This window comes from Acinonyx jubatus, chromosome A2, assembly GCF_027475565.1.
Source record: "Acinonyx jubatus isolate Ajub_Pintada_27869175 chromosome A2, VMU_Ajub_asm_v1.0, whole genome shotgun sequence".
Taxonomy (NCBI): Eukaryota; Metazoa; Chordata; class Mammalia; order Carnivora; family Felidae; genus Acinonyx; species Acinonyx jubatus.
The window spans coordinates 108,386,297-109,533,131 of NC_069383.1; the positions used below are offsets into that span (position 1 = coordinate 108,386,297).

Genomic DNA, 1,146,835 nt, shown 5'->3' on the forward strand with positions numbered 1-1,146,835 from the left:
CCCTTTAGACTGCCTCAGCGGTGACCCGGCCCTCCACTGATCCTTGCATGCCGTGGGAAACAGACCTGAGACCCATGGGCGGCGGTCAGGTGGCACTTGGAACCGCTGGGGACCAGGGCTTGATGAGAGGAGAGTGGCTTCCGCCTCGGGAAGGAAAAATCACACGGGGCCAGACAAAGACCCATTGTCCCCAGCATCCAAGCCCACCCTCCCCTGCCCCTACCCGCACCATCACCACCATGGGCCAGGCATGGGCAAGACGATGGGAATATATGGGGTCAAAGAAAATGGAGAAAGAAGGGCCAAGGATAAGCCTCAGAGTGCAAAGGAAGAGGAGGGAGGAGGGGATGGCTGGCTGCAGAAGCCATTTGGAAACACCTACTTGGGCTCCTGCAATGAGCTGGCTTCCTTCCCCGCAGCCTTTGTGGATGCAGATGGCGGGAGCAGAATCTCTAACCTGGTGAGGGTGGGGGTGCAGGTGGGGGAGGGTAATTGCTCATCTGCCCTGGGCCTGTTTCCCCTCTGCCCTCCCACCAGTCTGCAGCCTGGCATGCCAACCCCTCTGAGCCCACTCACTCACCATCCACCCCGTAACATCTGCTCAGCTCAGAGGCCCTCTGGGGAAGCTTCCCTGCTCTCCCTTCCATCGTGGGAGGGGGCTCTGCCTCTGTGTCCCTGGCTTCCCGTGTTTCCCCCAATCGTCGCCCTTTTACTTCGGTATTGTAGATGCCGAATTTCTCAATGTCCTCATCTGTAAAATGGGATTCATGATAGTACCTACCTCAGATGTTTGCTGTGCAGACTCAATGGATAAAGAGGCATATAAGGAGTCTAGAAGAGTGCATAACCGTGCTAGTTACTTATGCCTACTTGTTACCATAGCGCCTAAGTAATCGCTATTATTGCTAACCGCCCATCCGTGTCCCTGCACAAGCCCGAGTGTTACACACAGTGCATGAGGAAATGTTCGCACAACAGCAATGACGACCCCAGAAGCAGATGGTCAGGTCCGGTCCAAACTCACAGGATTCTCGGCCCAGCTGCTGGGTGCTGTGCGGGCATCACCCCTGGCAATCTCCATGACAACCAAATCGGGGCTGGGCAGAGGGGAGCGAGGGGTGCTTTGGCAAAGCTGCCCGGAGAGAGCTGGGCTGCGCGCCGGGTCTTGAATGGCCAGAGCTTGGCCTCTTCTGCCCACCTCTTGCCCCAGGCCCGGCTAGGAGCAGGTGCCCTGAGGCCCGTGTGTGGTCACAAAGGCTCATCTTGTGCCCGGCTGTGATGCTCTAGACCGAGGGGGGCCTAAAATATCCCCGAGGGCCCAGCAGCTGGAACCACCATGCTGCCAGCCCCCAGTGCCTGGCAAACAGCTCCAGGTCCTCTAATCCCCCCACTCCTAGAATCTGGCCATTAACCTCCCTCCCCCCCCAGGCACAGGAGGGGGGCTGCACCCTCCCCGCCTGCTTTTTCGTCCAACACAATTAGGCCCTATTATTTCTGTCGTGTTGATTCTTGAAAAATCATTTTAAATTGTCGCCCTTTTTTTTTATGCTTTGGAAGAGGAAAGCGCCAAAGAAGATGAAAACAGAAAAGCGTGCCCGCATCCCCTGCCTGGTCCCTGGTCCCCCCCCCCCCGATCCCCCCATTTCTCCTGACCTGTTCCCTTGGCAACCATCAACTCGCTCCTGCAATATTCAAAGGGAATCTCACAACTGCACATCAGATGGGACACGGGGTGTTTTCGGTTCCCTGAGACCAACTGGCGGGCGGACAGACAGACAGACAGACACCCAGGGAAGACATGGACGCAGACACACGGAGATAGACAGAGAGGCACAGAGACAGAAAGAGACAGAGAGAAAGACCCAGCACAAAAAGACAAAGACACCCAGACTGCATGCAGACCAGAGATACCAGAGCTTACAGGCAGAGTGGTGCAGAGACAGACAGACAGACTCTCAGAGTGACGGTGGGGGAGAGACAGATGTAGGAAGAGACGGATCTAGAGAGACAGAGAAAAGGAGGACACCTGTGAGAGAGGAAGGCGGCAGAAAGGAGACAGGTAGGGCCAGGTGGGGGCAGGGGGACAGTGGAGGAGGTCCAGGGAGGCACTGTGAGTGCTGGGTCCTAAGCACAGTGGCCCGGCCCCCCCACCCCACCCCCTCCCGGGGCCCCTCTCAGAACATCTGCCCTCCCCCGCCCACCTCTCTCCCACTCCTCTGTTCCAGCTTTTCTCCTGATCAGCCTCCTCACCTCAACCAGGCCCCCTTGGGCCCCCAAACTCCCTCTGCCCCTCTCACCTCTGTCAATGCTTCTTGACAGCCTGGCCTGGGGCCCAGGAGGGGGCACATCCCTGCCAAGGGCTATGCCATTTTGCTCTAGATGCTGATGTTGGGATTCTAGACACTCTGGCAGAACGTAGGGAAGAGAGTCCCACAGGCATCTCTCAAAACACAGGGACTCTGAGGAGGGCCCCAGGAAGACCCCTGGAGGGGTAAGCTTTGGGGTAAGCACATTAGCTCACTCAGCAGCCGTGCAGATGGGGAGGGAGGGGGGATGCCTCCAGCAGCGGTCTGCCCTGTGCCCTTGATCCCATTCCCTCACCGTGGCTCAGCCCCTTGGACCCTTCCTCACCCAGGCCCAGACCTCTTGGCTCTCAGCATCTGGCCCGAGCCCAACCACTGGAGGGCTGTCAGCTACAAGGCCGGGAGAAGGGACCAGAGAAGGTAAGGATGCTGAGGTCAGAAGCTGGGGAGCAGAGTGCAAAGGCAAAGCCAGGGTCCACTCAGAGGGAGCACAGCAGGCAAGCCTAGGTCACACACCAGCTCTGTCACTGACCACTGGGATGCCACAGGCCAGTCATTTAGCCAGTGTCCCCCTCTATCAAGTGAGTAAATAGCCCAGAGTGATCACATAGTAAGGCATCGAGAACGTACATGTGTGGTGAGCTCTGATTAAAACCAGTGCAACAATGACGGCGACGACAATCCATCATTGCTTCTTGGCAGAGACATGGCTGGAACCTGGCTGCAGTCCACAGACCCAGATGCCTGCCAGGGCCAGCAGCAGGGGGCATGAGAAGCAAGGTGGGATCCGGGGGCGGGGGTGGGGGCGGAGGCAGGACGGTGGAGCTCGGGGGCCCATCCACCACGCGGCCCGGCCTGGCCAACTCTGCCAAGTTTTCCAAAGGAGCCAGAAATAGGGATTTTTTTTTAATGCCAAATCTTTGAGTTTTACATATTGGTCACCAATTCCATCTGCACGGCATTCTGCTGGGGGCCAAATAAAGCATCCGTGTGCTAACTTGGTTGAGAGCCCTTCCGTTGCCCGACCACACACAGCGAGCTGCATCGCTGCCGGCGCAGGAGTCCAATCCACCCGCAGGGGGCGCCTTGGTTGGGGCTGGGGAGCCCCTCAGGGAGGTTGAGCCCAAACAGGCCCAGCCTGCAAATGTGTGTGGCTTGGGGCGGGGGGGGGGGGGGAGGCTGTACTGTGGACCAAACCACATTCCCCAGGCCCCCCTACAGGTGCACAACGCCAGGGGCCTCAGCTGGGCAGCCCCAGGATGCTGTCCCTGCTGCGGGTTAGAGGGCAGGTCTCCCCCACAGAGCCACGGAGAGGAGACCCCAAAGACTTGGGCTCAGGACGAGGCTCTGGGAAGAAGAGGGTCAAAGACCATGGTTCTCCCATTGGCGGGAGGGTCTCCACCCTGCGGGACTTGACTTAAGCGCCATCCCTGAGGGCCTGGCTCTGGAAAGTATGATTTGGTGGGTCTGGGCGGGCCTGGAATGAGTGCAGACCTCACTGGGAAGCACTGGGCTGGGGTGATGCTGGGATCCTGCCAGCCCCATGGCCCCGAGGAGCTGCCACGTTCCCCCACCAGAGACCTGCCTCCCCCCACTGCTGGCCCCCATGCTGCTGAATCTAAGGAAACTGTATTGACCCCTGTTGCTTGATGACTCACAGGGAGGCCTATGCAGGAACCGGCCCCGTAAAGGTCTCCAAAGGTTCCCCTCCCTCTGTAGGACCCCCACCCCCAAATCAGGGGAGCCTCTCCTAGGGAAGCAGCCAGGGGCTGTAGCTGAGGCCGGCTGGAAAGCCTTGGTCTCTTGCTTGTGCATGGTAGATACCAGCCGACCCCAGCAGTGCCTCTTCTGGAAGCACCCAGTCCTCGGGGCGCCCTCCCCACCCGCTGTCCCTCAACCCCCACACAGCCAGTCGCAGAACCCGGTTGCTGGGACGCACCGCACCCATGCCCAGACAGCCATGCTGGATCCCCGCGGAGAGTAGGTGCCCCCCTGCGGGCGGGGGAAGCCGTGCGTGGGCAGGTGCGCCGGCTGCACCCGCCCCCACCCCCAGCCTTCTTGCAGTTACGGGAGAAGCCCCCGCGCCCTCACCATCAATTCCCCTTTGCCTAAGCTAGTTGGCTTTCTGTCACTTGCAACCAAATGTATCGCCCCAAACCTACTGACTCAGAAGTTTTGTATTTTTAACAAGTTCCCAGGTGATTCACGGGCCGGGCCGCACTTGAGAACCACTGACGTACGGCACCGCCAATTAGGCCGCTGGGGTTCCGGGGCCTCGGCCCGCGCCCCCACGCCGGAATCTGTCAGTTCCAATGCAAACCTGCCCTCCCCTGTGCCAGCATCTGCACATCAAACTCCGGTTATATAATCGCACACAGCAATGAGGAGGGAGGGGGTCTGGGCCTCGGTGCCCAATCACTGAGCCGCCCGGAAGGCATGAAGCGCCCCCTCCCCCAGGGAAAGCCCCCAGAGGCCTTCTCTGGAGATCATAAAAGATGCAGAATGTGGGGGGCGGCGCTTTCTATCACAAAGGCTTTAACGGAGGAGAACAAAGGGAGGGAATCCAGGATGCGTTTTATTCACCTGTTCAACAGATCTTCCCGGTGTGCGACCGACCATCTGCCAGACACTGGGCGGGGCCTGGGGGTTCGAAGGTGAGCCAGGCAGGGGTCCCCTGTTCTCCAGAAGGCTTCCATTTAGGGGAGAAGGTGTGCATTCAACCAGGTCACCACTACATGAGCAAGTGATACAGACTGTGCGGGAAAGAACAGGGTCTGGGCACACATGGTTTCTGAGCCCCAACACATGTTCTCTCGTGTACTCAACTGGGTACCTGCGGATCGTAATACATTCTTTGGCCTCCTCTGCAGCTCTGCGTGGCCCCGTGGCAAAGTTCTTACAGGTGGAGGTGTGGACAGAAGTAAGTGTGTGACTTCCTTCGGAATGTCTTGTGGTTGGAGAGATGAGCCTCCCCTTGCTCTTTCTCCTTCCTTCTCATTGGAACGGGGGTGTGATGGCTGGAGCTGGAGCAGCCTTCTTGGTCTTTGAAGGCCATGCTACATGTCAAGGACCATGGAGCATGATGGAAGAAACCCAAGTTCCTGAGGAATGTGGAGCCACCACCGAAGTCCAGAGCTGCTTAGCTCTGGACTTCATTCATAAGAGAGAGAAAGAAACCTTTATCTTGTGCAGCCACAGTGGTCCCGAGACAACGGCACTCTGAGAAATAATTATAACAGGGGGAAGTGGGGAGAAGGGCAGCTACTCAGGAAGCCAGTGGAGGCATGGAGGCTGGCTTGGGCAGGCCACATGGAGCCTGTGGTCCGAGCGAGGGGTCTGGGGGCACCAGAAAGGATTTCCAAGCAGGGGAACAACATGGACAGGTTTTCAACTGTAAGCATCCCCTTCCCCTCAGACTGGGACCACCACAGACCCCCCCCAGTTCTGTTCAATACATTGGTGGCTACCAATATTGCCCCCTTTTCCACATGGAGAATTGGGGAGGTGAAGTGACAGGCTCGGGGCAATTCAGCTCGCATGAGTCACAGCAGGGACTTGAGCCCAGATCCATCTGGCTGTCAGACCCTGAGCGTTCCCCTGTGTTATGGTCTCTACCACTCCCAGCCCAGACCCTTATCTCCCAGGTGAGCACGTTTGTGGTACAGCCAGATCCCCCAGTAGAAGGACAGGCCACTTCAGTCCTGGCTCCAAGCACAGAGGTCACTGACCCCGAGCATGCACTGCACAGACTGGGGGACTGGGAGAGGCCGGGCCCTGGCCAAGCCTATCTGTGCAGACCAAGGATGGGGGCAGGTCATGCTGGGTCTCAGGCCAGCAGGGGCTAGGGATTTGGTCTGTAAAACCATCCCCTTATTTAAGCCCGGAGAGCCAACCTTGGCTTCCCACAGATAGACATCATCCTTACACAGACCCCACGGAGTCACCGCCACAGGCACTGTCCCTTCTCCCCTCACCCCCAACATCCCAGAATCATAGGGCCGAACCATACTTGCAGAAGATGCCATTATGGAGGAGAGACCAAGAGGGGCTGAGCTCTCTTTGGGTTGCACACATAACAGGACGTATCAGCATTGCTTACTGAAGACCTGGCAACAGGGTATGGCGGCCCCTCCTTAGCCACGCTCCTGACAGTATGGAAAATACATCTGCAGAAAAGGTAGAGAGAAACTCAAGGCTTGCCCTGTCCCTTTGAGGACACCATGAACTCCCCCGAGCCTCAGTTCCTCAGAACCACCTGGTTCAGATGAAAGTATTTTGTAAATTAGAAAATGCTCTGCTAATATGGAGCCTGGATATAATTAGGTGTGGCAAGAGTTGGTTCCTTCATGGTGTTTTGAATATAGAAAATTTTCTCTGTCTCCCCCCGCCCCCGCAAATATCTTATCCATGACAGAATTCATATCATTATCAAGTCATCCGTTCAATTACAGTATTGCCCATTGAATCTCTTTTGGGAAATGCAAATCCCTGCTGAGAACAATAAAACAGTATCTAATTAGTCATTTACATTTTAGTATAAATGAGTTTCTGCCTACCCTTTCTCCGAGGGGGAGGCTTAAGCAGGAAAGGGACGTTTATTAGGGAAAAGGTGATGAGAAAGGGATAAATATGGAGGTAAGGACAGACTTGCTGGGGGTTCATTTCCAGCAGGCAAGGCCAGGTCTGGATACGGCTGAGATCTCTTAAGGCCCAGGAGTAGAGGAAGACCAAGGAGGCACCCAGAGGAGGGGGCTGGCTGCCTAATGAAGAGGTAGCCGTTCTTTACCTTTAATCTCTCTCCCCTCCACTACCCCACAACCTGCAAATACACGTAAGATCCTCCCACCCAGAAAAGTCCCACCACCCCTCTTTCGATGTTCCTGCACATCCCAAACACAGAATGTGGGTTTTTTTAGAGGTGGATAGTCTTGAGTTCCATGTTTGACTCTGCCATTTCACCTCAAAATGGCTGCAAGAAGCCACCGTTTTATTTATCTTTGTACCTCCAGATTAAAGCACAGAGCTTGGCACCAAAAAAGCTGGCCCCCAAAATGTTTTTGAGCCAGAATTGCTGAGCCTCAGTGTCCTCACTCGCTTTTCACCAAGGAAAAGCATAGTGAAAGATATTTATGTATACTAAAGCATAAGTGATTGATAAGAATTTGCCTCTTAAAGAGGGGCGTGCAAATAACCATCTGAAAAGAGGCACAACACCATTAGTCAGAAGGACCAATGATAAGCCTTTCCTCACAAGGCAGTGATAAGAACTAAATGACATCATTTAGCCACTAATGTAGCAAATATATAGTGAGCATCTAATGTGTTCCAGACACTGTTCGAGGCACTGAGCATAAAGCAGTGAACGATTAAAAAAAAAAAAAATTCCCTGCCTTCATTTAGTCTCTTCTGAAAGTAGGGGATGGACACTACACGAACAAATAAATGAAGAATAACTCAAAAGGTATTACAAAGTCCATGGTGATCAGTCCCTTGAAGAAGATTAAAATGGAGTAGGGGAATGGTGCATGATGGGGGATTATCATTCTAAATAGGGTGGTCTGGAAAGACCTCACTAAGGAGGTGACATTTGAACAGAGACATGAGTGAGAATGAGCTGTGTGACGGTCTGGGGTAAAGGAGAATCTAAGAGAATAACCTCATTACCTAAGGGCGGGCGAAGGTGGCTTGAACAATTATACAGAGAAGCTTCCGACATAAAGAACGTAATTGACAACTTGGACCACGTTACAATGAAGACTTTCCGGCCATCAGAAGGCAACATCAGGAGACAGAAAAGGGAAGCCACAGAGTGAAAGAGGATAGCCACAATATGTACCTCTGTCAAAGGATACATCCAAGATAGGAAAAAAAATCCTGTAAAGCAATAAGAAAAAGACACACCATTCCATGCAAAAAATGGGCAAGGCTTGGACAGAACACCAAACATAGGAGAGCACGATGGCGAATACACACGTGAAAAGGTTCTTGACTTCGTTAATCATCAGAGAAATGCAAATTAAAACCTTGATGGGTTACTACCACACACCTTCCTAATGATTATAAAGAAAATGACAGAAATATATCACACATTAAAAATACTCACTTGCCCCCCCGCTACTGGGGGGTAGGTCGGTTGGCACAACCACTTTGGAATGTAGATGTGTAGTTCCTGTTAAAGCTGAACACACACACACACACACACACACACACACACACACACCCTGTGACCAAACAATTCCATCCCTATGTCTCTTCCCAACTAAAAGCCATCCACGTGTTCACCAAAAGAAGGCTACAGGAATGTCCACAGCGGTATTTTTTCTAAGAACTAACAAAAGTCTACTGAATGCCTGGTAATGCAAAAAAAACAGGTGGATTTGAAATAGGGGAGGCTAGGACAAGCAGGAAGCCGCAGGTAGACCAGACTCTTCATTGGTCTCTCGCCGCCACCTGCCAGCTTCCACACTTATTGATGGAGCAAACCAGCCCAAGAGTTGGAGAAGCTGATGAGCTTGACTAATACACTATCCAAGGAGAGGGGGAAGGGTTATTAAAATCAAAAGTGGCTGTAGCCACTTCTGCTTTCCAAGCTATGTGGCACAATCCAAAATGGTGAAAAAAAGAAATATTGATTCTGTGCCCTGAAAAATTCATTAAAGAATGAGGGTGTGAAACAGGTGGTTCCTGTTTAGCGTAACATCTAATGGCTCCCTAAATATGCAAATGTAGGTCTATACTGAGAAGAGAGGGAAGCCGAATGCACCCACCTAATTTAGGGAAATGAAGTTGGGGGAGGTTGAGGGAAGGGGTCCCAGAAAAGAAAGATGTGGCCAGCCCGTGGGGGAGGGAGGGTGTAGGCAACGCTGTGGGGGGCCCTTCAAAGGGAGGCCAAAGGCGTCTTGAGGACAGAGGATGTGTCTTGTTTACTTTTGCGTTCCCTGCCGAGAGATGCTGTGACATCTCTCTCTTCAATGTTCTTAAATCTTCAGCCAATTTTGTAACACATCCATCTGCCTGGTGTACAGAAAAGAGAATGTGTCATACATCAGCAGCAATAGAAAGCAGAACAGAGACAGCCCATATGGGGGAGAGAGACAATCCAAAAATGGAACCATTTCAGCTACAAGAGAACTCGGCGCTAAGAGTAAAGTGGGCAAGTGTATACCTCCTCCAGGACTCTCACAGTCTGGGTGGCAACCGTGTTACCTAAACTATTTCAGACTACAGGAATCAAAGGAACTTTCCCAACTTCGCTCTGTGACACTTGACAAAACACACACCTGCAAGTAATGTTTACTTAGAACAGTACAAAAATCCTGAATGAAATATTAGCAGAATGAATCTAGCAGGCCAGGAAGAGAATTATCCACCAATACAATACAAGGATACAGGAATGCAAGGCTGGTTCAATATTAGTAGTGCGACTGATGTTATTTACAACATTAACAGGTTAAAAGGGAGAAGCTTTGCTCATGTCCATGGGTTCTAACAAGGAATTTAATAATATTCAACATCCATTCGTGACTTTTTTGAAAAGCTTTTAATAAACTAAGTATAAAAGAAACTGTCTTTCCTTTGAAACGGTATTTATCAGAAACCAAATAGCAGGGCACTTGGGTGGCTCAGTCAGTTGAGCGTTCGACTTCAGGCTCAGGCGATGATCTCACAGTTCGTGAGTTCAAGCCCCACGTTGGGCTCTACACTGACAGCTCAGAGCCCGGAGCCTGCTCCGGATTCTGTGTCTCCCTCTTTCTCTGCCCCTTCCCACTGGCACTCTGTGTCTCTGTCTCTCTCAAAAATAAATAAGCATAAAAAAAAAAAAAGAAACCAAATAGCAAAGATCAGATTTCACGATCAAAGGCAAAGAGTATTCTATTGGGGAAGTTCTTCAGGGAAGACTTCTCTTGCTCTCCAGGATACAGCCATATCCGGTTTCTTTGGCATACATTTTCACTCCTCCTCTATTTGTCTTCAAAACTTTCTGATGCACTTGGTCACATCTGCGTTTCCAGGGCCCAGAGCAATTTCTGCCACACGGCAAATGTTGAATACATAATGAGTGAATGAAAAACAGAAAGAAATCAAAGGTGCCCACTATTAACATCATTATGCAACATTATCCTGGGGATTACAGACACACCAAAAAAATAGGAAAAAAGACATGAGGTATAAATACTGGGGGGAAAAAAGATAAAGCTACAAGTCTTTGCATCTGATATAAATATATACCTAAAAAATTCAAGAAGAGAATTCAGAAAGATATTCAGATGATAAGACGCAAAACTCCTACACAGTGAAAGATGGTCCATGGTGGTGGACCACCTCCTTCCGTGGACACAGCAAACCCACAGATACATATAGCATAATTGAGGCTGAAAAACCACTAAGAACTACCTGAGCAGCAACCTCCACAACAAGGAAAAAGGACCACATTGAGATGGGTAGGAGATGCAGAGACATAGTCTCACTCAAAACCCCACCTTGGCACAACAACACATATAGGGAGGGCTCTCACAAACCCAGAGCTTCTCCCTAAGGAGTGAGGGTTTGCACCCCACATGGGGCATCCCAACCCTTGGGACCTGCATCACAGAGACGAGACCAGAAATGGCTGGCTTTGGAAGCCAATGGGGTCCTGGGGAGCCAAAGGGAACTTAGATACTTTTTTTTGAGGGGTTTATATATGAATTCACTTTTCCTGGGACCTGGTGTAAAAGCAGCAGTGTAAGAGGTGACTGGATTATACGTGAAAGAGATTCATATGCATATATTAGAGTGTCTGCTGGAAGGACAGGGGCCAGTAGGGACTTTCTTCAAGGACAGAGACACTGGTGAGCTCTATTTTTGCACTTTACCTCTACCTTGCCAGCACAGGCGGGCACACATGGACACAGCCTACAAAGCCATGGGCATGTCCTACCACCCGCACTCTTCCCCCACCATCCTAAAGCTGTGGGCATGCCCTGCCCTCAACACGCTACTGCAGACTAGCTAAAGCCAGCAGGGGACTGCAGTCCATACAGGGACTGTCTCTTGATCACCTGGCTCTGGTGGCCAGAGGGGCTCGCATTCCCAGGTCCCATGGGGCTGAAACAATCAGAAAGACAATTCTGGGCAGGCTACCCCACTGCGGGCACTACACAGACAGGAGACTGAAACACATCCCCAGTCTGCCTGTGACAAAGGCCCTTTCCTGGTCCTTCCTGGAGTGTCAGCATGAAAAATAGGTTTCAGCTTTGCCACACATCTAGAGAGTACAGAGGCACTCTCAGGGGACACGTGCAGAGAGACGCCATCTTTGTGCCCTCCCTTGGCCTCACCACAGCTACTGGTGTGTCCCTGAAAGGGACTTATGCACTTGTCCGAATCCTTAATTTTTGCAGCTGCCCCCGAGGGGAAACTTCCAGACTTCCTGGTCTGGAGGTCAGCAGGCTCTTCAATTGCTGCCTCACAGGATTACATATACTGCATACTTTAAAAGCTGCTGCTGGAGAAACTGGCTTGCAATCAGCCTGAAACGAGGTGCTGGATGAGATCATTCCTTTGGGAACACTGACATGTCTTGGCACACCTTCAACAAGAATAAATCAGAGACCTATCAAGAATAAATCAGGCCACTTAGACAATCACAAAGGTTTGAGAGACAACCAAGAGCTGGGGCAAGGTTGAACAATAAGCTTCATCTCCTACATAAGACCATTTCTTCAAGACTGGGACAGATAGCTCTTTCACATAATACATGGAAAAACACAGAGAGCATCAAGCCTAATGAGGAAACAGAGGAATATGCTACACATGAAAGAACAAAATAACACCTTAGAAAAAGACCTGCACGAAATGGAGGTAAGTAGTGTACCTCTTAAAATGTTCCAAGTAATGGTCGCCAAGATGCTCACCAAACTCTGGAGAAGAATGGATAAACACAGTAGAACTTCACCAGAGAGTTTAAAAATATATAAGCAAGCACCAAACAAAAGTCACACGGCTGAATAATACAATAACTGAACTTAAAAATACACAAACAGGGCTCAACAGCAGATTAGATGAAGCAGAACGAATCAGTGACCTGGAAGACAGGGCGGTGGAACTCACCCAAACAGAACAGCAAAAAGAAAAAAATAGTGAAAATCGTCTAAGAGGTCTATGGAGCATTAAAGCATACAAACATTCACATTATAGGGCTCCCAGAAGGAGAAGAGAGACAGAAGGGGGCAGGAAATGTAGCTGAAGAAATAATGGCTGAAAACTTGCCAAACCTGGAGAAGGAAACAGACATCCAGGGCCAGGAAACACAGAGCTCTCCAAAGGAGATGAACCCAATGAGACCTACACCAAGATACGTTGTAATTAAAATGTCAAAAGTTAAACACAGAGTCTTAAAAGCTGCAATAGAAAAACAACTTGTTGGGGTGCCTGGGTGGCTCAGTCGGTTGAGCATCTGACTTCAGCTCAGGTCATGATCTCACGGTTTGTGAGTTCGAGTCCCACATTGGGCTCTGTGCTGATGGTTTGGAGCCTGGAGCCTGCTTCAGATTCTATGTCCCCCTCTCTCTCTGCCCCTCTGCCACTCGTGCTCTGACTCTCTCTCTCAAAAATAAGTAAACATTAAAAAAAAAATTTAGAAAAAAGAAAAAGAAAAACAACTTGTTGAGTACAAGGAAGACCCCAAAGGCTATCGGCTGACTTTTCAGTAGAAATTCTGCAGCCAGAAGGAAGTGGCATTATATATTTAAAGCTCTGAAAGGGAAAACCTTCTAACCCCAAGTGCTCTATCCGACAAGGCTGTCATTCAGAATTGAAGGAGAGATAAAAAGTTTCCCAGACGAGTAAAAGCTGAAGGAGTTCATCACCACCAAACTGTCTTACAAGAAATGTTAAAGGGACTTCTTTAATCTGGAAAAAAAAGGCACTAACTAATAACAATAAAATATAGGAAAGTAAAAATCTCACTGGTAAAGGCAAATGCATGTATCAACCATGTATAAAGCTAGTATGGCAGTTAAAAGGCAAAGTATAAAATTGACTATAATTACAATAATTAGTTAAGGAGTACACAAGATAAAAAGATGTCATACATGACATCAAAGATGTAAAATGTGCAGGGGGAGGAGTAAAAGCGTAGATGCTTTAGGATGCACTCAAATTGAAGTTGTTATCAACCTAAAATAGACTGTTTATACATATGTGTGTGTGTGTGTGTGTGTGTGTGTGTATGCCATTATATGTGAACCTTGTAGTAACCACAAAACAAAACCCTATAGTAGATACACAAAGATGATGAGAATGAAATCTAAGCAGAATACTAGAGAAAGTCATCAAACCACAAAGGAAGAGAGCAAGAGGAGAAGAAAGGAACAGAGAGAAACTATAATAACAGCCAGAAAACAACTAACAAAAAGGTAATAAGTACATGCCTATGAACAATTACCTTAATTGTAAATGAACTACATTTTCCGATCAAAACTCTAGAATGGCTGCATGGATTTTTTAAAAAGCACCAAGATTCGTTTACATGTTGCCTGCAAGAGACTGCCTTCAAATCTAAGGACACACATGGACAGAAAGGGAAGGACTGAAAAGAGATATTCCATGCAAATGGAAATGAAAAGGAAGACAGGGTAGCAATACTTATATGAGACAAAATAGACTTTAAAACAAAGATGGTAATAAAAGACAAAGAAGGCACAACATAATGATAAAGCGGTCAATTCCAGCAAGAAATTATAACATTTGTAAATACTTATACACCAACATAGTAGCACCTAAACATAGAAAGCAAATATTAACAGATCTAAAGGAAGAAATTTACAGCAATAAAATAATAATAGGGGACTTTAACATCCCCATTTATATCAATAAATAGATTACCCAGACAGAAAATCAAGAAAGAAACATTGGCTTTAAGTGACACACTAGACCAGAAGTACTTAGGAGATGTATATAGAACATTCCATCCAAAACCAGCAAAGTATACATTCTTTACAAGTGCTCATGAACCAGTCTCCAGGATAAAACACATTAGGCCACTAAACAAGACTCCGTAAATGAAAGACTGAAATCAAATCAGGCATCTTTTCCAACCACATCAGTAAGAAACTAGAAATCGATTACAAGAAGAAAAGTGGAAAAAGCAAAACTATGTGGAGATTAAACAACATACTACTAGACAAACAATGAGTCAACAAAAAATTAAAGGAGATATCAAAAAATTCCTGGAAACAAATGAAAATGGAAATACAGTTCTAAAAGGAAAGCTCATAATGATACAGGACTACCTCAAAAACAAGAGATATTTCAAAGAAACAATCTAACGTTACACCTGAAGAAACTAAAAAAAAGGAAGAACAAACAAAGCTCAAAGTTAGTAGAAGGAAAAGAATAATAAATTTCATAGCAGAAATAAATGAAATAGAGACTAAAAGAAAACAGTAGAAAAGATCGATGAAACTAAAATCTGGTTCTTTGAAAGGATAAAGCTGACAAAACTTTAGTCAGACTCACCAAGAGAAAAGAAAGAGAAGCCTCCAATAAATAAAATCAGAAATGAAAGATTAGTTACAACTGTTACACAGAAATACAAAGGTCCCTAAGAAATGAGTATGAACAATTATAAGCCAACAAAGTGGACAACCTGGAAGAAATGGATGAATTTCTAGAAACGGATGAATTTCTAGAAATGTACAACTTACCAAGACTGAATCATGAAGAAATAGAAAATCTGAATAGACCATTTACTAGTAAGAAGATTGAATCAGTAAGCAGAAACCTTGCAACAAACAAAAGTCCAGGACCAGATGGTCTCACTGGTGAATTCTACCAAACATTCAAAGAAGATTTAACATCTTTCTTTCTCAAACTCCTCCAAAAAATTTAAGAGGAGGGAACCTTTCCAAACTCATTTTACAAGGCCAGCATTACCCTGTTTCCAAAACCAACAAAGATACCACAAGAAAGAAAATTACAAGCCATGATGAAAAGATCCTCAGCAAGGTATCAGCAAAAACCAAGGCAACAAAACATTAAAAGGATCATACACCATGACCAAGTGGGATTTATTCCAGGGAGGCAAGGATGGTCCAACATCCGTAAATCTAACAATATGATACACCACATTAACATAAGAGTAAAAATCATATGGTTATCTCAATAGATGCAGAAAAAGCATTTGACAAAATTAACATTCATTTATGATAAAAAAAAAAAAACCCTCAACGAAATGGATATAGTGAGGGCGCCTGGGCGGCTCAGTCGGTTGGGCATCCGACTTCGGCTCAGGTCATGATCTCGCGGTTCGTGGGTTCGAGCCCTGCGTGGGGCTCTGTGCTGACGGCTCGGATCCTGGAGCCTGCTGTGGATTCTGGGTCTCCCTCTCCCTCTGCCCCTCCCCTGCTCACGCTCCGTCTCTCAAAAATAAATAAACACTAACAAAATTCAAAGTGGATATAGTGGGAATGTACCTCAACATAATGACGTCCAATATGACAAACCCACAGCTAATATCATACTCAACTGTGAAGAGAGGAAAAGCTTCTCTAAAATCACGAATAAGACAAGGATGTCCACTCTCACCACTGTTATTCAACATGGTATTGGAAGTCCTGGCCACAGCAATTAGGCAAAAAAAAAAAGCAATAAAAGGCATCTATATTGGAAAGGAAGAAGTAAAACTACCACTATCGGCAGATAATGAGATACTATACAGAGAAAGTCCTAAAGACTACACACACACACACACACACACACACACACACACACACACACCAAAAATCAAAACAACAACAAAAACACCTGTTAAAACCAATAAATGAAGGCACTTGGGTGGCCCAGTAGGTTAAGTGTCCAACTCTTGATTTCAGCTCAGGTCATGGTCTCGTGGTAGTGGGATTGAGTGAACTCACTCAAACCAGTTCCACTGCGTGTGGAACCTGCTTCGTATTCTCTCTCTCCCTCTCTCTCTGCCCCTCCCCTGCTCATGCATTTTCTCCCTCTCTCTCTCTCTCTCTCTCTCAAAATAAGTAAACATTTTCTTAAGAAAAACTAATAAATGAATTCAGGAGACTTGCAGGATGCAAAAATCAATGTACAGAAATCTGTACATTGAAATTCATTGTAACAATGAAATCTGTCACTAAGAATGAAATATTATTTAATATTATTTAATTATATTGAAATAATATTTTAAAATATTAATTAAGAAAAAACATCTCACTTACAATTGCATAAAAAAAGAACACCATAGTTAGGGATAAATTTAACCAAGGGAGTAAAAGACCTGTATACTGAGAACTATAAGACATTGATTAAATAATTTGAAGAAAACTCTGATACACGAAAATATATTTCATGCTCAAGGATTAAAAGAATTAATATTGTTAAAATGTTCACACTACCCAAAGCTGTAGATTTACAAGTTCAATGAAATCCTTGTCAAAATTCCAATGGCTCTTTCACAGAACTAGAATAAACACTTCTAAAATTTGTATGGACCCAAATAGCCAAAGCAATCTCGAGAAAGAACAAAGCTGATGGTATTACACTCCCTAATTTCAACCTATACTATAAAAGTTATAGTAATCAAAACAGTATGGTATTGGCCTAAAAACAGACACATAGATCCCATCCTTTCTGCCTCCACACGTCCTTTCTGCCTCTGCGTGCTGCCTTTCTTATTTCGGTGGTAATAGCGCCTCTTGCCTTGGGAATTCTTGCCCCATTCCATGTGGGTTCTGATGAACCTACCAATTAAGCTCCACCTCCTCTCCCCAGTGCCCCCCCCCCACACACACACACACAGTCACTGGGTGACACACAATCCCGGCTGGACTGCTAATGGCAACCTTTGACTCACCCAGCATTTAGAATGGAACCCAAAGTGGACCACCAACAATTCTCTATGGAAATAATCTGTGAACATGGCGAGAGAGAAGCCTGTTTCTGTCAGGATTGGATGTCTGGTGCGGCCAATGGCCGTTTTGCCTGACACCTATAAAACTCTTGTCTGGAGAATGGAGCCAGACAGAGACAGATACAGATGGACATAAAAATTAAAAGATATTGTGGTATCTATCACTGGTGGCCCATATACAGACTATCTAGTTAGTGACAGAAAACCATTCTGAGTTGGGTGACCCTTGTGGCCAGCACCATCCTGACTTATACAGGATCTTTGAAAATCATGTTGTAATTTTTTTTTTAATCCCGAGGATTCAGAAACATCAGAAGAATCTATCTTTGTAATTCAGTGTATCAGGAAAAGGAAAAAATGACATATTTCTTTTAATAGATTCAGAATATGCATTTCATAATGATCAACGCCTGTTAACGATCAAGGAAAATGATAAAGATTAAATACCAATAATCTACAGCAGCAGTTCTCAAAGTGTAGATTTCTCCCTTTTTATTGAGGAAATATTGGTATATAACATTTTGTTTCAAGTGTACAACATAATAATTTGGTCTTTGTATACCCTACAAAGCGATCACCACAGTGTAGACACCATCCATCACCATACAACTGGGCCCCTTCACCCTTTTGCCCACTTTCCACTCCCTTCCCCTCCGATAACCACCAGTCTGTTCTCTGTTTGTTTGTTCTTTTTTTTTTTGTTTTTGATTCTGCATATAAAAGAAATCCTGTCTAACTTATTTAACTTAGCATAATGCCCTCCAGATCCATCCATGTTGTTGCAAATGGCAAGGGTTTCCTTCTTTTTGTGACTGAGTATTATTCCATCATATATATACTGCATTTTCTTTATCCATTCATCCATTGGTGGACACCTAGGTTATTTCCCTATCTTGGCTATTGTAAATAATGCTGCCGTGAACATACGGGTGTGTATATATTTTTGGATTAGTGTGTTTATTTTCTACAGATCCATGCCCAGAAATGGAAAGCTGGATCATTTCATAGACCTATTTTTAACTTTGAGGAACGTCCATACTGTAGGTCTAGGTAACCATATATGAGTAGGTTGATTTCTGGGCTCTCTATTTTGTTCCATTGATTTAGGTGTCTGTTTTTATGCCACTACAATCCACCCCTTGACTGCTCAGAAGAGAAACACATGCTTCTCACCATGCATCACATCTTAAACCATCCCTTGCTTAAATTATGCTGTCTTCCCACCTAAATCCAAAGTACAGTCCTCTCCCCAGAAAGAGACAACCCAAAATCACATCCAGGTATTGCCTGATGCTCTAAATTCCAGATCTCTGAGCAATACAGATATGTTTTAGAGATGATTATAGTCTTACAAGCCAGGCTTTCATCATGAATTGAACCCTCTCAATACATCCTATCCAGAATGATTATTAATGTGCTTGGAAAAGGAAAATATCCAGCAACTTTTCTTCCTACCGTCTCTTCCGTGCTGCCACGAGTGTATTCCTCAGTTCAGTCTTTCTGTTCATGAAGCTACCTCCAGGGGTGTCCATCACCATTCAGCCCACCTACTCAACTTTAATCCCAATGATGATATTTCCAAGATCTACAATTGGCTCTTTTTCATATCACTATGATTCCATCCTGGTCCTTCTGAAGATAGTAATTTCATGTTTTAAAGCTCTTCTCTTTGCCTTACTATGTCCCCTTGCGAGTTTGTTCTTTAGGTGTTGAATGCCTTGCTCTCTGTTATGGTGAAAGCTTCCTTCATGGCCTTGGTGATTCTTGGATGGACGCTCATATTTGGATACAAGATGCCTGATCTGCCCAGCTGGTAGATGCTGTTTCTGTTTACTGTGGCAACTGGGGTGCAGGGCTGGGTGACCTACTTGGTTTGCCCCCATTTCTCTTGCACATACCCATCACCTGAGTGCTCTCAAATGGCCATTCTACTGCTCCAGTCTGAGGTCAACCTCCATGGGCCCCCCTTCTTGACCTGTGTTAGAAGAAGGAAAAGATCCTGCACCCAAGCATCTCAAGAAGGCTCCCCAACTCCAATGTCCACAACCCTTGGGGTTAGGAGACCCCAGGGCCCTTACACCTCAGGTAGCCCATGTTAGGGGTCCTTCATCAACCCAACCCTCTCTGAATTTTATTTCTCAGGAACTCCCCCAAATCTCTGCTCCACTTTATGGCGCTTTTTGCCTTTGTTTTCTAGAGTCGTTCTAGATTCATGAGAGAGAGACAGAGACAGAGTCAGAGACAGGAAAGAGAGAGACGAAAAGAAGGAGACCTTCTGTCATTTCCAGGGATTTGAAGCAGGAAGAGGAGGGGGGGAGAGTATGCTTAATCTGCCATCTGGAGCTTTTCCTCTTTTATCCCCCTAGTAAAAATACGTTACAACAGCAGATAATAAAGGATATGTATAGAATAAGGTGAAAATAGAAATAGAAAGTCAGGACTGACAAAAGGAACAGGGGCAGATATTTCAATCACGAAGGTTACAGAGTTGCAGCCTGGTGGCCATGGTAAAAAGTGAAACTAGACCGTGAGTTCCTGGAGGGCAGCGATGGTGTTTCAGCCACTGCAGTATTCTCAGCCCTGGGCCCAAACCCAACCCAGACCGTTCTTCAATAAACCATTGGTGAATGAGGGCACTTATTTACTTGGTTCTTTATTAAACCACACAGTCCTTGCTAACTGGAAAGAAAGCGGCATAAAATCTCACTGGTGGTAATATTATTTTTCCTGTCAGTAAATTAAAAGCCATTTCTCATGTGTATCACAGAATGGATAGTGCCTTTGACGCTGTTCTATAGAAAGCATGAAGACAGCCTTCGTGTGATCAGTTTTCCAAATGACCTTTGGCAAAGCCTAAGAGCCTGACAAACCTCAGAGGATGCAAATCTTGACCCCACTGTCCTGAGTCCTGGGGCCCCAGGACAATCCTTCCTAGTCTAGTCAGGGCAGGGCAGGCAGGGCTGTGGGAGCCAACTGTGCGGGCCACACACCTCCATCTCTGGCTCTGATGAAGGGCCAGTCTCTCAAGCTGCCCTTCTCATGACCTAAGACGCTCCGTTTCATGCCCCCTCCCCCACCCCCGCCTGCATCCCTGGAAACAGTGCAAAGGTCTGGAAAGCCAAGCCAAGCCTGCTTCTTACTATTTCCTGGGTCCCCAGCACAACCCTTTGGTCCTGATAAGTGCTGAGCTGGATCCAGTTGAAAGAAAACCCCTGCTAGCTGCTGCTTTGAGCCCTGGCCTGGGTGTCTAGGGTCCCTGAGTCATGCATTCACTCTTTACTCATTTTCCATTCATGTGCTGCCTCAGAAGATGGGAGCGGTGCCTCCTGGGTGCAGCCTGTGCCAGGCATGGGACACCCAAAAGACCCAGGAGATACCCTCTACCCTCAAGACCCACAGTCTCACAAAGGAGGTGACTCACGTCTAAGGCTCCTTGCCTACAATGCCTGTTGTCTAGAACTGTCAGGGAGGTTAAGGCTATGAATACTCTACAGCACATCTCATGCACAGATTCATGATGGCGGTGGTGGTGGCTGTGGTGAACACCCGTCTACTCCCTTTGTGTGGTCCAGGAGGCCCCCAGCCCCAAGTATCCATGAGGGCAGTGATTGGACGCTGGCTGCTCCACACTCCCCTCAGCCTCCCCAGACGGGAGGAGGGAGTGAATCCAGAAAGCAGATTCCAGCCCCAGCAGGGGGATTCCCGTGAGTTTTGCTTTATAAGCTAAATGCTCTTTATTAGCCTGCAGTTAAGTTGTCTCTTTGTCTGAAGATTAAGTAGAAGTTTCCTCCCTTGGTGAGGGGAAGTGGAGAGGAGAAGGATGCTAATTAGCTGATCCCCCTTCGAGGCCAAGGGTCCATTTTATAACCTGCCTACAAGAGCCGGGCTGTACGGCTTTGCAGGAGGCTCTTCCACACCGTGGGAAGCCCTTGGGGGCAGGCCCAGGCATGCATCTCAGCTCTGCCTCTTGCTAACTCTGGATGTGCCTTGGTCTCAATTTCCCCATCTGTAAAATGGGCATCAATATGTGCCTTGGGTATATTAGAAGTGCAAATACAGCCACCGCCCTGAAAGCCCCAGCCGAAGGGAGAGAGGTGTTTCCCCCCACCCCCGGATGAGCGTGTCTACTCACTGTCCTCTCCAGGAAAGGCTGAACGGGGCCATGTCACCTGGACCCTCTGAACTGACCAGATGTAGAGACGGGAGCAGGCGGAGATGGCTGGTCAGGTGCTCAGGCAGTTAGCACGCTTCCTCTAGCAAATCCTGGGAGGATCCATGGCAGTAGTTTCTCACTACCTGGGCATTCGGGTTACCTGCAGAGCTTATGGAAAAAGGCCAATTAGAAAACCAGATTATATACAGAGATATTCTATCTATACACACACACACACACACACACACACACACACACACACACACATAAATCCCTATATAGCGAATATATAGAATATCTACCTATATATGTTCATATTTGTATATATACACATTATACTATTTCAGGTTGAAGCATTAGGGGGGAAAAACACCCAAAGATTCATTTAAAAGCTTGCAAAGCCAAGCAAGTGGCAACAGTTGAAATGACCTGAACATCCATCAACTGATGAGCGGGTAAATACAAGACAGCAACTCCATGCGGTGGAATATTATTCAGCCATAAAAAGAAATGAGGTGCTGTTTCACTCTGCATGGATGAACCTTGGAAGTGGTATGCTTGGTGAAGGAAGTCTGCCACCGGCTCCTGCAAATTGCATGAAACGGACTCCATTTATATGAAATGTCCAGAATGGCAAACCCATTGACACAGAAAGCAGACTGGTGGTTGCCAGGGGCTAGGACAAAAGTGGGGGTGCTCAGGGGCACAGGGTTTCATTGCAGGGGGCGGGTAACAGAATGTTCTGGGATTAGATATTGGCAGGAGTTGTAAAAAGCCACTGAATTGCATGCGTTAAGAGGTGGATTTTATAGTATGTGAGTTCTATGTCAATGAAGGTGTTATAAATGTGCCTGTGAGGCAGGAGCCCGATATAGTAGGCTTGTCCTCAAATTGGTAAAAGATTCACGTGGAGAATCTTCTCTCTGTAGGAGCTGACTGAATCTCCAACGGAAATTTCTCCTCTGTACTGCGGAAATAGAGCACCAGGACTATTTAACTGTTTAAATATCCAGCAGCCTATTAATAAAATTGTCACTGTATTTCTCAGTATAAAACAAAAAAACAGATGCCCTGGAGCAGCCCCACCATAGGCTGTCAAGAGTCCTGACTACTTGAGTGTTTATCCATTCTGCCAATATTCTAGACTCCCATGTGCATTGCCTTTGTTCAGGATTTCTGCCGCTTGAGTGCCAAAGCACCGGGATCCTCGGAAGTATCTGATCCTATGTCATCCCTTGCCCACGCTAGCATGTACCAGGCCTTTGGTCCTAGGGGGCTCTGTGTCTTCCTCACTCCGCCTCCAGGGTCCAGCCCCCTGCCCCATGCCGCTGCTCCTGTGGGCTCTGGGACCTAACCATGGACTCCCTTCTCTGCTGCTCTGGGGTCACGTTGCCTTCCCAGGAATGCTCCAAAGCTGACCACCTCTCCCCACATCCCCCAGATCCTCCTGTGACTTGCTCATTCCTGCACACACACCGCCCCCCTCAGCCCAGAAGACAGTCGGGGGACACAGAGCTCTTTCTCAAAGACACAGGAACATCTCAATCGCTTTTCCCCTTCTTGGGGAAAATTGAAAAAAAAATTCAGTCACAAATGCCTTTCATCCAGAGGCACACGTCCTGCAACATGATTTTATGTGTCTCCCGTCAGGAGGGGGTGGCCCTTCTCTCATCCCTTGAACCTGAGCCTGGTCAGTTTGTGACCTACTTTGGCCAAGGGGATGCCAGCAAACAGGATGCAAGGAGAAGGTGGAAAGTGCTTGCCCCCTCCAGCTACCCTGAGCACACCCTGGAAAGAGACCAGGCTAGCCTCTTTGACCCCCAGCCTTCCAGGCCACTTAGCAAAGGCCCAGACATGTGGGGGAGGCTGTTGTAGGCCATCCAATCCCAACAGAGCCAGCAAAGACCAGAAGAACCATCCAGGCAAGCCACAGAACAATGAGAAATAATAAGTGTGCTGACTGAAGCCACTGACTTTGGGGATGGTTTGTTATGCAGCAAAAGCTAACTGATACACTTATCTCTATGTCTTCTCCAGCCTGAGAAAACTGTCCCATCCAGGGAGACAGAAACTGTCATTGACTCATCTCGCACTGTTTCAAATCTATCGCGAAGCTCTGAGGCCCTCAACGCTTAAGAGGCTCTTGCAAATGGAAAGCGTTGGCTCCTGAAATGAAAAAGCCAGGAGTCTAACTCTCATTCACCTGCCCTAACTTCACTCCATGGGGGACAAAGCCTCACGGTCCAGTTTTAACAGGGAAAGAGCTACAGGGGAAAGAGGAATTAGGATAAACCAAAAAATAATTGTTAACACATCAACACAGGATGTCATCACGTATCTATTGAGCATCTGCTAGAGTCTAGACATCTTGCTAGGTACAGAGGACACAGTGATGAGCAAATGAGACCCAAACCCAGATCTCAGATCTTACAGGCTAGCCTGGGACCCAGATATGAATCAAGTCATCACACGAATGGGGATTCATTCACTCATGTGACAAGTGTTTGTCACGCGTGCCAGTACCTCAAGGAGGCATGGAGCACACAGTAGGGCACACAGAGATGCGTCTGTCCCTGGAAGTCAGGCACAGGGAAGGGAGGGGGGGGCAAGTGCAAGTGCAAAGGCCCAGCTGTGGCCAGGAGGACCTGAGAAAAAGCCAGAGTGTTGGGGGAGACCGAATGTGGGGGGGGGCCTTGGTGGGGGGCTAGGGTGCCAGGCCAATGTCTCTCAGAAGGGAGAACTGGCCCACACGGTCATTGCCATCCTGCCTGGCACCACGTGGCCCAGGTGTTGACGGCACCCTGTCAGCAGCCTCGCCTCCCACCCCTGAGACCCACCCTGCCCCAGGGCCTCTGGTCCTGTGGCTCTGCCCTTGTTGGGAGTTCTCCTAAACAGGCATCTGAGACTCCACCCTTCTGGAAGCTTTCCCTAAAGCTGAAATCCGGGGGGGCTTTGGAGAGCGATGGCAGTTCTGGGTCTAGAGCAGTTCTGGTTCCAGGCACTGTTTGCCATTGTGGAGCGGGGGACCAGCCAGTGCCATGCGCTGGCTTTGGGTGATTGGTGAAGAACACAGGCCTGGGTGCCAGCACCCCTGCTAAGGCTGTTACAAGCAATGGCTACAACAATGCACGTAAGGAATGTAACCGGGGCACAGCAAGTGCTCAATAAATGTGTGACGCTATTTCTGTAATTCTTGTCTCAGTGTGGATGGTGACTCAGGGGCCCAGGGGCACATGGCGGGGGGTGGGGGGACAGCAGGGGGTTCTCCTGGGCATTCGGGCACTCAGCAAAGAGGCAGATACCAAAGGATGCCACCATCTGCTACAGACTCAGGCCCCAGAGTCCTGGAGAGACAGTGTGCCCAAGATATGCTGGAGATGAGCATGGGCCAGGGGCGAAGGGAGGAATCCCAGCCCCAGGCTCATTCATGCCAAACCAGAGAGGTCTAGACCAGACCTCAGGTCTGGATCTAAATTGGAACATGGTGGGGAGGCCGGACCTAGCCCTGGGGAGCAGGCCAAGGTAGCAGGGTGGGAGCATCACATCATGGGGCCCAGACATTCGCCTCTCCTTGCGTGGAGCCGTGGCCCCGCTGGCCAGGCGACGAGGAGGACCAGGGGGAGAGCACAGGCTGGGGCTCCACAACGTGGTGGCCACTTCCTGCGGAGCAAGGACTCGGACATGGGCAGCAAAAGGCTTTCAGAACTGGGGTGCCTCACAGGGACTGGATCTTCTTTAGTCATTTATTTGCCAAATAATTACTAAGCGTCCACCATGTGACGGCACTTTGTCCTGCTTACAGGTCACATTCTATGGTAAACATAGGAATGTACACCCAGACCCCATCCTTAAAGGATGTGCTGCTTCAGCTGCTGGGGACTGTCAGCGGGGGCCCTCAGTGTCACCCATGGCTGCAGATGTCATCCTCACAGGCCTGCCCTCCCCAGGCCCATGTCCTGTCACTGACCCACACAGATGTGTCAAGGCCTGCCCACTTCCCGACTCAGGACAGCTCTGGGGCCATTCCAGCTCCAGGTCCCAAGAGGTCACCCTGGCTGTCCCCCACTGCCCACTTCTGCTTCCTCCCTTCCTGCCACAGGCCTGGCCAGGGGCCCCCCGAGCAGCCGGCTGCGTGTTCTGTGGGGGCACCCGACCAACCATACCTCCGCAGGGCTGGCAATTCATGGGCAAGCCCAATGAAACACCAGGTAAAGGACACCTTCCTGCACTGAGGGCTGTGGAGCACAGGATCGGGGTCTTGGGGCCAAACAACCAGGTGATGTCTGAAAGGCAGCCCAGGTTGGGCAGAGAAGGCTCCCTCCTGGAGAAGACTTGTAAGCTGAGACCCCGAGGCTGTGGAACGTCCCCTACCCTGACAGCAGGGAGGGGAGCAGCGAAGGCCCAAAGCTGCAGGAACTGGAGGGCAGCAGGTGGGCCGGGCCTCTGTGCTCAGGAACCACGTGGCCAGGGTGCCTGGGTGACACCCGAAGGGGTACCTGAAAAGTACCTGGAGGGATATCTGGAAGGGGACCTAGAGGATACCAGGAGGGTGATCTGGAGGGTGATCTGGAAACGTACCTGGAGGGAGCTCATTGGCTGCAGGGCTTGGCCCCGCCCCCATGGAAGTGAGCTGCCTGGAGCAACCGCAGGCCCCACCCGTGAGAAGCAGAGAGGAGCGGCTTAGGGCAGGGGGTGGCGGTGGGGGTGGGGGTGGGGGGGCTCAGGCTGCACTGATTCTGCTGAGGGTGCGGAGGCCCATCTCCCAGGGGCAGCCCTGGACCGCAGCTGCTCTAAAATCACCCAGTCAGCCATTTCACCAGCAGAAGCCTCGGCTTCGGGCATTTGCATCCAAAGCGATGCACAGCCTGCTTCCTGCCGTGGCCGCTCCATCTGCTGGCACTGGGACTGTGGGGCTGGGACAATTAATTAAAGATCCCAGGGAGCAGCCGCCTCTCATTAAATCCCGCACGCGGGCGGGGGGGGGGGGGGGGCGTCAGGTGAGAGCCCCTCTTCCGTGGCTGCACTTTCTCCCGAGCCAAGCATTCTCACCTCCATTATCTCCATCGATCCCGGCCCAGGCTCTGAGAGAGATCATTATGACCATTTTGCAAGTGTAGAAGCGGAGACTCGGTCAGGTTGTGCGTCAGGGGCTCTCCGCTCCCGAGCCGTGGGGCTGGGATCCACACGGGCAGGGCCAAGTCCCCGGTGCTTCCGCGGTCGGGGCCCACGCAGCTCTCTCTGGGTCTCCTGGGGCAGGAACAGGGACGCTGGGGTGAGGCTGAGGAGACGCACACGGGCTCTGCTCCCCAGGACTGCGGACAACCAGCCCTGGCCGGGGTCAGGGACCTGGAGCGTTCTGAGAAGGCGCCTTTGGCCTTGCGGGTCAAAGACGCTATGGGGTGTAGACGGAGTGTGTGCACTTTCCTCGGGAGGAAAACGGAATCCCCTGAGCCCGTGATGCTAAGGACCCAGAGACGGGGCCCCTCCCCACCACCTGTGCAGAGGGGCCTCCGAGATTCCCTCCTTTTCTTTCCGCAAGTGACTGCGATTGGGTTCCTCGCAGCTGTTTTAACCAAGAGACAGGGCATACCGGATGCTCTGCGGCCTCCAGGGCAAAATCATGAAAGATCCCACAGCTTCTTCTGCCCTTCTCTCTTGGAGCCACCAGACAGACAGTCAGGGTCCTTGAGGCCACCACCCTGGGAGGACACCCAACCAGAGCAAGTGCAAAGACACACAGAGGCTCTGAGAGCATGCGGAGAGGCACAGCCAGTCCCCGGGGGGCTGCAGCCTCCCCCCGCCCCCTGCCTCCATCACCTCTCCCACCTGTCCGCCTGACGGCAACCAGGGCCGAGAGCCGAGCCCCCAGGAGGGAGGGAAAAATGACTGTGGTTGTCTTGGGCCACTAATTTGGGGGGCGGGGGGGGGGGGACTGTCTCCCAGCAATAGGAACCAGAACATCATCGAGAGACAGGGACAAACAGACAAGGAAAATGCGATTCCAGAGTGAAAAAGAAGCAGATGCCAAGGGGTGGCCAAGAGAGAGGGAGGTGCCGGGAGCCTCTACTGGGTTTCTGCCAGGGACTCCCAGGCAAAGATGCAGGACGTGCAAAGGCCCGGAGGCACAGGAAGGGCCTGCCTGTTCTGTATTTCCAGCAAGTGGCTCGTGTCCCCGGAGTGCATTTGGAACCGAGATTCAGGCTGCAATGGGGAGGCTGGAGGAGGGTTGAGCTCAGAATGAGGTCATGGCCCACATTTTAGAAAGAACATTCTGACCTATGTGTGAAGGATGGAGAGGAAGAAGCTGGAGGTGTTAGGGCAATCTTTTTTCCCCAGGAAGGTCTTCAGTAACTTCTGGCACTATGTCGACATGGCCTTGTTTCGGGTGATAATTGAAAGCAGGCTAGGGGAAGCCGTGTGTAAGCAAAGCCGTGGCAGGTGGAGCTTCCGCATGGCCAGCCCCAGGCTGGCATCCCTCCAGTGTTACGGGGACAACGTGCAAGGCGACACCGAGGAGGGGGCTGAAAGCGAAGCATGGGCTGGGACCACGTCTAGAAAGGCCTGCGGAGGGCCCCCCACCATGACATCTGCGTCCTTTGTCACTCTTGCTGCAGGTGGTTCAGACGGTGTCCCCCGCAAAGCTCTGTTACCTTCAGAGGCAGGCACGTGGGCCAGGCCGGGCCAATCAGGGATTCATTTAGAGATAGTGATCAAAGCTGGGCCAATGAGAACCCACTCTGGGACTTTGGTAAGAACTGCTGGGAAGGAGGCATGCTCTTTCTGGTGGGGTGACCCACCCAGTGAAGTGGAAAAAGAGTTGATGGTGGCCATTTTCCCCTGCTTTAGGGAATCGATATGGACTAAGGTTTGTGTCCCCCTCAAGATTCTTATGTTGAAATCCTCACCCCCCCCCCCATGTGATGGTAGTAGGAGGCGCGCTTTTAGGTGATGAGAGCGGGGCCCTCATGATGGGGTCGGTACCCTTCTAAGAAAAGACACAGAGCTTGCCTCTTCCTGTGCTCTCTTCCTTATGAGGACACAAGGAGCAGACAAACATCACCAAACCAGGAGGCGGGCTCTCACCAGACACCGGATCTGCTGGCACCCTTGCCGGCCTCCAGAACCGTGAGAAGAAAACATTTGTTATTTAAGCCCCTCCCCCACCCCAGTCTACAGTGTTTTTGTTACAGCACCCAAACTAAGAAACATTTTCCTGAGCAATGCAGAGGAGAGCAGAGAAATAGAGAAAAGAGGGAAGAGGTGATGACGTCATTGGAGTACCTGGATCCAGCCATGCCTGAAGTCCCTCTCGCACTGCTTAGTTTTATGAACCATAAATCCCTTTCCTTGCTTCAGCCACTCTGTGTGAGTTTCTATGACTTGCAAACAAAAAGGAGAAAAGAGCAATTACACCTGTAATGAGATGGAAAATCTTTTCATCCCCAGAATTCCTCGTGGGGATGGCACTGTCTTTATTTGGAAGAAATATTTTGAAAGGCATTGACGCTTGAAGGTAAGAATCCAGGGGACCTGGCTGTGGGGAAAATGCTTTAGGAGAGTAAAGGGAGAGACTGACTTCACCAAGGGAGAGCATGCCTTGGTAGGGACCCCTCCCGGGGGCCTCACCCCACTTCAACTGCCCCAGGAGCAAATGCTAGTCTGAACACGCAGTAGACTGTGCGCTAAGGTAGAAAGGACACCGTGATGCAACTTGATGGCCAGGCTATAGTGTGGGATGCGGGAGTGTAGTGTGGGTCCTCGGTGGATGAGGTGGGGGAGACGGGCATCCTCTTCCAGGCCTCCCATGCTGCAGAAGCCAGAGTGTGAGCACAGCATTTCTCTGCCGCTGGGCTTCTGGGTGTGGCCTGTGTTTCAGCCACTCATCCACACTCGCATGAGATTCCAAAGTTTCACTGCAGCAGAAAACCCATTGTCGCCGTGCCGCCCCCACAAGCACAGGGCTTCTCCCGAGTCCCGAAGCCACACAGGTGCATGCAGTCGCTGGCTCTGTGGGTTTGGGGAGGCGGCCTGCAGGGTTTCTAGTTGCTGCTGCAGGAGCATGCAAGGCCTGAAATCCATCTCTGCAGGGGGCATTCCAACCCCACCTTCCAGAGGATGGCAGGAATGACGGGTCCTGGTCAGAGTCAGTGCTGCCCTGAGTACAAGGGTCATTCCCGAAGGTCCACTGGAGAGCCCTCCTCCTGCCCTGCTGGCAGGGTTACAGTCACTTATCCCCTGGACAGACCCAGATTGTCCAGCCCCTGCCACCAGACCACTGTCGGCCAAGACAAGGACAATGGCACTAGCGTCCTAGAAGGGAGGGCCCAGTAGCCGCCCCCTTGGGCAGCTCACTACAGTGGGAGCCTCCAGGACCACCCACACTCAGGGCCTCTGAGGGAGACTAGTTAGACTAGTTCCCATCTTCCTGGAGGAGGCAGAAACCAGCCAGTCCCAGGAACATCTAGCTGTCCTGCGATTTCCCCAGCCCTTCTCTGCCGTCCACTTCCCCAAAGCCTTCGAGGGGTGAGGCTACGTGACCACTCTGGCTCAGGAGGACAGGAAGTAGCAGAGAACTTTCTGCCACTCCATCCGCACATGAGGGCTGGATCACTGGAGAAAAGTGTGGCCCCCACCTCTGGGGAGAGAGCTGGGGGACAGACAAGACCCAAACCTTTAACAAAATCCACAAGCAGATGGTTCGAACACAAATCAGCCCTGAGTTAAACGTTTTTGCATGCATAGTTCATTTTAATATCTGCAACAGTGAGCGAGGCAGTTTTTATACCCATTTGCAGATGAGGTAACTGAGGCACAGGGAGGTAGAACCGGCAGTGCGGGCTGGAGGGGCAGGATTTGAGCCCAGTGTGGAAGGCATCCCGGAGCAAAAAAACCCAGCCCTCAAGGGTGTGGGCACAGCGACACACAATAGGAGCTGGGACAGGACTGTCACGAAGGGATTGAGGCTTGAATCACGTTGAGCCAGATGGCTAAGGGGTGCAGACAGGATTGGGGTGGGGATAGTGGGGAATTGATGCGTTAAATCTTTGAGTAAACTCCTGTGGGGTGGGGATGAGGGGAGCACATGGGGACTCCTCCCTTTCCCAAATCTAAAGACATATACGGAATATGTGGTAACTGCCTCCCCCAACATCCCAACACACACATATACACACATGCAAATGTAAGTGCAGGTAACATGTTCACGTGCACATACATTCATGCACACGCACATGCACACCTCTAATTCCTAAGCAAAAACCTTCCCCCCCCAAATAAATACCACATAATAATAATCTGCTAGTGAGACTATACTATACTATACTATAGTGACTATACTATATAGAGACTATACTATAGTGAGATCTGCCATAATAATCTGCTAGTGAGACTATAAATTGATGTAGCCTTTTTGGAAAGGAACTTGGCAATATGTAGCCGTGGCCTTGAAATAGTCATAACTTTTGAACCTGCAATTTCATCTCTAGGATCTGTCGTCAGGAAATAATCTGAAATATGAGCTCTCTGTGCACGAGGATGTCCATGACAGAATCACTGATAACAGGGAGAAATTGGAACCAATCCAAATGTTCTGCGATAATCATTGAGACAAACTAATGGCATATCTGTGTGATGGAATATTGTGTGGTCATTAAAAAGAGGATTAGAAAGAGTTTTTCATCCTGTGAAAAAATGTTGGGAAAGGGGTGCCTGGGTGGCTCAGTCGGTTGGACATCTGACTTCAGCTCAGGTCATGATCTCACAGTTTGTGAGTTCGAGCCCCACGTCGGGCTCTGTGCTGACAGCATGGAGCCTGCTTCAGATTCTGTGTCTCCCTCTCTCTCTCTCTCTGCCCCTCCCCTGCTTGTGCTCTCTGTCTCTCTCTCTCAAAAATAAGTAAACATTAAAAAAAATTTTAATAGAAAAAAGAAAAGAAAAAATGTTGGGGAAAAAGGTTACAAAGTTGAGGTCATGTTCTCAACCACAGGGAGTGGAGGGTGTGCCTGGAACAAAGGCAGGGAGGAAATAGACAAAATCATTCATAGAAATTGACTCACAGTCTAGAGGGATTTACTTATGTACTTCTGACCTTTTGTACTTTTTGGTGATTTCCCAGTTTTGTACAACGACCAGTCATTGTAAAAAACAAAAGGAAGAAGAGTTCTTGCCATCTGAACCACCAGAGTTTCTCCTTCAGCCCCCAGGGGAGGTGAGAGAGCAGCAGGCTCACATCCAGGAGCTGCCTGAGTTGTGGCCTCAGCAGGCCACTACCACTCAGCTCCATGCAGTGACGAGACAAACAGGCTGGGACAAATGGGTGACTGCAAACTTGTAACTTGGACTCCAAAATTCAATTGTATAATTGAATATAGGATGGGGGAGATCCGGCCTGAAAACAAGAAGTCACATAAAAATAGTTTAGGGACTTGAGCCACAAGCTGACCATAAAATCACTGAGATAGAGCTGCTTGGTATCTGAGGTCATATCACAAGGAGCATACGGACAAGAAAGAGGGAGGTGGCGATTACAGGCAGGCCTATCTGGGATTCAGATAACTTTCGCCCTCCAGGGCCCTCTGTCAGCCCGTCCTGTCTCCATCCTGGGAACCAGAGCCAGGTTTACAGGGCGTCTGGGAGGTTCCTTCCTTGCTCCTCTCTATCTGATACCAGGAAGTTGGAGGGGTAAAAAGAGGTTAAGAGACGAGGTGGCCAGAAGCCAGAAGACTTGTTCCCCACCACATCAACTGTGTAATTGGGCTAATTCTGCAGCATTTGGGCTCCGGGGCCCTCTTTTCCCTTTGTCTGTGTCTTCCTGATTGGAACATTTGCTGTGGCTTTTGTGTCCTCCTCAACCCAATCCCCTCTGATGATGTACATGAATGTGTTTCTGATGGATGTTTTCCAGAACCCTTTGTTGCCTCAATTAAGGGATAATGAACAAGAATTGTTTCTATTTGTAAAACAGCCCAGTCATTTCCCACTTCCCAATTGGTGGGACAATGTGTCTTAATTAAGCACAAAGACTTGTCACTTCGTCTACTGTCGAGATCCCCAGAGAGGCGGTGACTGAGGAGCAGGGAAGGGACCGGAGGCTGGGGAAGCCTTGGGTGGGCCTGGAGGGGCCCGGAGAGTGCAGTGGGCAGTTCCCAGGTGGCCGGGGCTGGCTCACATCAGCTGCAGCACCAGCAGGCATCTGGTTACCAGTCCGTAGAGGACAAGGCCCGGGCTGCCCGGGCCTGGGTGCCAGAGCCCTGGCCTTGCATTGTCTAGGCAGGGTACTCTCCCTCACTGTCTGTCACCAGGAGCATGGTCTGTGGAAACAGGTTGCCTGGGTTAGGTCCCGGCTCCACACTCACTAGCCACGTATCCCCGGAAAAAAGGACACAACCCCCCTAAAAGAGGCGAACGAGTAAAATGATGGCCGCCCCTACCTCCCGTGGAAGGTGGGCAGCCTGAATGAGCTAAACACACGGAAAGTGCTAGAACAGCACCGGGCGCAGGCTGAGCCCCAGATGAATGTGAGCATGACCCTTTTTCTGAAAACAGTGCCCCAGTTTTCCTCTGGGACCCCTCCCTGCTCCCCGGGTTTAGGAGAACAGAGCGCTGCCCTGAGCTGTCACCACTCCTTGTCCTTTGGGAGAGCTGGGTGCCCGGTGGCGGCTGGAAGCGTGAGCAATGGCAGGACAGTCCTGGAAGAGCCCTGGTAGGAACCTGGAACAGACCTCTCGAAGCCAGCCGCAGCGGTAGCACCACCAGCAGCCCGTGGCCCAGCAGCCCTGTGCCAGACGCAGCGACAGGTTGGCACAAGGGCTGGGGGCCAAGCATTGGTCCTGCAGGGGCGGGGGCTGGTGTGTGAGGGCATCCCTAGCGGGCGGTGGGCCGGGAAAACACACAAGAACTCAAGACAGTGGCTTTTCTCCCTTCTCTTCCACAAGAGCTTCCATAGTTTAACGACAGACAGGGCCATCCCAGTGCCTGGTCATGTGCCCTGATGGAACCCACATCTACCCTCCATCCCTCCTGCTGCAGGGAAATCGGGTTCGCAGAGTCGAGCCACAGTCTGGTTGCACTCATCCCAGCCCGTCGTCGGTGAAGGTCAGGAGCCAATGCTTCCCAGATCCCAGGGTCCCGATGCCCTCCGGCTCCAGAAAGACTAATGTGTGTCCCCAACCAGTTCCCAGGACTTCAAAAGACCCAATCATCTGTGGAGAAGAAGATCACGGTGGTCTTTTTGCTTTGGGTGGAAATTCCCTCAACCCGAGGGGTCTCACGCTGGTCTGTGTGCATTGATGATTGGGTCCATGGCTCTAAGGTTAATACAAAACCTTGTCCATAAAAGGTGCCTACTTTCTGCCAAGCAGAGAGCTGAGCTTTCTAAGTATGCTGCTGTACCGAACCCTCGCCACAGGCCTTCGAGGCAGTCATTATTACAGTCGCTCTCATTTGATAGGTCAGGCCACCCCCGCAGCTCAGAGGAACCTGCCTGGGGCCCCTGGGAATTTTGGAGCCAGGATCTGAACCCAGGTCTGTCCAACCTCCCCACCGGCGGGATGAGCCACAGGGCAGTCTTTTGTTGCTACACAGCTCTCGCTCTTGGCTCCGAAGGCACGGCGAGGTCCACCTCTCCTCTGATGGAGCTCACCTGCTGGGTGAGCGTGGGGGAGAGATGTTTGTCAGGGATAGACCCTGGTGACAAGGCGGCACAGGGAGAGGGATGAGGCAGCCAAGCTGCACTGCAAAATCAAGAAACCCCGCCAACCCGGAGGGAAGGTCTGGAGCAAACACTGCCCACCAGAGTGTCCCCAGTCAGAGGGAATGGTGGGGCCTTTATCCTCTGTGTCCCTCTGGAAGGGTGCGGTCCCTCTGCAGCTGAGGCCAGCACTGAGGACTGACAGCTGGGAGGTATGCACTCCCACAGCTGGGGAATAGGCGGAGCCAGGCGGCACACCTCCTTGTCCCTCACATCGTGTCCCAGGCCCGGGGAAAAGCCTCTGATGGCTCCCCACCAGGGCAGGAGCCAGCCGAGATCAGCCATGCCAGCCCTCACCGTCCGTGGCATCTGGCCTCTCCTGGTAGAGGCCTGCCCCCGCCCTCTGCTCCTCTGCCCACACTCCACCCCTGCACAGTCTCCTCTCCTAGGGGTTAATTCCTCCTTACTGGCAGGCCACCTGGGAATTGGCTCGCCCACCAGCCCTACTAGGGTATCGGGTCCACCTCCATGGTTCATCCACCTCTACCCCGTATCCAGACAGAGATGAAGTCTGTCCCATCACTTGGCCCCTGTGCCCAGCCCAGAGCAGCAGGGACCCGCGGCTGGGAAAGAGGACTGGAACAGAGAGCCCGGGCTCCAATGGCCCCGAGGGCTGGCAGTGAGCAATGAGTACTATCCAAGGGGGGCAGCCACTGCCCGGCTCCAGCCAACTCCCGCTAGGCAGGCAGGTGGGCACAGCAGGGCCACACCACCCCCTTTTGCAAGAGAATTCTACAATCTAGGTTTCTATGTCAAACACCTTGATTTTTTCAAATGCTGGCTTCTACTTTCAAATCAGTGGAAACACGAGGCTGAAAGGCCTCAACCGGGACTGCCGGCTGGCCCCCCCAGGCCTTGACTGCCCGCGTGGGGGAGCGCACGGGGCGGGGGGGGTGGGAATTGGTGACCCCTGCACCGGGTCGGCCACTGGGCACACCCTGGAGCAGCCCGCATTCCTGGGACACACACGGTAAACAATGGCTTTAACAAACCAGTCGATTATGTGTGAGTATAACACTGTGGAACAAATTGACAGCCCAGGGGTTTCCAATCTAAAGCGGGTGGGCCTAGCTGGGAAGGAGACATCGGGACACAGGAACGATGTAGGTTTGGGGATGAGCCTGGGGGGGAGGGGGGGATTCTGAGTGAGAGGGGCCCCAAAGGGAGGTTCTGAGTAGGCGAGAGGCCTCCGATGCGCAGAACAGCTGGGTGGGGGCGGGGATCTGCTGAGGTCCCTCCGTAGTTGGGCTGTAGGGGTGCCACAGACTCAGGCCTGACCGCTGCTGGCACCTACATAAGTCTGTGGTCTGGAAAGGAACTGGTGGAAATGGACCTAGACCGTCCAGAGGAGGGAGCTAGGTGGGAACAGGAGGCAGGGGAGGGGGTCCCTTCCCCTCCCTACTCCTAATCGGATTAACTGTCCACACATCAAGCCTGGAGTGGGGTCTGCCCCGGGACCCACATGCTCCTATCGCTCCTGTGACAGGTGCTGAGGGCCCGGGTTGCCATGGTGACAGAGACAAAGCGCTGGAGAGCGCCCTGCAATCAGAGGCACCCCTCCCCCACAGAGGGTCCGTCAGGCAGGGGCACGGCCAGTTAATGAGCCCAGCCCTGGGATCCCCAGGACACAGTGACTGCCTCGGGCTTTACAAAGGCAGCTGTGCTGGTGACTGGCCAAAGGGTCTTTTTTCCAGCAGGAGCAGTGCGCAGTTTGCAGAAAATCCTTGAACCTTGGTCACTGAGGGAGCCAAGGACCAACTAACTGAATGACACCTAGGAAACCCACTTAACCCCTCTGGAAAAGGTGGACGCTGACTCCTTGGGATGGTTACTCGCCCCTCAGTCTCTCTTACAGCCCATCCTGAAAGCGGGGATCCCCTCTTGCCACAACTCCAATGGTGCCTCTGTCCTCCTCCCTCCCCTCCCCTCCCTGCCTAGCAACCCCAACCCTTCCTGACAGCCTGTTCTGACAACCTGTCCTAGTGGCCACTGTCCCTTCACTTCTAGGGACAAATTGTCCCTTTACGAACCCTTTCAGTGCCTGTAAAAGGTGCAGTTGGAACATTGCCAGCCAAGGACTGGGAAAAAGAACGCTGACTTCCCGGAAGAAAGCAGTCCATCCCGGCTGCGTCCCTCCAGCACCCACAGCTCATTTATCTTGCTCTCCTCTTCCTCTGTCTGTCTGTCTGTCTGTCCTTCCTCCGTGCCTCACCCCCCTGCCCCTCAGCCTAGGTCAGGTGGAGCCCAAATGTCCCTGCTGCTCCTCAGAGCAAGCTCAGAGGGTCAGGGGTGTGCCCTCAGTTAGGTGTGGGAAACCACTGAGCTCTGACTCCAGGCTGAGCCACACTATGCCCGGCCATGAAGACGTCGGATACCATGTCTGAGATTTGTCTTTTTGCACTCAGATCCCTTCTCTTCCCTTCCCTAGCCCTGCTCGCATCACAAGGCACTACATTTCCCAGGCCTCCTTGCTCTCATTTTCTTGGTGGCTTCATCCAATGGGAGGCACTGATGAAAGACGGAGGGCAGGAGGAGAGCAGCCAGAGTGTTTCTCCCCTCTCGGTTGGCTGCTGGCAGTATCTCTGGCAAAGCCATGTTTCCTCCATACCCCCAGGTTCCCCTAAACTGAACCCCCCTCCACGGTCCGAGCTGCTGCTGGGAAACCCCCACTGTGGCTCCAACCCGGGGTCCTGGCTTCTATGCTGTGGTGACATTAACTTCTCTCTTTGGGATGGTAGTCACCAATCTCTGGGTTATTTGATTTACCAGCTGGTGTTTGGCTTCTTAGCAATTCTATCACTTCTGTAACAAATCCCCTGTATTAAATTCTCTATGTTTATAAGACCTTGGGTGGTTTCTGTTTGGGGAAAGGGCTCCTACTGGTACAGTTCTAGACACACCCCACTGTGGAAAAAATAGGGACCCAGCCTTCTCCGTCGTGGGGAGGGGTCGTGGGGAGGGGCATGGACAGAAGGCATGTCTCTGACCCACAGTGTTACCATGAGGTGGCCACTGGCCGCTCTGGATCTGACATCCTCCTGCATAAAGGACAACAGCAATACTCTTGGCACCTGCCTTTGTGGGCTCTCATCCAGGTAAAAGTGAGGTAAGGAGCTGGTTGGTATTCTGGCTTGCACAAGGTGCTCTCAGCTCTCGAGCCCCATACTGTCATCTTCCTTCCTCTCAGCCCAGGCTGACTGGTGCAGAGGTGGAGACACAAGCAGCGACTGCATGCCTATGGCCTCACCCTGGGCAGATCCAGCTGATTCCTGAGCAAGTTCTGCAAGGTTCTGGCCATCCTTGGGGAGAAATGGCAATTGGCAGAGAAGTGAGTTCCAGAGGGAGCTCTGCGAGTACAGCAAAGTCTCGATGGAGCCCTGGAGACCTTGCTCATTTTGTCCCCTCCCTGTGGAATTTGCTGCCTGAGCAGTACAGCAAAAGCAGGAACACTGTTAAAGGCTCAGAGGATATACAATTGCAAAGACCTCAAAAGGTCCAGCCTGCCACCAGCACTGTACCCCAGGCATGCAAGCCTAGGATGACAGAGCACCTGTAGTGACAGGTGCAACACTGAGCGGCTCTAATGTCTGAGCATGGAATAATGTCCCTGAGGAAGATGTACACATGGGAAGCAATGGCAAATGGAAATAAAATGTCATGTTATTGTTAAAACTCTGGAAGCTCGGGCTAAATATGGCCCAAAGGGCACTTCTGTCTACTTGCTGCCCAGACAGAAACCAGCGGGCTTCCCCAGGGGCTATCTCCATGCAACTGCCTTTCCTCGGTAGCTGGCCTACCCTTTCACGTGGCCACGGTGTCTGGACCAAGGATGAGCACAGTGCCCAAGTCAACCTCATCCAAAACCTTCCCCAGGATACTCATACTGGAGCCAGCCCCTTCAGGGATGAGGGATTCCAGCCTCAGTCTCTCGTGCGTCCATTTTCCCACAGATGCAGACAGTTCACAAGGCTCCCTGCCCCAGCTCCACACGCAGGCACATTTGAGACCAATCTAGCTTCCCTATAGTGCTTCCAGAACAAAAGCAACACTATGACTCTAGGAAGGGGACAAGAGAGGGAAAATGAGAGAGAAAATAGCTTCGTGGTTTTGTTTTCACCAGGAGACCATCATTCTTTGCCAGTTATTCATAGACCATGATCCAACTGGAAAAAGCCTTTCCTCATATTAGCTACAGTCTTGAGACCAAAGCAAGAGAAACAGAAATCGCAACCAGAAAGGAACATGACAGAAGGATCTAGGGTCGCTGGACAGCCAGGCCTCAGGAACGTGTGGACTCTAAGGCTGTAAGAACTGGTAGGCAGTCTTCAGCACGTGTTCCCAGGGAAGCATCCACTCCAAATGGCTTTCACATATATCAGTCCAAAAAACGGAAAGCACTCTAGGTCTTTTGAAAAAGGGCATTGAATACAGGGGATTGGTTATGTAGCTGATGGAACACTGACAAGCAACACAACCCAGAGGTGAACCCAGTGGAAGCTGTGGCCACCCTTAAGAGTAGAGAGGTGATGAGAGGAGGGGCTGCTGCTGGTCTGGGGTCCAGGGCTGCTCAGGGAGCTAAAACCCCAGCAAGAGCAGCAGACAGGAGTCTCCATGTGGAGGCTGGGACCACCACGGGAGACACCACAGTGAGAAGGAGAGTCTGCCTTTCCTCCTCTTCACTAATCTACCCGTTCCTCCTACTGGCTGAAGCTGCCTGTAAGCCAGAGAGCAAGAAAGCCTGGGAAGGCCCCCCTCTGGTGCAGAGCAGAGTGGGCGACTAATGCCAACCCAGCATGTGACACTCCTAAATCCTGGGGAGTGGGGAGGTATGACTGGTCCGGCTTGAATCTTGTGTCCACCCTGTGGACAGGGGAGCATGATGCTAGTGGAAAGACCCAGCATGGCTGACTTCGTGGGGGAGGGGTTGCCGCCCCAAAGGGAAATCAAGAACTTTTACCCAAATAAGGAAAAGCAGTGCAAAGCAAGCAGAGAACACAGGGATCCCCTAAATTCATGAGGAAGTTAACTGGGAAGCACCCTGTCTCGTAGGTGAAAGCTTTGCCTGTGTGCATTCCTTTCTCAAAGAAGCAAGGGGCTTCCCACAGGTCCCTTCTCCCCTTAGCGCCCACCCTGCCTATTTAAAGCCCTTCGATGCCTTCTCGAGGTGATATTGTTTGACAGCTTTTCAGAAAGGCTCCAGAGAACTGTCTGGTCTCAATGCCAGCTTGGCCACTGGGAAAGAAACTTCACGCCCGTGTGCCGCTTTCTCCCCGGCGAAAGGGGCATAAAACTATGTTTGCCCTTCCTTCCAAAGAGTTCAGTGTGGAAAAGAAGAGAAAGACTAACTTCGCAGTGGAAACCCCCGACAAGCATGACCTCAGCCAGACGCTCAAGGTCAACACGAACAGTAATATATCATGTTGGCAGCGGGCTCCTGTGATATGATGTGATGAGAATGACCCTTTACCTCTGGGGTCTTCCTCCCAAAACCTATAACCCCAGTCTAGTCATGAGGAAAAAATATCAGACAAATCTAGGGGCATTCTACAATATATCTGACCAGCGCTTCCCAAAACTGTCAAGGTCATCAAGAAGAGGGGAAGGGAGAGACCATCAGAGCCGAGAGGAGCCTGAGGAGACATGATGGCCACATGTAATGTGGTGTCCTGAATGGGGTCCTGGGGCAGAAAAAAAAAAGGGTATCGGGTAAAAGCTAAGGAAACCTGAATCCATCGCGGACAGTCATTACCGTGAGCGCTGGTTTGTTCGCTGTGACAGGTATCCCACACTGGCATACTCTGGTAACAGCAGGGGAAACTGGGTGAGTGTGCACGGAACTCTGTACTGTCCTTGCAACCTTTCCATAAATCCAAAACGTTTCTCAGGTAAACAGGTTATTCCACCTGTGAGGTTCCTACGTCAGCAGCTGAGGTGACAAGCTGGATGGGGAGGGGGCCATCAATAAGCCGGCCCTGTGATCCAGAACTGGCGGGGGGCTCCCCTCCTCCTTAGAAGCAGGAGCCATTCAAATGACACAGGCACTAGCCAGGCCAGGCCCTGGACTCAGCTTCTCCTGGCTCCAATCTCCTGGACCTCTCTCCACTTGTCAACAGCTCCAGAGGACCCCAAGGAATCTTTAATCTGGGCCGTGGATTTCTTCCCTGCCCACAGTCGGGATGGCCATGGACCTGTGAGTTCTGGCTCTCATCCTCCACCGCCAACCCTGTCCCATTTGAAGAATCACCCTCTACAGATCCCTGACCTGTGCCCCGTGGCCCTCCCCAGGAGGCCATACCCCACATGCAACATCAAGCTCGGGCCTGAAGTGCACTGACTGCCATGGTCCTGCCCGACTCCCCTTATAGGTTTCAGATGCTTTAACTCCATACATCTCCCCGGTGTCATGTCACCTGGGGGCACAGACCATACCTGCTGCCACCTGTAGTCACCTCCTCACACCCGAATGCCCACATGTGGCCCTGCCAATGGTCTGGGACACCCTCCACCCCTCCATTCCCACATTTGTTTGAACGCCAATCTGTTCTTCTGTTGAGTGTCACCAACGGGGTGTCCCCCCTGGCTCCTGGACTGAGATGCTGGGGCCACGATGACATTTTGGCCCCTTTGTGGGACTCATTCTTGGTCACCATCTGGAGTCACCCCTTCTCCTCCCCTGCACAGTATCCTTTAGCCCAGAGGATATGGTTAGCCCAGAGATGGTTAATCTCTGCCAGGTCCTATGCATATGGATTAATCCTCACACAGGCATCTGGGGTAGGTACAAATAGCACCCCCTTTTTTATGGATAAAGAAACAGAGGCACAGGCTAGTATGTGGCAGAAACAGGATTTGAACACTAACACTGTGCCTTGAGCTTCCAACTTTAACCCCTACACCATATGACCGAAAGTATAAATCCAAGTAGTCGGGAACATTCCAAGGTAGCAGGAGTCATGTGCTGTCATGTGGGGTGGGGGGCAGAGACTGGTGACAGGGAAGGGACCGTCCACCCCCAGCCCAGCACACACAGTAGGCTTCTGCCAGCAGGCATGACAAGCCAGTGTGGGAGGTGCGTTCTGACCCTGTCTAGCCTCTTCCCGGGGCCAGGAGGGATGGGCTGATGGGAGGTGACAGCCAGTCACAATGCCATTACCTCATCTGAGGTTCATCAAACTGAAATGTGAAACTGCAAGCGAGCATAAATTCTAGGCAGAGAACAACCCCGCACAGGAATTTTGCAAGCATTACATGTTCTCTTTCCCTGTTGTGATCTGTATAGTTTATCTTCTGAATAACAGAGCTCATGACTGAAGAACAAGTCTCACTAGTTGTCACTCCAAGAGAGGAAAAAAATACCGTTCCTTACGTGGCAGATGTATACTGGGCTCTCAGACTCAGATGGGGAATCTGAACAGAGCTCACTCTTCCCTCAGGTTAATTGCTTCTTTCTCCTCCTTTTTCCCTTTCACACGTCATCGCCAAGACCTGATTTTAACCCCAGTCCATTCTTACAGGGGTTTATATTTTTTAAATTATTTTATTTCTCTTTGAAATCATTTTATTTTCATCACAACAAGGGTACTCCTTAATCCCCATCCCCTATGTCACCTCTTCCCCCCACCTCTCCTCTGGTAACTATCAGTTTGTTCTCTATAGTCAAGAATCTGTCTCTAGGTTTCTCTGTCTCTCTCTCTCTCAATCTCTCTTTGTTCCCCTTTGCTTATTTTTTTTTATTTCCTAAATTCCACATATGAGTGAAATCATTTGGTGTTTGTCTTTCTTTCACTAATTCAAAGGCTTAAGCAATAAGGATACTTAATTTCCTATTTTCCTCCACAGCAAGAATTCTAGTGGTAGGGGAGGGTCCAGGACCAGTTAATTTAGTGAACCAATGACGGGAAGGACCCAGGTTATTTCCATCTCTCCAGTCTCCCATCATCAGTGGGTTGGCTTTGCTCCTCAAACGAACTCTCCTCGTGGCCACAAAATGGCTGCCAAAGTTCCAGGCATCATAACAGATACAAAGCCGTTCAGAAGAAAAGGGAGTTTCTTCTTTCTGCCTCCTTTTAAGAACAGCAAAATATCCATGCAGGATTAAAAACTTCCTCAACCTGATAAAGGTCATCTACAAAAACCTCCAGCTAAAATCATACATAACGGTGAAAGACTGAATGCTTCCCCCTAAGTTCAAGAAAAATAAGTGATGTCCACCCTCAGTGCTTCTAGTCAACATTGTCTTGGAGGTCCTAGCCAATGCACTAAAGCAAGAAACAGACATAAAAGACAAACAGATTGAAAAAATGCAGGTGATATAATTATTGATGTAGAACATCCTAAGGAATCTAAGAGGGAGTTGATAGAACTAATGAGTGAGCTAAACAACAGTACAGGACACAAGAGCAATACATAAGTACCAATTACATTTTTATACAGTGGAAATGAGCAATTTGAAATTGATATTAAGAAGTACCATTTACAATAGCATCAAAAATTATGAAATACTTAAATCTTAGAAAGTAAGTTCAAAATCTTCCTGTCAAAAACTAAAAACACTGATGAAAGAAATCAAAGACTGAAAAGAAATGGAGAGATATGCTTTATTCCTGGATTGGAAGATTCAGTGTTGTTCAAATGTCAATTCACCCTCAACTGATCTATACATACAGTGCAGTTCCAGTCAAAATCTCAGTGGGATTTTTGTAGAAATAGGCAATCTAATTCTACACTTGACACGAGAAGGCAAAGAAACTAACATGGAAACAACTTTTTAAAGAGGAAAAAGTTCACTACTTTATTTCGAGAATTATTATAAAGTTACCACCATCGAGAAGAGAGGTATTAGAGAAAGGACGAACACATAGATCAGTGGATCAGAACAGAGCCTAGAAATACACCCACACATTCATGGTCAATTGATTTTTGACAAAGTTTCCAAGTCCATCCAATAGAAGGGTAGTGGCTGCAGCAGCTAAGGCTGAAACAGTTATATAGCATATGCAAGATATGAGGAAGAAGAAAAGGAAGAAGAAGAAGAAGAAGAAGGAGGAGGAGGAGGAGGAGGAGGAGGAGGAGGGGGAGGAGGGGAAAGAAAAAGAATTACAACAACTTCAATCTATATCTTGAACTCTATGAAAAATAAAAAACTTCCAACGGACCAGACTGCAAACCTAAAGCCATAAAACTTCTAAAAGAAAACAGAGGAAGAATCCCGGTGACCTAAGTTGAGCAAAGAGCCCTTCGATTCAATACCCAGATCACAACTCGTTTCACAACAGATAAAACTGATGGATTGGATTTGAGCAAAACGAGAACTTCTCGTCTTTGAAAGACACTGTGAAGAGAGAGCAAAGACTTGAAGAATATATGTGAAATCATGTGTCTGATAAAAAGCCTGGGCCCAGAATGTATAAAGAACTCTCAAAACCCAATAAAAAGAAAATAATAATCTAATTTTAAAATGCACACAAGATTTGAGCGGACACTTCAGCAAAAAAAGATGTACAGATGGCAACAGAACACCTGAAAAGACGCCCAGGATCACTTGTCATTAAGGAAATAGGAGTTAAAACCTCAATAAGATACCACTACCGGTCTATGTCTACTAGGCTAACAACAAAAACAAAACAAAACAAAACAAAGAAATAAAATAAAAACTCACAAGACCAAGTGCCCGTGAGGATGTGGAACAACCGAACTCCCATCTACCACTGGAGGCGTGCAAAAGAGGACAGCCACTTTAGAAAAGGGTTTGGCAGCTTTTTGTAAAGCTGAACATACGTCTCCCATAAGCCCCGGCCATCTCAGCCCTCGGTAGTGACCTAAGTTGACGGAAACGTGTCAGCACAAACTCTACAGGAGTGTTTATGGAAGCTTTATTGCTAGTGGCCCAAACCTGGACACAACCCAAATATCCCTCAACTGGGAAACGAATGAACAAAGTGGTGCAGCTGTACAACCGGGCACCGTTGTGCCATAAAATGGAAGGTGTGCATGACGACAAGACGAACCCGGAATTCCAGCCGGGGAAACCAGACTCACGATGCTGTGTCCTCTGCGATTCCCCTTCTGCAGCGTTCAGAGACACGGAAGAGCTGTAGCGACAGAACTCAGCTCCGTGGCTGCCCAGGAGCAGGACGAGGGGGTGGCTCCAGACGGTGCAGTGGAGTCTGGGGGTGACGCGCTGCCTTGCAGCTTGATTGTCACAGTGATTCCATGGCTACCCGTGTTCATCAAAACCCACCGAACTGTCTGCTAAAAAGGGCGAGTTTTACTTTGTGTGCGTTATATGACACCTTCATGAAAAACAGAAAAGAGAAACAAGAACAGTACAACCTTTCCCAGAAACCACCTCTCACCTCTGGCTGGACTGGGGTCTCCTGTGGTCTCTAAGGCCGTCAATGGCGAGAGGAACAGAGTCATGGTGATCGGTTTAGACCCAGGAGCAGGTGCGGGCGGGTGGGCAGTGGAACTAAACCTGGATCTTGTTAGGAAGAGAGGAGGTGGGAGACGCCGATGTTGGTGGGGCTGCGCGTGGCAGACAGACCCAAACAGATACGTGGGAATGGTCAGCGCGAGGCATGCCCTGCACAAGGAAAGTGACGGGGACTGGCCAGGCAGTAGGGGAGGCCAGGGGGGCCTCTCTGTGGAGTGACCTTGGAGCCCAAACCCAAATGAGGGGACAAGTCCTAGGGCATGAAGAGCATGGCAAAGACTGGGGTCAAGAGCAAGGCCACTGTCCCATGGCGGAAGTCAGTGGGCAGAGGGGCAAGTGCCCCAAACACATGAAGGAGAAAACAGCGGCAGAGGCCTGGGCCTGGCTTCCGTCCCGAGTGCCCCAAAAGACACACAGAGCGTTTGAGCAGTGGGGTGCCACGATCCCAATTATATTTTTAGAGGATCACAGCTGTTGGGAAAATGGACCGGAGTTACAAAAAATGCACCTCGGGACTGCATTCTCCCGGTGGGGGATGGTGTGACGAGAAAGACCCCGGAGGCGGCCGGCTGGTCATGGACTGGAGAGCTGGTTGGATGTGGGAGAGAGTGAGGGGACAGGAGGCGTCCAGGGTGACCACAATAACCCCCTTAACGACCACCTGCTTCGTGCCCGCAGCTTTGAAAGCGTCACATGGCCTCCCTGCAAGGTCATCGGTGCGTTTTATAGACGCTGAAACCAAGGCTCAGAGAGGTCTTGTCACGGCACCAAGGTCACCCAGTGGATAAGCAGGGGAGCACGCCCCAGAATGGAACTCACCTCTGGCCGCCTGAGAAGGTGGGCCCTTCCCACCTTGCCTCCCAAAGACAAAAGGTTATTTTTTTTCAGCCGGTAAGAGTTATGTGGGAGGCAGAGGCTCCCCAGCACCTCTCCGAACCATCCAGCCAGGCGGCCTGCTCCCATTCCGGCCTGGGGGGCCAATCTGAGGGAGGAGGCTCCCAGGCTTTGCCCTCCAGCCGGAAGCAGCAGGAATGGCTGCAGCCGGACCCAGTATTTCCAGGCGGCAGAATTAATAGGGCAATTCCCCATGCAGAACTTAGCTGGCTCCCGTGCTAAATTAGCATAGATAAATATTTTTGAGAGAGGAGGGAAAATAATGCATTTTGCAATAAAGCCAGAGCACAGCCCTCCGCAGCCGTTCTGTGAATCTGGATGAAATGAATTTGCACCTGGAGTAATTGAAGGCGCCATGGTCCTCTGGGGCTAGGAGCAGGCCCAGCCAAGCGGATAAACTCCCTCCACTCGGCAGAGCTAAAGGTTGTCAAGAGGCTGATCCCTACAGTGGGCTGGGGGTGGGGGTGGGGGAGGGGGATGCGCCAGGGCCCGGAGGAGCAGGGACCAGGGTTTGGAGGAGGGATAAAGAATAAAGAGGAAGATGGTTCCAAGTGAACAGCTCAGGAGTCCCCGCTAAGGATCTGGGCCTTCCTGGCACACCCACCTCTCCACAAGTCTGGGGAAATCAGCCTCCTAAACCACTCTCCCTCCTAACCCTCCCCTGCATCCCCACAGCCTCCCCCTTGTTCAGCCTCATCATCTGTCATGTGGATGGTCCCAAACGTCCCCTCACCCACCAGTGGCCCCAAGGTGGGGCCTCAAGGGACAGAACTGGCCTTCAGCAGTGCACACCTGTATAGCTATACCAGTTGTTAAAAATACGGAAACACTGGGGCTATGGGGTGGCTCAAGAGGCTAAGTGCCGACTCTCAATCTCCGCTCAGGTCATGATCTCGCAGTTTGTGAGTTTGAGCCCCGCATCGGGCTCTGCGCTGATGGCACAGTGCCTGCTTGGGATTCTGTCTCTCCTCTCTGCCCCTCCCCCCCCTTATATGCATGCTCTCTCGCTCTCTCTCTCTCTCTCTCTCTCTCAATAATAAGTAAATGAACTTAACAAAAAATATGAGGGGCGCCTGAGTGGTTCAGTTGGTTAGGCATCAGACTTCAGCTCAGGTCATGATCTCGTGGTTCGTGGGTTCGGGCTCCACGTCAGGCTCTGTGCTGACAGCTCAGAGCCTGGAGCCTGCTTCCGATTCTGTGTCTCCCTCTCTCTCTGTCCCTCCCCTGCTTGCACTCTGTCTCTGTCGCTCTCTCTAAAATAAAATGAACATTAAAAAAATTTTTGAAAAATACATGAAAACACTTCACAGCTGGTTAGAAAATGACCACTGTCTGTACCCCCTGATCACCCCAGCTGTCCCTGAATCCCAGGACCCCTGGTCTCTTAAGAAGGTACTGGTAGGTTAACGTCTGGCACCAAAAGTCTCTGCTCCAGCATGTGGCCCACAACCCCTTCCGATCCGCTGGGACCCTGTTGCACCAGTTATAAATATTTTTAATATCTCCCCTGGTGGGGAACTCACCTCTCCATAATCTCCATCAAGCCCCCCAGCTGCCTGGGGTAAATACAGCAGCTAAGGTAGAAGAGAGGGGTTGCCCTCACAAGCCCCTCTCCTCCCTCTGACAGCCAGGCTGCCCCCTCCATGTCTCCACCCTTTACTCCTTTCCCCATTCCGGCTGAGGGGAGAATCTCCCTCAACCTTGCTACGCAGTGCCCACCTTACTCTGCTGCCTGGTGTTCAGTCCCTCACCATCCGGCCGCACTGACTCTCCTGATACTCCCCTGAGCCTAGCCAGACCACAGCAGAACTGTCGGGATTCAGGTCCTGCCTGGGAGGTGGGTAAAGGGAACCAGCCAAAGGAGAAGAGCTAGACCAAGAGTGAGGGCGCCAGAGATCCCCCGAGCAGTGCCCCTTCTTGGAGGCGACATCATGCCCAGGGCCTGACGCCCAGCAAAGGGGACTCTGCTGGAGCCTTGCTGCCGAGGGCCCATAGCTGCAGCCGGCGTCTGACTGGGAACTCAGGGGCTGGGTGGGTGACCAGCCATGCATCCACCTGCCTTTGTCTGAACAGGTGGGGCCAACCCTGCCCAGCAGGGCCCGGGAAGTGGGTGCCCTACCCAGTCTGCCCCAGCCCACTGCCACCCATCCTTTCCCCAGAGCTTGAGACTTTTCTCATGTCTAAGACCTCAGGCCATGTTTGCATCAAAAGTCTTTGCAAACGCTTTTTCTCTAGTGTCAATTTTTTCCATGTCAGTGGCTCTCAATAGGGGAGGAAATGTATCAGAATTCGTTGAGATGTTTTTTTTCAACTACACACTCCAGGCCACTTTTGTGAGATCCTGCAAAGTGCTCCCCAGGGAAAATGCCAGAATCCCTTGGGAGGAGAAGCCAGGAGAGGATAACAGCCAGTGTTAAAGCTATAAGTACCCTGAGGTCCTGACAGCACCCCCCCCAACCAGACTAGGGCAGGGGCAGGGGAGTGGGGCTCCCTTTCCCTCTGCCTCTGTGAGTCACTTTCCATCCAACAGGGCACCTGTTCGGATGGCCGCCTCATGTCGGGGATCCTAGGCTCACACCTGGCTCCAGAGGGTTAGCACATAGCCCAAGACTCAGCCACCTTAAGCAAAGTGTTTTGCGGGAGGCTGTGGATGTAGTCCACACTTGGGGCATCCTGCCTGCCCCGTACATCTCTACCTGCTTCCTGACTTTGTTTTCGAAACACCTCCGTAGCTCCAGGCATGGTTCTAAACACTTGACATATCTTAGCTCTTTTAATCTTCCGAACAATACTATTTCCAAATTAGGTGCTGTTATTTCCTCCCATTTAACAGATAGGGAGGCCGAGGCACCATAGAAAGTTTAAGTGGCTTTGCACAGCCACACAGCTCCCAAGGGGACAGAGCCAGCACCTACACCCCAGGCTGTGTGGCTCTGGCCCAGCCCTCATTGGCCACGCTGCCGTGAGCTCCTCGGCACTGGAACAAGTGGGAGCTGAGGGCAGGCTTTGATGGCTCCTGGTGCAGCTCAGGACAGCAAAACTCCCTGTCCCGGGCGCCAAAGGGAAGCAGCCATGTGTGAACCAGACCCGGGCTCCCAGTGTATAGGTGCTTCCCGCAAATTAGCTGAACGTTAAGGAAAAACCCGTGTCTTAACCAGGACATAGCTCATTAATGCACATTTACACAAGTCATGACAGTTTCTTCAAACACAGACTTAAAATGCCTTCTCTGCAGAAGCTGGTCACAGAGATCACCAAAAATAGCAACCCGCACAAGGCACTTTCAGTAATTGTAGCTGACAACCTGGGGTGTCTTTCTCTCCCCGAGCCAACCTGGGTGCTCACGGTGGTCTCTCGGGGGACCAGAGCCTTGAGTTGAAGTTCAAGATGTGGACAGGCATTGCTACTGGACCCTGTACACCTCCCAGCCCCAATGCACCTGTTCCTGGTGGCCCGGCCTTTGTGGCCTGTCCCAAAACTTTAGGCGTACCACCGCTCTGCCAGATGTGAAGTCTCTCTGAGCCTCAGTTTCACCATCTGCATGCTGGGCACCGCACCATCCTTCCCTGTTGCTATGAAGTCAGAGGAGATGTGTGAAATGCACAGGACACAGGAGCGTGAAAGTGGTACCTACTCTTGTTATTCCAAATTGTGGAGGAAAGGGTGTTGTGTGCCAGTGGCTCCTGGAAGAAGAAGAGCCCCCGAGGGGGCTCCTGGGGTAGGAGATTATGAAATTAGGAGCCTGACTGATGGTGGGGGCAGATAGTGCCCCCACTGCTGTCCAAGCATGGCACAAGGTCTCCCTTGCCCTCCCACGGGGTGTCCCAGAGCGGTGAGGAAGGTACCCAGAACGGAGAAAGACCACCTACAACTGGCTGCCACAGGAACACTAGCAGGGGCAGGTCTGTGGCAGAGTGGATGCAGGCTGGGATTGGAGTCACTGGGGACAGGATCCAGCCAGTCCACTGGAGTGAGGGGCTGGCCTGGAGGGAGAAGACTGGCAGGGGCAGTTCCCCGGGTAGGCTCAAGACTGAGTGTGAAACACAGGTAGGCAGAGCCCACACTGCATTCAGAAATCACAGCACCCGGGTTCCTCCACCTTCCACCCACGCACACGTGGCAGAATTGAGACCCAGAGGAGACATGGGGCTAGAACCCCAGTGAGCTGGCAGCACTCTGGGCCCCGCTACGGGCTTCCTCCCGTGCCCCGAGAGTCCCAGGAGCGGCCAACAGTCCCTCCTCACTCACTGGCTGGGTTTCCTAGGAAACGGCCAAGTGCATCCTGCCACAGGCAGCCCCTCCCTCCCCCCCACACCTCCTGCGGTGAGCCAGAGTGGGGGCAGGAGGCCCAGTGAGCTCAGCCCGGACCCCCAGGCTGCGGCCACCTCTGGCTGAGTACCCCCAAGGAGTGAGGGAGCCTAAAGGCACCCAACTTACTCGACGGCACAGCCGCTCGGCCAGCCTCGGGAAAGCAGTAGAATGCAGTTAATTGGAGGTCTCAGAATCTCCACAATAGAAAGCCTTTTTTTAAGTGTGGTTTAAAAATGTTTTCTAGCAACATGGAGAGCACCAAATACCAACAGCTAAGGCTCCCGGAGCCCCTCCTGAGCCAGGCTCGGGGCTGGGTCATCCCATGCAACCGCCCTTGCACCCACCCCACAGACAAGGACCTGTGCTCAGAGAGGGGCAGGAGTTTCCCAAGCCCCAAGCCAGCAGGTGACAAGGCTGGAACGTGAAGTCTTTCTGGGAGGCAATGAATTCTGTGAGTAGATAGGGACCGATAGGTATTTGTCTTTGTCCTTTCTCCTCCTCTTTCCCTCTCTGTCCCTTTCTCTCTCCCTCCCTCACACTCACTTCCTCTCTATTTTTGAGTATTTTCCAATATTCAGCAAATAGAATCAAGAAAGAATAAACCTGTTTTCCTGAGTGGAGCCCCCACCAGCACCCCTACCCCCCTTCAGCATTTGGAAACAGAGATGGCAGAGGTCCACCGCTGGGCCAAATGCAGAGGTGACGGCTCCCTAGTCACTCATCAGCTCTTGGTGGAAGTAAGTGACACACAGTAATTTTTGAGTTGCATTGTCCTACTTCAATAAAACTGTGGCTCGGAGTTCCCCGGCCTGGACGTAAAACTAGGCCTCCTGTGGACTTGACCCTCTAGAAGTGTTGAGGAAGTAAATGTCCTTTGACCAGCAGGGTCACTGCCAGGGCTCCTGTCTTCTTAGCTTGTGTTGTAGGACTCACTGCCATTTGAAAGAAACCCTTCCCGACCCCCCCCTCAAACATTTCCCACATGGCTGCCCTTCTTCTGGTAACATCACTTCTCCACCTTGAGAAAAATTATCCCCACTGCCTGCAGGCGCACACACACACACACACACACACTCACAAACATGCACACACACATGCACACGCCCCAGCCCCTGGCGGAGGCATGCCGCCCAGGAATGGCCAGCCGTAGACCACTACCCCTGGAAACAGAGACTGGTCCCAAGGGAGCAAGCTGGGCGTACAGGCCCCATCAGGTCGCTCGGAGCCCTCTCAGGGTGACTTACAAATGCTGAGGCAGAGAAGTTTTCTTTCTGCTCAACTGGCAGGAAGTAAATCTGGAACAGCCGACAGCCACATCTCCCCCTCCTTAGAGAGCCACAGAAGGAAGCCGACAGCTGGAGGGAGATAAAGCTAGACACATAGAAAGGGAGCTGATGTTATCACCTGAGCCCTGGATCCGGCTGTGCCTGAAGGACTTTCCCCGGCCTTCCCAGGCTCTGCCACTTACAAGCAAAAGAAGCTTCAATAACGCAGACGTTGCTGCCTGGAAAGGGGGTGTCACAAGAGACAGACCCCACGATGCGGAGCTGGCTGAGTCTCGCGGTAAGGAGGCCATGCAATCCCCCAGCCCCTGACTTGTCATGCATCAAACGGCAGGCGGTGCTGTCACGGGCCGCGTCTTGGGACCCAGACCCAACGAAAGCATGCTTCCATGGCTGGGGTGACAGAGGAGGGGGTGGGCAGGTGCTGGGAGAGAAAATGCTGGGAAAGAAAATTGGCTACACTTGCCACCTTCAGTTCAACACACCTGCGGGCGGGGGGGTGGGGGGTGGCCGGGAAGCGGGCTGCTCCACTTGACATTCAGAAAGAAGAGGCTACAGCTTTGTTTAGAGACCCTCTTTCTGAGTGCTGCCCGGAAAGAGGGTGCCCTGATTGTCTCCATTTAACAGATGAGGAAACAGTCTCAGACAGGGGAAGGCGTCAGAACCGCCCAGAGCTTTGATGGTGTGAGGGTTTGGAGGGGCTCACAGGACAGATGCGGTCAAAAACTGGGTCCAGAGAGCACAGTCTGGCCAAGGGGGTCGGAGCCCACGGCGGGGGGAGGCTGGAGAAGCAGATGGGCCACTGAGGCAAGGAGGCATCCCTGAGGGCAGAAGCGGATGATGGGAGGGACCGGGGGACTGTGGCTAGCTGGGCTCAGAGCTGAGGGAGGAGGGGACTTTGGAATGTCACCTGCACTAAGCTTGCAGGCTCAGGGCTGGAGGGACTGGGCCCTGGGCACACAGGTGGCAGCTCCAGGCCTTTGCTGAGAAGACGGGAGGCAGGGCTGTCTCCAGGCCACTCCCCCAATGGTAGCCAACCTTGGTCCCTGCTTGGGCTGTGAGGCTAGGCTGCGGACAGCGTGGGGTGGGGCTGTTCAGGACACCAGGCAGGCTCTGGCCGCTTCTGCAGCTGCTAGGACCCGCATTTCCACCCCCCTCCCCGCCCCGCAGTGCCCTGCCCCATCTCTGTCTCTGTCCTTGCAGCTGCCACTGCCTCTGTCACAGGCAGGGTGGGGGGGAGGGGAAGCCAGGATGAGAAATAACAAACAGACCCAGTTTCCCCAAATCAACCTGTCGCCACAAAGGGAGGGAAATGAAGAGGCCTGGCCGAAGCTGACCTTCTGTTTACATTTTCCTTGGAAACGAAGAAATAATTGCCGTCACTGTAAGGAGCCGACTTCAGATGGCCCCCCTCCTCCCTCCTCCCTCCCCCCTGTCCTATTCAAGCGCAGCCAGGGATGACACTGGAATCTTGAATCAAACTAAGTGGTTACTATGGTGTCAGCCTGAAATTATGAATCTCCAAGCCGGCCAGCACAGAGGCGCAGAGCCAGGGGTACACAATTAAAGCAGAGAGACCGAGGAAAGAGAAAGCACACTGTATTTCAATAGCAGCAAAATTGCACTTCCGAGCACGGGAATTAAAAAAAAAAAAATGTCCTTAGAAATGCAGTCAGAGGCGTGATCGAGGCCAGGAAGGGTCCGGGTTCCGCCACCCACTCATCACCCCCCCTCCCCCACACACTGTCCCCTTCTGCCCCTCCGGCCACTGCGAGCCGTGTGCAGCAGGCCTGCCGTACAGCCCCGTCCTGGCCCAGGGGACCACGACACAGCGGGGACCTGGGCTTCTAAGCTCATGCGCCAGACTCGGAGTGTATCTCTTGGGCACCATCCTTGACGTGTCTTTCTCTCAGTCCCACATGGAAACATTTACAAACATTTACTTTTACATTTACTAACGTTTACGCCTGCGATGAGACCCCCCCACACACGCCACTACAGCTACCATCCTGGCCCGAGGCCCCCATCTGGGCCATGGCACCGCAAAGAAAAAGCCAGACCCCTCGAGTGGCCTCCCATGCTCGCTTAGCTCTGACCTCACTTGTCTCGGACTCATCTCCCCCTACTTCCCCCTGGGGCTTCACTACAGCTACCCTGATCTCCTGACTGTTCCTGGAATATGACCGGCACACACCTGCCTCAGGACCTTTGCACTGGCTGTTCCTTCTGCTAGGAGAGCATCCCCAGATCTCTGTGATGGCACCAGCCTGTCTGCTTTACTCACTGCTGTAATCTTCATGCCTGGAACAGCTCGGGTATGTGGGGTGCTCAGTGAATGAACGCATGAACCCCATCTTCTGGGTCCCATTTTTTCCACCTTTAGCATGAGGGTCTGGAGATTAGAGGGACAACCCAGAGGCCCACCACACAAGCAAATTCCAGTCTGGAAGTCTCTTTTGTTCAGTCTACACTGTGTTGGCCTGCAAGGCATTTGTAAACTTGAATTCATCAACAACGTATTAAAAACTGGGAGATGAACATACAAATCAGAATTTCCACCACAGAAGCTATCTTTCTTTAAAAGTTTGGTAGAACTTTCCCATCAAACTGTCTGGATCTCATGCCTTCTTTTTATTTCTTCCTCCTCCCTTCCCTGCCCCCCTCCTTTTTTGTATTAGGCTCTGATTTAACTTTTTGGGGGGGAGGGGGGATAGATCTGTTCTTTTTTTTTTCCCTTTCCGCTTCTTGAATCAATTTTGGTATATCAGTCAAAGTTCCTGGCTGTAGACCACAAGTGGCCCATTAAGGCAGAAGACTTATATACTGCAGGGTTTACAGTTTCCCGAATTTCTGGGAGGGTAAGAGACATGGACGAGAGTGAGAAGAAATTCCCACCCCCTCCAAGAGACTGTCCTATCAAAAACCCCATTGCCTCCACCACTCGTCACCGGGCACCTTGGCCACAGCTGCCCCAGTGGAACCCAATGCTTTACCACCAGAGCTGGGGTCTCTCATTAGCAGCCCTTCCAACCCTCAGTACACCCCTCTCCCCTTCTTCCTCACTTTCACCTCTGGTGTCCTGCCTTGGTGCAACTGATTGGCTGGGTCCAGGTCACGTGCTCAACCCCAGCTGCAAGGGTACATGGGAAATGTAGTTTCTGGAGTGGAGAGAACGACACCAGAAGGAATTGGGGTTGGAGGTCCAGTGAGCCAGGCTGCAACATGGGCCACTTGGCACGTATATGTTTTTGCCCCCCAAAACTGTTCATTTGACCTGAGATTGTCTGATTAATTGGCATAAAATTTCTAATTTCCCATAATTTAACATATCTGTGCATCTGTCATGCCGCTCCATTTTTATGGTTACTGATGTGTCTTCTTGATCAGGCTTTCTAGTTTTGTCTAGTTTGCCCATTTTTTCAAAGAATTATTTTTCATTTTGATAGCTTAAGCCTACTGTTGTTTTATTCTATTTCATTAATTTCTGCTCCTGTTCTTCATTAATTTCTTCTGCCTGCTTTCTTTAGATTTATTTTGATGTTCATTTCCTAGCTTATTGAGGTAAACACTCAGTTCCCTTGTCTTTTCAATCTTTTTTCTAATGACTACATTTAAGCTATTTATTTTCCTCTAAGTACACAGGTCTTGGGCAGTATCCTGTGGGTTTTTATATGCAGTGCCTTTATTACCGCTCCTTTCTAAATAGTTGGTAATTTGGCTCTGATTTATTGCTTAATTCATGTTACTTAGATTTGTTTTTAAATTTCCAAGCAGATAGATTTGGCGACGCTAGCCTGTGGTTTAGTTCATTTTATTTGAATTGAGGTTGGACAATGTGGCTGGCATGATGTTTTAAAAAGCAAAGGCAACGTGAAAATATATTCTGCCTGTAAAAGATTCAGTCCGTATAGAAGTTTATAGAATCAAACATGAAAATAGGTGCCCTTATGTGATTATTGTCATTCTCTCCAATTTCATTTTCCTGCTTGGAGCTAATCTCTGTGGATAGTTTGGGGGGGTAGTTTTCAGTCCTGGTTTTACATTTACGTACATATTCATCTATTCATCCCTAGAGTTTAAAAAATTACTTCCACTTTAAACTGGGTCTTGGAGAATTCTCAGCTAACACCTAGGTACCTCCAGCCATTTTTGTTTCCAAATAAATATATTTTTGTTTTCAAATGAGTGTTTGCTTTGATTTGACAACAGCCCGCAAATTTTGATACCGTGCTCTCGTGGCTCATTTTTAAGCAACTTTTCTTGTAGTTTTGATTTACCTTCTGGCTCAAGAGTTGCTTATGAAAGAGAGTTTTAAATGTTTTCCAGTTGTATAAGTAGGCTTGAGAACACAGAGGAAGAAGGGAAATGTTCCGCCTCTTTCTACGAGAATGAGGCAAGGATATTTTAAAAATAAAAATAGTAAACCCGTATCGCCCATGAAAAATTTTTCCAAAAGCCTAAACAAAATATTATTGGACCACAGCCACCACAGAAGCAAAAGATGAACAGGTCGTGATCAAACAGGATGGAAAATCCAGGAGTTGAGGGAGTGCTCAGCAACACGAATGTAATGGGATGTTAATAGATGGACACAGAAACTCATGTGACCAGTTACATGGATGCCCCCAAAGAAGCATTGGATAAAATCTGACATTCATTTTGGACTTGTAAAACCATTAGTACGCTACATATAGAAGGCAAATTCCCTGACTTGATGAAGACTGTGAATTAGAACCTTGGATCTTGAAACAAGAATGCCCTAGAGGCTTGTGGGGGCCGACAGAACTAATGTTCTGGGAAGAACAAGAAAAAAGGGGTCTCCGGAAGGAAAACAATTAAACTGTCATTGTCTCCAAATGAAACGGTTGTCCACCTGGAAAAACTATCAAACCAGATGAAAGATAGAGGACTAAGGCAAGTAGTAAGGTTCAACAGCCATGACCAGTCAGAAGATACTTGGGGGAAAATTGTATGCCATTCACAAAAGACACAAAAAACTAGAAAATCCTTCCTAATAAATGAACACGATCCACATGAAAGAGATGATCAAACTTTACATAAAGGAAAACTTACATAGAAAAACAGACTAGGTTCGTGGACACAAAGAGATCAATTCTCTCCCCCCAAAGGAGTCTATAAATTCAGTGCAAACAAGAGGCCCGCACAGATTGCTGGCTCCCTGCCCGACACCCAACACTAGTGATGCCACAGAGGAGGAGGGGAGGGTGGGAGGGCTGAGAAGCTAGCAGAAAACTGTGAGACAGAAGGCGGTTGAGTGCTGTTGTGTGGGGGAGTGTGTGTGAGTCTGTGTGTGTGTCTTCGTGTGCGAATGATTGTGTGAGAGTCTATGTGAGAGTCTATGATTGTGTGCGACCGTCTGTGTGTGTGTGTGTGAGTGCCATGCTATGTGTGAGCCTTTGTGTGTGAATGACTGTGTGTGAGTCTGTGTGTGTAAGAAGGGGGAAGGAGGACTTTCCAGAGTGGAGAAGACAGTGACTATGGCAGTGGATGAGGACAGGAAATGCTTTTGTATTGGCTCTTTTCTGTCTCCGTCTGGGGAGCCTTTGAGGACTCATCACCCCTATGAGGGAGGAAGGACCGGCACCACCGCCCAGGCAAACAGCCTTGAAGCAGTCCTCCCTCCTGGCTGCACGGTGGGGCAGATGACAGAAAGAAGGGGCTCGGTCCCCGACAGGCCCCTGCCCCTCCCCTCTTCCCACCTCAGAACAAGGTCATTGTAACAGAGGGAAGATAAAGTCGGTTAAAATGGTTGATTTTTTTTTAATTTTCTTTAATGTTTATTTATTTTCGAGAGAGAGAGGGAGACCCAGAATCCCAAGCAGGCTCCAGGCTCTGAGCTGTCAGCACAGAGCCTGACGCGGGACTTGAACCCACGAGCCGTGAGACCATGACCTGAGCCGAAGTCGGATGCCCAACTGACTGAGCCATCCTGGCACCCCTAAATGGTAGATTTTTAATGGCACTTGTTCTGGGTATCTAATGCTGTGTAACAAACCACCCTCGAACTCAGAGCCTCAAAATAACGATTTACCCTTAGTTCCCGGGATTCTGTGGGCTCGCCTGGGCTCAGCCGGGCAGCCTTCCCCAGGGTTCCCCCGCAATTGCACGCACATGGTGGTCGGGGCCACCGAAGACTGGACTGGACACCCACAGTGACTCACTTACGTGCCAGCGGCCAACACTGACTGTTGGTTGGCAGGTCGGCTGGGAGGCTGGTGCAGTGCCTGCCCGTGGCCTCTCTCCATGTGGCTTGGCTTCCCCTTCAGGACAGTTCGGGCCAGAGAGGGATGGGGCACTAATTCCAAAAGACCCAGGGGATGCTTGAGGTGTTCTCGTGACCTGGCCCGGACTACCATCCCCGCCCCATTCTGTGAACCAAGAGAAGTGACTAGTACGTCTCCTCTGAGTGGAGGCACACGACACAGATACAGCGTAGAAGGATCTCTGCTTATCTCTGCTTATCTACCACAAGTCCTCGGGCTCCCAGGACGCTGCCTTTTTCCTCTGGAGTTCATATTTCCCTTCAGAAGTATAAGCTACTTTGATAATGTGCAATGAATAAAAACACTCCTAAGTAAGAGTCTAAATGTGTTAAGGGTAAGCACTAGAAGATTAAACTGGAATGCCCAACTTTCACATCAACAGCAGAAAATAAGATCTGTCTGTTGAAATATGGCAAAATTTGTAAAAATAAAGAAAGTGTGATAAATAGGGGACAAAAAAGAATTCGGGAGAAATAGATCTTAACAGAACAGGGATTAGACTAAAGCATAAAGGGGGTAACTGCACCAAACAGAAGACAGCAAGTCTTAGAGGAATTTTTTAAAAAGAATCTAATAATATGAGTCTGGCAGAGACACACTTAAAGGGATGAAAATAAAAGGAATAGGGGGGATGGGGCGCCTGGGTGGCTCAGTCATTTGAGCGTCTGACTTCAGCTCAGCTCATGACCTCACAGTTTATGAGTTCGAGACCCACATCGGGCTCTGTGCTGACAGCTCGGAGCCTGGAGCCTGCTTCGGATTCTGTGTCTCCCTGTCTCTGCCCCTTCTCCGCTCATGCTCTGTCTCTCTCTGTCTCTCAAAGATGAATAAACGTTAAAAAAAAATTTTTTTTTTAAAAGGCATGGGAGGAGGGTGGGAGGGAGAGGAGGGTGGGTGATGGGTATTGAGGAGGGCACCTTTTGGGATGAGCACTGGGTGTTGTATGGAAACCAATTTGACACTAAACTTCATATATTGAAAAAAAAGGCATGGGAGGAAAAAACAGGGAAATAAGGAATGAAAGAGATTCAGCAGAGCAACGCTAGAATCAGAAGACGAATGCAACAGGGTTCAAGGCCAAAAAGGGGCATTCTATCTTGTGAAAAAGGACAATGGATTGAGAATATCTACTAATAACAATGAGCATGTATTCACCAAGAATACAGCCTCAAAATATATAACGTCACAAGTGAAAGGACTTGGATACATACAGACAACACCAAGACTGTGGCTGAGATTTAACACATCTCTCACAAGAACAAACAGATCAGCCAGACCACAGACAGAAGTGGAGATATTCCAACAAAGGGAAAATGTGTTATTTTTGAGGGCATAGAGAACAGTGACAAAATCAACCATGTGGTAAAGCACAAATGAAGTCTCCCTACGTTAAAAAAAAAAAAAAAAAAGAAATCAATATCATCTGAACCCATTCTCTAACCATGATGTGATAAAATGAAACCAGGAACAATGGGATAACTTCTTAAAATTCCCCACATCATTGAAAAGGGGAGAAAACTGCAAATAAATAAAATACTGAACAAAAAAAAAAGGGGGGAGAAGTAACTACAGACATAAGACACATTTTCAAAGTAAATGAATATTATGAACCACTGTATGTCTAACATATTTGAAAACCTGGACAGAACAAATCACTGGCAAGGCATAAAATGCCAAAATTGGAGAGAGAAGGAATAGAAGGCTTGAATAGATCAATAACCATTAAAGAAGCCAAAATAGTCTCAAATAACCACTTTCCCAAAAACCTCAGGGCCAAAACTCATTTTACAAGTGAGTTCAACCAAACTTTCAACGAAGAAGATCAGAAGAGGCAAGTTGTTCCAGAAAGTAAAAAACGAGAGAAAGCCGCCCTAGTCATTTTACAAGGGATAATATTGGTTCCAAAACCGGATAAGGGCAGGAGAAGGAAAGAAAATCTCAGAGCCATGCCATTTACGAATATAGATGCAAAGATTCTAAATCTGCTAATCAAACCCAACAGTGTATTTTCGAATGTAATCCATCCTCTGGCTCCATTTGTGTAAAATTTTAAAGCAGACAAAACTAACCAGTGGTATCAGAAAGCCGGATGGGGTAACCCTTGCAGGATAAGGCTGGGATGGGGGGGCGGGGGGGGGGGGTGGTCATCGTTCTCTTTCTGCTCCCAGGACTGTGCTCACGTATTGTCTCTCTTCTGTAGGCAAGTTACACTTCGAGGAACGATTCTGTTTTAATTTTTTGTTTTTACATTGTATTTATTTTAGAGACAGAGAGAAAGAGAGACAGAGAGAGCACAAGTGGGGGACAGGCAGAGAGAGAGGGAGACACAGAATCCGAAGCAGGCTCCAGGCTCCGAGCTGTCAGCACAGAGCCTAATGAGGGTCTCGAACCCACGAATCGTGAGATCATGACCTGAGCCAAAGTCAGTTGCTTAACTGACTGAGCCACCCAGGCGCCCCGATTCTCTTTTAAAAAGTAATATAACTAGTGGGATTTATACAAGGAAGGAAAGAGTGGTTTATCTTTTTTTAAGGATGATTTAGAATTACAGTATCTATCAAAGAAACCCACCCATCATAGACCTAAGGAGAAAATTACACAATTATCTCAATAGACACAGAAATGGCATTTATTAATGTCCAATACCTATTTGCACATGATGAGAAGTCCAAGCGTGGTAACACACATGAGCTTCCTCAGCCTGGTAAAGGCTATACACCCAGACCCACCCAGACCCACAGGCCACCATCCTCCAGGCACAAACATGGTCGGTTATTCTCTTTAAGATCAGAAATCACCATGGGGCGCCTGGGTGGCGCAGTCGGTTAAGCGTCCGACTTCAGCCAGGTCACGATCTCGCGGTCCGTGCGTTCGAGCCCCGCGTCAGGCTCTGGACTGATGGCTCAGAGCCCGGAGCCTGTTTCCGATTCTGTGTCTCCCTCTCTCTCTGCCCCTCCCCCGTTCATGCTCTGTCTCTCTCTGTCCCAAAAATAAATAAATGTTGAAAAAAAAAAATTAAAAAAAAAAGAAATCACCCGTGGATGCCTGTCCCAGCACTACCGGAGACAGTAATGGGGGGAATGGGCTTGTTACAAGTGGCAAAATAAAAAAGAATCTCTACCTTTGACAAATTACCAAAGGGAACTTCGTAGGCCAAGTATATACTGATCATTTACTAAGGCGAGCCCGCATACAAATGGTAAAGCTGGCAAGCAAATAGAAAAGGCAACGTGAGAGAATATATTTGTGACCTAAGGATGAAGGAAGACTTCTTAACCAAGACATAAAAGCCTGAATCATAAAGTAGAAAACAGATGCATTCGACAACATCAAAATGAGGAGGTTTGGTTCGATAAGGACACGTAGGCAAAGACACGGCCGGCCAGGTGATAGACTGAGGAATATCTAAAACCCGGGAACATGCAAGGAACTTCTGCAAACTAACAACAAAATAATCAACCGAACAGCAAAAGGATAAGGGATATGATGAGGCAACTCATAGCAGGGGAAACCCAAATAGTTCTTAAGTACACAGAGAGAGGCTGCACTTCACTCGTAATCAGAAAATGCACATCCACACAATTACCCCATCACAGAGGCAAAAAGTAGGCAGGCAGAAAATATCCTGCGTTTGGCAAAGATACAGGGAATCGGGAAGGCTCGTGCGTGGGGTGGGAGTAAAAACGGTCACAGCCATTCTGAAGAGCAATCAGACAGCGTTTACTGAAAATTAAGTGATGCAGTCGGGAGAGCCGTCCCCGGTTACAGGCCCTCGAGAACCGTGAGCAGATACCCGCAGGAGGGCAGGTACGAGGAGGTTCATCCGAGCATCGCTTATGGCATCAGAGGGCTGGAGGCATCCTTGGTACCCGTCACGAGGGGACTGTGCCAGATGCTGCCAAAGAAATACTATGCAGCTGTTAGAAGCAACGAATTTGATATACAGACAGCCGCTTGGGCATATCTTGAAACATCATGACGACAGGAAAAAAATGTATAGTCTTCCGACACAAAATAATACTGAATACTTTATAAGGATTAATAACTATCCAAAGCCACTTATCAAGCAAATTGGGATCAAGGAAGAAAAGGAAAAATAATTAATATAAAATAAGAAAAGGACGTTGCATGGAAGAATGACACAGTAGACCATGAAATGAGGATTAATAATTAACTCAATGTCTTACCCCTGCCTGGTGTCCAATAGCTAAGTACAGTCATTAATAAATTAATTCAATGTAACAGCAATCAAAAACCCAACAGAATTTTTCTGAAGAACCTGACAAGCTGGTTCCCCAGCCTCATGTGGAAGGCACAGAATAGCCCTGAAATTCATCCTCGTAGCAGCAGCACCGATGAAACCAGGAATTTCAGAAACAGTTCACTGAATAAATGGGAATCTCGAGCACAAAAAAACTGGCATTCTGCTTCACAGCATAATGCAACAATAAATGTCAGATAGATCAAAATTCTGGACGTAAAGAATCTACAAAAGCACGGGGGAAAATTGTGGCACAAATTGTCTGAACTTGGGCCGGGAAAAGCCTTTCTAAGCAAAACCAAAGCCTGAGACACTGTAAAGGAAGCCCTTTGGAGAACAGCCAATGTGGGAAAAGACACCATAAACAGATTTCAAACACAAATGTCAGGCTGGGAGACAACACTTACAACATTTATTACAGGAAAAGCACTAATATCCACAAGAGATAAAGCGCTCCTAACATAATAAGCAAAACACAAACAGCCCAGAAGAAACAATGGCGAACAATATACACAGGAAATTCACACACAGAGAAAAGCAAACACTCCATAAACAGATGAAAAGCAGCTCAGTTTCTCTAATCAGAAAACTACAAATTAAATCAAAAAATTGGATTCGGGGTTTTGCCCACTGCATTGGTAAAAATCCTAAGAACTGATGAGCTCTCATACTGGAAAAGCTGTGATAAAACGGGCACTTTCTTTCACTCTGGGGAGTGTCTACTGCATTTTGTTTGAAAATTTTTATAACTGTTTTTGCAGTTGCCCATGTGTGTTACATCTGCAATTAATTTTTAAACAATAAACAACAAATATATATTTTCTTCAATTTGCAAAGATAATGCATGCTCGTTTTAGAAATCTCGGGGAATTTGGAGTCACGCTGCCCAAAGCAATTCAATCACTGCCATTTTTCTGTGTCCCCCCAGATCCCTCCCTTTAGGTACCTGCACAAATGGATATATAGGGGACATGTGTGTGTGTGTGTGTGTGTGTGTGTGTGTGCAGTGTGTTCACATGCCCATGTGTGTTAAATTCTTCTCACTGCTGGGGTCTCTGCACAGCTGGACCACCTCCCTCAGCCTTGGGTCTGAGTACATTGCCAAAGCCCCAGGATGCGGTGACTCCCAGCCTCAAAGGCGGAATAGCCCGGGCCCAAAGGCAGCTGGGAGAATCAGCTACCAATGGCCCAGAAAATGACCTAAAGGTCACAAAAAGGAGGCCAGAGTTGCGTGCCAGAGCCTTCCTGCTCACACACAGCTGAGAAGACAACAGCAGAAACACTGGTCAGACACATGAGGGGCTGGGCCATCTCGGGGAGATAGGTCAGAGCCAGGGGCAGGTATGGAGGGAAGTTGGATCTGGAAGGTTCCAGCTGACTGGAAGGTTCTTAACTGTGTTCCTCCTCTTAGTAGTTGGAGCTAGAGCTGAAACAAATGTGTTTAAGCACCACAAAAAGGAGGGGAGAGAACGAGGGAGAGGGGGAGGAGGGGGAGCAGGGAGACAGAAGGAGAGGGGGAGGAGGGGGTGAAGGAGAAATAGTGTAATAACTTACAGGTGTAAATAACCTCAAGCGTCAAGGGTAGCCTCCTTTCAGGCATGGCTGAATCACAGAAGCTCCATGATACTGTCCTGTATGTCACCTCCTCTCTTGCCCCCAGCGATTCCCCTATCTCTTGGCTCTCTCTTCCCCAGTGCTGGCTTCACCCTCCGTCTGGTGGCCTCTCCAGTTCCAGACTCAACCAGCGATTGTCTTCCCCACCGCTTGCAACCAGAGTCTCAGGATGAAATTTCAGGGGCAGGCACGGGTCACCTAGCAGAGGACGACACGCATAGAAGGGTCAGGGCTGGGTCAGCTCAACCAGAATTGCACTGAGCGGGAAGAGGTGGTCCCCTCAAGGAAAATCACAGTGCTGTTACCAGAAGACAAGAATGGGTGCTGGGTGGCCCCAAACTGCAGATGTCATCGTCAGGATCTTTGAGGTCAGCTAGATCGTAACCCCACACTTGGCAGTTGCGTCGTCTGAACAAACCTCTTAATTCTCTGATGCAGACTTTACAGCTCCAGAACAGGGACTTAAATCTCCATTTTGTGTTTTTGGATTAAACAACATGGGACGTCCCCGGTGCAGTGCCCAGCACACAGTAGGCCCTCAATTCCTGTGTATCTCCTTCTGCTTCTCTCCTGATACCGCCTTCTCCTCTGACCTGTTTCCCCTGCACTCAGCGGGGAAGCGGGGGCAGAGTCCTGCGGGAGAGCAGCTCTTCCCAGTGGCCTTGGCTCAGGGGAAGAAAATTCCGTGAGCAAGGGACACACTCAGAAAACAGAAATATCTGGCCAAGCCTTTGGAGATTTAATTGAAATTAATATTATGCCTTATCGAAGCAGAAAGCTCAACGCTGCACATGCAGAAGAATCTATTTAACCAATTAGCTGAGTCAAACATGACCGTCCAGCCTTCAACAAGTCCCTCTGCACTCCCTCTTGGCCCAGAGTTGCTGCTAATGCCATGTGCATAGACAAGTGGCCCCCAGCTAAACAGGTGATCGATAACGGGACAAGAGGGGGTTTCCAGTGAGGCTTGGGAGAAGAAGGTGAGCTTGCCCCACGCGTCATAGACCACCTTCCTATAAATGCTCTGTGAGTGTGGCTGGAAGATCATAGACTTCTTCTACGACTCACCAGCTGTGTGACCTCGAGCAGGTTAATTCACCTCTCTGGGCTAGAAGTTTCACTTCACATAGCTGTAGTGAAAGCTGGAGATAAAAACCCTACAGTGGACACGGCACATTGGTTTCTAAGAGCTAAATCAAGCTGATTTTTCCTACTTGCAATTTCCACCTGAATTTGCTCATAACGTTTTGAAAATAGTCACATTTCCCACCAGTCAAAACAGCAAAAATCCTGAGGTTTGATGATACACTCTGTTGGCAAAGCCATGGGGAAAATGCGCACTCTTACATACTGATGGTGGTAGTGTAAATTCATACGATCTAAATGAGAGGAAACTGGGCAAAAGTTGAAAAGTCACAAAAAGAAACCTTTGATTTTTGATAGAATTATTCTACTTTAAGGAATTTATCCTAGAGATGATATACTCGTACATGAACAAAATAAGATGGGCAATGACAGCCATTATTACACTGTTTGTAATAAGTGAAAGACTGGAATTGATGCCTCCATAATAGGGGATGGGCTCAGGGTTGCCAGACAGAATGCAGGACGCTCGTTTAAATTTGAATTTCAGGGGCGCTTGGGTGGCTCAGTCGGTTAAGCGTCCGACTTCGGCTCTGGTCATGATCTCACGGTCCATGAATTTGAGCCCCGCGTCGGGCTCAGTGCTGCCAGCTCAGAGCCTGGAGCCTGCTTCGGATTCTGGGTCTGCCTCTCTCTCTCTCAAAAATAAACATTAAAATTTTTTTCTAAAAAAGAAGTCGCTGTAACATTTCTTGTAAGGCCGGTTTGATGGTGATTAACCCCTGTAGCTTTTGCTTGTCTGGAAAACTCTTTATCTCTTCTCCAATACTAAGTGATACCCTTGCCAGGTAGAGTATTCTTGGTTGTAAGTTGTTTTTTTTTTTTCCTTTCAGCACTTTGAATATATTATACCACTCCCTTCTGGCCTGTGGCATTTCTCCTGAAAAATCAGCTAATAACTTTATGGGATCCCCTTATATGTAACTAGTTGTTTTTCTCTTGCCGCTTTTAAGGTTCTCTATTTAACTGTGGACATTTTTATTATAATGTGTCTTACTGTGGTTCTCTTTGGGCTCATCTTATTTGGGACTCTCTGTGCTTCCTGAACTTGGAAGTCTGTTTTCTTCACCAGGTGAGGGAAGTTTTCAGCCATTATTTCTTCAAATAGGTTGACTACCATCTTGGTAGTCAACCATACCTGGACAGTCCCTTTCTCTCTGGTTCTCCATCTGGAAGCCTTATGATGAATGCAAATGTTAGTACACTTGATGTTGTCCCGGGGGTTCCTTAAACTATCCTCATCTTTTAAATAATTTGTTCTTTTTGTAGTTCCAATTATGTGATTTTTCCTGCACTGTCTTCCAGATTATTGATCCATTCTTCTGCATATCTAATCTGATGTTGATTCCCTCTAGTGTATTTTTTCAGTTATTGAATCTTTCAGCTCTGGTTCTTTTTTTTTTTATATTTTCTATTTCTTTATTGAAATTCTCACTGTGTTCATCCATTCTTCTCCCAAGTCTGGTGAGTATTTTTACCACCATCACTTTGAACTCTTTATCAGGGGCATTGCTCATCTCCATTTCATTCAGTTCTTTTTCTGAGGTTTTGTCTTACGTTCCTCTGTCTCAGCATTTTGCCCAACTCTCTGTGTTTTTTTTCCCTATGTATTAGGTAGATCAATTACATCTTCCAGTCTTGAAGGGGTGACTTCATGTAGAAGAGATCCTGTGGGGCCTAGTAGTGCAACCTCCCTGGTCACTTGAGCTGGGTGCCCCAGGGATGTCCCCTGTGGGATGCATGCACCCTCCTGTTGTGGGTGGGCTACAGTTGGTATGGACTTATGGTGAACAGGGCAGTCCCAGGCCCATCTGGCTGAGAGGTCCAGCCATGACTGCTGCAGGTGCTCTAGTGTGTGAAGCTGGCCCCCCAGGATGGGAGCTACTTGAGGCCACCTGCAGGGTGTGGTATGATGGGCAGCTATTAGGCAGAGCAAGTCCACATAGAAATATCATGGTGGAGCGAGTGGTGATAGTATGGCAGATGGAGAGTGTCAGAAATGGCACCAGGCTGGTGAGGTAGAAGACTGAAAAAACTGGTACCTGCCAGTTTTTCCATCCCTGGTGACCATTTCAAAAGATCTCTGCCCCTCACATACACACACCCTAAAATCAGCCAATGAGTCTCCCATCACATGTGCTTTTCAGACAACTGCCTCTGTGCTGAGTCTTGGAAAGAGATCCCTTAAGAGTGGAGTCTTGGCGTGCCTGGGTGGCTCAGTCAGTTAAGCGTCTGACTTTGGCTCAGGTCACGATCTCACGGTTCGTGAGTTCGAGCACTGTCAGTGCGAGCCTGCTTGGGATTCTCTGTCTCCCTCTCTCTTTGTTTCTCCCTCCTTCCCTCTCTCTCCCTCTCAAAATAAATAAATAAACTTAAAAAAAGAAGAAGAAGAAGAAAAAGAGTGGAGTCTCACTTTCCTGCTGCCCTCCAGCTTTCCCAGACAGAAGTTCCACTGGTTTTCAAAGCCAGACATTATCCAGGCTCATCCTTCTGGTTAGAGCCCCTAGACTGGGGAGCCTGACATGGGGCTTGGACCCCTCATTCCTCAGGGAGGGCCTCTACAGCCGTCACAGCCCCCCTGCTTGTGGGCATCACACTGGGAGTGGGGGTCCCAAGCAGATCATGCCTCTGCCCCTCCTACCTGCCCCCATGTGGCTTTTTCTTTAAACCCTTAGCTGTGAAAAATCTGTTCTGCTAGTCTTTGGTTTGTTCTCAGAGATAGTTGTCCCGTGTGTAGTTGTAGTCGTGGTGTGTCTGTGGGAGGTGAGGTCAGGATCTTCCTTAGTCTACTATCTTGGTGGTCAACCATCCCTGGACAGGGCAACTCCTTGTGGTGGGGGCTGTCCTGTGCGCTGCAGGATGGTTAACAGCAACCATGACCCCTAACCTTTAGATGACAGTAACATATGCACACAAACACACACGTACACGCCCACACCTCTGTGTGTACATACACGTGCACTCGTGCACACACACTCATGCACACATGCAAACAGACTTACACACACACATGTGCACACACATATACACATGCATACACGCGTGCACACATACACATACACTCTATTGGGGACAATTAAAAGGGTCTCCAGGCATCGTCAGGGCAAACCCACCCCTAGACGAGAACCACTGGGCTACGTAAACTATGGCACATCCATCCACTGCATCCATATTAAGCAGGTGTTGGGGCAAGAAAAGCAGCAACTCTCCGTGTATCAATAGGACAAGGTCTCCGGAATGTTCCTCAGTGAAATAAGCACAGAGTAGCACACGTGCACCACCTTTTACGTAATAAAGGAGGAGCAGGAACTTATAACTGTTCAGTTATGCTAGCAGCATTCTGAAAGGAGACACAGCAACTAACGACCAAGGTTGCCCTGGAGAGGTAGACACTGTGCACTCGGGCCAGAGAGGGCCCTGTCCCCTGTGAACAGATGAGCAAGTCAACAAATTAAGAGTAAAATTGATTTCGTTGTCAACGTTCGGGAAACGGAAGGTTTCCCGCTAAACATTCAGACTTCTCAGTTTTCTTGAAAACTCCAAGTCTGAAACACTGGGACGGGGTTCTTGCCTGGGATCAGCTAGCAGGAGCTGAGAAGCAGTGCCCCCTACAGATGGGGCACCCTGCCCACCTCGCCAGTACCTGCCTGGCCCTGAAGTAGCTAATTTAAGGGGCCCCTGGAAAAAGAATGGGCTGTCCAGGACCACTCCTCTGTGTCCCTCCCTGGGAGCCGTCGCCCACTGCCCCCACTCCGGGCCCTTCTGCTGAAGGCTCTGGCCCTGGCCTACAGGCTCCCTCTCCACCCAGCCCCTCCTTCCACCTGGTGATTCAGTGACTGTGGACAGCCCATTGTCTAGCACCCTGGGCTTCATCTCTGCCACCAGCCCCTTGCCACACCCTTAGGGTCAGCATGACCAAACCTGGGGTCCAAATCCCAGCTCCTCCTGACTGCTTTCTTCACAGCCCTGCCACAGCTTTCTCTACCTGTTCAGAAATGCGCCACCAACAGGGAGCTGTGAACTGGGGAGCCCCAGGGCTCAGGCTCTGGAGCTGGGTTCACATCCCACCTCTGCCACTGAGTGGCTGCGACCTTTCTGTGCCTCGATTTCCTTATCTGCAAAATGGGCCTCGTGATGACTTCTCTTCATTCATTCAGCAAGTACTTACGGAGTGCCTACGGGGTACCAGTCTAGGACCAGGGCACAGAGTCTTGTAAAAAGAGGCCAAAATCTCTGCCCTTGCAGAGGGAGAGAAAACAAAACCTAAAAATTAAAATGCAGAGTGTCACAACGGTGATTGTCAAATACCCGCAGCAAGCCATGAGTCGCCCGGTAGGCACAGAAGGCCAGTCTTAGAGTCAGACAGTCTGTGACCCACATACAGCAAAAGGCAGAGGCACTGAAGGCGCCAGGTCCGCAGGGCCTCGCCCTGCACAACAACCATGACACCCAAACCAGAGGGCCTGATGGCGGCAGCGTGAGACGTGGGACCCTCACCGAGGAGCCCGATCCTGACTTGCAGCTGAGTGGTTTTACTTTCTGCAACTCTGTTCTGATGGGGCCCCACACATCACGGGAACCAGGAGGCCATACAAAGCTCCCAGGGGAGGGGGGCTCCCGGCAGCAACCCCAGCCTCATCCTCTCGTGTTCCGGGAGGACCACAGGCCATTCTGCAAGCACGTATCAGGTGCAGTTCAGGCTGTGCCTGTGTGGCCTCTCTGGACACGGGCTGTGGTGGAGCCCATTCCCTCTGCTGGGGAGGTGCAGGAGAGGGGTATCGGTTTATATAGGATGGTCAGCAAAGGCCTCACCAAAAGGGTGACATCTGACTAAAGGCCCACATAGTAGAAGAAGCAAGTTATGCAGATATCTGGAGGAAGAGGGTCCCAGGCAGATACAAGGGCCCCCCTCTAGGCAGAGGGGGACTAGCCCGTCTGCGGAAAATAAAGAAGCCAAAGTGGCTGCGGTGGGTCAGGAGGGAGAGAGATGGGGAGAGCGTGCCAAGCAATAATAGGGGCCCAAGCCTCTCGGGCCTTGCGGCCAGGGTCTCCAAGTGAGGTGAGATGCATCGTGGAGCCCCGCGCAGAGGAAGCATGTGCAGGGCACAGACCGAGGGGAGATGACACCCTCAGGAGGCTGTTGTGACAATCCAGGCAAGACACAATGTCTCTGGTCCCAAGTGGTCCGATTCTGCCACTATGTTAGAGGTGGAGGTGACAGGCTTGGGGTGTGGGATTGCGAGAGAAAGACGGGGCCCAAGAAGGACAACCAGCTTTTGGGCCAAGCCTCTGTGGATGGGGAAAGCTGCAAAAGGAGCAGGAGGGAGAGGTTGGAGCTGAGTCTGAGGCTCCCGACAGACCTCTGAGTGGGGCTGTGGGATGGGCAGGGGGCAGGGCCACCAGAGAGAGCACTCCGGCTCAGCTCACAGCAGGGGCCAGCACAGGTGAGCTCATGCCAGCACCGAGTCGACCTTCTTACCTGTTAGTTCTGTCTTCACTTTCCTCTTATTCCCTGCTCATATCCCAGAATCAACAATGTCAACCCCTCTCTTGCCCCGACCCCATCATCCAGCCATTGCATCCCCATCCCCGGCACAGTCTAGCCACACTTGATTCATCTGTCTGCCTGACTTCCCTGTGCCTGTGTCCAGGCTGCTGGACACTATTGGAAACATCACACACCCACAGACGGGTGCCGTCATGGGTGCCCTGGGAAATAGTAGACGCTCCCTCACCACCCGTACTCAAACACCCACGGGGTCCTGGCCTCCTTGACATTGCTTCCCTCCATCCCCACTGTCTCCCCTGTGGTGGGCTGGATAATGGTCCCAAAGATGTCCATGTCCTAATCTGCAGAACCTGGGAATGTCACCGGACACTGCAGGTGTGATTAAGTTAAGGATCTTAAGGTGGGAGCGTAGCCTCGCTCACCCAGGCGCGCCCAGCATCACCACAAGGTCTTTACAAGGCAGGAGGGTCAGAGTCAGAAAAAGGTTATGTAATGACAGAAGCGGAGGTCGGAATGATGAGCTCTCGAAAGGAAGGAAGAGGCCACACGCCAAGAATGCTAGTAGCCTCCAGGTGCTGGAAAAGGCAAAGCAACAGATTCTCCCCAAGAGCTTCCCGGAAGGAATGCTGGCACCTTGATTTGGGCCCCGAGAGACCCATCTCAAACCCGTCACCTCCGGCACGGTGAGATAATAAATCTGTGTCGTTTTCAGCCACCGTGTTGGTGCTGATTTGTTTCAGCCACGAGAAGAAACTAACACATCCTGCCTGAGGTCAGAAGCACCTTCTCCCACCTGGTCTACCACACCAGCCTGCTGTAAGCTACTTTGGTACACAGCTGCCAGAAGGCCTTTCCAAAGCCCAGACTTACCGTATCAACACTCTGCTTATGATCAGTGGTTCCCATCACCTTCAAGCTTAAGTTCTGCAGTTTGGCATTGAGGAACTTTGTGACCTGGCACCACCGGCCGTCCTCGGCCCACTGCTTGTCACTGGTCGTGTCTTAAGGAGGACACTTGCGACTGTAAAGGACATAATGCCATCTCCCGCAGGCTTAAATGAAAAGAAACTACTGGCTCACGTGCCAGAGAAGCCTTGGGGCCTCAGGCATAGCTGGCTCAAGGAATACTGCCAAGAATCCATCTCTTACCACTTCTGAGCTACACCTCCCTGGGTTGGCTTCATCTTCAGGCAGGCTAGCCCCTCTTGGTGGCAAACACAGCCCTCAGCAGCTTCACTTACGTGCTTCCACCAGCTGAGCTACCCTGGCGGAAGGAGTCGTTTTCCACCGTAGCGCCAGCAAAATTTCAGATCTGACATACGTTGACAGTGATTGGTTCTCTTTGAGCCATGTGCCCGCCTCCCAACCAATGACTGTAGCTAGGGCGATGTAGGTCTCTCATTGGCTAGGACTGAGTCATGTGTCCATTCGTGGACCCAGGGGCAGAGCGAGGCCCTCCAGAGCCTTTAAGACTGAGGGAAGAGTGGGCTCCAGAAGGAAAGCCGGAATAGTTGGAAGAGGAATAAATGCTGAGTGGGCAGGAATGACAGGTGAGCCCAGTGGCCTCTAATACACCACATACCCTCCTTCCAGCCTGCCAATCTTTTCTGCCCCCAATGTCCGTTGCCTCCCCTCTCCACCGCCTGCCTCCTCCAGGAAGCCCCTCTGACTCTCAGACCTGGCGAGCCACTTCTTTGGGGGCCTCACAGCCCTGGGGTTCTCCCCATCTGTCCAGCACACACTGACGCTCTGCGGTAGTGGCTAACTCCACTGGTCTGTCTCCCACCCTTAATGGCAAATCTGACAGTTACCAACATTGAGTACTGACCATGTGCCAGGCACTACCCAGAGTGCTTCGTGGGTTTTTAGCTTCTTCGACCCATTCAACACCCTTAAGAGGAATTCCCCAGTTGAGCGCTAAAGACCGAGGCACAGCCAAAATGTTCAAGGGAACCTAGGCTGCCTGGGGTAGACTATGCTCTCCACCTTGATGCCGGAGCCCTCTCTGTGGGCCACAGGAGAACAGAAAGTTAAGTTTGGGTCACCTCTGGGTCCCCAGTGTGAGCTCTGAATGCCACTCTGCCCTTACAGAACGCTAAAGAGCACAGGTCCAAGGGTCCGGGGGCTCTGACTCTTTGAGCCATTGAGCACAGTTCATAATATTCCCTCAGCACAATTTCCTCATCTGTAAAATGGGATAACAACAATCCCTACCTTGTAGGACTGAAGCAAGGATGAAAGAAGATAATGCTTTAGCCCTTAGCACAAAACCTGGCATGAGACATAGCTTTCAAAATGTTAGCCTCCTGACGCTGAGGACAATGTTACAAGCGATTTGAGCCTCTGATGTGCTGGGGGGGATGGGAGAGTGGGGAGGGCTTTTCTCCCTTCCCCCATACAACACACAACCAGACAAAGTGGTAGTCAGGGGGACTTGGGCCTTTTCTAGTTCGGTTTAAAACCCCTGCCACATCCTCCAGGAGCTGAGGTTTTGATACCTGGCTCTTCTCAGAAGACAGTGCCCCAAGTGCAGGAGAAGCTGGTCCCAGGCTGTAGTTGCCATGGAAACCATTGAATGTAAATTTCATTTTCTGCCTTGCCCAGCTAAGCTATTGATTCAGCAAGAGGGAGAGAAATTGGGAGCAGGTTCCCTCCCAAAGTGAAACAGAAAGCGCAGACCCAAAGCGAAAATGGAAGGAAGTGTGGTGAGGTGGAGTGAAACCTAGTTGGAGAAAAGATGGGACTGTGCTCACCTGCCAGGGTGGGTTAGCAGGGGCCATGGGGGATCTCTCCACTTGCATGAACCTGATGGCTCAGGTAAGCAACACTCGAGGCATCAGACCCCAGCGCCCAAGACAGGCTCTAGCTCTGTGATCGGGGGCAAGTGGCTGAACCTCTCTGAACCTGTTTTTTTTTTCACGTGTAAAAAAAAAAAGTGTATAAAAATTGTCACTCAAAAGGCTTGTCGTGGGGACATCATCACCCCTGCATCCTACAGCCTCTCCTGGCATGCTCTCCTTTCTAGCCTGAAATTCCTCCCATTGTTGTCACCAGTGACTCCAGCACCCAAGGAAGGAGAAGAATGTTTTCCCAGGAAGCTTCTGTGGAAAAGTCTGAGTTTGCCTATGAAACAAGGTAAGAGGAAGACTCTGCAGAGAAAGACACAGGACACATAAGTTTGGACGGAGTAATCTGGAGTGGAAATCTGGAACCAAGAGTGCTGTAGAAGAAGTGGGCCATAGCAGTGTCAGTGTTGGGGGGACAGACCAGCCAGCTCAAACAAATCCGGGTCTGGGGCGCCCTCCCCCACAGTGGGTGCTGTGCCCGCCTGACGCTGGTTCTCTCCGAGAGGGACTACCCAGGGTTCCCGAGCTGCAGCAGGGGCGGTGCAGGCTTATCAAGTCCTGGGCTGTCAATACTGCTCCCTGGGGGTGATCCAGGGCAGCCCGGGCCCCCGACATGCCAAGGGTGCCCTGTCACACGCAGTCCTGGCGGCTGTACCCGCAGAAACACTAATTGGGAAGTGAGACAAGCGGAGTGCCTTTAATGAGCTACCTTGTTGTAACTCTAACGGGTTGGCGTTATTTACAGAGATTCTGCTAATGAGGTGCCTGTCGGAGGGGGAGCCTGCGATGGGGGCAGGGGAAGGAAGGCCTCCCAGCCTGAGGGAAGAGGCGGGATTCAAAGGGAAGAGGGAAGGAAGCTCACTTTTGCTGAGCGACTGGGCCACAGGCCCTTATCCATGTGATCTCACACATCGCCAGAGACCCAAGAGGTACGGGTGAGGTGTGCAGGGGAAGGAACATGGCAGAGCCACACAGGGAGTCCAGTCCAGGCTGCTCCTGAGCCTGACCTCTGAGGGACCTGCAGCAGGCAGGCAGGAGGCGGTCCGCCCAGAACCTTCCCGAGGTGGCCACACCCACCCAGCGCTCCAGGTGCATCTGGACTGTCCAAGATGGAGATCGGCTCAAGAGGGTAGTTCCCCCGCCCCTGCCCCGCCTCTGACTCTTCTACTCCAGAGATCACACGCCCCGCTCCCTGGGGGAAGTGGGGATCGATTCCTGGTGGGGGCCAGGGTTCTCAGCCACCCCTGAAGGCCCTCCTTCCCTCAGGTCAGGTGGCCTAGAGCTCTGAGCTCTGCCCCCAGCAGGAGAGGAGTTTGCTCTGCGTTTCCCACACACTTGCAGCCCATCTTCCTTAGATAGGTGAGAATGGAATTGGCTGCAGTTTAACCCGGCTCTGACTCAGCCAGAGCTAGGGGCGGGCTCAGGCTGGGCAGGGGGCGGGGCTCAACCTCGATCTAGAAGATTGTCAGTCTGGGGTTTAGAGTACCACTCTGTGGCTGAAAATAAGGAGCTATAAGGACTCGAACCATTGGTCTTAGTTTTTCCACCTGCGAAATGGGATTACTAATATCTGCCTTTCCGGAAGGTCGTCGGATCCTGAAAGAATGCATGAAATCGCTTTGCAAACCGTAAAGTGCCCAACACCGGCCTTATTATCGTTTTTATTAGCAGTGGGCATGCGGGTGCCGACGCCCTCCACCCTGTGAGGGTCACTCCGCTGGCTCATCCTCCCATCCCGCTGGGCCCTGCGCTCCCCTCTCCCCTTCTCTATTCTCATTGCCACATCCCCTCTCCTCTCCTACTACCTGTCAAGATTGGCATCTCTTTAATTACAACGTCTGTGTGTTTCTTTAGGAGCCGTGTAATTCTTCCTGACAGCCACCTATTTAAAATGAAAGTCAAACACTCAGAATTTTGTTTAAGAGTTGAGTCTTGGGGAGAAAATGCATTAATTGCTAAACGTTGCTAATTTCACTCTGATGTGGTAACAAAAAGAATGAATCTCCATACATACACACAAGAGGACCAGTGACACCAGCGTTGGGGCAAGGACGGCAGTCAGAATGTCAGAGCCAGAGGTCCGTCTCAGAGCTTGTGCGGTGAAACCCCTCCCTCATTTCACAGATGAGGACACTGAGGTCCAGAGAGGTTAAGTGACTTGCTGAAGGTTGTCCCAGCCTAGGCGGCAGGTCCAAGGCTGACTGACACCCACAGGCTTGAGTGGCCTCCTTGCAGCAGCTGGTTGATCCCAGGAAAACAGAAGCCGCGCATTCCTTCCGCATATCGGCACTCAGGCCATCTGGGGTGCTGCCCGCCCTGCAGGGCTGCTGTGTTTCAAGTGCTGCCTGCCGGGGGTCCCTGTGCCAGACAAGCGGCCTGCAGAGACCCTCCTCCGAGGCTGGAGATCTGTGCCTCGGTAACCAGGACAGTGGGCACAGACCCACTGAGCCACCATCTGTGACAGCTGAGCTGTGAGACACAGGTGCCAAGGGCCTTTGTCGGCGAGCACGACTGCCGTCCGCGGGCCAGAGCCGGGGAGAGTGCCCGGCTGGGCAGGCAAGGCAGCTTGCGTGGGCTCCAGCCCTGGTCTAAGGTGCCTCTACAGCCTCCTGGTGAAGAAAGGCTGCTTGGCCCGAAGCCGTGGGTGTGTGGGCCCCACTGTGAATGGATGGAGCATTATTTCTGAACTCAGACGGCTATCGGTTCAAATCCCTTCTTCGCGGGGCACACGCGGTGAGCTGTTTCAACCTCTCTCTGTTTCTGATCCTGCCTCTGGCCAGTGTGATTCACAGCATTGATCAGGCAGAGTTTGGGGGCCAGTGAATGCGTGCCACGTACCAGCCCAAGCGCCACAAAGGCGGCCGAGGCTTAGACCAGCAAGCACAAAACAGGGGCCCGAGGGCCTTGCTCAGCCACAGACGTCTTTGCAGGCCTGCATGTGCAATTCTACAAATGTGATTTGAAGGCACCCTGGCCAGGGCCTGAGCTCCCTGTATGTCCTGAACCCACCGCCCCACGTCGGCTCACAGCCAGCCACTTCATTCGTGTGACTCTCCTGATTTTCCAGCCCTGAAGGGATCCTTTCTGTCTCGCGCCAAAAGATGCTTGTTCACCTCCTCTCCCGCTCCCACCAAAGCGCCATGTCTTTTCCATCCCAGCTCTGGTAACATGGCCAGACCACGTCCAGTTTCCCACTCAACTGGGAGCACCTAGAGGGCAGGGGCCATGTCATATCCCTACATGAGCAGATGTGGGCTCCAGGAGATGCAGTCATGCAACAAACGGGTTGCATCTAGGGTCCAGGGACATAGCTGTGAATAATTTTGAGAAGGGCCAAACCTGGGCTTATGCCAGTGGGAGAGCTGAACAACTGCATAAATCAGCAAGATTTGTAAGAAGAAGAAGGTAAAAAAAAAAAAAAAAAGGTAATAAGGTGATGCACTTGACCAGCGAGTGAGTGAGTGAGTGAGTGAATAAAGGAGCAAATAGTAAGAATGGAAATTTCAATTTAACAACACAGGGACACTGGATAGCCCCAAACAGGAAGAAAGGGGAACAAGGCTCAGTGAGGAACTGAATCTTCAAGTTGAATGGTTCAGCTCATTCTTTTTATCCACAATTCGGCCCCTTGTGCCCACCCCCACTGCTACCTCCCTGGGCCAAGTTCTCATCTTCTCTTGCCCACACTATTGCAGTAGCGTCATGGCTACTGTCCCCTGTCCTGCCTCTGATCCCTCTGTAGTCAGCTGCCAACACAGTAGCCACAATGTGAAAGTCAGAATCATTCCTCTACGCAAAACCCTAATAGCTCACATCATTCTAAGGGAAAGGCAAGGTCATTCCATGTCAGGCCCTATGTGACCGACCTGAGCCCCAGCACCTCCTTGTCCTCTTTCCTTCCTCACTCTGCTCCAGTCGCAGCGGTCTCCTTGTGGTTCCTGGAAATGCCAGGAACATTCCTGCCCCAGGACCTTTGCACATATGGTGCCTCTGCCTGGAATGCTTTCCCCTCAGATAACCACAACAGCTCCTGCCTTCATTCCTTTAGGTGTTTGCTCAAGTGTCATCTTCTCAGTGAGACCTTCCCTGGCTATGCCATCTGAAATGCCAGCACCCCCTTGCAGTTGTTACTCACCCCTGCTTTATACTTCTTTCTTAGTGGCTATCATCTTCTGATCTATTATATATTTGACTACCTTATCTTGTTTATCATTTGGCTTTCCCATGGATTTCTATCTGATCCATTCACCCCAACATCTAACACGGTGCCTGGCACACAGAAGCTCCATAAATTGGTGTTGGAAAAATAAGTGATCTTAACGATGGGTTAACAGAGGGGCCCAGGCAGGGAGGGAGCAAGTCACAGCATGACACCGGAATTCCCAGGGAGCCGGAGGAACAGTTGCCTCTCACCTTCTGTTTCCTCCACTCCAATGGAGTGTCAGAAGCTGGGTTCCTCCATGAATGGGGACTGACTCAGCATGGAGGAGGTGGCCACCAGGGAGCAGGCTTACTGAGATGTGGGCATGAGGGCATCTTTCTGGGGAAAGGAGGCAGCCACCTGCCCTGTCTGCCATCCCACAGAACCCCCAGCCCCACCTACCTAAAATTTCCTTCTGTCTACACAGCAACCCCACTTTGAGATGGGAGGAGGGGCAGTTTAGTAGTTCCAACCTCCTCCCTCCCCGCCTTCCCCCAACCGGGCGCTGCTGGGACCCTTGGTAACTGCAGCCTGCACTCCTGTCGCCTGAACCAAGTGACCAGTCTGCTACCTTGGGATCCTTCCTTGGCTGCTCATTGCCCTCACAATCAAGCTCCAAGTCCTTAGCTTTCAGAGCCCCTGGACCTGTCCCTCACGGTCTCTTGGGTCCTGCTGCTCCTGGGCAAGCCTGGAAGTCTGCCCGTGTCTTGCAGGTCCTGAGAGAAAGCCTGTGGCTCGCTGCCCCTGAGCCTACGCACCTGCTGTGCCCCAGCCAGAATGCTAGGCCCATCCTAGTTGAAGCTCACACAACACCAACATTGACCACACTAATTCTAGCTGGATCAGACAGTGCTGAAGCTGACAGCTCAGGTTCAAGTCCCATTTCTGCCATCTCCTAGCTGACAGCCTTGGGGATGTCACCCAACTTCTCTGTGCTCAGTCTCCCCATCTATAACAGGAGCATGCTACTGCTCCCCACTTTTAAGTATGGTGAGGAGACAACACAAGATCATGCCTGGCCTGGCCTGACTGGTGTCACGATAAGCAAGCAAATGCTAAAAGGCGCAAGAAAGGGGAGGAGGGCGAAGCATCAACCACTGTGCATTGAGTGCCACACACACAACATCCTATTCTAATCCACTCATGAGCCCAGTAAAGAACATGCTATTATTGCTCTCATTTTCCAAATAAGAAACAGGGCTGTACCTGGGGTCTTCTCAGCCCTCTGCAGAGAAGGGTAGGGGATACACCAGCTCAGAAGAAAAACTACCTAAAAGCAGTTGTCTTTTCGATGTGTCTACTGCCAAGTTTCTGCCAGACTTTTTTAAAAATTTATTTATTTTGAGGGAGAGAGAGAGAAAGCGTGAGTCAGGGAGGGGCAGAGAAAGAGGGAGAGAGAGAGAATCCCAAGCAGGCTCTGTGCTGTCAGCTCAGAGCCCACGCCAGGCTTGAACCCAGGACTCATGAGATCACGACCTGAGCCGAAGTTGGACACTTAACCAACTGAGCCGCCCAGGCGTCCCTCTGCCAGACACTTTAAGTGCAGGACCTCACATCCTCAAGACAGCCGTCTGGTAATTTACAGATGAGGCCATCGAGACCTCAGAGACTCGCCCGGGATTGCCCGGCGAGCAAGCAGCAGGTCTGGCTGGCTCCAGATGCTGTGGTCTTTCTGGAATAGTGTCCCGGCCATGGAACTGCACCGCTGGCTCGGCTCTCCCTTCCCGAGAGAATCTGTCCGGAGGAGAGCAGTGAGTTGACGGTGTCCAGCCTCTTGGCCTTCAGAACCCACCGAGGCAGTAGGACGAGGCCACACTCCACGAGCCAAAGGCGGAGTGCGGCAGTGGCACTGGGGGCTGGCCATTTCTGATCAATGCAGGACACCTCTGCGGGGGGTCTGTCTACAGGGAGTTCCCCGCTAGGCTGGCAAGACTCTCCCAGAGCTGTGCTGCAAGCGAAGGCCTCTCTCTCTCTCTCTCTCTCTCTCTCGCTCCTCTCAGAAGGCTCAGAGCTGCACTGGGGTCTAGGGCTCTTCCACCATGCGTGTTCCTTCCCTCCCTTTCCACGGGCACCCCCTGCAATAAATCCCTTGCACTTCTCACCCCTTCGTCTTGGCCTCGGCTTTCCAGGGACCCCAGCTGACGCCACACATCATCTTTCACCCACACTGGAAGGAAGACTCCTCAGGTACGGACATGCACGGAACAGCAGGCGAGGGTGGGTACGCAGTGTTTCTGTGATCCCAAGAGTAGAGGGGCCCCTGATGGCCGGAGTCTGGAGCCTTCTGGCCAGGAGCACAGCAGCTTTTCCTCCTTCCTCAGGGGAGAGCAAGCAGGCTGAGAATCAGAGTTAGTGCCCTTGTACCACCTCCTTATGCTCTCTGGGCTTCAGTCTTCCTCATCTGTGAAACAGGCATGCTGATACCTAAGCCACCACATTGTCTTGAGAACCACAGAAAGTGTATTTAAGAAAAAAAATTTTTTTTAGTATTTATTTATTTTTGAGAGCGAGACAGCATGAGCGGGGGAGGGGCAGAGAGGGAGGGAGACGCAGAATCCGAAGCAGGCTCCAGGCTCTGAGCTGTCAGCACAGAGCCTGATGCCAGGCTCGAACTCACGAGCTGTGAGATCATGACCTGAGCTGAAGTTGGACACTGCACTGACTGAGCCACCCAGGCGCCCCTACACCTGCATTTTAAAGGTGGTAACCAAGAGTGTGGGCTTTGAGGTCCATCTCATTAGAATCTAGATGATCAGAGTCAGGAAAAGTCATAGCGCCCCACCCTTTTATTATTTAGGTGGAGAACTGGGGACAAAGAGAGGGAAGAACCTTAGGCAGGAAGGGGCCTCAAGGCCCTAGCAGAGGTGGACTCCTATCCCTTGGACCCACCCCAGAGTCCTGAATCGTTCCCATCCCCATGCAGTGCTGGCTCTGACTTCAGCCACGGGCAACCCGAAATGTGTGTCCTAGCCAGTTGTGCCGTGGCTCGCAGCCTCCCACCCGGTCCTCCCCGGGCAACTCTGGGGACTTGGTTACGGGAGAGGGAAACCCAAGTAAGACTCGGCGCCTTCATGAAGGCCATGGGCAGCCCGAGGGCTGTGTTTCCAGGAGACGCCTGCGCTGTGCCCCCCTCCACTGCTAAAGAGATCTCTGGGCCACCTCTTTAGAAGAGACAACCCCCAGAGACACAAAGCTAGGAATACCTCCGGACACAAAGAGAGGGTCGCCGCTGTGTGAGTCAAAGACGCAGACAACAGACGTGAGGTAGGCAGAGCGACTTGGAGGCAGAACAAGACACAGACAGACCCAGGGCAGAGAGGATGAGGTGCAAAACAGATGGAGTGGGAGAGACTGAGAGACGCAGAGAAATGGGGGAGGGGGGGCGAATGCCAAGGAAAGGCAGAGAGAGATGAGACCGGGGAAAGAGAGGGCCGCAGACGACGCCAGAGGCTCGGGCGCGGCAGGGGCGGCCCGGAAGGGCTCCCAGAGCTGGTCTGAGCGCACCTGCGCCTGGGCCAGTGTCCGAGGTCAGAGCCCCCGGCGGCCCGCCCGCCGCTCCCCCAGCCTTTGTCCTGCGGCTGGAGCGCTTTCCCGTGGGCCGGGAGCGCCCCCTGCCGTCCCTAGAGGGTCCGACGGCAGAGCGCACTCAAACGTCGCACCCGGAGCCTCGCCGCTCCTGGGCGTCCACTCGCTGTGCAGGGGGACGCTGAGGCCCAGAGAGAAGACAGCAGGGACGGGAGGGGACCTCAGCCAGCCGGCGCCAGCGCCAGGACCAAACTCTAAGCTTCTGCTTTGGTGCTTATTGTGCTGATGCCCTCCGGCCCTCTCAGGGGATAGTCTGAGTCCCAGAGGTGCTCCGGAGCGCGGGTGCCCCACCCGGGGAGGACGGCCGGAGTCTCCACCATCCACGTCCTTCTCTGTTGTGCAGGACTCGGATGCCCACGTAGAAGGCAAGCAGCACAACCGGCGAACTGAACTGGCAAGGACTCTGAGGGCTTGTGGCCCTGGCGAGGGGACACAGCTTCCAGCCAGCGAACCCCTCCCTCCCAGGAACAGCCAGCACCCACCTTTGTCCAGTTTTCAGATTTTCCTAAAGAAGCCAGAAAACTTGGATTTTTATGGGAATACTCACGATTCAATAGCTTCTCAAAACGGTGTGGGGGGGGTGGAGAATGTGTTTGGCCCACAAGCCACCCGCTGGCACTCTCAGCTAGGAGTGTCCTAAAATGCTCCCTCTCAGATTTCAGCCACCCCTCTGATTCGTGCCTTCTGTGGGTGTGTCCTTGAGGATTTTCTTCACTTAAATACATTTATCGAAAAAGGAAACCCTAAAAAAAAAGAAAAGAAAAGAAAAGAAAAAGGAAACCCTATATCCCTATTATAATTAGAAACCCAGTATCCGGCATGCCATAAAAGCCAGGTAACCTTAGACATAAAATAGGACCTTTAAAACTAAAAAAGTCTGGTTTTAATGACCATCTCACGTTACCACATTTGGTGGACAACCTCACCTGGGAACTGCTGATGGGTCACCTCTGACCTCAGGGTGGTGAGGATGGGCTGGAAAAAGAGATTTTTCTAGGGCCCTAGGAATGGCTTCCAGGAGTCTGGGAGCCTAGAGAGACTACTCCATCCGTGTCACTGTCACCATCCACTCTCAGAGCCACGAAAGTGGAAGCCTGGGCGGGGGGGAGGGGCATGCATCCCCTCACAAATTAAGGCGCAGAAGGCAGCAGAACTTGCCAGAGAGGAAGCAGGGAGACAGCACAGAGACAGTGCCTGAGACTTGGATCAAACTAGAACCTTCCCAGTGATTTCCACCGTGGAGGCTGATGACTTTGTTCCTTCCTCGCTGCTTCCTGTAGCAATCAGCTGCGAAGCTCCCATCATCTGGGACATGAGCGTACGGGAGGAACAGGAAGCAGAAGGGAGAGAAGAGCTAGGGCCCATCCCCACAGCAGTGCAGGGGAGAAGCAAATGTGTGAGCAAGAAGGGAGAAGTTGGAATGGGGGTATCAAGGAGAGAGAGGAGGGTCTGGAGTTCTGTGCCTTGAAGGCAGATCTCCACAAGGTTCAGATCCCTAGCCAGCCAAGTGGCTTCTTGACACAAGTCGTTCTCCTGCTTCAAACCTTCCAGGAGCACCTCCCTTGGTCTGGGACCAAGACCAAACTCCACCTGTGTAGGAGGCCGCCCCCAGTAACTGTACTCAGCTGCCCATGACCTCTGTGCTCCCTAGCCCCCACCCCCAGCCCCACTGGTCTGCTCTCCTGGAGAACAGATTGCAGATGGGTCTGGAGAATATGAGTAGGAGTTAGCCATGTGAATCAGGCTGGGCGAAAGGGACAGGCTGCACCAAGGCGTGGAGGTGTGAAACAACATGTCGTGTTCCGGGACTCGGTGAAGCCGGAGGACTGGGGCGAAAACCGGGAGGTGGACGTGACAGCAGATGAGCAGGGAAAGCCGGGCAGTGGCACCCTGGTACAGCCACAGAATATTAGGCAACCTATAAAAAATTTAATTAACTCTCCACCAATAGACTTAAAGGGATTTCTATACGGTATTGTTGAATGAGAAAAGCAATTTGAAGATAAGTGTGTATAATGCGATCCCATTTTTGTAAAACAACGGCCAAAATACTCTGTGAGTGCATACATATAGCTATATATGTCTGTATAGGATTTTGTTCACACAAAGAAAAATACAGAAGGCTACATACAGAGTTGTTAACATGGGTTTTCTTCTGGAAAACCTATTGTGGGGGAAGGAGAACTGAGAAAAAAAGGATATAAACTATAAAGACTGCCTTTCAAAAGATGTAGGACCACAGTTCTGATGTACATCCCCAACATCCACCCGTCAGCAAAGCCGGACACACAGGAGTGGTCTTTGCCCATCCCCACTCCTCACCCCACATATCAGCTCCCGTTTGGATGGCAAGGACATCTCCCTAACTGCCTCCCACTCAACCTCCTGAAACACACACACTACATTTACACTCTCCCACCAAGCCCATTCTCCACACAGCCAACCCCCTGATGGTCTCAACTGCCTTACGAGTGAAACTCAGCTCCCAAATGTGGCTCTCAAGATCCTACTCCTCTGGCCTTGCCACATCTGTTGCTATATTCCGATCACAGTCATGAGCACTCAGTATTTATTAAAAGCATTTAATCCTCATAACAATCCTATAAAAGGGTATAATATTTTTTAGTTGTATTATATGGTTGGAAAACTGAAACACAAAAAGGTAAGTAATTTGCCTAACATCACACAACTAGTTAGTGGTTCAAATGGTTCCAGCGCCTGTGCTCTTGAACCACTGCATTGAACCCTCTCTTGTGCCTTTGGACACACAACTCCCTCTATAGGGAACTCCCTTTAGCTGCTGTCTCCACTTGGTTAAATCCTGATCACCACTAGATCTCAACTGAGATACTGCCTCCTCCAGGAAGCCTTCTCTGACCCCCAAATCTGGGCTAGACATTCTTTTGATGTTCTCTCCCATTGCCTAGTCATTCCTCAATCATAGTACATCTCATATATTCTAGGGTTGCTGAACATCCTTACCAGCCTATGAGCTCCTTGCAGACAGGGGACTTAGTTAACTATTTTGAAGATGGGTCCCAAGTACCTAGCACAAACAAACCTTATGTTAGCTCAGGTAATGTGTGCTGAATAAAAGAGTGACTATTTTAAAAAAAAATTTTTTTTTGATCTTTTACTTATTTTTGAGAGAGAGACAAAGTGTGAGCAGGGGAGGAGCAGAGATAGAGGGAGACGCAGAATCCAAAGCAGGCTCCAGGTGCTGAGCTGTCAGCACAGAGCCGGACGCAGGGCTCGAACTCGCAAACCGTGAGATCATGACCTGAGCTGAAGTCGGACGTTCAACCAACTGAGCCACCCAGGCGCCCCAAGTGTGACTATTGGTATGTCAGATAGGCTAGGATTTGCTTGCTCCAAGTATTGGGGCGGTGGGGAGGTGGGGATGGGCGGGACCTAGGCGTGCCCCTCTCAGTACCATTGACAGTTCCTCCATCAGCCTACCCTCCCAGTCTCTGGGTTTGCTTTGTTCTCCTGGCTCTGTCCTGGCCAGGACTCTCCAGGCATGGAACATTAGCTGGTTTGCCTGCGTGGGGAACAATGCAGGACAAAGGAGGAAGGGGAGGAATCTGAGGGCTAGAATAAGCCAGCCCCTTGGGCAGAGCTGCATCCCCACCCCAGGGTCTTACCATCAATCACCCCCTCCCGCCCCTCACCTCCTATACATTTTTTAGCCAGCAGAAAGTTTTAAAAAGTAGCTAGAGAGCCTGTTGGAACCGGCCCCAAATCTGTATGTTTTCTGGAAGTATTGAACTAGAAAGAAATGAAAACATCAAAATACTCTTTGTACCAGGCTCGAATTGAGCGCTGCCTCATTCAGTCCGTGTCTGGGCCTGGCTAGAATGATGAAGCAATGGAGGGGAGAGTGGGCTGAAAGGAACAAGGCTCAGCAGGGAAGCTCAGACTGCCATTCGCAGACCACAGGCGGCAAGCTCAGAAGGAGTCCCTGCTCCAGAGGAGAGAAGAGGAACAAGATTGACAGGTGAGGAGATGGAGGGGGGAGGGGGCCACGCATGGAAGAGGCTGAGACACAAAGCAACGCTGGCAGACTGGGGACAGCCTGGCAGAGGAGTAGACAGGCAAGCCAGAGCCATCAGTGCTCCGAGAAGGATGTGCAGAGGCTCACCCTGCAGCCACAAGGCCCCGAGCAGAAAGGACAGGGTGTGTGAAGGAAGAGATGTGAAGAGCGTATTGGCGAGGGTCAGAGGACAATGCCACTTAGAAACACAGCCAGAAAAAATCTCTGAGGTTTTTGAGTGTCACTTACAGCATGGTTGGAGGATCCCCAGCCGTGGGAAGGAACTTGGTCTTAGATGACCAAAGGGCTTCTGTCACTCCTTCTGGGAGTGCACGTCTGGGGACCAAATCCTGTGGCTAGAGTTGCCCAGTTGTGTGCCAGGCTGCCACAAGGCTGAGAGCCCCACCAACAGAGACATTCACTGGGGGTGGAGGTTGCCTGTGGCCAAAAAGACGAAAGGAAACCAGGTTCTTGGAGCCCACTCCACAGCCAGGCTCTGCCAGCCTGGGTCTTTGGAGATGCTGCTCCCCCGTGCCCCAGGATTTGGGAAATGGGGGTGCCCAGCTGGCCTCCGCTGAAACCTGCAGAAGGAATGCATCCGAGAGGAGAGGAAACAGGAGGGGCTGATGAGTCATGTCTCAAGGCCACGGAAAGAGATGCCTGGTTCATTTCGTTTTTACACGGCATTGGCTGAGTACTTTTCTCGGTGTGCATGTTACACGCGTTAGCAGCCTGAATGCTCTCAACAGCCAGCCAGGTGGATGCAGAAGCTTTATAGCTGTTTTGCCCCAGAGCTCAGAGAGGCAAAAGCAAGTTGCCCAAGGCCACCAGCAAATTACCAAGGGAGATGGGACTCCTACAAGAGTGAGCCAGCCATGAGCAAATAGGAGCAGAATGCATCTGCCCTGCTCTCCACCGGCAGCCCAGACTCTCCTTTGTTCTTCCCCTTCTCCTCCAGCTCCTTGCCTTTGAGGGCTGGCCTCCTGCTTGAGAGAGACAGCTGCCACTGCTGTGAATCAAGCACTGCCTACCTTTTCAATGGGGCCGGGTATTTGGGGTCTCAGACATAGGCTCTGCTGCTAAATGGGACGAGGGGAGGAGATCCCGTCCCTCCTAGTCCTTTTGAGTGAGCCCTGACACCCACTTGGAGAAAGTGACAGGCCAGGCCCAGGCATAAGCCCCACCTCCAGCATTTCCAGCCCCAAATCTTCTTGTTGCCACATTTGTCATCTCACTCTGGGGACCATCCCTCCTGGCCCTAGCTGATCACCTGCTCCGGACCCACTTCTCTGCCTCTAGCTGAGCTTGTCAGGGATCCAGCATCAGGTCCCACACATCATCACCTTAGAAGCAAATGCTTCCACGGATCTGCTCTGTGCCTTATGTTCTTATAAGACCCTCACGTCTATTTGTTCACTTAATCCTGACAACCACCTGGTATTACAGATGGGGAAACTGAGGCGGGAAGCAGGCACCGTACTTGTGAGTGGCTGGACCCAGGCAGCGCAACCTCAAACTTCTGTGCTCTTAACACCCTGCTGTCTTTTGGTGACATGTGAGGACTCGATTCTGGATATCCACCTGGAAGGTTCGGGGCTGCTGCGAGCTGGGGTGCCCCTCTCCTGCATGGAGGTTGCTCTTGGGGCCACTGGGAAGGCAAGTGCAGGGCGCCTCTGGCCGTGCACCGGAGGACTGTGCATTCTGGCACCGCCACTGCCGTGGTAGCAGGCGGGCTTACACAATGAAAGCTAATTCCTCGGTTGTGATGACTGGAACAACTGCTGGCTTCTGACTCCTCGCATAATTACCGTGAGACCTCCGTGGAGTAATTCACCAGATAATTACATGGTAGCGGGTGGGGGGTGGGATTCTTCTCTGGAAGGTAAAGAGGTAGCATTTAATTTCGAGGGGGATGCCTAATCCTATAATTACTCAGTAAAGTCCCGTATTCCTGCCAACCTGATTCCCTAGGGCCAGCCTGACCCGCAGCACCAAACCAGGCAGGAGCTCTTCCCCAAGATGGAAATTCAAGGCGGGGCAGGGGGCTGGCGGGGCCTCCCAGAGCATCTCTACAGGCGACTTGTCCTTGGAGCCTCAAATACAACAGAAGAAATAGGGCAGGAAACAGAGAGTGTTTTAATATGCTGAAGATGAAACAGACACAAAGGGAGAAATCTTACATATTTCCCCAGGCTAATCAGCAGTTCAGTGTGGCCATCCAGGCTGGGGTTCAAACTCAGGGCATCCCAACCTCTCTAAGACCAGCTTCTTTGTCAGTCTAAGGGTGCTGATGAGGCTGCATCATTGTGCATTAGTCCAGGTAGGACTGCCTAATACTCCAAAACACAGAGACTTTAAAAACAAAAGCAAGCATTTATCGGGGCGCCTGGGTGGCTCAATAGGTTAAGCCGCCGACTTTCGCTCAGGTCATGATCTCGTGGTTTGTGAGTTCGAGCCCCATGTCAGGCTCCGTGCTGATAGCTCAGAGCCTGCAGCCTGCTTCTGATTCTGTGTCTCCCTCTCTCTCTGCCCCTTCCCTGCTCACGTTCCGTCTCTCTCTCAAAAATAAATAAACATTAAAAAATTAAAAAAAAAATTTATTGCTCATGCCTCCGCAGTAAGCTGGTAGCTCGGCTTTCCCTGTGACTCACTCACATGCCTGGCGGCATGCCTGGCGGCTGGGGCAACAGGTGACCCGGCCACACGTCTCTCATCCTCCAGCAGATGAGCCTGGGCTTGGTCACAAGGCAGCTGGGCAGCTCCGAGAGCCACAGAGCAAGTGTACCGGCGTCTTGAGACCCAGGCTGGGAAATAGAACACTCTGCCACCTTCTACTGGCCAAAGCAGGTCCCAGGCTAGCCCAGAGTCAGGGGTGGAGAAATGGACTGCACCCCTTGACGGGAGGGGCTGCATCGCATGGCAAAGGGCACGGATACAGGCAGGGATGAGGGACTGGACCCACTTTGTAATCAATCTGCCACAACCCGCCTCATGGGGTTCCTGCAAGATTTATGAGAGGCGGCTCGTAATGTTCTTTGCACATGCAAGTGTTCAGTAAAGTGGAGGTCTGGTAGTTATTGCGAATAAGAATAAAATAGTGGCAGTGATGAGCATGGACTCCTGGTGCCTGACATCCAAGCCGCTGCCTTTCCTGCGCAGGGGAGACAGTGGTGCCGTGGAAACACCTAGCACAGACCGTGAGTCCCTGTCCTGCCTGCCTCTTGCTGTGTGACGTGGGCAACTCACTCCCCACTTAACGCCTAAGTGTCTGTGGCACCAGGTGGGGGTGGCCCCGCTCCACGGAAGCAGCACAGGATCAGAGTGACACCTTGCATGCCAAGACACAGCTGGCCCCCGGCCCCCCTAGCTGTGTCTCTGTCCTTTTAAACCCAAACCCGGCTGCCCCGAGGGCTTTGTATAGCTCTGCTTCCCATTGCTTCCAACATAAGAAAAGTAACTGCTTTCCTTTCCTTTTCCAACTCTTACATCATTCTATAATCTAGAAATGCTTTCTAGAATATCTAGAAACTAAATATTTATTCACAGAGATTCTAGAACATTCCCTGGTCCATCCGGCCCCCTGCCCATACCCCCAGGCAGGACCATAACCCTCATACGCTTCTCCAATAGTCACGACTATTTCTTTCCATAAACTCAGTTGTCATCGTAGAAGTGATTACGCTCTCTGCTTTTGACTGACCCAGAAAATACAAAGTCCCGCGTGCCCAGCCCCCATTGCATGTCCCTCCCCCAGACCCCACCGCAGATGTCGTCTTCACTTCCCCACAAACCACCACAAGTGCCCACACACTGCACATCCTCAGACCTTTTCCTCTTCATTAACATACATATTAATTTAATTAGTTCTCGGCAATTTACATGAAATATATATGTTCCCATAGAAGTGGGAAGTCTAGTGGGAAGTATATCTTCATTTGCAGCATTCTTTTTTCACCCCAACTATAAATATCTACCTCTGTGGATGCACATAGATCTGGTTCATTCCATTTACATTCTGGTATTCTGTAGCACGAATGGACCACACTTTATTCATCCATTCCCTAGTTGATATTAAAAGTACTCACTGTGGCACTCTTCTAAACAAGCGTTCAGGACAGGTGTTAACACATTTAATCCCTCTCATGAACCAAGGATGAAGTAGACACTACTGTCATTTCCATTTTGCAGTTTTGAAGAAAGCATGGCACAGAGAGGGTAGTGACCTAGGTAAGGTCACACAGCAAATAAGGGGCAAGGCCAGGACTGGAGCCTATGTCGTCTTGCTCCAGAGTTCCTGCTGCCTCTCAGAGCACCTGTGTGTGGGTTCTTCTGGGTTTTGTTGGTTTTTAGGGGGGTTGATTTGGGCTTTCTGCCTTTGCAAAACTAGCCCTGCCATTCTCATTTACTCCAAGTTCTTTTCTTTTTTTTATTTTAAATGTTTATTTATTTATTTTGAGAGAGAGAGAGAGAGAGAGAGAGAGAGAAGAAAGGGGGAGGGGGAAGAAAGCACAGGGGAGGGGCAGAGAGAGAGAGGGAGACAGAGAATCCCAAGCAGGCTCCACGCCGCGAGCACAGAGCCCAAGGCGGGACTCACTCTTACAAAACTGTGAAGTCATGACCTGAGCCGAAATCAAGAGTCAGAAGTTTAACCCACTAAGCCGCCCAGGCGCTCCCCCACCCAAGTTCTTTTCTTAGAATCGGGAATTTCCCTTTGTTGCCCATATGTTTGAATTTGAAGCCAACTTGCCATCAGAAACCCCTCCCTGCACTTTGCCCACCCCCAACCGACACTCGGCCCCAAAACACCTTTTCCCACACACCTGGGGACCTGCCACGGATCATCCCAGGGCATTTTCAGAGACGCTGCTGACGGCCAGAAACCTTGGCTCCCTGCTCTGACCTGTCCCCGAGCCCAGATGGGCTGGGTCCTTTCCTTCCCACCTCACTCTGTGCACCCATCGGGATGCAGGGTTATCCCTAAGGCATGCGGAGGGTTAGCTCCTGAGAGGGGGTTCACCGGTGGAGGGGGGGAGGATCTCCGCCCGCGTTCTGGGATCAGCCTGGGGCTCAGTCAGTGCAGCATTGAGTGACAGCAGAAGGAGAGCTCTTTCCGGACATTGGCATCCCCGAGACTAGAAGGCTGATGGGGCCTCCGGGTCATTAAGTGCCACTCCCCGAAGGGCCAAAAGTGTGTGCCAAGGCAGGATGGCAGAAGGCAAGGGGGCACATTCTGGAAATTCTACGTGATTCAGTACTGGGGCCATAGTGCAAGGAGAAAAAGGAGCCTGGGAGGGGTGGATGGTCAGAGACTAAACCAGGGAGGCTGTAATGCCAGGTTCAATCCCATAAGCCTCTCTGAGAGATCAGAGCAATGAGGCTGGACAGGCAGGAATGGGGAGGGTGTGGCAGGAAGGGAAATGGCCGGGAGGGGAGAGGAGCAGAGGGACTGAAAGGGTGCCAAAGGACGTGCCATATCGGAGAGAGGTAACAAGGTCAGCGGGAGCCACGGCTTGGCGTCTGAACGCCACACACGCAGTAAACAGCCCAGGCTCCATCCTGCATTCGCCAGGAGCCATGGAGGTGTGTGAGCAGGGACACGAGCTGATGGAGTTGGGCTCGGGGAGGGTTTCTCCAGAAGAGAAAGGGGGGGGGGGGGCTGGTATTTCTGAGGAGTAGCTCCACCTAACGGGGCTGGAGCCAGGACCCCATTCCAGGGGGCCACAGGGAAAACAGCCTGCCAGAGCCTCAGCAGAGAGGTGCGTGGGTATGAGGTGGATGTCCTCTGCCCCTGTTCCTCACCTGGAATCCTCTGCAGTGTCCCTTGAGTCCCGTGGTTTGGGGGGCAGAGCCTTCCAGGAGCGTGTTGGAATTGGCTCCATGTACAGTGCTCTGCTGCCAGTGGGTAGAGGAGGCAGCAACTCCGGGGAACCCTGCAGGCCCTAGCCCCTCCCCAAGGGTCACCCCCGTCGCTTCCAGGTGATTCTGTGGCCATGAGAGAGGGCAGAGCACCACCTTTAGTCACCCCTAACCTAACGGGGAGGAGGTACAGCCCCGGCACACAGCAGGTGCTCAATAATTACTTTCAAAGTGCCATCCCATGACACAGGCTGCAAGCAGGATTCTGGGGTGTCTAAGCTCAGCTCCAGACAGGAGGGAAAAGAACGATCAGGTCCCTCTGGAGAGGAAGGTTCGAATTCTGTAAGCCAACGTCACACGGCCATCTTCATAAAGACACAAACAGGGTCTCTCTTGATCGTCTGAGACATATGCTGGGTGTCTTGAGGGGTGGGGGTGGGGGGCTGATCCTGAGACAAGGGTCAAGTTCAACACATTTATTTAGGAGGTGGCTCTAGGTAGCACCAGTAGGGAAGTGGGGCTGAGCCAAGGAAGGGAAGGAGACCAACGCTGTGCAGCCTCAAACAAGTCACCTCGCCTCTCTGATCTTTGTTCCTCGGTAGAACTGGGTACAGCTATATCTCCCTGAGAGGATTCCGGGGAGGTTAAAGGGAAGTGCCTGGCAGAAACAGGGTAGGTCATTATGTGGCAGCGCGGGGGGCCTCCTAAGCATCAAGGACTGGCCAAGCCCCATAGCAAAGGACATGCTTACACCCATGTATAGCAAGGCTGCAAATTGCTGGCCACTGCCATGTCTGGGGCCCTTTCAGCCTCGCCCAGTGGATTCTGCCCTCTGGGCTCCATGCTGGTCCAGGGATGTGACCTTCCTTTGGGAGTCCAGGACCCTTTGGAACCCCCAGTGGATAGCAGGGGAGAGGAGGGCTTTTCATTCCGAGCTCTGCTGGCCTTTTAAGACTCCGCACCGATAAAGGTCAGTCAATCCATGCCACCCCAAACCAAGAGTACTCCAAGGCCATAGTGGGCACAGCCATGAGGTCGTCTGGGCCCATCCTAGGTAGGGGGCCTGGGGTCCCATGGTCCGGCTAACACCGGAGTCAATCGGACAACGACTCGTCATTTGTTTCCCCGCCAGTTGCCCTGCAACCTTGGCAACTTCCTTAGCCCTTCTGAGCCTCCTTTCCAGCGTCTATAAAATAGCAGGAACAACAATACCTACCTTCTGGCTTGTTGGGAGGGGAACTGAGCTCATACACGTAAAGGGTCCAGGCACCCAGTAAGTGCTCACAGAAAATGTTGGCTGGTAGTGCTATTTTGAAAGAACGATCAGGGTCCCAAACATCAGGGTTGCTGTGTGCAAAGAGCTTCAAGTCAGGTTGGGATAGATAATATCCCCATGGCTGACTTCACCAGGAGCAGGAGGGAAGCCCTGCCCACCCATGACTGTCCAAGCAAACTGAAGCTTAGGGAGGGGCAGACAGAGCCCGCCAAGGGGCACAGCCAAGGAGGGGCTGACAGGTGAGCTGAGGAATGAGGACGGGGGTGTTCTGAGCCCCAAGCAGGCCTAGGCTCTGAGATCTGTATATGAGTCAACCTTGGTGAGCGTCGTCCTATGTCTGACATGTCCCCTAATACAGATGACTCCATTCGTGCCCACAACGTTCTGTCAGGGAGAGCCCAGTGCCAGCCCACCTTTCAGATAAAGAAACTGAGGCCCAGAGAAGTCAGGTGCTCGCCCAGGCAGCAGAGCCTTGATTCTTCTCAGTGAGCCTGCAGGAGAGTTTTTACTTCCCTCACTGCTGCTTTGGAAGGAGGGGGAGGACACTCTCCAGAGTGCCCCATATTCTCTTTCCCTGACCTGCACTCCCTCTGCAGCCAAGTCTCCCTGATTAAGCTGGGTCTCTGAGTTTGGGCATCCAGGCTCGGGGAGGTGGGATGGGGGGTCCCTGACCTGGAGGGATGAAGAGAGATATTAGGTATGCTGTCTACCACCCCTGTTTCCCGGGACATGCCAGGCCCGGACCCCACTTAGCCTGCTCTGCGTCAAACCTGGGCTCTGCACCTCTGCCCACCAGCTGCAGGCAGGCCTGGCCGCCCCGCTGCAAAAGGGGAGGGGGGTGGTGGGCAGGAAAGCTGCTTCCCTCCGGGCCCACAGCTTCCACATCAAACCCGTCCTCATTAAGAAGCACTGCGTGTGCCAGGGTGACATCTTTATTCGTGCGCCCGGAGACTTCAAAGCCTTCAGGAGATCTCCTCGGTGGATTAGACATGAAAAATGTCGGAGATGAGTTGGAGCAAAGAAGCAGACGGCCGCTCCAGGCGTTAATTAGGCAGGGGGTGGGGGCCCACGGGACGGGACATGTACCCAGGGCTCCTCAGCCTTCTGGCCCGGGGTAGGGGTGCCGAGGGCAGGCTTGTCTGGGGCAGGGAGGTCCAGCCTGCTGCAGGCTCTCTAAGGCCACGTTCCCAGCTGCCTGCAGGTGGGCCTTTCCCACGTGGGAGAATTTACTGTACAGCCACCATGACCAAGGAACTCCGCTCCTAGCCCACAAATGTGGGTTGAGTCTTGGCCGGGCGGGTCCGTGAGGCTGCCGTGGGGCACGTGAGGAAGAAGGGCACCCAGGCTGCTCCCGAGGAGCTCACAGTTTGGGGAGGCAGGGAGGACCTGTTCCAAGCCCCTGCAGAAAGTTCTGGAGAAGCGGGTCCCGGAGGCATGGGAACTGGGGTTCCGCAGAAGAGACAGCACATGAAAGCTGTTCTCTCGCTGGAGTGTCACCATGGGATCCAAACTGAGACGGACAAAAAGCCATAGGTAGTCTTCAGTGTGGGGCAGTGTGGTCACAGTTAGGGTCCTGAGGATGCTTTGATGGCCCAGCTGGGTGTGGGGCAAGGGTCTGAAGCCTGGAGAGCCTTGATCCTGTTGGAAGATGCAGACCCGAAGCAAGAAGCAGCCACAGGCATACAGAGGAGGCAGAGGGGGTGGAAACCATGAGGTGAGGGGTCCCAATTGATATCCAGAGTCCTGGCCCTGGGTCCAAGTAGAAACTGAGCCATCCCTCAGGTGAGGACATGGAGAAAGGACAGGTGCGGAGAGGATGCTGAGCCTGGTCTGGAGCCTGCTGGATTTGACGTCCTAGGATACTGGCGAGAAGGTCAGAGGTGGGAGAACTTTGGGACCAGAGCTCAGAGAAGGCACGGGAACAGGTGGATGGCCCACCATCCACACAACACAGATGTATGGGCTGTGGGGGTGGGGCTGGTTCTCTCTAGATGCCCTATCTCCAAAGAGCCTGTCTCAGGCTCTCTGGGGCTAGGCCTCCACTGCTGCTGGGAAAGAGGTGAGCAGCCAAGCCCACAGGGCGGGGTGTGCGGAGCACAGAGGAGCAAAATGAGAGGCTTGGAAAAGGGGGAAATGACTACCATCGGGCCGAGGTGCCACAGGGGACGTGAGTCCTAGCCGAGCAAGGACTTTAAAGGCTGGGGTGCAGACAGTCAGTCCTCCCCAACCCCACCATGGTCTCTGCCCAGTGCCCAGGAAAGATAGATGTTCAGACCAGGAAGGAGGATTCCGGCGGCCCCAGGGGTGCCTCCCAAAACGTCTCCAGGGGGAGATGGAAGGAGGAAACCTGCCAGCTCAGAACGCAACTTGGATGTTATGAAACGTTCATAAAGTAGCTCTCCCTCCCCGAGTAGGGTGGGAAGGGGAAAATGGAGCTATTGATTGGCCCATTTGGAGTGTCGACTTTGATTTGGTGTGTGTCACCCGGGTGACTAATTGGAAAAAGCTGGGGCCTCTGATGAAGGGGCGGCTTCAAGGTCTCCTGGCAGGTGAGGCCGAATCCGTGCCTGCGGTGTGGATGGGAGCCGCCGCTCCTGCCCGCTCAAGGCCGGGCCGGTGAGATGTTGGACCGTGCTTGTGGCCCTTGTAAAACTCGCCCTGGCTCCTCCCCACCCTCTAAGGGCAGAGCACTGGAGGCAAACGACTCTGCTCTTGTCAGGGGCCAGGCGGGGGGCGGTTCTCTCCAACCCTGGTAAAGCCCCACACTGCTGCTGCCACCACCCTCGGTCAGAGCTCTCGGAGAGCAGGGCCTGTGCCAGGCCAGCTGTGGATCTATTGGCATCCATTCCCTCATTCCAGAAACGGGACCGCAGCCAGTCCCCGTTAAGCCCAGCCTCAGCTGAGCTTATGGACCAGGGCTCTAGGTTGACCAGATGGCCCGGGCCTGGCCAAGGAGAACATTGTATTTCTTGGGTCATGGTGATTGGGTCAAGGAGCGATCACGTGACCCAGACAGAGCCCTTCGAGGTAGAGAGTAGCCGACCAAGATTTTGCAACACTTTTGGGAAAGAGGAGGTCCTTCCTGTTCACTGGGGGTCACTAAGCCAGTAAGACACTGACAAGGAGATCGTCAGGCAACTTCCTGGGGGAAACAAACTCTGAGACAGATTTCAGTGAGCGGGACGTTTGTTCAAGAGGGCCATGGGGATCAGTCTTCAGAAGGCAGGTGAGGGCAGCAGGGTGCACAGAGGGGGACAGCCTCAGCCACCCCATGGGGATCCCTGGAGCTCAAGTGGCCCTTCTCAGTTGTCCCGAGCTGGGCTGAGATGGCCAAGCCTTTTCATCACCACATCCATCAGCCATTGGGTCTGGGCCACCAAAGGAAAGTTTGTGACCCTAAGCCATGGGTTCTTGGAAGCCAGAGCAGGAGCTAAGAACTGTCTGCTGACAGCCCTTCGTCAAAGGGGGGGTCTGCACATGATACAGGCTCCACCAGGGTGGCCATCTTTGTTATCACGCAGGGGGGAGGGGAGGAAGAAATCCATGGGAAACCAGAGGTAAGAAATGGAGCCATGTTGAGACTCCAAGACCTTGTTGAACCCCTACATGCTGCTCTGTGTGATGCATCCGGACCTTTTGCTTAAACCAGTTTGAGTTGGGTTTCTGTCCCTTGCCAATGAGGGCTGGGCACTCAAATCAAGCTTAGCCTAATTAGTCATTTTAGGGTTTAGCATAGGAAGGACATGTGATGCCAAGGGCTGGGGAGCAAGGAGGGGTCTGAGGGGAGCTTAGGTCAGAGACAACACAGGTCACAGCCAGGGCTGCTGAAACAGGCCAGGGTGAGGGTGGGAGACGGTGGGCACACCAGGAAGGGAAGCAGGGAGCACAGGGCTGGAGGGATGTCTGCTGATACCCACCACACCTTCCAGCCCCAGCCTCCCAAGGCCCAGGGTCACAGAGAGTGACGCAAACACTAGCCACGGTGGTTGCTTCAGGGGGCGGGAGTGTGACCCTAGTGGGACCAATCAGAGTCCAGGCACATCAGACCCAAGAGTTCTGCCAGAGTTGATATCTCCGGCCAGGACCCCCTGTCCACTTCCCTCCCCCACTCCCACCACCTCCTCTGTGTGTTCCCCCTCCTTCAACCCAGTTAAAAGCAGGCTTCACCTTGTTGAACCCTCAGTCTTGTGCCCTCTGGGTCAGACTTTGTGGGCTAGGAGAGGAAAGGGGACGTTCCCTGACAGAAACACAGAAAAGAAAGCAAAGTTCAGCTCAAACCAATGATCTTGTCCTCACGGCTCTGTGTAGAATGCCCAGCAATGGGGCTCAGAATTAAGGAGAGAGCAGAGATGGGGAGGGAGGGAAGGGGGTGGACGGCTGCATTAGCCTTTCCTGAACGCCTCTCTGTATGCCTGGCTTGCCACTGTGTCACTTCGAATGCCCACCCAGCAACCCTCATGGAGGGTTTTGTTCATTCCCTTTCACAGATGAGGAGACTGAGGCCCCATTCCCGTTGGGAAATGGCTTACCGAAGGCTGCATGTCAACTTCATGGCTGTTGCCTTCACAGTAAGGAGTTGTGGGGCGGGGGCAGTATTTGGAGTGAAGTTATAACAGGAGACAGAGACATAAATCTGCAAGAATGATTAAGTGATTCCCAGACTGAGTCTCCAGAATTACAGATGATCCCAGCTGGAAAAGACTCTGGAGTCACAGATTCGACATCCCATTTCACAGATGGGTAACTGAGTTCCCAAGTGGGCCCCAAGTCTTCCAATAAATGACAGGACCAAGCATAAAACCCAGATCTCCAGCTTATCAGCCAGAGGCTCTAGAAACCCCCCTTGGGCTTCTGTTCCTCCTCCCAGAGACACCCCCGCGTCCATCCCTGGGCCGATGAGGGGGGAGAAAGGTCTGCAGAAGGCCCTTCTGACTGAGCTCTGATCTGCCTTCCTTTTGTTCAACCCCATCGTCTTCTGTAATTAGAAAATAAATTACTTTTTCTGAAAGAAACATGCCTGGTTCTAGCTATGTGGATAAGGGGGATAAGAGGGAGGGAGCGGTCCACAGCCTGACAGGTGGAGAACCAGCGCCCTATCAGCGGGGCCAGGCAAGAGAGAGAGAGCAGGAGGAGAAGGGGGGGGGGGGGTGGGGGGCGTGGGGAGGTGATACGAAGAGGGCCGGGCAGGCCAGCAGCTTGGCTAATGGACCCTTCATGTCGGCAGCACCGGTCCAGCAGCCAAAAATGCAGAATCCAAGCATCTTTGAAATGGGACCCCTCGGATTAGCACTCCAAAAAGAGAGTGGATAGAAAAGCACCCTCCTTGTGCCCCTCCCCCTTCTGTGTGTGAATTGACAGCATTCATCCAGATGTGGTTAGCTGGCTGGAGTCTGCAAGGCCAAGGCTCCCACAGAGGCCCAGCTGGCCTGCGGCTCCCATCCAGGTCCCCCCACCTCTCTCCTTCACTCACCCCACCCCAGCCACTTGGCCCAAGTGCACTCCCAACGCAGGGCCTTTGCCTTGTCTCTGTCTGCATACAGACATCGGTACCCCCCGATCTTGTCCTGGAGATCTCTGCTCAACGGGTCACTGGCAACCACCCCACCCCACCTGGAGTTCTCTTTTCCCTTCCCTGCTGTGGTTTCCTCCGGAGCACATACGACTATACGACCCTCTAACATGCGATCACACTTCTATTTCATGTACTGTCTACCTCCCCGACTGAGATGCAGACTCAGCCCCGGGCCCCCAGCCCTGACAACGGCCCTGAGGGTGCCTTGATGCACATGTTGTAGCATGAGGGGCCAGGCCCCTGGACTCCTGTGGAAAAGCCACAGACAGCCCTGGCGAGGGATGACCTTTGTCAGTGTTTGCCTGGAGCTTCCTTGCGTGTGCCACGCCCATCTCCTTCCGGGCTTGTTGCAAGCCCCCAGCACACGGGGCTAGAACACAGAGCACAGACAGGACCCAGGGCTCCTTGGAGGACACCACAGCTGGAACCCGGAAGAGATTCCCCAGGGGAAGGAATCTGGGAGGTCAAGACTCAGGCAGTAAGAACCAGCCTCGGTCCCTACGTGGGGTGTCTCCTCCATGCCAGCTACAGAGATCTGAACTGTCTGGGTTAAGGGAACTGTCATCGACATTGGCATCCTTTTCTGCTGGCACACCATCTCCCAGGGGCTCCCCAGGCTCCCACCCGTGAGGGTCTACAGAGAATAATACCCTTTGGCTGATGAACACCACCGGGTGGAGACCGCCGAGAGGTTACAGCCACCGCTCCGCCACACCCCCAAGAAAGTGGGCAGCCATGCCCGGTTGAGAGGAGCGCAAAAGCCCAGGCCCCTCCCCTCAAGGCGGAACAACTCTGGTGAGATTTATTCTTCAGAGCTCTACCCCACTCCATCCCCAGTGAGTCAGGCTTGAGACCACAGCCCTGCCCATCCTCCCTTACAGGTGTCCCCTGAGAGTTCCCTCAAATGCACTCAATCCCTGTCTCAGGCTCTGCTACTGGGAAACCAGCCTACAGAAGTGTGATTGATGTCTGAGCCCTTCTTTGTGCCTGAGAAATCAGGTGCTCTGGAACCCCAATTAAAGAGCCTGAGAGGATGGGAGGCTATAATAGGGAGGTAGGGCTGGAAGTTCCCACACAGGAAGATGAGGCAGCACCCACAGGCTGGGAAAATGGGTCAGGGACCCCAGCAAATTTCAGTCCAATGAGGCCTTTGTCAGAGTCCAAAGGGTCAAATCCCAGGACGTGGGTAGGATTGAGCTTTACCGCTTCTCCCTTTGGCTTAAGAACTCAGTTTGCCAGGGAGACCTTTCTGAGAGATGGTTGGTGATTCAGACTCTAAGGCTCTGCTGGGACTCCTGGGTCCCTGATATCAGAAAGGGCCTCAGACGTGCCCCAGATGTGTGGAATTGTACGACTGCTGTGCAAACCTGCCAGCTTCCCTGAGTTAGGAAGGGTAAGAGACGAGACACGATAATGTGAGGGCCAATTTCTTTAATATATAAAGAGTTCCTACAGATCACTAAGAAGCACAATGGAAACTTCCACGGCGGGGGGGGGGGGGGGGGGGGAATAGACAGATGTTAGGAGTGAAAAAGGAAATAAAAGTTTTCTACCCTATCAGGAGATGGTTGTGCTCACTTACAATAATATGTACACAAATTCAATAAGCTGGCGTTTTCACCTGTTAGATGGGTGAATATCACCAAGTGTGATAGTAAAACACTGATGAGGGTGCAAGCAAACAGACATGACGCCCTCCATGCAGGGTACCTTGGCGATATCTGTCCGCATGACGGGTACACGGGCCCTGTACCCAGCATCCGCTTCTGAGAAGCTCGCCTGCAAGGGTACAGGGACTTGACCTCTGAGATGCACGTAAAAAGACGGCAGGGCAGCAGAGGACAGAGAAACAATCTCAGTGCCCATCCAGAGGGATGGGCCACGTGAGCTGCAATACATCCGTAAGGTGGGACCCTCCACCGCCATTTTCAAAAGAAGAAAGCCGATCTATATGGGTGAATCTGGAACCACCTAGTGTGAAGACTAATAAAGCAAAAAGGCAAAGAGGTAGAGTGCTCTGTGTGACACGCGACTGTCGGTGCAGGGGGAATAGGTCTGTGTGTCTGTGTAAAATACCTCCGGAAAGGTGCTCGTAAAACTGATGAGTGGCCGCCTCGGGGAAAGGAAACCAGTTGTCAGGGGTGGCTGAGACAGTTAGTTACCACTATATATTGACTCTCATTTATAGGACCTTTCCAAGAAAAAAAGTGTAACCGTGTAAAACAGTGACAGATGTCTGAGACCCAGGGGAGGAGAGCACAGTGTCAGGAAGCAGCGAGGAGGGCCCTGGGCCACACTCAGCAGGAGGCCCCGCAGGGGTACCCATGCAGCCCAGGGGTGCCGGGGAAGAGGGGGTTGGGGGCCAGATCCTACCGGCTGGACCCGGGCCCAGTGAGGGGTGGGCACATTGGGGACCAGGCCTCAGGAGGGTCCCCACCAGAGGGAAAGCAGATTCAGGTGCCAAGGGACAAACTGGAAGGATCCACAGGGTAGATGGAGGGGGGGGGCCCAGCGACTGGACTCCACTCGAAGGACCCCAGGCTACACCCCCTGCCGCACACACGCATCTTGTACTTAAAGCCCTGAAGCGCTTGTCGTCACTTAGAATAAAGATGAAAACCCTGTTCGTAGCCTGCAGGGCCCTGCATGGCCAGCTGGCCTGGCCCCTCCTATGGCCACACCGCCTCACCTCCCTATGGATATGCCCCGGGGTTCACCAGCCTGGAACCCACCAACCTCTCCTACCACAGGATCTCGCACCCAGGATGCTCTTTCCTCCACTGGAGCCACCCCTCCTGGTTAACTCTTGTTCATCCTCCCGGTGATGGCCCGTCACCGCCTCAGCATCGGCCTCCCTTACGAGCACACACGCTCACCTCGGCCCTTGCCGAGTTACTTGTGCCATCCTTTAACCCGTATCTGCCTGCCCCCCCCAAAAGGCAGGGAGCCCACGCTTTCATTTTGTCTTATTTTCTATCCTCTTCTTACACGCTTAGAAGCACATGCACACTGAGCGTCTACAGTGTGCACACCTGTGTGTAAACACGACCACCCTTCAGCAGCCTCCTATGTCACCAACCCCACCCCAAGGGTGTCACATAAGATTCCGTGGTGCGGATGTGTTGAAGTTGACCTACGGCCAACGGGCACGGGAGCTGTTCTGGTCTGGGGTCTCTATGGATGAGGCTGCGAGGCTCGTCTTTGTGCAAACCTTTGGGTACATGTGTGTAGACCTTTCTGCGGCAGGTAGACTCCAGTGTGGAATTGCCGGGTCGTGAGACAACAACGTTTTAGTCGATGTCACACTGCCCAACGGTTCTCAGCGTGGGTGCTCTGAGTCACTCCCGCCGGCACCCGGCAAGGATGGTGGGGGCTCCACATTCTCTCCTCTTCGTCGCGGAGGCTCTGATGAGTGGTTGTGACCCACGGGTAGACATTTAATAAGTGTTTGTCAAAGAAGGGAGACAGGGAAGCAAGGAGGGAAGGAGACAGAAAGAGAGAGAGGGAGGGAAGGACAGGAGGGGCCGTCTCTTAAATTGGTTTGCTTCTGCCTCTGAACCACGAAGCCAGCAGGCTCCACGGATCCAACGAGAATGCCCTCAGCCCCGGGGACAACTCCTCAGGCAAAGATCAGAAGTCTAGAACAACACAGGCACTTTGATCCGTCTCTTGCTAAGATGGGAAACGTTCCTGGAGGGCTGGCAGGAGGTGGACATCTCTGGACCAGCTCAACCTCCCCGGGAAGGAGCAAAATCAGGAAGATGAAGAGAAACGGTCCAGGTGGCCCCTGTCGGGCAGGGAAAGGAGAGCAGAGAGAATCAAAGGTGCTTCCAGAACAACGCTGGTCGGGAGGCGGGGGTGGCCTGGAGCCTCTTGAGGCAGCCAGGCCGGAGGATGCAGGTCAGCAGGCTGAACCCCTCCTTTGTTTACGAGGTCGCACAGTGAAACCTGAGGGAGGGATTGCAGAAGGGAAGGACGCAATTCAGGGCCTCACATCAAGTGGAGAAAACGAAGAGGGAAGTCAAAGGGCAGGGAAGGGCCAGGCAGGTCTACAACTCCTGCGTGCATGTGTGAGTTCCGGGGGTGGGAGGGTGTGTGCGTGAGTGTGTTCGATTTAAACTTGAACAAAAGATGCGCCGCTGGTGGGAATGCAAACTGGTGCAGCCGCTCTGGAAAACAGTGCGGAGGTTCCTCACAAAATTAAAAATAGATCTACCCTACGACCCAGCAATAGCACTGCTAGGAATTGACCCAAGGGATTCAGGAGTGCTGATGCATAGGGGCACTTGTACCCCAATGTTTATAGCAGCACTTTCAACAAGAGCCAAATGATGGAAAGAGCCTAAATGTCCATCAATTCATGAATGGATAAAGAAATCGTGGTTTATAGACACAATGGAATACTACTTGGCAACGAGAAAGAAGGAAATATGGCCGTTTGTAGCAACGTGGACGGAACTGGAGAGTGTTATGCCAAGTGAAATAAGTCAATCAGAGAAGGACAGATAACAGATGTTTTCACTCATACGTGGGTCTGGAGAAACTTAACAGAAGACCACGGGGGAAGGGCAGGGGGGAAAAATAGTGACAAACAGAGAGGGAGGGAGGCAAACCATAAGAGACACTTAAATGCAGAGAACAAATTGAGGGTGGATGGGGGGTGGGGGAGAGGGAAAAGTGGGTGATGGGCCTTGAGGAGGGCACTTGTTGGGATGAGCCCTGGGTCTTATATGGAAGCCAGTTGGACAATCAATTATATTTTTTTCAAAAAGCTTGAACAAAAGAGAGCAAAAAGGCGTATCATACCAGACGAAACGAACATATTGAATATGATGGGGAGGTTCGCTGCTTAATGGAATTAACGATCCCCGGCTATATGCCGGGTGCTGTGCTGACTGCTTCCCACGTGTGAATTTATCTTCTCCTCACAGGTCCATGCAGGGAACACTGCTTCATCCCCACTTTCGAGACGAGAACACTGAGACACGCACAGGGGAGTCAGCCAGACGGCATGGGGACAGAGCCCGTGTTCGAGCCGCCACAGCCCAGCTCCGGAGTCCACGCTCCCGGAGGATCGCGAAAAGATCCAGGTAATCTCGACTTTCCCTTTTGCTCACGCTTCTATACGCCACGTGGCTACAAAACACACCTCTTAAATGTTAGAAATGAAAGGAGAGAAATTCGATTGTGGTGTGATGCTAATTCACTAATACGTCTTTATGAAATATTAAGTAAACAAAAATGAGCACAGAGGATATGAGCTGTGTAATTAAGAGGATAGAATTAATACATAAACATCTCTCATTGCGCCCCGTAGGGAGTGTGCCACTCGGGCGAGTTCCGTGAAACATCGCTGAAAGCTCGTCCTCCGGCCAGTCACAGCGCAAATGTCAAAAAAAAAAAAAAAAAAAAAGAAGTTTGACCAGATCTTTCAGAGATGATGGTCTTGACCACAATAAAATAAAGCTGGCGATAAATTCTTTCTAAATACAGAAAGAAAATTGGAGATTTAAAACTCCTCTCCTAAATAACATGTAGGTCAAGAGGAAATCGAGCACACAACAGACTACCTGGGAAACAATGAAAATAAAGCCCCACATATCAAAACCTCTGGGACAGTCCGCGCCGGCCTCAGAGGCTTCTCCATAACTTTGAATGCTTTTATTGTCAAAAACCCACTTGCACACACAAAGGGAACATGAACAGATGGGGCTTTCAACCTCAGATTTTTAAGAAAAGAGCAAACCCAAAGGAAAACAGGAGAAAGGAAATAATAAAGATAAAAGCAAATAAATAAATTAGGGAACATAAAAGCATGAGAATGATAAATAAATAACAGACCTGGTTCGTTTGAAAAGAAACTAATAACATAGAAAACCCTCCGATAAATCTAATCAAGGAAACCTGTAAATGTGAAGGTCTTCCACTTCGAATTCAGTGCTCTTTAATTTTTTAAAGACGGCGGGCTATTCTAATGAGAGAAAGAAGAAAAAGAAACAATCTTCGCGAAGGTCGTAGGGAGGGGAACTGTGTGGACACACACATCACGTGTTTCTCTGCAGCAGCACCTGTGGGCTTGGGGACACAAAGGTCCCGCCTTGTGTCAGGGAGACGTGTGTGCAGGTTCTGTGGGGGGACTGTCCTTCCAGAGGTCCTGAGTGTGGGGAATGGGTGAGGCCCAGTGGCTTCCCAAACCCATTTCACAGATGCAAATTGTAAACTCAGACAAGCTGAGTGGTGTTGAAAGGCACCCCCAGACCTGGCCACATCTGTGCCCCCTAGAAGGGCCTCCCGCCCTATCCTCCATTTCTCTGTCCTTCATTTTCTTTTACATATATATATATATTTTTTTAAGTTTGTTTATGTATTTTGAGAGAGAGAGAAGGAGCATGCACGCACAAGCAGGGAAGGGGCAGAGAGAGAGGAGACAGAGAATCCCAAGCAGGTTCCAAGCTGTCAGCACAGAGCCCGACGTGGGGCTCGACCCCACGAACCGTGAGATCGTGACCTGAGCTGAAATCAAGAGTCGGACGCGTCACTGACTGAGCCGCCCAGGCGCCCCTGAATTTTCTTTTCTAATGAATTTGTCTTCTGGATTCTTTTCTTTTTAGGCAAGGAGGCAGAAGTTGCAACAGACCCAAGCAGACTATTGGCAACTTTTATCCCCAAGAAACTACTTCAAGGTTCATGGTCTCCTGGAGTCAAGGACGTCCGTCTCCACTGGGCTGTTCCATCCTCCCCCATACACACCCTCAGCCCTGCTCACAAAAGAAGTTAAACTGGTTATCATCACCTTGATATAAAGATGAGGTGTGTTATACCACACCGATCGCTTAAAGCAACCAAGTGGAGAGTTTATTTTGATGGCCAAATTTATTTTAAAATGATCTCACAGGGGCGCCTGGGTGGCTCAGTCGGTTAAGCATGTGACTTCGGCTCGGGTCATGATCTCATATTTCGTGGGTTCACGCCCCACGTTGTGCTCTGTGCTGTCAGCTCAGAGCCTGGAGCCTGCTTCGGATTCTGTGTCTCCCTCTCTTTCTGCCCCTCTCCTGCTCATGCTCTCTCTCTCTCTCTCTCTCTCTCTCTCTCTAAAATAAACAAAACATAAAGAAAATATTTTTAGTATTTTCATAAGATGGGGCGCCTGGGTGGCTCGGTCAGTTGGGCTCCAACTCTTGCTTTCGGCTCAGGTCGTGGTCCCATGGTTCGTGGGATCAAGCCCCACGCTGGGCTCTGCGCTGACGGTGCGGAGCCTGCTTGGGATTCTCTCTCTCCCCCTTTCTCTCTGCTCCTCCCGCATTTGCTCTCTGTCTCAAAATAAATAAATAAACGTTAAAAAAAAAAATAATATAAATAAATAAATAAATGTTTTCATAGGAAAGGTAACAGCTACCTGGCTTTCAAAGAACGAGGGAATAATGCAGATTTTGCTAACAAAGATGAAGTTCACGGGCAGGAAGCTGAGGGCCCCTTCCCCCGGGGGGGGGCGGGGGGGTGAGCAAGGGGCCCAGGAGGGAGACCCCTGAACAGTCCCACACAAGGGCATTGGCCGGCAGAGGAGGCCCCTCATGGTTAGGCCCTGCGGTTCTCTGAGAGCCACGAGCTTTCCCCCCACGGGGGGCTGGTCTTCGGACAAGGGACATGGCATGACATCCACCTGTCCCTGCAGCCCAGCTCCAGGCCCCACCTCTCCCAGGCTGCACAGCCTGCCAGACAAGAGAGGGCATTCTCCCCTGGGTGTTTACATCCAGCCCAGGAAGCCGGAAGGGAAAGGGCTCTCCACAATGAGATCGGGCCCTTTCTCCTCCCCACAAGAAGTGGGTGTGGAGGGGACTTCTATTGTCCAGGGAGAGACAGATGGGGAGGCGGGAGCCATGTGAATGACATATGAAGTGCTGGGCTTTGAGCGGATCCACAAACACTCAGATTCCATCAATGCTTCTTTTGATAAAGAAGGACAATGCATCAGGAGGAAGCAGCACACAGACTCTGGAGTCCGATAACGCTGGCGTCACTCGCAACTCGGCCAAGCCTTTGTTGGGGTGACTGCGGACGATTATTTACCTTCCTTTTGCCTTGACTTGCTCATCTATGAAATGGGGATAGTACCTTCCGACTGGGTTGTGATGATTAAGCAATGCTCCAAGGATCCACAAGGTAAGGAACGAACCGCAGACCACAGGTCGGTAAGCCACTGTTGGAAGGGCTGATGGCTTCCCATCCCAGCCCCCACCCCCTATCCTACCGCACAATTCCACGCTCCCCCAGGGACCGTCCCCCACAGCTTCTCTGCCTGAGCACATGGTGTGTTTGTGGAAGTCTTCGGGGTTCCCGGGAAGAGACCAGGAGACCTTGAGGGAGAGAACTCAGTGCAGTGTCCATGGAGCCCCCCCTTCCGATCCTGGGTTGCAACATAGGACCAATCGCCAACCTCACAGAGAACAGGACCCAGACTAACAGCATTTCAGATGCATCCACGACTTGGGAAGCCCCAGGGAGTGCAGACAAGTGCAAGCTAAGACCCCCCCCTCCCCCGGTCACGGGAAAGCCCGTGCATGCGTGGAGCGGTGTGCACACACACACACACACACACACACAGGAAATAAACGCAAGAGTAAACAGAACTTTCAGAACGACGCCAACTACTCAGATCCATCCAATGTTTACCATCTGCCCATCCCTCTCCCGAATCTCATATCACCCTGGAAGGTCACCCCACTTGAGGCTGAGCAGTGGGTCTGAATTTGGGCTCCCCACTGTCACTAGAAGTCACAGATGACTTCTGAGCCACCCACCCCCATGCCTTTCCATCAGGAGGCATTTAGCGGCTTCAGAAACACCCTCCCCAGTCCCAGCCCCGGGACACGTGGGATCCTACAGTGGTTTCTATCTGGCTGCTATGCATGTGTCTCCCGGCTGAGCAGCCCTGGGCAAGGCACGTGCCCCCGCCTGCAGGGCTGGAGGCTCCAGAAAGGGTGGAGTGGCCCAGGGGCTGCTGGAACCCTCCTGCAGGGGTCGGCAAATTAGGACCAAATGCCGCCTGCCACCTATTTTTGTACAGCCCTGGAGCTAAGAATGTTTTTACATTTATAAGTGGCTGGGAAAGCATTTTTTTAGGAGTAATTTTTTTATCACATTTTTTAATGTTTTAATTATTTTTTGAAAGAGAGAGAGTGTACGCGGGGGAAGAGCAGAGGGGGAGGGGACAGAGGATCCCAAGTGGGCTCCACGCCGACAGGCTGACACCAGCGAGCCCAATGCAGGACTCAAACTCATGAACCGCGAGATCATGACCTGCGCGGAAGTCAGATGCTCAACCGACTGAGCCACCCAGGCGCCCGGAGGGTAATATTTTGTGGCCTGAGCACATTTTATGCAATCCAAATCTCGGTGCCCATAAATAAGGTTTCATTGGAACGTAGCCACACTTCTTTGTGTATTGTCCCTGGCTGCTTTCACACTGCCACAGCAGAGCTGAACAGCAGCGACAGTGAGCATGTGGCCTGCAAAGCCAAAGTTATTTACTGTCTGTCCTGTTACAGAAAAACTTTGCCGATCTCTGCATTATCACCCCAGTCCTTCTCTTCATATCACCCGGAGGCAGAGTGTCTTTTCCCAACCACTCAGTGCTGGGTTTGGCCAAATGTGTGAGCAGACGTGAAGGTGCACAGAAGCTCTAAACACGTGTGTCTAGCTGGCTTTGCTCTTGTCCGCGAGAAGATTGTGCCTGGGGAAGCCACCACTGTGAGAGGGCGAGCAGCAGAAAGCAAAGGCAGCCAATGCCCCTACCCCTGGGCCTTTGCACTGGCTGCCGGTTGCCTGTGCCCCTGAACTTCCCTGGGGACTTGCAAGAGCACTCTCTGTCCCAGGGTCTTTGCTCAAATGCCAATTCTCAGGGAGGCCCTCCCAAGCATTCTATTGCAAATCGAAACCCCGACCTCATCAGCACCTCCTGCTACCATTCTCTGCTTGCCTTTCCACCTAGGACTTAACCACCTTCTAACAGGACTTATTTTCTTATTTATTTCATTTCTTTCCTTTCTTCCCCCTCTAGAATGACAGGGCACAGATGACAGGCTCCTGAGCAAGGATATTTGTTTTGTTCATGGCCAACCCACAACCCTGATCCTGTTTCTCCTCTCCTTGGGGCCCTCGATTCTTTCCCAGCACACTCAGGGCACAGGCCCCTACCTGGTCTGTCCTGCTGTCACCCTGTGACCTCTCAGACCTCCTCTTCCCCTCACTCACTCTGCGTCTACCACCCCAGCCTCTTCAATGTTCCTCAAACAAGCCAGGCACACTCTACCCCAGGGCCTTTGCGCTGGCTGCTGCCTCTACCCAGAACACCTTTCCCCCATACGGGCGCATGGCTGCTTTACCACTTTTTCCGTGAGGCCTTCTCTGAGTGCCTTCATTTAAACTGTAACTTAGTAGGTGCTCAAAAAAAATTCATTGAATGAATACGAGGAAAGGAAGGAGATAAGAAGGGAAGAAGCAGGACCCAGAAATACTGAAGAGCTGTCAGTCTGCTATGGAGAAAATAAACACCCAGGAGACGGAGTTTAGGAAAGGTCACACCTGAGGCATCCCCATCCTTGGATCTAACAATTTACATTCCCGGATGGCCATATCTCCCCACCACAAACATCCTGAGGCCTCCCCTGCCAGCTCAGCTGTCTGGAGGGTTGGTTGCTCGAGAGAAGAAAGGTGGGTTTTGCACGGGGGGGTGACACGTCACAGACTGGGCTCAGGCCACAGTGTGACTGTGCTGGCAGAGACAGCAGGCCCCGGCCTGGCCTGGGCCCAGGGCTAAGTGGGGGGCTTTGGGAACCAGAAGCAGGGTAGGGCTTTCTGGAACAGGCAACTGCAAACCAGGTGGCCGGTGAGCAAGGCCTTCCCCACAGCCTGTGACGTGTGGTCCTGGTGTCCCTGGCACCCCTGGGGGAAGAGTGAGTGATAGGAAGAACAAAGACCCTAACCTACCCTGGAAGCCTCCATTTCCCGTCTGTAAACTGGGCATGACACAGAGCCTGGAGGGCTCCGTGAGCACATGACCTCGCCAACACTCAGCAAATGCTAGCTTGTCCCCAGGCGTGGCTCTAAGTGCTTCCCTTGCACTAACTGCCTCACCATCGGCCCCAGCAACAGTGAGGGACGAAGAATCACTGCCCTTTGAAGACAGGGAAACTGAGGGCCTGCCCCCGGCGTCAGACCCGGATGCCATTTCCCCATCCTGTCTTCTCCAGTCTACTGCAGACAGCCTTGCCTCTGTAAGTCAAGCATGTAGAACAGAAGTGCTAACCACAGGCTGTAAAATGTTACTCATCTCTGCCTGGAGATGAGTAAAGGCGGGAGGAAGAATATGGCCCCAATATTCCAGGCTAGAAAGGGCATCCCTATTTGCTGAGGACTGGTCCCGGGGCCGTGCCTGGCTTAACCAGCAGCCCTGGACTTCTGGACACCTGAGGACACAAAGCAGGCGCGGTCTCCCCCTCCCCTCCGGCTCATCTGAGAGTCTCCTGGGTGAGTCACACAGTCCCCCTGAGTCCCACCTAGCAGGGACTGACGAACTGCCCAGCAGACCCTCATCCCTCCCCTCTTGGGCCCGCAGGACTAGCTGGACACCGTGTTCCAGCCTCCTGTGCTCGGCGGTGCAGCTAGTGAACACGTGTGGGCAGAAGGGATGCCCATCCCACCCAGCTCAGGACCGTGAGGCCTCTGTGTGACCCTCCACCCGTGTCCTGCCCATGTCTGCCCGTCAGATGTTGGCACCCGGGATGACTTAGGAGCCACACTTTGAAGGTGGCCGAGAGACGCCTGGGTGGCTCAGCTGGTGAAGCGTCTGACTCTTGATTTCAGGTCGGGTCATGATCTCACAGCCGTGAGATTGAGCCCTGCGTCGGGTTCAGTGCTAACAGCATGGACGCTGCTTGGGATTCCTTCTCTCTCTCTCTCTCTCTCTCTCTGCCCCTCCCCAGCTCCTGCGCTCTCTCTCTCTCTCTGTCTCTCTCAAAATAAATAAATAAACTTAAAAGATTTATTAAAGGGAAAAAAAAAGAAATACGCTTCTATGGCGTTAGGCCGCAGCGGTTTGTTTTTCTCTGCTACAGCAGACAAGGATCGCTACGATGTACCCACATTCCTCATCTCGCAAACGGGGACAATGGGAATGTTCCAAAGTTGTTGGGTGGGTTAGATCACACGTGATAAAGTGCCAGCGTGCAGGGGGTACTCAGGAAACGTTGGATTAAATGTCTGCTGAACGTCTGAATGGGTCCAGGGGGTGGTGTGGCGGCGGGAGCGTTAGTCAGGAAGCCTTGGGCCTGTGACCGGCCGGACGCTGGATGAACAGTTGCTGAAACCAGACGGACGCGGATTGTTTACTTAGGAAGTCGTCTGGAAGCAGCAGTTCTGGGGCTCCTCCCGCGGCCCAGCCACGGCAGACTCTTCCCTCAGACCCTTCCCGCCCTTCCGCTCCGCCGTTCTCAGCGCGATGGCTCTTCCTTATCGCCCCTGCCGCTGCATGGTCACCGCAGCTCCAGGCGTCACGTGGCCACGCCGTGTGCAAACTGAGAAAGCCAGAGGCAGGGGCCGAATGCTTTCTCCTGGAGACGCTCTAGCTTCTTCCCCGGGAAGCCGACCTTTTCCCAGAAGCTGCCGGGAGACTCACCCTTTCCTCCCACCGACTGGGAGCGAGTCGCGTGGCCCTTTCACCTGCCCGGGAGCCGAGAAAGTCGAGTGGCTAGCGGTGAGCCGTCAAAGCATCTGCCGGAGACGGGGAAGAACGTGAAACATGGGTCACAACCCACAGAGGGGTCACACACATGATATACAGAAACCTTAGCGGCCTTGATCAGGAAGGGCAGCGGCTTTGGGGGAAAGGGGGACCCGGGAAAGATTGGGGCAGGTGGAGGGCGCTGCGCAAGACATCACAGCCCCCACGCACAGCCAGGCCTGAAGCAGTGGCAGCAGGTAGGGGGGAAATCGGTGACCCAGAGGTGCAGGTGACCCCTGCATACCCAGTGCCGCACTCCACTATCTTTGGGGGTTAGACTGAATTATTTCCTTTGTAAGCAACGGATGCCCACTGGAGCTGTTCTGAGCCTCCAGGATGATGGGCCCCCTGAGCCACCCAAGAGTGTCCTGGAACATCAGACAGAGATGCGTCCTTTATTCAGAGGTCCCCAGGGCTGTCTCTTCTCTGCCCCTCCCTTCTGTTTTCCTCCAAGCTGGTCCTACCTCGAAAGCCTTTCCCCGCCGCGAGGAAGGTGGTACAGGTGACTTCTAGCAGCTCCTGGACCGTTCGTTCCTCGGCTTAGAGACCCTGGTGGGAAAAATGGGCGTCTGCTTCCCAGAGAGCTCAGCAGACACCCTGAAGTTCACTCGGGGTGACCCATGGGGTCACACAAGCAGCTCTGGGGTGTGAGTGTCCTCAATGCACAGCTGAAGAGCAGTCGTCCAGAGTGTGACAGGTGCCGGGATGTCAGAGCAGGGGACAGGGGCCGGCCATGGCGAAGGGCTGGCTGGTGCCCACAGGCAGGTGCCCAGACTCAGGACAGAGGCGTAGGCTACAGACTGGCAGAACACACATGGGAGGATAACGGGCCGGGCCACATAGACCAGGCCTCTCATACCCCATCCCCCGACCTGCCTGGGAGTCCCTCCTGCGATGGAGGACCACAGCCGGCCAGCCTTGCTGGGTCACTTCCAGAGGGGGAAGCCCGCTGGCTCTTCCCTGCCTTAATTCGACCACTGACATTAGTCATTGTTTGCAAACCTCTCTGCACTGGTGGGTCCCACCCCCAGCCTGGACTCTCCTCAAAGCTCCAGACCCCCCTACCTGCCTCCTTGTTGGCACAGCTTTAAAACTCTGCCCAGAATCCAGCCAGAATTCCCACCCCCTCCTGCTGCCACCCTGGCCCGAGTCACCACCAGCTCTCACCTGGACAGTTAGAGCAGCCGCTTCTCTGTCCTGCCTGCAAACCACAGCCAGAGTGAGCCTTTAACATGTGCATCAGATAACATCTCTGCTCAACCCTCCCCAGTGTCTCCCCACCCCAGAGGACTTTCAGTGGCTGACAGGGCGCTATGATCTGAACCCCCACCATAACCTCATCCCCCACCACTTTCACCTATCACTCTGCTTCACCATACTGGCTTCTATGCTTTTTCTCAAATATGCCAAGAACATGGCTGCCTCAGGACCTTTGCACCTTCTACCTGATTGCTCTCCCCCCCCCCCACCACCAGCCATCCTCTATGCATGGCTGGCTCCTTTTTGACACTCAGATCTCTTCTCAAACATCAATTCCCACCCTAAGTCCGCTGTCTCCCTTCCCTGGCCACCAGGGAGCACGTAGAGCTTGCTTCCACCTTGCAGGGATTTCAAGGACAGGAGAGGAAGAGGAAATTGGAGTTACTGCTGTGAGCAGGACCAGGTTGCACCCACTAGCAAAGAGCAGGAAGCAGCCAGAGACAAATGCCCTGACCTCTGTCCCCTTTCTCTCCCAGCTCCTGTGGGCCACACCCAATTTGAGAAAGTCTGAGCATGCCGTCCAAAGAGTGACCAAAGACAGAGGAGGGTACCCGGGAGAGCAAATGGAGAGTTCCCATCTCGACTCCACCACTCACTGGTTGTGTGCGTTTGGGCAAGTTTCTTAACCTCTCCGTGCCTCAGTTTCCTCATCTGCAAAATAGGGATCATAAAAGTGCCTACCTCACAGAATCTCTTTAAATATTAATGAGCTAGGACAAGTACATCACTTAGAACAGTGCCTCAAAACAATCAGTGCCGTGTAAAGGTAGCATTTATTACTCTGGAAGGGGCAAAACCAACATTAAAAGAGGCCATGGCAGGTTGGACCCAGTGGTTCAACATCATGGTCGGCGCCCCCACCGGGCCTCAGCGGCCCCCCCCCCTGCCCCTTGAGGGCACCTGCATGTGGCAGCTGGTGCCTGTGAAAGGAGAAGCTTGAGGGCTTTCTTTTCTGAGCAGCCTGAAGGCAGGCGGCCTGGATTCTGGTCCTGGACGTTGCGTGGCTCACTGCCATCTTGGAGCCTCAGTTTCCCCATCTGTGCAACGGAGGGCCGAGGGCTGGTAGTGTGCACACCTGCGGACGGCACCAAGATGTGGCCCTGTCTTCCTTCTCTGGGAGCAATCCCCTCCATAATCGTTCCCAGGAAGCCTGTGGCTGGTCTCCCAGGCAACGGGGCATCTGAACCACAGGGAGACTGCGTAGAGGACCGCATCAGATCAATACCACATCCTGGCAATGCTTGCGGATGTCATTCCCGCCTCGGCCACATCCCCTCCCTCTAGCACAGCAGAGTGACTCCCGGCCAGCTCACTCATATGCCCTGCCTCGGACCATACTGGCCTCTGCCCTGCTTCTCCCGGGCACAGAGGGGCTGCAGCCAGATACCTCTCTCCCATCAGCACCCATCTGCCTGGCCTCATACCAAGCGCTGGGCAGGAGGTCAGGTGCTATTTGCAGATGAGGAAACCAAGGCGCAAAAAGCAGTGACTTTGGCCATGGTCCCCAGCTTCTTTTTTTTTTAAGTTCATTTGTTTATTTTGAGAGAGAACATGCGGTGGGGGGTGGGGAGGGGCAGCTGAGAGAGGGAGACAGAATTCCAAGCAGGCTCTGCACTGTCAGCCCACTGTGGGACTCGAACTCACCAGCTGTGAGATCATGACCTGGGCCAAGATCCAGAGTTGGACACTTAACTGACTGAGCCACCCAGGGGCCCCTCCCTCAGCTTCTTAAATGTCTTCTAACGCCAAGTCCCTGGGCCTTCCTCTTCATCTGGTGGCCAGTGGGACCAGGAACAAGGAGGGGAGGAAAGACAGGGGGCGGAGGTCAGAGGGAGGTTTTCAGACCTGTGGATCCCATAGGCGAAGCAGTGCCAAGCGAGGAAATGGCATAAGAAGGGCCTAGAACGACGCTGGCCCACGTACCACCATGTCCCTCCCAAGCCCACGGCAGACATTGTTAATCAATGAGAACACCCTTTCCTGCTGAGCCACCCTCAGAATCCTACTCAACACAGCACTCCAGGCAGCCTGGCGCTGTTGGTCAGAGTGGGTGCTCGGGAGGAAACCACACGCTTCCTGGATCATCGTCTGAAGGATGAAGAGCGGGGGAGAACGCAGAGGTCTCAGGATCTGAGCAGATGTCCTGGGGACCAGGGACCCAGAGCAGGCTGTGGTGGGCGGGGACAGGAAGAACTTGCCGCCCGCCTTGGGCGGGGGGGGGGGGGGGGGGGGGGGCAGTTGGCCAGCAGACACCTTCAGGGCGTGCCTTCAGCCACCTCGCTCTGGGACCTGTGACTGTCCCCTCCCAAGTGGGGGAGACAGAGACCCAGCCCAGAGGCACCTGCCACAGGGAAGGTGGACAGCTCATCTCCCACAGCTTTGACATTCTCAGCTCCCACCTCACCCCTGCTGCCTCCTCACCCAGGCCTCGACCCAGCCCGGGTCCAGCTCCAAAGTGACGGCCAGCCTTAAAAACTTCCAAACTAGATGCGTAGCTCTGCCTGGATACTCCGTTAGGAAACATCTGAGCATCAGAAAGTGGCTTCTCAAGGGAGCCCCTGCCTTCCCCAGCCCCCTCCTAGCCCTCTCGGGAAAGGGTATGAAATGACTCTGCCGTTCATCGGCGGATGAATGGAAAAAACTAAATGTGGTCTCTACATACAGTGGACTCATCCCACCTTACAATGGAAGAAGTTCTGACACATGTCACAGCACAGAAGTCCCTTGAGGACGTCATGCTAAGTGACATAAGCCAGTCACAAAAGGACAAATACGGGACGCTCCCACCCACATGAGGAATCTAGAATCATCGAACTCAGAGACAGGAAGTAGGATGGCAGAGGACGGGGAGTTCACATCCAATGGGGACAGAGTTTCTTGTGTTTTTTTTTAATGTTTATTTATTTTTGAGAGAGAGAGACAGACCACGAGCAGGGGAGGGGCAGAGAGAGGGGGAGACACAGAATCCGAAGCAAGCTCCAGGCTCCGAGCTGTCGGCACAGAGCCCGACGCGGGGCTTGAACTCAGGAACCGTGAGATCGCAACCTGAGCTGAAATCGGATGCTCATCCGACTGAGCCACCCAGGTGCCCCGGGGAAAGAGTTTCAGTTTGGGAAAATGAAAAAGTTCCGGAGACAGCTGGTGGGGATAGTCGCACAACAGTGCGAGTGTATTTGATGCCCCCGAAAAGCACGCTTACAAATGATGAAGGGGGTCAATTCTATGTTATACATTTCTCACCACAGTAACGAATACAACAAACAAAACACAGCAAAGACTCCGGGCGTGGGAGGGAGGGAAACGAGCTTCATGCTCCAGAGGCATGGGGAACGTGAGGGCAGACCTAGGTCGGTGGGTCCCAGGCCCTCACCAGCAGGACGATGGCAGGAAAGAGGGGAGCTGAGGCTACAGGAAGGCTGGGTCCTGGAATAGAAAGGGTCATGAGCCCACACCATGTCCCCCGGGCCTCTTCCCTCACTGGTAAATGGGAACATCTCCTGTGGTCCTGACAGAATGCCCACTGCGTCAGTGCTGGCTGTATCTAATCCCCCACGACACCCTGTGGAGTGGGTTCTGAGACGTGCACATGAGGAAACTGGGGTTCCGAGGGGTGACCTGACGCCCAGTGCACATGGCAGGTCTGTGGAGAAGCTGAGAGTCCGTCCAGAACCTGTACTTCCCATGGTTCTACTGTGCTCCCTGGGCTGGCAAATTCCGGTCCCAGAAGGGTCTGGAGGCCGGGCCCATGCTCGCCGTGTAGCCTAGAGTCCCCTCAGACACATGCTCACCAAGTGGCATGACAGGCTTGATGTAACTTACTCTTCCAGGTTGGGGGGGAGGGGGGACTGTTACAACATGGGGACCTGGTATTAGAACGGATGCCCGGGGTCCCCCTTCGGCTTCTTCACCTATGATTCTTGACTGCCTCCCTGACCATAGCTGACTGGTCCAGGAACAGAAATCTGCTCTCCGGGAAAGACAAAGATATTTTCATTGATGAAAGAAATTAAAGAAGACAAAAAGAAATGGAACAATACCCTGTGTTCGTGGACCAGAAGAGTTATTATGGTTTAAATACCCATACCATTCAAAATGATCTACAAATGTGGTTCAGTCCCTACCAACATCCCAATAGCGTTTTTCACAGAAATAGAAAAAAAAAAATCCTAACATTTGTACAGGACCACAAAAGGCTCCAAGTGGCCCAAGCAATCTTGAGAAAGAATCACAAAGCTGGAGACACCACATTTCCTGATTTCAAACTATTTTGCAAACCGCTAGTAATCGAAACAGTATAATACTGGAATAAAAACAGACACACAGTCCAATGGAACAGAACAGGGAGCCAAAAATAAACCCTAGCATATACGATTAATCTTTGGCAAGAGCACCAAGATGCACAATGGGGGAAAAGGTCAGCTCTTCAATACACGGTGTTGGGAAAACTGGATATTCACATGCAAGAGAATGAAATTGGATTCTTATCACACACCACACGCACAAACATTAATTTCAAACGTATTACGTTCTTGAACGTAAGACCTGAAACCATGAAATTCCCAGAAGAACACAGGGGGAAAGCCACTTGACATTGGTCTTGGCAATTATTTAAAAATAGAGGAGGCCCTGGCTGGCTCAGTCGGCTAAGCATCCGACTCGTGATTTCAGCTCAGGTCATGATCTCACGGTTCATGAGATGGAGCCCCACGTCAGGCTCTGCACTGACATCGAGAAGCCTGAGAGTCTCTCCCCCCACCTCTGCCCCTTGTGTGCTCTCTCTCTCTCTCTCAAAATAAATACATAAACTTAAAAAAATTAAAAATAGAACTGCCATATGATTCAGCAATCCTGCTGAATCATTTTCCAAAGGAAATGAAATCACTATCTCAAAGTATCTACACTTTGATGTTCATTGATGTTCATTGCCTATCCACAATAGGCAAGATATAGAAACAGCCTGAGTGACCATTGACAGGTGAAGGGATAAAGAAAATGTGATAAAGAAAACACACACACACCCACACAGATGTATTACTCAACCATAAAGAAATAAGGACATCCTGCCATCTGCAACAACGTGGATGAACCTGGAGAACATTATGTTAAATGAAATAAGCCAGAAAGAGAAAAAAATAGTTCTGTATGATCTCATTTAATATGTGGAATCTAAAGAAGTTGAACCCAGGTGGCTCTGTCGATTGAGCATCCAACTTCAGCTCAGGTCATGATCTCGCGGTTCGTAAGTTCAAGCCCTGTGTCGGGCTCTGTTCTGACATCTCAGAGCCTGGAGCCTGCTGCGGATTCTGTGTCTCCCTCTCTCTGCCCCTCCCCTGCTCATGCTCTGTCTCTCTCTCAAAAATAAGTAAAAACATAAAAAATATACATATATATTATATATTTAAAGTTTATATATATATATATATATAAAGTTGAACCCTTATATATATATAAAGTTGAACCCATGTTATAAGACGAATAAGTTTATGGTGACCATAGTTGATAATACTGTATTGAATACTAGAAATCTGCTGAGAAAGTAGACTTTAAGTGTTTTTACTCTACACACACATATTAATGGTAGCTGTGATATGACAAGTGTGTTAATTAACTTGATTGTGGTCATTATTTCACAACATATATATATATAATCATCATTTTGTACACTTCTTAAAATCACACTGTACAACCTAAATATACACAATTTTTATTTGTCAGTCATGTCTCAATGAAGCTGGGGGGGGAAGGAGAAAAACTACAAAATATTAAATGTTCTATTAAACTATTAGAGCAATTGAAAGTACAATTAAAAATTTTTCACAAAGTACATTCGAGACCTAGATGGCTTCACCAATTTCTACCAGAAATTTAAATCCAGAGAAGAGGGGAAAAGGGAATGCTTCACAGCTTGTTTTATGAGGCCAGAACATAATCGATACCAAAACCCAAAAGGACATTATGAGAAAGGTAATAATCACTTAAGAAAATAAATGGAAAAATCCTGAGTCAACTATTAGCCAATCAAATCCAGTGACATATCAATTACACCAACCCAGATTTATCCCAAAAATTGTAGGTTGGTTTAACATCTAGAAGTCATCATATTAACAGAAAAGAGTAGAAAAACATATGATTATCTCTGAAGATGAATAAAAATGGATCACATTTAACAAACATTCATTAATTTTTAAATCTTATCAAGGTAGGAATAGAATGGAACTTTCCTAATCTGAAAAAGGAAATGTATTAGAAACATACGCAAGTATCATATTCAGTGATAAGATATTGAATTTTTCCCATGTGAGATCAGGAATCAAAGGGGCTCACTATCACCACTCCTATTCATCATTTTATCAGAGATTCCAACCAGTGCAGCAAGGCAAGGAAAAGAAAACGTAAGGAAGAGAAAAGAACTAAAACTGGTCTTATGTATATATTATATGATAACATATGTAGAAAATAGAAAAGGATCTCAAGATTAATTATTAGAATTAATACAAGGTTAATATATAAAAATCTACTGAGTTCCTTGTCTAAATTTTTTTGATGTTTATTTTTGAGAGAGAGAGACAGACGGAGCACTAGTGGGGGAAGGGCAGAGAGAGGGGGAGACACAGAATCCAAAGCAGGCTCCAGGCTCCAAGCTGTCAGCACAGAGCCCAGCGTGGGGCTCAAACCCATGAACCCGAAATCATGACCTGAGCCGAAGTTGGACACTGAACCGACTGAGCCACCCAGGTGCCCCCGTTAAAAAAAATCTTAAAAAAAAAAAAAAGAAGAGCAGTTGCAGTGGAATTGTAGATCTAAATATGAAAGGTAAAATAAAGTTTCTGGAAAATAATATAAAGAGAACATGTAATCTCAGGGTCAAAAAAAAATGTTTTTCAATTAGATACCAGAAAATCTAATCTAAGGGAAACAATGACATACTGGAATGCATGGAATATATTTTCTATTTGTGAAGATACATTTATATTACAAAAATACAGAGGCGTAATACATATTGGAATATATTAAATTAAAATTAAGAAATTCTGGACATCTAAGACACCCCTAAGAAAGTTAAAAGACAAGCCACAGAATGGAAGAAGGTATTAGTGACATCTGTAACAGACAAAGGCTCAGATCCAGAATATGAAAAGTAGTCCTACATTTCAATAAAGAAAAAGACAGAAAACTCAACAGAAAAATGGGCAGGAGACTTGAACAAGCACTTCACAAAAGAGAATACCCAGAGGATCTACAAACACGCAAAAAGATGCTCAACTTGTTAGTAATTATGGAAATGCAAACTCAAACCACAATGAGATACCTTTATACATCCATGAGAATAGGATAGTATGTAAATTTCTGGGATGCCTGAGTGGCTTAGTAGGTTAAGTGTCTAACTCTTGATCTCAGCTCAGGTCTTGAACTCAGAGTTCAAGCCCCGCATTGGGCTCAATGCTGGGTGTGGAGCCTACTTAAAAATAAAATTAATAATAATAATAATAATAATAAAGTTATGACAATATTAGCTTTGGGCATGCTGTGGAATATCAGTAATTCTCACATACTGCGGGCGAAAGTAAAAATGGACCCAAGTCTTTTGCAATTCAGTTTAGCATTATCTACTAAGTTGAAGACAAGCATGCTGTGTGACCCAGCAATTCCACTCCAAATAGGTTCCCAAATGGAAATGCTTGCACATGTACAAAAAGACTTCACGGCAGCGTGTGCAAAGTGCTCAAGACAGGTGCGAAAGTATTCACAGCCTCATTATTCACCATAGCCCCAAACTGGAAATGAGCCACACGTCCGTGAACAAGAAAACAGAAACGTAAGCTATGGAGCATTTACAGAGAAATAATGCACAGCAAGGAAAATGAACAAAGCCGCCAGGCAGCCGCACAGATGAATGTCACAAACAATGCTGACGGGAAGGTGCCAAACAGGAGACAAACTGTATGACTGCACCAATGGTCTTTTTAAAACCAGCAAAATGAAGCAATCCTGTTCTAGGGATAGATGCCTAATAGTGATAAAACTACTTCAAAAAGAGAGACAAAGAAAGGGTGCCTGGGCAGCTCAGTCGGTTGAGTGTCCAACTCTTGATTTTGGCTCAGGTCATGATCCCAGGGTCGTGGGATCGAGCCCCACATCGGGCTCCGTGCTGAGCATAGAGAATTCTCCCTCTGCTCCTCTCCCCAGTTCACGCATCGTCTCTAAAATAATAATTGTAATAAAATAAAACAGAGAGAGAGAGAGACAGAGAGGAAGTAACCACCATAAAGTCAGGATGGTGGTCATTTGAGGGGAGGATGGAGGAGGCAAGGATTAAGAAGGGCACGAGAGGATTTCTGAACACTTGTAGTGTTCGATTTTTTGCCCTTACAGGTGGCTCCCTGGGTATTTGCCTGTTGGTAACTCACTCAGAGGTACATTGCTGTTTGGTTCAATTTTCTGTACGTGTTGACAATTCACAGTGATGGGGTGCCTGGGTGCCTCAGTCGGTTAAGCATCTGATTTTGGCTCAGGTCATGATCTCGCGGTTCGTGAGTTTGAGCCCCGCGTCAGACTCTGTGCTGACAGGTCGGAGCCTGGAGCCTGCTTCAGATTCTGTCTCCCTCTCTCTCTCTCTGCCCTTCCCCCACTCGCGTTCCATCTGTCTCTCTTGAAAATAAATAATAAACGTTAAAAATATTTTTTACAATTCTCCGTGAAAAAAATTCCTTTAACTACTTCTGTTTCTTTGGCCCTGATAGATTCATATTCACATGGACTCTTACATTCTCGAAAGCACTATGATAGCGGGTGGCTGTTACCACTTTGTCAGATAAGGAAACTGAGGCTGGGGCAGACATGGTGGGGGGGGGGGCCGTGACCATGCTCCGTGGCAGAGCAGCAACAGAACGTTCAGTCACATCTGATCTTTCGCTTTACACGACTAATTTGTTGAGGGGGGAAGGGAGGTGCAAATCACGTTTTCATAAATTGATTTCATTTCATTTAAAATGCACTGGAGAGCCTGCCACTTCGGGAAACCCCGGAGTGTATTCATTTATTAATTGATTCAGCAAATATTTATCAAGTGCCTGTTTTATTCACAGAACTGTTAACCCCACTGAAACCGAAAAGCCTTGCTTTTGAGTTTCTCAATGGGGTCTTTTGATGTGTGGAATTTCTGCATTTTAATTAAATATATTCCAATAGGTATCCCACATCCCACATATATGTATTTTTTAGGCAGGTAAAATGCACTCCACGTGTATGAATGCCTTCCGGTACGTCAGTGTTCTCTCTTAAAGTTAGGTTTATTTTAATATTATTTACGGTTTTTTCATAAAAATATTTTTTTTTCATAAAGTGAATAAATGTGCCCTTAATTTATTGGTTGTGCAAGGCTATACTTTCAGATGTTGACGCGTTTGTTTCATTTTATTTATTTATTGTTTATGTTTCCTTATTCCAACAGTAGTACGTGTTCTGCACAACTGTAGAGCGTTTAGAAAACGACAGCGGGGCCGGGGGGGGGTGGGGTGGACAATGGGGCACCTGGTGGCTCAGGCGGTTAAGCGTCCAACCTCGGCTCAGGTCACGATCTCATGGTTTGTGGGTTCGATCCCCGTGTCGGGCTCTGTGCTGACAGCTCAGAGTCTGGAGTCTGCTTCAGATTCTGTGTCTCCCTCTCTCTACCCTTCCCCTGCATGTACTCTGTCTCTGTCTCTGTCTCTCTCTCTCAAAAATAAATAAAAAGCATTAAAAAAGGCGGGGAGACAGAAAGAAGAAAGTAAAACCACCTATAGCCCATCACCCAGAGATAACCATTGTTGACATTTCGGTCTATGTCTCTCTGACAGTTTTTTTTTTTTTCTATGCATGTATATACTTTTCTAACTGACATGGAATCATTTCAGGTTTCTTTTTAATTTTAACCTTTATTTGATTTTAAATACCTAATGGAAATCTATCCAGGAAAAAAGAAAGAAGTATCTCAAATACATGAGCCATCCCGCTCCTGAGGGGGTGGGAAGGCCACGGATGTCGGGGGGAGATTAGGGATATATCTTGTGCACCTGCTGGTGGTGACTGGGTATCCCTTTCCTGGGGCACTGCCTTGGGAACGGCCTTGCTGTGCGCCCACCCTGATGATCTCCATCGTCACTGTCAGCTGAGCACAGCACTGGGTCTGTGCAGAGACTCAAGTCCCTGCTACCAGAGGGACCCAGGGAACTGCATACAATTACCAGACAAACACAGGTAAGAATGTACAGCCAGCTGTCTCTGGATCACCTTTGAGGTTTCTCCAAAATTCTCCTCTAGCCTTTGGGTGACACGGTTCTCTGTTGACCCAAGTGTCGCCCCCAGAATTCCGGCACATTCTGCTTATCATCCTGTGGATATATTCTATTTTATGAAAGCCCACAGTACCAACCCAGATTGTTGGCAGGACCTCAACACTTTTCAAAGAAGAGAAAATTCTGTCGCACCTATCAGGCAGAGACCGTGTCTTGCCAGGAAGCGGCTGTCAGGAGTAGCGCTGTCCTTGTCCTCTTGGAAGGCAAGGCACCGATGGGGGAAAGCAGATACAGTGCGTGAGGGAGAGAAGGGGGCTGACGTCTGGAATCCAGGAAACCAGGACTTACCATCACGGAGAACTTCATGACTCTTTTCAGGAGAAACAGTGTCTGTTAAGACCCAGAAACAAGTGACACAATGACCTTGGGATGAGGTGATCATGTTCCCAGTGGGTTACGTACCAACACCTCCTTTGCCACAGCACGAGTTCTTGTATCTTTTCTTACGGCCCCAAGAACAACCTAAGAAAAGTTAGTGTTTCTGGAACACAATTCTTCTAGCAAAGACAAAGTCAATGATTTGATCAGATGCCAAATGAATTACAAGCAAGGAATAAAATCATCTTAGCCGGTGAGCAATTTACCTCTTCACCAACTTGCTTACAGTTTACAAAATGCTTTTCAAGAAAACATCTCAGAAAATGAACTGGAAACGGTCAGAGGTGCCCAACCATAGTCCCCTTTTCAGGTTGGTAATTAGACCCAGTTTGATGACTCTTCTAGTCTTTCTGGATACTCAGCACCTGACCCTTTTTTTGGTGTTTGAAGACATTTCACCAGAGAAGGAAAGGGCATTCTCCTCAAGACCCTCGGCTTGGACATGAATACATATACTTTGAAACTTTGGGAGACCCTCTTTTTAAAGGGTGAATGCTTTCAGTAATAAGATAGTTGTATTGTGTCAGCAACACACGCATTTAAATATGTCGAAGTCAACGTTGACATTGGGTCTTTCAAAGAATGGGGTAGTGAAGGAAACCTGTTTGCTGGCTTGTTTTGAATGAATCTCATTTGAATTCTTTTGGATGAATGAATTTGTGGCCCCCACAAATTCATATGTTGAAGCTCTACCCTCACAATCTGATGGTATTTGGAAGCTAAGTCTTTGGAAGGTAATCAGGTCATGAGGGCAGAGCCCCCATGAATGAAATTAATGCCCCTTCCAAGAAGAGACACCAGAGAGATGATGTCTCTCTCCACCATGTGTGGACGCAGGAAACCAGGAGTCTGTCGGCTCTTTGATCCCAAACTTCCAGGCCTCCAGTACCGTGAGAAACGTAATTTCTGTTGTTTAGACCCCCCCAGTCTATGTATGTTTATTACAGCAACCTGGACCGACTAAGACACCCTCCCAAGAGTGACGAATAACTGCCTTATGAGTTTTGGCAGGGGCAGAGCCACCCACTTCTTAGAAGCAGTTAAAAACCCAGGATCCCACTTCCCAGATTTTCTCAGAGTTAGTAAGTGCACATGACCCAGCGTCTGCCAGACCAAGATGTACAGATAGGGGCTGGAGGAACAGTCCCAGGTTCTACAGCAAGATGCTGGGAGTGGTTTCCAGAGATTGAACCATATAAACAACCCTGAGATCCTTTGAAACTTCTGTGAGATACCCAGTATTCTTGTCACAAGCTCTATTTCTGAGCAAATCAGTTGAAATTGGTTCCTGAGCTTTCCAACGAAGAAGCCAGATTGCTAGAGTATGAAAATAGTAACATGCTATGCAGTAATGAACATTACACTGTCTTCTAAGATGTATCATTTAACCTCGATGAATAACCTAGGATTTTTTCATGAAATCTGTATTTTCTAAAGACGTAGGTAAGAATTTGTCTTATCAGCTATACAAAGTATGATATATACATTAGATGACATTGATTGGCAGCAAAATTGTGACAAAATTTAAAAATACAAACAAGACTTTTGAAAACAGCCCCATTAAGTTTGTGTTCACTCCTTCATACTGAAATCTCTTAGAAACAGCCAGAAAAGAAAACTTTACCTTGATTAGAACTAGAAATTACCTGAAACACCAAATCAAAACATAGGTGAAATATTAAACAGCAACAAAATTTGAGCAGGAATTTAGGAGGAAACAGTGTTCAAGAAAGTGCCCATGACTGCAGGCACCAGGAAGAGTTGATAAGGTATATGTACCCAAGTAAAAACCAACATTCTTTATCATAAAACCAAAATCCTTTCTGATGAAGAAAAATATATATATTATCTTCTCTGTACTCTGTTTGGGTCTGAAATACAATGGGCTGATCTCCACAAGCAATCCCGGACAGAGGGAGAACATATTTAACAACAAACCACCAGGCCATGTGGCCAGGTAAAAAGAGACACTTTGCTCTGTGACCAGACCTACAGGTGACCTCACTGTCAGGTGGGAATGAGTGGACACTGAGAGATGCACCCCATTAACTACAGCCAGCCCTGGGCACAACCCTGGCTCTCCTCCATTGAACCTGCAATAAACAACTCATCCATGAGAAATTTCCTTATGCAGAGATGAGTAATCAAAATGAATTAACAGATGTTTATAACAATGTCATGATAAATGAAAAATGAGAAGTTTCACAGAAAAATTAATGGCAGATAAATATCACTCACCAGAAAACATATCACTTCTGAGCAGCGGAATACAAATACTGAACTTTACAATAACCGAGATTTAGTGAAGTCACTGCCAATATAAAACAAGAGTACAAAGGAGATACAAGAGCTCAACAAAGACATAGCTAGAGAAAGAAGATAAGCCATGATGAGCCGGCAGAAACAGAAAAGCTCAGAAGCAGCACAAAAGACTTAGACGGAATCCATCGTATCATTGATCTGAACCCTCTTCCACACAATTTTCCAAACTTGCCCACAGACCTTCTACATAATAGTTCCTTCCCTGTATACTGTGCCTACTGAACTGACCTAGTTACAAGGATTTGTCTTCTATTTAATTCTCTCATGCTGAAAAAGCTCTGAGAGGTCTCTCACCCTCATTATTTCTAGATCGCTCCTCACAATTTTCACCTCTCTGATGACTGTTTACATTGTTATGCAACCCTTGAACGTGCTAGGTATGTGAGCAGAAAGATGAAAATGCACAAAACTCGTCTCCTCAATCACATGGTCCTCCCTGGCTCTCTCACGAGTTGGAAGAGCTTTCTTCTGGATGATGGCCACTTCCTTCACATGTGTTTCCTGGTTTGCTTTGTGTTTCTCTAACTGATCCCCACAATGCTAGACCTCTCCACGTGGGAAACAAGGATCATCCTGGCAACTCTTTGCAGCTTTACTCCATGAGATGGTTCTCCATCGTAAATGTCCTGGGTTGGGTCTACAAAAGATCTATGGACACTCATGTTCATAACAGCATTATTCACAATAGCCCAAAGGCAAAACAGCATAAGAGTCCATCAAAGGATGAATGAATAAGCCAAGTGTGGTCTCTACAGACAATGGAATGTTACTCAACCCTTGAAGGGAAGGAAATTTTTTTTTCTGACGTTTATTTATTTTTGACAGAGAGAGACAGACAGAGCTAAAAGGAAGGAAATTCTGACACATGCTGCAACCATGGATGAACCTGAAGGACATTGCGCTCAGCGAAACAAGCCCATCACAAAAGGACAAATCCTGTATGATTCCACTTATATAAGGTGGTCCAATTCATAGAGACAGATACAATGGAGATTTCCAGTGGCTGGGGAAGGCAGGGAAATGGGGCGTTAGTATTTAATCAGGACAGAGTTTCTGTCGGGGAAGATGAGAGAGTTCTGGACGTGGATGGTGGTGATGGTGCCAAGACAGTGTGAATGTGCTTAACACTACTGAACTGTACATTTAAAAACGATTCAAGGGGCGCCTGGGTGGCTCAGTCGGTTAAGCGTCCGACTTCGGCTCAGGTCATGATCTCACAGTTCGTGAGTTCGAGCCCCGCGTCGGGCTCTGTGCTGACAGCTCAGAGCCTGGAGCCTGCTTCACATTCTGTGTCTCCCTCTCTCTCTGCCCCTTCCCTGCTCATGCTGTGTCTCTCTCTGTCTCAAAAATAAATAAACATTAAAAAAATTTTTTTTAAAAAAACGATTCAAATGATAAATTTTATGTTATGTGTACTTTGCTGCAAATAAATTTAAATAAATTTTTTTAAATGCCACGCATTGAAGCTGATTTTTCTCATGCAAGCAAGGTTCACAAATCTGGACAGCTGCCTTGAAAACACCTTTTTTTGAACTTTCAGGATTTATCCCTTTGACCCAGCTGGGACTTCTCCCTCAACCTGATCAAGGAGGGCTCAAGGAGGGCTGTCCCCAAGTCAGACACTGGCAGTGGCTGGATCCAACCTCGGCTCCAGAGTCACCACCACCCCTGCACCGTGCTGCCCCTCCGGTGATGTACATTCAAATATGCTCGCACGTGCTCGGAAACTTCTGGAAACTCTGTCCAGGATGTGTGGGCAGGTTTTTCCCGAGCCTTGACGTCTCTTCCCTGGGTGCCCACCACATTCCCGAAGTGCTCTTCCCCCTAAACTGCCATGTCTTTTTTTTTTCCAGACTGTGGATGTTTCTAACTTTTGCTATTATAATTGCCCCTACAGGGAACACGCTTGTAGTTACATCTTTACTCCCTTAATTATTACTTTGGAATAAATTACGAGAGCTGGAATTCTTGGTTCAAAAGGTATGCGCGTTTTAAAGGTTTTTGATACACATTGCCAAATTACCCTCCCAGAAATGTTCTACAAATGTGCACTCGGACCAGCAGGGTATGTAAATTTCCCTATTTCCCTACACACTCCCCAACACCGGGTCTTATCTTTTTGTTCTCCTCATCTCTTGCCAATTGCTCTGGTTTAAAAAAAAAAAAAAGGTATCTTATTGTGTCTGCATTTGCATTTCTATGATCACTGGGAATGCTGAGCACTTGTCATATATTTATTAGCCACTTGTGGTTTCGTCTTTTGTCCGCATCCTTTGTCCGTTTTCCCATCGAGGCGCCCATCTTCTCCTTAATGATTTATAAAAGCCCTAAGCGTACCTGCTCTCCTGAAGCGGGGCCCAGCTGCGCTCGGCACCCTCTCTGGTTGCTATGCAGATGTGCCAGTGGTGCAACCAGTCTCCATGGCCACAGATGCCCGGGTCTCAGCGAGGAGCGGAGGAGGGAGAGCGTTGCCATGGTGATGCTACCCAAGCGGTGCCTGGCTCCCCTCCCACTCGCGAGCGGCTTTCCTGGCCGAGGGGCCACCAGCCCAAGCAGAGGCTTTGCAGCCTGCAGGGAAGGAGGCACAGGGGCAAGTCTCCTGTTTAGGCAGTAATGCCCAGCTACGTGCCTGGCAGGGCTGGTCGCAGAGGGCTGGCCACCCGGACTCCGGGAACCGGAAGTTTAGACTATCCCAACCCTAAATCTGAGATGTGTGACAAGATTCAAAGAATAAAACTGCTCATTGCCAAACTTACAGATCGTGTCCTGTGGCCACACCGGATGATCTGTAATGCACCGAATGGATGTTTTATTTCAAATGTTGGAATTATCTTGTTATTAGCACAACCGTGGTGCATCCTACGTGTGAAGTGTGCACGTGAAGTGCTGATTTGTTAAAGTAACCGTTTAAAATATACACTAGTTGTTTAAACCCTTGAGGCATGCCACCATTCTTGAATATGCCCAGATCCTAAAAGAAAATAAAAATAAAAACAAGGTAACGAGACCTGCCAGGGTCCCTCTTAACCTTGGAGAGGGCCCGCCCTCCCATTTTATGAATTGAATCCTGCCTCCCGCCCAAGTCCTCACCCCTAGCGCCTCAGAATGTGGCTGCACTTGGAGGCAGGGCTTTTACAGAGGTAATTACGTTGAAATGAGATCATTTGGGTGAGCAGCATCCAGTGTGACTCGTAATCTTATAAAAGAGGAAATTTGGGCATAGATGTGCACAGAGGAAAGACCAGGTGGACGTACAGGGAGAAGGCGGCCATCTATAAGCCAAAAGGCGAGGCCTCCAATGAACCAATGCTTCTGACACTCTGATCCTTAACTTCCGGCCTCCAGGACAGTGAGGCAATACATCTCTGATGTTTCAGCCCCCTAGCCTATGTATTCTGTCCTGGCAGCCAGAGGAAACGAAGGCACCCCACATGGTCCATTTCGCTTCATCTGCACCACACGGAGCTGCTCTTATGATCAAAACCATTTACAGATGCAGACACAGGGGTTCCAGGAGGTCGGGGGGGGGGGTGGTGTGGAGAGAGGGGCTGGCATCAGGATTTGAACCTACGTCAGCTTGTCTTTGGCAACTGTGTTCTCCCCACTGCGCACACTTTCTGAAAAAGACTCTGACACTTTTGCTAGGAGGCGGGCAGGCTGCACCATTCTCTTGCGTATAGTTGGGATAAGCAAGATAGGGGTTGACGTGCTCCATAAGGTCAACACTGCCCCCCCCCCCCTTTAGAGCAGCTGTAAGGAAAGACTACGCTCTCTTCAAACACCCCCAGCTCTGGGCAGTCCCTTGCAGGCCTCGATGAGGGTTATTTGTACCTTTTGCACTCATGTATTCATTCTCCATAACCTGACTTGCGTTTATTGAGCACCTACTATGTCCCCGGCACTGGGCTGAGTGCTGGGGAGACAACGGTGAATGAGAGAGAAAAATCTCTGCCTTCACAGAGCTCACATTCTAGGGGAAACAGAATATACTCATGTAACCCAGTAAAAGAAGATCATTTTAGAGAATCGTAAATGCTAGAATAACACAAGTGGCTGAATAGAGAGGGGCTGGGGCAGGAAGTGACTTGAGATAGGGTGGTCAGAGAAGGTGACATTTGAGCTGGGACCCTAATGACCTGTGGCAGCCAGGCATGTGAAAGTTTGGAGGAGGCATGGTCGCCGTGGAGGGGACAGCTAGTGACATCCCTAAGGCTAGAGTGAGCGTGGGATGTCCAAGGCACCGTATGGAGGGTGGTGTGGCTGGGCATATGACAGCGTGGGGGAGTATGGGACATGAGAGTGGAGTCATCTAGGGTCCTAGGAGCAGTGAGGACCTCATCTTAGTCCTCCCTCAGGAGAACATGCCAGGGAGAATCCCCTACCCAGATCCTTCCCCTGCCAGGACTGCCCCTGGGAGGCAGCAAGAGACCTAAGGAAGAACATGAATGTTGGAGACAGAACTAAATTGGAATCTCCGCTTTGAACCAGCATGCTATATGACCTTGAATACGTCCGTCTCTAAGGGACACTGTCCTGTGCAGCCCAGATCCCCACTTCTGGACCAAAGCACTCGTTCCCCCAGAGGCTGGAGGTGTTGAAGGTGGACGGCTGGTGGCCGGGTCCCTGGGAATTGTCCTCAGAGGGTGGCAGCCGCTTTTCCCCAAGATCATGCCCCTCCCAGAAAGGAGGGGGGATGGGGGACGGGCATCCCACATCCGGGAGCTGGCTGATGAGGGGTCCAAGGTCCTGGCCCCTAATTAGGAGACCAGGGCCACTCTGCAGGGCCATCCCAGCTGGCCCTGGCTGAGACCATGATCACAGCCCAAGTGCTTACTCCGACCAGCCCTGATCTCAGGGCTCATGAGCTTGAGTCCCACATTGGGCTCTGCACTGACAGTGTTGAGCCTGCTGGCAATTCTCTCTCTCTCTCTCTCTCTCTCTCTCTCTGCCCCTCTTCTGTTCATGCTTTCTCTCTCTCTCAAAATAAATAAACTTAAAAAAAAAAGAATACAGCAATTCTTCAATAAATGTTGCTCTTCCCCTTTTCTGACCTTGACGCATATTTGTATTTCCCATGGGGCTCAAGTCGAAGCCTCGTATGGAGCAGGTGCTCAGCGTGTTCTGCACTGAGTCACCACACAACACATGGCCAGTGAGGCACTCGCCACATGTATCAGGAGATGGGGCAGAAACCGTTTGTTGTCCCCCAGTATCCACTCTTAACTTCTCTCTCTCATGGAAATAGAACTCTAGACTTTTCGCCGGATACAGGGCTTCCCAGAATAAATATTACATTTCCCAGCATTCCCTGCAGCTAGCTGTGGCCATGTGTCTATATGCTGGCTACTGAAGCGTGAGCAGAAATGATGTGTGCAACTGTGAGTTGTGTTCTTAAAATGAAGGGTCAGTTTTCCTCTTCCCACTGGCCGGAATGCAGATGTGATGGCTGGAGCTAGAGCAGCCGCCTTGGACCCCAGAATAGCAAAGCAACCATAAAGCTGTCATATGTATCCTGAGCTGAATGCTCATTGGCTATGCTCATCATGGCTTACTGCTGGGAGTCTCTTACCTTGAAGAACCTCACTATTTGCATATGTAAAATAAGAAGGAAATTCTAAGCGAAACCATATGTGATAAAGTCTCATTTTACCCAATTTTACCCAGGGAGAAAAAAATCCCTTAAACCGTAGGGTCTGGGACTGTTAGAAATTCTTAATTCTAAATGAACTCCTTCTTAATGAACTCATTGTGTTTCTATCTGCTTTGGGGGTATGGTCTTCCCTTCCCTGGAATGTTAGAGATCTAATAAGACCAAGAAAAAGCCCAAGAGGTAAAGAAACAGATCTCTCCTTCTCTAAGGGAACATTGAATTCATGTAAGTTAAGTGTGAGCCCAACAGGACTCCAGCAAGGCCGGCCAGAGACCCCATGGCAGTCCCCATGCTTGTTACTCTGTGATGGTTTGAAATGTCCTGAGACCTGCAGGCTCTGTGGGAAGGAGGTCTGGGCAGGTGCAGGTGGCCCAGGAGTTGTGTAGCCTCTGGGCATAGAAGAGGAGGAAGGACTTTCCAGGAGAGCAGAATGGCTGAGCCAGTGGTGTAGAAATGAGCATGAGAATGGCAGGGTGGGAGAGGATGGAAACTGGCCTGGGTGGAGTAAAGTGTCTTTGAGAAATTTGGCAAAAGGACAAACCCAAAGGTGTGAGAGGACAATCAGTGAGTGGACGGAGTTAGCGTGCCTTAGATGTGGGTACCCACGAATCTAAGGACTGGCTTGCCCCCTCCCGGCTACCCCCTTGCCCCTGCTCTGCCTTTGGGATTCAAGGGACCTTTCAAGAGAGCTCAGTTCTGTTCTATGCACTCCAGGGGTATGACACAAGGTATATCGTATTCAAAATTTTCACAAGAATATTTTGGCATAAGAAGTGAACAATTAGAGCAGAAACTCAGTATGAACAGGAGTCATGCAGAAATCAGAATCTTGAGGGAACCCCTGGGCAATTGCAAAAGTCCCTGACCTTGAGGACTTTCACACACCGAGAGCCGGGATGGAAGTACTTTTCCATTCTTCCCACTGAGGACTGCTAACAGTCATGGACGTTATATATAACCTTTGAAACATGGAGGGAAGAAAGCAAACCCACTAAGAATCTTGGGGCCCAAGGAATGTTGGTGAGTTCCCTGAGTCTTCTCTACTCCTCACATATCCCAGTCCAGATGCTGGAGAAGCCGGTGATCGAGAAACACCAATCAGGTCAGGAAAAATCCCCGAGAGAAATCCGTTCCCTCTGGTCCAACAACCTGGAAAGAGGTAACCCAGAAAACTTTCAGACAAGAGCTGGACTGCACCATCAAATAACACAGAAAGAAATGAGGTCTCACCTCCACTCTGGCCAGCAGAGGCCAGATTTCCACCTTCACCTAGCTGTGATGAGGTACCCTTCTCCTCACTGGGGAGGCATCAGAAGGTAACTGGGAGCTTGGTACTTTGAGCATAGCCTGACATCCACAAGGCACCCATGCTGAAATGTCAGAAGAGGCCACAATGGGTCAGTAACAAGGTGTTCCTCCCAGCAAGGGTTGCATCAGCAGAGGAGAAGCCCAGCCCTGCCAGCTGTAATAAGAGCCCCCCTCCCCCTAATATCAAAGGAAGCCTGGTGGGAGTACTAGACGTCCACCTTCATCTAGCAACAATGAAGTGACACCCCACCATCCCCACCAGAATGGCATCAGAGGAGGCCAGTGGAGACAGAAGCTTTAAATAGAGCTCAGAATCTCATAGCATATGTCCCCAAACATACAGGTTTGGATCGCAAGTCCCCCTTTATACCAAGATCTGGGAAAAATGTCAACTTGGATGAGAAGAAATCACCAACAGAAGCCAATCAGAGGACGGGCACCTGGGGGGTCAGTAGGTTAAACAGTCGACTCTTGGTTTTGGCTCAGGTCGTGATCTCACGTGTTCATGGGTTCGAGAACCCCACGTCAGGCTCCATGCTGATGGTGTGGAACCTGCTTGGGATTCTCTCTCTCTCCCTCTCTCTCTGCTCCTCCCTTGCTCTCTCTCCCTCTCAAAACCAATAAAATAAACTTTAAAAAAAAAGAAACCAGAGGATATAGATGTTAGAATGATCTCACAAAGATTTTAAATCAACCATATGAAAATGTTTCCACAATGAGCACAATTGGAAAATATGAGAAAAATAGAAAGTCTCAGCAAAAAATAAAAGCTTTAAAGAAGCACCAAGCAAATTTTAGAACTGAAAACTGCAATAACCATATTTAAAACTCAACGGATGGGCTCACCAGAACAGAGGGGACAAAGGAAAGAATCAGTGAACTTAAAGCTAAAACAATAGGAATTAATCTGAGCAACAGAGAAAAAAAAAGACTTAAGAAAATGAACAGAAATTCAAGGACCTAAGTAAGGGGCTATAACAGAAGATCTAACATTTGTGTGATCAGAGTCCCAGGAAGAAAAAGAAAACCAAGGCAGAACTGAAAAAGTTGTCAAAGAAACAATGGTTTAAAAATTCTCAAATTTGGCAAAAGACAAAAACCTACAGATTCAGGAAGCTGAGCAAACCCCAAACAGGATAAACCAAAAGAAATCTATGCCAAGACATAGCATACATATTAAAACCTCTGAGAACTGAAGACAAAGAAAAAACCTTGAGAGCAGTGAAAGAGAAATGACATCTTATGTAGAAGGAGAGAACAATTTGAATGTCAGCAGATTCCTCATCAGAAACCATGGAGACGAGCAGGAAATGGCAGAACATTTTTCACGTGCTGAAAGAAATGTCAACCCGGAATCTTATATCCAGTGAAAATATCCTTCAGGAATGAAGAAGAAATCAAGACACGTTCAGAAGAAAGAAAACTAAGAGAATTTGTCACCATCACACCCACCCAAAAGGAATGATTAAAGGAAGTTCTCTAAACTAAAAGGAAAAAAATGATAAAAGAAAGGACTCTTGGAACATCAGTCAGAAAGAGCATAGTAAGCAAAAATATAAAGAAATACAATAGACTTTATCTCCTCTTTCGTCTTCTAAGTTGTGCTTGGCAATTGAAACAAAAATCATAACACTATCCGACATGATTCCCAATATATGCTGAGGAAATATGTGAGAGAATCATATTAGAAATTGGAAGACTAAAGGGACGTAATGGGATTTAAGTCCCACTAAGAAAATGGCAGCATTAGTAAACTGATAAGTTATGTAGGCATAGTATAATACCTGGAATATCACTAAAATGCCTGTATACACAGATACACTGAAAAGCGCTACATATAAACCAAATGGAATTTTTTTAAGGTTCAAGTAACCCACAAGAAGGCAGAAAAAAGAAAACGGAGAGGGACACCTGGGTGGCTCAGTCAGTTGCGTGTCTGAATCTTGATTTCAGCTCAGGTCACAATTCCAGAATCGTGGGATTGAACCCCATGTCAGGCTCTGTGCCAAGTGCAGAACCAACTTAAGATTCTCTCTCTCTCTCTCTCTCTCTCTCTCTCTGCCCCTCTCCCCCTCTCATCCTCTCCCTCTCTTCCTAAAATAAAAGAAAAAGAAAAATATTTAAAGAAAAAAGAAAACATTAAAAACAGGAAGAATAAACAAAGACAAAAAAATAAAATGATAGATTTAAGCTCTAACATATAAACAATAATATTAAATATAAATGGTCTAATATACCAACTAAAAGACAGAGACAGGCACAGTGGACAAAACACCCACCACCACAACAAAACTGTGTGCTGTCTGTAAGAAATTCACTTCTAATTTAATGATATAGGTAGGTTGAAAGTGAAAACGTGACAAAATATAATGACAATACCAAACACTGGAGAGGGTGTGGAATAGTAAGACGCTCACCAGTTGCTGGACGACCACTCTGGGAACAGGTGGGCAGTTTTTTATAAAATTGAAGGTACATGTATTGTACAACCCAGCCATCATACCCCTGCACATTTATCCCAGAGAAAAGACATCTTATGTCCACACAAAAAGTTGCACATAGTTGTTCATAGGAGCCTTATTTATAATCGCCCCAACCTGGAAAGAATCCAAACGTCCTACGACCAGCACAGGTGAATGTTTAAGCAAACTGTGGCATACCGGGACCAGCAATAAAAAGGAACAAACCATTAATACCTGTGACAGCTCGGGAGGATTTCAAGGGCATTGGGCTGGGTGGGGAAAGCCAATCTCAAAAGTTCACATGCTGGGGAATGCCATTTCGATAAAATGTGTGAGGTGACAAAACTGGGGACGGGGATCAAATTAGTGGTTGCCAGGGCTAAAAATTGTGGAGGGAGGGGGTGGTTACAACCGTAAGGGACATGAGGGGGATCTTTGTGGCAAGGGACGGTTCTGTATCTCAGTCACTGTGGACTTACACCAATGGACTTGTGATAAAGGAAGTAAAACTAGGCACAAGCAACCTCGCAAAGTCAATTTCTGGGTGTAATATACGGTAGTCACAGAAGATGTTGCCATTGGGGAAACTGAGTGAGGAGTACCAGGGATCTCTTTATAGGACAGTGGCAACTCTCTTCTCTAGATATATTTCGAAATAAAAAGTTAAGAAAAAGATTAAAGTGCAAAATTACTTTCTGTACTTTGCACCCACATGTATTCGTATAGGTAACAATCAGGAGAGCCCCAAGATTTGTATTCAGGTTTAAAAAAAAAACTTAGCCATGAAGGTGCTCTTTGTGTTATTATTTTTCAATCTGTAATGAAACACTATTAAGTTGGAAAAAATTGGTTCATGTGGCACAGATGTATATGAAAGCATGTGTGTATTCACTTATTCATTCCACAAATATTGAGTACCAAAAAAAAAAAAAAAAAAGCATCTGGCATCTTCAGCAATTTTCTGCCATTTCCCAACCTGAGATACAATAGCAACCCCCTAATTCTCAGAAAGCTGTCAGTACCCACGAGATCCCTAGCTGTTGATCCTCTAGCCCTTCTGATGGTTTGTAAGCCCCTCCCTCCTCGTAGCAAATCCTTTTCTGCTCGGGAGGGAAAGGGGTACGTTGCCCGAATAATCCTGACATGGTGTGTGTGCACACAGCCTGCACCGGGGTGGGAACTGCTGGAAAAGCACAACCCTGATGGCACCACTCCCCTTGCATGGGACCATGAAGGTTCCTGTGTGCCCTTCACCCTTCTGCTGGGAGCTCAGGGACATCCCTCCCCATCTAGCTTCATTTCCTCCCACCCCTTGTGCCCCCTCCAAGGCAATTCCTCGTCCTCTCCTTGCCTCGCTTGTGTTCTCCTTCTGCTCAGAATGCTATTCCCCACGCCCTTCCCCTGTCTGTCTCTGGTCAGATGCTGAGCAAGCATTTTTTTGTTTTGTTTTGTTTTTAATGTTCATTTATTTTTGAGAGAGACAGACAGAACACAAGTAGAGGAGGGGCAGAGAGAGAGAGAGAGAGAGAGAGAGAGAGAATCAGAAGCAGGCTCCAGGCTCTGAGCTGTCAGCTGTCACACAGCACAGTGGGGCTCGAACCCGTGAAGTGTGAGGTCATGACCTGAGCCGAAGTCAGATGCTTCACCGACTGAGCCACGCAGGTGCCCCATTGGAAAAAGCATTTAAGCACATGAGACATAGCAGGTGAGGAAGCAAGCAAAGTGCAGGGCCAGGCCTCGAGTGTCTGCTACGCCAGAAGCAAGGGAGCCAGGCTTTCCTACTACCGCACCCATCGCCACTGGCTGAGGGCCACCTGGGGGCCTTTGTCACTCTCTGCCCAAAGTGGCAGAACAGCTCCAGTGGCTCTAGAGAAACCTTCACAAGAAGGGTGACGAGTGAGGCTGCTAGAATGAAAAGCCCAAGGGAGCCGGGGAACAGGTGCTCAGAGATGGTCAAGGGATCCACGGGGATCTCAGCTGTGTCCGAGGTCTTGTCCCTGCACATGCAGAGCGAATGTCACCTCCTCTGCAAGCCCTCCCCGGCCAGGACTCACAATGGAGATGGGTGGCTTGGTGGTTTGTTCAGCATGCTGGGAGCAAGCTGTGGGCCACACAAGTACCACAATGTTAACTTTTATCGTAAGCAGGAGGCCAAAGACATCCATGAACGTTGTACCTTCAGGCATCACCAACCTGAGATCAATGTTGCCGTGTGTCTCTGTCGCATGCTACAGTTTTGATCATCAGGCAGAGACGGGCTGCCTGCGACAGACCCACGCACACCCTGGAATCTGGCTCTACCCACGTCCCGTACAGGACGCTGCCAACTGTGGATGAAAGACAAGATCCCTGGAGGATGCCACCGCAATCCGGATGGCCGGCCAACCTTCTGTCTTCCTGAGACAGCGAGCCCTTTGAGGACGGGGGCTTGGTCAGCTTTCTCTGCACCACCCGAAACCAACGTTGGAGAAAGCGGGGGTCTGATCTTTTTTCTCTTGAGTGCATGACTGAGTGCTTTCTCCAGGGTCCAACTGTTTTCAGCGGAGCAAGATGGGGAGGCTTCTGTGTGGTCCCATCTCCAAAGCCAGAGGTTGGCAGTCTCTCTTCAAGGTCTGATCCACGAAGCAGCGGGAGACCCTCACCAGCAATGCTACAGCAACAGCCTTAGGCAGAGAGGCGGTGGGCCCCTTCCCCGGGGGGTGGGAGGCCCTGTATTCCTCTGCCACGATCTTTTCTCCCTAGAATATTCCCTGGGCCCCTCCCATGCACAGGTGCCAAGGACGCAGCAGCAAACCAAAAGGACAGCCCCTTTGTGGCCATGCTCCCTCTGCCTCAGTGTCCTCAGGGATAAAGAGGAGATGATAATTTCTCCTACGTCACACAGTTGCTCCTTGGGTAACAGAGTTAAAATGCCTCAAGGGCTTGAACAGTGCGTGTTCGGCACCTAGTAAGTGCTAAATAAAACTGCCTTGCCTTTTATTATTATTATTTATGAATAATTTTTATTCTATCACTAGCTTAGTAAATAGGGTCCTCTTTGAGAGGGAGAAGCACTAGGTAGAATAAAGTAGGGGTAGGATGCAGGTTGTTGGGAGGGGAGCCGCCTTAGATGGGCAGGCCTTACCAAAGCCGTTGCGGCTGAGCGAGACCCCGAATGGTGGAGCGAGCTCCATGGAGCCCTGGAGGAAGCATGTGCAGGCAAAGGGAGGAGCCGTGCAAAGGCCCTGAGGAAGAATCGGTGTGGCCTGTCAGCCGTCATGGCTGGAGCGAGGGAATGGAGTGCACCGGAGAGAAGGCTGGCATCCCCGGAAGAGAGCGGGTCTCACGGGACCTTGAGAACCACTGGGAGGCATGGGGAGCTCTTCTTTTTCCTGTCCCCCGAGATCGCCAGGCCTTCACCCCAAAGCCGCAGGTGAATGCCCTCTGCCTCTGGCTTCTGGGGAAGGGAAGCACATCCCCGGAGGAGCAGCTATGGATGTCCGCCTGTCTGCGGCCAGAGCCACTTGCCCAGCTCCTCGGTGGGTTTGCGCTCACCAGCACACGCTCAGTGCCGGGCCTCAGTCTGTGGAGCCGAGAGCCACCAGACCATGTGCCCGGCGTCCGTGCCAATCTTGTCCTCACATCCCACCCAGCAGAGGCCCACACAAGGCTCCCTGGAGGGTGGGGGCGGCGTGTGGGACCAGCGGCTGTGCCAGCCCCAGGAGGAAGGGGGAGGGTGGAGGGGCCACCAAGAGAGGGCTGTCTGGTGAGAGGGATGAGCTGGTGGAGGCAGCCCTCGGGCGGGCCCAAGGCTCCACTCTGAGCAGAGTCTAGAGACCCTCCTCCTCCCAGCACAGCCCTTCCTTCCAGAGACACTGTCTTTGTCTTTGAGACCCCCCCCCCCACCCCCTGGCCGACGGGAGTCCCCCGGTTGCTAGGTGACGGGAACTGCAGAGAAGAGGAAGATGGCGGGGCAGGGCAGGGTCCGGTGGGCCCCCTGGCAGGGGTCCCCGAATATCCAGACGCTGGAGGGGCGCACAAACCACCCCCACCCAGCACCGCCGGCGCTTGGGGACACACCCGCCCCACCGCAGGCAGGCTCAGATGAGCACAGACGCGCCCCCACAGAGGCACCCGGCGGCCCCCCTGTAGGATCACACCCACGCCCGTCATAGCGAACCAAAACAATCACACGCTCACACACAAACACCCCCCGCCCCCGCCCCCGCTCCGCGCAGATCCAGACAGACGCAAAGCTCACCGCCACAGCAGGGCTGATCCACGCAGGCATACAGGTACGGCTGCCCTACTCCTGGATGCACACACGTGAGCGGAAGGGAGGGAGGCGGTGGGCCTTCCCTTGACCCCCTGGCCAGGGCTGGAGACACAGAGGGAGCCGCCCCCCAGGGGAGGGAAACCCGGGACACTGTAGTGCCCTCCGGACACACTTGCCACCCCCTCCCCCCAGCCCACCCTGGGCCTCCGAGGGCGTCCCCAACTGCAGAGGCCACCTTCAGCCCAAACACAGGGCCTCGCCTCGGTGTCACCAGCCAGCTGCTCACTACGCCCCGTCTGTTCACTTATGTGTGCCTTGAATGAATACTCACTGGATGCTTGGAGACACAGCTGTGGGAGGAAAGCGACTTGCCCTGCCCGGTGGCATCCACAATTCAGTGGAAAGCGAACACATCATGCTTATAACACAGGAGGCCTTGACCTAGTTTGGGGGGCGGTGGCCTGAGGAGATGACCTTCGAGCAAGGGTGGATGTGGCAGAGGTGGGGAGGTTCCACGCACGTGTCAGGGTCCTGGGGACAAAGACGGTTGGAGCAGAGACCAGGGCACAAGGAACAAATGAGGGCAGAACGGCAGGGCCGAGGTGAAAATGGGATCAGCAGGTGAGCCTCGCGCCTGGTCAGGATTTCGCTTTATTCTGAATGCAGTGGGAGCCATGGAAGAATCCAGGCAGGCAAGTGGTGTGAGATCTGTAGGAAAGTCCAGAGGGGACACTGGAGGTGGGGGCGGAGAGGAATGGAGAGGGACGGATTTGAGCTGCACGGCCACACGGCTGGTGTAGGGTCATGTGCCTGGGCGTCTGTAGGGTAGAGGAGAGAGGAGCAACACGCACAGAGGTTCCAGGGTTCCAGCTCTGGGGGGGGCCTCACTGACATGGGGCTGGCCTCATCGCAGGGTCTGGGACATGTGCCCAAGCCAACCCCAGACTCCCCCTTGCCCGACCTGTGTCACTCCTCTCTTCCCCGGGGACCACCACCTCTGCCTTCCCTGCACATTGAAACTCTTCCTCTGTTCCTTCGGCACAAGCCCTGTGCCCAGCAGTGTAGGCATAGGGACCAGGGCCTTGCCCTTACGGCCTCAGGTGGACAACTCACGCCCTCTGACCTCTATTCTGGTCACCGCCTTGTCCTAAGGGAGGGTGGTGGCTATGGGACCAGACTGGGAGGGGCGCGGCCTGGGAGACCAGGCGCGGCCTCCTGGGGGAGCAAGCCGTTACCTAGAGGCTAGAGGACACTTTAGCCTGGTAAAAGTTGGGTTCAGGCATCCCCCAAATGGAGCACCAAACCTCGGTGCAGGTCAAGCCGTAGCAGATAGCTGCAGAAATAAGCTAGAACTTCTATGCATGCCTACAGGGTGTGAGAAGAGAATGCTAGAACTTGTATTTTGAATGGATGCTTCTTAAAAAAAAAAAAAAAAAAGGACTATAACCAGCCTCTCCGTACATCTGACGAAAGGTGACATATCACCTTCCTGTGGCCCTGCAAGCCCCAGATGTCGCAGGGGACGGGAGACCCGCAGGGCAGGGGACACACGCACACAGCTTCATGCTCCTTCAGCGCACTGCCGGGGTAAGTGGATCTGCGGATTCCGGTCTCGGGTTTTAATGAAACTAACCCCAACGAAACGACCAAGGAGCTGAAGAAGTTCCCTGCAAGGGACATGTGGACTGAATTTGAGGCAGGCGTGCGCTTAGGCCAAAATAATGCTGGCACTTTCTTTCACTCCTGGAACGAGCACGTCACTAGGTAAACACGGGGTCTGTCTAATCGGCGCTGACGAGGGGCCGAGCACAGAAATTACAAACTCACGGAGAAGTCCATTGGCAGTGTGGGTTTGCATCCGTGACCGTGAACGCCCGGCCTGACCTGGCAGACGTACCGGGGGAGTAACAGGCGAAAACACAGGTGGCAGGACAGAGCGTGCTTTAAATCCCCCTTGTAATGAAAACGAAGTAATGAGAATAATATACATTAACGTGTGCACGAAAGCCGGAGGGATGGACGTCAGACCGGGCTCCCCTCTGCAGGGGAGGGTTGTGGCCGTGCCTCTCCGCTGATTGGAATCATTACACTGAGCGCGTGTGACACTTTTAATAAGAGACACAATACAGAATTTTCAGGCGTCTGAAGTTTTTTAATGTTTCATCTTGAAATTATTTTAGATTCGCCGAAGAATCGCGAAGATGAAATGGAGTTCTCAAATACCCTCCTGCAGCTTCTCCTGCTGTTAACTCGCTACACAACCGGGGTGTGTTTTTCATCACTAAGAAATAGACGTTGGTCAAGAGTGTTGACCGAAATTCAGACGTCCCCAGCTTACCCACTCACGTCCAGTCCAGGCTGCGCATCGCACCTGGTCAGCTGGTCTTCTCGTGTCCCCCACTCTGGGACAGCTCTTCTGTCGTCCCTTGTCCTTCATGACTTTGACCTTTATGAAGAACACTGCCCAGTTACTCTGTGGGATGTCCGTGGCTTTCTCAGGATTACACAAGAGCTGTGGGTTTGGCGGGAGAACACCACAGAGGTGGGTGCCTTCTCACATCGGGGGGCGCCTGCTACCTGGATGGCTGATGGTTGGTTGCAGGCGCTGTTGACCTTGAGCGCTGGTTGAGGTGGGGTCTGCCACCTCCATGTCAAGTCTCAGCCAGCTTTCTAGCAGCGTGAAATTTCACAGGGGTGGAGGGATCCGAAGCAGGGAGAGAGGCAGGGCGGGCCAGGTCACCGGTGACCTTGACTGGGCGCCCTGACCTTCTCTCAGAGGGAAAAGGAGTCTGAGGCGTGGCAGCCAGAGACACAGCAGGGCCAGCTGTGAGGTGTTTAAGCTGTGATGGTATCTGTGTGCAGACAGGGCCCAGAGGCAAGGGAAGACCCAGGGGGGCAGCGGGAGGCCGGGGCAGGGATGTCCAGGTGACAGGGGAGGAATTGGAGAGAAGAGGAAGGGAATTCAAGAGCAAAGGAGGGGTAGGACAGGGAGCGCTTCTCTCCCTGGAAGGAGCAGAAAGTCTTAGAAGTTGCGCTCCTGGGGACACAGTCTGCCCTCCCCACTAAACCCACCTCTGCGCAGAGGTGGCCGCACCCGCTGCGGCCAGTGCATAAACAAAACATGTCACCCCAGCTGCCTACAGGTGCCTGGTGGGCTCCCCGTGTTCTGGGCCTGCTGATCCCCATGCAGGGATTTGGGGAGGGAAGGACGCTGGCCCAGGTGACACAGGGCAGGCCAGGCCTGGGTCATGGTGGAGTCCAAAGCCCAAATCTCTCCCCAAATCCTGCAGGCCTTTTCCTCCGCCTCAGCCACTCGAGGTGTGGACAGGCTACCCTCCTCCAACCATCCCGGGGCCCCCCAGGCCTCCAGGCTCCCTGAGTGTTCAGAGCGGGCCCAGAGAAGCCCGTGGGCCCAGGGGTGGGGGGTGTGTGGGTAGCAGGGTCAGAGTTACCCTTTGCTGTGTTAACAAACCACTGCGAACTTAGTAGCAAACAACAGCAACCATTTAATTCAGCGCTGGGAGTCTGTAGGTCAGGAAGCCTGCCAGAGCCCAGTGGGGTGTTCTGCCTGTGCTTCATGTCTAAGACCTCAGCTGGGAAGGTTGAAGGCTAGTGGTGACTCAAACCTCAGGGGCCGGACGGGGGGGTCCCCTTCACTCTCGAGCCTGGAGCCGGGGCTGGGGCGACCAGAAGGCTGGGTGCGGATGGGGCTTGGGCTTCGACGCAGCATGGTGGCTGGGTTCCCAGAGGAGCATCCTGAGAATGAGTATTCCAAGAATCGACGTAGAATCCTGGGACCTGCTGTTCCACCACATTCTACGGATGCAAGGGAGCCACGGAAGGCCAGCCCGGATTCAAGGCCAGGCACGGGGGCAGCGGAGGGACGAGGTCACGCTGCAGAACAACCTGTGGACTGGGGAGTGTCATGGGACTCCCTTTGGAAACGAGACCGGCCCCAGCGTCCTTCGGCCCCTGTGTGGATGTGATCCTGGGCCTCTGATCTCACGGCCAGCTTCCCCACTCCCACCGTTGCTGCACAGCATGGGCCCAATCCATTCTACCCTCCGTCTCCCCACTCGATGCCCCCTTCCCCAAAGCAACTTGAAGCCCAAAGCTTGCCCCTGGCGGGGTCTCTGCATTCACTGGGGCCACACAATCCCCCCCCCCCCACCTTAAGACGGGGAACTTGGAGTCAGACAGCCCTACGTTCTGTCTCAGTCCTGCCCCTGACCTGCCTCGCTGCCTTGAATTAACAGGTTCTTGTCTCTGGGTCTCAGATCCTCTGGTCCCAGGCCCGGAGGGGGAGTGAGTGCCTCCTTGCATGTCACACACCCGCCCTAGTCCGGTTCACACAGCGGCCTCCCTCCGTGCACCCCCAGCCGCCCCCTTATGCACCTGGAACCCAGCCCTGTGGGAGGCTTACAGCCCACCCCGCTCCCGGAACCCAGACCTGGCTGTGACTGGGGTGACCAGAGCCTGGAGTGGATGCTGCTGCAAGCTTATCCACCTGTCGGGAGGCGGATGGTCCGCAGCATGTCAGGGGTGCTGGGGGCACAACCCCGCCCCCATGGAGCCCCCGCCCCAGGGCAGGAGACTGACAGTATACATCCAAATCAGATAAACACCAGGCCAAGGTCAGTGCAGCTGAAGAAAGACCCCACCAGGCAGTGAAGACGGGGAGCGGGAAGAGGACCCTGAAATGGAGACGAGCACGCAGGGAAGGAGGGAGGGCTCTGGTGGATGATGTCTTAGTGGTTCATCAGTTCACAGTTCGGGAGGCTAGAAGTCCAACGTCAAGGTGTGAGCAGACTCCGTGTCTGGTTCACAGAGGACCCTCCTCTGTCCCTGTGCTCCCGTGGTGGAAGGGGCGGGGGAGAGGGCGGGGTTCGCTGGGGTCCTTTCGTGAGGGCAGAATTCTGTTCCTGAAGCTCCTCCCTCCGGGACACAATCGCCTCCCTGAGGCCCCGCCCCCCACCTGCCATCACCCTGGGGTTAGGATTTAACGCACTGATTTGTGGGGGACACACTTTCTAGCTCACACGAAAGGAAAGGGGAGGAGGAGGCAGGACTGGCAGGGACAAGCCGGCTGGGAGACGTGGCTCCAACCAACCTTACAGGAAGCTCTGTAGTCAGCCGGTCCCTTAGAGCCGCCCGCGTTGGGAGGAGCCCCCACATCAATCACTCACAGGAAGGGGGTGACCTCCATGGGGCAGGTTTCTGCACCTGAGGGCAAAAAGCTCTCACCCCCAAAGATGCGGTCTGAACAGCTTGCCATGGTCTCCCTCACAGGTGCTATTTTAATTACTAGGAAGGCTTCTGAGGCAGTTGACTTCATGCGTCAACTTGACTAGGCCATGCTAGCCACGCTGTGGTCGAACACCAGTGCAAATGTTGTCGTGAAGGTTTGTTTTTGGATGGGATTAACACTGAGGTCAATAGACTTTGAGTAAAGTAGATTCTCCTCCGGAACGGGGGTGGGCCTCATCCAATCAGTCGAAGGTCTGAATTCTGGGGGCAGATGGCCTTCAGACTCAGGCTGCAGCATCAACCCTTCCTGGAGTCTCTGGCCTGCTGGTCTGCCCTAGAGATTTCAGACTTCACCAGCTCCCACCATCAGGTGAGCCAGTTCCCCAAATTAAATCTACCTCGATCCGGGCACCTGGGTGGCTCAGTCGGTGAAGCGTCCGACTTCGGCTCAGGTCATGATCTCACGGTCTGTGAATTCGAGCCCCGCATCAGGCTCTGTGCTAACAGCTCAGAGCCTGGAGCCCGCTTCAGATTCTGTGTCTCCCTCTCTCTCTGCCCCTCCCCTGCTCATGCCCTGTCTCTCTGTCTCAAAAATAAATAAAAACATTAAAAAAAAATTTAAACGTACCTCGATCTGTCTCTCTAGATCTCTCTGCACGCACACACACTCATGGCAGGATAGCAAGAAAGGCCTGAGCGGCCGGGAAAGTCAAAGTCGTCAGCAGAGCACCGCAGCGTGAGGCCTGTGAGGGGCACAGACTGGCACTTGGTTCTACGTGGAGCCGTGTTTGAGAGAAAAGGGATGCTTCCTCTGGCCACCTGTTGGAGGACAGACTCTTGGAGGCCCAGGGGAGGCCGCCACTGCCATCGTGGTGATTTTAGGTGGGTCAGGAGACAGAATCAATGCCCCCTCCCCCACTGGTTTGACTGTGGGCTTGGCGGGGCTGAGAGGTCTCAGCAGGGAAAGAGGATGGGCTCGGGCCCCTGTTCCAGACCCCACATATATCCAGGGTGGGTTGTTTAAGCCTGTCTTGCAGCGGGCTCTAGGAGGGCAGGGGACGGGGCATCTTCAAATCCCGTGTATTGCTGTGCCCACAGGGCTGGATAAATATTTGCGACGTGAATGGGGGAGCGGCCTCTTGTCCCCTGCCTGGCCACTAAGTGCCAACACGGAGGGGTTCTAGGCTCAGGGCGTGGCTGCCTGCCCCAGCCCAGGCAGCGAGGAGCCCTGCCTGCTCAGAGGGCTGTTCCGGGCCCCAAGAGTGTGGCTCTGCCTCGCGGAGCTCACACGAGTTGAGGAGATAAGGCACAAAATAATTAGTGAGCAGAGTGTATAATTAAGTGCTAAATTGTGTGTTTCAGACTCGCTGATCTGTGGGAGCGCTAGGTAGAGGGAGTCATGCCAGGCTGGAGTGGCTGGGGGAGGTGGCTTGTGTAAGAGGGGTGGCCCTACAGGAGCAGGGGTCACGCAGGCAGGCCCCCACCCCCATGAGAGCAATGGGGACTTGGGTGGACAGGGTCACAGGAGTGCACTGGGGTGAGCATGGGGCGACCTCGGTGGGCTGCAGGTGTCTCATCTGTGAAATGGGCTGCCGGGGCACCCAACAAGACGGTCTGTGTCCAGATGCCAGCACAGGGTCTGGGACCCCAGGGATGTCCAGGCAGGCAGAGAGTGTAGCAGTCGGATGGCCAGACAGACAGTGAGACACGTGGGCAGACGGACAAGCAAGACACATTCAAATAGACAAATGGCCGGATTTGAGCCTCCCAGCTCCTGGCCCTACAGGAGCCCCCCCGGAGCGGGTCCTACCCACCCCTGTCCTGTCTCAAGAGGCAGGCAGTCTGAGGCTGCCAGGTGACGCAGGGCCTGCCCGGGGGTCTCAAGGGACCCTGGGTGGCAGCATGTGCTTGCCGAAGCCTTCGGAAGCTGGGAGTTCTGGGAGAGCACCCCAGCGCTGGCTGCTTGGGGGGCCAGGGACCACGAGTCGAGAGTCTTCCAGAGGGGCGTAAGCAAACAGCAGTCAGAGCTGGAGCAGAGGTGGGCCTGGGCTAGAAGGATGATGGGGAGGCAGGGGCTGTGAGGGTCACTTGCATCCCAGCCAGGCAGTCAGGCCGGACACTGGAACAGGGGCAACAGCGTGTCCCTAGCACCGCGAGGGAGCCCAGCGGACGCAGGAGGCTCCCTCTTGGCAGCGCTGTGTTTGCCGCCTGGCTTAGCCCGCTGCCGCCTGTTAAACAAATATTGTGACAGGCCTGCTTCGTGCACCCAGGGACAGTGGCAGCACTTGGCTGTCACCAGGGGCAGCCTGTGATGGGGGCACTTTATGCCACAGCAGAACCTCTCCTTTCGGTGCAGAGGCAAGGCGCTCTGCCTGAACAAACACTGGGCTTGGCCACTGCCAAATGAGACGCACCGCACTCCCTGGAAGAGGCGTGGGCATCCACACGGCCCTTCTGCCCCACTGGCATCTGTCTATCCATCCAACAAATATTTATTGAGCACCTAATGTGTGCCAGGCAGTGGCCCGAGCCTGGGATACAGTAGGAAACAAAGGGACCAAAAGCCCTGCCTTCGTGGAATTTACATCCTAATGGGGGAAGCTGACGATAAATAAAAATATAACATGCCTGTGTGCAACAACAAACTGCGAAGGAAAACCACAAGGTAAAGCAGGGGGTAGAATGTGGTCAGGAAAGACATCTGTAAGACTTTCGGGTAGAGACTCAAAGGAAGCGATGCATCCTGGGGATACCAGGGAAGAGCATCCAAGCATCAGGAACAGCTTGTGCAAAGGTCCTGGGGCAAGGCTGGGCTTGGCATGTTCTGGGACTGACCTGTAAGAGATGAGTGTGACTGAAGCAGAGTGACGGCTAAGTACAGAGGTGAGCCCTGAGGCCTGAGAGGTCCTGGGGCAGATTGTATGGGCTTTTCCTCCAAGGAAGTCGGGGCATGGAGGGTGTGGATCTGAGCTCAATCTTAACACCATCTCTCTGGGTGCTGCAGGGAGCCAGAGCAGAAGCAGAGAGGCTGCTTTGACAATCCAGGAGGGAGCGGGTAGGGCAGTTCAGACCAGGGTGGTAACGGTGGGAGTGGGGAAAGAGGGAATTCTGTGTATTTGGGAGGTAGAGGGAGCAGGATTTCTTTAGAGACCGGATGTGGGGATGAGGGTACTGCACTGGGTCACAGGTTTCCCCAACAGTGCTAAGCATCCTCACTCATTCACCCATTCATACATTTATTTTTTATTTTCGGCAGGGAGGGAGCAAGGGAGAAGCAAAGATGTTCACTGCAGCATTAATTACTGGATGTAAGATACTGGCCTTAACAGTGGGGTAAGAAATAAACTGTCTCAGCCACACAGTGAAGGACTTAACAGCTCTGAAGTTCAGGTCTTCAGAGAGTGTCCCATCCATCCATCCCTCTTTCTCCAGCCAGAACCCCTACCTAGCTGTGTGCAGAACCCTGCAGGCCCTGAGACAAAACAGACCCAGCCCAGCCCAGAGTGACAGAGGCCGAGCTGGAACGGGTCTTGACCAGACTGGGGGGTGCCTGCTGAGGCAGTGACAGACAGCCCAGTACTGGAGGACGAGGGGGACCAAGGGGAGACGGCAGCAAGGATCGGGAGGAGGGGGAACTTCTGGGAGGTGCAGCCAGGCCGTGGCTGGGAGTGGGGGGCTTGGTCCTGAGGCCTCAGGCAATCACTGAAGGCCTGAGACATCGTCCCCTGGCAGCTGTGTGCAAGGAGACTGGAAGGACTGGGCGGTGGTGGGGAAGCGGGGGGGGCTGGCCTGAGCTAGGACAGGAGGAGGGCTCCCTCTGCCACAAACTCCCCCCAGTGGACAGAGTTCCCTGTACCCTACCACTCAGACCTCCACCAGACCCCTCTCCTACCCTTACCTGCTGAACCTGTCCCTGCCCCTCTCTTCACTCAGCCCTGGTTCCAGCCTCCCTGTGTGACCGTGGGCAATTCCCCTGCCTTCTCTGAGCCTCCAAGAAAGGGCTGGAGCGCAGGGTCTGTCAGCCCAAGGACTCTCGATCTGGGGCCAGCCACTCCTATACCCACACTTTTCCTTGTGGAGCCTGGCAACGCTGGGCCAGGGCGGGCCTGCAGCCCTCAGGAGAGCCTTGTCTGCGATGGTGGTACAGCTGAGTGGCCGATTTCCGCATCTTTAAACAAAGCCTCCAGATGGACCTCGGTTGCTGGGGAGGGCTGGACGGGCTGCTGCGCTAACCCGGCCGGCTGCTACACTGTCACTCAGGGACTTTCCGCTAATTGGATCCCTGGGGAAGAAGAGCCACCATCCCCAGCCAGCCCATCCATCCATCCATCCATTCATTCATTCATTCATTCAGAACCTACAATGTGGATGAGGGCACTGAGCTTGGCTCTGGGGACTCGGGGGTGAATGAGATAAAGCGCTGCACATATGGTGATCACACGCCATGGAGGGAGCCCACAAAAGTGCCCAGGAAGAGGTCCAACGCAATATGGGGCAGGAAGAGAGTTAAGCAGGTGCAGCACTAGTGTTGGACTGGGGGAGGGGTGCCTCTCCGAGGAGGTGACATTTCAGCTGAGACCTGAATGGCCAGATGGAGCCACAGGGTCAGGAGGTGGGGCTCTAGGCAAAAGGAACACCGGATGTAAAAGCCAAAGGCCCAGCTCCAAGTGAGGGGCTGGCTGTTCAAGGACCAGCGAGGAGGCTGTGTGGCTGAACCAAGTGGGAGCGGAAGAGAGGAAGTCGGAGATGTCCGCAGGCAGGAAGAATTTGGACTTTATGCAGAATGCACTGGCAGGCCCTGGCGGGTCGGTGAGAGCGGAAACAGTCCCAACTTGCTGTGAGCCACTCCCCCTGCTGTGGTGCCTCTCACCCATGCACAGCCCCTGCCTCTGAGCCCTCCCATGTCCACTGGCCCCCACAAGGAGGCATGGTTGTGCCCATTTAACAGATCAGAAAACTGAGGCTCGGGAAGTTCAAGTTACAGAACTGAAGTGATAGGGATCTGAACTTGATGTTAGCAGGGACTCAGGGTCTGGCCATCCAGCTGAATACAGCCCAGAGAAGTATTTTTGTTTTCCCCGCAGTTTTTAACATGAGGGTCAGTTGCAAACATTGAAACATGAGAAAACCTCACCTAAAATACTTCCCGGCTCTCGTGTCTCTTGAATAACCAGTCTGTGGCAGCCCTGACCCCTCGCCCCTAGGTAGAGTCGACCTCAGCGGCCCCTTCGGACAGCGGGAGGGGAGACACCTGGTTTGGCACAGACCTCCTTCCCCAATTGTATCACATTTGGCTTTGCCCCCCAATCATCCCCAGGAGTCCCTCTGCAGATACGCTGCAAAGAAGTGCATTCTTCCTAGATTCCCCAGCTCAGAGGCCCAGCCCTGCTCTGTTCAACTGTGAGACTTAGGCGACAGGCCTCAGTTTTCCCCCTCTGTTCACTAAGGGATACATGGTGATGCTCTCTGAGGCCTCTCCCATCTCATGCACCCATTAGCTGAGGACAGGAGCAGTTTGTCTCTCTGGAATCAAACTCAGCTACTTCTACTTCCGTCTGTGTGACCTTGGGCCGGGCTTAACTTCTCTGAGGCTCAGTGTTTTCATCCATAAAACGGAAATGTAATTTCTGGGGTTAATGTGGGATCCCATCAGATGATTCAAGAAACGCACTTAACCCGTAGTAAGTGCTCAGTACATGTGAGCACCTCTGCCCTCCCCCTCGCAAGGGCTTAGGCCAAGGTCATGGCCAACATGGCCGGGGGTCCCAAGGCCAGGTTCCAGGGCACCTCAGCCGGTGTCCAAATGTCTGAGCAGTAGAGTCCCAGATGGAGGTTGCCCTTCACTCCTATGTTACTGAGTCCCTCCCGTGTGCCAGGCACCCTTGTCAACATTGGAAAGGGGGCCAGTGGAGACCAAGATGCTCTGGGTCTGCTGAGGGGGCTACCCCTGGCATTCTAAGGGCGATGGGGGAGGGGAATAAAACAGGAGTGGAACAGAAGCGTCCAGGTAGGAACTAGGGCTTCTGCAGATGCAGCGGTCAGGGGAGAGCTTTCTGAGGACGGCGTATGAGGGACGCGGGAGCGGGGCAGCAGGACAGGCCCTCCAGGCGGAGGGTGCAGGAAGCACACAGGCCTGGAGGCAGTCACAGCACCGAGGTGTCGCTGGGACGGCCGGTAGACGGTAGCGCGCACTGTCAGAAGAGGACGGTGGGGGGAGATGATGTCAGCCAGGCAGCAGGGCGTTCGCGCAGCCCTTTAAGCAGCGGTAAAGCAAAGCGCCGGGATTCTATTTTAAGGTGACAGGGGCCCCTGGAGGGTTGAAGGCGAGCTCCGTGGTGGGCTTTTCATTTTGCTGCGAGGCCAGTGGCAGGGCCCAACCGCCGCCCTTAAGAGTCTGGCTCCAAGCCCACGGCGCCGGGCAAGAAAATGAAGCCTGGGGGGAGGATCCCCGGGGCCGAGGGGGCATCGGCTGGGGGAGGGGCACGGGCCGGGGCCTGCGATGGGGCCCAGCTGGGTGTGCCCGAGGGCACGGAGCTTGGGGTCCAGAGGAGGGGTGGGAATTACACGCTAACCGCGCCCCCACTGCCCCGAACTAGGCAGCAGGGCGCACGCAGCCCCATCCACGGGGCTCGCCACCGAGAGGGGCCTGTCGCAGCCCCAGCGCGCCCCTGTCCCACCCACCGCCCCCCCCCGCCCCCCCCCCCCCCCCCCCCGCCCCGCGCCGGCCTAGCGCGCCTTGCCCGGTGCGGCACCGCCCCCTGCTGCCCGCGCCGAGCATCGCGCCCAGGCTGCGCCGCGCCCGGGCTTCGTGGGGACCAAGCGGGAGTCCCTGCAGCCATGTGGCCGACTTGGGGGCGCAGATCCCTGGTGATGCCCGGCACTGCGAGCAGCCGAGCGCGGGCAGGAGGCTCACGCTCAGCCCCAGCCTGGCTGCCCTCCTGTGACCTTGGTACCTCCCAACCCTGGATCTCGCTTCCCAGGGGGGCATGGCCAAGGTCACCAGGGCTGTCCGGCACGACTGTCCACCCAGGCCTTGCAGGCTGCACGACTTTCTGAGCTTCGGTTTCCTCATCTGTAAAGCAGCGATCATCATTCCCCCACCTGGCTTAAAAGCTTCACCTGCCAAGCCATTAAATCTCAGTTAGAATCCAAGTGCTAAATTCTCCAACAGTTTCTAGTTTTAGTTTAAATGTGCCTTTTTCGTGCATTTCCTTTCAGCTCTGGAATGAAGAAGTCCCACTGAACTGTAGGGTCTCCAAAGTAAAGATGATGGCTTTCCAGAAACAAGACCCTCCAACAGTCAACTTTGTAGCCCAATTAAAGACGTGCAAGGGGGCGCCTGGGTGGCTCAGTCGGTTGGGCATCTGACTCTGGATTTGGGCTCAAGTCATGAGGTCCTGGTTTCTGGGTTCGAGCCCCGTGTTGGGCTCTGTGCTTGACAGCACAAAGCCTGCCTGGGATTCTCTCTCCCTCTCTCTCTGCCCCTCCCCTATTCATGCTTGCCCTGTCTTCTCTCAAAATAAATAAATAAACTTAAAAAGGAAAAGAAGATGTGCAAGGACCCACCTCAGAAGTCAAAAGATAAATGACACACGGGGGAAAAGCTTTGCACCTCCCAGCATAAAAGTCTAATACAGAAGTCAGCAAACCTTTTGTGTAAAGGGCCACATGGTAAGTATTTTCAACTTCCAGGCCATAAGGTCCCTGTCAAAACTACTCAGCTTTGCCATTGTCGCATGCTAGTTACCACAGACAATGAGCATGCCTGTGCTCCAATAGAATTTTGTTTACAAAAAATAGGTCAGTAGGCGTGATTTAGCTTACGGGCCATAGTGTGGTCTAATTTAACCAATATATAAAAAGCTCCTAGAAATCAAGAAAAGACAACCCAATGAAAAACGGGCAAAGATCATGAACAGATAGTTTCAAGAAAACTCAAGGGGCACCTGGATGGCTCAGGCAGTAAAAAGCTGCCGACTTCAGCTCAGGGCATGATCTCGCAGTCCGTGAGTTCGAGCCCTGCATCTGGCTCTGTGCTGCCGGCTCAGAGCCTGGAGCCCACTTCAGATTCTGTGTCTCCCTCTCTCTCTGCCCCTCCCCCACTCCGTCTCTCTCTGTCTCTCAAAAATGAATCAATGTTTAAAAAAAATTGTTTTTAAAGAAGACTCAAAAGGCCCCCAACTATATTACTTAAGGCCCAACTTCACACATGTAAGAGACGTGGAAATATTTCTCCCTTATCAGAACGGCACTTCCGTTGACACTCTGTTGGTGATGCCAAGGGAGACAGGTCCTCTCCGTGTGGCTGGCAGGAGTGCAAAGGGGGCGCCCTGTACAGGAGAAGCTGTCTGTATCGATCCATCACGGTTACCTTCTGACCCAGCAACCCCGTGCTACCATGGAAGACTATGTTTCAAAGTTATTCCAGTGAGCCACTGCCCGTGTGTTTGGAAACACCCCACCCAGGATCCAGTTACATAAAATCTGCTCTGAGTGCGGGGTGGAGTATCACACAGCTGTTAAGGGCAGGAAAGAGGCTCCAAGGTGGATACGGAAAATATCTGCATGCTGGTGGACACTGAGGGGCGAAAACGCAAAGTGCAGAACCGTGTATTTAGAGTAAGGCTCTTGCGTAGGAACAGGATATGGGAATAAGAGCCTATTTGTATGTGTTTGTATTTGTGTGGGGAACAAAAAAAACAACAACAGCACTGAAAGTGTCCCTAAGAAACCAGTTCAAGTGCTTACCTGTGGGGAATGAGCGGTTAGGGGCAGGCAGGAGAGAGTATATTCTCAGCACAGATCACTGAAGTTTTTAAACCCTGTAAGAATATATTTTCTCTTCAGAAATTCAAGATGCTTAAATCAACATCTGTGGCTTTGATGAGGAGTGAGGGAAAGAAGCCAGAAGAGTATATATAGATGGCTACAGTTTGTGTGGGAAAACACATATTTCCTTATGTGTGAGTGTTTCTGGAAGGGCAACCCCCCCCATCAAAAAAAAAAAAAAAAAAAAAAAAAAAAAAGGCTGACGAAGGTGGCCTGGGGGAGGAGCACGGGGCCAGGGGTTAGAGGGAGACTCACTTTTCATTGTTGATCCTTTGGGGTGGCTGGATTTTTTAAATTAATTAATTATTTTCTCTTTTACCATATACATGTTTTGAAGCTTTCAAATCAAAAGAAAAAGAGATGAAAAAGAAGGCAGAGGAGAGCCTACGGGCCATTAAAATAATACAACAGCTCCCCAGGCACGGTGTTTGCCCCGAGCCAGGTTCTGTTCCGACAGTTTGCAAGCATTTGCTACTTTAACGCATCTAGGAAGTACCAAGGAAACTGAGGCCAGGAGAGATGGGCGTCCTGCCCTGCATCACACACGGGTGGGCGTGTGCCCATCGAGTGCCCAGGACCAACCATAGGCCAGCAGGTGGAAAACAGTGATGGGGTCCCTCCCTGCTCATAAAATCGTCTCGCCTTGTTGCCCAGCCTTTGCTTGAATACCTCCCAGCACGGGGGAGCTCACCACCATGCAGGCAGGGCATTCCGTGGCTGGGTGGTTCAGGAAAAACGCCTCCTCACTCAGCAGGAGTGCCTCCCCTGGCTCTGCCCTCCGAGCCAGCTGCTCCCTCTGCCAAGGAAAGCCACATGGGCACACAAAGACCCCTGGGGCTGTTCTTCAGGCTGAGCAGTCCTGGCTCCTGAAGTATCCCTTGTCGGGCGGTTCAGGCAAGTCCCTTTCCATCTCTGAAGCAATATGCAAATGTGCCCCCTTCTACATGATCGAGGACCGGTGCCCACACACAGAGAGCCCCCGGCTCCTGACCCCTCTCGCCTCCAGACTCCTCTTCATTCTGTGCTTTGGCCATAGTAACCTTTGGTCTTGCCCAAATTAGCCACGACCGGGCATAACTCAGGGCCCTTGCACTTACTGTTGGCTTTATCTGGAAGGCTTTTATTATGTCTGCGTCTTCTCATCCTCGGTTTCTTAGCAGGAATATGACCTCCTTGGACAGGCCTTCACGGAATGCTCTGGCTAACATAGCTCCCATCCGTTCTCTTTCCCGTCTCCCCACTTCCCGTTGGAACCATCTTACTTATTTGTCACTTTGTTAGTGATAGAACGTGGGCTCCAGCGGACAAGGGCCTTGTGTAGTCACCGCTGGCTGGATCCCAGCGCCTAGAACAGCGCCTGTCATACAGTAGGTGATCCCTACATGAATGGGTGAGTGAATGCGAGCCTTCCCTAGCTTGCAGGGACGAGCCAGGAGGGGCTGCGTGCCCACAGAGCCGTGGGTCTAAGTGTCCACCGCTGGAGTCCTCCCTGAGCTGGCCCCCCCCCCCCCAGGCACCGTCATCGGTCTCTGCCCTTTGGCCCCTCTGCTCTCTCATCCACTGCACAGGGCGGAGGTGAGGCCAAGAGGCCACCCTCCCAGAGAAATATCAGGGCTCTAAATTCAATTTAAAACAGTTTAATTGCCTAATTGCTCTGCTCTTCGGTGCAGTTTGTTAACAGAAGCGATTCTGCAGCAGTCAGACCAGCCTAGCAGAAAATTGGCATTTTAGCCAGAGGGAATTAAAGAGGCAGAGAACTGAACTGCCACTGATCCCGGCCATCCCACTGCCCCTGCACCGCACCGCCCCCCACCCCGCCCCGCATGAGGCCACAGCCACATTCAGGGCTCGGACAAGGGACGGGAAGGCCAAAGCTGAGCCTCCGTGCGTGCAGACACGCATGCGGGTCGGAGCAGTATCTGTGTGCTAGGAAAAGCAGGTGCTTCTGCGAGCCTGTCTGGATCTCTCTGTTGCGTGCTTCCCTGAGCATGGCTGTGCTGCCTCTCCCTTTCTGTTTAAGCCCTGCTTTCCAATAGGGAACACACGCAAATGGTGTTTTCATTCAAGGTGTAAGTGGGTTTGCAACAAAAGTCTCCCCTTCCCCCCCACCCCTGCCTCCATCCTTCCCTACACACAGACTGTTGTGTTTCCTGAGGGTCCTTCTAGAGGTATTTTATGTTTATACATGCACAAGACTGTTTTTACACAGATGATTGCATACATTGATCTGCTTTTCTCCCCCACTTGCTGTATCTCGGAGACTGCTTCTAATCAGAACTTATCTAGAGCCTCCTCATCTGTTTGACATTGAATGACCGCTCTTGATTTCTTTCCTGAATCCCCTATTGCTGGACATCAAGGTTGGCTCCAACCTCAAGCTTTATAAGCAACGGCGTTACCTCAATGTGTGCACGTACCTCATTTCTGCACGCAGGAGGGTACATGTGCACAGAGTGCCTATTCCGTTTCCAAATCCAGGGTGCTTTCCCACCACAGAGCACCCTAGAGGACCTGGAAAAGTGCCCCAATCCCACCGCCTCGGAAACAGCCTCAATTATACCCAGACTCTAGTGCATGCTGATTCTGACTTCTGTTTCACCCCAATGGATTCATGGCATTTAGACTGTTTTGCAAGCTGCTGGCTTTCTTTTTTTCACTCAATAATCAATGACGCTCATCTTCCCACGTAAGTAAACAGCTCCGCTTCTCGTTTTGAGGGCTGAGTAGCACGCCACTGTGCTCTCCTACTACAGTGGATTTAACCACTCCCTTATTGGAATCCAGATTGTTGCCAACTTTTTGTTATTAGAAGTTACACTGCAGAGAGATTCCTTGAAGCTAAGTCCTGGCACACGTCCTTTATTCTGCCCTCAGGGCAGCTTCCCAGAAATGGAATTTCTAGCTCAGAGGGTGTGTACTTTTGGGGGGACTGCACCTTTTTGAGCACATCTGAAGTGTGCTTGTGCGTGTGTGTCTGTGTGTGCCTGTGGGTCTGTGCCTGTAGGTCCCTGCAGGTAACCAAGCAAACCTGCCGTGCCAATTTGCATAAATGGGGGTGTGTGCTCTCTGTCCACCCTTAGGCTCTGGGACTACTCAGGGTTAATAGCACCGTCCTCTGCCTAATAGCTGGGAAAGCCCGGAGCGTCTCCCATGCCGGTGCTGTGTGGTTCTTACCCTCTGAACACAGCTATTGGAGGGTCTGTAGACCTCACTCATTCCCAAGCTAAGCCAAGTTTCATCTTCCCAGGATCCTCCTGGTAGCCAGGGTCAGAAACCCAACCCAGACTGGCTTTACGCTACGGGGAAGAAGTCTGAATCATCAGAAGTCCGGGACCCCCGGTGCAGGTGGGAGCAGGTGTTGAAAGAAGTCCATTCGGACTCAACATCTGTCTCTGGATCCTGGTTTGCTGTGTGCCGCCTGCACTCTCGTGTCAGCCCTCATGCGTGCAGGCAGAGACAGCGGGCAACCAGCTCCAGGCTTCCAGCTTCTCGTTTATGACCCCAGCTCCTTCTCTTTTCCATGTAGTTCCAAGCAATGGCTTGGGATTTCCTCTGAGGGACCAGCTAAGATCACATGTCCACCAGAACTGTCACTGGCTCCTAAGGGACCGTGGTGCTCTCGCTGGCCAGCCTGGGCCACAGGCCACCTCTGCATCTGGAGGTCGGAGCCAGCTCTCCTGCCCCACCCTGCCCGGCTCTGCCAGCTCCACCCTGGGCCCAGCCCTGCTCCTTCACCCCTGCCCGAGTCTGCTCACCTGGCAGTTAACAATGAAGGGGTCAGTGCCAACCACTCTCATCAGTTGACTCACCCCCAGGATAGCTGCAGTCTCAAAGGAGAACCCCAGAAATCCAAAAGGCTTCCAACCACAGAGGAAGAGAAGAGCTGGGGACCAAAAGCAGCTGTTTCAAGTAAAAGGAGTCAAAGGGAACAAGGCTTGACTCGTTTTTCTTTGAAAAGCACTAAATGATTTGGTAGAAGGAGTGACTGGAAAACATTTGAAGGTTTCACTGGTGCACAGACATCTGTAAACATCTGCCCTGCTGTCCCTGTCTTCCTTCGTCGCCCCCACCCCCCCAACCTGAGTGAAGGGCAGAGGCTTGAAACCGAGAATGACCTTCACCACAGATGATGCTTCCAACCCCAGATCTTATCAGGCTGGATGGCTGTCCTCAGCAAACTCCTACTCATCCTGCAAAACCCATCTCAATGTCACTTCCTTGGGGAAGCCTTCCCTCGCTCCTTGTGGCAAAATTGGCCCAGAGTGATCCATCTCTGCCCTCTGAGTCTCCATCATCTATCAGTGCCCTGGGCTCTAGGTCTGGTCTAGGGCTCCTGACCTCCCCCAGCCTCATATCCCCTCGTCCCGTAAAGGAGGAGCTTAGGGTAAGGTGGATATTTCGATCAGCAAAAGGAAAAAAAATTGTTTTCATTCATTCATTCCTTCAACCAATATATCCTGACCACCTACCAAGGACCAGGCCTGTGCTGGATGCCCCAACGGACATCACAATCACCAAATAATACCGCAAATAAATGCAGCGTTACAAAGGGTGGCGCGTGAAGGACAGACGGCATAATACAATGGCTGAGGACACGGGCCTGGAGCCAGGCTGCCTGGGTCTGAATCTCAGCTCCACCACTGACCAGCAGGATGAGTGTGGCCAGGTCACTAAACCTCCCTGAGCCTCAGTTTTATCATCTGTAAAATGGGGATAGCCACAGTGCCTGCCCTGTTCATCCGGGGTGGGGGGGAGGATTAAATGGAGCACTGGACATAGAGTACCTTGAAGCCGTGCCTGGCGCATCACAGGAGCGATCCACGGGTGTGTTCAGCAAACACCTGAGCATAGGTAGCACGGAATGCCCATCTTCCTTGGTGGGTCAAGGAAAGCTGGTGTTTGAGCAGAGGCTGGAGGATAGCTGGGAATGAACCACGGAGGGAGACAGGGGCATGCCAAGCACAGAGTGACTGCATGTGCCAAGACGCTGATAGCTGGTGCCCCAGGCCTGGGCATGCCACCTTTCCCACCAAGCCTCACCTAGACAAGAAGCAACGGGGAGGGGGGCGGGCAGCCTCCATGAGGTGTGGCGGAAAACGGATGGCACTTTCTTTATATCATAAAACCCGACAAGAGGAGCAGAGTGTGAAGGCTTTAAGGAAGAAGCCAATATTGGATGTGCACTGAATTTCCAAAGAAAACATTTTCCAATATGTAAATGATCTTGAGTTGGCTTCTACCCACATGACTGTGTTCACACCGCTATATCACGTTTCGTCCTCGCGATGGCTATATACGGTGCCTAAACAAGAATTCGTTTCATTGACCGGCTCTTTCGTGGGTGAGAAACAGCCGGGGACAGGTGGCGGCCAAGCGGCGAGGCGCAGCCAGGACGCTACGGAGCGCCCTCTGGTGGCAGGTGGGAAGCCTACAGAGCCAAGTCCCAGAGACTGAATTCGAGCTGGCAGGTCGCCAAAATAATGTCCCAATATAATTCCAAATGAATTTAATCGAACGGTTGCAAGAAAGCGATTTTGCAACTATAAAAATTTACGCGTACAAAAATCCACTACCCTCGACGGCTTGCAGGTTAGTGTTGGAAAGCTAAATTAGAGGGACCCAGAGTGGGGGGGGGGGCGGGGCGGGGAAGGGGGAGGGGGTGGAGCCTCTGGGGGCCTTGCTGAGGTCTTTGGGAGCCGTGCCAGGGAAGCCGTGGGAGGGCACAAGGAGCCACAGACAGAGCTGCGTCCACGTCCCTGGCCTCAGTCTGCAAAGGGAAGGTAGGAGGGGCAGGCTGGAAATGACAGCGTTGCTCTAGAGGTGAGGGGTGGCATGGACCAGGCTGCTGCAGGAAAGGGGGACAGGTAGAGAGAGGCTGTATTTTGAAAGTAAAATGCGCAGGACTTGGTCATGGATGTTCGGGGGGAGGGGGAGGGAGGCGTCAGGAGGAACTCCAAGCCCCGGCCTCCACAACCGGGTGGTCAGGGCTCCCCTTTGGAGCACCGTCCTCAGCAGGAAGCCACCTGAAGTCCGGGAAGGAGGGTGTCACAGGTGAGCACACCTACCCGTCTGGGGGGAACGGTCCAGGTCTATACGTATCATCCTTGCATTGTTGTTAATTGTGCCCCCTTTCACTCTCAACAGGCTCCCTGTCTTCCTCTGAGTCATAAATAAAAACACAGGAAACAAATATAAATGACGGATGAATGAACAGAGAGAAAAGCTGCTTTTCTTCACCGCAGATGACAACCTGTGAACGTGGAAGGATCGAACGACACAATTGGAAGGAAAGTCGCCATCTGGCAACCAGCGTGGGCACCACCGTTCCTGGCAAGAATCGAAAGCTGGTAAACCTAGCAGGGAAAAGGTAGAGAGAAAAGAAAGGTAGGGAGAAAGGGAGCCTTTGTAGGCTCAAAGTACCTCCCCGCAGAGGCGCGTTACTTACAAAGGAGGAAGGAGTAAGTGCAGTGAAGAAGTCCGGCCGATGCCCTCATATTCAAGGGATGAGAGTTAATGCCAAGAGACAAGGTGCTATCAGGAGCCCCGTGGCAGGTGCCCATGAGGGGAACGCAGCATCACTTCTGTGATATGGAAACACATCGGCTGGATCCGATCATCAGGAAACAGTTACTCACTCTATAAAATAGAATCCTGTTCAAAGGGATCCAAGTCATGAAAGTCAATGAAAGACTGAGGAATGTTCCAGATTAAAGGAGACTCAAGAGACAGGAAAACTCAGGGTCTCAAGTGTGTGGTCCTGACCTGGGTCCTTTTGCCCTAAAGGACATTATTGGGACAATTGGCAAAATGTGAACAGGGTCTGTGGCTCAGAAAGGGGTGTCCCATCAGGGTGGCTTTCCCGATTTGGGTGGCTGTGCTGTTGTCGAGCGAGAGCATGGTCTATTTGAGGGAAATACGCAAAAAAAAAAAAAAAAAAAAGAAAGTCTTCTAGGGGGTGGGTGGCATGCTGGCCCTTGCTCTCCGATTGTCCAGGGAATAAGAGTTCTTTGTACTATCTTTGTACCTTTTCTCTGTGTCTGAAACCGAGGCCAGACAGTAAAATGACTCACCGCAGGTCACCCTTAAAGGCAGAGCCTGACCTACACCAGGGTCTCTGACTTCCGGCCTCCCTTTGCTGTCTGCTGACCTTCCCAGCCTGGAAAAGGGTCCTCTGCTCAGATGCATGGTTTCCCAGAGTAGGGACGGAATCAAAGAGGTCAGATCTATGACACAGCTTTAGCCACCCCTAGCGGCCACCTAGCGGGTGGCAGTTCCAAGATGTACCGAGAAATTTGAGGGTACCCCCAGGCAAGGTGATTCCCACCGCGTGAACTGTCCTCTCACGGTCCAAGAGGCAGGGGCAGTCAGCACTACCAGGGTTTTTCCCATCTGTGCCTTTCGGGTCCCAGGACCCCTTAACACTCTGAAAGATTACTGAGTGAGGGCCCCCAAAGAGCTTTTGTGGATGGGAGTTTTGTTTATCGACGTTTACTATATTCAAAATTACTCAAAATTTAATTTTAATTAAAATTAAAGCACACAGGGTGCCTGGGTGGCTCCTTCATCAAGCATCTGACTTTGGTTCAGGTCGTGACCTCGCAGTTCGAGTTCCACATGGGGTGAGCTCAAGCCCCACTTTGGGTAAAACACGAGCCCTGCTTCTCTCTCTCTCTGTCTCTCTCTCTCTCTGCCCCTCTCTCACTTGCACTCTCTCTCTCTCTCTCTAAAAAAATGTAGAAAATTAAAGCACACATTCCATTGGCTGTCGGAGCAATGACATCATCACATGTCAGCTCTGGAAAATTCTACCACGCACTCAAGACAAGAATGAGCATGAGGAAGGCTGATAATGTCTTATATTATAATGAAAACAGCTTTGACCTCACAAGTCCCCTCAAAGGGTCTCAGAAACGCCCAGGAGCATGGCCCCCCAGCCACACCCCTGCTCCAGTGATCACTGGGATCACTTGGAAGAAAACTCTGGCAGTGGCGAGTGACGTTGAAGATGCATCCGCCTGAGACCCCAGCCGTTCTGTCCCTCCAGACACACCCTAGAGAGACTTGCACACGCACATGTGAACCACAGAGTCAGACCCAAGAATGCACGAGAGGGTCATCTGCCTTCACAGCTTGGAAACTGCCTGAAGGACAGAGCTGACAGGTAACTGATACTCTGTTTCTATAACAGAATACTACACAGTATCAACATACATAAGGCCCCCAAACAAAAAGGGAATGCAAACAACAGGCTGAAGAGGGAAAAGGTCGGTATGAACCCACTTGAGGAATTTAGAGCACACAGGACGGCGCTGCCCGGTGTTCATGGATACACTTAACCTTTGCTGTGTTAATAACCACGAAATTCAAGATTTCAAGATTCGCGGCCATTGTTCTCTACTGTGGGGGGCAGGGCAGAGAATCGGGAAGGGGAAGCTGCCCAGGGGGTTTTCATTGCATCTGCGATGTTTAATTCATAAAGTTATTTTTAAAGCACCCGAGTGACTGGGGGAAGATGTAAAACTGGGCCAAGCTGGCGGTGCGTGCCGTCACCAGTTCATTAACTGATTCTTCATCTTTGCGAGTACGTGAAGTGGAGACTGCCAGCCGCTTACCTAATATCCGTGTTCCTTCTTAGCGATTTATCAGGGGTAGCATGTGCCCAGCTTAAAAAAAAAAAAGAAAAAGAAAACCCTGCCTATTCCAGCCCCTGTGCAATGTAGTGGCCATACCAGCACACTGGGGCCAACAAGGTGAACCTGAGGCATCTCACGGGAAAGATTCTCAACTATAAGGGATGATGACTGACCGCACTGGTTTTCTTCATCCCTCACACTCACCCCTTTTCTCCTTCTCCCCACCTAGAACCGGGTTGGAAAGACGGTTGGAGCTGCAGCAGCCCTTTTGTGATCATGAGGTCACTTTGCAGATGGAAGGCAAGACTGAGCACGGTGTAACCGTAGGGGGAGCCTGAGCACTGATGATACCACATAGCCCTGCATCAGCCCTTGGCTCATGTTCCATCAGGGACAAATAATCCCTCCTTACTTAAGCTGCTTGGGTCCAGGCTATGTCCACCCTCCTGCACCCTTGTCTCCCCAAGCACACTGAGAGCACAATCTCTCGCTGCACATGCAAAAATGGAGCTGCCCCAATTGCCTCGCTTGCTAACCCTCCTCTTCTCTTTGCCTTTTCCTGGTCTACATTTCCAGCTTGTTGAGCTGGGTTTTTTTTTTTTTTTCCCTCCTCTTGGTGCCAAGTAATAAAATTTCAGTACTTAGCCTTGAAAACTCTAAGCTTTTCTTACTGCCGGTAAAAGAAATCTCAGCAAGATAAGAAGGAAAAAATGTTCTTGCTTCCCCTACAGCTGCAAAAACACAGACGCTCTTCGGAATCATCAAGCCGGTTCTGATAAGTAGTGCATTGAAAATATTCACCGAGAAAACGACGTATGTTCTCCTCTTCAGAGTGGAGACTGGCGTGAAAATGCAAAGCCCTGTTCTATTTTCTGTGAGTATAGACGTGTGCTTAGAAGGGTTATTTGCACAAAGGAGCCTTATAAGATGCCTGGCCTGTGGGCCTGGCTATGGTGTCCACAGCCCTCTTAGGCTGCAAGGCCCAGGATTGGGAGGGTGTCTTATGTGACCCTTTCTCGCCCTGCTGAGCACTTGGCATCTGGAATTTCTGGGTCAAAACCTAAGAGGATCATTGCTACTTGCATGAAGGAAAAAAATTAACAAAGGCGAAGACATTGTTAGATTCCTTATTTGAACCAAAATTCTTGGACTCTCCCGTCTCGTTTAAATCAACACGGATCTAATGGTATTTGTTCATGGGTTCCCCTATCCAGACGTCCTCCTGCTCTGCTCTCCCTTCATTTCATTTCATTTCCCTTCAAGCTCAACCAGAGTCTCCATCTTGGAAGGACCCTGCCCCTAGAAGAACTGGGCCTCCTTCTCCATTCCCACAGCTTCCCAGCATTTCCCAGGGTAATTCCCCCCCTCACTCACATCAGCCAGAGTTCCTATAGTTACAAAGGATAGGAGCCCAATTCAAACTAGCTTGAGCAAAGAAGGAGATGCGTTAGCTCCAGCGCCTGGGAATCCTGGCCGAGCTGCACTCAGGTAGAGCTGCATCCAGGTGCTGAGAGGATGATTTGTTCCCGTGTTTTGCTCCCGGTCTAGCCTCTTCAGTGGCCTTGGGTGGCTTCATCATCAGAGAGGTTCTAGCAAGGGGTGGGGGGGATGGGGTCAGCAGCTCTTGGACCACATCCCATCAATCCATCCAAATCAGCAGAGAGAGACATCTTGTTCTTGAGGGCAGAAGCAGCTCTGTGATTCTGATTGGCCCTTCCCCAAGTGTCACATGTATCTCTGAGCCAATCACACTGCAGCTTCTCACAGGCTAGGCCTGCACCTGTGCCCACCATGAGTGGGGGTGGAGCCTTGGTGATGTGGGAGGGCCAGTCCTGGAGAAGGGAAGGGGGTGGTTCTCATCAGTACACTGAGCTGGCACAAAAGCCCACTGCAATGTGAAGTTGTAATTCATTTTCTTCCGTGCCTTTTGTGTCCAGATGGACAAACACGGAGCCTGGCACATAGTAGGTGCTCAGTAAATGTTTGCAGAGTGACATGAATGGGAAATACGAGATGCAGCCCGGAAAAGTCACCTTGATGCCACAGCTTTAGAGCTTCTCAGACATTTCAAACTCCCATATGTAGAGGGGCCAGGCCAGAGACACAAATAATCGACTCAGGCCAGATGGGCCTGTCATAACTGGGGCGGGGAGGAGTGCATCTCCGTTGCATCTCGTGAATTTTTTTTTTTTTTGAGAAACTGAAAATCTGGAAATGTGTGTGATATCTAATATTTATGTTCTGACAACTAATTAAAACAATTTTTGAAAACATCGCATGTGTCTATGGGCCACCTGTTTACGAGGATGACCGGAGTCCGTATTTGAAATGTGCGCAAGAGGGAGGAATCGGAACCTTCTGGAAGGCCACCTTCACAGGGGCTGCTTCCATGACTGCACGAGAGCACTGTCACCCCCACACCAGTCTGGGAGTCAGGGGATTCAGGACCAACCACGGGGGGCAGGCCCACACCATGAGGGTGTGCACCAGGCCGGCCCCATGGCCCAGGCGGACCCTGGCCCACCGGGAAGGCTGTCTCCTTGGGGTGGCTCTCCAATTTTCCACCTCGAATCAGACTCATCTTCCCCAGAATGCTATTCAGCCCCAGCCAAGCGGCACTGATTTTGCATCCCAGAGTCTCCTGAGCTCCTAACGAGATCTTGACTGGAGCCCGGCTTTAAACATTCTTCACAGCGGGTGATTGGGTCTTGATTTGCTGGATGCGTTCAGCTGAGTCACCGTCCCCAAACAATATGAGAAATAAAACGCTGGCCATGCTCGGATGGCCAGCAGCCGCCTCCTGATCCACAGGGCCAATTACACGGGCCGCTCCCCACAAGCAGGCCCGGCCCCCCCGAGGAAGGTCCTGCTTAGAAACAGAGGGCGGACAGCCCCCTAGACAGAGAGGCTGCTCGGTGCCAGGCCCGGCACAGGGTGGGGGTGGGGAGCGATCAGTGCCACGTCACAGGCGAGCAAATGGAGGCATGGGGAGCAAGGGGTCCTGCCACATCACACGTCAGACCTGGGTCGAGGAACGGGGTTGTCTCCTTGATGCCCAAGCGGTGTGCATCCTGGACCCAGCTCTGCCATAAGCATCCCAGGGGGCTGTCTCTCCCCTCCAGGGCAATCCTGTGGGGACTTCTCTGCACCCCTAGACCGTGGAGTGACTGCAGCTTCCTCACCTGGGTCCAGTGGCCCCAGCGGCAAGGCTCGGAGCCCCTTCTCTGTTTCTGTGTCTGTGAGTCTTGGCAGTGGAGCACAGTGGTTGGATCCCTGCAGTCAAATCCCGCCCTGCCTTGTGTTTGGCCACGTGACCTCTCATTCCCTCGGCTTCCCCATCTGCAAAGTGGGCATCGTAACCGTGTGGGCCTCTGTCGCCCACGTGGAGTGTTCGGAATGTGGTCTGAACATCGATAGTTGTCACAGGCCCCTGGATGACAAACGACTGTCATTATGCCCCAGGACAACCAGCCAACATCACACGGCTTCCACTCCAGTACACGGGCCTGCCAGGGGCCTGACTTCCTCTCCGATGGAACACCTGCCCATCAGCACCCCTTCCCGCCTGTCGCAGCAGAGGGGAGGGTGTGGCGGGAGTGTGGCCACCCGCTTTCCCCCGGGCCTACCTCCCAGCTCCGCTTCCCCTGAGACCATAGCTGCCTCTCTCGGAGCCCCAGTGTCCTCATCTATAAGGTGGGGGTGATGGCAGAAAATCTGCCTTGCAGGGTACGTATCAGGACCTTAGCAGAATTACCTGCTGCGGAGGCCCCGTGGCTGAAGATGAGACCAGCTCTCTGAGAGACAGCAAGCCCCCAGAATCCAGAGCAGCCTTGCCTTTGCCCCTGCAGAGTCTGGAGGCAGAGCCCATACATGCATCCCGGGGACGCAGGGTGCTCGGACCCACACCCTTCTCGTCTCACTCGGGGTTTGTAGCTCTGGGGAGTAGGGGTCCTGCAACAAGGTCGGGAGGAGAGCCGGATGGCCACTCAGCTCCAATCTGCTCCCTGGGGCTTAGGACCGAGCTGTAGCAGCCCTGACTCCTCACTCCTCCCCAGTCCCCCTCCTGAGACTGAGGCTGCTGGCTGCAGCGTCCCTTTACCAAGTTTAGCAGGTGCTCCTCTGGGCTGGCTGGGCTCTGTCGTGTTCACCTGCCCCGGGGAGGCGGAAGGGTAGAGACACGGGTCTCTGGGGAGAAGCAGGGGCGGGGGAGGGGGGGTTCTCTCTGAGCAGACCACGGGCTGACAGGCTCCGTCACATGGCACTGCACATGTCAGGTAGCAAGTGCAGGCCACTGAGCATCGCTGGAGAGGCACTCAGGAAGCTGGCTGTCTGCTCTCGGAGGGGCCGCTCCCCTCATCTTAAGAAAGAAGTGTGCTTGTCCCTCCCGGGCTCAGGGCGTGGGCCCACACGGTGGGCAGCACAGCAGTGACAGCTCGTCAGGGGAGGGGACGGCGCTTCCTACATCAGCATTCCAGAAGGAAGCTCAGTGCAGGGTCCTGGAGACGCGTTCATAAACCGTAACCCCGGAGGCCAGTGTTTCCTCGACTTCACGGCCCCATCTCAGAGCCAAGCCAGTGTCACCATGGCTCCCTAGCTCCCCAGCAGGACCGTGTAGGTCCTGTCCCAGAGCAGAGGAGCAGCTGCTAGAACCTCAAGGGAGGAGGAAGGCCGGGGCTCTTGGGCTATGAGCCTGGCCCAGGCATCTCCAAGGAAGGAAAGCCATGAATGGGTGAGGATAACTTTGGCGTGAAGCTTCCGGAAAGCGGCACAAGATGTGAAAGGGAGGCCCACGCCACACAGAAGATAAGGGGTGACCCTGTGACCCCCCCAGACTGTTAGTTGTCCCCAGCCCAGACCTTGCTCCCCCTATTTGCTGAACATCGAGTGAACTGAGCACCATTAGGAACCGAGTGGTCGATCTCATTTCGCCTTTGTATCGGTCACGATGTGCTAGGACCTGCTGCGTTAACACATGGCCCCTGATCTTAGCAGCTTAAAGGACAAGGCTTCTTTCTCATTCTGGCTAAATAGCCAGTGCAGTCTAGCAGAGGAACTCTTGTCACGAGGTCCCTCAGGGACTCAGGTTGACACGGGGTCTATCAGGACATACGTTCCCACCATTACTGCGGAGGACAGAGTAATGTACTAGCAGTTAAATGCTTCTACCCAGAAACGACACGTGGGACCTCCGATCAAAGTAAGTCCCGCGGCATTACCCCTCTCCCCAAAGGGGGCAGGGAAATACAATGATCCTCTATGTGTGTCCGGAAGGAAGAGAAGCAGAATGTGTGGGCAATCCTCAAGCGAACCCCCCTTACACCGGTGCAGTGAATCCCAGGCCACAAACATACAAGTGACTTTCTAGAAGGCTCCTTAATTTCCTAGTTGGTCTGATTCTGCTGAGCGGGTGGAAGATTTCACCTCTGTTGTTCTTGGGGGCTTTCTGCCTGGTCCCTGGACCAGGTCAAGTTTCCTAGCTCTGGTACAGTGTCAGGATGTCAGGGGAAGAGAAGCTTTCATGCCATTTATTATGGGCTGAATTGTGTCTCCTCCCCCCCCCAAAAGTCACACGGTGAAGCCCTAACACCCAGCACCTGAGAATGTGACTGTATTTGGAGACAAGGCCTTTAAGAGCCGATTAAGTTAAAACAAAGCCATTCGGGCGGGCCCTAGTCCATCTGACAGGTGTCCTCATAAGAAGAGGAAATTTGGGCACACAGAGAGACATCAGGGGCGCGCCTGCACAGAGGAAAGGCCATCTGAGGACATAGCGAACACACCACGGAGAGGGGCCCCAGGAGAAGCCAAGTCTGCTGACACCTTGATCCCAGACTTCCAGCCTCCAGAACCGTGAGAAGGAAATGTCTCTCATGTTAGCCACCTGGCCTGCAGTACCTGGCAGGCCACTACACCACTGGTCGCGTGTTCCCAGCTGTTACCACTAAGGCCTCCAGTGCTCCTGGCGATAGGGACCTGCTGAGCTCAGAGCTCTGCAGTGTCTGTATCACTTGGGCTTGGAGACCGCTGTGCCCAGAGTCTTCCTCCCGAGGCTCACAAGGGCGCCATCTTATCTGGAGCCCGGCTTCCCCTATGCCTGGTCCTCAACGCTCAGGGACACATAGACCTGACTCCCAAGGGAATCCCCACCTGCTGCCTTCAGTAACCCAAGGCATTTGGGACAAAGTCAGGAGGTCAGCCACCATCTGTGGGCTTCCCTGGGTAAAGAAGGACAAGACCCAACTCCCCCTGACATGAAAGGGAAAAGAAAGCGAAGCTCAAGAAGGAAAAGACACAATTACTATCTCAAAATATTATCCTATTTCCTGCGAGTGACCTGGTGGTGGTGGGAGGGGGGCTATTTTGATCCTCACATATTGTCATTAGGACCAAGCTTGCTGTGTACAAGATAGTTTCTTTCTCTCCCGTTAAGGAAGCCTGTTGGCAGCAGTCCAGTGCTGGTACAGCACCACCATCACTGGGGACAGGACTTGTTGTTCTGTCTATTTAAGAAGTCCCAAGGCATAGCTTCCCAAAGTCACCTACCTCATCATCCAAGATGGCTGCCAGAGAGTCGGTCATCACATCAGCATTGTAGGAAGCAGGGGGACAAAAGAGCACACCTCCTAGCTGAGTCAACGCCCATTAAGCAGTCTGTGTTAAAGAAAGTCTCATACTTCTGCTAACATCCACTGACCAAAACTTAGTCATGTGAGTGACTACAAAGGGTCAAGGAATGTCACCTTACACCTGCCTGCTTCACTGAACCACGAAACACCAGGGTGTGGTTACTAAGGAAGGGAAGATTAGATAGCAACCAGTCATCAGATACCCTGAGTCCCTATGAGGAAATTGAAGGTCAGGGAGAAGACGCGACTCGCCCAAGGTCCATACCTCATGAGCAGAGGCAGCAGGGAGGTAGGACTGGAACTTGGGCCACATAGGGTTAATTCCATCGCCATAACAAGGCTTCCAGAATTCCCCACATTCTGGCCACTCTTCAGCGTGGTGTTTGTTGCCATCTGGAAAGTGCTCCTAGAAGAACAGGAGCAAGCAAGTCTTTTCGGGAAGATTAAAAATTTGAATGGTGCACCGTGTCAATGAGGCTGCACTGGTAGGAGTTAATACTCGTACAGCCTCCTTGAAGAGTGTGCTGGTTCAGATTAGGTTGAACTATAAGAGAAAAATCCAAAGCGGTTTAAACAAAGTAGACATTTTTTTCTCCCTCATATTCAAAAAGCCATCATAAGGGGCACCGGCTGGCTCAGTCGGCTAAGCTTCTTTCTGACTTCAGCTCAGGTCATGATCTCACAGTCCATGGGTTCCAGCCCGCGTTGTCCTCCGTGCTGACAGCTCAGAGACCGGAGCCTGCTTCAGATTCTGTGTCTTCCTCTCTCTCTGTTCCTCCCCCCATGTGTGCCCTGTCTCTCTCTCTCTCTCTCTCTCTCTTAAAAATATATAAACATTAAAAATTTTTTTTCTAAAAAGGAAGGAAGTCCAAGGCCACCATGGATGCACCAGTGTCAGGACATGGGCTCCTTCTGTCTTGTTGCACTTCTGTGAGAGGCTTCCGTTCCCAAGATACTCTGTGATTCAAGATGGCTGCTACAATACCAGCCACTGCAACCACATCCCAGTTAGCAGGAAGGAACAGAGCCTGTTCTCTCTCTAAGGAAGTTGTGTGCATGCTTGCATCCCATTGGCCAGAACGTAGTCACATGGCCACACCCACCTGCAAGGATGGCTGGAAAATGTAGTCTTATTCCAGGAAGCTGTGTATCCAGCTTTTAAAAAAACCAGGGATTCCATTACAAGGGAAGAAAAGGAGGGGCGCCTGGGTGGCTCAGTCAGTTGAGCATCTGACTTCGGCTCAGGTCATGATCTCATGGTTTGTGAGTTTGAGCCCCGCGTCAGGCTCTGTGCTGACAGCCCGGAGCCTGGAGCCTGCTTCGGATTCTGTCTCTCACGCTCTGTCTCTCTGTCTCAGAAATAAATAAACATTAAACAAAAATTTTTTTAAAAAACAATGGAAGAAAAGGAGGACATATATTGGAGGACGGCTATTAGTCTCTGCCAGAAGACTGTAAGACTAATTAAAACTAATGAAGACCGTGTGCTCCAGTAATTCCACTTGCATGAGTTACCAAAAGCGTATTTATAAGGATTTTTGCCACTGTGCTGTCCGTTGTTGCAAAATAGATCAGGAACAGAAGTCCATCCCAAGGGGACTGGTTAAATAAATTGCTATATATCCATAATGTATGCAGCTGCCAGAGGGAAGCAGCTCTCGCATCTGACATGGGATGATCCCAAGATCAGATGTCAGTGAGGAAAAAATCTACAGAACGTCTACGTTCCCAGAACAGGAGTAATGAATATACACGGGGGCCTCTGGAAGGCAATGAAGCCCCTGGCCTCGGTGGTGCTTCGGGGGGGAAGGGGACAGGGAACCTGAAAGTCAAGGTAGGGAGGAGAGTCAAACTTCATCGTACACCTCCCTGCACCTCGTTTTTTTTGAGTGTGTGTGTGTGTGTGTGTGTGTGTGTGTGTGTGTTTTGGCATGTACGTCTATTACCTATTAAAACACAAACTTTAAGATCAGAACAAAAAAAGTGGTAGGCTTCTAGCCTCTTCTCTTCTGTTGGTGCCTCCCTGTTGACACAGCCATTTGGTCCGTCACCACACTGAGCAAACCCCGGCTGTGAGTCTGGTATCTCAGCACAGGCGTCCCGGGCTGCAGACACTGAATGCAGCTCTGGGCTGGACTGTCCGGTCCCGCCAGGCCCCCGACGTTTGCCCTGCCTGGGAGGCGCTGCAGGCCTCCTTCCCCCGCCCCCAACAGGCTTCTAGGAAAGCTGAGAGAAGCAACCTCCTGACAGCCCCAACGGTCCCCTCCCCGGCTGTGCCTTTGCACTTGCCGATGTCTGGGCCCACGGACGGCCCTCTGGGCCCCGGATCCCGGCGAGCGTGCCTCATGGGCCCCCCCGCCAGTGCCCTTGCTGTTCTCCCACGAAAGAGGGCTGGCAGCGCAGGCGGGGCTGGGCCTGACCCTCAGCACCCCTGTGGTCCCACTGAGCCTTCCTCCTCCTCTCTGGCACAGGGGATCGCGTAACTGGCAACTCCCTTTTTCTCCGGCTGCCCAAAGTCTCAGGGACAGACTTCAGTACAATGGCAGCAACACGGACACAGCACCTCTCTCTTATTCACAGGTTGCTTTATTCTGGCCCCTTTTCAGCGTATCCCATCAACTCCCTGCCATCCTACCTTCAGAGCACCTGTTACGTGGCAAGCACTGTTCTAGGGGCTAAAAACAATCCAGTTGTCACTACTGCCCCATAACCATCTGCCAGCCGTGCACGCCTACTGTTTCCTAACCCTTACAAGAGCCCCTCGAAGACAGGCCTTCTAATCCCCATTTTCCAGATGCCGAACGGGAGCTGGGGGAGGAGAAGCGGCCTGTCCAAGATGGCGGAGCAGAAGGAGCAGAGAAAGGATGGGGCCCGCAGGGCTCATCCCAAACCCCGGGCTCCCCAACAGGGTAGGGAGACAACAGCTCACAGAACCATGATTCTCTTTTCACGTGCGTCTCCTCTGCTCAAAAAGGGGCCTGGGGCAGGGAGCCCTGGGATCCGATTTCCCTCCATGTCCCCAGCAGCCAGCCTGTGCACTGGCCAGTGTTCCTTGGCTGAGCAAACGAAGGGGCCCAGAGCCTCCCAGGGCTGGGGACACAGGACCTGCCAGGACCTCTGTACGTCGCGGGTTCTCGCCCCGGCCCCAGCGCTCCGGCAGAACCTCCACAGCTACACCTTCTGCTCCTTCTGTTTTTTTATTAAAAAATAGATCAAGAAAATATCCACACTTCAGCCCACCTGCCAGAGTGGGCTCTGAAGAGGCCAAAGTGCCACGGGGAGGGGACTTTGGAAGGGACGAGGAAGGCCAGACCGGTCCCGGGTGTGCAGGCTTTGGAGAAAGGAGACGCCCTCAGCAGGCCCTGGGAGATCAGAGTCTGGGCCATGTCGCTGAGCAGGGTGAGGGCAGGTGAAAGGGGGAGGCGGCCCCCAGCTAGAGCAGAGGTGGCCACAGGCAACGCAGAGGGCAGGACAGGGCCCGCACGGGGCTGCCGCCCACAGAAGGTCCTGCGACCTTATCCCCCTCCACCAGGGGCTTTGCGCGCCCTGGCCTTCTCTCCAGTCTGCCCTCTGCAGGCCCCAGCAGGCCTTCCTGCCAGGGTGGCCGCACTCAGGCGTTGATAGCCTTCCAGCGCTCACTGTCTGTGCTGTTGATGCTGCCAGTGTGGCAGGGCATAGAGGCGATGTCGTCCAGGTAGGCCACCCCTCCGGCCGAGTCGAACTGTGTACTCGCGGCCCCTGCCGCCTCCGGTCCCTCTCGCCGGGCCACCGCGTAAGGCTGGGGCAGGTGCACGTCTGGTTCCTCAGTCTCGTCCACTTGGCATTTGTAGGAGAAGAGGATCTTGGGCTCCGAGCTGGTGGGGAGGACAGAGAGACAGGGAAGCTCCACCGGAGGGTCAAGAAAGGCTTCCTTTTCTGGGCAATAAGGCCTTCGGCCAGGGAATGAGACACATGAATGGCTGCCTAACCACCACCCTGGGAGGTCCCCAAGGCTTGGACTCTGGAGTCCAATGGGACTTGTTTTAAAACTCAGCCCATATGTGAGCTTGGGCAAGGACTTCTGCGCCTGTTTCTGTACAACTCTGAGCTCAAGAGGGTAAATGGAGGTAAATTCCGGCCCCAAGGTGCTCCGCAAACACCAGCTGTGACCTCCACCCTTGCAGCTTTATGACCTCTCACTTTGCATTTACCCGCATTGAGATAACACTGATGGGGAAGCACTGCACCCGATTTGCAAAAAGGAGCCTGAGGCCAGGGAGATAAATACACGTGCAAGGTCCCACACGGATCAGGGTTGGGCTGGGGTCCAATCCAGCCCCTCTCGCCCCACCTCTGATGCCCCCACCTCCTCAAACCCAGCAGGTGGGGGAGGGTGCGGTGGCAGGTGGGGGTGGGGGGCAAAACGCCAGCACTCCTGCCACAATAGAGGCCCAGGGTCCAAGCCTCCATCCCACGTGTCCTTAGCATCCTGTCTCCCTGCCACGTGCACCAAAGTGCACCCACCCTACGCTGCACTACAGGCCGGCTTCCCCCAGGCCTGCTCCTCTCCCCAGCCACTCCCAGCTTGAATCCGGGAGCATGGTGACTTGTGTCTCCTTTGTCCCCTGCGGTGTCTGGCGGCTGCAGTGGTGCGGGACACGGAGTAGGTATTCAGTGAATGCTTGCTAAAAGAATTAGCTAATCTACCGTAGAACGAAAAGCAGCAAGTGTAGAACAGCGCAGAGCCACTCTCCTGCGGGGAAAGTGTGTATGTCTGTGTGTGTTGTATATGTAACGTGTAACGTGTATACATATATAATGTGCGAATGTGTATGCGTGCGTGTAAGCACGTGTGGGAATATACATACACCCTTCCTCAGCATCGCCTTCCTGGTATCCGAGCCTGCGCCGGGGCGAGGGACGCTCAGGACCCCGCAGCTGCGGATGCGCAGGCACAGGAAGCTGGAGGCGCAGTTCCGCCGGCAGCCACGAGGCGGAGCTCACGGCCCTCAAACCACCAGAGGCGGGGTGGCGAGCAGGCAGGCCACCGCCTACCCCTCGGGGCCCACACCCCTTGCCCACACCCCTCCCCCCAACCACCCCTCCCCCCCCCCGGTGGGAAGACTCACCCGAAGAAGCCCCGGAGGAAGGCCACGTAGATGAGGGGCGCAAAGAAGCTGAAGTAGAGAAATGTGGTGGCATCTACACAGCTGGGGGGCAGGAGGAGCGGGTCAGGGAGGGGCCTGCTCTGGGTGGGGCCTCGGCTTGGCCTCCCCCTGCCCACCGCCCCCACAGCCGGGCCAGTAGACACCCTGAACCCCGCCCCACCTACCAGAGCCCCTCGATGATGTCGGCGCAGAGCAGCGCGCTTCCTAGCCCCTGCAGCAGGTTGAGCAGCGCCAGGATGCCCGCATACACGTAGAAGCTCCTCCGTGCTGGGGGGTTGGGGACCGTGAGGTCCTGCCCTTGCCTCCACCCTTCATTCCCAGCGTGTCACCGGAGACCCCTCTGGGCCCCCAGGAGGACTCCCTCCCTGGCACCCACGGCTCTCCGGGAAAAGAGTCACCGCCCCACCCCCCAGGGACCCAGCCCTATCCCAGAGCCACCCACCAGCTGCTTACAAGGCAGGGAGATGCGCTCCTTCAGCGGGGTCTTGGGGAGCACGACCACCAGAGAGTAGACCTGTGGTGACAGAGCAGGGCTGAGAAGGATGCTGGGGACACCAGTACCAAGGCATCCAGTCTCATGCTCTGAGGCTCCTCGGGGCCACCCCCAAGGTGCCCAGAAGGGGGGAGGGCACCCTCGGCCTCACCAGGAAGAAGAAGCAGGAGCTGACCAGCCAGAACTGGCGGCCCCCATGCCCATAGATGTTGAAGTCCTCAGCCGACAGGTGGGCATCAGGGTACAGGATCTCCAGCGTCCCCTGCAGGGGCAGGCGGGGGAGGGTCTCGGTCTCCTGCCCACCTGGAAAGCCCCCTCCCTGGGAGCTCCCTCATACAAAGCACCCGGATCTCTCCACCACCCCAAGCCCAGCTCCCCAGCCTAGCCATCAGAGATCCCCACTCCAGACTGCTCTCTGGCCTCGCCCTGCCCCCTGCCCGCCTCGCTCCACCACCCAGAATAGGCCCAGCCGTGGGGCAGGGGACAGAACTGGGCAAGAGGCAGCCCCCACCAGATCTAAGGAAGGAGTCTCTAGATGGACAGCTCTCAGGGTGGTCTGCAAACCCGTATTTTCCCTACCCGGGCTGCTTCTTAAAACAGCAAGTTCTGGGCCTCCTCCCTGCCCCCACCCCAACCTATTGGATTAGAATAGGCAATAGGCAAGTAAAACCTGCCTTGTTAACAAGCACCCCAAGTAATTCCTGGGGTGCATTTAAAGTTTGAGAACACTGCACCTGATAAACATTCAAACCCTGACCCAGAATCAAGAAGCAGTGGATATGTGGCCCTCAGTGACCCCTGGCCTCCTCCAGGGAGCCCTCATAGCTGCACCTGCCCCACCTCCCCTCTTACCTGGGTGACAGAGTAGGCCAGGGACAGCACTGTGGTGATGGCCAGCACCCGCTTGATGCTTGACTTACTCTCCAGGTGACCTGGAAGAAACATGCTGGTCGGTCAGGGGGAGCCAGCCAGGTGGCCGTGGTGGGGTCGGTGCCCGCTAGGGAGGGACAGGGAGAGCACTGGCCCCAGCCGCACACGCACCAAAGGCAAGGCCCAGGATGACCACACTCAGCTCGATGGCCAACAGGAAGAAGCGGGTAATCTCCCACAGGATCTGGACACAGAGTGGGCAGACTGTCAGCCTGGGGGGCCCAGTCACCCCTCTCCCCAGTGCCCAACATCCCCCCACCCTTGTCAGCAGGCCCGGCCCCACCTTATCAGCAACGGTGGCAGCGTCCGAGGTGCTGACCGTCATGGACACCACGGCCCGGGCGATGCCCACCAGCGCCACTACGAACACCTGGTGGGCAAGAGCGGGGATGCCATTAAGGGGTCAGGGAACGAGGCCTCTGGGAACAGCGGGACTGCAAACCCACATCCCGCCTCTGCAGGAGCCTCTGATTCTTCGAGAACAGAAGGATTCTACGCTAAAAGTCGGGGGTGGGATGTAGGGGGGTGGCGAGATCCTCCGCTGCTGGTGACAGTTCCCTCTCCGGCCTCAGTTTCCTGGCTACACTGGCAGCCTGAGAATGGTGACATTCTTAGGGGTGACATGGTGGGTCCCCGCTGCCTCCTGCCTCTGTGACCTCGGGCCAGGAAGTGCACCTCCGTGCCTCAGTTTCCTTATCTATGAAATGGGGTAAAACTAGCATGCACTGCATTTGATGGCTGGCAGGGGCAAATGGGTAAGTACATGTAGCAGAAGCATGCGTGGCACCCAGTGAAAGCGAGGTGCATGTAGGGCACTAGCACTGTCATATTAGCGGTTTTATCTCCAAGACACGGGGGATGGGAGGGTGCAGGGAAGAGACATCAAAGACCCTGGGGAGGGCTACTGCACCGGCAGGCGGTGCAAAAGTGCCTGGATTTTGTCACCCCGGTGTCCACTCGCTTCTTCTGGCAACAGCCTCCTCCCTCTCCCTGCTGCTCGCATGGTTCAGGGGGGCTGACCCCACCATGCCTGGCTTCAGGGGCTGGCCTGTAGCACAGGGCTGGGCATTCAGCCTATGGCATTCCCTGATTTGGGGATGGCGGGGGATCCCAAGGGAGTCTAGTGAAAGGCACGCCCAGGACAGCAGGTGCAGCCACTAGGAAAGGAAGCTGAGGAGCGCGCCAGCCTGGAGTTGCCGGGCTGTCTGGCTCCAGAAGGGCGAGACTGCTAGAGGCAAGGCCATCAGAGAGACCCAAGCTGACAGGGAGACAGAGACTGTGCCCCCACGGCATTGCCGAGCCCCTGAATCTAGCCATGCCTGAAGCCCTGGGACTTGTCAGTTTCTCAATCAATATGTTCCCTCCAGCTTCTATGAATTTAACTTTGGTTTTCTGGGATACATACAAACAGGAGAGTCCAGGTACAGGGCCGCCTGAGTGGCCCCGTCAGTTAAGCGTCACAATCATGGTTTTAGCTCAAGTCACGATCTCGCGGTTTGTGGGTTTGAGTCCCAAGCCTGGCTCTGTGCTGACAGCGAGGAGCCTGCTTGGGATTCTCTCTCCCTTTCTCTCTGCCCCTCCTCACTTCCTGCCATGCGTGTGCTCTCTCTCTCTCAAAATAAACAAATGTAAGAAAAAGAAGAATCCAGACACACACAACAGTCTGTCCTCTGTGCCACAAAAACCGTGTCAGCCTCCTGGGGAGGCTGACCCCAAGATCACAGGAGCGCCCCAGGGTAAAGCAGACCCAGTGCACGTGACGTGAGGAGGGCACTGAGGCACAGAGAGGCCAAGCCACCAGTCCAAGGTCATTCAGCACAGCTGGGGTCCGGAGATAGCCTGAGTCAGCCCTCACCGCTGTCTCCTGAGCTTTCTAGAACAGAGTCCCCAGGAATAAGAGGGCAGTGCTGAGTCCCCTGTCCTTGCGTCGTGTTCCTGGGCATTGGCCTTGGATCATTTCTCCCTGCCTGCTCCCCCAGAGAGGGCATCGGTAAGTGATGCTTTAAATAAAGGCTTTATCTGTGAAATAAATACTCATCTCTGTAATGAGTCAGAGAGGCAGCGGGAGACAGAAGAGAGCAGGCTTCAACGCCCACCACTGCCTCACAGAGGAGGGGGCTCCAGTCAGCCAGCGACCCCTGGGGCCTCTACCAACGGCCTCCAGGGTTCCACACAGCCTCCCCTGACCCTGCCTGCCCGCTGACAACTCCCCTGCCTGGGAAGCTCTGAGCCAGGGCACAAAGAGGGGGACCAGAGAGCCATTCAGCTCTCAGGCATTGGTAGCTAAGAGGCCGAGAGAGGGGAGGATTCCAGCCAGTCAGGCCTGAGATCTGAAGGATGCAGCTGGATGGCCCCGCACCTGGAACCCTCACCTGGAAGCCACACCTGGGGCCCACCTTCTCAACCACAGCCCTGCTACCTCTCCCGAGGAGGCCCACACCAAGAGCACTGACTGAGGAGAATTCAGGTTTGTCCAACAGGCAGCAAGAGGTTCCAAAGAGGTCTCAGAGTGTGTGGATGGCTGGATGGACAGACGGACAGATGGGGGGGCCGTGGGCATTTTCCCCCCCAGCCAGTATCTATTCCCCTTCCCTCTACTAATGATTCCCCACTTTTCTTTCAGGGACCACCACCCTCTTCAGTCCACATAGTCTGGCTGAGTTGACCCCACACCCCAGCGCCAAAGTGCCCCTTTCCCTGCTAGTCACAGTGATTGGCTCGGGGACAAACGGGGACCCAAGGTGGGCCGGTCAGAGGGAATTTCAGGTCCATACTCGCACCGCCAGTAAAGAAGTCCTCTTCCGCTGGCATTGGCAGGGAGGCAGGATGTTAGCTCATGGCTGCTCTTGGCTATCTCTGACACCAGGCAGGGAGAGCCCATCTGAGATAAGGCCAGAGGAGGGCAGAGATGCAGAGAAACAGAGTCCTGATGACATTCGTTAATCCTCTGGATCCAGCCTCACCTGAAGCTGGCTTTCATTACAGAGGCAGTTGAGAATTCCCTTTTGCACTTATGCCAGTTGGAGTTGGACTGAACTCACCAGGATATAGAAGGTGATAAAAATGGGGCTGGAGGTGACGCGGATCTTGGCCCGAGCGAACGGAAGCTTCCAAAGCAGGAAGATGAAGAAAAGCACATTGGGGACGAGCAGCAAGACGTCCCAGTACCGGACCCTAGCAGAAGGGCAGAGAAGCCAGCTGACTGGCAAGGCTCTGTCTGCACCCATCCCCCTCCGCAGCCCGTCATGCACACGCACACACCCCCGCACACACGGGGGAAACCCACTCACACACAGCCAGTCGGCCCAGCAGGGCCACGGCTGCCTCACCTGGAGGTGCCAATATCCTCATAGAGCAGCAGCAGACAGCGATGTGGCACGCTGATGTTGGGCGCCACGGGCGGGGGCGGGGCTGTGCTCCCGTTGGCCCGAAACACCTCCTCCAGGGTGTCCATCCCGCCAGCAGCTGGCCCTGCGGGAGCGAGAGCCCCAGCGTGAGCAGCGCAGGAGCTGCGTGGCCCGGGGTCTCTGGTCTCAGGTTCCCAGTGGAACCCAAGAGGGCCGCCTACAGTGGGCCTGCGGACAGCTCCCCCACCCAGCAGGGGGAGGGCAGGCTGTGGCTCCTGCGCGTGCCAGAGCACAACCCCCAGACAGGGGCCCGGTGACCCCAACAGTAAATGCCACCCCACTGATGGAGCCTTACCGTGAGCCTGGCACAGCAGCGCAAGCTACTCGGCACGACCTCAGTTCATCCCCCCAGTCCCGGGGGCCCCGGGGACAGACAGAGAACAGAGGGGCTAGGAGCCAGAGTTCTTGGCCCCTCTGTGCCTGCTTCGTCCTGCCCTTGCAACGCGGTAATGACCGACGGCATCCACCCCGGGAGGCTCAGTGGTGCCAGGCGCCTCCTACGACCCACACACGTGCAGTCCCCAGAGTCCGCGAGCTGCACTTCCTCCCTGCACGCAGATGCAGAGCCGACTTCGAGGCAATCACACGGCCACCAGGCGCCAGAGTGGGGCATCAGGCACACCTCAGGTGGCCCACGGCCCTCATCAGCCTCTGCTGCCACCCTGGAAAGGCAGATGCAAATCTGGGGGGACGTGTACTGTGCCTGGAAGCTGCACAGGTGTCCAAGTGGAGAAGGGAGGGAAGGAGATGTCCTGCAGAGGGCGCTGTGTCTGCAAAGGCAGGAACGGGGGCTGCTGTAGAGTCGGCAGGTGGGCCCGCAGACAAGCGTCTCCCAATGACAGCTTAAGACCCCAGCCTGGAGGTGCCTGGGTGGCTTTGTCGGTTGAGGTCCGACTGCAGCTCAGGTCATAATTTCATGGTTCTTGAGTTTGAGCCCTGCATTGGGCTCGCTGCTGTCAGCGCAGAGCCCACTTTGGATCCTCTGGCTCCCTCTCTCTTTTCCCCTCCCCTGCTCGTGCTCTCTCTCTCTCTCTCTTTCTCCCTCAAAAATGAATAAATAGGTAAAAACAAACATTAAAAAAAAAGAAGAAGAAGAAAAGAAAAAGAGTCCAGCCGGTGGCCGGGAACCCTGGGAACTGCCCTGGACAAAGCAGGCTCCCAGGTGACTGGGCTCTCAGGGACAGGAGCAGAGGGGCTGGGCCCACACTGTTGGCAGCAGGGATTTCCTCCGGGAGCTCAGGGGGCCCAGGGCATGTGAGCGAGGTGTGTGTGGCCCGGGCACCAGGACGTAACAGATGCCAGCATGAAAACGAATACTTGAACACACAGGGCCTGATGGCCTGGCGTCTCCACTTCTGGGTACATTTATAATAGCCCCAGGCTAGCAACAGCCCAAATGCCCAGCATCAGCAGCGGGCACACGGACATGGTGGCGTCGGTATAAGCAGCAGAACAGAAAGAGAAACTACTGTTAGCAGCAGTAACACGAAAGGGCCTCACAGATACGGTGCTGAGCAGAGCCAGCCACAAGAGTGGATATGCTGCTGCCTGACCCCGTGCAAAGATCTAGGCGAGGGTCACCTTTGTGGAGGACGGAGGGCGTAGTGGTGGGGGGAGGAACACCAGCTTCCGGCGCTTGATCTGGGGGGGGGGGGGTACACAGGCGTGTTCACCCTGGCAGAATCCACTGAGTCGCATCTAGGATCTGTGTGCTTTTCTGCACGGGTTACACGTCAGTAAGTTTTAAAAAATTAGAAAGACGCGTTCTATTTACACCCCAAGAGTGCAGATGTCACACTCAGCCAGGGGCAGCCCAGGACGCTCAGCGCCCTGTTAGCAAGGATTGGTGGCCCCTGAACGACAGGCCAAAGGCGAGGGCTGGAGGGGATACAGGGACATCCCTGCTACCTATCCAGGCCATGAAATGGGAGCAACTGCCTCTGGCTGAAAGGGAGAGGAGACTGAGGCAGGTGGGCTGAGACCATCCTCCTCCATCCCTCTCACCAACAGGCCACTCGCTGCCTGTGGATCACATCCCCATTGGCAACTTGAGGCCAAACCAACAGGGCAAACATATGCCCGACACACAGTAGGTCCAAAGAAAGGGTGCGTTCTTCGTGCATTTTCCGCCCGCAGCAGCAGCACCTACCGCGAGCCAGGGAGGAATCTGGGTGTTGGGCCACACTTCCCCTTTGTTCTAGGAGGGGAGGCAGCCAGCCAGCATGAAAACTGCGTTACGAAGCAAACTTCTCCTAGAGATAAAGGCTCAGAGAAGAAAACGGAGGAGTGGAATGGAACAAGGGGTAACACAGTAGAGACTACCAGGGTCCCCAGCATCCACCCTTCCCTTTAGCACTGGAGCCCATAGCTCACACAAGGCTGCCCAGAACAATGGCTATTTTCTAAGCTTCCCTTGCCACTGGCCATGGCCCCTCAATCAACTTTTATCCAATCGTAAATGAACAGTTAATTTAATGAGTTTGTCAATTTCAGGCCATGCACTTCTCCTTTCCCACTGCCTGGAATAGGGATGTGGTGGCAGGAGCAACAGCAGCCATCTAACACCACGAGACGGAAGCCATGGCTTGAGGAGAGAGCAGTAAGAAAAAGCATCTGGGTCCCACACCCAATAGGCCTCCACGCATATCCTGGACGGCTTGCACGCAGACTGTCACGCGACATGCAGGAGTAATCTTCTATCTTGTTGTCTCGACCTTTGTTTCAACAGCTAAGGCAGAATCCCAATGAATATAAAGAGGTGCTGCTTTGGACTGGGTCGTCAGACAACCCAGTGCCTTCTGCACTAGATCTAACTAATCGAGAAGCAGGCAGACTTGGAAAAATCTGGACAAAGAGCATATCTGCAAGAGAACAATGAATGGAAACGCCGTGAGATACAAACAGGCTTGGCCTGTTCAAAGGGCAAAAAGCAGGCCAGTGTGGCTGGAGGTGATCAGAAAGGCTGGCAGGGCCAGGTCACTGGGGGCCACATGACCACATGCAATGCGATTTCATTCTAAATGCAATGAGAAGCATGTCACAAAGGCAGGGGACGGGATCCCCTTTCCACTCAGGCTGCCGTGGAAAATGGACTGGAGCGGGGGCAGAGTGAAGCCCCTGTACCAGTGCAGGCGGGAGGGCGTGGCTGCAGTGGGGGTGGAGTGGAGGAATTTGGGATACCTTCGGGAGGGTTGGCCGACCTGACCTCCCCATGGACACACGGAGGGAACGAGGGAAGACAGGAAGGATGTGGTGCCTTCTGGCCTCAGCCACTGGATATTTTGCAATGGCAAGGCCAGTGCTGTTAATGTGGCCCCACCAAACACTGCTCCCTTGTCCCTAACTGACAAAGTGCTGTTCTCGTCCAGGTCCCCTCCATGATGCTCTGCTGAACAGGCAGGGACCCCTCTCCCGGGCCACAAGCTGAACTAACTACTATTGGCCAGTGGCTTTGGGTCGGGGCAGTGTGGAACAGGACCAGGCACTTGGGCCGTGTGCAGGGGTGCTCCAGTTTGACACAGGGACTGCGGGGGCAGGGTGCTATGATGTTTTTATAGACAAGGGCCAAGGCTGCCAATGTCCTGCAACATGGGGGACGGTCCACCAAATGGATAATCATCCTCACCTTTGCCAACAGTGCCCTGAAGGGAGGCTCTGGCCAAAGTCAAGAAGGGTGTTCTCCTTGCTGGTGGCCAGTTCAGGCCAGGGCACGTGATGCCACACGGGGGAAGTCTCCCAAGAAACGTTTTCCTTCCTGAGCACCCGATACTTTGAAGGAGGAAAGCCCCTTGTCTGCACCTGCATGTGGCTGTTGAGGGTATGACGTCTGAACTGCAGCCGTGCTGAACACGGGGAGGTTACTGCTGGCAGGGGGTGTGCCGGCCCCCTCAAGACTTCTCGTGACCTGAGATGATGACTTTTAAGTGACCGGAATTGAAGGAGAGAGATTCTGCAGCCCCCTCCACCCCACTCACCACTCCCTGTGGAGCAAAGTGTCAAGCAGCCCCAGGAGGGGCAGGCCTGGGAGAGCAGGCCAAGCTCCCAGCAGCCGCCGGGAAGCTGAGAGTTCCTTGTGAAGGGATGGGGATCCCAGTCCCCAGTGGGGATGAACAGGGCCAAGGAGCAGGAGAGCCGGATAGAGAGTCTGAAGGGGGAAGCGTCACTTGGTTTTGCCTGTCCAGCGCCCCATTTTCCTGAGGGTTCCCCAGTCTCTGCCCATGAAGTTTGGGCACAGCGGACTGTATCACAGCTCCAAGGAACGTGCACAGGATCTAAGCCCGGCCAGTCGGGATGCTCCCCTGCCCCGACCAATGAGAATCAGCCCTAAGACTTTTGCTATAGTTGTTTGGAACAGATGGGCTTTCTGCTAAAAGCAGTACGCCAGGGCTGTCCCACTTTGACCCTGCACATGGATACCCACCCGAGAATAAAGCCAACTTCGAGGAGTATAGAACCGAGAGACAGATGGAAATACATCCCGGAGACAGAACAACCTCATGCGAGCCCCTGGATCTGGCCACACCTGAAGTTCATCCTACCCCTGGACTTTCTTTTGAGTTTTAAATCCCACAAATTCCTTTCTCTGCTTAGGTCTGGTGGAGTCTGATTTCTCTCCTGTACTACTGAAAAACTTCCAGCTAACACACGTTATGGAGTTGGGCAGATCCGGGTTGCATTTCCGGCCCTGCCGCGTACTTGCTCTGTGACCCTGCGTGAGTCATTTCTCCTCTCTGAGCGTCACAGGGACAATAACACTTACCCGACAAAGGTGCTGAGGATCAGACAAGGACAGAGAAGCAAAGGTCTACAGAAGGTAACATAAAGGTAATTGTTGCTTTCCGCCCCCTCCACCCCCAGAGGAGAGCTTGGGGTGTAGAGGAAAGAAGGATTTGGTTCCAAGTCCAAGGGCCCCTTTGCAAGCACTGCTGGCTGGGGGGTGATGAAGGAGAATAACATCGACTGCTCCCCACCAGTGCCCCTGCTGACTCTGCTACGACAGCACAGAATACTCGCTGAGCCCTCCCAGCCCTACAAGGGAAGTACTTCTGTTACCCCCACCGTACAAAGCTCAGGGCCAGCGAGCCGCCTGCGACGTAATCTGTCTCCAGTGCCCAGGCCCTCAAGTGGCAACTTGCCAAGGGCCCCTCTCCAGGCATTGATCTCTCCACCTGTAGATGAAAGGCTTCATCTAGAGCTGTGCTTCTCAGACCTGAGCACTGTGCACAGGCAGGTTCTGATCCGCAGGCACGGGGCCCAGCTGACAGTCCTCAACGCTAACCCCTGCGGCGCTGCTGGTCAGAGAGCCACAGCTGGGTCATGAGGCTGTTGGCCACACCAGAATTGCCACTATGGGTCAAAGCTTACAAATCAACTGAGGCAATGATAAAAAATGAAACAACCACGCACACTACCTGGAGACAGAGGACTTTACGTGTGGTGACACACTTAACTAACACAGCAGCCCCTAAATGAGAGGGAACTACTTTGTACCCATTGTACAGAGGGGGAAAGGAGAGGCACAGAGGGGTGAGTCACTGGCTCTACATTCTCCTCCCCCTACCGTGGGTAAGCTCCTGGCCTCAGAGGCAGAAGTCTTGGTGGTGACAGACAAGGAAGGGGACTGCAGGCTCAGGAAATGGGGGACAGCGGGACAGGAGACGGTGGGAAGGCCGGCTGAGGGCAGGGGGCAGTAGGGGTGGAGCCCAGACTAGAGAGGGGAATTCTCAGAGGACTTTCTGGGATGCTTGAGTAGCCTAAGGCAACCCCAAGCCTCTCAGGCCCAGGGAAACTGGGACAGACTTGTCTTCCACCTGGGAGGGACTTTCCTGACCTTGTTAACATTCTAGAGGCCATCTTCCCACTCACCACTTGGGCCTCCAGTTCCGTCCCTTCCTCTGTGGCCAGCCTATGGGGCAGGATGCCAGGCTGGCTCCAGTCATGCAGTGCCAGACCTGCTATGAGCCACTGGATGGGATTTTCCCTTCTCTGGGCCTCAGCTTTCCCATCTGTGCATTGGGATTGATCAGGGCTGGATGGAAAACTCTAGGGAAGACAGAGAGCCCCGAGCGTAAGAGAGAGGCCATGCCTCATAGTTGCTGTCACGCCCCTCGGGGCTTCTGACCCCTAGCAGATTGCTGAGCTTCTAAACCCTAGAACCAAAACAAAATCAGAAGGCTCCAGAGGACAGACGCCAACCCCTTATCTTTCATCCTTGGGGGTGGGGAGGTGGACACTGTCTGAGACACACTGCCAGCAGCCCAGGCAGGAGCCCCTGGGAGGATGGGAAGCCCTGGGCCCCTTCCCTCATCTGTCAAAGCCCAATCTGATCTGACCCCTGCCTTCTGCTCTGCCTCATTCCCTTCCATTCTCTAGCCCCTGGCTTCCACCTTGTTCTCCAAGCTGTTAAGCCTCCTCCTACCTCAGGGCCTTGGTGCTTGCTCCTCTCCTGCATCATCTCCTCACGTGGCCCACTTCCTCAGGGCGCTCCTTAACCATCTCTCACGGCTGGCCCGGCCCTGTGTTTTCTTTACAGCACTTCATTTGAAGTGGCCCCAGCTGCGTGTTTATGTGTTTACTGGCTGCCCATCCCAGGCGCGCTCATGACCCAATCCCCTAGAATAGCGCCTGGCACAGAATTAAGTTCTCACCAAAATGTTACAATGTGGACAGATGAATCTCCAGCAGAGTGTGGCCAAGCCCTTCTGGGGAGCTGGAGAAGGATCGCCTGGGAGGACCCCACAGCCTCATCCCCACTACAGAGGCAGAAGGCAAAATCGCTCTCCACCCACCATCCCCCCTGATCCGGTGGAAGCGGTCTCTGAGCCTCCCAGACGGTCCTTGATGCAACAGCAGCCCCGGCCTTATAAACAACACCTCCTGCTGTGGAAGCAGGTCCTGTCACGCTGTTTGTAGGTGGGGACACAGGCCCAGATGCGGGGCCACTTGGCCTAGATCTCCTCCTACACAGCCTCAAGCCCCAGGGTCCACCAGCCCTGTTCGATGGCCAGCCCCGGGCCTGTGCAGCCCTGTGTGTCCTCATTCCCCCTCGCAGAGGGCTCAGCCGCCCCATCCCATCTACGGGCCTCCCAATTACCCGTCCCCTCTTCCCGTGAGTCCTCACCCAGGGGCCCCTGGCCCTCTGAAACTTCCCCCAAGGGGGTCCTCTGAGAGTGTGCGGTGAGCTGGAAGGGGTCATTCCGAAAGGAAGGAACGGCGACAGGTGGGCCCCAGGTCCAGCTGTGAGGATGGGGGTGGGGGTCCCGATCAGCTCCCCGCTCTCCCGCAGCTGTCGCGGGGAGTCACTATGGGCACCCGGGCTCTGGGAGCTCCCTGACAGAGAGGGACTGTAGGTGCGGCGGAGGCCGGGAGGCGTCCCTGGAGCGCGGGTCCCAGGCGCGGCAGAGGGAGAGGGGCACCCAGCCCCGCCGCAGGGCTTCCGGACGCGCCGCGATGGGGCTCCCCGTCCAGGTGTGGCGGGAAAGCGGAGAGGATCCCCTCCTTACCTGAGGGTCCCGGGCCGTGCTCAGCCCCCGCCGCCCGGGCCGCTCATCCACCACCGCAGGGTGCGCAGACCCGGCCAGGCCCCGGGACTCCGGCCTCCAGCGCCCCGGGCAGGCAGCAAGGCCAGGGAACGTCGCGCAAGAGCCGGGGGCAGCCGGCTCCGCGGAAATGGGGAATCAGCGGGAAAGGGGAAACGCGGTCAGCGCGCCGGGCCCACCGGCCCCCAGGACACCACGCAGCCCTTCCCGGCAGCGGCGACCAGATGGCAGGCGCGTCCTTTTCGTTCAGCCAGAACTGCAAAAACAGCCACAGCCCCTACTTATAGCCCTCAGGCCCGCCCCCAGCCCCCAGAAGCCTATAGAAATGGAGTTACATCAAAAAGAAGGCGCAAGCCGCGGAAGAAGCCAATCAGATCCCTAAGAGGCGGGGCGACCCGCTGACCTCTTAAAGAGACAGCAAGAGGGCATTGCGGGGGAGGGAAGCAGCTTCGCGGTAGGGAAGCTGCTACGTATCTCACCCTGAAGGCTGCCAGGATCGCGGACCCGAGAACTGAGGACGCTGCCCCCCTTTGGCCCCTGCTCCTGCCCCAGCTGTCAGCAGCTGTCAATAGACCCGCTCGCTCCAGCCAGTGCTCCTCCTCTGGGGCCCGGACGCGGCCGGACCGTCCAGGGAGGAGCCTCCGTGGACCTCCCCCTCGCGTGCTGCAGCCTCGGGCGCCCCTCAGCGGCAGTCTTGCCTGGTGACCTTTGGTCACCTGGCTGGGGAAGGAAGGGTAGGGACAGCCCCTCCCCCTCTCCCGGAACGACGCGTTTCCACAGCATGCCACGCTGCCCTTACGTCCACCATCAAAGCGCTCTGGCATTATTGAGCACCAATCGGGTTTCAGGCACTAATTTTCACAACAACCTTGCAGGGCGGTTATTATTAGCCGCCTATTCAGAGGAGGAACCTGCGGCTTAGAGACGTTAAATAACTTGTCCAGAGCCATACAACTAGGAAGTCAAGACGCCCGGGGTTTGAACTGCCCCTCCTCTCATCTCTGACTTCAACAGGTCTTCAGGCAATCTCCTCTGGGAAGCCTTCCCTGATTGCCCCATCCTTGCCGTGTTCACTCCTGCCTCTCCTCTGCTGGCCCTGCGTGGTTTGGCCCCTCCTGCGTCTGAGTCACCGTTTCCCACCTAACCCCTCCTCATTCAGCGTGTTCAAGCCACGGTGCTTTCTGTTTCTCTTCCTTAAATATACCAATCTTGTCCCTGCCTCCCACTCTCTGCATCTGTCCTGTCTGGCTGGCTCCTTGTCACATGACCTCCTTGACACCCTAGCTAAAGTAGCTGTGCAGTCTCTCACATAATGCCCCTTTATTTCCCTCCAAGCACCATCTCTCGAACATGATTATATTCATTTACTTGCTTCCTAGTTCATCAGCCACCCTCCACTAGAATGTCAATGTCATGAGGACAAAACCATGTTTGTCACTTTCTTTGCAATATCCTGAGGCTGACTCGGTGCCTGGTGCAAGTTGTAGACACCCATTCATCACGGTAACCTCAGGACACACACCCAGTGATAAGACGGTCACTTCACAGTTGGGCTGGAATGAGATGGACCCCGTTCTTCTAAAACAGGAGAAGGTTGGGAAGTCACCACCTCGTGACCATTTGGGATTTGGTTTGTCTGGGACTTTCCCAGCTTGGACTGTGGTCAGTGTGCACAGTTTCTGTATTGGCCAGGAGGGGCTGTGCCCAAGCTGATGCCTGCCTTCCTGAATGGGCTACGGGGAGTCACAGTCCATTCCTAGAGTTGCCAGGAAGCTAAGAAAAGAACTCCATCACTGCTCACGTTTAATTAGCTAAAACAAGTCCTAGGCCACTCCTCACCTCCAGGGGGCAGGAAAACTTCCCTCCTACCATGTTCCAGGAAGAAGAAATGGAGTATCTGTGACCAGGCTAAAAGACTACCCTCCATCTTTATCTTTATGTGTGTGTGTTTTTTTAAGACAGTACAGACTTCCGGGGCAGGCAGTTTGCTATTATCATTGCAATGCACAATTCTGCATTCTATACCCTGGGTTTGGGGCCTTGCGTGTAGGTTTCTGCAGGATTTCCGAGGGTATCTATTTCGTGCCCTCCTCTTCAGGGCAGAATCAGGATCTTATTCACTGTGGTATCCCCTACATACAGGACAGAGTGGAGCATTAGCGAAGTTCAAGAAGTGGTAGTTTAACAAACAAAGATCAGACTCCCAAGTTCTGTTCCTTGTCCTACACTGGGCTCAGGGGTGGTCATCCTCTCTAGGCCATGGCTGCTACAGAACGGGGATCCCTGAAAGCAATGGAAATCTCAAAACAACAGAAACAACATGACTGCTCTGCTGTCAGAAGAAAAGTCTGTACAATTGTCATATAACTGGCGAGGCCAAAGGAGCAGCCAGGAAGGCTGAAAAGATCTCTGGGATATACGTACTCAGTAGTTGGCAGAATGCCCATGTTGGTTCCTTGGTCTGTGTGAGGAGAGTTTTCTCAGAGGTGAAGGTCAAGTGAAAGCCCCTGAAACTTGCCTCCTACCCGCCTAGCTTAGCCAAGATAATAAGTAAAAAAACAAAAAACAAAAACAAAAACAAAAAAAACAATATCACATGGCAGGGGAAATGCAGAGATTAGTGCTACCCATGGAGACCTAAAGCATCTGGAGTTGGGGATGGACCCCATCGTATCCCTATTTAATTCATCAGTCTGATCTTTAAAAAATACAGAAAATGCTGGTAGATTGCTACAAACTCAACCAAGTAGTAGCCCCAATTACAGCTTCCGTGCTGGTGTCCTTGCTAGCGTGGATCGGCACGGCCTCAGGGACCCAGAGGCTGGCCTTCTATTTGACCACTCATATCGGGAACCATTGACATTCACAGGGAAGGACAGCCATTCACATTTATGGTCTTGCCCCAGGCCAGTGGTCACTCTCCCACCTTTGTCATGCGGTCTGAAGGGCCCTGGCCATCTGGACATTTGACAGAACATTGCAATGACATCCTACTAATCTGGCTGGCTGAACGAGAAGTAACAAGTAAATGAAGACCTCGATGAAACATACATGCTTCCAAATTGGGTGGAAGATAAACCCCGGGAAGATGTGGGGGCTTGCCACATCAGTGGAGTTTAGTGGTCTGGGGCATACCAGAACATCCCTTCCAAAGTAAAGGACAAAAGACTGCATCTTGAATACCCCATTGCAGGGAAGGAAACACAATGCAAAAACTCACTCTTTGGGATCTGGAGGCAGTATATTCTACACCTGAGAATTCTGTGCTGACCCATACATGTCTGGATGACATAAAAGGAAAGAGCTGTCCCATGGACCACAGGGCTCACAGACCCTATAATATTAGAGGCATAGATGGTGAGTAAAGATGCTGTGTGAGGTTTATGGCAAGCCCTAGTGGGAAATCCATCATGTACACCCCTAGGGTTCTAGAGCAACGCCAGGCCACCTACAGCAGAAAATTATATGTGCATTCCAAAAGCAATTCCGCTAGGCTACTGGACCCTGTTGGAGAGAACTAGGGGACATCAGGGACCATAAGGCCAGAGCTGCCCCTAATGAACTGGGTTCTATCAGGCTCGCTAAGTGGTAAATTCATGTGGGCCCAGCAGATTATAAGCGATATGTTGTAGCTCCATATCATCCACCCCCGTCACACCAGCGCCTCTCCCTCATTCACACCTATGACCTATTCAAGAGGTCCCTTGTGACCAGCTGACAAAGGAAAAAGGCTAAGCTTGATCGGAAATGAGCTGGCTCCTTATCAGATGTCTCATATGGCCTCTCATACCCTCTAGTTCACTTGCTGTGAGCAAAGCCAGCTGCCATGTTGTGAGATGTCCTGTGGGGAGGCCCACATGGCAGGGAAGTAAGAGGACCCCCTCCAACAGCCAGTGTGAAATCGAGTCCTCATCCAACAGTCTGGGAGGAACTGATTCCTGCAACATGAGGCAGCTTGGAGGTGGATCCTTCCCAAGCTGAGCCTTTCCGACGAGACTGAGGCCCCCGCCAGCACCTTGACAGCAGCACTGTGAGAGATCTTGAGGCAGAGACACCCTGCTAAGCCACAGCCAGATCCCAGACCCCTAGACACGGTCATTGCTTTAAGCTGCTGGATTCCAGGATAATTTGCTATAAGGCGATAGATAACTAATACAGTCCCATCCACCATCTCTTCTCTGGCTTTTCCCCAGCAGCTCCCAGCATCCCATCTCCTGCCCAGAGTCCTTTGTTGGTGCCTCCTGTCAGTGTTTCCCAGGTCCCAGGCCTGGGTCTTCTCATTGCGCTCACTCTCTGGATTGTCCAACCACTCTCAAGACAATCTACAGCTGAGGCCCAAATTCCCTCTCCAGGTCCAGACCCGAGCATTGGATGACCTCCTGGAAATCTCCACTCAGGGCCCATGTTCAACACAGCCAGAAACAAACATCCTCTTTGTCCCTAAATTTGTCTTCCCTCTGAGCTCCCCATCTCAGAGGTGGTGCCATCATCCACCTAGTCTCCTAAGCCAGAATCCTGGTGTCATCCGGGATGCCTCCCTTTTGCCTGTCCTCAATACCCAATGCCGATAGATTCTCTCTTCTAAGTATCTCTGGCATATTTCCAGTCCTCATCATCCCTCCTGCACCTACGCTGCGATCCATCCAGAGATGCTTCCTCGCTGCCGCGCTCACCAAGGGACCTGCCCTAGCTTGAGCTAGCTGCCTGTAACTGGAGAGAGGACAGCAGCAACGGTCTCCAGTTTGGTTCAATCCACCACCACCCAGGAGCAGCCTGAGGGATTCTCCTTTCCTGGGCATTGCAAGCTGTTTAATCGAAACTACAGAAATGCCTAGAGATCCCCGCTGCGCAGTGCTCTCTTATATATTTACAATTGTCGTTCTTTGTATCTGGAACATCTCGGTATCTTTGCTTCCCTCAGTCAAAATAACTTACTAGAACACCAAATGTGGCCTCCTACAATCCTGGAGCTGTTTTGGTGCTTGAAGAATTCGGCCTGAGGGCTTTTGGAGTAGCTGAAACAGACTTTCTGTTCATAAGACCTTGGGAAACAGGGCTCTCTGAGCCTCGGTTGCCCCATCTGTAAAATGTCCACAGGGTGGCGAAGGTCGCGCAGGCAGCAGGTGGCGCTGGTCTTCATTGCCCCCACCCGCAGCTCCAGCTCCCACACCTCTGCTGGTCGAAGCGCTGAGAACTGCTGCGGGAAGGCCGGGCAGGGGAGGGGCCTCGGAGGCGAGGGCGGGGCCTCCTCCTCTGGCCCGCCCCCCGCGCACGCAGATAAGGCCTACGTCACGACGCTGTGTTCTTTCGGACGCTTCCCGGGCTCGGGCGGGTCACGTGAGCCGCTTTTCGCGCGAAAACTGGTTGTTGCCGGAGTGGCGGCGGGGAGCGAGGCGCTACCATGGCGGTGAGCGCGCGTTTGCCGTGCGGAGGGGAGCGGGCCTGGGGGGCGACGGGTGGTCCCCACGACCCGGCACGTCTGCCTGGGGCCAGGGGCGCGGGCGGTGCGGGCGCTCTCCGGGAACTGGGGCGAGGGGCTGCGCGCTTGTGGTTCTCAGACTCTTTTCGCCGCGCTCGGTCCCGCCGGGAAGGGGCCTCCGGATGAGGTTGGGTCCCTGGGCTCGGGTCGGGAGCTGATTTCTCCCTTGTACTCGTCTCTTGCGGGGTTTGCAAAGCCAGCGGGCCCCGCGCCAAGCTGGGAGCTCGGAATTCCTTAACCCGAGCTAAGTGGCCCACCCGGCCACTATCATTCACCCACCGCGTACATGCTTGTGGGGCACCCTCTCTATGCCTGGCGCTGGGTGTACACAAGACAGACACGGTCCCGCCATCTTCGTGCACGTATTGTGGTATTTTTTGTCCGTTTGTCTTATTTATTGTCTTCTCTCCACCAGTCTGTACGTTCCAGATCTCTGAAGTTTCAGTCACTCTTGTATTGTGTTTCCTATCGCAGTGTCTTGCATATCGTGGGTGCTTTCATGGGTGGGAAGGCAGGCTTACAGGAGAGGAAGGCAGAGGGAGTAGAGAAACAGGCATATAAACAAATGAGGTGTCTTTAGTGACTGGTCCTGGAGAAGGGAAATGGGAGTGAGTGGCTGCAGTGTTTGAGTAAGTGATACTTGAGCTGCTTCCTGTGTGCTCAGAAGCCATTGGCTCAGCTCACTGGAGAGCATTCCAGGCAGAGGGAACATCTAAGGGCAAAGTTTTGAGCCTGACAGGGTTTGGAGTGTCGGGGCACAGGGTCACAGGTAGAGAGGGCTGCCTTATGGGAAGCTAAGTCAGCCCTCACGAGTTCTTGGTCCTCCATTGCAGGAATCATCTGAGTCCTACACTGTGGCATCCAGCCCAGCCCGGCGGCTGCGAAACGATCCTCTCACTTCCAGCCCTGGGCGAAGCTCCCGTCGCACCGATGCCCTGACTTCCAGCCCTGGTCGTGATCTTCCCCCTTTTGAGGATGAGTCTGAGGGACTTCTAGGTACAGAAGGACCCCTGGATGAAGAGGAAGAAGATGGAGAGGAGCTTATCGGAGATGGCATGGAGAGGTATTTTCATTCAAGGCCAGGCACTCAGCAGACGGTTTTTGCGGAGAGCTCGTGGGTTGTGTCCAGTGACCTTGCTTTGGGTGCAGGGGTAGCAGATGAATCAGAGTATCCTCGTCTGTGAGTGCACCTTGATGGCAGGGTCTAGGGGGAGACAGGTTCATGGAGCCACAGCATAGGTCCTTGTAACTTGCTGAATCTTCGTCTGGGTCCTAAGGCCTGGGCGAGCCTCAGCTCCATAAGATGTGCATCCCAGGGGATGCACGGGGTCTCTAATGTGATGGACCACGTCAAGGATGCCAAGGGTGACTTGGAACAACAGGAAGAGGAGGCAGCTGAGTGTTTTTCTGCAACTTGTTTTTTGCCACTTCTTTTCTGCAACTGAAACTGTGCGGGGGTGCCTGATGAATCAAGATTTCTTTTTTTATTTAGATATTTTTTTTAACGTTTACTTATTATTGAGAAACAGAGACAGAGGATGAGCATGGGAGGGGCAGAGAGAAGGGAGACACAGAATCCCAGTCAGGTTCCAGGCTCCGAGCTGTCAGCACAGAGCCCGACGTAGGGCTTGAACTCACCAACTGCGAGATCATGACCTGAGCCGAAGTCAGACGCTCAACCGACTGAGCCACCCAGGTGCCCCCTTTGAGACCTTCTTTTACTCTGACTTAGGGGTTCCAAAAGTGTTTGAGATCACTGTACAGGCCATCCTATAATCCATGGAGAGTACCCTTTGTGAGCCACCCAAGGGACTTGCGAGGGCTCTCTGGACCTTTCAGATCTTTGCTTTAAGCATCATTACCCTAGATGATGAGACTGTTGTGCCATACATGTCACACTGTGGAAGGAATTGGGAGTCTTTGGACAGATGCTCTGAATTTTTTATGTGAACATATGTTTTCCATTCTCTTTGGCATATATCTAGGGACGGAATTGCTAGCTCTTACGGGAATTCTGTGGTTAATCTTTTTTTTTTTTTTTAATCCTAGTTAACATACAGTGCAATATCGGTTTCAGGAGTAGAATTCAGTGATTCGTTACTTATATACAATACCTAGTATTCATCCCAACAAGTGCCCTCCCTCCTTAATACCCATCACCCATCTAGCCCCTCTCTCACCCACGTCTCTCGTCAACCCTCAGTTTGTTCTTGATCATTAAGAGTCTCTTATGGTTTGTTTCCCTCTCCTTTTTTAAAATCCCCTTGCCATATGTTCATCTGTTCTGTTTCTTAAATTCCACATATGAATGAAATCATATGGTACTTACCTTTCTCTGACTAATTTTGCTTAGCATAATTTACTTTAGCTCCATCCATGTTGTAGCAAATAGCAAGATTTCATTCTTTTTAAAAAAAATTTTTTTTTTTTTTAATGTTTATTTTTGAGACAGAGGGAGACAGCGCAAATGGGGGAGGGACAGAGAGAGAGGGAGACACAGAATCTGAAACAGGCTCCAGGCTCTAAGCTGTCAGCACAGAGCCCGATGCGGGGCTCGAACCCATGAACCGTGAGATCATGACCTGAGCCGAAGTTGGACGCTTAACCGACTGAGCCACCCAGGCACCCCAAGATTTCATTCTTTTTGATCACTGAGTGACATTCCAGTGTGTGTGTGTGTGTGTGTGTGTATGCATATATACGCACACACCCCACATCTTTATCCATTCATCAGTCAATGGACATTTGGGCTCTTTGCATAGTTTGGTTATTGTTCATAGTGCTGCTATAAACATCAGGGTGCATGTACCCCTTCAATTCTGTATTTTTGTATCTTCTGGGTAAATGCTTAGTAGTACAATTGCTGGATGTGGGGTAGTTCTATTTTTAACTTTTTAAGAAACCTCCATACTCTTCTCCAGAATGGCTACACCAGTTTGCATTCCCACTGACAGTGCGAGAGTGTTCCCCTTTCTCCACATCCTTGCCAGCATCTGTTGTTGCCTGAGTTGTTAATGTTAGCCTTTCTGACAGGTGTGAGGTGTTATCTCTCTGTGGTTTTGATTTGTATTTCCCTGATCATGAGTCATGTTGAGCATTTTTTCATGTGTCTGTTGGCCATCTGGATGTCTTCTTTGGAGAAGTGTCTGTTCCTGTCTTTTGCCCATTTCTTCATTGGATTATTTGTTTTTTGGTGTTGAGTTTGATAAGTTCTTTATAGATTTTTGGATACTAACCCTTTATCTGATAACGTCGTTTGCAAATATCTTCTCCCATTCTGTCGGTTGCCTTTTAGTTTTGCTGATTGTTTTCTTCTCTGTGCAGAAGGTTTTTATTTTGATTAGGTCCCAGTAGTTCGTTTTTGCTTTTGTTTCCCTTGCCTCCAGAGACATGTTGAGTAAGAAGTTGCTGTGGCCAAGATCAAAAAGGTTTTTGCCTGTATTCTCCTCTAGGATTTTGATGGCTTCCTGTCTCACATTTAGGTCTTTCATCCATTTTGAGTTTAGTTTTGTGTATGGTGTAAGAAAGTGGTCCAGGTTCATTCTTCTGCATGTCGCTGTCCACTTTTCCCAGCACCACTTGCTGAAGAGACTGTCTTTATTCCATTGGATATTCCTTCCTGCTTTGTCAAAGATTAGGTGGCCATACGTTTGTGGGTCCATTTCTGGGTTCTCTATTTGGTTCCATTGATCTGAGTGTCTGTTTTTTGTGCCAGAGTTGTAAGTTTTTAAAATTTATTCTGGATACAGGTCCTTTATCAGATATGCAGTTTGCAAATATTGTCTTCTCAATCTGGCTCTTTTTTCTTAGCCATTTCTTAATGGTGTCTTTTGAGGCACAAAAGCTTTTAATTTTGATTATGTTCAGTTCCTTAGTTTTAATATGGACCAATTAGAATTTCACGGAGGACAGAGGATATCTCACGTGACTTAAAATTCTCAAAGAACTAGACAAATACCATTTAACTGAAAACATTTAAGCATTTGGAAATGGATCAGCCCAGAAATGTACCTGGCTCTGGGATCTGTTTCTGGCATCAGCAGTGTGGAATTGCTAATTCTGAGTTTACTGCAAAGAAAAAGAAAGGGGGGGTGCAGTTCCTCCAATCACCACTTTGAAAAAAGGGAGAATTCCAAGATGGTCTGGGGTGGGGGTGGGGGGGGGCGGAGTGCAGTATGGTATCTGAGAATGAGCCTGCAGTTTGTGGTTGGATGTATTTTGACACCCAACTCTGCTGAGCGACTTTTGGCAAAAGCCCCATTACCCCCGTAATCCAATTTCCTCATCTTTCAAATGGAATAATGGTGTCTACCTCCCAGAATTGTAGGGAGGAAAGCCGTGCTTCACTCTCATGGGTTCTTTGTTCAGGCAACATTCCCCCTTCAAATATCTGGTAGGTGACTGGAAAATGAGTCCTTGAAGATCTTAAGGGTAGCTGAGACGGTTGAGCCAGTGTGTGGACGTTTCAGAGAAGCTGGTTTGGCAGATGTCAATAGATGACCCTTCCAGAACTTCCAGGGGCTTGGGGTGGCATTGTCTGGGAGGAAGAAGGTGTGGGGAAAATTTCTGCCTTGTTGGGGGGCTGGGGTTGGCTGCCTGAAGGTTTTGGGGTTCCTTCAGTTCCTGTTTCTTTCGGGATGCTCAAAGCTGTCTGGAGATCTGTCCCCTTTTTTATTGTGGTTAAATACACGTAACACAAAATTCACCCTCTTTACATGTTCAATCCAGTGGCATCAAGTATACTCACACTGTTGTATCACCATCTCTGCCACCCATCTCCAGAACTTTTTCATCCTTCCAAACTGAATCCTGCAGAATTTGCCCTTTGGGGATTGGCTTATTTCCCTGAGCATATTTGTCCTCAAGATTCACCCATGTTTAGGGGTGCCTGGGTGGCTCAGTTTGTTAAGTGTCTGACTTCAGCTCAGGTCATGACTCAGAGTCTGTGGGAGACTGTGCTGACAACTTGGAGCCTGGAGCCCGCTTCAGATTCTGTGTTTCCCTCTCTCTCTGCCCCTTCCCCACTTGTGTTCTGTCTCTGTCTCTCTCTCAAAAATAAACATAAAAAAACATAAAAAAGATTCACCCATGTTTAGCATGTCAGACTGTTTTTCCTTTTGAAGACTGAAATATACTCCGTTGTATGCACAGGCCAAGATTTCTTCTGGCCTGCCCAGCCTGGGGCTCCTGAGCCTTCTGGAGCAAGCCCACTTCTGGGGGTGGGGGGGGGTTTTGTTTTGGTCTTGATAACTAACAGGGTCCATTCCGGGGCTCTCTCAGGGACTATCGTGCCATCCCGGAGCTGGATGCCTACGAGGCCGAGGGACTGGCCCTGGACGATGAGGACGTAGAGGAGCTGACGGCCAGTCAGAGGGAGGCAGCGGAGCGGGCCATGAGGCAGCGTGACCGAGAGGCTGGCCGGGGCCTGGGCCGCATGCGCCGTGGGCTCCTGTACGGTAGGTTCGAAGGTCTGCAACCTCCAAGGGTGCAAGGCTGGTCCTAGCTTCCAGAGCCTAGGGGAGCTGGGAAAAGCAGTTCTGGGGAAGGCCTCAATTGAGAGTATCCCTTCGGCCCCCAGACAGCGACGAGGAGGACGAGGAGCGTCCCTCCCGGAAGCGCCGCCAGGTGGAGCGGGCCACGGAGGAGGGTGAGGAGGACGAGGACATGATTGAGAGCATTGAGAACCTGGAGGACCTCAAGGGCCACTCTGTGCGTGAGTGGGTGAGCATGGCAGGCCCACGCCTGGAGATCCACCACCGCTTTAAGAACTTCCTGCGCACCCATGTGGACGGCCATGGACACAACGTCTTCAAGGAGCGCATCAGCGACATGTGCAAAGGTGTGGCTTCCGAGCATCCCTGCGGCCCCTCCGCTCACTCGATCCGCCTTTTAGAGTTCTCCTGCAGCAGGCTATTTGCATGGGCCTCTAACGGCACATTTAATAGGGGTGGGAAGTGTGGGGAATTCTGGGTAACTTGCCCGTAGCTAGACAGGAGCTACCACCAGAAGCTGCAGATGTTTGTCTTTTAGGCGAATACAAAATGCGTGTCTGCACTAGGATGCTCACTGGCTGTCCAGGGACACCAGCTGGACCACAGAAATGTTTTTTGAGTGCTTAATAGGCGGCCGGTTTCATGTAAAAGTCTGGATTACTAGTTCAGTCAGAAAGTAGCATGTTTCCGTGTGGCCGGAATTACATTTAAAAGGAGGCACGCAGGGGCGCCTGGGTGGCTCAGTCGGTTGGGCGTCCGACTTCGGCTCAGGTCATGATCTCACGGTCTGTGGGTTTGGGCCCCGCATCGGGCTCTGTGCTGACAGCTCAGAGCCTGGAGCCTGCTTCCGATTCTGTGTCTCCCTCTCTCTCTGCCACTCCCCTGCTCATGCTCTGTCTCTCTCTGTCGCAAAAACAAATAAAAACATTATAAAAAAAAAGTAAAAGGCACACAGATTATGGTTCCCTGCTGTCCACTCCGCCCCCTTTTGTTTTGTATTTTACACAGTTTACTCACAGGTTTCCTTCGTGGCCCTCTTAGGCATTTTGAGTTTGCAACGCTCCTGTAAACGTCACCCTGTGCATTTCACTTGATGTAATTTTGCGCTACGCTGTGTGACATCTGCATTTTACAGTTTGGGAAGCCTAGGCTCAGGATGTGTCACTTGCCTGAGTCACGTAGCTAAAGCAGGGCAGGCTTAGAAGTCAGGGCTGGGGTTGCCAGCCCCAAGCCAAGGATTTGGGTGGGCAGGCCTTCTTCCCCGCGCAGTGAGACGGAAAGTGCCTGCTGTGTCCGCGGCTGAGCTCTGTGCTTAGTCTCTTTTTCCTGCCTCCAGAGAACCGCGAGAGCCTGGTGGTGAACTATGAGGACCTGGCGGCCCGGGAGCACGTCCTGGCCTACTTCCTGCCTGAGGCACCCGCAGAGCTGCTGCAGATCTTTGATGAGGCTGCCCTGGAGGTTGTGCTGGCCATGTACCCCAAGTACGATCGCATCGCCAGCCACATCCATGTGCGCATCTCCCACCTGCCTCTGGTAGAGGAGCTGCGCTCGCTCAGGTGAGCTGAGGGCAGGGCGAGCCTCAGGGTCCGGGTCCTTAGCACCCCGCTGTGGCTTCGTTCGGGGGAGCTCCAGCAAGGCCACGGAGGTGTGGGCAGGCTGGCTTCAGCCGAGGAGAGAGTCCTCACCCCCTGTGCTCTGGCACTGGGGCGCGATGGGATGACCCTGGGTTTTCTGGATCCACCTACTTACAGCTCTGACCTCTGCAGGGCATGGGTCACGCATCTGGCCTCCAGGACTCTGATATTCTCGCTCTTGTGTCTGCAGGCAGCTGCACCTCAACCAGCTGATCCGCACCAGCGGGGTGGTGACCAGCTGCACCGGTGTCCTGCCCCAGCTCAGCATGGTCAAGTACAACTGCAACAAGTGTAACTTTGTGCTGGGGCCCTTCTGTCAGTCTCAGAACCAGGAGGTGAAGCCGGGCTCCTGCCCCGAGTGCCAGTCAGCTGGCCCCTTTGAAGTCAACATGGAAGAGGTGAGAGACCGTCCTGTGCCCACTGTTGGCTGCTCTTCCTGTCTGTGCAGGATGGAAGTGTGTATGGCCGCACCCTGAGGTGAACCAGATCTATCTGGCTAGTCTGTTTAGTTTGGCCCAGGAGTTTTTTGAGAATTTAAGCCAATATTTTAAGCAGATAATTTTATTTAAAACATCAGAGTTGATGGCTTTCTTTAAAAAAATGAGAAGCTCTGGAAAATTGGGCTCACTCTCACCTGGCTGCACCCTTAGCAAGGCACCTGCTTTCCCGTCCCTCACCCACATGGGGCTTCCCCTTGACAACCCTGGTACCTACCTCTCTGACAGCCTCCCATTGGGAGCCTCTAGATGGTGACTGCCTCAGACGCTGCTGTGCCGTATTCAGGAGGTCCTGCTGAAAGTCTCTGAGTTGTTTGCCTTTGTACTTGAATGACTTCATCTGTAGAGTGGGGGTCATCAAAGTACTTTTAGGGGACGCCCAGATTGCCTGCTTAGCTCGTCGTTTTTTTTTTTTTTTTAACGTTTATTTATTTTTGAGAGCGAGAGTGTGAGCAGGAAAGGGGCCGGGGGAGGGGGGCAGAGGATCCAAAGTGGGCTCTGTACTGACAGCAGTGAGATCACGACCTGAGCCGAAGTCAGACGCTCAACCGACTGAGCCACGCAGACGCCTCTTAGCTTATCCTCCTTAAGAGTCCACCTTCACAGAAGCTTCTTGAGAAGTCTTGTACACAGGAGCAGAGTTTCAGGCTCTGCTTCTAAACAAGTAGTAATTATAGTTGAAGCTTCTGGAGTACTTGCAAGGTACCGAGTGGTGGGTGATGTGTAATTTCACACCCTTTGAGGCAGGTGGTATTACTGACCCCTAGGTCACCCAGCTAGGAAGAGGTCCAAAGGATTTGAACTCCGGATTTTGATCAGAGTGTGTGCTTCCGATGGCTGTATTTTGTGGCCTGTTTGCTAGACAGTGAAATAATGGATGTTACATTGCACAGCACGACGTTAGCCTGTGACGTTTGGCAGTAGGGCCAACGCTTAGTGGAGCTCACCATCTTGGTTGGCATTGATGTGTTTTTGACATATGGTGTGATTTAACCATGAGGTTGCACTCAGAGCATTAGCATCCCCATTCTGCAGAAAACACGTAGAGAGGGGACATCAGTTGCCAAAGATCACACACCCTAAGCCATGGAGCTAAGATTTGAACTGGGGCAGCCTGGTTCCAGCATCCATGTGCACAAAGGGCTGGGTTACATAGCATTTAGCAGGTGCTTGACTGTCTAGCAGTAGGGAGGCATCCACAGGGGTGGTGGCAGGGGTGGGGACCGTCTACTCATATGTTGGTCACAGCAGGCTCATTCCCTGCTGTCTTTCACTCTCCGTTTTCTAGTGAGTTGGTAGAAAGAAGAACCATGTCTGTTTTCCCTCCTCATGGGGCCGTGGCCAAGGTCGGGTGGCATAATAAGTGAGTGTTTGGAGGGGTGCAAGGTTGGCCATGCAGAGACAGGCTCCTGTGACCTTGTGTTTGCCCCACACAGACCGTGTATCAGAACTACCAGCGCATTCGAATTCAGGAGAGTCCCGGCAAAGTGGCGGCCGGCCGGCTGCCCCGCTCCAAGGACGCGATCCTCCTCGCCGATCTGGTGGACAGCTGCAAGCCAGGAGATGAGATAGTAAGTGGCCCGGAGCAGGTGCGGAGGGAGCCGAGTTGCTAGGGAAATCAGCGTGAGCATCTGTGGTGTGGCGAGGGTTGGAGAGGGTTGCCGGCAGCGGGGGCGTCGGCTGAGGCTGGTTCTTCCATCGCTGAGAGGAAGACGCCTCGGTCCTTGTAAAGGCTGGCGGGTTGGAATGTAGGAGTTGGTTTTGCTTTGGCCGTCTGGGTTACTTGTCTCGGTGCCTGGCGTGGAGGACTTGGGGATGACTTGGGAAGGAGGACGCGCCCCTGGGTCTGACCCAGGGCTGGCCTTCTGGCTTGGCTCCCTTCTCCCAGGAGCTGACTGGCATCTACCACAACAACTACGATGGCTCCCTCAACACGGCCAACGGCTTCCCCGTGTTTGCCACTGTCATCTTAGCCAACCACGTGGCCAAGAAGGACAACAAGGTCGCCGTGGGGGAACTGACAGATGAAGATGTGAAGATGATCACCAGCCTCTCCAAGGACCAGCAGATCGGGGAGAAGGCAGGTGGAAGGCCGGGTGGGATTGCCATGCTCCCAGAGGAGGCTGGGGGCCCACTGCCCCAGAACCACGGTCTTGATTCCCTGGGTCCTGGAGTCTGGGCTCCCTTCCTGGCGTCAGTTCGGAAAACTTGCCTTGATGGGGGGGACTGTACCGCTATTCACGTGGAATGGGGCTGTGGTGAGGAGTCAGTGGATGGAGTGGAGCTTGGGCTCAAAGCTGAAACAGGTGCCGCATGGGGGGTGGGGGGAGTGCGCCCTGCTACCAGACTCCTCCCCATAGTGGTTTCTCTAGGAAGGACTCAACCCCAGAGTGGTTTCGGGGCTACTTTGTTTTAATTGTGGATGTTGTCACTGAAGGTTGGGGAGCTGGGATGTATGTTTCACCTGCTCAGGTATCGCTTGGCTCCCAGGTCGGGAAGTGTTCTCCTCAAGCTCACGGCTGTCCTCCATCTTTTTCTCGTTCTCTCTTCCTGTTCAGCGTTTAACGCAGAACAGCGTAGCCTTCTTTTTGCCTCTGCTCTTCTGCAGAGCCAGACCCTTGGTTCAGTGCAGCTTCCATTTGGCTTGTTTAACAAATGGGATCCTTCCCTTGAGGGTAGGGCCACATGTGACACACCTCTGTCACCTCCACCTGGGCCACTAGGATTTGGGGTACCACCAGGAGGCGGGTGCTTTCCCAACCGTGGACGACAAGAACCTCATTCTGTCAGCACACTCAGTCCTTGGATGCCTTTTATGGCCACAGTCTAGGATCTTGGTGGGAAGTCCGGCACAGTCCTGGCCCTCATGGGGCTCATAGTTAATCAGGATCCCCAATAACAAGAAAGAAAACAATGGAACAGGATCTTCTCACAAAATCGGTACCATGGGAAGATGGTTACAACCCATGATTCTTTGGTTCCCACGCTTCCCAGAGGAAAATGAGTGCTAATGCAGTGGACATGTTTTCAGACTCTTCGTGAGTATCTGAGCCAGTTTCTCCAGGAACAGAGACCCAGCCCTCCCCGCTGGGTGGCCTGGCACACATCAGCCGTGTTCATGTGCTCCTGACCTGCCACGGGAGCCCCGTGCTTCTAGGACACTTTGCCAGCACCCCTCTTTCTCTCTGCTTCAGTTCTTGCCGCTCTCCCGCTTTGTCAAGGAGACGAGGACGGCAGCAGATGTGAGACAGGATGTAGTTGACTTACCCAAGGCTTCGGACGAGGCGGTCCCCACGCGTGCCCTGTGCCCCAGACTTCCAGAACTGCTCGTAGTTGTCCTAGCATAGAAAGCTGTGCCGCACTTCTGGGCCTTGGTAGCTGCTGTTTCGTCTGCCTCCTTGTCTGTGTAGCTAACTTCTTCAGGTGCACACATGTGGGCTGTCAGTGTACTGACTGCTCAGTTTCAGTTACACCTGCACACTTACACGGTGACTCTCCCAGCATTGGAGAGGGTGACTTCTAAAGAGAGGTACTTTATTTATTCATTTATTTGTATTTTTAGAGCGCGGTTGGAGGGTGAGAGAGAGACACACAGACAGACACTGAGGCAGGCTCCACACCCAGTGCAGAGACCAACGTGGGGCTTGGGGCTTGGTCCCATGACCCAGGGTCATGACCTGAACTGAAATCAAGAGTTGGACGCTCAACTGACTGAGCTACCCAGGCACTCCTAAAGAGAGGTCCTTTAGAAGGATCTAGAGGGGATTCTTTTTTTTTCTTTTAATTTTTAATGTTTATTTACTATTGAGAGACAGAGCATGAGCAGGGGAGGGGCAGAGGGAGAGGGAGACACAGAATCTGAAGCAGGCTCCAGCCTCTGAGCTGTCAGCACAGAGCCCGATGCGTAACATCATGACCTGAGCCGAAGTTGGATGCTTAACTGACTGAGCCACCCAGGCGCCCCTGAAGGGGATTCTTCTAGAGAGGATGACATCTCTGTGGGACCCCTTTCTGAGCCCCCATGGGTAAAGGAAGACCAGATGATACCAGGGAGGGTTGATCTGTACTGGCCCCATCTTTAGTCCAGTGTCAGGGTGGATGTTTTCACCAATAACTTGTTCAAAGACAGAAACTGCACTCAAGTTTTGGGGAACAAACTGAAAGAATGGATGACAGGCAGGATCCAAAAATGGTGGGGCTCCTTTGAACTATCGAAGCCAGAGGTTTGCAAATTGGTAGCCTGTGGGCCACATGCTGCCTGCCAGCAGGTTTTGTTCAGTTGGTATGTGTTTCTGTGTTTCCTTTTCTTTTTAGTTTGCATTTATTTTTGAATGAGTTATCATCCTTAGGAGTCCAAGAGTTTTCACCTAAAGATCCAGAAGCCATCCAAGCATCCATCAGTGCTAGGTCTGTGTTGCTCTCCAGCAGTGACAGACGGGAGCCAAGCGGCAGCTGCCTTGCAGACAGGGCGTGCTCCCTGCTGTCTGCCCCAGCCACCCGCTTCTCTGTTCTCTGCAGCCTGAATAACTCGAGTGTGCAAAAACCCAGGGCATTTGATTTTGTGGGCCCTCGTCTGTGATAGATATTTCTACCGACATATCAAGGGATGCAGTTCACGCCTAATACTTAGATTGCAAAGAACTAATGGGAGCATCGGTGTGCAGCCAGCCTCTTTAGTTTGGATTTCAGCCCAACCCTTGGTGTGATCAGATGGGCTGCTTGCATCTGGGTAGTAGGATCCGCAGGCAGAGTTGTTACAAAGATTACATAGATGTGCACACACAAATGTTCCACTGTTGTGTGCTCAGCAGGGAGCTGTTACTGCACGTCCGTACAGAAGTTAGACTACTTGTACAAAACGTGGATGGGTGTCCCAAAGGCATAAAGAACCGTAGGAAGATAAGCATCGTCTCATGTTCACAGTCGCGGTGCAGTTGGGGGCTTGTCTCCTCTTTCTGGCGGGGTATTCTGCGTGGGGAGCGGGAACAGTGCGTATTGAGAGTTAATAGCATGAGCTTCAGATTCAGAGGAATCTGGGGTCAGGTCCTGCCTGTCTCATTTAGGAACAGACAGTTGTCTGCCCAGAGCCTCGGTTTGTTTCCTCCTTTGTGACATGGAGGCCCCAGGATCATGAGGTTTAAATGGAATACTTCACGGGAAGCGTGTCCTTCCTCGGCAGGTCTGGGTTTAGTCTCACCCTTCTTACCAGCCATTAAGGTTGCCTGTTACTCGCTCAGACCAGCTAGGTCAGCGACAGGACAGCGTGGGCTTTAGCATGGTTGCTTCCTTGCCCTCTAGTCTACAGGAGGCCCATCTGGATGCAGTGGGTGCTTTGCAGGAGGGGAGCTGAGCCTGGGAAACTGGTGCATAGCAGGCAGGAAGGGGGCCTGCTGTTCTTGGTGCTGGAGGGAGACATTACCTCATCCACGCAGGGGCACTTCATACGGGAACAGCCCTGAGAAACGGTCTGGGTAAAGAGAGGTCAGGGACAAGTGGCCTTGGCACAGCCACAGGACGCACAGGAGGAGGAGACATCCATGGCAGATCGTGTCTCCTGACACTCCCGGCACAAGTGAGGGTTTCGTGGCAGAATCATGCACACTGAGCATGAAGCACCTGCTTGACGCTCTCTAGGTAGTTTCCAGGTAGCAACAACAGTCCTATAGTGGAGGTGTCACATGTACCCGTCTTATTGGTGAGTAAACTGAGGCACGGATTAAATAAGCCTCCACACCGCACAGCTGCTAATGGCAGAGGCAGGATCCCCATTGGGCAGTGTGGTCTGAGCCTGCGCTCCAGGGACAGCTCTCTGCTCCCTCTCCGTCAGTTACTGCAGCTGGGGGAGGACGCCTGTGTGCATGCTGGATTACGGTGAGTTCTGTGCATGCCCAAGCACAAGTCCTGACCTGACAATTAAATCTTTACCACACAAACTTCTGGATGTAGGCGTGGAGCGGCACAGTGAGCCCCACATGTCCTTCCCCCGGCTCCACCGGTGGCTGCAGTCGTGCCAGCCTTGTGTCCCCTCGGGCCCACTCATTACTGTGAGGCCACTTTCCGACGCAGCATCTGCAACCAAGGATCTCTGACAGGCCCTCTCTGCTGAACCTAACCCCAACTCTGCAGCCACACTTTAAAAACTAATTCGCAGTTCTGTAATACCAAGTATTTGGTTGGTCTCCACATTTCCCTGATTCTCCTACTTTTTTCTGTTTTTTACAAGTTTCCTGGACTTGATCCCGAGGGAAGGCCCCCACATTGCGACGGATTAATCTCTTAAATCTAATCTTTTTAGGTCCCCTCTCCGTCTCCTCTTTTCTTGCAAGTTTTTTTAAGGTTTTACTTATTTATTTGAGAGAGGGAGAGAACGAGTGGGGGAGGGACAGAGATAGAGGGGAACAGGGGATACGAAGCAGGGTGTGTGATGAGAGCAGAGAGCCCGATGTGGGACTCAAACTCAAGAACCACGAGACCATGACCTGAGCCAAAGTTGGACCCTTAACCAACTGAGCCACCCAGGTGCCCTCTTGCAATTTGTTTGTGGAAAAATTTGGGTCGTCTGCCTGCTGAATTTTCCATAGTCTGGTGTTGCCGATTGTGCCCTTGTTGAACATATTCCTGGGCCACCCGCTTTCTGTGAATTGTCACTGAGCTGTGCAGGCTTACCCAGTGTCCAGGTTGATGGGGTTTTTTTCTTCTTTTGGTGTGGGGGCGGGGGGTGGCGCGGTAAGACTGCATCAGGGGCCTGTGTTCCCACCGGGGACACGTGCCTTGCCTCTCTGTGACATTAGCCACTGACGATCCTTGGCTAAACCCGTGCATTCGTCAGGGGTTGCAAAATGATGGTCTTCTAATTCCAAATCCTTCTTCATTCATTTTCTGGAATGCTTCTATGTAGAGAAGCTTCTCTCTGTTAATTTTTGGACTGTCCCTGGGTAGAGGTCCAGCAGGAAAAGCAGGAGGGTGCTTGATTCTTTCCCTTTGTTTACCAGTTTTCAAAATAAGCAATGGTCCCCTCCCGGGGTGACCACTGAATGTCATTACAAATTAGCGAATATCTGTGTTATTGAGGCGCCAGGTGATGCCCAGCGTGTCCCTCTAGTGGCCAGTATGAAGCCTGTTGTATTGGCTCCTGAGTGGTGTTGTCGTGACCCCAGTTGTCTGTGATGGCTTTCTTCTTTCTCTTGTAAGACACTGCCATTTCTCCAAATAGCCCTGTGGGATGTATAATTTTCTCTCAGTGGGAAATGGTATTTAGAGATGGCAGCCTCTCACACGCACCAGGCCTGGACTACCGTTCACCGGTTAACGCTCTATGTCCTCTCCTTGGGCTAGGTCTTGCGGGAAATGTTAGGGCCAAGGAAAGAACCAGCAAAAGCGTACACGTGGAACCGACTTCCGCTCCTAACTTACTACGTAAAATCACAGCAGGAGGCATTTCTGGCACAGTGCCAGTGGTGCTGGCAGATCCTCTTTCCGGAAGGACCTGCTGGTCACACTGTCGTCTGGCAGCAGGGGAAAGCAGCCGTGCCTGGGATAAACCGCTGACCCCTAGCCCAGCTCTGAGAATTGGATTTCTCCCACCTTCACTCCACCTTCTGGGGAGTCCAGAGGGAGCAATTCTGGCCGGTGGAGCAGGCAGGATCCAGCCCGGTGGGTCTCCTTCAGGATTTTCAGTGCTGATTTTCCTGCTCCAGTGCCTCCTTCCCCCCTGGGGCCAGCTGCACTGCCGGCTGCCTTGGTGTGACCTATAAGGAGGGGAGGATGTGCAGTGCTTGTGCAGAGCTCCTCAGTTCAGAAGGCAGGTCGAGAACAGTAAAGGCATGCAGGTGGAGGTGGAAATTCCTTCCTGCTGGCAAGACATTTCTTTTATGTCTCTGGTATTATCTTTATTTGATGTTGTTTCGAATCTTAGGATGTTTTATTTATTTTTTGTTTTTTAGATAGCATGTGCACACATTGGGCAGAGGGGCAGAGGGAGGGGCAGAGAGAATCTTATGCAGGCTCCACGCTCAGCACGGAGCACGACGACGTGGGGCTCGATCCTACGACCCTGGGATCATGACCTGAGCCCAAATCAGGAGTCGGACTCTCAACTGACTGAGCCACCCAGGCACCGTGGTGTGGGCATTTGGGGGCTGGAGGTGTCCCCATTCCCTGAGACTGGAGCGTGGGGGGGACCTGCTGTGTGTGTCAGCTTGGCTCAGACGCAGAGCACAGGTGCCGTTCTCATTGGCTCTTTTCCTTCCTTGCAGATCTTCGCCAGTATTGCTCCTTCCATCTATGGACACGAAGACATCAAGAGAGGCCTGGCGCTGGCTCTGTTTGGAGGGGAGCCTAAAAACCCAGGTGAGTGGCGCTTGGGTGCCACCCACCTTTCCTCTGCACGGGTGTCCATAGGAGCCAGCATTGTGGGTATTAGACAAGGCAGGACTCTGCATTTAAAGGCCGGGTGCCTGGGGAGAAAGCACATATTAACAGATGGCCATGTATGGCTTGGTCGTTGTAGGCGGAGCGTAGTCCATGGCCGTGGCTCTTAACTATAAAAATAACACGGGGGCGCCTGGGTGGCTCAGTCAGTTAAGCATCCGACTGGCTCAGGTCATGATCTCGCGGTTCATGAGTTTGAGCCCTGCATTAGGCTGTGTGCTGTTTGCACAGAGTCTGCTTCGGATTCTGTGTCTTCCTCTCTTTCTGCCCTTCCCCTGTGCACACATGTGCACATTCTCTCTCAAAAATAAACGTTTAAAAAATAATAATACGTGAATATGTTTTGATATTTTCTTCTTAAATTGTTAGAAGTCACAGAAAGGTTAAAGTCACTGCTGACCATGTTTCTTTCTTTCTTTCTTTCTTTTTATAAGTTTATTTATCTTGAGAGAGAGAGAATCCCACGCAGGCTCCGCACTCTACGTGCACAGCGCAGCCCAGCCCAACTCAGGGCTCAGACCCACGAAACCAAGAGCCAGGCACTTAACTGACAGCCACCCAAGCGCCCAGTTTCTAAGCCGGTCCCGTTTGTGGTCTTTCCTCTGATTAGTGTGCTGTGTGCCCTAACAGACCTTTGCATGGCCGTTCACATAGACTTACGTGCATACGTCTACAAAAACCAGAAGAATTTCGTGGCATGTGTGTATATGTCTCTGTTTACAAACATAGTAATTTCCTGTAGCGTGTGTTAGTGATTGTGTAAAATACTTGCCTTACCTTTTCTGCCCAGTAGCAGGTTTGTGTTGGTGCCCACTGAGCTGGTTTATTCTCCCGTGACTGTGTTGTGGTCTCCGTAGCCTAGCGTCCCGGGTGGAGAACATTTGCATTGCCTCCAGTCGCTTAACATTGACTGAGAGCGTTATACAGGCGTCCCTGTGCACCCATTTCTCTGGGTCCAGTGCTCAGAAGTGGGATTGCTAGCCCTAGGGTATCACGCCCCTTTCTAAAATAATGTGCTTCGCATAAGCAGGCTGAGAAATTCGGGATACTACATCTCGCACCCCTCTCCTCTTCTACATCCCCACCTCTGTCCCTGCCTCCAGGGGGTAAGCACAAGGTGCGAGGTGACATCAACGTGCTCTTGTGTGGAGATCCCGGCACAGCCAAGTCTCAGTTCCTCAAATACGTCGAGAAAGTGTCTAGCCGTGCCATCTTTACCACTGGCCAGGGGGCTTCAGCCGTGGGCCTCACAGCGTATGTCCAGCGACACCCTGTCAGCAGGGAGTGGACCTTAGAGGCTGGAGCCCTGGTTCTGGCTGACCGAGGAGTGTGTCTCATCGATGAATTTGACAAGGTGGGCCCCTGGGCCACATGGTGGTGGTACTGGGGAGGTGTTGGCTTAGCCCCGAGTGGGGGAACAAATGTTCATGGGATAGCAGTTGGGGCAAAGCATCATGCAGTTGGACTTTTGCAGATGAATGACCAGGACAGAACCAGCATCCACGAGGCCATGGAGCAGCAGAGCATCTCCATCTCCAAGGCCGGCATCGTCACCTCCCTGCAGGCTCGCTGCACGATCATTGCCGCGGCCAACCCCATAGGTACACCAGGCACGACAGCCATGGGGGTTGGGGCTCTGCCCCAGGGAGCAAGACCCGGAGAGGTCCTGCCTCGGGAAGTAGGAGCCTGCAGCCTCCCTCGGCCAGTCCCAGGGTCCGAGGAAGGAAGGAACTGAGCATCAGTAAACCTTCCTCTTTTTGGTTTTTGCTGGGGGGAGGGGGCAGCATGGAAGCAGGACGTGGGGTCTTTTGTTGGGCTGTGTTCTCAGAACCAGTTTTGGACATTTTCCTTAGAAGATAAGAATTTAGTGCATTGTCTCCACTGGAGTCGAGTTGATTGTTGGTCCCAGCTAGCACGTAGGTGAGAGCCCAGGCACCCCGCCCACTTATTCTAGGTTTTTTCCTGCTGGGAGATGGTTACACATTCTATGAAAAGGCTATGTCAGGGAAGGGCTCAGGGAAAGACCTCAACGTCTTGTCAAGCATGCCTGACAGTTGCAGGCACTGAGTGTTCATCCTCTTCCAAGGTCGTCTTTCTGTTTTGTCTCTGAAGTGACTTGGGGCTGGCAAGAACTCTCTGCTCAGGAGATGAGCAGATCCGGGAGAGCATGAGCCCTGATGGAGAGGTGCCTTTGTGTTACAGGAGGCCGCTATGACCCCTCACTCACCTTCTCAGAAAACGTGGACCTCACGGAGCCCATCATTTCCCGCTTCGACATCCTGTGTGTGGTGAGGGACACGGTGGACCCAGTCCAGGTACACAGCCCCATGTCTCGGTCCCCGTGCAGCAGGCTGCAGGGATGTTGAGTGAGGATCAGAGCCTGGGTTGTACTAGGTGCAAGGAAAGGGACACCATTCGGACCGTGGTGTTTGTCAGGGAGTCAGCCTTGGTTTCTTTCCTTCACTGGCCTGTGCCCACCGCCCAGCTGACATGGTCCCCACTCTGTCACTAGGCCCTGCTGGCCCCACCAACTGCACCCACGTGTTTCTCCTGCATCCCTGCTGCAATCCAGGTGCCAGCTTCTCTTGCTCTGACCCGAAGCTGCCATGTCTGGTGGTGGGTCTCTTGGCTTCTGCTCCCAAGATGGAAGGTGGAAGTTGGCCCATCTTCTGGAAGCATAAGGTGGATGCATCATGCCTTTTCTTAACTTGCTGTCAGCTTCTAGTGTAACTAGCAGAGAATCCACTGGCCCTACGAGGACTCCTGTGGACCTGTCTCCTCCTCGTGCCCTTTGCTTCGTCCACCCCAGCCACACTGCCCTCTCTCCCTCCCCTGTGGATGCCAGGCTTTGTGTTGTCAGCATGCTCGGCTCTCTTTCTGGAGTGTTCTTCCTAGATTGCCGCACGGCTGTGGCGCTCTGGCGGCCTCAGCTGGAGGGATCTCCTCGGGCCTCAATCTCAGGCATGTTACTCTCCGGGTATCTCGGAAACCGTGTCTGTTCCCTCTCCCCTCACTAGGAGGCAAGCTCCGTGTGGAATTCCGTCATGTGCACTGGTCACCCCCGGCCCCCACCGCCGCGTGGCCACAGCAGATGTAGGATGGCACCGTTGGGAGAGTGTCATTCCCGAGCCACATGCGGCTTTCACTTCTGGTGAGCTGACCTACCCCGGGCCAGGTCACAAGACTCATCCTGTGGCCTGGCCTCTCCTGTCTCGTCTTAGGATGAGATGCTGGCCCGTTTTGTGGTTGGCAGCCATATCAGACACCACCCCAACAACAAGGAGGAGGAGCCGGGCAGCGGTGGCACCCAGGAGCCCGCCATGCCCAACACGTACGGTGTGGAGCCCCTGCCACAGGAGGTCCTGAAGAAGTACATCATCTACGCCAAGGAGAGGGTCCACCCGAAGCTCAACCAGATGGACCAGGACAAGGTGGCCCAGATGTACAGTGATCTGAGGAAAGAGTCCATGGTGAGCGCCCAGGGTCGGGGCAGGGGGCGGGCTGCAGAGAGGGAAGCACTGCAGAAGCTTCTTCAGCTGTGCGATTCATCTCAGAAGCGCCAGTGTGACTTTCCTCTAAGAACTGCTATGTAGATACCGTAGCCATCTTATTGCAGATGGAGTGTGAATGCGTCCGTCTGCATGGTATGGGGCCCCGGGTCTCTGGAGTGTTGGCCACTGGTCAAGTTCCAGGCTGACTTTGTGTGAATCTCCCCCAAATGAACGCACGATCTGAGCGAGTGTTAGTTCTTTCGTAGCGGAGTGGAATTTAGAGGCGGCCTGTGTGCCGCTGGAATGCAGAATTCGTGTAGTCTGGTGGGTCTCACCTACCTCGTCAAGGCGACAGCTGCTGTGTTTCTTTCTTTTTTTACCTTTTTGTCGGGTCTTTGGTGAGCATTCAACTTGGTTTTTATAGAGACGGCTATATTCTCTCACGTAGCACGGGAATGTGCAACACTTACCACCTGGCAGAAGCCAGTACAGCTGGCCAGAAACATCGCGCACTTGGGGTGGGAGGGGGCACACGAGTGAGCTGGTAGGAGAGAAGGTGCGGGCGGGATAGGGTCGGGCCACAAGCATCCGGCATCCATGGGGGCCCCCAGCACGCTTCGAGAAGGGTGGAGGTGTGAGTTCACCCAGTGGCTCCGTCGACTTCTGCCACAGGAGCCACCAGCCGTGCCACTTCTCCGTTTTCCTCGCCTCTGTCTCCCCACTGCAGGCGACAGGCAGCATCCCCATCACGGTGCGGCACATCGAGTCCATGATCCGCATGGCAGAGGCCCACGCGCGCATCCACCTGCGCGACTACGTGATAGAGGATGACGTTAGCATGGCCATCCGCGTGATGCTGGAGAGCTTCATCGACACGCAGAAGTTCAGCGTCATGCGCAGCATGAGGAAGGTGGGTGGGAGCTGCGGCGAGGGCCCGTGGGAACATGGCCTGCAGGGGGAGGGGGTGCTGCTCATCACAGGCGGCCACGGTGGGCATCCCGAGGCTCTGGCCCAGACCAGAGCTTTGCTATCCTTCCCGGCTGCTCTGGCAGGTCGTGACAGGAGTGTGTTAGAAGTGGAGGCCGGTCATCCTGTACTGGTCTCGAGGGTCCTGGTAGGGAAGGGCATCACTGGACTTCGGCTGTTCTCTGCAGACTTTCGCGCGCTACCTCTCGTTCCGGCGAGACAACAACGAGCTCCTGCTGTTCATACTGAAGCAGTTGGTGGCAGAGCAGGTGACATACCAGCGCAACCGCTTTGGGGCCCAGCAGGACACGATCGAAGTTCCTGAGAAGGACTTGGTGGACAAGGTATGGGCACAGAGGGGAGGAAGGGCAGGGCTGCTTCCTGGGGGGCTGTCCATCACCTTTGGGGGCAAGAAGTCCTTGTCTCCTCATTAAGGTGGGCAGGCCTTGGATGGGAGCCATTTATTGAGTGTCTGTGGCATGCTGAGCACCACGCACTTTCACTCTTGACCGTGGCGAAACAAGGTGATGAGGCCGCCATCGCCTCTTACAGACGAGATGGGCACAGTGCGGCTAAGTGACTGAGGAGCTGGTCCCCGCTCACAGGCCATCGGCAGACCTGAGACTCCAAGCCCTGTGTCTGGCTCCAGACCCTGGCCCAGTCGCCTCTGCTCCACTTGACTGCCACCCTCCCCCCGGCCAGGAACGGGCCTTAGAAACTGCGCCAGGACCGAAGGCTGTGCTGCAGACAAGCAGAAGTTCATGCCCACAGCTCACTCTGACGTTTTCTCTTTTTAGGCTCGTCAGATCAATATCCACAACCTGTCTGCTTTTTATGACAGCGAGCTCTTTAGGATGAACAGGTTCAGCCATGACCTGAAACGGAAGATGATCCTTCAGCAGTTCTGAGGCCCGGGGCCAGTGCAGGAGGCTGTTGAGACGCCAGCCGGGCAAGCAGACCGGTGCTGCCCTCACACTGCCTGGGGGGCACAGAGCTGACCGCCGAGGGACTTGGGGGAGTGCCGGCACTCGCGGCTGAACTGTCCAGTGTCACCCCCAGTCTCCTGGGCTCAGGCTGGGCTGGGGACGGGGGTGTTTGTTTCATGGGCTCTACTTTCTGCTTCTCGCGCCGTTGTGGGTGGGCACGCTTCGCCAGTGTTCCTCTCTGAACTGCTCGATGGCCCACTGGCTCCCGGAGGTTTGTCTCCACTTCGTTCCGTGGATCATAGTCGCTTGTTTCCAGAGTACTGTGGTCTGTTTTATGTGACTGAGAGTATGAGGGTGTCACGAGGACTGTTGTTGCCTCTTGGTGTGAGTTCCTGTCCTGGGTGCTTCTGCCACTTGTGCCAAAGAGCACGTTGAAGGTATTCCTAGTGTTTTTCTGAAACCAGTCCTGCAGGTTTCTCTGGGCTTCTGTGAGTAGAGAGGGTGTGTGGGCAGCAGGGCATGCAACCTGGGGCCAGCACCTTTGGCCTCTGTAACGGCCACAGGGATTGCTCTGGTCTAGCCAGGGCTGACCGTCATCCTTGTCGTGTTAATCTGTTTTCTCCTCTTAGGCATTTCCCCGTCATCTTGTACATTCAGTTTTTGTTCTGTAGTTTTAACTTTTAATAAAATGAAATAAAGTCTAAATACTGGTAGCTGCCAGTCTGAATTCTGTCTTAATATAACGCAGGCTTTCCTGCACTTCCCTTGAAGGCCTTTCCCACCTTCCATTTTTGGTGTTCGGTGGGAGGCAGATCTGGCTGTAAGAGCTGTCGTCTTTGTGGATGTGCAAGAAGCAAAATGGTGTGGCTTCTCCCTAGGGAATTCACTTGGCTACTGCTGCCTCTGTGACTTCTGTGGAATCCATGAGAATCGTAGAACAGAGTTGTATACCTGGTGGGGCTGGAGGTAACTTGGCCCTGCCTCCTAACGGAGCAGCACTGTTCATCTCCACAGTGTTGCCACGTGACCTCTACCTGGAAGTGCCCAGCGGTGATCAGCTGCCATCCGGATGCGTGGACACCAACGATTCTTACTGTTTCTTACCTGAGATTTAGCAGAAGTGTCTCCCTTCCATCGTGTCTCTCTTGTCCAAATTTTCCTTTCTGGAAACCGCCAAGATAGTCCTTCGTACGAAAGCCCTGCAGACGTTTGATGAACCTAGTATATTTGGTTCCCTCCCTCATTCAGTCCCTTCCACAAATCCTGGAAGGGTCTGAGGGGTGTGGCAATACTCCAGTCATCCCTGAGGAACCAGTTAAGTTCTGCAGAACTGAATGGGGGAGAAGAGGGATGAGGAAGTGCCCCTTATGAGGTGAGATCTTTAGGAGAAAGGGAACGTGCCAGCCCCAAAGAAAAAGCGGGTGTGGCCAAAGCTTGGGAGCGGGGAGAGTGGGAGCAGGAGCCAGACCCTTGGGCTTGCAGGCTGAAAGGGAAGCTTTTTCTTTACACAGAGAACACTTCTGACACCAGATGTGAGGGTTCTTCACGCTAGTCAATTCACGGCGGTCCTACACTGGCGCCCTGCGATTTAAGGCCGCTCTGACGCCACCTGGAATCAGCGTGCAGACCTCAGGAGGTAAGGTCTCAGTCCCACAGGCCTGTACCCACTTCAGACACTGGTTGCAAGTTGTGGGTCCCCAGGTCTACACTTCTGTCCAGCTTGGCTACATATCGCAGGTTCCCGTGCCCCCCTCCTCAGGTTTGATAATTTGCTGCAATAGCTCACGGAACCCAGGGCAGCAGTGTACGTACTATGACCAGCTTCTTACAAAGGACATACTGAAGGACGCAAATGAACAGATGGAGAGAGAATACGTAGGGTGAGGTCCCGAAGAGTCCTGAGCACAGGAGCCTCTGTCCCTGTGGAGTTTGGGGTGCCCCACACTCCGGGCACACGAATGTGTTCTTGTTCACCAACCCAGATGTTCGAACCCCTTCAGTCAGGGGTTTTTATGGAGGCTTTATTACATTGGCATAATGGTTAAACCATCGGCCATTAGTGATTAGCTCAACCTCCGGCCCCTCTCCCTACCCCAGAGGTCAGGGGCTGGGACTGCTCCTTCCAACCCACTAATCCCATGGTTCCCATGACAACCAGGCCCCATCCTTAGAGGCTTTCCAAAAGTCCCCTCCTTCAAACTATGGTATAGTTGAAAGGGCTTGTTAGGAAAAAGTAAAGGCATTCTTTTCACCTTTATTACTTGGAGCTTCAGAAGCCAAGATAAAACCCAAATATTAGAACAAGATGCTCTTTTCCTCTTGTCACTTAGGGGATGACAAAGACATTAAGCTCTCTGACCAGGACTGGGGAAGAAGATAAAATATATACACTATACATAGTTGTGTTCTATCGAAACCCAGATTAGGGATCTAAATTTTTTTCATGGAGATATAATTGACATACCACGTTCTATTCATTTCAGACGTGCAGCATAATGATTTGATAATTTGTACATATTGCAGAGTGATCACAATAAATCTAGTTAACATCCATCACCCCACATGGCTACAAAAATTATTTTTTCTTGTGATGAGAAATTTTAAGGTCTCTTTTTACTCTCTTAGCAACAATTAAATGCATAAGACAGCACAGTTAACTATAGTCACCGTGCTGTACTGTATATTTCTATAACATTACAGGACAGTACCACACAGGCCTGATAAGGGCTCGAGTCTGGCTGGTAGCCAGCCCTTGAGGGGTGGTGAGCAGGAGACTAACACGGTGTATTTTACAGGGGGCTCCTGGCCACTGTCGACTCCTACAGGGAGAAAGGAAGAAGAATTAGTGGCATAGAAGGCTCTGGCGCTGTCTGTGGATGGCAGTGGTCTGAACTAGGGGATGGGGGATGGATTTTGCAGGTAGGTTTGATAAGACTCAGGAATGCATAAGAAGTGGGAGTGGGAGAAAAGAAGAAACCGTTTCTAGCTTGAGAAACAGGTAGAGGTTTAGTGGAGAACCAAGAGCTTCACTGTTGGCATGTTGGCTACGAACGCGTTGTAGCTATCCAGGTAACTGTGAACTTTGCAGGCTGACTTGAGCCTGGACTGCTGATAGATGTTCCGGCAGGAGCTGTAATCATCTGACAGCTGTCACCATGGGGCCGGGCGTAATCACCCAGCAGAGCGCAGCAAGACACGAGCACCCAAGGAGACTCAAGGGCCCATTATCTGAACCAGCAAAGGACACTTCAGAGTGGGCAAAAGGCGGGAGGAAAATGAGAGGAAGGGTGGTTATGGAAGCCAGAAGAAAGCAATTGAAGAGGGTTGAGGTCATTTGGGGCCAACATAGCTGTAAGTTTGGGTAAAATGACAGGCCTGTCCCCCGTAACCAAGTTTCATTGCATCTAAGATGCCATCTATTATAAAAATCACCATTATTGTACGTGCTGCTAAGACAAAAATGCTAACGTTTAGAAAGATTAGATGCTGTCAACCTTAACACATCGCAGCTTAGAGGTGCTGGGGGATTGTTTCCAACGTGCATCTTAAGTGGAAATAGGGCATTTGTGGTAAGGCGGAGGCTGCTGTTCACCTTGAGGAGCGGTTTCAATGTACCGCTCTGTTTGTAGAATAAAGGGCAGGTTAGCAATAAGGAATACAAGTTGTATATCTGGAAAAGTCTTGAGAAGTTTGGCTCTGAAGGGGGAGCATGGAAATGGGCAGCTGGCAAGGCATATGGGATCAAGGGAATGGTTTTCCTGTCGTGTTTATGTATTTAAAAAAAATTTTTTTTAATGTTTGTTTTTGAGAGCAAGAGAGAGCACGAGTGGGGGAGGGGCAGAGAAAGTGGGAGACACAGAATCGGAAGCAGGCTCCAGGCTCTGAGCTGTCAGCACAGAGCCCGCCATGGGGCTCAAACTCATGAGCTATGAGATCATGAGCTGAGCCGAAGATGGGATGCTCGACTGACTGAGCCACCCAGGCACCCCGTGTTTATGTATTTTATAACGGGACGATTAAAGTTTGTATTTGTGCAATGAGAGTTTACTAATGGATTAATTGGAAAGGTAACTGAGTGAAAAAATAAAATGCCAGAGGATCCCATATATGTGAAATTTAAAAGTATACTGATACTATGTACTGTTCATGTGTATATGTGTGTTAAAAATAATACAAAATGTATGGGTCACCTGGGTGTCTCAGTCAGTTAAACAGCCGACTCTTAATTTCAGCTCAGGTCTTGATTTCACGGCTCAGTTTGTGGGATTGAGCCCTACGATGGGCTTTGTGCTGACAGCACGGAGCCTGTTTGGGATTGATTCTCTCTCTTCTCTCTGGTTCTCCCTGCCCCCCCACCTCCGCCGCCACCAAATAAATAAATAAACTTAAAAAATTCTATAAAACAAATTATATGAAACGTCTGCTTCTATGTTCTTGTGTTTTTTTTTTAAATAACGGGTTTATTGAGATAGAATTTACATACCATATGATTTTAAAATGTACAGTCCGATGGTTTTAACATTTAGAATTGTATAACCATCATCAAAATCAATTTTAGAACGTTTTCATTACCCGCCCCCCCCAACACCCATACCTGTTAACAGTCACTCCCCTCCTGTTCACCCCCACTCCCTAGCCCTGGGGAAAGACAAGCCTACTCTCTGTGTCTATGGTATGCCTCTTCTGGACATTTCATATAAATGGAATCTTAACAATACATGGTCTTTTGTGATGGGCCACTTCCACTCTGTTTTTATGTTCCATCCCTGTCATAGCCTGTGTCAGCACTTTATTCCTTTTTATGGCTGAATAACATTGCGTTGTTACTTATCTGCTCATTAATATTTTATTTATTTATTTATTTATTTATTTATTTATTTATTATTTTATTTATCTGCTCATTAGTCGAGCATTTGGGTTGGCTCCACCTTATCAATTATGAGTCATGCTACCATTAACAATCCTGTAACAAGTTTTATATGGACACATGTTTTCTGTCCTCTTGGATAGTACCTAGGACAGGAGTTGCTGGGTCATTGGCAACTCTGTTTTAATCTTTTTCCCCCAAATGTTTATTTTGAGAGAGAGAGAGAGAGAAAAACAAGGTGGGGAGGGGCAGAGAGAGAGGGAGACAGAATCCCAAGCAGGCTCCATACTGTCAGCGCAGAGCCCGATGTAGGGCTCTAACCCACGAACCACGAGATCATGACTTGAGCCGAAATCAAAGAGTCAGACGCTCAACCAACTGAGCCACCCAGCCACCCCAACTCTGTTTTAGTCTTTTGAAAAGGAAACAGCCTATTTTCCAAAGCCACTGCACCATGTGCGTTCCCATCATTAGGGGGCATGAGGGTTCTGATGTCCACATCCCACGGAACGTGAGTTGCCTTTCTCTTTGATTTTAGCCATTTCCGTGCAGGTGAAGTGCACGGATTCTCGTTGTGATTCTGATTTGCATTTTCCTGAGGCCAGTGAGGTTAAGCGTCTTTTTGTGTGCTTATTGGCCATTTGTAGATCTTCTCTGGAGACCTATCTCTTCAGATGCTTGCTTGTTTTTAATTGGTTTGTCTCCTTATTACTGAATTATGAATTATAAGAGTTATTTATATATTCTAGACACAAATCCCTTATCAGATGTGTGACTTCCAAATGTTTGTGTTTTTTTTTTGTTTTTTTTCCCCTATTCTGTGGGTTGTTTTCCTTTCTTTGGTGATATCCTTTGAAGCACAGAAGTTTTTCATTTTCTTGATTTCCAGTGTATAGATCTTTTGTTGCTTGTGCTTTTGGGGTCATCTCGGAAGCCACTGCCTAATCCAAGGTCATGAAAATATACTGCTGTGTCATCTTCTAAGAGTTGTATAGTTTTAGCTCCTACATGTAGGTCTTTGATCTATTTGGAGTTAGATTTTTGTGTGTGGTGTGGGGGGAGGAGGCGAATCTTATTCTTTTTCACGTGGATATCCCTATGTCCCAGCATGATTTTCTGGAGACTGTTCTTTCTCCATTGAATTGCTTTCGCACTTATCAAAAATCAATTGGCCATAATGTGAGGGTTTATTTCTGAACTCTCAATTTTATCCAAGGATATAATTATCCTGGTGCCAGTGCCAACTTTGTTTTTCTTTCTCAAGATTGTTTTGGTTATTCTGGACCCTTTGAGTTTCCACATGAACTTTAGAATCATCTTGTCAGTTTCTACAAGGAAGCAAACTGGAATTTTGAGGGAGATTGTGTTCAATCTGTAGATTAATTTGAGGATTGCCATTTTAACCATCTGGGTCTTCTTAGCCATGAAAATGGAATGTCTTTCCATTTATTTAGGTCTTCGGTGTCTTTCATTTGTCGTTTTCAGAGTAAGTTTTGTACGTATTTATTCCTAAGTATTTTATTCTTGATGCTGTTGTAAATGGAATTGTTTTATTAATTTCATTGCCACTCGTATTACTTTCCTGTTGCTATTGTAACAAATTACTGCAAACTCAGTGGCTTCAAATAACACACATTTATTATCTCCATTTTGGAGGTCAGAAGTCTGACATGGATCTCACTGAGCTAAAGTCAGAGTGTCAGCAGCCTTACTGCATTGTCTCTTACAAAATATTCAATATTTGTGTTGGAAATGATTATCCTTCTCTTGTTCCTCACTTACATGGGAATGCCTCTAATCTTTTTTTTAACTTTTATTTATTTCTGAGAGAAAGAGAGAGACAGAGCATGAGTGGGGGAGGGTCAGAGAGAGAGGAAGACACAGAATCTGAGGCAGGCTCCAGGCTCTGAGCTGTCAGCACTGAGCCCGAGGGAATGCCTCTAATGTTTCTTCATTAAGTTTGGTGATTGCTGTAGGTTTCTGAGAGATATCCTTTATTGAATTAAAGAAGTTTCCTTCTGTTTCTTATTTACCTCTTAAGTTTTTCTTCCTTTTAAAAGGAGTAGGTTTTAAGTCTCATCACATGCCCCTGGGGGGGCATCTCTCGAGATTTGTTTTTCTTGACTCTTAATGCAGGGAGTTAAATTAGTGACTTTTGCTAATACTCAACCAATCTTATGTCCCTGTGTTAAGTCGTATTTAATCATGGTCTATTAAATTTTTAGTACATTGCTCATTAGCAGCTTGCTCATATTTTCTTTATGAAAGTTGCATCTGTGTTCAGGAAGATTGGGGATTTTTTTCTATTTGTATTATTCTTAGTTGTTTTGGCAGTGGGGTTACACTAGCCTCATAAAGTGAATTGGAACACTTTCTAACCTTGCTCAGAAGAGTTTATACATTGAAGGTTTGACAGGATACATTCATTCCGAAGGGGACTTAATGTCTCTTTTAAGGGTTGATTTTTACTGTCTTTTAATTTTCTCCGCTGTTTATTTAGCTTTTCTACTATTTGAATCAGTTTTCAGTAATTTGTGTACTCCTTAAAAGTATTCATTTCAACTGCATTTTAAATTTTATTGATATAGGTCAAGTTTTGCCTGTAGTTTAAAAATCTTATGTCTAGTTTTGTTCTCTTTTTCATTCCTAATGGTATTTACTAATGTCTTTCTTTTCTATCTTATACTAAAGGTTTGACTGTTTTATTTATCGTTTCAAATAACAGGCTTTTAGCAATCAGTTCTACTGGATTTTTATTGTTATTTTAACAACAATAGAAATTTATTGATTCATGTTATGTGTGTGTAGTTTAAAGCTTTTTAAATTGAATGCTTAGTTCCTTTACATTTAACCTGTGGTTCCCCCCCCCCCCCCCAATAAATGCATTTGTAGCTATAAAAACTCTTATGTGAATTGTTGGCTATATTCTATGGATTTTGATATGCAGTGTTCTCACATTGTCATTAATTTCTAAATAGACTAAAATTGATATTGTGATTCACTCTTTAACCTAAGATTATTTAGACAGGTATGCATTTTAGACTGTGGTTCCCTCCGTCAATTATATCTCATTTGCTTTTTATCTTTCAAGTAATTCCTCCTCATTTGAGAACACCAGCTGATCCCATCTTCTTTTCCAGTGCCCATTTGGACCCATGTGTATATGTGTATCTTTCCTATCATGTCTAGGAATCATGAGCAGAAGGGGAAAACAGGGACATGTAGTCAGTGTACCAGTAGCATGATTTCATATCCCCCATTTTTTTCTTTTTTCTTCTCTTCCTCCTCCTCCTCCCCCCTTCCCTCTTCCCCCTCCTCCCCTTTCCCTCCTCCTCCTCCCCCTTCTCACCCCTTCCCCCCTCTGCCTCCTCCCCCCTTCCCTCTTCCTCCTCCCACCCTCTTCCTCCTCCTCCTGCTCCTCCTTCTTTTAAGGTGAGAGGTTCTGGATCATGTTTGTATCTAATGAAAATGATCCAGAGGAAAAAAGACTGACACCGTCAGAAAAGAGATACCCTAAAATGGAAGTCCTTGAAAAGGAGACAGATAATACAATGGTGAGCCCAAGTGGAGGAGACTGGCCAGATAGAAGGAGATAGATGATGGGTCTAGATGCACCCTAGTCTTTTCTTTCCTAAGTCAGATACTCTCAGCTTTAATAGTTGTTTTTCATGACATCTTCCTGGATTTCTCCTCTGTTACTTGGTCCTTCCTAAAAAGAAAAAGGTTACTATAAAAAATAGAATGTTAATGAAGTTCACGCAGTTCAGAATAACAGGACCATTAACTTCCTTGTTCTGGACACTACTCATTTTAAGTCCCAAATTGCTTTACACTTTGTAGCCATTACCTATTTGTGGGCTTTTTGTGTGAACTGTTATTAAATAGGTCTCCTTTAAAAAAAATTTTTTTTAATGTTTATTTGTTTTTGAGAGAGAGACAGAGCACGAGTGGGGGAGGAGCAGAGAGAAAGGGAGACCCAGAATCCAAAGCAGGCTCCAGGCTCTGAGCTGTCAGCACAGAGCCCAACATGGGGCCCGAACCCATGAACCGTGAGATCATGACCTGAGCCAAAGTCAGATGCTTAACTGACTGAGCCACCCAGGTGCCCCAAAATAGGTCTACTTTAATTTGTACTTTCATAGAGACACTGGTCAAGATCTTTTACTACCACATCTTCACCTACTTTTCTGGAACCCATAGTGTCCTTAGACTCCAATGGCCTGTGGAGTTTACATTGACCGCAGGCTAAACAGAATGATGTAGTTCTGTTAATTAAATAAGAATAACTTTACCTAAAGGTTCTAATTTTATGGTACTGCTTTTCATTATGTTCTTAGACCATCACTTTCTCCTTGTGTTTCACTTCCTCATTTGTAATATAAGGGCTTACTACTTTGTACAAATTAACCAAAGATTAATTAAGGTATTTAGCTCCTAAGTCCTCTTTCTAACCTTGTCTCCTGCCCCCAGGCTAATCTTGAAATTCATCATTCCCCTAAATATGATATGCCATGTATTACCACACCATGCTACATTTTGCCCATGTTCTTTGCTTGGGACCCATTCCCACGCTATCCCCCTTCACCCCAACTCTTATTTCCCCTAAGTAGGTAGTCCTGGAAGAGTCCTTTGAGATCATCTACAATACCTAGTGCTCTACCCCTGGATAGCGTGATGAGAATATAATTTGAAAAAGCAGGTTCAATATAACAATTTATTTTATTGAAAGCAATGTTTTCCAAATATGCTATATATAAAGTAAAACTCCACATAATTATCACTGCTGCAGCTGTTTAAATTGCAGTAATTCTGAAAGGGTGAGGACTTTGCTCTGTTCCTTAAAGAGACTGAGCTCCATTCTAGCTCAGGAATTGCCAATGCACCTTTCTTTCTTCTTGGAAGACTTCCTTCCTAACCCAACCTAATACCCCTTCATCCGTCCAGGTGCTAGCTTAAATGTTTCTTCAGGAAGTCACGTGTAAATGCTCCCTTCCATACTCTCTCATAGCCCCTTATAGGTCTTAACAGACCTTACTAGACCTTAACAGACCTTCACTAGAGTAAGCTCTGGGAATATGGGTTGTGGCTGTCTTGTTCACTACCATGGTGCTTGGCACATGAAAGAACTTTAGTTACCAAAAAGGATGAAATATTCAACAGGAAGTTAAAAAACGCTGCCCTAATAACGGAAAGCGCATATATAACAGATGAAGCAACCAGGGCCCAGAGGAGAGAAGAGTTTGGCTTAAGGTCTCTGAGCCATTTTGAATGCACTAGACTGCCTGGCTCTAAGTCCCATTTTTGGTTCGCTCCTGTCCCGGGGCCTTTGCCTAGTTTTTCTCTTGCCTTGGCCATCAGGGCTTGCCCAGCTCAAGGGCCCCTGAGAAGATTTCCCTGACCCCACACCTCCTAGAGTCCCATTCAACCTCTTGATGTTCAACCTGTTGATGCAGGATTAAAGATACTCTTCACGTCAACAGGGTCAGGGGTCGTTCCTGGCTTCTCTGAACAGTGGCATTCCATGCAGGTGACCACCCGCTGCCTCCTGGGCGCGCAGGAAAGGTTTCCATCCAATGGATGACTAGGTGGTGCGGGCGCGCCCTCCTCCGACACCGGGCCCCAGGCAGGTGGCCTCTGCTCTCGAAGGCTAGAGGTGCGAGGCCGGACTCCGGGAGGTCACGGTCGCGGCCCCGCCTCTCCAGGCACCCGCGGCGCTGATTGGCCGACCGGGCGCCGGGGGACCGCGCGGAGGGGCGGCCGCCCGCGCGCCCGCCTCGTCTCCGCGGGGGCGCGCCCGCGGCACGCGGCCGGGCGGGGCCGGGGGTGAGTGACGGCCACGCGGGCCAATGGGGCGGGCGCGCGCCGCCGCCGCCGCCCGCGCGGCCCCTGACGCCGGCCGAGGCGCCGCGCCGTTGCGGCTGCGGGCGGCGACGGCTGCACCATGGGCAGGCTGCTGCGGGCCGTCCGGCTGCCGCCGCTGCTGCCGCCGCTGCTGCTGCTGCTGGCCGGGGGTGAGTGCGCGCCGCGCGGGCGGGCGGTGGCGGGGCCGGGGCGGGCGGCGGCGGCGGCGGCGGCGGCGGGCCGCGGTGCTGGACAGCTCCCGGGCAGCCAACAAAGGGGCCGGAGCGCGAGGCGCGGGAGCGCGGGGTTCGGCTGGGCTGCTACGCCGTCCGCGACACGCGCGCTCCCGGGGCGCGGGGTGGGGGGGCGTGGGGCCCCCGCGTGTGCCTCGTGTGAGAGCGGTTCCCCGGCGCGGGGGCGTGCGTGTGGACACACACACACACGCACGCAGGGGAGGCACGAGGAGTGTGGTGGATGGAGGGCGCGCCTGCACGCGCTCTCTGGGGGCTCTGTTGGGGGGGGGGGGCTTGGGGAGGGTGGGAGCATTGGCGAGAGGAGGGCGGACCCTGGCCGCCAGCTGGGCGACAGCCACACAGGGAGACACGGCATTTACAGGGTCCGTGAGGCCACCACAGTGGGCGTGGGGCGCGGATGTCTTGCGGCCGCGAGGGGGAAAGTGCCAAACAGCCGTACACACAGCTGCTGCGACAATGAGGGGGGTGTGTTTACGCGCGTGTGGTGCTGCCGGACAGGAGGGGGGGGTGTGTCGTTGTCAAAGCCTGTCTAGACTGTGCGGGGGAACTTTATTAGGAGCTGACAAAAAAAAACAAAAAACAAAAAACAAAAACACGTATGACAGCAACCAGGTCTGCTTGTGACAGCGACACTGCTGGATAGCTCCTGCGCTGCTGCCGCGCAGGGGTGCGCGTGAGAGACCTTCTGAGATGTGGTTCCCGTTCAGCGGTGCGCAAGGGCATTGGGATGTGTGTGGGTGATGACAGGTGAAATGTGGGGGGCAGGTGTGAAATGCATGTGCCCGTGACAGAACCTGCTGGACGGCCTCTGAGTGGCAGACGTGGGATTCAGGTGTGTGCATGGCGGGTGGGCACAGGCATGTGGCAGCCGGTGAGACAGGCCACCACCACTGAATGAGGGGTGGGGGAGAAGTGCTGTCCGCAAGGGTGGGTCACATAGGGACAGTACCGAACACCTTCTCCATGTGGCGGACACAGCCATGAGTACGTATTAAGGGGTGACTGCTAATCGGGGTTGGTGGAGAGGCGTACTGGAATGAGTGTGTGTGCACACGTGTGTGCATGTGTGTACGGGCTCACTTATCAGATAGCCTTGGCCGACTCCACTTCTGAGGGACACACAGGCGTATTGACATGTGTGCGTGTGACGTGGGAGTTTGCCTGGGACACTGGCCACTTAGTCACCTCCCGTGCAGTTAACCCACAAGGACACAGGCACATGCGAGGATCTGTGGGAGTGAAGGAGAGGCTGTAAAGGGTCTCAGCCTGAGGAGGGAGAACAAGCATGGCAGTGAGATGGGCCATTGCCATGGCCCACGGTGACAGGATCCCAGGGAAAATGACTAGGAGCAGAAAGGGGCCTCCCGCTCCGAGCATGCCCCCGGAAGGGTTAGTCAGCGAGGGTAGCTTTTCGCCACCATCAGTCCAGGGATAGCTAAGGACCAAAGGGGGTGTGCACAGAAATGCGTCCATCAGATCGTGTCTCAGACGCTCACACACACCCATGTCTGTGTTTGCATACCTTAAACCTTCTTTGGAAGAGGTGAGGCTCAACAAATAAATTACATATTGATTAGCCTGCTGCTTCTTTGTGCGACAGCCACACCAGAGCTGGCAGGCATGGTGGGTCAGGACCCATGCCCAGCTGTGGCTGGCCATGGATCACTATGGGCAGCTCCACTCCTACTCGCCTCTCACCTGCTCCCTCCTGTGCACACTTCATGATGTATGTGATGTACGTTGTCGCCTCCCTCTTGGAGACGTGTGTGTTCAGCAGTACGTCTCGTTCTTCTACACCTTTCTATAGAAAGCCTTTGAGAACCCTTCAGCTTTGCTCCTCAGACGCATCCAGACACACATAGGAATGTGCGTGTGTGGCAGGGTGATTGTGCTAGACGATTTCTGTTGTAGCTGACGCTCAAGGGTGTGGGGGCCGCGTGGCAGGTGCTGCTGGGAGGCTCCCCGTATTGGTGTCTGGCAAGGGCTTAGGCAGATCTGTACTTCAAAGCTGCTGATGAGGGAAAGGGTGGGGGTGTAGCTGATGGTAGACATCAGAAAAGGATGTTTGGATCAGAAGCAGATTGCAGGGGAGATAAAACACGGGGATTAGTAAGGCCTTGTTTTTTTTTCACCCCCTAAGATGTAAGCCTGCTTCATTCGCCTCTTTTTCTGAGTCTGGGTCAGATTTTCAATTCTTTGACGCTGGTCCCCGAATCCTTTTCATGTGCCTTCTTTTTCTCTCCCTCTCTCTCTGTTGGGAGTCATGAAGTAACAGAACATTTTAGGTGCTAGAGGAAAAAAAAGAAAGTCACAAAGAGTGTAATTCTGAACTTCCAAATCAGATGGAGTCTTCAATTAAAGCAGATTAATTATCAAGTGCAAAAGCAATTACACAGAGAATGCTTAGGTCTCAGCTACTATTTTCGGGGGCAAGTTGGAAAATAAGTAACCTCTCGCAATTACTTAAATAATCACCCGTGGCCAAGGCTTTTGAACATACCAAGGTCTATATAAAGAAAAAATAATCATCTCAGGGGAAAAATAGCTTCAAGAAAACAGAACTGTGTGCTGGAAAAGGGATGAAAACCCAGATCCCTTTTTTCACACACAGCTTTTCAGCAAGATCAACAAAATCTCTGTTCATTCCTATTAGATGGTTGGAAAGGAAGAGGAGGAGGGAGGGGGAGAGAAGGTGGAGGGAGACGGTGGCTTCTCTGCCTGACAGGTGGAGGGGAGAGGTTTGGAGAATGGAGGAACTCACCTCATCCTCTGCGCAGAGAGCTTCACTGACTAGGCGGTATTTGGTCAGCAGAGGTGAGACATCATCGGGACTGCTGGTCAGCCTTTCCTGGAGAGGGCATATTCGTTTTCTCAAGGTCCACGCTGCTCTGCAGAGCCGGACCAAGGCCTAGGAGGGAGTGACTTTGCTCCCTTCATGCCACGGGTCAGCTCTGAGAGAGGCAACTCTCAGGTGTCAAAGAGGCAATGCAAATTTGATCCTCCAGTGGTTTTATGGAGGATAAAATTCCAAGAATTCCTGAAGAAAACCAGTGTGCGCCTTTCAATAAAGGCTGACAAAGCGTCTTTCCCCACACACCTGCTAGATGCTGGTATATATAGATAAAGATTTTCAGCCAATGGCCTTTTCAGAGATTGGCTGCTCAGGGGCCCTGGGGATCCGTGAAATTTTTATGTCATTATTGCAAACGTTTCTCATCAATTGACATTTTTCCTTCATGGACTGTGTGAGGTTTTTCTGGGTAAGTTGATCACATCTGGTTCCCCCAGTCTTGGGGGGTACCACCTCTGCAGAACGGGGCTGTCGTACCTGCTGGTATTGTATGTAAAACTTAGACTACGCTTTCCATGCAGTGGTCACGTTTGAGGGGAGAGACCGGCTAATTACAGCTCTTCTATTAACTAGCTCTCTGACCTTAGTGTCACGAGGTCCCACTCAGTGGGGTTGACCAAGTGGAATCAGACACGGGACACACCGCGTGAGGGAAGGAGGCTGTAAGATGGCCTGTTATGGTTTGGTGAGAAAAGTGCAGGAATTGGTTCAGAGGCTATGGTACGAGGAAGGTGCCTGGCCTAGTCTGGGAATGGCCAGGGAGCGCTTCTCAGAAGCAGAGGCTGGAAGCGGGAGCAGGAGCTGGGTGGTGGGCACAGGTGGCCCCAGGCATTACCTGCTGCTGGTTAAAAGCTCTTTGAGGCTTAGATGCCATCCTGGGTTTCCACTCATCAGTCCTGAGTTTTCCTCTGAAGTCACATAGAATAACTGTGGTCTGTATTATTCATATTCACATCAACCTTGTATTTTAATATATTGGAAGATACTGACCATTGCCTCTCGAATATTCTCTTTTCCTGGCCAAGAACGTCCCAGTAGGTAGGATAATATTACTTACATTTATGGAATACAGCCTGTTCGTTGGAGCCCAGTCTGTAGGGAGCTTACCTCATTTGAGGTCCCTGCCTCCCGGGAAGCTGTGGAATTTTTGTCCTTGCTTTACAGATGAGGAAACCGGGGCCCCTGGTGGAGAAGTAGCTTACCCAGAGTGGCTCAGTGAAGCCAGGACGCAAACCTGCTTGCTTGGCCCAAGCTCTCTCTGCAGGGCATCCTTCTGTGTTCCATTTCAGGATCTGTTGACCCTCTCCTGCATACTTCTTAACTGTGTTAAGCCCAGTTCACTCGGAGGGCTTTCCTTATGACTAAATGTTGCATTCACGGTCCCATGCTGTCTGACCGTGCGTACCATGCAGTCTCCACCGCGCTCTGGATGCCAAACTTAGGGCTTGCGACTGCTTCATAAGGTGGTTGTAAGGATCCAAGTTCAGATGACGCTTGCAAAGCATTTAGCACAATAGTGTTCGCTCTCATTTTTTATTAAAAACATCACAAAAAATTTCCGTGAGCTACTCAAGCCAGGGCCCAGTGCACCACAGGGGTAGCGGGATATATCTCTTCCCTACATCACTGAACGTTAGTCTTGGAACAGAAAATGTAGAGGTCATTTCACCCACCTTGCTTAACTTTCGGATGAGGAGACAGAGAGGTTTTAAGCAACTTTCCAGAAGACATATAGCGAGGTAGTAATATTTGTGTAATTAAGTTGTGAAGCGGGCAAATAGGGCTGTCTTCCTATTCTTAGTGAGTGGGAGTGAGAGAGAAGAAGAAAAGATGCCCTTTAATTTACTCGGTTTTGTTTGTTCATTTGTGTTATAGGTTAGGAAAGAGGGATCCTCCAAGATTCTAAACAAATATGTTATTATCGACACTGCATGAGTTTGAACTGCGATCTCATGTGGCTCTTAAAGACTGTTCAGGAGATCGTACTGCTGAAATACAAATCACGTTCCTAATGCAGTTTTGGAAACTGTTCAGCTTAGGGTGGAAGCCTGGGGAACAGTGTGCACACAGAGTCCTTATAAGCAGGGACCTGTCCTTCACTGCATCTGTGCCCTGAGCACCTAGCCCAGTTGTGAGGAAGGTGGGCACTGGGAGCAGTTTCTGAGTGAGCAAATTCCCAGTGGGTGCTGAGCCAGATAAACCTCACTCTGTCCTGCCCACCTCCGTTGGTCTCTCCTTTGCCCCTTCACAGGGAGGGCTGGGCAGTTTGGCCTTCGTGGAGTGAGAACAGCAGCCCCTGGCAGCCCCTGGGTGTCAGGAGTGTCCCCCCTACCCCTCTGCAGTCCCCCCACCACCACCCCTGGGTTCTTTCCAGGGTGACCTTCGCCAGTCTGACCTTTCCGGCCTCTCACAACCATCTGGCTTCCGTGTCTGTGCAGGAGCGTCCCTGGGCACATGCGCGGCTGGGTCTGATGAGCCTGGCCCCGAGGGCCTCACCTCCACCTCCTTGCTGGACCTCCTGCCACCCACGGGCCTGGAGCCGCTGGACTCGGAGGAACCCAGTGAGGCCATGGGGCTGGGAGCTGGCCTGGGGGCCCCTGGCTCGGGCTTCCCCAGCGAAGAGAGTGAAGAGTCCCGCATCCTGCAGCCGCCACAGTACTTCTGGGAAGAAGAGGAGGAGCTGAATGACTCCAGCCTGGACCTGGGACCCACTGCAGGTAGCTTTCCTCATCTAAGAGTATGTGCTGACTACAGCTGGGACTGAGGCCGTCAGGCAGAACGCCAGAGGACCATTTCCTTGTTCAAATCACATCTCTTGTCTCTCCCGCCAGCTTTTACCATGCTGCTGCCCTCCTGTACAGAGGCCCAGTCTCTGGGGCTCTGAATGCTTTACTGATCCAAGAGGCTCTTTTCTTTTTAACCTTTGCTGCTGTTTAGGGAGCCCATGTTCTGTGTTCACATAACTCTAGAACGCTTACAGCCCGTGAGCGAAACCTTCTCCCCATTTAGACATGAGAGAACTGTGGCTCAGAGGAGCTAAAAGCATGCCTAAGGTCATGCACCTGTTCGTATGCTCAGTCATGGTCCAAGCCTAGGTCTTTCCAAGGTCTAGGGTTTTGTTTGTTGCCCTGCTGTGCTGTATCATCTCTGTCGAAGGTTCCCGCGCCCTTCCTGCGGTCTCTCGGACCCTTGATCAAGGCACTGTAACTGCCTTTCTCTCAATCATGCACCAGAGCTGTGTCTGGGGTTTATAGAGCATGGCTGATGACCGCGTGCGGGCCAAAGTGAGCCTGAGGCCTGGCAGCGAGCAGGAATGTCTGCAGTTAGGGACTGGATACAGATGTGTGTCTTCATGCTTGTGGCTTTGGCAGCTGTGCCCATTCCTTTTTTCTTTTTTTTTTTTCTTAAGTTTATTCATTTTGAGAGAGAGAGAATGAGTGGTGGAGGAGCAGAGAGGAAAGGGGGCAACCCAAGCAGGCTCTGTGCTGTCAGCGTGGAGCCCGGCATGGGGCTCGAGCCCATAAACCGGGAGATCATGACCTGAGCTGAAATCAGGAGTCAGATGTTTAACTGGCTGGGCCACCCAGGCACCCAGTAGAAGCCGGTTTTTAAATGTTGCCCTGGCAGTGTGTGTATATGCATGCACATGGGGGTGGGGTGTTGCAGAATTTAGTCCTAATCTTTCTTTTGAGAGTATATAGTATTTTGGATTTATGTTCTCTAATTATAAAAAGAATACACGGAGATGGTAGAAAACATGACAACTGCAAAGAAGAAAATAATAATTCATCCATGACCTCACAACTCAAAGAGAATGACTATTAATACTTTGGGATACAACCTTCTGGTCACTTTTATGTGCCACATTGGAATCCTGTTTTCACTTAAAATATTTCACAAGTGTATTTCCACATCATTAAGTATTCCTTTTTAACCTGGTTTTTAATGACTATGCAGTATTTCATCATGTGGATCATTTTATATATAAAACCAGCTCTCTCTCGTTGAATATTTAGGTTGTTAACAGTTTGAATGTTGCTAACACTATTATTATATGTTTTTTGCAGTTTTTTGATTATTTCCTCATAATACGTTTCTAGAATAAAATTGCTAGGTGTAAAGATGTATTTCCTGGGTGGGATGTATCAGCATCCCACAGAGAAATAGAAGACACAGTCAAAGTGAGATAATCCAGGGAGGGTTTACTTATAGAACAAGGGACTTAGAAAGGTGTGGGCAAGGGATAGGCCAGCAACAAGAACCCAGGGCTAGTGGCAGTGGGGCACTCAGCGCCCGTACACCCTAAGGGACAGAGGGAGGGATGGATGAAAGGAGCCAGGAGGGATAGATAGAGTGTGGTGGAGAGCAAGTAATCCTGACAAGAGCAGTGACCCAGCAGTCACTGGGTGACTATAACCCACCCCTTCTCCTCCCATCTTCTGCCAGAGGCCCTGTCATTCCTTCTTCCCCTGCCTCTGTTGAGGAGTCTGGTCAGGAAGCAAGGACATGGCCTATTGATGTAATTCATGGGGTAGAGAAGGATAGAGAGGGGATCTGGAGGGGGTGGAGCGTGTCTGACACAAAGGATGGGAATCTTTCCACAGGCTTTTGTTCAGTATTTCCCAATCAGCCTCCAGAAAGGTCTTTCCAGTTTGCATATCCACCAAAGGTGGAATGAATGCCAGTGTTTTGGACCCTTCCCACAACTGTATTTTGTCATTGAGAAATGTTGGTCAATTTGTTTTTTTATTTTTTTTAATGTTTTTATTCATTTTTTGAGAGACAGAGACTGTGAGTGGGGGAGGGGCAGAGAAAGAGAGAGAGATGCAGAATCCGAAGCAGGGTCCAGGCTCCAAGCTGTCAGCACAGAGCCCGATGTGGGGCTCGAACTCGCGATCCGCTTAACTGACTGAGCCACCCAGGCGCCCCAATATCTTGGTCAATTTGATAGGCAAATTATAATGGCCTTCAATTGCTAGTAAGTTTTAACTTCGTGTATGTGTATATATATTCTGACCATTTACAGTCTTTTCTGATTTGAGGCATGGTATAATTAAGAGCAGATTCTGGCATCAGGCAGATTCCCAAAGTCCCTGCAGCGACACTTAATAGCTATGTGATTTTTGGCAAGTAGCAACCTAAGCCTCAATTTTCTCATCTAGGAAATAGTATCATAGGGTTGTGAGGTTTAAATGCAGTAATACATCTAACGCGCTTAGCACGGTGCTTGGTACGTCACAAGTACTCCATAAATATTAGCTGTTACTACCTTTAGATTTTTTTCTATTGAAGCTTTAGTTCTTTCCTGCCACTGTACAGATCTGCATATAAAAAGGATGCTAACTTTTTCTCTGACGTATATAAAAAACATTTTTCCAGTTTATCACTTTTATCTTTATTATAGTAGCTTTAGACATAACGTATTTTTTACGAACTTGGACGGTCTTTCTTTTGAAATGTTTGAAATGTTTTTATGTGTTTTTCTTTGCTTTATGTTTAGAAAATCCTTTCCCTCCCTGAGATATATGCCCCTTTATTTCCTTTGTTCTTTTTCACCTTCAGTTTTTACACTTAACTCTTTCACAGTAATTTATTTTGGTACGCGGTATAAGGTAGAGATTGAATTCATTTCCCCCGTAAAGCTAGCTGCTTGACGCAGCGGCATATCCCCCCGCACTGAAAAGAAGTGCTAGACAATTAGATGTACTCGGGTCTTTCCCTGGGCTTTTCCCTTGTTTAGACTCTCGAGACTCTGGTCTGAGGCAAGCAGTCATTCCGAGAGCCGCGGTCGAGAACGCCACGGTGGTGAGCCAGGGACCCTCCTCAGGATCACAGTGGGATGGCTCCTTAGGCTTCAGTGAACTCACGTTTGCTCTGCCTCTCCCTTCCCTTCCCCTCCTTTTCCTCTCACTTCACCTCTCTCCTCCCATTAGCCTGTCTAGGCCTCTTAATAGTGAAAACAGCTGTCGTTCATTGAACGCGTGCTACGTCACGGGCACTTTGCCCGCATTCCTCTTGTGCCAGCTCTGTCGTGTGCTCTGTTTCCTCGTCTTTGCTCTACACCCGAACGACCGTAAAACGGGGACTCAGGCGCCCTGCACAAGGAGTAGGCCAGGGGGAGGGAGAGCTGCTTCGGCCAGGCTCTCGCATTGCTCTCCCTCCCACCGGGCGCTTCCCTTTCCTCGGGTGGCTCTCTTCTCCGTACACCCCCAAGGCAGTTCGTGAAAACACAGTACCCACGGAACAAAAGCTAAACATCTTAGCACTGCAGAAAACGCTCTTGACATCTGGCCCGGCCTTCCCCTTGGCCCCATCTCCTTCCCTTCTCCAACACGCATCGTTTAATTAGCCTATTATCGTCCCCACTTGGCAGATGTGGAACTGATGCACAGGGAAGTTAAGTGCTTTAACAAGGTCACACTTGGTATGTGACGGAGCTGGATGGAGAATCGGTGCCTTTTTACTGACAGCGGCTCAGGTCTGTTCCCCGAGCCTGTGGTGCCCTGCCCCCCCGTCCTGTCTGCTTGGAGTGCCGTTGGGCATCCCGTCCGCCTGGGGGACTTGTACCTGCTGCCGCCCCTGGCTTGGAAGACACAGCCTCTGAGAGGCCTTTCCAGCTCTGCCATGTGAGCAGGACTGCACGTGGTTGTGGTCCAAGGGGGCCTCGCTGAGCAGGGGGGCCAGGGCCCAAGTCAGGGTGCACACTGCTCACTGGGCCATGGGCCAGACGAAGGAGTGCCTTTTTCTAAGTCACCTACCCAGGGGGGCGTCTCTGTGAGCTAGCGGTGGCCCTGAAGTTAAGCTGTGTCGTCACAGTACCTTGATAACACGGTGTTAGACCACAACAGAGGCAGAAGTGTCCCAGGTGTGAGGCTCATTTGGATGGGGAGGCAGCCCAGACAGGACAGAGTGCCAGTCTCCTCTGCCTTCTTCTGCTCCTGACCCTGAAAGTCACAGGCTTCCACCCAGGGGTTCTCTGGAAGGAAGGAGGGCATTGCCCCTCGGGGTCTGCCCCTCAGGTCGGAGGAGACCCCAGGAGCCTTCAAAGGGCCTGCCTGGGTGAGGAGTCCGTCCAGAGATCAGAGTGACCATGCTAAGTGCCATCCTGACACGGCCCCTGGGGACGTGAATACGTCCATGCCGCAGTGACTGCTGAAAGCCATGCCGCGGCCCGGCCCAGTCGCAGAGCCGGTACCCTTCTAGTAATTACAATACCGACCCATATGTGAACACTGGGCGTGCGCCAGGCACTGTGTTAGGTGTTCCAGTATAATATCTCGTCTAATCTTCACAGAAACAATTATATGTGGTTACTCCCATCCCCCCAGGGAATAAACTGAGGCTGCGGGAGTTTGGATAACAGCCCTGGGTACTAAGGATTCAGACCTGAGTTCTCAGACTCCATAGCCTTGGCTCTTTCCATGAGGTTGCCTCTTAGCTCGCAATTTTACTCGAGGCCAGCAGTAAGTATTGTCTTGTATTTTACCACTGGTAAATTCTCACCATTTTATTCATAGAATTTTCTCTTTGGTTAGCTCATTGGAACTTCACAACCACCCTGTGAGCTCCGCAGGCAGCAGTCGTCACTGCTTCACAGATGCTGAAACCCAGGCCCAGAGAGGACAAGCGCTTTGCCCAAGGCCATACAGCTTGTGTGCGGCAGAGCCTGAGTCTGGAATCAGCAGCTCCTGAGCAGTGAGGGGCCTGTGCCTGGCCGCCTGCCACAGGAGCGCACCAGTGGCCTGTGTCAGAGAGGAAACAGTGTGTTCCATTGTCACCAGTAGTGTGCTACGTCTCGTTGCTAGTTTGTTGGGCCTAGAAGAGCTAGGCTCCTCCTGCAGCGACCGTCCTGAGGCCCCGCGGCCAAAACAGCCACTGGTGTTTCTGATCGGCTGCTGATGAGTGTGCTGTGACCTTGAGCGGGTTCCTTGTCTCATCTTGGCTTCAGCCTCTCATCTGTAAGCAAGGAACGATTGATGGAAGCCTTCTCCAGCTTTAAAATATTATGATTTTCTGACATTTCAGGTGAAAAGAGTAGTCTCAGCAAAATAGGGAGGAAGTGTGGATCTCCACTCCGCCAGCTAGCATCAAGCCAGCTTAAGACCTGAGGGGTTCATTCTGGCAGGATTGTCAATGATTGATAATAATTTTCCCAGGTTACCCACTCATCCCAAGGCTCTCTCTCCTGTCACCCTCCACCTCTTTCGTTCTCCAGTATCCTTAATAAAGTTCTCTGCATGCAATTTTAATTTTCCTGGTGAATAAGCTAATTAGTGTTCTACAAGAAAAGTGATAACTCTTCGGGGTTGGCAAGTTCTAGAAATCTACCTCAGACAGGCTCAGAGGACTGTGTGAAAAAAGAGGTGTTAATGGGCCCAGTAAGCCCAGAGCCCAGGCAGGGGGGATCCAGGTGTGGAAATGGGACAGGAGAACCTGGCTTGCTTCATCATGCTTCATTCCCCTCGCTGGCTTCTTTCTTAGGCACGACGTCCGTGCGTGGTGGCTTTAGAGAGCCTCCAGCGACTCCTGTGTCATCTCCGTTCACTTAACAGCCCCAACAGACAGAGAGCTCTACCTCCCCAGTATTTCTAGAAGAGCCTCAGAATGGAAGCTCCTTAGTCTGCCCTGGATGATGAGCCCATCTCCAACTCAATCCTGAGGCCTTGGGGATGGAGTTCTCTGGCCCAGACGGGGTCTCCAGCACACCTGGAGGCAGGGGGTAGGGCCCCATGCTCCTGGACTAAGAGGAGGGAGCAGCACCTGCCAAGCGATGGGTGGGCATAAACCACACTGCTCTCGAATAAGGAACGTTCATAGCATGCTTATATTATTTTAGAAATCGTTTTCACATAATTTTTTTTAACCTCAGAGCGACCTGATGAAATCCATAAAAGCAGGCATGGTTAGTATCACCGTTTATAACTAAGGAAACTGGCTTAGAGAGGTTTAAAGGGGGCACTAAATTTCACAGGTAATAAGTGGCAGAGCTAAATCTCAAATTTGAGATTTCTACTTCAAGAGCTGCTACTCCATCTAAAATTATTCATTAGACCACTTTAATTACTGTTGCCTGTAATGAATTTCATAGAAACCAGATCATCAAAACCACTGTCTGCTGGGACCTGGAAATAGCTTCCATACATTGAGATTGTACCTGCTCTTGAGTGATCTGACCTTCTGGGTCACTGCACACACATCAGGCGTGTTGCTAAGAAGGCCCACTGAAAAGAGTCGCTTTCACCTAGATGCTAAAAGAAAAAAAAAAGCCCTTTAGTTTTGTTTTACACTAGTAACAAACATCCTGGTGTGAAAATTAGAAAATGTAGAAAAGAAGAAAGTGAAAACCACTCATGATCCCATCACCCAGAATTGGCGAATGTTGACGTCTTGGCACATGTCTTTCTGGACGGTTTTCCCATACGGGAAATACATAGAATGTGCTTTTATGAAAAATGGAATGACAGTGCCCAGGTCTCGGTGTTTCACTTGGCAGCGTCTTTCCACGCCCGCTGACAGGGCCCTCCGCCCCCAGTTGTAAGGCTGGAATAGCATCCTGAGGAGGGCCAGGCTACCACGTGCTCAGTTAATGCCCTGCTGCCTGAGCACTGGACGGTTTCCAGTCTGTTGTTACCCTCTCTGTGCCATGATGGGAATCCTTGGAACCGCATCACCGTGAGCATCCTCATTGTTTCCGTAGGGTGCACTGCTAGGAGTGAAATTACAGGGTCAGAGTGTTTGGTTTTAAAGCTCTTCATTCATAATCCCCCCCCCCCCCCCCCCCCCCCCCGCGCGCACTGTGGTCCCATCAGCGGCAGACTGAGTGCCTGTTTCCTGCACTCATCCAATCCTGGCGATCACCTTTAAATATATCCGCAGATTGTCCAGTTGGCAGTCCGAAAAATGCATCATTTTGTTGAATTTACATGTCTTTGATGACTCCTGAGGTTGACCATTAAAAAGTCATTTGTAATTATGCTGAAAGTTTCTTCCCTTGTGCCTCTGTTTTATACAAGCCTATTGTGAATTTTGTGAGTGTTTTTGTATTAACACTCGTTCGAATAAGTGGCTTGAGTGTTGCACTCACAGGGCAATTTTCAGTGATTTGACATTAACCAAAAGGGACATTTAAAGTGATCTTTCAAGGCCACTGGCTTGGTGCCTGTTTAAATTTCATGTCCCAAACAGGGAAGTCAGCTCATAATATTTCAGCTGACGCCGAGGGTCAAGCATGAGATTATGGCTACCCCAGAAGGCAGAAATGAAGTCCAGTGTGACCTTGATAAACTGGGGAAAAAGACTCACAAAAGTGATGAAATATATGAGGGGAAAAGATGCAACTTGATCTGTTTAGGGAACAAACAGCCAGCCCCAGAGTGAGATGGAAAGGAAAAGCAAAAGCCTGGAGAATCCAGGCTGTCCAGGGCCCAGAGTTTCATCGGAGTGGCCTCCTGCTAGCCGCCAGATCACGTCCAGTGGGGAGAGTGTAGCGTGAGGGCTGTGTTCGGCTCAGACCCTTCTGCATGAGTCAAGCATCAGCCAGCTTCTAGCCCGTGAATCTTGTTCACTTTTGCACAATTCACTCAGCAAATATTTATTGTGTACCTACTCTGCTGATTTTGTGACCACTCTTAAAAGGTGTGGGGAATCCGGACTTGCCACAAAAGAAGAATGACAAGGGGAGGGGTGGAGAATGAGGAATAATCCCAGTTGTTTGGCCCCAGGCAAAGAAGGCTGAATTGGAACAGCTGAGAAAATATGTAGGTTTTTATCCCGAGGGAGAGGCTTCCCACAATTTCCTCACTTAGATAAAACAGAAATGAGCTTGAGTTGTAAAGGGACCATTGAAGGTGGGTTTAAGGAATTTGGGGAGGAAAAAAAGCCGCCAAGATAGAATTGCCTCTTGAGGCACCTGGGTGGTCATCTGGGTGGCGCCGGACTTTAGCTCAGGTCATGATCTCGCAGTTCATGGGTTTGAGCCCCTTGTCGGGCTCTGACCTGACAGCTCAGAGCCTGGAGCCTGGGTTCTGTGTCTCCCCCTCTTTCTGCCCCTCCCCGCTCATGCTCGCTTGCTCTCTCAAAAATAAATTTTAAAAAGCTAAAAAAATTTTTTTAACTGAAAAAAAAATGCCTCTCTAAGGAGACATATTCTTATTCTTGAAGAGACATATTCTTGAAGACGGTGACAGCCCATGTTACCTAGACTTAGTCGTCATCTGCTCAAGATGACCCCCCGGGTCCCTTCTTGTGCTAGAACGCTAGTTCCTTCGCATCCCATAGCAGGAACACCCCACCGCAGATACACTTGCAGCCAGCTGGGTGTGTGGAATGTAAGACCGCACCAGGGTTTTAAGAGAATGCCTTAGGGAGAAGAGCCTGCCTTCTGGGCGAGGTGATTTGAATGCTTTCTGTCATTTCACCTCAGCGTCAACTTCCCAGAGGGATGGCGGGCTAGCCTGGAGGCCGGTCAGCCAGCCTCCTGGCCGCTGGCTGCAGAACTCTGAAGCTGTGCCTTGAGCTCGCCCTGCCAACTAGTCTGCTGATTCAAGCCCAGCCTTAAAGAGATGGGCCTTGGCCCACAGTGTGGATGCCCCAGGGAGAGGTGATGCCGCTGCCGGTAGTTGGTTCCTCGCTGCGTCTGAAGCCAAGTCTGGGTGTCGTCCTTAACTGAGCAGGCCGCCCACGAGCCTGAGTTTTACACCTTTACAACTGTGATAAGTGTAGCTTCACAACTGAGAGCAAGTGTCCTCCCCTCCCCCCCGTAAGCTTTTCTTTCCTCATCTGTGAAAGGCAGGCTGTGGACTCTCTGATCTTGCAGGGCCCCTGTGTCGCGTGAAATACCCCGAGTCTGTCTTTTGAAGGCCTGATTTCCCTCGGCTCCAGGGAAGATGTAGTTCCCAGTGGAAGCCACCAGGGGGTACTGCAGCTTCACAGACCTGGCACCCCGTGTTCTGGGAGGGAGATTCCTGAGGCTGGGGTGTTGGGGAGGGTTGGCTGAGGTCCCAGGGGGTCCTCTGCTATCTCACAGACAGTGAGGGGACTGAGCTACCTGTCTCCTGAGTGCCCTTGCAGCAGAGCCACTCCCTGACCTTCCATGCTTTGAGGTCAGGCCCCCTCTGGAGGGTCTGAGCTGTGGGGGACGTTTGGCATCTCTTCAGTGTCCCAGCTGTCTCTACCCTCCAGGGGATAGGGACAGGCTTTGCCTGGCTCTCGTGCCATCTTGAACATGTCTTCTGGGCATCTGTGTTTGTTCACACTCGGGTCCCCGTATGGGGAGTGTGGGGAGTGCTCTGTGGGTATGCTTTTGTCCCAGACAGGCTTTCAGCATTCATGGGACCCTCCTGTCCTGCCTCCCTGTGCTGAAGTAAATGGGATGGGCAGCCAAGCCTTGGGCACTAAGCAGGAGAGGCTCTCCCCGTGTGGAGTCACAGCTCTTGGTGACAGCAGTGGACAGGACTTGGGACGCACCACCTGTCACTGCACTGGGAGACCTGGGGCAGGGGGTGGAGGGGTGCCCGGAGCAGCCACCTGCCTTGCCTGGCCCATCGTGTCTCACCCGCTGTGGTGTGGCGCAGCTCCCTCCTCCATCGCTCTCCTTTTCCTGCCCCACCTCCCTGCTTTTCTTCTCTTCCTCCATTGCCAGTCTACTCCCTTTTCCCTTCTCCAAGACCACTGCTCCTGCTCCCTCTCCCAGGCCAGTGTCGCCAGGCCCGGGAAGCCTCTCCTTGGACACCTGAGTGGGAGAAGCACGTTCTGCCCCGTCCGCCAAGGCTATTCCCCTCTTACGGCACTGTGTTCCTTGCTCCTGGAGCCTTCAGAAGCTCCTGGTCCAGGTTGGCCTGCCCTGTCCCTTACCTTGTTTCATTCCCCTTCTGGTGGCTCCAGCATGTTCACTAGCCAGTAGTTAAAGGGATTTCTCTCTAACTCTGTATTTTAAAAAAATAATCCAAATTTACAGAAGACTTGTAAGAATAATTTCCGTATACCCTTCACTCAGATTCCCCCATTGTTAACGTCTTACCCAACATATACATGTATACTTACAGACATGCAGTTTTTTTCTAAACCATTTGATAGTAAGTTGTAGACATGATGCCCCTTTGCTGACTTTACATACTTCAGTGTATATTTCTTTTTTTTTTTAATTTTGCGTATTTATTTTAGGCAGGGGTGGGGAAGAGCTAATGGGGGAGGGGCAGAGGGAGAGAGAGAGAAAACCTCAAGCAGGTTCCACACTCAGCACAGAGTCTGACGTGGAGCTCGATCCCATAACCCTGGGATCATGACCTGAGCTGAAACCAAGAGTCGGACACTTAACCAAATGAGCCACCCAGGTGCCCTTTCAGTGTATGTATATTTTTTCACATTTTAAAGTTTTTTAAATTTATTTTGAGAGAGAGAGTGGGGGAGGGGCAGAGAGAGGGAAAGAGAGAGAATTCCAAGCAGGGTCTGCTGTGTCAGCATGAAGCCTGATGTGGGGCTTGAACCCACAAACTGTGAGATCACGACCTGAGCCGAAATCAAGAGCTGGATGCTCAACTGACTGAGCCACCCAGGTGCCCCTCAATGTATATTTCTCAAGAATGGAGACATTCTCTTACAAAATCACGGTACAATGACCATCAGAAAATTGGCATGGATACAATACTGTTATATAATTACAAACTTTAGACTTTCCATTCCCCACCCCCTGCCCAGTGTCCATTGTAGCAGAAGAAAACAAAATTATATTTTACAGTTCAGTATCCAGTTCAAGATCATGTACTGCATTTATTGTCATGCCTCGTTACTTTTATTCTGGAAAGTTCTCCAGACTTTATTTATCTTTCATGACCTTAACATTTTTGAATGAGATAGGCTAGTTATTTTGTAGAATACCTCTCAGTTTTGTCTAGTGTTTCCCCATGGTTACATTCAGGTTCTGCATTTTTGACAGGAATGTCATACAAGTGCTGTTCTCTTTCTCAGTGAATCTTGGTGCTACTCTTGGACAAAGGATGGTTTCTTTACTTTTTTTTTTTTAAACTTGATTTTTTTTTGAGAGAGAAAGTGGTCACACATGCGATAGTGCGGGAGGGGCAGAGAGAGAGTCTCTCAAGCAGGTCCTGCACAGTCAGGGGCTTGATCCCAACAACTGTGAGATCGTGACCTGAGCCAAAGTCCAGAGTCAGATGCTTAACCAACTGAGCCACCCAGGCGCCCCTTTACTTGTTATTCTATGTTCATATTTGGATCCAGTCCCCCTGCCCACTCTTCCTGGCATCCTCGTTTCCATCCCACCAGGGTCGGTCCCACACCTGCTCCCATTCCACTTCCCTCCACACCTTCTTTGGTTCATAATTTGTGTCCCCACAGGGTCTCCCCTTAAATTCTTGTTTCTGTGTAAGAGACATTTCTCATACTCAGATCATATCTAGATTTGTCAGGAAACCGTCAATCCTTTCCTGCCCTGCCCTCTTCCCAGGATTCTCCTTGACTAATTTATCACTCAGGCGCTTCTCTTACTCCTCGTCTTGTGGAGCAGACTTCCAAAATGGTGCCACTTTTCCTATTATGATCTTATAGTATGTAAATTTAATGATAATAACGGGGAGGAGGTAGAGGAATAGCCGAAGTGACTCAGGTATTCGCTGTGCAGTGTGGGCTGTGCCCAGGCTTTATCTCAGTGCATCCTGACCACAGCGCTGTGGCTGTGTGTTAGGTACTACTGTTGTTTTATAGATAAGGAAGAGGAGACACATGGAGGTCAAGTGCATGTCCAAGGCCACACTGCTGATAAGCAGCGGGAACTGAGATCGCACAGTAAAAGAAGAAGGAATAATTTTGGAAGGGGAGAGGTGGTAAAAAAAAAAAAAAAAAAAAAAAAAAAAAGTAGAAAAAAAGCCTGCTGAGTCCAAGCACCAGGGTGCATTATTTAGTGATTTGTCAAGTCACCAGAGATGAGAGGGCTGGAGAGAGCAAAGGCTTGGTGGAAGATGTAGATTTGGGAGTCTTTAGTTAGCATGGAGGCCATAGAGAAAGTCTTTGGAATCAGTAACTCACTGAGAAAGAAGTGTGGAGATGATGAGTCAAGGGCTGGCTGTGTGGGAGTAATCACACGGAGGGAGCCGGGGAGGAGCTAGTGAAGGAGTAGTCCACACCTTCAGAGGCGCTTCTCTCTCCCTAAATGGACAGGTCCTGGGTTCAGGAGGCAGAAGGTGCTAGTCAAGAGTTCAGCAAACACACATTGCTCTCTTTTCTGCACTGGGCCAGGCACTGTGTTAGGTGCTGGGAACACAGGGGTGAAGAAAATCTCCTTGCTTGGCAATCAGAGTTCGTGGTCTCGTAAATCCTGTATTATTCTTATTTGGGACGGCAGAGGAGTTGTTTTTAATGCCACTGGTGTATGAGACACACTTACCAAAACTATCTCCAAAGCGTTGAATATCAGCGCCAGGAAGAACCTTAGAAATCAGATATGCCAGTATCCATTTGTCCCATGAAAAACTGAAGCCCAGGGACTGACCATTGCTCAGAGAAATCAGTTGGTGGCTGACTCTTCTGGCTTCCAGGCCCCATCACCCACAGCATGATGGCTGTTATTGTCCAGTTTCGTTGAGGGAATTCTGTTGGGAGCCAGGCTGCCTTTGGAGGAATAGAGAGCTCAACTTTTGGAAAGTCCACATCAAATGAGTAGAGGGATCGTTTTGGTCAGCTTGCCCTCTTGGGAACTCCCCCAGCCCAGGGGGATTCTGCTGGAGTGCACCACCATCCACCGCATCCCCAGCATATTCTAGGCTTTCCTGAGCCTACTGACTATTTCAAGTGCTTCTTGAGGGTTTCCAGGGCACTTGGCCTCTAGACTTCACCATTTCTGCTGAGGGCATGGCTGCCCCCACAGTCAGCCAGAGTGCCCCCTTCTTCCTGTTAGTCAGCCAGTGCACACAGGTTATCAAGTCTGCCTTGGGGCCAGCTCTTGAATCTGTTCTCTCATCAGTCTCAATGTCATTACCTGTGTTCATCTCTCCTGGAACGTGCAGCAAGCTCCCCAACTCTTTTCTCTGCTTTCATTCATCCCCTCTTTCATCAAATTCTTACACATTGCTGTCAGAGCAGTCTCCTGACCATAAAATTTCATGATGTAAGGGATTTTATATGTCCATTTCCCCAGAAGCCATCTGACATGCTACTATATCATTTTCCTGTCAGGTGGCCATCTAGGCCATTTCAATAGGTTTTTATGCATTGCATTTTGATTTTAAACAGAGATATTACAAAATGCTTACTTATATTGAACTAAAATATTTTTATTCTTTTATATACTTGTTTTATGGGCATAATTTCTTCTTGAGTCTCTCTAGAGGTGTTAATATGACATTTTTATAAGTTCTCTTTTGTTTTCTGGATTAACTTGTTTCTCAGAGGTGGGTTGCTTTTCTTTCTCTCCTTCATGCTTCGTCATGAGCCTGGCTTTCCTCTAATGTCCTGTGAATCTTGATCGTTTGTTCATATTTATAAAGGTGATACTAGACTGTTCAGTATTAGAGGCTGGTGTCTGGCTCCTCAGTGTTCTGTGGTCTCTGTTCCATGAGCACACCTCCCCCCTAAGTGCCATGACTGACTGTTTTGTGTGGGGAATAGGTAAGTTTCCCTGCAGACTGTGAGGAGTGGAAGGTATCCAGTTACCAGTCTCTTTGACTCAAAAAGAGTATACTTAACAAAAGTGGGGTGGGTAGAATATTCTAATTGTTCAGTAAAAATTTTTTCTAATGTTTATTTATTTTTGAAGGAGAGAGAGAGTGCAGGCAGGGGGAGGGGCAGAGAGAGAGGGAGACACAAAATCTAAAGCAGGCTCCAGGCTCTGAGCTGTCAGCACAGAGCCCAGTGTGGGGCTCAAACCCATGAACTGTGAAATCATGACCTGAGCCCAAGTGGACGCTTAACTGACTGAGCCACCTGGGCACCCCTCTAATTATTTATTTAAATATCACAGTGGGCTTTCAAATATCACTAAGATCATTCAGCTAAAAATCATAATTTTTCTTATAGGGAGTCGATTTTCCTTTTGTAGTAATTTTCAGAACCCTGTGATTCCATGTTCTTATGTGACTGCTTGTTCTCTAGGCCTGCTGCACAGTTTCCCTTCAGAGATTTATTTTCATGACTTCCTCTTATGTTTTTTGATTCCCAGTCTTCCTTAGACTTCATGGAGAACTTCCTGAAATACTTCCCTCAGAATCCGTGGATTCTCAAACCTTTAAGTCTTTGCATATATGAAAATGTCTGTATGTTGTGATCACACTTCATTGATAGTTTAGTTGGGTATAAAATTCCAGGTTCAAAATAAACTTCCCTCAGAATTTGGGATGCATTTTCAATTTCCTTCCTGCAGTCTAGCGTTATGAATTAGAAGCTTGATGATAATTTGATAATCTCTTTATTGTTACTTTATGTGTTCTTCTTCTGAGAGCTTTTAGAATCTTGTCTTGTTCCTTAGAATTCTGAAATGTCATGAGAATAAAGCTAGGTGTGAGTCTCTTATCATTCACCTCAATTATATATACTTTCAATGTGAAGACTCCTGCTGCCAGGCCTGGGAAATTTCTTCTTTGTTTGACTCTTTATGCTCTCTATTTTAAGGTTCTTGTCTGTTTGGAAATTGTATTAGATATTATACCTCCTGCACTGGTCATCTGTATCTTTTAACTTTTCTTTCTTGTCCTTTTACTTTTGCTTTGGAGACTTTTTCTTGACATTTTCTTCCAACTACCCTATTGAATTTTTACATTTCAAGAATTTAATTAAAGTTTCTACAAATTTTTTATTTTTTAGAGATTACTTGATTTTATTATTTGTTCTCATTTTGGGGATGCAATATCTTTGGGTCTCTCTGAGGTTCTAACTGGAATTTAAAAATTATCTTCAATTCCATGAATTTTCTTTGTTGTGTGTCCTTGCTGCTCCCATAGTTGTTTTGTCTCCTTAATTCTGTTGGGAAGAGACCCTCCCTCCACCACTATCTTTCCCTGTTGTTTGTCTTGGCTGAGGGGTTATCTGTTCGTTGGTCTCATCTGCTTTCCATGTTCCCAGAAATGTATCTAAATCTTTCAAAATTTAATCTGACAGTTGAAAATCCATTCTCTGATTTGATAGACATTTTGGAGGAGGAGGCCCAGTTCGCCACTTTAAACTATTACCATCTCTCTCATGTCTAAAGAGTATTTTAAAACGGTCTTAGATATTTTTTATTTGTAACAAAATGGCAGCCAATAAAAGCTGCTACCTAGAAATACCTTCCAGTGTTTTAAAGGAATTTTTAACAGAACTGGCTCATGATTTTTATATGTCATTACCCTGAAGGGGCCTAGGCTTCACTGAAAAGCCAGAACAAATCCTGCCATCCAGGAAGCCTCCTAAGTTCTGCACTTCAAGATGTGATTCCCAGGAATAGCAGCGAGGGTAAAAAGTCCCACTGTCACTGCCAACAGTGACCCTGTCAGTTCTGGGAGGCTCTGGGCTCAGCCGCTGGACTCTCTTGAGCTCTCCTGGCATCTTTTTTATTTCCCAGCCAAGGCCTACATCTCAGCAAAAGAGCACAGTTTAGGAACAATGGCCATGATCTCTGCATTTCATCTTTTCCTGTGATCAGAGGGTTCTCAGACGTCATTCAATGGTTTTACCAAGAGGACCCCCATAACAACCCATTAGTAAAGAGATTTAAAGGGAAACTTTTTTTCTTTAACAAAGATTTAATTTAATTTAATTTAATTTAATTTAATTTAATTTAATTTAAGAGAGAGGGAGGGAGGGGCAGAGAGAGGGAGAGAGAGAATCCCAAGCAGTCTCTCTGCTGCCAGCACAGAGCTCCATGCAGGGCTCTAACTCATGAACCACGAGATCATGACCTGAGCCAGAACCAAAAGTTAGATGCTTAACTGACTGGGCCACCCAAGTGCCCCTTTTTAAAAAAAAATTAAAAAAAAAATTAAAGTTTATTTATTTTGATGGGGGAGGGAACCTTTTCTAATGGGTTGTCTGAGTCTTCTTGGTGAAATCTGCAGACAAGGAAACAAACCCATTATAAGAAAGATAGAGAAGATGTTAACTTCTTGTCGTGGACTGTTAACAAGAGCTATCTCCAAGGGGTGCGATACAAGCTATCTTTCTACTGTTCACATTCTTGTATTCATAGAACTTTAGTGGCAGATTTGTGTCATTTGTATCATCATGAAAGAAACAGGGACCAGCTTGGCCCTTGTCTCCTCCACAGTCTGCCCCCCCGAACCCCCACCATCCAGCCTTGTTTCCCACTCCTTTCCAATATGACCGGTAGTCCAACTCCCCACTGTCCCCCTGTGGGTCTCATGGTTCCTTTCTATCATCTGCTCAGCGAACACTGAACACCTCAGTGATGGATGATGAAACTAGCGAATGAGGTTTCTGTCTCTGTCCATAGACTACGTCTTTCCAGACTTGACGGAGAAGGCGGGTCCCATAGAAGACACCAGCCAGGGCCAGGAGGTGCCGAGCCCGCCCTCACCCTTGCCCAAGATGAACCTGGTGGAGCCACCCTGGCACATGGCTCCTGGAGAAGAGGAGGAGGACGAGGAAGACGAGGAGGAGGAGGAGGAGGAGGAAAGGGAGAAGGAGGAGGTAGAGAAGGAAGAGGAAGAGGAAGAAGAGGAGGAGCTGCTGCCTGTGAACGGATCCCAAGAAGAAGCCCAAACTCAGGGCCATGGCTTTTCTCCCACCAGCGGCAGCAGGGTGCCAGGGGTTGCCAAGCACAGGCACGAAGAATCTGGGGAACAGGCCTCCTCGGGTGTGGAGGTGGGCAGCAGCATGGAGCCCAGTCTGTCACCGTCCGCAGTCACCCCGAGCACAGTGACCCCGGGGGGGCAGGACTTCGTCAGCCAGGAGACGGGGGGCACGACGCTGCCGGCCACGGGGCGTGGGGTGGAGTTTGAGGCTCCTCAGGAGGCAAGCGAGGAGGCCACCCTGGGAGCAGCGGGGTTGGCTGGCAAGCAAGCGGAGGTGCCGTCCTTAGCCTCGTTCCCTCAGACAGAAGCTCCCAGTGGGGCCGAGACCCCAGCTGAAGACCCCCTTTACCCTGGAGCCTCCGCCTCTCTCCCGCTGGCCCCCCGAGACGCGGAACTGACACCTGCCTCTGCCACCTTGGGGCAAGAAGACCTCAGCCAGCAGCCCCAGGAAGGACAGGCCACCGAAGCCCAGTCCAGAATACCCTGGGATTCTACTCAGGTAAAGTGAGGGCACTCGAGGGCCATGCGGCTGCACCTTTCTCTGAGGAGCCTGGTCATCCCCAGGTGCACAGGGGGGATGGGAGGGTGTGCCAGGCTGAGGTGGGCGGCCCCTCTCTGGCGGGACTTTTGGGATGCGCACCCACACTTCCATGCAAAGGTAAAAAGCCTTGGGAGAGCTCAGCTCCCTCGGCCTGGCCTTGTTCAGTGCTACCGCTGGCCTTTCCCACTGCCTGACCTGTGCCCTCCACCCCCTCTCCGCACCCACCCCTGCTTTCCTCACCTCAACCGGCCCTAGCCCACACACCCAGGCCGGCTCCCTCCACTAGGCGGAAGGGGAGGGAGTTCCACTGTGTCAGGCCGTGCATCAGGCCTGCAGGCCTGTTTCCTGTTGGGCCGACAGAACACTAAACCCCTACGGGGTTGCCATCGGGAGTCTGTGGCTCTGGCAAGCCCTGTGCTGTCAGGCCCCTCCTCTCGCTGAAGACATCCTCCGTGGGGTCCCTGGACACATCTGGGCTTGTGAGTCTTGGGCCGGAGTCTGGGCACGGCGCCTTGCAGAGGCTGTCAGCTCCCTCCAAGCTGCCGCAAACCTGTACCTGGCCTTCACCTTCCAGCATCTCAAAGAGTTTCTCTGGATGCCTTTCCTCGTGCCTTTGTAACCGTCACCCTTCTTTCTGTTTCCTTGCGCAGGTGATCTGCAAAGACTGGAGCAATCTGGCCGGGAAAAACTACATCATTCTGAACATGACAGAGAACATAGACTGTGTGAGTGCCGAGCTAGGCGGGGGCCGCAAGGAAGGATGGAGGCGGGCGGGCGCACAGGGGATGGGAGGGGGGCTTAGCCCGTCAGTCACGGGGGCCAGCCTAACCCAGGGGGTGAACCAGCACCCACCCATGTCTAAAAGAGGAGCGCCTGTATATTTTTAAGTTTCTAGAGGCTCTTTTATTCTCGCCCTACTCCGTTTTTAATTTCAGGGGGTTGTTTTGTTCACATGTGCAATGCCATATCTCCTGGAGGATATTGGAACTGTTTTTAAAAAGTTGCTTTCCTTATTTGTTACTGTTGGCCTTGGTTTTCTCACGTGTATTTGCTCCTCAGATGCCTGGTAGGTTTGTTCAGAGCTATTTAAGGAGGGCCATCAAAAAGCCAGTTGGAAGCTTTGAGCTTAGGATTGGGGTTTGCTAACTGTGGTTTCTCAGGAGGGTGGACTGGCTGGGCCATTTTATTAGACGATTTCTAATGTCAACATTTTTAGGTCCTTCCTCTTTGGGCAATTAGATTCTTTGAAAAAGGGACATCGGTCCTACTGGGAGCGTAAAGGGCTAGTTGCCAGTGTTCTGAGAGCCAGGGTGGGGAGAGGGGTGGGTGTCTCAGTGTCAGAACACATGTACATAGATAAATTCATTTACCCCCCCTGCTTTGCAGTGTGAGCCCCCTCCCTCAGTTGTGCCCCGTGACCTCTGGGTCAGAGAGCCTCTGTTTTAACCCTCTTTGAAGAATCAATTCCCAGTCTTCTGCCAGGGAGTGGGGACATTTGTCAGCTGTGCAGTGTTGGGGAGAGGAATTAGGGATCCAGCCACTTCTTAAACAGACTTTCAAACAGTTTTCCTATTTTTAGAATCACGTTCATCCCCTCTTCCAAAGGTAACCAGCACTGCCTATTTGAGAACGTTTTAGTTGGGAGTTTGACAGTAGAAGTGTGACTGCTTCTCAGCTTGTCCCATTTTGGCTTAGGATTCAGCTCTTTGGGGCCTGCTAGACCAGGAGAATGTAGCTCCTCCGTAGGCCTCCGGGGCCAGATGCTCACGCTCTTGTCTCCTTTTCAGTTTTGTTTTGTTCTTGTCTTTGTGGGTTGTTTTTTTCTTTTTAATGTTTATTTATTTTCGAGAGAGAGAGAGACAGAGCATGAGCAGGGAAGGAACAGAGAGAGAGAGGGAGACACAGAGTCGGAAGCAGGCCTCAGGCTCTTAGCTGTCAGCACAGAGCCTGACGCGGGGCTCGAACTCACGGACTGTGAGATCATGACCTGAGCCGAAGTCAGACATTTAACCAACTGAGCCACCCAGGTGCCCCTTGTCATTGTGGTTTTTGACCTTTACTATCATTTAGTGGATTTAGGGGAGAAGGTAAAGTGTATGCGACGCGTGTGTTTATTAATTCAAGAGTGATCCATGAGGTTTTCTTTTTTCCGTTATAAGTAATGAACAAGTGGATTTTTAACACTGTTGATGTGTTTTGAGCTGTTGCAGTGATGATTCTTACTGATGCCCGTCCCTGGCCATTGAGAGCCTCTTTGAGGTGGCTTCTTTTTGACCAACCTGTTAGTGTTTGATAGTTTCCTGAATTTCTGGTATAATACAATGTGCCAGGCTCATCTCGTACTTTCCCTCCCTAGACATGAAATCAACATTTCTCTAAGCCCTCATTCGTTTTATTGAAATATGGTACTTAGAGACCACAGTATGGGTACTTGAGGCCATTAAATTTTGTGTGTGCATATTTGAATAATAAAGTCTAAAGATAATGTCTCTCCTCTTTCCAAACAACACATACATATATAAAAATGCTTCCTGTTTTTTTTCAATATTTTTTAAGTTTTATTTATTTATTTTGAGAGAGACCGAGACAGCACAAGTGGGGAAGGGGCAGAGAGAGAGAGAATCCCAAGCAGACTCTGCTCTGTCTGCGCAGAAACTGATGCAGGGCTCGAACTCATGAAGCTGCAAGGTCATGACTTGAGCCAAAACCAAGAGTCGAATGCTTCACCGACTGAGCCACCTAGACTCCCCTATAAAAATGCTTTCATTCTGCTTTCCCTGTTTTTACCTTGTTAGTCTTTCTCATTTAATATTTGATCCCACCTAATTAGCCATTCGTATTTTTTATGATGTGTTTTTTTCTAAGATTTTATTTTATTTTTTTAAGTCTGTTTATTTAGAGAGAGAGAGAGAGAGACAGAGATTCCCAAGCAGGCTCCAACCTGTCAGCATGGAGCCCTACGCAGGGCTCAAACTCACGAACTGTGAGATCACGACCTGAGCCAAAACCAAGAGTCGAATGCTTCACCGACTGAGCCACCCAGGCACCCCAGTGATGGATATTTTTATTGTGGTAAAAAAAAAAAAAATCTAACGTAAAATTTACCATCTTAACCATTTTTAGGGTACCGCGGTGTTAAGTACGTTACCACTGTTGTGAAACAGATCTCCAGAGTGTTTCATCTCGCAAAACTAAACTCTGTCCCCGTTAACCACTCTCCCAGACCCCCAGCAACCACCACCCTACTTTCTGTCTCTAAGAAATTGACTAAGTGCGTCTTATAAGTGGAATCATACAGTACTTGTCCTTCTGTGACTGGTTTGTTTCTCTCAGCAGAATGTTCTCAAGGTCCATTCATGTTGTAGCCTGTGTCAGAATTTCCTTCCTTTCTGAGTCTGAATAACATTCCATGGTATGTATAGACCACGTTTGGTTTATCCGTTCATCCGCCAGTGGATATTTGGGTAGCTCCCCCATCTTGGCTACTGTGAATAATGCCGCTGTGAACACGAGTATACAAATATCTCTTTGAGACCCTGTTTTCAATGATTTGGGATATATATATATATATACATACACATACATACACACACACACCCAGAAATGGAACTGCTGGATCATATGGTGACTCTATTTTTGATTTCTTAAGAAACCTTGGTACTGTCTTCCATAGTGACTGAACCATTTTACATTCCCACCAGCAGTGGACAAATGTTCCAGTTTCTCCACATCGTCACCAACATTTGTTTTCTGTTTTTTTTTTTTTAAGTGTATTTATTTGAGAGAGAGGGAGAGAGAGAGAGAGAGAGAGAGAGAGAGAACAAGAATGGGAGAGGGGCAGAGAGAGAGAGAGAGAGAGCACAGAGCACAGAGCCTGACGCAGGGTTCAAACTCATCAACCGTGAGATCATGACCTGAGCCGAAACCAAGAGTTGGATGCTCAACTGACTCAGACCTTCCCTGTTTTCTGTTTCTTTCTTTCTTTCTTTTTATTTTTTTGAATAGGGGCCATCCTTTTTTAAATTTTTTAATTGTTTATTTATTTTTGAGAGAGAGAAAGAGCACACGCAGGGGAGGAGCAGAGACAGGGGGAGATACAGAATCTGAAGTAGGCTCCAGGCTCCACACTGTCAGCACAGAGCCTGACACAGGGTTCGAACTCACCAACCGTGAGATCATGACCTGAGCCGAAGTCAGATGCTTTACCAACTGAGCCACCCAGGCGCCCCTCAATAGTGGCCATCCTAATGGGTGTGAGGTAGAATTTCATTATGGGTTTGATTTTCATTTCTCTGACGATTACTGTTATTGAGCATTAGTCACTATTATTAACAGTGCTTGTTTGCTTTATCAATATATTTATTCGTTTCTTTGCTTGCACGTCTTTTCACATCCCCATTCCTTTCTTCTGAATTTAACCACCTTCTTCCTGAAATATACCCGTTAGCAGCTCTTTCTGCAAGGACATATCTCTATTGGCCTTCATTAGTGTGAGGAACGTCTTTAATTTTCTCCTGTTCTTTTTTTATAGCTTTTTATTTTGAGATAACCTCAGAAGACTTATACAAAGAAATCCCATGTATCTTTCAGCCAGATTCACCAACTCTTAACATTTTTTAAAACCATTTGAGAGTAAGTTGATGGCATTGTTGCCTTTTGTCCTTCCCTCTCAATACCTGAGTATGTGTGTCTTCAGAGCAAGGCTGGTCCTTCAGCTCACCACAGCACAACTATCAAAATCGGGGTGTTAACCCTGACTGATGCACAAGTATAATTTGTAGACCTTTCTTAGATTTCACCAGGGGTCCAGGGTCTCACCCGGAACAAGGCATTGCATTTAGTTTTCATGTTTTAGTCTTTAATCTGGAATGAAACGTCAAGGGTTCAATGAAAAGTAATTGGAGTCATGCACGTAAAAATGATGGAGCTCTGCAGAGAACACATCCTGAGAAAAAGATAGGGAGGAAAGTGCTGACAGCCTCTCAGAGGAAGTCTTGCAAGGTAAAGCTTCAGTGTCAGGAATTTGATCCGCAAGATTGCGAAATAAGCAGTGCAGACGTACAGCTTCTTTTACGTGACCTACAATATCACAGATGGTCCACGCAGAGGCAACTAGAAAGGAGCCTGTGGAGAAAATCCAAGAGAGGAAGCAGAAGGATGAAGTAGTAAACTGAGAGGTACGGTCTTTGGGTTCTGGAAGGCAAAAGAAAATCCTCGGTAGTGGTGCAGGGAACTGACCTGTTGCTCTGCACAACAGAAAGAAGCCTCGAGGCACCAGGACGAGAGGTGTTGGGGGGGTGGTACCAACCATCCTTCGGTGAGGGCCCTGAAAGAGCTCTTCAGCACAAAGGACTGGATCGCGAAGGCCTAGAGACAGAAACGGCTGGAGAGGAGTTGATCCTGTGTCTGAGGCCCCTGAGTTGCTGAGTGCACACCACGGACGTACTTACTAGATGTTTCAGGCTGTCTTGTACTCTCTCTGCCCTACCCTGGAATTGGCCCTTTCTTCAGGGAGCCCTGGTTCCTTTTGAAGAGGAAAGGTATTCAGAAACAAGATCCGGGCTCCCAGTGTGCTCATGGCTACTGGGGTATCATTGCTTCTTGGCCTTTTTAGAGGCCCTGAGAGAGAATTATCTGTATTTTTTCTCTGTAGACACAGATACACATACATAATACGTGTGCACATATACATATGTGTTTACTTCTGTATTCACACATATTTACAGTGATAACTTCGATTGCTTACCGTCCCAATGTTCCAGTTCTAATCCAGGACCACTGGCTCTTCCCAGCCTTCTTCTGTTCCACAGAAGTATCTTCCTTCACCGACGGAAACCTCACTCCCAACATCCCCAATGTACGTACTCATTTCTTCAGTTCTAGAATACACAAGCGGTTGCAGGATTTTTAACGCACGCTGATGCAAAAGCAAACCTGCTGATAAGTAAACTTCAGTGTCTGCTTGCAAGTTTCTTTGGTCTTTGGATGATTCCGAAATTAATTTAGTTTTTTCCCCCTTTTGGTGTAGTTATGCATTTGAAATATGATTAGGTTTCTTTGTTTCTGTTTGTATTCAATTTTGGATCCCCCATCCTTGTTGATTTAATTGTATTTTTGAGTATGTAAAGCATTAATGTGGTTCTAAACATCTAAGTGACACAAAAATGTATGCTTAGAGAAACCCCCCTCTCCCCCATTACCTCTTGCCTTCATTCCCACCCACTCCTTCTAGGTAACCAATCTCATTAGTTTCTGGTTATCCTTCCTCGGTTTCTTTTTATAGAAATAGATAGATGTAGAATTTTTTCCATTTTTTCTTGCAGGGAATGTAGCAGAGTATTTATATTTTTATTAGCTTGATAGGGCTGTCATAACAGAGTACTACACTGGATGGCTTAAACGCATAAATTTATTCCTTCACTATTCTGGAGTCTGGAAGTCCAAGATTAAGGTGCTGGCAGGATTGGTTTCTCCTGAAGTCTCTCTACTTGGCTAGCAGATGGCCGTCTTCTCCCTGTGTTTTCACACAGTTTTCCCTCTGTGTGTGTCTGTGTCCTCAATCTCCTCCTCTTGTAAAGTCACTATCGGATTGGATAGGGCCACCCTAATGACCTCATTTTAACTTAATTACCTCTGGAAACACCCTGTCTCCAAACACAGTCACATTCTGAGGTACCGGGCATTAGGACTTCAACATATGAATTTGTTGGGGGGGGCGGTGGACACAACTCAATCTATAACATTATTTTTTTGCATTTTACTTTTCTTGCTTAACAGTATATTCTGGAAACCACTTTGTTAGCCCACGGAGATTATTCTCAATCATTTTATTTTTACAACTGAATAATACTCCGTTATATATGTGTATTATAGATTATTCATTAAATTTCCCTTGTGTGGGCATCTGGGTGGTTTCCAGTATTCTGCAATTACTTACAAGGCTGCCTTGACTAACCTTGTATGTATTTTTGTGCTGTTGGGATGTATCTTCAGAGTAAATTCCCAGAAGTGGGATTGCACATGCAGTTTGATACATATTACCAATTTCCCATTTCTCTCTCATTCTCGTTACAAGTTTATTGGGCCTTATTTTTCTGTCTACTACGTCTCTTAACACTTTCATGGTTTCTCTCTTTAAAATATCTCTGATGCATTCTTCTTTTTCCATTTTATTTATTTTGGAGAGAGTGAGAGCATGGCTGGGGAGAGGGACAGAGGGGGAGAGAGAGAGAGAATCCCAAGCTGGCTCCGTGTTTAGTGCAGAGCCCGGTGCGGGGCTCCATCCCATGACCTGAGCTGAAATCAAGAGTCAGACACCCAACCGACTTAGCCACCCTGGCGCCCCTCCCTGATGCATTCTGAGTGATTTCCTAGCTCTATCTTCCAAATTAATAACTCTCTTCCAGCAGTGTCTAATCTTCTGTTTGATCCATCCATTGAATCTTTAATATAGATAACTGTTTTGTATGTTAAGAATTTCTCCTTGGTTCCAAATCCCTCCCTTTGTTCTTCATTTTGTTCCCTTCTTTCATTATGGCTTCTGTTCCTTCATTTTCTGAATTGTTGTAAGTATATTAATTTTGTGATTTCTTTCATTTTGTTTTAGTAACATGGCATCCTGGGATGTCGGTTCTGCTTGTGGCTTTGTATTTTACTCTCTTTCTGGGTCACCATTTATTATTGTGATCTCCTCTCCTCTTCAACCCTGGGTTGTGAAAGAGTTCCAACAAAGTGGTTTCAGGGAGACTGTGGGAGTTCCAGGGGCCCCGGGTCAGCTTTCATCTTAGTTCTTGGCTTGGGTCTTTATAACACAAAGAGCTTCACATTTGGACTCCACAGCCCGGTGAAGTACAAGCCTGTTTTTTTTTAATGTTTTTTATTTATTTTTGAGAGAGACAGTGCATGAGTAAGTGAGGGGAGGGGCAGAGAGAGAGGGAGAGAGAGAATCTCAAGCAGGCTCCGCACTGTCATTGCAGAGCCCGACATGGGGTTCCATTTCACGAATGGTGACATCATGACCTGAGCCAAAGTCAGGAGTTGGAGGCTTAACCGACAGCCTCCCTGGCGCCTCAAGCCTGAGTGTTTAAGTGATCTTGGATGACCTTTTTCCCTTACTCATGGACACGGGCAGACACCCTGTACAGTTCCTCCAACTTGGGAATGTTTCTGAGTCCCCATTTCACCAAAAGGGTTGCTCTTTGGGGACTTCGGACTCCATCCTGGTGCTCTGCTCTAGTTCTTCATCTCACATGCGCCAAGAGCACGTGGACATTGAAAGCCAAGTGTCCAGGTCCAGGGTCCTCTATCTGGGCCCCAGACCCCCAGGAGTTGATGCTGTGGCTTCCGCACCTGCTCACTCTTCTGGCTTTGAGTGCCCTCTGTTTCTGCCGTGGTTTTTTCCAGCATTTCTCCATGTTTGTAGCAAGGTGGGAGAGCAGGACGTTCATCAGTTCTGACTGCTGTGTTGCCACAAGTCAAAATGATCTGATGGCCAGGGCATGTGTCCCTTTCTGTTTGCTGTAAGGACCATACCAGTCATTTGGAGTTGCATATAGCTTTAGGGCATTGGAAATGGGTGCTTGGATGGTAGCAGAGGATCTGGAGTCCCTACTGTGGGAGAAACGGTGTGACGTACAGGAAGGACCATCCACCCAGGAGTCAGCAGGGAAGATAGCTTACACCCACATGTGTATTGTCCTTAAGAAAAGCTCTAATGCCTTACAGTATATATCCAGAAAAGTGCACAGATCATAAGTGTGCAGCTTGTTGGATTGTCACAAAGGGACCATGCTCACATAAACACCACCCACATCAAGACACAGAACATGATCAGCACTGCCAGAGCCCTTCTCATTCCCCTTCCAGATGCTGTTCCCTCAAGGGGAACCGTTTTCTTGACTTGTAACTGTATACTGGTTTTGCATGCTTTTGAACTGTATATAAACAGAGTTATTCAGTTATTTTGTTTCTGGCTTTTTGCATTTTTGCAAAAACATTTTGTTTTTGAGGTTCATCTAGATTGCATGTAGGGAAGTTTGTTCCTTCGTGATTCTGTATAGTGTCCCATTGATGTATGTGTTCTAATGTTGCTGGGCCTTTGAGTAATTTCCAGCTTCGGGCTCTTGGGAATGTGCTGCTGTGGCTGCTCTTGGACACATATTTTGGGGAGCATTATGGACACAGTTCTCATGGTGGCATGGCAGGGGCACGGTGTGTATATATCCACCTTGAACAGAAGCTGTCCAACAGACTCCCACAGCGTTTGTACCCAGTTATACTGCCTCTAGCAGTATGTGCCAGGTCTGGTTCTTCCTTGTCTCTCTCAGCCTTGGCATTGTCTTCATTTTAGGCATTTCTCAAAGTGTGTAGGGTGCTGGTGTCACTTTGTGGTTTTAATTTGCATTTCCCTGATGAGTCACGAACTTGAGCACCTTTTCATATGTGTTTCGGCTGATTGCATCCGATTGGGTTATCTTGACGTTTTCAAATTAATTTCTCTGAATTATTTATATAACCTGGATGTGAGATCTCTGTGAAGTGTGTGTATATACGAGACATATATCTCATAAATATCTGTTACTATTCTGTGGGTTGCCTTTTTCCTCTCTTTTTTTATGAATTTTTTTTAATGTTTATTTTTTGAGAGACAGAGTATGAGCAGGAGAGAGGCAGAGAAAGAGGAAGACAGACACAGAATCTGTGCTGAGCTGTCAGCACAGAGCCTGACGCAGAGCTCAAACTCACGAACCGTGAGATCATGACCTGAGCCGAAACCAGTCGCTTAACTGACTGAGCCACCCAGGCGCCCCACCTTTTTTCTCTCTTAATAGTACCTTCTGATAAAAGGAAGTGTTTTTTTTTAATTTTTTTAATGTTTAGTTATTTTTTGAGAAAGGGACAGAGTGTGAGCAGGGGAGGGGCAGAGAGAAGGGGAGACACAGAATGCAAAGCAAGCTCCAAGCTCTGAGCTGTCAGCACAGAGTGTGACGCGGGCTCGAACCCACGAGCTGCAAAATCATGACCTGCGCCACAGTCGGAAACTTAACCGATTGAGCCATCCAGGCGCCCACGGGAGCTCTTAATTTTTAAAAATTTGACCATAAGGGGCGCCTGGGTGGCTCAGTCGGTTAAGCGTCCGACTTCGACTCAGGTCACGATCTCGCGGTCCGTGAGTTTGAGCCCCGCGCCAGGCTCTGGGCTGATGGCTCGGAGCCTGGGGCCTGCTTCCGATTCTGCGTCTCCCTCTCTCTCTGCCCCTCCCCCGTTCATGCTCTGTCTCTCTCTGTCTCAAAAAAAAAAAAAAATTGATCATAAAATAGTCCAACTTACCAATTTTCTCCTTCATGGTTAGTGTTTTTGGGTCCATTTTAGAAATCTTTGCCTCCTCAGAGGTAACGAAGATAGCTTTCTAGGCTTACTTGTAAAAACTTTAGATCTGAAATCCATCTGGAATTGACTGTAGTGTGAAGTATGAGTCAGGGAATTTTTTTCTTGATACCTGGCACCTGTGACAGAATAAGTACTTTCCTTTTAATCCTAACATTAAGCTCATCATGTTAGGACCAATGCTCACGTTTTCAGATGGGGAGGCTGAGGCTCAGAGAGGTTTAGTATTTTGCTAAAGGTCCCAGAGCTGGTGAATGGCAGAACCAGGATTTGAACCCAGATTTGTTTGATTCCAGATTCAGGGCTTTCTCTCTAAGCCAGTGACACTCAGTGCCTATCTACAAAATAAGTGGCACGAAATATATAGCCATCAGATGTTACCAGGACATTGCAGGTCTGTGAGCTTAAGCCAGGCAGACATCTGGACACAGAAAATGTGGGACGTGCACATGTCGGGGATCATAGGCCTGTGGCAGGGGGGAGGCATTGCCCTGGTAGGAGTGTGTTCCTTTTGTAAGCAGGGAGGCTGCTGGGTTCAGTGCATGCATGCGGCTGAGGCAGATGCAGGCGTGTACCCCATCCCCCCACGCGTGTGCACATGAACATGAGGACGGTAAGACCTGCTTGGGGAACAGGGCTTTCCCACCAGCTCATGGCTAGCTCCGGATACCAGTTTTCTGCCAAGTTTGGAACTTTGGCTTTAACTTGGCTTTCTGTTAGGCTGGTGAGTGCCAGGGCTTGGGCTTCCACCTGCCATTCGCCATAGTCACAGGGAACTCCAGTCCCCTTGGTGGCCTGTAGGGTAGGACGATGACCTGGGAGGCTCACTAGCTTGGGCTCTCACGGAAAGGCGATAGGAGCATCAGGGCCCCGTGGGAGTGGTGTGACGAGACGCCCGGCTCGAAGCTCTAAGGCAGGGCACCAGAGAAAGAGCGGAACAGCTGGGAATACGGAAGCCAGGTGCAGCAGCCCGTGATTTCCTGCGTCCCGGCAGGAGACGGCTGCTGGAGAGGAGCCTGGGCGAGGGGGGCGGCTACAGGGCCTGGAGGGGGGCGCTTTTCCCTGATGGGGCGAGGTTGGCGGCTTGCGTGGGTTTCCGCCACTCAGTGAGCTCCCGGCCAGTGCCTGCCTCTCGTTTGTGGTTTTTAATTATGTAATTATATATACACGAGGTGAAGAAAATCTAAGCAGTACAAGAGAGTCAGATGCGAATGAAGTCTCCTTATATCCCTCCTCCTGCCCCTGGCCCTGTTTCCAGGAGTTACCATTTTAACCATGTCTGTTTTAGTTCCTTTGGTCACCGCTGCCTCCATAAAGGTGGTCAGACATCTTTCTGGACTCCCCAGCTTTGGGCCGTATCTCTGCAATGACAGGCAAGAGAGGAGCACGTTACCTCTCCCCACCACCCCCCTCCCGGGTTCCGTGGCTGCGTGGCCATGCGCATCTTTGGTCCATTGCACCCCTGACGCCCCCCCGCCCCGGTATATTCACCCCTCGCACTATACTCTTGAACCCCAGGCCTGACCAGCAGACTGCCCTAGGCCTTCACACACCACTCACAAGCTCCCCACACTCCTTGTTCGTGTGAGCGTATCTGTTCCCAGGTCAGCTGTGAGTGTCCCTGGGCAGGCCCATGCCCTCCTCATATGAGAAGCCCAGGCTGGAAGGAGCTCCCAGATGCCTGCCGGAACCAGTGGGTGTGCATCTCCGTGTTCCCACAGTCTTGCCCGAAGGCCACGCTCACGGCCTCTCTAACGGTCTCCGGAGCTACGAGAGCGGTCCCCTCTGGAGCAGCCAGATGGCCTTTCCCGGAGTTTGACCACCGGGAGGCTGGAGGCTGGGGGCTGGAATGGGGGCCGGGCCTGGAGGCGGGCCCCTCCCTCACTGATCGTGGGGCTCTCTTTCCGTCCTTGTAGGAGGTGTTCCGGCAGCACCGGGGGCTGCAGCTCCTGGCCCTGGTGGAGGAGGTGCTGCCCCGCCACGGCAGTGGCCGCCACGGGGACTGGCACATCTCCCTGAGCAAGCCCAGCGAGAAGGAGCAGCACCTTCTAATGACCTTGGTGGGCGAGCAGGGTGAGAGGGGACAGCCCACGGAAGGGAGGGCCTAGGGGGGCAGCCCTACACCAGCACCATGTCCTGAGGGCCACGGGAGGTCTGCAGAACCACGGGCAAGTGCATGGACAGGGGCTTTGAACGTGGACCTCTGGGATAAGAGGATGTGGTAGTGGTTGGGCCCCCAGTGCAGGGTTCAGGGAGTATTGACAAGCTGGAGTTGGAGAAGACGAGGGTGTGAAGTTCGGACCCAGAGGGGAAGAGGTGTGGTTTTAGCACGGGGGGGCGTACACTTAGTGGTAGGGGGCTGTGGAGGGGGCACGTTCAGAACGCAGTGCTGGGGGGCTGTGGGAGTGACCGCCTGGTGTCACACCTGTCACATGGCGGTCATTCACTCAGTCCTTTTTAATGAGTCAGCCAGCAGGAAGCAAGCATAGGAGCACATGTACCATGAGGTCCACGTGTGGTCAAGAGCTGGGAAGCAAGGTTCTGGAAGCTTAGGCCAGAGGCTGTCCCAGGGGGCTGGGGGTGCCTCAGTGGCTGGGGCTATCTGATGATGGTGTCTCCCCCCAGGGGTGGTGCCCACTCAAGACGTCCTTTCCATGCTGGGAGACATCCGCAGGAATCTGGTGGAGGTAAGAGGGCAGGGAGCCGCTCCCCTCCTGTTCTTTGAAGTTCTGGGAGCAGGGCTGGCTTCCCTGAGGGCAGGAGACAACCTGCACCGTGGTGCGAAGGAGCAGAAGACAGCCTCTTGCTCTGGGCAGCTCCTCCTTTTAGCTGTCCTAAGACGCCATTCCCGTGGGAGAGACGGAGTGCGTACATACGTGTGTGCACAACCGCACAGTTCGCGAAACGGCCAGGGGTGGGAAGGGCCAGGAGCGGGTCGGGGGCAGGAGAGGACTCAGAGGGAAGGGGACCTCCGAGGGGGATCTGGACTGGTAAGTGGGCGTTTCTGGGAAGATAGCAGGAGCGACACCATGTCTGGCCCAGGAACTGGGCAGAGGCCTGGTGGGCTGGGAGAGTGTGCCGCAGTCTCAGAAACCACAGGGGAAAGACAGGCATGAACACAGCCCGGAGGCCATCAGCCAGGAGCTCTCTGGTGGGAGAGGGCCTGCTGGGGAGTGGGCACGGGGCTCAGGCTCGGGCGACAGCCCTGCCATCTTGAGGGGCATCCCTGACCCCTGTGCGGTTGGCCAGCTGCATGGCCAGTCCTGGAGATGTGGGCTGGAGGGCAGGCTGGCCAACCTCTCCTCCTGCACCACCTGCTACCCCTGCGTCAGGCTGAGCAGAGCTGGGGCCTGTGGGAGGGGCAGGTCCCCTCGGTCCTCCTGGTCCTTGTACTTTTTCTGAAGGGAAACACCTTGGGCTCCTCACCTCCTTTCTTCAGGACCATCACCATTCATCTCCATCCAAAGTACTCGTACTCACTGTGGAACCCAGTGACCTGGCATTAGTCCCCTTTTCCGAGGCTCTGCAGCATTTCATAGCTGTGAAAGATGAATTGGCTGTGACCATGGGCCCTGCCTCCCTATCTATCACATGCCAGGCGGAAAGGTGGTTGTGGTGGTGGTTTTGGGTGTTTTTGATAAGCACACTGAGTGCTTACTAAGTACTGGACTGCGCTGGGTTCTCTCACTTGGCCCTCACCGCCACCCCAGGCCTTGTCAGGATTAAATAAGGTACCTATGGAGTACTGTAGGTGCTGTATGTGAGAGCTGTAGCCCAGAGAAGGGAGGTGGCCCACCTGAGAAGGCACAGCCACTACGCAACAGAGCCAGGCTTCGGACGAGGCCTGAATGATGTTAAGAGTCCAGGCCTTTAACCGTGAGGCTGTCCTCACTACCTGGATGGTTACCGAGGGCCTTTCCAGTTGTGAAGTTCTGGGTTCGTGAACACAGGGGGACTGGTGGAAGGAAACTTGGGCTGGCCTTGATCTTTTTTTTTCCCCACAAAAACTTCCTGCCTCTTCTCCCGGCCCCTGGGTGTTCTAGCTTTACTGGACACTGTTCAGACTGACTTGGCCAGAAGGCATGCTGTGTCTTTTTGGAAGTATATGAGTGGGAAAATTTAGCAGTGTCATTGGTGGGTGATTCTACTGAGAGAAACTGATCTTTGATAACTTCAAAAGCCAATGGAGAATAGTACTGTAACTAAACAGGATGTTCACAGACACTCAGGAAGAGATGACAACCTGGCCTTAGGGAAGCCCAAAGCAGAAAGGGAGGTTCCCAGGTCTCTACACTGGGGGCTAGTAGACAGCACCCTCTCCCCAGCACCTGTCATCGGATGAGGATGGCATCTCCTCTTCCCTGCTTTCTGCCCAAGAGGCTGAGTTATGGAGAGAGTGCTTGCCTGGCCCAGTGTGGGCACAGCAACCTCTAGGACCAAGAAGGCAGACCCGCCCAAGACAGCCTGCTCTGTGGCAGGGGTACTGGGCAGCTCAATGCCTGTGGTGACTACTCTTAACGGGCAAAGGGAGGAAGCTGGGAGCTGGTGATAGCCCGGGATGTAGGCTGTCCCCAGCATCCCAGTCTACACTGTCTATAGCCCATAATGGTCAGAATGATACCTGAACACCTCCATCCCCAAGGTGGAGACTGTTTCAGGGACCTGATTCCGTAGTGGAGCCAAACTTCTGCCCCAGCAGGGACAGAGTCAGGGCAGAGCCATGGTGGCAATGTGAGGGAAGGCTGGGAATGGAGGCACGGGATCAAGAGGCTTGGGGCTGCTGTCAGGTGAACAGAGGGGGATAGGGCAGAGATAGGGCTAGATTCCCAGATGAGCACAGGTCCCGGCCTCCGAGGGGGCTTAGTCAGGATTATGCCAGCTCTTCTCAAAGCCTGTTCCCTGTGCGTGAGCCCTAACCCCACGGCCCTGTGGGAAGCCCTGGCACCCAGGACCTCAGCTGAGGAAGCTGATCCCTCCCACCCCCAGATTGGCATCCAGAACTACTCCACTACGAGCAGCTGCCAGGCCCGGGCCAGCCAGGTGCGCAGCGACTATGGGACGCTCTTTGTGGTGCTGGTGGTCATCGGTGCCATCTGTGTGATCATCATCGTGCTGGGCCTGCTCTATAACTGCTGGCAGCGGCGGCTGCCCAAGCTCAAACACGTGGTGAGCATGGGGTCAAGTTCGGCCAGATGGCTTGGGCTGGGGGCGGGGCCTGTGGTGGAGACAGTACCCCACAAGGTCAAGGTCGTCGTCATGTGCAGGTGGGGTGGCCGCGATTGTCCCGGGATGGGGTACTTCGAGTGAAGCTGCTTGTCCGGAGCCTGGCACCCAACCTGTCTCCCTCTGCAGGGAAGCAGCCCCGTGATAGGTGCTAGAGGTGCAGTGGGGGGCCATTGGGAGGGCTCAGATGACACCAGGGAGGCCACCGGTTGTTTAGTGCAAAGATCTTTAGGAGTTTGGGGGACAGAACAGTAGGGAGCGGGCGTCTGTGGAGGGTCCGCTGGTGGTTGCCTGTGGAGGGTTTCACACACTAGGGAAGGAACCGTGAGTGAGGTGACTCGTTCAAGGTCACAGGCGGGTTGGGGCCTGGGCCACAGCGCTTGCCCAGCGTCCCTCTCCCGTCGCCACAGTCCCACGGCGAGGAGCTGCGCTTCGTAGAGAACGGCTGCCACGACAACCCCACGCTGGACGTGGCCAGCGACAGCCAGTCGGAGATGCAGGAGAAGCAGCCCAGCCTGAACGGCGGCGGGGCCGTCAACGGCCCGGGGGGCTGGAGCGCGCTCATGGGGGGCAAGCGGGACCCTGAGGACTCGGACGTGTTTGAGGAGGACACGCACCTGTGAGGGCGCCCTCCGGCAGCTCTGGCCCGCTGTGACCCCGCGGCCGTACCCTCGCCCCGTTGGGACTGCGCCGGGACGAGCTGGGCGGATCCGGAGCGGACAACCGCGCCTCCCCTCCCCTCCCGGCCCCGGCCGCTCTCCCGCAGCCCGGCCCTCGGTGCGGGGTCCTCCCGCTTCCCACAGACTCACGGAACAGTCTCGGCACAGCCCTCCCCATCCCCGTCTGGCGCCCCCAGGAGCCGGTCCCAGAACGGCCCCGCTTCCCCGGCCGCGCCCCGGGACCCCCATTAAAGCCGCCCGGAGACCACGCCGGGCCCAGCCCGTTTGCCTGCCGGACTCGTTCTTGCTCCGCGGCGGGGCGGGGCGGGGGCGGGGCGGGGGCGCAGGGGGCGGGGCGGCGCGGCCCAGGTCGGTCCTCCGGGCGCCAGGCGCCGCTGCGGAGCGGGGCGGGGTCGGCGTGTGTTTACATCCGGCCGGGGCGCGCTGCCGCCGCCGCCGCCGCCGCCGCCGCCGCCGCCACCGCCGCCACCGCCACCACCACCTGAGGTCGTTCGGCCGGGGTCCGAGCCGCCCGCATCATGGACACCAGCGATCTCTTCGCCAGCTGCAGGAAGGGGGATGTGGGCCGAGTGCGGTGAGGACCCCGGCGCCCTGGGAGTGTGCGGGGGGTGGGGCGGGGCGCCCCCGGGGGCGTGCAGCAGACGGGCTCGGGACAGGCGCGCGCCCCTGTGCCGCCGCAGTCCTGGCGGCCGACCCTCGGCTGACCTACCCTCAAGAGGCAAAGCAGGGGGCCGCGGCAGCCTTCTGAACCGGGGCTGGGGACGGAGTGCTGGCGGTGATTTACTCCTTGGGGTCCCGGAGGGCTTCCTAGAGGAGAGGACTGCTACGCGGAGCTCCGGAGAGGAGGGGGTAGTCCTCTGAGCGCCCAGGACCCGGAGGTCAAACCGTGGGGCGGGCCTGGGACTCCAGACGTGGCTCATCCCACTGATCCGCTCTGGGCCTGGCACTCTGGGACAACTAGGACCCAGAATCAACCTCTGATCCCGGAGATTCGGAAACTCCTAAATGCGGTTAAAACAAATCTGGCACTGAAATCGCCATAAAGCAGGGAGTGAGGGGGTGCCTGGTTGGGATGTGAGGCACATCTCTTATTGGGCCCTTCCGTGTTCCCTAGTTCTGACCCACCACTAGCTCCCTTGGGTTAGTCCCAGGCTTGCTGACTCCCACGGTGTCCCTGGTCCCACCCCAGCATCAGGTTCACCTAGGAGTTAGCTGATACCCCCCAAAGCCAAGTGCAATTCAGAGCACGCCTGGTCCAACTTAGACATCTCCCCCAGGCTGCCTGACCTCAGTGATGGCTTCAGTCCATGATGACCCCCATCACCTCTCACATCCCGTCAGCCACCATGTCTCCTGACTTCTGCCTTCTAGAATCTGGCCACTTCTCTTCATGCTTCCACACCACCAGGACACTTGCAGCAGCCTTCTCCTTGGCTTCCCTACTTCCAGTCTCCTCTATCTAGTCTGCGGTCCCAAGCAGCCAGAGGGCTGTGGCAGAACAGATGGCCCATCGCTGCCTCCTCGCTCCCAAATGCCTTCAGGCCAGAGGTCCCTACTGCTCGCAGTCTTAGCATCTGCCTTAGGCGTTCACATCTACACTCTCTACCTATGTTGGTCCCTTTGCTTCGAATGTCTTTCCTGCTCTGGTCTGCTTGTCATCTGCCTTCACCTACGGGAGACTTCCCCCAGCCAAAAGGGATGTCTTCTCTCTTTCCCCACTCCATGGGTCTCCTCTCCCAGACCATGAACTTGTCCTGACCCAGGTTTGACTTCCTCCCCACCTAGGTACCTGCTGGAGCAGCGGGACGTGGAGGTGAATGTGCGGGACAAGTGGGACAGCACCCCCTTGTGAGTGCCGGGCGGGTGGGTGGTCAGGGCAGGTGGGGGGCGCCTTCAGTCCCAATAACTGCCTCCTGTACTCCTCTCCCTCTCTCAGGTACTACGCCTGCCTGTGTGGGCACGAGGAGCTAGTACTCTATCTTCTGGCCAATGGTGAGAGAAGGGGCCGGGGATGTGTGCGTGTACGTGTGGTCTGCGCGTGTGCGGGGGCACAAAGGCATGGGTGTGCATTGGCCGATGCCCTCACGCCCTGTCCTTCCTTTACCCCTCCACATACCCAGTCAGCCAGTACTCTTGGTTCTACCTTCAGAACCTGTTTTCCTGTTTGCCCACTTCCCCATCTCCACTGCCACCGCCCAGCCGGGCTACAGCATTTCTCCCTAGCCACAGAGCCAGCCTCCTCCGGTCACCCGCCGCCCCTCTTGCCCCACCTACAGTCTGTTCTCCATATCGCAGCCTGGTCCATCTCACAATAAGTCTAATAGGCTTAAAATTTCTCCAGTGATTTCCCTTTGCGTTTAGCATGAAACTATAATGCCTTGCCAGTCCACACAGCCTGTCGTCTTCCTCTGGCCACACCTACTTTGGCTCTCCTGTGGGCTCACTCTTCCACCTGCGCTGGCCTCTCTGGTGCTCCTACCTCAGGGTCTTTGTACTTGCTGTTCTTCCTATGTAAAGTACCCTTTCCCAGATCTTTGCGTGGCCGACTCCCTCCGCCATTCAGGTCACTGCGTGTTGTCACTGACACGGTGACCTTCCGTGACCTCCCTGTGGGCAGGTGCAACCTCCGTTATCTTTGTCTTGCTTTGGTTTTCTTCATAGCACCTGACATCATTTGTTAACCTGCTTATTGTCCGTTGCCCCACTAAAGTGTCACTTCAGGCAGGACAGGGATTTGTATGTTTAAGGCTGTGTCCCTGGTGCATAGAACAGGGGCAGTCCTGAGCCTGCCCTGTTTGTAGTCTGTGGTCCACGGAAGTGGACCTAGGCGTGCCTAGGCCCTGGCAGAGAGGATGCTCGCGTCAGAGGGGGCCCAGGGTCATTTGGGAGGGGCTGCAAGTTCCAGGGCTTGGCCCTACGTGTGGGAAGGTTGCGGGATGGGGTGGGGGGGGAGATTAGGATTTCCCCCAGACCCTGTCCCAGCTGCAGTGTTCAAATCCCTGACCTGCTGACTGGTGGGGGCTGCTCCCAGGAGCCCGCTGTGAGGCCAACACCTTTGATGGGGAGCGCTGCCTCTATGGGGCGCTGAGCGACGCCATCCGCCGGGCCCTGCGCGATTACAAGCAAGTGACAGCCTCTTGCAGGAGGCGGGATTACTACGACGACTTCCTGCAGCGGTGAGATGGGGTGCAGGGCTGGCTTGTGTGTGGCGTGGGGTGGTCATGCGGGGCCGAGGGCTCTCCTGCAGGATGGGACGGGGGCTGCTGTGGTGAGACCGCGGGGAGGCACGTGCTGCACACCCCCTTTGCCTGTCCCTCCACAGGCTTCTGGAACAAGGCATCCACAGTGACGTGATCTTTGTGGTGCACGGGAAGCCCTTCCGGGCACACCGCTGCGTCCTGGGTGCGCGCAGCACCTACTTTGCCAACATGCTGGACACCAAATGGAAGGGCAAGAGTGTCGTGGTCCTCCGACACCCACTGGTGCGTCCCTCCCGGGGGGGGGACAGAGGGACGGCTGGCGGCTCGTGCTAGGGGGCCACCTCCGACCTTCCCTCCTGGCTGTGTCTACCTGCAGATCAACCCTGTGGCCTTCGGGGCCCTGCTGCAGTACCTGTACACAGGTGAGCCTCCGGGCCCTGTGGGGCCGGCAGGGAGGGGGTGTCTGTCCAGCAGCAGACCCAGCTGTGGCCTCAGGCCCACCCTTTACGTCCTGGTGCTTGTCCCCTGCAGTGTGGTGCTGTTCCAGCTGCCTCCTGGGTGGGCTGGGAGGCGATGAGCCTGTGTGTCCGCTCAGGAAGCACCCTGCCCATAAACCGAGCCCCCTCCCACCCGTCCCGGGGTCTGTAGAACTCAGGCAGTGGCTCCCGATGGGAAAGCCGAGGCAGCGAGCAGACCCAGGAGTCCCAGCGTGGGGGACAGTGGACGGCCCCTCTCAGGCTCTGAGCCTCCTGCGCTGCACCCAGGTCGCCTGGACGTCGGTGTGGAGCATGTTAGTGACTGCGAGCGCCTGGCCAAGCAGTGCCAGCTGTGGGATCTGCTCAGCGACCTGGAGGCCAAGTGTGAGAAGGTGTCCGAGTTCGGTGCGTCCAGGCTTAGGGTCCGGGGCATTGGGCGGGAACTGGCAGGGTCAGTGGGCTCCCTGCAGCTGTGCTCTCCCCTCCACAGTGGCGTCCAAGCCAGGCACGTGCGTGAAGGTGCTGACCATCGAGCCCCCCCCAGCAGACCCCCGGCTTCGGGAGGACATGGCCCTGCTGGCCGACTGTGCCCTGCCCCCTGAGCTCCGCGTAAGTGCACGGCCGCCCGGGGCCGGGCCTGGTGCGCACGCAGCCGTGGTACACGAGCCCCATGCTTGGGTTCAGTCCTTGTGTGACCGGGGGCCAGTCACTTCCCTTTTCTGAGCCCAGGTTACCTTTGTCGCCCCTCCCCAAACCTGCAGATGGGGCAGCAGCCCACCCCACCAGGACGGAGCTAAAGCAGGCTCTTGGCTGGGGCCGGCCACTCTCTCTTGTTGCCCCTGCTCTGATGGTGTCTTCTCTCCCATCCCCCAGGGTGACCTCGGGGAGCTGCCCTTCCCTTTCCCCGATGGTTTCAACAGCTGTCCTGACGTCTGCTTCCGGGTGGAAGGTTGCAGCTTTCTCTGCCACAAGGTGCCGTCCCTTCCCCCCAGCCCCCCAGCCCCTTGCCTTAATTCTCCGGCCAGCTCTCTGGCCACAGACCCTAGCAGCGGCCCCTCCTGAGCCCAGCCTCCCCCAGGCCTTCTTCTGCGGCCGAAGCGACTACTTCCGGGCCCTGCTGGACGACCACTTCCGAGAGAACGAGGAGCTGGAGGCCTCAGGCGGCCTCCCGGCCATCACCCTACACGGCATCTCGCCTGACATCTTCACCCATGTTCTCTACTACATATACAGTGACCACACAGAGGTGCGGGGCTCGGGTGGGCTGCGTCTGCTGGGCTTGGGGGCGTGACAGTCAGGAATCAGGACAGGTCCACAGGCTGGGTCACCGTGGGGCTGAAAGGAGTGCCTAGGTCCTGACTGACTCCGTGGGGCTGGTTTTCTGTGAGGCTGGAGACGAAGTGGGGGACATGTTTGGATTTTTCTTTCAGGCTGAGGGGGCCTTGGTAGGTTCTAGAACAGAAACGAGTGACAAGAGCTGTATCATGAGCCTGTGACACTTGGAACTTAGTATCAGCCTCCGGGGTCCCCGCCTTCTCTTCTCCAGAGGGAGGGTGGGTAGGGACAGTAACCCTGAGTTACCACAGCAGTGGGGAACCCTGAGGCTGTCCACTCCCAGGGGTCTGGATGTCTGTCCCCAGCTCTCTTGGTGCCTCTCCGGGTCTTCAGTTGCCCCAGAGCATCCCTAACATACGGGCAACATGAATAGCCATAGATAGGGCCAGAAGTGTGTGTGTGTGTGTGTGTGTGTGTGTGTGTGTGTGTAAATGCCATGTGCCAGGGGGTCTCAGTCCCAGCCGGTGAGCTCTCCCCTCCTGTGGAGCCGGGAGCCGGGGCAGAAGTGAGTGGGTGTGGCTGCGTTCCAGTAACACTTGGTTACAAAACACGGGGTGGGCCAGACCTGGTCCGCAGCACCCAGGGTGTTGTTCCCCTCTGCATCTGGAGATTGGTGTGCAGGCCAGCTCACGTTTTAGGAGGAAGAGGAAGACTAGGCAAGCAGTGTCTTTGTCATAGGCCAGGTGGAGGCCACACACACACACACACGCACGCACGCTGGTTCTCATGTTGCCCTGGAGAGAACTTAGCGGCTGTGCTTGCCAACATGGCAGGCTGGGAAAGGTGGTCTCTAGGCAGGAGGAGGGCATGGGGGACAAGCTGGGCTGTGGCCTCAGCCCCTTGCTTGCTCGCCTCATGTAGCACCCCCATTCCTAAGCCCACCAGCCTCTCCACCTGAGTGCCCTCCCGGGCCTCTTTTCCTCCTGCCTCCTCAGCTTCATTTCTCCTGCGGCACAGCTCAGCTCTGTGGCCCCTGCCACCCAGGGTCCACCCTGTCCCATCCCCACCCCTCCTGAGCTTTGCGGCTGGCTCCAAGTGTGGACTTGGGCTCCAAACCTGGTTTGGCACTGGGTTAGCTGCTCGCACGCTGTGTGATCTCGGGCTGGTTACTGAACTGCTCTGTGCCTCAGTTTCCCCCTTCTAGAAAGCAGGGATGCCCATACTTGTTCTCTCTTAAGGTCTTGTGCAGGTGGATGTGTGTGTCGCAGGGAAAGTGCCTGGCCCAAGTAAGCAGTGTGCGTGGCCTGGGATGTGCTAGCAGAGGTCCTGCCCACTCTGTCTCCAGCCTGTTCCCTGTGACTGTCCAAAGTCTGGACCGGAACTGAGCACATGGTCTCTCCCAGCACAGGGTCCAGGTGTGGGTGGGAGAGAGCAGGGAAAGAGTTAACTCCATCACCCTTCGTGTGGGTGCCTCCGTTTGGATAGCACCTTCTGTTTTCCGACAACCTTTTGAGGCAGGCATGGTTGCACCTCCCAGAGAGGAAACTGAGGCACACAGAGGTGAAGTAACTTGCCTGCAGTCCCACAGCTAGAATTCCACAGCACAGGTCTGTGATTCACAACCCGAGCTCTTTCCCCTGCTAAGGCCCTGCCTGCCACCTGGCCTCCAGGCCTGCCCGAGGCACGGGGACCCCAGGTCCTCCAGCCCTCTAGGCCCACGGATGCCTGCAGCGGTCTGGGCACCCCAAGGCATGGGTGGGAGCCCCTGCCCTGCCTGCATCCTCCGCCCTCTCCCTAACAGCTCCCAACCTTGCTGCCAGCCCCCCGAGTGGCCTCGGTGACCTCTGGGCACACCCTCCCTCACTCCTCCTTTCTCCGCAGCTGCCCCCGGAGGCGGCCTACGACGTGCTGAGCGTGGCCGACATGTACCTGTTGCCAGGCCTGAAGCGGCTGTGTGGCCGCAGCCTGGCCCAGCTGCTGGACGAGGACAGTGTGGTGGGTGTGTGGCGTGTGGCCAAGCTGTTCCGCTTGGCGCGCCTCGAGGACCAGTGCACCGAGTACATGGCCAAGGTCATCGAGAAGGTGGGCCTGTGGGAGCCGTGGTGGGCGGGGCGGGCTGCGGGCAGGCGGCTGGCGTCGCCCTGAGCTGGCCTGCCCGCAGCTGGTGGAGCGGGAGGACTTCGTGGAGGCCGTGCGGGAGGAGGCGGCGGCCGTGGCCGCCCGGCAGGAGACGGACTCCATCCCGCTGGTGGACGACATCCGCTTCCACGTGGCCAGCACGGTGCAGACCTACAGCGCCATCGAGGAGGCACAGCAGCGGCTGCGGGCGCTTGAGGACTTGCTGGTGTCCATCGGCCTGGACTGCTGACTGCCGGCTGGCGAGGGCCCCCTGTGGCGGCACGTGTGGGCGCACATGCACGTGCAGCTCTTTCTGTTTCTTGGCCCCTCGGGGGCGCGGCGGGGGCAGAGGGGGCTCGGTGGGGTGCCCCTCCCCCCACAGGTCTGGGGGCCCCAGAGGAGGGTCAGGATGAGTCCCTTCCCCCAACACGAGCCAGCCCCCAAGGCCCTGGGGCTGGGTGCCACTCAGGGAAACCTGGGGTCGGGGTCTCTTAGGGCCTCCCTCCCCCAGACCTCCTCCCTCCCCCCGCTCTTCCGGCCGTGGCGTGTTTGCTTCCAGGCCAAGCCCAGCAAGCTGGCTTCTGCCTGGCGTGGAGTTGGCCCAGAGGAAGCAGGAGAGTCTGTGTGTGGCAATAAAGCTTGAATTCACCGTGGGAGCCCCAGCCTGTGTCGGTGGGGGGTGGGGGAGCCCAGGAGCAGGAGTTGGGGAGGGCCAGGGAGGAGCTCTGCATGTGGACCCCCTCATCCAGGCTAGGAAGGCCTGGGTGCCCAGCGAGGGCTCCTTGGGGGCCGGGGGCGCCTGCGTCTGTGGGTCTGAGTAGGCGGCCCTTCTCTGTGGGGGCCCTGAGATCTCGCAGCCGGGCCAAGCCTCTCCGGTGGTCGCACTCCTCTCGGGCACAGCTTTCACCTCAGGCTGGTGAGGTCTGACCCCAGGGTCCCGGGGGAGGTTTAGTGGGAAGGCTGATCGCCTGACCTCAGAGGCTGCTTCCCCCCGGACCGGGCAAGAGCGGCCTGTGCCCCGGACACTCCTAGCGCTCATTTATCGAGCATCCAAGTGGAAGGGGTGGGAGGAGGCCCAGGGACCCTACTCGCCGGCTGCTGGCCGCTGGCTGTGGGGAGCCTTGCGCCAGGAGGGGCTGAGGACGCACCTCTACCTCCCTCGGCCCAGGGCCGGCCTCCTTCCTGGAGAGGCCTCCTGGCCTCTCCCACAGGGGCTGTGACATTATCAGGGATGTCAGAGGGGGCCTTCTCTGAATGCCCTGCAGGCTGTCCCCATGATCCCTTGGGCCCCGAGGACCAGGCATTGAGCATCCTGAGGCCTGCCCCATTCTGCCCTGGGAGCAGGGGCAGGTGTCCTGGCCCTCCCTGCCCTTTGTGCCTCTTTACTCTTCACGTTTCCAGAACTTCTGGGACTTTTTCTCTCTCCAGTGCATTTCATCCATTTTGGTGTGCCGTGTTGGTCGTGTGGGGGAAGCTATAAGGTTGCACGAGTCAGTTGAACAAGGTAGCCAGCAGGCAGGGAGGTGATCAGCATGTGGGAGGGGAAGGAGTACCTGCTAAGTGGACAGCGGGGCCTGCTGGGTGGAGGGCAGGGTTTGGGCAAGGGCCTGGGAGCCTGAAAAGGCCCCAGATGAGATGGGGTGAGGGGTCAGCATGACCGGAGCCCAGGCCTCCCGGGGCCAGAGTTCCCACCCTGGTTCTGCCTCTTAGGCCTGGTCATAGCTCTGTGCCTCAGTTTGCCCCGCTGTGAATTGGGATGACTCTGCTAGTTGCCTCCTTTCTCGCTGGGGGCATTAAAAGCGAGTTACTGCCACTCGGGAAGGCCTGGGCAGTGAGCTGGTGGTGGCGTTCACATGCTGGGCTCCACCCAAGGTGTGGAGGGAGTGGCAGGAGGCCGCTGCAGCTTGGCAAAGTCACTCTGGTTGCCCTGGGCACTCAGGAAGGGCGGCGCCAGCCCGGTGGCCCAAGGGCCACAGGTCCCACCTTAGACCACACACTGACTCTTTGCGTGCCAAGGTATGTGGTAGGAGATTTAAGCAGTAAAACAGTTTTTTACATTACGATGCCTTTTTTAAGTAGATACTGGGGACAAAAATGAACTCGTTTACCGAACCCATCTTTTTTACAGCTATTATTTGAAATTGTGTTTGTTTTATAACAAATTTAAGTAAAGATATACGTGAGGAGATTTAACATTTTTTTTAATGTTTATTTTTGAGAGAGCACAAGCAGGGGAGGGGCAGAGAGAGAGAGAGAGAGAGAATTAGAAACTGCGAGATCATGACCTGAGCCAAAGTCAGACGCTTAACCGACTGAGCCAGCCAGGCACCCCTAGGAGTAGGATTTAAAGGGAAGCCTCTGGAAGTGATACCTTAGCAGCTCACTGACAGAGCAAGAATGGGGAGGGGCGCCATCGGGGTCAGGACAGTCACCTTCCCCGGGGCTGAGGTCCCCTCAGCAGCAGGGCCTTAGGCATTCCCCAGCTCAGTCACCCCTTCGACATTTCCCCCGATACTTGTGGTCTGAGGAGGAGAAAGGCTTTGTGTACAAAGGCGTTCGGTGTGGCATTGCAGACAAACAGGAACCAAGGAGGAAGGACGGCCTCAGCGAGCCAAGCGGGGAAGGAAGTGACAAAGCGGGTGTCGCAGAACTTCCCGTGGCCGTAAGGATGCTCGGGACAGCCTCTGTCCACACGGGGAAACACGGGGGCCCTTCAGCCTGCCTTGGGGTGTTCCCCACAAGCCCGGGCTCAGAAACACAGACTGAGGGTTGAGGCTCTCGTGTGATGTCTGTGCTGCGCTCAGAGTGTGGCTGTGCTACATTTACGATTCAGAAGCACATCTGTCCCTCCCCTAACAACTTCAATTCATTCCTGCTGAATGGAAAACTATTTCCATCAAATCTATCAGGGAATATATGCATTCTGTCCCCATTCGGGATATTCCCCGCTTTTCTCACAGAGGGAAGCATAGATCAGCTGGGCACAGACAAAATAAACAACACTGGAAAAGCAACAGAGAGCTTGTACGTAAGATGTGACGTAGGGACGGCCCGGTGCACCCCCAGCAAGAGACAGGAGCACTGGCGGGCAGGGGTGGAGGTGGGATCGGCAAGGTGCTGTGCTGAGTGCTGCTGGAGCTGGAATCAACATAAGTCATCCTCACCCTGTCTTTATTTGAAATGCTGCTGTTTGGTGCATCATGAGTTTGTTTTACGTTACTTTTTCTTTCATGTTTGTTCATTTTTGATAGGTGGGGAGGGGCTGGGGTGGGGGGGCAGAGGATCCAAAGTGGGCTCCGTGCTCACAGCAGCGAGCCCAGCACGGGGCTCGAACCCACGAGCCGTGAGGTCATGACCTGAGCCGAAGCTGGACGCTCAACCGACAGAGCCACCCGGGCGCCCCTACCATTACTTTTGATTTTTTAAATCACATTAAAAGTATTAACGTATCTTGTGTATTATAAGATTCTTGGGGCCCGTTTACATTGTGCCCGGGGCAAGTGCCTCGGCTGGCCTCTCCCTGGTCCTGTCCCGACCCAAACAGTCATTACGTGAGGCAAGTCTGTGATGACAACACAAAATGTTTTTTTTCATCCATGCTATAAAACCTTCCCCACCTGAAAAACAAATAAAAATTTAAAAAAAGAGAGCAACGGCTTTGCATATGCTGTTACCTCTCCCTGGAAAACCGCACAGCCCTTCATCTCCCATGTGACCGCAGCGGGCCGCAGCACCCAGGTTGGGCTGGGCTGCCATCTGGGCACTGGCATCATGGTTAGGAATGCTCTTGCCATGACCAGGGGCAGGCACATTGAAGGCAAAAAAGATGTCTCACTTGGGAAAAGTCTGACCGGCAGGCCTCAGAAGGAGGGACTTCTGGGGCCCTCGGGCTCCTGGGAGTTTCTGCCTCCACACAGGAGGCCACCCTCGGGCAATACCAGGCCCTACTGGTGGTAGAAGCTGAGCATGGCATTGGCACTCTGCACCTGGGGCTTTGTCACCTGCCTTCCTTCCCCTGGAGGTGCTGGGGAGGTATCCTGCACCTGGGTCCCAGACACCTGGGCTGGAGCTCAGTTACTGGCTTAGAGCAAATCACTGAGTCCCACAGAGCCGGCTTCCTTACCAGTCTATTTTTATTATGTTTATTTTTGCGAGGGAAAGAGCGTGCGTGCAAGCAGGGGAATGTGGGGGTGGGGGGGGGTGGGGGTGGGGGGGACAGTGGATCCGAAGTAGGCTCCAGGCAGACAGCAGCGAGCCCGACACGGAGCTCAAACTCACGAACTCCCGGGTTCGTGACCTGAGCTGAAGTCAGATGCACACCCGACTGAGCTACCCAGGCGCCCCACCCCGCCTTACCTAGATGAGAGCAACACTACGAACCACCCAAAGCTCGTGGAGAAACTGGGGTGCCTATGAGGAAGTTCCCATCAGGAGTGGCCGCTCACCCGATGTGGATTTCCGTTCTCTCCTGCAAGATGTAACAGGAGCAACGTGGAGCCTCCTTTGTAAGCTTTTCTTATCTGTAGCGTTTTGGAGATGTGCCTGCGTTCCTTAGTTCCCTCTGGATCCCTTGGCCCTCAAGGGTCATAAAACCTTGGAGGTTTTACCTCTTCAGTAGCCACTGATTCAGTCTGCCCTTCTGTGTCCACACTGTGCCCGCCTTAGTTGGGGCCCTGCCTCACCTCTAGCTCATTCTCACCCCCCTGTTGGCAGATGCTGACCCTGGGCATCCCATCCTTGCAAGCCTCAGTGCACACGCTTGGTTCTCGGGCACAGCCAGCTGTCTCCCCCTGATACCAGCCTGTCCTGTTGGGAGGGCAACCTGGCTCGCCTCCCAGCCTCCCATGAATTTGGCTGTGGCTGAGCCACCGGGTTCTGGATGTGATCTGAGACAACGCAGTCTCTGATTTATTTCCTGAAAGGCGCATGCCTGTCCCTTTCCTTTCTTCCCCTCCAGTGGGCTGGAATGAGGACGCAGTGGCAGGAGCTGCAGCAGCCACCTCGGACCAAGGGCCACATGCTCAACGCTTCCCCGGCAGAGAGAGGGGAAGGTGGGAGGAGAAAGAGGCCAGGCTGCTGCTCCTCCCTGCTAGCCTCCATTCTGATCATGGCCGTGTCCTCTACCTGAGGCCACAGCCTGACGGGCACCCTGCTCCCCAGGCAGTGTGTTCCACTGGCACCCCCCTCCCCCCTGTCAGGGCTCCCTGTGGCTAGTCCTGATGCTACACCCACCCCGGCGGACCCCTTCATCACACTAGCCTTGGTTGGCTGCTGCTGTGGGTGCCAACCTGAGCTCCCCCCACCAAGCCCTGCCCTGAGCCCCCTCGCCACAGGACCGGTGCACCCCACTCCTGTTCCTCTTTCTGCTTTCCTGCGGGGCTGCCTCTGGGCTGGTCCCCTGTGCTCTCATTGTCCCTTTTCCTGCCCCACAGCTGGGAGGCACTGGACTGACTGGCAGGTTTGTGGCCCTCTGTCATTTTGGGGGCAGCCCCAGGTGCCTGCTGCAGCCTGCCTTCCCTCCCTCATTGGACAGGTATTTAACGGGGACCCCTAGAGACCAGAGGCCCAATGCAGGACACACCCTCCTGCAGCTCAGTTCTGGTGGAGGGACAGTTACCGAGGCATCAAGCAGAACACGGATCATGGCAGATGGCAATAACGTGCTGGGGAGAAGGAAGGCGGGAAGGAGCCAGGGTAGGTGTGCTGGCGTTAGACCAGGTGGTAAGGAAAGGCCTCACAAAGGCCAGCAAGGGAAGCTGGTGTGGGGGGGGGGGGGGCAGTGGACACAGGAGGAAGAGGGTGAAGTCAGGGCCTGTTATGAGCCAGAAGGGCCACCTGTGACTCACTAGCGCCCCCTCTGGCCACCGTGTGGGGAAGACTGAAAGGGCACCACCCCCTGAGAAGGGTGCTGTCGCCACCTGGCGGGAGGAGAAGGCGACAGCAGTGGGGCCAGAGGGAAGTGGCTCGTCGCCCTGCTCCTGAGACGGAGCTGACCAGGGGACAGACGCGACGCGGAGGAGGGTGTGCAGAGCAGGAGAGCTGAGAGGGGTCGTGCCGGGGAGTTCAGAGCTGGGACGGGCGGCGGCGGAGTTGGGAGAAAGCACGCATGTGGTCTGCTCCGGCACGGGTCCCCAAGCACGGAGAAGGGAAAATCAAGGCCCCACAGGCCGGCTTGAATCACATGACTGGCTCAGCCCAGAGGGCAATACCGCCTTGCCAGAGGGCCTGCTGTTCCCCGTACAGGGAGTGGAGTAGTCTCGGATCAGACAGACAGACGGCACCACCATGCAGAAAACATCCGGTTTATTAGGATTAGTTGTGGCGTACATGGTTCCTTTGATAGTTCTGAGCTGATCACGAGTCCCCAGTAACGGTACACAGGTAGGGATGCGGCTGAACACAGACAGTAACTGGTAAACTGCTTAGAAAATCACGGGGACCCCAATGGGTTATGTTAGCGATTTGTGAAAGAAAGAAAACGTAGCGTGGGACCTTGCCACGGGTGCGGAGCAGAGCAGGCGGGTTTTTGTGGCCTCCTTCAGTGCTCTCACTGCGAGCCCCCATGCCCCCCAGAAGCTGGATGGGAGGGCCAGAGACCATCCACCCCCCTCCCTGCCAAGGAGCAGCGTCCCCCTCTTCCTGCTTACAGGTGGCATCTCTTCCCAGAAAGACTGTCAGCCATGAAGCCCATTTCCATACGGACTGGCGTGACCTCCGAGTTACAGGGGGAAGGTGCTGCATCCACGACAGCGCTGGGGCCTAGTGTCCCGACAGGTCGTCCCGTCGCATCTCCAGAATCCATCTTCCCACCTGCTCGAGGCCGGGACACGTGTGACCCAGCTTCCTTCCCTTTCAGACCCAGCTCTTCGTCGTGGCGAAGGCAGGACTTGGAAGTTCCGAATGTCAGCATGGAGCATGGAGCCGTCAACACTGAGCACGAACTCAGTTCAAGACTCACACAGCTGTCCCAGGACAGGCGGGCACGTGGCACTGGCGTGGCCCCGCGTGGGACTCCAGACACAGCTGGTGTCCAGCTCCCACCCCTGCTCCTATTCAGCAGGTGGGGTGGCCTGTCAATGTCCCCGTCCCCTCCTAGATTGGGAGACACTCCTGCTTCCAAATAATTCTTTGTTCTAATATAGGTGAGTCTTTAACCAGATATGCAAATGTGACTGATTTAGAGCTTTCGTATAATCTCTGTTAGAGCTTTCATATAAATAAACTCATGCATCCAAAAGATTCCCAGTCAAACCACGTGCCTGATATTTAATTTGGGAAATAGCCTGGCCGGCACACGCTTCTCGGAGAGGCCGTGGGGATGGGAGGGCGTGGGGACTTTGTGTGACCCGCGCTATCACAGCTCCGGGCAAGAATTCCAGATCTGGGTTCAGGGGCGTCTCAAGGCTTGGGGGTCTGCGGGGAGAGTTTCTGCTTCTCCGCTGAGCAGCAGAGACACTCACCAGTGGCCCAGCTTGAACAGGCCAGGGCTGACCTTCTCTCTCAGTGCATTTTTTACATTTTTCTCCCCCGAAGAGAAGCCAGAGAAGGAAGACAGGGCAATGAAAGCCTCCCTCCATGGGAACGTGGGCCCTGCCCGTGCCCTTCCCCCACCGGAGGGGCAGGAGAGTACAAACCCCGGCCCCCGGGCGAGCATGACTTTCAGCTGGGGGTCGGGGTCTGCCCACCGGAGGAGGGTGCCCCGCTCTTGGCTACGCCGTGGTGGGGTCAGGGCCCCCGGACGGAGAGCGTGAGGGATGCCCCGCTCCGGACACCCAGACCAAGCCTCGGAAGAACAGGGGGTGAGAGGCAGCGGTTCCCACTGCCGAAGGAAGAGGGGTGGGAGCCCCAACTCCCAGTCTCCAAAGTCAGAGGGCCTGGCAGGGGAGCAGCCGCCTCATCTGGGGCCTTGGGGCTCCCGGATTGCACCCTGCGGCCGAGTGGGTGCCCCCCAACGGTTCCACCCCCACCCGGGGTCCTGGTTGACGAAGAGCCTCATGAGGTAACAGCAGCCCCGCTTGAAAGTGAAAGTACTCTGCAGTGGGCGGTGATCCCCGTTTATTGCTGGCGCTGAGTGAGGGCCACGGGCGGGCCTTCGGGGGTCGGCACCTGAGAAGGGCAGGTCAGGCGCTGCTGGGCCCTCTGCTGGGAAACGTCGCCCGGGGCCAGCCTCGCTGTGGCCTCGGGGGCCTGCAGTCCTGGGCAGGGCCACCGAGTCGGGACTCTCTCGTTCTGCCACCAGAGGTGGCTATGCCGCCAGCACCGAGGCTCCCAGGGCGGCTGTGGGTCCGGACCAGGGATGGGCCCGTAACCTCCCACTGCTGGCGCTCCAGGGCCCCGCTTTCCGGGGGTTGCACCTTAGCGCCTTAACCAGGGCCCTCCCACCATGTCCCCCTCCTGTGCGGGGGCATCAGGCTCCCATAGCTTCAAGCCCCCCTCGGTCCCACCCACCCACCCACCCACCCAAAGAGTCTCTGCTTTAGAATATACAGTATATATTAGATGCTTCATCTTGAATACACTCCCTCTCTGAGTGTCAGGTCAAATTAGTCATGTGAGGGGAGGCGGGCCCCCGAATATGTAAAGCACTCAGCGGGCGCCCGCCAGGCTCCCTGGCAGGAAGGAGGGGATTCCTGACCACGTTCTCTTTCCAGGGCAAGCCTCCTCCCATCCCAAAGCCCAGCTCCAGGCTGATGAGGAGCTGACATGGGTCATGGGTGACTCCTCATGTCAAGGAAGTCCTGGGCATTGTCTGGGCCTCGGGGGGCACGTGAGACTGCCCAGGGGAGGTGACGCCTGCCACCTTGTCCCACGGCCAGAGAAAGGCCACAGAGCGAGGCCAGCTGGGGAGGGTCTTGGGGTGGGGGCTGGAAGGGAGGGCAGGAGGGGAGACTCCTCTGATTATTGCGGTCAGGTGTCCGGGGAAACACCAGGGATTCCTGGGAACCTTGTGGGGGCTGGGAGAGGCAGGGCAGAGGCTCCGCTTGGTTTTAAGGACATTTGAGCACATTCTCTCCCTGGGAAACTTGCCTGTGGCCCTTCTCTGTGCATGAAGTGTCTATCCCTTAATGTAGATCCAGTGACAGCCTGATATATGACAAGGATGTCTTGTTTTAAAGTAAATTGTGCCAGGGATCCCTCCGATTTGTGATCCCCACCCCTGCCCCCTGCAAGCCACATCTGACAAGCCAGCTTCTGCCCTTCCTCTGCCCACTTCCCCGACCCACCGGCTGTGGGCAGGTCACACAGCTAGTTCGCTCAGAGCGGGGACCGCTTTCCCGCGGCTGCTGTCCTTTGGGAGACCCACATGTTTATTTCGTGGAAGACGGAGTTGGTTACTTCTGGAAGCTCTTTGTGGAGAACGTGGTAGGCACCTTCGTAAATCTGCAATTGGGAGAGACAGGAAGTCAAGGCCACAGGAAGGGACAGGTACAGGCAGGGAGGAGCCAGCGGGTGCTCCGGGCTCTCTCCCCATGCGCCGAGGACTCCCCTCTTTATGCTGTTGTTGTCTTTCGATCAGAGGACAGCTCAAATAAATTAAAATGTCCCAACGTGTTCTAGGGGCGCCTGGGTGGCTCAGTTGGTTGAGCGTCCGACTTCGACTTAGGTCATGATCTCGTGGTTTGTGGGTTCAAGCCCCGTGTCGGGCTCTGTGCTGACAGCACAGAGCCTGGAGCCCATTTCAGATTCTGTGTCTCCCTCTCTCTCTGTACCCCTCCCCCCTCACACTCGGTCTCTCTCTCCTTCAAAAATAAAAAACATTAAAAAAAATTTAAAAAAATAAAATGTCCCAACATGTTCTAGCATGCCTTTCCTTACGCACACCCTCCCTTGACTCTACTTCTCTCTCTAGCTATGGACCCGTCTGGGCCTCCATCTCGAAAGGGTGAGTTCCACTCACTGTCTACACATCCTTGCCTTCCGTCTGGTGCTCAGCGTATTCCAACCTGACTTTCACTCCCACCAGCCCTCAGCGTGTGTTCTTGGCACCCCCTCCCATGACCTTCCCCTCGCAGTAGCCAGGAAACGCTTTTTGCTCTCGTGTGATCTGACTTCTCAGCTCATTCAAAAGTTGACCAGTGTGGACTCTCTAGAAACACTCTCCTCTTGTGGTTTGCACGGCTTTCCGCCCTCACGGTCTTCTTCCTGTCTTGCCACCAGCCCCTTCTCAGTCTAGGCTGTACCCACGGCCCTGCTGACCTTTGCATGCTAGCAGGGCCCATGGGCGTGGCCGTGGGTCTCCTTGTCCTTCCCTGGAGTAACCCTGTCCGGTCTCGTGGTTTTAAAACCACTCCTGTGCTGGTGACTCAGGAATTAAATCTCCAGCCAGATCTCTCTCTGAACTCTAGATGCGTATATCTGACTGCCTATTTGTAGGACTGCCAATAGGCATCTCCAAATTTCTTTATTTTTTTTTCAACCGTGGTAAAAAAAAAAAAAAAAAAAAAGATCACATAAAATTTACCACCTTCATCATTTTTAAGTGTACAGCTCAGGAGTGTTAAGTATTTTCACACGGTTGTGCAACAGATCTCTAGAACTTTTTCACCTTGCGAAACTGAAACTCCTGTTAAATTCCCTCTCCTCCTTCCCCCGGCTCTGGGCAACCACCATTCTACTTTCTATTTCTACGGTTTCTGACTCCTTTAGATGCTTCACGCAAGTGGAATCATACGGTGTTTCTGCTTCTGCAATTGGCTAATTTCACTGAGCATAGTGTCCCCAAGGTTCATCATGTTGTAGCATGAGTCAGAACTGCCTTCCTTTTTAAGGCTGAATAATATTCCATCACTGGTCTAGACCACATTTGATGTATCCACTCATCCATCGATGGACGTCTGGGTTGCTTCTACTGCTTGGCTGTGGTGAAGAATGCCCCCATGAGCACGGGTGGTGAGCACCTTTGGGAGACCCTGCTTTCCTTTCTTTTTCCGAATTTCTAACGGGACCCTCTAACAGGTGGCTCAAAATGGAATTCTGGATATTCCCCACACCTCTGTCCCAGTGTCTCACAACTGGGAGCCGCGTCTCCTCCCTGGTGCAAGCCCACAGCCCAGGGCTTGCCCTGCTCCCTCCCAGCCTGTCTCTGGCCTCCAGTCTTGCCTCCACGTGGCAGCTGTGAGGACTCCTGGAGAACTGAAATCAGCACATGTCACTCTCCAGCTCCAATGCTCAGGTGAATCTTCATGCAACCCAGAGAAAAAGTCCCGACTCTGGGCACGCGGGCCACCACTCCCTTGCTCGGCTCACACCGCCCCCTGCTGGCTGCTTGCACACAGCCCGATCTTTCCAACCTGGGGTCTTGGTGTGCTGTCCCTCGTTCTGGAACATTCTTCCACCACTCTCCCTGTGCGCCCCATCTGAAGCAGGGGCTTCACCGTCCCTCTGGTCGGCCAGCCCACCCCCGGCACCGACCCCCTGCATCATCATCCTGGTCGTGTTTCTGCTTAGTGCTCATCTGGCTAGGACGGGGGCCACATGGGAGTCGGACTCTGCCTGTCTGGACCCCGGGCCTGGCACAGAGTAGGTGCCCAATGAGTATGTGAATTAAAGAAGACACGGATGAGAGGGGGGTGAATGCATAACTGAGTGGTCTTCTTGGGGCTGGGGTGTGCCACACGGGAGGCTCCCACCCAGGCTGCCAGGTCCACTGGAGTTTTCATGCCCTCTGGCACTAACACAGCCAGCTTTCCTCTCCCCGCTCTCCTTCTTGTTCTTCATCCACAAGTCTGCATCTGGTGTTTGGTGTGAGCCGGGGTCTGCTCTTCGTACTGCTGCAAGGGGAGCACTTGATGGTTGGCAGGGATGGAAGCGTCTTTGTTAGCGAGGTGCGGGGTGGAGAGCGGCAGGGGCTCTGTCAGAGGACCTGAGTTCGAATTCTGACTCCGCCACTCAGTAGGTGTAGACTCTGTGTGACTTTGCCTGCTCTCCTTACACTGAGCAAGAAATGGCCCTGGACGCAGGGCCCCTGCACTCGGTTGCTCAGGCTGTGGTGGCAAGGTCAAGGACACATCTGTTGGGGAATGCGCTGCACCCTAGGGGTGTGTCTGCCTAACCAGCCGCAGAGCGCCACCTTCAGGGTCAGCTGTCGCTTGATGGGTATACAGTAGGTGTTCCTCCCCCTGGGGCTCTGCCCGGTTCCATCAGGCAAACAAAATGGGCCCCTCTCAACCCCACAACTACATCTGCCATCTTGAAAGGTGCTCTGAGTTAGTCCGTTGCAGTCTAGCGGGTGTGATGTGCCACGTGGCTATACCACAGGTGCTGTCCCCTCTGCTCTTGAGGGTTCCCTTGCAGACCAGATCCCACCAGGCCCCCTGCACCTTTGCGCCCAGAGCCCCCGGGGGCGGCAGCCAGGCTGAGGCGTAAGGCCAACACGTAGGGAGGCCAGGCAGAACACACGCCCTTGGCCCTCGGTCGCGGCCAAGCCGAGGGCATTCTCTCGGGAGACCTCTTTCTGCTCCATGCCCGGTTGTGGTTCTCTTCTTGACTGCGACAACTCAGTGCTCTCTCCTTCTTCCTCTCAAGCTCGTTCATGTGAACAATCAGCTCATGGCTTGTGCACTTGCTCAGAATTAATAGATGCCTGGCATCCCTGGTACTTGTTCCCCCGGGGGGGCCCAGGGGACGCCACCTTCCCTCTGTCTTGGGGACGTGGGGGGCAGCTGCTCACCTTGAGTGTCTTGTCCTGGCTCTTGGAGGACTCCATGACCAGGTAGGCCCCTTTGCTGTCACAAAGGCGGTCGGCAGAGCCCTGGAGCAGCAGGAAGGGCAAGGTCAGCTTGGGAAGGGCCCGCTCCACCCGCGTGACGGCATTGAGCAGCTGGTTGCCGAAGCACACCTTCAGTCCCGCCCGGCAGATGAGGGGGTCCGCATTATAAATGTCGACCTGCAGGAAAGAGAGAGAGAGAGAGAGAGAGAGAGAGATCCATGAAATGTTGGGCAGGGGGCTTCCAGTCCAGGGGCCCGGACCTGTTTCCTGGGAGCTTTCCTCCTGCTCTGGCCTGAACGGCTGATTCGGGTCACGTCCGCCCCTCTGGGCTGTGGCTGCCGAGCGAGAGCCAGGAGCAGGGCCAGCCCTTCCAGAAGGCCGACCTGCACTACTTTTGGCCCCCCTCCTTCCAGGCTCTGCTGCATGCCGCACTCATACCCGTGCCCATGGACAGTTTCAAGCATTGATTTGTCACCAAAAAGATGTAAGCAGCATCATATCGTTTGCTTTGATGATTTCAGTCAGGAGTAGCTCTGAGGAGGTTTTGGCGTTGATCTGCGTGGATTCTGTTTTCTCTAAGTCTGTCCACCTGGAATTCTGTCTGCCTGGTGGGCGTGGGTGAGGAGCACATGCTGAGTGAGGGGGTAGGAGGGGCTCTGCTGGAAGGCCTGGGGCTGCTGCGAGGGGTGCCGAAGGCCCTTGGCAGGGCACTGCCCCCTCAACTTCGGGAGAAGCAAGGCCCGGGGCAGGTCTGAGCCGCAGAGGTTGCCCGCCACCCTGACAAGGAGCCTGTCACCACACCTGCACCCTCAGCCGTATCTGCCCCTTCACGGGATGTGCCTAGAGGCGGGTCTGACGTGGAGGTCCACCCAGCCATTGGTGGGGCTGCCCTGGCACCCTGTCCTGCTCTCCCTACCTTCTGGCTGGACTCCTCTGCCTCTGAGGGTGCCTGCTCACTCTGGCCCGAGGTGGGGCATCTGCCCCACAGAATCTGGGTAACAAGTTTCTAGAACTCTCTGAGGCCCATATGGGAAGGTGTGAGACCACAACGCCCCTCTGCTCAGTTTCCTCATTCTTGCCAGTGGGTACTTAGCCAGTTGGAGAAGTGCCCTGTGGTGCCAGGACTGGGTGAGGGAGCAGAGAAGCCACAGGGATGAAGCTTCCGGGAAGAGATGCTCGTGAGGCCACCAGAGAATCCACTGCGCTCTGACTCTGACCCTCCAGGTGTGGGGGCTACATCTCCCCTTCTTCACCACCCCCTACAGGGCCTCCGCCAGAATCCTGGATCTGGGCCAAGAAGGGACAGGCTGTCTTGGGTCGCCCCTGCCATCCCTGGAGTGATCCCATGCTGGGGACTGAGCATGGCACACCAGACCATTTGTGAAAAGCCACGCGAGATGGATTAACCACTTCCTGCAGCTGAGCTGGTGTTGACTCCTGCAGGGTCAGGCCATCTGCTTGGGGGCTGAGAGGATGAGAGACTGGCCAGGACAGGGCACAGGCAGTTTCCGGCTTGACCGCATGGCCACAGCGGGAGAGCATTCGGGGTCTGCATGGAGGCGTGTTCGGGGAGAGGGCTGTGGGGCCCCCCAGAGAGGCCTGGGCTTAAAGTCTGTTGTAAACTGATGCCAACAAATACAAAGGCAACTGCAGCACCTCTGACCGGACACATACTTTGTGCTCAGCGTGGGGCCAGGATGTCACGAGCAGGATCTTGTTTGGGAAAAAGAAATGAGGGTAGCCAACATTCATTCCTGAACTCTCCTGCGAGTTTGGCCCTGAGCGTTCAACCCATTCAACCTTCATGACCTTCGTAAACACACTGCATGAGGAATGGCTCTCATTACCCCTGTTTTGCAGAGGAGGTGGCTGTCACGAGTTACCCAATTCCTGTTTTCCCCTATAGAGCCCTGGATGCGCAGTTTGGAACACTACCACCCAGAATAAAGACTACATTTCCCAGCCTCCCTTGTAGCTGCATGGTCACGTGACCAGATTCTGGCCAATAGGGAGGGAGTGTGCACTTTCTGGTCAAGGAAAGGCTTATCCTACCCTTGCCCCTCCCACCTGCCAGGGCAGACACGGGTGGAGTACAGAGACAGGTGACGCCACAGGGACAAGGGCTGCCCCTTGGAAACAGCGAGAAAAAATGGATGCCGTTAGCCCTGAGAAGTCACTGTGCAGGGAAACAAGCCTCTCTCCTGTTAACCCTGTTGTTGTGGTCTGGTCTGGGCAGGCTGGCGGGCCCCGGGCTGACAGCACTCCATTCCACGCTGCCAGGGCCCTGGTTGTGTCCTTGCGAGAGTACAGGGCCCGAGCCCGTTAGACCACCCCCCTCTTGAAGCGGCTTGACACTTTGCCCTGCTGACCCAGATCACCCTGGGCACGTGGAGGCCCTTGAGGAGTTTGCTCCTGGGTTTAATTGCTCTGACAATCAAGTGGCTTCCTGCTCTTGGCTCTTGGCTTCCTTTTTCCACGTCTGGATCACGTAGGCCCTGTTTACACAATGATCTATTACGGGCCTGGGGAAGGACATACCAGATGTGTTGGGGAAAGGGCAGGCCCTGGTATAAACCATGGCCAGGGTGGAAGGCGAGTGGCAGAGGGGAACTGGGACCAAGAAGGAAGAGGAGGGCCATGTGGAAAGCTGAGGCTCAGAGGGCCCAACCCTGCCTCCAAGTAACCATTCTGGCCCAGTCATGGCAGCCTTTGTTTTCTGAGAGCTTGAGATCTAAATCTGCCCAAAGTCCTCCTTTGGGGGTAGCAATGTGTCCTGTCATCCCCAGGAAGGAATGGACAGGGCTCTCCCTCCTCGGCCGGGTCCGAGCCCGGAGCACAGGTCTGCAGAACTAGCCCATTCAAAACCGGAGACCACAAGGTCAGTCCCAAAAGATGTATGATTCCATTTCCACGACGTTCTCGAAATGACAAAAATGAGAGAACGGATTAGTGGTTCGGGAGGGATGAGGTGGGAGGGAAGCGGACGTGGAGGGATTCTGGGGCTCGACTGTATCAGTGTCAGTATGCTGGTTGAGTTACTGTCCTACAGATTTGCAAGATGTCATCACTGGGGGAACTGAGGAAGGGTACATGGGACCCCTCTGTATTATCTGTCACAAGTCTGTGTGAATCACAGTTATCTTCAAATAAAAAGTCTGATTAAAAACACATAACAAAGATCCAGTCTTTGGTACTATCTCTCACGCCCAGCTCCCTCCATTTGTTGGACCACAGCTGGTCCTGCCAGTGGAGGACGGTGTCCGCTGGGGACCTACCAGCCAGAAGCTGTGGATCTGAGTCCAAGTGACTGAATTTTTGTTGCAGATGACTGACTTCTGGGGACACCTCCACTCGCTGAGACTTGAAGTCCTTCTTCTTGGTTGGGGTAGTTGACTGACCGATATAAGAAAGACCAGAGGAGTGAGGGCCACTCAGCCCTGACGTCTCCTAGCTGTGTGACCTTGGGCGAGGCCCTTCTCCTTCCTGGGCTTCAGTTTCCCCACAGGGAGGACCTTGAAATTCCTTTGGGGTTGTAAGTTTCATAAGCTGTGAATATGTTCCTGGCCTCCTGTGTGCGTTTTAGCAATCGTCAAGTACTTCACGGTTTTCTGAGGCTGTCAGGGCCGTCAGCAAGGTTGAACTGGACAGCCAGGAACATGCCAACTGGGGCTCCTGACTTCCGCACAAGGTCTCTCTGTGGGAAGAGACTTTGCCCCAAAGCACAGTAAATATAGCTGCAATCCACAGCTGGGAGTTTTCTTGAACCTTCGGTTGAGCAAAATCTAGGCCCCACCCCACCAGTCAAAGCTCTTGACCTATTTTTTTGAAAATCTGTTCTGTGATGGAATGCAAAATTACATTTTTAGTTAGAATAATACTAAAAATAACTAACACACGGAGCCCTTAACTCTGTACCGGGTGCTACATGAAGTGCTTTACTTGTATTTGCTCATCGAAACTTCTCAGGAAGCCTCTGTAGGGACTGGTATTATTCTTCTATCTGTGAGGAGCCTGAAGCTCAGAGAGGCTGTGTGACTCACCCAAAGTTACACAGTAATTAAGGGGCGGAGCCAGGATAAGAAGGTAGGCAGGTGGGCTCCACATTAACATTCTGAACCACTCACCAGGCTATGCTACCTGTCTAGAGAAGAGAAAGTAAAGGTGGGTCTTGTGCACTTAGATGGCCAGGAGCTGTGGAGGTGGCCCTCCCAGAAAAGAAAGGGCTGGGTCCCTGGTGAGGACCAGAAACGTCTGGGCCTGACAGATAACGAGGTGATCCTTCGCGGACTGCCAAAGGGCAAGGGGGTGCCCTCTGGGCACAGACACACAGGTGTCATTCCACGTGACAGACAAATACGGCCCAGCAGGCCTGGCTTCCCCTCAGGTACCTACAGATGTGTCTACAGCTGGAGCTTTTTCACCCTCTTTCCCTCGAATCCCTTCCTTTTCCTCTGGAAGCCTCATGCTTCCACCTGAGCTTTAGCCCACCCATCCTGGGACTCCCACCTCCTTCCTCCATTCTTTAGGTCTCTGTTAATCCATCTATTTCCTTCACAGGAAAATCAGCTCACCTTCTCTGGCATACTGGAGAGAGAGTGCGTAGCAACTCTGCCCAAAGGATTGCTATGAAACTGTGGGGACCCTAAAACGAACCGGCAGGCCTTTGCAGAGACAATCTCTTCATTTCCCACCTTTGCCTTGAATGGCAGGAGAGGCAATTTGTTGTGGAGAGAGTTGGATGAGGGAAAATCCTGTCCTACGCATGTTGGCTTCCATCTCCTGTCTCAAGTGTTTTCCCAGCCGGATGCTCTTTGTCTCCTTGAGGGTCTGTTCTGCTTTCGGGCCTCAGGTCAGGCCTCACTCCATCAGGCTCCCCAGGCTCTCAAGCTAGGGGCCCTCCACCAGCCCCACGCGCACCGGGGTCTGCAGTCCGGTGTTCGTGCGCCTGGCTCGGCAGTCAAGCATCAGCCCTTGGGGCCAGCCCTGGGAGGCCCTTGGTAGACACTGGATAGATGGATGGATGGATGGATGGATGGATGAGTGAGCCTTCCTCTAACCCAGTCTGAGAAGCAGCACTCAGGCTCTGGGGGTCTGGTGCACACTGGGCGGCAGCTGGGAAACTCCGCAGCGGGCTCGCTGGCCCACAGCTGGCAGAGGGCCTGTTCACAGCTGGAATGACACCAGGCTCAGAGGCTTCATGTCACAAAGAAGGGCTGGGCACCGGAGAAGAGCGCCCCCCGCCCCCAACGAAGGCCAGCTCTCATGAGTGCCAGGTTCATGGGATATCCTCAGGGCGAATGAGAACTCAGCATAGGAATCGGCCTGAACCGAAGACACGGCCCGCTGATAGCAGGCTTGCCTGGCGCAGCCAACGCAAGCTCCCCTCTCCGTGCGCCCTCTCTTGTTGAGCCTTGTCCAGCTGTCCCTGGGGCCTGGATGCCTGTAGAGTCTCTCCTCTCTTCCCACACTCAGCTCACTGCCCCTTGCTCTGGGAGGCCTCCCTCCCTGGGGGCACTGTGAGCCATCACTGTTCCTGTCCTTCCTCCGGGCAGGCATCCTCTGTACCTATAGCCTGGGGCTGCCCCTGACATTTCCAGTTTCCAGAATCCCCCTTCCCATGCCCCTCTTCTTGTCTGCTGGCAAACCCTGGGCCCCTCTTCAGGGCCAGTTCACATGTTTCCTCCCACTGACAGGCGCCCAGGCACCGTTGGAGAACCTGGCGCTTCCCTCCAGGGCTCCTGTATCTTTGACACAACTTTTGCTGATGTGATAACAACAGCTCCCATCGGCATGGTGTCTACACGGCACCAGGCTGCGGCCAAACCCACCCCCCCTGCCACCCCACTCCAAGGTGGATCAGTGGCACCGTGTGGTTTCCAAGGTCGTGTTGTGGCACAAAGGAGGAGACAGAGTCGGGGATCTGGGTCCGGACTCTTCCCACCGAGCCTGCTGCCTGCCTCTTTGTCCTTCTCCAGAACCACCTTTCTGCCCTGTGGCCGTGACCCCAGAAGACAGGGTGGCTCATCGGGTATTTCCGGGCCTGGCCCGAAGCGGGGCTTCCATGAAATCCTGTTGGTGTAACGTGCCACCTGCAGGACGGCAGAGGGGAGATGAGGGTCTTGCCTGATGCGGCACAAAGTCCCCCCAACTCGGCTGACTGAAGGTAAGTCAGGAGGCCCGAGTCACTGCTATGGCTGTTGGAGGACATGCCCAACCTTGGTGGCTGAAATTCTCGAGCCAGACAAGAACCATCAGAAATAAGGCCACTGTGGTTCCATTCTGGATAGACACGGGATGAATCAGGATTAGCCTACATGTATGAGTTACCGCTGAATCAAGAGCGTATGAATTACTGAGCATCACTGAACATTGCAAAAACCCAGCACAAGGTTCTGGGGCTTCCTTCTGGAGGGCCGAGGATCTTCACAATCAGACAGGCAACCCTGCCGGCTCCTTCAGAGTGGAGCTCCCTGAGTTGTGACCCCGAACCCAGACACGGCTCCTGAGTGGTCACCAAAAGAAGGGGAAAAGCAGCCGCTGTACTCTCCACGCAGTCACATTGGCCACAGCCACCTTTTCACAGGCCCAGGGATTGAATACGAAGTGAGAGAAACAAGAAAGAATTACAGGGATCTTACAGGACCACCTCCGTCATGGCAGTTCACAAACAGCAAGATCCCGTCACCGCAAGTCTTAAAAAGTTGGTGGCAACTAAGGAAACCAAAATGCAGATTAGATAGAGAATGAAGACAGGGAATTACTGATACTTTTCCAAAGCGTGACGACGGCATGGGGCCATGTGTGAATGTCCTCATTCTGGTTCCTTCCTCTTGGGCAACACACACTGAAGTATTGAGGAGTTTAGGGTCCCCGTGCCTGCAACTTAACTTTCAAATGGTTCAGCCAAAACAACGTACCTACTTCACCACCCTGGGTTGGGCAATGACTTCTTGAACATGACGCCAGATGCACAGGCAACGAAAGAAAAAAGTAGGGAATTTGGACTACATCAAAATGAAAACCTTTTGTGCATCAAAGAACACTATCAACATAGAAAGGCAACCCACAGAATGGGAGAATATACTTGCAAATCACATACTGACAAACGGTTCATGGCTAGAATATACAAAGAGCTCCCGCGATGCAACAACAATGCCACCCAAAACATCTGATTGAAAAAATGGAAAAAGTAACGTGAATGGACACTTCTCCCAGGAAGATATACAAATGGCCAGTAAACGCATGAAAAGGTGCTCAGCACCACTGGTCATTAGAGAAATGCAAACCCTTTTGGGTGTAAACCCAAAAGTACCAAAAGCAGGGTCTTGAAGAGATAGTTGCACACGCATGTTCACAGCAGTCTCATTCACAACAGCCAAGAGGTAGACGCAGCCTGGGTGTCCGTTGACAGATGGATGCATGAACAAAATGTGGTCTATCTATGCCATGGAATAGCATCCAGCCTTCTAAAGGAAGGAAAGTCTGACACAGGCTGCAACAGGGATGAGCCTTGAGGACACGGGTCAGTGAAATGAGCCGGTTACAAAAGGACAAATACTGTATGATCACACTCGTATGAGGTCCCTAGAAGAGTCCAATTCATAGTGACAGAAAGGGGGACGCTGGGTGCCAGGGGCTGGAGGCGATGGGGAGCAGAGCGTTATTATTTAGTCGGGACACAGTTTCAGTTTGGGCAGATAAAGAAGCTTTGGAGACGGGTGGCAGGGACGACTGTGCAACACGGTGAGCATGCTTAAGGCCACCAAGCCCTACGTTTAAAAATGGTTAAGATGGTAGGTTTTAAAAAATGAATTACTGGGACCTTATGAAGATAAAAAGCTTCTGTGCAGCAAAGGAAACAACCAACAAAACTAAAAGGCAACCAACGGAATGGGAAAAGACATTTGCAAATGACACATCGGACAAAGGGCTAGTATCCAAAATCTATAAAGAGCTCACCAAACTCCACACCCGAAAAACAAATAACCCAGTGAAGAAATGGGCAGAAAACATGAATAGACACTTCTCTAAAGAAGACATCCGGATGGCCAACAGGCACATAAAAAGATGCTCAACGTCGCTCCTCATCAGGGAAATACAAATCAAAACCACACTCAGATATCACCTCACGCCAGTCAGAGTGGCCAAAATGAACAAGTCAGGAGATATAGATGTTGGAGAAGATGTGGAGAAACGGGAACCCTCTTGCACTGTTGGTGGGAATGCAAATTGGTGCAGCCACTCTGGAAACAGTGTGGAGGTTCCTCAAAAAATTAAAACTAGACCTACCCTATGACCCAGCAGTAGCACTGCTAGGAATTTACCCAAGGGATACAGGAGTACTGATGCATAGGGGCACTTGTACCCCAATGTTTATGGCAGCACTCTCAACAACAGCCAAATTATGGAAAGAGCCTAAATGTCCATCAACTGATGAATGGATCAAGAAATTGTGGTTTATATACACAATGGAGTACTACATGGCAATGAGAAAGAATGAAATATGGCCCTTTGTAGCAACGTGGATGGAACTGGAGAGTGTGATGCTAAGTGAAATAAGCCATACAGAGAAAGATAGATACCATATGGTTTCACTCTTATGTGGATCCTGAGAAACTTAACAGAAACCCATGGGGGAGGGGAAGGAAAAAAAAAAAAAGAGGTTAGAATGGAAGAGAGCCAAAGCATAAGAGACTCTTAAAAACTGAGAACAAACTGAGGGTTGATGGGGGGTGGGAGGGAGGGAAGGGTGGGTGATGGGTATTGAGGAGGGCACCTTTTGGGATGAGCACTGGGTGTTTTATGGAAACCAATTTGACAATAAATTTCATATATTGAAAAAAAAAAGATGGTAGGTTTTATCTTCCGTGTATGTTACCGCAATAAATTGGAAAAGACTTAAGCTACACATCCATATTGCTATTTCCATATGTAAGCACAGATGAAAAAAGTATGGCGTAACATTTCCCATTTGGTGAATCACGGGGAAGCATACGTGGGACTGTGTTGTGCTGCCATTGTCCACTTTCCTGTAGGTTTGAAATTCTCCATAATTAAAATCGGAGGAGAAAGCTCCTTTCCCCACAATCCCAGTTTTCAGGTTCTTTGGTTTCCCTTTGCCAGTAGGAGACACACGTCCCTTGGGTAGGCTTGGAGCAGGAAGACGCTGGTGGGCAGAGTCCCCCGTTTGGGGCTGGTGTCTGGATCGGCCGCTTACGCCAAGGCTTGTCAAGTCGGCTGCCTCTGATCGTCCTGTAAATGGGGGTCCAAATCCTAGCTCCCGGGTGGCTTCGAGGTGACCGATGGTGTCTTTGAGCGCATTTGGCCCAGGTGGTATTCCCATGGGAACCCAGCCAAGATGGTGGCTTCTTTCTTCTTGGATGATGTGATGCTGCAGGGCAGGGAGAACGCGTCAAGGTCTCGGGTCTGGCTGGCAGCTGTGACGACCCCTGACAGTCTGGAGAGTCCACCGGCTTCAGGAAGTCTGCCGGCTTGTGTGCTCAGGGCTGCGAGAGTCCGCAGCGGGAGGAGGGCTGTGAGCAAGAAACATGCGAGGGGGCAGGGGAGGGGGCAGGGGGCAGGTCAGCGGACCCCTCGTGGGCAGGGCACAAGACCATCGTAGTCACATCGTCGTGCTCCGTGCTGGCTGCCCCCATATGGAGCTAGATATGCCAAAAGACATTCTAATGGCCTCTTGTGTTTTTTTTTTTTTTTAAGGCACCAGTAAATTCTTAGCTGCTTCAAATAGACAAGTCGTCTGTGGGGAATGTAAGCTAGGAGTGATGGAGAGTCACAAAATAAAATTGGCTGACCAAACTGGGCACACTGGAAAGTTAATAACCGGTTCTCAGAGGGGATTTCTGTGGGAGGCTGTGTCCTGGGGACAGAGTGGGAGGCTGAGGCCTATCTTTAGCTGTAGTTACAATTAGTCAAAAGCCTCAGGGATGGCCGAGCTTTCCAAGGCCTGGCAGGAGCCTTCCGGAGGGCCACGGCAGATACAGCCTCCCTGAGGGCGGGGGTGGGAAGCGTGCAGACAAGAAGAGCTGGGGAGCCTCATCCTCAGCGCTGGGCACCTCTGAAGTGCTGGGTGGGGGTCTGGAGAGGCGCCCACCTGGAGGAAAGACAGGAAGAGAGCTGGTCACTCCCCACAGCTCTCTGGGCGCCTGGATCTCACCATCTGGCCCTGCCGGCGTGACTGCCAACTCGCCAGGATGCACTCCGAGGGCAGCCAGCACGTTGCGAGAAAACAGACTTAGTTCAGAAGACACATGGCCTCTGTGTACAAACAGCGGATGCCCCGCCTTGAGGGTATGCTCGGAATTGCGGCCACTGCTTTTTCCCAGTCTCCACCAGTTCACAGGCTGAAGGACAGAGCTCAGAAAGAGCGGTGCGTTCTGTCTCTGTGCAGTCGGTGGGGGGGGCGGTCGGGGGCTCGAGGGTGTGAGGAGATCATTGGCCACCTCCCCTCTTCACCTCTTGCCCCAGTGCCTTTGGCCTGAGAACTATTTAGAACATTCAAGGCTTCTCAGAGTGGGAGGGATTCATCACATTCTGAAGAACCCACTGTTGAGGGCGGAATGATGAATATATATGGCAGCACTCCAGTGTTCTGACCAAGGATGCTAACCATGTAGACAAACATAAAAAAATGCCCAAGTGGCAACTTCTTTGTTCTCAGGAATTTAGTGCCAAGGGCACTTGGCTCAGCGTAGAGCGATCTGGGCTCAAACCCTTACTTAGTGGCTGCGTGTCCTTGGGTAAGTGACTCGCCCTCTCTGGGCCCAAGTTTCCACAAATGCAAATACTCGTAAGAAGACTGACTTCCGGGAGATGTGGCCAGACAGAAGGGCTAGGGCGTCTGACACAGAAGAAGGGTACGACAGTCACGCACTGGCCAGTATCGAGACAACACGAGGCATTTTCGGCTGCACGCGCTGGGAGAACGTGCCTCCGTGGGCTGGTGGCCGTGAGGGATGTTGGTTCGCGAGGGGTGTCATGCTAATGGGCCTCGGTGGGCAAAACCCACACAAACACCGTGCTTTTGACATTCCAACGACAGAGCCAGCCTGCTTCCCCAGAGACAGACTTCCAAATCTTCCCAGAGCCCGTGGCTCCTTCCACCGGGTCCTGCTTTATAGTAAGCTTGTCAGGCCAACGTTTCTTTTCTTTCTGGGGCTTTTAGAGCCGCGGGGTTCCATGGGAAATATCTTAGTTAAAGATGTGCCTGAAGACACCCTGATGTTAGATCCGGGGAGGTGCCTTTTCTGAACACATTTTCCCCCTGGGCGTTGCTATTTTTAAGGCTCAGCAGAATGTTCAAAGAGAGCCTCTGAGTGGCGACAAGCAGAGGGACTGGTTCTCTGCACCGAGGAATGGAACCTCTCGCTCCTTGTTTATTCCAGCTGGAGTCCAGCTTTCAGGCTGACCACCGTCCTGCTTTCCTGGGAGGCTTCCCAGCAGGGAAATGTTTCCGCGTTTCTAAAGAATCACCTCTCTCTGGGGCACCTGGGTGGCTCAGTCGGTTAAGCGTCCAACTTCAGCTCAGGTCATGATCTCGAGGTCCGCGAGTTTGAGCCCCGCATCGGGCTCTGGGCTGACAGCTCAGAGCCTGGAGCCTGTTTCAGATTCTGTGTCTCCCTCTCTCTCTGACCCTCCCCCGTTCAAGCTCTGTCTCTCTCTGTCTCAAAAATAATTAAAACGTTAAAAAAAAAAAAAAAAAAGAATCACCTCTCTTGTCTGAGTGGTCAGAAACCTGAGAAATGAGGGGTGCCGGCTCCACGTTCACACCCGACTCCCGGCTTTTGTAAGGCCTTCAATGGAATTTTCCACTATTTCAACAAAGAGATAGAAGCTCCGAAATTTACCACTTTTAAACAAAGAGGGTTCGGAATCACTTCGTTATCTTTTTTTTTTTTTTTCTTCCTTTTTTTGCCCAAGTACCTTCAGGTGGTAAGATAAACAATTTGGATTTGCACCTGGATGTTTCATCTCAAAGATGTCAAAGGGGGCGTCCTCTCTCTCTCTCTTTCTCTCTATCTCTCATTGTTGTACTAGCACAGCAGAGGCAAAGATAATTGGTTTTGCTAGAGAATGCACATTCAAGCCAGAGCCATTATTCGGGATGCCTGCTGGTGGAGGAGCCCCTGGCCCCTCGGATCCCCTCACAAAGTGAATCCTGCACATAGGGCAGTGGCCCCCCACACGGGCTGTGGGCACCAGTGACTGTAAAACAGGAAAAAGAACTTAGTGACTGTAAATAGTAGCTGGAAGGAAGCAGCCAGGCATGGGCTTCTGAATCAGATGGGTTCAGCTCTGGCCCTGGTGAGGTGTGCCACTTTGGACAAATTAGACCCCTACGTAACCCCTGAGCCTCAGTTTCCTTATCTGTGAAATGGAGTTAATGTTGATCTCACCCATGCACATCAGGATTAAACCAAGCAGCATGAGTTTGACTTTGGTGTTTCTGGGTCCCAAAGTGGTGCCTTTTGACTATATAGATTGGCCTTTTGAAATTTTCTTTTCTTTTCTTTTTTTTTACTTTTTTTTCAATGTTTATTTATTTTTGGGAGACAGAGAGAGACAGAGTGTGAGTAAGGAAGGGGCAGAAAGAGAGGGAGACACAGAATTCAAAGCAGGCTCCAGGCTCTGAGCTGTCAGCACAGAGCCCGACACAGGGCTTAAACCCACGAACTGTGGGATCATGACCTGGGCCGAAGTCGGACGCCCAACCGATGGAGCCACCCAGGCGCCCCTATATTTTCTTTTCTGTACTCAAATACTCTTTGATCCTGGTGGGTCAAATCTGGCCCCAAAATGTGGCTTTGGGGGGCACTGTGCATTTTAAAAATTAGACTAAAAATTTCCAAGGAATGTGGATAACTTGGGTGGATGGGACCCCCATGACATCCTACAGGTACCTCCCCATCCCTACCACCTAGGGTCTCTCACTGGTGTCATTCATAAACAGGTGGCCCTCAGAGGCCCGGGAGCCAGACTCTTGATCAAGAGTTCTCCCCCCCACACATTATGGAGTGTTCCCAATTAGTCATACCCTCTGAGTGGCTGAGAGGGCCAGCAGGTCACATTTAATAATGACACTAGAGTCTGGGTGCTCAGGTCTCAGGGACAGCCACTGGAATACCACAGCACCCTGCTCTATTTTCCAGGGTCCTCGGGGAGCCGATGATCCCATGATTTCAAATTCCTAAGGTAAGAGGGGAAACTAGGCAGAAGAGTGGTAAAATGATTTGCTTAATCCTGAAGACAATTCCAGTATCTTTCAGATGCCCAGGGTTGCCTGTTGTCCACGGGCTATAAGCCACAGGGGTCCTTGCCCCCACTGACAGAGCAGGCTGGGGACCACACCCACCTAAGCTCTCAGGCCAGCCCCTCCAGTGGGTGGGCCCAGGCAAATCCTCTGGACCTGCCCAGTCCCAGTCGGCTCATCTGCAACATGGGGCTGCCATGCGGCTGGAAGGGCACATAGCACCGGCCTGGCATACAACACAAGGGCCCAATCAAAAGCAGGGTGCAAGGTGCTGGGCTTTAGCTACCTGGGAAGTGAGCCAGCTCGCTGAACCTTAATAGACCAACCCAAATCTCTGGGGTTTTGGACTACACTCTGGCCCGGTATCTCAGGCACGTGAGTTGACCTTGACCTTTTTGTCCCTGCTGACCTCGGTGCCTGGTCCCAGAGGTGGTGACATCAACCAGATGGCATAACCCCCAGCCCCTGTCTCTCAAGGCCACCTTACCTTTTCTTCCTGGGCTTCTTTCGGCAGGTTTTGCTTTTAAAAATAGTAGCACAGCTCTGCTTGGGGGGGCTGTGACGTGTTTCGGGCAGGGCGTTGGCCCCCATGAGAAGGGGTTCACGACGTGCCTTATGATCTGACCTCAGTTTACCCCTTGCCGCTCACCTGCTGCCCTCTGTGTTGTGGCTGAACCGCAGTAAATGGGCTGCCCTCCCTTCAAATGAGGACTTTACTGGCATGGTGACCTCTACCAGGAACCCTTTTCCTCTTGAACCCCCTTCAGCTCCTACACCAGCTCCCACCTCCCAACACACAGACATATGACTTTTGGCCTGGCCTGAATCCAATCTGCTACCATCATCCCAATTGGCCCCCCAGAAATTGCCCTTCTCTATGCGGAGTCCGTGAAGTTGGGTGGGGTTGACACCACCCCTTTTGCTGGACAGTCAGCCAATAATAATCAGCCCTGACACGTTTGTTGGCTTTGCAACAGTCTATCTTTCTGCTGCAGTTGCTTAGGAAAGCTGCTGGTGGCCCCCTCTGCTTCCACTTGGGGAAAGTTTGCCTGGGAATGAAGCCAAACTAGGGGATATGAGAGCTGGGGAGCCACAGACGGTGAACAATACTTCTGAGCCCCTGGATCCAGCCATGCCTGAAAGCCTTTAGTTCCATTCATCAATAAATCCCTCTTTTTGCTTGAATCACTTTGCTTTGGGTTTCTGTCACTTGCAGCCACAAGAGCCCTGGCTGATTCACGCAACTTCATCCGGTTTGCTCCTTATGTTCAGGGCACAGCTCAGGTATACCAAGCACCTGTCCTTTCCCACCCAGTCCTGATGCCACATGGCACCTCCCGCATCTCTATATCCCCATCATTTCATGAAGGGCCTCAGTGACAGGGTGGCAGAAAGCCACGGACAGATCTAGAACACAGCTTTTCCAACCGGGGGCTGCTGCCTTCAGTCCCTCCCCAGCCTCGGCTCCCCCCAGGTTTTCAGAAACACTCTCACCTCCGTCTTATTCCGAGAGAGCACGCTGGAGTCGATTGGGCCCAGGGACATGTTTGGCAGGACAAGGTTGAGAACTTTCGCAGCAAAGACCTGGCGGGAAAGGAAAACAAAGGTGTGAGCTCAGTGGGATCCGTGCCCAGCTCTGCCCACGGGACAGTTTACGATAAATTAAGGAAAGTGACGCCCAAGCTGAACATCAGCCAGGTTCGCTTCCCAAGGCTCAACACCCTGGGACTGCCCCTGCTCTGATTCAGCCAGCCTCTAGTTAGTCTGGCTCAGATCCGCCGTGGGTGAGCAGGGCGGGAGGCGGGCCACCATGGCTGACAGCAGGAACGCCGTGTCTAATTTTTGCCTGCTCCGGATCCTGTGCGGTCGCCCTCCCCAGTCATCCACCCGTTGTAATTTTGAATTCTTTGCAGGAGCTGCCTAGCTGAGTTCTTCTGCGCGAGTCCCTTCTCTGGGGATCCTAAAAATATAAAGCAGGAGCAGAATCACCCAGATCACCTGTGAGGCAGGATAGCTCAGAAGGCCCTGGAGGAAACTGCTCTGATCAGAAAGAATCTGTTGACTGCCTTGGTTTCTCCCGAAGTGAAACAGAAATGGCTAACCAGCCTGATTAGGAGAAGCATGGCAGAGGGAAAGAGACCCGATCTGATCCCTGGCTGTGCTGTCTTGTGCACTCAGGCACGAGATCTGAACATCACAGACCCTCTGTTTCCTTAGCTGCTAATGGTGCTCCCCCCAGAGGACCACTGTGTGCAGAAGCACCAGGCACACAGTAGGTGCTTAATCCATGCTCCCCGAACTTGACCCCGATGCGGGTACAATCCTCCCTCCCCACCCCATCTCTCCTGCAGGATCTGGTGTTCACCCAGAAACAGTGTGAGCCTGATGTCACATGTCTGCCTGCAGAGAGAGGGGGGCCGTTCTCATTTCTGCGTGGCGCACAGACACTCAGGGGTGACAGGTGCGATCCCACAAGCGAGCTGTGAAACGCTGAAATCAGGACGGCAGGGAAGGTGGCGAGTGGCGAATTCTCGGTCTGTGTCGAAGGCACACATCACGGAGCTAAGGAGCGATGGCCCTTTGTGCCCTCGATGAGGGCAAGGGCGCTAACATCTGCCAAGTGGCAATCTTTGGTGTGTGGCACACAGCTCTAGGCGCTCGGTCTTTCAATCCTGACAGACGCCATGAGGTCAGGGTTCATCCTCATTTAACAGATAAGGAAACAGGCTAAGCCCCACACCATGTGGCCAGCTGGGATGGGGTTGAGGGCCTGAGCCAGACCACTCTTTCCTTTCATGTCCCTGCCCTTCATTATTCTATCTCTGTCTGTACAAATGTAACTGGTGGTCTAACCTTGCCTGTGCATGACCCCAAACAGCGGCCACTGAGATTCCCTGTGCCGACATGGGGGGCTGTGCTCCTCAACCCCCTTAACACTCAGAACTACAAAACGTCCTATGGGGGCGCCTGGGTGGCTCCGTTGGTTGAGTATCCGACTTCCGCTCAGGTCATGATCTCACAGCTCCTGAGATCGAGCCCCTCGTCGGGCTCTGTGCTGACCACGTGGAGCCTCCTTGGGATTCTCTCTCCCCCTTCTCTCTCTGCCCCTCCCCCACTCATGCTATCTCAAAATAAATAAAACCTTAAAAAAAAAAGGATTAAAACATCCTATGTCCTCAGGCTGTACAAGCAGGATATAACCTCACACGGTCTGTCAGACGGCCAGGGATCAGGCACAGAAGCAAAAAGGGCTCTGGTCCTGAAGGAGTCCGGGTGCGTGACGCTACTGTGAAATCCACATGCTCAGCTCTCTGCGTTTCAGGCAAGGATGGCTGCTCGCTGCCTCCAAGACCAGCCTGGCTTCCTGCACCCCACGCCTGCTGTCCAGGCCAGCAAACCCCGTGCATGTCAACTCACTGCCATCCACGTGCCAGGCACTAGGCCAAGCCCTGAGCCGACTTGTGACAGTCTAGTGTAGCGATACAAGGAAATCCAACTGGGAGCCCTGGGTAAGGGCTCAGCCACACAGTCTGTAGCCTCATGGGATGGACATGACCCGTTGGGCAGGGTCAAGAGATAGGTGGGGCTGTGGGTCAGCTCCATGGACACGCACAGGACCAGGAGGGCTTGGACAGAGCTCTGGGGGCTCTGAGGAAGGAGAGAGTTTGGGTGTTTCTAAACACAGACCCAATGCCTATGAACTCCAGGAACTGGAGGTCCCTCAGGGAATCTAAATTCAGGAGCTGGGATCTGTGCTTTCAAAGGTTAAATACATGTTTCAATGCACAGAAACCACAGCAGATAAGGGGTGACTGCCACAGGCAGGGAGGTGATGGGCTGTGTTCACTGGGCTTCTGGTGCTTTGGAAGGGTGGACTTGCCAGGACTTATTTCCTCCAGCAGTAGTGGCCCAAAGGCCACATTATTAGGGCGGAACTTAATGTGCCTCCCAGAGTTTGCAGAACTGGCGTCTAGATGGTTTGCTGTCCTCAGTGACTCTTGACGCAGCTCCCTGAATGGACAGGATGGCTAACAGTTGACCGTGTGTGACCTTGCCACACCTAGGAGTGGCCAGACACGTCTGGCCTGGGTGCCTGTGCGGTCTGGCTCAGCCTTCTCAAAGACACCGCTGGTTTTCTGCCATTCGGTTTCCTACCCGTTCCCAGAGGAGATGGCCAGTGGCCAGGAAAAGGGCCAGGGGCACAGCACCTTGGCACCCACCCTGCAACAGAAGTGAAGGACAGAGACTGCACAACATACATTCCAATGCTCCTAAGCCCACCACCAGCTTCCTCATTTGCCAACAATTTATGCTTTGTGGCCTGTCACCTGATTCTGCATGGACCTGGGCACACAGATGCCAGCCATTGGTGAAGACACAGACTTACCTTTATCTTTGAATCTGTGCTCCTGCCACTGATGCTTTTTTTTTTTTAAGTTTATTTATTTTGAGAGAGAGAGAGAGAGAGAGAGAGAGAGAGAGAGAGAGAGAAGCAGAGAGAGAGAGAGAGAGAGAGAGTCCCAAGCAAGCTCTGTGCTGCCAGCGTGGAGCCCAATGCTGGGCTCGATCTCACAACCACGAGGCCACGACTCGAGCCGAAATCAAGAGTCAGACGCTCAACTGGCTGAGCCACCAGGTGCCCCATCCACTGGTGCCTCTTAAACCAAAACATTTATACTCCAAAATGCCAAGATCCTTATTTCCAGCACAAGATGCTGACAGTTTAGGCTTGACAAGGGTCAGAAAAGGCAGGGCTCTGGTTCGAAGCATCCTTGCTTTGGGTTCACCAGGCTGAGGACAAGAGGGCCAGGAGGGACTCTATCTCAGGAGAGGATGACAGTCCTCTCTCCGAGCGAGCACTTGTCTTTCTCCTAACAGGGCTTTCTGCAGCAAAAGAGAACTTTTAGGAAAACAGAGTTGTAGGGGAAAAAAAACAAAAACAAAAAAGAGGAAGGCCATTTCTGGGGAAGTATTTGCTTTGCACAAAATGGACAATGCCAGGGTTTGGTCTCTGGAGGAAACTAAAGAGTTAAGGGCAGATCAGCTGGCCGCTGCTCCTCCCCCATCAGAGTACCATAAGCCAAATGCTGGGGAGACCGCCTCCTCCTGTAGCTGCCCAAGGCGTGATTGCTCAAAGAACGAGCCAGGGAGACACGGCCAGGATGATGATATCATGGCTCAGGACTGGAGGAGGCTGGGCCACTGGACTGTCTAGCCGTATGCTTCCCTCCACCAGGACTCCCAGGGCAGTGGCCCCTCTTGCCTCTCTGAGGGCGCTGGAGCTGGTGGGCTCAGGATGGACCAATGCACCTAAAAGGACCAGCTCATGACAACAAAGCTCCAGGGGTAGAGTGCCATGGAAGACACTGGTGCTGGAGCAAGGAGGACTGGGGATTCGGTCACAGACCCAGATGAGGGGGCAGACACCTCCAGGAACGCAGGGTACAGATATCGCCACCCTTTCTCTGTTCAGCCCTGCAGGGGCTTGGTGTGGAGAGAGTGCTAAGCCCTGGGTGTGAGTTGACACCAGAGAGAGTCCGCGGAGAGGCCTGGGCCAGACACACTATTCAAAGGGCAGGCTCAGGGAGGGAGACTTGACTTCAGGGATTCCCTTGAAGTGACTTGTGGCACCGTGCTTTCCCAGGAAGGTAGCACCTTTGATTGAACCCTCTGTTCCTTCCGTCCCATTAGCGTACTGGTAGCGGGAGTGATGCCCCCATCCGGCCCTATCCCTTCCTGACTTTCCATGGCCTCCCTGCTCTACGCGTGGTCCTCAGACCATCAGCACCAACAGCTCCTGGAGACTCTGGCCTGTCGGATCAAGGTCTGCATTTTTACCAGACCCCAGGGTGTTCTTGTGTGCCCTGAGGTTGGAAAGCTGGCAGGTGGGGCCCTGGCGTCAATAATTGTGTGTGTGCGTGTGTGTGTGTGTGTGTGTGTGTGTGTGTGTGTGTGTGTGTGTGTTTTAAGTTCCCTGGGTGATTCCAGCATGCAGCCAGAGTCGAGAAAGTGTTCTTGTCTTCTCCCAGTTAAGACAGGGTTGGGGGTGCCACACAGACGTCTCTGAAGGGTATGCTGCCCTTTTGAAGGAGCTGTGATGAAAGACAGAGATGTGTGGACGGCCCTGACCCTCAGCTCTTTTTCTAAAGCTGTGTGGTAACTTCCAAACCACATTTCTAACAAGACGAACCTGGGTAGAGGCAAATCTTTTGATGACGATACTATGGCTTAGAAAAACCCACAAAAACCAAAAGAATCAGGTGCTTTAGCCTCTTCCTCCCCCCACCCCTGCCCCCAGCATCCGAGAAGGATGCAGGGGCAGGATGCTTTGAACAGTTGCAAAAGGTATGCCCTTTCCCTGCTGTTCTTTTAGGGGTTGTTTATTTCATTAGCCTAATGGCTAATGGGGGGAGGAAAGTGTGAGGTGGGGCAGAAAGAACTAATAAGCAGGGGCAGCGGGTTGATTGTGGCGACGCAGGAAGCCAGGAGGGCTGAGCAGGGCGTATGAGGTAAGGGAGGGTCACGGAGTAAGGACAGTTGGGGTGGAAAGAGCCTGAGAGACCCCACTCCCTGAGGATCAACTTTGTCCAGGCTGCTGCTGCTTCCCACCATGAGCTCCCTAAGCCTCCACCGTCAGCCGGGAGAGCCCCGCACCTGCTCCCAAGGGTAGGCAAAGGAAGCCGACAGAGGTGCCGGGGAGGGGTGCGGCTCACCCAATAAGAAGTTGAAATTGAAGAGAATGCCACTCTCGTTGCCATTTTCACCACGCTCTTCGGATAATCCTGCGGGAGTGTGGAGAGAGCCTCGGATCCAGCTCAGGGGAGAGGCAACTGCAGACGGCCTCCCTTGATGTGAGACCCCGCCCCCCCCCCCCCCCCAACAAAATGACCCTCGCAGGTGAAGTCAGGTTTGTGCCACCTTAGAGCCCCCAGTGGTGCTGGTTTAGCAGGGACCCGAAGTCTCATCACTGGAGGATAATTGGGGGAGGGGGCGGGACCTACAGATAATGGGCACAAAGTTACCAGACCCCAGAGCTGGAAACAGGAGACTGGAAGCCAGGCAAATTTGGATTCGAACTCTGGTTCTGAATCACCAAGAAAGTCTGTGGTCCTCAGCTTCCCCATTTCTCAAATGGGGACAATGAAACAAAGTTCTAAGGGCTGCTGTGGGGGTTACCCAAAACCTGGTTCCCACAGGGCTCAACTCTAACTGCCCCACTGCTTTCTGGCCCCAGGAGAAGCTCAACAAATCCTTGCTGGTTGACTGAAGAGAGAGCACTTACTGATGCTGTTCCGAATGAAGACTTCGGGAAAAGTATGTGACCGGCAGCTTTGCCACAGGCATCACGGTCACGGCCAGAACCCCAAGTTAGTGCACCCACAAAAAAGGACAACTCTCCCAGAAGTGAGGCCCATCTCCTGATGAGTGAGGGACCAGAGCGTGTCACCGGGCCTTGACATGCCCTTGGGGCATTCCTGGATTAAGTGCAGTGCCCATCACTTTAAATAGTAGTGATTTGCACAAATGCCTTTATTGATCCAAAAGGATTTAATGGCTCCCTAAGATCATTTTTAAGCTTCTGCCTGTGAAAGACTTGACATGAGGGAGGGAATTGTAATCACTATCTTCTGAAGTGGCTCCAGCAAGTTGACCTGTGCAAAAAGGGCCAAAACTCCAGGTCTTTTGTGAGGGTGACACCCATGCAAGGGTCGGCCCAGAATTTCTTGGTGGAGGGAGTGCAACGTCAGACCCGCCAAGACCAGAAAGTGCCCCGTGCCTTTTCTGCAGGCCAAGCTGGGGAGGATCGAGTACCTGTTCACTGCTGAATGCCCAATGCCTGACACATAGCAGGGGCTCCCCAGAGATGTGGCGGGGAGATGACTCATTCCTTGAATGCCAAGTGTTTAGACGTCTGAACCCCATGGCTCAGTCGGTTAAGCATCCAACTTTGGCTCAGGTCATGATCTCGTGGTCCGTGAGTTCAAGCCCCGCAGCAGGCTCTGTGCTGACAGTTTAGAGCCTGGAGACTGTTTCAGATGCTGTGTTTTCCTCTCTCTCTGACCCTCCCCTCTTCATGCTTTGTCTCTCTCTGTCTCAAAAATAAATAAATGTTAAAAAAATATTTTAGAAGTCTGAACCCCAGCTACGACAGGCGCAGGCACCTACAGGAGAGAGGTAACAACTCCCCAAGGCGCCTCGTAGCTGCCAGATTCATGGGCCAGTTCATGACCACAGTTTAAGTCCTGGTCCCTGGATCTAACTTTAAATATGCTTGAAAGAGTGGCAATTTCCCATGCTCCTGCCCTTTTTCCCTCCATCCCCAGTCCCTCCACTCCCCCAAGGGCCTTTTGGAGCCTAGTGACTAAAAACAGATGAGAACTGGGCTAAAGTCAAGGGAAGCTGACCTTAGGCATGTTTCGGGGTAAAGGGAGCATCCTGCTTTGCTCTCTGGCCTGAGCTGGGGCACAAGCTGACCTTGAGCAAGACAATTGGCCTCGTTTCCTTGTCTGTAAATTGGGAATGGTTTTCTCTCCTTACTGGGTGGTGACGGAAAGGAAATGAGACAATACGAATCATGCACCATGTGCAAGGTTCATAGCGGCCCTCTTCTCTCTACTTGGCCAGGTGCCCTGGCTGACAGGGAGTAGAAGCATCTGGAAGCATTGGGCCGGTTCCTGCATCCCTGACCCTGGACCCCAAGGGACAGAGTCCAGGCAAGAAGCAGAGAAGATCATTTACAAGATTACCCTCCTGGCAGGCTGAGCCCCTGTCCTGACCCCTAGGCACTGCCCAGGGGAATTTGGGGTGTCCCCCGCTCCCAGAGAAGGGAGTGGCTCTGTGATCTGTCCCACGTTGCTGCCTGCTATCCCAGGGCAAGGCCAAGTGAGGACGTCCAACTCTAGCTCACACACCGTACTAGCTGGGCAGTCAAGGGTTTCACCTCTATACCCAGGAACGACTCCAGCCCTAATGCCCCCAGGGTCTGGGACATGGAGCCAGTCCCCATGAAATGGCCTCATAAGCAGCCGAGACTCATTCTGATACACTGGATGTTGTGTCCAAATTTCTCCCGCTGTTACTTCCCTTATGCAACCACATTCTAAACACAGACAGTGTTTGGGGGCCAGAAGCCTCTGTCCTCCTTGTCTGTTCTCCAGGCTAAATATACCCCAGCTTGTTGAAAAGGGAACACAGAGGTAAGACCCAGATGTGTGCAGGGTCCGGTGTGTGTGGGGGGCGGTATCTGGCAGGGGGATCTAGTGCTCTTACATTCCAGGGGGTGGGGCTGTCATCTTCCACATGCCTGTCTATACTCAAAGACTCGGATGCCTCATGCTGCCTGCTTTGATGCTTTTGCGAATCTCTCCAGCAGGAGTTTGGTGCCATCAAATAAATCCTTGGAACAGTCCACGGGCTGAGCTCTGGGAGAGGAGGCATGAGGCCAGGACTTGGCCCTGGGAAGCCCGCTCCTCTGCCTCAGTTTTCTCAGGTGGCGGTGGTGTCTGAGAACTTGTTGGAACACACAGACCTCACCCAACCCAGGACCTATCCTGAGCTCTTCTCCTTAAACCTGATGGGGAAGGAGCCACACAGGTATCGCTAAGTAAAACAACCAAATTAAAGCCAAACCCACAAAAGCAAAAAAGCAAACCAAAAGAACAAAGCCGACAGAAAGCACAGAGAGGGTGTATTCTCATCTGTGTGAAACACAGGACGAATGGAGGGTGTGTGGGCAGAGATGGACACTCGGGCTGTCTGCCTCCCCTGGGCCGGGAGACTGCTTGCTGCATAGCCTCATCTTTCAAAGTTTGAAGTGTATGAATGTGATATTCTAACGATGTTTAAATTTTAAACAGAGATTCTCCTAAACTCTTTCAGGAAGGTTGTCAGACAAGACTAGATGTGTGCGGGGTAATCAAATCATCCGGGGGCGGGTAGGCAAATGAATCACAGAGTCCGTCAGGCAAAATTGCCCAAGACCCAGGGGCAGCAACAGATTTCATGGCGGGGAGGACGTGTCCTTAGGTCTGGGGGCAATAAGAAATCCAATCTGTCTCGGTTAATAAGAGGAGACCAGCACCCCCCAGGGATGGCTGGCTCCTGATGTGACAAGGTGATCTATTAGCACAGGGCTCGGAGAGGTCACGGCGGTGGCCTCGCCCAGAAGTTCCACCTCCGCCAGTGACTCCGAGAGGAAGCCTTGTGGCCCACCTCCGGGCCCTGCTACCATGACCCCCTTGTGCACTGTATCCGGAAAGCCCCACGCTCTCCAGCATGTCTCTAAGGGAAAACATCCACGGCAGAACACGCCTATTTTCTTCCATGGGGAAACATCCTAGATGGAGAATGGACAACCCCGGATTCAAATCAATCACACAAGCTGTGCGATCCTGGGGAGTCACTCACCCTGCGCCAGCCTCAGCGTTCCCTGTTCACAGAACAAGGTCGCGACCTCTCCCTAGTGCCCGGGACAGCACAGGACAGCACATGTTTGACACTCAGTGAACTGAGGAAATCTTCCTGAATCAGACCACGTGGATGCAGCTCCTCTGTGGTCCTGATCTTGCTTATTCTACTTGGACAAGGACCCTTGAGTGATTTGGCCTCGAGTTACAATCCTGGCAGGAGCTGTCCAGGAGGTCATGCCTCCTCTTGCATGTTGAAATGACCGGGAAGTAGCCCATCTGCGCGTTCGTTCCCTGTGGTTCTGTGAATTACCTTTATTTCTTTCCACGCCAGAGTGGCTTCTGCCTCCACTGCTGTCCTCTCACACAGCACTGAAATTTACTCATGATAGTTGACTTCAGTAAGTGGGTGGCGATTTCCTTACAATGGAGTAAAATTCTATTCTTCAGCAAATTGAGTAAATCATTGTTCTCTGGTTAAACTATCAGATAGTTCCGGGTTTCTCTCTTGCTTAGCCTGTCCCCATTTCAAATTGGTGACGTTTTTCTGTATCAACCAAACGCCTGTACACGGGACCTCCCAACCCATCTCTGGCTGTGGGCTGGAGGCAACACTTTGAAAACATTTTTATAAAGTTTCATTCCCTATACTGTGCTCCCTGGCCTGGGTCCTCAGGAGAATATTGCAGGCATCAGAGCTAAGGCGATTATTTAAATGGCCCTGCTGTCATTTGACTGTGAGGCCAGGGAAAGTAGGGTTAAGCTGTGGGCTGATGGCTGCCCAGTCCCCCATGGCCTCGTGACCCCTCACCCCTCCCTTCAAGCCCTTTGAGAGTCCGACAACTGGCATAGGAGGCAGCAGCCCCACCGGGCGCTGACCTGAGATCAACCCTTTCCTTGGGACCCACAGGGTTGGGTTCTCCACTCTCATTCAGTTATGCTCTCCTTAAACCCCCAAAAGGTGGGTCCATAACATTCCCACCCCAGCTTCCCAACAAGCAGTCCTGCTGAGACAATGGTTTCATCTCTTTTCTCAGGGAGAGAAAACACCTGTTCTACTTCTAGGTGGTACAATTGACCCTTGAACAATTCGAGGGCTAGGGGCGCCGCACCCCCCATCCAGTTTAAAATCGTGTGTAACTTTAACTTGCCCAAAACTTAACTACTAATAGCCTAATGTTGACGGGAAGCCTCACCAATAACGTAAACAGTTGATTAACACATATCTTGTATATTCTATGTATTACATGCTATATCCTTACAATAAAGGAAGCTAGAGAAATAATGCTGGTAAGAAAGTCGTAAGGAAGGTAAAATATATTAACAGTACAGTGCTACGTTTATCGAAAAAACATCTCTGTGTAAGTGGGCCCACGTAGTTCATTCCCGTTGTTCAAGGGTCACCTGTATTTGTCAGCTCACTTGCCTCGTCACAGTAGGTCAAAGCCCCAGAATCCAAGAACATATACCTGTGTACCACTGTGTAACAGTATGACCAGAAAAACAAAGTGATGGATGAAACAAAGCAATGAATCATTAGAGTCAGAGGGAAAGATGCTCTGGGCTGGAGCAGAGCCACAGTGGGTACACGTACTCTGTGTCGCAATTACAAATTGCCTGCAAATCCACTCACCATGCACTTTTGGTTGAAGTTGGTAAATATTCAGTGAAAATCAGCTTGAGCCTTGCACTTGACTTGTTAACAAAGGTTATTTGGCTGGATTCCTAACACGTGTGTCCCCTTTTCTCTTTTTAACTCTCACCAGTAAAATATGCGCAAACAGGAACTCATTTTTCAAATTTTGTCTCTTGGAAAAAAAACCACACCTGACTTTAGAAAATCCAGAACCCCAGTGGCAACAGCGTTTGATATGTGTCCCCACCTTTACCCTGTAGCGTGTGACATCCAAGAATGGACTTCAGCCCTTCTCCCCAGACTCTAGCTAATCAGTGGATGCTCCGGGTCCCCAGAAGTGCAGGACTGGCACAGAACAGGAAATCCACTTACCTTGAAAGTTGTTGCAGACTCAGGACTGGCAAGAACCAAAGGCGAAATGAGGACCATGCCGGAGAAGAGGCCCGGTCTCTCTGCGGCTGTAAGGATGGTGATGGCACCTCCCTGCAAAGGAAAATGCACGGAGGCTGCTTTCACCAGCACACATGTCTCTAAGGAGCACCATCCTGAGCTACAGTCCTGGCCCGGAGCCCTGACGAGGTCTACCTTGGAATAGACACCATGGAATGTTGGATAAACTGGATCTGCAATTATTTTATTACACATGTTTTTTTCTCTGGGTTTTCCAAGAGCAAACATTTCAGAGAGATATAAATAAGGTTCCTGCTTGTGGGCTGCAAGTTAAATAACACATTCCTACTTCGTTTCAAGCCAAAAGCTGGCAGACCCCCAATTCAGCCATTCCGTCAGGCTTAATATGAGATCTGTGTTTTGTATGTGATCTGATTAGAAGAAGAGATCACGATACTTTTTTCTTTTTTTCCCTCTCTTCCTGGTTCAGTAAAGGTCCCAGAAATTTAGATTAGGTTCCAAGAAAAATACTTAGTGAACACGAATGGTGCTGAAATCATGAGGTCTTGGTTGTTTGCTGATGCTGAGGGTAAGTGGAACCAAGAGCTGAAGTTGCAAATGCTTATAGAACCCAGGTAGGTAACAAATGTTGGAAGCAAGATGGGCTGTGATGAAGGGGCAGCACCCCTGCCCCAGAGTGAAAAGTCCCCCGCTCTACCCCACATCCAAATTGGATCAGTTCAGAGTTCTCTGCCAGCCAACGTGTCAGGTTGTGCCCTTGGGGCCACCAATTTGAGGACCACGGATTTAAAGATGACACTTGGTTGATTCTTAGAGGATTTTACACATTTGAAAGATTAAAAGGATTCTGGGTGACTTTTAAGGAACTGTCTCCCTGGGGAGACTATGTCCCTAGTTCCCATCTGTGCTGTACAAGCTGGGGCAGGAACACGATGTCAGGGAGCTTCCCCTGTGCTTCTCACTGACCCAAGAGGCAGCCCCGTTCTGAGAAGTGGGTCTGTGGGGAGAAGGGCCCTTGGGGGGCCTCCCTGTGAAATGGCACTGAGGGGCCAACAGAGCTCGGAAGAAACATTGGTTTCCTGAGAGGTCCCACACCAGAGGTCCTCAGTGAGGACTGGCAGGGAGCCTCCTGGAGCCTTGGGCCCTGATGGGAAGGAAGGGGCCCCTGACAGCTCTGTCTGGGGCTGTCTCCAGGATTCTGTCCTGGTCTGTCCTAAGCACTAAATTTCCCGGGAACTCCAAGTACGGGGCACGCAGAGGCAGACGTGCCGGCAAGGCAGAGAGCACCCGGGGTGGGGAGGTGGGGCTGCCTCTTCTCCATCACTGGGTTATCACACCTCACACCCCAGGCTGGGGATCCAGCTTGACCTGGGCCGGGTCTTCCTGTGCTCTACTTACCATGGAGTGGCCCAGCAGGAACACAGGAAGCCCTGGGTAGTCTTTCTGCATGATATCCACGTGCTGTAGCACATCCCTGATGAAAACGTGGAAGTCAGACACTACCATCCTCTCCCCTTCGCTCTGTCCATGGCCAACTGGAAGGGAAAGGGAGACGAGAGAACCACAGTTACCGGGAGGCTGACAAAGCCCAAGCTCAGTGACTTCCCCACAGGAGTTACCAGCCACTCTTTACTGAGGACCTGAATGGGTCACCCCCCGCCCCCGCCCCTTGAATCCTTTCTTTGCAACCGCTGTCCGACGTGGGAATCCTCTCCCCATTTTACAGCTTAGCAAGTTGAAGCACAGAATGGTTAAGGAACCTGCCCAAGATCACACGACCAGGAAGTGACGAGCCAGCGCACAAAGCCTGCCCGTGCGGCCAGGACGCTTTCCTTGTTTCCAAGGAAGAAAGAAAAGGACAGGTGCACCAAGTCTCACCAGGCCCGATCTTCCACCAAGTGGCCGGGACTAAGACTGATGGGGCTCGGAATTTTCTGGGGTTTTCCCACTTTCTTAATCCTCACAGTTGTGTTTCAGTGTTAGCCTTTCACCAGGTAAAGTGTTGCATCCTGTCACCTCACTTTACAGCTTTCAGTGACACTAACATGACAGATATGCGTTAGGATGAAATTGTCAGGTGCACTTGCCAGAAATCTCGACGAAACCGCAGGAAAACTAGGTCACAGTGCATTCCTCCTGTGTTTTATTATCTGCCACGTTTCTGGGCTGTTCGTTCCCCCTTGTTCTTTTCTTAGGGTCTCTCCACGTTTTCCCTCTCTGAAGGACATCAGTCGCTATAGAAACAGCTTGCTCGCTGCTGAGGCTTCCTTATTCAGGCTGAAAGCCACTGATGCAAGTATTTGAAAGTCACAAAAAAGAACAGGGGCCACACAGCCAGGGTATCTGCCCAAACCCTTCCTGCCACCTCTGCAAGGCACCTGCCATGGTAATAATGATGGCAGCACCCATTTCACAGATGGAAAGGGTAAGGACTTACTGCCACGAATCCCTGGCCCTGGTGTCCCAGCCCCACCGCTGGGGGCAGGCACGCGGGGTCGCTGCACACCAGCTCTGTCACCTGCTCAGTGGCACCCTCTACTCTCTTGCCCCTCTGAGGATTTTTTCTCCCTTCTTAAATTTATTTTTACTTTTTTATGGTGGTAAAATATACATAACACAAAATGTACCATCTTAACTTTTTTTTAGCATACGGTGCACTGGTATTGAGTACATTCACAGTCTCGTGCTGCTATCACCACCGTCCAGCTCCAGAACGTCCCAAACCAAAACCCCACACTCGTGGTTATGGGCTGAATTGTGTCCCTCCAAAATTCTGGTGTTGAACTCCTAAACCCCCGCAGCTCACAATGTGACTGTATTTGGAGGCAGGGCCTTCAAAGGGCGGATCTCATTAAAAGAGGCCATTACAGTGGGACTTAACCCTATCTGACCGGTGTCCTTGAAGGCAGAGGAGAATTGGACACGGGGACATCAAGAGCACGTGCACAGGGGAGAGACCATGTGAGAACACGGGGAGAAGACGGCCATGTGCGAGCCAAGGAGAGAGGCCTCAGAAGAAACCAGCCCTGCCCACATCTCAGTCTTGGGCTTCAGGCCTCCAGAGCTGTGAGAGAATAAATGTTTGCTGTTTAAGCCGCTTATTCTGGTGCTTTGTCATGGCAGCCCAGCTGACTGATACACCCATTGAACAACAATCCTCCATTCCCCTCCCCCACCCCCCACCCCCGCCCCGCGGTCCTTAGAATATAGTTCAGTAATGATATGGCCAGAGTCTTATTTTTCAAGTTCAAGTTATTCAAATGTGTCATAATTATTTTCTCTGTGTGCTTCTAATTTGATACACAATTAGAGTCATTAATTTCAAAATAAATTCGATTCCAGCTCTAAGTTTCGCTTTTCAATTTAATTTTCTTTTCCGAATACATACGCATTGACCTGCTACAACAGTTAGAAATTTATAAAAAGATTCAGCCAGCCACGTCTTGCTTCTATGCCTATCTATTCGATCTTTCCCTCTTGTTCCCTGTGGTTCACCACTCTAGTCATTTTCTGGTTTTTCCTCGAAGCGTTTCTTTTTTGCAGAAATATGAAAATCGTCTCTCTTTTTTAAGATACGTTTTTTAAATGTTTTATTTATTTTTGAGAGAGCGCGCAAGCAGGGGAGGGTCAGAGAGAGGACAGAGGATCTGAAGCAGGCTCTGCGCTGAGAGCAACGAGTCTGAGGTGGGGTTTGAACTCACAAACCATGAGATCATGACCTGAGCTGAAGTCAGATGCTCAACTGACTGAGCCACCCAGGCGCCCTGATCTTTTTTTTTTTTTTTAAGTAGTGTTCACATCCAGCCTGGAGCCCAAGGTGGGGCTTGAACTTACAACCCTGAGATCAGGACCTAAGCTGAGATCAAAAGTCGGGTGCTCAACCGATTGAGTGACCTAGGCACCTTCTTTCTATCTATCTATCTATCTATCTATCTATCTATCTATCCATCTATCTTTCTATGCTTATTTTCCCTCCTTTCCTACATTAAAGGTAGCATGCCACACGTGACTCTACAACAACTCCCCCCCCCCCCCACTTTTAGCATATTCTGGAGATTATTCCGCACCACAACCAGGCCACAGAACTCTTCTCCATTCTGTTTTCCTGCTGCGTGGTACTCCTTCTGTGAGTGAATGAAAGTTTCTTCAGACAGTCTCTTATTGCAAACTATTTGTGTAAGAGCCAATCTCTTGTTGATTACACAGTTGACTGTAATGAATAACCCGGGGATGTCATGATGGGGAAGACGCGCCTTCAGGGCGTAAGTCTAGACATGGGGTTGCCAGGTTGAAAAGGACGTGTGTGTGTCACTTTGGTAGTTTTTGCCAAATCTCCCTCCACGTGGGACGCGCTGTCTTTCCTCGATCGGCCAGAGATGGGAGAAGGCTGGTCTCTCTCAGTCTTGCCAACAAAGCGAGTCTGGATTTTTACCAGTAAGATAAGAGAGAAAGGGTAGATAGAACATCTCCTCAGGAACAAGTTGTATTTCTTTTGTGGTGAACTGAGAATTCATGTCTTTGCTTATTTTTTCTTTTAGGGTCTTACATTTCATCTTGGTACTTAAGAGCTTTCTATATGCTAGTTATTCATTCGTACTTTGATTTTGTTTATGCTGTGTGTGGCTGTGCAGAAGAGTTTAATTTTTTTGTTTTATTATCTTTTAATTTTTTTAATGTTTATTTTTGAGAGAGACAGAGCATGAATGGGGGAGGGTCACAGAGAGAGAGGGAGACACAGAATCCAAAGTGGGCTCCAGGCTCTGACCTGTCAGCACAGAGCCCCATGTGGGGCTCGAACTCCCCAACTGTGAGATCATGACCTGAGCCGAAGTTGGACGCTTAACCTGAGCCACCCAAGTGCCCCAGAAGAGTTTTATTTTTAAATAGTCAAACGATCAATCCTTTCTTTTCATGGCTTCTGAGTTTTGATTCTTGGCTGTAAAGGCTTTCTCCACCTCAGGGTTCTAAGGTAGGTCAGTCACATGTTGTAAGTTCTTTTACGGTTTCATTTCAGTCATATGTTGTGACTTTACGGTTTCATTTCTTTTTTTGTGGTTGTACATAACATGAAATTTACATTAATCACTTTGAAGCGTTCGGTTCAGTGGCATTAACGGTACTCACAATGTCGTAAAACTGCTCCCCTCTATCAAGCTCCAAAACGCAGATGGGTCTTAATTGTCTTAACAAAATTCAGGAAAAAGTCCTTCATGACCTCATGGTGAGCTCATTCTTGTCATACATGAAAGTTCCCTTTTCACTTGAATCTAGTCTATTTCTGGATTTCTGTTCAGTTCCGCCGGCCTGCTTATTTGTGAGTTAGCCCCTATTATTAAACATGACAGTATCTGCCCATCCTTTCTACATATTAGGTGCAGGAGGCCCTGGTCACGTCCCAGGTTTGCCCTTGCTCATGTCTGTGGCTCCCGTGCTCTGGCTCTCCTCCTAATGAAGATGTCTCCTAGCCACACAGTCTCTGGTTCCAGGCTCTTTCCAGAGCTGCAGATCTGTCTTGCCATCCCCTGGTCCTAAAGATTCCTGATGGTCACATGGCCCCTACACTGCTTCTCAAAGGGGCTCCCCTCCTGGGTTCCACATGGTGGTTCACAGCCCCATCATCTTTCTGAATCATTCAGGCCAAAACAGAGCTGTGGTCTTTGACTTTCATTCTATCCCTACATCCAGCTGGTCCCTGAATCCTTCCAGACTTCCAGATGCACAGCCTCCTGAACCAGTCTTCTTGTTTGCACAACCACATCCCTCGCAGGGGGTGACCCTTGTTGCCTTTCACTGCCCACCCCCTCCTCAAGCTCTCCCGGCTCCAACCTGCTGGGCACTGCTCCACCTTGTCTTCTGGGCACTGTTCTGATCTTGAAGTGGCCAGACTTTCCCCACTTTTCAGAACTCAGTCTGCACATTCCAGGCCAGCATTCGGGGCCTCCGCTAAAGGCTCCCACTCGTCCCTCTGCCTCCACAAAAAGCACATTCCAAGCCACACTGCCAACCACCTGCCCACTGTTCCTCAAAGCACATCCACTTCCTGCCTCGTGCCTCTCATGGAACAGCCCTTCTGCCACAGTGCCCTCACTCCTGCACCAGGCCAGGAGCCAAGTCCTTCAAGACCAGACTCAAATCCTATCACTTCCATGATGTCTGCTCCAATCCCCTGGATGCAGGTGTGATTTCTTCCCCTTCCACACTCCCAAAGCACTTCCGGTCTCCATCAAACGTGGGTTGATGAGACTTTCCCCCCTTTCTCTCCTCCAGCATCCCCCCACCACGGACTGAGGGCCCCTGGAGCCAGGGTGACAAAAGCCCTGATTAGTGGCTGACCCCCCACTGCACTCTGCTCTGGAGGATTCTAAGGCGAGTCTGGCTGGACTGGGCAGAAAAGAAGGCTGTGAGTAATTAGTGATGTCTGCCTGTCTGCCACAGACACGAAAGAGGAGATCCGGCAGGCATGGACCCCACACTCGCCAGGCTGTCCTTGTGAGCAAGGATCCTATTTTATTCATCTGCATATTCCCCAGGGCTCCATGCACAGACCCCACGGAAGGTAGGTGCTTGATTAATGCCTTTCACATGAATTGTAGGCAGTATTTCCATAATGGCCACTCATCAAAGAGATTTAACCCCATGACTCCACTTACAGTTGATGTGATTCATTTCCCTTCCCGCCGAGTAGACTGAGCCAACTGAGCACTAGTCTGCATGGGCAATTCAAATTCTTCTTTCCCTTGTATCTTTTTTTAAATGTATTTATTTTTGAGAGAGTGAGACAGAGCGAGCGAGCACAAGTGGGGGAGGGGCAGAGAGAGAGAGGGAGACACAGAATCCGAAGCAGGCTCCAGGCTCCGGGCTGTCAGCACAGAGCCCGACACGGGGCTTGAACCCACGAACCGCGAGGTCATGACCTGAGCCAAAGCCAGTCGCTTAACCGACTGAGTCACCCAGGTGCCCCTCACTTTTTAAAGAACCCTGCACCACAGACCTTCATCCAACATATTTTTGTCTTGTTTGCCTGGTTTCCCTACGTACTATGTTTTTTATTCTGTATTTTGACACTTAAGCCTCTGGTTACTGCTGGCCCTAGAGGGACTGTCCCTCCTAGGGCTAGCCAATTTCTAGAGATGGGAAAGAACTCGTCTGTGAGCTAGCCTTCCGGAGCCCACTCACCCCAGGACCCCTCCTCTTTGGCTCTCACACTCCAGGGTACTAACCCCCTGCCCTAATCACCCCAGGGCTAGGTACCAGATAACTAGGGACAGCGCTGAGCCCCAGAGCATGCTGAAGTATTCAAATCAGTTGATTCTATGCCTCTTCTCCCGCCTCACCTGTTCCCCCGAAAACCACAGTCAAGTTTCCTGCCCCCACTTTCCCCTCACTCTCTCTGCCTCCTGATGACCCTGGTGCTTCTTTGGGTGACCCTACCTGGTGCCATGTTTCCTGTTTGTAGAGATCTATGAATACAATAAATTCTTTTTTTGTTTATTTTCGAAAGAGAGAGAGAGAATATGTGGGAAATGGGCAGAGAGAGAGGGGGACAGAGGATCTGAAGCAGGCTCCATGCTGACAGCAGAGAGCCCGATGCAGGGCTCACATTTGCAAACCACAAGAAGTTGGACACTTAACCAACTGAGCCACTCAGGTGCCCTTGAATATAATAAATTGTTACTTCATGACAGTCACCTTTGTGTCTGTGTGACTTACCACACCTGATTAAAACCAATCTTAGTTACCCTTAAAACTCTAGCCCTGTTTTTGATGAAAAGTAAACACTTAGCCATTCTTTGTTGAATGATTAAATAATCCCAGTCTCTCTTTGTCTCATACAAAATACTTCTATTTTCCATGCTATTACCTACCACGTGCAAAAAAAAAAAAAAAAAAAAAAAAAAAAAATCCATGAGAAGGATCCAGAAAGCTGATCATCCTGTTAACGTTAGAATAGAAAGAAATGAACACCCCACTTCCCTTTTCTTAGGGGACCAGTTCTACTCAGTGGTCATTTTGTTATAGAAGAAAAGGTAACCCACAGCCCTAAGGAAGGGAAGAGAGTGTAGGTGTTGACAAAGCGGTAATAACAGCACCTGACATTCGCATGGCAGTTCATAATTTACAAAGCCCTTTCTCCAGAGTTTATTCCATCTGATCCTTGCGACTCTGCAAGTGAGGGATCCATCTCCCCATTTTCTAGCACCCTCATGCTCGGCCCGCCAGCGCATTAGAGGCCACCGAGGACTCCAGCGTGGGGTCCAGGCTCCGAATCCAGTGCTGTGACTGTCACGGCTCCATGCAAAACCTGGGCAGGAAGCAGAAGGTTTGGAAGCTGATGGCATGAAAAGAAAAGCCCTTCCTGATAGGATAAAGGGCCCGTTGTGAAAACACACAGCTGGCACCTTCCCTCCCAGCTGATGCCCGGAGCTGCTCACACCTGAGGCAAGTCCTGGGAGTGGCTGATTGGCGGTGTCTCACGCGGGGTGGCTCACACTCCCCAAGCGGCTGAGCTCTTTAGCGCCTGTACACGTGCAAACACAGGGGCGCTGGGAGGCATCCTTTGAGAGCCTTCGCAAATATTTGAGAGCGGGGCACAGTGGGAACATCCAGGCTGGGCAGAGACTGATATCTAAATTGAACTGAACCACGAAAAACAGCAACAGACGTTCGCGGAACACCTTGTGTCTATGAGCAAAGTGTGTTCACACGTGTTACCATGGGCAGACTCTGTAGGTACGCCTGCGAGCTTCACAGACATGAAGGCATGTTTCTGGGAGGTTCGGCAGCCTGCCTGGTGCAGGGCCGCCTCGAGGACATGCCGTCTGAGCTGAGCTGGGAAGAACGGCCGGGTCCGGGAAGGGCAGGGTGAGCGTGCCCCCGCCCCAGGCACAGAGTGGACAAGGACCCTGGGTGAGAGGAAGGAAGTGTGCTGCCTTGGGGCGGGGGCCACAGTCTGGGTGCGGCATCTACTCAGAGAGAAGGGGCACCGAGGACAGTTTCACAAAGAAGAGTGACATGTGCATTTCTTTAAAAATTGGCTTCACTTGATCCCTTTTGCCACAAGACCATCATGAAAAATGCTGTCCAAGGATTTGTCCACTGACTACATCTGTGTCCCCCTGGGTATAAGGGACCCCAATGCCGCCTTGGCTCTGGCTGCCAGGAGTTGGGAGGGAAAGATTCATCTCCAGGTGGAGGGAGGGAGTTGTCATGGTGTGGAGCCGCCCCCAGGGCAGGGGGACTGAAGACACAGTGAGCCACAGACTTTCCCCAATAAAAGATACGTTGTCCTGACCTCCACCCACATGGAGGAGGGCAGCCTTCGGCTTAGAGGCCGGCTGGCAGCACCATCCGCTTTCCTTGCAGACTGGCAGACTGAGGCCCACAGACGCTGGGAAGGAAGTCCGCGTGAAGCCTCAGAGTGGCGGAGCTGGTAAGCCACACCGTACCTTTACCATCAAGGGAAGAGATACAGGTGTTACTTAAAATTGGGGCCTGTGGATACAGATGTCAGCATCAGACCCGCGCTCTCCTGAGCCTCTGCCTTCTGAAAGGCACATGTCACCGAGGCAACTCTAGAATGATAACACGGTTTCCACGAGATGTCACGGGCCCCAGCTCCCAACTTTGCCACCTTCTGTGTGGACGCGGCACCCTGGCATCTCTGGTGAGGGGTCTGTGGTAGAGCCCACGGCTTCAACTGCCCCAGCTCCCATCCCGTGTGAGGGTTTCTGCACAAGCAGAGAGCTCTCCGTGTTTCTCAACTCTGCCGCTCTGGAGGTGCCCCCCACCCTCCAAGGTGGCTGCCTTCCCACAAGCCACACAGGTGGCCCCGCAGGATTTGCTCAGCCTGCCAGAAAAACCAGCTCTGGAAAGACAAACTAACAAGAAAAGAGCTCTGGTCTTGGCCTTGGCCCAATTCCCCATCACCCAGAGAGATCCAAGGTGATTAGCTATCTAGCAGGCCATTGCATTTATTCATATCAGCCCGGTGATTTCAACTGTTCCTGACCTTCCTGGGGAGTTTCCTCCCATGGGCAAGGCAGCCACGGGAGGGGTGTGGGGCTGACTCAGAGCCTAGGCTCCAGAGAGCTGGCTTTGGTGTTCCTGGGGACATCAGGCTGATAGGAGGACGGACCCTTGCTCCTACTGCAATTAGGGTATCGGCCCTGCATTCCTGGCCACCCCACAAGAGGTCAGCCATCACCAGGTGGGCGGGGCCCTTGCAGGATGTGTGGTTCAGACCAATAAGACAGATGGTCACTGTGGAGCCTCTGGTTTTGAGAACCTTGTGGCTGGACCAGCAGGAGCCAGATGTGGGAGTCACGGCTACTAAAACCCAGAGGGCGTGTTAGCTGTGGATAGCTACCAGAGAGGAGCAGGCACAGTTAGGGGCAAGGAGAGGGCCCTCGTGAAACCCCTACTTCTTTTTTTTTTTTTTTTTAATTTTTTTTTTCAACGTTTTTTATTTATTTTTGGGACAGAGAGAGACAGAGCATGAACGGGGGAGGGGCAGAGAGAGAGGGAGACACAGAATCGGAAACAGGCTCCAGGCTCCGAGCCATCAGCCCAGAGCCTGACACGGGGCTCTAACTCATGGACCGCGAGATCGTGACCTGGCTGAAGTTGGACGCTTAACCGACTGCGCCACCCAGGCGCCCCGAAACCCCTACTTCTAAGTCTAATGTAAGCACCAGCTCATATACGCTACAGGAAAGGGAGAAACCGGTCCAATCACTTTGGAAAACATTTGGGCATCTTGTAGGGTGGAAATTTCATGCTTAACAACCCAACAATTCTACCCTAGGCATAAATACACCCAAGAGAAATCTACGTGCGTGCCCCAGGAGACAGGAATACGACTGTGCAGCAGCCTGTGGTCGTAGCCAGAGGATGGACATCTTGTAGCAAAGGGGACTACTCTACAGTCAAAGCAGTAAGTTAAAGCTTACACGCAGCCCCATGGTCAAAACTTAGCAACAAAATATAAAATGAAAAAAGCAAGTCATGAAAGACTGGGAAAGTGTGCAGTTCAGCTATTTTACATAAAAGCTAAAAACAAACAAACAAACAAAAAAAACCCAAGGAAAAGCCAACAATGTATCTTTTTAGAGTCTTATACCTAGGTGATAAAAGCAAGGGAATGAGACACACATTGGAAGAGGATGGTTATGTCCGGTTTCTTGCCTGAGTGCAAAACTGGAAGACACGTACCCATCTCATAAAGTTGTTGGGGGAATCAGTGAAATCGCACAGCATGCCCGGCATGTAACAGGTCTTCAGCACAGGCCAGCACAGACCCCTGTCCCTACATACGGTTTCAGAGGAGAAAATTCACAAACCAGCTCTCCAAAGAGATGAAGGACAGCTGGTCCGTGGATTTCTTAGAAACGAAGCACCAAACTACCTTTCAGCTCGACTTCCTGCAAACTAAAAATTCCCAGGTTTAACATATAACAGACCCTTTCTCCCCCTCTTCCAAAACATGAGGTTCAATCTGCCATGTCCTCCACCCGATTCCAGAAATTCCCACGTGGGGCTCTTCAGTTGCTTGATAAAAACAAAGCGATGCTGCAACCCAAGTTCAGCTTCTATTGAAACTCGGCCAAGGGCTACTTTGAAAAAACAAAGGGCAATGCGCACAGTGAAGTGGGTTGCCTTAAAAGAAGCGCAGATTCATTTCTCCAGGACGTGAGATCATATATGTATACACGCAAACACACACACACACACACACACACACACATTTTTTAAGAGAGAGAGAGAGCGTGCTCATGCAAGCTCATGCAAGCAAGAGAGAGAGAGAGCGTGCTCATGGGCAGAGGGAGAAGGAGAGAGAGAGACGATCTCAAGCAAGCCCCGTGCTGTCACTGCAGAGCCCGACACGAGGCTCGAGCTCATGACCGTGGGATCATGACCTGAGCTGAAATCAAGAGTCAGATGCTCGACTGACTAAGCCCCCCAGGAGCCCCGTGATAACAACTCTAACCTGCAGGATCACCGTCTACGTAAAGACAAACAGGCAAAAGCCAGAGGCTGCCAGGCAGTAGAAGACTGGGGTTAAGGTGGAGGGCTGGAGTCAGCTCTGCCTCCCTGTGACCTGGGGCAGGTGACCTTGCCTCCAAAGGCTCGGCTTCCTCACCTCCAGGGAGGGGCACTCACAAAGCCCACTCCATGGGGCGCCATGAGGGCTAAGGGAGGGCATGAGTATAAGGTATGTGGCACGCAGGAAGTGCTCAATAAATGCTTACTGTCATTATTAGGCACCTCTGCATTCTTTGCACTGAAACATGTGTGGTGTTGTCAATTCCAGCACAGGATACAGTGAAATCAGCCACTCCTCTAAACTAGCATTAATTATGCACTAACATGTCAGCAAGGGAGACCAACGTCAGAAGTGCCCTTGGTTCCTAGAGGTTTGGAAATGATGATTTAGATCTTTCCTGTTGATTCCTCAAGCAGATGCAGGGGCAAGCCATACCCCAGGAAGCCTTGTTTCCTGAATCAAATCCCTACCTCCTAATGAGGGGTGGGAGTCCCGCGTGTTAACGGTGAAGAGGTGGAGGCTGGGAGCCTGGAATCCGGCCGCAGGCTTTCCCCACCCACTCAGTCTTGTCAGGCAAAGGGAGGCCTTTGGCAGAAGCCATCTGCCAGGATCCTAGGGGTCCTGCTAGCTGGAGCCCCTGATCCCTGCTGGCCCTGCCTGTGAAGAGGTTAGAGACCGACCCTCTGGCCCTCTCTGCCCACCTTACCACCTGGGCACGCTGCTCATCTCCCAGCATGGAGGGATGGGCCGTGGTCCTGCCGCTGCCAGCCCAGCACCCGGTGCAGTGAGTGTTCCCCAGCCATCCCGGCTGCAGGGCACCAAGGTCTTTGTGCCACCAGGCAGTGTGACTGCAGGATGGTGCTAGACTGGGCTGCACTGTCCCGTATGGTAGCCACCAGCCCCATGTCTGGGGAGAACCCAACAAGCATTGAGGTAGCCGTGGAGTATGGGGTTAGGTAGGACGACTCTGGGGTTAGACTTCCTCAGGTCAAATCTGGCTTCGTTATAGTAAGGCGTCATGCAGTGTGTTCAACTTCCTTCAGCTACAAGGCAGGGGGCAATAATTACCCTACCCGACTTGGATTGTTGGTAAGATTGACTGAGATAATCTGCACAGAGTCCTCAGGTCAGTGCTGGGCATAGAGGAAGTGATCACTAAGTATTAGCTGCAGAAATAAGAAACAAAACAAACAAACAAAAAACAACCCACTCCTGTCCTCGCCGACCAGAAATGACTATCAGTAAAGTTTGGTCTTGGGGCGCCTGGGTGGCTCAGTCCGTTGAGCGTCTGACTTCGGCTCAGGTCATGATCTCACGGTTTGTGGGTTCGAGGCCCGTGTCGGGCTCTGTGCTAACAGCTCAGAGCCTGGAGCCTGCATCAGATTCTGTGTCTCCCTCTCTCTCTGCCCCTCCCATGCTCATCCTCTGTCTCTCTCTCTCTCTCTCTCTCAATAATAAATAAACATTAAAAAAAAAAAAGTTTGTTCTCAATTCAATGGCTTGCCAGCATGAACTGTGTGAACTGACCTGGGAAGACCTCTAAGACACGTCATTGGAAGAAAAACGTCAAACTGTGGAATGATACCTAAATGGCTCCTTTTAACAACCCACAGACTCATGCTCCTCCCTATGGTCAGCCACCCCTCGAGTGCCTGACCAAGGGGTCAGGCCGGAGCCTCCTGCTGGGACACCCAGGATGCGTGCCTTACGAAGGGCAGAAGGTTTAGGTGGAGGTGGCCACGGCTGTACCTTTTGGCAAGAACAGCCAGGGAGCGTAATGTGACTCCTTGTTCGGTCAACCCCTACTGTTCCCACATCCGGTCCCAAAGGGCATGTGCTGGGGCGTGGGGTGGGGAGGAGGTCACTCCTGCTAATGGACAGGCCTTCTCTAACAGGGCTGCTGCAGGAAGACAGAAAAGCAACCAAATAAATGTTGCCTAAATGCCTGCTGTATGCCTGGTCTTGGCGAGGCACTGGGAGCCTAGAGTTGATTCGTAATTTGATACATACTATATCAATAGCCCCTTACCCACTGTTACATAATTTGGGGTTTGTTGTTGTTGCTGTTGTTTGTTTTATTTTAGGGAGAGAGAGAGAAGAGAGAGAGAATGAATCTTAAGCAGGCTCCACATTCAGTGTGGAGCCCGATGTGGGGCACCATTCCAAGACTCTGGGATCATGACCTGTGCTGAAATCGAGAGCTGGACACTCAACTGGCTGACCCACCCAGGCGCCCTTGTTACATAATTTGTACTTGTGATGTCTACTGACTGCATGATTTCCCATCGGGGGGATAAAATCAAGACTCACTTAACTATTCTCAAAGGTGAGGCACTGAGATTGCCCTCAATCTTTGCTGTTATAAATAACAATGAGATGAACATCTTTTTACAGACATTTATAGAATTGTTAGGACTGACTTGGCAAAATGGGAGTTCTAGATCAAAAGATAGGACTATTTTGGGGAGTCTCCACCCATAGAACCAAAAATGCTTCCCAAATGGACAATTCTGTTGCCAGCAAAGTGTGGAAATCTGAGCTTTCTCACATGCTTATGTGCACAGGGAGCCGGGCCTTTGTTTGTTATGGGGGAGGTGGAAAACCCACTTGGTTTCCAGGCAAGAACCCTGTGGAAATATCCTTTTGGTCTGAAGAACACATAGCTCAAGTCACATATATATTTTTTTCTCCTCCACCTTTGGTAGAGAGCACAGAACCTACATGTGACCCAAACAAGGGTTCATAAAATAACCCAGGCACTGGGTTAACTCAAGTGGACTCCGGTGCAGATGGCATCTGTGTGACCGCACAGGCCATACCCAATGCACCCAAAAGTGAGGTGACTGAGAACCAGCTCAGAGGCTGCCTATGTCATCAAGCCATAGTCTTCCTGTTCCAGCAACTTTCTCAAGATGGTGCTGCACCGTCTGATTCCAGTGTTTAACCTCAGTGCTTTACTGGGATGAGAATGCCCACGTCCCCAAATTGCCTTCCGGCTCTAGAGATCACGGTTTCAAGGCCTGTTTTCCAAGGAAGGTCTCGTTTGCGTTCCGTGCTCCTGTGACATCCAATAAGCAGAAACCCCATTAGCAGCAGCATATTGCATGAGTGTAAGAGCTTCAGACCAAAGACAAGTTAAAAGTAAACTTGCATCCTTAAGCTAGCAGCCGAATGGCCATTTGCTGCCATCAAGAAAACGAGTTCAGTCATCAGCCTACGCAACCCCACTTGTGCTAAAAACGTCCTCATCAGGTTCCGAGAGCAGGGAGCAGGGACGAAGGGGGACTCAGAGTCACGGGGCCAAGGGGCTACGGAGGCGATATGATCCAGGCCAGACGGGGGCTGTGTGCCACCAGGGCAAGGACAGCGTGTGACCAGGGGCGTTCTGCCTCTGTCTTCTGCTCTCTTTTTACGAACCGTGCATATGGCAAAAAGTCCGAGATCACAGCTTGTTGGCCTGAAAAACAGTTTGTTTCCCTCAACAAAAGCCATTTCCTCCTCTTGTGTTTGCTGATGGTCCAGGCTTCCTTCCACGGACCCTTGGAACAGCATGTTTTTGTCTCCCCAGCTACAACCACACGGAGTTACCTTCCACTAAAGGAAACCGCCCTCCGCTGTAGCTCTCTGCAGCATCCACGTACAAGCTCAACTTTATGAAGGACATAAAGACAGACATTAATTTCTTTACTAATTGACGACAGCTTGAAAAAGGTATAAAGATGCCAGAATTCAGCATATGGGCTACGGAAACACATTTTGGCTCAGTTTTTTTTTTTTTTTTTTTTTTTTTTTTTTTTTTTTTTAGCTGTTGCAACACGCTTTATAATGTAACCAGCTAGGAGGCTGTTAACGGTGCGGCATTTTAGAAATAATGCGTTTTCGGGATTTCGTGTTTAGAGGGTTTATTTGAAAACATCCTACTCTCTACTGTATAAATAAGAGAAAACAGCATGACAAAAAGTGTCATAACTAAGGTTCTTGGCGTCTAACAAGAGGATCTTCTGCATCAGGCTGGAGGATGAGGACTCAGTTTCAGAGAACTGAGGGAGGCTGGCTCCCACCATGGGACTAGCAATCACCTCCCACGTGTCATGCCTGTGGGGACCATTCTCCTGTTCGTTTTCCGTCTCACCAACAGATTCTGGGTTAGCCAGAATCATCCAGAAATACCAGACCTTTCACCCACATAGTTCTGACCAAAGTTGAATATACAGAAAGTTTATAAACAGGCAACAGCTGTGGGGTGGGGCGAGGCGCTCACTCCCAGAAACTTCCAGGATGTGATGAGATCAAGGACTAAAAAGCCCGTGAAAAAAAAAATAACAGGACGCTCTGGAAATTCCAAATAACGCTTGAGGCAAATTACAGTACACCATGAGATAACTCCATGAGAGCAGCAATCCCAAGGGTTTGAAGCTTCAGAAAACGTCAAGTATATTTTTAAAAGCCTTCGTACATTTAGAAGCAAAGGAAAAATGTCACAGGGACAGGCAACAAACAATGTGCCAAATCAGGCAAATCCCTGACCTGACCCGGCTTTCACAGAACACATTGTTTTAAAACTATTTTCCCCATGTCCTTCAGATCGTCCTCATTTTTGTTGGGAAATAGATTAAAGAGACTCTGTTTCGACTTAGGTATTTGACAGCACACAGCAAACCCACTGACTGACAGACAGTCAGTCTGGAAGACAATAGGAAGGATCTGGGTTCACGTCCTGACCGCTGCTTTGTAGCTGTGCGAGCTTGGGCCAACCAAGCTGCTGTGATCCTGGTTTCCCGTCCCTTACGACTGCCCCCAGGGATGGTGGCTGGCAGGTGGCTGAAGGTTACACAAGAGAGCAGGTGAAGGCGGCTGTCGGCAGCAGTGTCTGTCCAGCCTCCCCAGCACGGCCTTCCTCCCTCGCCTGAACGGGGCTGTGGGTGGCCCGGGGTGGGGGTGGGGGGGCGCTGTGCCCAGAGTAAGCTCCCCTCAGAGACAGTTGTCACAAGCCCTCCCTATGAGTGGGGGCAGACGAGCCACGGTGGATGAATGGAGAAGGCCAACTGGGTTTTATGGGACCCGCTGTGAATCTGCCTGTTCTTGCCCACCATGCTAACAAAAGTGCATCGGCTTGAGGCCAACGCGAAGAACAGGGTTCCAATAGAATGGGACACCTGGCGGGGGCCAGGAGCTTGGGAGAGACGTGGCCCACACGGGAACAGGTGGAAATGGCAGCAGGGCTGAGGGGAGCAGGAGAGACCCAGCTCCTGGGGTTGCTCAGATGACCCAGCGTCTGGCTAAAGTGGGAAAGTCTTCCAGGCTCTGCTTCAGGGGAAAAAAAAGCGAAACAAAAGTACATGCAGCCACTGCCACCGAGGTTTCTCATATGGGGGCCCCACACATCACTGTTGCTACGTTTGTCCCAGTCTGTCCAAGCTGCTCACCATCCCTGAGCAGATGGCAGTCACCCTTCTTCCGAGAGCGAAACTCTCCCCTGTCTTGGCTCGCAGGTCCTGTGTCCCCCGCCTCGCTGGCCCAGAGGGTCTCTCGTCACCGCTCCCCACCCCCTCACTGCATGTGGGGCTCCGCTCATCTTGTCTCTCCCCTGGAAGGCCCCCAACTTCTCCCTGTGTGCCTGGCCTCCCCAGTCCCAGTGTCCCTGCTTTGTAGTGTAACGTGCTCCACACCATAGAACCACACCCCCCAAAGACGGTGTGCTCCTAGGGGGCAGGATGCCTTATCTTTGTGTCTCCAGCATCCAGAAAGTGCCAGGCCCACAGAGGATGCTCAGGAATAAGGGAGCTAGTGAGAACCCAAGGTTGTGGTTTACGGGGTCACAAATGAGAGGTTCACTGCAGGGAACTGACTGCAGGGTCTCAAGTCCAGCCCAGCCCCAAATGGGGACAGTCACAGTGTCTTCCATCAGGTGGCTGTCCAAAGACTTATGAGACATACTCGCAGGCTCCCTGGGGACCTCGGCTTCCACCAAGACACCTATCCAGTTTCTCAACGATGGTCTCAAAGGAAACACTCAGACCCCGTGATGGGTCTGACTCTGTGATGAGTCCACACCCAAGGTCCCTGGCACTGGCTCACAGACTCCTGAGGCTGCACAAGCGACTCAGACACGTCACAGAAAGGGGGGGCCTGCCCCACAGGAGCAGGACTTCATGAGGGAAGGGGCGTCAAAGATGTCACACAGAGTAAAGCGTAATTAGCAAGGAGATTCAGAAGTATTCTCCAAAACGCCAAGTGTTAAAAGTAATTATAAGCAAAGATCAAATAACTTGTGACCGCACTGTGGATCTCACTGGTATGGTGCACGGAGGGCAATTTTAGTTTCTTCCATAAAAGCATGCCTGCCCTCTGTGGCCTCGGATTTCTTCCCCCTCTTCACCATGAAGAGGCATCTGGCCTCCAAAGGAACATCCGAGTTCAATCTGAGTTCTTCTGAGTTCAGGGTTGTACACAATCTGTTGACACTGCTTCTTCTTGTATAACTGCCGGGAGAAAGCCAGAAGTTCTGGCCACGGCCCCGAGACCTGCCCACAACTCACCTGGCTCACTGCCATCACGGTGCTGGGAGCTCAGCTGTGGCCCCCACAAGTTCATATGCTGAGGTCCCAAACCCCAGCACCTCAGAATATGACTGTGTTTGGAGACAGGGCCTTTTAAGAGGTGATCAAGTGGGGCGCCTGGGTGGCTCAGTCGGTTAAACGTCCGACTTCAGCTCAGGTCAAGATCTCACGGTCCGTGAGTTCAAGCCCCGCATCGGGCTCTGGGCTGATGGCTCAGAGCCTGGAGCCTGCTTCCGATTCTGTGTCTCCCTCTCTCTCTGCCCCTCTCCCGTTCATGCTCTGTCTCTCTCTGTTTCAAAAATAAATAAACGTTAAAAAAAAAAATTAAAAAAAAAAAAAGAGGTGATCAAGCTAAAATGAAGTCACGGGGACACGCCCTCTCCAACCTGACCAGTGTCCGTACAAGAGGAGACAGGGACACAGAGACGTACGAGGGACCACCACGTGAGGACGCAGGGAGAAGACAGCTATCTGCACACCAAGGAGCGAGGCCTCAGGGGAAACCAATCCTGCCGGCCTTGGACATCAGCCCCCAGAACTACACAGAAGTAAACGTGTGCTGTTTAAGCCCCCGGCCTGGGGAACTTGTTCCGGGAGCCCGGCCAGAGCCAGCTCACGTGCATGGCATCCTCTCCATCGGGCTGCGACAACCACAAATGGTCTGCCTTCCCTCCACACGGCTCCATCACGGGCTCTATCCTCGTGCAAACAGAACTCTCTTTGCTCAGAATGCCACCTTCGCCTGCCCACCTCACAAGCTCATCCTCAACCATCCACAACCCCTGCAGACATAACCGCCCGCGTGCTGGGCCCCCTGCCGCAGGGGGCTGCTCCCTCCTCTGTGTGTCAGAGGCCACGATCATGCGTGCAGCCCACGAATGGCCCCTTGTCGAGAGGCCTGTAATCTGGTGCAAAGTCTGAGCTCCCGACACTGGGATTCTGACGGTTCTCACACTGAACAGGACCAGAGTAAAAGTTTCAGAGAGCTTTCCTGCTATAATCCCTTCAAGATGTATGCATTCAGGTAATGTCCATTTTAAAAGGAAGATAGCATGATGGCCTGCTCTATTTCCTACTTCCCAACCCACCTGCATGACAAATTCCATTCATCTTTTATTCAACTAGACGTTTCCTGAGCACTTGTTATGTGGGGGTGGGCAGGGGATGCGATCAGCCAAGAGCCCCCTCCCCACCCCAGACAGGCCTGTTGTCATTCTGCTGGAATCAGACAAGAAACACAGAAAATGCAGAGCAGGTCTGCTGGTGGGAGAGAGCAGAGCAAGGGGCAGGCGGGCAGTGCACAGATGCATGTGTGGATGTGGGGGGTGACAATTTCAGAGCCTCATGAGAAGGTGATCTTTCAGTAAAGGTGAGAAGGAGGTGACAGAGGAAGCCACCCAGACGGCTAGGGATGCATGTTCCCATTTCCCATGGCGGAGGGGGGGGTGCGTGGGCGGGGAGCACAGGGAGGCCAGTGATCTGGAGATGGGGGTGGGGGGTTGGGGATAGGGAGGGGAGAGTCCCTGGAAGAGATTTCCAAGGGGCAAGGGTGGGGTGGGGGCAGAGGCTCCCTGCTGAAGAGCCTCCTCTTGTGTCTAGTTTGCTTCCTGGTGAAATTCAGGGCCCTTTTCCTTCAGGGTTTGCTGTAGAGACAGAACTCAGAGTCCCCATTGTACACCCAGCCCAGGGGGTGGCCCTGAGCCTCCTCACTGATGCAGGCAAGGAGACAGTCTCCATATCTGCTCCCGCCAAGCTTCAATGTGCCGCACCCCCCTTTGTCAACGTCAGAAGTGACATACAAAAAAGTAGAGGGAAGTGTAAACCCAAGGGAGTGAGACCCACGGCCCACAGTGAGGGAAACAGAGAATGGCCCAAACAGCAGGGAGGGGAGGCAGGACCCCCAGGGACTCAAGGAGACATCAGCTTGTTCTGTTGACCAAACCACTGGCCTCAGTCATTTACACACACATACACACGCGTGTGTGCACGCACACTCCCATAAACACGTGCACATAGCTGAAAGGATATACCATAAAACGGGGTACTGGTTGCTTCTAGGTAGTCTGATTGAGGTCATTTTAATTTTTTTTCTTTTTTAAATATTTTCCAAAATTGGTACAATGAACTAGCATTTTGTCATCTGGGGAAAAAATAAAGGCTGATTTTTTTTTTTTTTTTTTTGAGTCACACTTGTACCTGTGCACAGACACATAAAGCATGGAAATGAAATCAACCAGCTCTGCAATCAGCCCCCCATCCTATCTGCTCTTGAGAAATGACTTTAACTGGAGTTAGGGCGTCCATGCATTAAACCAATGCACAGGGACTTGGCCAGGTGGGGAGGATGTGAGAATTAACGAGAGGGGGCAGGGTGAGGTACCAGCGGCAATCAATATGAAGAGTCCTTTAATACTGCACTGATGCTTCTACTGGCTTGGATCAGAGCCATCAAGACAATCCCTCAGCCTCCAGCGAGACACCCTCCGGCAAGGCTCTTACCAGAAATAGGTCCGGGAAATGCTTTCCCTTCTATTCTGCCATCTCTGCCTTCTCAGAAACACACCTGGAAGCTTATCTCGGTCACATGGTACGTTCACTGCCAACGTGGCTGCAACCCCTCCTCCCTTTCCCAGGGGTCCCTGAAGGTCCCAGACCTGGGCTCAGCACTTGCTTTGATCAATGCAATGCAGCGAAGGTGATGTATGGCCAGGTCTGAGCCTAGGCTCCAAAGGTCTTGCAGCTTCTGGAAAGCCTGCTCACCTGCCAGCTGACGGGAGACCAGCCCAGTCACCTCCACGGCCTCTGCCACCCCAGCCGGCAGCCGACCACCCCCAGACCAGAGGTGTCTTGCCGATGACCTGTGGCTGAGCCTGGCCTAACACACTGACTCTCGGGACCATGAGCTAGACAAATGGCTGTTGTCTTAAGCCACTCAGCTGTGGGGTGGTTTGTTACACAGCGATAGCTGACTGATTACTAATGTCACGGATGTCCCTGGGCAGGATAACCTTGGCTCAATTTAAAGTGCTCCTCAGAGAATTTTGTTTTAGACCGTGAGGTTCCAGCTGGGAGAACTGTTCTCCTGTGCCAGACGCCTGGGTCTCCCAGTCCACAGCAGCGCCCTTCAGAGGTCAGGCACTGCAGCAGAGGAAGAGCCACAGATAATAACTTGGTAGCAGGCACTGCATCTATTGATGTTAAAATTGTTATTTATTCGAAATTACAAAATACATGAGTGCAATCTCAGATCTGCTACCCCGATCACTTTGCTATGTTTCTACATACTCACATTCTTATGTCTGTATCTCCATGTAATTATGTGGTATGACCCTCTTTTTCTTTCCATAAACTGTTGTCTGTTTTTACCCTTAACAATGTATCATGGAAACCCTTCCACAGCCAAAATTACAGATCTCTCTCTTTCTTTTTAACCAGCAACGTACGAATGTGCCCTATCGTACGAATAGTCGATCTAACTATTCCTCTGCTGGTGGGCATGTGGATTGTTCCAGACTGTTCAGAGAACAAGGTTTGCCTCTCTCTGTGCACCTGATAGGTCCCTCTAGGATAGAAACAGAAACGTGGTGTCATTGGCCAAGTGAGCATTTTTTTTTTTAATTTTCTTTTTTGACGTTTGTTTTTGAGACAATGCGAGAGACAGAGGGCAAGCAGCGGAAAGCAGACAGAAGGGGACACAGAAGCCAAAGCAGGCTCCAGGCTCTGAGCTGTCAGCACAGAGCCTGACGTAGGGCTCGAATTCACAAACTGTGAGATCATGACCTGAGCCGAAGTCGGACACTTAATCGACTGAGCCACTCAGGCGCCCCAAGTGAGCATTTTAAAGGAAAGACAGAGGCAGAAGGAGACTTGCCAAAATCCACAGACCAATGAACCACCCTTCCTGCAAAACCAGCCAAGCTCCCCTTGTCCATGTTTTCTGGTTTCTGCCACCTTCCTGCTCTCCTGGGCTCCTTCCTTTTCCTTTTTCCGTAGCCTCAAATGTACTTAGCACGGGACTCGTCAAATAGTGTTATCTTTCCTGCTTTACTCCAAAAAGCACGTGCACTGAAATTGCTATATTTTCTACAGGGGATAAAAACTGCCCTCCGTTTACTTGTTCTTGTGCCCTTACTTTTTTTTCTCCTTCAACAGTCTTGCACTAAAAAGAAAAAAAAAAGAGTTCTACTGTTAGACTATAAAATAAACACCAGATTCTTACGGGAAGGCTATAAAAGGAATCCCTGCAAAACTGGGAGACACAATATGCATGGAAGTTAGTACAAAAGAAACCCAAAGAGAAGACGACGAGAAGTAACAAAACAGCGGAGAGGCACAGAGAATCCTCGCCCCGTACCATCCGGAGCCGGCCCCACAGCCTCTCCCGCTGCCTGGATGGGCGAGGGTTCTGGAACAGTGAGGACTGCAGGTGTTGGGCCCAAACTCCCTTCCACACCCATAGCTGGCAATGTGGAAGGTAGTATATCCTTTTTCTGGCGGTCCTGAGAACCCAGGGATGTTCTCAGGCGTTAGGCAGGAGGCCATCTACCCCCACACAGAATGGTCCAAGTAGGCACAGCTCTGCTCCGATGGTCACAGCCCACCGGTGCCCCTGAATTTGCCGAGAACAGAACACAGTTCAGCTGCTGAGCTGGGCATGTCTATGGCCTCAGACATGCCTGGGTTTTGGCTCTGCCCTTGGGGAGTGGTGTACAAATGCCCTCTGACCTTCACTTTCCTCACTGCAAATGTGACAGTAATAAGGGCAGCATATAATCTGTGGGGAGGACAGCTCCTTCTGCAAATAACATGAGGGTCAGAAGCCACCTGGTGACTTAACCAAGGCCACATGCTACAAGGTAGCAAAGCACCTGGTCGAGGGGGACGTGCCGGGCATGTGGGCATGACCCCCAGCAGGGCCTCAACACCCTTTGCTTGGCGATGGCTCTCCACTTCCACCCCTGCCTCTGTCCGACCATGTGAAGCAGCCTGGACCAGCCTGAGCTGGCCGGTATCGGGCCCCTGAGCTGCTTAGCTGTTTTCCTTGGTTGTGTAGGCCCTGCCTCCCACAGGCCATGTGGGAGTGTTTTGATCACTTCTGGTGGGTGGCTGGCTCAGCACTTGCGGGTGGACTTTTGTGCCCTGGAGAGGAGGCCACACTCTCCCAGCTCCCCAAGGCCTGGTCTCACCCTGCTTCTCTGAGCTTGTCCTCCTGCTGGTGGCTTCCTTCCGTGAATTCAGTCCCCAGCCCACGAGAGGCCCCCACCGCTGACCCCCGATGCCTGGGACCCGCCAGGCTCGGCGCCCACCTTCCCACCAAGGTCATGGCAAAGCTCCTCCGGTCCCCTTGCAAGGAGGAGAGGCCGAGATGAAACGAGAAAGTCTCTCCCGTTTAGGGAGTCAGCCCTGCTGGCCCCCTCACAGCCATAAAAGGCAAAATAAGGAAGAAACAAATATATAAAAAGCTCCATACCAATATGTCCCAAGATTGGAAGAAATACTTCACTTCTGTTCCAGTTTCCTTGACTGTAGGATGAGAAATCTTAAGCCTCTTGCTGAGGGCTATCAGAAGACTCAAAAACACTCCAAGTCCATTTGGTGCCTCACACGCTTTACATACACTAACTGGATTAATTCTCACAGAAGCAGCACTACACATGTCTGTTTTACTAAGGTGGAAACTGAGGCACAGCGGGCCAATGGCAGGGCCCAAATCCACAGCTGGACGGCTCTGCTCTGAGCACCTGAGGCTGTTAGTCCTGAAGGCCAGGGTCCCAGAGCTATGGCCCGGGAGGTGGCCTGGGAGGTGGGGGGCACGCCTGCGTTCCCCTCCCTAGGAGGAGAGGGGAGGCTCCCAGCCAGCCTCCCCACAATCCCCCACTCCGCAGCCAACAACCACAAGGAGAGGGGAATGTCAGAATGAAAGGGTTTTTCTTGGGTAGGCATCCTGTAAGACGTATATCTTTTTTTATTTTAGAGAGAGAGAGAGTGTGAGTTGGGGAGAGGAACAGAGGGAGAGGGAGAGAGAGAGAGAGAGAGAGAGAGAGAGAGAGAGAGAATCTCAAGCAGTCTCCACACTCAACACACAGCCTGATGTGGGGCTTGATCCCACAATCCTGGGATCACAACCTGAGCCAAAGTCAAGTCTGACGCTCAACCGACTAAGCCTCCCAGGTGCCCCATCGTAAGATGGATTTTTAACCCTGTGTGTCTTCTGGTTCGTATATCCTAGCCCCTAAGGCGGTAACATTCCCTCCACTATCTGTACATTCTGTCTTACAAATTCACCTTGAACCCAAGTGAGCAGACTGTGTAGGAGGAGTGCAATGTTTGACAAGATGGCAGGGTGTTCTGCTTTTTCTAAGTGTTTTCTGGCACCCTCAGATTTCTGGGCAAAGGCACCCGCTTTAGTGGTCACCCAGCCATGGTGTCTGGGAGGGACTGGTCTAAGACGAGCCCCTCAGACACGAGGGCTGTTCTTCTGGCTTACACAGCCCCATGTGCACAGGGCGGTCCCACAAGTTGCTCAACGCTAGGAAGAAAAGCAGAAGATAAAACCTGAATTCAAACCATTTCACTTCTCATGAGTCACTGTGACCTGGGAACAAGGGCCAAACCAAAGTTAAAATTGTGTTCCCATTAGCTCTGTTCTTGGCGAAAGAGGCAAAGAGTTGGTTAAAAAGTAAAAAGGCTGAAGTATGTGCTCGCGGGTTCCTAAAGGGTAAGATGCCACCTTCACAATTCTGTCCTGGCCATCTGCGTTGTTATTCACTGAACACATTTCCCGATTACACGGACTCCCTTTTTTTCCTTATAGCAATGTATTTATCAAAGATACGTTCTATCACTACCATTAACAGAAAACCAGTCACATCCCATCAACAGTAACTTCAGAGACTGTGGTTGGCCTACCCCATATCTATTCTTTGTCTCCTTCTTTGTAACCTATACACCTGAATTTATTCAGTTTGGCAATGTACCTGGCTAAAGCACTCTATCTCCCAGCTTCCCTAGCAATTAGGTGTGGCCATGTGACCAAGTTCTATTCACTAAGATATAAGAGAAAGTTGATAGCAGGAACTTTCAGAAAAGCTTCTTGATAACATGGTAGACATGATTTCTGACGTCTGAAATACGAATGTGATGTGACGGCTGGAACTCTAGCAGCCATTTGGGACCAAGAGGGAAACTTGGGGCTTATAAAAGAAATCTGGTTTCTTGATAACACAATGAAGCCATCATCCCAGGGTGTGTTAATTATGTCCTTTTATTCTGATATTTTGACTTCTGGGGCCATACCAACCCTAGGGGAACTGCCCCATCTAGGGCTAGCTAATGCCTAGACAGTACCAAACAACTTGCTTTTGAGGGCACCTTGCATATGCCAACTAACCAATCCAGAACCCACTCCCTGCTGCTGCCCCCAATCTCCTCTGTCAGGCTCTCACACCCCAGGCCAACATCCCCCTGCCCTAATCACTCCAGAGTCAGGTATCAGACAACTAGGCACCACCCCTACGCCCCAGAGTCATGAAGTTATTCCAAGTAGCCAATTGTAAACCCACTTACCCTGCCCCACCCATTCCTTCCCATGGAAGCCACAGTAAAGGCTCTTGCCCACAGTTTCCCAGCTCCCTCTGTCTCCTGATCCCACTGGTGCTTCCCCGTGTGGCCTTGCCTGGTGCCGAGTACCCCCTCCTCTGGGAACTGTGACTAACAAACTGTCTGTTGGCCTCACCACATCTGAACAATAATAAGACCTACATTTTAAAATAGGCTCAGAATATCTCCAGACTTCTTTTTTCAGTGAGAGGGAAATTAACTTTTCCTTGCTTAATCTACCACCGTGACCAATCTCTGGTCTAGCAGCCACACTTAATTCCTAACTCATATAGGAATCATAACATAACTGTAGATAATTTAAAGAAAAGCATCATTGCCTATGTACTATTTAAAATCATCTTGAGTTCCACCCCTCAGGGTTCAGGCCTCAGTCAATAGGTCTTTTTCTAGACAGACCTCCCTTCTCCCATGTGACTTGCTCTGGGCAATGAAATATGGGAAGAACTAATGATGGGACAGTCTGAGTCTAGACTTTCAAAGGCATCACATAATTCGGGGCACCTGGGTGGCTCAGCTGGTTAAGCATCTGACTCTTGATTTCAGCTCAGGCCACGATCTCATGGTTGTGAGACTGAGCCTTGCGTCGGGCTCTGTGCTGTCAGCTTGGGATTCTCTCTCTTTTCCTCTCTCTCTGCCCCACTCCCCTGCTCATGCTCCCTCTCTCTCTCAAAATAAATAAACATTAAAAAAAAAAGCATCTCATGATTCAACATTCTCTTGTGCCTCTGACATCACCCTGGAAAGAACAAGACTCAGCCCATCTACTGGCCTATGGAGGAGGATAGACTTGAAGAAGAGATAACTGGAAGTCAGCTGACCTACACATACAGGAGAAAGACAAAGTTGTTGTCTTCAGCTAATGAGTTTCGGGAGCCTGTCTTACATAATATTATTGTGGCAATTGCTGACTGATTCAGTCAGGAAAGCAGCAATCTACAAATGCTGATTGATTTCGTATGGTTAGAAACTGTGTTAGGCATATCCCAATGCCTATATACAATATATATAAAATCAGGGCACCTGGGTGGCACAGTCAGTTAAATGTCTGACTCTTGATTTCGGCTCAGGTCATGATCTCATGGTTCATAAGACCTAGCCCCACGTCGCGCTCTGTGCTAACAGTATGGAACCTGCTTGGGATTCTGTCTCTCTCCCTCTCTCTCCGCTCCTCCGCTGCTTAAGCTCACACACACACACACACACACACACACACACACACACACACACTCTTGAAATAAGTAAGTAAACATAATAAAATAAAATAAAATTAAATTAAATTAAATTAAACGTATTAACACACAACACACTCACAATCAGTGACATAGTTCCTGGCCTCAAGGATTCCACCTTAATTTTGGAACTCTCCACCTTTAAAAACCACCGAGATTAGCCTGATGCCCGGCTGCAGACTCCAGCAGGATTGTATTATCATTCCCCAGATGAATCGATTCTATGAGAGAAAGAAGCTCTTCATTGAACTCCCCCGAAAGATAAAGCCTCTGAGGAGCCTTGGGGAGAACTAAGGAGTCTGCAACAGTGTTGTGAGGCTGGGGGGGGGGGGGGTCCTGCTAATGAGAGAGGACCCCTTGGCGCCAATCAGGGCAGGTCTGAACCCAAGCTCCCTCTGAATCGGCTGCATCAGCCACGTGGTGCTGGCAGCCTGTAAACGGGCCGCTGACCTCCTGTATTTCTGATGGAGGAGAGGACTTGCTCACACTTGGCGAATGCCTGCTGTACGTGTAGGTGCTTGGTACATGCTATCCAATCAAGTTTGTATGACAGCCACGTGGGTCTTTTATTTCTTTTTTATAGATGAGGTTTCCTGGGCCCTACATGGTCTCCTCTGTTGTATCTGCCACTCTCTCCTTCTCACCCTGTGTCCCCTGTCTCCTGACTGCTCCTCTCATGAGCCAGCCACCCTCCTACCCCAGGACCTTTGTACCGGCTATTCCCTCTTCCCCTCAAATACCTGTTTAGCTCCTCCTCCCCTCCTTCAGGTCTTTGCTCAGTTGCCACTTTCTCAGTGAGACCAGCCTATTTAGAATGGCACTCAGCCCCCACTGCACTGCCTTACCTCACCCCTACTTCATTTTTCTCCATAACACTTATCTTCAGGTTGTATACTCTAACGTCATTTGTTCCTGCTTATGGCCTAACAAGGGCGGGGATTTTTGTCTGTCTCGTTCACAGCTGTACTTTCTGTGCATAAGACCAAGCCTGGCCATGGCAGGTACCCCACAAATTACACAATGAACGAACAGCCTATGAATGAGGCTCGGGGATATGCCGGGAATTGCAAAATGTCAACAGTAAGAAGTTTTCTGAGCAAACTGAACCCCCACAGTCTGCCTGGCCGCCTTGCACAGCCCCTGCCTCCTTGCACAATTAAACCTACAGCCACACTTCTCTCTTCCAGTGCATTCCATTGGTAGCTCTGAAAGACAAAGTGTCAGTCTCTTTTCTTGACAATTCTGCTGTGTGGAGGGAGGAGAATGGGGGAAGTGACAATTGTCTTTACTCTCTTGCTTTTTAAAAGGGCCTTAAAAATCAGATACATTTGATGGGAAAACCAGTTGATCTATCTTGGCAATGACAAGCTATTACTAAAGGGGAAATATCATTCTTGAAGATGTGAGTGTAAATGTTATTTCTTGCAGATGAGGACAATTTGGGAGGTCCCCAGCAGCTATTTCTTTAAAAAAAAATTTTTTTTTTAATGTTTACTTATTTTTTTGAGAGGGAGAGAGACAGAGTGCGAGCAGGGAAGGGGCAGAGAGAGAAGGAGACACAGAATCTGAAGCAGGCTCCAGGCTCTGAGCAAGCGGTCGGCACAGAGCCTGATGCGGGGCTCGAACCCACGAACTGTGAGATCGTGACCTGAGCCGAAATCGGACCCTTAACCGACTGAGCCACCCAGGCACCTCCCCAGCATCTATTTTTTCTTCTTCTTTTTTTTAATGTTTATTTCTGAGAGAGAGAGGGCATGAGCAGAGAAAGGGCAGAGAGAGAGGGAGGCTCTGTGCTGATAGCAGAGAGCCCAGTGCGGGGCTCAAACTCATGAACCATGAGATCACGACCTGAGCCAAGGTCGAACGCTTAACTGCAGAGTCACCCAGGTGCCTCCCCACCCCCAGCAGCTATTTCAAATAGTTCCTTTTGTTATAAACCAGTATTCCTATTCTGTGACTGCAGCAGCTGAAACACCTAGGCTGGGGGTTGGGGGGGGGGGTGCTGTCTCAGCCCTGGCTTTCTAGCCCTGGCTTTCTGCCCCCGGCTAACTGGCCAAGGTCTCTAACCTCCCCAGGCCCATTTTCATCCCTCTCTTGGCCCCTGTACCACACACCAGTGTGTGACAAAACGCAGCATTGTATCTGGCCCATGGCAGGTGTTCAGTGAAGCTCCGTTCACCTCCCTCTGGGTTACGTGCCCAAAATGTCTGTGTCCACCTGTGGTCATTTGGAACTCTTGACCACGGGTGTGTTCTCACGTCTCCTCTCACTTGCTCAGAGAGGCTTTTTTAGTTCACAGAGGCAGTGTCATTTTACTGAGATACTTTGAGCCCAGGGAGCCTGATGACCTCAGGGGCTCTTGGTTGGTGGGTCAGCTGGGAGGAGGGAGGGCCTGACCCACAGCCCCACCTGCTGCCAGGCAGCCCAGCCACCCCTCCCTCCCTGCACCCAGGGGCCTTGGAATCTGTCCCTTTGGCCTTCAGCTAAAGAGCTGTGGAGGATTCCTCTCCTTTTTTGGTGAAAGAGAAAGTTTCCACTGAATAAACCCTCTAAGCAATTTTTCTGATCGGGTGACATCTGTACAATAACTAGGAAAAGAAATAATTATTATCATGGTGCCTAAATGATCCAGCACTTTCTCCCCAACTCCAGGAAGAGAGACAGCTGGCCCCTGCCTCTCATGCTCTCAGTCTTTGCTGGCAGCCCAGCCCTGCAGGCCTGGTTTTCTGCATTGAAGAAGGGAAGCTAGTGGCATGGTAGAGACAGCCATCCGATGGGAGTGCCACCTCCCAGACGAGAGCAGAGCAGAAGGAAGGGGCAGAACTATGTGGACACTGCAGCCTACGCTTATTACAAGAAGAGTCTGTGCTGACTTCTTTGATTTAAGGTTCCTAGGGGACATCTCAGGCTTATTACACAGATGGGAAAACTGAGGCTCAGAGAGGTCAACTGACTAGTCTTGGCCACACAGCGGAGCCCTGAGTCCCTCTGCCTCCATCCAGGAGAGTCCCATTACAGAGCACCTGGAGCTGAGCTCAAGCTGAAAACAGGGAGCCAACCCCTTTGTGGGGCTCAGAGGAGGGACTTTGCATGGCTGCCCGTGTAGGAGCTGAGGAATTGGGGTGAAAGCGTTGTGTTCCTACTCCTGGACTCGGTCCTGGCCACTGGCGGTCTCTTGGCTGGGCTCAGGTGCCACCTCTGGGAGTCTGAGCATCTCTGAGCAGAGCTTCGGCAGAAGGTGCGCACTGGGGAGCTGGCACCACACCCCGACAGACTGCGCGTCACAAGCTATTCCCGGAGCCGCTCTGGTGCTTCTGTCAGATGGTGCAGAAACCCTGGGGCCACTTGCGGGGGGCTGCGCCACAAGCCGGGCTGCTCAGAGGCATGGCACCCAGAGGGCCCTCGCTGGTCGGACAGAGCCTGTGTAGGCACCCCGCCCCCAGATGGTTTTCCGAAAGTTCACATCCCAGCAAGGCGAGAGGGTATGGGGACTTGAAGCAGCCTTGGCACGCGAGGGCTGTGTAGCCTTGGGCAAGTTACTGCACGTTTCTGAGCTGGCTTCCTCAATGGGCACATTGCCTGTGCCACATTGTTGTAAGGATTACACGGGGCAGTGATCCGTGGAAAAATGACTAGCATGGAGAGGGCAGATTTTCCCAGGTGGACAAGTGTTATTTGATTTCCTTTAAATAGGGCCCATCTTCTGGTCCCAAGTCATACACCTACACATACAGTTCTCCAGTGGAAACTTGGGCAGACCCAGAGAAAACACCGTTTCTATCGGGTGCCTTGTAATTAAGCAGGCACTCACGGAGCAGCTATTATATCCTGATACCGGGAAGGACGCAGAGATGGGCAGCCTGGGCTGGTGTTCTCAGAGCACTTACTGTGCCGGCAGAGGGACCCACAGTGAGGGAGGGAGCCGTGGGGAGGCCGATGGCCCCACTGCCCTGCTTTCTGGAGTGCCCCGGGCAGACCAGCTTCTCCCGTGTGGCTGTGTCTCCACAGAGCCTCTGCGCTGGGGCGGTTAGCTTGGTTCAGGGCAGGGGTGAGATGCTATGAATGAGGGGGTGCCCCTTCTCCAGCAGCCAGTGCCCCTTGCTGCCCAACCTCTGCTTCTGGGTTTAGGGTAGGAGCCCACGGGGCTGAGGGGAAGCGACTTTCTGCACCAGGGGCTCTGTGGAATGGCCTAGAACACAGGCTTCATTCCAGACACTTTCCACGTGCGCGTGTCCATGCGTTCTATCAGTCTCTCAGCTATGGCCCCGGACGGAGGCGACGTTGGCCTCAGTGTTTGCAGATGAGGAAACGGAGGTCCAGAGAGGCCCTGCACACAGCGGTCTTTTTCGAGCCAGCCTTGGCTCCATAGCTCAAGGCACGGCCACCCAGGTCACCCTGGGCCTCTAACATCGTACCCGCTCACTTCACTGGCCTGGCTTCTGGGGGCCAGGCTTCTGTCCAGGTTCAGAGTTGCCCCATCTTCACACACAGAGCTCCTCATTCTCGAACGTCTGGGCAAGCACTGAGCATGTGTGGCAGCCCAGGGTGCTTGCCAAGGGGATCTGAATGCGCCTCAGCATCCCAGGCAAGGTTGGGGTCCTCAGGTTGCCTTTACATTTTTTCTTTTACCACTAATAGGAGAGAAATCAAGGCACTGATTGCAAGGCTTCCCGGAGCTGCGAGCGGGGATTCTGCCCCTGGTCTTCCCGCTCCTGGCTTGGTCCCTCGTCCGTGAGTCAAGGCAGAGATCTCTGCCAGCCTTGGAAGCAACTTGCAGAAATGGAATTAAGCAGGGGCTATGAGAACCTTCCAGAAGGATGTTGTAACACTGCAGCTAATTATCTATTTTTCCCAAGCTGGTAACAGGTACCCTTAAAAACTGCCACCAGAGACCTCTGGAGCCGCCTTCCCTGCTGTCATGAGGCCCGCTTCCAGTCCAAGGAGGACCTGCTCCTCGCCCCTCGCCTGTGCTTTCTGGGCCTGCCCTGCCAGTTGGCAGCCCAGCGGCCGTTTATTTTTAGTTCTCGGTGGGCCAGCCATGTCCTGGTCATGTGCTGTCGGAGCTCCTACTTCAGAAGGGCTCACAAACCAGAGCTGCCCCCTCCCCTGGGAAGCCCCTGCAGTCACCTGAGGCATCCGGCGTGGGCCTTGGCAGAGCCACCGGGCCCCTCCCAGGGACACGTTCAGACGCAGCCAGTGCTGGCCCTGCCTGTTTTAAATTTCTGTGAGGAGCTCCTTTTTCTGGTCCATCTGCAGCCAGTTATTTTGACTGTCACTTTACAAACGGACAGTGGTGGCACTGTCCAAGCCTGGGGGATGCACAAGGACCCGGTCCTGGGAGCCCGGAGTCTGGGCCCAAACCTGCCGTTTGTTGGCGGGACCTTGAAGCCTGCACCTGCCCCTGTCCCCCTAGAAGAGAAGAGGGCCCTCCTTGCAGGTTCACATAGCTTGCTGCTTTGCCAGTGACTGATACGTGACCGTAACTATGATATTATTGCAGCTTCGGTCATGAGTATGACCACCTGCTGACAGGCTCCCCCGGGCCAGGTCCTGGTCAGAAGGCTTTTCAGATGGTAACCCACAGGGGCTCTACATCCGGTACCATTAACGCTATTTCCACCTTGCACGTCAGGAAGTGGAGCTACACGGGGTCAGGTCCTTGGCCATGCCTTGCAGCTGGTGAGCGTAGGAGCTGCAATTTGAACCCAGGCGGTCACTCCAGGGTCCCTGGCACCCTGGGCCACCACGTTAGGTCACTCCCCTCCTGCTGTCCTTGGTCTCAACACGTGCATCAAGAGTCTGCATGTCCCTCATAGTGACTGGGGACACGTGTGTGTTTCATCCGACTTGAATGTCTTTAGGAAAATACTCAGTATTTGCAGATGGGGGAAAAAAAAAACCCAAGGTAACTGTTACCTAAGCCGGGGGCAGAGCGTTTAAATTTAGAAGGTGTCTGGCATGTGGCAGGGAGGAGCTGGCCTCGTGGAGCATGTGGCAGGACACGTGCTGATGCGCCCTCGGTGGTCCACTAGGCCTGCCGGCACGTGGACCCAGCAGCCAGGGAACAGGTGTTCCAGGGAAGAAAAGGCTCTACAAGGCACGTCGTCTCCAAAGCAGGTTTTGAAGATGCCGGTGCGGGCATCTGCGGGAGCACCGACTGAGGGTGTTATAAGATGACCACTAAAGGCATCAACCTTCCTGACAGCACAAAGCTACACTGGCCACTAACAGTGCCTGGCCAGAAACCAGTGGTCATGGTAGATGCATGGGCTCTGCAAGTTCAAGGCCAGCTCTGACTCAGCCAGAATGGGAACCCGCTCGCAAGGCCTCCAGGCACACCCAGGCGTGTGCCCCCTGCTTCCCGAGGGGCCCTACTGTGGCCAAGGCTGCCCAGGGTGTGGCTCCTCCCCCGATCCAGGCGGGGACCCTTGCTGTCCAACCACAAGGCCCTCCTCAACACATCCGGCTACTGACCACGTGCAGATGTGGAGGGTGTCGATCTCCTCCTCTGCTCTAAGCTCTGCCATGGTGACCCCGTCTTCCAGTCTCCTCTGGAGACTTCTACACCTCTGCTACACCTCGTTCCCTCCCACTGCTCCCCCATCCTGCAACCTCCCAGAGATGGGACCCTACTGGACGGGGCCGCTATCCTCAGGGAACTGCTAAGCTATTTATTTCACAAAACCAGTACACCTCCCCCCAGTAAGTGACCAGAATCTCAGCTATGTGAGGGAAACAGGAAGAGAAAAAGACACGGTTCCAGTGCTGGAGGAACTAAGAGTCTAGCAGAGGAGGCAAATGCACGAACAAACAACTAAAAATACACAGTGGGAGAAGAGTCCTCAAGCAAGTGAAAGATGGTACCCGAGCACAGAGGGCAAAGAGGGGAAGGAAACCTGCAGGGAGCTGAGGCTGCCAGCCGGGCTCGGTGGGGACTGGCAGGCCAGCGGCTGGCACGGGAGGTGGCCGGTCCCTGAGGGGGGCGTGGAGGTTCAGCCCAGATGTGGGCGTGGCCACTGGCTAGTGTCTGCACAAAGCTGTATGTTAGGAGGCAGCTGAGGCCCCTGAGGCCTTGAAGTACCCTTGGCCATTGTGGGCAACACTAAGCTGCTTGAGGATGGTGCTAGAAGTCTAGGAGCTGATCCACCTGACAGCAGCCAACCCCTGCCCTGGTCCCAGCCACCGGTGAGCCTCTGGGCAGCAGCACACTGTGTGGCTGGACCATCATCCCCAAAGTCCTGCCCACATCCGGCCACCTGGTTCCCAGCTTTGACCCCCTAACTCAGTCGTAGCTGCTCAACCATCCTGGACAGTGGAGGGAATCCAGTGTGCCCTTCCCACCATGTGCCTGGTGTTCTGCTTCTCCAGAGCTCAGCATTCCCGTCTTTAAAGTGGGAGGACACTCCTATGACCGTGGCGCCAGCCTGTGACAGGGAAGCTCGCTCCCCTGTCCTGCCCTTGCCTCTGCAACTCTGCCCGGGGTTGCTGTGGTCCGCCCCGCCCCGCCCCCCCAACCTTGGCCTCCCCGTTGCAGTGCAAGCCTCAGCCCACGTGGGGCCTCCTCTGCAAGGACCACCGATACCCTGCCCCCTCTCCTCCAGTTTTCCTCCCTCCCGGCCGTCTCGAGTGCCACCTGCTTCTCTTGGAGTTGGCAGTGTCCCCTGGCCCCACCCTGATGACCCACACCTGGAGCCAGGACAGGCCCGTGTGAGTTTTGGATGTCCCATCCCCACACAGGGCCTCCTGGGTAGCGCCCAGGCCTGTCTGCTGCGGTGACTGAACACCATCCACCCATATCTGGGCCAGCCGTCCTCCCTGCTCTGCCCGGATGCAGGAACCCTGCTCTGACACAATAAGGGAGGGCCCCGGGGAGAACTTGCTCGCCTCCCAGAGCCTCCACACAGCAGGCTCCTTGGGCTCTGTGAAGCCAAAGAAGAAGAGCAGGTCTGGCGCGTTTGACGGGGGGAGGCCGGGAACAGGGGCTCTGGCACTGTGGGCCTCTGTGACCTGTGTTCCTTTCCTCTGCCGCCCTGACTAGAGGACCGGCCTACAAACACCTCGGCTCTAGGTATGCTGTGCAGAGTAAGTGACAGGAAGGATGGGAAATGTCCAGGACTGTCTCGGTCCACAGTTAGGGTCCGAATGGAAACTACTGGTGCTATGTTGTGGGGTAGAGGGGGGACTTGGGGTGCTCACGAGCTCTCCTCACCTGTGATCACTGTACCTACTTCCAGGCTGGCTCAAGGGCCAAACAAGGCAATGTTTCAAAAGCCTTTGGGGCACTGGGGTGGCTCAATGGGTTAAGCATCTGAGTTCAGCTCAGGTTATGATCTTGTGGTTCTTGAGTTCCAGCCCCACATTGGGCTCCTCAGTGACAGTGTGGAGCCTAGTTGGGATTCTGTCTCTCTCTCTCTATCTCTCTCTCTCTCTCTCTCTCTGTCCCTCCCCCACTCGTGTGTGCTCTCTATCTCAAAATAAACTTTAAACAAGGCCTTTTGTGTGGTCAGGGGAACAATAACTATCAATAAATATTAACTGAATGCAGATACCATTTCATCCTGTGATGACTTACAAATACCCCATGAGGCAAATACAGTGACATCCACTTTTCAAATCTGGAAACTATACTCAGTAGTGTGGAGTTGCGACCAGCATCAAACTCAGGCTTTTCTATGACTAATAACTAGTTACCCCACCACAGCCAGCATCTACAGAGTACTTAAGGTGAGCCAGGCACTCTCCATGGATTATCCCACTTAGTCTCCCACTCCTGATGCTATGGGGTAGGTGGAGACTTGGGTCTTCTCTGCTCTGGATGAGAAAACTGAGATTCAGAGAGGTTAAGCAACTTGCCCAGCATCACACAGCAACTAAGTGGTTGAACTAACTTGAACCTGGGTCTTGCAGACACCAAGGTCTACGTTTTTGCTCTGCTCCTAAATAGAACCCATGTATACACTATAATTATGTGCATCTTTTCTCAGTTCCTGAACCACGACAAAGAGCCATCCATGGTGCTGAGAAGAATTTCTTTCCCTAGAATTATTCAGTCTTTTTTTTTTTAAACATAGCATCACACATAAGTAATTTGACTTTTTTTCCTCCTCCAAGTGACTCATTTGAACACTCCAGAAACTGTGTCTTCCAGAGACACAGAGTGATGTCTGTTTTCTCCCTACCAGAAAACCCTAAATATTTCCATCTCAGGGACCATATGAATAATTTTGAATGAATGAATACTCCTTTGGGGTGAATTCCTTTCGAAAAATAACCAGGTGTCACATTATCAGGCAGACTCCAGCACGGAAATGAGAACAGTGGCACTGATTTTCCGGAAGCATCCATCTCGAAGGCCCTGACACAAACGCAGGATTCAGGATTCAGACTACAGACTTGCCTTATGGGCCCTCCAAAGCGCTATACTGTTTTGATGCTTCCACAAAGCGGGAGTAAACGATGTGCCTGATCTCCAAGCGGATGGCTGAGTGCTCATGGTGAATCTTCCACAGCAATCACTGTGTAGCGTTCTTACGAAATGAAATCAAGGCTAGATAAAAGACCAGAGGGAATGACACCGGACGCCACCAAAGGGACGCCCCCCAGCCAGGCTGATGAAGAGGCTGCCTCTGAGGCAGTGACGCCCAGCAAGAGCCACCCGGCATGGGCCGAATCGCATTTGGATTAAATACAATGCCAGGTGCGTGCCACTGGTCGCGGAAAAGATGGAAACTGTCCATTTAATCTGAGGGAAGTGAAGAAGAAAGACAGTGTTTGGTGATGAAGAGAAAAGTGAGTGGGGAGGGCAGCACTGATATTTGTTGAGCACCTAGTATGTGCCCAGCAGCGACTACGTTCGTGTAATCCTCACCAGCTAGACACTATAGCTCCATTACGGGGCAGGAGTTGGGGGGAGGGGTAAGCTAAGCCTCACTGAGGTTTAGTGACTTGGCCAAGGTCACCGTGTCACGTACTATGAAAATCTTCCCAACAATCCCTCCCCCCGGCAAACTCAAACCCTCTCTCCCTTTACCCCCAGACTTCCACCAAAGCCCCCCCGCTGAAGGAGCGCCTCCACTCACTGTTCTTTTAAAACATGCCTGCCTGGGGGTGCCTGGGTGGCTAAGTCTGTCCGACTGCGGCTCAGGTCGTGATCTCATGGTTCGTGGGTTCGAGCCCTGCGTCAGGCTCTGTGCTGCCAGCTCAGAGCCTGGAGCCTGCCTTGGATTCTGTGTCTCCCTCTCTCTCTCTCTGCCCCTCCCCTGCTCACACTCTGTATCTCTCTTTCAAAAATAAATAAATATTAAAAAAATAAAAAAAACAAAACATGCCTGTCTCCTTTACTGTACTGGGATTCTTGGAGGCTGTCACTAGGTCTCTGCCAGTTCCATATTCCTGTACCCAGCACAGACCCAGCACACAGTAGGTTCTTCTACTACATCTGGTTTTTGAGATGCTGAATCTGCTTACTGAAAATATTACATTTCCGGGGCGCCTGAGTGGCTCAGTTGGTGAAGCATCCATTGTTGATTTCCGCTCAGGTCATGATCTCATGGGCATGAAATCGAGCCCTGCGTTGGGCTCAGCACAGAGCATACAGCCTGCTTGAGATTCTCTCTCTCCCTCTCTCTCTCTGCCCCTCCCCCACTCATGCTTGCTCTCTCTTTCAAGATAAATAAACTTAAAAAAAAAACATTACATTTCCAATTTTAACTACATCTAACACCGTAATTTAAAAGAAATTCTACATAAGCCAACACCTGTGGTGAGCCTGGCCCCCTTCTTGCAATTTTTCCCACTTGAATCAGAAAATTTGGGGGTGGGGCCCAGCCGTCTGAGTTTCCACAAGCCTTCTGGGGACACTGCTGCCTACTGGAATTTGAGAACCCTGCTTCTGCTCATACTCTCCCACCACGATATTATCATCATTATTATTATCAGCCTCATTTTATAGACAAGCAAACTGAAGCCGTGAAAGTTTGTGTTTTATTCAAGAAAGAGGCAAGTGGCCACGTAAACTCATGTCAGCTATTTATATCCAAGATGGAAGGCTTGGGTGTGCTTACCTGGATTATAAAGGAAGAAGACGGGGAGAAGGAGGAAGGGAGGGCAAAGCCCTCTCAGGGACATGGCAGGTGCATGGCCCACCCTCCACCACCCTCTGCGTCATCCCTGCAGCGAATTCACTGTGGCCTGTCCTCGGAGCTGGGCCCCCTGAACTCCTGAAGTATCAAGGGGCCACTCACTCCATTACTCTCACTTTCGTATTTACTAAGGCAAGAGAAGCCGACACATTTCTCAAACATTTCGCACACCCAAAAAATATGTTCCTGTAACGGATGGCAACAGATCTTTAGAACAGGTCCCGCAAGGGACCTTGACTCAAAACAGTCTCCGTGTTTGGAAAACACACATACCATCTCTCCTCCTCCCCCGAATTTCCTAAATACCCTTCGTGGGACGGGGCAGGGCCCCCTCACCGAGAAAATGGGGCCCGACTGCCGCCCACAAACATTCCCTCAGAACTTCCTCTTCTCGCACACCCCTGCTAGTTAGAAAAAATAAAACAAACTCCCTTTAACACTTTCCCTCAAATATTTGTGGATAATTAATTCACTGTTAATCAGTTGAGAAGGGTTCTTTGGTGCTTTGTAAATAGAGAGAGAGCAGCCCCGGCCTCAGCAAATGTTATTCTTAAGCGGGAGGCTGCCGGCCGGGAAGGGCCACCTTGCAGCAGCCCTGTCGCCCGGACCAGGCCAGGCTGCCCACATTCCAGGCTGGACCCCGTGTCGGCCCCCGCCCGCAGCGGGGCCTCCAGGTGGCACCGGGGGGCCCCCCTCTCTCATGGTCACACCAGGCGCTCAGCTTGCGTGGAAGGCTGAGGGGTTTCCAGTGAGTCACCGCGAGCAGCTGGTGACCGAGGGACGGTGTAAGCACGAGCCCTGGTTTTCTCCGCACTATATTTAGAACGGCACAGAAAATCCCATCCTTTGGTGCTTCCACCTGTTCAGACGTCCCGGAAGCTCCTCCACTCCGTCCGCCCACACCTCCCCCTTGCTGGGCCCTGCCCTGGGTCCCGTCTCCTGGCAGCTCCCGAAGTCTCCTGGTGGCCCTCCCTGCTTCCAGCAGCCCAGCCTGTCACTCCCCGCTTCAATCCCCTCATGAGCTCCAAGCGTCCAAAGGGATTCATACCAGAGCCCCGAGCTTCGTAGGCTAGGGGCTTTTGCTCCTGTACCCCCTGCCCCCTTGGTAACTGCTTCTAAACTTTGGGATCCAGCAGAATCCTTAGGCTCAGATTTCTACCTAAATAAAACATAAGCACGTGATACTGTGTGTCCACTCTTTGCGCGTATGGCCTCCTCCACCTGGAACCATGGTTCTTAACCCCGGCTGCACATTAGAACCACCTGGGGCGATTCCAAAAGCCTCGCTGCCCCCAGACACATCAAAGACCTCAGAAATTCAAGTCTCTGTGGAGAGGGCCCAGGTGTCGGTATTTTCCAGGACTCCCCAGTGACTGTCAATGGGCAGTCGAAGTGAGAACCTCTCCACACCCTTTCTTCTCTTGGGGGGCTCCCACCCATCCCACAAGACCCAGCCACCCTGCCAGCGCTCCAGGCATCGGGGAGCCCGTGTACCTCTGAGGCACCGTGCCCTCTTCGGCACACTGGACTTACAGGCTTCCTCTGTTCCAGTCTCCATCCACATCACTTTCCGGCCTCACTGGGTGGTGGTCCCGCCCCCAGCCTTGGCCACCAGTCTCAGAGTTCCAGTGGCCACTCCGCTCGGTCCTCTCCACAGGGATGAGACCCAAGAGTGCCCCGCTGCTGTGGATACTTTCATGTGGATGTCCTACTATGGGATGTCTAAAACATGTGTGGGGTGATGAATTTTGGATCAGAAACTCCTTCCTTCGTTCAGCAGACACTGGTGAGGTCTCCCCTCTGCCTCAGTCCTGGGCTCCACACAGCAGATGAGCAGTCGGTGGGGGAGAGCAAGGGACTAACACGACACGGTAAGGCGGTCTCCTCCACAGGACGGAGCTACCACTGGGGATGCTGAATGCTATTACGCAGAGGAGCACCTAACAGGGGATGCCTACTTTTTCTGGGGGACACAGGTCACTCTACCATTAGGACCTCAGTTACCGTGTCCATGAGTTTGTGCTTGTAGAGCAACGGACCCAGGGCTAACGCACAGTTAGGAACGTTAACCACTGCCGACTGATGATGCTAACAAAGACCTCTGCATCAAAACCTTACGAAACAACGGGATGGATAAGATAGACGGGGGATGCGGTTAGACCCAGAAGACACACAAAGTAGAAACGGTTGGGAAATGCTCTTTCTGGGCCAGCCTGGAATTGTGCTGTGGAAGAGGAGATGGCTACTGGCAAGGTCCTTTCTCCTCTTCCTTCTTACTGAGCCCTGTTCTGTTTGTACCAGCGGATACGTAGCAAACACATGAGACTTCCCTGCCTTCCTTGCAGCTAGCGGTGGCCGTGTGATGCAGCGCTGGCAGATGAGACCCAGCTGGAATGTGCCAGGAGCTTTCCTGGTATGAGCCCAGCCCCTTCCTCTGTGTTGCGGCCCACGTCTCCTTCCTGCTTGGAACGTGAGGTTGGAGCTGGTACCCACAGGCACAAAAGCCACAAGCTAAGAACAGCTGAGCAAAACTGCAGAGGGAGCCCTGGGCAGTGGTGGCACAGTGGTGTCCACATGGCGGGGGAGAAAAAGATGCGTGTCTTGTTCAGGTACGACGGTCAGGCCTCTGTTGCGTGACTGGTAGGAGTGTTTTCGTGCAATGAGAATGCGCCCCCTTGGCTACAGAGCCTCAGAACCCTCACCTCTAAAACAGTCAAAATATCAGTCGTTAAGAGGGAGTAGAACAGGGGCGCCTGGGTGGCTCAGTCGGTTAAGCGTCCGACTTCGGCTCAGGTCATGGTCTCATGGTTCGTGGGTTCAAGCCCCGCGTTGGGCTCTGTGCTGACGGCTCAGAGTCTGGAGCCTGCTTCGGATTCTGTGTCTCCCCCTCTCTCTACCCCTCCCCTGCTCATGTTCTGTCTCTGTCTCTCTCTCAAAAATAAATAAACATTAAAAAACTTAAAAAATAAAAAAGGAGTAGAACGTACGAAAAGTGCCTAGCGCAGAGCTTGATGCACAGCTGGTCCTGCTCAGAGCCTTGGAGGCCCCAAGGTGGGGACACAGCTCACCAGCTGGTCTGCATGGTGGCTGGAGGGGGTTTTGGGATGGGCAGAGTGAAGGGGAAGAAGTTTCCACCCTCTGCTGGGCCCTCTACATGCATTCTCTCCCAACAACCCTTGGTGTATTACAGCACTGCCTCACCCATTTGGTGGATGAGAAAACAGAGGCTTGGAATGGTTCAGTAAGGTCTCTGCGATCTTGGAGTCACAGTCTAGTGGGGACAGGGACCCAGGTATTGTTTGCGCCTGAGCCCTCTTGCTTTCTGGGGTGAAGGTTCTAACAGTCTGGGGTGACGATGCACGGGAGTGCAGGATGGCAGTGTGCCTGAACACATGGGGGCTGCGGCCTCACCCTGGAGAGACCATGAGCCCTTGAACAGTCTTTCTCAGCCCTGCATTTTAAAACCCTTTGTGTACCTCCAGCTGGCCCAGTAAATGCCTGACATTCTCCCCACCTATGCTCCATTTAAATTTAAAAGTTACGTTGGAAAGAATGAAGGCTGTATATGTCCCTGCATGTATTCATGCCTGGTATATCATCCGTATCTTGTCATAAAGGAGGCCAGGCTTTAGAATCTACATTCTGGGTTCAAATCCCTCCTCCTCCGCATTTCTCAGCAAGAAGGAATAAAGCACAGATCACTAAGCCCATATCCACTTCTCCAGCCTGCACAAGACCCCGCCATGAAGGCCCATCCACACGGCTTTCTCCTACCAGGGAAGCCACAGTCACTTTCGTCTGTAGATGACCACCCAAGCCACACACACATTCAACTGGGTTCGTTTCTTGAATAAAACACCTCCCCTTTGGCACTTGCCGGAGATATTTCCAATGAGTCCCTGGAAGAAACCGATAAACCAAGGAACTTAAAACAGGTGAATATAAACAACCGATTTTGAACTATATTTAGAACACCACGGAGAGCTATGCCTCAATCCTAGATGCTATTCTGGAGACAGCGAAAGGTGGGCTGTTTCTCGTCTCCTTTTACTCAGAAAAGGAAGCCTTTTTCCAAAGTTCCACAGTCAGGCAAAATAAGTCAGGCACCACAGGTACTCGCTCCCACAGATGTGGCCAAGGGGGAGCTCGTAAGAAGGTAACTTGACTCCAAGACTCCCAACAGAGACGTGAGACTCTGGTTGGAGGTGTTCAGTGTTTGCAGGGTATAATTAATCATTCTTTGCTTTCAGAATGTCCCTCCGTTGTTCAGTTTGAAGCTGGAGACGATGGTTGCGACAGATTTTAACAGAGACAAAGACAACGGGAAGGAAGGCATTCCTAACTTGGGCCTTCACACACTGTGGAAAGTGCCAAAGTTAATAATGGCACCGTCCCCATCGTGAAAATCGGGTTAGTCCTCAAATATCACATCTCAAACAGCCTCACAAATATTACTGGGACCATTTGCAAAGCACCAAAGAACATTACAACCACAATAAGGAAGAATTCAGTCAACAGTCTCAGTTACAAGGACGCTCGCGCATATATGGCTTAAGAAGGGCTCTTGGTAAACGTTTGCAGTCTGGTATCCACAAAGTGCCCCAGCAAGCTTCTCAGCGTCTCTCTGTACTGATACGCTCTCCCTCCCTTTTGCAAGGACTCCTGGGCCCTGTCACTGCCCCCCTCTCCCTCTTTTCAGCAATGTCACTTAATTATCTATTTTCAAATCACATAAAACGGAAGCTGCATGGCTGGATCTGGACCGGGATAATGGATTTCTACATCGCAGTTGTGGAGAAATCACCACGTTCAGTCACAGGGAACGCTTCATTTTAAAGACTGTTCGGCAAAGAAAGATCTAAGCTGGGAGACTTCTGAGCCATGAGGGAAGTCACAAAAATGATGAAGGCGTGCCATATTGAGTCAGGCAATAAACATGGCCTTTTGACGGTTATGGTGGATTTTGTTATGGGGCCAAGGATCGAAGAATCGGCCTGGGGACGTGTGTGTGTGTGTGTGTGTGTGTGTGTGTGTGTGTGTGTGTGTGTGTACATGTGCCTGCCTGTGTATTTAATATGTGTGTGCACGCATGTGTGCGCACGTGCATGTGTGTTTGGGGTTTTCTTGCGTGTGACAGCGTGTCCTTTGAGACTTTTCCTGCTGCTCTCCTGGTTTGAAATGCTTTGTAAACGTCTTGTGGTTAAACTGGGGTTGAACTGTACTTGCACCGACTACATCACATCCATCTGAAGTCCCCTGGGAGAAGACCAGGGCCCATTTTGTACCGAAAGTGCTTTATAAATGCAAGAGTGGATTCCTTGGCCTGGGGCAAGTTCCTATATAAACAGATTCTGACTTTGGTTTCTTTCAGTGGGGATTTCTAATCAGCCTGCATTCAATCCCAGACTCAACGGAAACTGCCGGTCAGACATCTTTTTTTTTGTTTACGTAATGATTTTTTTTTTAAACCCAGAAACACTCATGGAGAACATCTCTTCCCAGTGTCACTGCAGGATTCACAAGAGAATAACAGAGGAGGAGAGGTGATAGGAGAGGGGGTTCCCAAACTGTCAGGCACCGGCCGGCAGCGCGGGCCCTGTCCCCCCGGGGGTACTCACCATGGTCGTGGGCGAACACCAGCAGCTCGAGCCCCACCAGCATCTGAGCCAGCTCGTCATAGCGGCCACAGTGCTCCCCGGCTCCATGGGACATAAAGATGAGGGCCCTGCGGGGGTGAGAGGGAGCCCGGTTAGGAAGGTGGTGGACCACTGAGCACAGCTTGCACTTGAGCACAGAGCTTTTGTGACGCCAGTGAGCTGGAGACTGAATCTCCAGCTAAATGCATGAGGGAAAGGGCACTGCTCTAAAATGCTAGGCTTCAGGGCGGGGCGTCTGGGTGGCTCAGTGGGGTAAGCATCCAACTTTGGCTCAGGCCATGATCTCAAGGTTCGTGGGTTCAAGCCTTGCGTCGGGCTCTGTGCAGACAGAGCTTGGAGCTTAGAGCTTGGAGCCTGCTTCAGAGTCTGTGTCTCCCTCTCTCTCTGCCCTACCCCACTCGTGCTTTCTTTCTCTCAAAGATAAATAAACGTTAAAAAAAATTTTTTAATTAAAAAAAATGCTAGGCTTCAGGGCTATATGGAATGGAGCTCAAATTCCGGCTCTCCTGTGAACTCTCCGGCCAAGTACCCATCCCACGATGCTTCACTCCTTCGCCTGTAAAACAGTATCTCCCTTGGCGGAGGAGCAGGGCTCGTGAGGGTCAAGGAGCTACTTTATGCCAACGCATTGGGCACAGCGCACGTGGCAGCTTCCTCCAAGCCAGCTGCCCAGGCGACCCAGACCTCAACCAATCAGGACACGGCCTGTCCCGGGGACAGGCAGGTGACTCGAGCCAAGCTGGCTGGGTCCCATCAGAGCGGACCCCAGAGCTTTGGCTCAGGTAGGCAGGAGAAGGCACCCTCAGCTTCCCGCCAGGTGTGAGCCACAGAGGCTGTGTGCCTCGAGGGGCTCCAGTCGTCCGGCAAAAACAGAGGATGAGTCAACCCAACAGAAGAGAGCCATGTAAAGAAGGGACCCCACGTCCTGATATTGTTGCTTGAGTCCTGAATCCAGCCCGACCTGAAACCAGCATTCTCCCCTATCCCCACCTTCTGCTATGCTGTTGAGGTAGGTCACTGGGTTTTCTGTACTTGTGAGGAGAAGAACCCTAACTGACATACAGCTCTCCGTGTTTGTGTGTAATAGTTTATTTAAATACCCATCCTTCCACAGGCAGCTGGAATTTGTATTATGTGCGTGCCTTGTATTCTCTTCCCCCCGTATCTGTCTGGCAAACTCCTCCCCTTACTTCAAGACCTAGCCTGAAGGTTCCTCTCGTCTGTGAAAGGTTTTACAGCCCCCAACTGGCTCTGCGAAGTCTCCTCTCTCCTCGGGGATCCTGCGATCCCTCTGTTAACGCAAGGACAGGCGCTGCTTTCTGCCTCCCTCCACCACCAGTTATGATCTTCTCCAGGACATGCAAAGACGTCATGTCTCCCTTGCTTTTAGCATTAGTAGATAGCACACTTTGGGGCTCATGGTGGAGATTCTGCAAACACTGTTTTGAACGAACGAATGAAGGCTGCGAGGTGTTGAAAGAAATAGCTGTATTTTGCACCTATGATCTGTGCAGGAGAAGCCCCGGGATCTGGAAGCAGAGCTTGGCTGGGCACCCCGTCACCCCGGAAAGCCTTCAGTGTGGCAGGGTGACTCTGGGACCCAAACACTAGCACGACCGTGCTGTGACTCATCCCAGCTTCTCCACGAGCCAGAGTCGGCCTGGCCATGGTGGGGGTTGATGAAAGGGCATTTGGATTCTCAAACAGACAGTTGTCAAGACTCATATTCTTGGCATAAGCCCCATAGGATGCTAGATTCCCCTTCGGGCTAGGAGTGAACGCTGTGAGCAACACCCATCCTGTTTCTGCCAAAAGTGAGGGAGGGGGAGGAGCGGTGGAGAGGGAGTGGGGTGGGGAGGAGTAGAGATGGAAGAGGGGGAGAAGGGGGAAGGGGGGAAAACAGCTGCCATCTTCCTGAGCATTTACGGTACGTCAGTTCCTCCGTTAACGCCACACACGAGATTTCTAACCCTTACAGTCGTCTGAGGCTTTGATTTCTTTGTAGCTGAGAATGCAAATCAGAGAAGTTAAATTTATTGCCCAAGTCACACAGCAAATACAGATCACAACACGTGACTTCCGGCTTTCAGGTCTCCCACTGGTCAGCCACCAGCAGGCTCAGAGCACAAGTCACCCGTCCCTTGCCTGCCTCCACACTCCTTATGGCAGTCATTCTTTGGCAGCGCCTGGTGCTTCCCGCCTCAGGACCTGGGGCCTTGCCAGTCCCCTCTCCCGAATGCTCGCCCCCAGATCTCCCCTGATTGCTCCTCACACAGACATCACCTCGAAGAGGCCTCTTCTCCACCCCACCTGGGGTGGCTTCCCTCCCTTGGGCCTTTCTGACCCCCACTGGCCCCTCACCACACAGCACGTTCTGCCATTATTTGCACTGGTTTGTAACTGCACATCACAGTTTGCCCTTGTTTTGCAATTCATTTGCTTTCTTGGTTCCTGGCTCTCTCCTCCACTTCAAGGTCGGCTCAAGAGTCCAGGAGGCGTGTCCACCTTCTTCTGGCGGAACCAGTGCTGTAGCCCAGGCCCCGGTGGCACTGAAGAGGGGCAGGCGGATGTATGTTAAGGGAATGAACACCTCACTCAAAAGCCCGTTTCTTTTGACAGCTCCACTCGCCAGGTTGTGCAGGGGCAGAAGTGCATGGGCTTATTTCACCAGGCTACACGTTTTATTGTTTGAACAGTGTGCAAAATCCCAGCATTAACCTCATCTGCCTTTGGCATCTGTCCTCCCTGCCCGTTTCCTAAAAATATAAGAGAAACATTTCACACCGTCTCCGTTGCTCCTCGGAACATCTGGCCACCTGCTCTTGATCAGACGTTAATCTGGGCAGATTACACCTGTCCAGCTGACGCTTCTGGGGTCGGCTGGGGGGGTTCCCCTTAGCTACTGAGGGGCATGGCCGGAACCTCTAAATAGTCCTCTCCCATCTGCAGAAGGGCTTCCAGAAGGGATGACACAAGCACTTTCACATCCTTTGGGGATGCGGCAGCTGCTGTATTAATTCAGACCACAGTTAATGCAGACGAACAAGCGATCGAGCTGGGTCAGCCACCCCCCCCCACCACCAACTGCAGTCAGGGCCGGCTTGGTGGCAGAGGCCTTCAGGGTTTCCCTTAGTGCCCAAAGCAGTGGCATAAGGCACTGTCATTATGCCTGGGATTGCTTATTAATAGTCTACCTCTGAGATATGATGTGGAAAAATACTTGGCCTCTGACTCTACAGAAATTTCTTCTAATCCAGTGGTTCTCAACTTTGCCTACAGCTTGAAGTCGCCTGGAGTGCTTTAAAAAATGCGGAGGCTAGGTCCTGCCCCCAGAGAACCTCTGGGTTTAACTGGTCTGGGGTAGGAAAAGCTCCCCGGTGGTTCTGACATGCGGAAGCACCTGCAGTCATCACAGTGCACGGCTTGGGCAACCGTACTGCTCAGCCAGTGGCAAGAATGCAGCTAATGACCTGGAGGCTTACAGCCACTTTGGAGCCACTTATCTGCCCAGGGAACATGCCAGGTAAACCACATGTTCTATCTGTAGAGATATACAGGCTGTCAGAGTTCGCTGCTGCCTTTCCTTTGGAAACAAAGCGAACTGACCTACTGCAGGGAGCAGAGGCTTCTTCAGTCCTTGTCTGCATGGATGAGGCAGCACCTGCAGGCTTAGCCCCCTCCCTGCCCGCCCCCCCCGCCCCCATCTCTGAACCAGACCAGCCATCTCAGCAGACACACGTTTGGACAAGTGGCCTCTTTCTGGTCTTCAGCTGCCCCGTGGTAAGTGGGGTTCCGCTTAGTTTATGCATTCAGCTCTTGCCTGGGCCCCAGTTCTGATAATTGGGTCTCCCCTCCCCCTCCCCACACCTACTTGTTCCCTGGACCCGAGTCTTTGTTCTGTAGGATCTGTCTGGCAAAGTGAAAATCAAATCACATTACTCCTCTGCCTTAAACCCTTCAGAGACTTCTGGCTGCAAGAGAACAAAGCTATTGCCTCTGTGATGACATCCTCACCTCCCCCCCTCCCCTCTGCCTGTGGCCTCCTTTCCAACGCTCAGACATGCCAACTGGGGTGCGCTGCTAAATGTTTAACAAGTGGGGTGGGGGGTCCCGGTTTGCCAGTTTCCACAGTGTAAACGCTCTCTCATGGCTGACTTCAGGTTAACGTGCCGTCACCGAACACAGACTTGAAGGGCACACAAACCACTAGCAAGCCCACTCCCACCTCAGAGCCTCTGCCCCTGCTGAGGCATCTGCTGGGGACCCCTCCCGATCTGTGCACGATGGCTTGGACTGCCGTGTGGACCTCCGGCCTTCTGTGACCGCTGCAGTGGAAAGAGTCCCTTGAGACTTGTGACTGTCCAAAACCACTTGTCCACCACCAGGTTCCCTTCTGCCCCCACCCACCCACCCAGCTGGAATGTGTTCCACGAAGACAGGGGTGTTGTCTACATTGCTCACTGCTATATCCTCAGCCAGGGAAAATGCTGGTGCACAGCAGGAGCTTAGTACGGATTTGTTGACAGATCGGAGGACCCCTGTGGCCCGGATCCCTCCGCCCCCTGCAGCCCCCCAAGTCGGAGTTCAGGCCCAGGGGCAGGGGCCTTGGGAAGCCAGGTTTTCCTGGCCTTGGGTTTTCCACTGCTTCGTCCACCTCACCTGTCAGGTCACACCTGCTCCCCTTGTCAGACCTTCCTCCCCCCACCCCCCAACATACCTGCTGTACGTGTGGCCACTGTACTGTGTGATCATCTGCTCCCCTGTCGCTGGCCCGCCCCCAGGTCCCACCCCTCGCAGCGCCCCCACCTTGTCTCTCTGGACACCCCCAGCCACACCCCCAGCCGTGTGCATTTAGGCTTTGTGTCTCTGGGGGAAGGGAAACCCCCAGCTTGAGACTGTCTGATGGAGCGCCCCCTCTCACCGCTGGATGCTGACCTCCACTTGGAACTTCTTGTCTGGGGTTTCACAAGCTGTTGTGATTATATTTCTGCTCTGAACGCAGTCAGCAGTAAGGAACCGAGACATGGTAAAATAAACACCAAGGCTGCTGGGAGGCTGTCAACAGGACACAATGAAGCCAGGATGACCGGGTTCGGTCCCGGCGTCACCAGCGTGGCCCTGCACAAGCCACCACTGGCTCCCAGCCCACACTTGCAGGGTGGCAGCGACAGGGGACCTTGACTGAGGCCGTCCAGGAGTACCAACTCACAGCTTATCAAGTGCCAGGCGCCGGGGACCCACAGAGGGAGAAACAGCATTGTCCCTGCCCTCACACAGCTCACAGTCCGGCGAGAAAGACAGACAGACGCTCCGCAGAGGATATACCTGTGGGCGTGTACTGTGACAAGTGCCTTGGACACAGAGAGAAGGGACCACAGGGAGCCTTATTTGGACAGGAGGGAGTGACCCAGAAGGGCTCTTTCAGTGTTTAAGCTGAGAACTGACAGCTGAGAAAGAGAGAAGTCAGGGGTGTGGATGGATGGGAGGCATCAAGGGGCGTGGTCCTGCCCAGGGCAACACAGGTGTGTAATGGATCCCAGGAGCAAAAAGAAGGTCTCAGCATCTAGAACCCTGGTTGCAGGGCCAGGGGCCTGAGATCAACTCTGAGAAGGGAGGCAGCCAGAGCCTGTAGGGTCCCAGGAGCAAGGAACGGGAGGGGTTTCTCCTTACAGAGGATGGCTCAGAGCAGAGCCGCGAATGGATGTGACTTTTTGAAGCTTCCAGGGCCGCTGTGGAGAATGGAGGGAGAGATGAGGGATGATGTCTGTCAAGGAACCTGCAGGCTGGGCTCTCAGCAGGTGCCGGGCAAAGCGGTTCCCTCACTCCCGCAGAGAACAGCAGCAGAAAATTAGCAGGGCCATTTATGCAGACAAGGCAATACCCACGGCGGCAGAAATTAGGTTGCAGAAGAGGCTGGCGAAGATCTTTTTCCTGGAACTTCTTTAATGGCTGCAGCCCATTGGGAGACAGTCGTTCCGGGAGAAGGCAATGACTGTCAGAGGGGGAGGCCCAGCCCCAGGAGCAGATGGCCTGCCTGGCATCCAGCCCTGGGAGGTGGGGCAGCTCCCAGTAAAGCATATGCAGCCCTTGAGATGAACAATGCCGCAGAACTTCTCAGAATTTATAAACCGGGGCTGGTGTGACCATGCCCAGGCCCGACAAAGTGGAATGTCCCCTCGATCAAAAAACTGTTTCTCCCTTTATTCCTTTGCTTGTTCATTGTTTCAGCGACTCAACTTTCTAGGTCTCGGTTTGCTCGCCTGTCAAATGGGGATACTCCCGACACCTCCAACCCCAGACAGTACAGTGTCACATAAATGACCAAACGTGTCTGGAAGCTTTGGGTCTTCCTGGCACTCTGTAACTGCCTGCCATGAAGCTGTTTCCTCTGCTCGCACAGACGGTCCACCTGCGGTCTAGAGCCCCGGCTTTACACTCCAGTGCTCCCAGAAACTGGCTCCTGGATGGGTGCGGGCCTCAGTTTCTCCACCTGTGTAATGGGGACACAGCACCTCTGCCCTGGGGTTTTGAGATGAAATGAGAGAGTATGCGCAGGTGTGCTGAAGGGCTCTGCAGTCCAAGGGTGAGGCCTCTGCCTTTCCAGCCATCCACTCTGCCTGCTCACTCCCCAGAAGGTGAGGCCTATTCATGGGCCCACACTGTGTAGGGACCTCTGGAAGGTTGGGGGCAGGGGAAAACAGGCCTGCAGCCACCAATGGCTTGAAAGAGAGGGCCCGGTGCTAGAATAAAAGCATTCACCTCTACGAAGGATGCCCCCATCTGTTACGTACAGGACCGTGGACTTGGCTGGGACAGCTTCCCCTCTAAGTGCACACCTGCAGAGGAGGTCACAACACCTCCCGCACAAGGCTGTCAGGAGGTGGAAATGAACCCACCTAAAGCACTTAGCATAGTCTGGTGCCAAGTAGAAAACATTAGGCTCTTTCCTGCCTGCCCTCTCCAAAGCAACGGCAAGCTTCATTAAGGAAGAGCTGAATGCCCAACTGAAGACATAGGAAAATTCCGGAAGCCCAGGATTTGTGGGAGGAAACCCGTTTGTCGGGTGAGCACCGTGGACGTTCCTACCACCAGGCAGCAGCTCAGATGGCAAGGTGGGGGCATCCGACCCAGGGAGGGAAGGACGCTAGCCCCACAGACCCTCATGATGCCCTCAAGGGAAGTGGGGGGAGGGCATCTGCTGGCCTGCTCTGGGGGCAGCGCCTGCTGTAAGTTCTCGCTTATCCCCAAGGCATCCCACTCAGGCACCCGGGTGGCTCATTCCATCATCCACATCCACCAGACTCCCTACTGCCAAATTTTCTGACTTTAAAAAAAAATTCACCCGGCACGTTTGTCATCAGGCCTGTGAGTGGGACTGAGAGGCTGAGCTGGACCCCTTTCCCATAACTAAAGCAGAATCCTGACAGGCTCTGCTGGAATCCAAATGTAACTGTTTCCCCTGCTATTCCACAGTGCCAGGATGACTTTGTTCCCCTCCGTCTCTGGCAGGGCTCCCGCAGCACAAATAGTGTGCGGCGGGGACGGGAATAGAACAAAACCCGCGAAGGGGTCTAAAATTTCATAGGGGGAGCTAGAAATAGACCTCTTATTTGTAAAACAGATCAATAACGCCTAGCTCACGGGGTCTTTGTGAGGGTTGATTGAGAGAATTTATGGAAAAGAACCCGGCAGGAGGCTTGGTGCACAGTCAGGCATTACATAATAGCCAGTGCTGACAGCTGATATTTACTTTGGCTAGATATGGGCCTAAGTGTGTTATGCGCTAACTCATTTTAACCCTCACAACAACCCCATGAGGCGGGTACGTCTGTTTTCTCCATTTTTCTAATGAGAAAAGTCAGGCCCAGAGAGGCTACACAGCTTGCCTGAGGTCACACAGCCAGGAGGTTGAGAACTCAGCAGAACCTGAGCACAGCCAGGCTGGCTCTCACGTGCACATTCTTGACCACTGTGCGATTGCGTAACAAGAGGAAGATGCTGCGCAGTCATGTCACAGTGCACGGTCAGGCAGTCCCCAGAGGCTCCTTGCCCTGCCCAGCGTATCCCTCTGGCCTCCTGCCCCAGCCTGTCCACCAATCAAAGAAGGACATCTTGTTCTTTAGCTGGCCATCTTTGCCCATGCCCGTGGTCTGGCTCAAGTTCCATCCTTGCTCTCTATGAACTCGGAAACCTTTCCTGGCACCCCCCACCTCCCCAGGCTGAGTTAGTAGCTCCCTCCTGAGATCCTAATAACACTCTGTTCACATCTCTTTTATCCAGTACTCATCAGCATCTAGTGTGAGTAGATCATGAGTTCTTTGAGGACAAGGACCATGTTTTATTGATTCATCCTGTGTCTTGTCCCTAGAAGCTAGGATGGCCTCTGTTCCATAAATGAATGAATGAATGAATGAATGAATGAATGAATGAATGAATGAATAAGTGAAGGAAGGGGCTCTGAGAAGGCAGACACAAACATGGGCTGGGACAGTCAGGGGGGCATTCCTGGAGGCCTACAGACCACTCCTGCAGCCCCTCCAACTATTTTGAAAGCGCCAGATTCCCCCTAGTAAATTCCCTTTCACCTTGCCCTGCTAAGGAGGTTTCTGTTGTCTGCAATGGATACACAGACTTCAGTCAAGCGCCCGGGACTGCTCTTGGCCCAAAGGAACAGGAGAATGAAGACAGGTGAGAAGGACCTGAACTGGGCATTCAAGGTGGTAGAGGACCCATAAGAGGTACCAGGGTGCCCAGGCAGACTCCAACACTCCAAGGAAGGGGGTGGCCCAGAGGAAGGAGGGGCAGGAGCAAAGCTCAACAGAGTGGGGACAGTAGTCACACTGCAGGGGCCCCAGATGCAGGAATAGAACTTGATTACATCCTCCAGGGACTTGGAGGCACTGAAGGTTTCTGCGCTAGGATGTGACAAGCCAGAGGGACATACCTAAGGCTGGAAGGCAAATTCAAGATTCAGGAATGCAGTGGCAATTAGATTACTCATCTCTGAAACCCAGCCCCATCCTAGCTATTTATTTTTTTTAAAGGCGGATCGTCAATAGAGGTATTTTCCAAGGAGAAAATGAAATTAAAACACTTTTTAAAAGACCACAAAGAAAGTTTCCTTAAGAATTTTTTCATTTAAGGGGCGCCTAGGTGGCTCAGTTGGCTAAGCATCCGACTTCGGCTCAGGTCACGATCTCATGGTTCATGGGTTCGAGCCCCACTCTGTGCTGACAGCTCAGAACCTGGAGCCTGCTTCAGATTCTGTATCTCCCTCTGTCTCTGCCCCTCCCCTTCTCACACTCTGTCTCTTTCTCTCTCAACAATAAATAAACTTTAAAAAAAAAAAGAATTTTTTCACTTAATATACCTTTTGAAATGTTCACAACCCCAAACCCAGAACAGCTCTGTGTCAAGTATATTTACCTCAAATGCTGCTGTCTGAAGCCCCAAATGTCATTCATTCATTCATTCATTCATTCATTCATTATCATAACACTGAAACAGAAGAGCTTGTCTAAGCAGAGAAGACATTCAGTACAGATCACAGAAAGCAGAGAAAGCCAGTCTCCCCCTGATTAGCAACAGCAGTGCTAACGGATATACACGAAGAGGCAGCGTGAGGTGGGCTGGAGCCTGGGAGTCACTCTCTGGACTTGGATCCTGAGTCTGGCCCTCACTAGCCCCACAGGCCTCAGACAAGGGACTCAGCCCCTCTCAGTCTCAGTCTCCTCATCTGTGAAATGGGCGCCAACAACAGAGCCTACTTCCCAGGGTCCTGAGGATCAGGTCAATAGCCCCTGTCGTCCGCATGAGTTCATGGTATTAACTCACCACGCGTGATCTAACCGGTACTTACTATTCCACGCCATTTTACAAATTAGGGAATAAGCACGGAGATGTTAAATGGCGATCTGCAAGGGAGGAAAATTTGATTGGAGGACACTCTTTCTTACCCGGGATGTTAAATTCCAAGGGAAATGGGGTGCTCTTTGTGTTCTTAAGGGGCGATGGGCTATGAATGGCTTGTGTTTAAAGAGGCCTCCACAGAGGACATTAGTAACCCCCCCCCACCCCCCACCGGCAAGACTGGCTGGAGATTACCTGCCAGAGATCTGCTTCTATTTTTACAACCCTGAAATAAATGCACTGAGTCATTCATTCATTCATCAATGACCTGCTAGACCAGCTACGCGTCAATTCATCTAAGGATCCCATGAATAAGACAGTTCCACTGCTTCATGAAGGGAGGTCAGAGTGGGAACAACTCTCACCTCCCCGTGGCCCGCAGCACAGCCTCCCCACTCCACTCCCGACTGAATGCCTGGTTCTCTGGTTCAGTGCCCCTACTCTGCCCCACTTTGGTCTGACAGCCCGTTTCCTGTGTGATATGGGTCTCAAGCCTGCACTCCTCCTGTAAGTGCTCCCTCACGCCCCACTTACCCCTGAGGCCCACTATGGGGGCGAGAACACTGCTACCCGCTCTGATGTGACCCAGGCCCTGGGCCTCCATGCCACCCACTCTTCCCTTCCCCACTGGAAAGCCCTGCCGGGGTCCCCAAGGTACACACTTAGGGTTGGCTGGCTGAGCACCTGGCCTGTCTTCCTCTCCTTTTCGATGAAGCATGCCCTCTCAATACCAAAATGCTCCCAGAGACAGTAGACAGGCAAAAGTGGAGGCCACTCAGCTTTACTCCCACGTTCGCCATGTTCTGAGCTCCACCTCCCATCAGGAGCTTGCTTGTGGACCGTTGAAAAGATCAGAATCCTACAAGAGTCTGTAAGGTCATACTGTGCCCCACCTGCCCCAGGAACTAGAGAGGCACCCCTCCCCATCTTCCTTTTTTTCTTTTTTTTGTCTATGCACCCTCTTTTAAAGCGCTCTGCGAAGAATCTGCAGCCTCCACGGTAGCCACAGCCCAGCCACAGTTCAAACTTCACATCCTGGCTATTCCACGCAGTGACATTTGGTTATTTTTGTGTTTGCATTGAAACTGTGTGTCGCTTAGCTATCCCGCGAAAGCAGAGAAATTCTTATTTGTGGAGCTGAGCACTTTATATATGTTATGCTGTCAAATGAGCTCCTTGACTATCCCACGCCCAGCCTCCTCCCAGGACCCAGAACCAGGGCATTTCAATACCGGCATGGGCCAAACCCTACCTTTGGTCTTTGAGAAAGTCACTTGTTGCCTCGAGGGCCTTACTTGTAAAGGAAGAAGAATAATCCATGCCATGCACAGGAGTTTTGAAGTTTAAATGACAATGTTCTCAGAATTTCTAGCATTGCACCTGCCTAAATGCTGGTGTCCTTCTTTGGGCCTTCCCTTCCCCCTTATGTGCACGTCAGGGTTATACGAGTCAAGTTGTTTGAGAACACGCAAAGGAGGCCTGCACTTTCAAAGAATGTTCCAGACAGCCATTTAGTTATGTGCCGGGTCCCCTGCTGGTTTTCTGGTCTGTGCATTTGGGTTTTTTATATCTCAGACTCACATCAGGCAGGCACACCTGTGTCGGAAATGGATGGGAACTTAATCCACCCGGGAGTCGTACCTGAAACAGTTTTACTTGGAGCAGTGATGACCATCAGCCTACCAAAGTCTGAAGGCATTCTCTACTCCCTCAGCTGCGAGCCAGATGAAACGGCTCCAATATGCTAAGCACAATGGTTCCCTCAGGGAAATGAAGCAATCAGAGTGGAACCAGGCACGGGGCAAGACAGCAGCCACCTCGGACCCTGGCTGGCGCGGCAGCTCTCACTGCCACGGTCTGGGCTCGGTCTGCAACCCGCCTGTGTCTACAGACAAGGAAAGAAGACCGTGGCTTGCACAGACTAGAGGGTTTCAAAAACCCCACTCAGCGGGGTTCCTAATGAGCCAAAGTTACTAAATCATTTCAAAAACAGATAACGTGTGTGTGTCTGTTATAACTATAATTTTATTTTAAAAACTGCAACAAGTGGGTGGGGGGATGGGTGAAAACAGGTGATGGGGATTCAGGAGTATACTTGTGATGAGCACCGGGTGATGTATGGAAGTGATGAATCACTATATTGTACACCTGAAACTAATATTACACTGTATGTTGACTACCCGAATTTCAATAAAACTTGAAAAAATTATAACAACATATTTTGAGTGTCTCTGTGCCAGGTGCTAGGCTACGTGCCTCCTCCAACCCCCGCCGACTGGAAAAGCTCAGAGTTCTAGACCCCATGGAGTCTTTTCAGATATCCGTTGATTCCTTCTTCAGAAATGTCCATTCTTAGTTTACAGAAGCCAAGTCTTCCTGGATCATGCTGGAAGTCATTAGCAAGTTTCTAAATTTCTTGCAGCAATACTACCTCCTAAGATGACTGTGTCTGTGACTCCTTCGAAGGATGCCCCTCTTCAGGGCTGCTACGTGTTTTGGCTCTCTTGGTGACTTTTCATCTTTTGGCCACATTTTCCAAAGGCCAGGATTTGTTCAGCATTAGAAATTGGGAGGTGATTGTGAAGGTTCTCGCCCAAATATTTCAGTCCAGATGAAGCAAAAGGTTTAGGGTTACTCTAAGTAGCTACTAAGAAATACATTGGGAAGGAATAATTGATATGCCTGGTGAATTCATGAAGTGACAAATGCATGCCACCAAACCTTTCTCTATATATAACATTTTCAAATGCACACACCCACACACATAATTTATGTATGCTCGGAAAAGGAATGTGGGTCATTCTAAAAAATGGAAAAATACAGATAAGCCTAAAGGAAAATAAAATCCATCCATAACCTCACTACGCAGTGATAACCAGTATGAACATGCTTCCTTTTGGGTTCTTTCTCTCCATATATATTAAACTTTGCTTGTCATTACTGATGGTGTTTCATCATAAATTAACAGCTAAGATTTTCAATTGTAATTATAACTTATCATCATAATCACACTGCATGTTTCATTTTGGATCCTGCCTTTGATTCCTTAACATCTTTCCATGAACAGCTGCCCCAGGAAGAACATTGCCACTTCCTTCCAAGTCACTCTGAGAGTGAATGGCAGGGGGGGGGGGAGGGGGGGGCATCTGAGAAAGCCCCCAGCACAGGGCCCAGCACCTGAGAGGTATCTAAGAAGTGATGAGGTGAAAAACACATAGCACTTGGACCCCTATTCCCTTCCTGAGTCCAGAGCAGACATTACTAATAAATCACAGCTCCCTACTCTTCTGATCCCCAGGCAGCCTGTAAGCCTTTGGCAGTTACCCCACTCTGGACGGCCACATACTATATTCCCCACCGGGCCCTGGTTTTGAGAAGGCTAGTTCTGTGTAGCTTAAATCCCCAATTTCCCCCTAGGATGATGTCATCACTACTTGGAGCATCCAGCCTCTTGCATTCCACGAATCAGTAGTTGACTCTTTCAACATGTAGCTTGGGCCTTCCATGTAGAGCACAGTGGAGTGATGCATCTGGGTTGTCCAAATAAGGGTCTGGCTTTAAAAGCTCTAGTCAGGTGTCCAGCAGACAAGAGACTCCCCTGCGGCACCATAGTGACTGGGCAGAATTTAGTTTAAGGCCGGTCCATCTTGACTCCTGGGCCATAAAAGAACGTTATCAAACAACTCTCAAAATAGCAACATACTGAAGCCATTGGTGCTCCTTGATAAGTATCACAAGATGCCTGGAGTCATCTAGTCTTCTGAGCAGTAAAGCCTCAGCAAAGCTGTAAAGCCTTCCCAGCGTAAGGGTAATTAAATTCCAAAGTGGGCCTGCCCTGAAGTTATTCAACTAGAAAATTACAAGCCACAGCAACGATGCATTTCCATATAAATGTGCACAAGCAAATCCAGCATCAACCAGCTTGAAACAGAGGGGGATAAATAGTTTGATGCATTTTAACACCTGATTTATCATACCACTAACATCTCTCTTTGGGCACTTAGCGCATTCCCCTCCCTGGGCCACCCAGATACCTGCCTCATCTGGCCTGCTAAGCCCAGAGGTTCTGGAAGGCAATGCCTTCCTCACTCTGCAGAGCCTCATGGGAGCCTGTGAGCAACTGGTGGGTCTGCAGTCAGGGTTGGCAGAGAGAAGCATGTGACATCACTCCGTCACCGGTGCGTCATGGGCTGTGGGCTGCATGACCATATCAACACCACCCCCCATCCCCACTGTCCTTCTTTTTCTCTGCAGAGGATGTGTCCCAGGACTGCTCTCCACTCAGCCTCTGGGACATTCGTTCCCTGTCAACCTCTCCTTTGCCGGCTTCTCTCACTCCTGTGGGTGTCCTGAGCAGCCCTCGGGGGAGCAGAACAAGGCCAAGTCTCCTCCTAGGCCCACAGTCAAGCTTACTTTTTATAGGCAAAGAAAAATGTCCCCCGATGGACAAGAGCACCATCTCTCTTAAACAACATTTCCTCGAGATGTTTCGATGAACAGTCTAGACTTCCTCTGCACACAGCCTATTTTCTGAGCTGGAAGGCCTCAGAAAGCAGAAATCCAGGGCAAAAAGATGGAGACCCAGAACATCCTTTCATTATGGCTACCTGCAACTCCTTATTTAGACACCCAAGGTGTTGTATATTCTGAATATCACTGATATTCTAAAATATTCCAGATGAGGAAAACAACGTAAAATCAAAGACAACACAACATCCTATTGTTTATATTGCCCCGGAGAGCCTTCTCCATGTGTCTCCAACCCTGGTCTCCAGCCTCAACCCAGCCCCTATACCCATTACACCAAGGTCAGTGTTGCCAGGTCAGCAAGGCTGTGTGACTTCTCACTGTGAATCTACACATGCAGGTTAATAATCATAACAAAAACGGACAATGCATGTACAGGACATCACTGGCATTACAGAAGCGCACGTATACCTCTTTCTCCCTCCAGAAGTCACTGCTTGTCCTGACTCCTGGGATAATCACTGCTTTGCTTTTCTTCACAGTTAAAAAAATTCTTTTAGCGTTTATTTATTTTTGAGGAGAGAGAGACAGAGTGAAAGTGGGGGAGGGGCAGACAGAGAGGGAGACACAGAGTCCGAAGCAGGCTCCAGGCTCTGAGCTGTCAGCACAGAGCCCGACACGGGGCTCGAACCCATGAACTGCGAGATCATGACCTGAGCCGAAGTCAGATGCTCAACCCACTCAGCTGCCCAGGCGCCCCTGCTTTTCTTCACAGTTTAACCACTTTTGTATGGAGGGAAACAGTGGTCTGTTTAGTTTGGCCTGTGTTGAACTTGTGTGTGAACAGACTCATCCTGACGTTTTTTTCTGGGTCGTGATTGTTTCTTTTATTCCGTATGCCTTGGGAGCTCACCCACACGGATATGTGTAGCTGCAGGGTCATCTTTCACTACTGTACAGGATTCCACCATAAGGATATTTTATAATGCGCTTATCCAGCCTCCTATGGAGGGGCATTTGGATTGTTTCCAGTTTGGGCATGTTACGAGTCACGTTGCCATTCTTGCATGTCTCTGGGCGCTCACGGGCAAGAGTGTCTCTAGCATGTCTATCTGGTAATAGTCCCCGGATAAGGCATGAAGATGTTCAGTTCTAGCAGGTGATGACAAACTGTTTTCCAGAGAGGTGGGACCGGTTTACATTCTTCCTTACAGGTATGAACATTTCTCTGCTCGCCTCCTCACCACCGCTTGGTGATGTCAGACTTCAGATTCGCCAGTTCAATGGGTGTGAAATAGTATATTGTTGTGGTTTTAATTCCTGTTTGCGGATTACTGATGGGTGTGAGCGCGTCTGGCACATCATAAGCCTTCTGTACTGAACTGCCTTGCACCACTGTGACCACATGCATTATGGAGTACCCTCTCCCTCCTCTCTGCCGGTGAGCTCCTGTTCACTCTGCAACACCCAGTTCAGATGGGCCCTTCTGGGTAACAGCATCCTTTCAAGTTCCCTGAGCCAGAATTAGTCACACATCTTGCTGGGTTCCCACAGCGCTGGGCTTAGTTGTGTCACACTCCCTGACCACACTGGGCTGGAATAACCTGTTTCCTTATTGTTTCTGCCAGTCAATGACAGTCTTGCTAAATTTCCCTTGTGTACATTGTGCAAAACAGCACCTGGCACAGAATGGCTACTTAGGTTATGTTTGCCAATGGATTTCATCAGGTTTAGAGAAAAACTTATTCTTCTAGTGCAGGGGAGTTTAGACCTAGGGTGAAAGAAAGTTTGGATTTAGATAAAAAGACAGGTCTGGATTCCTTACCAAGGTGAATTCTTGGAATGCCGTACAAGCAGTTCATCTCTGTGGGCGCCCCCTCCAGCTTTCAGCTCCAAGTCCTGGGTCCCCTCTGGCTCCGAGGGCCCAGTTTGGACTCCTGCCTCTTTCTCACTTCTGTGACCATGCCTGTGGCTCCAGCAGCTGGCCCCCCGGACACTGAGTCCCAAGACCAACTCCCTCAGACTCCTCCCCGAGAGCCCCCCTCTCCTCTCTGTTCTCTCCATTCCCTCTGTTACCACCCCCGCCCTTACTGCCCCAGACCTGGATGGTTGCAGCAGCCTCTAGCTCGACACCCTGCCCCCAGCCTGCCCCACTCAAATCTGTGCTGGCACAAACCCCAGCCTTCTATTGTGTTTGCAGCTAAAAGTCATCACGGCTCTGCTCCCACAACTGACTCCTCCATTCAGCCCTCACCTTGCCAGCCCCTCCCGTGACCCCACCCTGCCCCAGCTGCTTCACTCTGCCAAAGTTTCCTGTCCCACCAGGCTCTGCCTTCCGGCCACCGGGGCCCCAGTGAGGGTGAGGTGGTCAGGGTCCCCACAGTGAGCTGAGGCCATGGACCATGTGGCCAAGATGGGCAGCACCTGGGAGTCATCTGGGGCAGATCCACAGGAGGCGGGAACAGTTCCGAAGCAGGACCGCAGATAACAAGGGTCAGGACGAAAGAGCACCCCAACCCCCACAAGGAAGCAAGGACTGGGAGGGATGGGCAGAGCCATCTGCCCAGCTTCCTGGGGTCTGTGGCCTCCGTGTTCTCCCAGTGCATTCTCAGGACCTCATGAAGGACAAATTGTCAGAGACCAAGTGCCCCGAAGAAGCCAGAAGGGAAGGGTGTGCCTACCTAGGGAGCATCCACTTAACCAAAGACTAATCCATTCCACCAGGAGATTCTTACGCATAACTCTTTGACATAAGGAACCATGGCACCAATTTTAAAGATGAGGAGACTGAGGCTCCAAGAAGTGAAGCTGTTTGCTAGCAGAGGAGTCAGAACTAGAACTTGTATGTACCTGACCTTGAACTTGTGCTCTGCCCATTTCACCACACTACCCTAAAGGTCTGGCTCCTAATTCTGGCTCCATTCCTCGCCAGCCATGTGATTTGGGGGCCATGTAACTTCTCTGAACTTGCCCTGCCTCTCTCGGGGTAGGGAAGAAGATGAGAGAGATGGTGTGTGTGAACAGCATTTGCCAACTGCCCAGCACTGTAGTTATGCCACCTCAGTCCTTGCTTGGAAAGACACACGTGTGAATAAATGAGAGTGGATGGATGAACGAAATCGTGAGTCGACTCTGCTCCCTTGTGCTTGGTGGCTGATCTCTCCTCTCCTAGCTATGCCACGGGTAGAAACAGTGAATCTGGCTTCTTGGTGGCTCCCACGCTGCTCACCACAGAGCTGCCCCCCGAAGAAAGCCTTAAGAACATTTATTAAGTGAGTAGGTGACCACACGCATGCCTGATGATAATGAACAGAGCTAGCACTTTCCTTGCAACAGACCAGCATTAACGTTGATGAAACAGGATATGTTCTTCATGGCAGGCTGCAAATTGACTGCCCCCAACTCCGTCCTCCCTTCCTTCCAGAGCAATAGAATTTTACCTGGACACACGGCTGCCCAGGTAGAGACCACATTCCCCAGGCTTCCTTGTAGCTCTATGGCCACATCACTGACATGTGCCCATGGAACATAAGCGGAAGCGACAGAGGCAATTTCCATGACACCCACTTTAAACCCCCTTGCTTGTCTTATGCTCGCTCTCTGTCTCCTTCCCCCAGCCTGGAACACAGAAATGGCGATGACCCAGCTTTGGCCGTGGGGCCACACCTTCAGAGGTGGTAGAAAACAAGGTGGAAGGAACCTGGGCCCCTGAATGACCGTGGGGAGCCGACTGACCCTCCAGCTTAGACGACTCACCTGTGGACTGGTAAGGGAGAGGGACATAGACCTTCATCTTGATCTAAGTTTGGAGACCTTTTTTTTTTTTTTTTTTTTTTCACATTGCTCAGCCTATACTCAAATACAGACTCGCTAACAAGGTCCCTTACATGCCCAGCAGCAAGCTGGCCTGGGTTCAGATCCAGACTCCGTTCCTTCCTAACTCTGTGACTTCGAGTGAGTTGCTGAATTCTCTGTTTCCTCGTCTGCGAGGTAGAAAACAACAGGACCCTCAGGGAGAATTAACGGACATCGAAGACACACAACAAAGCCCCGGCTGTTGTCGTTGGCATCACATCAAAATATTTTCCTACCGGTAGAGCTCCAGCCAGGCCACCCTGTGTCAGTCATCCTGTGCCAGAGGAAATAGCTTATCTGTCGGTCCTTTGTGTGGTTAGCTGTTATCTTCCTGCCACAACTGATTTTACTGCCCTCACATCCATTTTAATGCAAGCACCCTAAAAAGCATGGTTGTAAGAACTGCAGAGTAAAGTGCAGATGCCTGCAAGGTTCTGGGATATTTCCCAAAACGCCTATTTTCTTTCAAATACGTGTGTGTGTGTGTGTGTGTGTGTGTGTGTGTGTATTTTTTTTCTTTTCCTAGAAAAGATGAAGCCCCACGAGACTGGAAGGCTGCTATGATTACACCCATAATGCAACATGAAGGAACAGAAGGACTGCCTGGCATCAGCTTGAGGCCCACGCAGCTCTCAGCCCTTCATTTCTTCATTAACAGAATTGTTGAGCACTTTGGGCATGCACTCGTTGAGGCTCTAGGGACACATCTGAATTAAATGAAGTCCCTACCCTTATGGAGATTTCATGCTAGAGCCAGACCCAGAATACTTGGCAAATAAATACATTCTGGGCCGTGTTAAGCACTGTGGAGAAAAACAGTCAGGGTTGGAGGTCAGGGTATTCTGTCCCACCCCCAACAACACAGCATTGCCACCTACAGTACCAATCATACTAGAGACACTAGGTTCAAGGGGTGCCTGGGTGGCTCAGTCAGTTGAGCATCCAACTTCGGATCAGGCCATGATCTCACAGTTCGTGAGTTCGGGCCTCACATCGGGCTCTGTGCTGACGGCTCAGAGTCTGGGGCCTGCTTCGGATTCTGTGAATCCCTCGCTCTCTGCCCCTCCCCCACTCACACTCTGTCCCTCTCTCTCTTAAAAATAAACAAGCAATAAAAATGTTTTTTGTTTTAATTTAGATATACTAGGTTCAAGACTGGTGAGACATTTTCCCCAAGATTACGAAGTGTCCAACAGGTGCATGAAAAGGTGCTCAATCTCACAATCATCAGGGAAACACAAATAAAAACACAATGAGATATCAACTCACACCAGTCAGAATGGCTAGTATCAAAAAGACAAGTGGTAACGGGTGGCGAGGATGGCGAGAAAACAGAACCTTGCGCACGGCTGATGGGAATGGAAACTGCGCGGCCGCTAAGAAACACAGTACGGAGTTTCCTCAAAAGGTTAAAAATAGAAACACCATAGGAACCAGTGATTCCATTTCCGAAAATATGCCCAAAGGAAATGAAAACTATGTTGAAGAGTCATCTGCGGCCCATGTTCACGGCAGCACGATGTATAATGCTGTTACGTGAATCTTGTTAATGGGTCTGCGTTTGTTAGAGCACAGGCTGAGCAATGCAAAAGAAAGAGATCTCCAAATGTAGTGGCTTAGATCAAGACAAAGGTCTAGGTCCCTCTCCCTTACCAGTCCACAGGTGAGTCATCTAAGCTGGAGGGTCATAAGACATGGAAACAACCTAAGTGTCCATAGATGGGTGGGTGGATAAAGAAGAGGGGGTGTGCACATCCACATACACAATGGAATATTACTCAGCCATAAAAAGAAGGAATCTCTGCCATTTGTGACAATATGGACAGACTTTTGGGGCACTGTGCTAACTACCATCTCATCTCACTTGTGTGTGGAATCTAAAGTAGAAAAAGAAAAACAGACAAGCTCATAGAGAAAGAGATCAGATTTGTGGCTACCGGGGGGCGGGGGGCAGGGGGGAGAGGGACTTGCAGAAGGGGGTCAAAAGATACAAACTTGCAGTTATAAGATAAATCATCCCCGCGATGTCATGTATGGCGTGGTGGCTAGAGGTAACGCCGCTGTGCGACATTTTGGAAAGGTGGTAAGATCCTCAGGGCGCTTATCACAAGGAAAATAACTTTTCCTCTTTTACTTTTTTGTTGTTGTTACTGGATGAGGTGGCGGATGCTAAGTGAACCTGTCGTGATCGTGCCACAACACACGGAAACGAGCCACCGCGCTGTCCGTCGTAGATTTACGTGGTGCTGTGTGTCAGCCGCACAGAGCGCCAGCAAGAGTTTGGTCCGAGAAGACGTCAGTGCTGTAAGTGCCTTACTGCTGCCAATAAAGCGAAAAAAATGACCAAATACGGGGGCCCACTGAGGCACTTCACAGCTGGCAGTCTTAGTGCCCAGAACGCGATAATGAGCGATAGTGACATCCTGGCTTCCCTAATGAAGCTTAATCAGCCTCCCTTACATGTCCTCTTCTTCTCATAATCTCCTGGAGGTGCAGAAAACGTGTCGATTCCAAGGAAGTGAGGCAGGTAACTGCCTTACGTGAACTAAGTTAGAAGCTTCCAGAGAAATGATTATTCCTGTAACATCAGGTACGTCCTGCCCTCAGATAATTTCCTACCTTTTGAGGGATACAACCTCCAGGAATGATTTATTTTTCATCGCAAAGCAGTTCTGCAAAAGGCCAAGAGATTAAGACCCTTCATTAACACGCAAAGTCTCTTCAGAGACCTCTTCTGGCAGCCACGGCTGTGGCCAGCTCTGAATAGGTCCTCATGCCAAAGGGCTCCTCAGAGGCCGCTGTCCTGATCAATATTTGGAACAGGCCTTCTGGGAAATCATTAATGGTCTGTGGAAGGCACACGGCGTGACTTTTAGGACAGTCCATTAATGAAGAGCTTCACAGCTGTCCCCCACTTGCAGAAAAGGCAGGGCCAGACGTTGATGTGACACACTCTGAGCTCTGTCTTCTCTTTCATACTGCACAGATAAGGGGCTGCATCTGCCCTTGTCAACGGTGCGGTGCCCACATGCAGGCCACCTGAAGGTGCAGAGGGGGGAGCCCTGGCCTCTGTTGTTGCCCGCATCCTCCCACGTGCCGACCAGACCCACCACAATGGCCGAGGCAGGGGAACTCATGCTGCCTGGGATGGTTTTGCTGTACTGGCATGTGCCACTCAAAAAAAAAAAGGGGGGGGGGAGGCACACTTATTATAGGGTGACTCTTGACTGCAGGCATGTGTACACACGTGGGCAAAAAAAAGTTGGAGAGGTAGACTATTAATCTCTTGGAGGGACGGTACAAACGTCAACATTTATTGGTTGGTATGATGAACCTTGCAGGTGCCAAACTGCCACATTACAGGCTCTCGACCTGCAAGATCCCCACGCTGGTGGTGCTCGGGAGGAGGGAGGTTCAGTGACACAACCTTAAATAACATGAAAGCGCACAAGGAGAATGTTACTTAACCCTAGTCACCCAGTTCCGGTCTGTGAGCATGCAAGGGAGGGTCTCAGGGAGGTGCCGATCTGTCTTAAATACCTAAGAACGTGAGCCAATCTCCAGGACGGAGAGAGAAGCCACTGGGCTTGGGGCTTTCCGGCAAGTCCAAGGTAGTTTTAGCACCTTGGTTTCGTTTTCTCCCCTGGTCTCCGCTTCTATTGATGGCATATGATACTGGTTTTCTGTTTCCTGAGTTAGAAAAACGTTTCCTCTTAAAATAGATTTGAAGTGAAAAAGAGAGTCAAAGACAACCATGAAAAATAATATTCAATTCAAAGGGCTGCACTGAACAGCACACAGGAGGTGTGTGAACGACCAAGGTGTGGGGAACGCGGTCTAACAGGGACACGCGGGCTCTTTGTCTGCAGTGGGCCAGCAAAACTGACCGGGGTGGGGGGGGCGGTCAGGGGGGTCTCCAGGCCCCTCGGTCCCTGCCCAGCTGCTTGCTGCAGCCCTTGGCAAGCATTTGAGGACTCACTTGCGATTGAGATGGGGGAGGGAGGTGTGGGGCAGAAATGACCCGAGTGAGGGTACCCAGGGAGGAGGCCCACTTCTATGGTGGTCTTGGGAGGATGAAGAAGCCCCACACTGGTGAGGCAAGTGCCAGCACGAGCTCCAGACCTTCCCTGTCACTGGCCAGAGGGGTTCCAGCCCAGACCCAGCTCAAATGTCACCTGGCCTCAGAGCCACCCAAGCCAGCGGCAGTCAGTCGATCCGTCTGCTCACTTGTCACCTGTCCCACATTACCCCACTGCTGACCTATCCCTCAACTGCTGTCTCGCATGCCATCCCACTTCTGGCTTCCCGGAAGCAAGGACCTTGGCACACTCAGCTCACACTCTCCAACCCCTGCTGCTGCCAGCTACATCTCTGAGAAGGAATAAAAGACCCTCCATGCCTCAGTTTCCCCAACTGTAGAGCCAAGGGATGGAACTAGATCATCCTTAGGTGCTTTCCCACCTACCAGAGTCCACTATTAACATGACTGTCCTGTGGTGGTCAGGTGTCCTAACTTTCTGCTTTCCCTTAATTTCTCAACGTCTTTTAATGAACATGTTTGCCAAAAAAAATAAAAATAGAGCAAATTTTATGTATGACCGCAAAATTAAATGATCAAAGATGAACGAGTAGAGAAAGAGCCTGTTCCATGAGGGAGAAACGAACACAGTCAGGCCAGCCAGTGACCCCAGAGAGGGTCCACGGGGAACCTTGGCCCCCAGAGATGACCCCAATCACCACCTGAAGGATCAACGACAAAGTGACCAGCCCTGATAGCAAGGAGGAAGGCCCGAGAGTTCTCCAGGAGAAACCTCTCCTCACAGAACCCAAAGGAGACCTTGGAGAGAGGGTATGGGGATAACATCTAGAGTCTTCTTGAAGGCTTTTCAAGGAAAAAACTTTAAAGAGACAGCTGTGATGTGGCTTTGGACCTCGAGACAACAGGGAATGGCCAGTGGAGAGAGCAGAGAGTTTCTTTAGTCAGAGATGAGGCTCCCAGACCTTCCTATATGAGCGTGCCGGGCTCCATCTTATGTAACGTTTTTTTTCTTTTCTTTCTTTTTTTTTTTTTCCTGGAAGGAGAACAGCATGAACTTTCCAAGTGTGCAGATGGCTCGAAGTTCTTCTGGGTGGTGAGATGCCAAACGGATGGCAATAAACGATCAGGAATCTATTAAGAATGCAGGAGAGGTGAGAAGAACACACAGGGATGAATTTAAGGGACACAGCCACAGTTTTATGGGCACCGCGAGGCCTCTGACCTCTGCTACGACCCTAACTGGCAGCTGAGGCATGGAGACGCTGGAGTTGGATACCCGGAGTTGGACGGACCATGGACCATGGGCTCCTACCACAGGCCTGTCTTTCTGCCGTGGGTCTCTATCCGAGCCACTGTGTCCTTCTGAACCTCAGTCTCATCTGTAAAATGGGGCCATCATCTCTACCTCCACTGGTCATTGTGAGCACTGAATAGCACCTATCACACTACCGGGGCTATATAAAAGGCTCTCTTAAGTGTTTCACAAGGCAAAGGTGTGTGTTGGGGCAAGAACAGTGCCTTTAAAGCAAACAGATATGGGCTCAGACCCTGGCTCTGCCATTTATGAACATGTGGCTCTCTGAGACTCAGAGATCGTTTCTCCATCAATAAAATAGCAAAAAGGATTCTAACCTATGGCGATGTAAGAGTCGGGCAGATACAGGCAAAGGGTTATCCAGCAAGGTGCCAGCCTCAGGCTTGGGCCTTTCTGAGGATCTGTTTCCTTTCCCTTTCCAAAGATGATACAGGCTTAAAGATGTGTATTCAAGGAAGTCTGGCTTCACTGCAGCCCTTTTAGGTTCAGCCATGGAGATCAGCCAGGCTCTCTCCCCAGCTCTTGGCTAGAGCCAGTCGAGATGGAATCTGACAGTGGCCATCTTGGATGTGCTGTGTGAAATTCTGAATGCATGCAACATCTGGGCAGGACATGAGCTGGGACTGCGAGGGGAGGACGCTCGGTGAAGCTCTCAAGCTTCTCCAAGCAAAGCACCTGGCCTAGAACCCAGGCTCCGCTGGACCCTGGCACACACACAAGTGGCTTGCCTTCCTGCCTTTCTCTCTGTACTGGAGGTCCTCCAAAGGCAGGGACCATTGGGTCTCAATGATTTCTCTGTCTCTCAAGGCCCAGAAAAAGGCCTGGCACAGAGTTGGTGCTCGGTAAATGTTTGTTGAATGAAACCGATGGATGGATGGATGGATGGATGGATGGATGGATGGATGACAGATGGTTGATGGAGACGTATAGATGGGCGGATGAAGGAAGGGACAGGTGGATGGCTGCACAGATGGATGGTTATAGCTACACATTTGTCTCTTCCCTCACGGATGCTGCAGAAGATCCAGGCTCTCCCTTCTGGGGCACAGAAGCTGGGCACACCCTTCTCTCTCAGGGAGTCCCTGAGTCATTTCGAGAAAAGCTGTAGGAAGGAGTGCTATGGTGGAGTCATCTTTCAGAAATCTCCATGCTTTGTGGCAGATACTACCAAGGTGAGGGAGGAGGGACTCGCAGGCCAGCTTCTTATCCACAGGGGATGATGCCAATGGCCCGCTCTTCCTCCTGTGATGGTGCTCCCTATCAGCACTCCCTCGGAGCTATCTACTATTTTTTGTTCTCTCTTTTACATGCTTCCTGCTGCTGCATCTGCTGGCGATCTCAGTAGCAGGGTCTCTGCTCTTCTCCCTGTATTAATGCCCACCAACTCCCAACAAGGGAGTCTTGGAGCCTCCCCACTGCCTGCAAGTTAAAGTCCAAACGAGGCTCACGAGCCCTTGCCAGCCAGACACGCACCTGCCTTTCCAACCTCATCCCTCAGTGTTCAAGCCATTTTCTCCATTCCCACTATGTCCTCTGAGCCTATCCAGTCCTGCCTGGAACACACTTTCCTCTTTGTTCAAATCTATCACCCTCCCAGACCTGGCTCAGGTAGGAAGCCCTCCAAAGCCTTTCCACAAACTGCTCCTTTTAGAAAATGTGGGAAAATCAGAAAAGCGTGAAGAATATAATGAAAGTTACCCATCACAATTCCACAACCTAGAAATGACCACTATTTGTATTTCTAGTCTTTTTTCCATGATCATATTTTTAACATGGCTGAGATCAAAGTCTTACATTGTTATTTCTACGTATCGTTGTCTCCTAAAGAACATCCTGTACTATTGGATTTTTTAATGGTAAATGTCACTTAAAATGTTTGCATAATATTCCTTAATTCATATCCCTAGGTATTTGCATCTTTTGGTGACAGATTTATCGAGGTATAATTCACACACCATGCAATTCACTCTTTTAAAGTATACAATTCAGTGGTGCTTAGTCTATTCACACAGTAGTGCAACCATCACCACAATCAATTTTAGAACATTGTCATCACCCCAAAAAGAAATCCTGTACTCATTATCACCCCCTACTCCCCCAACCTCCACCCCAGCCCTAGACAACCACTAATCTACTTTCTGCCTCAACAGATTTGCCTATGCTGGATATTTTTATGAAATAAGATAATATGTGGTCTTTTGTGACTGGCTTCAGAGCAAAATTGTTTCAGGTTCATTGCGGTGGCAGCATATATCAGTATCTCATTCCTTTCTTTCTATGCCCAAATAGTATTTCACTGTCTGGATGCACCACATTTTATTTACCATTGATTACTTGATGGATATTTGGATTGTTCCTACTTTTTTTTTTTTATTTTAAAGAGAAAGAAAGAGAGCTCAAATGGGGGAGGGGGCCAAAGGGGCAGAGAGAGAGAGAGAGAGAGAGAGAGAGAGAGAGAGATAGAAGAATCTTAAGTAGGCTCCACACTGAGCATGGAACCCAATGTGGGGCTTGATCCCACGAACTGTGAGATCGTGACCTGAACCAAAATCAACAGTTGAACACTCGACCAACAGAGCCACCCAGGTGCCCTGGATCGTCCCTACATTTTGACTGTTATCAATAACGTTGCTATGAGCGTTCATGTACAAGAGTTCATGTAGACATATGAACATGGTTTTCAGTTGCCTTTGTACAATACCTAGGAATGGAATGGCTAGGTCTTATCGTAACTGCATTTAGCCTTTTGAGGAACGGTCACACTGCTTTTCCAAAGTGGCTGCACCATTTTAAATTCTCTCCAGCAGCGCATGAGGATCCCGATTTTTCCACATCCTCACCTAGAGTTGTTGTCTGCCTTTTTGACTCTAGCCATCCGAGTGGGTGAGAAGTGGTATCTCCTTGTGGTTTTGAGTCACATTTCCCTGATGACAACTAATGTTCAGCATCTTTTCATGTGCCCACTGGCCATTTGTATGTCTTCTCTGGAGAAATATTCTCTGGTCTTCTGCCCACTTTTTAAAATTGGTTATTTTCTTTTTTTATCATTGAGTTGTAAGTGTTCTTTTAAATTCTAGATACAATTTCCTGATAAGATAGATGATCTGTAAATATTTTCTTCTATTCTGTGAATTGGCTTTCTGCTTTCTTTCTTTTTTTTAATGTTTACTTATTTTTGAGAGAGAGAGAAAGAGAGAGAGAGAGATAGAGTGTGCGCAGGGGAGGGGCAGAGAGACAGGGAGACACAGAATCTGAAGCAGGCTCCAGGCTGCGAGCTGTCAGCAGAGCCTGATGTGGGCCTGAACTCATGAACCGCGAGGTCATGACCTGAGCTGAAGTCAGGCGCTTAACCGACTGAGCCACCCAGGAGCCCCTCTTTCTACTTTTTTAATTGTGTACTTTGAAGCACAATGGTTTTTAATTCTGATGAAGTCCAATTTATCAATTTTTTTCTTTTGTTACTTATGCTTTTGGTGTCTTAAGAAACCACTGTCAAATCCAAGGTCATGGAAATTTACTCGTATATTTTCCTCTAAGATTTTGGTAGTTTGAGTTCTTACGTTTAGGATATTAGTTAATTTTTGTATGTGGTATAAGGAGAGGTCCAACTTCATTCTTTTCTATGTTGAAATCCAACTGCCCCAGCACCATTTGCTGAGAAGACTATTATTTTCCTATTAAAGTATTGTGACATTCTTATCAAAAATTAATTGATCATAGACATGTCTTTTTTTCTGGACTCCAAATTCCTTATGCCAGTAGCACATTGCCTTGATTATTGTTATTTTGTAGTAAGTTCTGAAATCAGAAAATAGGAGTCCTCCAACTTGGTTCTTCTTTTACAAGATTTATTTGGCTTTTCTGGGCCCCCTGAGTTTCCACACGAATTTCAGGAACAGCTTGTCAATTTCTAGAAAGAAGCCATCCAGGATTCTGATAAGGGTTGCCTTAAATCTGTAGATCAATCTGGGGAGTACTGCATCTTAACGATATTGTCCTCCAGTCCATTGATATGAGATGTCTGCCACTCATTTGGATTTTCTTTAATTTCCCTCAGAATGTGATGCAGTTTCCAGAGTATAAGTTTTGCACTTCTTTTGTTCAATTTAGTCTTAGATATTTCTATTCTCTTTGATACTCTCGTAAATGGAATTGTTTTAATTTCATTTTCAGATTATTCAATGCAAGTATGTGAAAATGCAATTGATTTGTATATATTCATGTTGTATCTTGCAATCTTGTTGCGGTCATTAATTTGTTATAATAGATTTTTAGCAGATTCTTTAGGATTTTCCACAGACAAGGTCATGTCATCTACAAATATAGTTTGACTTCTTCCTTTCCAATCTGGATGTCTTTTATTTCCTCTTCTTGCCTGATTGCCCTGACTAGATCCTCCAAATACAGTGTTGAATCGCAGTGGGGAGATGGATATCTCTGGTTTGGTTCCTGACCTTAGGGAAAAAGCATACAGTCTTTCATCATTAAGTGTGATGCTGGCTTTAGTTTTTGGTCATTGCCCTTTACCAGGTTAAAGAAGGTCCCTTCTAGTTTCTTGCACGTTTTTATCATGAAAGTGGGCTAGATTTTGTCAAATACTTTTTTACATATTTTGAAATGATTTCTTTCTTTATTCTACCAATATGGTGTGTTGCAGTAATTAATTTTTAGATATCAAACCACCCTTGCCTTCCTGAGACAAGCCTCACTTGGTAACGGTGTATAAATCTGTTATAATGGTGTTGGATTCAGTTTGCTAGTATTTTATTGAGGGTTTTTGCATTAATATTCATAGGAAATATTCTGTACTTTTCTTTTCCTGTACATCTTTGTTTGCTTTTGGTATCCAGGTAACAGCAGCCACTTAGAATGAGTTAGGGAGTGTTCTGTCTTCTTTTAGAAAGTTGTGTGAAGAAGTGATATTCATTCTTTACATGTTTGGTAGATTTCAACAGTGAAGCTATCTGGGCCTTGGCTTTTCTTGGTGGCTAGTTTTCTGCCTACTAATTCAGGCTCTTTACTTATTGTAAGTCGATTCAGACTTTCTATTTCTCTCAAGTCAGTTTCAGTAGTTTGCACCTTTCTAGAAATTTGTCTACTTCCTCTAAGTTATCTGACTTATCAGCGTACAGTTGTTTATAGTATTCTTTTCTAATCCTTTGTATTCATGAAAGATTGGTGACACTGTTCCCTCTTTCATTTCCAATACTAGTAATAGGAGTCTTCTGCGTTTTCTAGATCAATCTAGCTAAAGATCTGTCCATTTTGTTGATCTTTTCAAACACCCAGATTCTGGATTCATTTATTTTACATATTGTTTCTCCATTCTCTGTTCCATTCATTTCTGCTGTGATCTTATTTCCTTCCTTCTGCTTGCATTAGGTTTAATTTGCTCTTCTTTTTCTAGTGTCATAAGTTGACATAGTCAAGTGTCATAAGAAGACCAGGCCTATAGCCAGCCCTGGCTGCAAATGACCCAAGGAAGGCAATGGTGTAGTCACACCTGATAGAAACCAATCATGAATTGTACCTCTGGGGACAACAATCAGTGAGACATAAGGAGGAATGGCTACAGAGCAGGTAAACACCGGGTCTGAACAGTGCCCTGACTCTGTAAAGACACAGTTTATCCCTGGCATGTTCCCACTCCTGTGTCTGAGCCAGCTGGCCGATGGGACCTGCTGAGACTAGATGGTCTTAGACACAAGACATCAAGGCAAAAGGTAAATCCACAGCAACTTCAGACAGGCTGGGGCATCTACCATGAAACCACAGAGAAGCAAAAATGTGAAAAGCCAGGATCCTCATCCAAGTTCAGCCATGGAAGATCTTCCAGTTGCTTTGAATGTTCTAGACTGTAAACAATAACCAACTGCACGGGACCCCTGCCTCTATGATGGCTCCCACACAGCCTGCACAATAAGATCCCAGTCCCTAAGCATGTCAAATACAGCTGTTACAAACAGTTGTGTCCCCTCCCCACCCCCCCAGAATTCACATGTTGAAGCCCTAACCTCCAATCTAACTGTATTTAGAGATAAGGCCTTTAAGGAGGTAATTCAGGTTAAATGACACCATAAGGACTGGGGCCTTATCTGATAGTACAGGTGTCCTCATAAGAAGAGAAAGAGACACCGGGAATGCACACGCATAGAGGAAAGACCACACGAAGGCAGCTGTCTACAAGCCAGGTAGAGAGCTCTCACCAGAAACCAACTGTGCCAGCACCTTGAGCTTGGACTTCAAATCTCCAGGGCCGTAAGAAATTTCATTTCTGTTGTTTCAGCCACTGTGTCTGTGGTATTCTGTTATGGCAGCCTTAGCAAGCAAATACAACAGCCATTCAAATCCTGGCCCCCAAACAAACCATTCCAAAATCATCTTCTGCCATGTACTTTACAGTTTCTGAAGACTTCCTGTCATTTCCAGAACATACCTACATGCCTGTATGAAAGTGCTCTCCACTGCCCGGAATGCCCCTTTCCACCTTCGAGAGTCAGCTCGCGTCACCTAACCTTTCTCTGAGGCCCCAACACAGGGTGGCCCCCACAAGCAAACTCCCACGGTGCCCGGAATGGTGTCCTCAGTACACATGCACAGATGCCTTTGGAGGCAGAGACAGAGCCCCTTCATTTCCATATTGCCAAACTAGAACGGGGTAATGCACACGCAAGGTGTCCAGGAGGAACTCGTGGGACTGGAGGTCTGCCCTCCCACAGGCCCGAACCTCCATGCCGCACCATGAACCCTCCCTTGCTGTCTGGCATGGTGCCGAGTTTGCATTTGGAGCTCAGTTAGTACTGCGGAATCATTTCCCCATGTCAAAAGAGGAGGCACACCTCACTCACGTCCAGATTCTGGTGTCTATGCTGATGTCAGTGCTCAAGTGGAAAACCCCTTCTGCTGTCCTGCAGGCCCCACTCGTATGTGCATTTTCACATACAGGATTTTACCTCTGCATTAAATTGGCGAAAACACAGCCCCCTGTTATGTCAAGGGATCACCTACAGGGAATATTCTTATTCTAGCTATTATTGACTCCTTCTGGGATACTTCTGGATTTTGCTGCTCCATTTCCTGAACAAAAAAGCCCCTCTGATCTATCCTCTGTGGAAACAGTCTGTCCTTTCCCTAGAAAACCATGCCAGAAGGGACTCTGGAGAATCATCTAACCCAATTACCTGACTCTAAATATGAGAAGTTCATTTATTCATTCAACAAACACAGTTAGATCCCTTATTTTGTGCCAGGCATGATACTCTACAAGGAGGGGAGCGCTGGAGAAGGAAGAATAAGAGTAAACATGACTTCTGCCCTGGAAAAGCTCAGGGGTTATTTACCATCACAAGATGCAAAGTGTCCTGGAGTTACAGAAAATGCAAAAGTCTCCGGGAACTTGCCCGAAAGTCTAAGAGATGATACCTTGTCAAGAATTACTCAGAGGCAGAGGCAGAAACAAAACTTCAAGGCTGCATTTCTGACTCTTAGGACAAAGAGCTTTTCTCCATGTAGTAGAATTTCAAAAGTGGCCTCAAAATAGGCCCTGCCCTCATCCTCGCTCCTTGGATGTGCCCTCATACGCCACCTCTGGGCTCACTAGCTCTGACACTAGCAGAAACTTGAAAAGCACCCACACATTGGGGTTTGCTCTCTTGCTGCTCTTGAAACATTGCCACCCTAAGAACAGATCTGAGCTAGCCCACTAAAGGGTGCCAGACCACATGCAGAAGAACCGAGGTCCTCCTGCCAATAGCGTCCTGATACCAGACACATGAGTAAAGCCATCGGAGCCCAGGGAGCCCCTGGCTGGCCCACCAGTGACCGTAGAGGCCGCAGCTGACCACAGATGCATGAAGAAGCCCAGCCAAGGCAGAACATCTGCCCGGCTGAGCCCAGCACAAATCGCCAATCCATTAGAATTGTGAGCTAAGTAAATGGGGTTACACAGCGATAGATTACAAAGGCGCCCCCGACGGCCCTGGCCACTCCGGATAGATGGCAGGACGGCACTTGTACCAGTAATCTCATCTCCTGCAATTAGAAATGTTTCCACACGGTGCTGACGCATTCAGGACCAATGGAGACACACGTGCCAAAGACCGGAACGTCTTAAGACACAGACTACCGAAAATGGAGCGGATGCTTCTATGGAAGTTTGCTGGCACAGACTTCCAGCCCTGCTCATGAAGGTTTGGCCTCCCTGCCAGTGAGACTGTACCTAAATGCTGTCACTCGCGGAAGCTTTACACAAGATAAAAGCATCTCATTGTCCTAACTGTGTGTTATCTCAAAAAGAATTTCACCACCAATGGCTTTCTCACGGTTTTCTTGTTTTGTTTACCTTGTAGATTAAACATCCAGTGTCTATTTTTTTTTAACATTTTTTTTAATTTTTGAGGGACAGAGAGAGACAGGGCACAAGCGGGGAGGGGCAGAGAGAGAGGGAGACATGGAATCCGAAGCAGGCTCCAGGCTCTGAGCTGTCAGCACAGAGCCCGACACACAAGCTGTGAGATCATGACCTGAGCCAAAATCAAGAGCTGGATGCTAAACCAACTGCGCCACCCAGGTGCCCCATCCAGCGTCTATTTCTATTAACTTCTGTCATTTAGGGAGTTTGAAATCTCACTGAAACAGAACTGAGGGTTTTTTTTAAAGTAATTTCTATACCTGACATGGGGCTCCAACTCAGGACCCTGAGATTAAGAGTTGCACACTCTACTGACCGAGCCAGCCAGGTGCCCCAAAACAGAATTGAGTTTGAACTGCTAAGAAAAAAAGCCAGTAAATAAGCTGAAGAGTGGGGGAAAGCCTGCAGCCTGGGGTCATGGGGAAGACCAGTAAAGGTGGGATGTATGAGTATTGCTTTCACTCTAGGGCTTTCGTGGCTGATGCTTGCCAGGAGGGTGCTGGGAAGTAAGGGACAATGGTGGGTAACAAACAAGCCCAACACACAGTCCTTCCTCGCAGCCTGCCAGACTGATGGCAGAGGCAGCCAAAGAGATCAAACTAAGCAGTAAGAGCTCACACTCACATGTCACTTACAGTGTGCCAGATGTGAACTCCCACGCATCTATCTAACCTGTACAAGCACCCTAGGGAAAGGTGCTGGTCTCCCCTATTTTAAAGATGCAGAGACTGGTCAAGCAGCGAATCTATGGCCCCATGCCTTGTCTGAGTGGACCCAGTCTGTTCCCCGCAGAGTCTGGCTCCATGGCCTACACTGTTCTCCCTATACTGGGATGCTTTGTGTCCCAGACAGACCAGTCTTCCCTGAAACACGTCCCTTCAGGGATCAACTGACCAAAATGTCTAAAGGCAGCAATTTCCCAGCCAGGGGTCTTTCGTCTCTAATCCAGTGGCCTGCAAGTGGCCTGGGGAAACTGCCTGCCCTGACAAGGTGAGACTAACCAGAGGCTTCCTGAGACCAAAGATGGTGGTTTCTAATTGTCTTCAAGCTCTTTCTCCTTCTGTCCTTCCCCTTCCCTCCCCCCTCTGTATTCGGGGGCCCCATACCTCCTTTCACACATGCTTCTCTTATTCTCCTAGAGGCTGTCTGTTCTTTTCCCCCTCTTAGAATTCATCCCCCTTCTGCCACCCCATCTCATGGGTCCTCTAAATGAGTCTCTTGCCACCTTTCTGAAGTCCATTACTCAGAGTCCTGGGGCATTGCCTAGGTGCCCACATGCTTCTAACCACAGAAAACAGAGCCCCCAAAATGTAGATGTCATCAAACAGCTTCCGGCAGTGAGGAGGGAGGTGGCCAGTTAAGACCTCCCCAAGCCCAGCCCCAAACTTCCCATCTGTTGAAATCCCCACCGTGAAGGGCTGCCTTGTGGTTTCAACCCAGAAGGAGAAGGTATGGGGTCAACAACTCCTGAGACATGGCATGTCACAGAGGCAAGAACGTAGTCAGGAGCTAGCCCCCGGGCCCACACCAGCCCCCTAGGTGACTTCATGTTTACTCTCTGAGCCTCAGTCTTCCCATTGATAAAATGATAAGGCTGGCACTGAGCCCTGGGGGCAGGGACCACCCCCAATTCGAGAGTCTGATGGAGTCTGTGATACGTCTTCCTTTCCAGAAAAGTGCATATACTTAACGTAGCCATGATGTCAAAAGGTCCACAGACTCTAACCCCCTAAAACCCTCTGCCACCTACTCAGGGGAAGTCCCCAGGGTTAGGGAGAGCTGGAGAACTCTAAGGACCTTAATACTCAAGTCTGACTTCCTCTACCAGAAGAAAGACACTGTGCCAGTGACTGGCTCACGCCCCTTTCTTCTCTGGGAGCAATTCATTCACTCATTAACACACATTTATTAAGCTCCTGCTGAAGGCAGGCCACTATTCTAAGCACCAAGGACATGACGACAGGCCATTCCACTGACACTTGCTCTCTGGGGAGAACAATGCAAGGGGACAGAGGCACGAGTGCCCTGCAGGTAGCACAGGTGTGATTTCACAAAGTGACCCATTTCCATCCTGATCTCTATTAATCCTGCCCCATATTTCTGGTTTGGGAAACGTGTTCAAGGAAAAGGAAGGTCTAATTCCCCTCAATCCTAACATCAACTGAAGATGTATTTTTCCAAACCTTCTTTCTTTCCTTCTGTTCTTCCCCCTTCTCCTCTCCCCTCCTCCCTGCTCCCTCCCACCCTCCCTCCTCCTTTTCCTTCCAGAATGTTGATGGAGCTGTGAGCCCAGGAGAAACAGCTCCTTTACACCTTTTTGAGGAAGGTGAGGCATGGTTTCTCACCACTGCATACAGGAGGATTTGCTGGGCGGCCAAGAGAGGAAATGAATGGTCAGCAGGTGCAGGAGAGGCATGTTGGGAGCTGGTGATGAACGTGAAAGGGGGGGGGGGGCAGCTCCAAGTGGAGTGACACAGCTCACAGCTCTTGTTGTGACCTCCTAGCTACACACAGCCCCCTGCTGTGTGTGTCTCTGACACAGAGAGAACAATGTCACTCCCAGTCCGTCAGTGACCACCATCAGCATCCCTACCCCCACCCGCTATGAACAAGGCTGTGTGAAATGAAAGGAACGTCCTACCAACAAGAACCTCGGATGACCCTCAAATATGGGACAAGGGTTGTCCTGTAATCTCAGCTGTAAAAATTTGCACCACAGAAGACCATTTCCTCCATTTACACAATCACTGATGGTCGGATTTGCACTCAAAAACAAAGTGCATCTGGGATTAACATCTAAACCTAGAAGGTGCCAATAAATAGACGATGGTGGACAATGGGGGCTATTCAGGAAGCAGTTTATTTGGCTATTTTTTTCTTAGACTCCACTGCAAAACAAAGCCAGATTTGTATCTGCAGAACATTCTTATAGCAACTGGAAGAAATTATCCCTTGACGAAGCTGTTGGAAAAATCAACTGCAAGAATAGCAGCCGGCCTTTCCCCTGGTCATCAAAAGATCTTTGCTATCCAAAGAGTCTTTTAAAAAAAAAAAGCGCCCAGAAGAGATCCCTATGTAAAAATAAGGCAGTTTCCTATGCTATAACAAAGGCAGAGGCATCAGAAGGAGAAACAACAGTTTCATACAAGAGAAAAAAACTTTTAGAAATTTTTTAAATAGGCAAAAAAAAAAAAAATTGAACTGCTACTGTAAAGTTGATCAATCTGATCAAAAATAGTGTTGTTGCTCTAAATGCAGAGTAATATCCGCTTTCCAGGAGCTTAGGTGTAAATTTCATAAAACAACACATTAAATTAAAGGTGCTTCATTTTCGAGTCCTCATTGCAAAGCGCCAGTGTAAGACATGATTCCTCTCTCACCTTCATGAAAATGAACTTGTCCCTGTCATTAATATTTTACTGGTGATTTGGTTGGCTTGTCCATGCTCTCTCTCCTTCATTTGTCCCACTGATTTATTCCAGGGGTGCTCCAATGAGGTGTCCCACAGGGTAGGTGGTCCCACCTGTCCTCACTGTCAGAGAGTAGAGCAGGTATCTTGAGAGCAGAGGTAATAAAGGTGTTTGCTGGGAAGGAGAACCCCCATATTCCCTATGTGCCTGTCCCTTGGGGAGACACCTGGGAGCCATCCTTCCCCCACCTCTCCTGCCATCATCACCAGGAGCAGGCAACTTTAGTCCTTCCACTGCTATCACATGCTGTCACTACTCTGCAGGATCTCAGCCCTCCTCACCTGTCCCCTGGATTGTGGCAAACACCTCCAACCACCATTTGTCCATGTTACAAGTCTGCCTACAGCACTTGCTGGCTTAAAACCACTGGGCTCCCCCCACCCCCGAAGGTTCAAGTTTGAGCCTGTAGCTCAACCTGCAGCATCCCCCCCCCCATCCATCTCACCCCCCAGGGAATGGCCTCATTCTACCTCTCTAGCTTCATTTAGGTTCCTGCCACTGTCCACCTGGTGCCTTCTGCCCCAGTAATACCACTGCTGGTATTCTCATGCAGCCCATGCATTCCTGCCCCAGCCCCCTCCCCTGGCATGCCCTTCCTGCATGTGGAGTGCTGTTCGAGGGCATGGGTAAAGAGGGAAGTAGGAGCTGGAACCCAGCCCATGTTCTGCCTCCCAAGCCACACACCTGAGGGGCTATGTCTTCATGGATGGACTCCCTTCTTAATTTGCACAAAGGCTCTGTATGGCTTAGCAGGGGTCCTATCTCTATGGGCTTGCCACATCACATCATAATTATCCACATGTTCATCTACCCCCACCCCTTCATCAAACAAAGCAGTCTCTCCCCACGCTGGTGCCCAACACAATGCCTGGAACATGTGGATGTCAAAAACCGTTGACGTCACTGGTTGGTTGAATGGGAGCGAGACTGTGGCTGAACAAAAAGAGCAGGGAGATAAACCCTCAGAGCCTGTCTTGCTACAGAGGCTCAGAAGAGCCCAAGAGCTAACCCAGAGCCTTACAGCCAGGGGGAATGTTCAAGGGGCTGGGCGGGGGGGGATGCCTGCCTGTTCTCACACCCACAAAGACCAACAGAATGGAGTTCAAAATGGCTCCTCTTAGGGACAAAGAAGGGATGTGATTTGGTTCACTCTGAGGATGTAGCAACCACAGGCAAGTGATGCAGCAACACCTCGTCACCCAGGGGGCAGGAGTTCAGAGAGGTCATGAGGGCTGCAGGAGTCAGCAGGGAACGCACAGAAACACCCAAAGATGTAAGCAGAACTCGTGCAATGTTGCTCAGAGCACTGAACCAATGCCATAGGCTAGGGGGCGTGGAGGAAGGCACTAAATAAGTGACTTCCAACCTGATTAGGAAACCAAAGGGTGAGGGGAACATAGGAAAAGTCAGTCTGACCTATGAGAAGGAAATTCCAGAAGGCAGTAGGGGGTCAAAATTATGTCCAGCCAGACGATGGAGATGCTGCGTCTCCATGGGCTGGATCCAGTTGGCTGGGAGGAGCCCTTAGCTTCTGGAACCACTGGTACCACACCCAAAGGGCTGGTGGCTGACACGAGGAGGACATCATGAGGACATTCCCAGCTCCGGGAAATCACCTCTTTTCCAGGTAAATTTGCATAGTTGGGAGGAAGTGTCCTAAGGTGGCATTGCCCAAAAATTCAGCTACAGGGTTTTGAGGCTTCGAGGACACAGGGATCAGTGTGACCCAGGGCAGAGGTAGGGGGTATCAGCTGAGCCCCACTTTGGGGAATAAGGAATAAGGAAAGGAGCAGCCAGAGTTAGGACTTTGGCTTATTGCTTCTAGATCCACTGACAATGGCCAAGACTGAGAACTTGGGGAGGATCCCACTCCCAGCCCTGACCCCCATGTCACCCAGAGGAAAGTCCTGAAAACCACACCAACTGCAGACTGCCTTGGAGGAAGCTCAGACTGCTGGAACCAGGAGGGGAGAGGAGTGGCATCCATGTGAGGGGGTGGCTGCCTGGTTACTGGAGGGAAAAGCCAGGTTACTGAACCTGAAGTCGGAGGCAAGAAAGGGAGAAAACACAGAGCCAGGAAGGTCTGTGGAAGGAACTCCAGGGCTTATGTTCTGGAACGTCTCCGAAAATGTAGGGAAATTTGGAACAAAATGCTAAGTGAAACTTTCAAAAATGAGTCGTTTGTGAATTGCAGAGGTTCTCCAGGCAGGGTGTTGGCATCAGGACTCTGCAAGCAGAGGGACCGGGGACAGCCGCACTTTGAAACAGCTCCCTCAATCTCCCAGCTGTTATCCCAACAGCAGCTACAGAAAGGAAAGCCTGTCAGCCCTTTGGGGGTGAGGGGTGGCCCAGAGACCAAGTGCACAGGAGGGAAGTAGCAGCTTTAGAGAAGGAAGAAGGGCACCGAGGGGTATATTACACACACACACACACACACACACACACACACACACACAACTTCATGGTGGCCCTGCTGATCACCAGACCAACATGCTCTGGCCCATGTTTAGAATGAACTGTCTGGTGGAGACCTCAGCTGCACAACCACACAGTTGTAGGGGGGCTCCCTGGCCTTCCTTGTCATACAGAATCAAAGGAAGGCTTCATGTCCTCAGACTGAGTACGGTTTCTGACCACCCAGCCTCTCCCCAGCCGGCCGGCCATTCGCCGCGTGGGACAGGAACACCTTCACTGTTCCGAGCATGTCTAACGAACATTCAGAAGCGAATTTAAAGTCATCTTTTATTGGACTAAGGAGGACCACCTGGTGGACTGAATTCAAAGGTGCTATAGTCTCCGTCTTTCTGTCGACATGATTGCTGGAAATTTGCTGAAGGACCAGTACTTTAAAAGTCCAAGATACTGAATCTGGATCAAGCAGCCACTCCCCCAGGGCATCGCAAGATTTCTAGTTTCAGAATGGAGACATATCTTTCACTGATTTCCCACTTTCAGTAATTGTGAGCCAACAATCAGGGAGAATTCATTATTCTATTACTCCTTACCATAGGGTGAAGTGGTCTTCAACCCTGATGGAAAATGTCAGAATTTATCAGGAAGACGCTACTTACAGAGATGAAAGTCTGCCTTCCACAGTGGTGCATTAAGAGGAGCAACTGACCTGGGAGCCAGAGGAATCTGAACTGAATCCAGCTACCCTACCTGGGTCATCCTGGGCCTGTGCCCCCATGTGTAAAATAGGAAATGGTAATGATAACATTGGCCTCACAGGCTGATGTCAAGTTAAGATGAGATCATGTAGGTAGGGAGCCTAAACCAGACCCCAGAACATATTTGATACTCAATTAATAGGAGATACTCAATGAACATAAGATAATTCTGCTATACCTTAAGTCTAACATTTGTTACACTGTAAACACCACTAGCTGAACCCGAATTTGCCTTGACACTGCCAAATGTAGGCTTAAAAATCTTGGGTGCAAAACAGTTAAAGATGGAGTCTTTGGCCTGCTGTACTAAAAACAGCATTGTGTTTGGACACACACATCATAATGACACTCCCAAGAAATGCCTTCTTCTCTCTCAGGGTCCAGCGTGAGAGGCTGGCATGTATAAGGACCTAAGTTGATTCCATAAGCAGGTTTGGCCGGTTTCTCAGCTATGGCTGACACCTGTGACCCAGTGTCACTCTGAGCCACCTGCAGAGCTGGTCTCGGGACCAGAAAGTTTCAGGCGCTCTGAGGCAGGCCTAAGGAGCTGGAGGCAACTTGTTGACCAAAAAACCAACCCAAAGCAGTGTGGCTAATAGAGGTGTACATAGACCCCGCTCTGAAAGACGCCACCCAGGGTGGCTTCTGAGGTCTCCAGGTCCTCTGGGAGGGAGATTATTTTTTAAATGGAGCAGAGTGGAAAAACAGAGGGAAAGGTGACAGTTGTCTGGGTTTTCCCCACAGACGGTGGAGTAGAGAAGGCCTGGAGCTGAACTGGGAATGGGACTTTAGGACACTCCCTGGAAGGGACGGACTGGAGTCAGGGGTGACCTGAGGTCCCCTCTCCCTTCCTAAAAGCAACGGGCAATGGTGTTGAAACTCAACAGCAGAGATGTTCCAGAGCATGCAAGAAGGCAGGCCCACACAGTGGCTGGTATCTGCCCAAGCAGCTGGTCTCAGTTATTCAGACATGGACACGCTTCCATTTCAGTTGGCATAAACCTCTGCCCTGAGGCCACCCCCCTGCTCCCCACCACTCTGGCTGCCATGATCCCTCCTCCAGGAACCCCTCACCCTATTTGATATACAGAGATGCAGACACAGGGTTAACTTCTGTTTCCGGAGGCCTCCAGGACTTTCTGATGGGTCAGGGCTGGTTGTGAAATCGCCTAAACATTACCTCTGACATTGGCCCCAACTGCAAAAGGGTGTTTATTGACCTGAATCATCTCCAGGGGGTAGAGGCAGAGTAGGTAGGCCGGTGGCCTTCCCATCACAGTTCTCTTCCAAATCCCAGGGCCCAAATGCCTCAACCACCCACCCCACCTTCTTATTGCCATCGGCGGCCACCACAGTGCAGACACTGATTTCCCAGAGACAGCTCAGTTTAAGCTACTGGGGGCTTGGCACATCTAAGTGGAGCAAAAGCAATGGAACCGAGAGACCTCCCCACAAGGTGATGTCAGCGTGGAGACTGTGAAAACCACTCACAGCCAAGGAAGGGCAGCCAGTTGGCCATTCCCAACCCACTCACCCACCTCCCTGCGCCGCCCCCTTTGGAGACCAAAGGTCCTCTTTATTTCGTTGACTTCCAACTAGGACAGCCTCCCCACTCAACCGAGGAAAGCCCCCAAAGTCTAGGACTTGGACAATAAAAATGCCTACTTTCAATTCTTTGTCCTCTTTTTGTATATCGATCAAATAATGCCCCATATACCACACAGTTCTCAGAAGTTAAACCAAGAACACTCAACTGTACAGCCAAATAAGTCAGAGTGGAGAGTAAGTCAGAATGGAGAATTAATGACGATGCTTGACAACTCTCTCTCTCTTTCTCTCTCTCCTCTCTCTCTCCTCACCCCCTTCCTCCCTCCCTCCTTCCCTCTCTTCTCCTCTGTCTCCATCTGACACATATGCAGAGACACACGCTCTCTTCTGGAGGATATCTTTAAGAAAGATATTGCCAGAACTGGTAGGAACTATTAACAGCCCATTACGATAGGCAGTTTGTACAGCTGCCCTGAAGCTATGGTTTTAAACCGGGTCTTTAAAAGTCCACATCTCTGTGTTTTTAACGTGCAGCTACCTGGATTATATACACCTTGTTGAAAAACAGGAGAAATGCTATAGCTGTGCTAGGGTTGGGTGATTACTGAGACACAAAGAGAGCTATAATCTACATCACACCGTGTACCCTGGGAGACAAGAGGCCTGGGAGACAGGTAAACATCCATGGAACAGGAGATGCTCACTCGTCACTAGGCCAAATGGTTACCACCAATAATTCCTTTCCCCGAATAACATAAACAAGCAGGGCTTTCCCTGTTTCGTACAAGAGAAGGGGAGCAGCAGGCGACCAGCTGTCTTATGGTGTATCGTCCCAACGCCTTTTCTAACAGCAAGACAAATCCTTGATGGAAAATGTACAAAGTAATTGGGCTGGCAAGAAATCAGAAGGAAATACCCAGACCCCTTTCTCCCTAGTTATACACGTAGGACACCTCTGAAGCTCATAATCAAACAGGAAGACAGAACAAAGGTTACTATATATACAGTTTTGATGTTCTTATCTGCTTAGGTGGCTTTCTGGAGTTGTCGGCGTTGATTTCAAAGGAATGCCCTTGCAACAGGAAATCAAGTCCAGTACAAAAAATAAAGTCATGTGGAATTTTTGAAAACTGCCATACGGTAGAATCCGTATCCTGGTTGTTATAATGAAAATAGAACTCCTGCTTCTTAATTTAAAAAAAAAAATGATAAAGTCTAAATCTCATCTTTGTGGGCACTGCTGTGCCTGACGTTAAAACGTATGTGAAGTAGGTCATGAAGAAAGCAGTCCCGAAGGGTATGCTACAGGAAGAAGGGCAGAGGCCAGCGTGAATGGAGCCAAGTGCGTCTGGAGCAGCATTCTGCAGGGGGGGAGGGGGAGACTTACTTGGGTGTGCCCGTAGGTTTCCAGTACCTGCAGAAGAGGTACTGTCCATCGGCATTGACCAGGTGAGGCAGGTCCTGGTATGGAACGCTCTGTGGGGTCTGCCTGGGAGAACTTTCCTCCGGCATTCTGAAAGGATCTCCAAGTCCTTGGAAGAAAAGAAGACATATTCCGAAGTCAGAAATACGGCAAAAACACACAGAGATGGGGAGCAAAGCCTCGTTCGGTGTCAGAAACATTTTAAGCAGTTTAAAAGGACCCCCTCCATTTCAAAGACTTAAAAAAAAAAACCAAAAACATATTTCTTGCAGTCTCTCCAAGACTGCAAAATCCCATTTGTTCTTAAGAAAATGCTCACTTTATTTTTTAAGTGCCTCATTACAGCTTTCCCCCCCCTTCCCATCTGTGTTTATTTTAAATAATTTCAGGAAACTTCATCTTAAAGACTATTTTAGCTGTAATCAAGTGGAAATTATACTCAGCTCTGTGGGTATAAAGACGCAGCTGCAAGAAGACCCATCTATCTTAAAATCCCCAAGGAAGTTTCAAAGGGGCACAATAATGAGGTGGATGATACTCCAATTAATGCCTCCTGTGTCTGAAATTCCAAAGATTCCATGACAAACCTGTTTCCATCATGTCCTGGCTTTTGCATTCCACAACCACGACAGCATGGAGAATCAGAGCCAGGCAAATAAGGGCTGTTCCCTCATCTCGGCGGTCACAGGGCGGCATTCAAGCAGTTCCCCAGGCCCTGTCCCCCACCCCGCGCCCTGCCCCCAGAGCCAGTCTTGAGGGCTTTCGGGGTGCTGAGCCCGGGAGCCCGCTTCCAGCTCGCACTGGAAGCTCTCCGGGGCTCCCCCTCCGTCCCCAGGGGCGGGGAACAGGCGCGCGCGACGCCCCACTACTAGTTCAGGTCATCACTTTTCGTACACAAATCCATGGAGGGGTTCGGAGAGGAGAGGGGCTCGCGAGCCCGGCACCCCCTGCCCGGAAACTGGGAAACCAGCTCCGCGCACACCGAGGCACCTCGCACACGCACAAATGCGGGTCCCCGAGGCAAAGTCACCCCCGAGGCTCCAGACAAACTTTGCTTCCTGCCTGTCTCCGACAGCGCAGGGAACGGAGCCCCGCAGCTGTCACTGGAAAAGCCACGGGAAAAACCGGGAGACTTCGCCGGGCGTGTGCACGGGGCCGGAGGGGACCGGGAAAATGGAGTTGACGGGGACAAGTTGGTTTGGGGGCTGGTGCGAGGGAGCAGGGGAGGGCGCGCGCACACACGCGCACACACAGACACGCGCGCACACACTCCTGCACAGACGCGCGCGCACCAGGGGCGCGGGAGCCCACGCCGAGCATGCCGGGGACCCCCGAGGCTGCTCCCCACCAGTGGGGACTGCACTCGCAGGCTGGGGCGGGGGCCGGGAGGCAGTTACCGGGGCCACGAGCGCCGCTGTCGCGTTCCCCGAGCGCCGCGGGTCCTCGTCTGCGGCGGGCCAGAGCCGGGCCGAGCTGCGCGCCGCCGGCTCCGCGGCGACAGGGCGCGGCGTCTGCGCTGCCACTTTATCCCCGGGCCCGCTCGGCGGCGGGGGCGGCCCGAGGTGGGTGGGGACGCGCGGGACCGGCGGGCGGTGCGGGGAGGCGGCGCCCGGGGCCCACGTGTGCCCGGCCCGCGGGGAGGAGCGGGGGCGCAGCCCGCGGACCCGGCCACGCGCTCCTCCCCTCCCAGCCTCGGGGGAGGCCGCGCCCTGGGGTGGCCGCCCGGGGGCCGTCACGAGGCCTGGAACCCAGCTGGGCTCTCCCGAGTGTCAGCGCCAGAGGGCTCGCCACACCCACGCGCAACACACCTCGCGCACACAGACCCGCATAGGGACACACACGGACACCACACAATCTGCAAATGCACACGGACCGCATGCGTGCACAGACCCACACACAGATAGTACACGTGCAGACACAGGGACACATGCGGATACATGTAGACACTACATGTGCACAAGGACACACGCCACACATGCAGGCATGCACATAGACTTCCCCACAGATACACACGCATGGACACATACAGACACACAAAAAATATACCACACACATACAGATACTCGGTACACAAAGGCAGACACATGACATCCACAGAGACACAAACTCACATAGACACACACAGAAAGAAACAGACACACACACGCAGAGACACACGTAGACATCAAGTATACACACATGACATGCACATATGGGCAGACACTCATATACAGACACATTCACACCCACACAGAGATGCACATGATCAGACACCCACATGGAAAGTGGGTTGGGGGTGCACAAACCCCCAGGAGGTAGGGTAAAGGCAGACTAGTGTAGGCCTTATCCCTCTACCCCTATACCCAGCAACCGTCCCTACGTTCTAGGAGACCGGCCCCCAAACGAAATCTCAGGTGGATCTACACAGGCCAGGGGAAGGTCTGAACACTATCCAGTACAACTAGCAATGTTGATTGTGGGGGTGCAGGAACCAGTGTTGGATTTAGGGTCCAGACCACCTGCAGCAGCTCCTCCATTTGTCCTGTGAGCCTTAATCTCCTCACCTGTAGCCTGGGTGCAACCATACCTGTGTCCCCAAGGAGTGTGACCAAGGTCCCCAGCTCACATTGACTTCAGCTGGCCTTTTCACCTTTTCTTCTTTCATAAATAACTTTATCCCATTGCAATGTGGAAAAGAACTGCTGTACTCCAGAAGCTGGTGTCTCAATGTCACATTGTCTGTGTGCAGGAGGCCCAGGCTGCTTAGAGCCTGTGATCTAACTTAAGAAATAAAACAATAGCCTTTGAGAAGCTATGCGCTGTAAGTGCTGCCAAGCTCAGCCAGCCCTCTGGCCTCAAGCAGTTCACCAACCAGGCCTGGGACAGAGAAGGGTAGCTAAATGCAGCTTTACAATATCCATGCGAGGCAGCAATCGGGGCAGGGAGCTGGGGGCTGGCTTTCAAGCTGGCCATGCTAAATACACTGTATTTACTTGGATGGTAATTTGTTCAAGGTGGGGGCAGGGCAGTAGCTGGGGATCTAATGGATGCTATGGGGGGGGGGGGCCCAAAGCGCACCTTGTACACAGCTGTGGTTTCAGTGTTTTCCAGCTCCAATATTCCAACATTTTAAATAGACAGTGTGAAAGGCTTGAGGACAGGTTTTGCTGAAGTTGTCAGCAGAGCCTCAGTAGAAATGGTGGTAGAGAATTGGAAGCTCTGCGTCCTTGGTTACCGACATAGATGAGAGCATGGTGTGTGGTCAGCAGGTTGGGAAACCATGAGTTAAGACATTGAGACTGTGCTGTTCTGTATCTGGCTTTTTTTTTTTTAATTAAACTTTTTATTTTGAGATACAGGTAGATCTGCATGCAGTTGTTAACAAATTATCCAGAGAAATGCTGTGTACCCTTTACCCAGTTTCCCCCAATCTTACGAAACTGTAGGATGATATCACAACCAGGATATTGACATTGATACAGTCTAGATGCAGAACATTCGATCACCATAAAGATCCCTTGTGTTGCCCTTCTGTAGCCACATCTACTTCCTTCCCACCCCCATTCCCTTCATAACCCCTGCCAAGCATTAATTAGTTCTCCATTTATAAAATTTTCTCATTTCAAGAATATTCTATAAAGCCACACAGTATATGACCTTTGAGGATTCACCTTTTCATTCAGCATCTCCAGGCAGTGTGTGTAGCATTCTGTGGTGTGGACGTACCACACAGTTTGTTGAGGGACTTCTGGGTCATTACCAGCTTGGGGCTATCACAAATAAAAATGCTTTTGGCACTCCCGTAGGACTTTTTGTGTGAACACGAGTCCTCATTTCTCTGGGATAAATTCCCAGAAGGGCAATTGCTGGGCTATAAGGAAATTACATGTTGTTTAAGAACCTGCCCAAAAGTGTTCTAGAGTGGCCTTACCATTTCACATTCCTGATGTGAGAGGTCTAGGTTCTCAGCGACCTTGTCAGCATCTAGTGTTGTCAATATATGTATTTTTATTTTAGCCTTTTCCTCCTCACCATCTTTTCTCCTCTCCCTTTGGCACTCAGATGATATAGTATTAGATCTTTCGTTATAGTCCTATAGGTCTCTGAGGCTCTCTTCAGTTGTTTTCCAGTCTATGTTCCCTCTGTTGTTCAGACTGGGTAATTTCCAGTGCCCTGTCTTCCAGTTCACTGCTTCTTTCTTCTTCTCCATTCTGCCTCTGAACCCATCCTCTGAGCTTTTTGACCCCAGTATTAAACTTTTCAGTTCTACAATTTCCATTTGGAAATTCTAATGAAGATTAGATCTTCTCTTCCTAGGCTGAGAATCTAGTTTTCATTTGTTTCAGCCATGTTTGTACTTGCTCCTTGAAGCACTTTTATCATGGCTGCTTTAAAATCTCTGTTCTTTCAGTTGGCATCTATTGATTGTCTTTTTTCATTCAATTTCAGATCTCTCTGGTTCTTGGTGAGATATGTGATTTTCTACAGAAACCAGATGATCTTGTATTACGTTGTGAGACTCTGGATCTTATTTAAAGCTTCTGTCTTAGCTGATCCTCTCTGACACTGCTGTGGGCCAGGGGACAGGCAGGTGGCCATGTGGCCTCATTAGTCCCAGGTGGAGCTAAACACACAGGTTGCCCACTCAGTCTTGGTGGGTGTGGGTGTGGGTGTGGGTGTGGGCCACTTTTTTCTTCTGTGTTGTCTGACTAGTGTAGAAAGGCCAACGTCTGAAACTTTTATGGCTTATTTAGTTTTCTCTCTCCTGGTCCTTGGGCTGGAAAGGGCAGGCTTTGGTTAAGTATCATTTGATCTGTGCCCTTGGCATTTTTGGGTTGCTGGCTTCTCTAGCTGCAAGACTGGAATATCTGAGGCAAAACAAAAACTCAGGAACTTGCCACCATGTCATTCCTTGGCTCCTGAGGTCTCTAGTTGGTCTGCCTATTTTCTCCCCTTTCAGAGCCTCTTTCAGTTCGGTTTACATATGATGTCCAGGGTTTTTAGTGGGATTTACCTGGAGGAATAGGAAAAAACACACCTCCTGTGCCATTGCAGATGCAGATGTCCTGTATCTGGCTATATATTTCAGCGATTCTTACCAACCCACGCGCCCAGAAAGACCTCAGAACCCAGTCTCTCTAGACTGGACTGCTCTAGAGACAGTCACCTCCCAGAAAAGTGCCAGTTGGCAGGATATGCCCCTACTGCCTGGGATGAAAAAGCAGGCCAGCAATTCAAGTAAAAGCAGCATCTTTCTGCTCCCACTAGTGTCTTGTGTGGCCTTCCAGAGATGCTCTGAGGTTTGAGCTGAGTGGAACATGCTGGAAATATCTGTGGGGAGGAAGGCAGTAAGAGCAAACTAGGAGACGTTAAGAAAGCCAGGAGTGTCTCTTATTAGAAATGTTGGTATGTGTGAATTAACTTCTACTGCTTTTTTGCAATCCTAGGAATGTGGGTGGTGGTATATTTCAACTACAAATCACTCCTGGATGGAGAGAAGTGGAGCTTGGGAGTTGAGATGGTAATTAGAGTGAATAACGAAAGATGTAAGACTTTGTACAAACTTAAAGGAAAATGAACTTGAGCAAAAATACGTAAACTCTGAAATATGCCCCACGGACTAGCTGTGTGACTTCTGGTGACTGACTTTGCCTCGCTGAGACTGCCTCCCCACCTGAAACAGGGTGATACGAATACCCACTCTGGGCCTTGGCCACAGTCAGTTCAGATCGTGTCTGTGCCGCACTCAGCACAGGGCCTGGTGGGCAGCCAGCTTGCACTAAATCAAGAGTGGCAGCGTGTGGCCCAAGAAAAAGTACTTTTTCATCTGAACAAAAATTTTAATGTGAATTTTTAAAATTGGTAATGTCACATGCAAATCCAGATTCCCAGCTTCTCTTGAAGAGCAGAGAGATGCGGGCACAAGGGGCCAGAGTGTTGGATGTGTTGAGCATGAGGTGCCTGTAGGGGAGGTTGGATTTGTAGGTCTAGAAGTGAAGACAAAGGTCAGGCCAGAGATGTGGGAGTTGGCCCAGAAACGATCCCTGCATCTGTGGAATACAGTACACTCACCTCCAGAGAATAAGCAGGTGAAGGTATGACTTGGCATCCCACACACTGCATTTAGTCTGTGGGAGTTTGAGCTTGGCCAATGCTGAGCTTTCAAAATATTTGAATTAGTGGCCAGCTTTTAAAAACCAGGACATTTCACATGATAGTGCTGGTCCCTGGGTTTCCTCTGAAAGGCAAAAAGCCTGTCAACACAGGGCCACATTGGTGCCTGGCAGTGGTCAGCAGCGTGGTTGGATGGAACCTGTCCTCTTTGGGTGACACATGCATCTGCCCGTCTGCTAGCCCTACTGCTGAGCCCACCTAAAGAAAAGCTAATCCTCCAAATTCATTCTATGAGGCCAGCATTACCGTGCAACTAAAACTAGATAAAGACATTACAAAAAAGAGAACTATAGGCCAATAACTCTGATGAACATAGATGTAAAACTCCTCAACAGAATATTAGCAAACTGAATCCAACAATACATGAAAAAAAAATCATTCACCACGATCTGGGATTTATTCCTGGGATGTAACGGTGGTTCAATATTCACAAATCAATCAACGTGATACACCACATTAATAAAAGAAAGGATTAAAAACCATATGATGACTTTAATCAATAAAGAAAAAGCATTTGACAAAGTACAACATACATTCATGATAAAAACCTTTGACAAATAGGTTTAGAGGGAACATACCTCAACATAATAGAGGCCATACATACATGAAAAAGACACAACTAACATCATACTCCATTATGAAAAACTGAGAGCTTTCCCTCTAAGGTCAGGAAGAAGACAGGGATGTCTACTCTCACCACTTTTATTCAACATAGTACTGGAAGTCCTAGCCACAGCAATGAGACAAGAAAAAGGAATAAAAGGCATCGAAATTGGCAAGGAAGAAGTAAAACTTTCACTATTTGCAGGTGACATGATACTATGTATAAAAAAACCTAAAAACTTTGCCCAAAAACTATTAGAATTTAAGGTCATGGGATACAAAATCAGTGCCCAGAAATCCATCGCATTTCTATACACTAATAATGAAGCAACAGAAAGAGAACTTAAGAAAGCAATCTCAATTACAATTGTACCCAAAATAATAAAATACCTAGGAACAAACTTAACTAAGAAGGTGAAAGACCTGTGTCTGAAAAGTATAAAACATTAACAAAAGAAATTGAAGATGACACAGAGAAATGGAAAGATAGCCCATGTTCATGGATTGGAAGAACAAATATCATTAAAATGTGTATACTACTCAAAGCAATCTACAGATTTAATGCAATCCCTATCAAAATATCAACAGCATTTTTCATGAAACTAGAACAAATAATCCCAAAATTTGCATGGAATCACAAAAGACCCCAAAGAGCCAAAACAATCTTGAAAAAGAGAAAGCTGGAGGCCTCACAATTCCAGATTTCAAGTTATACTACAAAGCTGTCGTAATCAAGACAGTATGGTACTGTCACAACGGTAGACACATATATCAATAGAACAGGATAGAGAGCTCAGAAACAAACCACACAACTAACATCATACTCAGTTATGAAAAGCTGAGAGCTTTCCCTCTAGGGTCAGGAATAAGACAGGGATGCCCACTCTCCCCTCTTTTATTCAATATAGCTCAGAAACAAACAAAATGGTCAATTAATCTTCAAAAAGGAAGGCAAGAATATGCAGTGAGGAACAGACAGTCTCTTCAACAAATGGTGTTGGGAAAGCCAGGCAGCTACATGCAAAAGAATGAAACTGTACCACTTTCTTACATCATATACAAAAGTAAAGTCAAAATGGATTTAAGTACCTAAATGTGAGACCTAAAACCATAAAAATCCTTGAAGAGAGCACAAGTAGTAATTTCTCTGACATCAGCCATACCAACATTTTCCCAGATAGGTCTCCCGAGGCAAGGGAAATAAAAGTAAAAATAAACTATTGGGGCTACATCACAATAAAAGCTTCTGCACAGTGCAGGAAATAATTAACAAAACTAAAAGACAACCTACGGGATGGGAGGAGATATCTGCAAATGACATAACTGATAAAGGGTTAGTAGACAATATATAAGGAACTTACACAACTCAACAGCCCCCAAAGCAAATAATCTGATTAAAATGGGCAAAAGACATGAACAGACATTTCTCCAAAGAGGACATCCAGGTGGCCAACAGATACATGAGAAGATGCTCAATATCACTCACCATCAGGGAAATGCAAATCAAAATGACAATGAGATATCACCTCATATCTGTCAGAGTGGCTAAAATCAAAAGCACAAAGAAACAGCAAGTGCTGGCAAGGATGTAGAGAAAAAGGAACTTTTGTGCATTATTGGTGGAAATTCAAACCAGGGCAATCACTGTGGAGAACACTATGGAGGCCTGAATGGTTCAGTTAGTTGAGCTTCGGACTCTTGATTTTGGCTCAGGTCATGGTCCTTTGGTCCCATGGTCATGGGATTGAGCCCTGTCTTGGGCTTGTGCTGAGTGTATAGCCTATTAAGATTCTCTCTCTTTCTCTCTCTTCCTCTGCCCACCCCCTCCGCTCTCTCTAAAAATGATTTTTTAAAAAAGTTAAAAATAGATCCTGTAATCACACTACTGGATGTTTACCCGAAGAATACAAAAACACGAATTCAGAAGAATACACTCACCCCTACGTTTATAGCAGCATTATTTACAATAGCCAAGATATGGAAGCAGCCCAAGTATCCATCAACTGATGAATGGATAAAGAAGATGTGATATATACATATGATATATATATACATTACTCAGCCATGAAAAAGAATGAAATCTTGCCATTTGCAATGGCATGGATGGAGCTAGAGAGTATAATGCTAAGTGAAGTAAGTCAGTCAGAGAAAGACAAATACCCATACAATTTCACTCATATGTAGAATTTAAGAAACAAAACAAATGAGGAAAGGGGAGAAAGAGAGAGAGGCAAACCAAGAAACAGACTCTTAACTACAGAGAAGAAAGTGATGGTTACCAGAGGGAAGAGGGGTCAGGAGATGGGTTAAACAGGTGATGGGGATTAAGGAGGGCACTTGTGAGGAGCACTGGGTGATGTGTGAAAGTGTTGAACCACTATATGGTACACTTGACTTGAAACTAATATAATACTGTAGGTTAACTATCTTGGAATTAAAATTCTTAATTAAAAAAAATTTTTTTAATGTTTATTGATTTTTGAGAGAGAGAGAGAGCGAGCATGAGCAGGGGAGGGGCAGAGAGAGAGGGAGACACAGAATCTGAAGCAGGCTCCAGGTTCTGAGTCATCAGCATACAGCCCGATGCAGGGCTTGAACCCGAGAACCGCAAGATCATGACCTGAGCCAAAGTCAGATGCTTAACCGACTAAGTCACCCACCCATGGTTTACATTCTTTATGCCTCTGTAAAAGGAGGATCATTAAGAATCCTATTGAGGAGGGCACCTGTTGGGATGAGCACTGGGTGTTGTATGGAAACCAATCTGACAATAAATTTCATATTAAAAAAAAGAATCCTATCTAGCTCATGCAACTGCCTGGGATAGGACAGGTTAACGGCTTAGCATGAATGTCTGGCATAGGAGGGCAGGGTGCCACGTAGTGTCACCATTATTAAGTTAAGGGAACATATGCATGTTTGAAAAGTTCTGATGAGGGGCGCCTGGGCGTCTCAGTCGGTTAAGCGTCTGACTTCGGCTCAGGTCACAATCTCGTGATTTGTGAGTTTGAGACCCGTGCCGGGCTCTGTGCTGACAGCTGGAGCCTGGAGCCTGCTTCAGATTCTGTGTCTCCCTCTCCCTCTGCCCCTCCCCTGCTCATGCTCTGACTCTCTTTGTCTTTCAATAATAAAGAAACATTAACGAAAAAAAAAAAAAAGAAAAGTTCCAATGAGAAGTTCCAATGAGAACCAGAGTTAACAGTGAATTATGAGTCTCCTTCCCACTCCTGCACCCTTGTTTCTGTCCCCAGAGGCAAACACCTCTGCAGGTTATTGCGTGGCTTACTGGAAATGCTCTGAGGTCTGAGGAGCGTGGAACATGCCAGAAATACCTGTGAGAGAGAAACTAAGACACCGGGGTATCAGAAGGGAGTCACTGCATTTCTGGTGGCTCCATCGTGCTGGGCTTCTTGAAGAGGCGGGACCAAACTGTTGAGTGGGTGTTAAGGACAGGGCTTGAGAACCATTTCTCCCGGGGAGGGAGGAGGTCTGTTGCTTCAGTGACCCCAGTAAATGGCCTTTTACATTGTGACTTTGTGCAAGTTTGCACTGCCTCTAGGTAGACAGTGTCAGAATGGAGTTAGATTCTGTGACTCAGCTGGTGTCACAGAATTGTTTCATGCGGGGAAAACCCCACCTGTCTGGTGACCAGGAGTGTCAGAAGGGAAGTGTTCTGTGTGAAAGGAGAAACTCTTGGAGAGAAGAACTGGGTTTTTCCCTACTCAGGAGGACTACTGGGTTTTTCCAGTACAAAAAGAAAGGAAAAAAGAAATACTTTGTACTATACACATTACCTACAAAAAAAGGACAGAACCAACAAAGTCACGTACCCAATGCTATAACAGAGAGGTCAATAAGTATTCTTAATATTGCTGGGAAAATGTGTGTTGATTCTGTTGCTCTTATTGAAATGGTTGTAAAAATTTCCCCCAAAATCATTTCTGCCTTGGCCCCTTTCCCTACTTTCCCCACAAAATGTTAAGCTCCTTCTACATAAATTCTTCCTATTTAGGTTTAGAGATTTAGGGCCAGTGATGCCCATGGTTAGGAAAGGCACCTGGGTGGCTCAGTCATTTAAGCATCTGACTCTTGATTTCAGCTCAGGTCATGATGTCACAGTTTGTGGGTTCGAGCCCCACGTTGGGCTCTGTGCTGACGGCTCAGAGCCTGGAGCCTACTTTGGATTCTGTGTCATCCTCTCTCTGGCCCTCCCCCACTCTCACTCTGCCTCTCTCAAAATTAAACATTAAAAAAAGTTAAAAAAGAATCATGCAGGAAAAACAAAACAGGGAATTTTTCATCCTTTTAGTGTGGTTTCCATAGAAGTTGCACTAATCGGACCCAAAATAGGGAGGTAATTGAATAGGTGCCTTGCCAACACTGCCACCGACGTCACAGCGACCCCGCAAGAGGGCTCTAACGTGGAATTTGGCAGCTCGAGAAACTGCCCAAGTGGCAGAGCCAGACTCGACCTGATCCGCCCACGTCCTGTATTTGGTCCTTTGCTGCAGGCTGGCGTGTGGACCCAGGCTAATGGGGAAAATGCATGCAGGTGTTCAACATGCAGGGTATTAAATAACAGCTTCATGGTGAGAGTCCCTCTTTGCTCTCATCTTTCTGATGATGAGTAACAAGCAGTCTTCATTAGGTTTTCCTGTGTCTGTAACATTCCGTTTGTGCATCTCCCTTTTTAACCACTTGGCTTTGTTATAATTCATTTTATCTATTGGGTTACCTTAAATGTGTGGCAAGTGTTCATTTTCTATGTAGAGAAACCTTTTATGTTTATTTATTTTTGAGACAGAAACAGAACACAAGTGGGGGAGGGGCAAAGAGAGAGGGAGACAGAGTGGGAAGCAGGCTCCAGGCTCTGAGCTGTCAGCACAGAGTCCCGTGTGGGGCTCAAACCCAGCAACTGTGAGATCATAACCTGAGCCGAAGTCAGATGCTTAGCTGACTGAGCCACCCAGGCGCCCCTAACGAAACCTTTTAAAAATAAATGGAGTTTGAGGCGCCTGGGTGGCTCAGTTGGTTAAGCAGCCAAATCTTGATTTTGGCTCAGATCACAATCTCACGGTTCGTGAGTTCAAGCCTCCAGCTGGGGTCTATGCTGACAGCGTGGAGCCTGCTTGAGATTCTCTCTCTTCCTCTCTCTCTCTCTCTCTCTGCCCCTCCCCCACTCACACTCTGTGTCCCCCAACATACATAAACTTAAAACAAAAATAAAAATAAATGGAGTTTAAAACATGGGTTGATTTAAAGAAAGATATTAAGTAAATTACAGAGCACGTGGGGCAAAGATAATGCAAAGTCAGAATGTCAGTGGTAGCCACAACTGAGATTGGGGACTCAGGGTGAAATGCTGGTAGGAGAGCAGGGTGTGGGCCTGGCCCCTCCCACTCTCCTGCTCCGTCTCTAACCTGCATTTCTGGGTTCCAGCTCCTTCCACACCAGTCTGCCACTGCACTTCTGGTCCTCAGCTTTCTGTGGGTCAGGATAGGATTGGCCCAGATGGTCTCCAGGGGTCTTTTCCAGCTCTCAGAAACATTCTGCGGATGGCTATTTTTGCTATGTATTTAAGCACCAGCACCAGCCCTACTGGGAAAGGCCATTAAGCACAATCAAACCTACCGAGATGAAAATACTGGTTCCCACCCACCCACCACCTTCTTTAAATGCATTTGGCAAGTCCGGAAAGCCAGCAATTAGTAATCTGGCCCAATCACTATAACGAGATCTGCACTCAGCGGTAAAGGAGAAATTCCTGCACTGACTAATCTGGTTAATGGACCAGTTAAAAGTTATACATGCTGAAAAATATTCCTTTGGGGTCATTAGAAGCGCAAATAAGATGGACCCCTGCTAGCAAGTAACAGCGGCAGGTCACATGTGTGTATTTTCCTACTTTGTTTTACGCAAAATAAAAAAATAAAAAAATAAAAAAAAATCCTGACTTCTTTTGAAAGAGATGCGACGGACCTAATGCTAAGTTTTAGTCTTTGAAGGCAAATGAGGTAGTGGTTATGATTAGGCAGGGAAAGTCCAGGGATGGGTTGAGTAGCTCTGCAGAAACTGTTACATATGTATTGATATTTCCAGATAATCTAGGCAGGTCAGGGCAGGGAAGGAGCACACTGCACAGTTTTTCTAAACAATAGCACTTTTTCTCCTGGGCTGTTTTTAATTGGCTGGTTTTGGTCAAACAGGCCACTTGGCATGCCTGTTAAAGGCACAGACCTCAGGGTCTGACTCAGGTCTTGGACTTACAACCTGTGTGACCTTGGGCAAGTTACTTAGCCTGGCTGTGCTTCCATTTCCTTCTCAGTAAAATGGACGTAATAATAGAAGCTGCTTCACAGAATTGTAAGGATGAAATAAATGAACACATTAAAGTATTTAGGACAGTGCTCGGCAGGGGTGCCTGGGTGGCTCAGTCAGTCAAGCAGCTAAGCTAAGCGCAGACTCTTGATGATCTCACAGTTTGTGGAATAGAGCCCCATGTTGGGCTCTGTGCAGAGCCTGCTTGGGATTCTCTCTCTCTCCCTCTTTCTGTCTCTCTCTCTCTGCCCCTCCCACGTGTGCTGTCTCAAAGTAAATAAACATTAAAAAAAAAGAACAATGCTTGGCATATAGTAAATGCTTAATGTATGAGCTATATTAGTAGTAATAGCAGTAGAATACAGCCTCAACTCTCCAAGTTGCCTTTGTAAATACCATACACTGAGAATCTGCCTTCCGAAATCATGTTACCTTCTACAATATTAAATCTACATTTCAGTGTACGTCAAGCAAAAGTGGCAAGCCTTGGGTAGGATTTTACTGCTGGAAGATGTCCTAGATAGCATGGCATCAAAGCCATCTTTTTATAGGTAAAGCAGCTAAGACCAGAGAGGTAAGGGGACTTGCCCAAGGTTGTACAGCACATTGGTGACCAGATCTGAATTAGAAAAAGAGTCCCAGGCCCCACCTTTTGCATCTCCTGGAAGTATTTACATCATCTCCTTTCATTCCTAACAGGTTCTTAGTGTTCCCACTATGAAAAGCAGCCAGAAACCAGGAATACCTTGGGGTCTCTCACCCACACCCTGCCACGGACCTGTGTCAGATTTCTCACTCATTTGTTTGTTTGTTGCCCACCAGGCATTATTTACTACTTTCTACCAACAGCTATATTTCCTTTAAAGGAAGCCTCCACCACTATTGTGAATTCTTGGGGCAACTGTCAGTCGAGGTGCCCCCATCACTCTTGCCAACCAGGGCCCACGGAAGCCACTGCACTGTCCCTGACTAGATCTTGAGCAGAATGATGTCAGACGGGAGGCCCAGGCAGAGCTCACTCATTTTCAGGCTTTCTGGGCAAGGCAAGGTAATTGGGTATACCCGCTGCACGTCCTGGTCCTCATTTGTTGTTTCCAAGCCTGGTCTTCTAGTCTCTAGTGTGTTCTATGAGCAGCCCAACAGACCTCTGATAAAGTCCCCTTGGCCTTGCATCGGCCAGATTTGATTTCTGTTGCTTGCCATTTGATTTCTGTTGTTCAGAGCCCCTGGGAACTGGCAAGTGGAAGGAATGTTGGAGACATGGGGAGCGGGAAGTGCAGGGTATGCTGTTGAGGTGTCTGGGGAGAAGGAAAAGAGCCGAAGAGACTGAGAACTAAGGAGTCTCTTCAGATTGGCATGGAGAAGGCCCAGCAGCTGGAAGACTGGGAAACAGGAATTCTGTCAAGCGGAGAAGTTGGCCTATTGAAGTCCCCAAGAGTGGAGTGGGTGAGCGGTATGGTGTAGCTGACAGCGGGGAAACAGGAAAACAGACAATGGAGAGAGGGAAACTTCCCAGGACTCCTTCCTCCCTTAGGGAACAGCCACAGCAAAACAACAGGGAGCCCTTAAAAGTGAATCAAAAAATGGTTTTAAGGACAGCCTTGACAGTGGAAGTCAGTGTTCACTTGTTCTTTCTCTCCTTCATTGAACTCAGACTTCCTAAGCAGCCGCTACATGCCAGACACTGCACTGGATGCTGGGGTACGGAGCTAGAGCCGCCATCTTGCCCCTCGGGTGACTTGCAGTCTAATGAGCAAGAGGGACAAGAAAGCTACAATCGCAGCTGAGGAGGTAAGCACCCCAAGGGAGGTGCGTGTGCGGACGGACCACAAAGGATCAACCAATGGCTCACCCACACGTGATGGCAACGTTCATCTTCAACAGCCAGAGGAGGATGTGTGAAGAGTCCAGGACAGTTCCAAGCGTGTGACCTGTCTTCTCTCAAACATGGGCTCTTGTCCTATTCCAGGCTTTGGCACGGAGGAAAGGAATATGAGTAGGCCAACTTGGGCTTTGCTCTGGTTCCCGAAGTCCCGATGGTTTACCAACCAGGCCCCCTAGGGACGTGCACAGGAACCCCTTAGTTCCTTACTACCGGAGGATGGTCCGCGGACCAGCAGCACTGACGTGCCCTAGGAGCCTGTTAGAAATAGGGAATTCCAGACCCACAAACCACAGTCTGCATTTTAACAAGATTCCTAGGTGGTTCACAAGCATGTTCACTTTTGAGAAGGGTTAGTCTAGTCAAACCCTTAGGTGAAACACTGAGATGTTCATTTAAGGATAGGTTGTTTAGAAGGACTCGGGTCAGGAACCGAGCCATGTCAGCCAGAAATAGGGTGCAACCGGTGTCCTTGTGACTAGTGGGGACAATGGCAGAGGGTTGAGGGAGGGCAGGAAGACTCGGTCAAGTCACGTCCCTGTGGGCTGAATATATCAGAGAGTCATTCGATTAAGATGCAGAAAGCCAGTTCCATCTAAATTTCAGGTCAGCAGTGATTTTCAGGATTAGTACATCCCACGCAGTATTTGACACATAGTTACACTAAAAAGCTATTCGTTGTTTCTTCTAAATTCAAGTGTAACTAAGCATCCTGTGCTTTTATTTACCAAATCTGGCAACCCTAGTCTACCAGTGTTAGCTCTCAACACCTACAGGGGCTTCAAACTATTAAAACAAAGGGATTGAGAGGACCCAAAAGGACAGAATGAGTGACTAAGATTTAGAGATGTGTATATAATTAATTATAATATTTTCAACCCAGATATGAATGTAGTTGAATCACTAGCTTCTTTTCATAAAAGAGTAGGAGCCAGAGATGGGAGAGGGTTCAGTAAATGGTATTGGCAAAATAATGCTGGATCTCTACCTACCATCACATAGACTATAGACCCAAAAGTGAGATAGACTTTAAAAATGAATAGAAGAAAATGGAGGAGAATATCTTTGCTACCCAGGTGAAGGAAAGGATGCTTTCAATTACATTTTAAAAACACGAAGTATAAATGGATTTGATTACATCAAAACTCAGGATTTTCTTCCAGCCAGGGAATCCTAGGACAAATAGGGGAAAACAAAGAAAAGGCGAAAATATTTGCCAAGACAAATTAGGCATTCATTTATAAAAGTTACATGGAACTCTTACAAGTCAACAAGAAAAACCGAACTGCCCTCATTTTTAATAAATGGGCAAAGAATAGGAATGGAATTTCTAGAAACAGAATCACAAAAAGCTAACAAGCACATCGAAGAGATGCTCCAAATCATCAGTCGTCCGAGAACTGCACAGTTTGATAACATCAGCACTTCATTAGCCTGGCATCAAGCAAAAGCCGAGCCACGGGACGTGGTGGCAGGGACAGGACGGAGCTGGGGGAAAGCTTCTGCCTGGCTGGGTGGGGGTGGACAGCCACTCTCAGGGAAGCGCATGCCCCCCATGGCCAGCCTCTCACGTTCCAGTTCTCACACAGGTCCAGAGGGGGAAGCACAATCCTTTGTGAAGGGCTGTCTAGGTATGTGGAGTGGCCACCGCTGGGGCCACGGACACACCTCGGAAAGTCCCGCAGAGTTCCAAGCAATGGTCAGACACACCCAAAGTGATAGGATGGATCTTACATGGAGCACTTGGGGAACAAAGTGAACAACAACGAAATCTAGAACACACTTCCGCTGATATGTGTTTGAAAACATAGACACCCCACAGAAAACATATTTTTAAAACATGAACTGTAAACGGAAAAGAAGGGCTATATTTGCTTGGAAGGAGAACTGGGAGATACAGAGAATGATAAGTGAAAAATAGTACTAAAAAGTAATAACTAAATGGCAAACAATAAAATAATAAGTGAAGAAGAAAAATGCACATAACATAAAAGAAGAAAGAACCAACCATGATAAAGTAGTGTGAAACAAGGGGATGATTGGCTCAGGCCCGTGCACCTCAAGTTCAAAACTAAACACGTCAATCTATAAACAAGTAACGACAAGTGTCTACAGTCATTGTCCTCGTCCCCTTTGGGGCTCGCTCTGAGGTTCTCACTTCTCCCCAGGAGTCGGAGTGCCGGCCTCCTGGGCCTGGTGCTTGGCTCTGCTCAGCCTCGAGGTCTGCTCCCCTAGGCTGCTGCACCTTTTTCGGATGTGTGTCTCTGCAGTTTGAGAGTTCATGTCCTGCTTCCTCTGGTCCGAGGCTCTGGTCCTTCCCTTGGTCTCAGGGGGGAAATGCATTCGCACACAGGGTGGTGCTTGGCCCAGCCCCACTCTGACTCGTGACCTGAGCCGCTCACATTCTGGGTCTTAATCAATGGGTTTTGAACGGAGAAACAGAGTGCCACCAAAGCTCTCCTCCCTCCCTGACATCCTCTGCAACCTTGGGTGGGGGAGGGAGTCTCAGCATCTCTATTGGAAAATGTTCCTTAGATATTTAAATTTTTTTAATGTTTATTCATTTTTTGAGAGAGAGAGAGAGAGAGAGAGAGAGAGAAACAGAGTATGAGTGGGGGGGGGGAGGGGCAGAGAGAGAGGGAGACACAGAAACCAAAGCAGGCTCCAGGCTCTTAGCTACCATGCGGGGCTCGAAACCACGAACCCATGAGATCATGATCTGAAGCTGAAATCAGACGTTCAACTGACCGAGCCACCCAGGTGCCCCCCAAAATATTCCTTAGGTGGCTCTCAGGAACCTTGCAGGTTGCAAACTACTGATGTTAAAAAAAAAAAAATCCATTAGATAGCAGGAAATAAAATTAGCACATAGAAATCAGTAGCCTTTAAATACATATACATATGTATCTATATTTATATACATAAAATAATCAGAGGATATTAAGGAAGAGAAAATTCCCTTTACAATAACAATGAAGAGGGTAAAATATTTAGGAATATACTTAAAAAATATGCAAAACTCATATCACCCTTGAAAGACAGGGCAAAATGTGAACAAGTGAAAAGACATTCCTTGTTCCTGGATAGGATGACAGCATCATAAAGATGCCAGTTTTCCTTAAATTAATTTATGAAGTTTAAACACTCCCAACAAAAATAGCAACCAGCTTCTTTGTGGAGTTAGACAATAGATACTAAAGCTCTTCATTTAAAAAATGCAAGACTAGCATTGAATGTCTGAGACGCAAGAATGTCTTACCAGATGTTAAAGCATACCTTTTTAGATTGTGTGGTACTGGCACATAAAAAGACCAGCAGACCAGTGGGAAAGAACAGAAAGTCCAAAAATAGACCCAGCCACATAGAGGAAGGAAGCTGGCATCTGATAAAGGTGGCCTCTCAAATCGCTGGGGCTTTTTAGCAAACAGCCCTGGACAACTTAGTTAGCTGTTTGGGAAAAGGTAACACAGTTCACACCTTACTCAAGAGCAAATTCCAAAGGGATCAGGGATCCAGACATGAAAAAAGGAAACCACACAGCTATGGGAAAACCACTGGTATTAAGGGCTTCTCAGGTCCCTCCCGATTGTCACCTGCTGGGATTCCAACTCCCCAGCAAATTAACTTAGGGCAGAGTGTTCCCCTAAGAACAAATACATCCTATGGCTTTCAAGCCACCTCCAACTCATCTACCTGCACAGCTGGGACAATGCCGTGATGTATGCAATGTATTCAAGCCATATTTGTGGTGAAGATTGCCAGCACTCGTGGGCACACTACTAGACTACGCTTCCCACACACCCTTGTAGCTTCGGGATCTCCTGGCCGATGAAATGTGGAGGTAAATGATCCCCACCATGGCCAGGTCTGCCCCATAAAACCTCTCTCCCTTTCCCTGTCTGCCCGCTAGGTAAAAAGTGAAGGATACTAAAAGGTGGTGTGAAGCCATGCAATGGAAAAAGCCTAGGCTCCTGAATTACTGCGTGGAGAGGAGAAACCCCCACCACCAATAACTTGCATTGAGCCATAGAGCAAAGGAGAAGTAATAACCTATTGCCTGAGGCCCCTGAGATTTGGGTTTTGTCTGTTACAGCAGCTGGCGTTACTTGCTGTGACTAATATAATATTTGAACTGTTGCTATCCCAGCAGGGAACCCTTCTGGCCCTTCAAAAGCTCTTAGATCTTTCCCGCCTCAGTATATATGTGTGATATGTGTCAACACAAGAACCACACAAATTTGAAGCTGAATTCAGATAGAGGTATACCAACCAGCATCGAGGCTACTGCCCATCTGTACTCAGGAAACACCAGAAGAGACAGAGGACCTGGGCATGTGACAAAGGGGAACAAAATGCTGGAAGAGACAAAATCCTTTAAATTCTAGCACCCAAAGCACAAAAAGACCAATTTCAAAGAGGTTGGAAATAACATGTGGTTCTACCTCTAAGTTAATACTCTCCTATGTTTGTTCAGAAATTGAGCCAGGGGCACCCTGGTGGCTCAGTGGGTTGAGCGTCTGACTCTTGATTTCAGGTCATGATCTCATGATTTGTGAGACTGAGCTCCCCGCTGGGCTCTATGCTGACAGGGAGGAGCCTGCTTGGGAGTCTCTCTCCGCCCCTTCCCCACCCACGCTCTCTCTCTCTCTCTCTCTCTCTCAGAATAAATTTAAAAATATTTACATTTTTTCTAAGAAATAAATTAAACCAGAACTATAGGTAGCATGGGCACCGTCCCCTAAATGGAACTGCAATGAGGTAGCACAGTGCCATGGAAAAATAGACAGTGGTCTCGATAGGAAGGGGGCCACCAGGCGCGTGAAGCTACCACAGGCAGTAGTAACACTTAGCATGTTTTCTTGAGGGGTTACAAACACTGTTTTCATGTAGCCAGCAGCCCCACACCTGCTGTGATAGGAACCCTAGATGTCCTCACATGGGGTAGGGGGAGCGTGACCCCTGATGTCTTAAATTGCTTTCTGAGAGTGATGAGCATAATAACTTGGCTGCCTCCCTGAGGATGGGTCAGAACTTGCTCTACAGAGGGAAGTGGAGGTGGCCATCCCACACTGACCTCCCCAACCCAGAAGTCCAGAGGGAGAGCTAGAGCTTAAGGGGCTGATGCGGAAGGGCCCTGCAGGTGAAGGGGGTACTGAAGGGGGAGCAGAGGATTGAAGGGGCCACTGAAATGCGTCTGCAACATACTGGGGAAATCTCCAGAAAGAAACAGAGGGGCTGCTCAGACTGTCTTAGGCACGCATGCTCCCGCCCACAAGTGCCTGCTGCCCTCACTGGATGCACAGCCTGGGGCCGGCGTCTAGAGGTTCCTGCCCTTGGAGAGTCCTGAAAATGCCAGACGTGTTCAGAGTGTGGGGACTTGAGTTGATGGATGGTACGAAGATGAGCTGGTTAAGTCAGGCTTCCTCGGCAAGGGAAAGGACAAAACCCTCCAAATATCTGACCCCAGAAAAAAAGCTGATAATGCATTTAAAACTCCCTTTCTAAGCATGACTATGATACGTGCGAATGAAGCTATTCAAAGGACGTGCTAGTGACTTGTGACAACTTGCAGGGAGAAAATGCCTGTAAATGGGTGTGTGTTGGCATGCTCTGCCCTCCAAACTGCAGACACACTGTGTGTGTGTCCAGAGCACGTGACAGTAGCTGTAATATAGGAACTGCTAAGGACACTGAAAGAGGAGACAGGCCAACCACTATATTTAGAGTGTTAAGATCCTAAGACAGCATCAGAGAGAGGCTTTTAGACTTTTACCCTTCACCATGGGCCAAAAAAAAAAAAAAAACCCAGAACATCTAAGAAACATGAGCATAGATTCATGTCCCCTAAATACAAGACACAGGCATGGTAGGCCAAACTCCTTGCCTGGCCTGCGAGGTTCCAGGGGTTAGGCCTCAGCCTCAGTGGCTCTGAACTGATCTCCATGATTATCACCTGCCATCTTACTGGGGCTTGAACACTCCACGTGGGGTCCTAAGATCCTTTGCTCTTGCGAGGCCCTCCACCTAGGGAGTTCTTTCTCCAGCCCTGGCATGGCTCACTCCTTCACTCTCTCCAATCTCTGCTCAAGCATCAGCTCCATAGATAGGAGGCTGGCCAGATGGTCCCCTTATCCTCTATTGCCTGTGCTTTTTGTTTTTCTTCCAAATACCTTTACTGCTAAGAATACTTCATTATATATCGCAATACTCAATAATAAAACTACATTATTTATAAATATACTTATTTTTTTTTTTTAATTTTTTTTTCAACATTTATTTATTTTTGGGACAGAGAGAGACAGAGCATGAATGGGGGAGGGGCAGAGAGAGAGGGAGACACAGAATCGGAAACAGGCTCCAGGCTCCGAGCCATCAGCCCAGAGCCTGACGCGGGGCTCGAACTCACGGACCGCGAGATCGTGACCTGGCTGAAGTCGGACGCTTAACCGACTGCGCCACCCAGGCGCCCCTAAATATACTTATTATATATTACATCTTTATTATCTAGCATGGTACCATTCAATATGGTAGCCATCAACGGCATGTGGCTATGGAGCACTTGAAACCTGGTTCGTCTGAACTGAAGAGGGTTATAAGGGTAAAATATACACTGGAATTCAAAGACTTAGCCTAAAAAAAGAGTACAAAGTATGTCATTAATATAATTTTATATCAATTATATTACTGATTACACGAACCCAATATATTGGGTTAACCACCGTTTATTATTGAAATTAACTTCATTTACTCCTTTTCATTTTGCCAGTGCGTCTACTGGAAAATTTCAAATTCCACATGTGGCGTGCATTTGTGATTTTTATTCTGTTTCCATTGGGTGGTGGTGATTTAGGATGAACGTTCCATGAGAATAGGAACTTTGTCTATCTTGTCCTGGCATCTAGGAGAGCACTTGGCACATGGTACAGGCTTAGTATCCATTTGTTGAATGGAACTATGTGTTCATTGAAAACTTAGTGATCCACGGTTTCTCTCTCTGCTCTCAATCTCCCTCTGTCTTCCCCTCCCACCCCTCTTCAGTTCCTTGCCCTCTGATATCATTGTTACATAAGAAATTGACAGCCTTCCTTGTCTGCTCACTTAAGCCCCTGTCCTGAGTTAGCTCCTTCTTGGTTAGCTCAAAAACATGTCTTAAAAACACTAGCTTCTGAAAATCGGCTCCACTCTTTCCCAAAATCCTTCTTGCATTTTGAATGGCTCATTTTACGGACAAATTAGTTAATCAAATTAAACTGACAGAACACCTGGGAGAAAGGAAATGAAAACATGAACAAGCAGGCATTCACACGGGAGACAGCACAATGGGCAGCAGGCCTGGGCGTCAGAAAGGCGCCACGTGCTGATGAATCAGGGACAGGTAAGGAGTGGAGAGTGAGGGGCAAGTGTAGACCACGAGCTTCTCCTTCCCTGACCCGTACAGACAGGCCCCACTCAGAGCAGCTGGCTAATGCAGCAAATATGTCTACAACCCACCCAGCCATTGCACAGATTTCCCGAGCACCTCCCATGTGCCAGGTGCTGAGGATACAGCCAGAATGAAACAGACAGGATGCCTCTCTTACTGGAGCTTATGTTCTGTCTGGAGGAGACCGAAAATGAGCAAAGAAGACCACAAATTAATATATGCCTTCTACATATTTAGTATTGCATGCTCAGAGAAGAGAATCCATGCTCCCAATTAATTTTTAAAATCCACAGCTCGGGGGATAAAACTGGGCAAGTGGAATTTTTTCAGAGAATAATTTTAGGATTTTTACAAATGAAGGATATTTAAGATAAGTCTCGGCAAAAATAGAACCCAGGCTAGGTATAAGAACACATAGGCCACCATCTAATGAGGTATTCCGGGGGCGCCTGGGCATTCAGTTAGTTAAGCATCCGACTTCACTCAGGTTGTGACTTCACGGCTTGTGAGTTTGAGCCCCACGTCGGGCTCTGTGCTGACAGCTCGGGACCTGGAGCCTGCTTCACGTTCTGTGTCTCCCTCTCTCTCCCCCTCCCCTGCTCACACTCTCTCTCTGTCTCAAAAATAAACATTAAAGAAAAAACATTTTTTTTAAATAAAGAGGCATTCAGAATGGGTGGAGATTCAGTCCCAGCAGAGTGCCGCAAACGTGGGACAGCTTCTAGACCTGCCACACACACTGCATGTTGAAACCTAGGAAATGCTAACAACGTATTTCTAGACAGGAGAAAATTAATTTTAATACCAGTATTAGCATTCGTACAAAAGTAGTGCCCAATGCACCTGCAGAGTTGCTAGCCTTGGTAGGATATTTAGCACGGAATAAAAGAAAGGCAAAACATGATACCCACTGGAACAGAACACGCTAGCCTGAAAAGCCCTTGAACTCCACAGCGTTCCAGGGCAGGAAAACATGCCAGTCTCTTTGTTAGCTCTGAGCACGCCTGAGCATTTTCTGGAAACTGCTAGTACTGCAACCCAGATCGCCTGCTCTGAACTGAAAAGAGACAGAAACAAACAGAGCCCCGGCACTGATTGAAGTAACGTGGTGCAGTCACCGAAATGCCAGGGCGAGGAGCCCATTTACAGGACTGAAGCTAAGGAGACCCGACAAATCTATGATGCAAATTTTCAGGCAATGTATAATCAGTCCCCTGGTTTATAAATTACATAATAGTAAATTTATGCTCATTGAGTTTCTGTGGGAGGAATGGGTGTGCTATTCGCAAGAGGTGTCACGTAAAGAAGGAAACACTTTTGTAAAGAATGAGGGTTCGTATGCGTATACGTGTAATTATATCATGTGTTCATTCAGCCGTTCACCAACGATCTATTAGTACCTTTTACAAATGCAGTGTTGGGGATACAAAAATGAATAAAATATGGCCCCTGACTTTAAGAAAACTACAGCGTAGCTGGAGAGATCGACATGTGAGCAAATAATTATGGTGCCATAGAGCAAGTGCCAGTAACAATTTGGGCACTTTCTTATGGGCTCAAAGAAGAGAAAAGAATGAATCCTGCCTGGCAAGGGCTGGGAGTCAGGGAAGGCTCCCTCCGCTCTGTGGAGTATCAGAGGGTGAGTAGGAGTTTACCAGGCAGAAGAGGGGAGGGAAGGGCATTTGGGCAGAGCAAAGGCAGCGTATACAAAACTCGCAAGAAAAACCACACACATATGGAAATGCAGGGTGTCCTCAGAGAGCTGTGGTGTGAAAGGGGGCAGGGAAGCCAGGTAGGATGAAGTCGAAGAGTGTGGCCTCAGCTGTTACTTTGGAAATAGGTTCGGCTGTCCTAAAAAAAAAAGTCACCTGATAAAAGTGGCTTTAAAAATGAAGTTGTTGGGGCTCCCGGGTGGCTCAGTCACTTGAGCATCTGACCATCCGACTCCTGATTTCGGCTCGAGTCGTGATCCCAGGTCAGGTTGTGATCGAGCACAGAGCCTGCTTGGGATTCTCTCTCTCTCTCCCCCTTGCTCCTCTCCCCTGCTCATGCACGCTCTCTCTCTCTGTCTCAAATTAAAAAATAAATTTAAAAATTTTATTAAAAACATGAAGCTGTTTGTTTCTTTCTCACCTAATAGTATGGCCATGGGCAGAGTAGGCTGGCAGGAAGGCATCTCAGTGTGAGAGTCCCCAGCTCCCTCCATCTTGGTGCCACTCTACCGGGGCTGGGCTCTTTTCCACAAGATTCAACACGCTCACCCCTGTGCCTCAGTACTCTACTCTTGCCACCTCTGCACTTGATCCTTGCCACAGCTGTAGTCCCTGGGCATTTTCCATTCACCCCTATGTGGTTCCAGTGCACTCTCCATTCATCCCTACATGGTCCTGCATGTTCTCCATTCACCCCTGCCACATCTGCATTCAGAATGCATTCTATACCACTTTTAGATATTCACATCCCATGTTCTATCTGGAAGGAGCATGCAGAGCACAAGCCTCTTCCCTCTAAGAGTACAACTTGGAAATTGCACCTAGGGCTCACTTACGTGGCATACTGACAGGGTAGGAATCTAGCTGCAAGGAAGCCTGGGAAATGTAGTTCTTCTGGGCAGCCATGTGGCAGCCATCTGCCAAGTCAAAAGTGGGAGGTCCTATTTCCTTGAGAAAGAACGGGAGAGTGTTAGCAGCCTCTGCCTTCATATGCTACACTGGGATCTCTGGAATACTTTTGGGAAAACCTGATGTAACATGCTTGCATTTTCTGCTCAATTTATTCTGACACGCTGACCCGATAGTGATTTTTTGATTTCTCAAAAGTAGAATTGTCAGGCTGTGAGAGGTTATTCAATGCCAGCAAGGAGTAAATGAGTGCTGTCCTATTTACACGTGCTTCATAAGCACAAATTCCGGCACTGTTTTAAAGGACACTTGCTAACATCTCTGGCCTGCAGAAGGTTTATCCACTGCCCATGTGTATAGAAGCAAGTCATGAGCATTTCCACCCCCCCCCCCCCCCCCCCGCCAGAGTAAGGAGACAGGAACAGACTTCTAGGCAGGGAAGGGCAGGGAAATAAGGCAGTGGTCAACTTTACAACACCCTTGGGTCTGAATCCCAGTGTATCTCTTGGGGTGCCACTTGGAACAAATCACTTATGTTTATGTTTCTGGGCCTCAACTGTCTCATCTATAAAATGGGAATAATGATGAACTGGCTGGCGAAATTCAATGAGATGCTAATGTGACCCAAGGAGGGAAGCACAACAAAATGCTCACTTTCCTTCTAACTCAGCACATTAACTGTCAGGTACCATGTGCACAGCACTTGGTTGGAAACTACACCCCATGAAAGGATTTTAAAACCCAGTTTCCCATGTAACACTGTATGTTAATAATTTGAATAAAATAAATTAAGTAAATTTTTTGAAAATTTAAAAATCAGGGGTGCCTGGGTGGCTCAGTTGGTTGAACATCCAGCTCTTGATTTTGACTCAAGTCATGATCTCGCAGTTTGTGAGGTCAAGCCCCATGTCAGACTCTGCCCAGACAGAGCCTGCTTGGGATTCTCTCTCCCTGCCCCTCCCCCACTCATGTTCACGCATGTGCGCGCTCTCTCTCTCTCTCGCCCAAAATAAATAAATAAACTTAATTAAAAATTATTTTAAAAAAAGAAAATTTTAAAAATAAACCCAGCTTCTTGTAAAGAGATAAGGACACCTTTGCAATGATACCTTAGCCAAGCAGTCAATCCTAACGTGAGTAATAAAGGTACCAAGTGCACTAGGAACGGAACGTCGTCACTTTACGGTTTTCCTTCAAAAACCATACGACCTGAATTTAAGCATAAAGAAATATAAAACAAATTCAAATCAAGGGGCATTCTGGAAAGATTTGGACTGGACTCAACAATGTCGATGTCATGAGATACACATGCACATGAATGTGCACATAAGTACATACGTGAGCACATAAAGGAAACGGAACTATTCTAGCTTAAAGCACATGAAGAAATATAACAAATCAATGCAAATACTTGATTAAATCTTTGATGCAAAAAAAAAAAAAAACCCACTGTGAAAGACAATTGTTGGGACAATTGGGGAAATTCAAATACAGTCTATATACTAAATGATAGTACAGACCAATGTTAAATTCATCAGCTGAGATCATTGTGTGGTGATTATGTAAGAGAATGTCCTTTCTCTTAGTAACTACGTGCTGATGTTTTTAAAGGTGAAATATCATGATGCCTGAAATTTAGTTTCCAATGATTTTTTAAAATTTTGTAATGTTTGTTTATTTTTGAGAGAGAGAGAGTGAGCAGGGGAGGGGCACAGAGAGAGGGAGACACAGAATCCGAGGCAGGCTCCAGGCTCTGAGCTGTCAGCACAGGGCCCGACGTGGGGCCCGAATTCATAGACAGTGAGATCATGACCTAAGCCGAAGTCAGATGCTCAACCAACTGAGCCACCCAGGCGCCCAGCTTTCCAATGACTTTTAAATGTGTATTTGTGTATGTAAGTGTAATGAGGAAAGAGAGAAGGCCAGGGAGGAAGGGAAAACGCTAAAACAAAACGTCACAGTTGGTAAATTGTTGATACAGAGCATATACTTTTTCATCGTATTATTCTTTTAACTTTGGGGGTGGAGTTGAAATTTGTCACAGTGAAAGCTGGAGGAGAAAAATAAGATGTAACGAAGGGAAAGAATTTGAGTTACATACAAGAGGGTCTGAGACGATGTATTCAAGGAGGCAATGTATTCAAGAGACCTTCTGCATCCTACCGACCTGTTGCTTCTTCCAATGACAATGTAGAAAATAAATAAAAGTCCTTACATTAAAAAAAGAAAAGGATGTCCTAGTTCATTTTGGCTGCTATAGCTCCTCACCGTAGATGAGGTGACTTCTAAATGACAGAAATTTGTTTCTCATGGTTCTGCAGGCTGGAAGTCCAAGTTCGGTGTCCCAGCCTGATCAGGTTCTGGTGAGAACTCTCTTCCTGGTTGCAGATGACTGACTTCTCATCGGGTCCTCTGAAAGGGGGCTAGAAAGCTCTCTGGGGTCTCTTTCCTAAGGGTGCTAATTCCATTCATGAGGGCTCCACCCTCATCACCTAGTTACCTCCTGAAGGCCCTGCCTCCTAACGCCATCCCATGGGTGGGTAGGTTTCAGTAAGACTTTTGGGGACACGAACAAGGGGTCTCTGCTCACAGTGGATTTGACACTGTCAGTGGGTAGCGGTCAACGCAGAGTGGAAGAGACCCATCAGCTTCACCCCCACTCTGGGACATGGTCAGGTTTGTTCCTGACAACAACATGCACAGTGAGGTTCACAAGCTGAGGCAGAAAAAGTAAGAGGGAAACTGTCTTGTAAAATACCTTCACACAAACATGAACTTCCGCAAGTGACATCAACAGCCACGACCACAGCAGCCATGACAAGCTGAGCCAGCGACAGACTCCTTATGAATGAGTCAGGAATTCGGCTGCAGGATGGGAGGGGAACCAAGGAGGAAAGCCTCTCAAGGGGATTGGAAATCCCTCCCTCAGTTTCTCCACACATTTGTACAAATCATTTACTCATGCAGCTGGGTGACGGGTAACCCGCAGCCCAACTTCATTAGAGGAGGGTTTTCCATCTCAGTGTTGAACTGCAGGCACAGTTGACATGGAACCACTTGACCTAGCAGGCAGTGAACATTGCCGAAATCATCAGAAGAGGACTCGGGGCGCCTGGGTAGCTCAGTCGGTTAAGTATCTGACTTTGGCTCAGGTCATGATCTCAAAGTCCGTGAGTTTGAGCCCCGCATCGGGCTCTGTGCTGACAGCTTGAAGCCTGAAACCTGCTTTGTATTCTCTGTCTCCCTCTCTCTCTGTCCCACCTACCCCCCCCCCACCCCACTTGTTCTCTCTCTGTCTCTCTCTCTCTCTCAATTAAATCAAAACATTAAAAAAAAAAAAAAGACGACAACTCAATTACATATATCCATATACAGAGAATACAGGTGAAAGCTCCGAGCAGTATCTAGCATACGGTAGGTGGTCAACAAATTTTACTTTAAAAATAATTTAAGAACCTTCTAGAATGTGATGTATATGCTAAGGGCAGCACAGTGGGAACAGTTTGCCTAGTCCATTCCGAGAACTTCTAGGTCCCAACACAGGCGGGAAGTCTGGAGTCATTTACACTTGCTTCGGACTCCTATCTCCAGTGTATACATGGTACGGATATCACATGTTCCACTTTGAGATAGCAGATTAAAAAAAAAAAAAAAAACAACAGTGATTTTGCAGAGGAGAAAAGGGAACTTGAGTTCCTGCAGTTCTGCTATTCTTTTACATGATGACTTGGAATTTTTAATTTCTGTCTAAAATTTAAAACACTGAAATATAGTGTGAGAGTTCACTGCATATTCCCCCTTTTAAATTAATCCAATTAAAAATGTTTTAATTGCTTTTTCTTTGTTCGTGTTTGTGTGCTGACATGATTCTATGTGTGAAGTTCAATAAAAGAAAATGTTCACTGTGGCATTTCTCTTCTAGATAGTCTTCTTCATGATTATTATTTCACGATTGCTATTGAAAAGAATATTGTTGTGTAAGGAAAGAGCTGTTAAAAGAAGTATTTTCCTGAGGTGCCCAATAAGTCACAGCGGGTGGAGACAGCAGATTGAACACAGGTGTCTATTTTGTTCTCTTCCAAAACCCCTTTTAGATGCCAAGAAGAAGGTCACTTTAAAAAGTCAGAACCTGTAGGGAGAGGAGGCAGGAGAGAGACAATTGTGACCCAGCTTTGGGAGCTGGAACCCAGAGGGAGGACAGGGGAATGGCACACTCAGCAGCCCAGGAAGACAAAGTGTTCGGCTGGAAGTGGAGAAACCAAAGGAACCTCTGCAGAATCCCGGGATGCCCAGGAACAAGAGGCACTGGACACCTTTGGAAGTAGGGGTGACAATGATGGTGATGAGGGGGATTTCGGGAGAAGCCACCCGCTGAGACCCCGCCCCACTCCACATTATTGCCTTTCTCCCAACCTAGCAGAGGATGAGAAACGTTCTGGGAGGGGAGAGTATAAAAGGGAGTCTTCTGCACTGGGAAACACGAGGCACGGTCGAAGGCAATGTTGTCATACCAAAAAACCAAAAAGATTATGTGTATATTTGATGCTGAAATCCCCAGTCGTTCTCCTGGCTCCGTTTCCAGAAATCTTCACCTTGAGGCAGGAGACCTGAGGATCTTTGTGGATGGAATCTGCGGAATGACACTGGGACATCCCCAACCAAGCGACCTAGCCACAGCACCCTGCAGTGAGGCGCCAAGTTGACAGCCCCACCTAGGCCCCCGGTTTCCAATAATTGTTTTAGTGCCCCATTCCTGACTGTGAAGAGGCATCAGGGCACAGCAGAGGGAAAGCTCTAACGTGCAAGAGGATACCCAGGTGCAGGTAGACATGGGCCAAGATGGAGACAAACAGAGAATGAAAATCTGGAGAAAACAGAGATTTTTGCAAAGAGAAGAATGTTTAAAACAAAAACATTATTAATAGCCTCAGAAAGATCAAAGAAGATAATGCAACCATGAAACGGACAAGATACTATAAAAATTAACATTCATGGGGCACCTGGGTGGCTCAGTTAAGTGTCTGACTCTTGATTTTGGCTCAGGTCATATTATCAGGGTCATGAGATCAAGACACTCATTGGGCTCCACACTGACCCTGGAGCCTGCTTGAGATTCTCTCTCTCCCTCTGCCCCTCCTCCACTAGCAGGGTGTGTGTGTGTGTGTGTGTGTGCGTGTGTGTGTGTGTGTGTGTGTCTGTGTGTCTGTGTGTGTGTGTGAGAGAGAGAGAGAGACAGAGAGAGAGACAGAGACAGAGACACACACACAGAGACAGAAACAGAGACAGAGACAGAGAGACATGCTCAGGTTCGAATTCTCTGTCACACACACACAAAATTAACATTCAGAGAACAAAAAGGAAATCCCAGAAATTAGAGTCATGATGGCCGAAATGAAAAGCTCAACAGAAAGTTTAGAAGATAATAAAAGGACACAAAGTAAACAAAAGACAAAGAGCTGGAAAGTAAAGCAGAAAAGCTGAGAAAATTAAAAGACTGATTTGTGAGGTCCAGTATTCAAATGGCAGGCATTTCGGAAAAAAAGATAATCAAACAGAGGGTGAGTGGGGACCAGTGGGGGAAGAGTCTAGCTGACCCCCCCCCCCCCCCCGCAGAAGATGAGTTGCCACATCATAGAGATCCACCAAATGCGCACTGAGGCACACCATCCTGAACCTGAAGGATGCTGGAGGCAGAAGAGATCCTACAAGTTTCCAGAGACAGAGAAAGCCTGAGGGGAAAAGATCAAGAATCAGACTGTCAACACCTATAATCAGACTATCTGTCAGACTTTCATTGAATGGCATTTGTATTCATTTCCCGCTGCTGCTATAAAAAATAACCACAAATTTAGTGGCTTACAATGGCATAAACTTAGTTCTGGAGGCCAAGAATCCCAAACAGGTCTCACTGGGCTGAAGTCATGGGGCAGGCTGGAGTGTGTTTCTTCTGAAGACTCTGGGGGAAGAATCTGTTTCTTTGCCTTTTCTAGCTTTTAGAGGTCACCTGTATTCTTTGGCTCATGGTCCCTCTGTCTTCCAGACGAGTAGCATCTTCAAGCCCCTCCCTCTCTGCCCGCCGCGCCACCTCTGCCTCCACTCTCACATCTTCTTCTCTGACTCCAACCCCTCTGTCTTCCTCCTAGGACAATGCTTGCCACTATATTCAACCCACCAGGATAATCTCCCTGTTTCAAAATCCTTAATTTAATCACACCTGCAAAATCCCTTTTGTCACACGTTCACAGGTTCCAGAGATAATGGCCAGGGAATCTTTGGGATGGGGGCATTACTCTACCCACCACAGAGTTGGACTTCTAAAGAGCAACACTAGAACCTGGTTGGCAGCAAGGCAACCCTCTTTTCCTGCCTAGAAGACCTCTTTCCTCAGCCAAACTATCAGTCAAGTGTGAGAGTAAAATAAAGACATTTTCAAATGTAAGATTCTCAAGAAATTTGCCTCCCACACATCCTCTCTGAAGAAGCTCCTGAAGGACATTCTCAAACAAATGACTCAACCAAGATAGAGAAGGCATTAGGAATCCAGAAAATAGTAGATCCCACATAGGGACAAAGGAAAGGGTATGAGCAAGATGATGTTGAAGAGACATTCCAGAAGGACAACTGTGCTGTGGTCCGAGTTGGAGTGGCTCAGTCCAGAAGAGACCCTGGGGAAGATGAACTGGTAGTGTATCTGATGTATTGTGAGGAAATATAGACAATGGGTAAGGAGTTTGGGACTGAATTAACACAAAGTTCATGAAAACAAAAGACAATTACTAACTCCAGGGAAAACAAAAGTTGTGTGGGGAAAAAGAAAAGGTAATCATAGTTTACTATATTGGGCAATTGTATAGTTGCAAATAGTATTTCTGTAGCCATGATAGTATGAACACTGACCATTGGCATAATCACACTAAAATCATGGGAGGGCAAGGATGGGCCAGAGTGGGAAGCTAAGCCCACTTTGAGTTTCAGGGTGGGAATCCATAGTCCGGAAGAAAACCTGAAAAAGAAGGAGTGATATGAAAATGTTTTTTAGGGACCTGGAGGCACCTTCCACAATAATCATCCAGAAGAGGTAAAGGCTCAGGAAATTTCAATGGAGAAAGAAAAATGGGGGCTGTCTAGTACACGGTCAGCAAACTTTTACCGCTAATAGCCGGATCGTAAAGATCTACAATACAACACAAATCTGTATTCGTTTTCCAGGCTGCATAGCAAATGATCTCAAACATAGTGACTTAAAACAACACCCGTTTATTAGCTCTCACCTCTGTAGTTCAGAAGTCTGACACAGCATGGCTGTATTCTCTGCCCAGGACTCACAAGCCAGAAATCAAGGTGTTGGCTGCCAGCCTCTTACCTGGAGTCTCTGGGGAAGAACCTACTTCTAGAAATCAGCTCCTTTTGGTTGTAGGGGCGACGGCCCCATTTCCAGCTACATGGCCCCTCCTGTCTTCAAGTCATCTTGTGCTTAGAATTTCTCTACTTGCCTTTTCCACCTTTCCCCCCTAACTGAGGTACAATGGACATGTGACATTATACTAGTCAGACAATAACTGAGTAGTAACCTTAATTACATCTGCAAAACGCCTCTGCCCAGCAAAGTCACATATGTATGCCAGGTGGTGAAGGTCACATACTCCGTGTTTGTTTCACATATTCAATTCCACTGCTCTAGCAGCCCTCAGCAAAATGTGAATGAACATGATCATCTGTACATAAGTGCTCAGGGATGGAACTGGACACACAGATTCCAAATTCCTAAGTGCTGTCACCCTGAGGGAAGGGAATGAGGGTGTGCTGGGCACGGCCGTCCACATTTTATTCTGCACACTCGCCCTTTCAAATACTTACTTCATACTGTAATGAATAAGTACTAGAAATCTTAAAATTGTACATGTGAATAAATATATGAATGTTCACATATGTATAGAAAAGCTCACCCCATGATGGTGATTCTATCTGAGGAGAGGAAGTGTAAGAAACTTTCTCTTTTCCAAATTATATTTTCCTGTCCTCTTTGATGTTTTTTGCTACCATGAGCTTCTACTGCTGCGGTGAGCAAAAAAAAAAAAAAATGTGTATACTTCTAATTTTATTGATGTCTCTGAAGAGTTTAAAAGGCTAGAAAAATAGAAGTAAAACTCTAGGTGGTAAATACCTATAACAGTCATCCATCATGGACAAATGCTCGTGTTATAACTTCAAGTCAAAAGTGAAAGATCAAGAGTGCACCCCGAAAATATATCCAACTATATAAAAATTCGTAGCAAATGACTGGAAGAAAATACACTAAAATGTTAACAGTGGGTGTTCCGGGCAGTGAAATCATGAATAATTATTTCTGCCTTTCTAGTTTTTAATACTTCCCAATTTTCTATCATAAGCATGTATTATTTTTATAATTGAAAAAATAAGCGCAATTTTTTTTTTTTAAACTAAATGTGATTGCCAAGTATCCTGCAGTATTCGTGTCGGCAGCCTGCCAGGTTTTCTTCCCAGCTCAGAAGCCTGCTTGGAAAACAGTAAAAATCAGAGGGCATCTTGGTGAGTATGGGTTCTAAAGAAGAGGAACCCGAGGTTTCCGGGGTGAGAAATCATGTCATTTTTACAAATCGGGTAGAGTCACTCCTGCCTACTGATCCAAACCCTCAGGGATATGGAGAAAGCCAACCCTCCCCTGGTCCACACTTGACACATGCTAATGAGCTGCTGTTTTCCATATAGATCACATTTCTGATTCCCATATTCTTAACAACACCTACTCTTTCAACACCCCCCCCCCCCAGTTTGGTGTGATATTCTCAGCAGGTGGCTTTCTGGGTGTTCCTGAGGTGGCTTCCTCTGCAGATTGATGATAGGCTTCGTCTGTGGCTATTTTTACAGCGCAAGAGAGCAGGCACGCGCCCCAAATGCAGCTCTCACCAGCTCCTACTGAACAGGCCCATTCCCAGACACACATATCTGTGACACTTCAGTCCCCACGCACAGATTCTCAGTCCCTGCCCGGGCAACTTGAAGTCCCTGCTGCCTGCAAGGTGCTGTGGGAAAGCCGAGGACACAGAGGGAAGGGAGCCTACCCTGACAGGAGCTCACGGCCAATGAGATATAAAACGTGTCCAGAAAAGGAGCCCACACACAGAGAATGGTTAAGTGCCCTAAGAAAGGTCAAGGGAGGGCCTTGTGTGGAAGGGAGAGATTCAGTCAGCTTTAATGGTGCTAGTTGAACGGTGCCTTAAAATATATGGAGGGTTTGTTCATAGCCAGATGGGAAGAAAAGGCAAAATTATTCCAGCCCACTCCCCAAAAGGCAGCATGAACAAAACCGTGATTTCCTGACTCTCCAGGATCCAAAATGTTAAAATATTACTCACCTGCACGCTGGATGGCTGCAGCCCCACCTACAAGCCATTGCATTAGGTAGAGAGACCCCCTTTTCAGAGTGAATAAAACTTCCTGTCTGACTCTAAAGTGCTGTACAATTCTTTCAAATTTTCTGTATGTTGAGATATTTTCATAATAAAATGCTGGGGGGAAATCTGTAGGTTAACACCTGAAGGAGGTGTGGAAAGGAGCATCCAGGATGCTGCTGAGGTGTCCCTGCCATACCAGTTATCGACCAGGTGTTCAATGCTTGTGCAACCACAGGTGCCCCAGTCCAACAGGCTTCCCTCTGCACTGGGTCATGCTGCCTCCCTCCTCACTCTACCCCGGAGCATCTGTGGGATAACAAACACATTGTTCCCTGAAGGACTCCTCTTATTTAAAGTTACCTTTAAAGTCAAACTATTAGGGGTGCCTGGTGGTTCAGTCGGTTGGGCGTCCAACTTCAGCTCAGGTCATGATCTCGCAGTTTGAGAGTTCGAGCCCCGCGTCGGGCTCTGTGCTGACAGTTCAGAGCCTGGAGCCTGCTTCGGATTCTGGATCTCCCTCTCTCTCTCTGCCCCTCTCTCTCTCTCTCTGCCCCTCTCTCTCTCTCTCAAAAATAAATATACATTTAAAAAGTTTTTTTAATAAAGAAAATTAAAAAAAAATAAAGTTGAATAAAGTTAAAGTACACCAGTCCCTCTGAGCCTTCTAGCTTGTGAATTGATCTCCCTCTTTGGAACATCTCTTTATCTTTTGAATGCAGATCAAAGCAAAATCGAGATGTCCACTTAACAAACATTTGTTGAGCGCCTACCACATGCTGGACAGTGGGGATGCAGAGGACATTAAGAAATGGCTAAGAGTTGTCTTAATGCCAGAATGGAAGTTTGGGAGGTGAGGAAGGAGTAGATGAGGAGAAGGGATGGAGAACAGACACCAGGTCATGATCTTCACTTTATGTCATGCTGAGAGGTTAGAATTCTCTCGTCAAAGTAGCAGAGCTCTCCAAGCCCTCCTGAAAAGCTGTGCATAAATCATTTAATTTTTCTCTCTTTTTAAAAAATGTTTATTTATTTACTTTGAGAGAGTGAGAGAGAGCACGAGATGGGGAGAGGGGCAGAGGGAGAGAGACAGAATCCCAAGCAGTCTCCGCACTGTCAGCGCTGAGCCAGATGCAGGGCTCAATCCCAAGAACAGTGAGATCATGACCTGAGCCAAAGTCAAGAGTAGAACACTCCACCAACTGAGCCACCCAGGTGCCCCAAATCGTTTCATGTTTCACACACTTTACAGAGATGCCCGGGAGATTCTGAAATTAAAAAAACAATATGGGAGATATTTTTGGAAATGAAAAATTATTTTATATTGAAAATCACTAATTTTTACTTTATTATTTCAAATTTGAAAATATATCCTACACCTTTTTTTTTAAGTTTATTCATGTATTTTGAGAGGGAGAAAGAGAGAGAAAGAATGAGCGGAGGAGGGGCAGAGAGAGAGAGGGAGAGAGAATTCCAAGCAAGCTCCCACGAACTGTGAGATCATGATCAAAATCAAGAGTCGGACGCTTAACCGACTGAACCACCCAGGCACCCCTATACTATACCTTGTATGAAAACGAAGTGTACTAATTATGTCTCCTACCCTCACATGGTCTTTATTTCATCAGTGGGCAATCTGATTACACATGTATGGGGTCGTATGTCATGGTTGAATCAATTCAATCCCAATCCATAATAGTTTTAACATAGAACTGTAACCTAACAAGGTTAGGAGGGCTTGTTAGGTTGGACTGTACCTGGTCCAGTACCCCCTCGCTTTTTTGGAAAGAAGATAAAATGAGGAAATATTTACATGACTCGGAGTAACACAGCTGGTGAGAGGCAAAATGGGGACTCCAACCCAAGTTTTCAAATTCCAAACTCAATAATAGTCAATCAGTTGTCATAAAACCTTCACCACTCCTGCTCCTTTTTCTCCTTAGTCTATATTTTTCACATTTCTTGAGAGATGGGTAGAAGTAAAAATTAAGTTTAAATACTTAATATTTTTATATTAAGAGCGCTTGTGACAAAAATGTATTTGGGGTAAATTAGTTATTCAAAATGGTTAAAGGTCATGATCTGTGGTACATTTAAGTCACACACACTTCATATCACATGGTTCTCTGCTCAGAAACTTCCAGTGATTTGTGGATTTTGGAAACACGAACTCCTTCACTAAAGGGTATAAAAATATCCCTCCATAGGGGCACCTGGGTGGCTCAGTCGGTTATGTGTCCGACTTCGGCTCAGGTCATAATCTCCAAGTTCATGAGTTTGAGCCCCGCATCAGGCTTTGTGCTGACAGCTCAAAGCCTGGAGCCTGCTTCAGATTCTGTGTCTCCCTCTCTCTCTGTCCCTCTCCCACTCGTACTCTGTCTCTTAAAAATAATAAATGAACATTAAATTTTTTTAAAAATATCCTTCCATAAAGTCCAGTTCCACCAAATGAGAAAAGCATTTTTAAAACAGAGTCACTTCTTTGAGTGCCCTAGTGTTCACAAAGGACGACCGTTCCAGGCACTGTTCTGAGGACCATGCATGCATTAACTCATTTATCGTTACAAAAACCCCATGAGGTGCTGCTCTTATCACTCCCCCAGTGGGGAAACTGAGGCACAGCCATCCCTGCCCTGCTAAGTGGCAGAGATTGAACCAGGCAGTCTGGCTCCTGAGCTGTTTGCTGAACCTCCAGGAATGTCTTGTCAGTTCCCCCATAACTTAGTTGTGTCCGTGAATGTTTCAATTTCATCCTTTCTTTTTCTTCATTATGCAGTTGGGGAAGGAAGCGAGAAACACCCTGGTGCAGATGCCCTGATAGCAGGGATCCAGCTGGGCTTTTCCAGGCACCCATGCCACCCAGATGCCACAGGCAGGTTCCGGCTGTTTGCAGCAGCAAAGGGAGCCCAGCATCTACAGAGACGAGCAACACACCCACTCCACAGTGACGGCGTGGTGGACACCAACGGGGGCATCAGCACATTCATTTACGCCCTGGTCTCTGGGCACCAACACCTCCCCCCACCCCACCCCCACTTTACGCACCTCCAGCCTTTCCTTAGTGGAAAACCAATTTCCTTCAGACAATCCCTCTCTGCTGGAAATATATCGGTCAATTTTTTTTTTCTTGAATACTGATGTATTCTGACACCTTACTTAAATGTATTATATTTCCCTGTCTTCTGAAATGAGTATAAGGAACTTGTGTACTCTTGACTTGACAAGTGGAGATAACGACGATGCTGTAACAGCGAGGTCCCCGGGACCTGTTTCAGGAGCATACACACCTGCCACCCCTGCTTCCCAACAGACTTTGTAAGGATGGGAGAAAACAACTATTCTTTCTGTTTTTGAGCTGTAATAAAGCTATAATAACATTGGAAGGCAACAAAGGGTGCCCCCTGCAGACCAGGATTTCAGAGGCATTTTAGGAAGGGAGAAAGCAGTTGGAGCCTGATGGATAGAGAAGTCAGGGCAGAGGGTAAAGGCCTTCTTCCCAGGGGAGCCCTGAAGAAGCCCCCTGATGGGTACCTTTAGGTACAGAGACAGGAGCCACTCTTGGGCATCTAAGTCACATCCAGACCACTGGGAAAATCTGAGTCCCCCTGTCTCTGTCAAACAGTTCCTGGCAGCAGCGAAGGCACTCCAAAGAAAGGGCAAGGCCTCAGCTGAGGTCCTTGGCAAGAGAAGCAGAGTAGAGCACAGGCAGACACAGGGGAGGATACAGGAGGGAAAGAGAAGTCCCTCAGCCCAGGACCGGGATAGAGCAGAACACAGCTCTGCTTGCCATGCGGCCGTGGGCTCCCAGTCAGCCAGCCAGCTCCCTGACCTGTACCACGCAGGGACCTCTCCCCACTGTAGGCTTCCACTCCCGGCTCACACACAACCTGCCAGCAGGGGATCCAGCACTAGGGAAAACAGAGACCCACGGCACAGAAACCGACACCGGCCAGGACCGTCTTTCCTTAATTAAACACACGTGGCAACGAATGGTCACCAGACATTTGAGGAAAACTGCCACCAAGTAAGAGAAAGACGGACAGGAACTTGAAGGAATCAGAGATGACTCAGAACATTAAAGAAAAACACAGTACAGGGGCGCCTGGGTGGCTCAGTCAGTTAGGCATCTGACTTCGGCTCGGGTCATGATTTTGCGGTTCGTGAGTTCGAGCCCTACGTGGGCTCTGTGCTGACAACTCAGACTCTGTGTCTCCCTCCCTCTCTCTCTCTCTGCTTCTCCCCCCCTTCACGCTCTCTCTCTCTCTCAAAAAAATAGACATTAAAAAGAGAAAAACACAATGTAAATCTTACATTTATTCTAATTGTTAGCTTTTAAAGTGTGTACTATATTTGCATGATTCAAAACTCAAAGAAAAAATGGGAAGGGATATGTTGAGAAGTTTCACTCCCATCCTTGCCCTTCAGCCTTACTTTATGTGCAAATGCAATCAAATATGACAAAATATACTTATTCTCCTTCCTGTCTCACGTGGAATGTGGCATACTACATGGGTTAGATTCCTAGGGCTGCCGTAACAAACCAGGTGGCTTACATGACAGAAATCTACCCTCTCTGTTCTGGAGTCTGAAATCAAGGTGATGGCAGGGTCAGTGCTCTCTCTGGGCTGGGAGGGAAGGATCTAGTCCAGTCCTCTCTCCCTGGCTTATAGATGGCCGTCTTCATGCTCTTATGGCACTCCTCCCATATGCATGTCTGCCTCCAGATTTCCCCTTTTGCAAGTATTTCGCCAGTCAAATTGGGTTAGGGCTTATCCTAATGACCTCGTCTGCACTCGGTTACCCCTTTAAAGACCTAATCTCTAAATAAGGTGACATTCTGAGGGTTAGGGCGTCAACACAGGAACTCTCTGGGGACACAATTCAACCCCTGCCACTGCAATACCCTTCAGCTTTTTTTCCACTCAGTAATGTGCCCTTGGAGACCTTCCCACATCAGTACATAGAGGTTTTTTTTCATTTTTTTCATGGCGTACATTACTTCATTCAGAGGATATACTGTGGTGTACCTGATCAGTCCTCCATGCACAAACACTTGGGTTGCTTTTCCAATTTGTCACTTTATAAACTAAGCTCCACTTCATAGGTTGTTGGGCATGTCTATATGGTATGATCATAGCCATGGGATTGCTTGGCCAAAGGCGAAAGGCATTTGTAATCCTGAGAGATATTGCCAAAGGCTCTCCTTAGGGGCTACATCATTTTGCAACTTCCCCCAACATTGTATGAGAGGGCTCTTTTCCTTCAGAGCCTCACCAACAGACTATGTTGTTAATCTTTGGGATTTTTGCCTATCCAATGGGTAAGAGATGCTTTCTTCATACAGGTTCATTCTCATTTCCCTTCTAAGTGAGGGTGAGCGTATTTCTTACATTCTAAGGCCATTTTAGATTCCTTTTTTGGTGAATTGGCAATTTTTAATTGTTTTTCTTTTTTATTGGGTTGTTACCTCATTTTGTGCCAGATTCCTAGCCACTCCATACAGTAACCAGATTAACTCTGTGTCTGTGACGTATGATGAAAATATTTCCACAAATTTATCATCTGTCTTTTCACTTTGCTTTTTAAACTTTTCATTTGGGGAATTTCAAACACTGACATAAGTAGAGAGATTATATAGTGAACCGCATATACCGATTACTCAAATGCACCCATTACTAACGCATGGCCAATTTTTGTCTATAATCCCATCAGCTCCCATCCCACATTATTTTAAAGCACATCCCACTCATCACAGCTTTCATTCATAAACAGCCCAGTAGTCTTAGGTAAAAGATTTTGCTTGTATCTCTCTTTTTTTTAAATTAATTTTTTTAGTGTTTATTTATTTTTGAGACAGAGGGAGACAGAGTGCGAGTGGGGGAGGGGCAGAGAGAGAGGGAGATGCAGAATCTGGAACAGGCTCCAGGCTCTGAGCTATCAGCACAGAGCCTGATGCGGGGCTCAAACCCATGAACCATGAGATCATGACCTGAGCCAAAGTTGGATGCTCAACTGACTGAGCCACCCAGGCGCCCGTTTGTATCTCTCTTTTTAAAAACATAATTACAGGGGCACCTGGGTGGCTCAGTCAGTTAAGCGTCCGACTTTGGCTCAGGTCATGATCTCACATTTTGTGGGTTCGGGCACCACATGGGGCTCTCTGCTGTCAGCACAGAGCCCACTTTGGATCCTCTGTCTCCCTCTCACTCTGCCCCTCCTCCACTTGCGCTCACTCTCTCGCTCTCTCTCTCTCGAAAATAAACATTTAGAAAAAATATATAATCACAATACCATAATCACATATGCAAAATTAATATTTCCTTAATATCATCCAATAACCAATCAGCATTCAAATTTCCCTGAACACACGTCATGATTAGTTAATATGCCTCTTAAGTCCCTTTTAATCTGTAGGTTCAGCCTCAGTCACTGTTTCTTCTTTCCCTTGAAATTAATTTTTGAAGAATCAATTGAGCTGTTGGTCTAGCAGAATCCCCCACAGTCTGGATTCTGCTGAGTGTGTCCATGGTGTCTCTTAACGTGTTCTTCTGTTGTCTGTTTCTTCTGTAAATTGGTAGTTAGATTTAGAGACATTATCAGATTCTGATTTGATTTTGACTGGGGTGGATGGGAGGCAAAACAACTTCATAGGAAGCGTTGTGAACTTCCTTCAAGAGGCCCTTCGTGTCTGCTTGTCTCTCTTTTTGTGATGTTGGCAGCTGTTAATGATCACTGCCTAAATCCATGTTAGATGTTGCTAGATGTTGCAAAATGATGTTTTTCAAACTCTACCGATCCCTTCTTCATTTATTTGCTGAAATACACCCATAACAAGACACTTCCCTGAATCATCTATTCTGTTAACCAGAAGAGCAGTTTATGTAACAAAGACAAGACAAGTGTCTGTTTCTTTTCCTCTACTGCCACTTTACAAAAATAATGATTGGTTCCCTAGGATACTCCAAAGGGAGATATTGTATTCTTGCCATTATGAGCTCATTTCTTTTAACATATTTTGTGTTTCCACCCATCATAGTTATTACCACTGTTAATGCTCCAACTGTCCCATGTTTGGCCTGTGGGAGCCTCTCCAGGTTGGCTCTGGAGCCCTTCACACACAACCTCAGTCCTCATTATGACTTTCCCTGGCTATTTCGTCCAATGAGCGGTTGCAGTTCATCTTGCATATTTCTTGGTCCAGACCTGGAATTAACCTTTCCTCCAGGAAGCCTGCTTTCCTTTTTGTGGGAACGGTATTTAGAGACCACAGTACGGACATACTTACAATATAAGCTGTTCCACTGACTGCACACAGCTTTATTTATTGCTGTGTAAAAGGAGTAATAGGAGCCTCAAAGTTCTTGGAAACTAGAACGTGCTTACTGAAATAAGACATTCCATGAGTACAGAGAACATCATGGACATACAGAAACACCACGTTAGTGATCTGGAAAATGAAACCAAATAGATCTAAGGTATAGAGCAAAAAGACAAGATGGAAAAGATGAGAGGGAGAGAAAAATTCAGAGACATAGAAGATAGATCCAAGGTTTAACACTCAACCATTAGGAATTCTAGAAGAAATGGAAAGAAACCACAACAGAGAGAAAATAATTTTTAAAACAATAAGTGTAAATGCTGCTTGGCCCAGGGGCACCTTCTGGGAAGTGGGAATGGTAACTAGATCAACTTCATCAGGAAAATGTAAAAAAGAAAAGAAAAAAAAAAAGAAAATGTTGACTCCGTGGAGATGTGTTTCTGATGTACTAATTTACTACCTGGGACCAGCATACAGTTACATCTTTATCTTCTTTGGTTTGTTGTAATCATTTATATAATTCTGTAAAATCAGGACCCAGGTCTGCCTGAGGCGAATCCATATTCATACACAGTCCTTCCCCTGGAGTTACCAAAACAACCCCAACAACAAGCTGGCTTATCCTTTGAAAGGCAGTCTGTTTTCTGGGAATCAAAGTACCCCCGGTTAGGAAAGGGGATGTTAATGGCAGGAAAAAAAAGAACATACAGAATAAACACAATAAATACACTGGAGAGCCTCTCAAACTGGGAAAAATACTATATTGTGCTTTCTCCGTTGGCCTAGAGCAGGGGTGAGCAAAATTAGGTCTGAGGACCAAACCCAACTCTGCCTGTTTTTGTGTAGCCTGAACGCTCTGGATCGCTCTTCAATGGTTGGAAAAAATCCAAACGAGAATAATATTTTGCGGCGTGAAAACATACAAAAGTCACATTTCAGGGTGCACAAGTAAAGCTTCACTGGGAGACAGCCATAGTCATTCATTCACATTTCTCAATGGCGGAGTAGAGTCATTTCAGCAAAGGCTGAAACGTGGCCTGCAAGGCCTCCAATGTTCCCTATCTAAAATGCTCACTTTTCCAGAAAAGGTTTGCCGACCTCTAACCTAGAGGGTGTGGTAGCATCACCACCTCTCCTTCAGCCCAGTGCTCTAAGGAAGATGGTCCTCAAGCTAAGAAATCACTGAGGGCCCAGCAGGATTTCATTTTATCTGAAACTCACAAGCAAACATATTCCAGTGAAAATTCAGAGGTAAGGTCAAGAAGAGATCCTAAAACCCTCTCTTTTAGGGTTTTAAAAATAAAACAGATAAAGCAGGCTTTGTAGAAGGTAAGGGAATTAGGCTTTTCCACCAGACTTTTCACTGGCAATACTGGACCCAAGACTGTCACGGGGCCACGCTTCAGAATTCTGGGTGAAGACTTTGGAACCTAGAATTCTAGACCCACCCACACCTTATATCAACGTGAAGGCAAGAGAAAGACATGTAAAAAAAAACAAGAACTCATAATTTATTGGCCGTAGTCTGGTTTTTTTTTTTTAAATCTATCCTAGGAATTCTAGCAAAAAGGCTCTAATAAAAAGACCACATAGGATACAGCATATTGTGGCATCTGTATGTGGCCCAGAAAGAACGAATGAGGCCAAAATGAAAAGAAAAAGGATCCAACAGGGTGATGATTCTCCAACAGGGACGTGTAGGAGGACCACACTGAGTGCATCTTAAAGATGCAAATTCCCACGTGCTCTTCGCAGATCCCGATGCAAGACGCTGTATTTTTTTTTAAAAAAAGTTTTTAACATTTGTTTATTTTTGAGCCAGAGAAAGACAGAGCATGAGCAGGGGAGGGTCAGAGAGAGAGGGAGACACAGAATCTGAAACAGGTTCCAGGCTCTGAGCTGTCAGCCCAGAGCCCCACGCGGGGCTCGAACTCACGGACTGCCAGATCATCACCTGAGCCGAAGTCGGACGCCCAACCGACTGAGCCACCCAGGCGCCCCGAGATGCTATATTTTAAGCAAGTTCCCAGGTCACTTCCTTAGCTCTCTCGGAAGAACTGAGCCACATTCTGGCCTCTCTCCAGCCGCATTTCTAATGACAAAGAATGACATTCTCTTCTCTGTGAATCCAATCATACCACTGAATAGTCTCACTTATTCAACAAATACGTATTTAAATATTTATTCAATGCTTACCAAGGCGCTGTCCTCCTCTATGCTTTTGGGCCGCATCCATGTTCAAGCAGATGAAAATCCCTGCCTGTGGTGCTTTCTCAAAATTCCACAAGGAACACTTACATGATCATCATGTGGTAAATGAAGTCTATTGGCCTTCCATTTTTAGAATCAGAACATGGAAGACTTACTCACAATGATAAAACAGATGTAAATAATGTAAGCCTTGGCAAACTAAAAATAATAGGACTTACACAAAATTATAGGATAAGGGATAAATGGAGGGGAAATTTAAGTATAAATTTCCTCATCTCTCATAGTGGCAAGTAGAGGTGTGGGGTGAGAAATTTTTATGAAACAGTTGGGGAGAAGTTCTCGATTATCCTGAACAATGCTGCTAATTTTTTTTTTTTTTTTTTTTTTTTTTTGCACAGGATTCAACTCTTTCTGCAGAATAAATCCTAAAGGAAAAAATTATTGGGTATGTATGGGTACCCATACATGTATGGGTATGTATGTTTTTAAGGTTTTAATATAATAAACTGCCAAGTTGTCCTAAAAACTGTACTTAGCCCATCCTAGGTACAGACTGCCAGTTATGAAATACATAAGTCATGGAGTTAAAGGCTACAGCATATTGTACAGCATATTATAATGATATTATAATAAAGTTGTATGGTGGCAGTGACTCCAATTACCATGGTAAGCATTTCGTGATATACAGGATCGTCAAATCACTATGCTGTGTACTTGAAACTAATATTGTTTCAACTTTTGTATGTGAACTATGCTTCAATTAAGAAAAAAGAATAGGGGCGCCTGAGTGGCTCAGTCGGTTAAGTGTCCCACTCCAGCTGATGTCGTGAGCTCGTGGTTCCTGAGATCGAGCCCTATGTTGCACTTTGCACTGACAGCATGGAACCTGCCTGGGATTCTCCCTCTCCCTCTGCCCCTCCCCCACTCTCTCTCTGTCAAATTAAATAAATAAACTTAAAAAAAAAAGAAAAAAGAATAATATAGTCAGTTCCACCCAAAATATTAAGCTCCAACCATAAAAAAATATTGTACTACTTTATAGTTCCACAATAGTATAGGAAAGTACCCACTACCTGAAACTTCACCTACCTTGAGTTTTATACAATTTGAAATTTTTTCTACTTAATATAAGTAGAAAGAACCCTGACATGCCACAGTTTGAAAATTACATTTGTCTACAAATAAAAGGAAATATTTGCTTCATTTTCTACTTTTTATTTTTTTAACGTTTACTTACTTTTGAGAGAGAGAGAGAGAGAGAGAGAGAGAGCGCGCGCATGAATGAGGGAGGGGCACAGCGAGAGAGGGAGACACAGAATCCGAAGCAGGTTCCAGGCTCTGAGCTGTCAGCACAGAGCCCGACACGGGGCTCAAACTCACAAACTGTGAGATCATGACCCGAGCTGAAGTTAGACGCTTAACTGACTGAGCCACCCAGGTGCCTCAAGACAAGAAACATTTAAAAAGTAGAAAACGTGGGCACCTGGGTGGCTCAGTCGGTTGGGCGTCCTACTTCGGCTCAGGTCATGATCTGCCGGTTCGTGGGTTCGAGTCCCATGTCGGGCTCTGTGCCGACAGCTCGGAGCCTGGAGCCTGCTTCAGTTTCTGTGTCTCCCTCTCTCTCTGCCCCTCCCCTGCTCACACTCTGTCTCTCTCTCTCTCTCTCTCTCTCTCTCAAAAGTAAATAAACATTAAAAAGAAATTAAATGTTTCTTGTCTTTGTGATTGTTCTGTTCATGTCATTCATTTCCTATTCATTCCTGCAAAGTTCTTACATGTTAAAGATACAAATTAGTTGCCTATTACGAAGATAGATAGATACATAGACAGCCAAATTTTCCCCAGTTCACATTTGATTTTAATCATTGTGTGGTGGTTTGTCACATAGAAACATTTAAAATGTCAAGTAGTCAATCTTACCGCAATTTTCATTTGTTTTTCTTGAGGTATCAGAATGACAAAGTCCTTCCCTACCCAGAAATCACCTACAATTTCCTCATCTTCTTATGATTTTCCCTCTTATTATTCCTTTTTTTAAACTCTTAAATTCTTACAGTATTAAAGATGAACTGTGTTACATTTTGTGAGATAGCTTTTCAACTTATTTCTCAAATACCTAACGGAATTTATTACATTACCTTGCTGTTTTTATATGCCACATCTAACAGACACCAATTCCCATAAACGCGTGAGTCAGGAAAGGGACTTCATTGAGTTGCAGTGAAATAGCTGTCTGTTCTTCCCTGGGCTCCACGTTGCTTTGTTTCGTGCAATTGCATTACAGTGTTTCAGTATTCCACAGGGTAAGTCACCCCTCTTGTTGTTGTCTTTCCTAAACTCAATTGGCCATTCTCATATTTATTTCAAAAATTTGTTAAAGTTTTCCTTAGGGGCGCTTGGGTGGCTCAGTCCGTTAAGCAACCGACTCTTGATTTGGGCTCAGGTCATGAATCACGGTGGTGAGATCGAGCCTCATGTCAGGCTCCCCGCTAGGCATGGAGCCTGGCGTGCTTAAGATTCTCTCTCTCCCTCTGCTCCTCTCCCCACCCCCCCTCTCTCTCAAGAAAAAAAAAAAAATTAAAAAGGGTTATCTGGGTGACACAGTCGGTTGAGTGCCAAGCTCCTAGTTTTGGCTCAGGTTGTAAGCTCACGGTTCCAGAATTCAAGCTCCACATCGGGCTCTATGCTGACAGTAACAGTGCAGAGCCTGCTTGGGATTCTCTCTCTCTTCCTCTCTCTGCCCTTCCCCCACTCGTGTGCACACACATACCCTCTCTTTCCCAAAATAAATAAAAACTTCTTTAAAAACTTAAAATTTTAAATATAAATAAAACATAAAAATAAAGTTTTCTTTCTTTACTGCATAAAAGTGAAAAAAATTAATCTCATCATTGGTTCTATTTACTGTCATTTTTTTTTACAAGAAATGCCAAATGCAATATTTCTTGGACTCTTTCATGTCTGAGTGGGACTTCTTGTTTCCTTTCTACTAGAATAACTCTTTGGCTGGTTGTCATCATCCTGGGTCACACCTTCTTCCCCTCAGAACACCACCAATGTGACATCACTACAATGTTTACCGGAAATGAAGGCTATGGAGGAGAAATCAAAACTGACGTCCTGTCCTCCCTTGTAAATGACTTGTTCATCCATCTGGATGCCTGAAAAATTACATCTTTCATCTCAAAGTTCAGTAACTTCACAAAGTGTAAGGTTTTGATTGTTCTGTATGAATTTTCCTCTAGACCATATGTGCCCCTATGAGCCAAAGATGTTATTGGTCTTTCATTAGAGGGATTTTTTTCTCTATTGTATTTATGAACATTCATCTGGTCAATGTCTTGGGTTCTGTATTTGACTCTCGTTATCTTTACATTGGTTCATTTTGTCATTCCTGCAAATCTGTCACCTTCTTCATTGCTTTAGTCCTTTTGTATTTTTCCTCTGAAGTTACTGTGATTATCTCAAACTTTTTTTCTATATCAGGAATTTGATTTCTGGCTCCTTTTAAATTATGTATCAGATCTGTCATAGTGTTTGGATCTCTTTTCCGCATCTCTTTTCCGCATCTCTTTCCTTTTTATTCTGTTATTTTATTACCTCAATATTGAGCTAGTTTGATTGAATTCATACCCTCTTTCAATTCATCTGCATCATGAAAAACACCTTGAAGTTTTCTTCTGTTTCTCAAATTATGTTTTCTTCCAGACTGGGTTCTTTATTTCCATGCAATATTTTGTGCATTTCTGTTGTTACAAACTTGCATAGCTGTACGCCATTTCTTTTCATCTTGCACATACTAATGATGGTCCCCATCTGTCCAGATCTTCTATTTTCTCTGCTATCGTGTGGACAAGTCCCCCTTAGTGTTTTCTCCACCTGATCTGACACTCCTGGGTCTTCCCCTGTGAGCCACAATTGATAGTCTAAGAGTTGTTTTAGACTAAATTGTGTGTCACTTGAGGGCATGTGTGGTGTGGGTCGGAAGCAATGCTGTCCCAGCTGCAGGTGCCTGAAGCCCTTACCAGGGCACTGCCGTTGCTCTCTTTTCTGCACATTCATTCGGTGTCTTGTATCTGGGACAACCATCCTCACAGAGATATGTCCCACTCTCATGGGCATTGAGTCATTTTCTTCATGTTTTGGGCAAAATGCCAAAGAATCCTGAAAATGGCCCCTTCTGGCCTCCTCTATAATCCGTGGTGATGTGTGAGATGTCCTACTAAGAAAGATTTCCTTTTCTCTTCCCCAGGGCTGCATAGCTACATACTCCATCCACTTTTCTTCCAGTTGGAGGCTATTTGGTATTTCTTTTATATACTTTTGGTATTTCTTTGCGACAGTCAATGAAAAGGAGGATATTCATGAGTTTAAAATCTCTCTCAGGGGGGTGGCTGGGTGATTCGGTATGACCTTGATGAGCTTCTGACCTTGGCTCAGGTCATGATCTCATGGCTCATGGGTTTGAGCCATGCATCAGGCTCTGTGCTGACAGCTCGAGCCTGGAGCCTGCTTCAGATTCTGTGTCTCCCTCTCTCTCTGCCCCTCCCCCACTCATGCTCTGTCTTACTCGTTCAAAAATAAATAAACATTAAAAAAAATTTTTTTTAAATCCCTCTCAGGAATTTCAGCAAATGACCTTAGTGGACCATCCGACATATTAGAAGTTAGACTCCAGAGCCCAGCCTAGATTGGCAAGGAGAGAAACTACAAAATGAGAAGGGGTACTGGGGATTTCAGCAAGCCAGGGGGAGAAGAGGAGAAGCAGAAAGGAGAGAGCCCAGCTATATGGCCAGATACTGGGTATCAGATGTAAAAAAAGACCAATGAAAGATCCATAGAAACATACGCATCATTTAATGTGCTTTGTTGCATTATGAAACTATTCCACGGCTTCAAAATTCCAGCCCTGTGGACTCCACACACAACCTTGGGCGAAAATACTGTGCTGGCTTTATGGATGTCATCCCAGGAAAAGAAGCAGCATGAAAAGAGCAAAGGAAGTGAAAATCTAGAATGCAGATCACAAAATCAGTAGAAGTCAGGAGTGATCAAGGGAATTATAATTCCTCCCCCACTACTCAGCCCCATATGTATTGCCAGGGGAAATCAGGTTTTAAGATTTCTTCTCAGCCAAAGGGAGGATGGGGTGACATCCAAGATACTGACACAGTTATAAATGTTTAATAATAAGAGTTACAAATTGCCCTTGAGACAATTTTGGTTACATCCACGTTTTTTGAGTTTTGATAATGAGGAGTTGTAGTTATGCTAATTAGTGTAGTTATCAATGTGGGACTATGTCAGAAGACTTCTAAAGACCTCTCATATGTAAATATTTGACGAAACTATTATTCCTTAGGAATTTTTGCATTTTTTCCATTGAAGTAACATTTACATATGGTGAAATGCAGATCATAGTATGCAATCAATACATTTTGAAAAATATCTACACCCATGTAACTGACACTCAGTCAAGATAAAGAACATCTCTATCATCCAGAAAATTCCCTTGTACCCGCTTCTAGTCAACTCTCCCCACTCAAAACAACCACTACTCTGATTTCTGTCACTGTAGATCATTTTGCCTTTTCTAGAATTCCATATAAATGGAGTCATACAGTATGTACTTTTTTGTCTAGCTTCTTTTACTCATATTATTTTTGAGATTCATTCATGCTGTTATATACATCAGTGGTTTGTTCCTCTGTATTGTTGGTTAGTATTCCATTCTATGGATGTGATACAAATTGTGTGTCTATTCTCCTCCTATTTGACATTTGTGTTGTTTTTAGTTTGTTTGTTTTTTACTATTTTTTCTGCGTATCTTCATGTAAAGATATATTTTTGTTTAACTTTGGTAAAACCTGTAAATGGCATTTCTGGGAACTGCATTAGTTAATGTGTTGGAAAACACCAGTTTTCCAAAGTTGTACCATTTTATACTCCCACAAGTCATATGTGAGACTTCTGGTTGCTCCATATCCTTGAAAACACCTGATATTGTCCATCTTTTTAACATTGGCCACTCAGTTGGATGCATAATGGGACCTAATTTGGGTTTCAGACTGCATTTCTCTGGTGACTAAGACATAAACATTTTTTCATGTGCTCATTGGCTGTTTGTATTTCTTCTTTCTGAAGTACCTATTTAAGTCTTTTGCCCTTTTTTAAAATCGGGTTCTGGTGCCATTTGTTGAAGAACCAATTGACTATGTGTAAGTCTATTTCTAGACTCTCTTCTATTCCAATATCCATTTGTCCATTGTGACACCAATACCATGCTGTGTTTCAATTACTTTAGCCTTGTAGTAAGTCCTGAAATCAGACTGCGTGAGGGCTTCAGCTTTACTGTACTCTTTCAAGATTGTTTTGGCTACTCTATATTCTTTGCACTTCATGTAAGTTTTACAATTCACTTATCCATTTTTCCTGGGCTTTTGATTGAGATCAGATTAAAACTAAAGATCAGTTTGGGGAGCTTTTACATTTTAACTAAGTTGAGTCTTCCAATTGATAAGCATGGTATATTTCTGCACTTCCTTAGATCTGTAATTTCTCTTGCATAAAATGCAAGTGCATTTTATGTATATATAAGATATGAATAATGTATACACAAATAGTCAAAAAATATGAATGTGTGATATATTTTTTTAAATTCTGGAGTTCTAAATGACTGACAAAAGACTCAGCACAGAGGGAGAACCCTCAATGAACACTATGTAGAATTTTTAAGTACTACTATAATAATGATGTTTTGATTTTTAAGCATGGTAGCAGCTCTTAGTGAAGAAAAATGATATTGGAAAGAAGACGTCAGTCTTGTGTAAACATCTTCCCCAGGCTTACCTCCCATGACTTGTTGCCCCGCTCATCATTTGTTCCTCTCAGAGGTTTCTGCTCATTGCCACTTAGTCTGTCCCCTTGCTTCCGACCGAGTACCACTCCCTGGGGTCAGGTGCTCCCCGCCTCCTTCCCAGACCATTGAAATAACGTCCTAACTGGTCTCTGTGCCTCCAGTCCTTGAGTTGCCAATTCACCCCGCATGCTGGACTCCAAAGTTAGTTTTCAAAACATACACCTGCATATGTAATATATGTTTGTTATTTCTGTTAATTAAAGCAGTTCAGACATATTGGTTGTTTTCCTTTAATATGGCGTGCCAAATATAATTCTGTATATCTATGGTTATTCTGTTAAATTAGAAATGATTAATCTCCCAGTAAATAAATTAAAAGAATGTGCTCTGAGTAATTTTGTTGTTAAAATATCTGAATCATCACTCAGATTTCTTATTTAGTTATGAAAACATATGAAATTGAAATACTGCATTAAAGAAGAATACATCTTCTACCTCTGTGAAAAAAAAACCCATTAACTTACCACCAAACCAAATCACTGGACTACATGCACCCTTTGCAGAAGAACAAATAGAAATTGAAGTCTCCTTGGGGCGCCTGGATGGCTCAGTCAGTTAAGTGTCCGACTTTGGCTCAGGTCATGATCTCACAGCTCGTGAGTTCGAGCCCCATACCGGGCTCTGTGCTGACAGCTCACAGCCTAGAGCCTGCTTCGGATTCTGTGTCTCTGTCTCTCTGCCCCTCCCCTGCTCATGCTCTGTCTCTCTCAAAAAAAAAAAAAAAAAAAAAAAAAAAAACAATAAAAAAATTAAAAAAAAAAAAGAAACTGAGCCTCCTTGATTAATGATCTGAGTTGAGTCTTCCTGATTGTGACATAAATCATGATGTAAAATGTGATTAATGCTGACTGGATGTGAATAAAATCCACACTACCTGGAAGCCATGTATTCAAAGACGGATGGTTTGCCATCACGTAAACTACCCTAAGAGAAGGCCCCCTGTGTAATTTTCAAAATATAAATAAGCAACAGGAAATTTCTCCTCAATAGAATTACAGTTTTGTGCCTTAAGGTGGTATATCTGCTTTATTTTCATTATCGATGACTCTACAATCCATTCTACAAACCTGACATAATTATGTTGAGGAAAAAAAAAAACAAAGAGATGTGATATGCTGCTGTGTTTCTGCTTGCCAAGTTGGAAAATGCTCTACTGCTATATTCCAGCAGTTCCGACTGACAAACTAGCATCCATCATGCTTTGCATTACAATTTCTTTGCCATTTTCTCCCAGCTCATCATAACATAATTATGTTCCATTTTTTTCTAGCCAGGGGCCTGTATTTTCTTTCATCCAGGACAACAGCTGCGAAGCCCAACCTTGATGCTTCCTCAAAATGGTGAAATGTGTTTGCTTTTTCTTGCAGTCTTGGCAATTCCAATTTTCACACTCCTGCTTGACAAATTTTCTTGCTGCCCAAAAAAACAAAAAAACAAAACAACAACAACAAAAAAACCAATCAGCCCTGAAACTTTCATAGGGCTTTGCAAAGGAGCTCCCATGGTACTTAGTTCTTCTCTATACTGTAATTGATCCTTGAGCCACGTTGTTTGGGAACGTGTTGAGAACACTAGCTGCTCTCGTTCTTTTTATAGCTTCATAATTGCCAAAGGAGAATTGTCTTTGTGTCAAACCCACTGGAACATTTTTATTCTTCTTTCTATTTATGTCTACTCATATATACGCACATCAACATTTTCAGAGAGATAGGGACGTCAGGCCAAAAGCTTGTCAATAAAAATCTGATGCTTCATGGCAAAGATTCTAAGATCTTGTGTCCATGGCAATAATAGCTACCAGTTTTTTGAGCGTTCCTCTGTAATGGACAGATAGATGTTCTGAATGCTTTTGGTGAAATAGCTCACCCATGCTTCACAAAAACAGTGAGAGAGGTGCTACTATGATCCTCACTTCTCAGAGGAGGGAAAATAGGCCGAGAGGGGTTGGAGAAACTTGATGGAGACCCCACAGTGGATGTGGTTGTGCCGGGCGGGGGGGAAATCCAGGCAGCCAGAGCCTACATCATGTCTCTTGCCCTCCCACTGTCCCTGGTGGTCATCACCAGCTCCCAAAACACACGAGGCCCAGGTTTATCCCCTCCTGGGCTTGTTCCTTGGGAAGTACAGTGATGTTGAAAACCTGATAGACAATCCAAGACTTGTATACTAGATGCCTTCTTGAAATTTCTCTTCCTGATTTATATAGAATTTAAACTGCTGTGGTCCTGGCTGCACCCTATTTATTTGAGTATTTATGGTTTTCTTTCATCCCTACGTGGCGATGTCGAATAGGAAATACAGAGATTCACAAACTGCCAGTGAATGGAGGCTTCCATGGTCATGTAAGACTGGAGAGGTCACTTGTGGGAAGATCAGAGACAGAGACACAGAGGTAGCTGTGGAGTGCCAGCCACTCTTCCAAGCCTGGGTGGCAGACATGTGACTAAAGAGGCTTTCAAGATAACCCAGCCCCAGTCACCAACTGCCTACAGCCCCTTAAGAGACCCCAAGCAAGGACTACCCAGCTGACCCAATCAACCTCCCCAACTCGTGGACTTTTGCTATTTTTTTTAGCCACTCTTTTGGAGTGGTTTGTTACATAGCCTTAGATAGCTAAAACACCAGGCAAAACATCGGCAGAGAATATCGGGAAGAAAAAAACCCAGCAGGCTCCCATGTCAATCAAATGTTTGTAGAAGGACCCACTGCTGTGATGTTCTCATAACATCTGTCGCACTGGGGCCAGGGGTAGTATGTGGGTAGGCATCTTACCTGTTGGACTTGTATCCTGTAGACTGGATCTGACTTGAAGAGTGACATAATGCATTGTGTCAGTTATCAAAATTTTGCTTATCATCTGGGGACTGAGAAGAGTCTATCAGTCCATAAACAAGAACCAAGAGGAAGGACCTTACAAAGGCAGATAAAGTAGAATCACTCTCTTGACCAGGCAATGAGCAACTCACCATGTCTGAGAGGCTGAGTCTGTGGACCATTAGTGATGCCTACCACGTGTACCCAGGCTAGGAGCAGGGAAAGAAGAACCCCTGTCAAGAGCCTGTCTGGTTGTACCAGCCTCTAGGGGCTAGGGAGGAAAGAAGTGAGTGGCACAATGCCCACACCCCAATCAAGTCTGCTAAACTAAGAACTTTTGTAAGCAAAACTCTTCTTATGCTTCTTGTATGTTCCTGGCTTTCTCTTTTGTACCCCTTGATGTTTAACAAGTTCTTTTTAAAAAGTCCATCCTAGGGGCACCTGGGCGGCTCAGTCAGTTAAGTGTCCAACTCTTGATTTTGGCTCAAGTCATGACCTCACTGTGAGTTCAAGCCACGCATCAGGCTCTTTGCTGACAGTGCAGAGCCTGCTTGGGATTCTCTCTCTCCTTCTCTCTCTGCCCCTCCCACTCATGCTCTCTCTCACTCAAAATAAATAAATAAACCTGAAAAATAATAAAATAAAATAAAATAAAATAAAATAAAATAAAATAAAAACTCCATCCTACTTTGGCGATGCTATGGGAAATCATATTTGGACCACAGCTGTAGAAAGGGAATGATAAGATAGCAAAAAAAAAAAAAAAAACAAAAACCAAAAACCCAAATAATCCAATTAAAAATGGGCAAGACACCCAGATAGACATTTTTTCAAAGAAGATACACAAAAGGCGGACAAGTACATGAAAAGATGTCCAACATTACCAGCCATTAGGGAAATGCAAATCAAAACTAAAATGAGGTGCTAACCTCACACCTGTTAGAATGGACATCCTCAAAAAGACAAGAGATAATAAATACTGGTGAGGATGTGGAGAAAAGGGAACCCTGTTGGTGGGCATGTAAATGGTGCAACCACTATGGAAAACAGCATGGAGGTTCCACAAAACATTAAAAATAGAACCACCACATGACCCAGCAATCCCAATTCTGGGAATATAACCAAAGGAAATGAAATCACTAGCTTGAAAAGATATCATTGTAGCATTATTTACAATAGCCAAGATATGGAAATAGCCTAAGTGTCCATTGGTTGATGAATGGATATAGAGGTTGTTGTGTATGTATATATATATATATACACACACACAATGTATACACACAACATATATTTACATATAAATTTATATACATATAAATTTACATATAAATTTATATATATATACATATATATACATATACACACACACACAATTTATAGATAAACTTATAAAATTGGAATATAAATCTGGAATATAGATGGAATATCATTCAGCCATAGAAAACAAGGAAATCTTGCCATTTGCAACAACATAAATGGACCCTGAGGGTGTTATGCTAAGTGAGATAAGTTGGAGAAAGATGAATACTGTATGATCCCACTTATACGTGGACTCTAAAAACAAAACAAAACAAAAAAACCCCAAACTTATAGAAAAAGAGATCAGACTTGTGGTCACCAAAGGCAGAGGGTGGAAGGAGAGGGAATTGGAGAAGGCAGGCAAAAGATGTAAGATAAAGAAGTCCTAGGATGTCACTTTCAGCGTGGTGACTATAGCTAACACCCCTGTGTGATACACAGGAAAGGTGCTAAGAGAGTAAATCCTAACAATTCTCATCACAAGGGAAAATTATTTTCCTTTCTATTTTTGCTCCTTTTTATTGTCCCCATATGAGATGATGGATACTAACTAAACTTTGAGTAGTCACCATTTTCCAAAATATGTCAGTCAAACTATTATGCCATATACCTCAACTTACACAGTGCCATTTGTCAATAAAACCGGAAGTGGGGGAATAATTTCATGGAGAGAAAAGTAAAATTACTATTTCAAAACCATGACAAAAAGGGACATTAATCTCAAAGAGATATCTGCACCCCCATATTCATGGCATCATTATTCACAGTAAGCAGGACACAGAAACAACCTGAGCATCTGTCAATGGATGAATGGATAAGGAAGATGTGGTCTATACACAATGGAATACTATTCAGCCATGAAGAAGGAAAGCAATCTCATCATTTGTGACGCCATGGATGGACCTTGAGGGTATTATGCTAAATGAGATTAAGTCATACAGAGAAAGATAAATATGGTATGATTGCACTGATATGTGGAATCTAACAAACCAGAACCCAGAGAAACAGAGAGTAGAGTGATAGTCACCAGAGGCTGGGGTCTGGGGGAAGTTGGGAGATGTTGGTGGAAGGGTGTAAACTTCCAGCTGCAAGATTAACAAGTCTGGGGAGCTAATGCATAGTATGGTGATTATAGCTAAGAACACTGTATTATATACTTGAAATTTGTTAAAGAGTAGATCCTAAGTGTTCCCACCACAAAAAAAAAAAAAAAAAAAAAGAAAGAAAGAAATGGTAATTAGGTTATTAGGGTATTAGGACATATTGCAAAATATGTCCAAGCGGGAAGCCAGGGTGAATTTGGAGGTCACCTCATGTGCTTCCCTTGGCTCAAAGATCATGGCTCCAAGCTACTCACTGTCCAATGCCTGAAAACTATTGCTTAAGTTCTATCCATTTTTTAAAGTTATTCACAGTAGGAGGTCACATTGTATACCAGCTACTCCATCACGGCCAAACTGGAAGTCTGTTGAATAAGTAAATAGGACATCAAAGTACATCAAAAAGGACAGTTCAAGGTTACCCAATAAATGAACACGGAAAACTAAATTACTGGCTCTCTCCTGCTGGACCCATCCTATAGCTAAGCCAGTATCTTGAGCACAGGTCGGAGTTTCCTCCTGTCTCACCAGCATGACTTACAGCCCGTCCCCCTCGGGTTGACACTCTATCCGTTTCCCCCTCTCCTTCCACCCTGAGTCTTTCCTAAGGCACAGGAATCACAAAATGGCCATTATGTGGAAGAAAGTGAAATTCACCAAAAAAGCCCAAAAGGGGTCTCAAAATACAAACACCATATAAAATGATATGAAACAGGACAATGTCTTCCAATACAGAAATGTATTCTCTTGAAGGCCAAATACAACAGGAGAAATTAGAAACCCCTGAATAGCTGTTGGCTTGTATTGCATTTCTTAAAAATGTTTGTGTATTTATTTTTGAGACAGAGCATGTGCAAGAGAGCAGGGGAGGGGCAGAGAGAGAGAAAGAGAGAGAGAATCCCAAGCACGGTCCGTGCTGTCAGTGCAGAGCCCAACACAGGGTTCGAACTCACGAACCGTGAGATCATGACCTGAGCCGAGATCAAGAGTCAGACGCTTAACCAACTGGGCCACCCAGGCGCCCTGGCTTGTATTGCATTTTAACAAGACAGAAAATCCTCTGGATAATACGCCCTAATAGAGGAATAGCAGTGACAGTTTGAAGCTCAAAACAGCTATTCAACCAAAACGGGAAAAGAGAATATATATTTGCATTTATATTTTTTTATATCTTACATTTGAAGTGCTACTGAATGACCTACCATTCCCACTCTCTAGCTGAGGTTAAATAGATAAATAAAAAGGTATGTTCCAGGAAGGTAGGCAGGAAGGCCCCAAGAGTATTCTGGGCACCTGCTACAGCTAGCCAATATAGGGACTGAGGGTTTATCACAAAGAATCTATAAAATGGAACGAAGCATATAGACCATTAACAGCATTAACAAGCCAGCATATGCAGCGCTGGGCACACTTATAGGTGCTTTAAAATATTTTTGAATAAACATATACAGCTCAAATCTTTAAGCATTCATCCCCAAGACTTCCCTTCACAGACTACGCTTAGATTCTTCCCTGATTCCCTGTGTTGACCCGAGATCTTATCCACTCACCCTGTTTACTGTTTTGGAAAATTTGTTTAACTTGGAAACCACTGTTGCATTTCTCCACAGCATTCTGTCCTCACATCTGGCTTTGCGGACCATCAGCTTGCTGAGTGCACTCACGCCTGCTAATGTTTCCACAAGCTTTATTTTGGAAATTTGGTGCACTTTGGCTTTGAAACATGTGTGAAGATTTTTAACTTAAGAAGCCCTGCATGCATTGTTATTTTTAAATAAATGTATGCGACTGTTAAACTTTGTGCTTCTTGGGTTTGGTTTTCCACAGCTGACTGGGACATTCCCAGTCGGGAAACAGGGTTGGCAAAACAGCTGCCATGAAAAAGGGGACCCGTGACCAGGAGAGACAGCCGATGACAGAGTCTGCTACTGTATCGGCATGATGTTGTGAAAAAAGCGCCCCATGTGAAGATGTGAAATACTAAGCTATGAGACTCCCAAACAAGACTTCTTTTTTTTATGTTTATTTATTTATTTATTTTGAGAGAGAGAGAGACAGAGAGAGACAGAGAGAACGAGAAGGGGAGAGGCAGAGAGAGAGGGGAAAGAGAATCCCAAGCCGACTCTGCACTGTCAGCACAGAGCCCGATGTGGGGCTCGAAATCACAAACCGTGAGATCATGACCTGAGCAGAAATCCAGAGTCAGAAGGTTACCCGACTGAGCCACCCAGAGGTCCCTCCCATACAAGACTTCTTAAAGACCCAGAAAATTAAAAATATATGGACATATTAACACATCTTAAGTATATCATATGAAACATAACATTTATCTTAAAATATGCCCAGTTCTAATGAACATTCAGGTGGTGGAACTGGAAGGAATTTAACATTTTTCTTCCTAGAAAGCAAGAATTTTGTTCTGATCTCAATCCTGCCTCTATTTGTGACTACAGGTCAATCACTTAAACAATCTGAGTTGTCTTAGTTTCCTTGTTTGGAATCAATGGTTCCTCAAAATTCCATTTTACTCTTCTCTTCCCTCCCTATCCCCTACCCCTGGGAGTGTGTAATTCTCTGGGAATTTACTATTGTTTGTTTCAGACACTTAAACTCTTTTAGCTAAGCATTTAGCCTAAGGATTGCAGTAAGAGAATGGTTGGTAGAAAATACTTTTCATGCATCAAAGCTAATGTTCAGAGCACAGAAAACAACCAGCAAATGTCTGACTCCCAGTGTCCTGGTTACACTGTCTTCGTGAAGCCTAACCTTTTAAATTTGTTTTTGGGGCTCCTAGGTGGCTGAGTCGGGTAAGCAACTGACTTTAGCTCAGGTCATGATCTCGCGGTTCATGAGTTCAAGCCCTGTGTCGGGTTCTGTGCTGATAGCTCAGAACTGGGAGCCTACTTCGGATTCTGTGTCTCCCTCTCCCTCTCTCTCTCTCTCAAAAATAAATAAAAATTTAAAAACATTTTGGTTTTTAGTCAGATGCTCTGGGGTTAGTCATATGATGAGTTAATTCATAAATGACTATGTTTCTTGTTTAGATGTCTCCACATGTACCTTTACATGGACCAGCATTGTCACATTTGTCCTCTATAATGAACATACAGATGGATGCATTTTCCTTAAAATACTGAAATCATCAAAACAATTTGCTAAAAATCTATGGATTCACAATTCTGTTCACTCAAACAACTAATTACACTTCCCTATGGCTCTTCCAATCTTTAGGCACCTCTAAACACCCAATTTGCAAGTTATAATGAAATAACACAGTCACACATGTGTGATGTATTTGTTTCTCAAACGTTTGTACACTATTCTCCTAGAACTAGGTAATCCTCATTTGCAATGGCTACAAAATATTGAATGAAGTTGATACAACAATTTTTTGTCAGCTTTATCTGCCTTCTACTGAAATAAGGGAGTTAAGGTCTATGATCAGTGTGCTTTGTCTGTTTCTCTTTATGTCTCCTTAGTTTATGCTTCATGAAAGATGTTATGATTTGATGCATAGATATGCATAATTGTTATATTTCCATAGTGGTTTGTAGCATGGTAAGGTGTCAGCTTTTGTCTTATTTAATACTTTAGGGCCTGAATTTTACCTTGTTTTATACCAGGATTATGTCTCCACCACACACACACACACACACACACACACACACACACACACACACACGGTGTTTTTGCTGGTGTATCTTTGTCGATGCTTTTTATTTCTTTTTTTAAATCAAAGTACAATTAACATACAGTGTTTAATTAGCTTCAGATGTACAATGCAGTGATCCAACAATTCTATACATTCTTCAGTACTAATCACAAAAAGTGTACTCTTTTTTTTTTAATTTTTTTTAATGTTTTTATTTATTTTTGAGACAGAGAGAGACAGAGCATGAGCAGGGGAGACACAGACTCTGAAGCAGGCTCCAGGCTCTGAGCTGTCAGCACGGAGCCCGACGTGGGGCTCAAACTCACGGACTGTGAGATCTTGACCTGAGCCGAAGTCAGACGCTTAACCGACTGAGCCACCCAGGCGCCCCACGATAAGTGTACTCTTAATCCCCTTCATCTTCTTCACCCCTCCCCTACCCCCACCTCTCCTCTGCTAACCATCAGTGTGTTTTCTGTGCTTAAGAGTCTTCTTTATTGTCTCTTTTTTCCTTTATTTGTTCATTTGTTTTGTTTCTTAAATTCTACATATGAGTGAAATCATGTGGTATTTGTCTTTCTGTGTCTGACTTATTTCACTTAGCACAATACCCTCTAAGTCCATCCATGTTATTACAAATAGTTTTTAGTTTTAGTTTTTCTATTTTGCTTTGCGATGTAATCTGAAGATCTTTTTCTTCTAATGGGAGAATTATATTTGCATTTATTAGCATGACGTGTCTGGTCTTGGTTTGTGTCGTATTGTATACCATGTTTTCTGTTTTTAGATGCTGCATCGTAGCAATTCCCGGTCACTTTTTCACATTGTAGCATCTTTGAAATTGAGATGTCTTACAACCAATGGTGCCTCACGGTTTAATTGGCAACAGAGATGATTAAAATGATAGTGATCTTACAACTGATCCAATGTTAAGATTTAATAAAATTTGGTATATATTTTAATATATATGTAATGTATTTCCTCTACTTTTTATTGCAGCTCTTCAACTACTAAGGAATATTTGTATTCTGTTCTAGTGGTGAGCTTTACATTTATCTGTTTATACAACACCTGTAATATCTTCTTTGTTTTCTCTAAAAAGTGAACTACGGAATTAGCTTCTGTCTCTGCTTCCTTCACCTCTCCCTGTCTTTTCCTCCCCAATTTTCAGCAATAATACTGTTTTTCTTAGTGTTTACCTTTTTATTAAAACATTCTTAAGTTTGGACAACATAATTTGTCAGCATTAAAGGCAAGGCAATCCACGAGCTTATTGTATTTATACATTGCCAGGGCATACAACGATTACATTACGTAGCATTTAGCTTTCTGTGTTTAACAAAACACCTCAGAATGGAGTGGCTTAAAGCAATGAACATTCATTATTTGTCACCATCCTATGGGTTGGCTGAGCAGCTGGCTCCCCTGGGCCAGCTTGGCTACATGGTGTAGTCACGGGGTTGGCAGCAAGACTGGTCCTGAGGGGCCTCACTCAGGGGTCTGGCAGTGGCTAGATGTCAGCTGAGGCAACAGCCACACGCCTCTAATCATCCAGCAGGGGCTCGTTCAGATGGCAGCAGAAGGGCTTCGGCAGCAAGAGAGGGCAAGCCCCAACACACCAAGCACTTTTCAGGTTTCCACTCGCATTACCTCTGTTGCTCCACTGACCCAACAAGTCACTGGGCCAAGCCCAGAGTCAGTGTGGAAGAAAAGACCATTTTTGCATGGGCTACCCCACACTCTGTTCCATTCATCTTGTCCCCTGCTTTGCTTTTGCCCAATGTCTCTGATCAAATATTTCCAACATTCAATTCTTTTGTGAAGTTTCCTCTGCCATTCCTTGGTTGGTTGGAGTTCATCCTCCAATGTTTCCCTGAAGAGGGGCTCATGATAGCAGGGGTGGGGTGGGGGAGCCACCCTCTTCTAATCTGTTCAAAGGCACCGTATGTGCTGGCTGCAGCCAGGGCCTGAGTCTCAGAAGGAGGATGTAGCTAGAATATATAAGCTGGGGGATCCTACTCATCTGGCCCAGCTTCTGTTCCTGGGCTGCTATATGTTATTCAAGTCAGCTGCCAGCCCGTGGGTCTCACTGGGTGCAGAGACTTTCTCATATCCACTAGCCAGACCAGAGGTCTCAGACGCCTTAGTGGAATTTATATTCCTGAAGGGGAGCCAGCATCATCACCCCAGGGTCCTAGAGGAGGCCCTTCCCACAATGTGTCAGACCCATTACGGTTCCAGCTATTTACTTGTTCCCCAGTTACCAGAGTAAGACATCCACACCCACTGCTATGTAACTTCCACCTGATAGGAGCGAGGCACACTTTGCTATCCTCTGACATGCTTTGGTCGAGGGGATGTTCGCAGATGAGATGCAACCAGAGGTCTTGAAAGCTCTTGCATGGTTGGGCTTGCCATCTTTGCCTCTGTCACATCCATGAGAAGGGCATTCCTAGTGAGTCCGCTGGCCGAAAGAAGATGAGAGACCCGTGAGCAGAGATGCTCCCACTGGACTCACGGACCAGAAGCAGGAAGCAGAGCTGCCTTGTGGCCACAGCCTGCAGCAGGGCCACCTGCTGAGCCGAGATCAAGATCAACCCAAGCCAACCAGTGATAACAAATGAATATTGCTTCAAGCAACTGAGTTCTGAGGTGGTTTGTTATGCAATAGTATTATCATTGCAAACCAATACACTGTCACAATTTTGTCTGTAGGTGTGGTGTCTCTACCAAAACCCCTCAAGGGTTCCCAATGAATAGGTGACCTACTTTCTGGCCTGAGCCACCGGCCATCTCAGCTCAAGTTGGAACTTCTCCTCCCACAGCCATTGAAAGCTGATGACAGAATTCTGCCAAAGATGGGAGCCACACCAACGATATGGGTTTCTTGGAGCCCCCAAATTCTCTTATCTCTTACCACTCCCAGACTCTAAAGTATCTCCCACTCCTCTGTCTCAGCACAGTGCTAAAGATCCCGAAGTCCTTTAATACCTACTATTCGAATACATTCATCAGTGAATATATTAGAAGGTCCTTTTCTGAAAGTATCACGTGAGTTAAAAGGTCCACCATTTGTTGTATCTGACACACTTAAGTATACCACTGATCTTATGAATAAATGAGCAAAGTTATATTCCAGTAGAACTTGATTTTGATTGCATTTCATTTAAAATCTAGCTCTAGTATTCTGACACATTTTAATGGGCCGCTGGGACCCTCTGACAAAAGAGGGGGTGAAATGCCATTAAATCTCCTCTAGCCCTTCCAGAGTTGGCGTTAAGGGAAACCCATTTGGCCTAAAAGGAAACCATCCCTTGCACTAATATACTTGCTTAATCACTCAGCAGAATTAAAACTGGATTCTTTCCTGCCGTACTTCTCAGAACTTTTAATATGCTAATGCACATTGTAGAGCTCTGAGAGGGGAATTAGCAGGCAGCATTTCCTAAGCCAACTTGGCCCTGGCGCCCTGAGAACTTTTTGTACTTAGGGCATTTGTATGATTAATATCAGCCCATGGAACACAGTTTGAGAAATTCTGCTCTTTTCCAATGACCTACAAAGCAATAAATCATGTTGTCAGCCACACAGCTATATTTAAATCCCACCTTCCTGGCCTTAAATTGACTATCCCCCCCACTCCTTGGTAACCTTTTTATGGCTACAGCACACTTGAGGGGAATAAAGGATCAAGGCAGGGAGGGGGGAGGGGAGGAAGCCACTAAACAGGTCAGAAATAATTACAGTGAAAACACTTTCTCAGTGGAACCAAGTCTTGCGGGTCTATAAAAGAGCCCACGGTTATCTCACTATTCACCCTACAACACTGGGTCTTTGAGTGAAGCTTGTGACTGGACCTGCCCTAATAAGGAAAAGTTTTGCAGCGTTCCAGGGAACGCTGGTTTTTTTGGCACTGGCCAAGGCTACAGGACACACTTTAACTCTTATTGGTAAAAAGCAGTATCTTCAATCTTACAACCTAACTTTGCCACAGCTGCATATACTTTGAGTATATACATACTCCATATACAGGTGCCTATCACTTGGAATATGACAGATTGGCACAGATTCAAAACATAACAGACGCCTGTCCTCAGAAGTCACAGTACTTCTGCAGCAAGTTCCCCGCAACCAAAGGGGAACCACTGAGCAATCATGGCAAATTACATAGCACCAAAAACTACACACACGCTGGTGATTAGACATCCAAACAGAGCACTGTTTCCCTCAACTGTACTCTATTTAGAGTTATTTCAAAATAAGCAAACACAAAAATAAAAACAAAAAATGGAAGAATGCCACTAGCCCACTTGGCCCTCCAGAGGTCACTGGAACAGCATGGATGATATGGTACCCACATGGGTCGGGTTCTAAAAATCTACATGTATGGAAAAATTAGTGATAATCCAAATTGCCCTTGAAGGTCTTAAAATTTTCTGGGGCGCCTGGGTGGCTCCGTCAGTCGGACACTCGACCTCGGTTCAGGTCATGATCTCACGATTCGTGGGTTCAAGCCCCACATCAGGCTCTCTGCTGGCAGCTCGGAGCCTGGGGCCTGCTTTGGATGTTGTGTCTCCCTCTCCCTCTGCCCCTCCCCACTCATGCTTCATCTCTCTCTGTCTCTCAGAAAAGAATAAATGTTAAAAAAAAATTTTTTTAAGTCTTAAATTTTCTCTAAGGTGCATGACACATAGTGTGTGCCTCTTGGTAATGTTGCGTGATTTTTTTTTTTTTTTTTTACCTCAATGCTCAGGCGTCGTAGTCTAGCCACTTCAAAGAAGGAAGAGGTGGACAGAAAATAAAATGAGCAGCAGGCAAAAGTTTATTAGAGTATAAGAGAAGATCAGAAAGTAAGAAGAGTATGAAAGCTCTCTTTACAGAGAGGGGGCATTCGAAAGTGAATGCCCTTGACAACAGGCAAGCGTCCTTGTTTTACAAGGTTCTGGTCAGCACCCCCTTCCCTTCCCCTTCATTCCTTCTCAGGTTCTACCCTTACTGGGTGGATCATTCTAGGTGCTAGGTGGTCCATTCCTGATTGGCTCAACTCCATTGTGTGAGGAGTCAGATTGGTCATACTGTCCCTCCTATAACATTAGTTTTATGATTTAGTTTTTTTAGTTAGCTCTTTTGATTGCCAAATTCCTGAGGAGAACCTGAGGGGGTGTAGGTGGTGTCTGTTACGTTCTTAAGAGGGACCTTAGGCCCTCTTAAGGGGTTTGCTGAGGTCAAAAGCTCCTCAGCATTGTTCCAAAATAGGCGTTTCCTCCCACACCCATACCTTAACTCTGTAACCTTTCCCTCTGCCTATTTTATCCTATCTTTCCCTATCATAGCGAGATCCACCCAGGCCAAAAACTAGAGGCATTTTTCATAAAAAAAAAAAACACTACCTGAGGGACATAATGGAAGTCTTCAACAATTGGAAAGGTATGTCTGAATCTTGGACAAAATACTTAAGATGATAAAATTATTTTATTTCCCCAAATAATATATTGGGCTTTTTTGCAATTCGAAATAAAATGACCAAGTGAATTTTCTTGGACACTTGACAAAATGATGTTAAAATTGAAATATAAAAAGTTATACAAGGATGGTCAAGAAAATATTGACAACAAAGAGAAACTTATCCTAGCACGAGTTACAGAATATTATAAAGCTATGAGGACTGAAACATTATGTTACCATGACAGGACAAACAGACAGCCCAGCAGAAAAAAAGAGAGTACAGAAATGGACAGAAGCAAATAAGGAAATTTGATACAGGAGAAAGTTAGAATTTTAAATCAGAACACTCCAGATGGAGTGATCAATAAATAGAATTGGAATAACTAACTCAACACTTGGGGGAAAAAAATAATAATAAATCTGGATGCCCACGTCATTCTTGACACCAAAATAAATCCCAAACGGGTCAAAAATTTAAGGATTTTAAATAGACAAAGCCATAAACACACTAGAAGAAAAACTGATGCATTTTAAAAATAATCTGGGGATTAGAAGAAACATTTCTAAGCATACTGCAAAACCCAGAAAACAACAACAGAACTTTAAAAAATTCCATAAAGCTGAAAGACAAGGGGGCTGGAGAAGAATATTTGTAATGTATTACAGCAAAAAAAGTTATTGTTATTTCTATCTCAAGCCTCAAATGATAAATAAAAAGCAAACCCATAATAATAAAACAAAGCAAATAAATAAAGCAATAAATAAAATAATAAAGCAAACGCATAAAAATGGGCAAATACATTGTACAAGAAAAATTACAAAAGAATACAAATATAATCATATGCAAAGATGTTCAACTTTATTAACAGTAAAAAGCAAAAATAAAAACAGGATAACAACTCTCACCTAAGAGAATAGCACAGAGGAAAGACCACAAAGGCTGGTGGTGGCCAAGATGTAGACGCTGGGTACTCACATCCTGTGGGTGCAGGCTGCTGGGAAAAACCCTGACTGTAAACTCTGCACACCTTAAGACTATCCAATGGGAAAAGAACCATTTCTTCAACGAATGGTGCTGGGAGAACTGGACAACAATATGCAAAAGAAAGAAAATGGATCACTTTCTTATACCACACATAAAAATAAATTCAAGATGGGGGCGCCTGGGTGGCTCAGTCGGTTAAGCGTCCGACTTCGGCTCAGGTCATGATCTTGCAGTCCATGGGTTTGAGCCCCGCATCGGGCTCTGTGCTGACTGCTCAGGGCCTGGAGCCTGTTCCAGATTCTGTGTCTCCCTCTTTCTCTGACCCTCCCCTGTTCATGCTCTCTCTCTCTCTGTCTCAAAAATAAACGTTAAAAAAAATTTCTTTTAATAAATAAATAAATAAATAAATAAGTAAGTAAGTAAATTCAAGATGGATTGAAGACCTACATGTGAGACCTAAAACCATAATAATCTTAAAGGAGAACATAGATAGTAACTTCTTTGACATTGGCCATAGCAACTTTTTTTCTAGATATGTCTCCTGAGGCAAGAGAAACAAAAGCAAAATAAATTATTGGGACTCCATCAAAATAAAAAGCTTCTGCACAGCGAAGGAAACAATAAAACTGAAAGGAAACCTATGGAATGGGAGAAGATATTCACAAATGACATAGCCAATAAAGGGTGAGTATCTGAAATGCATAAAGAGCTTATATATCTCAACCTCAAAAAAAAAATTATGTGATTTAAAGATGGACAGAAGATATGAAAAGACATTTCTCCAAAGCAGACATCCAGATGGCCAACAGACACATGAAAAGATGCTCATCATCACTCATCATTAGGGAAATGCAAATCAAAACTACAATGAGATATCACCTCACACCTGTCAGAATGGCTAAACGCAACACAAGACAACAGGTGTTTACAAGGATGTGGAGAAAAAGGAACCCTCACGCACTGTTGGTGAGAATGCAAACTGGTGCAGCCACTCTGGAAAACCATATGGAGGTTCCTCAAAAAAGTAAAAATAGAACTACCCTACAATCCTGTAATTGCACTACTTGGTGTTTACTCAAAGAATACAAAGATACTCATTCAAAGGGATACAGGCACCCTGATGTTTATTACAGCATTATTTACAGTAACCAAGATATGGAAGCAGCCCGAGTGTCCATCAATTGATGAATGGATAAAGAAGATGTGGTATATATACACACACATACACACAACAAATATTACTCAGCCATAAAAAAGAATGAAATCTTGCCATTTGCCATGACATGGATGGAGCTTGAGGGTATGTGTCAGAGAAAGATAAATACCGTATTTCACTCATATGTGGAAATTAAGAAACAAAACAAATGAGCAAAGGGGGTAAAGAGAGAGAGAGAGAAACCAATTAACAGACTCTTAACTATAGAGAACTATAGAGAACAAACTGATGGTGACCAGAGGGGAGGTGGGTAGAGGGATGGGTTAAATGGACGATGGGAATTCAGGAGTGCACTTGTTGTGATGAGCACCAGGTGATGGGTCGAAGTGCTGAATCACTATACTATATTGTACACCTGAAACTAATGCAACACTGTATGTTCACTAACTAGAATCAAGATGAAAACTTAAAAAAAAAAAACTACAAAATATTATAAAACCCCTGCCCAAAAAAGGATATACTCCTTTTGCCCAAGAAATCCCATTTCTAAGAATCTATCAGAAGAAAATTATTAGAGGCTCAAAAAGCGGTCTGCACAATGAAATTCCTCACAATACTTCCAACTGCCAGAAAAGAAAAAGAGAGAGAGAAAACTGATACAAAAGGAACACCGGTGAAAAGCAGTCACATGTATTCTGGTAGCTCTGGGCACCATACCAAGCAGACACCAAAAGTTGCAATCCATGTTATTGACATGTCTATAAATTGCCAAAACATCAGAGAAAGAAATGTGATTCCTTTTGGCAAACAGTGTGTCTATTATCTAAACAAGTGCATGGTGTTGTTGTCTACAGCAACGCTGGCCAAAAGGCTTCTGTTGTTGTTATTCCTTGGGGTACGACGAATTAGTTCACTATGCTTACATGAAATTTTCTGTAAACAATGTTTTCAAAAGAGAAAAAAGATGGATAGATGGGCAAGGAAAGCCAAGAATTTTTTTTTAATGTAATAAAGGGGCATTTGCCCTTGCTGGTGGTAAAGCGTAGTCTAAAGATACAACCATTAGAACAGAGTGGTAACGCTACAGGCGGAGGCAGAAATCTGAAATGAAGAGAGGGAAAAGAAAGTTGAGAGAGTGATTCAATGACAGAGGGAAGTTTAGTTTATGGCTGAGGTAGCATTTCAAATTAGGGAGAAAGAAATGAATTATTAATAAATGGCGGTAGGAAAACTACTGCATCACTGAGGGCAAAAATGAACACTCTCCTTTATCCATGATCAATCCCAGATGTATTAAGCTGTAAGTGTAAAAAACAAAGACAAAAAGGCGACTAGAAAATACAGCAGGAGAACGTTTTTATAATCTTTTGGTGTGTGTTTCAGGGGAGGGGTCTTCCAAGTGTAGGAATCCCAGAGGCCCAAAAAAGAGAAGATTGATACATTTGATTACATAACAACTTTAAATTTCTCTAGTAAAATGTACCATAAACAAAAATAAAAATCTCACACACGGGGAAAAAAAAATATTTTCTGTCAATATTACAAACTCTGCATGGAAGGATATAACCAAAACATTAACCATGTTGATCTTTATTTCCTTCTTTATAATGTTTTGTATTTTCTTGATTTTTGTTATTGAATATAATACTTTCATAAATAAAAAAAAACCCTTTTTAAACACTGAACCTGAAAAAACATTAAAAGAAAATAAAATTATTCATAAAAACTTTTGAAACGGGATGAAAGAAGTTGCTTTAAAAAAAAAATTTTTTTTAATGTTTATTCACTTCTGAGAGAGAGAGCACAAGCAGGGGAGGAGCAGAGACAGAGAGAGGGCGACACAGAATCCGAAGCATGCTCCAGGCTCTGAGCTGTCAGCACAGAACCCACGAACCACGAGATCATGACTCGAGCCGAAGTCAGCTTAACCGACTGAGCCACCCAGGCACCCCTTGAGCGTGTAATTTTCTAAGCTTAAAGGTAAAAGATGGAAAGAAAGTTCTTTCCTATGAGGGACCAGACTGACATATCTAATGGCATGCTTGAAATCTCCAGTTGGGTTGGGCGTCTCATAGACATCTCAAAGTTAGTCTCGGCACAGTGGAACTTCTCGGTTCCCACACCAGATCTAAACCTCAACTACCAAAACAAAATGAAGTTAACATATAACCCTTTTTTAATTATTATTTTTTTTTTAATTTAGAGAGAGAGAGAGGACATGTGTGAGTGGGGGAAAGGCAGAGAGAGAGGGAGAGAGAGAATCCCAAGCAGGCTTCACACTGAGCATGCAGCCGAACATGGTGCTCAATCCAATGACCCCGGGATCATGACCTGAGCTGAATTCAAGAGTCAGACACTCAACCGACTGAGCAACCCAGGCTCCCTTCAACATATAAAATGTTAAGTGAGTCCATCGAGACATAACGGGGTCTGCTGGTTTTTGCTAAAAGCCCTTTATACTGTCATCAGTTGGAAGGAAAAAGGGACAAGAGGCAGCCATGTCCCTTCCTCCTTGAGGACCTGACCCAGAAGTTGCCCACCTCATTATCTTTCACGTGCCATTGGCCAGAAGTAAGTCATATGACTGTACCCAGCGGCCAGGGAGACTGGGAGATGACATCTTTATTCTAGGAAGTCATGTGCCTAAATGACATTACTATGGGAGGAGAAGAGGCTGGATATGGAAAGACCAGCGGTCTCTGGCATGATTATAGCATAGCACGTAGTGCATAATCTCATTTGTATAAAATGCACTGCCCACACTCTCACACACACATGCATCTTGATGGATGGAAAGACACAAAACTATTGGGAGTTTGGGTGAGTTTTACTCACTCCTTTGAACTTTTCAGTATTGATTGAATATTTATAATAGGTATATTTTTCAGTAACTTTTTTTCCCAAAATGAATGACCTAAATTTAAATCTAGGGTCAGAGGCTGCCTCTTGAAAGACAAGTAACCCATGGGAAGCTCTGGGTCTGGGAAGGCTCTTCAGATCTGTCCCAAACTGAGGGCCTTTGTATACCCTCAACAACCAATCGCTGCCCTTAGGGAGGGGGGAAACCTCCTCTGGAGGGGACTGAGCTATGGGTCCTCAGCAGCCAGCACTCAGTCGGTGGAATGTAGCTCTGCACTGAATGGGGGGTCTTGGTGGTGCGTGAGGGCATATACTACACCAGGGATAGATACAAGGCATCACCTGCAGCCAGGAGAAGGAAGGAAAGGAAAATCAGAAATAGCATTTTACACATACTATGTGCCATGTGCTTGTCACTTCCTGTGTTACCTTCTTCAGTTCAATAGTCTTGCAAGCTGAGTGCTTAAATTCACCATTTTTATTTATTTATCTATTTATTTATTTATTTAAAATTTTTTTTTCAACGTTTATTTATTTTTGGGACAGAGAGAGACAGAGCATGAACGGGGGAGGGGCAGAGAGAGAGGGAGACACAGAATCGGAAACAGGCTCCAGGCTCCGAGCCATCAGCCCAGAGCCTGACACGGGGCTCGAACTCACGGACCGCGAGATCGTGACCTGGCTGAAGTCGGACGCTTAACCGACTGCGCCACCCAGGCGCCCCGTAATTCACCATTTTTATATGTATGGAAACTCAAGTTCAAGGATGTTAGGAAAACTTGTCCAAGAAGAGGCAACAGAGGAATAATAGAATGAGGATTCAAACCCAGACAGGGAAAGCAAAACCACTTTGTACCTCCAACACGAAGTCATGAAGATGGAGACTTTATTTGGTTTGATTTCAGTGAAAATTGTTAATGGCATCACAAAAGACTTTTACAACCATGTTGGCAATGAGAACAAAGGAGGGGAAGTTCTGGAATAAGGGAAAAGTCGTGAAAACAGATTAATAATAGAAGAAAGAACTACTACACGCAACTATTATTTTTCTTCAAATCTTCCTCAGTAAAGAGAATGGTCTTTTTTGTTTTTAATTTTTTTAAATGTCTGTTTCTTTTTGAGAGAGAGACAGAGCATGAGCTTAGGAGGGGCAGAGAGAGAGAGGGAGACACAGAATCCGAAGCAGACTCCAGGCTCCGAGCTGTCAAGCTGTCAGCACAGAGCCCAACATGGGGTACGAACTGCAAGATCGTGACCCGAGCCAAAGTGGGAGGCTTAACCGACTGAGCCACCCAGGTGCCCCAGGAAGGGAATGGTCTTAAAATGAAACCTATATATGGCAAAGTGCACAACTGGAGTCTGAGCAGGAGAAAACATTAGACATACCCAAACTGGAATGACACTATGAAATAACTGCCCTGAACTTTCCAAAACGGTCAAGGTCATGAAAGGCAAAGGAAAGCTGAGGAAATGTTCTGCTTCCGCAGAAGCAGATTAAAGGAAGGAGAAAAGATACGACAACAAATGCACTGTGAAAATTGTATAAGGGGTGATATGAGGGCTTAGGCACAAAGTTAGTACAGATTGTAGGTACAATAAAAGTTTTGTTATTGACATTAAACTTCCTGATTTTGAAAATCAATCACACCATGGATATGTAAAATAATATTCCTGTTCTTAAAATTATGTGTATGTATTTAAGGGTAATGGGTCACAATATCTGGAGTTTACTCTCAAATATTCAGAACACAATATATGTGAAATAAAAGTAAAATTAAATATGTATATATATAAATTATAAGTATATAAATACATATATATATAGATCATAAATATATATATTACATATACATACACAGAGAGAGAGAGAGAAAGTAAGTGTGGCAAAAAGTTAGTAACTGGTGAACCTAGGTGAAAGATACATTGAGAATTTATTGTAATATTCTTGAAATGGTTTTGTATGTTTGAAATTCTTTCAAAATGAGAGGAGAAAGAGAAGGGTCCCCAAGACAGGAGAGCCAGCAGAACGAGAGAATCCAACCACCTAAAGGAACTCAGAGCTGGTAAGTCTCCTGATAGGCAAGTGTTGCAATTGATACAAAGTGGATGAGGATCATTATGGATTGATGAACTTGATCCTCGGGGAAATCCTGGAATGAATCTTCAAATAGATGGGCTATGAACATTTAGAAGAGACTGTGTGCTCTAGCAGTCAACGTGAACTGGGTCTATTTAGCCCTCTTGCCTTGCCTTGTCAATGGTGGTCTTCACTTTCGCCGGGCTACCTCCCTGTGTCCAAGTCTCCCCTTTCGATAAGGATGCCAGTCATATTGGATTAGGACCCACTCTAATGACCTCATTTAACTTGATTACCTCTGTATAGACTCTATCTCAAATAAGGTCACATTCTGAGTTGCCAGGGAGTTAGGACTCCCACGTATGAATTAGGGAGACACAATTCAACCCCTAACAGTAGAGGTGGGGGGGAGGATCTCTAGCAAAGTGCCACAAAGCCTTGCTCTGTTCAACTCTATCAGGAAAAGACAACATGAGACCCTCTTCTCACACCTGGGGACCATCTAAAGCTGCAAAGGGAGAATAATCAGTAGGATGATGATGAGACAGCTAGCGTAACAGATACAGAATTAGGGGGCGGGGTTCCGCAGCCGGCTCCCTCACCGGCAGGGGGCACCACCCTGTCATTCCCCATACAGGCTCCTGGGTGGCGCAAGGATTAAAAGAGAACCAGGTAGGAGGCATTATGCAAAGTACAAGGCTCACAAGACCCACAAATCACGGGCACCACCTCCTGCTGGGGACGGAGTCAGAGCCTCAGCAGCGAGAGCGCCAGGCAGGAGACAGCCCTGACTTCTGGTAGCGACAGCACTCTGTCATTTCCTTTACAGCTGTCTGTAGCGGGTCTGGGAGGCTGGGAGGTGTTTGTGCTACTTTGATCCCCAGTTCCTTCCCACCTCCTTGCCTTGACCCCTCCGACACTTGGAATCTCCCCCCTTTCCAAGGGTGTCTCTCGGTTCTTGCCTTTGTCTCGACTTACAGCTTCTATCTGGACATATTCCTAACTTACCCTGAGGTCCTATTTCCCAGGTGTGCCCCACAGGGTCTCAGCATGCATCATACGCAGACCCATATTCACACTGTAGATCCAGAGTCAAGAACGCTTAGGAAATGCTTTGCATCTTTACTGCAGGATTCATCAGGACCTTTCATCCTGCATTCTGACTCTTCAACAAGGGACATGGAACGCAGCATTTCCCAAATGGTTCTAACGCAGAACTCCATTTTCCAAATATCTGGAGGAACTAATGTCCTGCTCTTACAAGTTCTGGTTTGCACTCAGTGCCTCCGCTTCCAGTTGGTCCGTGACAGATGGCTATGTGCCAAAATCCTTTCCAAGGGGATGTGAACAGGTGTGAGAGTTGCCCCTCTGAGGCCTGATCTGCAAACCTGCTATGTACCCTCTTCCTCATCCTTTCCCTTCTGGCTGGCCAGGAGATGAACACCCAGGGGCCCTCGGCGGTGCTGCCACCAGCCAGGGTCCCGGAACCACTAGATGAAAGACAGCTACCTTGATGATCTGAATACATGCCTAGAATTTTGCATAAGCAAAGGATAATTCCTATTATGTTAAGCCATGAAATGTTGAGCCCTGTTTATTGCAGCCTAACACACTGCCCTATTTGCTTCTTTACTACCTGTAATTAGGCACGAAAGAAAAATTAACTTCCTTCTTCTTTAGGGAACTATCATTCAAATTCTTTGTTAGAGTGGCTAAATCTCTATAGACCTTAACTTACACATGGTATAAATAGTGGTCACTGCATAATAATGGAACCAACAATCACAATTGGTCATGCTTGTGTTAAGAAACCACTTAGGAGTCTGCCTAAAACAGCAAGATTTGATTATTCATAGACTCAGGATTTGAGGATTTCATTGCTGGGGAAAACAAAATAATATTGGGATACAGAGAGGGAAATGTGGCTTTCAGAAAGTTCATGACCTGTCAAAACCCCTCAAATCTATTAGATTTAGCACGCAGCCTCGAACACCTGCAGGCTGAAGGCTGGACTGTCTGAGCATGGTTTATCATCACAGAAGTGGGGAAGCAGGGCTTAGGAGGTAGCTAACTCCATTCCCCATGCTTCCCTGTGATGGATTCTTAAAGCAGAAGAGCCTCCAAAAGAAATACGGTCCGATCTCTGCCTCAAGACAGGATGCAATAAATATTATTGGGAAGAAATGGATTTCTGTCTCATTTTCAAGATCTTTGGAGAAGGGAATTTCCATTTAAGAACACATGCCTCATTAGGGAAAATGACGTGGAGTCACTTCATCGTTTATGAAAGCCCTTGTTCACATCTGTTAGTTGTCCTCATTCATCCTCCACATAATCTGTGAGAGGCAGATGAATTATCACTTTGCCTATTATTATCCTCCAAGAGTCTGTGTTACATGAGGCCATGAGGCCTTCAGAAGCAGTGCCAGGTTAGGATACCGGGTGTCCCATCCCCAGCCCCACTTTCCTGTCACTTACCAGCTTCACCTCTCAGTCACCCCAATCAGTAAACATCCCCTGACCATCTATTCTCTGGAGGGCCTGAGGCAGGCATGTGAATGTGCCACAAAGGTGAACAGGACAGAGCCCTTGGCCTCTGGGAGCTTTTGGGCTTGATGGGAAAATATGACAGGTGTATACACCTGCTACAGTGTGAAGTTCTATAGGATGGCACCATATGACAGCCACAGGCAACAATGTGCTGAGTCCTTCAGACCCAAACAGCCAGTAAAGACAATAAGATGATGGCAACTGCCCGGGACCCCACCCTCCCACACCTACAGGTGCTGAGCCTGAAGCTGCAGGGGTGAATACCCCGTCCCCCCCACTCCACACACACACACTTACCTCCAGCCCTCTAGGCCCTCTCGGGGTGGTGGCTAAGTTCCTCACAGCCCACAGACCTCAGGATGAGGAGGTGTGGCAAAATGTGTCCCAACCCTCTAACTATAAGAACTGGAAAGTACAAAAAAAATATTTTTTGTAAAGTTTATTTACTTTGAGAGAGAGAGGGAGAGGGAACGAGTTGGGGAGGGGCAGAGAGAGGAGAGAGAAAATCCCAAGCAGGCTCTACGCTGTCAGCACAGAGCCCGATGTAGGGCTTGAACTCATGAACTGTGAGATCACAACCTGGGCCGAAACCAAGAGTCACATGCTTAGCTGATGGAGCCACCCAGGCGCCCCAAAATTCCTTTTTCTTAAAATTCCATTTCTTAGACTGCCTCGAAGCCAGGGTGTGGACAGGTGACCTGGCTTCTGTCAATCAGTGGCACCCACAGGACACTTGGAGGTGGAGGTGAGTCGAGTCACCTCGAGGTGAATCCAGGTCCTGTGTCAAGGGAGAGTGTGAGGCAAGCTGTGGAAGTTTCTGAGTCTGTCCCCTCATGGGGCAGAGCAGCAGGTGACAGGAGCATTTCTTCTGACTGTTGCCCTGGGACACACTGCCCTCCCCCCCACCACCCCAGCGCTCTAACATCCAAGCCCGATTCAGGGGCACTCCCAACCTAGCCAGACTGAATTCCACCACCTGCACCTCAACTGCTCTGACCCACTCATGTGTTCCTTCACTGTACAAATAAGTACTGAACACCAACTTTGTGCCAGACACTTTTTCAGGTGCTGAGGATCCACCAGTGAAGGAGACAGGCCTACTGCCTGGCCTCAGGGGGCTAACATTCGGGATGAGAAGGGAACCAGCCACAGACAAGACCTATGTCAACAGTGTGATACGGTAGTGATAACTCTGGGTCCTGTTTCTTAGCTCTCCCTTTCAAGTTGCTCTTTGCTGCTCGCGAAAACTAAAGTTGAATGTATAATCTCTAGGGGCTCCTGGACGGCTCAGTCGGTTGAGCATCTGATGCTTGATTTCAGCTCAGGTCGTGATTTCACGGTTCACGGGATCAAGCCCTGCACTGGGCTCTGCGCTGAGTGTGGAGCCTGCTTAGGATTCTCTCTCCCTCTCTATCTGCCCCTCCTCTGCTCGTGTGCATGCTCTGTCTTTCTCTGGAAAAATCAAAACAAAACAAAACAAAAACAAAGATCTTGAGGTTCTGTGCATTCCATCCCTCAGAGGGTGACAAACCACTTCTGCTGTTGCTCGTTTTCCTGCACCAGACTTTGTGTATGTCAAGCCCTCCGTTGCTACGGTCCACAAACTACAGTATGGGTCAAACACTACTTTATTAGTGCCAACACATTCTAGTTGAAGTTCCCATGCTCCCAGGATGGCCAAACCTTCCCTTTCCCCAGAGTCCCATCTATGTTCTGGGGCGCAGGGGTGTCTAACCAATGCACTAGAGTCAGGCCAAGGGGTGTGCCTTCCCACGCTCCATATCTGTCATCTATCTATACTGACCCATGGAGAGGTTGACTGCCCCTAGGTCCTTGGTCTTGCAAGAGTCTCCATGTACCTGTCTGCATGGGCCTCTCTGGTTCAATGGCTCTCTCCACCACTGGGGCCTGGGGGATATGCAGGTCTCTGGAAGGGTTACCTAAGCCCTTGCTATCCAAGATGCTATGGAGTCATTTCCTCTCTTTGGGTTCTGGCTGCCCCCCGACAGCCCTTCTCAATGAAGGAGACATCAGTTCCCTGTCTTCTCAGATCTCGCAAACCTCCCCACACTTAGTCTGGCGGAACAGGACTGGGTCTTCTTTATAACTTCTCCTCCAGAGACCTCCCTGCTTCTCAGTTGGGAAAAGGGGTATGGGAAGAAGATCCATTAACATAATTTAGGTTTCCTTCTAAGAACTCATTCCTTTCTTGAAAGAGCCTAGGCTTCTGGAATCAGAAGATGGCATTTCTTTAATTTCCCTCCCTCTAGGTTTTCTGAGGTCCTGATTTCTCCACCCACAGGAGGCAATAAGCCTAGAGCAGTTTTAACTTTTTGAAATGGCATCGAGAAGCAAAGCATCACAAGGATATATGCTGAAGGAAGGAGTTGGGAAGAAACAGGTAATATTTCAAAAATATCACTCCACGGATGGGAAGATACAGCAAAAGAACTACAGCAGGAAAGTAAAAATGAAGACACGGAAAGACAAAGAAAACTGATCCATGAACGGGTACACTGGTATGTACCCATTCATCATTCCGTGGCAGGCTGTTTTGGAGGACAGATTAAGTTTGAAATAATCAGGTTGGTTGTTCATTTTTTTCACTTAGAAGAATGGTTTCCTCTAATCGAGGAACTGATCGAGCGAAATTATAGATATAGTTCAAGATAGGAACCAGTGTGCTGTGTCAGGAATAGTTCAGATGTATGTACTTTTCCTTTAACAGGTGGAGATGTCATGGGATGGGAGTGGATATGTAGGGAGAAAAGTATCTTCTCAGGGTACCTGGGTGGCTCAGTCGGTTAGGCGTCCGACTTCGGCTCAGGTCATGATCTCACAGTTTGAGAGTTCAAGCCCTGTGTTGGGCTCTGTGCTGACAGCTCAGAGCCTGGAGCCTGCTTTGGATTCTGTACCTCCCCCTCTCTCTCTGCCCCTCCACCACTCATGCTCTGTCTCTCTCTCTCTCTCTTTCTCTCAAAAATAAATAAACATTAAAAAATTAAAAAAAAAACGACTTCTCTATTAAGAAAAAGCTGCCCAGAGGCAAATCACAATAAAAGAGAGCCAGACACTGGTAGATTAGCCTTAAGGAGGAATAAATTAAACCAAAATGGCAAAATATGCCCAAAGGAATACTGGAAAGCAACTCAACACTGTAAGAAATTGAAGGCTGAAAATGAAGCAGTAAGTCACTGCTGAGTAAATAGTTATATGTAATCTATTCAAGAAGTATGTTCCTTAAAATAAGTTTTTGGTTAATCAGTATATTTCATAATATTAGTCCTTCATTAATCATCTGGGAAATCATCTGAAAATCAGCTGAAGTCCCTGAGAGCCCAGCTTCCAACTTAGCCTCTTGATGGACCGGAAGCCCTAGCCCTTCACACCGTGACTCACTTCCTCTAGAGACCAATGAAACATATGAAATAAAATAGCCACGTAGGAAATCAAACAGGGTCTTCAGAGCAAGCTAAAAAAGATTCATTAGCTTAGCATAATCATCTGGTAAACAAAACCAAAAGCAGGAAGAGAATCAGGTGTAGAAGGACCTAATGGGGCTATCAGGTCAAGAGATCTAGAGAGAGGAGTTTTATCAAAGAGCTATAATACGTACATGTAACTACAAATGCATGCAAGGATTGACATGAGCTTCTACAATGTTTTAAGGAATTTTACTTACCAACATGAAATGTGTTTTGTTTTAAATATGGCACATGTACACACACATGCACACTGGAATATTCAACTTTAAAAAGAATGAAATACTGATACAGGCTATTACATGGATAAACCTTGAGGACATTATGCTAACTGAAATAAGCCAGACTCATAAGGACAAATACTGCATGATTCTATTTATATGAAGTACCTGAAATAGGCAAATTCATAGAGACATAAAATGTAATAGAGGTCTCCAGGTGCTGGGGGGGAGAAGGGGAGCAGGGGAGCAAGGGTGAGAATGGGGAGTTACTGTTTAATGGGTATAGAGTTTCTGTTTGGGAAACTTTTTTTCTTTCTGATGAAAAAATTCTGGAAATGGCTAGTGGAGATGGCTGCACACCACTGTGAATATATTTAATGCCACGGAATTACACACTTAAAAATAGTTAAAATGGTGAAATTTATATGTATGTTTATTGTATAATATATGTATATATGTATTGTATAATATATGTATATATGTAAATTTATGTATAAATAATAGTTAAAATGGAAACATTTATGCATATTTAACCAACCATAATTTAAGTAAAAAACAAACAAACACAAAAAACTGAGGAGAGATGCAGAAGAGTTAGTGCAAAGTGCAACCTGGGAAACACTCAACTCTGTTTCCGGCTTTGAAGACAGAGGAAGGGGCCATGAGCTACAGAGAGAATGAGTACAATTAATAGAAGCTGGAAAGCCAAGGAAACAGATTCTCCCCTAGAGCCTCCAAAAAAAAGTATAGCCCTGCGGACACTGCTTTTAGCTCTTAGAGAGACCCATTTTGGACTTCTGACCTCCAGAACTACAAGAAATAAATTTGTGTAAGATAACAACTTTGTGTTATTACCACCAAAAACAAATTTTGTTTTGTTCTCAACTGTCTGGCCTCATACTACTGCCTTATCCACACAGTAAATATTCTGTTAACAGTTGCCTCCAGGGAACATTCCTCCTTCCTGCACTACCCCAAACCTGGGCATAACTAATGAGTCTTTTCTCAGGCTTCTAGGGGACCTCCCACTTGAGGCCCAAGGTCACGGAGCTCCCAGTCTCCAGGTAGACTTGCCAGATGTAGCAAATAAAAGCACAGAACACAAAACAAGAACAAGAACAACAAAACCCGCAAGCAGTATTTGGGACATATACTTAAAAACTGTTGGTTGAGAATCTAAAATTTACAGTTAACTGGGCAGCCGGTATTTTTTCTGGCAACCCTACTCCCTACCCACATTCAGTGAGCCCACACGTAGTGGATTTGGGTCGTTTTGCATTTTCTTAAGAGATTAAACGAAGAGATGTGTCATTTATAAAAATTCCGTCTCCGGATTCTCTTTACCTCGCCCAGTCCTGGCAGACCTTCAGCCGCCCTGGCACGCGGGCCGGCGCGGGAAGACCCGCGCAGGCGCAGAGCGGCCCGAGGCGGGGCCAGCGGATTGCCGTCGCGGAGCCTCGCGGACGGCCCGCGCAGGCGCAGAGCGACTCATCCCGAGCGCCAGGGCGGGCACCTGTCACTTTAGAGGAGCTGCCAGCGCCCTCCCTCCCCCTCCGCAGGGTGCCGGCCGTCGGTCCCCGGGGCTCCCAGCGCCGTCTATTTATATCGCTGGGCCCGCACAGGCCCATATTGGGCAGTGCCTGCCGGGCAAGCCCGCCGGCCGCCCCGCCCCAGCCCATGTGGCTCGGTCCACGCGGCCACAGGGCCAGGTCGCGGCGCCATCGCTGCGGCCTCTGCGGAGCCAGTGGGGGCCGTGCCTCAAGCCGGGGGGGCGGCAGCTCGTAAGTAAGTAACGGTGACAGAGGAAACACGGGCGCCTCTCGAGCGCCTTGTCTCAGCTCTAAGGGCCAGGCCGGACTTGGGGGCAACCTCCGGGCCCTTGGCACTTGCGGGGCCTTCTGCGCTTCCCTCCGGTGGCCTAGGGGCCAGCTACTGCCTTCACAGCTCAGCCCAGCATTCGCTTCCCAAGGAGACCGTCTTTGCCCAGCCAGGGGTCTCTCCCCTCCTTAATGTCACAGCATCCATTGTCCTGGCAGCATGATTCTCTGAATTATCTACGTTGTTTGCCTCCCTCCCTAGACTGCAAGCTCCGTAAAGGTAGGGACACTTCCGTCTCTCCCGTTCCTGCTTGTCTGCCTAGAGCCTTGAATAGTGCCTGGCACTTTAAAAAGCTTCTGTAGGTATCAAAAGTATCCCCAGGCAACTCTCTTAACTTGAAAGCCAGGAATATAATTGCCCTGCGTCCCCCCCCCCTCCCCCCACGTGATTCTTAAGAGGAACTAATGAGCTACTGTATAATGCACATTAAAGCGCTTTGGAAAGTATAAAGTGCCCAGAGAACGCAAAACTGTGAACTCCTCAAAGGAAAGCCAAAAGGAAACATGTCCTATTTAGCTTTATCACTCATATGCCTGGCCGTTCTTAAACACCCAAGTGTGTGGGATGGATTATTGCTATTAAGTGAACCAGGTGTTTTTCCCTACTAGTGGGAGACTCAGAGTGCATTTAGGGTGGTGCGGGTATTCTGAGCCATTTTCTACCAGTGTCTGCACCTTGTTGTGATGCTGAGGCAAAGTAATGTGTGGGGGTGGAATGGTGAAAGCCAGGGGTCACAAATAAGTGGCTGTAGGGTAACTAAAAAGGCCGGAGGAGAAAGGCAACAGCGTGAGGAGAATTATAAATGAAGACGGACACTCCGGTCCCAATAAAAGGATAATGGGGGCTGCGCACCGGAGAGTAGAAGTGCCATCTGAGAGGTGGCAACGGACGGCTCAGGTCCTGCACCCCATTGTCGCCATGGGAATGAAGGGCCGGCCCACTGTTGCCATATCTTCCATTGTTTTCAATAGATGCTGCAATGTGTCAGTTTTGCCTGTTGACAATTAATTTGCAAAAAAAAAAAAGTCTTTGAGCAGGTAATTTGTGATCTCGGCTTCAGTTCTCTAGAAAGTGGGGCCAAATTCCTGAGAGCACATGGTAACAAAATTAGAAGTGAGAAGTGGGTGTCACAGTGCATCAAGTTCTAGGCAAGGAAATCAAGTTAGTGATTCTCGGTCGTTTGCTTGACTTGGACAATAGATTAGCAACTTGAAGAATCAGGCACAACTTTTAAATGTAGAAACAAAATCTTCCAGGTGGTGGTTTAATAATATATATAAAACCAGAAGGATAAAAGGTTATCGTGAACTTACAATTTAGGACTAAGCAAAACATTCATAAAATTGCAGAGACCTTAATTGAGCGACTCTAATGCACCAGGCATCATTGGGGACAGAGGTTAAGAATATGGAGATGATTAAAACATGAGCTCCCTTCCTCAATGTGCTCATTATTGAAAGGGGAGGCAGACAATTGCATAAATAAATTGCAGTAACAACAGTGCAACAATCACTGTGTTCAAGGCAGGAGCAAGGAGGAAGCGATGTCTGAGCTAAATTTTGAAGAGCCACTTGTATTTTTTCAGGTGGAACAGATGGAAGGGGGAGAAGGATATTCCACACCTCTTTCCTGAGCTGCCCCAATTTCCCGCCCCACTTGATTCAGCCCGATGCTTCTACCAAACTGGGCTACCTATGAAAACTAGCATCTCTGTTTGACTTGGGGGGGGGGGGGCTGACATGTTTGGGAGTGAAGGGTGGGAAACCCACACTCACAGTGACAAATGGGAAAAGGCTGCATCTCTCCTAAGCTGAGCTTTTAGTCCTGGTCAGGATAGCAGCAGACAAGAGAATTAGCCAAAAATTTAATAGGGATCTTCCAGGGAAATCCTGGAAATGAGAGTCATGGAGGGGCTTGATAAATGCTCCCCACATCCCTAGAGACTAGGGAAGCTATGCAGACATGCAGCCCAGAAGAGGATACAAGTTGCATCAGAATTGTTAGTGGTTCGGTACTACTGAAAGATTGAGAAGTATAAGGAAGGAAAGCCAGGAGATGAAGCAGGAAAGGTTGGGAGATGCCAGACTGTGAAGGACCTCATAATGTTTGAACAAGGAGTGCTGGCGGTGAAAAGAAGCTCAGGAAAAATTTTGTTAATCCTTATTATTGAAGTATATTTGACCTACAATGTTATAATAGTTTCAGGTGTACAACGTAGAGATTGGACAGTTTCATACATTATGCGGTGCTCACCGTGACACGTGCCGTGCCGTTCTCCAATGTATCCCCTCCTTCGCACTTCCTGAAGGCACCCCTATCCTGAATTTGGTCTGTTTTATAATTACCCTTCATTTCTTTATATTCCACCACAGTTGTATGTATATAGCATTTTTAACTTTTTATTTTGATGTAATTTCAAACTCACAGAGAAGTTCTTTGTTTATGTTGTGCAGTATTCGCTTGAGGGAATGTACTACCATTCTCACGTTAATCGGTATTTCGGTTATTTCCAAAGTTTTGCCATTTCAAACAGTGCTACTATTAAATTTAAACTAGTTTTGACTTCAACACATGGAAGAAGGTCATGTATCATTTGTTATTTAGGAAAAGGTAATGTAAAGATTATAAAATCAAACATCATAAAAGCAAATCATTGGCAGTTTAACATTTTTATGCCGCATTAAAATTTGTAGCAGTCCATCTCTCAAAACTAAATATACTGGACACGGGTATAACTGCATTTTGGATTTGCAGAGTAATTAGGCATTATTCTTGTGATTTGTATTTATCTTTGCTACTCATTTTTCTCTGTTATTATGGGTACTATTAATATGAATGCACCAGTTCAGTCTTCTATAAATTGGAGCAGAGAATAACTTCCCATTGATATCATTGAGAACATTTATACAGTTTTGTTTTGCTGATGAAAGGAGAATGCCCTCTCTGCCCTCATTACAAGAAAAAGTTTCTGTCAGCTCTCTTTTATTTATGAGCTGTGTCTGTACCCACAAGCAGTTTGTATATGGACCCAAACATCGTTATTATTAGAAAATTATTTGTACAGGTATATCCTACTTCAGCTTTACCAAGCAGATTTTACCAAGCAAATTACATATTATAAATGCATGACCTTATTTAATTCTCCCGACTATTATATAATTCTCAAAGCTAATCTCCAGTTAAAAGACTGAACGAGGCTTAAGAAACTTGCTCATGTCACTAGATAGTAGAGCAGGGATTCAAACCCAGGCCTCAGTAATCCCAGCCAAAGCCCACGTTTCTAGCCTCTGAGCTGCACCCTGCTATACTACCGTAAAATAACAGTAATTTCCATTTATTGAGGACTTGGATGCCAAGAACTAACCTAACTACCTTATTTATGTACATTATGCCCATTATACAGATGAACAAACCAAGGCTTTCAAAGGTTAAATAATTTTAGGATTATAGCAAGTATCCAAACAGATGCAAAGCCAGGACTGGTGTCCCTTCAAAGCCATCTCACTGCAATGCCAGTATCTTCTCTATACCTTATACATACAGGAAACAATGCTGAGAATGTCTTTGAAATATGGTGGTGAGTTTAACTGCTTGGGTATTTTTCAGGGTTTCCATCAGCAAATTCATTTGGTCTATAAATCCATAGAAATTTAGAGCATATTTCAGGAGGTGTGTAAAAGGCAATTGGAAGGAAGGGGTACTTAAATATTTACATGCATCTAAAAAATTCATAAATGTTTCTTCATAGTGTTTGTAACAGTTATTTTTGTTTTAAAAGTGTTTGTTGTTGAAGCCCATGTTTGGGGCAGACAAGCTGCATCCAAATAAAGTAGTTATGCAAGAAATTGATTTCTCTTTGGGGACCTTGGGAAAAATCAGATGATCATTTTGAAATAGGGATCTGGCCATTACCCTTCTCAAAACTCCCCAGCTGGGTTTAAGCAGAGAAGTGGAGAATAGGCACCCAGATGGGATATTGTCCTACTCATGATCTAGAAAATGGATTTATTTATAACAGTAGAGCAAGAGTCATTGACCTGTGGCCTGTTTTTGTATAGCTCATAAGCTAAGAATGGATTTTATAATTTTAAATAGCTTTTAAAAATCAGAAGAATGTTAGGGTGCCTGGGTGGTTCAGTCTGTTGAGCGTCCAACTTTGGCCTAGGTCATGATCTCACTGTTCCAGAGTTGGAGCCCTCCCTGTGTCAGGCTCTGTGCTGACAGCTTAGAGCCTGGAACCTGTTTCAGATTCTGTGTCTCCCCCTCTCTCTCTGTCCCTCCCCAACTCATGCTCTGTCTCTAACTCTCAAAAATAAATAAACATTAAAAAAAATTTTTTTTGAAATCAGAAGAATGTTTCGTGACACATGAAAATATATGAAATTCAAGTTCCAATAGCCATAAAACATTTCACTGGCACACAGCCAGGCTCCTTTGTTTATGTATCAGTTCTGGCTGCTTTTGCATTACAATGGCAGAGTTGAGCTGCGCAGAGACCCTAGAGCCTACAGAGCCTGAAATATTTAGTCTGTGGCCCTAGTTTGTCTGCACTTGCACAAGAGGGAATGGTTAAGAGTACAGACTTTGGAGTCAGATGGAACTGGGTTCAAGACTCCGTTCCTACACCTGTAAAATGTTGTGGCCATTTAACAAGAAGAGGTAAACTCAGAAGAGTGACTTAGTGATAGTTGTCTTCTGTCATGAAGAAATGAAGATAGCTAGAAGTTTCCATCTTTCTTTTACTTGACAATGTAATAATAGAAAACATAAGAACATAACGAAAGTGAAATTTTACAACATATACAACTGCAAGCATCTTAGGCAACCTTTTCTTGATATTTTTGCACCTGCCACTTGTACCATAAGGACTCTTGAGTATCAGTTCAGCAATCCCAGTTCAAACTAGCATAAACAGTAAAGGAAATGGTTTGTCACTGAAACCTGAAAAATACAGATGTACAGCATGTTTCGAACCCGTCGCTCTCTATTCTCTGCCTTCTTCCCTGTATTAGCTTTGTCCTCATGCTGGCTTATGGAGACGTGGCTGTAGCCAGTCCAGACCTCTCATCTATATGACACATGGACACCTCCAACCATCGAACCAGAGACGTGAGCTTCACACTGATGAAGCCAACCTCAGGTCTCACACCATCCTTGAACCAGTCACAGTGGCCCTACCCCATTGACTCCAAGAGAAGGCAGGTTGGGATGCTGGGGGAAACCCAACATTGTCCACTGTAAAGTCATTTATAAGATACTACTATGTTTATAAAGAAAACAAACATATTTTACTAGTTAGTCCATTTTTTAACTCTCTTTGAAACTAATGCTGCCTGTGTTTTTATTAAGATAGCCCTATGCCACCAAACTCAACAAGGGTGGTTTGGTTCCTGCCTCAAAAATACAAAACCCTAGGGTTATGGTCATAATATTTGGGTCCCCAGCATCTCGTTTCTTCCTAGCAGCATCGAGGTCAACACTTTAGAAACTGACGAGTCTTAACTGCCTGCATTATACTAGATCTAGTGACCCTATCTGGAAACTGCTCTTGGCTTTCCAGCACTGGGATTGGTTATCCTCTGAGTGATTCTTATGTATCCCTACAGATGGAATAGTAGAAATTTTCTAATACTTATTTCCTTATGAGGAAACTTTTCTGGTTTTCAGCTCAAGGTAACAGCTGCCATCTATAAAGTGAATTGATGTGTTTATGTACAAAGAAGCCCACGTAATATTATTTGGGCTACCCATAATGTGGTGTAGGAGAGCTCAGAAATATGATGACCTCCTAATTACCGATAATTGGATTCTCTTTGTAAAATCTAAAACAAATGAAAGTAAAAAGCAGAGGTTCACTTTTAACCTGCAAGGCCTCACAAAGAAAGCCTTAAGCTTTTATTGAAATCCAGCTGAGCCATTAATGCTGGAAAATCTGGCAAAGAGGGTTTTATTCCTATTTGAAGTCTGTGCAGACTCTTAGATTGGCTGGTTGTTATAATTCCACACACTCCAGCGCAGTGATTTTTAGGTCTTATAGTTGCCATTACATACTTAAACATTCCTGTCATGCCTAACACTTGTTTCCTGAAATGAACTTTCATTCAACACTGAAACAAGTGCCATTGCTCATTGAGACACAGTGAGAATGGAGATGGAGAAATCTCATCGAGATTTGATAGGATTACAGAAATGTAGAAAATTTACAACCTCTATAGCTGACAAATTATGCTTTCACGTGATTGAAATAATCACCTCTCTTCCTCTCTTAACTCCTAACACTGACTTTCCTACCATCATTTATTCTTACTGCTTACAGCTAATAGCCAAGTAAGAACTACAGAGGGTGATGGGGCCTGGAGATCTGCTCTTCGCGTGAGGGTTGCTGACTCTAGAATGCCCTTCTTTAAATCCAAACAGCTCTTTAACTCCCTTGAAATACCCTGTTACCATTCCTCTGGGCAAGGTGAAGACGAGCTTAAAGAGACTTCTGATTAGACCAGTGCTTTTTAAGGGCCGGAAGTGAGTCCCATCTACGCCATGAGGAAGTCAGGAACCAAGAGAAGCTGAGCAAGGAGTGGGGAAAGAGACACAGGCTGGCTTTGGGGTCCTTTCTAAGTTTAGGATGAGTTAGTTCTAAGTTTCAAGTATTGTAAATTCTCAGGTCAGCAGACATTTGGTTGTGCTTTGCAAAGCACTGTTTTGAGTTGTTTGCCCCGTAGCAAAAGTTTGCACAGAACTTTAATGGACTTCTTTTCTCAGCCATCCTGTATGGTTTTGTGGCCATTAAACATGTGGGTGTGTTTCTTTGGGAGGGTGAGCATAACATTTTCAATGATGCATCTCCTCAGAGAGAAGGCTACCTGATGCCCCTGCCTCCTTTGTTTGGCGGCCAGCTGTATTTGGTAACTGGAAATGTATTTGCAAAACATGCCAGCTTATCACCTCTCTCTCCATTCACCTTGGAAGGGAGGACTTTTCAGCCCTCCTAGAAAAATCTCTGCTGCTGATTAGGTTAATGTTGTTAGTAGTTAATAATTTACTGTTTATGCAATCAATGGCATTATTTTTAGACACAAAAGTGGTTGTCTTAAACTCTGTTTGGAATGGATAATATTTATTTACAAATACTTCTTAGTACTAACGCTCCATATTTAAATTACAGAGAATTTTTTTCTTACAAGAAAACATTCTTTTCTCTCCCTCAGGAGTGTTACAGGACATCTCTGCTTTGTGAGTAATCAGACATGCAAATAGCCCCACAAGAATCAAGCTAAATTTAAAGAAGACTTACTTAGAAACATTGAAAAGTGTATCATGGAGTTCAAGGCTGAGGGAAAAGAAAAATACCAACATAGCTTGAATTTACTGAATAAAGTTAAGAACATGAAAGAATTAGCAGAAATGATTGACGTAGTACTCATAGCAGAAGGGGAGAAATTTCCTTGCCACAGGCTGGTCCTGGCTGCATTTAGTCCTTATTTCAAAGCTATGTTCACTTGTGGACTGCTTGAATGTACTCAAAGGGAAGTCATACTTCATGACATTACAGCAGAAAGTGTGTCAGTGATATTGAACTACATGTACAATGCGGCTTTGGAGATCAACAATGCCAATGTACAGACCGTAGCTATGGCTGCCTACTTTATGCAGATGGAAGAAATCTTTAGTGTGTGTCAAAAATACATGATGGACCATATGGATGCCTCGAACTGTGTAGGTATCTATTATTTTGCAAAGCAGATTGGAGCTGAAGATTTATCCGATCAATCGAAGAAATATTTATATCAGCACTTTGCTGAGGTGAGCTTACATGAAGAAATACTAGAAATCGGAGCACACCAGTTTCTGACGCTCATTAAATCAGATGACTTGAACATATCCAGGGAGGAGAGCATCCTGGACTTAGTCCTGAGATGGGTAAATCATAACCAAGAATTGCGCACAGAACATCTTGTTGAGCTTTTGAAGCAGGTCAGATTGGAACTTATAAATCCTTCTTTTTTAAGACAAGCCCTAAAAAGGAACACAATGCTTCTGTGTGATGCAGCTTGCATTGACATCATTCAAAACGCATTCAAAGCCATCAAGACACCCCAGCAGCACTCTCTAAATCTCCGTTATGGCATGGAGACTACTAGTCTTTTGCTTTGCATTGGCAACAATTCTTCAGGAATCAGGTCAAGACACAGGAACTATGGGGAGGCCAGTTTTTGTTATGATCCCGCTTCACGGAAGACCTATTTCATTTCATCTCCCAAGTATGGAGAGGGTTTGGGAACCGTGTGTGCTGGTGTCGTCACGGAAAACAACACTATAATTGTGGCCGGAGAAGCAAGTGCCTCCAAACTCGCTAGACAAAAGAACAAGAATGTTGAAATATATAGGTTTGTATCTAGCAAATATTTGTAAATTGGCTTTAATTATCTTGACTCTAGCAACAGTAGAAGGAAATACTTCCCAAGGAGCAATCATATCTTAATTACATGTAGTGAAAATTACCCCGTAATGTCATATTCTACATATGTATTATCATTCATAATGAAATCACCCACATTCTAAAATTATTTTTCTCCTTTTGTTAAGAGCATACAGCTGGATTTCTATAAGGTAAATGTATATATATTATGACTCCGTTGTATATTTTCATGCTTAGCTTTCATTTCTGATCCAAAAGAAAGGGTGTAATTGAGGGGCCTCTGGGTGGCTCAGTCGGTTAAGTGTCTGACTTGGCTCAGGTCATGCATGATCTCATGGTTTGTGGGTTCCAGCCCCACATCAGGCTCTGTGCTGACAGCTCAGAGCCTGCTTTGGATTCTCTCTCCCTCTCTCTCTGCCCCTTGAACTCATTCTCTCTCTCTCTCTCTCTCTCTCTCTCTCTCAAAAATAAATAATAAACTTAAAAAAAAATAAAGTGTGTAACTGATTAGGTTTTGAAGAGCTTGTTGATATAACTTAACAAGAAGAAAAGTTTATTGATTCCTTTGAGCTGATTTTCTAGTTCATAATTCAGAGGAACAAGTAATTTTTTTTTTCTCAACCAAAAAATTACTAATTATCTATCAGTTTTCACTCTGTATTCTTAATTTGTAGATCTTTCCTAAACCTCCAATAGTGTAAAATGTTTGTGGTCTAAGAATGCTTCAAATCCTAGAATCATAAAAGGAACGAGTGTCTGCTAAGAGGTAGCATAGGTCTTGTATGTGAGGAGGATGTGTCTGTTTACTGTTTATTCAGCAAGTCTTCAGTGAACATTCAGGTCTTCAGCTAACTGGGTAAGTGAGAAATAGGCACCTAGAATAAATACTAGGTAGAAAAGCTCTCCTTCAGTATCCTTCCCCTCTCAGTTCCCTCTTACGAGGGTTTGTTCAGACTTTTCAGTGAGAAAGTAGTTCCTCTTCATGGCAAAGTTGGGAGGAAGACTTAAGAGGTCTATTATTTTTCTGTCATCTCTTAACACTCCATCATCTCTTTTGAACTGTAGGCCTGTCCCTTTTTTACCATCATCTCCCCCAGTAGTGATAGGGGAGGGACTGCAGAGCCCTGGGTGAGTGACCTGGCCCTGTGCCCATGGGGACCAAGCATGTCCCTGGGCAGCAAGAACAGTCTTACTCAGAATAATCAGGTATAGACTACAGAGCCAGGCTATCAGATCCCTCGGTGTCCCTCTTTTCATCGTAGAGCCTCTTGTACAGGTACCTTGGGTTCTTTAGATTGCTACTTTGCTTCCTCGTCAAGACAGGCTGCAGTTCTGTCATTATTTGTTTTAAGTATACTTTCTTATTTTGAGAGGGACAGAGAGAGAGGGGAAGAGAGAGAATCCCAAGCAGGCCCCGCAGTGTCAGCACAGAGCCTGATGCAGGGCTCGATCTCATGAACCATGAGATCATGACCTGAGCTAAAATCAAGAGTCGGACGCTTAACCGACTGAACTGCCAAGGTGCCCCTAGTAGGTAATTTCTTTAAAAAAAAAAAAAAAGGTCTACCTTTCCATCTTCTTTAACTCTCCCTCATACTTCAGTTATACAAACAGTTGAGGATATAGGGGCTGTCTTTACACTATCAACCTCTGTGAATGCTGAACCTCTTTTGTCAGTCTTTTTATGTTCTATCCATTTCTCTTAATAATATGTTTTATACTTTTATCTGGTCCTTTTCTCCTCCCCATTTTCATTTTAAAGTATCAAAACAAAAATCAGATTAGCAAGCTTGCCCAGAAAACATGTACTTCCCAACCCTCATGGGACATATTTCATCCTTGGCTTGTTCTCTTAAACCATGTCTCAGTAAGCCAAAACCCCATTCTTTTAGTTCTATTGATATACTAATAAATTGGCTTTACTTCAGTATTCCCCCATCCATGACACCTAGTCCTCCTTCCTCTTCTAAAACCCAATACAATTAAAAGTACTGGTGAAAATTCCAACTGTGATTCAAGGGACCGGTGTCCTACCTAGAATTGCATAGACAACAACTAGCATTAAGTTTCTGCATTCAGATTGTGACAAACCAGACATGCCCTCTAGGAAAGGAATGTAATCTTCCAACTTCCCTGTCAAGCCCTAAGTAAGCAGTTATCTCTGGGGAAGAATATAAGAATTGGCCCAGAACTGCTGGGGAAAACTCCTATAATCCTATTAACTGTCAAATGTTTGATGCAAAATAAGTAGTCTGTACTTTAAAACTGTCCTCTGTATAGAACACTCATAGTTTCTTCATTTGTTTCCAAACAGAATAACTTTTCTTATTTTCCACATTTTCCTGGTTTTGTTTTAGTTTTGAATTCCAGAATACATTCTGGATTTCCTGGGACAGATCTAATTTCACACCTCACTGTCCCCATGAGTACTTTTGTCCATCTCAGACTGCGTGTCCCAAATCATGATTGGAGAAAACAGACTTCCTATTATCAAGAGGCAAGACAAAGGATACCCACAAGATCATATATTTAGTGACTCTATAATGCGCCACACACACACACACACACACACACACACACACACACAATCAAAGTGTCAGACTCTAGGAGATATTGAGAAACCAATATCCTGGTGTCTCTACCACCCCAAACCCTTCTCAGACAGATACACTTATTCGTGGAAGAAATTACGGAAATTAGCATACCCAGAGCATTAAAGTAGATGCTAAATGTATCAGACACCTACAGGTGCTCTTGACTCTGTTCTCAGCCAGTTAGCACTACAAGAAGAATCCTTAAAATTCTGCATAGCATACATTGTCCCATTAAAAATCTCTGAATTGAGGTATTTTGAGTTTGCTGGAAAGCTGCTTGCTTGAATATGGTATTAAAGTGAGACTTCTACTCCACAGACTAATACATTGTGCCATTTTTTCATTTTTACTTATTCCTCCTTTCTAGTAAAATTACAAAGGATTTTCTGAAAGACTTCCTATTCTTGATTTGCTTTCCCAGAACTAGGAAATGAAAGCTATCACCTATACTTTGTCAGTATATTTTCTAAAATTCTACTCCTGAAGCCAAGACGACACTGTATGTTAACTAACTTGAATTTAAACTAAATTAGTCAATAAATAATAACTACCAAAATAAATAAATTCGGCAGAGAGATACGGTTAATTGTTTCTATGCACATTAGAGTCTGTTCATCAACCCTTGCCAAAAAAAAGAAGCACAAACCTGTATTACTATCTTACATTAATGTGTCTTCCTCATACCAATAGTAGGACCCAGATCATGTTGTTTGTAGCTGGAAAAGAAACTTAAGTATGTTTCTCGGGTAAGTTGTGTTCCAGTTAACACTAATCCCAGGTTCTCTCTCTTAATTGGCAGGTATCATGACAGAGGGAACCAGTTTTGGGAGAAGTTATGCACAGCTGAATTTCGAGAGCTGTACGCTCTGGGCTGTGTCTGTAATGACCTCTATGTTATAGGAGGACAGATGAAAGTTAAAAACCAGTATCTCATCACAAACTGTGTCGATAAGTACTCAGTAGAACGGGACAGTTGGAGAAGGGTGTCTCCCCTCCCACTGCAGTTGGCGTGCCATGCCGTAGTCACGGTGAATAATAAACTTTACGTGATCGGAGGCTGGACCCCTCAGGTTAAGAAATTTCCTGCATCCCTAACTGGCATGGCCGTGCCGCGTCTGGTTGCTGTGTTGAAAAATGTACTCGTGGAACACTAAAAGAGCATGACTTATATTTGGGTAAAATGCCTTTTACTTTATAGAATATCAAACTTAAGATTGTAAAGTGTTAAAGCATTTTAGGGGAATGAATTTTAAAGTGTGTTATTCATAGATATGACTTCATTCAGTATTCATGCTATGCTCTTTATAATCCTTCCCATTCTTGCTAATTATGAAAGATGCTTATGCTGAGGAATTATCTGTGGGGAGCATCTAAGTTAGAGGCAGAGAAGCTGGATCTTCATGCCGCTTCTGTCTGCTCAATAGTTGTGTGAGCCGAGGCCAAGTAACTCTGAGGTCTCTTCTAAATATAAAGCTCTTACTCTAACCAGGAAGCCAGAATACCCAACCTGTGATGGTACGATCATTGCCACAAAAGTATATTGTCATTGGAAACACTTCATGTCTTTGCTGGGCACCAGCAGATAGAGAAACCAGGATACCGTTTGCGGTAGAGCCCTGCGAGGAGATCCACGCCGAGATGGCAAAGTCAGTAGAGTGTGACCACAGCGGCCCTTCCTTCTCTCCGTGGCCGTCCCTCCCAGTGCCCTGAGCTCTCACAGCAGTAACATGCCAGCTGCCTTCTGCCTTGGCCTGCGGGTCTTCCTTGTAAAAACTCTTCTCCGTAGCTCACTGTCCATCCTCATATCAAAAAGTCAACCTCTTTCAGCCTGTAGGATTTCTTGTTTTGGAAATTCGCCTTGTGATCAAACTGATGCTTTTTGCATTCATTTCACGAGCTTGGATTTTGCCATTTATCATACCTGTTTTTAAAACTTAAACTCCGCATTTAATGCTTCGTGAAATTTGTGCTGTGCGTCAAGAAGCAGTACAGATTTAATCACAGCTAGTAGCCGAGACCTGACTGATTATGTGTAGTTAAGCTTTTCAGAGCTATCCATTTTATAGTTAATATTGCATGAATAAGCTCCAAAGACAACATAGAAGCTTTTCTTTGGTTTTCTTCCCACTAAAATAAAGATCAAATACTTAAAAATGAGAAGGATAATTAAAACAGTAAAGTCAACAATGTTCCTGTATAACGTCTTCACACAAATGGCACATGAATAGTTACCGTATAACAAAAGCATTTGCAGGGCTGTAACTACAGAGCATTAAACTGCAAGCTCACGTGGGTTCGTGATTGTATCACAGTGATCATAACCCCTGGTGGATTTGAAGTAATTAAATTAATTACAACTTTCATAAGTATAGCAATTATTTCTATATCAAACACCTGCATCCAAAACAAAAGCCATTTAAGCATCCTTAGACTGAGGCCATAAAAGTTCTTGACACATTGAAGACAAAACACGTCACTTCACCTAAAGTTTATGATTAGGGGAAGCCATATTCTTGTGTGTAAGAATAAACAGTTCAATTTTTACTGTTTCTAGTCATTAAAAATGTATGTAAATAAATACATTATGGGGCGCCTGGGTGGCGCAGTGGTTAAGCGTCCGACTTCAGCCAGGTCACGATCTCGCGGTCCGTGAGTTTGAGCCCCGCGTCAGGCTCTGGGCTGATGGCTCAGAGCCTGGAGCCGGTTTCCGATTCTGTGTCTCCCTCTGTCTCTGCCCCTCCCCCGTTCATGCTCTGTCTCTCTCTGTCCCAAAAATAAATAAACGTTGAAAAAAAAAATTTAAAAAAAAATAAATAAAACACTAAAACGTTTTTATAATTTCATTCCATTTGGATTAGAAAAATATTAAAAAGAAAAATGCCTTATGAATTATTAAAATTAGTCTCTTGCAAATATTATTAAACTCTAGCCCAATAACGTTTGCGGAAATAAAATTACACTTTAAATACTGTTCAAGAAAGTTTGGTTTCATTTTTAAGGCTCTGCCATCACTTCATTTTCTAAAAAATGCTGTCTTGTCTCATTGCTAAGATCACAGATTGCTTGCTGTAGGCCGACACCCTAGCTCCATTATTACAGAACATAAATTCCTCTGACATTGACAGAGTCCTCATCACCCCAAGTCACGGGATCTGGTGTGTTTGTGAGTGTGAGTCACAACAGCTAACTTCTATTCATCTCCTTGGCTGTCTGCTTTGATTAATTGCACTCATGCACTCACAGAGATTTCTAAATGGTATGTTATTACATCGGCTGTCATATTTCACACAGATGGATCTTCCTGATGAAGAACCAGATCGACTAAGCAATCGACTGTTGCAGTATGACCCCAGCCAAGATCAATGGACAGAGCGGGCGCCCATGAAGTTCTCTAAGTACCGATTCAGTACAGCCGTAGTCAACAGTGAGATTTATGTTTTGGGTAAGAAGAAGCAGATTGCTAAAAGAGTATAACTACTTTTATTTTCCTGAGCAGTTCACCTCAGTAAAAATGACATATTCTTCCTTCCTCTTGCATCCCAGTTCAGATGTATCTATAACTAGCCAAAAATGTTCTTTTGTTTCTTGTTTTTCTAGTGCAGTCAGATAAGATTAAATGAAAGTCCACTGACTTATTGAAAGCAAAATTATTTGTATGGAATTTTCAGGTCCCTTGGAATGCAAGAACAGTAGTGATACATCTTTATATATACTATCAACTAAAATATTTTGAAATGGGAATAAGCCTTTGGCCACCTTTAGTTGATGAAATGTGGGTTTTAGCAACCTTGATTGTCTCTGCTTATAGAAGATTCAGCCACTATAGGTAAGACACCAGTTATGCCAACCCTCTTCATTTTGCCTCACCTACCAAATTCCTGTAGAGGTATTATCAAATAATTCTCATCTGAATGCATTTTTTTCTTATGTCCTAAATATGTGTGGTCTTGTCCTAACCAGTAGGGAATGGTGTAAGACTGGTTCATACCCACTAAAGTGGGTAGAAATTCTAGAACATCTCCTAAGTTTCCCCTCTCCTTCACTTCTTTTTTCCTCTTTTATTATGTCCTTGGCTCTTCTACGCAGATTCCATCACTTCCTCTCCCTCTCCCACTGTCCTGCTCCTGTGTGGGAAAGGGTGAGACTGGGACAAGGAAGCGGACTTGGCTGGTAAACTGATAAGTATGCCAGTATTGTTTATGTCATCTCATCCACATTGATGACTAACTGGAAAAAACACAGGGAAGGTGATGGGTACCAAAGAGATGGCAAAGAAAAAACACGAGATATGGGCTCAGAGCAAACCAAGCATTTGAATAGCTTTTTTTTTTTTTTTTTTTTTTTTTGCTAAAAGGAAGCCATTATCTCTTGGCTGCCTGCACAGCATGAAGCAAAATAATTAATGCACTCAAATATTAATAGTTTTATAATTTTAAGAACATTATGCAACATAATTTACAACTACCTCAGTTATGAGACTCGTAATTATAATCAAGTTTTTCCTCTGGAAATATATCTGTTACTTGGTAATAACCATATGCTGTGTCATAGGCCCAGAAGAGACCATATCTAAACTAGAATAGATTGCCTAGGACAGATATATAACTCCGGGGAGGGAAGGGCCGATCTCCTAATTATATTAAAGTTGGAGGCAGTCAAAAGAGGGATAAAAGTGATGGATCAATTGAACAAAAATGAGATTTCCCCTAATGTGGAGCCACGACTAGGCTAGATGTGGGATAAAAATGTAAATTTTTGTTTGTTTTTTGGGTAAGTTAGATGGGGAAAAGGAACCTTAGAGACAAATTTTGGAGCTTATGCTTCTTGGCACAAACAAATGTCCACAGCTGAATGAAAGGAGGTAGATGTTAAAGGACCCATAAGATTTGGGTAGGTGAGGAGAGAAAAGAGCCCACCCGGGAAGAGAGATCATGTGGAGGGGCAGGAAAGAAAACGAGTAGGGAGAAAGCATAAGCAGAGGTTTGGAGGTGAGAATGAAGGTAGTAAGAATAGAGAATGGAAGGAGAGTGAGTAAATGAGCCTACCAGGAGCAGGGAACTGTGGGAGATAGAGAGTTTACAGGTAAGTTGGGAGCCAGTTACAAAGGCCTATAGTAGAGAATTGAGAATAGTAGTAAGTAGTGAGAAACCATGCAGAAGCAACATGATTAAAGAATGTTTGGGGAATGTTGGTGAGGCAAGGATTAGAGAACAGATCAATGGTGAGAAGAAACTAGATATGGAAAAGACCAGTCAGGAAGGCTTTTGTAGTAACTTAGAATCTAGTTTCTGAATATTCAGAACTGAGAACCCGTCTCATAATCACTCAAATGAAAGCCACCCACTTGTAAGATTCAAACCAAAAAGGCAACGTTCCCACCATTCGCTACTTAATACCCAAATGTACTTATCAGCTTTGAAATGGAATGAAGTTCAGCTGTTTAAGGACTTTTGTGGTAGCCTTAGTTCAAATATCATTGTTTATAGTATGTGTAACTGGAATTTGGGCAAATACCATATAGAACCCTAAAGCCTTATCAGTGTCAATGGTTCACACAGGAGCCTTACAGTCATTTGTTACTTGTTTTAGTGAAAGCCCTGTCTGCTTTTGGGAATCTATATGTGCCCCACTGTGATGGGGGTCACTGCCAGTTACTATAACAATAATCCCTCCCCCTGATACCTGTAATAGACTTAATTTCTTACTATCTCCTAGTTAGTCTAGAGGCTACCCCAAAATAACAACCTCTGAAATCTCCTTTACCATAGAAGCAGTGTGGTAAAGTGGGGAAGGTACCATCTTTGGAATTGAGTAGATTTGGATTGAGATCCTGACTCTACCATTTATTACTTACATGTCCTTGGCCTAGTAAATACATGTATATTTTTTTGCTAACATTAAAATTGGAATGCCTACCTCTTATTAGAGTCAAGATTAAATAAAACAAGGTATGTAAAATCCCTACAATGTAAGTATTCAGACATTATTATAACTACTGTATTTTTTTAGCTCCTTTCTGTTACAGACACTTTGCTGAATTCTTTGCATAAAGAAATTCACTTAATGCTTATAAAAAACTGATACAGTATTAACTCTCCTGTGTGGAACACTAGATATCTAGACTATCTAGGTATTTCCCAGTGGAAATACCAAAAAAATGTTGAGAAAACATGTTTTAAATTTTCTGAGAAGCTTCTGCACTTTGTGTGGCAGTAAGAATTTAGCAGGCCAACAGCAAAGTGAAAGCAGGAGGCTTCCGGCTATTGAAGAAGTGAATGAGTTGACATCCTCTCCTCAATAAGCAATTATAAAACCAGAGTTTTCGAAACAACCCTATCAGGTCTCTAGAAACCAACCAAAGATAACAAATTGAGAAGAGCTTCGCTTCTCAAAACTGCTGAACTTGACGTGAGTCTTCAGGCAATCCTTGGCATTCTTTCCTGAGCTGCCCCAATTTCCCACCCCACTTGATTCAGCCCGATGCTTCTACCAAACTGGGCTACCTATGAAAACTAGCATCTCTGTTTGATGGGGGGGTGGGGGGGGTGGGGCTGACATGTTTGGGAGTGAAGGGTGGGAAACCCACACTCACAGTGACAAATGGGAAAAAGCTGCATCTCTCCTAAGCTGAGCTTTTAGTCCTGGTCAGGATAGCAGCAGACAAGAGAATTAGCCAAAAATTTAATAGGGATCTTCCAGGGAAATCCTGGAAATGAGAGTCATGGAGGGGCTTGATAAATGCTCCACACATCCTTAGAGACTAGGGAAGCTATGCAGACATGCAGCCCAGAAGAGGATACAAGTTCTTCACACATTCCTGGGCGACTGGGAGGCTGAGCACATGTACAGAGATCTGAGAAAGCCAGGCAGAAGGTTAAAGTCATGGTAGACTCGAAAACTACCTGAGCTTTGAATGTGCTCCCAACCTACACATAGACCCACCCAGCGAGGCTGGAAGCCTTACTAGTGTTTGACTACAAACAGTTAGTCATTGAGGAGACCTAAGCCATGAAGAAATAAGAGTAACCCCTATGCTGAAGAGAGAGAGAGAGAATTTTAAAAAATGAAGCAGAGACAGAAACAAACCACAGGGGAGGCGTATTCAATCTGAGCAAATTACTTCAAACAACAGCAACAACAACAACAAAAATACCCTAGGGGTGGAAATAAAATTAAAAATTGCTACAATATATTATTTTAAATGTCTAGTTACCAGCAAAGATTTACAGCACATACAAAGAAAAATAAACAGGGAAGTGTAACCCATGCTGGGCAGGGGCATGGGAGCATTCAATAAAATCTGTCTCTGGGTGGCTCCTGATGTTGGATTTAGCAGGCATTGGCTTCAAAATAGCTTTTTAAAAAGTGTTTTTTAGGGGTGCCTGGGTGGCTCAGTCGGTTGAGCGTCCGACTTCGGCTCAGGTCATGATCTCACAGTCTGTGAGTTCGAGCCCTGCGTCGGGCTCTGTGCTGACAGCTCAGAGCCTGGAGCCTGTTTCCAATCCTGTGTCTCCCTCTCTCTCTGCCCCTCCCCCAGTCTCACTTTGTCTCACTCTGTCTCTCAAAAATAAGCAAATATAAAAAAAATTAAAAAAAAAACAAAAAAAAATAAAAAGTGTTTTTTAGAGAGCAGAAGTGGGGGAGAGGGACAGAGGGAGACAGAGAATCTCAAGCAGGCTCCACTGTCAATACAGAGCCCGACATTGGGCTCAATCCCATGACCCTGGGATCATGACCTGAGCCAAAATCAAGGGTAGGATGCTCAACCAACTGAGCCACCCAGGTGCCCCCAAAGTAGCTATTAAATATATGTTCAAAGAATGAACAAAAATAATTTTTAATGATTTTTCTTCTACCCAAGAGGTTCATCAAACTCCAAGTAAGATCAATCACAGAGATCCTCACCTAAACGCATCATAGACACATCATTGAAAAAAATCATAGACAAAAAATTATTACAAGCAAGGAAAAAAATGACACACAATATACGACAATAATATGCTCAATAGGTGACTTATCAGAAGCAGGGGAGGCAGCTCTTCAGTAAATGGTGTTGGGAAAACTGGACAACGACATGCAGAAGAATGAGATTGGACCACTTTCTTACACATACACAAAACTAAATTCAAAATGGATGAAAGACCTAAATGTGAGAGAGGAAATCATCAAAATCCTAGAGAATAACACAGGCAGCAACCGCTTTGTCTCTGCCAGAACAATTTCTTACTAGACATAAGGGAAGGGAAACAAAAGCAAAAATCAACTATTGGGACTTCATCAAGACAAAAAGCTTCTGCACAGCAAAAGAAACAATCAACAAAACTAAAAGGCAGCCTACAAAATGGGAGAAGATATTTGCAAATGACATACCTGATAAAGGGTTAGTATCCAAAATCTATAAAGAACTTACCAAACTCAACACCCAAAAAAACCAAATAATAAATGGGCAGAAGACATGAATAGACACTTATCCAAAGAAGACATCCAGATGGCTAACAGACACATGAAAAGATGCTCACTTATCATCAAGGAAATACAAATCAAAACCACAATGAGATACCACCTCACACCTGTCAGAATGGCTAAAAGTAACAACAAAAGAAGCAACAGGTGTTGGCGAGGATGCAAAGAAAGGGGAACCCTCTTGAACAGTTGGTGGGAAAGCAAACTGGTGCAGCCACTCTGGAAAACAGTATGGAGGTTCCTCAAAATAGAACGACCCTACAGTCCAGCAATTGCACCACTAGGTATTTACCCAAAGGATACAAAATACAGATTCAAAGTGGTACATGCTCCCCCGATGTTTATAGCAGCATTACCAACAATAACCAAACTATGGAGAGAGCCCAAATGTCCATCAACTGATAAATGGATAAAGAAGATGTGGTGTGTGTGTGTGTGTGTAATGGAATATTATATATAATGTGATATGTATATAATGGAATATTACTCAGCCATCAAAAAGAATGAAATATTGTCATTTGCAATGACATGGATGGAGCTAGAGAGTATTATTGCTAAGGGAAATAGAGAAAGACAAATACCAAACGATTTCACTCATATGTGGGATTTAAGAAACAAAACAGATGAACATATGGGCTGAGGGAGAGAGGGAAACAAACCATAAGAGACTCTTAATGATAGAGAACAAACTGAGGGTTGACGGAGGGAGGTGGGTGGGCAATGGACTAGACGGATGATAGGCATTAAGGAGGGCACTTGCTGGAATGAGCACTGGGTATTGCATGTAAGTGATGAACCACGGAATTCTACTGCTGAAATCAATATTGCACTGTATGTTAACTGACTAGAATTTAAATAAAAATTTGAAGAAAAGCAAAAAGAAACAGTGGAGGCGAGAAGGCACTGGAATAATATATTCAAAGTGTTACAAGGAAAAATACTCAACCAAGAATGCTTCTGGGCCTATCTTCTATGTCCAGCAAAACTATTGTTTTAAAATGAAAATGTAGCAAAGACACTCTCAGATAAATACAGAGATAATTTGAGGCTCGCAGACTTACAAGAAATACTAAAGGAATACCAAAGAAATACTAAAATAATTCAGATTAAAAAGAAATATACCAGAGTAACTCTAATCCACAGGAATAAATGAAAAGCACTGGAAGTGATTAAAATGTAGGTAAACATAAAAGACTTGATACATATTTCTCTTTTTCATCTCAATTATTTTCATGAAATAAGAGCAAATAAAGCAATAATTATGGGACTATACTGTTAGATTTATTACATATGTAGATTTGGTACATATAACAATATTAGAATTAGAGGGAGAGGAAATAGAGATATATTGGAACAAAGTTGCTATATTTAAGGCAGTATTAACCTGAAGTAGATTGTGATAAAGTAACACACATATTGGAATTTCTAGAGCAACTAAGAAAAGATTCAAATAGTTTAAAAATCAAAAGAATTAAAATGGTACACTTAGAAAATGATAAACACAAAAGAAGACAGTGAAGGAGGAACAAAGGAACAAAAAAGATATGAGACCGAAAACAAATAGCAAGATGGCTATTAACTATATAACTATATAAAAAAATTACATTAAATGGGAATAGACCAAACACGTCTATCAAAAGGCAGAGATTTCAGACTGAATCAAGTATGGTATCTATAAAAGATACTTTATATTCAAATACATAATAAGTTGAAAGTTTTACTATTATAGAAAAATACATACCATGCAAACTAACTTTAAGAGAATTGAAGGCAATATATCATTATCATACAAAATTGACTGTCAGAAAAGAACTACAAAGAGAAATTTTGTAATAAAATGGTCAATACAATAGGAATATATATCAACTATAGATGTACCACACCCAAAAACAGAGCCTTAAAGTATATGAGGCAAAAACTAACATGAAAAATAGAAAATCACCATTGGAGATTTATATCCCATCAATAATTGAAGAACCAGACAGAAAATCAGCAAAATTTTAAAGACTTGAACAGCACTATCAACCAACTTAACTTAACTTCCCTGACATTTACAGTACTTGCATATAACAATAGCAAAATATACATTCTTTTTAAGTGTACATGGAACATTCTGCAGGTTTAATCATATGCCAGGTCATAAAAACAAGTCTCAACAGATTTTTTTTAATTGAAATTATTCAAAATACATTTTCTGACCATAACATAATTAAATTATAAATCAAAGACAGAAAAAGGAAATCCTCAAATATATGGAAATTAAACAGCATACTTCTAAATAACCTTTAGGTAAAAAAAAAAAAATCACAGAAAATAAAATATTTTGAATTGAATGAAATCAATATCCCTCATGACTATAGATTCAAAAATCTTTGAGAAACAATTAGAAAATTTAATCTAACATAAAAAAATGATTATATGCCATAAAAACATCCTTAAGAAACAATGAGCAGACTGAATCCAGCAGCATAAAAAATGATTATAAATCCCATAGCCAAATAGGATTTATCCCAGGAATACAGGAATGCAAGTTTAGTTCAATATCCAAAATTTAGTGTAATACCCCATATTAATAAAGGATACAATCACCTCAATAGATGTAGAAAAAGCATTTGACAAAATTCAGCCCCCATTCTTGATAAAATTCTTAACAAATTAGGAATAGAAGAGAATTCCTCAGCTTGCTAAAAGGTGTCTATGAAAATCCTACAGCTTAGGTGATCTTTCTACTTAAAAACAGGGAAAGATGTCTGTTCTTGCTCCTCCTATTTGACATTGAGCCAGAGGTTCCAACCCATACAATAAGGCAAGAAAAAGAAGTTAAGGGTATACAGATTAGAAAGGAAGAATTAAAAAAGCCTTATTCACAGGTTATATATTATTGTGTGTAGAAAATCCTAAGGGGGGGGGGGAGGGAAGAAAATCCTAAAGAAGCTACCAAAAAAAAACAAAATGTAAAAAGAAAGAAAGAAAAGAAAGACTACTAGAGCTAATAATTTTAGCCAAGGCTGCAGGGTAAAGAGGTCACAAGATATGAAATCAGTATACAAAAACTAATTGTATTTCTATGTGCTAGCAATGAACATTCCAAAAATGAAATTGAGGCAATAATTCCATTTCCAGTAGTATGAAAAAGAAAAAGATATGTATGAATAAATTTAACCCCCAAATTGTGAGAATCCTATGCAGAAAACTATAAAGCACTCCTGAGAGTTAAAGATCTAAATAAGTAGAGATATATTCGTGATTATGTATCCGAAGACTCCATATTGTTAAGATAGCAATTTTCCCCAAGTTGAGCTGTATATTCAGTACAATCTCTGTGATATCCTAGCATTGTTTTTCAGTTTTTTGTCTTAAATCTTTTTTAATTTTAATTTTTATTTTTATTCCAATAGTTAATATACGGTGTTATATTAGTTTCAAATGTACAATGTAAATTTCCCCAATTCTATATATTACTTGGTGCTCATCAAGATGAGTGTACTCTTAATCCCCTTCACCTATTTCACCCATCCCCCCACCCACTTCCCCTCTGGTAACCATCTGTTTGTTCTCTATTAATAAGAGTCTGTTTGGGGGTTTGTCTCTCTTTTTTTTTTTCTATGTTCATTTGTTTTGTTTCTTAAATTCCACAAATGAATGAAATTATATGGTATTTGTCTTTTTCTGACTGACTTATTTTGTTTAACATTTACTCTCTAGGCCCATTATGTTGTTACAGCTGGCAAGATTTCCCTTTTTATGGCTGAATAATTGTCCATTGCATGTGTTTACCACATCTTCTTTACCCATTCATGTATCAATGGACACTAGAGCTGCTTCCATAATTTGGCTATTGTAAATAACAAGGATTGTTTTTAAAAATTGACAAGCTAATTCTAAAATTATGTGAAAATATAAGTGATGTAGAATAGTCAAAAGAATTCTAAAAAAAGAAGAAAGCTTGAGAACTTAACTCACTTCAAAAGCCTACTACAGAGCTATAATAATTAAGATATAGTGGTATTGGCCCAAGGACAGGCAGCTAAATCAATAGAACAGAAATGAGAGTCTAGTAATAAATTTTTGTATTTATAGTCAATTGATCCTTGACAAAAGTGTCAAGGCAAATCAGTGAGGAATGATGAACTTTTCAACGAGGATGCCAAGACAGTTAGATCTATATGCAACCTAATGAGCTTAGCCCATTACCTCACACCATAGCAAATTTTTAAAAAAGGGTGGGGGCGTGGGGAATAAACCACAAACAACTCAATATGGATTCCAGACTTAAGAAAACAGGTGAAAATGTGATGACTTTGGATTAGGCAAAAATATGAAACTAAAAGCATGATCCATAAGAGGAAAAGGGTTGAATTGGACTTCATCAAAATTTTAAAAATTTTGCTCTTCAAGAGGCAACATTAAGAAAAAGGAAAAGACAAGCCAGAGACTGGGAGAAAATATTTGCAAATCATGCATCTGACACAGATTTGCATTCAAAATACAAGTAGCTTGTAAAGAATTTTTGCAACTCAATTATAAGAAAATAATCCTGTTTAAGATCAGCAAAAGAATTAGGGGCACCTGGGTGGTTCAGTAAGTTAAGTGTCTAACTCTTGATCTCAGCTCAGGTCTTGATTTCAGGGTTGTGAGTTCAAGCCCTGCATTGGGCTCCACACTGGGCGTGAAGCCTACTTAAAAAAAAAAAAGGGGGGGCAAAAGATTTGAATAGACATTTTACATAAGAAGATATATGCCTATCTGGGAAGTACAAGAAAAGATGGTGATTTCTCACCAAACACCATGGGAGCAAGAAGGCAGTGGAAAAACATTTTTAAAGTGTTAAAAGAACTGTCAACATAGAATTCTATATCTCATGAAAATATCTTTCAGAAGTGGAAATGAAATACTTTCAAGGAAAGCTGAAATTTATGGGAGTAGATTTACTCTAAAAGAATTGCTAAAGGAAGTTTTTCAGAAGGAAATGATGACAGAAGGAAACTGGAAACATCGAGAATGAAATAAGACCAATAGAAATGGTAAATATCTAGGTAAATATAATAGAAAATTCTTCTCCTTTTGAGTTCTTTAGAATATCTTTAGTGATTGAAAGTAAAAAACTACATTTTCTGATTGAGTTTTCAATGCATTTAAATATAATACATGAGATATATTTATATAGTATAAAGAGGGAAGGGTAACAGGACTTATAAGGTGGTAAATCTTCTACATTCTAATTACAATGACACAATATTAATTCTATGTAGACTATGAAATGTTAAGTAATTTTTAAATATCCAAACCAATCACTGTAAGAACTATAGTCATAGATACAGTCAAATCACAATAATATATTAAGATGGAAAACGAAAAACTGTTCAAGTAATCCAAGAGTAGACAAGGAAAAAAAGAGGAGCAACAAAGAGCAGAAGGAATAAACAGAACACAAGCAATAAAATAATAGACCTTATTCCAGCCATAAAAATACTTAGTAAAATGAAAATGGTCTAGTGACACCAATCAGATGACATAAATTGTCAGGATGGATTAAAAATAGAATGATCTAACAATATGCTGTCTACAAGAAATCCACTACAACCATAACGATGTAAATAATTTAAGAGTAAAAGGATGAAAAATATATATGATGCAAACACTAATGAAGCAAAGTCTGGAGTGGCTATATTAATGTCAAAGTAAACTTCAGTGCAAAGAATATTACCAGGGATAAAGAAGAACAGCACATAATGATAAAATTATTACCAGAAGATATAACAATAGTAAATATGTATGCACCTAATAATAGAACTTCCAAATACGTGAGGGAAAAACTGACAGAACTGAAATGTGAAATAGGCAAATCTACAATTACAGTTGAAGATTTCAACACTCCTCTCTCAGCTAGAACCAGTAAACAGAAAATCATAAAGAATATAGAAGAACTCAATGCCCCCATCAACCCAACTGGATCTAATTGACATTTATTGACCATTCCATCCAAAAAGAACACATGGAACATTAAGTGCACATGGAATATTCACCAAAATAGAACATATCTTGAGTCATTAAACCTTAACAAATTTAAAAGAAGTGAAATCCTACAAAGTATCGTCTCTGACCATGGTGAAATTAAACTAGAAGTCAACAACATAAGGATAACAGGAGAGTCTCCAAACACTTGGAAATTGAGCTATACACTTCTAAATAATCTATGATTCAAAGAAGAAGTCTTCAAAGAAGTTAGAAAACATGTTGAGCTGAATGGAAATGAAAACACAATATATCAAAAATTATTGGGGCAACTGGGTGGCTCAGTCAGTTGAATGTCTGACTCATAATTTCAGTTCAGGTCATGATCCCAGGGGTTATGGGATCGAGCCCTGCATTGGGCTCTGTGCTGAGCATGGAATCTGCTTAAGAGTCTCTCTCTCTCTCTCTCTCTCTCTCTCTCTCTCTCTCTTTCTCTCTCTCTCTCTTTCTCTCTCTCTCTCTCTCTTTCTCTCTCTCTCTCTCTCTTTCTCTCTCCCTCTCTCTCTCTCTCTCTCTCTCTCTCTCTCTCTCTCTCCCTCTGCCCCTCTCCCCTGTCTGTGCTCTCTCTCTCTCTCAAAAATATTTTTTTTAATTAAAATTATGGAGTGCAGCAGAAGTAGTGCTTAAAAGTTAATTTATAGCATTGAGTGCGTAAGTGCTTAAAAAAGAAGAAAAGTCTCAAATCTCTAAGTGCTAGCCTTAGGAAACTAGAAAAAGAAGAGCAACAGAAATCCAAATCAAAAAGGAAGGAAATAAGAGAAGAAAACAATGAAAGAAGAAACTGAAAGCTTAAAAAAAAAAAAATAGAGACAATCAATGAAACCAAAGCTGTTTCTTTGAAAAGATCAATAAAATGAATAAACTTCTAGCAAGAGTGACAAATAAAAAGAAAATTAAGGGACAAACTACCACTATCAGAAATGAGAAAGGGCATATCACTACAGTCTCCACAGACATTAAAAGGATAAGAGAGCAGTGCTACAAACAACTCTAGACACATATACTCAACAACTTAAATGGACAAATTCCTTGAAAACCGCAAACTACATAAAGCCACTCAAGATGAAATCAGTAACCCTAAACTATTAAATGCATTGAATTCTTAGTTTATAACATTCCAAAAAATAAATTGCCAGGCTTACAAGTTTTCACTGGTAAATTTAACTGAACACTTAAGAATGAAATAACATCAATTCTGCAACCTCTTTCAGAACAGATAGGAGGAGGAAACACTCAACAACTCATTTTATGAGACAGCTTTACCTGATATGAAACCAAAGATTATACAGAAAAAGAAAACTACAGACCAATATTTCTCATGAACATAGACACAAAAATCCTCAAGAAAATATTATCAAGTTAAACCTAGCAATATATAAAAAGAATAACATACCATAACCAAAAATGAGTTTTATCCTGGAAATGCATGGTCAGTTCAGTATTCAGAAATTAATCAATGTAATCTACCATATGAAATCTATAGAAGAAACCACACAATCATGTCAACGGATGCAGAAAAATCATTTGAAAAAAATATAACAACCATTCATGGTTAGAAACTCTCAGCAGGGGCACCTGGGTGGCTGAGTTGGTTAAGTGTGTGACTTCAGCTCAGGTCATGATCTCGCGGTCTGTGAGTTCGATCCCCACGCTGGGCTCTGTGCTGATGGCTCAGAGCCTGGAGCCTGCTTCGGATTCTGTGTCTCCCTCTCTCTCTGCCCCTACCCTGCTTGCACTCTCTCTCCCTCAAAAATAAACATTTAAAAAAACAGTTAAATAAAAAAGAAGCCCTCAGCAAACTAGGGGGAGAAGGGGAACTTACTCAGCTTCTCAGAGAAACCTGATAAAGGCAACCTATAAAAAAGTTACAGTTAACATTATTCTAAATGGGAAAATTAAATGCTTTTCCCCTAAGTTCATACATAAGACAAGGATGTCCACTGTCACTGTTCAACATCATACTGAAAGTCTTAATGCAATGAGGAAAGAAAAAGAAATAAAAGGCAAAAGAAAAAGAAGAAATAAAATTCCCTGTTTTCAAATAACATCTGCATAAAATCATCTATGTAGAAAATCTCAAGAGATCTATTTTTTAAATTCTTAGAATTAATGAGTTTAGTGTCAATCTTATTTCTATACATCAGCAAAGTACAAAACCAAAATTAAAAAGACTATTTACAATTGCTCCAAAGAAAATGAAATATTGATGTATAAATGTAACAAAACATGTACAGGAGCTATATGCTAAAATTACAAAGCAAATGCTGATGAAATCAAAGAGGATTGGAAGACTCAAACTAGTAAAAATGTCAGTTATCCCCAAATTGATCTAGAAACTTAATGCGATGCAAGTCAAAATGCCAGGAATTCTTTTGCAGCTATAGACAGTCTGATCTAAAATTTATATGGGTAGACAAAGAAACTAGAATAGCTAAAACAATTTTGAAAAAGAATAAAGTTAGAAGAATCACGCTGACTATAAGATTTTCTATAATGCTAAAATAATCAAGACAGTGTGGCATTGGCACAAAGATAGATAGATAGATAGATAGATAGATAGATAGATAGATAGATAGATAGATATACATCTATGGAATAGAATATAGAGCCCCCAAATTAGGTCCACACAAGTATGGTCAATAGGTTTTTGACAAAGATGCGAAAGAAATTCAATTAAGAAAGAATAGTCTTTCAACAAACAGCATTGGTGTTCTAATGAACTTTTATAGATTCTGTCTTTGAAGATTTGGCATCCATTGGTCACAGAGCCAAACTAACTGCCCAAAGTTACATCTCTCCTGCATTCTGGCTTTTGTGGATGCTTGAAAATGATATTACAAATCTCCAACCACAATTTCTAACATCTGTGTTTCTCTTCCTGCCAAATAGTGGCTATCTCTACCTAACAACTTCCTGCCATAGAGTAAAAAAACAAAAGTTTGTATCCATGCCCTTCCCTTCTGCTTCCTGACTGACCCTGGTTCTTTTCCCATCTTTGTGGCATGACATGCCCCTTTCTCTCAGGAATCGTAACTAATAAATTCTTATTTCAATGTCACTGACCTCTCTATGTCATCACCCAGTCCCCTCTATAAATTAAAATCCTATACAATCAAGACAATTGGAACAACTGGTCATATGGAAGAGAGAAAAAAAAAAGAATTTCAGTATAAACCTCAGAACTTACCCAAAAATGAACTGAAAATAGATCATATATATAAATGTAAAACACAAGAATTTAAAACTTCCAGGGTAATAGAGAAGAAAATCTTCATGACCTTGAGATACACAGAGTTCTTACATATGGCACCAAAACCTCAATCTATGAAAGAAAATATTGATATATTAGACTTTATCGCAATTTAAAAGTTTTGCTCTGTGAAAGACACTGTTAAGAAAATGAAGGCACACTGTAGACTGGGAGAAAATATTTGTAAATCATATATCTGACAAAAGAACTTTTGTCCAGAATTTATAAAGAATTCTCAAAACTCAGCAACAACCATAACAATAAAAACAACCCTCAGCAACAACAAGAAAATGAGCAAAATACATGAACAGACAATTTACCCAAAGAGGATATGAAGATGGCAAATACACAGATGATAAAATTTTCAACATTATTAGCCATTAGGAAAATCAAAATTGAATAGGAAAATATATTATTTACAATAGTATAAAAATACAAGTGTTCAGGAATAAACCTAACAAAAGCAGTACAAGTCCTCTTTGGAGAAAATTCTAAGACTTTACTGAAGACATTGAAGAACACTCCAATATGTGGAAAAAAACATGATACTCATGAACAGAAGGGCTCAATCTTATAAATATGTCAGTTTTTCCCAGAATATAGAGCAGCCTCAAACTTTGAACTGTTTTTTTCAACTTGACAGGCTGATTCTAAAACATTAAAGTATAAAGGATAATAATAGCTATCTTTAAGAAGAATAAAGTGGTGGGGTACCTGGGGGACTCAGTCGGTTAAACATCTGACTTTGTCTCAGGTCATGATCTCACTCTCCATGAGTTCGAGCCCCGTGTTGGGCTCTGTGCTGGCAGCTCGGAGCTGGAGCCTGCTTCAGATTCTGTGTCTCCCTCTCTCTCTGCCCTTGTCTGTCTCTCTTTCAGAAATAAACACACATGCACAAAATTAAAAAAAAAAAAAGAAGTAAGTGGGATGGCATCTTGTATCAAATATTAATACATATTATAAAGCTGTAACATTAGAGCAATGTAACATTTGCATAAGGATAGGCAAATATTCCAATGGAACAGGAAAAAAACCCTAGGAACTTGACATCACAGACACAGTATTGAAGATCATCAGAGAAAGGTTGATAAATGGTGCTAGGATAATTAGGTATATGTATGGGGAAAAAATGAAATTACAACAGTATCTACTATTCACAAAAATTATGTATATTCTAGATTGAACAAGACCTAAATCTGAAAGGCAAAACTATAAGATGTATTACCTCTTACAAATATGTCTTTTAGACCATGTACATTTCACATAATTAGTAATGTAGTTGGATTTAATTTAACCATCTTGCAACTTGTTTTTATATGTCCTATGTTTTCTTTGTTTCATTATTCCTCTTTTCCTGCCTCCTTTTGGATTGATTATTTTTATTCTGTCTTTTAAAATTATACATTCATTAGGGGCGCCTGGGTGGCTCAGTTGGTTGAGCGTCCGACTTCAGCTCAGGGCACGATCTCACAGTCTGTGGGTTGAAGCACACCATCGGGCTCTGTGCTGACAGCTCAGAGCCTGGAGTCTACTTCGGATTCTGTGTCTCTCTCTCTCTCTGCCCCTCCCCTGCTCATGATGTGTCTCTCTCTGTCTCATAAATAAATAAAAACATTAAAAAAATTTTTTTTAAATAAAATAAAATTATACACTCATGTAATTTTTCAGTAGTGGCCCAAGGATTTCAATATGCATTCTGGACATTGGAGTCTGCCCTTCCATTAATCCTTTTACCACTTCTATAAGAACCTAGCAATAGTTTAACTCTACTCATTGTACTTTTGTTGTCATACACTTTACATACCCTTATTTTGTGGTTATTGTTTCTGCTGCTGTTGTTGTTTAAACAACCTTTCATAGCTATCCACAAAATTGCTATCTCCAGTGCTCTCTTCATTCCTTCCTTACATTACAGGCTTCCTTCCAACCTTCCAATAAAGAGCAATTATCTTTAGTCTAAAGAATTGTCTTTAACATTTCCGATAGTGCAGGTCTGCTGGTAATGAATTCTCTTGGCTTTTGATCGTCTGCAAATGGCTTTATTTTGTCTTCATTTTTGAAGCAAATCTTTTGCTGGTTAGAGAATTCTCAGCTGGCAGATTTTCTTTTCGCACTTTAAATATGTCAGCCTGTTGCATCTGGCTTTCATGGTGTCTGTTTAAAAGCCAATAGTCTTATTGTGGTTCTTTTGACGGTAATGTATGCTTTCTGTCTGGCTTCCTTTAAGATTTTCTCTTCATTTTTGTTTCCAGTGATTTCACTGATGTCTGCCTGAGTGTGATGTCTTTTTTTTTTTTTCCCCATTCTGTTTGGGGTTCACTGAGCTTTTGGAATTTATAGATTAATGTTTTCATCAGTTTGGGGGAAATCTTTGGCCCTTATCTTGTTGAATATTGCTTCTATTTTATTCTCTCCCTTCTCTCCTTTTGTAAGACTCCAGTTAGCTGTATGTTAGACCTTTAGATGTGGGCCATGTGTCCCTTATGATCTTATCTGGATTCTCCTTTCCTACTTTTTTCTTCCGATACTTCAGATTGAATACTTTTTTTTGAACCATCTTCAGATTCACTACCCTGTCTTCTGTATTCAGGCTGCTGCTAACTATCCTATGAATTCTTATTTTCAGTTATGATTTTTGTTTGTTTGTTTGTTTGTTTGTCTGTGTGTTTCCAGAATGTCCACCTTACTCTTTTTCATAGATTCCAGTTCTTTGGTGCATTTCTCCAATTTTTTCATCCTCTTTGTCAAAGATCTTTTCCTCTTTTTTTATCTTCTTAAACAGTTATTTTGTTGGTCTGCTAATTCCAGTATTTGGATAATTCGTGAATCTGCCTCTATTATGTTTGTTTGTTTTTTTTTTTTTCTTTTATCAGTCCTAGTTCCCTGCCTACTCACATGTCTGGTAATTATTCATTGTATGCTGAACAATGGAAAAGAACCAAAGAGGTTCCCAATGCTGTCCTCCGCCAAGAAAGAGTCTGCCCTCATTGGCAAAACACAGCAAGGGACTAGTCACCTCAGTGTGATCAGGGGTTAAGCAAGGCCAGGGCTGGGTCGCAGCCTTAGTAACACTTAGTTCACCTGTTGTTTGTCCCTGTTCCCTGGTCATGGTCCTTCCAGGTTTTGGACTGAGAGCTTCATGGATCTCTGTATCCTCTCTCCTGAAAGACTATGGAGATTCAGCTCTTCCCTTCAGATTTTTTTGAGCTTTGCTAATTTTTTTTTTCCTTCCTGAACAGCTTCAAAATCTGACAACATCTCAAAAGGAAGACCTCTGGCTTGTGCCAGGGAACCTCACTTCAGTCAGATTTGGTCTTCTACATACCATGCAGCTCTAAGAGGTTTCCCTCTGACCATTAAAAGTATTTGGCCCAGAATCCCAGATTGCCTTAATAACTCAGCGTTTCTGAGTAAAGAAATAGCCATGTGTGGGAAGTTCCTCTTTGCAGATCCTCTGGTTTTCGGTTTGTCACACAGCCCGCACAGCTGCCCCCAGCCCCCACCCTGGTTTCTCTTTCTCTCACTACAGTCTCTCTGTGTCCAATCCAGTTCTTTGCCTCAGTCCAGAATTAACACGTGCCCCAGGTGTAGAAAATGGCCCAGAAAGGGCTCTTTCCTCTCTGGCGTTTTCGTTCATCCAGTCTTTATTGTTTCCACACCTCTCTAACATCTCTAAAAATGTGATTGTTTTCAATGTACTCCTGTTTTACTAGTTGCATTAGGGTCATTAACCTGCCATGACCTACTACTACATCGCCCCAAGAAATGGAAAAATTATTGCTGTGATTCGTTTTTTTAGACACAGTTCCTTTGTATGAAATGTTTGTGTTATGATTTTGTAAAATGGGAAATGGGAAAGAACAAGGTCTCAGGGTAAGTACCCTATTCAAACTTAGTTATTAAATGGCGGAGCAGAATCAGAACCAGTCATCTGACAAGAGAGCCTTACTTTTGGCCACTGTGCTGTTCCTTCCTTACAGCAGGGTTACTGACTTTGGTCCTGTCATTCAACTAAGACTGCTTCAGTAGCCCTGGTCAGTGGTTAACAGAAGCCCTTAGGGAAGTACCTGGTTCTGTCTGTGCCTTGAGTCAGCTGAGGGTTTTCCAACGAGTTATGTATTGGATGCTGCTGGCCTTGCAACTCTCTGCCTTCAAGGTTAGGGCTTTCAGGTTTCAGTAGTTCTTTATCTCCTGCCAAAAATCATAAGCGAGAGACTCTCCACAGGGGCTGACCTAGGAAATCTGGTTTACCACTATGCAAGCATATAAGTTCTGTGATGTTTTTCCATAACTGGAAGAATGAGATAAATCATAAACTCGTATGCTCTAGCCAAGATCATGACATCTCGTATGTAAGTCCTGAATGAATAGGACCTATAGCACTTCTCACAAAATCCAAGCTGAGAAACAGAATGATTGATTTTTTTCTTTTCTTTTCTTTTTTTTTAAGAGAGAGAGAAAGAGAGAGGGACTGAGTAGGAGAGGGGCAGAGGGAGGGAAGGGGGGAGAGAGAGAGAGCGAGAGAGAGAAAGAGAGAGAGAGAGAGAGTGAATCTTAAGCAGATTTCATGCTCAGTGTGGAGCCTGACATGTGACTTTATCCCATGACCCTAGGATTATGACCTGAGCTGACAATTAAGAGTCAGATGCTTAACCAACTGAGCCACCCAGGTGCCCCCAGAATGGTTGAATATTTGAAGTTAAAGTTCTAACTGGGTCTTTTAAGAAATTCTCACTCTTTAGAGACTGAAGCAAGTGAGATCTCTATTTCTTTCCATTACCTGTGATTTAGTCACTACACTGTTGATGTGTAAGCCAGATGGTGAGCCAGAGAAAGGAAAGGAGCTGAAAATCAAATTAGCTACTTTTGCCCTCTGACTTAATAACTTTTATATGTGGTTTGCCAAGGCAGTAGCTAAATTATGGCTTGGGTAAAATGTGGATTTTTATTATCTATGCTTTCTTTCTTCTGACTTAGTATGAGAATTTAAGGATTGGCTTTATAGTGGGACCTATTGGGTTTGGATAAGAATATAATGTGGTTTTTCTTACCTTTGTAGTATTTAAATTTTGTTTACTGCCATCTGAGCCTGATATAGTAATATTTGCAATATGTACAAAAGTTAAAATTATAAACCCATTATCAGATACATGGTTTGCTAATATTTTCTCCCATTCCACAGGATGCCTTTTTACTGTTATTATCTTTGTTGTACAGAAACTTTTAGCTTGATGTAGTCCCATTTGTTTGTTTTTGTTTTTGTTGCCTGTGCTTTTGGTATCATACCCATGAAATCGCTGTAAAACCAGTGTCACAAAGCTTTTCTCCTAAGTATCCTTCCAGGAATTTTACAGTTTGACATCTTATATTTACGTCTTTAATTGATTTTGAGTTGGCTTTTGTGTATGGTGTAAGATAAGGGTTTAATTTCAATTTCTTGCATGTGGATAAGTGTTGGCAAGGATGTGAAGTAATTGGAACACTGGAATGCTGTTATTAAGAAGGCAAGTGTGTGGCCACTATGGAAAATATTAAAGGAAAGTTTTTTCCTCGAAAAATTAAAAATAGAAATATCCGGGGTGCCTGGGTGGCTCAGTTGGTTGGGTGTCTGACTTGGGCTCAGTTCCTGAGTCTGAGCCCCGTGTCAGGCTCTGTACTGACAGCTCAGAGCCTGGAACCTGCTTTGGATTCAGGGTCTCCCTCTCTCTCTGCCCCTCCCCACTCACATTCTGACTCTCTCTCTCAAAAATAAATAAATATTTTTAAAAAAAATTTTAATAGAAAGACTATATGATCCATCAATCCCACATCTGAGTATTTATCCAAATATTTGAAATTAGAATATCAAAAAGATACTAGCACTCTAATATTCATTGAAGCACTATTCACAATAGCCAAGATATGGAAACAACCTAAGTATTCATTGAGAGACGAACGGATAAAATGTAGCATGTACATACAATGGAATACTATTCAGCCTTAAAAAAAGAAGGAAATTCTGTAAATGCAAAAACATGGATGAACCTTGAGGATATTATGCTAAGGGAAATAAGCCAGTCACAGAAAGATTTCACTTTTCTGAGGTCAGTAAAATAGTAAAATTCACAGAATCAGAGAGTGGAATGGTGTTGCCAGGGACTGGGGGAGGTGGAAATGGAGGTTATTAATCAGTGGGCATAAATTTTCAGTTAAGCAAGATGAATATGGTAGCAAGAGAGCTACTGTACAACATCGTATCGAGAGTCAATAATACTGTATTGTACATTGAAAAATGTGTTAAAAGGATAGATCTCATGTTAAGTGTTCTTACCAAAATAAAATTTTCTTAAATTAATATTACAAAACATGCCATTGAGCTAAGAAAGATGTAAAGGGATGGGAAGCACACATAGTAAGGAAAGAAGATATGGTCTAGAAATTCAAAATTAGTACAGTGAGGGAAGTGGGGAGAAGGAGATAGCAAGTAGCAAGGCCTGGGTTAATGGGGGAAGAAGCATCATCAAGAGACTTATGAATGAAAACAGTTCTTAGGAACTAGATGAATGAAAATGAGCAAGATCTGGCCTTTCAGAATTGAAGGGAGAAACAAGCAGGGAAGGTAAGCCTTTCTAAATAACAGGTAAAATTCAACTGAGTAACATTGGTATCAGAGAGACTAATAATTTCCAATGGAGAGATACTGCATTTTCTTATCATACCATAATTTGATTCAACAAATACTTTTTGGGCATATAATATGTCAGACCCTGGCCTGGGTGCTGAGGATCTAGAAATGAAAGACAAACTCTATGCCCAGAAGGAACTCGTGGACCAGAATAAGATACAGTCAGGTTAGTCGTGCATACGGTTAAGTGCACACCTATGGGGACGTGTGGAGGGTCGACTCGGTCACCCTACAGGTGCGGCTTAGTCAGATGAAGGAAAAGGGGAAGGAGGCTTGGCACCAGGGTCAGTAGAAGTCAAAGCATGGTAGAGAAAGATTAGGTTGAGTTGCTTTAATACATTCATTTCATGAGTGCATATTAATTTTGTCTGTTTCTGAATTAAATGTCAATTATTTATCACCATTAAAGGATGAGACCAGCACTCAGTATCTTGGAGTCAAAAAAGCTGAGTATATTGATTTCTTAGATGCAGGAATGGTTAACTAGTGAGAGATACTCCCAGTGAACACAGCTGACTGATAACTCAGGATCGCGGGCAGGAGCTTATTTTGGTTTAGTGTTGTTACAAAGGTTGCTGTCACCTTTAGAAGGATGGATTGTGTCCATTACAGAGGCAGGAGTGGGTGGAGTCCGTCCTAGCAGCGGGGTCAGTTGAGTGAGTCAGCCTCAGATTGGCTTCCTTTCAGAGTCTGAGGCTCCAGCTGACTGACTGGTTCCAGAGACACGTTCACAGAAGCAAGTTGTCATTGATTGATTAACCAGGTTGAAAACCACTTCCGATATTGATTTGTTACCCTGGCTCTAGAACAGCCAGACTTTTCCTAGGAGTGTGGAAGTTTGATATATTCTCCCCCTCCCCTTCTAGTCTTCTCAGCCCAAGCACAAGGAGAGACCATCAGGGTTGGTCCGGACAATCTCCATTATCGTTGATCCTTCTTGAAGAGAAGGTTTTACTTGTGGGTCAGATTTTAATTTACTTGTTGATCAGCACGAATTTGTCCTGTTTTTGTCTTCAAATCATTTGTCAAAACATGTGTTAGGACAGTGGCTGTGTAGATTTAAGACTGAATAAACACGTCAAGCTATGCAATATACAAGTGTAACAAGGTATTACAAGAAGAGAGTGGAAGGCACTCTCATGGCACAATTCAGACTTTTCCAGGTCTGATCATCAAAACAAGGCCCAGCAACTCCCTGAGTCTTCCTTAACAGTTCTTAACAGAAATTGTTCTACCTCCCCTGCGATGTTAATCTAGGTACAAAATGAAGTGTCAGCAATGGCACAGACTCTTTTTGGTTAGCAATGGAAAAATCAAGGATTATGCTAATTCATAGCTCTTTGGGCAAAGGAAGTTTAACTGGTTTGTTTACTATTTTCTATATTGACCAAATCGAGGGAGGAATTTCCAAGGATCACTTGAGTTGAGCAGCACCTGAAGATGGGATTGTTACCCTCAGAAATCTGTCCCACCAATGTGGGAAGGGTTTCTATCCCTTCAGACTCTTTACAAGAAGACATAACCCCCAGAGGGTACTGGAGAGTTGTACACCTGGTCTAACTAAAAGACTGATAAAACAGTTGTCCTGGTCCTGGATCAGCATCAAAGAACCTGGTACCTACACAGAAAAAAGACGCTGAGTGCTGCAATAGAGACATGATCAGCGTTACTGGGGCTGGAGGTAGATTTGTCTTAAGGGTTCATGATAAACAATTGCTATCACATCCTGTTAAATCACAAAACTCAACCAAGTAAATCTGATGGTCTAACTGGCTTCATTAACCCATTCATGAATTGGGCAGCCCCTACCTAGCAGGTGGAGAGGCGCCAGAGGAGTGGGACTAAACAGAAGGTTGTTACAGCCCAGTGTGGGGACAAGAAAGTTATCAGCAAAAGAAAAGGATTATTTTATGTGAGGCAGCTTTCTGGGGCGGGGGAGAGGCAAAGTGCCCTATCATGGAGATGACCTCATCTTTCCTTGGGGGCCCTGAAAGGACTCTGGTGCAGACTCACTGGCAGGGACTGAAAAATTCTTGACTGACCAGCTAAGACTATATTTCTGGGGGAGGTTGAAACTGCAATTAGATTATGTATAGAGCACTGATGTGAGAACTTGGTCTAAATGACACCATTTTGGGCCTTGTGCCTTTTGTGGGTTGTTTGTTTTAAACAATCTCAAGAAAATTGTTATCCCTCTCTCTCAATGCGGGGACATTTTTTTTTCATTTTTTTTTATTGTGTCACTATTGGTAACATCAGTTTGACATATCTGTATACCATACTTAAAATTCACTGCAAAAGCAATAGTCTGGAAGAGGCAAATCAAAAAGTTAGGATGGCCACCAGCCCTTAGTAAACCAGTAAAGAGGGAAAAATATGGCCAAAATGATAAAGAAGTACACAAAGAAGAGCCTGACAGTGGTTTTACTAAAGTCTTGTCCTGATGGTCTGGGTCTAAGTGATGCAGTTGAGTGGTGGTGGGGGTCCGGAACTGACGGCCGAGAAAGAATTCTTGAGACGTCTTTGGTGCAACAAGGTGATTTTATTAAAAGCACAGGGACAGGACCCATGGGCAGAAAGCTGCTCTGAGGTTATGATGGGTGACTGATTATAAACCTTCAGTTTGGGAGGGGGTTAGGGACAGCGAGAGTCTCTAAGGAATTTTGGAAGCAAGGTTTCCAGGACCTTGAGGGGCTAGCTGTTGTTAGGAAAAGGTCATTTATTACTGTTTAGTAAAAGTTCAGTCATGAGACCTTCAGATGTATGTCGGGGGGCCATAAGCTTGGAGGATGATTGCCAACATATATGGGGAAGCGGGTAGAGATAAAGGAAATTTCCAAAGGAATATTTATATGTTAAAGTAGACTTACAGGATGCTGGGGGGGGGGGGGGAGTGTTGACATAATGTTAAGCTAAGGTTGCCTTTTGGCCTGAGCAAAGTGTCACCATCATCGAGGCAGCCGAGCTCCTAGAGGGAGGTCACTCTGCCTGTTTCAAGGACTTGTCAATGGGCTGCAGGCAGTAAGGGAATTTTTCATTTGCCTTTGTTTCCCACATCCTAAGGATGCTCCAAGGAGTAAATGCTTCTGGGGGTTGTCTGGAGAATTTCCCTTTAAGATCCCCAGTGGCTGGGTGTCCGGTCCTCCTGCTCTTTCTCTTTGAGAACGTTAAGCCCATCTTAGAGATCTTCTAAATCAGCAATTTTTTAATCCCAATTTATTTTTCTTAGACTCCTGTTTCCACTCTGAGTCCGTTTACAAAGAGAGAGGACAAGGCTTACCTTACCCTAAATTGTTTGGAAGTTTCCTAAAATTTTTTTCCAACTCTCCTATTGATTCGCCTTTATTGTGTGGACAATTTTGCTATTACTTATCTGGCACTATTTAGGTAATTATGTGGACAAAGCCCCTATCCACAAAAAGTTTATTACCTTACTTGTGGAGTAAAATATACCTTTAAATAAGTAGATAATCCCCCTTGTCAGTCTATGCTCTGAGTGGTGCCAAAACTGTTTCCCAGGCATTGGAAAAGGAAAAAGTCTACAAAGTTACATTTGCCAAATAACTGGTGCCGGCACCTTTAAGTGCCAACATCTGATAACATTTTTAACTAGACAGAAAATGTTTTAGGTTATCACACTTTTCTCTGCCTCCTGAAGAAATTTCCTTGAAGGAAAGTAATTTGTGTTGAAGAATCACTAAATGCTGGTGCTTTGCATGTGTTGTCCGAGTTCTCACAATGTCCTACAAAGGTAACGTCTCTGCTTGTTTTTATCATACAAGTAGTGCGATTAAATCTAGGGTTCAAACCCAAATCTGCCCCATGTCAAGGTTAAAATAACTTGTACAGGTAATCATGAGGAACATCAAAAAGTGTACCACTCTGTACGTGAGTGCCGTACAAATCGGCTGTGAATTAGGTAGGACCGTCAGCCCCCCGAGCTAGAAGGCCAGCAGGTGCTATGTTGTGATGGTCCTTCCTTTCCTTCCCACTGCTCCGGTGCCGCTTCTTCCCCTCTCCTTGCCTTCCCCAAGTTGTGCCTGAAGATTGCTCGGGCAGACGATCGTGCATTCACACAGATTGTGCGGCTGTGGACCTTTAACAATGTCTCCAGTTTTCTTCAGAATAGAATTCAAGGTCTCTGCCACAGCACTGCCATTCACTTCTTTTTACTTTGTTCAGTGTTGGTATTTGTGTTCTGGGCCGTGACTTGAAATCTGGCTTCCTGTTAAATGAGGGGTTAGCGTGTCAGATTAACTGGAGCCCTAGGGGCCTGAAAGTCCCAATAAGCATCTAACCACCCTGGGGAGAGATTTAGGCCGGGGGGGGGGGGGGGGGGGGCGGCATCTGGCTCATTTGATTAATGGCCCTTGCCTTTACTTTTTTATACTTTTACAAATCTGAGTTAATGCCATCTGTACAAAGATTTCCCAGGTTTCTTCTTTACCTCAAATAAGCTGTATAAAGGAAAGGTCCTTCTGCAGACAAATCCTATTTCTGCAACTTATTAATGCCATGCCATTTGAGCAAGTTGCTTAACTGTTAGTCCGTTTTCTTCATAAAATAAGGATAATAATAATACACCGTCATCTCATGCAGTCGTGAAGCTCGAGAGTATTATGTCAGATGAGGAATACTGTGCCTGGCACATATGTAAGTGCACAAGAAGTAAGAGTTATAATGATAATTATTATTATTACTCATAATAAGTGACAATTACACTTTGGTCCCCAAAATGCTCAGCCCAGTCCTCCTAACCTCAGTAGCCTGAGCTGTCCCAGCTCCTCGGCTGACAGGTCTCTGTGCTGTGGCCGCCGGGCCCAGCTGGGGAGCCATCTGGGTGCTGGGATCGCTCTGCCCTCACGCATTGGGGTCAGAGGTCTGTTTCTGTCCACTTTCCTCATTCCCTCCCATTGTAAATACACACCAAACACACACTGCGTGTCCATCCAGCCTGCTTTTCTGTGTGGAGCAGGGACACATTTTCATGTGAGGGGCTCTTGGAGAATCCTGTCCAGAATGTATTCTTTCCATTTACACTACTGCACGTTGTGGCTGAGGCTGACCCCAAGGTCTGATAGGTGTTGTCAAGATTTCAGAATATTGGCTTCAGTTAACATCTGTGCTAAATTTTTGCATAAGTGTCTTGCCACAGATAACGACTTGAATTTAGACAAAAATGGCTCCTGGAATGATGGCAGACTAGCCAAGAGGCATATTAGTCAGACACTGGATAGTTTTTCCTGGAAATCTATAAATTGCATTCTTAAAATAAAAATACAGGAAAAGATACGGCCAGATTGTTTGCTTAAGTGACTCCACTGTCCACTCAGTTACATGTGTATTTGATCAGTTTTGCACACTGTCTTTGGCTCTTCTGTTGAATAACTTCCTGGAGAGCTTTAAATAATTGAAAGAGTCTATGTAAGCCTTATGAGTAGATGACACCCTATTGAAAGCCCAGGTATTTAAAACTGGCTGATTTTCATTTTGGCTTTTTTTCTGAGGGCTTCTCTGGAGCATAACCATTTTTGTGCAGGAAGGAGCAGGCCGTGGGCTTGATGGCAGAACCATTTGAAACCCTCTGGGAAGAGAGCAGAGGGTGCTGTTTAAAGCCTTGCATTTTAAAATGCTGTTTAAAGCCATGCATCTTAAAATGCTTTATTTTTCAAGAACAATCTTTTGTCATTTGTACTATGAATGCTCATTATAAGAGATAGTTAAGCTACTTTAATCCAAAATACATCCTAATCTCCCAGAAAATGTTCTTTAAACAGGCAGCCTTAAAATTTTAGGTGAACCTATCCCATCACTGTGAGAAAATGTTAACTGCTTGTTTTCAAGGTTTAAACTCATATTTTTATGAGTAATAAAGGAGGAGATGAATTAAATGCAGGCTCCTATTAGTAAAGTTTTGAGAAAGATGGAATCTTCCAGGCTCCACCTCATTAGTCCCTGGTTGTGAGCTCTTGTTGGGTGTCTGCATGACCAAAAAAAAAAATGATTTTAAATATGGTACCAGGAGTTGTCTTTGAAAAAGAGTTTTTGTGAAATAAACTAGCAAGCATTTTAGCTCTCCTGCTCTTAGTTAGGCTTTTGAATAAATTATGCTTGATTCTGAAATGGCAATGGATACTCACAAATATGGGATTCTGGCAAGTGTTTTTAAAAAGTCAGAAGTTGCTTCAGCTTGATGGGTCAGGAAACTCAAATATAGAAGGTGAGCACCCGCGTCTATTTGTGGAAAGGCTTAGACCTTTCCCAACCTGACCCCAGCCTGCCTGTGAAGCCTCATCCCCTCCAGCCTCTCCCCTCCCAGCCCCACAAAACTTAAACCCCAGCCACAGCAACAGTCATTTCCTGTCCACACCTCCATTGTGTACCTGTGGCTACTCTCCTCCCTCTGCTTCTACTGCCTCCTCCTTTGTTTCCCTACCTCCTACACATCCTTCAACACCTGGCAAGAAATGCCCTTCCCTTGGTGGCTGTGTGGCCACTAGGTCCGGGTTCCCCACAGCATGCTGCTCTGCGGCTGTCATTGCCATCATCACGCTATACTCAGACGGACTAGGGGAAGAGACCTTGGCTCATTCGTGTCCGCATCTCTTCCAAGAGCCAGCCCAGGGCCTGGCTTCTGTGACAGCGGCTTGATATACACTAATTTACCGAGCTGACTTCCCTCATCTCTGTAGCCCGTCGTTTTCTCCTATCGTATGAAAAGCCACAAAAACAATCAGTTCCGGGTATCGTGGAGAATTTTTTAAAGTAGGACTCTTGGGGCACCTGGATGGCTCAGTCGGTTGAGCGTCCAACTTGGGCTCAGGTCATGATCTCACAGCTCGTGAGTTCGAGCCCCACGTCCGGCTGGGTGCTGACAGCTCAGGGCCTGGAGCCTGCTTCGGATTCTGTGTCTCCTTCTCTCTCTGCCCCTCCCCCGCTCATGCTCTGTCTCTCTCTCTCTGTGTGTCAAAAATAAGTAAACATTAAAAAAAAATTTAAAGTAGGACTCTTCATTTTCCTGTCTGGGGAGCCAGCTAACAAGAAGTCTTCCCACACAGCTGATGTCCCAAACCACCGGGTATCACTTTCTCCAGGAGACCACTCTGTGCCTCACTGGCTCGCTGAGGCAGCCATACTGTGCAGTCTCTCAGCTGGAGTGCCAGCGAGGGTGACACGGGAAGTCACACAGAAGGTTCCAGTCACTAGAGTAAATGCACTTCAGAGATCACGCTAGAGGTGAATGCTTTTATCAGATGGAAGCACTAAGTTTTATTATGGTAAGATTTTGCCTTTATCTTTCTTCAGATACAATTTGAAGCAACTTTTTAAAAGAGGGAAGTGTTCCTCAAATTACCTCAGTTATTCGTCAAAATGGCAGGTCCCTGGCCCTCACCCTTGGCAGGTTCTGAGCTAGTAGGTCTGAAGTGGGACTTAGGAATCTGAATTGCAGGAAGCATCCATGCAGTTCTGGAATGACTCGTCGTAGAACTACCCTTTGAGAAATACAAATATGGTGAGGACAGAGAAGAGGTAGTATCATGTGGGTCGGAGTATCATATGCCCAGAATATTTACTGAGCGTGCATCACACAGGCCAGGCCCTGAGGCGGCTCTTGGAAGAGCTGCAGAGAAGAATGGAACCACATCCCTTCCCCCGGGGCAGCACTGTCTAGTCAGGTGTTCTCGGAGCATGTCAAGGTTATTTGGTCAAAGCATCCTGGCCGTCATAAGTTATCAAGCAGGCTGTCAGTGTGTTCTGATCTAATTCCAGAGTGTTCTGGACTGGGACATTTCTGAAGTCCAAGTGGCTCCCAAATTACAACTTAGCTATAGTAATTTTTATCACTGATATCCTGAAAGTTCACAGAAAGTTGGCAGTCCCGTATTTCTTTGTGACAGTTAGTTAGAAATTATATTTTATGTATATATTTCATTTATACGTTTATAATATATATTTTATTTATATATACTTATTTATTCAATCCATGTATAATTATAATGCTATGTGACTTGTGATTTCATATTTGCCTTTGGTTTCCCAGTAGACTGTGTCTTTTTTTTTCTTTAATTTTTTTTTACATTTATTTATTTTTGAGAGACAGAGAGAGACAGAGCACAAGCAGGGGAGGGGCAGAGAGAGAAGGAGACACAGAATCTGAAGCAGGCTCCAGGCTCCGAGCTGACAGCACAGAGCCCGACGCGGGGCTCGAACTCCCAAACTCAGGATCATAACCTGAGCCGAAGTCGGACGCTCAACCGACTGAGCCACCCAGGCGCCCCCCCCATAGCCCCCAGTAGACTGTGTCTTAAGGACAAAAAAAAAAAGGTTCTTAAACATATTATTCTCAGATACCTAGTATAAATACAAAGTGGATATCCAGAATATACTTTTAGATTGCTTAAAATTAACTATAAATTTAAACCACTTTTTTACTCTGAAGTCAAAATTGGAAGCTTCTCCAATGTGAAAGCCCCTGATGAGCAGTGATGATAATGTTCTTGAAAGTGAGTGAGAAATATCTCTGGAGACTGTTGTCTTGGCCCCTGATTTAGCATAGTGTTCCACAGCCAAAGGGCTGTGCACCTAGACGTTCTATGCTTTGCTTCTATGAAAAGAGGTAGATTGCTAAAAAGCCAACAGCAAAGATTTGTTCATGAAAGCAAATCTTGGGTCTGTTTTCGCGCAGCCTAATGAATAGAGTCATCTCTGTATCTATGGCATATTATGACAACAAGTTGTATTGTTACTCCTGAATCCTTGAGAAAATGTTTAATTAAATTTGGTATCTTCAGTTCACTAAGGCAGAGAATAACATATGTTTTAAAACATCATAAAAGAGTAGAATGTGTTATCTTCAGCGAGTTTATCCTGATTCATATATGCGATCATTTTTTTATCACTCCGATTCTCTACAAGTTCTTGGGTAAATATGGAAATGAGCACAAATTATGGTTTTCTGCAAATCATTTTATTTACACATGAGATAAACATGCCACACCCTTATTATGGCCTTTTTTCTTCAATAGTTAGTTACTCGACAAATATTGCCAAGATCCCCTAGGAAAAAAAGCATTATTCTTAGCACCTCAGAGAATATAGCAATATGCATACCTTGCCTTCAAGGATTTACATCCTGTGTGTCTACATTTTTCAGCCGGGGAATATATCTGATTCATAGTCCTCACCTCAGAGAAGTATTAGCAGAGTGTGGGCTCATGTCCTGTCAGGTCAGGTCCAGCCCAGGTTAAGAGAAGTTAACTGATGTAGGCAGGCTGACCCGGGGGAAGAGCTGAGCCCAACAACAACAGACTCACACCCACAATTTCTCTCAATACCTGGGCGGACATTACTGTATCCTTAAGAAGACGATTTTTATAAACTGACAGGAAGTGAATTTTCAGCCCTTTGGACTCAGGGCTTGCCACATTCTGGGAAGGCAGTCATCGCTTTTTGTTTTGACAAAATGTGTAAGAAAAAAGATACCTGGAATGAGGGTGAGGAGCCGATCCATTTCTGCATTTAGTTAAATGTTTATTTCGTAACTATCTGTAAAAAGTGTTGAGGATACAGATGTGACCTAGACACTCTTCTGCCCTCAAGTGACTTACAACCTAATCTAATAGGGAAACATACATAAAGATAAATAAGAACAATATATGTTATATATAGAATCTGATTTCGGTTCAAAGGACAGTGGAAGCCCAAAGAAAGGAATGGCCAATTTTATGTAGAGACATGAAAGATTTTTTTTTTAAGATTTTTTTATTCTTAAGTAATCTCTACACCCACCATGGGGCTCGAACTCACAACCCCGAGATCAAGAGTTGTGTGCTCTACCAACTGAGCCAGCCAGACGCCCCTAGACATGAAAGATTTATTGATGGTGACTATTGAGCCGAGCCTTAAAAGAGAAGTAGGAGTTTTTGAAGTGGAGGAGGAGGACAAGGAGGGAGAGGAAGGAGGGGAGGAGGAGGAAGAGAGGCCATTCTAGGCAGAGATCAGCCTAAGCAAAGGCCAAAAGCTACATAGCCTCACCTGTTTGGGGAGCTGCAAGCAGCCCAGCATGCCTGGAGCATGAGGTGATAGGAAGGCATAGCACCAGGCAGTGGCTGGGTCATCAAAGCTTGTGTACCTTACAGGGAAGGGGTACATAGGAGACGTGTTGAGGAGGTACCACCAACGGAATTGGGTGACGGGTGAGATATAGAGGTTGCTGAATCAAGGAGGACAATGGTGATATTCATCTGAGGCTGAGCCCTGTCACCCCTGACCTGGCGTGACATCTCTAGGTCACCTGCTAAGCTTGTTCCTACCCACCGTTCCCAGGCTCTCCCTGGTTCTCCCCATAGGGACTCAGCCTTCAGACCTGTCAAGCCTGCAGAACAAGCTAGTGAAGAGGTGTGGGGAAGGAAGGAAGGAAGGAAGGAAGGAAGGAAGGAAGGAAGGAAGGAGGGAGGAGGGAGGGAGGGAGGGAAGGAAGGAAGGAAGGAAGGAAGGAAGGAAGGAAGGAAGGAAGAGGACCCCAGGGCTTGAAAGAACTGCTGGGGTCAGGCCACGTATTTGAATATGTCTCACATATGCAAATCCACTGATCAGGTGGGACAGCAATTTTGTAATTGCAGCTTATCTGGCGCCAGTGCCAGAACTTACTATTCAGCTGCCTACATTTCCAGTGGGAAGTGTATTTCTCTCTCTCTCTCTCTCTCTCTCTCTCTCTCTCTCTCTCAATGTGGAAATGTATTGTTTTTTAATTTTTTTAGGTTATTCATTTATTTTAAAAGAAACAGATACAGCACAAGTCGGGGAGGAGCAGAGAGACAGGAGAGAGAATCCCAAGCAGGCTCCATGCTGGCAGCGCAGAGCCCAAGGCGGGGCTTGAACCCATGAGACTGTGACATCATGACCTGAGCTGAAACCAAGAGTCTGACACTTAACAGACTGAGCCACGCAGGTGTCCCTGGAAATGTATTTCTAATTCCAGTGGAAATGTAAGACATTTCAAACACATGATTTGCCCTCAAGCAAAATCAAGCTTTTCACAATCAAGAACTTTTCAGCTCTTTTATTTGATTTTCAAGCTAATATGTTTTGAGGAGCAAATTAAATGCAGACAGATGATTGTTTTCTTAGCCTGGTGAGAAAAAAACTGGCAAAGGACAGTAAAGGGTTAGCAGGTGAAGAGAATGGCCTTAATACAAGTGAGGACTGTCAGACCATGTTCTGGGAGCCAAGGCACAACACAGATAAGCAGTGCCTGGCATCACCCGGAATTTTGTAAACGGCAGATAAGCCTGCTTTCAACCCAGTGTTCAAGGACTTTTTTCTCAAAATACCCAAGATGCCTGTGTTAGACTAAGAAAGGAACAAGATCGCATCTCCTAGGGTCTTAGGCTCCAAATCGGGAACTCTAAAATGAGAGTAGAAAAAAACTCGGAGAGCAGACAACTCAAGTGAGAACAAAATCGTCACAGGCATTCTATCAGCAGTGAATAGATTGCATTTGACACGCAAGTCAGAAAGTAGCCCATCCACTCAGACGGGTGGGCCAGCTTCGCTCCTGGAAACCTGCTCACTGCAAAATCCTTTTCTGGCTTTTAGGATGTCACTTGATAGCCCCTGCCTCTCTCAGACGTTCATGACCAAATGAATTCCTCTAAATCTTGTCAGGGAGCTTTTCTCCTCGTGATGGCTGAGATGATGGCTCAGCCTACTTGCAGCCCCCTGACCTCCTGAAGACGAAACTTTTAAGAGAGATTTGACCACACAGTCAAATCAACCATAGACGTAGCAAATAGTTAAATTGAGAAGAAGCAAACATAAGATTTCAGCAACTTCGGTGACCACTGGCTTACTTACCCAACATTGCAGAACATGCAGGAGAAAGAATTCACACTGCCTGCCAGCCACTTTGTTTACATACAGTACAGGAGAATAAAGAAAATTCCCATAGGAATGCCTGTGAATAGATAGATACACAGCAAACGCAAGTACCTCCTTACCCCTCTTCCCCTTTACATAGTTATATAATAACGTAATCGTTGCCACAACTTATGACATTGGTATTATTATCCTTAATTTACAGATGAGAAAACTGAGGCTTGGGGAAATCATATTGACCCAAGTTACCAGCTAGTAAGTGGCGACCCAAGCATGTAAACCAGAGTCTGGCTGTTTCCAAAAGCCCACGTGTTTTTCCTGCGTCACAAGGGAGCTTACGACACCAAAGATATTTACTAAAGCTTGTTTCTAAAGCGTCTTTAGCAATGCAAGTAACTTTGGGAGCTTGTCAGAGCCATTACACAATCCCCTTCCTCTTTTGGATCCAGCCCAGGGAAGAATAGAGTAAGTCTGCCACCTGAAGGCTACCCGTCAGGGCAGATGCTGGGAGCCAGCCCCATTGCAGGCAGGGTGCTGTGGACAGGGAGTCCTTGGAGGGGGTCAGAGAGGTTCTACTCCCCTCTGCCCTCAGCCACCTCCCCGCCAGGCCACAGAAGAGAAGGAATCTGTAGCAGCCAAACCCAAGAAGAGCGGGTCTTCATTTTTGTAGAAACAAAAACGAGGAGAGGCAGAAACTGTCCTCTTCTATAATTTCCACCCACTGAAAAAACCCTAAGGAGTATAGTTTGCACTTGAGGTCGATTTGGGGATGACTCCCAAAGCTGATTTCTATTCATTTGCCTGTTTTGAATAAAGAAAAGTCAGGCTGAGAGGTTCTGATAGCATATAAATTAAAGATATGGAGGTATCTCATTGAAATTCTAAAGATGTGCTGATCCTACCCTAGATTTCTCTCATCAAAAGAGTTCTCTTGTGGTGCCGCTGCTGACTTATTAATAAAGATCACGCTTTTATTTGATTATTTATCTAATCAGGATTCACCTTCAGTTTAAGCTCATTAAGTCTGCTGTTACAGAGTGACGCTCTAAGTGTACTTGATGGTGGGATTACATCCAAGTGAGACAGGGAACATATTCACGCGTTAATGGTCAGGAGCAAAGACAATGTCCCGTAAGCCATGTGGCACCCGAGAGCGGAGCGTGCACGCGGTCTGCCAACCAAACAGAAAGGGCACATGTCTCCAAGAGCAGAGTGAGGGCTGCACGCGATAATTAAGTGCACTTAGTACCAGAATAACAAAAATGGCAAGCGCTCCGATTATTCCAAAAACCAAGAGAATACTACCATTCTTCATACACATTATGTTGGGAAAGCTTTTCGAATAGGCTCTTAGTGAAACTTCTAAGTTCTGTTCAGGATGTTGGGTGCTGCGCCTGCCCCCAGCTTGACTCCCAGTGGCTCACATTTAACCTGCTTGCTTCCACTTGTTCATAAGTTTTCCAAAGTGGTTGTAATATAAACCAGCCTAATAATACCTCTCCTGGGTCTTTGCAGAGCAGGTAACTAAGTGGTCTCGTTCTTACCTGATGAGTAGTTGCCAGGTTTAGCTACTGGTGATAAATCCTCTTCTTGAAGGCCGTCTTGCCCCACATATAGGAAATTCTACTTCTTGTTGGCCTAAGACACCTCTGACTACCACAGTGCCACGCTGAAAGAGGGCCCGTGAACAGCAGAGCCGTGCAGTTAGCCAAGGCCAGCGCGTCCCCTCCTTGGAAACGCTGCGGCCCAGACTTGGCACTGGAATGGGCTAAATTATTTATCTGGTCGGATACGAGAGAAAGCAACTAGGAGCTTCCTGAGCTGATAGTCTCTGTCCCTGGATTCATACTGAGACAGGAAACAAGCCAGGCTCCATCAGCAAAGAGGGGGGATAAAAAAAAATGGAATCTTCCTCCAAAGTCCTCTGCCATCACCTCTCCTGCCTGGCGTAGGTCCCAACCAGGGTGAAAATAAGCTGTTCCCATCAATCTCCTTGAATTCTTTGAGCACTGGGTGTGAGGCACTGTGAGATAGAGGTGTAAAAAGCAACCTTTGCCCTCAGTGAGCTTACGATACATCCACTTGGACAGAGAAAGCAGAGGAAGAGTTAAATTTCTCATTCATTCATTCATTCATTCATTCATTCATTCATTCCAGGCACCCATGTGTCAGACACTGTGCTAGGTATGAAGAAAGACTGAAAAAAAAAACAGGCGGTGATGAAAATACCATCTGACTAGCACAACGATGGGCAAAAGGTGTGAAGTAACAGTGAAAGAAAAAATGCCATGAAATGGTATCTGATTAAATTCTCAGTAAGTGGTACGTGAGGTAAATGCCAGGAGATCAGAGCAGCTCAGTTTAGGTTTTTTGATGCTGCTGTAAACAACACAGCCAAGCCCCAGCCAACATGACTCTTCTGGACCCCCGAAACAGGAAGGAGATTGGTCATGCAGAGCAGGGTTGTCAGATTGGGTCAGCATGGAAGGAGGTCACCCATGAGAGGAATGTCTGTCCTTCCGGGAAATTCACCTCTGCCTCAGGAGCCATCCTTCAGGTCAAGAAACACGGCCCTGGCGGCAAAGACCTTTCACTGTGGGACTTCGGAGGAGAGAAAAAAAAAGATCACCTACAAACGAGTGTTTCTTATTACAGTATATTAGAAATTCTTATACGATTACTTTTCCCATGAAGGGCTGGACTTAAAATCATAACTATGTAAATGATATATCTGTTACTTGTCACAGACTCTGGACCTCTGAGTCTAATTTGTATCTCTTTTAAGTTACCTGTCATGATGTTGTCTACCTATTTATTTGCATACATGACCCTTTGTGTCTTGTTAATTTCATTTAAAAAATTTTTAAGGTTTATTTTATTTTTTAAGAGAGAGACAGAGCATGGGCAGGGGAGGAGCAGAGAGAGAGAGGAGACAGAATCTGAAGCAGACTCCAGGCTCTGAGCTGACAGCACAGAGCCCAATGTGGGGCTCCAACCCACGAACCGTGAGATCATGACCTGAGCCGAAGTCGGACATTTAACCCACTGAGCCACCCAGGTGCCCCTCCACCTCATTAATTTCTTAAGAGCAAGAAACATGCCTTATTCATTTCCCTAAACTTCTTATAATTTAGCACATTGCCTTGATAAAATAGGCAACCAGTGAATAGCTGTTGAATGACCTGTATCATCCAAAAATGGAACAAGCCCTGGGCATTTGGGTTTGGAGCCTTTCTTTGACCTCAAACTTGAAATTCATTAAAGGAGAGCCCTTCCCTCATGGGGAAAAGTTCATGCAACTTAAGAAGAGAGAAAGAGACAAGCTTACAATGATGAAGAATGGAAAGGATGCATCCCTACTAGCAGATTAGTGAAATCATTGCTAACAATCAACAGAAAGACAGATGTCAGAGTTGAGTTACCCTCACATTCAAACCTGAAATTCTTATTCTAAGGGTGATGCTCATTGTGTGAACCAGTGTTGGAAGTTGTAGAACATAAAAGGGAATCAGCCTCATGCATAGCACAAACATACAGAACACTATGAATAAAAATGATGTTAACTTTGGGTATGGAGTACGGAGCAGACATCACTATTGCTTGGAAATCATCTGAGGGGCACCTGGGTAGCTCAATCGGTTGAGCATCAGACTTCGACTCAGGTCATGATCTCATGGTTCATGAGTTCGAGCCCTGCGTCGGACTCTGTGCTGACAACTCAGAGCCTGGAGCCTGCTTCGGATTCTGTGTCTCTCTTTCTCTCTGCCCCTCCCCTGCTCGTGCTCTCTCTGTCAAAAATAAACATTAAAAAAAAAAAAGATGGGGTGCCTGGGTGGCTCAGTCAGTTAGGTGTCTGACTTTGACTCAAGTCATGATCTTACGGTTCATGGGTTTGAGTTGCACATTGGGCTCCGTGCTGACGGCTCAGAGCCTGGAACCTGCTCCCGATTCTGTGTCTCCCTCTCTCTCTGCCCCTCCCCCTCTGGCACTCTGTCTCCCTCTCTCTAAAAAAATAAACATAGAAAGAAAGAAAGAAAGAAAGAAAGAAAGAAAGAAAAGAAAGAAAGAAAAGAAAGAAAGAAAAGAAAGAGAAAATGAAAGGAAAGAAAGAAAGAAAGAAAGAAAGAAAGAAAGAGCAAGCAAAGGAAAGAAATTATCTGAGAAGTAGCACCAAGCAAGGAAAAGTCAAAGGCCTGTAAATGTGTGATACAAACTGTAGCAGGAAGGGGGTGCTAACCACGATGAAGGTGCAGTTCTTGGTCATCTCATTTCTGTGTATCATTCTCTGTAGGTGGAATTGGCTGTGTAGGTCGAGACAAAGGCCAGGTTCGAAAGTGCCTCGATGTGGTAGAGATCTATAACCCTGATGGGGACTTCTGGAGAGAGGGCCCACCTATGCCAAGTCCCCTGCTCTCCCTTCGAACCAATTCTACCAACGCAGGAGCAGTGGATGGGAAGCTCTATGTCTGCGGGGGATTCCACGGAGCAGGTACCGATCCAATTTTAAATGTTTTATCACCTCCACCGGTGTTGGCTTTAAACTCCCTTAACTGACGCAGCCCCCAAAGGATAATCCAGACAGTAGGGTGAGCCCGGGAAGAAGCCTGGCCTTCAGAATTCAGTGGCCTGGAGCCTCTCACCGAAGCTCTGAACTGGGTTTTCACAGCTGCAAAATGAAACCGCCACCCCCACAGGCTATTTTAAGAGTTAAATGAGATCCAGTTTATAATGTGTCTGGCCTACAGCAGTCACTCAGTAAATATTAGCCGAATATGAGGAGAGGAGAAGTGGGAGAGCAAGTCTAAGGCCCGACTGCAGGGCTAACAAGAGATTTGAGAACGTGAAGACCAGGCAGAAATAGAGCCATGGCCGGACTGTTGGGTTTCATCACTGTCTTTAATGACCAAGAGATCCCACCCTCAGAGGACACTCTTATTCGTCCTCCACGACTACCACTTGAAATCAATTGCTTGAAAGCATTTCTAAATACACACGTATTTATTACCACACTTAGTTCCCACGTACCAGATTGTAACGTCACTGCAAAGCACAGTATGGATTTAGAATTTTTAATGTAACAGAAATTGTTGAAATAGGCACCAATCTCATAAGCAACTGTCTCCAAAGTTATTTCGCCACACCAGTAAATACGGCGGAATGCAGGTATATTGAAATGACGAACTGTTCAATTCTCACCTCACTGATAGAAGCGCTAGGCCAGTATATATCCATGAAAAGCATGCCTCCAGAGCACTTAAAACTTTGGAAGGGGGCCAGATTAAAATAAAGCTGACATTGCAGCAGAGCAAAGCCTTTTATAAGCCCACCTTCATTTTTAATGCACATAATTAGACGTAAGTTAAGAATGAAGTTTTCATTACCAACCACAAGAGGAGATGGATAGACTGAATACAACAAGTGGGTCTTATTTGCCCCTTGATTCAAACAAATCTCCTGTAAAAAGATATTTTTCTGGGCGCCTGGGTGGCTCAGTCGGTTAAGCGTCCGACTTCAGCTCAGGTCATGATCTCGCGGTCCGTGAGTTCGAGCCCCGGGTCGGGCTCTGTACTGACAGCTCAGAGCCTGAAGCCTTCTTGGATTCTATGTCTCCCTCTCTCTCTGCCCCTCCCCCGTTCACTCTCTCTCTCTCTCTCTCTCTCTCAAAAATAAATAAACATTAAAAAAAATTTTTTTTAAAAAGGATATTTTTCAGATAATCTGGAAAATGTTAATATAGACTGGAGAATTAGATGGTATTTGGGAATTGTTAATTGTTCGGTTATGATAATAATGGCTTCGTGGTTTTATATAAAGGAGAAAGGAAAAAAGAGAAATGTTAACAATTAAAGATCATCTAGAAGTATTTATGGGTGTCAGTGATATGCTGTCTGAAATTGGCTTTAATCTACTCCAGCAAAGACTTTTTAAAAAGTGATTGGGGTGAGGGGGGCGAGAACAGATTTTATAGCATTGGTAAAATGTTGCTAATTGGTAAAGCTAGATAATGGATACACTGGGGTGTTATTTTACTACTTTCGTGTATGTTTGAGTATTCCCATAATAAAAAGCTTTAATTTTCCTTTCTCTGTCTGTTCTTCAGAAGACTTTCCAAAGAGGTTTTTTAAAAAGTGCTTTTAATATCTTTTATGTTAAACTGCACATGCTTGTGTCATCTATCACAGTAGCCAAGAACCCTGGCTCAGGAAGGAGATGTATAAGTGCCCCCAGGTTCAAGCTCTGTGTGTAAGAAGGATACGAGTACGGAGGCAAGAGAGAGATTCCAGCTGCTGGATCCACACACCCACCAGGGCTCTCCTCCCGCTGGGATCACAGGCCTCCTCTTCATCCCCTGGCTTTTGGCTTTCTCTTCACCAGGAGAATACAAAGGATGGCCTCAGAACATCCAGAGGGGTGGGTGGCAGTTAGTGTCTAAAGACCGAGAAGATAATTCTGTTTTGTCTCCTTTCTTTATCTTTTCATTCTTTGTATAATATTGACTTAGAGAACTGATAACCTCCAACTTTTCAAACGGTCTATCCTCATACTATGAGCCAACCTCTTTTCTTGGTACTACAGGGGACTAATAATGCTTTCAGCCAGAAGGAAAGGGATTTACCATATGAGCTCTCAAAGTCCATTTTAATTATTTGGTCCTAACATGATGGATTGTCTGGGATTAGCTGAATGAATCATTCCTGGGGTTTATGAAAAATAGAGCAATTGTATAATAGCATGCCCGTTATGAACCAGAAACTTCAGCATCAGATCTAAAAACAGGCACTGGATTTCCTCTCCTTGTGTGACACAAACCTAGTCATTCCATTTATTTATTCAGAAAACCACAGTCAAGCAACGAATGTCTCATAATCTGTGTAGTTGATTCAGGAAAAAGGCGATTGAAACATGAAGCCGAGACCATGAAGACTGGCTGGAAGCAAGGAGGAGCCAGTCTCCTGCCCCACTCTCAGTAGTGACACAGAGCCCCTGCTCACCCCAGTGGAGACCGAAGCTGAGGCCGGGAGTGGAGGGCAAGCACTCGCTACTAAAACAGACAGGCTGAGCGAAAATTGCACACTGAATATTAAGACACCACCTTTCTTCCCTCCCTGGCTCCCGGAATGTGGGCAGCCTTAGCCTCCAGCAGGGGGCCGGAAGACTTGTCTTCGGGGACCTGACCAGCCCCAAAATAAAGCATAAGTCAAGTCACCCTGTGGAGAACCTCACAGAGAAAGTTTCCATGGCATTCCATGGCATCCCACTCTCTCTTTTTTTTTTTTTTTTTGAGAGGAGAGAGAGACAGAGACAGAGACAGAGAGCACCAACAGAGGAAGGGCAGAGAGAGAGAGAGAGAGAGAGACAGAATCCCAAACAGACCCCACGCCCCATGCAGAGCCCGACACGGGGCTCAATCTCGTGACTTGAGATCATGACCTGAGCCAAAACCAAGAGTCAGATGCTTAACCAACTGAGCCACCCAGGCGCCCCCATAGCAGCAGTATTTTTAACAGCCCAAAAGTAGAAACAACCCAAGTGTCTATCAACTAATGAATGCACAAAGGAAATACAGTACATTCACACAATGGAATATTATTTGACACTAAAAAGGAATGGAGTCCTAACATATACTACAATGTAAATGAACCTTGAAAACATTATGCTAAGTAAAAGAAAGCCATCACAGATGACCCTGTACGGTCCCATTTCTATGAAATGTGCAGAATAGGCAAATGCATAAAGATAGAAAGTGGATTTGTGCTTGTCAGGGGGAATCAGGAACAAGAAATGACTGCCAGTGGGTACGGGGTACAAGGTTTCTTTTTGAGGTGACAAAAATGTTTTGAAATTAGATGCTGGTGATGGTTGCATAGCTCTGTGAATACACTAAAATACACTGAATTACACATTTTTTAAAGATGAATTGTATGGCATGTAGATCATATCTCAATAATGCTGTTATTAAGGAAAAAGAGGCTCTTCCTCTCTGTCCCCCCAAAGTAATTGGCTCTTGTGTTTGACACTAATAAGGAGAATTAGCTGAACTGCCCACAGGAGAGTGCAGTGGAGGGGAGTTCTTTGTGCGGAAGAGGCAGAAATGGCTCTATCCAGGAACAGAAATGTTAAGTTTCCAGAGACAGAGAGACAGTGGTGGCAGGTGACACCTAGTGGCGGGAACTTATTCCTGCTCATGAAAGCCTCCAGGAGGAGATGGCATCGTGGCCTTAGGAACTTGCAAAGGATCCCTGTGTCAATGACACAGAAATCCTGCCTTTTTGAGAAAGCGCCAGCAGGAGAGGGACAGAGAGAGGGGGACAGAAGATCCGAAGCGTGTTCTGCGCTGACAGCAGTGAGTCCGATGCAGGGCTCAAATTCCGAACCGTGAGATCATGTCCCGAGCCAAAGTGGGACTCTCAACTCACTGAGCCACCCAGGCACCCCCAGAAGTCCTACCTTTCGAGGGACCACGTGAGCTTGGAGAGGAAGCATCCCGTGTTTTCTAGCTCCAGTGAGCACCCAGGATTCTTGAATATCCCGGGAGTAGGGGCTGCTCCCAGGGCTCAGGTGGCTTCCTGCTGACAGAGCCCCCACTTTGGCTCTTGTTCCAGCTACTAGCTCTTTGAGACTCGCCTGCATCTTCCTCCCAGCCTCTGGTTTTAGTGTGTTTCCCCCTAAGTCTCTGGGGCAGGGTCCCCCCACCTTTTACCACTACAGCAGCCAGTTGGCACCTGCACTTATTTGCAGTCTGTAGCTACTCTTGCAATCCTTCCCAGGTAACATAGGAACGCCTTGAGCGAGCTGAGGGAGCGCACCTTCTCCACTTTGGCTCCATGCTGGCTACCAGAGTGGGTAGAGCTCTGGGCAGAGAGTTTCTGCCAGAGTCCAGCCGTAAGGCCCTTCTGCTTCCAGTCCCCCTTAACCCACCTGACTCATTTGCACCATCTTCCCTGGATAATTCTAGGGGAGCCAGGAAGCTGCCCCTTCTCTGCCCAGGACCAGAGAAGCTCTCTGCCTTTTCCCTGTCCCTGGCAGGAATTTCTCGCAAACCACCCCTCTGTCTTCTCTCATTCAGCACGGGGCCCAGCCCTAAAGGGAGAAAGGCTGCCGAGGACAAACTTGAATAATCAAAAAGAGGAACCGCGTTGGGAAGTATTTCAAAAAATTAATTACCTCACTAACAAATGTAGAATCAAATGGACATCTAAGACTTACTTGGTGTTGACTTTGCGAGGAGCCGAGGAGCCGTTGTGAGCACTTTGCATAGGTTAATTTATACAAATCTCACCATGACCTGTCTGTGAGGTAGATGTTGTCATTACCTTTACAGACCACTGGAGACACAAGCCACCTAAAGAGGTCATACAGAGGGTACGTGCTGATTCTGGGATTCAAAATTCAGATAGTCTGGCCCCACCATTTGTATTGTGTTTTTTTAACCCGGAAGCTAAATTGTCTCTCCATGCCAGACAAGTTAAATCAGAATATTTGGGTATGGGGCCTAGACATCAATATTTTTTAAAAGCTCTTCAAAAAAAAAAAAAAAAAAAGAGGTTAGAGTGGAAGAGAGCCAAAGCATAAGAGACTCTTAAAAACTGAGAACTGAGGGTTGATGGGGGGTGGGAGGGGAGGGTGGGTGATGGGTATTGAGGAGGGCACCTTTTGGGATGAGCACTGGGTGTTGTATGGAAACCAATTTGACAATAAACATCATATATTGAAAAAAATAAAAAATAAAAGCTCTTCAGATTGTTTTAATATGCAGTGGTTCAAATGAGAACCACTGTCCTGGCTGATGTCCATTGTTCATTCATTCAACAAACCTTTATTGAATGACTTCTAGATAAGCCCTAGAGAACCAATATATGCAGTCCCAGCCCTGAAGGGGCTAAGCGAGGACCAAATAGGAAGTTGCTACCTTAGTAGAACAATGCTTTCAGTCAGAGGCTTAGAAAGTAGCTGTGCTCCTTAGAGAAATAGCCCGTTCCAGGTGTGGAGCATGAAAATGGTGAGCTGAGCTTGGGATGTCCTGTTATACCAGAAAGCAGGTGAACTATCAAAGACTTAAGGGAGTCCCATCAAAAGACAGACAAGCCAGTGTAAAAGGGCAGTCCGTGGCCAAATTTGAAATAACTTGAACATCAAAAATCATAATTGACTATAATTGATTGAATGAATAATAAATGTAGAAGGAATGATAGAAGACTACATATAATAATTGGTTCTGGCAAATCATCAGCAGATGCTAAAAGCATTGATTGAAAGGTTATGAAGAACAGGATATGTACATGACACCAAAGTATTAGCCTAATAATACGAATAATACCAATACTAACCACAATTCTAATTAATACTAATTACTATGAGGAAAAATACATACTCTTACAGTGGTGAAATTGGATGGCTACCGTTGCAACCAAATAATCATCATTTAAAATGGGATAATTTTATAGTACAGTTGACCCTTAAACAATGTGGAGTTAGGGTACCAACCCCCCGTGCAGTCAAAAATCCACATATAACTTCTGACTCTCCAAAAACCTAACTAGTAGCCTACACTCTTGACCAGAAGCCTTACCGATAACATAAGCAGTCAATTAACACATATTGTGTATATGTGTTATATGCTAAAATAATTGTATTAAGATAAGCTACAGAAAATAAAATGTTAAAAATCATAATAAGGAGAAGATACATTTTCAGTACTTGCTATACTTATTGAAACAAGTCTGCATATAAGTAGTCCCATGCAATTCAAACCCAGGCTGTTCAAGAATGAGTGTATTTTCTTTCTGTGTAATACAGTAGGAAGGATTCTTGCCCACCTACCACTACCAAAATGATTAACTCCTGTGTAATCAAGCCTCTAAACTTCCAATCTATAGGGAATACAAGGGAGAAGAACAGGTTAAATGACCCTATGAGAAACAGACAAATTCAGAATGTAGACATTCAACAAGAAAACTGGCCCAGATACTCAAAAAAGTTAATGTCATGGGGAAAAAAAGATGGTTCCATCCTAAGTGAAAAGAGATCAGAGGGACATAAAAACCAAATACAAAATGTGAGCACTTATTGGATTCTGATTGAAAAGAACGACAATGTAGACATTTTGGGGAAATCAGAACACGGACAGAATTACTTAATGGGATAGAATTAATGTTTTTTCATAGGTATAATGGTATTGTAATTATGTAAAGGAATATCTTTATTCTTAGAAGAAGGGTGAAGGGGTGAAGTGTCATGTCTGCAACTAATTTTTAAGGGTTTCAGAAAAAGAAAGTGCATGTTCATGTGTACACATGAGGGAGGCAGTAAAAATATGGAAAAATGTTAGCTACTATTGAATCCGGATGTAAAGTCTGAAGGTATTCATTGTACTCTTCTTTCAACTGTTTCAAATTTCTCAAAATAGAAAGTTGAGAAAGGAACAAACAACTTTGGTCGCAACTACAGAATCAAATTCTGTTTTATCCCAGGACTATCGACAGAGAGAGATACACTGTGATTGAATTTGTCTGTTTTACTATTGCTATTTCAGTCCTCCCTGGAAAAGTTGTACTGAACTTGTGATACCCTGAAGGAGAGTTGCTACCTCTGGTTTTTGCTCCACAAACACCACATATTTATACTGTATATGTCATATATGCCATTTGTATTCCAAAAACAATGGAGACAATTTAAAGGATAAGTGTAGGTGCAATGAAACTACAAACGTGCTTAGTAATAAGTAGAGGGGGTAATTTTATCAGAAAACCTAAGTTAAGAAAAATTTCCAGAACTTTAGCTCAGCTTCTTGGCCACCAAGGCAAAGAAGGAAAAATGATGGTTTCTGAAGCTCCTATTGATAGAGGCATGTAAGTGCCTCCTTCTACTGCTTCTCATCCAAGTCTGCCTGAATCTTTAATCTAATGGGAGTTCTCTGTACTTCATAGAGTTTAATATCTGTGCCCTTCCCCAGATTAGGAACGTTTTCAGCTATAATTTGGTCACATTAACTTTCTGACCCTTTTTGTCTCTTCATCTTCTGGGACTCCTATGATACAAATGGTTTTCCTCTTTAATAAGTTGCTGACTTCTCTAAGTCATGTATCGTGATCTTTTGCCTTTGTTTCCCTCTTTTTTTTTCTGCTTCATTATTTTCCATAATTTTATCGTCTGTATCGCTGATTCGCTGCTCTGCTTCATCCGTTCTTGCTGTTTCAGCAGCCATTCAAGATTGCATCTTGGTTGCAGCATTTTTAATTTTGGCCTGACTAGACTTTAGTTCTTTTATCCCCACAGAAAGGGATTCTCTGGTGTCTTCTGCGCTTTTTTCAACCTCAGCTACTATTATTACTATTTAAAATCATGGTTTTAGATTCTAGTTCAGACATCTTACGTATATCTGTGCTGATTAAACCCCTAACCGTCATTTCTTCTTGTTCTTTCTTTAGGTGTGAATTCCTCTGTCTTGTCATTTTGGAGGAAGAAAAAAATTAGTAACATAAACGTTTTTTTAATTTAAAACAAAACAAAACAAAAGTCAAATAAAGGAAGCTAGATCCTAGGTGTATTTCAGTTTGCTTGTTGAGGGAAGTGTGCCATGACTGACGGAGTCCTTTGTCTCTGACTACAGTTTCATGTCCTCTGCCAGAATCCTTTGTCTCCTCCCAGAGTGACAAGATAATAAACTGCCTGCCTGATGAAGTGAAGCCAGGTTAATGATTCAGGCTCTGTCCTGACTTATTTTCTTTCTCTTCCACTTGTGCCCTTCCCAGAGACCTTCCATGATACAGGGCAAGATGGTGCAACAGCCATCAATTTTACCCTGTTCTGCCTCTCCAGTCATCCAGCACTGTTCTCTAGATGCTAGAGCAATGGAGTGGGCCTCAGTTCATGTTCAGGCCATCAGAAAGGTAATATCCTCCAACTGGTGTGACCTCCTGTCACTAGAGAGCGAGAGGCTAACATGTCATCCTGAAACCCTGGGGTTACACCACATCAGCTCCTGTCCTGACTGCTAAGGGACTAACTCCTTGTTCCACATCAGCTTTTCTTTCCACACCATTTGGCTTAATTTTCCAATTAAGTTTCCAATTAATAAAAATAATCATCTGCCTTAGGTTGAGCTCCTCCAAAATATATGCTGAGACAGGATTTGAGTTTATATAGTTCTGGGAGGCATTAAGAGAGGAAAAAGATGGGAAAGTAGGGGGCCACAAGGGAAAATTAACTGACAGGTTACCGCCTTGGGCCACTGGCATTCAATCCCATTTGAAAACTTGGAGACAGTGTGGAACAGCCTCTGGGCTGTTCCCTACCAGAGGGTGCAGAATCTGAGGTATTTATCCTCAAATCGACTTCTTCGCACTCCCAACTTGCCGCACTTGAGTGGAGAGAAAATCCTCAGGCAAAAAGAGTAGCAGGTGGATGTAATCAGCATGTTCTGGAACAATGATCACAGAGGGGATATGGCTGACAGCTGATATGTCAGTGATATTACTGACAGAGTTTTCTACACCAGCCTAACCACCCACCTTTAAACAAAGAGGGTTTATTACTTTTAACTAAAAAGATGCATCTGAGCAGATTCAGCTTCTGGTGATTTTAGCCGACTGTCACTGTTTTCATCTTGCACCAGCTTCTTCTTACCATGTAATCACTGGGTTCGCATTCTTTTTTCTAGAACACGTCCAAGAATAGGAATGCAGCCTCTATGCTCTGTGCTGAGCTGGCATACAGATCTATATATGTTTTATAAGTTTTTGCAAGCTTTAAAGATTGACATTGATTTGTAAGCATGACATAAAATTTTCTCTCCAATCTCAGCAAGCTGGGAAAGGCTGGGGAAGACTGCTATCAGCTGGACTGCAGGTAGCAGAAAGGCCTAGGATCAGTTACTGCCATTTGCAACATAGATATCACAACGCCCATGACAGAACAGAATTTGGGAAACTGTTGTTTTTTGTTTTTTGTTTTTCAAATTTTTAGTTAAATTCAAGTTAGTTAACATATAGTGCAATATTGGTTTCAGGAGAAGAATCTAGTGATTCATCACTCACATACAACACCCAGTGTTCATCCCAACAATTGCCCTCTTTAATGCCCATCACCCATTTAGCCCATCCCCCACCCACCTTCCTCCATTAACCCTCAGTTTGTTCTCTACAGTTAAGAGTCTCTTGTGGTTTGCTTCCCTCTCTCTTTTTTTCCCCTTCCCATATGTTCATCTGTTTTGTTTCTTAAATTGCACATATCTGAAAAAGGGTTAGTATGCAAAATCTATAAAGAACTTATTAAACTCAATATCCAAAAAACAAATAATCCAGTTAAGAAATGGGCAGAAGACATGAATAGACATTTTTCCAAAGAAGGGAACTCTGTTCTTTTTAAAACTCACTCGGAGACAACTTCAAACTTACAGAAAAGTTGCAAAAATAAAAATAGCATACTGAGTACGCAGATTCACCTGTCACTAACACATTGTCCCTTTTGCTTTATTTAGCATGTGCTTAGTAATTGAATCCATCTGGCCATAGTTATGTATATATTCATACATGCTGACAGATACATAACTTTCTTCTCATCATATGCGAGTAAGTTGCAAACATCATGCCCTTTAGCCCTAAATACTGGAGTGTGTGGAATACGAAGAATAAAATATTCTCTTACATAACCACAATATAAGTAACAATTTTAGGAATTTTAACATTGATTCCATCCTTTTATTCTCTTCTTAGTATTCTAATTTTGTCAATTGACCTAATAACATCCTTCATAGAATTTTTTCCTCTCGACACTATAAGCAGGTATTGCATTTTGTTGATATGTCTCTTCAGTTTCCTTAAATCTGAAATATTTCTACATACATTATTTTGCCTCTTATAACATTGATATTTTAAAGTGATGCAATCTTCCCCCTTTTTAAATAAAACATTCCTCTTCTGAGATCCAGCTGATGTTTCCTTGTGCTCAAACTCAGATAATGCTTTTCTGGCTAAAATATTACATATCCACTATGTCCTTCTCAGGGCATGACAAAAAGAGGCAAGTCAAGTCCATTACCCCTCACTGGCAGTGAAGTTTTTATTTACCTGCTCAAGATATTGTCTAATTTCTCCAATGTATAATTCCTATTTTTCCCTTGCAACTAATGAGCAATGTGTGAGGAGATGCTTTAAAACCACACATTTAAATTTTTTCACTTAACAGTATCTCCCAGAAATCACTCCATATCAGGTAATAGAAATCATCCTTGCTCATTTTTACTGGCTAGTGTTCCATTGTGTTTATGTATCATAGGAACTCCGTTCTTTATTCTTTGCTAAGGCAACTCCCCAACATCTCTTTGGACCAAAAGCTAGGGCCATCTGCCTGATTTTAACAACAGATTGTAAACTGGGTTCCAGTCAAGATCAAGTAAGTGCCTTTCACCCTGTCTCTCCCACTGAATGCAAGCAATATCCCTGGGTAGAATGCATGGAGCAGCTACCTGAGAACTCTTGAAACTAAATGGTCATGAGCAAATTGGGGAAGAGAACCAGAACTTGCAATACTACCAAATCAGTAAGTTCCTCATTTGTTTCCCTTGGTACCCACTGGCCAAGACTCAAAAGCAATCTGAAACCTGGAACCTTGCACCAAGTGTGGAGAGAAAGAGCTCTAAGAGAAGCCCTTTATTTCTGTTTCAAGGAACAAGAAAGAGGACCCCATGGGTTAGAGGAAGTGGGGGATTTTTTCTGCTTCACTTTCCCTTCTCTCCCACCCCAGCCTTCAGGCAATGCCAGGTGGTGCCTGGCAGCTGCAGGGTCTGGGCTGGCATCCTTCTCTCCTGACCAGGGAACTTTGGTCCCAAGTATGTGAGGAAAGACCCCAATGCTTTTCTCTCTCAATCTACCGGTCACTTAGACCTGGAGGCAAACACATTCGAGGAACGTGTGCTGCAGAGCCAGGAATCTAAAGCCCCAGCTTTATAGCCAGAAGGCCAGAAAGGAGAACAAGGGAATCCCTAGGGGCAGAAAAGTGTCAGGAAGATTGCAGATAGGAGTGAGCTCAAGAAAATGATCCCATAGCTTTGGGCTTTTGGCTCAGAGGAAGGGAAGGTGCAACTATCTTTCATCAACCCAAATCTGGGTTCATCTGATACCAGCCACCTCCACCACACCACCTAAGTTCAACACCAACAAGATCAAAGTCATATACCTGAGGTGCATGGGTGGGGCAGTCAGTGCCACATCTTCCCTGCCCCAGAAGATCAACCCACTGCATCTGTCTCCATAAAAGTTTGGTGATGACATTGCCAAGGCAACCAGTGGTTGAAAGGGTCTGAGGATCACAGTGAAACTGACAGGCCCAGATTGAAGTGGGAACTTCGTCTGCCCCGATTACCAAAGCCCTCAAGGAACCAGCAAGAGACAGAAAGAAGCAGAAAAACATTAAGCACAATGGAAATATCACTTTTGATGAGATTGTCAACATTTCTCAACAGATACAGCACCAAGCTTTAGCCAGAGAACTCTCTGGAACCATTAAAGATATCCTGGGGACTGCCCAGTGTGTGGGCTACAGTGTTGATGTCATCAATAGTGGTGCGGTGGAATGCCCAGCTAGTTAAGAAAAAAAAAAAAAGGTCCCGTGAAGTTGGTTATGAACTCCTGAGCTCATGCCCAAGGTGCACATGGATGATTTAGCTATATATTTTGGTATACCAAAGTCTTTGAAAACTGATCTGAATAGTAAACCACTGCTCAGTCGCTGCACAGCCACTGCATGGGCACACAGATGGAGAGAGCCCAGTAACATTGCAAGGGCTTTGAAAACTGAGCTGACACCAGGAGCACAGCCTGCAAAAGATAGATGGGAACATACCTCACTGGGTTAGTTTTCTGCTTAAAAAAAAAAATCAATATTTTTTCCACAGGATTTAAACAACACCCAGAATCATACAATATTCACAATGCCTACATGTAATTCAAAATTACTTGACATACCAAAAACCAAGAAAATATCAATGTCTCACAAGGGAGAAGACAAGAGAAGATACCAACTCTGAGATGGGACGGATTTTGTCTTTTGGGGTTTTTTTGAAATACTTTATTTATTTATTTATTTATTTATTTATTTATTGAGAGAGAGAAAGAGTGAGCAAGCCAGCGAGGGGCAGAGAAAGAGGGAGAGAGAGAATCCCAAGCAGACTCCATGCTGTCAGCACAGAGCCCAATGTGGGGTTTGATCCCACAAACCGTGAGATGATGACCTGAGCCAAATCCAAGGTCATACACTTAACCAACTGAGCCACCCAGGCACCCCAAGATTTTGAAATAACTAGACAGATGCTTTAAAGCAATTATAATAATGGGGCTCTAAGAAGGAAGAGTGACTACTTTTGAAAGGTATGTAAAGATAGGAAGTCTCAATAGAGAAGTAGAAGTTATGTTTTTAAAAAGAACCAAATGGAAATTTTGGAACTGGAAAATGAAATAGCAAATAGATAACTCAATGGTCTTAATATCACGGTGGAAATGACAGGAAAAAATGAGAAGTGAGTACATTTGAAGGTAATAAATAAAACTTACCCAATCGGAGTAACAAAGAGAAAAAATTGAAAAAGAAAAGTGAACAGAGCCCTGGGGACCTATGAGACAATATTAAAAGATCTAATACTCATGTCATGATCCCAGAAAGAAAGGAGAAAAATATGGGTGAAGAAAAAATATTTAAAAGAATAATGGCTGAAAACTTGCCAAAATTGGCCAACTAAATACACTTACAGATTCAAGAAACTCAGCAAACTAAAAACAAGATAAACACAAGAAAACTCACACCCAGACACATCATAACCAAACTTCCAAAACCTAAAGATAGAAGAAAAGATCTTGAAGAAGCCAGAGAGGAACAAAAGATAACATATGAGGGGAAAGTATTAGAATGGGTGTGAATTTCTCAAACCAGGCCAGAAGGAAGCAGAACAAAAATTTTAAGCTCTGAAAAAAAAAGGAATCACCTGGCATTGTATATTCAGTAAAAATATCCTTCAGAAATGAGGGCAAAATTAAGGTAAGACATTCTCTGATGGAGAGGAACTAAGAGTTTCTTGCCAATAGACCTCTAAAAAAGAAAGTTGAAGCAAATTCCTCAGATCGAAGGCAAATGATGTAGAGAAAGTTGGAACCTCAAGAATCAAGGAAGAGCAACAGAAATGGTAAATACGTGGATATTCGTATAATCCACTGCTTTTCTCCTCTTCAGTTCTTTAGAATATGTTTGACAGTTGGCAGAAAAAATTTTTACATTGTCTGACAGCGTTTTTTTTTTTTAAGTTTTTAATTCCAGTTAGTTAACATAGTGTTATATTACTTTCAGGTGTACAACACAGTGATTCAACAATTCTGTACATCACTCGGTGCTCATCACAAGTGCACTTCTGAATCCCTGTCACCCATTTAAACCATCCCCCCACCCACCTCCCCTCTGGTACCCATAAGTTTGTTCTCTCTATATATAGACATATAGGAACAAAACAAATGAGCAAAGAAGAAATACATATTATATATATTATATATATAAATTCTTAAATATATATTTAAATATATATATTTATATATAAATTTTAAATATATATATTTATATATAAATTTTAAATTTATATATTAAATACAGAGAGAGATTTCTTAAATTCCACATATGAATGAAATTATATGGTATTTGTCTTTCTCTGATTGACTTATTTCGCTTAGCATAGTACACTGTAGCTTCATCCATGTCATTGCAAATGGCAGGATTTCATTGTTTTTTATGGATGAATAATATTTCAGGTGTACATTCATATATACATGTGAAGTACATTTGAAGGTAATAAATATATAATATATATAATATCCATTCATCAACTAATGGACATTTGGGCTGCTTCCATGTCTTGGCTATTGTAAATAGTGCTACTATAAACATAAGGGTGCATGTTTCCCTTTGAATTAATGTTCTTGTATTTTGGGGGTAAATACCCAGTAGTGTGGGTGCTGGGTGATAAGGCAGTTCTATTTTTTATTTATTGTTTTAATATTTATTTATTTTCGAGACAGATACAGAGACAGAGAAAGAGCACAAGTAGGGGAGGGGTAGAGAGAGGGAGACAAAGAATCGGAAGCAGGCTCCAGGCTCTGAGCTGTCAGCACAGAGCCTGATGTGGGGCTTGAACTCACAAACCGCAAGATCATGACCTGAGCTGAAGTTGGACACCCAACCAACTGAGCCACCCAGGCGCCCCCAAGGTAGTTCAATTTTTGACGTTTTGAGGAACCACCATACTGTTTTCCACAGCAGCTGCACCACTCTGCATTCCCACTAGCAGTGCATGAGTGTTCCTTTTTCTCCACATCCTAGCCAATACCTATTGGTTCTTGTGTTTTTGATTTTAGCCATTCTGACAGGTGTGAGGTAATAGATATCTCATTGTAGTTTTGACTTGCATTCACTGATAAGCGATGATGAGCATTTTCCCATGCGCCTGTTGGCTATCTAGGTATCTTCTTTAGAGAAATGTCTGTCCATGTCTTCTGCCTGTTTTTCAGTTGGATTATTTGGTTTTTGGGTGTTGAGTTTTATAAGTTCTTTATATATTTTGGATACTAACCCTTTATTGGATATGCCATTTGCAAATATCTTCTCCCATTCCAAGGGTTGCCTTTTAGTTTTGTTGATTGTTTCCTTCACTGTACAGAAGCTTTTTATTTTGATGTAGTCCTAATAGTTTATTTTTGCTTTTGTTTCTCTTGCCTCTGGAGACTTCTTTCTTCTAGAAAGAAGTTGCTACAACCAATGGTCTGATAGTGTTTTCAGTGTATGTTAATGTTATACAGAGAGGACCATCTCCCCAAGGGTAGGGAGAGGAACTACATGGTTCCTATGTTCCACTTGAAATGATAATATACTAATCTGTTAAAAGTTAAGTATATGTATTGTAATCCTTAGAACAACTGCTCAAAAAACTATTTTAAAAAGGTCTGTAAAAACTCAAGATAAATTAAAATGGATATTAAAAATGTTCAGAGAATACAAAAAGAAGGAAAGAGAAAATCAAGGTACAAAAATAAAAGGAATCATAAAATAGTGACCTAAATCTAAACATATCAATACTTACATTAAATATAATGGTCTTTATCAGGTAATTTCATCTCATAGACCTTCCACCTCTGCTTAAAGAAAGTGTAATCTCATTTAAAAAAATAAAAAAAGATGTCTTCCTCTTGGGAAAATGAAACTCAAAATATTTTCTTGAAAGAATCATTTCCTATTTTAACTCCTCCATGTAACTTTAAGCATAAAATGAATTCTATATTTCTTATACATAAACCCAGAATACTTAGTAGGAGTTCATTTACAAACCATTACGTAGAATGTCAATTATCACTTGATCAAAAGGGGTTTTACATATCCATTTCTACAACTTGGTGGAAAATATAAAATCTTTGATTAACTAATTGAATTTATAGACAGAGAAAGAACGTGACCATGCAACATGATTTTATAATTACACTGATATCTCTAGAGGGCTATAGAGAACCATTGCTTCCCCGTCCACCTCCTTTGCAGACAGACAACTACGTATACTCAGCCATTCATTTGGGGTTTTTTTCCCCCATTTGAATGGACTCTTGACTTCTTCCACTAGCTGAAGCCATCAGCCGCTGGTTATGCCTATTTGTGACATTTATGACCCTCCTCTTCCTGATTGAGTCAGGGGCAGTTAAGTGGCTCCTCCCACTGATATGTGGCCCCTTCAACACTAGGGTCCCCTCAGCGGAGGACAAACCAATTTAGCCTGGGGTCCATTACTCATTTTATGATTTATTATTTATTCACATACCCCTTCATTCAAAATGAAATAGAATTTGAGATGGCTTATAGAGATGCATACAACGCAAGAAGATAGAAATTAAAATAAATCAGGTAATTGAATGAAAGGAAAATGAAAATAGAAAAAGAAAATCAAGCAAGATGAGGTGATGTCAGTACATAAAGGTGCCCGAAGTTCTTTTGCCCTGGCTATGTCTGGACTGCCAATTTATCTCTGATCTCACTAGAGGCCAGAGCAGAAAGGAAAGCACTCCCTGTCAGAGATGTGCAGTACCCTCAAGGGAAGAACAAGCCACTGCTTAGAACGTACACATCTTTTAAACATGGGAGAAACTTCTCCCCATAGCCTCATATAGAGTAGTGGGAAATGCCCCCAGCAATGCTCCCATAATGAATAAAATGGCAAGTTAGCATCTCACTGAAGAGTAAGTCAAAAGAAAACAACTCTACAAAGGTCTAAAATATTCTAAGTTTTTGGCTTTCTGGTAGTCTGATTGAATTCAAGGATGAAATTAAAAAAAATTTTTTTAATGTTTATTTATTTTTGAGACAGAGAGAGAGCATGAATGGGGGAGGGTCAGAGAGAGAGGGAGACACAGAATCTGAAGCAGGCTCCAGGCTCTGAGCTGTCAGCACAGAGTCCAACGTGGGGCTCGAACTCACGGACCGTGAGATCATGACCTGAGCTGAAGTCAGATGCTTAACCGACTGAGCCACCCAGGTGCCCCTCAAGGATGAAATTTAGACTGAAGTGTGATTCTCAAATTTTCCACTGAGGTACCAGACAGCACCCCCCTAAAATACATAGGGGTGCAATCCAAGGCAGTCTACCACATAGATGGAATTTCTTTGACAGCTCATTATTTATCTCAAAACTTCTATTTACTTCATGTAAAATAATGTTTCAGACCACTTACTCTTGGAAGTGTCAGGATGCAGGGAGAGTTTCTTGACTCCTTTAATAATTAAGTGTGTTTATTTTTGGAATATTAGCTGAATTGAAAAAAGCTGACATTGAGTTCAACCTCCAGTTTCTTTCTCCTTGTTAGTGTGATAATGTTTCCAGAACCAAAACTCTCATAAATAGGTAAGTACAAATGCCAACCCCTGATTCCTTGCTTTATGAGCTCTGTTAGCAGAAATTTAGGACAGCATCCAGGATGGCCCCACCAGAACATGTGGCCCTGCCCAGGTGATTCTGGGGCGGGGGAGGGGAGGGGCAGCGTGGCAGGGTTCTGTGCTCTTCCTGAGAGTTCAAGCCCCCCACAAGCATGCCTGTTTTCTAGAACACTAGTTCAGAGCTTTCATACTCAAGAGAGCTTACTGGCTGTCTTCTTCACTTCCTTGCCACTGATGCAGTAAGTTTCATTCCATATAAATAAAGTAAGAGATTTCTAGAAAAGCTGGTAATAGGCATACATGGTTTTTTTAAAAATGTCTCCCCAATAAACACTGCAATGAGCAGAAGGAAGCAAAATTAGTGAAGAAAACTGTCTACTTGGAAATTGTAAAAGGCCCCAGCCTGCATTAAGTTGCAGAAGGACACCAGAAGCCTTCACCCAGCTAAAACAAAGCAAAACAAAAAAACAGTAAGCCAGATGTGGCAACGGTAAAAGACACATTCCAAGACAATGGTAGTAAGATGGAGAAGGCCGTTTCATCTCAATAGGAGTAACAAGCAAGAAGATGGAACATTGTACTGGACACCTGTCATGTTTTAGGGGCTGACGGCATTTCCAGCAGCAGTGCCCACAGCCACAGCAGCCAGCCGTGTGAAGGAGCAGTGGTAGTGCTCTCCCCTGACAGGGCCTCCCGCCAAGCCTCCAGGTCTCCTCAATCTGTTGACCTACCTTCCTTGCAATAAATCCCCATTTTTGGAAAGCCAGCCCAATTTGGTTTCTGCTGTGGCTACCAAGAACCTGAACTGACACGAAGGGCATAACCCTTTTGTGTTTAACAACTTTGAAATATACATACCAGAAATGTATACAAATCATAAGACAAATGGATAAATCCACAAAATCTGCATGGACCTTAAGATACCTTTCTCATAAATGGACAGATCAAATAGGTATTGAAAAAAAGAAATCAAAGCAAAAAGAGATTTAGAGCTTTGTGTTAATTTAAGCTAAGTACAATTAAATAAGAATTCAAAATCAGTTCCTCAGTCCCAGTAGCAATATTTCAAATTATTCAATACCACATGTGTCTAAAGGTTGCTGTGTTGGACAGCATGGATTATAAAGCATTTCCTTCATCACAGTAAGTTCTACTGGACAGAATTAGTATAAAGAAAATGTGATACACACACACACACACACACACACACACACACACACGCAGGAATATTATTCGACCATGAAAAAGAAGGAAATCCTGCCATTTGCCACAACAAGGATAAACTGGGAAGACAACGTGCTAAATGGAATAATCTGCACACACACAAAAAACCAAATACTATACCATCTCACTTATATGTGGAATCTAAAATAGTGATGTTCACAGATGTGGAGTGTGGAATGGTGGTTGCCAGGGACTTGGGGTGGGGAGACTGATGATGTTGGTCAAAGGCTTTCAGTTATAAGATGAGTAAGTTCTGAGAATCTAACGTACAGCATGGTGACTACAATTAGCAATACTGTATTGTATACTTGAAATGTGCTTTAGTGTTCTCACTACACACATGCACGCACACACAAAGGTAACTGTGTGGTGACGGATGTGTTAATTCACTTGATTGTGGTATTCATCTCACAATGTATACCTTAAACATATATAATTTTTGTCAATTAGCCTCAGTAAAGCTGGAAAAAAATATTCACCTTTATACCTAATTTTGTATTTGTAATTTTGTGATATTTTCCTTAAAGAGGACCACCAAATTTATATAAGCTTTAGGTCCCACTCATTGTCCTCATCAATATACTGTGGAAAATACAGTGATACCACGATGTCCCCCTTCATTCAATAGAGCTTAGTAGTTACGGGCACAGGTTTTGAGAACTGCGTATCTGGGTGCATATTCCGGGTCTGCCACTTCTAACTGTATGCCTGTAGCCACAGTATTTAATTGCTGTAAGTTTTTCCAAATCTGTAAAACTGGAATAACAAGAGTACTGGCTCACAGGCTTATTATGAGGATGATATAACACAGTGTCTCAAATGCAGCCAGCACATAGTGAGCACAGTAGACAGTACACATACAATAAATATCAGTTTTTACTATTTTCTGGTGTTTGGGGAGTGAAGAGTCTTTCAGGAAATGCAGGTGAAAAAAAGACATTTTCAGGGAAATGAAAGCTGAAGGGTTTGCAGTAGACCTCCTCTAAAGTATATACTTTATCACAGTATATACTTTATCATACATTATCATAGATTAAGTCTAAGATGCAAAAAATAATGAAGAGCAATGAAAGTGTAAATATGTGGGTTAATTCTAAATGAGCATTTACCGTATAAAACAATAATGATAATGTCTTGCACAGTTAAAAGATAGGTAGAATTTAAATGCACACCAACAGTTGCTAATAAATTGGGAGGGCAGTAAATATAATTAAACTATTCTTTTTTTTTTTTAATTTTTTTTTCAACGTTTCTTATTTATTTTTGGGACAGAGAGAGACAGAGCATGAACGGGGGAGGGGCAGAGAGAGAGGGAGACACAGAATCGGAAACAGGCTCCAGGCTCCGAGCCATCAGCCCAGAGCCTGACGCGGGGCTCGAACTCACGGACCGCGAGATCGTGACCTGGCTGAAGTCGGACACTTAACCGACTGCGCCACCCAGGTGCCCCTAATTAAACTATTCTAAAGCCCTCCAAGAAGAGGGTCAAGCATTGATTATCTTTAGGTCTTCATAAGTTGAGTATGCATGTTTTACTTTCTAGGATAAACACCAAAAAAAAAAAAAAGAAGAAGAAGAAGAAAGAAAGAAACAGGGTTTATAACTTCTGAATCAGTAGAGGGAAGGAAATGGAATAATAAAAAATACTCAGCCAATCTAAAAGATGGCATTAAAAGAGAAAAGAAAGAATAAGTGAGACAAGGACAATCCACAAATGAGGTGGTAGATTTAAACCAAAATAGATCAGTAATTACATTAAATATAAATGAATTAAATGCTCCAGTTAAAAGACAAAGATCATTAGAATGGTTCTTGAAATCTCACTTTTTAGTATTTATCATATCAGTCAAAAGACTGCTGATGGAACTTATTCTAGAGTAAGAAGATCACTCATAACAATAAATTTATAAATGGTAAAATTTATATGTACTTAATAACAGACTCAAAATGTGTATGCTAAAAATTGACAGAACTAAAAGGAAAAACAGACAAATCCATAATCTTAGCGGAATATTTTAACAAAACTCTCTCAGTACCTGGAAGAACAAGCTCACAAAAACCAGTAAATACATGGAAGTGTTAGCTAACATGACCCAATGAGTGTATATGGGACATTGCACCAACAACTACAAAATACACATCCTTTACAGGCATATATGGACCATTTTCAAAAATTGATAATATGCCAGGATTGGGCACTTTTGTATATATTATCTCCTCTGATCATCATAAAATTATGAAATAGTCATCCAGACCAGGAATCTTCCATCTGCGCCTCCAGACTCACCCTGCCCCATTCTCTGTCATGCTCTATGTCCTGTGAAGCCGACGTATACTGGGTGCATTCACAGACACCTTTCTCCTCTGGCTTATGGTTGGGTTCAGCCAATGGGAGGCAAGAGCAGAGATTGTTGGGTGAAAGGAGGGTAGAGTCAGGGCATTTCCTGTCCCTGCCTCCTCCCTGTGGGGTTGCTGAGGATGACTGCTCCATCTTCCCCACCTAGGCACCCCTCCAGACAGCTGCCCTCCCCAAGGCCAGTCCCTATTTCTCCCCTTGCTGCCTCTCAGGTCTAGGGGTGGTAATAGCCCTTGATGTTCTTAGCCCTGGAGGATTGTGCCATCCCTTGTGGGTCTTCTTGAACCCTGCCCACACCTTTCCAACAGTCCCTTCACTAAATTCTCTTCAAATCATCCAGATAGGGTGAGCCATCTGTTTCCTGCAAGGACCCTGGCTTAGTATTAGCATCCCTGTCTGCCTTTGTGGAAACATAAACTCAGGGAGGTCAGCAAGTCATACAAGGTCACAAGCTGTATCTCCCCTACAGGTGTAGAAATAGGACAATTTCATCTGTAGCTCCCAACATTAATAAATTAGCAAATGTAGACAGTAGTATACCCTGTTAGTATGTCAAATAATTTCTGAATGTGAGTTGTAACATGGCCTTTGTTAGTTTCTTATATGTCAGGGGCATTGTGCCTTCCATTTAAAGTATGTTTATTCAGTTGTTTTTTCATTTTGGTACTTGATGCCTTTTAGAGGAAATTGTTAAATAGAGTGAAAATGGCCTCTGAATTTAATACCCCCATGATATTTTTGTCTTCCTACCTTGCTATTTTTCAGATCGACATGAAGTTATCTCCAAAGAAATACTGGAGCTAGACCCATGGGAAAACCAGTGGAATGTTGTAGCCATTGATGTCCTCATGCATGACAGTTACGATGTCTGCCTGGTGGCCAGGATGAACCCCCGAGACCTCATCCCCCCACCTTCAGATTTGGTGGAAGAAGGCAATGAGCACTGAAGTCAGTGTTTGCTGTAGGACCTCCTGCTACGTCTGCACAGGAGGCATTAGGAATGGAGAGAGCCACAGGCCCCAGCCAGTCACCCTGGACATGTGTGTTGCAGGCATAGCGGTCCATGTGCATAGCAGCGTGTGCTTGGTGCTGTGATAGGGAGTGAGCAGAGTCTGTGCTCAGGGACCTCCAGTCGGCTAGGATGGACAAGACATTACAAGGCCAAGTGTGGCGACAGCACAGGAAGAACACAGGGTGAGTGCCATAGGAATCGGGTGATGGAGGGATCTCATGCTGCTGGGACTCAAGGACTGCACTGTCAAGGAGCAGGCCTTTCACCAGGGCCTTGGAGGATGAGGAAGAAGCAGTCCCATGGGTGCAGCTGATGGGGACATCACAGAAACAGCTGAGCAAAGGCCCAGAGCTGGGTCAGGTTGCCGGGGCCATAGGCTCTGCTACTAAGGTTGGAAAAGAAGGTTGCAGATAAGTGACCAACACCTGGAAAAGCAAGGACTGTGGACCTGGTCTCTGAGCAGGGGAGTTATCTCAACATCCTGTGATGTTAAAGGAAGACTTCTCTCTCTGCTCTGTTCTGGTTTCAGTCTTACAAAGGCTTTCTATTCTCGTGTATGATACTCTTCTACTGCAACAACATTGCCCAAAACGGGGCTAGCCGTGGACCACAAGTTGCCAACAGCTCAGGCACTCAAGCCCAACCACAGTGAGCAGAGAGGAACTCCACCCTGGGCCAGGGCAGTGCCAGGGACAGAGATGGGGAGCCCTGCTACCCTGGCCCACTCAGGTTGGCACACAGTGCCCTGGACAACACTTATCCAAGCTGCCCTGGGCCGGCTCTCAAGTGCATATGACCTTCTGGACACTGGCCCTGGCTGCATGCAACTGGCCTAGGCCACCCATAGTCCAGGCCCTGGAGTGAAGGAGAGAGGAAGCATATCCTTTTGGCTACCTGCCGCCTGCCCTCTTACCCAGCCTTTGCAATATCTTCCCCAAGACTGGAAGGTAGGGATGGAGCTGCCTGCTTCACCCCCCGGTTGAGCATCATCAGAAAACAGGCACTCCCAAAATATGCTTTAGGGCTGACATGTAAATGACACGTGGGAAATCCATCTATTTTCCTGGCCATCCATACTCTTGGAAGCACAATGGATTCAAAGAATGCATTTTGGTAGCTTCTCCAGAGTTTCCCAGTGCACGGGACTCTTGCTTACACAGGAGTGGTCAGCAAATTCCCTAGAATTTTCCCAGAAGGAGACAATGCTAGATCGAGATGGCTTTTCTCTGGTGCAGAGCTGTGTGGCCGTGATGCCCATCAGCCCATGTTGCCAGATTCCAGCGAGAGGCTACACCAGGCAGAAGAGCCAGGTCCATGGAAACTGGAGCCAGTTGGAAACCTGCTTCTGCCACCACCCAGGGGGTCCACTTAGACCAGCGAAGGTTGTCCCCAAGTAGGCCAGGCTCTAGGAGGGCAGGGGCCGTGTCTGTCACTTTGCACTTTGCAACTGTGCTACTCGAAGCCCGTGGTGAGCAAAGTGTGCTTGTAGGCAGTGAGGCGCAAACACATTCTCTGTGTTTATACAGAGGGTTCTAAGAACACTACTCACGTGAGTTCAAATGAGCTGATCCTTCTCCACAATCTGTGGATTATTTTTCTTGCTGCAAAGGCAGAGCAGTTCTGGGAGTGGGCTGTGCTGGCCATGGAAGCCATGGTTGCAGAGAGCCCCCCACAGGTCTGTTTCCCCAACTTCCTCTTAGCAGAACCTCGGTGCCTGCTGCACACACACACTAGAAGCTGCCACATTTCCGTGTGTCAAGGAGGCCTGGTCAGCGCGTCGTGATCCATCTTCTAGAGGCACTGGGTTCAAGATCTCGGCCCTGGTGCCAGCGTTGCTACTTAGCCAGCCGTGTGATCTTGGCCAAAAATAACCTTTTCTAAAGCCTCATTTTCCCCAAATGAAGAAATATCATTTCTAGGGTTGGTGTGAGGACCGAGTGAGAAAGTGCTGAGCACAGTCCCTGTTCGATACTAAGACAATAAACATCCTTCACCTGCCATTATTTCTAGTAGCATCGTCATTGTAGTCTGCATTTCCCAAAGCATGGTGCCCACAACAACCAGTACTTGTGATTCTAGGGGAGCCGTGCATGTGGTGTGAGGGGGTTCTTAGCTCCCCAGACCCAGCCACTCAGGCCCTCCAGGTGGTGTGCAGGTAAACAAGCAAGCCTTCGCTTTAGTGTCTATTTTAAGCCTGAGGTGCTTTTTGTCTGACTTTCATATTTGTAATTAAAAACAAGATGTCTCTGCCCTCCTGCTGGCAGATATTGTCAGAGATTCGGCTTTGAATTCCTACTGCTCCTTTCCTCATCTCAGCTCACGGCTGTCCCAGTATCTCAGTGGAGGACTCTCAGAAAACATGGACTCTTCGTGAGGCAGGACTTCCAGACACTGAGCAGCACACCATAGTAGGGAAATGATCCGGAGGCTGAGGCTGGCAAGAGATGGCAGCCATCAGCCCAGCCCCGTCTGGTCTGCATCCGCCAAGAAAGCGCCACTGTTCTCACTGATCGACTTTACGATGAGCAAATGCTTTCAGTTTGAACTTACAAAATAAAAATGTACGATAATGAACAATCACTTTTACTGTTTTTCATATTGCAATTCCATGTAGGTTTCTCTTGAAGAAGGGACTTCTGTGCCCAGCAAGTACTGAGCATCCCGGGGAGGGCAGGGAGGGATGTCCCGCCAGAAGATCACAGGGAGCAAGCAAGGCCCAGAGGCCAGGACGTGTGAGGTGGGAAGGGGGGCAGGAGGTGACCCTGCTTCCAGGACGGTTGAAACACAGGAGGATGTCAGGAAAAAGAGATGAGGCCAATCACGAAAGGCCTTGAATGCCACACCAAAGAGTCGGTCGCTGCCTTGGCACCTCGGTTTCAGGCAAGGAAGTCCTTCGGGAACAACCCTCCAGGGTGCAGTGTGGATGGGCAGGGTGAGAGCAGACACGGGCAGGAGTCCGTCACCGAAGCTGAACTAACCTGGTAACCGCGAGGTTAGGACAGCAAGTCCATTGTACAGAAACAGAGGGTGTGTGTGGTTTGCTAGCAGAGTCAGAGAGCAGGGAGATGCTGGGAGCTTTACCACAGGAGAATGGCCAGTCACCCAAAACCAAAACCCAGAAAACGTTTTCAGGGGTCCTGCCCCCTCCACCAGTGACCCTTAAAGACAGCCACCAACCAGATGGCTTCAGCCGTTCACACCGGGCCCAGCTGGGAGTCATCAAGAGAGAAAAGAGGGTTTGGGGTGTAGTTGACTCACCCCACTTCTTTGCCAGCCCTAGCGGCCCCAGCTGGCCCCATCCTTGTTTGCAACAACAAGGAGGCTGTCCCAGCTCATCAGGAAGTCCTGCATGAAGCAGTCACAGAAGCCACTGCTTGTACCATAGCTAGCTTAACAGGCCATGTGGAATAGTCTCGGCCAAAGGGATCTAGAGGGACATCTCTGGAGGGACTTTTGGAAGGGTTTTCTCTGCCAAGTCTTTTCAAGTCTGTGTGCCACTGGGGCTGCAGCCACTGCCCTGCGGTGACAAGGAGACAAACAGAGACAGCTGCAGTTGACCCATAGATGGGGACCAGCTGGGGGCATGGAGAGACCCAGGTCCTGGATAACACGCTGAAGCCACGGAATGAACCAGCCATGGGACTTTTTGCCACATGCCACTTGTTTCAATAAATGTTCCCTAAGTTCAGACTTCCCTGAGTTACTTGCAGCCCAAGATTTCCCAACACTCCAACCCTCCCCCACCAAAGCCACTTGCTCTTGGGGTGACATTTGCTAGCCCCGCCCAAGGGGAGGACTCAAACAGTCCAGTTGCTGGGATATCTGAGAGTGTCTTCATTCCCTCTGTGAGGGGAGTTCTGCATGCCTGGCCGATGGTTTCCGAGCTATCTCTCCAGTATTTTCCTCTCAAAACTCCAGTGTTTTCGTTTCCTACTAATCCCACCCGCCACCTGTTTTTGTGAATAAAATGTTCTGGGGGCACAGCCGCGCTCACCATGTACGTTTTGTCTACGGCTTTCCGGCTGCAGCAGCAGACCCAAGGAGCTGCGATGGAGACCTCCAGCCCGTGAAGCCCAGAATATTTACCATCTGGTCCTTCACAGAAAAGGTTTGCCAACTTCCAGTGCCTTCCATCAGATTCCCTTGACGAGAAATATTGAGCTAAGGAAATACATCCATTATAAAGGAAAATAGATGCCTAGTCTTTTGTTTTCACATATATACCATGGTTCTCTTCCATTCTGCTTTTACTCAGCAATATGGCTAAAAGAGAGGGTTTCACTTTCTTTTTTATGGGCCATATCGCACCTTATCACAGATGTGACCTAATTTCTCTAACAGATCACCCAGGGATGGGGATTTCACAGTTGTTCCCTCCAGCTGTTACTTGAAGGGGTAGGGATCTGACCTGCTCTATTGCTGTGAGCTGTGGCACCCAATTCCAGACTGGCGGTTGTTCGGAAAGTGGGCTTTGCACGGCACTTAGGTTCTCTGTGGAGGCCGGGAGCCTGGAAGACAGATGCAGGGGCGTGCCCGGCTGTGCTGCATGTGGTCTCAAGCCACTCAGTGGCATCTGGGCTTATGGAGAGACATGGCAGTTAGCAGCCAAGTTAGGAAGCAGAGTGGATTCATGCAAAGGCTGGTCTGAGCCGCACTGAAGGGCTCACGAGGAGGGCACCCAGTCAGCACCGAGAGGGGCACCTGATGTATGAGCATGGTCGCAGCCCACGTGGGAGGCCAGGCACCTCCCTCAGCATTGAAAGATCCAGCAGTGGGTCATCTCCAAGGGCCAGTGCAGCACACGAAAAATGAGGTCAGAAAGAGCAACCGAAGCTTCTGGTGCCACACCAAACCTGAGGCTCTTCACCCCCAAGGACACTTCCTTTGAGTCAGAGGCATGGTCTAAGGCCCAGCAGTGGCAATGATCGCCGGTTTCTCTGCCTTTGCAATGCTGTGGGTCTCCAGAACCATATTCTAAGGGGAGCAAGCCAACTCTGTGTCTGTAGCATCTGAGGGGCGGGACCTGAGAGGACGGACGAGGGAGAGGGCAGGATCAGGACATCCCATGGCACAGATCTGACAGCTCCGGCCCAGATGGAGCCACTCTCCCCCTTTCTCCACTTGGCACATTGGAGGGCTCAGCCCTGAGCTAGCGGGAGGCCCCTTGCCACCAAGGAGCTACTCAGAGGGGAGCCGTGCGAGGAGGATCAGAACTCACCCGCAGTGGGGAACCTGGTCTTTCTCACTTTTCTTGAGCCAGGGCTGAGCTGGGCAGAGATCCGTGATGCAGGGCCCTGCCCTCCACAAGTTCATGTTCTAGAGGAGAGATGAATGCATATATAGCAAAGGACATCTTATGAGGGGTTGGAGTCTACACATTTTGCACTCACTCTGCCCAAGTGGTTTCCAATCATTATGTGCACAACTTTCAGCCGGAAAAAAAGTCACTGGCTGGCTCAGTGGGTAGAGCATGTGACTCTTGATCTCAGGGTTGTGAGTTCTAGCCCCACATTGGGCATAGAGATTAGTTAAAACACCAGCACACATACCCTCTAATCGCCACCAAGCCCTACCAAAAAAAGTTTTCGGTCTCAAAAGCAGACCATGCAAGCACCACCTTGCTGGCCTCTCTCATGGCCCAGAACCCCAGGTGCAGGTAGCTGGGTGCAGAGAAAGCGGGGCCAACCAGTTCCCATCCCAGCCCCCACACCCTGCTGTGTGGCCTTGGGCACCCCTCATCCCCTCTCCTACCTTTCTGGTCCCTACCTAGACAGTGGGACTAATCATTTCTACTCCACTTGCAGGGTGTTGGAGAATCGAATGAAATGAAGTGCATATCCCCCCTTGGAGGAGAAAATTTCGTAACCTGGGGAATGACCCTGGGGCCTCTCTCTACCCACAGCTCTCCAGGGCCACATCCCACACCACCCACCTTATGTGACCTGAAACCTCTCTGCCTCAGTTTCTCAGTCTGCGAAAAGAAGGGTGAGAAAGAACAGCATCGGTCTCAGGATAGCTGTGAAGACCAGACGTTTGGACCAGACTGTTGTTCAGAGCTATGAAGAGATTAGAACAGTCTTCTGTTGCTCTGATTTCTCCAGCTCCCCCCACAGCACCAAGAACTCTTCACTCTTGCGACACACTCTTGCTGAGTATCTACCATGGTCCACGCACTGCTCTGGGAACTCCCCTCTTCAGTCTCTCCAGAACATAGAAAGCTAAGCCAAAGGAAAAAAATAAATAAAAATCAGAGCATCATTAACCCCGGAGAGGAAAGCTAGCCACACCTTACCAAGGCTCAGCTATGACTGGTGTTTACATCAGTTTACAAGAACGCAAAGCTTGAGCTGGAATTAATGACTAGGAAGGGAATAGGGGCAGGGACATGGGTGAGGACAGGGACGAAAGATCCTCAACAAGCAGGCACCCTCCACTCCTATGCCAGGTGTTCTCCATTATTGCAGGAAAGGGCCTTCCATGCCCAAGTCACTGAAGAGCCTCGGCAGGGCAGCGCCTGGTTCTCAGGAGCTAATGGACCCACAGTTTGGAGGCCCTTGAACAGCAAAACTCAGAGCTGGCCTGGACGCACCACAGGCCCAACCTCTCACCCGCCAGAAGGGGGACCCCAGGCCCAAGCTGGGAAGGACTCTTGCAAGGCTACACCAGGAGCTCGTGGCAGAACCAAACACGACCCACTCAGCTGACCCTGGTCCCCTCCCCACTCGCTCTTGTGCATGCATGTGGTGGAGAACGTCACTGCTTAAAGACCACGAAACAGCACCAGGTGTGGCCCTCGGGGCCTCTCTGAGCCTCTGTTGCCCCATCTGTAAAATGGGGGTATAGTAGTAAGCAACCCTTAGGGTATGGGGGTTAAAAGCATGCATGTAGATGAAGCGCCTAGGGGAATATTGGCTCACCTAAAAGTTAGGGGTCTGCATTACCATTAATTATCGTTAATTCCTCTACCAGGAAGAGACAATCTCTGTGGTGCAATGTCAAGTGAAAAAGGCAAGATGGAGAACTAAGTATATAACCCGGTTCCATTGGCGGGATGTGGACAAGGCCATGAGCACCACCACACATGTCTGTGTCCATGTATGCATGTGTGTGAGTGTTTATGAGAATGTTATGTGTGTATGCAGACACATGTGTATATGTGTATAAGAGCGTGTGTGCCTATAATGTATGTATGGCGGTGTGTGTGTGTATATATGTATGAGTGTGTCCTGTAAGGGTGAATACAAACCTAAAACTAAAGAAATTGAGTCTTATCTGGTGCATGACAGGAAAACCAGACCCTCTCCCACACTTCAGCATTTCCTTTAGAAAAGTTGACATTGTAAATGCTATATCTCTGTCTCCTTGAGATGTATGTAAATCTCTCTCTTTTTTTTTAAGTTTATTTATTTAGAGAGAGAGAGCAAGAAAGCAGGGGACAGAGAGAGAGAGAGGGAGAGAGAGAATCCTAAGCAGGCTCCACACTGCCAGCATGGAGCCCCATGTGGGGCTCGAACTCACAAACTGTGAGTTCATGACCTGAACCCAAATCAAGAGTTGGACACCCAACCAACTGAGCCACCCAGGTGCCTGGTATGTCACTCCCTTTTAAAGTTTAATAAGGGGGTGCCTGGATGGCTCAGTTGGTTGAGCATAAGACTCCTGACTTCTGCTCAGGTCATGATCTCAGAGATCATGAGATTGAGTCCTGCATCAGGCTCTGCACTGACAGCATGGAGCCTGCTTGGGATACACACTCTCTCTCTCTCTCTCTCTCTCTCTCTCTCTCTCTCTCAAAAATTTTAAAAAAAAAAAAAAAAAGCTAAATAAGGAGGCACCTACCTGGCTCAGTCAGAAGAGCATGTGACTCTTAATCACAGGGTTGTGAGTTCGAGCCCCACATTGGGTGTAGAGATGACAAAAAAAATAAATAAATAAAATAAACTTTTTAAAAATAAATAAAAGCTAAATAAGCTTCTTGATGGTTTTGCATCCTGGGACTGGCTTTCTCAGAGTCAAGCCTCCCTCTCTAAAATGTAAACATTCAGAAGGTTGGTGCCTGTCCCCCCTCTTGCCAGGTCCCAGGACGCAACTGCCTGCTTGTCAAAGGATGGGAGGAATTTCACTTTTCCTCTGGGTAAAGACAACTAGCACGTGGGCAATGGCTTGTGTCTGCCAGGCTGTATAAAAAGGTAAGCTGTCGTTTTCTTCTTTGCAACCTCTTTAGCGGATTACCCATGATGCATGCAGTCTGGTTCAATGCTTATTCAATAACAAAACTGTTTTCTTTCTCTTCTATCTTCATGGAGAGGTTTTCTGGGTTGGCAAGAGATTTTAATTATTTTCCCAGCGGTATGTGCATGTGTATACGACTGAGTGTGTGTGTATACATGTGTGTGTGCCTGGGTGTATATGTAGGCATTGGGGGGGCGTGGGGGTATATAGCAAGATTCCTAAGAAGCTGGTACACTGCACCCCTCCAGGACTCTGGAACTGGGAGACTGTGGTCAGACAGGGAAGGGAGAAACCAAATTTTTTTTTAAATTTTGTTTTAACGTTTACTCATTTTTGAGAGACAGAGAGAACAGAGCGTGAGCTGGGGAGGAGCAGAGAGAGAGGGAGACATAGAATCCAAAGCAGGCTCCAGACTCTGAGCTGTCAGCACAGAGCCCGAGCCGGGGCTGGAACTCATGGACCACAGGATCACGACCTGAGCCGAAGTCAGATGCTTAACCAACCGAGTCACCAGGTGCCCCTGAAGCCAAATTTTTTCTATATACTCTGTGTAGCAATTGAACTAAGTACATGCATTGTCTTTCAGAAAAAGACATAATTTCCAGTCACTTTGCACTGTCTGCAGTAGGGTTTTCTCTATATGACTAATGACAGTTAACCCAACCACAGCTCCCTACGGGCCCTACATCCTTCAGTCATTTAACCTCCAAAGCACTTGGCAGACCCGCCAGCCAATCGCTGCTGCTGTGATCACTCCCATTTTAGAGACAGGAAAGCTGATGCTTGTCCAAAGTCAGGGGGGTGGGGGCACACCGGGTGTGGAGTCACACCCAGACCTGTCTCTGTGTGCCAACCACGTGCCCAGTGTCCCTCCAGCGCAGGGGTCCGAGTGGCGGCACCCACAGCTGGTCCCTGGGGACCTACAGCCCTCAGTCCTGCGTCCCTGGCTCTCTCCCCTGGAAGCCACCCAGCCAGACTCACCCCCCCCCACCCCCCGTCAGGGCTTTCGTCTCGCAGGATTCCGCCGCCCCCGCCCAGCCCCAGTCTCGCCTGCAGCGGCTGTGGCTGCGGGTCAGACAGGACCCGGGTCAGACAGGCGGGGTGTGAAACTCAGGGCAGTCAGGACTCAAGGGCCAAGAACACTGATTACATCAGGCTCCCCCGAGGAGGGAGGTCGAGCTGCCAAACGGATTGCTCTTTGGTCCACTTAAACCCAGGAAGGATGAAGGATGGTAGCAAATGGAGCGGGAAAACAGGACCACCTGGAAAACGGCCTTGGACCTGGTGGCTCCAGCCGCAGCCTTCGGGTCACTGTCCCGTGGACAAGGACTGCCCCGCCCAGGCGTCAGGTGCCAGCTAGCCAGGGCCGCCTCCTTCAGCGCCACCATCAGGGGGGCTCACCCTGCTTTGAGGGTCAAGGCCACACCCCTCCTGGGGCGCCAGCCCCGACCCACCCTCCTTGCCCCTCTCCGGGAGGCCGCGTTTCCCAACGTTGCGGCCGCGAACCGGGCGAGGATGTCAGGGAAGCAGCTCCTCCCCCTGGTGGCCGGACCCGACAACTGCCTGCGTTGAGGCGGTGGGCCCCCGCCCTGCCCCCGGGGCCAGGCTCGCTCCCCAGGCCCTGGCAGGGCCTGCTCCCGACACAACCCGGACAGCAGGGATCCGGAGAAGCAGGAACCGCATCGGCAAAGTCCCTTAGACCTGGTTTAGAAACAGGGTACCTAAAGAAGGTCTACAAAACGATAAGCAAAAAAAAGCAGGGGGGTGGGCGGGGGGGATGAGCAGCCGAGAAGACACCACTCCTCACCCCTCCTTTGGCAGAAAGCAGACAAGAGCGCCGTCCTGACCCGGCCTGGCCGGGACCCTCTGCCGCGTGGAGCACCTCAAGGCAGCCTCTTTGGAGAATGGCTTGGCATTACTTGGTAAAGCTGAAGGTGCAAACGCCCTGCCACCCTCGCAGATGCAGAGGGAAGAAACCCTTGCCCCCAGGCCAAGGGAGGTGTAAGCATGCGCGCCAGGCATTCACAGCAGCGTTTTCTGTAATAACTGGGAAGGTGTCAGAAAATGAACCCAGCGCCCCTCAACAGAAGAATGGATGGCTACTCTAGGTGCATTCGTGCAACGGAACCATCTGCAGAAATTAGAACAAACCAGAATACACACATCTGTGTGGATAAACCTCAGAAACATAACATTGAATGACAACAAGCATGTAGCCGGATTATAGATCCCGCATGAAACCACAGTGTAAAACATGCGAAATGATGCTGTGTATGAGTTAGAGATGTGTACGGATGTAATAAAGTAAATAACATGGATGACAAAGATTCACAATGACCTCAGACAGGGTTATGTGTAGGGAGAGAGAGAAAAACGCGATGGAGAAAGGCCCAAAGCTGACTTCGGTTTCATCAGAATGTCCCCAGGACCTCAAGGATTCCCAACCAAGTAGGAGGCAACATCAGGATTTGTCCTAGCCCTGTGATCTTCACACAGATATCTGTTACATTGTTCTCTATTCTTTCCTACATGTTTCCAATATATTTTATAAAGAGCCACACAGCACTCCATGGTTCTAACCCCAGCTCCCGCACCACTGGCTGTGTGGCCTTGGCCCAGTCACTTAACCTGTCTGAATCTGAGCTTCCTTGTCTGTATCAGGAAAATAGTAAGAGCTACCCTGTCAGGAGAAATGAAGGAGTCAGGGCCTGGGTGGCTCAGTCAGTTAAGTGTCCAAGTCTTGACTTTGGCTCAGGTCATGATCTCATGGTTCATGGGTATGAGCCCCGCATTGGGCTCTATACTGACAGTGCAGATATATATATATCATATGTATCATATATATCATATATATCATATATATATATATATCACGATATATTTCCATTCTGCCATCAATCAACACATAGTTTCCAGTTTGGGAAACTGTTATGAAGGGTGCTATGAACACTTTGTCCATGTCCTTTGGTGAACATATGCAATCATTTCTCTTGAGTATCTTCCTAGGAGTGGAATCTCTGAGTCGTAGCATAGGTGTATGTGTAGCTTAAGGTAAACTGTTTTCCAAAACGGTCACACCAATTTCCACACCCATCAACAATGTACCAGAGGTCCTATGGCTCCATGAGCTCACTGTCCCTTGCTGTTAACAGACTTGTTCATTAGCTAGTCTGGCACATGAGTGGTGATAAGGCAGCTTTGAAAAACCTAGCTCCATGCCAAAACACACATAATCCAATTTAAAAAATGGGCAGAAGACATACATAGACATTTCTCCAAAGAAGACATACATGTGGCCAACAGACACATGAAAAGATGCTTATCATCACTCATTATCAGGGAAATATAAATCAAAACTACAATGAGAGACCACCTCACACCTGTCAGAATGGCTAAAACCAACAACACAAGAAACAACAGGTGTTGGTGAGGATGTAGAGAAAAAGGAACTCTTGTGCACTGCGGGTGGGAGTGCAAACTGGCGTAGCCACTCTGGAAAACAGTATGGAGGTTCCTCAAAAAATTAAAAATAGAATTACTTTATGATCCAGTAACTGCAGTACTGGGTATTTACCCAAAGAAAACAAAAACACTAACTCAAAAAGATATATGTACTTTAAAAAAATTTTTTCCAATGTTTATTTTTGAGAGATAGAGAGACAGAGTGTGACCAGGGTAGGGGCAGAGAGAGAGACATACACAGAGGAAAAAGGTTCCAGGCTCTGAGCTGTCAGCACAGAGCCCGACGTGGGGCTCGAACTCACGAGTGGTGAGATCATGACCTGAGCCGAAGTCGGATGCTTAATTGACTGACCCACCTGGGCACCCCCAGACTCTTAATTGCAGAAAACAAACCGGCAGCTACCAGAGGGGAGGTGAATGGGGGGATGGGTTAAATGAGGGATGGGGATTCAGGAGTGCACTTGTCATGATGAGCCATCGGGTGATGTATGGAACTGTTAAATCAATGTATTGTACACCTGAAACTAATATGACACGATATGTTAACTATACTGGTATTTAAAATTAAATTTAATTAAATGTTTAAAAATAGCTCCATAACATGTCAAAGGTCACAAGGAGCCCCCTAAAAAAAGGCCCCATTTTCCAAAGATGGGAATATTTGAGCATTAAAAAGAATTATTACAATTGATTAAAACCCATCAAATAAAAATTCACAAGTTTATAAGGATAATCAAAATAAGGGAAAGCAAAAATAAATCTAATTTGCCACTATTGAGTATCAACTCCTTATTTTCAAAATTATTACGGGGCATAATTAAGCGTGATTCCCGACTTACCGGTACAAACTGGAATTCCGGGTTACCAAGGAACTCCAGCTGATGTGGGAAAGCTCTTCTTTGCAGAAGCATTCCATTTATAAATGTGGAAGTAGGGACAGCTTTAAAATCACAATTGAAATAACTGATCCAGGCTACAATCATCAATGAATGCCAAAGCCGTGGGGTGATAGCCACAGGCTGACAAAGTCTCATCCCCTAGGGAAAAATCCAGAGGAAAAATATACCTTATAAGGGAGAGCAAGCTGTCATTATCTGGACCCACTTATCAGTAAGAGCAAAACAAGCAGACATTCTGTGCCATCTGACATGATATGGAATGAAGTACCCAGCACCACCTGTGAAGGATTCTTGCCAAAAATGTTGTAACTACATCCAATACATCCTTCAATATAACTTTAAGTTGTTAGGAAACAAAAAACGGAGAAGCAGTTAATACAATACCTCAGGGGAGCAAGCAGATCAATCCAGAGAAAGGGACTTTCTACAGGAAAACTGGCCCCATCTCTTCCACGGGTCCGTGGCACAGGGAAAACTACAAGGAGGAGGGGCTTGAATTGCTTCACTGATTGTTCTCTCGTCCACAGCAGCTCTCTGGCATCCTTGCCCACCCAGGCTGAACTTCTCAGAGGTAAATATGAGTTGGCCCCGTGGATCTTCAAAAACAGTTTTGGAAGTATGAATCATTGCTGGTGGAACACTTCATTTATCCCTAACATGAGAGAATAAAGATTTTCTAGTAAGCATAATTCCTAGGCCAACAGTATTCAACTGTCATGCTGGAAAATGCATTAAGTCACATATGTGACTTGATCAGAGTAAAGTGCACTGTGAGAGGTCTGTCAGTAATGATTTGCTTTATTTAAATCAGATCAAACTCATCATTTGCACTTTAAAAGTGGCTTCTTGGGAGGGAATGAAGGTGTTACAGGGAGTACCAGGAAGGTACAAGCAAGACACTGCGTACAACCCAAGGGACTGCTTGCAATAGAACTACTACCGGTCAGAGACATCCCAGCAGAGAACAACATTGGGACGAGCTGTTCTGGGGGTTCAGGGTTTATCCTGTGATCAACACACTTTTGTATAACGGGACTTGAATATATGCAAAATACACCTTACAATCCCCTGTAAGAAGGACTAACTACTGTACCAAACTGAAAGCCCCCTTTTAGGTCTCGTGGTCATCACTGTGACTGTCATATGCTTCCTTATGCTTGCCTGGGGCTTAGCTCGCTCTCACTTTTCTGTCTTTCCCTCGGAACGGATCATCTCAATTGTTCTATCTTTATGTTTGTTGATTCTTCCTCCCACCTGTTGAAATCTGTTATTGAGCTCCTCTGGTGGAGTTTTCATTTCTGTTACTGTATTTGTTTTTTTACTCTGTAATTTCTATGTTTGTAATTTGTAGCTCTTTATTGGTATTTTCTATTTGGTAAGACAGTGTTTGCATACTTTCCTTTAATTCTTCAGACATGCTTTAACTCTTTGTACATGTTTTGGAAAAGCACATTTAAAGTTTTTGTGTAAGGAGGCATTCAGATGGATAAAAAAAAAAAAAAACACATGAAAAGATGCTCAACATCATCATCAGGGAAATACAAATCAAAACCACAATGAGATACCACCTCATATCTGTCAGGATGACTAAAATTAACAACACAGGAAACAACAGGTGTTGGCGAGGATGCGGAGAAATGGGAACCCTCTTGCACTGTTGGTGGGAATGCAAACTGGTGCAGCCACTCTGGAAAACAGTATGGAGTTTCCTCAAAAAGTTAAAAATAGAATTACCCAATGATCCAGCAATTGCACTACTAGGTATTTACCCAAAGAATTCAAAAATAGAGATTTGAAGAGGCACATACACCCCAGTGTTTATAGCAGCATTATTAACAATAGCCAAACTATGGAAAGAGGCCAAGTGTCCATCAACTGACGAATGGATAAAGAAGATGTGGTGTGTGTGTGTGTGTGTGTGTGTGTGTGTGTGTGTGTGTGGTGGAATATTACTGAGCCATGAAAAAGAATGAAATCTTACCATTTGAAACAACATGGATGGAGCTAGAGTGTATTATGCTAAGCGAAATCAGTTACAGAAAGACAAATACCATATTATTTCCCTCATATGTGGAATTTAGGAATCAAAACAGATGAACATATGGGAAGGGGAAAACAGAGAGAGGGAAGCAAACCATAAGAGACTCTTAATGGTAGACAACAGACTGAGGGTTGATGGAGAGAGGTGGGTGGGGGGTGGGCGAAATGAGGTGATGGGTATTAAGGAGGGCACTTGTTTTGATGCCCTTCTCATGTGTTATATGTAAGTGATGAATCACTAAATTCTACTCTTGAAACCAATATTACACTATATGTTAACTAACTAGAATTTAAATTAAAATTTGGAGGAAAAAAATTAAAACATAAAAAGAACCCTTACCTCACACTTCACACTGTACATAAAATCATTTTCCAGTGGGTCAAAGACATAACTACAAAACATAAAACAATAAAAATTCAAAATATAAGAGAAAATCTTCATTCTTTTGAGGTATGCAAAAAAATTTTTTTAAACACTAAACTTACAGAAGTACAGAAACACGAACTATAATATAGAAGATTTATAAATTCTTCTTCATTGAATTTAAGAACTTCTCTGTTTATTAACAGATATCACCAAGAAGTGAAAACTCAAGTCACAGAACAGAATTATGTTCACAATAATAGAGCCAAAAATAAGGAAATCCTGCAAATTAACAAGAAAAAACAACCCTGAAAATTTCACGTAAAAAAGACCAATGATTTGGACAGACATTTCATAACCAGATAATAAACCCATGAAAGGGTGATCAACATCATTAGCCATCTAGGCTAATGCAAATTAAAACTACAATGAGAGATCACAACATGACCACTAGAATGAATACAATTTAAAGGAGAAAAAAGGTAAAACCAAGGGTAGATAACCGTACAGATCAACAGAAACTCTCGTTCACTGCTCATGGGAGTATAAACTTCTAGAATCACTTTGGAAGTCTGTTTGGCAGTGTGACATGACCATATGATAAGCGATTCCATTTCTAGATACCAATGAAAAAGCATAGATACATGCAGCAAAAGACATGTACAAGTGGGTTCATAGCAACATTGTCCAATATAGTAAAAGATGAAAAGCAAACCAAATGTTCCACAACAATAAAATGAGTAAGAAATTGTGCTATATGGTACAATAGAATACTACCAGTAACGAAAAAGAACAAGGTCTTACTACATGGAGCATGGATGAACATCACAGGTGCAATGTTGAATGAGAGAGCAGAGACAAGAGAATCCATATTGTTTAATTCTATCTACATGAAATTCTAAAACAAGTAAAACTAATATATAGTGATAGAAGTCAAAATAGTGGTTCTATTTGGTGAGAAAGTCATGACTGGGAGGGTGCATAAGAGAGGCTTCTGGATGTTGGTGAATTAGATCTGATCATGGTTAACAAGTGTGTATGTAAGTAAAATTTATTGAGCTGGACACAGATTTGTGTATCTTATAGTATGTATGCTGTACCTTACTAATAAAGCAAACACACGGACAGGAGCACCTGGGTAGCTCAGTTGGTTAAGAACCAGACTCCGGCTCAGGTCATGGTCTCACGGTCTGTGAGTTCGAGCCTGGCGTCGGGTTCTGTGCTGACAGCTCAGAGCCTGGAGCCTGCTTCAGATTCTGTGTCTCCCTTTCTGTCTCTGCCCCACCCCTGCTCATGCTCTGTCTCTCTCTGTGTCTCAAAAATAAATAAATGTTAAAAAAGTTTTAAAGCAAACACACTGACAAATAAATGAATCATTTAAACATACATACATACATACATACATACATACATACATGTCATTGTGTATTAAGTCCAACATCTAGGCTTCCTCAGGGACAGCTTTTATGGATTGCTTCTGCTTACTGTGTATGGGCCATATTTTCTTTCTTTCTTTCTTTCTTTCTTTCTTTCTTTCTTTCTTTCTTTCTTCCTTTTTTTCGGGGCATGTTTTCAAATCCACATTGAAAACTGGACATTTTAAATAATATAATAGGGCAACTCTAGAAGCCGATTTTGTCCCCTCTCTAGGGCTTACTTTTATCATTGTTATTGTTTGTTTGCTTAGTGATTTATTTGGACTAATTCTGTATCCTTTGCTGTGTGTGGCCACCGAAGTCTCTGCTGAATTAGGTTAGTGATCACCTAATGATTAGATGGAGATTTCCTTAAACACAGGAGACCAATATTCTCCTAACATACACGGAAGGGTTCACTGCCTGAGCAAACCCTCAACACTCAGCTAGTCAGTGGACAGCTCAAGGAGTAGAGCCTCCAGGTCCGCCCCGTGTTAGAGTCTTTGCTGGGCACATGCATAGCCGTACGCATGTGTGTACTCAACCCATGCATGTGGCCTTCTAGATTTCAGGAATGTTTTAGAGCTCTTTGGGGCTGCTATGGATGCCCATTCTCCAGTTCTGCCTTTTAACCTTTTTGGCTAACTTATTGTCTCAAGCATTATTTGCTACTTCAGGCAGTTGTGAAGGCAAGTTGAACCCTTGCCTGCACCCTTGCCTGTACGTGTTATTGGCAAATGCCCCTGGGGAAAAGGCTTTTTTGCACTAGGTGAATTCTGAGCTCCAAATCAAGTCAAATAAAGTGGGGTCTTGCAAGTGGGGTCTTCCAGAGACCCTCCGGACAAGTCAAGCAGGGCCAGTTCTCTTGGAACGGGGCTTTGAAGCAGCTCCACCCCGCTCTGCACCCTCCGGTGACTGCCAGGCCATCGGTTTTCGCCATTTGCACCTGCTGCTCTTCCGGGGGTACCGCAGAGCTGGGGGCTGTAGGGAGAGGACAGGGCAGGTTCAAACACCACAAAGTTCACCACTTTCATCATGATTCTGCTGTTGTTCTTGAATCAATGCTCACCAGATTGCCGCAAGGCTTTGGCTACCCTTCAGAGCTCTGAATAAGTCGATTTTTTTTTAATCATTTTTGGCAGTTTTCTTGTGTCTTTTATGAAGGAGAAAATGGGCGAGGTCCTCACTCTGCCAACTGCACTGACATCAACAGCAGTCCAGTTTTAACTACTGTGGGTATTGTTTTTTCAGGCAATGTCAGGTTGGTAAAGGGGACAGGAAATGATCATAGAAAGACACTGGCACCAAGAGGAAGTGAGAGGTGCCACAAATATCACCCTGGGCCAGCAGTGGAGGGGGAGGAGGGGGCGTGATAAATGGCTCCTACCTGTCAATTGCCCTTGAACCTACTCTTATTTCACCCCAGCTGTATTAGTTTGTTAAGACTGCCATAACAAAACGTCACAGACCGTGTGGCTTGAACAACAGACATTTACTTCTCACAGTTCTGGAGGGTGGAAATCTAAGATTAAGAGGCTGACAGAGTTGGTTTCCTCTAAGGCCTCTCTCCTGGGTTTGCAGATGGCTGCCCTCCTGCTGCCTCTTCACGTACATGACCATCCTTCTAGGCATATTCATCCCTGATGTTTCTGTGTGTCCACATGTCCTCTTCTTAAAAGTACACCAGTTGGATGTTGGATGAAGTCTCCCCGTCATGGCTTCATTTTAACTCATTAACACTTTTGAGGTCTTATCTCCAAGTACAGTCACTTTCTGAGGTCCTAGGGGTTGGTCAGTGCTTCCGCATAAGAATTTTGTAGGGAAGGATAGTCTTGTCAACCAATAGTGCTGGGCCAATTGGATATCCACATGCAAAGCAATAAAGTTGGATCCCCACCTCACACCATATACAGAAATTAACTCAAAATGGATCTAAGAGCTAAAGCTATAAAACTTTTAGTAGAAAATGGCTGTAAATCTTCTTGACCTTAGATGAGGAAATAATTTCTTATGATATCCAAAACACAAGCAACAAAAGAAAAACACATAATTGGATTTCTTCAAAAGTAAAAACTTTTGTGCTTCAAAGGTGACCATTAAGAAAGTGAAAGGACAGGGGCATTGGGTGGCTCAGTCAGTTGAGTATCCAATTTCAGCTGAGGTCATGATCTCCCAGTTTGTAAGTTCGAGCTCCACATCGGGCTCGCTGCTGTCAGCATGGAGCCTGCTTTGGATCCTCTGCCCCCTCTCTGTCTGCCCCTCCCCTGCTCTCTCTCTCTCTCTCAAAAATAAAATTAACATTAAAAAAATAAATAAATAAAGTGAAAGGGCAGTGCTCAGAATGGGAGAAAATATTTATAAATCATATATTTGCTAAGGGACTCATACCCAAAATATATGTTAAAACTCTTGCAACTCAACAGTAGAAAGGCAATTCTATTTAAAAGCGGGCAAAGAATTTGAACAGACATCCTCCAGGTAAAATATATGCAGGACCAATAAGTATTAAAAAGAAAATTCTCAACATCATTAAAGATGCTCACTTCATGAGCCATCAGAAACGGAAATCAAAACCTCAACCAGATACCACTTCACTCTCACTAAGATGACAATTAAAAAACAACAGACGATAACAAGCACTGGGGAGGATGTGGAGAAATTAGACCCTTGTATGCAGCTGGCAGGAACCTAAAATGGGGTAGCTGCTTTGGAACACAGTTCGGCAATTCCCCAAATAGTTCAACATAATGATACCATATGATGTAGCAATGCCACACTATGTATACATAACCAAGAGAACTGACAACAAATACTGACACAGAAACCTACACGTGAGTTGTCGTAATAGCATTATTCATAGTAGTCACAAAGTAGAAGGAATTCAACATCCACCGACTAATGAAAAGGTGAAAAGTGCTATTAAATACCAGACAACGGACTATTATTTAGCCATAGAAAGGTATGGAATACTGATGCAGGCTCCACCATGGATGAACCCTGAAGACATTATGCTAAGTGAAATAAGCCAGTTACAAAATATCACATATTATATAATTCTACTTAAACAAGTATCCAGAAAATGTAAATCCTTAAAGACAGACCAGGTGGTCGCCAGTGGCTGGGAGTTAGGGGTAAGGGTGGTAGAATGGGGATCGACAGCTAATGGGTGTGGGGTTTCTTTTGGGGGTGATGAAAATGTTCTGAAATCAGATAATGATGTTTGTGCAAACATGCAAATATACCAAAGCCTCTGAGTTGTACACCTTACGTGGTTGAATTTTATGGTATTTGAATTGCATCTCAGAAAACAACTACATACGACCGTACCTCTAGAAAAGCAAATAGGTTCTGAAATGATTCTTTCAAGAGTAAAGTGAGCCCTAGGACGGCTGTGAGGGCCATCTGGGAGTCTCCTTTGATTTACTCTCAGCTGTTCTCTTGAGAGCTGAGGTTGCCATTAAGTTCCCTGAACAAGCGAGGAGTCATGCTGAGCATTTTGTAAGACTGATGTTGAGCACCACGCACAGCCTGCTGGCCTTGACCTGACAGACGGCCAGCAGGTGCTTCCCCAAAGCTAAACATTGAAGGCCACTGAAAACCACTGCAAGTTTTGGCAAAACCTGTCATGAAAGCCTATCAAATAAAAAATTGGGTTTATTTGTGATCTATAAAATATTTTCTTTCTTTTTTAAAAATATTTTAAAGTTATTTATTTATTTTGAGAGAGGGAGAGCGTGCACGCATATGAGAGTGCAGAGGAGGAGCAGAGAGAGTGGGAGAGAATCCCAGGCAGGCTCCACTCTGTCAGCACAGAGCCTGATGCAGGGCTTGAACTCAGGAAACGTGAGAACATGACCTAAGCTGAAATCAAGAGCTGGGCACTTAACCAACTGAGCCACTCAGGCGCCCCTAAAATATTTTCTTAAAAAATATCTCAAATTTATTGTTTTGAAGTAAACAACTTTGTGAGGACTCATGGCCTTCGGAGAGGTGTTAATCAAAACCTTTTTAAGAGACAGAAGACAACTAACACTCTAACTCTCTCAACTAACTCTGAGGCCAACGTGGTTGGAGCAAAAGTGCTTGAAGTCCTTTCCAGAATTACAAGCATGTATTTTCACATGAAAAATCCAAGAAACGGCACCATATGACTTTGACAGGACCCTGGAAGATACTTCTGCTACCATATCCAGAGCATTATCCACTGAGTAAATAAATAAACTGCATCGCTCCAAAGCTTGTCAATCTGACACATTTCACGATTGCTATAATTGCTTCAAATTATTTGGAGGAGGTAGAAGATGCTCCAGACTGTTTATGTTTCTGTCCCTTTCCTAGAGGCTAGGGATAGTAAATGAGTCAGCTGGCAATATTCTCAGCTCCGGGGTTCTGGTAGGCGTTTTTTATTGGGGGTGGGGAGGGGAGGTTGGAGATGGTTTTACAAAATGAAATGGTCTGTCCTCTCCCTCTGCCTCCCCTCCCGTCCCCTCAGTGGAGGACTGTACTCATTGTGGATCCTGAGATTATGCTTATAATGCCACAGCAAGGTATCTCCGAAGGGTACAGTTTCCATTGGTTCGTGTCACTTAGCCATTAAATGACATTAGGCAAGTTCCTTAACCTAAGTTACAAAGGTCTTTGTAAAATGGGTTAATAATACCATCTTCACAGGACCAATGAGGACTGACTTAGTACCTGTAAATAGGACTGCTGCATTGCCACCCCCAGGGGGCGCCATCCTCATTGGAATCCGTGATTGGCCAGATGGGGAGCTGTGCAGCCCAGTCTGTGTGGGCTTGTGAGACAGTCCTATCTAACAATGCATATGGTGCACAGCAAACAATAGGTGCTAACAAGTGTGATAATTATTAACTCACTTTTTTTTTTTTTGCAAGAAAGGTGAACTTGCCCCTGGATGCTTCAAAGAGGCTTGAATTAATAGCAAAAAGGAAATTTGCAAACGTTAGGCTGTCCAGGCCCATTATTTTGTTAGGTGTCCTCACCTGTGTTATTCCACTTGACCTTCACAACAAACCCATAAGAATATTAGCATCTCTCTCTGATTAAAAACTGAAACTCAGATTTTAAATAACTTATGTGACTATCAAATATTTGAACCAGAATGGGAATGTGAGTCTGTTGGACTCCGTATCCAATGCTCGTTCCAGTGGCAGGTTGTCGACAGGTAGGGATATGCATACTTTTTTGCTCACCCAGGATCTATTCCTCCTTCTTCTGGAAGGGGCACCCTGATTTTCCACGATACAACCACCCTTCAAACATTGTCCATCCATTATGGTTTGGATGAGATTAATCTCAGGCCTGACCAATCAGTTTATTTCATCCCATATAGTCACAGGGACAGCTCAGGGATGCACACCTGGTCCAAATCAATCCAATGATACTCAAACCCATGACTTTTGTAAGCACTGTGGGAAAGAGAGAATCTCTCCTTCTGGGGGACTTGAACCAGGAAGACTGGGACTTTGGAGAATCAGTCTAAGGCGGAAGCCTATATACAAAAGACAGCAGAGAAGAGGTGGAGAGAAATTGAGTCTGATGACATTTTTTGAGCCCTTAGACTCACCTATGCTTAGATGTACATCAGCTAAAAAATTCCAGGATTGTTTCTTTTTTCCAATGTATTCAAACTGGGTATTCTTTTTGTCATATACAGCTAAGCCAGGAGGGTGAGGAAATTAATGCAAGGGATTCTTATATCCACTGAAGCACCCAGCCTTGTCTGTGAACAATCTGTTGACAATGTTAACTGTGAGTGGTAGGAATAAGGATGTTTGTTTCATTTTTGCATACCTTTCTCAACTTGACAAAAAGATTAGAAGAGGTCGGGGTGCCTGGGTGGCTCAGTCAGTTGAGCGTCCGGCTTCGGCTCAGGTCATGATCTCACAGTTCGTGGGTTCGAGCCCCACGTCGGGCTCTGTGCTGACAGCTCAGAGCCTGGAGCCTGCTTTGGAATCTGTGTCTCCCTCTCTCTCTGCTCCTCCCCTGCTCATGCTGTCTCTCTCTCTCCTTCAAAAATAAATAAAAACATTAAAAAAAATTTTTTTAATAAAAAGAAGAGGCAACACAAGTTGCATTTAAAAGTAAAATTTTTAAACATAATAAAATAAAATAAAAACAGAAAGGAACAATTTCCCCCACAGAAGAGAGAAAACGAACAAATTCCGTTTGGTAGCTCTCCAATCTAAAACCTAATTCCTAGACTTCTCTCTGATGGTAATTCCTATATTAACATCCTATGCTCAGGCTGTCTCCCAATATCCATTCTCCCTTTCTTCCATGGTAATTCTGATTTTTAGCCAGCACATAACGTTTCAAGATAGAGACTACATTTCCCAGCCTGCTTTTCAGATAAGTGTGGTCATATGACTAGGTGATAGCCGATGGGATATGAGCAGAAGTCATGTGCTCACCTTCCAGGTTGTGTGTTAAGAGGAAGGGCATGCCAAAACGTAGACACAGTGATGTGCCATGATGGATTTTGTAGGCAAGGACACCACCCTAAAGGGAGAGAAGTGATAAGATATGCAGAACTTGAGTTCTATACTGCTACCCAGACTTCCTCTGGCTTATTGTACTGTGTTTTTTTCCGACTCTGCAGCAACAGCCAAATTTACATCCTAAGTAGTACATCAACAAACTTGCCAAAATAACACGCCCCCTCCACTCAGCCTTTCTACTTCTTGAACTACTGCTCTTCCTCCTCGCTTCCCTTAAACATGGGTGGCGCTCTCACTTTCAAGGTCTTTCCTTAAATCTGGTTTCTCTCCATGTTTTCTTCCTTGGAGATCTCATCTACTGTCATTGAAGAGGACTTCAAACCTTTCTAAACCTAACCCATCTCTCAGCATCAGTTCTGCTTATCAGACCTCTCTTCCCTGATACATTACCAGCACATCAAACTCTGTATGTTTAAAATCAAGCCCACAGTTCTCCCTCTCCTTCACACACACACTCACCACAGAGCTAAGGGTAGACAACTCATTCTGTTCCTGATTCCTCTGATTTAGTAAATGGAGTAGATGACACCACCATCCAGCCAGGAGCCCAGGCTTAAAACTCTAAAGCAGGGGCCACAATTTCAAATGCTTATGGGAGCTGAAGAGTTCATGACCAACCTAAAAACAGCAACCACTATGTGGCTGAGTTCTCACTTGTAGGAATGTAGGCACAATGTTGTAAGGTCTTCTGATTTTTCAAAGTAAAAATTTAGATTTTATGCTTTATGTACTCTCCCTATATTTATTTAAAAAATAACAACCAAAGCTATCTTCCACAGAAATATTGAACTAGCAATATTAATATATGGATCAATATGTAAATGAAAAACTTAAAACACATCTTACGCTATTTTCTAGATAAACAATATGTATTATAAAATGGCTAGTTAAATAATATAATTGTAGCAAAAATAATTCATCAGATCATTCCAGTAAGGGTAAATCATTTGTTTATATTTGGAAATTATTTATCTTCTGATGCAGCTGTCACTAAATTCTGTCATGATTTGACATAGGGAGCGACATCAAATTCTTCCAACAACTTCCTCATTAAATTGATAACCACTAGATGAGTTTTTTAAGTAGCCAATCTTTCTTCACATCAATGACAGTGTTGAATTCTCAGCTTCTGATGAATAGCAATTATATTTAAACATTTCCCAGACGTATACTCTGAGGCTTTTACATATTCAATATTTCTATTATTGACTAAATCACAAAAATCATTTATTGAAATGCCTTTTAACCAGTTGGCTTAATTTACTACTTCTTGTTCACCCTCAATCTGCAGAACTGCATAAACCAGTTGTCCAAATTTCAGAACTCAGTAAATTGAAGCAATCAGAAAGTTCATTACATTTTTCACTTTTGTCCTCAAATATGTTTTCATACTATCTGTGGGACAATTTTATAGTTTTTTTATTGAAATTGATACTTTATTTAGTTTCAAACAGTATACATATTTTTTTCATATCTGTATCTTCCACATCTGTTTCACAATTTCCTTTATTTGTTTATGTTATGGACTGAATGTGTCTTCCCCAAATTCATACTAAAGTCTTGTCCCAGGGCGCCTGGGTGGCTCAGTCGGTTGAGTGTCTGACTTCAGCTCAGGTTATGATCCTGCAGTTTGTGGGTTCGAGCCCTGTTTTGGGTTCTGTGCTGACAGCTCAGAGCCTGGAGCCTGCTTCGGATTCTGTGTCTCCCTCTCTCTCTGCCCCTCCCCTGTTAACGCTCTGTCTCTCTCTCTCAAAAATGAATAAATGTTTAAAGAATTAAAAAAAAAAAAAAGCCATGCCCCCCCCACCAATGTGATAATTAGAATTAGATAAAGTCACAGGGTGGGAGTCATAACGAATAATGCTCTTATAAGAGTCACTAGAGAGCTTGCTTCCTCTGCTCTGCTCTCTACCTCGTGGGGACACAAAGAAAAGTCTGTGGTCTGCAACCCAGAAGAGGGTTTGTATCAGAACCCACCCTGTGCTGACACCGTAATCTGACTTCTAGCCTCCATAACTGTGAGAAGTTTCTGTTGTTTATAAGTAACCAGTCTTTCCTATTTTATCATAGCAGCCCAAACAGACTAAACAGTTTACGTACGTTCAGCTGTTTCATTTATGGAGTTCATTAAAATATCAGCTACAATAATGAAATCACTTTTCTCATTAAACTGAAATGAATTTTGACATTTCCATGAAAATATCATTTATTAAGGCCAACATGCTTAAAACATGTTTTTGAAACAGTTAACCACTCTGTTTCTGACAGTGAACAAACGTATACACAACTTACTGATTTCCAAACTGCTTTTGAAGTTCTAGGGCTTCAAGCTGTCTATCAAGGTTCCATTTTCACTCTGTAATTTGCAGTTCTTTCTGATCTTTATTTGATGTGTGATAGTAAATATAGTGCATCAAACAAAATATGAGAATTACTTGACTTGCATCTTGTATATTGCTTTATCCAAAATTAATTAAATTTGGTAACTTAGTGCCAAGTTAATACATCCAAATTTTTTCTAAACTTTTGGCTGAAACCCCAGACCTTCTAATATTACATTAGTACTTTTTGTACAAAATCCAATGGCTTTTTTTTAATTGCTGTCAAATACACCAATGACATTTTTATGGAAATATTTTTCAGTGAAATATAATTTTTCTTACCTACGAACAAAGTTCTTTACATTGTATTAAATGTGGCTCACATCATAAGGTCAACAAAAACCATCATCTTCAAAATCTTGAAATTTGTATTTTAAGCAAATTATTGAAACACTTTAAGTAAAACAAATGAAGTTTCTTTTTTTCAAAATACTTTTTTTATTTTTGAGACAGAGAGAGACAGAGCATGAACGGGGGAGGAGCAGAGAGAGAGGGAGACACAGAATCGGAAGCAGGCTCCAGGCTCTGAGCCATCAGCCCAGAGCCCGACGCGGGGCTCGAACTCACGGACCGCGAGATTGTGACCTGAGCTGAAGTCGGACGCCTAACCGACTGAGCCACCCAGGCGCCCCTCAAAATATTTTTTTAATGTTTATTTACTTTTGAGAGACAGAGCATGAGCAGGGGAGGGGCAGAGAGAGAGGGGGAGACACAGAATCCAAAGCAGGCTCCAGGCTTTGAGCCATCGGCATAGAGCCCAACGCAGGGCTCAAACGCATGACCTGCGAGATCATGACCTGAGCCAAAGTCAGACACTCAACCAAATGAGCCACCCAGGGGCCCCAAAATGAAGTGTCTTTGATGGTGATTTAAAACGATCTGCCTGGGGCACCTGGGTGGCTCAGGCGGCTGGGTGCCCAACTTCAGCTCAGGTCATGATATCGCTGTTCCCGAGCTGGAGCCCCACGTCTGGCTCTGTACGGACAGCTCAGAGCCTGGAGCCTGTTTCGGATTCTGTGTCTCCCTCTCTCTCTGCCCATCCCTGCTTGTGCTCTGCCTCTCTCACTCTCAAAAATAATAAACATTAAAAAAAGAAAGAAAAGCCTCCGACTTCAGCTCAAGTCGTGATCTCACAGTTCTGAGTTCAAGCCCCACATTGGGCTCTCTGCTGTCAGCAGGGAGCCCACTTCAGATTCTCTCCCCCCCCCACCGCCCCTCTGCTGGCTCTCCCTCTCTCTCAAAAATAAATAAAAACAGGGGCACCTGGGTGGCTCAGTCGGTTGAGCGTCCGACTTTAGCTCAGGTCATGATCTCACAGCTCATGAGTTCGAGCCCCACGTCAGGCTCTGTTCTGACAGCTCGGAGCCTGGAGCCTGCCTCAGATTCTGTGCCTCCCTCTCTCACAACCCACCCACTCACATTCTGTCTCTGTCTCCATCAAAAATAAATAACATTTTTAAAAATTTAAAGGAAAAAAATAAATAAAAACATTAAAAATATATATAAATAGGGGCACCTGGGTGGCTCAGTCGGTTAAGCATCCGACTTCAGCTCAGGTCATGAACTCGCTTTTGTGAGTTCGAGCCCTGTGTCAGGCTCTGTACGGACAGCTCAGAGCCCGGAGCCTGCTTCGGAATCTGTGTCTCCCTCTCTCTCTGCTCCTCCCCTGCTCATGCTCTCTCTCAAAAGTAAAGATTAAAAAAATTTTTGTTAATATATATAAATAAAAAAATAAAACGCTGTGCCTTGGGGGAGGGGCTAGAGGTTGAAATCAATTTGCAACGGCCGATGATTCAATCAATTATGCCTATGTAATGTAGCCTCCATAAAACCCAAGAGGACAGGGTTTGGAGAGCTTCCCTGTTGGTGAACACATGCAGATTTGGGGAGAACGGCCCACCTGGAGAGGGCACAGAATCTCTGAGCCCTTTCCCACATACTTTGCCCTGTGTGTCTCTCCCATCTGGCTTTTCCTGAGTACACTTTTTATAATAAACTGGTAATCTAGTAAGTAAAAAATTAAATGCACTGCCTTCATTTATGTTTGTCAAAAAGTTGTTTTCTCATTTAGGTACATCTATGTTTTGTAACGAGTGGGTCCATGGTACCCATGTCCATATCAATAGCAGTCCTTTAGAAGTCCTATTAGGGGTGCCTGGGTGGCTCAGTCGGTTTAGTGGCTCCCGTGAGTTCGAGCCCCCGTGTTGGGCTCTGTGCTGACAACTCAGAGCCTGGAGCCTGCTTCAGATTCTGTGTTTCTGTCTCTCTCTGCCCCTCCCCTGCTCAAACTCTGTCTCTCTCTCTGTCAGAAATAAATTTTAAAAATTAAAAAAAAAGTTCTAAATATTTTCATAAAAATGCCCAATTATATAGTACCAAAAATTTCACTTGAACAAGTTTTAACAGCATCCTGCTGAAATACACTTGCTTAGTACTTTAATGTTTCAACACATAACTTTCAAGCACTATTTGCATCCAACATTTCTGTCACCAGCAAGAAGTCATATTCTTGCTTGGAAAAAAAAAATCAAGTTCTTTCTCACTCCAGATCTATAGATTTTATATGATAAAGTTTATTTAATACAAGTTTCATTTTGTGCAGATTCTCGCACAGCATCGAAACAAGTCTCAAGCTGGGATTCACTGCTCTTAGAATTCCTTCTTCTGCAGATGGACCAGATTCATGTTTATTATATTCAAAATAAATATATTTAAAAATGTATCCAGATTTTTTTGTCTGTTCATTCTAGGTATTTTTTAGTATTTTATACTAAAATCTTACATGTATAAATACGAGACGCTGCACAGCTACTACTTTGAAAACAATCACAAAGTGCCAACAATAAGATTATTTTAGCTAGTGATTCTCCTAAAGCAATTAGCGTTTTGTTAACATAAGTAACTCAGCCAGTTCCTTCAGTGACACAGGCCAAACTATGTCATGACTATTTCTCAGATGTAGCTACATCAGGAGGCCCAGTTTCAATGGTACTAATACCCTAAAACTGTCACCAGTGAGTTTATATTAAATTTATATTAACTAACTATAACACATCACAATTAGTACAATACAATTTACCCTTATGTATTTCAATATTAAAGAAAATTTTTTAATGTTTATTTAAAACATTAAAGCATGAATGGGAGCAGGGGGCAGAGAGAGAGGGAGACGCAGAATCTGAAGCAGGCTCCAGGCTCCGAGCTTCAGCACAAAGTCTGATGCGGGGCTCGAACTCATGAACCGTGAGATCATGACCTGAGCTGAAGTTAGATGCTTAACTGACTGAGCCGCCCAGGCACCCCTTGTCTTTCAATAATTTAACCATCAGTGTGGTACAGGGTGTGGGCTGGCTGAACCAGCTCTGGCCTATCTCCTGGATTTAGACCAGGGGCTGCCAGTTTTAGCATTTGGCCGCCACCCCAGAAAAGACTATCAATGGCTCCTTGATTGGAAGATGAGGCTGCATTTCAGAAGCACCTCTGAGAGTCGTGCATGGTCACTTTTTTGTGTGGGGGATGGATATCAAGTGATGTCACACCTGGACCACTTCACTAATGATTGAAGTCACCTGCCTGCCTCTTGCAGTCATTGTAATTTGCCACCCCCGGTTAGGTTCTCAAAAAAAGACTTCCTGTCCCAGCAAAAGTGCTGAGGCAAGAATTTGCAAATCTTGGCTGAGTGGGGAGGGAGGGGGGAAAGAGAAATAGCAATCCTAAATTAATATTACAAAAATGCATCTTGCCACATCTGCACCTCTAACTTATACCAGGTCCAGGTCACGATTTAGCTCACTGAAACCCTCTCTAACCCCCAGCCAGCATCGCCCATCTCCTCTTCCTCTAAATGATCACAGCATAAAGTCTCTCCCTCAGTGCTACCCTTTGAGTATACATGGCTAGGAAATAAATTCCAAACTCCCCATCTAGCATACCTTGCCCCACCCATTATCCTCCAACGCACATTAAGTCATATTGTTTCCCTTCATATAGCCTTTGCTCCAAACAGGACATTTTCCCCTATAGATCTTTAAGGCAGTCACACCGCCATGCCTTGCTCACAAAGGTTTTCTCAACCTGGCGCACTCTCCTCCCTCATTTCTCATCGGCAGTATCCCTCAAGGTGTGGCACAAAAGCCTCCTCTGGGAGGCCCCCCTGGATTCCCTAGCAGGCCAGACCATTTCCTGAGCTTCCCAGTTCTTCTCTGACCCTCTGTCTCTCCAGGAACTCCTCCCATTCGTCCTGAGATTGCAGGGACCCGACAGGAATCATTTCTGGGACCCTGTGCCCAAGCAGGCCTCCGGGTTTGCTAAATGACTCAACAAACGAGGGTGTGCCGACGGCCCCACCAGCCGGGTAACCTAGTAGGAGTCGGGCACTGCGGTCTACGCCGGGACACGGCTCCTGATTAAAGGAGGTTACGCTCTATTCATTAATTCAGAATTATAAGTGCTATGAAGGGTATAGAAGTGACCTGGGACTTCGCCTTGCTCACAGGGTTGCGGCGCAGAGGGGTTCTACCCTTTGCCTCAGTTTCTCCATCAGCCGAACCCGCCCACCCCCCCGCCCTGTCACTTTGCAAGGTCTGCGCAGCCGCACGTTCCCAATCCCGGCGTGCCCCACCCCACCCCGCCGGCGGGCACCCCCTTCCCGGCAGGCCCCGGGAGCCCCGCTGTATGCCGGGAATTGTGGTCTTGGCGGAGGCGGTGCAGCGCCACGGCGCGTGGCAGGAAGCGGAAGCGGCCTGCGACCCGCCCCCGGCCCCGCCCCGCGCCGCGCCGCGCCGCTCGCCGCGGTGCTAGCACTGACGTGTCTCTCGGCGAAGGTGCTGCGCACCGTAGCGGGCTGGGCCGCGGGCAGTGTCACCTCACTCGGAGTGGAGCGGAGCAGAAGCGGGACCCGGAGCCTGAACAGCCGCCGCCATGGCGAGTGAGTCCCTCGGGGCAGCCGCGGCAAAGCCGGGAAGGATCAGATCGCCCTTCCCCTCACCGGTCCGGGCGAGCGCCCACCCACCGGGCCCTCCCGGGTACCCTCAGAACGAGGCCCGCGTCCCCTGGCCCCCTCGGTGGCCCCCGCGCGCGGTCTGCTCCCCTAGTCCCTGCTCCAACTCGTGCTGGGCGGAAGGCTTCCCCAGGGAGCACAGGAGGTTTTTACGTGCCCTAACTCTGCTTTTGTTTCTCCCATCAAAGTCAAATTTCTGGAAGTCATCAAGCCCTTCTGTGTCATCCTGCCGGAAATTCAGAAGCCGGAGAGGAAGGTAAGTAAGTTCCTCGTATCGCCGTCAAAGAAGGTTTCGTGAAACTGGGCGCTTGAAGTTTACAGTACAATTAAAAATGGCTTCAACACGCCAGATGGAAACTCTGTCTCCTGTTCCTTCCTCCTGGAGTGTAGTTGTGTGTACTCCTGAGCTTTGTCGAAAGGTGACCGGGTTGTGTGGGAGTTTGCACCGAAATCAAGTCGTGCTTTATTTGGAGCATCTCTAGGGAACAAAGCCTTCGGTTTGCTCTGTCCCAAAAAGGGATCTCGGCTGTGAATGTATAAGGCCTCAAAAGCCTCAGGATACTCGGACTGGGTCACCCACCCTTCCTTCTTCACCTCCACCAGGAGCACTTTATGGTTGGTGTTTTCCTAGGAGATCTTAGTATGCATGTGCTAAAAGAGGCTAAGAGCGGTCACTTTTCCCCGTATAGATGAGTTTGTATGTAGACTGTCACAGTATTGAGGGAGGGAAAAGGCGTTTTAGGAACCCTACTTTTTACGGCAGACACGTTAAAGATAAAATGTAGAGAAGATAAAAATGTAGACCCTTTATCAGAATTTCTGCTCCTGCACAGCGACAGCCCAGGATAGCGAGTGTGGCCACTGTTAGTAAAGCTGTTAAACAATGAGAAAGTTTTATTTAGATTCTTGCGTTGAAAAGAATGAATAGTGCAATATTTTTGTTTTTAGATTCTTTTCAGACTGTTGCTCATGCATTCACGTGTATGTGTGTGTAATTGACAGCAGCATGGACACTTACTCTTGGAGTCTCCTTTTTTTTTTTTCTCTTAACTTATAATCATTTTGTGTAAGAGTGCTCCATATGCATGCTGCCTTCAGGGAGCAGAATGTAAAGGTGTCCCCTCCACCCCACCCTCCTGGCCTAGTAGAAAGGGTATGGCTCTGGAGGCCAACAAGCTTCGGACCTACCCTTCACAAACCTCTTAAAAGCTGTCCATCCTTGGCCTTGTGAGTAAGTGTGGTAGATGGAGCAGTGGAAATACGTGCAAGGAGTAGCAGTGGCTCAGGAAGGATTAACTGTGGAAGATGTGGTTTCTGATGGTGGTTTTAGTGGAAGAATAGAAGTTTTTTTGAAGAGAGGAGAAGGAATTCCAGGCATAAGGAATAGATGGTGTGCAAAGACCAGGAAGACGAGCAGGTGGGAGGGTGTTAGCTATAGATCCACATTGCTAGAACATAAAAGATGGTGGGGAGCAGTGGAAGGGCCAGATGATTAGAAACTTGCTCTGGAAGTAGGTAGAGAGGAGAGTGGTCTAGAGGCTCTTGCAATAGAGGGTGTGTGGGGTGGGCTAGGAGACAAGGTTTCAAGAGGCTATTTCAAAGGTCAAGTAGATAGGACTGGGATAAGTGCCTTTGAAGTTTTGCTGTTGAATTTGGCTGCGTCCAGGAGAGGAGACTTGGTTATTAAGAAATGAGGAGTCAGGGCGCCTGGGTGGCTCAGTCGGTTAAGCGGCCAACTTCGGCTCAGGTCATGATCTCACGGTCCGTGAGTTCGAGCCCCGCGTCAGGCTCTGTGCTGACAGCTCAGAACCTGGAGCCTGTTTCAGATTCTGTGTCTCCCTCTCTCTGACCCTCCCCCGTTCATGCTCTGTCTCTCTCTGTCTCAAAAAAATAAACGTTAAAAAAAAAAATTTAAAAAAAAATGAGGAGTCTTCTAAAAATTATCTACTCTTTTTTTTTCCTTAAAGAATCATTTCAGTACAAGCATGTTGCAGTCCTAGTTAGCCTGAAGGGATGTCGCCTTCTTGGCCTAATTTCTTGGTGCAGCGAGGTGCCAGGTGGGCAAGGGAGCATTCTCAGGAGGAAGAAGGGTTCTGGGAATTCAGCTCAGCTTCATGTGGAGTGTGAGACACTGTATGCCCATCACCTTTGTGCTGCGGCCTCGTTGGGGCCTGCCAAAAGGGGTAGTCCGGGAAGACCGCAGCTTCTGTTCAGACCAGAGAGCCAGACTCTGACTCGGAGCTCGCTTAGGCTTGACTTCTCTTCCCCTCCAGTTGAAAAGTAGGTTTTCAGAACACAATTCTGTTCACTTAACACTGTTGCTCGCAAAGTATTTTCCCTATCAGAATCCTCAGCTCACACAATAGTTATGGTGTTTTTCAAGCCCTTTGAAACCTTTCTTGCAGTATAGGCAGCAAGTACTAGGGAAGGCAGTTGTAGAGGCAGAATACCTGGAAAAGCTGCCACTACTTTGTACCAGAGGGACCTTGGGGTGGCGGGTTCTAAACTCTTTAATGATACTTACAAGTTATCTATGAAATGATTCCTAATAGTCACCTGTCCTACCTGTGTACCCAAGGAAATGTGAAAAAGTCTTAAATAGGTGCCATTAGTAGAGTGAGTAGGTTAGAGGTGTCTTCCCCCCCAGTATTGTTTATTACACTGTTTTCGCTTAATTCATAGCAAATACACTGTTGAACGATCACAAATTGCAAATTAGTTACCTACAGAATTGCAAGATTTTATCAATTACAAAAGCTTTTCGAATGAGAATTGATTGTTCACTGGTTGTAAGGGCGTGTCTGGTTTTAGAATCCCTTTCTGTCGCAACAGTCTTTGATCTTGGGTCTAATCCTAAAGTGTCAATGCTGGTGGTTAAGAGCACGGGTTTTGCACTCCAACTCACTTCATCTGTGGGATTTGGGACAAATTAGCTTTCCTAAGACTCTGTTTTCTCATATGATAAAGACGATAATGCCATGTGGTAAGAGGATCAAATGAGATAGTACATCTGAAGGTCTCTGTATAAGTGTCTTGTACGTAGAAAGCATGCAGTACACGTGCTTATGTTTTATGTTTGGCACGTAGTTTGGAGTGTTCAGCGCTCACTTGTCTGGTGAACCAAGAAAGGGGTCTGAGTAGAGGTCGCTTCTATTAATTTGCTTATGAAAATACCTTCTTGCCTGAATTCGTCTTCTTCCATTACAGATTCAGTTTAAGGAGAAAGTGCTGTGGACCGCAATCACCCTCTTTATCTTCTTAGTATGCTGCCAGGTAAGCACAGCTCACGTCCCAGAATTGGAGTGGGGATGAGAGCAGGCTGGGGCTAAGTGTGCTGACTCCTTCTCTCCACTTGTTTCCAGATTCCCCTGTTCGGAATCATGTCTTCAGATTCAGCTGACCCTTTCTATTGGATGAGAGTGATTCTGGCCTCTAACAGAGGTAGGACCCTGGCCACCTGCACTTCCCTGCAGTGTAGACCTGCCTGGCCTCCCTCAGTTAAATGACAGGCTTTGGCTTTATGCGGAATTCAGAGGGCGTTGGGGAAGAATGTTGGCGTGCTGTGCTGAATAGCCTTAGCAAATGCCAGATTCCACACCGAGGCCTAATGTCACATTTGGAATTGTATTTGAATGCAACACAAAACCTGTACTAACAAGATTAGTCTAGGTCGTAGAGGATAAAAAAGCATGGAAGAACTAGAATGTGTTTTAAACAGCTGAAATGGCGACATTTGTACCAGTCTTTCTCCTGTTTTGATAACATTCTTTGGAATATGTCATTTATTTCCCTGCAACATTTTTTTTCGTATTTATAGGTTACATGTATGTGTCAAAGAAAATACGTAACAGTGTTTTGTGTACTTGAACCCATTACCTATGGGGGGAGGATTTTGAACACTTATGTTGATACAGCTTTTGATTAATTCATTTTTTAAATACAGTTCAAATTAAGTTCAAATTCCTTGGAAGTGTAGCTCATTTTAGCATAATGGAAGTAGACGTTTATTCCCATCTAGATACAGTGGTACAGACCTTCTTTCCAAACTCTGGAAATTATTTGAATGTTATCCTGTTTTTATTAACTGATGAAGAGACGAACCTTTCTTATCTCTGTAAAGCCAGAATGAATCTGTTTATGGTGAATTCAAATGCATTCATCTGTTTCAATGCCACGTGACTTCCTAAACAGAATAAGATGTTGCCTGACAGACTGAATGGAACGAATTGAATCACACTCTCATCATTGATATTGAGGGATTATTCTCGAAATTAACTGCCGCTAGCAAACTGAAACACATTGTATACGGTGTTCACAGTCGAATTTTGTTCATTCAGTTATTAATAATTGGTTGCTTTTCCAAGCTCATACTGGCTGTGTTTTGCCTCCCCCTTCCTTCAAGGCACATTGATGGAGCTGGGTATCTCTCCCATTGTCACCTCCGGCCTCATTATGCAGCTCTTGGCTGGTGCCAAAATAATTGAAGTCGGTGACACCCCAAAAGACCGAGCTCTCTTCAATGGAGCCCAAAAGTGTAAGTGAGATTTCGAGTAATGTTCAGATGTCTGTAGTTGGGAATTCAAATTTTCTATAAACAGGTTTACAAAAAAAAAAAAAAAAACCAGGTAATTTTGTACGAGGTAACCTCCTTGGCCCACCACCTTGTTAGGCTTTGTTAGTGAGAGAGAGCACTTGGATGGGTGGGATGAGGCAGGGGAGAGCAATGTCACAGGCCCCAGACACCATGTGATCAAGTGGAAAGAGTGGGGCTTGGAGGTCTCACTCTTCCTTACCACTTAACCACTTCGAAGGAGATACTTCAGAGCTGTTGTAAGAATTCAGTTGAACAGTGTGTAAAACCTCTCAGTGCTTGGCACACAGTAGTTATTCTACAAGTGTTGTTTTCCTTCTTCTGGGAGTTTGAAAGGATTGAACTTAGGGGAAAAGGATCCTCTCAGTCCAACTCTGCTATTTCCTAGCTCTGTGGCCTTGCACAAAGTTAGGTGACAGCTCTGAAGTCTCAGTTTTTTCATCTGTAAAAGTAAGCAGAATATTGGTATTTGCTTTATGGCAAATAACGTGTTACTAGTAACAGTGAGTGGGCCTCAGAATTAACCACATTCAGCCTCTGAAGTGGAATGTGTTAACTAGGAAACGACGTTTACAGTTTCCTCTGCAGCCGTGTTTTCTTCCACACCAGCATGTTTTACATATCTTAAGTTAGGAGGTTAAGTGACTGAACAAGAAAGACTAAGCCAATTCAGACATGTCAGTTTCAGGCACAAATCAGGATTGAAAAGGATATACATAAATATTTTTCAAAAGTACAAACCAGCTGTTTTCTCTTCAGTCTTGGACAATTTTTTGAAATTTTTCTGTCTTAAGACTTCAGTTTTATTAGGCACTTTTTAAAAAGTCCAGTGGAAACTATATCTGATAGGTACTTTGAAATAAAATTGTCTTTTATGTGCAAACTAAGCAGAAAAGGGAAATTGAGTCCCAAACCCATTTGGTTTCGTGGAACCAATAAAAACGAATGGATTCCATTGTGCCTAACAATGGAGTGTCATGAGGTACAAGAAACAAACACGTCTGCATGCAAAAAGAAAAGTGTCTTAGGCCAGAAGACCTTTGTGGCAGAGGAAACCCGGTAACTAAATTGATGGTACTGTGAAGTTTTTCCTTAAAAAACACACGAACTACAAACTGGGAAGGGGTCACTTTATCCCAGAGTTAATAATATTCAGTGTTTTGGACTCAGACCCAGATGAGCCTGGAGAGGGCCCGGGCATGGACTTCAGTTAAGGAGCTCTCCCAAGCCCCAGCGACCTACCGTGAGTTCGGGTGCTTCAGGTCAGCACCATCACCAAATCAGGTGTCTCTGGATGTCATCTCCTCTGATTCCCCGACACCTTTTTATCAAGAACTAGATTTGTCACGTTTCAACTTTTTCTCCTGCCATTACTGAAAGGAAAGTGAATTTAGGAGAAGCTGAAATTGACGAGCCTGCGTGCTTTTGTTAGAAGGCATTTGAATTACCTTCTGCTTTGGCCATGGGGCTGTTGAGTGTTTCCTGGACCAATCTCCTTGCAGGCAGTATCCATATTCTTCCTCTCCACCTTCGTCTTCCGCTGTGCCTGGCACAGAGATGGTGTTTAGTAACCATTCTCTCCTGGACCATGCAATGTCCCACTTTGAACACCGTTTTCTTTTCATTTCCAGTATTCGGCATGATCATTACTATCGGCCAGTCCATTGTGTATGTGATGACAGGAATGTACGGAGACCCTTCTGAGATGGGTGCTGGAATCTGCCTGTTAATCACCATCCAGGTAATTGCTACTCTGACATTTGCCCCCTTTTGAGTAATCCCTCACACGCACTTAGACTTCCCACGTGACAAATCTGAGGCATGCCTAAAATAAGCAGGAGAGGAAGCCGGAGCCCCTGTGTTGGCCTTTCTGAGTTCACCAGAGGAAGGCTGTACTCTCCGAGGCCTACTCTGCCTTTAGCATTTATATCGGGGAAGGCCGTTACTGCAGAAGGAGAGAACTATGCCCATGAAGAACAGAAGTGCGTAGTCTGTTTGGGTTTTTAATTTTTTTTTTTCTTTTTTTAATTTTCACAGCTCTTCGTCGCTGGCTTAATTGTCTTACTTTTGGATGAACTTCTGCAAAAAGGGTACGGCCTGGGCTCTGGGATTTCCCTCTTCATTGCCACTAACATCTGCGAGACCATTGTGTGGAAGGCGTTCAGCCCCACCACTGTGAACACCGGCCGAGGTAAGGGCTCTGGCCTTCTCTGGGGATGGGGTTCAGTAAAAAGTACCAATGTGCGCAAAGCAGGAAACAGTAGTCCCCCCCCCCTTCCAAGGAAAAATTTTCGGTTTTAGGTACATCTCTTCTGATTTTTCTCTGTGGATCTGCAGAGTTGTTTCCGTTGGTTTGGTTTAGAGTAACTTCTATCTGTAGAAATTTTTAAACACAGATAGGTTTGTGCTCATAAACATATGTAATTTGTCTTTTTCATGTGAGCGTTTCATGGACATTTGCCATGCTGGAATAAATAGCTCTGGCTCATTTTCCTTAGCACAGTATGGACTTCTGTTGCGAGGATAAAGCAACACTTGTCATAACCAGTTTTTTTTCTGATGGACACTGAGGTTGTTCCCAGTTCCACTGTTGTTACAGCACATCCACACACATTCATCTTGACGTATTTTGGTAGTTGCCACAGCGAATACGTTTTTAAAAATGGAATTACTGCACTTGGTCGTGCAAAGGGCAGTTTTGTGAGAGAGGTCTGAACTTGGAGCTCACCAGGGTTTAAATCCTGGCTGTTGCTGGTAGTAGCAAGTGGCCATGGATGCCAAGATTAAGTGAGAAATAACATGAACTCGGTGATATGTGGCTCAAAGTAGGTGCATACCGCATGTAGGTGTTCCACGTTATACCTATAAAGAAGGGAAATCTTGTTACAGGCAGTGTTTTTAACAAAACTTTCTAAACATTTAGGGAAGTATGACTTACTAGAAAAGGAAAATCAAGTTTTTTTCATCACTAAATATGCTGTTCACTCGGAAGAGTCCCATGAGAAGTCAATATTCATGCATATTTGAGTATTTTTCTTTGAACTGACTGCTGGAAACAGTCCCTGGCCTCCAGAGACCACATGATCTCATTTGTGAGACTGAAAGTAGGTCCCTGGACAAATGAGGGCCACTTGCATCCCATAGATTACAGGGAATCTATGTGTAACTGGACATAGGAAATGTCAGAAGGGCCTCAGGAGTGGACAGGAGCAGACTTGATTCCTCCTTGGGCACTTCCCGGAATTTTAGGAAATTCAGGGCAGATTAGGAGAAGCTGGAAGGTGGGAAGGAGGTCAGGGTTTTTCAGGAATGGGTGTGAAAAGGCAGGACGGTGAAGGGATAGTAGAAGCCACCAGCCAGGGCTTTCTGGCCACTGTGCCACCCTCTATTCAGGAGCAGGCCATGAGGCACTGAGAGTTGGGGTGTGGAAGGAATGATTCACCCTGGACTGGGGGAGACGGGCAGAGAGCAAAGCCAGGGAGCTAATCAGTCCTTCAGCTTTGATGAGCCAACCTATTGTAGAAAACATTGAGCGAGGGCACGAGGAGAACAGCGTGTAAGAGGTGGAACAATGGAGGTTCTTTCAAGGGTGATGGAAAATTGTGAAGCAAAGTCAGGTTTGTTTCTGGTTTTAAAATAAAAGTGTCATGCTGTCAGCTGGTAGTTTTGGGACCGAGCTAGAGAGACGATGCAGCCAGGAAGGGTCACTCCACAGCCACATGTGTGGGCGGTGAGTGTCACTGTGGGAGCCATGGGGTGAAGGGAACAGGAGAGGGGGCTCATGAGGACTGGACCCTGGAGGAGGGCACAGGTCACAGAGGTCACAGGACTGAGAAGGCAGCATGGCGGCACATCTGAAACTCTGTTGGGCACATGGAAATAGGTTACTTACTGTGACCCTCTCAGGTCTGGGAGAATAGCCATTCCGTGGGCAAGTGGGGACAGCACAAATGGGATTAGCAGGGACCATGCAGGTACAAAACTGCCTGTGCCCTCGAAGTGACACTTCGCCCTTGGAAACCCGGTCTTGTTCCCAGAGATTCAGCAGGTAACGAATTTTAAGAAATGATTGTATTAAAAATTAGGAGAACTACAGCTTAACCCTGGCATCACCCTTCACTGAAAAAGTATTGGCCAGACATCTGTTAAGGACCAGGTGCTGTTCTAGGCACTGGGAATATGAAGGGAGCCGAGTACTGTGTAGGTTAGGTGTTGGGACAGGTACCTTGGGGAAAAACAAGGCAGAGGAAAAAGATGGAAATGCCAGGAAGATTGTCGCAGGGTTAGTCTGGGTGATCAAGAAGATTCCCCCACCCCCACCATGTCCATCCTCCCAACCCTCCGTTGGAACAAAGTCCTTTAGAGGGGAGGGAGCCCCGTTACTGTGGGGGAAGAATGTCCCATGTGGAGGGAACGAGCAGCTACAAAGGCCCTAACGTGGGAATGTAGCCGGTGTTCCAGGTCAGCTGGCACAGAATGAAGAAGGAGAGGAGTCAGAGTTGAGATCAGAGGTGTGGGGGTGGGGCAGTATTGACAGAGGGCAGAGGGTGTTCCCCCTTCCTGGGCAGCTGGAGTGTCCTCTGTGAAGTACGCGCTTGTCCTGGCTCCAGCTGTAAGATCCCTGAACTCTGTGCCCTAGGAAGATGGGCCAGTCACATGACTGAGGACGGCATCATAGGGTGAGGGGAGGAATTCCTGACAGTTGGGAACAAGTGTTGCTTCCATAGAAGCTACATCCAGAAGGTCAGTGGTGATGCCCATTAGATGGTTGACCTAAAGTGTCGTCTCAGAACGGTCCAGGAGAAGCCAGAGGGAGACGCGACGTGTGGCACCAGTCACCACGCGTCAGAAACTTGAGCAAACGCTGTCGCAGCACAGGACCAAGGCGCACCACATGCCACTGTTCCCAGTACCCGCTACCAGTCCTCAGAGACCGTGGCCTGGATGTGGCACTAGCTTTGTGCATGAGTGCCAGACGTCTGTCACGGGATAGTTAGACTGTCCTGGGTCAGCAGCGGTCAGTCACAGTAATGCAATGCTCCCGTTTCTGGCATTAGCTTTTGTGTGTTCAGTTTATGTAAATTTCCTGAAAATGTATACACCCCTAGGCCTTGCTGCTGCCCTGTGCACCCAGGCCCTCTCACTTGCCCCTGTGCTGCCTGTTCCTCAGGTCAGGTGCCCACGCTTGCTCTTTTCCTTCGGTGTCAGGGTAAGCTCAGTCTGCCTCGGGGCCTTGGTTTCTTGGCCCTGTGACCGGGTGCCTCCTTCCACACCCTCTCAGGGTAAGGCGTGAACTCGGATTTGGATCCGCCATGTGGTAGGCACATGTGTGGTCCTTTCCGCTCAGCCGTCCGTGTAGGGAGCAGAGTCCAAGCCCCACCTTGTCAGGGCCAGCCTGCTCCTCGTGCTGCCGGCGTCTCCAGGAGGAGGATCTGACAGCTGGGAGGCCACTCTGCAGTGGAGACCCCTTCAGCGGGAGTTCAGCAGACCCTGCCGGTGTGATTTTGTAATCGATCATCATGCCAGGCATCTGGTAGCCATTGACTCCTATATGTCGAAGACTTGAGATCAGTTAAGTCAAAAGGTAGAATGGCCCATTTCTGCAGGTTACAGGATGAGAGAGGTGTGAGAGAACTCTCTCCCTGTGGTTATAGGAGCAGGCACTGCGAATGGTAGGGCTTACTCTTTTTGGCTACCAAGATCCTTAGAGCCAAATTGAGTTGGTGGTTTGTTTCTTTACCACATGCGTCCTCTCCTTCACCAACAGGAATGGAATTCGAAGGTGCCATCATCGCACTGTTCCATCTGCTGGCCACACGCACTGACAAGGTCCGAGCCCTTCGAGAGGCCTTCTACCGCCAGAATCTCCCCAACCTCATGAACCTGATCGCCACCATCTTCGTCTTCGCAGTGGTGATCTACTTCCAGGTGCGTCCAGATCCGGCCACGGCGAGTTTGATGGACTGCATTTCAGTTTCACAGCGCCTTGGTGTGCGTGTCCTCCATCCACGCCCCGGAGTGGCGCACATCCCATTGCGTCGCACTGAAATGAGATGGCATTTGAAGGACACGCATTCCATGTGAGCGGCACAGGTTCCTCCCACTGAGTCAGAACTTGACTGCGCTAAACACAGTTTAGGCAGAACGCTCCTGAAACCGTGTTCCCTTGGGTCGGGCCTGTCAGCAGACAGAGAAGATCTATCTTTAAGTTCTTAGTTCAGGGGAAATGAGAAGTAACCAAGCTCTAAAACCTCGACTGTGTGTTACCCAAAGGTTGTGTAGTAATTGCAGGCAGTAGCCTCATCTTGGAAAAGGCCTTCCTCTTACCTTCCAGATTATCAGTCTGTGTCACACGCGTCTGCACGAGGGACTTGAACTGCTGGGGGTCAGATTAATCTTTTTATTTTTTGATTGGCTGCTTTGTTATCTGGTATTTATTGATAAGGAGGGACAACAGTTGAGGAAGCAGTCGAAAGGGTATTTAAACCAGGCAAATCCTTTTTCTGAGGGCTTAACAGTTCTGGTCCTTCAGCTGAGACTTAGAAGCCTCGTTACTAACAAGTGGACTTATTGGGGGCTTGGCAACTACTTGCACTTGGAGCGTGAACATTTGATTTGAAATCGTATGTATTCTGAGCCCTGTTCTAGGCACTGGGAGTTTGTGAAAACAATAGAAAAGAAACCCTTTCTCTTCTCAGGGGTTTCAGAGGGAGAGGCTGAATTCCTAGAAGAGCTTAGCTTTTCTGTTTATGATCAGAAATGTCCTAAAAGGCTGTTGTGGGGAGTGAGGCAGAGGCCGTGGTGGCCACAGAAAGCACAGGCGAGGGAGGCGCCCCTGGGACTCAGGCGCACGTCTCTCTGGATTCTCTCTGAATCCTGCAGAGAGGTGAATGTGACGTACTGGACTTTGGTTTTTGACAAAAGTGGGATTATTTCAGTCTGCTGGGGTTTGGTGCGTGTTTACGCCAGTGTTTCTAGGAACCTTCTGTTCAGGTGCCCCCAGGTGGGGAGGCGGGTAAGGCAGGGCCACAAGAGCCCCGGAACCCATGCTCCGGGCCGGCTCTCTCGAGGCTGTCCCCGGCTGCGCCATGCCGGGCCGTCCTGGGCAACCGGCCGGATGAGGCTCTGAGGGCCATTTCGCTCTGTTTGGCTCTTCAGGGCTTCCGCGTGGACCTGCCCATCAAGTCGGCCCGGTACCGAGGCCAGTACAACACGTACCCTATCAAGCTCTTCTACACCTCCAACATCCCCATCATCCTGCAGTCCGCCCTGGTGTCCAACCTGTACGTCATCTCCCAGATGCTGTCCGCCCGCTTCAGTGGCAACCTGCTGGTCAGCCTCCTGGGCACTTGGTCTGTAAGTACAGCTGCTTGAAGCAGTCTGTGTCAGTGCTGTGGCAAGTGGCAGTGTGTGCGTCCGTGTGTCTTGCTCTTGATCAAATATGTCACCCAGAGGTTTTTCCTAATTGTGCCTTTTACAAATTCAGCGCGTTAAATTTTCTTGTCCGTGCGTGAACCGCACTGCGGGCACTTGAGCCAAACTGCCTTCCGTCTGCTCGGAACTATTTGTGTCTTGATGCTAAGGTATGACAAGGTGGCACCCATAGGTTTTCCGCGTATTCTTTCCAGGATACTTCTTCCGGGGGTCCCGCACGTGCTTATCCGGTTGGTGGCCTGTGCTATTACCTGTCCCCTCCAGAGTCTTTCGGCTCCGTGCTAGAAGACCCCGTCCATGCCGTGGTGTACATAGTGTTCATGCTCGGTTCTTGTGCCTTCTTCTCCAAAACTTGGATTGAGGTCTCGGGCTCCTCCGCCAAAGATGTGAGTAGAAGTTACAGTAGGGTGCTGGACAAGCGGTTAAATGGGGAAGCAGTGGCCGTCACCCCTTAGTGGCATACAGAGTATCCACTCCTCACGTCTTCCTGAGAGAGCGGTCTGTGAATGCCCGCACACCCCTCGCCCTATTGCGGGGCAATTGTGAAGCGTTGATAGCCAGAGATAAAGCCCAAAAGTAAATGAGCACTTGGTTTGGGAAGCTGGAGCCAAACTGTGGGACTCACCTTTGCAGCAGGTGTCAGGGTTACCCATGTGAGCGCTGAGGGGGGTGGAAGCAGAAAGCGGTGAGGGCCGAGTGCCACCAGGAGACCGCTGCCTTCCCTTCAATTTCAAGTTTAGAGTTTAACGTTGTCTCTTTGGTGGGTGTCACGCAGGTTGCAAAGCAGCTAAAGGAGCAGCAGATGGTGATGAGGGGCCACCGAGAGACTTCCATGGTCCATGAGCTCAATCGGTGAGTGCTGGCCCCAGGTCCCCAGACTCTGTGTTTGTGGTTTCCTTACACACTCAGCATCCTGATCGGGCTTAGGGACTTCGGGTTTATTAACTCTTACCCTTGGGTAACGGGATAGGAAAGACCCCTGCGTCTGTAACTGTGAGCTTGCCAGCTGCTGGAGACCGGAAATAGAAAAAGTAAGTGCGTGTAGCCCCTCTCCTCGGAGAAGGAGCCACCAGGGAGCAAGGCAGCGGCACACGGCCCCACCGTCACAGGACGGTGAGCTGGCCACTGGGGCACGGGGACCCCGCTTATGCTCTGAGTGCAGATGAGGGCCAAGGTGGAGGTGAGGCTAACAAGGCCGCACAGGGAAGGGGCAGCACCCCGGGTCCCTTCAGGAAGCTCAGCACTGGAGGCAGACCCACCAGAGGGAGGTGAGGCTGACTGAGAGGCCGCTGTGGGAGTTTGGGTGAGCATGGCGGCATGGGGTCCCAAGTGCCGCAGGGACTTGGGGACGTGGAGGAGAGGCTGGCTGCAGTGCTCGGTAACCAGCTGCAGGAGGAGGGTGTGGGGGTTTGGGGTTGGAGAAAGCTCCAGGCTGGCCCCTAGGGTGCTTACGCATCACCGTGCTGGCCGCACCCCCTCTTCATAGACAGGCAGTTACAGTGTGAGCTGTCTCTGGGGGCTGCACGGGTATCTCAAGCTTTTCAAGCCATTAGCCTCTGTTGTGAGTTCTTACTTCTTCCAATGCCTCTGGGAAGCAGCCGTGCACAGTACACGAATGAAGGAGGCTGTGTTCCTGGAAAACCGTTCACAGAATGAGGTGGCCGACAAGGTTTGTCCTGTGGCCTGTAGCTTGCTCACCTCGCCTAAAGGAAGCAACCACAGGGGAAGCCAGTGCTGCAAGTTTCGGATTGTTTCCCGATCTCTAGCAGGGCAGTTTTAAGAATTCTCTGAGCCCTCTGCATTGATGTCACTGTTCGGTCATAATAGGTTGCAAGCCACGTGGGAAATTTTAAATTTTCTAGCGGCCACCTGAAAAAAGTAAGAATATACCGGAAACTAATAAAATGTCGTGTGTAGACTATATCTTAAAAAGAAACTGGTGAAATGAAATTTCATGGTATATTTTATTTAATCCAGTTATGTCCAGAATATCATTTTGTAACTTGCAGTTAACATAAGAAAAAGCATATTGAGATTTTATGTTCTTGTCTTCAAAACCTCACGTGAGGCCTTTACCATCTCGATCTGGACTAGTCCCGTTTCACGAGCCATACACGGCACTCACTGGACAGCACAGCCCCAGTCTAGACCAACAAGCCATGACGTAGGTGAAGGTTCAAGGAGGTAGTGGAGTAGCCTCTAAGGAGTCAGGGTCTTGAATCAGAGGTGGGCATGTCGGATGGCCCGGCCGGGGGACTCTGCATGGTGCCACGTGGCTGACCGGCCCCCCCTGCTCCCAGGTACATCCCCACCGCCGCAGCCTTCGGCGGGCTGTGCATCGGGGCCCTCTCCGTCCTGGCCGACTTCCTGGGCGCCATCGGGTCTGGAACCGGGATCTTGCTCGCGGTCACGATCATCTACCAGTACTTTGAAATCTTCGTGAAGGAGCAGAGCGAGGTCGGCAGCATGGGGGCCCTTCTGTTCTGAGCCCTGTCTCCCCGGACCAGGGAGAGGGGCCGTGCACGGAATTGTGGGGGAAGGGAACAGCGAGACCTCACCGTGGGGTGCTCATCACAGGGAGTGCTGCTACGGCACCGGGACTTTTGTTTAATAATGGTTTTGAATTTCATATTCTTTCATTCCACTTTGTAAAGTGCTAGAATTTTTCCAGTTTGAAATTTTGCTTTTTATTCTGGCATTGGCAGAAAGAACGGTAGAACTGAGGTTTTATTGAGCTGACTGCCAGAGGTGGGGGTGGTAAGTGACCGTCCCCAAGTGTCCATGTAACTTTTGTTGTAACCTTTGCACCTGCTCAGTGCCGTAGGCGGCTGCAGTGGTCTGAGCTGTTCCCCCACCAAGGGAATGTCCTGTTGGTTAGAAGCACAAACCCTGTGGCAGTGTCTACGTCGTGGCCACAGGGCACGAGGCTGAGAGCAAATCATGTTTTCTGGAGGACTCACTAGTGAGTCCCTTTCACAATCAGGGGTGGGAATATCTGGCTTAAAACTGTTTTTCTGGAAGACACAATTGTCTTCCTTTTTTATAAGTAGTTTTTTAGGACCAAGCTTCTTCCAAAAGAAAGGGATGGATTTTCCAGAAGACGCTCTTGGGCCATCTGTTAATTTTTCTGCATGTGCCTGTTGGCTCTTCTCATTGACTGTTCTAGTCGGGCTTTGAGGCTGAAAAGCACAGAGTCGGCTTGGCTCCACCATGTCTGTCTGTAGTCGGTTTGTGTCCCCTGATCGAGCGGGGCCAGGAGTCACCAGCTTTTATGGCTTGTGGCTGACCCAAGCCAGGTGGATGTTGCATAGAGGTCCCTTGGAGTGATGTGTGTCTGTCCAGTCCTTCTGGTTGTCACCGGACGGGCCTCCCGCTCACCCCTAGGAGACGCACACAGACGTGGAAAGGCAGCAGCTTGGCTGTCGCAGCACCGCTGCCTTCCAGGCTGAGGACTTCCTATCATGTTTTTAGCACTTTTTTAATTGTGCCTGGGACCAAATGCATGTAAAGTAAGTGACTAGATGCCACCCGTCTCCTGTCGACTTCCATCGGGACCACCCAGCAGAGAGGAAGACTCGGGCCTCAGATCCATGATGAGATCCGGGTCAGAGGGCTTCGGGTTTTTTGGTGTTTGGGTTTCGTTTTGTTTTGTTTTTTTGTAAGTGGCTCCAGTGTGTTTGGAATGAAAAGACTCACAATTATGTCTAAATTAAGTTCTGTTTGCAGTAACAGAGGACCTAGATTTTAGGAATTGGAACCTTTTCTGAGGCCTTTAGGAAGGCTCCTCAGGGGACAGGCTGTGCTTGGCAGCAGGGACAGCAGAGTCGGGCACCGCAACCCTGAGGGGTTCTCACCGGAAGACGCCCCAGTTCTAAAAAGGGAGCACCTGGGGCCCTGCGGAAGGAGACGCCCCACCAGCAGCAGGCACACAGCGGCCTTCGAAGCACAGAGCCATGGTCACGACTCAGCAGAGGTGACAGGGCCGGCGCCTGTCTGAGTCGGAGTCCTAGGAGACCTCACTAGCAGCGCTAACCAGGAAACAAACCGACCGAGGGACAAAAAGCGACTTGCCTAAAGCCACCCGGCAAGCCAGCGGCAGAACCAGGATGGGCCCGGCAGGTCTGTCGACCCCCAGTCCAGGGCATACCACCATATCACACGTGGCCTTGTCAGACCCAGTCCTGAGCAGAGACTCCATGCCTCCCCGCGACGCACAGTCTGCGCGAGCCCGTGCGTGGCAACGCCGGGAGCGCCCGCCTCGTGGGTGGGGCCCCGCGGGGCTCGTGCTCTGTGGTCCATGATCATGGTGGGTGGGGGCCGACCCCAGCTTCCAGGGGACTGTCACTGTGGATGCCGTAATGGCATAACTGAGTTTAGGTGAATAAGTGACAAATAAAGCCAACTTTTTACAAGCCACTTGGTCACATTCTCTTGGTTTACAGTTCCCAGGAAGGCAGGTGAGAGAAGAGCTGGGTGCCCTTCGGGTGTGTGTGAGGCGTGGTTGAGTCCTGGTTTTGCACAGGGTGCCTCAGTCTCCACTAGACAGAAGTCCCTCGCCGGGCAGGCGTAGCCCCTGGAAAACGTGCTTCTCCTGGGGGTGTGTCAGCTGCACGCCCAGGGTTTTGGTGAAGAGAAACACGGGTGAAGTGCCGGGTCCTCCCAGAAGCGAGGGAGTAGACGGGTGTCACCCCTGTGAACGCAGCCCATCACGCCGTACCCACGCAGTGCCCTCCCTCCCTGTCCAGGCCAAGGGGTACCGTTGCCCTAGGCTGTGACGGCAGACATCGCTATACATCCAGCCACTGATCAGCCGGACCTGTAGCTAAGCCAGGAGGGTCTCCATCCTGTCCTGGACCCCAGCATCACGCGGATGGCGGGGGCCGACATGATGACTGCTCCCCTGGGATGAGCGTGTGGAAGTCTTCCCGAGGGATTCCACCTGAGGAGAATAGTGCATGTTCCCAGGGTGATGTGAGAGGAAAACTTCCCACTTGCCTGCCTGGTTTTGAAGCTGACAAGCTTCTCCTGGACGGTGCCTCACCCCGAACGCTCTGCCACCACCACCGGCCTGGTGCTGCCTCAGTGACTCCTGAGTGACCGGTGGGCAGGACCCTTTCTCCTTAGCTGGGCTCCAGCCTCAGTGTTCCAAGGACAACCTTAGACTTTGTCTTGGAAAACCGATTTCTGGGGCACCTGGGTGGCTCAGTCGGTTAAGTGTCCAGCTCTCAATCCCAGCTCAGGTCTTAATCTTTGGGTCATGAGTTCAAGCCCCACATGGGGCTTCACACTGGATGTGGAGCCTACTTAAAAAACAAAACAAAACAAAGAACTTCTGATTTCTGAGATGGGCTTGGGCCAGGGCAGGATGTCCCTCTGGGACCCCTGGACCTCTGTGTTGGAGCCTGACCCTGCAGAAGCCCCCTGTCAGAGCTGGGCTGAGGCTGCGCCCAAGATGGGGTGTGTGGCCAACCTGCCCTGTGCTCCCTCCAGACTGCTGGCTGCCAGAATGGGCTGAGACCCCCGATGGGAGCCAGGCAAGCAGGTAGGGTCCCCGGCTGTGACATCCAGAAACTCAAGTCAGAGAAGCTCCCGCCCCCAGAGAGGCACTGCACCCTCTCTCGCTGCCTGGGCGATTTGGCTGGGCCTGTGACCAGACCGGCCTCAACCTGGGAGCCGGACAAGCGGAGCCCATGTTGGAGCAGCCGTGTATGTGGCTCGGGGTGCCAGGCTCTGCCTCGGCTCACGTGACGCCAGGCGGGACCCTTGTGCCAGGAACTGTCCAGCAGCGCCTCCTTCTAACCGCCTGGTAACGCCTTCTCTTCTTTTCCCCGTGGGGCTGGTGCTGTGCTAGCCCCCTTACACGTGATCTCATTCGCTGCCCCCCGACCCGGTCAAGGCCTGGGAGGGAGAGAAACAGTTTGCCCCATTTGGTGCAGAAACTGAGCCCAGGGAAATAGAGTGTGACCCGAAGCCACACGGCCACTCTGTGGCAGAGCCAAGACTGAAAGCCCAAGGCGCCGTTCTTGCCCCAAGTTCCTGCTTGGCTGCTGGGCCTGCCCGCCTGTGGTTTCCTCTGCAAGGGGCATAGTTGGAACCAGGGATGGGGGGCTTCAGGAAACCTGCTGCGCTCCTGAGAGCTTCCCCCTGCTGGGAACCTGTGCAGACCCTGCCCTTGGCTGGGCCAAGAAACCCGTGTATAGTGGGGAAGACAGGTGAGCATCCTGTCTCTGCCCCAAGAGGATAGCCATTTGCTAGGGAAGAGCACAGCTTCCCGACATGAGGCCCCAGGGGTGGGCAGGTGACCCCTGTCCAAGGCTCAGCAAAAGCCCTAGTACGAACTATAATACCCACCAGTACCTGGTTCTGGAGAGTCCCAGGAGTGCCCCCTGGTGGCGATGCCCACCTTACCCCACTGCCCCAAACTTTCTGGGACTTTCCATCACCCTGCTCCAGAACCTTTGGCCGGCACACGTCCACATCGCCCACTCCTTTCCATTTGAAGCACATTATCGAGCCCCCGGGGGTAAATGGGGCAGGGGTTGATTCTATGCTCAGAAAGCTCACCCCCCCCAGTGACAGGTTCTGCAACATCTGCCTAGCTTCTGGGCTCTCCCCAGTTTCCCTCAGTTTTTGTCTGCCTGACAAACTCCTGTTCATCCTTCAAAGCCCAGCTCAATGAAGCTAGAAACCTTGGAATGCCCATCGGAATGGGACTGGATAAATTACAGCCCCTCCCTCCCGTGGAACGGAGCTAGGAGAAAAGTCTATATATGGTCTTAGAGGAATCTCCAAGATGTGCCGTTGAGGGAGAAAAAAAAAACCCTAGAAGCAGCAGTAGCATATGTCACTATTTGTATTCTAAAAGTTGGGTCAGGGGTGGAGCGTCTGGGTGGCTCCGTTGGCTAAGCGTCTGACTTCGGCTCAGGTCATGTCTCCAGGTTCGACAGTTTGAGCCCCGTAGAGTTTGAGCCTCTGCTGTCAGCCTGGATCCTCTGTTTCCCCCTCTCTGTCTCTCTGCCCCCTCCCACTTATGCTCGCTATCTCTCAAAAATAAATAATAAACTTTTTTAAAGGTTGGTGGGGGGTTAAAAAACACACTGTGCATCAGGAACAGGTCTAGCAATTTCTCATGAATCTGCACCCAGCTGCTCCACTCCCGGGTATTTACGCAAGAGACATAAAAATCTATGTCTACACAAAGACTTTTATGCAAGAATGTCTGGGGCACCTGGCTGGCCCAGTCGGTAGAGCATGCGACTCTTGACCCCTGGGTTAATTCAAGCACATTAGGTGCAGAGACTACTTAAAAATAAAACAATCAGGGGCGCCTGGGTGGCTCAGTCTGTTCAGCATCTGACCTGGATTTCAGCTCAAGTCATGATCTCACTTTCGTGAGATCAAGCCCTGTGTCAGGCTTCATGCTGGACATGAAACCTGCTTGGGACTCTCCCCCTCTCTCTCCCTCTGCACCCCCCCCCCCCCCGCCGGTCCTGCTTTCTCACTCTCAAAAAAATACATATATTTTAAAAAATAAAAAATAAAAAGACTATATACATCACATGCACGTTCTGTACTGCCATTCACTATTTTGTGAGAATATATTTGCTGAACATTGGGAAAGAGAATTAAAGGCAACCCTTTTTTTTTTTTTAAATGTTCATCACAGCTGATTCATAGTAGCTGAAATGTAAGATTGGGCCAAACAGCCAACGGCAGGTAGGTGGACGAGGAAACAGTAGTACACTCATACAGTGGCATCTCCAGGAATCAAAAGAACAGTGATAGCACAGCCTGCACAAATCTCAGAAGCGTGGATCTGTTTGAAGCGGACTCAAACGAGTCACAAGAGAATGCAACCACGCTTTTAAGTACTACCCCATTTTTAAGTCCGAGAGCAGGCAGAGCTGATCTATGGTGAGAAAAACCAGAACAGCGTTGTTTTTCTCTAGCGTGTTAGAGTCGGCCTGGCCTCAGCCTCCATTGCAAGAGCCTCCAAGAGCCTGCTTGGAGGAGGCTCAGGGTCCGCTCTCATCTCCGACCCTAGGACCAGGTTTGGCCACGCCCCGCGGGCGGGGCGCTGGGAGCAGGGCCGGCACACGGGAGGCAGGCGCTGTGCGCTTCTGACCGCGCGGGGGCGCTGTGGTTCGCAGTCACGGGCTTCGCGCCGCCGTGGGGAGGCGGTCAAGACCCCCGGGAAGCGACAAGGGAGAGGGACTGGCACTGTCCTCGCAGTCGCTCGCCTCTGGGACACCGCCGCCCACCGGATAGGCCGCAGCCGGGCCCCTCGCCCTTCCCCTCGCCTCGCCCGCGCTGTGCTCAGCCACCCGGGCTTCCCGCCTACTACCCGCCTCTCCCCCATCCCGGCCTGGGGCCGCTGGCCTCCCCTGCGCTCCCGTCGCTTCCTCTGGGAAGCCCTCCAGACGCCTGCCTGAGCACCTGACTTACGGCTCCTTTCTGTCAGTTTGTCAATGGATGGGTAGGCTGGCGTCTGTCTCCGAGGCTGACCGTCCCAGGCAGCCTGGCTCTTTCCCCAGCAGAGGCCTGGGGACGGGTCACCTCGGTGGGCATCTGTGGACTTTGGCGCTGGCGGTCCGCAGGCTCTTCTCAGTCACCTGGTGTGGCACGGGCGGGGCAGACGGGGTGAACCCAGGACGCCGAGCTGAAGGCGGGTGTCATGCAGGGGAGCGCGGTGATGCGTGCCCTACAGACGCAGGGCTGGCGAGAGGGCAGGGGCCAGGGAGCTGGCGGGACACCACCCGCGATCCTTGTGATCTGTCCCCTGGGCCGTGGGGACCTATGAAAGGGTTTTGAGTAGGGGCCTGACTGGTTCAGGTCTGGAGTTTCCAAAGATGGCTGGGACAGTGGGGACAGGCCTGCAAAGGCCCAGGAGGCTGGTGGTCCTGGTGGCGGAGGCCTGGAGGAGTCTGGGAGCAGAGGTCACATTAGCTGTCCCCCCTACTCTCGGCCCTCCCTGCGCTGTCAGACCCGCACTCCGCCACCCCCTCGGTGACCCCTGTGCCCCAGTGTGAGAGGGCGGTGTGCTGTGCGCGAGACCCGCCGCAGGTGGCACGGCGGGCTTGGCGGGCCCCTGGGGGCACCCCCGCCGCCGGCGCGTCCCTCCGCTGCGGGGTCCGCGCGCCCGCGCCCTGGCGCCCTCCCCGCCGCTGCCCGCGTCCCCATTAATCACGCGGCGCTGACGGCGCCGATCTGCGCGCGGGCGGCGTGACGGGGACGGTGACGGCGGGTGACGGAGCGGGCAATCGGCGGGCGCCCATCGGCCCATCTTATCGCGCCGGCCCAGCCGCCGCCCGCCGCGCGCCGCCCATTGATCGCGCCGGGCCGGGGCCGGGGGTCAGCGCGGGCCGGGCCGGCCTGACAGCCGCATCCATCGCCGCCCAGACGCGCGCTGATGGCGGCACGGGCGGCGCGGCCCGGCCATTAATCACCGCGCCTGCCGCCGAGTGACGGGGAGGGGCGACAGGGCCAGCCGGGCCGACAGCCAGCCCCCGCGGCCGGCCCACCCCTTCCCCACCACCCGGCCCTGCTGCGCGCCTCTCCCCGCACCCTGGGCTGTCCGGTGACCCTGCCCGGGCCTCCGGCTGGTCCCTAGGGGGCTGCTGGCCGCGGGATAAATGGGAGGGGGGAGGGGTGTGGAGTGGGGAGCGCCGAGCAGGTGCGCCCAGGTGGAACCTGCTCTGCTTCTGGGCTACGCGGCCTCCCAGAGACCAAAAGGGAGGGCTGAACTGTCCTGACAGCCGCCAGTGCTTGGCTGGAATCAGGAGGCAGCCATTTCTGCCCTCTGGCTGCTCCAGCCCTGGCTGGGCCTCTGGGGGTGCAGGGCCCAGGGGCCCAGTGAGGGGCAGCACAGGCTTCGGGAAGTTGTGAACACTGAGGAAAAAGCTCCTGCCTTTGCAGGTTTCCAGAGCCCTGAGCAGGGCTTGTCCTTCTGGGCCTAACAGAAGAGTCCAGCCACCTGGGATTTCTAGGCCTTGCCAAGGGCCTGCTCCTCAGATAGGGAGGGGCAGAGCCTAGCCAGCTTCTGCCTCCCGTTGGGCAAAACCGTGACCTTCTCTTCTCCCAGGAGATAGGGAGGGATCCGGCGCTCCTTCTGAATTTTACTTACCTGGAGCGCCCGATGCAGCCACACATCACTTCACCGTGTCCCCACATCCATCGATGGGACACGGCTGCCCCCATCTCATAGATGCGGAAGCCAAAGCTCAAGGACCAGAAGGGACCACCCTCATCGGGACCAAGGGCCTAACCCAATCAAAAACACATCCCTGTGCATCATGCCCCCAGACCCAGATGCTCCGGACTCCCACCTGTCGCCTGACCGGGATCCCTCAAGAGCTGCTCGGGCCGGACCAGCTGCCCAGCCCAGGGCAGGCTCTGGGGGCCGCCGAGGACTGCTGGGTGACCAACGTCTGCTGCTTTCCTGGCAGAAGCCTGCTGACGCTGGGCTCAGACATGGGGGCCACCAGGGAGTCCACCCCCCACCGCTGTGCAGCTCTGTTTTGCTTCTTGTTTGCTAACCAAGAAGTCACTTTCTGGTGTGACACCATCTATCTGTTCAGTCCTTAAAAAACATGATATCCTACAAACCAATGTAGGAAGCACACCCTAAGAGGTGTGTGTGGCTGGGGCAAAGGCATGTGGGCTGAGAAAATGGAGGGGGACAAGGGGACTTCCCAGACAAGGGACGCTCTGTCTTTCAGGAGCCCTTCCAGCTCTCACATGCATCTCTGCATCTCAAGGGCCATTAGCTCCCATCGGGGAGCTGGGATTTACATGCCAACAACTTCCCCTCAGCCTCCCAATCAACTTGGGCAAGCCGGGAGGCCCCCAGGAGAGCCTGGGCCCAGGGCTCTGAATATCAGCCAACCAGCCCCCCACCCTGCCTCACTTTAATATTACAACAATTTTTCACACCAGAGCTGAAATAGTGCAAAAAATGGGGCTGCTGTAATTGTTGTTAGATTGTGTGTCAGCCTGATAAGATGTAACAAATATTTTCCTCCCCACCAGGGTCTGTTTCCCTCTTGGTAATGGATGGAGAAACTTCTCATAGTCGGCGAGGGATCGGTCGTAAAAACTTCGCCTGGAAGATTAATGTAACAATCACGGGCCTTGCTGGAAAAAAATAGGAGGAAAATTAAAATAACCCAACCTTCGTACCTATCCAGAACCATCTCCCTTACTGGAGCACAGATGAGGGAGGTGGGCCAGCTCCCTGGGTGGCTCCAAGGCCAAGATACCTGAGGAGCAGGAAGGCTGTGACACCACCCCCCCTCCCTCCCCCCCCCCCCAACTCGCGCTCTGGCCATGGTGGTGGGGGGGTTCCCTGAGCAGTGGGGAGGGAGCTGTCCTAACCCAGGCCTGAGAGGTTTGCCAGCACTGCTGCTCTTTAAACACTGGAAAAGGTTTGGGGGCCAGGGGAGGAGGTCCGGCAGGGGCAGAGCCTGTTCTCGGCTTCTGGGACATCTGAGGTAAGTCACTGTCCTCACACTGGACCCTGCTTGCCTCACCTGCCTGGTACAGAGGTCAGATCTTGGAGGCCTCCCCAACAACTCCACACGGAGCAAGGTGGTTAGCCCACGGGGGTTAGGAGCATGGACTCAGGCCAGTCTGACCGCAAATCCCGGTTCCACCTCTTCCTGGCTGGGCTGGATGGACGTGGATGGAAATGGAAAACAGTTACACGGGCTCCAGTACTGAATAGCTCTTGCCACACCTTAGGTGTCATTTTTTTTCTAATGTGCCTTGAGTTGGGAGGCCAGAGACACAGGCACAAGGTCAGAGGATATAGGCCGCAGGGACAAGGCGCAGCGCTCAGCCCCGACTTCGGGAAGCGTCTGGCCGCCTCCCACCAAAGCCCTTGTCCTCACCCGCCCTTCCCCCCCGCCAAGCCGCAAGGTGGCACCTCCCTCTGGGGCCAGGCCCACTCTGGCAACAGGGACCAGCTGAGGCCTTCTCGGGGCGTGAGTGTGGCCAGGAGACCCTCAGAGGGTTAGATGAACTCCCACACAAGACCTCAGCCCTCCTGCCCTCAGTGTCCCGGACATTTTCAGGTGGAGATCACTCGCGGGACAACAGTTGTGCCTGCCCCACAAGGCCCTCATGGCTAAGTGGGATTAAAGCCCTGATTGGATCAACATCCCCATCGTGGTTGGTCCTCTCTCCGGTGTGTATGAGCACGGAGACATGGGGCACCTGGGTGGCTCAGTCAGTTAAGTGTCGACTTCGGCTCAGGTCATGATCTCGTCGTGGTCTGTGAGTTGGAGCCCCGCACCGGGCCCTGCACTGACAGCTCCAAGCCTGGAGCCTGCTTCGGATTCTGCGTCTCCCTCTCTCTCTGCCCCTCCCCCACTTGCGCTCTGTCTCTCTCTCAAAAATAAATAAACGTTTAAAAAATAAAAAAAGGAGCACGCAGATCCCGCCCGTGTCGGGAACCACTTCGGTGGCTAAGCTGGCAGACGAGGACCAGGCTGGGCAGGCAGAGTGTTGTGCTCATCCTACCAGGCGAGAACATTCCACCGAGGTATCTACCAGGGCTGCCATTTCCCCTTCCTCTCAAGGAGCGAAAGCCCCACTCGGTGCACTAACGTGTCAAAGGGACACAGGAGCCCACCGAAAGAGCTCTCAACGGTCGAAGCTGGACCAGTGTAACAGAATAAGTAACGTGGTATTGGATTATAACCCCAAGTATAGATGAATATCCCTCCCCGATCCACACCGATATACAGGATTGAGTAAACACGCAAGTGGGAGAGAATGGGGGAGAACAGGTATCTCCCATGCAGAATTCCAGATCATCTCTGTAGATCCCCAGCCCTCGAGGAGGTGGAGCAGCCCCCCTCCCCCCCACTTCTAGGTGGGCTGCACTTAGTGACTCCTTCCGAAGAGGACGATATAGAAGAGGGATGAGACAAAGGTGACAAACATGACCGGAGCCAGGTGACTGCCGGGAATGGCCCTGCACCTCCGTGGTCTTCCACAGAGTGATGGTGAGAAAACCTCAGACAAACGCGGAGGGCTGATCGACACAACGCCTGAGCAGCACCCCTCAACCTGTCACGGTCCGCAAAATCAGAGAACGGGTAAGAAACCGTCACAGCCAACAGGGGCTGAAGGAGGTGGGCCGGCTAAATGTAGTGTGGTGTCCTGGGTGGGATCCTGGGACAGACAAGGCCATTCCTTAACCCAGGAAATTTGAGCAGGGCAGGACAATGCGAGCCAATACTGGCTCATCAGATGTGACAAAGGAACCACACCAGCACTGTGGAACGTTAACAATGAGGGAAACGGTGTGAGGCACACGGGAACCCCCTGCACTGTCTTCACAACATTCTGGAAATCTAAAACTGTTCTAAAATACAAAGTTTATTTTTAAAAAATTCAGAGAGAGACATGGCATCAAAATAACCTACAAGGGTTTATTAGAAAACATTCCAGGTGAAGCAGGGTTCCTTCAAAGCAACCACAGAAGTTATGATAATTTACAAAGAAACACTTTCCACGCTGAACTGATGTCGTTCCTGACCGCGGCTGAGTGGGGACAGAGCCCAAGCGCAGGGCGGCCTCCCGCCAGACCCAAGGCCAGGCTCGCCCGGAGTGTCTCGCAGCCAACTCGGCCGTCTCACTTCATGTACTTATCCTGCTGGTCAGCCAGGATTTTGGCCGAGGACTTAGCATCATAGAAGAGCTCACTGATCTCCTCCACGTGCTCTTTCTCGATACTGTCCTTCCCATTGATCTTGGCCAGCAAGTTGGCCGGGGTCAGCAGCTGCACCGAGTACCTAGAGTGACAGGGGCCGGGGCAGGAGTGAGACGGGGCCACATCAGAGGAGGGCCACAAGCCACAAGCCACATCCCAGCCCCCAAATCTGTCACAGTCTGAAAGTTCTCAGACAGGCTGTAACTGCGCTGCTACTCGAAAGAGAGCACAGGGGCGCTTGGCTGGCTCAGTCGGTGGTGCGAGACTCTTGATCTCGGGGTTGTGAGTTCGAGCCCCGCGCTGGGTATAGAGATTCCTTAAAACTAAAATCTTTGAGAAAAATAAAAGGGACCACAAACTGTGGTGGACACAGGTGCAGGCGAGGAATGCTAAGGCCCAGACTGGACACTGGACATGGCAGATGGCAGGCAAATGAGCACACAGTCAACCAAAAGCACGTTCCCCAAGCAAAGGCACAAAAATCCTGGAGTTTTTAAGTACCACTCCACCCAAAGAAAACATCTTGCAATTCTGCTTCAACCTCCAAGCAAGGAACAGACTCAAAGGGAAACAGGGACTGGCTGGGAGCTGTGAGGTCGTGATTTCTCAAGCAGTCGGGACACCAAGAGGGACACTGTCCACAGGCAGGTGGCTCTGGGCCACTGGCGAACAGTCAGGAGAGCAATCTGTGTCCATGCTCGTCCTTCCCCCTCCCCTGCACCCGCCACCCCCTGCCCACCACAGCCTGGAGAACAGAGCCAGGGGGAGGGGTCAAGCGGGGCCTGGCCAGTGAGCCCTCTGCCTCGGACCCTGGTCTCCGGACTGTCCATCTCCTCCACTAAGGGAGCTGGCAAGCTCTCCACACAGGGGAGCATCCACTGTAGGACAAAGGGACCTAACCTGGCACTCCAGCTTTATGGGCGCCGTCACTTAAATGTTCCGCGTTCTAAATCGCAGTGCCCAGGACGAGACCCATCACAGCAGTGAGAGCAGACGTGGTCCTGTGCCCTTGTGAGGGACCCATCAGTATGTCTCAGAATGGGCCCTACGGAGGCTCCACAGGGCAGATGGGCGGGGGGAGTAGCTCCGGGCAGACGTGCTCACCTCAGAGTCGTCTTGGTGCCAATCTCTCCCAGGTGGTTCAGCGCCTCCTCACTGATGTTGATCCCTTCTGTCTGGGCTCGGATTTTAATAATCTTTTGGAGGAGAAAGACCATGATCAATAGTGACTGACCTCAAGTGTCCCCTTTATCAAGTGCTTTAAAAACAATCTTGTCCAGCGTGTCTTGCCTGGCATCAACCGTGCCGAAGAGGCCCAAATCTGGGCTGGAAGGGCAGAGAGCTGGCCTCCACCCTGGGCTGCTGGCCCTGCACACCTCCGGGGTGCAGTGTTCACGGTGACCAGATGGAGGCTGGTACCCTTGGAGGTGTGGGCCGGGTAGCTCGGCTCCTACCTCCCCACCCTCCTCGCGGCAGTCCCCAAACCTAGAGAACGTGGGCCTCTCCGACACCTGCCCAGGCTCCCTCAAGGGCTCTAACCTTCCTCCCCAGCGTGGGTACCACCACCTATAAGCACTCAGGCAAGAGGAGACATTTTTTATTTGTTTGATAAATACGATGGTTAAATAAATCAAAAAAGTTACTTTTAAAGATTTACCAGCCCTCATAACATCACTGGGAGATATCTAATCTATCACAGAGAGGCTGACGCTTGTTGCGGTTGGAAGATCCTGGTGAAGTTGGAGGGGAGGCAGGCTGGCGGCGCGGCCGCTGGAGCACAAGTGGCCCCGGCATCCTGCAGGCGCACCGGCGCTGAGTGATAAGGGGCAGCTGGGATAATGATGTTGTGTGTTGGGGAGCCGAGATAACTCGAGGACTTCGAGCCTCATATAATACAGGAATTTTTCACTTTGGCAGCTTCGTAAACAAGATATCAAGAAGCCCTTGTTTAAATTAAAGCCATAAAAACACCCGAGGTAGAGGCATAGGAAATGGGAAAGACTGAGCCCCCCGCTCAAGCCCTGCATGGGGAAGAGAGGGACCCGGGGTTTAGGAGCCGGGCTCTTCAGACTGGCCTCACAGCTCCCGGGCAGAGACCCGCAGAGGCAGGCAGCTCAGCGTCGGGGACCCCGGGGAGGGCACCCAGCACGTTGGCTGCCGTGAACGGGACGAGTCCTGCTCGGTAGGACAGCCAGGCCCCGCACAACTGGACCAGGGCAAGAGCCAAGGTGGACGAGACCGCGTGAGCCAGGGCCAGTGGCCTGTCTGTTGCACGCCACCAGTGCCACCAGGGCGGAGGGCAGGGAAATTTCATTTTGTCAGGAGAGACTCAGAACTTAGACTTCTGTGTGAAATGTTCTAATGTCTAAATGTTGGCAACCTGTTCGAATAATTCACAAACACGGCCCCGGCCGTGTAGAATTCTTCTGTTCAGCCAGTGAGCGGGCTGCCAGTGTGACCTCTGTCAAAAGACTCTTAGCTTGTGCAGGAGGAGCTCCACCGTCCACCGTCTAGGGTGTGAAGCTAAAGGCACCGGGCAGAGGGAAGTTACTGGATAGGCAGAAGGGTGGCTGGCAAAGGAGCAGGGAGAGAGATCCTGCTCCTGGCTCTGACCACAGGACGCCCCTCCGACCACAACAGCCAGAGCCAGACAGATTTGTGCAAGAGGGCTTCTCACTGACAGCTGGGGATTAAGGAAACCTCCAGGTCCTGCCAAGAAAAATGTCCTCTGGGGGCCTTCGGAAACTCTAGGGAGATGCAAATGTTGAATCCTGGAGCCCGCTCAAGGTGAGAGCTTCAGACCAGAGCATCCGGCTGTCAGCAAGCCCCACGGCATTGGACGTCGGGCCTCGGGAATGTCAGGGACGCTCTGCTCTCACTCTCTCTCGAGAGCAGGTCAGAGCAATCCCAAGCGCTCCTGTTGCAGACTGCTCGGAAACGGACAGTTCATAAATTAGATCTTTAATCATTTAATAACCTGCAGGGATAGTTTATGAGGGTGTCGGCACTGATGGCAGGGTACACAAGTTACATTTACTTTGTTTTTTTAAAAACCCACCCCAGGCTCCCGTAAAAATGCTGAGGTTATCCCTTGAACCCACAAGAACAAAGCAGTGCGCGTCCCGGCAGTTAGTCTGACCTCTGCTCACCCGAGAGAGAGAGCCTGAGAAGAGGCTCTCCTGGCTGAGCCAAGAGGGAACCAGCCCTCTGGAGGAGCCAGAGGCATGGGGTGGAACGTTCCCGGAGAGCCCAGACCACGTGCTCCACGGTGAGCTGGCTCCACGTGAGGTCCTACCTCTGCAGCTCATCTCTGTGACCCGGGGATGCTCGCTGTTCCTGAGCCCCGAAGCCTGGTTACTGAGAGCTGTTGTGAGGACCCTAGCAGGTGACTGTGAAGTCCCCGCAAGCTGTTAACAGCCACGATAGTAACCGCAGTGGAGCGGGGCGGCCGGCCCCATCCCTTCCCTCAGTCAGCCTCGCTGTCTCACTCACTCCTCACGACAACCTTGAAAAGAGACAGCAGACCTTGTGCCAACTGCTCTAGTCACTCAGCCAGGAAGTACCGCCAGTGTGCGGGCTGCCTCCCTGGCACGATGACGCGGTGCCCCCGTCCCCAGGGTAAGGATGGGGGCGCGACCAGCTTCTCCTTTGCTTTTGCCTCTGCTTCTGTTCAGTGAATGTCTTGGCTTCAACCCGGCACTCGTCCAAGGGCCGGAGACCATGATCTGATGACAAGGCCCCCGGCCACGGACACCGTCCCCTACACAGCGTGCCCGCCGCTGCTCTGCACCCCTGTCAGTGCTGGTCACGAGGAGGTCTCTGGCTCCCGAGTCTCCACGGCACTCACGGGCGCCGTCGACCACAAACGCCAGCAGGGCCGGGCCCCTCGGGCCACGGCAAGTGGAGTGCTGCCAGGGAACGCCAGGAGAGGCCTTCAGAGCTCCAAAGGGAAAGGCCCTGGCGACAAACTGCCACAGGGAAGCCACCCCCAACCGGGACCTTTCTAGCACGTGGGAGCTGGTGGCACAGTGATGAAGACCAGGGGCTTCCAGACCAGGCAGCCTGGACTCCAGTCTGTCAGTCCTGTCACCCACTGGCCACTGATAAGCTCTATGAGCTTGGGTGGCTTAGTCAGCCTCGGTCTCTGGGTCCTCACCTTTAAGAATGACAGTGTAATAACTCTCCCACCTCACAGGTACCGGGGATCAAACGGAAGCGTGTTGGCTAAGTGTGTCCATGGGCTCAGCATGACATCTAACAAAGGGGGCCTGTGCTCTGTGAGAGGAGAGGGTCCAGGCAGGGCCTGTGGAGACACACACTGGTGCAGCCCTGGTCCACACGGACCCACAGTGAGGGACCTACGCCGGCAGTGGGACCATCTGGGGCAAGGGCGGGCAGAGCAGGGCAAGAGCACAGCCGCGCTGCCCCGGTGGGCTACCAACCTAGGCCACAGGCCGCCACTGAGCACGTGGCCTGGGCTCTGCAGGGTACTGGCTGGCTCTGCATGTTGGACCTGTCACCCAGGGACTGAGCCATCCGCAGGAAGCGAGGGTGACCAATGACTACCTGGAAGTACGCATAAGGGGACTACAAATTCTAAGTGTAAAGTGCCTGGGCACGTGGCGCCCCAGGTCCAGATCAAGCACGAGGCAGTCCCTGTGCAGAGAGCTGGGGCAGTGCCCTTTGGGGTAAGGCCCAATCTCAGACACCCATGTCATTTTCCACCCCCAGGTCTAACGCAAATTCGGCTCACGTGGAATGTCGAGCATACACTCTGTGTTAGGTACACTTCCTTCAGCCTCTTATAGGCTGCTTTTAGGACCTCCACTCCCAGGGGCCCCTTGAAGCTGTGTGACCCTGCTTCACCAGCTCTCTAGGCCTCCGCAGCAGCCTCAGGCACAGCCTCCGAAGCCCCCAGGACGGCTACCACTAGTCACACTGGTGGCAGCAGATACGCTCTCGCCCCCCTCCAGCTTCTGTGCCCTGCTGGAGCCAGCCTGCGTGGGTCCTGGTGGGACAGAGCTCTTGGTTTCGCCTACTCAACAGAAGAAGCCTTGGAGGGGGCGTGGCCTAGATAGCAAGAGGCTACCACAAAATCATATTTCATTGCCTCTTTCCTAGAGCTGGTGGCTTCCCTAAAGGCTGTCATCAAGTTGATTTTTTCACTATCCCTTTCCTAAAGTTTATCAGAAGGGATATGACAGAAGAGACAACAGCCAAGACCCACAGGCAGCTAGGGTTTGGGAACACCTCAAGCAATGTCTCGTTAGCCCCCCGTTAGCCCACCCATCTTTCAGACGTGAGGACTGAAGCTCTGGAGTACTGTGACTTGCCCAAGGCCAGGAGCTAAGTGCCGGGACGGTGGTGGGAGCCAGGTGTGCTCCGTGAATACCTTTCTACACAGCATCAGGGATGCTGGGGCAAATGAGGGGAGAAGACTGTGAAGAGGGGGAAGGGGGACTCACCTGTTTCATTTCTTGTGGGGTGTACAGCATGGTCCGGATGATCATCACGCGGTCCAGAAGGTCAAGGGGGATGCCATGAGGAGAGGTGATGTCCTCAGTACCCCTGCAAGGACCAGAATGATCACATCACCCGGGCCTCTCTGAGACCAGAAACTAGACACCGGAAACATGGCTGAGGTGCTCACAATGAAAGAGCAGCCAATTCACATCCTGGGCCGAGCCGCGACCACAGAATAAATTAACTAACATTCAGGTGGTGTCAAAAACAGCTTCGTTATTTTAGCAAATATCAATATCATAGGATATTTGGGGAAGAGAAGAAAAAGACACCTAAAATCCTATTAAAAATATTCATATAGATATTTACCAAATTTTCATATACATGCCTTTATAAATTACACTAAGTATGTAGATTTTTGTTTTGGTTTTGCCCACACTGCTTCTGTCTTAATAACCTATCAAGTATTTTACTTAACCCAACCTGTTGGGGATTTAGCTGGTTTCCAAGTATTGCTATTAATAATGATGTCTGATAAATAATTTTATGCATACAGTCATGAACATTTCCTCAGCCACTCTCAGAGTGCCTGACACGACCCTGAATATCTGTCTGAAGGAATGAATGTCCTAATTTACACAGCTACATGAGTGATCCGATCTCACTGCACTGCAGCCAGCACAGGGTAGTCTAATTCTTAAATATTTTGCTGCTTTCATGGTTTAGAAAAAGGAAGGGTGACACCTTGTTTGAACTTACAGTTCCTGGATTACTAGCAAATCACTTGAACGTCTTCCCTTAGGTGCATTAATTATTTTCTTTCCTTTTGGAACTAATTGTGTCCTTGGTGCCTACTTTTCTCTCGAGTCCTTAAACAAGTCGTGGGAGGAGCAGCCCAGGAGGGGAGTCCTGCCGACCCACCAGGCCCCAAGACTCCAGGTGCCCGATAGGCCGTGTGCCCGGCAGACCTGGTCGCAAATGAGGTTGGCCTCAGCCATAGGGTCCGGAAGCCCGACGTGCCACGGGCTCCCACCGCAGCCACTGGCGTCAGAGCGGCCGTAGGTCTACATCGGCGCTGTTCCTGCGTCCCTAAACCTGCGCCAGGCTGCAGAGTCCATGGTCATAACTCATCAACAGAACAAAGAACAAGGAAGGTCATCTGGATTTAGCTGTTAACATCAGAGTATTCAGTTTCAAACATAAGTGAACATTCAAGAAATACAATTTTAGTGAAGAAATCCTTGTGTTGAAATTCTATCAGGTCGTCAGTCGAAGTATAAATGTATATTTATCATTGCAAGAATAAAATGTTCTGATGCACACTACAACAGGATGCTAAGTGAAAGAAGCTAGTCACAAGAGGGCAGATACTGCAGGATCTCACTGGTAGGAAATACCTAGAAAAGGAAAATTCATAGACACAGAGTAGAGTAGAAGTTACCAAGGGCTCGGGGAAGGGGATGATGGGACTCACTGGTTAATGGGTACAGAGTTTCTGTCTGGAGACATGGGAAAGTTTTCAAGACGGGTGGTGGGATGGTTGTACAACTCTGTGAATGCAATTAGTGCCACTGAACTGTATACTCAAAAGTAACTAAAATTGCAAGTTCCGTTATATACATTTTCTCAAATACAAACAATTCAAAGAAAGAATAAAATGCTATCCTTAAGGAATAATTGTTAAATCTAATATGAAAAAACAATTAAGACCTTTCAAAATAAATAGGGAAGTCAACTAATAGCAAATATAAATATTAAGGTAACTTTAGAGAAAACAAATCTTTTCCACCAAAGAAAGATTTCCAAAGTAACAAGGAAGAATTATAAAGAGTAAATTCTATCATGATTCAAATCTCAGTATTTGGTATGCTTGCAATCTTCACATGCAAAATTAAAACTACAATTAATTTTGAAGTATCTGATTCTGTTTAGGCCGCAAGTTCAGTTTTTTAAAGTCTTACTTTGGATTTCTCTTGGGAATTCTCGGGAACTCTTTAAAAGATCTCAACTTTGCCATGTTAAGATATCCCAAATTCTGTAACACTTGTGGTAAGTAACTTTCCATTCAGATATAATAACAAACATAGAAAGTATAAAGAAGAAACAGTTAGAGGAAAAGATGAAGTACTCCCTAATTAAACTTCAAAAGAACAGTATTTATAACAGTGCACTAAGAATTTCTCGTGGAGGGGGTGCCTGGGCGGCTCAAGTACGTTAACCATCTGACTCTTGATTTCGGCTCAGGTCATGATCTCAGTTTGTGGGATCCAGCCTCGCATCAGGCTCTGCACTGCCAGCATGGAGCCTGCTTGGGATTCTCTCTCTGTGCCCCGCCCCCACCTCACTCGCCTCTCTCTCTAAATAAATAAACTTAAAAAAAAAAAAAAAGAATTCTCATAGGGACTTGACCCACGGCGGACAAGTGGACCAGCAGCAAATCCCCAGCACCTCAGAAGAGCCCCTGGGTCTCCGCAGGCTCAGCCTGGACGTGACCTTACACAAAGATGAGAAATGACAGAGAGCTTCGAGGCAGATTATATGCTTATGTTCAACATTTAAATATGGTATCAGGAGATGTGAGAGAGACGGCGACTACTACAGAAACTGATGAGGACACATGCAAAGAGACATAAATTGGCGAAACGGAATATTCCGATGCTCTTTGTCCAGGAAGATGGTGTTGTAGTAGTTGCCCAACCACTGAGAGTTGGCTGAAACAAAGAACTGACCGCGGGACATAGGAGAGTCTGTAGGAAGGAGTGCCTCCTTAACTACAGAAGACACTCAAAAGAGAAAACTGCGTAAATTTTGGTATGAAGAAAGAACCAAGGATTCCTCCACTCCTGAAAGGAGTCGATTTGCAGAGAACCCACAAATTCTCAAGCTAAAGGGCATTTTTATTTTTCTCCAACCCTTCCCATAAATGTGCTCACCAAAACATAGAACTCTTTTCAGTTGATCTGCACCATTCTTTTGGTTTTTTTTTCAAATTATTTCTGATTTTTTAAAATTTAATTTGATTTTGTTTTTTACGCAAAAAAAAAAAAGTAAAAAAATTCTTATAGTTTTGAGTCCACAAAACTAAAAATTTAAACAAAAAAGTCTGTTTAAAGACTGCTAAGCATTTTTAGGAATTAAAGCCAAAACATTTGTCCAAGCTACAAATCTTAGGTACAAAGTTTCTTTTAGAAAACTTACTAGCGGGGCGCCTGGGTGGCTCAGTCGGTTAAGCGGCTGACTTCGGCTCAGGTCATGATCTCACAGTCAGTGAGTTCAAGCCCTGCGTCGGGCTCTGTGCTGACAGCTCAGAGCCTGGAGCCTGTTTCAGATTCTGTGTTTCCCTCTTGCTGACCCTCCCCCATTCATGCTCTGTCTCTCTTTGTCTCAAAAATAAACAAACATTAAAGAAAAAAAAATTTTTTTAAAAGAAAACTTATTAGTGAAAAATGGTTTCTGGAATTCTGTTCTACAAAAAGAGTCCATCACACTAAGTGGGCCAGGAACGGAAGCCTCTACTTACCAGCTCCTGCCCAGCTGGTGAGCCCAGAAGGAGCTCTCTGTGCAGAGCAATCACTGTTTGACAAGGCTGCCATAATTGCACTATTAGATTATGAAATTGCTAATAATAAGCTGTAATAACTACATTTGGCTAAAACTGCAGATTTATTCTTGTACCCAGAGGCTCATTTCTGGCTTTGGCCCCAGCCCGATATTGATTTCACCATTAGGCCATTTGACAACTGTTCAAATGGTGTTAACGCTGTGCCTCTTCCAGGCACACGATTTTGGGCTGTGACGCCAGACGCATAATTCTCCTTCAAATCCAATATGGTGTATCTGCAAGAACAAGGTAACTGCACTTCTATTTATCCTATAGCTACACCTACAAGGGTAAATGGTTGACTCATTTGTGAATGCTTCCCTCTTACTACAACTCAGAAGTCCTCCACTGCGACGCTTTTGACATTTCGGATCAAATCAATTTTTTGTAGGGGACTATCCCGTGCATTGCAGGATCTTCAGTGGCATCCCTGTCCTCTACCTACTAGATGCCAGTAGCACCATGAGTTGTGACAAGTAAAAATGTCCCCAGCTGAGAACCACTGCCTGACTGCTTCTTTATATAACCCTGTAACTGCGGGGACACAGATAACACAAAGCTTTTCTGATGACAGGAAGTGCAGTGAAGGACACCTCTCTGGTAATGTGAAGGGTAATCCCCATAAGCACACTGAACCCTGGCTCAGTGGACACAGAAACAGTGCTATGAAGAAAACCATTTGAGTTTTTGAAGAGGCTGCCAAGACAAGTCAATGAAAAAAGAAGTCTTTTCAATAAATGGTCCTGGGACAAATGGACATCCACATGCAAATGACTGAAGCTGGACAGGCCTCCTCCTTGACCAAACACAAAATTCACTACAAATGATCATAAACCTAAACCTAAGAGCTAAAACTATAGAATGCTTAGAAGAGATCACTGATGTAAGTGTTTGTGACCTTAAATTAGGTAATGGTTTCTCACAGATGAGACTAAAAACACAAGCAATGAAAAAAAAAAAAGCAGAAAAACTGAATTGCATCAAAACATAAAAACACCATCAAGAAACTGAAAAAAAAAAAAAAACAACCAAAAAACCAACCCACAGGATGGGAGGAAATATTTGCAAATCATACATCTGGTAAGGGTCTAGTGTGCAGAACACATAAATCTTACAACTCACTAATAAAAAGACAAATAACCCGGATAAGATAAGCGGCAAGGACAGTAATAGACAGTTCTCCCAAGAAGAGGTACAAATGACCAATAAGCACATGAAAAGATGCTTAACATCAGTAGCCACCAGGGAAAAGCAAATCAAAACCACAGTAAGCCACCACTTCACACTTGGAAAGCTATAAAATAAAAGACAGACAGTAACAAGTGTTGTCAAAGATGTGGAGAAACTGGAACCCTCAGACACTGCTGTGTAGTGGTGAATGGTGTAGCCACTGTGGAAACAGTCTGGCAGTTCCGTGAAAGGTTAAAAAGAGTTCCCATCTGGGGGCGCCTGGGTGGCTCAATTGGTTAAGTGTCTGACTCTTTGATTTCGGCTCTGGTCACGATCTCACGGTTCCGGAGTTCAAACCCTGTGTCAGGCTCCATGCTGACACTGCAGGGTCTGCTTGGGATTCTCTCTCTCTCTGTCTCTCTGCCCCTCCCCTGCTCTCTCTCTCTCTTCCTCTCAAAAATAAATAAACTTAAAAAAAAATAAAAAGAGTTCCCATCTGACCCAATAATTCCACTCATAGGTAGGTACCCAAGAGAATAAAAACCTAAGTCTGCATAAAAAGTTGTACACAAATGTTCATGGCAGCATTATTCATAATAGCCATGAGTAAAAACAACCCAACAACCAACCCAATGTCCATCAACTAATGAATGGGTGAATGTGCTATTAAATATTCCACAGTATGGAATACAATTCAGCCTTAAAGACCAAAAAACACTGACACATGTTACAACATGGATGAACCTTGTAAACATTATGCCCAGTCAAAGAAACCAGGCACAAAAGAAAACAGATTGTATGGTGAAGTTTATATGAAATGTCTAGAGAAGGCAAATGCAGAGGCAGAAAGTAGATGAATGGCTGCCAGGGGCTGTGGGGAAGGGTGATGAGGGAAACTAAGTTGGGGGATGAGGCATGGCAGGTAACTGCTGATTGGCATAGGACTGCTTGCTGTGGTGATGAAAATACTCTAAGACAGATAGTGGTGATGGTTATACGACTTTGTGAATATACTAAAAACCCCTGAATTGTACATTTTAGATAGGTGAATTATGTTGTGTGTGAATTCTATCTCCATAAAGCTGTTTTCTTAAAAAATTGCCATTTTAGGACGCCTGGGTGGCTCAGTCGGTTGAGCGACCGACTTCGGCTCAGGTCATGATCTCATGGTTTGTGAGTTTGAGCCCCACGTCGGGCTCAGAGCCTGCAGCCTGTTTCTGATTCTGTGTCCCCCTCTCTCTCTGCCCCTCCCCACTCATGCTCTGTCTCTTTCTGTCTCAGAAATAAATAAACATTTTTAAAAAATTGCCATTTTCTGCCACAGGAATACACAGAATGGAGACCACGCTGTTTCCTAAGTCTTGCTCTTTGGTGCAACAAAGTGGAGAGAAACTCCTCTGAAGATTTCTTAGCCCCAGGGGGCTCTTCCCCACAAGAAAAGAAGACCTCCCAAGTTTTGGGAGCTGGGATGAAGGTCAGGCTCTCCTTTAATGGCTGAGGGTCCTGGCACAGAGGGGACTTCTTAAGGAAGCAAGGGAGGGTGGAGCTAAGGCACAGCAGTACAGGTGCACCTCCTTGGGGACCCAGGGGTGTCATCTCTTCCCAGGAGGAGCCTAAGGCCTCAAGGAAGAAACCTAGTACCAGATGCTGCTATAGGAATGGCTCCCCCTCCCCTGTGCACAGGGAGCCATGACCTAGAGGACGAGGGGGCCACTCATTGGCGGTGGTCAAGGCTCGTTGCACCAGCTCAACCTACCATCCCCCCCCCCACACACACACACTGACCAGAAGCAACACAGGAGAACAGGGGAGGCAGGAGCTCTGGAGCCAGCCGACTCTCAGGCCTGTGGCCCACTCATGTTACCTCCCGTGTGCACCTGGAAATAACATCACCTGCTCACAGGATTGTCAGATGCCCAAGACTACATGGATGACCCATGTCAAGTACTTTGGACAGTTTCTGGCACAGAGGAAGCCCTCAGTTACTGGGCGCTTCCTCATCTTCCCTTTCCTTTCGAGCTCTGGAGGTCACAGAGGGTCTCAAAGGCAAGGAGGCTCAACAGCACCCCTCTAAGAAAAAGTCTGCTGGGAAGCAAGTCAGATATTGCCAACACTGTGCCAACGTTCCAGAAATTTCATCATTTCACATCTAAACTCAATCAACACTGGATTCAAATCCCAGCCTTCCTTCTGTGCTGTATGACCTTAGCCAAGTCCCCCATCCTGGTGGAGCCTCAGTGTCCTCACCTGAACGGTGAGAACCAGTCCCTTCCTCAGTAAGTTGAGGTGTGAACTTCTGTGCTTGGTGCACGGAAGGACTCCTCGATACACGTTAGCTTTTATTTTTATTGTTGCTAATTTGACACTATTATTATCAACACCACGACAACAAAATTCCTACTAGGGCTTAGCACCACAACCCGCTTCGAGAGCATACACCCCAACTCTGGTGGCCCCAGCAGAGAGCTTCACACCCCGAGCATCTTCTTCCCAGGTGGGTGACTGCGGTCTGGCGGCAGCAGGCAGCCACAACCTCTAGCAGCCCTTGATGAAATCAGTCTGGAGGGGCTGAGGCCAAGTATCCCAGGTTTCAGGCGGACCAGAGCTCCATGCCCATTGGGCATGTTCTGAGATCAGAGCTGCCTCACCGTGTGCTCTTTTTCTGAACGGGTTGGGTCTGAGAGAAGGTACTCTGAGTCCTAAGGGATTCTGCTCCTGTCAGAAGCTGCCAGGCTGCTCAGCCGTAAGGGAGAGGAGCCTGTTAGCAGTCCCCAGCAGGGGGAGCCATCACTCCAGGCTGAGCCTTTCACCAACTTTCAGACCCAAGCCAGGCCTCCCCAAAGCATGCAAAGTCCGGCAAACCTACAGGGTCTGTGCAGAAGGGATGCCAGGCTCACCGGGCACCAGACCACATCCCCATTTCCAGAAGCTGCCCAGGTAGCCAGCTCCTCTCACCAATGGCTGGCCCAGCCCTGGAACAAGCTGCCTTCTTCCCAAGGATGCAGAAAACACCTGTGACGATAATCTTGTCAAGACAGCATTACAGGGATTTAAAGAGGGACTACAGGCTGCTGCCACATGAACTTGAATCACACTCGCAAATCCTAATTCGGAGCCAGAGTGATCACCTGAGAGGGGAGCTGCCCCACAGCCAGCCACACAGCTTCTGAACAATCTCAATGGAGACAAAGCTTCTCCGTCAAGAGTGAGCTAAACACCTGGATCTGACCCTCCATCACTCAGAGGCAAGTCTAGGTGAATCAGCAATTTGGGTTCCTCACTTGGTTTGGCTTCAGCTCTGTGCTGAGACAGTCATGGGCCTGAGGGTCTCTTTCCTACCAGCCCTGCTGCCAGGAGCTGGCAGCCTCCAGGGCTCTGTTCACCCACACGACTTCGCTGCAGGCTTCAAAAGGGCTCCTTGCCACCCTGCTTCACGCCCCAGCACTGCTGGGACCAGGCCCCAACATTCAAACAAAAGAGCAAGAAAACGACCAAGTCCAGGGCCCTTGAGAGCTAGGAAGACAGTGTGTTGTTCTCAGGGGCTCATAAGCTTCCAGAGTAATCAGGAGAAAAAGAACCTCAAGAAAGTCCCCAGTCCCAGCCCTGGCAGGGTGGAGCACCATGTGGGCATGTGCCTTCCGGGCCTCAACATCTACCCCCTTCCCAAAAGCAGGCCAAAGGGGTTGGGAGTGGGTGCAGGCGCCAGTGTGGCTCCAAGAAGATCTGGGATAGAGAGAAAATACTAGTTTCGTTATCAGAAAGATCTGGGTCCTCGGCCTATCTTTACGACCAGGGGCAAGTTTTTCTGCCATTCTGTTTCTTTATCTAAAAGATGAAGCCAAGAATACTTACTGCCCACAGCTGGTATGAGGATAGAAGTCAACATATGTAAGACCACTGGAGGCCAGCCTGTCTGACCTGACCTCTGCCCACTCCAACTGAAGGACCAAATCACACCACACCGTAGCCCCAGAGACCATGTGGGAGGCCCTCATATTCAGCAACAGGGTGACTGTTGCCTTTGATGGCCATGATGGTATGAGGCTGATGCATGAACTACCTGTGAAGGCAGAGGCCACTTTGACAGGTTTCTCTCGAAATGAACGTGACCTCCTTCATCTCCATCCCCACTCATGATGTTACGAGTTTAAAGTGATCCCAGAGGAAAACACGAACCCAGACAGAGGTGAAAAAGCCTCATGGCTGGCAGGCAGCCACCCTACCTGATGACACAGTTGCCTCGGTTGGATGCAAAGATGACGATGGGGGCGATAGAAGATTCCAGGGCCCGGTGCAGGTAGGTGAAGCACTCGATGTCCAGCATGTGGACTTCATCAACAAAGAGCACACCTGGAACCAGCTCAGCGATGCCCTGATCGATGTACTTATTCACCACCTTGTTAATCTCCCCTCGAAGTTTGTCTAGGAGAGAGCAGGAGTAGACAGGCAAGGTCAGGTGGCGGGAGTGGTCACCTTTTCTCCTCATCCCCCCCCAAATTTGACCCAAACCCAAGTGTGGAGCCCAGTTTTACTGCTGGCTGTGTGACCTTTGTCAGGTTACATCCCCGCTTCAGTGCCATCATCTGAAAATAGGGATAATCACCACGTAGAAGTCACAGAACTGGCAGCTTCCCCCGCCAACATGTCCTGTTAAGTCTGTAAATGGCTTTGAGTTTTGCATGTCTTCACAAGGGCACACACCTCCCCCCAGTCTCACTTCTCACCTTTTGCCTTATTGCTCACATCCACCCACCTAGTGCCCTGCCACATCCCAGAGTTGGGGAGCCCAGCGTGAAGTGAGTTTTCATATGCAAATTTTTCCATTCTGCACTCGGGAAATGACCCTTTCTTTTGGCCCTGTAGACAAAGCTTAGGTTAATTAACTTTCAATCAAGTGCCTAGGCGAAGGAACAGGGTGCGTGAACAGGCCTCTCACAAGCCTCTCTGGCAGGAAATCTGGGAGAATTGCAGGCTCTGAGGAAAGGTCTCACTTCAGAGCTCTAGAGGGGCGGGGCTCTCAGCGTCAAAGAGGACCATCTAAGGTCACGGTTCTCATTCTTCTGCACAGCCCCTGCACTAGCATCAGGAGGGAGCAGCTCACAAACACAGAAAAGGAAGATGGGATGCCACATCTGCCACCAGAGCCTAGAGACAGGGCTGGTCAGAAGAGGAGGCATGGTGAAAATGATTACAGCACAGACACTGGTCTTGGCGACTCTAATAGAAAGGTCTCAGATCATTCCATGGGCTAACGTGAAACAGAAAACCTTTCAGGGTGACAGAGCCATAGGTGGTAATTAGAAAAAAGAGGGACGTACCAGGTGAGAAGAGAGGCAGGGTCCTTACCAGGGTGAGAAGAGAGGACACCCAAGGTCCACAAGGGAGCAGCGACATCCCTGCCAAAATCTGGGAAGGGCCCAGGAGGCTGAGCGGGGCAGGCTGGGAGCTGTGGGGTGGCTGCAGGGAACTAAGGCAGCGGGGCTTGCCGTGCTCGGAGTGCTCCGGCAGGAGCTGTCCTGCACGGCTGGCCTGATACAACCCACATTTCTGGGACCTCAAAGGGACAGGAGATTGTGACGGCCCCCATCTCACAGACAAGTGCAAGGATACTAAGTGCATCCAGGAGGCCGTGCTAGCACTTGGGGCCAGACAGCACACAGTGTGCTTTATTTACAACTGTCTAAAGCAGCCACGGGCTGGTCAGGCTCTGAATGAAGAGGAAGAAAGAACCTGTCCCAAGGCATTTCCTCAGGTCCGGGGATTCACTCGAAAAGCCTCTCACGCTATGCCAGAATCCAGGGCCCTACAGCTCGGAATCTTGCTCACAGGCCTTACTATTTCTCTTACCTGTGATTTCGGTCTTCTTTGGCTTCATTAACTGGCCCATCATAGACAGGATGTCTTGTCCGCCCTGCAAAACAGAAGATTTACACAGTCAGTCCCGCTCTCTAAGGCACCTACAGAAGTCTCATCGTCACCACCTCCAAAAGTCTCATCGTCACCACCTCCATCACACCAGTTACCACTGTCAACTGGACACAGGGTCCTGAGGCGTTGAGAAGCCAGACCGCTTCCCCCACCCCTCCCCCACAATGGAAAGCGTGAGCGTCCAAACAGAGGGATTTTTAAGAGGCTCCCCTCAGCCTGCAAGAAGGAGCAAAACCCTTCGTGGGAAGTACCAGCTCTGTGGGGCCCGCCCTAGTCTCCCTCTCCAACCATTTCCTTTCCAATCAGCACTCCCTGATTAGCCACACAGGACTGTACCCTCCTCTGAACGCCCACGTTCTTTCCGTGCTTTGGCATACTCTAATCCACCTGCCAGGAAGCACCATCTCTTTTCTGGGAAGCGCCAGTTACCCATAAAGTTCAGGTCAAAGGCCCCTGCCCTCTGCCGATGCTCTGGTTCCCTTGGGGACACAGGGATTGTGGAAGGAAGCGTTAGGACATACTTATCTACGTTCCTGTGTCTCCTTACTAGACTCGACTACACAGTCACATTAACGTAGTCCTGGTCCGGAGCTGCTCACCACCTGCCCACTGCTGACCGTCCCCCCAGCCCCTCCCAGTGCCATCAGCAAGAGGTGCTGTTTTGTCACCTGCACGGGATTAAGAGACCCCATTGTTGCCATGCCCTGCGACACAGAGGTGCTCGCTAAATGTTCAGCTGTAAAATGTAGCAAATGTTTCCTGAGAACCTACAACACTTGATCCTGCAGGACAAGAACTATAATGCCTTCTTGACAGAGGAGGGAACTCAAAACCAGATAGCCCTAAATCACGGAAAACCCGGGGACACCGAGTGACGAACTGGGTGAGCTCATTAGTGTCAGAGTGACACGATCCCTGACTCCCAACTCTTGGCTAAACACTCTAACTAAGGCAAACACTCCCAGGAGGCTGGTTTGGGGACAGCCATTCTAACACTGAGGGACCTGGAGGTCCGAGACAATTCTTCACCAATCTCTTGGCCAAGGCTCCAAGGGGCAAAACACCAAGGGTCAAATTTCAAGTTAGAAAGTCTATTCCCTGCTGATGAGGAGATGGACTCTCTTAAGATCAAGAGGAAATCGAACTGAAAGATCAGCAGCAGGGAAGGGGTAGGGTTTTAAAATCACACATTTCCCAGAGATGTCATAAAGTCATACTATATTCCCCCCACGTTTATCAGTCAAGGCATAAGTATCCATCTTGTCGGCGTGAGGAGCAGACACAATTCCTGCTCAAAGCGGAAACACTGAAGATTCTGCTAAGCAGGGGGGAAGACACGGCTTTGTCGGGCTTTCTGAAATCCTGCAAAGGTCTCAAAGAACACTCCTGCCCTCCACCGTTAACACCCAGAGAATCCCAGGCATGAGCGTGAGCCCGATGCTGGAGAGAAGCCACAGAAGAAGCTGGCTAGCTCAGGGCCAGAGGCTTGGCTGGGATAAGAAACAATACACACGAAATCATCTGTGACTAGAGCATTTGAATTGGAACAAAGGAGTCGCTCGTAGCTCATGTCGATGTTAATTGCTGAACATCACAGATAGAAAAGGACCGTCTGCCCTAAGAAACGGGCAGCAAGAGTCTGACAATTCATTCCCAGGGCTTTCCAGGGCTTCCGTGCACACACAAAAGGGCTCGTGTGCCAGGTCACGCCGGCATCAAGGCAGCACCTGGGGCCGTGCATTGGCCACATCCAAGTCATGCAAGGTCACATCCTGGATGATTTCTTTCTTCTTGTGCACATCCCCCTTTGGCAAGGGAACATACTCTTCAGCTTCAAGGTCGAATTCTGTGGCGTAGGTATCACACCTGCCCTGCCTCTGCAAAAAGAGAGAAACCCGAGTGCCTGGTGAGTTTTCACTGCCAAGTCCCCAAATGGCACAGTGCTAAGTGAGATAAAAGTCTCAGTTCCCAACCGCAGGCCTGACAGCCTACTTGACAAACTCCAAGTATGCCCCACTCCCCTGCTGCCAAGAGAAGGAAGCTATCTGCTCATCACTGGGCTCCAAAAACCCAGTTGAAAAACACCTGATACTTTCTCCAAGAATCTTTCCCCCCTCTCTTTCTTTTAACTGTATGCAATTCCTGATAAAGGGCAAATCCAGTAGATTAACTGGAGACGGAGGGAGCTGTTCAGACTCTTTTGTAGGTGGGTGATTTATCGTATGATATGAAGTATTATGCTCATCCATTAAACAGTGAGGAACACTGTACGGACACTGAAAATCAGATATAAAAAGAATACCAACTAATGCAGCATCCCCTTCCACATGCATATATCTTGGGAAGAAAATACCAAAGAGATAAAAGGAAGATTAAATACGCTGCACATTTCAATTTGAAAATGACTACAGTTGTTTTGCTTTCTCACCCTGTACTCCCCCTCTACGCAGGTTTTAGTATTTTTCGAACAGACTGTCTGTTTTAATCATGAGAAGGTTAAAGCAGGAAGATAAAGGGAAAGCAAACTTTATTAAACCTAAAGGGGCAACTGCTGACCTTCCATCAGCATCGTGCCAGATGCCAGCCCCCTCCCGCACCCCGCACCCCCTGAAGAAAACAACCCCCTTGTAACCCAGGCCTCCTCGCGCAAACCAGTCATAGCATCACCTTCACAGCCCCACTGTTGGCTTCGATGTAGATCACATCTCCAGCTTCTACTCGCTCTTTCTGCAAACTTTCAAAAATGCTGGGATCCAGCTTTAAAAAAAGAAAAAAACCCAAAAACATGGGGCTCAGAGAACTGTAATACAAAATTTATTTCCAACTCACCGTAAGGTACCTTTCCACAAGAGACTTGTAGCTACCTCATGACTATATGGAGAAAGTATATTTGTGCGTGTGTGTGTGCGTCCGTGTGTGTGAGTGGATATAGGAGAACACTGGCTTCGGGGATGTGTGTCCTAGAGACAGCAGGAGAGTGAGGGCACCCAAGGAGAGCACAAGGGGAGATCTAGAATTCTCCTTCCTTTTACTCCTGAGGTCGCAAAATGGCAAATATGGCTCTGACTGCTTTTAGGTGAGGTCTACGCTGTCCAGGGGACCACAGGCCCTAACGCCCCCTTTTGGGGTTGCTCTCCCTGCTTCAATTCTTCTCCTCCTCACCTCAGGTGGGGGTGGAACTTCCTGCAAGTGAAGCACCTGCTGGAACCTGCTTGCTCTTTACGGCTGGCACTTTGTGGTCGTGATTTTAGACAAGGCTCTCTGAGCCTCAGTTTCCTCATCTACACAGCAGCACCCAGGTGTAAATATCCAAAGGGAAACACAAACCAGGATCTTTCCCAGGCCTTTTAATTCAAATCCATGTCTGTTCTCGGACCTGCCTGCTTAAATCTCCAGAAAAGGAGAGGAGCGTATTTTGCAGACTGCTGCTTTTCTCCGGATCATCCAGATTCAGGCTACCTTTGATGTTAATATTCTAGGACAGCATCTTTTGTCAGCAGTCAGGATTTAAACATAAGTTTCTTGGGGCACCTGGTTGGTGAAACGTCTGTCTGACTTGATTTTGGCCCAGGTCATGATCCCAGAGTTGTGGGATTGAGCCCCGCGTCGTGCTGAGCATGGAGCCTGCTCGGGATTCTCTCTCTCCCTCTCTGCGTGCCCCTCCCTGCTCATGTGTGCTCTCTCTCTCTCTCACAAAATAAATAAACTAAAAAAAAAAAAATAGGAAGTTTCTCTCTGTTAAACTTCAAGGACACCTGTTTCTCAGTTAAACTTTATATTTTATAATGCGAAAAAAACTTTGTCTCAAAATTAAAGAGTAAAAATCTAGGACTCCGTGAAAGAACCCAGACACAAAAGAACACATGCTTGTATGACTCCATTTACATGAAATGTTCAGAAAGGACAAATACACAGAAACAGAAAATGGATTAGTGGTTGCCAGGAGGTATGGGTGGGAATGGGCACTATTGTCAATGGGCATGAGGTTTCTTTTGGGGTGCTGAAAATGTTCTAAAATTGGACAGTGGTGATGGTTGTACCACTGTAAGTAGATTAAAATTCCTAGAGTTGTATACTTAAAATGGGTGAATTTTATTTAAAATTAAATCTCAATAAAGCTGTTAGAGACAGTAACCACAGGAACAAACTCGGGGCTTTGTGTCACTGGCGTGGTGAGGCCTGGTAACCTCCTAGAGCACAAGGAGCAGAGCTTATGACACAGGCCTGGCACGAGGCAGGTACGTGATAACGATGGCAAATACGGTATTCTCCTTCACAAATCAATACCTCTACCAACTATTTCTCTTTTTTATTCTTAATTTTTTTAATCTTTATTTATTTTTGAGAAAGACACAGCACGAGCAGGAGAGGGACAGAGCAAGAGGGAGACACAGAATCCAAAGCAGGCTCCAGGCTCTGAGCTGTGAGCATAGAATCTGATGCGGGGCTTGAACTCACGAACTGCAAGATCATCAAGATCATGACCTGAGCTGAAGTCAGATGCTTAACCAACTGCGCCTCCCAGGTGCCCCCCTACACCAACTATTTGAGCTCTGTTTGTCCAAGTATTTTGTACATATGCTCAAAGGAGCTAGAAGTACTCATCTGGGAAGAAGAAAAATTTATTTTCTTTCTCGTGTTATTTTCTTTCTTTTTTTTTTTTTAAGCTTTATTTGTTTATTTGGAGAGAGACAGAGACAACATGAGTAGCGGAGGGGCAGGGAGAGAGGGAAATAGAGACTCTCAAGCAGGATCCCTGCTGTCAGCGCAGAGCCCGACGTGGGACTCAAACTCACAAACTGCGAGATCATGACCTGAGCTGAAACAAAAGAGTTGGATGCTTAACTGACTGAGCCACCCAAGTGCCCCGCTTCTGTTATTTTCTTGAAGAAACTGTGCAAAGTGGCCTGAGGGAGGGCAGGAATGTAAACAGCAGGCCTGACTTCAGCTATCCTACAATGGGGAGGGGTCCTTTTTTTTTTTTTTTTTTTTTTGCCTCAAGCACTTTAATATCGGTTAATTTCCCAAATGAATTGACTGAAGATGTAATTACTGGAAAGGCGGCAGATCCTACTAAGAAATCTAATTAATACAGAATGGGAGAGATGAGGGGGAGGTTTAAAAGAGATATTTGCAGAGGCAAGCTCCTGAGATGGAAACCCTGTTAGGAAAAAGAAAAATGACCCTCTGAAGAAGTGACATTTTTATGATCTCCATAAAGCAGTGACCAAGAAACCACCCTACAGGATCAAAGAACCATAAAATCGCAGAAGAGAACGAAGATGGAGACATTATATGGTCAACCTACCACAGTTCACAGATGGGCACCCAGAGGCCCAGAGAGCTCAACTGACTCCTGAAGGTCACACAACAAGTTGGAGGGACAGCATAACAGTTGGGATGCAGAGTCTGCTCTCCCTGTTAACAGACTGTAGGACCCTAGGACACCTGCTTATTAACCTCTTTATGCAGGCTCAGTTCCCTTATCTGTAACATGAGGGAAATTATACACGTGGCACATACACATGTAGAAAGCTATAAATAACAACAAATGAAGTATTTGTTAAAGCACTTAGCCCGGGTCTGCCACATCCAGTAAGTAAGAGCTATAATGCTTTTATAACTATTATAATACTGTTTATTATAAATAGCAATAAGACAATACCTACAATCCCAATCGTCCCATTTCTCTAACTGAAGGCTCTCACAGTAACATCAACAGCTACCACTTCCTAGGTAACTGGGGCTACACCCAAAGCTACAACTTTTACATCCTTCTAAGAACTCCATGAGATAGGCAACCATTATCCCCATTTAACAGACAAAGAAACTACTGCTCAGAGATTAAGTAACTTGCCAAAAGCCACACCGCTGTCAGCAGCAGAGGCTGGTCTCTCTTTCAGACTTTGTCTGCCTCCAAACCACACTCTTCCCCCAGGTGCCCCTGCCACCCGCATCCTCAAGGTTGACAGACAAGTGTCTGAGGAGCGTAATCGAGGGCCCCACGCTGCCACCACTATGGTTTCTCCACAAAGCTGTAGCCTGAGCAGAACTAACCGCTAAAGCTACTATAGGTTTCGGGACCCTGACTCCTAAAAGGAATTGGCAGTCAGGATTCTGCGTTTGGCCCCTTGAGATGTCCATTCATCATCCTACACGACTCTTACCAGATTAGTCACCGCTGCTTCTTTCTGGAAGCATGGGCACTGATATCTGAAAAATTAATCCACAGGTTCAGAGACAGGCCCGTGACCTTTGACACATGGTCACAATACAGGATACACGATGGCAGGCACGCAGCTCATGTCTTAATGCACAGTTTCACAGGAGTGAATGAGAAAAGCAAGAGCTATCTTTATTGAGTCTCCCTGTGTACTTGCCCTATTCTAGGTACTGCTCCGTACACGAAACATCCTCAAACAGCCCTGTGACGTATCATCACCCACAGCGCACAGAGCAAAATGGGACACTGAGCGGTTACGCCACTTGCCCAAGGCCATGCAGTGCGGAGAGATTCTGAGGCAAGAGAAAACAGAGGACAAACACATACTCACTTTCAGCTGTTTGGTTCCTTTGGCCGTTTTTAGTCCTATGATCACATGGCTAATGGTCTTCCCATATCCCCCCATGGGGTTCTCTGTCTCACATGGAGTCAGCTCTGTGACTTCGCCTTCATAAACTTCTTTGGTCTCCTTTATCCGCAGCCCTGGAAGAGACGGCAGGTGAGCTCCAGTAAGAAGCAGAACTCTCTCTCACAGATTCGTATTCCCTCTCTCTCTTACGTAAGTCCTTAATAGCCTTTTTAGCCACAAACCTTCCATGTCACAACGACTGACAAGTCAGCCTTACTAATAATGTACATCCAAGGGTAGAAGAGTACTGGATAGGAAAATACTGTAACTGTAAACTGGAGGAGCTAGTCAGAACGCAGACAATTTTATTTCAACTTTTCAAAGGGATTTTCTCGGTTCAAATCTAGAATTAATTAGACAAGCTACAATTCTCAAAATTGTATCCGCCATCTGTTCCACCTCCAAGGGGGTGAAATTGAGCTTTAGCCTCTAATCCAATCTCTGAACCCCAACCATTCTACTCCACTAGAGCAGCAACTACATATACCCTTGTTTCTTGTGTTTTTGATTCTTGAAAAATAATTTCAGAACCAATGGAATAACTCCTTACATCCCTTGTGTCACCAACAGACCTGAGCTAGGTATGCTATGTTAATTAGAGGTCCGTGCCAACAGCAAGTGATATGTGACCTGCCAAATGTTCTGGGCCTCTGATTGACCCTTGGTGCACACCCCAAGAAGAAATACCCAGTTGTCATTCAGCATTTGCAGTGGGTTGTTCTAGAAGTTTTCCAAGGCCACAACCCCAAAACAACCCCCCCTTACCCTATAATAAAGCATTCACAGCTAGTCAATAAATGTTGTTGGCAAACAAAGAATTGTAGGCAAATTAATTTTTACAACATGGTCTCAGTGCCTTTTTATATAATGTTTTTGCTGCCTAAAGTACTCTTCCCTCCTTTCTGGCTTTGCCAACTCCCCAGCTGAAATACTTACTCCTTCTAGAAAGCTTGCCTGACACACCCTTCTTTACCCTCCAATGACTCCCATGGCAACCTGTGCCTCCCACCCAGCACTCACACATGGGATTGCGTGGACTCTGGAGACCTGACTCCCCCTCTGCTAGACAGTCAATAGCCACACACAAAAATGGATGAATGCAGGAAGATACTCAAGGGGAAAGGGAGTGCCATCAGGCAGACCATCCGATACCTAAGAAATCTGTCTACAGATACTTCTGCATATTCTCCGTAATGCCCAAAATCTCTAAGGAAGTTGCCATGTGATGCAATAGCCCAGGTCCACCATGACACCCCCAACCCTGAAACCCAGGCCTCATCTGGATCAAAGGTTTTTTGCCTCCAAAGTCAACACAGGCATGCCCCTGCAGGGAAGAGTGACTGGAGGGGGCACAAGGAGCTTTTGGAGTTCTAGTACTGGTCTTTTGATCTGGGTGTAGGGTACATGAGTATGCTGACTTTATGAAAACTCACTGAGCTATATACCTATGATTATGTTTTCTTCCTGTGTGTATGTATGTATCCACATACACACACACACACACATATATATAATGCTTTAATAACACATTAAAATAACAACAAGAAAATTGGGTTTTTCTTTTCTTTTAAACATTTTTTTAAGTTTGGGGCACCTGGGTGGCTCAGTCGGTTGAGCATCTGACTTTGGCTCAGGTCATGATCTCACATTTCCTGGGTTCGAGCCCTGCGTTGGGCTCTGTGCTGACAGCTGAGAGCCTGGAGCCTATTTCAGATTCTGTGTCTCCCTCTCTCTGCCCATTCCCTGCTCATGCTCTGTGTCTCTCTGTCTCTCAAAAATGAATAAACGTTAAAAATTTTTTTTAATTTTTTTAAGTTTATTTATCTTGAGAGAGAGAGAGAGAGAGAGAGAGAGAGAGAGAGAGAGAATCCCAAGCAGGCTTTGCATGGTCAGCACTAAGCCCTACGTGGGGCTCGAACCCACGAACCATGAGATCTTGACCTGAGCCGAAATCAAGAATAAAACACTTAACCAACTGAGCCACCCAGGTGCCCCATGAGTTTTTCTAACAAAGCAATGATAATTACAAATAGCTAAAGATTTTCTTCGTTTTTTTTTTTAACTCTGCTAGGATTTTTGTATGTATGTATGTATGTATGTATGTATGTATGTATGCATTTATAAGTAAGCTATTTATAAGTAAGCTCCACACCCAGCATGGCGCCCAACACAGGGGCTTGAACTCACCATCCTGAGATCAAGAGTGGGACATTTAACTGACTGAGCCACCCAAACACCCTGCAAATAAAGGTTTTCTTAAGATAGGAAAACAAACGCATACCACTGAACATGGTTGCTCTGAAAGCACACACACACACACACACACACACACACACACACGTGCATGCACAAACTCTCCCAAATTCCTAAAGTCTGAGTCTAGAGATACAAATGGCTTTCTCTGAAACCATGCCCACCACAGGTAAGTTAACAGCTAATGCATCTGTTTTCCAAGAATTCTACATCAACAAGAAAATAATTTTAAGTCACTGTACATGTCATCGGTTCAAAGACAAGGAGGAAAACATCCTTGGGTCATACTAGTTGAAGATGGGTACAGAAGGAGTCCCTACATTTAGGAAAGCCGCGGGCCACACCAGTAGGAACATACTATTTATAGGTTTACCTCTGGCTGTGGCAGCCTCTTAGCCCACAGAAGCAGCCCTCCTGCCAGTCTGTGGAGGGCTTGCATGTCACTGCCTCATTTGATCCTGCACTGGTATCGTGAGGACAAGAGGAGGTGCCACCACATCCCAACCTAGCCCCGTGAAACAGCCAGAGTGAGGACTCGTTAGGTCATTTTACAGAGGGGAAGTCAGCTCTGGGAACTGGAGCAAAGGGTCCTTTCCTCCCTCGTGGTAGACCTGGGACAAGCGTGCAAGTCTTCTGGTTCTGAGACCAGCTTCTTCCCACCACACCACACTGCACCACAGGGCCCCAGCTCACTGACTGCCTTTCCCACAACACTTGCTCTGTCCTTCCTCTTCCAGGTAACATGTGCCCACAGACCTCAGCGGTCCTTTCTGCCAGCCCTTGGGTGTGAGCCCAGTCTCCAGCAAATTCATGTTTTGCCCCAAGGAAAGAACACATATGTAAGGGAAACCCATAGGTTAAAAAGATAGAAGACACATATCAACTAATCTATCATGCAGATAGATTGTGTCCTGATTCAAACAATAATTAAAAAAATCTTCAAAAAAGAAAAAACACACTGTGACACAAGACAACTGGAAATTTGAATACTAACTAGATATTTGATGATACTAAGGAATATATTGTTTATTCTAGGCAGGACAGTGGTACAATGGGGTTTCCTTTAAGTCCTTATTTTTCAGAGACACATACTGAAATATTTATGGATGAAAAAGCAGGTCTGCAATTAACTTCAAAAGAATCTGGGAGGGGAATAATGAGGGCTACAGATCAATCAAGATTAACTATGAGCTGAAGCCTGGTGATGACACCATGTGGGAAGGTCAGCATTTGACCACTTTTTGTACATTTGAAAATTTCCAAACTAAAAAGAAAAAAAACCAATGAAATACTATTCGACAACCTCAAGAATCGTTACAATTAAAAGGATGACAATTCCAAGAGTTGGTGAGGACGCAGAACAGCAGGAAGGTTTGCACTGCGAATGGAGTATAAATTGACACAAATGCTTTAGAACTGACGTCTCCTAAAGTTGAACACATGAATATCCTGTATCCCTGTAATTCAGCTCCTAGGTATATACCCACTAGGTATGGGCGCGCGTGTGCACCAAGGGACATGGCCAGTAACGGTCATAGCAGCATTGTCCATGACTATCAAACACTGGGAAAACTCCAATATCCGTCAAATGTGGAAGAGATGCCTAAATGTGGCTTATTCACACAATGGAATATCACGGAGCAGTGAAAAAGAATTATTCTAAATACAACAATACTGATGAATCTCACAAACATAACTTTGTGGAAAAGAAGCCAAACACGGAAGAATACATACTGCATGACTGTGTATATGAGGTTCAAAAACAGGCATAACTACAACCATAATGTTAGAATCAAGACAGTTGTTAATGTGGGAGGAAGGAAGAATGGAGATTGGGGGCAGACATGAAGGGCACTCTGGGGTATTGGCAATACTCTCTTTCTTGACTGGATGCTGGCGGCATGGGTTTTCCATGTACGACAATTCACAGAGCTATACGCTTAACACTCCCATGCACTTTACTGTATGTGCACACAAAAGTACCACGTCATTTTAAAAAGAAATATTTAAGTAAGTAAAACTGGTAAGACCTGGCAAAGGAGGAACACTGCTGGCTTAAGTTTTGGGAACACTGCTCTAAACCTCAGCTTGAGTCTACATCATGGCTCTCACCCTTTAGAATCACGAGAGGTTTCTACTATTTTTCCTGCCCTGGCTGTACTCAGACCATCTGCCTGAATCTCAGGGGTTGGGTCTGCTCCCCGGATGATGCCAATGTACAGTCACAGCTGAGAACCACTCATGTAAGAAGGAATGAAGAACTCTGTTCTGCTCACAATGTAGAGACACGAACCACTTCTGATGACAGGTAGCCCAGATATGGTTTGGGTGTCCTCACCATCAAGCCACCTCTGTTCTGATATGCAAATAGCCCAGCAGCACAAAGAAACACCGCCAATGGGGTCAGACACTCTCCATCACTTCGAATTTTTAAATGTGGTCATTATCTTATCTTTGGAGCGGTTGCCTTCTTTCTCCAGAAACCCAACCAGGACAAAGACTCTCTCAGATACTGAAGTTAAGGAAAAGTTCTACTCAACTTCAGTCAATCTGATAGCCTACAAATAGAAGTTTTGGAACAGCCCCAAAAGAGATGTTGTGTTACATTTTGCCTTACCAAACTCTCAATTCCTGAACATCAAGACAAAAATTTTCCAAACTACATGAATGTATCAGAAGCCTGTGACATACTTGGAAAATTCTGTACTTTTAAAATGAACTTGGATTTTTTTTTCAATCAACAATTTTATATCCCACAGAGATAAATTCCTTCCAGTGGAATGCTTCCCTCTATTTCCTGTTAATGACCATGACATGAAATTCCTTGAGTGGGGAAGAAAGGCATTCCCGTCTCTCACTAGTGCCTGTATTTGTTTAGAAGTCGCTCTGTGCTGACAAGCAGGCAGGGGATGTGGGTGACGGACAATGAAAGCGGCTGTTAGCCAGGGAAGGGGCCGAGCTGGCGCTATCTCTGGCACCGGCAACACAAATGACACAGGTTTCATCTGCTGGCTCAGGTTTCTAAATCCCTGACAGGGACCTTCATCACGTCAAGGAAACAGCACAGACTCCTTGCTTTTTATTTCTGGTCAGCTTACCGCTTCCTCCCCACCCCTCTGCCAACTTCACAGGAATTCAAAGGCAGAGGAAGATGGGCAGGGTTCCTTTTTGAAGACAGTCAATGGCCTGCCTTTTTATTCTGTGGCAGGATCAAGAAATTCTCTTTACCTCACTGCCATCAAAAGAACTACGCTGCCCCTCCCCTCAAAAATGGCAAATTGCAAAATAGATACCTAGGAAATTTATCTCTATTTTTTCAAACTGCAGAGCATTAAAGTTACCTTCATGCAACCTAAACGCACGCACGTGTGCGAAAGTCAGTTTTGTCAGATTTTATCAAGGGCAGAAAAATATTTCTTTTTAATAATTAACAATACATATTGAAAGTGCTCAGGGATTTGGGCCAGTTGTAGCGTCTTAATTAGTGAGTAAAATATGATCTTTGCCACATGTTCATTAAGTTTTTAGAAGGCACTCAGAGAAAGATTTTATAAACCCTGGGTCCTGTGACCCATTTCCACCCTTATTCCAGATACGATGCAAAAGTCCAAAGACGGCCAAACATGTAATGACACCCGCTGAACCTCACAAACATCAATGCTGCTAAAGGAACAACACCTAAACCAGGTTCCATTTAGAAGACGTTTAAAGGGCAAAATACAGGGCACCTGGGTGGCTTAGTCAGTTAAGCGACCGGCTCTGGGTTTCAGCTCAGGGCATAATCTCATGGTTTGTGAGTTCGAGCCCCACGTCAGGCTCCGTGCTGACAGTATGAATAAGCCACATTTAAGCATCTCTTCCACATTGATGGATATTGGAGTTTTCCCAGCGTTTGACAGTCATGGACAATGCTGGTATAGGATTCTGCACCTCTCCCTGCTCAATCTCAATCTCTCTCTCAATATAAACAAATAAACTTTAAAAAAGAAAGAAAGAAAAGAAAAGGGCAAAATTCAGCCACACTGCTGTACAGGCTCTGACGAGCACAGAGGCCGTGGCCACACAACCCTCGCACTCTGTGGGTTGGCGTGGGAGAGGGGAGGGGCTGTGGCCAGCCAGGGCCAGAATGACAGCTGCGGTGCTGGCCCTGTTCCGTTCCCTGAGCTGAGTGGTGACGGCATAAGCGTTGACCTCATAAGAAATTGTTAAACTACAGGCATGCTTTACATACTTTTCTCTAAGTATGTTATATTTCAGTTTATAACAGCCACCAAAAAAATTCAATGTTTCACAGTAAAAAAGATTTCCAGTAAGAAACACTTTACAGTTTAAAAAAAAAAAAAAAAAGTCCATACCTACACAACACAAAGCCTACAGACACAGCTCACAGGGTCTCTGGCTTAGAACAAGAGCCCCACCCTCCAGCGATCGCAGGGACCTGGTGCGGGCGAGCGCCTGGTGGGCGACATGAAGAAGCAGGGCCAGTGTACCAGGGACGGCGGCAGGCTGGAGGGCGAGCCCCGCTCTGGAAAGGGGCCCTGCTCAGCCCCACCTGACTGCTGCTATGTGGGAAGGAAAGCTTCTCTCAGGAAGCCAGAAAGAAGGATTTCATAGGACATTTCCCAATTTCTAAACACTGGCAACCAATGCAACATTTATTTTAAAAAACCCTGTGCAGACCAAGCGGAGTATGTCTATCACCAGACACAGACTGAGGGCTATCTTTCTTCGGCTAAAGGCTTCTGTTTTCTACCTGCTTTAAAAGCCCAGTCCCTTCTCTCATTCAGAAAAACTTCACTGAGCCCCACTATGTGCCAGGAACTGGGGCCACAGGAGATACTCTGTCCATAGCAGACGTTCAATCAACACCCAGTCTGCTCCTCTCCAGACTTTCCTATCTCCCAAAATGGCCACCTCTCCTTCTTTAAAGCCCCACATCTTATCCTCTGGGCAATCCTGTCAGCCCCACCATCCAACTAGATCCAGAATCTGACCATTTCTTATCACCTCTGCCACCACCACCAGGTCCAAGCCACCACCATCTCCTGCTCAGGCTCCTCACAGTCTTCCCACTGTCCCCTCACTCTTCTCACTGTCAACTCTCCATGCCCCAGCCAGAGGGATCCTTGGACAACCAAAACCACTCTCTAATTGCTTCCCTTTTCACTCAGTGACAGATGCAAAGCCCTAATCGTGCTTAAGACCCTACATGATTTCACCCCTGACCTAGACTTTAGCATTCTTAAGGCCAGGATTCTGGGTTAGACAAATCCACTCTTGCTTAAACTTTCGTCATTTCCTCCAAGCTTTCCAGTAAATTTCCTTCTGAAGAATGCTCACCTTGTTTTGACAACCAAAGGGCCTGGAAAACTGTACAGGCGCTATGACAAGGGTTCATAACTCATGACTCAGCAACTGTATCCTAGATATAGGCTCCCACATGTGCAGACACACATTAAACAGTTTTTAGTATCTTAAAAGGAATAAACTATTTCTAGATGTGAGGGACACCGGGATTTTCCCAGAGCGAGGGCAACAAAAATGGGGCAGGGAGACAGGCCCAGACCTCCTAGTGGAGAAGACATAACTATTTGGGAGAGGCCATTTTCTTCTCATTGCAGGTCTTCAGAGCACAGGCTCTAGAATCCGAGAGCTATAGGTTCAGATTACAGTGCTGCTACTCACTAGCTGGGTCACTGTAGGCAAGTCGTGTAACGTCCTGAGACTCTGTGTCATCATATGCAAAATGAAGACAGAGAATTCCTCTTGGGGGAACAAAAGGCTATAATCAATGTTGAGGGGGGCCCTGCCATGTAACAAGCACCAAACCCTGTAAGCTCAAACCTCTGCCCGTCCCCCCATGGTTTCTTCACTCTCTGACAGGCCACGATTCTTCTGGCTCAACATCCAGGACCAGGGACATTCTAGCATCACGACACACAAAGCTTATGGCATAAGTCCAAACCTTCTCACTGGACACTCACCTCTAAAAGCATAATAAGGCTGCTGGGAAAATCTGACTTGTTTTTTAAAAAATCATTTTATGGCCACATCTACTTTGTCATGTGAAAAACCCCAGTCCCGTAGCCAGGGTCTACATTTTCTGACTGCTAAAACACTTCAACTAGAAAAGTTGGGTTTTTGTTTGGCTTGCGAAGATAACACTAATGGTGCCAAAAGAAAAATGGTAGCACGACAAATACAAGCTGTAAAGGCGTTTGCACAACGAAGCAGCTTCAGCGAAGTGGGCAAAGGAGAACAACTCTTGCCACAGACGTGATACTCACCAATGGCCCTGCGGAAGTTCTCCATCAGCACCTCCGTCTTCTTGATCTCCGTGGAGTAAACTTCACTCCCCACCATTGGGCAGAAGGGGACCTTACTGCCCAGCTCCTGAGCAATAGCCAGAGCCAGAGCTGTCTACAGAGAACAATAGGAATGCACTTGTTTTACATTCTTGAAAATATGATAATTCAGAAACATATCCTATCAAAAAATTATGAATCAGGAATAACCGAAAATCTAGTCCTTTTAGTTTCAACATCATTTGGCATGTTTCACACAATAAATGCTGAATGACTTTTGTGGACAGTCGATTTATAACCTAAATGGCACCTTTAATCATCCCTGTAATTACCACAGTTATCACTCACTGACACCAGTGAGGCCCGACTCTAAGTGCATCACGTGACCCTCCCACTTGCCTATGAGCTACACACTGAACTTTCCCCACTTTACAAATAAGGAAACTGAGACACAGGAGAGGTAAAATAACATGTCCTGGGAATCATAATCTAGAAAATGGCAGAGTGGGAACTTGAACTCTGGCAGTAGTAGGGTTCCAAAGATCGTTGTTGCCATCGTAATTAGTAGACTTCCCAAACTGTCCCCTCGATATCAAAACAGGGCTCGGAACACCGCTCCAGTCTCTGAGATACTACTCTCTGTTTTTATAGGCATGGGAGGACACCAACCTGGAGAGCATCAGAAAACACTAACCAAAGAATGAATTACGTGACGTTCCCTTTGGATTGAGTGGCCCACACACGGTGAAGAAGGATCTGGGAGCTAGATTCTCAAGCTATGAGCTGGTCCCAAGTTACACTTGAACATGCCCTTAGTAAACTACAAATTGATTTTGTAGATAACTACAAAAGATAACTACAGCTGACAGATGCTAAACACAAGCAGACCAAATAGATGTATTGTCAAATATCAAGTATGAAAAGCCGATGCTTTAAAGCTGGTACAGGACAGGGAGATGCCACAGCATTTTAATGCTGTTTTCATCTTTCCTCAACTTTGAAACAAGAGCCTAAGTAAGGTCAGTTCCCAAGGGGTCAGGGCTAAGCAAGAAAACAAGCTTGCCCAGAACAACAAAGTGCACCCTGAGACAGTATTTTAAAACTGGCCCAGCAGAGGTTCCTCTCAGATTTTCTTTTCAGTGCCATTTTGGTGATAGTTTTAAGATGGTAGCATCTGCTAGAGAAGCAGCATGCTTTTGTAGCACAAAAAGCACTGGTGGAAAGGGCAAAAACTGGGTGGTAGTGCTGGTTCGGAAACTAATTCTTACCGTGACCCTGGGCGCATGGCAAACCTCTGCTGCCCTATTTCCCCACCTGCCAAATCAAGGTCCTGGATTAAATCACAAGTTGTAAACTCATTGCCCACAGCCCAGTTCTGTTTTGCCCTGCTGAGTGTCATGTGTGTTTTTAAACTCAATCTGTTGCCCATTTTTTAATGTTGGGAAATTTCATATAAAAATCGAGGTATCTGACCTAGGAATAAATCTAACCAAAGATGTAAAAGACCTATATGCTGAAAACTATAGAAAGCTTATGAAGGAAACTGAAGAAGATATAAAGAAACGGAAAAACACTCCGTGCTCATGGGTTGGAAGAATAAATATTGTTAAAATGTCAATATTACCCAAAGCTATCTACACATTCAATGCAATCCCAATCAAAATTGCACCAGCATTCTTCTCGAAGCTAGAACAAGCAATCCTAAAATTCATATGGAACCACAAAAGGCCCCAAATAGCCAAAGTAATTTTGAAGAAGAAGACCAAAGCAGGAGGCATCACAATCCCGGACTTTAGCCTCTACTACAAAGCTGTAATCATCAAGACAGCATGGTATTGGCACAGAAACAGACACATAGACCAATGGAATAGAATAGAAACCCCAGAACTAGACCCACAAACGTATGGCCAACTCATCTTTGACAAAGCAGGAAAGAACATCCAATGGAAAAAAGACAGTCTCTTTAACAAATGGTGCTGGGAGAACTGGACAGCAACATGCAGAAGAATGATGAAACTAGACCACTTTCTTACACCATTCACAAAAATAAACTCAAAATGGATAAAGGAACTGAATGTGAGGCAGGAAACCATCAAAACCCTAGAGGAGAAAGCAGGAAAAGACCTCTCTGACCTCAGCCACAGCAATTTCTTACTTGATACATCCCCAAAGGCAAGGGAATTAAAAGCAAAAATGAACTATTGGGACCTCATGAAGATAAAAAGCTTCTGCGCAGCAAAGGAAACAACCAACAAAACTAAAAGGCAGCCAACGGAATGGGAAAAGATATTTGCAAATGACATATCGGACAAAGGGCTAGTATCCAAAATCTATAAAGAGCTCACCAAACTCCGCACCCGAAAAACAAGTAATCCAGTGAAGAAATGGGCAGAAAACATGAATAGACACTTCTCTAAAGAAGACATCCGGATGGCCAACAGGCACATGAAAAGATGCTCAATGTCGCTCCTCATCAGGGAAATACAAATCAAAACCACACTCAGATATCACCTCACGCCAGCCAGAGTGGCCAAAATGAACAAATCAAGAGACTATAGATGCTGGAGAGGATGTGGAAAAATGGGAACCCTCTTGCACTGTTGGTGGGAATGCAAACTGGTGCAGCCACTCTGGAAAACAGTGTGGAGGTTCCTCAAAAAATTAAAAATAGACCTACCCTATGACCCAGCAATAGCACTGCTAGGAATTTACCCAAGGGATACAGGAGTACTGACGCATAGGGGCACTTGTACCCCAATGTTTATGGCAGCACTCTCAACAATAGCCAAAATGTGGAAAGAGCCTAAATGTCCATGAACTGATGAATGGATAAAGAAATTGTGGTTTATATACACAATGGAGTACTACGTGGCAATGAGAAAGAATGAAATATGGCCCTTTGTAGCAACGTGGACGGAACTGGAGAGTGTGATGCTAAGTGAAATAAGCCATACAGAGAAAGACAGATACCATATGTTTTCACTCCTATGTGGATCCTGAGAAACTTAACAGAAACCCATGGGGGAGGGGAAGGAAAAAAAAAAAAAAGAGGTTAGAGTGGGAGAGAGCCAAAGCATAAGAGACTCTTAAAAACTGAGAACAAACTGAGGGTTGATGGGGGGTGGGAGGGAGGGGAGGGTGGGTGATGGGTATTGAGGAGGGCATCTTTTGGGATGAGCACTGGGTGTTATATGGAAACCAGTTTGACAATAAATTTCATATATTAAAAAAATCGAGGTATCTGGCTTCTTTTGAGGACCCAGAAAGTCTGGCCACAATGGGCCCTCATTACTGCGTGGCAGCACTGGGTGTAGACCTCAGGAACAGCTGCCACCTTCAGTGAGGGTGTGCCGCTCTGGCCCCCACAGCCACCCTGCCCCTTCGTGCTGGTGCCCAGGCACCTCCCTCATCCTCACAGCCTATCTGAGTGGGCATCTGAGTTTGTGACCTTGAGACTGATGCCCCTAAAACTGTTATTCTCTGATACCCTAAAGCGAAGGAATAATCTCTGGAGCACGACAGGGTACAGTGTGAGGAGCAGACTCCAGCACCACGTCCACCTGCTATCCAAACCTGCCACCTTCTCAGTCACTCCTCTTTCTCACCCAGGTATCTCCACGGGCCCTGACTCCACACCCTCAGTTGTGAACATCAAAGACAGTGACTGTATCTGATTCGGTGACATCTCCCCACCTCCAGCTAATACAGACGAGATGATCAGTATCCTTCCACTAAAATATGATAAATACTTGGTTAAGAAATGCTTCCGGCGTGTCTGGTTTCTTCCTTGTAAAGGTTCCCAGAAGGCGGGTATACAATATAGCTATTATACCCACACCTGGTATATAGTGCTAGGTCACTTGCCTGAGGTCTCAGTGGATCCTCCCAACTAGCCTATGAACTTGATGATCTAGTGTTTGATGTCTGATATCGTGTTGGATAGATTTACAAACTGAAACACACACGTTACTAACTCACCCAACATCAGTTAGCACGCAGCAAAGCCAAGATGCAAACCCCAACCTCTAAGACATTATTTCTTTGTGACTACCCCTCATGCAAGCGGCAAGTGGCACACAAAAAAGAGGTTATTGCCAAAAGAAGACTGAAGAAGTCTGCTTCATTTCCCATCTCATCAGAACACCACCTTTCTCTAAAACCTAAACACAAAGCCCTGCTATGAACAGTGTGACATCCTCAAGAGAACAGGTCGTCCATACGAACCACTTTTTTGTTTCTCTAAAATAAGCACCACCGTATTCCTGCCTCCACTTAGTTAAGCTGCCTAAACTGTGGGGCCCATCAACGCCCTGGAAAGCAGAAGAGTTACCACATGCCTTCATGTAAAGGGACTGGACAAACCAGCAGTGGTGAGAACTTCCCCTATTTTCTGGAGGAAAATGGTACAGTACTACAAAAGGAACGAACGGTTTACACTGCCAGGAATATGGCACACTAGAGAGAGTCATGGAAAATCCTTCCTGTTACAAACAGCCAGAAATAAAGAAATAATAAAAAATCCAGAGTAGTAAACTACCATCGCCTTGAAAGTTTGGAGGGTTCTGGGGCGCGTGGGTAGCTCAGTCAGTTAAGTGTCCGACTTCAGCTCAGGTCATGATCTTGCGGTCCATGGGTTCAAGCCCCACATCAGGCTCTGTGCTGACAGCTCAGAGCCTGGAGCCTGCTTCGGATTCTGTGTCTCCCTCTCTCTGCTCCTCCCCTGCTCGCACTCTGTCTCTCTCTCTCTCAAAAATAAACAAACATTAAAAAAAAAAAAGTTTGGAGGGTTTTGACAGCAGAAACCTCAGCAAGGTACTACAGTGGTAAGAGAGAAACCCCCGAATAAAAAGGAGGCTTGAAGGGCCATGCATGAGTAGAAAAGGTGAGCCAAAAAAAAGCCCAAAAACAAACAAACAAACAAACAAAAAACCCCTGACATACAAGGTATAAACTTGTAGGTCCTGCCTGTGGCTCTGGGTGAGGAGAAAAGTCTCCACAGCATGCTCTCACACGACTCTAGGATCAGTCTTTACGCTGATGACCAGAAAACCCAAGCCACAAAATTCACAGCAAGTGCCCTGGATAGTGCAGCAGGGCCCCTCAGAAGCACTCTCAGATTTGACCAGCCAAACACAAGTTCACAGGCAGACCAAGAATACAGAAAAAAGAAACTGATTCATGAACAAGGAATAAAAGGCTATCAAAAATAGCCAGAATTTTAAAAAATCCAGATTAAAAAAAATAGAACTTATAAGAGGGGGATGCTCCTTATTTACAAAGAACAAAACCAAAAGCAAGCTAATACATGTAGAATGACAGATTTAGAAAATCACTGTTTTGCAACTACCAGTGTGGTAACTGATACAGCAATAACCAACAGAGGGAGCACTACACCCTTAGGGTGAAAGGGTATCTGCAACATCTCCACAGGTCACTTCACTTCCAATTACTAATTAATTATAAAGGGAACCAGGACCTTCCCATCGAATGTGGCCTCATCCCCCTTTCCTGTCAGCCTCCTGCTGTGACACAACGGGACACGACATCACCTGGGCAGTGTTTTTCCAAGTGTTTAACTTCTCCTACTGACAAAACAATAAGATGATCTCTGTAGGACAGCTGTAGAACCTTTTTACAAAACAAGTGTCCAGGACTCTTCCAAAAGGTCAACGTCAAAAAAGAAAACAAAACCAAAAAAGGCTGGGGAGGGTAACTGATTAGATAAAAAGAGACTAAAGAGGGGTGCCTGGGTGGCTCTGTTGGCTCAGGTTGTGATCTCATGGTACGTGAGTTCGAGCCCCACATGAGTCTCTGCACTGACAGTGCAGAGCCTGCTTGGGATTCTCTCTTTCTCTCTCTCTCTCCCTCTTTATCTTGTGTACACACGCTCTCCCTCTCTCTCAAAATAAATAAATAAACTTAAAAAAAAAAGAGAGAGACATAACAATGTGTGCAGTGTATGATCTTTGATTGTATTCTGAATTTACAAATATAAAATATGAAAAAGCCCCCAAAAAGACCAACTGGGAAAAATTTTAATTTAGACTAGACATTAGCTAATATCTTTAGCAACATTAAGTTTCTTGGGCGGATGATAGTATCTTGGTAACAGGAGGATGTCCTTGCACTGACTTTCAAATGGTTCAGAAATAGAGAAAATACAAATGTCACCAAATATTTACAATTAGTTATTTACATGCAGGGTAGAGAGGGGATCATCATACCATTCTTCCAACTCTTTTGTAGGTTTCAAATTTTTCAAAACGAGGAAGAGAAAAATATTCAGTGGGTTGGATTAAACAGCAGCTTAGTCATAACCCACAAAACGATTAGACTGGAACAGAGTCCTAAAGAAATTACCCACAGTGCAGCAAAGCCCAAGAGATGGAAAACATGAAAGTGAGGTTGCAAGAGAAAGAAGACAAAATGAGAAACTCTGGCACAGGGTTTCCCAGCCTTGGCACTACTGATATTTTGTGCTGGGTGTTTCCTTCTTGTAAGGACCGTCCTGAGCACTGTCTAGCAGCACCTGTGCGCTCCACCCACAAGATACCCGCTCAACCAAACTGTGACAGCCAAGAATGTCTCTGGACATCACCAATGTCCCTTGGGGGGTGAAACTGCCCCAAGTTGAGAACCACTGCATTCAAATATCTGACTGGAGGGGCGCCTGGGTGGCTCAGTCGGTTGGGCGGCCGACAACAGCTCAGGTCATGATCTCGCGGTCTGTGAGTTCAAGCCCCACGTCGGGCTCTATCCTGAAAGCTCAGAGCCTGGAGCCTGCTTCCGGTTCTGTGTCTCCCTCTCTCTCTGTCCCTTCCCTGCTTGCTCTCAGTCTCTCTCTCTCTCAAAAATAATAAAAGAATAAAAAATTTAAAAACAAATATCAGACTGGAGTTCCAAAAGAAGAGCACAAATAGGGAAATGCAATATCCGAAGAGATAATATCATAGTCAAGAGACATCAAGAGATAACGTATCATAGTGAAACACCAAAACCAAAAACATCAGAAAGAAAAGACAAAACCCTCAAAATGAGACTTCTCAAAAGCAAAGAGAGAAGCCAACAGGTAGCAAATATCAAGAGAAACAGTACCAACAGAAAATAGCTATCAACAGACTTATATATCCAACAAAACCATCTTTGAAAACAAGGGCAACATGATAAATACAAGCCCGACTTGGCCACCAACAAACGTCTAGAAGCAACATCTAAATGATGTACTTTTCTTCTTTAGAAAGAAGAAAAATGGAGGGAGAGGGAAGTCTTAAGATAGAAAAAGGAAAGTAAGCAAATACATGGTAAATACAGTGGACAACCTGATGTCGTCTGCAGAGAGATAATTAAAGCTCATATTTATATGGCACTTTAAAGGTTAAGATAGACTTTTTCACAAATACAGCACTTCTTCTATTTTAAGACACCGACATATGTAAAGACACCACCAATTCAATTACATGATTTCAAAATGATAATTACAGTCATTATCTTACAACTGACTGGTTGGAATAACTGTCTGAAATGAGGCATGTGCTACTTCAGAAAAGGTGGAGAAACCTGCCTTGGGTCCCATGGCAAGTCAACACCAGAGCTGCAATTTAAAGCTTATTTCCTTACAAACACAACCCCAAGCTCCTACGCTCCTGTACCAAGTGGCCCTTTGGAGGAACGTGCATGACTCAGATTGGGGACACAGATACGTCTCAAGTATCTGGCCAGTGCTCTCACAAATCTCAACAAGCCGTACTGCCTCCTCTGCCTGGAAGGCCCTCTTCTTCCCTGTGAAGCCAAACACTCTCAAACACTGCAGGCCAAATGTCCAGCAGAGTTTTACCAGCTTTTACCAGCCCTCAGTCCCACTTCCAGCTCAAACTCCAACTGCATTTAAGATCAGTCAGTACCTCGCAGCTGAGTGTTCAACTGAAGCATTTTGTACTGTCATGGTTTCCTCTCTCTCCCCCAGAGAGAAGCCCCTTAAAGATAAAAATCGTATCTCCGATTCCGTTCTTCTTTCCTTTTCCCCCATCTCTCACACAGCCAGAAGAGCACTAGGCAAAGTTAGCATTCGGAAAAATGGTCGCTGCCTGATTTTCTTTCCCCTTCAAGTAAGATGTCATCCCCAAGATTTAATGAAGCCCTAGGCCAAAAGAAATGTATTTCCAAGGCAAAGGAGACTGGAAAGAGATAAAGGACAAATTCTAGACACAATGAGACCCCTCTGAGGACTTCATCCTCTCTTCTCTGGAGGTCAGCCAGGATAATTTGAATTTTAGAGGAGCATGGATTTTAGATACTCAATTGTATTACTGCACATTAGTTTTTCAAACATACATATAACCAATTTAGCTAAACAAAGACTAGTTAAGACACGAATTCAATTTGGCTTAAACATTAAGATCATTCTCTTGGGTAGGTTTAGAAAATGAGAGAAAATGAGTACCTTGCCAGTTCCAGGAGGTCCTGCCAACAAGACAGCTCTTCCAGCCATTTTCTTGCTTTTGATTAATTCTACTATCACACCACATGCCTAGACACCACAATGGAAAGAAATAATAAATCAGTATTAAAACGTTTCACGTGGGGAAAAATTCCGGTTTCTGGTTCAAACATTCACATACTCATTCAGCCAACGATGAGTGCCACTACACTACAGGCAGCGTTCTCGGTGCTGGAAGCAGTGGAGGGCGACAGAAAAGAAAGCCTTGTGGTCATGGAGCTCGCCTGTGGTCTAGCGGAAGGGACATACACAAAAACACTGTATGAGATCGCTAACGTAAAGAAAAAAGGGTAATGATCTGGGGAGGCCTCTCTGATGACATTTTATTTGACATGTAAAGCTCCAGGCAAAAAGGAATCAGTGTTGCAGACCAAGGAAACCCCAAATTCAAAATGCAGGAATGAGCTGGATATATCCAAGGGACAGAAAGGCCGCAGTGCCCAAAGCATAGCTAACAGGAGAATAGGAAGATCAGGTCGAAGAGGCAGGCAGGGGCCAGGACTCAGAAAAGAATTTTAGTAAAGTTTAAGTTCATCTACATAGACTATTCATCCCAAGATGATGATTTCTTTTTTAAAAGACCTTGATGGCTGCTGTGTGGAGAATGGATGGTAGGGTACAAATGGGAGCAGTGATTTTTAGCCTGGGACCAGGGATAGACTTCAGAGGCCCAACACCTCCTGAATTTCGGAATTAAATTGAAAACAAAATTGTGTGTATATGTTCCCATATGCATTTTTCCAGGGAAGAGAGTCACAGCTTTCATCAGATTCCCAAATTAACTCATTAAGGGTTAAAAATCAAGGCACACACTACTAGTTGGCCATCGGTTAACTCCCAGAATGTTGCAAATGCTGCACATGAGGTGAACACTAGGGCGCCGTAAGATGTGAATGTCTTTCAAATCCTCAAGAGTAAATTGCTTGATGATTTCGTAATACATCTCTGAATTCTAACTTCATTCTAACTCTCTGAATACTATTAAATCATTTATAGCCATATGTACACATACATATAGATATATAAATGTGTGTATATATAAATTCCATAAATGGGCTACTAATTTTTATGTTTTAGGATATTAACTATAAAGAAGGCTGAGAGTCACACTTACTGCACACTTACATCCCAGGACTATCAGGTTTCTTACACTGATTTAACAACCTAACATATAACTGTTAAGGGTGCATCTCCTTGCCTTAGGGCAGGCTACCACTACTTCCCGTGGACTGTGGAGAAGTACCTTGGTCCCACACTTAGACAGCCACTACAAAAATGTGGGTTCAATGGTGCCTGGGTGGCTCAGTCGGTTAAGTGTCCAACTCTTGATTTCAGCTCAGGTCATGATCTTACAGTTCACAAGACAGAGTTGGGCTCTGCTGTATCAGCACAGAACCTGCTTGGGATTCTCTCTCTGCTCCTCCCCCATGCTCACTTATACACACTCTCAACCAATCGATCAATCAATCAATCAATAAATAGGGGCGCCTAGGTGGCTCAGTCGGTTAAGCGTCCGACTTTGGCTGAGGTCATGATCTCACAGTTTGTGAGTGTGAGTCCAGCGTCGGGCTCTGTGCTGACAGCCTCCAGGCCTGCTTTGGATTCTGTGTCTCCCTCTCTGTCTGCCCCTCCCCTGCTCACACTCTCTTAAAAATAAATAAACATTAAAAATTTTTGTTAAATAAATAAATAGGTGGATTCAAAGTGTGCATGTGGATGGGCTATATTCCATTTTTGGCTCAGTTGGAAAAGCAGTGCCCTGAACAGAGCCCAGAAGGTATTCTTCAGATATACTGCATTTCTAAGAAAATAGAGCCACCCACTATGGTCTTCCTTAATAATGGAAGCTCATAATCCTCTGTACTCTTTGGAAAGAAACTTTCCAAACTGTCGATGTGTACTCTTACTGACACACTATGAGCTCTTCCATTTCTCTCCCTCGGTTTAAGCTCCAAATTCTCTCCAGTGACATGTATTTAGTGAATTCTAAAATTCTAAAAAAGAACTGGAAGGGCCTTTAAAAGATTGCCTCATCTAACACTCAGATGAGTGGATGTTAAGCACCAGGGAGACTGCTGATATGACCAGAGTCATGCAAGAACCTGGAAGCTGCAGCAGGATGCCTATTAATTCAATAAATAAATAAATACTGCGCCTCGTTAATGAGTAAATATAATCATATTTAACCATCTCTATTCTCAGGAAGCTCATATTCATAAGGAAGCATAAAGCATCAGAATTATGAGCATGAATTCTGGAGTCAAACAGACTTGGGTTTAAATCTTGTCTCTACCACTACCCACTGAGTGACCTTGGACCTACCTACCTAACTTCTGTGAATCCAAGTTCCTAATCTGAAAACACAGTTCATGACTGGCACACAGGCTAAAGGGTTTAGGGGTAAAGTGTACTACAGTCTGCAACTTACTTTGAAATGCAACAGTGGATTGGTGGATGGATCAATGAACAGATACAGGATAAACCAAACGAGTACAATGTTCATTGCACAATTGGGCACGCAGATGCCTATACAAGTCTTTTAACTTTTTTGTATGTCCGAAAAGTGGCATAGTAAAGTAGGGGACAGACAATTATTAGGGTGGAGGTGAAACAAGACACTGGAGATAAGAGCTGCCTGGCGCAGAGCAAGCATTCAACCAGTGTTAGTTAGCTGTTTTCAGTAAAACGTCCTCAGTAAGCAGAGAGGGGCTGGATAAAGAAGCTTCAGAGTCACCCTGACCTTGTCAATATTTCCTTTTAGAAAGACGATGCTCAAAAGAGAAGCCAGAGGCTTTTCTTTGGCCCTTTCTTTTAGCACAATCAGCCTAGGAGGCAATAGCTTTAACCTCACATTAAGTGCAGGTTTCTATAGCTGCTAAGCTATGAAAGGCCTTGGCATGGATCTGATCTTAGAGCACAGCAGGCAGAAAAGGGGCTGTAATATCACAGAAAGAGCACTGCTTTGAGAGTCAGAAAGACATGGGAGTACAAATCCCAGCACTACCATTGCTAAACAGTGGCAAGGGGGTAAGTGAAGTGACCTCTTCCACCCTCAATTTATTCATCTGCAAAAAATATAATACGAAGAGCGTGAATAGTTTCGCGATTATAATGTAAGTGAAATGACTTGGCATCACTGCCACTTAAAAACAAAAAGTGGATTTGACTGGAACGGTCAGAAAGGATGCTCCTCTCCCTAACTCCCGCTTTCCTCCTTCAGCTGCCAAGGCCTTGGAACGAAAGTGAGTTTTCTAAGGTTGATCACTCCTCTACTTTAAAGCCCCCATTGACTCCCACTGCCGTTCACAAAAATCCAAATTCCTTACCAGGTCCGACAAAGTCCTGCAGGACCTGACGTCCACCAAAACGTAATGATTATTTTATTTACTGGTTAAACGTTTATCGTCTCTCACTACACCAAAATGTAAGCTCCAGGAGAGCAGGGACCTTAACTATCTTCTTCCCCGCTTATCCCTGCGTCATGGCACAGTGGACGGGGCTCAATCGACACTTGTCAATGAGGTGAAGCAGTCAACCGTCCCTGTGGGGGCGGCACCTGTTCTCCTGGATGGCCCCTCTCCCACTCCCAGGGTGCACCTCCCTCGTCGACCCTCGTAGCCCATTCTCACTGCCCTACGGAAACTTCGGCGGGGCATCCAAGCGCGCACCCCGCCCTCAGCCCCCCACTTCAGCAGCCTCTCAACTCCCAGGCCGGCCCGCCACACCTCTCGTGCGTTCTCCTGGCCCACGAGCCCCGAGGCCGCCTGCTTGGCCAGGCCGCTCTCGTCCAGCCCCAGCCCCTTCACGTGGCTGTGGGAGGCGATGCGCTGCGTCTTCGTGGTGCTCTTCACCTCCTCAATCTTCATCCTGCAGACGCCGGGAGCCACAGCCTGCGTGGAAAACCGGGAGCAAGTACCACACGCCCAGCACCTGGGTTACCATGCGGCTGTTACTAGGGCGGTTTGTCAAGGCCCGCCTCACTCGGCGTCCCATTGGCGAGGGCGGGAACGCCTCCGCTCCCCCATTGGCTCGTAGCCGCGCCCATCGCGACTGCCGGCAGGGTTCCGCCCACCCACTTCCGGCTGTGCCGCGCGCTTGGCTTTCCCCGCAGCCAGTGCTTCCTGCCCTGACCCTAGGATGAAAATGCAAGGGGACCTCCTCAGGAGTTTGGCCTTGGAGTGGGGCGCTGCACCAAAGTGAGGTCCTGGAGTCCGGCTCTTAATTGTGCCACTATGTATTATCTTATTTGAAAGTCATACCCTTCTGCGGAGCTCAAGTTATTACCTCCGATTTGGAGATGGGGAAAAGGAGGGACTTATCTAGAACTTAGGACGCCTTGCATTAGGGTTGAGGTAGACCTGAAGTTAAATGCTACTGTAGTAATTTCTGACTCTCGCATCTTATACTTCAACATTATTTTTGAATCTAGGTTTCTGTTTGCAAGATTATTAGGTCAATGTTTGTCTCTCACTAAACTGCGGGCATTAGGAGCGTGTAGACCATGTTTGTGTTCATTTTAACTCAATTGCTTAGCACATAGCCTGGCTCACAATGGAGTCTTCTTATGAATCCAAATAAGGTTCTAAACCACCACATACACGCTTGAAATCATGTAGTTTTGCTGCATGTATTTTATTTTTTATTTAAAATTAAAGAAAAAAAATGTTTTTTCAAGAGAGACAGCCCAAGCGGAGAAGAGGGGCAGAGAGACAGAGAGAGAGAATCTTAAGCAGCCTGCATGCTCAGCACAGAGCCCAACACAGGGATCAATCCCATGACCCTGAGATCATGACCTGAATCTAAATCAAGAGTTGGATGCTCAACCAACTGAGCCACTCAGGTGCCCCTTACTATTATTATTATTATTTTGCATGTATTTTAAACAGTAGGTTTTATGGGACTTAGTAATGGTTTCTGTCAGTGAATGGAAGCTTTTGGAAAATCCTTGGAAGGCTTGAGTTTGTTACAGGTGGCCTATGATTCGTCAACGCTATGACACTGAGAAGGTTGCTTAGCACCTCATAGACTTTTTCCTGGTCATTACCCATAGGTGAGGAGCAATTCTTTCACCCTGTAAAGAGGAAAACTTTCCCCCAACTAGTACTTGAAGTGAGGCACTCTGTGGGACTTACTTCTTTGTGTATTGTTCAGTTAGGAGAGAAGACCTTTCCTACATTTAGTATTTTAAGCCCCAAACTTTAGCACGAAGAGAAGGATTTCCTTCCAGCTGATATGAGTGGCGAGGGTTGGGGAATAAGGATTTGGGAGCTCATGGGAACTCAGTAGGATCACTTGATCCAATGGTTTTCAAACCACATTCCCTGGGGTTGTAGAATTCTTTTGTGGCCAGTAGGTGTGTGGAAAGGGAAAGCTGAGAGGCAGGATGCCAGTCCAATGCCCCCACCTCCCCTTCTACCAGAGCTGTTCCATCACAGATCGGGCCTAGCCATATTCTCATTTCACAGATGAGGAAACTGAGGCCCTAGGAGGGGTCAGAGTTTGTCCAAGATCACAAATTGAGAAGTGCCTGGCAAAGCCTAGACCCACATCTGGTGTAGAAAAAAGCTGGGTCTGGTTGCAGAACCAGACAGTTTCTTTCATTTCAACAGAAGACTATGCAGCAGGCCATTGTCCAAGATACACAGGTGAGTAAAGGGGAGGTGAAGCCCACAGTAGTGGACACATGTTGCCTACCCAGCGTCCTCCTGCTTCTTCTGGCTACCATGAGTCTAATTTTCTTTCGAGAGCCACCCTTCTTTGACTTTGAGTCCAAGTTGTTTGGATGGGTTGACCCAACCACAGCTTTGTTTCAGGAATGGATATGGGACCCTGGGCTGGCCTATCAAAGTATCCCTTCTCCCCCCCCACAAAAATGATGATTGGTTCAGCAATGTGAGCAGACAGTCCAGTGACACTGAATCCCAGTCCCTTTACTGGAAATACCAAGAAAGAGACTTGAGTCATGGTGTTCCAGGTCATCTTTGCCACTTCATGGGAAAACTGCCTAAGAATAAAGCCAACACAAAGGAGAAGAAAGCTGGCCAGACATTCCTGATGAGATCTTTTACATTCCCAGGTACAGCTCTGCCCTACTTGCAGTGTAAATGGCACTGACATTGGGGCTTAAAATAGTTTGAGTTAGGTCTCCATCCATGGGTACTGATGAAAGTCCTTATCAGTGTGATGACATATATACAAGTAACTATGTGGACTGCTACATTCCCGAATTATGCTGGATGAGACTCTCAGACCTGCCAGCTCTCTCATTTTACTTCTGTGACCCTTGTTCTTTCATCTCCAGTTTCTCATCTCCTCTTTTCTCCAGTCCAAGCTTGATGATCTCAGCTAACTGTTTCTCAGCCCCTTCTGCTTCTTCTTTGCTTTGACTTCTTTCACACCTGACCTTTGAACCACAAGCCCAGATCAAACCTACCTCTGCCCTCACCACTGCCTCAGGAAGGCATAATAAAGAGTAATAAGCCCTCATATATATGGTCAAGGGTGCCGAGACCATTCAATGGGACAGTTGGAAAGGACAATCTCTTCAAAGAATTGTGCTGGGAAAACTGGATATTCATATGCAAAAGAAAGAAGTTGGCCCCTTATACAATATACAAAAATTAACACAAAGTGGATCCAAAACCTGTGTTGAGGACCTATAAAACTCTTAAGAGAAAACATAGGGGTAAATCTTCATAATCTTGAATTTGGTGATGGTTTCTTAAATATGGTACCATATTTAAGCAACTAAAGAAAAAAACAGATAAGTTGAACTCAGTCAAAATTTAAAACTTTTGTGCATCAAAAGACTCTATCTCTCAACAGAATGAAATAATAATGCACAAAATGGGAGAAAATATTTACAAATCATGTATCTGATGAGGATTTGATGTCTAGCAAATTCTAAGAGCTCCTACAGCTCAACACACAAAAAAATAAACAACCCATTAAAAAATGAGCAAAAGACTTGATAGACATTTCTCCAAAGAAGATGTACAAATGGCCAACTAGCACATGAAGTGATACTCAACATCATTCGTCATCAGGGAAATATAAATCAAAACTGCACTGAGATACTATTTCACACCCAGTAGGGTGGACTTAAGGAAGAATAAGGAGAAAGAGAGGAGAAGAAGAAGGAGAAGAAGGGAGGAGGGAGAGGAAGGAGAGGAAGAAGGAGGAGAGGAGGGAAGGAAGGAAGAAAGGGGGAACGAAGAAGGAAGGATGGAAGGAAAGGGAAAGGAAGGAAGGAAGGAAGGGAAGAAGGAAGGAAGGGGAAGGGAAGGAAAGGGAAGGAAAGGGAAGGCAAGGGAAAGAAAAACCCAAAATAACAAGTATTGGCCAAGATGTGGAGATATTGGAACCATCGTGCATTGCTGATGAGAGTGTATAATAGTGCAGCTGCTGTGGATTTCTCCTCAGAAAGTTAAACAGATTTTCCATGTGACCCAGCAATCCCACTCTGAGGTATATACTCCAAAGAACTGGAAACAGGGACTTAGGAGCTAGCTACACACCAGTTTTCATAGCAGCATTATCCACAGGAGCTGTGATACTGGGTTTTATAATAAGAAATACATATTTGGTCTGTTAAAAAAGAAACAAGAGACCTAAAATGGAGTCACTTGTGCTAAGACCCATGGCAGCAAACAAGACTTAATTCCTAACCTGACTATAGTTTCAACACCTTCCGGAAATATGACTTTAACCAGTCCATCTGGAATTATCTGGTCAGCACTAGTGAGGTAATCTGCCTAATAGACCCCTGCCTTCCTGCAGAGGAAGGAGACCTGGCCTCAAACAATCCACTCTTTGCTAGAAACTTCCTTTTTCTCCCCCCCCTTCTTCCTATAAAAGCCTTCCATTTTGTACAGCTCCCCAGAGCTCCCTTCTATCTGCTAAGATGGGATGCTTCTCAATTCATGAATCATTAAATGAAGCCAATTAGATCGTCAAATGAATTTTGTTTTTTAACAGGTCTCTGTGCTATTTCTGGCATCGAGCTCCTAAAGCCCTTGGTATTTCCTAAGTGATGGGAGCTGGAGGTCTATGACGTTAATAAGGTGGCTTTTGGACGGCACCTTAAGATGGAGGCTGGCTACCAAGAGAACAGCCAAGTATTTAAAGGGTTGGAACTTTCAGTCCCATTCCCCTGGTCTCCAGGGAGATGAGAGGGGCTGGAGGTTAGATCAGTTGCCAATGACCAGTGATTAAACAATCGTGCCCATGTAATGAAGCCTCCAAAAAAACCCAAAAGGATTCAGAGAACTTGATGAACACGTGAAGATTTGGGGAGTATGATGTGCTTAGGCTTCAGGCTCTTTCCCCATACCTTGACCTATGTATCTCTTCATCTGGCAGTTGATCCATATCTTTTGATATCCTTTGCAAGCTTAAAAAACAAAATTCAACGGAGTAAATTTTAAAGATGTTATTGGCTATATTCAACAATTCACGAATCAGGCAGCATCCAATGAGCAGAAAGGATCTCCAAGGAGCCACACAAAATGAAAGGGGGCAGAAATAAAGTCCCACTAGACAAAAGAAGTGGGTTGGTTATTACAAGGTTCCTTTCCTTTAGGGGATGCAGGGTCTATCAGGCAGATTATCTAGTGCTGATCAGACGATTCCTGATAAGGTTTAAGATTCCATTTCTTGGAGAACCAACGCTAATTAAGTCTTGGTTTGGTGAGGTGGGGCTTAGCATAAGTGAGTCCATTTTGAGCTTAGTTTCTTGTTTTTAACAATTCCCCCCTTTTGATCAGACTCTCAGCCAAACTGAAGGATGTGATCAAAATGTAAGGCATCAGCACTCCTCCCAGCGGTTGCTCTAGAATCCTCCGTTTTTTGTTGAATTTTGTGGTATTCACAGGTCACAAAGTGAGGTTTGCATTCTTGAAGTTAATCGTTCTCTTCATTCCTTTTCTGACAGTCTAGTCTTCGGGAGATCATTTGCATGGTGATCAATGGCTGGGAAGGTGCATTTAAAGCTTTTGAGAGAGTATGTCACACCAAGGAGCCTACTGTGCTTATTATAAGCAGAATAATTCCCAACATGTGGAGTGCACTTCAGAGCCATGGTCCCAAGATCCCAGCCAATCAGCAATAAGTCAAAGAAATACCCTGTTGAGGGAATCTCTTTTTAAAACTAATTGGCTTATTCAGTGATCTTGGGTTTCCACATCCTCACCTACATTTGGAATTACACGCCTCTCTGATTATTGCCAACCTAATTGGCATGCTTGTTTTTTCTGCCCTAGGCTGATTTCTGAGGACAGAGCAGACAAAGAGAATTTTGCTGGCAACTTAGAGGTGGTACAAAGACATAAAACTAAATAATATTGATTTTTATAGTAAGAACATGAATGCCCTTCAAATTCTCTCTCAATAAGTCTTAGGGGGGCAGAGTGTAACTTTAACCCCTTTCTCTCCCTAAAGACTCTGAAACTAAGGTTTGTGTGGTTCCTGTGTACTTGTTGTAAGTGACAGTTTTTCTACATACAGGAAAATACTTTTATTTAAGTCAAAGGGTGGGTTAATTTAAAGAAACATATTAAGTGGTAGGTGGTACCTGGATAGGACATAAATTATGAAGACGGTGCACATCATTGGGGTTAAAGGAACCTAACATAAAACAAGGATCAGCTGGCAGGGAACAGAAGGATCCTGCGTGGATGATCTGGATTCAAATCCCGACGTTTTCTGAGCAAGTTATCTCTCTAGGTCTACTTCCCCGTGCTGTAAAACAGCAGTAACAACATGCATGTATGAGATTACTAAGAAAATTAAATGAGATCTTTTACAAGGGGCTCTAGCATTGGGAAGGGCACAGAAAGTGGTATCAGATCCTTGGAATATAGAGGCATGGCTTTCCGCCCCACCCTTGGATATTTGCCTTCTCTGTGTGTATCCTGGCCTTAGTGAATAATTTTGTCATGCTTTTTCAGCTGAAACAGTACCCCAGGGCACTCACAAGAACCGCTGTGGAGAGTAGAGGCGGAAGTCAGGCTGGGGACAGGGGTCAGGTTAGCAAGAGCTAGTCCTCTGTCTCCTATTGTAACCCCCTCTGCTGGGGACCAGTGTTTCCATTTCAGCAGGGCACATCCTACTGCAATGGGGAAACCTGGCGGTGGTGGCATCTGCTGAGTCCCAGTGTTAGCCTAGGAAAGCAGCTGGGGCCTGCAGCTCCTGAGCACCTGTGCTGGGGTCACACGGCAGTGGGGGCAGAGGTCAGGGTGGCCTGGATGAAAGCGGCAGATCTGAGCAGAAGACACACACTGAGGCTATTTACCGTGTAAGTCTTAGTGATCCTCGGGTCTAAGATGTGGAGCGAGCCCAGTAAAGGCCCCCTACACCTCTAATCAGGTGGGAGGGAATTAGGAGATATTCATTTATGCAACAAATATGAAAATAGACTCAGTACTCCAATTAAATGCTTGCATTCATTTCCTATTGCTGTGGTAACAAATTGCCACAAACTTAGTGGCTTCAGCCAACACACATTTATTCTCTTACAGTTCTGGAGACCAATGTCCAAAATGGGTCTTAATGGGCTAAAATCCAGGTGTTGGCAAGGCTTCATTCCCTTCTGGAGGATCTAGGGGAGAATCCACTGCCTGCCTTTTCCAGCTTCATTCCTGGCTTCATGTCTGTCTTCCGTCTTCAAAGACAGTAATGGCCAGTGGGGCCTTTCTCATGACGCCATCTCTCTGAATCTGACCCCCCTGCTTTCCTCTGATAAGGACTCTTGTGATTTCATCAGGCCCGCAGGATAATACAGGATAACCTCCCCTTTTCAAGATCCTTAACTGAATCACACCTGCAAAGTCCTCTTTACCATGTAGGGTAACATACTCATAGGTTCTCACAGGATACATACTTACAGGATAACATACTCACATACTCAAAGGACATGGACATCTTTGGAGGCCCATTATTCTGCCATGGCCAGGCTCCCCTCATGGGATCCCATCATAGCCCAGACCGATCTCTATAGGTTTTAGTCCAGTGTCAGAGAGCACACTTTTGTATTGCTTGCCCTGGAAACAATTCCGGGGTTTTCTCCAGTTGTGCTAATTGGGTCACATGCTCACTACCCAACCAATTGCCATGGCTGGTGGATTGGACCTGAGTCTCAGTCTCACTCTGGAACTAAGTGGAGTCAGTTCCCATAGTGACCTGGAGGAGAGAAGGTGTGATCCCTCCAAGGAAAATCATGGAGGCTTTCAGGAAAAGAGGGAGTGGATGCTGGCCAATATAGACTATAATGATCTTGTAAAATATTATGTCCATATGTAGGCAGAAGAAAGGGTGAGTCACACAGCCAGCATGAGGTAGGGCTATGATTTGAAATTGTGTGGGACCAGTTCTTGCCAGGACACTCTCTTCCTCACCCGGTGTCTAATGTGGCATTAGAAGATCTGTTTAGTGCTGGCAATGTCATGTAGCACACAGCTGGTGGCCTGAGTGACAGTCTCATTCGAAGTTAATATAGGACATTTTGAGGAAGGTACATGGTTAACACAATCACTGGCAAGGTAGATACCCTCAGAGAAAAGGGAAATTTCCATTTCACTCCTAAAAGAACCTTTAGAAGCCAAAACCTAAATCAAAGAGCAAAGTATAATAACTTCCTCTCGGCAAATTTATAATTAATCCTGGATTAATTGGCCTTAATGAAGTTGAATTAATTACTAGCTGCTTGTAAAGAACTTTGAACTACCTTAGTACAAAATGGCATTAAAGAAACAGAAAGGAACCAGCATCGCATTAACATTAAGAACAAATCCCAAATAATCGCAATTCTGCAGGCCGTTTCCTGTCAATCATTTCCCAGGGACCATGCTCAGCCTGTGAAACTGTGGGGGACCCCGGAATCTGCCGCAGAGAAGGATGTATTTGTGGACTGGAAGTTTGGGGGTGAGTCCAAGAAACAGGAACATTTGCCTGTGTCAGGCCCTGGGCAATCAAAGATGTATAAGGGATCCTCAGCCTACTAGGATGCTAGTGTGGGAGTGTAGGGGGGGCGGGGGGGAGGAAGGTTGGCTTCAGAGCACCAGCCTGGCTTAAAGCAAACTCAACTCAGTGGAATTGATGTCAGGGCAGAGACAAAATTGACAACAGAGGGGCATGATGTGATTTGTATTTTGTTGGTGATAGCACCCCAGTTCCCATAGGGAGTTTGCCCCACTTTCCTCCTGGTGCTTGGAGTGAGCTCGTGACTTACACCTGGCTAGGCAGAGCATTTAATTACTCTGCTTGGTTCAAGGACACACAACTTTATCAGGGACAATGAGACCTGATGTGGGGAGTTGGAGTTGCTGAGGCTGTAAGGATAGAGGTGCTGGCAGCTGTCTTGTCACCATGAGGAGAGAACGTGCCTGGAAATGGAAGAAATCCAGAGGAGGGAAGAACAAAGCTGGTGGCTCTGTGCCATCGTCTGAGCCCCTGAGTGAAGCCGACATGAAAATGGGCTCTTCCTCTACACTTTTTAGTTAGGTTTATTTATTTAACTCAACAAACATAATACAGCACTTATTATATACCAGGCATTGTTCTAGGTGCTACACAAATACCACTTCATATAATCCTTGCAACTCTGTGAGTTAGGAACTATGATGTCCTCCTACTTCACAAATGAGGGAACTGAGGCACAAAGAGATTTTGTAACTTGCCTGAGACTATGCAGCTTTCAAACAGCGGAGGTGGGATTCAAGCATGAGCACACAGCTGCTAGGGCCTGTACTTTTAACTATACCACGGGCCAGTGAATTTCCTTTTTGTTCTGTTTTGTTTCAGTCAGTTTCATGGAGGGTTTTTGTCATTTACTTCCTCAAACTGTGACTAGTGCGGAACATAATAAGGAGGAAGCTTCCTGAAGTTGTGGCAGGCCAAAGGCATAGCTGTTGGGTGAGTGTGGGGCAAGGTGGATTGGCACTGTCCATTCGCAGGATTGCACAGGTTCTTGGGGGCCAGAGAGGAGCGTGGTGGGTATGGGGCGGGGTGACAAGTCCGTCTACAGGCAACAGTGAGAAGCATTTATAACTCTCCAACTAAGGACTAAAAATTAAAGGATCTTAGTCCCGCTGGTGTCTTTAGGACATTATTTTACTTTTAATTTATTTTTAAGAGAGAGAGAGAGGAAGCAGGTGCAAGGGAGGGAGGGGAAGAGGGAGAGGGAGGGAGAGAGTCTTAAATAGGCTCCACTCTTAGCTTGGAGCCCGACGCAGGGCTCGATATCACGCCTATGAGATCATGATCTGAGCCGAAACCAAGAGTCGGATGCTTAACCGACTGAGCCACCCAGGCGCCCTGACATTATTTTACATTAAAAAAAAAATTTACTTGTTTATTGAATAGGTCATACTCTTGCATAATTTAAAAGTCAAAACTGCCAATTCACCTCCAGTAAAATGTCTTCCTGTCTTTCAGTGGATGAACGGGTAAGCAAATGGTGGTCTGTCCACTCAGTGGAATACTACACAACCACGAGAAGGCAATCACGATGTGGTGACATGTGGCCACGTGGACGAATCTCAAATGCACTATACTAGGGGTGCAGGAACAAGGTGCTGGAACAAGGAAGTTACACCAGGCATTGACTTGTTTAAGATTCCATTTCTCGGAGAGCCAAATTTGTAACTAAGTTAATGCTCAGTTTGGTGACACAGGGCTTCGCATAAGTGACTCCATTTTGGGCCGGTTGTCGTGTTTTGTTTTTTTTTTTAATTTTTTTTCTCAACGTTTATTTATTTTTGGGACAGAGAGAGACAGAGCATGAACGGGGGAGGGGCAGAGAGAGAGGGGGACACAGAATCGGAAACAGGCTCCAGGCTCTGAGCCATCAGCCCAGAGCCTGATGCGGGGCTCGAACTCACGGACCGCGAGATCGTGACCTGGCTGAAGTCGGGCGCTTAACCGACTGCACCACCCAGGCGCCCCGGTTGTCGTGTTTTTAACAGGGTTGAGGTTCAGGGCAGGCTGTCCCCAAATATGTCACTTTGGCATATGGATTATTCGGAATTAAAGTACTTAGGACACACTGCAATAAAACCATGCTGGCCCTCTTTTGTCTCCCTGAAAGCAGGAAATAAATTTCCCACACGAAGGGTACCCGGGTAGAAGACATCCTTATCGCCAGAGATGGGGAATTCAGGGCCCAGAAGGCTGTATAAATAAACCTCGTTTACTCCTTTGCTAATTTGCTATGCTAAGCCCAATCTTCTTTTTCTTGTCGATTCTTCACAAATGTATTATTTCTTTATCTGAAACATAAAAAAAGCTGTCTGTTCTAGTCACTTCTTTGAGTCTCATATTTTTGTGAGTTCTCATATGTACAAAACCAAATTTGCCTGGCTAACTTGTGAATCTGTCTTATATCAATTTAATTATTAGGTTAGCCACAGAATCTAGGAGGGAAGAAGGGTAAAGTTTTCTCTTACAATTCAACTCCGTTCTGACACTATGTGCCTGAAGCTAGCATCAGCTTCCGTATGTTAAGGGCTCAGTCCTATGAGACTGTACCCAACCTATTCAGCAGCCAACTGCAAGTTTAGTTTGTTACCACACTTCTGAGGACCGGCTCTAAATCAGAAGTTCCAATGACCCCTTCCTCAAATTTGATTAATTTGCTACAGCAGCTCACAGAATTCAGAGAAACAACTTACTACTGGGTTACAAGTTCATTACAAAAGGATTGGGGTTCCTGGGTGGCTCAGTTGGTTAAGCGTCCAACTTCGGCTCAGGTCATGATCTCACGGTTTGTGGGTTTGAGAACCGTGTCAGGCTGTGTGCTGACAGCTTGGAGTCTGGGGCCTGCTTCAGATTCCTTGTCTCCCTCTCTCTCTGCCCCTCGTCTGCTTATGCTCTCTCTCTATCAAAAATAAAAATAAACACATAAAAAAAGGGATTTAACTCAGAAACTGCCAGAAAGAAGAGATACATAGGTCAAACTATGTGGGAAGGGGCATGGGGCTTCCATGCTTTATCTGAGCTCACCAGAAGTGAACCTGGAAGTTCTCTGAACTCCGCCCTTTTGGAATTTTAGGGAGGCATCATTACACAAGCATGATTGACTAAATCATTGGCCACTGGCGATTGATTCCATTTCCAGCTCCTCTTTTTTCCCCTCCCCAGGGGTCAGGTGAAAAGTCCCAACTCTAATCACTTGGTTGGCTCCCCTGGCAGCCAGCCCCCACCGTTAGGTGCTTTCCAAAAGTCACCTCAGTAACGTAACAAAAGACACCTCATTCTCATCACAGGAAGTTCCAAGGGTTTTTGGAGCTCTGTGCCAGGCGCAGGAGGGAGACCCGATAAATAGTTCTTTTTTTTTTTTAATGTTTATTTTTGAGAGAGAGAGAGAGAGCAGGGGAGGGGCAGAGGGAGAGGGAGACAGAGGATCCGAGGTGGACTCTGTGCTGATGGCATAGAGCCCAACGCAGGGCTTGAACCCACGAACCCTGAGATCACAACCTGAACTAAAGTCAGATGCTCAACTGACTGAGCCACCCAGGCACCCTATGAAATAAATACTTCTTTTTCTTACTAAGTTTATGTGTTTATTTTGAGAGAGACAAGAGATAGCACCAGTGGGGGAGGGGCAGAGAGCAAGGGATACCAAGAATCCCAAACAGGTTCCCAGCTGCCAGCGCAGAGCCCAATGCGGGGCTGAACCCATGAATCTGTGAAATCATGACTTGAGCCAAAACCAAGAGTTAGACACTTAACCGACTGAGTCACCCATGCGTCCCTAAAATGTTTCGTATTATAAATCACAGTATCACAGCCTATAATTGACTCTCCAGAGCTTTTGCCTGCGACATTTTAGAAGGCCACATGTTCGGAGGCACCTGGGTGGCTCAGTCAGTTAAGCGTCTGAATTTGGCTCAGGTCATGATCTCGCAGTTTGTGGGTTCGAGCCCCGCGTTGGGCTCTGTGCTGACAGCTCAGAACCTGGAGCCTGCTTCGGATTCTGTGTCTCCCTCTCTTTCTCTGCCCTTCCCCCGCCCATGCTCTGTTTCTCTGTCTCTCAAAAATAAATAAACATTAAAAAAAATTAGAAGGCCATTTGTTCAAACTAAAACTATACTGGGAAAGACATAGTCAGAGTAAGATTACCATGCGGCTTCTTTCCTGTCTGGGTTTTTTGTGTGCAAGCACCTAGCAGTACCTTTTCCATCGGTGAGTGCCATGTGCCCGACCAAAGTGTCTTATCTGGCCCTTCTCTAAACCCCTGCCCTCCGTCTTCATCCTATGTGGTGCACGTGTTTTCTCAAGTGGCAGTTACTTGGTGTTAGCTATCCTAACACATGCCCTCCTCTTCCCTGTGCAGCAGGATGGACTGACCAACCGTGTCTGTTTACCTCGGGGACCCTGTTGCTGCTAATGCAGGGCCCGGACCACAGGAGGCATCAGGGAGCAGTTACTGCCAAGTGTGAATATATCAGAGCACGGCCTAGCTCATTACAGACGGCAAACTGGCGGTCAGGCAGAATGGAGTAGATTCTGTGCTTGGCTACCTACCATAGTGTTTCAATTAAAAGCTAAATTAGTTGTTGACATGTAAAAAGTCAGATTTCATATAGAAATGCTCCCTTCTCTTGAAAAATGGGAAGATGGGCGATGCTGGGCTAGCATTCCTGCCTGGTACCAATTGTCTGGAGGTGAGCAGTGGCTTCCTCTATGCGGCACATGCTGTTCCTGTCTCCAGTCTCCACACTTGCTGGCATTTTAAGTCCAAGAGTTTTAGTCTTGCTAATCTCTCTCCTTGAGTCAGGTGCCTAGCCAGTGAAGACACCTGCTTGTGAACCCTGGTTGGTGACCGTGGTTGACAATCTTTTTAGTGGTTCCAGACACTTCAAGCATCCCTTGAGAGTTATGTACTCCCCAGTACAAGCACATGCACATAACATTTTACGTACAATTTGGAGCTCTACAGCCTGTCCTGAGGCCAGGCTATAGACTTCCAGGGTCAGAAGATGACAGCCCTTCATCTGCTAAGTCTTTCCCAGATTCTCCCAGGGCTGGCTCCTTCTCAACATTCCAGCCTCAGCTCAGTCAGCAACTGGAGAGAGGTCTTCCCTGACCGTTTATTGTAAATTAGCTGTCCTCCCTTCCCCTGGTGCTCTAGTCCTTTTAATCTCTGCTTTTATTTTCCCTGGAAGGCTTCTCACTTTCTGAAAGGGTCTGGTTCCAGGCTCACCTATTTAGTGTCTGACTCCCACCCCCGCCCAAATACAGTGTAACGTGGAGAGAGCGCCGTATCCCAGTACCGTGAATAAGCAGTGCCTGGTACCCAGGGGGCAATTGAGAAGGGCTTGTTAAAACGAATGAATGGATGGATGGACGGATCCACCCAACCTTGGACTCCTCGAGGCTTCGGGGGGCAGGAGCCAGGTGAGAGTACAGCCTCACGGTCGGCGATCCCGGTCAAGTTCGACCCCGGGGCTCTCTCCTCCAGTGCCAGGCAGCGCCCGCGGGCGCCGAGAGGGCGGAAGCTTCGGGGCCGGAACGGGCGTGCCCGGCGCGAGGGTTGCGGGGGGGCGGCTTAACCGGCCGGACCGCAGCGGCGGCTGCGGGAGGGGCGGGCCGGGCGGGCGGCGGCGGCGGCGGCATGGCAGGGCGGCGGGTGAACGTGAACGTGGGCGTGCTGGGCCACATCGACAGCGGCAAGACGGCGCTGGCGCGGGCGCTGAGCACCACGGCCTCCACCGCCGCCTTCGACAAGCAGCCGCAGAGCCGTGAGCGCGGCATCACGCTCGACTTGGGCTTCTCGTGCTTCTCGGTGCCTCTGCCCGCGCGCCTGCGGGCGGCGCTGCCCGCGCCCCCGGCGGCGCCCGGAGCCGAGCCCGAGCCCGAGCCCGGCGAGCCGCAGCTTCAGGTCACGCTGGTCGACTGCCCCGGGCACGCCTCCCTCATCCGGACCATCATTGGCGGTGAGCGCGGGCCGGGGCGGGAGCCGGGCTCGGGGACGCTGGGCGGAGCGGCCGGGCCCCGTGGTCCGAGCTCGCCCGAGCCGCTGCCGGGGAAGGGAGGTGGCCTCACCTCACGGCCGGGGCCACCCAGGTCGCGAGAGGCGGACGGGACGCGCCCGAGGCTCCGCAGCAAGGGAGCGGAGGCCCTGGGACTCGAACTCGTGGCCTGGCTGACTTGGAAGCTCTAACCACCCACAACGACCGCGCAGGAAGGTGCCTTCCTTAAAGTTTTTGGTTTTGTTTTTTTGGTTTATTAATTTTTTTTAGAAGATAAGTTTGTAATACACGAACTAGTAAGAAAACACAAAGACTGCAAAAAGGGTTTATGTCAAAAGTGTCAAAAAAAGAAGTCTCCACTCTTCAGTTCTTTGGTCTCCTGGTTCCCATTTCCAGAGGCAGCCGCTGTTCCCCGTTCCTTGTATCATTTCAGAAAAACCACGTAAGGACAAGCATACCCGTGTGTATGTAAACCCCCTTTCTCTTCCTTTTCTTCACAAAATGGTAACACCATATACACTATTTTACTCAACGCGAAGAGTTCCATGTCAGTACACACAAAGCTACATAATTTTTAAAGGTCATATAAAATTCCTTTGTGCGCTGGTACCAACGTTTTCTTAACTCTTAATGATGGACATTTATCTCGTTTCCAGTTTTTGCTAATGATGCTTCGGTGAATTTTCTAGAACAAGTCTGGTGGGGGTGCTAACATATCTGTAGAATTAGCTCCTGAAACTGAACTGGTTTGGGGCAAAGGGCAGAGTGCATTTTCAGTCATAATGGGTACTGCCGAAATGCCCTTAGAAGATGTACCATTTAATTAATTTTTAATTATACAGATAATACATAAATACATTCTTCTTGTGAAATACACCATTACAAATTAGGCAAAAGTCCCCTAATGACCTCTCCTATTTCTCCAGAGGAAGCTGCTATCATACCTTTGTGGATTATTTTTCTGGACGCATTTTGCCACAGTTAAATCTATGGACAGGGCTTTAAAACTTGTTCTGTTTTTCAGATGAAAATGAAGAATTCGTATAAGCACATGGCACACAAGGGTGTATAGCTAAAAGAAGTCTTTTTCTTCACTGCTGACCCGAGTACTTGGTTATCTTGTTTTCCATTGCCTTCTGTTTCCTTCCAATGATATGATATTCTCTACACCTACAAGCACATATGGAAATATACATTAGGAAGATAGTTTCATTGGCTTGGTGGCAGATGGCTTCATTGGTCGCTGGGCCTGTGGGGTCCCAGCTGCAGTGATGAGTGTGTTAAGTACTTTCATCTCTGTTCCCTACCAGTTGTTCCATTCTGTAGGCAGTCTGAGGTCATTACTCCATTTTACAGTAGAGGAAATGAAGGCTCAGAGAAGGGACCTGCCCAAGGTCACTCTGCCTAAAGTCTTCAATTCATGTCTCAGTCATCAGATGACTACCCTTTTCTCTTCCCCCCTCCTTATAACTGAATTCTGTTTGGTCAGTCATGTCCAAGCACATTTTAAGACACGTACTCTGAGCCAGTCTAGGTTGGAGATGGAAGAGACAGGTTAAAATAAAACAAGAAGGCACTTTTTTTTTTTTTTTTAGTGACTAGTGTAGGTGAATAGCGAAGGACATACTTTTGGAGTCAGAGCCAGGCTTGAGGTCTGGCTTTCTCCTTTACTGTGTGACCACAGAACCTAATTTTGGAGGTTCTACACACTAGCACATGCAGTTCTTTATTTTGGCTTCGCTTTTCTCGTGTGTTTGCCACTTCCCAGGCGAACCCTGCAAGGAGTGTGGCGGTTTCCATTTAATAGCTGAAGAAATTGGGACTGTGGGAAGGCTGCTGGTAAATAGCACAGCCCAGGTCCTCCTGATCCCAAAGCCCGAGCTCTTTCACCTGCTTCCCCATGTCACTTCACACTACCCCTGCCCCCTTCTAATGTATGCATTTATGAAGAGCCTCTTTGTAGGACAAAATGTTTCATGCACCAGCCTTATCCCATATAACCAAATGATAACCCCCAAGGATTTGGCAGGTCCTTAGTTTGGTCTACAGTTAGCAGGTCTACAGTTGTAAAACTGTAGAAGAAAAGAAGAGGGATTTTTTTCTCTTCTTGTACCTACAGTGTGGCTCTTCTTACTTCCTGAGTGAGGAGACTTTCCTTATCTTCTTATAGGCGTTAAAATGTGACCTGAATGCAGTGGAATGGTGAGACCGAGGCTGCCACTATCCTTCCTTCAATAGAGCAGATTCCCACCCTTTTCGGAGAAATGAGGAAAAATGAGGGGAAGGACACGCACATTTGAGTACCTGCTCTGGCCCATGGTTGTTGCTGAGAACTTGCATGTGTGCAACAACCCTAAGGGGTGCCTGTTTTTCAGATAAAGAAACCGAGGCTTGGGAAGTAAAGTGCCCTGGGCTGGTGTTTACCTGACTCTGCTGCTGCTAACCTGGATCTGGTTAATACCATTGCTTATCATCCTAACTCATAAATCCACAGCCATCTCTGCCTTCATGAGACGGCTCCAGCGGCTGAGTCCCTGCTTCTGACAGCTGGACTCCTACAATGCTGGGCCTGCACTTCTCACCTGTTTGCCCTCCATTTCCACGCCGTAGGCAGTGAACTCCATCTTCAGAGGCTCATCAGATCATGTCAACCCTCAGCTCCAACACTTCCCAGTGGCTTCTCTTTGTGCTTCGAGGAAAAACCCAGCCTCTTCTTTGTGGGCCACAGAACCCACGGTCGGGCCTCTGTCTTCCTCTGAGCATCGTCCCTTGCCCCCCACCTTTAGTCTCACCGACCTCATTTCTACTTATTGAATGGGCCAGTCTTTGTACCTGCTGTTCCCTCTGTTTGGTACATCTGGCTTCTCATTTATATCTTAGCTCGAGTGTCACCTCAGAGAGGGCTCCTCTGACTGACCTAGCTAGAGTATCCTCAGCTCTCTCCCCTATGTACTTTCTCATGTCCCTGTTTTATTTCCTTACAGCCCTTTTTACCATCTGGTATTTCTTATGTGTTTACTTGTTGATTGTCTCTGTCCTCCATGAGAATAGAATAGGAATCATGTCTGTCTTCTTCCCCAACATATTCTTAGCATTTGGGCCAGAGCCTGGTGTGTGATAGGCATTCGGTTAGTTTGAATGGATGAAGCTGTGTACCAGTTCCTGGGCGGGATGGTAACAGTGAGCAAAGAACTTTCTTCATGGGTTAGTGGACAGAAGGCAATCAGCATGGAGCCTGGCCTGTAGTAGGTACACTATCGATGTTGATTCTTTTCCCTCCCTCTGGGAGCTAATAGCAGAGCTGGGGAGGGGGCATTGTCAAATGTGCAGAGTGACCTATCAGAGCTTTTGGCACACAGGCCAAAAGCACTTTGCTGTGGGTGGGGTATAGGGTGTGATAGGGAACAAAGAGCCTTCCTAGTGGAGGAAATGCCTGGTTAAGGATCTGTGACTTAAACCCGCCTTTTTGTCTGTTTAGAGTCAGAGATAACTGCTACCGTTTAGTTGTGTCTGGAAACCAGCATGGCGTGTAGGGAGACATGTCGAAGATAAAGGTAGAAGGGTTAGTGGGCCAGATCCTATAGAGTGGTAAGTATTGGGCTTAGATTAGGCCCTTAGTGTAGATTTCTCCTAAGGTTCTTGGAAGGCTTTTAAAGCAGGGTTGTGACAGGATCGGGCCTGAGCTTTGGAACTATGCAACATTGCTGGGCAAGAACTCCTACTGGCAGCAGGGACTGCACCTAAACCTGGGATTGCTGGAAGATTGGGCTCCTGTTGGAGTTCCCGGCTTGCTGTGAATGATTTAGACTCTTTGCTGAATACATTATCCCCAGTAGGAGGAAATTAGAATGATTGTCTGAGTTCCACGATGATATCTCTGAAGTTTAATATATCTTATATTAAAGCCTGTTCTCTTTAATTCCATTGCTCCCCTCCCCCTCAAAGTGCTTTCACTACCCAAAAGAATCCTTTCTTAACTTAGAGAAAATTGGGCTTTATCTCCTTGATCCATGTGGCCATAGATAAAACTCCTGTGGTACTGGGGAGGTTAATAGTGACAGTAATACTCCGCATTTATTTAGTGCTGCCCTTATGCTATGGGTTTTTTTTTTTTTTTTTCCTTTTAACACTCAAAGCAGTCTTGTGAGGTAAGAGGTGATATTCCCATTTTACAGATGAAAAATCAGGCTCAGAGAAGTCAGGAAGCATAGTTCATAAGTGTCAGAGCTGGGTTTGAACCCATGTGGGTCTGACCACACAGCTCCTACTCTGGCATTCTCAATGGGAATGAAAAAGTGTATCCATCCACTGCAGCCCCCTGCAGTAGTGTCTCAGGGCAGTATTTTTCTCTAATCCATTTTAGGGTATAAATCTTTCAGGGTCAGAACTTCAAAAAGATTCAGTAATGTATGTTTTAAAGACTTGGGTGGGGGGTGAGGGACTTGGACCCATCCTCAATCTAACTCTGGCAGGAAAGAGGAGAGCTGAAAAATGCTGGTATCTTGGCTTGGCAATTTATAGTCCTCTGGTGGCTGCTAGGATTAACAGTGTATTGTCTCCTGGTCTTTTGTTCCAGTTGTTAATGAACAGCAGCTCTTCTGCCACGACTTGTCGCCCTGATCCCTCGCCTCCTCTGCCCACCGTTTAAGCGCTGCTTCCTGCAGGGCTTGGACCCTCTCTGGGCCCTGCCTGGCTGGAGCCGATGAGAGCTGCCAAAGCCTTGTAAGTCTGACTTGGTTACTCTCTTTGGAGGGAAAACAGTCAGCAGCCCTGGGGCTCTTTGTCTCCGCAGCCTGGGAGAAAACATTCTTTGTAAAACTTACTGCTACTTTGCCTTCTTTCTCTGTTTTTCCAACTCCGTGCCTCTTGGTGCTGATGTGGAGAGAGTGCTTGTCCCTCTGGCTTGTTTTATCGAGGAATGTGTCCTGCAGTCTTTCTGCAGTCTGTCTGAGATGCTCTCTTTGGACCCGTGAACCAAGGTGTGTGAATGAATGTGTGTTTTCGACCAGATTTTTTACCTTACCATTTGGGCATCTGCCCAGAAAGCAGTGTGCTGGCTCTATAAGCGGAGACAGCAAAGGGGCCTGGCTGCACAAGGAATTTGGGCATTATTCTAATGTAAAACCAGCCAACCAAACAAAAACCCCAATTTTGGTTTTCTCTGCCTCTCGTCTTATGATTTGGTGTAGAAATATGTTATGTTGTATTATGGTATTCATATATGTGTGTCCTGAAATATTGAGACCTATTTAAAGGAGTCGATATAAATGGAAATGCTTCTTTAATCTTAACTCCTTTGGCTCCTAGAATCCATCAGGCCTTAGTTCCCTTACCTTCGTGCTCACTCAGGGATGGCTGCGTTTTATTTTCTCTTCTTTGTTAAAAGGTGTGCACCATAACGGCAGATTCCCCTCTCCGGTGTCCATTCTGGGATGCCCTCTACCATCGAGTGAAACTGAGGCCAGTACTGGTGTCTCTTGTGCTCATGTGCCTAAAACCTCGTTCTGTCCAGCAGGAAGTCGGCTGCCCTCAGTGCCAAGTGTGCCTATATTCAAATACAAGTTGCTCTGTTTTGCCTGCTACCTTATCACTCTCTGACCCCTCCTGACCTCCTTCCAAGTTGGAGTGCCTTTAGCTGTCTCTAGGAGACTCTCAAGTTGAGCTTTGTTTGCCACACTTTCTCTTAGTGCTGGACAGCGGGTGACTTTGCTTTGGTTTGGGTGACAGTGTGGGAGTAACACAACATCAGAGACACAGCCTTGAGTTTAAATTAATGCAGAATATTTGAGCAGGAACCAACAGGAAAGAAAAATGGAAGCAGGTAGTCATATTTCATTCTGTTGGGGTACATTTTTCTTCTCATGGGGCTTGCCCTTGAGAACAAAACATATCAAATGTTAAATCAAAGAATATTTTTGTAGTCATGCTAGGAATAGAAAATAATGCAAAGACTTTGCCTTCTGGAGGCAAATATTTTGCTGGAAGGTTATAATCAAAGTCAGAAGGAAATCGTAGCCACAGCTTTTGGTAAAGCTGTAATCATTTAAAATTAATTGCTTTTAAACTTTTTGCTTAGCATCTCCTTTGTTTCCTATCTTCTTTGTCTCCTGGGTTTTTCTTCAAAATCACTTCATCCAGGTTGGAATAAGATTTGGGCAGGCGTCCCGGGGAACAACCCGTAAATGAAGCCCTAAGACATGTTCCCTGCTCGGTCATTCTTTTGTTGGCTGGAGCCTCGAACAAGCTGGGGATGGGGCACCCTTGTCATGGAGCTCGAGTCTGTCCCCTTTGAGACTGTGCCCAACGTGACAGGGTCTGGAGCTCTGGGTAATCCGGAGGCCTGTGTCCTGGTGAGGTGGAGCCTGGCATTCCTGAGATGGCCTCAGGGTGGGGCAAGGAACAGGAATGAGCCCTTCTAGGGTCTGGCTCAGATGGCACCTCGTGTGTCTCCTGCTCTGCTGTGATGGCTGGCTTCCCTCTATCGTTCCCATGCGTCTGAAGGCCTCGCAGGATCAGGGACAGCGTCTGAATTGTCTCTGTAGCTCCAGGGCCAGTTCAGGGCCTAGCACATAGTAGATACTCAGTAATGTTTGTAAACATTTTTATCGAGCTACATATCTCACATACTGTAAAATGTGCCATTTCACATGTATACTTTGGTGGTCTTCAGTATATTCACACAGAGTCGTGAACAGACGTTGCCACAATTGAAGTTGAGAATATTTTCATCACTACAGAAAGAAACCCATGCTCATTACCACTCTCCATTTTCCCCTCCCCTAGGCCTAGGCAGCCATTGATCTGTCTGCCTAATGTCCACAGATTTACCTTTTCTGGACATTTCATAAAAGTGGAATCCTCTAATACGTGGCCTTTTGTATCTGGTTTCTTTTGCTCAGTGTGATGCTTTCAAGGCTCATCCATGTTGTAGCGTGAAGTATATACACTTCGTTCCTTTTTTAAAGAATATTTTCTTAGTTTATTTTTAATTGTGGTAAAGTCAACATTACATAAAATTTATCATCTAACCATTTTTAAGTTTATAGTTCAATGGCATCTGTCTCTAGAACTCTCCATCTTAAAAAAACTGAAAGTCTATACGGGTTAAACAATAACTCCCCAGCTGCTTCTGCAGCTGTACTTCGTTGCTTGTTATGGCTGAATAGTATTCCACTGTATGGATAGACTGCTTTTTAATCCATTCATCAGCTGAAGGATGTTTGGGTCGTTGCCATTTTTTGGCAATTAAGGATAATCCTGCTATGAACATTTGTGTACGAGTCTTTGTGTGGACGTGTGTGTTTATCCCCTTAGGTGTATGTCTGCCAATGGAACTGCTGGGTCAGAGAGTAACTATTTCTACTTATCGAGGAACTGGCAGACAGTCTTCCACGGCAGCCAAGTCACTTCACATGCCCACCAGCCGCGTTCAAGGGTCCAGTGTCTGTACATCCTTACCAATACTTGTTATTGTCGGTGTTTTGGATTGTAGCCATCTTGGTGGGTGTGAAGTGGTAGCTCGTGGTGGCTTTCGTTTGTATTTCCCTGACGGCTAGTGATCTTGGGAGAATTGTCTGATGCCTTGCCCGTCTTTTAATTGGGTTATTTGGTTTTTATTATTGAGTTGTAAGATTTCTTCATGTACTCTGGATACCAGATACATGATGGACAGACGGACGGATGGATGGATGGATGATTGGCAGATATTTTCTTCCATTCTGTGGGTTATCTCAATCAGTTGAGTGTTTGACTCTTGATTTCTGCTGAGGTCATGATCCCAGGGTTGTGGGATCAAGCCCTCTGTTGGGCTCCATGCTGAGTGTGGAGCCTGATTGAAATTGTCTGTCTCCCCCTTTCCCTTACTTATGCTCTCTCTCTCTCAAATTAAAAAACAAAAACGTTTAAGTAAATAATTGAGTTGAATTGAATTAAGTAAATGAATATATGTTGAGAGGATTAAACGTACCCAACACATTATCTGGGCTAAGGTAAGTGTCTAGTAAGTGCCATTTGCTTGTGTATGGAAGGCCTGTTGGGGTCCCTGTGGACCTGTTCCTGGATCTGCCCATTTCTGTCCTTAGTGCCTGGCCAGAGATGGGTCATCCTGTCTGTTCATCCCGTGGTAGGGTCTCCTCTCACGTTAGGGTCTTGTCTGGGATCTGGCCTGCAGATGTGTTTTGGTGGCCCATCTAATATTTAAAATTAAAAAAAAAATCAGGTGACCTCATTTAATGACCCAGATTCCTGGCTTCTTTAGAAACACAAGATTTCCACGCTCTAGCGTGGTGGCACAGTCCTGGAACCGAGTAGAAGGGGTGTGTGCTCTTCAGATTGCTTGGGCCCCATAGACATTTGGGCTTGTAGCCCCCATTTTGAGGACTTGTCAACCCATGTGGTGGGAGAGGATCAGATGGAACTGTTATTTGGTGTTTTCACCCATTTATTCAGAGACTCTACAGCCATCTGTTGTACACTCTGTCGGATGTGAGGGCAGATACAGATGTGCCTGTCTTCAAGGAGCTCACAGTCCAGAGGGCCAGGGAAGAGCAGGAAGCGCCAACAGCCAGTTGAGACAAGATGCAGAGTCAGAAGGGCTTTATAAAAGAGGAGCTTAAGGTGTGAGTGCCTCTGCTTGGGATGGGCCGGAAGGGCATCCCCCAGGAGGGGACCCCGGGGCTGGACCTGGAAGGCTGACCTGGAGGTTTCCAGGCAGAGAAAAAGAAAGGGCAGAGCAGACCCAGGGAACAGCCTGATCAGTCAGAGGTGTGAGAGCATACTTGGCCGAAGAAGAGGGCAGTCAGTCAGCAGGAGAAGTGGGAGGAGGTAAGGCCGGGCATGAGGGTCATGGGCGAGTTAGGAGGAGGGGCTGTCTTGTCAGAGCTTTGAAGGATGGCTGAGATTTTCCCAGTGGGGAAGATGGGAGGCTTTCCTGCTCGAGGACTTGGAGTGGACAGACACACAGGGGAGAAGGGAGGGCTGGAGTGTAGAGCTCACAGGGAAGAGGCAGGATGAGAGGCTGAGCTGCAGAGACCCTTGGGCTCCAGAACTCAGGAGCTTGGAGAGTCTGTTGTTGGAGGCAGGTGGGTGGGTTTTAAGCTGAGAGATCCTGCTGGCTTTTAAAGAGTCTGAGAAGAGGGCCTGTGGGAAGTGGTCTGGGCTTCCAGATCTGGCAGGGAGAGGGAGAGCGACCACAGGCAGGATGGACACCATCAGGGGGAAAGTTGTGGCTCTGGCGTTGCCGACGGGGGAGTGCAGAACAGAGCTGAGGAAGGTCTGCCTCTCAGAAGGAAAGATGGGGAATGGACGTTTTGGGAACATCTATTGTTTGCTGGCCACTGTTCTAGACCCTTGATTTTCTCTCTCCACCCTGCCAGCCAGAGGTGATCCTTTCCCTCTATATTGTACAGCCCATAAAAACGAGACTCCAGAGACCAGTCTCTGGCTTGGCTGGGGTCGAACCCAGTCTGATTTCAGAGAGCCCGGTTTGCTTGTGCTGCTCTCAGGCCTTCGCCCGCGCCTACTTTGGTAGGAACTGTGGCTCCTGAGGAGCAGTTTATATACAAGTCAATTTGTCAAAAACAGAGATTTCAGCTTCCATTCTCCCCCGGATTATTTGAGTTTTGTTTTTTGTTAATTGGGTCTTTTATTTTCTTGTGCTGTGTGATTAGGCTCCTGCTGCTTTGAAGTGGCCTTCGCTGGGTGGGGAGAGAGTGGGGAGGACTTCGTTAATGTGGTGATCCTCTCTTGGCAGGAGAAGAAACAAGTTTTGCTGTTGAGAGAGAAGTTGACTTTCCCTCTTTCCATATCTCTTATGTTGTGATGATGCCTCTCTTGTCTTGGGGCTTTCAGGAAGACTAAAATAATTTCCTTTGTCTCTAACCTACTTCCTGAGGATATTTATTTGGTGGCATACACAGGTGCTACCTAAAGATAAACCTGACTTTTTTTCTTGTAAAATTAGTGCTTGGAATTGCTAGCATTGACCTGCTTGGCCTCAGGAACCCGCCCTGTCTGGCCTTATGGCTTCATTCTTTATCGTAGACTTATTTGGGCTGCTTAAAGCTCAGGGAGGGTCAGTGGCATGTCCTTGGTCATCTGACACCGGGACTAGAGCTCCGTCTTCCCCGTTACATTGTGGAGTGGCACTTTAAAAAATTAGCTCTGCTTGTGGTCATTTCTGGGTGGCTTTCAGGGCCGCGTGCCATAAGCACCAAAGGCCCTCGCATGCGCTTACAGACTTGGTGTTCACTGTTCTCTGAAACGATGATCCAGGGCATGTTCAGAGAGAGTCCTCAGAACTTCTGCTCTAGAGAAAAAAAGACCACATAAGAAGACTTCCATCTCTTGAGGATTTGCACAGATGGAAGGACTGAGAAGGGAAGCTGGTGTTTGCCAGCACAGACATTGTTCCCAGCAGCACTCAGCGTGGCCAAGAGAGGGCTGACAGACACTTTGACTGCGAGTGACAGTTTTTCAGAAAAGTCTGCAGGGCCTTGATCGGCACTTTCCTACAGATGGGATGTGATGATGGGAATGTTCTCTGGTGGCACCGTTCAGTATGGTAGCTGTGAGCCACGTGTGGCTAATGAGTACTTGCTCTGTGGCTAGTGCAGCTAAGGAACCAGAATTTTCATTTTACTTAATTTTAATTACATTTCAATATGAAGGTCTGGACCTGTGTCTCCAGCCACTTATTGGGCTAGTTTCCTCTGCAGTGAACATCACAGACCCTCAGACTCCACATCTTCAAGACCACCCTCTCCGTTTCCTCACCTTCCCAGGGAATGATACCTCCATTCTCCTGTGGCGTGACCTTTGAAATGATCCTCAGTATGTCCTCTTTCATATAAATCGGTGACCAAGTCTTGTCCCTCCTGCGTGTCCTTCAGGCTTCCCCGTCACCGCAGCTGCTCCCTTAAGACAGGCCTCCGTTAGTCCCCGACTGGATGAGGACAACGTTCCTTCACAGTCTCTCTGCTTCCAGCACCCCCTCTTGAAATTGTCCTCCCCTCTGTAGCCAAGAACTCTTTCTAAATTGCTAATAGAGTTATTTTACCTCCCTGTTTTGAAAGTCTTGAGTTGCTCTCCATTGGTGTAAAGGCCAAACTCCTCAGCATGGCTGACATCAGTCCTTCCGGACGGCTGTGTGTCTCTCCGTCTCTCTCAGGATCCAGGATTAACGAACTACTTGCAGGTCTCTGGACAGACACCATGCTGTCTCGATGCTGCGTCATCTGGCTGCGTTCACTTTTCTGGGAAGCCTCACTGTTGGCTTTCCCCAGCCTAAATTAGGTGACCCTCATTTGAGGGCCTGTGACATCCTCTCTACCCCAGGATCTCATTTTCTCCCCATCTGTTGTCGTTTTCTATATACTGGGTTATGTTTCCCACTGGACTTGATCCCTTTGAGGGCAGGAGCCTGTTATCATTCAGCTCTGTCTCCAGGGGCCCAGGACAGGGCCTGGCCCTGAGTAAATGTTTGGTGCCTGCAGACATGAGTGAATGAACGAATGGATGGATGGATGGATGGATGGATGGATCATTTCCCACTGCCTGTGGCAATTACCTACCCTCCTGTGGTGCTTGAAACCAATGGCCACACAGAGTTCATATTGAGGAAGCCTGCCTTGAGGTTAGACAAGTTCATCTTTCAGTGGAAGTTCAGTCCTCATATTTCATTTTCAGGCCACTTTGCGTAGCAAAGTAGTTTAACTCAGAGCAGATTTCTGCCGTGCTGATGGTTAATTTCATGGCCCACAGAGGGTCAGCACACTAATGCCGGGAACACGGCGACCTCAGTGCTGCTCACCGCACACGGTGAGGGCCCGGCAGCCCTGTTGTTTTAGAGAAGCGGTTTTCAAACATCCTTCAACGGGCTGATTTTGAGTTAACAGGGGTGACCTTTTCAAGATCATTTTTAAAAGCTATAACATAGATCCCTCCCAGACCGTATATTTTCCTTTCTCCACGCAGTTCAAAGGGGCTGAGTTGTCTCATAGGTTTTTGCCAGCAGTCTTCAGCTTGACCCTGGTTGTTTAAATCTGCCGGAGGAAATTTGAACAAACTTGTACTTTGGTAATTCTTCTGCCTCTGTGAACCTTTAACCTTAAGGTTTCTTTCAGAGCCAGGGGCTGCATTGTCACCGGTCGCCCCTGCTGGGGCTTTCAAAGGGCATTGTCTAGTGCGTCTGTTTTCACTTTGCTACTGGAGTTCTTTTGAGGAAGGGTATTAATTCAGACCTGATTCTGAGACAGGACGAGGACTTTTAAACTTGCCCCAGAGCTTGGGGATGGGGAAATGAGCATAATGCAAGCCTGTGGCCAGTGCCAGTGATTGTTCTGCAAGTAGGCTTCGAAGGTGAAGGGAGAGGAGGCCCCCCAGAGGTAGATTGGGCGTGTTAGCTGTCCAGTGGATGACCCTGGCTTTACCCAGGTCTGGTTGACAACATGACAGAAAGAGGTTCCTGTCTGTGCTGGTCAAGCTTTGGGCCTGGAGTTCCTCCTGAATGTAAACTCCCTGGAGCACCAGGTTCTTATGAACTTGGGAAGACAGTTGTAAACTTGGGGCTCACATACTATTACAAACTGCTTGCATGATATGAAACTTGCCGGGGAAAAAGAAGGGGGTTCCCTGAGGCAAGAGGGTAGGGAATTGGTACTCCTCCTGCCGTCCTGTCCCCACCCCTGCCCCGAGACTCTGTGTCACCCCCATCAGCTAGCCAGTTTCACCGTTGAGTTCTTGTGTTCTCTTGAAGGAAAGCCCAAAGGACACCTGAAAATGTGTGACCTCACAGTCCTAGGCCCCTGTGGGCTTCAGGGGCTGGTACCTTGGGTGTTACAGCATCGGAGACCTGACTTTTCCAGTCCCTGTCCAGGCAGCTCTTGTTTGTTCTGTCACCTACTCTTTGCAACAGGTTGGGGGCTGTCCGAGCACCTGGCTTGGTTCCTCAGCTCTCTTTCATTCCTTTTCCCAGGATTCTAGTGTCCTAGGGGACTGTACTTCTTAAGATCAGACATTGTAGAAGGAAAGGTGTGTCATGACATCAGTTAATTCATTCAGCAAATTCAGAGTAATATACAATTAGGAAGTGGGTTTCCATTGGTGAGCAAGGCAGAAGTGGCTGTGGTTTCGGGGAGCTTGCCACCTGGTAGTGGGAGGCAGACGTTATGGAAGTACACAGAAATACGCAGAACTGGAAATTGTGATAGTGCTGTGAAGGATGCTAGAGGATGCCCAGAGACACACGAGTGGACATGGGGAATCTCCTTTATTTGGAGGCCAGGGAAGGCCTTTCTGAGGAAAAGGTTGAGCTAAAATTGGAAGGTTGAGCATGAATCCCGGCTGCTGGAGTGCTGGGAGGGAGTAGCACATGGGAGGGTTTTGAGGCAGGAGAAAGATAGGGGCTGTGGTGCAAGAGAGAGGGTCACTCTAGCTGACTGTGTCAGAGCTGTTTTCCACAAAAGGGACCTGGTGTGGGGTGCCCTACTGGATATGTATACTTGAGGTGCACGTCAGTCTTTGTTTGGCTGGAAGATAAAGCATCCATATGTCTTATCATTCTGATAGGAGGACAGAGAGCAGGGGGGCGGGACACTGCCAGCCTTCTGGAGGTGAATGGTCTCAGGGTGGCCATCCTGCATCCTGTTGGCTTTTACCCACCCTTAGTCCTGTCTGTTTCTGGTACTGTACCCCTTATTTTCTTCCCATGATAGAGGGAGGGGCTGAAGTGGAAACAGGAGTTGGCTGGTAATCCTGGCACAAAGTGAACTAGACAGTTTTCACCATTCTGTGCTCGTGTTTGGCCATTTAACATTGACTGATCGTGATTTACAAGCCAGGTGAAGTTTACGGATACATTCCGAAAGCACTAAAACCAAGCACTGGATATCAGAGATGGTAAGTGAAGTAGCTGAAGTCGCTGGCACCCAGCCCACCTTCTGGGTCCTGGCCACAGCCCCTGAAACACACTCCCCTAAATATTTTCTCCAGCCCCTTTCCTCCTGGGGTGCCCATTGGGTGGAAGGTACTGCACTGGGGGCAAACTTTGCCTGCCTTTTCTCCCCCGAAAGTGAGTTCAGCAGGAGATCTGGCCCATCCTGGATTGTGCCTGGAAGGGTAGAGTCGTGGCTACAACATTTCAATGGTTTATGGTTCAGAACTGGAGCTGGAGACCCACTTAGAGCCCAGGACCTTACCCTGGGGCTCCTGCCAAGCAGGCCTAGCCTGCCCTCAGACTTGAGTGGGTATTTTTCTGCCTTTGATTTTTGTCAAGTTCTTTAATAAGAGAACAGTAGTTTATGTTCTTTAAAGCTGTCTTGAGATGCCAATTTGGTTTTCTGGGGACAGCCATGGCCTCAGGCTGGGGGAATGTTTGCAGGTAATTATAACAGGTTGGGGTTTTTCAGAAAGGAGAAGCAGACCATGTCACTGAACTTTGGGGGATTCCTTTGAGAAAGAGCAACCTGGGTTTCCCATGCCCCCCTGTTTCCCCCTCTAGAATCAAATGGAATTTCTTTGCCTGACAAATATTTCCCAGATAAAAAAGAAGTACTGTATACTTGTTATTGTAGAGTCATTAGCCGTTTCTAAGTTTTTAAGGTACATAATGAGAAAACTTGCCATGGTAACCAGTGAAGTTTCTTTTCGAGGAATGAATATTTTCTAGTTATTTTTGGTTTGATTTCTTCAGCTGAATCTTCCTCTCTTCCTCTTATCTCGAAATCTGTCTCAGAAGGCAATCTGGGGACATTTTAGCAAGCGCCCTGGTAACAGATGTGTGTCATCCTTTTCCTGACACGTCTCCAGGCCCCAAAGAGGCAGTGGTACAATTGCAAGCCGTCCCCGGGGCGGTGGGTAGAACCCATCTCCATGCCGACTTAGGGACTGTTCGGTGCACAAGAGGGCAGTGTTTGCTTACGGTCCCTGATGGAGATGATCAGTGTGTAGGTTAACAGGTCAGCATAGTTAGAATGACCTCGGACTTTTTCAAGACAAAATAAACTGTGAGCCACAGCCATGATGGCTTCCCATATATGCCTTTAAGCGCCTGACCCTTCCAGAAAATAGCTGCTTGCTATCTTTTCTTTCCCTAAAAAGAAAAATATTGTTTCTTTCAACGTTTATTTTTTATTTTTTTTAATCAAACGAAAGTACGGTTTGCAGCCTCGTACCTACGACGGCAGAGGTTAAAAAGTGTTGCGAAGGCAAAACAAATGCTTTCTCATTAAAAACCATATGGAAAGATTTTTGTCTGAAGCAAGAGGTCAAATGTATATTCTCCCCCTTTCACATCAGTGTAAAGATTATCTGACTTAACTTTTAAAACATTTGAAGATGTGGGCTCCAGTTATCAACCTTTCTCTGCAAGTTCATGGTATTAACCAGAGCGAGGAATTTCCAGGAGAGAAAACAAGGTGATCTCTCTGCCTCCCGGGGGCACAATCTACTATCTGAAATAGGCCATGTCTGCTTTTGTATAAGGATTGGCCTGTTTTCAACTCTCGCGTGCTCTTCTTTGGAGGCTTTCAGGCCAGAGAGATCCACAGAAGTGTGCAGTCCCCTGTCCCACGAGTTAGCAGCCTGTGCCAGAATTGGGTCCTCACACCTATTTTGTCCCTGCCGCCCCCCAACCTGGAACTGCGGGTACTGGGTACCTCCAGTAGGTTAACACTCAACGGGGCTTGATGCACAGCGACAGCGGCAGCCAGGGCCAGCGCCCCAAGGAAATGCCTGAAGTGACGGAGGGCGGGATGGTGAGGTGGAAGGAGCCACGTGTTCCAGTGGCAGTGCCCCTTCACCTCTCTGAGCCTGTTTGCACACCTGGCACGCAGGTGATTATCTTGTGTGGTGTGGTTGTATCAAAGAAAAGGTCTGCAAAACTTGTGGCACGTAGTAGGGAGCGGTTACTGTGATGTTGATCCCTGCGACCCTGACCGATTATAAGCCCGTGGGCATTGGGGGTGGTTGTTGGACACGAGGCTAGAAACACAGGCATGGATGGTTATCCTTTTATTTGATTCACTGAGCGTGTCTGTTGCTCGGCCCCTCTGAGCATTTGCAACAAGACAAAATGAAATCTAGGTGGGGGGGTGCCATGCTACCGCCCCGATCCCCTGATAGCCATCGAGAAAAGCTGGGTTCCCAGGCTTAGCCCTATATGAAATCAGATGTCTTCTTCTAATCTTTTCTAATCGCAACATAAATCTTCCAAAGTGAGTGTGTCCGTAAGATAGATGCTGCATACACTGTGGAATATATTAGCGTGTATGACATCCTCACAGTCTTTAATTGATCAGTAGCATTTAGTACAGAATTTGAATCTGACAGTGCCGAGTGAGGAGAACCACGGGTGGCCTTCTCGTTTGCTTCCCCGTGAAGCTCCTGTCCTGGCTTTTATTAGAAGGGTCTGGATAGGAAAGGAAGGTTTTTGAGCTGCAGGCTTTCAAAAGAGGCTCACGCCATGTTTTTCCAGGAACATAATTTCTGAAAAATGCCGGAGCCCTCAATTTCCAAAGCAACCTAGTTTGTAAGGGGAATGAAAAGTTGTTTCTGCGTGTGGATTCTGGGTTGTTTTCCATCTTCACTCCCTAAGGCAGGGTTGGCAAGCGGGGAATAGGACAGATGTTCCTTGGTAGTAATTTCCAGTCAGATTCTTGAATGCCTTGTATACTCTGGGTCACCGTCAGCTCATAATGGAGCAAAATTGAGTGAGAATTCCTGCAATGAAAGACGTGAACGGCACACCGGCGAGATATGATGGTAGAGATAGAGTGCATTCTGTGAGAAAATATTTCCAGTGCTATCTGTAAAATTCAGATTGAATAACCATTCTGAAGTGCTCCGTTTTAAAAGAGTTTCCTTCCACAAGCACTGCAGGCTGAGTAAATACCAATAATTTTTATTTCCCTTCTCCTTATCATTCCCCCTACTGAAATGTTCCTGCACAGCCTATCTGGTCTTTTCAAGTGAGCATCAAATGATTAGTGTCAGCTTCCAATTTGAATTATGATCCGCATTTCAAAACACAAACTGCGTCGCGTTTGCATTTGGAGGTAATTATCAAAATTTACCAATACCGTGGAAGAGTTGGAAATAGAGGAAGTGCTGCTGAAAAGGGTGTCCCCAGATGAAGATAGCGCCAGGGGTCATTTGTGCCCACATGTGGATGATGGCAGAGGGGCCCAGGGGCCCCAGCCTGGCACTGTCTGGTTGCCTCCAGCCTCGCCGGCCGTCTCTCAGATGGATGGGGGGCTGCGTGGACCCATTTGCCTAGCGGTCTTTTGGGAATGGGAACTCCAAAGAGGCTGGGAAAGCTCTTGCCCATAGGAAATGCTTGCCCCAGCCTCTACTCTCAGAGGCCAGCCCCTCTCTGTTTCCTCGGGGTCTGCCCACGTGTCTGGTGGGAGTGCTCTTTGGTAAGAAGGGCCGGAGAAACCGAGAAACCGAGGGCTGCTCTAAGACCTTTGTGGCCTGAGCCATCCCCTCCCTGCTACTCCCCTCCCCAGAAAGCAGCCGGACAGAAATCAAATGTGCTGACATCCCACAGAAAATACAGTTTCTACATGCTTCTGTCGGCGTTGAATCCTAAGTGTACTGGTGGCATCCTCTTCTATCTTAACAGACATTTAATTCAACTTTGAGTAATTCCAGTTTTTGCCGTTTTCTTTTTGTATTTTGGAGCCAGTAAACATTTTGAAGTTTGCAAACACTGGAAACTTCGATACTTTGCTTGTCATGCCTAATTAATAGCTGCCTTTGGGAAATCCAGAGGAGGCTTCAGACTTTGCCTCCTAGAACTTCCCAGAGAGTTTAGAGGCTGCAGTGCCATAGACCTGCGCACCAGAATCAGAAAGACAAGATTTAAACTGAAATTTTGGCTGTTCCACTAGCTTGGTGCGTGAATGTGGACACTGTGCTTTTCTGAACCCGTTTCTTTGCCCGTATGAAAAAGGACTGATGCCTGCCTCTGGGGTTTGCAGTTAGGCTTAGCAGTAGGGACTGTGATGCAGTCGGCCTCCTTCTGGGTGCATGGTAAAGGCGCAGTGAGGGGAAGCCGCGTCCAGGGCCACTGTGGCCTGCAGGCTCGCGCTGCAAAGTTTGGCCCGGGAATGCCTCCACTTCTGAGGTCGCTGGGGAGAGTCAAACGCCCTCTTCCCTCAGCACTGCAGACAGCAGGAAAGAGTGCTGGAATTATGCAAGAGCTATGTTTCAAAGAAGGAAATGAAATTCTTGAATTTTTTAAGGCAAAGAAGAGGAGGGAAAAAATAGATTCATTGTTTTACTTGGCTATTGAACAGGATGCCGGACAAAGCTGGCCTCTCTCCTGTCTAATGTCATCATCGGCATTCTTTCTTTTTCTTTCTTTTTCTTCTTCCCCTCCTTCCTCCTTCTCCCCCATTCCCCCTCCTCCCTTCTCCCTCTTCCCCCCTCCCCCTCCTCCTCCTCTCTTCTGCCTCTTCCCCCTCCGCCTCCTCCTCCCCCCTTCTGCCCCTTTCCCCTCCCTTCTCCTCCTCCCCCTCCCCCTTCTCCTCCTTCTCCTCCCCCTTCCTCCTCCCCCTCTCTCTTCTCCCCTCTCTGTACCCCTCCTCCCCCTCCTTTCCCTACTTGTACTGCAACAAAAACCCCCTTTTCTTCAAGTCGTTCTGAGGTTCTGAGCCTGGGATTAAATCTCATGCTGTGGAGATGCTCTAATGCCAGAAATTATTTCCTCTTCTGTGGTCTTTGGTCTCAAATTCTTCAATGTTTCCTGTTGCTTTCAAAGGAAGGTGCCAGGTGCCAGCCCCATGGCTAGTTTTGGGGTTCGTGAGGAGTGCTGTAAAGAGGAGCAAACAGAAGCTCTCACGGTCCCACTGTTATGCAGCCAGGGCCGTAGGTGATGGGGTGACATGATGAGCAAGGTTAAAAGGAAGATGGGCACGGGCCTCCGGGTGAAGCTGGCCTGGTGTCAGGCCAGGTAGAGGCTGGCAGATGCTGGGGGAAGTTCTTTGGGAGGGCTGATAAAATTCAACAGCTGCTTACCATTTCATGAGTACCAGCAATGTGGGCTCTGCCCGCCCGACACAGTGCGGGCTTTGGAAAGCTCAAGAAGACACAGTTGCTGCTTTGGGGGAACTTAGTGCCAGGAGGAGCTGGCTGGCTTCTCTTCACAACTTGGGAGAACACAGGTTCAGTGGGGGGTCCCAGTGAGGCACACGGGTACTCCTCTGGCGTCCATGATGTGCTCACCCTAAGGGGCCTAGATTTGCACTGTGGTCTTCTTTCCCTTAACAGAGGCTTTTGACACTTAGCTATGCTTATTTATAAGGAGTCATGGAAAGAGCTAGATTCAGCATGCTGGCCTAGGTTTAAGCCCCAGCTCTGAGGTTAGATTGTGATGATGCATTGCTCTGAATCTCACTTTTGTCATCTTCAAAATGGGGAGAATCACCTTGCAGGTTTTTTGTGAGAATCTGGTGAGATCATCTATGTATAGTGCTTACCTTCATGCCTGTAACCTATAAAATACTCAACAAATGGTGTTAGCGATGGTGATCATAACCAAATATGATTTGATCTTTTCATCTTTAAAAATAAAACATTGTCAGAAGTCTCACGTCAGAATTCTCACTTATTTTTGCTTGGGAAGGCAGGCTAGGTGGGTGGCGTCTGATACTGTAGATAGTATATGATTTTTGCCTTGTTTTTAACTTGGCGATAATGTAGTTGGGGAGAAACTAAATTAACAAACTTGAAGTAATCAGAGTATCAGTACTTACTTACATTGATGTGTCTATTAACATTGTGAGTGCAGTTGGAGCTAAGAGGAGGAAGTCCCTCCATGGGGAAAGACAGGACAGAAACCAGAAGAGAAACGTGAATGGTTTGTTAGAAAGCAGCGTGTTTTGTCTACCAGGAGAGACCAGTCTGCAGGAAGTCTTGGCTTGTTTTGTGTTCGGAAGCGGATAGGTGCCAATCACTGCTGAATACAGATGTGCCCCAAAATATGTGATTTAGCTTTGCCTGAGGCAATTTATGTGTCAGTACTGAAGGAAAAAAAAACCCACAAAGCAGCACAAAACAGCATGAGTGCAAACATGATACAATTTTTAAAGCTTGAGGTTTAGAGAAACTAAATATTTGAATGCCGGCTTCAGCATTTGTTAGCTGTATCATCTTGGGCAGATTGCTTCACTTCTCTGGGCCTTGACTTCCTGGTCTGCAGAGGAGGAAAGAACCATTTTAAGGATTAGGAGAAATGTATCTGGTACCCGATAAGCTTTTAATAAACATGGTTATTGTTATCACCGTTACTTTTCCTACTGATAATAAAGGCTCCTGGTCTCTTGTGACTCTACGTTGCCAACTATAAATGTGGGCTTCCCTGAAATGCTGTAGTTTTTTCTGTAGTATAAATGAACATGTTAGAGCATTGATTCAGTGTTGTGGAGAGGTTTATATGTGAATATGTGTAAGTTTTGGAAGGCTCTTTTTTGTTAACTCTACTTTAAAACCAGGACCAAAGAAAAACACCCCTTAATAGCTTAGTATTTTTAGGAACTGAGCTAGATCTTTGTGTAAGCCTGGGGACAAACTGAGAAAACTTTAGTTTTTCTAAAGACTTGTTGGGGTGCTCTCCTTTCAATTGAGGAAGCCATTTTTCCTTCTGAATTTACTGTTTATCTTTTGGGCATGCACATTTCCAAATACATCAAATATAAATGACACTTTTTTTTTTTTTTTTTTTTTTTTTAGTTTTTAAACTAACATAAAACATCAAATAGACCTCTGCAGGGAATTTAAAAAGGTCTTGCTGACTTTCAGTTTCCCCCAGATTTGCAGGACTCTGAAATTTCTGGAAGTTTCCCATCTGTAGCTAAGCCAGCAAACACTCCGTTTGGGGTGGTAAGGAACTCCCTATCAAGCCACATCTTACTCCATCAAACTTTAAAGAACCTCCCAATTTCTTTCATTTTGGGCTTTTCTGTAGCACAGATTGCTTAAACTCAGTGGGAAATTGGCTGTGAATTTTTAACAGTATGGACACACTCGTGTTTGTCAAATTTGTCTTAGAGGAGCAGGCTCCAGTTTGTCTTTATAAATAGGAAAATTGACTTGCAAAGAGGTGAATGAAGAGTAGCAGACAGGAGATGACCTGTGGCACATTTAGACTTTGGAGAAATCACAGCCGTAAAAAACGGGTAGATGTTCTTTGTGTAAATGGATAGGCCATCTGGTTCTCAAAAACATGCTTATTGACACAAACACACTGGACTTCAAGGGGAATTTCAGACTATTGGATTAGCTTATCTGCGCATTGGTACATGTGTAGAACTCATGGGAAAACGGTGTACCGTAATAAAATGTATGCACAACAAATAAAACGGAGTTCAGAGGCACAAGTTAGTTATACAGTAAAAATGCATCATGTTCAGTGAAGGTTTTATTATTTTGGAATTAGCTCTTTTTGGTTGTCTTAAAGGAATGTCTCTTTTGGGCAGATTTGAAATATGAAAACCGTCTTATTTTCCTGTAAGTGAAACATTTAAATACCATATTTCCCACAAAATTTTTCAGCACGTAAAGCGAAAATGGAAGTAATTTTGATAGGTATCTTGTATTTTGGGGGCCGAGGAGAAGCACTAGAAAAGTCAGCTCCTGAAGATGAGTTCTTTGTAAGAAGGCAGTAGCATCCAGACAAATTCTCACATGAATGTTTGCAAAGCCATAAGCAGATTTTGCTGCTATTGTAGGCAGATTCAAATTTAGTTCAAAAGTGAAATTTCTAAATGAAACTTTTGAACATAACTCCAAGGACATAAACTACAAGGACAAAATGGCACTTTGTTTTTTCCTGTTAAACTCCTGTACTTGTTGACATTGCAAAATTCATAGTGAATCTTTACAATGGGACATTTGTGACTCTAGGACCTCAGAATCCTAAATGAATTCAGATGGACTTACTATTTTTTCCTGTGACGTCTCAGAACCGTTCTGCTTTGCCGCAACCAAAAACTGCCTTCACTGTTCGTACTACCTTACTCAGTTAAATCTCTAAATCCCTGTTGTTATTATTGTAATTATTATTTTATTGTAATAATTATTGTTACTATTTTTGAACAAGCTTTGGATGTTTGGTTTGAAAAGAGTCCACTGAGCATTTTGATTATGGTGATTAGTGTGTGTGTGTGTGTGTGTGTGTGTGTGTAGCTGAGTATGAAGCGATGCAAGGATTTTATATATATTTCTAGGGCTTTTTCACGGTGATACCAGGGAGTAAGATTTTTGTTTTTACAAGCCAGGAGGGTTACTGTGAATTGTAACATTTGGGAATCACAGTTTTAATTACAGCTTGTTCTAGTGAAATAAAAATAAGCCCTTGATACTGTTTTAATCTCTTGAATGAATGAGACCTATTTCGGATTCTAAGTTCACTGAAGCAGTCTCTCCGTTTCCCCAAGTGCCACTTCCCAAGGTGGACAAAACATGTTCTGTGCGGGAGAAACGTGAGATGCTGGCTGCATGGGGGAGGAAAGGGGAGAGGAAGCTGTTTGCAAAACTACTTAAAATAAATTTGAGGGGTCAAACATGGAACACAGTTGCAAAAGAGAAAGGAAAAAAATGCCTTAGGTCAGTTAAGCTAAAATAGCGTAGGCATTCACATTGGCGGGAGGGTTGTGTATTTCTCGCTAATCAGATCCAATCGGTACAGATAATATTTGAGTATCTGAGGCTAGATCTCATAGCCTCTATATCAGGAAAATTAACCTACAGGGGCATGTTTTAAAGGGTTGATTTGGGGGAACAGACACCACTTGGAAGAGATGCAAGCTGTGTTTACCTTGTTGTCCGAAGAGCGTTCAGACGTGAGTCTTGCTCCCTGACTTGGAGCTTGTCTGTCAGAGACGCAACTCTGCCTTGGGCCGACGTAGACGGGCTTGCGTTAGCACTTCATTTAAAAGCGATCGGTACTTTTAAATTAAACATGCAAAGTTATCTTGGTGAGACATTGAATGGGAGGTTGCTGGATTATTGAATTTGGCCCACAGTTTAGCCAGTTCAGCAGGGATTTGGGGGTCTGAAGCAATTAATATGCAAGTACGTTTGAGTCAGCAAGGTAGGAGATTACTGTCTTATCAGGGTAAGAAAAATTTCTCTTCCGAAGATCCATACTTTTTAGGAAGTAGATAAAACCCATTGTTTGAGGTTCACGTTTGAGAGTGACCACCTCACATTGCCAGATTTTAACCACTAAAACACACAAGAGGGAATAATTGCATTATGTTTAGCATAGAGGAGACTCCAGTCTCCTTTCCCATGTTCTCATGTTCTTCTTCTTCTTTTTTTTGCTCATATAGCTTGAAAGAGAACTTAATTTTCTTTGTTGAAAAGATCATTCATTTAACTGTTCAAATCACATGAAATTGCTTTGTCTTGTCGTATTAAACACTTAAAAAAGACAAAACCAAAAAGGATTTCAATACGTGGCGAAACCCTTCTGTCCTATTAATCCAGACTTGCTCCATCCAAATTGCTGTGTGCTTTCCTGACCATAAGGGCCTGAACTGGGGTAACAGCTGTTTCTGTGATAAACCCCTTCTCCTTCTACAGAGCCAGTACCCTTACACCTGTTCTTTCCCACCCGGCAGGCAGCATTCAGGTATGACATTGATTTTCATTGTGTGACACTCAGCTTTGCACAGAGTGCCTGTGCAATCTTGGGATGCAGTGGAGTGCTTAATACTACTTCCTTGTCTTTAAGATGGGGAAAGTAAGACCTTAAAGGGCTGTGAGGACGGCTCCATGTGAGGAGTTGACGCAGCGAGTGACAAACCCACAGTGCCAGCTCTGGGATGTCTCTTCTCCCACTAAACTTAGTGGGAGACACCAAGCCCTGCATGAAGGGGACATGGCAGGCTTGTGTTAGAAGTAAGAGCACTGGTCTAGAAGCTGGCAGGCACTGGGAGCTATGGGTAACTGAGGCTTAGAAACTGCTGCTTTATTGGGGCACCTGAGTGGCTCAGTAGTCGGTTGAGCGTCTGACTTCAGCTCAGGCCATGATCTCACAGTCTGTGAGTTCGAGCCCCGTGTCGGCCTCTGGGCTGACAGCTCAGAGCCTGGAGCCTGCTTCGGATTCTGTGTCTCCCTCTCTCTCTGCCCCTCCCCCACTCATGCTCTGTCTCTCTCTGTCTCAGAAATAAACATTAAAAAAAAAATTAAGAAATTGCTGCTTTATTCCAGAAGACAGGGAAAAGTTTAGCCGTCGAAAAGCACTTGTGACTTAAAAATGAAAAATGAAAAAAGAGTGGCTTATGGAGTGGTAAAGTCCTTTATTTCCATATTTTCTGTGGAAACCCTTTCCTTCTGAAAGCTCTGATTCCACTATCTGTCTTATTTCAGGAATTTGGGGCCCTCAGCCATTTGAGGGAAGGTCCTTCATTCCTGGGTAGCAGCTGTCCTTTTGCCAGGACCTGAGCTTCCCTTCAGCGCATGTAACCTTGGCTGCCTGAGGGGCACTTCAGGACATGGCCCTGGAACGCATGGCCGACTGACCACGTCCTTTGGGCAGGTGACATGGGAACCCAGCCTGGGCGTGAGTGGGTATGTGGCCTGGCTCCCTGGTAAAGGGCCTTCAGGGTTTCCTATGGGGCCCTGCCATTTCCATCCAATGTAGCTGCCTTTCTATTTCAGATAAAGGATAAAATACTTTGGAGAATAACTTTCATTGTTTCCATTCCCAAATCCTTTTCTGTGTGTGGAGAGCATTCTGAGTTTGTCTGTTTGTTTACTGTCCTCCCATCAAGACCCATAGCCTGTGCCGACATTCTTCTGAGCAGATCACATGCGCTTGGCAAACGGGTGGGCCCTCTGAGCACTTTTTTGTGTTTTCAGCCATGGTCCTTAGTTCTCAAGGGATACGGCCAGACTCCATCCTGATTCCAGATTTAGAAGGAAAAAAAAAAGACACAAAACAAAACAAAAAAGAACCCTTGATATAAAATGGAAGTGGAACTTGGCAGCGGCTAGTGGAGATTGTGATAAGGAGTTTTGAAGTGTCTCTCCTTTGAACAGTCTTTCTTGCTGGAGAAGTAAGACCCTTGTAGATGCCCCAGCTGGGCTGATGGGGTGGGCTTGTCATCACTCCGAGACTGGGTGTCTTTAATTTCAGAAATGTCCTGAGGAATAAGAAATGAAACAGGAATGCTGCAGGGTTAATATTGTTAGGCCCTTTGTTTGTTTTTCTTTTTAATTTTTTTAATGTTTTTATTTATTTTTGAGAGAGAGACAGAGGGTGTGGGAGAGGGAAACAGCGAGTGGGAGAGAATCGGAAGCAGGCTCCAGGCTCTGAGCTGTCAGCACATAGCCTGACGTGGGGCTTGAACTCACAAACCATGAGATCATGACCTGAGCTGAAGTTGGGCACTCAACCAACTGAGCTGCCCAGGTGCCCCTGTTTGTTTTTCTTAATGGGAGTAAGTGCCCAGACTAAGTTTATGGATGGCAGCTAAGGGTAATAAAGCTCTGTGCTTGAGTACCTGTTATTCTGCATTATCTCATTTAATCCCAACAAGAAGGATGGTTTGTTTGCTTTTTGAATAAATGAAGACAAGGAGACTCAGAGAGGTCAAGTAACTACCCAAAGCTATATAATAGAAAAGTGACTGATCCAGGATTTTTTTTTCAAAGCTTATTTATTTATTTTGGGGGACAGAGAGAGAGCGCGAGTGAGCACACACACAAGTGGGGGAAGGGCAGAGAGCGAGAGGGAGAGAGAATTTCAAGCAGGCTCCGCACTGTCAGTGCAGAGCCCCATGCAGGGCTCCAACACACAAATCAGGAGATCATGGCCTGGGCCGAAGTCGGCCGCTTAACCGACTGAGCCACCCAGACGCCCCTGATCCAGGATTTCTTAAAAAAGTATTTATCATGTTTTTGATTAGGTAATACATACACGTGAAAGAAAATTCAAACAGTACTGAAAGACATACAGTGAAGAATATCTCTTTCTCCTGTCTCTGTGCCCAGTCTTTCATTCTCCTCCTGCACAACATATCCATTTCCATTTATGAATATATTCCAGAGATGGGTTTATATAGGCGTATAATAGCTTTATTCCTTTTGATGGCAGAATACTGCTTCACTCTCTCGGCATGAACCTGTGCTATTTCAAGCAATACTGAATGGACTTGGCTATTTCATCTTTTGCATTTGTGTGCACAGACCATGGGATGGATTCTCAGACAAGGAGCCCTGCCTGGAACCTGGGTTTCCTCACTCCCGGGCCTGTGCAGACGCCGTTGACCACTGTCTTCTCGGTCGGGTTCAGCGTTGCTGTGCTTGCCCAGAGAGGTGAGAGGGCTCCCGCCAGCCCTGCTGCCAGCCTCTGCTGTGGCGGCAGCTTCTGCTTTGGCTCTCGGCCTGCCTCCAGCCAGCCACTGAGAGGACGGTGGTCCTGAGGACGTGCCGTTGCCAGAGAGAAGGAGCAGCAAGAGAACGTTCTTTTTATTCACTGTCTGTTTTGTGCTCTGTGATCTTGTCCTTCTTTGAAATCTCACTGGCCCAGGCTTGAATTCTGGTTCTGTTTTATTAGCTGAGTGGTCTTGGGCAACTTCTTTAACCTTTCGGGTTTATAAGAAGTGACATTGGTGCTCCTGATACCTGCCTGAGAGTCGCTGTGAGAAAATAAATACTTCTGCTAGTAGGTTGTAGTTAACATTATTGAGCTTTGACCGTGTCAGGCCCGGTTGTAAATCCTTTAACCCGTGTCGTCTCATCTAATTCTGATAAGCCCCCAGTGAGTTAGACACAGTTCCAATCCTTCTCCTCTAAGTGACTGAAAGTAGGTCCCTTGCCGAGAGCCATTCATGTAACAGTGGCAGAGGAGACATTTGATGCCCAGTTGTTGCCCCAGAGCCTGTGATCCCGACCACGAGGCTCTGCGGGCCACCCATAAATGTGGCTGGAGTTGATCGTTCGGATGGTTGTTCTCTGTTGATTGCATTCCACTTCTAGCAAAGCTTAAGCTCTTTTTCTTCCATTTTCACGCCAGAGATGATCATTTGTTCACAACAGTTTTGGAGTTTTGCTTCTTACCATGCTTATTAGGAATGTGACCCGGAACAAGATATGTCCTCTCTCTGCACTTGAGTTTCCGTGTCTGTAACATGGAGACAGCAGTACCTTCTCTTCTAATGGCGTCGTGAGGACTCACGCACGTGCAGCACCCCAAACAGCGTCTGGCACGTAGTAGGTCCTCGGTTAACAACGTGTTGGTTCCTTTTTTTTCTTCATTTGGCTGATTCAAAGACTACCGGAAGAAAGGTGAGGTTTCCTCAAATGTTTGTGGAATGACCTGCCGTCAGGTTGCTTTCTGTCTGTTGTCCCTGTGGGAAGTGATTGGAAGATTCCCTTCAGGAGTGGGGGTGCCGTTGGGATTCTGAGGTTTAAGGGTGCCCGACTGTGAAGACATGCCTTCCGCGGTGCCTGAGAGGTTGCCGTGGACCGCCAGCGGGAGCGGCTGTGCAGAGCACCGGGCCTGTTTCTGTGGCTCAGCACTCTTTTATTGTTCCCCGGGGAGACGTAAGGCTAAGCGGAGAGACAGCACAGCAAGAAAAAGGTGTATTTGACCGACCTGGCCTTCGGAACACCCTCGAGTCCCCCCAACAACTGCTTTAATGTTTCCTTGTATTGTCTCTCAAGCCTTTTTTAGAATGGTAATAAAATATATATAACATAAATTTACTTTCTAAACCATCTTTAAGTTCATTGGCATTAAGCACACTTACCACGTTGTGCAGCCATCGCTACCGTCCGTCTCCAGACTCCAGAACTCTTTCCTCTTCCCAGACCGAAACTCTGTCCCTGTTAAGTACTAACCGCTCATTCCCCACCCGCCCTCCGCTGGCAACCACCACCCTACTTTCTGTCTCTATGAATTTGACTGGCTTATTTCACTAACCACAGTGTCCTCCTCGAGGTTCATCCATGTTGTAGCCTGTGTCAGAACTGTATTCCTTTTTAAGGCTGAATATCATTCCACTGTATGAGTATTCTTCTAAGTTTTTTAAAAAATTTTTTGATGTTTATTTTTTTATTTTTATTTTATTTATTTATTTTTTTTAGATTTTTTTTTTTTAATCTTTATTTTTGAGAGAGAGACAGAGTGTGAGCAGGGGAGGAGCAGAGAGGGAGGGAGATACAGAATCCGAAGCAGGCTCCAGGCCCCAAGCTGTCAGCACAGGGCCCGACGCGGGGCTCGAACTCACGAACCGAACCGTGAGATCATGACCTGAGCCGAAGTCAGATGCTCAACCGACTGAGTCACCCAGGTGCCGCTTTGATGTTTATTTTCGAGAGAGAGATGAAGAGCGAGCAGGGGAGGGACAGAGAGAAAGAGAGGGGAGGCACAGAATCTGAAGCAGGCTCCAGGCTCTGAGCTGTCAGCACAGAGCCTGATGCGGGGCTTGAACTCACAAACCGTGAGATCATGACCTGAGCCAAAGTTGGACGCTTAACCGACTGAGCCATCCAGGAGCCCCTCTTCTAAGTTTTTTTTTTTTAAGTTTATTTATTTATTTTGAGAGAGAGAGAGCGAGCGAGCACAAGAGGGGGAGGGCCAGAGAGAGAGAGAGGGAGGGAGAGAGAGAATCCCAAGCAGTTTCCATACTGACAGTGCCAAGCCTGACATGGGGCTCGAACTCACAAACTGTGAGATCATGACCTGAGCTGAAACCAAGAGTTGGGGCGCTTAACCGACTGAGCCACTGAAGTGCCCCATATTCTTCCAAGTTTTTAAAGCATAGGTTAAATACATAAACATACATCTATACTTACCAGTGTGTTTGTTTACAAGTGTCTCCGTTTTGTGTTTTGCTTTGACTTACATTTTAATTTCTTTCTTTTTTTTTAATGTTTATTTATTTTTGACACACAGAGAGAGAGAGAGAGACAGAGAGAGACAGAGCATGAGCAGGGGAGGGGCAGAGAGAGGGGGAGACACAGAATCCGAAGCAGGCTCCAGGCTCCAAGCTGTCAGCACAGAGCCCGACGCGGGGCTTGAGCTCAACAGACCGTGAGATCATGACCTGAGCCAAAGTCGGATGCTCAACTGACTGAGCCACCCAGGCGCCCCTTACATTTTAATTTCTATGTCATTACTTCATCTTTGTGAACGTTATTGTTAGTGATGACATCTGTTTTGATTCTCTTTAAAATGAAGCGCATCTGCTGCTTTTCCTTATCGCTTATAGAATTAGTTGTGTTAAACTCTGCATATTTCTAAAATTAACAACATTTCTCAGGGAGACAGAGAAGTTTGTGGTCTGCTCGGTCTTATTTTCCTTTTGAGATTCCTGGTTGTGTTGTAAACTCTTTGGAATCACTTAGCAGCTGTGGCTGTATTTTGTGCCTCACCTAGCCCTGGTGAGAAATACAGATCTACCTATACTTTATTTGTAACTCCAAAACTCTAAACGTTGAAAGTATTTTGGGGAGGAGTTTGGGTGAATGCCTGATCTGAACTGAGGCTATTTATAGCTTTAATTTTTCCCACTGAGTGTGAATAGTTAAATGTCTAATTATAGAGAATGTCCCCATACCTGTTAGGGTATATTACATAATTATGGTTTATACCTGTATGCTCTGAATTACCTTTTTTAGAGGTAATACATTTTAACTTATTCATAATTCCATGATTTAAAGTATTTCGTGTGTAAGCTTTTAGTTAATGATATAACATGGACACCTTTCTACACATTAATGTGTAGAACATTCTTTTGTATGGTAACCGTATCATATTTTTAAAAATCTGTTTTCATAATAGCTATATTGAGATATGCTTCACCTATTATACAATTTAGCCATTTAAAATGTAAATTCAATGGCTTTTAGTATTCACAGAGTTGAGTAACCACAGCACAATCCATTTTAGAGCATTTTCATCACCCTCAAAAGAAACACCATACTTCTAAGCAGTCACTCCCTATTTCTTGCCTCTCCCTGCCCTAGGCAACCACTAATCTACTTTTCTGTGTCTCTAGGTATACCTGTTCTGGACATTTTGTATAAGTGGAGTCATATCAGTGTATGGTCTTTTATCTCTGACTCCTTTCGCTTACAATGTGAATAAGGTCTACCCATGTTGTAGCATGAATCTATACTTCATTTCTTTTTATGGCCAAATAATATTCCATTGTGTGGACAGACCATGTTTTGTTCATTCATCCATTGATGGATATTTGGCTTCACGTTTTGGCCATTACGAGTAATGCTGCTATGCACATTCATGCACAAGTCTTTGTATGGGCATAACTCTTGGGTGTATACATATCTAGGAGTAGAATTTCTGGGTCACTGGGTAACGGTGTTTACTTTTTGAGGAGCTGCAGACTGTTTCCCACCAGTCTGCACCACTTGGCGTTCCCACCAGCAATGCATGAAGGCTCTAATTTCTCCACTTCCACACTGACACTTGTTCTTGTCTGTCTTGGGTGTGCGATGGTAGCTCACTGTGGCTTTGATGTGTGTTTCCCTGATGGCTAGTGATGTTGAGCACCCTTTCATTTGGCCATTAATATATCTTGTTTGCAGAAATGTCTATTCAGCTCTCTGCTCATTTTTAAATTGGGTAATTTGGGTTTTTTTAAGTGTTGAGTTGTAAGTGTTTTTAATATTTTCTAGATCATCAGATATACTATTTGTAAATATTTTCTCCTGTGGGTTTTCTTTCCACCTTCTTCTTTGTTGTCTTTGAAGCACGAAAGTTTTTAATTTTGACGAAGTCCAATTTATTTTTTCTTTTGTTGTTTGTGCAAAGGAACTACTGCTTAATTCAAGGTTACACAGATGTATGGTTATATTTTAAGAGTTGTATAGTTTTAGCTCTTACATGTAAGTCTTTGCTCTATTTTGGGTTAATTTTTGTATGTGGCGTGGGGTAAGGGTCCAGATTCATTGTTTTGCATGTGGATGTCTAGTTGTCCCAGTAACATTTGTTGCAAACACTGTTCTTTGCCCCAGAGAATTGTGTTGGTGCCGTAAATGTGAGACTGTCAGTTCTGTTTCATTGATCTGTACGTCTTTCCTTATTCCAAACTACTTTTTAAAAAGTTCTGAATTGTGAAACACATTTGTCCCCAGAATCTTAGGGACTAGATAATAATAGATTGCTGTTGCTTCATAAGGAGGGCCTTGTTTTTTCCAGGTTCTCAGATGTCACCATATTTACCTTTGCTGCTTTCTTACCGTGTGATCTCCATGGCACACCAGAGGAAAGCCTGGGAGCAGAGCTGAGGCTCATTGTAGATTTTCTGATATCCACACCATCACGGTTTCGGCATGATAATGCCATTACTTTTAGAATCCCAACCTTGAATGTGGATATAAGATGTTGTAGGCAGCAGCTAGAAAGTAGAAGCCCTCAACAAGTCCCCTATCTTTGAACACCACACAGTACAGGTGCAGGTGCCCAGGGACCATATTTGAGCTTGGTGACCCTGACCAACCCCAGCCCCATCCATATTTAATTGGTCCAGGGATACATACCTGTGCCAAGCTGGACTAAAAAGACATTCTCCCCTTGGAATTTGAAACACGGGAGGAAGGGGTAGAGAAACTAGGAGTCCTGGAAATGGGCATTTGGTGGAAATAGTGTGCTAGATCAGAGAAAGGCTGCTGAGGTCCCCAGAGCCTCTCTGTGAGGTACCCAGGATCCTTCTCATAGAAACTCCTTTTTGCTTAGAATTAGTTTGTTTCTGTTACGCGTGAGGGAAAAAAAATCTTCAGTACCTTAGTGAAAGGGCCGTGCAGTGAAGAGTGGATACCACTTTTTCCCCCACAAATATGTATTTAGCTCCTGTTGAGAGCAGGGCATTCTGAGTGCTTTTTCACTGAGGATGCCCTGGCAGATAAAGGATGGCCCTTTAGGACTCACATTGAGTTGGAGGATAGGGGATAGACTTGTAAAGCGAATGTGCTGAGTGTCAGATAGATGTGCCATAATCAAGGACCAAGAAGAGTGCTGTAGGGGTTCAGAGGTGGGAGAGTCAGGGAAGGCTTTCCAGAGGAGGTGACTGTGTGGGGTCCTGACGGATGAGCTGGAGTCTGCCTGGTGGCAAGTGAGAGACTGCGAGTTCCAGGAGCAGGGAACTATCCATGTAGGGGTTCGGGAGCAGGAAGGATAAGTTGGGTTGGGTGTGATTGGGTCACAGGTGTAGCAGCCAGTGGTGAGCTGCTGAAGCAGGTTGGAAGCAGGTTCTTGTGTCTTGGGCTAAGACATCCAGACTTAGTTCTAGAGGCATCAGGACATGTTGTGTGTTTTAAGCAGGGAAGTGAAGATCTGTGGTTGATGGAACTCACCCTGGTGCAGGTGGGGGGGAAGGGAGAGAGGCCAGGAGATCATTTTGGAGGTGGGGCCGTGGATCCGGGTGGTGGGGCAGCAATGGAAGGGAAGGGAGGAGGAAACCCAGGCTAGTAGTGGACTGGTCAAGGGTCAGTGCAGTTTGAAGAAGGGGAGGGGAAGAGGAAGGGTGCTTGGACAGAATGGGTGTGAGGTGGGAGGGGTGAGAGCTCTGGTGCAGGGAGATGAGGCCTGGCTGGCAGGCCGGGCTGGGGGCACAGGCCACGACAGCCTCAGGCCTCGCTTTTGTGGGGTAGATGAAAGGGGCTTCATTCGACTTTGTTTTATGCCTATCAGGTGCAGCTTTGGGATTCCTGGCTAGCTGCCATGTGGCCCCCAGGCTACAGTTTGGCGGCCTTGGTATTGTTGACCCTTTGTACTGGATGGTGAAAGTATCTGCCTTGCAGACCAGGCCCTGGAATCAGGTATTTGGAATGCATAGCTAATGCGTTCCACTCCGGACCTTTGGTATTATTATTCCACAGTATCACATCTAATTGACTATTTCCAAGCGTCCTTGTACATTTTGACTGTACAAGCAAGGAAGGTTGCCAGCAGCCCCTCTTTGCTCACGCTGCCTCATCTGCAAAGTTTGCTGGGACCACCCCCCTTCACAGGCTCTTGCTTCCTCCAAGCCCTGTCCGTGTCTCAGCCTCTCCCACCTGTTGTCCTTCTGGCCCTCTTCACCTTGGGGTTTGCCTGTGAGGCTGTTGTGTGCAGAGGACTGCCCCAGCCCTGGGACTGCCCACGCTGTCTCCACGTGTGGGTCTGTGTGGAGCTGGATGGGTGGGTGGGGTGAGCCCACTGGGCACCGATGGGGCCCAGGCCTAGTGCCCAAAGCCTCGGCACGGGGGTGGTGATGAGCGGCACTCCCAAAGTTGGGGTACCCCCACCACAGTGGGGCCAGTGATGTAGTCAGGGGCCGCCCAGATCAGGTGATGCCGTATCACCTGGTGAGTGGGTCCTTCCCTTCCCGGCTCTCTCGCCATCCCTCTGATGGTGATGTCAGGGAGAGAGGATCGTACCCCTCCCTGACCAGGAGTCAGCGGCTCGCAGGAGGTAAAAGCACAACGGCATCCTTTAATATACTTTTTTAATGGTTACCTTCTACTTTTGGCGGGTCATTTTTTTCCCCACTTATGGCAGCCGTAGAATAAGTTTCCTTTTTTGAGGGTATGTTTTTTACATTGTGGTAACGTATACATGACATAAAACTACTATCTTAAGTGTGTAATTCAGCAGCACTAACTATATCCGCAGTGTTCTGCAGCCATCATCACTAGCTCTTTCCAAAATTCTTCTGTCTCCTCCAAGTGAAACTCCATACTCATTAAGCGAGAACGCCTCATTCTCCCCTCCCCCAGCCCCTCACAACCACCATTCTACCTTCTGTCTCTATGAATTCGTCTCTGCTAGGTACTTCAGGTGAGGGGAATCACGCAGTAGTTGTCCCTTGGACAACCTTATGTAGCTTAGCATAAAGTTTTCAAGGTTCATCCATGTTGTAGCATGTGTCAGAATTGCCTTCCTTTCCAAGGCTGAATAATATTTCATTGTCTGCACAGACCAATTTTGTTGTTCCATAATCAGCTGATGGACACTTGGGTTGTTTCTACCTTTTGGAGGTGGTGGATCATGCTGCGATGAACATTGGCATGTAGGTATCTGGTGGAGTTCCTGCTTGCAGTTCCTTGGAGTATCTACCTGAGAGTGCAGTTGTTGGGTAAAATGATGACTTTTCCTTCAACGGAAAAAAATCAGCTATGGGATCTTACACAGCGGCACGGGAAGGGTGTCACCTGCCTCTGAAGGCTGCAGTGGGGTTACATGGGGTGGTCAGGTGCCCCATGTGTCAGGTGCCCAGCAAGGTGACCACACTCGGGAGGCCCCGCGGGTGAGTTCCTGTGTCTTCCTCTTCACCTCTTTGTATCTTCCTTCTGTGTCGCTAAAGTTCTCCAGTCAGATTTGGGGGAATCAGTAGATGCTGTAATCCCAGTGTCCGCTCCCCGCCACCCCGCAAGGTCCTGTTGCCCTGCCACATGGTCCTCTCCAGATAAGCGTCTGAAAGAGAAGTAGCAAAGGCCAGGGATTCAATACCTTTACTAGCAGGGCCCATCCGGCAGATTTGGTGGGGGATTTTGGGGGCTGTGACAGAGCTAACCGGCCAGTATTCAGGAGGGGTCTGCTCTGTCTGCCCCCTAGCATGGGCGTTGGCAAGGGGCCATTGTCCTGCATTTCTTCATTTCTTTAGTTATTTATTTTTCCTGCAGATGATCATTCATCTGACCATTTGGATAATAATAAGGAATTCAAGGTATTGTTTTAAAAGATGAATTAATTTCATTGCTTTGCCCCAGCCACTGCACCTATGTGCTTTATATACATCACGGTGTGTGACCCCCACCACAACACTCCCTATTACTCAGTCACAGCACAAGGAAGCCACTTGCCTAAGGTCACACACAAATTGATAGGCCAGGAATAGCTTGTGTGACTCCGCCATTTCTCCGAAGGAAGAAGAGATTTGGTGTCAGCGGGTAGATTTTTCCCTCTGGGATGGGAGGGTGGAAGGGAAGACAGTGCATTTACCTGAGTGAGACTGAGCTGGGAATGCTGAACAGCTGGGTTCTGTGCATATGTAACCCTCTCTTGGAGGGTGTGGTCGGGGGACTCCGATTTCTTCAGGGGCTTGAGTGAGGACGAAGAAAATGCAACTCAAAACCTCTCATGAATCCGACTGCACTGATCCAGTATCCCTGATGCTGGACCTCAGGTTTCACATCCCCCTTTTCCCTGTCTTCCTTCTTGGGATGTGAAATCTTTCCAGTTCATAGAACACGCGGGGCACCTGCATCGTGTGTTTAATGGAAACTGTCAGGCTGGGCATCAGCCTGAGCCTCTCAGGGCATGCCGCTGCCTGCTTCAGCACCGATCCTGTCCTGTGGCGGTCGTTGTTTCCCCAGGAGGACAGGGAAGGCCTCTGGAGGAAGCGTCTGTGGTTCAGATGACTTTGGGGCCACAGGGGCCCGCAGTGGCTGCATGGGAATGTGATGATTGTTTTAGCAACAGGTTATTAGAAAGCTCTGGCTTGGCCCAGCCTTTTTGGGGACTAATTGTGAAAAATCTATCTAGAGCCTTAAATAAATTCTACTTTGTGAGTTTGTAATTCATCTTTTAGGAAGTAATCTGAAATTGGCCAGAGCTTTATGCTCAAAGATGTTCTTCACAGCGTTACGTATGGTAGCAAAAAATTGGAAGGCACCCAAATACAGCAAATTAAGGTACTTTGTATAGCCCTTCCTTAAAACAACACTTACAAAGAAATTCTAAAAACATGAAAAATCACATTAAATGTAATACTAAGTGGAGAAACAGGAAAAATACTAGAAAGACAGAAATCAAATGTTAACAGTGGCTAACTTTAGGGGTTGGGAATGTGGGTCACTTTCAGTTTCCTTTTACAAAGAAGGTGTTTTTCCCAAGGTTTTATTCTTTCCCAACATTATTTTCCAAAATAATGTCATGGGCATTATTAGTTTAATAGTTTCCTCCTCACCCCAATTACATAAAAATCAAAACACAGCGCTGGCTAGGAAGTTCTCACTCTTTGGTCAACCGGCTGCACAGCGGAGGCGCACGGATGTGGTCAGCTGATGCTGCTTGCTCCCCGGGCTCCTTCTCGGGGCGCCGGGGGCTGGTTCCCAGGAGCAGCATTATGATTAGTATTTCACGCAATCTTCATGTCTGTTGCCAGTTTGGGACACTTCCTTTTAATCCAAACTCATTTTAAAGTTTAGGGGCCCGGCTATTCTGCGACTTTGGGAGTTGAGGAAACATGAAAGAAATCTGTCTTCTATTTGTTTAAATGTTAAAGCATTTAAAATACCTTTTTCCCTTCTTTCAGGTAACCAAAACACAGCTGACTCTCTTTTGCTGTGCAGTGCTGGAAGCTAGCTCCCAGTGAGGGTGGTTCACTTGATGGTAACGGACAGCGCAGATTTTAAAGAAATATTTAAATAGCTCTTGGGAAATTGTTATTCTTCTGTCTCATAGTAGAAAACCAAGCCTGTGTCTTGTTGCTGAGCCTAGCATTTGGTGACCAGCAGAAAAAAGAACATTCCAAAGTCAAACTTGGAACCGCTGTCATCTACAAGATCTGTTTTATTTAGTGGGGTGCACGGGGCCTCACAGACACAGGAGGGCCCTGGCTGGGCGACCCTCTTCTGAGCCGCAGCCTTCTCGTTGTCAGGAAGGGCAGAGGAGTGCCTCCCCTTCATATAAGTCGTTGCTAGATGACTGTTTCCTTCCTTTGGGTTTTGGAGACGGCTGAACCTTCCCCGTGTCCCTGGAAGATAGATTGGGGTTAGGGCATGGGGGCCAGATGGTAAAGCCGAGGGGTCTGCCATTGAGACTTGCTGTGAAGTCTGAGGCTGGCATGTCTTGATTAGTGGTTAGCGAGCTCTTGGAGAAACTGGGAAAGCTCTGGCCCTTCTCCCCAGCAAAATGTACATGGCTGTTCAGTAGGCGTTTGGTTGCCAGACCTTCGAGAAGCAGCTGTGGCCTGGCTAGGCTTGGGTGGTGGGCCGACCCGTGTGGCCTCGTTGCCTTTCTGAGAGGGCTTGAAATGGGGGGGTGGGCCCAATGTCCATGTGGATAGGTCTGTGCTGTAACCAGGAGGAAGGCTGAGAAAGTTTGTGCCTCTTTGCTTATTGGTGTAGGAGTCCGTATCTAAAGTGAAAAATAAAAGGGAAACAACTCTGGATGCCTAGGTGGCTCAGTTGGTTGGGCATCTGGCTCTTGGTTTCGGCTTAGGTCATGCTCTCACATTTTGTGGGTTCAAGCCCTGCATCAGTCTCTGCGCTGATGGTGCGGAACCTGCTTGGGATCTATTCTCTCTCTCTCTCTCTCTCTCTCTCTCTCTCTCTCTCTCTTTTTCTCTCTTTCTCTCTGCCCCTCTCTCTATTCTCTCTCTCTCAAATAAAAAATTTTAAAAAAGGGAAACAACTCATTTATAGTCATTGTCTTCTGACACACACATGTATATAATCCCAAATCACTCGTAAAGACAAGGTTCTGAAAAAAATGAAAGTGTTGCTTTATGTTTAACAGGATGATGGACATAAACACAAGATTTTCCTTAGCTCAGGTCTCAGCATGCATATTTTCTGATTCTACCACATATGTAGAATTTTTATGTAAAACAAAAGTGAGTTGGTGTGTATATGGGTGGGATGGGAGCTGTGATACAAGAACACAGTGGCCCTTTGTATAGTTTTTAAATATGGAGTCATTTTTTTTTTCTGATTCTAAAACTAATATGATCTATTTTAGAAAATTTGGATAATAGGCAAGACTGTAAGGACGAAAATGATCATCTGGTTTACCGGGTTGAAATTATGTACTGCATGTAATTTTTTTTCTGTTGTTTTAAAAAAATTTAGCATTATGTCCTAAGCATTTTACCCACACCATTAAGCACTTTATGTAAACATCATTTTTTCATGACTGCAGGATTTCCACTATATAGAGTATACGGGTTCTTCGAGCACGTGGGTATTGCTGCAAACTTTGGCTCCGGGAAAATCTGCCGTCAGAACCTGTGTCTGTCACTTCCTGGCCCTGGGTGACCTCTGGAGCCTAGGTTTCCTTATCTGTAAAATGGAGACAGAATGAATCTCATGTGGGGTTGCTGAGCGGACTGCGAATGAAATAAAGAACCTCACACAGTGTGTGCACAGCAGGGACTCAGCAAGCAGTAGCCGCCGTTAACTAGTGGTGGTGGCTAGGTCTTATGGCCCTTCTAGGAAGAGTTGAGGCCCTCACAGTGTGTTAAGAATAAGCAGCCCAGCTCTGGCCTCATTCTTTAAACAAATTCTTTTCTTCTGTAGCCGTGATTCCTTCTCTTGCATTTCCCCCCTTTGCGTCGTGTGTTTATGTAAGCTGCTTTACATCGTTTTTGCAGTAAGGCAGATATAAATAAATAAGCACTTAACCATTCCCTCTGGTGTTGGACATTTAGGTGGTTCTGATTTCTTGCCGTTGTAAGTAATGTTGCACAGAGTACCTTTGTGCATCACGGTCTGTCCTGGGCTGGGTTACTTCCTGGGGCTAGAATCCTAGAAGTGAAATTACAAGGCTAAAGGGACATACGTGTGTTTACACCTCTGATCCGGATCGCCAGGTTGCTTCTGAGGAGGTTGTACCGCAGTCTCCACTCCCAAAGAGCCGCCGCGTGGGGCAAGACCCATGTCACTGACTCCTTGAAGTCCACGTGAGCAATATCTTTCTTTTTAAGCCCCTCTCCGCGGTGGCCCAGGATGGCAGCGACCTGATGCTCACCTGGCTGCTGTGCTCTATGTCATCATCAGTAAATGGAGCTCCAGCTTGAGGTCTGTTCCAGCCTCCAACCCCCCTGCTTTTGGTAAATCTTATTTCTGATGGGAAGGCAGTCCTGTCGCCAGCCAGTCCTGCCTGCATAGGCTGCCCCCTCTGCTAAACAATGAGCACATTCAGACCCAACTCGTGTTTTCAGTTATTAAAAAACGGAGCCGTCTGTCTCTGCCTGTGACTTTAATCTTTAAGCCTTTATTCCCTCTACCCCATCCCCCTTCCCCTAACCTTTTGTTTGTGTAGTTCCGAGCTCCGGGATATGTGGGTCCAAGAGTTTCTGAGTGTATTGTGCCTTGCCCTGGCAGCTACAGATGGTTGTAGCCCTGAGCGATGTTATTTCAGTGTAGGCAGGAGGGGGAGGACTGCGGACGAGAGGGAAGGAGAAAACGAGAGGCCGGTTCTCCTTGCCTCCAGCAGTCATTTGGACTTTGCAAAAACTGTTTATTTTTATATAGCTCTGGAGTGAGTGCCCCAACTTCATTCTTTCCCTGTTTTCAAGTTTGGTAGAGATCGGTTCTGTCTTGGAGTTGCTTAGTCTTACGAAACTTTATGTCTTCCTGTGGCCTCTTAGCATTTCCTCCTGGGAAACAGTTCTTACGGTTGAATTATGTATATGTATATTTAAACAAAAGCAAAAATCCCAAGAAAGGATCTTCAGTAATAACCTAATAACGTCAAGTCCCCTAAAACGTAACCAGAAAGTACAGAACACATAAAGGTCTTCAAGTTCAGAAAGGACACTCTTCTGGCAGCACTCGGGTCCATAGTGTCTTCTAGTACAGGGCCAGCAGGAAAGTTGGACGTGAAAACCAGTGGAAGGGCTGAGAACCCAGATGGTGGAGAGCGTCGGATGTTGTGTCTCTCATGGGAGAGCACTGGAGTCTAAAACCGCCTGGCGGAGAGGCTGTGCTGGGTGCACCCCTGCCTAAGGAAGGCTCTTTCTTGCAAATGCTGGGCTCATCCTTCTCAGAGCGCCCTTGCACTCTCCTCCCCAGGGCCCCACCGAAGCCTGCGAGTGTGCTTAGAACCTGGGCGTGGAGGTTCAGGTCGGAAGGTAAGCTCAGGGGAAGGAGACATTTTTTTAAGTCTTTTTTTAGATTTTTTATTTTTGCGTTTTCACATGGGGGAACACACTGTTTGTTTTTAAACTATTTTTCTGACTACAAAGTTTCAGTAACACTCTAGCATTTCATAAATGCTTTCAGAGAAAGTGAGAGCCTCCCCACCCCTTTATGATGTTAACAGATGGGTTGGTTCATATTCATCTGGCTTTTTTCATACACACCTGTATTTGCCCTCATATTAATGTGTTAGTATTGTCATTTTAAGCTTATTTTTAAATTTCACAGTGGGGCTGTTATACTACACCTGCCCTTTGGCACTTTGCTTTTCCACCACCTAGCAGTGTCTTGGAGATCTTTTCACATGCGTTCAGATAGTTCAGATTCACTCTGTTTGAGTGGCTACAGGATATTCCCTCGAGTGCATGTAGCGTTTAGCCAGTCTTCTAGTGGTGGCCACTTAGGGCATCTCTTATCTTTTGTTAAGTGAGCATACCTTTTTGTACCCTTGTGGGAATATTTCTGTGAGTGGCTGTCTCAGAAGTGGAAATTGAGGGGCGCCTGGGGATCTCAGTCAGTTAAGCATCTGACTTGGGCTCAGGTCATGATCTCACAGTTTGTGGGTTAGAGCCCCACATTGGGCTCTGTGCTGACAGCTCAGAGCCTGGAGCCTGCTTCGGGAGCCTGTGTTTCCCTCTCTTTCTGCCCCTCCCCCACATGTGCTGTGTCTCTGTCTCTCAAAAATGAATAAATGTTAAAAAAATTTTTTTGAATTAAAAAAAATAAGAAGTGGAGGGGCGCCTGGGTGGCTCAATCGGTTAAGCATCTGACTTCGGCTCAGGTCATGATGTCACCGTCCATGAGTTTGAGCCCTGTATCAGGCTCTGTGCTGACAGCTTGGACCCTGGAGCCTGCTTCGGATTCTGTATCTCCCCCTCTCTCTGCCCCTTCCCCACTTGCACTATGTCTCTCTCAAAAATAAAATAAAAATATTAAAAAATTAAAAAAAAAAAGAAGTGGGAGTTGTGGGGGCAGTTACATTTTAACAAATACTGCCAACCCCGCCCCCAGGCCCCCAAAGGTCATACTCTTTATGTTTGTTTTATAAAAATAATATGTTAAGTGACTTACCTTCAGGGAAAATGAAGACTTTGTCTAAACTCTCAGGACTGCATTTATTTTACAACTTCCTGTGTGCCCTGACACACCATCATACGAACCTGGGTTTGCAAACTTGAATTTGAAAAGCCCAGTGTATCAGGTTAGTCACCTTTCATGTATTCATCCTATATTTATTGTGTGCTTACTGTGTACCAGGCTTCAATTCTGTGGCGATAAACGCGAGGAAAAAAAATTAGCATGGTCACTGGGCTTTTTGGGCTTGTGCAGTGGAACTTACCGAGGCTTACCAGGAGATTCTAATGTGTAGACAGGCTTGGGAACCACTGCTCTAAAAAGTTCTCCGTGCCCCTTCCCCACTCACCCAGAGATAAGCACTGTTGTGATATTTTGCCACTGCAGATTAGCTTTTCCTGTTCTAGGACTTCATGTAAGTGGAATCACACGGCATGTACTCTTGTGCGTGAAGTTTCTTTCCCTTAGCATGAGATTCATCCATGTTGTCACATGTATCCATAGTTTGTTCCTTTGTGAAGCCAATCCATTTTATGAATATTCCACCGTTTGCTTATCCATTCTCCTATTGATAGACACCTGGGTTGTTTCCAGTTTTGTGCTGTTAAGAATATGCTTACTTGTGGGGCACCTGGGTGGCTCAGTCAGTTAGGCGTCTGACTTCGGCCCAGGTCATGATCCCGTGTTTTGTGGGTCTGAGCCCTGCATTGGGCTCTGTGCCGACTGCTCAGAGCCTGGAGCCTGTTTCAGATTCTGTGTCTCCCTCTCTCTCTGCCCCTCCCCTGCTTGCACTCTATCTCTCTGTCTCCCCAAAATAAATAAATATTAAAAAAAAAAAAGAATATGGTTGTTGGTGTCATTTTGTAGACATGTGTTTTCATTTCTATTGGATAAATTCCTGGGAATGGAATTGCTGGATCAGACGGTGGGTATATTTTCTCCAAGTGGTTATACCACCTCACACCCTAGCAGTGTAGGAGAGTTCCTGCTGTCCCACATCCTCGACAGTATTTTGTGTTCTGGTTTTCAGAATTTACAATTCTGGTGGTTATGTGGTGATATCTCCTTGTGTTTCTAAGTTTTTATTTCCCTGATGGTTAGTAACATTGAATACTTTTTAATGTGTTTACTGGCTTTGTGTATATCTTCTTTTATGAAGCATCTTCCAAATCTTTTGCTCGTTTTAAATTGGGTGCAACATTTTTAAAAAAGTTACTGGTTTATAGGAGTTCTCTATGTAACCTGTTTACCAGTCCTTTGTCAGATATATGTTTTGTAAATATTTTGTTACAATTTATGGCTTGCCTGTTTGTTTTCTTGATGTCTTTTGGTAAGCAGAAGTTTTACATTTTGATTCATTCTAATCATTTTTTTCCTTTTGGCTATCACTCTCTGTGTCTTGTTTAGGAAATCTTTGCCTATTCCCATGAAGGCATTCTACTGTTTCTTTCTAAAAGCTTTATGACTTTAGCTTTTACATTGAGGTCTACCATCCACCTTGAAATAATTTTTGCATATGGTATGAGATGGGAGTCTACGTTGATGTTTTTTCCACCAACGGACTCTCCAGTTGTTCCAGTTCATCATTTGTTGAAAGTCTTTCCTTTTTTCATTGGATAGGTTTGTTGCTTTTCTTGAAAATCATATAACCATTTAAGTGTGCGTCTGTTTCTGGACTGTGTTGTATTTCTATGATCTGTTTGTCTATCCTTACATCAGTACCACATTATTTTTATTAAGTGGCTTTATAAAGTAAGGTTTGAAGTCTAGTAGTGAAAGTCCTGCAATTTTGTTCTTTTTAAAGGTTGCTTTGAATGTTGTGGGTCCTTTGCATTGCTATATAAATATTAGAAGTAGGTTTTCAGTTTCTACGCAAACACACACACACATACATATACACACATCCTGGTATTATGATTAGAATTACATTGAATTTATAGCTCAGGCTGGGAAGAATTGATTTTTCTTCCTAATATTGAATTTTCTAGTCTATGAACTTGGCATATCTATTCATTTATTTGAACTTGGCATATCCACTCATTTTTTCAGGTCTTCTTTAAGCAATATTTGTTTTGTAGTTTTTAGTAGAGATCTTACACATATCGTTAAATTTATTCCTGAGTATCTTACACTTTTTGATGCTATTGTAAACGATTTTCATTTGTTGGTAATATATTAGTATAAGTAGTTTATGTATATTGATCTTCTTTCTTGGAAGCTTGCACTACATGCTATTAGTCCTAGTGGTTGTTTTGTAGACTTTTTAGATTTTTGGCATGATCAACCATGTCATTTATGGATGAGGATAGTTTTACATCTTCCTTTATAATTTTTGTGTCTTTTAGGTTTTTTTCTTGCCTTATTGCACTGTCTAGAATATGCAGTAAAATGTTGAATGGAAGTGATGAGAGTGGACTTCCTTGCCTTGTTTGGATCATGGAGGGGAAAGCATTCTGTGTTTCTCATGGAGTATTGTGGTAGCCATGGATTTTTCATAGACATCCTTTATTGTGTTGATGAAGTTCCTTTCTATTCCTAGTTTGCTGAACATTTTTATCATGTGTAGTTGTTGAATTTTGTCAAGTGCACTTTCTGTATCTTTTGAAATGATCATAGTTTTTCTTCTTTATTCAGTTAATATGGTGAATTACACTGACTGGTTTTTACAATACTAAACATAAAAAGTTACAAATTTCCCTCAAAGCATTGCTTTGTAACATGATTTTAATGGGTTGATCTAGGTTTTTATTTTCCAGGAGTGGATTATTTTGCCCATGGATTAGCCAGTAGATGGATTACAGACTGTAGCTGGTAAGAATGAATGGTTATGCCCAAAAGGTGGAAATCTGAGATAGAGAAACAGCAGGAATGGCAGGACCTTTGTTCTATCTCTTACATTCCAGTGGAATTTGTTGGGGAAGTATGATCTGATTTTATTTTTAGCCGTTTAGTAATGTTTATATTATGGAGAAGGCCAAGTCATTCACATTTGTCTTTCGGTATGCCTTAACCCATGGTCTTGGATCATGATAGGCTATTTCCTTAATGTGATGCCATTGTTTCCATTTGGGCAGAGGAAGGTGACTATTGGAGGATAGTATAGGAAGGGGGTGGACACAGGTACCAGGACTAAGGGAAGTAAAGGTCAGCTAGCATTATCACCACCACTTCTTGCGTGCCCAGCGCTGACTAGGTGCCATGCACATATTATCTCATGAAATCCTCTCAACAGCTCGTGAGTCAGTTATAGCTGAGGAAACGTAGGCCCACAGAGATTAGATTATCTGTGAGAGGTGACATAGTGACAGAAACGGGTCTGGAGCCCAGGTCTGCCAGACTTCAAAGCTGTTGGATTTTTTCCAGGTAACACCTACCTTTTCATATTGTGAAACATGAGAATATCTGAATTCTGGAATGAATCTTTAAGCTTTAAGGATAACGTTGTAACACAGTTCCCAGGATAATCTATTAGTTAGTTGATACCACCTGTCTTATTAATAATAGAGCTGCTTAGCCTGTTGAATGCTAAGCTTGGTGCTCCATAAGATAGGAAGACCTAGTTTTTAGAATATATCAGTAATCCCAGGAATTCCTAGCATGAAATGTGGTTGCCAAATGTAAATGAGACCCCAGAATTATTTGTTTGCAGGAATGTTACATTAGAGATACGGTTCTTTAGAGCAGGCTGTGAAGCAGATCTGTGAGGTAATTCCTGTTTTCTTGATGACTTCCATATTACGGAATCAGGTGATATATTCTCAAGGAACAAATCCTTCATTGATTGTGGCTAACTTTGATGAAGGAAGAATGTGGAAGATTCCACAGTGTAGTGGGATAGGAGTGTTAGGAGGACAGGCTCCATCCTGCACCATACTGCCTGTGTCTGCACCCTTACTTGCTTGCCCTGTGATCTTGGCCTGGTGACTTAACAAGCCGGTACTTTAGTTTTCCCATCTGTAAAATGGGGAGAATAGTAGTATAACTACTTAGAATCATCATTGTGAGGATTAGTGAATTAGTATGTAAACTCGAAATAAATATTAGCTATTATTATTATTATGCATACTACTATTTGTATTAGCATAATTGTGATACGTATTTCTTACTCTTTGGCAGGATTTCCTTTGGCAGGATTTAGTTTGGTCAGCCCAATCAAGAATTGCTGTAAGCCAGGCATTCCCCTACTTCTTATGGAGGCAGGGCAGCACTCTCTGAGAGTTGTTTCTGTGTCACGGGGCCTAACAGTGCCGTGCTCAAGTGGCTTCCCCGGAGTTGCTCTGGAGAACCAATATCTGTTGTTAAAGAATAAATTGCTCTTTGCCCCTCCTCCCCTGAGGGCATCTGTGGGCCGCGGAAGCAGGGTTGCACAGCCCGCCACCCTCCCAGCAGCAGGAGATGGGTGGCTGGCCTCACCCTGAGGTGCTCCTGCCCCCTAAGGGCATTTTAAGTATGCTGAGCAGTGTGTGTGTGTGTGTGTGTGTGTGTGTGTGTGTGTGTGTGAGAGAGAGAGAGAGAGAGAGAGAGAGAGAGAGAGATTAAGACTCTCCCAAGCTCAGAGAGAAATCCACCCAGTAAGTTTTGCCTGACCAGGTAACAGATCAAAACTTAACTATAAAAAGTAGATTTGTTGGGGCGCCTGGGTGGCTCAGTCGGTTAAGCGGCCGACTTCAGCTCAGGTCATGATTTCGTGGTCCGTGAGTTCGAGCCCCGCGTCGGGCTCTGTGCTGACAGCTCAGAGCCTGGAGCCTGTTTCAGATTCTGTGTCTCCCTCTCTCTGACCCTCCCCTGTTCATGCTCTGTCTCCCCCTGTCTCAAAAATAAATGTTAAAAAAAAAAATTAAAAGGTAGATTTGTCTAGATGATCATGAAAAGAAAGGAGCCTGTATTTGTCACATTTCCCCATTAGGTACTTTTGTCTGCTTTATGATGGCCTCTCCCTGGAAGAGTTTTTCAGTTTGAATTTATAGCTTGTCACACAGGTTGGATTCGTTGTTTGCGAATTCTGTGTGACTTGGTACAAAATAGGTACCCAAGAAGAGCTGGTCAAAGGAAAGAGGAATTTAAATGAATTAAAACGAGGGATGGGGCTCCTTCCTCTCTTCATTTATCTCTCTGTTTAGTCACTTACTGATATGTTCTGGTTTGTGTGCTCATCTATTCCCCAGAATTTCCTAGACCCCTCCCTCCTCTGGGCCGCACAGGGCACCCCTCCCCTCCAGGAGAGCTCAGAGACTCGGACGTAGGGGGCAAGACCCCAGCCCCAGGGGAACTCCAGTGCAGGGGAGACCTTCCAGTGCTGCTGAGCAGCCTGTCAGTGGAGGGAGGAGCTGAGGCTGGAGCCCTGCAGATCTGGCGCGATGGACGGGTGCACTCCAGCAGCACATTTAATGCCAGCATAGTGAGATCTGCCTAATAAAAGAGTCCCCAAACCCCAGCAGATGGTCTGCTGGTCTTGGGCAATATTTGTCTGTAAGAAGCTTCGCCCTGTAAACGTTTTATTAGACCATTAAGTTTCCTTTAGCCTCTCCCACATTTAGTAATGCCAGAGAAGGCTGAGCATACACTTCCATTTTTTTGAAATTCTTGCTTTTCCAGAGGCTTATTCTTTGACCTAATTTATTCTGCATCCTCATCCCCCAGATCTGGTTTAATTTGCTTGACTGGGATCACTGTCTGCAAGGGAGGGTTTTCCTGGAGCAGGGAGATGAGCTGGATAACTTCCGGAGGCCCTGGCCTGCCGAGGAATTCGGGGGTGCAGTACAATTATATGCCTCTTAAAAGGATTCTTCTTGTTAAAAATTACTGACAGCACAGCATTTTGGGAGTGGAGTGGGGTGTCCCAAGTATCAACCCGTTTGGAACATGTCTTTGTCTCTGTCCTCCTTTTTCAAGTTAACGTAATGACCCCGAGTACTTTAGAATGCAATGTCATGTTGATTTTCAGGATCCCTGCTAAAGATGTAGGGGGATAAGTGCAAAGCTTGAATCACTCTAGTAGTTAGCTTTGCATTTCGTGGTCCTTTAAGGAATATGGAACTGGATGAAGGAGTTGTGTGAAGCATTCTGGGACACCTTTCTGCGAGGGATCGCCTGCTGAGTTCAGGTCCATCATTCCTAGACGGAGTCTTCCTTTCTTTTTGGCTTCTTAGCAGTGTTTGCAAAGCCCCTGTTAGAATTCTCAGTCTCCAGGAGGAGGCAGGAGTTGCTCATTGTCGTTGGCTTGCTTGGAGGCATTTGACCAGCCATTAACCTCGAAAAATTATCCTTGTTTTTATCAGGCACGTTTTGAATCCAAGCATTAGAGGAGGGGGTGATGGGAAGCACTGCGTCTCTGCTGTGGGAATTAACTTGGCTTAGAGCACACCAGCCACTTCTGTCTGCATGCGCACGGAACGCAATCTGTGTGGAAAACTGAGCCGCCCTGCCAAAAGACCTGATGCAGGTTTGACATATAAACAGTTGTGTAAAACGGGGTTGCTGTGGATAGGTTCTCTTAGTGAGAAGGAGGAAGCCTTTTGAGATGAGGGACAAGGGTAGATACAGTTGGCTGTGCAGCATGTGTTATTTCTGATGCTCACAATGACCTGCGAGATAGTTGGGATTGGCTGCATGACAAATGAGGAAACCGAGGGACAGAGAACACAGAACCAGGATTGGGATGCCACCTGACTTCCTGCTGCACTTCTCAGGGCCGGTCGGGAGACGGAATGGAATAAGATCTAGGGGAGGCTTTTCCTTGCCCACTCAGAAGCCCAACAGCGGGGAAAGCAGGGGGGCTGGTAGGAAAAGTGGTGGGCAGTCAGAAGCCTGCACTAAAGCCAGGCTCCGCTCTGCGCTCACACCCCCTGACGTCTGAAGGGGCCCCTCAACAGCTCTAGGTAAAGAGAATTGAGTCTTTGAGCATCAGAACCAGAAAAGAGTGTGTTTGTTGCTATAATTCAGGGCTTTTTGCTTAATTGTAAAACACCAAACTTGTTCCACTCGAGTAAGAGCCTTATAAGACCAGGTTTACAAATGTTGGGCCCTGCCTTCCTCCCTTGCTTTTCCTTCCTCTTCCCTCCCTTCCTTTCCATTTAGGAATCAATTTTCACCTGACCTCAATGTCCCTTGAAAATGGGTGAGGGCATGGGGCACCTGGGTCACTCAGTCGGTTGAGTCGACTTCGGCTCAGGTCATGATCTCAAAGTTTGTGAGTTCAAGCTCCGCGTCGGGCTCTGTGTTGACAGCTCAGAGCCTGGAGCCCCCTTCAGATTCTATGCCTCCCCCTCTCTACCCCTCCCCTGCTCACGCTCTGTGTCTCTCTGTCTCTCAATAATAAATAAATGATTAAAAAAAGTTAAAGAAAAGAAAAGAAAATGGGTTGGGAAGGTTCTATGGAAGCAAGTCTCTGCAGTGTGTTGTCTTTGTCTTGTTACTCCCTCCCCCCGCAAGAGGTTTATTTTAACTGGCAACTGTGAAGAAGAGCAAATGTTAACATCAGATGAACTCAAGTTTCCAGGGAGGCTGGGACTCGTGGCTTGCTAAGTGAAGGGGTCCAGGACTTTAGGATCTATGAAGTCATTATCTCACGAATCCTTTCCAAAACCACCTACCCCCTCTCTTCCAGACACATCCTTTACACAAACGTACACACAGATTTCAGCAAAATAAGGATGAAGTGAATTGGGCCCTCTCACTCAACATGTCTTGTGGCATTTAGAGATAGAATGCAGGGTGCTAGCTGACAAAGCTTTTTTTTTCTTTGTTGCTAAGAATTCGCATTACCCAGCCAGAACTGATAGTGGATGGACAGTTCAGTAAAGTTCTAGAGGAGGAAGTCCCTGTTCATAATCATTAAACCTCTCCCCGAGTGTTTTTGGCAGGTGCTTCGGAGAGTTTCAATGTTCATCTGGCTGCTGAATGAACTTCTGGTTGGACTTCCAGGCTTACTATTTCTGGCACCCCAGACCTCAGTTGTGGCAAGGGTGCCAGGCTGGTGGCAGCATCAGATCCCCTGGGAAGTCTCCTTGCTTCCCTGTCTGTCTCAGCCCGAATTGGCACCACAGGGGAGATTCCAGGCAGTTGGGTTTTGGCTCAGTAGGAGGAAGTCATTTGCACGAGGCAGCCATGGAAACCTGGGGCTGGCTGCCTCACCCATTTCTCTGTCATTCAAGTGTGCCAGCAAAAACTCATCTCCACTTTGGAGTCTCCACCCCTGGATGGTTGGACAAGTAGCCTTTTTGCCCCATTAGCACCCCAAGAGTCTTGGGGGTTTCACTCTAGTAGAAACCAAAGTTTCTTGGCCTTTGCAAGCCTTACTTTTTCCCTCTGTCCACCCCCCACTTCCTTTCCTTTCATCTGTCCATTCCTTCTCGTGAGTATCGGATACGACTAAGTCAGGTGCAGAAAGGATGACCAAGATGTTGCCGCTTTCAAGGGGCTCACAGTCTAGAGGGAGAGAGACTTTCTGTGCAGCGAGTGCTGTGGGGAAGTCCCACCTTTAACCCGAAGCGTGTCGGGTCTAGTGTCTGTGCCCAAAACAGGGTGTTGTCTGAATTGCCCTTGAAAATCCCTTGGGCAGGGGCCATGTTGAAGGTGAGTGTCCTGTTCCTCAGGTTGGTGCGGGGCCAGGTTCACCCTGCATTGGAATGGATTCCTGTGGCTTTGGTTGAGCACAGACGAAGTAGTTGGCTACCATTTAGGGGCCATGCTGTATGAAAAATGCCTACCTTTTATTTTATTTTATTTTATTTTATTTTATTTTATTTTTTTATTTTTTTTTAACGTTTATTTATTTTTGAGACAGAGAGAGACAGAGCATGAATGGGTGAGGGTCAGAGAGAGGGAGACACAGAATCCAAAACAGGCTCCAGGCTCTGAGCTGTCAGCCCAGAGCCCGACGCGGGGCTTGAACTCACAGACTGTGAGATCATGACCTGAGCCGAAGTCGGCCACCCAACCGACTGAGCCACCCAGGCGCCCCTATTTTATTTTATTTTTAATGTTTATTTCTGAAGGAGAGAGAGACAGAGTGTGAGTGGGGGTGGGGGGGAGGCAGAGAGACAGGGGGAGACACAGACTCTGAAGCAGGCTCCAGGCTCTGAGCTGTCCGTGCAGAGCCTGACGCGGGGCTCAAACCCACGAACCGCGAGATCATGACCTGAGCCGAAGCCGGTCACTTAACTGACTGAGCCACCCAGGTGCCCAGAAAAATGCCTACCTTTTAACCGTTAGAATCCCAGCTCACCTAGGAAGGTGGTCACTGTGGAAAGGCCTACGACACTTGAGATGACTCAGGGACCACTTGGCACGTCAGCTTACCGAGCGGGGAAGCACACAGGTGCTGTGCAGTTCTCGGGCTCACTGAACTTCTCTCTCTCTCCCTCCCTTTGTTTCCTCAATGAATTCCTGTGAGTTAAATACAAATATGGTGTGATTTCACAGAGTTTTACAGTCACATGGATGAGAGGAACACCTGATCATGTGGGGGGACGTAGGGAAGCCTTCTCAAAGAAGTGACATTTGAGTAAGTTCTTGAGGAATGAGTCAGGAGTGGAATTTGAGTAGATGGGGAAAGGGAGCACATTCCGGGCCAGTGTTTTCCCAAAGCACACTTCCTGGCACATTTGTTCCACGGGATGATGATCTGTGTTATGGGAAAAGAAGAGGGTCAGCCTGGGAAGCACTGGCTGAACAAAGTTCAGTGACCTCTCTCCTCCCTCATAGGACTTCTCAGAGCCTTTAATCTGAAATATACTGTGTATTATTATGAATCTTAAAGAGCAGGGTGTGGTATTTAGTGTTTCTCAAACTTATCTTGAAGGATTGGTTTAGGCAGGGTGGATAGCACATGCAGAGTCACGTAGGTTTGAAAAACCATGGCTGACCCAGAAAATTGTGGGTTTGGGTATCTGAGTAGAAGATGTGTGGGAGCGAAAGGCGATGAAGAGATTCAAGGGACTTGGAGAGAAAGGGCCAGCTTCCCGAAAACTGCTTCGCATGCTGGGTCTGTCTTCCTCGAAGTACAGTCCTTTTAGAACTGTCTTCGCGGTCTCTGTCTTGGTCTTGGTGCCACGTACATCATGATTTAATGTTTTTCTTTGAATCAATTCAGTTTTTGCATTTTAAATAATCATATGGAAGTTTTTTTTACCACTAAGGCCACTGGATGCAGCATTCCTTCCCATGGGTAGAAAAAACACACACGTGGGGCGTATGTCACTGATCTTCGTCCTCCGGAAAGATGCTCATTGCTGCTGCCAGGGTTCAGAGGCTCGGGGCAGCCGGGCATCACCGACATTCTTTCCTGTCCATTTCTGTCGGCTCCTACGTGAACAGAAAGGAAAGGGCCCTGCCAGTCTGGTCACAGGCTCTACCAGCTGCCCAAGGGCTTAGACAGGTATAGGGGGGAAGGGATGCTTTGCAGTCGGATGGCCCCTGTCCCTTCCTGGCTATGTGATCCTAGGCAGTGGCACTGCCTTAAACCTCTGTGTTTTCATTCAAAATAGGATCACTAATGCTTACTTTGCAGAGCGGTTGGGAGGTTTTGAGATAATATATGCGGAGAGGCAGTTTAGCCCCTTGTGCAGGTTGGTGGCGTATACTTAAAATACAGGGATTATTGTTCTCAGTTCTCTGTCACCGGTGAAGGTTCGTAGTGGACAACTTCTCAATGTGGAGGGATGTGGGGAGGCTGGTAGTAACATGAAAGAAAGCCTTGGTCCAGAGATGAAACTCTGTTGCTTGGTAATGCAACTTGTGAAAATCCAGACTGGCCAAAAAGAAAGTTGCGTATACTGCTTCCCACTCAGAGAGTGTTGGTGTGGAATGGGACTTTGGAAGACATCTCTGGATTTCTTTTGAGGCTGTGGAAGGGTCAGGGGGCAGCCCCGGCTTAGTCCGAACAGGGGCTGGCCCTTCATCACAAGGGTTCCTGCCACAGCCCTTCAGTTCTGGAGTCGTCTCCCTCTGTTGTTCCATCTGCTTCTCCGTGCGCCAGGCAGGGACTGGCTGTCCTGCCTGCTGGGAGCGTTGGGATCCTTCAGGTCCTCTGCTCTCCGGGAGAGACCCCGGAGAGCTCTTGTTGTACTTAAAGCCCTGCTCTTCAGCTTCACCTCTTCCTGATAGTGAGTGTGTAGGGCAGTGATGTGAGGGCTGCCCTGGAGGAGGGTTTGACGCTGGGTGAGAATCACATCCCAAGAACAGTGGTTAAAAGCTGTGTCAGCAGGGGGAAGATCCTGGTTTAGAGACCTGGGAATTCTGCTCTGGCCTTCTGCTGTTTGATGTTTTCAGAAAGGCTTGTGAAAAGAGCAGAAGCATATCTGGAGGTGTAGTTTCTACTCCGTTGGAGACAGCGGAATCAAGAGTCAGGTCGTCTCTGTGGGCTTGGATGTTGAGCCAAGGCCAACATGGTGAATGGGACAGGAGTGAGTGGAAGGAGCGTTGGGAGCTGTAGCTGACTGCCAGCTTCCCCGAGCAGGGCTGGCCTGGGGCTGCCACGTCAGTGAGCTCCCTGCAGGGCTGCTTTCCCGTGAGCGTGGTGGCCACGTGCTGGGGGGCAGCAGGCAGCCAGCACACAGCTGGAGCACTGGCTTTTGTCCTTGGGCTTCTGTTTTAGGAAGAACCTTGACAACCTTCACCAACCCCCCAGGGGAGGTTTGGCTATTACACCACACCTCCCGAATTACCCGGTGGATTGCCTTGAGGGAAGGCCTTGGCTAGGCAGGGTGACTGGGAGACCAAGGAGCAGGCGTCAGAGACCCCGGCTGTGACAGCTGTGTTCCTCATTGGCCGTGTGGCTTGGGCACACCTCTTCATCTGCCTGTGGAGTTGGGGATGCCTTTGGTGATGGGTCTGGGAGTCTGTAGCCGGGACAGGAGGAAAGTGCTGGCATGTTTCGGCATGTAGGTGGTATAGTGGAAAATGCTTTTACAGTCTAGCTGCTTTGGAGGATTTGAGCCAGTGTCATAATCTCTGTAAGCCTCAGTTTTCTTATCTGTACAGCAGGAGTGTGGCACTTATCTCAGAGTAGACACCTGGCCCAGTGCCATCATCTGGGACTTGGCAGAAGTCTCTGACAGGGAGGTCTTGACTCCTCCTGAGGAAGGAGAAGCTCTGGAACCATTGGTGGAGCCGCCCCACACAGTGGCATGGGCTATTGGGCTGCTGAACCAGTGGAGGAGTCAGGCCGAGCCTGGGTGGGGACCGGGCTGGACTCAAGTGGCTTCTTATAGGTCTGAGTACCATCAGACAGACACTTTTAGTCTTAAAAATTACATCCTTATTTTAATGTATATTAGGAAAAAGCTCAAACAACATAGTACATCAAACCTGGAATTTTTATGGAAGGTTTTGCTCTTCTTTAGCTTTATTTTTTCAGTGTAAAAAAGTGTGTCAATGTAAAGAAAAATATTAACTAAATAATAAACTAGGTAAGACTCTTCAAGAATGTCAAAATCATAAAAGACCCCCCCCCAAAAAAAAACAGGTGACACTTCCAGATTAAAGGAAACTAAAGAGGTCAGATCTGGAAAAAAATAATATTTGTGATAGGTAATGTGGGGATAATTGGGGTAAATTTGAATACTGGCAGTAGATTAGGTAATATTATGGCATCACTGTTAAATTTCTTGGGTAGGAGAATGTCCTAAGTCTCGGAAGATAGATGTTAAGGGTTTAAGTATCGTCATGTCTATAATCTACTATAAAACGGTTAGGGAAACATTTATATATGTTATAGAAATTATATGTTTATGTCTTCTATATTATTACGTATTACATAATTATGTATATATTGTATGTATCACGTATACTTATGTCACATGTACATGCACATATGTACATAGAGAAAACACAATGTAGCAAACCGTTAACCATTGGTGGCAACTAGATGAGGGGTATACTGTGCTCGTTATTCTGTTCTTTCCACTTTCCTATAGGTTTGAAGTTTTTCAGCAAAGTTAGGAAAGTAAACAACTAAAAGCAGTGATAAGCTTGTCCCCCGTGAAGAAACCCTCCCGTGGTTTGGCATCATGCTCTGACTCACACCAGGCCCCTCGTGGTGACAGGTGGCACCTAGATGGTTATCCTCTCCTTTGTCCTTCAGTTGCACAGGCCAGTTGTTTGAATCTCAGGGCCTTTGCATTTTTGCTGTTTCCCTGGCTTGTACTACTTTGCCTCTGTTTTACCATTTTGATCTGAGCTCTAAGGTAACTCTCTGAGTGAGGGGTCCCCAAACTTGCTTTCTAATTTCCAAGTCACTGTCACAACATCAAACTTTAATTTCTTTTTTAAAAATATTTTTTAATGTTTATTTTTGAGAGAGAGAGAGAGAGAGCGAGCGCACAAGCAGGGGAAGGGCAGAGAGAGAGAGGGAGACACAGAATCTAAAGCAGGCTCCAGGCTCCGAGCTGTCAGCACAGAGCCCAATGTGGAGCATAACTCACGAACCGTGAGATCATGACCTGAGCCGAAGGTGGACAATTAACCTAGTGAGACACCCAGAACGGCCCCACACTTTAATTTCTTCACTGCATTTGTCCCCACATGAAATGACCTCTGTAATTAATTTTATGGTATCGTTTATCTGTTCTCTCACTAGAGTGTAAGCTCCGTGAGCATAGAATCCTTGAAGAAGAAAATGAGACTAGGACGTATATGGTAGATAGAGCAGAATTTGCGATGGTGGCACAGGAGTGACTAATATTTGAGAACCACTCAATGCTGTGGGACTTTCCTTCAAGTCCTTTTGAAGTCCTTGCTGACTTTTCATTTCTGGAACATATCTTTAATATTATATTATGATTTGATAAGAAACAATTTTGACCTAAGAAAAATCATTCAGTGACACATCACTAATAAATGTAAGTTGGTTAGAAAATACGATATGAGATAAAAATATCAGTTTTCTCAGTTACATAAAATGAGATGGCTAAATTAAAAATTTTGTCTCAATCAGTGAGGTGGAATTCATTCAGTAACTATTTGCAGTCACCAGTTAAGATACTTAATAGAAAATGACCTACTACAGACCCAGAGGCCATCAGTTGACACTAGAATATTAATGATGTAATGTAGGATTATAGAATTACCTGAGCTCTCCTTATTTCCAGGAGGGAAACGGAAAATTATCATGCTCCATGTCTCCTGAAAGCTATAATTAAGGGGCTCTTCACGAAGGTGGTGGGCTGCAGTTCCTGGCGGTGATCTCTGTAACTCTTAGTGTATAGTTATGGCGGAACACTTTTGCAATCTGGGGAGGGAGGGCAGCAAAAAACGCATAACAGAGGAAACCTTAGTTGAATGTGGTTGTGGGGCAGTTGAGGCGGCTGGTGAAGAACTGACTCAAAAGACGCAGTGTTTCATTACTGAGGTTGTAATAATGTTGGTGATAGTGTTTTTTTAAAAAAAATTTTTAATGTTTATTTTTTATTAGAGAGAGTGAGGAGGGGAGGGGTAGAGAGAGAGACACACACAGAGAATCTGAAGCAGGCTCCAGGCTCCATGAGCTGTCTGCCCAGAACCGTCGTGGGGCTCGAGCTCACAAACCGCGAGATCATGACCTGAGTCGGTCAGACGCTTAACCAACTGAACCACCCAGGCACCCCTAACATCGGTGAATGTTCTGTACCGACACGCAGCCCTTCACCACCTCGCCTTCCTGCCAGGTGAATAGAATCTGGGCCACACATTTGGACTCTCAATTATATTATGGCTTTTAATATCCCTAAGTGGTTCATGGACTTATGTCTAGTTTCAAGGCGATTGCAAGCCCTTGGATGTGATGGGATGCGGCACATGCTCCTCCTGTGTGTCTGCCTGCATTTACGATGGGATTGTCCACACAGAGGCAGCAGGGCCTTCCCCAAGGGAAGAGACGTGGGTTTTGGAGTCAGAGGATTTGGGTCTGGATCCTGATTCTACTACCTAGTAGCTGCAGACGTTAGCTAATGCACTGGGCCTGGTCTGTGAAGTAAGGGTAGCTGTAGCGGGCGCTGTACCACGTTGATGGGTCAAGTGACATAATGTGTGTACATAGTTTGGTGGTATGGAAGATGCTATGATGGTGTTAAAATCACAATACTCAAGTTGAATTGGATTGTTAAAGCAGGGGCTAATACACTGCATTCGTCCATATGGTCTTGGGCTGTGAAAGACAGAAATGTCACCCACACTACTGCTTAAAACCAGCAAGGTCAAAAAGGCCAGCTTTAAGCACAGCTGGATCCAGGCCCTCAAATGATGTGGTCAGGACCCTGCCTCCATTTCCTGGGTTCGCTTTTCTCATGTCAGCTTATTTCTCAGGCCCGTTGACTCCCATGAGATAGTGGAGTGCCCATGGTTCTCCCAAGTTGACTTTTGTCCTGCCAAGTCAGCTCCTCTGACAGAGAGAGATCTCTTTCCCGGAGTCCCAGCAGAAGATGCAGGAGAAACTGAGTGGCTGGACCTGGGTCCTGTGCCCACACCTGGAGCTGGGACTGAAGTTTCTACCACCTGAACACTAGGGACTGAGGCAGGGAAAGGGACGATCCCAAAGGAAGAGAGGCTCTGTGACCAGTCATTCGAAGGGGTGCTGGGTCTCCACTGCAACAGAAGATGTGCAACTCCTGCGTGGACTTCTGCATCTCTTGTAGGACCTTTTCTCATACATCACACAGCCTAACAGATCTACTAGTCCTCGTTACAAACCAGGCATCCTGCTATTTTTCTTGCTTTGGAAATTGTTGATAAAAACTGTCCTGTTTAGTTGAAACATTGCAAAAGTTATACAGGAAAAATAAACAAGTCTGAGACTCTGGCCAGTTGTGGAATGGAGGAACATCAAAGCTTGGCCTGTCACCAAGCTCAGCTCCACCGGAGTGGCTTCATGTCCACTAATAGGTCTGCAGACCTGGAGTTTTAGTTTGGGCTTGATTGGTTGCAGGAAGCAGAAACCAGCTCAGCATGGGTCTAGTAAAGGGAGTGGTTTGGGAGAAGCAGAGCTGTGCCTGGGCTGGGCCTGCTGAGCCAAAGTTGCAGCAGGTGGTTGTCCAGTGGTTGTACATACAAGGTAGTCACGGTGATGTGGCTTGGCCCTCTGCCTGCCCCAGCCAGGGGGCCTGCCCACCCATCTGCTCCTTCGCCCCTTGACTGGCCCACTCCGACCCACGCCTGGCTTCTGACAGCTGCCGGCACTTGGGATCTGCCTCATACCCTTCACCCTGTTGTCCGGCTCACTGGCCCCATCTCCCAGTGAATCACTCACAGGGTCCTCGGAGAACCTTGTTGGCCTAGCTTGCAGGCCACTGGCTGGTTTCTGGTGAGGCCACTCCTGGGGCTGAATGTAGTCCCGCCATTGTGACTGACTTAGACAGTGGGGACTGCAGGTAGGTTGGAATCCTTTGGCAGGAGAGGCAGGCGGGGGCAGACTTTGCCCTACTGGCTTTGGCAGTGGTCCTGAAAACTGGTTCAGATGCCTGATATAACAGATGGAAACCTCTGGCTCCTGGGATGGATGCTTATCATATATGTAGTTCCAGCATTTTACTTTAATATTGTAGTAGGTAATAATTTCTATTATAAAGTATTTATATGTATTGTGAAGTGAGTTTTCTTATCCTGATTTTGGGAAATGGCACAGGAAGGAGAAAATAAAAATTACTCATAACCCCGCCTCCAGAGATGTTAATAATGATAGCAGCTAACACTTTTATGGCTTTTGCTTTGTGCTAGTCACCGTTGTGAGAGCTTTTAAAATATGTACTCATTGAATTCTTACAGCAGAAATATGAGGTAGGAGGAGATACTATTATCCCCATCCCTAGTTCTGGAACAGAAGTCAGGTCTCTGGTGATGTGGGCATGTGACAAGGACACCTACGCTGCTGATGTAAAGCCCTGGTTTACATGTCACCCAAGGGTTCACCGAGTGTTAACCGGGTACTTGTGTGGATATTGTTCCCGATGGAATGTGGTTGGGGTAGAGGTGGTGCCCTGTCCCCACCACCATAGGCCGCCATGGCATAGCCCAGGACAGAGCCCTGCCTCCCTCGCCCCTCAGCAGTATGTGCTTAAGGATTACTCAGTGAGACGGTTAGACATACTCCTTGGCCCTCCAGCCTGGCCCTTAGGCCCCACTGCCTAGAACCCCCTAGGCCTGCTCACTCACACCCAGGACCTGTGTGGACGTGTGTGAACGAAGTTGCCTGCCTAAGAGTCAGGGATCAAGGGGCCAGCTCCCCTGACCCGTCTCCCATGTACGCAAGTGTGGACTCAGCTGTAGCCTTCTTTCTTCTGGCCGTTGTTATGGTCCTGGAGGCGGGCCTCAGGGGAAGCCTCCGTGTTACAGGGAGAGGGGTGGTGTGAGTGATGACGGTGAATCGAATGTTAATTGTCATTCCACTTATTGAGCACCTTCCATATTTCAGGCTTTATGCTTGGCACTAGGAACGCATTACCACTTTTTTCCCAATGTCTCAGGTTTTACAGATGAGGAAACCGGGGTTCAGAGTCGGGAGAGGGGAGGCTTGCTCAAGGCCACACAGTAGGCCAGTGAGAGCTGGTGTTGGAATCCAGATCCCAGTAAGGGGGAAAGACCAAGAGTCAGGACCACAGCACAGATGTTTCTTTTAAGCCAAGTCTCCTTTTAAGGGTTTTTTGCTTTGGTTTTTGTTGTTGTTGTTGTTGTTGTTGTTGTTGTTTTTGCAAATAGCAGTGAACACAGAAAGATGCTCTCCCAGGGGTTGTACTTCACGTGATTCAAGGAACTGAAATGCAAGAGGGGGAAAACGACCGGAAAAAAAAAAAAAAAAAAAAAGACCAACCACTGCAAGCGTCGCGTAGAGGCCTTTTTAGTCGTCTCTGGCCCCGACACAGGCAGAGATTGTAAGAGCTGCTCCGGAGACAGCTGGTAACAGGACACCGTACTTTCAGCCTTTCTGTTTTCGTTGTTGCCAGAAACATAATCAGCTCTATATCTTAAGTGCTTGATAAAGTGGCCCAGACACCAGCTGTAACTTAAAACAATTTTTGTTTTAGTTGCTTTTAACAAACAGATGCGGCTGGCTTTCTGGGCCAAACTCAGTGTCCATGTGCTGGAGTGGGCTCCTTGAGCTGCCCCACTGTCTTGATTTGTGTTTCAGCCTTTCTTTAGATGTGTTCATTCAGTGGTTGTTTTGGTACGTTTCCAGAGGCTTAGGTTTGGGCTTAAAGGAGTGATTCTGGACTGGATATTCGTTGGGGCAGCATTTACTGAATGCGTCCTATGTGGCCAGCACCGTGCTGGTGCACTGGGTCGGTAGGATCAGGGCCCCGGCCCTTCCTGGCCTGGGAGCCAGAGGAGAAGCCAGCCAGCCAAGTGAGTAAGTAAGCACAGAGCACCTCTCTCCAGAGGCGACCATTTCAGCTCTTTCACCTGATTATTTTTGTACAATCTGTAAAACGTGTTTATTGTGCTACTTTTTGTCTTCCTCGGTTTTAGATACTGTCTGTAGACGTCCTCCTGAGGAACACAAGAATTCTTCCCCTTTCCATCTACTCTTTTCAGTTGCAGACCCGTGTTCCTTTCTGTCTTCCAAAAGCTTAGGGAGCACTGTGCTCTGAGAATACTTTGCAGTTGAATAAAACCCACCGCTTGCTTCCAGGAAGCTCACAGCCCAGCAGGGAGGTGGGCCTGTGAACGGGCCATGAGAGAAGGTGGGTAAGGCCTGGTCCAAGGAGTAAACATTCTGTGTTAGATCCGAGGAAGGGGCGGGGGCTGAGATCCCTGGTCAGCTTTGTCATCCCGAGCGTCTTCCTGGTTCACCGCAGCCGTGTGCTTTGGAGCAGAGCACGCCAGCCTCCCCAGTGCTGCCGGCCCCTGCCACCACCCTCTCTCATGGCCAGCAGCAGCTTCCCTGCTGGCCTCCCTGTTCCTGCCCTTGCCTTTGACGGGGACCACAGTGAACTTTAAAAAGCATATTGCAACCCCAACTAAAAAACCTCCACTGGCCTTCTGTTACAAGTAAAATAAAATCCAAGCACCTACTTTAGCCTTAAGGATCCACGTGACTCAGCCCTTTCCCCTCTCACCCTCCCCTTTGCTCCCTGTGTCCAGCCACTCAGAGCTGTTCTCCCACCAGGGCCTTCTCATCTGATCTTTCCTCTGTCGAGAACACTCTCTACGTTTATCTTCTAAGAGAACCTTCCTGACTATTCTTTTTAGAATATTGCCCCACTGCACCTACCACTCTATCTACCATAACACTGTTTTATTTACTGCATAACATTTATCTCTTTGTAAAAATATCTGTGTCTCGCACTAGAATACGGACTCCATGAGGACAGGGACCTTGTTTGTTTTGTGAAAACGCTGCATCCCTTAGAGCAGTGCTTGGCCCGTAGTAGACACTAAACAAAATGTCCTGGTTAAATGGATCTTGAGAGAGTGCTCTTTCCGTGTGTCCCTGTGACCTAGCACCACCCTGCTGTCTGAGCTCATTAGTGAAAACATTGCCCTATGTATACTTAGAGTTGTGTGCCGGGAGTACAGTGTTTCCGCTAAATAGCACTTTTGAGCAAGAAGAATGACTGACAGTAGTAATAAACGCAAAGCCTCACGTAACACTTGCTGTGTGCCAGGCACTGTTCTGTGTACTTTATTGTGGCAACATGCTTTCCTTTCCTCACTACTACCCTATGGGATAGGTGCTATTATCATCCCTGTTTTGCAGATAAGGAAACCAAGGACTGGGAGCGTTACTTAACAAAGTCACTAATTATAAGCCGTGGGACTAAGATTTGAAGCCAGACACTCTGGCTCCAGAGTCTGTGCTCTCATCCAAAGGTGCCTGAGTTCCTTTCAGCATTATCTTTGGAGTCGAATGAATTGGACACATTATGTCTCTAGAGGTAGAACTGGGAAGAGGGGTGATAACTCCCACTTACGGAGCACTCTGTTAGGGTGTTTTTGTGGCTGTTGCAGTGTGGCCAGTGCTGTCACTGGTGCAAAAGTGCCCGCAGACACAGAGGCCATAAACGTTTCAGGTCAGATGATAGGAAGACCACTTGTAGGAAGCAGGAGACACCACAACCTGCTCTCAGACAGAGCTGTGACCGGCGAGGTTCTCCTAAGTTCCCAGGGACATACAGCTGTGGCCGCTACTAGCCACGTGGTCTGAGGATTCCTCCAGGGGTAAGACGCTCCGTTAGTCATTCCTATTGGTCCCCACTTCTAACTCACTGCTCTGGAGCTCTGACTTTGTGCCTGTCCGAAGTAGCTGGTATATAACCCCAGTCCATCAGTGGATGTGTACTATGAGACAGGGCGGAGCAAAGCTCAATTTCCCAGCAGCAGATTGGAGCAGCTGCGTTTCCTCTGCAGTGCTCTCTGCGTTATCGCCAGTTTTCACAATACTCCTGTGGGTGCGTTTTGGGACAGAAGAGCGGCCCTAGATTACAAAGCTGGCAGAGTCCGGGTTCGAATCCAGGTCTTTGTGGCTTTGAGACTCCAACACAATTCCAGTTGTAGTTCTCTGTTCACCAGAATGACTTCCAGTTACTTCCAGTAGATTTCGTTTTTTTTTTTTCAGTTTATTTATTTATTTTGAGAGAGGGAGCAAGCAGGGGAGGGGCAGAGAGAGAAAGAGAGGGAGAGAGAATCCCAAGCAGGCTGTGTGCTGTCAGCGCAGACCCCAACGCAGAGCTTGAACTCATGAACTGTGAGATCATGACCTGAACTGAAGTTACGAGACGGACGCTCAACTGACTGAGCCACCCAGGCACCCCAATAAATTTAGTTTCTATCAGTGTTTTCGAGTGGTGAGAATGGCACAATGGCCGGTCTCCCTCACAGGGTGCCACACCTGACCTTCACAGTTCACCACATTCTTTCAGACTTTTGGTTAATGTGGTAGGCCATGTTGTCCCTGGAAGTCTTGTGTCCCAGATACATTGACAAGCTGGATGAAGTGAAGAAACTCAAAGAGAAGCAGACAGATGCAGCTAGGTTCGGAAGCTGGAAAGAAACATGGTTTTTGTTTTTTTTTTAATGTTTTTCTTTATTTTTGAGAGAGAGAGAGAGAGAGAGAGAGAGAGAGAGAGAGAGACAGACAGAGCATGAGCGGGGGAGGGGCAGAGAGAGAGGGAGACACAGAATCCGAAGCAGGTTCCAGGCTATACTGTCAGACAGAGCCCAACACGGGGCTCGAACCTGCGGGCCACGAGACCATGACCTGAGCCCAAGTCGGACGCTTAACCAGCTGAGCCACCCAGGTGCTCCTGGAAAGGAACATCTTTAAGGGCTGGACACAAAAAGAAAGTCACAGTCACAACACTGAATAGGACTGGAAGCTGTTGGTTCACAGGGGTATCAAAATTGGAGATATGAAGAGTCCCCTCATAAATTAAGAATAGGAACTAGGAAAGTTCTCTAACAGGTCAGGATTAAATTGCTTACCTTGGAAGGTGAGCTCAGAAAGAGCTCCGGTCACCCAGGAGAGGACAGAAGTCTCAAGACTGCATGCGTTCAGATGCAGGGCTCATATTCACATCATGGTGCTTCTGGAAACCCTGAGCTAAGAAATTAACGTCAACACTTGTGAAGCCGCATGGCCCTGGCCACTGTAGCTCCTGAACCCATAGGGCACTTCAGTCACACACATGTGGCACCTCCCACAAAACACAGTCCTTGCTGGGGCTGAATTTACAGACAAATCACGAGGCATGTAAGGAGAATTACCACCATGGAAATGACATTCTATAGACACAAGTGTGAAAATTCACATTCTAGGAACTAGAAACCATAAAACAAATCTGAAAGGGGCTTTAAAACAAGAAATGTTTGAAATGTAAATGAAGGAATAGAATCCATAACGAGATTAGGACATTATGAAAAAAGAATAGGTGGGTTTGAAAAAGAGCCAAAAAGAAATTCTAAGTATTGAAAATGTAGTCATTGCCGTATACTTTCAGATTAATGAGCTTATTAACACTTTATGGCAGTTAGTAGTTTTTTGGCAGTTTATGGCAGTAGGTAGTTTTCTTCTTCATGTGTTATTTTTAAAAGCCTTTCTCTCCCTAAATATGTTAGTAATTTATGAATATTGAAAATCTGGAAAATAGAAGGGAATATAAAGAAGACATAAGAATGTAGTTTACTCAGGATAATTCCTGTTAATATTTTGACATATTCTTTTTTCTAGTAGGAACCCCACTGAATGTAGAATTTTAGACCCTGATTTAGAAAGTTTTTTGAACCATGAGTCTTATTCTATATCATTAAGTATTCTTTGAAAACATATTTAGTGGCTCTATTGTCTTGCTTTCCTATGCTTATCCACTGTTCTTGATGAATATATGCATTGTGTATAATATTTTGTAGTCTAATAACACTATAATCAGCATTTGTTGGCATTTCAGATTATTCTTTAGAACACATGAGAAATGAGATAGGTTCATCAATAGATAGGAACTTACAGTCTGCAGTGGGGGTAGGAGGGAATGGAAGACAGTTATATCTGAACATATTTTAGCTATCTTATTTTTTTTAATGTTTATGTATTTTGAGAGGGAGAGCGCGTGCAATCGGAGGAGGGACAGAGTGAGAGAGACACAGAATCCAAAGCAGGCTCCAGGCTCTGAGATGTCAGCACAAAGCCCAATGCTTGAACCCACGAACCTCAAGATCATGACCTGAGCCAAAGCTGGTCGCTTAACCGACTGAGCCATCCAGGTGCCCCTAGCTATCTCCGATACTTGTCCTGCATTCCTGAGATGGAACTTCTAAAACTGTTGGAATTTCCCCAGTGATAGGAGTGTCCTTGTTGTTCATGGTGGGCCCTTGGACCACACCTTCTCTAAAGAGAAGAATTAGGGGCACCTGGGTGGCTCAGTCGGTTAAGCATCCCACTTTGGCTCAGGTCGTGATCTCACGGTCAGTGAGTTTGAACCCCGCATCGGGCTCTGTGCTGATAGCTCAGAGCCTGAAGCCTGTTTCGGATTCTGTCTCCCTCTCTCTCTGCCCCTCCCCTACTCACACTCTGTTCTCTCTGTCTCTCAAAACTGAATAAATGTTAAAAATTAAAAAAAAGAGAGAGAGAGAGAGAGAGAGAAGAATTAGGATGTGCTGGTAATGCCTGGAAGACCATCCATGTGATTAGAGGGTTGGGGCTTTGGGCCAGAGACACCAGTCTGACCTCCTGACCTCTGGGGAGAGGCGAAGGGCTGGAGATTGTGTTCATCTCATGGCCAATGCTTCAATCAGTCACAGCTCTGTTAATGAAATCCCAATAAAAACTCTGGGCACTGAGGTTCAGTGGAACTTCCTGGTTAGTGAACAGTCTGATGTGCCAGGAGGGTGATACGTCCCAATTCTGTGGGGAGAGATAACTTGCCCTATGTGTCTCTTTGTTTGGCTGGTTCTGATTTGCATAAAAATCCCTTCATAATAAAACTGTAATTGTAAGTGTAGTACTTCCTAAGTTCTGTGAGTTGTTCTTGTGAAGTATCTAACGTGAGGGGTGTTGTGAGGACCACTCAGATCTGTAGCCAGTGGATCTGAAATGCATGTGGCCTGGGAACCCCTGAACTGGTGGCTGGTGTCTAAAATGAGGGCAGTCTTGTTGGGGACCTTTCCTCAACTTGTGCAACTCACCATTTATGATCTATATTACCAATTACTTGCCAAGGCTTATGTACAAAATTATACTTTGATTAGCTAAGAGAATGAAAGGTTGATTTCTGTGTCTCAATATTCCTATCTGTAAAATGGAAAATGTAATAACAACCTAGGCTTGTTGTATGATAATCTTTGTGCAGTGCTTAGACCAGTGCCTGGCCCATTGAAAGCAACATGAAATGCCTGTGCATGTGCCTGTGTTCATTGTGAGAAAATCAGAAAATACACCTGGGGGGGGGGGGGAGAAGAAATCATTTCAAATGCTGCCACCAACCAAAGACATCAAAAGAGGATTCTATTTTGTATTTTGAAAGCCCCATCCTTTTAATAGGTTACCATATCCCTTTTACATTTATTATTACATTTTTGGTCTTTTGTCACCATATTCTATTTTTTCAAAACATTTTCTATGCTTCCTTGCTGTATTCTTTATTTCTCCTACTTTCTATGTGATTTTCTCTCTCTGATTTTTAAAATTTGCATAAGTCGACAGCTTATTTTTCTTTAGAGCTAGTATTGGTTTAACCAGTAGTGACTTCGTATCTCAATAAACATACTGAAGCCTGAATTTCTCAAGCTTCTGACTTCCAGAATGAAGCCCTGCTCTGAGTTGCCTTCCTGGTTTTGGTTGTTTGTTCCATGGTTTTTTCCTTAGTTTTAGTGAAATCATTTGTAGTATGTATCTCTTCTTTCAAGAATGGTAAGCGATGCAGGGTGCCCGGGCGGCTCGTCTGTTAAGCATCCGACTCTTGGTTTCAGCTCAGGTCATGATCTCACAGCTTTCTGGGTTTGAGCCCCACGCAGAGCCAGCTTGGGATTCTCTCTCTCTCCTCTCTCTCCGCCCCTCCTCCACACACACTGTCTCTGTCTCTCTCAAAATAAATAAACTTAAAAAAAAAAAAAGATGGAGCTGGTTGCCACGGTGAGGCAGTTCCAGCACCAGACCTGGCCAGCGTAGTTTCTTCTTTGGTTTTGTGTCTACTCTTGAGGCCCTCCTCCTGGGGCAGGAACAGTGGCTGTCACAAGGCCCCCTAAAATGAGGACACATGGCTACAGGGAGGAGCATGGCATGGCCTCTGGGGTCTTGGCTTTGCTGTTCATTCACTGTGTGTTTGGGCATGTTCATTGACCTCTCTGATCCAGGTTCTGCCTTTGGAAGATGGAATTACTGGGCTCACCTTGAAAGGTTGTTGTGAACTATGCGAATATAGGTAAAAGTGTCCCCAGCATGTGCCAGGCAGAGTGGTTGATGATAAATGTGAGCATAATCCCGTTTCTCTCTGCCAGACAGGGAGAGTCAGCACCAGCCATTGCCCTCCCCTGCCCCCCGTTGCTGAGCACCTCCTACAGCCCTTTTCTCTCTCCCTTGCTGTTGTACAAGGTGGTCTGGTGGCCAGGGGCCCAGTTTTTATGGGGCTCTGGAGAGAAGAATGGAAGGACGGTGCCGTGCATCTGCCCTGTGTGCTGTCACTCCACCTGGTGCGGTGTGAGACCACTTCATGAACTGATTGCTGAGCTAGACGAGGAAGTACCTCATTTTCTTCTCAGACTGGTGTACATCATTTCTGGTTTCATATCCAGAGACCCAGTTCTTTGACGCAAGAGGTGGGCAGAGGTTGTTCTGACTCTTAGGATATGCAGGGGGCAGAACCCTGCTCAGGGCTGGGGCTGGAGCGCAGGGGCCGTGGAAATGCTCTTCACCATCGAGTGCGCTGAGGACACAAAGGAAATGTCTGTGGTCCTTTTGGAGTGACTGCAGTAAACATGTATTTCACCTAGAAGGGAACTGGGGCCCGGGAGCTTGACGAAGCTAGACGGCCCATGCGGCGAGCCACATAAAGGAAGACATCAGGACCAATTGGGCTAGAGAGGGCCTAATAAATTGTGTCCCTCACAAGGACCCGGCCTTGTCTGTTCCTTGGGTGGGCCACATGTGCTGCACTCTGGAGAAGATTGGGAACAGCTGTTGCCGTTGAGTCATATCTGGTCCATGGGCCAGCGGTTGGCGCCTCTGGTCATCCCGTCCTTTTTCACGAAGCTTGAGGTGATTTGGCCCTCTCCCCAAAGATCCTGGGGGAACTGCGTGCTCAGCATCCTCTGTGAGACACTGGCAGCTGGGGCTTCCGTAGCGTCCTGCTGTGTCCTCTGCCCGGAACGGCCTCTCCCCTTGGCTTTCCGGACTCCTCCCTCCCTCCAGTTGCTAAATTCCCCTTCTGTGCTTGCTTAGCAGAAACTCCTCGTCTTACTTGGATGTACTTCCCTCTGTTGCTATTCGGGCTTGTGTGTGCCTCCCCTATCAGACTGTGAGCTCCTTGAGGGCAGGGACTGGGACCCAGTCCAGGGAACCGCATACAGGTGTGTGGAGTGGAATGGCAGTGAACTATTATTTCACTAAAATAAACGGGTGGCTGGTTCGCAGGTCCTGTATGAGGCACCTTGGGACATCAGTAGTGGGGATGGACAGCACCACCGCCCCTCCCCACCCCCCGGTGTGGGCACTCTTGCCTGGGACGTTAGCCCGGCCTGGCCTCTGTGCCCCGTCCCTGCAGCCGCTCGCTCAGGGCTGTCACATGGTAGGCTTTGCAGTGAAATGTGTTCCTGCTGCTCCATCTGAAATGTGACCTGCCATGCCTTCTTCAGTCCCCTCTGTCTGCGTCCAGAAAAATGTCTAATTGTATCTTGAACTCATTTACATTGCTTGCTTCAATGGCCTCACTTGGCAGCTGAGGCCATATGCTAATTCCACCCTTTTCATGAAGGAATTCTGCTGATTTTACTTACTTTTATGGTCGATTTCCCCCCTTCTTTTCTTCCTTTTTCCTCCTGTTTCCCCAGTAAACAGTTTCCTAAGTCCACTCTCTCAGGCTCATGACTCCTCAAACTCAGCGTTTCATTCGGTGGAGCTGCGGATGGGCCTTGCTCTTCCAGCACCTTCTGCCCGGGGTTAGTCCGGAATGCCTTGCCTTGGTTTCTGTGCTTCAGAGGAGGGGCTCTCTGGGGCCCCAGGACCCATTTCTACAAGGGCCCGTTTGTCTGTGGCCACAGCGACAACCATTGTTCCCCAGAACAACTGCCTTTGGCGGCAGTGGACGACTCGTTACCACTCTGAGCCTCAGTTTCTTCATTTGTAAAGTGGATGTGTGAGGACCTGTCCTCCCCCGCTTGGGGTTTGCTTGGGTCTTCTCCAAGTGAATGCAGCTCTTGGTGGCCCCTGGGACCCGGGCTGCCTGATCTTCATGGCATGCAGTCCTGGCCTTGGCACAGTTGCTTCCGTCACTCAGCTTTTCTTCCTTCTCTTTCTGTTTCTGAGCAAAAGCACACATACTTTTTTGGAGTGCGCTAGAATGTCACTGCTGAAGAGTAGAGAAGAATCTATTAATTGCTAATAGAGGGGACATTTTAAGTAATTTAGAAGGCTCAGTCCTCTCTGGTCTCCCAGTTCTTTTTACTCCGTAAATATTTGTTGAGCACCTGCTGTGTGCTGCTGGGTATGAGGGATTCTGTGGGAAGAAGCCAGCCCGGTCCCTGTTCCGGTGGCTGAGCCTGTAGGGAAGCCAGTGATTTGCAGGACAGGGCTCTTCTGGGCGGTGTGGGCACCATGGAACCCCAGACAGGGCCACCTCGTCCAGACCCAAGAGAGTTGGGAAAAATACCCGGGAGGTGGCGTCTGAGCTGAAATCGGAAAGCTGAAGTGCCAGGAGATGGGACGGGGTGAAAAGAGTGCTTCAGGCCCCTGTCTTCTTGCCAAGTTGCTGGGGTGGGCAAGAACACGGCCGCAGCAGGGAATGTGAGGAGGTGTAGGGAGTGCTGGATGGGGCTGGGAGGTATGCTGCTGGAGGTAGGGGCCCAACCCTTTGCCCTCCTCTCTGTTCCTCAGTGGGAGTACTGGTTTTCCCACTGCCTTCGACATGCAGGGTAACACAGAGCCTTTAGAAACCAGGACTCAGGGCGCCTGGGTGGCTCAGTCGGTTAAGCATCCAGCTTTGGCTCAGGTCATGATCTCATGGTCCGTGAGTTCGAGCCCTGCGTCGGGCTCTGTGCTGACAGCTTGGAGCCCGGAGCCTGTTTCGAATTCTGTGTCTCCCTCTCTCTCTGCCCCTCCCCCTTCATGCTCTGTCTCTCTCTGTCTCAAAAATAAATAAACATTAAAATTTTTTTTTTTTTTTTTAAAGAAACCAGGACTCTGGGCTTAGAGTGCCTGTGTCTGCCACTTTGATTTAGGGCAAGTGATTTACACTCTGTGCCTTGATGTGTTCATCTGCAAAAAGGGGGTGTTGCTAAAAGCACCTACATCCTAGGACTGAATTAAATGAGCTAATCAGTCATACACAGCACTTACAAGAGTGCCTCACTCATAAGAAGCACCTCGTTAAGAGTTGGCTCTGAAGACAACGCTCAATTTTTAAGGAAAGGGCTTATACCAGAGACTCAGGATAACTTCTGCCCTGCAGGAAATTCCAGCTGGTGTCTCTGAGGTTTTCCTGCTCCGTTCTTCCAGGAAAATCATTGCATTAAGTTTTTCTCAGACTTTCTAATCACTGGAGGTATTTTGAGACTCAGTATGGGGTGCTTGAAACCATACAAAGAAACTCCACCAGAGAGAAAATAACAGGTCAGACGGTGTGAACTGTTTTGATGCTGAAGTGGGCGCTATTTCTGTTGTCCCCATGTTTATATGGTGTTGCTGTGTGTGAGGGTTGCAGTAGGCAAGGGTCTAGTCAGAATGTCGGGGTGTGGGGATGCCAGCACCGTCCCTTGTCCAGCCTGGAGGGGCTGAGGTCGGAGAGGAACCGTCCTTGCCCTGTGGCCCAGTGGGGGCCAGGTTCAAGCTGAGGTTTGACCCCAAGCCCGTTGTCTCTTGTCCCCTGCTCTGGTCCTCTAGGGCCTGGTGACACCAGAGGTCACACCGCCCTTTTCTTCCAGGATGAACCCTTCCTGGTGTCCACCTTCCCCACCCCCATCAAGGCCAAATGTGGGACACAGAGGCCATTGGCCATGGGGCTGTCAAACCTCGCAGCTCAGCAGACTGATTCTGAGTGCTTTTCTGATTCAAAAAGGTAACAAAGAAGCTGGATGTTTATTGTTTCTTCCAACTTTCCTTTCTGGAGAAAATGCACTCCATAGGTCTCATACTGGGGAGCTGCTGGCCAGTTTTGGCCCATGGCCATGTTTTGTTTGGGCCACACGGTTTAAACATTTTTTGAATTGGTTGTCAACATTTAAAAATTGGCAAATTTCATATAATAGTCCAGATTTTTGGCTTCTCTTGAAAAATCGGAAGATCGGGCAACTCCAGGCCCAACATTCCTGTCTGGCCACATGGGCTGGGGCTGAGGAGAAACTGTCCCTTCCAGCTGGGGCACAGGCGTTTCTGTCCACTCTGGACTGACACCTTATCTTGCACCTAGCCCACGTCACTCACTTTCAGGTGCCCACCAAGCCTTGCGGGCTTTGACGTTTGGGGACACTGCTCCTCATGGTCTCCATTTCAGGTGGGCCTTTGTCCAGTGCTAGAATTTGTGAGAATGAGAACTCACACCCAAGAACACTGATCATTATCACTTCCGTAGTTAAGTACCTGCTATGTTCCGGGCCCTGAGTTATGAGGTTTGCATTCATGATCTGTGAGCCCCACGCTGCCCTGTGAATAATCCCCATGTTGCAGGTGGGAGAGACGGAGGCTCAGAGAGGTAAAGGCCTTGGGCGGGTCTCACTAGGCATGTAGGTGGGGGAGGCTGAAGTGGGATCCAACATGTTCCCTGCAAAGCCTACGTGTGTCTCCCCCCTGCCCCCCTCACGCCCTTCCCTGACATTTGGCGTTCTCACCTTGAGCTGCACCTTGAGACGTGTGTTTCTTCTCACAGCTCTTGTAGGAACAGGAGATGTGTGTGATGTAAGACCCAGGGACCGCCTGCCCCTGGGGATGGAAAGCCACCTGGTAAAGCTTCCTGCAGAGTTTCCCTTGGGGTCACAGGGGGCCGTCTTTAAGAGAAATCCTGTCGGGTGCCACTTCAGGAAGGAGGCCTGGTGGAACAGAAATGGGATCAGGCAGACCCAAGTTCGGCTCTGGCTCCACCATCACCCAGCTAGCCATAGGCTTGCACTATCTCTGCTCCTCCCTCCCCTTTTTAAAAAAATTAATTAAAATTTTTTTTCTTAAGGTTTATTCATTTTTGAGAGACAGAGGCAGAGTGTGAGTGGGGAAGGGGCAGAGGGAAAGGGAGACACAGAATCGGAAGCAGGCTCCAGGCTCCGAGCTGTCAGCACAGAGCCTGACGCGGGGCTCGAACTCACCAACCGTGAGATCATGACCTGAGCTGACGTCAGACGCTTAACTGACTGAGCCACCCGGGCGCCCCTAACTCCCTTCCTTTTTTGCCTCCGTCTCCTTCTCCTGTCTTCTCTCCCCTGCTCCTTGCCCTCCTCTCTCACACTTAGTGAGCTCTTAGTTTACTTTCTGAGCCGCAGGTTTCTCATGTGTATCTGGGCTGTTGCCTGGGTCTATGGCCTGCAAGGTTTAGACCTTCGATGACTGGTAGGCTCTGTTAGGAACCGTGAGCCTCTGTTGCTCATTTTCACATTGGAAATCACATTGACAGGGCCCTAGGATTATAGACTTTTCGTGAAAATATTGACTTAAAAAGCATTTTCAGGGTGCCTGGGTGGCTTAGTCAGTTAAGTGGCTGACTGACTCTTGATTTCGGCTCAGGTCATGATCTCATGGTTCGTGAGATCAAGGCCTGAGTCAGGGATTCTCTCTTTTTCTTCTCTCTCTACTCCTCCCCCATTCACAGTCTCTCTCTCTCTCTCTCTCTCTCAATAAGTAAATAAACCTAAAAAAAAACAAAAACAAGTAGCATTTTCCCCAGGGCACCTTGATCAAAGCATTGGGAAGACCTGGGCTACACTGGGATACAGGTCCCCGTAATGCTGGGTCCTTCCGTTCCCGTGGATCAGGTGCCTTCTTTGTTCCAAGCACTGTGTGAGGTGCATAGCTTCTTAAAAGATTAGCACTGGTTTTATCTCCATTTCACAGGTGAAGAAACAGGCCCAGAGAATTTAGGTGGGATGTGAAAGACATAGCAGCTGGTAAGGCAAGCAGAGATTCAGAGTTAAATCTGAGTTGCCCCTCTGCAAAGCTCTTGAACTCTCCACTGCGGGACCTGACTGTAACTTCTGCCCCGGCACCTGAGCGTACCCAGAGTCTCGAGTGACCACTTAAGGAGGACTCAGGAACTCTTCATCCCTCGTAAAGTCCTGTTGTTCCTGGTCGATCACCAAATCTGAATATTTATTCTGTGCTGCTGTTGGGAGGTCCCTGGTTTGATTCTGAGATTCTGAGCCACCCTCTTGTGCCCACCCCTGGCTGAGAGACCTGAGAGAGACAGGATGACCCACGGGGCAGGGTCTCTTTCTTGGGGAGGTTTGTGTTGGGCCTCCCAGACATCACTGACTGTGAAGTTGGCCTCGGCCGCCTTAGGACGGGTTTTCCTCATAATTTACATTCCCATGTCCACCTCTTACTGTCCAGAAGAAGCTCTTGCATCCATATTTGGTGATTTGTCTCTGTTTCCCTCCCCCCGCCCACCAACCCCAAGGTGTCTGCCAGAATCCTGTATAATTCGTATCATCTCCCAAGCTGTTATAGTATATGAGGGCAGAGGATAATTTCGTTATTTTTGAAAAAAGATTCTTAGCAAAAGTAAAAAAGGAGGGGGGAGTTTTCATACTCACCGCATGAAATAGACAATATTTCCTGAAACAGGAGATACGAACCTCAAAGAATTTAAAATAAAACATTCATTTTATTATTTTTTTAAAGAAGGAAAACGAGGGGGGAAAAAGTAGAATAGTCAGTCTTTTTATCCTAAGTACAGATGAAATTGATTAAACCTTAAAGACTGGCCTCCGCACACCCGGTTTATTAATTGAAGAATTTCCTCTTACCCAGAATGGGAAGTTCACATTAAAATCGAGCTTGCCCCTGAGTGGCAGTGACACTTGAGAACTGAACATTTTCCACAATCCTATTTTCTCTTCGGTGCTAGAGGAAATCCTAAAATGGTTAAAAGGCGGGGGGAGGGGGCTTACGGAGGAGGGGGAGCAGAAACCATACATTTTAAGGAAGCCTTCTTTCATTTCCTTGTAAAGCATGAAATCAAATTATAGCTCATGGCCCACAATTATTTTATTTCTACATTTCAAATTCCATTTTCTGCTCCTTTTCACTGCTCTAGAACAGGAGTTGTACTGTTGTGCAAAGTCAGCTAAAAAGATTACCCCAGATAGACTATGACACAGTAGCTTAAAGAAGCAAACAGGCAAAACTTTCTATTAAGTTGGGAGTCGTGGCCCTGCAGAACCCATGTGTCTGCCTCTATCAGGAAAGGAGGCAGAGAGGCTGGCACCCCCTTTGGCCCTTTGACCCGAGAGAGCGTGGATCCCTCTGCTCTGGCTGCGATGCCTGACCCTGCCTCTGCCCCTCTCATGAGGTGGGCAGTGCGAATGGTGTTTACTCCAGGGCCTCCTAAGGGTGGGCCACATGCCTGGTGGTGTGGTACAAGGTGGTGCCTGGCCCATGATTGACACTCCTGCTTGACAGGGTTGGAAGGTCGTGCCTTTTCCAGTTCTCATCCTGTCCCTCCCGCCTGTCGGAGAGAGACTCACGTTAGTGCTAGGATGTCTTATACTGGCTCTTGCCGATCCTCTTTTCACAGAGAGCAGGCCTCGGGTTCAGGGCTTCCGCAGCCAGCATTATCTCGTTAGCATGTAATAACATCGCATCACATTGCTTTGTGTCTCATTTTATTCATCTTTATGGTTAACTTCTACTTATGGCAAGTTTAATGCATTTATTGTCAAGTCAAGTTCTTTTAAATATAAATGGATTTGAGTTCAAAAAAATGACTTAACCCACATTAAGTAAATAACAGCAGAAGTAGCATCCACAGACATGGCAGAGATCGGAGGTGGTGCACGGATGGGGAGCCCTGGTGTAATTCATCCTCCCTCCCTGCAGCAGGACGCAACTGTTCCCAAGACCTCCAGCAAAGAGCCCTTTGATTGTATAAAGATGTTATGTACATCTTTACTAGCCCTGCCGCTCAGGAAGTTGTCTTATAGATCTACCTGAGTTCCTTCATGCTTCCGTTTAAGATCACTTCCTTTGTCTTTTCCTCCAATGAGGAACATGTGGTCTCAACCTCTGAACTTGGCAGCTTCTGATTTCCTCTTCCCTCGACCTTGTTGTGGCCACATAGTGTTTGGTAGCACACTGCTCTGGGTTTGAATTCATACCTCCAGTTTGCTAGCTGTGTGACTGTGGGAGAGTCACTTTAGGTCTCTCCAAGCCTCAGTTTCTCCATTTATAAAGTGTGCATAATTAAATAAACTCCTCCTTCTTGGGCTATAGTGAAGACTAATTGAAATAGTGTACATGGTACATTCCTGGGCACTCACTGAATGTTCATTTTCTTTCCCTGTTTCCCCAATTTCCTGATGCTTCAGTCATTGTTTTATCTTTTTCATTTTGAGATAATTTCCAACCTACAGAACAGTTGTAATGGTACAGAAAACTGCCATATACCCTCCACTCTTTAGTGATCCTCAGGACCATCTCCAAATGCCTTGTCTGATTTTGATGCACCCAGACATGGGGATCTCTCTCCAGCGTGCCTGACCATCACCGAGTGGGATGAGGACAGGTCTGTGTTCTTACATCGGTCTTGCGGAAGGACAAAATGTCATTCACAGAACATCTCTATGACCTCTAAACAGACATGATGGGTTCTACCTCCTTCTCTCTTATGCCCCTGCCCCTGTCGTCGGATTGTCATAACTTGCAGGATCAAGTCCAGGCTCTTTACTAGGAGAATTTCCAAGCTGGAGAGATGCATGCCAGGGATGGTGTCTGAGATGCTTTTATGTGTGTATAGGTACAGCACTAAGAAACATTAACCACTGCAAGAGAGTTCTGTTTTCGGGATTCTTTAAATCCTCTGATTCCATTAAGGAGAATATCTCTGGTGTCTGGAGTTTTAACACTTCTCTTAACATTGTGAGCTATGTACCTATGGCAGCAACTGTGTCTGGCTAGCAGTGTTTTCGTTTTTCTGTACTTTTTTTTTGGTCCTTTTACTTATGGTAGGTAGTTTTTTTTTTAACTTAAAATTTTTAAAAACAAATTGACTTTGAACCAGTAATGTATGCATGTTGTTTGAAATTTAATTTTTTTTAATGTTTATTTTTGAGAGAGAGAGAGAGAGGAAGCGAGCACAAACAGAAGAGGGACCGAGAGAGAGAGGGCGACACAGAACCTGAAGCAAGCTCCAGGCTCCCAGCTGTCAACATAAAGCCCGATGCAGGGCTCGAACCTACGAACCACGAGATCATGACCTGAGCTGAAGTCCAACACTTAACCAACCGAGCCACCCAGGAGCCCTGTGGTTTGAAATTTAAAAGGTACAAATGCAGGGGCACCTGGATGGCGCAGCCGGTGTCCAACTCTTGATCTCAGCTCAGGTCTTGATCTCAAGGTTGTGAGTTCAAGCCCTGCGTTGGGCTCCACACTGGGCGTGGAGCCTACTTAAAAAAAATGAAAAACAAAATTAAAAGGTACGAAAGCATAGACAGTAAGAAGTGGATCTCCCTTGGATCCGGATCCCTGCTTACCTGGTTTACTTCCCCAGGGACAAATGACTGTGACCAGTTTCTTCTAAAAATTACAAGGACGGTGATTTTAGGCATATACGTTCTAATGCACAGCCTATAGAAATGGCAGGGTACTGTGCACGCTGCCTTGGTGAGACTCCCACTCAGGGCATAGCGCTGCTCTGTGCTTCTTAGTAGCTGTATACTGTTTTGTTATGTGGATATACTGTGATGTACATAACTGCCTCCCTCCCGATGGGCAGCTAGGCTGGCCCCACTTTTGGGTTACTGCAGACACGTTGCAACAGTGGCCTTGTATGTACCTCATTTGCATGTGGGATGTTGCCAGGTCCCAGGGTATTGTGCATCCACACTTTGGATGGCTGTTGCCAGAATGGCCTCAGAAGAGGTCTTGTCAGCACACGTCCCAGATGGACGGGACCGCCTGTCTCCCCACACTCTTAGCGGCAGGGTGTCGTCAGTGTTTTGAGGGATGACATGACCCTGAAGCTGGCAGAGCTTGACTCTGAATTCTAGCCCTCACTTCCCAGTCGTGTGACCTAATCTCACCTCTCGATGGGGATAGTGATGGAAGGTCATCTAGAGGGCTCCAGGAGTCAGTCAGTAGTGCCTGGCAGGGCAAGACCTTACTACTCATCTGGCCCTTTTATTGTGGTATGATTTTGTCAACCCACCAGGGGAAAGCTAGAATCTTGGGGTCATTTCAGTTTGCATTTTCTTGTTATTGGTGAGGTAGGGCATCTTATTATATGTCTGAACTCTTTGTATTTCTTTTCTTTGCCCTGTTTCCTGACTTCCCTCCAGCCACCCATCTCTCTTCGCTGGTCCTTGGACACCCAGACACCTTGACACCCCACGGGGTCTTTGTACCAGCCCCTCTGTCTGCCTGGAATGCCCTTCCCCTGGTTAACTGCCAGCTCCTCTCCTCCAAGTCCTGGCTCAAATGTCTCCTTCTCAGGAAGGCCCACCCTGACAGCCTGAATTAAAATTGTAACCCGCCTGCCTCCTGTACATTCCTGAGCCTTTTTTCCTGCTCTCTTTTTCCCCAGGATACTTAACCATCTTCCCCCCTTCTGTGAAACTCACGTCTTAGATGTATTGTTTACTTCTAGCCTTATTTCACTGGACAGTGAGTCCCTCTGGTAAGGGGTAGGGACCGTCATCTGTCCTCATCTCCAGGGTGCCAAGCACCAGCTTAGGGGGCTGGCAAGTAGGAAGCACTCCGTGAATGTGCTTAGTGTGAGCTATGTGTAGATACGGTTGCCGTTTTTGATTGGATTGTTGCTCTTTTTATTATCCACTTGAAGAAGCTTTTTAACTATTAAGGAGAGTACTCCTTTGTGGGTAGCGTGTCCCTGGTCGTGTTGGCCTTTATCATATTTTTGTCCATGCAGGAATGTCTGATTTTTACGTTGCTGAATTTGTCAATCTTTCATTTTTTTTCTTTTACGTGTTTCCGGGTTTTGTATCTTACCTACGTTGTTTTTTTGTTTGTTTGGTTTGGTTTTTTGGTTTTTTTTTTTTTACTTTTAAGATTATAAAAAAATTCTCTCACATATTTTCTTCCAGGACTTTTATGGTTTTATATCCTTATGCTGAAAGCTTTGGTCCTTTGGCATTTATTTTGGTGTGATGTATGAGGTGGAGGAGACTCAACCTTAGTTTTATCTAGACAGCCACCCGCTGTCCCTGTGTCCCAGGTGTGTGCTTTTCCCATCGACAGATGTGGACAGGGAGGCGACTCACCCAGGATCTGCGGCCGGTGCGTCCTATTCTGCACCACTGCCCTCTCTCAGCTCTGTGGGTGTTTGGCCGCGAGTCTCCAGCGTTTATTGTTTTTTGGCTTTTCCTCTGTTTGGCGGGGCTCCAGCGCCTCTATTTGTCTGCTATCTTGTCCGCAGCTGTTTATTTTTTTCCTTGGTCTCTTACACGGGCTCTCTTTGTTCTTTCCCCTGTTCCTCCACTGCTAACATGGCTCCCATTGTTCTCCTCCCGGGTTTCTTTAGGTGCTGATGAATGCCTCCTTTCGTTTCCTCCTGAAGGACCATGCCTCTGGTTTTGGACATGTCCTAGAGGACGCTGGCAGTTTGCCTTTGCACACCTTGTGCGCTCTCCTTCCTCTTCCCATCCCCAGGGCCTTGCCCGCCTCCTCCCTGGGGTACCGTAGGGTTCCCTGGAGACCCGGCCATGCAGGACCCTGGCCGAGAGGCAGCTGGCAATAGAAAAGGAAGACATGTTTAAGTCAGCCAGCCCTGAGTTCTAGCCCCGCCTCTGCTGGCTACTGTTGTGTGACCAGACCTCGGATTTCTTGTGATTCGAATGGGAGAGCCTCCTCCTCGTGGGACGTGGTGAGGGTCAGAGCTAACACACGTCAAGCTGGAGTCATGAGCCCATTTGCCTGTTAGGAGCCAGGCTGATGGCATAAATGCCAGGTACGGGGCAGTAGGGAGTTGTGGAGACCAGGGTAAAATTGGGAAAGATAGCCGCTCTCCAGGGGGCAGCTGCTCCTCAGCCACGTTGGGCGCAGGCCCAGTGTTGCCATATCTGCCGATTCATAAGGATTTTATGTGACCTCTCGAACTGTAAGTGTTTCCCAGTGCATTCATATTCCTAGAAGCACCATGCAGGCTAAACAGTGTCCTTTCTAGAGCCTGGTGTATCTTTGTCGGTTTGAAATCAGGGATGCGGATGGTCCTCAGCCCGGGGCCTGGCACTGATTCAGCCCCCAAGCCATGGTAGCAGTCACTTGGACTGTGGCTGCTCTGGTTGGCTTTCTTGTCAGTCAAGGGGTATGCTGGTTCCGCCGGCTACTAGGTCAGCTTCACTCCTGCTTGCTACCTACAGTATTTGGAACACCCGAAGCTTGTTCTTCTCGTTCATTTGGTGAAGCATATCATTTTCCTAGAGAGCAGGAGTGAGGGAGGCTGTGTGAATGGGCTGTGGAACCTTGACGACTTGTTGAAGATGTCCAGTCCTGCCCACTCAAGTTCTCTTGCTCAGGTGTCTCCCTGCTGGTCTGGTGGGATTTGGCGGGATGTTTGTGGGGGAGCCTACCTTTGCAGACTGGGTTAAAACAGTAAGGGCTTCCTGCCCCTTGGTGGATGCAGTGCTCCAGGCTGTGGTCTGGCACTCATCCCCTGTGAGGGGCCTTGTGGATACTGCTGGATCGCGGGAGGTATCGTTAGTATTTGTTCCATGCTGTTGTTGATACTGTCTCTTCTCTGCCTGGGAAGGGCATGGGGCCTTTGTGGACATGTGAGCCACAGGGAAGGAGATGGCCCCTTTTGAGCTTTTACTGTGCTGGGCTTCATGATACAAGTCCCAATACTGATAGTAGCTTGTGTTTCTTGAGCTCTTAGTATGGGCCACGTGCTGTGCTCGATGCCCTCCCTGCACCTTAACGTGTTGTCTCTGACATCAGCAGGATATAGGGGAGGAATCCCAGGCTCCAAGAGGTCAAGAGGTGTACTCACATGTGTGCCTGAGGCTGCACAGCCGGCAGGGGTGAAGCTGTGCCTTGGCTTGGGGCCAGCCCCTCAGGCTCCCCGCCTCCCTGCCCTGCCGCTCTCCATAGCATGCCTTCCAGGGCACGTGAGGTGGCCTTCCATGCTCCTGAAGCTTTCTTCCCGCTAAAGGGCAGCACCCTCTCCAAGGCTTTCTTTTGCTCACATGCCCTACGTACAAGTATGCCGTCCCTCTGGGCTCTGTCCTATGTCCGTATCTGAGATTTTCAACCAGGTCAGTCGAAATCACAGTGGGGTGATCATCCCTGTTTTACAGATGAGGAACTAGAGCTCAGAGAGGGTAAATAGCATTAAGAAATCTCCCTCTGTCTGAAGGTGTTCATGAAAATGGTCATCTGATAGGAGCAAGGGGCATGGTCCTCGGAACTTCCTCCAGTGACTGGAGTCTCCTTTGGCTTTCTGTCCCCCCACTGGAGGCTCTGGGCCTGGCCAGCAGCATGGGAATTGTGAGGGAGGCAGGTCCTGAAGAAAGCCGGCAAGGAGAGTGAGGAGAGGGGCTGGCGGGCAGTGTGTGCAAGTTGGACATGCGCCTGTGCCCAGGTGGGTGCACGTCTGACCACTCTGCAAGCTTTTCTTTCTCCACTCCCCTCCCCCCCCCAACTTGGTCAGTAACCTCAGTTCTTTGTCCACATGTGTTTGCCTGGGGGCATCCTGGACAGGTGGGAACAGCAGCCTCTGAATGTGAGGCTGGGCAGAGAGCTTGGCTCGTCACCAACAGCCCTAAATGTAGCTCCGTTTACTGAGTGCCCGGCTGGCCTTCCCCTTTGATTCCATGCCCCCTACCCCCGCCCCAACCTCTTGCAGTGGGCATCTTTGTTTAGATTCTGATTTACAGATGAGGAAATGGAGGCCCCCAGGGGTGCTGTGGTTTGAATGCCCGGTTGGGTGCCTCCGAGCCCAGCGCTGACCTCTTCCTCCCACTCATGGCCCTTGGCTCCCCACCTGCACATGGACCTTCTTTACCAAGCCCCTTCCATTTCCAAACCCTCTGATTCTGTGCTGAGGAGGGCAGGACGGACATCCCTGGTGCTCAGCTGTACACTCTCCTGTGCCAGTAGGAATCTGAGAGGGGGTTCCCAGGCCACTGTACTTTGGGGGAAAGGATACAGAGGGAGGAAAACTGAAATGCACAAAATGGACACACACGGCGAGGGGGACTCTCCTTGAGAGGAATCACGGGCTCCAGTGTGATGGAAGTCTCGATGCCTCCTGGCGAGAGGCAGGGCCAGGACAGGTGAGCCTGTGTTGGTATCAAAACGATGCTGGCTTCTCACCCTAGCTAGATAGCCTGGGGCAAGTATTTAACCTGCCCGAGCCTCAGTCTTCTTGCCTGGAAAATGGGGAAACAAGCAATATATTGAATAAATGAATACAAATAACAGCAATACCGACGGCACCTTGGGATTGTAGAGCTGCAGCCCCTCCTCCCGCCCCACGCTCCAAGGGGGACTTCTGACACTTGCTTTGCCATTCTGCAGCACCCACAGGGGCTGGTGCACAAGTCCCCACCCACGCACGGGGTGAGCGTTTCACTCTGGGCGCAGGATCGCAGCCCAGGGACACAGGGTGCTGTGGGAGAAAGGGGTCCGGGGGCCCATGTTCACATCGCTCCAACTGAGCCCTTGCCCCTGACTTGACTTGGTCACTTCACCTCTCTGAGCTTTTGTTTTGCCGTCTGTGATTCTGTGATCCCCACATGGCAAAGTTAAGACGAGAAGCAAACGTGCTTGCCACAGTAGGAGTTGTAGAAGGAAAAACAATCACAGCAGCTAACGTTATGGAGGATTTCCTATGGCCGACCTGTTGTTCTGAACCCGCTCCGCGTGTTCTCTCTTTTAACCTTCACTGCAGCCCGCTGGCTGGGCTCACCCTTGTCCTCATGGAGACCAGGAAGCTGAGGCCCACGGAGGTCTGATGTATCCAGCGAATGGGTTGGAATAATAATAGGACATAAATTGCCACTGCACTTTTATATTTTTGATGACAGTGTATTTACGTTGTTTATTGAATATTTAATAAGTCACTAGTTAAAAATACATTTTTCTTTATTTTAAATTTAATACTATTCTCTTCTTTTTAGGATGTTCATTTTGATTAAAAAAAAATCACATTTTGATTAAATACCTGATTTTGAGGCTGCTAAAATGTTTAAAGTTTTATGTTCAGTTTCTCTGGCTGAAACATTTTTTTTCTGCACACGCATGTTTTCCGCCTTCAGTCCCAGAAGGAAAATTACATCTCACAGATAACTTACACTTTGTTAAATGCCGACCTTTGTAAGTTTTTCTTTATTTTTGTTTTTGAAATGATTAAGATGTATCCTCTACAGAATTGGAAATTGTAACTTATAAAAGTACCGAGAAACTTGAACCCTGTTATAATTATTCTGCAAACCTTTAAAGGGATCTATAGTCAGAACAACTAGATGAAAAACTCTGATAGACTGAAAAATATAGAGGGTCATTTGTAAGCTGCAAGTTCCTGACTTGTGTTTCCCGCCCACTCGCTCGCTGTGCCCCTCTCGTCTCAGAATGGTTTCCTACCCTGGGTTCGTGGGAATTGGGAAGGACACTGCTTGATTCATTCTGTGGAAGTACTGGGGATCTTGAAAAAGACAAGACGGGCCAGTTATGTCACTTCCTGTCGCCTGATCAAAAGTTTGATGAAGCAACGAGAGTAACTGAGAGCCACTGCTGGGCAGCGGGCAGTTGCCTGATGATGACCCCTGGTTCTCAGTGGGGCCTGTCACGTCGCTGTGACCTCTGGTCTCTTTAGAAGTGCCTGATGTTGGCAGCGGGTCTGCTCAAGAGCCTGGCCTTTTGGAACGGAGCTGTGTGCTCCCTGCAACAAAGGCGGCTTGTGGACGCTGGATTAAGGCTGCAGAGGAAATCCTGACCAGTCTGAGTGTTTGGGTCTCATCTGCACCTGTCTTTCTGGCTCTGTCAGGCCAGTTTCATCTCTATCCCCAGGATCCCAACAGGCATCATAAGTGAGATGGGCTAAATACGTAGAATATACGAGTTCTTCCCCTCCAGCCACTGGGCCAAGACAAGGTGCTCCTGGGTAGTTTTATATACCAATGGGGAACTGAATCTCTGAGAAAAGGAACAGAGTCCTAGTGAATAGAGTGGGGGGGGGGGGGTGGGCAAGCTATCATTAGCTCAGTTCAGTCCATGAAAGATTGCCCATGCTGTGCCCGCTAGGTCCTGTGCTGGGTCCTACAAATCCAGATTGACAGCCCGACCTGTGATCTGTAAGCTCTGAGCATTGGGGTAGTTGGGGAGGAAGGGCCAAGGGTGAGTGAAGTATAGGCAGAGGGGCAGGAGCAAAAGCTGGGCAGGGAAGGGTGAGAATTATCGTGGAGTGTACCTTGATTCTCAGTGTGAAAATGAGGAGTGGGCGAGGAGTAGGACGAGTAAGAGAAGAGGCTGGAGAGGGGATGGGTCCCCATGTGGAAGGACAGGCCACATGGCACATAGGTGAGGACAGGCACCAGCGTTCAGATCTCTCCTTTAGCACCTATTTGCTGAGTGACGAAGGGCAGTTACCAAGCACCTCCTCATCCGTACAGGGGGTCCATGGTAGTTTGGGTAAGAGAGGGGATGATGTTTAGGTCCTAGAGGGAGCCAGGGCAGTTGGAAGTACTCTGGAAAAGTCCTTGAGACATCCTTGGGATAGCGTAGCCTTGGCTTTGTGGGCACAGCTTTGCCCACTACAGTTGGGAGTCACCTGGTCAGGTGCTTGGGACCATTTCGTGTGAAGGTGGCTCTCCAGTCTTCCTGGAGAACGGCTCATAGGCTGGGAACCCCAGGCACTCCTCCTTCTGCTCATCTGTGGGCTTTGTCCTATCCTGCCTCAACACCTCGCTACACAGCCCTGTGACTGGTGACAGGTTTGCTTCGGGAGAAGTCACCTCTTCTGGGGAGAGCTGGGCTCAGGCTTTGAGCGGGGGCATGCATGTGCACACACACATGTGCCCTGGGGCAGGGCAGGGAGCACCGGGGAGGGCTCCGTGAGGTGCACCCTGGTGCGCAGCGCAAGGAGGACGTGCCAGGACCGTGAGGTAGAAGAGGGGGCCCAAAGCCACAGCACGGAGTTCCCGTTCAGTTAGAAGACAGCGAGGGGTCTTAGCAGGGGAACAGCAGATCAGCGTTTAGTTCATTATTTATGTACGTCACGTCATTTTATTTATTTCTGAATGGGTACTGCACACCTGTGTAAAAGGTACAGAAGAACACACAGTCTGGTTTCCTTCCTACCCCATCCCACATCTGCCACCTGGCTCTCCCGACAAACAACCAAAAGTTAGCTGTTTCTTTTGCATTCCTTCAGACATGTTTTATGTGCAGAGGAGCAAACACTTCCTCCCATACAGCACCCATACACACACACCTTCCTTCCCCCCGCCCCCCGCTTTTGACACAGATTACATCGCTCTGCCCTTTGTTCTTCTCACTCGCTCTACCTTGGGGACTGTTCCATAGTGGTACACAAAGAGCTTCTTCATTCCTTTTAACGGTGGGATAGTATTCTCCTGGAGTGGGTGTAACATTCTTTGTTTTTAACATGCCCCCTGGTGATGGGCATTTACATGGTTTCCAACTGTAGCTACAACAAGCCTGCTTACACTATGGGACCCTGCACATGTGTATGGGCTTGGCTGGGTCAAAGATGCTGTGAATTCTGATAGCTGTTTTCCGATTGACTTTCATAGAAATACCGATTTACCCCCCTCCCTGACTCAGTGTATGAATCAGTCATAGAGTTTTAGGAAGTTCCTTCTGGGAGGCTGTTTGGAGGATGGATTTCAGAGGGACAAGTCTGAGGCAAAGAACAGGTCTCTTCCCACTAGGGAGCAGCTGACATGGGCCTGCCATGCGCCATGGGGGTTGAGGCTGCAGCAGAGATGCATCCCAGAGGGGAGCTGGTGATTCGGTAGATAAGAGAGGGAGTCTGTCAGATGGTGAGGTTTTTAGACCTCCATTGTTTAAAAGGTGTGGGTGATAGAACCAGCGTCATCCCCTGCCGCGTCCCCACATGCTGCCCGGTGGGACAAGGGAGATGCCAGTGCCAGCTGCTGTGAGCACCAGCCTGCCCCTCCGGGCCCCTTGGACCACAGCAGCATGGAGTCCCTGGGACTGGGTGAGGTGGAAGAGGGGGCTTGGGAGGGCAGACAGAAGGGCCAGGGAGGATAGCTGGGACATTTTGAGGCCTGCCTAGAGCCGGAGACGCCTGTTGTTTCTCCTGGGGGGAGGCTGGAGGAGCTGCGCACGTCAGTGGTGACCAGGAAAGAATCCTTCAGCAGTGCAGCCAGGCTCCCCGGTGTCTGGTGGCCCTTAGTGCCAAAGCAAGTACCCCCGTGAGTCCACCTTCGTCTGAAACACTGGTCGTGGAGATTAAGGGGTTGACTAGCACACACAGTAAATGTGCCAGCAGAGAAAACTGCCCTCCTCCTCGCCTTCCCTCGCTCCCCAGGAATGATCTTGGGTCATGAGAGTCACCCACAGAGCAGTCCTCCTCCGTTTCACCACAACAATAGTTGGGTCTTGGAAATCCCTCCTGGGGCAAAGGGGGAAATAGTTGCATATTTCTGTATCCCCCAAAATAACTTCCCGCCCCCTTTGTTGGTAAAACTACTTCAAATCCCATTAAAAAGGACACATTCCCTTCATTGGCTAACTTGAGTATTCCTAACATGGCTCAGGGCGGTTTCCCCTCATGGACTCCTCTGTAATTCCTCCCTCTGCTGTTGTTCAGCACAGGTGTGGCTGTGTATTTAGGGCATGCTCCCAGCCAGGCATGCATGCATACGTGTGGAATGCACACACGTGCGCACGCACACACACATATAGAAATACACGTACATGCTGGCGGTGCTCAGCGTTGATGTAGTTGAACCTTGGGTTGCTCTTACCTCCTTGAAAGGACGGGAGCCTACCACCTGGAACGGAGAGGACAAAAGAAGCGAGTAGATGTGACGCAGCCATGCGTGGGAGGATCATGACTAAACCCAACTACCGTGAGGAGAAGACCCAGGAGCCATAGAGGAGACGAGCCCCCACCTCCCCGGTAGTTTTCCATTCCTTCCATCTGCTGTCTTGTGAAGGGCAGATCTCTAGGCGTTTGCCAGGTCTAAGATGGGAATAAAATGAAGGGATTGATGCAGTAAAAGGGTGTTTTGGGGTCCCCAGCCCTACTGCGTGCTGGCTGTGGCTCTTGGTGGGCTCTCTGTATTTTGCGGGCCTCAGTTTCTTCCTCTCCAGATGAGGTAACACGCCCGTCCCTCATGGTGGTCGTGAGGATTCAGTGAAATCGTGTTGGTCCGAGTCCGTCCCCCATGGCCGGGGCTAGGAGGCGTGTGGTGGTCATCCCACCCACCTTTATCTTCATACTTGAATTTGGCTGGTTCTGCTGAAGCTCAGGAATTGGGCAACTTTCTACAGAGTCCTCTCCCCCATTTCCCTTTCTAACCTTGTCTTTCTCTCCTTGCAGGGGCCCAGATCATTGATCTGATGATGCTGGTCATCGATGTGACCAAAGGGATGCAGACCCAGTCCGCGGAGTGCCTTGTGATTGGGCAGATCGCCTGCCAGAAGCTGGTCGTGGTGCTGAACAAAATAGACCTCTTAGCTGAAGGGAAGAGACAGGCAGCGATTGATAAAATGACAAAGAAAATGCAGAAGACCCTAGAGAACACCAAGTAGGTTTGCTAATGAGAGGAGTGTCCACATGTCTAAGCTGGCTCTGGGGCATACTTCATTTCATTAACACAGGTTGGGCAGGCGGGTGTCAGCTGTGGGTCCTAGTAAGCGGGATCTCACCTGGCCCTTGCGCGCGGCAAGAGTAAAAGACTAAGATGCTGTTGCAAGAGACCAAAAACTACAAAAGCGTAAAGAGACTAGAAGCTGATTTTCCAGGTAATTTCCTAACGTGAGCACAAGGGGGTTTCTTCTCTGTACAGCATTCAGAAACCCCGGTGTCCTCCATCCTGCTTCCACTTAGGGTGTGTCCCTGTCCGTGTGGTCAAAGCCAGGCACGGACAGTGCTGCATTCACGTTCACAGGAGGGTCCAGTGTATAAGGAACGCCCGGACTGGAAGAGGCACACACCCTTGCCACAGATTCTGTGGGTGAGGCCTCAGTCCTGCCCGTTCATGTTGGTCATGCCTCGGTGTCAGGCCAGGAAACATATCCCCTCACCATCTGCTTAGGTGCAACTTGGTTATCTGAAGGCGGAGATGAGTTTTGGTGGATGACTGGATGTTTCTGTCACAGAGGCTTGTAAAATTGGGTAGATGGATGGGCAGACTTTGCTGTTGGAGGGGAGACTGGGAAAGGCGAGATCACAAAGGACCTTTGTAATATCTCATGCCAGCGAGTTTACGATTTCGTCTTGCAGAAAGTAAGGAGTCCTTAAAGAGTTTGTGCAAGAAGTGGCTGAGAAGTTCTCCCATGCAGAGCTGACTGGTGGCAGGCAGAAGGGATGGCTCAGCGATGAGGATCCAGGGGGAGCCGAGAACAGAGAGGGAGAGGCAATTTGGTGGTGTTCTCAGGGAGAGAAGTGTGGTCCGAGTTAAGGCTGTGGAGGGAGGGGAGGGGTGACTCGGGGAGACCTTTGACAGGAGAAGCAACAGGCCTTGTCAAGTGATTGGCTACGCTTACGGTCCTTGAAGACATGTCCATGAGGGCAGAGAGGTAGCGGTGCTGTGGGGCTGTGGGACAGAAAGCCGCCGGGTCGCTCAGGCGGCCACAGGAGTGACTTACTCTGGTGTGGTCAAGAGAATGAGAAAATGTCCTTGTTGAGAACACAGTGTTGGCAAACCTCATTGTTTTATCAATTCCTCTCTTCCTCTCTGGGCCAGCGCCTTTTGATCAATACTAAATAGCGGTCACTGGGAGACAGCGATGCTTCCTCTTTGCTATGCAGCCCGAGACAATATCCTGCTGCTGCCACCTCTCCTTCTCCTGCCTGTGGAGGGCAAGCAAGTAGAGAGTGTTTTTGTTTCCCCGTCATAAAGATTGATATGCCTTCCCATTTATGATTTTTTTTTTCAGATCCAACACCTGCAGCTCTCCCTCAGAATTCTCAAGTTGGTTAAATTAAAGCTCCAGCCCTGTGAATGGGCCAAATATGTCATAAAAGATTTCCTAGCACTGCCTTTTGTTAGCAAAATTCATCAATCCGATAAAATCGACACATTTAGATAAGTGTTGCATAAGAATTCAGACTTTGTTATTCCCAACGGAAGTGGATATGAGACTGTAAAAAGGAAGATAAAAAATTATATCTTCTTTTTAGTGAGTTATTTGATCTCCCTGCCGTTTTATTTACTTGTCAGAAAGGGGAGAACAGGTCCTTTGGACTCCTGCGTGAAGACCCAGTACAATGTCAGTATCATTTGTATATAAACGGGACCTTCTGGGAAGGGTTTGGGGTACCATTAAGGGTAAATTAATATTAGCTATTTCGATCAGTTAAATTTAAGGCAGATTCTCACCTTCATGTTTAAGTTATTATTCCTATTTTAATTTATTGCTTGAAGGTCAAATTATGGACTGTATCATATCCAGAGGCAGTTGTCCACCTGAAACCTCTCCTCTCCTCATTCAGTGCCCGGAGGGCGGGGGGAGAAACTCCCATAAAAGAAAGGATTGCCACCCTGACGGGTTGTAGCTAGTGGGCTCCAGGGCCAGTGGCCAGGCCAGGTTGTAAGAGAACATGAGCTTTTACCTCTGTGCAGCAGAGAACTTTAAGTCATCTTAAGTGACCATCTCCTTTCCTTATGGTCCCTTGTGAAGTAAATCCTTTGTAAATGCTGGCCCATATGTGAAGAAACTTTCTACCTAAAAAGGAAAAAGTTGGGCTGATGAATTATGTACATATCAAAACTGAAAATATAAAACTTGTTAAAAACATAACGTATTTTTTCCATCCAAAGAGTAATTAAAATTAGAAAACGGAGAAAAATGATTAAAAGAAAGAGGAGACCACCCAAAGATTTCTTTTTTCAAAATAACTGCTGACATTTTGGTTTATTTCATTCCTATCTTTTCACTGTGTATAATATTACCACCCCCCTTTTCATCCACATTTTTTTAATTGTGGTAAAATATGCATACTAAAATACCCATAAAATTATTATTTTACCCATTTGCAAATATATAGTTCATTGGCATCAAATACATTCACAAAGCTGTGTCTCCATCACCACTGTCTATACCTAAAACTTTTTCAGGATTCCCAACAGAAACTCTGTATCCTTTAAATAGTAACTCCCCCTTCTCTCCTTCCCTTCCCCCCCCCCCCACAGCATTTATTCTGCTTTCTGTTTCTTTGAATTTGCCTATTGCAAGTACCTTATATAAATGGAGTCATATATTCGGCTTTCTGTGTCTGGCTTATTTCCATTAGCATAATGCTTTCAGGGCCCGTCCTTGTTGTAGCAGGTGTCAGAATGTCACTCCTTTATAGCTGAATAATTTTCTATTGTGTGTATGTACCATATTTTGTTTTTCCATTCATAATGGATAATCACTGGTCTTATTTCCTTTGGCTATTGTGAATAATGCTGTATGAACATTGGTTTACAAATATCTATTCAAGTCCTTGCTTTCAATTCCTTTGGGTCTATACGTAGGAGTGGAATTGCTGGATCATATGGTAGTTTTATGAGTAACGTTTTGAGGAACCACCAACAGTTTTCCACAGTGGCTGCACCATTTTACATTCCTGCCAACAATGTGTTAGGGCTCTAATTTCTCCACATCCTCACCAACACCTGTCATTTTTCTTCTTCTTCTTTTTTTTTTAAATAGTTATCCTAGTAGCTATGAAGTGGTATCTCATTTCGGCTTCCCCTATCCCCTTTTGCTGGTTCCCCCACCACCACCTGTATTATTGAGAAATAGTTGACATATATCAATATATAAGTTTAAGGCATACACCATGATGGTTTGATTTACACATATTGTGAAATGATTAGCAGTCAGTTCAGCTAACATCCATCCTCCTATATAGATACAATACAAAGAAAAGAAGGAAAGAAAAAAGGAAAAAAATGTTCTTGTGATGAGATTTCTTATGATCTACTCTCTTAACACCTTTCCTGAATATCAGATGGTAGTGTTAGCCACAGTCATCATGTTGTACATCATGTTTCTAGGACTTATGCTACAACTGCAGGTTTGTATCTTTTGACCACCTTCTCCAATTCTCTCTTTCCCAACCTTCTGCCTCTGGTGACCACAAGTCTGATCTCTTTTTCTGAGTTGTGTTTCTCGTGTTTTTGTTTTTGTTTTTGTTTTTCTTAGATTCTGCGAATAACACACAGTATTTGTCTTTCTCTGACTTCTTTCGTTTAGCATAATGCCTTTGAGGTCCATCCATGTTATAGCATATGGTAGGATTTTTTATGGATAAATGATATTCAAATACACACACACACACACACACGTACATACATACATACATACATACACACCACAACTTCTTTATCCATTCATCCATCTATGGACACTTAGGCTGTTTCCATGTCTTGGGTACTGTAAATAATGCTGCAGTGAACATGAGGGTGCAGATATCTTTCCAAGTCAGTGTTTTCATTTCCTTTGGATATATTCCCAGAAGTGGATCATATGGTAGTTCTATTTTTAATTTTTTGCAGCTCCTCCATACTGTTTTCCATAGTGGCTGCACCAGTTGATACTCCCACCCATGGTGCACAAGCGTTCCCCTTTCTCCACATCCTCACCAGCATTTGTTATCTGTTGTCTTTTTGGTGGTGGCCATAGTAACACGTATGAAGTGATAGTGATATCTCATTATGGTTTTAACTTACATTTTCTTAATGACTAGTGATGATGAGCATCTTTTCATGTACCTGTTGGCCTTTCATGTATCTTCTTTGGAGAAATGTCTATTTAGGTCTTTTGCCCATTTTCTATCAGGTTTTTGTTGTTGTTTTGTTGGGTTTTTGTTGTTGTTGAATTGTAGCAGTTCTTTATATATTCTGGATATTAATCCCTTGTCACATATATGATGTGCAAATGTTTTCTCCTATTCTGTAGGTTGACTTTTCACTTTCTTCATACTGTCCTTGGAGGCACATGAACATAAGGGAAGGGAAACAAAAATGATATAAAAACAGAGAGGGGGACAAAACAGAAGAGACTCATAAATATGGAGAACAAACTGAGGGTTGCTAGAGGGGTTATGGGAGGGGGGGTGGGCTAAATGGGTAAAGGGCATTGAGGGATCTACTCCTGAAATCATTGTTTCACTATATGCTAACTAATTTGGATGTAAATTTTAAAAAATTAAAAATAAAATTAAAAAAAAGTTTTTAACTTTTATAAAATCTAATATATTGATTTTTCTTTTGTTGCCTGTGTTTTTGGTGTCATATCCATGAAATTGTTGCCAAATCCAATGTCATGAAGATTTTCCCCAAATTTTTTCTTAAGAATTTTGTAGTGTTAGCTCTTAAGTTTAGGTCATTCGTCTACTTCTAGCAAATTTGTATATATGGTGTAAGTTTATGTATGGTGTAAGTTAAGGGCCCAACTTTATTATTGGCATGTGGCTATCCAGTTTTCCCAGCACCGTTTGTTGAAAGGATTGTCCTTTCCCCTTTTACCCTTGTCAAAACTAAATTGATCATACATGTGTGGGCTTACTTCTGGGTTCTCTGTTCTCTTCCATTGGTCTGTGTGTCTGTTCTTATGCCAGTACCACACCACTTTGTTTACCTTTGTAGTAAGTTTCAAAGTCAGGAAGTTGAGTTCTCCAACATTTTTATGCTTCTTCTCCAAGATTATTTTGGCTATTTGAGGCCCCTTGCAATTTGGAGGATCTGCTTTTGCATTTCTGCAAAAAGTGGTTGTTGGAACGTTAATAGGGATCGCCTTGAATCTGTAGATCGCTTTGGGTAGCACGAACATCTAAACAGTGGTAATGAAGTCTTCCAGTCTATGAACACGATGCCTTTCCATTTGTTTAGATCTTTAGTTTCTCTCATCAGTGTTTTGTAGTTTTCAGTCTACAGGTCTTTCACATCCTTGGTTAGATTTATTCCTAAGCATTTAATTCTCTTAAATGCCATTATAAATGGAATTGCTTTCTTAATTTCCTTTTCAGATTGTTATTTGCTAGAGTATAGAAACACACTGATTTTTGTGTGTTGATCTTGTACCCTGCAACTTTGCTGAATTCACTTCTCCCTTTGAAACAGATGAGGTATTTGCATCTTGGATTTCTACCTGTGTTACTTAACATCTGTGTAGCAGTTCTTCATGTAACCATCCCCTCCTTGTTGGCCCTTTAGATTGGCATAAAGTTTCCTTCTTATAAGGAAGTAATCCTGGGGTGAACATTTTTGACCATCCTTAAACTTTTTCTGTATTCTCATTTTTTTTCCTCTTGAGACATTTCCAGGCGTGAGATTACGGGACTGAGCGGCATGAATCCTTTCAAACTTGTTGTGTAGTGCCGTATTCTTTTCCAAAAGTGTTTACACAGGTGTTGGCAGCTACCTTTGGTTTCTAATTTTAACATATATTTGAAACTTAGTAGGACAGAAGTGGTATGTTACTCTTGTTTTAATGTGTGAATCCGTAATTATTGGGGACATTGAACATTTCTCCTTACATGTACTAAACAGTTGTGCTTTTGTGCTATGTGCTATGTGCTGTGCCCATAGATGTTGTCTGTTTGCTTCTAGCGATTTTAATGCTATGTTTTTGATTTTCAGGAGTGTTTAATATTAACAAAGATGTTGTTATTAATTAACCCTTTGCCTATCGTATTTGCTACAAATAAGCCTTCAGCATTTGTTGGTTGTCTTTCCATGTTAGTTGCTTTTTTTTTTTTTTGACATGCAGAAGTTTCTAATTTTTATGTAGTCAAACTGTTTGATTGTTTTTCTTTGTGATTTCTTTATCTTTGAAAGCACTTAAAATTACTCTTGCATAAGCATTTATCAATGTTAACAGAAATCAAAATAGAAGATAAAAACGTACCCACAATCTCTCCAATGCATCAAATTAAAGTCTTCTTTCCCTAGGATCCCTGTCATTCTTTCCCACATGTACATAATTTGAGGTAGTTGTTATCACAACATTGACACTGTTCTGTGTTCTAGGCTTTTCTGTTTATTTTTCCACTAAATGTTATCATCTGACAGCATCCTTGATGCATCTTTCACTCCTGCTGCCTCTGTGTTTCCTCCTACTTTTTAAACACTTTCTATTTCTTTGTTTCTGTTGTAGCCAAGGCCATCTGCTAAACCCACCCGGGGCTCCCTTGGCCCTGCCTCCCTCCCTGGGATTGGGTGCATTGCCAAATCCCAAGTGATTGGGCTGCTGCTGAGCTGACTTACAAGGTGTGCCTTTCATACTGGCTTTGTGGCCAACTAGCTGTGTGGTCTTAGGCAACTCACTTCATCTGAGTTTGTATTTCTTCTTTTGTAAAATGGGCACTGTTAGGTTCAGCATTTGTTGTGAGAGAGCGTTTGACGTGGGGCCCGGCACACAGTAGGGTCTTAGCAATCACAGCTGTAAGGTGTGGAGTACCTACTGTGTGCCTGGCACTATGTTAGGGATTTCCCATACCCAGTCCGATCCTCAGTTACCCCAGGAGGGAGGTTTTGTATCTGGGTTGACTGGTGAGAAAAAAAACAAAGTATAATAAATGCTGGTTATTTTGAATTTTACTATTCCAGACCTAAAACTTACACAAGTATCCCCTGCTTTTCAAAGATTGCATAGCACCACTTTGCTGTTATGAAAGACCTACCTTATTAGTTCTTGTTTTCGCTAACCAAAAGAAATCTGGAGAGGATTTTTGTTGTTACGAAAAAAGGCGAAAAGCGACAATAGTGTTCAGTGTCTGCTTTGCAGAGCGTCATTATAGAGGCAGTGTGCATGCACCCCGGACAGCGAGAGCAGCCCCACCAAGTCCCTTTCCCCGGGACTGCACTCAGCATCCAACTGCCAGAGCTTTGAACTGTGTCTGTGAGCATCTGTGCTTTATGTCGATTTATCTTGTGCATCTGTTAGTAAGATGTGTCCTAAGGTATCAGAAGAGCCTAGGAGAAGTTATTTTTTGGGTCTGGGAATGCTAATTTCTCCATATAAACGAATGGTAATTGCTTCTTTATGCCATTTTGCCTCACTGAACATTTCATAGGAACGCTCTATTTTCAGATAGTGGGGAAACCTGTAGTCTATTGTTTATGTCTTTTACACAAGTTACACACACACGCGCATACACACACACATTTTAACTTATCTCAGATCGTTTTCGTGTGTTGTCGAAGGTCAGCCTGCGTGCATAGTCAGCATGTCTGGGCTTGGTTGGAAGCGTGATGCACCACAGCTGTGCTGGGAGTCTGGAGGAGGTGGTGGGTGCTGGGAACAGGAGAAGCACTTGAATGTGCTCCAGGTCAGCCCCTGCCTGCACCGCTGAGCTGTGGGGCTGGGCTCAGGGCTCATCCTGACATCTCTGGTTGGAGCCTCTTGTGCTTCTAGAACCCAGACACCAGTCTGGATCTGAAACCCAGGGCGAGAGGGGCCTCTTTTCCCCCAAGGGGCTGCTGAACTCTACTTCTGCCTCCAGAAGCCAGGATCCCCAGTGTGTGGCATGTTCAGGAAATCAGCAAGGCCAGCTTCTCTTGAGCCTGGGAAAGGGCCAGATACTCAGCCCAACACGCCTTTATGTCTTGTTACAATACATTGCCCAAAAGGGTTTGGATAAAAAATAATTGAATTTCCGAAAGCTTTATGGTTAATCGCTGGAATTCTCAGTGCACGCTTTTACCCTTCCCTGTCCCTCTGGGCCTCAGGCTCATGGAGTGTAAGCAGAGATGATGCACATGTACTGGGCCCTGGCTTGTGGTTGGGTCCTGGGTCACTGATTGCCGTGGCTGGAGCCCTCCCTACGGACTGAGAATGGACACTTCCTCTCCTCTGTCATGGGAGAGGCCTGGACTCTGGACTCCTACAGACCAGCCACTTACTCCCTGTGCCCCCTGGCAGCCTCAGGCAAGTCACTTGGCTTCTCTGAATACACATCAGAGGCCTCCTGCTCATGGGGTGTTGGGATCACACGAGAGCACGTAGCACGGTGCTGGCACAGAGCAGGGTGTCTGCTCCTTTCCTTTCCTTTTCTTTCTTTTTCTCTTGTGTTTCTTTCTTTCTTTCTCTGTCTCTCTTCATTGGTGTTTTTATTGCTTCCCTCTCTCCCCTCACTATTCTTTTCTTTTTCATTCTTTTCCCTCCATCCCTCCCTCTCCAGTGTCTCTCCTTTCACAGTCAGCTCTGGGTGTTGGCCTTCCCAAGGCTAATATCTCCATCTTGCCATTTTTGCGGGGTAGCACGGCCCGTCTGAGCTGTTCTGGGGTTGTTGGGTGAGTGGGTCGCAGGCCCTGTTTGGAATCTCCCCTGTGAACTTGCATCATTTTGTCACACTGACCTTTGGGCAGCCAGTGGCTCCAGAGATTGTTTAACTTACTCTCTAGGAAACTCCTGCTTGTCAGAGTTACTTCCTTTCTTCTTTAAAAAAAAAATCTGGGGTACCTGGGTGGCTCAGTTGGTTAAGCATCCGATTTCAGCTCAAGTCATGGTCTCACGGTTTGTGAGTTCAAGTCCCACGTTGGGCTCTGCACTGACAGCACAGAGCCTGCTTCACATCCTCTATCTCCCTCTCTCTCTGCCCCTCCCCCACTTGCTCTCCCTCTCTCTGAAAAATAAACATTTTTAAAAATCTAGCTTTTTAAGGGCTTGCCTGCCCAAGCAGGCCAGACCCAGTGGGCATAGAGTCAAAGACCAACTGAACCAAGCCTCCCACATTCTAAGACATGTACTGTGTACTTGAACAAGAAAGACCAACTTGTGGAGGAAGTAACAGTGGGAGATTTGCCCAGCAGTTCAAGAGGAGAGCTAAATTGGCTTCTCCAGAATATCATGGGGGGCTTCTGAGAAGGAGAATTTGCTTCTGGCCTGGAAGTCAGGAATTTGAATTGGTTCTAGAAGTGCAAGTGATAACCAAGCAGGGACAAGTTTCACAATATGTGATGCAGGTCAGGGCATTGACCACTCAGAAGGGATGTAGGTGGCTAGTGGCTGCCCTGGTTCCAAGGACTGGTTCCAGACTCCCCACAGTACTTTCCACACATGAACTTATTTGCAGTGGGAGACAACCCTGCAGCATAGGTCATGCTGTTTCCTATAAGACAGGGAAATGGAGGCGGAGTCAGATTCGGATCGGTATTCCTAGGGTCCTAGGTTTCTTGCTCAAAGTCCCATTCTCTGTGCCTTGCCCCAGGTTGCCTGTCACCAGGGTTAGGTTTGGATAGGCAGAGGAAAGGAGGGGAGTGGGGGCAGCAGTCGGAGTAGAGTTTGGCACTAGGCAGAGGCTTGAGTTTTTACCTGTATTTCCAGGGGTTTGATGAGTTGGGTCAGTATGAGAAGGTTGGGGCAGACCATAGAGGGCCTTGTGGGCCAGTCTGGATGCTGGGCTTCATCCTGGGATAGTCATGGAGCCCCTGAAAGTGTGTAGGGGAGAAGGCTGATACTTCAGAGTGGTGTAGGTGGAAGATCATCACAGCCATGGTCAGTGCCTGGTATAGGGCTGTGCAGAGACTTTGGAAAGTAGTTGGCCTGGGATGGTAAGAGCCTGACCCAGAGTGGAACTTGTTGAGAATGAACATCAGGGGATGGATTGGAGCCAGATCCCAAGAGAAGAACTGATCAAATGCAGTGACTGAGGAAGACAGTGGTGACCATGCAGCCAGTGATGGCTTCAGAGACCAGGGAATGTTGTCCCGTGATCAGAAACCAGGGAATATGGTATTGGGAAAGTGTTGCTGGCAGGTGATGGTACATGGTTACAGTGCGGGAAAGGGGCCTTACCTGAAGACACAGATTTGGGAACCATCCACAGAGAAGCCTTGGCACAGGTCATCAGAGTATGGGGAACACCTGGAGGATAGCAGTCCAGGGGGAAAAGAGCTGGACTCTCAGGGTACTCTTGGGAGAGACTTGCAGTGGCTAGGGAAGGAAGAAGGCCTCTTGAGGAGGTAAAGGCCCTCGATGGAAGGCCATGGAAATAAAGCCTTGGGGTTGTGGGTGAAGAGGGAAGGGAGCCAGCTGGCTGATGATCATCTTGGTCAGATGTCATAGAGAGAGTCTGAGGGAAGAACACTGACTTGACCACTGGAGTTGCTCTTGTCCGTTAGGAACTTAGTTCTCTTCTGTGACCCCTCCCCCATCCCTCTTGAAGTCAGAGTTGGTGCCCCAGACCCTCTTGACCCATTGCTTGGGGAGCCCCTTGTTTATTGTGCAACCTTCATGAAGGCCAGCACAGAGGAGATGCTTAGTAAATGTCCCTCAGCTTAAAAGCAGAGACAGAAATGATGTTGTAAGGAAATCAAGCTTAAGCTCCTGGTGAGTAAACAGAAGTGGTGTTGATTTTAAAATGTGAGTGGGGAAAGAGTGAATGGTGTCAGGCAAAAGGATTTCCTCTCCCACAAGAGAAGAGAAATCTGGTGATACAGAAAATGGGCAGCAGGCATGAGTCTAGAGACAGTATTGGAGGGGTTGGTAAAGGGAGTATTGGGGATGAGGGTGGTCAGATAGAGGATACCTTCAGACATGACAGGGAGACCAGGTAGCAGTAGATTTTTTTTCTTGGACTCTTGCCTTCTTTTGCCTGTTCTTGAACTGGGTCCTTTGTCCTGCTTCCCATTGGGTGCCACAGTAGAGAAATGTGAAGAAATGGCCAAGGGTCTTGAGGAAGATGAAGAAAGCCATATTATTCACAGTAAAGGTCTTACACTGTATGTTAGGCAAAAGATGTCTGAGATTGTACTTGGATGTGGCACAAATGTATGGAGAAGATTCTGGAAAGATGGAAGAGTAGGAGCACCAGGAATCTGTTTCCCTATCTGCACAACAATTACACTGGCAGAATCTGTCTTATAGAACCATTTTGGAACTCTGGAGTCTATTGAAGGCTTGCAAGGGGAGGGCTTAATTTCAGTTAATTTTAGCTCTTGACACAATAGCAGCTATCCATCCCCATCCCTCAGTCTCATGGCAGGTGCCTGTGCAGGTGTTTCTAGAGCAGCTTGCACACAGCTTGCAGGAACCAGAGTGGGCAAAAATGACCCTGTGCTCCAAATATCAGAGATCTGTGCTCTGATCACTGATTGCTGCTTCTGATCACAGAGGTGCAGACAGACAGACAGGCAGCCATTATTTTTATACCTCCCTCCACTATTACAAGCCCCCTCTCCCCAGCGGAAGTGACTTCTGAAGGATTTGAAGGACCAGCACCCCCCCTTTTTTTGGTTCCCCCTTCATTTTTTTCTTTTTCCTCTTTCAGAAGTCAGACATTAAAGACTAGAACATTCAGAAACAACTGCAAACATATGGAAGGAGATTACAGAGTAACCACATGCCCAGGGAAAGGGCTCAGATAAGACCTAAGAAGACTTCTAAGTTTATACTTCAGGCTGAGACAGCATAGAGACAGCCTTCAATAATAAAAAGAAAAACAAAAAACCCCAAGAACAACAACAAAAAAGAGGAAACTGCAGGGAAGGGGAAGAATCTGATTTATAGAGTTAACCATCTTATTTGACTCAAATTTCCAGCTCCCAACAAAAAATCACAAGGCATAAAAAGAAGCAGGAAAGTATGGCCCAAAGGAAAAAGAATCAATAGAAAGTGTCCTGGAAAAAGACCTGATGGTAGATATACTAGACAAAGACTTTAACTATCTTAAAAACAGTCAAAAAAAGTAGCGGAGAATGTGGAGAAAGTCAAGAAAGTAATGTATAAACAAAATGGAAATATTAACCAAAAAAATTTAATCTAAAAAGAAACTAAAGAAATCCTGGATCTGAAAAGTACAATAACTGAAAGGAAAAAAAATCACTAGAGAGATTTAAAAAGCAAATTTGAGCAGGCAGAAGAAAGAATTGGTAGACTTGAAGATAGGACAATAGAAATTATCCAGTCTGAGGAACAGAAAGAAAAAAATTGAAGAAAAGTAAACAGAGCCTAAAGGACCTGTAGGATGCCATCAAGTGGATGAACATATACATTGTGGGAGTCAAGGAAGGAAGGAAGGAAGCAAGCAAGCAGAGAGGATATTTGAAAATCTCAAATTTTAGGAAAGACATTAATATAAACATCCAAGAAACTCAATCAACTCCAAGTAAAATGAACTTTAAGAGACTCACACTGAGACATATAATCATGCAACTTGGCAAAAGTCAAAGACAAAAAGAAGATCTGGAAAGCAACGAGAAGTGACTTGCCACACACAAGGGATCCTTAATAAGATAATAAGCAGATTTCTCAGCACAGTCTGTGGAGGCTGGAAGGTAGTAGGCCCATACATTCAAAGTGTTAAAGGAAAAAAAAAACACTGTCAGTGAAGAATTGTATATCTAAAAAAACTGCCTTGAGAACTGAGGGAGAAATTAAGACATTCTTAGATGAACAAAAGCTGAGGGAGTTTGTTACCACTATACCTGCCATGCAGAGATGCTCCAGAGTCCTGCACAGTGAAATGAAAAGACACTAGGTAGTAACTTGAAGCTCTATAGGTAGATCCAGTCTCACGTGGGCAATTATAAAAGCTGGTATTATGGTGAGGTTTGTGATTCCATGTTTTTTCTATATGATTTAAGAGACTAATAAAGGTAAAAGAATAAAACAATGATTTGTCTGAAAGATAGTAGTATTGTAACTTTGGACCTTAAGTCTACATTTTGTTTTCTACATGATTTAAGAGACTAATGTATTTAAACGAATATTAGTTGATTTGGGGCACATAGTGTATAAAGATGTTATTTTGTGGCATGAACAGCAGAAAAAGATGGGGTCAGAGCTGTATAGGAACAGAGTTTTTGTATGTTATTGAAGTTAAGCTGCTATAAGTTCACATTAGAATATTATAACTTTAGGATGCTAAATGTAATCTCCACGTTAGCCACACACACACACACACACACACACACACACACACACACACACACAAAGCTATAGAATATATATAAAAAGAAACGGGAAGGAAAGTTAACTGTTTAACAACAACAACAACAACAACAACTAAACACCAAAAAAGATACTAATGCAAGAAATAAGAGAGCAAAAAAGCTCTAAGGCACATAGGAAACAAATAGCATAATGACAGAATTCCCTCCTTATTAGTAGTTTCTTTAAATGTAAATGGATTAAGTTCACCAATTAAAGGGGAGGCAGTGGCAGAATAGACAAAAACACATGGTCTAACTATAGGTGCTCTACTAGAGGCTCACTTTAGATCCAAAGACACAAATCAATTGAAAGTGAATGGATGAAAAAAGATATTCCATGCAAATGATAATCAAAAGAGACCAGGGATGGCTATGTTTATATTAGACAAAATAGACTTTCAATAAAAAAAGATTATGAGAGATAAAGAAGGATATTATATATTAATAGAAGTTCCAATACAGCAAGAAGAAATAACAATTATAAGCATATTATATACCTAATGACAGACCCTCAAAATATATGAAGTAAAAACTGACAGAATTGAAATAGACCTAGTTCTAGAACAATAGTTAGAGATTACAATGATAGATAGAGGAACCAGACAGAAGATAAGGAAGGAAATAGAGAACTTAACACAACAAACCAACTAGCCTAACAGCCATATACAAAACACTTGATCCAACATTCTTCCCACATGCACATGGGACATTTTCCAGGACAGGCCGTGCCAAATTAAGTCTCAATAGATTTAAAAAGTCAGATCTCCTACTAAATATCTTTTCTGACCACAACAGGATAAAGGTAGAAATCAATAACACAGGTAAGATTGGAAAATTCACAGATTTGTGGAAATTAATATATGTAAACAACCAGTGGATCAAGGAAGAAATCATAAGGCAAATTAGAAATACTTGGAGATGAATGATAACCAAAACATACTATTATGGAATGCAGTAAAAGCAGTGATGAGTGGGAAATTTATAGTTATAAATTCTAACATTAAAAAATAAGAATGATTTGAAATTAGCAACCTAATTTTACAACTTAAGGAACCAGAAAAAGAACAAACTAAACTTAAGGATAGCACAAAGAAGTTAATAATAAAAGATTAGAGAAGAGAAAAATGAAATAGGAAAAGAAAAACAATAGAGAAAAGGAAACCAGAAGTTGGTTTCGAAAAGATCAACCAAATTGACAAGCTAGATGGACTAGGAAAAAAAGAGAGAAGACTCAAATTATTAAAATCAGAAATGAAAATGGGAATATTACTATTAAGTCTATAGAAACTAAAATTGGACAACCTTGATGAAATGGACAAAGTCCTGGAAAAATAAAATCTACCAAGACCAAATCACAAATACATAGACAATCTGAATAGACCTGTTTGAAGGAGATTGAATCAGCAATCAAAAATCTCCTAACAAAGAAAAACTCTGGATCTGATTAATTGGTAAATCCCAACAGTTAGAAAAGAGCTAACACCAATTCTTAAACTTTTCCAAACAAATCGAAGAGGAGAGAACACTTTCTAGCTCATTCTTTGAGGTCAGCACTACCTTGATACCAAAGTCAGACAAAGATACTAAAAGAGAAGAAAACTGCAGACCCAAATCCCTTATGAATATTGATGTAAAAATCCTCAGCAGAATGCTAGCAAACTGAATTTAGCAGCATACTAAAAGGATTATATACCACAACTAAGTGGGGCTTATTCCTGGAATGCAAGGATGGTTTAACACACAAAAACCATTTAATGTAAAATACCACATGGTCATCAATTGATAGGGAAAAAGCGTTTGACAAAATTCAATACTCTTTCATGCTAAAAACAATCAACAAACCAGGAAGAGAAGGAAAGTACCTCAAAATAATAAAAGCCATATGTGAAAAACGTACAACAAACATCATATGAAGTTGTAGAAGGCTAAAGTTTTTCCTTTAAGATCAGGAACAAGACAGATGTTACCACTTTTTACCCCTTCTATTCAAAACAGTACTGGAAGTTCTAGCCAGAGCAATTAGGCAAGAAAAGTAAATAAAAGCATCCAAGTTGGAAAGGAAGAAGTAAAATTATCCCTTCATGGATGATATGATCTTATATGTGGAAAACCTCATTAAGCTTATAAATGAATTCAGCAGAGTAGCAGGATACAAAGCCAACGTGTAAAAATCAGTTGGATTTCTATATATTAACAATGAATAATCTGAAAATCAAATTATGAAAAGAATTCCATTTGTAGTAGCATCCAAAATAATAAAATACTTAGGAATTAACAAAGGAGACAAAAGACTTATATAATGAAGACTAATGAAGACATTGCTGAAAGAAATTTAAAAAGACATAAATAAATGGAAACACATTTCATGTTCATGGATTGGAAGGCTTATTACTGTCAACATGTCAGTGCTACCCCAAGCAATTTACAGATTCAACATAATCCCTATCAAAATCCCAATCAAGTTTTTTGCAAAAATAAAAAAACCTGTACTGAAATTCACATGGGGTCTGAAAATTCCCCAAATAGCCAAAACATTCTTGAAAAAGACGAACAAAACTAGACAGTTCACACTTCATGATTTCAAATCTTACTACAGTGCTACAGTAATCAAAGCAGTATGGTACTGGCATAAGGCAGACATATATACCAATGGAATAGAGTAGAGAGCCCAGAAATAAACTCTTGCATATATGGTCAAAGGAGGGTTGACAAGGGGGCCAAGACCATTCAATGGGGGAAGGACAGTCTTTCAACAAATGCTGCTGGGAAAATTGGTTGGATATCCACATGCAAATATGATATCTAACATCATATACAAACATTAGCTCAAAAGGGATCAAAGAACCAAATGTAGGACTTAAAACTCTCAGAAGAAAATTTTTTTTAAATTTGTGCATCAAAAGACCGTATCAGCAGAATAAAAAGACCACCTACAGAATGGGAGAAAATATTTGTAAATCTATATATCTGATAATAAGTATATATAGTAACTCCTAAAACTGAAGAACAAAAAACAAATGACCTGATTCAAAAATGGGAAAGACTTGAATAGACATTTCTCCAAAGAAGATACACAAATGGCCAATGAGTACATGAAAAAAAAAAAAAAATGCCAGCGTCACTAATCATTAGGGAATTGCAAATAAAACTGCAATGAGATACCAGTTCACACCTATTTGGATTGCAGTTGTCAAAAACAAGGAGATAAGTGTTGACGAAATGTGGATAATTGGAGCCATTGTGCACTGTTGGTGGGAATGTAAAATGCTGCAGCCGACATGGATAATGGTATGGAGGTTCCTCAAAAATTAAAAAATAGTAATGTTAACTAACTGGAATTTAAGTAAAAACTTTAAAAAACTAAAAATAGAATTACCATGCACCAATTCTTCTTCTGGGTATATACTCAAAAGAATTGAAAACCGGGTCCCCAAGAGATGTTCATAATAACATCATTCACGAAAACCAGGTGTCCATTGATGGAAGAATGGATAAGCAAATTGTGGAATACATACAATGGAATATTATTTATCCCTAAAACTGGAGAAAATTCTGATACATGCCACAACATAGATGAACCTCAACGATATTTTGCTACATGAAATAAGGCAGTCACAAGAAGGCAAATACTGCATGACGCCATTTACATGAGATAATTAGAATAGTCAAAATCATAGAGCCAGAGTACTGTTTCCAGGAGCTGAGGGATGGGAGGAGCTGAGGGATGGGGTTATTGTTTAATCGGTATGGAGTTTCAGTTTTACAAGAAAAAAGAGCTGTGGAGATGGATGGTGGTGATGGCTGCACGTTACAGATGTATTTTATACCACTGAACTGCACACTTAAATATGGTTAAGGTGTGTATTTTTGTTATGTGTATTTTGTTATGTGTATTTTTATGTGTTTTTTTTGTTATGTGTATTTTTTTGTTATGGGTATTTATTTTACCACTATAAAAAAAATTGGGAGTGGGGGGAAATGCATGGAGTTATCTTAGAAAGTTAATTCTTTTTCAGTTATCTTTAAATTTCATCGGTTAAGTTCAAGAAAATGTCTCAGCTTGGTCCTAGTATGTCTTTAGTGCTTCCCTAACTTTCTAACCAGGCTCAGAACCTTCAGCAAGGAATAGTATCTAGCTAGGATTTAATAGCCTTCTTTTGTTTTCTTTCTTTATTTTTGTAGCTGCAGTAGTAGATTTCTTGTCCCCTGAAGGGAACTGTGGGTGATTAATCAAACGTCCCTTAGAGCAGAGAATCATAAAAAATGGCACATTCAAACCTTACATAATATTTTAACTTAGAGTATATCTGTGCATTCTTATAATATCAATAACATAAGTTGCTCCGGGGAAACATAAAAGGCTCTCAGCATCGTGCCTCTCCTTCTCCATTAGCAGCTAATCCAGGCTCATCGGAGTCATCTTGGCTTTGCGGGCAATTTTGCATCCTGAATTCAGGCCCATCTCCTCTCCTTCGTGCTGTTTTGTTTAGGCATGTGTGATTTCTGCACTATCTGTAATTTCAATATCACACAAGTTAGCACTCCTGGTTCATGTTACCATTCATTCTTTTGGTCTGAATTCAGGAAAGGAAGCTATATTCTGGATGTTCTTCTTGGTCAGAATTTATGTTTTTAAAAGCTCTAGGGTTTGTTGCTTTGCCAGCATTAAAAAGTTGTAATTTGCGAGTCCAGCTGCAGTACCTTAGGCAGCTGGGGTTGTCATTTTGGCGCTTTTTTTTTTTTTTTTAATATCCAGGTGCAGCATGCTTGTGTGTGTGTGTGTGTGTGTGTGTGTGTGTGTGTGTGTGTGTGTGTGTGAGTGTGTGTGTGTGATTGTTTCTCTTGGTAGCTTAAGTTAGAATAGTTCTACCAGCGTGTTAGAGGTGTTCTCCAGTTAAAGAACCTGGAGAAAACAAAACAAATGGCTTCAGTTCTGTTGTGAGTATCGGCATCACATGGCTTCCTGTGGCCAAAGTCCTTGCCCCAGTAACTCATGACCTTGTTATATCTGTCACTTGCTAGTTTGAGCCCGCTGACTGGCACCCTGAGTTCTTTTGCATATAAGCCATTCCCAAATGCACCGTCTGCAGTTTGGGTCTCCTTAAAGTGAAGCCCGATTTGCACAGCAGCGTGAGTGAATTTTTCTGTGTTTTCACAGCCTCCTCTGAAGTCTTTTATCATTTTCTTATTCACACTTAATTTGGCACCAGGTTGTAAAGAGATCTGCCTGTATGTCGTCTTTCTAAATAATTCTATTTAGCTCTCATAGAAACAGCTATTTTTCACACTGTTGTCTTATGATACTAAATTAAATTAAAATAACACAGCTGGCATTACCAAGTTTATGCCATAACCACTGTGTCTCCTGTTCAACTTAAAGGTCAGGTGGTGAAGGCAAAAGTGTGGGGTGGACTAGACTCTCGAGCGGGGCTTCGAAACTCAAGCCGTCTCCTGGGTGTGGGCACCTAGTGCACTAGGCTTTAGGCACAGGTTTTGCAGAGCAGAGGGAGTGAAGACCCATCCGCCAATGGCTGTCCTTGTGGCTGGTGGTGGGAGGGCCTCTCCTGTGCCTTTTCTTTGTTGCAGATGATACTGGTTTTCCATGTAGATAGTAACAGAGTCATGTTTTTCAATAAATGTATTTAAGGAGGAACGTGAACTGTTTTAAAGGAAAAAAAACTGAGAAAGTAATACATCGATTTGACGAACCTTGTGAAGAGGGCATTAGGACCAGTGACCCGTGTGAAGGTGACACTGAAATAGAGGCAGAAGGGAATGGAGCAGAGCAGCCCAGCCCTGTCCTGGTGGGTGGGGGCACCGGACTCCATCTTCTGTTCTTCTGTTTCAAGGGTGCCGTGGTGATATCTGACACAGTAATCATTCCCAGGGGAGGGATGGTGGGAGTCACCCTTAGGATGTCCAACACAGTGGGAAGGACACTACTCTAGAACAGGGCTTTTTGCCTCTGCCATTTACTTCACTTACGACTCTTTAGTAATCATTTAACCTCTCTGTGCCTCAGTTTCCCCATCTCTAAAATGCCATTTTTACCCCTCCCTTCATTACCATCGAGGGTTAAATGGGGTGATGTGTATGAAGGCTTTTAGCCAAGCATTATGCCATTCACATAGTGCTCAAATAACGTTATGGGAATGTTAACGATTCTTCCTACCTCCGAGGGTTGTTTTAAGGATCCAGTAAATTTATGTCTTTATCTGAAAGTGATAGCAAACTGAGAATATTAAGTACTGTCATTATAGTTATTATCATCTTTCTTTCATTGGTTTGAGAATAAAATTTACTGAAGGGCAAGGATTTTGTTACTCCATTTATAGGACTTAAATGTTATGTTCCCTGATCTTTGAAGATCAGCCACTTTCCAAATTCTCATGGATTTGAGAAAAGGCACACAGCCCTACCTCTAACCCAGGCAGATGGAACACTATTCTCTTGATATTCTCAGGGGGATGGTAAACCCAGACTTACCTTTTAATCATAGCCCCACCACTCATTAGCTGTGTGACCTAGAGCAAATGACAGAACCTGGCCAGCTTAGGACCCCCTTCTGTAATACTGGAGGAGGAGGAATCACAGCCATCTCATGGGGTTGATAACATGAGGAGTGCAGAGCTTCTAGCACAGGTGCTGGGACTGTGGGTACTTGACCCCGCCCCTTCCCTTCACCCCCACTGTGCTGGACACTGGATTGCATACAAAGAGGCACTTTGGAGAAATTTTTAGACTTGGAGGAAGGTAAGGGTGCATCTACTGGAGGAGGCAAAGACCAGAACCAGAAGTGGTATGGAAATGTCCCCTGAAAGTACACTTAGTACGTAAACAGATGGAAGATGTTCAACATTATCTGGCTTACTAAGGAAATACAAATTAAAATGAGGTATGTATAAAAAATAATGAGCTTTTGATGTATGTTTAGTGAAATAGACATACCAGATGTTCACTGTGGTAGTGAAAAGGGTAGCAAACCTTTCAATGTATGTTTTTTTCTTTTTAATTGAGATAAATCACATACCATAAAATTCACCCTTTTATTGTGTATAGAATTACACAACCATCACCATTATCTGATTTCAAAAACACTGTACCCATTAAGCAGCTGTTTCCTATTCCCTCAGCCCTGGAAACCACCAGTCTGTTTTCTGTCTCTCTGAATTTGCCTATTCTGGATATTTCATAAAAATCACGCAATATGTCACCTCTTACATTTGGCTTCATTCACTTAGCATTGATGGGCACTTAGGCTGTTTCCACATTTTGGCTTTTGTGAATAGCGCTTTTATGAACATACATGCACAAGTATTTGTTTGAGTACCTGCCTCCCATTCTTTTGAGTTTACACATAGAAATCTCTGGGCCATATGGTAATTCTACATCTCCTTCATTTTTGAAGCAGGTTTCTTTTGCTGGAAACATAAGACTTGGTTGACTTTTTTTTTTTCTTAACTTCCAGCATTTTGAATATGGCATCTGCATTACCTTCTAAGCTACCATGATTTCTTTTTTTTCTTTTCTTTTTTTAACTTGTTCATTTATTCATTTATTTAATAAATACTTATCAAGTGTCTGCTCTATGATAGATTTTGGGGGGTGTTGTTATTGTTGTTTAGGTATTTGGGATTGGCTGCCCTGGTTTCTGATGAGAGAACAGCTGTTAATCTTATTGAGGATGACTTGTACTGAATGAGCCACTTCTCTCTGGTTGCTTTCTCCTTGTCATTGGCTTTGACAGCTTGATTATGGTGTGTCTAGATCACATCTCTGAGTTTTTCCCACTTGGAATTTGCTGAGCTTTGTAGATGTCCTTCAAAAACTTCCAAAGTTTTTGAAGTTTATTCAGATCTTTCTGCCCCGTCTCTGTCCTTTGTTTTTGAAATTCTCAATATGCATATGTTGATGTACTTGATGATGTCTCCTGTATTGTTGAGGCCATGTTCATTTCTCTTCTCTCTTTTTTCTTAGTTTTCCTCAGATTGCATAACCTCTATTGACCTATTCTCAAGTTTGTTGATTCTTCTGCCTGCTCAAATTATTCCATTCCAGAATTTCTATTTGGTTCTTTTTTGTAATTTCTAACTCTTTTTCGATATTTCCTATTTGGTGACTCATTATTTTCATTCTTTCCTTTAGCTCTTTAGACATGGTTTCCTTTGTTTCTTAAATATATTTAAAATAGCTGATTTTCAGTTTTTGTCTAGTAGGGCTTTCTCATGAACAATTTTTATTAACTCCTTTTTTTCTTTGTGGATGGACCATACTTTTGTTTCTTTGTTGTATTGTTATTTTTTTGTTGAACATTGGACATACAGAATAATATAATGTGGCAGTTCTGGATGTCAGATTCTCTTCACCCACACTTTCAGAGTTTGTTCCTATTATTTTGTTAGTGACTTTTGTGAAGTAATTCTGTACAGTCATGTGTGACCACTGAAGTCTCTGCTCAGTTAGCTTACTGGTCAGCTAGTGATTAGACAGAGATTTTCATTAAGCCTAGAATCAGTAAGTCTCCCAGTCTTTGCCAAGGATTAAAAAAAAATTTTTTTTAATGTTTATTTATTTGTGTGTGTGTGAGAGAGAGATAGAGTACAAGTGGGGGGAGGGGCAGAGAGAAGGAGACACAGAACCCAAAGCAGGCTCCAGGCTCTGAGCTGTCAGCACAGAGCCCAATGTGGGGCTTGAACCCACTGACTGAAAGATCATGACCTTAGCAGAAGTCGGACGCTTAACTGACTGAGCCACTCAGGGGCCCCTCCCAAGGATTTCTGTTGGGTCATGCTTTCAGTGCTCAGGCAGGCATTTGACAACTCTGCCTTGGCCTTCACTTCCTGCTTGCATAGAATCTTATGATCAGCCAAAGGTGAGAGTTTAGGGCCTTCTCATATCTTTCCTGACAGTGCCCAGGCATGCCCATAGCTTTTTGCCATCAAATAGCCTTATAGACTACCAGGAAATCTCCAAACCTCCCATGGGAGCTCCCAGCTTTTCCTTCTATGACCAGTTTGTCCAAACTGTTATCCTCTGCCTCAAGCAGCTGCCTCTAATTGTTTTCAACAAATGCCCTCGAGGAAAATGCTGTTCACACTGGGCAAACTCCAAAGCAGGTCAAATAAAGATAGCCTTGTAAAAATATAGTCTTCCAGGGAGCTACCAGATTGGAAAAATAATGATACTTCTCTGGGAAAGGGGCTTTGATGGAACTCAAACCCACTCTGCAACCTGCTGTCAGGCTGCTGGCTTCCATTCTGATTGCAGATGTTGGCTATTAGGGCTAGTGCGAAGTTGGGGAGGGGTGGATGGGAATAAAGCAAGTTAAAATGCCACAAAGCTCTTTTAAAAAAAATGTTTATTTATTTATTTTGAGAGAGAGAGAGCACGTGCAAGTGGGGAAGGGGCAGAGAGAGAGAGGGAGAGAGAATACCAAGCAGGTTCCATGCTGTCAGCACACAGCCTGACCTGGGGCTTGATCCCATGAACTGTGAGATCATGACCTGAATCGAAACCAAGAGTTGGACGCTCAACTGACTGAGCCACCCAGGTGCCCTGCCACAAAGCTCTGTTATTCTTACCAAGGTTCAGCCATTTTTCTTGAATAAACATTCCACAAATTGCTGCAAACCTTTGGTTAATTTCTAGAATTCTGGAAAAGTTACTTCTGATGATTTTTGCCACTGTTCTTTTTTTGCTTTTATGGAGGAGAGACTTGTTGAATGTCTTTATTCTACCATCTTGCTGATTTTTCAATGTATATTGAGTCTTAGACTTCTTTCTTATGAATGAACCCCAAAGCAAGGGGGGGAAAAACCCACTCACATTCACCAACATGTTTTATCAGTGTTACTTATAATAGTGAAAAATTTGAAATGTTCTAAATCAGCGACATTGGTGGGGGAAAGCGTGTAAATTCTGGGTAACACTATTATGCAGCCGTTAGGAAAGAAAGAGGAGGCCTGGATGGTGGAATTATAACATGGAAGCTGTGAGTCTTGATTCTAGGGTCACATGGGCTGGATTGGAGTTTGCTCCAATGACTTGGAGCAAATTAATTTGCCCCTCTAAGCCTCAATTTCTCATGTATAAAATGGTGACAGTTCCGGGGTGCCTGGGTGGCTCAGTAGGTTAAGCCTCCGACTTCAGCTCAGGTCATGATCTCGCGGTCTGTGAGTTCGAGCCCCGTGTCGGGCTCTGTGCTGACAGCTCGGAGCCTGGAGCCTGCTTCAGATTCTGTATCTCCCTCTCTCTGCTCCTCCCCCACTCGCACTCTCTCTCTCTCTCACACACACAAAAATAAATAAACATCAAAATTTTTTTTTAAATGGTGACAGTTCCATAGTGGTGCTGTGAGCTGTCAGTGAAGGTGTCCAGGCAATCTGTGTGGCTCAGCCAAGTGAGTTGTTATCGCTGTTGTTGCTATCATCCAACAGAAAATTTGTTATGCTATAATGGCAAATAACAGCTAGAAGGATGTGAAATTTTATGTATGCTGTAACCAAAATAGAAGAAAAAAAAATCCCTGGCAACGCATGGAAAAACCAAGGTTGGAAGAAAGCACACCACAATGGCAGGATTATGGGTTGTATATGTTCTCTTTTCCATTTTTTAAAAATCACTGGGAAAGATAAATGTCTACTCACAGTAAGAATCTCTTCTTAAAGAAGGAGAGGCTCTTCAGGAGGGCCCAGGCAGGAACACCCCCCCCCCCCATTAGACACTGGGATAGTGGAAGTGTGTTTCCAGATGCATCTTCAGGGACTTTTTGATAACCAGTATTTCCCGAGTCTCTGCAGGAAACTAGGATGTATTTCCTGGTCTTCTTCAAGAGGGTCTTTTATTCAGTGTCCTGGGGGCCAGGGTTCACTGCTGCCTCCTCAGGGTGGGTTCTGAACATGATGGTTAAAACCCAAGAGCGGCCTTTTAAATTCTATTGTCCAATCCAAAGGTTTTCTTGTGGGGCCTCTGTTTCCTCATCTGCCGAGTGGGAAAATGATGGTACTCTTCCTTGATGCTTTCCAAAGGATGGAAGGAGAGGCTATCCGAAGTGTTTGGTGCTCTGCCAGGTACTCCACAGATGTGCTGTGTCCGTGCTGGTGATCTCTATAACTTGGCGGGGCTTCTTTTTCCATTTCAGGTTCCGAGGTGCACCGATTATATCCGTGGCGGCCAAGCCTGGGGGACCAGAGGCCCCCGAAACAGAAGCTCCACAGGGCATCTCAGAGCTCATTGAGGTACTTGAATCCAGGCTGGCCTCTGGCCCCAGTCCCACTCAGGCAGGTCCCTTTGTGTCCTGCTTGGTCTGACGGGGAGAGAGAGAGGAGGCACCCCAGCAAGACGACTCTGAGCTGGTTCCTTTAGCTACCACCACCCCTCCCCCAGGTACATGAGCACCTTAGTATACCCTCCCTCACCTCCCTGCAAGAGTTAAACCAAAAGAGAAGCAGAGCCCCCCCTCCCCCCTGCCCCGTCTCATTCAAAGTCCTGCCCAGCTGTCCACACTCTTGTAAGTCTTTCTTTTTCCTTTCTCTTGCTGAACACCCCCACCCGGACACAGCAGCTCCTGCCTCCTGGACCTCTGGGCCATGTCATCCATTCCAGGCCTGCAGACTGTGCCGGTCCCCCAGTGTGTCCCACTGGCTGATGGAGATGGGCAGTGCAGCTCAGGTCCTCATGGTCTCCACCAAATAATGGAGCCTCTGAGGCACAGGCTCTGTGTCCAGGCTCAGTGGTAGATAAAGGGAGGGAGCCCAGCCACCGTGGGGTGTCCAGGGTAGCCAGAGGGCAGGTTGGGGATGGTGGGGTGGTGGTGATGCTGCTGGAAGGATGGTGGTGAGAAGGGGGGCCTCAGTGTCCCTCACTAAGTGGGGCGAAGTGGCGAGGTACCTCGACTCTGGGGCTGCGTGCTGGGCCTACCACCTGCTGTCTCTTGCCTCTATTCCCTCAGTTTTAAGTAGGGAAAATCCCAGCACCACTTCCCTTTGGACTTGGTGTGAAGGTTAAGTGATCATTAACCTTTTCACAATGATCATTAGCTTTCACAGTGGCCCCGGGAGGCTTAAGTTATCTGCATCTTACCAAGGAAAGTGTCAGACTCAGGGAAGTCAAGTAACTTGCCCAAGGTCTCACAGCAAATATGTGGTGGAGCTGGCATTTAGTCCCAGGTCGGTTGTTGGGTATCTTTGGGGTCCACCTGTATCTGGACCCACAGAGCCAAGATCAAATGTGACTGAGTACACTGCCACCATTTCTATGATAACAAGGTGCTGATCTGGCTGACTCTGCAAAGCAAACCTTTTCTGGGTGACGCTTTTGTTTATTTTTTCGTCAGCTTCAGGGAGCACTGGTCTGGGAGCCTGGGACAGTCATTTTTATTAAAGCAGAATTCGCCCATGTTGCTATGAAAGATGTTTGCTATTCCTTTAAGAAGCCTCTGCATAAATATCAGGCAAAGCCTGTTTTGAATCTTTAGTCTTTTTCCAGAATTGTTATCACAAGGCTGAGAGTTTAGAACCTTCACTACCGAATACTTTTTGACAGCCTCTTCCCTGATGAAAGGAGAAAGCAGCAAAATAAAAGGAATAATGCAGCCTTTATTTCCATTTGTTTATAAGGAATTAGCTCTGACATTTCTGAGCACATAGATAGCATGAGGAAAAGGGGCTGGCTGAGGTCAAAGCTGGTGGAAAGTGTCAGTGGAGAAGAAAACTCAGAACCACAAATTGAGGGGGCAACACCAGGCCTTGGCAGACATGAGGTGGTCCCTCTGTCTCTGCCGGGGCTTAGAGAAACAGCATTCACCCCCTCCTTCCCTGCCACACGTGGTGGCAGCCCTGCTATCCTGCATCCTTTGGACACGTGTCCCTCTCTTGGGCACCGTGCCAGCTGCTACAGATACTTGGAAGGACTCAGGGCTCTAGGAGGGAGACAAATAAACAAATGATCACAGTGGTATGTTAACTGGTTGATGATCGGCTGGGGAAGGGAGCCATACGGAAAGGGTAGGAAAGCCTTCCCAGAGGTGATGTGTCCCTGGAGAAGGGAGGTGAAGCTAGCTGGTACACTTCCAGGGCCTGCCAGCGGCTGGTGCCTGCTGTGAGAGGGCAAGTGGTGGGGGACGAGGCTTCCATGGTACCTAGGAGCTAGATGATGACACATCTTAAATTCTGCAGGCTCGGAAGGCTTGGAAAACATGAGGCTTGGACTGACGCGTCCAGGGCTGTCCTGCAGCAGGTCCCTGTGCTGCAGTGCAGGCGAGGGCCTGGGGGTTGGCCTGTTAGGAGGCTGTTCATTATCCCAATGAGAGGAGAGAGAAGTTCCTTTGAACCGAGAGGAGCTGAGAGCACAGCAGGAGTTTGGAGTGTAATCAGGAAGTGGTCCATTTCTGATCTGGGCCAGCTTGCCCCGTTCCTGGCTACTCCCTCTGCCCTCCTCTGCCCTGCCCCCACTCAGCTCCTCTCCCCAGCAGGGTGTGGCAGCAGCATCTCTTTTCTAGCTCCTGACGTCCCAGATTCCCATCCCGACGAGGGACCCCTCGGGACCATTCCTCATGTCTGTGGACCACTGTTTCTCCATCAGAGGCCAAGGCACTGTGATGACAGGGACCATCCTCTCAGGCTCCATCAGCCTCGGCGACAGTGTGGAGATTCCTGCCCTCAAGGTCAGTCTTACCTTGGCCTTCCTTTTGGCCTGTCTCTCTAGCGGCAAGGGAGAGCGACAGTCCCTTTGCCTATCCGGTGGCTGAGCCCTTGGGCCAGATCCCTGGGGCTGGCCTTCTGGCTCTTCTCTGCTCTGTCTTCTGTACTGCCCTGCCTGGATTCTGGAGCCACCACTCTCCCTAATCCTCAGAACAATATCCATTTACTGGAGGCCTGTTTCGTGTCGTGATGAGCCTCCTGAGTGGGTGTTCTGTGTAGATAAAGAAACGGAAGCTCTAGAAGGTGTGGTGGGCCCAGGATCACCTGTCAACAAGTAAGGGTGCTGGGTGTACACCCTCCTTTTCTACCAGCTCCGTACGTCAGGGTGGCGAGTACATGTGCACTTATTTCTGGGTACTTTTTGCTTAGCTACAAGGATTTCAAGTTAAACACAATTAGAATCTTGTGTCACTCAGAGTCATAAAATCTGGAAGATATCCAGATGAGTTTTATATTCCCAGTGACCACTAGTAGGTGCCATGTTATCCCTCCGAAGACCTGTGAGAGGGATGGATAGCTGGGTATCTCCCTATCACCCCCACCTCCTGGTAACTACCAGCCTGGTCTGATGTAAAAGGTGTTCAATGGCCTTGATAGTTCCCATCTTCAGTGGGCTTTTCTTATGGTTTTAGTTTACTGGAGAAGAACAACTTAGAGCCTCCTCAACCACCCTTCTCTTCAGGGGGTATAAAGGGTGGGGAACAAGGCCTGGTTAGAACTAGGAAAAGCCTATGAGGAAACCTGGGGTCCAGGGTGGTTGTCTAGTTCTCAGAAGAGCCTGGAGTGCAGGGACACGGAGGCATGCACTTGGCCCCATGTACTAAGCCAGGGACAATACCAGCTTCTGGATGTGCACAGCCCTAGGTCAGTGAGTTCACTTTGCTTGCTAACTGGGAGTGCTTCCTGGAGGGCTGTGTTGAGACAGATTCTGTGGTTGTCTGGATCACTAGATGTGTTAGTCAGGGTCCTCCAGAAAAACAGAACCAAAAAGATGTGGGTATATACATATACAGAAAGAAAGGGGTGTGTTTTAAGGAGTTGGCTCACATGATTATGAGGCCCAGCAGGTCCAAAATCTGCAGGATAAGCCAGCAAAGATGGAGACCCAGGGAAGAGTTGCCGTTCAAGTCTGAAGGCTGTTCACTGGCAGCATTTTTTCTTCTTCTAAGAAGGTCAGTCTTTCTGTTCAGGCCTTTAACTGATTGGACAGAGTCTACCCACATTATGGAGAGTAATCTGCTTTACTCAAAGTCTTTTTTTTTTTTTTTTAATTAATTAATTATTTAACTCAAAGTCTTAGTGTTAATCTCATCCCCCCAAAATCCTCACATTGGGGTACCTGGGTGGCTCAGTCAGTTAAGCGTCCAACTTCAGCTCAGGTCATGATCTCATGGTTTGTGGGTTCAAGCCCTGTGTTGGGCTCTGTGTTGACAGCTTGGAGCCTGGAGCCTGCATTAGACTCTGTGTCTTCCTCTCTCTTCCCCTCCCCTGCTCATGCTCTGTCTTTCTCTCTCAAAACTAAATAAACATTAAAAAATTAAAGAAAAAAAAACCTCACAGAAATATCCAGAATAGTGCTTGACCAAATATCTCAGTACAGTGGCTCAGCCTAGTTGACATGTAAAATATACCATCACCCTTTTGGGGGGGAGAACCATGATTATAGTGTCTGCCCTGAGGAAGGGGAGGGCAAGGGGCACCTATCTGTTGTGTTGGCCTTTTCTGGTCTAGGACAGCCTGGGAGGATGTAGGAGAGGGGTATTTCATGAATGACAGGAATGACCAGGGCTTCCCCAGGTAAAGGAAATCTCAGGTTTAAATTACCCCCTTCACTCATTTTATGGTGCTGTGGCTGTTGCTTTCCTCCTGCAGGGCTGAGGTTATTAGGGAAGAGCCTCCTGACCAGGGAGGACCAACCAAAAGAAAAGCTTCCTTTATAGGCCTGAGACTGGCCAGGTTCCAGGGCTCCCTGGGGCAGCAGCAGGAGTTGAAGGACAAGGCCCTGCCCTTCCGAGGCCTAGGGCCTCCCCTGACATAGGACCCGAGTCCTAAGGTCATAATCCCCTCCTCCACTGGCTGTTGTAGCTCCTCCCCTGAACACCATTAGTCCTGGATAAATACCACTTAAATCAAATCCATGTTGCGCCAGGGACTAAAAGTGTAAATCTTAGAAAAATAAAGCACAAAATTATGAAAATAAACCAAACTTATATTTAACACAGTTTAGATTATTATGGTGCTGTGTGTTAATTCTTAGCTGGAACAGAGAATGAGTCAAATGCTAAATTTCTTTGCCTTCTGGGTCTTCCCTGAGGCAGACCCCAAGGGGCCACCTGATCCAGTATCCCTTCTTCCTTGGGAGAAGACCTGTTTGCAGCCTGGGAGAGCAGCTGGGAGCAGGAAGGAGGTGTCAGAAGGATTCGCTGTGGGACATAGACTTTGAAGTGCAGTACCTGAGGGAGGAACAGGTGCTTGATGACAGGGTCAGTGGCTGCCATGTTTGACCGAAAGCGTGGACCTGGGGAGGGCCGAGGCAGAAATAGTCAGCCACGTTAGGCAGAGATGTTTGAGTGGGGACATGTTCTGAGGTCTTTGGCTACTTTTTCATCCTGATGAAAATGGAGCTTGCCTATCAAGGTCCCGGTTACTGATCTGTAGTACTTGGACACAAGGAAAGTGCTTGGCAAATATAAATTTAATTCTCTTGCTTTTCTTCACCCATTTCCCCCAGCCTACTTTTCAACCCTCTATTGTCGTGTTCTTGTCTAAGTTGCTAGTCAGGAAAGCATAATTTGTAAGTAGTGAACTCAGATATTTGGCTGAGGAATTTTCCAACCAAAGCATGGAACATGCAGCCTGGTTTCTCCTTTGCTGTGTCTAGTAAAATGTGAGAGGAAAGGAGTGAATTGGAGATGGAACTGTTAGCAAAAAGAAGCCTGCGCTTGATGATTTGGGAGATTCTCTGCCTCTTCAGATTCCAAAGGATGCTAAAAGTAGGAAATTGGCTTTGAGAAAGCATGCTCTGGAGAAAGGCCAGCGGTGAGGCTAGACAGCCTTTGCTGTGGAGATTGGGTGTGTGACTCGTGGATCCAATCAAACATCTTAGCAGAAGCCAGGACTAGAGACAGGCTTCTCCAGGAAGAATCTATAGAGAACCTTCTTGTTTAATGGTGGAGATCCCCTTGATATACATGGGAGACACGCGAGGTTTTTGAGAATGTTATATCGCAAAAACACTGGCAGTGTGGACTGAAAGGGACAGACCTGGTGAAATGTTTAAAAAAAAAAAAATAGAGCATTTGGACTTCTAGTATTCTAATTGTAGGAAATGGACTGATAGAATTACTCTACTAACTCATGTTATCCTTTAAGAAAAGGGAAGAATGACTCCAGGGGCAGAGCTGTGGACACAAAGGCAGAGGCCAGATAAGCAAGCCTAAAGGCAGGGGCCTGTGGAGCCTCTGTGGGCCCGGAGGGTGGAGGACCAAGCCACAGAGGGTTACTTTCAGGCCAGGAAAGCTAAAGGAATTTGCTCTATTGGGTTTCAAATTTACTTGGGTCCAGTGACCTCTATGTTCCTTTCATTTTTTCCCTGTGCCTATATTTTAAAAGCAGAAAACTTGTCTTTTAGTTTCACACATCTGTAGATGGAGAGGCATTTGGCCCCAGGATGGATCATATCAGTATAACCCATGCCTGATTAGAGGGGTTAAATGATATTTTTGAGCGGGTGATACTTACAAGAGATTTTGGACTTAGAGTATGGTCTAGTGAGGTGAGAATTTGGGGATGTTGGGATGGGGTGAATGTATTTTACACATGTGAATGAAGTTTTGAGGACTGGAGGGTGGGACGGACTGTAGTGGTTTCTAGAACTGTGGACCACAAAAGCCATATCCACCTAGAAGCTCAGAAATGACCTTACTTGGAACAAAGTCTTTGCAGATGTAATTAAGGTAAGGTTCTCAAGATGAGGTCATCCCTGTTAGGGTGGACTCTTTACCCAACGGTGTGTGTCCAGTGACACAGATTGACAGAGGGAAGGGCTAATGAGGCTAGAGGCCAAGATTGGAGTTATGTGGCCCCAAGCCAAGCAACGCCAGTGGTTGCCTGAAGCCACCAGACACTAAGAGAAAGGTAGGGAAGGACTTCTCTCTGAGAGACTCCAGAGGGGACCAAACCCACTGACACGCTGATTTTGGACTTCTGGCCAACAGAACTGCGAGAGAATAAATTTCTGTTGTTTAACACTACCAAGTTTGGTAGTTGGTTAGGACAGCCCTAGGAAATGAATACGGATTTTAGATGGAAAGGACTGAAGTCAGAACAAGTCTGAAGTCCTTTGCAGTTATGGGCAGGCCTCTTAACTCCACTGAGCTTGGACTTTGTCATGAGGAATGGCAGGGGTTGCCATGAGAGCTGAGTGTGTGTTGGCAGTAGAAGGCTTTACAGGTTAACATAGAGTCAGTACCGCTGCATACTGATGGCTAGCTCTGTTCCTTCCTTCCTTTCCTGTAGTTCCCACCCAACAGATGAGAAAACCTAGGCCCAGGGCTTTGTTTCGCAACCAGACAGCAGAGCCGGCATTTGAAGCCATTTGTCTGGCTCCAAAGACCAGGCTCTGTCCACTATACCCACTGCCCCTGGAGACCCCAAGGAGATGGTAGGTACCAGTGGCGTTTCCTCCTTGGGGAAGGGCAGGACCCTCCAACCTCCAGAGCAGCTTTGTAGGTGAGCCGGGTACCCCACTGAGGCCTCTCCTGGGCCACGGAGCCTATAAAAACACATTTCAGAAGCTCCTGAGGTCTAGAGCTCCTGACCTCCTCTCACCCCCCACTTTCCACTAACCATAATTAGTGGCCAGTGCCTATTGGGCACTGGGGACATTGCAGGGTGGGGGCTTTAAATTAGATGGCCCTCCTCCCAAACCTGGTGACATCCTTGTCAGATTTCACTAATCAACTTGGACACATCTGACCGCTTGAACTCCCTCAGAGGCAGGGCACAGCCATTCCAAATAAACAGTCGCATTCCCCTCTTGGCCAGGGCTGGCCCGCTGGAGCCAGTCAGACCCTGGCCCCTGTCTCTGCTGCCTGTGTCCATTCCCAGCTGGGGCCCATTAGCCAATTGAGGAAATGTTGGGGAACGGGAATGAAGGAGAAAAACCAAATCCCACTTAGAGCCCAGAATGGCGTAAACACCAGCCATCTTGAGATTCGCCAGCCTTCTCCTCAAGGCTTTTTGGCCTGGGAAATCCCTCTGGTTGCATCTGATCCTGGGATTTTCGGCTAGTGATGTTTCCAAGTGGGTATTGGCTGTCAGAGTTGTAGCGTCAGAAACTGTCAGAGCCACACACCATGGAGAGAGAGAGAGAGAGAGACGTCTGGGAGTTCAGAGGCAAGTTCTTGGCCTCTCTCTGTCTCGCTGATTCTTCACAAACTCAAGTCTTGCCTCAGTCTTGGGCCTCTGGAAGAGGGGCACTATGGTGCGGTGCCCACTGGGGATGGCGGGTGGAAGGTTCCTAGCACCGAGTAGGCAAGTGGGTTTTAGGTGATAATTCTTGTCTTTATTGTTGCCATTCAGAGTTACTTTCCTGTGGAATTTCTCTTGTGGGGTACGGGAGGAGGAAATGGCAGGGCACTTTCCAGGTTGCAAGGAAACAGTTCTTTTCAGGGCTGCTAAATGAGTCGTTGAGATGGAAATACGCGTCACGGCCCTCACGTCAGTTTTCTCATAATGGTGACAAACATTATTAGGTATATAAAGATGCCTATTTAGCTGGTAAAACTGTTAGAGGAAAGTTCAGAATTTGATAGCATATTTCTCTAAATTGAGTTCATATTCAGACTTATTTTTTCCTTTATGAACACCTCCAGAAAGGAAAAAAAAATTATCAAATACCACTAGACATTGTTACTCTGACCTTTGCCTCCACTCTTGGGTGTTAATCACAAGGTGAGAAGAGAAAGCCGTGGCATCTGGAAAGATGCATTTTCTCCCATCAGCAAGCCCACAGCCGCATCCTCTGCCTGACCTGCCCTGCCCCTACTCCTAGCAACCCTCCTCCCCTTGTCCTTGTTTTTCACCCAGAAGCCTTGGTGGGCTTTCCCCCTACCCTGGAGCACGTGACCTCTTCCCTTCCTCTAGATTGTTAGCCGCTGCCTCCCATGGGTGCTCTGGGTCAGCAGTTAGGCACTGCCTGGCACTGTGTCTGTCTCTGTGCCTGCGTCTCCCACCACACTCATCTCCTGGAGGGCAGAGACTGGGTCCTGTCCTTCTCTGTGCTCTTAGCACCTGTCCTAGGGCTAGGGTCAAAGGAGGCCCCAGAAACTAGTTGATGAAAAAAAAAAAACAGTAGGGAACACCCATAAAGCAAATAAATGATTTGTTTTGTAGTAGGATTTTGATTCAGAATAGATAGTGAACGACTGTGGATGGCTGGGTTTGCAGCGGCTGCTCCCCAACCTCGTGGATCCAGATGGAGAAGCCTAGAGTCAGGAAGCTGGCTGCTTCCTATACCGGCAGTCTTCTTTTTGAGGCTCGAGTCTTGATGCCTCACTAGTGAGTAGCGCGAGATATTCCTGTGTCCCAGTGCCAGCTCATTTTCGGTTATAAACCAGGGGCCCAGGGCTACAGAGCGGCTTCCCGAGCCACCTGTGCACATCAGCTCTTAAGACTGAGCTCCCTCTGTTTCTGTGTCTTTTATCAAAAATGTAAAGCCTGATCGTCATCCTTGATCATTTCATGTTTCAGAAGATCTATAAAGAAGGAATGCTTTTTGTGAGTTTGATGTTTTCATGGTTTTTGGCCTCGGGGTGGAAACTCCTGGGAGTCCATTCTCTGTACCTGGATGTCACATGTGCCAGGGATGTGGAGCTAATGGAGCAGAGGGGGACAGGGAAGGAGAAAGGGGAAGGAAGGAAATGGGGAACAGTTTGGAAAAGCCAGGGGAGAGGGGGCAGAGGCAGAGGCAGGCATTGATCAGGTGCCTGTGGTCAGATCAACTTTCACTTGGTGTCCTGTCTCAGGGTGGCGAGTGGGGGGGTGGTCTCTGCCATCAGGCCCTTGCCCTCAAGCTTCCCCTGTCTCCCTCTGGGACTGCAGCCCTCCCCTGCTCAGGTGCCAGCCCTCCAGCCCAGCCTCTCCCTGCTGACAGAGGGACAGATGGCGAGGTCTTTGTAGAGCCGTGCTTGGTCCCACTTATCTGCTGGTGGGCCCCTTGTCTCCAGCATGAAATCTGAAGTGCTCTGTGTGGCAGAGAGCTGGCTGTAGCCTCCCCTTTGTCACCTCTCCAGCCTCGGTTGCTTTCTGTTTTTTTTCACCACCTCCCTGCTGCCCAAACCACCAGTTTGTTCTCTGTATTTATGAGTCCGTCTCTGTTTGTTCGTTCATTCATTTTTTGGATTCCACACAGGAATGAAGTCATGGTATTTGCCTTTCTGTGTGTGTGACTCACCTCTCTCACTCCGCCTCAGTTTCTCATCCCAGAGCAACACCAGATCTCTTGTGCTCCATGTGTTAGTTAGGGCCCTGGTGGCAAGTGACAGAAATCCAGCTCAGACTGGCCTGATGTGAAGGGGACAGGCTGGTTCCATTACTAAGCCAGGTGGGGCTGGTGCCTCCCTCCAGACCTGTTCTGTGTGGGCCACTCTCCCAGGCCTAGTCCCTGCACCCCGGCTTTCTAGTTCTTCCCCCTCAAGTCTAGGATGTAGTGGCCTGTGGCCTTGGGATTAGCTCCCCAAGTCCATTCTACCCAGAGGATGTCTGGTACGTGAGGATGCGCCTCCCCTGCCAGTGACTGGTGAGCCAGATTTGGCCAGTGAGATGGGGAGGGAGGTCTCTTGGGGGGTTTCTCCTGCTACTGGACGTTGAAGCAGGGAGGGCCATGTGACCTTTGGACTTGAGGGGTAAGTTTGAGGAGGAGGCATGCAGAAAGATGCCAGAGGAAAACAGCCCAAAGCAGGGCCCTGACGAGTGCCTGAGTCTGCCCTACCTCAGCACTTGGTGTTAGGAGAGAAATGACATTTCCTTTCTGTTCAGTCAGACTCATCTGCAATTATAGAATGGGATATGCTTGGCTGGCTGGACCAGGAGCTCAGCCCTAAGGCCAGGACGAGTGCAACAATTTGCTGGGTGAGCTGGATTTCACATTCACCCACCCCTGGAGCAGGGGTGGGGACTACTGGGAAGAATGGTTCCCAAAGAAGTTGGGGTACTGATCTAGGAGATAGACGCCGGGCAGGCAAAACTGAGAGACATCCACATACTTGGTGTTGGTTCCTGCGTATGGCTGCCTTGACAGCCCGGCCTGGGACATAGAGGGGCTGAGCTTGAGTCCCTCCCCTTCACTTATTTGCTCGGGAAGTTACATCACCTCCTGGGGCCTGTTTTCTCCTGAGCTACTTGTGAAGATTCAAGGACATTTACGTACTGTGCTTGTAACCAGACCTGCACATGGGGATCGCTGTCATTGTTATCACGTGCCACTCTGAATCTTGTCTTTCCTCCCATTTACCGTGCATTGTTACTTGGCCCACAGAGTGCAGTGACTCAGGGGTGGGGTCCCTGAGCTTAGCATAGCCTGCACACCACCCCCCTCAACCCTGAGCACCTTGGCGCAGTGAGACCTTTGCCTGTGCCCCGCCTTCCTTCTGGCCTGGGGATCAGAATCACATCTGCAGCTGAGTTGTAATATCCTGTTGTCTCCCCAGCGAGGCCCTGAGAAGGAAGGACAGGCGACAGGCGAGGACAGAGATTGATCTCAGAGCAGGCAGGGAGCTCAGGAAGGTTTTTCTGTGTAGGTGCTGTTGTCAGAGGCGTGTGCCCAGCATGGTAAAGATCTAGCAGGCTGCAGGATACCGCCTCCCTACAGGCCTTTTCCTGTGGGCTCCCTCTGGCTTGTCCTCCCCTCAGTCCCAAGGGAACCGAGTGCCGATCTGCCTCAGCCCCTGGATAAGGCTGCAGTTTCCTCTCCCAGAAGCCCTTTCTTTTGTTCTTGTGTGTTTGTCTTCCTTTATTTCTGAGAATGGATTTCATCACGCTCATGTGTCCGTCTACAGAGATGGTGCTGACACCCACCGCCCATACTGGGTCCTGATCGCTCAGACGCTGGTGGCTGGATGAAGAAGGCCGCCACGTCTGGCCTCATCGAGGTCCAGCTTCTCTTAGTTTAGCCTCAGATGGCTTCTAGAAGTGTGAGTTCCGCAACACAGCAGGGTATTGGGCCGGCATGGGGAAGGAGCCTCAGCACAGGCAGCACTGTAGGATGGTTTGTTGGCTGTCTTTGAGCGGTGCTGTGTCCCAGGCTTGGGCCTAAGACCTCTGGAGGTGTTCATTCTGTGCTTCCAGCGGCCCTGGGGGAGGTGCTGTTGTCCCCCATTTGATAGGCGTGGAACAGAGACACAGAGACAGAAATCTTCTATAAGCTAATCAGTGGAGGACTCTGGAGTCAAATTCTGGCAGCCAGGCTCTCCAATGTGTGCTCACTCCAGCTCCCTGCACAGGCATGAGGAGGCCACTGAGGCCAGCTCGACCCTGTCCCTCTCACATCAGATGAAGTCGTTATGGAGATGACCCAGGGACTCTCAGACAAGAAGATCCTGGAACTGACTTTAGAGGTGCTGCTTCATTCTGCCTTATCCTTCTTCATAACTCCACGGGACCCTCTGTCCAGGAGCTGGAGGTCCTGGGCCTGTCCCGAGAACAGCTGTGCGGGCAGGGGCCACAGCTAGCTTCTGGTGCCTGGAGGGGCCCGGACCAACCACAGTGGGCTGCATCTGATCCTGGGCGGTCTGAGCATGCCCCACCGTCCTCTGCAGAGCTGACCCTGGCTCTTTCAGGCCCCGACTGGAGTGGGAGAGAAATGGCTGCTACAACCCCAGCGGTATCCTCTGAAGAAAGGGCAAGAGCCCGGAGTGGCTGTCCAGCCCACCCCAGCTTAGTTCTGCCCCACTGCAAAGGAGGGCCCCCTTTGTGAAGCTGCCAGCTCATCTGGTTGTGCTCGGTGTATGTTCTGAGCCTTGTGCTCACAAATGTGTGGGCAGGTTGGGCTCAGGTTGACCTGCAGCCCTCCTAGCCCTTTTTCGGGACCCTGAGGCCATAAATAAAACCCGTCCCAATCCAACCAGCTGCTGCCCCTGAGGGCAAGAGTGGGCACTGCCCCCCTGCAGCTTCCTGCTACTACAGCTCTCACTAGGCTGGATGGACATCTTGGGAGCCAGCCTCTCGCCTGCCCACCCGAAGCCTGAATGCAGGCACCCCCACTGCCCACACGTGCCCTTCCCTTCACAGCCGACGTGTAGTATAGCAGGGAGGTGGAGAGCAGGGTGTTGAGCACCACTCTGCCTGGGTTTGCATGCCACACACCTGCTCTGTGACCACAGGGAAGCCGCCTCACCTGTCTGTGCTCCAGCTTCCCCCTCTGTAAGGTGGGGGTAATGTTACCTACGTCAGAGAGTCACTGTAAGAATTAGATGGGTTATACGGCATCTTTCGATGGCGCTTAGGTTCTAGGACGTGCTCAGTAATCATCGCCTATTGTTACCACCACGTGAAACCTAGTGTCCCTCATGCCTTGGCCAGCACCCTACAGGTAGAGCCCTGGTGGCCAGGTGGCACCCACAGGTTGCCGGGTGGCAAGCAGACACAGAAGTGGCAAATGTGGGGTCGGAGGGGAGCGTGGCTGGCTTCCAGACCTCTCCTGAGGAGAGTGTGTGTCCCAGACCATGGTGGCCTCACAAGACCCCCAGAGTAGCCAGGAGACCTGCTGTGCCCTGCAAGTCGTTGTGTGAAAACCCCTCAAACGTATAAAAGCTTCCGAGTCAAATTAAATCAGTTTATTGTGTCCTGGAAGAGGCTGTGATTCAATTAGAAAGAACACTAATGAGTGCTATATTGTGGCCTAGGCACCATGCCAGGGCAGTCCCTGCCCACGCTCCAGGCAGGGGACCAGGGTCTGGGGTCCTGGGTGTGATGCCCAGCTGTGTGACCAGGGGTAGGTCCCTCCCCTCTTTCCTGCCAGGCCACCTTCACAGAGAAGTAAGAATCGTTCTCACACTGCAGCCCTTCCTCCCGTGGGCCTCGGGCAGCTGCTTTCCCAGTGCTCTTGACCCCACCGCAGTCAGGTGAGTGTCACGGGGAGGCACCCACTCAGCCCAGGGGAACTGGCACAGACATGAATGCGGGCTTACTGAGACTCCCGGGGGTGCTGCAGTTCCCTCCTCGGCTGTGGGCCGTGGCTAGTATGACGTGCAGGCCTGTCATCGAGGGGGTGGAAAATGTGAGCTGGCAGCGAGGCCGAGAAGGCAGGACCTAGAACACTGGGGGCCCAAAGGGGGCTTCCTCCGTCAGGAAGTGGGAGCCCAGCCAGGACTAGAGCACTAGCTGGAAGCAGTCTCGCTGCAGAAAACGCTCAGTCAGCAGCCAGTTGACTGGTGCTAGGCTGTGCCCAGTGCAAACATGGGTGCCGCCTGCCCCAGGGAAGTGTTTGATCTTTGGCCTGAGGTCCATTGCCTTCTTTCTGCCTGGAAGCAAGTTCTGGTTCAAGCAGGAAGCATGGCCATACAGGTTCTGTTTAACCAGGGAGATTGCACACCCGCGAAGCCAGCCCTGAGTGCAGCCTTCTCACAGCACTGTCGGTGCCTCTCTCGTTGAGTTGGGCACTGAAAGCTGTCAAAGCCCGGGCTGACCCTTGGGGAGCCTGCTGTGGGAGTAGGTGGCATAGGGGTGGTGGGCCGGCAGGCAGCTGTCTCCCCGTGGGGGAAAGGTATTAAGTGAGAACACCCGGCGAATACCCCGGGAGAGCTTTCAGCCCCGCTCCTCGGATGGGGCGTACTGAAGCTGAAGCTCAGAGGACGGCGGGGAGCTTTGCCAGGCCATCCCAAGCAAAAGAGTAGCATGTGGTGAAACCCAGAGGTGAGAGAATGCTGATACGTCCGCGGGAAGCGTGACGTTCATCGTGGCAGAGTCTGGGAAGAGGACTGGGTGGCACGTGGTTTTGGCGGTCTTCCGAAGATCGCTAGGAGGGCTGGGCTTCGGACATAGGGAGGGTGTTCCAAAGGCCACGTCTAGAAGAGGCTCTAGCAGCGTCATGTCCTATGGTAAAGTCCCACGTGGCTCGAGAGTACGCCTTGTCCTGTTGGGGAGGCACCGCTGCACCCAGGAATTAGGCTTCTCGTGAGAGAAGTCTTCTGGCGGTTCTGGTGCCCTGCTCCTCTGCTCTGGGCCCCGTGTTCTGGTTTGTCTGGGCTCCTTCTTGCTCTCCACACCCTCCTGGTTTTGGACCCCAGGCTCGGTCCCAGGCCCTTTGTGCAGTGTTTGGAATAAATCCCTCATGGAGCTTCTGTTCCTGGCTTTCCTCCCCTTGACAGGAATTCAGGGCCTAGCGGTATCTGATACGTTACTTCTCATACTCAGCTGGGGGTGAGGGTGGGCCATTCGGAATCACTGAGGATGCTTGTTAGAAATTCTCAGCTCCACTGTAGTTCTCTAAATCCCAGTCCACAGGAACCAGGGAATTAACGTCCAGGAATTGGGGGTCTGGAGTTGGACAGACCTGGCTCACATCCCTGACTTGCCATGTGCCGTGTAGCCACCTCCCTCTGCCTCGGCTTCCTCACCTGTACAGCAGGGAGGTATGGATCACAGCGCCTGCTTTGCAGGGTCACTCTGAGAAGTAGGAGGGGATAAAGACCTCACATAAAGTGGCCAGGGTGTCCACTCAGCACATATCATTGACTACCTACTGTGCGCCAGGCGCTAGACCAGGTCATAAGGGTCGAGGGTGAACAAGGCAGGTCATATTTCTGTTGTCACAGAGTTTACCTTCTAACGGTAGGGGGTATGGGCAAAAAAAAATGGCCTGATTTACCTTATGGTGACGTGACTGAGAACAGCAGGGGTTGGGGGCTGCTTTAGGTCAGGAAAACTCTGGACACAAAGGATCTGGACTGTCAGAGCTCTGGGGGAAGAGCACAGTGGCAACGTCATGCAGCCCCTGTGATGGAGAGGAGGGAGGTAGGGGGGAGGGTAGAGAGATAGAGGGGAGGAGATCATCGAGGGCCTCGGAGGCCATGGCCAGGGTCTGGGTTTGACTGTGAACACACAGTTCACTAGGCTTCCTTTCCCTCGGCTGAAGGAACCATTGCCGGGCTGGCCAGGGTGCCTCTCCCAGCCCCCACCAGCCCCTCTGACTTGGCACCTCATGGAGAGGCAGGCCAACCTTCAGCTTGTGGTGAGTCCCTAACTGCCCTGGCAGCCTTCTGGGGCTCTGCTGGGACCTTTTTGTTTTTATTTTTCTTGTTAAAGGAAAGTTGAGTGTTTCCTGAGTGTGCATAAAGCCAATGCACCACTTAAACTGAATATTTCTAATTCCTTCTTTTGAGAAATAAAACAATAATAAAAATACCATAAACTTTGCTTTAATTGTTCACAGGCTTCAACTTGTAATCATCATAGGGAAAGGGCAAGTGAGATGTCTTATTAAAATAAAAGCACTCGCCTGCTTTTGTTTGAAGTTTTGCTAAAACGCCTGATTATAACATGTCCGTGTTTAAAAATAAATTCCAGCCATTCAGGGTTTTCTCTTTTTTTTTTCTTGTTGTCTTTTCCGAAGTATTTAAATGAGATGATGCTGGGCCAGGGTAACTTGGCGAGTCTGAGCCAGCCTTTGTGGGACGGGGCCGACTGTGGCGCAGCTGCGGCCCCTGCCCCCATCAGACCGCACCACCACCTCCTTGGCTTTGCTAGTAGTCACCGGCGTTGGTGAAGACACAAACGGGTGTGCAGATGAGGATGAGTCCCCGGTCTGCATAACTGCCTCTGCGGGCCGCACAGCATACTCTTTCCCTACATACACACACCGGTAGAGTTTTGGCCCAAGGTAGGGCCTCCTTAGGACCTGGTAGAGCTCCCTGAGAGCGGAGAGCAAAGGTACCAACCGAGGCCGAGGGTCAGAGCAGACTTTCCCGGATCTGAAGGCAGAGGAGGACTGATCTAGGAAAAGAGCTGAGGCGTGGGTGTACCAAGTGTTCCAGGAAGAGGGACCGCCAGGGCAAAGCCACCTCCTGTGGTGGGAGATAACTTAGTGCGTTCAAAGACCTGCAAACGAGGCGTTTTAGCTGGAGCTCAGCAAACAGAGCCCCGGAGTAAGACGTGCGATAGAGGTAGGTGGGAGCAGACCACATAGGGTCTAGAGATTGCAGTCTATTAAAGATTTTATCTACTTTAATAACGCAGATGGTTTTGAAGGGTGGAGTGTGTATACATCACATGTGTGCATATGTATTTATTGTGTGTCAGAGAGGCAGACAGTATGGAGGACGGGTTCGGCGTGGCCGCGGTACCTTTCTGGGGCCCAGTTAGGAAGGGGGCTGCTGCAGCAGTGCAGGCAGATTGAGGTCGTTTGGGCCAACCTGGTGGCAGCACAGTAGGACCTAGGGATGTTCAGGAGGTGGAATTAACAAGACTTGGCGATGGAGTAGATATGGGGAAAGTAGAGGGGAGAGACATGTCCAAGACAACTCCCAGACCTCTGGCTGGAGCAGCAGGCCGGGCGGTGGAGCCGTTAGCGAGCGGGGAGCCCTGGAAGGTCCGAGGGTGAGGGTGGAGGCCAAGAGGGGAGTATGCGGTGGGCTTTAATAAGTTTGAGGTGTTTGGGGGCCTCCAGTTGGCGCGCAGGTCTAGGAGGCAAACTGATACATGGGGCTGCAGCTCACAGAAGTTTGGGAGAAGACACTTGAGTTTGTGAGCTCTTACTGTACCCGACCTTTGCTGCTGGGGCCTCTGGTGAGGAAAGATAAGAAAAGTTGAAAAGTGGGCTTTCGCTGTTTCTTCTAAGGTTTTATTTCTGATGTTTAAATGCTCCCAACCCTCCTCTTGTTCTCAGCTTGGGAGCCTTCCCCGCTCTGAAAGGTGAGGGCCTGAGTAGCTCAGGCTTTGGCATTTGGGGATCGAGGGGAGGGTATTTGTGGGCACAGTTGCCTTTTTTAAGATCACAGGCACCGGGGCCAGCCTCCAGAGGAGCTGCCCTGGCCTGCCCCAGTGCCAGCCCGGTGTGCAAAGCGCCCCGCAGCGAGGAGGGCAGCGCCGTGCCCCCCAGCCTCCGAGATGCTGCCGCCACAAAACAAACGGGGTGACTGGGCGGAAGGTCAGGAGTTTAAGAGCTTGTTTTATTCAAGACGGGGTAAGAGACAGGCGGGAGTGCGCGGGTTTTATATGTGGATCCTGGTATTTTCTTTTGAGTTGGGGCGGAGAGTGGTTGGGGCAGGGAGGGAAGGCAGCCCGCCAGAGGGAACATTGCCAAGCAGAGCGCCGCTAATGCGAACCAGAAGGCAGCGGCCCATCTCCTGGCCGGGCTTAATGCAGTCCTTGCCGGCAGGCGGGCGGGCAGGAAGGCGGCCTGGGCAGTGGGCTGCTTAACCCTTCGGCTGCTGGGCCGCCAGTGGGCTCCCCACCTGAGCACACTCACGTTTCTCAGTCCCGTGCCTTGTAAGATGTTTAGCAGCATCCCTGGCCTATACCCACGAGATGACAGCAGCACCTCCTCCCCAGCCAGGCCGGCCAAAAGTGTCTCCTGACATTTTCGGTCCCTCGGCCCTGGCCTGGGCTCTGACTGGCCTGCACCCCTTAGGGATCCGTCCTTGGACACACCACTTCCTTCTGTGGGACCCTGAGTGGGGTGAGCATGTGGGGGACATTTTCTCAAGAAAGAGGTGGCCACAGAGTCAGAGGGGAGGTGTGACCTGCCCAGGGTTGCATGGCTAGTAGGAGCCGGGATGTGAACTCATGTGTTCCTGGGGTTGAGAGCTGGTTGGGCACCCCTCTCTGCATTCCCCGGGCACAGTCGGCTGGGGGACCAGGGGACCCTATGCCTGTAACAGTATCTCTGGTTGTGAGTGTTTTTTAAAAATTTCTTGAAGTTTATTTTTTTATTCTGAGAAAAAGGGAGAAAGAGAGTGAGGTAGGGGCAGGGAGAGAGAGAGAGAGGGAGAGAGACTTCCAGGCAGGCTCCATGCTGACACAGTGCAGAGCCAGATGCAGGGGCGTCTCACAAACCTCACAAACCGTGAGGTCATGACCTGAGCCAAAATCAAGAGTCGGATGCTTAACTGACTGAGCCTCCCAGGCGCCCCTCTGGTTATGAGTGGGGTTTAGGAAGCGTCCTCCTTTCTTGCTTCCTGGGAGGACCGGTTACTGGGTCTGTTTTCTCTGCCTGTTCCGAGTGTGGCAGCCCAAGGAGACGTGCGTGGGGGTGTCTGCTGCAGCGATGTTTATGCTGCGAGCAGATGGAACCGGAGTCCGTGTGCAGTGACAGGCTGGTTAATACAAACCGGGCGGCACAACACAGCCATTGAGAAAGGTGACGTCAATGTAGGTGGCAAGGCTGCCACTAGAACCGTCAGATCCACGAGGCTGGAGATTCTGGTCCATCTGTTTCTCCGTCCTTAATAAACGTTTTGTAAATAAATGGGATGCGTATATTGTTAAGTGAAAAGCAAGTCTCTGAACAATATGTGTGATTGGTCTCGTTTATGTAGGAAAACGGTGTACATATGTACATATGTTTGTATCTAGATGCGTCAAAAGATCTGAAAGGAGACACAGCAAACTGTGAATAGTGGTTACATCTTGGGGGAGTGAGGGAAAGTTGAATTTAGGGGGCTGAAAGAGAGCTTTCATGTCTAAGTCCGTAATTGGTGTTCGAATCTTTTACCACAAGCTTGTGTTCATCTGTTTCGTGTGTGGCTTTTATGAAAGAAAAAAATGCAAAGAAGCAGACAAAGAGCAACTTCCGTTCTGCCCTTCCCTGCTTCTCTCTCACCTCCCTTGTGCCCTCACCCCGCTTGGGCCTGGGAGAGCCATCCTCCCCAGGGAGGCCTGGCTCTGCTGCTCAGGAAGACCACCTCTTCCTCCGGCAGCCCAAGCGAGGGGGCAGGGCTGGTGGTCACCTGGGCCCTCCTCGTGGATGGCCTCGGCCCAGCTCCCGGCACCCCGCCCCTCGCCCCTGTGCCTGCCCAGTGCGCTCAGCAGGTGCCACGGTCCCCGCCTCACCCTGTCTCTGGCTGTTCTAGGCCATTTCTCCCGGCCTTCAGCCCCCCACCCCACTCTGCGCTCTCCACATTCCCCTCTCAGAGATGCATAAAAGTCCTTGCTTGGTGATCTTTATCTCCCGCTGCCTCGTTGCCTCCTGCACTTCAGCATATACGGATACTCTTGTCCCTTTTACAGCTGTGGCCATCTTCCCTGACCGCGTCCGGGGAGACCGGATCCACCACTTGCAGTCACCCGCTTGGCCTCAGCCTCGGCAGGCGGGCCTTTGCGGCGATAACGGTGATAAGCTTCCAGGTATCAAAAGCTTGCTCTTTCTTCGTTGCCATAGCAGCTTCTTTTTTCTCTTGCTTCTCCGTGACCCCAGGAAAGAGGCATTTACTCCCCCATTGAACAGGTGAGGACAAACCAAGGCCCAGAGAAGTCAAGTCGTCTCGTCCAGGCTCACACGTCTTCAACATAGACCTGGCCCCAGCAGAACATGCGCTCCACGGCACAGATCTGGCCCATGTGCCTCTTCTGTGAGCCTGTAACTTACAGTTTACAGCGTCTTTGGATTTGAGCCCCCTGAATTGAGCCCAGCTTTCTTCAGCTCCCGTAGGGGTCCCTGGGAGTGCCCTTGCCCCTGCCAGCACTGCGTGGTCTCAGGCTCCACAGACCTCCCCGGTCATCCTTTGTGTTGGCTGAGCCTGTGGGACCTTGAGAGAGGACGGGTTTGGTGTCATGTGGCTTGGGTTCTGTGGCTGACTCCAGCACAGCTGTGGTAAGAGCAGGACCCCAGAAACACACTTTGTGGGCAGACGTAAGCCATGTACTTCGGGGGTTGGGGGAGACAGTGAAGAGAACGGCCCCTTTGGAGGTTCTAGAACCTCAGGAAGCCGGGCAGTGAAGGGGTTTGGACCTGGCGACAGGAAGCTCTTGGGGCGTTTTCACTGTGGAAACACCAGGATGGAGAGGAGTGCGCACTCGCCCTCTGTGTCTTGCTGAGGGGACCTTCTTGCCGAAGGTCAGAGTTGGTGGCCCAGAGCCCGGGACTAGCAGCATGGAGCCCTCTACCCTTGGAGGTCTCGGTGGCCCAGCTTGTGAAGCCGTCCAGGGACAGGTGATTGGGTGAAGGGGTGAAATCGCCTTCTGTGAAAGGCGATTGGGTGTCCTCCTGTGGGCCTAGCTCCAGCCTTTGTGCCTCAGCCCTTGCTGTGGGGCTGTGGGTTGGTGACTCCAGCTCTGTGATCCTCGGTGGTTGGGTGGGAAGCCGTGAGTCCTGTTCAGTCGGCGGTGGAGTGGAGTCCGAAGCAGGCAGTTGCAGACCCGGTTCTGTCTTGGCCCTTGGGTCTGAATGGATTTCGACAGCAAAAGCCTTGGGAACTTGGCCGTCTCACCGAGCGGGGACTCTGAGAGTCTCCCATGGCGCAGAGCCCCATGCTGCCCGCTTGCTCTCACTGTCACCTGCCCTGCAGGGCCCATTGGAGCTAGCTGTCTGGAGCAAGGGCGCCTGGCTGGAGGGGATGGTGGGGGCTCTGCCCTTTCCTGCTGCGAGCAGGGTTCTGGCCTCCTGGCCCTGACTCGTGGTCTGATCCTGTGACCTGAATGAAATGCCAGTGACCAGTGGTGGGAAGTGGGTGGCCTGTCCCGTTCCAGGCCATAAGTGCATCAGCTCCAGCCTCCTTCCCAGCTGCCGGCCTCGGTTCACAGGGAGCCCTTTGAGGGGCTTTTTGATGTGCACCATGGATGTTTGGCTTGACCAAGTTTGTTTGCTTAAGCATTACTCTTGCCAGTTCATTCGGACCTTCTCTTTCTTTTAAAAATATGCTGCTTGCCAAAGGTTATTTTGGATCTGTTTTTGTTTATCAGGTAGAATTGTTCCAGCACAATTGAAAGCAGACCCACATGTTGACACGCGCTTGAGCTGCTCGCCAGGACACGCGCATACATGCACACGCAGCATCTGTGGAGAGTAGTCTAGGACCCAAGAATATGCATGGTTGTGCACAGGGTTAGGGGAAGTCGCCTCTTTCCCTGGAGACTTGAGCTTGAAGATTTTCAGCTTCTAGGTGCTAGCAATGGCAGGAAGTCAGGTGCAGAGAAACTAGGGTCTGCTACCCCTTGGGAGAAGCAGCCTGGTGGCTGATGTAGCTTTGGGATCAGGCTGGCTTGAGTGGAACCTTGTTTCCGCCATGGCTGTCTGTGGACCTGCCTGCTCTGGGCCAAGGCTTCCCACTCTGGGGCCAACTCACCCCACCTCCCAGACGCACCGTGGGGACTCTGTGCCGGATGTGAGTGATGGCTCTGGAGAGCAGGCAGGTCTGTCTGCAGTCAGCAAGGGAGAGGGAATGGAATGTGGAGCTCTGTACTTGTGGTTCCTGTTTGAGTGAGTGGCCTTCTCTTGTGGATGCAGTTGGATGTTTCCTGCCAGAACACCTGCAGTGAATTTCTTCTGAAAATACATCTCTCCGTCTCCATTGGGACCTGCTGTGTGTACACAGGGCTACTCAGAAAGCCCTTCCTGCAGCTAACCCTTCCTTGTTCCCTGGGCCCCATCGTACCTGGGAGGCACACAGAGGGACGGCGGTGAAGGTGAACCTCTTTTCTACCCCAGGCTGGCAGCTTGGGAGTACTAGTCCAGCTCAGCATGTCCCTGGAATGGGACACTGTGCCCGGAGGGGTGGGCATACTAGCTCGTTTGTGCTTGGTTACGGGTGATGGAGGCCAACTCAGGTGAGTACACATAGAAGAAGAGAATCTATTTGTCTACATCACTGACAAGTCAGGGCGTTCCTGCTTGAAGCAAGGCTCCTCTGGTACTTGAAGGCTTAAATCTCCTCCCGTTTCTTGACTGACGCTGTGCTCCATACGGTTTTGCCCTCAGGCAGACTCTCCTTGTGGGAGCTGCCAGCAGCTCCAGGTTACCTTTCTCGGAGCCGGAACCGATGGCCAGCCCCTCCTTCCCGGCGGTGCTGCGCGAGTGCCTGATCCCCAGGACTCAGGTGCTGCCACCATCAGAGGCCTGGCCGGCAGCCCGTGGGGGGCTCTGCTGCACGTGGGTGGTCTACCTTAGGCCAGAGACAACTGTGTGTTACTGCCATCACCCCTGGCCTGCAGGAACACCTGTTCCGTTTCCAGTCTTGGACCAACGAAGGTGTCCCTATTGGGGGATTTGGAGAAAGCTTCATTCCCTCCCGATGGGAAAGGGAAACTCACATTTTAACCTTTTCTTCAGATGAAAAAAAAATGCTTATCGTTAAAAATTCAACACTACTGAAAAGGATGTAAAAATGACCTCCAGTCCCACCCACTGGAGAGAAGCACTGATACCCTTTGTCAGCACCCCTCCCGAAGCTCTGGTGAATCCACAGACGCATGGATACAGTATAACATCCATGGAGTCACATTTATATGTTGCTGTGCGTCCTCTACCCCCCTCCATTCCCACACAACCTGGACATCATTCCTTTTCAATAAGTAGAGATCATATAGTCATGAAGCTGACGGTAAAGCACAAAAGTAATTATGTTTTATCTGAGTTTGGGAATCTTTCTAAAATGTGTTTTATACTCCCTTCGTTCCTCGAACTACACAATTCTTCCTAGAATACTGCATATAATTTCATCTTTTTTTTGATGACTCAGCTCATTTTGATGAACCACTTGATATTACAAGATTGGAGCTGTTGAAATGTATGGTCTGTTTGCTCCTCTAAATAGCTCCATGCAAGCAGGCCCTGGAGGCTGTGGTGGCCTGTCCGGTGGGAGGGGTCCTGGCAGTCACCAGTCTCCAGGGATCCGGAACCTTCCCTGTTACAGGGCCCTCTCAGAGGCCAGCTAGGCTGTGGGCAGAGGGTCCGAATGGACTTCTGGTGCTCTTCAGGTTGCCTAATGATGAGGAAACCCTCTTCCCATTTGTCTTTGCCTAGAGAGCAAGAGGAAGCCCTGAAGGATTTTAAGCAGCAAGGAAGGGTTGGGGGTGGGGAGGCAGTAGTAACCACCCCGGCTAGCTAGAGGTCTGATCAGAGGCCAGAGTAGGTGTGGGGAGGCGAGGGATGACGTTGGTTTGGGTTAGGGTACTGCTGGGAGAGAGAACAGGCCGGGGTTGAGATGTGTCCAGCATACAGTAAGGCTTCATCATGCACCGGGTCAGGCAAGAGGAAGGGGGAGGGCTGAAGAGGACCAGTGGATAAGATGGGTGGTGGCGCTGAGGGTGCAGGGAGACCAGGTATGGAGGAAGGTGTACCTGGCATGCAGGCTGCGGTGCCAGGGACATTGGCAAGGAGAACGTGGTGCCCAGTTAATGTTGTACAGGGCAGGAGTCATATTTTTTTTTAAATTTTTTTTAACGTTATTTATTTTTGAGACAGAGAGAGACAGAGCATGAACAGGGGAGGAGCAGAGAGAGAGGGAGACACAGAATCTGAAGCAGGCTCCAGGCTCTGAGCTGTCAGCACAGAGCCTGACGCGGGGCTCGAACTCACGGACCATGAGATCATGACCTGAGCCGAAGTTGGACGCTTAACCGACCAAGCCACCCAGGTACCCTGGGAGTCATCCTTGATTACTAGTCACTGAAGCTGCGGGCAGGATGATATTAGCTGGAGAGCTTAAGAAGAGGAGCAGGCCTTGCTTTTTTAAGAACTGACATGTCATGACTGAGCAGAAGGGGACAGGCCTGTGAAATAGAAGGACTGGCCAGAGCGGTATGAGGGGAGAGGGAGAGCAAGGACTTGGATGCCGTTGTGTCCTCCTCCCCTCCTCCCTTTCCTCCTCCCTTCCCTCCTCCCCCTTCTTCTCTCCCCTCTCCTTCCCTTTCCTCCTGCCTGCCCCCCTCCTCCCTCCACCCATCCCAATGTCCACTTCCTCCTTGTATTCCTTGCTGGATCGGTACTAGTCCCCACCCTGTCCCTAACCCGTGTGACCCACTCCCTCTGAATCTGTAGTGCATTCTCAATAGTTCGGCTGTGGTTTCCTTTCACATGCAAGCCTGTGGACCTCAACCCAGCTGTCCCGGCACATGCACGCTTAGCCAGCTCCTGTCTGGCCTTAGGGCTGGTTCACATCGTCCCGGAAAGTACCTGGCACTCGGCCTCTTGTCACCCTTTTCCTGATTGTTCCCAAATATGTGTATTACCTGTACTGTCATGTACTCCATATTCGTTTAGCCAACACACTTAAAAGTTTTTTTTAATTTATTTAAAAGGGGAACTTGACAATAGCCATGGATTCATGAGTTCACTCTACCAGTTATATTCTTTTATATTCTTTTTTTTATCTGGAATTTGATAGAAATACTCCCCCCCCCAACATGTTTGTATTCACAAATAATATATAACATTTTTTCATTTGTTTTAAAGCTATGTACAAATGGTAAGGTCCTCTGTGTGTCCCACTCCAGGCTTGCCTTTTCTTCCAACACTGTGATATTGAGGTTTATATTTGCTGATAGGTATGGTTTTAGCTCATGAATTTCTCCTGCTGTGCAGTGTTCTGTTATGACTCAACTGTAGTTCATTTATCTGCTCTTTCTCTTGAGGGACATTCCCAGAGCATTTTGCACCCTTCTCTTAAGGCTCCTGCACACTCATTGGCTCCCTGTTTGCTGTCTGTCTCCACCCCCATGTACCCACTGGAAGTTCTTTTGGGGGCAGAACCAGTGTCTTGATCAAGTTTGGGTGGGGAAGTGAGCCTCCACCTCCTTGAGGGCAGAGTATCTATGCAAATTATTTGGAATTCTTTATAGGAGACTTGTCTCTTCTCACCTTTTATAGATTCAGTATTTATTTTTATCCGCGTAGGCCATGGATATGTATTTTATGCTCTGGGTTATAATCCAGCACTATATTATTTTGCTGCTTGAATTGTCCCAGCCTTGGCCACCGGGAGCTCCTCCAGGCTGGCTCCCATGTCCCTTGACATGCCCCCATCCTTTAGCCTTTTGAGTACTTCCTTACTTTCTGGCACTACAAGATATTCCAGGCTCATCTTGTGCTACTCCTGTCCTAACCCTGGAACCCACCACTTCTCTGAAGGAGTCCCATTCCTTTTCCTGGAGAATGGTATCAGAGACCAAAGTCTGGAGCTGGCTGTGTTTGTTGCTGCTAGGATGTCATTATTTCTAGGGCCTCTCAGCAGACAGAGCGTGGAGGTGTGTGTGTGTATGCTAACCCGTGCATGTGTGTCTACAATTGTAGATGCAGAGGTCACGATCGGTCCGTATCTATGTCAGGCTACACATGAGTTGATGCTGGCATCTCTGCCGCTAAGCGAGTACGCAGGGATCATTCTAGCCTTTCCTCCTTGCTTGTTGGTAACCTCCCCTCAACGCCAACAGACCTGATACCCACCATCCACTTCTGCATTCAGGCTCCGTACACCTGTGCGACTTCTACTAGATTGTGAGTCCATGCCCCGGGGGTTGTTTTGACTGGTCGCCTGCAGGTTCCCGAGCCCCATCTGTGGCAGAGAAAGGTTGCTGTTGTTGCAGATATTTTGAGGAGCAAACCCTGAAAGCTAATTTGGCAGATAAAATGGTGAAACGTCTGCCTTCACCCCGGAGCACGAATTGCAGGCAGGCTGGGAAGGAGAGGAGGTTGGGAGGAGAAGCTCTTAGTGATGCAAAGGGGAGCGGGCAGGTCGGCCTGTCCAGGGGCTGCCGTGGAAGGTTGCCCCGAGGCAGGATGCCGTGTGAGGAAGGACTGAGACCAGGAATGGAATCAGGGAGCCCTGGGAAGGCCTGGTCCCAGCAGGCAAATTGCATTCACTGGGAGACATGGAGGAGGCTGGGGAAGGGCAGAAGCTGGTTAACAGCTGCACCACCCTACCTCCTAGCCTTGGCTTCCTTAAGACCCCAGCACACCCCAGAATGATTGCTGTGGAAAGCAAGGCCAGTTGTAGACAGAAGGAGGAAGGAATGGCGCGGATGGCTGAGGGAGGAAACCCCAGTGGTTGGCCTGCCTGGGACTAGGCTGGGGAGTCAGTCGCTCTGTGGGAAAGTCAGCCCACGGGCCAGAGGCATCCAGGGACCAGGGGGGGACAGGTTCCCTCTTGGGTTATACCCAGATGGGGATTCAGTAATTACAGTATTTGACTTAATGTTTAATTGCTAAAAAAAAATTAGGTAATAACGTTCTCATGATAGGAAAAAGTCCAAGCTGTACAAAAGACGTAAGGAATGTTTTCCACCCTTGAATCATTTCTTTCCAGAAATAGTCCATGCACATTCAAGCATATCCGTGTACATTCCCTACCCCCTGTTTTTTCTTTAAATTAACGATTCCCTACCCCCTGTTTTTTCTTTAAATTTTGTACCTTGCTTTTTTTCCTCCCCACAAAAAGTCTGTCTTGAAAGATACTTGCATGTGAAAACAGCTGGATTTCCCTTTTTTTTTTTTTTTTTTTTTTTTTTTTTTTTTTTGCCGCTGCCATCGTGATAGTATGTACGGATGCCCCTTCGTTCATACTGGCCTTCTAGTGATGGACACATCTGTTGCTTCAGACCTTTTGCGGACTTTCTATTTCTTGTCTTAGTGTGTAAATTCATGGTGCAGGTGCTTTTTGCAATTACTTTGGGTTCGGTGGTTTTTGGTTTGTAAAACATTTTCACAGGATCCTTGGGAGATGGCTTTAGCAGATTCTCCAAAGACAAAAATTGAGGCTCTGATGAATGATGTTTTTGCTCAGATCATAGAGGTGTCTGAGTCCGGGTCTCTTAACTCTACATCCAGGGCCCTTTTCACTATCTTCTAGGTAGAAAGAATGTGTATGTTCATAAATAAGTTATATATGCTAGAGCAAAAGACTGAGTCCTGCCTCCATTAACAGTGATCTGCAAACGAGGGGGCTGTGGCCTGGGGTTGTAGTCACTGAGGTGACTCATCCTTGGGATCCTAGGATAGGGACAGGCCCAGAGCAGGGATCAGGAATCTCTTGTTGAACATATGTGCACCCCTGGGCCCTGGGATTTGGGGCCCACTGTGGCCATTGGCTCATAGGATATGGCGGTCTGCTGGTATGTTGGGGTTGGATGGGAAGCCTCTACGTTATTCTTCTCAGGTACAAGTGTTTATTTCACCAGAAGTCTCCAAATGAAACTGTTCTGCCCCATCATTGTAGTAAGCCAGGTTTCTGTAAGGAGACCCTAAGATCTGCACTGTCAGACTAGGCTAGTGCAGACAGCTCAGGCATTCTTCAAAGGCTTAGTAAGTTATTTGTAGTCAAGGGATCTCCTATCTGAAACATTTATAGTTCCTCTTGGGTCCTTTTGTGCTTCGGGCATGGGACTCTCAAGGGAAGGTGATTGTGATTGTCCTTTGGTGGTCTTTTCAATTGGAGTAGTGACCTACAGAGATGAGAGGACAGAAGTCAGAGTCTGGAAGTGGGGGGGTAGGGGTGGTGACAGGGATGTGGGCTAGCTTCCTTACTAGTGCAGGGTAAGTACTCCTCAATCCATGCCCCACACATTTTCCCTCCTGAGACAGCTGAGTCTTAACCAGTTGGGCCTCTCTAAGAAATGTTTCCACTTTCTCTTGGTACCACCAGTTAGCTTCTTAGAGGTTCTCTCGGATGGCTCAGTGCTGGCCCCTGGATGAGTTCCAAGTGGGTGTCCCCCTGTAGAACCAGTTTACAAGCACCTGGAGGCCCTGTCACACGTTTTTTTCTGCATCCTGCACAGTCTCACTGCTTTCCAGAGTCTTTCCAAGATACAGGTTCTAGAGTGGATCACACACTCAGGTGCCCTTTGGGGCCTGGCAGAGGCCAAATGGAGGGAAGCAGCACACAAGAGGAATTGCATTTCTGTGCCCTGTGTATGTAACAGAGACCTTGGTGCACCCAAGAGACACTGCTCACCACTCAGCTCTGTAGGGGAATATAGAGCTGGCATAGCCACATGTTGCCATTTTAAAGAGAAGCTGGAAATCTAGATCTTCATGTGAAGTGTCCCATATTTAGATACAGGCTCAAGGTTTTTCGTCACACAGTGTGCATCAAACAAAATCTGTCCACAGCCTGGACCCTGCCTTGGGGCTACATTTGGGAACCTTTGCTCACCCCTCTGCACCACCCTTTTGTCCATCCTTTTGCTGCATTGCTGTGGGGCCACCAATATAGTAGAATAAATATGTTGCTTGTTTGTTAATGTGTTTATTGGCCACTTGATTATCATTTTGAAATCATCGTTCAATTCTTTGAAACATTTTTATATTGGGCTGTTTACTTTACAGTTGATCTGTAGGAGTTCTTATAAATTTGGGATGCGCGACCTTTGTCAGAAAACATGTGAGATAATTTCTCCCCATCTGCAGCTTGCCTTTCCATTTTCTTAATGGTGTCTTTTGAAGGTTTTCCATTTTGATGAACTTCAGCTATCGGTACTTCATTTATGGCTTGTGCTTTTTTTGCCCTCTCTAAGAAATCTTTGTCTTTGGGGTACCTAGGTGATTCAGTCAGGTAAGCGTCTGACTCTTGATCTCAGCTCAGGTCATGGTCCCACGGTTCATGAGTTTGAGCCTTGCATTGGGCTCCGTGCTGACAGTGTGGAGCCTGCTTGGGATCCTCTCTCTCTGGCCCTCCCCCCATTTTCGTGCGTGCACATGTATGCATGCACGTGCTATCTCTCAAAATAAATAAACTTAAAAAAAAGAGAAACTTTTGTCTTTGCCTACTCCAGAGTGTCTTTGCCTTCCTATGTTTTCATCTAGAAGCATTATAGTTTTAGCTTTTATGTTTAGGTCTGTGTTCCATCCCAGATTATTATTTTTTTATTATGTGATGAATTTTGTGGGTTTTTTCATATGTTTAATTATTTTACCATCTGAATATGAGTGGGTCTATTTCTGGATTCTGTTCTGTACTCTTGAACTGTCTACTTTTATTCCAGTCTTATACTGTCTTGATTACTGTAGCTTTACAGTGAATTTTGAAGTCATGTAGTCTGAGTCTTTCCTTTCTTCTTTAAAATATTTTCTTGGCCCTTTTAGGTCCTTTGCATCCTTATAAATCTTCAAATCAACTCAATTTCTTTTTTTAAAAAATGTGTATTGGAATTTTAATTGGCATTGTATGGAACCTATGGAACACTTTAGGGACAATTGAAATCATATAAATATGAGCTGTTCCAATCCATGAACATGGTATATCCTTCCATTGATTTAGGTGTTTCTTTTCTGTCAGCAGTTTTTTTTAGTGTTAAGTGCAAAGTTTTGCAGGTCTTTTATTAAGTTTATTACTAAGTATTTTATTTGATGCTATTGAAAATGATATTTTCTTGTTTTCCAATTCTTTGTTGCTACAGTATAGAAATAAAATTGGTTTATGTATTTTGATCATGTATCCTGCAACCTTGCTAAAATCACTAGATCTAGTAAACAATCATGTCAGCTAGAAAAACTTTTTTCCCTATCTTTTTTGCCATTTTGTTTCCCTTTAATTTACTTGCTTAGGAACTAGTACAATGTTCAATAGAAGTTGACAGAACAGATTATCTTTGTCTTCTTCCTGATGTTAGGGGAAAGTGTTTACTATTCCACCAGTTTATGTTAGCCATGGTTTTTTTCATGCATATTCTTTATCAGGTTGAGGAAGTTCCTTTCTATTCCTAGTTTGCTGAAAGTTTTTATCACACATAAGTGTTGAAGTTTGTAAAATGCCCTTTCTGCTTCTACTGAGACAATTATATGATCTTCCCCCTCTATTCTATTAATGTGGTGAGTTGATATTTATTAATTTTTGAATATCAGACCCACCTTGCCTTCCTCAAATTAATCCTAATTGGTTGTGAAAATTATTCTTTTTTTATATTGATGGATTTATATTGCTGGATAGAGTTGTCAAATATATAGTTATATCAAATATATATAGTTTTATATATATATATGTCATATATATTTTTATTTCTTCTTTTATCAGTTTTGTTGTTATGTTTTTATAAGGAATTAACCTATTTTTATCTATTTATTGGCTTAAAATGATTAATAAGATCCTCTTACTATCCTTTTATATTTTTTGGAATCTGTAGTGATGTCCCCATTTTATTTCTGATATGATGATTTGTGGGTTTTTTCTTTCTCTTTTTCCTGACCAGTTTTGCTAGGTATTTATCAATTTTACTAATATTTTCAAATAACCAACTTTTGGCTATGTTGATTTTCTTTATTATTCATTTGCTTCTATTCTGCCGATTTCTCTTCCATCTTATTTTCTTTTTTCTACTTTCCTTGGATTTACTGTGCAGTTCTTTAGCTTCTTAAGATGAAAGCTTAGATCCTTGATTATCAACCCTTTTCTTTTTTTAATATGTAATTTAGAGCTATCAGTTTTCCTATAAGTACTACTTTAGTTTCATCCCAATAATATGCCATATTTTTAGTTGCCATTTGGTTAAAACTATTTCAATTTTTTTTCAAACTTTTCAAAATTGTAGTTCCTTGTTTGACCCATGAGTTATTTATAAATGTGTTGCTTAATTTCCAAACATTGGGGATTTTCTAATTTTTTGATGTTGACTTATGCTTTCATTCCACTGTGGTGAGAGAACAAATATTTTATGGTTTTAGTCTTTTGAAGTTGATAATTCCTTTATGGCCTATATGATGACTCTGGGAATGTGGATAGGCAGGTGAGGCAGGTGCTGTGTCCTGGGAGAAGGAAGTTGTAGATGTGCAAGGGACCAGCTCAGAGTAGAAAGGGTTCCCGTGGGGACATCTCTCTTTCCTCCTCTAGTTCTGTGTCTGTCTGCCTCTACTAGACATCTGTATTTGCTGCCACCTTTTCAAACTTCGCTTTTAGGATCACCCAAGTTTTAAGTACCCAAGCTTTAGAGTCAGAAAGTGCTGCCTTAGAATGCCATTTCTGTCACTTTCTGGCTTGATGACCTTGAGCAAATGATTCCACCTTTCTGAGCCTCAGTTAATTTTCCTAAAACAATGATGGGAATACCTTCCATGTGGACTTGTTAGGAGGATTAAATGAAATATGTATAAAATGCCTTTCGTAGTTCATGGTTTTGTAAATGGTAGATATTTTTAGTAGTACCAGTACTCAGAGGATGTAGGAAAGCTTACGTGCACACAGGTTCCCGATCCCCCGATTTGAGCTATAGTGTTTGTTCTGCTATTGGTGAAAAGGCTGCTCCCTACGTGTGGCTGTATCCTTGGCCCAGGGGTCCCAGAAGAGACAGCCAGCACAGGGCCAGGGCTCCAGTAGACTGACTGGCTGGTGCTCGCGGGGATGTTGAAATGGAGAGCCATCCGTGTCTTGCTGCTGGGGTCTTGACCCTGATGCCTGGTGAGCAGACGGTCCTCCTGGTCAAGGGGTCCCCCTTGACCTAAGTAGGAGATCATTCTCTCCATCCCCCCACGAAGATTACCAGGAATAGAGTTGGCTGACCCCACTGGGACCTGGCATTTGAAGTGCATACAGGAAGACCTGTATCTTTTTGTTTTAGGCTGGGGAACCTAGAGGGGAAAAGTGTATTCAGCCTGGTCATGTCCAAACATTAAAAAAAGGTCAGATGTTGGGCCCCTAGCAATGACAGGTCAGTGCTCTGCTAGGCACAGAAGGTGAGAGTCTTAGCACATTGTGCTGAGTGCCTCCCCTGGGCTGAGTGGCAAGGACCTAGATCTAAACTAGACACTGGCTCTATTGTCAGAGCTCATGATCTGTGGAAGAGAGAGTGCCAAGAGATACCGAATCTGAACGTTGGGAGCATGCTCTGAGGGGGGATGCCAAGGGAAGGACTGGTTGGCTTTCTTGAAAATGTGGAGGGTGCTCAGAAGAAAGTGACATGTGACCTGCTCCTAAAAGGTAAACAGGAGTTTGCTAGGTGGGAAAAGTGAGGAAAGGGCATTCTCATCAGAGGGAGAAGCCTATGAAGAGACCCAGAAGAATAGAATAGCAAAGACTATGCTTGGATATTTGACCCTTTGTTTGAATTGTAATTGTTACAAAACAAAAACAGAAACAAACAATCCCTCCACTGCAGCTTGCCGCCATTTTGACCAGAAGTCAGCCAGCCTCTTGCCTGCGTCTCCAGGACTGTGCTGTGTTCAACAGGGAGGGCTGCTCCTGGGATGCCGGGAGGGCAGCTGTGGTCAGGCCAGCAGCAGGCCAGGGCAGGGCATTTTGCTGGCTACAGCGTGTGTGGTGTTGGTCCTATACTGGAATGTGCTCCGTCGGGGGTATTTGTTTCATTCGGTCACCCAGACTCAAGTAAAACAAAAGGGGGCCCATTCGAAAGGTTGCCACTGATTCCAGGCACCCCAAGATGCTGTCTCCTTGATACTGGCACCCGCGAGGCAGCCCCTCAGTGCTGCCTTTGGTGATGGCAAGGCGCTTGCCAACTGCCGGAGCTAGGGTGACCCCCAGGCTGCCTCCTAGGGTCTGGGCAGCAGAGGAAGCAAGTTCACATCTGTCACCTGTTTGCAGTTTTCATAATTCTTGATTTGGCATTTTGATCAGTCTGGTTTTGGTCAAGGAAATGCATCCGTATCTCATAACAGGAAACCCCTTTTGTGATCTTTACTTCAAGGCATTTTTCTCTCTCTACTTCCCCCTACCTTTTTTTTTTCTTTTTTGGCAAAAATACAGACCTAATATGATGTGCATCTTATTAAAAGTTCAGCATAATTTATTGCCGTTGGTTTGTTTACAAAATAAACAATTCCAAACTGCATAACATGGCCTTCCTACAGTCCCTGGTCTTTCTTTTTTTTTTTCTTTTTTTCTTTTTCCTTAATCTTCCTTGGGGCTGGGATTGGGCTGCGAAGGTAGAGAAGGACCCAAGCTTAGGAGAAGTCACATGGCTCAAGGCTGCCTCCTGTCCAGAGTCACAGTGTTAACCAGCAGAGTCCCAGGATGCGGCAGGGACCGCTTGAGGTGGGCCCTGCCTTCCTCAGTGATGAGAGGATCTCAGTGCCATGGTGGGAGCCCAGAAGTTCTCAAACCTTCCTCTGCCCAGCCATCCTCCTGCCCACAGGGTGTGCCGTGGAAAGTACGGGAGTGGGGAAGAGGGGAAAGCAGCCCAAAGAGGGAGCTTCCACACAAGAACTGTGGATGTTTTTAATACACAGTGTTGGAGGGCGGGGGGAGCATTTCCAGTGCAGGGGCTTGGACCCTCCAGCCCCAGTACTTCTCATAAGTGCATCGGCCTGTGGGGCAGGCTCAGCATTTCCCCCTTGATGGAGCTCACCCTGCCAGCCCACAAGAGGAGGACAGACAGAGGTGAGATTGGCCCTGGTCCCTAGGACTGAGCTAGCCTGGCTGCTTCTGGGGGACAGGGTCCTGGCAGAGCAGGAGATGGTTGTGTCCCCTTTGACGGTCACATCATACCTCATTACCCTCAGCCGAGGCATAGTGGGCACAGGTGGATGTGCTGACTCAAGAAAGCCCCCGAAAGTCCCAACCCTGGGAGGTGTAGTCCACATAGGATCCTAGAATGCAACTGACAGGATCAGACCTCCTGCTTCTCAGTAAGGAGAAAGGTGGGGCAGAGGCAAGAGGAAGGAGGGAGTGTGAGCTGACCATTCTGTGCAGCCAACACCACAAAATGCCCCTCTGACCCTGACTTGGCCATCGTAAACCCTCCTCGTCTCCTCTTTCCCTCACCCCAAAGTCCAGTATTCAAGGCCGGCTAGTCTGTGCCCCCGCCTTCCTTTCATACACAAGGACTGCATTTCCTCTGTGTTTATATTCCCTTTCCCCACAGGGAGCATGGGTGCAGGCACTTCAGGGAGCGGCTTGAAGTTCTCCTCCTCCACTCTCCTGCTCCCTGAACCTGCATGCTTCCGTCCTCTGTGTTGCTCTAGCATCCAACTGTTGCCTTGCTGCAGTGATCCCTTGGCCTTAGTGCCCCTGGGAGGCCTGAGAGGTGGCCTGGCTTAGAGGCAGCACTCTGTATATACTGGCTGGAAGGCCTCCAGTGGGGTGGGGGAACTGTAGCCTCCAGTGCCTCTGGTCCTCAAAGCTGCACCTCATGGTGTGTAGCAGCCAGGTGAGAGGATCTCTCAGAGCCCAGAGGTTTGGCAAAGCTTCTGCAGTCTTTTCTGTTCAAGAGAAATACAGGCACGATACCTGAGGTGTTGGTGACCCACTGGTGAATCAGCAGCTTGGTGCTGGCCTTTGTCCTCCAGGAGCACACTCCTCCTGGGAGACCAGAAGTGCACACTGGGGAGAAGCAGCACGCAGGAATAAGGGCGTGCCATCTTGGGCCTGACCGTTTGCAATAGGGTCTGGGAGAGGCGGTCAGAGATACCCTGTGAAAGCCCTCAGTTGTCCCAAGGGAGGGGTGGCTTGTGGGGACTCACTTAGATAATAAATTGGAAGTCTAGCATGTAGTAGCTGCTCAGGATATATGCTTTCCCTTCTGATTACCATTAGGTTTGATAATAACTTTCTGGAGAATTATTTTAGGGGAAAAACCCTTCATGGAGCTCCTTTCTGGAGGCTTGGCTTTACCACTGCCTCCATCTTTGTTTTTGGAGTAAGCTCTCTGCTCTGGCGTCTTTAATGGGAGGAGAGACCAAAGGAGCCTTCCGAGCTTCCGGTGGCTAGAGGCTGCCTTAGGGAGGCAAGCAGCTCATGTTGCAAAGCGTGGCATAGTAGGCATGGCCTCACAAGGCAATCTGTGTTCATAGTTACTCCGTGCACCCCAAAGCTTCTTTCCGGCCTCACTCTGATTCCTCTGATGGCCTCGTCACAGGACTTCACAGGACTACCCTGGATTCTGGGCTCTGGTTGCGAGCTTCCTTCCTCATAACTCTCCCATGCTGTAAAATAATACTTTTTCAAATCATTGAAAATATCAACACATAAATATATAAGATAAAAAGATATAAAATGAGGTTCTTTCCAGCCAGTTCTGTGGAGTTAGTCCCTTCAACTCTCCCAGATGTTGGATTCAAAGCAGGTTCTGGTCTCAGTACCCTAGAAACCCTCATCCATGAGCTCCCACCAACCCTGCTAATTTCTCCTAGTACTTGCCGGATGCTGGAGGGACATGCCTTGCCTGGAGCCCAGGAGTGGGTCGGGAGCTCCGGGGCAGAAGGGGAAGGTGCCTTCGTGTGTACCCTCATGCAGGGAATGGGCATCCTCCAGTTTAGAGTAGTGTTTGGCCAGGGGGGCTTACGTAGCCTTCTGGAAAATCACCTTACCCTTGGGGCAGAGGGGCACATGCCTGGATCAGCTTTTCTTGCTCCCCGTGCCAAGCCAGGTCACCCCTGTTTTCTAGCACATCATATTGCTCGGGAACTATTTACTTAGTGCCCTAAGAAGACATGTTCATGAACACACAACAATCTGGGTGGGCTTTGAGAAAAGTAATGGGGCCAGTAGCACAGACCTGGATTCCCATCAAGGCCCGGCTGCCGGGTCACTATGTAGTGTGGTCCTTTCATCTCTGTGAGTTTCACTTTCCTCATCTCTAAGACAGAGCTTGTAATGCCTGCTCCACAGACATGACCTGCCCTCCCACCCTTTTCACATAGTCAATGTGAGGATTAAATCAGAAAAGATGTATATTTTGGGCCCCCTGTGGATGCTGGAGATGTGGCCTGAGCCCCCTGTGGTTCCTGTGGGCCCACCGCTGTCGGGCCTGGACCCTGGCTCTGTGCTGTTTTCCACCACACAAGCCCCATGGCTTTCCGTGGTTTGGGGTCGGGGCCAAGGCAGGGTTGTCCTCCCTGGTGGCACTCCCTGGTGGGGGTCAGCTCCCCAAAAGAGTAGACCCCCAGCTCATTGTTGTCTCCTGAGTCTGGGCGCACTAGAGCTGGCCTAGAGACTCCTGGTGGGACAGATGTTCTGGCCACTTCCACAGCTGCCTTTCTCTGTGTCTGAGAATTTCCCCCATCTTGACTTTCTGTGTTTTTCATCTCCTGTTCTTGACTCCAGCACTGTGTGCAGGTTGGCTTTTTATCTCACTCCTGGATCTTGATAGGCTGGGAGGGTTATCAAAGGCTACTGGGATGAACTATATTATGAATATATTTTTCATGGCTGTTGTGTTAGTTCCCTGTCCTTGTTCCTATTGCTGCTCTAACAAATTACCACTAGGTCTGTGCTACCACTAATTTAGTAGCTTAAAACAACACAGGCTTTTTTTCTCCCATAGTTGTCAAGGTCAGAATTCTGAAATGGGTCTCACAGGGCTAAAATCAGCATGTCAGGTCCGTGTTCCTTTCTGGAGGCTCCGAGGGAGAATCCATTTTCCTGACTTTTCCAGCTTCTAGAGGCTGCCCTCATTCCTTGGCTGGTGGCCCCCTCCTCGGTCTTCAAAGCCTGCAGTGGCCAATTGAGACTTTCTCCTGATGCCATCTCTCTGGTTCTGACTCTTCTGCCCCCCTCTTCCCTATTTAAAGACCTTGTGGTCACATTGGGCCCACCCAGATAATCCCAGATAATGTCCCCATTTTAAGGTCAGGTGATTAGCAACTTTAATGCCATCTACAACCTTAATTCCCCCCTTGTTATGTACCATAACATACCACAAGTTCCAGGGATTAGGACCTGGACACCAGGGGGGGCATTATTCTGCCAGCCACAGCAGTAATATTAACAGTCACAGAAACAGCTGTCATTTCTGGAGTGCCTGCTATGTATGAGGCAATGTAAATAAATTCACATTAATCCCTTACAACTGCATCATAAAGAACTGACAGAGTCCTATTTTATGGGAGAGGAAGTAGGTCCTATTTCCTATTTGGCCCAGTGCTGGCCCAAAGTTTCAGCTAGTAAATGGAAGGAGCTGGGATTCAAACCCGTGTGCCATGCTGCCTTAAAGCTGTGTGTGTGCACACATGTGCATGCCTGTACGTACACATATGCCGAGTATGTTGAGTAATCCTAATGCCATGTGAAAAGTCAAAGCCCCTTTTAATACCTTTCCAAAGAAGTCCGATAATTTGAAAATTCACTCTTCCAGACGTTTTCTATGCATGTATAAACAAATATATAATTTTTTAAAGAAGTCGGACTGTACCATATTGATTGTTCTATGCTGAGGCGTTTTTTTTTTTTTTTCTTTGTTAATTCATGGCACTATCCTTCATCCTTCCTAAAAGCAGTGAAATATTGCACACACTATAAATTATTTTCTCTTTGGATATTTAAGCTGATTCTAGGTTTCTGCCCTTGACTGTTATAGCTAAATAGGCATAAATGTAAAATTCCATACCTGGTTCTCCCAAACCAGATCCGCAGATGGAGAAACAACTCCCAATCTGCACAGGTTAAAATGGGATCGTTTGCCCCTAAGGGTTGCTGAGATGTGTCCAAGGAGCCTACCTTCTGGCCACCAGGCCAGACCATGTGATGTGTGTGGTGTCCCATCCCAGGGCGTGCTTTGAAATGGACTTGGCCGAGTTGGAGCAGCCGGAGGAACCTTGGAGACTTGCTGGCCGTACTGGAAGGGTGTGTGGCTGGGTGGCATCCCGCTCCATCTGTGTCCAGTGCCCTGGCCTCCAGCTGTGCCTGGTGTACACCCTCGTCCCGGTCCTCCCATCTGCCTAGCAAGCTCCCGCCCGGCAGTGAGGGCTTGGTACACATCTTGCTTCCTCCGTGAAACCCCGTCCCACCTCGGCTGGGAGCTCCTCCTAGCCTTGGGCTCGGCACAGTTGAGATGTGAGGTGGTGAATTGGTCGGGCTTCACAGCTGCCAGTCACAAGCAGCCCCACTCTGGCCCTCGGGGGGTCGTCCCCAGGAGTCATCAGAATGGAAAGTGGGGACAGGTGTTGGATTCCAGACCTGTGAACCCAGACTACCTGCCTCTGTTCACCCCACCGGTCCGGTGTCCTGTTAGGCTCCTTTCTTGTCTCTTCCTGTCCTTCATTTCCCTCGAGACAACCTGCTTCTCTCCTTGGGCTGTGACAGTTCACTCTGCAGGCCGGAGGGCAGCAGAACTTGGTGGGTTGGGAGCAGGGCAGGAGCAGTGCCTGGTGCCTGGAGGGACTTCAGACTCAGTCCTTTCATGATGAAAGAGCAGGGGGAGAGGCCACCATGGTTCCCGGGGAGTGGCCCACGGAGGAAGGGCGCGCAGCAGAGGACTCCGTTGGGAAAGTGGCCCTGTGGGCCTGTGTGGGAGCAGGCTGCTGACGGGCCTGGGTGGCTGCTAACATTTACGTAATGGAGCGAAGATGAATTTTTCTCATCGAAGTGGAAAAACTGCCAGATTTTTATCAGGGCAAGTTGGTTAGAGTGTTAGTTAAGTCATTTGTCAAAGCTCATTTAGTTGTCAAAATTAAAATCATTTCCCTCCATTTCCTAGTGGATTGGTTATAATGATAACTTTCTTGGCATGACATTTATCATCCTGGTCCAAAGGCAGAGGGCTGGGAGTGGGGGCGGAAGGTATACACAGCGATATGACTCTCTGTTCCTTTTGTGGTAGAAAGATGCTATTTTAATAATATTTTATTTTTGTTATCACATATAACATTAGTGTTCATTTAGCTGTAAATGTGTGCCTGGTTTCAAAGCAGAACAAAACCAGTGGTCATATTCATGAAGGAGGGAAAAGGGATAAGGTGGGTTATTGCCCCCCATCTGGTGACACTGATAGCAGGAGAGGTCAACCATATAGACAGACTGATTTAGTGCCCTGATTTCCAACATGAAATTAAAAACAATAAAAGTCCTGAAATAATTATTTTAAAAAGGTTTGACATAGGGTGCCTGGGTGGCTCAGTCAGTTAAGCGTCCTAGTCTTGATTTCAGCTCAGGCCGTGATCTCACAGTTCGCGGGATCCAGCCCTGCATTGGGTTCTGCACTGACAGCGTGGAGCCTGCTTGACATTCTCTCTCCCTCTCTCTGCCCCTCCCCTGCGCCCTTGTGCATGCACGCTCTTTCTCTCAAAATAAATAAATAAACATTTTAAAAATTAAAATTAAAAAGGTTTGGCTTATAAGCAGAATACCTAAAAACACTTATTAGTTTTTTATACAGAAAAGAAATGGGCCAAATCACATTCCTCAGATAATCCTTGAGTTTTCTACAAAGATAAATCATGTATGTGGTTGAAACTTCAAACAGCACAAGAGTTACTAATAAAGGGTGAAAGTCTCCCCATTTCACCCCAGACCCACTCCTATAACCAGTGTTAACTATTTTTCTAAAATTTTCCCAGAAAAAAATTTATGCATAAACCACTATATACATAGCTGTGTATATATATGTAAAAGTCCTTTAAGAATTATACTCAGAGGGGCTCCTGGGTGGCTCAGTCTAGGTTAAGCATCCAACTCTTGGTTTTGGTGAGATCTTAGCTCAGGTCGTGATCTCATGGTTCATGAGTTCGAGCCCTGCCTTGGGCTCACGCTGACAGCTCAGAGCTGCTTGGGATTCTCTCTCTCCTTCTCTCTCTCTCTCTCTCTCTCTCTCTCTCTCTCTGCCCCTGCTCACACCTTCTCTCTCTGTCTGTCTCTCAAAATAAATAAATAAACTTAAAAAAAAAATTACACTCAGAGGGGCGCCTGGCTGGCTCAGTTTATGGTGCATGCAACTCTTGATCTTAGGGTTGTGAGTTCAAGCCCCATGTTGGGTGTAGAGATTACTTAAAAATAAAATCTTAAAGTTATACTCAGAAAAAATGCTTGCTTTTAAATTTAATATTACACTCTTAGAGATATTTGTCAACATGTACATGTTTCTTACTTTTAAATGTTTTGTATATATTGTGTCATGTAGACGTACCGTATTTTATTTGACCACTATTGAGCCCTGGTCTGTTTGTTGCCTTTTAAAAAAAATTGCAAGTGATGCTGCATAAACATCCTATTTTGTTTATCTTGATGGCCTTGTGTGAATATATCCATGGATAAATCCTTAGCAATGTGATTACTAGATCAAATGATCTGTAGCTCTGCACTTGTAGTTTGATAAATATTGCCTAATTTCTCTTCAGAAAGGTAGTGCCAGCTTACAGTCCTATGGTAATGTGTGAGGTTGCCCATATCCCCAGAACTCTGCCCAGATGAAATATTATCAGTTACTTTAATTCTTACCTGACCTGGTAAGTAAGATAGCAGTATTTCCTGATAGCTTGATTTTTGTTTCTTTCATTTATGAATGAGGCTATCTCCACATGTGTCTATTGGCCATTTGAGCTTCATTGTCCGTAAGTTCCCTGTTTCTGCTCTAGTCCATTTTTGTAGTGGGCTTTCTTTTTCACATTACTTTACATAAAGTCTGTACAATGAGGAAATTAGTCCCATGTTAGTTGTGTTGTAAATAACTAGTCCCCACCCTTTTGTTAATCTTTTGATTTGGGTTTTTTCCCCCCTACTTAGAAGTTTTACACATTTCTATAGGCTGTTACATGGGACTTACATGACTTCTGTGTTTTTTGTCCTGCTTAGAATGGCCTCCAAGCTCCAATTCACCCATGCTTGCATCTGAAATTTTTCTCATCCATCCATATGCTTACATTTAATCTGACTTCTTTTTGGTACAAGGAGGAAGGAAGGTAGTATCTCGCTTTATTTTCCCCCACCAGTCAGCTGGTAATGCCAGCACCCTTTGTTGATAATCCTTTTACCCCCCAATTTGAAGTGTTACCTTTGTTACTAGCTATTTAAATCCATCGCAGTGTTGTTGTTGTTGTTCTGTTGATTTGCTCACTTTTTCCTCCTGTCCCAACCTGTTTCTTTGCTGTCTTTCTGATTATTATAGCTTCATAATAATATATTTGTAGCTGGTAGGGCTAGACTTGCCTCTCCCCCACTCCCATTTCCCCTTTTGCTTTCTCTTAGCATCTTTGTAGCTATTATTGCGTGTTTATTTTTCAGATGAACTTTAATATCCTTTTTAATTGCCAAAAGGTAATTTTTGATATTATAATTGGAATTGAGTTGACTATAGATAATTCAAAAAGAGTTTACATCTTTAAAATCTTGACTCTTCCTATCTGAGAGCACCGTATGTCTTCTCATTTACTTCAAGTTTTTGAGTTCTCTTCAAATAGATCCTGCACATTTCTTCAGTTTTTACCTAGGCATTTCATCTTTCTGGCTGCTATTATCAATGGGATCTTTTCTTTATTGTAATTTTAATTTGTCTCTATAGGAAAGCTGTTGATTTTTTAATATTAATACTGTAACCCACCACTTTACTGAAACAGACTTCAATATCGTTTCCCTTATTTTTTTCCATTTATTCCCTTCAGTTTTCTAGCTTTATAATTAATTCCATTTTTCCTTTTCATTATTTAGACCTCCAGTTTCCTTCTCTTGTCTTATTACTACATTGCTTAGTAGTTTCAGCATCATGTTAAATGACAGACATCCTTTTGTTTATAATTTTAATGAAAATGTGGCTAACGTTTTATCCTTAAGCAAGATGCTAGCTTTTGCTCTCATGTATCTCTTTTCTCGTATAAAGGAAAATATCCACTTATTCTTATCTTCTTAAGTCAAGAGCTGCGCTTGAATTTTGTCACAATCCTTTATGGCATCTTTTGGAAAGATTCAGGGTTTTTGTCTTTTGACCGTTAACATGCTGTATTACATTCCCCAGCTCTCCAGTATTGCATTCTAGGATGTGTCCTCCTGAGTTGTAGCATACGATTCTTTTAATATACCACTGAATTGTATTTACTGGTATTTCAGTTGTTTACATGGATAATTAGGATTGAAACATCTGCTTTTGTCACATCAAGTGTGGGTGTCAGTATACTGCCTTCACAGAAGGAATTTGGAAGCTTTCCTTCTTGAATCTTTTTAAACATTTTAAATAGTTATCTGTTCCTTAGACCATTTGGAATCTTAAACTGCAGTTTAAGAATTTGTCTCTGATACCATCTGAACTTGGTACTGCCTTGGGATTAAGCACTTCGGTAACTTTAATGTTTTTTCTCCATGTTCTTTTAGACCTCCACCTCCTCCAGGGACAGTTTTGGGAAACACACTTTCCTAGAAAATTATCTATTTAAGTTCTGTTGTCAAATCTATTTGCATTGAGTGTTGCAAATGAACTCCATGCTATTTTTTTATATATGGTCACTTCCTGTTTTTTTTAATTTCTAATTCTGTGTAATTATTTTTTACCATTTTTAAGAACTTGCTGTTGCATTTATCAATCCCACTATTCTCTTTTTTTATCGAATAATTTGTGCTCTTACTTTTGCTCTGTACTTCTCTCCTTGGGTTCATTGTTCTTCTAGCCTCCTGACTTAGAAGCTAAGTGTACTGCTCTCGTGTAGTTCTCTAGGCGTGTAAGGTTGTGACTGTCCCCAAGCACTATTCTTGTTGTGTTCCACTATTTATTTTGTTGTTACTTGCTAGATAGTCTGCCACTTCCGTTTTAAGTCCTCCTTTGACTCAAGAGTTGTGTAATGGTAAACTCTTCTTCATTTCCAAGTTGGTTTTTTTCCTATTAGTTTTGTTATGCATTTAGAGTTTTTATTGCACCGTGGGGGGAGAATGTGGCCTGTATCATGTCAACTGTTTGGAGTTTATTGAGTTTTCCTTCATGGCTTAATATATGATTTTGTAAATGTTCCAGGGGCTTTTAAAAAGACTTACTCTGTTATCAGGATATAAAGTTTGAGGTGAACACACACACACACACACACACACACACACACACACACACACATCTCTTGTATATCCTATGTATGTAGATCTTAGTTCAAGCTGGTTTCTTATTTTGTTCAGATCCTCTAATATTCTTACTTACTTTCCTTGCTGGAGCCATCAGAGGCTCACAGGAGTGAATTGGTTGTTTTTTGAGTTTTGTCTCCTTCCCTGCAATTTATGCTTTATGTATTTTGCTGCTCTGTGTTTTGGTATGTGAATATCTATGACTCATATCCTCATTGTGAATTAAACCTTCATTAATCATCAGTGCCCCCTTTGACTCATTTAACCTTTCTGCCTAGAATTTCGGGTTGTTAGATTGCAATTTGTTGATCCAGTTTTCTTTTTGTTCTGTATCTTTTTTCACTTTTAACCTTCTGGTTCATTTTGGTTTAGATGTGATTCTGATTTATAATACATAATGGCCTTTTTAAAATCAATATGGAATTTTAAAGTCCTACAGAGCTCTTTGAACCTTAGTTTCCCCATCTGTAAAATGGGTAGTTTTTTTTTTTCTGCAAAAGACTTGACTAAGATAAGGTTCGTGCTATTTACTGTACATACATTATCTCCCTTAATTCGCATAATGCTATCCTTTAGAGGTACTTCTTATTCCCTTTGACAGCTGAGAAGACTAGGACTCAGGAAGGTGAATTTTCCAAAGTTGCACAATGGATGTGTTTGAACTATGATTCATCCCCAATCTAGGGCTTTCTAATTCCAAGCCCACATTCTTTCTCCCATATAGCCACTGTAGCACTGTGGATGAAACCCCAGGTCACTCTGTGTGACATGATTTCTGGCTTCTCAGACGAGTTGTGGCAAGTAGGGTAACCTAGTAACTAGGCTCATTTTTGTACTTAATTGAAACCAGACTGCGGTGGGCTCAAGGGTCAAGCAAACAGTCTTCTCACCAGCACCCTCCTGCTCCGCCCCATCCTCCGAGAACGAGGGCAGCCTTGCACTGGGTGTGGGGGCCTGGCCACACTCAGGGCCATTCTTACCCTGGCCTTGGCCCTCCACAAGCCATCCTCAAGGCTTACAGGCACCCTCTGGACATTGCTTCCAGCCTCAGCTCCTTGTGACATTCAGAGACAGCAGATGGAGCCAGAGACTTGGAGAAAAAGGACACCCAGTTCAGAGTCCGTGTTTCCTGGGGCCAAGGCCACTGTGCTGAATGTGGAGGAAAGGGCTTGGTTCCTGGGAGGGGGAGCAGGGATGTGGGGGGCTCTTTTTAGATCTTCTCGTTGTGGCAGGTGATGCCTCAGGCTGTCAGTGAGGAGGAGGGACTCGAGGGGCCCAGCTAACGCGAGGAGCTCCCGAGAGGTAAGGCCTGGCTCCCACAAGCCCAGCTTGGTATCTGAAAAGCCTTTACAGAGCATCCTGAGCCACAGCCCATGTTCACTTTGTCTCTCTTCCCCTGTGGCCTGGCTCCAAGCAGCCTTCAGTGAACGTTGGCTGGATGAACGGGGCCAGGAACTCACTGAGCTGTCTTATTTGCAACAAGGACAGGTAGGGAGGTGTATTTAGACTGAACCATGGGGTAGCAGTACTCGGCTCTGAGATAGGTACTTGACTCACACTAAGCAGGGGAGCAGCCCAGCCTCACCACTTCCAGCTGTGTGCACGGGGCCATCGCTGGGTCTTTTGGGACATTCCCTGGGAAGCAGAGATGATGCTGTTCGCACGGTTGGGCCCTGAGCTGGTTCCGTTTGGGGGACGATGAGGAGGATTTCAGTGTGCTCTCTGTGGCAGGGAGGAGTACTGACTTGCTGGTATTTTGTGAGATCAGCATTTCTCCTCAGTCCTAAATTATGAGGCCCAGACTGTGTGTGGTCCCAGTGGTACCCTGCGCTCACCAGTAATCTGTCTTGCCACTTGAGCTGTGTGGCTAAGAGTAAATGGGCCAAGGAGTTTGAACTTACAGCAATTTCCAGACGTGCTGTGCACGCGCAGATAAGTACAATTGGAGAAGTGGAACTCTCAGCAGTGAGCCCAGGTCTCTGCCATTCAGGCCGTGGGTTGGCCTCAGAGAAGAGGCCACATGCCAAACTTGGGCCCAGCTCTGCCTATATTGCATGGTGCCTGGTGGTTCAGGTTCCTGCCCGTTCAAGGCTGCAAGAGCCAGGCCGTCCATCCAGAAAGGGGCCAAGCCTCTGACCTCAGCCCCTCTGGGGCTAGGTTTACTCTGGGCTTAGTGTGTGCACCAGACTAAGTGGGGAAATGTGGGGAGGTGGGCGGAAGGTGTCAGTTGAGAAAAGACACAGCTTTTATTGAGTTCCCACTGTATGCCATGGGCTAAACTAGGCTTTAAACAAAGATTTTTTTTTTAATGTTTATTTTATTTTTGAGAGAGACAGACAGACCACATGAACGGGAAGGGGCAGAGAGAAAGGGAGACACGGAATCCGAAGCAGGCTCCAGGCTCTGAGCTGACAGCACAGAGCCCGATGTGGGGCTTGACCCCACCAACCTTGAGATCATGACCTGAGCCAAAGTTGGACAGTTAACTGACCGAGTCACCGAGACGCCCCAGGGAGTCAGTATTCTTATCCCCTCCCAGCAGATGAAGCAGTTGAGGCCAGTGCCATTAAATTGCACAGCACTTGAGTGTCAGGGCCAGTCTCCTCAAAGGCCAGGCTTTGCCCGCATGACAGTGATTCTGTTCTTTTGAGCTGGAAAGTGAGGTGTTTCAGCTAGCACTGCTTCAGGGCCTACTGTGTGCTGAATAGCCAACTAGAAGCCTGCACACAGTATCTCATTTGAATAGACTGGCTTTGACCGTAAGAGTATGAAAGGGAACATTTACTTGTTCTCTTATTGATTCTTCATGAAAATCAACTGAGGATTGAAGCGGACTGGTCACAGGAGGATGATAAAGCAGCATGTTGCTTACTGTTGGGTGTTCCTAACACGAGTCTTGGAGAGACCAGAATTCCAGGATGGAGCAGGAGTGGGGGCCACAGATAGAATTTGGTGCAACCGTCCTTGTTCACAGAAAAGGCCAGGTAGGACCTTTGAGGGAAGATGAATGTGTTTGGGTGAGTTTCCTTTTTCGGGGATCAGGGTCCATCCAAGTGCAGGTGATCTGTGAATGGTGTGTCCAGAAAGGGTGAGAACCCGTGCGGGAACACGGATTTGCACAGGGCACCACAGCTGGGCAGGGGTGTGGGCAGCACTGAGCCATGGGTCCTTGCGGGAAAGACAGCCCAGGGGGGCTGACCATGGGGACGTGTTTGAGAGCAGCCCCTTAAGGCTGGGTCAGTTAGAAGAGGAACGGATCCAGGGTGGTAGAGAAAGCCTCGAGGCAAGATGTCAAGGGGCCGAGACCTTCTTGGAGGAGAGGGGCAACACACAGGGCTGGGGAGGCAGGCAGGTGCGGTTTGCTGAGGGCTTGCTGGCTCCATGCAGATGACAAACACGCTCACTGAACAGACCCTTGGGTGCTCTGCCAGAGGTACCTTCTCCGTTTTCCAGATGGGGAAACTGAGGCTCAAGGAGGAAACTTGTCCAGGATCATACAACTAGTAAGTAGCAGAACCAGGATTTAAATTTGGATTTTTAGTTGCCAAAAGACCATTAGTTCTGTCTGTAGGTCATTTTGATTTTATATGTAAAGATTCAAAGCCACTATTTGAGGATCTGTGGTAAAACTTAGAGAAAAACTGGGAAAGGCAGATTGCCTGGGGAGTGAGGTATAAATCCGAATCACCTGAGAGTGCTCTTCCTGGCCAGAGCAGCGTGGCCTCCTCTAGCTGGGGAGCTTCTGGGATCCCCTCTTCCACTCGAGGAGAGCAGAGATGCTTCGCAGGAGGCACCTGGGCACGTGGCACTTGGCACCGTCTCCAGGGTCTCGCTTCCCTATTCTGGCTCTCCCGGCTTAGCCTGGCTTGGCCTGCTGAGATGCTGGATGCCACATTCTGGGATCTTATTCAAATGCCATCTTTTCCTAGCTTTAACATCCACTGACCCATTTAAAATAGACACATTTAGAGAAGGAAACTGAAAAGCAACACAAAGGAGCAGTTGTTTTTCCAACCACATACACCTTGTGCAGCTTAATGAAGTCATAACAGAACCAAAGGCAGTGCGCGGTATCTGCACTTTCCAGGAAGAAAAGCAGGTGTCACCATTATCGTCTGGATGCCCTTTGGCCACAACGTTTTGAGACCATCTGAGGCACCGTTGAGAACGTTCCTGTGGCATGGTCTATGATGAGCCTCTCGGCAAGGTTAGGAAATTAGGACTCAGCAGAGTTGTGTATTTAATTAAAGACAGGAGAAAGTTGCAGGATTTCCTATGTTTTCTCTTCTTTCGTTGTAAGGAAGGGGCCATATAGAACTGCTTCCTGCCGCCTCTTAGCTCCAAAGCCTCCCCCCTGTGCTTGGAGACGCAGGGTTGAACTGGAGGCCACCGAAGGGATGCTGCTACCATTCACCTCCATCCCAGTGGGGTTGGGACTTTCACCTTGACCTTGAGAGTTCCTAAAATTGTACAAAGTCATCAGAGCCGGGTGACTGCCTCTTAGCACACTTGTGGCCTGGCGCCCACCCCCTGCTCCCCCGCTCACACATCTGCAGGCAGGGAACTGGAGCCAGAGGGCAAGGGACGCTGCTGGTTTCTTTGTAAGGAGCACACAGTAGTGCAGTGTCTGCCCGCTCGTTTCCCCCATAATCCACAGCAGCGGTAGATTTCACATCCTGATGCAGGACACATACAGGCAGAGAACATGCAAGTTTTACAAAGCAACACATTCGCCTCCTGGTTTCTTTTGCATTGCCCCATACTCCATTCTGTTCGGTTCCTTTTTCACTTAAAACAAGAACAGTTGGTTTTGACCCCTCTGAATTCTCAACTCACAGTCTGGAAAGGTGCCGCCAGGATCAGGCATGCAGGCTCTCTGTGCTCCCTGGGTCTACCCGCGCCCCCACCCCCGCCTCTGGCCGCCTTCAGCAGCACCCTTTGACTTTGGCATTGCCCCGGGGGAGGCCTTCTGTTAAATAAAGCAATCTCTGTGGGGAACAGCCCACTCAGTAAAACTTTTGTATGTATTTAAAGGAGTCTAGGTAAGGACACAAACTACACAACAATGTGAACCAACTGGAAAAATAAGTGAACCAAGGTTATGGATAATGTAGGAGATCTCCCTCTAAGACAATGTTAAAAATTAAAATTTGGATTCAGACCAAAGTCTCATGAGAGGATGGTAGTATGTTTTAGAAAAGGATTAACCACGAGATTCTCTTTAATTGTATGGTCCCTTCATTCATTAACAATGTAGTTATTTTTACAGAAATGTGATCTTTCTGCAGTTTTCAACAGTGGGCCCGTGGGCAACGTTCAGCACACAGGGACTGCAACGTGTTGTTCTTGCATAGCATTTGCGGCAGCCAGGGTTCCTGCCCGTACCCCCTGGTCTCGTCCTGGGGCTGTCATACTGCAAAGCGCAGAGTCCGAAAGGCAGTCAGAAGAGGATCAGAACCCTTTCCCCTCAGAAGGAGGAGAGAACCCAGCTCCATGGCAGGTCCAGAGCTATTTCTGGGTCCTTCCTTCTGCCTTAATGCCAGGGCACCTGGGTGGCTCAGTCGGTTAAGCGTCTGACTTCGGCTCAGGTCATGATCTTGCGGTTTGTGAGTTTGAGCCCCTCATCGGGCTCTGTACTGACAGCTCGGAGTCTGGAGCCTGTTTCAGATTCTGTGTCTCCCTCTCTCTGCCTCTCCCCTGCTCATGCTCTGTCTCTCTCTCTCAAAAATAAATAAACATTAAAAAAAAAAATTTAACGCCAGACAACCTTGTGAAAGAGATGCTATCACAGTCCTTTTCCCTCTGAGATGAAGGCGCCACAGTGCGAAAGGGCACACTCTGTGCCTGAGTCCCGCGTCAGCCGTGGACCTCAGACGGGCAGGGCCTCCCAGCCGTCCTCAGAGCCTGAGTCTGCACCGGCTCCCTGGGCTCGGGGCCCCTTCTCAGGCTAGGCTCTTTTCTCCAGAACGTCGGCCCTGTCCATCTGCTGGCCACTTCCACGTGCAGAGGACAGGATAGAGAGAGCCTGCCGCCCTTGTGTCACCAGACCGTGCTGAGATAGGGGAGCTTTTGTTTGGTGTGAGCACCCACCAGGAGAAATACCAGTGTTCGGAACAGGGTCCGCCCTCGCCCTCCAAGGAAGGACAGAGGCGTCCTTGGTTGTTGAAAAGTGGAATGTTCCATCTAATGAGGAACAGTTGAGAGATGGGTGGGCCACCATCCTTGCGGCAGGCCGCTGCCTCACCTTGGGTCCTGACCTGCTTCTGGAGGTGCAGACAACAGGCAGAGCTGCCGATGGGCGAGGCTTCGTCTCCCAGCACCTCCTAGTTGCACGACAGGCCGATGCGAGGGGCCCTCTTCACATGTGCTCTTCCCTTCCCTTTTCTCTTCACCATTTAGCTGTGTCTCTTTATAAACGAAGACTAAGAAGACAGTGTTCTTGCTCTACGATGAATGCATCATAAGAACTCTAAGCCCTTCTGCAAGGAGATATAGGTCCCCAGGAAGGTGGTCTGCTTTGGGGTGAGCGTCAGCTTTGGACTCGCAGCTCCTGGTTGAAGTCTCGGGCTTACCATTTCTTGGCCGTGTGGGCTTGGTCCAGTCACACAGCCCCTGTAGGTCTCGTCCCCCGCTCGTACGTCAGTTCTGCATCACAACATTGCCGTGAGGACGCCCACATGAAGCACCTGGTACGTTGTCGATTCTGGACAACATGCAACCATTCCCTAGCTGTGTGACTTGGGAAGGGACCCTTACCCCTCCCTCTTCCCTCTCTTCTCGGCTGTCCACCAGGAATGAGACCAGTACCTACTCATGGGTGTGGGGAGTGATGCGTTCGTGCGTGTAGAGCCCCACTTAGTCCAGGGTCAGGCGTGTTGTACATGCTGCGTGTGCACCGCCCTTACTCTCTACAGAAAATACAAGTGCTTAGGTTTATCTGTGTGCCAGGGTCTTCCCACTGAAGATGGCAGTTAAATTTGTCTACAGTCATGGGGAGAGGGGACCTTCATCCAGTTTACATTCAGGAAGCAGGGGCCCTTACTCAGGGTCACATGGCTGGCAAGTCGTAGTGAGCAGGGCCGGGGCTGAGGGCCATGCTCGGGTTCCTCCTGCAGCCTCTGCTCTGTGCTTCCAGAAGGCAGGACGTGGGCTTTGGAGGAGGAGAGTCAGTCTGCCAATGGTACCACGTGCTGCAGCCAATTAATCCTTTGGCGGAAGTCCTTGTTGGCCTGAGGTCCCTGCACAGCGTTAGCGCCCTAGAGGGTGAGGCTCCATTTCTAGGAGCCCCTACACTCACCTGGGACCTGCAGGGTCCCCTCTACTGCCAGGGCGGCTGGGACTGTGGGCCCTGACTGGTACACGCTTTTTCAGCACTTTTTCTTCTTCTTAGTTGTTGACCTCTTTTTTTCAGATTATAAAAGCAATACATGCCTAATGGGGAAAATGCAAAAAAAACTAAGGGAAAAAAATTGACCATAATTCTAACGATCATTTTTATGTGAATTTCCTTTAATTCACCTTCCTGTGATTATATGCTCTATATTTGCATAGCAGAGATCACAGTACTTAATTTTTACGTGATGTCATGTCACTCTTTCTGATGCATTTTAGCACTACTCTTTCGCAAATATGGGTCATATATTTGAGAGCTCTTGGTTAGTTGCCATTTTTATCGGTTGCCTGATATTATTTTTATGTTAAGTGTTTTCTTTCTTAAATTGTTCTATATTAATTTTACGTATGCAAGTAACCCATGAAGTACATCTTCATCATAATGCTTCTTGCATTGCCAGGAAAAGAAAGCCCTTCTGGATCAACTTGACTCCAGCCTCTGACACAGGGGTATTGCTGCTTGTTTGTGGTTTTACTTTTTGAAGAATGATGTTTATTTATTGTTTTATTCAATTACAATAGATACATACTCATGGAAAGTTAATACACCGTCACCTCTAGTTGAAAGTTAAAGTTCCCTGAAATTCTGCTCCCCAGCATTGCCAGCGTTAAGAGCATGCTCCATACCCCTCTTTACGTACGTACAGTACACACACACACATACACACACACACACACACACACACACACACACACACACACACATATACACACACACACAAGCTCATATGCATATTTAAGAATGAAAAGCCAAAGCGGGCTTTTCTTACATGCACTGTTATGTTAGTATTTTCACCTAATATGTAGTGGCATCTTCACATGTGGCTTCTGTCGTTGTGTCCTGCGTTTTGATGCACAAAAGGGTGGTGCCATGCTATTGAGCCATCCCTCACGATTGACTTGCGGACTGTTCCGGGTGTTTCTGGCTCCGGGAACTGCTGCACAGCCCCTCTGTGTGTACAGAGCTGTGAGGGCTATTTCTGACTTTCTGGATGGCTGTTGGGTCGGCCGGTCAGCCTGTGTGCACGGTGTCACGTGGGCCTGGAGGTCACGAGACCAAGGGAACGCGGGGGATGAGGAGTGAGCGCTGAGCCTGCCCGGAGGTTGGGTGCTGAGGAACCAGGGCTGGGAGCCAGAAGGCTGAGGCCCTCCACCCACCGCCCGGCTCGGTGCCGCCAGCATCCGTGAACCAGGGCACGGCCCTCCCTCGGCGCTGCGTGGTGCCATCATTTTCCCCTCCCGTGACATACAACAGCGGGGAGTTGAGTGGTTTGTTTCATCTCTTCTTAAGAAAAAGTTAAATTTATAATCCCAGCCCCGACCTTCCTTGTAACTCATGTGCTCATCCTGTTAACTGGTTTAATATATGGCACCACTATTTCATTAAACAACATACAGGAATAATTAGTTCAGCAACGATGCCTCAGAACAAAAGCCCTTGATTTAGTTTAACTTTATAAGTTGCTCTCTTTTGATGTGCAAGAACACATCTGGGGTCTTAAAGAAAGCAGAAAGAAAAATAGAAGACGTTTAGTCAGGCTGGGGGTTAGGGTTTTCCGGGTGCGGCTAGTAACCCTTTGGTCCCAGGCCTCGCTAGCACCGTGCGAGCCCTGCAGATGGTGTGCCCCGCTGGCAAAGGGCATGAGGGCCGGGCACACCGACCACTGCCAGGCCTGAGAGGCAGTGCTCCTTACCCCCCTGCACACTCCGCTAGGTGTGCTCCCATTGTCCAGGCTCGTGGCCCGGGCTCTCGTCTGACTTGAGATTCTCATTCTGTTCTTCATTCGCTCAGCAGACATTTACTTGGTGCCTGTTGTGTGCCAGACACACAGCACTCTGAATGTAATTGGCAAACAAGACCAAGGTCCCACCCCCCGGAGCCGGCGTTCTGTCTGCCCACCACAGTTCCTCCATCTGCTCTGCGTGCCCTCGGTCTTTTCCCCGTCAGCCATTTGTCCACATGTGCTACCCCTGGGGTCTTTCTGACTTTTATACTTCATCACATCTCCCCTCTGCATGACAGCATCTCATGGCCTTCTCCTGCCCCCAGGAGAAAGCTCCAGCAACTTGGCGTGAGCTCTGGGGCTCTGTACTGCCAGCTGCAGCCATGCTTCCTCGTGTGCTCTCACTCTCTCCTGACCTGTGTGCTTCCCCACTCCCATCCTCAAGACCCAGCGCAGACGTCACTTCCTCTCTGGATTTCCGCTCCAGGTTCCCTGCCGAGTGGTTCCTTCCTCAAACCTTCCTTGCCACCCCGGGACAGCCCTTGCCGCATGATGCACAGGAGCAGGTCATCAGGTGGGGAGAAGCTCCAGGGGATGGAGGGTTCTGTCCAGTTCATCCTTGGATCCTTGGATCCTTGGATGTGGTGTAGTGTAGGGCATGCGACGGGCTTCTGGTGTGCCCCGCCTGGCCCCAGCACCTTCTGGTTGTGTGGCTAACGGCGAAAGTCCATGAGCCCTAGGCTCCTTGATCATTAAGGCTGCATGGGAATCCCTCCCCCATGGACTGTTGTGAGTCAAGGGCATGCTTAAGAAGGGCCTCATCCAAGGGCGCCTGGGTGGCTCAGTCGGTTGAGCATCTGACCTTGGCTCAGGTCATGATCTCACGGTTCGTGAGTTCGAGCCCTCTGCGTTGGGCTCCGTGCTGACAGTTTGCTCAGAGCCTGGAGCCTGCTTCGGATTCTGCATCTCCCTTGCTCTCCCTGCCCCTCCCCCACTCACACTCTGTCTCTGTGTCTCTCAAACATAAATGTTAAAGAAATATATTTTTTTTAAAGACAGAAAAAGAAGGGCCTCGTCTGATACCCGAAATACAATAGGCGCTCAAGAAGTGGTAGTTTTGTCCTTTGCAAAGGTTTTTTGGACTGAATTTCGCCCAGGTTTTGTGCCAGTTGGTTTTTGAGAGCCCTGAGATTAGCTGAGCCAGATTAAGTGACTCTTTCTATCTCTGGCTTTTGGTTTCCAGGGAACCAGGTTTTGTGGCGGGCAGACAGGTGTCCCACATTTGTAGGAGGCCAGCAGCTTCCCCTAGCTACCTGTCACAGCACCCGCAGCCCTGCTCTGCCACTTGATGTCCTCCCCCCCGCCCCCCACCTTGCCCTCTCGCCCAGGACAGCAAAAGTCATGGGATGCTTTGTTCTTGCTCCCTCGACCAGCGAGGCCCAGTTGGAAATGTTGGCTCTTCTTTGGCCTCACTACAGGCATTTAGTTAAGCCCAGCTAGACTGCAGTCGGTCTGGGGGTTGGATGTTGTGCCAGAATTGCCCTGGGTGAGAGTCAGTGTCACCTCCTTGGCCGGCATCACTGCCCCTGCCAAGCCTTTCTGGTCCTTGCCCATGAGGTCTCGGCCCGCATCCCATGTGCCATCCTGCACGGTACGTGTTCTGACAGGCAGCAGATGCGTGAGGAGCTGCGGGCCTGCGGCCACCGAGGAAGAGCTCGGAGCCAGGCACCTTGCACAGACATCTCGATTCTCACATCAGCCACGGGAGGAAGGCAGTATTTAACCAAGCTTTTTACAGAGAGAGATGCTGAGGCCCAGAGAAGTGAGATGACATGCCCCAGGTTCAAGTCCTGGACGGGGTTTGAAGCTAGGTCTGTCTGGTTAAAAAGTTGCTGCTCTTTTGGCTACTCGGAAACCCCCCTCAACCGTCAAAAAGAAACGCCTGGGGTGTTCTCCCACCTTTCCTGCCTGAAACAGGTTTCCATTTTAAGTGACATTCCTGTTCCCGCTCTGTTTTCCTAGGTCCTGACCCCCCTGCCACCCCTCGTCCCATTTTCTCTTGCTCCTGACCCTCAAGGCAGAAGGCCCAGGCCAGCGGGCAAGAGCTGGCTTACCCTGCCCGGCTCCCTCACCAGGGACAGCAGGCTTCAGGAGGCTCTCCTGTAATCTCTCTATCCACACAGCCCTCATTTTAATTTGCAAAATTGAACCCAGATCGAGAGCAGTAAAGCCAGAGGACGGTAAATATTCATGCCTCAGTGAGCGAGGGTGGCTCCATTACCGTTGCGAGATTGGGAGAATTACCTTGGGGATTATGTATATTCATGGGCCGATTTTTATTTGCGATAGAACATGACTCACATTGGCCTATGTGTTACCCGTTCTACCCCAAACAGACTTTGCACAAAGCTTATGCCCTTAAGCTTCTGAAAGTCATCTCAAGTGGATTGCCCTCTCCTTCTGCTTCCTAGGAGACGGGTAAGAATAATAATCACTCCAGCACCCAATCAGGGGCATTTTTTCTCATTCTGCTTTTTTCTCATTCTGCTTTACAAGATTTGGTATTATTCTTGTGTCCAGGTTGCAGATGAGGAGACTGAACCTCAGTGTCACACCGTGTTCTATTTTTATGGCTGTGTTCCTGGACTGGGCTGCTAGCCCCTCTGCTGCAGGGACCGTGACATTCTGTCCCATGCACCGGGCACAGAGTAGGTGCTCAGAAAATGACCGCTGAGCAAATGCCTGTCTTGTGACCCTGTTCTGTGGCTTGCACCTGTCAGTGCCTTCAGTGCCTGGCGGCACAGATCTATGGCTGCTGCAGGTACAGGGCTGGGTTTCCGTGCTCAGCTGTTTGGCTCAGAGTAGCCTAGGCCTCAGTGCATGGCAGGGTCAGCAAACTGCGGCCTGCCATCTGTTTTCGAAGTAAAGCTTTTTTGTCGATGGCTGCTTTTGTCCCAGAATGGCAGACTTGAGTAGTTGCCACAGAGATTATAGGGCATGCAAAGCCTGAACTATTTACTATCTGGCCTTTCCCAGAAAAGTTTGTGAGCCCCGGTCCACAGGCCTGGAGGGAGCGGAGCAGAGAGCCTTTCTTCATGCTGTTCTTTCAAATCCTTTATGCCAGGCATTGGCGGGCGCCCCCCACATCTCACCTCTTTTGATTTCGTCACCATCCAAGTGAAGTCGGGATGCTCATCTCCACTCTGCTGATGGTGCAGTAGTAGTAGGAGTAGTGTCAGTGACTGATCGTTATTGAACAATTTCTGTTTTTCACGATGCCACCACACTCACCGTTTCACACGGACCGTGTCAATGTAATGCTCACCGCTGCCCCACGAGGTAGATGTGTTGTCCATTTAAGGAAACACAGACGTAAGATCCCTTGCCCAAGGTCACACGGCCAGTATGTAGGATTTGAACCTGGGAAGTCTGACTCCAACACCACTTCTGCAGCTGCTGCGTTAGGTGGAGGTTCGGTCGCCTGCCCTCAGTCTCACGATCATTTAGCAGTTTTTACCAACAGCAACGTCCCAGGCCCCCTGGGATTCCAGTTCCACCACAGCTGAGCTGGGTGACCTAGAGCCCTTAAGCTTGAACCCCCATGCAGTGTGGGTCACAGTAGGACCTACCTCTCAGGGATTTCATGAGGATGAAGTAGGTTGATATATGTGAACTCGTTAGAACACTATCTGGGACACACAGCAGGTGCTCACTAAATTACAGCCATGGTGAGTGTGGGAGTGGGATGCTGGTGATGGTGATGCTGACAGGAATCGGGGCAGGGGGCCCTGGAACCTGGGACCCTGGAACTTGGGAGGCAACCTAGAGGCTTCAGCTGAGCCAGGAGAGGGAGGAATTAGCCAGGTAGAGGAGGGTGAGGGGCCTGAGAGACACTGAGAAGAAGGCTACCCGTCAGCCGCACGTGACCACTCCCCTTGGCCGGCGGTGCATCGGTTAGCATGTTACCAAAATGTGTGCAGATCCCGGGCCATTCGGACACAGAGAGCAGCAGCCAAGCTGACGGAGCAGAGTTGGGTCCAGTGGGTCGCCTCACCCCAGCCCTGGAGGTGGGCGGTTTGGAGCCGGGACACTAGGCGCTGTGCTAAGGAGACGCTGGGAGCAGTGGGGAGCTCAGGTCCAGAGCTGGCAGAGCAGGAGTGGTCGGGACTCCACTTCCATCCTGCACGCCACCTCTGTGCGGTGCCTCCTGTCTGTCTTTGCTGCATGCGGCTGTCACCCTGTGGGAAGCTCCCTCTGACTCTCCAGGTGGGAGGGTACTGCTTTGCCGTCCCGCCCTGGGGCAGCTCGTTCCTTTGACGTTTCCCCCCTCGAAGTTCTCGTTTACACGTTTAAACTGATTTTCATTAACCTTAACAACGGCTCCGGAACTGTCAGATAGTGTTTAATATTATTATCCCCCAACCTCCTTTCTGGGCAGGTACTTAGAAATTCATAATGGCTTTTGGGAAAGGGCTTGTCTCAACTCCATGTTCGTTGTCTGCACTTGGGAGTAGTTCGCGTTAGATAAACCTCTCCAGGTATCCAGGAAGACAGTCGTCAGCCCCAAGCTTTGCCAGCACCTTTGGAGGGATCTCTCGCATATGGAAATGGAAACTGCTGCCAGCAGCCACGCCTCCTGCAAGTCTCTTGGCCACCCAGCTTCTCCCGGAGCCCCCCATCCAGGGTGGTGCCTTAAGGGTCGGGCGCAGCAGAGGGGGCCTTCCCTGTGCTGGGCTCCCTGGTTTTCTGGCAGCGGTGGGGGTTGTTCCGCAACGCGAGCCGGTGACTTGGGGATTTTAGGGCTTAGCCTGAGCGGAAGGGCCTTTGACCTGTGTCGTCTGAAGCGCTGGAGACAGTGCGCTTTCCAGATGCAGCCTTCTGCTGCTTGTCCCACTCCCCCAACGCCAGGTCATTTCATTTCTCTCCTCCCATCATCAGTCTTTCCTGAGTGGTGGGTCCTGCATTTGGGCTTCACTCGCATCATTTTGCCACCAAACGGTTTGCCACAGCCTTGCAGGTGCTGTCCTCTCCTCCTCACAAACAAGGAGGCTGAGGCTCAGAGGGTAAAGAGGCCAGGCTCTCCCCCCGGCTGGCTGGGACGTGGCAGATCTGGCCAGCACGTTTCACTCTGAAGCTGGAGCGCGTCCTGCCGCACTGGAGCCGCATCTTGGCACGGGACTACCTTCCGAGGCCAGCCCCGGGGCAAACGCCACAGAGACCAGCATTCCCCTCAAAAATCCCTTGGGCGGTTGCCAGCTCAGATGCCAGCTCCCCCCTCAGTAGGTCAGCGAGTGTTGGGACAGCCGGTGTTCCTTCGGTGCGGCAGGAGAGGCAGGGTTGGATGGCACGCGTACCTCTGGATACTAGCACCTCCCTTGGTGGCGTGCAGGCGCTCAGTCCAGCAGAGGTTAGGTGCTGGAGGGCAGTGGGCTCCCCACTCCATCCGAATGCGCTCCTGGGCTGGCAGCCAGTGAGTGAGCCGGGGAGATGGGCAGTGGTGTGCAAGAGCCTCTCTCGGCTGGTCTGCATCCTGCCCCAGGCCCCGTGAGTGCTTGTTGCCCTTCAGTTGAGTGCACCCCTCCTTCCGCCTTCCTTGCTTTGGGGCCAGGGGGCCGGGGTAAATGCCACCATGTGCCCCCGGCCGGCAGGTCAGTTTTCACAAGGGCAGTTAATTCCAAACTTCATATTTAAAACAACCATGGATCTATTATGGCATAAAACACACAAAAAACGTTTATATTAACATATAAAACTTGGGGCTTCCAAGAAATTCTGTGCTTCTAGCAGATGACTTTAGGCATTTATTCTCCTCTGCCACGGGGGAAGGGCAGACGCACATCACATTGTCTTTGGGGAACTGTGGGCACCTCGGCGCCCTGGCATCTTGGCAAGAGGCCCCCTGAGGAGTGGACGTTGTCCTTGAGGGCTCCGGGTGGAAAACGCAGGTTTCCTGTGGGTCAGCGGGCTCCAGACTCCACTGTGGAACTGAGAGCTTTCCCTAAGAAAACCCAAAGAGGAGGGGTCGAAAGGAGGGGAAGCCGCTCTTTTATTTTCTGATATCCAGCTTCTGACCCATTCCATCCTACCCTGCCTGAACGTGAGCTCCCTGCCCTGGTGGCCCATAAGTGGTACAGAGCTGTAGGCCCAGTGCCTTGGATGGCCTGGCACATAGTAGGACCTTCACTGTTGTTGGTGGAATCAATTCCCAGTGATGTATTTGAGCTTAAAAATGAGATATTGGTGTTTGCCTTCAAAGTTGGTTTTTTTTTTTTTTTCAGTCTAATACTAAAGACTCGGAAAACTACAAACTTGGAAAACACAGAATAACGTACAGAAAATAGAAAGAAGGAGGAAAAAATCCTCGGCACAGGGTGCCCTTCCTATTACTGTTTCAAGACTTCCAAACGTGAGGCCGCCTCTGTCTCCCAGAGCCTTACTTTGGTTTTTCTTTTGTAATTAGAAGGTGGCTTCATGATGGAAGGCGACAAAGGCCAGTCAGGTGCAGTTTCCCTTATTACAGGCAAGGCCCAGCCCTAGATGTTCCCCACCAGCCTTGAGCTCTGTCTGGAGGTGGGATTCTTCGGTCCCCCAAGTGGGCCTGGGCCCACCCACCGCTGCTGCCACCCGTACTACTCCTGGGGACAGGAGAGGCAAGGCCCTCATTCTTCTCTCTGATGACACCGAGCCATTTTTGACTGCTTCCCCACCTCGCTGCAGATTTGGGGCTGGGCCTCTGTGCTCAGTCGTAGCCTGAAGTATAGGCCACCGAGTGCGCACTCCAGGACCAGCATTATGGCTGGGTTTGCAGCCTCGGTTCACCATTTTCCAGCCGAAGGGCCTTCGGCAGGTTACGGACTCTGTTTCCTCACCTGACAGATGGTGGTGACAGCACCTACTTGGTGGGGTAACTGTGAGGATGGGCGGGAACACACAGAGTGGCCGGCAGCACGCCCGCCTGACACAGGCTTCCCGGGCAGGGGCTTTTGGCTGGGGAAGGAATCTGATGGTCCTTCTGCGGAGACAACACATCGCTGCAGCCCGGTGGGATGGTCTTCCTTTTTCTTTCAACTTAGGTTTTTAAAAGCCTTTCCTCCTAAATCAAAGCTATATGTGATCACTTCAGAAGTTTTTATGAAGTATAAGGAAATTGGAAAACAAACTCACCGAGAAGCCCATCGCCCAGAGGCCATTGCTATTTATAGTTAGGATTGTATTTTCAATATTTTTATGCCTTGATTAGTTGTCCGGTATTATAGAGTATATTTCCATGCCGATAAAATTGCTTCATGTATTTGATTACTTACATGACATCTCATCTGCTATGTATTTAGCCGTCCGTCTATTGCTGGGGCGCGAGGTTGTCACCGTCTTGTGGTTAACATAAAGAAGAGTGAAGTGAATATTTTAGTAACCCATCCTTGCCCTTCTGAGAGTTTCCTAAGGGGTGGGATTCTTAGACATAAAACGTAGAAGCAAATGAGCCCTTTCAGAAAGGCTTGGACCAGTGTGATCTCAAGTGGCCGTGAGGGTTGTGGCCGTGAGGGTTGTGGTCACGGGCGCATGTCTTTGTCTCTAGGCCACTGCGTGAAAAACAGGTGCTTCCTATCGTGCACCTAGGTGGAGTTAAGGTGGGTCGGTCCCCTCGGGTTGGGGACAAAACAGAGTAGTGTCTTCAGAGCGCCTGGCTCTCTGCCTGGCCCGGGGCTGCCCCTCCTGCTAGCCAGTCCTCCGGCTGGATGCTGCACAGAGCTGGGGTTGTTCTGAGTGGCTGCGTCTCACATTGTGCCACTCTTCCCTTTTATTTTGTAGGAACTCAGAGCCTTGGGCCATCTCTTTTGTCCTCCCCATCCTGGCAGGTGGCATGGCTGTTTCCACAGGTTTTAGGGACAATGACAAGAGTCTTCCATTCTGTGCCAGAGGCCTCCGCCAGAGTCCCCTCGGTCTTCCCATGTGGAGAGTGTAGGTTGGGCCAGACTTTAGTTAGGGGGCCTTCTGTCTCCTCGTCCTGCGGCGGTGGCTTCAGGGTGTTGCTGGGGAAATGGAGACTCAAGTCTGCGGTTACAGCACTCAGCAGGGAGGCTGGGGAGTGTGTCTCCTCCTCCTGCTGCCCCTCCCACCCCATCCACATCCCTTTTTGCTTCTCTTGGCCCAGCACCCTCACAGAGTCTGGCTCAGAGTAGACTGTCAGTCTTCATTGAGTGAATTGATTGGAACCTGATTCTATTAAATTTAATTGACTAAAATGTCTGTCTTTTATTTTTAAAGAATTAATTTTTAATTATACAACCAATTTATGAATGCCTCCATGTAACAAAAGTGAAACTTTTCAGTTAAGGGGGGAAAAGGGCCCGTTCTATCATACCTCATCCTGACCTCCCATGTAGAGGAGGCCCCCTGTTAATTCCTTTGAGTGTATCCTTTAAACCCTTCTCTATGCAGTACACGTATATTTACGTAAAAGTACGTAATGCCATTTTGTAAGCGTATCATGTCATGTGGATCTTGCACTTTTTCTGTTTTGGCCCAGTATTGGCCTCACCTTGTCACTACATATGGAGCCTGGCCAGTGCATGTGAGTATGGACATTTCATATTGTCCATTGCCACGTGCCATTGATGGCCTTTCAGGCCTCTGCCCAGTCTCTGTGGATATTACCTGTGCCGCAGTGACCGTCTTATCTTGCGCACACGTGCACGGGTTTCTCCCTGGTAGGTATCAGGGAGTGAGAAGCCCAGCCTTGTTTTTCCTGGAACTCAGTTCCACAAGCTCTTCCTGAATCCCTTCTGTATCGGCAGACCCTGCCCATCAGGACAAGACACACAGATGGAAAGAGGGGCCTCCTGGCCCTCAAAGCCCTACCCCAGCATCACCTTCATCTTGTTCTGAGCCCCACCCCATAGAACTCTGCCCAAGCCTGCCAGCACCTCCTAGCACTCTCCTCACAACCCCCTCCCCATGCCATCCCCTCTCTCCTGATCTCATTTGCAGGCATCACCCTTCAAAACCCGACTCAGATGTCACCTCCTCTCTGCAGGCCTCCCGAGTCCCTCTCATGGCACTCAGCACACTGTGTTCTAAATAGTACTTAACACGTCTGCTGCCCCCAGTGAGCCATGGCTTCCCCCATGTCCCCAGTGTTGAGTGAAAGCCTGCCTGGTAGCAGGTGCTACTAGAATGTGTGTTGAGGGAACGCAGGTGATGACATTGACAGCAGACCCCGAAGAATGCCCCCTGTGAAAGGTGGATAACTAAGCAGGAGCAGAGGCTCGGAGTGAGCCGGGGCCTAGACACAGAAGGAGGCCAGGCGGGAGCAGAGGGCTGGGCTGAGTGCCAGGCAGAGAGGGAGCAAGACACCTGGAGCCCGGGCAGGCTTGAGCGAGGGCATTGTATGACCCGTGCTCTGTACTAGGCAGGTGGCCAGGCAGAAACGTGGGGAAGGGGTGGCTGTTGGGGGGAGTCTGAATGGGAAATGAGGCCCAGAAATGGAAAGAAACTGTGGGTGTGGGGCAGATGAATTCCAGGATTTGCCACTAATGGGCCGTGGGAACTTGAAAGATGAGGAAGAAGCCAGAGGCTGAGGTCTGGACTGTGAGTTGGGGCTGGGCCACCATGTTCATGGAAGACCTGGCATATTCCAAGTGCTCCACTAGATACTAGGTGCTAGATACTAGGTACTCCTTAAATTTTTCACAGAAGCCCTGTGGCCTACGATGTATTACCCCCATTTTATCGGTGAAGAAACTGAAACTTGGGAATGTCACGGAACTTGCCCAAAGCTCCGAGCTAGAGCACAGGGCCTGGTGTGCCCACCCAGGAGCAGGGGCCGTGGGGGAGAGGGGACACTCACAGAGGGCTGTCAGACAAGGGAGCCTTAGGACCGACCCTTTTGAGACCCAAGCCCGCCTGGGTGCTCTGCACAGGCCCACACGCACAGGTGTGGTCATGCTCGCTGCTCCGCAGACAGCTTTTCTGGCCCTGCCCCGAGGACAGAGCTGGCTCCCTTGGCTTACCTCCCAAGGATTCCTTACCCCCCAAAAAGCCCAGGGATGTCGTTAAAAACAATTAAAGCCCCAGTTGTATGGAAAACAGAAGACTCTAACATTGGTGTAATTCAATTTAAAGTTTTATGGGATGACAAATGCGTGGAGGGTGGCTGGGAGGAGGAGCATAAAGCTTCCTGGCAGGCCCCTTGTCACTTTTACGGTTCTCCATTGTTGCAGCGACTGGGAGGTTCATAACCAGGGTTTGTTTGCGAGGAGGTCGCCGTGGAGGCGCAGGGGCTTTTTGCTGGGCCATGTGGTAGGAAACCAAATCCATTCCTTCTTCCCTGGCTGCCCTCTGTGTGGCAGGCGCCCTGTGGGGGACCGGCGGTGAGCAAAATAAACCTGGCCTATGCGGGGGCAGCTGTCCGTATGGCGTGGGAGCCCCACAGAAAACAACAGAGTGCGCAGGCACGTAGCGGACGATATGACGAGGTGCCGCGAGTGCCGCGAGGAACATTGTAGGGTGCTCCAAGGCCCGAGCAGGTGACCTGAGCTGCTCTCGGTGGGGGAGGTACGCGGGTGGGGACGAGGCACGCGGGCCCTGGGCAGTGCTGACTGCGGGGCGTGGGAGCCTGGCCTGGGCGTCCAGGGCGAGGGGGAGAGCCAGAGCAGACAGACATGCAGACAGGCGAATTGGGCCTGTGGGGGCCTGTGGGTCCCCAGACTCCTGAAGATCCTCTTTTCCTTCGCATAGGGGGCATTCCTTATTAGTAGGGGTCTCTGAGAGGAAGTTCTCCTTTGCTCCCTCTTCTCTCTCTCCAGGGCACAATTGGTCTTTTGTTGAGGCCTCAGTGGAATTTTTTTTTTGCATAGAACAGACCCCACCTCTGGTCGGCCAGCACAGTTCCTCAGAGACACAGCCAGGTGGGAGAAGTGTGTCGAGTGCCGTGAGTACCGCGTTTTCTGGCTCTGGTGCTCAGAAGGCAGGGAGCCCAGGACGGCGAGGAGGGGCCTCCGCAGATCTCCTCCACCTCGTCTCCTCCCTGCCCCTCCCGTGCATCGCTCCTTCCTCCAGAGCTGTGTGGGCTCGGGGGCATGCCCACACAGCCCCCGGGGCCTGGCAGGCTCTTCGCCACTTTATCTTGGGTGACCTAGCGGCAGCAGGGACTCTGAGGAGCCCGGCTCTAGAAACGCACATTAGGACAGCAACGGGACGCCGGGCCTAATCCATCAGCCTGGCAACAGTTAAAAAGCCTGCAGTACCAAGTGCGGGCGAGGGTATCCGCTGCTGGTGGGGGTGGAAACCGGCCACTGCAGAAAGCAGTCGGTAAGACCTGGTGAAACTGGAATGTGTCCCCCACACCAGTCTTCCACGCAGATACCCACGCTAGACAAACTCTGCATATGTGTACACGTCCGTGTGTGCAGGAATGGTCACTGCAGCATCATTTATAGCAACGAGAATAGCAACCCATGTCCGTCAATAAAGGCATGGATACGGGGTGGAGTTTTCCTATAAAGACCTACCACGCGGCCGTCAAAAAGAATCACCTAGATGTGTACAGAGATAGCAGTATCTCTGCTGAGATAAGTATATGGTAAATACACAGCTCTCTCCGTATCTGTATTTCCCAGGATGAACAGATGCCAGAAATAGAATACAGAAGGAAGGAGGCAGGTAGGAGTCAAGCAATAATATGGCACCATTTGTACGAACTAATAAACGTATATACTATTCAGGGATACACACACAGGTCAAAGTATATAAAATAGAAGGACACATGCAGAATTCATGGAAGTAATTGCTACACGGAGCTGAGGAGGGAAGTGGGACTAGAGGTCTTCAGCTCGATGTCGGGATGGAATGACGAGATCTGAGTGGTCAGTTCCAGGTGATGGGAACACAGGTGGTCACGATGTCATTTGATTCCCCGTACCTTTCTGAATGGTTTTCGCTGCTCTGAAAAATAAGCGGGTGAGAACTGAGTCCGCAGGACCCATGTGACGTTCTCCTCTCGCAGTCCTGGCGGTGGTGCCAGGGGAGCCAGGATCTGCACCAGGCAGGGGAGGTGCCGGCAGCCCCCAGGGGCCCTCGCTGCTCTCTCCTTGTGCAGAGTCCCGAGTTTGGCTTTTTGTGTGAGATGCAATTAATGCATTAGGCGGGGTGGGGGGATGCCTTATCTCTGTACCCTGCCTAGCTCGAAGAAGAGGGAGAAATGAGAGCAGCCAAATTGAAACCTTATTAAACAAAACTGGTTAGGTCTGATGGAGCCAAACCTAGACTGGTCTTTAAAAGCTTATTTCATTTCTCCCCCTCCGGTCTGAACCTCTTTGAATTGAAGTAACTGATCCTGCTGTAAGCTTATTAGTGTCAAACCCTGCGTGTTTCTTTTCCTCTCCGATTTACATTTTATTAAGTAATGATGAAGTTGCAAGGCCCCGACCCTCGCCTTTGGCACAGCCAGGAGCTTCCAGGCTCATTAGTGGAACAAAAATGGATAATAGCGGTCCAATCTCATTACAGCCAGTGCCATTATTACAGAATCTCTGCACATCAGAAAGACTGTTAGGCACAGGCTACTGTCCACTTCTTCGAAGCATCTGTTGATTCCATAGAACACCAGGAGGACCCTCAACACTGCTGTTCCTTTGCAGTTTATTATGATGGTGTCGGGCCTCTCCGTTTCTTAACCCACAGAAGGAATGCTGCCAGGGAACTTCACTGCAGTGATCGTATTTCGTTTCGACTTCCGGGGTGGAGTAGATGGGTTTTTATGGCATGATATAGTGAAAGAATTTAGGCTTTCATGGTGGGCGTATCTGGATGCCGAGGATAAATGTCTTAACCCCTGGGACCTCAGTTACCTTGTCTGTAAACCGAGGTCATTGTTAGCCACCTAAAGGTTGCTCTGGGAATGATATGGACCCAGCTCTGTAAAGCATCGTCACATGTAGACATCCAACCAACGTCGAGGGTCTCTTTTCTTTACTTCTATGTAGATCACGCAGTGAAGCAATGAAGTCCAATGTTAGTTAGGTGCCACTATTCCGTGCAAGGTGTCCTGGAGAGCAGAGATGAATGCTTTATGATCTCTGCTTCGAGTCATTTCTATTGGAGGTTTTTAGTAGTCTCCAGAACAGAAACCAGATCCTTCTGAGTACAGTTCCCTACAGAGTCCTCAGAGGCTGGAAAACTACACTTCAGATGCTCAGAAGACCAGAAGGGGTATCTGCCCAGACACAGACACAAAGGCAGCTAAGGGAGGAGCAAAGGTGTTGAGAAGTCAGGTCTGAAGCTGTCCTCTGTGCTTGGCCAGGAGGAGGCTGTTGCTGACCATGGCCAGGGCAGCCGCAATGGCCTGGGCAGGGGGAGGAAGGGGCCGCCCCTGTCCCTGTCCCTGCCCCCACCGCTCCCGAGTCCCAGGCAGGCTGGCCTCCCCTCAGCTTCCTTCCACACCTGAGCAGGGCCCTCTCACAGTGGAGTCTTCCCTCTGCCCCTTCCCTAGAGCCATCTTTCTGGTTCCCACCACGTGGGCACCCACATCGTTGGTCCTCCGGACCTGGAGCAGCCTGGCAGGGCAGGGCCACTCTGCCCCTAGCGCCAGCCACCCAGGCACAGTTTCTGCTCATCTGATCCAGAGACCGGGCCGTGGGATGTCAGGCCTGCCTTACAGTCCCCGCATTCATTGTCCCAAGTCTCACCCGATTTGCTTTGTGACCTTGGAGACATCAAAAACCTCTGTTTCTTCATCCATAAAATTGAATGTAAAAATATTGACTTGCCTCGTAGGGTTTTCATGAAGAATAACTTGACCCAGTTGATGGCAAAGCCTCTTTGTTAGTCAGAAAGGACCAAACTGCTTAGCAAGCATGAACTTGAGTTTTAAAAATTGTTTGCTTGCTTGATGTATTCCTTCCTCCCTTTCTCCCTGCGTCCATCCTCCCTTCCCCAGGAGTGCTTGGGGCCAGAAAGAGGGGAAGGACAAGGGGAAGAGACTCAGCAGCCGCTGTCCCTGCTGGGAGCCGAGCTCAGGGGATGGGCCTGACTGGTGGTCCCACACAGAGTGACCTCCCCACTCTGCCACCTGCCTTCTCTGCCGCCATTCTAACTGTGCCCTGCCAGGGAAACCTGAGTCCCTGGGAGAGGCTTGGAAGGCTCCTCCCCCTGGGTTGTCTGGAACCTCCAACTCCTAGCCAGCCTCAGGGCTAGCCCTACTCCACAGTGTGGGTGCGTACTTCCATGGGCCTTTGTGGATGTATACACCCCAGACCCAGACCAGAGCTCCCTGAGGGCAGAGACAATGCCGCGCCCATCCATGGCTCCATTCGTTCCGTCCACAAACATGTGTTGAGGTCCTCCATACATCAGGCACTGCGCTGGGCACTGGAGATAGAAACAGAAATTAAAAAATAAAAACACACCCCTCGCCCTCATGAAGGTTACATTCCAGCGTGGGAGAGACAGTCAGTAAACAAATATATATGTCAGCTAGTGGTGAGTGCTATGAAGAAGAGTGAAACACAGAAAAGAAGATAGAGAGGAATGAGTTCTTATTACAGAGTCAAGGATGGACTCTGATAAAGTTTATTTACTTTGAGAGAGACCGAGAGCACAAGTGGGGAAGGGGCAGAGAGTGGGGGACAGAGGATCTAAAGCAGGCTCTGCACTGACAGCAGCGAGCCCGATGTGGAGCTCAAAGTCACAAAGTGTGAGATCGTGACCTGAGCCGAAGTCAGACACTTAACCAACTGAACCGCCCAGGTGCCCCAAAAATGGACTCTGATAAAGAAACTTCTGAACAGAGGGGCACCTGGGTGGCTCCGTTGGTTAAGCATCTGACTTTGGCTCAGGTCATGATCTTGCCATTCCAAGTTTGAGCCCTACATCAGGCTCTGTGCTGACAGTTCAGAGCCTGGAGCCTGCTTCTGATTCTGTGTCTCCCTCTCTCTCTCTGCCCCTCCCCTGCTTGCTGTCTCTCTCAAAAATGAATAAACGTTAAAAAAAAACTTTTTTAAAGAAACATCTGAGCAGATAGGAAGGAAATAAGGAAGAGAGAAATAATGTGTATGGGGAAGAACATCCCAGTCAAAGGCACTGGCAAGTGCAAAGGCCCTGAGGTAGGAACGAGCTTGATGTGTTCTGGGAGCAAGAAGTAGGAAGGCTCATGTGACTAAACTGGCTTGAATGGGGGCTGAGGGTGGAAACCTAGCTAATGAAGTCAGAGAAATGACAGGAGCTGACTACATGGCCTTGGGGTCCTAGCGAAGACATTAGTTTTACAGAGCAAAATGGGAAGCCACTAGAGAGCTCAGAGGTGAAACTGCAGAGTCATATCTTATATTTAAGCCGCTTTATGGAGAACAGGCTGCAGGGAAAGGGGCAATAGCCAAAGCCAGGTGGGCCTGAGACCAGGACGGGCAGTGGTTACAGAGGGAGGGGCTCAGGTGCCGGCCCTGTTTGGAAGGTGAGGCCTGCTAGAGCCCCCGATGGCTAGGTAGGGTATGAGAGAACAAGGAGAGTCAAGGGGGAACCCACCGTTTTCACACGAGCAACCAGAAGCGCAGAGCTGCCGTTTCTGAGACGACCAGACATCTAGGTGGAAAAAGGCCAGAGGCAGTTAGGTGTGTGAGCCGTCTTCTCCTAGTCCCCGACCTCCACCTGCAGCCTCCACGTCTCCTGGAGCTCTGACCTCTGTGCTCACCCAAGGCCTGCTGACTTTCCTCAGCTGCCTCGCAGGCCTCTCCTGGGCACAGGTCACTTAGCTGCCCCTCCCCACCTCAGCGTTGGGCTGTTCCTCCAGCCGGAGCCTCAGTGTCCATCTGAGCGTGTCTCCATCGTCCCCATGTCCGGTCTATCAGCACATCCCCACAATGTACTGCGTAAAGAACTCTTGGGGTAGCTTCCTTGCTGGTTTCCCTGTGTCCTTTCTGGCTTCTCCACACCGTGTAGCCAAAGTGACCTTTTCAAAGTATGCATAGCAGGTGTTATTCTTATGCTCAACCCCAGGTCACCACTGCCACGAGGGGCTTCTGTTGTCCTTCCCACGGTGAAGGTGGCTGGCCTGTGTCTCCATCCCGATGCCGCTGCCCCTGGCCGGTTCCCTGCCAGCCAGCCAGCCCACCGCTTTTCAGTCCCTTAACCAGGCCATGTTCTTTCCCCACTCAGGGCCTCGGGCCTGCTCTGCTGCTCCCTCTGCCTGGATCCCCTATGGGTGGTTTCTTCTCTTCCCTCCGGTCTCAGCTTTAGTACCACCTCCTCAGGGAAGCCCTCCCTGATGACCCAGGGAGGATTACATCCCCCAGCTATTCTCTCTCATAACACCTCTCCATGGTTTTGTAATTCTGAATTTATTAATTGATGATTTTATTAACGTCTCCCCCGCCCCCAACGGTAGACTCCAGAGTCCATTCTGCTCACCCCGTATATTCCAGGGCCTGGGCCTGCTACATGAGAGAAACTTGATAAATACGTGTTGAGTGAATGCACACACAGTGTGCCACCACTCCCCTTGGATATTAGTAAATATGAGTGAGTTGTTGAATGGATGGATGGAATCCCTCAGAGTTGGCTAGAAAATGAAAGGCCGTTTTTTTCCCCCTTCTTGAGTTGGCAAAACTACTTTCCCGTGTTTTTTGGTGTCCTAGATGGGATCTTACGTTCTTAAAGGATACCCTGTAAACGTGGGCTTGGCGATAGGTCCGTGTGGGCAATGCCATCTGCGTGCACCCAGGAGAGCCCATGGTAGTGCCATGCCACCCTGTCCCCAGCTTTATCGGTTTCACAGTTTCCTGTCTGGGCCCTTGAAATCTTGATTTGCACAGTTATTTGTCTTTCTGCTGTTCCCGGTGCCCTCTTAAGGCATTCTTTATCATTTCGGTCCTAAGAACACAAGCCCCGTTGAAAAGAGAACATGCCTGTGACAAAGCCTGCTTACAGATGGGCTTGATGGTGGGGGTGGGGACTGGCAGGGTGGCACAAGGCCCTGAGCCCTCTGTCACAGGAAGTGTCATAAACCCAAGGATCCCGCTCAGGCCCCGGCCAGTCTGGAGTCTCAGCTCCGTGCTTTGCCAGGTGTGTTTTTGCCACGGGGGGCATTTCTCTTCCAGAATCAGATGCAGCCATTCTCTTCCGATGGGCTGGGTGTGTAACTGGGTCTGCCATAAGCAGCATTTTCAGCCACCCTCTGTGCGAGGCACTGAGGATACAGCAGTAGGAACATGGCCCCTGGCTTCAGAATTTAAAAGGCAAAAAAAAAAAAAAAAAAAAAAAAAAGTGACAGGCAAAAATGAAGAAATCTGGCTGTGCCAGATGTTGGAGAAGACCTATATCCATTGAGAGTCTCCAGCCTGTGGTGGAAGTGTACATTGATACTTTATTTATCTAGGAGACACGAGCAGTCGCCCCTGACCCAGCAGTTCTGGTACAGGACCCGTGTCTTCCAGAACCCCTCCTAGCACTGTGCACCAGGCAGGATTCCTGTGTGAGAGGGCATTCACTGCATCCTCTTCCCGCGAAAACCTGGAAACGACCCATGTGCACACCAATAGAAGAGTGAATGGGGGTCGGTGCGTGCCTTGTGCCAGACAGCATCAGCAACAAATGAACTGCAGGTGTAGGCAGCACGGACACGAACTCCGAAGTTCAAAAACTCAGAAAACAAAGCAAAGTATTGATTAGGCATATGTACTACATATGTAGTGAGTCTCTGCTCAATCATGTACACACACACATATATATATATAAAGAAAGGAATGCCACACACCAAATTCAGGAGAATGGTTGCCTCCAGCTGGTGGGCAGGCAGGAGAGCTAGGTGGGGGAGGAGCACAGAAGGAGATGGAACTTACTGGTAATGTTGTAGTTCTCAGGGTGCACGATGGGGCCACAGGTATTTACTATATTGTCATTTAAGTCAGTAGATACACAGAGGCACAGACTGGCAGAGCCATGAGGCGGCAATGACAGCTCAGTGCATCCGGTTCAGAGCAACCCAGGGAGAGTAGCCAGTTCAGTCTGGAGCAGGCAGGGATGCCATGCCAGGAGGTACCCTGAGAGCCAGAGTTTCGGGATGAATGGGAATTTCAGGTGGAGGAAGTCCCGGGGAGAAGGAGCCTCACGGGCAAAACGCAGAGGCATACAGGGCCCTGCGTTCTGTATGTAGGGAATGGGGTTCTGTATGTAGGGAATTGCTCAAGCTTGCCCTGGTTGGGGCTTGAGGTGCTGGAAGAATATGGGGCAGGAAGAGAGCTGCCGAGGCAGGCCGTGTTGTGGGAGGCTCCAGGGAAGGCCATGCGGGAAAGCCAGGCAAGCCGAAGTCCTTGGTGGGGCAGCACAGAGGGCGTCAGGAGGTGCAGGAGCCCCTATCCACCCTGAGCAGCTCACCTGATGGGGGGGCGGCGGCCAGGGGGCCGATCCTCCTGTAGAATTTCAGTTGACCAAAGGATCGTCCTGCTCACCACAGCTACGCCCAAGAGGTTTGAAAGCAGTGGTGCAGAGCAGGGGAGCCCGTGTAGAGGTTGGTGCCAAAGAATTGCATCATCCAACATGTGTTTGAGAAAGGCGGCCTGGAGAAGGGAGTGGGGTGGGGTGGGGTGGGGGCCAGAGGACAGCTCACCAGGTGGCCACGGGCCTCAGGGGAAGAGTTGCGATTCGGGGCCTGCCTCTCTGGGCAGACGCTTAGTGTAAGATAATATTCTCCAGTTACTCTGAGATGCATTCCTGAAAATCTTAGTTTCCCGTCGCCCTTGTAGACCATTTTAGAGGTGTTTTATGTTTCTCTTTGATTGATCTTGGCTGTGGCTTTTGACACCACACTTCTCACTTTCTCTGCTCCCTGACCTCATGGTTAGGTAGTTAATGATCTTTAAACAAACACTTGAGTATTATGGCTCTCCAGGAAAGGGCCTGGCCTCCTGCGCCCGGTATCAGCTCAGCATTCTCCCTTTATCCAGGGAAAAAGAGAGTGTTCCACATACCCAGGCTTTGTAGATGGGGATGCTTGAGACCTAAAGGCCAGTGTCTTTAATTTAACAAGTTTTGATGGCAGGTTTTCTGAAATCTATTACCCATCTTTTTGCTGCACTAAGCAGAAATCTGTGAATGTGATTTCATCTCCTCTCTGACAGTGGTTCTTAGTAGGAATGTCCATTGATTTCATGAACGTTTATTAGAGCCTTTCCTATGTCTGTTCCTGATTTACAAACTGTGGGTGCAGAGATCTGCCCAGTGTAGTAGTTAGTGTGATGGTTTCCAAACAGAGATAAGATCAGGTTACTCCTTTGCCTAAACTCCTCGGTGACTTCCGGCCTGCCCGGCCTCCCCTCCCTGTCCTCCCTGCCCTCCCTGCCCTCCCTGCTACAGCCCTCCTGCCTCTTTGTTTATTTCTCAGACTCACGGAACCTCTGTCCCAGCCTGTACATTCATCAGCTCCTCTGTGCAGAACTATCTTTTCCTGGACCTTCACACAACTTCTTATAATCAGGTGATAGCTCAGACATCACCTGTACAGAAGTCTTCCCTGACCACCGCTCCGAAAAACCAGACCTTTCCCCAACCCTGGGCCTTCTCTAGATGTTATATATGAACACATATTATACATAATGTGGCGTACTATATGTAATATGTATAGTATAGTATTATATATACCATATATATTTAATATGGTATACTACATGTACTATATTATATGTCATATGCTATGTATAATATAGTATGCTATATATAATGTACATATGTAATTATGTTATATACATATGTAATTATTGTTATATTTACACATAAGATTTGTATGTTAATTCTGTCAATATAGACTTAGTTCATTTGTTGTGTTTATAGTTTGGTTGTTGTTTCTCACTCTATTCATACCCCTAGAACGGTCTCTGGCACACTGCGGTCCCCCAGGGACTGTGTGTCCAGGGAGTGAGGAGTGGCCTGCCCTGGAGAAGCCCACAGGCTAGCAGGCAGGCTGGCGCAGAGTGGGCCCTGACTGCAGAGAAGTCTGTGTATGACTCAGAGGGGCTGGGGTAGCACCGGAGAGGGACAGATCCTGCCCGCTGGGGGTCAGGGCAGACTTTCCAGAGCAGTGGTGTTTGGCCCAGGTTTTCAAGGACAGGTGGTCATGGCTTGGCAGGCTGAGGACCTGGGTGGGGGGGGTGGGGGGAGGGCGTTCTACATGCAGTGGTGAGCCTGTATAGAGGGCTCAAGGCAAGAAAGTGCTGGAATGGAGCCTGGGGCAGAGCGGGGACTCAAACGACAGAGGGAGCTACAGTAGCACAGGACTTGGCTGCTGTGCCTACCCCCCACATGCTGGACTAGTGTGCTGTGTGGACCCGGGCCCCAGACCGCCCCAGTGCTCCCCTAGGCTGGCATGCCAGGTGCCAGGTGCCAGGTGCCAGGTGAGTGTTGGCAGCTCTGGGACAGGGACTTCTCCAGCTGGAGCCCCTCCCTCTTGCCTCAAGTCTCTTTGTTTCATGAGCTTTCTCTTTTGCTACACCAGGTGGTGAAGAAGGTGAAGTCCATGCAGATGTTTCACATGCCCGTCTCGTCAGCTATGCAGGGAGACCGACTGGGCATCTGTGTCACCCAGTTTGACCCCAAGCTGCTGGAGCGTGGCCTGGTGTGTGCCCCTGAGTCCCTGCACACTGTCCATGCAGCCCTCATCTCTGTGGAGAAGATCCCGTACTTCCGGGGGCCCCTGCAGACCAAGGCCAAGTTCCACATCACAGTGGGCCATGAGACGGTGATGGGCCGCTTGATGTTCTTCAGCCCTGCCCCTGATAGCTTTGACCATGAGCCTGTGCTAGACTCCTTCGACTTCTCTCGAGAATACCTCTTCCAGGAGCAGTACCTAAGCAAGGATTTGGCACCAGAGGTGACAGACAGTGGCGAGGCTGACAAGAAGACGGGCCAGGCCACGGGAGGCCACTGTCCTCGGCAGCAGTGGGCCCTCGTGGAGTTTGAGAAGCCTGTCACCTGTCCTCGGCTGTGCCTGGTGATCGGCTCAAGGCTAGATGCAGACATTCATGCCAACACGTGCCGGCTGGCTTTCCACGGCATCTTGCTCCACGGGCTGGAGGACAAGGACTATGCCGAGAGTTTCTTGCCCAGGCTGAAAGTATATAAGCTCAAGCACAAGCATGGCCTCGTGGAGCGGGTAAGTAGTCTGTCTGCCCATCACCCTTCCTTGTCAGGCTCGGATGGCCAGGATGGGCATGGTTGGGGTCCGTAATGAGAAGCAGGAAGACCTTAGTGGCCTTCTGGTCCCAACTTCTGAGGTTTTTGAACAAGGAAGCTGAGGCCCTGTGTGGTCAAGTGGCCTGGGTTCTCTCTGCCCGTGGTCGTAGAGCCGGGGCCTGAACTCAGGTCGGCAAGCTCCACGTCACCTGCCCCCAACCAGCCACCCCTACCCTCTACTTTGACAGAGGAGGGCAGGGCAGCCCTGGCCCTCACTCAGTCCGGGTCCGGACAGCAGCACTTCAGCTGGGCCAGAAGCCAGTGTATCAGTGGCCTCCCTGAACTTCAGATAGGGCACTGGGCCCTGCCCCTGACAGCCTGATGACCAGGCCCTGGCTCTCGTGGCCTCAGTGGGGGCTGAGCCTCCATCAGGCAGAGTGGCTGCTGGGTCTGCCCCAAGCCAATCATATCAAAGGAGAGAGCACGGCTGGTCAGTGCAGGGCAGGCCTGGCCAAGCATGTCCTCAGCCTGTGGGGTTGGGGAAGGGGGGTGCCAGAGGGCAAGAGGTGGAAAGGTACAGGAAGGTGACATGGCAGGAGGCCCCGGGCTGCTGGCTTCCTGGGGTCCCTGTCACCATCACTGGAGGCAGGTCTTTAGATGTGGGTGAACCAGTGTGGTTCCCAGACCTTTCATGAGGGTGGCCTAGAGCCTGAAAGGGTTCAGAAATCCTCGGATTACCTCCTGTCAGGTGGGCCCTGCCCACCCACTTTGTCTGTCCCTGTAGGTCTCACTGGGAATCCCTGCCTCCTGGGCCTTGAAGACATGGGTGAAGAATGTCTAAACCTTGCTCCCTGGATGTGCACCCCTGTGGGGCAGGGGTGGCTGTGGGTGGTCCTGGGACTTGTCTCTGAGCCAGGTGAGCGCGGTGGTGATAAGGCCCCAGTGTTGGGGACTTAGGCTCCAGTGGGGTCTACCCTGAGGCTCTCAGCAGGCCTGCAGTTCTATTTCTTAGCAAGATGAGGGTCACCCCTCCTGGTGCAGCCCTGCCCACGTCAGCTTAGGCTCCAGCATGGTGTCTGATCCTTACCAAGCAGGCACTCAGGAGAAAGTGTCAGGGCCTTGGGCACCGGACAGTGTTGGGGTTCCATTGCCACCTGTCTCTTTCCCTTCTTTCGGATCCCCAGATCTTCCAGATCTCTTTCTCCTCTGGCACTCTCTGTCACAGTGGAAACCCCACTCCCCTCCTCCCTGTCTTGGGTTTCTTCCCGGTGGTCAGGCCCTGTATCTAGACCTGCCCTCCGACCTCAGCCCCTTCTTCTCCTGCCTGTATCGAGACCTGCCCTCTGATGAGGGAATCAGTAGAAGCTTCTTACTTACCTGCTCATATCGGTCTGAAACTCGGGATCCTCAGCTTTGTTAACTCAGGGCTCCCACTTCAAGGCCAGCCTTGCCCACTCTGCCAGGCAGGTGTGGTCACCCTGCATTGCTGCCCTGTGTGAGTCTGGGAGCTGGAGCCATGTTGCATCCCCCTCTGCTGTTCTCTGGACAGGGCCTGTTCCTCTGTGGATGTTGGTTTTCTCATCTGTACAGTGGCAGCTTGAACTCCAGGGCTACCAGGAGGGGTCAAGGACCAACCGTGGGGCCACTCAAGGGCTCCATCAGCCCTGGGCCAGCCCTGCGATGCTGATTGAAGACAAAGGTGATAAAGTGCACGTCGCTCGCTTGTCTAGCTTTGTTTATTAGCAGTATTATGAAGTGTAATTATTCTCTGGGGAAGTATCTGTCATGGAGTAATGCCCCACTTGGCGAGCTCACAGGTCTAATTGCCCACAGAGGCCCATTGGTGGGGGAGGAGCCGTTACTGCCTTTGAGAATGAGACGTGTGGGCTTGGACATATTATCAAATGACTCTTGCCTCCTAAGGGCAGTGGGGAGGACCCAGGAGGCGAGTTGACCCGGGCCCTGCCACCAACCTGGGGCATCCCTGGGGCCACCAACCCTTTCCTGCTCAATCCATGGAGGCCAGAAGTGAAGGCACAAGAGCCCTAGACTTGCAGTCAGCAGATCCCACAAAGATACCCTAAGTGGAAAGGCTCCCTCCAACCAGGGCTGGCTTCAGGTGGGGCTGCAGATGTGTGTGGAGGGGACCTGAGACCAGGCTCCTGCAAGGAAGTAAGGGAACAGGCACCCAGGTTCCCCCTACCAGCCCCTTAAGGCTCTGGCTGAGTGGACACCTGTCCTGATGCTGGGGACCTCTGTGCCACAGGTTCCCTTCTGGGCCCAGGAATACACCCGCCCCCTGCTTCCCTCCACATTATCCCTTCTCTATTTATGCAGCACCTATTGTGTGCCATTACTAGCTGCATACATTATTTTAAATCCTTATAAAAATCCAAGGAGGAAGTTATTACTTTTCCTATATGTACTTTTGCAAAAAAGTATTAAACAGATCACTTTCTTCCTCCTAAAATTATATGTAACTAATTGAGAAAAGTAATATGTGCGCACGATGAAACATAATTCAAAGAAAACAAAAAGTTACTCGAAGAAACATTTTCTTCCTACTCTGAATTCAGGCTACCAGGGTGCCTCTACAAAGGCAGTCGCACTAGAAGCTAGCTCAAGAGAGGTGAAGTGACCTGCCCAAGGTCACAGGATGGTAAAGTCGGGATTGGATCCCAGCCCTTACCAGCCTCCACGTCCTTACCTTTCCAGCATGTCAGGTCGATTCTTGTCCAGTGAGTTGAGAGGCTTGGGTGCTCTTAAGAAACTGGAGCCTCCTTGGTGGGAGACTTTCCTTCCTTGTAAGGTTGGTAAGGCATTGATCTTGGGAGTCACACGGACTGTGCTCAAACCCTGGCTATGCCACGTAACCACCGTATGCCTTGTGCAGCCATTTTCTTTCACCATCCTCACTCATTTGTGGGGCAGGCAGTTTTCCTCTCAGGGTCATTTTGAAAGAGCCACAATAGCGTGTGGCTTCATATGCGAGAGTTGAGTCCAGCTCAGGGGAAGGAGGAAAATTTCCTCGTGTAGCTAACCAGCAGGCCTGGTTTATTCCAAGAGGTGACCCTGTTTGCTTTGAGCAGGACTCAGAGTGTACAGAGATTTTCAGATAGCTTGGCTGGCCACAGCCTTTGCCTTGCAGCAGACCCGTCAGATGTGCAGGCCTGGGCTTCAGTCCCAGCCTGACCACCTCCTAGTGTGGAAACATGGGCTGGTCATGAGACTTCCCTGTGTCCGGAGAATTTCACAGCACTGCACCATGGGGTGAGAGTAGGTGAGCTGGGGGAGTGGATGAAGGTTCCGAGATCAGTGCTTGGCTCCTACTCTGTGTTTGCTGTCTTATTGTTATTAGTTTAGCCCTTAAAGTCCCAGAATGATATTCCAATCCTTTCCCCAGGACTTCTGTTCCTCTCTGAAGCACAGAGACCTCCCCCCTCCGCCGCCCCGGTCCCTGTCAGGAGGCAGCCAGGACTGCTGGAAGTGGCATGTTTGGGGAGGAAACTAAGAGCCAAGCTGGCTGCTGGGTGTGGTTGACAAGGGCAGGGAGTACCCAGTGCTGATCTTTTCCCAGCTGTGCTTGCCTGCCTCTGAAAAATTCCTAGACACATCACAGCTATCACCCGTCCCTAGGCATGTCTCTGTTCAAAGACATCTCCAGGAGGCCAAGCCCTCTTGAAAAGATGAAATCCAGTCTCCTGGGCAGGTTCTTCACCACCGTGGTGAACCAGTTCCCAGCCCTTGCTCCATGATGCTGGGCAAACTCATTGTGTCTACTCTGCAAAACCCAGTCAGCTTTCTGGGAGCTCGACTTGGGCCTCTGAGACATCCTCCGTTTACAACCGAGGAAGGCCCAGCCCTCTATAGATGTGTGTTGAATAAACGTTTTCCACCTGGACAGACTTAAGGCATACAGTCCTGGGCTCATTGCCTAAAACACGCTCTTCATTCATATATTCAGATGTTTTCCTCAGCTCCTGTGTATGCCGCGCACTGCGGGTACAGCAAGACAGAGTGCTTGTTCTCATGGGAGAGACTTGACAAGGAACAGTACCTTAGATGCCTTCAGGTAGTAGTAAGTTCTAGAAAGAAAGTGACAGAGTGAAGTAAATACACAATGCTGCGGACAGTGCATGGCCCATACAGGGGCCAGCCATCTGCCCTCCCCAGGTTTTCTCTTCCTTCTGTGCTCTGCTTCACTTGCTCACATCGAAAGATGGGTCAGGCTCCCTTCTAGATGTGGCCGTACTCATTACTGTTGTTTTGAGTGTCTGTAGCCTGTAGGACACAACCAAGCAACTGGTCTTGCCCCAAATCTAATCATCTTCAATAAGCTTGTTTTCTCTGGATACTTTTTTTTAGTTGCTGCAATCAAACACAATTTAATTAACTTACCACCAGTAAATGGCTTTCCTTTGCTTGACTAACAAATGAGCCACTTGGAAACTTACTTTGATTATAGTTTTATATCCTCTCTCTCTCTCTGTCTCTCTGTCTCTCTGTCTCTGTCTCTCTCTCTCTCTCTCTCTCTGTTGCTGTTTCGTGAAGAAATTCTGCTGTGATGAGATGTACTGCTTGAAGTCATCTCATTTTCTTTTTCTGTGAGCTGGGAATATTCTGATGTCAGTATATGCTGTATTTTATTAACACAGCCAGTAACAAACACAGAGCTTTGCCATGTGATTCGACAAAATAATAATCGACACCTCACTGAGCATTGTTGAAAGTGTGACATTTGAAGTCCACTTGTCCTGTTTTGACATGGCGCCTATGCACTGGTAATAAAAATGAATAAATAAAACATGTAGCCAGGTGAGACACTGTGGAGCCATCCCAGAGTTCCTGTACCCAGCAGCTCCTAGGTTTCTGTCACAACTGCTCAACTCTGCCACTGTGGCACAAAAGGAACAAGTAGGTGTGGTGAGGGGCCAGTAAAAGTTTATTTAGGGACACTGAAATTTACTTCTTATAGTTTTCATATGTCATGAAATGTTCTTCTTTTGATGTTTTTCAATCCATTAGAAAACAGAAAAAAACATTCTTAGCTTGAAGACCGTACAAAAACAGATACTGGGCAGAATTTGGGCCTCTAGCTATTTGTTCACGCTTGGTCTAAATGGTAAATATGACTCTTGAAACAGATTGAGCATCCTGCAAGGAAAATCTAATCACCATCTACAACCACAAGTACTCTACTCTCTCTGCATTCCTCAGGAACTCCTAGGACTCGAGGACTTGAGGACTCTCTGCATTCCTCAAGAACTCCTAGGAAGGGAGTTCAGGTTACTAGAAACACTCCAGGGGTCTCACCTGAAGGGGAGAAGAAGGGAAGTGAAGGTGTTCTAAAGGCCTAGCCTTTCTCAGGGGAGGACTTGGGGAAAGGAATTAGAGTATATGGTGGTGAGGGAGATGCTTAGTATCCTGTTTTCAGGTAAAAGTATAGAAATATGTATAAGATTATAAGCACAGAGAAAGGGGAAGAAGCTATGAATGGACCAGGAAAGTGTAGCACTTCCACACACACAAAGGAAAATCTGGAATGAATTTGATTAAACCAACAAAAATGAAGGAAACAAAAACATTGTTCATAAATAATGACAAAAACAGGAGGAATAAGAGTGTTAGTCATTACACTAAACGTGAATGGCCAATTTCTCCTCTGTAGTACAGAGTATGATAGATTGGATTAAAACACAAAACCCAGTAATATGCTATTTATAGGAAACATGCAATGGTAAACAAAGGTTAGGAATAAAAGGACGGACAGAGAAATGTCAGGAGACTGTGAACAAAAAGAAAGTATGAGTGGTCATGCTAATTTCAGACAAGCTAGAATTTAAGACAAAAATACTTACCAAGATAGAGAGAGATACCATGTAATGATAAAGGCATGGTTACAAACTTGCACCTGCCAAACATATAAAAACAAAATCTGTTAGAAATTCAAGGAGAACTTGGTTAAAAAAAAAAAAAGGAGTGATAATTATAGTGGGGCACAATAGAATGCAGGTTCCAGAATCGGACAGGCCCGCTAAACAACAGGTAAGGAAGGACACAGAGGTGTAACACAATTCCTACACTTGATTTCTAAATAGATAAAAACCCTTATATCCCTCAGACAGAGAAAATACCCTTTCTCCTTTTTTCTGTGGAACATGTACAAAACTGGGCATTCAGCAACAGTCACTCAAAAAACATTTGTGGAACACTTACCCTGTGCTGTTTTCAGGGCTGGGGGTATAACGGTAAATAAGAGCCAAATCCCTGTGCTTGTGGGCCTTAGATTCTAGTTGTACCTGTGGCCACAGAGAAAACGGTAGTAGATTTTCAAAAGTAGAAATCATGAACCATTAAAAGTAGAAATGAAGAATGGATATAGATATATGTTGTGTGTGTGTGTGTGCTCATTTGTTTATTCTTTCATACATTTGCTGCTTGGAAATTGGCAAGCAGTAGGTTGCTGTTCATTTGGTTAAGGCTGTTTCCCATACTGTTCTACAATGTAGAATCCCTTAGTAATCACTTTGTTCTTTTTCAGGTTTTTTTTGTTCTTTTGTTTTTTGGGTGTGTGTGTGTGTGTGTGTGTGTGTGTGTGTGTGTGTGGTTTGTTTTTTGTTTTGTTTTGTTTTGTTTTGTTGGTCCCTTGATTACATCGCAAAGAAAGTCCTAGATTCCTTTGAAGGTGACTTTAACACCCATCTCTTACATGCTGATCTGCTTTTTGAACAAGCAGAAAACAGGGCCAAGATAGATCCTTCCAGTATCAACAGTCTGTGACTAGGATCCAATTCATTTTTTTAATTGTATTTACTTTACCATCAGGTTCCTATTTATGGTGACTTTCATTTTCTCTCTAGGGTACCATGTGAAGTTTCTCTTTTAAGCGTCGGTATTTAAAGAAAACGGTTAGGTAAAGAATCTTTCTTTGCAGGTGTGCAAAGATCTGGTGAAACTAAAGGGTGGTGTTTCTAAGCTGGGATGGAGCTCCAGGGCCATGCTCCAAAGGTCCCTGTATCCCAGCCACGTGTGGATTTAAACCAGCTGCTCCTCTCTCAGTGAGCCAGGCTGAGTGTCACAGGCAACATGGCCTTTGTATGGAGGAGACATGTGCCTGGTCAGAGGGCCTACAGAGGGCCGCAGGAAGCAGGAGAGGGGCAAGGACTATGCTAAGGTGGGAGGAGGTGGTCTTGTACGGGAAAATTACAAAGAGTTAATGACCTTTGAGCTGTGCCTTGTGACTGGTCAGACTGGGAGGTGGAGGTCCCAGAGCCAGGCACTGTTTCTGCGGAGGCAGGGAAACAGGGCCCTCTGGCCCAGGGTGCCTGGCAGCTGGAGGACAGAAGGCAGCTCCAAGGTGTATGTGGGCCAACCACCAAAGCCACCAGCAGGTTGGGGCCTGGGGGAGGCTGAAGCTTCATTCAGATTGTGCTGGAGAAATCCTTTGAGTGGGGCCAGCCAGGGCAGCCTACAGACAGGTGTCCACATGAGGTCCCCAACCTTGTCCCCTGTCACCTAGCCTGCATTCCCAGATCCTGGGCACCCCAGGTTGAGTCGAGTAGTCTGGCCTGACGGAAGCCACTTACTCTCTGGGGCCCTGTTTCCTCATTTGTAACAATTGCATGGGAAAAGGTGGGGCCACCGAGGGCTCAGTGCCGAGGACGCGGAGTGCTGTGCACTTGGCCTGCCCTGCCATGGTCCACTTCACACCTCCGACTGCTGCCACACCCCAGGGGCCCTCCTCTCCTCCCTCCCTGCCCTAGCAGCCTGTGCACCTCCGCCCACATCACTCTCTGAGAAACTAAGGTGGTCCTGCCACTGCCTACTCAGAAATCTCTTTGGGCCCACCTTACACCTTAGCTACCCCAGCTGGCCTGCTACTAATTGTGAAGTGGGGTCCCAGGACGTGGCAGGTCGGGGAAGCAGCCACACAGGACCAAGAGGGTGCCTCCTTGAGACCAGGACTAGAGGAGAGGAGGGAGGAGAACGAAGTATGGCAATGTCTGCGGGCTGAGGCCTTGAGGGCCCAGGGACCTCGGGCTCCAGCCAAGGCCCCAGGGGATGCTGAACGGCCCTGAGTGGGTGTGAAACTTTGGGGGAGTCTCTTCCCCTCAGCACCCTTCCTGGAAAAATAGGGGCTATCCTCCCTACTCCATGGGCTGGTGGAAGGCGGGGAGACGAGTACATATAAAATGCCGAGTGCTGTTCCTGGCACACTAGGCCATTGTTAAGCAGTGGCTCTCCTTGCTGCTATTTACTTGGACTTTCCTCAGGCACAGATGCCTGGGTTCCCAACTCGGGTGGTGGCGAGACGCTGGTACCCGCACCTTTTCTGTGGTGGGATCAGGCCATGCATGCCGACTACCCTGGCTCTGGCACCCTGGCGCTGGATGGGGAAGGCCTTAGGGCTGGGCCAAGGAGCCTGTGGCATCAGCCCAACCAAGTGTAAACACACAGACGCCACCAGGGGCACTGGCTGGCTTTGAAGTCTAAAGTGCTGCTGCCTCCTGGCACTTGGCTCACCCCACGGTACTGCTGATGGCTTGTTCAATGTGCCCAGGGCACTGGAGAGTGTGCTGGCTGGGGTGCCGGCCGGCCCAGGCTCCCTGCAGTCCTTCCTGACCCGCCCTCGGAGGAAGCGGTGCTGTGGTCCACCTGGTCCCTTGGCCCACTCTGCTAACCCTTGCTCCGCTAGGCCCCTGTCCAGCAGGCTGAAGACTGTACTGGCTCCCAGGCCACTAAAGAGAACAGAGGTTCCCCCTGAACCAGAGGTCAGGAGGGCTCTTTCCTCAGGGAGAAGATCAGATAGTGAAGATCAGCCCTAGTTGTTCTGGCCTTGGCCCTGGCCCAAGCCCTTGGCCTCTCTCCTCCCTTCCAAACGGCAGCATCTGATAGTGGAGAATCTTGCTGGGCTATTGAGGTGCCTGTGAGCCTCCTCAGATTGAAGATTGCTTTTTTGCTTGAATATAGACACAGGGTCAAGGCAGCTCGACACAGTGGAAAGAGCTGGCACTGGCCTGGCTCAGCTTGGCCATAGATAGGACATTCTCTCCCCACCCCACCCCCGGAACCTGTCTCTTAGATGAGGAAGCTGTGGTGGAGTTGATGAGATCACGTGTGCTAAGGGCCAAGGGGGGGGGGGGGGCCTGGCACGAAGCAAGTGCTCACTAAAATGTGCGTCTCCTTTTTCCTCCATGAAAATACGGCTGCCTTTAGGAGTGGTGCCTTTGTACCTCCCTATGAGCTGTGGACAGACAGCTTTACCTGCATCAGTGCCTGTGATGGAGGACAGAAACAGAGAGGGAAGCTCAGTGGGGGTGCAGGGAAGTGGGTGGCAGGGCTTCTACAGATGAGCAAGTGCTCTGCCCAGTGGTGGGCAGGCCCTAGTTCTGAGGAAGCCAGCCCCGCTGGCCCAAGAGGTGGGGCAGAGGCGGGCAGGTTCCTCCTTGGGTGGGCGCCCTGGGGGCGCCTGCCCTGGGCCTCCTCACTGGGCCTCTGCAAATCACTTGACAAAAGGAGATGAATTGAAGGCCGCTTTCCTTTCCTGGGTTTGCACCAGGGGACTGCAGTGAGGTTGGTTGTCGCTCACACAAATCTTTCAGTCAGAAATCTTGCCTCTTCTCACAACAACTTTGGAGGCAGATAGGCTCACACTGTTTTCAAAGGGGAGGACACTTAAGGCTCAGAGGAGTGATGTGGTCTGCCCAGGGTCCCACCGTGGCTGGTGGAGGAGTGGCCCTACCTTGGGGGCCACCCCAGGGCCCCCATCTCCCCACCATACCAGGCCATGGCCCTGTACTGGGGAGGAAGAAAAGGCATCTTTTGGGCGAGATGTTTCTTATGCCAAGTAAGGATGGGTGTACCAGAATAGCATCGTCATCCCAGGGACGCTTGGGGAAGTTGTCGATCCTGGTGGCTGTCAAGTGCCCTGGGAGAATTACCACCCCGTGTGAGGACTGCATCGGGGATGCAGGCAACTTCTGAGTTCATCCCTTGCAGATCCCTTCCCTGGCTCTTGTCCTCAGCGAGGACCTCACTGTGAGGTGGAGGGTAAGAGGGAGAGAACCAGAGTCCCGAGAGCAGCCCCCGGTTAGATAACTCTCCATCTGTGGTCTCTGGATATGTCTTAGTTGTCCCTGCCAACACCAACACCCCTAATCCCCAAAACAGCCCTTTCAGAGGAAGAAACTAAGGGTCAGGGAAGTCCCTTGCCCCAGGTCATGGGCACAGAGCTGAAAGAAGCAGCCCGGACTCAAACCTTCCCAACCCCTTCTCTTGCCTCAGCCCTCCTCACAGCCAATGGAGCGAGCGACTCGGGTCCCCACTGCACGGCAGGCTGCCCTTCTTTTCTTGGTGCCACTTCTCCAATTTGAATTAGAATAGTCGCTTCGGAACTTGGGCAGTTCCCAAGCCTCATCCTGGGAACTGGGCCCCGAGAGACACGCACATGTAATGACATAATTATGTGCACTGGCAGCCAGGTTCCCGCACAGGGGCTGGGGACAGTGGGGACTTGCCCGGCACGTAAGCAAGGGCCTGGGCTTCCATACGCAACCAGTGAGTGCTCTTTGGGAAGTCACCCTCTGATGACTGACGGCTAATAAACGAAGCGAAGTATTCATGCAAACAGTGAAAGTCCCCACTTCGGGCTAGTGTTGTAACCGTGCTGGCCCAGGTTCAGCATTGTTCCCAAGGAGTAAGTCCCACATGCATTGCCTTTGGTTTGACGTCACGATGATTGATTTCAAAATGAAAAGCCTCCAACTGTCCTCTGAAGATTTTTCCCTGCTGGATGTTCAGGTGTCTAATCTCTGAGGTCTTTCTCCTTTAGCTGGAAGAGTCTATAATTTGGAGACGAGCCAACCACTGGGCACACACACATATTTCAAAGACAGACAGGGCCGAGAAAAGGCATGTCCTCTAGCCCCCCTGCCCTTTAACACCCAGGACAAATGATGACCCCTGGTCTTCCGGAAGCTCCCCAGAGATATCGGCCTCACTGCCTCCAGCAGGAAAGGCTATCGTCCCTCTCTCTAACGAGACTTTTCATGAGATTTCTTACAGCAGACATTTGTGAGTCCCCTCTTACCACGTCTACCCCCAGTAATATCTGGAGAGCTTACATTCTGGGGATGCAGAGATGCACTTCGGCCAGCTCCTGCCTTCCCCTACCATCCCTCTTCCAATTGGGACAGCCGGTGCAGTCAAGCTGCTGCTGGGCCAAGACCCTCACACAGGCTTTGTCCCGGCCTGCTCCCAATGCAGCCTTCTGCCTGGGGCTCAGTGACCAGCAGGGGGCCATGGAAGAGTGCCGTGGTCTGTCAGCAATGTCTGCTCGCATCTGCATGTGGCAGCCAGTGGGGCGGGGGACACAGGCCCCGTACCTGCCCCCCCTGCCTTCCTGTGTATCGTGCAGTGGGGAGGGTCCTGAGGGAGGAAGACACCCTGCCCAGGGAGCGTGGGGGTGGCAGAGGCCAGGCCAGTGCCAACTCTGTGTAAACCTGCCATAGCTCTCTTACCTCACTTTGTGGATGAGCAGCTAAGGCCTGTAGGGGTTAGGCCACGGGCCAGAGGCTCCGAGACCACAAGACCAGGGCTTTGAGCCCAAGCAAGCTGGCTCCAGAGCCCAGGCTCCGGCCCACTGCACGAGCAGAAGCTCAGCCTTCCCTCTGGAATTGGCCCTTCTGTGCAGAGAGTCAAGAGCCATGTTGGACAATAGCATTTGAGTCTGTTCTTAGCTGTTGCTTCTAGCTGAGCACCTCCTCCTCCCATCTTCCCTCGCCTGGTCCCCATCCCCTTAACCTTCTTTCTTCGTCTCTTCTGGTCTCCAGTGCGCCCGTGCTCCTAAATGTGGCCTGTATTGGAATTCACCAGAAGGGTAACTGGCCTCTTGGCCTCATAACCATAGCTAGAGGAAAGCTTACCATCCTCCAGCCTCATTTTATGGATGAGGAGCCGAGAATCCCTGGAGGGTCAGCAGCTTGTCTCACTGGCCTTCAGTACATTCTGGACCTGGCAGCCTCCACCCCGGGTTGGCCCCAGAGCCGACCAGAAGCACCTCACAGCCACACAGCCCTCCCTCCCAAGGCACTGAGTCCACTGGGCTGGCAGATCTTCCTTTGACAGGTGCTCAGGCCCCACCTCACTTCCTGCCTGGAGTGGCCAGGCTCCATCTGTCTTTACTCCTTGTCCTTGGGGTCGGCTTCTCCGGTGGCTTGGCGTTTTTAGGAGCTGGGACAGGCAGGGGTAGGGCTACCCTGCTGCCCCAGGGCTGAATTTGCCAGCTTGGGCCCAGGCAATCATGGCATGGCTCGGGGGAGCCCAGAGAATGGGAATGCCATGGCCGGGCCCATTCGCTGCTGCCAAACATCCACCTCTTCTGCTCTCATGCCGTGGAGGTGACGGCAGGGAAAGCTGGAATGTGTGACTTTGGGCCAGTCATTTCACTTTGCTAAATCCCTACTTGGCTTTTCGGAAGAATAACTAATGGTGTGGAGGCGTCTCTTCCAGAGCATGGCCAAGGACAGTTTGTGGCTCTCATCTGCTGAGGGTGCTGGGTCGGGGACAGAGGAGGTGCAGAGGGCTGGACAGTCTGAGGGGAGAGGAGGTTGCTGCCAGCTCCTCTCGCTGTCCTGGCAGCTTGTGTCCATAGTGCCAGACTGGGCCATCTTCCAGCTCCTGGAAGGATCCACTCAGGCTGCTGGAAATGATAGTGTGGACCATCGGGGAGGTGGGGTGGTGCGTCAGCTTTTCTCAGACCACAAGGTGTTCCTGGCAATATGCTGAAGGCCGGCCTCCTCACCCGCACTGCCTGACCCCTACAAGTGGAATTGAAGACACAGAAGTTAGTAGGAGGGACATTACACCTAATCAGTGCTATTATGCCTTCTGGCCAAGCCATAAAACAGGAGAACAGGAATGACCAGGGCCCTGCCTTTGAACTTGAATCCTTTCTAAACTGCCACTCCAGCCCAGGGAGACCACGAGGCAGCAAGCAAGAGGGAGCCCCTTGGGCCCCTCCTCGGAGGGTCAGAAAAAGCCCATTCGCTCCTCACCTTATCCCGGATGCTTAAAAAAATATTGTGGTAATGTAGGTCAGTGAACTGACCGGCACCACACACCGGCAGGATTACAGGGCCCGCCAGCCCGCACGCTGGCCCACTCGGCCAGATGAGAACATAAACAAGAAGTGCCGGGAGCCCTCAGCTTCCCTGGCCCTAGGCTTTTGTTTATGTAGCACTTAAACCAACTTTGGGGTCGTTGCAGTCTGCCATGAAGGCCCCGAAGCTTTTTGAAGTTCCCCTGAAGTTAATAAAATTAGTCTGCCCTCGTTGCGAGCCTTGGGAGGGGGTGGGAGATGGGTTCTCCGCTGTGTCTGTGGCATTTAGCTTTTTAAGTTAATATTCTATAACCCAAAGAAAGGAAGAGGCGGGGGAGAAGGCCCAATAAAAAGTCTTGTGAAATGCCTTTTTGCTTATAGGTAGCATGCCTGCCACCCCAGGGCCCTGGTCACCACGAAGCCCCGCCACCAGGCCCGTTGGAGAGCCTGCTGTGCTCCGGTGCGAGGGATGGCCTGTACTGGGGCGGAAGGGGACCTAGGTGCAAGGCGGGGCTGTGGGCTCCCTCTAATGAAATGTACCCCCAGCCGCAAGTCCACTTGAGTGATTTACTTTTGTGCCCAAAGAGCCAAGAGTCCCCTTCTGTCAGCAGTATCTCCCTCCCCACTTGCATATCACGTGCATATTTACTGGGACCTGTCATGGGCCAGGGCCCTGCAGGGCAGAACTCCCAGTCTGTCTCGTGAGGGACACAGACAGGCCAGCTGCCAGTGATGAGACAGAGCGGCCAGGCCTCAGGACAGGAGGTTCCTGCCGTGTGGGGAGGCTGTCTGAAGGAAGGCTTGTCCAAACTGAGCCCGGGAGGACTGGGGGAAGTCTGGGGTGGGTACGGTTGAGGAGAGGGGGGAGGGGTGATAGACATGTTCATTATATTCATAGGCTTGATTGTGGTAATGTTTTCATGGGTGTATACATATCTCTAAAATCATCAGGTTACATACCTAAAATGTGTACGTGCTTTTATAGATCAGTTATGCGTCGATGAAGTGTTAAAAAATGAAAGACCACAGGCAGGACTGAGCATTGCAGACGTACCAACAACCACAGTTAGATACGTTTAACATTGACTCAGGCATTCGGGGAGCATATAGCAAGGCTTGTTGATGTGCAGGGAATGCAGCTGTGGAGAAGAGAGACATGTTTCTGCTCTCATGGACCCGTGTTCCGCTTGGGAGGAAGAAACAAGTAACGGACAGGGGCACCTGGGTGGCTCCGTCAGTTGCGCGTCCACCTCTTGATTCTGGCTCAGGTCATGATATGGTCGGGATATCGAGCCCCGCGTCAGGCGCTGAGCTGAGCGTGGAGCCTGCTTGGGATTACGAAAAGCTTGACTGGGGCCCTTGCAGGCACCAGGGCCCTGCCCAGAGACAGGGACACCCTGTAGCCAGTGAGCCGTCCAGAGGCAATGGAATGGAGGAAAGAATATAATTACCCTCCACAAGGATATACATGAGCCCCTGGAGGCAGGAGCTTGGATTTGCCCCCGGTGACACACCTGGCACATGGTAGGCTCTCAGTAAATATTTGTAGGAAGAAAGGACGAACATTGTTAGGAATTGGGTGTGAATTTTCTGCCTGGATTGCCTGTTGGGGCCCTGTGGTGCCTTTTATAAGGTGGTTCTCTAGGTAGGTTGTAAGCTCCTGGTGCAAGGACTGTGCCTTTTCTCTGACTGTGTCATTTCTCGCCCAGCCATGGGGCCCAGGACAGGTCTTGGGTCTCAGCTGGCCCTGTCTCATGGGCTAGCAAGGGCCTGGGACCCACTCGTCCTGCCCAGAGTGCCCCCGGGGCTGAAGATCCCGGCGGGCATCTTCAGCACGGGCTCTGCAAAGGCCCGGTATACTTGGCTTTGAACTTCCACCATGCCACTGGCCCTGGTGACTGCAGTTCCCTCAGATCTCGCCTCTGACTGCCCTGAAGTAGGAATGAAAACCCCTTGCAGACAAGGGTGCCCCGGGGCTCAGTGGGGCCCCCTGATGCCTCTGTTACAGGCTGCGGTGCTCTGAGGCACTTTCTTCTAACAACTGGTGGCCTCTGAGTAGTGCAGGCCGAGCTTAGGACAGGAGGTGGCACTGAGCACCTTCAGTCATGGGGCACACAGAACAGCTAGTCCAGAGTCAGTTCGGCTAACCATCCTGGCTGCCGAACATGATAGGTAGCCCTGCCTCCCAGGCCCCGGGCAGGCTGGGAACAGACTTCTACGTACAGGCCGCTCTGGTGGGTGTGGAGGCAGAGGTCCTGGGAGCCGCGAAGCCTGGGAAAGCATTTGGGGCTGCTGACATCCGCTCACCCTCGCTCCCCGTGTCCTGCAGCTCCCAGGAGCCACCTCCGTTCAGTTCACCCTGTGGTACCCACAAACAGGGCAGAGCCCATGGCAGGCCCGCCCACGGGAGAGCTCTGCCGGGGCTGAGTCCTGAAGGACGAGGAGGAGTTCATGTGTGGGAATGAGATTTGTGAATTATAAAGGGTTGTGCAAGTGGAAATGATTATTCTTATCGTTATTTGTATCCGATTCATCCATCACCGGGGAGAGGAGGAATTCAAGTACCTTTTATCTGGCGCTATGAATCAAATAGAATAGGATATGTTTTTCTAAAAGGGTTTTAGGGTAAATGGGACAGTTTCTGCCTTTCAAAACAATCCATCTGGGGCCCTTGGCCAAATCTTGGTGTCTTGGGCAGAAGTGAGAGGTTTCTGAGGTTGAGGACAGCCCGGCCCATGGGGGTCCCCCATGAGTCTCGGCCTCAGGAGGAGAACACGTGGAGGCTGCAGGCCCCACCGCTGGCAGCACTCCAGCCTCCATGCTGCTGCCCGGGCTGACGCCTGCTCAGACTCAACCCTGGTCCCCAGAAGCACCCAAGCCGGTGCACAGGGCCTGGAGAGCAAGAAGAAGCCTCCCCCATTTGCTCTGTGGCACCTGTGTGGGACCCAGCATGCCGGACGCCAGGTCAAGCACGGGCCCTGCTCTGAAGTAGCAGCAAATCTCAAGAAGAAGCTCATTAGCCCGTTTGAGGTCATCTGGGGGAGGGTCTAGTCTTCAACATGCACACACACACATACACATGTCCCTCTTTCTCTCTTTTACACAGAGGCCTGGCACATTCTTGGCACAGGCCCTGGAAAGGAGCCAGGAAGGGCAGAGGAGGCCACAGGAGGGGAGAGTGACACTTCAGCCTTCCCCGCACTCAGTCCCCTGGGGAGAGGTTCAAGGTGAACACAGCTCTTGCTGAAATCAGGGCTGTACTAGGTCGGCTTTTCATGCACGTGTGTGTCCCTTCTGTGGCCTGGGCCTCCACAAAGAGTGAGGGGGCACAGGCTGGGCAGCGCAGGGCCTGGCCACGGCCAGCAGGGAGACAGGGAAGCTGGGGCCTCTCCTGGGGTTGGGGCAAGAGGGCATCACAGAGAAGAGGCGGCGGGGTGTGGTGTAGGTAGATGTGGGCCAGGCCAGGAAGGGGCCCTGAGCAGAGTGAGTAAAGCCTTGGCTGAAATGCATATGTGTTTAGCGGGATGGGGCGGCAGAGACCAAGTTCTCGGACACTCCTTGTGGGAGGGGAAACCGGAGAGAGGGTGAGGCAAGTTCTAGAAAACCTTGCTGCAGACTCAAGTGTGGATGTCATCCTCTTGACGTGGGGAGTCTGAGCAAGCTTTCATGAGGAGAGTGCCGCTAGCCACCATTAGACAGGTGCTTGGAGACAGGCAGGGCACAGTGGCCATGCAGAGGCTGGTACGGGCAGGGAGGTTGTGGGTTCTGAGCTCAGTCTGCCCTGGGAGCTCTGTGACCTGGGACGGATGGCCTAACTCTGCTATGCCTCCAGTTCTACATCTGTGAAGTGGGGAAACAGTGCCTCCCTCCCATTGCTGCCGTGTGCTACGCGTGAGCCACACAAAGCTCTCACGGCCAGCTTGCCGGCAGCCGAAGCTCAGCGGTGGTCAGTGGTGGTGATGAGGGCTGGTTGCCACGTGACTCCAAGTGCGTTCCTTTGTCGGCGAGACAGATCACCCCAGGGCCGGGTAGGGACAGCGGCAGTCCCAGGCACCTCCAGCACACACTGATTGTCTCTCTGGGGCCGGGTATGTGGGGACAGGTGATAGACGACCACAGCGTGATTGGCCGCTCCCTGTTCAAAAAGGAGACCAACATACAGCTCTTCGTGGGCCTCAAGGTGCACCTGTCCACTGGGGAGCTGGGGGTCATCAACAGCGCCTTCGGCCAGAGCGGCAAGTTCAAGATCCACATCCCTGGTGAGTGCAGTGACTTCCTCCCACTGGCAGGCACCATGCAGGCATGGAGAGACAGCAGAGACGGTGCACGGACAGTGCCCCTTGGCTCAGGATGTTCAGCCTGCCTGAGCTGATACACGGGGCCCAGCCCACTCGGCCTCATGGCCTTTGGTCCCCTGTGGCTGAAGAGCCGGGATGGGTCCTGGAGGGGCTTGGCATGGAGTTAGCCTCTGGGTAGAGCCAAGGTCAAGGTCTGAGTCTGAGCTCCTGCTGCACCGTTACCATATAGGGGTGACCTTGAATGTATTACCTGGCTTGTCTGTGAAGTATGGTACCCGTACTGATCTGACAGTTGCTTTGAAGGAAAAGTTGGTGACAGAGACCACCAGGAGCCTGGAACGCTGCCCCAGTAGCCAGAATGTGAGTTGCCACCTCCTTTTTTGCCCCGTGGAGACCAGTAGGTGCGGAGGCTCTGTGCAACCTGAATTGGGGCTTGTCCATGGCGGGATCAAGGGTGTGCATTTGCTCTTGGGAATAGAGCCCTTGGATTTCTTTAGTTCGGCCCTCCATCCCATCACTCCTGCGCGTACCCCACACCCGTATTCTTGAGGTCCCGCTGCACACCCGGCAGGCTGCCATGGTCATGGGAGGGGGTAGGTGGGAATGCACTGAATGAGTATTGACTGTGCCTCACAGAAAAATAAAGGAGGGTGAGGGGGAGAATCACTGTGTGTGCCTCTGGACAGGGCAATTAGGGAAGATCTCTCTGAGGCGAGAACAGTTGAGTAGGGGCCTGACCAAAGGGAAGGAGGGAGCCCCACTGACACCAAGGGAAAGAACGTTCGTGGAGAGAGGGGATATGTACGAAGGCCCTGACTTGAGGACTGCTTGTTTGGCACAAGCTGGGAGGTGTGTGGGATGTCACTTTTCTTCCCCAGCAGTACGTTACACCAGTTTTCAGACATGCAACAGAGTTGAAGGATTTTACAGAGAAACCCCGACTTCGCATCAGCATGTTGCTGTACCCTGCGTATCTGCAGGGCTCTGGGTTTTACTCTGTGAGGGTTGGAAAGCCACGGGGAGGTTCAGATCAAGTCAGCAACACGATGTTGGTGTAGAGCTTCTTGAGTGACATCTTCAGGTGGGGTGGTGCCCTGGCCAAGTTCCCTGGCAGCTCGCCAGGTGAAGTCAGCACCCTCTGCTCTCCTGAGAGCCTGGCCAAGGGCCCTTGCCTCCCTAGTCCTTCCTCGAGCCTAGAGGGTCATGTGTGGGATTTGCCCTCGCATGAGGAAGAGCAGTGGGCACCGGAGGCCTGCTTCCCTGTGGCACTCGGATCTGCTGTTTGCACCCCGAGGTCTCCGTCAAGGTGGGGCTCAGCTCCATCACAGTGGGACATACTCCCTTGGGGCAGGCAAAGTGACCATGATACCAGGCTTTAAGCTCCTGTCCTGTCCTCTCCACTGCTCCTGGTCATTACCTCAGCCCAACCAGGGTCCACAGTGTCCTGCTCTGGGTTCCAAGAAACACACACAGGGCATGAGCTGGGCAGGCCAAGGTCCAGACCTCACTTCCCAGGTCTTTGGGCCTGTCCCTGTGGGGGCTCACTGGGAAGGAGGGGTACAGGGCACTGGGAGGGCAGGAAGGGAGCTGCCTGGAGTTGGGGGGGATTGCACCCCGGAGCACTCACCCCTCCCCCGGTGGCAGGGGCCTGCTGGTCCAGACGAGGGAAGGCCAGCACCGTCTGTTTCCTTTTTTGGGGGGTCATGCTGACCTTCCCCTCAACCCCCTTCCCCTATCCCAAGGCAAACTCCGAGTTGGGGTGTTCTCAGAACAGGCCAGAGTACAAGAGGAGGCTTGTTTGGGGGCTCTGGGTACTGGGGTGGGAGTACAGGGAGGGAGACACAGTGCCGCGGCTTCAGTCAACTCAAGTTCACATTCCTTTGTTAGATCAGTGTTGCCTTTTTAATAGGTCTGCTTCCTGTTTGTGGCTTTTAAGCTTTTTATTAAATATAACTGGTCAGATTCCTTCATCCCCGCCCCCCCAACTCCACACCCCCCTCCTGCTTGTCTTTTCCTGCCGATTCCTCCCATGAAGAATTACTTTTAACCTTTTTGAAGTTCATTAATTGTGAAAGACTCTTCAGCGAACCCGAGACACCCAGTGCCAGGTGGAGGAGGAGGGGCGCTGCCGGCTGCAGGCTGGAAGTGCCGGCCGTGGAGGCCCGGGGTCATGGCCCTGCACAGCCCAAGCCTCCCAGAGCTGGAGCAGCCCAGGGGAGCTGTCCCAGCCCACAGGTTGTGGGGGAGCTGGGGTCAAATGTGGCCCATGGCCCTTGGTGCTAGCTCCACAGGGCAACACAGTGGGGGGAGGCCAACTGAAGATCTTTGGGTGTCTTCCCATCAGCCCCTGACCTCTAGGCCTGCCTGCTCCCTGGGGCCTCTGAACTCGGGTGGCAAGGCCAGATCCCGACAGGGCCAAGCAGGTGTTGAACAGAACAAGTGGCAGGCAAGAGACAGGGTGGCGGGGGCTGTGCCATTCAGGTCTCTTGCTATATGCCCAGTAATCAAATTGTATCTAATTTAATGTTTATGTAAAACTTATGGCTAAAAATTTTAAACTGTCCAAACTAAACAAAACCTACCTTTTGGCTGGGTTTGGCCCACGGTGACTTGTAACTCCTACTGGAATTTCAAGATGGACACTTGGTCCTCAAGTTCACAAGCCAAAGGTGAACCCTAATATGGAAACGGTGTTTTACGGAGCCATAGACACCGGCCTCTGAGAAAAGGGTCCTGACACTAGGCCTGTTGCTTCCCCCGGGAAATGCTCCCCAAAATCTGTGGGGCTAGTGAGACAGTCCCATCCTGACACCCGAGGAGCTATCCCAGGTCTTGGAGGAGGCCTCGAGGTCAGAAAGCCCCACATGTATGCAGCTGCTCCCTTCAAACAAGTGGCCTCATTGTAAGTCCTGGGAGGCTGAGAGGCCCTGTGAGATGAGCTGGGAGCCCACCGGGTCACCTTACTGCAAAGAGAGTAGGTGGAGGGCTTTGCGGGCAGAGATGAGGACCCTGCTGAGGATCCTGTCCGTGCTTCCCAGGTGCTGCTTCAGTACCCGGTGCGTCCTCGTGGAGCCAGGCTGGTTGCCTCTGTCTCCACGTAGGCCTCGGGAGCAGAGGGGCAGAGCGCCCTGAACATGGTCTCAGTGGGAAGTCCCTGCCTGCCCCACCAGCCCCAAGACAGGCGCCAGGGCTTTGGAGAGCTGGCGCCACGGGGCCCACACATGGTGGGAGAGACCCTTGTGCTGGGCGGCCTGGCCCAGGCTGCCATGGCCCGCCCTGGTGAGTGCTGTCCTGCTGTTCCCGCCCTCCACGCCGTACCAGTGTCCCAGTACCAGCTCCGGCTCTGAGAGGCAGCCTGGGGCGGGTGGGGAAGCTGGGACCATAGCTGCCCCCCCCCCAACCCCATATACCCCACTCTGTGGGGTAAATGACTTCTGCCAGAAAAGAGTCAAGTGAGGGGAGAAAGGCACTGTCCCTCATGACAGCCATGAGCCACTTACGCTAGGGGAGGAGGTAAACATACACACGCAACTTTATCTCCTGAAACAATGCCTCAGACACCGGCAATTGCCTAGTAGGTTGATAAGTGTACCTTGGTAGAATGTGGCAAGCTTTTTGGGTGGCCCATCTCCCACAGGGTACTCCTGGACCCACCAGTCTGGGGAGGAGTGTGTGTGGTTTGTGCTAGCAGTATGGGCAGGGATGGCCCACGGTACACGTGCAGCTTATGGCCTTGTGACTGCAGAGCCCTGGGCCCCAAGTACTGCTGGTGTGATGTGCATCACTGCCCCTAGTCGAGTGACCGCACAACTCACGAGTCACAGAGCTCTGAGCAGACACGTGCCTTGGAAAAGCCAGAGCAGCAGCGATTGAGAACCGCAACCACTGGCGGCCACAGCGAGGGCCTTGTCCTCTCCACGGGCCTGCCCTACCTGCCCCGCTGAGACCACCCCGCCTCGTACATGTCAGGAAGTCGACCCAGACTGGGGCAGCCAGGCTCTCCCTCAGTCCCCGAAACAGAGGTCTCGGGTCCTGCTAATAATTCGCATTTAGGGTCACCGGATTTAGGTGATCTTTGATACCCTTTCAACTATTACTAATCACAACCAAATGGACCATAGGCACATGAGAAAAGAAAAACAAATGCGTGGCATTGTACTTGTAGTGAGAACCCAGAAGAACACTCCCATGGCATCGGAGTGTCGCCGATTCACAGATGAGGAAACTGAGGCTTGGTGGGTAAGCAATGCAGCTTGCCCAGTGTCGCTCCGTAGGAAGCGTCAGAGCTGGGATTGAACCCACAACACCCCTCTGCTGCCCACTGCCCACAACGCCCCCTGAGCCTTGGCTCCTCCCATGCAGGGCTAGTGGGGAGGTGAGGAAGCACAGCTCTGGCCCTCTGGCCCTGTGTGGGAGAAGGGGTCTGTCGTAGTCATTCTGCTGGGCGGGCCCTTGGGCAGAGGGCCTGAGAGATGGGACGGGGGGGGGGGGGGGGGCTGCTGTGTGGCCCCCAGCAAGGTGGTGGCACTTCTAGAGAACCACTGCCTGCTCGCCTCCAATGGGTGTTCCGAGGAGGGTCCCTAAGCCACGCTGGCTTCAGCTTCTGTCCCCTGAAACCAGCCACAGGTGTTCGGGTCTTTGGCATACCATCCCAATTCACGACAGGGGCTGGCTTTCCACGGAATAAGAAATGCTGGTTGCACAATGAATGAAATGAAGGAATTCAGTGGGACAGACTGGACTGGGATGAACAAACGGTTGGACTCGGGCCTGTGGGGGCCACAGAGCCTGGGGCCTAGTATGCCGCGGGCCTCCCCAGAAACTCCTCCAAAGCAGGCAGGCACCAGCATCATCAGACCCTCCTCGGCCCAGCAATTCCTTGTGACATGGCTTTGGGGGTTCTGGTGCTTTAAAGAGGATTTGAGAGAGGGTACCAGTCTGCCTAGCTCTGCAAACTTCAGGGGAGGCTCAGGGCTGGGGATGCAGAGACCCACTGGACAGAGTCCTGCCCCACGGCACGTCCCTGTGGAAGAGACGGAAGCCCAGACCAGCAGTTTGCAGTCACCATGGTGGGTGTCCCTAAGGGCACATGGCCAGGAAACAGGGCAGGGAGAGTGACCATGCTGAGGGAAGGAAAAGGCAAATTTCCCAGAGAGGTTGCTGTCCAGGCAGGGATTGAGAGGGAAGAGGAGAAGGAGGTGAGTGGAGAGAACTGGAATCAGATGTGTGGTGTTCTCTAGAACCCTGTGGCCAGTGGGAGGGGCTGTGGATGGGGGAGTGCCTGCTCTGGGCGCCATTTTTTGCACCCATACGCTGGCTGTGGGAATACTCCCCTCACCTCCTGCCAGGGCCTCGTTCCTCTCTCTTTGCCTGGACCACTCTGCAGACCCAAACCAGAGCCCTCCTCTGGAGCTGCACGTGACTCCAGACCACCCACTTGGTGCTCCTCTCTGGCACTGCCCAGAGCACTTGTGCAAGAGGAGGCCAGGGCTGAAGGGATGGAGTCCCTCTGTTTCTTCCCCAGTCCACAGATGGGGAAACTGAGGCCCCTTGATCACAGGGCCTGGCAGCTAGTAAGAGCCCAGAGTCTCCTCCTGCCTCTACAGCCCCCAGGGAGATGCACAGTGGCCACCAGGAGCGAGGGGTGCAGAGGCCCTACCAGCTGGCTCTTTTCTCAGAAACTCTTTCCTTCAGGGCTCTTTCCCAGGCCTCCATTCAGGCAGACTGCCCGAGCACCCACATGCCAAAACGACCTCCCTTTGTGTCCCAGGACTCCAGGGGTAGCCCTGCACCTCCATTTGTCTGTCTCTCATCGGCTGTTTATCAGGCCCTTCAGGTGCCAGGCCCTGTTCAAGTCCTGGAATGTGTCAGAGGGGAGGGAGGTCCTGGATGTTAGCTGTGGAAGGAAAGTCCCCGGGTGCCCCGTCGGAGGCTGAGTACTGGGCAGGGCAGCGCCACCTCTTCTGCATCACCGGCTCTCTATGCCCGGTCGGCCCAGGAGGATAGGTGGACCAGGCCAGGGCTGCAGGTGCTGTAGGCCCAGTTCCTCGGAAAGTCCCTGGGCACAGCACAGGGCATGACCTGCAGAGACAGGCAGCCCCTTCTGATTTTGGCAGGCCACCCCCAGTCGGAGCTTCAGCCCCTTGGTGCTAAGACCAAGGAAAACTTCTGATTTCCAAGAAGGGAATGGGGATTAGACCACTAATCCCTGCCCACGGTAGCTGACCCGTCACAAGGGTCTCTGTGAATGGTGGCCGGGGTTGTGTGTTGCTCTCACCCACCAGGCCCCTGTCCTCACTGGGGGTCCCACGTGTCCACCGAGGGCCCCAGCCCCATGGCAGAGCAGGGAGAGTTAACCTCTCTCAAGCTGAGATGGGCTCTGCTACCAGGACCCCTCCCCTTGATTGATCCTGGAAGGCACTTTGCATTTGGTGACAAGCAAGGATTATACATTTCCCTTCTGATTGAGAACAGAGTCCCTTGGCCTGAGCAGGTAATTGGTGAAACACTAGATGCATGGCCTCTAAGAGCTGTTCAGGGATGTTGTCTGAAGCCAGATGGGCCAGCAGCCAGCAGGAGTGGGGTCACTTAGGAGTCTGCAGCATGGGGACCCACGGCAGGGATAGCAGCCATCCAGGAAAGCAGCGAGCGGCAGGCAGGGCCCATAGCAGGGATAATGGTAGCAGTGGCACAGATGGTGGCCACTCTGGAGCCCTCGCTTTGCACCAAGGAGTGCGTCCTCACGTAGGCAGACCACTGCATCCTCCCGGCAGCCTAGGGAGGCGGGCCTGACAGCACCCACACTTCACAGAGGAGGGACCCAAACCAGCAGGGAGCCCAAGCAGCTTTCCTGAGGTCACGTGGCAGGAGGAGGTGGCTGGGGCTGAGCCCAGTGGTGGCCAGGGCACACACTGAACCACAACACACCCCACTGTTCAAGCTCAGAGACAGCCAGCTGGCCAGGACGTGGACATTGGCACAAGCTCACTGTACCTTTGTCTGGTTCTCTACTGGTACCTTCTCTGTATCAGGAGCAGTGCGGGGTGTTCTGGGCACGTAGGCTCCAAGAGGACACGGACCTGCTCTGGGAGTCCATAGCCAGTCATTCATCCACTCAGCAATGAGTGTTTGAGCCCCTCTTATGTGTCATCCCTGGGCTAGGCTCTAGAAGGACCACAGTGACAAAAGCCCACGTGACCCCTGTTCTCATGGGGCTTGCAGCATGGTTAGTGTGGGGGGTCTTCTGTGGCTGCTGTACAAGAACCATAGGCTGGGTGGCCAAAACCAGGACCACTTATCCCCTCCATTCTGGAGGCTGGTAGTCCAAGATCGAGATGTCAGCAGGGCTGGTTTCTTTAGCAGCCCCTCTCCTTGGCTTGCAGATGGCCATGTTCTCCCTGTCTCTTTCATGTGGCTGTCCCTGTTTGCATGTCTCTGTCCTAAGTCCCTTTTCTTTTTTCTCTTTTTTTTTTTTTTTTTTTTTTTTGAGAGAGAGTGAGAGTGAGCAGGGGAAGGGCAGAGAGAGAGAGGGAGACACAGAATCCGAAGCAGGCTCCAGGCTCTGAGCCGTGAACACAGAGCCCAATGCAGGGCTCAAACTCACAGACTGTGAGATCATGACCTGAACCGAAGTTGGACGCTCAACTGACTGAGCCACCCAGGCACCCCAATAAGTCCCTTTTCTTATAAGGACACTGGCCAGATTGGATTAGGGTGCCCCCATATGACTTCATTTTACCTTAGTCACCTCCTTTAAGGCCCTGTCTCCAAATACAGTCACATCCTGAGGTGCAGGGCGTTAGGACTACAACAGGTGAATCTGAGGCACACAAGTCAGCCCACAGCAGCTGGGAAAACGAACGCATCTCCCAAGCCTCATCAGGCTGTGCAGGGAAGGTGCATGGTGCTCTGAGAGTACAAAGCAAGACTGACTCCATCTGGGGTTAGGAAGGCTTCCTGGGGCAGTGGCATGATACTAGGCCCTGGAGGATGAATAGGAGTCCTTCGAGCAGAGTAGGGGGAGTGTCCCAGGCAAGGAGGTACCCGAGTGGAGCTCTGAGGCAGAAAAGATCGGCACCTGTGGGGGTAATGGCCCAGGAAACCGGTGGGTGATGGGAGTGAGGATGGGCGGGAGCTGCCATGTGGGATCTGGCGAGGCCCAGGAGGCTGCTCATCTCTACCCTAGTGCAGAGAGGAATTGTTGGGGGCCTGTAGCAGGACATGACATCAGATTTCCATCGCAGAAGATGGCTTGAGGCAGTGCACGAAAAGTTATCTTCCCACCAACCCTGGGAAGGAGTATTGTCACCCCCAACTCACAGATGAGGCTCAAAGAGCCATGCCCCACACCACGCAGCTCCCACCCCACCACATGCTCTTCCCAAGGCCCCGAGCTGCATTCACAGCCGTGTGTTGGAGACATGGACAGCAGTGAACCAGCAGTGACCCTCTGGTGATGCCAAGGCATGCCTCTCAGAGGGGTTTGCAAAGTGCCATGGGGCCATGGGGGGACTGCCCCCAAAGGACATGAGCAAGCTGAGCAGATGCAGGGAGATGGCATCAGAGACATGGGCAGGAGCCACGGTAGGAGTTTGGGTCTGTGGGAATCCACCAGAGGAAGGTCTTAAGTGAAAGACTAACTCGATTTGATCTGCATTTTTAAAGCGATCCCTCTGGAGAATGGTTTGAGGAAGGCCACGGGGAAAGCAGGGAGGCAGAGGGCTGCTGCAGTGCACAAGTGACTGTGAGACCTGTGTCACGTGCATGGGAATCTAGAAAGGCTTCCCGGAGGAGGTGGATACTGGAACAGACTCCTGACTTCATCAGAGGACTTCCCCAGGCCAACCACAAGGAAAGAAGCCTGTGCTCAGAAACCTGAGTCTTCAGGCGCATTTGAGGATTGCAGCAGGGAGAACAGCAGGAAGGGTGACAAGCCAGGGTCACAGAGTGCCTCGCGGGCCAGCCCTGGCTCATGGAGTCAAGTCTGCAGGTCCCAAGGTTCCCCTCTGGGGGAGGGGAGATGGCTCGGAGGGAATACAGCTGGAAGCCCAAGTCCAGTGAGAAAGTACTGCTACATGGGGCAGAGGGCTGTGGATGGAGGTGGCTGGTAGGCAGGGTGCCAGGTGAGCCCATCTCAGCTATCCCAGATGGCAGCCACAGCTCTTGGCACCTCCCTAGGGTGTCACTGCCCCGTTCTCACCGTGTCCTGAAGAATGGGCACAGGTCTGCACACAGCAGAAGGATAGGTCCTCAGCCCATGCTGCCCAGACATTGCTGCTGGCCCTGAGTGTTGGCACAGGCATGGACCCACACCCCCAGCGTGGATTCTCCCCCTGCGAGGACGCTGCAAAACTGAAGCACCATGGACCAGTCCTCGGCCCCAAATCGAGGACTTGGGACCAAGTGCTTGTTTATGTCCTTGTTATGCCCTGGCTCCATCAAGTACCAAAGAAAGCCGGCGGTACGGGAAGATCCCCTCGTCCTGGCGCCTCCCCCCATCAGGAAGGCAAGGCAGCCCCATGCCGGCTGCTCTTCTATGGGCCTGCCCCTATGGGAGCTGGCTGGCAGCTCAGGCAAGCTCTGGAAACAGACCTGTGCCTCCAGCTGCCTGCATTTGCATGCCTGACGGTCCTTCCACCTTCGGCTGGGAGAGCTGGGCTAAGGACTTCCTGTGGTGCAAATGTCATGCAATTTAAAGTGTCCGAGTGTGGCCCTGCTGCCGTAGGGCTGGGCCAGGATGGTGCCACGCAGCCCAGGCTCCGGTCCCCTCTCCAGCTGTAGCAGGTCATGGCGGATGGTGTGGGAAGTGCCTCCAGTATGAACAAAAATCAGTGAAGTTTTCTGCATTTCATTTGTAAGAAAGAAGGGTTCCAGAATCAGCCATCTGTGTTGTAGACCGTGATCCCTGGATGCAGTAGGTCAGCTGAGGCATCCGGGGCAGCTCACTGCCTTCAGAGCCTCCATTTTCAGTTGATGAATGGGGTTAACGATGCAATCTTGGGGGGCTGTGAGGATTAGGCTGGTGTACAAAGATGCCCTGATCTGCCTGCCGCGTGCTGGCACCCAGGCCCGGAAGCACGGGCCCCTCCACGTGGGGGCTTTGAGGCTGAGGCTGCCACATCCCAGCAGGCAGCCGCCACTCAGCTCCACACGGGTGGTTCTGGGCTGCAGCACGGCCACCATGCGATCGGATCTTCCCATTTTCCAAGAGAGACTGAGGATATAGGTTTTTACTTGAAATCCTCAGTTCTCCGGTGGGGTTACCATGTCTAGCCTCTGTTGCGGCCAAGCCCTTGATGTGCTGCCTCTTCATCCTCCTGCAGCCCCCAGCCCATTTCCCGGAAGGGTACACTGAGGCTTGGAGGAGCTAGATGACCTGCCCAGCAGACCCCAGAGTCCCCAGGTAGAAGTAGGCAGTTCTCACGGCCACCGTTTCGTGGAGAGCCTTCTGGAAAGCCAGCAAAGGAAAAAAGTGAAACCTTGCCTTGGTGCCAAAGGGAGGGGCCGCAAGAAGTCCTGAGGTTGTGGGTATTGTCATGTTCCCAAAAATAAGCCCTCGCACAATAGGCTATTAGGTTGCGCGCTCCCTCTGGGGTTTGAAATGAAACTGGTTTTCTTTTCCTTTAAAATGTGCTCTCCGCACCCACCCACCCAGTTGCAACTGTAGACTCTGTTTGGCGCGGAATCTCGGGCAACCTCAGTGACCTGTCCTTGGGATTTCATCAGAGTTCTTAGCCGGCCGCCTCCAGAGTAGCCCCTGCCAGGACCAGATTGACTTTTACTGAAAGACACTGGCAGGGCTGGGGTTTGTGCATGCCTGGCATTTCCTGCCCCCTCTAGGAGGTGGAAACAGGGTACATTCAAAGAACAAGAGCTTTGGAGGCGGCCAGACCTGAGTTGGAATCCTGGCTAGAGTAGTCACCTTTCTGGGCCCCGGTGTCTTCATCTATAAGAAGGATTATTTCGAGGGTTTTCCCGACCACCCTTCTGAATACTTTCAACCACGTGGAAAAGCTGGAAGACTGGTTTATTGAACACGCATAGTCCCTTGGATTTCAGTTGTGAACGTGTTGTCACGTTAGCCTGCTGTGTGAGTGCTGGGCCATTTGAATGATAGCTGTGGAACAGCAGTGACACCGGCATACCTCAGTGCGTGCCCCCAAGAACAAAGGCCTCCTCCCGTGTAGCCACAACATGATTCTCTCTCGAGAAACTGGATGTCCGTCTAGGACACAGTCCACTTTCAGACTAACCCAGTGGTCCCGATACTGTCTTTCAAAACTTCTCCCTGACAGAGGATTCACACCCTGCATTTGGTTGTCGTGTCTCCTACGGGTTTTTGAAGAGTCCAGGTCGGGTGTCTCCCACATACACTCTTTGGGCCAGTCTGCTCTTTCCTCATGACTAAGTTCAGGTTGTGCGTTTTTGGAAGGAACCCCACAGAGGCCCTCTCGTGTCCTTCTTAGTGCACCACCCAGGATGCATGTGACGTCAGTTTGCTCACCATGCGTGATGTAGTTGTGATTTCTGGTGAAGGTGGTGGTTAGCAGGGTCAAGGAAGAGATGAAGTCAGCCCGTGGCCCAGAGATGGCTGGTGTGGAGGGGGCTCAGGGCCGCACAGCTGCTGAGCTGTGGCCCGCATTGCAAGAAAGGGCGCCAGGAGGTCCCTTTGGAAGTCAAGGTTAAGGCCCTGGTCTGGTAGCAGTGAGGCAGAACTGGCTGCAGGGGACCCGATCCAGCGGTGTCCTGCCCTTTCCCATAGCCCTGTGGAGGCTAAGCCAGGGCCTGCGGGGAGGAGCTGCTACTTGCCAAAGCCTGCAGAGCCCTCTCTCTCTCTTTGTCTGCCTCTGTCTCTGTCTGTCTCTCTCACTCCCCTCCCTTTGCTCCAGCTGTGGCCCTCTCCTGTGACTAGCATCAGCCTCGAACACAGAGAATTGGTTTCTGCCCCTCCCCAGGGGGAAACAAGTATGGCAGAGATGACTACAGAAAGTTAAGCATCATGATGGGTGGACAGGAAGGATGAGGTGACCACTCCAGAGTGGGTGGGAGTGGGATGGAAGGTGCCACAGACAGTGAGTCTTGAGCTGGCTTGAAAGTGCGGGGGTTTTCCCAGCTAGAGAAAGGGAGGAAAGGCATTCAGGACAGAGGGAACAGAGTATGCTAACACACAGAGGTTGGAAGGAGTGTGGCATATTTGTTGCTTCTTCTGATGTGTGGGATGTGTTCTAAATGCATTATATGTTACTAACTTACTTTTTTAATATTTAGTTAGTTAGTTATTTTGAGAGGGAGGGAGGGAGGGAGGGAGAGAGGGAGGGAGAGAGAGACAGAGAGAGAGAGAGAGAGAGAGAGAGAGAGAGAGAATCAAGCAGGCTGTGCACAGTCAGCTCAGGGCCCAGCGTGGGGCTCAGTCTCAAAAACCACAAGATCATGACAAGAGCTGAAACCAAGTCAGATGCCTCGCCAACTGAGCCACTCACGTGCCCTGTTACGAATTCATTTAGTTTAGCGTGTTTAAAATGGTGGTTTTGGAGGAGTTTTTTAAAGCAGTGGAACTTTTTCCCCTGAGGTCTTACATGGAGTCAACCACAGTTGAGCCCCCTGGAGGTCCTTCTTGCTGTGCACCTTCAATCCCAGGCCTGAAGCCCTGAACCCCACGCTTGGCACCCGACCTTTGTCAGGTCAGGGTTCCTTGGCCTCGGCACTGCTGACGTCTGGGGCCGGGTCGTTCCCTGTGGTGGGGGCTGTCCTGTGTGCTCTAGGATGTTAAGCAGCATCCCTGGCCTCTGCTCACTGGGTGCCGGTAGCATACCATGCTACCCTTCCAGGAAGTGGGTGGTGTATAGGCCAAGGACACGGTGGGAAAGCTCTCCCAGGCAACTGTTTGGAGAGTGAGACCGAAGGCCCCAAGCCTTGGGGCAGTGGGCGTGTGGAGAGCAGGGCAGGGGCAGGGTGGATGAGCTGCAGTGACTCCATGCCTGCTGGGTGCAGAATAAGGAGGGCTGAGCAGGGGGCATCCCAAACAGACTCCACCCCAGCTGCCTCAGATTCCCCTGTGGCCAGCAGAATGGGCCTCAGGAATGCCTCCAGTCGCAACCCACTCAGCCCAGGCACCTGCACTGCCTCAACACTATAGTGCTGTGCCTATTTCTTCCCTTAGGCCTTGTCTTCTGGAATGTTCTCTGGGTGCTGGGGTGATGGGAGGTCCTGAGATCTGGGCCCAGCAATCATGAGGGGAGGGAGAGGCTTTTTCCAGCCCGACATGTGCTAGAAACACAGCACCTTTATTTACCTGGATTCTTACAGGTTGAGTGAAACTTCTTTGAGAAGTACTTCTCTTTGTTTAGCACTCTCTAGAACTCTCCAATTTCTTACCAGTTTGTGGTTTTAGGGAAAATTTCATTTTTTCCGTATACATTTATGCTGCCTAAATAAAATCATTACGGTAAACTGGTTATTTGCTTTAATGTTTCAAGCAGTGCTAACGGGAACTTTTGTGATTGGCTCAGTACCGTCTCTCCAGAAAGCCTTAATGTAACAGACAACCAGCAGTCTTAAATACCTGAAAGAAAGTCCCAGAAACCAGAAGCCAGCCCCACATCCTATCACGGAACAATCTTGGCTTGGGCAGTCCTGCCAGATGTCGTGTGTTAATCCCCAGTGCCCTGGACTGCCATGGCAGTTGGTCATGCACCCCAAACCTCGAGACCTTCAGAGACACGTGTGAGTAACAAGAGTTAACCTGTGCATCAGCTCCCCAGATTCTGAACTCACCACATTAACCGAAACACTTAACACATATTCAGAGAGCCTTGGTAATTACAGTTACTGACAAGGGGGTGTGGCTGGCCTTCCCAGCCGAATGCTGGAGCGCAGAAAAACCTGCGACCGGAGGGCCAACCATGGCGCAGACTGGTACAGCCTCTCCTGCTGGCCGGTCTTCAGCCCTTGCTGTGTGCCAGACTCTGGTCCCGATGCTTTACGTAAACGATGCTATTTAGTTCTTACAATGGCCCTTGGACTTGGGAACTACTTGTAGGTTAAATCACTCGCCCCGGGTCTTACACTTGGACGGCCCTCTGACTTTGGCGGCCACACTACACCCAGCCTCCTGGGAAGGACCATGGTCAGGACAAAAGGGAGCCAGCCCAGCACATGCTTCTGCAAGTGATCCATGCAGGCGCTTAGAATTGTGTCTGTGAGGTCAGCGCTAGCCCAGAGCTTGCTGCCCCTGCTGTGACTGCTGCTCCAGCAAGCCACTGAGCTTTCCCCGGGCTCCTCCCTGTCAGCAGGTGCTCCTGAGGAAGGCGAGGAGAATAGCGACCGCAACACTGGTCACTGCACCAACACGAGCCTTTGGAGAGCCATCTCAAGGCTGAGGATTTGGTAGCCAGCATCTCACTTGGTCTCCATGGTACAGATGTCTTGATGAGGCCCTACACAGGTCACAGAGCTGAGCATTGGACGGGAGCTAAGTCTGGACCCCACTTTGTCCGACTGCAAAGCTCCGGTCTTGATGCTAAAAGAGGACTGGGAGACAGCAGAGTGTAGAATTCCAGGGGGTGTAGAGCCAGGCAAGCCAGAGCAGGGAGAGAACCCGGCACCCAATGCGTAGGCTTGGGGCTCACCTCGCTCTTGCCCTCGTTCTCCCCTGGGGCCCTCTCAACAGGCCACACAACCACCTGAGTCAAGTCTAGCTCACTTGGTGAGCTGCAGATGGCCATTGGCTTGCTTAGGCAGCTCCTGTCCCCAGGCAGCCACTCGTGGCTCACATAGGGCCCAACCCTGGGCTGAAGGGGCTGCTGCTGCCTGCTAGTGAGTCAGGGACTTGTGGCTCCTAGCTGAGCTCCTGTGGCCCCATGTTTATTTATTTGTAGCTCAAAGGTTGGGGTCACCACCTGTACCTCCCCAGAGAGCTCTCCTGGCAGGACTGGGTCACTTCTGGATGGGAGTAACCAGAAACATCAGATGCCGTCTGTCAATCCTAAACCAGTTCTCACTCATTTATATAAGTTGCATGGTTTCATTAGGGAGAAAGCTTAGAAATCTGGAGAAAAAAATGCTACCCACAATCTGCTCACCCAGTGGCACCCCAGTAGACTTTTGGTTACATCTCTATCCAGGATTTCTTCAGGTGTCATTTGGGTGGGGGCAGAAAGAGCCCAGGGTCGAGAGTGAGACTTTAAGTACCCCCTGTCATTGACAGCTGAGACACTGGAGCATTCCTCTGCCTCGCTGGGCTTGTGTGTCGGCTGTGCAGGAGGGCCAGTGAGAGAGTGACATGGGCCATGTGTGTGAAGGGCCCGGCCCAGATTCAGTCAGTGACTGCATTGCTGTCTGTGGCACAGCGCCACTCCCCTGGCTCACCCTGGGTCTTCCCTTGAGGTCGTCTGTCATAAGAAGCTCTTCGTGTTGGTGCACAGCCTCCCTATACCTCCCTCCCAAAGGCTACGTGGTGCTGGGCCGTGTAACCATCCCGCACTTAATTTCCCGTCGCCCTCCTGTTCGGGACCCACGTGTTTTCTGATTTTTCCCATTGGGGCTAACATCTGAAGTCATCTTTGAACTTCTGCATGCCTTTCTCAGGCACTGGGCTTTGGAGTTGGGCCATTCTGTCTGTGGGCACTTCCTGACCGTCCCATAGATTAGTTTGCATGAGCAGATGAGGGGAGACTCGGGGAGACCCCATCCCCGTGCCTGGCAGGAGTAGGGGCTCAATACATACATGCTGAATAAGGGCGTGACGGAAACTGGCTGGGACACGTGAGTTCCTTCAGTGTCTGTGATCCAGTATCAGAGGGAGAATTTTTAAATGTATGCGTGGAAAACACTTACGTAGTTGGTACTGTGTGCCGTCCAATGTTCTGTATTTTGCATATAACGATGTCATTTCATCTTTGCAACCGACGTGAAGGAAGATGCTATTATAGTTATTGAAATTTCCATTTCACCAGTGGGGAAACAGAAGCACAGAGTTTTATAATTACAGTTATTGAAATACAGTGATTGAAATTCCCATTTTACCATTGAGGAAACAGAAGCACAGAGAGGTACAGGAACATTCCCACAATCACACAGCACTGGGATTGGAATCTAGGCCGTTTGGCTCCAGGGTCTTTGCTCTTCCCCCTCTGCTCCCTGCCTCTGACAGTTCACCTTCCTGTCCACCTGCTCCACCCGGCCTGAGCTCAGGGCCCAAGGTGAATTCCAGAAGTTCCAGTTTGGGCTCAGTCCCCCCTGGGGTAAAGGAATGCCCTGGACCTCAGCTTTCCTATATAAAAATGGGGAGCGCTCCCCATTCAGGGTTGTGATGGAGAAATGAGAAAATGTATATGATGTGCCTGGATCCTTGTCAAAGTTCAGTCACTCTGAGTTCCCTTCCTCTGCACAGGGGCAGGGGGCCATGAAGCCCCTCTGACTCACCTGGGGAGTCAAGCATCGGGTAAGACAGTTTAGTATTTGCTTTTAGTGAAGTTTCGTGTTTGTGTTTCTCAGGAGATGGGTAAATGTACTAACTCTTCAGATGACCTCTTCCAGCATCTGGCTGTTGGGTAAGCACTGCCTTCTGTGGCTTCTGTAACCCCTGCTGAGCAGCCCCTGGCTTGTCACAAGAGTATGCCAGGCACTGGCACTCAGGAAGCTGCTGTGACTGGCCCTCTTGTCTGGACCAGAGTCCAGGCTCATTCGCATGGCACTTGGCTTCTTCCCACTCTGCCTTCCGCCAGCCTTCTCCACCACTCCTGCCTTGCCCGTCGTGGCCGTATGCTGCCCATCCGCCTTTCGTAGACACACAGCGGCTATCCCTCATTCTGCCGTTTGTGCAGGGTCCTCTGGGCTCAGCTCAGATCCCTTCTCCTGTCCGCCATCCCCGCCTACAATGCCACCGTCACCTCTCCTCACAGACAACTCTGGATCTCAGCCGCATCCACCCTGGTGCACCGCTATGCAAGGAGCAACTCGGGGGCCGGGGGGGGGGGGGGGGTGGGAGGGGGAGGGTGTCTTTGTCTTTACACGTGCCGATTGCTCCTTGTTGAAGGAATGGGTGAGCGAGCATGCTGCTCCAGACGGTCACCTGGGTCACCCCAGTGGGCCTGAGAAATGGACTAGATGAAGTCGCCGTTGCAGGTAACGGAACCTTGACTCGTTGACCCATGTGCCCGAAAAAGTCCAGCAGCGGTGCTCTGTTCTAGGCACAGCTTAGCTCTTAGATCCCAGTGTCCTCAGGTCCAGCCCTGCCCTCCCCCAGGTGGCTGTCCCCAGGCAGGCTTTCCCTTGAGTGGTCTTCCCTGCTGCAAGTCTAGTCAGGGGAGAGAGATTTTCTTCTAGTAGTCTCACCAAAGTGGAGCCCCACTCCCATTCCAAACCAGCACTGTGGCTGGAGGCGTGCACACGCCCTCTGGCCAGCCTGTGTCATGGCTCCTCCTGGCACCAAGGGTAGACCCTGCTTCCCCAGGGAAGATCAGGACCTGTTGCAAGCAGCAGAAACAAGTGGTCACTGCAAGCAGGCATGCCCAGTGATGCTGTCCTCGTGCTGGAACAGCCTTTCCCTCCCCGCCTCACTTCTTTCTGTTCAGCCTCAGGACAGCGTGAGATGCCCTTTGTAGGACTCCCTTAGCATCCTGGGCTGCCTCTTTCCCTGGGCCCCCTGGACTGCTCTGGCCTCTCACCTGTCTCCCTGGGTGCCTCCCCCAGGCTGAGATCCCCAGCCAAGGCTTCCTGGGTCCCCAGGGCCCCATGCAGGAAGCCCCGACTAAGCTCTGTCTTGTTAGCTGCATACATGGTGGCCTTTGAAAGACCCATGTCCTTTCGGCTGTTGCAAACCTTCCCTCTCCCCAGTCGCAGTGACTGGCCTGATCGCAAGGATATGTCATTTATTCTCATCAACCCTGGCATGCTGACTTGTGAGGTGGGAAAGCAGTAAGGTATCAGAGTCTGCCAGTGGCCTAACCGGGTCTCTGACTGGGCAGTGTTTGTGACTCTTGAGCAACAGGAGAGAATTTCCCATTAGAACTGTGGTCTGTATAGGTGATTGTTCTGGTCCTAGACCGCCCAACTGGCCTCCTCTCGTCCCAGCCGGGACACACAGTCTCACACATGGGGGCAGGCGCTATTTCCAAATGAGATGTTTTAGGTGGTTTGAAACAAAATCACAGCCTGTTTTTTATAACCTAAAAGTAACGGTAATATTCATTCAGGGAAATTTACATTTGAAGAAAAGTAACAAGGAGGGAAACAGGTCTCCCATACCCATCATTAATATTTTCACTTGGTTTCCTCTGCCTTTTCTTTGCAAAGGCTGCTTTTTATGTAATTGAGATGATACGATGTGCACAATCTTGTGCGGTGGTCCAACCAATATTATTATGCAAGCTTTTATTCTTGTTGTTGTATGTTACCCCATAGTCTTCGGGGGGCTGAGCAGTGCACTAAGAGCCTGCGTCCTGACCTCAGATCAGAGCCTGGCCCACATTCCAGCATCTTTACTCACCAGGTCTATAATCTTGGGGAAGTGACTGGGCCTCTCCAAGCCTCGGTCCCCTCATCCATAAAATGGGGATAACAGGCATGCCCTATGTGGGTGCCCTGCGATCTGAGTGCACAGTAAAATGTACAAGCACGTGTTGCACTCAGCACAGTGCCCGGCACCCTTCAAGGGCACGATAAACCTCACTGTTGTCACCATTGCCGTGACCGTCGTCTTAATGGTGTTGTGATGGCAGTCCCCGCGCCCACCCCCACCCTTGGCCGTACCACAGCCTACTGTGTTACACATTCAGGTGTTGACAACTCCTCTATCATAAATAACATGGCTGGGAACATCTTTGCGTATAAATCACTCTCTTAATATAGGGTGTTTTTCTTCAGATGGATGCTCGGAAGTTGAATTGCTCTGATTTTTAACAAGAAAAGACCGGTAAACATTTAAATGTTCTTCAAAGCTCCTGGCAAAGTGATCTCAGAAGTGGCCCGTCATTTTATACTGCTGTCAGCCCTGTGCGAGGGCACCGGCTCTTTTGCCACCTCGCCAGCACAGGCTGCTCCTGTGTTGTTGATCCTTGCTCAGTTTGACCCGTGAAAACCAGCATCTGGATGTTTTCATTTGCGTTTCTTTGGTAACTGTCTTGCCACATCTAAGTTTCTTTAAAGAGGTCTAGAAAAGAAGGTGAGTGGAGTAGAGGCTGTGGTTCACAGCCCGACATGCTCACGAGGATCTGCCAGAATTCCCCACTTTGCCTTCCTACCGTGGGGTCTGAGTACCTCTTAGATGCCGACCCTCAGATACCCAGAGTGTAAGCTCTGTCTCCCCAAAGCCCTGCGCAGGAGTCTACCCAGACAGACAACCCTTCATCCACTGTGGCTCCCACATCTCTGGTCCAAAGGTCTCTTTCACCCAACACAAATCCCTCAGTGCCAGAGCCCAGGCTCTGTCCTCAGCTGCTCAGTCCCCAGGCAGGCCAGCTGCGTCATGGGTGGGCAGCTCCATCAGTCCTCCGGCCAGGGCCGTGGAGGTGGTCTGAGACAGCGCAGGAGGGAGCTGGGGACTTGGGGCAGGGGGCTTCTCCGAGCCTTAAAGGATGAATTACCCTTTGCTAGACTCAAGAGCTGCCTGGGAGCCCCGTGAGAGCAGGAACCACGTCAGATCTGTGCACCTGCACATCCCCAGAGCTCTGCACACCTGAGGAAAGCAGGCAGGCCGGCACACCTGGCCAGTTGGGAGGCACAGAGGGAGGCAAGGAGATTTGGTATGAGGCTGGGGGGTGGGCTGCCCGGGGCTCACCACCAGGCACTAGGGAGCCACCGAGGATGTTAGGCAGAGGAGGCCGGGGTCTGAAATGCGCTCAGGGATGATGAGGGTACTGGTGCTCCGAGGGGGCTGGCGGACTGCTGGGGAGCCCCTGACAGTTCACAGCAAGCACGGCAGAGCAGGCACAGGGCAGGAGGCTCCGGCAGCCCCCTGCGTCCCCAGGGCTCCAGACCGGTTGCTGGTCCACTGACAGCTGACTCCCCTTGTGGAGCTGACTCCTCCCACACGGGGGCCCAGAGCCACACTGTCAGGGATAGCTATGGACAGCCCCCAGTGACCTCCAGGGGAGGGTGGGCTCTGCCCTAGTCTCAGGCACTCCACTGTGTTGTGCTCCAGACTCTGAAAAGCACTTGGCTGGGAGAAAAGAGAGTTGAGGAGAGGTGAGGGGTGAGAGTAGAGGCTTCAGAAACTCCCTATAAAAATGAAAACAAGCCATCCGTCTTCCTCACTGGCGTCTTACCCCGACGGTGGCCTTTATGGATCTTGCCCCATGTCTGTGGGGAAGGCTGCTCTGAAACCTAACCCCGCAGCCAGCTAGTTGCTTCCAGCCCCCCACTTTCTGGGAGGAACCGCCCCTGACAAGGGCCAGCCTCTCCTGGAAGCCATCCTGATGGAGGAGGACCTCTCACCGAGAGCAGAGAGCACTTCGGGGTGCCTTTTTTTCCCCCAAACCAATGACCAACCTCCTCCCCTTTGGCCATCGAAGCATTTCAAAGCAATTGTAAAAATTATATGAACCCCATCGAAGACTGTTACAACAATGTTTATACCCGGTGTTTGAAACAAAGACAATGATATTATAAATAATTGTAGATGATGAAGATAGGCAAGGAAAAATAACATCATTAAAAGAATTTTACAAGACGGACCGTTCACAAAGATGGATGGAGTAACACAATACGTTAAAAATATCTGCAATTAACATAAACACAGCGCAGTGGACAGAAACCATCTGCCGGCCAGCCTCACCCTGGGCATGGTCCCATGTCGTCCACACAGGGTGGTACCAGGGGCTTCTTGCCGTGGCCACGGTGAGAAAGGAGCCCCTGGGAAGAGTTCGTCTGGGGCATGTGCCCTGGCAGCACACAGAGGCCTTTGGCCAGGGACCTCATGTAGAAGGAACTCCATGAACAAAAGGGAAACTGAGGACTGAGGAAGTGTCTTCTTTGGGGTCATAGAGCTTCCTCCAGGAACCCTGCCCTGACCCCCAGCGAGATTGAGCCTCATCAGCTGTCCCTGTGGCTCCCACCGCTGCACAGCTCTGCGACCTTGTTTCCCCCATATCAGAAAGGATCCTGTGGCTACTGGCGCCTCCCAGGCCGGGTGTGTCGGCAGCAAGGGGGTAGAGATTCGTGTGGTAGCAGGTGCCGAAGGCCCGGCTTGACTCAGCCACGGTCTCTCGTGGGCAGATAAAGAAGCCAAGGCCGGAGGAGCAGGTACCTAGGCAGGGGCAGAGACCACCCAGAGCACAGCTGTGGCGACTTCACATCTCACATCCCTGCACCTCTTTCTCCTTGTAATCAGTATTCGATGTTCTAAAAATAGAAATAAAATCTGTAAGCCTGAAACACTTAGGCCAGACAGAACAGAATGGACAGTCCTGAAACCAGCAAGAGCAAAGAGATGTGAGCGTCTGTCACCTGCTCCGGTCCCCCTCTCTTTTGTTGAGACCAGAAGATTGCTAATAAGTGGAAGCCCTTCCCACCCCCCACTCCCCCACTCTCCCTGAAGGCAACATCCACCCCCCTAAGCTGGGGACCCCATGTCCATGTGCGTCTTTGTGCTCTGCCTACACACCATTGCATCCAAACAGTGTCGACGGTTCCTGCGTGTTTCAGTGTTTCCATATCCGGTCTCACACTGAACCAAGTGTGGATGGGACTCTTGCTGTTCTAGGCCACATTTCCGGGTGAGATTTATGTGACTGCTGTGTGTTAGCCCAAAGTCTGAATGCACCGTGCTGGTGTGCCTGTCACCCGTCTGAGACGGGGGCCATTTCCACTCTTGCCCTCCACTGAGCAGTGTCAGAGCATTGCTGTAGGCAGGCACAGGAGCGTGGTCGTCTGGTCCTAGAATGTGCAGAGCTACGGGCAGGGCCAGGGCCTGCTGGCCTCTCCTCTACCCTCACCCCACCACCCTTACCCCACTCACCATTTCCTGCCAGAGAAGAAGGCAGTCCCTGGGTTTTCGGAGGAACTTTCTCCCCGGATGCTTGTGTTCAGCCCAGGGTTCTTGGAAGCTCAGGATTGGCCCTAAATATCAGGACTTTGTGGGAATCCCTCCAGCCTCTCCGGGAGAACTGGGGGTTCCTCATCGGCTCTTGGAGGTGAAGGGAAGTCTGGGTGCTTAACTGGAAATTGAGCTCCTGGTTCACTCTGTCTGATTTCTGCCAAAGGCCGTTTCCCATCTGTGACTTGGAGTCAGATCCCTGTGGGCTCCTAAGTCCTCTTGGTGGCCACTTCATAGATCCATAGCCTGTCGCCTTACCCAAAGGATGGGAAGTATGTGCAAATGAGGTGAGCTGGGATCTGGATGCACCTGTCAGTGCCAGGTGCATAGCTGGCCCTCCTCCACCCGTGTGCTCGTCTTTATTGTTGTTAGAAAGGGAATAGCCGCGTGCCACAGACTGGCCACCAGAGCCTGGCCTTGCCACAGGCAGGGGGCGATTTCTCTGAGGCAAGGGTAGGCTTTGGGCAAGGAAAGACTGTTCTTTACATGCAGCTTGAGCAATGTAGGCTCTAGAGTCTGAGGCTTCTTCATTCATGTGTTGTTCACCTCTTCTGTGCCACGCCCTTGGCTCAGGCTAGAGACTCAGTGGCAAGAGAAATTGCTCTGTCCCTGCCCTCTCGGAGCTCCATAAAAGGGAGGGTCAGACAGCCCTGAGGTGGCACATACTTGCGGACAGATGGGCACTACAGAGGAAGAGGGCAGGTCTGACAGGGAAGGGCAGCTTCCTGGGGCCTAGGTGAAACCTGGAGGACTTTCGATGAAGCAGCATTACAGTGAGACCTGACCCATGATCCAGAGTTTACTATCGTAGCCAGGAGGGGTCTGTGTAAAGGCCCCGAGGTAGGAAAGGCAGTGAACAGACGGGCAGGAGTGAGTCATGGGAGATGCGGTGAGAGTGGTTGGCATGGCCCACTCCCACCAGGGCCTGGTGTGGACTTTGTCCACAGCCCCAGGACAGGAGAAGGCACTAGAGACAGGCCTGACCATACGTCTCTGTGAGGCCTCTTCCTGGGTGACTTCTGGCAACACCCTCGAGTCTCAGGGTCTCCCTTTCTCAGTGGGGGTCCTAACCCCCATGCCCGCGGATTGTTATGAAGAATAAAGCCCCTGATAGTCTTTGGCCTCCTGGTAAGCCCCCTGGGCTGCTACAGGAGAAAAATCTAAGGCCTCAAAGCGGAAAGCTCCCTTTAAACGCCTGGACCTTGAGGCGCGTCTCCCGGGAAAATAGGGTGCCAGCTGGAGGCTGGACCCGAGGCCCTGTGCCCGCCGAGGGCAGACCCTGTAGCCAAGAGCCAGAACACGTGGCGGAGGAGGAGGCAGCGTGCCCAGAGCTGAGATGCTGGCGGTCTTGGCCAGGCTGTGGGATGCAGGTCCCTGCCCACTGGTGCAGGCTCAGAGACAGGCCACCCTGCCTGCCGTCCTGTCCCACTCCCACCTGAGAGCACGCGGGCCGGCAGGGGACCGTGTGGGCTGCACGTGTGTGCAGGTGCATCTGAGTCTCTGTGTCCACAGATGTGAGCATGTGCCAGTGAGTGTGCATCCGTGTTAGTGAGCGTGAGGCTGTGCCAAGGTGTGTATGTTGTTTTTTTTTCACAGAAGGGAGGTGAGTGAGAGGCCAGCTTCCTGACAGGGCAGTTATAAAACATTCATAAAACTTTTATTGGACTTGCCACCCTTCCAGATAAATATTTTTCGATTTTATGGTCTTGTTTTAGGGCCCTGAGCTTAATCATGGCTTTGTAGCAGCCTTTAAAAAAAGTTAAATATCGTTTTGGCAAAAGGAGCCCCCTTCCCCCTACCCCTGCCAAAGGCAGCCTGCACTCTGAGCTCATAAATTCCCGCCACTCTCAACTCTTGCCCTTTCTCCCTCCGTGTCCTCACAGCCGTACGAGGGTGAACCTGAAAAAAAGAGCAAAGAGAGGGAAGAAGAAATAACCCCTACCCCTCTCCCTCCTGCTGCCCCACAGCCCCTCCCCAGCCTCATGGGTGGTGGAGGGAGTGGGAGGCACTCGGCCCAGCTCACGGCCATCCACAAAAGGTGGCTAGCAGAGGGTGTGGGTGGGCACCATCGGCTTCCTCCCTCAGAGGGGCAGCCGCCGTGGCTGGCAAGGGCGAGCTGGGCAGAGCTACCTCCCCTGGCCACACCAGCCTCCCTCCTGCCCCGTGAGGTCCCGCGTGAAGCCCCCGCTGGCGCCCCCCTCAGATGTTAGCATCTGGGCCTCAGACCAGCCTACCTGAGCACCCCTCCCAAACAGCACCCCCACCCTGGACCCGGTGCCGTCGCTCTTTGCTTTGTTGTATTTCTTTCACAGAACTCTCCGAAGCGTCCTGCTTCATTCATTTACTCATTGTAAGGCTGTCCCCATTACAAACATAACCTATACATTGCTGTGTCCCCCACTCCCAGAACAGGGTCAGGTGCACAGTAAGTACTCAGTAATTGAGATTTATGCTATGGGCTGAATGAATGGTGGACACCAGGGTGATAGAGTTTGTGGTGTAAGAATCAAAATGGCTAATACTGCTCTGACCTCGCTTTGTGCTGGACACTAAGTGCTCTACATTCTAACTCACCTAGGCCTTGCAACAACCCCGTGAAGTAAGGTCTAGTGCTGTCCCCACTGTTGGGGTGAGGGCACTGAGGCACAGAGAGAGTCTGATGTCTTGCACAAAGCCACACAGCTTATCTGAGCCCAAACCAGGGTTCGGGTCCTAGCAGTCTGAGTGTGCAACCTGAGCTCTGGCCATCACACCTGATTCCTGGGTAAGAACAAGCACGAGAAGGCATGTGCCCTTCGGGCCACCGCAGCCTGGACTGAGCCCTGTCCAGCAGGCGTCGGCCAGTACTTGGGCCAGAAGCTCTGAGGCTGCAGGGCCGGGGGTGGGGGGCTCAGGCTCAGAGGCTTATCCCGCTGGATTGCCAGTTTGGGTGCCTACAGGGGACAGGCAGGTCACAGAAATGAGGGGAGCCAGTCTCAGGTAACAGAGTGACACAGACTAGCTGGTGGGCCCACAGTGCAGCACAGCCTGCCCCACCCCACTGCCGCAGGCTGGGAATGTGAGTATAGGTCCTCCGGCTTTTCAAGACAAGCTAGAAATTCAGAATTGTATGTCACATGTCCTGCGTTTGCAGGTGAGTGAGTCATTCAAATATTTCAGAAATGCCGTGGAGGCTGGTTTCCACTCTCAGTCTGGCATTTTTCTCTTTTGTCTCTGATGAGAGTGTGAGCCCCAGGAAGGAGGGCCCAGGCACCTCTGTCTGCGGGCCCAGAGAAAGGCGACAGCTGGGGGAGAAGCCTTCTCAGAGGAGGTGGCACTGAGCTCAGCCTTGGGAGGTGGGAGGAATACTCTGGGGAAGGAACTTCCAAGCAGGGGGTGCCATGGCCGTGCTCGGGAGAGGGGACACTCTTGCTGCCCAAAGCGCTGGACAGGGCATGGATGCTTTGATGCCTGAGGAGGTCAGGGCTCCCCCTGAGGGATGATGGGTCCATGAAGAGTCTTTGGCAGGAGCCCAATGAAGCCTCCAGTAAAATCTCATGGGCCACTTTGTGAGGGGTGTGGTCGGAGGGTCCAGGACGATGGCTTGGGTGGAGGGGGCAGAGAAAGATAATCAGCAGACAGACCAGACTCAGTGATCAAGTAGCTGTGGCAGTAAGGGGGATCACCAGGTGCTTGCTGGGAGAGACTAGAGGGCATGAATGTACCTGATGCTGGCGAGGAGATGCGTCCAAGGTTAAGAGCGTGTTGAGGGGCCGTGCCCAGAGAACAGAATGCCACTTCTTCATGCAGCTGCTGTTTCCCCAGCATCCGCTGCACCAAGCGCACTGGGGATTTTCTTACCCCTCCCCCGACAGGCCGGTGAGGGCTTCACAGAGGAAACGGTCGAGGGCCAAAGTGAGGGCACACCGCAGCGGCAATGGCAAGGCAGGGTCCCAGGCCTCCCAACACCCGCATGCCACCCCTGTGCTCCCTGGCAGCCCATATGGGGTCTTGTTTGAATGTGTAAGCTCTTCCTACCGTTGTGACTTCTCCAAACCCCACGTTGCTCAGAGACCTGAGAAAGGGCCCTGGGTGGCAAAGGCACAGCTTCCATCGCATCTGCCCCAGCCCCAGCTCCCTTCTCTGGCATTTCCCTGGGCCACCCCCAGGCGTGGTGCGCGGTCTGGATTCCTCCAGGCTCTCCAGACAGCCATCAGGGTTCACCATGGAAGAGCTGTTCAGACCTGAGACAAGACCTAGTTCAAGGGTCTGTAGGATGGGCCCAGGAAACTAGAACGCCCCCAGGACCAGGCAGGCAGCCCTGCCGAGTCCTGCGTCTGTGGTAGGGAGCACTGATTACAGGGCAGGAGACCCAGGCCCTCTCTAAGGAGCAGCCCCTGCTCACCTCAGGCCACTTGTTGCCCTGGGAATGGGGGCCCATGTTTTTATTTATTTGTTTGTTTGTTTCTAAAGTTTACTTACTTATTTTGAGAGAGAGTGTGTGTGTGTGTGAGCAGGGGAGGGGTGGAGGGAGGGAGGGAGAGAGAGAGGGAGGGAGAGAGGGAGGGAGGGAGGGAGAATCCCAAGCAGGCTCCACACACAGCACAGAGCTTGACATGGGGCTCGATCCCATGACCCTGGGATCATGACTTGAGCCTAAATCAAGAGCCGACACTCAGCCAGCTGAGCCACCCAGGTGCCCTGGGGCCCACATTTTTAAATGTTGGCAACAGATCCACAATTTTTAAAGCACCTCCAGGGGCCACATTTGAGCTACGGAAAGCCAGATGTGGAGTGTGTAGGACTTCCTCAGTGAGCCCTGCACACATCAGCCCCCCGGTGTTGGCTGTGTCCCATGCACTGCCTTGTTGGCTTTTGAGTCCCTTCCTACCAAAGTCATTGGCTTTGAGCGTCTCATGTATAAGACATGAGAGTCTCATGCAGAGTCACAGCCAAGCTCTGAGGCTGGCCTCGAGCCCAGTGCTCCCAACCCCCCGGCCCGCAGATGGACAGATGGACAGGAGGCAAGGAAACCGAGGCCCGGGGAATTGGCACTGACAGGCAGGTAGTCCATAATGTTTTCTAATTAAATTAATAAGTTGATTTAAAGAAATAGGTAAAAGAAGTGGTGGCAAAGGCAGTGACATGGAAGAGACACTTGGGAAACCCTGGGTGGACCATCCACGAGTTTTGATGGTGATGAGAGACTCAGGTGGGCTTTAGAGGGCAGGCGGAATTTAGATCAGGGAGAAGAGGAGTGCCAGATGAGCTGGAGAGCAGGGCGCTGTAGCCCTTCTGCACACATCCCCAGGGGTGAAGGAGCCGCCCGGCACTGCCCACCAGTCCCCTGCAGCCCCCAGCCCACATTTCCCCCAGCCACGTGGGCAGGTGCATTTGGAATCTAGTGACAGCTGAGACCGGTAGGAGGGGCTGTGTGATGGCACGTCGCACCATGATTTCAGAGGGAAGTGGGCTCAGGGAGGGGTGGGGGGCTGCGGGCAGAGGGGCCAGGCCCTGGGTGCTCTTCAGCCATCCGCGGCGCCTCCCTGACAGAGGGGGAGCAGAAGCAGCCCGGAGCCTCCTACGCTGCCGTCTGCATGACAGCACAGGTGCCTGGCGCAGGGGCCCGTGGGTGGCCCAGCCGCTCTCCTGGGCCCCCTTCCTCCTTCCCCGACTCTGGACCTTGCCACGGCACCGTGGGCACTGCAAGCGGGTTGGTTCAGATTTGGTTCCACCTCGGGAAGCGGGCAGCGGCCCTGACCCTTCTTCCTCGTGCACGCTTGGGTTTTCCTTGGATAAAAAATGCCCCCGGATTCTAGCAGTTCTCATTGTCTGAAATGACGATGCCGTGTGGCCAAACGTGTGGGGCCGTGTCTACCCCAGCTGAGGAAACTAAATGCCGGTTTGGCATTTAAGACGGTCCCTGGCTTCCACTGGTGTCACCTCTCCCGGAGTGGGAGAGGAGGGCCATCCTGAATCACGTCTGCTTGGTCCTGGGCGGGCAGGGCCCTGCCGGTGCTACTGAAACCCTCCCTGTCAGCCGAGCAGAGCTGAAGGGAAAGCCCTGCCCAGTGCCACCATCGCATTTACCCTTTCCACTACCCCCGTGGCGACGACCATCATCCTCAAGAGTCATGAAGCTGGCCTGAGGCCGCCCAGCACCAGCCACTTGTCCAGGGGCTTGCAGGCCTCATCCACACAGCACAGAGGACTCCCTGGAAGAGGTGGTCTTGGCGGGCTTAGGAGAGGCATTGGGCCCGAGGAAGGTCAGGATCACAGACCTGGAGGCTTAAGTAGGGTGTGTGGGTCTGGTGGCTGGGAGGTAAATAGAAACGAGGTAATCTGGGAGGCAGGAGACTCTGGGTCCACCCAGTCTGTGAGGACAGAGGCCCACCCAACCATTTCCCCAGGACCCGGACGCCCCTGAAACTTGGCAGCAGTGATTTGGGCCGGCACTCCCACATTCTCCCCTCCCTGTTACGCTCAGCACTGGAAATCGCCAGTACAGGGGTCACTTGGGGACAATGAGCAAAGCCCTGGTCCTTTGTCAAGGACAGAACTCCTCTCTGTCCCTCCCACTCCTAGGACCCCTGGAGCCCCTCTCAAAGCCTCAGTGGGGCCCGGCACTCCCAGCCTCTGCACCGCATCTGCCAGTCTGACCCACTGGGCACAGGGTCAGCATCTTGGGTGGCTTCCTGCCAGGCCTGGAAGCCTCCCGCTTTCCAGCTCCTGCTGCCAGTGCTTGGGCCTGGCCCCCCTCAGGGGCTTAGCCACAGCCCACCCACCTACCTGTGGGGGGGGGCGGGGGGGCATCATTGTGCTCCCTGGAGGTGGGGGGTAAGCTCACAGTGTGACCTTTGATGGCGACAGCCAGAGGGGTCATTGTCCCCAAGAAGGGATCTGGGAGAGGACACCGTTGACCCCTTCTTTCCACAGCTCTCTTCTCTGACTTGCCACAATGCATTTATTCACTCTGTCATTCGTTCATTCGGACATCGGCCCCAGTGGCTTCTCGCGGCTCACAGCCTCTAGGCCTGAGCAACGGGCCAGCCTTGCCAGACTCCTCACCCTCCCCGCCCCGCCACACCAGCTTCAAGCAAGTCACTTCCTTCTAAGCTCCCGCCTCTTTCCTTCCCATGGCTTCCTCGTGTACCTCCTTCAGGTCTCGGCTTAAAATACCACCCAGAGGCCCCCACCGTGGTCTCCCTGCGTTGGTCGGTACCTCACAGCCCTCACTCTCACCGCACCCTGCTGTCTCTTTCCCGGCAGGTGAGAGGCGTGCGGTTGCCAAATGGTGACAGCACGGTTCTCAGGCCCAAGCCAGTCAAGATTCCAGCTCCACCACTTACTTAGCTGTGTGTTCTTGGGCAGATGACTTTGCCTCTCTGGACCTCCGTTGCCTCATTTCCAAGTTAGGAGAAATCATAGGACTTCCCCATAGGGTTGCTGTAGCTAAACAGACTAATGGAAGAGCACATTCAGACAAGAACATAAGCAGCAAAGCTATAGCACTTGTTAGCTTCTGATGTTATGGTCTGTTTCCCCAGTGGTTGCTGGGTGTGACCCCTGTAAGCCCCATGAGAACGGGGAACCAAATCAACACGCTCTGGTAGACGTCGAGTAAATGCCTGTTCCAGACCCTGCGCGGGCCTGCGGCTAGGTGGTGAGTGCCTTACCGTCCTACCTCTCGAGGAACTCACAGCCCAGAGGGAAGGCTCTGCAAAGGCACGCGGGCAAATGCAGACTGAGAAGGGCCGTGGGTCTTTCCAGAAGGCGTCCAGAGTAGCAGCCCTCACAACGTAGCTGGAAAAGCCAACAGGGTGGCGCAGGGCACATTGGGTGGGCCCCAGTGGTGTGGCTGAAGCCAGAGGTGGGCTTCACTGGAACCCTGGGGGCTGGCAGACCGGGCCCAAGAGCTCAGAACTCATCCAGAGGTGAGAGGGCTGGAAGGAGCACCCACCACAGGCTCACTGCTTTCCAGTGAGGGACCAGCCTGGCCTGGCCTCCCCGCAGTGCAGTGCCCCCCGACCCGGGCTTCTCCTCATTGACTGTGTGTTTTCACGTGGCATGGCTAGTGTGTCTAGCTGAGAGAGGACAGCCCTGCCATGTCTAGGTGCCCATGCCCTTTCAGCAGGACCTTGAAACCCAGTCTAGAAAACAAAGTGGAAGGGGGTAGGGGGGGCATCCAGTCTGCTTTTCTGATTTAAGGCAGAGGATCCCCCGGGCTGATGGTCTGCGGTACAATCTTCAGGATCTCCCCAGTCCACTTGACACCACCCTTTTCTGTATTGTGGGATCAGAACCCTCAGGAGCTTGGGAGCCTATCTGCACAGTGGGACGCGTCCCAGAGCAGGCGGAACCAGAGAGGACAGTCAGCTTGAGCTGCCACTTAGAGGCCAAGTCAGCCGGGCAGGGGACTGGGAAAGGCCTTCCGTGTGGGGGGCCGGCAGGAGCTGAGGGCTAAGGCCATTTGCTATGTCCATTGACTGAATGGACTGGAGAGATGGTCCACTGGGGAGGAGCTGCAGGCTGGGGTCATTTGTAACCCAATCTACAGAGGGAGCACAGGGGCTTTGGTGGCAAGGGGGTTAGCACCACCTGATGATTGATACGTGTCCAACAGGGACACGGAGGGCATCGAACCCACACGCGGTCTCCACCATCTGCTCCTACCTGGCACCCTCCCAGCCATCTGGGACGCATATTCCATTCGGCCCTAGTTGCTAGACGACGAGCCAGCCCATCGAGCTCACGTGGCCATCCTGAGTCACACGGTGGTCAGTGGCAAAGCCATCCCTCACCCCGGGAGCTTGGGAACCAACCCCACACTCCTGCAAGGGGTTGGCTGCCCGGTCACAGGAGGCCCCAGCGTATACACATGGCCCACTTACGGGAAGATCGGGAGGGCTTTTGGTTTTCATTCGACACAGCGATTTCACGGGCCCACCCTGACAGGGAGCGGGCTGTGCTCTCCCTCAGGAGAGGGGAGTGTTGGATTAACTCTAGGAGCCCCATCTCCCACCAACTGTCTGACATGGCCTGAGCCTAGCCTTGGGCCTGGTGCTTGTCCGGACTAAGTCCCCCCTCAGAATCTGGAGCCCAGTTGATCTGACCCGGGGTGGCTGTGAGCTGGCCGAGTGACCAGGGGTACCGCACAGCGTGCCTGAAGTAACGGCCGCTGACCTGGGCAGTAATCCAGCCGCCAGTGTTTGGGGAGGGCTCGCCACGCACCGGGCAGGCAGGGGGTCAGCCTTCACACGTAGCATCCCACTGCTGTGACAAGTCCGCCAGCATCCCGAGTTCAGAGTCCCATGAGGACTCTGGCCAGGCACTTCTCAGAGCCCCTGCCATTTGCCTTTGTTATCAGGGCCGCCAGAAAGGAGAGCCAGCCTGGCACTTCTGGAGCTCCTCCTCCACACCACGCGTCTTCGCTTGCGTTCATCCCCGTGGGATAGGGATTGTGCCCGTCTTACAGATGAGGGAATAGGTGAGCCGCCTACCTTGAGAGTAAGCACCTAGTACGCTCGTGATCAGGCCTCGGCCCATGTGGACCCAGTCCCACCCTCTTTGCCCCATTGGTGGCCTGCTGCTGTAACAGCCAGAGCTGCGAGTCAGGTGGGTAGGGTGGCTCAAGGGGGTGGGCCCAAGCAAGGTGCTGAAAACCTGGGTTGGGGTCTTAGAGTCAGGGAGGCCAGGTACAATAGGTATCTTGCCCCCCCAATATCTGCCCTTGAAAATAGAAGGCACTGGGGGCACCTGGGTGGGTCAGTCAGTCAAGCGCGCAACTCTTGGTTTCGGCCGAGGTCACGCGTGGTCTCACGGTTCGTGAGTTTGAGCCCTGCGCCGGGCTCTGCGTTGGCAGAGCAGAGCCTGCTTGGAATCCTCTCTCTCTGCCCCTCCCCTCCTGTCTCTGTCTCTGTCTCTGTCTCTCTCTCGAAATAACTAAACTTGAAAAAAATAAATACATAGAAGGCACCGGGCCTAAATTTTCTTCGTATCCTCACAACTACCCATGTCTCGTGAGAGTCAGTTCCCTCGTGAAAACATGGAGTGGGGGCTCTCCTGCCTCCTCAGAGAACTCGGATGGGATTTACATTGCCTTACCACTTCGACGTTATGATGAAGACAAATGCATGGGGCTTGTTCAGTGCAGGGGCCCGAACTCCTGCCCAGTAAGAGTTGGGTGCGCCATCCCGGGCTCAGGTGTGCCCCACAGTGCCGTCGTGTGGAAGCCTCTGGCTCTCCTTCACTCCATCTCCCACTTCCCCTTGCTCTGTGGAGGAGGTGTGGTAAGAGAGGTAGGAATGAGGCGGGGGACAGAGAGAGACAAGTGGCCCCGGATCGACCACTGTGAAGCCCACAGCATGTGTATGTGTGTGTATGGAAAGTTGCCAGGCTGGGGCCAGAGGTCGGGGCCTGCAGCCTCCGTGGGAGCCTGCGCAGTTCTGATTTGACCCCTTGGCAGGGGGAGGCCACAATCAGGGACAGGAGAGCGGCAGGACATGGAATTCCTGACCACTCGTCGCAGACGCAAGGGGCCTCTAGGACCTTTTTGTCCCCCTCTCTCTGCATCTGGGGACGTTAGAGGGGTTAGAACTCTGACCACCAGAGAAGCAAGAGCAGCGGGTGAAGACCTTTTGTCAGGTTCCGGAACCTGACCAGAATGTTCGTTCATTTGGTCCTCGTGCCTGGCCCCTAGGGAGACCACCGGCCCCTGTCTGCAAAGCAGCAAAGCTCTCGGCGCTTTTGCGAGGCACCGTCAGCACGGACACCTGACATTTTCACTCAGTTGAGCGGCCTGTCTCCCTGCTGGAACATGAGCTCTGCCAGGCCCAGCACCCAGTGCAATGCCTGATACCAGGTTGGCACTCAGGAACCGTGACTGAATAAATGAGCGAACGGACTCCATGCCTTGGGCGAGCTCCTGTGCCGCTTTTGATCTCGGGAGACAGCGGCTGCCGGTGTGCTCATTGCTTCCAAAAATCCAGAAACGAAGTTGTCTCCAGTCCCCAGCTGTACAGATCTCAGGGCACCAGCTTCCTCCGTCTTCCCGAGAGACTGAAGAGCCCCCACCCCTCCTGGGTTGGCACGGCCTCCCAAGATAACCCCCAAAATGCCCCCAACCTTGAGATGCTAGGCCGTGTGCCCACTACTCTGCAACCTTGCCCAGCTCTGGGCCCCACCCAGCATGGCTGTGTGCTCACCCTCTGAGTTCCTGGGCCATTCTGTTCAGTTTCACTGTCCCGGCCACACGGGTGACCACACCTGTGCCCACCTGACTGGTTGCTGGAGGGTGATACAGGATGCTGTGGGTACCTGGCCCAGGCTCGCTCCCTACAGGGCTCCGAGTGCCCTTGGCTGGTGTGGGGGGCGCCGTGATCTGAGAAGGGGATGGCAGGTCCAGCCTCTCCCCCTGGGCTCTGCCAGTGTTAGCTATCTCCTGGCCCCCTGGGTTTCTCTTGGCCTGTTAGGGTCTTCAGAGGACAGGGTCTTCCTCTGAGCCAGCCTCGGGCCCCCTCAGCCCCTGCTGTCACACCCACACAGGGCCACACACGTGGCAGACGTGCATCCGTGTACACAAAGCAGGGTGCGACAGCTCACTGCTCACTACCAAGAGTACAGGCACCTGATGTTTGAGGCTTCCACAAACTTTTCTTGATAAAACAAAGAGGAAGAAAGCATTGTTTCCAGGGCTGGGGGAGGCAGGGTGCATCTGCGGGGCCCCCCTTCCACGCTAGGCTCTCTCCGGAGGTCTGATGCACATCTGCTCACAGCCTCTCCGAGGGGCTGTTCTCCACTCCCTGATAGAGCAGGGGATTGTTTGGCCCATTTCACAGACATGGAAACTGAGATTTACGGGGCCATCTCCCAAGTACCCTGCAGAGCCCAGAACTCCTGACCCGGTGACCCTCCCATGGCTGACTGTGGTGCAGGGCCAAGCCTGGGAAATGGGCCACAATGACAGCTGTTCTCTGATATACGTGCTGCACTTCCAAGATAGGAACCCCCCCATGTGTTCATACTGGCCCAGAGACACCCACAGATACCAGCTCAGATCCATTAGTGCTGTCTCCAGCCCTGGGCCAGTCTTCCCCAGGCCCCCTGCAGCCCAGGCTCCTGAGGGTGAAGGGACACCTGGATGGGGGAACTCCAAGCCAAAGCCTGTATACTCTTCCAGACTCAGGGGCAGCCTCCCCATATGTAGAGTAACCCCCCACTGGGCCACGATGCGGGATCTGAGCCCTGTGGCCACAACGTGATTAAATCCTGCCCAGGGCAGAGCCCCAGATGGTGTTTTGGAAGAAGCAGAACACCTCCCGGTGGACGAGGGTCCATATCAGCCCATCAGCAGCCACGTGGGGTAGCACTGAGCCAGAGGAGGGTACCTGATCCCCACCATGCCTGCAGAGAACCCCAGGGCTGGTAGCGCTGGCCAGTGATCTGAGAGGCAGTTATGGCGTAAAATACAGGAGGGGATGGGCAGTGACACCACTTGCAGGTAACCTGTGCTGGGCGTTAGGGATGCATGCAGCCATGTGGGCATGAGAGTGCAGGTGGCAGGAGCCAGCCCAGGGACTGGTGCCCCATGCACACAGCAGACAGCCATCAAATGGACATTGCGTGCACACAGTAATGGTACATCCAGCCTCAGAGAGCATGCTGGGAATTGGCAGGGTGACGGGTGGCTGGCATGCCGAGTGAGTGGGTCCGCCCCGCACACACACCAGCCTCCCCGGGGCCTGAGAGCCACCGGCCGGGCCTGGGATCTGCCTGAGAAGGGCTGTGGGTGTGCCCACGGCCCCGTGTGTCTGTGTGGAGGGGGGGCACTCCTGTGCTCACCCCAGCTGCAGTCTTCACAGGTCAGGGAGGGGGTAAAACCATTGGAGCCTGCAGCTGTCAAATCGGGAGTGTGGATAGGGACCAGCAAAGCTCACCGCCCGCCCTTCGCTGTCGGCTGGAGAGGACAGCCAGCCCGCCCGCCTCTCCCTCCACTCTGCAAACGGGGCTGATACAGTAATCAGGACGCCACATATGGACCCTGGAAGATGGCTGCTCCCAGGGCCTTTGTTCGCCTTCATTATTCTGGATGAGGTTTTTTTTTTTCCCCCAAGTCATAAAAATGACATTTTTAATATGTGGAATTTTTTTTCTAAAGAAAAGCAATATGAAGAAGACTTTTATTGTCAATAAGCTCTACCTTTTAAACCAGTTATCTTAGTTTCTGCTCTAGGTATTTTAATTGAAGATTAACTGCTGTTAAAGAGTGTACACGTTTAGGGAGTGTTTGGAACATTAAAATTCAGCTCCCTCGGTGGTGGGGACAGTCTCCGTGGGGGCCACCAGGAAGCGTGTTCCTCCCCCACAGCTGGCCTCCAGACGCTGGCCATGCAGGAGGGCACCTGCAGGAGAGGCGAATCACTATCTTTGCGTGGAGGGGCAGGTTGGGGAGAGTCCGGGAACAGCATTTGGTCTCCTGGAAGCAGCTACTGCCGTGAACCTTACTCCCGTCATCCCTCATCCTGACTGAGGAGGACACCACAGCTCAGAGCAGGGCGGTGAGGCCCCCATTTCACAAGGCCTGGCGTCCAGTCCTGGGCCATGGACTCAGCTCTGTCTCTGCCCACCATCCCCCGCCCGCCCCCCCCCCCCCCCTGCACAGCTCTCACGGAAGCCTGTCTCTAGGCAAGCTCCTTGGCCTGGTCACTGCCCTCCGGCGATTACCTGAGACTGTCTCAGCGGCCACTGTGTTCCGATTGCTAAACAGACCCTACTGAGGGGAATGGATCCTGCCTGTTCGGGGGGTTCTCGGTCCAGAGATTTGTGTGCTTGTGTGCGCGCGCGTGTGTGCATGGCTCACTGTCAGTGGCGTTCTGCAGTGCCGTCTGAAGAAGGGCGATGACCCCTTTCCTCTAGCTACCTGGAAAAGAACTTGGGATTCGAGTAGCAGTGAGGATGGATGAGCCCGTGTTTGCCACTGACTGTGTGACCTCGGCGAATCATTTCATATCCCTGGGCCTCAGTGTCTCTGAATGATGGAGTGAATACTGTACCCTCCTTGAGCAGGTCGAGACACGGAAAAGTGCTTGTCTGATCCTTCCCTGGCCAGACGCTGAGCCAGGCTCTGGGATCTAGTCTCTGCCCTCACAGAGTAACAGTCAGGGAAACGAGCTCATGTCCACCCATGACAGAGGTCTTGGGGGCCAGGACCAGTGCCGGAGGTTGGCCCCACGGTGCACCTCTGACGCAATGCAGCAGAGGAGAGTCCAGCTCGGAAGCCAGACTGCAAGTTTGAGCTCAGCCTACCACATCTTCACTGTGTGGCCTTGGGCACGTACTGGCTCTCTCTGTGCCTCTGTGTATAAATAGAGCCAACCCCCAGGGAGCGGTTGTGGAGTGGAGAAGCCGTACGAACAGGACGTAAGAAAGGCACAGTGAACGTTAGCTAGGGTGACCATTGGTGGTGTTTTCAGCATTATCGAGAACTGGCCAGAGCCCATCTTTGGGGCAATTTGGGCCAGGCCTGCCTCACACAAGATGGGCTTTCTACTTCAGACCCCCTCTCTGCCATTAAGACCGCTCTCAGAGTCTGCCTAGGCAGTGGCCAAGCTCCAGCAGTGTCCCCCCCCCACCTCTGGAATCCAGAACATAGAGGCATGTGAGGCCTCATCCCTGGAAGTCTCTGGACACAAGGTCCCCCACCTGGCCCAGCCCACATTGGTTGCCCTGGCCTGGGAGTGCCGGGTGAGAGGTGCCTGCTGCCCAAGTCAGGGTGGTCCCCCAGTCATGTCAATGCCCTTGCCTTTTGCCATCTCCTCCCCACCCTCAGGGGTAGTAGCCCCCTAGGCCCCCCTGCCCATGGCATTGCTGTCCCTGCTGCTTTGTTCCCAGTGAGAAGCAGCAGGGCTCTGGGGTGGCCAGGCCCATAGCCAGACTCCCAGGCCTGCAGCAGGATAGACAGCTGTGTAAAGCCACAGGCTCGAATGTAAAGTGCTACTCCCCATTTACTGTTGTGTGACTTTGGGCAGTCACCTCCCTGCCTACAAAGTGACTTATAGGATGTCTGGAGGCTTGAATGAGATGCTGTCTGAACCCACCTGGCTGGATGCTATGTTGACAAGGACACTAGCTAAGCAGTCCCTATGATAGTGGCGGCAGAAGTAGAGGCAAAGCGACCTAGCCAGTCCCCTACCCAGCCACTGACCTTCGAAGCCTGCCTCACCCCTGCTCCCTCCCTCCCCCCAGGGCAGACCTGGGCCCTAAGCTCCAGCCAGCCTTCCCCACCTAGAGACTTCAAACCTCAGCCCAGAGGGCCAGCCAGAAGGAGTTCCTGGGAACACTGCTGTCTAGGCTCCCCTTCTGGAAATTGCCATTCCGAGGCAGCTCAGCTCCATCCCCAGGTCACAGCCACCAACACCCGCAGCCCCCCCGCCCCCCGACCGTGCCTGGCACACCCACGCGGTTGTACCGCCTGTGCTGACGGGGAATGTGAGCCCAGGGGTTGGGACTGGGGTCCAGGCCCCCTGGGTGCTGAGGAGCCGGCCTCTAGATCTGGGCATACGGGACATGTTGGAGGAAAGGGCCAGTGCACATTCCTGCCTCCTCTAGCAGCCCAGCTGCCCGGCCTCCTGCTCCCCAAGCCTCCTGTGAACTGACAGGGCCTGACTTGGCTGTCCGGCAGTGAGAGGATGATTAGGAACCAGACGGTCAGGTGGGTGAGCCCTGACCCCCTGGGGACGGTCATCCTTGGGAGAGAGCCAGACGCCAGGGCCCAGCCCACTGGCAGACGAGGCAGAGTGGGAGCAGGCTTAGGTCACCGATAGTCCCCCTTCCTGGGGCTGCTGGCCACGGCTGCAGGCCGCACTTTGTCTCCTGAGGACACAGGGTCTAGACGTGGTCCACTTGTGGAAAGCCTTGGTCCCCTTGGAGGATAGAGGCCTGGAAGGTAGCAGAGAAGGCCAAGCCAAGATGCTAAAACTTTTGCTGAAAAACCAAAGGAGTGAGGTTTGCGAGGTAGACGAGTGTTGTGAGTCACCCCAAGATGAGGGAACACCAGTACAGAGCCAGGGTAGGGTGAGTGGGGAGCCCTGTGCAGGGGTGAGTTGTGAGGCCTGTGAATGGGTGTGATGGGGCTCCCAGGCAGGGGTGAGTGCAAAGGGCCTGTGATGGGTTGGGGGCTGTGTAGGGTTGAGTGGTGAAGGTGGGGAGCCAGCTGGAGGAATTTGGACACCTGCCTGAGGAATGGCGGAAGATTCTGAGCTGGGAGGGATGATCAGGATTTTGTTCTGGAAACATCTCTTCGGCGACAGGCAGATCAGAAGGAGCTGGTGGGAGAGCAGCCTGGTGGCTCATGCCCAGAGGCCAGTGCCTGAGGCCCTAGTGCCAGGCCCTCCGCCAGGGCCTGGAGGAACACTGAGGGAAGGGGCCCCCATGGAGCTCAAGGCCAGCCATCAGAGATGCTCCCCACTTGGGAAGGAGCGGGCTCCCCACTTGGGGCTGTTCAGAGTCAAGCAGAGGTTTAAACCCTACCTGAACTTCTGGGCTGCACACCAGGCATAACCTGGATGGGATGTGGAGCCCCTGGCTACTGGGACTATAAGCCTCAGTGACCCCCCACAGCCACTTTAGGGGGATGAAGCCCTGCCCCAGGTGAGTGCTGGGCCACCCCTGTGAGGAACAGGTGGGAGCCAACAGTGGATGGTGTTGGGTAGTTCAGAACGCCCCCAACCCCACCCCAGCGGCCCCCTCACTGTCCCCCTGAATGACAGGGAACTTTCCTCCTCCTGGGCTGCCCCTCTAATAACTGAGCTTCTGATTCTTGAGACCAAGTCATTGCCTTTTTCAGAACGGCTTTGTTTTTGCCTTAAAGTCCTTCCTTCCACATAATGCACTGGTTTTCCCTCCCCGCGCACCCCCAATCTCCAAAGGCTTGACTACATTATAATTTCAATTTACACGGTGTGGGAAAGATTTGTGCAAAGGGTCCTTTTTTGTTTTTGAAGAATTCATCATTGCTGTTAAGAAGCTTAATATAAATTAAAGGAGGAATTAGGCAACATTAAGACATCAAAATGGGGGTGTGGGCGCCCGTTGCCTCGCCTCCACCCAATCAAAGGGGCTGCATGGAGCCCATCGAGTGTGCGCTCGAGAGCCTCAGAAAGCGCAGTTCCAATAAAGGGCCTGTTCTGTCGCCCGCCTTCCCCTAATTCCCTTTGTTGCAGGGACAGCGGAGTACATGTCTGATAAAAACTTAATCACCTTATCTTTTTAAAGCAAATTGCATCTTTGTTTACATACGGGATCCATAGCAGGAAGAGAAAGGAGAGAAAACCAGGCAGCTTTCCCAGCCCCAAGCAGCACGTTAAAGGCTTCCGCTCCCAAGGATAAATGTGGAAAACCAGGGCTGACAAAGAGATGGCAGGAGGGTTCCACAGTCACCAGCACCTCTCACAGATGAGGTCAGGGGCCCCAGCAAAGGGAGCCAGCCGACTGGTGTCCCCAAGGGCTGTCCCTCTCGGCCATTCTCTCCTCTCTTCCCCTGCAACCTTCCTATTGGCTCCTGTGGCCAGCCAGGCTCTCCCTAACCCGCTAGGCCCTCCCAGCACCAGCTCGCCTCTGGGCCTTGCGCTGAAAACCAGGCCTGTCCTCCTTGGGCCTCTCCTCTTCACTGGTGCTGTCGGAGCTAAGCTTGTACAGGGCCCACGCCATCCTGGGCCACTGGCTGGCAGAGGGATCTGGGTTCCAATCTCAGCTCCACCACCAGCTACAGCAGGGCCGCGGGCAAGTCCTTGCACCTCGATGTCCCTGCAGGATGGGGTGGCAGCAACAGCCCTGTGCCAATCAGACACAACAGGGCCCCCGCCCTGTTTCATGGCCACTACCGCCCTGGCCGAGTCCGCCTCCGGTTTCTGTGCCCTCCCCACCCTGCAGCCCACTCCCAGCTAGACTGTCCTCCAGCCTCGCCCTCAGCAGCACATCCTGCACAAGCCACCACATTAGCCACATCAGAGGTCTCATCAGGCACTGTGCCACGCGTACCTCCTGTGACCACCTGTGACCTGTGCAAGGCAGCCTCGTTAACAGGGCAGGCATGCAGAGATGCCTTTCTTCAGGTGAAGTTTGACGGTGGATCCCACTGGGTAACGGTGCAGCCATGCTGTTTGAAGGACCTCAGCCTCGCTGCTCAGGGTCACCTCGCTGACAGAGGTCCCCTCCTTTGGGCAGCCCCTCTTGTTCCCAGGCCAAGCATCCAGTCTAGACTCAGGACCTGGCTGGATTCAAGGCCCTCTGTGGCCATCCGTCTCGGCCATCCCATATGTCAGCCCAGCCCAGCTTGCCAGGCATGTCCCTCTGAGCTCCCCAGCCCTTCTGTCATCACCAGGATACTGACCCTAAAAAGGGCTCCCCCCTCCGCCCCCCCGCCACCACCCCTTACCCCGGCTCTCTTTCTGCCCTGTCATTTCGGCTCTTTCCAAAGCTGCTTGTTCTAGGAGGGGAAGCTGGGGCGGCTGGAGTTGGCTGCAGCCCCACGGGGCCACCGAGGGGGCCACTGACCCCAAGCTGCTTGCAAGGGCTCAGTTCCCACTGGGGGGTGCAGGCCGCCCACCAGCGTGGAGGCCCTTCTTCCAGTCTGGCCCCCAACATGAAAGCGACGCCAGCAATTGGAGGCAATTTGCCGGCCTTTGATGGCCATGTCAGGGCGGCACCCGCGGCCAGGGCTTGGGAAACTGTTGTGCTTCCCGCATTCTTCCCTGATTACCCCCGGCCCAAGCCAAGACCCAGCAGCCTCCAGCCCACTGTGCCTTTGTGTGGAGCTGGCACTGGGTGAGAAAGGCCAGCCCGGCCCTGGGAGAGTGTCCCCAAGGAAAGCCACGGCTAGCAGCGTCACCCCGAGGTCAGGCCGACCCGCCCCCACCGCATCCCAGGCTGGGCTTGTTGGAGAATGGATCGGGCAGCCCAGCTCCGGGAATCCTGAGGTCTGGGGAGAAGGAGCAGAGAGGTCTCCCTGTGGAGCAACGGCCACGGTGTGAACTTCACACACAGAGCTCATTTAGCTCTGTGCCCACCCTGCCAGGTAGGGAGCCACGTTCCCGCTCACATGGAGCAGGGGGCCTGCTGTCTGAGCCTGGGCTTCCTGGGCCATGACCTTGCAGACAGGTATTTCCTAGTCTGGAGGCACAGGCTCTGTGGAAGCGTTTCTCTCACTTCCGCTGCCCTGCACACCTGGGCGAGACTGCTCCTTCCCTTTGCCTTCACCTGGCACACCCTCCCTGAGCCCGCCTGCCAGGCCCTGTGCCCAGCACCGAAGAGGCAGTCCCCCCAACAGGCCACCCGGGAGAAGGATGCAGAAAGCAAACATTGGGGCACCTGAGTGGCCCAGTTGGTTAGATGTCCGTCCGACTCTTGATTTCGGCTCAGGCCCGTGTCGGGCTCCACGCTGAGCATGGAGCCTGCTTAAGATTCTCCCTCTTTCTTTCTCTCTCACCGCCTCCTCCCTCTGCCCCTCCCCCATTTTACGCATGTGCACATGTACACACACACACACACACACACACACACACGTGCTCCCTCTCTCCAAAAAAAAAAAAAAAAAAAAAAAAAGGCAAACGTCATGCCAAGTAGGGTTCCAGGAGGGAATCTACTCCGCTGGGGCAGGTGAGGGAAAGCCTCTGACAGAGACAGTGGCAGAGTAGGCGTCAGCCAGACAGGAAAGGCGTGGAGGAGCGTTCCAGACAAAGGGAAGTCGTCGGAGGCCCTGCTTGATTTCTGCGGGCTGGAGTGTAAGCCGAACGGGAGTGAGAGGAAGCAGAGGGTGAGGCGTAGAGGGAGGTACACCCTGATGACCCAGGGTCTTGGATGCCAGGCCAGACTTTGTCCTGTTGGAGCCCAGAGCTCCGTATGTGCCTCCGAGCAGCCCCTCCACGGCGGGGAGCAGGACCCGGGAGGAGGCCCCCCGGGGGACAGGGCAGCAAGGCTGGGGAGCAAGGAGCAGACCCTCAGGAGGCTGTGGAGAGTGATACCCTAAGCCTGTGCCTTCCAGTTACTGCCCTTGATGCGGCAGCAGCATCAGAAACCCTGGGCTTTCAGTGGCCACAAAGGAGCCATGAGCATGGCCTGAGGTGGTGCTCAGCTCGTCCTTCACGGGGCCGGATTACTGCAGAGACGACGCCATTGGCCCAGAGATGGCAGTGAGCTTCCTGGCCCACGGCGGTCTTAACCAGGACGTGGAGACGAGACCTGGCCCGGGGTGACAGCCACCTCCCCAGCCTCCCCTTCCTCCCCTGCCCGCCCCCCTGGAGCCCTCCTCCCTCCCCGCTGCCTCCCCGTGTGGCTGTGCATTCAGCAGCCAGACTGCACTGGGCCGCACTCCGCTTCCTCTGGGCCTGGGTGCAGGAGGCCATGCCAGTGGCCCATAGGAGATGGCCCCATGAGCACCCAGGCTCACAGTATTAACCTCGGGAAGTGGAGAAAAGTAGAAAGAAGAGCATCGCCTGTAACTTACCCCCGATCTCTGACGGCCTAGTGGATAGTCTTCTAGTCTTTCTTTCTGCATCCCAGAGTTAGAGCAGAACTCTTCCAACAAATTTGTATTACTGTGGCGTTTTCTTTTTTTTTTTTTTTTTTTTTCAGTTAATTTTTAAGTTTGCCTTTGTGTAACTGTGAACTCTTCTCAGGTGTCACTTCATCTCCCAGAATATTCTGCCGCAGCAAATGCATGCCAATCCCGTCCTGACTGCCCTCCCACGGGTCTCAGTACCCTTGTAACTCCACAGGCCAACACACCTCCTCTGTGGTGCACACAGACCTTGGGATCGGGTAGCCTCACAAGTCCAGCTCTGCCTCTCCAGATCTGTGTGACCTGGGGCCTGTCACTCTCCCGGGCCTCAGTTTCTTCCACACTGGGCTGTGGGGGTCAAGTGCCCACACGCGTAGTGACATCTGTGTATACAAATCTCAGGTTGCTTATTGGGATGGAATGCCTAGAAGTAGGTGGCTGGGTCCATGCGGTGACCATTTGGGGAGCTTAGTAGCCAGTGCTCACCCAGCAGGGTCTCAGAGGGTCTCTTCCAGCACTTTTCATTCGTAGTATTCTTTGAGCCCCTCCTGTGAGCCAGGGAGTGTTCTAGGTGTTGGGCTTGCAGCGGTGCATGCAGAGACAAAAATCCCTGCCGTGGTAGGACGTGCATACAGCAGGGGCAGAGGACAGACATCAAAATGAGGAACTTACAGCAGTATGTCAGAAGGTGATAATAGCTATTGGAAAAAAAATAACTGGGTGGGGGGGTTGGAGCAGGAGGGGATGATAGTGGTCAAGAAGGCCTCACCAGGAGGTGTCATTTGCACAGCGATTAGAAGGAGGCGGGCCTGGGAGCCACTGGAACTCCTGGGGCGGATCTGCCAGCAGAGGAACCAGTGAATGCAAAGGCCCTGAGGTGGGAATGCACCTGGTGTGTCAGGTGAGGGGGACAGTTCAGAGACACAATGCAGGCCAGCTCGGGTGGGAGAAGAGGGATGCAGAAGTCAGAGGCCAGGAGCTCCAGACATGCTCCCAACGTCAGGGGCCATCCCAGGAGGGGCGACACATGGCTACCCAACCCATGGGGCCTCTCGAGGGTGCTTCAAGGGGAGGTCCCTAAGAGAGGACGGTAGCTCCATGAGAGTGGGACCGTCCTGCTTGCCTCTGTATCCCCAGGGCGCACAGGAAGTGTGGGGAGCCCTGGTGGATGCTGGGCGGGTGGACATCCCTCACCACTCTGAGCCCCCAGAGGTCCCTGGGACCCTCTCTGATTTGGGCTCCCGAAGAGCCTGGCACACAGGGAGCACTATGGGGACTCGGTAAGCTGCGGTCACCCTGTAGCCCCACCAGCATGTAGCCACACGTCCTCATCCATACTCGAGCGTCACGCTCATTCCCACCCAGCACTCAGACTCCCTTTGCATGCAGACCCTTGCCCAGGTCTGCGTGCGGCCAGTCCCTGTCACCTGGTCCCCGTTCGGAACTCTTCCTCAGAAAAGCCTGCCCTGGGTGCAAGCGACCTGGCCATCCTCCCCTCCTGGTGACACAGCACTTTTGCTTCCTTGATGGCCTCAGTGGCTATCTGGATTATCTTGCTGGCTTGTTTCCCCTCTGCCTCTTCTCGGACTAGTAAACTCTGTGGGGGCCAGGCCCTGGTCTGCGTGTTCACCGCTGTCATTTCCAGTCCTAGAGCCTCCTGTGAGCGTTTTTCACTGAAAGACACAGGGGCAGGTTGGGAGAAGCCCGGCGATTAGGTGGGCAGCAGCTCCGACCCCCGACGCCCTGACCTGCCCTTCATTTCCCTGCTTTGGCTGTTTGGCTAAGGGGAGGAAAAAGCCACTGCAAAACGAAGCAGCTTCCAGCGACGTTTTCCGCAAATCCAACAGCTTCGGCAGCACCAGAGAACAGGCCCATGTTGGGGAGGCTTTCTGGGCATTGTGTCCAGGCCACCCCAAATGGAGCAGAGGTAAAGGAGCCTGACCATCTCAGTAGAGCAATTAAACGGCCGCATGTTTGCCTGTGCCAGATAGATTTTCTGGCTCTGCCTGCTTTGGGCCGTGCGAGGTATGCACCGTGTGTAATGAGAGCCAGCGCGGGCGAGATGGACCGCCGATTGGGCCACGCCTGTCTCCCCAGCCCGGCGCAGACGCCGGGGAGCCCCGCGCCTCTTCAGCCATCAGACCTCCTGGCACCACAGGGAGACAGGCCGCCCATGCCATTTGTCAGGGTCTGGTGCCAGCCACCTTCTCTGTTTGCAGAAGGAAGGCCAGGACTCCGATTCAGGGAGGCAGATACCTGCAGGCCTGGTGCTTGCTCGGGGGCCTGGCCCGGGGCCATTCCCACGCCCCATCCCAGAGGCACGCAGACCAGCTGGGTGTGGGGCCTGTGATCAGACACCATGCTGCGCAGCCAGAGGGTGGCTCCCCGTGCTAGGGGCCCCACAGGCTCCTAGCGTCCCAGAGCCCCATTCACATTGGCCACAAGTCCCAGCCTTCTTGGGCAATGCAGGTGGTGCAGGCTCTGAGAGGCCTGTGGACAGGGAGACAGAGTCCTTCATGGAGGAGGCAGAACTTCCCCAACAGACTGTACCGTGTCCCTTCAAGCAGCCTCCTGGCCACCTTTCTGAACATCAGGGAACTGCAGGGCCAGTACAGGATGCTCCACAGCTGAGGGTCCCCTGCACGACCATTTTCAGGCGTCTGCTTAAGGGGTACCCCCACTGAGAGCCGGGCTGGCCGGCATTTGCCATCAGAAGCAAGCCCAGAGTTCAAATCCTCGCTCTTCCAGACCCTCTGTGGGGCCTGGAGGAGCCCTCCATGGGGCCCTCTGTCTTCTCATCTGTAAGATGAAGGGCTTGCTGACATCTTCAGCAAGCATGCGTGAGTGCCTGGTCTAAGCCAGAAGAATCCACCCACCGCTGCCGCCCAGAGCCCCCAGCTGGTTAAGACACGATGTGCAAAGGTCCTCCAGAGCTGCACATCTGCCTTTTCGTCTCAGGCAGACAGCTGGCACCCAGCCAGCACTGGGGCAAAGGAGGACGCCCTTCACGTGCTGGCAGATGCAGATCAGGGCGCCCCGGGGCATGCAGGGAGGGGAGCCCTCCGCCTGGTGCCTACCCCCAACTTCCCACCAGCTCTAGACACCCGGCCTCTGGGTCCACTGGCTGATGCGACCCCTCTGTGCCTATTAGAAGTAAGCGCCCTCTCTGGGGGACACAGGCCTGCCAGGACCCCTCTTTTAGCAAGCACAGTGTAGGCTGGACTCCACCCCACTGGCCTCTCCCCAGGGGAAGAAGGGTTGGACCCAGCTCTCCCCGTAGCCGCTCCAGGAGCTGCTGCCCGCTGGGCCTCCCTGCCCCATGCAAGTCTCACGGTGCCCAACAGCCCTGCCAGTCTGCCCCCCAGGTTCCCCCAGTGGGGTCGTGAGCGGCCTCAGAGGGTGAACGCCTGCCCCAGGGAGCTCTGCTTGTGCTGGGCCAGTCTGAGGTCTGACCACAGCCTCGGGTGAGCCGGAGCCTCGGCCCCTATGCTCGAGGCAGCCAAGTGCTCGTCCTGGCCAGCAGCCCCCGAAGAGGCCGCACCATGGTACGACCAAGCAGTTTCTTCATACAGACGAGCCCCAGAGCAAGCCTGCTGTTCAAGGATGAGCAGGGTTTCTTCCCATTAGCAAGGAGGGGAAGGGCGTCCCAGGCAGAGGGATCAGCATTTGCAGAGGCCCACAAGTGTGACGCTGGGGAGCCCAGGGACAGTCGTGTGTTCCTCAGGGCCGCAGGGAAAGTGCAAAAGCAGTGGGTGAAGGGGCCGGAAGAGTTGGGGTTGTTCTGAGTCAGGGTTGTCAGCAGGAAACTGATTTCCACTTAATCATTTGTCCGGAGGGAGTGAATATAAAGTCTGTACACTGTATGCAATGGAGGGAGTGGCCAGAGGGGGGTTGAAAGGAGCCGGTAAGATGTGGTGGGAAGGAGTAGGGGCCACCCCCACCCTGCATGGGACAGCGTGTGCAAGAGCCCAGGGGGAAGGACCTCCGACAGGAGCTCCGGTCTTAGGGAGCAGGGATCGTCACCCCATTTGCTCTCCCCTCTTGTCCTCTGATCCACTGGGGCTCCCATTGGCTGGACCCAACCAGAAACCAGAGGGCCACAGGAGCCCATATGCCTTCTGCAGAGGCCAGCCTCCCAGGCACACAGAGGAGCAGAGAATGGATCCCCAGGGGCAGCTGGAGAACTCCTAGCCCAGGGAGCCTCAAAGTCAAGCTTCAGTGCATGTGTTTTAATGTGAGTGCTCTGGGACACAGCAGGACCATGTAGAGCAGGAGAAGGACATGGCCACCAAGTGTGGGGCTGATCCCCACTGGAGCCTGAGTGCAGAGTGCATGGGTGGGCAAGGGACTGGGAAACGGAGGCAGGGAGCCCTGCTGAGCTCCAAGCTGGACAGACCTGCCGTGGACTAGCGTGGTGCGGGGAGGGGCCAGGATGCAGGGATTTAGGTGGCAGAGTGGACCATAGGCCTCAGGGGTCCGTTGGCTGGGGAAGGAGGTAGAAGGGGGCGAGCCTGCCAAGGTGGCACGGGGGTCCTGGCTCAGCTTCGGCGGGCGTGAGGGTGTTGCAGAGTTGGGAGAAGGGGACTTGGAGATGTGCTATTTCAGGTGTGTGCCCATCTGGGCCGGTGAGGGGGCAGGCTAGGGAGCGGCAGGCTAACAGGCTCTCTTTCTGTGCCTTGCAGGTGGCCTCAGCCCCGAGTCCAAGAAGATCCTGACGCCCACCCTCAAGAAGCGGGGCCGGGCCGGACGAGGGGAGGCAGCCAAGCAGGAGGAGGGGGCAGAGCGGCCCGAGCCCACACAGCACGTGGCCCTCAGCCTGTCTTTCAAGCGTTACGTTTTTGACACCCACAAGCGCATGGTCCAGTCTCCCTGAACGTTCCAGTGACCTCCCCCGGGGCCACCTTGCCCAGGCCCCGGGCTGGGCCGCGATGCCAAATGCCCAACCAGATGTGCCTCGACCCCCTTTAGTACATCCCTCCCCATGACTCTGGAGGCACGGGCCCCCGGGCCTGGCACTGAGCCCCATTGAGAAGCCTGGAGGATGCGGGGGCAGTGTCACCAGTGCTGGGGCCGAGAGGGTCTGTCCCTCCACCCTGGCACCCTCCCACCTACTGGTGGCCAGTGTCTCCCCGGCTGCCCAGCCGGCAGCCATGTGAGGGCCAATCCATGCCCTGACCCCAGGTGGCCTGGCACTTGCCAGCTGCAAATAAATGTCCTGTGGTGCCTGCTCTCTCTGCTGGTCTCTGTGATTTCACTGGGAGTGTCCCCTGACCTCTGTTCCTAAGGGGAATATCAAGGGAATTGCCAGGGATCCTTCCCAGAGTGGAGCTGGGGGAAGGACCAGAACTCAGAGCCCAGGGGGGCAGAGGGATCCACAGGGTGTCAGGCCCCTAGGCCAGACTGGGTGGCCCCTGGGGGTCTCCTGGGCCTTGAGAGACATGGGGATGCTCTAGGCAGCCAGGTCCTGAGAGGGCTCTGCCAGGAGGGGCACACATGGGGTTCTGGGGAGTCGTGGGGTGCCGGGCAGGGTGTCAGGGCAGAGGCAAGCCTGCTCAGTCATTCCCACACCAGGAGTCCCTAGACCTCAGCCCTTGAGCTTGGGGTCCGTACTCCCCAGGGTGTGGAGGTGCAGGCAGGTGAGGGAGCCCTGTGCAGAGTACACGGTGGGCCAGGGACCATGAGCACAGGCCTCTCCAAAGCCCAGGAAGCCCCCGCTCAGCTCCTCTGCCTCTGCCCCACAGGCCAGGCCACCCCACCCCGCCACCCGAGCTGTGGATACTCGGGAAAGAGTGAGATGGTGAAACCAATTTAATGAGGGGAAATCAAAGCCTTTAAAGACATCTGTAGGACAAACAGACGCGCTGGTGTTCCTTGATTTGGCCTCCAGACAGACGCAGGGGCCACCTTTTTATCCTGGTGATCGGTGCATTGTGCTTTAACTTGCAGAACTAGCGTCAAAGATACTAACGGGGGGCGGTGGCAATCCACGGGCTTGGAGGGGTGCGGTCCTGGGGCTGAGGGCAGAGAGGAGAAGGGAGTGGCGTGCAGGACGCGCTGTATGTGCGGGGCCTGGGCCACAGGCGGCAGCGTGCTCGAAGGGCACGTGTGAGGGCAGCTGGCCAGCAGGCCTCCCCAGCCCTCACAGGGACCGACCGTTAGGCCAGGCCAGGGACAGCAGTCAGGAGCGACAGCTGAGGGCTGGAGGCTGGGAGAGTTCAGGCCCGGCCCCCACTTCTCCCCGGGCTGAGAATGAACTGGGAGAGGGCTGGGTGCAGGGAGAGGGAGGCACTGCTTGCAGACCGTCCAGTGGTTCCTTAGAGCCTCACTGCCACCGCCTGAGGGGACACCTCCAGTAACAGCAGTGGCACTTCTTGCCTGGCCCTCAGCCTTCTGCAGGCCAGGGTCCAGGCCCCCCCCCAGGCCACCTCCCGTGCCTACTCAACCCTTTGGAGTGGACACAGCTGGGAGGAGCTGGGGTCTCCCCAGGCCCTGCCCCTTAGAGGAGGAAACTCCCTCCAGCATCATCCCCAGCGTGGAACTCTAAGGCCAGAGCTGCTGGGTGCCCCCCAGCCCGGCCGAGTCCTCCCTGACCGAGGGGTGAGAGGCTGGCCCCTCCCTCTGGGCCCCTTCTGGGCGTCCCTGCAAGAGTAGCCCTGGGCTCAGTGACTCCTCCCTGGGCAGCTGCCCCTCCTCTCTGTGCCTCCAGGTCCTCCACCTGAACCCACCTCCAGGGTATCCCCTGCCCCGTCCTGCCCTTGGCCACATCATGTGGCCAGCAGAGCCCCACCCCCACCCCCCGCAGGCATAGAGGGGTGCCCACTGAGCAGGACCTAGTTCTGGGGGCAGATCCATGGGGGAGAGGGAGATAGCATGGACTCAAGCCACTGCCTGGCCTCTCTGCTTGTGTGACCTTGGGCAAGTCCCTTAACCTCTGTGCCTCAGTGTCCCCACGTATAAAATGAGAACAGAAGCAGCTGTTTTGTGGGGCTCTTCAGGTACTGGGCCCATCGTGTTACCCACTGCCCTGAGGATGGGACCAGCACACAGGGTCTCACACAGGAAGGTGAGGGGCCTACAAACCCCTGACCAGTGGTGCGGGCTGCCCCAGGCCCAGCTGTGTGCCAAATCAAACATCTTTCTGTGACCGTCCCCACAGCCACCTGCACCTGTCTCCCTGCCTCCCACCTCACCTGAAGATCACACTCCTTAAAGCCCAGGGAAGGAGGCGGGCTCAGGTGGAGGACACTGAGGCACAGAGGGGAAGGGAGAGCCGCCTGGGGTATGACTGACTCCCAGAAGCCTCAGTCCCCCCTCCCCCCCCCCCCCCCCCCCCAGAGAGTGCGGTGAGGCGGCCTGCTCCGAGAAGCCCCTATCGGGCCTGGCATCGGAAGAAACCCGAGCACCCATTAGCAGGCTTGGGCCAGGGCACAGCCTTTGAAGGAGAAGGGCAGCCAGGGTGGCTGGACAGGGGCGGGGGCCAGCGCCCAGGGGCATTCTGACGGGCAGTGGCCCCCTTCCCCTGACTCTCCCGCCAGCCCTAGGTGCTCCAGAAGAGAGTACAAGCACACTGCAGCCACCATCACAGGCGGAAACTCCCAAATCTGGGAATGTGGTCTGTGAAGCATCGCCTCAATTATAGATGGGGGAGGTGGTGGGAGCTGGGGCTCAGCCGACCGGTGCCATTGCCTAGGCTCTGGATGACACCCTTGCCTCAAGGCCTTGGGTGTGTCCTTGGAAAGAGGTGCCTTCTGGGACCCTGCTTTGGGCGGGGGGGGGGGAGGCACAAGGGGCAGCAGCACCCCGCCTAATGCTCCCGCCCACCCGCCCATACAGAATGAAGTCATGGGCAGGCGTCCTGCCACCGGCTGGGGCAGGAGGGGCAGCCGTGATTGGCAGGCCCCCAACCAGCGGGGCTAATGCACCAGCAATGAGATAAGGCTTATCTGGAAATGTCCCTGGAATCGAGACTCTGATGGAAACAGGCTTCTGGGTTAATATATTTTTGATAGATAAAGTCTCGTAAACGGGAAGCCCTGGGGGCCCAGGGCAGGAGATGGGGCAGCTTCTGTTCTCCCAGGCCTCTTGCCCTGCCGGGGTGTGTGTGTGTGTGTGTGTGTGTGTGTGTCCCAGGTATCTGTGTCTGTGTATGTTTGGGCATGTGAATGGATCTCGGTCTCAGGTGTGTATGTATCTCTGAGGGTGGTCTGTCAGGCTGGAGATCTCTGGTGCATCTGTGTGGGAGTGGGGTTAAGAAGAGGGGTGTCGGGTCCAGTGTGCACAGGGTGGCAACACATGTGTCCGGGGCCACAGGGACTTGCAAGTGGGTGGGGCCTGGTCCCCAGGACCTGGTGGGACAGCAGAAAGCTCATTGCCCCCGTTCTATGGACCCAGAGCCCCCCTCAAGGTGAGCCAGACCCTCTCAGTGCCAGCTCACCCTAGGGCTGATCCAGGCCTCAGGCCCTCCCTGCCTCCTCTGCCTTCCCCCGGGGTTAGCATTTCCAAGTCTGCTTCTGGAGCCCAAGGCCAGTCCTGCTCACAGCCTCCCACCTCCTTGTTGAGCTCTGTCTGTCCTCCGTCACCATGACTGGGGCGAAGGGAGGCCTCTCGCTGAGGGACCACCTAGGCAAGGTCTCGAAGAAAGAGTAGGAGTTGGCCAGGGGGAGGAGGGTACCGTCCAGCAGGGGGCACAGCAGGAGCGAGGGCTCCAGGAGAGCACTTGGTAGGGCCTGCGTGAGGAGGGATGAGGTCATGGTTCCCAGTCTCCCTCCAGCCCCTACCGGGCCTCCAGGAGCCTCCACATAGGCAGCCCTGATTAAAAAGAGTAATTAACACTTGGCTGATAACAGAGTCATGCCATTAATTAGCCAAGCTCAGCCAGCACCAGGGCTTGATTGCGGGGAGGCAGCGGAGAGATGCTGGTGAGGGGGGCCCTGCGTACTCCCTTGGGGGGCGGCCGACCCCAACTCTGGTCTTGCGGAGTCCCCTGCGGGAGCCCCATTCCCTTGCTGAGTGCCTGTGGGGGGGGGGGGGGGGCAAGGGAAGCAAAGGGGGCAGCTATGCAGGCAGGCTGGGCAGGACCAGAGGCCTTGGAGGCTGCTGTCAGTGGCCTTGAAGGGCACGGAGGGGCAGGGAGAGTGCCTCAGGTCGGGGTTTCAAGAGACCCCTCTGGACCCCAACTTCCTGCCAGTTCTGGACACTCCTATGCTAAATTTCCAGGGCTTGGAGATCAGGGCCCCAAGAGACCTCAGAGCTAGAGGAGGACTCCCAGGACTGGCCAAGGAGCCCAGGGGAGGCGGCAATGCAGGCTGAGCCCTGGGAGGAAGAAGAGGGCTCTGGAGAAGGTTTGGGGATTCAGCATCGAGGGGTGGAAGCTGGGAGCAGGGACAGATTTGGGAAGAGACCCGGAGTTGGTCATTCTGCATTTATTGAGCACCTCCTGTGTGCCAGGTCCTGGGGTCACAGCCTGGTGCTCCCTGGATGCGGTGAGGTGGGGCACCCTGGACCCCAGACTCCTGTCCTCCCCCAGGCCAGCAGGTCAGAGGTCATGAGCCCCGGAGCCTCCCTGTGTACCCCACCACGAGGTATTGCTCCATCCCCCCACACCCTCCCACGTTATCGCCAGGTCTGGTGGGGAGACAGCACAGCGGAGAGAAACGGCCACTTCCCGTCGCCACAGCTGGGGCTCCAGATAAAGGCCAGCTGGGAGCCCAGGCTGACCTGAGGAGGCTGGGGTAAGGGGCCAGGTTCGGCTACCTGCCTGGCCCCTCAAGGGGCACCCCACAGACTCAGCCCTGAGCCCCCAGGCTTCCAGCACAGTCACCACCAACCAGGGCCGGGAGTCAGGCTGCTAAGGGCCACCCTATTCTGCTGGGGCCAAGCCTCTGCTCTCCCGCCCTGCCCACGCCCTACTCCCTCCCCCGGGGTGGGTCCCGCAAGCCCCACCGAGCTAAGGCAGGTGGCCAGCGAGGGTGCCTGTGGCCAGGCCACCCGGGGTGGCAGGGCGGGTAGCATCCGTGGCGGCAAACTCAGCCTGCATCCCCACGGCCGTCTTCCTTCGCTCCCCCAGCGCCACTCTGTCTCTGGGTCTCCACATCCACCTCTCTCGCGTCTCGTTCACTTCTCCCACCTGCCACACCTCGAGGCCCGGTCTGGCCCCTGAGCTGTGTCCAGCACAGACCCTGCTGGACAGCCAGCTGACGGGGGCAGGTTGGAGGCTGAGAAGTGCGGGCTCGGGCGGGGGGGGGGGGGGCTGGTCACCTGCGAAGCACAGGCACCACTGGAGTTTGGTCAGCCCTCCCCTCGCACCCTTTCTCCCTGCATTTTCCACCCCAGCATCTGTCCCTAGGTGTGATCATACCCGCAGCCTCTGAGGGCCCCTCCTCTCCCCGTCTCTTCAGTTCCCTCTGAGGGTGAGAAGGCCCAGAGGGGCTCCCCGGCTCAGATATAGAAAGGCAGGGTCGGGGGACAGGCCAGGTAGGGGGCAGGAGCCAGGCTTTCCCCAGAGCTCCAGGGGAAGGCCTTGGAAACAGAAATTTCCCAAGGGTTCCGGGGCTGGAGCCCACACCAGGCCACGGAAGCCAAGCCTGGCCCATCCTGTGTCCTCCCAATTCACTACCCAAACAGTACTTGCCACGCCAGCTCCTTATGCTGTCCCTAGACTGTCCTCCTACGGCCACTAACCTCGCCCACACCCAAGACCACTGCCTCCACCATTAGCACTGGGGACCCGCCGCACGTGGGGAAGGTGTGTGAGGCCACTGGCCAGGAAGGAGGTGCTGTGAGGGGAAGGGGTGTGGGGGCGGGGCTCCGTAGAGACGGGGGCGGGGGGGGGGGGGGGGGAGGCGGTTCGGGAATGATTAGGAGGTGATGTCCTCTGCTGGCCTTGACGCTGCTTGGGTGCAAGAGGGAGCCGGGAGGGAGGAGACCCGGGACACCTGGGCAGCCTCTGCAGGGTCACTGGGCACAGCGCGGGCCCACCAAGAGGGGAACCCAGCAGCGGGGCCAGGTCTGGCCAAGACCTCCTGATGAGCATGGTGTGGATTCCTGAGCCGGCCCAGCGCAGCCCTTGGGTAGGGGCATGCATCTAAGACTCGGGCGGCGGCAAGGGGAGCCCAGAAGGAAGGCAGAGGAGCGGCTGGAGACGGGGAAGGAACGGTCTGCAGTGCTGGGGCGGGGGGCTGCGGGCAGGGTCCCAACGGAAGCGGGCCAGACACCTCTGGGGGCAGGTGGGCGGGAGTGGGCGCCAGGCAGGACTGTTGTGTAACGGGTGTGCTGTGAGATGAGGCAATGCGCTCCCTGATCAGATGTGGAGCCGGAAGATGGGGCGGCTGATAGCCATCAATCAGCAACATCTCGCTGATTCTCAGTATTCGGCAGGGTGGAGGGAAACGCACCCACCCCACCGCCCAGGCCCTCGAGGGGGGCCCTGCAGCAGCCTGGCTTCGGAGCCTCCCCTGGGCTGAGCCCAAGCTAATCAAGGCTGGGCAAGCGTCCCCTGCTCCATCCCCCCGAGGGTCCCCACATTCTCCAGGCCCGTGTCCTCAGCGCTCCTTGTGCCTGATACTCATGCTCTGTGTCCCTGTGGGGCCTCAGACCAGCCCCCTCCTCTCTCTGGGCCTCGGGACTCCCCTCACAGATGGCTGCCGATGGCCAGAGCAGGGGAAGAGGCTCAAAGGACAGTGGCGCTGAAACAGGAGGTCAGGGCTCAGAGGGTGGTGTCCTGGCCCCCTAAGGGGCAGAGCTGCCTTGCCCCTCCTGGCACTGCAGGCCCCTGGCTTACAGATGGGCTGCAAGGCAAGGAACAGCTTTGGGGACCCCTGGATCGGCTTCTTGGATTTCCTTCACAGAGGGGAAACCGAGGCAGGGGGAGGATTTGTCCCCTGCCCCAGCCCCCCAGCACAGGAAACCCTGGGGGGGAGGCGGGAAACGGCCGCTGCCAACTCTTGTCCCCTGGGCACAGTGCACATGCCCAGCCCGGTCCCAGTGCCTAGCTGGTCCTGGTGCAGGTCCCTGGGAACTGGGGGTCTCGGTACACACGTGGACATGCTGACCGGCAGGGCGACCGCCACCCCATGGACAGCCGAGTGAGCTGCTGATAAGGAGAGACGGTTGTCAGAGTCACGGGGTGCCACTGATAAACCAGATAAGCATCTCCCGGTGGCCGGAAGATAGTGGGAAGAGGCCCAGTCCCGGGGGTGCCCACATCTCGGGTGGAAACACTGAGGCTGCTGGTTCTGCACAGGGCCCACTCGCCCGTCCCCCCAGCCAGCAGCCCCCACCGAGGCATCTGGGCCACTGCTATACACAGTGCAGCCGGGGGGACCCTGGCCCGGAGAGGCAGGGCCAAGCCTGAGGTCACCTGGCAGGACCTGCTACCAGGCCAGTAGCCCCACCCTGCCCCCGCCTCCCCTGCCCACTCACCCAGTCCCACCTCAGCCCTAGACAGCTCCGAACAAGCTTCTCGAGGGCCCCTAGCCTGACAGACTCTTTCCACCGCCACACCTTTGCTCACGCTGTGCCCCTGCACTCTTCCCCCCACGCTCACCCCCTGCTGCTTCATCCAGGCACAGCTTGCCCCTGAAAGAGGGACGATCCAGCCAAGACGAGAGGATTCCGGGAAGCTGGGGGTGTTACAGAGTTGGTGGGGGGGAACCCCACTGACATGCGACAGACTCGGTGCAGGGTGCATCACGTGCTTTCTCGCGGGACACCCTACAAGGTAAGAATCCTCACCCTGGTTTCCTTGGGTGACTGAGGCCCAGACAGGCCAAGTGTGACGTGTCCAAGATGAAACCACCTGGAGGGAGGTGTTTGGGCCGTTGGAGGCCGCAGCCTGGCTCAGGGGTGCTCAGGGGAGTGTTTAGTCAGGCCCTGTGGGGAGCAGAGCACCCAGCCACAGGAGTGAGCTCTGTCCGTGGCTGGTGGTTTGCAGCCCCACCCCCAGCTCCCCTTCTGGCCCTGGCCCCGGAGGGGCTTTATGGTCCTGAGGACTTGCCCAATGTCCCCTGGGAGTTGGTGAGGGATGGGGACGTGCCACCAGTCTGGAGGGGTGCAGAGCCCATGCCCTTCCCAGAGGGTGCCATTGCTCCCCGGGACAATTCCTACACCTTTTTCTCCTCCCTCCCCGAGCATTCTGGCCGTTTCTACCTCACAAGTGTGGGGTAGAAACTCAGGGAGGGGACAGTCCCCCCAAAATGCGGGGGTGACAGGGGTTGGGCATGTCACTGCATTCTTTTTCTGGAGCCCCTGGGAACAAGGCCCTGTCTTCTCGCTAGGGTTGATATCAACTTGAAGCTGCTATGACCATCTTGGTACCACAAAGGGAATGACGTTTACACCACAAAGGAGTGACGTCTACACCGAGGAAAGACTGACAGACAGATGGAGAGAAACAGATTCCTGAAGGTATCCGCTGAATACCTGGAACCAGCTATGCCTGAAGCTTACCCTCAGGTTATGTGAGGCAGTGACTTCTCTTTGATGCTGAAGCTGGTTACAGTTGAGTTTCTGCTTATGACTCAGAGTACACATGAACAGGATCAGTCAGCAGTGACTCTGGCCAGTCTGGGACATGCCCGGGGCCCCCGGGCCCTGCTGCAGACATACGGGAGCCCGCATATGTCCCTGTGGATGTGGATCCCAGTCTTGCCCTCTCTGGAAGTCTTTTCCCACAGCCAATACTCCCACCCCAGCTGTGGGGCCTTGGGCAGTTCCCTCCTCCCAACTGTATGTTCTCTGTGCACCCCCAACCCTCCCCCCCACACACAATTACCCCCTCCTGCCTCGGATGCTCTAACAGCCACCTCTGCCCGCCTCCCTCAGCAGCCCAGCAGGGTGCCACACAAATCACCACCCCGGATCTGGATGGATTCTCACGGCTGCCCACCCACTGGGCCCCCTGAGACCTGGCTCTGCCCCAGAGTGCACACCTCTGCTGTGGCTGGGGACAGCCCCTTATTTGTCCCATGCCCCTTACCTTTTTTAAATGTTTGTTGCCAGCTTTCGAATGGCAGATTTCGTATTAAAACATGATCTTTGCCACTTACTGACTGTGACCTTGAGCTACTTACTGACACCTGTGGTCCCTTCCCAAAGCTGGTGATGCCAAGAGCAGCCCCCACGGCCCTCTCTGTCTCTCACATCCTCCTTGGCACCTGCCCAGGGTCAGTGTCTCCTCGCCCTAGACCACCGGCTTGGGCAATGGCCAACACATCTTACCGGTACCCCTGCTCTGCCGTATAGCACCTGCAATCCGCACTCACACCAGCCGGAGGGCTGCTGTTCACACCTGTCATCAGTCTTTCTTCTGTGGAGAACCTCCCAGGTCCCCACCTCCCTCAGGTCTACACACGTGCCCAGTGACCTCCCGAACCTCCTGTCCCATTACCCTCCCCAAACCCACCTGCTCCAGCTCCACTGGCCTCCCCACCTCAGGGCCTTTGCACCTGCTGTTCCCTCTGACCCCCGTTCAGCCTGCTCCCTCCCGCTGCTCTGTGAGGCCCTGTCTGGGTGCCTCAGTAATAGTCACCCCCCCCAGAACCCTCTCATCCCTCCTTGCTTTCAGTGTTCTCCCTAGAGATTATTACCCTCTAACACACTGAATATCTTGCCCATTTACCTCACTTACTGTCAGTGTCCCCCATCCGAATGTGAGCTCCAGAGACAGGAGTTTCTGTCTGTTTGTTCATCCCCAGCACCTAGCACACGTGCCGGGTGCCCCACACTCTTTGGGCATCCGTGGCTGTTGAGGATTGAATGAGTTAGTCCATGTCGAATCCCCGTGGGTCCCTACCATGGAGCATATGTCCCCGTCAATGCAGCTGGCCCAATCATTGCTGTATTTACCCTTTCTGGCCACGCTGGCCTGGCCTATGTGCCCCACAGCAACCTTCACCTTCGGGCAGTGGGGTCGGGGGGAAGCACCAGCAGGAGAGGGAGTGAGCGGGGGGGAAGGGCGGGTGCCAAAAAGTTGTGTCATCATGAATCACCCTGCTGGGCAGCTGTGCTCTCGGTCCTGGGAACGACTCCTCCAGGGCCAGGGAGCCAGAGCACGAATACCCAGCGTTGTCCGTCCACTGCGAGTCAGGGCTGCCCCCCTTCCCAGCACTTGCTGGCCCTCTCACCCTGTCCCCTACTCCCCCTCCTACTAGCTGTTCTTTCCACCAGCTGCCCTTGCCCTGCTGGCTCCTTCTCTCGGCTCAGGTATCATCTCCGAAGAGACGGCTGACCTCCCCGGAGAGAAGTGCTCCTGTCCCTCTCATCCACGGCCCCCAGTTTAGTTATCTGCAGGGCTGTTTCTCAGTGGTTCCCCTGGTTAGCAGAGGGCCCCCCAAAAGAGCATGAGGCTCCCGGCAGCAGAGGTCTGTCTCTGCTCCAGTGCCCAGAACAGAGCCTGGCACACAGTAGGCGCCCCATAAATGCAGGCTGAATCAGTTGGGAGAATGCATGGTGCCAGCCTTCAGAGCAAGCTCATCAGTGAGAGGTACCTCCTGTGGGGCCATCCTTGGCCAATGCAGGCCTTGCGTGGGGCCCAAGTGCACTGAGTTGGTCTCCGGGACTTCTTAAGGGCACAGGGAGCCCCCAGGGGTCACAGAGGAAGGTCCCTGAGTTGGAGGAGAAGGTGACCAGAAATGGAGGCAGATACCCACAGCCACAACCCTCCCTCCCCACCACTGGCCCCCAGCCTGTCCCTCCCTGTCCCCTCTCCCACCCTGAGTGCAGTTCAGAAGATGCTGGTTAGGACCACAGATCCCTGAGCAAATATGTTAATAGTCTAGAGCAGGAGTTGCCCAGGGAGCCTGGGAGGGGGTGTGTGCAGGAAGGTCTGCAAGGGTCGGTTATGTGTGGGTCTCGGCCTGACCACGGGGGCCATCGTGAATGGGCCAGAGTTTTTAGGGGGGGGTCTGTGCACAGGAGCAGGAGCAGATGCAAGGTTGGGACACCTGTGGGGAAGCTGGCACACACCTGCATGTGCCAGCATGGGACACCTGTTCGGATGAGTCTGATCACATCTCTGGGCCGGGCTGTATGCACAAGTCTGTGTAATGGCCCAGGCAGGTGCCCTCTGGCATGTGCTGGGTGATTCTGGAGCCTGCCAGGTGTGGGTCCACAAAGCTGCGTACGTGGGTTTCAGCGGGGGTGTGTGCAGGTGTGCGGGGCATGTGTGTGGGGCTCTGCACATGTGTTTCCCTACACCCAGCCTGAGTGAGGGCTGCAGGGTCAGGCAGACCCAGTTCCCTGTCCTGCCCACTCTGACCATCATCACCTTGGATGGGCTTTTCCGAAAAACGGGATTTTATCACTGCCTTGGGGTTGCTGCAAGAATTTGGAACGACACATGCACTGACTTGGCGATTCCTTAACGGTGTTTGTCATCCCCTCACTTTACATGTTGCTGTTCCCCACCCCGGATCTGGGTCTCTGCCCCCCCATGCCACCTCCCCAAGACCAGGGGACCCCTGTCACCCTCCCCCACGCCATGCTAGGCAGCCATGATCTTCATCCCCATATGAATTAAGGCAACAAATGCCGTGTCGCGTTGGTCAAACCGGTAAAGACTTAAAAAGCCTGATAACATCAAGAGCTGGTGGACAGGTGGGGTGATGGGAGGTCTTGCCCACGTGTTTAGGGAGGGGATGTCGCACGGCCGCCCTGAATAGCGAGCTGCTGCATCCACTAAAGGTAAAACGCAAGTGCCCCATGGGCAGGACCGCACGCCCACGCGTGCACCCAAGGAGGAGCAGAGAAAACAAACCATCATCGGTGTGGAGCGGTCCCCAAATGCAGTGGATGCCCTAAGGAGGAGTATTCTACAGCAGGTGGAGGGAATGAACCCCCAGAATCCTGCGCTGGATCCCAAAACAGGTGAAAAGAGGTTGCAAAAGGCTACCTGAAGAATGAGACATTTGCCCCTTGAAAGAAATTCCGTCAAGCAATCCAGGCGCTCTGTGAACACAGGTGTATGTATTTAGGTGAGCAAGGATGCGCTCCAAGCCAACAACCGGTGACTGTCCCTCAGAGGCCGCTGGAAAGGTGGTGGACAAAGGGCACTGTCGCCTTACCTTTCATGTTTCCGTTTTTGCTCAAAGAGACCGTGTGGCTTATTAGCCAGGAAGTAAAGATGAATGAGGGACAGAGCTCTGTGAGGCGCAGAGACGCAGAGGCGTGGGCCATGAGGGGAGTCCTGAGAGCTCCTTGTTAGGCACACCACTTGGCCCAGTTTTCCAGAAGACCAGCCCTCAGGGCGGTCCTGTGTCTGTAGACGAAAGGGTGGCCCTGAAGGGTGAGGCCCTGACACTCCTCTGTGACTTCCCTGGATTCCCTCCCGGACCCCGTCCCCAGGTTAACCTGGAGCAGTGGCTGCCCTGAAGCCCCGGGCATCTCCGGGGCCCCAGATCTTTTGGGCCCCACTATATTCCCCCATTGCGTGACCTCCACCCAAATCTCCAGGCACAGAGCTCAGCATGACTCTGGCCTGGAAGGGTGGCCTGACATGACTGGTGGGGCCAGGGATGACCACTCTGGGTGAGTGTGTGGGTAAGTCTGGGCAACCCAGGGAGAAAGGGACAGGCTAAAAACTCATCTCACCCTCAGCACCCCCTCAAAGCTGCAGTTCTGGGACCAGAGACTGATTGCAAGAAAAGGCCGGGGGCCAGCTAGCCCCTGTGGGGCTTGTCAGACCTGGGGGTTCATGCCTGCACCCCGTGCTGGTGCAGGAGGGGCAGCTGAGTCCCAGAGATGGAGACACAATGAGAGACATACCAAGGGAAAGAGTGAGAGAGATACCAAGAGAGACAGAGTGAAGGAAATTGGGAGAGAAAAGAGACACGGAGAGTCCCAGATCGCTCCGCTCCGTGCACCTGCAGAAGGGGCGACGGAGACAGAGACCAGCACGGGGAGGAGAGAGAGGTGCGCTTTGGGCCTCGCAGGTCTGCCCTGCTCTGATTGGCTGGGACTGGCTGCAATTAAAGCCCATAATTGATTCCCTGGGATGACGAGGATCATTTCAATGCAGAGAATTAAGGTTTTCTTCCAAGATGGAAATAAAGATTAATTTGCAATTTCCTTCCTCACTGCACACAGGAGAACAGGCCCTGCTGGGGAGAAATCTCAGCCCTGGCAGGTGGGCTGGGGGTGGGGTGGCCTTTGGGGCCGGGAACCCCAGCCTCCACTGCACAGGGAGAGAGGCCGGAGCAGGGAGCAGCCCGGAAGACGACAGCCTCCAGGCCTCTGTGCCCCCACGGCAGGCCCGAAGGGGCCCAGTCTGCCCTTCTGGGACTCGGGGCCTCTCTGAGCCTCAGGCTGCCGGCTATTTGATACTGCTGCAGAGCCCGGAGAGCATTAATCCGCGTTTGAAGCGCCCCTCCAGTCCTGGCTTCAAAGCAGGGAGGGCAGGCGCTATGACGCATCAGTCCCCACCGTGGTCTGATATCCAGAGAGCCCCTGAGGGGAGGACTGGGAAGCCCTTCTCCCTGGTGGCTCCCTGCCCAGCCGCTGGCCTCCTTCTGCAAGCCCCAGCAGGGCCAGCTGAGCCCCAGAACTAACACAGGGCCTCCCTGGGAGCATATACATGCTGGAGCCCAGGAGGTGCTCCTGTCTCTTTGGCCTGGGCACCCCCAGACCCCCAATCCTGGGCCCTTCGCTGGGGATACTCCCAAGCACGGCCACATAGGAAGGCTCCAGAGAGGAGCAGCCTGACCACCCGGGGACCACCCCTCAGAGAGGCCTGCTCAATCCCAGGAGAACACCAGCCAGAGCGGGGGAGCGAGCGAGCCCAACCACACGTGTGCCCCCCAGGAGCCAGTGTGGCATCCTCAGGCCTGGGTGCACTGGGGGCAGGTGTCCATCGCTGCCTCCACGCTGTCCAGGCCCACACCCTGCTCAGGCCGGGTGACCGAGTTGGGCTCAGAGTCCCGGCCCGCGCAAGCACAGCCTGTCTCCCCGCCTCACCCTCCGGCTGGGGCCCCGTGTGAACAGTCCAACAGCCACAGCTGAGAGGAAGCCCGCTGTCTCTGTCTGCGGTCTTCTGAGATCTTGGCCTCCCAAGGGTGGGGGGGCTGTGCTCCGCACGCCCTGAGCAAGGCCTCGAGGACCCCCAAGAACTAGGACTGGGCTCTCGGCCTGCTGTGCCTCTGGGACACACCGTGCTGCACCGCGGGCCCCACCCTGGGAGCCACCTGCCCCGCGCAGCCCGAGTCCGCCGGGGGCCGGCCACAGCCCGTTGGGTGCGAACGGCCTGGATCTGGCCACCGTGCCTCCTGGGCCAGCCTTTCCTGAGGGCGACCTCTGCACGACCTCCGGAGCACACAGGGACAGGGAAGAGCAGGTTTATGAGCAGAGGGGCCAGCGCATTCCTCCTGGGCTTGCCCAGAGGCCTCGGCCTATCTCACCCTATCTCACCATCACGACAGGAGCCCCAGGCCACCCCTCCCCGCCCCGCTCCCCCGCAGACCCCACGTGCTCAGGACCTCGGCCTGCATCACGTCCCCGAGCCCAGGTTACCGGGGGTGGGCCTGGCCCCACCACCGGGACCTCCCTCCAAGTCCGGTCTCCCTTTTACACACCTCCAGGCCCTGGGCACTCCCTGCACACTCCCCCGGGCGACTGACAGCTGGGAGAAGACAGCAACCCCGCCGAGTCATGAAGACTAGACGCCCACGCCGGGGGCCGCGGTGGTCTCTCTGAGACGCGCCCGTGGGTTTCAGTTCCGCCCTCTGCGCCCGCAGCTCCACCTGTCCCCGTGGCCCTGGGACAAAGACCTGGGGCAGAGATGGGACAGCGCCCCCAGGCCAGCAGCTCACCCCTCACCCTGCCGATGCCCCAGAACTCTGAGCAGAACCACGCAGAGCAGGACGGTCACCTCCAAAGAGCTGGGCCCTCGGGTCCTTTGCCTTCGCCCCGGACGTCCTGAAATGCCTCTGGCTGCTGTTGGCTGCTGGCTTTTGTCCATTTGTTCAACCAATAATTGGACCAAGGTTTTCTGAACCTTTGCCAGGGACCCGGCGTGGCTTGGAACAGCCCCTCCCCTGATGAGGGGCACCCAGGAGGGCTGGGCAAGCTGCCACCCTGGCCAGAGGCCCACATGTCCTTGCCCACCCTCTACACCATCATGTCTGAGAGCCTTAGGCCCACCTCCCGGGAGACAGAGCCCAGGGTAAGCCCGGGACAGATGCCCAGATCCTTCGTTCTGTACCCACCAGATCTGCTGGGGGCACCGGGTAATAAAAGAAATCACAGACACCCACTGCAACCCGGCAGCACCCCAGCAGTTGTGTGAGCAAGGGGCTGGTTCCCAGAGCCCACGGCAAACCACAGCAGCCCTGCTTTTAACAGCCCAGACAGATCTGGGATCCAGTGAAGCTTGGAGCAAGTGTCTCACCCTGTCTGTGCCTCAACAAAACAAAACGAATATTAGACCTGCCTCACTGGGTAGTGGTGAGCATGAAAGGGGTACACAGCCGGTACTCACTAAGCGCTCTATGGCAGTCACTTGGGAAACCAGTTTGGGTGTTTCTTAAAAAGTGAAACACAGAGTTACTGCCGGAAAGTGGTAGGAACCCAAACGTTTATGGATGAACAAAATGTGCTATACCCACATCCCCATGGACTAATTACATAGAATTTATTCAGCGATAATATAATAATAAAAAGGAATGAAATACTGGGGCATGCTACATGGGTGAACCTCAAAAACCTTGTACTGAGAAGAAGCCAGGCGCAAAGATCACATACTGTTTGATTCCATTTATATGAAGTGCCCAGAAAAGGCAGTCCCCCAGAGACAGAAAGTGGATGAGTGGGTGCCTAGGGCTGAGAGATGATGGGCTGGAAGAGGTGGAGGGTTTCTTTTTGGGGTAATGAAAATCCTCTAAAATTGATCACGCTGATGGATGATGTCCGAGGCCGTGAATGTGCTAAAAACCACCGAATCACACGCTTTAAACGAGTGAGTGGTATGGTATGTGAATTATATCTCAAGAACGCTGTTTGCAAAAACAATGAAGTTACCTTACGACCCGGCCATTCCGCTCCTAGATATTTACCCAAGAGAATTGGAAACATACGTCCGTGCAAAAACCTGTACATTCGTGTTCACAGCAGCACGATTCAGAACAGCCAAACCGTGGAAGCAACTCAAGTGTCCATCCCCTGATGGATGGACAAATAGTATGTGGTCTTTCCAACGGATGGAATATTATTCGGCCGCGAAAAGGAGTGGAATTCTGACACACGCCACAACGTGGATGAACCTTGAGGACCCCACGCTCCGTGAAAGAAGCCAGACACCAAAGGTCAAACGCTGAATAATTCCACTTGCACAGAATGTCCAGAACAGGTAAACCAATAGATGCAGAAAGTTTGGTTCTGGGCCAGAGCCTGGCTGCATGAGGCACCAGTGTCCCGTTCCCTGGGGGCTGAGGGGCAGAACGGGGACAGAGCTGCGTGGGGGAGGCCACCCAGGGACATTCGTGCAGGCCCCCCAGCTTCTGTCCCTGGTAGGAACCCCGCACCCCCACCCCGTACTCCCGCACCCCACCCTGCCCTGGCCAGCCAGCCAGGCCGCTCTCACAGCCTCAGTCTCTGCCTCCGTCCAGTGGGTCTCCCAATACCTCCTCCCAGGGCTGCAGGAGCGGCTGGCGAGACTGCAGTGGAAATCATTTTGTTCTTGTTTTTTAGGCGGGCTTATTATTTGTCGTTTCTGTGAAGGAAATAGTTCAAACATGCAAAAAACGCAAAGCGCATAAAACAGTGAACTCCCATGCCCCAACACCAGCTCGAGCCATGAGAAGTGACAGAGCCTGACGGGCTCCACAGTCCTGGCCTTCCCGGGGCCCTGTCCTCGCTGAGGAGGCGGCCCCGCTCAGGGAGGCAGGGGGACCCGGTCCCTCCTCTAATTCCAGGTTTGGGCCGATGGAAACTCGAACCTCGCCAGGCCTCCCCTGCTTCTTGCACGGGGCACCCGGGGGCCCCACCATTCTGAAAGTCTACAACCCTGCATTTCAAATCCTGTTGTTTGGTGCATACGGTGAAAAGCACCCTCTTCGAGGTACGGTTCTGTGCGTTTTGAAAAACATACCGTTGTACAACTTTCACCACGGCCGGAATGCATGAGAGCTGCACCCTCCAGCATCCTTCATGCCCCCTGCACCCGGTCATCCCGCTGGGCTATATTTGCACCGCCACCGGGCTGTTTTCTGTCCCTATTTGCATCACCTAGAATGTCATGTAAATGGGAATCCCGTCGTACGGTCGCCCGTCTGTCAAGGTTGGTTCCTGCCACCGCTGTGTAGCACTGCACCCCGTGAGTGTACCCCAGCCCGCCAGCTGAGCGGGGGTGGTTTCCAGTTTGGGGGGGACTATAAATAAAGCTTATAGACATATTCATCGATTTCTGCTTGAGGAAATGTTTGGGCTGTATGATAAGTGTGTAAGTATACACTTCATAAGTATCTTATAAGTATATTATAAGTATACACTTTATAAGTATACAGTCAGTGTTTTTATTCTGTCAATCAACACCTTCTTATCAGGCACCCACTTAGGGCCAGGCACTGAGCAAGGCCAGGGATGAAAGTGGCCAGGATGAGTAAGGCCCTGCCCTCCTGGGACTGCCAGTCCATTGGGGGAAGCAGATAAGAAACAAGAAAACTCATGAACACACAGGATCATGTCAGATAGGGATAAGAGCTCTGAGGGTACAAAGGAGGGTGACCAGAAGGAGGGGGTGATCAGGGAAGGCCTCCCTCAGCACGTGAGTTTGAACTGAGACTAGAGATGAGGAGGCCCCATCCAGTCAGTGCAAGATCCAGGGCAAAGGGTTCCAGGCAGGGGACTGAGCAGGTGCAAAGGCCCTGTGGCAGGCACTTCATGATGCTGTGACTATGATAGATTTGTTGGAACTTAACTGTGTGCTGGGAATGTGCTAAAAACCTTAGAGACATCTTCCTATTTAATTCTCATGGCAACCCAAAGCTGAGGGATCACAGTCATCCCCAGCTTACAGCCAAGAAACTATGAGGTTCAGAGAGCTGTCACCTCTCAGGGCCATGAGGGGCACAGCCAGGGTTTCAACCCAGTGGGACTCATAGAAGTGTGCTTAACACCGGGTTTCTGACCTTCACTGGAGTCCCTCCCTGCAGTCCTGCTGTGTGACCCCGGTGGATCACAGGCCGTCTCTGAGCCTCCACCTTCTTACCTGTGAAACTGAGCAGGGCTGGCCTGCCTTGAAGCCTGTTCTGGGAATCGTCTTGGCACAGAAGTGCTGGCAGTGGGCACACGGCTGTTCCCTGTGGCAGGGACAGAAGCAGCCGGGCCCCTGAGGAGGGTGAGCATTGCACTGCCACCGGGCGCCGACAGAGGGCAGGAGCGGCCCGCGCCTCCGCGGCCTGGCCGAGAGCGCATGGTGCAGTAGCAGGGGCGCAGCATTGGTCTGGGAACTGGGACCCGTGCCGGGCGGGCGCTCCACTGGGTCATGCCCCAAGGTACTCTCAGGACGTGGGCACCCCTTTTAAGTACTCCTACGTGGGGTGTAAGACTGGGACGACCCAGGGACGGGGACCCAGTTAAGGACAGGAGTAGGGGTGCAGACGGCATTAGAGTGCCAGCGTTCCCAGGCCTGGAAGACTGTCCTCTCAGACCCACCCAGCTCTGGGCTGCCCCCACCTCTGCAGCTGAATCCTGGGAGGGGGGACATCACAGCAGGTCCCTGCCCTCCCTGCGTGGTGCAAGGGGGAGGCTTCCTCCAGGAAAGCCACTTGTGGAACCTGGGAAAACTGGCCCTCACTTACAGAGAGCTCTTACCGGGTTCAAAGCCTGTGAAGTCCACTTGAAATGTGGCCAGTTTGAACTGAGATGCGCTGAATGGTCAGCACACCCCAGACTTCAAAGGCTTAATACGAACAATGGATTCTAAACTATCACATTAATCATTTTTTATATTGATCACATGTTGAAACGGCAGTTATCTAGGATATGCGGGGCTAAATAAAATACAGACATTAATTTCACTTTAATGTTTTTAAATGTAGCTATTTAAAATTTAAAACTACAGGGGCACCTGGGTGGCTCAGTCAGTTGAGCGGTTGAGCAACCGACTTCGGTTCAGGTCACGATCTCGCGGTCCGTGAATTCAAGCCCCGCGTCGGGCTCTGTGCTGACTCTCCGGAGCCTGGAGCCTGCTTCGGATTCTGTGTCTCCCTCTCTCTCCCCCCCCCCCCCCACCCCCCGCTCATGCTCTGTCTCAGAAATAAACATTAAATAAATTTAAAAAAAAAAGAATTTTTAAACTACACACGTGGCTTTCACTTGTGGCTTGTGTTCCTTTGCACAGAACATGCTCGTCTACATGTTTTATGCCTGTTAGCCCATTTGATGCTCACCTAGTCCTCTCCGTGAGGCCTGTACTATTATCCCCATTTTACAGATGGAGAAGCTGAGGCCCCAAGCGGAGACATGACCTGCTCCGGGCTGGGTACGGGTGCACACCCGGCAGTGCCGCCCCACAGGCATGCCAGCCACCCTATGCCCAGGTACACACGTGCACACGCATGACACAGGCAAGCGCCCAAATGTGCATCACAAGTGCACAGATACACATGTAATAGATGGACGGGCCCGTGCACAGACATATGCCACCTGTGTCCCGGCGGACGCACGTGAAAATGGCTGCATCCGGTCCGGTGACAGCCTCACGAGCACATGTGTCCACACTCACATGCATGGCCCCCTGCTCACGCCCACACACACACACACCTGCACCCCCCAAGTGCCATCTGGAGGACTTTTGGGGGTCCCGCTGCTGGGCCTGATGGTCCCCCTGCTCACCCAGGCATGGACTTGGGAGGGTCCGACCGAGACCCCATCTCTGTGTGCAGGAGCCGGAACCGAGGTGAGCTGGTGCGCCTGCTTGGGGGCCCTGCCCTCCGCTGCCCACCCTGCCCGCCACCAGGCCGCTGTGGGCCCTTCCTCCTGGCTGCAGAGCATTTGCATAAAGCTCCCCAAGCCCGCGGATCGCATTACATGGAGGCCCGATGATAATCTTTGTTGAAATAATATTTAACACATGCTGCACTTTTAATTAACTATCTGAATAATCTCAAATTAATACCAGAGCTTTAAAAATAAGTTTTCATTTTCACGTTGGGTAACATAATAGTGGCCCGGCTGGCCCATTTCCCCCTCCTTTGATTTAATTAAAAGCCCTTTTGTGTGTCTCTTGTCACTTCAGAAACAGACAAAAGCACCCGGGTGGGCGGGCCAGAGCTCCTGGCTTGGGGGTCCAGGGCCTAGGCCAGGGCTGGGGTCAGGGCTGCCCAGGGTCCTCACTCCAGCCCTGGGCCGGCTCTGGTGAGGCCATCCTGTGCACAGCACATTCCAACTTGGTCACAGACACCCATAGGTCACCTCTCCTACACCTGGACCTGTACCCCACACCCTGACAGGCCTGCCTATGTGCTCCCAGGGCCAGGCCCTACAGACAGACCCGCTCCCCCTGACACTTCTTGCACCTGCAAATAGACACACATGCACACGCACACACGTGCACGCGCACGCAAGATAGTGTGGAAGTTGACGGCTGAAGCCGGTCTGGGCTGGGGTTAACAATTCACATTCTCAGTCTGAATCTGAGAAGACCAGAGACTGCCTGGCCCGCGTCCCATCTCCAGCTGACTCTGAGTGCGCGCACGTGTGTGTGTGTGTGTGTGTGTGTGTGTGTGTGTGTGTGTCGCTGTTATTCTGTCTCTATCTCTGTGCCTCTATCCCAGGCTTGACGCTTCTAGAAATGGAACCCGGCAGGCAGCTTCCTCTGGCTATTCCTGCTTCCACGGTGCCCTGGGCCCCAGCCCTCCCTCCTAGGTCTCCTCCTGCTGCTGAGAAGCAGGCAGGAAGGACGGATTTTTCTTGGGGTCTTTGCCTTGCCCCCCACTGGCAAGCCAAGTCGTCCTCCTCTGATCAGAGTCAAGGCTGACGGAGGCCTTCTTTGGGCAAGCGGCCCCAGAGAGCCCAGTGGGGAAACTGAGTCCCTATGGAGCCTTGGTTTTCTCTGATAGGCCCAGGCTGGTGGGAAGCTTTCTGCAGGAGGGGGATACATGGCAGACCCCACCTGCCGAGACTGGATTCTTGGCAGGGGAAAGCAAGATTCATTTGGTTCTGAAGCTGAAAGTCAGAAATGGCTCAGTGGAGATGAACGGCGGCTGGGTGGGGGGTGAGTGCATCGCGTGGCGCCACTCTGAAAGCTGGGGGCAGGGAGCTTGTGCCTCCCTGGGGCCCAGGACAGTTCTGAGGCCGCCCCACTGGGGTTAGAAGTGGCCACATCTCCGCTCCCTCCACACATCTGGTTTATTCACCCGATCAGCAAACACAGACGGGTTGGATGCATGTTAAATGAAGGTACTGAGCCTGGCAGGCACACAGCAGTGAGGTAAGGGGGTCCCTGCCCTCACCAGGCGGCCATGGTAGGGGGTGGGGGTGGCTGGGAAGCTGGGCTGCAGCCCTCTGGGTGGGTCACCAAGCATGGGTGGAGAGTCCGCATGCGAGCTCGGCACTCCTCCTCCCTCCACCCAGGGTCCCGCCTTCCACCCCAGTGCCTGGTCCTGGGACATGCAACAGGAGCAGTGGAGCCAGATCCTGGGAACTGACTGCCCTGGGGTACGGCTCCCCCCTTCTCCACACCAACCGGTCACTTCTGGCTCAGGCTGACCAGCCAACCCTGGTCAGCTGGGACCCAGCGGACTCCTGCCCCCAAGGCTGCCTGGAGGGGCGGGCGAGCCTGCTCCCACCTACTGCACACTGGCCAGCGAGGACTGGCTGGGCCACCCGGGCACCTCACCGCCCCCCCCCCCCGCCATTGTCTCACACAAGCACACGGTCACTCACAGCCGCTCTGTCACACACACGTGTGTTCACTCACACACACCTTCGCACATGTGGTCACTCAAGACCACCCACACAAGTGAGCACGGCCGGCTGGCCCATACAGATGAGTGACGGTCATGGAGTGGGTGCCAGCAGTCCCATCCACCTGCTCTTCCTCCTGGGCACCCAGCCAGCCAGGGGGGCCACATGTGGGGCAGGAGCTGCCCTCGTCCTGAGCATCTACTATGTGATGGGAGCCCCGCACAAGCTCCAGGAGTTCTCACGGATCTCGGGGAAGGGCAGGAGTCCCTCTTACAGACAGAGAAAGAAGCTCAGAGAGGCAAATTAAGTTGTTCAAGGTCACACGGGCAGAAATGAATGGAGCCAGGCCTGGAACTCAGCCTCACCAGCCAGCCCACCCCTCTGTCTCTTCAAGCCCTGAAAAGCTAACCTGCAGGGGGCCTGCCCCTCAAACGGAAAAGTAGAGGCAAGGCTGCATCTGGAACACCAGGGGGGGCAACCGTGGGGCAGTGCAGCTCAGCTGATCCAGGAGATGCAGAGCCCCTGTTCTGTGGCAAGACCCTGAGGAGCAGGGAGCCACTGAGGCTTGTCTCCCCCCCCCCCCGCCCCCACCGCGCCTGCCCCCAGCAAGGGGACTGTGACCTGGCCCCACGAATCCCATGAACCCTGTGGAGGGCTACTGTGCACAAATGTGAGAGTTTCATGCCCGGGAAGTACTCAGAGCAGAGGATGCTATAGACAAGCCCTCCATTCGCTCATTTGCCCATTCAGTCGGTCAGTGCACAGGCTTGTGCCCAATGCTTGCAGGCGCTGTCCTGGACCGGTGTGGCAAGACTGACCCAGGCCCTGCCCTCCTAGAGCTGCCCTTCCACTGGGGCAGACAGGCAGTACGCAGGCACCAAGGAGAATTCCGAATCATGATCATTAGCCAGACTAATCAGGGAGGGCTTCTCTGAGGAGGTCACCTGAATGACAAGAAGGAGGCAGCTCAGCAAAGAATCATGGGGGAGGATTTTAGACAGAAGGACCACCAAGGGCAGAGGCCCAGAGGACTGAACGCTCACAGGAAGGAGGCCCCAGGCAGGGTGAGGGTCTGCAGGGCCAGGCCGGGAAGCAGCCTGGTGGAGACTGGGGCAAAGCCCCAAGGCAGCCCACACCCCCACCTGAGGGCCAGCAGCTGCTCAGCTCCAGCCCACGGTTGTCTGTGGGACTGAGGAGCCAGGAGGGCCCAAAGGTTTCAATTTTGCCAGAAAAGCTGAAGGTTTAGGGTTTTTTGTTTTTTGTTTTTTGGTTTTTGTTTTTTTGCATAAAACCTGTTTTTTTAAATGGCCAAAGGTGATTCAACTTTTTCTGGAAGTGCTTGAGCCACACAAAACCTTCCTGGGGGGCCCATACTAGCCTCTGGGCCTCTAGCTGGAGACCTCACTAGGAAGCGAGGGCCTGGATTCAAATCCTGTGCCTGCTCCCCACACTTTCTAACTGTTCGATCTCGGACAAGTTGCTTTTGCTACTTCTGGACTTCAGCACTTCCATCTGTAAAATGGAGGGAATGGTACCTACCTTACGGGCTCACCTTGGGGGGAACGAAAACTTGAATTTCTTCATTCATCCCGCAAATATTTATTGAACATCTACTGTGTACCAGGGACAGTGCCAGGCCTGGGGGATGGGGGTACCACAGTGAACAGAAAACACAAAAGTCTTTGGGGCGCCTGGGTGGCTCAGTCGGTTGAGCTTCTGACTCTTGATTTCGACTCAGGTCATGATCCCAGGGCTGTGGGATGGAGTCCCATGTCAGGCTCTGCACTCCCTCTCTCTCTCTCTCTCTCTCTCTCTCTGTCCCTCTCCCCAGCTCATGCTCTCGTTCTAAAATAAAAATAACTAATTTATGTATTTATTTATAAAAGGGGAAAACACAGAAGTCTCTGCCCTGGTGCCTCTTATAGTCCACAGGACATAGAAGATGAACATGTAGAAACACCACGTAGCAAGAAGGGCCAAGGAGAAGAAATAGGGGAAAACAGGACACAAGATGAGTTGAGGGGGAGGGTTGACATTTTAGATCAGGTGGCCAAGGCAGGCCCCACTGAGTAGGTGGCATTTTAATAAAGGCCTGAAGGAAATGAGGGAGAAAGGCACATGGCTAGCAGGGTGGAGTGTGCTCCAAGCAGAGGGAATGGTCAGTGCAAAGGCCCTGAGGCCTGCCTGCTCAAGGAATAGCCAGGAGACTGGTGTGGCTGGAGCAGAAAGAATGGGGTCAGAAAGGGAAGGAGCTGGGGGTTGGGAGGAGATCGAATGGGGCCTGGTGGCCGCTGTGAGGACTCGGGCTTTTCCTCTGAGTAAGGTGAGAGCCACGGGAGGGTATGGAGGGCAAGGCAAGGCAGGGGTGATGTCTGACTTTGGTTTTGACAGGATCCTTCTGGTTGCTGCTGGGGCAGAAGCAGGGAGAACAGGAAGGAAGCTACTGCAATCATCCAGGCAAGAAGTGATGGGAGCTGGACCAAGGGGCCGCAGTGGGGCTGGGAGAAGCTGGTTAGGCTCTACGTTTCGAAGGTCAAGCCTGCAGAGGGGAGGCGGGGTGCAGGCCAAGTCAAGGATGCCCAGGTTTGGTCCAGGCACTGGAAGACAGAAGTGCCATTTCCCAGGAGGGAAAGGCGGAGAAAGGGCTGGGCTAGAAGTGCAGGGAGAGCAGGTGGAGAGAGGAGACTGGGGAAAGAGGGTCCAAGAGGGCCATCACACTGGGCCCATTTGAGTCACGGGGAGCAAGTGCGGATGACAGCAAGTGTCGCCGGAAGTGAGGACACATGGCTTCTAGCGGTCGGTGGCTCACAGCAGGCCAAAGAGGCTGGACGCTGGTATGGTTTGTCATTTGGGGTTCCAGGAAAGGAAGGGGGCCGGGAGGCAGCTCCGGAACGCAGACCCGAGGAGCCAGCCGACACTGTTGATCGTGGGGGCCCTGACTCCAGGCCGGGTCGCTGGGGTCGGCAGCCTGAGAGAGGGGTGGATCTCGGGTGCCGGGACTCCGGCGGGCCTGCATCCCCAATCCCCCACGCCGCTGCGGCCTCCCCTCCCCCCGCCCCGTGCTCACTCCCCGGCGCACCCTCCCTTCCCCCCTCGCCACCTGCGGGGTCGGTCAGATCCGGGCCTTTGTCCCGCGCCGCAGCCCCGCCGCCCCGCGTGGCGCCCCCCGAGCAAACACAGCTGAGCGCCGGGGCTCGCGTGCCGCCCCCGCCCCCCAAATCTTCGGGCCGCGGGGCGGAGGCTTAGCGGGGCAGCTGCGGGCCTGCGGGCGGGGCGGGGGCTGAGCCCGGCCAGGCGCCCCCCGCGCCGCCCCTCCCGCCCCGGCCGCCGGCCGCGCCTTTGTCATGCAGATGGCCCGCTGGCGGCCGTGCTCGGTAATCGGCCGAGCGCCTCCGCACCCGCAGCTGACCCGGGGGGTGGGGGTGGGGGTGGGGGGTCTGGGCTCCCGAATCTGGCCCAGGCAGGCGGTGAAGACCCGCTTTATCCTCCCGCCGGGACACCCGCTCTCCTTGATGCTGGGCCCCATGCTCAGGTCGCGGGGCTTCTCTGGACCTGTCTGCTTCCTTGCATTCCAGGCAAAGGAATCTGCGGGTACTAGGGCCTGGAGGCTGGGAGCAGAGGCTGAAGTTGCCACCGCCGGTGTGGAGCACGTTTGGGGACCAGCCCCCATCGCTCCTGTGCGCACCCTCCCGCCAGACCAGCAGAGCAGGCCCGCTGCCATCCAGACCTCTGCGGGCACTGTGGGTCGTTGGGACTCCATCCTTGGGCATGCTGGCCTCAGTCTCCCCATCTGTACTTTGAGGGCTGGGACTGGAAGGCAGGGAGAAGGACTGGATGATGCTTGTGGCCTCACAGGCCACAAGGGAGGCTGACTGACATGGGGTGTAAATGCCTGGCACCCCCGTGGACACCCTTGGTAATGGCACAGAAGCTCAAGATGGCAGGACTCCCTCCCTGCCCTTCTCCCTACCCCTCCTGGCCCCACGGAGGGGTAGTAGCTCGTGTGGGTCTTTGGAGACACGCCCCCTTTCCCCAGAGCAAAAGATTCACCAAAACAGAGGTGACCAAATGGAAAGTTATTTACTGCCCAGTATCAGGCGTCAGGCCTGAGGCAAGACCTGAAAAGAAGCATTCCTGCAGCAGGAATCAGGCCTAGAGGCTCTGCTGTCCTGGCGCCATCCCTGCAGCACCCTCTCCCCATTTTGCAGCTGAGGAGCCCGAGGCCAGAGAGCAGTGGGGACTGTGGCTCCCCAGCCCTTGTCTTTGCATGCAAAGAATGGAGGCCTGGAATTCATACCAGAAGCAACAGAAATGACCAACATGCGTAGACAAGATGCTTGGAGCCCAGGATGCGCAGAGGGAGTCACATGGCGTCATTGCCCACCAGTCGGGTGCAGAGCAAGAACGCGGGCAGCTGTTGGACTGGGGTCCTCTCCATGCTGCCACGGTGAGTCCCCATGGGCACCACCGCTGGTGCTCGGCTTGCCAGTGGGAATCACGCCCAAAATCCTGCTGGAGCTTTGGTCCAGTGATCATATTCCAGGAATTTATCGTTAAAGGGAACCAACAGGGCAAGTGGGAAAGCATGCATACGGTGGTGAGTCTTCCGGAGTCCCTCGGAGCGCAGCCCTGCAGGCAGATGGGAGCTCTGGTCCCAACTCTGCCATGTGGGACTTCGGGCTATGAGACCTGGGGCAGCTGACCTTGGTTTCCTCATCCAGAAGATGGGAATAACGGCCACACTGGTCTTTTCCGCATGAAGCCACAGTACGCAGGGCCCTTACCGCAGGGCACATTAGGAGCTCGCGGTGGACAGATTTACATGAAGGAAAAGCAGTCCTTTTTTTTTTTTTTTTTAAGTTTATTTATTTATTTGAGAGAGAGAGAGAGAGAGCGCGCGTGAGTAGGCAAGGAGCAGAGAGGGAGGGAGAGGGAGAATCCCTAGCAGGCTCCACACTGTCAGGGCACATCCTGACATGGGGCTCAATCCCACAAACCGTGAGATCATGACCTGAGCTGAAATCAAGAGTTGGATGCTTAACAGACTGAGCCACCCAGGCACCCCAGAAAAGCAGGGTTTTTTGATGTGATAGGCTATTAGCAGTCTTTACAAAGGGACATAAAAACCTCTCTGGGGGGCGCCTGGGTGGCGCAGTCGGTTGGGCGTCCGACTTCAGCCAGGTCACGATCTCGAGGTCCGTGAGTTCGAGCCCCGCATCAGGCTCTGGGCTGATGGCTCGGAGCCTGGAGCCTGTTTCCGATTCTGTGTCTCCCTCTCTCTCTGCCCCTCCCCCATTCATGCTCTGTCTTTCTCTGTCCCAAAAATAAATAAAAAACGTTGGAAAAAAAAAAAAAAAAACACCTCTCTGGGCCTCAGTGTCCTTTCTGAACGAAGAAAATTGGTGTTGGGAGCTCACTGGGTGGCTCCTGGGCTCACCCCGGTGGCCCCATCCTCTGACCCCTGCCTTCCCTCACCCTAGCTCTGAGAGCGGAGCCAGCTCAGGCGGAAGAGGTTGGTGGGGAGAGAGATATCAGACAACCTTATAGGAGAGAGCAGGGGAGGGGGAGGAGAAACCAGCTACCCACCACCTTCACCCCAGGCCTTGGCCCTCTGGCTCCAGTAGAGGCCAGTGGAAGGTGGGGGTTTATCTCACACACACCTCCAGGGAGGGGCCTTTATGGCCAGATCCAGTTTCTGGCAGGACTGGTTAGTCCAGGTGGCCCTCGATGGATGGCCGAGATAAGGTCTGTGCAGATTGGCTGGGCTGGGCAGGAGACCCAAGCTGGGCAAAGGCTGGGGGTGGCCCAGGCACAGCCTGATTCAGAGGTGGGATGGGGTCTGCCTCCGTCTTGTCCCAGCTGTCACCGGCTTTTGGGGGGCCATCCAGGTGCTGTCTCGGCACCTCCCACCCCTGCCTGCGGTGAGAGGTGGCACAGGAAGGGCCGATCCCAGGGTGACCAGGCCTGAGGTTGCCCAGGCAGGCTGCACTGCAGGAAAGAGTTTGTACAGGCACGTGATGACGTTCTAAAGCCAAGAGGCAGTACAGACTGAGGTTGCCCGGGCGTGAGGTTGTTCAGGACTCCATGTTGCGGGTGGGCCCAGTTTGGATCGCCTCGTGCCTGTCAGACATCCTGGGCCCCCGGGAGCCTGGCTGGACCTGCTGGCCCTCATGGGCTTGGTTCTCAGGGGCCAAGGCCCTCCTCCTGTCTCTAACTTTACCATGTCCTAAATAGTGCTTATGAATAGCCCCGCCTTTTTAAAAGTTTATTTATTTATTTTGAGAGAGAGAGAAAGAGAGAGAATCCCAAGCTGGCTCCGCACTGTTGTCGCGGAGCCAGATGCGGGGCTTGAACTCATGAACCATGAGATCAAGACCCAAGCCTAAATCAAGAATCAGACGCTTAACCAACTGAGTCACCCAGGTGCCCCTATAAATAGCCCCTTCTTGAAACCCTTCCACTTTGGTTGAGTGTCACCTCTTTCCTGCCAGGACCCTGACCAATAAGTTTCTGGGATCCTCACAGCCTTAGGGAGCACTCATGGTTGCCCCATTTTATAAGGGGGAGCCCCCTGTGGGGGCCTCAGTTCCTTTGGACATGGACTTCCCTCCTTCTCAGCACAGACCTCAGGAAAGGCAGCCCATGGGACTGAGAGCAGAGCCGGAGAAATGGGGTTTGTATGCATGCGGGAAGTATGTGAGGAAGGTGATCCCAGAGGATTGGGGGAGCCAGGGCTGGCAAGGAAGTGGGGGCGCGGGGAAGCCGGCAGAAGGAGGTGTTGCTGAACCACAGTCAGTGGGATCCTGACTCCACACTCCACCCCCGAGAGGGACAAAAGGGGATACGTAGCCAAAGGCTTCCACCCCGTTGCTTGGGGGGCGACCCATCAGCCCCCGCACTTGTAGACTCACATAGCCAAGTGCCAAGCAGGAGCTATAGGCAGTCCTCCTGCTGCGTCAGAGAAGCCATGGGCAGGAGTGAGCTGGGCTGTCAGCCCGCACCTGCACAAAGCAGGTCAGAGACAGCAGGGAATGGCCACCACAGTGCCATGGCTGGGATAAGCCCGATCAGGAGGACTCTCAGTGGGCCGCAGAGGCGTCCCGTACGGTCCATGGTTTCATAGAAAATTTGAGGTTCATGAGGCCAAAAAATGAACAGATGACCGTCACTGAAAAGATAGTCGTAGTTCCCAGAGGAGGTGGTTGCCGCACCCCGAGGGGCTGCCTGGGGAAGCACCGGTGGCCGGGGGTGGGGGGTGGGGGGTGTGTGATGCGGGCAGGAGCTTTTATTGTGGTTTCCTCGGGAAGGAACAGGTACGGGGGTCAGAGGCTTAGGGTTGGCTGGTTTGAACCACTTGTAGGCTCTGGAGCCTAGGGCAGTCCTGAGTTGTTTGGGACCGGGCTCTGGGGATGCTGGGGGGGGGGGAGGGGACAGGGGGGAGCTAGTGGCCCCGAGTGTGAGAGCCCAGTTAGAGGAGGTGGCTGGGGCTGGGGGCTCTGGATCGGCTGGCTTACATTTGAAAAGCACACTCTTGGGCCAGTGGTTTACTCTCTAGGAATTGGCCAGTCCTGGGACGGGCAGTCCCTCCGGGGTCAGCCAGGCCCAGAGGTCAGAGCAGCAGACACAGAAAACAAAAACCCGTCTCTTACCCCTCCTCAGCTCCACTCGCCGCCTCCATTAGATCCAGCATGTCCCAGAGTCCAATTCAGGGTGGCGGCCAGCCTTGGTCTCTGTCAGATTGTGATATAGGAAATAGTAGAATGAGCCATGGTCCCTCCTGCGACACCTGGTCCTGAAGCCGCAAGGGATGTTCACCATCTCCTCCTGCCACCTGTTCTGGATCTCTCGCCTCTTCAGCCGGGACTCCCACGGCCCTCGGTTTGCCTGGTGGGATACCCTGGATCTTCTCCAGGGGTCTGGGACCTCGGTTGCCTTGCCCTGTCCAGCTGTGGTTACGCCCGCTGTCATTGTCACTGGGCACAGATGGACCAGCAGGAACCCCAGAGAATTCGGAGTTCCGGAGGTACCCCTCCCTGTCCCTTCTGTGCGACAGCAGTGTCTTCCCCGAGTGGTTATCCTTACCAGCAAGTTAGCTCCCAGGCCATAGCTGTAGCTGCAAATTCATCATATAGTGTCGCTGTGTCCCCTCATTCAGTCCCCAAACCAGGACCTCCGTTCTGGCCAAGACAGGACTGTGGGGCAGGAGGAAAGGATCCCGCAAGAGGGCATGATGGCGGGAAAGACAGGCCCTCCTTCCTCCACCCCTGGCCGTGCTCCAGTTAGGGAGCCCTGTGCTGCGTGTCCACCTGGGCTCTGTGCATGCGTTGTGTGGCTGAAGACAAGCCCCCAGCCCTCAGGATGTCCCAGACTGGCACCTGAGCCTAGCCTTTAACGGGCCATTCTTTCTAGATGGGTGTGACCAATGGACCTCTGGTTATATTCCATTGTCACCTCCTTATGGTCTCTGGTCTGAGACAGTATGGTGCAGGACACCAGGGTTCCTTGAGAGAATGAATCTTCAATAACCTAAGGTATTTATTGTATCTCATGACCTAATTTCTCTCCTGTACATCTCGAATGGTCCTAATGATGTGCCATCCTTGGGTAAATTGAGCAATCACTTGAATCATTTCCTGGGTGCTTGGTTCAGATGGGAAAGCGACTGACAAGCCATCTGCCCTGGTTGAAAAAACTGTGGCCGTCAGACCTGTGTGAGCCCCTAGGTGGTGACGTGGCCAAGGCCCTACAGCCGGGGAGGCCACCCGGAGAGGGTATTGGTTCCAGTAAAGGTCAGTTGCTGGCCTCTCCAGGGTGGAAGGGATCCAGTGTGACCAACTCACCTGCGGGCGGCTGGCCAGTCTCCTCCAGGGGTGACCCCGCCAGGGACTCAGCGTTGGTCGTCTGCCACGACGGTGGCGGCATACTGGGGCACACGCACGGTGTCCGTCCTGCCACCTGCCACCAGGCTGCTCTGTTCACAGACCCATCATGCAATGCTAGAAGTGGCCCCAGGGCAAGTCAGTCTTCCCCTGGCTGTCCCCCCTCTCCTCCAGGCCGGGTGCCCACACGTGGGGCCCACCCGGTGATCGACTCGCAGATTTCCGCCACTCAGGTCTTCCCCACTTCCAAGTGCATGACCAGCCAGCCAGGCTACTGACTATTGCCCCGGAGTCCACACATAGCCATGGCTCAGGCTGCTTTTCCCTCCCACTCAGAGAGTAGCCCGGTGTCCCGCTCATGGTGCCGCCCCGGGACCGTCTGCCCTCACCAGTCTCCTTCAGGGATGCTCCCGAGGGGGCTGTAAGACGGCAGAGGTCCATATTTGGTCGTAGACTCATCTGTGAGCCTGGCCTCCATATTTCCTCCTCCCCTCAGTTGACCTGAGGGAACCCTCCCAATGGAGCTATAGGCGGGCAGCGGATTAGGCATCAGAGCAACAGAAGTAGGGAATGTGGGTGGGCGTCCGGGCCGCCTTGTTGCGGACCCGCGTCCACACGTGCTGGGCCCGATCCTCAGTGCTCCCCTTCTATCACACAACGGATCACTGCAGGACCCGGCTGTCTTGTGATTAGAGGATCTGACGGTGGCCATGTCCAGGCACACAGTCACATGATGCCGCATCACCACACGCTCAGGCCCTGCAGGGCCCCTGTAGCATTCCAGAAGCTCGGCTCCTGAAACAGCTTTGCTGCGGTCCTCTGAGCATTTACATAGCAACCTCTTGCCAGGGCTGGCCCGCAGCTTCACGTGGGGCTGCGTCTGCCCCCATCAGATCTACAGATCACATGACTGAGGAGCAGCCTGACCACAGTCTGAACCTTCTCCCGAGAGAGACTTTTGCTCTGGGCCCCACCTATGCAGTCACCTGATGAATGGGTTGGGGCAGCATTCCCCGGAGTGATGTTGCTGCATCCTGGGCCCCCCTGAGTGCCCCTCGCCTCTTTCTTCATGGTTGGAGGTATAAGGGACAGGAGCTTGTCCTCCCCCGCCCCAGAAGGGAGTTCCCAGCATGCCCTAGGCCTTGAGACTCTTAAAAATCTTCACCGATATGGCAAGCCTCACGTGATTCACTAGGGTTACAAGCGTGCTTGCACAACCTAGTCCCAGGTCCGAGGACCCTGACGTCACCCGTAGAGTGGACCAGCATGACACTTTGCACACATCCAGACCGGCACTTCCTTCTGTGGCTTGTCAAGCTTTTTTTCCTCTCAGATTCAATCCAAGTGAAACTAAATGCAATCCTTCAATGCTGTTAAACCGACGGCATAATACGGTCCACCTCTACACCAGTGACCCAGCTCCGTATTTCTGAGCCTCTCTGGGAGGTGTCTGGAATTATGTTCCTTCCAAGGCTGGGGACGATTGTTTGGGGTAGGGGGAACCCGGGAATAATTATTTAATTTCGCTTTTTCATTTTTCTGCCATTCGAAATTTTTAATTAAGTATCCTAAATTTTTATGAAAGAACATCTTAAAAAGTTCAGTGAACACTGCTGAATCCATCATTTAAGCCTCCCTGCTGCGATCAGGTGCATTTCGGTGGAACCAGCTCTGACTGCAGACACTGGCACTGAAGGGAAGGGATGCCCCAGAGAGGGTTGGAGGTGAACGTGGCCATGCATTGGGCCCAGGATTACACCAAGGAGGCATGATCAGTGAGGGGTGGGGAGGGGGGGGGCAGGGGTTGTGACAGTCTCCACCTTCTAGGAGCTGGAATGTAGGGAGCTGGTCCAGGCCCCAGGAAACATCCAGCCAAGCAGCCTGGAAGTGAGAGAAGGCTCCAGTGCCATTAAAGCCGACTCAGTGGACAGGAAGAACAAAACCAGTCATAGAAAACATTTATACGGCCCTTAGTGTATGCGGTGTTCTAAACACTTTATCCATATTAGCTCATTCAGTTTTCCAAACAACCCAGAAGGTAGTCTATTTCTATCCCCATTTTACAGTTGAAACTGATTCAAGGGACAATTTAAGAGCCTGCCAGAAGGAAACGGAGGCAGGAGTATAGCTCTGGAGATGGGCCAGTATGCATGCACTCGTGCCTTTATTTCTTTCACCAAATATTTATAGAAATTAGCAAACACATACCCCATCCACTCACATATCTGCCCAGAAAGATGTTCTAGTCTAGTGGGAGAGATACACATTCAACATGTAAGTGCGCACATACATCATCACTAACAATCCTTGCCATGAAGCAACGGTATATAGAAACTGACCTGACTCGGGGGTCAGGGCAGGGGTCCTGGAACAAAAGATATTTTAGCTGAACCCTGAAGAATATATAGAGGTTTGGGGTTGAAGAACATTCTGGGCAGAGGGAACAGCACGTGCAAGGGCCCTGTGGTGAGCAAGAGATTAGTTCATGAGAGACTCCAGAAGGAGTGCAGCATAGCTAGAGAGTGTGAGCAAGAGGGAGTCTGGTGGGAGATGGGAACCAAGACGTGGGCAGGGACTCCATTTCTTAGAACCTCATAGGCCGGGATGAAGAGTTTGGATTTTATGCTACATGCATTAAGAAGTTATTGGAAGGTTTTAAGCAAGGCAATCAGGCAATCACGTGGTCTGATTTACCTTTTCATGGGACACGTCGGTGCTATATGGAGTCAGGAGGCAAAGGAGAAGCAGAAAGATCCATTAGGAGGCTATTATAGCAAAGTGGGCAAGCAGTAATGGCTGCCTGCTCACAGTGATGACAATGGAGGTGAGGGGCTGCCCCTCCTCCTTTGAGCAGACTTCCTGGATGCCCCCCCACACACACACCCCAGGCACGCTTCTTCTCATGTTCCATCAGCAGAGGAGCCTGGGAATCATGATCTTTGTTCCACGCGACCTTGTGCCAGCTGAAGAATCTAGCACCCTGTTTCTAAGGATGAAAAGGGGGACAGAACACGAAGCAGACATCCAGCGGCTGCGCCCCTGTGATGTGTGATCGACGGGGGTGACGATGCTGGCTGACGGCGGCGGTGGAGGTCAGGCTGTGGACGATGGCAGAGGTGGATGCGGTAATGAGGTCTGCGGTGGCCGTGGTGCTGTTCGCGATGGTGGGGGCGGTGATGGGGAAGGTGGGTGGCGATGGTTATGGTGATGAGGATGGCGCCTGCACTGGTGGGGATGCTGGTGTGTCTGGTGGTGATCAGGATCTGGCCGGCACTGACGAGGATGGCTGCTATGGTGATGGGGACGGTGGTGGCGGAGTAATGGCAACAGTGCCGGTGATGACTTTCATTTCTCCATTCCCACTCATTCCGGAGCCGGGGAGTCGAACTGGTCTTCTTCCTGCCCATTCACTCCATTCTGAGCAGTACTCATCCTGTTCATGCAAAAACAGACACCCAGAGTCCAAGCCTGGATCCCAAGCTGTCCCGTCTTCCTGGAGGATTTTATTTTATTTTATTTTATTTTATTTTATTTTATTTTATAGAGAGAGCAGGGGAGAGGGGCATAGGGAGAGAGAGAGAGTCCCGAGCGGGCTTCGTGCTCAGCACAGAACCCGACACGGGGGTTCGATCCCACGATCCTGGGATCGTGACCTGAGCCGAGATGAAGAGTTGGGTGTTCAACTGACTGAGCCACCCAGGCACCTTTTCCGGGAGAATTTTAATATCCACTTGGACAATCTGTCCCATATCTGCTCTTTCCGTTCCTTGACCATTTCAGCTTAAAAGAGCTCCTCCCGCTGGGCTCTTCCACACTTCTCCAGATCACTCATTCAAACACCCCACACCCTGGCCACTATCTCCTTCCTGCCCCACTGTCTTTTATCACACTCATGTTATTAGATGTCTATTGCTGGTTAAAAAAAAAAAATCACCCTAGAAGCAGCTTCAAGCCACAACAAACACACATTATCTAATACAGTTTCTGTGGGTCGGGAGCCCAGGAGCTTAGCTGGGTGGTTTGACCTATGGTCTCGCCCAAGGTTCCAATCAAGATGTTGACTCTCATCATCTGAAGTCTTGCCAAGCAGGCTCACTCACCCAGCTGCAAGCTGATGCCCGGCTCATGGAGCGACTCGAGGGTCCCCAGGACATGGCAGCTGGCTTCCCCCAGAGCTAGTGACCCAGAAGCAGATGATGGAAGCCACAATAGCTTCCACGACCTCCCCTCAGAAGTCACACTGTCATTTCTGGTTCCGTGCGTGAGCCTGTTCGGTGTGGGAGGGGACCACGCAGAGACCTGACTATCATGAGGCCGTCTTGGATGCTGGCTCCCACAGCTGTCTGCCTTCTTGTCAGCTCCAGAGCAATCGAGCCCGGAAAGAGAAAGCCACACACCAGGGCAGATTGGTTTCAGTGTGCATTCGTGATCGCCAGTGCCCAAGGCCCTCCACACTGCCAGGTAGGGTGCCACCTACTGTGTTGTGTTTCTCTGGCCGAACTATCCTCCAACTCTCTAAACAGCCATTTCAAAACTCGGCCCTCCCTCCTGCTCTCTTCTCTCACTTCGTGTTCAGAAAACGGCTTCACCTCCAATTCCACAGAAAAATAGTAGAAGCTACGGGAAGTCCCTCATCTTCCTGGGACCAAGCACACATGTATCCACCTTCCCTCTGTGCTGTTGCAGTAGAGGAATTGTCACTTCCACCCAAGGCCAATCTGTTCCCTGGGCCTTGTACCCAGTCCCCTCTCCTTTCCACTGCAATTATCAGTGCAATGGAATTAACCATTATATTATCAACCAGCCCTTCCCCGGCCCTCCTCCTCCTCCCCCTTCACCTCCTCCCCCTTCACCTCCTCCCCCTCCTCCTCCTTCTCCTTTTTCTTCTTCTTCTTCTTCTTCTTCTTCTTCTTCTTCTTCTTCTCTCTTCCTCCCTCCTTCCCCACCCCTCACACACACACATACACACACACACACACACACACTCCTCCTATTCATACAACTGTATTCTCAACAAAACTGAAGCCTCCTCAGGCCTCCATTATTCTTCCACTGCCCTCCTTGAACCCCATGGGACCTCCTTGAGTCCCATGACAGGGACTGTGGCATTCACCCCTTTCTCTCCTATACACTGCAGACTCCTTCGCAGATCATGGTTCCTGTGACCTCTGAACATCACGTCCCACACAGAAGAGCAGGGCTCATTGGATATATGTCTGGCTCCAGGCCAGGAAAGGAAATATTCAAGATGAACCTCACATGAAGAATGCGAGGGGAATCTTGATCATCGTCTGTGGGGTTGTGAGGATGGGACTCAGGAGCTAACTTGCAGAGGCTCCCACACTGGCCAAAGGTGGGGACAGTTTGAACATCAAAAAAAATTCTGCAGTAGACTGAAACACAACAAAGATGCTAAAAATCCATGTGTAGAGAAAGGTAGCTAAAAAACTTTATTGGTCAACATTGGGTTGGCTAGGAATGAGCTTATTATTCCAAGAACGTTTCAATAAAGGAAAGAACGATCAGATGATCTTCCATTCCTTCTGTGAACTATTTCTCAGAATAACTAGTTGATGACAGAGACTCTCTTTAGGAAAATTCTAGCCAGTAAATGAAAAGGAAATGAGAGAGAGTCACCACTTTGCAACCCTGGAAGTAGGTGTGATCATCAGTGTTTACCAAAATTATTAGTGAGAAGCAGGTGGGGCACTTGGATGGGCCAAGCTGAGAACCCCCAAACCATGGTTCAATCTTAATTTCACAAAAGGAAAGTGATCAGATATTAGGGACCTCTTGGAGTGCTACTTAGGAAGGACACATTGCTATCTATGCAGCTTCCTTGCCAAAAACTCTTGCCTGAATCCGATCAAGCCTCTAGACCCATCTCAAGCCCCTAGAACTACAGGAAATACAGGACTCAAGGGAACATGTTAAATGACACCACAGGGATTGCAATTAACAAATTACAAAATGGGCATTCTATAGGTCAGATACAAGGTTCTCTAACAAATGAAAGGAAAAACGGAGGGAAGGGGGGGTTGTAAACTTAAAAACCTGAAAGACACATCGGTCAAGGGCAACGGGAGGATCTTGTTTGAAATCTGTTTTGAACAAATCAAAAATGACTAGGGAAATTTGAATGATAGCTAGGTTTTTGACGATGATACTAAGATTTGTTGCTTTTTTAAAAATTTTTATTTATTTTTGAGAGACAAAGAGAGACAGAGCATGAATGGGGAAGGAGCAGAGAGAGAGGGAGACACAGAATCCAAAGCAGGCTCCGGTCTCCGGCTGCCAGCACAGAGCCCGACGTGGGGCTCGAACCCACAAACCGGGAGATCATGACCTGAGCCAGTGTCGGACGCTCAACTGACTGAGCCAACCAGGTGACCCAAGATTTATTGCTTTTTAGGTGTGGTGAGGACACCACGGTTATGCTTTTAAGTCTTTATCATATCTTTCTGGATGAAATAATAGGACATCAGGGATTTGCTTAAAATAGCCCAGGGTTGGCGGAGTGGATGGGGATATCGTTGAAATAAGATTGGCTGGGGGCGCCTGGGTGGCTCAGTCGGTTGAGCGTCCGACTTCGGCTCAGGTCATGATCTCGCGGTCCGTGGGTTCGAGCCCCGCATCAGGCTATGTGCTGACAGCTCAGAGCCTGGAGCCTGCTTCAGATTCTGTGTCTCCCTCTCTCTCTGACCCTCCCCTGTTTATGCTCTCTCTCTCTCTGTCTCAAAATAAATAAATGTTAAAAAAAATTAAAAATAAATAAAAATTAAAATAAATAAATAAATAAATAAATAAGAAATAAGATTGGCTGGATGCTGATATAGGACTTACTTCCCAATAGCCGTTGAACCTCTCTTCGCCTCCCCATCTCTACCCCAACCCCCCTAGGTGGGTTGTTAGCCTCAACCTGGATGACGGTGACGTCCCCCTAACTGGTCTCCCTGTTGCCGTCCTGGCCCCTTGTCATCCTCTCTGCACCCTGCTGTCAGATGTGTCTTTTCACCATCCAAATTCTGATGTCACCTTCCGGCTTCACGCCATTTTGTGACTCCCCATTGCCATGAAGATCAAGGTGGCAACATTCATGCCAGACCCTGCACACTGTCCAGTCCCTGCCACCATGCTCCTGGCTCTCTCCCTCCTGGACCTTGTACTCACGTGTCCCTCCTGGCACAGAGACCCTGCACATGGCACTGATGGCTGGAGTGTTGACGGTGGTGGAGGGGATGATGGTGGCGATGGCAGTGTTGATGGCCATGGTGCCCGCCCTTCTCCACACACACCTGGCCAATAGACCCTTGATCAGATTCACACAGAGTGGAGGGCTGTCAGGGCCGATCGCTGCGGTGGCAGAGTAACCCGGAGAGTCCACCCCCTCAATCCGGGAGCTGCCCGGGCTCCTGGCCTTCTCACACGTGTCGGGATTTCTTGTTCCTTTGACCCAGCCTGTACCTGTTCAGTAGCGCCCCACCCCCTTTTAACTTACATAAGCTCCTGTGGTTTTCTCTCTTGTAACCAGGTAGCTCTAACTGGAACAGAAGGGGAGAGAGAGCAGTGAACTGAGATGGAGTCCATTTGGCCCCTCCTTAGCCCCGAACCTTGTGATGGCTTCCCATCTGACCAACGAAGAAGGCAGCCCTTGAAGGGCCCGTGAGTCCTTGTACATAATCTACTCTTCTACTACTCCTCATTCCATTCTTTGCTTTTCAGTCAATGCCGCTGCCTCAGGGCCTTGGCACTTACTGTGCTTTCTGCGGGGAATGCTCTCCCCACACCTTCCCCTGGCTTGATTCCTCCCCTCTTCCAGGTGAGAGTTTATGACAGCTTCGACCGGGGTAGTGGCACAGCGCACACGGGGGAAGAATCCAGAGGACACAGAGTCTGAGAGGGAAGAGGTCGGGATGATTCCCAGCTGCCCGGGTGGGCGACCAGCTGACCAGAGGGGCCACCCCTGAGAAGGGACACAGAGTGGGGATCAGATTTGGTGAGGAAAGTGCCAAGCTCATGCTTGGCCCCGGGAGTGAGCAGCGGCTGTGGGACGTCCAGGAGGAAGGCTGACAGAGTGCAGGCCAACAGATCCATAGCCTAGAGCTCAAGACGGAAAGGAGAGTGGGGAGGCAGTACCTGGGCCAGCAGTGGCAGCCATGGAGAGCCTGAGACCGCCACCCCCAGGGTCACCCTTAGATCTGAACGGTACCCACATCCCGCGTCAGCCGGGCCTTCTGGGCAGAGATCCAGCCCATCAGCAAGAGCAGCGGCCAAGCAAATCTGAACAGAGACAGCGCCACTGACCCCGCTCGGCAAGAAGCACAGACCCTCTTGCGGCGGACGAATCCACAGGCCAGCCTTTCCCAGCCAGCAACGGGCAGGTAATCGATAAGCCTGATGAATAATTAACTTTTTAATTAAATATCAATTTAAAACAAGTATGGGGAGCGGTCCCTTGCAATTAATGTCCCTGCTCTCCTTCTCTTAAGGGACTCCGTTGGAGCCCCCGGCTCTGGGGCCACATGGCTGGAGGGCCGCGCCAGAGTGGGGCAGGGACCCAGGCCGGGTCGGCTTCTCCCCCTCCCCTAGCCACAGGGACCCTTGGGACACCAGGCCCGTCTCCTTTGGCCATGCGGGGGAAGACTGTCTCCACTCAGTGGTCACTACCGAGCTCTGGAGACAGAGCAAAATGGTCCGTGCCCTCGAGGTGCTGGCAACTCGGATGCCGGGTGCAAGACGCCCAGGAACCCTCACATGAAGAGAGGCTGATTCCTGGGTTCCAAACAAGGGAGGAACGGGGTGCGGGGACCGTGGCCGTAAGAAGGCCTCTCTCCTTGGCCGTGACGGGGAAGGGCTGGGAGGATGCTCTGGGGGTGGGAGCCGCGTGGCTGGAGGTGTGGCGCCAGGGAGCGCGTGCGGGTGTGGAGAGGGTTCGGTGTGGCAAAGGGCAGCCGGAGCGTCTGGAGAAGGTGGCTTGTATGTACCCTCGCTGCCACCCCAGAACCCCACGACCCCAGGGATTTCCTGACCGGCTGCTCGGGTGACCGCAGGCATAACCACGGCGCCTGGGGGCTCAAGTGGCTGGCGGTGCCAGGTTCCTGCTTTGGGGTGTGACAGCACAGTGTGGTTGACGGGCAGGGTGGTCCTGGCCCGGCGCCGCCCGACTCCCGTGCCTCACAAGGCCTGTGGAGGAGAGGCCCATTGTGCTGGCCAAACCTCAGCCACACTGCCCCTGTGGACATCCCACCGGGACTAGATCTGCGCTGTGATCCCGGGCCTTGACCGAGACCTGTGTCCAGACCGTTCGCAGGGCTCAATCGAAGGGACGAATAATGCCTCAGATGGACAAGATGCCAGGGGCTCTGGGGTGGGGGGCTCCCAGCGCCAGGGGAGAGGAGAGAGGGAGAGCTTTGGCAGATGGAGAAGCAAGTCCCAGACAGGGGGAGGAACAGGTCTGGGGTCCCCAGACGGGGGGCCGAACAGGGCCGGGACCCCGCCAGCTGCCCGCCTGCCTCGTTGCACCTGGCTCCGGCCACACCTTGCAGGGCCTCCCTCCTAGTCCTGGCTCCCAGCCACAGCCCCTCATCTCTTCACCTTTGCTCCGATCCAGACACATCCCACCGCATCCACCAGTTCAGGGGATGGGCACCGGGGACCAGGCAGGAAGCATTTGGAGAAGTAGGTGGCCACGAGCTGGCCTCTTACCAGCCCCTCCATCCCCTGTCCTCTCTCCAGGCCCTGTGGTGGGCTGAATAACAGCCCCAAAGGTGTCCCCGTACTAGTCCCCAGACCCTGCCTGTTACCCGGAGTGGCAAAAGGGACTTTGCACGTGTGATTAAGTTAAGGGTCTTGAGATGAGATCATCCTGGATTATCCAGGTTAGTCCAGTATGACCACAAGGGTCACAGAGAAGCAGGCGGGTCAGAGTCAGAGAGGGTGACTGGAGATGTTACACTGTCCACTCTGAAGGTGGATGATGGGTCCCCGGGCTAAGGAACGCAGGCGGCCTCAAGGGGCACAGAGACACTTCTCCCTGGAGTCTCCAGAAGGAATCGCCAACAGCTCGATTCTAGCCCAGTGAGGCCCGCTTTGGAACTCTGGCCTGCGGAGCTCTAAGAGAATGAAGCTGTGCTGCGTTTAGCCCCTAAGTGTGTGGTAATCTGTTACAGCAGCGCGAGGAAACCATTACAGGCTCCTTCCCTGAGAAATCCCGAAGAAAGCGAGAGCCCTGGATTGCCACGGAAGAGACGTGGAGAAGTGAGGAGAGAGCAAAGGCCGCGGGTGGGACCCGGGAGGGTGGCTTGTAGGGCCGCAGGAAGCCAGCCGGCTGCCCCTACCCTCACGCCAGCCCCGGGGACCCTGAGGGGAGGAAGGCATACGTGAGCATTGCCCACGTATCCCCACGCCCCCCAGTGCCAGTGTGAGGGGCACCGCGTAGTGGGTAGTAACTCCTCATTTGGGCAGACAAGGAAACCGAGGCGCGGAGGGTTGAGGTGAGTGGCCCCGGGATGGACTCCCATCTATCTGACTCTACCTCCTTCTTCCTTCCAGAACAAGATGGTGCACATCTTGCCTGCAGCTGGAGGCCTGTGCGCCCGCCCCCCTCCGCTACTCCCAAGGGGGTGTCCCCACTCCGTCCGCTTGAGTTCTGGCAGGCCTGATGATGGAAACAGGGGTCTGCAGACCTCAGTCCCTGGGCTGCCGGGCATCTGTCTCCAGGAGAGAAGACCCACTCAGGGGCATCAGAGGCTGGCTGTCCGGCCAACCTGGGATCGGGCCACACCCCTCTTCCTCCTGTCTGGGGAGCCCAAGCAACTCCCTTCCACCACCAGGCCTCAGCTTCCCCTCCCGTGAGATGGGGTGAGGATCCCCGCCCGTCGGAGCTGCCTTTGCATGCTATGGAGGGCAGTCACTGTCCACAGCATATCGTTTTGTGGACAAAGCAAGGGCTGTTATGACACGGGTAAAATGATGCCCCTTTTGGTTAAAAAGGAAAAATCTATACACGCACAGTACAGCTTTCCAAAACGTTGGCCATGGGCCTCGGGAAACTGCCCCCAGTGGAAACTCTGGGGAGCCAGTTGAGGGGTGTGTCTATGGCGGTGTTTTTATTTTATATTCTAGACGTTCTTTATTTGTTGTAATAAGCACGAGCTGTAAAAAGAAATTTCGGGTTTGTCCTACGAACTTGTCCATAAAGAATTGCCAAGTACGTAGAGGGTGCCAGGAGTCTTTAAAGCTGTTCCGAAATACTGCTTCTCACTGAAGCCTCTGGCTGGGGTCAGCCTCAGCCGAATCACCCACAGCCATGCCGAGCACTTTAGGTGGAAACGCCTGTCCATGGGGTCAGGAGAGAAAAGGGCAAGTCCGAGCAACAAAAGCCCCACAGAAGGACAAATACTGCATGATTCCACTTCCGCGAGGTCCCCGGAGTCGCCAAAGTCGCAAAGACAGCGAGTGGAGTAGTGGGTGCAGGGGCTGGGGGAGGGGGACGGGGAGTTAGTGTTTAACGGGGACAGAGTTTCAGTTTGGAGAGATGCAGAAGTCTGGAGACGGATGGTTGGGGACGGCTGCACAACAGTGTGAGTATACTTGGTGCCACTGAACTGGACACTTAAAATGATTAAAATAGTAAATTCTGTGTTATGTATATTTCACAATGACAGGTAGGTAGGTAGGTAGACAGATAACAAATAATCATCCATTGTGGATAAAAGAGGGATGTGGAAGGTGGTAAGGAGGAGGCTGGAATTCAGGGTGTCGGCAGGTGTTAGGACTTTGTCCTGGGTCTTGAAGAGGGGTTTGGAGACCTCCACCTGGGGGTATACTGGGAGGTTCCCATTTGTCCCCAAGTCGGAGGAGATGCAGGTATTTTCCTATGAGCCACTTTGGGGAGTTTGGACTTTAGACTTCCAGCAACAGATGATGGTAGAATGATCGTGGCCTTCAGGAAGGAACAAAGTGCCTTGTTTTTTTCTGAGGGCTGGAGCAGGGGGGTGACAAGGTCAAAGGAGCTGTCCCTGGAGGGCCACCTCCGGCAGGTTGGGGCTGGCGGCCCAGAGCCCAGGGAGGAGGCTAGGGCAGTGGTTCCTTCCTAGAATCCACCAGGGACCTCCCCGGGTTAGCACACAGTGGGTGGACAGATCTGAAGTCTGACCCTGCTGCGGAGAATGAAGAAGGCAGCATTCCTGAGGCCCTTGTGAGCTGGAAACTGGACGGGACAGAGAGTGACACTCACCTCTGCTGGTCTGATGCAGACGCAGGACCAAACAGTGGCAGACAGTAAGGGAAGGGCAATCAGGAGGTCCTCACAGGCTGAGGTCTGAGATGCCACAGGAAACTGCTGTCTTAAAATTGCCGATTCGAGGGGCGTCTGGGTGGCTCAGTCAGTTGGCCGTCTGACTTCGGCTCAGGTCATGATCTCACGGTCCGTGAGTTCGAGCCCCACGTCGCGCTCTGTGCTGACAGCTCAGAGCCTGGAGCCTGCTTCGGATTCTGGGTCTCCCTCTCTCTCTGCCCCTCCCCCGCTCGCACTCTGTCTCTGTATCTCTCAAAAATAAATAAACGTCAGAAAAAAAAAAATTGAAATCGCTGATTCGCCATTGGTTCCCGGGGAGGGGCCAACATCTGCAAAGGCACACAGACCCGAGGTGGAATGTGCTAGAGCTTCAGCTGTGAAAGCAGGGCGGGGGCACCTTGAGGATGGAGCTAAGGCATGCCAGGCCCTGAGCCCCAGGAACGTGGAGCCTGGGCGGTGGGGGCGGCAGAGCAGAGCCCGGAGGTCTTGTCCCAACACCTTCCCAGGCCTGGCACACAGGAGGTGATGGATAAGTATTTGTCGAATGAGTTACAAGGGGAGCTCTCTTTGCAAACCCCTGTCCTGTAAAATGGGGACGCGGATGACATTTGGTGGACCAAGTGTGCCGTGAGGTGCTCAGCACCTCCCTTCCACCCCCAAGATGAGGCCTTGCTGACTTGGCAAGTTTTGATGTCCTAAGAGCCAGACCAAGGGCTCTGGCAGCTATTTGGTAGCAGCTAGGGTGCCAGTTTCCTGCCGAGCTTGGGACCCTGCCTAGCCAGGGAGGGACTCCGGGGTCTGTGACGTGGAGGTAGAGGGGCAGGCTGGGGAGGTCTGAACGTCCCACCAAGGCCCCGGCCCAGTGGCAGTGCCGCTGTGGAAGACGATGGCATGGCTGAACAGCCTGGCTCAGCAGGGCCCTGGAGCCACGGTCCGAGTCCTTGGCCAGGAGGGCAGTGGGTGAGCAAGGCATTCTTGTCACCCGACTTGCAATCACCGGCCTTGCCCGTAGCCTCTGCTCAGCCATCCATTTGCCAGCTGCCTTCCGGTGTCTCTCAGTCTCCCTGTGTCTCTCTGTGCTCGGGCACCCTTGAGCCCTCTCCCCCAGCTCCCTGACACCCCTGTGCCCTTGTGCTTCAGTGCCCCCTGCCTCTCTCGGGGCCGTGGGTCTCTCCTCCTTCTGTGTCTCGCCCTGCTCCCCCATCGTCCTGCCCATCCCCACCCCACCCACTGCAGTCCCCTCCAGCCCACTGTGTTGCCCTTATCTGGGTCCAGCCCCTGCACAATTGCTGGGAGCCCATCCCCATGACAACGGGGCAGATGGCGGCTGCGATTAGCCTCTCTCCCTCCCGCCAAGGCTCAATCCGTCTTTGAAATTAAATCAGCTGCGATAACATCGACTGGCCAGAGGGAGGGAGGGCGGGCAGAGGCTGCCTGGGCCCCACCCACCCCACCCCAGGCCCTGGGTGCAGGGGTGGGGGGAAGGATGAGGAGGGCAGAACAGGCTCCCCCCGCATGGCAGTATGACCTTGACCAAGTCTCTAACCCTCTGAACCTCAGTTTCCCCATCTGTAAAATGGGGGCACATAGCCCTCTTTTGGGCTGGTGCAAGTCCCTGGGGAGAGTATGCAGACAAAGTTCTTCCTGGGGACTCAGTAGGGTTGAGAACATTGCCCCCCCACCCCAGTCCATGCAGAAACCAGACTCCGGTGGAAACACGCCTGTGGGGGTCACACTGCTGGCCAGACCTGAGGCTACTCATAGCAGACAGGTTGCAGAGCTGGCTCCCCACCTGTTCTGTGAACCAGGGAGCATCCCTCCCCAGGGCTCTGGTGCCCTGACTTGTAAAATGTTCCAGTGTCACTAAATCATAGTGCCAGAAGAACATGCCGGGATGCCATGTTGTCCAACCCGTGATGGGGACCCCACTCCTTCCCCACCGGATTTGGGTCCCTTTCAAGTTCCAGGGGCCCTGGAGGGATGGGGGGGGGCCCTGGGGTGAGGTGAGGGTTGGAGAAGGGGGAGCCTGACTAGGTCTGAGGTCTCCCTGAGGAAGTGGCATCTGGGAAGAGACCAGAGGGGTTGGCAGGAGTTTAGCTGGGTGGGGCTGAGTGGGGAGAGGTGTTTCAGGCAACGGGGTCACCATGTGCAAAAGTCCCGAGGCAGGACAGCAGCAGAGAGAGTGAGGGGGTCCTGGGGAGAGGCACAAAGACCGGAAGGCAAGTGTGGAAAGAGGTGACTGCTTAGCAAGCTGGGAGGAGGGTTCCAGGCAGAGGGTACAGCCAGTGCAAAGAGCCTGAGGCAGGAGCATGCCAGGTATGTGTACAGGCTGGTGAGAAGGCAAGTGGAGCTGGAGGAGAGCTAGCAATGGGAAAACTACGGATGTCACGGGGCGCCCTTGATGCAGGGCCTTGTAGCCACCATTAGGACTTTGGCTTTTCCTTTGAGTGTTTTTCACAAGATCCTTCTGGCTGCTGGGATAAGAACAGCATGAAGGAGGAGAAAGGAGGAGGCAGGGCAGCCCAGGGGGAGGCTGACACAATGTCCAGGGGAGTGATGGGGGCGTCCAGGAGGCAGCGGTGGAAATGAGGAGCTACATTCTGAAGGCGGGGCCCTTCGCCCCTTAGGAGGCCCCTTGAGGCTGGGCCAGGAGCGGGCCCTCAATGTCACCCCCCCCCCCAGGGCACTCTTGCATGAGAAGTGGGACAGAGCTGGACCCAACCAGCCTGGCCAAGCCAGGGTGTGCGTGCTGGGCCATGGGGGCTCTGTGGGGGCCCCAGGCTTCCTCGCTGCCGCAAGTCTCGGCACCTGGCACAAAGCCAGGCCCAGACGGCCGGGTTCCCTCGGCCAGAAGGTCCTGCTCCGGCGAGGCCCGGGGAGGCCTCTGCAAGGAGGTGACAATGGAAGCAAGGCCCCCAAGGATGAATTTAACAGGCAGGCCAAAGGAGGTGAGAAGGGTGGCTCAGAGTATGGGAACAGAATGTACGAGCCGTGGATGCTCGTACAGGCCCGGCAGCCAGTGCCTGTCGGGGGCGGGTGAGACGTGCGGCTGGAAAGGCAGCAGGGGCCCCGAATGCCCGTTTGGGGAGTTTGGACTTTATCTTCGGTTGTGCATCCCTAGATGCACCCCAACCTGTCCGGGCTTCAGTTCCTCAGTCTGTCAAATGGGGCTAAGCGTTGAGACAGGATTCAGCGGGGTGGCTGATGACCCGGCACACGCGTGGCCAGATACAGTAGGCGCCGAGTCGGGCAGCCGCAGGAGGAGTTTGGGAGGGGAATGCCATGATCTGTCACAGGTCTGAGCTGGAGAGAGAAAGCATGGGCTTTGGGGCCAGGCTTGGTGAAAGGAAGGGAGTGCCGGCCATGAGCCTTGGCCCGGGGATCCTGGGGGTGTTTGGGAACACCAGTGCTTTGCAAGCACCCGGATCTGTGCTGTGCACCCAGCTCCAGGGCCATGCAACCGCCTGGGCGGCCGGCCGTAATTGGATTTGCCCAGCAGCTGTCAGAGCTAAGCGGGCCCACTTGATGCAGCCGCGGTTGGCCAGTAATTGGTGAAATTAGCAGGTCGGCAGGGGCACAGGTCAGGTGGTTAATGCTGTAGTGGGGGCTTTGATGAAGTTAGTCCCATCGCAGGGCTGGGAGCTGGGGTTCAACCTTCTGTGCGTCATGGGGCTCTCCTGCTCCTCCGGTAACATGGTTAGGAGACCTCCAGCTGCTGGTCTGTCCCAGAGGCTCCCGGAGGCGGGACCCGAGAAGCTAGAGGCTAGGCAGAGCCTGGAGGTGCGGCCAACAGCCAGGTCACCTACAGTGTCCTCTCGGCCAGGGCACTTTCAGCACCCAAGGGGCTTTGTATCCCCTAGAGATCTGGGGTGGTGCCCCTTGACTTCTTAGAAGAAACCTTTAACAGGTTCCCCTTGGAGATAAGTACCCAGGCCCACCTGCAGGCTTCCAGCACCACACCCTGACTTCCATGATGGGCGCTCCTCAGCTTAAGTGTGCATCGGGAAATGGGAATGAATTCCTCCCAGGTCTGTCTTTGGCCAGATCCCACCCTCCCCTATAGGTTTATGTCCTCCCCAGAAGTCTCACCCATCATGAGTTCTGGAAGCTGTCCTCTGAACACACCCCTTGATTCTTGCTGTTCCCTGGAACAGTGTGCTCCAACCTCCTTTCATTTCACATCATTTATTGGACACCTACTACTTGCCAGGCCAGGAGTCGAGATGCATAGGTGAGCAAGACCTGATCAGGCCCCAGGATGATTGGTACTCACAGTGCTTTTCCTGGCCACGCCCATACACCCCCTCTTCACAGCCTGGGAACCAAAGACCCTGTCACTAATCGGCCTTGAACCCTGAAGCCTGGAATCGCCTTTATTTCTGGCTCCACTCCAGCCCCCAAGGAATAAGGAATTGCCAGCATGCCGATCTTTCATAGATGCATTCGTGCGTGCGTGCACACACACATACACACACACTGGCAGACACACCCACAGGCACACTTCGCCTTTGTTGCCGCAATTATAATTATTATTGTTATTGTTACCATTATTATTTTGAAGGTAAATCCTTTGGATGAAATCCTGGCTCAGCCACTTGCCAGTTATGTGACTCTCCTCTCAGTTTCCTCTTATGTAACGTGGGTCAACGACTACAATCCGGGAGAGCGTGGGCATCAAATGGAACTGTGGGTATGGCCCTCACTGGCCTCTTTGCTGTTCCTCAACAGGGCAGGGTTTGCGTTTACTCTTCCCTCTGTCGAGAATGCTTTTCCCCCAGATAACTACATGGTCCATGATCTCACTTCCATTCCCCAACTGAAAACTCGCCTGCCCGTGCCCTTGACCCCATCCTTCTCCATGAGCCTACCTGCCTGTATTTCCTCCCTCGCATTCATTATGACAGGGACAGGGGACAATGTTCCACGCACCTGCTTGTTCTCTGGCTCCCCAGTACAACGTCTGCCTCATTGGTGCAGGAGTCTGTCTTGCCCATTGCTGTATCCCCAGGACCTGGCGCTGTGCCTGGCATATAATAATACGCCCAATACATATCTCTTGAATTGCGCTGAATTAAAAGTGCAGGACACATCTGAAACTGGAGATTGCTTCAAAATAAAAATATACTTAAAAAATATTTTTAAAAGACTAGCATTCGGCAGGCCCACACGGAATCAGAATTCGGCACTGTCACTCCTTCCGTGATGGGAAGCTCACTCCCAACGGAGCGTGTCTGAGAATGTGAGGCCCGTGCCTTTTGTGGCTCCTTCAAAGCCCTAGTGCCAACACTGAGGACACAATGCCGAGGACAGAGCCCTGTGGTCCAGCTGGAGCAACCTCACTCAGGGTCATGGACAAACACACACAAGCATGCCCACGCAAACACCTTCATACAACAAATATTTACTGTGTATCTACTATCTTCGTGCCCTGGGGTAGGTGCTGGCCGTGAGCAAAAACAGGATCAGAGCTCCTGTTTTTGTGTTTATGGTCCACTGGGGCAGCAGACTGAACTCAAACCATCTTCCACTTCTCTGTGCTGGACATATACAGACAGAGACGTGTGCACAGTGTCCACACATGTGACCCTCAGGCAAAAGTCCCTCCTACATAGGGTTACTTTGGGGGTCAATTGGAAATTATATAACAGGGTCCCAGTCCTCAGAAGAGGTGGTGGTTGAGCAAAGGCCTACAGATGAGTGGGCAATTACCAGGGAGAACAGCATGTGCAAAGGCCCTGAGGTTGCAAGACGTTTGGTTCCATGGAGAAACAGAGAGGAGGTCAGTATGTCTGGAGCTTAGAGAGTGAGGGTTGCCGGGACGTGAGACCAGGAAGGCGTTCAGGGGCCAGGCCACTAAGGCCTCATGGTGAGGATGAGGCCTGAGGTCTTTATGCTTAGAGCAGTGGGAGCCACTGATGGTTTACAGCAAGGCAGGTGAAGTGATGCAGCTTGGGTTGGGCACGATGGCCGAATGAAAAATCACTGGGGGGCAGGGGGCTGAGACGTGGAGCTGGGAGGCCCTGGGAGGATGATGCGGCCCCATCAGAGAGCCAAGGGCAGGCTCAGAGTCACAAGGCTGGGCCGAGAAGGATAGGCAGTCACGGCACGAGAGGGGTCACAAACCACGAACACGGCCCACGTGTGCAGGTGGCACCCACAGGCCAGAGCGCACACGCCCCTCTGCGGCTGGGGCCCGGCTCCCCAGCAACCGCCCCCCCCCCCCCACCCCTCACCACATGCGGGCAAGCTGTTCTCATGAACTCACTTGGCACCTTTATTAAGCATCAGCCGCACTCACGCCCTGGGGCGCAGTGGCGGGTGGCAGGCCAGGGGCCCAGGCGGCCTGGGTCACTTGTCCACCTGCTTGAGCTGCTCCTTGCCATTGATGGTCACGGACCTGAGCCGCCCGTCCTCCTCCACCTCCACGCGCTCCTGCCCGTTCTCCATGATGCGCTTGGTGGTGACCTTGTGTCCGTTGACCAGCTCGGTGGACGACATCACCGACTTGAACCCCGAGCTGCCGGAGCCCCCGAAGGAGGTGGACGAGAAGGTGGTGTGGCTGGCACCGCCACCCTGGCTCAGGGCGTCGAAGGACGAGAAGGCTTCCATGAAGGCCGGGAACTCGCCGAAGCCGGCCGAGAAGGCCCCCCTCAGGCCATGGCCCTGGCCAGCGCGGTTGCTGTTGAAAGGGGTGTCCCAGAAGTCGAACGAGAAGGGGTCCAGGCCGCCGAAAAACTCGCGGAAGATGTCCTCGGGGTTACGGAAGGTGTAGCCGGTGTCGAAGGGGCTGCTGTGGGGGGTGCTGGCCCCGCCACCGGCCCGCCAGCTGTTGCAGCCCGCTCGGTCGTACACGGAGCGCTTCTTGGAGTCGGACAGCACCTCGTAGGCCTCGGACACCTGCTTGAACTTCTTCTCAGCCTCCTCCTTGTTGTCGGGGTTCTTGTCCGGGTGCCAGCGCAAGGCCAGCTTGCGGTAGGCCTTCTTGATGTCCTCTGGGGAGGCGCTCGCCTGCACCCCCAACACTTCGTAATAGTTGGCCATGCCGAGGCGCGGGTGGGGAGAAGGGGGAGGCGAAGGTGGGGGAGAAGGCGAGGTGGGCACCGGTGGCCTGGGTGGCAGGGATGGGCTCAGAGGAGGCAGCAGCTGGTGTGGCTCCCTCAGCGGGGGGGCCTTGCTGGAATCTACTGGCTCCGGGCACGGCTCTGCCCAGTGAGTCTACCCTTTCATAGTACCAGTTCTCAGGGACAGGTGGGCGCCTCCACTGACAGGGGGAGGGGGAGGGAGCACTGCCACAGTGGGGCCAGGCCAGGGGCAGGCCCCCTGCGGAGCAGAGGCTGGGCCCTTTGTGACATCAGCCCCCCTGGGCGGGGCAAATCCCCCAGCTCTGGACCTGGCCTGCCCCTGCCAAAGAGGTGGGCACCTTGGTGGGCCTGGAATTTGGAGTTTGGTCACGCTGGGTCTGTTGGCTGAGCTCCTGGGAGCCAAGGAGCAGAGGCAGAATCTGTCGCAGGATCGGGCCTAGGTGCGCCTTGGTCAGGGAGGGGGAGGGAGGCCTTCCTGCCACAGGCCCACTTAGCCCGCTGGCTGGGTTGTTGGGATGGAGTGAGGGGGCCCGAAGTGGGGAATCAGGCAGGGAGGCAGGCGCGGGAATTCATTCTTCTTGTACCCCTTAATCGGGTCAGATCCTCAGAGGTCAGCCCCACAAAGGCAGGGGTGTTCCGTGCCTGGCGATCAGTAAATGTTTGTTTAATGACTGAGGCTCAGAGACATGCAGGATGTACTCAGGGTCACACAGCAGGTCAGTGAGAGAGAGACAGAGGCAAACCCAGGGCTGTCTGAGGACAGCAAATGGAAAGAAGCATTCCGTGCAACTCTGGAAGAAAGAGAAATCGGGATTGATAATGGGTGTAGTGGGTTAGATCGTGGCCTCCCCAAAAGCTAAGTCCCTGTCCTAATCGCTGGAACCTGTGAATGTGATCTTATTTGGAGGAGAGATCTTTGCAGATGTAATTAAATTAGGGGTGTCGAGATGAGAGCATCCTGGATTATCAAGTGTCCTTACAAAGACATACAGAACAGAGGGGTAGCAGTGTGGCGCAGGGAGAGCCCGAAGTCGCCAGAGGCCAGAGGGAGGGTGTGCGGCCCTGTGACATCTTGCTCGTGGACTTCCAGCCTCCAGGACTGTGAGAGGTTACACTTCTGCTGTTTGGGGCTTTTGTTCTTTTTTTTTTTTTTTTTTTTAAGTTTATTTATTTGTGAGAAAGACAGAGACAGCGTGAGTGGGGGAGGCATAGGGAGCGAGGGAGACACAGAATCCCAAGCAGACTCCACACTGTCAACACAGAACCCGACGCATGGCTCGAACTCACGGACCGTGAGATCATGACCTGTGCTGAAACCGAGAGTCGAACGCTTAACCGACTGAGCCACCCAGGCGCCCCTCTGTTAAGTCACCCAGTTTGTGACTTAGTAAGCTAGCAAGGTGAGTGAGGTAACCACAGGTTCCTAGGTATTTACATTTCCTTAATTCTTGCTCCCATGGGGATCGTACTTAGAATTAGCAAGGAACTATACTGATTTACTGATTGACGTCTCTTACTCCCTTCCCCTCACCCCCCTCCAGTTGGGGTGGAACACAGGCTAAACTGCCTAGTAAGCGCATCCGCGAGGAGAGAGCTGTTGTGATCACTAAGTCCTACCTAAGAAGGCATTCCTGGGGCGCCTGGGTGGCTCAGTCGGTTAAGTGTCTGACTTCAGCTCTGGTCATGATCTCACGCTTCCTGGGTTCGAGCCCTGAGTCAGGCTCTGTGCTGATGGCTCAGAACCTGGAGCCTGCTTCGGATTCTGTCTCTCTCTCTCTCTCTCTCTCTCTCTGCCCCTCTCCCGCTTGCACTCTGTGTCTCAAAAATAAATAAATGTAATAAACAAAATTTTTAAGGAAGCATTCCTCTGCCTTCTCTCCTTCCTTCCTTCCCTGCCCGTCTTCCTTTCTCTAGTCCCTACCCCATACCCCTGTCTGTACTCTTCTCTCTCTTTCTCTCTTCCTTCCCTTCCTGTCAGTGCTACGCTCCCAGAACCTAACAGGGAACAGCAGGTTCTGGCCAATCCCAAATGCCAGGAGGTGGAACACAGAATCTGGAGACACTTTGCAAGCCTGACCTAGAATGAGAGACGCTGTCACCCCCATACACCTCCCCAGGAGCAGGACTTGTCCTCTGTGCCCCGTGTCCATCTGCCACATGGGCTGACACCTAACACATATCATTCAGTAGAGGAAATAGACAACCGAGAATAAGTCCACTGAGTGTAGCTACAAATGAAAACGCTTCTTTATTTTTGTAACTGTTTCTGTCACTGCAGTCACAGCCTGTTCTCGACGGGCCTGCCCATTGGAGCTGGGGAAAGCTGCCTGCCTGCCCAATTCTCGGTGACGACTGTGGGGACAGTGATGGCGAAGGGGGTGTGTGGTGGCCAGTAAGGCATCATTAACATGGTGGAGGTGATTAGGGTAGCATTTCTGACGTGGAGGCAGTGGTGGGGGTGAGAGTAAGTATGGCGGTGATAGTGGAGTTGATAATGACAGACGAGGTGCTGGTGGTGGTGACACTGACCCTGGACGCGTAACAATGGACGGGATGGACGGTCATTGGGTACCATTGATAGTGACAGTGGAGGTGTGATGGGGAGGTGATGGAAAGGCTACTATTGGGGAGGGTGGTCATGGCAGCCATGGTCCTGGAGGTGGTGACGTTGGTGACGGTGATGGTGACGAAGGCAATGGAGTAGAGGAAGTTGCGTGTTGTACAGCTTTGCTTTGGTAACAACCCCCACATCCCAGAGCCTTATGACAGCCATTTAGGCCTTGCCCACTTCTGTCAGCTGCTGGGGTTCCAACTCGTACGTCTTCTCATCTGGGATTCCGGATGAGGAAGGGCTCCGGTCTGGAACGTGGCATTCTCGTGGCAGAGAGGGTGGGAGAAAGAGCCGGGCGAAAGGCAGAGTGCCTCTGGAAACTTCTCCCGGGATGGGATGTACGTCACCCTTGCTCATGCCATGAGGCCAAGGCCAGCATCAGCGAGGTGGGGAATGGCACTCCTTCAGGAAGGGTCCGCATGTCTCAGGCTACAGGTGGGGAGGCACAATCCTCTTAGGGAGTGGGTGATCCTACAGCATGCGGGGGGTGGGGGGTGGCCCTGGTGCTGCCGGCGATGGCAATGCTCTGGTGACCGAAGCGCTGCTCAACACGACAGGACCTGTGACAGCAATGGAGGGCTTGCTGACAATAGTCATGATGTGCTCTAGCTACGGTGTTGATGCTGATGGTGATGAAGCAGCAGGTGTGGTGTCCTGGAGTTTCTGTTGCTAACTCAGCGTTGCCGCCTCCCTCCTCCATGGTCCCCTCGGCGTCCTAGAGAATTCGGGAAGATTTTCCAGAATCCCCTTCCCCATGTGGTTCCAGGGTGGAGTCTGCCAATGCATGAGCTACGGAAAGCGGAGGAGAGAGAGGCCGTTGTGGGCCGATGGCAACTGGAGGTCTGCAGGAAGTTCTGGGCAACCCTCTGAGAACCCTCCCCCCACTTCAGAGATGCAGGCTGAGATGCTCAGGGGCAGGGTGGCAGCGGGGGGGAGCTTCCCGGAAGATCGTGAGATTCCAGCAGCTTCCAGGCAAACTCTTAAGATCTCGCCACTTTGGGGCAGCAGACCAAGACCGTCAGCGATGCCTCGTTTCCCTGATCTTTACGCGCCCAGGTCGTCCCCTGGTCGTGAAAACTCACACTTTGTGTCTTCATACCTGTCACGGTCAGCAGCTGTGTGCACGCGGTCATGGTGAACGTGGCTCAGGGGAAGGTGGTGCGGGCGGTGGGGGTGACAGACGTGACAATGACGGGGGGCATGAGGAGGGAGGTGGGCAGTGGGGACACTGGGCCAGGGGACACCGGTGGTGACACAGGTCGTGGTGACGACAGTAATGGTAGTGGCAGTGACGGTAGCAATGGTGTCGTGGCGAGGGTGACACTGGCTGAGACGAAGATGGTGTTGGTGACACTAATGGCGGTGACGTGGGTCAACGTAACGTGAACACTGTCGAGGTGGAGGCAGGTGGTGACGGTGGCGGTGGCGTCAGAGGCGGGATGTGGCGGTGGTGACGGTGTGATGATAGAGACCTGGTGCGATCGCTGGCGATACTGGAGGAGGTGGGGACGGTCATAATGGCGATGGTAACAGCGATGGTGGGGAAGAGGGAGGTTGATGGTGGACATAGGGGTGGTCATACGTTTACGGTGATGCTAATGGGGTCATGCAACATCCGTCGGGGAGTTGGTGGCAATGGCACCACTACAGGAGACGCCTGAGGGTCCCATGGCCACGCAATCAGGACGCTGTGTGGCTGGTTACATCCCATTAAGAGACAAGGGACCCAGGATGATGAGATGCTTCCCTCGACCCAGGGTCCCCTCTGCCTGCCTTGCCTGAGACTTGACCTGTAATGTCTTTGCAAAGAGGAACTTTCCTGTGGTCCTGGAGCTCCCCCAGCAAAGATCAGCACTGTTCTGACCCCAGGCCCTGTGCTCAGCCTGAGGCCCCACCCTAGGGTGGTCCATCTGTAGGAGGCAGCGAGGATGGAGACAGGGCTGGAGACCCCCAGGGTTCAGGGCTGTCCCAGGGCTTATAGGATGGGCATACAACACAGAGGCAGATCTCAGCTGCTCATTGCCCAAGGAGCCCAGAAGATGGGGGGCCCTCTCCAGCTTACCAAGGACCAAGTGGGGCGAGCTTCCTACAGACGAAGGTGTGGAACTTGGCAGAGGTGATTTTCCCTGCCGAAAATGGTTCTGAGTCGTGTCCTCTGAAATCCTAAGACAAAAAGTGTTAAGAGAAGAGTCGTCTGGGTCCCTCCCCAGGGCCTGCGTGAGGACACAGGGATGTGCAGGCATGACTTGAGCTCAGCCCCCACAGCCTTGACCACCACTGGCTGTTTGCTCACTTTCCCTCTCTGACCCTTGCTGTCCTCATTCACCGGTGCGGTGGGAAAAATCCTCCCCGTCAGGACTGCCTCCTCCCTGGGGAGCCAGACTAACCTCCCTGGCTTGCGGCCTCTGTGTCCCCAGTCTGAGGCCCACCCTCAGGGCCTCAGGCGGGCCTGTCTGCCCCCCTCAAGAGAAAGAGGACCTTGGGTGACCAGGTGATCTCAGGAAGAGCCTGATCCAGTGCATGCACTGGGAGGCCCAGAGAGGGCAGGGCACAACCAAGGTCACACAGCGGTCCCAGGAACCCTCCCCAGGGCGAGCTGATGGAGGCCGATTAGGAAGCCAATTGGTATTCTGAGCAGCCAGAGGCCCCTCTCTGTCTCTGTAATTAATGGAGTGGCTTTTTAAAAGGATTCTAATCACCCTCGATCCTATCTTCTTATCACTAGCGTTCCTAATTAGATGATCCTGGCAGTCACTCGGCTAATTCCCTCCAGCCTCATGCAGCCCTGCCCAGCCTGGGGCAGCCCACCCCACCCCCCCAGTCCACCCCAGCCCAGCCAGATGGACAGTCCGGGCCTTCTCTCCCCTCAGGGCCCCTGGTTCTCTAACTGCATTACCTTCAGGATGGATGGGTGACAGCGATGGATGGGCCACTGGATGGACAGTGACAGGTGAGTGAAGGGACTGAATGATGGACAGCTATAAGGGTGGCTAGATGGTTGAACAGAAAACTGGGAGGTTCAGAGCTCAGCCTGTCAGGTCAGACAGCTCTGCCATTTACCAGCTGTGTGTTCTTGGGGAAGTCACTTAACCTCTCTGTGTCTCACTTTCTACATCTCATCTGTAAAGTGGGAATAATAATAGCATTTCCTCATAGGATTGCTGTGAGAACAGCTTAGAACAGAGAAAAGGCTGTGTATGTGGGTTTGCTAGCCTAACGGGTGGATAGACGGATGGATGGAAGAACAGACAGACAGATGAATGAAGGGAAGGAGTAGTAGATGGACAGGTCTGTGGAAGGATGGGTAGAAGGGTCGATGAGCATATAAACTGGTGCGCTGATGGAGGGCTGGTCAGGTGGTGGGTTACTAGACAGGTAGAAGAGACAGTGAACGCCCAGTGCCAGGCAGGGAGGCGTGGGAAGGGGGGGGGGGCTCTCTTCTTCTCCAGAGGTAACAGGACAATCTCAGCTTAGGTCCTGACACAGACGTGGCTCAGACCTGCTTTCCCTCCCCCAAGACATCCAGGAAAGTGTCCTGTTCAACCCTCCTGGCCCGTGGTAATGGGTGCCCACTGGGTCCCCAGGATCCTTTCCCCTCAACCCCTACCCGGGTAACACCCTTCCTGGTGGTGGTCCACGTGGTCTCTGGAAGCTCAGTTCTAGCCTCCAGTGGAGGGTTACTGCCTGAGCAAAGGCATCATTTGTGGGGACCCCCCCCCGCCGAGTTCCAAAGTGCACCAGCCTGTTAGGGCAGCCACTCTCCTCCCCCCACCCATAGTGCCCTAGTCTTCAGCCCATACCTGCATGGGGCAACTCTAGGCAGAGCTCTGATCCCACTTCCAACAGCTCATCCTAAGCCTCCAGGAAGATTCAACCCCCACTGCCTACATACACACCATGGACCTCTGTAGCTTCTGGAATGTGTGGCATCCTGGGTCTTTCTGGAAAAAGTATAGAACAAAGAAGCCTGAAGTATCTTCCAGAGTCAAGACCTACATGCATATGCGCACATTCATACCAGCAATCATCCACCCACCTATCACCCACTTACCCATCTATCCATCTATCCATCCATCCATCCACGTATCCATCTACCCACCTACTATCCGTCCATCCATCCATCCATGTATCCATCCACCCACCTATCCATCCATCCATCCATCCACCTACCATCCATCCATCCACCCACCCATCCATCCACCCATCCATCCATCCATCCATCCATCCATCCACCTATCCATCCATCCATCCATCCATCCACCCATCCACCCATCCATCCACCTATCCATCCATCCATCCATCCATCCACCCATCCATCCATCCATCCATCCACCCATCCATCCATCCATCCATCCATCCACCTATCCATCCATCCATCCAGCCAGCCAGCCAGCCATCCACCTATCCATCCATCCATCCATCCATCCATCCATCCATCTACCCATCCACCCATCCATCCACCTATCCATCCATCCATCCATCCATCCATCCATCCATCCATTCACCCATCCACCCATCCATCCATCCACCAATCCATCCAGCCATCCATCCACCTATCCATCCATCCACTCATCCATCCATCCATCCATCCACCTATCCATCCATCCATCCAGCCAGCCAGCCATCCATCCACCTATCCATCCATCCATCCATCCATCCATCCATCCATCTACCCATCCACCCATCCATCCATCCATCCATCCATCCATCCACTCATCCATCCATCCAGCCATCCATCCATCCACCTATCCATCCATCCATCCACTCATCCATCCATCCATCCAGCCATCCATCCATCCACCTATCCATCCATCCATCCATCCACCTATCCATCCATCCACCCATCCATCCAGCCATCCATCCACCTATCCATCCATCCATCCACTCATCCATCCATCCATCCAACCACTTCCTCGTCCATCCATCTACCCATCCATCCATCCACTTACTCATCCAGCCAGCCAGCCCTTCATCTATCCATCCAACCACTTATCTCATATGTTTCTTGAGCACCTATGCATACATGTACTATAAGCCAGGCACTCCTCTGGGTGCTGCAGGTATATATGCCAGTGAACACACTAGCCAGGGCGTTGCCCTCATGGAGTTGACAGCTAGCGGGAGAGACACAAGAAACTAATAATAAATAAACATAATATAATGTCAGGTAGTGCTAGCTGCCATGAGGAAAAACAAAGCAGAAGGAGGATGACAAGCCTTCTCTTTCAGACAGGGTAGGCAGATAGGGCCCCACCCACCTCCACATGCGTATCAGGCATCCATGCCCCCACGCAATATGTGTGTGCCTATACACACGAACACAAGTGTCCACATGTGCACACAGGCACACAGGTGCCTCCCACAAGGCCTGCAGCCCTGCTGTGCATTGAGGGTACGGTGTCTCCAAAGATGCCCCTGCCCACCCACACTGGGGAGGTCTGACCCACCTCTCTGGCCAGAACTGTTTCCTTCTTCCTCACCCTGACCTTCCCATATCCCCTCTCCAGGCCTGCTCACCGGGGTCCCAGCACACATCTGGGTTTCACTGAGTCAACTGGAGAAGGGCCTAGGTGACTTCCATGCAATTCGCAATTCAGATCCACACATCTTTCTGCGCTGGTGTAGGTGCGAGCTGGAGACAGAGCAGAATTCAGCTGTGTCACCCACACCCACAGAGGGCCCTCCCAATCCCAGGCTGTGGGAAAGGAGCAGAGACCCACAAACACGTGAAGGCAGCTGCAACAAGCACTGGGGACACCTGGGGTGACATCTGGGCAGGGCTTAAACAGGGCAGTTCCAGCAGGGTCTATTGAGAGAGGTGACATTAGCCTTTGGCTAGGGCCTCACACATGTGAAGGTCCTCGGATTTAGACTCTGGATGTCCTTTCCCAATGGTATAAATTGCTTGGTTGTGGAAAAAACCGTGTTTCCAGGTGGGAAGAAAATGTTCATCATAGGGCTGTAAGCACTTTCAGACCACGGAGTGCATTATTAATGAATCTCTTCCTAAATCAGTGCTCTCAACAGGGTCAGCCCTCCCTCCCCAGGGGAAAATGACAGGAGACATCTTTAATGGTCATGACAAGGGGGTAGGGTTGCTATTGGCATCTCGTGGGGCGGGGTCAGGGATGCCACCAAACATCCTACGAGGTACAGGACAACCTTCCGCCACAAATGATGATCCAGTCCCCAGCGTCAGTGCTATCGAGGTGGGGGACTCTGGTCTGAACCCTGAAGCCACCATTTGAAAAGTACGGTTATATTGCATTTGTGTTTTTACTGTGCCTAAGGCATTCATTTCTTTAATGTGAACGTTCAAAACATACAGGTGGGACTGAGGAGACAATGAGGGGGCAGGGTCTATGAGGGTGCAAAGGTCATGCAAGGCTCAGATGCCAAACTCAAGAGCTTGGATCAGGTCCCGAGCTGGGGAGCCCTCGGGTGGATTTGAAGCACAAGGAGAATGTGATAAATGGCATGTTCTAGAACAATCTCTCTACAACAATGGTGTTCCATTTCATGCCCAACAAACCGGTAACCGTGTAAAAGGCCGACATTACCAAGTGCTGGCAAGGATGTGGATAGAGCAATGGGGATTCCCTGCCCTGCTGGTGGGAGTGTCAATGGGAACAACGAGTCTGGAAAATTCTTTGGCCTTATCTTGGAGATGTGAGGGTACTAAATCCTTTGACTCAGCAATTCCACTTCTAGGCTTCTGTGCCCAGAGAAACCCTCCTGCATGGCGGAGGGATGAGAACAGCAAGCATATGCTCTCTTTAGAATACAACACAGGAGGGGGGTGCCTGCGTGGCTCAGTCGGTTGAGCGTCCGACTTCGGCTCAGGTCATGATCTCACAGTCTGTGAGTTTGAGCCCCGCATCAGGCTCTGTGCTGACAGCTCAGAGTCTGGATCCTGCTTCAGATCTGTGTCTCCCTCTCTCTCTGCCCCTGCCCTGCTTGTTCTCTGTCTCTCTCTGTCTCTCTCTGTCTCTCCCTCTCTCTGAAAAATAACAAACATTAAAAAATTAAATAATAGAAAACAGGAGGATTGGCAAATACATTGTTATATTTACACGATGACATAGTATATACAGCAGCGAAACATGAATGGAACAGAACTTCATATATTCGTGTGAAAGAATATCATAAACGTGATAATAAACCAAAAAAAGTAAGTCATAGCAAAAAAATCTACTGTTAAGATACCATTTTGCAAAATGTAAAAACGTGCAGAATAACGTGAGCTATGGCATAAGGATTCATACACATGTAGCAAAAAAATGCAACCTACATGGGAGTCATCAAGCCCTAGCTACTTCGGGGAAGGAAGGCAGGTAAGAAGGTTCAGAGGGTTCAATACACCTGTAATGTTTTCTCTTTTTTTTTTTTTTTTTTTTTTTTTGGTTTAAATAAACCAAATGAGACAGAGCACAAGCAGAAGAGGAGCAGAGAGAGAGAGAAGAAGACACAGAATCCGAAGCAGGCTCCAGGCATCGAGCTGTCATCACAGAGCTCGACGCGAGGCTCGAACCCACACACCGCGAGATCACGACCTGACAGGAAGTCTGTCGCTTAACTGACTCAGCCACCCAGGCGCCCCTGTGATGTTTTCTTTCTTAACCTGAGATGAGGGGGCATCAGAGGGACTGCAAGCTGCCTCGGTTCTCCTGCCTCCTGGTGTCTGCAGCCTGGAAGGAAGCAAGACCTGGGACATGTATATCACAATAGAATACGGCAAAGGTGATAGGCTGCCATTCCCGGGATTGCGGGACATTATATAAAACTCCCTGGTGTTAGCCACTCTCCTGCAGAGTGTCTGTGTGTTGCTGGCTTTGAAGGAGCAAGCTGCTGTGAATCCTACGGCCACAGGGTCCTCAGTTGTGCCAGAACCTGAGCGAGGTTGGTAGCAGAGCAGACCCTTCCCTAGTTAAGCCTCTGCCGAGACCCCAGTCCTGGTCAATGCCTTGAGAGCAGCCTTGTGGGACCCCACTAAGCCACGCCTGGGCTTCTGCACTGTGTGCGTGATTTTAAGCTGCCGAGTCTGGGATTTGCTGTGCAGCTTAGAAAACTAGGGCCGCCCAGGTGGCTCAGTCGGTTGAGCGTCCGACTTCAGCTCAGGTCATGATCTCACAGTTCGTGGGTTTGAGCCCCATATCCGGCTCTATGTTGACGGCTCAGAGCCCAAAGCCTACTTTGGATTCTGTGTCTCCCTCTCTCCATGCCCCTCCCCTGCTCGTGTTCTCTCTCTCTCTCTCAAAAATAAATAAACATTAAAAAAAAATTTTTTTAAAGAAAACCAATAACTGGGGGGTACCATGGTATTTATTCTAGTATTAGCTATCTTTGTGGGTGTTTGAAATATTTCATCATTGAAATAAAAAGGTTAAGAAAGATCCCTTTGGCGGAAGAGACAAGTTGCAGGGCACCAGCCGGGGGCAAGGGCCAGGGAGGAGGCTGGCGCTACAGCAGGCGAAGGGACAGCACGGGGCAGTGTGAGGTGCAGAGGAGACGCTCCGATGCTGTCCGGACGGTACCGGCAGTGGTGCAGTGTGATGTGCGCTTGTGTAAAAACGTCCCCTCCGTTCCTGAGTTCTGAGGAAAAGGAGGGGCCCATCCCAGCAGCCCCTCAAAGCCTGGGAGACCTGGATCACAGCCCCCACCCCAAATCAGTACAGCCAAACCCGGGTGGGAGGGGCGGGGAGAAGGAGAGGGACAGTGTTTTCCCAGGGTCCCCGAGGGAGCCCCGCAGTGCGGGCTGGGGAGGGACAGATGGGACGACGGAAGGAAACAGCTGCAAAGGGTCCGCCAAGTCCCCTCTTCAAGAAGGAAACCCCCCCACCGCTAGCCTGCATACCAGAGGGAGCCATCCTGTTCTCCCCCATCCCCAGGAAATGAGACCCCCATCCCTGCCTGGCCCTCAGTTTCCCCAGCTGTACAGGAGGGATGATCTGTGGGGACCCCGACTGGTTGGGGACAGGCTGGGGGGGAAATACTGAAAACACCTACTAAGTAGCCAGGTATATCCCACTGGCACTCCTAAGGGACCCTGACAGCCTTAGGGGATGTGTGGGAAGGAAGAACAGGAAGGTCAGGCGGCTTGCCCACTTCTAGGAGTAGAGAAGGACACTGAGTAGGAGTAGAGACACTTCTAGTAGAGAAGGGAACTCTGTCTGAAGAGCAGTGGGCTGAAATAGCATCAGAAGGATATCTCCTTGCTAGGTAGGCTCTCCAAGGACTGAGACCCCTTGGCCCCCTCATCCGTAAAACAACCCTGCAAGGTGTGGTCACGTTTTACTGGTGAGGAGTCAGGATTCAGAGAAGCTAATCCACTTCCTTAGGGCTGCACAGCAAGGGAGAGGCAAGGGTGTCCGCACCACACCCAGGCCTTGTCCTTGAGGGACATCGGTTAGGGCCTGGGGAGGCCCTGAAGGGCTAAGGAAAAGGAGAACTCAAGGTTTTCTCTAGGCTCTCTGGGGTTTTGAAGGATGAAGGGGAGGACATCTCAGGGAGAAAGACCAGTCAGAAATAAGGCAGAGAAAAGAACACAGGTGTTTGTGATGATTCTTTATTTTTTATGTTACAAAGACGGCAAAAAGTCGTTAACACAGTAAAATAATAGCACGGGCATCTGGGTGGCTCAGGCAGTTGAGTATCCCACTCTTAACTTTGGCTCAGGTCATGATCCCAAGGTAGTGGGATCAAACCCCTGTCTGACTCCACAAGATTCTCTCTCTCCCTCTGCCCATCTCTCTCTCTCTCTTTCTTAAAGTTAAAAAAAATAATAATAATAGCACAAGTTTATAAAGTCAAAAATTACCCTCTCCCCCATCCCCAGACTATCACACTTCCCCAAACTAACAACTATTATTCATTAGGTATGTATCTTCCCTCATTATTTTCCATATCTACACAAACATTTAAAATTTTTTTTCTAACGTTTATGCATTTTTGAGAGACAGAGAGAGACATGGTGTGAGTGGGCGAGGGGCAGAGAGAGAGGGAGACACAGAATCCGAAGCAGGCTCCAGGCTCTGACCTGACGCAGGGCTTGAACCCGTGTACTTTTCCTGAGGGGAAAGATGGAGAAATGGCCCTGCAGACATAAGAGTCCCCTCAGAACCAGACCTTCTGCCCATTTTTAAGTGACTCACCTGACTCAAAATCGTTTGCAACGCACCTATACGTTTGCAAAACATCATGCAGCCAAGCAAAATTTGTCTGCTGGCTAGATAAGGCCACATGCTGCTGGTTTCAGATCTCTGAGTTAGGTGTTCCCTCAGTGAGATGCTAACCAGTGAGTTTTTCCAACTCCCCTTGCTTGAATAATCCTTCCCCCTTGCACTGACTCAGGATACCTCCTTCATCATCCACGATCTTGTAAATCCTAGGGTCTATTTTGGGCTTACTGGAGTCTGAGCCACTGATCTCCTGATTCTTACAGTAGAACCACAAGGTTTGAAAGATTGTGATTGGGACACCTGGGTGATTCAGTCAGTTAAGCGGCCGACTTCAGCTCAGGTCATGATCTCGCGGTTCGTGGGTTCGAGCCCCGCATCGAGCTCTGTGCTGACAGCTCAGAGCCTGGAGCCTGCTTCGGATTCTGCGTGTCCCTCTCTCTCTGCCCCTCCCCTGCTTGCACTCTGTCTCTGTCTCTGTCTCTCAAAAATAAATTAAAAAACAGAAAGAAAGAAAGAAAGAAAGAAAGAAAGAAAGAAAGAAAAAGAAAAAAGAGATTGTGATCATAGAATCTTGTTTAATATTGGAATGCTTTACACATACACCTCGCTTTTATGTTCCTTAATTTTCTGACTTGTGCTGGTCTTGTTAGTTTTTGCAGATGAAGTTTGGAATTATTTTATCATTTTGCTTTAAAAAAAAACCCACACACAGTGGACTTTTGATCTACTGCCTGGTGCTATGAAGTCACTTAGGGCAGTCCACTCACCTTAGGAGAAGCTCTCTGGGTGTTTGCCTTCTTCCTTGCCTCTCGGGGGATTCGTCCTTCCTTTCCATCAGGTGGATGGCAGACATTCCTCCCAAATCTTATTCCCCTGGGGCAGTGTCCACTGATTGTTTCTAGTGGTGGTCACCAGGAGGTGGGAGGAATTTCTGGGGAAGGACTGAGATGGTCTCTATGAATTACAAAGGGGGCTTGGTTTCTCACTACAGAAAATGGGAATAAGAAAGCTGGCCTGGAAGCGTCTCTGTAGAAGGAAGGGAGGAAGGGGCCCTGGGCCAGCCAGCCCCACCTGGGTGCAAACAGATGGAACAAAGGCCAACCCACCCCAGGCGCCCTGGCGCCAGGCCCCCACGGAATCATAAAGGCACCATCTCCCAGCTAAGGCGGCCACTTGCGACACTTGGCCTGCCTGCCTGCCCTGCCCTGCCCTGCCCGGGAGCTTTGAGGCCACAGAATCGAAACTATTTACCCGCACAATGACTCGGGCAGCAGGAGTCATTGTTAGCACTGATTATTTTATGGAAGAGGGAACAGAAACTGTAGAGGCACGAGTGCCTGGGGCCTGAACTTAGGGCCTCCGAAGCCACCATACCTCCCCCGCTCCTGGTGGTCGCTCACCGGCCACCATCCCTACCCCCACAGTCTTCCCCAGCTCTGGCTGCTGGCTTTGTCAGAAACAACCCCTTCCCTCCGTGCGTTTCCTGGCAGCCAGAGAGAGCGGATTCATGGGGACAAGACGTGTGTGTTTTGTCCCCACCAGAACGCCAACAACTACCAGGGTCGACAAACATTCGGGAGAAGTGAATGAATCCATTCGACAGACATTTGGGAAGCACCTACTGCAGGCCCATTAGAGACAATGGAGACACAAGAGTGACAGACATAGTCCCTGCTCTCTTGGACCTGACATGGCAGGGAGAGGGGATCCACTCCTCTGTTTATTTCTTGCTGGCTGCTTCTGGCACTGGGTGCTCCCAAAATATTGCTTGGCAGTAGGAAGGAAATAAGACCAGGGTAGTAATAGAGAAACAAGGGTGGGCAGGGGGTTCTTTCTGTGGTTCTTCTGGGCTCTGGGTTCTGGTCTTCAGGTCCAGCTCGGGGATGTAGAGTCTAGGCCCTGGGCTCCACGTCCTTGGTGCTACACTCTGGGTTCCGAGCCCCACGCTCTAGGCTGTGAATTTGGGGGATCCATGCTCAGGTCCCTAGGTCCTGGGCTCCGTGTTCTGGGATCTGGATTCTGAGGTTCAAGTTCTAAGCCACCATCTCAGAGTTCTTGGATGTAAGTTCTGGATTCTGAGCTCCAAGTTCTAAATTCTGGATTTGGGAGGACAGGAGCTGTGCTCTGTTTTGGGTCTGCTTCCTGAGTACTGGGGTACAGAGTTGTGGACTCAAAACTCTGGACTCCCAGGTTCTGGTTCTGGATTCGGGGCCAGGTAATAGCATTGTTTGCCAGAGGCCAGGTAGAGTCGTTACTGCGTCAACTGCTCACGGGGAGGAATTCTTGTTTGTTTCATCGGGTGGTGTAGCCCCCGTGCCTAGAACACGGCCAGGTGTGGGCGAAGGGATCAGCAGGCACACATACGTGCTCACTTGAGTACGTGATCATATAGACACACAATCCCGCCGTCAAGAGCCAGGGCACAGAAGGGCACGACCATCCCTGCCCTCAGTGTGGGTATAATAGCTGATGGGGGAGGGTGGGCCAGAATGCTGTGAGCTGGGGAAGGGCTAAGAAAGCCACTATGGATTCAGATGGGCAGGCAAGTGCACATCCAGCTACACACCAGGTCAGTTCCCGCCTGCTCTAGGTGTCCATTCTACAGGAAAAGGACGTGTGCAGGGTGGTGGCGGCAGAGCAGGAGCAGAGGGCTCCTGAGTCAGAGACCCAGGGATGCTCCTCCCACTCTGTCCTGCTGGGCTGAGGTATCTGGGACTTCACAGGAGGCATGCTGGCCTCCACGGGACTATTGCTTCCCCGGCCCCAAGCAAGCACCCTGCCAGCACCGGCAGTCTGCAATGGGAAGAGTGACAGGAGGGCCTCCTGGCTCACGTAGACATCAGGGCTGCCAGAGAACAAGGAGGTTGGCCATCAGAAAGCCTAATCGTCAAGGACTCAGGGTACCAGAGATGGTGATTAGGGCCAAAAGGAGTCATCCATCAGAGACATATGAATAGAGTAATGTAATTAGAGACAGTGGCGTCATGGGAGATGACATCATTCAAGCACGTGATCAGAGGTGGTGGCTGTACATTGAGGATCAGGAGGTGGTGTTCAGAGGTCTTGGTGATCAGCATGATCGTTGATTGCATATATCATTCGTCATTGTTCTGGGACATGGGGGACTGAGGGTGTGAGCCACAGGAACGTTTGTGAAGGAAGTATCTGGTGCTCATATTCTTGACGACTGAATGCAGAGGGGACATCAGTGATCACATTCAAGGGCTAGAGACATCCAGAGATCCTGATGGTGGGTGATCTACTGGGGACCAAAGGCAGCAATGGTTAGAGAATTTAGTGACCGGAGACACAGGTGACTGGTGATACCGATGACCAGGGGGCTGGCAGTCAGTGTTCCTGGTGATCAGGATATAAGGGACACTGGTCATAAGGGTCCTGGAAGATAAGACTCCACAACCCCTATGCTGGACACTAGAAAGCTGGGTGATTAGCACTGAGGAGACAGGGATGTTGGGACCAGAGCCACTGGTGACCACACGGACAGTCAAGATAATGTGATAGAAGAGGATCCCATGATCAGTGATATTGGTCATCAGGCACCTTGTTGGTTAGAGATGTTGGCGACCGGAGACAAGTGACCAAAGTCATTGTTAGGAGACACCGGTGAGGAAAATAGTGATTGGTGATATTGGAGACACATGTGAGTGCTCAGATCTATCAACTATTCGACATTGATGGTCATGCTTCTTGGTGAACTAGGACATTGATGACTGAGTGCATTGGGGACCAGCACAATTGGAAATCAGGAACATGAGTGACAAGAGGCACCAGTGATCACAACATGGTGAATAGAAGTACTGGGAAAACGCAGTGATGGTCAGAGATGTTGGTGCCAGACACACTGAATATAAATATCGATGGATAGAGGTGCTGATCGGTGGTAGGAGATACTCATGACCAGGTATGTTACCAGCGAGCCAAAACAGTCCCTGGAGACCCTGGTGATCACATTTTGTGGCTGTCCGTGACCAGACATGTCACTGTCAGAGGCATTGATAAAACATTGGTTGACTGAGTGTTGGCGACCAGTGTTATAGTAATCAGATGTCTATGGTCACAGGCTCTGGTGATCAGACAGGTCACTGACCACGAATATCAGTCATGGTGGCTATCTCCAATGACCAACCTCGTTGATTGAGGATGACAGCAATCAATGACATCAGTGATCAAAAACGCTGGTGATCAGGTTTGTCAATGAACAGGAATATTGAGGACCAGAGAGGACAGAAACAAGAGCTGATCATCTGGGAGGAAGTGGATGGGGACAGGGGCGGAGGCAGTCTTCTACAAGAGCCCCAGGAAAAGGATCAGTATGTAGGCCAAAGGCTGGAGAAACCATGGCCTCCCCTTGTATCCCCAGTATCCACCCAGCCATCAGGACCCCCAATGAGGTGACAATGAGGAAATTCAGATGGGAGCAATGCAGGGGAGGGGCATCAGGGTCTCAGACCCCAGCCAGACAGGAGCCCTTCTCTCCAAATCACTGGGCCGCAGAACCTGTTAGGTCTGACCACTAATCTCCACACACAGGACTCAGCAGCCTGGGAGCCCACAAGATCGGCCAGAGGCATTCACAAAAAGTATTTTATTATTCTTAACAGTATTCACTTCAAAGGAATAGGAGGATAGCATACAATTTTTTTACAGACAATATATAAATGTTGTACATAATTAACAATAACTTAGTTCACTAATCCAAAATAAAACAAGCCAAATAAAACATAAAAACAGAAAATACTGCGGATTCTTTTTCTTATGCGGATACTAGTACAAAATAAGTTACTTCTGGCTGTGGTGCCCCCGCAGCGATCGCCTACCCATATTGCACTTGGTCGACTACATCAGCACAATCCTGGTCCTGGGCCGGCCCTCGCCGGCCGCCGCACCCCACCACCTCCGCATACAGAATCTAAGCTCGGACACGGTTATGTACAGCTGTACCTTGGGAAGGATCCAGACAGCCACAGCAAAGCAGAGCACAACCCAGGCGTCTCCAGGGACCCCGGCAGGGTCGTGGCCTCTCCCTGGACCCACCCCCCAACTCCTGCCTCTGCCACCTGCCAGACCAGCCCCTGGAGGCCAAGAGCAGCCAAAGCCCCTCCCCAGGCCCCCAGCCCCCCGTTCGAGGGCTGTGGGATCCAAGAACTTTTCCAAAAATAATTGCGAAGCTACAGCCTTGGTTTGTAGGTTTTATTCCTTTCCACAGCAAGGGCTTCCGTGGCAACGTACAATTGACTGGACCCAAAATGAGTTTAAAAATAAAACAACTAACTCCTCAGCGAGTTAAGCTTATGCAGTCTTTTGTATATATATATATTTTTTTTTTTTTTTCTTTTGTCTCAGAATGGGAGGGAAGGGGGTCGAGGGGTGAGCAGAAAAAGGATGTTATGTACAGGGGTCCACCTGGCAGAGGAGTCAGGCTGTGGCTCAGGCTCGTTAAGGGGACACGGGTCACACCAGCTTCGGCCTCAGAGCCAGGGGAGCGATCTGGGAGACATTTCCCCTCTCAAGAAAATGTTGTTTCCTTCCTGTGACCCAGCCCTGGCCTGGGAATCTGCGCAGGACCGCCCATGATTGTCTCTGCCCTCCAGGGCCGGGCTGCCAGGGCACACACCGCTCAGCCTCCCCGGGCCGGTGGTGGTCCGGCTATACTGGCTCAGCCCAACCTGAGCTCCAGCTGTTTCAGAGAGGGAAGCCAGAGGGGATGGTGCGGGCCGAGGGCCCCGCACACCTGCCCCCAGAGCCCTAGCAAGCAGGTGGGCCAAGCGGTACTTGGCGCAAAAAGACCCAGAGAACCTAGGGCAGCTCGGACCTCCAAGTCTCCCAGTCCTTGTTAGAAACAAGAGCAAAATAAATTACTTTTGCCTACTCCCTTCTCCTCCCAAAAACGGTCTTCTTCATTTATCCCCTGCCTCCCTCCTTTTCTCTTCAAAAAGTTGTCCGTTCTGTTCTCCAAACAATCGTCCGTGATGGAAACCCCACCTGGGCAGGAAGCCGGGCCAAGGCCGCCCCCCAGCCTGGGTGAGGATCTTCACCGTGACCGCCGACGGCCGAGTGGAGCGCCCACAGGAGAGGCAGCTTGGGGCTCCGACTGGGCTGGCGGGAGTGCCATCAGTCTTCAGGGAAGGGCAGGCAGCTTAGGGTTTGCCCCCACCCCACCCTGCCTAGGGGCGCCCAGCCTCGCACCGCAGGCCACCCTCCTCGGCATCCATCCGTCCATTTGTGGGGGGCCGTCCCTAGCCCATGGCGGTCACCATGCTGGATGGGTGGGGGTGGCCAAAGGAGAGGCTGGAGGAGGGGTGGATGGGCGTTGGGGTGGGCAAGATGTGTCCCGAGTGGCTGAAAGGTGGGAGGTGGCCCACGGGCGCCATGTGTCCAGCCAGGGCGGCGGCGCTGAAGGGGGAGGCCTTCTCCTGCATGCACTTGGACAGCTCCTCGAAGCACTCTGCACCTTTCTTGTTCTTCTTGGACTTGGTGGACATCTTCCGGTTCCTAGTCTGGATCCCTTCCTTCTTCATGGTCAGCGGCCTGTTCACCTGGGGGCAACCACAAAACCGTCAGGGGGGTCTAGTTCCCTTCCCAGAACAAGACCCCACGCCCCAGCTTCCACGTGGCGCCAAAGGCGGGTCTGGGCTCGGGACCCCACTTGCAAACGCCCTCGGCCCGCCAGGGTCTTCCCATCAGCCTGCCGCCCTTTCAAGAAAGGTCTCTTTCACTGTGTGGGACCCGCAGGCCAGGCCGTTGAGCCCACTAAGTGCCAGCACTGCCCCCCATCGACACAACCGAACTCCACACCCACCTTTTGTTTTAAAAAGACACCACTTCCCCAGACCGCCGCCCGTGGAGGCCACACTTGCAGCCAGCTTGCCCCCTCTTATGGGAAGCCCTTCTGGCACTTGGGGCTTGCCCGCTGGGGGAACAGCCGCCTCCCAAGCCAAGCCACGCTGGAGATTGTGGCTGGGGCCCCGCGCCTGGCAGCACAAAGAGCCGCGGTCCCCGGGGAGGGGCGGGGCGGGCCGGGGAGGGGCGGACTCACATTGTGCAGCTTGTAGTAGAGGCCACAGGCGTTGCAGACAGGGTCCCCGTTGGCGTTTCGGCGCCATAAGGTGGTGGTTGTCGTCTGACAATTTGCACAACAGGTGCCGGCTCTCCTGGCGGCCGACTGGGAGGGGAGGGTGGCGTCAGCAGGCTGGGCTCCCACGCCCCACCTCGACCTCCCTCCCCGACCCTCACCCCAAGCCCCCCCCATCCCTGCCAACTTAGCCCAGGAGCGGGAAATCTCACAGGGGAATCCAAGCATCTCAGAAGCCGTGGAATTTTAGAATTTGAGACCTAAGCCATCGCAGAACTCAGAATAAAGAACTCTCAGAAGCCTGATCTCAGAATCAACAGGGGCGCAAGAGCTGAAGGGAAAAATCAGCCACCGCCCCCAACCCTTAAACTAACTCTGTAAAAGGGGAAACTGAGGCCCTGAGAAGGGCTCTTTTGGTTTAGAAGGCTGGCTCACATGTCCACATGACTCTCCATGACCCACAGTCCTGGGTGTGACCTCGCCTGAGGCCAGGGCAGGGACGTCAAATGTTTAGGGAGTCTAGAGCGGCACCGTCCAATATGATCGCCACTAGCCAGGTGGGGCTGTTTAAATTCAACTGAACTACGATTTAATAAAATTAGAACTTCGTTCCTTCCTTTGCACAGCCGCATTTCAAGGAACCCACAGCCCCAACCATAGTGGGCAGTGCAGATCCAGAACATTTCCATCACCGCAATGCTGGTCTGTCCCACACCCTGTACCCCAAACCAGAGTGCTCACTGCCCCGCAGCCCCTCAGGGAATGCAGGCCAGAGATGTCTGGGAATAAGTGCCTGGTTTCTGGAAAAGGGAAAAGTGAGAGAAAGTAAGAGTCTTCACCCAAGAAAGCAGATCTCCTCTTGTGGGCCCACCGGCCCAGCCCTACAGTGACAGAATGTGTCTGTCCCCCACAACACTCCCCAGTGAACCGCAGGCAGCAGGGCTGGGGTTGAGGGAATGAAACCAGCAAAGGCCAGGAGGGCCCTAGGCCGGAGCTCCAACCTCCTCGACAGCAACAGCGGAGGGACCTGCCGGTCTGCTGCCTCAGAGGCGGGGAGGGTGAGGGTGAGTAAGCAGCCTGAAGCTGGAATTCTGACTCAGGGGCCAACACCGTATCCTCCACCCCTACCCCCACCCGGGCCCTCACCCCGCCCGCACTCAGGGTGGGGAAAAAAAAGGGGGCCCCCAAAGCGGCCAGCGATTTAAGCCTCATAAATCACTTCGCCCTGAAAAAAATATATTTATTATTCTTAGCATTTTACGCATTATTTGCAGAGCGGAGGGTATTAGAAATTTCAAAACAGCCCAGCGAGAGGCAGGACTGAGCCGAGGAGAGGCTCTAAAACTCGCGGAGTCCGGAAACAGATACGCGAAGTTTCCTTATCTTCAGGCTGCAGATGTCCGGATAGGAAACTCCGGCAGGAGATCCGAAAGGGCATTTTTTTAAATCACTCAAATGAAAATACACAGTATAGGTGACTCCATGGAAAAATAATAAAGGGCAGGTTTTTTTGGTGGTTGGTGTGTGTGTTTTATTTAAATAAGCGTGAGGAGACTGTGTTCTGGGCTACAAGGAAAATTACTTCATGGCCCTATTTTTAAAGAGAGTTAAACAGAGGCCAGGGGACAGGAGTTGGGCCCTTGGACACTCAACTTTGGGGAGCCCTGAGCTCAGTGGGGGGAGGGTACCTGGTGGGCTGCAGAGGGGGAAATCTGGCCTGAAAAAAAATCTGGCCTAAAAGAAGGGTGACCCCAAGCGATTTAAATGATAAGAGGATTTCAAGAGGCAACGCAGCTGCATTTGAAGGGTTTGGTGGTGTTACTCTTATTTTTTAAATAAATTGCCGGCTCCAGTCCAGGTCAGCGTCAGGGTGCTGCCCACCGGCCCCCTCCCCAGCCACCTGCTGCCCCGCGCCTACCAGTCTCCGCTTAGGCTTGATGAGTGGCCGGTTCTGCCCATTCATCTTGTGGTAGAGCCCGCAGGCGTTGCACAGGTAGTGCCCGGTGCCGTCCCGCCGCCAGAGAGGGGTGGCTGTGGCCCCACAGTTGACGCATTCCCGGCCTTCTGAAGGGGGACAGGGAGAGACGCCGGCCCGCTTAACGGATAAGGTCGAGGGGAGAGAGGCAGGGGTGGGCCAGCGCCAATCAGGCAGCCGTCTGCCTCGGCCCGGATGCTTCAGGGGGTGACTTTTAGCTCCAACCCTGGGCAGGAAGAGGGACCCAGAGGAGGCTTCCCCGCCGAAGGAGATGAGTTCAGAAAGTAGCTTTAAGGCCAAGTCTCCCTCTTCAAAACCCTGGCTTGAAGGAAGGGAAATGGGGCTGGAGGGAGGAGTGGGGCCAGGGCCCCAGGGATTCTGGGCGCAACAATGAAAGGGTATTTACAGCAAACTTCGCCGAAGGCTGGGCGGTGGCAGGAGTGGCCCAGCTCCACCCGGCTGGGCCTGGGAGGACTCTGCCTTGCTTTCTAGTTCTGCCTCTTCGGTCTGTCCCTTTCCCCAACTTCGTCTGCCACCTTCCGATTGATTCTCTGCCCCGCGTCCTCTGCCCTCAGCTCCTACCCTCTTTCTGTTCTCGGAGCAAGGGAATTTCCTTCTTTCTCCCCAGCTGCCCTCTTTTCCGCTGAGGCCCTAGAATTCAGTCCCGGACTCGGATACAAGGTGTTGCTCTTTAAAATAAAACACATCCCAAGCCCTTTCGTTTCGAAGTTAAGCAGGCTAAGTGACCTTGGTCTTCTGTCGGTGGTGGTGTTTTTGGTTTTTGGTTTTTGTTGTTGTTTTAAAAGGCCATCTGGAATTCAAATACAACGTAAAACAAACTTGGGAGAAAGGGCTAATTTAAGGCAAGGTAGCTGGCCTGAGAACAGGGGCCCTGGGGTGGGGCTGAGGTGGGTGCCAGGGACGGTGGGGGCAATCAGGCAGGGTAGCTGGATGCCTTACATCATGTTGCCCGGGAAAAAAATTTCCCTATTTAGTTTAAACTAAATTGTCGATATATCTGGGCAAGGAAAGGTTCCTGGACTCAGGAGTAAAAGTTTTAAAAATCTTCTTCTTCCTTAGCTTAAAGGGATTGGAAGGAAGGCATTGACAGCGAAAGCCCCGCGCTAGCTCGGTTTCTGCTCTCCAGCCAGGTTCTCGGACGGAACCAGTGTGGCCCCAGCCGTCTCCTCCGGCAAAGGGGCAAAACTACCTACAGCTTCCTCGCCTCACTCCAGCCTTCGGGGAGGGAGAGTGAAGGATGCGCCAGCGGGCAGGGAGCAGGAACGACTCCCGACTCCCGGGAATGCTGCTTTGGGGGAAATCTCCCAAGGAGATTGGGAAACATCGAAATCCCACGATTTGGACTGCCTGACTTGGAGAACCAGATTCCTCAAGGCTCTGGAGCGTACCCACAGCACCCACAGCACGCACACACACAAAAACACGCACAAAAACACGCACACACAGCCTCACTGCTGTCACTTGCTACTGCATTCCCTCACACAAGTCAAGAAGCTGCTCAAATTTTCACTTAAGATTCAGGGAAGGGAAGGGGGAATCCCCGGTCCGGGTTCAGTCTGGCAGTGGCCAACCTTGGAAGGGAGGGTGAGGAGGGGGAAGGGAAATGAACTTTGGGGGCAACCCTGGACAGTTAAGGAAAGGACAAAAGTTTTAGGGCTCCCTCTCCCCCATTCTGGGTTCTCAAACGTCTGTTGGGATCTATTAGAGAGAGACTTCACCCATCCCCAGATCTGGAAGACTGGCACTGCCCCGCCTCCCATATCATAGCCCCCGACCCCCACAAACAAAAGCACAGACCAGCCCCACTCCCATTGGCCCCCTGGCACTTGTCTTTACCTGAACAGGAGCGTGCCTTGCTGCGCTGCTTAGGGGTGAAGCTGGAGGCAGGGCCACCCAGGAAGCCTCCGGGGTGGAAGAGTCCGCTGCTGTAGTCGTGAGCAGCGGCGGGCACGTAGGAGGGGTAGGTGGGGATGGGGTGGTGTGTGGCAGGCTGGGTGCCCATGGCAGCCAGGCCTGGGCGCAGGGGACTGCCGCTTTCCATCTTCATGCTGTCGGTCAGTGACACCTGGTACTTGACCCCATCCTTGTCCTCCCCCCGGGCTGCATTACCCCCTGCGGAAGAGGAGGCTGGGGAGGCAGCCCCAGTGGTGCTGGGGTCAGGGGACACTTCCTTGGGCGGAGTGGGTGGGAAGCCGAAGAGGTGGGAGCCAGAGTGGGCTGCAGTGGGAGTGAGGGAGGCCACAGAGCTCCCGCTGCCTCCCCCACTCCCACCCCCTGCCCCTGGGTACACGGAGAGGGGGCCTCCGGGGCCTCCAGCAGCTGAAGGGTGCAGCGGCGTCTTGGAGAAGGGGCTCACGGTCCAGGGATTGTGGTGGTGCGCTGCAGCCGCGGAGAGGGCTGCTTTACCCCCATCGAGCCAGGGCAACCCCGGGCTGTGCAACAAGTGTGGGCGGCACATCTGGCCTCCGGTCAGGCGGGCTGCGGGAGGAGGGAGAGGGGTCAGGGTGCGCAGAGGCCGAGTCGCGCCATGACAGATACACGGGACCACAACTCACAAAACAGCTAGCAGTAACATTCTTCCCAAAGAAAACCAGAAACATAATACCCCAACCGGTAATAATCAAGAATGTCAGTCCGGAGCTGAAGGACAAGTGGCACCCGAGGAACCCCACCAGACCAGGGCCTCGAGGGAACCCGCACAGGCTAGCTGGGAATTGGGCAAACACCCTGCGGTGCCCAGACCCTCCTCAAGAGGCTGCTGCCCCCACCTTTCCCGCCCCAATTTTTCAGCTGCCTCGATTCCTGCGAAGCTCACATCCGGGAAGCAGGCCGCCGGGCCCTCCTCCCCTCCCGCGCCTGGCGCGCGGCGCACGGCTCCTGGGCTCCCAGTCACCCACTGGCCTTGGGCTCACCGTGCGCGGGGCTGTAGGAGACGCGCGCCCGCGCGTGGGCTGGGTTGGCGTAATAGGGATTGCCCTGCGAGTCCAGGTGGTTGAAGAAGACGTCCACCTCGTCGGGAGGCAGCAACTGCGCGGGCTCCATGTAGTTGTGCGCCAGGCCCGGATGGTGCGAGTCAGGGTGCTGCGCGTTCAGCACGGCGGGGTGCGCCATCCAGCGCGGCTGCTCCGGCGCCACCTCCATGGCCGGGAGTGGAGGCTCGGGATCTGGGCCGAGGCGGTGGCGGCGTCCCTGCGCGACGGAAGGGGGCGTGAGGGGTGCCGCCACGGCCTGACACCCCCAAAGTCCCGCCACGCGGAGTCCCGCACGCCGCTGCGCCCCAGCAGAGCCCGGCCGAGGCACAGTCCCGGGTGGGAGGAAAGCTCAAAGCTCAAAACGAAAGGAAGGCGGAGGAGATCGGTCAGCCGCTCACATTCACATGGTGACCCCCAGTCCCAGAGCCACACATCCGTGCACACCGGCTCACACACGGGCACAAGCCCCGACACCAATGACCCCAACAAACACAGAGTCTCACTTTAAATCGGACACTCACACTGACCCCCCCCCCCCTCCTTCCCGGGACACAAACGCATAAACACAGACTGAAAGTTGAAGACAGGCGCCTGGGCACCCACTGGGCACATGATCTTAGCGACACGCACATACCTGCACTTGGCGCCGGATACACATACCAGCTTGACGACCCCCCCCCCCAAAAAAAACCACACACACTAAGCCCCAGCGGCTGGGAGCCAGCCTCCCCCCACCCCCGCCCCAGCTCACTCCCAGGAGGCACAATCAAGACCTCTCACCAAGGCACACCAAAGCAGTCACCGAAGCCTGGCCCCGGCCTTGACCCACCGAAAGGACCTCTCAGAGCTTGGCGCGCCCCAGGCCCCCCGCCAGCTCTCGCACCCCAAACTTACACACGCAACGCCGCAGGGAGGGGGGCCACGGCCTCGGGGACGGAGGTTCAGCACCGGCGGGAGCCCCGGGAGTGGCGGGCTCAGGAACGGCGCTTCAGGCGGCTGGGCTCACGGAGTAGGAGCGGGGGACAGCGCGCGCCTCGGCCTCAGGCCCGCCCGGCTCCGGCCCCTCGGCATCCTCCGGCCGCCCTGGCGCCAGCTCGCGACTCCTGCACAGACATGAAGCGGGGGCCGTGCACGCCTAAGAAGCCCGCGCCAGCCAATCAGCGCCGCGCGCCGCCCAGCCTCCGCCCCCCATTGGCTGCGCCCGCAACTCCCGGACCGCCGGACTCCCGGACTGACCCGCAGGCCTGCCCCCCTCCGCCGGCGGGCCCCCTCCCAGCGCCCTCCCGGCGGCCCCTGCTGCCAGTGCCCCCCGCCGGGACCCTCACCCCACCGGCCGACTGCTGCACCCCCTCTTGCGGACACTCCTGGATCCGCCTAACCCCAAGACCCTCTTCCCAGTTACTAACCAACTGGAGACCCCCTCCCCGGCAGCCTGGGTCCCGCACCCTCTGGGCGTCTGGGTGTCCTCTCCCCAGGACCCCCGCTCTTCCACTCTCTCAGATCCCACCTCCTTTACCACTGAACGTGGCCAGTTGGGAGTCCCAACTACCTACCCAGGCCGTTCCCTCCCCCGACTCGGGCTATGGCTGAGCAGGGGGTTGGGAGGACAGCTTCGAGACAGCAGGAGCGGTGAAGGGCAGGAACTACGGGGCTCGAGTGGGCACCTGGGCCTCGGACAAGAGGCCGTTTAGGACTGTGCTTGACCGGGTGGAGGTGGCCTGGCTGGCGGCTCCAGAGAGGGGGAGGGGGCGTCCCCTTCCCGGGCGTGGCCTTCGCAGACCAACGGGCCGAACTGCCTGGGGCGAGGCCATGGAGACCCGGACTGGCGCCGGCGCCGGCTCGAAGGAGACGCCTCCGGGCAGGAGAAGGCATTTTTCCCTCCTGGGGGTCCCTAAGGCGGCCCCTGGGGAGAGGGAGGCGATAGACTGAGAGCTCTGTCCCCTAAGTCACCTGGAACTGCTCTCCACACACCTCCAATGCACAGATCCAGCTCTGTGGGTGGAGTGGGCCCCCGTGCACAAATCTCCTTGCTCTCTCCCATTGTACAGACATAGGAGACCGAGGCTCGAAGGGAGCCGACGGGGGGGGGGGGCGGGGGGAGGGTCGGAAACAAAGAACTTTGGGGAGATTGAGACAGGTGCGGGGGTAAGGGGGGAATAATCGTCGTCCTCCAGCCCCTCTCCCTTAGCTGGGTCTACGGCTCTCGTAGTGGGAGCCCAGAGGGATCCCAGGTGGGTCCGGGACAGGGGAGAGGGCGGGGGTCCGGGCCACCCCCGGGAGGGTGGGGGGAGGGGCGGCGGGATTGACAGTCGGTAATTGGGTAACTGGAGGCGGCTTCTCCGGCCGGGCGGCCCCGCCACCGCGACGCCGGGGCCCTGACGTCACCCGATTCGCCAGGAAATGAACTTTTTAATAATCCGAGGAGGGAGGAAAGCCCTTGGTCCCCTCGGCTCGGGGGGCTCCCGGCCAGGCCCAGCTCCGCGGGAGCGCCCGTCACCCTCTCCCAGACCAGCTCTGGGCAGCGCCGGGGGGCTCAGGCACAGGCTAGGGGCCTCCTCCTGCCTTTGCGTCCGGCTGTCCGTTGATCTGTCCGAGGCCCTGGCGGCAGGTAAAGACGCGGGGCTGGAGGCGCGGAGCCCCATTTGGCTGGGAACCAGCGCGTCTTGGGCGCTTGGGGACCCGCCTGCCCTGGCGGCCCGCTGCGCCTCCCGCTCCGCTCCACTCCGGGGCGCGCGGAGCCCGCCTGGTCTACTCGGAACTCCGCTCCGCATAAGAGGAGGCCGGCGCCAGCTGAGTAAAGCGCGCCGGGGCCGGGAGTGGGAGCGCGAGGCCGCGGGCGCCGGGCCTCTGCGGCCAGGCCGGGCAGGTGATTGGCCTCAGTGCCTTCCGGTTCGCGCTACCCGAAACGCGCGCGGTCTGGCCGGGACTCGCTGCCTCTCTGTTCGTCTGTCTCTCCTCCCTGCCTTTAGTTTATGATTCTTCATCAACGCGTAAAATGCAATCGTCGGAGCCTCGAGACTGTTTTGCGTCCCTGGAACCTAGCAGGAGCTTATCAAAGACACCGCCGCCCCGGGGACAATCCCTGGTGTCAGGCAAGACTGCCCCGCCAGCTCGAACCCCGGGACCCAGCTCAGGAGGCAGCCAGCCGCTTGCCAGACCCGGGGCCGTGAACGCCGGAGCCGAGCGGAAGATTTCCGTGGGTCTGCGATCCGCGCCTCGGCTCGCAGGGAGGTGGCTACTCTGGGCGCTCGGGAAAGCAGGTAATTCGCTTTATTTTCCCCAAAGGCGTGGTTCAAATTACCCCCGTTCGGGGTGGGTCTGCAGTTTCATCATTACGAACTCGGCTAGAAGCCCCTCCGAGGCAGCCTGAAGCCCCTCTAGGGCAGCGTCTTGGGCCACCGCAGAAGTGGAGGTGACCAGCCTGGCCGGGCCCCCCGCCTGAACGGCAGCCCTGAGCTGCCCGCTGGCCTGGCGCAGAAGCGAGCACTGGCGGGGATTTAATTACCCCGCTCGGCGGCTCAGAAAATCGCCGCGCAGAGGAGCTTAGCAGGGCAGTTAAGCAATGCTTGAGCAGGGGCCTCGGGAGATCCGCACGAGTCTCCCTTCCCGCAATCCCGGCCTAGAGGGGAGGAAAAAAAAAAAGGGGTGGGGAGGGAGCCCTGCCAGGTCTCTTGAGGCCCCGAGGTTGCCTTCCTCCAAAAGGCAGGCAGGCAGGCAGCCGGCTTGGCGGAGGCCTCCACTATGGTTGGAGCTCCTGCGTTGGACGCGGGACTACTGCGTTCTCCCGCAGGAACGAACCCGCCTGGGAGAGAGAAGAGGGGGGCCAGGCAGGAGAAGGCCCAGCTGGTCAGTAAAACACACCTCCCCCATCATGAGTGTGTGCGTATGCCAGACAGACCAAGGGCCACTAGTCAGGCATCTTGCCCAGTAGGCAGCAAAGACCATCCTATCACTTGCACGCAAACAAACGTCCGGGGAGGCTCAGGGCAGCCCCCCCAATCAGCTAGGATTGTGGGGGGCACCCTCACACATGAGGAAAGCAGATTTATTTCGGTTTATAGCCTGGGGCTTCAGGGTCTCCAGATCACCTTCAGAGGGACGTGACCCCTTTTCCATGTTTCTGTTGGTTTCCAAGGGTTGTTGCTAATGCGGGTGCTGCGTTTTGATCGCACTGAGAAGCTGTCACTTTCCTTACATGAGAACAAGACTTCAGGAAGGACTGGCGATGGGCAGCAGAGAAACTGAATGTTCCAACAGCCTTTTTCAAGTAGCCTGAGATTCCCCGAGAAAGCATGGGTCCTAACGGCTCAAGATGCGTTCTCTGGGGAGCTGGAGGCTCAGGGATCCAAGGCCAGGTTCTAGTGGGCCTCACCCACCGGCCTCGGCTCTCAGCTGCCCCTGCCCGGTCTTCCCCTCCCCTCCGTGCCCTTTGTTTAAACTTCTCTCATCCAAGGTGGCCCCTCTGGGACCATAAGTTTGCCCTCTCTTTGTAACCTAATTCTTCTCGCCTTTTCCTATGGGCATCTAATTGGCCAGCGGTGGAGGGGAGATTCAAAGAAATCAGTTTACTTAAGGACTGCCTTCCATAGGGATATTTAATTGGCAACCCAGCGACCTTCGAGCCCCACACTGGGGATGTGCCTTGAGGGGTACTGAGGAGGAAGAGGGGGCCTGCTTTAGCCAGAGGGGTTCAGAAGTCCCCATAGGGTAAGGCCTCAAATCTGCTCAGGCCTGCAGCCATCCCCCCACCCAGGGGTTCTGCAATGGAGGGACCAGGACTCCAACAGCCCCTTCTGCTCGCTGGGGTTCATTTTCAGCCCCCCAAATGTGAAGGCTTCTTCTCCTCTCTGGCCTCCATGATGGCTTTCCCACCCTTTACGTCTTTAGGGCCGTTTCGAATCGTAAAACCCGGGCTGAGAAGTCTCAGCGCCCTGGGCTGAGGTGCCTGCGAGATCATGTATCTCCTTATCAGGTTCTAACCACCCACCTCCAAGCCGTACAGCCTCCCCCATAGGCCCTGCTGAGACCTGCAGACAATCGGTCAGCGTTTCTCCTTCCTTCAAGCACAGGCACGGTTTACTCAGAGAGCCTGGCGGTCCTGCGGCCCGGCAGCATGACAACTGGTAAATCCGTTTCGTTAGACGCAATTTGTTTGCAATTTGTCGACCCGGCTGGGAAACTCTCTCCAGACGCCTGGGTAGCCGCAACGGCCCTACCTGCTTCTCAAATCCTGCCCACTCATAAACGAATCCCAGCGCTAGGTGCCTGTGTAGACCCGGAGCTCACCGCCAGATGTTCCCGATCCCCGGGAGACGTAGCTTTTTCCAAAACAACGAATTTCCTTCCGTGTTTTCCGGGAAAGGAGCGGCCGCCACTCCCGGGGGCCCTGAACGCCGGATCTTTCCCCTTGCGGTTGGGGCAACCTGGAGTTCAAGCCTGGCCGCCGCCGAAGGATTCTGAATGCCCGGCGTCCAGACAGACCCAGACCGCCGCCGTCTACGCCTCCCGGCGGCAGATCTCGGAGCCCGCGGCGGCCCCATTCTTATTGAAATCCCACTAAACAGATTCCGGCTCCGGCTTGGGGCAGGGGGGAGACTTCCAGACCCGGCGCTCTCCCCCACCCGCACCCCAGCCACACAGGATAAAGGGCCGCGGGGCGCAGCGCGCGGGGGCGCACGCAGGAGCGAGCCGGGTTAAGCCGCGCAAAGCCGGCGCACGGGACCAGCCGGCAGGTGCAGCCGCGGCTCGGCGGCCGGGCTTGGGCGCCTCCGCCGCCTTGGCCCGGAGGTGGGGGCGGCCGAGACAAAGACCCCAGCTCGGGGGCCGGGAGGTGGGGCGCTTTGCGAGGCATCGGGAATAACCGGGGCTCGCGGCCTATGTGTGGCTGCATCCGAGAAATGGGAAAACAAGAGGCCCGACGCGGGCCTACTGTCCTCGACTCCGCAAATACTCCCTCAGCATCCGGCCCCTATGACCTGGGGTTCGAGCCGCTGGTAGGACCAGGGCGAACCCCGAAGGCCACAAGTCAGGGGCCACGGGCTAGGGGGACTGCGTTTAGAGGGCCGGGTGGTTCAAACCTGGGGACTAGAAGGGCCCTGGGGCCAGGCGGAGGTGGGGGTACTTACCCAGCGAGGTGCGGCGGGCGGCGCCCCCGGGTGGACGGGGCCGGAGCGGAGCGGGGCTCACAGCGCGGTGCGTGGCTAGGTGGGCCCACAGGACCCCGGTGCGAGCTGTTGGCGTTCACCAGCAGGGCCCGGGTGGCGCGCCGAGTGGCCGCATGGTGCGCGGCGGGCCGCTTTTGTTCGCCTGGTGGCCGACGGGGGCCGGCTGGGGTGGGGGCGAAGGCAGCCTGGAGATAGAGACTTGAGCGGCGAGCCCGGGCGGCGCTGGCCTCGTTACCTCCCTCTCGCTCCCGCTGCCTCTCCCTCCCCTCCCCCGGCCGCAGCGGCCGCTGCTTTTTATTTCGACAGCACTTTGAGGGGGCGGGAGCGCCGCAGGGGGGCAGGAGGGTGCCCAGAGCTCTGCGCCCCGTTTCCCTGGTCCAGCCGCCGGGCGGCAGGCCGAGGGCCGGAAGGCACTCAAGGCGCAATACCTTACTCGCCCATACTCCAGACTACTCCCGCCCTCGCAGGGGCGCAGGAATGAGCACCTATTCTCTCAGGGGTGTAAGCTCAGAAAGCCCGGGACGTCTCTTTTTATGAGACTCTCCCCGGGGACCCTCATGAGCCGTGGCCACAAGCGCTCACACACACACACACACACACACACACACACACACACGCATGTACACAGACGCCTGCTCCTCCTTCTCCAATTCGCTTCCAGTAGTGCTCACACATGCACACTTCTGTGCACACGCGTTAGCGCACACAGCTGTGGCTACGTGGAAATTCTCAGCCAGGAGATCTGGGTCACACTGACATGCACGCGGGCATACACCCAAATGTAGCTTGACAATCTGGCACACACGCATGCACGCGCGCACACACACACACACACACACACCTCCCTCACTTCCAGGCTGATTTTGGCTAAATGTAGACACATGGCCTCTCCCTTCCAAGCCACCTATACTCTCGCCCCAATTCCCAAACTCCCAAGGAGACCCGAGCATTTCAGGAGTGGAGTTTGAGGCGGCCCCCTGGCCCATCCCCAAGGAACCCTCTCAGGAAAGAGAGGGAGTAGAGGGCTTGTCCTCGGAAGGCTGGGCAGAGGAGCTGGGGTGTGGGAATCTTCACCCCAAGAATACTAGGGGAATCTGGTCCTTGAACTTCCAAAGTCCCTACATCAAAATTCAACTCCACAGTGGGCGTCCTCCGCTCCCCACCCCACCCTGCCCCGTCCCATTCCAGCTGCCCTGGGGAGTGAAAGTGGCCTGGGGATCTTCGGCCCAGAGAGAAAGTGCTTTGCTTTGGAAGGACTGGGAAGTCCCTGGTCCTGGGAAAACTAGTGTGTGCCCGAGAGAAGTGTCCAGCCCCCCCATCTCTGTGGCCATCTGCTATCTGTGGGTCTTTCTTTGAAGCTGATAGTGACTGTGTTGCACATGTATGTGCTGTGTGCGCTCAGGAGAAGATCTATCCTGAGGGCCCCTGTGTGTCTGTGTGCATCTGTGAGCACGTGGGAAGTCTACAAAACTGAGTATATTAGCACGCTCATTTCTTCTTGTGGGTCCCTGGGAGTTTTATATCGACAGTCTGTGTTCTGTGGGTCCCTGAGAGTTTGTGCTTCATTATGTGTGGCTGTTTCAGAGCATGACCCCAAAAGTGCCTGTGGGAGAGTGTGTCTGTGGAACTGGATGTGTGTCCCTGTGGCTGTGTATCTGTGAGATCATTGTGTTCGTGAATCATATGATGGGAAGTGGGTATTTCCAAGTGTTTATTTATAAATTGGTGTGTGTCCCTATGTGGGTTGGTAGCAGTGTGTGTCTGGGTATCCTGTGTCTATGAATCGGAGCGTGTGTGCGTGTGTGTGTGTGTGTATGTGTGTATGTTCCGTCCTTCTTTAACAGCACTGGGTATTGGGTGTGTAACGTTGTATCTTTGGACGGATGATAGGAGCGTGGACAGTGTATCCAAGTGTGTCTGCACATCTGTCTACAGCTCCACGTATGAACTGATACGTGTTGGGGTGGGTGTTTGTGTCTGTTTATCTAGGGTGTGGACATCTGTGTGTATGAATGTATCTTGGAACTATGTGTATGTACTTCTCTACCCAGTACTACCCTGGGTCTGTCGTCTGGGGACGAGTGTGTCTCTGGGTGACACACATACTGTGTGTCTTCCCAGATCACCCACCATCCCTAACCGGCAGGGCAGGCGGCCAGTGGAGCTCTGGGGTGCCATTTGCCAGGGCACTCTCTGTCTGTCTGTGGGAGGGGGAGATGAGCTGATAAGGCTTATCTGCCGACGCCAGCGCCATGCTGAATAACTGCTCTAATGAGGTGGCCTCGCTGGGACCACCCGCTCCCAAGGCCCCCAGCCTCACTGGGGAGGGGCATGAGGGAGCCAGTTCAGGGGCACGAGAGCAAATCCCCGTGAACCCAGCAGCACCTGAGTGTCTACAGAAGCTTTTCTACTTCTGTCTTGTTTCCTCAGAGGGGGGTTCCAGTCTTACACCCCCACCCCACCTGCCATCTCTCTGCTGGGCTGGGCTGGCCTCTGGTCTGCTGTCAGGAATACAGTCTTAAGAGGGTAGGGGGTGTGGACTGAGAGACATGGAGGCCCAGGGATGGAAAGACCCAGAGAAGGGAGAGGAGGACAGGGAGACCCGAGGACAGATTTTAAAAAGCACCGGCCATAGAGGGACAGAGACGCCAGTGGGGGCTGGAGGGGTGGGTTGGGGACACGCAGGAACAGACAAAAGCAAACAACTTAAAAGTGGCAGAAAGAGTCGGAGCGATGGGAACAAAAGCAGCAAACGCGCTAACCAGACACAGCCATGAACAGAGAAACAAGGGAGGAGAGATACAGAGAGGAGAGAGAGAGAGCAAAACACAACAAAAACAGAGATATGGGAAGGGAGAAGGGAACCCAGGCAGGTTCCCGGAGCAGTGGGGAGAAGAGGGAGAGCAGGAAGGGCCCCAAAGAGAACGAGGGAAAAGTAGGGAGGCCGAAGACGGGCTGGGTGGGACGGACAGACCGATTGGAGGACAGCGGCAGTGCCGAGCGCCGCGCGGACGCGAGCGCGGGAGGCCGAGCGCCAGGCTGCGGGCCGGGAGGGCGTGAGCGCAGAGCCCGCGGGCCGGGAGGGGCACCGAGGCGCGGGCGGCGGTGGCGGGCAGGGGGGTCCGAGCGGGGCTGCGCCGCTGTCCGGGGTAATTTTTCATCTCGGCCGGCTAATCTTTGTTCCCGGCGAAGATAATGAATAGCCAATCGTTATCTGCCCGGCTCCCGGAGGCTGCCCGAGAATGGGGTTGTACAGGGCTGGGAATTGTTTCCAAAGTGCCGCGGAATAAATGGTGTTCCTTATCTCTGCCTTCCAGATTATCGGAGCCCTTTCAGAGCGCGCACAACAAATGCGCCCGCCATCGAATGCATCATTTACCACCGCAGATCCGCGCGCTGATGGGCAGGCAGATAGCCGTCCGCGGGGGGCACGCCGGGCGCCCTGTGCCCGCGCCGCCTGCCTGCCTGCTTGCCTGCCTGCCGGGGGCACCCGCGCGTGCGCCCCCGGGTGTGCCTGGCATGTTTGCATGGACATTCGCGTGTGCCAGTGGATGGGCACTGAACAAGAAAGGGTATTGGTGTGCATGCGGGCATGTCAAAGAAGTGTGCTACAAGAAAGCGCAGGTGTGCAAGCCCATGCTCACGGGCGTGGTGGGCGTGTGTGCTGTGAATGCCTGGAGGGGGCCCAGCTGAGGCTGTTGGAGGGTGCACAGAGGAGGGGGTATTGCACGTGAGTGCGTAGGCACGAGTGTCACTCAGGGTGAGAAGGCAGGTGTGTGAAGGAGTGGGTGTGCAAATCCGTGTGTACAGGTGTGGTGGATGAGCGTATTGAGTGCCACAGTGTACCTGCCCTCGAGGAGGCCGTTGAGGAGTGCACACAGGAGGCGGTGTCATCTGCCACTAGGTCGCGTGCCTATGTGTATATTCAGACACGGGTGTGTGCCTGCAGGTGTCCGACCCTACTCAGTGCTCTGGGTTCCTACGTGCCTGTAAGCATGCACATCCGTGCACTCCTGTGACTGTCAGGAGTGAGTGTGCCGCGGGTCAGAGTTCACCCCAGTGTGTGCCTTCGGGGTGCACGGATCTGTGTGAGGGCGGTTGTGTTGATGTGCATCTATATGCCTGGGTGTGCCCGGGTGTGCCGTAGGAGGGACCGGGGGGAAGGGCGGTCGTTGGGGCCTGTCCCTGCGCCTGCCTGGGTAGGCTCAGTACACACGGGCCGGGACCCCTCTCCAGCGTGGGAAAGAGACAGCCAGAGGGGAGAGAATGGTGTGTGCGGGTGCGACAGACTCCACAGCAAAAGGGGTGGAATGTGCTAGTGACAGAAAACGGGGTGTGGGGGCGTGTAAAGGAGAAAGGTCTTCGAGGAGTTTGGGGACACCCAGGGGTCCCAATAGCCTCAACAGGCATGCCCTGTCGGGGGCCCCAGAGCTCCCCGCTCCGGACCTAGGGAAAGAGAGACCCGAGCCCCGCCGCCTGAGGTCCCCGCGCAGTGAGTGACACGCGCCGCCGACAAAGGCTGTATTTTTCCAGGCTCGCGCCCCGCCCGCGCGCGCGCGATGGTCCCCATGGCGACGCAGATAGCGCCGCAGCCATTTTCCCTATCTCCCTGGAGTCTATTATACGGCGGGATTAGCTCATCTCCAGGCAGGTCAAACCCAAAGTCACACAACCTGCGGCGCGGGCCCCGCCCCCCGCCCGGCCGCCCCTCCCCCGCCGGGGTCCGGTCTCTGCCCGGCGACCCTCGAGCTGCGGCCCTTGCGCAGGCGCAGAGCGCCACCTGGCGGCCACGGGTGGCCCGAGTTGGGGTCTCCGGGAGCCGGCAGCCTGAACCGGAGTCACCAGGCAGAAGAGCTGTGGCAGGGGTCCTTTCCTCCAGGAGGTGGACTCTCCCAGAAGTAGGGGCTTTGTTTTGTCACTGCTGTGTCCCCAGGGCTGGGCTGACGCACGGTAGATGCTCCTTAAGTGTTTCTTGAAAGGAGAGATGGATGGCAGGAAATTACAGACCCAGCAAACTGTCAAAGGTCACGCAGCTTAGTTGGCCACAAGAAATCACTTCTTAGACTGTATCCACTGAATTTAGAATAAAAGCCAAACTGTGCAATAGCCTTTGCTGACCACTCAGACCTGGTTTCCCCCTTTCTTGCTCAAGCGGGAGCAGCCTACCTTCTGTTCTTTGAACAAACCAGAACATTCCCACTCTCAGGCCTTTGTGTCTGCTGCCCCTTTTACCAAGAGTGTATTCTGCCTCTGCTCAGATGGCACCCCTCAGAGAGCAAAAACCGAGCCTTCCGACTTTCCTTGGTCGGCATCAGGCATTTCTTTTACAGTAAGGACTTAGCACATTGCAAAATAGTCTCCTCTCAGGGTGTGCCTGCAGCCAGCTCCCCTGCTCCCTTGGAATGCTAGGCTCCCTGGGGAAAGGGAGTCTGTTTTGCTTCCCAGCAGTAGCTCAGAGGCTGGGGTCTCCTCTGACAACTGGTTGGCGTTAGTCACAACTTCGGGAATGAGTGAATGAGGACAAGGAGAGGCCAGAGCAAGTGGGCCAGACCATGCCCTGCTATCTTTATCATTTCTCCTTACTATTATACCATTCCCCCCCCTTAGCTGCCCCTGTGTTTTGCTCACCCCAGTCCCAGGATGCCTGCTCCTGCCAGCAAGTCCAGAGGGGCCCGGATATTTAAGGGAGAGAGCACCATGGAGGCCCCTCCACAAGGTTGGCCTGCCTTGCCTGGGGGGGAGAGAACACTTCTCACCCTTCACCCTGCATTCTCAGGGAACCGTGGTCTCTCTGGGAAGGCCGGGACCGCCGGTTGAGACTTCACTCATGATACAAGATAATTATACCTGAGTTGTCATGAGGAGGTGATGATTAATTGCCGTGCATGAGTCACGGATGGCGAAATATCGAGAACGGAGAGAAGGCCACAGCCCGACTGGGCTTCCAGGTGGGAGTCCAGCCAGCCCGTCTCCAGGCCAGAAGGGGCTAATCAGGCACTAGGCCAAGCCTCGCCCTGCTCAGGTGGGCTGGTGACAAACCCTGTGAGAGGCTTTGCCCAAGGGCTCAGAGAATTGGTGCTCTGTTCTGTCAGAAGTGCCCCAGTTGCCTCCCAGAAGAGGAGCTCCCGGGCCACTCCCCCCAACCTACACACTCACACCCTTTCTGGCCGGGTGGCCTTAGGCATCACTTTCCTACTCTGAGCTTCAGGCCTGCTTCCGCAACCTTCCTTCCCGGGTTATTATGAGAGTTACTCGTGAACATGTATTTAAAGAGTTGTAGGGGCACCTGGGTGGCTCATTTGAATAAGAGCCAACTCTTGATTGTGGCTCAGGTCATGATCTCTCGAATCATGAGTTCGAGCCCCAAATCAGGCTCTGCACTGATAGTTCGGAGCCTGCTTGAGATTGTCTCTCTCTCCTCCTCTCTGCCCCTCCCCGGCTCATGCCGTCTCTATCCCTCTCAAAATAAATATATAAACTTAAAAAAAAAAAAAAAGAGTTGGGGTGCCTGGGTGGCTCAATCAATTATGCGTCCAACTTTGGCTCAGGTCCTGATCTCACAGTTCATGAGTTCGAGCCCCACATCGGGCCTCTCTGGTGTCAGTGAGGAGCCCGCTTGGGATCCTGTCTCCCTCTCTCACTGCCCCTCCCCTACTCTCCCTCTCCCTCAAAAAATAAACATTAAAAAAATAAGTTAATTAAAGAAAATAATGTATCTGGCCACACGGTTTGGCACCGTGGGTATACGGTATCGAATAAAACTGCCGTGGTGCCTGGCCCTCAGACGTAACCACACAGATTAACACATCATCAAAACTTGTGATAGGAACCTTGAGGGTCAAGGAACACAGATACCGGAACCAAGCTTATTCGCAGAGACCAACTCTGGGTCAGGTCCTGTGCCGAGAGGTGGGGGCCTGGAATGAAACCAGATACTGCCCAACTCGCTGTGGGCAGAAACCAGATACTGTCACTGTGGGCAGACAACTCATAGGATGGTGGAGATGCAGACACATTAATAGATTCTGTTCATTCCAGCCGATGAGAATTAGAAGCACAGGGTGCTTGAAGGAGTGACACTTAACCCTAGTTTGAGAGCATAATGTACAAAGAGGGCCAACGAATCAATAAGGCAAAAATACAACCGAAAAAATCAGGCCGGGGGTATGAAAAGAAAATTCACAGAAAAGGAACTAGACACAGCTCTTAGATGGATGGAAACATACTCAGTCTCACTCAGAGAAACGAAGATGTAAAACACATTGAAAGATTTGGGAAGAGAGAAACGTTCTAAAGTCGGATTGTAGTGATGCCTGCAACTCCATAAATTTGCTAAAATTCATGAAACGTCCATTTAAAACGAATAAACTTTACGGTGTGTAAATTATACCACATAATGCTGTTTAAACACACATCTTAAAATACTTTGAGATGCCATTTTATATCAATCAGTATTAGCCACACCCAAACATTCGATTACCTGATATGTTCCTGCAGGGGAGTGTCAACAGATGCAGTCTTGGGGTGGGATGGGCAATGTGACACGATTACAAACACGTTTCTGCTTTGAACCAAGAGTTTTCGTTTACAGGATACAGAGAGGCTCTCACACTTGTGGAATTTGTAAGGAAATTCACTGCAGCCTTGTACATTATGGCAAATGATTGCAAATGAAAGATGCTTATCTAGAAGAGATGTTAAAAGTATAGTCATACAACCAAATAGTGCAATGTTATGCTGCTATCATGAAGAGAGAGAGAGAGAAGAGAAAGAGAGGGGGGGAAGGGAGTGGGGGAAGGAAGGAAGGAAGGAAGGAAGGAAGGAAGGAAGGAAGGAAGGAAGGGACAAAAGAAGAAAGAAAGGGGAAGCTTTTTATGTAAGGATATTGAATGATCTGGGGCGCCTGGGTGGCTCAGTCGGAAGTGTCTGACTTTGAACTGTCTGACTTCGACTCTAGTCATGATCTCATGGTTCATGAGTTCGAGCCGAGCATCAGGTTCTGTGCTGACAGTGTGGAGCCAGCTTGGATCCTTCTGTCTCCCTCTCTCTGCCCCTCCCCCCGCCAAAAAATAAATAAACATTTTTTATTTTACTTATTTTTTCAAAATAGCTTTTTTAATTTTTTTAAAGCTTATTTGTTTATTTTGAGAGAGAGAGAGAGAAAGCCTGAGTGCAAGTGGGGAAGGGGCAGAGAGAGAGAGGGAGAGAGAGAATCCCAAGCAGGTTGCACACCACCAGTGCAGAGCTCAACACAGGGCTCGAACTCACAAATTGCGAGACCTTGACCTGAGACAAAATCTGACGCCTAACCAACCGAGTCACCCAGGTGCCTCTCAAAATAGTTTTTATATAGTACTTGACTAGTTAAAATAACAGTTTCAGAACCCTAATGCGAGCATTTTCACTAACATACCACAATGCCCAATTGAGACAGCTAGAAACTTTATGAAGAGAATGTAGCTGAAAACATGCCCCCTCTTTTCTGCTGTCCTCTCATTACTTATTGATACCTAAGAAGCCATCTTCTTCTGGTGGTTTTTAATCTCAGGACAGAAGCAATTACTTAAATATTTCTGAGATCTCTTCCTATGTAATACCTTTAATCTTTACTGATTGGTCATGATTTTTTTATTTAATTTCTTTTTAAATTTACATCCAAGTTAATTAGCATATAGTGCAACATGATCTCAGGAGTAGATTCCTTAGTGCCCCTTACCCATTTAGCCCATCCCCCCTCCCACAACCCCTCCCATAACCCTCAGTTTGTTCTCCATTTTTATGAGTCTCTTCTGTTTTGTCCCCCTCCCTGTTTTTATATTATTTTTGCTTGCCTTCCCTTGTGTTCGTCTGTTTTATATCTGAAAGTCCTCATATGAGTGAAGTCATAGGATATTTGTCTTTCTCTGACTAATTTCACTTAGCATAATACCCTCTAGTTCCATCCACGTAGTTGCAAAGGGCAAGATTTCATTCTTTTTGATTGCCGAGTGATACTCCATTATATCTGTATACCACATCTTCTTTAACCATTCATCCATCGATGGACATTTGGGCTCTTTCCATACTTTGGCTATTGTTGATAGTGCTGCTGTAAACATGGAGTGCACGTGTCCCTTCGAAACAGCACACCTGTGTCCCCTGGATACCTAGTAGTGCAATTGCTGGGTCATAGAGTAGTTCTATTTTTAGTTTTTTCAGAAACCTCCATACTGTTTTCCAGAGTGGCTGCCCCAGTTTGCTTTCCCACCAGCAGTGCAAAAAGGATCCTCTCTTTCCACATCCTCGCCAACATCTGTTGTTGCCTGAGTTGTTCATGTTAGCCATTCTGACAGGTGTGAGGTGGTATCTCATTGTGGTTTTGATTTGTATTTACCTGATGATGAGTGATGTTGAGCATTTTTTAGTATGTCAGTTGGCCATCTGGATGTCTTCTTTGGAGAAGTGTCTATTCCTGTCTTTTGCCCATTTCTTCACTGGATTATTTGTTTTTGGAGTGTTGAGTTGGATAAGTTTTTTACAGATTTTGGATTCTAACCCTTTATCTGATATGTCGTTTGCAAATATCTTCTCCCATTCCGTCGGATGCCTTTTAGTTTTGCTGATTGTTTCCTTCTCTGTGCAGAAGCTTTTTATTTTGATGAGGTCCCAATAGTTCATTTTTGCTTTGGTTTCCCTTGCCTCCAGAGACATGTTGAGTAAGAAGTTGCTGTGGCCAAGGTCAAAGAGGTGTTTGCCTGCTTTCCCCTCAAGGATTTTGATGGCTTCCTGTCTTACATTGAGGTCTTTCATCCGTTTTGAGTTTAGTTTTGTGTATGGTATAAGAAAGTGGTCCCAGTTCATTTTTCCACACACGTTGCTATCCAGTTTTCCCAGCACCACTTGCTGAAGAGACTGTATTCCATTAAATATTCTTTCCTGCTTTGTCAAAGATTAGTTGGCCCTATGTTTGTGGGTCCATTTTTGGGTTCTCTATTCTGTCCTATTGGTCTGAATGTCTGTTCTTGTGCCAGTACCATACTGTCTTGATGACGACAGCTTTGTAATACAGCTTGAAGTCTGAAACAAACATTTTTTTAAAAAGGATAAGGGCAGCTGGGTGGCACAGTCGGTTAAGTGTTCAAGTCTTCACATCGGCTCAGGTCATGATCTCACGGTTTGTGAGTTTGAGCCCCACGTCGGGCTCTGTGCTGGCAGCACGGAGCCTGCTTGGGGTTCTGTCTCCCTCTCTCTCTGCCCCTCCCCTGCTTGCTCTCTATCTGTCTCTCAAAAAAAATAAAAACAATAAACTTTAAAAAATTTAAAAAGGATATTGAATGATCCCCAAATAGATTTAGTAGAGAAATAAAAGTGCAGAAGAGTGTGGTCTGCTACCATTTGATTAAAACCAGGATAAGGAAAGAGCGTATATACATATTTGCTTACATATTGATAGACTTTCTCTGGATGGAAAACAAAAGAAACCATTAACAATTGCTGGCACCTACAAAAGGACCAAGGTGTGGGTGGCCAGGGATAGGGATCGGAGAAGCCTTTTTGCTGTGTAAACTTCTATTTCTGTTGAACTTCTACAGACAGAGACTGAGTTAGAGATAGACATATACATTCATGCCTCCTCACATGTATTTCCATACATATCCCATACAAAAAAATAAAGACTAAAAACCAAAATGAAAAAAGAGCTTTTTGTTAAAAAAAAAAAAATAAAGATGGAAGGGCGCCTGGGTGGGTCAGTCGATCAAGCGTCTGACTTCAGCTCAGGTCATGATCTCACGGCCTGTGAATTTGAGCCCTGTGTCGGGATCTGTGCTGATAGCTCAGAACCTGGAGCCTGTTTTGGATTCTGTGTCTCCCTCTCTCTCTGCCCCTCCCCTGCCCATGCTCTGTCTCTGTCTCAAAAATAAATAAACGTTAAAAAAAATGGGGGGGGGGGGTGCCTGGCTGGCTCAGTCAGTTGAACGTCAGACTTGGGCTCAGGTCATGATCTCACGGCCTGTGAGTTCAAGCGCCGAGTCGGGCTCTGTGCTGACAGGTCAGAGCCTGGAGCCTGCTTCGAATTCTGTCTCTCCCTCTCTCTCTGCCCCTCCCATACTCATGCTCGGGTGCGTGCTCTCTCTCTCGCTCGCTCGCTCTGTCAAAAATATATAAAACATTAAAATTTTTTTTAATTATTAATAAAATAAAGATGGAGTTTGCCAAGAAAAATCAGGAGAGAAATTTCCCATCGCTGACTACAACGTAGAGAAACCAGAATTCTCCTGCTCTATTGGCCAGAATGTAAACTGGCATAAGTATTTTGCAGGATAGTTTGGTTGTACCTAGTGAAGTTGAAGATATAAATGCCACACGACCCAGCAATTCCTCTTCTAGGCATGTGAGAAATCTCACATGAACAAAAGACATGTGGGCAAAGATATTCATGGGGCACTGTTTGCTAAAAAAAAAAAAAAAAAAAAATCAAAAGAGACTTTGGGGGCACCTGGGTGGCTCCATTGGTTGAACATCCAACTTCGGCTCAGGTCGTGATCTGGCGGTTCGTGAGTTTGAGCCTCGCATCGGGCTCCCTGCTGTCAGCCTGTCAGCACAGAGCCCACTTCAGATCCTCTGTCCCCTCTCTCTGTCCCTCCCTGGCTTGCGCTCTCTCAAGAATCAATAAGCATTAAAAAAAGAGAGGGAGACTTTGGATGCAAGCTAATGGCCCATCTTGAGGGTACTGGATAAACAACTAGAAAGTTCTTTGAATGGAATGCTATACAGCAGTCACGTTGTCTGGAAGGGAGAAGGCACATAATGTTTTAGCCAAGGAAAGAACTGGCAGAATTTTAAACACGAAACAGTCCTGTGTGTTGTTTGTGGAGATGAAGCATATGAATAAAAGTATAGAAACATAAATGGAATTAAATCTTCTGGAAGATCTCAAAATAAGACCTGGAAAAGAGCAAAAGCCGTGCCATGTTCCTGGATGGGAATACCGTAAAATGTCAATTCCTCCGTATTTTCTGTGTCAATTTAATGTAATTCAAATTAGAATACGATTAGGATGGGTTTTTTTTTTTTCAAAACTGGATGAAATGACCTCAAAGATCGTGTGGCAGCATACATACCCAAGAATAACCAAAGAAAATCAGAAAAAGAATAACATGGGTTTTTTTTCACCTCACCAGAAAGAAGAACATACCATAAAGCCGCTGTAATCAAATCAACATGGCATTGGCACAAGACTGGGCAACGGGAAAGAAGAGAGAACCCCAAAATAGATTCTAGTATATGTAAGAATGTGATTCTTGACAAAGGTAGTATTTCAGTTCAGTCGGAGAAGGGTAGATCATGAAATACTCAGTGCTGGCACAGGTGAATATCTATCTGGAAGAAAATAAAATTGGACCCCTCATATACCTAAATAAATTCCAGATGGATTAAAAAGTTTAATGTGAAAAATAAATGCCTTGCAAAGAAACTCCCAGAGGCGACACTGGAGATCTGGCCAGGAGAGTAGCATATGCAAACACCAGGGGGAAAAGGACTCAGTGTGTTCTGGAAAAAGCAGATATTCAAGATGGCCGGGGCAAAGGGGAGGCCCAGGTGTGTGGAAAGCCTCCCCAAAGCCTGGTCACACGAATTACCATCTTCAGAATTGTTTGCCATATCTTTTCACCCCTGTGCTATTTCTTTAATCTTTTTTTTTTTTTTTTTTTTTTTTTTAAAGTAGGCTTCATGTGGGGCTCCTGGGTAGCTCGGTCGGTTAAAATCTGACTTCAGCTCAGGTCATGATCTCACGGTCCGTAGGTTCAAGCCCCGCATCGGACTCTGTGCTGATGGCTCAGAGCCTGGAGCCTGCTTTGGATTCTGTGTCTCCCTCTCTCTCTCTCTCTCTCTCTGCCCCTCCCCTACTCACTCTGTGTCTCAAAAATAAATAAATGTTTAAAAAAAATTTTTTTTAAATAATAAAGTAGGCTTCATGCCCTGCACAGAACCCAACATGGGGCTTGCACTCATGTCCTTGGGCTCAAGACCTGAGCGGAGATCAAGAGTCAGATGCTTAACCAACTGAACCACCCAGTTGCCCCTCATTAACCTCTTTACTTTAAATCAATCCCTGTCTTTGTAAAGCAAATTGTGTTTAAAAGGCAAATTTGTATCACTGACAAAATCATGGGTTCAATGAGGTAGTCATATATTTTTTTGAATCACATGGAAATAAATAAGTTGACTATTAAGATGAAAAATAAAAAGGTCTGGAATTACTGCGGTAGGATGGGTTAAATTTCCATATTGTTTATTTTATTTTACTTTTTTAAAATTTTTTAAGTTTATTTATTTTTCAGAGACAGAGCATGAGTGGGGGAGGGAGAGAAAGAGAAGGAGGCACAGATTCTGAAGCAGGCGCCAGGCTCAGAGCCATCAGGCTCTGGTCAGCACAGAGCCTGACACAGGGCTTAAACTCACGAACTGGGAGGTCATGACCTGAGCCAAAGTCGGTTAAGCAACCCGACCGAGCCACCGAGGCGCCCCTAAATTTGCATTTTGGAAATCACTCTGCCACCTTGTGGGCAGGAGGGACTGGAGGGGGTAAGATGGGGAAGGAGTCAGCCGGGAAGTGGCCCGAGCAACAATTCATAGAAGATAGTGAGGTGTAAGCCAGGGCCACCCACACCCTACCCTTCCCTTCTCCCACATTCCCAAATCTGACCACATCCCAGCATCAACACAGCTACTGCCCCGCCATCATTTCACCTGGGATTTCTGTACTAGCTTCCTCAGTGGAAGCCCCCAGGCTCTCCCCATCTATTAAGAACACAGCAGCCGGAGAGATCTTGTGAAAATGTGAGCCAGACCCTGTCCCTGTTCCTCTCCATACCCTCTCATGGCTCCTGTGTCACTCAGAGGAACCATGCCATCTGTTCCCTCATTGTCTCTCTCATCTCATCCCCTCTGCTTACTCAACTCCAGCCCCACTGGCTTCCTTGCTGTTTCTCAAATGTATCTGGCACGTGTCCACCCCAGGACATTTGCACTTGTTGTTGCCTTTGCCCAGATATCCACATGGCTTCTTCCCTTACTTCAGGTCTCTGCCCAAATGTTGCCTTCCCCAAGAGGCCTTTCTGGTGAAGGCCAAGCTAGCTGTGGGTGACAGCCAGGGTACAGATGGTCCTAGAGGTCCTGCAGGCTCTGTGCTGCATCTGGGCAGACCAAGCCTCCCCCAGAAGCCTAAACCCCTGTGCCTAAGGCCAGACATATCTCTGGCCTTTCAGTTACATGAGCCAATAATACAGACCCCCTCATGTTTTCCCTTTAGCCAGTCTGAGGTGGGTGTTTTTGTATCTCCCAGCTAAGGAGTCGTGGTAATCCGAGTTGTGATAGATTAAAGATGATTACTGTTACTGAGAGAGACATCCCCTTCCCTTGAGTCTGGGTGGTCTCTGTGACTACTTGACAAGACAAGATGGCGGGAGGGGCACTAGAGTTTCCAGGCTCAGGGATTAGATTGCTAGCTTCCACCCCCTGTCCCTTGAAACCCTCTCCATGGGAGTCCTGAGCTGCCATGTAAAAAGCTCAGCTACCTTGAGGTCACCAGGCCACCAAGCTAGCCAGGTGGAGACACCGTGTGCCGAGAAGTAGTCACCCCTGGCCATTTGAGCCGTCCTGGCTGAAGCCCCAGATATCATGGGGCAGGAAGAGGCTGTCCCTGCTGCATCCTGTCCAAATTCCTGACCCACAGTTTTGTGAGATCTAATAATAATGACCTGTTTTAAGCCATTAAGCTTCAGGGGAGCTTTAAAAAAATTTTTTTAAATGTTTATTTGTTTTTGAGAGAGAGAGAGAGAGAGAGGGAACAGGGGAGGAACAGAGAGAGAGGGAGACACAGAATCCGAAGCAGGCTTCAGGCTCCGAGCCATCAGCACAGAGCCCGACGCGGGGCTTGAACTCACAAATCTTGAGATCATGACCTGAGCCGAAGTTGGACGCCTGACCGACTGAGCCACCCAGGCGCCCCAGGCGAGTTTTTTTTAATGCAGCAACAACTAAATGGAACAACAGGTATTTGCAAAGAGCCACATGCACTTATTGGATTGAGAAGTGAGACAGAGAGACGAGGCCACAGACTCCATAGGATTGGCTCACTTCCTCTTACACACTGCAGACTCCCTCTTACACACACTTGGGACAGTGGAGTGGACAATGTTTTGGCAGACAGCAATACTAATAAAGACATAGGTGTTGATCATGGGCAAAGTTCTCAGCAGCACCAACAGATGCTGAAATACACACAACGAAAGTAACAACACCCCTGAAAACAGCCAGTCCAACAATCCCCAAACGAGGAAGGATAAAGGGACGCACGCGAGGCTCAGTAGATTAAGCGTCCGACTCTTGATTTCCACTCAGGTCACGATCTCATGGTTTGTGAGTTTGAGCCCCAAGTCTAGCTCTGTGCTGACAGCACGGAGCCTGCTTGGGATTCTCTCTCTCTCTCTCTCTCTCTCTCTGCCCCCCCCCACCCCCTCGCTCGTGCTCTCTCTCTCTCTCTCAAAATAAAGAATGAATATTTTAAAAAGTTATCCAAAATGAAAAAAATCTCTTCTATAAAAATACCACCCCCCCCCCCCCCACTAACGTTCCTCCCAGCACAGCCTCTCCCCACACTTGAGATATCCTGGGCCCATGCCTCTGCTTCTTATCTGTGTGGCTCCAATTAGCATCCAACACTCAAAGGCCATATGTTTTCACAGATGTGTATCTTCAAGCACTCACTTTAGGTGTCCACTTGGTTGTATATGTTTAAGAAAAAAGGGAACCCAGGACACCTGCATGGCTCAGTCGGTTAAGTATCCAACTCTTGATTTTGGCTCAGGTCATGATCTCGCGGTTTGTGGGTTCGAGCCCCTCTTCTCGGTCCTCTCTCTCTCCCTCTCTCTGCCCTTCCCCTGCTCATGCACTCTCACTCTCATGCGCTCTCTCTCTCTCTCAAAATAAATAAATAAAGTTTAAAAAAAAAAAGGAAGAAAAGAAAAAAGGAATTCATTGGTTCACAGAACTGAAAATTCTAGGGTGGAATGCTTCAGGTGGTTGAATCAGGATGCAAATGACATCCTTATTTCCAAACGGGCTCCTCTGGCTTCCACCGTGAGTCTCTTCCCAGACAGGCTCTGTCCTCATGGCTGCAAGATGGTTGCAGCATCTCCAGCCCCTACATCTCTTTGTCCCCAGCGGGGACAATGTGGGATCTCTTTCGAGAAGCTTCTGACAACTCTCATTAGCTTTAGTTCAGTCGTGTTGCCCATCCTTGAAAGGGCCTCTGGGACACAGTGGCCACACTGACCAGGCCTGACCCAGGAGCCCACCCTCAGCCCAGCGGTGCCAGAACAATCAAGATATGGGAATGGATGTTGGGTGGCAAAAAACACAGAAGCCCACTCAGCTCACATCTTGATTATCCATCCGCTATAAACATCCTTCTTCCCATGCTCATTCCTGCGGGAAGTCTCATAGGCAGAACCATGGCCCCTCAGGCTGCCCACCTTAAACTGAATTTGTTCCTCACATAGTTAATGGGGCTTCGCAGATGCAGTTAACGTTACTAATCTGTTGACCTTAAAGTAGGGAAATGATCCTGGCTTATCCTGACGGGCTCCATGCGATTACATGAGCCCTCAAAAGCAGAGAGCGCTCCCCAGCAGGGGGCCGAAGAAGAGTGGAAGAGGAAGTTAGAGTGGGGCAGGCAAGGGGAAGAGAGATGCAAAGCTTGAGAAGGGTTCGAAGCACAATTGCAAAGAAATATTGGCAAAGACACGGGGACCCCAGTCTTAGGACAAATAACTGAAGTCTGCCAACAACCTCAGCAAGCAAGCGTCTCTTCCCTCAGAGCCTCCAGGAAAGAGTCCAACCTGCTGACACTTTGATCAGCTCTGGGGCCCTTTAAGCAAAAACCCAGTGGAGTCGCCTGCCGCCTAGGATCTCTGACTCACAGAAACTGTGAGATACCGAAAGGAGGCTGTTGGGAGCCTCTTGGTTTGGGGTACACAGTTACAACCACAACGGAAAAGCGTACTGGAGGCCACACACTATCTCTTCCAGTCACACGTCCCCAGGACCAGATTCCGGTGACCCCTGGTTGAGATTGCAACGCGTCGGCCATCCCCACATGACTCCGGCAGAGACGAAAGGAGTATGATATCAACTCCTGTGTGGGAAAGGGGAGAGTGCCCCATGGGCCCTAGCTCAGAGCCCAGCTCAGGACACTGGAAAATGTTAGACATACAATTACCATGTGACCCAGTGACACAACTCCAAGGTTCGTACCCGGGACTCTTGGAAACACGTTTTCACACGGACACTGCTTTGCACGAGCGTTCAAAGCAGCGCTGTTCGGGATGGCCAAAAATTAGAAGCAAATGCCAGTCGACTGGTGAACAGACAAACAAACTAGTCTATCCATACAATGGAATATTATTTGGCATAAAAAGGAATGACATGCTGATTCATACTACCACATGGAAAAGCAGAGCAGTGGCAAACGGGTATCCCAGGGTTTTTAGTGTATTCACAGAGTCGTGCGGCCATTACCACAATCTAAGTTGAGAAGATTTTAACAACCCCCCTAAAGAAACCCTGTACCCACTGGCAATCACCCTCCACCTCTCCTTACCCCCCAGCCCTGGCGACCACTAATCTACTTTCTGTCTCTATTATGAACGTTTCATATAAATACAGCCATACGCTCTGCGGGCTTTTGTGCCTGGCATCTTTCACTTAGCGTAACGTGGGCAAGGTCATCCGTGCCATGGTGTGCATCAGGGGCTCTCTGCCACCTTCTTTTTTTTTTTTTTTTTTTTTTAACGTTTATCTATTTTTGAGACAGAGAGAGACAGAGCATGAACGGGGGAGGGGCAGAGAGAGAGGGAGACACAGAATCGGAAGCAGGCTCCAGGCTCTGAGCCATCAGCCCAGAGCCCAACGCGGGGCTCGAACTCACGGACCGCGTGATCATGACCCCAGCCGAAGTCGGACGCCCAACCGACTGAGCCACCCAGGCACCCCCTCTGCCACCTTCTCAGGCAGCCAGTTCAGTTGCCAGTTCAAACGGAGACGTGTTTCCTGCCTGCCCATCCTGCTCCATGGCCAAGTCTACGGTGGGCATTGGGGCTGTCACCTCTTCAGTCGCCAGTTCCACATGGTGCAGATTCCAAATGTTAGAGATGGCTTACACTCAGGGATAATATCACATAGGCTTGTGTTTGTGTTTGTGTTTGTGTTTGCCAGACCTGGAGTTTTCTTTGGTAGGGCAACCCCATCAACAACGTCTTAGGTTTTCCCCTCTATTTCTTTACCAACACATGTTGAAGGGGCACCTGGGTGGCTCAGCTGGTTGAGCATCCGGCTCTTAACTTTGGCTCGGGTCAAGATCCCAGGATCATGGGATCAAGCCCCATGTCAGGCTTCATGTTGAATGTGGAGCTTGCTTGGGATTCTTTCTCTCTCTCTTTCTCTCTACCCCTCTCCCCCACTCACGTGCTCCTTCCCTCTCTAAAATAAATAAATAAATAAATAAATAAATAAATATTGTAAAGGATATCAGGCACACAAAAGGTTAAGCAAAAAATATATATATATATATGTATATATATATGTGTGTGTGTGTATACATATATACATATATATATATTAAAAATGTACCCAACACCCACCTCAAGCATTAAAATATCACCAATATAGTTGAAATACAGGAACTCACTACATACTTGAAAGAAAAGTACAACTATTTTGTAACTCTGTGATAGGGAGAGATTTTCTAAGCATTGCATAGAAATCAGAAAATATAAAGCAAAGGATTGATTCATTGGACTACACAAAAACTTCCAACTTCTGTATAGTGAAAGAGACCACAAGCAAACTTAAAGGGCAAACAATAGACTGAGAGAGGGTATTTGCAGTGCTTCTAATGAAGTAACAGTCAATATCTATAATATGCAAAGTGTTCCTAAAAATCAATAAGGCAAAGACAAACAACCCAACAGAAATATAGGCAATTCCCACGAAAAGAAATATAATGGTCCATCCACATATGAAAGGAAAGCACAATTAATCAAATAAATGATCATTAAAAGCAACAACGAGGTGCCATTGTTCCTTTAGCAGATTGGCCACCCACAAAAAATTATACAAGTGACAAGAGTGATAACAGCCATCGACAGTGAGCCTATCAGAAAGCAAGCATCCTCCTCTACTATGGGTGGGAATATAAATTGATGCAACTTTTAGCAAGCGCAATTAGCTAGGACCTCTCTAAATTTAAAGTGTGCTTACCCACAACCACACACTTAGCAACGTATGGTGCAGAAATACTAGCACATGAGAAAATGAATGTACAAACATTGTTAGCAAAAATGCTGCATGTGCTGATAGGGAACACTGTCCACAGTTTATTTCAAGGGAAGAAAAACCAAGTTATAGAATAAGAGGTATGTTATAGTCCCATTACTGTTTTCTAAAAACCCTATGTGATAATGTGTGTATGTATTCCTCAGGGCTGTCCATGAGCTTCCTCGTTTGAATCGTAATAACAGACATATTTCTTTCATACTCCAAAAAACAATAAAGGCTTTTTAAAACCTAGTAAAGACTGTGTCATAAGCATGAGATTTAAAAATAATAAAATGACATTTATTTCTGATAGTAGTATTTATTTCTAATAATATTATTATAATAAAATGACATTTATTTTCTCTTTAGACTGTGCCTTTTGTGTCCTATTTAAGAAATCTTTGCCTAGCCCAGTGTCACAGAGATTCTTTTCCCCCCTGTGTTTTCTTCTAGATTTTTAAGAGTTTTAGGTCTGACACTTAGATCTGTGATCGCTTTGGGCTAAGTTTTCAACCCAAGGAAGTTCCCTCTTCCCAGAAAGATAGTCAATTGTTTAAGCACTAAAACTATGTTACTATAAGTTGAAAAAGAGTTGAATTACTTTGGTACCTTTGTAAAAAAAATCAATCGACCATACAAATGTAGCTCTATCTGGGGGCTCTTTTTCATTGATCTATTGGTTTATCCTTACATCAGTATCGCACTGTCTTGATTGCTCTAGCTTTATAGAAAGTCTTGAAATCAGATTGTGTAAATATTCTGACCCTGTTCCTCCTTTTCAGGATTATCTTGGTTCTTCCAGGTTCTTTCCATGTAATTTTTTTTAATTGGGTTGTCAATATATCTGTTTCTTTGTAGATATTTATTTTTAATTTTGTAATGTTTTGTTTATTTTTTATTTAATTTTTTTAATGTTTATTTATTTTTGGGAGAGACAGAGACAGAATGAGAGTGGGTTAGGGGCAGAGAGAGAGGGAGACACAGAATCCGAAGCAGGCTCCAGGCTCTGAGCTGTCAGCACAGAGCCCACACGGGGCTCCAACTCACGAGCTTCGAGATCGTGACCTGAGCCGAAGTCGGACGCTCAACCGGCTGAGCCACCCAGGCACCCCTTTTATTTATTTATTTTTATTATTATTTTTTTTAGTGTTTACTTATTTTTGAGAGAGACAGAGACAGAATGTGAATGGGTTAGGGGCAGAGAGAGAGGGAGACACAGAATCCAAAGCAGGCTCCATGCTCTGAGCTGTCAGCACATGGAGCCCCAATACGGGGCTCGAACCCACGAACCGGGAGATCATGACCTGAGCCGAAGTTGGACGCTTAACCAACTGAGCCACCCAGGCACCCCAATTTATCTCTTAATAAAGCCTGGATTTTTGTTAGAATTGTATTGAATGTTTGAATCATTTTAAAGATAATAGTCACCTTTCGGGGCATGTAAGTGGCTCAGTCGGTTGAGCAACCCAATCTTGTTTTCAGCTCAGGTCATGATCCTAGGGTCATGGGATCAAGCCTGGCTCTGCACTGATCACACAGCTTGCTTAAGATTCTCTCTCCCTCTGCCCCTCTCTCTTGTCTGTGCACTCTCTCTCTCTCAAAAAAAAACAAAAAACAAAAACAACAACAAACAAACAAAAAACCTAAAAATAAAAAAGAAGATTACTATTAAAAAAAAAAAAAGGATGATTGTCACCTTAACAATATAGGGTTTTCTGACTCATGAATATGCTATATATCTCCATTTGACTAGATCTACTCTAACTTCCCTGTGTAAGATTTTGTAGTTTTGAGGGGCACCTGGGTGGCTCAGTCGGTTAGGCATCCGACTTCAGCTCAGGTCATGATCTCACGGTCCGTGAGTTCGAGCACCGTGTGGGGCTCTGTGCTGACAGCTCAGAGCCTGGAGCCTGCTTCAGATTCTGTGTCCCCCTCTCTCTGACCCTCGCCTGCTCGTGCTCTGTCTCTCTGTCTCAAAAATAAATGAAAACATTAAAAAAAAAAAGATTTTGTAGTTTTGAGAGGACACGTTACATATCTTTTACTAAATTTATTCCTAAGTATTTTGTCCTTGACGATATTATAAATTGAATTATTTTTTAAATTCCACTTTCTACTTTTTCAGTGATAGTATATAGAAATACATGGATTTTTGTAGTTTGATTTTCATCCTGAAAAACTTGCTTTACTCACTTGTTAGTTCTAGTAGCTTTTAAAAAAAATTATTATTCCTTAGGGTTTTCTGTGTACACAATCATGCTTTTGCACATAAAGACAATTTCACACCTTTCCTTTCTATCTTTGAGCCATTTATTTCTTTCCTTTGCCTATTACACCGGCTAGGACCTTCAGTATAAATGTGGACTGGAAGTTGTGACATCTGTATCTCGTTCCTAATCTCAGCATTGAGTGTTTCACTTTTGAGTATGATGTCAACTAAGGTTTCTCATAGATATCCTTCATCAGGCTGAAGAAGTTCCCTTCTGTTCCTAGTTTGCTGAGTTGTTGTGAATCAGTGTTAAATCTTGTCAAATGCTTTATTTGCAGCTTTCAAAATGATCATATGGATTTCCCCTCTTATTCCATTAATACTGAGAATTACATGAAATTATTGGGGGCATGAAAATCACTTTTGTGGGTGCCTGAGCGGGCTCAGTCAGTTGGGCGTCCAACTCCGGCTCAGGTCATGATCTCACGGTATCATGAATTCGAGCCCCACATTCGGCTCTCTGCTGTCAGCACAGAGCCCGCTTCGGAACCTCTGTCTCCCTCTGTTCTCTGCCCCTCCCTCGCTCTCTCTCATGTGCACGTGCTTGCTTTCTCAAAAATAAATAAACATTAAAAAAAAGAAAAGAAAATCACTTTTGCATTCCCGGGATAAGCCCTACATGCTAATGATATATTGTTCTTTTTATATGTTGCTGTATTCAATTTGTTAAAGTTTTGTTAAAGACTTCTGCATCTATGTTCATGGGGGATTTGGGTCCATACTTCTCTTTTCTTGAGATGTTTTGTCTGTTTTGGGTGGCAGGGTGATAACACTTGCCTCACAAAATTAGTTGTGAAGTTATCTTCCATCTTCTATTTTCTGAAGTAGTTTGTATTTTTATTTTTATATTATTTTTTATTTATATTTATATTATTTTTATAGGTATAGTTATATTATTTTTCCTTATTTATATTATTTTTCCTTATTTTCTTTATAGTAAGCTTTTATTTTTTTTAACTTGGGTCTTTTTTTTCTTTTTATAAATTTCTATATTTATATTGACAGAGAGAGCACAGGCAAGGGAGGGGCAGAGAGAGAAAAAGAGAGAGAGAGAGAATCCCAAGCAGGCTCCACACTGTCAGCACAGAGCCTGATGCAGGGCTCGAACTCACAAACCATGAGATCATGACCTGAGGCGAAATCAAGAGGCAGACGTTTAATCGACTGAGCCACCCAGGCGCCCCTCTTTTTCTAATTTCTTAAGATTGAAATTTAGATCAAGTACTAGACTAGGAAAAATATATACCTGCTTAGGACTTGTATCCAGCATTTATTTGTTAAGGAAAACTCCTACATCTCAATAATAAGACAAATTATCTGATTTTTTATTTATTTACTTTTTTTAATTTTTTTTTTCAACGTTTATTTATTTTTGGGACAGAGAGAGACAGAGCATGAACGGGGGAAGGGCAGAGAGAGAGGGAGACACAGAATCGGAAACAGGCTCCAGGCTCTGAGCCATCAGCCCAGAGCCTGATGCGGGGCTCGAACTCCCGGACCGCGAGATTGTGACCTGGCTGAAGTCGACGCTTAACCGACTGCGCCACCCAGGCGCCCCTGATTTTTTAAAAAAGTGGACAATTTGAACAGCCACTTCATAAAATGGCCAATACAAACATGACAAGAGGGGCACCTGGGTGGCTCAGTCAGTTAAGCGTCCAACTCTTGATTTCAGTTCAGGTCATGATCTCACAGTCCGTGGGATAGAGCCCTGTGTCGGCCTCTGCACTGACCGTGTGAGACCCGTTTGGGATTCTCTCCCCGCCCCCCATCCCCTCTTCCCCAGCTTGCTCTCTCTCTCTCTCTCTTTCAAAAATAAATAAATAAACATTAAAAAACAAAGAAGAAGAAGAAGATGCTCACATCACTTGTCATCAAGGAAATGCAAATTAAAGGCACTTTAAAATATTAAAATATTTCTGGGGCGCCTGGGTGGCGCAGTCGGTTAAGCGTCCGACTTCAGCCAGGTCACGATCTCGCGGTCTGGGAGTTCAAGCCCCGCATCAGGCTCTGGGCTGATGGCTCAGAGCCTGGAGCCTGTTTGAGATTCTGTGTCTCCCTCTTTCTCTCTGCCCCTCCCCCGTTCATGGTCTGTCTCTCTCTGTCCCAAAAATAAATAAAAAACGTTGAAAAAAAATTTTTTTAATAAAATATTAAAAAATTTTTGTATAAACATAAACATCTTATAAAATATGAAAACAGTTAGTGGGTATAAAAATACGCCCTCCAAAATGGCTAAAGCCAAAAAGGCTGACCATACCAAGTGTTGACAATGACGTAGAGCAACCAGAAGCCTCACACATTGCTGGTGGGGATGCAAAATGGTTTGGGCACTTTGGGAAAGAGCACAGTAGTAATTTATAAAGCTAAACATACACCTAACTATGTTACTCAGCAACCCTACTCCTAGATATATACAAAAGAGAAATAAAAACATAGGTCCACATAAAGACTTTCATGTAAATGTTCATTATCCATAATAGCCCCCAACTGGGAACAACCCATATGTTCATCATCTGGAGAACAGATAAACCAATTGTGGTATCGTCATGCTATAGAATATTACCCAGCAATTAAGAAGAACGAAATATTAATTTACACAATGACATAAATGAATTTTTAAAATATGCTACATTAGGAGGCGCCTGAGTGGTTCAGTTGGTGAGCATTCGACTCTTGATTTTGGCTCAGGTCATGATCTCATGGTTTGGTTCGTAGGATCGAGCCCCACATTGGGCTCTGCGTTGACAGTGAGGAACCTGCTTGGGATTCTCTCTGCCCCTCTCCTGCTCTCTCTTTCTCTCTCAGAGGAAGAGAGAATCCCAGGCAGGCTCCACACTGTCAGCACAGAGCCCGACACAGGGCTCAAACTCACAAACTGTGAGATCATGGCCTGAGCTGAAAGCAAGAGTCAGATGGCAAAACTGGGCTTTGCAGATGTGACTGAGTTAAGGATCTTGAGACAGGGGATTCTCCTGGATTATCCAGATGTGCCCCATGTAATCAAAGAGGGAGGCAGGAGGGGTCAGAGTCAGAAGAGAAAGCCATGTGATGTTGGAAGCAGTGATTGGAATGAAGTGATTGGATTGGAGGAAGGGGTTATGAGCCGAGGAATACCGATGACTACTAGAAAAAAGCCAAAGAAATGGATTCTCCCCTCAGAACCTCCAGAAGGAACCAACCTGCCAGCACTTTGATTTCTGACCTCTGGGATGATAAAATAATATATTTGTGTTGTTTTAAACCACTGTGTCAATTTGTTACAGAAACAAACACACAACAGAAAGGAATAGACTACTGATACACATGACAACATGGATGAATCTCAGTTATGGCGGATGAGAGAAGCTAGACTTTTGGCAGGGATGCAGAGAAAGAGGAACCCTTGGGGCACCTGGCTGGCTCAGAGAGGAGCATGTGACTCTTGATCTCAGGGCCGTGAGTTCACGCCCCACGTTGGGGATAGAGACTACTTAAAAAAGAAGCCAAAAAATGGGAACCCTCGTGCACGGTTGGTGGGAATGCAGACTGGCGCAGCTACTGTGAAACACAGTACGGAGATTCCTTGAAAAATTAAAAATAGAAATCACCATATGACCCAGTGATTCCACGACTGAGATTCACCCAAAGAAAACAAGAATACTAATTCAAAAAGACATATGCACTCTTATGTTTACTGCAGCATTGGCTGCATATTACGACAGTAATGTAGTCCTAGTATCCATCAATAGATGAACGGATAAAGAAGATATATATAATGGAATATTATTCAGCCATAAAAAAGTATGAAGTTTTGCCACTTGCCACAACATGGATGGAGCCAGAGAGTATTACGCTAAGTGAAATAAGTCAGAGAAAGACAAATACCATATGATTTCACTCACATGAGGAATGAACAACAACAACAACAAAACAAATGAAGAGAAGAGAAGAGAAGAGAAGAGAAGAGAAGAGAAGAGAAGAGAAGAGAAGAGAAGGAAACCAAGAAAGAGACTCTTAAGTATAGAGAACAAACTGGTGGTTACCAGAGGGGAGGTGGGTGGGGGACAGGTTAAATAGGTGATGGGGATTAAGGAGCACTGGCTGGTGTATGTAAGTGTTTTATCACTCTATTGTACACCCAAAGCTAATATTATACTGTATGTCAGCTATACTGGAACTAAAATAAAAACTTCATAAAAAAAGAAGTGAGGGGCACCTGGGTGGCTCAGTCAGTTGAGCGTCCGACTTCGGCTCAGGTCATGATCTCACAGTTCGTGAGTTCGAGCCCCGCGTCGGGCTCTGTGCTGACAGCTCAGAGCCTGGAGCCTGCTTCAGATTCTGTGTCTCCCCCTCTCTCTGACCCTCCCTCTTTCATGCTCTGTCTCTCTCTCTGTCTCAAGAATGAATAAACATTAAAAAAAAATTTAAAAAGAAAAAAAAAAGAAGTGAGACTCAAGGTCATATACCATGAGATTCCACTTACATGACATTCTGGACAGAGACAAGATTAGCAGATCCCAGTCCAGATCAGCAAAGCCGCCCAGTTGCCCCTACTGACTTGTAAGCAATAATAAATGGTTGTCATTCGAAGTTATTAAGTCCTAGGGTAGTTCCTTACCCAGCGGAAGCTAACTGATTCAGTGGGGTGAGAGCCCAGGGATGATGCTCAGGGGCTTGGCACTGACACCGGTCTTGTCCCAGGTTGTAGGAACAGAGAGGCAGTGAGAATGATAGAGGCTCAGGGTGGGGCCTGGGGATCAGTCTGCTTCTCCTTCCCTTAACAAAGGCTGCTGGAACCCACCCTACCAGAGCCCTGGCCTCTGCGTTCTTAGACAGCATCCCATCTCTGATATACCTGTGGTTGCCTGGCCAGTGCCGCTTCCTGAGATCCTGTCTTTCCCGCCATAGACCTTCTCCTGCACCTCAGGCTTCCCTCATGCCCGGGGCACCTGCTGATCAGGTTACTGTGCCCACTCCTTGCCAGCACCCAGCTCTGCACGGTGCAGCCCCAGAAGCCACATGTCTCTCAGAGGCTGCTACGGCTAGGGAACTGCCTCTGCCAGTCTACCCTGGCCATATATTTAAATCATATGTTCAGGGGTGCCTCGGTGGCTCAGTCCTTTGAGCATCAGACTTCGGCTCAGGTCTTGATCTCGCAGTTCCTGAGTTCGAGCCCCGCATGGGGCTCTGTGCCTACAGCCCACAGCCTGGAGCCTGCTTCAGATTCTGTGTCCCCATGCTCTCTCTCTGCCCCTCCCCCACTCATGCTTTGGCTCTCAAAAATAAATAAACATTAAAAAAAAATTTTAATCATATGTTCATAATGATACTTAGCAACAACCACCTCACTGGAGAGCACTAAGGAACCAACCTACTATTTTGAATACTGGGTTTTTTTTTTTTAAGTTTATTTTTGAGAGAGAGAGAGAGAGCAGGGGAGGGGCGGGGGAGGGCGGAGAGAATCCCCCCATCAGTGCAGAGTCTGACACGGGGCTTAAACCCACGAACCGAGAGATCATGACCTGAGCTGAAACCAAGAGTTGGACTCTTAACCAACTGAGCCACCCAGGCACTCCAAAACCTGCTTTTTTTTTTTTTTTTAATGTTTTTAATTTATTTTTCAGAGAGTGCAAGCAGGGTAGGGGCAGGGGTGGGGTGCAGAGGATCTGAAGTGGGTTCTGTGCAGACAGCAGAGAGCCCCATGCCGGGGTCGAATTTATGAACTGCAAGGTCATGACTCCAGTCAAAGTTTGTCGCTTAACTGACTGAGCCACCCAGAAACTAGTTTTTTTTTTTAAAGTTTATTTATTTCTGAGAGAGAGAGCATGAGTGGGGGAGGGGCAGAGAGAGAGGGAGACACAGAATCCAAAGCAGGCTCCAGGCTCTGAGCGGTCAGCACAGAGCCCGACGCAGGGCTCGAACTCACAGACCGCGAGATCACCACCTGAGCCGAAGTCGGACGCTCAACCGACTGAGCCACCCAGGCACCCCAGCGAAAACTAGTTTTTAAAAAAGGGAAAGAAGCAAGTATTTATTCTGTGTTTCCTATATAAACTGCCCCTTGGGGCCATCAAACAGTTGATGAATGGAAGTGTGTCTGGATAGCTTATGAATGATGAATGAATGATTGAATTAGAATATCCATTAGTGTGCAAGCAGTAACAAAAAAGATCTGGGCAGCTATCATCAGTGGCTGCTAACATCACAGAAGAACCAGATGCTATGTGTCCTGGTAGACATCACCACCTATGAAAGAATTTTTATTCCCCCAAATAAAACCTGAATCTCATCAGGACGTAAGAGGAAATTGAGAGAGGAACAGGGTAAAAGACACCAAAGGGATGCAAAGTAGCAAAATTCAACAAGTAAATTACAAGGAACAAAAGAGGAACATCGGGGGTTAAAAGAAATCTGACAAATTGTATCAATCTGCAATTTACAGATCTTATCTGGGTCCTTGTTCGAACAAATACACTTATAAGAATTATGAGACAATCATAATGTCTAGATATTTTATATTGTTAAGTAATTACTGTTGATTTTTTAGAGTGTGATAACTTTAGTGTGGTAATGTTTTAAAAGCCCTTATCTGTTATAAATACATACTGAAACATTTCCAGATAATAAGATGATGTGATGTCTGGGATTTGCTTCAAAATAACCCAGGGGAGAGGGTGTGTGGGGTGGGGTGCTCAGGCCGGCTGTTTGTCGGTCATCATCGAGGCTGGGTGGAGGGTACAGAGGGGAAATGGCTTTCCTATTGTTGCTGTAACAAATGACCACAAGTCCAGGGACTTAAAACACTACAAACTTCTTATGTTGTAGTTCTGGAGGTCAGAAGTCTGACACGGGGTTCACTGAACTAAAATCAGGGTGTCAGCAAGGGTGTGCTCTTTTTGGAAGCTCTAGGGTGAAATCATTTCCTTGTCTTTTCCAGCCTCTAGAGGCCGCCTACATTCCCGGGCTCGTGGCCTCCTCCTCTGTCTTCAACGCCAGCAATGCTGACTGTTGTCAGAAAAGACTCTCTGCTTTTAAGGATTTATGTGATGAGATTGGGCCCCTCTGGGTAAACCAGGATAAACTCCCATCTCAAGGTCCCTAACCTTAATCACATCTGCACCATCTTTTTTGCTGAGTAAAGCAACATATTCCCCCAGGGTCTGGACTTAGGATGTGGACGTCTTGGGGGTGTGGTAGGGCATTTTCACAGTGATAGGTTAAAGAGAGGTTGCTAGATGCTGCTGCCTGGGGGATGTTATTTTAGGAAACGTGGTAAGGCATGTCTTGCAAAAGCAGTGACGTCTGAGCTTCAATACGATGCAGAGTGGGGGCTCCATAAATGGCCCATGGAGCTCAGGTGAGCAGCAGCAGGGAGCAGGTACATCTGGAGGATCGTGAGACCCTGGCCCCCTCACTGTCTCAGCTGCAGGGTCACTGGGCAGCCCAGGAGCCCCACACAGTGTATCTGGTAGGATGGGGACTGACAGGTGCTAACAGGCACAGGCCCTTGCCCCCAAGTCAGGGAGCTGTGTTCTACGTCCCCCTGGAGCCAGCCCGCTGTGGGCTCTCCGTGGGACAGACTGAGCCCTTGGCTTCGCCCTCTGAGCACAAGCAGCATCAGGCAGGGTCTGGCCTGCACGATGAATGGTTTTCTAGAGCTCACTGTGTACCAGCATAATTTTAGACTCTATATCAGCTCATTTACTCTCTACCACAGTCCCGTGAAGAAGGTAGTATCTGTGGTGTATGAGGCAGGGTTCAGCCGGAGAACTAGTGGGAGATGTACAGTAAGAGATTTATTGCAAGGGATTGACTTACCTGATGTTGGGGCTGGTTGGGCAAGTCCCAAATCCTTAGGGCAGCCAGGCAGGAAGGGCGGGCCAGCCCAGCAGCCGCTTTCTACGGGTGGAATCAGGCCCTCCCTGATTATCTAGGATAACCCCCTTTACTTAGAAGTCAACCGATTGTGGACCACTTTAATCCGATCTATGCAACACCTCCATAGCAACACCTAGATTTGTATTTGATTGAATAACCGAGACTGTAGCTTAGCCAAGGTGATGTGTAAAATCACCATCATGGATGGAGAAACCGAGGCTGGTGAAATGTCTTGGCTAAGATCTCACAGTGAGTAAAGGACAGACTTGAACCAAGGGACGCTGGCTCAGGGGGCCACATTCTTCTCTCAGCCAAAGACTCTCTGGCCTCACGTTCCGGCCGCGGTCTTCAGACTTGTGTGATATTATCAGATGTGTTTCTTAACACAGCCACAGTTTTCCCATCTGTAAACTTTGCATAAAATCGTATCTGACTTAGGGTGTTGTAGAAATGAAATGAGATAACAGAGATAAGATACCCAGAGGGTACTCAGTCGTTGATTCATCTGTGGAGTCAGGGAGAAAACCCAAGGTTTGCAGTCGAAGAGAGACAAGGCTTTGAGCCCTGCTCTGACACGAACCTCTCTGAAACTCAGTTTTCTCACCTGTAGAATGGCAACAAGAGTTCCTACTTCGTGGGGCTGTTTGGGAATCGCATATGATTTCCCTGCCACTCACGTTGAGGGTCTACTGGGTCTAAACGGATGGCACAGTGGCTACAGCCTGGGGATCTCCCACCCTTGTTGGAAGTCACGTCCCCGAGGCACAGGGAAGGTCGGTGAACGAGGTCGGGCATGGGGCGTGGAAGTGACTGCAGAGATGGGCCAGCTCTTTACCCAAACGATTCCCCTTTCCTTCTGCACGCTGGCTAGCCTCGATGTTCCAGCCTCCCTTGCAGTTAGATGGGCCATCAGCCTGCGTACGGGACATCAGTCAGCTGGGAAAACCTTGGAAACTCCCCGTCCAAGGGGGTTGGGACTCTGTCAGCCTGCATCCCCAAACAGCAGCACAGAGCTGAGCCTCCTCGTCCACCACACCCCGGGCCACTGAATGGAAAATCTGTACATTTTTATTGCATTAACCCCCTAAGATCTGTAAGAGAAGCTAGTGTGAGTCACACCCATCAGAGATCAGTAGGGGAAGGGGGATATTAACCTGCACGTGTTCAGAGAAGGAAGGGCTCCCTGAGTTCAGAGGCATGCTCAGGGGTGTGGGCCCACTCTGGACCTCAGAGGATGAGTCAGAGGAGAGGAGGCACCGAGAGCAGAGTAGGAAGATCAGAATGAATGAAGGAGCTCGTTTGGGTCACCGACTGGCAGGAGAAGAATCGGGGAGACAAAGGTCTAGATGTGAGGTTGGAAAAGTAAGTTGATTCTGGACTTTCTCCTGGGGCACTGGGGAGCCACTGACAGTCACTGAGTGAGGGAGACATGTGATCAGAATCGAGCTTGGGGAAGACTGCTTCCCCATGACACTGAGACTGTCCAGTGTGCAAATTGCATACCAGTTTGCAAGTCTGACAGTTAAATGTATGGGAAACGTGTGGGTCAGTTGTTAAACACACTACTGATAAAAATTAAATTACATGAACGTATCATTAAGTGATTTCTATTCAAACAACGGTAAAAAAAATATTCAAAATGTACCACTTCCTATGACTATTACGTGTGTTCTTGGGACCATTTATGTCTATTATGTCTGCATGGTGGAAATACCACACAGTGATGCTCGGCTCTTCCCAGCGCTGCACTCGGTGACGTCACATCCCTTGAAATCAGCGGTGGAAACCGGCAAGCACCACAAACAGGGGTTTTTCTTTTAGCACACATTTGCTACTACACCACTGCAGATGACTCAGAAATTTTATCCTTTGGTGCCCGTCATGGCTCTGGGTTTAGTAACTGTGTGACCCGTGTTCTTTCGCCTCTCTGAAGTCGGTTTTTGCCTCCGGAAAATGCGAGTGATCTCTACGCAGAGGACATAGATGTTGTGGTGTGCCACCTAGATCCCTTTCGGGACCAAGGCCCTTCTTCCACAGCAGCTGGAGTAACCCTCCTGGGGGGGGCGGGTCCCCTCCACTGAAGGGAGCTCCTTGACTAAAGATGTCTGCAGTGATGGGAGAGGAGCCGGGAGTGGGGAGTGTGGAGCCCCGAGCCAGCGCACCCAGCTGTGGTGAGCCTTGACTGCTAAGGCTCACTGCTACCCCTTCTCTGCAGCATCATAGAATAACTCGTATCTGATTACACCCCTCTGGGTGAGGCAGCCCAGTACAAATGGCTACCTGACACAGGTCCCAAAGGCCAGTGCCTTGCTTCCATGGAGGGCAGGGGACTAACCTTGTGGTGCCAGTCCATCTTCCTGCTCACGTCCTTCCCCTGCCTGGCCCTGCTCCCCTCTTCCCTTCCAGGGTTCTTCAGAGAGCCTTCCTCAACCAACCACAGACACCCAAACCCCTGCCTCAGGCTCTGCTTCTAGGAAACCCGATCTGAGACAGAAGTCCAGAGTCGGGGTGACAGACTTGAAGGGAGGGTTCCTGGGACTGTTGGACACACAGGAGCTCAGGAGAGAAGCCCAGGCTGGAAAAAGTGAGTAGGAAGCAACCTGAATCCTCACACTTCATTCCTTCATAATGTGGTGAGAGAACATACTTAAATGTGAAAGTAGTTACAAAATCATGGAACTGGCATTTCTCTCCCTTTACGGGTGAAGAAGCCAAGGACCCAGGAGACCTCTGAAAGGGGTAAAGAGAAATGCCCTGCTAGTCTTCCCCAGGATGATGTCCCTCGGAAGCAGGCCAATCTGCCAGCAAGAAAAAAAAGAAGCAATTTTCTGAAACTCAATTGTCTCACCAATTTTACCAAACTCAGCAATTTATCTACTTGCTCTAAGGAACACTTGGAAGGAATGAGTTCCTCTTGCAACTGTACTTTACACATGAAGAGCCAGCCTTTAATGGATGGATCTCGGGAGAAGTGACCCAGAGCTGTTCTGTTCAGCGCTCTCAGTAAGGCTGAAGGCCAATGCTCCCCCCAAAGGATGGGTCCTATTCCCAGCCTCGGTGAGACCCTCTCACAGCCAGAGGGTTGGAGGCTTCAACTCCAACTCTCAGAATTCAATTCCTGGGTTTCTTGGAGCATTTCTCCCCTGGAAAGGACCCTGAATGGGAGCGTTGAGGTTTTTAATTCAGGGACTCTCAGACTCTGTCTGGAAGAGGCCTGGAAGGTCCTTAAGAACAACCCTTCAGAAAGTTGCAGAGTCCTTCACTGACACTTCTACAGATGGTCTTCTAAACTCTGCTTACATGCCTCCCTTGGTGAGATTCCCTCCTTCTGAGAAGACCCTTCAGAGCTCTGACTGAGAAAGGTCTTCCTCACGTAAAGTTGAACATTGTTTCCCTGAAACTCTTCATACACCTTCTGCCTCTGGCTCCTGAGACCACAGCCCCAGCAAGACAACACTACAGAGAGTCTTGGGAGAAGGGATGTGGCAGGCCCAACAAAGCTGAGTCCTAAACTGGAAGGGGGGAAAGCTGAAAACTCATGCAACTGAACCAGGAAACCCTCAAGGCACGTGAAGGAGAAGCACTGGCTCTATCTGGAATTGGGTTAAGAGGATGAAAACATAAAGTTATTTCCTACCTAAAAGTCTATACCCAGCCAAACTATCAACCGGGTATGAGGTAAATAAAGACATTTTCAGACATGCAAGTTCTTTTAAAAAATGTGTCTTCTACTTACCCTTTTCAGAAATTCCTGGAGGATGTGTGTCACCATAACAATGGAGGAAACCAAGAGAGGTGAGGGCCTGGCACAGAGAAAACAGAAGATCCAACAAGGATGAGAGAAATGAAGAGAATTCCCAGGCCCCAGATATGCACCAAGTCAGGGGAGATTGGAGCAAGCCTAAGGGTTTCAAGGGATGTGTTACCAAGAAGTTGAAACTGAGAATAATGTGTGATGCATCTGAACATCTTGATGGGATAGCTAGACAATCTGCTGAGCATCTGAGGTTAACTACTAAACAAAAAGAACAGAAACCTAAGACAAACCAACTCCGGGAAAAAAGAAAGCTGTGCAAGAAAGAAAATACAAGCGTAGTTTATTTCAGGCAGTGTTTGTATACTCATCACAATGATGTAACCAAAGTTATGCTCTCACTACAGTGGGAGATTAGGAGAACACGGGGTGGGGTGGAGCATAGAGGACAAGTGGAGGTTAAATCCTCCTCTCACATGACAATTTACAGCTGATATTCAAGTATCATGGCAAGTACATGATTTAGAGATATGGAGGTAAATATCAGAAAAATAACTCAGGACATTTGAAAGAGACAACTTGAAACAGAATGCTATTTCTCCTAAAATTTCTTGCAGAACTATATGGCTCTTTAAATCAATATATATATATAAAGCTTTGGTTAAAATTTTTAAATGTTAAAGAAAGAAAAAAAAGGAAGATGAATGGAATGCTCTTGATAGCTATTTGGCAGCATCTAGAAGAGTTGAAATTGAAATGCCTTTCTACCCAGCAGCAATATTTCCACAGTACAACTTTAAGCACAGACCCCAGGGAAACGCTTCCCTGCCTGTATAGACATTCATTTCAGTATTGTTTATAATAGGGAGAAAGCACAAGGAAAAGAAAAAAATTGAGCAAAACATTCTTCAACTTTATCTGTAATATTTTGTTTCTTTTATTTAAAAAAAATCTGAAAAAAAACAGAGTAAAATCTTCCTTGTGGGGAGTTATGAGATTGCTCTTTATATTTTCTCTATTTTAAAAACTTTTACAAACTAAAACAGGGGGAAAAGGTCATCATATTGATTAAATCAACTCACTGACCTGCCACACCCAGGGCTGGATACCAGGATTATGGAGCTGCATAAGACAAAGTTTATGACCTCAAGGGACTCAAAATTTGGTGAATCTCAACTATGTCATGAGTTTCCCTGATACCACAAGAATAACAATGACTCTGTAGTCAGGTAAACCTGGGTTCAAATTCTAACATGATCAGGCGCACCCGGGTGGCTCAGTGAGTTAAGCATCTGGCTCTTGATTTAGGCTCAGGTCATGATCCCAGTGTCATGGGATGGAGCCCTGTGTCAGGTTCTGCACTGAGCATGGAACCTGCTTTAGATTCTCTCTCTCCCTCTGCCCCTCTCTCCTCTTTTCGCACGCTCTCTGAAAAGAAAAAAAATTCTAACCTTGTCATTTACTAGCTGTGTGATTTATTTGTATTTTTTTAATGTTTATTTATTTTTGAGAGACAGAGAGACAGAGTCCAAGTTGGGGAGGGGCAGAGAGAGACAGAGACACAGAATCTGAAGCAGGCTCCAGGATATGAGCTGTCAGCACAGAGCCTGATGCGGGGCTCAAACTCGTGAACCACGAGATCATGACCTGAGCTGAAGCTGGTCGCTTAACCAACTGAGCCACCCAGGCGCCCCACTAGCTGTGTGATTTTTGATAAGACAACCTCTATAAACCGGGACAAATAATAAGAATTTACAGAAAAACTACACGTAATGCAAACAGTAATACCAAGTGTCTGACACATAGAAGTTTCTCAATAAACAATAGATTGTTTCGTCCATGGACTCCTCCTCCAGCTGCCACACCTAGAAAATATCTCTGTAAATGTGGGAAGCTGTGTGATGCGAGGGGACACGGTTGGACGTCAGTGTCAGACAGATCTCCGTTCAAATCTTGTCTCCATCACTTAGTAACTACGTGACTTCAGGCATATCGTCCGAATATCTACTTCCTACTAAGTTGTGAAGATTGCATTGGAAACCTTGTGTTTCACAGTGCCTGGGGCACAGTAAGCCCTATTTATATGATGGGATCGGGACTCCAAGGACTGGTTTCTATTCCCCGCTGGATGCTGTCCATCACCTGTCTTCAGGTGCACTTCCCTGCACTTCAGCTTGGAGCCATTGGTCCTGCCATGATGGACACTGTTGGTTGCCTACTGTATTAGTTTCTTCTTGCTGCGGTAACAAATTACCACAAACTCAGTGGCTTAAAACAACACAAAGGTCATTCTCCCACAGTTGTGGAGGTCAGAAGTCTGAAATGAGTTCCACTGGGCTAAAGTCAAGGCATTAGCCGTGTAGTCCCTTAGGGAGGTGAAGAGGGCGAATCTACCTCTGCAAAGTGCTCTTAGTGGCTTCTTAGTGGCCGCCTGTATTCCTTTTATTGTTTCCCTCTATTCTCCTTTGTCCTATCTCCAAAGCAGGTCACTCCAATCTCTGCTTCCTTCACTATGTTACCTTCTCCTCTGATTCTGACTCTTCCTGTATCCCTCTTACAGTTACGGTTGTGATTACAACCCAACCCAATCCGGGATAAGCTCCCCTGACTTCATCACATCTGCAAAGTCCCTTTTGATAGAGAAACCAACAGTCATCGTTTTGGAGACGAGAATTCAGACATAGTTAGAGGCCATTATTCGGCCTATCACAGTTCAACCCCTGGCCCTCAAAGATTCACATGCATCCCACACACAAAATACATTCATCCCATCCCAGGGTCTCTAAACCCATTAAATCCACCATTGAACCCAAAATATCACCCAAGTCTCAACAGCTCTGAAGTTCTAAATCTCATCCTCTAAGTTAACTTTCATGGGTCCTTGGGGATTAGGACATTGATATATTTAGGAGGCCATTACTCTACCTACCATACTTATGAACCATCATTCTCCCCTACCTGTTCTTCTAATCAAATGCCAAGTTTGCCTGTGGATTGAGAAGCCATGTACTTGGGAGGGGCTGTTTCTCTCCCCAGCCCTGGGGGGTGAATTTTACTGTTACCTAGATTAATCCTCTGACAATTCCATTCTAATGAGACTTCTTGTTGTCCTTTAATATCCATTTCCTTTTTCTTCTCATAGTAACAGAACTGTCCAGAATAAAGCCTACATTACTCAGCCTCCTTTACACCTGGGGTTGGACTTGCAATTCAACTGAACCAATGAGAAATGAGCAAAACTCACATCTGAACCTCTGAGTCATGCCTTTAAGGGAAAGTGGAATGTTTCCAGTACCTTCCCCCTTTCCAGCTGGCTGAAGCAAAGATATGCCAGGAGAAGCTGGCACAGCCGTGTCAGATCACAAGATGAAAGCCGCAAGTTAAAGATGACAGAGACTTCAGACAGAAAGAGCCTGGGGGAGGGCACCTTGGTCGCTCAGTCAGTTGAGCATCCGACTCTTGATTTCAGCTCAGGTCATGATCCCAAGGTCGTGGGTTAGAGCCCCAAGTCAGCCTCTGCACTGAGCATGAACCCTGCTTAAGATTCTCTCTCTCTCTCTCTCTCTCTCTTTCCCTCTGTCTCTCTTCTCTCTCAAAAGAGAGAGAGAGAGAGAGGGAGAGAGAGAGGGAGAGAGAGAGAAAGAGAAAGAAAGAAAAAGAAAGAAAGAAAGAAAGAAAGAAAGAAAGAAAGAAAGAAAGAAAGAAAAGAAAGTTGGAAGGATGGACCTGGGTCCCTGTTCATTGTGGTCGCAGAAATCAGCCTAGGACTACCTACTTGGACTTTACCATGAGAAAAAAATAAACATCTCTCTTAAGCCACTGCTCCTTTGGATGTACGTTACAGCCACCAAATTTGAGTCTTACACTGACTAAGCATGAACATGTGCCATAATTGTGGCCAACCAGACATGGGCAGTGGTCTTCTGGGGTGCTTTTGGAAAATATTTTCCTCTTTACTTTTGGAAATGCCTTCCTCTGGCTTTTGGACGTTCCTGTGTAAAGCTATGAACCCTGGGGCTGAGGCAGCCATCTTCCGAGCTTGAAGAGCCAGTCCTAGAGATGAAAACTACCCTGCCAAGCCTGGCAGAGGGGAAAGAGGGGCAGGCCAGGGGTATTAGATGCTGTCCCCGAGCCACTGTATAAACCAACCCAAGACTGGTTTATACCAATTCCCTCCAGATTCCCTGTTAACACAAGATAATGGCTGTCGGATGCTTAAATCACCTGTAGCCAGTTTTTCCGTTGCTTCCAGCCAAAGAAATTCTAGCTGTTTGGAGAGCTTCCTCAGTAGCTCATGGGGGCTCAACCAAACCATCCCAGGCTCCGTGCTGGAGGAAGCTTTGAGACTTCGCACTCTAGGAAGAGTGCAAGGTTTTGTGGCTCTTCCAGGATCTCCAGTCTTCATCATATCCCTCTCCGGCTAGGCCTGCTGAGGGCTGTGAAGGCTCCAGTAAGCTCTATGTGAGCTATCCAATTCCCTGAGTCTCTCTTCCCTTGCCTGCAGAACAAGCTAATATATGTAACTGCCTTTCTAACGAGATCTTTGTATGAACTAAATTAGATCGTGGATCATTTTTAAAGCGTGTTGTCATGTCAGTTTATCCTACTAGAAAGGGAGTTCTTGAGCACAAATGAATGACAATATCTATATAATCCCGGAATCTATGACAGGATCTAACACCAAGTAGATACTTGGTAAATATTTACAGATGAATTTTAGACATGACCAGTTAGGCCACAGAGTTATCTCAAGGCACAATAATTGATTCAGAGTTGGCTGAAGCCAAGCCACTTGGGCCAAGCAAAGTGAATCCCAAGACTTTTGCTTAGGCAACTGGAAGTAAGATTCACTTTCCTGAGACACCTGGGTGGCTCAGTCACTTAAGTACCCCACTCTTGATTTCGCCTCAGGTCATAATCTCAAACTTTTGAGATGAAGTTCCTGTGAAAGACTCCTCACTGAGCATGGAGCCTGCTTGGGACTCTGTCTCTCCCTCTCTCTCTCTCTGCACTCCTCCCCCCATCATGCCTGTACTCTCTCTCTCTCTCTCTCTCTCTCTCTCTCTCAATAAATAAATAAATAAACATTAAAAACAAGTTAACTTTCCAGGGTGTCTGGGTGGCTCAGTTGGTTGGGCATCCGACTTCGGCTCAGGTCATGATCTTATGGTACGTGAGTTCGAGCCCCGCATCGGGCTCTGTGCTGACAGCTCGGAGCCTGGAGACTGCTTGAGATTCTTTGTCTCCCCCTCTCTCTACCCCTCCCCTGCCCACGCTCTGTGTCTCTCTGTCTCTCAATAATAAATAAATGTTAAAAAAATAAAAATAAATTAACTTTCCACTCAACTCCTCAACTGTGGAGGGTGTTAGTCCAGAACTGTTGCAGCTAACTTACCACGTAAGAGGAAGGACTGCCTGAGTGTGGTATCTCAGAGAGAAAACAAACAGGGTTTTGATGATTTAATTTAAGGCCCTGGATCAAACCATACCTGAAGACCACCCTTAGAGTTTCCAGTTACATGAAACAATATCTCCTCCCCCTTATTTTTTTTTTTTCTTAAGAAGGTTTAGGAATCCCAGCTGCTGCGATGAAGAACAGAATGCCAGTTGGTAAATAGGTCAGCCTTATACGTGTGTATGAAATTATTCCTGCTGGATGGTTTAGTAAAACTGCCGATGATTTGCTCTGCCAGGGTATGGTGCATAGTAAATGGTCACCTTTGCTGTGGAAATTAAAAGGCAGTCAGGTGATTTCCCTGTTTCAAAAATGTTCTAGAGATTCTGCAAAATAAAGTAATTCACAAGTGACTGTACCAAACCCAAGAATGTCCAATGTTCATTCTACTCTTCTGAGTCACTCCCCATAAAAAGTCTCAGTTGGGCCTGGGTATGTCTTCCAACTTTTTTTTTAATGGCCAGTTGCTTTCTGTTGCCAACCAGAGGGTGACCTTTTTTGGTTTAAGGCAGTCCCAAGACTGCCCCCCAGCGAGGGTGACCAGGAGAATAGAGTTGACTGAAACAGACTAGCGCCAAAGAGCAGAGAAATCACTAGTTTAAATAGCAAGTGTCTGAAGTAGGTTGATCTGCACCCTTGACTACGGCAGGACTCCTCTGTGGTTCCACATAGTCTCCTAGGTTGGGTCTTGAGGTTCCAAGAGGTTTATTGTCGAGTTCTCGAAGTCAGCCCCTTGTGAGGGAACCAGGGGGGTAGGATCAGGCAGAGAGAAGAAGGCTCTGACGGAGTCACTGCAAAGACTCAGCCAAACTCACGGGAAGCTCTGGGGCTGAAATGGCCTCCAGAGTCGTCCTGATTGGGAGCAAGGGGGCTGAACCTGTAGGCTCCTGTGGTGACCCGTCCTCAGAGGCACGCTGTCCCCTTGGGGAGTCTGGCTCTCTTTCTCTCTCTCCTTAAATATGTATTTACTTATTTTTGAAAGAGGGAGAGAGAGAGAGAGAGTTGGGGAGAGGCAGAGAGAGAGAGAGAGAGAGAGAGAGAGCAGAGAATCCCAAGCAGGATCTGTGCTGTCAGCACAAAGCCCAAGGTGGGGCTCAAACTCACTAACTGTGAAATCATGACCTGAGCTGAAATCAAGAGTCAGATGCTTAACCGACTGAGCCACCCAGGCGCCCCAAGAGGCAGCTCTTTTTAACTGCAAGTGGTTACTGTAAAGGGATTGGACCAGGAGCCATCAGCATTCAGCACTCCAGGCAGTCGGGTTGGGGGCTGGGGGTGTGATTTGGAGATCTCCAAGAGACACTCTACTCCTGACTCTGCCAGAAATCTTGTCCGTTTTTGTGGGAATGTCTCTAGCCGCTCTCCATTCCTGGCTCCATTTTCTCAGGGATCCCTGGCTTTTACTTTAGGAACACCGTAACGCCCTCCGGATCATCCCCCAGTCCCTGGAACGCCAGTGCCCAAAGAACTGTTGGCAAATGGGCACGCCTCCAGTCCCCCCGGCCAGCCCCTCACAGGCGTCCTCGGTGAGAAGTGCTTAGGCTAGTGGAATTTCTCCTTCCCACTGGGTCACTCAGTGGACCCCTCATTCCTTCCTCCTCTATCCTCAGTACTCACTCTCAGCCATGCCTCCTCTGAATGAGGCACCTGCGGACCCTCACCTGGCCCCTGCCCCAGTGGGATTGTGCCCATGGAGTGATGCAGGGGGGTCTCCCTCCAATGGAACTTTGGGCCTTCTCTTCCCTTGAACACCAAGAGGAACTGTTGGCATTCGATGGTGGCTTCTCAGAAGTCCACACTTCCATCGTCCCGCTGGTCTGGGGAACCTGTGGCCCCCTTCTCTGGCTGGAGGACAGTGGGGCCCTGAGAGCCTCCTGCTGTGCCCATCAGGGGACTGTGTGGCTGGCGGGGAGAGAGGAGAGTGTCCTGTGGCTGGCGGATTCCTGGGAGGCACCGTCAGTTGCGTCTCACTCTCAGACTTCCTCCGGCCTGTGTGGGGGGCTTGGCCATGCCAGCCAACACGTGTGGCACAGCGGGCTGGGTTGCAAACAATATCCGGCATGGCAGTTGGTGCAAGAGTTATGCAATCGCCACCAACTTACGGAAACCACTGTGAGATGCTTTCTGGGAGGAGGGGCGCCTGGCTTTGCCACCCTGGCCACAGGCTGGGGTTCCAGGCTGGGGGTCTGAAGAGTGGCCCAGCCTGCTGCGGGGTGTCAAGAAGTGTGACAGATCTTCCCTGAAGCTACCTGGGAGCACATGAGCCACGAGACCCAGCATTGCTGCATCTTCTCCCCTGAGGGGCTCCAGACCGCTTTCTCCTTCAACACTCTACAAACTCCAGAAAACAGTCTAATTTGCTTATCAGCTGCCCCTCAGACTCCCAGATCCTGCACAGGAGGTCCCGCTTTAGAAAGGGACAGGGCCAACCTTGGGAGGGGGTCTGGAGAAGGGGATCCAGCCAGTGACTCTAAGCCTCCGCAGGGCTGTCCCAATGGGGAGGGGGGAAGCAGGTGGCATTCGGGGGCACAGATGACAAAGCTGGGGCCTGGGGGGAAGTCACGGAGAGGCAGAGCCCAACTCCCTATCAGAAAGAACTTCCTCCCATTCCGAGCTCTCCATGGAAGGGATGGAATGACAGAAGGGACTCGTGGGCTCATCATCATGGGAGGTGAACCACCCGCCAGATGTCACAAAGGTAAGCTAAGTAGCATCTCTGCCCCATCCGGAAGGTACCACTCACCTGCACAGGGCCATCATGGGCCATTCTTGAGAAGTAGACTAAAGGAAGGAATTTTGCAAATCGAGCAGGGGACCATGTGAGGGGTAGACTCCACCAAAGCTTCTCTTGCTCTCCTGGGCCTCCCCACCTCCCTCCACCACGGAGAAATGGACTGAGAATGGGTTTTGACGTCAAACCCACCTGACTGCCTCCCTGCTCTGTTATTCACCGTCTGTGTGACCTCAGGTAAGTCTTTTGCCTTCTCTGAGCCTACAGTTTTTCCTCAGAGATGCAGGACATGAGGGCCCTTGGCATGCAAGCAGTTAGTGTTCAAGAAGGAAAGTTTGTTTAGGGATAAACAGAAGAGACTCTTACATATGGAGAACAAACAGAGGGTGACTGGAGGGGGTGTGGGAGGGGGGACGGGCTACACGGGTAAGGGACATTAAGGAATCTACTCCTGAAATCATTGGTGCACTATATGCTAAGTAATTTGGATGTAAATTTAAAAAATAAAATTAATAATAAAGAAAACAGAAGGAAAGTTTGTTTTATATCAGTCTCACCTCCTGGCCGCCTGAAATCCTCAAAGTGAAGCCTTCTTCCTAAGGATCACCACCTCCAAAAATAGCAAAAATTGGCATCAGGTCAGAATACCTCCTTCCAGACATTTTCATATGTCCTATGTACATACGTACATATACTTACGGAGCAGGGGCTATTTTTTTTTTAATGCTTATTTATTTATTTTTGAGAGAGAGAGACAGCAAGCTGGGGAGGGACAAAGAGAGAGGGAGAGATTGAGTCCCAAGCAGGCTCTGTACTGATAGCGCAGAGCCCGATGCGGGGCTCAAACTCAGGAACCATGGAGATCATGACCTGAGCCAAAATCAAGAGTTGGATGCTTAACCGATTGAGCCACCCAGGCACTGAGGAGGGGCTATTTGATCTAAATTTTATCTTTGCGTATTATTTTGCACCTTGCTTTTTTCACTCAACACTATATCTTGGAGGTAATATAGCTAATGAATACAGATCTGCTCCATTCTCCTTAATTGCCTTCTTTAAGGAATGATTATACCATAGTTTTTTTTAGCTCTTCCTCTGTGAATGGACACTGCTCTGTGAATGGTTACTTCTATTTTTTCACCCTTACAAACAATAAATAAGCATTGTCATTGAAGCCTTCTAGGGCATATAAACAAAGCTTCCATTTCCAAAGACATGGGACCCTAATGTCAGAGGGTATGTGAATTTGTAATTTTAATATATATAGACCAGTGAAGTTTCATTAATAAATGAACACAATCTTGAATTCAGTTACTTTAACCCCAGAGGCAAATTTCAGGCATTGCAATTTTTCCTAAATGTTTAAATTGCAGTTAAAAGTTGCATGCAAAAGGAATGCATGCTTCTTGCAAAAAATAGATATCTTGCAAAAACTAGGTGTTTTTTATTTTAAGTGAAAGTCCCTTTCCTTCCTATCCCATCCCTTCTTCCAATTCTGAATAGTTGGCATATATACTTTGCTTTGCATTTCCAAACACACAAGTAGCACATAAACACAGACTTTTCTTTTTATATGAATGAGACATAGATAGATAGATAGATAGATAGATAAATGATAGATATAAAACTTAACTTTCCACTTTATCTTGGACATATCTTGGACATTTTCTCATGTCAGCATATTTATATCTGGATCTTTACTTTTAATGGGTGCATAGAATTTATTGTAAGAGGCATAATAAATTTACTCAGTCCCCGGTTGATGGGCATTTTGGTTGTTTTCTGTCATTTACTACCATAAATGAAATTAGTGAATATCTTGGCACACCCATCTTTGTGTGCTCTGAAAATTCACTGAAGTAAAATAAGCACAATTAATCTTAGAAGTGTTCAAAGACAGGTGTTAGAAGGTGGGAAATTGGTTATCCTCGGAAAAGGTCAGTAGCTAGAAAGGGATGCAATGAGGGTTTCCAGGGTGCTGGCAACGTCCGTTCTTTGATCTGGGTGCTACTTGAACACATGGGACTGTTCGGTTTGTGAACATTCATCAGGATGTACGCTTACAAGTCGTCCACTTTTCTTTATGCACGTTATGCTACAACTTAAAATTTTACCTTAAAAATAAGTGAAAAAACAATACATTTAAGTTTTTCTTAGGAAAGGTTAGGTATGACTGAAGCTCTGTCACAAGTTAAATCCTAATTTGGGCAGAACTTGCCAACTGACCACAGTGAAATAATTTGCTTATAGATGTTGGACAAGTAATTAGGGGACGCATAGGATGAGATGGGGCTGAATTTTTCTAGGGATTTAATAAACTCAGGGAGTTAAGAAAAACTTTCCTGAGGAAGTGATGTTTAAGCTGAATCTTGAGGGATAATGAGATCCGTTTCTACTGTCTTTCTTTTCCCATGGGTTTTCAGTTCCTTGTATTCTCATACGCCTGACAATTTTTAATGGAGTGCCATTGTACATGAAAAATCATAGATAATATAAGGTTCTGGGTGACGTTATTCTTCTTCAGAAAGAATTTGTATTTTCTTCTGGGGAACAGCTAGGCACATTTCCAATCCCAGATTATCTTAATCCAACCATGGAGATATTTCAAAAGTAAGCATCAGTCCCTATGAGGGATGGTCTATTTCTGGTTCACTCTTATTTTTAACAGTGGTTCAATTGAGACATAATTCACATATCACACAATTCACCCATTCAAAGTATAAAATTCAGTAGTTTTTAGATACCTGCAACGATCGCTACAATCCATTTTAGAACATTTTCACAGCCCCTAAAAAGCGATCACATCTCTTATTACCCCTACTCCCCCTAGACCTAAGCAACCACGAGTCTACTTTCTTTCTCCATAAGTTTGCCTATTTGGATATTTGATCTAAATGGAACTATATTATGTACGGTCTTTGTGACTGCTTTCTTTCACTTAGCACAAATGTTTTCAAGGGTCATTTGTGTCGTAACATGTTTCAGTGCTTCGTTCCTTTGTTATAGCTGAATAGTATTCCATTGTACAGAGAGACCACATCTTGTTGATTCATTCATCAGCTAATGAATACTTGGACGATTTCTACCTTTGGCTATTATGCAGTGCTTCTATAAACACTTGTATTCAAGCTTTTGTGCGAAGATGTATTTTCATTTCTCTTGGGTAGATACTTAAGAGTGGAATTTCTTCGGTGTAAGGTAACTCTATATTTAACCATGTGAGGAACTGTTAGACTATAAAATGGATGCTCTATTTTATATCCACACCAGCAGGGTAGGAGAGTTTCCACTTCTCCACATGCTATTGTCTGATTTTTTTATTATAGCCATCCTAATGAGCGTGAGGTGGTATCTTGTCAAGGTGACTAATGATGTGGAGCATCTTTCCAAATTTATTGGACATTGGTATGTCCTCTTCCTTTTTTTAAGTTTATTTATTTATTTTGAGAGACACAGAGAGAGAGAGAGAGAGCAGGGTAGAGGAGGGGCAGAGAGAGAGGGAGAGAGAATCTTGAGCGCGGAGCCCAATGAAGGGCTTGATCTCATGAATGGTGAGATTATGACTTGAGCCAAAATCAAGAGTCAGACGCCCAGCTGACTGAGCCATCCGGGCACCCCAACTGGTATATCTTCTTTGGAAAAAATGCCTATTCAAATCCTTTGTCCATTTCTTTTTAACGGGTTGTCTTTTCATTACTAATTTGTAAGATTTCTTTATATATTCTAGATTCCTTATCAGGTACGTGATTTGTAAATATTTTCCCCCATTCTGTGGGTTGTCTTTTCACTTTCTTAATAGTGTTCTTCAAAGGATAAAATTTTTAAATGTTGATGAAGTTCAATATTAATTTTTTCCCCACTGTTGCTCATGTTTTTGATGTCGTATCTTAGAATCTGTTGCTAAATATGAGGCTATGGAGATTTATCCATAGGTTTCTTCTAATAGTTCTTATCATTTTAGGTCTTATATTTAGGTTGTTGATTGCTTTTGAGTTAGCTTTTGTATACGGTGTGATATAAGGGTCCAACTTCATTCTTTTGGGTGTGACTATCCAATTGTTTTAGTGCCATTTGTTGAAAAGGCTATTCTTTTTCCGCCTTGGCAACATTGTCAAAAATCAATTAACCATAGACACGTGGGTCCATTTCTAGACTCTCAATCCTATCTCACTGCTCTATATGCTCTATAATGCATAGTAATGAAAAGTCTATAATCAAGACTACACTGTCTTGATTACTATCGCTTTGCACTAAGTTTTGAAATCAGAAAATGTGAGTCCTCCTTTGTTCTTATTTTTCAGGATTGTGTTGGCTATTCTTGGTCCTTTGCAATTCCATATGAATGTTAAAATCGGTTTTTCGATTTTTACCAAGAAGCCGAGATTCTGATGGGGATTGCATTGAACCCGTGGCTCAATTTAGAGAGTATTGTCATCTAAATAATATTAAGTCTTCAAATCCATGAACATGAAATGTCTTTCCATTTATTTGGACTTATTTTCTTTCAACAATGTTTTATTGTAGTTTTGATTGTACAAATTCTTTACCTCTTTTGTTAAATTTATTGCTAAGTATTTTATTCTTTTTGGTGCTATTGTCAATTGAATTGTTTTCTTAATTACATTTTCATTATGCTCTTTGCAAGTGTATAGGAAAACAATTGATTTTTACATACATATTTTAAATGTTTATTCTTTTATTTTGAGAGAGAGAGAGAGAGAGAGAGAAAATGAGTGGGGGAGGGTCAGAGAGAGAGTGAGAGAGAGAATCCCAAGCAGGCTCTGCACCGTCAGCACGGAGCCTGGTGTGGGACTCGATCTCACAAACTGCAAAATCATGACCTGAGCCAAAATCAAGAGTCGATCACTTAACCAACTGAGCCACCAAGCTGCCCCTTAATTTTGCATATTAATCTCATATTCTGCAACCATGCTTAATTTATTATCTCTAACAGCTTTTGAGTGGTTTACTTGGGATTTCCTATATACAATATCGTTATCTGTGGACAGAAATAATTTTACTTCTTTCTTTCCAATATGAATGCATTTTATTTCTTTTAATTGTCTAATCGCTCTGGCTAGAACCCCTAGAACAATGTTGTATAGAAGTGGCAATCGTGGACATTCTTGTCTTGTTCTTTTTCTTAGAGGGAAAATATCCTGTCTTTCAGCATTAAGTATTATGTTAGTGATTGGCCCTTTATCAGATTGAGGAAATTCCTTTTTTAAAAAAATGTTTATTTATTTTTGAGAAAGAGGCTTGAGGAGGGGAGGGGCACTGAGGGGTGAGGGGGGACATACGATCCAAAGCAGCCTCTCCACTGACAGTTGCGGGACTGATGCAGGGCTCAAACTCGTGAACCATGAGATCATGACCTGACCCAAAGTCAGACACTCAACTGACTGAGCCACCCAGGTGCCCCAAGGAAGTTCCTTTTATTCCAAGACTTTTGAGTGTTTTTATCATAAAAGGGGATTGCATTTTGTCAAGTGATTTCTCTGCATCTGCTGAAATGATTGTGTGTATTTTATCCCTCATTACATCGATAAGTTGCATTACACTGAGTGATTTTCAGGTGTTAAACCAAATTTGCATTCTTGGACAAATCTCACATGATTCTCGTATATAATTATTTTATATACGTTGCTGGATTCAGTTTGCTAGCATTTTGCTTAGGATGTTTGCATTGATACTCATAAAAGATACTGATCTGTAGATTTCTTTACATGTGATGTTTTTTGTTTTTTTTTTTTCTTTTTTTTTTTTTAATATTTTTCTTTATTTTTGAGAGACAGAGAGAGAGCACGAGCAGGGGAGGGACAGAGACAGAGGGAGACACAGAATCTGAAGCAGGCTCCAGGCTCTGAGCTGTCACCACAGAGCCCAACGCAGGGCTCAAACCCACAAACTGTGAGATCATGACCTGAGCTGAAGTCGGATGCTTAACCCAACTGAGCCCCCCAGGCACCCCAAGATTGTCTATTCCTTCTTGAGTCAGTTTTGGTGTTCTGTGTCTTTCTAGGAATTTGTTCATTTCATCCAAGTTGCCTAATTTATTAGCATGCAATTGCTCATAGCATGCCTTTATCATCCTTTTTATTTTTGTAAGATCAGTAGTAATGTCTCTTTCGTTTCTGATTCTAGTCATTTGAGTCTTCTTTCATTTTTTTTCTTGGTCAGTCTAGCTAAAAGTTTGTCAATTTTCTTGATCTTTTCAAAGAACCAACTTTTGGTTTTGCTGATTATCTCTATTGTTTTTCTACTCTATGGCTTCTTAATTTCCACTTCAATCTTCATTATATCCATTCCTTTGTCTTGCTTTAGGTTTTATTTGCCCTTATGTTCCCAGGGTCTTAAGATGGAAGTTTGGGCTATTGATTTGAGATCTTTCTTCTTTTTTGATATAGGCATTTATCAGATATATATATTTCCCTCTAAGACTGCCTTGGCTATCTTGATATGCTATGTCTTTGTTTTCATACATCTAAAGATATTTTCTAATATCTCTTTGATTTCTTCTTTGTCCCATTGGTGATTCAGGTGAGCGTTGTTTAAATTCCACTTATTTGTGAGTTTCTTGAATTATTTTCTGTTATTGATTTCTAACTTCATTCCATTGTGGCCAGAGATCTTACTTTGTATTATTTCTATCCTTTAAAATTTATTGATGTTTATGACCTAGCTTTCCTGAAAGATGTTCCATGTGCTCTTGAGAAGAATGTGTATTCTGCTGTTGTTGGGAGTATTCTAGAGATGTATGTTAGGTCTAGCTGGTTTATAGTGTTGCTGTCTTTGGGGTTTTTTGTTTCTCTTATGCCTAGTTGTTGTATCCATTATTGATAGTGGAGTATTGAGAGCTCTAGACATTATTGTTGAATTGTTTACATCTCCATTTATGTCAGTGTTTGTTTCATGGGTTTTGATGCTCTATTGTTAAGTACATATATATGTTTATAATTGTTATATCCTCCTGATGGACTGACCTTTTTATAATTATAAAATTCCCTCTTTATCTTTAGGAAATTCTTTGGTTATAAGTCCATTTAGTGTGCTGTTCATATAGCCAGGGCAGATTTCTTGTGGTTGCTGTCTGTATTATACATATTTTTCCATCTTTGCCCTTTTAATCTATCTATGTCTTTGATTCTAAAGTGTGTCTCCTGTAGACAGCACAGAGTTGGAGCCTGTTTTTTTTTTTTAATTCAATCTGATAATCTCTGCCTTCTACTGGATAATTTAATTCATTGACATTTAATGTTATTATTAATATAGCTGGATTTACATCTACCACTTTACTTTTTTATTTTCTATATGCCCTGTCTTTTTGTTCCTTTATTCTCCCCGCTTTTATTTGCATTAACAATATTTCCTAAGGTAACATTTACATTCTTTAGTGATATTTTTACTATATCTTTTTGAGATATTTCCTTAGTGGTTGCTCTAGGGCTTACCTTCAGCTTTAGATTTATACTAACTTAATTTCAGTGAGATATAGAAATGTTACTCTTAGAGGCACCTGGGTAGCTCAGTCGGTTAAGCATCCGACTTCAGCTCAGGGCATGATCTCACAGTTTGTGGGTTCAAGACCCGCGTTGGGCTCTGTGCTGACAGCTCAGAGCCTGGAGCCTGCTTCAGATATTGTGTCTCCCTCTCTCTCTGCCCTTCCCCTGTTTGCTCTCTCTCTCTCTCTCTCTCTCAAAAATAAATAAATATTTTAAAAAAAAGAAATGTTACTCTTATATGACACTATTCCTTTTTCCTCTTTTTTGTTGCATTATGTTATATATTACAACCATAAATGTTCTAAACTCAACATTACATTGTTTTAATGATTGCTTTATATAATTTCATGTCTCTTAAAGAAACTGAGAAGAAAAGAGATCCAATATATATTTATAGGTTTAGTTGCATTACTTCTTATTTATCATTTGTGGCTCTCTTAATTTGTTCCTGTGGATCAAGTTACCGTCTGGAGTCATTTCCTTACCTCAAATACCTCAAATACAGCTTGATGTATTTGATGATCCACTCATCTCCTTTATGCTATATATTACATTTTAGGATGGCATAGGTCCAACAATACATTATCATATACATATTGTTTTATACACTTGCTTTTTAAATAAGATCAGAGAAGAAAAAGAAGAAATGTGCATTTATACTGTTTCATATAATTACATAATTCCTTTTGTCAGTGGTCTTTGTTTTTCATGTGTGGATTCATAGTACTTCCCAGGGTAACTTGCTGTCAGCCTTAAGAACCTCCTTTAGGAATTCTTATAAGGCAGGTCTGCCGGCAAAAAAATCCTCTCAGTTTTTATTTATCTTATAATGTCTTTACTTTTATTTTTAAAAGATAGTTTGCTGGATATAGGATTCTTGGTCAACAATTTTTTTTTTTTTCTGATCAGTTTGAATATGTTATCCCATACGTTATGATTATCCCAATAATCTTATTGGGTTTCTTGGTAAATGATGTCATTTTTCTCCTGCTGCTTTCAAGGCTTCTTCTTTGTCTTTGACTTTTTCTAAGTTTATTTTGCTTAGTAATCTCTACATCCCACATGGGGCTCAAACTCAGGACCCTGAGATCAAGAGTCACACACTCTTCTGACTGAGCCGGCCAGGCACCCCATCCTTGTCTTTGACTTTCAACATTTTTTACTATGTAATATATGTGTTTGTAGATCTCTTTGCATTTATCCTACTTGGAGTTTGTTGATCTTCTTGGACATGTAGATTATTATTTTTGCAATAAATATGGAAAGTTTTCAACCATTACTTCTTCAAATATTGTTTTCTGCGCCTTTCGTTCTCCCCTCTCCTTCTGGTACTTCCATTATATGCATGCTGGTATGCCTAAATGCTTTCTCCGAGGCTCTGTTTATTTTTCTTCACTTTTTTTCCTCCCTGTTCATTAGATTGCATTATCTCTGTCAACCTATCCTCATATTCACTGATTCTTTCTCCTGCCAGTTCAATCTATTGTTAAGTTCTTCTAGTGAATTTTTTTAATCTTAGTCGCACATTTCTCTGGAATTTTACTCTTTTACTCCAGAATTTCCGTTTATCTTTTTAATTCTTTCTCTTTATTGATATCCTCTATTTAATGCAAAAGCGTCATCATACTTTCCTTTACTTCTTTAATCATGCTTTTCTTTAGTTTCATGAACATATTTATAACGGCCACTTTGAAGTCTTTGTTAAACCCAATATCTGATGGCTTTCACAGGTAGTTTCTGTTTCCTTCCTTTTTCCTGGTGTATGGGTTTCATACTTTCTTGTTTCTTTGCATGAGTCATAATTTTTTTTTGCTGGAAACGTGACATTTTAGATGATATATTGCAGCAACTCTGGAAACTGGTCTCTCTGGAACTGGTCTCTGTTCTGTCCCAGACTTGACATTGTTATTTACCTATTTATTTTTTTAGTGCTTTTACCTATTTATTTTTTAGTGTACTGGATTATATTAGTGAAGTCGTCTTTCCCTTCCGTCCTGCAGTGTGCCGCTTCTGAAGTTGCTCCTCCGGGGTTGTATCCTTGAGTATACCCACAGTCACCCTTGGATAAAACAAAGTATACCCTTGGGCAGATCTCATTTTGATCGTTTCTTTCCTTCACCCTAACCAGATGTTAAGCTTCACTAATTGGAGTTGATTGTTTTTATTGTTTTCATCGGTGCCTTGGGGCATAATCGCTCCACAAATTGATCCAATTAAATTCGGGCTTCTTTGACGGAAATAGAAATAACGTGTTGTAAAGAATTTAACCCTACCTCCAAAATAGGTCTGGCTTTTGTCCTCAGAGTTTGGGAGAATTAATTATTGCCTTGAGAAGGAAATGGAATCAAATGCCAGACAGACTTCTCGAGATGTCCCTTCTCTCCCGTATTGTAATTCTGCAATCCTTCTATTGCCATGGTAACTCTCCAGAGACATGGTTTTTAGCTATTTGGTTCATATTTTCTAGCTACGCTCAGAGGAAGGGTTGGTCTGGAACAATATCATCTATCATCGATAGCAGTTCAAACTGCAGTGGTTAACAATGAAGATGAGGAGGAAGATGTGAGTGGAAGAATCATCAGGGAGGTAGGATCAATAGAACCCAGTGATTGGTTGATTGGATGTGAGTAGAGTGAGGAGATTAAGACAATGTGGGGGTTTCTGGATCTAGGAATTTCACGATTCGTGGGCTCTTCACAGAGACAGGGATGTAAGAAGAAGAACCATATGATGAAAAGGGGAGATAATGAGTTCAATATTGGGTGTTCAGAATTTATGGCATCCTAATGTCTAGGAGGCAATGCAATATTGAGGTCTGAAATGCAGGAGAGAAGCCTGGTAGGGACTGAGAGAGTTAAAAGTTATCAACAAAGAGGTGAGAAGTAAAACCATGGAAGTAGAGAAGAGGAAACATGGAAGATCCTTGCAAGACACTGACTTTTCGGTGATGTCCAGTGACAGCTGGCTCAGAGAATGAACAGCCAAAGAAAAATCAGAACACATTTAGGAGTGTAAAGGGATAGAAAAAAATCAAAGAGGAGGAGGGTCCACACATCAGGTGGTCTAAGCGAAGAGAGAAGTACTTTCCAGAGAAATCCCAGTGATAGCGGAGGCAGAAACCATATTTCCAAGGCTCAAGGAGTAAGCAGGTAGGAAAGAAATAGAAAACAGAAGTGTAGAAAATTTTGTTCAGAAGTTCCTAAGAAGTATTTGTTGTATTCTACTGGGTCGACCTGCTTTACAAAATGTACGTGCAACACTCCTGCAGTCTACACTGGCTCTTTGGCTCTCCCACCTCCCACTGCCCTATTAGGCCCTTGAGAGAATTCCCATGGTGATGGCCTCACTGTTGAATCAAACAGTTTGTCCTTTTTCCTCCATCTATTCATTCAGCATCATCTAACACTGTTAACCTACCTCTGGTCCAAGATAACACTTGTGACGGTTTTAAAATATGAGTGCACATTCTTTGACACTCTCCTCCTTGAACCCTTTCCCCATGAGTATGGGAAAACTTTTGGCCAGTTCTATAATGAGGGTATGGTGGATACTATGGAAGCTTCGATGCTGGGTCATAAAAGGTCGTGAAGCTTTCTGCCTTGCTGCTGGAACTTGTGGTCCCAGAGCCCTGAACCACCACATAAGAAGACTAGGCATCCTGAAAAGTCCAACTATCTCTCTGTTACACTGGAGAGGCCACACGTAGGTGATCCAGTAGAGAATCATACCTGAGCCCATGCTTTAGTATTTCCAGTGCAGGTTCAAGACATGTGAGCAAAAACTGGGCAATAGATCCTTCAATGTCACCTGTCCCAGCCCTGTAGCTGTCAGAGTTATCCCCAGCCACTCAAGTCATCCCCGTTGAGAGCCTAGATATCTAGAAGTAGGAAAGCCCCCTATGCCTGTCCAAATGCAAATGCCTGGCCCACAGCATCCCTGAGCATACCAGAATAGTCGTTTCACATTACTGCATTTCGGGATGGTTTCAGCAATAGATAACTGAAACGCCATTTTTTTCTTATTTCTGTTCTTCTATTCAGACCATTCTTTTTCTCCTAATCCTACACAGCTATACGTTCGTATTCCCACCAGCCCAAGTGGAAAGTTCTCCCAACTCAGTAATGGAGCCTAGTGAGCCCTGGACCAAAGGCTGTTCTGAACCTAACAAAGCATAAAAGCATGCCTCAAAAGAACTAAATTCTATCCCAGAACAAAGCCTGAAAATATTTAAAGAAATATACAAAGCAAACAAAATCAAGCACTCAGGAACATAATATTCACAGTATCTGTCATCCAATCAAAACTTACCAGGCACACAAAGAAGCAAAAGAAATGCAAAGAGAAAAAGTAACCAATAAAAACAGATCCAGAAATAACACAGATGACAGAATGATCTGACAATGGTATTGAGAGGATATTTATAATAGTTAGCTACTATAAATATTCAATATACTCAAGAAGGGAGGGGAAAACATGTGCATGATGAAGATAGAAATTGATATAAAAAAAGACCCAAATCAAACTTCTACAAATGAACAATACCCTGGACAGGATTAATAGTACATTAGACACCGCAGAAGAAAAAGAAGTCAGGAAAAGAAGAAAAGTGAATGAAGAACACAGATGAGAAGGATAGAAATCAACTAAAATATATTAGATTTAAATTCAACCATGTCAATAATCATATTAAATGTAAATGTTTAACGTTCCAATTAGAAGACAAAGATTGTCAGGTTGGAGAAAAAAATCTACAAGAAACCCACTTTTTTTAAAAATTTTTTTTAAATTTTTTAATATTTATTTATTTTTGAGACAGAGAGAGACAGAGCATGAACGGGGGAGGGGCAGAGAGAGAGGGAGACACAGAATCAGAAGCAGGCTCCAGGCTCTGAGCTGTCAGCCCAGAGCCCAACGCGGGGCTCAAACTCACGGACCGCGAGATCGTGACCCGAGCCGAAGTTGGACGCTCAACCGACTGAGCCACCCAGGCGCCCCTTAATTTTTTTTTAACGTTTATTTATTTTTGAGACAGAGAAAGACAGAGCATGAACGGGGGAGGGGCAGAGAGAGAGGGAGACACGGAATCGGAAGCAGTCTCCAGGCTTTAAGCCATCAGCCTAGAGCCAGACGCGGGGCTTGAACTCACGGACCTCGAGATCGTGACCTGAGTTGAAGTCGGACGCTTAACCAACTGAACCACCCAGGCGCCCCAAGAAACCCACTTTAAATGTAAAGACTACTAATTGAAAAGTAAAAGAATGGAAATACACGCACACTTGAAAAAAAAAAAAAAAAAGCTGGGTGGCTGTATAAATATCACAGCAAGTAGACTTCAGAACAAGGACTATTCCCAGAAATAAAGAGGAGCAGTTCCTAACGATAAAGGGGTCAATTTATCAAGAAAACATAAAAATCCTAAATGTTAACGCACCTAATAACACAACTTCAAAATACACGAAGCAAATACAGATGAGCTCAAAGGAACAATAGATAAATCCACAGTTATTATTGGAGATGTCAACACACGTCTCTCAAAAATTGATAGAATGAAGTAGATAGGAAATCAGTAAGCACACAGATCAGCCCTGTTTTTGTTTTTTTTTGGGGGGGGGAGTTATTTTAAATGTTTGTATTTATTTTTGAGAGAGAGACAGAGCATGAGCAGTGGAGGAGCAGAGAGAGAGGGGGAGACACAGAATCTGAAGCAGGCTCCGGGCTCTGAGCGAACTCATGAACCACGAGATGGTGACCTGGGCCAAAGTCAGACGCTTAAAGCGTAACGGACTGAACCACCCAGGCACCACCCCCCCCATCAGCCTTGCTTTTGTAAATAAAGTTTTCTTGGAATACAGCCATGCGCCTTTATTGACACATGGGCGACGACTGCTTTCGCGCTATAATGACAGAGCCCAGTAGCTGCGACAGATGGTATGGCCTGCAAGGCCAAAAACATTACACCTGATATAACAGACCCACTGGGTTTCACAGCAGTCCTGCCTTTCATTTTCCTACCTCGGCAGACCCTAGCCACCAGGACCACGGTGCCAAGAGAGGACCCTGCTGCCCACTGCCTCAGCGCCCAAGCCATGGATGCCTGCCCCGGGTCCTGTACTTGGCCCTCTACAGAGACCCTACCAAACCCCCCTCTGCTTCCCGCAAACACGCCATTGGGTGAGAGGGACACATTCCTCCCTCCAAATTCCTAAAGGAAAAACAAAAGTGTAATTGTTGGAAATACGCGACAACAACCAGACGTCCCTTTGGTCAGCTATGTATGTATCCTTCAGGATGGAAGGTGGGGGAGGTTTGAGGTTGACATCACCCCTCATACTGGTACCAAGGGTGTATCATATGACCCATGTCTGGCCCATCAGAGTCCACATGATTGGTTCAGGGCGGGCATATGACCCAATATGAGCCAATGGTCAGTGAGGCCTGTACTGTTGCTTTTTTTTTCTGGAACCGATGGGAAAAGGAAGTTCTCATGCCACCGGATTTGCTGAGTACGTTACTCATGAGTCTAAAGCCGCTGGGACTATCCGGCTAGCATAAGGAGGAAGCCTCCAGAGAAAGAAGCCAATACAGAGGCCCTGGAGCCAGCCATTCCTGAAACTGGAAGAGTTTTCAATTACATAAATCAAATAATTTCTCTTTTTTTCCTTAAGGCACTGGGTTGGGTTTCTGTCACATGCGGTCAAATGATCCCGATGAACACAGTAAACTGCGAAAAGCAAGTCAGGGTTCCATTTGTTTTGCAAGGCATAAACTTTGCCCCTTTCTCATCAAGTAAGAAAATAAAATCCTCCATACCCAGAACCATCATCCCAGTCATTCTGTTGCCTTCCCAGGGCCTTGCCCAACCTTTTCCTGATCGGAACGCGCACACATACACATGCAACATGATAGTTCCCAGAAGCAATGCCGGCCCTGCCCACCTTCCTTGATACACAGTCTGGCCCTTGAGCTGTTCTTCCAAGAAGACCCAGGTGGCTCCACAGAGGGACACAGGCTCAGGGTGTGGGGCAGAGCCGAAATGGCCTTAGGCTATCTACCAAACTGTGGATCGTGCACCATTTGGTAAAACACTTTTGAGCAAGCATCCCAATATCCGTATATTTATTTTACATAGTTTGCAACACTATCTGCATTTTATGTATTAACAAAGCTTCGCGAGTTCCTCATTTTAGATGAAGTTTAGATAGAAATTCTCTAATTCTCTTCCCTGGTCTTTCGCGCCCTCTTTGGAAACCTTGGGAGGAAGAGGTGCTGGCCCAGACTCGCCTTCCCATCCCCCAACTTGTTTTCCGAACTTTCAATATTGTGAGTGAAAGGAGGGGCCCTGCCCGGAGGGCTGGCTGAATTGCCCCGTGGAAATGTTGGTGCTCCAGGCTGGGGGCAGGGTGGGCCCAGTTTCCAGGAAGGGCTTGGGCAGGAAGCCAGGCAGGAAGGGGTTGGGAGTTTCTGGAAGGGCGGCCTGGAGAGGCCTGGCAGGCTGGCCCACGGGCCTCACCACTCACTCCCAGTACTTTCAGCGATGGGGAATCCTTGGCACTTCCGGGCACATACCAGGGCACAGGTTAGGGAGGGAGGGAAAGAGGGCTCCTGGCTGGGAACAGGGACAGACGTGGCAAGTGCCTCCTCAGCGGGCTTCCAGGAGGGTTGGCTGTGGACAGACAGGAGAAGCTGGGCAGACTTGGAGGGGCAGTGACAGGGGACACTTGGGTCTCCCTCTGAGTCTGGCTCCACCCCCCCCCCCCCCCATAGCCTGTGCTTCAGGCTAGGGGAGGGAGTTCTCTCATTTCAGGATGCGCACTTTCAGCCCAAAGGGTACTCAGAGCAGAAGGGGACAGAGAGGAGGGCCACAGGAGCTTTAATTGGTTGGGGGTGGGGTGGGAGGGTGGTGGTGTCAGGTTGGAAAGATCCCCAGGCCAAGAATCCTGTTGATGGGTGGAGAAGAAGTATTCCTGGTGGGGGGGGGGAGGTGGGGGGGGCGGGTGTGGGAAGAAGGGGGTCCCTCTCTCAGACTTCTGTGGCTCCCCTGACATCCAGCCCAGGAGGCGCCTCCTTCATATATTAGTCAGGTTATAGGGCAGAAATCCCAAGTAAGAATGGCATTAACAACATAGAAGTTTGTTCCCCTGTCACCGCTAGTCTGGGCACGGCCTTTCTGGGCAGATATGGCAGCTCCACGATGTCAGAGACCCAGGCTCCCTCTGCCCTATTGTTCCACTGTCCCTGCGTGGTCCGAGATGGCCCTTCTCCACAGCCACCTTTCCAGGCAGCGGGATGGAGGGAGGGCAGAAGATGATTCAGAACCTATCCCGTGACCACACCAAACTCAAGGGATGTGGGGAGGTGACCTCAGAAGGTGCTCACGTGTCTCCCTGAAAGTTCTGTAACCACGGAAAGAGGGGAGTAGATACTGGCGGCCAGCGGGCAGTCTACCCCCTGCACCTACGGTACTCACGCTCACATAGGAACAAACTTCCTCCACCAGCGTCCCCCCAACAAGAACTTGGTTAGTACTAAGGGGAAGCAAACACAGGGGTGGTCGTTACAGGAACACGGGCAGGGTGCAGAAACAGCCCCGGGTTCCCGGCACAGGCCTTTCTGCCCATGAGAGGAAACAGCTCCCCAGCAGCCCCTTCGTCCTCTTGTCTCCTGGCCTGACTCCCCCTGGGCCAGTCCCCAGCACAAGGACCCCCGGATATAAGCCTCTGGGACCCATCTCCTCTTAGCATCTGAGGCTGAGTGGCCCTTGTCTTCCAACCTTCATCCATTCATTCATGTGACATTTACTGAGCCCCTCCTAAGCCTCGTCTGCCTTCAGAGGTCCCGCCAGCTCCGGATCCTGTGCTTCCCCTCCCCCCCAATAGTAACTGGGGCAGGGTAGAAACGCTAGCCCAGTTGGTTCAATCTGGGCAAATATCGGGACTTGGGCAGGCAATGCCCGAAGATTTCAACCTGGGAGAACAAGAGCCCTGGAGTGGTGGCGGCCATTGGTTACATTGTGGGGCCCCGGCGGAGAAGAAAGCAGATCCGAGAGACTGACTCCCATGACGTCTGAAAATCTCGAAGCAAGTGCTACCCCAGACGGGAATTTCCAGGGAAGCCAGCTTGCAGCTGGTTTTCTGTCACCCTGCAGCCCCAGCGTGCTGGCCGGCAGAGGAAGTGCAAGAACAAAAGTGTTCTGGGCTGGCTGCTGGCTGCTGGCTGCTGGCTGTTGGCTGCTGGCTTGGGAGCAGCCTCCGCCCCGCCCCTGCACCCCTTCTCCCCTCTCCTCACAGTGGCTCAGCTCACCGACATCCGCAATCTCCAGAGGGAAGCAGGCCTTCCTCCACTTCAGGCCGAGAGCCTTCTGTCAGAGCCATCAGGGTGGCCGGGGATGGTGGGACACAAGTCAGGGTCCTTACTGCGCAGGCCGTGGGGCCCAGGCCACCTCAGTGGGCGGCCTGGCAAGTGTCCCCTCTTTACGTCTTCTCCTTGGAGTTGAAGCTGACCTCTTTTCTCCACAAAATGTCCTCCCTCCCAGCTGCACGAAAGAGGGCAGATACCCCCTAGACAGGAAGCAGTTCGAAATAGCCTGGGGGAGCTGTCGGAAAGGCCGTCCAGGCAGGAAATGCTTCGGGAGTGGAGAGGGGCGCCGCGGGGTTCCTTCAGCAACACTGTTTCTTCTTGGAGCCCCTTCCCTGTGCCAGGGCCCCCTCTTGCACAAGGGGAGCGGCCCCTGCTTCACAGGCACAAGGTCTCCCACAAAGACAAGGCCTCGTCAGTGACCGCACACACTCATCAGTGCCAATTGCGGGGCATGCTGAGCAAAAGCGCAGGCTGTCCCGAGCATAGGAGAGGGGCCTGGCCCCAACAGAGCAGCCGGGAAGGCCTCCCTGAGCTGGACCCAAAGGACCCGGGATCAGGGGTTACTGTGGCAGACGGGACAGCTGTGCCCCCCGGGTCTGTTTCGACCTCCTCCATGGTCCACAGTGCAAATCCAGAGGTCGGCACACGTAAACTACATTTCCTTTTCAACAAGGGTCATATTAGATGCCACCAATCAGGCACACCCACGTGTGACTTGGCGGGCAAACGGGCCTTCAGGGTCTTCTGCTGGCGAGTGTGGCCGCTGAGATGCCGGCCTCTCTGCAGCCATGGTCCAGGCTCCAGGCTCCGGCTTCATGGGGCTCAACCAGCAGCCGTAGCAGCTGAAGCGGCTTCTGATCCCTGGATCACAGCTGAAGGGCGATGTTCTCGAACCAGCAGTTCCGGGGGCAGTTCTGATCCCCTGCTCCCTGACGGTGGCAGAGCCCGGGGCAGTTCCACCATGTGTTTCTGAGATCATCCTGGAGGCTCAGCCCAGACGCACTCTACCGGCCCCTCTACAGATTTTGTAGCACCCGAGTCCTTGTAGTAAATCTCCTCTCCTGCTGAAAATACCCGAAGTGCCTTCTGTTTCCTAGAACTGAGACACCAGGCAAAGAGAACAAAAGATGGGTCTAGACGAAGTGACCGGCAGGGGTGTGGCAGCCTTGCCGAAGAGAGAGAAGGTGGAGAGGCAGGGGGCCTGGCTAGGAGCTACTGTGCCATGTGACAGGAGCCTGAACTAAGGCAGGGACGGTGGGATGGAGCAGACGGGATGGGTAGGGGTGAAGAGAAGCCACACTTAGTAACTGATCCCCTGTGGGCCTTAAAGGCCTCTGCTCGAGTCCCCAGCCCAGGCGTGGGGACCAATGACACTCCATGTATCCTAGGAAGCAAAGACAGCAGCGTGGTGCCACGGGGAGAGCAGGGGCACAGATGCGAAAGGGAGACAGGTAAGACCCTGACCTTGTGTGGCTTATATTCCGGCAAGGGACACAGATCAAAAGTAGATAAAATGATTTCCAAAAGTTTACAAAAAAGAGAGTGGCAGTGGAATAAAAAGGGACGGGATTGGTCAGGAGGGGCCTCCCGGAGGAGGGGACAGTGGGGCTGATAAATGAAGGATGAGGAGGCAGCCATGGGAGGATCTGAAGGAAGGGCAGTCCAAGCAAAGGGAACAGCCAGTGTGAAGTTCTCCGTGCAGGAAGGGATGCGACACATCCAGGGAACACACAGAGGCAGGATGGCTGTGACAGATAAGCAAGCGAAGAAGGGAGGAGACGGGGTCCCTTTACATGTATTTTACATGTATTACCTGGGTCCGTGCTCTTAACCCCTTAAGGCAGGTATACATCATTCCTTCATGCAACAGTTGCTGATTAAGCACCTTCTTTGCTTTTTACATTTTTACTTACTTAGGTTTTTTTTTTTTTTAGTTCATTTATTTATTTTGAGAGAGACAGAGAGAGTGAGCAGGGGGAGAGCAGAGAGACAGGGGGGTGGGGCGGTAGACAGGATCCGAAGCGGGCTCTGTGCCCTCAGCAGAGAGCCTAATGCAGGACTGGAACTCGCAAACTACAGGATCGTGTCCTCAGCCAAAGTCAGGCGCTCGACCGACTGAGCCACCCAGGCGCCCATCAAGCTCCTTCTAAGGACCCTGCCTCTGTTCTAGGTGTCAGGGACAGGGCCATGAACAAAGCAGCAAGCACAAAGCAGCAAGCGTCCCCAGCTTCTACCTGCCGCCCTGACAATGCAGCGAGAGGGAGCTATGTAAGCACAGTTCAGGCTGGAAATGCCTGGGAGCTGGCGAAGCCAGAAGGGGAGTGGGGGAGGATTTAAACAAAGAAGGTGACATCTGAGTAGGACTTCAAAGGATGTGAGGAAGCAAACCTTCATGTACCTGAGGCTAGCACCCTCCAGGAAGAGGGAGCAGCCATTGCAAAGGTCCTGGGGTAGGAGGAGCAGGAGGAGGCCACAGTGGGTGGGGTGGGGGGAGCGAGGGTGAATGGGGGGAAAGGAGGGGATGGCTTTCCCTCAGGATGACACCAGAGCCTTGGGGGAGTTTTGAGCAAAGGGGAGACTTGAAAAATGGGATCCTGCCACCTGCTGTGGGGAGAAGCGGTTGTGATTGGAACATAAGGGACCCAAGAGAGAGGTGGGGAGCCCAGGGAGGGCTGGGACTGGGTGACAGGAGGGGGTCTGGCAAAAGGGCCAGATTCTCGAGCACACTGAAGGTAGAGCAGGCAGGGTTTTCCAGGTAGACTGGATAAGGGGGTGAGGGAAAGAGATCCCCATATACAGATGAGAAAACTGGGGCACAGGAACTTAAGAAAATTGCTCTGGACTCTGAGTCCACCTGGGCAGGCTGTGTGCAATCACGGCACCTGCCCGGCTGAGGGGGCACCCAGAGGAAGGGGCTGCCTATTTCTAATTCTCTGGTGGTGGCCCTGCCTGTCTATGAGAGACAGGGTCCTGCTGCCTGACCCCACGGAGGACAGCACACCTGCTCACAGACGACCACTGACTATCCCTCCGTCCCTTGGGGCTGGGGGTCCGGGGGGCTGGGCCCAGGGGGAGGCCGAGGAGTGGAGGTTGCCCAGGCTCTCTGGAGAGAAACCGGAGGGACAGAAAGCAGCGGCTGGTGTGTTTTTCAGGAAGGAAATCTTCGCTGTTGTAACAGTCTGGGAGTCTCGGCTCAGCCCAGCAGTCCGGCCCAGCCAGGAAGCGCCCCCTCCCGCCCCACTCGCTGGTCCGGTCCGAGGCAAACACTTTTGAGGACAGGAAGGGGAGAGGTGAGGTGAGTATCAAAGCAGCTGTGGAATTCGGGGGCGGGCCGAGCAAGGGGGTCCCTGCCATCTTGAGTGCTGATGGTGGCTCCCAAGGCCCCAGACTGTGAGCAGGCGGGTGGGGGTGGGGCGGCCGGGCCCAGGGCCCAGCCCCACAATGCATCGCATCACTGGCCGGAATTCCTGCAGGACGCTTTGTTCTAGATGGCAACCCTACTAGGGCCATCAGGCCTGTGCAGTGGCCTGGGTGGCAGGCCAGAACAAGGCCTCAGGAAGCCTTCAGCCGGTTACAAGGCTGGGCACTGCCGCACGGTCCTGCCAGCCCTGCTCCAGGCACCCTCCACCCCACCGGCGCCGCCAGCCCCCCGGGGCCCCCGCCCTGGAGCCGCCTGGAAACTGGGCCTAGTCCAGCTGGACAGGCTGTGTTAACTCCAGCTGGGGGCTTTGCTGAGGCCACCAGTCCCGCTTCCCCTGTCCTCACCAAGCTTCCCCCTCTCCCTGCCATGCCCTCCTCCCCCCCCCCCCGGAATGTCCTGGGGGCATTCCCTGGACGGTCCACTATGGAAACTCCACAGACCCGCCCCAGGCTCCAGCAGGCTGTGTAACATCAGGAAAGCAACTTAACCTCTCTGTGCTTCAGCTTCCCCTGCTTCACAGGGGGCCACAGGCTCCCCCGTAGATGCAATAAAGCAAGGGCATCCACAGGAGGAGAACCAGCCAACTTTGGGGAACTGATTCAGGATTATGCAATCTGAAAAATCTGGAGGAAAATCATGTTACTTTCAGCACTGAGTTTCGGTGTTACTCTGATTTGTCGGAATTTGTCAGAACATACCCAGACGGCACTTACTGTGTGCCCGGCGCTGTTCTCAGCTCTTCCCCAGCAATGGCAGCACCTTCATGCTCTGATGAAGGGATAGACTGAGCCACAGACAGGTGGACGAGATGGCCAGAGGTGGACAGTTGCAGAATTAGGACTCGACCCTGGCGCTCTGGCTCCAGGTCCGTGCTCATAAACACCGTTTCACGTGCCTGGGCTCCTTAGAACCACTAAGGCCTGAAGCTCTCCCTTCCCAGCCAACCTCGAAGGAGGAACACCCCCACCTTTACAGAGGGAGAAGGTTATTCTTCAGCACTGCGTAAGGCAGAGGTGTATGTGTGCATAAATGTGCATGTGTGACAGTGTGTGCATGTGAGTGTGTATGTGAATGTGCATCTGTGAGTGTCTGGGAGTCATAACAGTGAGTGGATTATGTGAACGTGCGTGTGTGTGTGCGTGTGTGTGCGTTTGAATGGGCTGCAGGTGGGTGAGAGTGTGTGGTGTGGGTATGAGTGGATGTATGGACATGGGGATGGGTGGGTGTGCATAGACGGAGTGTGCTGTGTGTGTGTGCGTGCGTGGGGGCTGTGAGTATACTGTGGACGCGCTATGCATGCGCACGCAGCAGTCTGGGGAACTCCTGAGAAGAGCCAGCGAGGAAAAAGGCAGTGGGGCAGGGGTGAGACTCTGGAAGTGCCTGAAAAAATTAAAGAGCGATTAGTCAAAGCTGAATTGTTTTTCTAAACTCCTAATGCAAACAACATGTGGGGCAGCGCCCAGATGGTGCCCGGGAGCCCCTGACAGGGTCCTCAGGAAACAGGTGCTCTTGGAATGTTTCCTGCCGCTGGGCCGTGGCAGGCGAGTGAGGTCGCCATGTTCTTTATTACTGTCAGGCAGGGCCCAGCTGCAGGCCCGTCCAGCTGGGTGGAAACCCATGGCCACCGGTCACAACAATGCAGGTCTCAGCTGGGACGGGCCCCACAGCTCCACCAGGCCTGGGCCAGGGTCGGGGTGTATGGGAGCCGAACTCTCTCGACTCCATGCAATTGTTTGCAAGAAGGTGGTGAGCATCTTTATTTTGGAGAGCTATTGACAATTATCCTCCCAAAGTGTTGTACCGACGTGTAGTAGGGCCAGCAGTGAGTGCTGGGAATTGTTTCCCTACACCTTCTGCAAGCCTAGAGTACTCTCAATCTTCTTCATTCTTAGCAGTCTGATGGAGCAAGATGATATCTCCCAAGAAGAGGGGCACAATTATGCCTACGTTTTAGGAAGATCATTATGGTGGCTAAATTGATAATAGTCTGAGGTATAATTAGGATTATGTTCAGTTACAAAAAAACAAAAAACAAACAAACACCTACTTCAGCGACTTCAATAAAGATTACTTATCTCACATAAGGAGAAATTCAAAGTGTTGTTCGATGGCTGAGGCACACCTAAGCTGAAATCTCTGTGAGGCTCTTTCTTCATGGTCATAAGATGGGTGCTGTAGCTCCAGCCATTACATCCACATTCAAGACAAGGAGCAGGAGGAATGAGGAAGGGTTGGAGCTGAGTTCATCTCTTTTTATGAGGAAAAAAAAGCCCTCCTCAAAACCACCCTAGCAGATATCTGCTAATATATCACAGGCAGAGGGTCGGGGATGGATGTTGGGGCAACTGATCCATAGTGTCCTGCCACAGCTGCTCTCAGCACACCAGCTGCCAGACATTGTTGCTGTGGGTCAGCCTGAGCCCTGCCCCACCTGACCCCACTCCAGTGAGCCTCCAGCCACCCACTGACAGCCACGGTTGGTCCCGGAACCAGCCAGAGTTCAGCCTGGAACGATACCAGGAGATTTCTTCCGGCTCAAGGTAGGCCTCAAAAAAATCTCCAAGCTTCTGGTGAGGGTTACAAGGCAACTTCTTGCCCAGTGTGGGGGCCCGTCGGTTGGGCCTCAGGTTTCTAGAACATTCCATCTGCCTTGATCTCTGACACCAAAAGGAAGCATAACCCTGCGTCCAAGAGACACAGTGGCTCCCACCAGCCCTTTCCAGTGTGGAACCCTGCCTCAAGCACGCATCCCGGCAGCACCCCTGGCTGCTTTTCTGACCATCCGCTCTGCCTGTGCGTCCCGCTCTCCTTCGCGTGAACTTCCTAATACTTCCTGGATAGGTGTTGGCCGTCTTGCCCTGAACGTGGCTGTCTGCATGGGCTGCTGCTGCCTTGCCATTGCCCCTAAGCCTCTGGCCCAGCCACACAGTCCCAGAATGCCACCATTCTTACAAAAATATTGTTTAATCAGAAGAGTACATCGAGCGGGGAGGTGCCTGGCCGGCTCCTGGTGGAGCGTACGACTCTTGACCTCCGGGTCGTGAGTTCAAGCCCCACGTTAGGGGGTAGAGGCCACTTAAAAATAAAAGAGTAAACTAGGAATTCAATTTCCAGCACAATGACAGTGAGCAATATGCAGGTGTCATTCTAAGCACTTATATATCTAGACACCACTCAACACTTGGTATTTTTATGTTTGTTCACAATGACCCTATGGGTGAGAATATTAGTGTCCCATTTTTCAAATGAGAAAACTGAGGCACAGAAAGGTTAAGTAGACTGCCCAAGTCACACAAGTATGAGAAGCCTGGTATTTCCTAGAATTGGTTAAAGTATAATGAACATTCTTTTCAATGCATAGCAGAGCTTGCAGAAGGAAAGAAAGAAAGAGAGAGAGAGAGAGAGAGAGAGAGAAAGAAGAAGAAGAAGAAGAAGAAGAAGAAGAAGAAGAAGAAGAAGAAGAAAGGAAGGAAGGAAGGAAAGGGAGGTGCCTGGGTGGCTCAGTCAGTTAGACATCCCGATCTTGATTTGGCTCAGGTCACAATCTCACAGTCGTGAGATCGAGCGCTGCATCAGGCTCTGCACCGAGCATGGAACCTGCTTGGTATTCTCCCTCTCTCTCTCTCTCTCTCCCTTGTGTGTACCTGTGCATGTGCTCTCTCTCTCTCAAAATAAATAAACATAGAAAGAAAGACAGAGAGAGAGGAGGAAGGAAGGAAGGAAGGAAGGGAGGGAGGAAGAGGAAGAAAAAAGAAAAATTCCTAAAGGTCAAAAGTGAACAGACATCAAAGAAGTGAAGCAAACTCCCACCCCTTCAGTGTGGGCTGTGCACAGTGACTTCCCTCCAAAGAGGACAGTGTGGAAAGGGAGACAAAAAAGTAACTTCACAGTGGAGGCACCTGACAAGCATGACCCCAGCCAGGTGGTCAAGGTCAGCACCAGCAACAATACGTCATGTGGACATGTGCACCTTTGATATGATGTGATGAGAAAGGCACTTTACTTTTGTGGTCTTGAAACCTATAACCCCAGTTAGATCAGGGGCAAAACATCAGACAAATCGCAACTGAGAGATATCTCATGAACTACCCGGCCGGTACTCTACACTGCTCTCAAGGTCATTGAAAAACAAGGAAAATCTGAGAAACTGTCACAGCCTAGAGGGGCCTAAGGAGACATGACAACTAAACGTCACAACATCCTGGAGGTTATGGGACAGAAAAAAAGGACATTAGCTAAAAACTAAAGAGATCTCAATACAGTACAGGTTTTAGTCAATAATAACACATCAGCACTGGTTCGTTCATCGTGACAAATGCATCACACTAATGTCACCTGTTCACAACAGGTACCCAGTTGGGTACAGGTATATAGGAACTCCTGGTAACTTTTCTATAAACCTCAAACTCTTCTAAAATACAAAGTTGATCTAAAAATAAATGAAGGGGCAACTTTTTTTGACATCAGGACAATGGCATATTTCTTTACACTTGGACCCCAAAAAAGCATACAGGCATCTTTTAATTAAAAAAAATAATGACGATGATTTAAAAACCCCGGAAAAAACTGATGATGTTTGAACCCTTTATGAGGAGTACGCAGAAATTCTGCAGGAACAGGCAAAGGCAAAAGCTGTCAATCTAACCAAGGCTTGGGTCCTAATAGCCCAGCAGGGACAGTCTGCGGGGGTCAGGAAGTTGTAATGGAATCCCCAACCCTCCCTGGGATCCTTGAAGATCTCTCGCCTCAATGAAATGGTAGTGGCTGGTAAAAAAAAGTCCCCTGAGTGTCAGAGTTAGCCAAGAGGATTGCTGTCAGCGTCAGGACCCTAAGCAGAAAGAAAACATCTCTCTATGAGAATTCCAACCACCCTTCCCCCAGCCCTGGGGTTATGGGTGAAAGTTTAGGCTACACTGCCCAAACTGATTGATTAACCTGAAAAGCAATCCTGGGGCTGGTAATGTTCTTGAAGAACATCACCTAGAAGAAGCGATATGGTGTCACCCAAGAGAGACCCACCCTCAACCTGGGCTAAAGGTCTGCCAACGTGCCCCCTGTGACCCCAAAGCCAAAACACGCAGGGCACCAGCTATCAGAAGACACAACAGAGGACAGGATCGGAACCCTAAAACTGCAGAGCAAATCATCAGATACAAATTGTAACGGCAAGTTGTACACCGAGTTCTAAAAAAAAAAAAAATAAGTAATCTGAAATGTGAGAGAAGAAACTATTTTTCTCAAAAAGCACATTTGAAAAAGAACCAAGTGGAACCCCAAAACATGAAAAATAAAGTATTTGCAATGAACACAAAAATGGATGGATGAGAGCCAAACAGCAGGATGTGGCCGATGCAGACTGGGGGATGAACAGGGCTGGCGAGGACTGTGCCAGTCCGGGCGCTGGCACAGAGGCAAAGAGATAGAATTTACTGGAAAGAGGGAGAGGGTCGGAGAAGGCCCTCAACACACCGCCTAGGAATGCCTGGGAGAGAGGAGGGACCCAGGGAGAGGGAGTGTTCAGAGAGATGGTGGGTAAGAACCACCCAGGATTGACCGAAAAGATGGATTCTCGACATGGACACGCAAAAGTCCCGAACAGGAGAAATGAAGGCAACCACAGGATGAATGGTTGCAAAACTGCGGAACACTGCAGGCAGAGCTGTGGTGGCCGCTGTGGGCGGTGCCCGGACCCTGGGACAGGAGGGGCTCTGGTTCCCCAGCTGCGCCAAGGGCTGGCTGCTAAGAGTGCACAGCTGTGTCCCTCTCCAGGAACTGCTGTCAGCCACATGGAGCTGCCTCCCCTTAAGGCCACCCTCCCTCCCCAGGACTACGGCCTGCCTGGGATGACTGGTGCCCAGCGCCAGAGCTCCCCGGGGGGTTTGGGGCGCTGCTGAGGCCTCTGTCCAGCTGCACCAGCTCAGCTCACCCCTGGGCCTGACCCTGCGCTCTCTCTGCCTCACAGGTATGGTCCCCGAGAATGCTCCCCAGGGCACCACCTGCCCACATTGTCCTTCTGGGTCTGTTCTGTCAGGAAATCAGACTGCAACATGATTTCCATTAGTGTATTCACATGGCTAACAAGTCAAATACCCCAGAAAGTAGGACGGTGGGTGCCAGGGGCGGGGGGGAGGAAGGAACAGGAGATTAGCATTTAATGGGGACAGAGTTTCAGGGGCTCCTGGGTGGCTCAATGGGGTAAGCATCAGACACTTGATTTCGGTTAAGGTCATGACCTTGCGGTTCGTGGGATCGAGCCCCACATCGGGCTCACCGCTGATAGCACAGAGCCTACTTGGGATTCTCTCTCTCCTTCTCTCTCTGCCCCTCTCCTGCTCTCTCTCTCTGTCTCTCTCAAAAATAAATACATAAACTTCATGGGGACAGAGTTCAATTGGGGAAGATGAAAAAGTCCTGGAGACGGATGGTGGTGATGGTTGCCCAACAGTGTGAGCATCATTGACAGCTTGATGTCTTTGAGCTGTACATTCATTTTTGCAAGTTACAAAAGTTTATTAAATAAAAAGTCTCATTCCAGCCGAGAGAAAAATTACTATTAACATTTTCCCATGGACAAAGTGCTTTCATGTGAATTAGCACATTGGCAGCCAGACTTAAATGATAATATATATATACATAATATATATTGATAATGATATCTATGATACTATATAATCTAATATATAATTATATACTGACTGACCAGGACGATCACATGATCTCCTGTGCCACCAGTGACAAAAATTCCATTCTGATTACAATTTCTTATTTTGTATCCTAGTAAAGTAATTACTTCTTTTTGAAAACATGATTTTAACTTCCATTGTGCCAGGGTGGTCCAGAAAAAAAGGAATTCATTCTTCATTTGGCCAGTGAAGAGATGGAGTTTGTAAAAACGCTCCTTTGAAATTTGTAAAGATCGCTCAGAGGCTTAGCTGACTAGCCCAAACATCACACAGTTGTTGACAATCTTATCTCAGTAACGTCTTCTCTTTTGAACTGTACATTTAAAATGGGGGGGGGGGTTGTTTGTTTTTGTTTTTATTTTAGAGAGAGAAAGAGAGTGGGTGAGCAAGGAGAGGGGTAGAGAGAGAAAGAGGTGGGGGGGAGGGAGAATCTTAAGCATGTTCCATACTCAGTGCAGAGCTCGACTCGGGGCTCGACCCCACGACCCTGGGATCATGACCTGAGCCGAAATCAAGAGTCGAACGCTCAGCTGACTGAGCCACTCAGGAGCCCCGAACTGTACATTTAACATTAATTAAAAAGGTAAATTTTATACTATGTGTCTTTTAGCGTAATAAAAACATCAAGTAGCCCAAATGCAAGCTAAATATCCATACTGATATCAACAAATGACTGAATAAGTTGCTAAGTGGGAGAAAGGAGAGAAATCCTCCGTGCAGAGGAACTCCGAATACATCGTGAAGCTATTCCACACGAAAGGAGGGACAACACGACTCAGCCCTTTGGCACGGCCCGCACCCGGTGACTTCCTTGCAAAGAGCTCAGTGCAGAAAAGTGGAGAAACAGCATCCACCTTGCCCATTGTTCAGGGAAGTCACTTCACATCCACTGGGACGTCTAGTGGGCCCAAAGCTAAGCCGTCCAAAAGTGCAGAACCAGCAGGAGGATAAGTGAGGGTGGAGCCAGGGGAGCCGCGGATTTCCAGCAGCCAGCAAAGGCGAGGAGAAGCAGGAAGGACTTTGTGTTCCGCAGCTGGTAAAGCTGCTTGCTGAAAATTGATAGATAGACAGATAGATGGGTAGAGATGGATAGACGCACTGATTGGTAGTATTTTCCAATTTCCATGGTGTGAACACTCCCACCATGGCTCATTTCAAGCCACCACTGAGATGTCACTGAACAGATGGGTTGTGGCCACACAATCACCTCCTGCAAGCTGATAGAAGCCGGTTCTGTCTCACCACTGCCGAGCACCAAGTGAGGAAAAGAACTATAAGCATGAAAGAGTGACCAACCACATTAAATGCGGTTGACATGTCCAATCAGAGGAGGACTTCTGCAGTGATGTGTATCATTTTTTTCTTTTTTTAGTAACCTCTACCTCCAACATGGGGCTCCGGCTCACAACCCCGAGATCAAGAGTCACACGCTCCGCCGACTGAGCCAGCCACGCGCCCCGATGTATGTCACATTTCAGCACCCAAAAATGGCCAACTTTGCTCATGCAAGATGCAAAATAAGCATGACCTCGTGGCCTATTTGCACAGTCAAGCTCTTCCAATGTAACATAAATACCAGAGAGAGAAAGAGAGACAGTGGCCTGACTTCTTTTCAACTTTCCTCTTTTTTAATATATGCACAAAGGCTATAATTTTCCCTCCGAGCATGGCTTTAACAGCATCCCACACATTTTACCATGTGCTATTTTAATGATCAATCATTCAAAACATATTTTTAAGGGGCGCCTGGGTGGCGCAGTCGGTTAAGCGTCCGACTTCAACTCAGGTCACGATCTCGCAGTCCGTGAGTTTGAGCCCCGGGTCGGGCTCTGGGCTGATGGCTCAGAGCCTGGAGCCTGTTTCCGATTCTGTGTCTCCCTCTCTCTCTCTGCCCCTCCCACGTTCATGCTCTGTCTCTCTCTGTCTCAAAAATAAATAAACGTTAAAAAAAAAATTAAAATTAAAAAAAACATATTTTTAATTGCCATCATGTTTTTTCTTTTGGCCCACAGGGTTTTTGTGGGTTTTGAGTATTGTTTGATTTCCAAGCATGTGAGGATTTTTTTTTTTTTTAGATATCTTTGTTTCTAACTTAACTGTATTGTGGTCAGAGAACGTATTCTGTCTTATTTCAATTCCTTGAAATGTTTTGAGATTTGCTTTCCAATATAAGTACATTTTTGGTTAATTTCCAGTGTGTGCTTGAAAAGATGTGTATTCTAAAGCAATTGTGTTCAATGTACTACATGCGTCCATTAGGTCAAGTTTGCTGATCATGCTATTTGAATCTTCTGTATCCTTGCTGATTTTTTTCTCCTGCTTGTTGTCTAAGTTACTGAGAGAGGTTAAGAGGCATATTAATGCCACCCACTGAAAATGTGGATTTGTCCATTTCTCCTTGCCTGTCTTGTTTCTATTGTCTATTATTTCTTCTGGTTTTCGTTCATGTGGTCTTGTCTGTGCCCGTGTGTAGCTACTTTTATTGTGTACTTGATATTAAAATCTTTGTTTAAGATTGTTTGTAGAAATAATTTGGGGCCTAGAATGCTGTTCTGTTCCTCCAGAAAGACATTAAACTTTTTCTCCAAAAAGGCATGTAAAGGTGTTAAATATCTCCAGGAAGTCACTGCAGGTTCCTCAGGCACTAACTCCTAAATCCAGTTTTGGGGTTTGAGATTCTTTGCCACTGAGCGGCGGTTCCTGCCAGGAATGGTCTAGGTCCTCCGTTTCACTTTTACCCCCAGGGCAAACTGCTTCAGGATCCTTAGAGCACACCATAGATCGGCTCTCGCCAGCTTTTCTCTTCCTAGCCCACCATCTGTCAAGAGCGCCGCTCCGCTCTCGGCCGCCGCTTCTGAAATTGGCCAACACCCTCATGGTCCCGCGTGCGGAACTCAGCTCTCTAATTTTTGACTTTATATTGGGTGCTGGCCCAGTAACGCTTCCCAGTGTTGTTAGCTCTCCAGTGCTTTTGCCGGGGGCATTTTGTTTCGTTTTCATCGGTCCAGCTTTTCTAATTGTCCTCAATGGAAAGCTTGGGACAAATCACTTAGTTGTCTTTACAAAAATCAAAAGTCTTACCTCCTTTTCCAAAGGAAAAAGCTCTGACTTTCTATTCTACAGAAGGGCCATGTCCTAATTCCCAAAGAGTTCTCTTACATGATGCAATATATCCATTGATGAGAAGTTGAGGGAAGGGCACGGCTATCAAGGACTCTTTAAATTTTTGTTTAATGTTTCTTTTTGAGAGAGAGAGAGAGCACGAGCAGGGGAGGGGCAGAGAAAGAGGGAGACACAGAATCCAAAGTGGGCTCCAGGCTCTGAGCTGACAGCACAGAGCCCGACGCGGGGCTCGAACTCACAAACCGCGAGATCGTGACCTGAGCCAAAGTCGGGTCCTCAACCGACTGAGCCAACCAGGCGCCCCACTATTAAGGACTCTTAATGGCATCGAGAACACAGTTGGCAACTACCAAAATACTGATGCATGATTCTGTTTATACACACACACACCACACCACACATTTTCAGCCAGTATCTTCAATTCTGACAAACCACAGCTATCGTTAAACCCCCTGAGCATGTAGGCAAGATGGAAACAGCCCTGACGTTTGTTGACAGCATGTCTTAATTGTAGCCTCGTAGCCACACTGGAAACAAAGTTCCAAAAGCAAGGCACAGGGAAGGACAGTGTCACTATAGGAGGCTTGCCTCAAAATATGACGGGGAAAGAATGATATAGATTCTGGAGATCTGCTGATGAACACTCAGCAACACCCCTGGCCAGCATCTTCTCTTCCTCACACCCTCAGCCCCAGCTCAGTCCATTTGCCCACTATCATCACCCCTCAAGAAGGGAACAATTAATTTGCAGTCGAAATCTTAGTCAATATTTTAGCCACTTCCTCCCGTCCTTCCATTTGGCCCCATTCAAGCTCTCTTCTTCTTCTTTTCTTTTTTTTTTTTTTTTTTTTTTAGAGATAGAGATGGGGGCTAGGGAGAGGGAGAGAGAGAATCCCAAGCAGGCTCCACACCCAGCAAGGAGCCCAGCATGGGGCTCAATCCCATGACCCTGAGATCATGACCTGAGCCGAGATCAAGAGTCAGATGTTTGGGGCCTCTTGGGTAGCTCCGTCAGTTAAGCATCCAACTCTTCATTCAGGCTCAGGTCATGATCTCGTGGTTCATGGGATCAAGCCCCATGTTGGGCTCTGCACTGACAGCATGGAGTTGCTTGCAATTCTCTCTCTCCTCTCTCTGCCCCTCCCCTGCATGCGCTGCCTCTCCCTGTCTCTCAAAATAAATAATAAAAAGAAAAAGAAAGAACATTAAAAAAAACAAAAAAACCAGTTGGACGCTTGACCAACTGAGCCACCCAGGCGCCCCTCAAGGTCTCTTTTCTGGACTGCATTGTCCTAACCCACTTTCCCACTGCTGTAAATACTATTTCTAGTTCTTGTCCTAACAATCAGAGAAATTTTGTGTTGGAATTGCTACTGGGAAGTGTCGAGTGACCCTTCACATTAAAAAACAAAAAAAGGAGGAAGGGGAAATTCAGAGAGGTTGCCAGGCTCGCCCGAAACACAGCCTGACTTCCTGCCACTCTCCACGTGGCCTCTCGCTCACGCACAACGCTTTGCACCAGTCCGGGGCTCTGGACCCCTGAGCTGTGGGTGCTGGGCTGGGAACTGACTTCCCAGAGGCTTTTCAAGCAGGGTCTGCAGAGGTTTGGAGCACAGGGCTGGCGAGAGCAGAGGGGAGGTGTCAGGCTCTTCCGGAGCTGAGGAGCGCCCTACGCGCTCGCGGCCAGCCCGCAGTCCTGCATCCTGGTGCCTCCTGCCAATGCTGTGAAGGGCGTGCAGCTGGACATCGGGCGCCCGGCCAACCAAGCAACCTGCAGACCTACAGATTGGCTCCCTCGTGAGCAAGACCTTTGCAGCCAGACAGACCCAGATTCAAACCCCGGTTCTTCCATTTAACTAGATGCGTGACTCTGCCAAAGCCACTTCACCGTTCCAAGGCCCCCTTTCCTCCTCTGTACCGTGGAGATGATATACTGCCCACCCACAGGGCTGGGGTGAGAATAATGAGGTGGCACTTAGAACCATGCCTGGCACATAGTAAGTGTTCAGGAAATGTTGGCTGTGGTAGCAGGAAAGGAAAATTGAGGGGGGCTTAATGGCACACGGGAAGGATTTGGGTAAACCCGAGATAATACCAGGTTATGTCTCGGCGACTGCCAAGGCCACTGTGACCACGACCTTGTGCTGAGCAGGTATCACCCCCCCATCACAGAGTTGAAGATACTGACACTCAGAGAGACTCAGTGACTCTCCCAGCAGGCAAGGGATGCAACCAGAGTCTTGTCCCAAATGACACTTTACATATTTTATCCTGTGTGATCCTGTCGACTACCCCAGCTGATTCATACTGTTAGTTCCACTGACAGGCAGAGAACACATTAGTACTTTGCCTCGAGTTAAACTCCTGAGCCTTGGCAAAGTCAGGATTCGAACCCAGGACCCGCTGGCTCCAAAGTCCCGGCTCGGTGCCTGGTCAAGCCCACCGAAGGTGCCACGAAGCTCTTCGCAGGACACAGCAGATCTGTGTGCTGGCGTGCTGGGCAGGGGTTGTGACTCGAGCCCGGGGTTGGCCGAGAGGGAGGGAGAGAAGCTAGAACCTGACATTTGGATAGCACCTCAAAGGCCCTATGGCCCCCACCTCCTTTCCCTATGTACCTCCCCCTTCTCAACAGGTTGTTTCTGCTCCGTGGTGGGGGACGCGCTGCCGGCTCGTTCCGTGTTTGAACAGCCTTGTTGGATCAGGAAGCCTGTACTTGAGGACTATACCACCTGCGACTCATTGGTCCCGGTTCGGCCGCCCAGAGCCAACCCGATTTTGCTTTTACGTGACAACGGTAACGATAATAAAAATATGATGGCGACCAGTTTTTTGAGTAGGCACAATGCACCACGCAGCGGGCTTTTTGATGTATTATCTCATTTAGTGCTCGAAACTCGCTGTTGTGCCCATCCCCCCACCCCAACAAAGACAGGAAGTTCCCAATTTATGAACTAATTGTGTCCATAAAATTCTTTTGTAAGGCTGCTGTGTGGATGGTGGAACCGCTTTCCCACGTAAACAATGTCACAAACGGCTGTGGGTGCCCCCGCGGAGCCCCTCAGAGCCTGGCTTACCCATGGCACCCCGATGGACCACCAGGCAGCTACGGTGAAACAGAATCGAATCAGTTCGTCTCCACTGGCGGTCGCTTCTTAAAGCAGGGAAAAACTGCTGTTGGGAAAAAGATGTTTGTTCGTCCTCGACGCCAGCTGCTTGAGGAAGCGCCGGCCTGGAAACGTGCGGCCAACTTTCCATTCTGGGCGGGCACGGCCTGGGAACTGGCTTCAAAGCCAGTTCTCTCCTGATAGTGCCAGACAGCGAAGGCCCAAGAATTTTACCCAAAGAATGGCCCCTGGTGGTGCAGATGGTGTGCAGACCCAGAAAGTCAGCCAGGCCTGGCTTTGCCACTTACTGTATACACGGCCCTAGACAAATGACTGACATCTCTGAGGGCCCTTTGCGGAAAGTAGGACCACCGAGGTCCTTCCTGGGGGACAGTAATGATTCGAAGAAACAATGTGTGGCTCATAGTAGTGCTCAATAAATGCCCACTTGTACCGTTAAGCAATCAAAGTTCTGGGGCGCCTGGTTGGCTCAGTCGGTTAAGCGTCCGACTTCGGCTCAGGTCATGATCTCACGGTCTGTGAGTTCGAGCCCCGCGTCGGGCTCTGTGCTGTCAGCTCGGAGCCTGGAGCCTGCTTCAGATTCCGTGTCTCCCTGTCTCTCTGCCCCTCTCCCGCTCGTATTCTGTCTCTTTCTCTCAAAAGTAAATAAAACATTTTTTAAAATTAAAAAAAAAAAAAAACCCTAAGGCTTTGCAATAGTTCAAGTGAGAGAAGTGTAGGAAAATTGAGTCATTGCAAGTGGCTACAGAACACGCCAGAGTCCACAGAGTCTGCCCCGAGGCAGCCGACACCCTCTTCCTGTTCCAACCAGGCTACAGCAAGCCCACGTCATCTGCCGCTGGAAGGTAATGTTGTTCACTGGAACTTCTTGTCTTGTCATTTCGACTGTCCTTGCATGCATACATTTGTTTTGGTTTTATTGTCGTAGAAGTAGATAGTGCAGATGTTTGGATTGGGGGTGCACATGTTAATAAGGTTAAAATAGAACTAGTCAACAATAGTCAAGAGGTGGATGCAAGTCAAGCGTCCATCAGTGGATGAACGGGTGAAATGTGGCCTGTCCCTACAACGGAACACTATCCAGCCCTAAAAAGAGTAAGGACGTTCTGACATAGGTTACAACATGGGCGAAGCTGGGAATGCTTCGTGAAATAAGGCGGGTCACAAAAGGACAAATCCCGTAGGACCCCACTTATAGGAGGTCCCTTGTGCAGAGACAGCAAGTAGGATGGTGGGTGCAGGGGTTGGGGGAGGGGAATGGGAAATTAGCTGAGCATTCACTGGGGACAGAGATTCAGTTTGGGGAGATGGAAACATTCCGGAGCTGGATGGTGGGGATGATGGCACAAGATTGTAAATGTACTTAATGCCCCTGAACTGTGCACTTAAAAACGGTTAAGATGGGGGCGCTTGGGGGGCTCAGTCAGTTAAGCGCCCGACTCTTCTCGGCTCAGGTCATGATCTCACGGTTCGTGAGATCGGGCCCCACGTCGAGCTCTGCGTTGACGGGGCTGATGGCCAGACAGAAAATTTCTTGGGTTATCTCAGGGCAAGATAACCTGGGCCCTAAGACTCATCCTTCCAGGTAGGATTTTGGGGACTAGAAAATAGATTGCTCTCTCGTCACCATCACTATCTCAGCGAGACCACACAGGAAAAGCAACTCTCCACGCCTAGGCCAGGAGAGCCAGTGAGACAATAGATCACCTACCAGTGATTTACAGCCCTGCAGGTGCATGGCAATTGTCTGCATAACCGTCAAAGATTCCTGGGCCCTGCCCGGGGCCTGCTGAATCAGACTCTCCAATCTGTCTTTCCCACCAGCTCCCAGATCCCTTCTGAACGCCTCGCCGGCTGGGGTGTCAAGTCGAGGGGCAGGGAGGCCGAGAAGAACCCAGGTTTGTAATCGCCAAGTCTGTGTAACTTCGAGCAGACCATCTAGCCTTCTGGGTCTCAGTTTCCCCTCTCTGAGCCGGGCCCAGAAATGCTTGTCACGTAGGGCTTTGTTCGAGGATTGGTGATACCGTCTACTAGGTACCTGACCCAGAAGGGGCGCTCCATAAATAGGAGCCACAGTTATGATGCAGGAGCCAGGAGAAGCCGACCCAGTTGGCACTCCAGCAGAGAGGTGAGAGCTGAGAATAGCCGAGTGGTTCAGCCCTTTCCTCTGGAGCAGCTCCCTCACAGATGGCTGCATCCAAAATGCACATGTGTTTCCTGGAGGAGGGAGCACCTTTCACCAGGGACACGGACACGGGTTGTCACCCTAGTTGCGAAAAAGGGACAGAAGTTGTCAAGGGGAAATTCCCTTTTAGAAATCAGAATAATGCTGCGGGAAAGCCCTCTCTTCTTTCTCCCCTACCAGCCTCACCCCGCTCTGCCTGAGCCTCAACCCTGGCTGCAGCCTCTCTCAGGAAGAGAAGCCCCCCTCAGCTGGTGTTCAAATCCTGCTGGGTGTTTTGAGAAACTCACTTGCCCTCTCTGAGCCTGAGATCCCCATCTCTAACTAGGGGGAGGAGGATGACAACCATTCATCCATTCCAGGGATTTTTCTTGAGCACCTACTAGGTTGGGCCCTGGGCCAGGGGCAGGGAGACTGCAGTGAACACGAGACATGGCCCTGATCTTAACAGCTGACAGTCCCGTGGGCAAGCCAGGCTCAAACCATCCACAAATACCTAACTAACGGCAAAATAAAATGTCTACCTTAGCAAGCTGCAGTCGGGCAATGGTTCTTCCAATGACATGTTGGCAGCAGAACCCTTAGTTCACATCATGTTTTACACAAAAATCAAGCAGGGAAAATAGACCCAAGGGAAGCCGCTCAGAGATCTCTGGGAATATCTCCAGGATCCTAGGGCTTCAAGGAGCACAGCTAGAAACCAGCGCCTGGGAAGGATAGAGAGGAAACGTCTGCAGAGGGCTGAGAAGAGTCCTGGTCCAGTAAGAGCACCGGAGAAATGGCAGTACCCATCCCTGATGTTGGACATCTCTTTCTAGAAGAGAAGAAGGCACCATTTCAAATGGTGGTGGGGGCAAAGGAGGTGACTCCCGTGTGTCCCTCAGCCGGCAGAACCCCTCCGGTGTGGAGCCCCTGTCCATCCTTGCTGAAGGTACCCAGGGGCCTCCGAGTCTGGGGGGTCACTGGGAGGTGGGGACACACTGATTCTGGGCACGCTGACTCTGGAAACCGGCTTGCTGCTACGGCCGATTATCTGATGGAACGCTTCCTTCATCAGTGCTAATATCCATGTACTGAAACAATGAAAGGGTTTCCTATCAGTTCCAAATAGGACGTGAAAAACTCTCAGTGCTAAGAGTAGAGGATGCTAGAATAGGGCAATGGGAAACGCCTGAGTCACCGGAGGGCCTCTTTGATTCCAACGGCCCAATCATTGAAAAGGAAAAGAGAGAGACAGAGAGAGAGAGAGGGAGAGAGAGAGAGTGGTTCATTAATGGTCAGAGGGAGGAGACAGGAAGGACTGGCACTTCACATGGGGACCTCCCCAGGGAGCAGAGAGCAGGAGAAGCCCGGGCGTGGGGATGACACCCAGAGAAAGAAACAAGCCCCCGGCTTCATCTGCCCCACCCCCACCCGTGTCAGAACACATTCACGAGCCACACTCCATGGGCAGATCTGGTTTCCACAAATAAAACCTTTTTTTTTTTTAATTTACTTATTTTTGAGAGACAGAGAGAGACAACATGAGCGGGGGGAGGGGCAGAGAGAGAGGGAGAGAGAGAATCCCAAGCAGGTTCCTCACTGTCAGCGCAGAGCCTGATGCAGGGCTCCAACTCACGCACCGTGAGATCATGACCTGAGCTGAAACCAAGAGTCATATGCTTAGCCAACTGAACCACCCAGGCACCCCCAAATAAAAGCTTTTAAGGAGGAATTTTCGGTACATATTTTTCTCCGAGCACTGCTTACCCAGGAGCTGGATGGCCACAGGGCTGACCCGGGACGAGGAAGCCTATTCACCCACTGCCTTGTTCGAGGGCTCCCTGGCCCTCCCCTGGGGCTCAGATTTTGTGCAGGAAGAATGGGAGGGTCACACAAAAAGAGAGTTCCTCAGGCCCGATTTCTGCCCAAAGGCTTTCAGGGTGGATCTCCCAGCTCGGACACAAGACCTCTTCTTTTCCCTTCTCCAAGAACACACTAACTCATTATTCTTTAAAAGACAAAATGTGAACCCCCCCCCCCCCCCCAGGCAAGGCAGAAGGGTTACTAACTTCGTGGCCGGTGCGTGTGCTCTCTTGTCCATACTCTGAAAGTTCATTGCCTGTTACGGTCAAGCCACGGGCCTGGTTATGAGGCTTAGAAGGTAAAAGGAGGCTTCCGGCCCTGAGCCGCTGGGAACCTCGCGGCCTCCCACTTCATTCCGAGAAGGCTGTCTCCACCAGAGCCCATGCTGGCCCAGAAAATGATCCAGACCAGAATCTTCCTGGCATAAGGATTATCTTTGGGGTCAGGAGTTACTGTAATTAACGACTTTCCTAACTGCCCTCACATGCCAGTGATATTAGATAGACTGTATCCATCTTTAAGGTTCCCGAGTGAGCCCCGGACAGACGTTTGAACCTCCGTGTGTCACTTGGGTTCCTTCACCGGGTCACGTCCTGGAGCCGTGCAGGGAGGAGCGGGCTCGTGCTGTGCTCTTGCTTAGTGTTAAGCAACAGCTCTTAGGAAAAACCTTTTGCTGATGTGCTGATACGCGTACAGGTCTTGTGCAGAGTCGGGCTTTATGAATATGCATCAAGTGACACGGGGCCTGAGGAAGCTTATTCCACATGTGTCATCTGGGGGTCTCCTTCCCCAGGAAATGCATGTCTCGGGGGGAAGGCTGCGTGGGCGCAGTTCCAGAACGAGCTGGAGGCTCCTGAGACACAGGGGCCCGGCTCGGCCCTGAGCTTAGAACAATGCCAAGCACTCAGCACACCGCAGGTGTGTGTGTGCGCTGGGAACTTCTTCCTGAAGCCTCTGAGGTCAGGGGCCGGGGCCCAGAGGGCTGGCTGCGTTTATTGTCCATTGTCCCAGGCAGGGACAGGAAGTACTTTCTGTTCCCAATTGCTTGGGTGGATTAATTTACAGTGGGGAGCTCAGGGGTGGCGCGCCAGCACCTGTTTTCCCCTCCAAGAGGCCAGCTTCCGGTCTCGGAGGGTTTTCAGGAGGGGTCCCCCCACCTCCGCACAGACACAGCCTCCCCCGTCGCCCTGTGGGGCACCAGGCACTGGCTGGGCTGCCACAGAGTCTCTGGGAGCCCAAAGACCTGCCTGATCAGTCAGGGATGCACTGCCTTCTGAGCCGCCCACTCTCGGGGGAAAGTTCGGTCCCACGGTGGGACATACTACTCTGGTCCAATAAGGAACAAGGACAACGAAACTGTAGTCACAGCATCTTCCCTCTTACTGAGGATCCACTCTCTCTGCCCGGTTCAGAGTTAAGTGATGTGCCCGCGCTCCTCTCACTTTCACTTGATGGGGCTGGTGAGTCCCATTTTACGAATAAAGAGACTGAGGCTCAGAGTGGCTAGCTACGTAGATCATCAATGGCAGTGGTGGGGTTCAAACTCCAGTCTGCTCCAGGTCCCAGAGCCCTCTGTCAAACGCTAACGCCTGCGGGAGCCTGGCAAAGCGCACAGCTGGGGGACGCTGGCCGGCTGTGCACAGTGACGGGGAAGCGGCAGGGGTGAGGAGAGCCGGGGGCACACGCACCGCCTCCGGGGACAGCCGCTGCTCCACTCCAGCCTGCTGTTGCCTCAAAGGAAGGTGGGCCCCGTGCAGCCAGATCTCTACTTGGAACCTCCACATTTTTCCACGTTAGTAACTCACATAGTGAATTTCTGAACACGGGGCAAGTCCGAGGAAGCCTGTCTACAGGTCACACCTTGCTTTGCTCCGCTGTTCTGTGCAGGGCACCGATAACAGCGGGGAGGACCTACGGTGTGTGGGCACTGCCCGGCGCCTCCCCCACAGTGACCCGTTGGTTCCCTTTTCAGCAGGCAGGACAAGGAGACTGAGGCCAACAGGCAAACCAGCTGGCCACCGGCATCCAGTTATTCCCAACTTGCTCATTGCGTTCTTGCCTCCCTACATCAGATCCTCATCGCTGTCCATCTAGGAGGCAGAGGAAGAGTTTTGGAGTCTGGTGGAGGATGGGGGTGCCGGCCTGATTTCCGTAGGTCCTTTTTCATGTCCCCACGGTGGCCTTGAGACCGTCACCCAGGACCCCCCCCCCCGCCCCCCGCCGTGCACACCAACCACTAGGTAGCGCTATTCCCATTGGCCAGCTTGCTCTGTGTCACTTGGAGCAGAATGCCATCACGTTTCCCCGGGATAAGCTTGGCTCCCTGACTCTGCTGGCCCCAGATGGCTCCACATGCCCTATTTCTGCCCACCTGCCGCCCCGCCCCAGCAGCCTGCCATTTGGAGGGCTGTGGCCGCTCTGCTAGCCCTGCTCCCTTCTACCCCAGGCAGGGTGGATGCATTACCACGTGGCCCTGAATCCAGGTTCGCCCGCTGTCCCCCTGAGTGACAGGGCTGCCCTTTGTGGAGGGGGAGATTAGAGGCGGGCTGGGGGCCGCGCAGCCCTGGCAGGGATGACAGGAGACGTCAGCCCCGCATGCACGCAGCACAGTCCAGAGCGAGGAAAGCCTTGACAGGCCTGGAGGGGATCCAAGAGGGAGCGTGAGGGAGGGGGACACACTCCTCACACACAAAGGCCGGGCCTGTCTTCACACCTGCGGGATGAACAGAACCCAGGGGCTGGGGGAGAGGTGGGGGCCACAGGGGCATGAATAATTCGCTCTGAAAGAAGCATGTCACAGGGAGATAGCTCAGCCAGACACTTCAAATAAAGGCAAGCAGCCGCAGTGACAGGGGACATTCTTTGCCACCGATGCGCTGCTGGGACCTAAGTGCTGAGATGTCGTGAAAGAAAAGCGCCTTGAACCCTTCATAGTTATTTTTATTAACAAAAAAAAAAAAAAAAAAAAATTGAGAGAGAGAGAGAAGTACCACCACTGGAGCAGGGATGAGCCTGTGAGCCCTGAGAAAGGCCAGATAATGAATTCTGGTACCTTCCTTTTACCTTTATTGGGAAGAACAATGCTTCCTGGACACCCTGGGGAGTGCTGTGAGAACCAGGTCTGCTCATTTTTCCTGCCTCTGCATCTTCAGCCACGTCCTCCCCCTGCCTGGGTGCCCTCCTGCCACCTACCCGAACTTCCAGAACCAGCCACGATGACCTCTTCATGCGAGAACCCCTGCGGCCGGACACCCCAAGTTCTCGCTCCCTCCCCCCGTTTGGTACTCAGCATGCGACCCTATCTTTTGCCATATTGACCCCAGCCACCCAGCCAAAGCTCACAGAGCAAGGATCCTGTCCAGTTCTGTTCCGTGTCCCCCGACCGAGTACAGTGGCCGCCCGCTAAATGTCACTTGATGAGGACAATGACAGCGGTTTCTTCTTTCCTGGGGAAGCAAGGCAATGAGGCTACAAATAATAATAGTCTAGTGAAAAACTGACCCCCTCGATGTCCATTCATAAAGGAAGAAAATTATCACAGAGCCCAACAAGGGACTTCTCTGGGGCCCCTCGCAAGAGTGAGGTCGACCTATGAATGCTCACGTGAATGGAGGTCACAGAACTCAGCGGATGAGGTTTCAGTATAGCATAGACAGCACAGGAAAATGTGGGGAGCCACATTTGGTGGTGCCCCCCTGGGGCACCTCCACAGACTCTGAATTTAAAGGAAGAAGGAGGGCTGAGGGATGTTCACTTTTTAATGTACACGCTTGGGTATATTTTTATGTTTTACATGGAAGATTATTACTTCTGTAACTTAAAAAAATTCTTAATCCGTGTGGCCTGGCCAGAGCTTAACCTTTCCCAGGTGGGGGCTCCAAGGCATGTCCTTACTCAAAGAAGAAAGAAGAGGGGTCAAAAGATGGCCGCCATTGCTCCATGACTCAAGGAAGGACAGCAGGGGATGGGTCACCAGTGGCTGCCAGCACCCTTTCCAACGACAGTAAAAGCTTTGCCTGAAATCCTCAGGGAAGACGTCTCATTGGCCAAACAAAACAGGTCACGTAGTCACCGGAGCTGCAAGGGAGGCTGGGAAGTTAGAGGCAGGGTTGCCATGCAAAGCTTAGACCAAGAATGAATTTGATCTCAGGAAGCCCTCCTCTAGCCCAACCAGCCTCCCCTGCATTTACTTTTCCTCTTGTTTTGAGTGTATTGGGCCTTTTTCTCTTCTCTTGAAACAAGGAGTTTCACTTCAAAGGCCAAAGTTCACAGCTAATGCCTGTCCCTGATCACGGAAACTTCCTCCAGTTTCTGTTGCTATTATTCAGCCATATTTCCTTATTATTATTATTTTTTAATTCCCCACAAACACTTCAGACTTCTGCATTTCATTCTCAGCCCACCTGCCTGAGGATGTAGGCAACAGGGAAGAAACCAGAAGAAAAAAGCTGGGGAAACTTGGAAGTCCTTTGGACTCAGTAAAGCCCCCAAGATGGCGATGACTAAAACTACTCTGGCTTTCTAAATGAATGAACCAATACATCACATTTTCTTCTCCTTATGTCAGTTGGGGTTGACTTTCTGTTTCTTAAAACCAAGAAAAAAAAAAAAGTCCTGACAATCCTAGAAACAATCTAGAGCTGAGTTTAATCATGTGCCCTGGCATACAGCAATCTAATCCTGGTTGGGGGTGTGTATGTGGTGGGTCCTCTGTGTAAAACCCAGTTGTTCACTGAGGTCACCATCGGCCTTGGGAGCTCAGTGGGGTTGGGTCATATCACCAACCTTTCATCCATGGCGTTCTCACCAAGATTTCTACAAGTGCCCCGGGGGTTCCTCCTCTCTTGACCATCTGTGACTCCACATTGACTCTTGTTCTCACTCATTCCTCCGCCTCTTGGGTCTTCCCTCATCGCCACACTGACCTGGAAATGAAACTGTGCTCTTTTCCTTAATCTACTCCCCATGCTTCCAAAACCGCTCACATAAGATGGGTTTTATTGAAGCTTTGGGCAGTTTAAACGACAGCAATGTAAACCTCAATCAGATAGGAACATCTTAATTAAGAATAGTTAATAAGATGGGCGCCTGGGTGGCTCGGTTGGTAAACGACTGACTGTTGGTTTGGGCTCAGATGATGATCTCACAGTTTATGGGTTCAAGCTCCACGTCAGGCTCTGTGCTGAGCAAAGCATGGAGATTCTCTCTCTCTCTTTTTTAATGTTTACTTATTTTTGAGAAAGAGAGAAAGAGGGGGAGAGAGAGACAGGGAGACAGAATCCGAAGCAGGCTGTAGGCTCCAAGCTGTCAGCACAGAGCCCTCACGTGAGGCTCGAACTCAGGAACCGTGAGATCATGATCTGAGCTGAAATTGGACACTTAACTGACTAAGCCACCCGGGCACCCCAGAGATTCTCCCTCTCTTAAGAGATTCTTAAGATTCTTTCTCTCCCTCTTCCCTTCTCTGCCTCTCACACATGCTTTCGCTCTCTTTTTAAAATTAAATAAATAAATATATATATATGTATATAAAGAACAGTTAATAAGCATAATTAAGAATCCAGCAACAACCCCACCACCAAGTGTTTCTTATTGCTTGCTTTTCCATGGGCCCCAGCCCCCCCACCCCTCCCCTCTCTCCCAGCTCCCTGCCCTCCCAAATTCCAGCTCCTCTCTCCCAGCTCCCATACACAACAGTGTAGCTCTATTTATTTTCTCATCTCCTTCCAAACCACAACTCTTGCCCTCCCAGCACAGAGGTATTTTCCTGAATAAAGAGGGTCCCTCCCTAAGAAGAGCTCTGATGCTGGCTATCTATACTTACTGTCTCCTGGCCCTTGTTTTTCCCTCATAAGTGCCAGAGTGCACTCCGTGCTTGGGGACCAAGGGTAAAAGAACATGGTTCCTGAAACAGGAAGTACACCAGTTGGATTGAGCAGGAGAAATCAAAACCTGTAGATGCCTAATCTGAATGAACAGATAGATTCACATACCAAAGCAGATCTCTGGGCAAAGTGTCACCAGTTTTATTCTCTTGGGCATTCTTCCACAATGCCAGCCGGCGACCAAAAAGTGGCAGTAACCTGGCCCCTGATCTTCTCACCTTCCTTTTAGTAAGCATTGAGACATTCAGAGCAACTTACAAATACCCTCCCTCCAAGGGAGGGTGGCTATAAGATTAAAGACTCCAAGCCTTGAAGAAATAAGGTTCGGAGGGACAATCATCTCAGTGAAAGATGGCGGAACTTCCTTGCCAGCCTCCTCCCTGGTTGGCCCATGACCACATTATGGTCAGGTGCAATCTGCAGGTCTGAGGCTGGAAACGTTGTCTGTAGAGCATTGGGGAACTCTGAGGACATCCCAGGTGCCTTCTTGGGGGTCTCCCCACCCTAGCATCCCCTCCAGCCCCTCCTCCAGGACATGCTCTTGTCATTTCTCAACAAGCCAACAGCCTAATTTGGTTTTTCTGACACCACCCTCTCCCCTCCACATGACTGCAGTTTTTCTAAACCGCAAATCGTATCCCGTTTAAAACACACAAAGGAAACGAGCCTCCCTCCTGACCTGCCCCCATCCACGCCCCCAGTCCCTTCTGCCTCAAAGTGCCCACCTTGCAGGTTGTAGTGCACCCCTACGGTCCTCCCACCTGGGCCACTTCAGATGCCAAAGTCACTGCCAAAGCCAAGTGTGCCTGCAGAGGCTCCTGGGCGGGGTCTGTCTTGAATCTTTTCATTCAAATGCTGCACCCTTGCTTCAACCTCCCCTGATCTTGGACCTTTGCATCCAACTGTAGCCATGCCATTTTATCATTCGACACCATCCACAGGCAACTTGCCTTTTCAACCTGTTCCAGGGTGTTTTCTGATGCCTTGCCTCATGCACGGCAGAGATCTCCCTGACTACCCGATCACACCCGGCCCTCACCTGGGGAGTTTTAAAGCCATTGCGGTCGAGTTCCTCCAGGGTGGGATACCTTAGGAAACTCTCCAAGGTGAGTCCAATGTGTGGACGGCGTGGAAAGCCCTGGCCGGAGAACAGGGTGTGCTCAGAGTGGCACTGGCCAGTGTCATTCTTCTGTGTGCAGCATGCGGTTAGCAAGTCAACACTTGCAAAATGAAGACCAGCCTGGACCGTTCGTGCGTGTTTGTCCTCAGTACCTATCTGTGGGTATATTCAAATCAGTGGGTAGAATCACACTTTGCTTCTCAAAGTGTGGTCTGTGGGCAGAGCGGCATTAGCATTACCCACAAGCCTATTAGAGGCGGACGATCTCAGGATCCCCCACCATCTACTGAACAGAACCTATATTTTAACAAGATCCCCAGGTGATTGCAAGATGTTCAAGTCTGAGCGGCCCTGCTCTTAAACTTGAAAATGCTAGGGGTGCCTGGGTGGCTCAGTCGGTTAAGCATCCGACTTCGGCTCAGGTCATGATCTCTCAGTTTGTGAGTTCCAGCCCTGCATCGGGCTCTGTGCTGACAGCCCGGAGCCTGGAGCCTGGTTCGGATTCTGTGTCTCCTCCTCTCTCTGCCCCTCCCCTGCTCATGTTCTGTCTCTCAATAATGAATAAACGTTTAAAAAAAATTGTTTTTAAAAACCTTGAAAGTGCTGAAGGACGAGCCCATGTATTCCTTATTCCGGGTCGATGCCCACAGGAGTAGGCAGGAGGCATAAATGAGTGAGGTGGCCTGTATGAGGCACTAAGGAGCACTGGGGACCATGGCTAATGAAGGGCACCACAGGCGTGGCCCCTGCCAATTCTGACCAGTCGGGATCCGAACCCAGGGACTGCCAGAGAGCCTTGTTCTTTAGGACAATCCTGAACTTCGGGGTTTCTTTAGGTGAAATCTGCAAGTTGGTCACAGCTCCCTGCCCATTCTGCTCCCCTTTTCAATGTTTTCATACAACACGTTCCTCACGCTTTCTGCAATGTTCTTATTTGCTGCGCTTATTGCTTCTTATCTGCTGTCCTTCTAGAAGGTGGGGATGGTTGTCTCTTGTGTTCACTGTTGTGCCCCAGGAACTTGGAACCAACTATCTCTGGCAGTCTCGGGGTCACGAGTTCAAGCCCCACATTGGGGTCCGTGCTGGGCATGAGGCCTATTCAAAAAAAAAAAAAAAAAAAAAAAAGAACTATTTCTGGAAGCCAGTAGGTGTCAACAAACAGATGTGGAAAGAATTTACCGTGCAGGACAAGCCAGAGAATGTCTGTGGCTGACATCTAGCTGGCGGCCCCATGGCTTTGCACAAAGGAAGCTTGGCCATGGTCCTCTAGCAATGGCGCCCGGCCTGGAAGGCCTAGAACCTCGTCCTCAGGAGGATCTAAGAAACCATCCTCCTGCTTCCCTGTGGGATCATAGGCGTGGAGGAGGCCCTGGGAGGAAGGCCTGTGGGACGCCCCCCTGTGAGCCTCTGAAGAACACTCTGGTGAGAAACCAGCCAAAAGGGGTCTGTGAGGCAACCCAGAAGAGGTCAGGGACCATTTTATCTAAGCTTTGCTTTCATGAAGAACCTTAAATTTAGACTTTTTGATATTGTCGCCAAGTAAGGTTACACCTACGAAAGGCTTTTTTCTTAAAAGTATTAATCTGTGCAGTGGAAACACTTCTAAGATCTCTCAGTCAGCCACGATGCTATTCTGTCTTGTTTTCATTGTTTAATATTCTAGAAGGTTCTCTCACTTCTGGAGGGAGAGGCCCTGGACAGAGATCATAGGGGCCTAAGGGGGACACTCTCTTCCTTGTAGGTCTCTTCTCCTTGCTGAACAGGCCATCCCTATCAGGGGACCCTTGGGCCTTAATGCCGTGCCCCTGGGGCCTGGTCTGGAGCCCCTCGAATTGCTGTGAGAGAAGTAAATGAACGCGAGTCATGCTGAAGTCTCCTTTTTGGAGGAAGGCCTTTCCCCAAACCACTGCTCCTTCAAAAGCCACCAGGGCTGCCCTGGACATAGAGGATAGGGCCCAGCAGTGCCCTCCAGGACCTGAGCTCCTGGCCCACAGCTGCACTGGAGCTGGGCCATCTCTTCCCTGAGCGGTGGCTGCCCCCATGAGGGCAAAGATGGCAACCAGGCCTTCACCTTTGCAAGGAAGCTGGCTGAGGCGGTTGCCAGTGGAAGAGGAATGGAGGACGTCTGAGGTGGGGAAGCTGTGTGCAGCCTGCCAGGATGTGTGGGCCCCAGAGATTCCCGTGGGATTTATGAGGAAAGGCCAGCCAGATTGCCTGTGTGAGGGGAGGCCTGTGGTGGGAGAAGGTGAGCCCTAGGGGGGCCCTCCACAGGGGGCAGGGAAGGGGCCAAGTCAGCTCTGCGAGAAGTGTTATGTTTTTGGTATGTGTTGTTCATCTTTTCGTCTTGTTACCTTTGTTATCAAAAACTTCAAGCTTTTACATAGTAAACAGAGTGCTCCAATGACCCCTTGCATACCCATCAACCCATGTCCAACAAGTATCAACCCAGGGCTGATGTTCTTGCCACTTGCTGACTGACTTATCACCTTTCCATATTACTGTGCAGCAAATACACATCATAGCATTTCACTTATACATATTTCAGTATCTTTCTCTGGAGGAAAAGGAACTTTTAGAATATAACCATAATACCATTATCATACCTTTAAAAGATGAACATTATTCCTTAATATTACCAAATATCTTTTTTTTTTCTTTTTCAAAACAAAAGATCAGAATGTGACCTTATTTGGAGACAGGGTCCTTATAGAGGTGATCAAGTTAAAATGAGGTCATTAAGGTGGGTCCTGATCCAATCGGACTGGTGTCCTTATGCGAAGAGGGAAATCTGTCCAAGAGACAGACCGGCCTGGGGAAAACATTATGGGAAGAGATACAGAGAGAACGCCAGGTGAAAACTGGAGATATGTAGTCATGAGCCAAGGAGTGTCAGGGGCTATGGGAGCTGGACGAGGCAAGGAAGGACCCTGCCCCATTGCCTTCAGGAGGTGCATGGCCCTGTCGACACCTTCATCTTGGACTTCTGGCCTCCGGAAGTGCGAGACAATGAATTTCTGATTATTACGCCACCCAGTTTGCCATACTTTATTAAGACAGCCCTAGAAGGGGTGCCTGGGTGGCTTGGTCGGTTAGGCGTCCGACTTCGGTTCAGGCCATGATCTCGCGGTCCGTGAGTTTGAGCCCTGCGTCTGGCTCTGTGCTGACAGCTCAAAGCCTGGAGCCTGTTTCCGATTCTGTGTCTCCCTCTCTCTCTGCCCCTCCCCTGTTCATGCTCTGTCTCTCTCTGTCTCAAAAATAAAAAAATTTAAAAAAATTTTTAAAAATAAAAAAAAACGTTAAGACAGCCCTAGAAAACTACTCTTGTCAGAGTTCAAATTTCCAATTATCTCACAAGGCTCACCATTTTTTTTAGTTTGTTGAAATCAAGATCCAAACAAGGATCACCAGTTGTGACCAGCTGATAGGTCTCTTAAGACGTCTCTTAAAACAAGTTGGCAATGTCTTTGTCAAAGAAACTCATGTTGTTTGTCCTGTGGCGTTCACCACGGCATGGATTTTGCTGTCTGCATCTCCGTGGTGTTGTCTAGACCTCACTTCTCACGGGGAGCACGTCTATAGGTCAGCAGCAGCTGCCTCACCTGGGAGCTTGTTGGAAATGAGGAGGATTCCAGGCCCACCCCAGACCTGCTGGACCAGAACTTCATTTTCACAAACTCCCCATAATTTGTGCACATGCTGGAGCCTCAGAAGCCCATGATTCACATTCTTCTCTCTGCTACCTTTCCTATAATTGGTTCTTGGAGGTGAGCGTTTGATCAGAATCAGGTTTGATTTTTTTCACCAAGACTGTCACAGGTGGTGATTTTTCTTCCATCAGGACGCATACCATGCCTGGCTGTCTGTTATAATGTTAGCAGAAATTGACCACCAATACTTAAGCCCATTCCTTCATTAGGGTTGCAAATGGTGGCCTTCTTTTTTTTTTTTTTTTTTTTTTCAACGTTTATTTATTTTTGGGACAGAGAGAGACAGAGCATGAACGGGGGAGGGGCAGAGAGAGAGGGAGACACAGAATCGGAAACAGGCTCCAGGCTCTGAGCCATCAGCCCAGAGCCTGACGCGGGGCTCGAACTCACGGACCGCGAGATCGTGACCTGGCTGAAGTCGACGCTTAACCGACTGCGCCACCCAGGCGCCCCATTTTTTTTTTTTAATTTTTTTTTTTTCAAATGGTGGCCTTCTATTCCCATTATTTCTCTTCATTCATTAGTAGGAATGCATCCATAGAAGAAAAGTTTCTCTCACCTACTATTTGATTACCCAGTGGTATAGAGATATAGGAGATATAGGAAGGATAAATGCTAAATTCTTTTCCTCTCATGGGCCATTTTGCAAAATGGCAGGTAGATTCCCAATGGTGATGGTGAGTTTTGTTATTTTGGTTCTGTTTTTAGCGTTGAACTCATGGATTTAAGCATAAGTGTTTACGATCCATTACCATTCTTATTCTTATTGATGTTCATGTGGTTGTCCCATTTTTGGCTACTGGGAATCATTATAGTTGGCTCCTGAGTCTTTTGAACAGAACCCTACTAGTCTTGGATAACATAGCAATCTCATGTGACCAGATGTTCCAAACTCATCTTGGGCATCTCCTGCCCTAGCACTGGAATTGGTTATTTCTCCATAGACCCCTAGTTTCATTCAGTGAAGAAAGGTAGTTAGAGACCACAATTTGAATGTAAGGGTGCTCACTGCTATGGGTTGGCCTTGATTTGGGGTCTTTCATTGAATAAAACACATTTAACATTTTAACATAAAATACGTGAGTTTGTACTTCCAACCAAATTCAATATCATGGGATTTTTTTAACTTAAGTTTTTTTCAGTTTCAGATAAGTATCGCCTTTCTCCTAAGCAACGAATCCAAGTTCACAGTGACACTGGGTATGACAGAATTAGGATATCCCATATTTGCTCATTTGCTTTGCCCCCCATGGCACGATCAGTGATACCACGTGAAAGGATCTCCAGTCAGGGTGGTGCCTCAAGTACTCCAGGAGGAAGCTCTGCAGACTGGCTGGGAGGGAGGCCCGCAGGATGACACTGTTGGGTGAGTTGGGACAAAGTGACATGAGACCTTGAAGGTCACAAAGGGGACAACAGAGGGGAGGGCCATCTCAGGACTGCACAGAATGGGAAGCTTGGGTAGGACACCACAGGAGGGAGAAGAAGGCCCAAGGGGTGAGACATCGCCAGCCTATGAAAGGGACTGAGGGTGGAGCCCCTCATACTCGACTACCACCAGCACATAAAAATTCAAAGAAATACCAGATCGCCTAGGTGGCTCAGCGAGTTGAGCATCCGACTTCGGCTCAGGTCATGATCTCGTGGTTCGTAACTTCAAACCCTCTGAGCTGTCAGCACAGAGCCTAGAGCCTGCCTCTGATTCTGTGTCTCCCTCTCTCTCTGCCCCTCCCCTGCTCACGCTCTGTCTCTCTGTCTCTCAGAAAATAAGTAAACATTTTTAAAAATTACAGAAACGCCAAAACATGGTTACATTAATTAGAAGATATTTTAAGTGTTTCCATTTAACTAATAATTAAAGCTCTTACAATAAAAGCTATGCCATCATGTCATTATACTCACACAAGATAATTAGGAAATTTATACAAATATGTATATATTAATCTGGAGACTCTATAAGGAGTGAGAACAATGGTGAAGCACAAATTTAAAGCCAAATGAGGAACATCATCTTCTTTCAACCCTGTCACTGGAAAGTTCCCCTATACCCCCTGCCCCAACAAATACATAACCCCACCAGAGTGGTGCATTTGTTACATTCAGTGAGCCTCCACTGACACATCGTTATCATGCAAAGTCCATAGTTTACATGAGGGTTCATTCTATAGGGGTCAACAAATGCATGAGGATATGTATCCACCATTATAGTATCACACAGAGTAGTGTCATTGTCCTGAAAATCCCCTATGCTCTACCTATTGATCTCCCCCCCTCCCCCTACCAACAACCCCTGGCTGCGGCTGATCTTTTTACTTCTCCGTGGTTTTGCCTTTTCCAGAATATCATATAGTTGGAATTACACAGTATTTGAGACTGGCTTCTTTCTCTTAGCAATGTGCATTTAAGTTTCCTCCGTCTCTTTTCGGGGCTCGGCAGCCCATTTCTATTCAGCGCTGAATAATATCCCATTGTCTGGATGGACCACAGCTTCTCCATCCACCTACTGGAGGACAACTTGGTTGCTTTCAAGTTTTGGCAGCCCTGAATAAAGCTGCTATAAACATCTGTGTGTAGGCTTTTGGTGGGCGTAAGTTTTCAACTCCTTTGGGTCAAATACCAGGAAGCGTGATTATTGGATCATATGGGAAGGGGATGGTTAGCTTGTAAAAAACCGCCGAATGGTCTTCAAAAGTGGCTGCACCATTTCGCCTCCTCACCAGCAATGGATGAGACTTCATATTGCTCTACATCTTTGCCAACATTTGGTGCTGTCAGTATTCTGGATTTGGGCCATTCTGATAGGTGTGTGGTTAGAATCTCATTTTAGGGGCACCTGGATGGCTCAGTCAGTGAAGCGTCTGACTCTTAACTGACTGGGTTTCAGCTGGGGTCATGATCTCACAGTTTTGTGAGTTTTGTGAGCAAAGAGCCTGTTTGGGATTCTCTCTCTCCCTCTTTCTCTGCCTCTTCTCCACTCACACTGTCTCTGTCTCTCTCAAAATAAATAAATAAATAAACTTAAAAGAAAAAGAATCTCATTTTAATTTGCATCCTCCTGATGACATATGATGTGGGGCATCTTTCCATATGCTTATCTGCCATCTGTATACCCTCCCTGGTGAGATGTCTGTTCAGGTCTTTTGCTCATTTTTTAATTGGGTGGTTTGTTTTCCTTTTTTTGTTTGTTTTTTTTGTTTGTTTGTTTTTGAGAGAGAAAGAGAGAGACAGAGCACAGGCAGGGGAGCGGCAGAGAGAGATAGAGAGGGAGACAGAATCCGAAGCAGCCTCCAGGCTCCAAGCTGTCAGCACAGAGCCTGATGCGGGGCTCGAACCCACGAACTGGGAGATCATGACCTGAGCTGAAATTGGACACTTAGCCAGCTGAGCCACCCAAGTGCCCCTGGGTGGTTTGTTGTCTTACTGCTGAGTCTTAAGAGTTCTTTGGGTATTTTAGATAATAATCCTTTATCAGATATGTCTTTTGCACATCTTTCCATGGTTTGTCTTTTCATCCTCTTTCTGTCGACTTGTTTTAAGGAGAATGTTGAAGTTCTGAGTTTGAGACCTACCCACGTGCAACACCAGTGGGACCCCCATCCTCTCGTACCCCGTGCGTGGCCCCTGAGAGGAGAGGAAGGGTCCATGAAGGAAAGGACCAGACCTCACAGGAGCAAGGAGGAGGAGGCTCGTGGTTGGCAATCTGTGAGAGGCTCGTTTCCAGAAGGAGACATGGACATGGGGCATGGAGGGGAGCTGCGTATGGGAGAGCCGGGGTCCCCCCTGAGAAAAACCTAAGTCTGAGAAGGAAGACATTCAGAGGGTGGGGGAAGTGAGGAGACACTTGGAGGCAGCCAGGCACAGGCAGGGAGACCCGGTGGGAAACAGACTTCAAGTAAGGCTATTGTCCCCGAGGCTGGGGTGACAGTCCTGGGACATCTTGGAGGCAGATCCATGTGGACTTTCCTGTGCCAGGGCAGGTGGACCCTCGAGCCAGCCAGCCAGCCAGCTGGACCGAGTACAGAAGCGGCACAGCCCCAATGTTGTCACCAGGGGTCCTTCCTGAGCCACCCCAAAAGCTTGTTGTCTGCCCCCCTAGTCAATCCATTTCTCACACAAGAACCCCCCCCCCACTTTCAACAGACAGATCCTTAAAGAGCCAGTAACCAAATATGAATGTCAGGCTTTACTATGTTCACCTGGACATCCTGGGAAAAACCAAGACTTTCTAAAACACACACTCCAAATCCAAACCCTTCCCAGTGCCCCGCATCAGGGAGTTGCGTTCTGGAGAGAACTTTCACTGAAATATTCCCTGACTTGACAAAACAGGCTGCTTTAAGGGCACGTCCATGACATTGTTAGCATTTGATTTCCTTTTGCAAAACCCACACCATGAAAAATACTCAAAGAGGTAAACATGACACGAGGCTGGAGCCCAGCTGGTCTCTTCAGTCCTGAGTTGTTGCCAAGTTCACACAAATTCATCAACTGTCAGAGCAGAACCGTAGCTCTATCCCCATCGCCCCAGGAAGAACAGAGGCTGTCACCATGGCCCCTGATCACAAGATCTCAAATCAGAAACCTTAGCCAAATTCTCTCCACTCCCACCTACCTGGAAATAACCCCAGTAAGGAACCTAAACTCTAATAGTCTGGTTCAGGATGACCTTTTCGACTCACTAATGCCAGGAGACCCCCACAGGATCTCAGATTTGCTACCACTCGACGGGTAGGAGGGTGGGAGGCAGGGAGGCTGGAAAAAGTGAAAGGCAGAAAGGAAGTAAGATTGATATTGAACAGCATTCTGAGTCACCAACCTGCAAATGTCACGGGTAGGAAATGCACTGACACACACAACCCCGTGACGACTGGGCACAGTGACTCCCTGGGCCTCAAGGACACTTGACTTCTGGCGGTCACATATGCTCCAAAGAGCACCGGGAGCCCCTGCCCCCACACGATTTCTCCGTGCCTGTCGCTGTAGCTGATGTTCCACATAGGACAACTGGAATCAGCCTGAATGGACATAAATAAGAGACTTGTGATAAATTACGGCACACCCCTTGCAATGGAGTACTATGCAGCTGTAAAAAAAGAGGAAAGAGAATCCATCAGTGGATCCCTAAGAGACACTGTTCAGGGAGACAGACCAAGGTGCAGAACCCATTATTATTCAGCCATAAGAAAAAAGAAGGATATCCTGCCATTTGTGACAATGTGGACAGACCTTGAGGGCATTATGCTAACTGAAATAAGTCAGACAAAGACAAAGGCAGAATTTAAAGTTAAAACACACATGGGGCTCCTGGGTGGCTCAGTCAGTTGAGCGTCCGACTTCGGCTCAGGTCATGATCTCACAGTTCGTGGGTTCAAGCCCCGCATCAGGCTCTGTGCTGACCGCTTGCTCAGAGCCTGGAGCCTGCTTCCGATTCTGTGTCTCCTTCTCTCTCTGCCCCTCCCCCACTCATGCTTTTTCTCACTCTGTTTCTCAAAAATAAATAAAATGTAAAAAAAAATTTTTTTTTAATTAAAACACACACACACACACACACACACACACACACACACACACAACTGAGCTCAGAGTTACAGACTGGTGGTTGCCAGAGGTAGGGGGGTTGCAAAATACGTGAAGGGTATCAAAAGGTACAGACTTCCTGTTATCAAATAAACAAATCCTGGGTAGTAACGCCCAGCATGGTGACTATAGTTAATACTGTAATGTGTGGGCACCTGGGCGGCTCAGTCAGTTAAGCATCCAACTTCAGCTCAGGTCACGATCTCGCGGTTTGTGAGTTCAAGCCCTGTATCGGGCTCTGTGCTGACAGCTCAGAGCCTGGAACCTGCTTCGGATTCTGTGTCTCATTCTCTCTCTGCCCTCGCCCCGCCCCCCCCCCCCCCCCCCCGGTGCTCTGTCTCTCTCTGTCTCTGAAAAATAAATAAATGTAAAAAAGATAATGTTTTTTTAAATAATACTGTAATGCGTGTTTGAAAGTTGCTAAGAGAGTAGACCTTAAAAGCTCTCACCCCAAGAAAAATGAATTCTGTAACCATGCATGGTGGTGGATCATTTTGCAATATACACCAGTGTCAAAGCATTAGGTTGTATACTTAAAACGAATACAACGTTATATATCAGTTACGCGTAAATTTAAAAAGGAGGAGGAAATAAATAAATAAATATTAAAAAGAGGGAGGGGGAAAATGTACATGCCTATATGCTTGTCCGGGAAAGCCGTCTCCAGAAGGACTCCCGAGGAACTAGAAACACTGGCTGTGTCTACACACAGCATAACTAGGACAGGGGCAGTGGAAGCAAGGGGCTTTCTACCTTTCGGATCTTAAACGACAGGAATGCATTATCTTTTACGATACATTTAGATTTAGGGGACGCCTGGGTGGCTCAGTCGGTTAAGCGTCCGACCCTTGATCTCAGCTCAGGTCTTGATCTCAGGGTCATGAGTTCAAGCCCTGCATTGGGCTCCAGGTTGGGCGTGGAGCCTACTTAACAGAAGAAGAGGAAAAAGAAGAGACATTTAGATTTAAAGGAGGGGAATGAAAAAGATCTAGATGTGGAGACCTGGAGAGATACACAAGATCATGATTAAATGAAAAACAGTTGTTGACAGGGGGTCTCGCGGGAGTCGATCTGTGTTGGGTTTTGTTAAATGTGTATTTATTTTTGAGAGAGAGAGAGACAGAGCATGAGAAGGGCAGAGAGAGAGGAGACACAGAATCCGAAGCAGGCTCCAGGCTCTGAGCTGTCGGCACAAAGCCCGACGTGGGGCTCGAACCCACGAGCCGTGAGATCACAACCCGAGTCAAAGTCAGACACCTAACTGATGGAGCCACCCAGGTGCCCCTGTGTTTTTTGTTTTTTGTTTTTTTTAATTAAAAGGAACTTTCATTTAGACTTGTAAATACAGAGAAAAAGACTTGAGGGGTACACAGGAAAACAGAGCTTCCCTTGGGGAGTCTGGAAAAACAGAGAGGTCCTGTGATTTCCATTGTGTCCCAGTAATGTGATGGTTGAGGCAAATGGAAAGGTGTGCGGACGTCACATGGTCCTGAGCCAGTCTGGGTCCCACCACCCCAGCAGGGTGATGATGCCAAATTTCACTCCACGGTGGGCCGCCCGTGTAGACCTCCAGGGCTGCCGAAAAACTCAAATAAGGAGCCCAGCACCGGGAAGTCCGCCACCTACGAGAGCCCGTCATTGAACCCCGCGCATGCAAGGACAACCGAGGAAGAGCCGTGAATCCACGATCACGTGAACACAGATTTCCAGTTTTAAAAGTGCACATGCGTCTTGCAGCTTCAGAAACTTAGCCTTGGTTGGGAGAGAGTTTCTGAGTGTCAAGGACACAGCCCAGATGGGATCAAGGAGACGAGCCCCCAAAAGACGCAAGAGGACAATCAAGGCGTCACCAGCCCTGCGGTCCGCGCAGAGCCCTCCGAGGAGGCAACAAAGGAGCCAGGGCGGTGCCCTCCCTCCGTGGCACAGGGAGCCGGGAGACTGAGAAGCAGGCCTCAGTTCCGGGAGGCTCGGTCCAGTGGAACGGAGGGCGGGGGGGAAGGACAGGTGCCAAGGAGCTCTTTGCTCCCTTGGACAAAAGTGGAAATTTCGGGGTCTCCCATCTGGGAGGCAGGCCCAGCTTGAGCCCTGGGCACGCCTTCACCCTTCGGCCTCTGCTCTCGGAGCCTCAGCCCGCCTCGCCGGTCCCGTGGGGTCTGCACGGGGACCCTGGCAGTGTGCTGGGGAGTTAACGACACACAGGGCCAAATATTCTAGGGGCACCTGGGTGGCTCAGTCGGTTAAGCGTCCGACTTCGGCTTAGATCATGATCTCGAGGTTTGTGGGTTCGAGCCCCGTGTCAGGCTCTGTGCGGACAGAGCCTGCTTCAGATTCTGTGTCTCCCTCTCCCTCTGCCCCTCCCCTGCTCACGCTCTGACTCTATCTTTCAATAATAAATAAAAATTAAAAGAAAAAAAATAAAATAATATAAAAGAAACAGATATTCTAACAGTGTCTGCTGTGTCCTCAGGGAATGGTCGTTTCCTTCTCCTCGGAAAGCCAGAGTGATGGAGCAGAGAGTTCTGTAGTCTTCTGAAGGGCATCCCTCCCACCTGTTCCTTCTGGCGGGAATCACACCCGGAAAGACAAAACGTGTGTGTTTGGGTGCCCAAAACACCAGCAGGGCATCCCTTCACAAGAGATGCTTGGCCGGGGCAGGAACCCTTCGTCCTTGAGAACTTGCCCGCACCGCCCCCCCCTCCCCCGCCCCCCGCCACGTGCGAGCACCAGGCTGGGAATGGCGGTGTGTCTGGCCTCTGTCTCCTTCAGGCTGTGTGACCCTGGGCAAGGCCCTTAACCCATCTGTGCTTCTGTTTCCTCATCTGTAAGCTGGGGCCCAGGATGATTAAATGGAGATGATACAGACGAAAGGGGCATGCATTTGCCATTATTATTATCAGTCCCTTTGGTTAAAGACTGTTATCTCCTGTCCTCTCGCTGCCACGTGCCAACATGGACCAATGTCCCAGTGGATCCGATATGTAGGGGTGGTCACAGGTGGGCAGGGTGGACCCTGTGGGTGCTGGCCATTGCCACATGGAGGCCAGACAGTGCTGTTTCAGCCCCCGGGGGAGCCAGTGATCCAACCACAGTGTGCTCTGTTAGGCCTAAGCCTTCAAATACACCTGAGTCAGCACGTAAATGCTGAAGGATCACACATTTTTAAAAAATCCAAATTTGGGGGGCGCTGGGTGGCTCAGTTGGTCAAGCATCCGACTTTGGCTCAGGTCATGATCTCACAGTTCATGAGTTTGAGCCCCATGTCAGGTCCTGTGCTGACAGCTCAGAGCCTGGAGCCTGCTTTGGATTCTGTGTCTCCCTCTCTCTCTGCTCCTCCCTGACTCACACTCTATCTCTCCCTGTCTCCCTCTGTCTCTCAAGAAGGAATAAACGTTAAAAAATTTTTTTTAATCTAAATTTTTGATTTCTCTAGGGAAAAAATGGACAGTCTGCTAGCCCTGGACCCACATCCCGCATAGCACCCATCAGCTGGAGCTGAACAGCAGTCACCTCCTTATACATTCCCTATTGCCACCAGGACACAGAAGCTGCAATACTGTTTTCATTTCTGAAGGCCTTTATGCCGTTGCTCTTCCTATGGGTGAGACACGGCTCTTCGTATCCGTGTCTTTATCAAAAATTGGAAAATGGGAAGTAAATCAAAGAGCCATGGGTTTTACTTTATGGAAGTGAGGAACATTCCTGTGGCGTCAATCTGCAGACACGTGTTCTGTTCACTCATGCGCACGACCAGCTGGGCAGGTTGTCAGGGTCGTGCACTGCTCATCTCCAGGGGGCCCCACGGGGCCATAATTCGCCGTGAATGGCAACTCCTGTAAGTCACAGCCTGCGCAGCCTGACATGGCAGCGGCCCAGCACTCAGGTCACAGGGCCCTCCGCCCCTCTTCAATCGTGCCTCCAAGATTGTCCTCCTGTGTGTTCCATACTCCCCTTCCGTGGTGTGCATCCTCTCTCACAAGAAAGCCCCAGGGCAGGGCTGTCTGGGGCTGTGTCAGTCTCTCCCAGGACTTCACACTTCCTGCAAGTGCTTTTGATAATGCAGTGAAGAAGACCGCCAGAGATAATGATGCCTGGGACCTCAGTGCTTCCCAGAAGCCTCTGAAAAGTGATCTAAGATATATCTTCTGATCTGTGAAACCCCCATATTCAGCCTCCACGAATGGGAATTCCCTTGTTCAAGATTGGGCCTCACACCATAGCTACCACAAACCCTTAAAAAAAAAAAAAAAAAAAGTAAAAAAAAAAAAACCAACAACAAAAATCTTACCCCCTTGCCCCACATGTCTATTTCTGGAAATCCAGCCTCAGAAAGTCAGAAAACAAGAGAAAAGGAGAGAAGGAGGGAAGGAGGGAAAGAGGAGGAGAGGAAAAGTTATATCCATGAAAATGTTCACAGGGCATGCCCAGCGAACATGCCTAATTGATCACCGTGGGTAGTTTAGTGGAAAGATTTTGTTCGTTCGTTTTGTTTTCGTTATTCTGAAAACTTTCTGCAATGCTATATTAGTTTGATAATTCAGACTAAACCCATGGAACCTTAAAACCTGAGGGATCTCAAGGGCTCCAGGCTACCCCCAGTAGCCCCTTTTCCATGCAGCTGGTGGCCAAGAGCAGACCCCAGAGCCAGAGTGCCCAGGGTTTCTTCCACTCCCCTGCTGAGCGTTGCTGGCAAGCTCCTTGAACCCCCCCACCCCCGGCTCCATTTCCTTATTTTTAAAATGGGTGCTGGGGTGCCGGGGTGGCTGTGTCAGCTAAGCATCCCGACTTCGGCTCAGGTCATGATCTCACCGTTCCCAAGTCCAAGCCCCACGTCGGGCTCTGTGCTGACAGCTCGGAGCCTGGAGCCTGCTTCGGATTCTGTGTCTCCCTCTCTCTCTGCCCCTCCCCCTGCTCTGTCTCTGTCTCTCTCTCAAAAATAAACAAACATTAAAATAAGTTTTTAAATTTTTTAATGGGTGCTATAATAGTACCTATCTCATAAGGCTGTTGCAAAGACCAACTGAGTTAATAAATGTAAAAATGCGTAGAATAGTACCTAGTAAGACCTTAGTGAGTCCTTCTAAGTTGCTATTAGTGACGATAACAGTGGGTTGTGCTACCACTTCTTACTCAGCAGCGAAAACCCCAAACCCCCACTACGCCCAGCATCACCTTGCCCATCTTCCTCCCTCAAATGTACCCCAAACCCAACTCTGCCCTGGACCACCTGCAGCATTCATTCACCTCCAGCTCCAGCAGAGGAGGAAAGATTGGGTGCCAAAAGGCCACCCCCATGCAGCCACCCTGCACCCCCGCTGCCTCCTGCTGGACCCTCTGGCCCTCTCCGCTCCCTCCAACCCCACCTCCTCAGCTCTCCTGTGCTCTGCCTTTGACGAGCCCTCTGTCTTCGGAGCCACGTCTTCCTCGCCCTGTCCTCAACTTTATGACCTTCGTCGCTAAAGGACTGACGTGAAACTCTGATCCAAAGTTAAACAGCAGAAGGAAGCTTTAGTTCATTTTATTTTTGATTTATTGTTGAGAGAGAGAGAGTGAGTGGCAGAGAGAGAGGACAGAGGATCCGAAGCAGGCCCGATGTGGGGCTCGAACTCACAAACTGTGAGATCGTGATCAGCGGTGAAGTCGGACACTCAACCGACTGAGCCACCCAGGTGCCCCAATTCATTTTATTGTTCATGCTGATGTGTTTCAAAGTAAATCACAGATCTCACATCACCCCACCCCTGTGTGGTATTTGAAAACAATACCACCTTTTGGGTACATAGTCGAAATACATTATCACTAGCAAAACAATATTTCACTGCTTTGGAGGCTTTAACAAGTTGCAGGAAAACTAAATGCGGTCCATGACCCTCCACTGGGTCTGTCTGGAGGCAGAACTGTCAACAAGGGACATTATTGGCTCAACTAGCAGGACAGGATCACAGCTAGTAAATTAGAGAAAAGTACAGCCCTGAGACTAATAACTGTGTTGTGTTCAGGTAAAAGATCCCTACTCTTAGGAAACATACACGGAAGTCTCTAAGGAAATCGTGATACATACAATATATTCTCCAGTGCATACTATATATGCATAATTTGCATTATATATAATACACATAGGGAGGAAGAGAGAGAGAAGGGGGAAGGGGAAAAATGATAAAGTAAAACCGAAACAATGGGGGCACCTGAGTGGCTCAGTCGATTGAGCGTCCGACTTCGGCTCAGGTCATGACCTCACAGTTTGTGGGTTCAAGCCCCGCGTCAGGCTCTGAGCTGACAGCTCCGAGCCTGGAACCTGCTTCCGATTCTGTGTCTCCCTCTCTCTCTGCCCCCTCCCCCACTTGTGCGCGTGCTCTCACTCTCTCTCTCTAAAATAAATACATGTAAAAATATTTTTAAAGAAACGTAGACAGTGGATGAGCTGGAGTAAATGGTATACAGGCGACTTTTACACTACTCTTACTCTTTTTTCTAGGTTGGAATTTATTCCTTTTTTTAATGTTTATTTATTTTTGAGAAAGACAGAGCATGAGTGGGAAGGGACAGAGAGAGGGTGACGGGGGGGGGTGTCATCCTCATTTAAAGGACAAGGAAAAAGAAATGGGTGTGAGGACTCAGCCCTCAGGGACTTGCCAGAGGGACAGGAGTCCTGGGTTCGCTGGGACCATCTTGACTCCAAATGTTCCTTCCACCCCTTGTTAGTGTCCTCAGACATGGCCAGCTGGGAGTCTCGAGGTGGGGCTTACAAACTGTGCAACCATAGTTTGGGCATGTGGCCAGACGGCCCCTGCCAACCCTGTCCTCCCCTCAGCCCTGAACAGGAAGGACAGGACTAGTCTCCCAGACTCAGGACCTGGAGCCCCTTTCAAAGCTCACGGGCTGGGCCACCACCAGGCCTGGCTCTCAAGGTCTTTGCGGCAACCCCTTCTCCCCGCTACCGGGTGCTCGGGCCTAGCCTGGCCAATGCTGCCTGGTAGCATCTTGCTGAGCAGATGGCCCGAATCCCGGACCCTTGTGGGAAGGATTTCCTGTGCCAGCCAAGCCCAGGCCCCACTATCGCGTCCCGCCCGGGGCTGGGGCCTCCTCACTGGTGGTCGGTGGGAAACCTGCAGAGGAGGAGATGTGATTGGCTCCTCCAATCCCTGCCCTGCTTCGGGCCCTCCAAGAAGGCAGCTTCCTAGAGGAAGGGCCAAGACTTTTCAGAGGATTTTAGGGAGCAGGAAGCAGGGTGGGGACCCCTTGCCCTGCCAGCTTACACCACTCCCATCAGTTGGGGCCAGAAGAAGAGAGAAGCTTCTACCCGTGTGCCTACTCTGGTCAGTTCATAGTGCTTCCGGGCACCGTGACGAGAAAGGACCTGAGGCCCAGTCCAAGCTTGAAGGAAAGAGTGTACCGGTGACATATTGGCCATGTCGGCACGACGTGGAATGGGAGACTGGCAGGGTACAGACTGTGTATTTGTCATCCCGGAAGTACGGTATTTCCTCTCCCGAAATTGTAGGCATCCCCTCCACTAGAGAGAGGTGGGAGAGGTTATTAGCAGACTAGCAGGAATGCGATTACTACCCTCATAGCTAACAATATCTAGCACCTACTTTTAGCCAGGCACTTCGCAGATGCTGTCCCTGGAACAGTCCTAAAAGCGTGGGGACAATTAGGAAGGGCTGGAGTCTCACTGACCTCTGACACTCTGGAACTGAGGGGTAGGTATCATAACCCCATTTTATAGCTGAGCTGAAGCATCTGAGGCTTACGACATACTCGCCGAGGTCCCACTGCTAGTAAGTGATAGAGCCAAGAATGGACCCCAAACCCAGGCGCTCTTGAGTCCCCCCCTTCGCTTCCCCCCATCCACTCTTCCCATCCCAGGGCCCGGCCTCCTGCTGCCTTTCCTGAACCGCCCTCCTCTCACAAGTCCCCTGCAGATATGGGGGGCGTCAGCCTACAAAGCTGTGGATGCTGCTGGGAGGGGCAGCAAGGTGGGCAGGGGCTCACCACCCCACAGGCAGCGGACAGGGGCCTCCCTGCATCCGTTATTCGCCCCCCAGCCCAGGCTCTGCCCACCACACAGCAGTGATAGATAGTTTGTGAAATACCCCAAGCTTGCGGTTGACCAGAATTCTGAAATAATTCCATTGAGACCGGAATTCATGCAATGTTCTGTATCCTGATGTGGTAAAGAAGGCAGCCCGCAGGGGGGCGAGGGGATGTGAAGGCCCGAGGATGGTGAGGCAGCCTCCAGGCCCTGCAGCAGTGGCTCCTGCCAAAACCCCCCCCCTTGCCCACGGGCTCCGGAAGGCCCATCTGACAGGAGCGGAACCCTGATAAGCACCACCTGACCAGGAGGCCCCAGGCAGAGAGATTAATGCACAAATTGTCAACAACCTCCCCACGATGCACCCCCACAGGGGGAGCAGGGGCAGATGGGGGGGGGGAGCACTGGGAAAGGAAGGACAGAGAGGCCTCAACCAGAGATAGGCAACAGGACAGCTCAGCCCACCCCAATCCCTCGGCTTCAGACTCGCTCCCCAACCTGCGGCACCCCAGCCCTGGGCACCCTGAGCTGGAAGGGGCCAAGGCGTGAGGCCAAGCAAGCATCATGGCGGCCCTGGGGCCTGAGCAGGCCCTTGTTGTGCAGGGAGACGGGTGGTTGTCTGCGGAGGACCCCCGCCTTGGCCTAGAAGCTTCCCATAGCAGTGACTTTCAAGCCCCCATGCCCACGACTGAGCCCGCGGGGCCCCAGGGGTTGGGGGGGTGCTCCACCTGGCCCTGCCTGCCTCCTTGGCCTTTTGGCTAGATGGGGATGTGGGCTTCTCCTTGGCCAGCCTCCTCTTCATGTTGTAAAGCATCCCTCCACTCCTGTAGCTGGGCAGGGACTCCAGACCCAGACTCGGTCGTGTGGGGTCACCGCAGTTCGGGGTCCCCCCCACACAGGTCAATAGGTTTAGGCCAAATGAAGTTTCCTCTCCTTGCCTGGAAACCAGAATCCTGAGGGCAACCTCACAGGCTTTCCATAAAGCAAAATGAAAGGGCTGCTATGGTACATTGAGATGATGAGACCCCCACTTTTTAGGGGGGCAAAAAAGTGAAACCTTTTCTCTGAAGAAATGATGATACGAGCCAATCAGACACAGCAGAGTGAAGGCCCACGGCTGCCCAGCATTTGCTGGGTAGCTGGGTTTAGGTTGTTATTTCCAGCTTTGTTTAGAAGCTCTGAGCCGCATGCGTCCCCATGTGCCCAGGCCCCAGCCCTCTCACTCGCTCCCTCCCCCTCTTCCCTGCAGTAACCCCGAGTTACGCTGGTTATTTATGATTCGCACCTTGTGTCACGTAGAGTTAGCCATGCCGCACGGCCGTCCCACACCACGTCAGCCTGTCCCTGGCCCGTGTGTTCCAAGCCAGGGGGTTTTGGCCCCTGCCCCATCCCTCGCCCTGGAACGCCTCCCTCGTGTGTCTGAATCCCTCCATGGGCGAGGTACGCCAGGGTCTACCTGTCCAGTGCCCCTGGCATCCACAGCGGGACAGGCTGAAGGTGCTACCCTGGGTTGTACCCTGCATGTGCAGAGGGTACTGCCTCCAGAACAGCAAGGACCCAGACTGTAAACCCCGGTGCTGTCCTGGGCGGCACCAACCTAGAAGAGAGGCTCCTGGGGGGCCTGGGGACCGCAGACAGGCATGGCCAAGTCCAAAGCCACAGACTCAGGGACCTTGGGCCAGGCAGGGGGTGCGTACAAGTGTATAGATGGAAGTGGGAGGTGGGAGCACAGTCGGTTGTGTGGACCGGGCACACGGAAGCAGCCGCCGCTCTAGCCCAGGGCCACCAGGCAGGGGCACAGGCCCCCCCACGGCCAGATCATCGGAATTTTTTCAAGAGACGTAAAGAAGTCAGATTTTTAGGGGCGCCTGGGTGGCTCAGTCGGTTAAGCGTCTGACTTCGGCAGTTTGTGGGTTCGAGGGCCACATCGGGTTCTGTGCTGACAGCTCAGAGCCTGGAGCCTGGAGACCCAGAAGTGTCTCCCTCTCTCTCCGCCCCTCCTCTGCTGGTGCTCTGTCCCTCTCTCTCTCAAAAATAAATAAAAACATTAAAAAAAAATTTTTTTTTTAATTAAAAAAAAAGTCAGACTTTTTGCCTGGCTTTTAAGTGCTGAAAATTAACTCAGTACTTCATAATGATAATAACATTGCACAGGAAAAGAAAATACACATGCCGGCAAGAGAGTGCAAACTCCAGTTGGCAGCAAGGAGATTCGGCAGGTCCCACACTACATACGGCCAGTGAAAACACAAGGCCAGCCTGGGCAACGTCATCCAGGTGTGTTTTCTGGGCCTAGCCCAGGGCTGGCTCTGGGCAGCCACCTAACTCAGACCTTATCCCAGGCCTCATGGAGGTAGACATGTAGATCATTAAAGTGCAGTGAAGAAGGGCAAGCATTCTTGTACAGGCATAGAGTTTTCTGGAAGCTCACAAAGAATTGCCAGCAAAGTTTTCCTTTGGGAGAGTGGTTGGCCACTATGGGCAGGTAGGAAGGAAACCTTTTACAGGGTTTTTGTTAATGTTTATTTATTTTGAGAGAATGAGAGAAAGTCACACATACACATGCGAGTGGGAGAAGGGCAGAGAGAGAGAGAGAGAGAGAGAGGGTTAGGGAGAATCCCAAGCAGGCTCCACGCTGTCAGTGCAGAGTCCGACACGGGTCTCGATCTCACAAACCGGGAGATCATGACCTGAGCTGAAATCAAGAGTCCGAAGCGTAAACGATGCTCCTACTTTCACAATTTTTAAAACACAAGGTGCATTTCTAATGAATCTGTCTGTAAAGCAATGCAGTGACACTTGTAACTCACATTACAGAACGCCCAGCAAGGCAGTAACTGTCCTCATCTAGGAGAGGAGAGGAGGATGGCAGTAAGCCCTCCCAGGGGTAATGTTGGCAGCTGGATTTTAGAGAAGAAATAGGAGTTTTTTCCAGGCAGACGAGGAGGGAAACTTCCTTGCAGACCAAGGAAATCAGCGTCTGTCGGGGTTGCTGGGGAAGGTTTTATGGCGTGGCACAAGCACGGACATGGAGGGAGAAATGAACTTGACACATGTCAGGGACCTGGAATCGAGCTGGAAACCATAGAGTGGTTCCAGAGCAGGGCCTGCAGCCTGAGAACGGCCCTGGGTCCTCACAAGTTCTGGCCCAGAGCTACCTCTCAGAGGTCCAGGAGGACCTCGGTCCTTCACTGGAGGATGTAGCTGCCTCGGGCCGTGCGGGTTCTCAGGGAGCCTGGGCCCACCCACTGGGAGTCGCAAAGGCCCGAGCAGCATAGCGTGACTAGCCGCCAACTAGGAGCCAGTCACCAGGTCTGAGTCTTGCTGGGACCTTCCCTCACCACAGTGGGACCTTTAGCTGTCTTTCCTAAGCTCCAGTTTTCCTTAGTAAAACCTCCAGCTGCATGGTAACTGTGAGGAACCAAGGGTATGAGGATGCCAAGTTCTCACCACTGGTCCTGACTTGCGGTGCAGAGCGGAACTCTGGGACAATTGCTGACGTCTATCCGACACCCACTTTTCTAAGTGCCCTACCGCCATCGATTTGTTCAGTCTGCGCAAGAGCCCTAAGCGGCAGTTCCAGCGATAATCCACATGACAGAGGAGGAAACTGAGGCAGGCAGGGTGACACACAGCCAGGGAGTGTGGGAGCTGGGATTTGAACCCTGACACAGCTGGCTCGGGCATCCCGGCTGTCACCCGCCACATACCTCGGGCTGGTGCCATGTGACTGCGTCATTCCAAAGTAGAATTTGGCCACTGTCAACAGAGGTCCTCTGCGCCAGAGCACAGGCCACCAACTGGCAAAAGCAACCCAGAGCCGGGGCCAAATGCCCGGGCCTGCCTCCTCCAGGCGAGAAGAGTGAATTTCCTGGGCGGGAGGCGCCCTCTGGTGGCGAAGGGCTCAGAGTCCCCGCCGCCTGGGAGGGTCTTTAGAGCAAGGGGAGGCGGGTCCAACTCTTACCTGAACCTGGCTCACACTCAGGGGCCAGGGCCCCGCAGCCCCACTTTGCAAAGGGGGAAACCAAAGCCCTGAAAACGGAGCAGTAACTTTGTCCGGGGCCACAGAACAGTTCATGGAAGAACTGTAGGAAGAAACCAGACTTCTGTCTAGCTGATCAGATACACAGAGTGGAGGATTCTAGCTACAACTGGATGTTGCAAAAGAAGACAAAAGCCCCAAAGTCAGGGCCCAGTTGAGGAGAGACTTCAGAGGAGCCCGACCAGAGTTTGGTCAACCCTGGGATGATCCCATTCTATGGAGGAGACCCAAGGCTCAATGTCAGGCTGATTCCAAAGCCACCCTGCAGGCCAGCCTCCCAGAGGGAGGCCCAGGGGGCATCTTAATGGCCCCCGTGTTCCAGTGGAGGGTCCAGTGGAGGGTGGCATAAGGCAAAAGGGACTCAGTTTCCCCTCTGAAATAGGAGCTGAATCAGATGGGTGCCTGCCAGCATTCCAGCCCCACCGTCACACCCTGTGTCACACACTCCGGTCCTGTAGTCTGTGTTCCTACAGGGACAACAGACCCACCTCATGCCCCCTGTGGGTCAGCACCCGCCCAGCCCCTGCCCGGTCATTTGAGCCTCACACCAACGACGGCTCTCCGAGTTAGGAATTACTATTGCCCCATTTTATGGATGGGAAATTCGAGGCTCAGGGCACCAGAGTACCTTGCCCAGTCACACTGCTCGGAAGTGGCAAAGCCAGCACTCCACCCCAAGGGCCTGCCCAGAGGTCACCTCCCTGCTCATGGTCTGTCTCATGGTCTCAACTAGCTGTAATGAAAATTTGTAATCTACCATTTCACTGGTTTAAGTAAAAGATACTCTAAAAAAAAACCCAAAGAGAATGTACATCGAATGAAGGGATTCCATCTGACTACACGGAATCGTGAATGGAAAGCCTGGCGTTTGGAAGCAGCCCTGATTTTATGAGATTACATATTGGGGGGCTGTGAGATTCCAAGCTGCCCCACCTGGCAGACCCTCCAGACCCGCCCTCTGAGTCATTATGTCCCATCTCTCCCAGGGAACCGCACTGCCTAGTACCTCCTTTCCAGGCTGCGCTCTGGGGGCACAGATACCTCAGAGCGGATTGGAGCTTAAGACCAGGGCTCCCATCTTGCCCCAGGCCGGGCACAGCCCCACTGCCGTGTGCGCGGCACGATGTAACCACCATTCTGCAACCAGACTTGCCCGATGGCTGTTTGGCCCCAGAAGAATCACTCGTCTCTGACTTCCAGTCCTCACTGTAAATGGGAAGAAATCGCCCCCACTTGCCAGATTTGCTGTAGGGACGAAACAGAACCCCGGCCGAAGTCAGCAAAGCAGGGTGACACCACCGCGGGGGAGGGCGGTGCACGCTGGTGACCACCTTGCCAAGCCTGTGTGACCCACCAGTCCTCCCACCCCAGCTCCTTTGGCCAGGTCTACTCCCTGAAGCCTCCTTTGGGACAGAGGGAAGACGGGGGTGTGGGGGTCCATCACTGGGGATTCGAGGGTGGGACATGGGGGGTGTGTGGCACCCATCACTGGGGGTAGACGGTTGAGGGGTGGAGGACGCACAGTGCAATAATCTGGGATAGAACGTTGTGGATGCACACAGAGCAACACGGGCAGACCCCCAAAACAGCCAAGTACGGTCAGTAAGAATCAGAGTATGATCTAGAGCCAAGTGGACACATCCGCATGAAAACATACCACATGCTTTCCCAGGACACACCCCCACATCTGAGGACACGCACTCTACACAGTGGGGCTGTCTACGGGGACAGAGGAGGGGAAGAGGGGTCAGGATGAAGGTACTTCGAGGACAGAGGCAGTGTGTCCCAATCTGAGAAAAAGAAACAAGTAGGGATTAATAACAGAACGCCCAGCCCAGAATCTAACCTATCAGACCATGGTTAAGGACTAAGTACCCGTGTCTGTGTCTAACAGATGGGAGTCCGGCGGGCAGGAGAGCAGGTGACTGTGGGTCCTGGGTAACAGATGGGCAGTGCCCCTAGAATCACAGGACAGCCACATTGGGATGGGGCCCTCAAGACCAGCTCTGCCAGGACCTGCAATTCACAAGCCCTAAAAGGGCCCCCAAATCCTCCCTCTCCCCCTCTCTCTCTCACACACACTCACACACACACACACGCACGCGTGCATACAAATTGCAACTGCTATGTGTTAGGCACACACGTTCTTTGTGCTGGGATGTTTACTTACATGTTTTTCATCCTGTAACATCATTTGGCCCACTGTTCGGGTGGCAAAGTTAAGTGACTCCCAGAACCAAGTGATTCCGGGTAGATCTGGTTCCACCCTCTTCCAGCTGTCCCAGGGCTGCCTCCCACCACCACACACACATACGCAAGCATGCGCATGTGCACGCACACACACACACACACACACACACACACACACACACACGGGTCACAGCATGGCAGAACACTTTCCTGGAGCTGCCTCTTCCCCTCCTGCGCCTCGGGTGTGCACAGATACCCTGTCCCAGTCCTCACACCCCCAATCGCCCTCTCTAGCTCTCCCAAATTCAAACAGGTCTCCTCCTCAGGACCCAGTCTCCATCCCTGACAACATCCCCCCTTACCCTCCCCCCCCCCCAGCCATGCTGCTGGAGTCCCTCACCTGGGTCTCCAGGGGCCCAGTTCATCTCCTGCCCAGTTCCCTCCTGGCTCTGAGCTTCCTGCTCCAGTGACCAGGCCTCATAAGGGGGAAACTGGGCTCTCTGGAAGGGCTCTGTGGGTGAGAGGCTGTGCCTTTGTGTAGTGTCCCTCAACACCCCCTAAGCACAAAGACCCACTTCTACTGCAGGCCTTGTGCTCGGCACAAAACCCAGGGCCTGCCCTGGACTCAGCCTGGTGGAGGGGGTGGCCAGGCCTGGGGGCTTCTGTGCCAGGCCCTAAGGGGGATGGGTCAGAGCCGCAAAAGCAGCTTCTGAGAATAAGTAAACAGAAAGATGCCCTCCGAAGAGAAGCCCACGTGAGTCAGGACGGAGGAGGGGGTGTGGAATAGCTGTGTGATGGGAGGGTGCGTGGAGAGCCCCACGCAGCAGGCCTGAGGGTGCAAAGAAGTGTTTCTGCTCATGAGGGTGCCCTGGAGCAGCCTGCTTGCCTGGAGAAGAGAGTCTGTGGGTGAGAAAAGGCCTAGAATGCCAGGTCTGCCTGTGCCAGCCCCGGGGCTGCAAAGTGAGGCAACAGCGCCCATCGACAGAGTGACTCAGGGTTAACAAAGGTGGACAGGTGCGTGCCCTGAGTGTCAGCGGTCATTATGACCGCGACTTGGCCTTCTAAGGTCCATAAGGGCGGAGACTTTGCCCACTCCCCACCTAGCACACGATGCACGCCCCGTGAACATCTGACACCCTCGACCCAGCCCAGCAGCGGGTGTGCGTGTCGGTCTGCAAGTCTCAGTGAGAACCATGGCGGGGTGGGCGGGTGCTCCCAGATGCTGGATGGCCGCACGCCCGAGGCCGTGTGCCTTCTCTGCCCCCCATGAGGGTACACGGGAGACAGCGATGGAGAGAAAGCCCCCACCCTGCTAGTGCAGGTCATGCGGAGGCTCAGGAAGGATCTGCTCTGCTCACGGTGCCTCCAGAGCTCGCTCACAAGGCAACCAGGAGCCAAGACGGGACCTGCCTCAGAAGACCAGGCTCGGCCTCTCTCCTTAAGAGCCCAGCCCAGCACTGGGAAGAAGCTGGAATGGGGAAAGAAAGCTCTGTGACTCTCTCCTCAGTGGAGGCTCCTCCCTGCCTGGCTGGCCCCAGCATCAGGTGTCCATGGTAGGCCCCAGCATCAGGTGTCCATGGTAGGAGGGCCCTCGAACACCCATCATTGTGCAAGACGACTTGAGTCTCAAAGGGGAGAGGGAGCTGGGACTCAGGCTCCCATGCTCAGGGACCCCCGTCTGCACCTGAACCAATGAGCAATGCATGCTCATAAAGGCACTTTGTAAATAGCTAAGCTCTTCAGACAAAAGTGTTAGGCTGATCATTCCAGCAACTGTTGAGGAGAGACTCCCATTTCTTAAGCCACTGCTCAAGAAGGGTTTCACTTGTGCCATGTCACTTGGTCCTTACAGACCTCCAACCATATGGTCCCCGATCTCCAGATGAGCAAGGTGAGGCTCAGGGGACAGGATAAGCCCTGGGTCTGGAGTGGGTCACACGCCCAGTCAGGAGCCCGGCCTGGGGCACCAAGACAATGATGGCCGAGGGCACCAAGACCCGGGCCTCAAGGGCAGGGAGCAGGGAGCCAGGAGCTAAGGATCTGGGCTGCCCTGGAGAAAAGGGGTGCCATGATACCTGACTTGGAGGCAGGAATTTCTGCAGCCACCAGGGCCCAGCTGGGACGGGGCAGGGCAGGGAGGGGTGAGGTGGTGGGACTTGGGGTGTTCACTCAGCCTTCCAGTCAACACTGTGCCATGCCACCCTCCAGAGCTCTCGGTTCAGCGGTCTCCTCCCAGGGATGCCTCCCGGCCCTTCAGACTAAATCCAGTCGTCACTGCACGCTATTTTGTCCCTCAAAACATCCATCGCTACCTGCCAACATTTTTCTAGTTTATTTTTTTTATTAATGTTTATATATTTTTGAGAGAAAGAGACAGAGCCCAAGAAGGGCAGTGGCAGAGGGACAGGGAGACACAGAATCCGAAGGAGGCTCCAGGCTCTGAGCTGTTGCCACAGAGCCCAATGCGGGGCTCGAACCACGAACCGCAAGATCATGACCTGAGCCGAAGTCGGACGCTTAACCGACTGAGCCACCCAGGAACGCCTTTCTAGTTTCTTTCTGAAAGTCATACGCGGGACAACTGGGCGGCTCGATCAGTTAAGCATCCAACTTTGGCTCAGGTCATGACCTCACCATTCAGGAGTTCAAGGCCCCCATCAGCCTGTCTGCTGTCAGCACAGAGCCTACTTCGGATCCTCTGTCCCCCTGTCTCTCTGCCCCTCCGCCCACCAAAAAAAAAAAATATTAAAAAATAAGTAAAAACTAAAAGTCACACAAGACTGTGTCCTACGTGCAATGTCCCTGGTGTCTTTCAGGCACAGTGTCTGACACACAGTAAAGCTATGTGTCAAGTGAATCAGAGGCATCAGGTGTGACACTTGACTCTGCTCAGAATGAGCTCCCAGTCTAGGGAGGCAAGCACCTCAGAGAGCAATGCCAAATTCCCAAGGGAAATAGGGAAGGCGGCCCAGGCCTCAGAGGGTGCTGGTGGGAGGCACAGCCAACGGCTCAGAGATCTCCCCGAGGTCTCCCCCTTCGGCCCTCAGTCCCATCCAGTCCTGCTCTTCAGGCTCCCTCTCTCCTAGATCTGCAACCTTTCCCTCCCCATGACCTCTTTCCTTCTCTCAGCATTTAAATGGGCTCCTTTCCACCACCCCCCACATGCAAATGCTTCAGGCCCCATTATTACTCCTCTTGACTATGCCCCCATTCTGTTTTTTCTCATGCCCGGTCCCCTGCATTTCCTTCTGGGCCTGCCACAGAAAACACAGAACCAGTCACCTGAAGGAGGTTGGGAATTTAGAGGGCTGGGTTGGAGGCACCATGGAAGGACTGGCCACAGGAGGGGAGAGGCTCTGGTTCACGTCCAGCCCCATTTGAAGGTTCCCTCTTCCCTTTCTGTCATCTTCCAAGCCCGTCCAGGCAGGTGACAGACAAGTCAGCAGGTCTCACGCCAGAGTCCGAGAGTCCAGCCCAGCTTCAAAATGGCGCCAGGGCCAGGTCCAAGGCAGCAGGCCTGTGCGGAGGCCATGGGCCCTGGGGTACGCTTGGGGGCGTTTCCTGTCTGGGCCTGCGGCCCCCAACCGCTGGCAGCGCGGTTTCCGGCAGGGCTGCGGCCGGGGCCTGCACTATCAGCTTGGTACCAGATGCCCGGTCAGGATACTTGTGGTGAAACTGTGAGGGTGCACTTGGTCCTTTGGGGTTTTCTCCCGTGTCAGCCTCCAAGACAAATGAATGAGGGAAAGTGACATCCCGCCCTTCTTCAGCCGTGTTTTCCCCCCTCTGAGCCAGGGGCCGGGCTGTGGGCAGCCGCCCAGGGCTGGGGGCCTGCCACCCAACCAGCTATGGCTGCAGGGACAGCTCAAGGCTGGGGCAGGGAAGGAGGCCAGGGCCAGGTCACTGGGGTCAGGAGTCTTGGCCAGGGTTGGGGGTCTCAACAGTGGCAGGGAAGCCCCAGGAGAGCACTCCTCTCTGCCAACCATGAGGGCCACGGAGAGGGCAGGCTCAGTCTGAGACCAAATGAGAGTTATTAGGTGTCTGGGGCACCTTACCCTACACCGGGGGGGGCTAGGCCTGGGCCAGGGCTTCATACTCAGGACCCCACTTTACTGCCCATCCCAGGACTTGTAAGGAGAAAATTGGGGCCCTGTTTGCCACTAGGGAAATCAAGGACCCAAGAGACAGGGCTGTCAATGGACTAAGACGCTATGCCCCAGAGCTACGAATACAAGGAGGGGCTAGTGGAGAGTGTGGGATGTCTCATCTGTGGTCCCCAGCCCTGATGCTGGGTGAGCTATGGGCCAGTTGGCCCCTAAACCCTACAGGGCATCTGGGAGCCCAAGTCCTCATTGTCCTTTGGCAGCACCGCGGCCCGGCTTGCACGTAGACCCCAGACCCAGGTGTAGTCCAGGCCAGGGCTGTGGTTCCCGACCTGCACCCCTAGATGGCGCCACAGCCGGAGCATTGGCTTTGGGGAATGTCGGAGCTGCCCAGCCCTTAAAGCAGCTGCAGCCCTGCACATGCGCCGCTTTTCAACCCCAGCAGGCCCTCTGCGCCTGTGCATTCCACCTTACTTCCTGGCGCCCCAGTGACGTGTCCACAGCTTCCACAGAGACACAAGGGCGCAAGCGCAGCTCCCTCCCCAGGTCTGGGAGCAGCCCAGCAACCCAGCAGAGGGCGCCTGGCGACAGGGACCTTTGGTTCCGGCCAAGTTGTCTTTTCCCGCTCTAAATTGAGAAAAGATTTCACCAAATGCAAAAGGATGGGGAGGGCTAGGAAGAAACTAGCCCAAAGGCCTGAGATGGTACCCACCCAGGGTAACCAGGTCCCCACTCTAAGACACACAGCTGCCCCTGGGGCTTCCTTAGAGAAGTAGAGGCAGCGCGGGGAGGCAAAGGAGAGGGTCAGCCAGCGCAGGGCTGCTTGCTGGGCAAGTAATCTGACAATTCCAGGGGAACAAAGGGAGGCCCAGCTCGGTCCCACCGAGGGGTGCCAGACTGGGCAAGTGTGGGGCCAGACCCACGAGAACACAACTGTGAACACCAGTCAAGTGCCGCCTCTACAGTTTCCAACCCTTGAGGCCACAACACCCCAAAGACGCACCCAGGATACTGCCAGGAACATTGACTGGAGGAATGGAAAGAGATTAAGCGATGGGACGAAACCAATAGTTAATGTTTAACGAGCAGCTGCCCTATGACACTCCATGTTTATTACCTCACGTGATCCATCCTATGAAGCATTAACAAAGCACTGTTCCATTTTACAAATGAGGGAATGGATGCCTCAAAGACTCACCTAAGGTCACGGTGAGTGGCCTTAACATGCAGTCGGTCTGGGGTGCCTGGGTGGCTCAGTCAGTTGGGCATCCAACTCTTGCTTTCAGTTCAGGTCAAGATCTCACGGTTCATGAAATCGAGCCCCGCGTCAGGCTCTTGGGATTCTCTCCCTCTCTCTCCCTGCCCCTCCCCAGCTCGCACTCTTTCTCAAAATAAACTTAAAAAAAAAAAAAATGGTGAATACGTTCTAAAAACACTATGCAGTCTGTCTGACTGCACGCCCCACTCTTGAGCCAACATTCTCGTGCACATCCAAGCCCTCTCCTTCCACTGTCCTTTGGACTCCTTATCTTCCCACTGCCGGAAAAACCTCTCACACTGCCCATGTCTTCTCACCTCTATATTCAGCCTCTCATTTTCCACCGGACCCTTCCCACTGGCACTGAACACACTTGAGTCTCCCTCCCCGTTCCCTCTCACAGCCTCTGACAACATTCGAAGGAAGCCTCAGCCTCGCCTGGGTCCCATTCCCATTCCCGCCGCTCCACCCACACAGCGCTCAAGTCCCTGAAGGCCGATGTCGGTGACCTGCTCCCAGCACAGGCTGACCTTTCCCAGCCTTCCTGTCACATGACCACTCAGCAGTGCTTGCTCCTGCTCCTCGTAAAGTCACCCCTTCCCTTAGTTTCCATAACCTCATACGTTCCTGCTCTCTTATTTCACAGGCCAGTTCACAACCTGTGCACAGATGGGGGGCTCCAAGTGGCCACTGTGCTTTGGAGCCCTATGTTGACTTCTGGGTCTCTTCTTCTTGACACCCTTCCTAGACACCCTCACCCACCACAACCTCTTACCTCGCTATTCCCACAGCCAGCTGCATGTTGAACGACCCCCACATTTATCATTTCCACACCAGGCCCCTTGGAACTCCAGGCCTAAATATCCAACTGCCCAGACATTTCCATTTGGAAGTCTCAGGCACGCCCGCCTCAGTCTCTGAAACAGACCTCATCATCATCCTCCTCGAAACTGGTCTTTATAGACCTCCCCCTGTTAAATGAATGGCACAACCATCCCTCAACCCACCCTGCCAGTATGTCACACGCTATGTCACATGCTGATCTGTGTGTCTGGCTGATAATAGAAGAGGCCCTTATCAGGCAAAACCCTCGCCCCATCAGAGCTAGTCCAGTAATTATGCACATCCCAACTGTGATATGATGTGCAGACAGAGTAGAACAAGAGGGGCTGACTGTGTGTGGGAGGTCATGAAAGGCCTCCCTGAAGCTACTACCTGAAAGCTGAGCAGGAACTACCTAAATGAAGACAAGGCATAAACCTCAGGCAGAGGGGCGCCCGAGTGGCTCAGTCGGTTAAACGTCCGACTTCAGCTTAGGTCACGATCTTGTGGTTCGTGGGTTCGAGCCCCGCGTCGGGCTCCGTACTGACAGCTCGGAGCCTGGAGACCACTTCGGATTCTGTGTCTCCCTCTCTCTGCCCCTCTGCCGCCTGCACTCTGTCTCTCGCATTGTTTCAAAAATAAATAAACGTTAAAAACAAACAAAAAAAAAACCTCAGGCAGAAAGGAGAGGAGAGAAAGCATGGCATTCATCTCACACTGTCCATTACCCCACCTAGATCTCTCAGCTACACCCATGTGGGCACATGGCCACCCTTGCCCAAGGTTCTCTCCCACACCCATTTATGGCCTTCAGCAGTTTGTTCTCGGCCAAAATGCAAATCTAAGCATGTCTCATACAGTGGTTGGTCTTCCCTTGGTTTTAGCGTAAAACCAAAAGCCTCGCCAGACCTACAAAGCCTGATCTCATCTGGGCTCTCCCACCTCTGCAGCCTATGCCCTACACTTTCAGATTCCTTTCAGGTCCTCAAGCCCTAGCCTGTCCCATGGCCTTTGCACATGCTATGCCCCCTGCCATCTATGTAACTCCTACAGAGCCCAACTCCAAAGTCACTGCCTTAGGGAAATTGCCCAATTCCCCTCTCGACCCAGATTGCACTGGGTACTCTCCTGTAAATACTCAGAGAACCCTGTCCCTTTTCTTCATGGGGTTTTGTCACAGTTTGTGATTATGAATTTGTATTTGATCATCTGTCCTCCATAAGAACCACCTCTACCTCGTCCATCATTGTGTCCTTAGTGCCTAATATAGCATGTGATGCAAAATAGATTTAAAAAAAGAAGTTTAAAAGAGCATTCACTCCACCACTCTGTTCGATGATTACACAGTCCACTTTACCTCTGTGGCCTTAAGTGTTCTAACATGTAAAATGCAGCCAACACTTGCCATGCAAACTTGGTCTAAGAAGCAAATCCACTATTTTTCAATGAATAAAAAGCACTTGATAAAGGACTATCCTCAGAGTTAAGAAATAAGTTAGGAGACTGTCACCAGAACAAACAAAATGTTCACAGTCCCTGCTTTATTTTCATTTAGCCACACACGCTTTAAAAAAAAAACAAACATACACTTACAAAATACCCAAACATCAGGAATTAGAGCAAAAAACAAGGGGCTTTGGGCTGAAACAATACCCTAGGCTTCAGAACAAAACAAAATCAATCACTACTGAAAATTTCTTTGTTCAAAACACAAAAATATTTTGTTTTTAATGGGATTTAAAGTGTTTTTGTTTCGTTTTGTTTTTGAAAAAAGGAACGCTTTAAGGACAAAAACTAAGTTTCTTATATTGCCTGCAGCAGGGCCTGGCTTCACTTCCTTGAAGGCCTTTTGTAAAATACAGATGCCAGCATTCAGTGGTCTTGATGATCACCTCCCCCTCTTCGCCCCCAACCTGTCATCTGAAAGTGCAGCACCCCAGGCCCACCCTGATGACGATGGGGCTACAGAGCATCTAGGATGTGGTCGATCTTGGTGACCAGCTCCTGCCGCTTTCCAGAGATGAGCCTCTCATTCTCAATGTATGTGTCTTTCTTGAGCTTGCCGGCCACCAGCCGCTCAGCTTCCACCGCAGACTTCAGCACGAGCTCCTTGACCTGTGCATCCAGCTTCTGCATCTCGCTTACCTGGCCGAGGCAAGAGCAAGGCAGAGCTTGAGAAGGGTCCTCCCACCCTCCCTCAGCAGGGCCACCACCTCCCGTGCCTACAGACCCTGGAGGCCCAGGGCAGACGGGCTGGCTATGGAAGGAGACAGGCCTGGCTTCAAATGCCAGCTCCACTCTCTACTCCTTCAAGATCCGACCCTGAATGTCAGCTGTAGAGGAGAGTTGTGAGGATCAAGTGGGAACAGATGGGTCACCCCCTGGCACGGTGCCAGGGACACAGCAGGTACTCGAGGTACACTCCTCCTCTTCCCTCTGGCTGGCCAAATCAGGTCCAGGGATTCAGTTAGACAAGACCAATGGCAGCGATATGGCAGAGAGACTGAACGTCTCCCCCGCTGTCACTAGCCGGGTGTGGGACTGAGGATCTCACGGTCACAATCATTCAACATGACAGTTATTTAGTGAGCCACAGTCCCAAGCACACTTCGAGGCTCTGGAAAAGAGCAGCAAAGATAGACTGGGCATCTCGCCTTTGCGAAGCTGCCAGGTACTCCTTGAGCACATAAAGAAAAGCTTCAGAAAGAGGGAGAAGCCATGAAGAACACAGCAAGGAGACGGCGTGCTGGGGAGCGGCATGTGGAGAGGGGGATTGTGGGAGACTAGGAGGGGCACCTCTGGCAGGGAGGGAGACTCGTCTTCATTTACAGCCAACAAGAACTCACTCACAAAGCTTGTCCCAGGCACGGTTCTCAGCACTTGACGTGCACTAACTCATTTCACACTCACAACACTGAGAGGTAAGTACTAAGACATGAAGAACGGAGGCACAGAAATTAGGTAACTTGCCCAGGTTTACAAAGCCTGAATCAGAGCCCGAATTCGAATGCGTGATTCTAAGTCTAGGTTCTTCTCAGCACACGCAAGCAGCCTGGAGCCTTGCCCAGGCTGGTCTCCAGCAGAGGAAGCAGCCGCTCTCCATGCCGGCCATGTGGACAGACAGTGACGTGGAGGCTAGAAGAGCTTTCCGATCCCAGCCCACAACCGACACCCCCAAACTTCTTGTTCCACTGTGAGGGTTGGCACCACAGGACCAGCCAGCGGTGAGCGGGAGCTGCCTGGTGTGTGCTCTACACAGAGCAGCCCCACAGTGCTCTAGCAGGTGGGGGACAATCCCTGGAAGTGCGACCAGGCGGGCAGAGAGCCAAGTGACTCCGGCATGGCAGACACTTACTTTGTCGCACAGGTCAGAGCCCTCCGTCTTCAGCCTGGACTGCAGCAATGCAATCTCACTGGTCAGGGCCTTGTGCTCGGTCTCCAGGCTCTTCTTGCCGCTGTTGAGGGTGGACACGTCCCGGGACTGCTTGTACCTATTGATGGTCTCATCAAAGTGACGGTAGAGACCTATTCTCTTGTTGACCAGGGTCAAGACTTGCTCTGTGATGCAAGCCACCTTCATCCTGGCCTCTGCGGCCGGATCCTGTGGGGGAGACATTGTGCATGACAACATCCAGGCCTGAGTCTGCCCCAACCTTCACCTTCCGAAAAGCACCCACCACCAGCTGTGCAAACGAGAAAAGCCATCTGAATCAAACCTTTGCTGACATTAAATCCACTCCAGTTCCGCAAAGGGCAGGACTGGGGACATGAGAACGAAGGAGACATTCACTTCAAAGTCCGGCAGGGCATACAGAGGGATGTGAAAAAAGATACTAATGCCAGAATACACCATGAAAGGGACAGGTGTGGTCCCAAGTGAAGAAAGAGAAGTCTCAATGCAAGTCAGGGAAGGCTTTCAGGACATTTATTATGTCTCTCTCCTTAAAACCTCCAAGAGTTTCCCAGGGCCCAAAGAATAAAGCCCAAGCTCTTTATCCTGCTATTCATGACCCTTTAGATGCGGCCCTACATACTTTCCAGCATTCTCTCTCACCATGAATCTACTTCAAAAGTCCTAACTTGGTAGCTCAAAGGCTGAATCTGGTCTACAAATGGTTCATCTGGCCCATGATTATTTTTTTCTCAATGAATTATCAAAGCTTTAAGACAGGGAAATGTATACATAAGAAACTGATCGAATAAACTGACCCATTCACTCAACGAAGTACTCTGCAGCTATACAAAAAATAAAAAATTTTTTTTAAAAAAGGAGGAAGCTCTCTATGAACTGGTATGGGTAATTCTCAGAATGTGTTTAGTGAAAAAAAGAGGTACAGAAAATATGTACTAGTGCTATGCTTTGTGCAAGAAAGAAGAAATGAGACTTAAAACATCTGCTTATTTTTGCCAGATAAATCAGGGAGGATACCCAGAGACTGATAAAATTGGTTATCCACAAGGCAGGGTTTTACAAATTCATAACCAAAATTAAATACTTAACAGTGACAGAGAGGGAAACTACAGCAAAATTCAAACAAATAAATGAACTTAGTTATATTTCAAATGAGTTGATACAGGAAAACTAAGCCAATTACCTTGGGAACACAGTACTTTGATAAGACGTTCTCAGTCTAAAGACAAAAAGAACTACTAACGAATCCTGGGACTCTACTTGGTAGATCTGGTGTCTGTGGCAGCATGACTGCAGCAATTCTGAAACTATTTTGTGTGTTTACACAATTCAACAAATGAATAAATATATTAATGTTGGGATCCAGGAGAGAAGGAAACATGGTGGAATGAGGGAGTACGGCAAGAACCCTGTGGCTTCAGAATGGAGTGAACATCGGTGTTAACTGCTATTTTAAATACGTTTCTCCCCTGGCTCTGTCTGCTGAAAGGCCCAGACCCAGTGATACTCCAAAAGCAATGATCACACCTAGCTCACAGATCATAGTCCCCAGGTACCATTCCACACTAAAAGGAACCAGGGCTGCCTGGAGAAAGTGCAGGATATGCCTGGGACATGCTGTTGTACCTGACAATAAGGAAGTGCTCAAAAAAAATGATGAGACATGAAAAAAAGTCCAATCAGGAACAATTAGAGCATCAAAGGAAGTAGTGCCAGTGGACAGCAGCCCATAGAATAAGGTAAGGCGCAAGTCAACACAAGCAACTAGCCAACCAGGAAGAAAAGCCTTCCCTACAGCACAGTGCCCGTAAAAGGAATCACAGTTTTTCAACCACCACATAACAGACTCAGACAAGAATCAATGGTAAATGCTCTAATGGGTGAATGTATATGAGGGTATTTACATAGCGTCAAACAAATCATATATTAATTGCAAAGAGAAAAACAGTAACTTTAACATGAAGAAATCAGGCAGACATCAACTTAGCCCAATAAGGAGAGTTAACATCCCCAGCACTGGGACCAGCTGACGTCAGGTACCCCTGATGTGATGCACCGCAGACACAGCAGCACTTAAGTGCATTCCTACCAAAAATGCAGGGTCTGAATTTAATCAGGGAGAAACATACGATACACCTAAGGGACGTCCTACCAAACTGGTCTCTACACGCCAAATACGTCATGGTCATTAAAGACAAAGAGAGGCGGTGGAGCTGTTCCAGGTTAAAGGAGTCTAAGGAAATGTGACAACTAAATGCAACGTATGATCCTCAGCTGGATTCTGGAGGAAGAAAAACAATTGCTAAAAATGTCACCGTCACTGGGACCATCAGCCAAATCTGAACAGAGCTTGCATGCTGGTTAACAGTGTTATGGCAATGTAACATTTCCTCAATTTGATCATCATACTGTGGTTCTATTAAGAGAATACCCTTGTCCCTAAGCTACACGCACACTTAAGTACTCAAGGAGGGGAAGGATAAAAACGTCTGCAACTTACTCTCAAATGGCCCAGGAAAAATAATTATATATAAAGAGACAGGCCAACGTTAATTGCTAGGTCTACGTAAAGAGTATACAAGTTATTTTTACTACACTTGCAAAATTTCCCTAACAGTGGAATTATTTTAAAGCAAAGTTTAAAAACAACAAAAGCAGGGACACCTGGCTGGCTTAGTCAGTGGAACATGTGACTCTTAATCTCAGGGTTGTGACTCGAAACCCCATGTTGGGTGGAGCCTACTGAAAATAAAATTTAATAAATATATATTAAAAAAAAATCAGCTTTTAAACTTAAAAAAACAGGGCTATTTTGTAATAAAAACTAGACTCAGCCCTTCCGTCTGACAAGATTTGTTAGTAGCTGCCTCACTGGGCAGCCTCACCAGTCTATGGACCAGCCAGATCAACATCTTTGCTGCCCCTCATGGGTTCCACTCAAGCCCTTCCTGTTGTCGCACAAACTGTTGCTTCCAGCTGAATGCCCTTCTCCGCCTTCTCTGCCTGTCACCACCTCAGGGTAGTCCCACCACCGAAACACACACCTCCAGCTGCCCTGTTTCCACAGTACTCACCCGTCAGTAGCACCTGCCTCATTTAACACAGCGCGCTCTGTGATCGCAGTAAGAACAAGGTGTCTCTTTTCATGGTAAGGGTTAGCAGAGGCCACAGGCAGGGTCAAGGCTTCTGGGGGACAGGGTTCTGCCTTGAAATTGTTCAAAGGACTGGTGCTCAGAAAAGCTAATGAAACACATGACCAAGGGTGCAAGATGACTAGCAAATGTAGGGGGAAAGCCAAAGGGTACCTTTGTGATGGAGAAGTCCAGCCTGACATAGATGATGACGGTGAAGAACAAGATGTAGAACGCAGCCACCACCAGCAGCGGCTCCTGCAGCATTAGCACCTTGTTGAACGTGTAGTGGACCTAGAAGAGAGAATGGGGAAGACGGGCTCTGACAGTCTACATGGACGCTGGGGACAACACAGGGGCCTCAGCAGGCCAACAATCATCCAGGCTGCCCCACCTACCCACAGAGGGGACTGTGCTCAAACCCCTACAGCCCAAGGAAGGAAAGATAAAGACAGCAAGTCCCTGGCCCCCAGGACCTCACACTCTGAGGAGGAAGGCCCAGAAGGCAGAACTGTGGAGCCACTTACCACGATGTCCTGAATGTGCTGTTCCACCAGATTTTTCTTATAGGCAACAATCACAGGGCGGCCAAATGTGTCCAGGTAGGTGTAGTGCAGCTCATCTGGGGCACGGCTGATTTCATAGGGACTGTCAACTTGGATGTTCCTGGACGCAGGTAGGAATGAAATACAGCCTTAGACAAACAGCACTGATCTACGTACGAGGTTTATTTAGGGTTGGAGAATTCTAAGGCTCAAGAGGACTTTCAGGGTCATGAAGTTCACACTCCACTCTGCTCCCCTCCCGGCACCAGGGACCACCAGACCTCCCGAGACAGCTAACCCGCTGCCAGAAAACCCTGAGTATCAGACCACTTTCCTGCCGAGGCAACAACCATCCCCCTGCACCTTGTACTCGCTAGTCCTCGCCAGTGCTGGCCAACCCCTCGGAGTCACATAGCCCACACAGCCCTCCTGCTCATTCCACCCAACAAGAGCCTCGCCGGGACTTGAAGAGGCCCCTGAGAAGTTACTTCGAAGTACCTTCTCTTCACATGACTGAGGACTTCTTATAAGGTATAGTGGGACAGGCCCTGTTTTTGTCTGCCTGGATCCATTCTCCCTCCTCCAGGCTCTCACACTCTAGTTTTGCTAAAACTCCCCATCCCCCATGGAATGTCTTCCACAGCAGGAACAATCAAGGTGACTCTCTCTGGTGATCAGAGTGGACACATGACCTGAGAGGCCAAGCAGATGCTCCCCTTTGAAATGAACCCAGAGCAAAGTGACACAAATATGCACATAGGTGTTTGTCACTCATGCCAAGGGCGGGTCCCCTGTGAACATCCATCATCCATGGATGGATCCATCCACCCGGTTTCTACCAACTGGATTCCCAGAGACTCTCTGGATCTGCAACTTACGCTGCCATTTTATTGGAGATGCCTTACCCTTCAAATGCAGTCCTTTCTGCTTCAATTGGCCAACGACTGCCTACCGTTTTAAGCACAGAACCCTAATACACCACCAGGACCGCCCTTTCTGAACCTGGTCTGATGGGCCCGGGATAAAACAGAGCCATTACTCCATTGCTTTTATTTTTTTTTTTTATTTTTTTAATGTTTATTATTTATTTTTGAGAGAGACAGAAAGAGTGCAAGCAGGGGAGGGGCAGAGAGAGAAGGAGACACAGAATCCAAAGCAGACTCCAGGCTCTGAGCTGACAGCACAGAGCACAACGTGGGGCGTGAACCCATGAAATGTGAGATCATGACCCGAGCCGAAGTCACATGCTTAACCGACTGAGCCACCCAGGCGCCCCCACTGCTCTTCTTTTTTATAGTAACACAGCACAAGCGCTACCTGGCTGTCCTGACTCTGCATTTTGTCCTCTTACAGATCATCCCATCCCCTCTGGAGGCTGCACCTGTCACACACAGGGACTCTGTTTGGGGAATAGGTTTCGTAAACAGGGGCACCTGGGTGGCTCAGTCGGTTAATCGTCCAACTCTGACTTCAGCTCAGGTCATGATCTCACAGTTCATGAGTTTGAACCCCACATCGGGCTCAATGCTATCAATGCAGAGCCCACTTCAGATTTTCTGTACCCCCCCCCCCGCCTCTTCCTCACTTGCACTCTCAAAAATAAATACATCTTTAAAAAAAAGAAAGAAAGTCCCTACAGGCCTCTCAGTCAAAGGTATGTACTGAGCACCTATTCTACACCCCTAGGACACAGTTTCCCCTTGAAGTACCACAAGGCCACCACCAGAGAGATGGGAAGCCGAGGAAAGGAACAGTCACACTCACTTGGCCCCCTCAGGCAAGATGATCTTCACTGTCAGAGAATCTATCACTTGCTCATCAAACACATGGTCCACAAACCTCATCTTCAGTGCATACTGGTCACCTGAAGAAAGAGCAAATACACGCAGTGATGTGAAAAACAGAGAAAATGGCACAGGAGCTAGAGGGATGCAGAGGGTATGGACGCTCTCATCTTCCAGAGAGGAATGAACAGATGCCATCTGAAGTTAACGGACGAGGAGACTCTGGGAGACAGAGGTGTGGTGGCAGCATGGTTTTGGGTCTTCACCGATTTCTACAGAAAGAGCAACAAGATGGCAAAACCAAAACCCCATGGAACATACTTACAACAAAACTGGATAAACTAGGGATCTCCACAAACCCCAAAACACAGAGGAGTCACAAACACCAACAGTCACACAACCTGCACATTATTAGTAAGGCCACCAGTGTCTGTAGAGGAGGAAGAAGGAACCAACAGGGCAAGTGACAGACCTGAGAAGAGAAGAGCCCCAAACAAGACATATTCACTAGAGAGCGAAGCAGGCCAACTGGAGAAGAGCGGCCAGAGCTCTGAGTCCTCCTCCCCCGGTCCAACATAGCAGAGAGCAAAATGGGCCCACAGACCTGCCAGTCTAGAGGCATCTAGCCCCTGAGAACTTGGAAAAGCCATCAGAGCTCCCCTCCAAGGACAGCACCATACACGGAGGAAAACAAAATCAAGCCTAACAGGAAAAACAGAGCTACAGGACACTGAGCCAGGGCAGGCTCCGAAAGCAAGCCACCATTTTTCATACTACATTAAATCAAATGTGCAGTTATGATACTTCGTCTTAATTGCTCACATTAAAAATGAGCAACAGGGGGCGCCAGGCTGGCTCAGTCAGAAGAGCATGCCACTCCTGATCTCGGGGTTGTGAGTTCGAGCCCCACACTGGGTACAGAGATTACTTAACTGAATAAATAAATAAATAAATAAAAGAAAAACTTTAGGGGAAAAAATGAGCAACAAAAAAGGATAAGGGTGTCCCTCAGTCTTAGAGTAAGTTATGTTTTTAAAAATTACGAAAAAAGACAACACCCCTACAGAAAATGAAAACATGCCAGAAATTCATGCCACAAAACTAATCAAAACTGTTCCTGCTTTTTAAAAACAGGCTAATGTTAAAGGAATTCTAAAAATGACACAAGTCGTGAAAAAGTAATATAAAGAAGAATTCTAGAAATTCAGAAATGACAACTCAGAAAAAAATTTAGGAAATAACTTTTAGAAATTAAAAAAACTGTCTTAGAAATGAAGGCTAAGCTAGAAAGAACAGGAGTGAATAAACACAACAGGTAATGTCTTCTAATAAATCAAAAGTAAAAGGAAGCAAAGTTTTCAATGAAGGAACGATTCAAGAGAAATTGCCAAATATTAAAAACAGGCAAAGACTCTGGGGCGCCTGGGTGGCTCAGTCGGTTAAGCGGCCGACTTCGGCTCAGGTCACAATCTCACGGTCCGTGAGTTCAAGCCCCACATCGGGCTCTGTGCTGACCGCTCAGAGCCTGGAGTCTGTTTCAGATTCTGTGTCTCCCTCTCTCTCTGACCCTCCCCCGTTCATGCTCTCTGTCTCAAAAATAAATAAATGTTAAAAAAAAAAAAATTTTTTTTTAAATAAAAAAAACAGGCAAAGACTCAACATAAAAATAATCGGGAGCACCAAAGGAAAAAACTTACAAAAAGGTTTAAAACTGTAAGTTGAAAAACCATAATGCAGACCCAAGAATAGCAACCCAGAGCAACCACTGCCAAGATGTGTTCTAGTAGAAGTATTAGGATTTTTTTTTTAATGTTTACTTTCGAGAGACAAAGCATGAGCAGGGTGGGGCAGAGAGAGAGGGCGACATTGAATCTGAAGTAGGCTCCAGGCTCCGAGCTATCAGCACAGAGCCCAACATGAGGCTTGAACCCACAAACCATGAAATCATGACCTGAGCCAAAGTCAAGACGCTTAACTGATGGAGCCACCCAGACGCCACAAAAGTATTAGATTCTAAAGAAAGAATCCCTTTCAATATTTAAGACTTAGAAGGGAAGTGACTCACAGAGGGGAAAAATTAAATCATCAGATTTTGACAGCAACACTTTATACCAATAAAAGTGTGTAACACATGTAAGATACTCCAGGAAAGATGTGTAAGCCAAGGATTTTATATTCATCAAAGTGACTCATATGCACAAAAGGCACAACCTGTTAACATGTAAGAACTCATTCCTACAAGCCCTTCCCAAAGAATCTACTAGAGAATGAGCTTCATATCATCAAAATGAATAGAGACCTATCAGTCGATGTAAAAACTGACATGGTGAGCATTAACTACACTTACTGCAGAGCTAAGACCAGAGTTAAAAGTGGGGAGGTATGCTGTGTAACAGCTATTTGTTCTGATGATATATACATAGTATATATGCAGCACACCAAAAAATGGGGTAGAGGGGCACCAGAGTGGCTCAGTCAGTTGAGCATCCAACTTTGGCTCAGGTCATGACCTTATGGTTTGGGAGTTCGAGCCCCATATTGGGCTGGCTGCGGTTAGTTAGCACAGAGCCCACTTTGGATCCTCTGTCCCCTTCTCTCTCTGCCCCTCTCCCATCTGCTTTCTCCCTCTCTTTCTCTCTCAAAAATAATAAACATTTTAAAACTTAAAAAAAAAATGGGGCAGAATGGGGAGAGGATATTCCAAAAATAAATAAATAAATAAACTCTTTTCAGTAACCATATTGGAAGTGGCAGTGTGATCGTTTTTATTCTGAGACTGTTGTGTAGCAGGTGTGGGATAAAACAATTGTGGAATGCTCTAATTCTGTCACCTTCTCTGTCCTTCAGAACAAGAATTCTCAGTATGGAACTAAGTACAGATATAACAGGAACAAAATCCCTATAGCTCATACTATTAAGTAACTATAAAACTTCATAATTTTGTTTATACAAAGACATAATATATACTTAACTCTATTAACTGAAAAGGCCTAGAAAAATTTTTTTTAAGTTTATTTATTTTTGAGACAGAGAGCAAGCGAGCATGCACGTAAGTGGGGGAGGAGCAGAGAGATGGGGGAAAGAGAGAATCCCAAGCAGGCTGCACACTGTCAGCATGGAGCCCAACGTAGGGCTTGAACTCATGAACTGTGAGATCATGACCTGAGCCGAAATCAAGAGTCAGATGCTTAATTGACTGATACACCCAGGCGCCCCGAAAAGGCCTAGAAATTGACCAAACTAAGTACAATGAACATTCCTAGTTCTCAGGTTGTGGTCTTAAAACACCCTTTTCCACAAGAAGAAACCAGTGCTTTAAAGAGAAAGAGCTGATTCCAGGTCTGGGACAGAAAATAAACAAGTTGAGGAGTGCCTGACTGGCTCAGTCAGAAGAGCATGCAACTCTTAATCTCAAAGTTGTGAGTTTGAGCCCCACTCTGGGTGTAGAGATTACTCAAATAAATAAAACTTAAAAAAAAAAAAAAAGAAATGAAAATATACAAGTTGAACCAAGAATGTCTTTTCATAAGACAGCAAGGAAGGTTAACAGCTATCAATTTGCAAGAAATACAGAAGATACAGGAATACACTGAATAATATAGGAATAATACAGGAACAGCATTTTCAGTAAGCAGTCAGCAAAATCCAGACTGGAGACTACACTACAAGTGGCTCAAGTTCTTCAACAGATAAACTGTATTCAACACACACACACACACACACACACACACACACACACACAGAGGAGGGACTGTGGATTATTAGAGACTAATAAGACATCGAATTTTTTGAAAGGGCAAGACTAAAGTAGATTATCTAGAGAAGTACACTTGGGTGATAAAGCTATGAAGAAAGTCAAGAAAGTGGTTACCAAGAGTCAGGATGGTAACTACAGTTGTGGGGAAGGAAGAGGTACATGGAGAGCCTTTTGGCTGGCTGGCAAAGTTCAACTTCTTGACCTGAGTGGTGTTTACAAGGTGTTCTAGTCATTTACTGAGCTATACATCTGTTTTGTATGGTTTTCTACATTCAATTTTGTGTTTAAAAGGTTTTAAGAAGAAAGACTTGAAGAAAATATGGCCAAATCATTATAATGATTAGTTCTGGGTGCTCGCATAAAAGTGCTTATTATTCTGAGTTTTCCTTAATTTTTTAAATACCTCAAATTAAAAAAAAACTTACACAGCTCTGTCTTATGATGGAACCGGGGGTTAGAAGAGGATTTTGACTAGGCTGTGTGAACTATTATATGCAGGCATTACTTTTACAACAGTAATTTATCTCCACCCATGAAAAGTTGTTTCTGCTATCCCAGCCTTCCAAAAAATGATAATTCTCTCTTCCCATCAAAAACGACTGGTAATTCTCAAAACAAACGAACACCAGTAGGAACAAAAATGCAGGAAATGGAAGATAATGATAGTCTCTCCCCTAAGCACTAAGTACTAAAGACTGACCCAAATTATAGAGGTACTCATAGCTTGGGAGGTTGTAGCCAACAATGTAATGAGTCTTCCACCCGCCAAACAGAGGGAAGCGAGGCCGGATTTCCATCTCTACAGAGTCGTCCAAAATAAGGAGGTGGCTGGTGGAAACGTTGCCAATCTCATCCCGGTAGTAAACATCCTGGGCAGCAGCAGGGAGGATGGTCTGCAAGAGAAGGGACATGCCTGAAAGCCTCCAGAAACTTACTCACAGGAGATGATCCTAATGACAAAAAAGATTTTCTACACCAAGAGCCTCCTTGTAGCAGTATTTAATTAAAACAGTCCCCAAACTGGAAACAACCTAAGAAGAAGTCTAACTACCATCCCCACACCCAAGGCTTCAAAATTTCTAGATATTGTAACTATTTCTCAATCATGGTAAATAGCCAAATTTTCCTGAACAATAAATAATGAAAAGAATTGTAAATACCTTTACGAATACTAAACGATTAATACAAAGATAAAAATAATCTTTAAACTACTCTGCAGGGAGAGAAACATAAAAATGGAAGAAATTACATCAAATCGCTAGGTGGCAGGGTTATGGAGGGTTTCTCCACCTCTTTACTGTGGCTTCCAAATCTGTAAGTATCTTTTCGTAATCAGGAAGAAATAATGCTAACACTTCCATTCACATAATGAGCCCTTCTATAAAACAGAAGAACAGCTGACCCTTGAACAACATGAGTAATTCATAAACTGCATGAGTCCACTTATATGTGGATTTTTTTTCAGTAAATACAGTACTTAAATGCCATGTTCTCTTCCTTATGATTTTCTTAATATTTTTTTCTCTAGCTTACTTTGTCATAAGAATGTAGTATATAATACATACAACATACCAAACAATGTCATAATGGACTGTTTATGTTATGTTTCCAAAAAACAGGAGGCTATAAGTAGTTAAATTTTCAGAGAGTCAAAAGTTATACACAGACTTTGAACTGTGTGGGGGGCTAGCACCCCTAACGTCTGTGTTTCTCAAGGGGGTTTTCTTTTTTTTTTCTTTTTTTAACATTTATTTATTTTTTTGAGACAGAGAGAGACAGAGCATGAACGGGAGAGGGTCAGAGAGAGGGAGACACAGAATCTGAAACAGGCTCCAGGCTCTCTCTCTCCCGACGCGGGGCTCGAACTCATGGATGTGAGATCATGACCTGAGCTGAAATCGGACACTCAACTGACTGAGCCATCCAGGCGCCCCTCAAGGGGGTTTTCAACTGTGCATGTTTTCAGCTTTCCACTGTACACGCTCTTATTTACAAGACAAAAAATATATACAACTTCATATGCAATATAATCACGTATCTTTTTAAAAGAGCATTATAAAAAAAAGAAATATTAAAATATGAGCAATAGTAATGTCTGGGTGGTGGTTTGGTCTTCCTTTTTCTATTATTCAAGTTTTCTTTTAAAAACATGGCCTACTTTAGGGCACCTGGCTGGCTCAGTCATTGGAGTATGCGACTCTTGACTGCAGGGTTATGAGTGTAAGACCCATGGTGGGTGTAGATATTATTTAAAAATAAAATTTAAAAAACCCCCCAAAACAACAAAAAATAAGTAAACAAAATCATTAAAAAAACAAACAAACACGTGGCCTACATATACAAATGGGGGCACTTTTTTTTAAAGATTCTTTCTGCTGGTTCTAACACTGTGAGCTCAACTACCTGAACACCAAACAATCCCAAACAATGGTCAATATTCAGATACTTTAAAAAAGCAAAAGAAAGGGCAGATATGATAAAATGATACTTTCTCCCACTGTCTGGTTGAAGACCCCATACCTTAAATGAGCGGATGGAGGCTATTCCACTATCTGGCTGTCTCTGGTAATCATAGCGTGAAAAGGGCCCCTTCAGCACAGCTCCTGTATGCTTCAAGTCCACATTTTCTTCCACAGCAATGTTACCCCAGTGAGAGACCTCGATGACTCGGGTCATGCTGGTGATGGTCAGGAAAGGGCTGTTGTTCTCATAATGTACTTTAAAAGTATCCTATAAAGGAAGGAAACAAGTGACAAATGAATCAATACTAGTTTCAAATAAACTGGAGACAATCCATGTATCAGCAACAGAATGGTTAAATTATGGTATATCTACTGTGGGCCACATTCTAAAATGATGCTTACTAGGACTTTTTACTGGCATAGGGAAATAAACATTCAGGATATATTATTAAATAGAAAAACAGGATACACAAAATTGCTTTAGGTTCCAACATAAGTATCATTTGTGGTCTTTTTTATTTTGTTTTGTTTTTAATATGAAATTTATTGTCAAATTGGTTTCCATACAACACCCAGTGCTCATCCCAACAGGTGCCCTCAATACCCATCACCCACCCTCCCCATCATTTGTATTTTAAAAACAAAAACTTCTATGCTCCACTCATCTTATAGCCACCATATGAGTAAAAGGACAAAAAAAAAAAAAAAAAAAACTGGAATGAAATACATGAGAATCCCAAGTAACAGTTATAGATTATTTCTTTCTCCTTGTACGTTCTATTTGCAAAACTTCTACAATGAGCTTTTTAAATTGCCTTTTAAATAATTTTTCCGGTTTTAACATAAAATGAAACCTTAAACTATAATAAAGAAAAAGTGTGACTAGGTAATATTCATGATCTAATAAAGACATGATCTCTACCCAATGAGCTAGCAAATAACCTCAAAACTGAGGATGATTCATAACATTACTGAATTTTTCTAGCACATAAGAAGACTTATACAGAAAAGTTCATGGAAGACTTTTTCAGCTAACACGTATGGAGCTAACATGTTATCTGGTAGTCACTTTTATGAGCTCTAAACAAATGTATAATCATTAATGTTCAAAACAACAGTGAGGTACTACCCATCTCATTTTACAAATTAAAAAAACCGAGGCCCAGCAGTTTTAACATATTCAAGGTCGTAAATGAATCTAAGTGGCAATACTAAGTCTTCGGGTCTTCAACTCTGTAGTTCTGGCTCCGCACTCCTCCACAGTAAATACTGCCTCCCAATGACATCCCAGAGAATTAAAGGAAATACTTTTGGCAATTCCTCCTCCACTTTGCCAATTTCACCACTGAAATTAGTATTAATTCCTCCCAATCACTAGGTAATATAAATGCCCCTCTATGAATACACACCTGGAACCTTAAAAAATGGTATCTAAAAGGACACAAGGATCAGAAAAATACCCTTCTTCCCCAAAAGACCATGAAAAGGACACTGTATTCATTCTCATATATCCTACTACTTTATTCACTCATTCTAGGACTGGATTTTTAAAAGTTCAATTTCATCCATATCGTATTATTTAATGCCAATAGTGACAAGGGTGCAAGGAAACCAGCAGTTTCTGACTGCTGATGCCATGATAAATTGGCTTAACCTTTTGAAAAACCACTTGGCAATATACATCAAAAGATTTTTAGGGGCACCTGGGTGGCTCAGTCAGTTAAGCATCTGACTTCAGCTCAGATCATGATCCGGCGGGGTTTGTGAGTTTGTGCCCCACATCAGGCTCTCTGCTGTCAGCATAGAGCCAGCTTCAGATCCTCTGTGTCAGCCTCCCCCGCACCGCCCCCCCCCCCCCGCTCCTCCTCCACTCGTGCGTGCGGATGCCCTTTTTCAAAAATAAACATTCAAAAAAAACATTTTTAAATGTTCATATGCCTTAATTTGAAAACTTTTACTTCAGAAAATCTATCCTATGGCTGACAAACACATGAAAAGATGCTCATCACCCAACATGAGGGAAATGCAAATAACTACAATCAGGTATCACCTCACAACTCTTGAGAAAGGCTAAACTCAACAACACAAGAAACAGGTGTTGGTGAGAATGCGAGAAAAGGGAACCCTTGTGCGTGCACTGTTGGTGGGAACGCAAACTGGTGCATCCACTCTGGAAAACAGTGTGGAGGTTCCTCATAAAGTTAAAAACAGAACTACATTATGATCCAGCACTACTGAAACTACGGGGTACTCACCCCAAAAATACAAAAACACCAATTCAAAGGGATACATGCACCTCTATGTTTATAGCAGCATTATTTACAATAGCCAAGATATGGAATCAGCCCAAGTGTCTGTCAACCAATGAATGGATGAGATGTGGTATACACATACACAACATAATATAGTGCTTAGCAAAATAAGTCAGCGAGAGCAAAACACAAAACAATCTCTCTCTCTCCTTTTGAGAAGAAGGGCACTGCCAGCACAGAGACCCATGCGGGGCTTGAACACACAAACCATGAGATCATGACCCAAGCCGAAGTTGGATGCTTAACCAACTGAGCCACCCAGGCGCCCCAAGAAACAGGTTCTTAACTATAAAGAACTGGTGGCTATCAGAGTGGAGGAGGGTGGGGGGATGGGTTAAATAGGTGAAGGTGATTAAGGATTACACTGGATGCAATGAGCACTAGGTGTTGCATGGTTGAATCACTGCATTGTACTCCTGAAACTAATACTACACCATATGTTATCTAACTGGAATTAAAGTAAAAACTTTAAAAGAGGGGCGCCTAGGTGGCTCAGTCAGTTTAGTGTCCCACTTCGGCTCAGATCACAATCTCACGGTTCGTCAGTTCGAGCCCCGCATCAGGCTCTCTAGCAGCATGGAGACTGCTTCAGATTCTCTCCCCTCTCTCTCTGCCTGTCCCCTGCTCTCTCTCAAAAATAAATAAACATTTAAAAGAAAATCTATCCTGACAATATATAAAAAGTTATATGCAAAGATATTAACGTTATAGTATTAAACTTCTTTTTTTTAATTCAAGTTAGTTAACATACAGTGTAGTAGTGGTTTCAGGAGTAGAACCCAGTGATTCATCACTTACATATAACACTCAGTGCTCGTCCCAACAAGTGCCCTCCTTAATGCCCATCACCCATTTAGCCTTTCCCTATCCACCTCCCCTCCAGAAACCCTTAATTTGTTCTCTGTGTTTAAGACCTCTTACGGTTTGCCTCCCTCTCTATTTTTATATTATTTTTCCTTCTCTTCCCCTATGTTCATCTGTTGTGCTGCTTAAATTCCACATATGAGTGAAATCATGAGACTGATCTTTTTCTGACTGGCGTATTTCATTTAGCATAATACACTCTAGTTCCATCCACGCTGTTGCAAATGGCAAGACTGCATTCTTTTTGATTGCCAAGTAATATTCCATTGAGTATATATACCACATCTTTATTTGGGCTCTTTCAGAATTTGGCTATTGAGTTCTATTTTTTTTTAAATAATTTATTTTTTTTAATTTACATCCAAGTTAGTTAGCATATGGTGCAACAATGATTTCAGGAGTAGATTCCTTAATGCCCCTTATCCATTTAGCCGATCCCCCCTCCCACAACCCCTCCAGTAACCCTGTTTGTTCTCCATATTTATGAGTCTCTTCTGTTTTGTCCCCCTCCCTGTTTTTATATTATTTTTTCTTTATGTTCATCTGTTTTGTTTCTTAAACAACCCTTATGTTCATCTGTTTTGTTTCTTAAAGTCCTCATACGAGTGAAGTCATATGACATTTGTATTTCTCTGACTAATTTCACTTAGCATAACACCCCCTAGTTCCATCCACGTAGTTGCAAATGGCAAGATTTCATTCTTTTTGATTGCCGAGTAATACTCCATTGTATCTATATACCACATCTTTATCCATCCGTCGATGGACATCTGGGCTCTTTCCATTCTTTGGCTATTTTTGACAGTGCTGCTACAAACATTGGGGTGCATGTGCCCCTTCGAAACAACACACCCGTGGGGCGCCTGGGTGGTGCAGTCGGTTAAGCGTCCGACTTCAGCCAGGTCACGATCTCGCGGTCCGTGAGTTCAAGCCCCGCGTCAGGCTCTGGGCTGATGGCTCAGAGCCTGGAGCCTGTTTCCGATTCTGTGTCTCCCTCTCTCTCTGCCCCTCCCCCGTTCATGCTCTGTCTCTCTCTGTCCCAAAAAATAAATAAACGTTGAAAAAAAAATTAAAAAAAAAAAAAAAGAAACAACACACCCGTATCCCATGGATAAATGCCTAGTAGTGCAACTGCTGGGTCGTAGGGTCGCTCTATTTTTAGTTTTTTGAGGAACCTCCATACTGTTTTCCAGAGTGGCTGCACCAGTTTGCATTCCCACCAGCAGTGCAAAAGGGATCCTCTTTCTCCGCATCCTCGCCAACATCTGTTGTTGCCTGAGTTGTTAATGTTAGCCATTCTGACAGGAGTGAGGTGGTCTCTCATTGTGGTTTTGATTTGTATTTCCCTGATGATGAGAGATGTTGAGCATTTTTTCATGTGTCGGTTGGCCATCTGGATGTCTTCTTTGGAGAAGTGTCTATTCCTGTCTTTTGCCCATTTCTTCACTGGATTGTTTGACTTTTGGGTGTTGAGTTGAAGTTCTTTACAGATTTTGGATTCTAACCCTTTATCAGATATGTCATTTGCAAATATCTTCTCCCATTCCGTTGGTTGCCTTTTAGTTTTGCTGATTTGTTTCCTTCACTGTGCAGAAGCTTTTTATTTTGATGAGGTCCCAACAGTTCATTTTCGCTTTGGTTTCCCTTGCCTCCAGAGACATGTTGAGTAAGAAGTTGCTGCAGCCAAGGTCGAAGAGGTTTTTACCTGCTTTCTCCTTGAGGATTTTGATGGCTTCCTGTCTGACGTTTAGGTCTTTCATCCATTTTGAGTTTAGTTTTGTGTATGGTTTAAGAAAGTGGTCCAGATTCATTTTTCTGCATGTCACTGTCCAGTTTTCCCAGCACCACTTGAAGAGACTGTCTTTATTTCACTGGATATTCTTTCCTGCTTTGTCAAAGATTAGATGGCCATACGTTTGGGGTCCATTTCTGGGTTCTCTATTCTGTTCCACTGATCCGAATGTCTGTTTTTGTGCCATAGTATTAAACTTTTTAAAACCTAACTGTCCACCATATAGGAAACTTGGCAAATATACTATAAGATACACTAAAATCATAGGATCTTAAGTGGCTATTAAAAACGGTTTACAAAGGTAATGTAAAATGTTTACAGAATATCCTAGGAGGCAAAAGTATCACGCAATACTTTATACACAATATGATTCCCACATTAAAAAGTCCCTATGCTTAGAAAGGACTCAGTTACGACAATGTCAAAAGTGGATGTCAACTGGCATCACATTTTCCTCTATATTTGCCAAGTAAGTATCTCATGAACATTTTATTATTTTAAAATGAAGTAAGAGGGGTGCTTGGGTGGTCCGGTCGGTAAAGTGTCCGACTTCGGCGCAGGTCATGGTCTCTAAGTTTGTGAGTTCGAGCCCCACATCAGTCTCTGTGCTGACAGTTCAAGAGCCTGGAGCCTGCTTCAGATTCTGTGTCTCCCCCCCACCCCCCCACCCTCTCTCTCTCTCTCTCTCTCTCTCTCTCTCTGCCCCTACCCTACTTGTGCACACACATACATGCGTTCTCTCTCAGAAGTATTAAATGAATAAACTTTTCAAAAAATATAAAAATTGTTTAGTAAATAAATAAAATAAAATGAAGTCAAAAATCCAAAATATTCAAAATTTAAAAGCCTATGTAGGAGAATAAACAAACCTGTCCTTAACATGAAATGAATGGTCACTCAGTTTTAAGAAAAAGAAATAAATATGCAGTTAGAGGAAACACAACCCAGAGAGTGGCCAGTCCCTCAGCTCCAGAAGTACAAGCCCCCAGGACTATCCACATGGTAACTACACCAGGAATCACAGAGCGTCACTCTCACTCCCCCCCAAAACCATGGGGCCACAGTAAACACAGGGTGCTAATTTTAGAGAAATGGGGGAACATAAATACATTTACTACAGTCTACATATATTCATAGAAAGAAAAATTAGAGGGGTGTCTGGGTAGCCCAGTCGGTTAGGTATCCGACTTGATTTCTGCTCAGGTCATGATCTCACCATTGTGAGATTAAACCCCACATCAGGCTCTGCACTGAGCATGGAGCCTACCTGGTATTCTCGCTCTCCCTCTCTCTCTCCCTCCCCTGCTCACACTTCTCTCTCTCTCGAAAATAAATTTATAAACTTAAAAAAAAAAAAATTTAGAAAAATAAACCCAAAACTAGTATACATGGTCACCAAGAACAGACAGAAGGTAAAAGTGGAAGCTAAAGTTCTCCCAATATACCATCATTTTATAAAATTAAATTAAAAAAAATTCTTAACAGTTGAAAATGACCCAAAATGAATAGCCCTAACTATGTCAAACTGACATCTGAGAAAGAAATAATTATTTCAAGTGACATTAGAACTATTTTGACTGTACATCCTCATTAACATATGTTCTAAACACAGAGATGAAAAGAAGTCTTAAATATCCATGTTATTTTTTTTTTAATGTTTCTTTTTGAGAGAGCAAGTGAAGGGGAGGGGAGCAGAAGATCCGAAGCAGGCTCTGTGCTGACAGCAGACAGCCCGATGTGGGGCTTGAACCCATGAACCATGAGATCTTTACCTGAGCCAAAGTCAGGATACTTAACCAACTGAGCCACCCGGACACACCTCCATGTATTTTATTTTATTCATTTTTTTTTTCCTCCATGTATTTTAGAGATGATGAACAAGTACATGGGTTGAAATGACAGGATTCCTCCTAAGATTTGGTTTAAAATATTACAGCAGAGGAAGAAAAGAGCGCTGAAGTGCAGTAATATTGTGAAAACCACTGAATCTAAGTGATCGGTGTATGGGAGCTTATACTATTTTCTATACTCCTGGATATGTTTGAACTTTCCTGTAACAACAAAGTCTTTTTTAAGCCTTGACTGCTCCCTCTGTATTTAAGGCCCAACGCCTAGGCTCAGTAAGGCAGACTGCTTTATGACCCCAGCAGCCACCCCAGCCAGCACAGCGCCCGGTCTCCCATCTCCAGACCTCTACCCACAATGCCTTGTCCCTCTCCCCCAACCCCCACTTCAGCTCTCCAAATGCTACCTCCTTATTTTGTATTATTATTTTTTCATGTGAGTATATTTGCTAAAACTGTGCTACACACAACTGCCCACCGTCCCTGGAAGCTACTTTATTTGTTACTCTAGTCTTGGAGGAGTCGTTTAGCTTCACCGAGTCTGTTTCCTCCTCTATAGCTAGAGCATAAAAACAAATATTTTAACTGTGCTTTTTAACTATGATTCAATGAAATGAATGATCATACTGAATACACTAACTACAGAGCCCAGGAAAAAAGACAGTCAGCAAGTTGTTCTCCCTTCCCAAATCCCCTTCTCCTCCACTGCCTGCATGCATTTAGGAAGTTAATGCCTCTGGGCTCACATTTAATTTCATGTGATGGGAGTTCTGTTAGTGTAAGACTCTGGGCCTTTTTGTCCAGAGGACCCATACACCCTAAGTAATTGTATATTTGAGAGGAATGGACAAGGCATGCTCTGTCCAGCTCCTCTTCTCCGTCTGGCATACTTGCCCACAGGCAGTTTGAGATCTCACTTCATCTGTTGGCAAGACTTCCAAGGGGAGAGGCCTGCCTTGGCCCATCTTATTTGTACAGACACTACTGTCTACATTTGGGGTTCGGTATTAGGAAACCTCCTGCAGTACCTGCAGACAAACTCTGTCTCCTTCAACCTCAGCAATCTCTAGTAATCATTGTCACTGGCTAATATTAGCCTTTGTCAGGTCCTAAATTCTTATGCAGTAATTCGGCTCAGCTCATGTGTCACTGCCTGAAAAACTCCAAGTTGCAAAATTTATAAGGTTCATTTGCCATGTTCTTCCTTACTAGAGCCTTTTTAAAAAGTCCTCCTAAACCTCCGAACCTCTATCTGTACTCCCAAAAAGAGAAAGGTGACCCCCGTGGAGTCATTTCACAGCAGGTGAAACTAGTAGTTTCACAGCCGGTCAACTAGTAGTCACTCCAGAAGAGACTCTCTGAAGGAAAGAGAGACAGAATGGACTCCACACAAGCCTACCTGACTATAAGCAGGGATGTCTCTGAAAGGTCCATAATCCAGGACGTCCTCAGAGCGCGTGGGATTCCCCAACTTGGTGTAGCTCTCCACATTTCGGGAGGCAAGCTTCACACGCATCGTCTGTGTCTTAGTCGGATAGGGAGAGTAGAAATAATGGTTCCCCTCGAACACTACAAACTGTTTCTCTGACTGGGTGATCTGGGTCGGATACGGCTGAAGCACATGGGTATAGACTGTCTCCACGATGACTGAAACCTTGGCCCCAGGATCGAGAGCAACCGGCAGCTTGACTGTGAAGAATCTCCCACTGGAGGAAGAACAAGGCAAGAGAATTAAGAGATGAAGGGTTTTTGAAAACAGGGCTAGCAACTCAAGGTCACAGCAACATTTTGTACCAAAGACGAAAGCAGTTATCTTCAAGAGATCACCTTTAACCTACTAATTTAAGCCTTTTAAGACAAATGTATGGGTATTATTTCAAAGTTGTTTATAACAATAATGGAGTACAAAACATAAAAGTCTAACAACAGGATAATAGCTAAAAGCATTACAGCAGAGGAATTCTGGCAGCCACTAAAAAAGATGTTTGGATCTGTAGAGATATTAAGCATTTCCACATCCGATGCAAATAACAGAAATCAGTTTACAAACAGCACAGTATGATCCTTCCTAAAGTATAAACATATAAATATATGTGAAGAAAAACATTACAATGAATGTTTCCTAAATGTTAATGGTAATCGTCTCGTGGAGGTTAAGCTTCATTTTGTTATTTTTTTCCAATCTGTTTTATGAGCTTGTTATCACTCTAATAACTAAAATAAAAATTAAGCTACTAGCATTTTAAACAAAAAGAGATGCCCTGGGAACTACTAAAATCCAGAAGATATTAACTCAAAAATGAACCTGAGTTTTCTAAGCCAGGAGATAATTTTTGGTAGACTCAGAAACCGTCAGTGGAAAATTAAAGGCATTTAACATGCTTCCATGCAATTTGTCCTCCAAGGTCAGAACATGGATCACTTTTGCTGACACGCCTTGAAGAACTGACATGTCTTCATCAGTTACACCATCACACATCCTATCCCTACTCTGAAGTACCCACTCAAAATATAATAAGCCCTACACCTTTTCCCAGGGTAGTCTTAACCAATTCTTGGCTTCAAGTTGCTTCTCGTCCCACACTCTGCCCTGAGCACTAAACTCCTATTTTCAAATGTTCACTAGACAGCTCTACTGACCACTGAACACACCTGTATCATTCATGATCCTGATTCCTTACTCTGTTAATATTACCACCATCTAACCATTTCTAAACCAAACCCTCTGGCATGTTCTGATGCCTCACTCTACTCCATCCTCAATATCTGGTTAATTCTGCCTTAGAATGTCGCTCAAATTCATCCCTTCCTGGCTTTCCACTGCTGCCCACCTCAGTTCAAGCAACTCTCCCTTGCCTAGATCATTGAATCTCTCCCTAATTAACCCCCAAACTCTTTCTCCCTCCAGCCCATCGACACAATGTGACACAACCCCACCTTTTCACATGACATGTCCCATTGAAACTGAATCTCACTTTAACAACCTTTCAGTGCTCCAGGGTCATCATTAGAAACAACAATTCTTACTGCAACTCAGAAGCTCCAGCTAATGAAGGTTTCTGGTTGGTAAAAGGCTAGGCAGACAGCACAGAGCTGACTATACTGGTGTATAAGGAGTAGATTTTTTCACAGATCAGAACAAAGATATTTCAGTGGTCGCATTAGGGCAGCAGGATAAATGACTTCTTTAATGTTGCCATTAAGCTTTATATAGACAGATTAATAAATTTAAAATGATCCCATTGATATACCATTACATAAAATTTTGTATGAATGAGCAAATGCCTAAGAAAAAAATTGTTATTGGGGCACCTGGGTGGCTCAGCCAGTTAAGTGTCCGACTTCAGCTCAGGTCATTATCTCATGGTCCATGACTTCAAGCCCCATGTGGGGCTCTGTGCTGACAGCTCAGAGTCTGGGGCCTGCTTCAGATTCTATTACCTCCCTCTATCTGCCCCTCCCCTGCTCCTACTCTGTCTCTGTCTCAAAAACAAACATTAAAAAAAGAAAGAAAGAAAGAAAACAATAATTAAGTCATATTCTCATTTAAAAAATTCAAAACTAATGAGAAAAGTTTTTAAAACTCTGCCAAGCAAAAAAAAAAAAAAACAAAACAAAAAAAAAAAAAAAAACCACACACACACAAACAAAAAAAGCAGAAACAAACAAACAAAACCTCTGCCAAGCAGGGAGACCGAACTTAACACTTTCTAAATTGCATGGGGACCAATAGCTGTAAGGCTCAATGGTTTGCTAGTTAAGAATCAAATTATTTTTCTTCTTTTTATGATAAACTGCAGCATAAGCTAAAGCTATTTGCCTGAGCAAACAGGATTTCTTAGCACTACTGGCATTTGTGAGTGGAGAATTCTCTGCTGGGAGGAGGGACTCATCCTGGGTATTATAGATGTTTAGCAGCATCCCTGGCTCTACCCACTAGATGCCAGTAGCACCCCTCAGCTGTAACTAAAAATGTCTCCAAAGATTGCCAAATGTCCTGGGCAGGGTGGGAGCAGGACATGACCATTCCCTCCCCCAGTTAAGAATCACAAATCTAGGGGCACCTGGGTGGTTCAGTCAGTTAAACGTCTGACTTCAGCTCAAGTCATGATCTCACAGCTCATGAGTTCAAGCCCCACGTCAGGCTCCATGCTAACAGCTCAGAGCCTGGAGCCTGCCTCTGATCTGTGTCTCCCTCTCTCCCTGTCCTTCCCCCACTCGCTCACTCGCTCTCTCTCACTCTCAAAAACAAAATAATAAACATTAAAAAAAAAAAAAAAGAATCACTAACCTAAAAAATTTCTTTTGGGGCTCCTGGGTGGCCCAATTAGTTAAGCATCTGACTTCGGCTCAGGTCATGATCTCATGGTTCGTGAGTTCAAGCCCCATGTTGGGCTCTGTGCTAACAGCTCAGAGCCTGGAGCCTGCTTCGGATTTGGTGTCTCCCTCTCCCTCTCTCTCTGCCCCTCCCCGGCTTGCACTCTATCGCTCCCTCTCAAAAATAAACAAACATTAAAAAAATTAAAATATGGGAAGGCAAGCTGGTGCAGCCACTCTGGATAACAGTATATGGGGGTTTCCTCAAAAAATTAAAGATAGAACTACCCTACAACCCAGTAATTGCACTACTAGGTATTTATCCAAGGGATACAGGGATGCTATTTCGAAGGGGCATATGCACCTCCATGTTTATAGTAGCACTATCGACAACAGCCAAAGTATGGAAAGAGCCCAAATGTCCATCGACAGATGAATGGATAAAGAAGATGTGGTATACATATACGACGGAGTATTACTCGGCAATCAAAAAGAATGAAATCTTGCCATTTGCAACTATGTGGATGGAACTGGAGGGTATTATGCTAAGCAAAATTAGTCAGAGAAAGACAAAAATCATATGACTTCATTCATATGAGGACTTTAAGAGACAAAACAGACGAACATGAAGGGAAACAAAAATAATATAAAAACAGGGAGGGGAACAAAACATAAGAGACGCTTAAATACGGAGAACAGAGGGTTACTAGAGGGGTTGTAGGAAGGGGGATGGGCTAAATGGGTAAGGGGCACTAAGGAATCTACTCCTGAAATCATTGTTGCACTATATGCTAACTAATTTGGATGTATATTTAAAAAAAATAAATTTAAATAAGTAAAATAAAAATAAAAAATGTTTTCTTCCTACATCATTCATTCAACAAATATTTCAGTGCCCAGTTGACAACATGCAACATACTGATAACTGCTGAAGCTGTGTGATAAGATATACGAGGGTTCTGTATTCAATTCTTCCTGCTTTATATGTATTTTGGAAAATATCCTTAACAAAGTGTTTTACAGTAACTAAGAAGTGCCAGGCCCCTTGCTGGGTGCTGAGGTTAAAGCAGAGAACAAGGTAAGCCCAACCCCAGCCTTCACAGAGCTCAGTCTACCTCATGCAAAGAAACATCGCTTTCAGTGCCCTGAAGGCTCAAGAAGAGGTAAAGGGGTAAGAGCTGTCTGCCCTTTGGAAAGAGAACGGTAGCAACAACAAATGGGTGGCTATTTATTGAGGCCAACGGCCTGGAGTTCTCACATACCAGCTCTCTCCACCCATTGGCTGGGGATCCCTATCCCCACAGGGATTAGCAGACTCGATCTGGTATGGAAAGTAGCTACCTTCTTGTAAAACAAACTGCCACTTTTAGGGGCAATTTTAGCAGGAGTAGTCAGAAAAGACATAAATGGGCCCAGAACATGTCACAGCATCTTGCTCACTACCACACACTATATTAATTGAAACAGCCTCTAAAACACCGAACACTGTATTCATTTCCAAAGCAACTATCCTACCTTATGATTCCCACCGCGATCTGATAACCTGTAACAAGAAGATATGTAGATATTCTGACTGTTTGGTAGCTTACCTTTTACCCTTAATTTTGGTTTCTCGTACTTCTAGATTGTTCTCTTCCTCATCTTCTCCCTTCACCTGTAACAGGACAGAAGAGGTTATTCTTTTTTTTTTTTTTTTTGTCTTTTGCCTCTAAGTTTGAGTCAACAATTAACTAACTGCCTCAGAATGTCCACAGTGAAGTATTCAAACTACCAGAACTTTTTAAAGACTGAATTCTGGTTTCTGTAATGTTTTTTTTTTTCATCTGAAACATAAGAACATTGCCAAAGACTTACTTTTGCACTGAATAAGCTGTATAATGAGCTCTATAAGTACCTAACATTCTCTCCTGAATGATCAAATACACACATATAAATAAAAATTAGGCTTGTGGCGGGTACTCTCTCTCAAATAAACTTTAAAAAACAATTTATACTCACACTTTACATTTCCAAATATAAAGGCGACGTTTTCTTCTTCATTTACATTCAAATACACATTTGCACAGAAAATAAATAGGATCATTTACTGTTGTGGTAGAAAAGTCTCCCATGGGGCCAAAACTGGTTCTACTTGCATAAAAGAAGTTAACAGTGGCCTAAGCCCTTGGGGAGAAGGAGCCAACAGCCACTGCTTATCACACTCCCTTATTCTTATCCTTCACTGCACCAGATGTATAACCAGGAAGAAAATATTAACTCCAGCAGGCTGCAGGGTCTATCTCAGAGTAGACACCCTGAATCGTGAGACTGTAGAACAGATTATAAGGAAAACACTTCTGCACACTGATCTGCCAACCCAACCTCTACTAAAAAAAAAAAAAAAAAATTAAGGCTACTTTTTGGGCTGAAGAACTTTTTCCCAGTAGGGTACACAGAACTATAACAAAGAAGCAGCCATTTTTAACATTTTTAAAAATTTTTTTAATGTTTATTTTTGAGAGAAAAAGTGACAGAGTACAAGTCGGGGAGGGCAGAGGAAGAGGGAGACACAGAATCCAAAGCAGGCTCCAGGCTCTGAGCTGTCAGCACAGCGCCCGTGGGGCTTGAACTCACAAACCGTGAGATCATGACCTGAGCCAAAGTCAGATGCTTAACCAACTGAGTCACCCAGGAGCCCCTTTTTTTAATATTTTTAAATGCCTAGGGCATCGGGCTGGCTCAGTCAGTTAAGCCTCTGACCCTTGATTTTGGCTCAGGTCATGATCTCATGGTTCATGGGATGATGGTTAGCGAGACTGGAGCCCAAGTCAGGCTCTGCGCAGCTTGGGATTCTCTCTCCCTCTCTTTCTGCCCCTACTGCGCACACGCGCTCTCTCTCTCTCTCAAAATAAGTAAACATTTTATAAATAAATAAATAAAAAGGGGTGCCTGGCTGCCTCAGTGGGTAGAGCACGCAACTCCTGATCGCAGCGTTGTAAGTCCCAGCCCCACTTCCGGTATAGGGATTAAAAATAAAATCCTTTAAAAAAAAATAAGATAAAAATAAATAAAATGCCTAAAAGTAATTATACAGCCATCCTCAATAAAGCTGTACAGGCTAATAAAAACAAATTTCATCACTTTGGAATTTTATCACAATGGTAACATTCTAGTACACTCGTGCTTATCACTATTCAACTATATGTTGATTTGTCTTAATAAAAGATATTAATTAATAAAAGATCGGAGAGACAAAAGATCTCAAATATAGGGTCATACGACAGGACAAATACTAAGATGGGTCCTGGTAGTAAGATGAGGAACCACTAGCTCCTCATCAGTAATCACCATTGTCCCTTCAAACCAGTTCCTAATATTCTATATGGAGGGCTGAAGATAACCTACTGAAAAAACTTCTGGCAATCTCACCAGAGCCTCCAAGTCAACCGTTGAAGAGTACACACCCTCTTTGCTAAGTGTTACACTTCCCATTGGGACAGGAGTATAAGGGAACACATACATCCCTTTAACTTGTGCCTCTCATGAAACTAAGAAATTAACAAATGATTTTGAATAAATTTGGTAATGTGACTGCCGCTCTTACATCCCAACACAACCCTACCAGAGACATCTGGACCAAATGAGGCAACGTGGTAAAGCGAAGAGCACACAACGTTTGAAACTAACCTAAGCCCAGGTTCACTCATTGCTCTAAAACCTGACACAGGGAGGTTTAAATAACTCCTAGACCGCACTCCTCACCTGCAGTAGGCCTACACACACCTCAAAGGGTCGTTGTGAGGATTAAAGAGAATGTACTTAAACGACCTAACCAACACAAAGCAGACTGCCAGTAAGACGTGTGGTACGGTAATCTAGCTTGCTCAAAAGCATTCTCCAGCATGATGGCAGACGGCTTCTGCTACCGTCTTGTGGCAACTTCAATAAATCAGGACTAGTTTTAATAAAAGAATGGGATTTAACATTCAAAACATTCAAAGGTGGAAGCACCAACTTAAATGAAGTTTTGATCCATCTTTACACACACCTTTGAGTAAAACCGTGTGTTCCATCATGGACAAGGCACAAAAGGGAACAGGAGTGGTTTCAGAAGTATGATCTCTATAAACCCAGCTTTATAGCTCCAGATTCGGTCAGAGAGGAAGGTGTACTTACAATATGACACTGTAATGACTATTCTCCTCGCAACAAATAATTGGGTAATCACTTAACGGATGTTGTTTAATGAAAAAAGTAATAAAAAGCCAAACCTATGAATACGTAAGCCAACGTTTCCTTTCCTCGAGTTATAAAAGTGTTCACTGAAACGCCATGAACAAGAACAATAGCAAACTTCCAAGCCCTATACTGGTCAGTGCAAGAATGAGAACCGGTAGGGGGAAGGGAGTGAATTGGGACTTTACCTTTCTGTACAGTTCAAAAGAGGTTTCATTACCTATGTGACTTTTTAAAATAACTTTAAGGAGAGGGACACTTAAAAAGCATTCTTTGCAACCTTAAGTACATTACAACAACGGTTTCAAATTACAAACGGGAAAACACGCAATGTTACATTTCTGATTGTACGGGATGATGGCTAGAACGAAGCACCTACAATGGGCCAGACACCGAATTAAGGGAATGATACCCATCTGGGCTCACATCTTGGTCCTCCAGTTGGGCTCCCGCGTCAAGTCGTGGGACACGACAAGTTTGCTGCACTCCCGCGCCCCGCCAGGCCCTTCCAGAGGCGGCCCCTCCCCTGGCTTCCCCGGACTGGGGGGCTCGCACGGCCCGAGGCCAGCCGCGGGGTCCGCCCGGCGGCCCAGGAGGGGCCCGCGGTGAGGACTGGTGGACCGCGGTCGGGGCGGTTGCCCACGTGGGCGGCGGCCGCTCTCCAGCAGCCTTACGCTGACGTGTCCGAGGCGGCGGAACGAGCGCGCGCAGACACCCACGGCTCCGCGCTTCCTCCGAGGCCGAGAGGGGCGCGGCACCCGAGGCCCGCTCGCACTCACCTGTACCCCGAGGTGCGCCAGCCGGGCCTCGAGCTCGGGCTCCAGGGCCAGGAGGAAGGAGGCGGCGCGGGACGAGGAGCCGCCGCCCGGGTGCACCAGGACCACCTCGGCCGTCACCTTGGCCAGATGGCTGCTGAGGTCCACCGTGCGCTTCACGTCCTCGTTGACCAGCAGCGGTGCCTCCGGGGAGGCGCTGCCCGGCGCCGGGGCCCAGGCCCCGAGCAGCAGAAGCAGTAGCAGGCGGGCGGCGGGCGCCTCCATGACCGGGACGAGCTGAGCCGCAGGCCGCGCGGAGCGCCGCCGCCGCCCCGCCTCCGGCCACCGTGCAGCAGCTCATTGGGCCCGGGCTGGCGCCACAAGATGGCGGCGCCCACGGAGGAAGGACCCCGTCTCCATGGCAACGGGAGGCCTGCTGGGCGCCCGACTGCACACGCCTTCACCTTTGCCAATCTCCTCTCCTGGGATAACAATGGCTTTCTGCTCCAGAGAGCGACAGCAACCAAGACAGAAGCCACAGTGTCTTCTGCAAACGGAGAAACTAAACCCTAGGCGAAAGCTTAAGCAGAAACTGGCTAACTGCACGGTCCCAAAGTATCTCCCATACAATATTTAGTAATTAGAAAAAGGGAAACAATAATAAGTTTATGGTGGAGAATCTTAGAAACCACCACCTTAACCAAGTGATCAAGATTAAGATCACCAATTATAAGACTTAGTGACAGCATGTACTCACTCCTTTGATACACCCAGAAGGACACCTCTCTTCTGTGGTATTGTCAAAGAATTGCTGAAAATGTACGTTATAACCTCAACGCAACCATAAGAAACCTCAAACCAAAAATTCTTTGACTTTACCCTAGTGAGACCTATTTCAGATTTCTGTCCTCCGGAACTATAGAAATAATAAATTTGTATTGTTTTAAGCCACTAAGTTTGTGGTAATCTATTAGCAGCAGTAAGAAACTATTACAAAAGGCAATCTCTCTGAGGGCAGAAAGTTATCTAGATTGTTAATCCCAGGATCCCAGGGTGTCAATAAATATTGAATGAATACATACACTTTTCATTATAAATATTATTACCCCACGGGGCACCTGGGTGGCTCAGTTGGTTAAGTGTTCTACTCTTGATTTCTGCTCAGGTCATGATAAGTTTGAACCCCATGTTGGGCTCTGTGCTGATGGTGCAGAGCCTGCTTGGGATTCTCTCTCTGTCTCCCACTCTCTGTGCCCCTCCCCTGCTCGCTCTCTCACTCTCTCAAAATAAATAAATAAACTTAAACATTTTTTAGTAAGTACTATCCCTGTTTTGTAGATTATTAAACTCAAGTATCAAAGCCAATAAATGCCAACTTGTTTGGAAACCAGGACTGTTTCTGAACTGGAGCTCTTTCCACCACCCCCACACCCTTGAATAAAATCCCAGATCTTCATTGACAAAAAGAAACATTAGGGATCCCAATCTAATTCTTATTTCACAGATTGAAATACAGTTCCAGAGAGGGTAGCTTATCCAAAGTCACACAGCTATCAAAGAGCAGACCTCAGACTAGGAAGCCAATCTCCTAACTCTCCATCAAAAATGCCAGAATGGATAGCATTAACCGTGTTAACACAGTCATTATTAAAATACAATACAGGGAAGTTGCTTTGGCCGAGTCTATTGCAAATCTAGGGCCATCCACCAGGTCCCAAATGAAAAAAACCAATTTGATTTTTTCCACCAAGTGACAGGGCAAAGATCCCTGAATTATCCTGGAGTTTCAGACGTTCCATTGTCCCTGGGTATCTTCTATCTTGGTCACAGTCTACTTCTCCCTCACTCACTCTCATTTCTCTTGCCAACACCAGTTAAGTGAGCTTAGAGCACTTGGGGCACCTCCTGCCCCACTCTAGTCTTCAGAGGCTGTAGCCCAGCTAATGGCTCACTCATGTGGTTATTGGCAGGAGGTGTCAGAGACAGCGACCAAGACAGAAGCCAGAGTGTCTTCTGCAATGTGTTGATGCCAAATGAGCCAACCTTTTAGAATCTCTAAAATTAAGACAGAGGGTTTTCTTAGATCCCAAGTTAGGGCAGCTGCCCAGGAAACACACTCTTCGCAGGGAAGACGATGTTCCAGAGAATGAACAGCTTTCACAGGGTTATATATATTTTTACACCTTGTAAAAGATCAGAAGATTATAGATTCGCATACAGACAAAAATCACAAGTTTTAACATCAAGAAATGCAGGGAGTAGGAGCACTGAAAGCTATCTTGAGGACAAGATGGTTTTCCCTCATTTACAAAGTAGGTGCACAATGCCATGTATGTATGGCAGGCCATCAACTGGGCCTTGGTTTAAACAAAGTTTATGTCAGGCTGACACAGAAAGAAATCTAAAATGGCTTCCCTTTCAGTTTTCTCTCTTATCAAATGTAACCTCAGAAATGACATACCATCATTTCTGCCATATTCTATTGGTGATAGACCAAACCATAGTGCAGCGTAGGAAGGGATTATGCAAGGCCATGGTACCAGGAGGCAGACAGAGATAGCTGGGGACCATTTTGGAGGGAGGCAACCACAAAGGGTACCAGGTCAGTCTTCATCTTCTGTTCTTCTAGTCCTACTCCTAGGAGGCAACTGCTGCTCCCATTTCTTTGGTTTCCTTGCAAAGATAGTCACAAAGATAGTCACATGACCAGTACAGGTTGTGATCTCACGGTCCGTGGGTTCAAGCTCTGTATTGGGCTCTGGGCTGACAGCGCAGAGCTGGAGCCTGCTTCAGACTCTGTGTCTCCCTCTCTTTCTGTCCCTCGCCCACTTGCACTCTGTCTCTCTCTCAAAAATAAATTTTAAAAAATTAAAATCATCTGAGAACAATTCATGAATTTTACACACACACACACACACACACAATTAATCCCTCTTACCTCTGTGTCCCCTACTAGGTAGTCTATATACCCGTCTTTCTTTACAGGCAAGGGGAACACCAAACTGTAATTCATCCTTTCCCATGATGTGCATGTGGTATTGCAGATGCTCACTAAAAAGGTACAGAGAAGTGTTTCCATTCAGTCAAGTGAGTTTAAGAAATAACACTCTGCACATTAGCAAGATCAGGAAACCTTCCTTACTATTCCCTTATTTTGGAAAGACAGAACTACCCAGATATTACAGAAAACAAGGTCAAACACTGAGCCTATCAATTACCCATAGAAGAATGTTCAGGACAGTTATTTTATTTAGATCCCAAATTCCTATTGTCATGTGTATTAGTCAAAACTCTTTTGGTGGCACGAGATAGAAACCCCACTCAAAATGGGCATAGTAGTATGCAGTGCAAACTGCTCTTAGAAAATTCCCAAACAACAATGGATTAAACAAGAAGAATGTTTATCTCTCATGTAATAATCCTATGGAGCCCAGGAACCCAGCTTCCTTCAATAAGATTACTCACCCATCCTTAACACATGGCTTCCATGTCATGAACCAAGATGGCTGCCTCTGCTTCCTCATAATGTCTATATTCTGCCCTAATGGGAAGAGAGAAGGGGGAAGAAGAGAGCATGCTCCTTCCCTACAGAGCAAGAGTCTAAAAACTATGGCCTGTAGGCCAACCACCTGTTTCTGTAAATGAAGTTTTATTGGAACATAGTCACACCCATTCATTTACATATGATTTATGACAACTTTCACACTACAAAACAGACTTGTGCAGTTGCAACAGAGACTGTGTGGCCCACAAAGCCTAAACCACTTACTCTCAGAGATCTTTACAAAAAATGATGCCCACTCCCATTCTATTATTATGCAAGAGGATCACACAAGGGAAAGCTGGGTGAAGGATGAGAGGGGCACACTAACAGCTGTGCAGACAGTCTGAGATCAGACCAGAACACTCTCTACTACTCTTTCCAACTCTTCTACAAATCCAGAACTCAAATTAAAAAAAAAAAAAAAGATTTTTCAAAAGATGCCATTAAGTGAAACACAACCCATAGAGTGGGAGATGGTCACTGGAACACATCTAACAGACAGAGGATTCATATCGAAAATATATACAAAAATACAAATTAATAAGAAAAAGACAAGACAGTAGAAAAATAAGCAGAAGAATTGCTTATTTGACCAGGCACTTCCAAAAGAAGAATTACTCAAATGGACAATAAGGATGAAAGACAGGGGCGCTTGGGTGGCTCAGTCAGTTAAGTGTCTGACTTTGGCTCAGGTCATGATCTCTCGATTCATGAGTTTGAGCTCTGCATCAGGCTCTGCACTGGCAGCACTGGGGATTCTCTCTCTCTCTCTCATTCTCGCTCTCTGCCCCTCCCCCCACTTGCATGGCATGTGCACGTGCCCTCTCTCTCAAAATAAATTTAAAAATAAACTAAAAAAACAAGGGATGAAAGGCATACAGTATCATTAATAATTAGGGAAATGTATATTAAAACCACAAGAAGATGCCACTACATACTCACCAACTGGCAAAACTTTTAGTCTCAGAATACCAGCTGCTGGTGGGTATGTGGATCAAGGGGAACTCTCATACCCTGCTCTCATTTGGTATAACCACTTAAGAAAACAGTTTGGCATCACCTACCAAAGATGTGCACACCCAAGGTCTAGCAATTCTACTTCCAGATATATATGCTAGAGAAATGTGAGCACATGCGCCCAGAGAGACAGACAAAAATGTTCATAGAGCTTTGTTTGCAGTGACCAAAAATTAAAAACATCTTACGTGGTCATCTGTCAAGAGGTGAAAAGAAAGACTTTTGTAAATACTACATGGATAAGACAACATTAGCAGGAATGGCAAAGTGAGGACCTCCAAAACACCTCGTAAATACAATGAGAACTGGGGGGAAATGGTCAAAATCAATATTTTGAACAGAGGAATGAGATGTCCCATCTTCTCAGAATCTAGAAGGACGTGTAGGGCTGCACACATGCCCAAAAAATACCTCAGAAGACTCTAAGCTCTCACGTCTGACTAGGTGAGGCTGTGCGGAAACAGTAAGTGAAGGATAAGGTGGGGTTGTAAACTGCCTTCATGAGCATTGAAGGTGTGGCCGACATACATAACCTCTCGGCAAAGCCTGGGAGATTTAATGGTTCCAGGCACTTAATGAAATCTCTGTTTAAGCATTAGCTGACCACTAAGCTAACTGATCAGAGACTTCACTGGCCACACATGACAAAAAACATAGATCTCCTTCATGAAAGTCACTAAACAAACTGTTGCAACAACAACTAGAGATTATGACCTGAGCCAAAGTCGAACGCTCAACCGACTGAGCCACCCAGGCAACCCTAAAAACATTTTTTTAATTTAAATATGTTCAAAGAACTAAAGCAAAGTATGAGAACAATTGTCCAAGCAGGATAAATTCAAAGCAATCCATACCTAGACACATCATAACCAAGCGAACAAAAGGCAAACACAAAAAGAGAATCTTGAAAGTAGCAAGGCAGAGATGATTCACCACGCACAAGGAATCTTTCATAAGCTTAACAGCAGATTTCCCATCAGAAATCAATGAGGCCAGAAAGCATTGGGATGCCCTCAAAAGGCTAAAAAGAAAAAATGCTGTAAACCAGGAATTTTTAGGAACAAAATATCCTTCAAAAAATGAAGAACATGGGGGCGCCTGGGTGGCTCAGTCAGTTGAGTGTCCGACTTCAGCTCAGGTCATGATCTTGCAGCTTGTGAGTTAGCTCAGCTCGGGGCCTCGAGCAGGCTTCAGATTCTGTGTCTCCCTCTCTCTCAGCCCCTCCCCCACTCGTCTCTCTGTCTCTGTCTCTCTCTCTCTCTCTCTCAAAAATAAACATTAAAAAAAGGTTTTTAAATGAAGAACATGGGTGAAGGGCTGACTTCCAGCATGACATGAGGAGGTCATCTGACCTTTGGGGTAAAACTGGTGAAAGCTATAAAAACACAAACACTTACAGCCTCTGGAACACTTCTCAACTCATTTTATAAGGCCAGTGTAACCCTAACAACAAAACCAAAGACATCACAAGAGTCTATAAACCAATATATTTTATAAATATGTATGCAAGTGTTCTCAACAACACATTAGCAAACAAAATCAAGTAATGTATGAAACAAATTATACATCATGATGAAATGGACTTCTCCCCAAGAATTTTCATTCTTTGGTTTAATATCCAAAAAATCAATGAATGAAATACTGTAATAGAATAAAAATGAAAGAGAAACTAAGAGTTTTCTAGATGAACAAAAACTAAGAAAATCTGTCACTAACAGGAGTGCCCGGGTGGCTCAGTTGGTTAAGCATCTGGCTCTTTATCTAGGCTCAGGTCATCGTCTCTTGGTCATGAGATTAAGCCCTATGTCAGGCTCTGAGCTAATGGCACTGAGTCTGCTTGGGGTTCTGTGTCTCCCTCTCTGTCTGTGCCTCCCCGCCAAAAAAATAAACAAATTTTTTTTTTTTACATTTATTTATTTTTGAGAAACAGAGTGAGACAAAGCGTCAGCAGGGGAGGGGCAGAGAGAGAAGGAGACACAGAATCCGAAGCTGGCTCCAGGCTCTGAGCAAGCGGTCAGCACAGAGCCTGATGTGGGGCTCAAACCTACAAACTGTGAGATCATGACCTGAGCCGAAGTCGGATGCTCAACCGACTGAGCCACCCAGGTGCTCCAATAATTTTTTTTTTTAAGAAAATTTGTTACTAGCAGACATGCACTACAAGAAATGTTAAAGGGAATTTCTCAGGCTAAAATGAAATGACACTAGTCAGTAATTCAATTCCAAATGAAAAAATAAAGAACCTTTTTATTTGTAGCTCTGCTCTTTCCTTCCTCTGATGTACTTTTTTTTATTATTTGAGAGAGTGAGAGTGAGAGAGAGAGAGAGAGAGAGAGAGAGAGAGAGAGAGAGAGAGAGAGAGAGGCAGAGAGAATCCCAAGCAGGCTCCACACCCTGCACAGAGCCCGACATGGGGCTTGATCCCACGACCCTGGGATCTTGACCTGAGCCAAAATCAAGAGTCACACACTTAACCACGTGAGCCACCCAGGTACCCCTTTTTCCTCTGACTTAAAAGACAACTGCATAAAGCAATAATTGTGCATGTTATGTGGACAAAAGTGCAAAGGTCTGACGTTCCTGTTTGTTTTGGTTTGTGTTGTCCTGCATGAATGTTACTCATAAGTTTAAGAGGGACATTGTGGAATTTCAATCCCTTAGTCGTAGAAAAATAGGAAAAGGCTTCCCTATTTCTTCTGCAACAAGACAATAACATATGTGCATTTGCACACCTGCACAAACAAACCTTGTGTATTTCCCATGGACAGAAACAGCACCTTCTCTAGGTACTGGATTCTCACGCAGGATATCATGATGATGATGATGACAATGACAACGATGATGATATGATAAAGAAGAAAAATGTGACTCATACTTGCTCTTAATTAAGTATTAAATACATCCCTGTTGAGGCGCTAACTAATAAACCAATGTAGGACCTGGTAACAGATGTGAAGTTATTTTTGCACTTCAAAGAGTCCTGAAGACCTGGAATGCATCCAATTTCCGGAAACAGAAAGCTACCCTATTGGAAGTGGACGTGGTCTAAGTGACGATTTGAGGCAGATAGAGCAGGTAATGATATCTAAAAATCCCTAAAATCACTGTTTATTTGTAACATCTTACTTGGGAAGTAGGTGCTGTGGATCTTGGAAGTGTGAATACCAAAGAGTTCCAGCTCTCCTCCTTCTTATGAAGAACCTGACAAGTAGGAACCCTCCAAGAGAGTCAGGCTGCCAGACTCCTGAGACAAAGCCAGGACTGTCTCCCAGGTCCTGCCCAACCTCAGTCAACTTCCTGAATGACAGATCTGATAGCCGGGTGGTACAAGAACACCCTCACCATGGCAAACCATCACCAGCCACAGGCAAGGAACAAGGCTATGTGGGTTGGCTTCTTCACATGGGGCCTAGGGACCATGCTTCCCTGGAATGTCTCCATAACCACCCCTGGGTGCTTCATAAACCATCTGGGCATATAACCTTCAACATGCTGCTGGCCTCGTTTAGCTTAGCAGGTATGTTCATTCGTCATCTAGTTCCCAGTTGGCCCCTCTGGACAGAAGCTTCCTCAACTCTCATCAGCAATGTCCTGACCCTATTTGCCACAATGCTCCTACCATCCTTCACTACTTCAATTTCTCCCTGCTCAGGAAGATCTTTCAGTCTGTGCTAGTCCCGGGCAGCCAAGCAGCCATCCTGCTGTTTAAATACTCATTGCCATACTGGTGGAGGGGCACCTGGAAAGCATGCCATTCTCCACTACCGCCATGATCAAGGTCGTGCACTTTGACTCTTTCAGTGCCACTTTGCAGGACAGCCCATTCTCCTTGGTTGGCAACTACATGTTTCTTATCATAAGCCGCCAGTGCCTGATGATCATCTCCCTGCCCATGACCAGTGCCAACTCCAAGGCACGGCAGCATCAGACAGTGCCTTCGGCTACATCTTCCTGGTCATACTGCTGCCCACCCTGTTTTTCTGGCCCTGTCCAGGCTAGAGTTCTGCCACGACCACAAGCATGTGGACCAATGCAGCAAGGCGGACCACACACAGGATGAGATACTCAGCCCTCAGCCCACGGCCTTCCTCCAACGACCCTCAGCTGGTTCTCACAAACATCACAGGCCTGGCCCATACATCTGCTTTGTCTCCCCTGGCACAGAAGACGTGTCCCCACTGGGTCCACCACGGTTAGGCCCAGTGTTGAGGGCACCAGAACTTGAGGAAATTACTTTATTCCTGTGTCCTATTTCTTGACTATCATCAACGTTTCTGACTGGTTGGGCCACAAATCCATGGCCGTGCTGGAGCTCAGTGCTGGCCTGAATGGCGTTCCTGCCGTGGATTTTGCTGTGTGCACTGTGATTAGAATGAAGCACACCTACTGGGGATCTTCCAGCACAGGGGGTAAAGGAGCAAAACGGGGAGTTTCTGGCAATGCAGGCAGCATTCTCTTTCTCAGCTGAGGTAGTGGTTACATAGGCATTCACGTTACAATAATTTACTACATTGCACGTTAATGATTTATGTACTTTTTAATATGTGGCTCGCAGTCAGAAAACTTTTTTGCATTAAAAAAAAAGGGTCTACATCCCTAAAGGCACACCATACCCATACAAGCCCCAGCTCTAACTATG

At 49.4% G+C, this 1,146,835-nt stretch overlaps 12 protein-coding genes, 7 long non-coding RNA genes and 1 pseudogene across 43 annotated transcripts; 11 read left to right on the forward strand and 9 right to left on the reverse strand.

Annotated features, from left to right (window-relative positions):
- The first annotated feature begins 72,816 nt into the window (after window positions 1-72,816).
- Window positions 72,817-79,372, forward strand: LOC128314636 (uncharacterized). The gene is made up of 2 exons (XR_008296501.1): window positions 72,817-72,975; window positions 74,541-79,372. It is a non-coding gene; the product is annotated as an uncharacterized LOC128314636 (long non-coding RNA).
- An 89,819-nt stretch (window positions 79,373-169,191) lies between these two features.
- Window positions 169,192-189,766, reverse strand: TPRA1 (transmembrane protein adipocyte associated 1). Of its 4 annotated transcripts, XM_027049757.2 has the most exons (12): window positions 185,286-185,418; window positions 184,771-185,062; window positions 177,191-177,332; window positions 176,903-177,035; window positions 174,145-174,231; window positions 173,973-174,045; window positions 173,784-173,863; window positions 173,083-173,193; window positions 172,892-172,952; window positions 172,603-172,705; window positions 172,400-172,480; window positions 169,192-171,145 (listed from the first exon to the last, which is right to left on the reverse strand). In XM_027049757.2, exons 3-12 carry the CDS (start codon window positions 177,313-177,315, stop codon window positions 170,902-170,904), a joined length of 1,098 nt encoding a protein of 365 aa, XP_026905558.2. In that variant the 5' UTR covers window positions 177,316-177,332; window positions 184,771-185,062; window positions 185,286-185,418; the 3' UTR covers window positions 169,192-170,901. The 4 variants fall into 4 exon arrangements, with proteins under 4 accessions (XP_026905558.2, XP_053074813.1, XP_026905559.2 ...); XM_053218838.1 differs by lacking the exons at window positions 184,771-185,062; window positions 185,286-185,418 and adding an exon at window positions 189,742-189,766; XM_027049758.2 differs by lacking the exon at window positions 184,771-185,062 and having other exon boundaries at window positions 185,286-185,423.
- A 327-nt stretch (window positions 189,767-190,093) lies between these two features.
- On the forward strand, window positions 190,094-212,434 carry MCM2 (minichromosome maintenance complex component 2). Its single transcript, XM_015083928.3, has 16 exons — window positions 190,094-190,213; window positions 191,119-191,348; window positions 195,566-195,741; window positions 195,864-196,124; window positions 197,114-197,333; window positions 197,602-197,809; window positions 199,345-199,479; window positions 199,797-199,988; window positions 206,164-206,257; window positions 207,442-207,692; window positions 207,813-207,939; window positions 208,541-208,653; window positions 209,560-209,808; window positions 210,557-210,739; window positions 210,984-211,139; window positions 211,593-212,434. Exons 1-16 carry the CDS (start codon window positions 190,208-190,210, stop codon window positions 211,701-211,703), a joined length of 2,712 nt encoding a protein of 903 aa, XP_014939414.2. The 5' UTR covers window positions 190,094-190,207; the 3' UTR covers window positions 211,704-212,434.
- Window positions 212,435-222,480: 10,046 nt separating this feature from the next.
- PODXL2 (podocalyxin like 2) lies at window positions 222,481-262,358 on the forward strand. Of its 2 annotated transcripts, none has more exons than XM_027049807.2 (8): window positions 222,481-222,599; window positions 227,973-228,251; window positions 244,967-245,766; window positions 246,459-246,533; window positions 258,111-258,267; window positions 258,820-258,881; window positions 261,181-261,360; window positions 261,828-262,358. In XM_027049807.2, the coding sequence occupies exons 1-8, from the start codon at window positions 222,530-222,532 to the stop codon at window positions 262,038-262,040; spliced, it is 1,836 nt and encodes a 611-aa protein (XP_026905608.2). In that variant the 5' UTR covers window positions 222,481-222,529; the 3' UTR covers window positions 262,041-262,358. The 2 variants fall into 2 exon arrangements, with proteins under 2 accessions (XP_026905608.2, XP_053074812.1); XM_053218837.1 differs by lacking the exon at window positions 261,828-262,358 and adding an exon at window positions 261,459-261,794.
- Window positions 262,359-262,542: 184 nt separating this feature from the next.
- Window positions 262,543-269,815, forward strand: ABTB1 (ankyrin repeat and BTB domain containing 1). Of its 2 annotated transcripts, none has more exons than XM_027049759.2 (12): window positions 262,543-262,671; window positions 263,883-263,945; window positions 264,034-264,089; window positions 265,129-265,273; window positions 265,420-265,579; window positions 265,674-265,719; window positions 266,062-266,178; window positions 266,264-266,382; window positions 266,647-266,745; window positions 266,852-267,019; window positions 268,930-269,130; window positions 269,210-269,815. In XM_027049759.2, exons 1-12 carry the CDS (start codon window positions 262,616-262,618, stop codon window positions 269,414-269,416), a joined length of 1,437 nt encoding a protein of 478 aa, XP_026905560.1. In that variant the 5' UTR covers window positions 262,543-262,615; the 3' UTR covers window positions 269,417-269,815. The 2 variants fall into 2 exon arrangements, with proteins under 2 accessions (XP_026905560.1, XP_026905561.1); XM_027049760.2 differs by having other exon boundaries at window positions 262,549-262,671; window positions 263,883-263,910.
- A 3,568-nt stretch (window positions 269,816-273,383) lies between these two features.
- Window positions 273,384-275,856, forward strand: LOC128314842 (uncharacterized). Its single transcript, XR_008296975.1, has 2 exons — window positions 273,384-273,671; window positions 274,700-275,856. It is a non-coding gene; the product is annotated as an uncharacterized LOC128314842 (long non-coding RNA).
- Window positions 275,453-522,675, reverse strand: MGLL (monoglyceride lipase). 6 transcript variants are annotated; one of them, XM_053218848.1, is made up of 9 exons: window positions 522,654-522,675; window positions 393,416-393,560; window positions 351,807-351,913; window positions 308,994-309,130; window positions 307,557-307,667; window positions 301,856-301,924; window positions 296,637-296,726; window positions 281,837-282,052; window positions 275,453-278,547 (listed from the first exon to the last, which is right to left on the reverse strand). In XM_053218848.1, exons 2-9 carry the CDS (start codon window positions 393,538-393,540, stop codon window positions 278,422-278,424), a joined length of 981 nt encoding a protein of 326 aa, XP_053074823.1. In that variant the 5' UTR covers window positions 393,541-393,560; window positions 522,654-522,675; the 3' UTR covers window positions 275,453-278,421. The 6 variants fall into 6 exon arrangements, with proteins under 6 accessions (XP_053074823.1, XP_026905602.1, XP_026905603.1 ...); XM_027049801.1 differs by lacking the exon at window positions 522,654-522,675 and adding an exon at window positions 437,379-437,401; XM_027049802.2 differs by lacking the exon at window positions 522,654-522,675 and adding an exon at window positions 394,849-395,014.
- On the forward strand, window positions 473,493-550,226 carry KBTBD12 (kelch repeat and BTB domain containing 12). 8 transcript variants are annotated; one of them, XR_008296973.1, is made up of 7 exons: window positions 473,497-473,737; window positions 481,036-482,214; window positions 485,640-485,910; window positions 488,132-488,282; window positions 525,401-525,598; window positions 547,403-548,596; window positions 549,914-550,226. XR_008296973.1 is itself a non-coding variant. In XM_053218842.1 (6 exons), exons 2-6 carry the CDS (start codon window positions 481,145-481,147, stop codon window positions 547,582-547,584), a joined length of 1,872 nt encoding a protein of 623 aa, XP_053074817.1. In that variant the 5' UTR covers window positions 473,497-474,128; window positions 481,036-481,144; the 3' UTR covers window positions 547,585-550,226. The 8 variants fall into 8 exon arrangements, 6 of the variants coding, with proteins under 6 accessions (XP_053074819.1, XP_053074817.1, XP_053074818.1 ...); XR_008296974.1 differs by having other exon boundaries at window positions 547,403-547,831; XM_053218842.1 differs by having other exon boundaries at window positions 473,497-474,128; window positions 547,403-550,226.
- An 816-nt stretch (window positions 550,227-551,042) lies between these two features.
- Window positions 551,043-555,029, reverse strand: LOC128314843 (uncharacterized). 2 transcript variants are annotated; one of them, XR_008296977.1, is made up of 4 exons: window positions 553,582-555,029; window positions 552,868-552,965; window positions 551,644-552,672; window positions 551,043-551,166 (listed from the first exon to the last, which is right to left on the reverse strand). It is a non-coding gene; the product is annotated as an uncharacterized LOC128314843 (long non-coding RNA). The 2 variants fall into 2 exon arrangements; XR_008296976.1 differs by having other exon boundaries at window positions 552,868-555,029.
- Window positions 555,030-559,531: 4,502 nt separating this feature from the next.
- On the reverse strand, window positions 559,532-562,077 carry LOC113596471 (uncharacterized). Its single transcript, XR_003417212.2, has 3 exons — window positions 561,811-562,077; window positions 560,627-560,894; window positions 559,532-560,380 (listed from the first exon to the last, which is right to left on the reverse strand). It is a non-coding gene; the product is annotated as an uncharacterized LOC113596471 (long non-coding RNA).
- A 5,729-nt stretch (window positions 562,078-567,806) lies between these two features.
- On the reverse strand, window positions 567,807-577,516 carry LOC113596472 (uncharacterized). The gene is made up of 3 exons (XR_003417213.2): window positions 577,436-577,516; window positions 570,496-570,583; window positions 567,807-570,091 (listed from the first exon to the last, which is right to left on the reverse strand). It is a non-coding gene; the product is annotated as an uncharacterized LOC113596472 (long non-coding RNA).
- Window positions 577,517-577,722: 206 nt separating this feature from the next.
- SEC61A1 (SEC61 translocon subunit alpha 1) lies at window positions 577,723-594,403 on the forward strand. Its single transcript, XM_027049826.2, has 12 exons — window positions 577,723-577,890; window positions 578,151-578,218; window positions 581,170-581,235; window positions 581,325-581,403; window positions 582,365-582,496; window positions 584,185-584,294; window positions 584,591-584,744; window positions 588,321-588,481; window positions 589,712-589,909; window positions 590,182-590,373; window positions 590,763-590,839; window positions 592,288-594,403. Exons 1-12 carry the CDS (start codon window positions 577,884-577,886, stop codon window positions 592,472-592,474), a joined length of 1,431 nt encoding a protein of 476 aa, XP_026905627.1. The 5' UTR covers window positions 577,723-577,883; the 3' UTR covers window positions 592,475-594,403.
- Window positions 594,404-603,403: 9,000 nt separating this feature from the next.
- On the reverse strand, window positions 603,404-647,534 carry RUVBL1 (RuvB like AAA ATPase 1). 2 transcript variants are annotated; one of them, XM_015084313.3, is made up of 11 exons: window positions 647,279-647,533; window positions 643,497-643,583; window positions 635,039-635,171; window positions 626,421-626,572; window positions 622,534-622,623; window positions 621,594-621,743; window positions 619,786-619,849; window positions 618,162-618,360; window positions 609,170-609,272; window positions 604,809-604,900; window positions 603,404-603,786 (listed from the first exon to the last, which is right to left on the reverse strand). In XM_015084313.3, the coding sequence occupies exons 1-11, from the start codon at window positions 647,417-647,419 to the stop codon at window positions 603,627-603,629; spliced, it is 1,371 nt and encodes a 456-aa protein (XP_014939799.1). In that variant the 5' UTR covers window positions 647,420-647,533; the 3' UTR covers window positions 603,404-603,626. The 2 variants fall into 2 exon arrangements, with proteins under 2 accessions (XP_014939799.1, XP_026905563.1); XM_027049762.2 differs by lacking the exons at window positions 621,594-621,743; window positions 622,534-622,623 and having other exon boundaries at window positions 647,279-647,534.
- On the forward strand, window positions 609,338-612,067 carry LOC106986126 (U6 snRNA-associated Sm-like protein LSm3; annotated as a pseudogene).
- A 135-nt stretch (window positions 647,535-647,669) lies between the features above and the next one.
- On the forward strand, window positions 647,670-657,261 carry LOC128314844 (uncharacterized). Its single transcript, XR_008296978.1, has 4 exons — window positions 647,670-649,198; window positions 655,364-655,472; window positions 656,352-656,462; window positions 656,985-657,261. It is a non-coding gene; the product is annotated as an uncharacterized LOC128314844 (long non-coding RNA).
- A 3,876-nt stretch (window positions 657,262-661,137) lies between these two features.
- Window positions 661,138-910,110, forward strand: EEFSEC (eukaryotic elongation factor, selenocysteine-tRNA specific). 4 transcript variants are annotated; one of them, XM_027049814.2, is made up of 7 exons: window positions 661,138-661,486; window positions 746,776-746,983; window positions 771,468-771,564; window positions 773,826-773,990; window positions 844,239-844,895; window positions 862,117-862,273; window positions 909,561-910,110. In XM_027049814.2, exons 1-7 carry the CDS (start codon window positions 661,165-661,167, stop codon window positions 909,749-909,751), a joined length of 1,797 nt encoding a protein of 598 aa, XP_026905615.2. In that variant the 5' UTR covers window positions 661,138-661,164; the 3' UTR covers window positions 909,752-910,110. The 4 variants fall into 4 exon arrangements, with proteins under 4 accessions (XP_026905615.2, XP_053074825.1, XP_026905616.2 ...); XM_053218850.1 differs by lacking the exon at window positions 909,561-910,110 and adding an exon at window positions 878,807-879,270; XM_027049817.2 differs by lacking the exon at window positions 661,138-661,486 and adding an exon at window positions 661,833-666,244.
- A 49,090-nt stretch (window positions 910,111-959,200) lies between these two features.
- Window positions 959,201-960,261, reverse strand: DNAJB8 (DnaJ heat shock protein family (Hsp40) member B8). The gene has a single exon (XM_015084311.3). It carries the CDS (start codon window positions 959,989-959,991, stop codon window positions 959,299-959,301), a length of 693 nt encoding a protein of 230 aa, XP_014939797.2. The 5' UTR covers window positions 959,992-960,261; the 3' UTR covers window positions 959,201-959,298.
- A 222-nt stretch (window positions 960,262-960,483) lies between these two features.
- LOC113596466 (uncharacterized) lies at window positions 960,484-968,970 on the forward strand. The gene is made up of 4 exons (XR_008296979.1): window positions 960,484-963,287; window positions 963,410-963,483; window positions 965,514-965,593; window positions 968,151-968,970. It is a non-coding gene; the product is annotated as an uncharacterized LOC113596466 (long non-coding RNA).
- Window positions 968,971-977,412: 8,442 nt separating this feature from the next.
- On the reverse strand, window positions 977,413-991,417 carry GATA2 (GATA binding protein 2). Of its 3 annotated transcripts, none has more exons than XM_027049752.2 (7): window positions 991,008-991,408; window positions 985,777-985,985; window positions 984,823-985,099; window positions 983,747-984,388; window positions 981,833-981,978; window positions 979,879-980,004; window positions 977,413-979,378 (listed from the first exon to the last, which is right to left on the reverse strand). In XM_027049752.2, the coding sequence occupies exons 3-7, from the start codon at window positions 985,049-985,051 to the stop codon at window positions 979,079-979,081; spliced, it is 1,443 nt and encodes a 480-aa protein (XP_026905553.1). In that variant the 5' UTR covers window positions 985,052-985,099; window positions 985,777-985,985; window positions 991,008-991,408; the 3' UTR covers window positions 977,413-979,078. The 3 variants fall into 3 exon arrangements, with proteins under 3 accessions (XP_026905553.1, XP_053074827.1, XP_026905554.1); XM_053218852.1 differs by lacking the exon at window positions 991,008-991,408 and adding an exon at window positions 986,436-986,942; XM_027049753.2 differs by lacking the exon at window positions 985,777-985,985 and having other exon boundaries at window positions 991,008-991,417.
- A 116,549-nt stretch (window positions 991,418-1,107,966) lies between these two features.
- Window positions 1,107,967-1,137,984, reverse strand: RPN1 (ribophorin I). The gene is made up of 10 exons (XM_027049756.2): window positions 1,137,660-1,137,984; window positions 1,134,255-1,134,319; window positions 1,129,748-1,130,054; window positions 1,121,595-1,121,804; window positions 1,119,775-1,119,967; window positions 1,115,298-1,115,397; window positions 1,113,516-1,113,654; window positions 1,113,163-1,113,282; window positions 1,109,801-1,110,046; window positions 1,107,967-1,108,590 (listed from the first exon to the last, which is right to left on the reverse strand). Exons 1-10 carry the CDS (start codon window positions 1,137,918-1,137,920, stop codon window positions 1,108,408-1,108,410), a joined length of 1,824 nt encoding a protein of 607 aa, XP_026905557.1. The 5' UTR covers window positions 1,137,921-1,137,984; the 3' UTR covers window positions 1,107,967-1,108,407.
- Window positions 1,137,985-1,146,835: the final 8,851 nt, after the last annotated feature.

What these genes read in the sequence shown, in the direction of transcription:
- RUVBL1 (XM_015084313.3), bottom strand. Translation starts at nt 647,419, where the DNA reads ATGAAGATTGAGGAGGTGAAGAGCACCACGAAGACGCAGCGCATCGCC. An exon ending in AAGGAACCAAACAGCTGAAA is followed by an intron (nt 622,624 to 626,420) that starts GTGAGTATGTGT and finishes CTTTTTTTAAAG; the next exon opens with CTGGATCCCAGCATTTTTGA. An exon ending in CCAACAGTGGGGCTGTGAAG is followed by an intron (nt 621,744 to 622,533) that starts GTGATGCTATGA and finishes CTCTTTTTGCAG; the next exon opens with AGGCAGGGCAGGTGTGATAC.
- MGLL (XM_027049800.2), bottom strand. Translation starts at nt 394,147, where the DNA reads ATGCCGCCCTGTGACCGCCGAGATGAGGGAACAGCCCTTATTTGCCTG. An exon ending in CAATTTCAACTTCTTATTGG is followed by an intron (nt 296,727 to 301,855) that starts GTGAGCCGCACC and finishes CTTTCCCGCCAG; the next exon opens with GTCTTTGCTGCGAAAGTTCT. An exon ending in GCCAGGACAAGACACTCAAG is followed by an intron (nt 278,548 to 281,836) that starts GTGAGCAGCTGC and finishes TCCCAATTGCAG; the next exon opens with ATTTACGAAGGTGCCTACCA.
- DNAJB8 (XM_015084311.3), bottom strand. Translation starts at nt 959,991, where the DNA reads ATGGCCAACTATTACGAAGTGTTGGGGGTGCAGGCGAGCGCCTCCCCA.
- ABTB1 (XM_027049759.2), top strand. Translation starts at nt 262,616, where the DNA reads ATGGACACCAGCGATCTCTTCGCCAGCTGCAGGAAGGGGGATGTGGGC. An exon ending in AAGTGGGACAGCACCCCCTT is followed by an intron (nt 263,946 to 264,033) that starts GTGAGTGCCGGG and finishes TCCCTCTCTCAG; the next exon opens with GTACTACGCCTGCCTGTGTG. An exon ending in TATACAGTGACCACACAGAG is followed by an intron (nt 267,020 to 268,929) that starts GTGCGGGGCTCG and finishes CTTTCTCCGCAG; the next exon opens with CTGCCCCCGGAGGCGGCCTA.
- TPRA1 (XM_053218839.1), bottom strand. Translation starts at nt 185,630, where the DNA reads ATGCCAGAGCGCTTTGATGGTGGACGTAAGGGCAGCGTGGCATGCTGT. An exon ending in CGATCCTGGCAGCCTTCAGG is followed by an intron (nt 177,333 to 185,285) that starts GTGAGATACGTA and finishes TCGCTCCCGCAG; the next exon opens with GGCCAGCTGCTGGCGGGATG. An exon ending in GACATCATCGAGGGGCTCTG is followed by an intron (nt 172,481 to 172,602) that starts GTAGGTGGGGCG and finishes CCTGCCCCCCAG; the next exon opens with CTGTGTAGATGCCACCACAT.
- PODXL2 (XM_027049807.2), top strand. Translation starts at nt 222,530, where the DNA reads ATGGGCAGGCTGCTGCGGGCCGTCCGGCTGCCGCCGCTGCTGCCGCCG. An exon ending in GCTGCTGCTGCTGGCCGGGG is followed by an intron (nt 222,600 to 227,972) that starts GTGAGTGCGCGC and finishes GTGTCTGTGCAG; the next exon opens with GAGCGTCCCTGGGCACATGC. An exon ending in GACCTTGGTGGGCGAGCAGG is followed by an intron (nt 258,268 to 258,819) that starts GTGAGAGGGGAC and finishes GTCTCCCCCCAG; the next exon opens with GGGTGGTGCCCACTCAAGAC.
- GATA2 (XM_027049753.2), bottom strand. Translation starts at nt 985,051, where the DNA reads ATGGAGGTGGCGCCGGAGCAGCCGCGCTGGATGGCGCACCCCGCCGTG. An exon ending in CAAGGCACGCTCCTGTTCAG is followed by an intron (nt 981,979 to 983,746) that starts GTAAAGACAAGT and finishes GTCCCCCTTCAG; the next exon opens with AAGGCCGGGAATGCGTCAAC. An exon ending in TCTACTACAAGCTGCACAAT is followed by an intron (nt 979,379 to 979,878) that starts GTGAGTCCGCCC and finishes GGTTGCCCCCAG; the next exon opens with GTGAACAGGCCGCTGACCAT.
- MCM2 (XM_015083928.3), top strand. An exon ending in TTGAAGTCAACATGGAAGAG is followed by an intron (nt 197,810 to 199,344) that starts GTGAGAGACCGT and finishes TGCCCCACACAG; the next exon opens with ACCGTGTATCAGAACTACCA. An exon ending in ATCTGAGGAAAGAGTCCATG is followed by an intron (nt 209,809 to 210,556) that starts GTGAGCGCCCAG and finishes TCCCCACTGCAG; the next exon opens with GCGACAGGCAGCATCCCCAT.
- RPN1 (XM_027049756.2), bottom strand. Translation starts at nt 1,137,920, where the DNA reads ATGGAGGCGCCCGCCGCCCGCCTGCTACTGCTTCTGCTGCTCGGGGCC. An exon ending in TGAGTACCTCTATAATTTGG is followed by an intron (nt 1,115,398 to 1,119,774) that starts GTCAGTCTTTAG and finishes CTCTTTCTTCAG; the next exon opens with GTGACCAGTATGCACTGAAG. An exon ending in ATCTTGCCTGAGGGGGCCAA is followed by an intron (nt 1,113,655 to 1,115,297) that starts GTGAGTGTGACT and finishes ACCTGCGTCCAG; the next exon opens with GAACATCCAAGTTGACAGTC.
- EEFSEC (XM_027049814.2), top strand. Translation starts at nt 661,165, where the DNA reads ATGGCAGGGCGGCGGGTGAACGTGAACGTGGGCGTGCTGGGCCACATC. An exon ending in CATCCGGACCATCATTGGCG is followed by an intron (nt 661,487 to 746,775) that starts GTGAGCGCGGGC and finishes CTCTCCTTGCAG; the next exon opens with GGGCCCAGATCATTGATCTG. An exon ending in AGCATGGCCTCGTGGAGCGG is followed by an intron (nt 844,896 to 862,116) that starts GTAAGTAGTCTG and finishes ATGTGGGGACAG; the next exon opens with GTGATAGACGACCACAGCGT.
- SEC61A1 (XM_027049826.2), top strand. An exon ending in GCCTGTTAATCACCATCCAG is followed by an intron (nt 584,295 to 584,590) that starts GTAATTGCTACT and finishes TAATTTTCACAG; the next exon opens with CTCTTCGTCGCTGGCTTAAT. An exon ending in CGGGCTCCTCCGCCAAAGAT is followed by an intron (nt 590,374 to 590,762) that starts GTGAGTAGAAGT and finishes GGTGTCACGCAG; the next exon opens with GTTGCAAAGCAGCTAAAGGA.
- KBTBD12 (XM_053218842.1), top strand. Translation starts at nt 481,145, where the DNA reads ATGGAGTTCAAGGCTGAGGGAAAAGAAAAATACCAACATAGCTTGAAT. An exon ending in TCGGAGGCTGGACCCCTCAG is followed by an intron (nt 485,911 to 488,131) that starts GTTAAGAAATTT and finishes TATTTCACACAG; the next exon opens with ATGGATCTTCCTGATGAAGA. An exon ending in CGGGGGATTCCACGGAGCAG is followed by an intron (nt 525,599 to 547,402) that starts GTACCGATCCAA and finishes GCTATTTTTCAG; the next exon opens with ATCGACATGAAGTTATCTCC.